General features: G+C 48.4%; 2 protein-coding genes across 4 annotated transcripts; one reads left to right on the top strand and one right to left on the bottom strand.

Annotated features, from left to right (window-relative positions):
• Positions 1-109,268: 109,268 nt before the first annotated feature.
• On the bottom strand, positions 109,269-794,618 carry cobl (cordon-bleu WH2 repeat protein). 2 transcript variants are annotated; one of them, XM_072508841.1, is made up of 14 exons: positions 794,445-794,618; positions 794,106-794,236; positions 561,334-561,528; positions 472,448-472,658; positions 466,687-466,915; positions 432,201-432,295; positions 343,370-343,558; positions 311,641-311,749; positions 229,372-229,729; positions 225,596-225,684; positions 219,884-221,886; positions 219,646-219,765; positions 147,915-148,133; positions 109,269-115,787 (listed from the first exon to the last, which is right to left on the bottom strand). In XM_072508841.1, the coding sequence occupies exons 2-14, from the start codon at positions 794,147-794,149 to the stop codon at positions 115,728-115,730; spliced, it is 3,921 nt and encodes a 1,306-aa protein (XP_072364942.1). In that variant the 5' UTR covers positions 794,150-794,236; positions 794,445-794,618; the 3' UTR covers positions 109,269-115,727. The 2 variants fall into 2 exon arrangements, with proteins under 2 accessions (XP_072364942.1, XP_072364943.1); XM_072508842.1 differs by having other exon boundaries at positions 561,334-561,525.
• A 35,304-nt stretch (positions 794,619-829,922) lies between these two features.
• hus1 (HUS1 checkpoint clamp component) lies at positions 829,923-888,657 on the top strand. Of its 2 annotated transcripts, XM_072508839.1 has the most exons (8): positions 829,923-830,021; positions 831,685-831,812; positions 849,157-849,333; positions 854,570-854,677; positions 863,297-863,371; positions 877,821-877,920; positions 879,256-879,387; positions 887,939-888,657. In XM_072508839.1, the coding sequence occupies exons 1-8, from the start codon at positions 829,970-829,972 to the stop codon at positions 888,019-888,021; spliced, it is 855 nt and encodes a 284-aa protein (XP_072364940.1). In that variant the 5' UTR covers positions 829,923-829,969; the 3' UTR covers positions 888,022-888,657. The 2 variants fall into 2 exon arrangements, with proteins under 2 accessions (XP_072364940.1, XP_072364941.1); XM_072508840.1 differs by lacking the exon at positions 879,256-879,387.
• The last annotated feature ends 6,495 nt before the right edge of the window (positions 888,658-895,152 follow it).

The following is an 895,152-nucleotide window of genomic DNA, read 5'->3' as shown; positions in this document are numbered from 1 at the left end:
GCCTGGTATGGAGGGCATTAGCTATGAGCAGAGGTTGAGTAAACTTGGTTTGTTCTCACTGGAACGAAGGAGGTTGAGGGGCGACCTGATAGAGGTCTACAAAATTATGAGGGGCATAGACAGAGTGGATGGTCAGAGACTTTTTCCCAGGGTAGAGGGGTCAATTACTAAGGGGGAATAGGTTTAAGGTGCGAGGGGCAAGGTTTAGAGGAGATGTACGAGGTAAGCCTTTTTCACAGAGGGTAGTGGGTGCTTGGAACTCGCTGCCGGAGGAGGTGGTGGAAGCAGGGACGACAGTGATGTTTTCGGGGCATCTTGACAAATACAGGAATATGATGGGAATAGAGGGATACGCACCCCGGAAGTGTAGAAGATTTTAGTTTAGACGGGCAGCATGGTTGGCGCAAGCTTGGAGGGCCGAAGGGTCTGTTCTTGTGCTGTACTTTTCTTTATTCTTTGTTCTTTGTGGTCCCAGAACAGACCCCTGAGGGACACCACTAGTGACCGGCTGCCATTCTGAAAAAGACCCCTTTATCCCCACTCTCTGCCTTCTGCCAGTCAGCCAATCCTCTATCCATGCCATGATCTTACCCATAGCTCCATGGGCTCTTAACTTATTTAACAGTCTCCTATGCGGCACCTTGTCAAAGGCCTTCTGGAAATCAAAATAAATCACGTCCACTGGTTCTCCTTTGTCTAACTTCCTTGTTATCTCCTCAAAGAACTCGAACAGATTTGTCAAACATGACCACCTTTGACAAAGCCGTGCTGACTCAGTCCTATTTTACCATGCACTTCCAAGTACTTCGCGATCTCATCTTTAATAACAGACTCTAAAATCTTACCAATGACCACAATCCGGCTAATTGGCATATATTTTCCCGTCTTCTGCCTCCCTCCCTTCTTAAACAGCGGTGTTACATTCTCCACCCTCCAGTCCTCTGGGACTCTTCCTGCCTCCAGTGATTCCTGAAAGATCACCACCAATGCCCCCACAATTTCTTCTGCTGTCTCTTTTAGGACCCTGGGGTGTAGTCCATCTGGTCCAGGTGACATATCCACCTACAGGCCTTTTAGTTTCCCCAAAACCTTCTCCTTAGTGATGGCTACTGCCCTTCCGCCGATTCTCCTGGAGCTCTGGCATCCCACTGGTGTCTTCCACCGTGAAGACTGATGCAAAGTAACTATTCAGTTCGTCTGCCATTTCTTTGTTTCCTATTATTACTTCTCCAGCCACTTTTTTCAATGGTCCAATGTCTATTTTTGCCTCTCTCTTACCTTTTATATATTGAAAGAAACTCTTCCTATCTTCCTATCTTCTTTTATATTACTAGCTAACTTGCGCTCATATTTCATCTTCCTTATTGCTTTTTTAGTTGTCCTCTGCTCTCTTTTAAATGATTCCCAATCCTCTGGTTTCCCACTAATCCTTGCCACTTTGTTTGCTTTTTCTTTTGCTTTTATGCTGTCCTTGACTTCCCTCGTCAACCATGGATGCCTTGTCCTGCCCTAAGCATGTTTCATCCTCTTTGGGATGAATTTTCTCTGTGCCTCCCGAATAACCCTCAAAAACTCCTGCCATTGCTGTTCCATTGTCTTCCCTGCTAGTCTCATTTTCCAATCAACTCTGGCCAGCTCCTCCCTCATGTCTTTGTAATTACCCTTATTTAATTGTAATACCGTTACATCTGACTCCAGCTTCTCCCTCTCAAACTGCAGGGTAAATTCTATCATGTTGTGGTCACTGCTCCCTCAGGGTTCCTTCACCTGAAGATCCCTTATCAAGTCTGCCTCATTACACATTACCAAATCCGGAATTGCCTGTTCGCTAGTGGGCTCTACCACAAGCTGCTGTGCCGGATCAGCTGTGTGGTGCACACCAGAGAGTGTCCCTGGACCTCTTCACTAAAGTGCACAACCGAGGTGAGAGTCTTCGGGATAGAATCATAGAATTTACAGCCCTCTTCCTGTGCTGGGCTACAGGGCCATTCTCCTCTCCTCCACTGCAACCAGGAGGGTCTCCAGCTTGGCGCCTGTGAACCTTGGGGCTGCTCTCCTAGCTGCGTCTTGTTGGCTGGGATGGTGTGTGTGGGGAGTGAAGTGTGTATATTTGGCTGCAGTTTGTCAGTCTCCTGACTGTCAATCGCTAAACCAGCGAATCCGGCACCATTTCTCATTAGAATCCATTGCGTTCCCCAAACACCTGATAGAAACAGATTTTCTGGTTAGCTATAGAAAAGATAGATAAAAGGTTCAATGAAGAAATCCTGGTTGGAAAAATCTTTAAAATCCTTAAGCGTAATTAACTAAATCAATATATTAACCATGGGAGTGAGGGAAAGCTGACTAGCTGTGAACTGATCAGATAAGACACTCCATTCTCACGTTTTGCAAGTTGCTTGAAACAGCGAGACAATTCAAGGCCAGTGAAATGAGACTCACATGCCTTCCCAGGCCCGGACAAGATCCGTTTCCATGGTAAGTCAGTCAGGGTCATAATGACTTTTCGAAAACTGTGTTAATCTAATTAATGTTAGAGGCATAATTGGCAAGCCAGGTTATGGAAAAATCCAAAATCGCACAAAGACTTTTATATCTTAAATTGACAGACAAACAGTTTAGTCGAATTGAGTGAATTATAAATTAGTTAAAGCCAATCACAGCTGTAAAGAGGGCAAAACTTTAAAGATAATAATCTCTTTAAAAGATCGGGATGAGAAAACACCCTTTTTCTATTCCGGAATCAATCTATCACTTTCTGAAATCTATGTTCTGCTAAATCGCCATTTTTCTTTTGTTTAAATCAATCAGTCATGTAATAGTGTGTATTATGATTTGAAGAATTACCGAGTTGTATTTTAGAACTCAACCATGTATTTGCTAAAGACAACTGATCTGACTAGCTTGTTGCTGGGCTAGTTAGAACTTCCTAAATTTTGTATTGAAAAATTGACTTTATCTGTAGACACTAAAGCTGATGAATAAAGTTTCAAATAACTTTACCAAGAAGCACAGTCTGGAGTCTCTGTTATTTGGGAAATAAGAAGAGATAACGCATATCCTTGGTTCCGAATAGACACAGAGATCCATCAACACCACTGGTTGGGCTGAATGATCTTCTTTATGTCATATACCCTCTGCAAGGGAAATCTCACATCTTTACCTGGTCTGCAGGGGCAGACAAATTTGCATGTGCCAAAAGTTGAAGAAAGCTTGGCAGGTCAGATTCTCTCATTTAAGCTTGATTAGCTGATTATATATTTTTTCTGGATTTCATGTCTAAATTGTGTAGCAGATATCAAAGGAATGGTGTACTGGTAATGTTAGCGGACCAATAATCCACAGGCTCAGGATAATGCTCTGGGAACATGCATTCAAATCTCAGCACTGTGGCTGATAGAATTTAAAATATTCAATTAATTATAAAGTTTGCAATTACAAGCTAGTTTGAGTAATAGTAAAACCATTGGATTCCTGGGCAGCACGGTAGCAGAGTGGTTAGCACTATGGCTTCATAGCACCAGGGTCCCAGTTTCGATTCCCGGCTTGGGTCACTGTCTGCGTGGAGTCTGCACGTTCTCCCCGTGTCTGCGTGGGTTTCCTCCGGGTGCTCCCGTTTTCTCCCACAAGTCCCGAAAGACGTGCTATTAGGTAATTTGGACATTCTGAATTCTCCCTCTGTGTACCCGAGCAGGTGCCGGAAAGTGGCGAACAGGGGCCTTTCAGAGTAACTTCATTGCAGTGTTAATGAAAGCCATTAAATATAAAAATTATTATTATCTTGTAAAAACCCATTTGGTTCACTCATGTCATTTAGGGGAAGGAAATCTTCCAGAATTATGAGGTCTGCTCCAGGCCCTCAGCAATGTGATTACTCCTTAATTACCCTATAGAATACTCTCACAAACCATGTATCAACCTTCCACACGAAACAATAATAAAACTGGCTAGACCACCCAGTATCAATCAAAGCGCTGGATACAGTCAACTCTGCAAAATCCTCCTTTCAGACATTTGGGACTTGTCTGAAGTTGTCCCACAGACTAGTCAAGCAATGGCCGGACACAGTCATAATCACAGAAGCATACTTTTCAGCAAATATCCTAAATATCTCAATCACCAGGGCAGCATGGTGGCGCAGTGGTAGCACTGCAGTCTCATGGCGCCAAAGTCCCAGGTTCGATCCCGGCTCTGGGTCACTGTCCGTGTGGAGTTTGCACATTCTCCCCGTGTTTGCATGGGTTTCACCCCCACAATCCAAAGATGTGCAAGGTAGGTGGATTGAACATGCTAAATTGCCCCTTAATTGGAAAAAATGAATTGGGCACTCGAAATTAAAAAAATATATATATATCAATCACCATTCCTGGTTATGTTTTCTTCCACCAGCAGGACATGGTAAGTGCAGGGTGACTCCCTGTCCCTCTACCTGTCCCTCCTCCTGGCACCTTGGCACTGTCACGCTGGCACTGCCAAGGTGCTTGGATGGCACTGCCAAGCCAGCAGGAGCACTGCCTGGGTGCCAATGCAAAAGTACCCAGGTGCCTCGGTGGTACTGCAAAGGGTTGGGGGTGAGGCAGGCCATGCCCATGAAATGATCGTGGCGGGGGCATGGTTTGAAGGGTGGGGGGATGCAGGGTAGGTAGGTAGGGATCTCTGGGAGGTTGGAGGGGGGTGATGGCTGCAGGTCCTAGAAGGGAGAGGGTGCTGTAAGGTGGCTTGGGGGGGGGGGGGGCTGAAGAGGTGGGCCCCATAGCAGGGTGTCTTCACTTGGGGGGTTGTCGAGTAGTGTCCATGTGTGTGGGAGGTGACATTGCCCATGGTGGGTGGTGTGGGGACCCACATGCTCACTTAGAGATCGGGGCACCCTTTCAAAATGGCTGCCTGATCTCTGAGTTCAGCTCCCCAGTGCTAAAACAAAATTCTAGATGTGAGCTAAACTGGTGAGAAACTCCCCATGGCCTAAAAAAATGACTGTGTTGGGAACTCGCCGGCAGAGCCAGCAGGAAACTCCCTGAAAAACCCGCCACAAATTAACTGAGAAATTTTGGGGGAGAATCGCGCTCTCTGTCCTTGATCCCCCGGGACATCCTCTTCTCCAGTGTTCTCTGATGTTCTTCTTCATCAATACTACCTCCTTTCCTTCCTTTCTTAGCTTTCCAGCAGCCAACATGAAGGGAAATCCTGAAGTCTTATATTGGCAGAAACATCGTAAAAGGGTAGTAAAAGGAGGAGTCTGGCTGTTTAGGGACTAAAAAGGGCATTTACACATGGAAGCAGGGGGCATGACTGTGGTATTAAAATTGATGAAGGAGGAAGTGTTGAATGAACTGTCAGTAAGTTGACAAGCCACCAGGACCAGATGAGATGCATCCAAGGATATTGAAGGAAGCGAGGATGGATATTTGGGGGGCGCTGGGCATATTCTTCCAGTCTTTAGACTCAGGAGAGGTGCCAGACGACTGGAGAATTGCAAATATTACACCCTTGTTCAAAAAAGGTTGTAATGATAGTGCCAGCAATTACAGATCAGTCAGTTTAACGTCAGTGGTGGGCAAGCTTCCAGAAACAATTATTCAGGGTAGAATTAGTAGTCACATAGAAAAATGTGTGTTGATTAATGTTATATTTCTTCGTTGCTGCAAAGAAAAAAGTTATGGAGGCGCACCCACACTCTGGATTCTTGTAAAACACGATGAGAGGTATGTCAAGGATGGTGCACAATACAATCTGCCCAATGCCTGCACAAACACTCTGCTAAAGTCACTACACATCACATAATGCTAGATTTAGATTTATTGTCACGTGAATTGAGGTACAGTGAAAAGTATTGTTCGACATACAGTTCAGGCAGGTTGTTCCATACATGAAAAACACATGAACAACACACACTAAAACCAACAGGAATTCATTCTCTGATACATAACACCCCTCTCCCTTTTCTTCAGTAGTGTAGCAATAACAGTTAACATTTATCCCACAGATCCATTCCGCAGTATTTCTGTACATAATGAGACTTCCAGTGGCAGCAATGGAGTGAGCGATCGCTTATTTGATAGCTCCCGCTCGTGGTGGACCTTTCAGACCTTTTTCCCCAACTTATGGGGGATTGGATTGGCAAAATAGGAGATTTAGGAAATAGGTGATGTCGAGGGGAAGAATTCCCCACCAGTGTATGGATTCGTGGACCAGAAGTGGTCTGAAAAGGAGAGATCGTTGGTCAAAGAAGGGAGTGGAGTCTGCAGCACAGAAATATAGCGGAGGCTCAAGGACTGGGATTGCCGGCCCAGTGGTCAATGGAGCAGCTGATGAACTTCCTCCAGGAGAGCTTTGTTAAGCAAAGACAAGAGTACCTGGACCCGATTAAGATGGGAATTGACCGGGTGGAGCAAAGATTGGAAGCCCAGAGCCAGGCGATCCAGAAGGTGGAAGAGGCGGTGGCTGAGCACGAGGACCAGCTAACCGCGATGGTGGCGGAGATGGAGCTGATGAAGGATCATTAGAAAAGGCTGCAAGAGAAAGTGGAGGATCTGGAGAACAGGTCACGGAGGCAGAACCTGAGGATCTTTGGCCTCCTGAAGGGCAGCGAGGGATCGGACGCAGGGGCATATGTGGCGAATATGTTCGAGAAGCTGGATTGGATTGGATTTGTTTATTGTCACATGCACCAAGGTACAGTAAAAAGTATTTTTCTGCGAGCAGCTCAACAGATCATTAAATACATGAAAAGAAAGGAAATAAATTAAAATACATAATAGGGTAACACAGGATACACAATGTAACTAGATTACACTGGCATCGGGTGAAGCATACAGGGGTGTAGTGTTAATGAGGTCAGTCCAAGGGTCGTTTAGGAGTCGTAACAGTGGGGTAGAAGCTGTTTTTGAGTCTGTTCGTGCGTGTTCTGAGACTTATCTCCTGCCCGATGGGAGAAGTTGGAAGAGTGAGTAGGTCAGGTGGGAGGGGTCTTTGATTAAGCTGCCCGCTTTCCCCAGGCAGCGGGAGGTGTAGATGGAGTCAATGGATGGGAGGCAGGTTCGTGTGATGGACAGGGCTGTATTCACGACTCTCTGAAGTTTCTTGGGGTCTTGGGCCGAGCAGTTGCCATACCAGGCTGTGATGCAGCCTGATAGGATGCTTTCTATGGTGCATCTGTAAAAGTTGGTGAGAGTTAATGTGGAGATGCCGAATTTCCTTAGTTTCCTGAGGAAGTATAGGCGCTGTTGTGCTTTCTTGGTGGTAGCGTCGACGTGGGTGGACCAGGACAGATTTTTGGAGATGTGCACCCCTAGGAATTTGAAACCGCTAACCATCTCCACCTGGGCCCCATTGATGCTGACAGGGGTGTGTACAGTATTTTGCTTTCTGAAGTCAATGACCAGCTCTTTAGTTTTGCTGGCATTGAGGGAGAGATTGTTGTCGCTGCACCACTCCACTAGATTCTCAATCTCCCTCCTGTATTCTGACTTGTCGTTATTTTAGATCTGGCCCACTATGGCCGTATTGTCAGCAAACTTGTAGACGGCGTTGGAACCAAATTTTGCCACGCAGTCGTGTGTGTACAGGGAGTATAGTAGATGGCTAAGTACGCAGCCTTGCAGGGCCCCGGTATTGAGTACTATTGTGGAAGAGGTGTTGTTTATTCTTACTGATTGTGGTCTGTGGGTTAGAAAGTCGAGGATCCAGTTGCAGAGTGAGGAGCCAAGTCCTAGGTTTTGGAGCTTTGATATGAGCTTGGCTGGGATTATGGTGTTGAAGGCAGAGCTGTAGTCAATAAATAGGAGTCTGATGTAAGAGTCCTTCTTGTCGAGATGCTCTAGGGATGAGTGTAGGGCCAGGAAGATGGCGTCTGCTATGGACCGGTTGCGGCGGTATGCTAATTACAGTGGATCAAAGTGTTCTGGGAGTATGGAAGCGATGCACTTCATGACCAACCTCTCGAAGCACTTCATTACAACTGAAGTCAGGGCTACTAGACAGTAGTCATTGAGGCACGTTGTAGCCATCTGAGATGGCCACTTCCAGAATACAAAATGGACATTTGCAAGATTGCAGGGAAAAATGGACAATGTTAAGAAAGCAAGCAGGCACAGAGCCTGGCTGCATATTGGAGCCGCAGCTCCCAGACAAGACTGAAACTGTAGGCCCATTAGCATATGGATGGCCCATCTCCGGGAACAAAGGAAGATACTTAAGGAACCGATCTGGCCCCAGACCTTGTGGCGCCAGTTCCCCAAACCGAAAGCAGAAAACAAAGCAGGCCAACGGCCACCTAGGACACACCCAGCCATCAGGGCACCCACCCCTTTATTGGTCAAGATCAATACGAGTGATCAAGATACTGCCCAATTAATTGGGGCCAAGTTCAAGGCCTGCCCAAAAGCACGCGAAGCCCCTTCAGGTATAAGAAGAAGGCCCCAAGAGAGAATCGCTCTCTTGGACTCGGCTCTCACAGCGGAGAGACACGTCCAGCAGCTGCACCAGAAGCAAGTAAGTCCAAGGTCAGCGCTCGCTACCAGACGGACGACCTTAGCTGTTTCCCCTTCATCCCTTCGACCCCAGCAGCCTCAGAACCGAACAACGGCCATTGTTCCTCTGACTGAGTGGGCGCCCGAAGCTAAGTATAGGCTTTAGCAGTAGTGATAGTTTAGTCTATAGTATTTCGTGCATGAGTAGATATTACTGTGTGTGTAAATAAATAGTATTGACTTTGAACTAACTAACTGGTGCACCGACTCTTTGATCAGTATTCGCATTTGAACCTTGTGGCGGTATCGAAAGATACCTGGCGGCTCCAAAGAAAACATAATTAGGATTAAGGAAGATGACCATATTGACCGCCATATTCAGAGCCAACCAAAGAGAGCAACATTTACTGGCGATCTCTGATGGGACGCGACCTAGAAGTGGCCTAGTCATTCAGAGAGAACCCGAATTGGAATTGGAATCCAATTGGAAACAGAAAAAGCACAAGTGTAAGAACGATACTGAACAAACCTCCAAGGTTCGGAAGTGTGTTAATGCATGCGTACTAACAGGGATATAAGGTAAACCTGAGAGATTTTGTTGCGTAAAACTGTCAGGAGTTTTGTAGGCCGGAAATTAGCATAAGCCGTACCCGTGTTTACATCACCACTTTATCACCCCCTGTGCCAAATTCAGTAGAGAACCCAGAGATAGAAAAAATGGCAATGAAACGCCTTATAAACCTCCAGGAATTCGAGGCCGCAGCGACCAGTAGAGTAGGACAGTGTCCTGTATGGGAAGAAGAGATCAGAAAGTATCTCAAAGGGAAAGGATGGCCCCTTTGGAGTGAATTCTGTGTCAATGATGAAACAGGTCCCGGAAGTATAGGGTATACTTGGTGGGAGAACCTGACAGAGATCCATAAGAAGAGCTTAGGGAAAGCTCGCAAGCCAATGGCAATCGTGTCCTGCTTGGCACAATTGCGAGACACAGAGGAGGTCGTTAGGACGCTCCGTAGAGAGATTAAGGAGAGAGACATGAATAGTGAAGGAGATGTGAGCAAATTTGAGAAGGAGAACAGGGAATTGAGAGAGCAGTTAGCGGCGAGGGACAAGGAGGTGGCTGATGCCAAGCTGGCACACCAGTCTTGTCTTGCCCATTTGAGTAGTTTTCAGACCCAATATGATAAGGCCTACCAAGACACGCAACGCGCGGTCTTGGTAAGACAGGAAACAGAACAACAAGTTGAGCAGTTACAGAAACAGTGCAGCAATTTAAAAGCAGCCGTATGAGCACTCCACACTTCCACGACGGAACAAAGGCAGAGCTCGGTAGACCACGCAAAGTGCCGGAAGCAAATTGCAGAATTGCAATCTCTGCTTTCCGTTCAGAATGGATTTCAGAGAACGTTTGGACCCCAGTTAGACCAGGAAAACAGCCCCGATTGGCAGGAGTTAAATGAGACTGCCCACAGATATGTACATGGAACATGTACACAGGAAAATCCCCAGAAACAAAAAGCACCCTAGCCCCCGACTGAACAGGCAGAACACACCCCTATGAACCCTGTAACCACACAGCGCAGGGCCACAACAGAAGGAGACCCAGATTTCCTGTACATGACCCCATTAACCGTAACCCAATTACGGGACGCGTGTGATAAAATTACAATGTTCCTACCCACATCGGACCCCCACCATTACTTTGCAAGACTAAAACAGCAGGCGACCATGTGAGCAAGTGAAGCTCACAGTTTTAAGACTCGACCCTTCAGTCGTGGCAGCCCTTCCCGACCCACAGAATGTAGGAGGAGGTACACTCCAAGAAATGCACACAGCAATCCTAGATGCAATCGGCTATAACAAAGGAGACCCCGTAGAAGGCCTAAACAAATGTAGGCAGAAAAAGACAGAGCACCCCACAGCATTTGCTGGATGCTTGTGGATTCATTTCACAGCAGTATTTGGAGAGTTAGCCCGCGCCCATTTGTCCCCAGATAATATGGCCAAATGGACTCGCATCCTAGTTTCTCATGCGACAGAGGCAGCACAGAGAGCTTGCGCAAATTACGACCCCTCAGACGAGGCCTACAACGAGAAATGGATTTTGAAGAGATTGTCCCGCACTTAGGAACAGTCCATCCAAGGCAAAACTGCATTTGTTAAAACCGAGGAAGAAAGACAGACATGCATCCAGTTAGGACGCACCAGAACCCCGCACGGGTAAATGAGGGCAGGAACAGCCCACAGCAACCCAAATCCCAGGAGTGTTACAATTGTGGACAATTAGGACACTACGCACGAGAGTGCAATGCGCCCCAGAAGCAGCAGAGAGACCAACAGACAGGCACCCTAAATAAGAATAGGGCAAAGCCAATCCACAGCGTTAGCACCCGTTATGAGAAAGCAGATATGAACGGCACCGACTGACGGTGTTCGGGCTCCCCAACTTGGGTCTGCGACACCTTTTGGGACAAGTCCGGTAGACCGGTAGTGGCAGACACAGTCCGGGGACACCCCGTAGAATTCCTTTGGGACACGGGAGGGTCCCGCACCACGCTCAATTCCTCCACGATGTTTCAGCGAGACACTTGGCCCACCACCGACACCATTACACTCAGCAGTTTTACAGGTCATTTACAGCAGGGACACATCACAGCCGCTGTAGCAATCGAGATAGGAAACATTAAAACAAAACACCCCGTAGTTCTGGTCGATCTACCCCAGACAGCCAAACACATCTTAGGAATTGACTTCATGAGCTCTCACAATCTCTCATTTGATCCGGTAAATAAATGTGTATGGAGAATGGCAAAGGCAGCACAAGCCCCCGCCAAGCTCACAGTTGGAGACTATGAAACAGAATTAGCGCAGTAGGAGACTTCTGGTTCGACCCCGAGCCATGAGTCAGAATAAAGAAGTTAGGGAAGTCCTGCAGCAACGCAAAGCAGCATTTGAATAGCATTAGCACGACTGTGGCAAGATCGCTGGCTTAGTGCATATTACAGGTCCTGACCCCAGACCCCAAAAGCAGTACGGTTTTCCCCAAGAAGCAGAGGGAGAAATCTCAAAGGTAATACAGAATCTGCTTGATCAAGGCGTACTCCGATCAGTAGCCTCCACAAATAACCCACCAATTTGGCCCGTCAGGAAACCCGATGGATCATGGCGACTGACCATTGATTACCGGGAACTGAACAAAGTAACCCCAGTAGCAGCCCCCATCGTAGCCACGAGTCCCGAGACCATACTCAAACAGGGACTACAGTCAAAATAAATTTCGGTTTTGGACATTAGCAACGGCTTTTGGTCCATTCCATTGGATAAAGCGTGCCAATATAAATTCGCATTCACATTCCAGGTACAACAATATATGTGGACATGCCTTCCACAAGGCTTCCACAACTCTCCCTCCATTTTCCACCGACTGCTGGCAAATGGATTAGCAAAATGTTCCCGACCCGATTGTCTGGTCCAATATGTAGATGATCTGCTACTACAGACAGACACAAAGGGAGAGCACAGTTAGCTTCTCGCCGAACATTTAGGATTCCTACAACAGATTGGATGTAAAGTGAACCCCAAGAAGGCCCAGATTTTGCAGGAAAAAGTGATTTACTTGTGTACAGTAATCACGCATGGTAAACGCGAGATTGAGCAAAAGAGAATTGACTCGATCGTCAAATTGCCCTTTCCCCATAACGTAACAGCCCTCCGGTCATTTCTAGGACTGGTTGGTTACTGACGAAACCACATTGACGGTTTTGCAACAAAAGCAGCGCCCCTATCCGAACATCTCAAGAAACAAGCACCTTGGGAATGGCTTCCACAGCACACGGATGCCGTGGATGCATTAAAAAGAGCCCTCAGCACAGCCCCCACGTTACAGGTCCCAGATCCACTTTCCCCGTACGCAATTGAAGTTGCAAACACTGACCGACCTCTTTCGGCCGTGCTCCTCCAAGAACGCCATGACCGATTAGGCCCCGTGGCATACGCCTCACGCGTGTTAGATCCTGTCGAACAAGGTTTTTCTGCCTGCGAAAGGCACCTGCTCACAGTTTTATGGGCAGTACTTCGCCTACATTACAAGACTCAACCCCATCACCATTCTCACTGAACACACCCCAACACAGCTACTACTAGATAGTCGACTTGAGGATGGCACAGTCAGCCAAATCCGCGCAGCCCGTTGGACCCTTCTTTTACAGGGACGGGACATCACAGTCAAAAGAACTAAGACCCACACTTTCCTAGCTGATAACTTACAATATTCAGGTACCCACATGAGTGTGAGATCATTACCACAAATCATAATACAGGACCCTTTATACCAAAGTCAGCTCCCAGGAAAGCAGATACTACACCCCAGAAACCCCAGCCCACAGACACGTGCGCACCCCTTAGAATCTATGTGGATGGCTCCTCCACAGTTTTAAATGGGAAAAGAATTACCGGTTGCGGTATTTATGTAGAGGTCGAGCAGGGACGCGCCCTAGAAGAGATTTTGTTGAAATTGCCAGGACACTTAGGCTCGCAGGCAGCAGAACTGGCAGCCATAGCGTACATTGTAGATCACCTCGACTCGTTTTCAACCCCAGCTGACATATATTTGAACAGTTTATATGTCTGCAACAGTTTAACCTAATTCCTACCCTTGTGGGAAACTAGAGGATTCGTTTCCACAGACAGAAAGCCCCTACCCTCAGCCCCATTACTCTGGCATCTCCTAGAGACAGCTAAAGATAAGAAATACGGCATTATTTAAGTTCGCAGTCATCATCGTTCTTCCCCCCCTGGTAACGTTAAAGCAGACGCCCTAGCGAAGGCAGGTTCCAGACTTGGTCACTTTTGTAACCTCCCCGAAAGCGCCCCAGTACACGCGGTTCAGGTCTCACCGACCAAGATTTAAGATTTGGCAAAGGCTCAAAAGGAAGATGAGCAGCTCAGGGAAGTTTTAAAAGGCAACTTCCCAGCCCCTTATGATAAGTTTAAAAACGCGATAACCACACATGATGGTGTGAATTTAAAAGACGGCATTTATGTAGTCCCCAGCCAGGACAGGAACCAAATTATTTGTCAGTTCCATGACAATCATGGACACCAGGGCATTGAATCCACCCTAGCCCACCTCAGACCTCTCTGCTGGTGGCCTGATTTAAAAGCCAATGTTACTCATTACATTGAGAATTGCTTAATCTGTGCCCAGAACAATCCGGACAGATATGCAAGAAAAGCCCAGCTAAGTCACACCCGCCCTGTTAATGGCCCCTGGACGAATTTGCAAATAGATTATATAGGACCCCTACCCCCCTGCAGAAATGGTTTTAAGCATGTCTTGGTGGTCATCGACACCTTCACAAAATGGGTGGAAGTTTTTCCATCCAAAACAAACATGGCCAAAACGACAGCTAAAATCCTAACACAGCACATCTTTACAAGATGGGGCCTCCCACGCAGTATGAAGTCCGATCAAGGCTCCCATTTTACAGGACGAGTGATGAAAAACGTCCTCACAATTTTTGGAATAAAGCAAAAATTTCATATAGCATACCACCCCCAACCAAGTGGCATTGTAGAGTGGATGAACAGAATTCTAAAAGCCACCCTCAGGAAAATGGTGCAACAACACAATAGCACCTGGGACTCAGTTCTCCCCTTTGCACTGATGTTCATAAGAAACACGGTATCCACGTCCACAGGATACACCCAATACACCCTCATGACCGGACGCCCCATGAAAGGGACAGAATATTTATTAGGACTGGATTTGGCCAGCCCCATAGTCACCGCCCTCACGCATGAAAAAGCAGTACAGCAGATTATTGATAATGTAAAGGCAGCCCAGCTCGCAGCAGCTGTTAGACTTGGGACACGGAAGAAGCAAAGCAAGGCTTGCTTTGATAAAACGGTACACGCCACTGAGTGTGCAGTAGGGCATTACGTGATGCTATCCCTATACAACCCCAGTTCATTCCTTTCCCCAAAATTTTCCGGACCATACTCAATCGCTGACAAAGTCAGTCCCTCTGTATACAAGATCACATATCCCAATGGCAAGTCTGCATGGTTTCACATAAACCAGCTTAAGGCTTATGGCTCACAGAACAACCATGCACACTACATCTCGCTTGCAGCAGCAGATGAGCACGCCCCACCCACGAATGACGTATTCCTACCCTCCCCCAACCCGTCCAGCCTGTCCTCAGACACGACTTCGACTCCACCCCCAGAGGCACAACTCCGCCTCTCCCTTCCTTCAACTAGCAGCGACAGCGATAGTGATAGCGACAGCCCCAGCACACCACGCTACGATTACATCCCTGCACCAGGCCCCACTCCCAGCGATTCCGAACATGATTCCAGCGACCCCTTCGAGATAACATACATTAAAGCCCCTGACCCAGACCCACCGCCCGACAATTATGGATTAAAACCTTGCAGCTCCAACCTCGGCACAAGATTCTGGCACCGAGACAATTCGCTCAGGCTCATCCAGAATGATGAGATGGCCCCCAATTCGCCCACGCAGCTTTAGCAAACCTACTCCAGTCAAGAGTATGGCAGCCGGGAGAAGATGATGACATAGAGTCTGACTCCCACCAAACGAATCCCTTTGAGACCCTGTTCGCTACTGGGCAATGAGGTGTCCAGAAGATGGTAAAAAAAAAGGAACCGATGGAGAGTTACGGTGTCCTTTCTGATGGAACCTGCACCATTTTTGTAATGAATGTTTGTTCGTTATTGTGAACGTTAAATGTGCCCCATGCTACCACTCTTTTAACGCCCACTGGCAGTTAATGGAACAAGTTTGTTGACAGACAACCGTTCAGAGGAACTAGTTTGTTGGCAGACAACCAATCATATTTTTTAAAAATATATTTTTATTCAAATTTTTACATATTTTCAATGTCGATTTCCCTTACAGAAAAAAGAAAAATAAAGAACACATAAATAAACATCTTACAACTACATCACAAATTCCCCCAATATACAAACCCCCCATTAAGCAATAATAAACACAGTAGAAAACACAAAGTACACCCCTCCCCCCCTCCCCCCCGCCCTCCCCCCCAGGTTGCTGCTGCTGCTGACCACCTCCTAACGCTCCGCTAGAAAGTCTAGGAATGGTTGCCACCGCCTGAAGAACCCCTGCACAGACCCTCTCAAGGCAAATTTTACCCTCTCCAATTTAATGAATGCTGCCATGTCGCTGATCCAGGCTTCCACGCTTGGGGGCCTCGCATCCTTCCACTGTAGCAGAATCCTCCGCCGGGCTACCAGGGACGCAAAGGCCAGAATACCGGCCTCTTTCGCCTCCTGCACTCCTGGCTCGTCCGATACCCCAAATAGTGCTAACCCCCAGCTCGGCTTAACCCAGGTGTTCACTACCTGAGACACCGTCCTCGCAACGCCCCTCCAGAAGCCACCCAGCGCCAGGCACGCCCAGAACATGTGGGCGGGACTTTCTGGGCTCCCCAAGCACCTCACACACCTGTCTTCCACCCCAAAGAACCTGCTCAGCCTTGCCCCTGTCATATGCGCTCTGTGAAGAACCTTAAATGATATCAGGCTAAGCCTGGCGCAAGAGGAGGAAGAATTAACCCTACCCAGGGCATCCGCCCACACACCCTCGTCTATCTCCTCCCCAAGCTCCTCCTCCCATTTACCCTTTAGCTCCTCCACCGAGCTCTCCTCCTCCTGCATCTCCTGGTAGATCGCCGAGAACCTGCCTTCTCCAACCCATAACCCCGAGAGCACCCTATCCCGGATCCTACATGCTGGAAGCAGCAGGAACTCCCTCACCTGCCGTCTTACAAATGCCCTTGTTTTGTTGGGTGCTCTGGATCCGTGGAACATATACAGGCCACCAACACTTAAAATAGTACAACACTATTTTATAAAGTTAGAAACTGTTGAACAGACTTTCACTGTGGGTTAACACGATGTTAGATTAAACTAAAGACCTATGCCTGTCCTAACCAGCCTATGCACTCAGCACATGGTGAAGATCTGTGCTGTAAGCTGTAAGCTCTGTACTTCTGAGAAGCTGCATCCCGAATGAGCAGGAACTCTGATGCCCCCTGTCTTTATAGTGAGTGTGCTCTAACTGGTGATTGGCTGCGGTGTTGTGTGTGTTGATTGGTCTTGCTGTGTGTCCATCAGTGTGTGTGTCTGCACCATGATATACTGGTGTATAATATGACATCCCCCCTGTTATAAAAAAATGTCTGTGTGTGGCAATAAATAATGCGTGGTGAGAATGTTCCTAACTACGTGTGGGGTGCGAAGCCATATTTACAGGACGATGTACATGAGAACTGATCTATTTACATGGGAAGGTGCCTGGTGCAGAGAAGCAGTATGCAACAAGAGTAACGAGATCAACACTGTATACAAACCAGGGAAACGATCAAACAAAGAAATGAAACAATTCAGAGAGTCCATTAATTCGAAAAGTTCATAAATTTAGTCTCTGAGGTGGGCGCCGAATTCTGGTTGACCACCTCAAGGGTGGGTCGAGAGCCGCCGTTTCAGAAGCGGGCTGGACTGCGTCAAAGTCAGGGGGATGCAGAGTGACAGGGAGCTCTGCATAGTCCGTGGCAGGGTCAGCAGGAGGGCAAGGCGACACTGGAGGATCACATGGCGAGCGTGGAACGAGACGAAGGGCGTGTCGATTGCGACGCAGAATAGAGCCATCCGGTAGATGAACCAGGAACGAGCGGGGGGCTACCTACCGAAGGACAACAGCGGTTGCAGAGCAGCCACCATCCGGAAGGTGGACGCGGACGTTGTCCTCTGGAGCCAGAGCAGGGAGATCAGCTGCACGGGAGTCATGAGCCGCCTTGTGCTGTGCACGAGACAGCTGCATCCGGCGAAGGACCGGAACGTGGTCGAGGTCTGGGACATGGATGGATGGCACCGTCGTCCTCAGGGTGCGACCCATGAGTAACTAGGTTGGCGACAGGCCAGTGGACAGTGGGGCGGAGCGATAGGCCAGCAAGGCAAGGTAGAAATCGGACCCAGCATCGGCAGCCTTGCAGAGGAGCCGTTTGACGATATGTACTCCCTTCTCTGCTTTGCCGTTGGATTGGGGGTACAGGGGACTGGACGTCAGATGGGCAAAATTGTACTGCCTGGCAAAGTCGGACCATTCTTGGTTGGTAAAGCAGGGGCCATCGTCCGACATAACAGTGAGCGGGATGCCGTCTCGAGCAAAGGTTTCTTTACATGCACGAATGACTGCAGACGAGGTGAGGTCGTGCAACCGTATCACCTCCGGGTAATTCGAAAAGTAGTCCACGATCAGGACATAGTCTCTACCCAACGCGTGTAACAGGTAAATGCCCACCTTTGTCCATGGTGACATGACCAACTCATGGGGCTGCAGGGTCTCACGTGGTTGGGCCGGCTGGAAGCGCTGACAAGTGGGGCAGTTGAGCACTGTGTTGGCTATGTCCTCATTAATGCCGGGCCAGTACACTGCCTCTCGGGCCCGTCGGCGGCACTTTTCCAGGCCAAGGTGGCCCTAGTGTAGTTGTTCCAGGACAAGCTGGCGCATGCTATGCTGGATGACAATGTCGTCCAGTTTTAGAAGAACCTCGTCTACTACCGCCAGATCATCTCTGACATTATAGAATTGAGGGCATTGGACCTCGAGCCACCCGTCCGTTAGGTGGCGCATGACACGTGTAGCAAGGGGCCAGCCGCCGTCTCGCGGCAAATTTGGACGAGGCGTTCATCCGAGGCAGGTAGATAGGAGGCCGCGAATGCCACATGGGCGTCAACCTGGCAGACAAATCCCGCTGGGTCACATGGCGTGTTGACTGCCCTGGAAAGAGCATCAGCAATGATGAAGTCTTTACCTGGGGTGTATACCAGCTGGAAGTCGTATTGCCGGAGCTTGAGAAGAATACGCTGGGGTTTTTCTGTATTATATTGACCAGAGGGCGATGGTCGGTCTCGACGGTGAATTGAGGAAGTCCGTAGACATAATCGTGAAACTTAACCACACCGGGCAGAAGACCCAGGCACTCCTCTTCTATCTGTGCGTAGCGCTGCTCCGTGGGGGTCATCGCACGTGACACATGTGCAACGGGGGCCCATGATGAGGCCTCATCATGTTGAAGGAGCACTGCCCCAATGCCGGATTGACTGGCATTGGTCGAAATTTTGGTCTCCTTTGCTAGATCAAAGAAAGCTAAGCCTGGGGCTGTGGTCAGTTTCGTCTTGAGTTCTCTCCATTCGCGCTCGTGGGCAGGGAGCCATTGGAAGTCTGTCATCTTACTGACCAGGTTCCTGAGAGTCGTGATATGAGAGGTGAGGTTAGGGATAAATTTCCCAAAAGATTGACCATGCCCAGAAATCGGAGGACCACCTTCTTGTCCTCTGGTGTTTTCATAGCTGTGATGGCAGCTACCTTGTCCGCATCCCGCTGCACACCCAATTGGGAGATGTGGTCCCCGTGGAACTTGAGTTCTGTCTGACCAAAAGAGCATTTGGCCCTGTTGAGGCGGAGGCCATGCTCATGTATACGTCTGAATACTCGTTGGAGGCGACTAACATGCTCCTGCGGGGTGGTGGACCAAATGATTATGTCATCGACATAGACGCGAACACCTTCAATACCTTTCTTCATTTGTTCCATAATCCTATGGAATACTTCTGATGCAGAGATGATCCCAAACGGCATCCTGTTGTAACAATATCTTCCAAAGGGGGTGTTGAACGTGCAGAGTTTCCTGCTGGATTTATCGAGCTGGATTTGCCAGAATCCTTTTGAGGCGTCGAGTTTGGTAAAGAGCTTGGCGCGAGCCATCTCACATGTGAGCTCTTCGCGTTTGGGAATTGGATAGTGCTCTCTCATGATATTGCGATTTAGATCCTTGGGATCAATGCAAATTCTCAATTTGCCGGAAGGCTTTTTAACACATACCATGGAACTGACCCAGTCGGTCGGTTCCCGTGACTTTGGAAATCACTCCTTGGTGCTGGAGGTCCTGCAGCTGCTGCTTGAGGCGGTCCTTAAGGGGTGCTGGGAGCCTGCGAGGTGCGTGCACCACAGGCGTGGCATTCGGTTTTAATAAAATCTTGTAGGTGTACGGGAGCGTGCCCATGCCCTCGAAGACGTCGTGGTACTGGTTGATAATGGCGTCGAGCTGCACCCTGAAGTCGGTGTCCTGAAAGGCAGATGCGTCAGCAGGAGAGAGAGTGTGAACTCTCTGAACTAGGTTCAACAGCTTGCATGCCTGCACGCCAAGCAGGGAGGCTTTCAAGGAGCCCACGATTTCAAAGGATGGCTTTGCGTGACCTGTGCGTCACTTCAAGTTGGCATGAACCGCTGGCAGCAATGGCATTGCCATTATAATCTAATAGCTGGCAGGCTGATGGGAGGATGGCTGGTTTGACACTTGGAGGTCAGACCGTGCAATGAGATTGGCGGAGGCACCAGTGTCCAGGCGGAATCGTATTTGGGACCGGTTGAAGGTAAGGGTGGCACACCACTCATCATCTGGATCAATGCTGTATACCAATAGAGGCTGGATTCTTTGCTTCGGTGACACCCTGTTTTTTGTAACAATACCGACTCGAAAAGGCACCTTCGGGTCCTGGGTGTCAATATCGGGTCGCAGGTCCGAATCGGACTCGGTGACCGTGGAATGAATAGCCCGGACATTCCTGCGAGGCTGGCTGGAGCGATATGAGTTGGCAGGCTGAGCTGATCTGCATAAAGTAGCAAAGTGGCCAAGTTTGCTGCATCTCAGGCATCGTCGGGATTTGGCAGGGCACTGCCACTTTAAGTGGGTGGAGCCACAGTTGCCGCACGTTGTAGCGTCAGTACGCTCGCTGCGCCACCGCGCATGCGCGGTGCGGTCATACATGGTGCGCGCCTGCGCAGTACGTTCGTCGACGTCCCCTTGTTCGGTGCGCACAAGCGCGGGAGTCCGCGAAAAGCGCGCGAAATGGCTGCCCTCATCCAGACTGAGGCCCTGGTGTTGCTCGATTGCTTGGACCAGTTCTGCCTCGTGGAGACCTTGCCGCGCCGTCTCTGCTGCTTGGATGTGGGAATACTGACTAATGGCGTGTTCGTGTAGCACGCAGGTCTCGATGGCAATCGCTAGGGTGAGCTGCTTTACCTTGAGGAGCTGCTGGCAGAGGGGGTCCGACTGAACACCGAAAACGATCTGGTCGCGTATCATTGAGTCGGAGGTGGGCCCGTATTTGCAGGACTGCGCAAGGATGCGGAGGTGGGTGAGAAAGGACTGGAAAGGTTCATCCTTACCTTGTAAACGCTGTTGGAATACATAGCGCTCGAAACTTTCATTTACCTTGATGTCGCAGTGACTGTCAAACTTGAGGAGGACCGTCTTGAATTTTGATTTATCTTCACCATCAGCAAAGGTGAGAGAATTGAAAATGTGGATGGCATGTTCCCCGGCCGTGGATAGGAAGAGAGCGATCTTCCTAGTGTCTGATGCTGCCTCCCGGTCTGTGGCTCCAAGGTAGAGCTGGAAGCGTTGTTTGAATATCTTCCAGTTGGCCCCTAGGTCTAAGAAGTTCGAACATCCCTCAACTCCTGGTATCATGTTGTGTTGGGTGCTCTGGATCCGTGGAACACATACAGGCCACCATCACTTAAAATAGTACAACACTATTTTATTAAGTTAGAAACTGTTGAACATACTTTCACTGTGGGTTAACACGATGTTAGATTAAACTAAAGACCTATGCCTGTCCTAACCAGTCTATGCACTCAGCACATGGTGACGATCTATGTTGTAAGCTGTAAGCTCTGTCCTTCTGAGAAGCTGCATCCCGAATGAGCGGGAATTCTGATGCCCTCTGTCTATATAGTGAATGTGCTCTAACTGGTGATTGGCTGCGGTGTTATGTGTGTTGATTGGTCTTGCTGTGTGTCCATCAGTGTGTGTGTCTGCACCATGATATACTGGTGTATATTATGACAGCCCTTACCTGCATGTACCTGAAGGCATTTCTGGGGGGAAGCCTGAATTTTTCCTCCAGCGACCCAAGGCTCGCAAACGTCCCAGCTAAAAACAGGTCCCCCATCCTTCTAATTCCTGCCCTGTGCCAGCTCAGGAACCCTCCATCCATTCTCCCCGGGACGAACCGATGGTTCTCTCAGATCGGGGACCAAACCAAAGCCTCTACCTCACCCCTGTGGCGTCTCCACTGCCCCCAAATTTTCAAAGTCGCCGCCACCACCGGACTCGTGGTGTACCGAGTCAACGAGAGCGGCAGCGGTGCTGTCACCAGCGCTCCCAGACTCGTGTCCACACAGGACGCCATCTCCAGGCTCTTCCGCGCCGCCCCCTCCCCCTCCATTACCCACTTGCGTAGCATCGCCACATTGGCAACCCAGTAATACCCACACAGATTAGGTAACGCTAACCCTCCTCTGTTCCTACTCCGCTCCAGAAATACCCTTCTCACCCTCGGGGTCTTTTTCGCCCACACGAATCCCATGATGCTCCTGCTGACCCACTTAAATAAGGCCTTCGGGATCAGGATGAGGAGGCACTGGATTACAAAAAGGAACCTCGGGAGCACCGTCATTTTCACCGATTGCACCCTACCCGCCAGGGAGAGTGGCAGCATAGCCCACCTTTTAAACTCCTCCTCCATCTGCTCCACCTGTCGCGTCAAGTTGAGCTTGAGTAGGGTCCCCTAGCTCCTGGCCACCTGCATCCCAAGGTACCGAAAACTCCTTTCCGCCCTCTTCAATGGAAGCTCGTCTATCGCCCTTCCCTGGTACCCTGGGTGTACCACGAAGAGCTCACTCTTCCCCACCTCCATGCGACAAACCTCCATGCGTCCACTCCTCCCATCTGGTCCATAAACCCCCTCAGCACCTTGGCCGCCGCCGGCCTTTTACCCGTCCTGGACCTGGAGCGGTCCAACGCTGGATCCAGTACCGTGTTGAAGTTCCCCCTCATTATCAATCTCTCTGCCTCCAGTTCCGGAATCTGGCCCAACATGCGCCGCATAAATCCGGCATCGTCCCAATTCAGGGCATATACATTCACTCATACCACCCGCACCCCCTGCAGCTTACCACTCACCATCACATACCTAACACGTCTACCACGATGTTCAGCGCCTCAAACGACACCCGCTTCCCCACCAAAATTGCCACCCCTCGATTCTTTACGCCCAGCCCTGAGTGGAAAACCTGCCCTACCCATCCCTTTCTCAGCCTAACCTGATCTGCCACCCTCAAATGCGTCTCCTGGAGCATAACTATATCTGCTTTCAGTCCCTTCAGGTGTGCGAACACGCAGGCCCTCTTGACCGGCCCGTTTACACCTCTCACATTCCAAGTCATCAGCCGGATAAGGGGGCTTCCCGCCCCCCCACCCCTCCTGCCGATTAGCCATCCCCTTTTCTCGGCCAGCCACGTGCCCGCGCCTCCCGCACTCTCCAATCCCCCCAGCGGCAGAGCCCTGCCCCGACTCTCTCTCCGAGCTCCAGCTCCCCTTTGGCCAATGCAGCAGCAACCCAGTTCCAACCCCCCCCCCCCCCCCAAGCTAGGTCCCCCCGAGTTGCGTTGCTCCCCCCAGAGCACTCCCGTAAGTCAGCTGACTCCTGCTGAACCCGGCCACTCCCGCCACTCCATCGACCCCCCAGTGTGGTAGTCACCCCCCCTCCTCCTGTCTATCAGCGGGCACTCCTCTCCAACACCCCCCGGCCCCACCCCCTTCCTTCCCGAGAGCGGGAAAAAGCCCGCGCTTTCCATCAAACTGGCCCCGCCCTCTCTGGCGCAGCTCCCCTTTGCGGCCTAATCCCAGCTCCCCACCTCGGGCCTCCCATCTCCCCTCCCCCCCCAACGAGGCCCCGTCTTTCCAACCACCGACGCCCACACTCTCACAAGACCCCCACTTCGAACCATTTCACCCTACCATCATGTTCTACAGTTGGATATTAGCGGGATCCCTCCAGTTGCGCGCGAGCGCTACCCCCCTGAACCCTACCACGCAGGCTGTGAATGTTTCCCACCCCTGCCATACACTAAACCCCGAGATAGTTATCAGTACACGGACATGGGTGACCGGTTCACCACCTGGTATTCCCTATCCTACGTTGTAGAATCACTGTTAGTACTTGCGATACTCTGCAGTGTCGTTCAGACTCTAAGTCTGAGGAAATGGCGGAGGAAAGCCTCCCGAACTCGCACACCGATATACACCCTCAGATCCCCTATTTTCGGACTTCAACAAACCCCCCAACCCCTTTAAGTGAATTAACGGGCATCTGTTTTTCTGTGTGTGTTTTGTTCATTCCAATAAAAAGAAATGTAAAACTCCGTGCTTGACTGCCAAGCCAGAGAGACCCATGTTGCTGCTATTTGTACAGTTTAAAATGTGGTAAATTCTTTTGATTGTTTGAGTAAGGATAGTTTAGTTAAGGATAGTGAGAGGTTCCAGTTTTTTTATTTTGTAATGCATGCCTGAATGTCATAGCGCCCCGTAGAATTTTATAATGATGCATGTACATAAATAATTTAGGTAAAAGTTGCAATTCATAGGACAGAGCAGTGTAGAGCCTATGAAGTGCTTACAGGTGCCCAACTTGGGAGGAGAACGAAGACGACGCGGTTATTTGATCCTTCACGCTTCGCATTGAGGATCACAAGGAGGGAGTGTAGCCATCTGGGCTGGCCACTTCCAGAAAACAAAATGGACATTTGCAAAGATTGCAGGGGAAAATGGACAATGTTAAGAAAGCAAGCTGGCACAGAGCCTGTCTGCATATTGGAGCCGCAGCTCCCAGACAAGACTGAAACTGTAGGCCCATTAGCATATGGAAGGCCCATCTCCGGGAACAAAGGAAGATACTTAAGTAACCGATCTGGCCCCAGACCTCGCGGCGCCAGTTCCCCAAGCCGAAGGCAGAAAACAAAGTAGGCCAACGGCCACCTAGGACATTCCCAGCCATCAGGGCACCCACCCCTTTATTGGTCAAGATCAATACGAGTGATCAAGATACAGTCCAATTAATTGGGACCAAGTTTAAGGCACGCCCAAAAGTGCGGGAACCCCCTTCAGGTATAAGAGGACGACCCCAAGAGAGAATCGCTCTTTTGGACTCGGCTCTCACAGCAGAGAGACCCGTCCACCAGCTGCACCAGAAGCAAGTAAGTCCAAGGTCAATGCTCGCTACCAGACGGACGACCTTAGCTATTTCCCCTTCACCACTTCGACCCCAGCAGCCTCAGAACCGAACAACGGCCATTGTTCCTCTGACTGCGTGGGCGCCCAAAGCTAAGTATAGGCCGTAAAACACAATTCTTTCACCTGGAACGACAGCACGATGCCTGGACTTCGACCAGTAGCTGAAAGTAACCTCCGCAGAACCCTGCAACAATCAGTTAGCAACGCCCAAAGAAATGATTTGGTCCTTGAAGGCTGCAACTCAGACGTTGATTTCTTTTTTGAACATCGTGAGCACAATGACAGCTCCGACACAGAAAGTGATGATATGGTCCTTGAAGACTATGACTCAGACGATGCTTTCATCATTGGACGTGGCGACCTCAGTACCAAATCCGAACCGCAACGAGATGTGTTGTACAGTGAAGAATCCGACACAGACATGGACGAGTTCTTCGGATTTGAGGATCCTCAGCCCAGCAGAGATGCCATCCTAACCCAGAAGTGCAGGATTCTGCTGCGGCTTGACGCCAAGAGACAGAGAACGGTACAAGCCCACAGAGAGTGGCCTGACGCCAAGAGACAGAGAGAAGTACAAGCCCACAGAGAGCAGCCTGACGCCAAGAGACAGAGAGAGGTCCAAACCACACAGAGATTGGTCCACGCACCATGACGAGTCCCCGATTCCACACAGTGGGTGGTCCACGCACCACGAAGAGTCCCCGACTCCACACAGAGAGTGGTCCACGCACCTCGAAGAGTCCCCGACTCCGCACAGAAAGCGATGACAGACTCCACAGCGAGACCACTGCACGTCTCCACACAGAGAACACAACAAGACTCCACAGCGAGACCAATGCACGATTCCACACAGGGAACGATGCCAGACTCCACAGAGAGCGCGGTACAAGCCTCCACAGCGAACCCGTTGACAGACTCCACGATGGAAGCAACGCAAGACTCCAGAGTGCAGTCCTTTCATGAACAAGACCATGAAGGTCTAGCAACCTTATCTGAGCAACCAGCAGCAGATGATGCAAGTCTGCCACACTCAAGTGCACAGCAAGACGACTATCACAGTCTGCCACGCTCACGTGAACAACAAAAAGACCATGACAGTCTACCCAAATTATTTGAGCCACCAGAAGAAGACTCTGACAGTCTACCCAGCTCATCTAACCGACAAGAAGACACTGAAGGTCTACCCACTGTATGTGCGACAAGTGACAAAGGCTTCACAATTCCCATACAAGGTGTGCGACATCTCAGCGAGACTGACAGGCCTCAGCTATGTACAGAGGCACTCGACGATCAAAGTGAGGTTACTAGTGACACCACGTTAATTCAACCCTCATCCACTTGAGCCTCTCCACAAGAAAATGCATTCCTGAACGTTTTGACTCCGGACGGGGAGCATCAAGACACCTCAGATGATTCAAGTGACACCTCAGATCATTCAAGTGAACCTGAAATGACTCCGGACGGGGAGTGTCAAGAAACTAAAGGCGATTCAAGTGTACCAGAAAGGGCTCCAGAGAGGGAGCATCGACAAGCCAAAGATCATTCAAGTGAACCGGACATGACTCCAGACGGGGAGCGCCGAGGAATCAGAGACGGCATGCTCAATGAAACAGCAGATGCCACAAAGGACACTGACACAAGTAACTTTGTGAAGGACTCGAATTCTCCACTCGGTGTGGTCATTGAGCGCAACAAACACACCAACAAAACCTACAAAATCAATAACAAAGGCAACAACAAGAAGCGTACCAAAGGCACCAACGTCAACAACAAACACGACAAAAACAACAACACTGGAACAATGACTGGTACGACATGGTACAACTCTGCGACTGCAGGACAATGTAACAGCTCTTAACACTGACAAGTTTACAGACATACCATGGCATGACAGCAAATCTCACCGATTCAAGTTTGCTACACTGCAAACAAGCAGACCAGCTTTCAAGGCAGATGACATACTGCATCAATATCGCACTCACAAGAAACAGTCCAGGTCGGACGACACAGTTTACATACTACATCGCTATCACAAGCATCAAAAAAAAAGAGTCCAAATCAGACAACGAATTGATTTAACCATTTTTGCACACCTCCTGATGACTTCTTGGTTCCTTAAGCACAGGGACACTGACGGCATTCACAAGGAAATGACAACATCAACATCGACACTTCAATAACAAAACAAGAAAGTCACTCGACCATATAAATACATGAACTTTGGACTCAAACATATTATTTGGTATTGTATAATCATCACTGTCATCATGATTTGTACATGTCATCACTTATCTACCTATTTTGTTCAATTTTCTTTAATACTGTACAGAAAATATGCAACACGAAAAAGGGGGGATGTAGTGATATGCATCACTGTAAATACACAAGGGGTTAATGTAAATATACTAAGACTAAGTGAACATTAGAGGGAGCACCTGAGACATCATGACATGCAGACATACAGCTAATGAACACATATAATAGGACACGTCCAATGGGCAGTCAAGACACCCAGAGGTGACATGACCACAAGGGGGCAACCCATATAAAAGGACAGGGCACACATGCTCTTTCTCTTTTCCACAGGTGACACTCAGAGAGACAGGGGCAGATCGGAAGCATCACACCCACCGCATGGCTTAGAGCAGACTGGCTAGTTAGATTGAGTTACTAGAGCAAGATTAGCAGGAGAGTCGAACTCAAGTAGGCGAATTGTTAACTGTTCAATAAATGTGTTAAACCTATCTCCAAGTCTGAACCTTCCTTTGTCAGAGCATACATCAAGGAAGCAGCTTATACTACATGAAGAAGCATAACACAACAGTGGGTCTGGGTGTATTCAGGGCTGCTGGGGCACTCGACAGCGGATCGTTGGTTTCCTGCTCGAACCGAGCATAGAATGCATTGAGTTCTTCAGGGAGGAGTGCGCTGCTGCTGGAGATACTGCTCGGCTTTGCTTTGTAGCCCGTTATGTTGTTTAGGCCATGCCACAACCGCCGACAGTCTGTAACGCTAGTCTGTGACTCTAGCTTGGTCTGATATTCTCTCGTTGTATCTTGGATGGCTTTGCGGAGGTCATACTGCTGGGGGAAGGTGTGTTTACTCAGCCCTTGGGGGTGGACAGGGCTCACAGAGCGCTTATGAGGAAGCCACGGATGAATGAGCCGCCGAGGGGGGTTGTGGTATGAATGCACCGGTTCCTGGACAAGGAACAGATCTTGAGGTGGGCCAGGCAGACGAGGAGCTGCAAATGGGAAGATAACGAGCTGCGCATTTACCAGGACATGGTTGCGGAACTGGCCAAAAGAAGGGTGAGCTTCAATACAGTTCATCATGCTGTATACAGCTCATTTGTGGGTCATTTACGAGGGCCAAGAACTCTATTTCGGCTCGCCGGATGAGGCGATGAACTTTGTTAAGGACAGGGGACTGGCAGGTGATGGAGAGCGAGTAATTCTGTGCCTATGCTGCTAAATTTCTTTTCTCTTTGGGTTTTGTGTGTATTGTTTTTGTACCAATGTTTGGGCCGTTGCTCAATTTTTTAAGCGGGTGAACTTTGTTTTTAATGGGGGATGGTGAGCGGAATTTTCTTCGTTTTGTTTGTTGAGGATTGTTATGTTTTGCATATGTATCATTGAACGGTGGGGAGGGAGATTAGTGGAGGGTAAGATGCTTCGTGCCATGTGTTGGGGCTACCAGGCTAGTTGGGTGGGCTAGCTCACGGAAGCACAGTGGGGGGCGAGCAGGTGATAAGTTTGTTGTGGGGGGTTGGGATTGCTGATTTTGTTAATGAGGGGAGGGGAAGGGAGGGGAATTGTTCTGCTGACGGGAGGGACTGGCGCTTGGAGACAAATTGGAAGTCGATGAGGGTTGTCGCCCGAGGGCGGGCCTGAGGAAGCACGGGACGCGGACTGGAGGCTGGCCTAAGAAGGGCGATGGGGTTGATCGACGGTGGGGGGAGGGGGAGGCCAATCTGGCTGATCACAAGGAACGTGAGGGCTGAATGGGCCGGTCAAGTGGGCTTGCGTGTTCGCGCATTGGAAGAGTTTGAAGGCGGACGTGGCAATGCTACAGGAGACACACCTGAGGGTAGTGGATCAGACTAGGCTGAGGAAGGGGTGGGTCGGGCAGGTATTTCATTCGGGGCTAGACTCTAAAACTAGGGGGGGGTTGCGATCTTGATAGGTAGTATAGTGGCGGACCTGGCGGGGGGGGGGGGTAGGTATGTTATTGTGAGTGGGAAGCTGGAGGGGATGCCAGTGGTATTATTGAATATTTATGCACCAAACTGGGATGACGCTGAATTTATGAGGCAGGTGTTAGGGAAAATCCCAGACCTGGATTCGCATAAGCTGATCATGAGGGGTGGACTTTAATACGGTCATTGATCCGAGGTTGGATCGGTCGAGTCCAACAACAGGGAGGGTGCCAGCCGCGGCAAAGGAACTAAAAGCGTTTATGGAGCAGATGGGAGGGGTAGATCCGTGGACATTCGGACTGCCAAGAGCGAAGGAGTTTTCTTTTTTCTCCCATGTTCACAAAGTGTACTCCCGGATTGATTTTTTCATTTTGAACAGGGCTTTGGGGGTGGTGGATATTCAGCGATTGTTGGGTTGGACCATGCCCCGCACTGGGTGGATTTATGGGTGAACAAGGAGGGGAGTCAGCGCCCGCAATGGTGATTGGATGTAGGACTGTAGCGGATGAGGAAGTCTGCAGGCGGGTGAGGGAGGCGATCCAGAATTATTTGGAGTTAGATGAACTATTTGGAGATAGATGGGGAGGTTTTGGCAGCAACGGTGTGGGAGGCGCTGAAGGCGATGGTTAAGAGGGATCTGATTTCATTACGGGCTCATAGGGAGAAGGTGGAGTGGGCAGAGATGGATCGGCTGGTTAGGGAGATACTCCAGGTGGACAGAAGGTACTCCGAAGCCCCGGAGGCGGGGCTGTTAAAGGAGCGGCAGAAGCTGCAGATGGAGTTTGGTCTGATATCTACAGGGAAGGCGGAAGGGCAATTGAGGAAGGCAAGAGGGGCGATATATGAGTATGGTGAGAAGGTCAGTAGGATGCTAGCACACCAGCTCAGGAAAAAGGAGGCTGCCAGGGAGATAGGAAGAGTGAAGGACAGAGGGGGAACACGGTTTTGGACCCAGCGGGGTGTTCAAAGAGTTTTTTAGTCTGCTGTATGAGTTGGAGCCCTCAGCTGGGGTGGAGGGGATGAGGCAGTTTTTGAAGGGTTTGGAGTTTCTGAAGGTGGTGGAAGGGTTGGGGGTTAGGTTGGGAGCCCCGATCGGGATTGTAGAAGTAGTAGAGGGATTGGAGGCCATGCAATCAGGTAAGGCCCCGGGACCAGTCGGCTAACCAGTGGAATTTTACAAGAAGTCTTCTGGGATGCTGGGCCCGCTACTGGTGAGAGCATTTAATCAGGCAAGGGAGCGGGATGTTCTTCCCCCAACAATGTCACAGGCCTCGATTTCATTGATCCTGAAGCGGGAGAAGGACCCAGAACAACGCAGGTCAGATAGACCTATCTCCCGACTAAATGTAGACGCCAAATTGCTGGCCAAAATTCTGGCCTCGAGGATAGAGGACTGTGTTCCGGGGGTGATAGGGGACGACCAGACGGGGTTTGTCAAAGGCAGGCAGTTAACGGCCTACGTTAGAAGGCTCTTGAATATAATCATGATGCCCTCCAAGGGGAGGGAGGTGGAGGTAGTGGTCGCTATGGACGCGGAGAAGGTCTTTGACCGGGTGGAGTGGAATTATCTGTGGGAGGTCCTGGGATGATTTGGGTTTCGGCAGGGCTTTGCTGACTGGGTTCGGTTGCTGTACCAGGCACCGGTGGCGAGTGTGCGGATGAGCCGGGTGAACTTGCAGTACTTTAGACAGCACCAGGGGACAAGGCAGGGATGCCCCCTATCCCCACTGTTGTTTGCCTTGGCCATAGAGCCATTGGCGATGGCACTAAGAGCGACAAAGGACTGGAAGGGGCTAGTCTGCCGGTGGGGGTGGGGACGACGATATAGGGTCTCGTTATATGCAGACGATCTACCCCTGTAAATTTCTGACCCGTTAGGGGGGATGGGGTAGATTACATGGATCTTACGGTAATTTGGACTGTTCTTGGGGTACAAATTGAACATGGGTAAGAGCGAGGTTTTTGCAATCCAGGCGAGGGGGCAGACGAGGAGACTAGGGGAGTTGCCGTTTAAAGTGGTGGGAGGGAGTTTTCGTTACTTGGGTATTCAGGCCCGGTTAGTTGAGCAAATGAAGGAGGACTTTCGGAGGTGGGACATGCTCCTGTTGTCACTGGCGGGGAAGGTACAGAGCGTAAAGATGACGCTTCTCTGGAGATTTTTGTTTGTTTTCCAGTGCATTCCTATTTTTATACGAAAGGCCTTTTTTAAGCGGGTGAATGCGGTGATCTCTGGGTTTGTGTGGACGGGTAAAACCCGTGAGTAAGGAAAGTGCTGCTGAGAGCGGGGCTGAGTGGGGCGAGGATTGGCACTGCCGAGCTTTAGGAACTATTACCGGGCGGCAAATATAGCTGTGATCAGGAAGTGGGTAGTGGGGGAGGGGTCAGTGTGGGAGCGGGTAGAGGCGACCTCATGTAAGGGCACAAGTTTGAGGGCATTGGTAACGGCTCCTCTGCCGTTCTTGCCGGTCCGATACACCACAAGCCCGGTGGTGGTGGCGGCCCTGAGAGTTTGGGGACAGTGGCGGAAGCACATGGGAGGGGAGGGAGCGTCGGTGTGGGTTCAATTTGTGGTAATCACCGGTTTGTCCCGGGGAGGTTGGATGGGGGGTTTCAGAAGTGGCACAGAGCAGGGATTTAGAGGCCGGGGGATCTATTTATTGATGTGAGCTTTCCCTGTTTGGAGGATCTGGAAGAGGAGTTTGAATTGTCGGGAGGGAATGGGTTTCGTTATCTGCCGGTGATGGATTTTGTGCGAAGGCAGGTTTTGACCTTTCCACTTCTACCACCGCAGGGGTTACAGGACAGTGTAGTTTCTAGAACAGGAGTGGGGGAGGGGAAGCTATCGGAAATCTATATAGAACTTATGGAGTGGGAGGAAACCCAGTTAGGTGAGATAAAGCGTAAATGGGAAGATGAGTTGGGAAAGGAGTTAGAGGTGGGTCTGTGAGAGGATGCTCTGAGCAGAGTCAACACATCCTCATCATGTGCCAGGCTCAGCCTGATAAATCTAAGGTGGTTCACCGGGCACACATGACGGTGGCCCAGATGAGCAGGGTTTTTGGGGTGGAGGACAGGTGTGTGCGGTGTGCAGGAGGACCCGCAAATCATGTCCACATGTTTTGGGCATGTCCGAAGCTTAGGGGATTCTGGCAGAGATTTGCGGGTGTCATATCCACGGTGCTAAAAATGAGGGTGGCACCGAGTCCAGAGGTGGCGATTTTTGGAGTGTCAGAAGACCTGGGAATCCAGGGGGCGAGAGAGGCTGACGCTTTGGCCTTTGTTTCCTTGGTAGCCCAGAGACGGATCTTATTAGCGTGGAGAGACACGGAGCCCCTGAAATTGAGGGTATGGGTTAGCGACATGGCTGGGTTTCTCAGGCATGAGAAAATTAAGTTCGCCCTGAGAGGATCAGTGTGAGGGTTCGTTCGAAGGTGGCAGCCGTTTATCGACTTCTTCGGGGAAAACAAAACTGTTTGCAGATTCAATAAGGGGAGGGGAAGGTTAGGGATTAAGGGGGGCAGGGGGAGTTAGGTTGGTTTAGTTTAGCTTAGGCTGGAACAGTGAAAAGAGATGGAGGGGGGTGTTTCACACTGAATTATGTTTATGTTTGTATTTGTATCTTGTTGTTAGAAAACCATAAATGCCTTAATAAAGTGTTTGTTTAAAAAAAAAATTCTGTACATAATAATAATCTTTATTATTGTCACAAGTAGGCTTACATTAACACTGCAATGAAGTCACTGTGAAAAGCCCCATATATACAATTAAATAAGATAATCTCTGTGGTGGACATTTATTCCTTTTTAGTAGAAATCAGTGTTCTTGAACTTGGTACATGAGACCTCGGAAGAGTTCTCATCCGGATCTGTTGATGGTACCTCTTGAGTAGTTGCTTCAGTATCCGTCACTGTAGGTATTGAAAAGTCCTCAGAAAAATAATCTGAACTCATCACTGTTTCTGGTCCCCGTTCCAAAGTATAGCGCTCCAGAATTTCCAAGTTTAGAATATCTTGACAGCTTTTGGCGAACTCACTTGATGAAGTAACTAACTTATCAGTATGACATTGCTAAACTCTCGTCATCTGTCTGTATGGTGTATGATACTGGACCTGCCTTTGCTAGGATCGTATGAGGTACCCATTTCTCGATGGTGGTGTAGCTCATAGCTAACACTCTCTCTCCCTAGTTGAATACTCGGATTTTCGAGTTTTGCTCCCTTCTAGTAATTTGTGCTTGTTGTTGTTTGATAATCTTTGAAGTATCATATGGAGTGAACAAATCAAACTGTGTTCGTAGTTTTCTCTTGAACAACATCATTGCCAGTGAACGTTGTGTCGCATATACAATATTCCGGTAAGACATTAGAATATTGTTTATTCATTTTGCCAATGTCCCCTGCTCCTTCAATGCTCTTATAGAATTCTTTAATAATTGCACAAAATGTTAAACCACTCCATTCATTGCTGGATGATATAGAATGGGCTTGATATGGTGTATACCGTTCCCTTTCAAGTAGTCCTCACACTCCTTCAAAATAAACTGAGTACCATTATCACTGACAATCTGCTCCAGTGTTCCAAAGTTTGCAAATATTTTGTCTACTTACTCAATGGTCTATTCAGTCATCATTGACTTCATTATCCTGACCTCTGGCCATTTTGAGTGTGCGCCTACAATCACTGAAAACATGTGACCCTCCAATGGACCAGCATAATCGATGTGTATTCTCTGCCATGTCTGTCTGCCATTCCCAAGGATGCAATGGTTGTAATGGTGGAGTGTTCCTTACTTTTGCGCAGGATTGACATTGTCCTAGGTTCTCTTCCATTTTAGCATCTAATCCGGCCATCAAAAATAACTGTGTGCCTATTCCTTCATCCTCACTACACCAGGATGTCCTCATGCAGTTGATCAAGGACTTGACTACGTAAGCAGGGAGGAATAATCACACAAATTCCCTGCAGTAGAACTCCATTCTGTACTGTCAACACAAGTCTTCAGGTGATCTAAGGCTTGATGTCTGGACATTTCATATAAATGTCTGGCAGCATTCCTTTTTGGACCAAGTCCATCACCTTCCCCATCACTGGGTCAGTCCTTATATATCTTTGAATTTGAGCTGAAGTTGAAGGTACATTATCCATGAGTGAGAAGTACAAAATATTGACAAAATGTTCTTCCGGGTCATGCTTGACTTGTAATGACGATCGTGCCAAAGCATCAGCATTGACATGCTACTCTGACTTGCAACATTGGATATCATATGTGTGTGCTGACAATATCAATGACCACCTTTGCAATCTACTTGCTGCCAAAAAAGGTATACCTTTATGGGGCTCAAAGATTGTAGTCAAGGGTCAATGACCTGTCAAAGGAGTAAAATGACACCCATAAAGATAATGGTGGTACCCTCTTGCACCAAAAATGATGCTCAAAGCTTCTTTTTCTAGTTGAGCGTAATTCATTTCTTCGCTAGCTAGAAAGAGTGCATGAAGCAAATGCCATCGGAAGTTCCTCTCCTGAAGGAATGTGCAAGACTACAGCATCAACCCCATTGGGTGAAGCATCACAAGGAAGTTGTAACTTCATCTTGGGATTATAATGAACCAACAGCTCTGACTTCAGTAAAGCTTCTTTCACTTCATTGTTTGCATTTTCACATTCATCTGACCAGTACCATGCCTGTTTGACACAGCAACGTATCTGTAAAGACTTCAATCGTGTTGCTAAATTTGGCACATAATAATTGATCAATCCTAAAAATTACCTTAATTGTGTCACATTTTGATGACACAGTGCTTCTAAGATTGCTGACATCTTCTTCAACTCCTTGTGCAAGCCATCTTTGTCAATGATATGACAAAGGAAATTTATGGATGACTTGAAAAAGTCACACTTTTCCTTTTTAGCTCTTAGGTTGTGGCTCTGTAAATACTTCAGGGTAACTTCCAAATTCTCTAATTGTTCCTTTTCACTCGAACCGGTGATGTGTATGTCATCTAAATAGCATTGCACTCCAACCCACTTAGAATTTGATCCATGAATCTTTTTTAAAAAAAATGTTGATTCAAATTTTCCAACAAAAGTTTTAACAAACCCCCCCTCCAATAACAAAAAGAAATAAATACAAACACAACAGTCAAAAATTATACAAAACATTTACATTAGGTTTCCCCATATACAGTAACCCCCCCAGCTACCCGTAGGGAAGCTCCCCCCACCCACCCGAATTCCCCCCCGAAAGAGACCACCCCCTCCCCCCACCCTTGGGTTGCTGCTGCTGCTGACCTCCTCCTAATGCTCCGCGAGATAGTCTAGGAACATTTGCCACCGCCTGAAGAACCCCTGCACAGACCCTCGTAAGGCAAACTTTATCCTCTCCAGCTTAATGAACCCTGCCATGTCATTTATCCAGGCTTCCACGCTGGGGGGCTTCGCGTCCTTCCATAATAGCAAGATCCTCCGCGACCAGGGGCGCAAAGGCCAGGATACCGGCCTCTTTCGCCTCCTGCACTCCCGGCTCGTCCGTTACCCCAAATAGTGCCGACCCCCAACTCGGCTTGACCTGGACTTTCACCACCTTGTACATAGTCCTCAGAAACTCCTCCAAAACCCATCCAGTGCCGGGCACGACCAGAACATGTGGACGTGTATCGCCGGGCTTCCCGAGCACCTCCCACATCTATCCTCCACCCCAAAGAACCTACCCAACCTCGCCCCTGTCATATGCGCTCTGTGAATAACCTTGAATTGTATTAGGCTGAGCCTGGCGCAAGAGGAGGAAGAATTAACCCTACTCAGGGCATCAGCCCACAGACCCTCATCTATCTCCTCCCCAAGCTCCTCCTCCCACTTGCCCTTTAACTCCTCTACCGAGGCCTCCTCCTCTTCTTTCAGCTCCTGGTAGATCGCCGAAACCCTGCCTTCTCCAACCCATACACCCGAAATCACCCTGTCCTGAGTCCCCTGTGCCGGGAGCAGTGGGAATTCCCTCACCTGCTGCCTCACAAACGCCCTCACTTGCATATACCTGAAAGCATTTCCTGGGGGTAACCCAAATTTCTCCTCCAGCGCCCCTAGGCTCGCAAACGCCCCATCTATAAACAGGTCCCCCATTCTTCGAATCCCTGCCCGATGCCAGCTCCAAAATCCCCCATCCATCCGTCCCGGGACGAACAGATGGTTCTCCCAAATCGGGGACCAAACCGAGGCTCCCACCTCGCCCCTGTGCCGCCTCCACTGCCCCCAGATCTTCAACATCGCCGCCACCACCGGACTCGTGGTGTACCTTGTCGGCGAGAGCGGCAGCGATGCTGTCGCCAGCACCCTCAGGCTCGTGCCCACACAGGACGCCATCTCCAACCTCTTCTACGCTGCCCCCTCTCCCTCCATCACACACTTACGGATCATCGCCACATTGGCAGCCCAATAATAGTCGCACAAATTCGGCAGAGCCAGCCCTCCCGTCCCTACTACGTTCCAGAAACACCCTCTTTACCCTCAGGGTCTTATTTGCCCACACGAAACCCATGATACTCCTACCTACCCATTTGAAAAAGGCCTTGGGAATCACAATGGGAAGGCACTGGAACACAAAGAGAAACCTCGGGAAGACCATCATTTTAACCGACTGCACCCTGCCCGCTAGCGAGAGTGGCAGCACATCCCATCTTTTGAAATCCTCCTCCATCTGCTCCACCAACCGCGTCAAATTGAGTTTGTGCAGGGCCTCCCAACTCCCAGCCACCTGGATCCCTAAGTACCGAAAGCTACTTTCCGCCCTCTTCAACAGCAGGTCAACAGCAAGTCCCCAAACTCCCTTAGGATCCGCATGACCTCCGCCATCCCCTCCACTGGATCTGCCACATACAGCAAGAGGTCGTCTGCATACAGAGACACCCGATGTTCCTCTCCCCCTCGGACCAGTCCCCTCCATTTCCTGGACTCCCTTAGTGCCATGGCCAGAGGCTCAATTGCCAATGCAAACAGCATTGGGGCAGCACGGTAGCCTTGTGGATAGCACAATTGCTTCACAGCTCCAGGGTCCCAGGTTCGATTCCAGCTTGGGTCACTGTCTGTGCGGAGTCTGCACATCCTCCCCGTGTGTGCGTGGGTTTCCTCCGGGTGCTCCGGTTTCCTCCCACAGTCCAAAGATGTGCTGGTTAGGTGGATTGGCCATGATAAATTGCCCTTAGTGTCCAAAATTGCCCTTAGTGTTGGGTGGGGTTACTGGGTTATGGGGATAGGGTGGCGGTGTTGACCTTGGGTAGGGTGCTCTTTCCAAGAGCCGGTGCAGACTCGATGGGCCGAATGGCCTCCTTCTGCACTGTAAATTCTATGATAATCTATGATATCTATCCCCTTTCCCTGGTCCCCTGGATGCACCACAAAGAGCTCACTTTTCCCTACATTGAGCTTATACCTCGAGAAGTCCCCAAACTCCCTTAGGATCCGCATGACCTCCGCCATCCCCTCCACTGGATCTGCCACATACAGCAACAGGTCGTCTGCATACAGAGACACCCGATGTTCCTCTCCCCCTCGGACCAGTCCCCTCCATTTCCTGGACTCCCTTAGTGCCATGGCCAGAGGCTCAATTGCCAATGCAAACAGCAAGGGGGACAGGGGGCACCACTGCCTCGTCCCTCGGTACAGCCGAAAATACTCTGACCTCCGCCGATTCGTAGCCACACTCGCCACCGGGGCTCTATATAGCAATCTGACCCAGCTGATGAACCCCTCCCCGAACCCAAACCTCCGCAGCACTTCCCAAAGATACACCCTCTCCACCCGGTCGAAGGCCTTCTCCGCATCCATAGCTGCCACTATCTCCGCTTCGCCCTCCTCCGATGGCATCATAATCACATTCAGGAGCCTCCGCACATTAGTGTTTAGCTGCCTGCCCTTTACAAATCCCGTCTGGTCCTCATGAATCACCCCCGGGACACAGTCCTCAATTCTTGTAGCCAGCACTTTTGCCAGCAACTTAGCATCCACATTGAGGAGCGAGATCGGTCTATGCGACCCACACTGCAGTGGGTCCTTGTCCCGCTTCAGGGTCAGAGAGATCAGCGCCGTGGACATTGTCGGGGGCAAGGTCCCCCCCCTCCCTTGCCTTATTGAAAGTTCCCACTAGCAACGGGCCTAGCAGGTCCACGTATTTCCTGTAAAACTCGAGCGGGAACCCATCTGGCCCCGGGGCCTTCCCCGCCTGCATGCTCGCCAATCCTTTAATCAGCTCCTCCAGCCCAATTGGCGCCCCTAAACCAGCCACCTCCTGCTCCTCCACCCTCGGGAACCTCAGCTGATCCAAAAATCGTCGCATCCCCCCTTCCCCCGCTGGGGGCTCAGATCTGTACAGATCCCCATAGAAGTCCCTAAATACCTCATTTATTCTCACCGCACTCCGCACTCCGCACCGTATTCCCCCTGCTATCCTTAACTCCACCAATCTCCCTCGCTGCCTCCCTCTTACGAAGCTGGTGTGCCAGCATCCGACTCGCTTTCTCCCCATACTCATACGTCGCCCCCTGTGCTTTCCTCCACTGTGCCTCTGCTTTCCCTGTGGTCAACAGGTCGAACTCCGTCTGGAGGTTCCGCCACTCCCTGAGTAGTCCCTCCTCGGGGGCCTCTGCATATCTCCTGTCCACCCTTAAGATCTCCCCCACCAACCTCTCCCTCTCCCTGCCCTCTCTCTTCACCCTGTGGGCCCTGATGGAGATTAACTCTCCCCTGATCACCGCCTTCAGCGCCTCCCAGACTACCCCCACCTGCACTTCCCCATTGTCATTGGCCTCCAAATATCTTTCAATGCACCCCTGCACCTGCCCGCACACCTCATCCGCCAATAATCCCACATCTAAACGCCACAGCGGGCGCTGGTCCCTCTCCTCTCCTAACTCCAGCTCCACCCAGTGCGGGGCGTGGTCTGAGATGGCTATGGCCGAATACTCTGTTCCCTCCACTTTCGGGATTAGCGCCCTACTCAAAATAAAAAAATCTATCCGGGAGTATTCTCTATGGACGTGGGAAAAGAATGAAAATTCCCTGGCCTGGGGCCTGACAAACCTCCATGGATCCACTCCCCCCATCTGGTCCATAAACCCCCAAAGCACCTTGGCTGCAGCCGGCCTCTTACCCATCCTGGACCTAGAGAGATCCAGTGCTGGGTCCAGCACCATGTTGAAATCCCCCCCCATTATCAAGCTTCCTTACTCCAGGTCCGGAATCCGACCCAGCATGCATTTCATAAATCTGGCATCATCCCAGTTTGGGGCATATACGTTTACCAGTACCACCCGCACCCCCTGCAACCTACCGCTCACCATCACATATCGACCTCCATTATCCACTACAATATTCATTGCCTCAAATGACACCCGCTTCCCCACCAGTATTGCAACCCCTCTGTTCTTTGCATCCAGCCCTGAATGGAATACCTTTCCTACCCATCCCTTTCTCAGCCTAACCTGATGTGCCACCTTCAAATGTGTCTCCTGGAGCATAACCACGTCTGCCTTCAGTCCCTTTAAGTGCGCGAACACCCGGGCCCTCTTGACCGGCCCGTTCAGGCCCCTCACATTCCAAGTTATCAGCCGGATTGGGGGGCTGCTCACGCCCCCCCCCCCCCCCCCCCCCCCCCCCAGACTAGCCATCTCCTTTTCTAGGCCAGCCACGTGCCCACGCCTCCCGCACCCTCCAGTCCACCAGACGGCGGACCCCCGCCCCGACCACCTCTCCTACTTCCAGCTCCCCTTTGACCAATGCAACAGCAACCCTATACCCACCCTCTCCCCCCACTAGATCCACATCTAGCCCTTTTGCTCCCCCCATAACACTCGCGTAAGTCAGCTGACTCCTGCTGACCCGGGCCTCTCCTGCCATTCCATCGACCCCCTCCAGTGTGAGAATCCCCCCTCCCCCTCCCTGGCAGTCAGTGTGCGCTCCTCTCCAGCACCGCCCATCCCCCTCCGGCCCCCACCCCCGTCCTTCCCTAGCGCGGGAAAAAGCCCGCGCTTTCCTGAACCGGCCCCGCCCCCTCTGGCGCAGCTCCTTTTTCACTCCCCCTCTTCCTTCGTGGGGGTCTGCCCCTCCAACACCGACGCCCACACTCTCCCACAGTCTCCCTTCACCCATCCCCATCCAGCACCCAAACCAGAGGAACATTCCCTTAACGTAATAAACACCATATACACAGTAAACATCCCTCCACAACTAACCCTCAATTTGAGTACAACTTTTCAGTCCGTATAAAGCTCCATGCCTCATCAGGCGTTTCGAAATAGTGGTGCCGATCCTGGAACGTGACCCACAATCGCGCTGGCTGCAGCATACCGAACTTCACCCCCTTTCGATGGAGCACCGCCTTAGCCCGATTTAAACCAGTTCTCTTCTTAGCCGCCTCTGCACTCCAGTCCTGGTAGATTCGGATCTCCGTGTTCTCCCACCTGCTGCTCCGCTCTTTCTTGGCCCATCTCAGGACACACTCTCTGTCCATAAAGCGGTGAAACCTCACCACTACAGCCCTTGGTGGCTCGTTGGCCTTGGGTCTCCTTGCTAGGACCCGGTGAGCCCCATCTAGCTCCAGAGGCCTCGGGAAGGCTCCCGCGCCCATCAGCGAATTGAGCATCATGCTCACATATGCCCCAGCATCGGGCCCCTCCACTCCTTCGGGGACACCCAGAATCTGAAGATTCTTCCTCCTCGACCAATTCTCCAGGTCCTCAAATCTTTCCGCCCACCTCTTGTGCAGCGCCTCGTGCGCCTTCACTGCCAGGCCCAAGATCTCGTCCTCATTCTCTGAGGCTTTTTGCCGCACCTCCCGGATCGCCGTCCCTTGGGCCTTCTGGGTCTCCACTAGCTTCTCAATCACCGCCTTCATTGGCGCCAGCATTTCGGTTTTCAGCTCCTCAAAGCAGCGTTTAAGAAACTCCTGCTGCTCCTGCGACCACTGCGCCCATGCTGCTTGGTCTCCACCCTCCGCCATCTTGCTTTTTCTCCCTCTCACTTTTCGCTGCTCCAAGATCACTTTTTTCACCGCTCAACTCCTGGTCCAATCCATATAATGTCGGGGGGACCTTGCTGTCACCTTCCCACACTGGAAGCCGTCGAACAATTGCCGTTGGAGCCCCTCTAAAGAGCCCAAAAGTCCGTTCCCGGCGGGAGCTGCCGAACATGCGACCTACCTAGGCATAGCCGCAACCGGAATCCTGATCCACGAATCTTTGAAAAAGAGCAGGCACAGATGTCATTGCAAAAGGAAGTCTTCCGGAACAAAACAGAACTTTGTGCATCACAATTGTGAATAGTGGTTGTGATTTGGCAGCCATATTCATCTGCAGATATGCCTGTGTTAGATCAATTTTCCTGAATTTCTGCCCAGCAGAAAGTCTAGCAAACAAGTCTTCAATCAGCCTCAGTGGATAATGATCTGTGCAAAATACTGGGTTAGTCGTAGTTTTAAAGCCGCCACAAATTCTCACTGAGCCATCCGGTTTTAATACAAGAACCAATGGTGTTGCCCAATCACTTGTAGGTTCATTGACTCCTGTTCGTACTAATCTTTCTAGTTCTTCTTCAACTTTAGGCCTGCTGGCATACAGGATAGCTTTGCAGCATTTGGGTGTGCTCTTTGGCTTGATTTTTAGGTGTCCCTCAACTCCAGTCATGGAGCCCAGCGAATCTTTGAACACCTTCTCGTACTTCCTCAGAAGTTGCTACAAGTTGCTCTATGAATTCACTAATTGATTGACCTTTTCCCAGTTAAGCTTAATCTTAGCCAACCATGCTCTGCCAAATAGAGCAGGAATGTTTCCATGGACAATGAAAAGAGACAACTACACCGTCTGTCCATTTGCTTCTGCTTTTACTATATTGCATCCTTTTCATCGCTGGTACGACTTATTTGGTCTCCATCCTTAGGATCACATTTGATGGCTTAAAAGCAAAAATGCTTCAACTTTTGATAATAAATTGTCTCAGGTATTAAAGATACTCCTGTACCCATATCCACTTGCACTTTAATTTCATGGCCTTCGAGTTTTGGTAACTCCCCAAAACATTGTAAATTGCCCTGCATTGACAAGACACCTAGCTTAACTCTTGCAGTAGTTCGGTTAAAACCATACAATTCCCACAGTACAGAAGGAGGTCATTCAGCCCATCAAGTCTGCGCTGACCCTCTAAAAGAGCACCTAGGCCCTCCCCGCCCTATCCCCGTAACCCCACCTAACCTGCATATCCCTGGACACAGAGGGGCAATTTAGCATGGCCAATCCACCTAACCTGCACATCTTTGGACTGTGGGAGGAAACCGGAGAACCCGGAGGAAACCCACGCAAACATGGGGACAACGTGCAAACTCCACACAGTCACTCAATGTCAGAATTGAACCCGGGTCCCTGGTACTGTGAGGCAGCAGTGCTAACCGCTATACCACCATGTGGGAATAGTTAGCACTGCTGCCTCACAGTGCTCGGGGCCCGGGTTCAATTCTGACCGTGGGTTACTGTCTGTGTGGAATTTGTACATTCTTCCTGTATCTGCATGGTTTCTTCTGGGTGCTCTGGTTTCCTCCCACAATCCAAAGATATGCAGGTTAGGTGGACTGGCCATGCCAAATGCGGGGGGGAGGGGGAGAGAGAGAGGACTATGCCTGCGAGCAGTGCTCTATTGGTGCAGAGGTGATGGGCTGAATGGCTTCCATATGCAGTAGGGGTTCTATGAAAGTCTCACAGTCTTCATCAAATGCATCCATGGTGCCCATTTTTCCTGCCATTTTCAGATCCTGGTTTGTAGGGTCCAAACAACTCCCTTCTGATTTTTATGGAAAATCTGGCACAGATGATCCCCTTTATTACAAGCAACTAGAGCTTTCCCCCCCATTTTGCCTGACTATAGTTCGACTTTTCCCTCGAGTAGTGACCTGTGCAGAAATCTCCGTTCCCCACAGCCTGTTTAACTTTGCCACAAGCGCAGCCCCTGCAGCCCTGACCCCACTCACTTCAATGAAAGCAGGGTTCTCCCTGACTGTCAAGTCTTCTTATTCACAGTTGCAATCAAATTTTTTTAAAACCTTCAGAGTCGGCGGCAGTTCTTCACCTGATGTTTGTGTGAGTGCGAGTCCAGTCTCAACAATCTTCTGTTGCTCCTGATGCCGTGTTTAGTTGACAAATGTCTCTTTTTAGTGAATTTCCCTGCCTCAATCCTCATCGCCAATTTTCTCTTCTGTTATATTTCTTTGTTGCCGCAAAGAGAAAAGATATGGAGGTGCTCGCACTCGGGATTCTTGTGAACCACGATGAAAGGTTTATTAAAAGGTGTTGCCCATACAATCAGTGATGGTGATCTGCCCAAAGCCTGCGCAAACACTCTGCTGATGTCACTACATATCACGTGATGCTAAACCAGAGGGAATTTATTCGATACGTAACAATTACAAAGAACCTGCATGAACTTCTAAAGGGATAATTGTGTTTAGCTCACTTGCTGGAGGTTTTTTAAGAGGAAACACAGAGCTAACAAGGCTAAAACTGTTGATGTGTTGTTCATGGACTTTCAAAAGGCATTCAATACTATGCCTCACAACAGACTTGTGAGAAAGGTTACAGCTCATGGGATAAGAGGGACAGTAGCAAAGTGGATACAAAAATGGCTGAATAAGAAAATACAGAAAGTAATAATCAATGGATATTTTTTGGCCTGGAGGAAGGTTTGTAAGTGGTGTTCCCCAGGCGTTAGTATTGGAACCCTTGCTTTTCCTGATATATATTAATGATCTAGATCTTGGTGCTCAGGGGCAAATTTCAAATTTTGCGGATGATACAAAACTGGGAAGTATTGTAAACTGTGAGGAGGACCACGTAGACCTTCACGTAGACAAGTTGGGGAGTGGGCCAATAGGTGGTAGATGAGGTTCAATGCAGAAAGGTGTGAGGTGATGCATTTTGGTAGGAAGAACATGGAGAGACAATATAAAATAAGGGGCAAAATTATTATTTTTTAAATGCTTTTTATTGCAGTTTTTCATTTTATGCACTGCACAATAAAGAAAGGTATGTGGATCAGGTACAGTTTACAAAATCTCAACAATGTAATTGGCTCCACATATCCCCACCTCCTTAGCCACCCGCCTTTTTGTTATTTTAAGATATTTTATTGGAATACATATTTACAAAACGTTATTGTCATCTATTTACATATGTACAACTCTTCCCCCTTTCCCCTCTTTCCTTCTGCCCCTCAGTCGATTGTCCCACCTCCTTCCTTTTGGGTCTTGTTCTTTGTGGCCTTGGTTCCCTGTTGTCTACCCTGGCCGTTTCTAACTCCCCACCCCCCCCCCCCCACTCCTCTCCCCTGCCCCCCCCCCCCCCCCCCCCACCTGTTCCATAGTGTCTTGTTGGCTCCTCTGTGTGCTTCCCCCTCCCCTATTAGTTGTTAGCTTCAAACAGGTCCTGGAACAAGTTGGTGAATGGCCTCCACGTTTTGTAGAAGCCCTCCTCTGACCCTTGTATGGGGAATTTGATTTTCTCCAGGTGCAGAAATTCTGACAGGTCTGCTAGCCAGTCTGCAACTTTGGGTGGTGCTGCATATCTCCAGCCAAGCAGGATTCTCCGGTGTTTAGGGAAGCAAAGGTAAGAGCGTCAGCCCGCTTCCCCATAAGTAGTTCTGGCTGGTATGATACCCTGAAGACTTCCACTTCCGGGCTTGGCTCCACCCTCATCCCCACAACCTTGAACAATACTTCAAAGAAGGCTGCCCAGAACCCAACAAGTCTGGGACATGCCCAGAACATGTGGGTGTGGTTAGCTGGGTCTACCTGGCACTGTTCACATTTATCCTCCACCTCCAGGAAGAACCTGCTCATTCAGGTTCTTGTTAATTGAGCTCTGTGCACGACTTTCATTTGCATTAGGCTCAGCCTTGCGCATGTGGACATGGAGTTGGCCCTCTTCAGTGTTTTGCTCCAGAGTCCCCACCCTATTTCTATCCCTGGTGCTTCCTCCCACTTCCCCTGTGTTTTATCTAGTGGGGAGCTTGCACTTTTTAATAGTCATGCATACGGGCCCCCATAGTTATCCTCTCCCAGGTTGTCCGCATCTAGTAGTTCCTCTAACATTGTGTGTCTCGGGGTCGGTGGGTATAATGTTGTTTCCTTGCGGAGGAAGTTCTTTACCTTTTGGTGTCACCGTTGGATCCCGTTGGGTAGTTGTAGTTTTTCTGTCAGTTCCTCGAAGGCCACTCGCCTGTCCTCTGTTTAGAAGTCCCTAAAGTTAGCGTCCCCCCAGTCCTGTCTCCACCTTCTAAAGGTGCCGTCTAGCATGGGTGATGCGAACCTGTGGTTTCCGCCGCTGGGAGCCTAAGTGGACATTTTGGTTAAGTCAAAGTGCTCTCACGTGATTCCAGGTTCGGAGTGTGGCTACCACCACTGGGCTTGTTGAGTTCTTGGCTGGCGGAGATGGGAGTGCCGCATGGTGAGGGCTCGGACGGTCGTCCCTGCACAGGAGCTCTGCTCTATCTTTACCCATTCCATGGGTCATGAGGGTGGCACAGTAGCACAGTGGTTAGCACTGTTGCTTCACAGCTCCCAAGGTCCCAGGTTCCATTCCCGGCTTGGGTCACTGTTGGTGCACAGTCTGCATGTTCTCCCCGTGTCTGCATGGGTTTCCTCCGGATCCTCAGGTTTCCTCCCACAGTCCATAGATGCGCAGGTTAGGTGGATTGGCCATGCTAAATTGCCCTCAGTGACTAAAAAAAGGATAGGTGGGGTTACTGGGTTATGGGGATAGGTTGGGGATGTGGGCTTAGGTGGAGTCCAAGGGCCGGTGCAAACTCGATGAGCCTAATGGCCTCCTTCTGCACTCTAAATTCTATTATCTGGTCATGGGTTCTCTCAACCATTCAAATTTGATTTGACTTGTTTGAATGGTAGTCCTGCCAGCTGTGCCCCTCCCCTTTCAGGTTTACAGGGAAGACTTTACTCTTGCTCAGGTTGAGCTTGTAGCCCGAAAAGGCTCCAAACTCTTTCAGGAGCTTCATGATCCCTTCCATGCTGCTTTGCACGTGCGAGATGTAGGGGAGCAGGTTATCGCATAGAGTGAGACTCTGTGCTCTCTGTGTCCTCTTCATTTTCCCTTCCAACTTCTAACCATTCTGAGGGTGATCGCCAACGGCTCGATTGCCAGGGCAAATAGAACTATAGAATCATAGAATTCCTACAGTGCAGATGGAAGCCATTCGGCCCACCGAGTCTGCACCGGCCGCTGGAAAGAGCACCCTTCTTAAGCCCATGCCTCCAGCCTATCCCAGTAACCCAACCTAACCTTTTGGCACTAAGGGGCAATTTTACATTGGCGAATCCACCTAACCTGCACAGCTTTGGACTGTGGGAGGAAACCGGAGCACCCGGAGGAAACCCACGCAGGCACGGCGAGAACGTAGAAACTCCACACAGTCACCCGAGGCCGGAATTGAACCCGGGTCCTTGGAGCTATGAGGCAGCAGTGCTAACGACCATGCCACCGCTCCGCCCTAAACTGTTCACTCATAGAATCCCTACAGTGCAGAAGGTGGCTATTCAGCCCATCGAGTTTGCACCCCAAATCTCCGTTAAGTGCACCTAGCCTGCACATCTCTGGACAGTAAGGTACAACTTAGCATGGCCAATCCACCTATCTAACAGTTCACAGGAAGAAAGCCTTCATCTACTGATGGATCTCTGTGTCTATTCAGAATCCTGGATATAGAACATACAGTGCAGAAGGAGGCCATTCGGCCCATCGAGTCTGCACTGACCCACTTAAGCCCTCACTTCCACCCTATCCCTGTAACCCAATAACCCCTCCTAACCTTTTTGGTCACTAAGGGCAATTTATCATGGCCAATCCACCTAACCTGCACGTCTTTGGACTGTGGGAGGAAACTGGAGCACCCGGAGGAAACCCACGCAGACATGGGGAGAATGTGCAGGCTCTGCACAGACAGTGAACCAGCGGGGAATCGAACTTGGGACTCTTGCGCTGTGAAGCCACAGTGCTATCCACTTGTGCTACCGTGCTGCCCGGTATGCAAAGGGATATGCGCTATCCCTTCTAGTTCCCAAATAACAGAGATTCCAGGTTGTGCTTTTTGGCAAAGTTTCATTGAACTTTATTGTCAGCTTTAGTATCTACTGGTAACTTTTGGTTACAATACAAACTAAGGCCAGATTGATTGTCTTTAGCGAATACAGTGCTTGAGTTTAAAATACAATTACCAATCTTGATTATTTCTTCAAATCATAATACACAGTACAAAATTACTGATTGATTTAATCAAAAGAAAAATGGCAATTTAGCAGAAGCAAGCGAAGAAAATAGGTTTCAGAAATAGATTGGTTGATTCCGGAATGGATTTTTCCATCTCGACAATTGATTTTAAAGGAGATCATTATCTTAAAGTTTGGCCTTCTTTACAGCTGTGATTGGCTTTAACTAATTTAGAATTGTCTCAATTCAGCCAAATTGTCTGTCTGTCAATTTTGAGAGAGACATGTATTTAAATAAGTCGGTGTGAATTTCTCACCACCTTCAGGGCATTATGACCTTAGACTGTTTATTACTATGGAAACAGAACTGTCCAGGCTTGGGAAAGTAACTGCATACAATGGAGTCTTTGGGGCCAGTTGACGTCACTGGCCTTGGATTCTCTAGCTGTTTGCAAATGTTAAAGTTTTGTTTTAATGAAAGAAAACTAAAGTGTATGATCTGGATTAACCCTTAATGTGTCTCCAGCTATAGTTACAATGAATGAGTTCTCATTTAAACCTCTTATATCTGTCTAGAATAGTCAATTTCTATCATCTACCCTACCATTTGTTGACATGCTTATGAGCCCTAACTTTTGCATATAAAAATCTGTGCAAGTTAGTATCCAAACAAATCCTACAGTGCAGAAGGTGGCCATTCAGCCCTTCGATTCTGCACCAACCCTCTAAAAGAGCATCCGACCTAGGCCCACTCCCCCTGCTAGATCTCAGCTGGAGTATTGTTTACAGTTCTGTACACCACACCGTAGGAAGGATGTGAACGCATTGGAGAGACAGAAGAAGAGGTTTACAAAATTTCAGTTATAAGGAAAGATTGGACAGCTTTCCTGGGAATGTTTTCCTTAGAGCGAAGAAGGCTAAGAGAAGATTTGATGGAGATGTTTAAAATCATGAGAGGGTTGAACAGATTAGATTGGAAGAAAATGTTCCTGCTCGTAAAAGAATCAAGAATGGGGGGGGGCACAGATTTAATGTCATTTGCAAAAGAAGCAAATGTAATGCGTAAAAAAACATTTTCGCACAACTGTTTCATGTCTGGAATTGCACTGCCTGGAGGTGTGGTGGAGGCAGGTTCAATCGAGGCATTCAAGAGGGCATTAGATGATTATTTTAATAGAAAGATCGTGCAGGGGGACAGGGAAAGTCATAATACTCATTTGGAGAACTGGTGCCGATACAATAGGCTAATCGATCTCTTTCTGCACCATAACAATTCTGTGATTCTGTGAACACCTTGTATCCAGGAATATTTAATAACTAGTCCTGCCCTTTTTTGATCTAGGACTCTGTTATCGCTACAGCATCAAGCAGAATTTTCCACAAGAATAGTTAGTTTCCTGCCGCAGGAAATTAATTTGGAATTTTGTTCTCCTGACTTTTATGGTGAGTTGGGTTTCCGACTGATACATCTTGGGAACTACAATTACATCCTTTTGAATCTCATGAATTCTCATAAAAAAGGCGACTTGTCGGGGCAGCACGGTAGCATGGTGGTTAGCGCAATTGCTTCACAGCTCCAGGGTCCCAGGTTCGATTCCCCGCTGGGTCACTGTCTGTACGTTCTCCCCGTGTTTGCGTGAATTTCCACCGGGTGCTCCGGTTTCCTCCCACAGTCCAAAGATGTGCAGGTTAGGTGGATTGGCCACGCTAAATTGCCCTTAGTGTCCAAAATTGCCCTTAGTGTTGGGTGGGGTTACTGGGTTACGGGGATAGGGTGGAGGTGTGGACTTGGGTCGGGTGCTCTTTCCAAGAGCCGGTGCAGACTCGATGGGCCGAATGGCCTCCTTCTGCGCTGTAAATTCTATGTTCTATGTTAAAAAAATCACCTTTTTGCTCTAAATTTAAATGCCCCACCAGCAGATAATTAGAATGGTCTGTTTCATGACCATATATACAAATGGTGAGCAATTGGTAAATTCCACTTCACTAGCGACGCTGAGGTACAGTGACACTCCTTGCGCCTACATTGCATAGCGTTCCTGCGAGACCTTTATGTTTTCATGAAGCTGCGCCAAGGCTTCTACGTGAGATACCAGCGAGACAGGTGGAGGCAGATGCATGACTGGGTGGAAGTAAATGCAGCAATGGAGGCAAGTGTGGGAGGAAGGTAGAGACATGACTCGGGGAGGGATGAGTGGAGCAAGGAAAGACTGGAACACAGATGCATGTTTCGGGAGGGGGGTGTTGCTCTTATTAGCCTTAGTTTTATTAGCTCTGATTATGTCACCTTTGCTCACGAGTCGCCAGGCATCTTTCTGATACCGCCACATGGTTCAAGCTCGAGTTATGATTACTAAGACAGCACACCGCTTAGTAAGATTGAAATCAATGGTCATTTATTATGTACAGCAATAAATACTTACACAATAATCCTACTATCTAATCACTACCTACCACTACTGGCCAATACTTAACTTTTGGGGATGGCCCACCAGGTCAGGGAAACGAATAGCTTATCGAATTGGGTCTGGCCTGCGGTATTCAAAAGGCTGATACGGGTCGATGGCTAGGAGTCTCTATCGGGTAGCGATCGCTGGAGTCAAACTTACAGTTTCTGGTCGATGTTCTTGCGAAGGTTGCGAGCAGGAGAAGAAGGGAGAGAGAGATCGATCTGAACTTGGCCCCTCAATTTATAGGGCCCAGGGGCTTCCCGCCTCTCGGGGCGGCCCTTGACCCTGAGTCCCAAGTGATTGGACTTGTTCCCAATCACTAGGTTCGATATGCTCCAATAATGGGGCGATTCCTCGATCGGGGGCTGGCCGTTCACCTGTCTTTGTTTCGGCCACTGCAGGCGCCGAGAGGTCTGGCCCGGCATTCAATTGCTAATATGTTGCAATTGTTCCAGGGGATAGCCGATTAAACTGCAGATGTCTGTGTTGATGTGCTGCTAATGGTCGCAGGTATCGATCTGGGCCGACCTCCCCAGAGCCGAATACGCTATTCTGTCTGCAGTTGTCCGTTTGTGTCCTGTTGGCTGCTTTTCCCATCAGCCTTTTCGGTTAGCCATTTTATATTGGGTTTTGGCCAAATAAATCGGGAATCAGCCATTTTAGGTGGCTACAGGGGGTAGGAGCATGGAGTGTGTCGTCAAAAGCCCAGAGGATAGTAGCTGCATCAGTAAACGTGAACTGAACTCTGATTCTGGTTTAAGGCCAATTACTGATGAAAGCAGCTGATTTTTAAAAATGTAACTACATATTCATATCCACTGCAGTCCATTTTTCAGGTACTGTAAGGTACATTCTCTCCATCACTCAATAAGGCCAGCCAAATTGTCAACACAATTCCATACACAGGGCCTACCATAAACTGCATGTAGATATGTCCTTTGAGTTATGAGTAGAGCAAGAATATTGTGCAAAACTAGCTTCCTTTAGCTCGGAGAGCCAAATTTAAATTTTTGTAGTACCAGGTGATGTTCCTTAAATTTTTTCAAGATGACGTTAAGTGAATGCATCCTGGATATACTGGGCGGGATTCTCCATTTGCTGACCCAAAATCGCGAAACTCGATTGGGCGGAGAATAGGTTCCAACGGCAAATTCGTGGTGGGCCGATTTGGCGCCAAATCACGATTCTCTATCATCTCGACAGTGGCGTCAATGCGTACCAGAATGTCAACACTTAGTCTCAGAAAAGGAGAATCCCTCCGACAATGTATTACATTTCCCTTACATCATACCACCAGTTCACCCAAAATTGAGTAGATCCCAAAGTTTCACCAGTATAACTATTATGTTTGTTTGAATGGTCTGAATATCACAACTTGCTAGTTCTTGACATCAATTCCCACCCACTGATAAGCAAATGTGCTTGATCACAGTATATGTTCACAGTCTTCTACATTTATGTAACTTGCACAAGGGTTGTGTAAGTTAAAGCTCATTGTGGAAGGTCAGTCAGTTGGAAATTTGTTTGATTGGACTTGGTTTGAGTCAACCAACCACAGATTTGGGCTTCCAATCCAGTGACCTCTAATCACTGAACATTTTAATGCACCACGCTGACCAGACCATTTTTATCATGAACTTCACACTGAATGACCTTGCCAGAATGTTAACTATCTTTAATGGTATTCCTCTTTTGAACTTCATGTAAAAAGGTGAATGTTTTGTTCACATTTTTCATTCTTTGATTTACTGAATGTTTGAAACTTAATTTGAAAACACCCACTCATGATGATGGACATGTACCTGTAAAATCATGAGATTTGAACTTTCCATTCATGTTTTAGAAAAGCTAATTGACCATTCGGGCGGGATTCTCCGACCCCACCCGCCGGGTCGGAGAATCGCCGGGGGCTGGCGTGAATCCCGCCCCCGCCGGTTGCCGAATTCTCCGGCACCGGATATTCGGCGGGGGCGGGAATCGCGCCGCGCCGGTTGGCAGGCCCCCCCCCCGGCGATTCTCCGGCCCGGATGGGCTGAGGTCCTGCTGCTGGAATGCCTGTCCCGCCGGCATGGATTAAATCACCTCTCTTACCGGCGGGACAAGGCGGCGCGGGCGGGCTCCGGGGTCCTGAGGGGGGTGCCCCCACAGTGGCCAGGCCCGCGATCGGGGCCCACCGATCCGCGGGCGGGCCTGTGCCGTGGGGGCACTCTTTTCCTTCCGCCTTCGCCACGGTCTCCACCATGGCGGAGGCAGAAGAGACCCCCTCCACTGCGCACGCGCGGGGATGCCGTGAGCGGCCGCTGACGCTCCCGCGCATGCGCCGCCCGTCAAAGTCATTTCCGCGCAAGCTGGCGGGGTACTAAAGGCCTTTCCCGCCAGCTGGCGGGGCGGAAATCAGTCCGGCGCGGGCCTAGCCCCTCAAGGTTAGGGCTCGGCCGCTCAAGATGCGGAGGATTCCGCACCTTTGGGGCGGCGCGATGCTGGACTGATTCACGCCGTTTTTGGCGCCGGTCGGCGGACATCGCGCCGGTTGCGGAGAATTCCGCCCATGAGGTTAAAAATGTTCAGTGTACAACAACAGGCTGTTTAATCTTGTTAAAATTTTCAGGGTGAAAGGGAATAGAGTTGGAATATTTAAAATCATAAAATCAAAGATTTTGCTCCATCATCTCACACATGGCCAAGTGTGATTTGCCATTGATTGTGCACCAAAGGTGTAAAGCTGTGCTTCAGATTGGTGGGTATTTTTTCTTTGCAATATATATACTGATTTTACTGCTGAAATACTGATTTTTGGCATCTGGAATACTGATTTCTGTTGGAAAAGGTTGGCAGCTCTGGCCTGTTGTTATCCAGTACTATTTACTGCATATTTCATGATAGTTCTTGGTATAAATAAATAGTAATTGTTGTTCAATTTACAAAACTGGTGACTGTAATTATTGGGAAGCCAAGGGTCAAAGACTTTGGGGATTTTTATGACAATTATTGGTTAATTCACTTGTGTTGTGACTCGGATGAATGGGACTGGAACTGAACTTGCCCAGGGTGATGTAACAGAAGTGGCCCGGACCACATTGGTTAGCACTGCTGCCTCACAGCACCAGTGACCTGGGTTTGATTCCGGCCTTGGTTCACTATTTGTGTGGAGTTTGTACTTTCTCCCGTGTCTGTGGGTTTCCGCCGGATCCGCTCAATTCTCCTCACAGTCTAAAGATGTGCTGGTTATGTGAATTGGCCATGCTAAATTGCTCCCTAGAGTCCAGGGATGTGCAGGCTAGGTTACGGGGATTGGCCGGAGGGAGTGGACATGGGTCGACTGCTCTTTTGAAGGGTCAGTGCAGACTCGCTGGGATGAATGGCTTCCTTCTACACTGTAGGAATTCTAGGATTCCATGATAAATTGTAGCACCACGATTTTGACCGCGACTCCAATTATGGGCCAATTGAAAGGGAGTACACTGGTAATTTACAGATCAAGTCCTTCGATCATAACTCAGCTAAGATCTGTTAAGATGTGCCTAATGGAAATTGAAGCTGTTTTGGCATGTCAACACATGGAGCACATTCATCAAAAATCCATTAAAGCTTGGGTAAACATTTCATACTCTTCACAGTCTGCTTCACAGTGACCCCGAGCCGCTTCATACTCCTCCCAGTCTGCAACACAGTGATCCCGACCCTGGTTCACACTCCTCCCATTTTGCTTCACAAGTTTCCGATTTGTTTCATGCTCCTTCCATTCTGCTTCACAGTGATCCTGGTCTGCTTCATTCTTCTCCCATTCTGATTCATAGTGATCCTGACCTGTCTATTACTCCTCACATTCTGCTTCACAGTGATCCCGATCTCAATCATACTCCTCACATTCTGCTTCACAGTGATCCCGATCTCTATCATACTCCTCACGGTCTGCTTCACAATGATCCTGATCTGCTTCAAACACTTTCCAGTCTGCTTCTCAGTGATCTTGACCTGCTCCATAGTCCTCCAGTCTGCTTCACAGTGATCCCGATCTGTTTCACGCTCCTCACATTCTGCTTCACAGTGATCCTGATCTGTTTCATAATCCTCCCAGTCTGATTCACAGTGATCCTGATCTGCTTCACAATCCTCCAGGTCTGCTCATAGTGATCCGGATGTGCTTCATAGTCCTCCAGGTCTGCTTCACATTGATCCCGATCTGCTTCATACTCCTCCTGATCTGCTTCATACTGCTCCCGATCTGCTTCATATTCTCCCGATCTGCTTCACAATCCCATTCTGCTTCATACTCCTCAGGGTCGGCTTCAAGAGATCCCGATCTGCTTCATACTCCTCCCAGTCTGTTACACAGCTTTAATCACATGGTTCACACTCCTCCCAATAAGCTTCACAGACATCCTGATCTGCTTCATACTGCTCCCAGTCTGCCTCACAGTGATTCTGATCTGCTTCATACTCATCCCAGTCTGCTTCACAGAATCCTGTACTGCTTCATACTCCTCCCAGCCTGCTACACAGTGATCCTGACGTGCTTCATTCTCCTCCCATTCTGCTTCAGAGTGCTCCAGGTCTGCTCATACTTGTCCCGGTCTGTTTCGCACGATCCCGATCTGCTTTATACTACTCACAGTCTGCTTCAAAAGATCCCGATCTGCTTCAAACTCCTCCCAGTCTGCTGCACAGCTTTATGACCTGTTTCACAATCCTCCCGGTATGCTTCATAGTCATCCTGATATGCTTCATACTCCTCCAGTCTGCCTCACAGTGATCCTGATCTGCTTCATACTCTTCCCAGTCTGTTTCACAGGATCTGGATCTGCTTCATACACCTCCCAGTCTGTAACACAGTGATCCTGACCCTGGTTCACACTCCTCCCATTGTGCTTCGCAGTCATCCCGATCTGCTTCATACTCCTCCCGGCTTGCTTCACAGGATTCCAATCTGTTTCATGCTCCTTCCATTCTGCTTCACAGTGAAACTGATCTGCTTCATTCTCCTCCCATTCTGATTCACAGTGAAACTGGTCTGCTTCATTCTCCGCCCATTCTGATTCATAGTGATCCTGACCTGTCTATTACTCCTCACATTCTGCTTCACAGTGATCCCGATCTCAATCATACTCCTCACGGTCTGCTTCACAGTGATCACGATCTCTATCATACTCCTCACGGTCTGCTTCACAGTGATCCTGATCTGCTTCAAACACTTTCCAGTCTGCTTCTCAGTGATCTTGACCTGCTCCATAGTCCTCCAGTCTGCTTCACAGTGATCCCAATCTGTTTCACGCTCCTCACATTCTGCTTCACAGTGATCCTGATCTGTTTCATAATCCTCCCAGTCTGATTCACAGTGATCCTGATCTGCTTCACAATCCCCAGGTCTGCTCACAGTGATCCGGATGTGCTTCATGGTCCTCCAGGTCTGCTTCACATTGATCCCGATCTGCTTCATACTCCTCCTGATCTGCTTCATACTGCTCCCGATCTGCTTCATATTCTCCCGATCTGCTTCACAATCCCATTCTGCTTCATACTCCTCAGGGTCGGCTTCAAGAGATCCCGATCTGCTTCATACTCCTCCCAGTCTGTTACACAGCTTTGTCATGTGGTTCACACTCCTCTCAGTAAGCTTCACAGACATCCTGATCTGCTTCATACTGCTCCCAGTCTGGCTCCGAGTGATTCTGATCTGCTTCATACTCATCCCAGTCTGCTTCACAGAATCCTGTACTGCTTCATACTCCTCCCAGCCTGCTACACAGTGATCCTGACGTGCTTCATCTCCTCCCATTCTGCTTCAGAGTGCTCCAGGTCTGCTCATACTTGTCCCAGTCTGTTTCACACGATCCCGATCTGCTTTATGCTACTCACAGTCTGCTTCAAAAGATCCCGATCTGCTTCATACTCCTCCCAGTCTGCTGCACAGCGTTATGACCTGTTTCACAATCCTCCCGGTATGCTTCATAGTTAGCCTGATATGCTTAATACTCCTCCAGTCTGCCTCACAGTGATCCTGATCTACTGCATACTCCTCCCAGTCTGTATTACAGGATCCTGATCTGCTTCATACACCTCCCAGCCTGATAATCAGTGATCCTGATGTGCTTCATTCTCCTCCCAATCTGCTTCAGAGCGATCCAGATCTGCTGCACATTCCTCCCGGTTTGCTTCAAAGTGATCCTGACCTGCTTCCCATGCCTTCAATTCTGCTTCACAGTTATCCCGATCTTCTGCACATTCCTCCCGGTCTGCTTCACAGTGATCCCAAACTGCTTCATACTGCTCCCGGTCTGCTTCACAGTGATCCCAATCTGCTTCATACTCCTTCTGGTCTGCTTCACAATGATCCTGATCTGCTTCATACTCCTCCCAGTCTGCTTCACAGTGATCCCATCCCTGTTTCATACTCAACCCATTCTGCTTCACAGTGATCCAGATCTGCTTCAATCTCTACCCAGTCTATTTCAACATGATCCGGACTTGCTTCATGCTTCTCCCAATCAGTTTCACAGTGATCCTGATGTGCTCCATAGTCCTCTGGTCTCTTTCAAAGTGAAACTGATCTACTGACATTCCCCCTTGTCTGCTTTCCAGTGAACCCTATCTGCTCTATAATCCTCCTGGTCTCTTTCACAGGGAACCTGACCTACTGCACAATCCTTCCCATCTGCTTCACAGTGATCCCGATCTGCTTCATTCTCCAACTGGTCAGCTTCACACTGATCCTGATCTGCTTCATGCTCCTCCCGGTCTCTTCACAGTGATCCTAATCTGTTTCATTCTCCTTCCGGTCTCTTCACAGTGATTCTGATTTTCTTCATACTCCTCCCAGTCTGTTCACAGTGATCCTAATCTGCCTCATACTCCTCCCAGTCTCTGTACAGTGATTTTGATCTTCTTTATACTCCCCCCGGGACTCTTCACAATGATCGTGCTTCATTCTACTCCCATTCAGCTTCACAGTGATCCTGATCTGCTTCATACTCCTCCCAGTCTGCTTCACAATGATGCCGAACTGCTCCATCCTCCTCCCGGTCTGCTTTGTTGTAATCCTGATATACTTCATACCCCTCTAGGTCTGCTTCACAGTGATCCTGATCTGCTTCAGACTCCAACCAGTCTGCTTCACAATGATCCCGAACTGCTTCACACTCAAAGAAAAGAGAACAATACAGCACAGATCAAGCCCTTCGGCCCTTCAAACCTGTACCGGTCATCATACCAACGTTTGCCAAAACCCTCAGCACGTCCTTGTGCCGTATCCCTCTAAGCCCATCCTATCCATGTGTTTGTCAAGATGTATACTCCTCCCAGTCAGCTTCACAGTGTTTGACACCCCTCTCATTCTGCTTCAGTAATCCTGATCTGTTTCATAATCTTGCCAGTCTGCTTCACAGTGATCCCCATCTGCTTCACACTCCTCCTGGTCTGTATCCCAGTGAACCTGACCTGCTATAAATTTTTCCTGGTCTGCTGCACAATGATCCTGAACAGCTGCCTAGTGATACCAACCTGCCGTCTGGTCTGATTCACACTGATCCTGATATGTTTCTTAATGATCCTGACCTGCTTCACTGTTTGCTTCATGATCATACTGACCTGCTGGACAGTGCTCTGTACTCTGAACCAGCCACAACTCCAAGCTGTTCCAGGACATCTACAATACTGGCACCTACATACAGTATGGAAAATTGCCCAATATTTTTTAGTTTTAAAAATAAATTTAGAGTACCCAATAATTTTTTTCCAATTAAGGGCCAATTTAACTTGGCCAATCCAACTGCCCTGCAAATCTTTGGATTATGGGGGCGAAACCCTTGCAAACTCCACACAGACAGTGACCCAGAGCTGGGATCGAACCTGGGACCTCGGCGCTGTGAGGCAGCAGTGCTAATCAGTGCGCCACCGTGCTGCCCTAAAATTGCCCAGGTATGTCCTGTTCACAAAAAGCAGGACAAATCCAATCTGGCCAATCAACACCCATCAGTCTACTCTCGATCGTCAGCAAAGCGAGAGATGGTACCGTTAACAGTGGTGTCTGTAATGATATGTAGATAGACAAGTTAATGAAGGGTTAATTATTACATCTCAGTGTAAATCAAGCACTAGAGGGCGCCACCACTTCTCTGTATTTAATTCAGACCCTGAGGGAATTCTGGGTATAGTGTAAGGAGTAGCATTGGAGAAAGCATGGTGACAGCATTAGGAGATTAGATTAGACAGAGTTAGCACGAGGTTAGATCATAGTGTAGTTAGTGACTATCTAGTTTATTGAGTACTGCTAGACAGATTCAATATTACTTATTAACTGTAGCTCAGTAGAGTGTGCGAACTTCATTTACTTAATAGTTTTAATAGTAAATCCGCTTTGTTTCATTAATTGGATTGGTGAATTCTTTGTCAACACAACGGACCATTCTGGATATAAAGACAAAGATCACAACATATTACCACGTATGGTAATATAAGTGTCAAGTGGAATCTACATAACAATAATCTGCACATCAATCCTCCGTTTGGGTTCTGCCAGGATCACTTAGTTCCTGATCTCATTATGTAGCCTTGGTGCAAACATGGCAAAAGAGATAATTTGAGCAGTGGAAGTAAGAGTGACTGCCTTTGACAGCAAGGCAGCATTTGAATGAGGCATCAAGGAATCTGAACAAAATTGAAATGAGTGGGAATCGGGGGGAAACCCTCCATTCGGTGAAGTCATACCCAGCACAAAAGTTGTGATTATGGGGGGGTCCATCATAGTTCCAGGATATCGTTAGCTGACACACCTCAAGGTAGTCCAATGATCTTGAGGTGCTCCATCAAATACCTTTCTCCAACATAAGGTTTGAAGTCGGGATGGTTGTTGATGATTGTACAATATTCAGCACCATTCACGACTCCTATAGTATATATTAAAGATAGATAGTTTTTTGAAGAATAAAGGGATTAAGGGTTATGGTGTTCGGGCCGGAAAGTGGAGCTGAGTCCACAAAAGATCAGCCATGATCTCATTGAATGGTGGAGCAGGCTCGAAGGGCCAGATGGCCTACTCCTGCTCCTAGTTCTTATGTTCTTATGTACATATATATTTTCATATACAGAAATACCTGGGCAACATTCAGGCTTGCGCTGATAAGTGGCAATTGCCATTCATGCCACACAGGTGGCAGGCAATGACCATGTCAACAAGAGAGAATCTAACCATTTCATCTTGACATGAAATGGCGTTACCATCATTGAATCCCCCACCATCAACAACCTGGCATTATCATTGACCAGAAACTTCACTGGACCAGCGATACAAATACTTTGCTACAAGAGCAGGTTAAGACTGGGACTTATATAATGAGTAGCTCACTGCCTGATTACAAAACCTGTCCAAGGCATAAGGCTCTGTATGATGGAATCCTCTCCACTTGCCTGGATATGTATGTGCCAACAACATCAAGAAGCTTGACGCCATCCAGGACAAAGTAGCTATTCACTCCTTCAACAACTAGCACACAATGGCAGTAGTGTGTACCCTCTACAAGATGCAGTAGAGCAACTCACCAAGCTTCCTTTGACAGAAACCCATGGCCCCTACTACCTAGGAAGGACAATGTCAGCAGATGCAGAAGAACACCACCACATCTAAGCCATACACTATCCTGACTGAAACTATATTGCCATTGCTTCATTGTCACTCGGTGAGAAACCTAGAATTCCCTTTCAAACAGCACATTGGGTGTATCTACACCACATGGACTGCAGAAGTTCAAGAAGGCAACTCACCACCACCTTTTCTTTTTTTTTACAAAATATTTTATTGATGCATTTGTAATTTTCACAGTTTAACACATTAACATTTCTTAAACAACCGCGCAGGCCGACATACGCAAAACACCTAAAAGGACAAAAAACAGAAAACAGCGTCCCCTAATACCCCTGTCCTATTCCCTAATTACCCGTATACTAAGTTCCCTGTCCTTATCTAACATTGCCATGCCTCATGTTTTCCTCCCCTCCCCCTTCTCTCCTCCCCCCCCTTACTGCTGACATTCAATGCCCTTGAAGAAATCGATGAACGATTGCAGCTCCGGGCGAACCCCTGAGTTGATCCTCTCCAGGCGAACTTGATTTTTTCAGACTGTGAATCCCTGCCATATCGCTGACCCACACTCCTTTTTTTAATAAATTTTTAAAATTGCGTTTATGAACATAGTATATTTACAGTTATGTACACAGATTAAAATATACATAACAAAGAACAAAGAAATGTACAGCACAGGAACAGGCCCTTCGGCCCTCCAAGCCCGTGCCGACCATGGTGCCCGACTAAACTACAATCTTCTACACTTCCTGGGACCGTATCCCTCTATTCCCATCCTATTCATGTATTTGTCAAGATGCCCCTTAAATGTCACTATCGTCCCTGCTTCCACCACCTCCTCCGGTAGCGAGTTCCAGGCACACACTACCCTCTGCGTAAAAAACTTGCCTCGTACATCTACTCTAAACCTTGCCCCTCTCACCTTAAACCTATGCCCCCTAGTAATTGACCCCTCTACCCTGGAGAAAAGCCTCTGACTATCCACTCTATCTATGCCCCTCATAGTTTTGTATACCTCTATCAGGTCTCCCCTCAACCTCCTTCGTTCCAGTGAGAACAAACCGAGTTTATTCTTTTTTTTAAATTAAATATTTTATTGAAAATTTTTGGTCAACCAACACAGTACATTGTGCATCCTTTACACAATATTATAACAACACAAATAACAATGACCTATTTTATAAACAAAAAATGAATAAATAATAAATAACAAAAATGAAAACTAGCCCTAATTGGCAACTGCCTTGTCACGAGTAACACTCTCCAAAAATATAATTTAACAGTCCAATATATAATTATCTGTAGCAACGACCTATACATACTATACAGTATATATTAACAACCTTGAGAGTCCTTCTGGTTCCTCCTCCCCCCCCTCCCCCCCCCCCCCCCGATCCTGGGCTGCTGCTGCTGCCTTCTTTTTCCCATTCCGTCTATCTTTCTGCGAGGTATTCGACGAACGGTTGCCACCGCCTGGTGAACCCTTGAGCCGACTCCCTTAAGACGAACTTAATCCGCTCTAGCTTTATAAACCCCGCCATGTCATTTATCCAGGTCTCCACCCCCGGGGGCTTGGCTTCTTTCCACATTAACAATATCCTGCGCCGGGGTACTAGGGACGCAAAGGCCAAAACATCGGCCTCTCTCGCCTCCTGCACTCCCGGCTCTTGTGCAACCCCAAATATAGCCAACCCCCAGCTTGGTTCGACCCGGACCCCCACTACTTTTGAAAGCACCTTTGTCACCCCCATCCAAAACCCCTGTAGTGCCGGGCATGACCAAAACATATGGGTATGATTTGCTGGGCTTCTCGAGCACCTCGCACACCTATCCTCCACCCCAAAAAATTTACTGAGCCGTGCTCCACTCATATGCGCCCTGTGTAATACCTTAAACTGAATCAGGCTTAGCCTGGCACACGAGGACGACGAGTTTACCCTGCTTAGGGCATCTGCCCACAGCCCCTCCTCGATCTCCTCCCCCAGCTCTTCTTCCCATTTCCCTTTTAGTTCATCTACCATAGTCTCCCCTTCGTCCCTCATTTCCCTATATATATCTGACACCTTACCATCCCCCACCCATGTCTTTGAGATCACTCTGTCCTGCACCTCTTGTGTCGGGAGCTGCGGGAATTCCCTCACCTGTTGCCTCGCAAAAGCCCTCAGTTGCATATACCTGAATGCATTCCCTTGGGGCAACCCATATTTCTCGGTCAGCGCTCCCAGACTCGCGAACTTGCCATCCACAAACAGATCTTTCAGTTGCGTTATTCCTGCTCTTTGCCACATTCCATATCCCCCATCCATTCCCCCCGGGGCAAACCTATGATTGTTTCTTATCGGGGACCCCCCCAAGGCTCCAGTCTTTCCCCTATGCCGTCTCCACTGTCCCCAAATCTTCAGTGTAGCCACCACCACCGGGCTTGTGGTGTAGTTCCTCGGTGAGAACGGCAATGGGGCTGTCACCATAGCCTGTAGGCTAGTCCCCCTACAGGACGCCCTCTCTAATCTCTTCCACGCCGCTCCCTCCTCCTCTCCCATCCACTTACTCACCATTGAAATATTAGCGGCCCAATAATACTCACTTAGGCTCGGTAGTGCCAGCCCCCCCCTATCCCTGCTACGCTGTAAGAATCCCTTCCTCACTCTCGGGGTCTTCCCGGCCCACACAAAACCCATGATGCTCTTTTCAATCCTTTTAAAAAAAGCCTTCGTGATCACCACCTGGAGGCACTGAAACACAAAGAGGAATCTCGGGAGGACCACCATCTTAACCGCCTGCACCCTCCCTGCCAGTGACAGGGATACCATATCCCATCTCTTGAAATCCTCCTCCATCTGTTCCACCAACCGGGTTAAATTTAACCGATGCAATGTGCCCCAATTCTTAGCTATCTGGATCCCCAGGTAACGGAAGTCCCTTGTTACCTTCCTCAACGGTAGGTCCTCTATTTCTCTGCTCTGCTCCCCTGGATGCACCACAAACAACTCACTTTTCCCCATGTTCAAGTTATACCCTGAAAAATCCCCAAACTCCCCAAGTATCCGCATTATTTCTGGCATCCCCTCCGCCGGGTCCGCCACGTATAGTAGCAAATCGTCCGCATACAAAGATACCTGGTGTTCTTCTCCTCCCCTAAGTACTCCCCTCCACTTCTTGGAACCCCTCAACGCTATCGCCAGGGGCTCAATCACCAGTGCAAACAATAATGGGGACAGAGGGCATCCCTGCCTTGTCCCTCTATGGAGCCGAAAATATGCAGATCCCCGTCCATTCGTGACCACGCTCGCCACTGGGGCCCTATACAACAGCTGCACCCATCTAACATACCCCTCTCCAAAACCAAATCTCCTCACCACCTCCCACAAATAATCCCACTCCACTCTATCAAATGCTTTCTCGGCATCCATCGCCACTACTATCTCCGTTTCTCCCTCTGGTGGGGCCATTATCATTACCCCTAACAACCTCCGTATATTCGTGTTCAGCTGTCTCCCCTTCACAAACCCAGTTTGGTCCTCGTGGACCACCCCCGGGACACATTCCTCTATTCTCATTGCCATTACCTTGGCCAGGACCTTGGCATCTCCATTTAGGAGGGAAATAGGTCTATAGGACCCGCATTGTAGCGGGTCCTTTTCCTTCTTTAAGAGAAGCGATATCGTTGCTTCAGACATAGTCGGGGGCAGTTGTCCCCTTTCCTTTGCCTCATTAAAGGTCCTCGTCAGTACCGGGGCGAGCAAGTCCACATATTTTCTATAGAATTCGACTTGGAATACATCCGGTCCCGGGGCCTTTCCCGCCTGCATGCTCCTAATTCCTTTCACCACTTCTTCTACCTCGATCTGTGCTCCCAGTCCCACCCTTTCCTGCTCTTCCACCTTGGGAAATTCCAGCCGATCCAAGAAGCCCATCATTCTCTCCCTCCCATCCGGGGGTTGAGCTTCATATAATTTTTTATAAAATGTCTTGAACACTCCATTCACTCTCTCCGCTCCCCGCTCCATCTCTCCTTCCTCATCCCTCACTCCCCCTATTTCCCTCGCTGCTCCCCTTTTCCTCAATTGGTGTGCCAGCAACCTGCTCGCCTTCTCCCCATATTCGTACTGTACACCCTGTGCCTTCCTCCATTGTGCCTCTGCAGTGCCTGTAGTCAGCAAGTCAAATTCTACATGTAGCCTTTGCCTTTCCCTGTACAGTCCCTCCTCCGGTGCTTCCGCATATTGTCTGTCCACCCTCAAAAGTTCTTGCAGCAACCGCTCCCGTTCCTTACTCTCTTGCTTCCCTTTATGTGCCCTTATTGATATCAGCTCCCCTCTAACCACCGCCTTCAACGCCTCCCAGACCACTCCCACCTGGACCTCCCCATTATCATTGAGTTCCAAGTACTTTTCAATGCACCCCCTCACCCTTAGACACACCCCCTCATCTGCCATTAGTCCCATGTCCATTCTCCAGGGTGGGCGCCCTCCTGTTTCCTCCCCTATCTCCAAGTCCACCCAGTGTGGAGTGTGATCCGAAATGGCTATAGCCGTATACTCCGTTCCCCTCACCTTCGGGATCAATGCCCTACCCAGCACAAAAAATTCGCGAGTAGACTTTATGGACATAGGAGAAAAACGAGAACTCCTTACTCCTAGGTCTGCTAAATCTCCACGGGTCTACACCTCCCATCTGCTCCATAAAATCTTTAAGTACCTTGGCTGCTGCCGGCCTCCTTCCAGTCCTGGACTTCGACCTATCCAGCCCTGGTTCCAACACCGTATTAAAATCTCCCCCCATTATCAGCTTTCCCATCTCTAGGTCCGGAATGCGTCCTAGCATCCGCCTCATAAAATTGGCATCATCCCAGTTCGGGGCATATACGTTTACCAAAACCACCGTCTCCCCCTGTAGTTTGCCACTCACCATCACGTATCTGCCCCCGTTATCCGCCACTATAGTCTTTGCCTCGAACATTACCCGCTTCCCCACTAATATAGCCACCCCCCTGTTTTTTGCATCTAGCCCCGAATGGAACACCTGCCCCACCCATCCTTTGCGTAGCCTAACCTGGTATATCAGTTTCAGGTGCGTTTCCTGTAACATAACCACATCTGCCTTAAGTTTCTTAAGGTGTGCGAGTACCCGTGCCCTCTTTATCCGCCCGTTCAGCCCTCTCACGTTCCACGTGATCAGCCGAGTTGGGGGGCTTCCTACCCCCCCCCCCTTGTCGATTAGCCATCACCTTTTTCCAGCTCCTCACCCGGTTCCCACGCAGCTGTATCTCCCCCAGGCGGTGCCCCTTCGCCCATCCTCTCCCATACCATCTCCCCCCTCTCCCCAGCAGCAGCAACCCAGTAATTCCCCCCTCCCACCGCCCCCCCCCCCGCTAGATCCCCCGCTAGCGTAATTACTCCCCCCATGTTGCTCCCAGAAGTCAGCAAACTCTGGCTGACCTCGGCTTCCCCCGTGACCTCGGCTCGCACCGTGTGACGCCCCCTCCTTCCTGCTTCTCTATTCCCGCCATGATTATCATAGCGCGGGAACCAAGCCCGCGCTTCTCCCTTGGCCCCGCCCCCAATGGCCAACGCCCCATCTCCTCCACCTCCCCTCCTCCCCCCATCACCACCTGTGGGAGAGAGAAAAGTTACCACATCGCAGGATTCGTACATAAAACCCCTCTTTGCCCCCCACATTCGCCCCACCACTTTGTTCGAACGTTCTTTTTAATAACCCGCTCATTCCAGTTTTTCTTCCACAATAAAATTCCACGCTTCATCCGCCGTCTCAAAGTAGTGGTGCCTCCCTCGATATGTGACCCACAGTCTTGCCGGTTGCAGCATTCCAAATTTTATCTTCTTTTTATGAAGCACCGCCTTGGCCCGATTAAAGCTCGCCCTCCTTCTCGCCACCTCCGCACTCCAGTCTTGATAAACGCGGATCACCGCGTTCTCCCATTTACTGCTCCGAGTTTTCTTCGCCCATCTCAGGACCATTTCTCTATCCTTAAAACGGAGGAATCTCACCACTATGGCTCTGGGAATTTCTCCTGCTCTCAGTCCTCGCGCCATCACTCGGTATCCTCCCTCCACCTCCAACGGACCCGCCGGGGCCTCCGCTCCCATTAACGAGTGCAGCATCGTGCTCACATATGCCCCGACGTCCGCTCCCTCCACACCTTCAGGAAGACCAAGAATCCTCAGGTTGTTCCTCCTTGCGTTGTTTTCCAGTGTCTCCAACCTTTCCACACATCGTTTCTGATGTGCCTCCTGCGTCTCCGTCTTCACCACCAGGCCCTGTATGTCGTCCTCATTCTCGGCTGCCTTTGCCTTCACGACCCGAAGCTCCCGCTCCTGGGTCTTTTGTTCCTCCTTTAGCCCTTCGATCGCCTGTAGTATCGGGGCCAACAGCTCTTTCTTCATTTCCTTTTTGATCTCTTCCACACAGCATTTCAAGAACTCTTGTTGTTCAGGGCCCCATGTTAAACTGCCACCTTCCGACGCCATCTTGGTTTTTGCTTGCCTTCCTTGCCGCTGTTCTAAAGGATCCACTGCAATCTGGCCACTTTCTCCTCCTTTTTCCATCCGTATCCAGGGGGGATTCCCTTCTGGTTTACCGCACAGTGTTTTTAGCCGTCAAAATTGCCGTTGGGGCTCCTATCAAGAGCCCAAAAGTCCGTTTCACAGGGAGCTGCCGAAACGTGCGACTCAGCTGGTCATCGCCGCACCCGGAAGTCCCCAAACCCAGTTTATTCAACCGCTCCTCATAGCTAATGCCCTCCATACCAGGCAACATTCTGGTAAATCTCTTCTGCACCCTCTCTAAAGCCTCCACATCCTTCTGGTAGTGTGGCGACCAGAATTGAACACTATACTCCAAGTGTGGCCTAACTAAGGTTCGATACAGCTGCAACATGACTTGCCAATTCTTATACTCAATGCCCCGGCCAATGAAGGCAAGCATGCCGTATGCCTTCTTGACTACCTTCTCCACCTGTGTTGCCCTTTTCAATGACCTGTGGACCTGTACTCCTAGATCTCTTTGACTTTCAATACTCTTGAGGGTTCTACCATTCACTGTATATTCCCTACCTGCATTAGACCTTCCAAAATGCATTACCTCACATTTGTCCGGATTAAACTCCATCTGCCATCTCTCCGCCCAAGTCTCCAAACAATCTAAATCCTGCTGTATCCTCCGACAGTCCTCATCGCTATCCGCAATTCCACCAACCTTTGTGTCGTCTGCAAACTTACTAATCAGACCAGTTACATTTTCCTCCAAATAATTTATATATACTACAAAGAGCAAAGGTCCCAGCACTGATCCCTGTGGAACACCATTGGTCACAGCCCTCCAATTAGAAAAGCATCCTTCCATTGCTACTCTCTGCCTTCTATGGCCTAGCCAGTTCTGTATCTACCTTGCCAGCTCACCCCTGATCCCGTGTGACTTCACCTTTTGTACTAGTCTACCATGAGGGACCTTGTCAAAGGCCTTACTGAAGTCCATATAGACAACATCCACTGCCCTACCTGCATCAATCATCTTAGTGACCTCCTCGAAAAACTCTATCAAGTTAGTGAGACACGACCTCCCCTTCACAAAACCGTGCTGCCTCTCACTAATACGTCCATTTGCTTCCAAATGGGAGTAGATCCTGTCTCGAAGAATTCTCTCCAGTAATTTGCCTACCACTGAAGTAAGGCTCACCGGCCTGTAGTTCCCTGGATTATCCTTGCTACCCTTCTTAAACAGAGGAACAACATTGGCTATTCTCCAGTCCTCCGGGACATCCCCTGAAGACAGTGAGGATCCAAAGATTTCTGTCAAGGCCTCAGCAATTTCCTCTCCAGCCTCCTTCAGTATTCTGGGGTAGATCCCATCAGGCCCTGGGGACTTATCTACCTTAATATTTTTTAAGACACCCAACACCTCGTCTTTTTGGATCTCAATGTGACCCAGGCTATCTACACACCCTTCTCCAGACTCAACATCTACCAATTTCTTCTCTTTGGTGAATACTGATGCAAAGTATTCATTTAGTACCTCGCCCATTTCCTCTGGCTCCACACATAGATTCCCTTGCCTGTCCTTCAGTGGGCCAACCCTTTCCCTGGCTACCCTCTTGCTTTTTATGTACGTGTAAAAAGCCTTGGGATTTTCCTTAACCCTATTTGCCAATTACTTTTCGTGACCCCTTCTAGCCCTCCTGACTCCTTGCTTAAGTTCCTTCCTACTTTCCTTATATTCCACGCAGGCTTCGTCTGTTCCCAGCCTTTTAGCCCTGACAAATGCCTCCTTTTTCTTTTTGACGAGGCCTTCAATATCTCTCATCATCCAAGGTTCCCGAAAATTGCCGTATTTATCCTTCTTCCTCACAGGAACATGCCGGTCCTGAATTCCTTTCAACTGCCACTTGAAAGCCTCCCACATGTCAGATGTTGATTTGCCCTCAAACATCCGCCCCCTATCTATGTTCTTCAGTTCCCGCCTAATATTGTTATAATTAGCCTTCCCCCAATTTAGCACATTCATCCTAGGACCACTCTTATCCTTGTCCACCAGTACTTTAAAACTTACTGAATTGTGGTCACTGTTACCGAAATGCTCCCCTACTGAAACATCTACCACCTGGCCGGGCTCATTCCCCAATACCAGGTCCAGTACCGCCCCTTCCCTAGTTGGACTGTCTACATATTGTTTTAAGAAGCCCTCCTGGATGCTCCTTACAAACTCCGCCCTGTCTAAGCCCCTGGCACTAAGTGAGTCCCAGTCAATATTGGGGAAGTTGTTTTTACTCTTTTCCAAAACCTGTCTACCTATCTGCTCCTCTATCTCCCGCTGGCTGTTGGGAGGCCTGTAGTAAACCCCCAACATTGTGACTGCACCCTTCTTATTCCTGATCTCTACCCATCTAGCCTCACTGCCTTCTGAGGTGTCCTCCCGCAGTACAGCTGTGATATTCTCCCGAACCAGTAGCGCAACTCCGCTTCTCCTTTTACATCCCCCTCTATTCCGCCTGAAACATCTAAATCCTGGAACGTTTAGCTGCCAATCCTGCCCTTCCCTCAACCAGGTCTCTGTAATGGCAACAACATCATAGTTCCAAGTACTAATCCAAGCTCTAAGTTCATCTGCCTTACCCGTAATACTTCTTGCATTAAAACATATGCACTTCAGGCCACCAGACCCGCTGTGTTCAGCAACTTCTCCCTGTCTGCTCTGCCTCATAGCCACACTGTCCCTATTCCCTAGTTCTCCCTCAATGCTCTCACCTTCTGACCTATTGCTCCCGTGCCCACCCCCCTGCCATACTAGTTTAAACCCTCCCGTGTGACACTGGCAAACCTCGCGGCCAGGATATATATGCCTCTCCGGTTTAGATTCAACCCGTCCTTATACAGGTCACACCTGCCCCAGAAGAGCTCCCAGTGGTCCAGATAATGGAAACCCTCCCTCCTACACCAGCTGTTTAGCCACGTGTTTAGCTGCTCTATCTTCCTATTTCTAGCCTCACTGGCACGTGGCACAGGGAGTAATCCTGAGATTACAACCCTCGAGGTCCTGTCTTTTAACTTTCTGCCTAGCTCCCTGAACTCCTGCTGCAGGACCTCATGCCCCTTCCTGCCTATGTCGTTAGTACCAATATGTACAACGACCTCTGCCTGTTTGCCCTCCCCCTTCAGGATACCCTCTACCCGTTCGGAGACATCCTGGACCCTGGCACCAGGGAGGCAACATACCATCCTGGAGTCTCTTTCATGTCCACAGAAGCGCCTATCTGTGCCCCTGACTATAGAGTTCCCTATTACTATTACTCTTCTGCGCTTTGACCCTCCCTTCTGAACATCAGAGCCAGCCGTGGTGCCACTGCTCTGGCTGCTGCTGTTTTCCCCTGATAGGCTATCCCCCCCCGACAGTATCCAAAGGGGTATATCTGTTCTTGACAAATATATGAATAGGATGGGAATAGAAGGATACGGACCCAGGAAGTGTAGAAGATTGTACTTTAGTCGGGCAGTATGGTCGGCGCGGGCTTGGAGGGCCGAAGGGCCTGTTCCTGTGCTGTACATTTCTTTTGAGGGGGACAACCACAGGGGATTCCTGCACTGACTGCCTGCCCTTTCTGGTGGTCACCCATTTCTCTGCCTGCACCTTGGGTGTGACCACATTTACATAACTGCGATCTATGACGCTTTCCGCCACCTGCATGCTCCTAAGTGCATCCAATTGCTGCTCCAACCGAACCATGCGGTCTGTGAGGAGCTCCAGTTGGGTGCACTTTCTGCAGATGAAGCCATCCGGGACGCTGGAAGCCTCCTGGACCTGCCACATCTCACAGTCAGAGCACTGCACCCCTCTAACTGACATTGCGTCAATTGATTAAAATTAAAATTAAAATTTTTTATTTTTTTATTTAAAAAAAAATATTTTTTTTAAATTTCAAAGTTACTGTTAACTATCTGTTTCCTAGCACTAGATTTCTAATAGAAATGCGAAAGCTAAATATAGTACTCTCCGATCTCTGGCTTAGATATCCCTCTAAATTATAATTAAGTAATTATGTTTAATTAGTTGCCAATGCTTAATTTTTTAATTTAGTGTAGAATCCCAACCAGCCACTCAGGCCACAGCTTTTCTGTGATGTCACTTCAGTTTCCCCTCGACACACACACAATTTGAAAAAGGTACAAAAGTAAAAATGAGAAAAAAATCACTTACTTACCTTCTTAGTGTTAATAATAAAATATGGTACTTACCTCACACCAATGGGTTTTATTATTAGGTTAGAGGAGGAGGGCGGGTGGGAGACACTACACGTGTAGTGTCTCGGGTTTCCTCTCCACCAGAATTTATTGGTGAGGGTCTTCCCAGAAATCCGCGGGTTGAACTTCCTGTTCCCGCCTTAAATACTAAAATTTAAAAAAACAGAAAAGAGGGACCGAAAACGGGGCCAGGTAAGTGTTTTTAAAGGAGAGACTTACCTCCCAGCAATCGCTTCCGCACTGCACCCGCAGAAATGGACTAACCAGCTCTTCTCCCACTGAAATCGACTGGCCTGCCCCTGCAAAGACAAGTGTTTTTAAAGGAGAGACTTACCTCCCAGCAATCACTTCCGCACTGCTCCCGCTGAAATTGACTAACCAGCTCTTCTCCCGCTGAAATCGACTGGCCTGCCCCTGCAAAGACAAGTGTTTTTAAAGGAGAGACTTACCTCCCAGCAATCACTTCCGTACTGCTCCCGCTGAAATTGACTAACCAGCTCTTCTCCCGCTGAAATCGACTGGCCTGCCCCTGCAAAGACAAGTGTTTTTAAAGGAGAGACTTACCTCCCAGCAATCACTTCCGCACTGCCCCCGCTGAAATTGACTAACCAGCTCTTCTTCCGCTAAAATCGACTGGCCTGCCCCTGCAAAGACAAGTGTTTTTAAAGGAGAGACTTACCTCCCAGCAATCACTTCCGTACTGCTCCCGCTGAAATTGACTAACCAGCTCTTCTCCCGCTGAAATCGACTGGCCTGCCCCTGCAAAGACAAGTGTTTTTAAAGGAGAGACTTACCTCCCAGCAATCACTTCCGCACTGCCCCCGCTGAAATTGACTAACCAGCTCTTCTCCCGCTAAAATCGACTGGCCTGCCCCTGCAAAGACAAGTGTTTTTAAAGGAGAGACTTACCTCCCAGCAATCACTTCCGCACTGCTCCTGCTGAAATTGACTAACCAGCTCTTCTCCCGCTGAAATCGACTGGCCTGCCCCTGCAAAGACAAGTGTTTTTAAAGGAGAGACTTACCTCCCAGCAATCACTTCCGCACTGCTCCCTCTGAAATTGACTAACCAGCTCTTCTCCCGCTGAAATCGACTGGCCTGCCCCTGCAAAGAGAAGTGTTTTTAAAGGAGAGACTTACCTCCCAGCAATCACTTCCGCACTGCCCCCGCTGAAATTGACTAACCAGCTCTTCTCCCGCTAAAATCGACTGGCCTGCCCCTGCAAAGACAAGTGTTTTTAAAGGAGAGACTTACCTCCCAGCAATCACTTCCGCACTGCTCCTGCTGAAATTGACTAACCAGCTCTTCTCCCGCTGAAATCGACTGGCCTGCCCCTGCAAAGACAAGTGTTTTTAAAGGAGAGACTTACCTCCCAGCAATCACTTCCGCACTGCTCCCGCTGAAATTGACTAACCAGCTCTTCTCCCGCTGAAATCGACTGGCCTGCCCCTGCAAAGACAAGTGTTTTTAAAGGAGTGATTTACCTCCCAGCAATCACTTCCGCACTGCTCCCGCTGAAATTGACTAACCAGCTCTTCTCCCGCTGAAATCGACTGGCCTGCCCCTGCAAAGACAAGTGTTTTTAAAGGAGCGACTTACCTCCCAGCAATCACTTCCGCACTGCCCCCGCTGAAATTGACTAACCAGCTCTTCTCCCGCTGAAATCGACTGGCCTGCCCCTGCAAAGACAAGTGTTTTTAAAGGAGAGACTTACCTCCCAGCAATCACTTCCGCACTGCCCCCGCTGAAATGGACTAACCAGCTCTTCTCCCACTGAAATCGACTGGCCTGCCCCTGCAAAGACAAGTGTTTTTAAAGGAGAGACTTACCTCCCAGCAATCACTTCCGCACTGCTCCCGCTGAAATTGACTAACCAGCTCTTCTCCCGCTGAAATCGACTGGCCTGCCCCTGCAAAGACAAGTGTTTTTAAAGGAGAGACTTACCTCCCAGCAATCACTTCCGCACTGCTCCTGCTGAAATTGACTAACCAGCTCTTCTCCCGCTGAAATCGACTGGCCTGCCCCTGCAAAGACAAGTGTTTTTAAAGGAGAGGCTTACCTCCCAGCAATCACTTCCGCACTGCCCCCGCTGAAATTGACTAACCAGCTCTTCTCCCGCTGAAATCGACTGGCCTGCCCCTGCAAAGACAAGTGTTTTTAAAGGAGAGACTTACCTCCCAGCATCACTTCCGCACTGCTCCCGCTGAAATTGACTAACCAGCTCTTCGCCCGCTGAAATCGACTGGCCTGCCCCTGCAAAGACAAGTGTTTTTAAAGGAGAGACTTACCTCCCAGCAATCACTTCCGCACTGCTCCCGCTGAAATTGACTAACCAGCTCTTCTCCCGCTGAAATTGACTGGCCTGCCCCCTGCAAAGACAAATGTTTTTAAAGGAGAGACTTACCTCCCAGCAATCACTTCCGCACTGCTCCCGCTGAAATTGACTAACCAGCTCTTCTCCCGCTGAAATCGACTGGCCTGCCCCTGCAAAGACAAGTGTTTTTAAAGGAGAGACTTACCTCCCAGCAATCACTTCCGCACTGCCCCCGCTGAAATTGACTAACCAGCTCTTCTCCCGCTAAAATCGACTATATATATATATAGAGAAGAGAAAAAAAACTGGGAGGATATTATGCACTGGCTCAACAATGGCAACTCTGTACAGTTAGCAATATTATGTTTAACAAATAAGTAGGCACCTGTTTGTGGGGGGAGGAAACTGGGGAGGTACATGTACATTTGGGTGCCGGAGAAACAATTACAGTAGTTATGTCCAATACAGAGAAGGCAATACAAGAATGGATCTGGTGTTGATGTTGTTACTTGCTTCTCCCGGACAGTTTTCGCTGCTGTTGTCGTTGCCCGTTCACCTCCTGCTTTGGCCGTTCGTCCCGTCTTTCGCCAGTATTTTCCTTGCTCTATTACTGCATTTGCCGAGTTTGTTGTCGTTTCCCATGTTCCCCTGCCAGCTATCATTCCCTTGCCTCCCACCCCTCTCTGGTTCCCCTTGATTGTTCCCTGTCTCCTCCCACTTCCCTCTTCCCCCCCTCCCCCCTTCTGCCCCCCTTCCCCTGTCCCCCCTTCCCTTCTCCTGTGGTTCGTCTTTCTTTTCTCTTAGGTTTAGCTGTCCCCCCCCCACCCCCCTCCACCCCCCCCGCCCTCCCCCGGGTCTATCCCTCCCTCTCACGCCTTGGCTACTTTCCCTTGATTCTTGGCTACTTGGCTATTCTTCTGCTTGTTCGTTGGCCACAAAAATGTCCCGGAACAATTGGGTGAATGGCTCCCACATTCTGTGAAAGCCGTCGTCCGACCCTCAGTTGCGAATTCGCTTTTCTCCATTTGGAGAGATTCCGAGAGGTCGGACAGCCAGTCTGCAGCTTTGGTGGTGCTGCTGACCGGCAGCTGAACAGGATTCTACGGGGGGCGATCAGGGAGGCAAAGGCAAGGGCATCCGCCCTCCTCCCCAGGAATAGATCTGGCTGGCCTGATACCCCGAAGACCGCCACTTTCGGGCATGGCTCCACCCTCATCCCCACCACTTTGGACATTGCCTCAAAGAAGGCTGTCCAGTACCCAGCACATCTGGGGCGTGGTTGGCTGGGCCTCCTTGGCACCATTCACATCTATCCTCCACCTCCGGGAAGAACCTACTCATTCGGGTTCTTGTTAAGTGGGCTCTATGTACCACTTTTAGTTGCGTCAGGTTGAGCCTTGCGCACGTGGAGGTGGAGTTGACCCTATGCAGTGCTTTGCTCCAGAGTCCCCACCCTATTTCAATCCCCAGGTCTTCCTCCCATTTCTTTCTTGTTGCGTCCAGTACGTTGTCGGCCCTTTCTACCAGTTGGTCATACATGTCGCTACAGTTCCTTTTATCTAGGATGTTTGCGTCCAGTAATTCTTCCAATTATGTCAGTCGGGACGGTTGTGGGTACGTCCTTGTCTCCTTTCGTAGGATGTTCTTGAGTTGTAGGTACCTTAGCTTGTTCCCCCTGACTAGCTGGAATTTCTCCGTCAGTTCGTCCAGTGTTGCGATCCTGCCGTCCGTATATAGGTCCCTAACTGTCAGTGGCCCTCCGTCCTGTCCCCACTTTTTAAAGCTGGCGTCAGTCAGTGCTGGTGTGAACCCATGGTTGTTGCAGATGGGAGCTTTGTCCGACATTTTGGTCAGGCCAAATTGCTGCCGTAGTTGGTTCCAGGACTGGAGGGTGGCTATCACCACCGGGCTGCTGGAGTGTTTTTTGGGTGGGGATGGGAGTGCTGCCCTAGCGAGGGCCTGGAGGGAGGTCCCCATGCAGGAGGCCTCTTCCGCGCGCACCCACTCGGCTGCTGGCTCCTTGATCCATCCCCTTATTCGCTCGGCTGTCGCTGCCCAGTGGGAGAATTATGGGTTTGGGAGGGCTAGCCCCCCCCTGGATTTTGTTTTTTGCAGGACCTTCTTTGTGTCCTAGCATTCTTCCCCCCCGCCCCCCATACGAATGCCATGATTAGTTTGTCTAGTGCTTTGGAAAAGTCCTTGGGGATGTAGATCGGGATAGATCGAAGTAGGAAGATGTACCTGGGCATACATTCATTTTGATCGTCAGAACTCTCCCAGCGAGGGAGAGTGGGAGTGTGTTCCATTTTTGCGGGTGCTTTTTTACTTCCTCTGTCAAACTGGTGAGGTTCCATTTGTGGATCCATTTCCAGTCATGGGCTATTTGGATCCCCAGATAGCGGAATTTGTGTTGGGCTTGTTTAAACGGTAGGCCCATTAGTGCTGCCCCTCCTCTTGGGTGTACCGGGAAGATCTCGCTTTTGCTCATGTTGGATTTGTAGCCCAAGAAGGCGCCAAACTCTTTCAGGAGCGCAATGATTCCGTCCATGCTGCTTTGTGGGTCCGAAATGTAGAGGAGCAGATCATCTGCATATAGTGAGACGCTGTGCTCTCTGCCGCCCCTTCGGATCCCCCTCCAGCTTTTTGCTGCTCTGAGAGCAATTGCTAATGGCTCGATCGCTAGGGCGAACAGCAGCGAGGCAGTGGGCATCTTTGTCTGGTGCCCCTGTGCAGCTGGAAGTATCGGGAGTTGGTGTTGTTTGTCCATACGCTTGCCTTGGGAACGTTGTACAGGAGCTTTACCCAGGAGGTGAACCCTGTTCCAAGCCCGAACGGCTCCAGTTCCACTATGAGGTACTTCCATTCGACCCTGTCGAAGGCCTTTTCTGCGTCCAGGGAGACGATCACCTCATGTATTCTCTCCCCGGATGGGGTCATTATCACGCCTGATGTTCGAGGTTAGCTGTCTACCTTTGACAAAACCCATCTGATCCTCTGTGACCATCTCTGGTACGCAGTCTTCTAGCCTTTTGGCTAGGATTTTGGCCAGTATTTTGACATCTGCATTTAGCAGTGAGATGGGTCTGTATGACCCACATTCTGTTGGGTCTTTATCTTTCTTAGGTATCAGCGAGATTGAGGCGTGTGCTAGCGTGGGTGGCAGTGTGCCCCTAGCCAGCGAGTCTGTGAACATCTCCCGCAGGTGCGGGGCCAGTGCTGTCGCAAATCTTTTGTAGATGTCCGCCGGGAACCCGTCTGGTCCCGGCGCCTTCCCCGCCTGCATGGAGCTAATGCTGTCCATGATCTCTCCCAGTGCTAGGCCCCGTTTTCTGCCCTCCCCCACGTCTGGTATGTCCAGTCCATCAAGGAACCGGACTCCCCTGTGGGGGCTCTAAGGTGTACAGCCCTTGGTAGAAGGTCTTGAAGGTTTTGTTGATCTTTTCTGGTTCTGTTTCTAATGTGTCTCTGGTATCGCTGATTTGTGCAATTTCTCTGGTGGCTGTCTGCTTTCTCAGCTGGTATCAAAAGGCGGCTGGCTTTGTCTCCGTGTTCATATAGGGTCCCCTGTGCCTGGCGGAGTTGGTGCACTCCTCTCCTGGTGGAGGGCAAATCGAACTTCCTTTGTAGCTCTTTCCTCTCCGCCAGGAGCTCTACGGTCGGGGCCTCGGAGTATTTACAGTCTACCTCCAGTATGGAGTCGACCAGCTGCTGCCTAGCCGCCCTTTCCTCCCTATCTCTTTGCGCATTTAAAGCAATAATTTCCCTTCTTACTACGGCCTTTAGCGCTTCCCAGAACGTGGAGGGTAAGACCTCCCCTTTTGGTTGTTCTCCAACCTTTTGGTTGGCCTGCGATATCTTTTCGTTGAAGGCCTTGTCAGCTAGTAGGGCAGTGTCCAACCTCCATGTGGGACGTTGGGCCCTGTCCATCACCAGCCTCACGTCCATGTAATGTGGATATCACAATTGCAGAGTATTCCGTTTTGTCTATCCCCGGAAGCACCGTTTCCCACCACAAAGAAGTCAATTCTGGTGTATATGTTGTGTGCTGGGGAGAAGAAGGAGAACTCCTTCTCCCCTGGGTGGGTGAACCTCTAAGGGTCCACCGCTCCCATCTGTTCCATAAAGCGACCGAGTTCCTTTGCCATGTTTGAGGTTTATTCGGGTGGCCAAGACCTTTGCCAGCAATTTAGCATATACATTCAAAAGGGAAATTGGCCTGTACGATCCACAACTCTCCGGGTCCTCGTCTCGCTTCAGGATGAGAGAGATTGATGCCTGTGATAGCGTTGGGGGAAGCACTACCAGCTCCTTGGACTTGTTAAAAGCCTTGACCAGAAGCGGCCCCAGTAGCCTGGAAAACATTTTATAAAATTCCACTGGGAATCCATCAGGTCCCGGGGCCTTACCCGATTGCATCGCCCCCAATCCGTCGATCACCTCCCCGAGCCCAATTGGGCCCCCAGGACTTCCACCAGCTCCTCATCTACCTTCGGGAACTCTAGCCTCTCCAGGAATTGATTCATATCCTCCTCCCTGACGGGGGTTCCGACTCATATTGTCGACTATAGAATTCAGGGAACACGTTGTTAACCGCCCCCGGGTCCATCACTACCTTCCCCCTCATATCCTTCATTTTCCCTATTTCGCTCCCTGCCTCCTGCTTCCTCAGCTCATGTGCCAGCATCCTGCTAGCTTTCCCCATATTCATATATTGCCCCTTTTACCCTCCTCAGCTGTCCCTCCGCCTTACCTGTTGACAGGAGCCCAAGTTCCTTTTGGAGTCTCTGACGTTCCTTCAGGAGCTCCTCATTCAGAGACTCTGCATATCTCCTGTCCACCTGTAAGATTTCTCCTACCAACCTGTCCAGCTCCGCCCATTCAGTCTTCTCCCTATGACCCCGAATCGAAATACATTCCCCTCGAATAACCGGCTTCAATGCCTCCCACACCACCCCAGCCGCGGTCTCTCCCGTGTAGTTGTTCTTTATATACCCTTGAATGGCCTCGCTCACAGATCTCGTCGTCAGCTAACAGCCCTGCATCTAATCTCCACTACGGGCGCTGGGACTTTCCCGTGCTTACCCATATGTCTATCCAATGTGGTGCGTGGTCTGACACCACAATTGCTGAGTACTCAGTGTCCCCCACCCCCGCTAACAGTGTTTTATCCAGTACAAAGAAATATATCCTGGAGTATGCCTTGTAGAATGAATATTCCTTGCTCCTTGGCCTCTTGAATTTCCACGGATCAACCCCTCCCATGCGCCCCACGAACCCCCGCAGTTCCTTCGCCATTGCTGATACTTTCCCTGATCAAGAACTCGACCGGCCCATTCTCGGATCTAGGACCGTGTTGAAGTCTCCCCCATAACCAACCGGTGCAAGTCAAGGTGCGGGATCTTTCCTAACACCTTCCTGAAAAATGCGACATCATCCCAGTTTGGGGCATATATATTTACCAACACCACTGCCATTCCCTCCAGTTTCCCGCTAACCATAATAAATCTGCCTCCCGGGTGGGCCTCTATCTTTCCTACCTCAAATGCCACCTTTTTGTTGATCAGGATGGTCACCCTGCTTGTTTTAAAGTCCAGTCCCGAATGGAATACCTGTCCGACCCATCCCTTCTTCAGTCTAACTTGGTCTCCCAGCCTCAAGTGTGTCTCCTGTAACATGGCCACATCCACTTTTAGCTGTCTCAAGTGTTCGAACACACACGGGCCCTTTTGACCGGCCCATTCAGTCCACGAACATTCCAGGTAATCAGTCTGGTCGGGTGGGGCTCTTGCCCCCCCCTCCCCTGTCGATCAGCCTTCACCTTTCCTAGGCCTGCCCTTAGCCCATGTCCCGCACCTCCTCTGGCCCACCCCTCGGCAGACACCGCCATCTGGTCGCCATCTCCAACCTCCTAAAAGTCCCCAAGTCTTCAGCAGCCCCCTCCCACCCCCCCTCCCCACCCACACCCCTCCACCCTCCCTCCCTGTTCAGTCTCTCTTCAGCTCTCCCCCCACTTTGCTCCCGTGAACCAGTTCTCCCAGCTAGCCTAGCAGCTCCCGCCGCTGGCGCCTAGCATCCTGCCACCTGCTGGATCCTCTCCCCACCACTCTTAACTCTTAAGCTCTCAAAACAATAGCAACAAACACAGAAAGCAAACAAACGATCCCCCAAGGTCTGGGCGCAGAGGCCCACCCCTCCTCCCTTTACATCTTATCAGTCCCATCACCTTCAAACAGAGCCGAAAACAATAGAAGAAAAATCAAACAGGATAAGAAAAAATTTATGCATGCAAAAACTCAAAACATCTTTTCTTTTTTCTTTCCCCCCTAGAACATCGCAACTTAAAAACTTTTTTTACTGTACCTCGGTACATACAGCAATGGAGCAAAACCAAACCAATCCTAGAGATCCTTCTTTTCCCGATCACCGTAACTTAAGTTACAGTGAAAGGCCGAGATTTTAAAAATATACAGCAACACAAAACTTTTAACTCAACCCACTACCGTCTAGATTTTTAAAAGTCATTATGCCTCTACCAGATTATTGTCCTTCATGAAGACCACCACTTCTTCCGGCGAGCCAAAATATAGTTCCCGGTTCTCGTAGGTCACCCAAAGACGGGCCGGGTAGAGCATTCCAAATTTTATTCCCTTCGCATACAGGGCCACCTTAACCTTATTAAAACTCGCCCTCCTCTTTGCGAGTTCTGCTCCCAAGTCTTGATACACCCAGATCTCTGCCTCTTCCCACATGAACCGTTTTGTCTGCCTGACCTACTTCATAATGCGTTCCTTGTCCAGGAACCGATGCAGCCTCACCACCATCACCCTCGGGGGCTCACACCCCTGGAGCACCCTGTGCTCCCGGTCCACCTCTAACTGCCTGTCGAATGCATCTTCCCCAAGCATCTTCCCCACATACGTACCGGCATCCGATCCCTCCTTACTCTCTGGCAGACCGACGATCCGGATATTCTGCCTGTGAGAACGATTCTCCAGGTCCTCCACCTTCTCCAACAGCCATTTCTGCCGATCCTCTAAGATATTAATTTCCATTGCCATCGCAGTGGGCTGCTCCTCTTGTTCCGCCGCCAGCTCCTGCAACTTTTAGATCGCATGTCCCTAGGTCGTTACTTTCTCCTCCACCCGGTCGACCACCTTCTTAATCGATGCCACCGCCCGGATCAGGTCCTCCGCACACTCCTTACAATGCCGGGCGAACTTTCATCCAAGTATTTAACCCACTGATCCATCGTCCATTGAGCTGCCGTGGTCGAACTTTGCTTCTCTGCCATTGCATCCACCAAATTCTGAACTTAACTTCCAGCCAAATTTTGATTTCTTCTTTTACTATTGTTTCTTGGGCGCAGCTCCATAAACTAGGAGTCTCCTTCTTCTCCTCTCGCTTTTATCCACTTATGTTGATAAATTCCCAGCTTAAAAGGCATTAAAAAACCACTAAGAGCGGGAGCTGCTGAATGTGCGACCGTTCACTCCATGGTCGCCACCGGAAGACCATCCTTTTCTCGGGTGATTGAGGATGGGCAACAGATGAAAATGAACACATCCCATAGAAGAATAAAAGAAACAATGAGCACTTGCATGATGTGATCTCAAGTTGACTGTTTAAAGGGCCTAATACAACAATGTAATTTGGAGGCTCTAGGAGGTCATAGAGTCGTAGAGAGCTACTGCACTGAAAAGGCTCTTCAGCCCATCGCGCTGCGCTGGTCAAAAACAACCACCTAACTATTCTAATCCCATTTTCCAGCACTTGGCCCAGAGCTTGTATGCCTTGACATTGGAAGCATACATCTAAATACTTTAAAAATATATATATATTTCTATTCGGGTATTTGCAAGTTTTTATAATAATAATAACAGCGACATAAACATGGTACAATACACATTTCCACCCCATCACAATGATCACACACCCCAACCATAAAACAACAGTCCCCTGCCTCACTTTAGAATTCTGCTTCTGCTGACATTTTAATTTTCCCCGAGAAAGTCGACGAACGGCTGCCACCTCCGGGTGAACCCAACCATTGACCCTCTTAAGGCGAACTTTATTTTCTCGAGACTGAGAAACCCAGCCATGTCACTAACCCAGGTCTCTACACTCGGGGGCTTCAAGTCCCTCCACATTAATAAGATCCGTCTCCGGGCTACCAGGGAGGCAAAGGCCAAGGCGTCGGCCTCTTTCACCCCCTAAACTCAGGCTCTTCCGACACTCCAAAGATCGCTACCTCCGGACTCGGCGCCACCCGTGTTTTGAGTACCGTGGACATTGCTTTAGCAATACCCTGCCAAAACCCTCTCAGCTTCGGGCATGCCCAAAGCACGTGGACATGACTTGCTGGGCTTCCCGCGCACCTCGTACACCTTCCTCTACCCCAACAAATGTTCTCATCCGAGCCACCGTCATGTGTGCCCGGTGGACTACCTTGAATTGTATTAGGCTAAACCTGGCTCATGATGAAGATGTATTAACCCTGCTTAGAGCATCTGCCCACAGACCTGCCTTTATCGCTCCTCCTACCTCGTCTTCCCACTTGCCCTTCAGCTCCTCCACCGGAGTTTCTTCCACATCCAGGAATTCCTGGTAAATATCTGCGGCGGGATTCTCCGACCCCTGTCGGGTCGGAGAATCGCCGGGGGGCGTCATGAATCCCGCCCCCGCCGGCTGCCGAATTCTCTGGCACCAGAGATTCGACGGGGGTGGGAATCGCGCCGCGTCGATCGGCAGGCCCCTCCCGGCGATTCTCCGGCCTGCGATGGGCCGAAGTCCCGCTGCTGTAATGCCGGTCCCGCCGGCGTGAATTAAACCACCTCCCTTACTGGCGGGACCAGGCAGCGCAAAAGGCTCCGGGGTCCTGGGGGGGGCGCGGGGCGATCTGGCCCCGAGGTGTGCCCCCACGGTGGCCTGTCCCGTGATCGGGGCCCACCGATCTGCGGGCGGGCCTGTGCCGTGGGGGCATTCTTTCCCCTCCGCATCTGCCATGTAGGTCTCCGCGATGGCCGATGCGGAGGTGACTCCCCCTGCGCATGCCAGCAGGCGGGATGGCAACCCTTCCGGCGTGGGCTTAGCCCCTAAAGGTGAGGGCTTGGCCCCTAAAGGTGTGGAGAAATCCGCACCTTTGGGGTGGCCCGAGTGGTTCACGCCGCTCCATCCCGCCGGGACCCCCCGTCCCGCCAGGTAGGGGAGAGTCCTGTCCCTGATACCTTCCCCTCTCTCACCCAGGTACTGGAGACTACTCTGTCCTGTATCCCCTGTGGTGGCAGCAGCGGGAAGGCCAGAATCTGCCTTCTCAAGAAGTCTCACACCTGCAGATTCCTAAACCCATTCCCTGCTGGCAATTCAAATATATCCTCCAAGGCTTTCAAGTTGAGGAAGCTCCCATCTATAAATAGATCCCGCATCCTCCTAATTCCTGCCCTTTGCCATCTCCGGAACCCACCATTCAGCCTACCCGGTACAAACCAATGATTATTATAAATCGGGGTCCAAACCGATGCTCCCTCCACTCTCTTATATCTCCTCCACTGCCACCAGATTCTCAGAGCCGCCACCACCACCGGACTTGTGGAGTATCGGGCCGGCGAGAACGGAAGAGGTGCTGATATCAGTGCTCCCAAACTTGTGTCTTTACATGACGCCACCTCCATCCGCTGCCACACCGACCCCTCCCCCACTACCCACTTCCTAATCATGGCTATATTAGCTGCCCAGTGGTAATTGCAAAAGTTTGACAGCGTCAACCCACCCTCCCCCGACTGTGCTCCAACAGCACATTCTTCATTCGCGGGGTTTTACCCGCCCACACAAAGCCCGCAATAACCTTATTCACCCGCTTGAAAAAGGCCCTCGGGATGAAGAGGCACTGAAAGACAAACAGAAATCTGGGGAGGACTGTCATTTTCACGGTCTGTACCCTCCCCGCAGTGATAGCGGGAACATGTCCCATCTCTTAAAGTCCTCTTTCAGTTGTTCTACGAGCCGGGATAGGTTTCACTTGTGTAGTGCCTCACAGTCCCGGGTCACCTGGATTCCCAGATACCAAAAGCTCCTCTCACCATTCTAAATGGCAGCTCTCCCAGTCTATTCTCCTGCCCTCTTGCCTGGATCGCGAACATCTTGCTTTTCCCCGTATTCAATTTATACCCCCAAAAATTACCAAATTCCCCAAGACTCCGCATAACCTCCCCCATCCCCTCCAACGGGCTGAAATATACAAGAGCAGGTCACCTGCGTAAAGCAAGACTCGGTGCTCCCCCACCCCATCCCCCGAACCAGCCCTTTCCAGTTCCTAGAGGGTATTAACGTCATGGCCAATGGCTCTATGGCCAGAGCAAACAGTAACGGGGAGAGGGGGCACCCTTGCCTCGTCCCTCAGTGTAGTTTCAAATGCCCCAACCTCAGCCGGTTCGTACGCACACTCGCTACTGGTGCCTGATAGAGCAACTGCACCCAGTCAATGAAGCCCTCACCAAACCCAAACCTTCCCAGCGCCTCCCACAGGTAATCCCACTGCACCCGATCAAAAGCCTTCTCTGCATCCATCACGACCACCACCTCCAAAACCCCTCCTTCTGAGGGCATCATAATAACATTTAAAAGCATTCGAACATTGGCCTTGAGTTGCCTGCCCTTTACAAATCGTGTCTGGTCTTCTCTTACCGGGACACAATCCTCTAACCTCGTGGCCAGTATCTTAGCCAGCAGTTTGGCGTCCACATTCAGTAGAGAAATTGGCCTGTATGACCCGCATTTCTCCGGATCCTCCTCCCGTTTCAGGATCAATGAAAGCGAGGCCTGCAACATTGTTGGAGGGAGGACTCCCTTCGCTCTTGCTTCATTAAATGTCCTCACCAGCAGTGGGCTCAATATCTCTGAAAACTTCTTAAAGAATTCCACCGGGTAGGCATCCGGCCCCAGGGCCTTGCCCGACTGCATGCCCTCCAGCCCGTCAATTATTTCTTCAATTTCAATTGGGGCTCCCAGCCCTTCCACCAGATCCTCATCCACCCTCGGATATCATAACTGACCCAAAACCTGCCTCACCCCCTCCACCCCCGCCGGGTGTTCCGGCTCATATAATTTGCTGTAAAAGTCCTTAAACACCTCATTCACCCACTCTGAATCCAGGAACGTATTCCCACCTCTACTCTTTACTCTTCCTATCTCCCTAGCCACCTCTCTTTTTCTGAGCTGGCACGGTAACATTCTGCTTGCCTTTTCCCCATACTCATAAATCGCCCCCCTTGCCTTCCTCAGCTAACCCACCGCTTTCCCTGTGATCAACAGCCCAAACTCCGCCTGTAACCTCCGCCATTCCCTCAGTAGCCCCGCGTCCGGGGCCTCCGAGTATCTCCTGTCCACCTGGAGTATCTCCTCAACTAACGTATCCCTCTCAGCCCGTTCCGCCTTTTCTCTGTGGGCCCGTATTGAGATTAATTCCCCTCTAACCACTGCCTCCAAAGCTTCCCAAACCATTGCTGCAGAGACCTCCCCCATATCATTTGTTTCCAGGTAGTTTTGGATGGACCTGTTCACCCGCCCACAGATCACTTTGTCTGCTAACAACCCCACATCCAGTCTCCACAGCGGGCATTGTCCTCTCTCCAAACTAACCCGTAGATCCACCCAATGTGGGGCATGATCCGACACTGCGATTGCTGAGTACTCAGTATCCACCACCCCCGTATTACAGCTCTGCTCAGAACAAAAAAGTTGATGCGAGCGTATACCTTGTGGACATGGGAGAAAAAATAAAACTCTTTTGCCCTTGGCCGTGCAAACCTCAATGTTTCTACTCCCCCCATCTGTTCCATAAACCCCTTCAATTCCTTTGCCGCGGCTGGCATCCTCCCTGTCCTGGATTTTAACGGTCCAATTCCGGATCAATGACTGTATTAAAATCTCCCCCATGATCAAGTTATGTGACTCTAAGTTTGGGATCTTACCTAACGCCCGCCTCATAAATTCCACATCGTCCCAATTCGGAGCACATACGTTCACGAGTACCACCCGCACCCCCTCCAGCTTCCCACTCACCATTATGTACCTACCCTCCATGTCTGGCACGATTCTTCCTGCCTCGAATGCCACTTGTTTATTGATCAAGATCGCTACCCCCCTGGTCTTTGAGTCCAGCCCTGAGTGGAATACTTGGCCAACCCACCCCTTTCTCCACCTAGTCTGCTCTATAGCCTTTAGGTGTGTCTCTTGTAAGATTGCGACGTCTGCCTTCAGCAAACACGCGAGCCCTCTTGACTGGCCCATTCAACCCTCTTAACGTTCGATGTAATCAGCCTGGTCGGGCGCCACCGCGCCCCCCCCCCCCCCCCCCCCCCCCGTCGACTAGCCAGCACCCTTTTTAGACCAGCCTTCAGTTCGCTCCCCCCTCCCCCCCCAAGCCCCCCCTCGGGCATTCGCCGTCCCCGACCTCCCATTTGTCCCTTAGTAACAGTTCTTCCCCTGTCAGTAAAGCAGCTAACACCCCCCTCCCCTGCTCCCTCCCTCCCTGGTAACAACATTAGAAACCCAACCCCCCATCTCAAGCTCCAGCTTAACACCTGCTCGCCTCCCACTGTGTTTCCGTGAGTCAGCTGACTAAGCTGACTTGGTAGCTCCCACCCATGGTACCAAACAGTCTGTTTCCCCATTGTTCTCTCCCCTCTCCCCCCACTTGGACAAACATATTCAAAGCATCACATTCCCCAGAAAACAAACATCAGAAAAAAGTGAAAAAACAGCCACAGAAGAATCAACCACAGAACACCCCCCGCCCCCCTCCAACCAGCTCCCAGTAAGACAAAGTTAACTTTAGCCATCGAAACAGCCCCTTATTGCACATAACACTACTTATTCAAACCAGCACAGAAGTGATTGTCAACAAATCGCCACTACAATACTCTCCAAGGATTCAGTGTCTTTAGTTCCCCTCCAGTCTTTTTTCCTTGATGAAGGTCCATACATTGTCTGGTGTTTCGAAGTATAAATCCCGTTCCTCATATGTGACCCACAGATGGGCTGGGTACAACATCCCGAACTTCACCCCCTTCTTAAAGAGGGCCGTTTTTGCCCGATTAAACCCGGCTTGCCTCTTGGCCAAATCCGCGCCCAGGTCTTGATAAATGCGCAGCTCATAATTCTCCCACTAGCTGCTCTGTTCTTTCTTGGCCCACCGCAGAACGTGTTCCTTGTCCAGGAATCGGTGTAAAAGTACCACCATTGCCCTCGGCGGCTCGTTCGCTCAGGGCTTCTTCGCGAGGGCTCTGTGACTCCTCACATGCTCCTCAAACTCACTTTAATTTCAGGAGTGTGGTAGTCACTGTTGTATATATCACATACGAGATGTAATACGGTAAGGCTCCTGTACTACAGGTAAGGGGGTAGATCCCTGCCTGCTGGCTCCGCCCAGTAGGCGGAGTATAAATGTGTGTGCTCATCGAGCTGCAGCCATTTTGGCAGCAGCTGCAGGAGGCTTCAAATCTCTGCTTAATAAAGCCTTGATTACACTCTACCTGGCTGGCAGGAGATTCACTCTCCTCACTGACCAACGGTCAGTTGCCTTCATGTTCAATAACACACAGCGGGGAAAGATCAAAAGTGATAAAATCTTGAGGTGGAGGATCGAGCTCTCCTACGAGATTTTGTATCGCCCCGGTAAGCTCAACGAGCCCCCCGATGCCCTATCCTGAGGTACATGTGCCAGCGCACAAGTGGACCGACTTCGGACCCTACACTACGCTCTCTGTCACCCAGGGGTCACCCGGTTCCTTCACTTCATAAAGGCCCGCAATCTGCCCTACTCCATTGCGGAGGTCAGGGCTATCACCAGAGACTGCCAGGTCTGCGTGGAGTGCAAACCGCACTTCTATCGGCCAGACTGCGCGCATCTAGCGAAGGCCTCCCGCCCCTTTGAACGCCTCAGCGTGGATTTCAAAGGGCCCCTCCCCTCCACCGACCGAAACACATACTTCCTGAACATGGTCGACGAATACTCCAGATTCCCCTTCGCCGTCCCATGCCCCGATTTGACATCTGCCACCGTCATCAAAACATTCAACACCATCTTCGCCCTGTTTGGTTTCCCCGCCTACATCCACAGCAACCGGGGATCCTCCTTTATGAGTGATGAGCTGCGTCAGTACCTGCTCAGCAAGGGCATTGCCTTGAGCAGAACGACCAGCTACAACCCCCGGGGAAACGGGCAGGTGGAGCAGAAGAATGGGACGGTCTGGAAGGCCGTCCACTGGCCCTACGGTCCAAAAATCTCCCGGCCTCCTGCTGGCAGGAGGTCCTCCCCGACGCCCTTCACTCCATCCGATCGCTACTTTGCACGGCAACCCCATGAACGTCTCCTTGCCTTCCCTAGGAAGTCCACCTCCGGGGTTTCGCTCCCAACGTGGCTGGCAGCTCCAGGACCCGTTCTCCTCTGCAAGCACGTGCGGCTCCACAAGGCGGACCCGTTGGTCGAGAGGGTACAGCTACTCTATGCAAACCCGCAGTAACCCGACGGCCGCCAAGACACAGTCTCCCTCAGGGACCTGGCACCAGCTGGGTGTGTCCCCCCTCTACCCTGGCGCCACCCTTCCTCCCCCCAGCGCACCTCACCAGAGCCCCCGCTCCAGGACAATCGGTCCTCCTGTTGGTCCCACCCGGGGATGAAGATGAGGTCTACACGCTCGCGGAGTCACTGGCGACCGAGCCGACACCTGTATCGCCACCGGCGCTCACAACGGAGGATCAAGACACCCGATCGACTGAATTTGTGAACTTTCCCCAAAATGTTAACCTTAAAATGCATGTAAATGGTTTTCCACCACGCCCGCTGGACTCCTTTTTAACAGGGGGTGAATGAGGTAAATCACCACTGTTGTATATATCACATACGAGATGTAATACTGTAAGGCTCCTGTACTACAGGTACGGGGGTAGATCCCTGCCTGCTGGCTCCGCCCATTAGGCGGAGTATAAATGTGTGTGCTCACATTTCGGCAGCAGCTGCAGGAGGCTACATATCTCTGCTTAATAAAGCCTCGATTACACTCTACTCTCGTCTCGTCGTAATTGATAGTGCATCAAGAAGTACTCATCCTTCACTTGCTGTGCACTTCTTCACCTCCATCACTGTCACTCTATCTATCTACCCCTACCATTCACCCCAGTACTAATGTAAAGTGGGGCATCTGTCTAATATTCACGGGTGAGTTATGGTCACTTGTTCACCAGATGAACTGCATCCATCTGGTGAATAAGTGACCTTACCTCACTCACTCGTTGTAACAGGCATGCTAACATATCGAGGCCATTATCATCCAAAACCAACTCCACTGGGCCTCCCATATGCTTAGGGTGTCAGAGTCCCAACTGCCAAATCAAATCTTCTTCAACCAGCTCAAGGAAGGATCCTGAACAAGAGGAGGATGAAGGAAGCTCTTAAATACACCTTGAAGGCTTAGCTCAAGAAATGGAACATAGACGTCAATGCCTGGGAGATCCATGCTCGGAAAAGACCTACTTGGAGGAACCTCCTGATTGAAGGGACACAACTTTGAGAACACCTGACAGCAAAAGGAGGACTGGAAAAGGAGTCTGAGAAAGGAATACCCGTGACCTAGAGTCGAAGGACCGATTCCACCTATTGGAAACTCCTGCCAAGTGAGTGACTGAATATGTGGCCCGAGGTTCGGGCTCATCAGCCGTGCCAGGGTCCACAGAACCCATGACCAGTAACACTGAGTATCTTAGGTGGACAATCATTCTCATTAGCGAGCGATCGTCAAAGAGTACATACAATCCAAACACATTATATCGATTATAGTTCCTTTAATGGAATACTTTCTTTCACTTTCTGTGACCCCAAATTCACATTATACAGTAAAGCACCTTGTTAATGGAATTAACAGCCTCATGACAAACCAAAGATTTAAAAAAGTGCCAACTGGCCCCTGGTCACCCTGACACTGCCAGCGTGGCAGTGCCACTGAGGCACCCTGGCAGTGCTAGGGTGGCACAGCCAGGGTGCTCAGGTGGTGCTGCCAGGGTATCAGGCTGGAAGCACCAAGGTGCCTGGGTGCCAGAGGGAGAGCCAGTGTGCCACCCTGCACTGTCCCCGACCATCTGGGAATCTCCAATGGCCTGGGAGACCCCCCCTACCAACCCCCCATCCCCCAGGTGCCATTACGACTGGTCTATGTTTGTGTGGACTAATACTAAACGGAGCGCTGGCGAGGTCTCCCAAAAGCAGCCTTCGAGTCCCAGGGGCGGGTGAACTTGGCCGGCGTATTTAAATGAGCTTTATTATGAGCTCATTTAAATATGCTGATTGTGACCATGCCCAGAGAGGGCGAGATCCAGATCGCTGCATCTCACGAGATTCCGTTGAATCTCGCGAGATTCATCGGCCTTGTCCCAACACCAAGTCGGGCGCAACGAGGCCGCTGAATTGCGCCCTATATAGTTGGACTATGTTTCAAACATTAGGGAGAGATTGAATGGTTCTTGTTGGCTAGAAAGCATTTAAAATAGTCACTACATGTGATGAAAAAAAGGCGAATAAGAAATCAAAGATTCATATTTTTGTTCTTGGGGAGAAAGTACTGGTATTGTTAGCAATAGTAGGTGAACCATTAAAAGCAAGATTTAGTGGCCCGTAGCAAATTGAAAGGAAATTGAGAATTATTTGACAAAAAACGCCAGGTAGAAGGAAAGCTCAGAGTGTCTCATGTTACTATGCTTGAAAGATATTTTGATAGAGAATAAAGAAGGAGGAGGTGTTCGTCATTGTAACTCAGGGAGAAGAGATAAATCCAGGTGATTCCAAATTTGATGTTCTTCAAATTAAATTGGATAATGAGGAAGCATTAAGAAATTGGGATATATAATTGAGTTACCTTCTGGAAAAAAAATCAAAATGACCTGACAGAGTTATTACAGTCACATAAAATAAATTGGGAAAGTAATTATGCATAATCTAGATGTAGGAAATGCTATTCCCATTAAACAACAATCATACAGGCTGAATCCACTAAAGTTAGCACAGGTACAAAAGGAGATTGACAGCATGCTCAATGTAAAAGCTGTTAGCGAATGTTGAGTGCTTCTCCCATGATAGGGACCACCGCATAAACGGCATGTTCGATTGCCCCGCTGGTTGCGACCCGTACTTTAAGCTCTTCTCTTGTGTGATTTTAAAAAACAACATTTTATTGGAGACATTTTCAAATATGTACATAACAAAGAAGAAAAGCAAAAAACAACCACGGCAACAGCAAATAGCCAAAACACTCCTGTGTGATGTTAAAGGTATTTTAATACTGTGTTAGTGATAAAGTTTGCATTAATATACCATATCCCCATTTTGCATGAAATCACTCCTGGAGCGAGGTATCCTTTCCTCACAGTCTTACAAAATTAAAATAAAATATCGGGGTTCCTGTCCAGTATCCTAGCAACTGTTGGGGTCTGAACGATGTGCAGGTTAGGTGGATTGGCCATGCTAAATTGGCCGTGCTGTTCCCGCTGCGGTCCCTATCATGGGAGAAGCACTCAACAGACGCTACCGACTTTTACACTGAGCATGCTGTCAATCTCCTTTTGTACATGTGCTAACTTTAGTGTCCAAAAGGTTTGGTGGGTTGACTGGGTTTCCAGGACAGGGTGGAGGCATGGGCTTAAGTAGGGTGCTCTTTCCAAGGGTTGGTGCAGGCTCGATGGGCTAAGTGGCCTCCTTCAGCATTGTAAATTCTATGATTCTACAATAGCGTGAATCCCGGCTGAAAGGGCTGGAGCATCACGGGCGGCTGGGTCTGGCTTCCAGCCCATTAATTGGACGTAATAGGTGCAAAGCATCGATTTGCATATTTCCGCCACCTGTCGTCACTGGCAGCAGACCAGAGCATAGAACGGGGTGCAAATCCCGTTTTTCGGCCAACGCTCCATTCTCTGCTGGATCCGGAAACTGACTACTGGCAGTGGGCAATGGAGAATCCATCCCATAATCTTTCATGGGCCTTGGGCTGCCTGGTATTTACATGGAAACTTTTTGTTAAAGGTTTTTGTAATTCTAGATGACAACATATCCAGATTCTCCCCACCACTGATGCCCATACGCCAGAAAACATGAAGACCCAGGTCACCCTCTTAACTAGAACTGGGCCAACTCCATCTCCGCTTGCGCAAGGCTCGCCTCAAAAGCCTCATGCATCTGTTTGTGGTGTACAGAGCACACCTAACCAGAACCTGAATGAGCAGGTTCTTCTCGGGGGTGGAGGGCAAGTGTGAACTGTGCCAAGGAGGCCTGGCCAACCACAACCACATGTTCTGGGCATGCCCAGGTACTGGACGGCCTTCTTTGAAGCAATGTCCGAGTTTGTGGAGACAAGCCCGAAAGTGGCGTCTTCGAGGTGTCAGACCAGCCAGAACTATTTATGGAGAGGGGTGTTGATGCCCTTGTCTTTGCCTCCCTAATCGCCTGCCAAAGAATCCTGCTCAGCTGGCGATCAGAAGTACCACCCAAAGCTGCAGACTGGTTGTCCGACCTATCGGAATTCCTCCACCTGGAGAAAATCAAATTCATCCGAGGTCAGAAGAGAGCTTCCACAAGGTATGGGAGCCACTCGCCAACTTGTTTGTAGACCTGTTTGGAGCCAACCGACAATAGAGCAAAGGGAGGGGAGGAGGGGCAACATAGGGGCCACTAAGGCACCAAAGAATAGGAAGAGGGAGGAAAGGAGGAAGGGAGGGGGGTAGGGAGAGTGAGGGGGGGAGGGAACAGCCAGAATAGACAACGGGGGTCCAAAAAAAAGCCAGAAAAACAGGGTCCTAAACAGGGGAGGGGGAGGGCAGGTCTACCCCAAAGTGTGTGAGGGGGGAGGGACTATTTGTATGTAAATACATGATTATCTCTTTCTGTAAACTTTGTAAAAACTGCAAAATTTCAATAAAAATATTTTTTGAAAACTGTAGAACTGGACCAGAAGACCACCTCAATCACAAGAGTCTCTTGCTACACAGCAGTTATCCATCTTGCATAGTCCCATACGAATAGAGAAGAAGCATTTAATTACATTGAACATATCAAGTCACACACTCTCAAGGGGAAGCACAGCGGTAAAAACGGGTATTATACTGATAATAATTAAGGGACTAAAATTTACTTGCACAGAAGCTGTGCCGTGTTGGGAGATATATTGCTCTTGCTATAGCGTTCAGTAATGTGCAATCAATAATATGGCCCATAACTTGCTGATTCCCCAGCGTCGAATTTGGGGGTCCCCCAATGATGCGCTGGGGAATCCTTCCAGGAAGTTCTGAGAAGTGGTTTATCCAATTCTTGTCCAGAAATGCTAACTTCCCCTGGACAATTGCGTTGGGCTGGGAACCATCTGGCAGAAGTGAGTTAATTTGCTAACTTCAGATGGTTCTGCCAGTTTTATCCTGAATGTTACTCTGAGTTACAGGAAAAAAATCACTTCTAACTCCAGAGTATTTATATAAAAAACCCAGATCCAGCCTGGTATGGGACACCCTCCCATACACATGATCCCCCAAGGGATCCGCCACCCCACCACTGACCCCCTCCTGGATGCCACCCCCTGAACCGATCCGGTCTGACCTCCCTTCCTGGGTTCAATCCCCCTCCGGGTGTGACCTAATCTGGCACCCCAACTCCTGGACTGACACCCTCTTCTGGCCTGACCACACCTCCTGACTGCCCCCCTCCTCCCTCCTTGATTAAACCCCCTGCTTGGACTGAACCCCCCTCTAGTCTGACCCCCTGTGCCTCTCCATCTGATCCAACTCAACCTCCTCGGCGCCCCCTTCTCCCCCAAACCCCTCATCTCTCTCTCTGGTCAGACCCAACGACCCTCTCTCTCTCTGGGTCCAAACCAACCCCAGCCCCCACTCTCTCCTGTCTGACATCTCACCATCTCCTCATCCCCCAGTCCATCCCTACAGTAGGCCCCAGCATGTCTGAACCACTTACCTTTTAATTCTCTATTTAAACACCTCCTTTACGGCAGTTGATGCCGCTAAAACAAGGCATTGCTGACCTTTCTGCACCCCAGCTTCGCTGCTCCTGTCTCACCTGGCGTGAGTGAGGAAAGTTGGGCGAGATGGGCTTTGGATCCCTGCGAACAAAGTCCATCAACAGGGCAATCTGCCGGAGATTGCCACGATGAGGAAATTACGGGCCCTAGTATCGGTATGTTTGCCGTTTTTGCAGGAGGTGAAGGAGTTTTGTTGAGGCTGTAATGAAAATGTAAGGGTGAACTGTCCATGCATTGGATATGTTGGTTGATTATATTAAGGTTACCTCAAAGAGTGATTTGAAAACAGTCCAGTACTGTGGTGGTCACCCTGCGGACTGGGGGCCACATTTGGCCTATCTGTTATAAGTGCGGCCTATGAGACATATGGGGCGGGATTCTGCAACCCCCTGCCGGGTTGGAGAATCGCCGGTGGGCAGCGTGAATCCCGCCCCCGCCGGCTGCCGTATTTTCCGGCGGCGGAGATTTGGCGGGGGGCGGGAATCGCGCCGCGCCGATCGGCGGCCGCTGGCAGCGGCCCCCCCCAGCGATTCTCCGGCCCACAATGGGCCGAGTGGCCGCCCGTCTTTTGCCGGTTCCGCGGGCGTAAATTAGAGTAGGTCCTTACTGGGGGCGCGGGCGGCCTCCGGGGTCCTCGGGGGGGATCTGGCCCCGGGAGATGCCCCCACAGTGGCCTGGCCCACGATCGGGGCACACTGATCCGCGGGCGGGCCTGCGCCGTGGGTCACTCTATTCCTCTGCGATGGCCGATGCGGAGATGAACCCCCCCTGCGCATACGCTGGGATGACGCCAGCACACGCTGGCGGTCCCGCACATGCGCCAACTCGCGCCATCCGGCGGAGGCCCTTCGGCGCCGGTTGGCGTGGCGCCAAGCCCCTTCCCCGCTGGCCGGCGTGGCGCAAACCACTCCGGCGCCGGCCTAGCCCCTGAAGGTGAGGAGGATTCCGCACCTTTGGGGCGGCCCGATGCCGGAGTGGTTCACGCCACTCCTTCCCGCCGGAGTTGCCCGTCCCGCCGATTCCCGCAGAATCCCGCCCATTGTTTGTCATTGTCCAGACGCAGGATTGCCACATTCCGCTGGTTTCCATCCACATAACATTTTTCCTATTAGTATGACTTAAGTGACATGCACATAAAGCAAGGGCAAATTAAATGAGATGCATGCTGATTGAACACAACACTGACTATGAGAGCTGTGCACTCCCTCTGCATTCAAAGTGTAAATATTTATTTTGCTTTTACCATTTGAAGTTGATGATGGTTCTATTAATATATAAATGATTGAGCATTTTCTATAACTTACTATGAAAAACTCGGCATGTATTATATATATTTAATCTTATTCATGGGTCATGGTTAGTGAACAAGCCTGATTTCAGTCTTGCGGCCCACTGAGATGAAGACAGGCCACTCATGCGGCCCACTCACTAGTTGAGGTTGCCCATCATTGGTCTAGCAGTTGACAAAGGTTATTCAGCAACTGCATATTCATCTTCCACAAAGTCTACATTGTCTTCTTCATGAAGGCATTATTGATGCATCTATAATGTAGAAAGTAATGCTGTTAGGGAACACTGCATAATGAAACTTGGCATTGCAACCTCTGCTTTAATGGATGTATTGCATACTTGTTAAGAATTCTGGATAGTAGTTGGGCTCAGCAATTGTACAAGCTGTCCTAGAGATGTCAGGGTAACATTTTTATTTCTGGATCAAAGGTGATATGGAGATTTGATTTAACATAAAGGCATTGTGACTGTTTGCCATGAAGACATTCATCTGCATGATCCTGAACAGGTGCTCAAATCTTACAACTTATTACACAATTGTGTGGCAGGACACGTTAGACCAGGCATTGTCATAGATTACATAGTATTAACAGTGCAGAAGGAGGCCATTCGGCCCACCGAGTCTGCACCGGCTCTTGGAAAGAGCACCCTACCCAAGTCCACACCTCCACCCTATCCCCATAACCCAGTAGCCCCACCCAGAACTAAGGGCAATTTTGGACACTAAGGGCAATTTAGCTTGGCCAATCCACCTAACCTGCACATCTTTGGACTGTGGGAGGAAACCGGAGCACCCAGAGGAAACCCACGCAGACACGGGGAGAACGTGCAGACTCCTCACAGACAGTGACCCAGCGGGGAATCGAACCTGGGACCCTGGAGCTGTGAAGCAATTGTGCTAACCATCATGCTACCGTGCAGCCCACTAACTCGGGGGCGCGTCCCGTGGGTGTCGGGAGGGTCGCTGAGCCATCCATCACGGCGCTCCCGATCCCACAAATCTGCGCGCAACAGCCGGCTGCTAATAACGCCAGCTGCAAGCGGCCCTCAAACTGGCAGCGAACATGTTAAAAAAATGCGGGCGCACTGCACGTGCGTGCCAGATCATTGGCGCGTATGCGCAAAACTATGCGCATGCGCGCCGATGATCGGGCATGCATGCGCAGTGCGGCTGTTTTTAAAAAAAACGGTTGCAGCTTTTTGTTTTACAAGTTCGGGGGGGGGGGTTATTCATTTAATTTTTTTTTCATTTATTTTATTCATGTTATTTTTATTTTTTTTACAAGGTCGGGGGGGTTTTATTTGATAAAATTTTACAGGAAAAAATTGCAGAGCTTTGGACAGATGAAGACTCCATAGTTTCCAACACCGGAAGGCTTCACCTTCATCCAACAGGCTCCATTGGAGGAGCGTGTACGAGGGCCAAAGGGACCCAAAACCATTTCCTCCATTTTTGTCAGCAGCAACCAAGGTAAGAGAAAATGGTGGGTCGCGCAGGTCGGCCGGCGTGGGTCGCGAAGGTTGGCCAGGTTGGGTCCCAAAGATTGGCCGTTTGGTAAAAATGGGTCCCCGGAAAAAAAGTTTGAAGAACACTGTGTTAGACAAGCATTTGTGATTGCAATTGATGGTTCTCTGGGTTGAGAAATCTTGCAGTTTGAAAAATAAATGATAGTTCTCTCTGATGTATGTTCCCATGAGGAAAGTGAAAGCAAACAATGCATCAGCTAAATCCTTGATTCAGTTGTGAAATGCATTGGTTGATTCGCCTTGTCACACCTTCTGTGCTGTAGTTTTTCAGATAGATTTGAGTTTTAAATAAATTCCTCAGCTAAGTATGACTTTACTTAGATGTGCAGTTGGAAGGATTATAGCCCTTATTTGTGGCCGATGTGTTGCATCCCTCCACTCTTTAATTTAAATAATTAAAAAAGAATTCCTATAAAGAATTGTCCCAATTAACGGGCAGCGACAAAAATAAATGGTACAAACTGATTTTCAAAAACCCTTTTCAGCTCCGAACCAACAAAAGACCCCAAAATTCTAAGACTATTCAGAAGTATTTGGGAAATTGTTGCGTGGGGTTCCCAGGGGTCTAGAAGCCCAGCAGTGTTGGGGAAGTGAGAGCTGCTGGATCCCCAGGTATGTCTTTTACAGCAATCCTTGTACACTAGGATTGACAGGTATGCTGCCCTAACCTCTCAAGGAAGCCTTTGGTTTCTCCTCGGTCACAGTCTCTATTCCCCTTTGCTGACCATTCCCCCCCAAAACCGGCAACTTCCTCTTCTCTTTTTAAAAATAAATTTAGGGTACCCAATTCTTTTTCTCCAATTAAGGGACAATTTAGCATGGCCAAACCACCTACCCTGCACACCTTTGGGGTTGTGGGGGTGAGACCCACACAGACACAGGGAGGATGTGCAAACTCCACATGGACAGTGATTGGCGCCGGGATCGAACCTGGGCCCTCGGACCCGTGAAACACCAGTGCTAACCACTGCACCACCGGGCCACCCCACTTCCCTGTCCTGTTGGGTGCTCTGATGCACAAATGATCCAACACGGCTGTAGATGGTACAACTCAGTTTTATTGTCTAAACAACTGTAACATTTAACTACTGGCTTGGGTACGTGTTTCACCAGCTAACCTGTGGACCCAGCCCTATCACTATCTTAGTGAGACACTCAGCACATGGTCTATGTCTGAGTGGCGCGCTGTGAGCTCTGTCCTCTGAGCTATCTCCTGGTAGAATGAACGGGAACTGTGGTGTTCCCTGTTTTATAGTGCGTGTGCTCTCACTGGTGATTGGCTGCGATGTTATGTGTGTGCTGGTTGGTCCAACTGCCTGTCCATCAATGTGTGTGTGATTGCACCATGATATGCTGATGTGGATATCATGACATTTCCGCTTTTCACAAGGATATGTGCCTACATGCTAATAAATAGAAGTGTGTACTGCGTGCATCTGAGTATGTGTGTGCAATATTTACAACATGTACATGAGGCTAAACTATATACAGAGGAAGGTGTCAGGTGCAACAGAACAACGACGTTGTACCAATAACAGAACAAATGCAATCAGCAAACGACGAGAGAAAACTTCTGGAACAATGAACGACAGGAAAAGAAACTTGTTAACAGTACTGTAAAACAATTCAGTGAGTCCAATGTGCTAACAGGCACATAAGTCAAGTCTCTCAGGTGGGTGACGAATTCGGGTTGACCGCCTGAAGGGTGGGTCAGGATCCACCGGCTGAGGAATGGGCCTGGCCACAGGCGATAGAGGAAGAGGCAGAGTGTCAGGAAGCTCAACAAAGTCGACATCAGGGACAACAGGAGGGTGTGGCACCGGTGCACGATCTCGAAGCGAGCGCGGAACCAGACGAAGGGCCCGCCGATTACGGCGGTGAATGGAGCCATCAGGCATACGAACCAGGAATGAGCGGGGAGCCACGTGGCGGAGAACCTCGGCGGTTGCCGACCAGCCACCCTCCGGTAGGTGTATGCAGACGTTGTCTCCAGGCGCCAGGGCAGGAAGATCAGACGCCCAAGCGTCATGTGCCACCTTCTGCTGAGCACGCTGTTGTTGCATCCTTCACAATACTGGAGCATGCTCGAGCTCAGGAACATGAATGGCCGGCACAGTGGTCCTGAGGGTGCGACCCATCAACAGCTGGGCTGGCGAGAGGCCCGTGGACAGTGGGGCCGAGCAATTGGCCAGCAGGGCTAAACAGAAGTCAGATCCGGCATTAGCAGCCTTGCAGAGGAGCCGCTTCACAATGTGGACGCCCTTTTCCGCCTTGCCATTCGATTGAGGATGCAAGGGACTGGACGCCACGTGTGTGAAGTTGTATGAAGTGGCAAAGGTAACCATTCTTGACTCGCAAAGCAAGGCCCGTTGTCAGACATGACGGTGAGCGGAATTTCATGGCGAGCAAAGGTTTCTTTGCATGCCCAGATGACAGCTGATGACGTTGTGTCGTGCAGGCGTTTGACCTCCGGATAACTTGAAAAGTAGTCAATCAGAATAATGTAGTCCCTGCCGAGCGCATGAAAGAGGTCCACGCCCACCTTCGACCAGGGGGACGTGACCAACTCATGGGGCTGAAGGGTCTCAGGGGGTTGCGCCGGCTGAAACCTCTGGCAGTTGGGGCAGTTGAGCACCATGTTGGCGGTGTCGTCGCTGATGCCCGGCCAGAACACAGCCTCTCGGGCCCTCCGCCTGCACTTTTCAACTCCGAGATGGCCTTCTTGCAGTTGTTCGAGGACAAGCCGGTGCATGCTGTGTGGGGTCACGATCTGGTCCAACTTCAAGAGGACACCATCAATGACGGCCAAGACGTCCCGGACATTGTAAAATTGTGGGCACTGCCCCTTGAGCCACCCTTCCGTCATGTGGCGCATCACACGTTGTAGAAGGGGGTCAGCCGCAGTCTCACGACGAATGTGGGCCAGACGTACATCAGTGGCTGGCAGACTGGCCAATGTGAAGGCTACTTGTGCGTCGACCTGACAAATGAACCCCTCCGAGTCGGGCGGTGTGTTGACCATCCTGGACAGAGCATCTGCGATGAGCAGATCCTTCCCCGGGGTGTAGACAAGTTGGAAGTCGTACCTCCGGAGCTTGAGCAGAATGCGATGGAGGCGAGGGGTCACGTCGTTGAGGTTCTTCTGAATGATGCCGACCAGCGGGCGATGGTCGGTCTCTACAGTAAACTGCGGAAGACCAGATACATAGTCGTGAAACTTGTCGATGCCAGTCAACAGGCTGAGTCACTCCTTCTCAATCTGCACATAACGCTGTTCTGTGGGGGTCATGGCCCGCGACGCGTAGGCGACCGGAGCCCATGATGCAGTGTCGTCCCGTTGCAGGAGTACCGCCCCAATGCCAGACTGGCTGGCATCAGTTGAGATTTTTGTTTCCCGTGTGGTATCGAAAAACGCCAGTACCGGGGCGGTGGTGAGCTTGACCTTGAGCTCCTCCCATTCACTCTGGTGTGCAGGCAGCCACTGGAACTCCATTGTCTTTTTGACCAGGTGGCAAAGAGCAGTCGTGTGCGAAGCAAGGTTAGGAATGAACTTTCCCAGGAAGTTGACCATCCCGAGAAAGCGCAGCACTGCCTTCTTGTCTGATGGCTGCTGCATGGCTGCGATGGCTGCCACTTTGTCGGCATCCGGCCGCACACCCGACCGGGAGATGTGGTCCCCCCAAAACTTTAGCTCAGTCTGGCCAAAAGAGCACTTGGCTCGGTTAAGGCGCAGGCCCTGATCCCGTATCCGTGCAAAGACACGCTAGAGACGACTGATGTGCTCCTGTGGTGTGGTGGACCAGATGATAACGTCGTTGACGTAGACGCGTACCCCTTCGATGCCCTCCATCATCTGTTCCATGATGCGATAGAACACTTCGGAGGCCGGAATGGTGCCGAATGGCATCCTATTGTAGCAGTATCTGCCAAATGGAGTGTTGAAAGTGCACAGCTTCCTGCTGGACTGATCCAATCGAATCTGCCAAAAGCCCTTTGAGGCATCAAGCTTGGTGAATATTTTTGCAGGAGCCATTTCGCTCATGATTTCTTCTTGTTTGGGTAGGGGGTAGTGTTCCCTCATAATGTTGTGATTCAAATCTTTTGGGTCGAGACAGATCCGGAGCTCGCCGGAGGGCTTCTTGACGAACACCATGGAGCTGACCCATGGCGTTGGCTCCGTGACCTGGGAAAGCACTCCTTGGTCCTGCAGGTCCTGCAGCTGCTGCTTGAGGCGGTCCTTGAGTGGTGCTGGGACCCTACGGGGTGCGTGAATGACCGGGTTGGCGTCCGGTTTGAGCCGTATTTTGTATGTGTAGGGCAGTGTGTCCATGCCCTCAAAAACCTCCTGGTTGTGCGCGAGTGAGTGGAGCTGCGCCCTAAAGTCTGCATCTGGGAAATCGGACGTGCCTTCTGGTGACAGAGTGTGTACCCGCTGAATGAGGTGGAGGATCTTGCATGCCTGTGCGCCTAGCAGAGAGTCCTTCGAGGATCCTACGATTTCAAATGATAATGTGGCTTTCTGTGAGTTGTGTGTAACTTCGAGCTGGCAGGACCTGTGGCCGGGATGACGTTTCCATTGTAGTCAACCAGCTGACAGTGGGATGGCAGAATCGGTGGTTTAACCTTCAAGGTCTGGAAGGCTGACCATGCGAGGAGATTGGCGGAGGCACCAGTGTCCAGGCGAAATGTGATTTGGGATCAGTTGACCGTTAGGGTGGCACACCACTCATCGCCCGGATCAATGCTGTGCACTGGCAGCGGCTGGTGGTTCCGACTTGGGGACATCTGGTTCTTGTGGATTACCGCAACGCGGAAGGGCTCCCTGTCTTCGGTATCGCTGGTCTGCATACTATCTGGATATGACTCAGTATAGGGGGGCTGAATCACCCGCACGTCCCTGCGAGGCTGGCAGAATTGTTGGGAGTTGGTAGGTTGAGCTGCTCGACAGCAGGCAGCATAGTGGCCCATCCTGCCACAGCGGAGGCATTGTCGCGCTTTGGCCGGACATTGCCGCTTTAAGTGGGCGGAGCCACAGTTTCCGCACGTCGTGACGTCATGGCGTTCATTGCGCCACCACGCATGCGCGGTGCGGTCCTGCGTAGAGCGCGCATGCGCATCACGTCCCTTTGCATCAACGTCCCCTCTTTTGGCGTGTACAAGCGCGGGAGGCCTTGGAAAGCGTGCGAAATGGCCGCCCTCGTCCGGGCCGCGGGCCGGGAGGAACTCGATCGACTGGACCCTTTCCGCCTCGTAGGACCCGAGCCGTGACGTCTCGGCCGCCTGGATTTTGGAGTACCGGCTGGTCGCGTTCTCATGGAGGACGCAGGTCTCGATGGCAGTCGCTAGGGTGAGGCGCATTATTTTAAGGAGCTGCTGGCGTAGGGTGTCCGAGATGACCCCAAAAACTATCTGATCCCGTATCATGGAGTCGGAGGTGGCCTCATAGCCGCAGGACTGCGCGAGGATACGGAGGTGTGTCAAGTAAGATTGGATAGGCTCATCCTTACCCTGCAGGCGCTGCTGGAATAGGTACCTCTCGAAGCTCTCATTGACTTCCACGCTGAAGTGTTCCTCGAACTTCAGAAGCACCATCTTATATTTTGTTTTGTCCTCGCCTTCCGCGAATGCCAGGGAGTTATAGATGTGGATGGCGTGTTGCCCCGCCATGGAGAGGAGGACGATCTTCCTGGTGTCCGATGCATTCTTCCTGTCTGTGGCTTCCAGGAAGAGCTGGAAGCGCTGTTTAAACAGCTTCCAGTTTACGCCGAGATCACCAGCGATTCGGAGCGGCTGCGGCGGGCTGATGTTTTCCATGGAGCAGGATGGCGGATTTCTGAAAGGGTTCAGGTAGGTCTCACAGTCGCTGGTTAGCGGACACTACTGGTATGTCGTGTTGGGTGCTCTGATGCACAAATGATTCAACACGGCTGTAGATGGTACAACTCAGTTTTATTGTCTAAACAACTGTAACATTTAACTACTGGCTTGGGAACGTGCTTCACCAGCTAACCTGTGGACCCAGCCCTATCACTATTTTAATGAGGCACTCAGCACATGGTGTATGTCTGAGTGGCGCGCTGTGAGCTCTGTGCTCTGAGCTATCTCCTGGTAGAATGAGCGGGTACTGTGGTGTTCCCTGTATTACAGTGCATGTGCTCTCACTGGTGATTGGCTGCGATGTTATGTGTGTGCTGGTTGGTCCAACTGCCTGTCCATCAGTGTGTGTGTGATTGCACCATGATATGCTGATGTGGATATCATGACATTCCCCTTCTCACGTTGACCTTTCTGCCTCCCCTCCTTCAAGCTACAATCACAAATTCTCCATGCCACAGTAGTGGCTGACCTTCCCCCTATGTTCCCAACCCTGAAAGCCAACTTTGCCCGTCTGAATTTCAAGGGACTATCTCCAAGGGTTTTCGCTGCAGTCTCCTGCTGATGGTGTTTCATCCCAGTCACCGACCAGACTGTCAAATTGACTGGCTCTCGCACGGTAAATAGAAGACAAAAGATAACGAGAAGTAAAAATGGAAAATGCTGGAAATATTCTGCATGGCAGGCAGAAAGGGAAAGTGTTAATGTTTTAGACTGATGCCTTTCCTTCAGAACCCTGATGAATATCTGATGAAACATCATTTGATGTATCTGAACTGTTCAATCTTTCATCCTGGGAAGATACTTTAGCTTTCAAATGCTGACAAAATAGAGGTTGTACATACCCGTGCTGACAGTGTGGGGGCTGGCTGCCTCAACTCGTATGGCCATTAAATAAATTTGCATAGTGATCTTCATGCCTACTAATTGGCCAAATCAAATATTTAGTCCTATATCTTTAATCATCTGTGGAGTGAAGGCTTTGGACACCCTCCCTTTGCTCCGTCGTGGAATTATGCCTGCTTTGTATCTGAATCATCTCTTTAAAGGCCTCCCAATGTTCAATTAATGTTTTGCCTATCGATTTTCGGTTCCAGTACACCTGGGCCAGATCCTTTTTCAATTCCCATTATTAAGTATTTTTATGCTTAATTCTACTTTGTCCCTTTCCACAACTATTCCAAACCTAATGATTTTATAATCACTATTCTCCAAATGCTCTTGCCCTGAAAGATAATCCTTATTTTTATGTGCTTCCTAACTACAGCTGTTTTTTCAAACTTACATACAAACAAGAAGGCGTAGGCCATTTGATAATATCATGGCACATCTGATTGTGGGCTCTATTTTCCTGTCTGTCCACTACCCCTGTTGACTCCCTTGTCAGTCAAGAATCTGTCTAACTAACCCTTAAAAAGATTCAATGTCCCTGCCTCCACTGTTCTCTGGGGAAGATAATTCCACAGACTAACAACTCTCTGAGAGAAAGTAAATACCCTAATGTCCATCTTAAACAGGAGACCTCTTATTTTTGATTCTTTGCTCCCCTAGTTCTCGTCTCTCCCACAACGGCTTTTGCTAAAAATATAAACATAAAGCATGAACTTAAAATGAGGTATGCTGACCTTGGTTTAGAACATAGAACATTACAGCGCAGTACAGGCCCTTCAGCCCTCGATGTTGCGCCGACCTGTGAAACCACTCTAAAGCCCATCTACACTATTCCCTTATCATCCATATGTCTATCCAATGACCATTTGAATGCCCTTAGTGTTGGCCAGTCCACTACTGTTGCAGGCAGGACATTCCACGCCCTTACTACTCTCTGAGTAAAGAACCTACCTCTGACATCTGTCTTATATCAATCTCCCCTCAATTTAAAGCTATGTCCCCTCGTGCTAGACATCACCATCCGAGGAAAAAGGCTCTCACTACCCACCCTAACCAATCCTCTGATCATCTTGTATGCCTCAATTAAGTCACCTCTTAACCTTCTTTCTTCTCTAACGAAAACAGCCTCAAGTCCCTCAGCCTTTCCTCATAAGATCTTCCCTCCATACCAGGCAACATTCTGGTAAACCTCCTCTGCACCCTTTCCAATGCTTCCACATCCTTCCTATAATGCGGCGACCAGAATTGCACACAATACTCCAAATGCGACCGCACCAGAGTTTTGTACAGCTGCAACATGACCTCATGGCTCCGAAACTCAATCCCTCTACCAATAAAAGCTAACACACCGTACGCCTTCTTAACAACGCTCTCAACCTGGTAGCAACTTTCAGGGATCGATGTACATGGACACCGAGATCTCTCTGCTCATCCACACGGCCAAGAATCTTACCATGAGCCCAGTACTCTGTCTTCGTTATTCCTTCCAAAATGAATCACCTCACACTTTTCTGCATTAAGCTCCATTTGCCACCTCTCAGCCCAGCGCTGCAGCTTATCTATGTCCCTCTGTAACTTGTAACATCCTTCCGCACTGTCCACAACTCCACCGACTTTAGTGTCATCTGCAAATTTACTCACCCATCCTTCTACGCCCTCCTCCAGGTCATTTATAAAAATAACAAACAGCAGTGGCCCCAAAACAGATCCTTGTGGTACATCACTAGTAACTGGACTCCAGTCTGAACATTTCCCATCAACCACCACTCTTTGTCTTCTTCCAGCTAGCCAATTTCTGATCCAAACTGCTAAATCACCCTGAATCCCATGCCTCCGTATTTTCTGCAGAAGCCTACCCTGGGGAACCTTATCAAACGCTTTACTGAAATCCATATACACCACATCAACTGCTTTACCCTCATCCACCTATTTGGTCACCTTCTCAAAGAACTCAATAAGGTTTGTGAGGCACGACCTACCCTTCACAAAACCGTGTTGACTATCTCTAATCAAATTATTCCTTTCCAGATGATTATACATCCTATCTCTTATAAACCTTTCCAAGATTTTGCCCACAACAGAAGTAAGGCTCACTGGTCTATAGTTACCGGGGTTATCTCTACTCCCCTTCTTGAACAAGGGGACAACATTTGCTATCCTCCAGTCTTCTGGCACTATTCCTGTAGACAACGATGACTTAAAGGTCAAAGCCAAAGGCTCAGCAATCTCCTCCCTAGCTTCCCAGAGATTCCTCGGATAAATCCCTTCCGGCCCAGGGGGGCTTATCTATTTTCACACTTTCCAGAATTGCTAACAACTCCTCCTTATGAACCTCAAGCCCTTCTAGTCTAGTAGCCTGAATCTCAGTATTCTCCTCGACAACACTATCTTTTTCCTGTGTGAATACTGACGAAAAATATTCATTTAGCACCTCTCGTATCTCCTCGGACTCCAAGCACAACTTCCCACTACTGTCCTTGACTGGCCCTACTCTTACCCTAGTCATTCGTTTATTCCTGACATATCTATAGAAAGCTTTAGGGTTATCCCTGATCCTACCTGCCAAAGACTTCTCATGTCCCCTCCTGGTTCTTCTCAGCTCTCTCTTTAGGTCCTTCCTAACTAACTTGTAACTCTTGAGCGCCCTAACTGAACCTTCATGTCTCATCTTTACATTAGCCTCCTTCTTCCTCTTGACAAGTGTTTCGACTGCTTTAGTAAACTACGGTTCCCTTGCTCGACCACTTCCTCCCTGCCTGACAGGTACATACTTATCAAGGACACGCAGTAGCTGTTCCTTGAACAAGCTCCACATTTCCATTGTGCCCATCCCCTGCAGTTTTCCTCTCCATCCGATGCATCCTAAGTCTTGCCTCATCGCATCATAATTGCCTTTCCCCCAGTTGTAACTCTTGCCCTGCCTATCCCTTTCCATCACTAAAGTAAACGTAATCGAATTGTGGTCACAATCACCAAAGTGCTCACCTACCTCCAAATCTAACACCTGTCCTGGTTCATTACCAGTACCAAATCCAATATGACATCGCCCCTCGTTGGCCTATCTACATACTGTGTCAGGAAACCCTCCTGCACACATTGGACAAAAACGGACCCATCTAAAGTAAAGTACTCAAACTATCGCGTTTCCAGTCAATATTTGGGAAGTTAAAGTCCCCCATAACAACTACCCTGTTGCTTTCGCTCCTATCCAGAATCCTCTTTGCAATCCTTTCCTCTACATCTCTGGAACTTTTCGGAGGCCTATAGAAAACCCCTAACCGGTTGACCTCTCCTTTCCTGTTTCTAACCTCAGCCCATACTACCTCAGTAGACGAGTCCTCATCAAACGTTCTTTCTGCCACTGTAATACTGCCCTTGACTAACAATGCCACCCCTCCCCCTCTTTTACCACCTTCCCTGAGCTTACTGAAATATCGAAACCCCGGCACCTGCAACAACCATTCCTGTCCCTGCTCTATCCATGTCTCCGAAATGGTCACAACATCGAAGTCCCAGGTACCAACCCATGCCGCAAGTTCACCCACCTTATTCCGGATGCTCCTGGCATTGAAGAAGACACACTTTAAACCACCTTCCTGCCTGCCGGTACACTCCTGCAACTTTGAAACTTTACTCCTGACCTCCCTACTCTCAACCTCCTGTATACTGGAGCTACAATTCAGGTTCCCAAGCCCCTGCTGAACTAGTTTAAAACCTACCAAAGAGCATTAGCATATTTCCCCCCCCCCCAGGATATTGGTACCCCTCTGGTCCAGGTGTAGACCATCCTGTTTGTAGAGGTCCCACCGACCCCAGAATGAGCCCCAATTATCCAGAAATCTGAAACCCTCCCCCCTGCACCATCCCTGTAGCCATGTGTCCAACTCCTCTCTCTCCCTATTCCTCGTCTCGCTATCATGTGGCATGGGTAACAACCCAGAGATAATAACTCTGTTTGTTCTAGATCCACCCTAGCTCCCTGAATTCCTGCCTTACATCGCTATCCCTTTTCCTACCAATGTCATTGGTACCTATGTGGACCACGACTTGGGGCTGCTCCCCCTCCCCCTTAAGGATCCCGAAAACACGATCCGAGACATCGCGGACCCTGGCACCTGGGAGGCAACACACCAACCGCGAGTCTATCTCGTTCCCACAGAATCTTGGGGTCTATGTTCATACATCTTTGAAAGTTGCCACTCAAGTGGATAGAGCTGTGAAGAAGGCCTATGGTGTGCTAGCGTTCATTAACAGAGGGATTGAATTTAAGAGCCGTGAGGTGATGATGCAGCTGTACAAAACTTTGGTAAGGCCACATTTGGAGTACTATGTACAGTTCTGGTCGCCTCATTTTAGGAAGGATGTGGAAGCTTTGGAAAAGGTGCAAAGAAGATTTACCAGGATGTTGCCTGGAATGGAGAGTAGGTCTTACGAGGAAAGGTTGAGGATGCTAGGCCTTTTCTCATTAGAACGGAGAAGGATGAGGGGCGACCTGATAGAGGTTTATAAGATGATCAGGGGAATAGATAGAGTAGACAGTCAGAGACTTTTTCCCCGGGTGGAACAAACCATTACAAGGGGACATAAATTTTAAGGTGAATGTCGGAAGATATAGGGGGGATGTCAGAGGTAGGTTCTTTGCCCAGAGAGTAGTGGGGGCATGGAATGCACTGCCTGTGGAAGTAGTTGAGTCGGAAACATTAGGGACCTTCAAGCAGCTATTGGATAGGTACATGGATTACGGTAGAATGATATAGTGTAGATTTATTTGTTCTTAAGGGCAGCACGGTAGCATTGTGGATAGCACAATTGCTTCACAGCTCCAGGGTCCCAGGTTCGATTCCGGTTTGGGTCACTGTCTGTGCAGAGTCTGCACATCCTCCCCGTGTGTGTGTGGGTTTCCTCCGGGTGCTCTGGTTTCCTCCCACAGTCCAAAGATGTGCAGGTTAGGTGGATTGGCCATGCTAAATTGCCCTTAGTGTCCAAAATTGCCCTTCGTGTTGGGTGGTGTTACTGGGTTATGGGGATGGGGTGGAGGTGTTGACCTTGGGTAAGGTGCTCTTTCCAAGAGCCGGTGCAGACTCGATGGGCCGAATGGCCTCCTTCTGCACTGTAAATCCTATGATAATCTATGATAATGATCATGCACTCTGGCACCTGGGAGGCAACACACCAACCGTGAATCTCTCTCGTTCCCACAGTATCTCCTATCTATCCCCCTAACTATGGAGTCTCCAATGCCTAATGCTCTACTCCTCTCTCCCCTTCCCTTCTGAGCAACAGGGACAGACTCTGTGCCAGAGACCTGTACCCCATGGCTTACCCCTGGTAAGTCCCCCCTCCCAACAGTATCCAAAGCGGTATACTTGTTACTAAGTAGAACGACCACAAGGGATCCCTGTACTGACTGCTTCCTCCCAGCCCCTCTCACCGTCACCCATCTATCTTTATTCTTTGGAGTAAATACATCCCTGAAGCTTCTATCTATGACCACCTCTGCCTCCCGAATGATCCGAAGTTCATCCAGCTCCAGCTCCAGTTCCCTAATGCGGTTTCTGAGGAGCTGGAGATGGGTGCACTTCCCACAGATGAAATCAGCAGGGACACTGACGGCGTCTCTCACCTCAAACATTCTGCAGGAGGAACATTGCACTACCTTCCCTACCATCCCCTCTAGATAAAAAAAGAAAAAGAAAGAGCTTACCTGTTATTCACTCCCCTTCTCAGCAAGCACTCACTCAGCAACCTCTGAGCCCTGCACGATAACACCCGAGGGAAAATAAAAGAAAAACTACTTACCAGTCACCAGCCAATCCCTTACCTACAGGCTGTGATGTCACGGTTCAACTTCTTTCTACTTCTACCTGCCCTCGAGTCTTCCTCTTGATCTTTACAGTGGTTGTTTTTTTTTTGGTTAGAGGAGGGGGTAGGGAGGGAAACACTGAAGAAGTGTTTTGGGTTTAAGTGTCACTTGACAACAGCTCCTCCACAAACCACCTTCAAGTTAGGGTGAGCACAACGGCCGTATGCAAATTTCCCCTGCAATAGCCAATCAACAGCTCTGCACTACTGCCCTCTCCTGGATGCTTGTCTTCACTTGAACAGCTAGGGTCTCTTGCTCAGGTACACCTTCAAGTTCGGGTGGGCACAATGGACGTATGCAAATGTCCCCCGCAACAGCCAATCAGCATCTCCGCTCTACTAATGGTTTGGCTCTACAATATCACTATACCAGTCTCAAATATTACGCAAGTCAAACGGGCGTGTAAATTGGAAGCCTGCTCATCATTTTTATATCGCCAATTAACAAGCTGGTGACAGTTAAATCACATTTGTATGGAATTTTTCATTGCCTGCTGGATTTTTCAAGTGTCCGATCTGGAAAGATTTGCGAGTGCTTTACGCAAGGTATAAAGACGCATCAGAAGGATGGAAGAGAAGCTTGCATATGAGACTATGATTGCGTGTAGCAGCAGATAATGTTGGTGAAAGTGGCAGTGTATGTATGACCTTTAAGTTAATTATTTGATTTTCAGTAAAATTAAGATGGAATCTGAGTGCAGGGGCCCTTTAAATTTGTAACCTTGACTGACTTCCTGTTCGCGGCATTGCCCTATTGCTGCATGACAACCCAGCCTAGACTCCCGACACACAGCACCACTTTACACGTCTAATTGGCTGTCCAATGCATGCTTTGGCAATCTGAGATGGCGGGGACAGGAGTGAGCGGGACACTCACTTTCCAGTCCACCTCCTTCACTCTGCCGAAGAATGTAAAATCCAGCCCGACGTCACAGACACTTTCTAGCTGCAATTGTTATTGGGCACGTTTGTTTGATTATCTGAGGACAAGAGAATGGAGTAAATAATATTCAATCATCAGTGAACTGACCCACGTTTGACCTTATAATGGAGAGATTATTATTGATGTAGCAGTTGCAAGATATTTGTGCCGAGGATGCTGTCCTGAGGAACTCCTGCAACAATGTTCTGGGGTTCAGATGATTCATCTCCAACACCACATCCCAAGAATGAGTAAAAAATACATGTATGACTTGATGTGGCAGGTTTGAGAGATTGTTTAGCTCTGTGTGCACGATGCTGTTTTCAATGTTTCGAATGTAGATCTTGTACTAGATTGGCATCTCATTTTCAGGTATGCTTGGTGCTGCTACCACATGCTCTTCCACTTTCTTCATTGGACCAGATTTGGCCACCTGGCTGGAGAAGTTGGAGATATGTTTGACCATATGGTCACAGATTATGGTGGCATACAATTCTGCTGGTGCTAATTGCTCATATATCTGAAGGATGAACATTTTTCAGCTGCTAGATCTATTTTTATTCTATCTCACTTGGCACGGCGGTACTGCGGTTCAGCCACACAACACAATGGAGGGTGTCATAAGTGGTAAATTAGAGTTAATTACTAACTTTTTGCTTTGTGCGCCAGTTTAATTTAAAAATGTCAATAGGTTAATCGTGCAATAAGAATATACAATAAAAACAAATATAAGTAAATGGACATGTTATTAATCATATCAATTTTTAACCATGGCACAAGTTGCATTTGGTAATACTTGTAAGAACATCGGATAGAATCAGTTACATCATTTTCTCTTCAGAAACCGTTGAATCATATCAAGTGTTTCTCGAGTTACCAGCAAGCAATCATATATACTATATATAGAAAAATAGCTCCATTAATGCAAATTTATAAGTCATATTTTGATTTTCATTTTGTCAAAGGAATAAAAAATCAGTTATTCTAGATAATTACAAAGTTAGATCATAAAATATATATATAAATTAAAAAATGTATCTTATAGCTTACATTAGAATACTGGCAAATCAAATACTTTGAATTAAATGCCAAATATAATTCAGTTCAATGGCAAGACTGCAATTGCAGGGATGAAAAAAAACAGCTTTCGGCACAGTTAGCACAAATCCACGTCCAGACGTACTGTTCAATAATATTCTGTGGGCTCACATTTGAGATTGCTTTAATTGTTGAAATGTTATTGCAAAACATTCACTGTGCATGAATTAAGAGATCTTGTTGCTTACAAGCGCTACTCAACAGGGATGTATAATGCATTGCAAAGGTCAATTAAATGCTTAGTTTTAATGAGTTCTACTTAAAATATATCTGCATTTGCACAATAAAACAGGACATTATGCAGAGGCACTTCTGTGGACGTGAAAGAGACTCCAGGATGGTATGTTGCCTTCCTGGTGCCAGGGTCCAGGATGTCTCTGAATGGGCAGGGGCATTCTGAAGGGGGAGGGTGAGCAGCCAGAGGTCATGATATATATTGGTATTAATGGCATAGGCAGAAGAGTGACGAGGTCCTGCAGCAGGAGTTCAGGGAGTTAAGAAGAAATTTAAAAAACTGGATCTCTCGGATTGTAATCTCAGGATTACTCCCTGTGCCACTTGCCAGTGAAGCTAGAAATAGGAAGATAGTTCAACTAAACACGTAGCCAAACAGCTGGTGTAGGAGGGGGAATTTCAGATATCTGGACCATTGTAATCTCTTCCGCGGCAGGTGGCACCTGTACAAGAAAGACGGATTGCATCTAAACTGGAGGGGCATAAATTCCTGGCTGCGAGGTTTGCTAGTGTCACATGTGAGGGTTTAAACTAGCGTGGCAGTGAGGTGGGAACCGGTGAAATAGGTCATAAGTGAAAAAACTGAGGGGGAACTAGAGAATAGTTCCAGTAAGACTCAGAGGAAGAGAAGACAGGGAGATGTTGCTGAACACAGCGGGGCTGTGGCCTGAATGCATTTGTTTCAATGCGAGAAGTAAAACAGGTAAGGCAGATGAACTTAAGGTTTGGATTAGTACTTTGAACTATGACATTGTTGCCATTAGAGAGACTTGGTTGAGGGAAAGACAGGATTAGCAGCTAAATGTTCCAGGATTTAGATGTTTTAGCCAGCATAGAGGGATGTAAAAGGGGTGGAGGATGTTGCACTACTGGTTAAGGAGAATATCACAGCTGTACTGCGGAAGGACACCTCAGAGGGCTCATACAGCGAGGCAATATGAGTGAAGCTCAGGAATAAGATGGGGGCAGTAACAATGTTGGGGGTTTATTATAGGCCTCCCAACAGTCAGTGGGTGATAGAGGAGCAGATATGCAGGCAGATTTTGGCAAGGTGTAAAAGCAACAGCGTCGTTGTGGTGGGTGATTTCAACTTCCCCTATATTGACTGGGACTCACTCAGTGCTTGGATGGGGAAGAGTTTGTAAGGAGCATCCAGGAAGGCTTCTTGAAACAATGTGTCGATCGTCAAACTAGGGAAGGGGCTGTACTGGACCCGGTATTGGGGAATGAGCCTGGCCGGGTGATCGAGGTTTCAGTCAGGGAACAGTAACCATAATTCAGAAGTTTTGCGGGGCTGTTGGATAAAGATAGGAGCAGTCCTCGGGTGAGGTTCTAAAATGTGGGAAAGCTCAATTTAACAATATTAGGCAGGAACTGAAGAATGTAGATTGGGAGCGGATGTTTGAGGGTAAATCAACATCTGGCATGTGAGAGACTTTCAAATGTTGGTTTATAGAAATTCAGGACCAGCATGTCCCTGTGAGGAAGAAGGATAAGTACTGCAAGTTTCAGGAACCTTGGATAACGAGAGATATTGTGAGCCTGGTCCAAAAGAAAGAGGAAGCATTTGAATGGGCTAGAAGGCTTGGAACTGACAAAGCCCGTGAGGAATATAAGGAAAGTAGGAAGGGACCTAAGCAAGGACTCAGGAGGGCTAAAAGGGGTCATGAGAAGTCATTGGCAAACAGGATTAAGGAAAATACCAAGGAATCTTGTATACGTTTATAAAGTGCAAAAGGGTAGTCAGGGAAAGGATTGACCCACTCAAGGACAGGGGAGGGAATCTATGCGTGGAGCCACAGGAAATGGGCGAGCTACTAAATGAGTACTTTGCATCAGTATTCACCAAAGAGAAGGACTTGGTGGATGATGAGTCGAGGGAAAAGTGTGCAGAAAGTCTGGGACACATGGGTGGGGCGGTAGCACAGTAGTTAGCACAGTTGCTTCACAGCCCCAGGGTCCCAGGTTTGATTCCTGGCTTGGGTCACTGTCTGTGTGGAGTCTGCATGTTCTCCCCGTGTCTGTGTGGGTTTTCTCCGGTTGCAGCGGTTTCCTCCCACAGTCCAAAGATGTGGTTAGGTGGATTGGTCATGCTAAATTGCCCTTAGTGTCCGAAAAGGTTAGTTGGGGTTTCTGGGTTACGGGGATAGGGTCGAGGTGTGGGCCTGGGTAGGGTGCTCTTTCCAAGGGCCGGTGCAGATTCGATGGGCTGAATGCCCTCCTTCTGCGCTCTAAACTCTAATAATACGCCTTGAAAAACATTAAGGTAGATAGAATCTACCAGATGGAATCTACCCCAAAATACTGAGGGAGGCAAGGGAGGAAGTTGCTGGGGCCTTGTCAGAAATCTTTGTTTCCTCACTGGCTACGGGTGAGGTCCCAGAGGAATGGAGATTACCCAATGTTGTTCCTTTGTATAAGAAGGATAGCAAGGATAATCCAGGAAATTACAGGCTGGTGAGCCTTACGTCAATGGTAGGGAAATTATTTGAGAGGATTCTTCGAGACACGGTTTGCTCTCATTTGGAAGCAAGTTCTCCCCGTGGGTGAACTCCCCGTATTAGTGAAAGGCAGCACGGTTTTGTGAAGGGGTGATTGTACCTCACTAACGTTTGATTGGGTTTTTCGAGGAAGTGATGAAGATGATTGATAAAGGTAGGCAGTGGGACTTCCGTTGACGGCGGGCGGGAGGCAGCCGCATGTTGGAGGGCTCCTGCTCGGGAATAGAATTTTCGGGGTTTTAATGCCCAGTCCCAGGGGCAATGAATGCTGAAAGAGTTGTCGGAAGACACAGTGAGGAGAAATGTCCAATTTTTCGAAAAAAATGGTGTGAAAAGGGGGCTAATGAAAGTCTGCCAGTGAGTGGAAAAGTCGTCGCGGGAACTGTAAGGAAAGTGGAGACTGGGGCGCTGGGGGAGGCTGCATTGCTCACAGAAGAAGGAATGACCAAGGTGATGGGCATGGAACCTGAAAAACAGTTCACAAAGCACATGGAAGCGATAAAGAAGGAGATGGGGGCGGTATTGAAAGTGCTGGTGGAGGAGGTGATTGCCCCGGTGAGGGCGGCGGTATTGAGTGAAGCGGTGGAGGTGAGGGAGCAGGGTGAGACACTGAAAGAAGTGGAAGAGGCACTATCGCAACACAGTGATCAACTCACCTCGATGGCGAAGGAGCTGTGGAGGGTGATAGAGACCAACAAGGGTCTGGGAGCCAAAATGGACGACCTGGAAAACAGATCCAGGTGGCAGATTCTGAGGATCGTGGGTCTGCCCGAAGGGGTGGAAGGCCCGAGGCCGACAGAGTATTTTGCCACAATGTTGGCGGAGCTATTGGGGGAGGGGGACGATCCCTCTCGATACGAACTGGATCGGACACATAGGTCGTGGAGGCCTATACCAAAGGCGAGTGAGCCACCAAGAGTAGTGACTGTTTGTTTCCGTAGGTACATCATGAAGGAGAAGGTCCTGTGTTGAGCAAAGCAGAAGCGGGTGGTGCATTGGGCTGGAGCTGGTATGCGCAAATACCAGGACTTTATGGTGGAGTTGGCGAGGAGGCGGGCGGCCTTCGGCTGGGTAAAGAAGGCACTGTACAAAAGCAATGTGCAGTGCAGCATAGTGTACCCAGCTAAGTTGAGGGTGACCTACAAATCCAAAGACTTTTATTTTGGGACGGCGGAAGCAGCGGAGGTGTTTGCGAAGGTAGAAGGACTGTGGCAGAATTGAGAAATGGGACTGAGAGTTGGTCTTGTACTGGTGTAGCCTCATGTAACTTTATTTTTTCACTGCGTGTTGGTGTATGTACTAAATGAGTCGACGCTGTATATTTGGACAAGATAAGAGTTGGAACTTTCATTTGCAATGATGGTTCTTTGGGGCTTGGGTGTGTACGATGGGGTTGTGTGTTAAAGAGGATTTCTTTGTTTTCCTGGGACCGGGCAGGGGGAGGAAGGAGACCCGGGCAGGGGCCTGCACACTGGCTGGTTTAAGCCGGCCAGTGAACGAGAGTGAGGTGGGGGGAGGGGCTGTAGCCATCGGAGCCTGGTAGAACAGGTTTCGATGAGTCTAGCTGGGGTGAAAAGTTGGGGGAAGGAACTGATGCTGGGGGGAGGAGTTTACAAGAGGAAGTGGAGGAATCTGTGTGTGTGTGTGGGGGGGGGGGTGGTCTACAATTCATGTGTGTCATTCACAGTACACTTTCGGTGATTGGATGGCTTTGAATATAAGTTGATGGTGACCACGGGCGATTCCTGATTCCTTTTTCTTTTTTTTCTTGGGAGGTTTCTTTTTATTTGATGCCTATATTGTCATGCAGGCCGTTGTTTGGGGGTTGCTGGGAGGATGGGATTGTAGTTGTTAATAAGGGGGTTGAAACTGTATTCGTTACCATTTACTGTTTGTTGGTGGGGGTGTAAATTTTGAAGAAAATGTGAAAAAGGAGAATAAAAATATTTTAAAAAAAGATAAAGGTAGGCAGTGGATGTTGTCTACATGGACTTCAGTAAGACCTTTGACAAGGTCCCGCATGGCAGACTGGTACAGAAGGTGAGGTCACATGAGATCAGAGGTAAGCAGGCAAGATGAATAGAGAACTGGCTCGATCACAGAAAGCAAAGGGTTGCAGTGGAAGGGTGCTTTTCTGAATGGAGGGCTGTGACTAATGGTGTTCCACAGAGATTAGTGCTGGGGCCTTTGCTCTTTATAATATAGAAAATGATTTGGAGGAAAATGTAACTGGTCTGATTAGTAGGTTTACGGATGACACATAGGTTGGTGGAATTGTAGATAGAGATGAGGACTGTCAGAGGATGCAGCAGGATATAGATCGGTTGGAGGCTTGGGCAGATGGAATTTAATCCGGACAAATGTGAGGTAATGCATTTTGGAAGGTCTAATACAGGAGGGAATATACAGTAAATGGCAGAACCCTCAAGACTATTGACAGGCAGAAGGATCTGGGTGCACAGATCCACAGGTCACTGAAAGTGGCAACACAGGTGGAGAAGGTAGTCAAGAAGGCATATGGCATGCTTGCCTTCATTGACCGGGGCATTGAGTTTACAAATTGGCAAGTCATGCTGCAGCTGTATAGAACTTTGGTTAGGCCACACTTGGAATATAGTGTTCAATTCTGGTCACGGCACTACCAGAAGGATCTGCAGGCTTTGGAGAGGGTACAGAAGATGTTGCCTGGTATGGAGGGCATTAGCTATGTGCAGAGGTTGGATAAACTCAGTTTGTTCTCACTGGAATGACGGAGGTCAGGGGCAACCAGATAGAAATCTGCAAAATTATGAGGGGCATGGACAGAGTGGATAGTCAGAAGCCTTTTCCCAGGGTAGAAGAGTCAATTACTAGGGGACATAGTTTTAAGGTGCGAGTGGCAAAGTTTAGAGGAGATGTGCAAGGGAAGGTTTTTACACAGAGGGTCTTGGGTGCCTGAAATTTGCTGCCGGAGGAGGTGGTGGAAGCAGGTACGATAGTGACGATTAAGGGGCATCTTGACAAATACATGAATAGGTTGGGAATAGAGGGATATGGAACCCAGAAGTGTTGAAGGTTTTAGGTTAGATGGGCAGCTTGGTCTGGAGGGTCAAAGGTCCTGTTCCTGTGCTTTAATTTTCTTTGTTCTTTATAACTGTCATATATAGCTGTATAATAAAATTATTTTCTTCATTTCTTCTGCACCGTCTTAGAATAAATGTTCTGAATGAAAATTTAAGACCGTTGTGCAAATATTTCCAAAGTTGCTCATGGAGAAATATATGGGTTCGAACAGCTTTATTTTTGAACACAACTTGTTCTTCCATTGATTTGCATTGTATTTCTGGCAACATTGACCTAAAATAAAAATACAGTAACAACACAATAATTTTGTATTTATGTGCAACAGGAGTACTCACAAAAATAACATTTTCATTTATACAGTGCTTTTCAAGTAAATTAATGCTTCACAATTAGATCTAAGCCTTTAGCCCGACGGAAAATGGATGTGGAGCAAGGAAGTGAGATCAAGGGAAGTGATAAACACATTGGCTAAAAAGAGAGCCTTCTTGGGAAGGTTTGAGAAGGTGTTGAGCCTGTTCAGAACATTAGGACAGAGAGCTTTGCGCAAAAGCAATAGGAGAGGCCATAGCCTGAGTGAGACACAGTCAGAGTGAGCTTGAAACTCGAGAATTTGAAACAGAGTGGGAATTGAATTGGTAAGTCTTTCCCTCTTTCCTTTTTTAGAAGTTTAATAATCCAGTTAAAGGGTTTATAAGGAGCTGCCCCACCCAGATAACTGAGTGGAAGTTATCTGTCGATCACTTGAAGCCTGATTAGGAGTCAAGAGGTGTTGACTACATACTTTTCCAGTTTAACTGGTTTGAGTAATCTCAATTCTATTTCAGAAAGGTGCTTCAAAGCGCACTCACTTTGTACACTAGCAGTGGCAGAGACTACATCCGAAGTGAGACACAGCCTAGTGAATTTGAAATTTGGGAATTTTATCTCCAGCTACAGCTCGTGGAAGCCCGGGTTTCGGAGCTGGAGCGGTGGCTGGGGATACTGTGAAGTATTTGTGAGGTGGATAGTGTCGTGGATAGCACGTCTAGAGAGGTGGTCACACTGCAGGTTCATATGCCACAGGCAGGAAGGAAATAGGTGACCAGCAGGCAGAGCAAGAGAGCGAGGCAGGCAGTGCAGGAATCTCCTTTAGATATTTCCCTGCAAAACAGATATACTGTTTTGGATACTGTTGAGGGGAATGACCTCTCAGGAGAAAGCAGCAGCCAAATTTATTGTGTCATGGTTGCTGCAGAGGGTAGGAGTAAAAAGTGTGGGAATGCAATAGTTATAAGGGATTCCATTGTAAGGGGAATAGACAGATGTTTCTGTGGCTGCAATCAAGGCTCCAAGATGGTATGGTTCCTCCCTGGTGCTAAGATCAAGTATGTCTCGGAGCAGTATATTCTGAAGGATATTCTGGAGGGGGAGGGTAAATAGCCAGTAGTCGTGGTACACATTGGTACAAATAAGATAGATTTAAAAAAGGGACGAGGTCCTTTAAGCAGAATACAGGGTGATAGGAAGAAAGTTGAGAAGTCGGACCTCAAAGATAGTGATCTCAGGATTACTACAGTGCCATGTGCTAGTCAAAGTAGAATTATCAGGATAGATTAGATGAATACATTGCTGAAGGGATGGTGTGAGGGGGAGGATTTCAAATTCCTGGGGCACTGGGATCGGTTCTGGCGGAGGTAGAACCAGTACATACTAAATGGGTTACACCTGGGAAGGACTGGGACTGATGTCCAAGAGGGAATATTTGCTAGAATGGCTGGGGAGGGTTTAAACTAAAAGGAAGGAGGATGGGAGCCTATGCAAGGAGTTGAGGAGGAGGAAACAAAGACAAAAATAAAAGACAGAAAAGGGAATAAGGGGCAGCACGGTGGCACAGCGGTTAGCACTACTGCCTACAGCGCTGAGGACCCGGGTTTGGTCCCGCCCCCGGGTCACTGTCTGCATGGAGTTTGCACATTCTCCGCGTGTTTGCGTTGGTTTCGCACCCCACAACCCAAAGATGTGCAGGTTAGGTGAATTGGCCACGTTAAATTGCCGCTTAAATGGAAAAAAAAAATTGGGTACTCTAAATTTATATTAAAAAAAGAAAAGTGACAAGCAGAGAAAACAGGAGCTAAATTCAAACAGGGCCGCAATGAAAAATATTGGGAGCGGACCAAGTAATGTTAAAAAGACAAGCTGAAAGGTTTTCTGCCTTAAAGTGCGGAGCATTCGCAAGGAAATGGATGAATTAATTGTGCAAATAGATGTAAAGGGGTATGATATCATCGGGATTATGGAAACATGGCGGCAGGGTGACCAGGGATGGGATTTGAACGTCCAGGGGTATTCAGTATTTAGGAAGGACAGACAAAAACGAAAAGGCAGTAGAGTTGCAGTGCCGGTTTAGGTTGAAATTAACCCAATAGTAGGGAAGGATATTAGCTCCGACAATGTGGAATCTGTATGGGTAGAAACACCAAGGACAGGAAATGTTAGTGGTGGTTATATATAGACCCTCAAACTGTAGTATTGATATTGGGAATGGCATTAAACAGGAAGTTAGAAACACATGCGATAAAGAAACATCTGTAATTATGGTATATCTGCATGTAGATTGGGCAAATCAAATTAATCACAATACCATAAAAGAATTCCTGGAATTCATACACGATGGATTTTTGGACCAATATGTTGAGGAACCAACTAAGAACAGGCATTGAGACTGGGTACTGTGTAACGATGGCAGAATCATTGACAATCTAGTTTTGCGAGACCCCCCCAAGAAAGCACAACAGCACCTATACTTCCTCAGGAAACTAAGGAAATTCGGCATGTCCACATTAACCCTTATCAACTTTTACAGATGCACCATAGAAAGCATCCTATCGGGCTGCATCACAGCCTGGTATGGCAACTGCTCGGCCCAGGAGCGCAAGAAACTTCAGAGAGTCGTGAACACCGCCCAGTCCATCACACGAACCTGCCTCCCATCCATTGACTCCATCTACACCTCCCGCTGCCTGGGGAAAGCGGGCAGCATAATCAAAGATCCCTCCCACCCGGCTTACTCACTCTTCCAACTTCTTCCATCGGGCAGGAGATACAGAAGTCTGAGAACACGCACGAATAGACTCAAAAACAGCTTCTTCCCCACTGTCACCAGACTCCTCAATGACCCTCTTATGGACTGACCTCATTAACACTACACCCTGTATGCTTCATCCGATGCCAGTGCTTATGCAGTTACATTGTATATGTTGTGTTGCCCTATTATGTATTTTCTTTTCTTCCCTTTTCTTCCCATGTATTTAATGATCTGTTGAGCTGCTCGCAGAAAAATACTTTTCACTGTATCTCGGTACACGTGACAATAAACAAATCCAATCCAATCCCTTGGGGATGAGCAACCATAATTTGGTAGAATTTGTCAGCATGCTAGAGAGTGAAGTAGTTGATTCTGAGACTAGGGATCTGAATCTTAATAAAGAAAATTACAATGATATGAGGCGTTTGTTGGCTATGATCGATTGGGAAACATCAACGTATGACTGTGGGTAGACTATGGCAAACATACAAAGAGTACATGGGAGAATTGCAACAACTGTTTATTCCTGTCTGGCACAAAAGTAAACCAGCAAAGGTGGCCAATCCATGGCTTACAAGGGAAATTAGAAATAGTATTCGATCCAAGGAAGAAGCATACAAATTGGCCACAAAAAACAAGAGATCTGAGGATTGGGAACAGTTTAGAATTCAGCAAATGACCAAAGGATTGATTAAGAAGGGGAAAATAGAGTATGAGATTAAGCTAGCAGGGAGCATAAAAAATGATTGTAAAAGTTTCTATAGGTATGTGAAGATAAAAAGATTGGTGAAGGCAAATGTAGGTCCGTTACAGTCACAAACAGGGGAAATTATAATGGGGACAAAGAAATGGCTGAGTAATTAAATACATACTTTGGTTCTGTCTTCACAAATGAGGAGATAAGTAAGATACTAGAAATGTTGGGGAATGCAGGGTTTAGTGAGGGAGGAACTGAAAGAAATCAATATTAGTAGAGAAATGGAGTTAGAGAAATTGATGGGATTGCAGGCTGATAAATCCTCAGGGTTGGATGATCTACATCCCAGAGTACTTAAGGAAGCTCTAGAAATAGTGGATGCAATGGTGCTCATCTTCCAGCATTCCAAAGACTCTGGAACAGTTCTTACACATTGGAGGATAGCTAATGTAACTCCACTATTTAAAAAGGGAGGTAGAGAGAAAACAGGGAATTATTGACCAGGAAGCCTGACATCGGTAGTGGAGAAAATTCTTGAATCCATTATCAAAAACTTTAAGCAGAGCCCTTAGAAAACAGTGGCAGGAGCAGGCAGAGTCAGCATGGATTTATGAAGGGGAAATCATGTTTGACTAATCAACTGGAATTCTTCAAGAATGTAATTAGTAGAGTTGATGAGGGGGAGCCAGTGGATGTGGTTTATCTGGACTTTCAGAAGACTTTTGCCAAAGTCCTGCTTAAGAGATTACTAAGTAAAATTAAAGCGCATGGGGTTAAGGGTAGTCTATTGTGATGGATAGAAAACTGGTTGGCAGACAGAAAACCAAGAGTAGGAATGAACGGATCTTCTTCAAATAGGCAAGAAGTGACTAATGTGGTACCACAGGTATCGGTGCTAGGACCCAGCTATTCACAATATATATTCATGATTTAGATGAGGGAAACAAATGTAATGTCTCCAAATTTGCAGATGATCAAAGCTGGGTAGGAGGGTGAACTGTGAGGGGGTGCAGCAATCCTTCAGTGTGATTTGGACAAGTTGAGTGAATGGGCAAATGAATGGCAGATGCAGTATAATTTGGATAAATGCAACAATGGGAAGACAGACTATTATCTGAATGGCCAGAAATTAAGAGAGGGGAACGTGTAGCAAGACCTTGGTGTCCTCGTACACCAGTCACTAATGGTAAGCATGCAGGTACAGCAGGCAACAAAGAAGGCAATGGTGTGCTGTTCTTCACTGTGGGAGGATTCGAGAACAGGAACAGGGTTTGTCTTGCTTCAATTATACTGGCAATTGATGAAGCCACACATGGAATATTTTGTGCAGTTTTGGTCTCCTAATGCGAGGAAGGATGTTCTTTCTCCAGAGGGACTGCAACAAAGGTTGACCAGGCTGGTTCCTGGGATGCCGGGACTGATGTATGAGGAAAGATCAAGTCAGTGAGGATTGTATTTGCTGGAGTGCAGAAGAATGAGGGGGGTCTTATAGAAACCTATAAAATTTTAACAGGACTGGACAGGGTAGATGCAAGAAGGACGTTCCCGATGGTGGTGGTGTCCAGAAGCAGAGGTCACAGTCTGACGATAGGGGGACCATTCAGGACAGAAGTGAGAAGAAATTTCTTCACCAGAGAGTGGTGAATCTGTGGAATTTGTTTCCAGGGGAAGTCGTTGAGGTCAAATCATTGTATGTTTTCAAGAAGCAGTTAGATATAGCACTTGGGGCAAAGGGGATCAAAGAATATGGAGGGAAGACAGGATTAGTCTATTGAGTTGGATGATCAGCGATTTTCATAATGAATGGCAGATACAGGCGCAAAGTGCCAAATGGCCTCCTCCTGCTCCTATTTTCTATGAAGCATCTGAAGACTTGACCGCTTCACCACAAATGTTTGGGCAAAGGGAGAGAGGGTGAGGGCCGGAGGATCTTTTGGGGGGTCATTATTACTTTTGATTTATTTAAGCACAATGCCAGGGCACAGAGGCAGGGTTTGCACCTAACCCACCACCACACCCAGCAGCCTGTGCTTTTGTTCTGGGATTGCCTGCTCAACCCTTATTTCAACCCACCCATCCCCAACTGAAAATCTGACTTGCGGACAGATATTTTTAAAGGTTGCAGTCGGCTAGCTGGGAGACCTCTCAACCTTGCCAACCTGTGCCAAAGAGATGTCCACTCCTCTACTGGACTCTGAAATTCACTTGCAGCGGATTTTCCAGCAAGGCGTCTGCTAATTCTTGCTGAAATTCTTCTCTCTTTTGCCACTTCTTGAAGAGTTGTACATTTATTCATTGATGTGCTTGAGTTTGTGCTTTATTTTATTTTTGAATGAAATGGAACACTTATAATGACCAAGAGCACACTCAGTTCTAAAACTGGCAATTTGTATATATCTGGAGATCTGGGCATCATTTACATCCCATCAGACAATAATGAGGTCGAGTTGATGCCAATGGGTGGATTGGGGATGTTGCAATGTCACTTTCCACCTGTTTTTCATTGGAAACAGTATGTTTGTAATGACTAAGTTGTGTTGCTGCAGAACTCTAGGCACTGCCCATTTGAAGTAGTGGCTCCAATACCATAGCGCCCAAATACAGATGGCTATGAATCGAAGTATTTTCGACGGCGTGCACTGAAGTCTCCTGGTGCATTTGTTAACAATTCGATATATTCATCATAGAATCTCTCCCTTTTCTCTAATTCATAGGACATCATTGGAATAAAAGCACTGTTGAAGGTATCAATCTTTGATGGATTTATTGGGATGCTTACAAATATGAGTCTTTGAGTGACATTTGGGTTCATCAATAGTCTTAACCAATTTGTTTCTGATGGTGAAACCTAGTCCATGTTCAGGAACTTATCCCATCAGGCTTCCCAGACCAGTAAAACTGATGTGGAGATGCCGGCATTGGACTGGGGTGGGCACAGTAAGAAGTTTTACAACACTAGGTTAAAGTCCAACAGGTTTGGTTAGAATCAGTAGCTTTCGGAGTGCAGCTCCTTCATCAAGTAAGTAAAATGTTACCAGTTCAGAAAAATACTTTTCACTTTACGTCGGTACACGTGACAATAAACAAATCCAATCCAATCCAATCCAATCCTACAATATTGATGTTCATATGGACAGTTCATGGTTGATATTGGCTGTCTTTCTGGTGAAATTTCGATTTTTTTTACATTTAGATTTATTGTCACGAGTACCGAGGTAGAGTAAAAAGCATTGCTCTGCGTGCAGTCCAGGCAGATCGCTCCGCACATGAAAAATGTCGAACATACGATAGATATTCGATGTAAATAAATAGACATCGGGTGAAGCGTACGGAATGTAGTGCTACAACTGTAGAGAAGATGCGTAGAGATCAGTTCAGTCTGTAAGAGGGCCATTCAAGAGTCTGGTAACAGCAGGGAAGTAGCTGTTTTTGAATTTGTTGGTGCGTGTTCTCAGACTTTTGTATCTCCTGCCTGATGGAAGAGGTTGGAAGAGAGAATTGCCCAGTGTAGACAGAGTCTATGGACTGGAGGCGGATTCGAGTGAGGGAGTGGGTGGTGTTCACAACTCTTTGTAGGTTCTTACAGTCTTGGGCCGAGCAGTTGCCATACCGGCTGTGATGCAGCCAGATAGGATGCTTTCCAAGCTGCATCTATAAAGCATCTCGAGTATTTTCCATAAGGTTTGGGCACAGCCACATGCAAAGTAATACCTTTTTGTAAGGAGTTTGTAGCCTGGCCACTTCCAGCCTTAAAATGGAGAACCGCAAAGACCGAAGGGAAATTCAGCCAACACAGGCAAAGACTAGCAAGTACAGAAATCATGTGTATTGAAACCTGTAAAAAACCAGACAGCACTGAAACCAGCAGCCATCTGCACAGTAATGAGCAATTCCAAGGCACAATTGCAACACTCAAAGTGAATAAAGCCAAGCCAGACTCCTCGGCGCCAGCAGGAGCCAAGACAAAGGAAGGCCAACGGACCTTTAGGGACCGCCCAGCGATCAGGGAACAACTCCAGTATTGGAGAAATCGCTCCAAATGATCGGAACGCAGTCCAATCATTTGGAACCAGGTACGGGGTCCGCCCCGAAGGCGGGAAGCCCCTGGGGACTATAAAGTAGAGCCCCCAAGTTCAAATCGTCCTTCTTTGGCAGGGTCACTCAGCAACTCAGCAACCGTGAGAGTGACCTGTCTAAGCTGCCGCATCAACCAGGTAAGTCTCCAGTCAACGCTCGCTACGAGATAGGCGCTCCTAGCTACAAGTCCATACCAGCTTTTGAAACCTGCAGACTCAGGACATGAACGAAAGGCCATTTGTTCCCCTGACCTGGTGGGCCAATTCCGAAGCTAAGTATAGGCCTTTTAGTGATAGAAATAGTCTAGCAAGTAGAGTTATATGCATAAGTAGTGACTTACTGTATATAATAAATGTGTTTTGATTTGAACCTTACTAATTGGTGTGTTGAGTTATTGATCAGTACTTGAACTTGAACCTCGTGGCGGTATCATAAAGATACCTGGCGACTCTAGAGCAAAGGTTAAACAAACAGAGCAAATTACGAATTAAGAGCCAACCAAAAGTTAGCAACATATTACTGGCAACATCCTGACGGGACCCGATCTAGAAGTGGCTTAACCACTCCGGGAGAACCCAAAGTTTGAATTAGAAGTCCAATTCTGAATAGAAAAAAACACAAGTGTTCAAGCAGTTCTGATCAATCCTCATAATTCGGAAGTGTGTTAATGCATGCGTAACTAACAGGGCTATAAGGTAATACTGATAGATTTTTGTTGCGAAAAAACTGTCAGGAGTTTGTATTCGGGAAAATAGCGAAAGCCGTACCCGTAATTACAGCACCGCCTTACTACCCCACGTTCCAAATTTTAAGAGAGTATTTAGAGAAGAAAGATGGCAATGTAGGCAATGCAATGCCTCATGAGCCCTGAAGAATTTGTGGTCGCAGCGACCAGCAGCAGAGAAGGACAGTGTCCCGTTTGGGAAGAGGAAATCAGGAAGTACCTCAAAGGGAAAGGATGGCCCCTTTGGAGTGAATTCTGTGACAATGAGGAAACAGGACCCGGGAGTATAGGACATACTTGGTGGGAGAACCTGTCAGAGATTCATAAGAAAAGCTTGGGAAAAGCTCGCAAGCCGATGGCAATCGTGTCCTGTCTGGCACAATTGCGAGGCACAGAGGAGGTCGTTCGGACGCTCCGTAAAGAGACAGAAGGAATACACCGAATGAGCAAGGTCAATGTTAGCGAGGTTGAGAAAGAGAACATAGAGTTGAGAAGGAAGTTGGCAGCAAAGGACGGAGAGGTGGATGATGCCAAGTGGGCACACCAACCAGTCTTGTCTGGCGCACCTAAGCAGCTTCCAGACACAGTACGAAAAGGCCTATCAGGACACGCAACGTGCAGTCCGGGTAAGAGAGGAAACAGAGAAACAGGTAGAGGCATTGTAAAGACAGTGTAGTGACCTGAAAGCAGCATTACGAGCACTCCATGCTACCACCACGGAGCAGAGACAAAGCTCATTAGATCACGCAAAGTGCCGGAAGCAGATTGCAGAACTGCAGTCTTTGCTTTCAGTTCAGAATGGATTCCAGAGCACCTTTGGATCCCAGTTAGATACAGAAGATGGCCCGGATTGGGAAGAATTAAATGAGACCGCGCATAGATATGTTCAGGGAACATGTGCGCAAGAAAAGCCCCAGAAGAGAAAAGCGCCCCAACCCCCCATAGGGCAGATAGTTCAGGCACCAATGAATCCAGTAGCCACCCACTGCACAATCACATCGGAAGGAGACACGGAATTCCTGTACACGACCCCCTTAACCGTGACCCAATTACAGGACGCGTGCGAGAAAATCACACCGTTCCGCCCCACCTCAGACCCCCACCACTTCTTTGCTAGAGTAAAGCAGCAGGCGACCATGTACGGCCTGGATGAGCGTGAGCACGTGAAGCTCACAGTTTTGAGTTTAGACCCTTCGGTCGTAGCAGCCCTTCCCGACCTACAGAATGTAGGAGGAGGCACCCTTGCAGAAATGCACGCAGCGATCCTAGATGCGATCGGCTACAACAGAGGTGACCCCGTAGAAGGCCTGAATAAATGCAGGCAGAAAAAGACAGAACACCCCACAGCGTTTGCTGGACGCCTGTGGATTAATTTCACAGCAGTTTTCGGTAATTTAGAAAGTGCCCATTTGTCCCAAGACGGTATGGCCAAATGGACCCGCACCCTTATCTCCCATGCCACAGAGGCAGGACAAAAAGCCTGTACGAATTATGACCCCTCAAGGAAGCCCACAATGAGAAATGGGTTTTAAAAAGATTGTCCCGCGCCTGGGAGCAGTCTGTACAAAACAAACCCGCAGTTAGGAAACCCAAGGAACAGCAGGCAGAAGCAGACATCCAAGCGGTGAAAACGCACCAGAACCCCGCATGTGTGAACAAAGGCAGGAACAGCCCCCCACAAAAGTCTCAGGAGTGTTACAACTGTGGACAGTTAGGACACTTTGCACGAGAATGCAATGCCCCATGAAAGCCACAGAGAGCCCAGCAGGCAGGCACTCTGAATAAGAACAGGACAGAGCCCATACATAGTGTAAGCACCCGTTCAGACCAGACGGACCTGAACGGAATGGACTGGCGGTGTTCGGGCTCCCCCAGTTGGGTCTGCGACACCCTTTGGGATAGGTCCGGCCGACCAGTAGTTGCAGCAAAGATACAGGGACAGCCCATCGAATTTCTCTGGGACACAGGAGGGTCCCGCACCACAATCAATTCCTCCACCATATTCCAGAAAGACACGTGGCCCACTACAGCCACCATCACCCTCAGCGGCTTCACAGGCCACTCACAGCAGGGACACATCACAGCCCCTGTACCCATTCAGATTGGCAATACAACGACAAAGCACCCCATAGTTTTAGTCGATCTACCCCACACAGCAGAACACATTTTGGGCATTGATTTTATGAATTCCCACAACCTGTCCTTTGATCCGGTAAACCAATGTGTTTGGAGAATGGCAAAATCCGCAAGAGCCCCCGCAACGCTCACAATAGGTGAATACGCAAACAAGATTAGCGCAGTCGGCGAATTTTGGTTTGACCCGACCACAATTAGCACAGACAAGCAGGTTAGGGCAGTTCTGCAGAAGCACAGGACAGCATTCTCGAACCACAAACACGACTGTGGCCAGATGACTGGTTCCGTTCAAATCACAGGACCTGACCCTACACCCCAAAAGCAATATTGATTTCCCCAAGAGGCAGAGGGAGAAATCGCAAAAGTGATCGACAGCTTATTAGAGCAGGGTGTACTCAGATCAGTAGCCTCCACTAATAATGCCCCGATTTGGCCAGTGAGAAAGCCCGATGGATAATGGTGACTGACCATCGATTACCAGGAACTCAACAAAGTCACCCCCGCAGCAGCTCCCACGATAGCCACAAGTCCCGAGACCATGCTCAAACAGGGACTCAACTCACGATATTTTACGGTTTTGGACGTCAGTAATGGATTCTGGTCCATTTCATTGGCAAAAGCGTGCCAATACAAATTTGCCTTCACTTTTAAAAATCAGCAGTACACGTGGACATGCCTTCCACAAGGATTCCAGAACTCCCCCTCCATTTTCCACCGCCAGCTGGCAAATGGATTATCAAAATGTTCTCGCCCCGAATGTCTGGTCCAGTATGTGGATGACCTATTACTGCAGACAGACACCAAGGCAGAGCACATCGAGCTTCTGTCCGAACTCCTGGAACTCCTACAACAGATTGGTTGTAAAGTAAACCCCAAAAAGGCCCAGATTTTGGAAAACAAGGTAGTATATTTGGGTACAATTATCACGCATGGTAAATGCGAGATCGAGCACAAAAGAATTGACTTGATTGCCAAATTGCCCCTTCCCCAGAATGTTTCAGCCCTCCGGTCGTTTTTAGGACTGGTTGGCTACTGCCGAAACCACATTGACGGTTTCGCCAGCAAGGCAGCACCCCTCTCGGAACTCCGAAAGAAAGGAGCCCTTTGGGAATGGCTTCCGCAGCATACGGATGCTGTGGATGCTTTGAAAAGAGCCCTCATTGCAGCCCCCGCACTACAGGTTCCAGACCCGCTTTCCCCCTATGCTATAGAGATAGCCAGCACCGACTGCACCCTTTCGGCCGTGCTCCTCCAGGAACGGCATGAACAGTTAAGACCAGTGGCTTATGCCTCCAGACTTTTAGATCCTGTGGAGCAGGGATTTTTGGCCTGTGAAAGGCACCTGCTCGCAGTTTTCTGGGCAGTTCAGTATTTTTCCTCCATAACCAGACTAAACCCCATCACAATCCTCACAGAACACCCCCCCACCCAACTTTTACTGGACGGACGAGGTAAGGACGGTACAGTCAGCCAAATTAGAGCAGCCAGATGGACCCTTCTTTTGCAGGGACGGGTCATCACTGTTAAAAGGACCAAGACCCACACTTTCTTAGCCGATAACCTTCAGTACCCAGGCACCCGCCACGACTGTGAAATCATCTCACCGCACCACAACACAGGCCCCTTTATCGCAAAAACACCTCCCCGAAAGATAGGTAGTTCACCCCAGAGCCCCCAGCACAGACACGTGCGCATCTTTAAAGATATATGTGGATGGTTCTTCCACAGTATTAGAAGGGCAACGCATTACAGGTTGCAGCATATATGTCGAGGACGCGCAGGGACGCGCCCTAGAAGAAATCTCACTAAAACTACCAGGACACTTAGGCGCGCAGGCGGCAGAACTAGCAGCCGTGGCATACATTGTGGATCACCCAGATTCTTTCCCCAGCCCAGCAGACATATACTCGGACAGCCTATATGTCTGCAACAGCCTTACGGAATTCCTCCCGCTGTGGAAAGCAAGAGGATTTCTTTCCGCAGACGGAAAACCCCTCCCTTCTGCCCCATTGCTCCACCACATTTTAGAGAAAGCAAAGGACAGGACATTCGGAATTGTTAAAGTTCGCAGTCACCACCGTTCCTCCCGCCCTGGAAATGTAAAAGCCGATGCATTGGCACTGGGGCTGTTTAGCACAGGGCTAAATCGCTGGCTTTGAAAGCAGACCAAGGCAAGCCAGCAGCACGGTTCAATTCCCGTACCAGCCTCCCCGAACAGGCGCCGGAATGTGGCGACTAGGGGCTTTTCACAGTAACTTTATTTGAAGCCTACTTGTGACAATAAGCAATTTTCATTTCATTCATTTCATTCATTCAAAAGCAGGTTCCAGGCATGGATATTTTTGGACACTCCCCGAAAGCGCACCAGTGAATGCAGTTCAGGTCTCGCAGACTAAGATCGAGGATTTAGTGCAGGCCCAGAAGCAGGATAGCAATCTCAGGGAGATTTTGAAAGGAAAATTTCCAGCACCCTATGATAGATTTAAAAATACACTGACCACACATGACGGTGTGGTGTTAAAAGACACACTTTATGTGGTTCCTGACCAGGACAGGAATCAGCTTATTTGTTTATTCCATGACAGTCATGGACATAAGGGAATTGATCCCACCACAGTCCACCTCAGGCAGCTCTGCTGGTGGCCAAGTTTAAAAGAAGATGTAACGCACTACGTTGAGAATTGCCTTATCTGTGCCCAAAACAATCCAGACAGATACGCAAAGAAGGCTCAGCTTAGTCACACCCGCCCCGTTAACGGCCCCTGGACTAACCTCCAGATCGATTTTATAGGACCATTGCCCCCTTGCAGGAATGGTTACAAGTACGTATTAGTCGTCATAGACACTTTTACGAAATGGGTTGAGGCATTCCCATCCAGAACTAACATGGCAAAGACCACCACAAAGATCTTAACCCACCACATCTTTACGAGATGGGGACACCCCTGCAGCATTGAATCCGACCAAGGTTCCCATTTTACGGGACGTATCATGAAGACCGTCCTCACGATATTTGGCATTACCCAAAAATTCCACATCGCATACCACCCCCAGTCAAGTGGTATTGTGGAGCTCATAAATCGGACCCTAAAATCAACCCTCAGAAAAATGTCCGACAAAACAACACCACTTGGGATTCAGTCCTCCCATTTGCACTGATGTTATTGAGAAATACTATTTCAACATCCACAGGTTACACCCCACACACTCTCATGACCGGACACCCCATGAAAGGCACAGAATTTTTATTAGAATTGGATTTGACCAGCCCCGAAGTGACGGCCCTCACACACGAGAATGCAGTCAAACAGTTAGTGGAGAATGTGAAAACGTCTCAGCTAGCAGCCGCAGTAAGATTAGGCACAAGAAAGAAACAGAGCAAGGCCTGTTTCGACAAGACAGTGCATGCGACTGAGTTTGAGGTAGGACAGCAGGTCATGCTCTCCATCTATAACCCCAACACATTCCTGTCACCGAAGTATTTGGGTCCATACTCCATTACAGACAAAGTAAGCCCCTCAGTGTATAAAATTAAGTACCCCAACGGAAAGACTGCGTGGTTCCATATTAACCAGCTTAAGGCATATGGCCCACAGTCCAACCACACACACCACGTCATGCTCGACGCAGCAGACCACGCCCCGCCCACAGCCAACGTATCCCTACCCTCCCCCAACACGCCCACCACATGCACGGACTCTCTCGACTTCACCCTGACCTCTAGACTTCGCCCCGGAACGCCCACAGACAGCAGCAGCAGCGACAGCGACTGTGACTGAGACAATAGCCACAGCACGCCTCCCTACTATCCCCAGGCAACAGGACCCACACCCAGCGAATCTGACCACGATTAGAGTGATCCCTTCGTCATCACATTCCTCAACAAACCCCACCAAAGACCACTGCCCTACGATGACGATTCCGTCCCCACAGAACTAGACACCACCTTTTGGCACCACGATAATTCATTCAGGCTCGTCCGGAACAACGAGATGGACCCCAAATCGCACCATGCAGCCCTATCAGCCCTTATACATTCGAGAGTATGGCATCCGGGAGAAGACGATGACTTTGAGTCTGACTCCCAAAGCAAGAACCCCTTTGCGACCCTGTTCGCAACTGATAACTGAGGTGTCCAGATGATGTTTTAAAAAGGAACTGCTTGGGAGAAACGGTGTCCTTTCTGATGGAACCTGCAGCATGTTTAATGTTGTTTGTTTGTGTTATTGTTAAATGTTGTTTGTGCATTCGAAAGTTCCACGGCCACACGCCATATTTGTCGGCCGAAACCTGTGAAAACTTGCCAGCACGCTTATCGGCAGAAACCGCTGAGAGCTTGCCAGCCCCCATTCATAACTGTTCTTCTGGTTCGAAGGTGGAACCAATACGGCAACCCCCCACGATGACTACATTTTTTGCCCGTTCTTGCCGGTTGCTCAGGCAGTGGAAAAATGGCATTGGTGTCCGCCCTGCCTGAGGACCCCCCCTCTGGTCAACTACGCTCGGGTAGAGCACACACGGCATCGGTCACTGTCCTACCCGGGGATTCCATCCAAATTTTACCCGTCGCGGCCCATACCCACCTCATTTCGGCACTCTTGGTTCAAAAAGTTTTGTTTTGTTTTCCGGCAACCCTTAGGTTGCCATCCCTATGCTATTTACATCCTCAAACATTTGGATGGTAAATCGCACAGCCTGCGAGATGGCTCGCACTGTTTCAGTATTTGTTAAGTGTGTCTTTTCGGACTATTCGGTTTAAAAAATAAAAATAAAAATGAGGGAGTCACACATGGTGACAAATTGGCACTAAAGAACAGACATACTAACGCATGAGATATTAACCAAGATAGTAACAGACACTATGCTTGATCCATAGAACCCCAGAAGCTCCAGGAAAAGAGCCGAAACGGAAAGGAAGAGAAAGAAGAACAATGAGGACATCCTCCGTGTTGATCACCACCATTATGATGTGTATTCGGTTGCGCGCGAATGCGAACCCCGACCCCAAACCCCCCGGCCGTTAATGATTCACTTCCCCATAGCACCCACAGCCCAGTAACAGGCAACTCCACACCATCATGGTGTGATAAGCTCATAACATGGTGCTCCCTTTCCTACGTAGTCGAATCCCTATTAGTGTTGGTGATACTCTGCAGCATTGTGCAGACTATCCGCATGAGGAAATGGCGAAGGAGAGCCTACCGCGCTCGCACCCCGGCATACAGGATAAGATCCCCTATGTTCGGTTTTCACCAGGCCCCCGAAACCCTTGATCGACAATAAAGACCATTTGTGTTGCACCTTTTGTAAATAAAGAAATGGAAATATTGTACACCCAGGAGCTTGACTGCCAAGCCAGGAAAAATGTAATTGATGCTCTTATTTTGTATTGTTTAGGAAGTTAATATGACTGAATATTTAGTGAGTGTAGTTTATTGAGGACATTTAGAGGTACCATTTAAAAAAATTTTGTAATGCATGTTCCTGTTTTGACATAGCGCCACTCAGAATGTCAGTTAAAAATTTTCATTGCATAGTTATGGGTGGTGTAAAGGCCACGGAAGAATGCTCGCCGGGTCAGGGAATGAAGACAACGCAGTTATGTGATCCTTCACGCTTTGCATTAGGGATCACAAGGAGGGAGTGTAGTCACCTGGGTTGGCCACTTCCCGACTTAAAATGGAGAACCGCAAAGACCAAAGGGAAATTCAGCCAACACAGGCAAAGACTAGCAAGTACAGAAATCATGTGTATTGAAACCTGTAAAAAAACCAGACAGCACTGAAACCATCTGCATAGCAATGAGCAATTCCAAGGCACAATTGCAACACTCAAGGTGAATAAAGCCAAGCCAGACTCCTCGGCGCCAGCAGGAGCCAAGATAAAGGAAGGCCAACGGACATTTAGGGACCGCCCAGCGATCAGGGAACAACTCCAGTATTGGAGAAATCGATCCAAATGATCGGAAAGCAGTCCAATCATTTGGAACCAGGTACGGGGTCCGCCTCGAAGGGCAGGAAGCCCCGGGGGACTATAAAGTAGAGCCCCCAAGTTCAAATCGCCCTTCTTTGGCAGGGTCACTCAGCAACTTGAATCAACCCGTGAGAGTGACCTGTCTAACCTGCCGCATCAACCAAGTAAGTCTCCAGTCAACGCTCGCTACGAGATAGGCGCACCTAGCTACAAGTCCATACCAGCTTTTGAATCCTGCAGACTCAGGACCTGAACGAAAGGCCATTTGTTCCTCTGGCCTGGTGGGTCAATTCCGAAGCTAAGTATAGGCCTTTTAGTGATAGAAATAATCTAGCAAGTAGAGTTATATGCATAAGTAGTGACTTACTGTATATAATAAATGTGTTTTGATTTGAATCTTACTAATTGGTGTGTTGAGTTATTGATCAGTACTTGAACTTGAACCTCGTGGCGGTATCATAAAGATACCTGGCGACTCTAGAGCAAAGGTTAAACAAACAGAGCAAATTACGAATTAAGAGCCAACCAAAAGTTAGCAACAAGTTTCTTCGGGATGGGGGAGCTGATCCAATTCTTTTATAGCCCTCCTTTATCGTGCTGTTCCTGTCGGGGAGTAAGCAGGTCAAATTGAAATAGAGCTGCTCAGCCAGCCAGAGCAACTGCACAGTCACTTCTTCTACTTGCGAACGGCCATCGCACATTGCCCACCTGAGATAACATGACTGCCTTAGTCAGTTCACAAATGATCTGATTTCTTTAAAAATCAGACAGATGAAGCTGGCAAGAGGTTTGCCTGCTTAGATGAGATAAGAGCAGCAATGAACCAAACTGCCCCCTCTTGTCTAATGCGCCTTGTACAGTGGCAAAGATTGGTCAAGATGACTGATTTCACCAGTTGCATCATGATGAGGATGATATGTGCTGTGCCATAGGTCATGAGGTTCCATATCGTAAAAATAGTGATAACGATGCTGGGTGTTTCCTCCTTGTGTTGCCTGTTAAGAGGTTGTGGCTGCAAGAGCCTGTCCAAGATAATTTCGACAGCACATGGGACTCAGAAACCAGGCACTGTACGAGGAGCCAGGTACTCCCTCAATAAACACGCACCTCAACATTAAAACTCCTCAATAGAACCTCACTTCAAAATTAATCTCCCTCCCATTCCACCACAGCACTAAGCTAAATTATCTGCATTCAAAAACTCTTTGAAGTGTAATCATTTTCCCCAGCCCCCTCTCCTGACTCTTAGGCCTTCACCCTGAGCCTTTGACAAAGCTTTGACAAAGAATCATCCAGATTCAAAACGTTAGCTCACTCTCTGTCACACCTACTGAGATTGTCCAGCATTTTCTGTTTTTATTTCAGATTTCAGCATCCGCAGTAATTTGCTTTTATCATAGTATAATTGGAAATAGTCAACATGATTTTACTGAAGGTAAATTCTGTTTGACTGATTTGTTGCAGCTTTGTGAGGATTTAACTGGGAGGGTATATCAAGGAGAACCAGTGGATGTAGTAAACCTGGATTTCTAAAAGGTATTCGATGAGGAACTGCATAAAAGGTTAATAGATAAGGTCAGGCTCACAGAGTTGGGGGAATGTATTAGCATGGATAGAGGATTTGTTATCGGACAGAAAGCAAAGGGTCAGCATAAATGGTTTTTTTTCAAGTTGACAATGTGTTGGGCTGCAAGGATCAAGGTTTAGGCCTCATTTACAATCTTTATTAATGACTTGGATGACAAAACAGTGAGTAATATATCTAGGTTTGCTGATGATCTGGTAAGTGGAAAGATAGGGAGGTCACAGAGAGGCTGCAAAAATATATAGGCGGTTAGGGGAGTGGGCAACAAGCTGGCAGATGGAGTATAATATGGGGAAGTGAAATGAAATGAAATGATAATGAAAAGTTATTCATTTTGATTGGAAGAATAAAAAATGGAACACTTTTCAAAACGTGAGAAACTTGTAAGTATTGATGTTCAAAGAGATCAGGGTATGCATGTGCAAAAACGCAACAGATTAACGTGCAGGCACAGCAAAGCAATTAGGAAGGCAAATAGCAGTACACCAAAGGTTCACTAGATTGGTACTTGAGATGAGGGGGTTGTCCTCTGATAAGAGGCTGAGTAAATTGGGGTTATTTTCTCTGGAGTTTAGAAGAATCAGAGATGACCTCATTGAAACCTACAAAATGCTGAAGGGATTTGAAAGGGTGGACACATAGCGATTGTTTCCATTGGTCAGGAATCTAAAACACAGGAGAACAGTCTCAGGATAAAAAGCTGGGGCGGGATTCTCCCCTACCTGGCGGGGCGGGGGGTTCTGGCGTAATGGAGTGGCGGGAACCACTCCGGTGTCGGGCCGCCCCAGTCTCTGCACCTTTCGGGGCCAAGCCCTCACCTTGAGGCGCTAGGCCCGCGCCGGAGTGGTTTGCGCTCCACCTGCTGGCGGGAAAAGCCTTTGGCGCCACACCAGCTGGGGCCGAAAGGTCTTCACCGGGCGATGCGGGTCGGCGCATGCACGGGAGTGTCAGCGGCTGCTGACGTCATCCCCACGCATGCGCAGGGGAGGGGGTCTCTTCCCCTTCTGCCATAGTGAAGACCATGGCGAAGGCGAAAGAAACAGAGTGCCCCCACGGCACAGGCCCGCCTGCCGATCGGTGGGCCCCGATCGCGGGCCAGGCCACCGTGGGGGTCACCCCCAGGACCTCGGAGCCTGCCCGTGCCGCCTTGTCCCGCCGTTCAAAAGGTGGTTTAATCCACGCTGGCGGGACAGGCATTCCAGCAGCGGGACTTCCGCCCATCATAGGCCGGAGAATCGGCGGGGGTGGGCCTGCCGACTGGCGCGGTGCGATTCCCGCCCCCGCCGACCGGCGCGGCGCGATTCCCGCCCACGCCGAATCTCTGGTGGCGGAGACTTCGGGACATGGCGGGGGCGGGATTCACGCCAGCCCCCGGCGATTCTCCGACCCGTCAGGGGGTCGGAGCATCCCGCTGCTGATCCTTTAAGACTGAGATGAGGACAGATTTCTTCAGTCAAAGGTTTGGAAGTCTTTGCAATTCTCTACCCTGGAGGGTTGTCTATACTCCATTGTTGAATATATCTAAGACTGCGATAGACAGATTTTTGCTCTCTCAGGGTACCAAGGTATATGGGGAACGGGCAGGGAAGTGGAGATGAAACCCAAGGTCAACTGTGCTCATACTGAATGGCAGAGGAGGGTCGATAATAATAATATTCTTTATTGTCACAAGTAGGCTTATATTAACACTGCAATGAAGTTACTGTGAAAAGCCCCTAGTCGCCACACTCCAGCATCTGTTCGGGTACACAGCGGGAGAATTCAGAATGTCCAAATTACCTAATAGCATATCTTTCGGGACTTGTGGGAGGAAACCGGAGCACCCGGCGGAAACCCACGCAGACATGGGGAGAATGTGCAGACTACGCACAGACAGTGACCCAAGCTGGGAATCGAACCTGCGACCCTGGCGCTATGGGTCACTATGCTACAGTGCTGCCTCGCGATAGGCCATGTGGTCTACCCCTGCTCCCATTTCTTATATTTTTATGTTCAAATTCCCCCATAGCATTATATATTTAATGTAACATTTATATTTCTGCAGTCCACAAGTGTCTCCTCGAGTCAGTCTGTGATTCCCTCTGACTCGCTGCCACTCTCCCCCCCTTCACTTTGCCTAGACCTCTCATAATTTTGTACACCTAAATTACATCTCCCCGTTACTTGCTCTGTTCCAAAGAAAGAAACCACAGCCTATCCAAAAGAAAAATACTGCCGATGCTGTAAATCAGGGAGTAAAACAGAAAAGGTAGCATCTGTGGAGAGGGAAGCAGAGTTAGGGGCCAGGGATTCTCTGACCCCGCGGCGGTTCAGAGAATCCCCGGGGGGGACGCGAGAATCGGGCTCCGATGCCGGCTTCCTCATTCTCCGGTGCTGATTGTTGGGTGCCTGCGGGATTCCCGCCGCGCCGGTCGGGAGCCGTTGACAGCGCCCCCCCCCGGCGATTCTCCGGGCCCCGATGGGCCGAGTGGCCGACAAGTTTGGCCCAGTCCCACCGGCGTGGATTATTCACCTCACACACGCGGGACCTGGAAGGTAAGTGTGGAGGGGCCACCCTGGAGGAGCAGGGGGATCCAACCGGGGAGGGGTGACCCAACGGTGGCCTGGCCCACGATCGGCCCTACCGATCGGCGGGCGGGCTGGTTCCATGGGGGCCTATTTTACTCTGCGCCGGGCCCCTGTAGGGTTATGCCCAGGGGCCGGTACAGAGAAGGGAACCCCCGCGCATGTGCAGAAATACACCGGCTGTAGTGGGCATGCGGGGAATTACGCCGGTCGTTCCGTGCATGCGCGAACTCGCGCCGGCCGTTCCGCGCCGGCTGGAGCTGCGGGGACCACTTCCGTGCCAACCTAGCCCCCTAGGAAGGGGAGAACTCCTCACGTTTGGGGACCATTGACGCTGGAGTGGTTGGCGCCGCTTTTCACTCTGGCGTGGGGACATAGCCCCATTATTTAAGAATCTTGCCCAATGTTTCAGGTCAATTACCCTTCATCAGAACTAGGAAAAGTTTGAAATGTAATAGATTTTAAGCAGGTGAAATGGAGAGAGTGGGAAAAGAGAAGGCCACTGGTATGGTGGGAAACAGGAAAGATTAAATGACAGAAGATTTGGTTGTACATGGCCAAAGGGAGTGGTAAGGAAATGAAAGCAAGCATACAACCAGAGGAGGTGTGAATAGCAGAATGATGAACAGTTGCCACCTGAAAGCAAAAAGAGAGAAAAGTGAGTAAGGCCAAACCACTCAAAGGCAAGGAAACAAAATGGGGGGAGAGAGAGATTTCAGCCTGAAATTGTTGAACTCAATGTTGAGTTTGGAAAGTTGTAAAAAAATGGTTTCTCTTCCCACCGAAATTTGTGACTCTTCTGTTGCCCCTGTCACTTCAGTACTTTGCAAATCCCTGGCCTGAACTGTTTACCTCTTCACCATCCAAAAAAGGACATAAGAAACAGGAGCAGGAGTAGACTATTTGGCTCCTTGATCCTGCTTTGCTATTCAATAAGCTCATGGCTGGTATGATTTGGCTTTAATACCACTTTCCAGCCTGTTCCCATAACTCTTGACCCTCTTGCAGATCAAAAATCTGTCGAACTCAGCCTTGAAGATATTCAATGACAGCCTCCACTGCTCCCAGGGGTCGAGAATTCCAAAGATTAACGAACCCCGTGAGAAGAACTTCCTCCTCACCTCTGTCTTTATTGGGAAAACCCTTATTTTGAAACTTTGTGCCCTAATTCTAGGTTTCTTCACATGGGGAAATCATCTTCTCAGCATTCAGCCTGCCAAACCGCCTCAGAATCATTTATGTTTCAATAAGAACACCTCTCATTCTTCTAGACTCTAGTGAGCAGAGGCCCAACCTGTTCATCTTTTTCTTGGAAGACAGGGAAGGTTGTGGCTTCGTGGTATTGTCACTGAACGAGTAATCCGGAGACCCAGGGTAATGTTCTGGGGACTGGATTCAACTCCCGCCATGGCAGGTGGTGAAATGTGAATTCAATAAAAATCATGAATCGGTTGTCACAATAACCCATCTGGTTCACTAATGTCTCTTTAGGGAAGGAAATCTGCCATCCTTACCTGGTCCTCCACATCCACAGCAATGTGGTTAACTCTTGAATACACTCATTCAAGGATAATTAAGAATAGGGCAATGACTTCTGGCCCAGCTAGTGATGCCCACATCCCATAAACAAAGGAAAAAAACAACCTTCATCCCATGAATCAATTTCATACGTTTTCTCAGAACTGCTCCCACTAGACATATAGCTCTCCTTAAAAAGGACTCTTTAGGGCTCTTTAAATAAATGCCCTGTACAATTGTAGCAAGACTTCCCAATTTTATCCTCCATCCCCTTTGCAGTAAAGATTCACATTCCATTTGCCTTCCTAATTACTTGCTGTAACTGCAAGCCTTTTGTGATACAAGGACATCCAGATCCCCCTGAACTGTAACATTCTGCAATATCTCTCCATTTAAATAAAGTTCTGTTTTTCTATTCTTCCAACAGTTTTCCTCATTATACTGCTAAATCTAGTGGTCGACGAAGCAGCTGGTGAAGTTTTTTGAAGATTGCTTTGCCAATCTTAAGAAGGACCCGCTGGACCCGATCAAGGCTTCGATTGATCAGGTGGTGCAGAATCAATAAACCCACGGACGTGCGATCGAGGAGGTGGAGAAAAAGGTGTGTGAGCATGAGGAATACCTAACCGTGCTGGAGACCAAGATGGAGATGATGAATGACCGCCAGAAAAGAATGTAGGAGAAGCTGGAGGACCTGGAGAACAGGTTCAGGACGCAGAACCTGAGAATCGTCGGCCTCCCTGAAGGCAGTGAGGGATCGGATGCGAGGGCCTATGTGACGAACATGCTGGAGAAGTTGATGGGGGCTGAGGCGTTCCCTCGGCCCCTGGAATTGGGTAGAGCGCACAGAGCCCTCGGGAAGAAGCACCGAGCGAACGGGCCGGCGAGGGCGATGGTGGTACGTTTGCACCGATTCCGGGTCAAGGAACACGTTCTGCGGTGGGCCAAGAAAGAACGGAGCAGCAGGTGGGAGAATTGTGAGCTGCGCATTTATCAAGACCTGGGCGCGGATTTGGCCAGGTAGCGAGCTGGGTTTAATCGGGTAAAAGGCAGCCTTCTTTAAGATGGGGGTGAAGTTCGGGATGTTGTACCCAGCCCGTCTTTGGGTCACATATGAGGACTGGGATTTTTGCTTCGAAGCACCAGGCGATGTATTGACTTTCATTAAGGAAAAAAGACTGGATGTGAACTAAAGACACTGAATCCTTGGAGAGTATTGTAGTGGCGATTTGTTGACAATCACTTCTGTGCTGGTTTGAATAAGTAGTGTTATGTGCAATAAGGGGCTGTTTCGATGACTAAAGTTAACTTTGTCTTACAGGGAGATGGTTGGAGGGGGGTGGTTTCTGTGGTTGTTTTTTCTGATGTAATTGTTTTCTAGGTGCACAGGTCCACAGGTAACTGAAAGGGGCAACACAGGTGGAGAAGGTAGTAAAGAAGACATACGGCATGCTTGCCTTTATTGGCCGGGGCATTGAGTATAAAAATTGGCAAGTCATGTTGCAGCTGTATAGAACCTTAGTTAGGCCATACTTGGAGTATAGTGTTCAAGTCTGGTCGCCACACTACCAGAAGGATGTGGAGGCTTTATTGAGGGTGCAGAAGAGATTTACCAGGATGTTGCCTGGTATGGAGGGCATTAACTATGAGGAGCGGTTGAATAAACTCGGTTTGTTCTCACTGGAACGACAGAGGTTGAGGGGCGACCTGATAGAGGTCTACAAAATTATGTGGGGCATAGACAGAGTGGATAGTCAGAGGCTTTTTCCCAGGGTAGAGGGGTCAATTACTAGGGGGCATAGATTTAAGGTGCGAGGGGTAAGGTTTAGAGGAGATGTACGAGGCAGGTTTTTTTACACAGAGGGTAGTGGGTGCCTGGAACTCGCTGCCGGAGGAGGTGATGGAAGCAGGGACGATAATGACATTTAAGGGGCATCTTGACAAATGCATGAATATGATGGGAATAGAGGGATACGGACCCAGGAAGTGTAGAAGATTTTAGTTTAGACGGGCAGCATGGTCGGCACAGGCTTGGAGGGCCGAAGGGCCTGTTCCTGTGCTGTACTTTTTTTTGTTTGTTCTTTGTTCCACTGTTTTTTCTAATGTTTGTTTACTGGGGAATGTGATGCTTTGAATATGTTTGTCCAAGTGGGAGGAGAAGGGAGAGAACAATGGGGAGACAAACTGTTTGGTGACATGGGTGGGAGCAATCAAGTCAGCTTGGTCAGCTGACTCACAGATGCACAGTTGGGGGGGTGGGGGGGCGAGCAGGTGTTAAGCTGGAGCTTGATATGGGGGGTTGGGTTTCTGGTGCTGTTACCGGGGGTGGGGGGGGAGCTGCTTTGCTGACAGGGCAGGAACTGTTACTAGGGAACAAATGGGAGGTCGGGGACGGCGAATGCCCGAGAGGGGGCTCAAGGAAGCCAGAGGCACGAGCTGGAGACTGGCCTAAAAAGGGTGATGGCTAGTCGGCAGGGTGGAGGGGGGTGGGGTGGGGCGGGTGGGGAGAGCCCCCCAACCAGGCTGATTACATGGAACGTAGATTCTTGTATATTTCAGACCCGTTGGAGGGGATGGGGGAAGTTATGCGGATCCTCGAGGAATTTGGTAATTTTTCGGGGTATAAATTGAACATGGGGAAAAGCTAGATGTTCGCGATCCAGGCAAGAGGGCAGGAGAAGAGACTGGGAGAGCTGCCGTTTAGAATGATAGGAAGGAGCTTTCGATATCTGGGAATCCAGGTGGCCCGGTTGTCTTTCAGTGCCTCCCCATCTTCACCCCGAGGGCCTTTTTCAAGCGGGTGAATAAGGTTATTTTGGGCTTTGTGTGGGCGGGTAAAACCCCGCCAGTGAAGAAAGTGTTGCTGGAGCGTAGTCGGGGGGGGGGGGGGGGGGGGGGGGGTTGGTGCTGCCGAACATTTGCAATTACCACTGGGCGGCTAATATAACCATGATTAGGAAGTGGGTAGTGGGGAAGGGGCCGGTGTGGGATCGGATGGAGGCGGCGTCATGTAAAGACACAAGTTTGGGAGCACTGATATCGGCACGTCTTCCGTAGGCTGGATGGTGGAGTTCCGGAGATGGCAAAGGGCAGGAATAAGGAGGATGGGGGAACGATTTCTAGATGGGAGCTTCCCCAGCTTGAAAGCCTTGGAGGATAAATTTGAATTATCTATAGACGTTGAAAGATGCCCTCATACGAATGGGATATGGCACTCGACTCATCGATCGACAGTTCCAACGCGCCACAGCGAAAAACCGGACCGACCTCCTCAGAAGACAAACATGGGACACAACCGACAGAATACCCTTCGTCGTCCAGTACTTCCCCGGAGCGGAGAAACTACGTCATCTTCTTCACAGCCTTCAACACGTCATTGATGACGATGAACATCTTGCCAAGGTCATCCCCACACCCCCACTACTTGCCTTCAAACAACCGTGCAACCTCAAATGAACCATTGTTTGCAGCAAACTACCCAGTCTTCAGAACAGTGACCACGGCACCACACAACCCTGTCATGGCAATCTCTGCAAGACGTGCCAGATCATCGACATGGATACCACTATTACACGTGAGAACACCACCCACCAGGTACGCGGTACATACTCGTGCGACTCGGCCAACGTTGTCTACCTCATACGCTGCAGGAAAGGATGTCCCAAAGCGTGGTACGTTGGCGAGACCATGCAGACGCTGCGACAACGAATGAACGGACATCGCGCAACAATCACCAGGCAGGAATGTTCCCTTCCAGTCGGGGAACACTTCAGCAGTCAAGGGTATTCAGCCTCTGATCTCCGGGTAAGCGTTCTCCAAGGCGGCCTTCAGGACCCGCAACAACGCAGAATCACCGAGCAGAAACTTACAGCCAAGTTCCGCACACATGAGTGCGGCCTCAACCGGGACCTGGGATTCATGTCACATTACATTCATCCCCCACCATCTGGCCTGCGAAATCCTACCAACTGTCCTGGCTTGACACAATTCACACCTCTTTAACCTGGGGTTACCCCATCTCTGGATCTGTAAAGATTTAATCACCTGCTAATGCTCGCATTCCTAGCATTGTTTGGCATCTTTGAATTTGTCTATATATGTGTTTCTGGAACAGACCTCTTCATTCACCTGATGAAGGAGCTGCGCTCCGAAAGCTAGTGACATCGAAACAAACCTGTTGGACTTTAACCTGGTGTTGTAAGACTTCATACTGTGCTCACCCCAGTCCAACGCCGGCATCTCCACATCATGGCTTACAGAATATAGCTGCCCTGTGGACCAACTGGACCTCCGCCCTCCAACTCTGCTCCCAGTCAGCTGCACTCTCTGTAAACTTCTGGCTCCCTTCTCGCTCTTTGCGGAAATGTAGGAAACAAAATGAAAGGAGCACCTTACTCCCTCCTCACCTAAATCCCTCAGTCACCAAGCTCTCACTATAGCACTCAAATGCACCAAATTGAGCACTCAGCGCAAACAAAGTTCATATGATTTGGTCCTATCCAAAGCAAGAGGATTACTGTAAGGAGTTTTTTAGGGTAATTTCTAAAGTGGTGCACGTGAAACTGGACCCAGGCCCCCGGGAGGCCATATTCAGGGTGTCGGACCATCCAGGGTTGGAAATGGGTGCGGAGGCCTTCACCTCGTTGATCGCCCGAAGGCGGATCCTGATAGGTTGGAGAGCAACCTCTCCACCCTGTGCCCTGGCGTGGCGGGGGGACCTGCTGCAATTCTTGACTCTTGAGAAGGTTAAGTTTGAACTGAGGGGAAGGATGGAGGGGTTCTACAATTCATGGGCATTATTCGTTATGCACTTTCAAGAACTGGATAACATCGAACATTAGTTGGGGTGGGTGGGTGGGAGGGTTGGGGGCTGTGTGTGTTAATGGTGACTATGGGTGATCCCTAATTCCTTTTTGTCATTGTTTGTGTGAACATGCGGACGAATGTTTGGGGTTTGGTGGGAGGATGGGTTTGTTGTTATTGATATGGGGATTGACATATTTGTTACTGATTATTGTTGGTGGGTGTAAATTTGGGAGAAAATAAAAATAGTTAAAAATAAAACTCTGTTTCTCTCTCCATAAATGCTTCTAGGCCGCTTGAGTTTTTCACATTTTCTGTTTTTATTCATTAAATACCCAGGCCTAATATCTAGGTCAGTGAGTGCGGCTCCCCACAAAACAAGATCCGGTTGAAAAGTATCCCCTGAATGGCATAATAACTATGTGAATTTGCTAAAAGACATTTTGGAAAAACACAGTTTTGTTGATACCAAAAGCTCAAGGTTAGACTGGAGTCATATGTCCCAATTCATATTGATAAATTAGTTAATAACCAGCTTCCAGGTGAGAAGGACCCAGCTGTGTAAGCAATCCCCTATCAAACAAGTGATTCTTGGATACACCAATTGGAATTGTTGGTGAGAATCTTTGGAGCAGTCTTTCTGTACTTTTAGTCTGAACTAAATATGAGACAAAATTAAGGAAACAACTTTTCACATTTCTGGGGCAGATCAGTCTCCTGGCAGGACCTTGCAATAGGAAATTACGGCAGAATTTAAGCAGTGTTACCCACTGGTCTTGGAGCCTTCTGTCAGAAGGACTCCAAGCCCAAAAATCAAACAAGTTTAAAAATAATTACAACCTACTTTCACCCCATTTTCAATTTGTGGCTTGGCCCCTTCAGGTCACACAGCATCCTGACTTGGAACTATATCGCCATTCCTTCACTGACGCTGGGTCAAAGTTCTGGCAATCCCTCCCTAACATCACTCTCAGTGCACCTACACCACATGGACTGCAGCAGTTCAAATAGGCAGTTCACCACCACTTTCTCAATGGCAATTAGGGATCGGCAATAAATGCTGGCCTTTTGTCAGTGGAAGGCCTGAGTGAAAGCACCTCAAAATCAACAGTATGTGGTGCCCATACATCTGGATTTAAGGTCAAAAAGTTTGGAGTGTCTCCTGTCTCATTTAGTTTTGTCATGCAACTCATAGTAGCAAGTGCCACGGTAGCCTTCTCTTGAACAGAAGGTCAGAAGTGGGGATGTTTGCTGATGGTTGCACAACATTCAGCACCATTGGCAACTCCTCTGATACTGAAGCAGTCCATATCCATATGCAGTAAAACTGGGACAAAATTCAGGCTAGGGCTGATAAGTGACAGCAACATTCATGCCACACAAGTGCTGGGCAAAGCCCATCAAAAGAGAATCTAACCTTCTCCCCACAACATTTAATGGCATCACATCTCCAATCATTATCATCCTGGCATTACCAATGCACAGAAACATAACTGAATCAGTCATTTAACTACTGTGGTGACAAGAGCAAGTCAGAGGTTTGGTAGTCTATGGAAATTAACTCATCTCTTGACTCCCCAAAGCCTGCCCACCATCTATAAAGCACAGGTCAGGAGTGTGACGGAATACCTTCTACTTTCCTATATGAGGAAATATTCAAGATGCTCAACACCATCCAAGAACAAAGCAGCCCACTTGATTGGCCTCAGGATCAGGGTGGCCTGGCTCTGACCACCATTACCGCAGTCTGTCTTTTAATCATCTATTACCTTAAAAGTTTACTCCCTTCACCAATGGAGGACAGTGGGAGAAGAACGTACCATTTACAAGACGCACTGCAGCAACTTGCCAAGGTTCCTTCAACGACACCATTTAAACCTATGACTTTTACCACCTGGAAAAACAAGGTCAGCAGATGCATGGGAACACCACCAACTGCCGGTTTCCTTCCAGGTCACACAGCATCCTGACTTGGAACTATATTGCCATTCCTTCACTGACGCTGAGTCAAAGTTCTGGCAATCCCTCCCTAACATTACTCTCAGAGCATCTACACCACATGAACTGCAGCAGTTCAAGTAGGCAGTTCACCACCACTTTCTCAAGGGCAATTAGGGATCGGCAATAAATGCTGGCCTTGGCAGTATCACTCACAACCCAATAATGGGAAAAGCAAGCATTCGTGTCACAGGCAACTAGCTTGTTTCTTAATTATGATTCAGTCACAATAACTGCCCAGTTTGCAGTTTTCATTGCAGAGGTTAATATATGCAAAAAGTAACAGTGATGAGGGAGAAGATCAGTTGAGGATTCTTATTATCAGGGGACAAGGAACATGGGGCCGGCAGGAGTTGGTGCATGCGCAGGAGCACCAGCGTGTTCCCAGTGGGTTTCTTCTTGGCCGGCGCGGAGGGAAAGAGTGCCCCCACGGCACAAACCCCCCCCCCCACAGATCGGTGATCCCCCTCGGGGGCTCGGCAGGCTGCCCGCAGAGCCCCCAACTGGTGTGGCGCGATTCCTGCCCACGCCAAAAATCCGGCGCCGGAGAATTTGGCAGCCGACGTCGGAGCGGGATTCACGCCCCCACCCCCCCAGCCGATTCTCCGGCCCGGCAGAGGGTCGGAGAATCCCGCCCATGGTGTATGAAGTGGGATAGGGAGTGTTATTCTGTCTAAAATGGTATCCCATATTAGGTCCTGTCCAGTATCCGGCAAATTGTTTTGCAGGGCAGCCTCCTGTGCTTTTAGGTCCTTCTCAAGGTTGCTGTTAAAGTAGGTCCTCCAAATGAATGTATTTTTATAGTGATGTACAACATGCATCAAATAGCTTTGTCTTGGATATTTTGACTGATTGGTGCTTGAGCATGCCCATGTTGTATCTAAGCACCAGAAGTACTGGGCAAAATTCTCCATCTTGCGACGCCGCAAACTGCAATCAGGTGGAGAATCGAGCATCCCACCTAAATTGAGGTCCATGCTTGGCACCGATTTGGACACCCTACTCCAGTCCCTCGCTGGTGGCGAGAATGAACTTTGCACCCCACGCCAGCATGCAAAACCGGCATTTACATGCATGTAAATGTGATTAGCGGGTTGGACACAGTGTGCTCCACCCTTCCGCAATGCTCCTCTCAGGTGGAAGTCTCGCGGGGCGTGAATTACAACAAGTATTTACAAACGTGGACTGACGGGGGAGCGAGAAGCCAGACAAATATTGAAAAACGGTTGAAAACTGTCAGGATTGCTGGGCGTTGGCTGCCCATGCCAGGGACAGTAGCAGGTAGTGACTTGGTGCCAAGTCCGTGGATTTGGGGTGTCCGCCTCAGGATCAGGGTGGCCTGGCTCTGACCACCATTACCGCAGTCTGTCTTTTAAATGTGCCCTTTGGTACTCTTTACAGGCTCCTGATTGCTCACACTGCTGAGTGCTGCCTCTGTGCTTTGAATCCTCAGAAGGCCTCTGATCATCTGGGAGTCCACCGACGCCGTCCCACTGGACACTTTCATACCCCAGTTGTATTAAGGGCCAAGCTCAATCAGGAGCCAACCAGTGTTGGAAATCTCAGAAGCACTGCCCCATTAAAGAGGAAGCAGGAGATCAGCACAGCTCACCCAAACCAGAGGACACCTGCACCACAACCGACGGAACACTCCATGCTTCTCGGCCCCTTTCACCAGCTTTCTCCTCCTAGTGAGACTCCCAGGCAGTGTTCAGGAGGGCAGGCTTGATTCTGCAGCCCACGCTGGGGGAGAGGGTGTCTATTCGCTCCTCACTGGCATGGAGCTGTGGGTCCAGCTCGGATTCCCGACCTCAGGTGGGCAAGTTTTCTCTGAGTCACCTTTGTGGCTGCAGCGAGTATGTGGTAAGTAGAGCGCTTAAAAACAGCTCCAGCTGCCATGCTCTTTGGTGCTAACTCCAGTTCCAGCATTTATAACGGGAATTACTCGGAATGCGTACCAGCAGAGTGCTGGTCTATTAGCATGTCCTGAATTGCTCCAGAAATAGCACCCCCAATGGGAATGCGAACTGCACACAATTCAGTCCCAGCGTCGAACGGAGAATTTTGCCCATTGTTTCACAACATGAATTACAGTTTTATGATGCCCCTGCCTTTGTGTGCACAGATGCTAAAGAAAAATAAGAAAATAGATGATTGGGTATTTTGGTCGTGCAGGGATCGGTCCTCTCCTATTTGAAACCAAGAGTGATGAATGGAAGATAGGTTTAAAACCAAGAAATTAGAAGTGTTTTCTCAAAATTTTGTTTGTGACCTGCATGATGTGGTATAAATAGTTTTGCACAAGTTACACACTAATTAAGTGGAAGCCCTAATGGTTCATAAAAGCGCACACCTTTTCAATTACGGAATGTACTTTGGAAAATCCTACTCTGCAGCTGAACCTGATCAATTAAGTATGGTGCTGCTCCTGAAGGTCCAGGGATGGCAGGGATGAGTTGGGGGAACTGGATGCAATTGTATGCACTTCATTACAAGGCATATGTTATCTATTTTATGCAAGAAGGTAATGCTGACATATAGATGTTATTTATCTCAGAGATTATCTTCCTACCCCTGGCCATGGTCCTGTCAGCCCACCCATCCCTCTCCCCAACTCCAGAAAAAGCAAGCTGACCTGTTACAATTATGTACCGAGTGAATCCAAGGAGCTTGCCTGGCTTGGTGGGATATCCACATGCTCTTGTGGATTCCTGCAATCACTTAGCAAACAAGTAGCTATTACGATATCAAGTTTCTTTTCAGGCTCAGGAAAGGGAACACACAGTTCAGAGTAACTACCCTGGTTCTACATCCCATGGCTGTGCTTTATATTGTATAGAGTAGATCTGAGGCTGTTTCATCCCCTATTTTCCTGGGGGCTTTGACCAAACTTAGGCTTGACATACATAGAATTTTGGCACTAAGTTTCTTTTGAAGTTTCTCAATTTCCCCTCATTCATTTTGCCTTGCATGTAGATCATATGATGTCCAGGAGTTGGGAGTAACCTGCTCCGTGACCTGCAGCAATGCTCGTCTGAAATTGGCTATTGGGAAATGGATGAAAGGAAAGTGGGGCATTCTGATATTGGTTAACATTCCCCAACTATTCACCCTTCTCTGTGGGGACCAGCTAACCATCAGGCAGGTAACCATTATCGCATGAAAACTTAATTGAGGGGAGAAAAAGAAGAGTGAAATAATTATGAACATGTATTCTAATATATAAAAAACAAAATGTGTAATTGTTAAAGAAATCTTACCTTTCTTAGGCTTGATGCACCGGTGCCAGACTGAATGGCTTCCAATAATGCAGATCGAGCCTCTTCTAAATTTGCAACAGGTTTGGTAGTAAACTTCTCAGTTTTTGGAAAATCTGGAGGAGCAGGAGGAAGAACACTGGAAGATGCTGTAGCTGGTTGTCTAGTTTGACAGAATTCTCTTGTAACATCATGTTGTTCTTTCGATATTGTGGAAGTTGTCTGTAAAAATAGTTAATAGTTCTTTTTACCAAAATTATGCAGCAACTCGCTTGATAATTATTAATGAAAAAAAAAGTTGCAGTGATCGGAACGTAGTCCAATCACTTGGAACCAGATACGGAGTCTGCTCCGAATGGCGCGAAGCCCCTGGGGACTATAGAGTCCCCAAGTTCAATTCGCTCTTCTTGGCAGGGTCACTCAGCAACGCGAACCAACCCTTGACAGTGAACTGCCTAGCTGCTGCATCAACCAAGTGAGTCTCCAGTCAACGCACGCTACGAGACAGGCGCTCCTAGCTACCAGTCTAAACCAGCTTTGAATCCTACAGACTCGGAACCTGAACGAAAGGCCATTTGTTCCCCTGACCTGGTGGGCCAGTTCCAAGCTAAGTATAGGCTTATAGTGTTCGAGATAGTCTAGCAAGTAGAGTTTTCTGCATGAGTAGTTATTGACTGTGTATAATAAATGTGCATTAATTTGAATCTTACTAATTGGTGTATTGAGTTATTGATCAGCACTTCAACTTGAACCTTGTGGTGGTATCATAAAGATACCTGGCGACTCTGGAGCAAAGGTTATTGAAACAGAGCAAATTAAGTAAAGACACAACGGGCAAAGAATTAAGAGCCAACCAAAGTCAGCAACAACCCCCAATGAACCCTCCAAATAGGGAGACCCCCATAGGGACCCCCTAATTAAAGGAATCCCTCACATAGGCCCCCGAAATATGGAGATACCCACAGAGACCTCCTAAATAGGAAGATGCCCACACAGGGACCCCCAAACTAAAGGGACCCCCAAAATCAAAGAGAATTGAGTGCATTCCACATTGTAGTGATTTTGAAGTGCTGAGCTGGAAATTGACGGCTCTTAACTCTCTTTGATGTGGTTGATGTTTGTAAACATTGTAGTTACAGCACTTAAAGTGAAGAAGATGAATGAAGCAAGGCTAACAGCTGTTTTGTGGAAGCTGGCAATCACAGCCCACTACCAGAAATTAATGAATGGGTTGCTGCTAAAGGATCGGAACGGTTTAAACACAGGTCACAGCTCTTCTCTTTCCAGGAATGGTCACATGGTGCTTCCAGGTCAGTGTTACAACCGTATTATTTTTTAACTGCCCCTTTCTGGACTGCACTCCAGCTTCCAGACAGAGGTCTCTTTTCTAGGGGGGGGGGTCCCTTTAGTTAGGGGTCCCTGTGGAGGTGCCTTTAGTTAGGGTGTTCCTGGTGTTGTCTCCCATTTTAGGGGGTCTCGTTGGGGGGGGGGGGGGGGGTTGGCCCTCGGGTGGGCTTTGGAGGCAACCCCCTTAAGGAGTTACCCCCTTGGCCCACCGTGAGGTCCACCACATCTGGTTCACACTTTGGTGGTAACTGTCGTATTCTCGGCCCAGAGAATCGCGAGGGCCTGGAGATTCTGGTGCTGGACCCACTAAGTGGATGCAACTTGGTCATTTGGACCCATTTGCATCTGTTAGCATTCCCCTGCTGGCGCACAGGAGAGAACCTCGATCCCGCAGGGGGCCAGAGAATAGTGGTCAGCTCGGTGCCCAGCGCGAACTTCGATTTCGGCTGGACACCTAATTCTCCGACCGATCGCAATCCGCATTGTTGGCATCACAGGGGAGGGAGCATCCAGCCCACCAACATGAAACGAATGGTGTATATTTTTAACTTTATGGTGTGTAATAATTTATATTTAAAATACAATATAATCTTACTGAAGGTCTCTGCTTCAAAAAAATTATAGATCTGCTCAGTACATCACAAAATTTAAAATCCTGCATTGGCCACAATTTGCTTGTCCAACGTCTTTCAGAGGCTGGTCTAACTGATATACTCATAGTCCTCTAGAATGTGGCACAGTACCACATAGATTCTAGGAACCACGACAGGTCATTGAGTGTACACCTGCAATTAGCTTATGTACCAAATTGAAAATGTGTCTGTTTCAAGTTTGGTTACTCCATGGGCATCTGAATATCTTGCATTTAGGAATGTGGTTGTACTGTCCGAGATCTAATTACGCCAGTGCAATCACATGGGTTTAACACCAGGATCTCCCATGATCTGAGCCGGACAATGTGTCTTTTATCTGTGTCCATGAGCCCTTCTCCTAACCTTTTCAAGGTGGCCTAAACCACTTGGGTGAGAAAAGGTTAGAAACAAATTATGAAGCTGCTTTATTTCGTACAGAAAATGGGTATGTAGAACACTTAAAGCAAATTCTACTTCCTTACCTCAAACGTAATTCACGCCTCAAACTGTGGGAGGAAATTAACTTCAGCTTCACTCTTTTTGTGACGTGATTTTAACCGCAAGAGGTGACCATTTGTATTTTAACATCCAGTTCTAGGCCAAGATCTGTGTATCATAGTCTTTGCTTAGAATCTGACCGCCCCTCAAACATGGGTTTCTGTTGCCGTTAATTTTGAGAGTTCTTGGGCTCTGCAGCCCTGCCACATCCAGTTGTAAATGTTGGTGGGAAATCAACCACCAACAAGAGGACGAAGCTCCAAATAACATCCCCATTCTCAATAGTGGCAGAACCAAGCATGTGAATGAAAAAGACAAGACTCCAGTATTTGCATCATCAGCCAGAAATGCCAAATTAATGATCTACCCCAGGCAAACCCACAGGCCCACATAATCATAGATACGGGTCTTCATACAGTTCAATTCACCCACATGGTATCAAGAAATGGCTGAAGGCATTGGACACAGTAAATGGTACTACTCCTGATAACATCTCAGCGATAGTACATAAGACTTTCCCAACAGGAAAGATAAATCAACCGTGGCTAACAAAATAAGTTAAAAATTGCGTTAAGATCAAAACATTGTGGGCAGCACGGTAGCATAGTGGTTAGCACTATGACTTCACAGTGCCAGGGTCTCAGGTTCGATTCCCGGCTTGGGTCACTGTCTGTGTGGAGTCTCCACGTTCTCTCCGTGTCTGCATGGGTTTCCTCCCATTGTGTACCCGAACAGGTGCTGGAATGTGGCGACCAGGGGATTTTCACAGTAACTTCATTGCAGTGTTAATGTATGCCTACTTGTGACAATAAAGATTATTAAGAATATTAGGAAAGTGGCTTATAAGGTTGCCAAAAAGTGGTAAGCCTAAGGATTGGGAGCAACTTAGAATCCAGCAAACGAGGACCAAGAAATTGATAAATAAAGCAAAAAGAGAATATGAATGCAAGCTAGCAAGAACCATAAAGGCGGACTCCAAAAGCTTATTTACATATGTGAAAAGTTGCGGGGAAAAGATGGCGTAGTGATATTGGCAGGAGACTAGTAATCCAGAGACCCAGCGTAATCCTCTGGGTACATGAGTTAAAATTTTACCACCAAAGCAGGTGTTAAAAGTTACATTTCTGGAATTTAATAAAATCTAGATTTCAATAAAAATCTGTCATTAAAACTCATCTGGTTACGAATAGAAATGGCCTACATGCAGTTGACTCTCTAAATGGCCGAGCAAGTCACTCAGTTCAAGGGCAATAAATGCTGACGCAATCATTCATCCCATGAACGAAGAAAAGAAAAAGATTAGCAAAGATAAATGTGGGTCCATTACAGGTGGAGGCAGGAGAATTCATAATGAATAATAATAATAATCGCTTATTGTCACAAGTAGGCTTCAATGAAGTTACTGTGAAAAGCCCCGAGTCGCCACATTCCTGCGCCTGTTCAGAGAGGCCGGTACAGGAATTGAACCCGTGCTGCTGGCCTTGTTCTGCATTACAAGCCAGCTGCTGAGCCCACTGTGCTAAACCAGCTCCTATAGAGAAATGGAGGAGGAACTGATTACTTTGTGTCTGACTTCATAGAATTGTTAAAGTGCAGAAAGAGGCCACTTGGCCCAGCATGTCTGTACCTGCCCTTGGAATGAGGAATCACCCAGTAATATTCCCCATTCTCCCAATAACTTGACACATTCTTCCTTTTCAGATAACAGTCAAATTCCCTTTTGAATGCTTCAACTGAATTTACTTCCATCACACTCTTAGGCAGAGCATTCCAAACCCTAACCACTCACTGTGTAAAAATATTTTTCTTAGATCATTTTGGCTTCTTTTATCAATTACTTTCTATATGTACCTTCTTGTTCTCGATGTTTTCACAAATGGGACCAGTTTCTCCCTTTCTACTCTGTCTAGATCCCTCATAGTCTCACAGCGCCCGGGAGCAGGGTTCAATTCCAGCCTTGGGTGACTCCATGGACTTTGCTCGTTTTCCCCATGTCTGCGTGGGTTTCCTCCGAGTGCTCTGGTTTCCTCCCACAGTCCAAAGATGTGCAGATTAGGTGGGGTTATGGGGATTGAGAGGGGCTGTGGGCCTAGGTAGGGTGTTCTTTCAGAGAGTCAGTGTAGACTCAATGGGCCAAATGGCCTCCTTCTGCACTGTCGGGATTCTATAATTTTGGGTACCTCTGTCAAATCTCCAGTCTCGAAGGCAAACAGTCCTAGCTTCCACAATTTATCTTCCACAATTTATCTTCATAACTGAAGTTACTCACCCCTGGAACCATTCTCATGAACCTATTCCGCATATTCTCTAATGCCTTCACATCTTTCCTAAAGTGCGGTGCACACAACTGGATGCAATACTCCAGCTCAGGCCAAACTAGTGACTTATACAAATTCAACATAACCATCTTGCTCTTGTACCCTAACTTTGTACATCACGGAGGAAGATATAGAAAATCTCTCAGAATATTAGGAAACCAAGGGACTTATTAAAATGAGGAACTGAAAGAAATTAGTATTTATAAAGAGGTAGAGCTCAAAAAAAAAATTGGATTGAAGGTTGATCAATCCCCTGGAGATGAGCGACATCCCAGAGGTAGCAATGGATATAGTGAATGTATTGGTTGCTATTTATGAAAATTCTATATATTCTCGAAAGGTTCCTGAAAACTGGCAAGTAGCAAATGTAACCACACTACTTAAGACGGTAAGGAAGAAGATAACAGACAACCATAGCCCTTTTTTGTTTGATGCCAGTTAGGCAAATTGTTAGAATCTTTTATAATATATGTGACAACTGAACAGTTCGAAAATAATGATAGGATTGGCTGGAGTCAACGTGGATTTATGAGTCGGAAATCCAGTTGACAAAACTGTTCTGTGAAGATGTTACCTGTAGCATACAGTAGAACCAATGTATGGTCTATTTAATTTTTCAGAACATTTTTGAGAAGGTACCACACAAGAGATTAGTAAATAAAATTTGAGCACATCGATCAAGTAATGAAAGGATCATCAACACTGCTATTAAGTGGCACTTGCTTAGCAATAATCTGCTCACTGAGTCTCTGTTTAGCTTCCACCAGGGTAACTCAGCTCCAGACCTCATTACAGCCTTGCTTCAAACATGGACAAAAGAACATTTTTGTGGTGCAGTGGTTAGCACTGCTGCCTTATGGCTCCGAGGACCCAGGTTCGAACCCGGCCCCGGGTCATTGTCCGTGTGGAGTTTGTCCGTGTGGAGTTTGCACATTCTCCCAGTGTCTGCGTGGGTCTCGCCCCCACAACCCAAAAATGTGCAGGGTAGGTGGATTGGCCACGCTAAATTGCCTTTTAATTTGAAGAAATCAGGAGAGCTTAACTCCAGAGGTGCGGGGAGAGTGACTGCCTTTGATATCAGGGCCGCATTTGACTGAGTATAGCATCAAGGAGCCCGAACAAAACTGAAGTCAATGGGAATTAGGAAGAAAGCTCTGCACTGGCGAGAGTCATCCCTCGCACAAAGGAAGATTACTGTGTTTGTTGGAGGCCAGTCATCTCAATTGCAGCACGGTAGCATTGTGGATAGCACAATTGCTTCACAGCTCCAGGGTCCCAGGTTCGATTCCGGCTTGGGTCACTGACTGTGCGGAGTTTGCACATCCTCCCTGTGTGTGCGTGGGTTTCTTCCGGGTGCTCCGGTTTCCTCCCACAGTCCAAAGATGTGCAGGTTAGGTGGATTGGCCATGTTAAATTGCCCTTCGTGTCCAAAATTGCCCTTAATGCCGGGTGGGGTTACTGGGTTATGGGGATAGGGTGGCGGTGTTGACCTTGGGTAGGGTGCTCTTCTCCAAGAGCCGGTGCAGACTCGATGGGCCGAATGGCCTCCTTCTGCACTGTAAATTCTATGAAATTCCATGAACTCCAGGAAATCATTGCTGGAATTCCTCAGGGGAGCTTCCACTGCCCAACCATCTTCATCAATGACCTCTCTTTCATCATAAGGTCAGAAGTGGGGATATTCGCTGATGAATAGACAATGTTTCAGTACCATTTGCTATTCCTCAAATACTAAAGCAGTTCATATCAAAATGCAGCAGGCCCTGAACAATATCCAGGCTTGGGCTGACAAGTGACAGATAACATTCGTGCCACACAAGTGCCAGGCAATGCTTGTCATGATATGCAGACACACACATAATGATATACAGACAAGCAGCTAATGGACACAGAGAGCAGGACATGACCAATAAGCAGGCAGGACACTCAGGGGTGGGAACTGACTATAAAAGACACGAGGCACTCACACTCCACCTCTTTCCATTGATAAACATCTGGAGAGTCAGTCAAGGGTGTTGTTACAATCTCCACCCCCTGGTTCAGTCAGACAGAGTAACCACACTTAAGTTAGCAGAGAGTCGAACGCACAGAGAGCTGTGCTAACTGTGCCATTAGTTCAATAAACCTGATTGAACTAACTTCAAGGTCTGGCGTATCTTTTTGATCTATGCTGCATCCAGTTGCAGCCAGTGTTATACCAGTGTACCTAACACGACATGATACCAGGAGACTACTAATTTAGTAGCTGCAACATGATACCAGGCGATGGCCAGCAACTGTATCCCAGCACCATAGAGAAAATTCAGGCTCCTCACTAGCTCAGGACCTCCGGCAAACTCAGTGCCAACTGGCGGACATTCAAGCAAAAGTTTCTGTTGTACATCGCAGCCTCAGACCGCGAGGGTGCGTCTGATGCAAGAAAGATCGCGCTTCTCCTCTCAACAGCGGGTGATCAAGCCATCAAACTCTTCAACTCGTTTAACTTCACCAAAGGCCAGGACAAGACAAGGTTTCAGACCATCCTGGACTAGTTCGATAGTCACTGTGAAGTGGACACCAATGAAATCTTTGAGCGCTCCATATTCAAACAACGTTTTCAAGGTAAAGATGAATCTTTCAGTGCCTTCTTAACCAACTTCCGCCTGCTAGCGCTGTCCTGCAACTTTGGTGATATTGCTGACTCTATGATCAGAGACCAAATCGGGTTTGGAGTGCACTCTGATCCTCTGAGAGCGTAACTCTTAAAAATCAAGCATATGACCCTGCCAGTCGCGATTGAAACATGTACAGTGCATGAGCACGCAAAAAATCGGTATGCCCAGTACAAATCGGCTGAAAATGAGAAACTTGCCTCCCACGAGGCAGAGAGTGTGCAAGCCATCTCCTGGATGCAGCGCCTCAGCATTGAAGACAGCGGCCATTTCATGCGCTTTTCCCGGGGCCCCATGCATGCGCGATGCGAACGGGATAACGAAGTGGCCGACACCCATACTGCGTAGGTACAGATGGCTGTCGACCGCACTGCGCATGTGCGACGACGTACACCGCGTCACGACGCCGACGTCATGACGTGCCCGAACTGTGGCAACGCCCACTTAAAGGGACACGCGATGTTTAAACTGCGGGAAGCTTGGACACTGTGCAGCCTTGTGCTGGTCTGCACCACCAGTCAGAGGCCAGCGCTCCCAATTCCGACGACGGCACGTCCAGAATATGAAATTAAATGAAATGAAAATCGCTTATTGTCACAAGTAGGCTTCAAATGAAGTTACTGTGAAAAGCCCGTAGTCGCCACGTTCCGGCTGTTCGGGGAGGCTGTTACGGGAATCGAACCATGCTGCTGGCCTGCCTTGGTCTGCTTTCAAAGCCAGCGATTTAGCCCTGTGCTAAACAGCCCCTGTGCAACGACGATTACAGGATTCTGAATCTGGCAGTACAATGGATCCAGAGGACGAGTGCCTGGAGTCCGACTACCGAGTGAACATCATTACCACCCGTGAACATGCCACACCTAATCTCGCATTCAGTCCATCCTCGCTGTGGATTCGGAGGACGAATGGCGTGCGGTGATGCAGGTCAACCGCTGCTCCATCCAGTTCAAGCTGGACATAGGTGCCTCTGCCAACCTCCTCTCACAGGCAGACTTCAAACGCATCAAGAAGCCCCCCAAGGCCCTTCCAGCAGCCTGCCGGCTCCTGGACTATAATGGTAATGCCATCACAGCACTGGGGTCCTGACATCTACTCGTCTCCAACCAGTGTACCCATGCACGGCTAAGGTTTGAAATTGTCAAGCTGGACAGGACATCCCTACTGGGCGCGTATGCCTGCAATAAGCTAAACCTGGTGCAGCGTGTTTATTCAATGACATCCACCAACGTGGATCTTCAAGCTGGCATTGACGCCATCCTCGCTCAGTATCCAGATGTGGTTGATGGGATGGGCACTTTCCCATATCGGTACAAGATCCTACTGCGACCTGATGCCAAGCCAGTGGTCCAAGCACCACGCCGGCTCCCGGCTCTGCTGAAGGAGCGCCTGAAGGAACAGCTCAAGGAGCTCCAGCAGCAGGGGATCATTTCCAGGGTAACCAAACCGACTGACTGGGTCAGCTCGATGGTGATGGTTAAAAAACCCTCTGGAGACCTGCGCAGCTGCATTGATCCCAAGGATCTCAACCCGAAGCAGGAGGAACTCACCAATGAGATGGCACATGCACGGTTTTTCACGAAGTTCGATGCGTCACATGGATTCTGGCAAATCCAGCTGGATGAGTCCAGCAGAAGGCTCTGCACCTTCAACACACCGTTTGGCTGGTACTGCTATAACCGTATGCCGTTCGGCATCGTCTCGGCATCGGAGTTATTTAACCGCATCATGGAGCAGATGATGGAGGGCATCGAAGGGGTTCGTGTATATGTGGACTACGTCATCATATGGTCCATGACCCCTGAGGAGCATGTTTCCCGTCTCCAGCAGGTATTCCGCCGTGTCCACGCCAATGGCCTGAAGCTGAAAAGGGCCAAATGTTGCTTTGGCATGTCGACATTCAAGTTCCTAGGAGACCAGATCTCTCAGCAGGGCGTGTGCCCCGACACAGACAAAGTCAAGGCCATCACAGCCATGAAGGGCCTGGAAGACAAGAAGGCGGTATTGCGCTTCATGGGCAAGGTCAATTTTCTGGGCAAGTTCATCCCAAACATGGCTTCACACACCACGGCCCTACGAAACCTCGTGAAGAAGTCCACTGCCTTCGAGTGAAGGCGGCACATCAGGCAGAGTGGTTGGAGCTGAAAGCCAAGCTCACCACTGCACCCGTCTTGGCATTTTTCGACCCAGACAGGGAAACGAAAATCTCGACAGATGCGAGCTAGGATGGCATCAGTGCGGTCCTGCTGCAATGCGATGACACTTCATCCTGGGCACCGGCTGCCTACGCATCAAGGGCAATGACGCCCACCGAATAAAGGTATGCACAAATCGAGACGGAATGCCTGTGCCTTCTCACTGGTATTCTCAAGTTTCACGACTATGTCTACGGCCTGCCGACATTCACAGTCGAGACGGATCACAGGCCCCTGGTCCACATTATCCACAAGGATCTTAATGACATGACGCCTCGGTTGCAGCGCATCCTCCTCAAACTCAGAAGGTACGACTTTGACTTAGTATACACGCCTGGTAAGGAACTCATCATTGCCGATACACTGACCCGCTCCATCACCGTGCCTAGTGAACCACTGAGCGGCATCCGGCAAATTGAGTCACAGGTTGAGTCACAGGTGCAGCTGTGTGCTAGCTCCCTCACGGCATCTGATGAGAAGGTGATTCGTATCCGTGAGGAGGCAGCCAAAGACCCGCGCTTGCAGCATGTTATGCAACACCTAGCCAATGGCTGGCAAAAAGGGCAGTGCATTCAATTTTTCAATGTAAAGGACGACCTGACGTTGATTGATGGTCTCCTCCTCAAACTGGACCAGATTGTAATTGTACACAGTCTCCAGAGCTTGGTGCTCCGTCAAATCCATGAGGACCACCTGGGTGTGGAAAAGTGCAGACGCAGAGCCAGGCAGGCTGTCTACTGGCCCGGGATCAGCCAGGACATCACGAACGTGGTCCTTAACTGTGCGACCTGTCAACGCTTCCAGCCAGCGCAGAGTAAGGAGACACTTCAGCAGCATGAAATCGAAACCTCTCCGTGGTCCAAGGTTGGCATCGACCTCTTTCATGCAAATGGTCATGATTACATGTTAATCATTGATTACTTTTCCAATTACCCTGAAGTCGTCAAGCTCTCAGACCTCACATCTCGAACCGTCATCAAGGCCTTTAAGGAGATGTTCTCCAGGCATGGTATCCCACTCACTGTCGTAAGTGACAATGGCCAGTGCTTCAGCAGCCATGAATGGTCTCTGTTTGCCCAGTCATATCACTTCCAGCTCACACTATCTGCAGTCAAACGGGAAAGGGGTGCACATAGTGAAGCAGCTCATCTGCAAGGCCGCAAAATCTGCGTCTGACATTCACCTTACGCTGCTTGCATACAGGGCGACCCCACTGTCCACTGACATGTCTCCGGCTCAACTCCTGATGAACGACACTTCCAGCCATACACTTGCCAACCTGGATCACCTCCCGGTGCTGCAGAAGGTGCAGCAACTCCGAGACCGGCAAAAACAGGGCTATGATGCTCATGCCACTGATTTGCCCGTGTTATCCCCGTCAGACACTGTTCGGGTCAAGATCCCTGATGGAGCCTGGTCAGCTCCAGCTGTCGCTGTTCGACAGGCTGCCCCCCCGCTCGTATGTTTTGCGTCTGGCTGATGGTTCTGTTGTGCGACGAAACAGATGGGCACTGCACAAAGTTGCCTGGCCGCTACCACATTTTTCTCCGTTTCCTTCTGTTGCTTTGCCACCTCCTGATACCTTGACTCACGAGACCACCAGTCAGGCTTCAATCCCGCCCATCAATGTGCTGTTGTCCCCACCACTACCACTCCGGCGGTCGACCAGGATCAGACACAAGCCACAGAGACTGGACTTATGAACATTTGTTCTGTTTGCTATGTTCTGTGTTCTCGCATTAGACAGCTGTTTTCACATGTACATATGTTCACATCCACTGCATGTATATATGTTAATATTGGGCTATTCTATGTATGACATCCAAACATAAAAAAAAGGGGAGATGTCATGATATGCAGCCACACACATAATGATATACAGACAAGCAGCTAATGGACACAGAGAACAGGACATGACCAATAAGCAGGCAGGACACTCCGGGATGGGATCTGACTATAAAAGACACAAGGCACTCATACTCCGCCTCTTTCCACTGATGAACATCGAGAGAGTCAGTCAAGGGTGTTGTTACAATCTCACACCTCCACCACATGGCTAAGAGCTAGTCTGGTTCAGTCAGACAGAGTAACCAGACTTAAGTTAACAGAGTCGAACTCACGGAGAACTGTGCTGACTGTGCCATTAGTTCAATAAACCTGGTTGAATTAACTTCAAGGTCTGGAGTATCTTTTTGATCTATGCTGCATCCAGTTGCAGCCAGTGTTATACCAGTGTACCGAACACGACAATACCCATCTCCAACAAAAGATAATCTAACCATTACCCCATGAAATTCAATGGCATCACCATTGCTGAATCCACCATTATCAACATCCTGGGGTTACCATTGACCAGAAATTTAACAGGATTAGCCATATAAATACTGTGGCTGTAAGGGCAGGTCAGAGGCAAGAAAACCTGCGATGAGTAACTCACCGCCTGATTCCCAAAAGCCAGTCCAGCACCTACAACGCACAAGGAATGTGATGGAATACTCTCCCCTTGCCTGGATGAGTGGAGCTCCAAAAACATTCAATAAGTTTGACACCATTGAGCACAAAGCTGCCTGCTTGATTGCCACCCCTTCTGCAAACATTCATTCCTTCCACCATTGACGCACAATAGCAGCAGTGTGTACCATCTATAAGATGCACTGGAAGAACACACCATGGCTCCTTTGACAGAACCTGCTAAATCTATAACTGCTACCATCAGGAAGGACAAGGGCAGCAGACACATGGGAACACTGCCACCTGGAAGTTCTCCTCCAAGCCAATGACCATCTTGACTTGGGATATGTATCACCATTCCTTCACTGTCGCTGGGTTAAAATCCTGGAACTCCCTCCCAAATAGCACTGTGGATGCATCTACATCACATGGACTGCAGAGGTTCAAGAAGGTAGCTCACAACCACCTTTTCAAGGGCAATTATGGATGGGCAATGAATGTGGGTATAGCCAGCAAAGCCCATATCCCATGAATGAATGATAAAAATAATAAATAGTGAATGAGTGTAAAGTTATACACTTTGTTAGAAAAAAACAGAAAAGCAGAGTATTTCCTAAATGGTGAGAGGTTGAGAAGTGCTGATGTCCAAAGGGATCCAGGTGTCCTTGCTCACGAGTCACTAAAAGTTAGCATATAGGTGCATCAAATAACAAAGGTATGTTGGTCTTCATCACAAGTAGATTTGAGTACAGGAATAATGATGTCTTGCTGCAATTGTATAGAGCCTTGGTGTGACCTCACCTGGAGTACTGTACACAGTTTTGGTTTCCTTATCTAAGGAAGGATATGTTTCCTAAAGAGGGAGTGCAACGTGGTGCACCAGGCTAATCCCTGGGATGGTTGGATTGTTTTATGAGGAAGCTGTGTCTGTATACTCAAGTGTTTTGAAGAATGATAGATGATCTCATTGAAACTTACAAAATTCTTACAGGAAAAGGATGAGTATGACAGATGGGAAGTGTTAAGAAATTGGGAAGTGCAGATGTGCAAAGGGACCTGGGAAATCACTGAAAGCTGACATGCAGGTGCAAGCAATTGGGAAGATGAATGGTATGTTAGTCTTTATCACAAGAGGATTTCAGTGAAGTAGTCGTGAAGTCTTGTTCAATTATATAGGAACTTGGATAGACAGTGCCTGGAGTACAGTGTGTAATTTTGGTCGCCTTAACTTAGGGAGGATATTACTGCCATAGAGGGAGTGCAACAAAGGTTCACCAGATTTGTTCTCAGGATGACGAGATTGTCCTACAAAGAGGGATTGGTCAACCAGGCCTGTATACTCTAGAATCTCAAAGAATGACAGATGATCTAATTGAAACCGACAAAATACATAAGGGACAGACAGGGTAGAGTCAAGGAAGATGTTTCCCCTGGTTGGGGAGTCTAGAGCCAGGAACACAATTTCCAAATAAGGGGGAATTCATTTAGGACTGAGATTAGGATAATTATTTCTACTATGTGTTGGACTACCAATTACGACGAGACGAGAGTAGAGAGTAATCGAGGCTTTATTCAGCAGAGATGTGTGGCCTCCTGCAGCTGCTACCAGAATGGGAGCAGCTCGGTGTGCACACACATTTATACTCCGCCTACTGGGCGGAGCCAGCAGGCAGGGATCTACCCCCGTACCTGTAGTACAGGAGCCTTACCGTATTACCTCTAATAACAACTATTATACAATCAGTGGTGACTACCACATTCACCCCTGTTAAAAAGGAGTCGGGGGTGGTGGAAATTTTTAAAAAGTTTACGGTCTGGTGAAAATTTACAAATTCAGCCGGTCGGGTGCCTTTATCCTCCACTGTGAGCGCCTCGGTCCCGGTGGTGATGCAGGTGCCAATTTGGTCGCCTGTGACTCCGGGAGCGTGTTGTCCTCATCTTTATTCCCGGGTGGAACCAGTGGGAAGATGGATCGTCCTGGGGCGGGGGCTGTAGTGAGGTGCGCTGGGGGAGGGTGAGTGGCGCCGGGGCAATCGGAGGGGGGGGGGGGCGGTTGGGTGGTGATAGGCCATGGGTGGGGATCCAGCTGGTGCCAGGTCCCTGAGGGAGACTGTGTCATGGCGGCCGTCGGGTACGCCACGTAGGCGTACTGCGGGTTCGCATGAAGTAGATGTACCCTTTCGACCAACGGGTCCACCTTGTGGATCCACATGTGTTTGCAGAGGAGAATGGGTCCTGGAGCTGCCAGCCACGTTGGGAGCGAAACCCTGGAAGTGGATGTCCAAGGGAAGGCAAGGAGACGTTCATGGGGGGTTCATTAGTTGCCGTGCAGGGCAGTGATCGGATGGAGTGGAGCGCGTCGGGGAGGACCTCCTGCCAGCGGGAGGTTTTTAGACCACAGGGCCAGCAGGACGGCCTTCCAGACCGTCCTATTCTCCCTCTCCACCTGTCCGTTTCCCCGGGGGTTGTAGCTGGTCGGCCAGCTCGAGGCAATGCCTTTGCCGAGCAGGAACTGACGCAGCTCATCACTCATAAAGGAGGATCCCCGGTCGCTGTGGACGTAAGCGGGGAAACCAAACAGGGCGAAAAAGCTGTTGAGTGCTTTAATGACCGTGGCAGATGTCATATCGGGGCATGGGATGGCGAAGGGGAATCGGGAGTATTCATCAACCACGTTCAGGAAGTACGTGTTTCGGTCGGTGGAGGGGAGGGGCCCTTTGAAGTCCATGCTAAGGCGTTCAAAGGGGCGGGAGGTCTTCGCCAGATGCGCTCGGTCTGGCCGGTAGAAGTGCGGTTTGCACTCCGCGCAGACCTGGCAGTCTCTGGTGACAGCCCTGACCTCCGCAGTGGAGTAGGGCAGGTTGCGGGCCTTTATGAAGTGAAAGAACCGGGTGACCCCTGGGTGACAGAGGCCATCGTGTAGGGCCTGGAGTCGGTCCACTTATGCGCTGGTACATGTACCTCGGGATAGGGCATCGGGGGGCTCGTTGAGCTTCCCGGGGCGATACAAAATCTCGTAATTGTAGGTGGAGAGCTCGATCCTCCACCTTACGTTTTTATCATTTTTGATCTTGCCCCGCTGTGCATTATTAAACATGAAGGCAACCGACCTTTGGTCAGTGAGGAGAGTGAATCTCCTGCCGGCCAGGTAATGCCTCCAATGCCGCACAGCTTCCACGAAGGTTTGGGTCTCCTTTTTGACAGAGGAGTGCCGAAGTTTGGAGGCATGGAAGGTGCGGGAAAAGAATGCTACGGGTTTGCCTGCCTGGTTGAGGGTGGCAGCCAGAGCGACGTCCGATGCATCGCTCTCGACCTGAAAGGGGAGGGTCTCGTCGTCTGCGTGCATCGTGGCCTTGACGATGTCAGTCTTGATGCGGTTAAAGGCCTGGCGGGCCTCAACCGTCAGGGGAAAAACTGTGGAGTGGATGAGTGGGCGGGCCTTGTCCGCATAGTTAGGGACCCATTGGGCATAATAGGAGAAAACCCCCAGGCATCTTTTCAGGGCCTCGGGGCAGTGGGGAAGCGGGAGTTCCGTGAGGAGGCGCATGCGGTCGGGCCGGGCCCTCGAACTCCATTTTCCACAACATGGTCAAGGATGGCTAAGCGGTTGGTGTGGAACATGCACTTCTCCTTGTTGTACGTGAGGTTAAGGAATTTAGCGGTGTGGAGAAATTTGAAGAGGTTAGCGTCGTGGTCCTGCTGGTCATGGCCGCAGATGGTGATGTTATCTAGGTATGGGAAGGTGGCCCGCAGTCCGTACCAGTCAACCATTCGGTCCATCTCACGTTGGAAGACCGACACCCCGTTAGTGACGCCGAAAGGAACCCTAAGGAAGTGGTAAAGGCGGCCATCTGCTTCGAACGCAGTGAATTGGCGGTCCGCCTTGCGGATGGGGAGCTGGTGGTCGGCAGATTTCAGGTCCACTGTGGAGAAGACCTGGTACTGTGCAATCTGATTGACCATGTCAGATATGCGTGGGAGGGGATACGCGTTGAGCTGCGTGTACCGATTGATGGTCTGACTGTTGTCAATGACCATCCTGTGTTTCTCCCCAGTCTTTACAACTACCATTTGGGCTCTCCAGGGGCTGTTGCAGGCCACAATGATGCCTTCCCGCAGTAGCCGCTGGACCTCCGACCTGATGAAGGTCCTGTCCTGGGCACTGTACCGTCTGCTCCTGGTGGCAATGGGTTTGCAATCCGGGGTGAGGTTTGCAAACAGGGTAGGTGGGTCGACCTTAAGGGTCATGAGGCCGCATACGGTGAGGAGTGGTAGGGGTCCGCCGAATTTTAGAGTTAGACTTTGGAGGTCGCACTGGAAGTCCAGGCCGAGTAACAGGGCCGCGCAAAGGTTGGGGAGGACGTAGAGCCGGAAGTTGCTGAACTCTACGCCCTGGACGGTGGGGGTGGCGATGCAGTACCCCCAGATTTCCACGGAATGGGATCCAGAGGCCAGGGAGATTCTCTGGGTAACGGGGTGTACCGCGAGGGAGCAGTGCCTTACCGTAGCGGGGTGGATGAAGCCTTCTGTGCTCCCGGAGTCAAGAAGGCAAAATGTCTTGTGGCCATTGACTTTCACCGTCGTCGTCGCGGTTGCGAGGTTGTGCGGCCGCGACTGATCGAGCGTGATGGAGGCAAGCTGTGGCTGGTGTTGGTGGGCCCCGGGCTGGTCGGCAGCGGTGGTGGGCGATGAACGGCCAGATGAAGTGCCCGATGAGCAGGGGTCTTGAGGCACCGTCCAAAATGGCGCCACCCACGGGGCGTACATGGCGGGCGGCATTAAAGATGGCGGCGCCCACGGGCTGCACGTGAGGGGTGCAGGAACACTGAGCCTAGATACAGCAGCAAGCGGGCCTGGCACACAGCAGCGAAATGTCCCTTCTTCCCGCAGGTCTTGCAGATTGCACACCGCGCCGGGCAGCGCTGCCGGGAGTGCTATGCTTACCCGCAGAAATAGCATTTGGGCCACCCGGGGTTGGCTGGCTGCCGCGCGGCGCAGGCTTGGAGTTGGCTGGGGGCGGTCGCTGGTGGGGCCCATGATGTCCATGAGGGTGCCATGCGGTCGGGGGCGTACGACTGTACGTTATGGGAGACTACCGTTAGCGAGTTTGCGAGTTGCCTGGTCGCCGCGAGGTCGAGCATACCCCCTTCTAATAGGCGCTGGCGGATGTACGTCGACCCCATGCCCGTAACAAAGTGTCCCTGATTAAGAGTTCTGTATGTTCAGCGGCCGAAACTGCCTGGCAATTGCAGTTCCTCACCAGGATGTGCAGGGCACGCCAGAAATCGTCTAATGACTCACCGGGGAGTTGCTGCCTCGTGGTCAGGAGGTGCCTGGCGTAGAGTTTGTTGATCGGCCGGATATAGTGTCCTTTCAGAAGCTCCATAGCTTCAGGGTAAGTGGGCGCATCCCGGATAAGGGGAAAAATCTCGGAGCTCACCCGTGAGTACAGGATCTGGAGCTTCTGTACGTCCAAAGGTTGTTCAGTCGCTGATCCGAGGTAGGTTTCGAAGCAAGCTAGTCAGTGGTCGAAGGCCGACGTGGCGTTGGCTGCTTGCGGGTGCAGCTGTAGGCGATCTGGCTTGATGCGTAGTTCCATCGCTGTAATATCTCTACTTAATAAATGGATGCACTATCAATTACGACGAGACGAGAGTAGAGAGTAATCGAGGCTTTAGCAGAGATGTGTGGCCTCCTGCAGCTGCTACCAGAATGGGAGCAGCTCGGTGTGCACACACATTTACACTCCGCCTACTGGGCGGAGCCAGCAGGCAGGGATCTGTAGTACCTGTAGTACAGGAGCCTTACTATATTACCTCTAATAACAACTATTATACAATCAGTGGTGACTACCACACTATGTATCTTTGGAATTCTCTACCCCAGAGGGCAGTGGAAGATCAGTCATTGAGTATGTTTAAAGCAGACATCAACAGCTTTCAAATTACCAATGACGTAAAGGGATATGGGGATAGTGTGAGGAAAAGGCTTTGACGTGGATGGTCAGCCATGATCGTATTGGATGACAGAGCACATTCAATGGGATGAATGGCCTACTCCTATGTTCATATGTCAGTTTTATAATACAAGTGAAAAACCAGACTGAATATAGAAATTTCAGAGGGAAAATAAAAAATAAATAAGTGCAGCAAAGAGAGGATAAGCAGAGGTAGGCAGTATAAAAGTAAATTCAAAGGTCTACTATGGGCATATGAATAGTAAATAGAAGTAATAGGATAATTGGGGCTGAATAAGGACCAAGATGTCCTTAGAGGGCATTGAGGGCAAAGGGAATGGTTGAGATACAAAATTACTACTTTGCCTCTGACTTTACCAAGGAAGCAGGCTCTCTCCAAGTTACAGTGAAAGGGAAAGTAATTGAGACACAGGACAGGCAAAAAGTTAATAACAGGATATATTACTGTTGTGTCAGGGACCTGTGTTCAATTCCTGGCTTGGGTCACTATCTGTGCGGAATCTGCAAGTTCTTCCTGTTTCTGCGTGGGTTTCCTCCGGGTGCTCCAGTTTCCTCCCACAAGTCCCGAAAGGCGTGCTGTTAGGTGAATTGGACATTCTGAATTCTCCCTCAGTGTACCCAAACAGGCGGCAGAGTGTGGCGACTAGGGGAATTTCACAGTAACTTCATTGCAGTGTTAATGTAAGCCTACTTGTTTAATGTGGAGGGATGCGAAGCCCCCGAAATTAGAGACCTGAGTTAGTGACATGGCTGGGTTTCTCAGTCTCAAGAAAATAAAGTTTGCCCTAAGAGGGTCAAATGTTAGGGTTCGTCCGGAGGTGGCAGCCTTTCGTCGACTTTCTCGGAGAAAATTAAAATGTCAGCAGAGGCAGAAATCTAGACGGGGCCGGGGAGGGGGGCTGTTAGGCTAGTGTTTCATTGTTGGGGGTGTGAAGAACGTGATAGGGATGGAAATGTTTTATGTACCATGTTTATATTGCTGTTATCATTATTATAAAAACTACAAATACCTTAAGAAAATGTTTTTTAAAAAAATGTAAGCCTACCTGTGACACTAATAAAGATTATATTGGAAAGTCTAGCTGTAGTTAAAAATTCATGTCACCAGGACCAGAACACATGCATCCAAGGATACTGAGGGAAGTAAGTGTAAAAATTGTGGAGATAATGGCTATAATCTTCCAATCCTCCAGAGATCGAGGCAGTGTGAGAGGACTGGGGTGCAAATGTTCTCTTTCTTATTCTGCATGCAACTTCCTCAGTTGTCCAAAGATTGCTAATCACGGCTCTCCACACAACTCTCGCAGTCTTTTTCAATTGAGTAGTCTACGCCTCATGGCCTGTCTTTGATGTCATATATCCACTTTCTGCTCTGTTTGATGACACACTTTTCTCTTTAACATGAATTTAGATGGTGTTGATGTACTTATTATCAATTAGTCACCTGTCTAAACAATGACAGGTTTCTTTTGGCTATGTTTTTTAACAAGCAAATGTTAAGCTCTTATACAAAAAAGGGTGGAAGGATAAGACCAGCAATTACACACCTCCCAGTATAATCTCAGTGGTTAAACAGAAGTTAAAACGACTGAGCTGTTGTAGGTGGGTTTCTTGTGGTGGCTCGAATATGAGGGAACAAATGACTGTTGCAGGAAGAAAGCACCAAGACTGCTGCCAGGAGAGCAGCCATTCTGTGACATGATGCTCTGTGCATGACCACACGCCAACGATATATTAAAATTCTGAGTGGACTTGTAGATGCCGTGGGGATATTTTCTCTCATGAAGAAATTTAGAATTAGGGAGCACAGTTTCAAAATAAGGGAACTTTCATTTAAAAAGTAAATGAGGAAAATTTTGTTGGAGTGTCATTAGTGTTTGGATATTATGAATGATCAGGAAACACAACATGTTTCTCCCTTTATTCAACTTTGCTAATGGACAATCTTTTGTTGTGTACATATTTGCTTATTTCTTGTTCCAAGTGAATTTATTTCTCATTAAAACATATCCCCTATTCCTTACTTCATCTGCTTAACTGATCCAGATAACTTTTAATGCTGTTTATTTCTTTAAAACCTGTTGTTTAACCACATCAATTTCAAAAACGAGCAATTTAAAAATGCAACTATTTTCTGCCCAGTGATTTATAAATAAATGAGAAGAGACTCAGAAGAAAACCTTGTGGAACTTCACTTATCATTACCTGCAGACTGAATTCTTTTTTTACATTTATCATCCTTGCAGTTCCTATCGCCCAAATCATTTTTCAAACCAACTGACTAATTTTATATCAATTTCACAAGCCATAATCTTAAAACAAATTCTCATGCGTGTAACATTATCATATGCTGATTCTGAAAACCAAAGTAATTTATGCAGCGAATAACTCTCATCCAAACTGTTTTATCACCTCTCATAAGAATTTGTGCAGATTATTGAAGCAAGTCAGATTGGCAAAGTGGTTGCTAAAGCAGGGGGATCAGCCTGCACCCTCATTGGCTGAAGGCCAGCAGCATCTGTTTTCTCTTGGTTGGCTCATTGAAACAATGGGCGCAATCTAGCCGAATGGGAACAGAATCCCGTAACAAGCACGTTTAGCCAGCTGTTTCCCGGTGCTCGCATCGCCAAGAAACACCACGCTATCTATCGGGACTCTGATTCTATTTGGGGCCTCAGTGGGAAAAGCCCCTATTAGGCCACACTTAGTCCCATTTCCTGCACTGAGAACATCCGCTTATGGAATTCCTCAGTGCAGGAGGAGATCAGGACGTCATTTTTAAATGGTGTCCCAATCTCTCAACCCCCTGAACCCCCTCCCCAATTAAAGCCCCAACTCACCTATAAGGGGGTCCTCAGGCCCCTCCCGCACCCGCTGCATGTGCACAGGGCACCCCCTGGCCCGATTCTTGTGGGAAATTGCCAGCTTGGCACCATGGCATTGTCAGCCTTGCAGTGCCCCTGCAGCTGGCACTGCCAACTGGGCATGCTGGGTATCTGGAGCCCGTGGTGGGGGGGTGGGGGGGGGGGGGCGGTGCGGGGGGAGAGTTCAGAGATCGGGGCGCCAGTTAAAAATGATATCCCGATTTCTTCCTGCACTGGCAAGCTGCGCTCAGAAGTGCAGGAAATGGGACTAAGTTCGGCCTCAGCGGGGCATTTCTCCCTGACGCCTAGAAATGGAGCAAAGTTCCGTTTAATAGCAGGGTTGTTCTCAGCGCTACCAGCGCCGGGAAACACCCGGCTAAACGCACCCAGCAAGGGACTCTCTTTCATTTCCGTTAAATTTCGCCCGTATATTGGTGTGCTCCCGAACATGGCCTGAACAATATATCCTGAACTCACGTGTCAACTGTGTGCAATTTCTGCATGGGAAAGTGTGCACCATTTTACCATGGCCTAATCCTGTTTCTCCCTTGTTCTCAAGTTGGGTTTATAGAGGAATTAGATTGTTTAGAGCCAGTTATACTGCTGTTTTACTGTCCCCCTCTATATTCTTGTATGCTGAACTTTGTCATTCTTGTTATTTTGTTGCGCTGTTTGTTGAAATGTAAAACATTAATAAACATTCGTTTAAAAAAACATTAAATGCATGAGGTAGGTGCAGTAGGTGGAATTTGCAAAGAAATGAAGAAATTGCATCTTTGAAAAATTGAAAATCAAAGTTGTAATGTTATGGGCCAGGGTTTAGAGAACCCCAAAGTGTATCATGGAGTTCACCTGACCCACAACTTTTACTAGATTGTGGTATGGGGAGCACACGGCCCACTCTACAGGTGTGGTACAGCAGAAATGCAACGGTACGTTTTAAAGCAAAACAATGTTTACTCTAGCAACTCAATTTCACCTTTTTAAAACAGACAGTGAACATCTTAGCAACCATTAATTCAAATACAACCCCCAAAGAATACAACACTAAGTAATCCTTTTAAAAAATAAATTTAGAGTACCCAATTCATTTTTTACAATTAAGGGGCAATTTAGCGTGTTCAATCCACCTAGCTTGCACATCTTTGGGTTGTGGGGGTGAAACCCATGCAAACATGGGTAGAATGTGCAAACTCCACATGGACAGTGACCCAAGCTGGAATTGGCTATTTCTTTCTTGAATACATTCCACTGTTCTGTCACAGATTTAATAAGTGTCCCCTCCCAGCCCTCTGACAAATCATATCTGATCTTATTAAAATTGGCCTTCCCCAGTTTAGAGCTTTAATCTCGAGGCCCATCGTTCTTTTTCATAACCTTGAACAGAATGGAGTTATGATCACTGTCTGCAAAATGTTCCCCCACTGATACTTCAACCACTTGCCCAGTTTCGTTACTGAAAATTATGTCCAGGACCGAGCCCCCTCTCTTGTAGGTCCTTCTACGTCTTGGCTTAAAAAGTTCCTTTGGATGCATTTTAAGAATTCCACTCCGTATAAAGCATCCGTATCGAACCTGGGACCTCGGCGCCGTGAGGCTGCAGGGCTAACCCACTGAGCCACCGTGCTGCCCAAACACTAAGTAATCCTTTAAGCTTTCCTTTTAACATCCAAACGACTTAAAAACAAATCCTTTATCAGAAGCACATCAGGTTAAAGTCACTACTGAAAACATTTATAATTCTGAATTCACCAAATGGTCTGGCTTCAGCTCCAACACTGAAAACGAAACTAAAACACACCCTGCAGCCTGCTCAAAAACGAAAGTAAAAAGCTGACAGACAGCCCAGCTCCGCCCAAACTCTGATATAACTGATAATACCCATATCTTAAAGGTAAATTTCTTAAACACCCATTTCTTAAATGTACTCTCACATGACACTTCCCCCTGAAGAAAAAATAAATAAACCATCAACTTCAAGATGGTTTCATTTTTCGCCTTATCACTATCTTTTAAGAAATGCACACAAAGGAGCTGCGACAGAGGAGGTGGGGTTGGGCAGGTGGAAAACACGGGCTTTTTCCCGCTCTGAAGGCTGGAAGGAGCAGGGCCGGGGCGGGGAAGCGCGGTTTTTTTCCCCGTGCTTGGGATGGAAGGGGGAGGCGGAGAGCCTGCTGGTGCGTAATGGAGGGGGAGGGGAAGTCCCACAATGGGAGGAGTCGAAGGAGTGGCGGGAGCGGCCGGGGTCAGCAGGAGTCAGCTGACTTGCAGAAGTGCAATGGGGGGAGCAATGCAGCTAGGAGGGGTCCTAGCTGAGGGGGGGGGGGGGGGGAAACCGGGTTGCTGCTGGTATGGTCAAGGGGGAGCTGGAGCGAGTAGAGGGGGTTGGGACGGGGGTCTGCCGCCGTGGGGAACGGGCCGGGTGTGGGGCGCGTGCTGGCCGAGGAGGGGTTATGGCTAGTCGCCTGATCCGGCTGATAACCTGGAACATAAGGGGACTGAACGGGCCGGTTAAGCGGGCCCGGGTGTTCGCGCACCTGAAGGGGCTGAAGGCGGATGTGTTCATGCTCCAGGAGACACACCTGAAGGTGGCAGACCAGGTAAGATTGAGGAAGGGGTGGGTAGGTCAGGTGTTTCATTCGGGGCTGGATGCCAAAAATCGGGGAGGTGGCGATCTTGGTGGGAAAGAGGGTGTCATTCGAGGCGTCGAGCATTGTGACAGACAATGGCGGCAGGTACATAATGGTAAGTGGTAAGCTGCAAGGGGAGAGGGTGGTGTTGGTCAACGTGTACGCCCCAAATTGGGGCGATGCGGGTTTTATGCGGCGCATGTTGGATCGGATCCCGGACTTGGAAGTGGGGGGCCTGATAATGACTTTAACACGGTGTTGGATCCGGCATTGGATTGCTCCAGGTCCAGGACGGGTAGGAGGCCGGCGGCGGCTAAAGTGCTGAGTGGGTTTATGGACCAGATGGGAGGGGTGGACCCTTGGAGATTAGCAAGGCCGGGGGCGAGGGAATTTTCAGTCTTCTCGCACGTTCATAAGGCCTATACCCGGATCGACTTTTTTGTCATGAGCAGGGCGCTGATTGCGAGAGTAGAGGATACCAAGTACTCTGCGATAGTCATTTCGGATCACGGCCCGCATTGGGTAGACCTAGAGCTGGTGGAGGAGAGGGACCAGCGCCCGTTGTGGCGCTTGGAGGTGGAGCTGTTGGCGGATGAGGAGGTGAGTGAGCGGGTCCGAGGAAGCATAGAGAGATACCTGGAGGCCAACTATAACGGGGAGGTCCGAGGGGGGATGGTCAGGGAGGCGCTGAAGGCGGTGGTTAGGGGAGAGCTGATCTCCATTAGGGCCCACAAGGAGAGGCGAGAGCAGAGGGAGAGGGAGAGGCTGGTGGGGGAGATGGTGAGGGTAGACAGGAGGTACGCGGAGGTGCTGGAGGAGGGATTGTTGAGGGAGAGGCGTAGCTTCCAGGTCGGATTCGACCTGTTGACCACCAGGAAGGCAGAGGCGCAGTGGAGGAAGGCCCAGGGGGCGGTCTACGAGTATGGGGCAAAGGCAAGCCGGATGCTGGCGCATCAGCTTCAAAAGCGGGATGCAGCTAGGGAGATCGGGGGAGTTAAGGATAAGGGAGGAAGTGTGGTGCAGAGTGGGGTTGGTATCAATGGGGACTTCAGGGACTTTTATGAGGAACTGTATCGGTCCAAGCACCCATTGGAGGAGGGAGGGGTGGGCCGCTTTCTGGACCAACTGAGATTCCCGGAGGTGGAGGAGGGACTGGTGGGGGATTAGGGGCCCTGATTGGGCTGGAGGAGCTGGCCAAAGGGAAAGGGAGCATGCAGGCGGGGAAGGCACCCGGGGCGGACGGTTTCCCGGTCCAAATTTCCCAAAAATATGTGGACCTGTTGGGCCCATTGCTGGTTAGGACCTTCAATGAGGCAAGGGAGGGGGGGGGGCTTTGCCCCCGACGATGTCCCGGGCACTGATCTCCTTGATCCTGAAGCGGGACAAGGATCCCCTGCAGTGTGGGTCTTACAAGCTGGTTTCGTTGTTAAATGTAGATGCCAAGGTGCTGGCGAAGGTCTTAGCCATGAGAATTGAGGATTGAGTGCCGCAGGTTATCCACGAAGACCAGACGGGGTTCGTGAAGGGGAGGCAGTTGAACGCAAATGTGCGGAGGTTCCTGAACGTTATTATGATGCCGGCGAGGGGGAGGCGGAGATAGTGCCGGCGAGGGGGAGGCGGAGATAGTGGTGGCGATGGACGCTGAGAAAGGGGTAGAGTGGGGGTACTTGTGGGAGGTGCTGAAGAGGTTCGGGTTTGGAGAGGGGTTTGTTAGATGGGTTAGGCTGTTGTATGAGGTCCCGATCGCGAGTGTGGCCACGAACAAGAGGAGGTCTGAGTACTTTCGGTTGCACCGAGGGACGAGGCAGGGGTGTCTCCTGTCCCCCCTGCTCCTCGCACTGGCGATTGAACCCCTGGCTATGGCACTGAGGGAGTCGAGGAACTGGAGGGGGCTGGTGCGGGGTGGGGAGGAGCATAGGGTGCCGCTCTATGCGGACGACTTGCTGCTATATGTGGCGGACCCGGTGGGGGGAATGCCGGAGGTAATGAGGATCCTCAGGGAGCTCGGGGATTTCTCAGGGTACAAGCTCAACATGGGGAAGAGCGAGTTGTTCGTGGTTCACCCAGGGGTCCAGGAGAGGGGAATTAGCAAGCTCCCACTAAAAAGGGCGGAGAGGAGCTTCAGGTATTTGGGGGTCCATGTGGCCAGGAGCTGGGGGGCCCTGCATAGACTTAATTTCACGAGGCTGGTGGAGCAAATGGAGGAGGAGTTTAAGAGATGGGACGTGTTGCCACTGTCCCTGGTGGGTAGGGTGCAGTCAGTCAAGATGATGGTGCTCCCAAGGTTTCTGTTCCTCTTCCAGTGCCTCCCCATTCTTATCCCGAAGTGGGTCAACAGGAGCATAACTCCTGTTTGCACTGAGTGCTGAATTTGGTGCTTTTTGAGTGCGATAGTGAGAGTTTGGTGACCGAGGGAGTATAAGGCTTCATTTTTATCTAAAGTTTAGTCTTTCTTTTATTTAGTTAATTAACTTAAAAGTTGCTGTTTGGTTTAGAAGAAGGTGAATTTTCAATCAGCTTTAAACAGGCTTCTACTTCTAGGCACTTGCAGCTGGAGCTTGTTAATTAGTTAATTGGATTAGGCCAGTTTTTCAGAGGCTAGATTCACAGTATAAAAGTGATCCCCTACAGTGCAGACTTTGTTTGCACTGAGTGCTGAATTTGGTGCTTTTTGAGTGCGATAGTGAGAGTTTGGTGATCGAGGGAGTGCTGAATTTGGTGCTTTTTGAGTGCGATAGTGAGAGTTTGGTGACCGAGGGAGTGCTGAATTTGGTGCTTTTTGAGTGCGATAGTGAGAGTTTGGTGACCGAGGGAGTGCTGAATTTGGTGCTTTTTGAGTGCGATAGTGAGAGTTTGGTGACCGAGGGAGTTAGGTGAGGAGGGAGTAAGGTGCTCCTTTCATTTTGTTTCCGACATTTCCGCAAAGAGTGCGAAGAGAGCCAGGAGTTTACAGAGAGTGCAGCTGACTGGGAGCAGAGTCGGAGGGCGGAGATCTAGTTAGTCCACACAGCAGCTATATTCTTTAAGGTAAGAGGGGATGGAGGCTAGGCCAGTTACATGCTCCTCCTGTAGGATGTGGGTGGTGAGGGATACCACCGGTGTCCCCACTGACTATACCTGCGGGAAGTGCACCCAACTTCAGCTCCTCAAAGACCGTGTTAGGGAACTGGAGCTGAAGCTGGATGAACTTCGGATCATCCGGGAGGCAGAGGGGGTGATTGAGAAGAGTTACAGGGAGGTAACCACACCCAAGGTACAGGACAAGAATAGATGGGTTACAGTCAGGGGGAAAAAAACAAGCAGGCAGACAGTGCAGGGATCCCTCGTGGCCGTTCCCCTTCAAAACAAGTATACCGTTTTGGATGCTGTTGGGGGGGATGACCTACCGGGGGAAGGCCCTAGCGGTCAGGTCTCTGGCACGGAGTCTGGCTCTGGGGCTCAGAAGGGAAGGGGGGAGAATAGAAAAGCAATAGTTGTAGGAGATTCAATGGTTAGGGGAATAGATAGGAGATTCTGTGGTCGCGAGCGAGACTCCCGGAAGGTATGTTGCCTCCCGGGTGCCAGGGCCAGGGATGTCTCGGATCGTGTCTTCAGGATCCTTAAGGGGGAGGGTGAGCAGCCAGAAGTCGTGGTGCACATTGGTACCAACGACATAGGTAGGAAAAGGGGTGTGGAGGTAATAAACAAGTTTAGGGAGTTAGGCTGGAAGTTGAAAGCCAGGACAGACAGAGTTGTCATCTCTGGTTTGTTGCCGGTGCCACGTGATAGCGAGGCTAGGAATAGGGAGCGAGTGCAGTTGAACACGTGGCTGCAGGAATGGAGTAGGAGGGAGGGCTTCAGGTATTTGGATAATTGGAGCGCATTCTGGGGAAGGTGGGACCTGTACAAGCAGGACGGGTTGCATCTGAACCAGAGGGGCACCAATATCCTGGGAGGGAGGTTTGCTAGTACTCTTCGGGAGGGTTTAAACTAATTTGGCAGGGGAATGGGAACCGGGTTTGTAGTCCAGCAACTAAGGTAGCCGATATTCAGGATGCCAAAGCATGTAATGAGGCAGAGGGGAAGGGAACACTGACAAAGGAGAGTATTTGCAGGCACGGAGATGGGTTGAAGTGTGTATACTTCAACGCAAGAAGCATCAGGAATAAGGTGGGTGAACTTAAGGCATGGATCGGTACTTGGGACTACGATGTGGTGGCCATCACGGAAACTTGGATAGAAGAGGGGCAGAAATGGTTGTTGGAGGTCCCTGGTTATAGATGTTTCAATAAGATTAGGGAGGGTGGTAAAAGAGGTGGGGGGGGGTGGCATTATTAATTAGAGATAGTATAACAGCTGCAGAAAGGCAGTTCGAGGAGTATCACCCTATTGAGGTAGTATGGGTTGAAGTCAGAAATAGGAAAGGATCAGTCACCTTGTTAGGAGTTTTCTATAGGCCCCCCAATAGTAACAGAGATGTGGAGAAACAGATTGGGAAACAGATTTTGGAAAGGTGCAGAAGTCATAGGGTAGTAGTCATGGGCGACTTTAACTTCCCAAATATTGAGTGGAAACTCTTTAGATCAAATAGTTTGGATGGGGTGGTGTTTGTGCAGTGTGTCCAGGAAGCTTTTCTAACACAGTATGTAGATTGTCCGACCAGAGAAGGGGCAATATTGGATTTAGTACTGGGTAATGAACCAGGGCAAGTGATAGATTTGTTAGTGGGGGAGCATTTTGGAGATAGTGACCACAATTCTGTGACTTTCACTTTAGTAATGGAGAGGGATAGGTACGTGCAACAGGGCAAGGTTTACAATTGGGGGAAGGGTAAATACGATGTTGTCAGACAAGAATTGAAGTGCATAAGTTGGGAACATAGGCTGGCAGGGAAGGACACAAGTGAAATGTGGAACTTGTTCAAGGAACAGGTGCTACGTGTCCTTGATATGTATGTCCCTGTCAGGCAGGGAAGAGATGGTCGAGTGAGGGAACCATGGTTGACAAGAGAGGTTGAATGTCTTGTTAAGAGGAAAAAGGTGACTTATGTAAGGCTGAGGAAACAAGGTTCAGACAGGGCATTGGAGGGATACAAGATAGCCAGGAGGGAACTGAAGAAAGGGATTAGGAGAGCTAAGAGAGGGCATGAACAATCTTTGGCGGGTAGGATCAAGGAAAACCCCAAGGCCTTTTACACATATGTGAGAAATATGAGAATGACTAGAGCGAGGGTAGGTCCGATCAAGGACAGTAGCGGGAGATTGTGTATTGAGTCTGAAGAGATAGGAGAGGTCTTGAATGAGTATTTTTCTTCTGTATTTACAAATGAGAGGGGCGATATTGTTGGAGAGGACAGTGTGAAACAGATTGGTAAGCTCGAGGAAATACTTGTCAGGAAGGAAGATGTGTTGGGCATTTTGAAAAACTTGAGGATAGACAAGTGCCCCGGGCCTGACGGGATATATCCAATGATTCTATGGGAAGCAAGAGATGAAATTGCAGAGCCGTTGGCAATGATCTTTTCGTCCTCACTGTCAACAGGGGTGGTACCAGGGGATTGGAGAGTGGCGAATGTCGTGCCCCTGTTCAAAAAAGGAACTAGGGATAACCCTGGGAATTACAGGCCAGTTAGTCTTACTTCGGTGGTAGGCAAAGTAATGGAAAGGGTACTGAAGGATAGGATTTCTGAGCATCTGGAAAGACACTGCTTGATTAGGGATAGTCAGCACGGATTTGTGAGGGGTAGGTCTTGCCTTACAAATCTTATTGAATTCTTTGAGGAGGTGACCAAGCATGTGGATGAAGGTAAAGCAGTGGATGTAGTGTACATGGATTTTAGTAAGGCATTTGATAAAGTTCCCCATGGTAGGCTTATGCAGAAAGTAAGGAGGCATGGGATAGTGGGAAATTTGGCCAGTTGGATAACGAACTGGCTAACCGATAGAAGTCAGAGTGGTGGTGGATGGCAAATATTCAGCCTGGATCCCAGTTACCAGTGGCGTACCGCAGGGATCAGTTCTGGGTCCTCTGCTGTTTGTGATTTTCATTAATGACTTGGATGAGGGAGTTGAAGGGTGGGTCAGTAAATTTGCAGACGATACGAAGATTGGTGGAGTTGTGGATAGTAAGGAGGGCTGTTGTCGGCTGCAAAGAGACATAGATAGGATGCAGAGCTGGGCTGAGAAGTGGCAGATGGAGTTTAACCCTGAAAAGTGTGAGGTTGTCCATTTTGGAAGGACAAATATGAATGCGGAATATAGGGTTAACGGTAGAGTTCTTGGCAATGTGGAGGAGCAGAGAGATCTTGGGGTCTATGTTCATACATCTTTGAAAGTTGCCACTCAAGTGGATAGAGCTGTGAAGAACGCCTATGGTGTGCTCGCGTTCATTAACAGAGGGATTGAATTTAAGAGCCGTGAGGTGATGATGCAGCTGTACAAAACTTTGGTAAGGCCACATTTGGAGTACGGTGTACAGTTCTGGTCGCCTCATTTTAGGAAGGATGTGGAAGCTCTGGAAAAGGTGCAAAGAAGATTTACCAGGATGTTGCCTGGAATGGAGAGTAGGTCTTACGAGGAAAGGTTGAGGGTGCTAGGCCTTTTCTCATTAGAGCGGAGAAGGATGAGGGGCGACTTGATAGAGGTTTATAAGATGATCAGGGGAATAGATAGAGTAGACAGTCAGAGACTTTTTCCCCGGGTGGAACACACCATTACAAGGGGACATAAATTTAAGGTGAAAGGTGGAAGATATAGGAGGGATATCAGAGGTAGGTTCTTTACCCAGAGAGTAGTGGGGGCATGGAATGCACTGCCTGTGGAAGTAGTTGAGTCGGAAACATTAGGGACCTTCAAGCAGCTATTGGATAGGTACATGGATGACGGTAAAATGATATAGTGTAGATTTATTTGTTCTTAAGGGCAGCACGGTAGCATTGTGGATAGCGCAATTGCTTCACAGCTCCATGGTCCCAGGTTCGATTCCGGCTTGGGTCATTGTCTGTGCGGAGTCTGCACGTCCTCCCCGTGTCTGCGTGGGTTTCCTCCGGGTGCTCCGGTTTCCTCCCACAGTCCAAAGACGTGCAGGTTAGGTGGATTGGCCTTGATAAATTGACCTTAGTGTCCAAAATTGTCCTTAGTGTTGGGTGGAGGTGTTGAGTTTGGGTGTGGTGCTCTTTCCAAGAGCCGGTGCAGACTCAAAGGGCCGAATGGCCTCCTTCTGCACTGTAAATTCAATGATAATCTATGATTAATCTAGGACAAAGGTTCGGCACAACATCGTGGGCCGAAGGGCCTGTTCTGTGCTGTATTTTCTATGTTCTATAACGGTGTTTGTGTGGGCGCGAGGGTCTCCGAGGGTGAGAAGGGTGTTCCTGGAGCAGGGTAGGGATGGGGGGGTGCTGGCGCTGCCCAACCTCTGTGGGTACTACTGTGCCGCCAATGCGGCGATGGTGCGCAAGTGGGTGATGGAGGGGGAGGGGGCGGCATGGAAGAGGCTGGAGGCGGCGCCTTGTGAGGGTTTGAGTCTGGAGGAGCTGGCAACGGCGCCTCTGCCGCTCCCTCCAATGAGGTATACCATGAGCCCGGTGGTGGCGGCTACCCTCAAAATTTGGGGGCAATGGAGGCAGTACCGGGGGGAAGTGGGGGCCTCGGTGTGGACCCCGATACGGGGGAACTACCGGTTTGTCCCAGGGAGAATAGATGGAGGGATTTCGGGGTGGCACAGGGCAGGGATAAGAAGGTTGGGGGACCTGTTTGTGGATGGGAAGTTCGTGAGCCTGGGTGAGCTGGAGGAGAAGTATGGGCTGCTGCCGCCACACACGGTACAGGACAGGGTGCTCTCGGGGGTGTGGGTTGGAGAGGGGAAGATCTAGGCAACATACCGGTGATGCAGGAGGAGGAGGAGGCCTCGGTGGAGGAGCTGAAAGGGGACGTGGGCAAATGCTCTAGGGAGGGTGAACTCTTCCTCTTTGTGCGCGAGGCTCAGCCACATACAGTTTAAGGTGCTGCACAGGGCACAAATGACCGGGACAAGGATGAGCCGTTTTTTTGGCAGTGAGGACAGGTGTGTTATGTGCTCAGGGGGCCCAGCAAACCACACCCATATGTTCTGGGCATGCCCAGCGCTGGAGGAATTTTGGAAGGGCGTAGCGAAGATGGTGTCGAGGGTGATGGGATCCAGGGTCAAACTGGGCTGGGGTCTCGCAATGTTTGGGGTTGCAGAGGAGCTGGGAGTGCAGGAGGCGAAAGAGGCCGGTATTTTGGCCGTTGCGTCCCTGGTAGCCTGGTGAAGGATTCTTCTTCAGTGGAAGGATGCGAGGCCCCCAAGCGTGGAATCCTGGATCAACGATATGGCGGGGTTTATTAAATTGGAGAGGGTGAAATCTGCCTTAAGGGGATCAGTGCAAGGGTTTTTCAGGTGGTGGCAACCGTTCTTAGACTTCCTGGCAGAACGGTAGACAATGATCCTTCTCGATTGACAGTCTCTTTGAACAAGAAGGTCCTTGCACGAATCATCCCTTGCTCTACGCCTCGGCATTTCTCTTTAAAGTCAGATACTTTAGTTCAATCGGATCACAGAGTCACTTGCAATTCTCCAACACATGAGCATTGGGTATCACAGCTTTCAGGCAGTCAAATGCCTGTTGAAAGTCCGCTGTCCATTGATATTTTTGACGTTTCTTCAGCAAGTCCATCAGTGGAGCAACCACGCTACAAAAATTGTTCACAAATGTTCGATCAAATCCACTCATGCCAAGAAATCGCATTATGTCCCTTTGTGTTGAGGGTATCGAAAACTCTTCAAGGAAAGTGACTTGGGCTTTTCCAAATTCACTTTTGGCTAGGTTTATCACCAAACCCGTGTCCTGACGTCGATCGAATAACTCCATCAGATGTTTCAAATGTTCTGTCCATGTCTGGCTGAAAATTACCAGATCGTCGATGTATACCGCACAATTAGGTAATCCTGAAACAACTTTGTTAGTTAACCGTTGAAATGTGGCTGGTGCGTTTTTCATGCCAATTGGCATAACTTTGAATTGGTATATACCATCTGGAGTCATGAAAGCTGAAATCTCCTTCGCCCTTCCAGTCTGGAAATACATCCAGTTTGGAAATAAAAACTGATTGTCCCACTTTCTCAATGCAATCCTCCAAACGTGGGATAGGTTAAGAGTCCGTTCTTATAACTGCATTAATGTTTCTATAGTCCACACACAACCGTTGGGTACCGTCTGGTTTAGGTACCATCACTATGGGTGAGCTCCATTGGCTGCAACCCACTTCAATTATGCCATTTTTAAGCATACTCTCAATCTCTTTGTTAACCTGTGCCAATTTTAAAGGGTTAAGTCTGTATGGATGTTGTTTGATTGGAACAGCATTTCCCACATGTATAGCCATTGTAGTAGTTCCCAATTTATTGCCACAAATATGCCCATGTGATATCAATAACTCTTTCAGGTCAGTCCGTTTTTCCTCTGGAAGGTAACTCAACAATTTATCCCAATTCTTTGTTAATAAACAATTTTATTGAGGTATTTTTGGCCTATAAAACAGCAACATTATACCGTAGTGTACAAAAAGCAAATATGGCATAATGCAAGCATCGGTTCCCCTCTCGCAAAAATCTGCCTAAGCAACCCCCTATTCTATGCTACCCTAAACCCCCGTCCCCCTCCTCCTCTGCTGACGATAAATTCTCCGCGAAGAAGTCAACAAATGGCTGCCACCTCTGGGCGAACCCTGACAGCGTTCCACTCAAGGCGAACTTAATTTTCTCCAGCCCGAGAAATCTCGCCATGTCCGAAAGCCATACTTCAGACTTCGGGGGCTTTGAGTCCCTCAATGCCAACAGTATTCGTCGCCGGGCTACCAGGGAAGCAAAGGGCAAGATGTCGGCTTCTTTCTCCTCCTAGACTCCCGGGTCCTCCGAAACCCCAAACATTGCCACCTCAGGACTCATTGCCACCCTTGTTTTCAATACCTGGGACATGACGTCCGCGAATCCCTGCCAGTACCACCTTAGTTTAGGACACGCCCAGAACATGTGTACATGGTTTGCTGGTCCTCCAGCACATCTAGCACATTTGTCCTGCAGTCCAAAGAATTTGCTCATCCGGGCCAGCGTCATGTGGGCCTGATGTACGACCTTGAACTGGATCAGACTGAGCCTGGTGCATGTTGCGGTCGTGTTTACTCTACTCAAAGCGTCTGCCCATATGCTGTCCTCTATCGCTCCCCCAAGCTCCTCCTCCCACTTAAGCTTCAGTTCTTCGGTCTGTGCCTCCTCTGCTCCCATTAATTATTTATAAATGTCGGAGACTCTTCCGGGTGCGGCGATGACCAGCTGAGTCGCACGTTTCGGCAGCTCCCTGTGAAACGGACTTTTGGGCTCTTGATAGGAGCCCCAACGGCAATTTTGACAGCTAAAAACACTGTGCGGTAAACCAGAAGGGAATCCCCCCTGGATACGGATGGAAAAAGGAGGAGAGAGTGGCCAGATTGCAGTGGATCCTTTAGAACAGCGGCAAGGAAGGCAAGCAAAAACCAAGATGGCGTCGGAAGGTGGCAGTTTAACATGGGGCCCTGAACAACAAGAGTTCTTGAAATGCTGTGTGGAAGAGATCAAAAAGGAAATGAAGAAAGAGCTGTTGGCCCCGATACTACAGGCGATCGAAGGGCTAAAGGAGGAACAAAAGACCCAGGAGCGGGAGCTTCGGGTCGTGAAGGCAAAGGCAGCCGAGAATGAGGACGATATACAGGGCTTGGTGGTGAAGACGGAGACGCAGGAGGCACATCAGAAACGATGTGTGGAAAGGTTGGAGGCACTGGAAAACAACGCAAGGAGGAACAACCTGAGGATTCTTGGTCTTCCTGAAGGTGTGGAGGGAGCGGACGTCGGGGCATATGTGAGCACGATGCTGCACTCGTTAATGGGAGCGGAGGCCCCGGCGGGTCCGTTGGAGGTGGAGGGAGCATACCGAGTGATGGCGCGAGGACCGAGAGCAGGAGAAATTCCCAGAGCCATAGTGGTGAGATTCCTCCGTTTTAAGGATAGAGAAATGGTCCTTAGATGGGCGAAGAAAACTCGGAGCAGTAAATGGGAGAACGCGGTGATCCGCGTTTATCAAGACTGGAGTGCGGAGGTGGCGAGAAGGAGGGCGAGCTTTAATCGGGCCAAGGCGGTGCTTCATAAAAAGAAGATAAAATTTGGAATGCTGCAACCGGCAAGACTGTGGGTCACATATCGGGGGAGGCACCACTACTTTGAGACGGCGGATGAAGCGTGGACTTTTATTGTGGAAGAAAAACTGGAATGAGCGGGTTATTAAAAAGAACGTTCGAACAAAGTGGTGGGGCGAATGTGGGGGGCAAAGAGGGGTTTTATGTACTAATCCTGCGATGTGGTAACTTTTCTCTCTCCCACAGGTGGTGATGGGGGGAGGAGGGGAGGTGGAGGAGATGGGGCGTTGGCCATTGGGGGCGGGGCCAAGGGAGAAGCGCGGGCTTGGTTCCCGCGCTATGATAATCATGGCGGGAATAGAGAAGCAGGAAGGAGGGGGCGTCGCACGGTGCGAGCCGAGGTCACGGGGGGAAGCCGAGGTCAGCCAGAGTTTGCTGACATCTGGGAGCAACATGGGGGGAGTAATTACGCTAGCGGGGGATCTAGCGGGGGGGGTGGGAGGGGGGAATTACTGGGTTGCTGCTGCTGGGGAGAGGGGGGAGCTGGTATGGGAGAGGATGGGCGGGGGGGCACCGCCTTGGGGAGATACAGCTGCGTGGGAACCGGGTGAGGAGCTGGAAAAAGGGGATGGCTAATTGACAAGGGGGGGGGTAGGAAGCCCCCCAACTCGGCTGATCACGTGGAACGTGAGAGGGCTGAACGGGCCGATAAAGAGGGCATGGGTACTCGCACACCTTAAGAAACTTAAGGCAGATGTGGTTATGTTACAGGAAACGCACCTGAAACTGATAGACCAGGTTAGGCTACGCAAAGGATGGGTGGGGCAGGTGTTCCACTCGGGGCTAGATGCGAAAAACAGGGGGGTGGCTATATTAGTGGGGAAGCGGGTAATGTTCGAGGCAAAGACTATAGTGGCGGATAACGGGGGCAGATACGTGATGGTGAGTGGCAAACTACAGGGGGAGACGGTGGTTTTGGTAAACGTATATGCCCCGAACTGGGATGATGCCAATTTTATGAGGCGGATGCTAGGACGCATTCCGGACCTAGAGATGGGAAAGCTGATAATGGGGGGAGATTTTAATACGGTGTTGGAACCAGGGCTGGATGGGTCGAAGTCCAGGACTGGAAGGAGGCCGGCAGCAGCCAAGGTACTTAAAGATTTTATGGAGCAGATGGGAGGTGTAGACCCGTGGAGATTTAGCAGACCTAGGAGTAAGGAGTTCTCGTTTTTCTCCTATGTCCATAAAGTCTACTCGCGAATAGACTTTTTTGTGCTGGGTAGGGCATTGATCCCGAAGGTGAGGGGAACGGAGTATACAGCTATAGCCATTTCGGATCACGCTCCACACTGGGTGGACTTGGAGATAGGGGAGGAAACAGGAGGGCGCCCACCCTGGAGAATGGACATGGGACTAATGGCAGATGAGGGGGTGTGTCTAAGGGTGAGGGGGTGCATTGAAAAGTACTTGGAACTCAATGATAATGGGGAGGTCCAGGTGGGAGTGGTCTGGGAGGCGTTGAAGGCGGTGGTTAGAGGGGAGCTGATATCAATAAGGGCACATAAAGGGAAGCAGGAGAGTAAGGAACGGGAGCGGTTGCTGCAAGAACTTTTGAGGGTGGACAGACAATATGCGGAAGCACCGGAGGAGGGACTATACAGGGAAAGGCAAAGGCTACATGTAGAATTTGACTTGCTGACTACAGGCACTGCAGAGGCACAATGGAGGAAGGCACAGGGTGTACAGTACGAATATGGGGAGAAGGCGAGCAGGTTGCTGGCACACCAATTGAGGAAAAGGGGAGCGAGGGAAATAGGGGGAGTAAGGGATGAGGAAGGAGAGATGGAGCGGGGAGCGGAGAGAGTGAATGGAGTGTTCATGACATTTTATAAAAAATTATATGAAGCTCAACCCCCGGATGGGAGGGAGAGAATGATGGGCTTCTTGGATCGGCTGGAATTTCCCAAGGTGGAAGAGCAGGAAAGGGTGGGACTGGGAGCACAGATCGAGGTAGAAGAAGTGGTGAAAGGAATTAGGGGCATGCAGGCGGGAAAGGCCCCGGGACCGGATGGATTCCCAGTCGAATTCTATAGAAAATATGTGGACTTGCTCGCCCCGGTACTGACGAGGACCTTTAATGAGGCAAAGGAAAGGGGACAACTGCCCCCGACTATGTCTGAAGCAACGATATCGCTTCTCTTAAAGAAGGAAAAGGACCCACTACAATGCGGGTCCTATAGACCTATTTCCCTCCTAAATGTAGATGCCAAGGTCCTGGCCAAGGTAATGGCAATGAGAATAGAGGAATGTGTCCCGGGGGTGGTCCACGAGGACCAAACTGGGTTTGTGAAGGGGAGACAGCTGAACACGAATATACGGAGGTTGTTAGGGGTAATGATGATGGCCCCACCAGAGGGAGAAACGGAGATAGTAGTGGCGATGGATGCCGAGAAAGCATTTGATAGAGTGGAGTGGGATTATTTGTGGGAGGTGTTGAGGAGATTTGGTTTTGGAGAGGGGTATGTTAGATGGGTGCAGCTGTTGTATAGGGCCCCAGTGGCGAGCGTGGTCACGAATGGACGGGGATCTGCATATTTTCGGCTCCATAGAGGGACAAGGCAGGGATGCCCTCTGTCCCCATTATTGTTTGCACTGGCGATTGAGCCCCAGGCGATAGCGTTGAGGGGTTCCAAGAAGTGGAGGGGAGTACTTAGGGGAGGAGAAGAGCACCGGGTATCTTTGTATGCGGACGATTTGCTACTATACGTGGCGGACCCGGCAGAGGGGATGCCAGAAATAATGCGGATACTTGGGGAGTTTGGGGATTTTTCAGGGTATAAATTGAACATGGGGAAAAGTGAGTTGTTTGTGGTGCATCCAGGGGAGCAGAGTAGAGAAATAGAGGACCTACCGTTGAGGAAGGTAACAAGGGACTTTCGTTACCTGGGGATCCAGATAGCTAAGAATTGGGGCACATTGCATAGGTTAAATTTAACGCGGTTGGTGGAACAGATGGAGGAGGATTTCAAGAGATGGGATATGGTATCCCTGTCAATGGCAGGGAGGGTGCAGGCGGTTAAGATGGTGGTCCTCCCGAGATTCGTCTTTGTGTTTCAGTGCCTCCCGGTGGTGATCACGAAAGCTTTTTTTAAAAGGATTGAAAAGAGCATCATGGGTTTTGTGTGGGCCGGGAAGACCCCGAGAGTGAGGAAGGGATTCTTACAGCGTAGCAGGGATAGGGGGGGGCTGGCACTACCGAGCCTAAGTGAGTATTATTGGGCCGCTAATATTTCAATGGTGAGTAAGTGGATGGGAGAGGAGGAGGGAGCGGCGTGGAAGAGATTAGAGAGGGCGTCCTGTAGGGGGACTAGCCTACAGGCTATGGTGACAGCCCCATTGCCGTTCTCACCGAGGAACTACACCACAAGCCCGGTGGTGGTGGCTACACTGAAGATTTGGGGACAGTGGAGACGGCATAGGGGAAAGACTGGAGCCTTGGGGGGGTCCCCGATAAGAAACAACCATAGGTTTGCCCCGGGGGGAATGGATGGGGGATATGGAATGTGGCAAAGAGCAGGAATAACGCAACTGAAAGATCTGTTTGTGGATGGGAAGTTCGCGAGTCTGGGTGCGCTGACCGAGAAATATGGGTTGCCCCAAGGGAATGCATTCAGGTATATGCAACTGAGGGCTTTTGCGAGGCAACAGGTGAGGGAATTCCCGCAGCTCCCGACACAAGAGGTGCAGGACAGAGTCATCTCAAAGACATGGGTGGGGGATGGTAAGGTGTCAGATATATATAGGGAAATGAGGGACGAAGGGGAGACTATGGTAGATGAACTAAAAGGGAAATGGGAAGAAGAGCTGGGGGAGGAGATCGAGGAGGGGCTGTGGGCAGATGCCCTAAGCAGGGTAAACTCGTCGTCCTCGTGTGCCAGGCTAAGCCTGATTCAGTTTAAGGTATTACACAGGGCACATATGACTGGAGCACGGCTCAGTAAATTTTTTGGGGTGGAGGATAGGTGTGCGAGGTGCTCGAGAAGCCCAGCGAATCATACCCATATGTTTTGGTCATGCCCGGCACAACAGAGGTTTTGGATGGGGGTGACAAAGGTGCTTTCAAAAGTAGTAGGAGTCCGGGTCGAACCAAGCTGGGGGTTGGCTATATTTGGGGTTGCACAAGAGCCGGGAGTGCAGGAGGCGAGAGAGGCCGATGTTTTGGCCTTTGCGTCCCTAGTAGCCCGGCGCAGGATATTGCTAATGTGGAAAGAAGCCAAGCCCCCGGGGGTGGAGACCTGGATAAATGACATGGCGGGGTTTATAAAGCTAGAGCGGATTAAGTTCGTCCTAAGGGGGTCGGCTCAAGGGTTCACCAGGCGGTGGCAACCGTTCGTCGAATACCTCGCAGAAAGATAGACGGAATGGGAAAAAGAAGGCAGCAGCAGCAGCCCAGGATCGGGGAGGGGTGGGGGGGGAGGAGGAACCAGAAGGACTCTCAGGGTTGTTAATATATACTGTATAGTATGTATAGGTCGTTGCTACAGATAATTATATATTGGACTGTTAAATTATATTTTTGGAGAGTGTTACTTGTGACAAGGCAGTTGCCAATTAGGGCTAGTTTTCTTTTTTGTTATTTATTATTTATTCATTTTTTGTTTATAAAATAGGTCATTGTTATTTGTGTTGTTATAATATTGTGTAAAGGATGCACAATGTACTGTGTTGGTTGACCAAAAATTTTCAATAAAATATTTAATAATAAAAAAAAATGTCGGAGACTCTCCCCTCTCCCACCTCTCCTCTGGAAACTTCCCTGTCCTGGATCCCCCTTGGTGGGAGGCGTGGGAAGGATGGTACCAATTCGCGTCCGAAATCCCGCACCTGCAAGTACCTGAAATCATTCCCTCTCGCCAGCGCGAACTTCTCCTTCAGCACCCTCATGCTCGGGAAGCTCCCTTCCAGGAACAGATCGCCCATCCTCGCAATCCCCGACCTCCACCATAATTGGAACCCAACGTCCATATTCCACGGGGCAAATCGGTGGTTCCGCAGATTGGGGACCAAACCGATGCTCTCACTTCCCCTATGTGCCTCCTCCACTGGCCCCAGATCCTTCGAGCCGCCACCACTATAGGGCTGGTGGAGTATCGTGCCGGTGGGAGCGGCAGAGGCGCTGTAACCAAGGCTGTCAAACTTGTGCCCCTGCACGAAGCAGTCTACGTCCGCTCCCAAACCGACCCCGTACCCACCACCCATTTCCTTACCATGTCTATGTTAGCTGCCCAGTAGTAGTTGCTAAAGTTCAGCAATGCAAGCCCCCCATCCCCTCGGTTACTCTCGAGCTTCGCCTTCCTCACCCGTGGGGACTTTCCCGCTCAAATAAATCCCAGAATAATTTTATCGAGCCTCTTAAAGAAGATGGGGAGACACTGAAATATGAACAAGAATCTCAGAAGAATCGACATCTTCACCAGCTGCACTCTCCCCACCAATGACAGCGGGAGCGCATACTATCTCCGGAACTCGTCCCTCACTTGCTCCACCAACCGGGACAAGTTTAGCTTATGCAACTTACCCCAGGCTCGCGCTACTTGTATCCCTAAATATCTGAAGCTTTCCCCTACCAGCCTGAACGGCAGCCCCCTCAACCTACTCTCCTGACCTCTCGCCTGCACTACCCACATCTCACTCTTTGCCATGTTCAATTTATATCCTGAGAACCGACCAAATTCCCTCAGGAATTTCCATGATTCCGTCCATCCCCGTCATTGGGTCTGACACGTATAACAGCAGGGCATCCACATATAACAATACTTTATCATAGATTATCATAGAATTTACAGTGCAGAAGGAGGCCACACGGCCCATCGAGTCTGCACCGGCTCTTGGAAAGAGCACCCTACCCAAGGTCAACACCTCCACCCTATCCCCACAACCCAGCAACCCCACCCAACACTAAGGGCAATTTTGGACACTAAGGGCAATTTACCACGGCCAATCCACCTAACCTGCACATCTTTGGACTGTGGGAGGAAACCGGAGCACCCGGAGGAAACCCACGCACACACGGGGAGGATGTGCAGACTCCGCACAGACAGTGACCCAGCGGGGAATCAAACCTGGGACCCTGGAGCTGTGAAGCAATTGTGCTATCCACAATGCTACCGTGCTGCCCCTGGCATTTTCCACTGGCTTATCCACCACAGTAGGCATCACTCCCAACTGCGATCCAGCAATATCATTACCCAAGATAAACTGTATTCCTGGACAAGATAGTTTCTCTATTACTTTACTACTGTAGAACATAACAGCGCAGTACAGGGCCTTCGGCCCTCGATGTTGCGCCGACCTGTGAAACTACTCAAAAGCCGATCTACACTATTCCCTTATCGTCCATATGTCTATCCAATGACCATTTGAATGCCCTTAGTATTGGCGAGTCCACTACTGTTGCAGGCAGGGAATTCCACGCCCTGACTACACTCTGAGTAAAGAACCTACCTCTGCCATCTGTCTTATATCTATCTCCCCTCAATTTAAAGCTATGTCCCCTCGTGCTAGACATCACCATCTGAGGAAAAAGGCTCTCACTGTCCACCCTATCCAATCTTCTGATCATCTTGTATGCCTCAATTAAGTCACCTCTTAACCTTCTTTTCTCGAACGAAAACAGCCTCAAGTCCCTCAGCCTTTCCTCATAAGATCTTCCCTCCATACCAGGCAACATTCTGGTAAATCTCCTCTGCACCCTTTCCAATGCTTCAACATCCTTCCTATAATGCGGCGACCAGAATTGCACGCAATACTCCAAATGCGGCCGCACCAGAGTTTTGTACAGCTGCAACATGACCTCATGGCTCCGAAACTCAATCCCTCTACCAATAAAAGCTAACACACCGTACGCCTTCTTAACAACCCTCTCAACCTGGGTGGCAACTTTCAGGGATCTATGTACATGGACACCGAGATCTCTCTGCTCATCCACACTGCCAAGAATCTTACCATTAGCCCAGTACTCTGTCTTCCTGTTATTCCTTCCAAAATGAATCACCTCACACTTTTCTGCATTAAACTCCATTTGCCACCTCTCAGCCCAGCGCTTCATCTTATCTATGTCCCTCTGTAACCTTTTTAAAAATATAATTTTTATTAAAGGTTTTCATAGAATATCAATAACAAAATGAGAAAGAAAAAAGAACCCAACAGGGTTAAGTACAAAACACAATCTAAAAAAGCAACCCCCCAAACCCCTCCCCACTTGTACATAAATAATAAATTAACATTAACACCCCGATTTAACACAACAGGTGTATACACCCCCTCAGTCCTTCCAGTGTAAACAACAAAAACAGAAATAAAGTAACCCCCCCCCCCGCGAGCTGCTGCTGCCCATTGACTAATGTCTATCGTTCTGCCAGAAAGTTTAAGAACGGTTGCCACCGCCTAAAGAACCCTTGTACCGACCCTCTCAAGGCGAATTTCACCCTCTCCAATTGAATGAACCCTGCCATATCGCTGATCCAGGATTCCATGCTTGGGGGCCTCGTATCTTTCCACTGAAGGAGAATCCTTCGCCGGCCTACCAGGGACGCAAAGGCCAGAATTCCGGCCTCTTTCACCTCCTGCACTCCCGGCTCCTCTGCCACCCCAAATATTGCGAGCCCCCAGCCCGATCTGACCCTGGAGCCAACCACCCTCGATACCGTCCTCGCTACGCCCTTCCAAAATTCCTCCAGCGCTGGGCATGCCCAGAACATATGGGTGTGATTTGCTGGGCTCCCTGAGCACCTAACACACCTGTCCTCACCCCAAAGAACCGGCTCATCCTTGTCCCGGTCATGTGTGCCCTGTGCAGCACCTTAAATTGTATGAGGCTGAGCCTCGCGCACAAAGAGGAAGAATTCATCCTCCCTAGGGCATCTGCCCACGTCCCCTCTTCCATCTCCTCTCCCAACTCTTCCTCCCACTTACCTTTCAACTCCACCACCGAGGCCTCCTCCTCCTCCTGCATCACCTGATAAGTTTCCGAGATCTTCCCCACTCCCACCCACCCCCCCGAGAGCACCCTGTCCTGTACTGTGTGTGGCAGTAGCCGCGGGAATTCCACCACCTGCCGTCTGGCAAAAACCCTTACCTGTAAGTAGCTGATGGTGTTCCCGGGGGAAGCTCGTACTTCTCCCCCAGCTCAGCCAAGCTCGCGAACTTCCCGTCCACAAACAGGTCCCCCAACTTTCGTATCACTGCCCTGTACCACCCCGAAAACCCTCCACCTGTTCTTCCTGGGGCGAACCGGTGGTTCCCCCGTAATGGGGTCCACACCGAGGCCCCAACTTCCCCCCTGTGCCACCTCCACTGCCCCCAAATTTTGAGGGCCGCCACCACCACCGGGCTCGTGGTATACCTCCTTGGAGGGAGTGGCAGCGGCGCCGTTGCCAGCGCCCCCAGACTCGTATCCACACAAGACGCCGTCTCCAGCCTGTTCCATGCAGCCCCTTCCCCCTCCATCACCCACTTGCGCACCATCGTCGCATTGGCGGCCCAGTAGTACCCACAGAGGTTGGGCAGCGCCAGCCCCCCCTATCTCTTCTCCGCTCCAGGAACACCCTTCTCACCCTCAGAGTCCCTCGCGCCCACACAAACCCCATTATACACCAGTTAACCCGCCTGAAAAAAGCCTTCGGGATAAACACGGGGAGGCACTGGAACAGGAACAAAAACCTTGGGGGCACCGTCATTTTGATTGATTGCACCCTACCCGCCAAGGACAGCAGCAACGTGTCCCACCTCTTGAACTCCTCCTCCATTTACTCCACCAGCGTTGTAAAGTTAAACCTATGCAGGGCCCCCCAGCTCCTGGCCACCTGGACCCCCAAATATCTGAAGCTCCTCTCCGCCCTTTTTAGTGGGAGCTCGCCAATCCCCCTCTCCTGGTCCCCTAGCTGAACTACGAACAGCTCACTCTTCCCCATATTGAGCTTGTACCCCGAAAAGTCCCCGAATTCCCTAAGGATCCTCATTACCTCTGGCATTCCTCCCACCGGGTCCGCCACATACAGCAGCAGGTCGTCCGCATAAAGCGACACCCTATGTTCCTCCCCACCCCATACCAACCCCCTCCAGTTCCTCGACTCTCTCAGTGCCATAGCCAGGGGTTCAATCGCCAGTGCGAAGAGCAGGGGGGACAGGGGACACCCCTGTCTCGTTCCTCGGTGCAACCGAAAGTACTCGGACCTCCTCCTATTTGTGGCCACACTCGCCATCAGGACCTCATACAACAGCCTAACCCACCTGACAAACTATCCCCAAACACGAACCTCTTCAGCACCTCCCACAGGTACCCCCACTCTACCCTATCGAAGGCTTTCTCAGCGTCCATCGCCACCACTATCTCCGCCTCCCCCTCCCTCGCCGGCATCATGATAACGTTCAAAAGCCTCCGCACATTCGCGTTCAACTGTCTCCCCTTCACAAACCCCGCCTGGTCTTCATGGATGATCTGCGGCACACAATCCTCAATCCTCGTGGCTAAGACCTTCGCCAGCACCTTGGCATCTACATTTAGCAAGGAAATCGGTCTGCAAGACCCACATTGCAGGGGATCCTTGTCCCGCTTCAAGATCAAGGAGATCAGTGCCCGGGACATCGTCGGGGGTAAAGCCCCCCCCCCCCCCCCCACTCCCTTGCCTCATTAAAGGTCCTAACTAACAGCGGGCCCAACAGGTCCATATATTTTTTGTAGAATTCGACCGGGAAACCGTCCGGCCCCCGTGCCTTCCCCGCCTGCATGCTTCCTATCCCTTTGATCAGCTCCTCCAGCCCAATCGGGGCCCCCAGTCCCGCCACCAGTCCCTCTTCCGCCTTTGGAAACCTCAATTGGTCCAGGAAACGGCCCATCCCTCCCTCCTCCCGTGGGGGCTCAGATCGGTACAATTCCTCGTAGAAGTCCCTGAAGACCCCATTGATGCCAACCCCACTCCGCACCACGCTCCCTCCCCTGTCCTTAACTCCCCCGATCTCCGTGGCTGCGTCCCGCTTCTGAAGCTGATGCGCCAGCATCCGGCTTGCCTTTGCCCCATACTCACAGACCGCCCCCTGGGCCTTCCTCCACTGCACCTCCGCCTTCCTGGTGGTCACCAGGTCGAAGTCGGCCTGGAGGCTGTACCTCTTCCTCAACAATCCTTCCTCAGGCTCTTCCGCATACCTCTTGTCTACCCTCACTATCTCCCCCACCAGCCTCTCCCTCTCCCCCCCGCTCCCTCCGCTCCTTGTGGGCCCTAATGGAGATCAGCTCTCCCCTCACCACCGCCTTCAGTGCCTCCCATACCATCCCCACTTGGACATCCCCGTTGTCATTGGTCTCCAAGTACCTCTCTATACTTCCTCGGACCCGCTCGCTCACCTCCTCGTCCGCCAACAGCCCCACCTCCAAGCGCCACAGCGGGTGCTGGTCCCTCTCCTCCCCCATCTCCAAGTCCACCCAATGCGGGGCGTGGTCCGAAATGGCTATTGCCGAAAACTCGGTATCCGCTACTCCCGCTATCAGCACCCTACTCAAAATGAAAAAGTCGATTCGAGAATAAGCCTTATGGACATGTGAGAAGAATGAAAATTCCCTAGCCCCCAGCCTTGCAAATCTCCAAGGGTCCACGCCTCCCATTTGGTCCATAAATCCCCTCAACACTCTAGCCGCCGCCGGCTTCCTACCCGTCCTAGACCTGGAGCGATCCAGTGCCGGATCCAACACCGTGTTAAAGTCTCCCCCCATTATCAGGCCCCCCTCTTCCAAGTCTGGGATCCGACCCAACATACGCCGCATAAAACCCGCATTGTCCCAGTTCGGAGCATACACATTGACCAGTACCACCCTCTCTCCCTGCAACATACCACTTACCATTATGTACCTACCGCCATTATCTGCCACAATGCTCGACGCCTCGAATGACACCTTCTTTCCCACCAAGATCGCCACCTCTCGATTTTTAGCATCTAGCCCCGAGTGAAACACCTGACCTACCCACCCTTTCCTCAGTCTTACCTGGTCTGCCACCTTCAGGTGTGTCTCCTGGAGCATAACCACATCCGCCTTGAGCCCCTTCAGGTGCGCGAACACGTGGGCCCGCTTAACCGGCCCATTCAGTCCCCTTACATTCCAGGTTATCAGCCGGATTGAGGGGCTACCCGCCCCCCTCCCCCGCCGACTAGCCATGACCCCTTCTCGGCCAGCCATGTGCCCGCACCCCACAACCGGCCCGTTCCCCACAGCGGCATACCCCGGTCTTGACCCCCCCCCCCCACTCGCTCCAGCTCCTCTTTGACCTTAGCAGCAGCCACTCGATATTCCCCACCCCCCCCCTCCCCCGGCTAGGACCCATCCTAGCTGGTTTACTCCCCCCATTGCACTTCCGCAAGCCAGCTGACTCCTGCTGACCCCGGCCACTCCCGCCTCCCCTTCGACTCCTCCCATTGTGTGGCCCCCCCCCCCCCCCCGCCTCCCTCCGTTCTAAGCGTGGTAAACAATCCTCGCTTCCCCGCCCCGGCCCTCCCCAGTCTTTGGCGCGGGAAAAAAGCCCGCGCTCTCCACCTACCAGGCCCCGCCACCAACCAAAACAGTGCCCAACCCGCCCCATCCACCCTCCCCAACCCGAAAGAGAAAAACACAGAGAAAAAGAAACCCAAAACAGTACAAAGCCCCCCCCGCTGCCCCGAACCAAAAATAGGCATAACATATCCACCGCAGTCCCCAATCGCCCACCCCGACCCTCAGTTTGTGTCCAGCTTCTCGGCCTGAACAAAGGCCCACGCCTCCTCCGGAGACTCAAAATAATGGTGCCGGTCCTTGTAGGTAACCCACAGTCGCGCCGGCTGCAACATGCCAAACTTCACCCCCTTCCTGTGCAGCACCGCCTTCGCTCCATTGTACCCGGCCCTCCTCTTCGCCACCTCCGCACTTCAGTCCTGATATATCCGAACCTCCGCGTTCTCCCACCTGCTGCTCCTCTCCTTCTTGGCCCACCTGAGCACAAACTCTCGATCGACGAACCGATGGAACCGCAGCAGCACCGCCCGCGGAGGCTCGTTAGCCTTGGGCCTCCTCGCCAACACTCTATGGGCCCCTTCCAGCTCCAGCGGCCCCTGGAAGGACCCCGCTCCCATCAGCGAGTTCAACATGGTGACCACATAGGCCCCCACGTCCGGCCTCTCCAGCCCCACCGGGAGGCCCAGAATCCACAGATTGTTCCGCCTCGACCGATTCCCCATCTCCTCGAACCGCTCCTGCCATTTCTTGTGGAGCGCCTCGTGCACCTCCACCTTTACCGCCAGGCCTAAGATCCCGTCCTCGTTGTCAGAGATCTTTTGTCGAGCCTCTCGGATTGCCATCCACTGGGCCGTCTGTGTCCCCTCTGTACATCAGTAACATCATTCCGCACTGTCCACAACTCCACCGACTTTAGTGTCATCCGCAAATTTACTCACCCATCCTTCTACGCCATCCTCCAGGTCATTTATAAAAATGACAAACAGCAGTGGCCCCAAAACAGATCCTTGTGGTACACCACTAGTAACTGGACTCCAGTCTGAACATTTACCATCAACCACCACCCTTTGTCTTCTTCCAGCTGGATAATTTCTGATCCAAACTGCTAAATCACCCTGAATCCCATGCCTCCGTATTTTCTGCAGTAGCCTACCGTGGGGAACCTTATCAAGCGCTTTACTGAAATCCATATACACCACATCAACTACTTTACCCTCATCCACCTGTTTGGTCTCCTTCTCAAAGAACTCAATAAGGTTTGGGAGGCACGACCTACCCTTCACAAAACCGTGTTGACTATCTCTAATCTAATTATTTCTTTCCAGATGATTATACATCCTATCTCTTATAAACCTTTCCAAGATTTTGCCCACAACAGAAGTAAGGCTTACTGGTCTATAGTTACCGGGGTTGTCTCTACTCCCCTTCTTGAACAAGGGGACAACATTTGCTATCCTCCAGTCTTCTGGCACTATTCCTGTAGACAAAGATGACTTAAAGATCAAAGCCAAAGGCTCAGCAAGCTCCTCCCTAGCTTCCCAGAGAGTCCTAGGATAAATCCCATCCGGCCCAGGGGACTTATTTATTTTCAGACTTTCCAGAATTGCTAACACCTCCTCCTTATGAACCTCAAGCCCTTCTAGTCTAGTAGCCTGAATCTCAGTATTCTCCTCGACAACATTGTCTTTTTCCTGTGTGAATACTGACGAAAAATATTCATTTAGCACCTCTCCTATCTCCTCGGACTCCACGCACAACATCCCACTACTGTCCTTGACTGGCCCTACTCTTACCCTAGTCATTTGTTTATTCCTGACATATCTATAGAAAGCTTTAGGGTTATCCTTGATCGTACCTGCCAAAGACTTCTCATGTCCCCTCCTGGCTCTTCTTAGCTCTCTCTTTAGGTCCTTCCGAGCTAACTTGTAACTCTCGAGCGCCCGAACTGAACCTTCATGTCTCATCTTTACATAAGGCTCCTTCTTCCTCTTGACAAGTGTTTCGACTGCTTTAGTAAACCACGGTTCCCTTGCTCGACCACTTACTCCCTGCCTGACAGGTACATACTTATCAAGGACACGCAGTAGCTGTTCCTTGAACAAGTTCCACATTTCCATTGTGCCCATCCCCTGCAGTTTTCCTCTCCATCCGATGCATCCTAAGTCTTGCCTCATCGCATCATAATTGCCTTTCCCCCAGTTGTAACTCTTGCCCTGCGGTATATACCTATCCCTTTCCATCACTAAAGTAAACTTAATCGAATTGTGGTCACTATCACCAAAGTGCTCACCTACCTCCTAATCTAACACCTGTCCTGGTTCATTACCCAGTACCAAATCCAATATGGCCTTGTCTCTCATTGGCCTATCTACATACTGTGTCAGGAAACCCTCCTGCACACATTGGACAAAAACAGACCCATCTGAAGTACTCAAACTATAGCGTTTCCACTCAATATTTGGAAAGTTAAAGTCTCCCATAACAACTACCCTGTTGCTTTCTCTCCTATCCAGAATCATCTTTGCAATCCTTTCCTCTACATCTCTGGAACTTTTCGGAGGCCTATCGAAAACCCCTAACAGGGTGACCTCCTCTCCTTTCCTGTTTCTAACCTCAGCCCATACTACCTTAGTAGACGAGTCCTCATCAAACGTCCTTTCTGCCACCGTAATACTGTCCTTGACTAACAATGGCACCCCTCCCCCTCTTTTACCACCTTCCCTGAGCTTACTGAAATATCTAAACCCCGGCACCTGCAATAACCATTCCTGTCCCTGCTCTATCCATGTCTCCGAAATGGCCACAACATCGAAGTCCCAGGTACCAACCCATGCCGCAAGTTCACCCACCTTATTCCGGATGCTCTTGGCATTGAAGAAGACACACTTTAAACCACATTCCTGCCTGCCGGTACACTCCTGCAACTTTGAAACCTTACTAATGACCTCACTATTCTCAACCTCCTGTATACTGGAGCTACAATTCAGGTTCCCAAGCCCCTGCTGAACTAGTTTAAACCCTTCCGAAGAGCATTCGCAAATTTCCCCCCAGGGTATTGGTTCCCTTCTGGTCCAGGTGTAGACCATCCTGTTTGTAGAGGTCCCCCCGACCCCAGAATGAGCCCCAATTATCCAGAAATCTGAAACCCCCCCTCCTGCACCATCCCTGTAACCACGTGTTCAACTCCTCTCTCTCCCTATTCCTCGTCTCGCTATCGCATGGCACGGGTAACAATCCAGAGATAATAACTCTGTTTGTCCTAGATCTAAGTTTCCACCCTAGCTCCCTGAATTCCTGCCTTACGTCCCTATCCCTTTTCTTACCTATGTCGTTGGTACCTTTGTGGACCATGACTTGGGGCTGCTCCCCCTCCCCCTTAAGGATCCCGAAAACACGATCCGAGACATCACGCACCCTGGCACTTGGGAGGCAACACACCAACCGCGAGTCCATCTCGTTCCCATAGAATCTTGGGGTCTATGTTCATACATCTTTGAAAGTTGCCACTCAAGTGGATAGAGCTGTGAAGAAGGCCTATGGTGTGCTAGCGTTCATTAACAGAGGGATTGAATTTAAGAGCCGTGATGATGCAGCTGTACAAAACTTTGGTGAGGGCACATTTGGTGTACTGTGTACAGTTCTGGTTGCCTCATTTTAGGAAGGATGTGGAAGCTTTGGAAAAAGTGCAAAGGAGATTTACCAGGATGTTGCCTGGAATGGAGAGTAGGTCTTACGAGGAAAGGTTGAGGGTGCTAGGCCTTTTCTCGTTAGAACGGAGAAGGATGAGGGGCGGCTTGATAGAGGTTTATAAGATGATCAGGGGGAATAGATAGAGTAGACAGTCAGAGACTTTTTCCCTGGGTGGAACAAACCATTACAAGGGGACATAAATTTTAAGGTGAATGTTGGAAGATATAGGGGGGATGTCAGAGGTAGGTTCTTTACCCAGGGAGTAGTGGGGGCATGGAATGCACTGCCTGTGGAAGTAGTTGAGTCGGAAACATTAGGGACCTTCAAGCAGCTATTGGATAGGTACATGGATTACGGTAGAATGATAAAGTGTAGATTAATTTGTTCTTAAGGGCAGCACGGTAGCATTGTGGATAGCACAATTGCTTCACAGCTCCAGGGTCCCAGGTTCGATTCCGGCTTGGGTCACTGTCTGTGCGGAGTCTGCACATCCTCCCCGTGTGTGTGTGGGTTTCCTCCGGGTGCTCCGGTTTCCTCCCACAGTCCAAAGATGTGCAGGTTAGGTGGATTGGCCATGCTAAATTGCCCTTAGTGTCCAAAATTGCCCTTAGTGTTGGGTGGTGTTACTGGGTTTTGGGGATGGGGTGGAGGTGTTGACCTTGGGTAAGGTGCTCTTTCCAAGAGCCGGTGCAGACTCGATGGGCCGAATGGCCTTCTTCTGCACTGTAAATTCTATGATAATCTATGATAATGATCACGCACCCTGGCACCTGGGAGGCAACACACCAACCGTGAATCTCTCTCGTTCCCACAGAATCTCCTATCTATCCCCCGAACTATGGAGTCTCCAATGACTAATGCTCTACTCCTCTCCCTCCTTCCCTTCTGAGCAACAGGGACAGACTCTGTGCCAGAGACCTGTACCCCATGGCTTCCCCCCCCCCCCCGTCACCCATCGATCTTTATTCTTCGGAGTAACTACATCCCTGAAGCTTCTATCTATGACCACCTCTGCCTCCCGAATGATCCGAAGTTCATCCTGCTCCAGCTCCAGTTCCCTAACGCGGTTTCTGTGGAGCTGGAGATGGGTGCACTTCCCACAGATGAAATCAGCAGGGGCACTGACGGCGTCCCTCACCTCAAACATTCTGCAGGAGGAACATTGCACTACCTTCCCTGCCACCCCCTCTAGATAAAAAAAGAAAAAGAAAGAAAGAGCTTACCTGTTATTAACTCCCCTTCTCAGCAAGCACTCACTCAGCAACCTCTGCGCCCCGCACAATAACACGTGAGGGAAAAGAAAAGAAAAACTACTTACCAGTCACCAGCCAGTCCCTTACCTGCAGGCTGTGATGTCACAGTTCAACTTCTTTCGACTTTTACCTGCCCTCTTCTACCTAAACCACTTCGCCACTCTTCACTGGACTTTCCAATCTAACCTTATATAATGGAACACTACTCCTCTCACCCTGAATTCCACATATTACCACCTTTTCTGGCAAGATTCTTCCCAAACTACATAACTTCTCATCTCGTACCATTAAAGATTGACTAGCTCCCATATCTCTTGGAATTGTGACATCTTTACCTGCTCCTGATACACATGAGTAAACTTTTCTCACACAAGTAAATTCTTTAAAGAGATTGGCACCTTCTTATCAATCACCTCTTGATCAAGCTGTACAATCTTTTGCACCTCCTTCGCTTCACTTGGGCTTTCCTTTACCACTTTAACAAACCCCACTGTCTTATCCTATTTTACCACATCAGCCTTCCCAGTGCTTTTCTTCAACCACCAACACTGTGACTTTACATGGCCTAGTATATTACAGTGAAAACATTTGAAACTTTTCATTTCTTTTCCACCCTCCTGGATTTCTTTTTTAATCTGAGGTACACTCTCCTTATTATCTGCCATCAGATCACCTTTACCTTTACCACTTCAATATTTCTCATGTCCCCAGTTTCTATCCCACACAGGCTGAAACTGATGTCGGAAACCAAGCTTTGATTTATGAACTAATTCATAATCATCTGCCATTTCTGCGGCTAATCTCACAGTTTTAACCCTCTGCTCTTCCACATGAGTTCTCACTACATCAGGAATTGAATTTTTAAACTCCTCCAAAAGCATCTGAGAGCTTCATATGTTTTGTCTATTTTCAAAGCCCTTATCCACCTATCAAAATTACTCTGTTTGACCCTTTCAAACTGCATGTATGTTTGACCAAATTTTTTCCTTAAATTTCTAAACCTTCAGGCTGTAGACTTCAGGCACTAGTTCATATGTACCTGAGATGGATTTTCACCTCCTCATACCTCAGATACCTCCTCCGGTAGTGATGCAAACACTTCACTAGCCCTGCCTACCAACTTTGTTTGAATCAGTAATACCCACATGTCCTGTGGCCATTTCATTTGTTTAGCCACCTTCTCAAATGAAATGAAAAAAGCTTCCACCTCCTTCCCGTCATACCTTGGCAATGCTTGGACATATTTAAATATATCCGCACCAAGCCTTCGACTTTGACCTTCTTTTTCACCATCCTCATCACTATCATCCACGTTTCCCTTTACGTCTGCCAATTTTAACTGACTGTCATGTTTCATGGCCATTTTTCTTCTTGAAGAAGTTCACACTCTCTCGCTTTATCTTTGTCCCTGATCTGTCTCTCCCTTTCTCTTTCTTTTTGTTCTGCTCGGGCTATTCTTTCTTTTCTCCTTTCTTCTCTCTCCTTTTGTTTTTCCTACCTCTCTCTTTCTTTTTCCTCTCTATCTCTTTCTCATTCTTTTTCCGCTCTCTCTCTTTCGTATTCAAGCTGCTTAAATTGTTTTTCATGTTCCATTTGTTTAATTTGCAACTGAATTTTTGCCATTTCCAATGAGTCAAACTGTATCTCAGGCAACCTTAAATGCTTAACCACCACCATAATTACCTCATTTTTTCGCATTTTGTCAGGTAATGTTAACTGCAATGTTTTTGCCAAATCTAAAAGTCTGCTTTTAGTCTCTGTCCATAAGGTACTGCGTGTGGCCCTCTCCATCCCCCAAAACCTTTGAGCCTCTGAAAGAGCCATTGTCCACAACACACTCCCCACTTAAACTGGAATACCACACCTGAAAAGCAACCACAATATGCTCACCCCTCACTGTTTTTAAGTTCACTAAGCCAATCCAATAGATAGACTTTTATCCCCCTTGAGCCCCCAATTTGTTATGGGCCAGGATTTAGAGAACCCCAAAGTGTATCATGGAGTTCACCTGACCCACAACTTTTAATAGATTGTGATATGGGGAGCACACGGCCCACTCTACAGGTGTTGTACAGCAGAAATGGAAAAGTATTTTTTAAAGCAAAACAATGTTTACTCTAGGAACTCAAGTTAACCTTTCTAAAACATACAGTGAACATCTTAGCAACCATTAATTCAAATACAACCCCCAAAGAATACAACACTAAGTAATCCTTTAAACTTTCCTTTTAACATTAATACAATTTAAAAACAAAACCTTTATCAGAAGCACATCAGGTTAAAGACACTACTGAAAACATGTATAATTCTGAATTAACCAAATGATCAAGAGATAGTCTTCTGATGGCAGAGAGAACAGAAGTACACCTGCTTGGTCTGGTTTCAGCTCCAACACTCCAACACTGAAAGCAAAACTAAAACACACCCTGCAGCCTGCTCAAAAACGATAGTAAAAAGCTGACAGACAGCCCAGCTCCACCCACTCTCTGACATCACTGATAATACCCATTTCTTAAAGGTACATTTCTTAAACACCCATTTCTTAAAGGTACTCTGACATGACAGTGATTTAATATTTAAGGATATTGAAAGGTACAAATGTGCAATAGTATAGTGTGCATTTTACTACATTAGCAATCCATAGGCCTGGACTAAAATTCTGGAGAATGCAAATTCAAATCCCACTACGGTAGCAAGAGAATTTGAATCCAATTCAAAATACCTGGTTTAGCACAGGGCTAAATCGCTGGCTTTGAAAGCAGACCAAGGCCAGCAGCAGGTTCAATTCCTGTACCAGCCTCCCCGAACAGGCGTCGGAATGTGGCAACTAGGGGCTTTTCACAGTAACTTCATTTGAAGCCTACTTGTGACAATAAGCGATTTGCATTCATTTTTCATTTTCAAATACCTGCATCAGTAATAGCGGCCACGTAATTGTTGGAAAATCCCACCAGTTCACCAGTGTCCTTTAGTGACAGAATGCTGCCGTCCCTATGCCAGTGTTACTCTTGTCCAACAACATGTTGACATCTCACTGTTATGAAAGCAACAATGAATCTTAAGTGGTTAGGAAATCCCATGGAGCTCACAGACCTCTAGGCCCAAATTCCTGATACGTGCGCCGAGTTGGAGAGAGAAACGTTTATAAAATGTGCCGTTGATAGTTAAAAAAATTCCTGATTTAACATTTTCCATTGCACCAGTACAAGCTTGGATTTAGCAATCTAACTTGGTCTGAACTTTTGTAATTACAACTGCCCTCGATGCACGTGATGTTATAAACGTCTCCATTAATACATGCACATATGAACAGTCATGACATTTAAGTTAATCATTTAATCCCTTCCTGCTTGGGCAATGCTTTCGCTAATGTCTTTTTAGCACTTACTTATCTGACTATCTTGCTGATTTGAGATTTTATATCTCTTCCCTTTAATAAGTTCGATTCAATGTGATATCCTACTCTATGGGATATGCTTCAGTGGCAAATTGAGCAAAATAAGATAACTTTCTGGATGTAACAGCATTCGTATTTTTGCAATGACTTGCCACTTGCAAGGTCAGACATAGTAATATTCACTTTTGAAGACCTGATATACTCAGTTGAAGACTAATAGCTTAACTATATTATCAGATGACATAATACTTATATTTTAACATTTATATTCTGGTTTGTAAATGTCCCCACTAAAAAGTGGAAGACTTCATATTTTAATAAGTTTATTTCGCAGTTGCTGATTCTACTATTTGCACATCTGTTGCTGTTCCCTGTCATTACCCTGTCACATTTGATCAAAGTTTTGGCAGTGATCTGCTCAGAAACATGATCTGCATTTCTTCAGAGCACAAGATTCTTTCGATCCCTTCCAGTATGGAAGGAAGAGGATGTGTTTCGAAAGCAGGTTCTTTTCTGGGCTGATCATATTTCAGGTTCCACAAATGATACGTTAATATCTTTAAATCTCACATTAATATCTCTCTGCCAAATACCTTTGCTTTACTCTTAGGGTGAGCACAGTAAGAAGTCTTACAACACCAGGTTTCGATGTCACTAGCTTTCGGAGCGCTGCTCCTCAATAGCTCTGCATTCACCTGAGGAAGGAGCAGCGCTCCGAAAGCGAGTGACATCGAAACAAACCTGTTGGACTTTAACCTGGTGTTGTAAGACTTCTTACTGTGCTCACCCCAGGTCAACGCCGGCATCTCCACATCATTACTCTTAGGGTGGCAGACGGTTAATAAAATACCTGAAGCTCCAGGGCAGGATTCTCAAACCACCCGCCGGGTCGGAGAATCCCCGGAGCGGCGCGCGAATCGCGCCACGCCACTCCGACGCCGGGACGCGATTCTCCGCAGAGCGGAGAATTGGCGCCATGGGCACGGCGTGGTCAGCGCGGTGCCGATCGGGGGCCGCTCTACGCGGCCACCCTGCTCGATTCTCCGGTCCGGGTGTGTGGGCCAAGCGGCAGTAGCAAAAAACCCGAGTCCCGCCAGCGAGGTTCTAACATGCTCTGAGCCGGCATGTGGGTTCCGGGGGCAGCCTGTGGGGGGGGAGGGGGGTGTCTGACCCGGGGGGTGGGTCTCCGTTTTGGCCTGGCCCGCGATCGGGGCCCACGGATCCGCGGGCCGGACTCTCGGGCTGGGGGCCTCCTTTCTTCCGCGCCGGCCCCTGTAGCCCTACGCCATTTGGCGCCGAGACCGGCGCGGAGAAGAAAGCCACTGCGCATGAGCGGACCCCATGGCGCCCAGTTGACGCCGAGATCAGCAGCTGGAGGGACGTGGGCCGCTCCAGCGCTGTGCTGGCCCCCTGTGGGCTGGAGAATCGGGCGCCGGAAGGCCTGTTGACGCCGGAGTGAAACAGTCCCGTTTTTACCCCGGCGTCAACAGTTAGCCGCGTGATGGGAGAATCCCGGTTCAGATTGGTGAAGGTATTTTCTCCACAATTTTCATCAGATATTTTTCTCCATTTTAGATACTGCTAATGAAGCACTGTTTTTTGTGATTGACTATTTGAAAATACAATCCATTTAGCAAATGTCCTTATTCCACTTAACTCCCAATAGCGCTGCTAAAACAGGTATAACCTATCTGCCATCTGCACAGTCAACAATGAAGCACTGGAGATCATCATACAGAGAAGATGTTGCGTGACCTGAGCAAAGAATGAACTTGCCCTAATATGCACGGGTTCTTCTAATACAACTTAAGAAGCAGTCTTTAATTTTTAGTTTAATGTATCATCTGAAAGAAGACAAAAATACAGTGCTCCCTCAAGCACTGTCAACACAGTTTATATACTCAAGTGCCACATACAGCATTCAAGTGCTTGAGGCTATATCTACAAATTGAAGCCAAAGACAAATACGAAATGCAGATGTGTTTTTTTAAAAAACAAGGGCAGTGGTAAATATGTCGAATAGATTACTGGTATTGGTGGTGGCACAGGAAACCTCAAGAGGCTTGAAGTAGGAGGCAGAGAGATTCTTGTCAGCAAGTGGAGGTTTGGCGCTATTAGAAATTCACCAAGGGAATACTGTGGCTGGTGGGCTTGAAGGACCAAAGGGTTCTATTTTTGTCTGAAACCACTGCCAAAGAAAAAAATGAACCACCTCCTGCCACCCCAGTCTCCTGGAGGAAATATTGTGGTTGATGGTGTTAAATGGTTTGAGGGCAGAAGGGTTGTTCCAGTGCTTTTGATGACCTGCCAATGTATGCAATTTTCACTTGCCTGAATTCAGGCAGAGGGCAACTGCCCACCCAAAGAGGTTTACTGTTCTCTTCAGCCCACACAACTCTACGTCTCATCCCCAAATTAAAATGTCATTAAATAAAATCTACATTTCCTATTTTGTTTTGGCTTTCATTTCTAAATATAGCCTCAAGTACTTACATTTCTGGAGTGGCCTGTGAACCCAGGACCTTCTTATTTAAAACTGCACATCTGCACAAGGGAAAGCAGGCCAGAGCCTTTCTTTCCTGTAGCACAGTGTTGGTAGCAAGAGAAAGATTAGATCACTAAGTTAGGAGTACTTATTCAAGAAGTTAAAATAAATAAGTGTTGACAGCAATAGGACACCTTACTCAGAAATGGCTTGTTTAGCTCTATTGGGAGCAGATAGACGTCAGAGATGGATCCAGTGGCGTTGAATACAGATTAGGAAGACGCTAGTTGACTTGGAGTAAGCTCTAGAAGAGGTAAGTTCGGTTTCCCTGATACACAGTGGTTGATTAAGTGGCTCAACTCAGCATTAATATTGGTCCATTACTCTGTACACGGTAACTTAGTACTATACAATCTGTTCATCAACATAACTGATTGCTGTTCCAGGTAGTCTGATAATGTATTGACAGTGCGATTGGCCAGCAAACAACGAAAAAGCAAAAGAAAGACCTGCATTTACATATTGGGGGGGGGGGGGGGGCGGGGGGGGGGGGGAGGAGGAGGAGGAGGAGGAATGGCGGGGGGGGGTATTTTTAGCTCGCATTCGGCGTCAGAGAGAAAGACAACATGGGTGGAAAATCAGGAAAGAAATGGGAAACGTGATTCTCTCTGGAGAGATTGTGTTTCCTGATTGTCTCTGCCCTTCACCGGCGATGTCATGAGGTTCACACACACACAAAGGGCAAGAACCTCATAGAACATAGAACATAGAAAATACAGCACAGAACAGGCTCTTCGGCCCACGATGTTGTGCCGAACCTTTGTCCTCATTTTAATACATTTGATTATTTTAATATTATTAGCTTATCCCCCCCCCGCCGTACCCCATGATTCCACCTCATTGAATATTAAAACCGTTCCAACTTAATGGCATGTCGGCGAGGTTTACAACCGTTTAAAAAAAATGAGATTCAGTCGAGGGGATTCCTCATGGGGCGCAAAGGTAAGCAGAGCCCCTGGGGGAAGAGGGACATGCCAGGGCATTGCCCCCTGCCACAGATTGGCAGTGCAAGGTGACACAGAGGCGGGATCTTGTGGGGAGTCCCATCCAGGGTGGTGGCAAAGGTGATTTCCAGTTGTGTGTGGTGATGGGTGGGAGAGAGTGGGCAGTGAAGGGGGAGCTTCCAGCACGGGGAGAACAGATATTTGGGCGGGGGAAGAGGCCACGGTAACTCCACGGTGGTGAAGAGTGAGGGCTAGTTCCACTTCAGTCCTGAACGGGGGTGCCTTTGAAAGGTGTCACCCTGATCTCTGTGAAGCTGGCTCTTTCAGGCCCGGCCCCACCAGAGTGATGGCATATACCCCGCTCACTCAATTTGTTTCTTTAAAGAGGCTTACTACCTGGAGAGAAAACTGGTCTATGCAGCTGGGGAGCCTATCTGCATAGCTGTGAATCATTTGTGCTGAACCATCAAAAAGCATGAATAAAAATTTACACTGTGCGGTATTGTTGAAAAAGCAAAGGTACACTGGGACCCTGGTTTGATTCCCGGCTTGGGTCACTGTCTGTCTGGAGTCTGCGTGTTCTCCACAAGTCTGTTCCACAAGTGGGTTTCCTCCGGGTGCTCTGGTTTCCTCCCATTAGTCCCAAAAGACATGATTGTCAGGTGAACTGGACATTCTGAATTCTCCCTCCGTGTACCCGAACAGGTGACAAAGTGTGATGACTAAGAGATTGTGGTGACTAAGAGATTTTCGCAGAAATTTCACTGCAGTGTTAATATAATCCTACTTGTGAGACAAATAAAGATTATTAGTATAACTGCATGCTTACTTTACATCAGCATACTGCAGCATTGGATAATACAAGTAATCTACCCCAAGCAATAAGATGGTAGAAATCTTAAAGTGACTTGACACAAGAAGTCTTTAAGTCAAGCAAGATGCATATTTATATAGCATTAGCCAAAACAGATGGGTATCTGTAATTAACAAAACCTCAAGACTACAGGGGCGATGTAGCGGCAGAAACCCATCAGAATGAGAACGAGGTGCAGCAGGTATATGATGCGAGAGGCCTCTTTTAGGATTCCCAAGGGTCATTACGTCCCACGAGACCTAACGAGATCTCGCGAGACGTCTCGATCTCCGTCCAGCCCACAATGGGCGGGATCCAGACTTGCAGGGTTAAAGTGAACTTAACTGCTCATTTAATTATGCCAGATCTAACCAGACACCGGGATCTATCGACCTCACTGAAGAAACTCCAGCCGGGCGCCGTTTAGCATTGATCTCCATAAACGGGGACCGGGGGAACGGCAAAAGGCAATCAGAGGCCCCCGGGTGGTTGACCTCCGGGCAGGATGGCACCCTTGCACTGCTGATGCCACCCCAGGCACACTGGCAGTGCATGTGGGCATCCTAGCAGTGCCACCCAGGCACCAGGCTGTCACTGCCAGGTTGTCCAGGTGGCACTACCAGCCTGGCAGAGCCAGGTGCCCAGGTGACATTTTGTCAGTGCTGGGGATCGGGCCCGGCGTGCCCTGTCCGTATGAGGTGGGGTGCGGGGAGGCTCGAGGGCCGCCCCTACAGACGAGTTGTGGGAGGAGGGGTTGGTGAATTGGCCACGCTAAAATTGTCCCTTAATTGGAAAAAAAATAATTGGGCACTTCAAACTTATTTTAAAAAACGATGTGAGAGTAATGAATGTTAATTTTGATATTTCAATGTGATTTGGACAAGTTGAGTGAGTGGGCAAATGCTTGGCAGATGCAGTATAATCTGGATAAATGTGAGGTTATCCACGTTGGGAGCAAAAACAGCAAAACAGATTATTGTCTGAATGGCTATAGATTGGGACACGGGAATTTTCAACAAGAACTGGGTGTCCTTGTACACCAGTCGTTGGTAGCATACAGGCGCAGCAGGCAGTGAAGAAGACAAATGGGATGTTGGCCTTCATTGCGAGAGGATTGGAGTACAGGAGCAGAGATGTCTTGCTGCAGTTGTACAGCGCCATGGCGAGACCACAGCTGGAATATTGTGTGCAGTTTTGGCCTCCTTACCTGAGGAAGGATAAGGATGTTCTTGCTATGAAGAGAGTGCATCACAAAGGTTTATGAGGCTTATTCCATGGATGGCGTGACTGATGTATGAGGAGAGATTGAGTCAGTTACGATTATATTCACATGAGTTCAGAAGAATGAAGGGGGACCTCATAAAAACCTATAAAATTCCATCAGCACTAGACAGGGTAGATGCAGGAAAGATGTTCCCGATGGCGGAAGACTCCAGAACGAGGGAGTCGCAGTCTTAGGATACGGGGTAAACCATTTACGACTGAGATGAGGAGTAATTTAATGAGGAGTAAATAAGTTCTGAAAGATGTGCTGTTAGGTGAATTGGACATTCTAAATAATAATAATCTTTATTAAGTCACAAGTAGGCTTACATTAAGACTGCAATGAAGTTACTGTGAAAATCCCTGAGCGACACGGTAGCACAGTAGGGGCGGCATGGTAGCACCGTGATTAGCATTGTTGCTTCACAGAACCATGGTCCTAGGTTCGATTCCTGGCTTGGGTCACTGTCTGTGCAGAGTCTGCACGTTGTCCCCGTGTCTGTGTGGGTTTCAGGTGAATTGAATTCTGAATTCTCCCTCAGGCGCCGGAGTGTGCCGACTACGGCATTTTCACAGTAGCTTCCTTGCAGTGTTAATGTAAGCCTACTTGTGACAATAATAAAGATTATTATTATACTATTGTTCTTTATCAATCATTTGGTCAAAAATGGTTTCTGATAACAGAACTTCAGCCTCCCTATCTTTATTCCTTGATTTCCCCATCTCCTGTCTCAACCTGCGGCTTTGTGATCTTGTCACCACATCATTTTGAAACACCCCAGGATATTCTTCTTGCAACACCTCAGTTGTTTGACTTTATATTGGCTTTTCAACCACAGTAGACATCACACCCACCTGGGATCCAGCAATATCATTACCCAGGATAAATTGTACCCCTCAAAAAGGAAATTTTTCTATTACTCCTACCACCACGTTCCCACTTCTCACCGGATTCTCCAACCTTACCTTACATAATGGAATACTACTCACTTCACCAGTAATTCCACATATTAAAAGCAAACTACTGCGGATGCTGGAATCTGAAACCTAAGAGAAAATGCTGGAAAATCTCAGCAGATCTGGCAGGTCTGCTACTCAAAAATCAAGGGTGCCTACCGTTCCATCCCCCGACCGCACTTTGGGAAATCAGACCACAAGACGGTGCTCCTTCTCCCGGCACACAAGCAGAAACTCAAGCGGGAGAATCCAGCTAAGAAGGTTGTGCAGTGCTGGTCTGAGGAGACAGAAGAGCTCTTACGTGACTGCTTAGAGACAGTGGACTGGTCCATATTTAAGAACTCAGCGACCAACTTAAATGAGTATGCCACCACCGTCACAGACTTCATCAGCAAACGTGTGGACGACTGCGTGCCAAAGAAAGCAGTACGTGCGTTCCCCAACCGGAAACCATGGCTCAATCGCGAGATTGACTCCCGACTGAAGGACAGATCTGAGGCGTCCAAGGCAGACGACCCTGACCTATACAAGAAATCCATCTACGACCTCCGCAAAGCCATCCGGAATGCCAAGAGAGAATATCAAACCAAGCTAGAGTCACAGACAGACTCTTGGCGGTTGTGGCAAGGACTAAACAACATAACAGGCTGCTAAGCGAAGCCGAACAGTATCTCTGGCAGCAGCGCACCCTTCCCCGATTAATTCAATGCATTCTATGCTCGGTTCGAGCAGGTAACCAACAATCCGCTGGCGAGTGCCCCAGCAGCCCATAATTCACCCAAACCCACCATCACAGCTTCCAAAGTCAGATTGGCCTTCCTGAAAGTGAACCCTCGGAAGGCGACGGGCCCAGACGGGATCCCTGGTCGTGCACTCAGAGCCTGCGCGGACCAGCTGGCAGAGGTATTCACGGGCATCTTTAACCTGTCCCTACTCCACTCTGAGGTCCCCACCTGCTTCAAGAAGACCACCATCATACCAGTGCCAAAGAAGAACCAGGCAACGTGCCTCAATGACTACCGACCAGTGGCCCTGACTTCAGTCGTAATGAAGTGCTTCGAGAGGTTGATCATGAAGCATATCACCTCCATACACCCAGAACGCCTTGATCCACTGCAATTCGCATACCGCTGCAACCGGTCCACATCAGACACCATTTCCCTGGCGCTACACTCATCCCCAGAGCATCTCGTAGGAGGTGACTCCTACATTAGACTCCTATTTATTGACTACAGCTCCGCCTTCAACACCATAATCCCAGCCAAGCTCATATCAAAGCTCCAAAACCTAGGACTTGGCTCCCCACTCTGCAACTGGATCCTCGATTTTCTGACCAACAGACCACAATCAGTAAGAATGAACAACAACACCTCCTCCACAATAGTCCTAAACACTGGCGCCCTGCAAGGCTGCGTACTTAGCCCCTACTCTACTCCCTGTACATACACGACTGCGTGGCAAAACTTGGTTCCAACTCCATCTACAAGTTTGCTGACGATACGACCATAGTGGGCCGGATCTCGAATAACGATGAGTCCGAATACAGGAGGGAGATAGAGAACCTAGTGGAGTGGTGTAGCGACAACAATCTCTCCCTCAATGCCAGCAAAACTAAAGAGCTGGTAATTGACTTCAGGAAGCAAAGTACTGTACACACCCCTGTCAGCATCAACGGGGCCGAGGTGGAGATGGTTAGCAGTTTCAAATTCCTAGGGGTGCACATCTCCAAAATTCTGTCCTGGTCCACCCATGTCGACGCTACCACCAAGAAAGCACAACAGCGCCTATACTTCCTCAGGAAACTAAGGAAATTCGGCATGTCCACATTGACTCTTACCAACTTTTACAGATGCACCATAGAAAGCATCCTATCAGGCTGCATCACAGCCTGGTATGGAAACTGCTCGGCCCAGGACCGCAAGAAACTTCAGAGAGTTGTGAACACCGCCCAGTCCATCACACGAACCTGCCTCCCATCCATTGACTCCATCTACACCTCCTGCTGCCTGGGGAAAGCGGGCAGTATAATCAAAGATCCCTCCCACCTGGCTTACTCACTCTTCCAACTTCTTCCATCGGGCAGGAGATACAGAAGTGTGAGAACACGCACGAACAGACTCAAAAACAGCTTCTTCCCCACTGTCACCAGACTCCTAAATGACCCTCTTATGGACAGACTTCATTAACACTACACCCTGTATGCTTCATCTGATGCCAGTGCTTATGTAGTTACATTGAAAATGTTGTGTTGCCCTATTATGTATTTTCTTTTATTCCCTTTACTTCTCATGTACTTAATGATCTGTTGAGCTGCTCGCAGAAAAATACTTTTCACTGTACCTCGGTACACGTGACAATAAACAAATCCAATCCAATCCAATTATCTGAAGGGACAGAAAAGAGCTAACGTTTCGAGTCTAGATGACCTTTTGGCAAAGAACTTTAACAAAGAACTTGAACAAAGGGTCATCTAGACTCAAAATTCCACATATTACCACTTTTTCTAGAAATACTCATTCTGGACGGCAAAACTCTTTATTTCTCACCAAAAAAGATTGACTTGCTCCTGATACCGGTAAAATCTTAGCCTCCTTGTCTACTCCACCTTGTACATATGAGTAAACCGTGCCCTCACAAATACAATGTTTAAAAAGATCTGACACCTTCCTGTCAACCAACCGCTGAGCCGGCTGTACACTCGGTTGCACCTCTTCAGCTGCAACCATGTTTTTTCCCCGAATTTAATAAACCCCATTGGCTTATCCTGTTTCAAAGAGTACTTCCCAGTACTTTTTTTCAGACACCAACACAGTGACACTGTCATCTCATTTCCACTCTCATATGTCTCCTTTTTAACCTGAGGCATAATCTCTTTAATATCTCCACCTAGACCTCCTTTGTCTTGAACACCAGAAGATTTCCCATTTCCCCCATCCTTCACAGATTGAAATTGGTGTTGAAACACAAACCTTGATTTATGAACTAATTCAAAACCATCTGCCATTTCCCCTGGCTATCTAGCAGCTTTAAGCCGTTGCTCTTCTACATGAGTTCTAATTACTGCAGGACGTGAACCTTTAATTTCCTCCAAAATAACCATTTCTCTAAGAGCTTCATACGTTAGGTCTATTTTTAATGCTCTCATCCACCTATCAAAATTACTTTGATTCTATCAAATTCTATATAGGCCTGACCTGCTTCTTTCCTTAGATTTCTAAACTTCTCTCTGTAGACTTCTGGCACAAGTTCATATGCACTTAAATGGCCTTTCTCACCTCATCTTAATCCCGAGATGCCTTCTTAGATAATGATTCAAACACTCTAGTAGCTCTACCTAGTAACCTTATTTGAACCAACCATTCACACGTGGGGCGCGATTCTCCACTCCCGCGCCGGTTGGGAGAATCGCCTGGGTCACCAAATTTTCCCGCGACGCCGGTCCGACGCCCTCCCGCGATTCTCCCAAGCGGCGAGAACGGCCCCGTCGAGTTCCGCGCGGCGCAGGCCGGAGAATCGCCCGAGACACCCAAAATGCCGATTCTCCGGCACCCCTGCTATTCTCAGGCCCGGATGAGCCGAGCGGCGGGTTCCCCCCCCGGCGCCGTCCACACCTGGTCGCTGCTGGCGGGAACAGCGCGGGAACGCTGGGGGGCGGCCTGTGGGGAGGGGGGGGGATCCTGCACCGGGGGGGGGGGGGGGGCTGAAATGGGGTGTGGCCCACGATCGGTGCCCACCGATCGTCGGGCCATCTTCTCTGAAGGAGGACCTCCTTTCTTCCAAAGCCCCGCAAGATCTGTCTGACATCTTCTTGCGGGGCGGACTCAGAGAGGATGGCAACCACGCATGTGTGGGTTGGCGCCGGCCAACCCGCGCATGCGCGGGTCACGTGACGCCAGTTATGTGGCGCCGGCCGCCTCATATATGCGGCGCCACCTTTACGCGGCGCCAAGGCCTGGCGCACATAAATGACGCGGCGCCGCTCCTAGCCCATTATCGGGCCCTGAATTGTTTGGGATAGGGGCCGTTTCGCGCCCTCGTGAACCTCGACGGCGCGAACACTCTGCCTCCATTTCGGAAAATCCCGCCCATGGTTTTTGGCCACTTCAATTGTTTAGCTACTTTCTCAAATGAGAATAAAAAAAGTTTCTAGATTTTTCTAGTCAAACCTTGGCAGTAATTGAATATATTTAAACATATTCCCACTATGCTTTTGACTAAGAGGGCTACATCTCCCTCTAGACTTTCTTCAACTTCTACCTGTAACTCTAACCTTTTAAGTTGATGTTCCCTCTTGTAGCCAGTTAAAATGGCTTACTCCCAATTTAGAATGGGTAACTCCCGATTTAAAATGGCGAACGGCAATGGCTGATGGGAAAGTCAGCCAACAGGACACAAATGAGCAGCTGTCGGTTGAGTGTGTATTTACCTCTGGAAAGGCCAGACAAGATCGATACCAGCAACCATCAGAATAACAAAACACCAGCCATCTACATATTAATGAGCAATCCCTGGGAACAATGAGTAACATTTAGACACATAAAGCCAAACTAGACTCTTTGGCGCCAGCAGAAGCCTACACAATGGGAGGTGAACGACCACCTCAGGACAGCCCATCGATCAGGGAACCGCTCCAGCATTGGGGAAAATCGAACCCAGGTACAGGGTCCGCCCCGAAAGGTGGGAAACCCCTGGGGACTATAAGAATCAAGCCCAAGTTCAAATCGCCTCTCTGCTTCTCTTCTTGACCGGGTCACTCAGCAATGCGAACCAACCCTTGACAGTGACCGGTCCAGCCACCGCTGATATCCAGTAAGGCTTACTTCAACGCTCGCTACGAGATAGGCGCTCCTAGCTACCAATCTGTACCAACTTCGAATCCCGCAGGCTCAGAACCCGAACAAAAGGCCATTTGTTTCCCTGACAAGGTGGGCCAGTTCCAAGTTAAGTATTGGCCTGTTAGTCGTAGAAGTAGCTTAGACGTAGAATTTATACATGAGTAGTGATTACTGTGTATAATAAATGTGCTTTGATTTAAATCTTACTCAGCGATGTATTGGATTATTGATCATTACTCGGACTTGAACCACGTGGCGGTATCATAAGGATACCTGGCGACTCAAGAGCAAAGGTGATAAAACAGAGCAATTAAACTGAGGCAACATTATTTGGCGACATCCTGACGGGACCCGATCTAGAAGTGGAAAACCACTCCGGGAGAACCCAGCATTTGAATTAGAGATCCAATTGGAAACAGAAAACCACAAGTGTTCAAGCAGTTCTGATCAATAGTCATAATTCGGAAGTGTGTGTCTGCATGCGTAACTAACAGGGCTATAAGGTAAAACTGATAGATGTTTATTGCTTCAAAATTGTCGGAAGTTTGTATATCGGAAAGTAGCGAAAGCCGGACCCGTATTTACAGCACTGCCTTAGCTCCCCTGTTCCAAATTTAAAAGAAGCATTTGGATAGGAAAGATGGCAATGCAGCGCCTAATGAACGCCGAGGAATTTGCGGTCACAGCGACCAGCAGCAGTAGAGTGGGACAATGTCCCATTTGGGAGGAAGAGATCAGGAAATATCTCAAAGGGAAAGGATGGCCCCTTTGGAATGATTTCTGTGATAATGAGGAATCAGGTCCCGGGAGTATAGGACATACTTGGTGGGAGAACCTGAGAGAGATCCACAAAAAGAGCTTGGGAAAAGCTCGCAAGCCGATGGCAATTGTGTCCTGCTTGGCACAATTGCGAGGCACAGAGGAGGTCGTTAAGACGCTCCGGAAAGAAGTAGAAGGCATACATCGAATGAGTAAGGTCGATGTACGCGAGGTAGAAAAGGAGAATTTAGACTTGAGAAGGAAATTAGCAGCAAAAGATGGAGAGGTGGATGACGCCAAAAGGGCTCACCAGTCTTGTCTGGCGCACTTAAGCAGCTTCCAGTCTCAATACGAAATGGCCTATCAGGACACGCAACGTGCAGTCCTGGTACGAGAAGAAACGGAAAAACAGGTAGAGGCATTACAACAACAGTGTAGTGATCTCAAGGCAGCGTTAAGAGCACTCCATGCTGCCACCACGAGAACAAAGACAAAGCACATTAGACCATGCAAAGTGCCGGAAGCAGATTGCAGAGCTGCAATCACTGCTTTCTGTTCAAAAAGTTTTTCAGGAAACCTTTGGAGAAAGATTAGATCAGGAAGACGGCCCTGATTGGGAAGAGTTGAATGAAACAGCGCAGAGATATGTTCAGGGAACATGTACGCAGGGAAAGCCACAAAAGAAAAAGCGCCCCAACCCCCCACACAGCAGATAGTTCAAGCTCTAATGAACCCAGTAACCACCCACCGCACAGCCACATCGGACGATGCGGAATTTTTATATTCCACCCCCTTAACAGTGACCCAATTACGGGACGCGTGCGATAAAATCACACCATTCCTCCCCAACTGAGACCCCACCATTTCTTTGCCACAGTAAAACATCAGGCGACCATTTACAGCCTGGATGAGAGAGAGCAGGTAAAGCTCACAGTTTTAAGTTTAGATCCGTCAGTAGCAGCAGCCCTTCCCGACCCACAGAACGTAGGAGGAGGCACCCTTGCAGAAATGCATACCGCGATCCTGGATGCGATTGGGTATAACCGGAGTGACCCCGTAGATGGCCTCAACAAATGTAGGCAAAAGAAATCCGAGCACCCCACAGCGTTTGCTGGACCCTGTGGATTCACTTTGCAGCAGTCTTTGGAGGCTTAGACCGTGCCCATTTGTCCCCAGACAACATGGCCAAATGGACCCGCACCCTTATCTCCCATGCCACAGAAACAGGACAGAAAGCCTGCCCGAGTTATGATCCCTCAGAGGAGGCCCATAACGAGAAGTGGGTAGTGAAAAGATTGTCCCGCGCTTGGGAGCAACCTGTTCAAAGTAAACCTTCAGTTAAGAATACTGAGGAAAAGCAGGCCGGCGCAGATATACAGGCAGTAAAAACACACCACAACCCCGCATGGGTGAATGACGGAAAGAACAGCCCCCCACCCAAGTCACAGGAGTGTTACAACTGTGGACAGTTAGGACACTTTGCAAGAGAGTGCAATGTCCCTAAAAAGCCACAGTGAGCCCAGCAGACGGGCACTCTGATTAAGAAAAAGACAGAGCCCATTCATAGCGTTAGCGCCCGTTCAGATCAGACGGACTTGACCGGAACGGACTGACGGTGTACAGGCTCCCCCAGTTGGGTCTGCGACACCCTTTGGGATAGGTCCGGACGACCGGTAGTGGCAGCAAAAATTCGGGGACAGCCCATCAAATTTCTCTGGGACACAGGAGGGTCCCGCACCACCATAAATTCCTCCACCCTGTTTCAAAAAGACACGTGGCCCACTACAGCCACTATCACCCTCAGCGGCTTTACAGGCCACTCACAGCAGGGACACATCACAGCCCCTGTACCCATTCAAATCGGTAACATCACCACCAAGCACCCCGTAGTTTTAGTTGACATGCCCCACACAGCAGAACACATTCTGGGAATCTCTCTCCTGATCCTTTTCCTCCCTTGCTAACCTTTCTATTTCCACTTCAAGCTTCCTAATTTCAGCTGCCTTTTGAGAAGTTCTATCTTTTTCTCTTTCCTCTGCCATTGCTGCTTTCTCCTTTTCATCTCTCTCCTTGTCTTTTTCTTTTGCCTTTAATTACAATTCAAGCTGTCTCAATTCTTTATAATGTTGCAAACTCCACACAGAAAGTCACTGCCTTCTATGTGTGATGTTAAACTAAGGCCCCGTCGACTCTCTCAGGTGAAAGCAAAATAACTTGTGATATTATTCAAAGAGGAGACGGGGACCCCTGCGATTCTGGTATAATTCATTCCATCCAGTATTTACTCCCTTATACCAGCACATATTTATATTCATAATCCCACTTCATAAAGATTATAAGCACACAGAGTTCTCAATCAACTGTGACCTGACAGACATCAGGCTAATATTTATCCTTCAACCAACATCATTGGTCATTATGTAATTTCCGTTTATAAGTCCTTGCTGTGTGAAATTCAGCAGCCAGATTACCGACAATACCTCAGTGACTACATTTCCGTCTCATGGTTGTGAAAGATGTTATATAATTCTTTCCTTCTAAAATCCAATTCCCACATTTGAACTGCAGATTTGCTAAACTGAACTCAACAGAGGTAGAAACAAATAATGTTCAAAAATATCCTTTTTAGGCTTTTTTAATATCATTTGCAATATTTTACAGCAAGCATTTGACAAAACATTCTAAAATATTGCTTTCTTTGACTAAGTTTTACAGTATTGGAATTTCCCTTGACAAGTTCTGTGCACAATTGCATTTATGATCTTTTCTCCCATAAATAAAACCAGTAACTCCCTCTATATTTGATCCACTGGACATGAAAATGTGTAAAAAAGTGGATAACCTCATTTAATAAGTACTGGATGGAATGAATTATACTGAATGGGTGATTATTAATTTAACTTTGTAAAAAATAGTTAAATCATCAATGGACAGATAAGACTATATTTAATTTCACCTGGGTTCAGAGGTCTGCCAATGCTAGAAATAGGCTGCAAGGGAAAATGGTAGTGGGCGAGGTATAGGCTAGCATAAGTTGGCACAGTGGCTATGAAGGGCCATGGGATGGGTGGAGGGGTATAAATTGGCATGAAAGGTATGAGGGACCAATGGGGGGTGGGGCAGATTTGCATTGGGAGTGTGTGACTGTGGTGAGGGGTTAAAGGCTGGAGGGCTGTCATTTGTTTAATTCATTTTTCCCCCATCTTAACAATCACTGGAATGCCAAGGCTGGCCTATCGCCCAGCCTGTCCGGGCAGCCTCCAAACTCTTTCTGGGTCATCCACTACAATGCCCATTTTCACCATCCCCCAGCAAATAAGACCATCCGGGCACATTTTCCCAGGTTTTGCGGAACCACGAATTGTACCAACTCTGCTCTCCTGACCTAGGAGCAAACATGCAGGCCAAAAATAACAGCCACCACTGTCATCATTCCCACCCACCCCCCACCATTCCGCCCTCAGCATGGTTAAAGAGGGGGTGTGGGGGTTTAGATTTTAGAAATTGGATCCCAACCAGCTGTCAACATCTGTTGGGGGACCAGCTCTCAAGATGCAGGTCAATAATTTAAATATGCTTCTGAAGAGGAATTCCTCAAAAGTACCACAATTTCAAATTTAAGTGCCATTGACCAGGTTTCCCCAGCTTCTGGAAGCCTGACATCTGGAAAGAGGCAAGAATAGCTGTGTCTAAGTGCCTTTCCATCACTGCTTGTGGGCTGAGAAGGAGTGCTTACCCACTGGCCCACCAAGCTAACTTCTTTCCTTCCCCACAATTCAGAGCCCCTATGATCAGCCAATGAGCCCCTCCAATTTCCTTCACCCCAATACAAGATCTCCCCCCTACCCCATCAGCTTTTTGATCTTCCCCAAATCTCTCCCCACCCTCGTCTCCAATCCCTGGCTACGGCCTGGCTTTGCAGACTTTATCTCTTAATCTGGCTGGTTCCAGCTGGGAATCAGATTTTTATACATAAGGTATTGCATAATCTTTGGGTTATCCACATTTCTGGGTTTCCAGCCAGCAATCAGGTCACACATTTCAGATTGAAGACCGCTATCGGAAAAGGAAGATGTTCGAGGTGAACAGATTTTAAGCCAGTGAAAATGAGGGCAAGGAAAGAACCAAAGAAAAATGTTTATGACTGGATGGAGTGCAGGGATAATTAAATGATAAGAGGAATGACAATGCAAAGCAAAAAGAGGTGAGAATAGGAAATGCAAAGAAACAAAAGATGGCAGAACTAACACTCATTCAATGCTGATGTAAACCTGATTCACAAAACTGGATTTCATATAGTAATTCTGACAAGGAAAAATTCCACCCGGCCAACAGCATGAGGAACAGCAGTGAGTCAAGTGCACATACGCAACTGTTTGCCGCCAATAATTAGTTATTTGGTTCATGCAAGGAAGAATGTAAAGATAACTTTCCTTTAATCAAGTGGTTTGGGGTGGAAGAAGTAACTGGATCTAATATTTAAAATTTCTTTCTTGATGGAAAGAGCATTACTTCCACTTGGCAAGGAAATGCAAAAGGCTATGTAAAAAAGCTCTCTGTCATCCAACTCAAATGGTTGGGTTAGGGCTTTGACTTAAGTATCACCCATCTGCACTAGATACGCATTTTATTTTAATATTCTCCAGACTTTTGGTTAACATAGATCACACACATTTAGCTTCAAAACAGGACAGTTGTATTAGAAAAAACTTTAAATTCGATACTGAAGACTGGGGTCATTTTTACAGAATGTAATAAAAAGGACCAAATACCTGGATCTCCAGCATTCATTTCTTAACTACTGGAATGACAAGAGTTTTATTGATATTGAACAATTTTACAGGAAAATGCTATATTTTGCAACATTTTCAACTGGAAGGAAATCATGCCTGCAAAATGGCAGCAGTGATATATTGACGATTCTTCTCTGAATCTATAAGAACAAATATACATCATTGACACGGTTCCTACCTTTTTCAGCTTTGAAATTCCACTGTGTGCTCTAATTGATGCCAAGAGTGCAGAATGTTCATTTTCTGTTGCAGTGAATGAAGTTTTTTTCAGGTTATCATTTGCCACTGTATCAGAAATCTGGCAAAAATACAGCACAGAAACAGTACATTCATCAGAGGCGACATATTGCAGTAGCTGGATTTATCATGAAAAACATCTTTGTATCAGACCTATACAACCAAATGGAAATTTATACCTTTTTAAGCCTTTCTTTATTCTGCCCTGATTGGATAGCTTCCATTAGAGAACTGTGCAAACACTCATCTTTCTGTATTGGCTTCTGAATGATGGGCTTGAATTTTTTGATCGGCCCAAACATGTTGGTACTTGGTTTGACATTGAAGCAATTTGTGTGAAAGGAAGGTGAAGGTTCTAACTGTCTTGCAAATGCTGTTTCAGTATCTGAAGAGACTGTAGCAGACGTTGTTGGCAAATTTGAGGCAGGCAAATTATGTGAGACACAGTCACTCTGTTCCACAGTAACAGCATGATTTTGAACAGAAATTGAAAATGAAGTTAAAGAAGGAGTGGATGTAAAGGTCTTCAATGTCTTAATTGATTGAGCACTTGACGCACTGGAATTCACATCTTTCACAAAAGGTGAAGACAATGTACTTCGTGGAATCTGGCTATTCGAGGTACGACATTGCTTGTTAGGGGAAAGTTGTGATTGGGAAGTAATCTTGTTATAGGAGCTTGTTTGATTTGACACTTCTTTAATTAACCAATTCTGATTTGGAACAGGTTTAGCTGCTTCATGTTCAATCACTTTTCCAACACTTTTTGTGCTGCAGTTGGAGGGAGGTGTAAACCCTGCATTCAGTTGGCTTCCTATGCGATTTTTTTGTGCGGGCTTAAGAGAAGACTTCACTTCAGCAGATCTGAATTTATGTTTATCTGCAAACTTACTCATAAATCCAGTGTTACTCTGAGCATTAGATTCATTCCCAGCTCCAGTTTTTATTGACTGTATGCCCGTGTAACGGCAAATTGCTAAGGCAACATATTGGCTTGATGTTCTTCTGCAGGGTTTGATAAAATTACTCTCTGCTTTGGGATCGGTATTTTCTGGTATGCTTGCAAATTTTACATTCAGTGGCATAACTGATGCAAATGGCTTCTCTTCAGTGGATTGTGAGCTGGTTTTAAGTGACTTATTACTTATAGCTGTAGTCTCTGCAATAACTGCTTCACATTTGGGGGATATATTGGTCATCACCTTTGCTGGCTCTTGCAGCTGTAATCTACCAGCCGAACAACCAATTGTATTTATTGCCATATTTGTAGTTGAGTTGGCACACTGCAGATTATTCTTATCCATATTTTTCACATTCCAGAATGCCTTTGCTTTTCCTAAAAGTGATTCTTTGTCACTGGCTGTGCTGTTTACTGAAGTCTCTTTGTTTTTCCTTTCACCGATCTGTGTGTGTATTAAATTGCCCAGGTCATCAATCTTGATAGCGCCGGTTGTTAATGACAATCCTTCTCTTCCCTTTGGCTTTACAACTGGTTTTGGTGGAACAACTGTGAATGTTCTCATGCCTACTTTTGGAAGATATTCATTGGTAATTTTACTGTCAGTGTTCAGCCACCTGCCTGATGAATGTTTGTGCTTTGGAGTACAGTTTGCTGTTGAACAATTCTCAGCTTGTGTCACATGTTCTGCTTGAACGTTCTTAACTATTTCCACACTGTGTCCAGCTTCCAGTGTTATTGGGTCAACCTCCTCAGGTTCAATGTTGTGCACTTCCTTCCTACCATTCCCTTTAACCTGCATATCATACTTCAGTTCAATTGCAGGCAAAATCATTTCAAATTTGTTCTCTCCTGACTTTATCTCCTCTTGAACATTACTAATCTCTCCTTGTAAACCTTCTATTGATTTTTTAATGTCTGTACAGCTGACAATACTTGCAGGATAGACTGTGTCAAAAGCAACATCAGATGGTGACTGCTCATTAATACTGGTTACGAAAGTTCTAGTCATTGTTTTGGAGTTTGTTTGCCAACTCCTATCAGTATCATGAACTTCTTTTGCTGCTGTCGGCTTGGGTACTTTTTCCAGTAATATGTTCTCTTCAACTTCCTCATGGCAAGTCGATGATACTTCATCAATGATTGTCACTGGAACAGCTTCCTGTTCATCAATGGTTCTGTCAGACATTGTGGAACATTTTTTGAAGTCCAATTCTTGCCCAGCTGCCAAAAAAATAACCAAAAACTGCTTATACGTTTTAGAGAAGTTCCTAGTTACAAACAGCAAAGTACAAACAAAAGGTTAAAAAGGTTGCTTAAGATCAGCCCTGACCCTCCCCAATTTCAGGATAATATATTATGGTGCATTCTCATCATGCAAGTTGTTTCAAAACTCTTATTTATAAAATGCTTCAAAAATGCTGATATTTTATTGAGAGAGATGATTTGGTATAAATCCAGGTATTCCAGGGTATTATACTCATGGGAGAGCATTTAGATTTAGGTAAGAAATGCTCTAAAATTCATACTCAACTTGTGGCTTGCCTTTGTCAGAGCCTTTGGGCGTGACTCTCCACTCCCACGCCGGTTGGGAGAATCGCCTGGGCCGCCAAAATTTCCGGGAACGCCGGTCCAACACCCTCCCGCGATTCTCCCAAGCGGCGGGAACGGCCCGGTCGAGTTTCGTGGGCCGTAGGCCGGAGAATCGCCGGAGACACCCAAAATGGCGATTCTCCGGCACCCCCGCTATTCTGAGGCCCAGATGGGCCGAGCGGCCAGGCCAAAACGGCGGGTTCCTCCCGGCGCCGTTGGGGGCGTCATTCTCTGACCCCCTGCGGTATTGGAGAATAGCCGTGAATCCCGCCCCCGCCGAAGTCTCCGGTACCGGAGATTGGGCGGGGGCGGGAATCGGGCCGCGCCGGTTGGCGGGACCCCCCGCTCAATTCTCCGGCCTGGATGGGCCGAAGTCCCACCCAGAAATTGCCTGTCCCGCCGGCGTAAATCAAAGCTGGTATTTACCGGCGGGACCAGGCGGCGTGGGCGGGCTCCGGGGTCCTGGGGTGGCGCGGGACGATCTGACCCCAGGGGTGCCCCCACGGTGGCCTGGCCCGCGATCGGGGCCCACCGATCCGTGGGCCGGCCTGTGCCGTGGGGGCACTCTTTCCCTTCCGCCTCCGCCACGGCCTCCACCATGGCGGAGGCGGAAGAGACTCTCCCCACTGCGCATGCGCGGGAAACTGTCGGCGGCCGCTGACGCTCCCGCGCATGCGCCGCATTTCCGCGCCAGCTGGTGGGGCACCAAATGCCATTTCCGCCAGCTGGCGGGGCAACAAACGCCATTTCCGCCAGCTGGCGGGGCGGAAATCCCTCCGGCGCCGGCCTAGCCCCTCAATGTTGGGGCTCGGCCCCCAAAGATGCGGAGCATTCCGCACCTTTGGGCCGGCGCGATGCCCGTCTGATTGGCGCCGTTTTTGGCGCCAGTCGGCGGACATCGCGCCGTTGGGGGAGAATTTCGCCCCTGGTCGCTGCAGTCGTGGGCGGTGCGTGAACGTTGGGGGGCGGCCTGTGGGGAGGCGAGGGGGGATCCCGCATGCGCGGGAAACTGTCGGCGGCCGCTGACGCTCCCGCGCATGCGCCGCATTTCCGCGCCAGCTGGTGGGGCACCAAATGCCATTTCCGCCAGCTGGCGGGGCAACAAACGCCATTTCCGCCAGCTGGCGGGGCGGAAATCCCTCCGGCGCCGGCCTAGCCCCTCAATGTTGGGGCTCGGCCCCCAAAGATGCGGAGCATTCCGCACCTTTGGGCCGGCGCGATGCCCGTCTGATTGGCGCCGTTTTTGGCGCCAGTCGGCGGACATCGCGCCGTTGGGGGAGAATTTCACCCCTGGTCGCTGCAGTCGTGGGCGGTGCGTGAACGTTGGGGGGCGGCCTGTGGGGGGGCGAGGGGGGATCCTGCACCGGGCTTCACCTGGAATGTGGGGTGGCCCGCGATCGGTGCCCACCGATCGTCGGGCCGCCCTCTCTGAAGGAGGACCTCCTTCCTTCCGCGGCCCCGCAAGATCCGTCCCCCCATCTTCTTGCGGGGCCGCAAATTCTTGCGGATTTAGAGAGGACGACAACCACGCATGCGCGGATGACTCCCGTTATGCGGCGCCGGCCGCATCATCTAAGCGGCGCCGCTTTTACGCGGGCGACAAGGCCTGGCGCGTGTAGATGACGCTGCCCCGATCCTGGCCCATTGTCAGGGCCTGAATCGGTCGGGACCGGGGCCGTTCCGCACCGTCGTGAACCTCGACGGCGTTCACGATGGCGCAGCCACTTCGGCGTGGGAGTGGAGAATCTCACCCTTTATATTTTTCAGCAAAATGTAAAATCTAATTACAAAAGTGAAACCAAACCTGCATTTATCAAAAGGCAGAATACTGCGGAGGACAGAAATCTAAAGTGCAAACAAAACATCCTCAAAAAACTCAACAGATCAGGCAGCAGCTGTGCATAGTGAAACAGAGGGTGCGATTTACCAGTCATGACGCGCCCGATTGGTGACGAGGTTGTTGAATCTCCGAGAGGCCTCTTGCGAGGTCACGCGAGATTCAACCGAACCTCGCGAGACGTGATCTGGATCTCACCCTCACTGGGAGAAATCAAGATATATAGAAATAAATGAGCCATTAAGCTCATTTAAATGTGTGTACGCTATATTCTTCCGGGGCCCAGGAACTAATGGCCTCCCCAGTTAGGCTTGGACTAGGTGCCATTTAGTACTGGTCCACACAAACATGGACCAGGCCTAACAGCACTGGGGAATTCCCCAGGCCACTGGCGACCCCCGGGTGGTCAGACATAGGGCAGTGTGGCATCCTGACGCTCCCTCTGGTACCCAGGGACTGCCACCCTGGGGGGTCGGGAACAGTTTGGTTCGGGTTATACTTGCATGGTAGGAGTGGTGGGCTGGATCATGATTACGCTTGCATGGAGAGAGGTGTTCAGTTTGGGAGCATTCGGGGGGGGGGGGGGGGGGGTCCAAGGCTGGGGAATGGGTGGTCGGATTGGGGGATGTCAGGGCTGGTCAGATAAGGGGAGGTTGGATGGTGGGGAGAGGGAGGGAGGAGAGGGGGGTTCCTGTTCAGATGTGAGGGTTCCACTGAGGTATTTACAATAGTTACCCAGAATTTAGAAGAGGTTTCAATTCTTCTAACTTATCCTGAATAACGACTGGTTCAACCTTGTTGGACCAAACTTCAAACCTTGAAGTTTGCAATTTGAATCTAATTATCCGATGGTTCTCAGTGCACTGAAATTGTCCAGAGGAAGTTTGCACTTTGCAATTGATGGGCCCTCCCTTAACCTGTGAAGTTCCAAGTGGAATTCTCCAGCGCATCTTTGGGGTATGCACCCAATTTGATGCTGGGGTGCTCGGAAGTACGGCCCAATATTTCATCTGATGAAAGGTCATTGATCTCACTGTTTCTCATTCTACAGATGCAACCTGACCTGTTCAGCATTTCCATTATTTTCTGTTTTTATTTCAAGCATACCTACCCCCAACCCAGGCAAGGGTCATTGCCTCACATTGCTGTGCTTCTCCCACTTCCTTCATCACTGACATCATCTGTGTCACTACATCAGTGCATTGGAAACAAACTCAAGGGATGTTCCAGTGAGTTAGAATGCTGATACTATGTTCCACACTGTTGCTGCGATCAAAATAGAACCTCTGATCTTGACGATGCAAATAAATAAAAACTACAAAGTGGCTGCATGTACTCTACATCATCAATTGTGTGATGTAACGCACTAATACAACTATATCATACAAAATATGAGTACATGTATTTTCAATACATATTGCAACAGATAGGAATACTTGTAGAAAAATAAACTCTTACTTGTCATTATTTCATGTATAAGCCCAGCAAAGCTCAAATTCTTACCTGCCAGTTCTGTATCTAACTCTGCCAAGGTTAGATGTATCTGGGCTTCACTGGAGAGCTCACCTTCCCTCTTCCAGTTAGATCCAGTGCTTGTGCCAGTTTCAAATGGAAGTTACACAGGTAAGGATTGGAAACACAAATGCAACTTCTTTAAGTATACAATTGCTTCAGCAGAATAACAAAAGAATGTTTTGCTTTCAGACAACAGCTGTTCTTTCTTCTGCCATTCACACATCCTCTTGTTATATCTTTTGCCTCTTTACTTGTCTCATTACAATTCCTTTTGACCTTGAATCCATCAACCCTTTAGACATTTTTAATCTAATTTTCCACCCAATTGCAGATGTTCACTTTTGTTCTTTTTCCTGTCTCTTCCCCTCCACCCACTTTCACTTTGTTTCATGCCTTTAACTTTTCAAAATTCTAATGAAAGGTATTAAACCTGAAACATTAACTCTCTTTTGTTTCTCCATGGACGCTGCATCACCTGCTGAGTACTTCCATGGTTTTATTTAAGAAATAGTGTGTATTCAAATACAGTGTTCTAATTCAAATCGATGAAAATCTTTGTTATGCGCATGGTTTTGTCTTGCCCAGTTCTTTCATTGCTCTCAGTTATCAAAGTCTGATTGTGGAACTGTTATGCCTGAAATAATGACGTATAACTTCCTCAGAGGGCCAATTGTCGGCGGATTATCATTCCGGAGTGACTTGCCCTTGCTTGGAGTGCAAAGCCCATCTTTCCTAACCTTCCACCCTCAGGCCGGGTGAGACAGGGGCAGGAAGCACCCCCCCGACTACATTGGGTAGAGTAAATGAAGGGAGATGCCCTCAGAATTGGACTGAGAGAAGATTCATGGGGTAGAGTCCAAATGGGTGGGACCTGGGGCAATGTCGGAACAGGGGGAGATCTAGGGCAGGAAGCAGAGTCAGAAGGCGGGTGGGCATAATTGCAACAGGGGAAGATGTCGGAGTCATCCCGGGAGGGAGGGTGCATGCACGGTGTCAGGTCTGAGCACGGTTGTTGGTTTGGGAGCGGGGTGGTATGTTCCGTGCAGGGCTCGGTCTGGGTGCTTAACATAGTTAGTGCTTTTTTTTCCTTCTAACTCTTTCAGATTAGTGGTTTTTTTCCTTTTAACTCTTTCAGATTAACTATCGGGCTAAAACTGGCTGAACTATCTGAAGTTAGCGATTGAAATCACACATCAGACGGTTCCCAGTCCAGTGCAACTGTTAGTTCTTCTGCGAAATTGCCAGGTGACTCCTTACGTGGGAACTGCTTAGATGGATCCTGCAGCACATCTTGGGTACCCCACAAATCTGATGCTGGGGAACCAGGAAGGTATGGGCCAATATCTTATAAACAACATGAACCAACGCTGTATATATAATCTGTACATTTTATGCATGATGTCTACCTGCTGTATACTGAATACTCAGATAGTCACTCTCGCAATGGTGTCTTTTTATATGGATATATAGTTTATAAAAATAATGAAGTATGTGCATAAAAATTAAAATATTTTAAATAGTAAGAGTGACATAATTAATTAACACAAAATTTCAGAGATTTTTATTTGTGGTAATATCTACTACTAAATTGCCCCTCATGCTTTAAGTGAACACCTGTTTTAGAGTTGCAACACTGGCAGCATAGTGATTATTTATTGTTCCAATCGTGCCAGGCACAAAGTTGTCTCCAAACAAAACATTTTTCAAAATGTTGGATTTGCATACATTCTTTATGTAAGACACTGATTGCAATTTGTAAATCATTAATACATATTTCAAATAATTGAGGTCCTTCACTGACATGGGGCGAGATTCTCCGACCCCCCGCCGGGTCGGAGAATCGCCGGGGGCTGGCGTGAATTCCGCCCCCGCCGGTCGCCGAATTCTCCGGCACCGGATATTCGGCGGGGGCGGGAATCGCGCCGCGCCAGTTGGCGGGCCCCCCCCCCCCCCCCCCCCCGCGATTCTCCAGCCCGAATGGGCCGAAGTCCCGCCGCTAAAATGCCTGTCCCGCCGGCGTAGATTAAACCACCTACCTTACCGGCAGGACAAGGCGGCGCGGGCGGGCTCCTGGGGGGGGCGTGGGGCGATCTGGCCCCGGGGGGTTCCCCCACGGTGGCCTGGCCCGCGATCGGGGCCCACCGATCCGCGGGCGGGCCTGTGCCGTGGGGGCACTCTTTCCCTTCCGCCTCCGCCACGGTCTCCACCATGGCGGAGGCAGAAGAGACTCCCTCCAATGCGCATGCGCGGGAATGCCGTCAGCGGCCGCTAACGCTCCCACGCATGCGCCGCCCGGAGATGTCATTTTCGCGCCAGCTGGCGGTGCACCAAAGGCCTTTTCCGCCAGCTGGCGGGGCGGAAATTCGTCCGGCGCCGACCTAGCCCCGCAAGGTTAGGGCTCAGCCCCTAAAGATGCGGAGCATTCCGCACCTTTGGGGAGGCGCGATGCCCGACTGATTTGCGCCGTTTTAGGCGCCAGTCGGCGGACATCGCACCGTTTCCGGAGAATTTTGCCCATGATCTGTGTCAAAAATATAAGTGCAAGTTTATGATGATGAATGAATTAAATACGGAAACATATTTTCTAGGATTTCTTAGTTTCCAGACATTTAAAAAAGCTTGCATAATCCAACACCTTCTGTGATTACCAGATGTCCCAAAGCACTCTACAGTACTTTTGAAGTGTTGTCGCTGTGGTAGGAAATACGGCAGCCAAATTGCACACAGCAAGTTCCCATAACAGCACACAGTTTGCACACAGCAAGTTCCCAGTAAGGGCCAGATTATCTGCTTTTACGATGTTTAATGAAGGTGAAGTATTGGCCAGGATATCAAGGTAACTCTCCGCTCTTCAAAACAGTGTGTAGGATCTTTTACATCCACCTGAGAGAGCCAGTCTTAATATATCTTAATAACAGCACCTCCAAGAGTGCAGTACTTCACTGGAGTGTCAGCATTGATTTTTGTGGTCAAGTCCAGGAATGAATCTTGCACCTACAACCTTGTGACTCAAAAATGAGAGTGCTATTAACCGAGCCACAATACACACTGTAGCTAGATAGATTTCAGGAGATGCATTTATTTTTAAATAAAAGGAAAGGCTGTATGATTTGAGTGAGGTGGATTTATTGTCACAAAATAATTTTTAAAAAGCCAAATTCTGAATTTTTAGTTCGTAATTAGTTAGAATTTGCTGCGATATTTTTGATATGGTGGATTAGTGTTTCAAAATTGGGACGGTTGCATTTGTTTTGAAAAGCTCCCTTATCTTCCACAGACAGACATGAAGGTTGCTCGCCAACAAAAATATGAAAATGTTGTTGGAAGTTGGTGCTTTTAACTATCATACATCCAAAATATAGATACATTACATCTGACTATTCAAGTGCTGTACAAATGGTTCCCTTGTTACTCAACAGTTGCTTAAAATGCTGCATGATATCAATATTATACTAATGATAGGTGTAATAAAATACAATTGGTGAAATATTTGTGATCCTGCGAATAGCACTACTGAGAGCTTAACTGAAGGTCACAAAGAAACCCAATTAATACGTAATTTTACTGTTTAGAATACATGTGTGAAAAGTAGGCGGCACCTTTCTTCTTAGCTGGTCGTCTTCTGCTAAGTCTAGACTTAATGGAATACTGAGCATAGTTATTAGGAAAAATTGTTATTTTAGCTCTGTAGGGTGAATTTAGGGTAACTTATTTTAGGTTACAATGTGTATAAAAGGTGTAGACATTGGCATTAAAGTTCATACCTGTTTATGTAGTTCCCAGAAGAATTTGATTCCTCTTCAGAAGACTGATCACTACTCCATGCTGATTCTTCGGTGCCACTTACCTTACATGAGGTATGTGGGATCTCTTTAGTAGCAGTTTTGTTTCTCAAATTGAGGCAGCCAGTGAGGGAGACTGTGGAGTATCCATCAGATTGGGAATTTACAGTCTCAGAGTCATCAGCATTCAACAGTTCATCCTCTGCTATTGGAAGGTATTCTGAGAAACTTCGGTGAAAGCTGTCACGACTTTTTACTGATGCAGTCTCTTCCCTATTTCCAGGATCTATTTCCATTATATCATCACCAACTCCACGACCTTCTTCTGATCCCAGCCCCGCTGAGAAAGAATCCAGGCAGAAGATAAAAAACAGATGTAATGCAATTTAAAATACTTAAGTTAGAAAGCGCATTGAATGACAATATTTACTCATCACCTGTTTAACTATTGAACTTAAACTTTGGGCTGGATTGTTCCACCCTGTCTGCCCCAAGAATGCCACAGGCGAGATGTGGACAATGGAGAAGTCCAATGACTTCGGGCGGGATTCTCCGGTCGATGGGCGGACGGAGAATCCCCTCCTTTGTAAGTACATGTGGAAAACTCATTCTACACAATTCTGTTTTACTGACTACACAATTAGAGCATTTTCCTAATAAATTACTGATCTTTAGGCATTAAGGAAATTATTTCGAGAACATGTTATTAAATTTACTGTATTTTGAAATATAGCCAAGATAAATGTGAAAATTCAAGTATTTTATATATACGTAGGAAGATAAAAATCTTAAAAGCTATTCAGCTTTGGCAGCAGTTTTCTCCTTTGAAGGACAGAAAATATTTTTCAAATTAAACCTTTGGAATCGGTAACCAACATTTGAAGGGATACAATGAGCAAAATAATTCATCGCATTTTCTGAAGTGCAGAAAGTTGGTCGGTATTGCCAGAAGGCATTTTTAAGCTTAAAAAATTAGTGATGTGAGCTAATTTACTAAAATAACTAACACTGTGTCCCTCCATTATGAACGCATGTTTTGGTACAACTTGTTTTTATTGATTAACAACAATTATCAAAGTAACTACACATCAAATGCTAACAATCTTGAACTGGACAACAGGCTGTGATTACAAAAGAGAATCGAGTCATTAAAATTGATTAAAACCTTGTGTAGAAAGTGGGGGAACAAGAATGAATGATACTTGTACAAACAGTTTAATATGAAATTAGTTTGCTTTTTTGGTTTGTGTCCTGTATGCTGTAAGAATTCACTTACATACATTCATCAACAAAGTGCAGCTGCCAACTCAACGAAGCAGACCAATAAAGTGAATACCATAAGACATAGGAGCGGAATTAGGCCACTCAGCCGAGTCTGTTCCGCCATTCAATCATGGTTGGTATTTTTCTCATCCTCATTCTCCTGCCTTCTCCCCATAACCCTAATCCCCATATTAATCAAGAACCCATCTGTCTCTGTCTTAAAGACACTCAGAGATTTGGCCTCCACAACCTTCTGTGGCAAAGAGTTCCACAGATTCACCACCCTCTGGCTGAAGAAATTCCTCCTCATCTCTGTTTTAAAGGATCGTCCCTTTTGTCTGAGATTGTGTCCTCTGCCTCTAGTTTTTCCGACAAATGGAAACATCCTCTCCACGTCCACTCTATCCTGGCCTCTTGGTATTGTATAAGTTTCAATAAGATCCCCCCCTCATCCTTCTAAACACCAAAGAGTACAGACCGGAGTCCTCAACTGTTCCTCATACGACAAGCTCTTCATTCCAGGGATCATTTTTGTTAACCTCCTCTGGACCCTTTCCAAGGCCAGTACATCCTTCTTTAGATATGGGGCCCAAAATGCCCACAATACTCCAAATGGGGTCTGACCAGAGCGGTGTTACATTAGCCACTTTCCAGTCCTCTGGGATCCTTCCTGCCTCCAGTACTCGGTTCTGACTATTTCTGGAAACACCAACTTCCCCACTACAAAGAAGTCGATGTGGGTGTGGACCTTGTGCACTGGTGAGAAGAACGAGAATTCCTTCTCACCTGGGTGCATGAACCTCCATGGGTCCACTGCCCCATCTGCTCCATAAACGTTCCCAGTTCTCTAGCCAAGCATGCCGTTTCCCCAGTTCTGGGGTTTGACCTGTGCGTCAGGGGGTTCTGTCCTATGATATCATTAATTAATTCTGTCTTATTACACATAGCCTAAAATAGCCTGTATTATTCTAAGACATTGTCCTCAGGCAACCTTTGTCAATTTGATTAGTTCAATCACTGTGAGGTATATAAATCCATACGATAACCCCAGTACCTTTCTTACAACTTATTGATTGTGCTTTTCCCTACAGTGTAGCTGCAGTTACGGTGCTTATAAACCACTTCTACTAGTGATTTCTTTACCTTGCTATTTCTCATATCCACTTAAATTGATCTACATCTTGATCTTCCAAGATATAATTTCTCACTACTGTACTGATCTCATTCTTTATAAGCAGAGCCATCTCACTTCCTTTTCCTTTCTTCCTATCCTTTAGGAATTTCTTGGTCACCTTGCAACCACGGTCTAAGTAAAGGCTGTCACATTATATTCTTTTTTTTATTTATGCCATTAATTCATCCTTTTGTGCTTTCAGATAAAAAGTCCTCAATTCTTTCTGTGTAACCCTTCTCTAATCCAATTTGTGCCTGCACTTTTATGTTTGTATGCTTTGTCCTTTCCTGTTCCACTTTGGTTATTATTACCCTTTTCGCTACCTTGGGCAATTGCCCTGTCCCTTCTAAATTTCCCCACAACTGAATTCCCCTGCTGTCTCATTATTTAGTTTAACGCCATCTGTAAGGGCCTAGTGATTCAATTTTCCAGAGCACTGGTCTCAGTGTGGTTCAAATGAACCTCATTCCATTGTTATTCAACTAGCATTAGAGAGGGTCCATACCATGTTGACAAGCCACGAGCAAAACTCTGGTGGGCATGCTGGCTGCTTTGTAGGAGACTGGGGAGTTCCTCCTCCTCGCCTCTATGGGAGGATACCCTTCAAACTGATTTTCCTGCCACACACTGCAGACCCCCTCCTCCCACACTTCTCAGAGCCAGCCTGATTGGTCCCAGCAATCCTGTCCCACTGGTTCCAGGGCTCCAATGATGATCCACCTCTTAGAGTCTACTGCAGTACTTACAGTGGCCACCACTTTCGGTGCTACCATGACTGGAGGACTATTGGGCTCTGATTGGCTGGTAGCTTTGCAGGGAGGAAATTCCCCCTATATGCCCCAGGAACCCTAACGGCAGCCAACAGACTTCCTGAATGGGATTAAATCCCAGCAGACATTCTGGAAATGGCTGTAGTGAGGTTGCCAATGGCCCATTCACCGATCAATGAATTCCGCTTGAAGTAAGCATTTGCAGTGCTTTTACATGTTACTTGTTAAAATGTATATCATTATGAAACTGGTGCAGCTTTAAAATGCTGACTTACAGATCAACATAGAGAAATGGAGTTTCAGACTATCAGAATGGATGGTGAAACTAGAAATTGGTAAGCTACATTTAAACTAGTATGGCAGGGGGGTGGGTACCGGAGCAATAGGTCAGAAGGTGAAAAAATTGAGGGAGAACTAGGGAATAGGGCTAGTATGGCTCTGAGGAAGAGCAGACAGGGAGATGTTGCTAAAAACAGCGGGACTGGTGGCCTGAAGTACATATGTTTTAATGCAAGAAGTATAACAGGTAAAGCAGATGAACTTAGAGCTTGGATTAGTGCTTGGAACTATGATGTTGTTGCCATTACAGAGACCTGGTTGAGGGAAGGACAGGATTAGCAGCTAAACATTCCAGGATGTAGATGTTTCAGGTGGGATAGAGGGGGATGTAAAAGGGGTGGAGGTGTTGCGCTACTAGTTAGGGAGAATATCACATCTGTACTGCGGGAGGACACCTCAGAGGGCAGCGAGGCTATATGGGTAGAGATCAGGAATAAGAAGGGTGATGTCACAATGTTGGGGGTTTACTACAGGCCTCCCAACAGCCAGCGGGAGATAGAGGAGCAGATAGGTAGACAGATTTTGGAAAGGAGTAAAAGCAACAGGGTTGTTGTGATGGGCGACTTCAACTTTCCCAATATTGACTGGGACTCACTTAGTGCTAAGGGCTTCGACAGGGCAGAGTTTGTAAGGAGCATCCAGGAGGGCTTCTTAAAACAATATGTAGATAGTTAAACTAGTGAAGGGGCTGTACTGGACCTGGTATTGGGGAATGAGCCCGACCAGGTGATAGAAGTTTCAGTAGGGGAGCATTTCGGGAACAGTGATCACAATTCAGTAATGCTATGGGCCAGGGTTTAGAGAACCCCAAAGTATATCATGGAGTTCACCAGACCCACAACTTTTAATAGATTGTGGTATGGGGAGCACACGGCCCACTCTACAGGTGTGGTACAGCAGAAATGGAAAAGTATTTTCTAAAACAAAACAATGTTTATTCTATGAACTCAAGTTAACCTTTTGAAACAAACAGTGAATATCTTAGCAACCATTAATTCAAAGATAACCCCCAAAGAATACAACACTAAGTAATCTTTTAAGCTGTCCTTTTAACATCCAAAAGACTTAACAACCTTTAAACAGAAGCACATCAGGGTTTCCATTCAATACTGAAAACATTTACATTTCTGAATTCACCAAATGATCAAGAGATAGTCCTTCATGGCAGAGAGATCAACAGTACAGCTGCTTTGGCTGACTTCAGCTGCAACACACTGAAAAACGAAACCAAAAAGTCAGAGATATACCCAAGCTTTTCTCAAAGTGAAACTAAAAAGCAGAGCTCAGCTCAACTCACACTCTGACATCACTGCAGTAACATGAGCAGCTCACAATTTCTTAAAGCAACATTCTCATGACAGGAAGTTTTAAAGTGCTGGTGGACAAGGATAAGAGTGGTCCTAGGGTGAATGTGCTAAATTGGGGGAAGGCTAATTATAACAATATTAGGCGGGAATTGAAGAACCTAGATTGGGGCGGATGTTTGAGGGTAAATCAACATATGACATGTGGGAGGCTTTCAAATGTCAGTTGAAAGGAATTCAGGACAGGCATGTTCCTATGAGGACGAAGGATAAAGGCTTGGATAACGAGATATATTATAGGCCTCGTCAAAAAGACAAAGGAGGCATTTGTCAGGGCTAGAAGGCTGGGAACAGACAAAGTCTGTGTGGAATATAAGGAAAGTAGGAAGGAACTTAAGCAAGGAGTCAGGAGGGCTAGAAGGGGTCACGAAAAGTAATTGGCAAATAGGGTTAAGGAAAATCCCAAGGCTTTTTACACGTACATAAAAAGGCAAGACGGTAGCCAGGGAAAGGTTTGGCCCACTGAAGGACAGGGGAGGGAATCTATGTGTGGAGCCAGAGGAAATGGGCGAGGTACTAAATGAATACTGTGCATCAGTATTCACCAATGAGAAGGAATTGGTGGATGTTGAGTCTGGAGAAGGGTGTGTAGATAGCCTGGGTCAGATTGAGATCCCAAAAGACGAGGTGTTGGACGTCTTGAAAAATATTACGGTTGATAAGTCCCCAGGGCCTGATGGGATCTACCCCAGAATACTCAAGTACTGAAGGAGGCAAGAGAGGAAATTGCTGAGGCCTTGACAGAAATCTTTAGATCCTCACTGTCTTCAGGTGATTATCATAGATTATCATAGAATTTACAGTGCAGAAGGAGGCCACCCAGCCCATCGAGTCTGCACCGGCTCTTGGAAAGAGCACCCTACCCAAGGTCAACACCTCCACTCTATCCCCACAACCCAGCAACCCCACCCAACACGAAGGTCAATTTTGGACACTAAGGGCAATTTATCATGGCCAATCCACCTAACCTGCACATCTTTGGACTGTGGGAGGAAACCGGAGCACCCGGAGGAAACCCACGCACACACGGGGAGGACGTGCAGACTCCACACAGACAGTGACCCAAGCCGGAATCGAACCTGGGACCCTGGAACTGTGAAGCAATTGTGCTATCCACAATACTACCGTGCTGCCCCGTGATGTCCTGGAGGACTGGAGAATAGCCAACGTTGTTCCTTTGTTTAAGAAGGGTAGCAAGGATAATCCAGGGAACTACAGGCCGGTGAGCCGTACGTCAGTAGTGGGGAAATTACTGGAGAGAATTCTTCGAGACAGGTTCTACTCCCATTTTTGACATATATCACAGTGGGCATCTTTTTTTTTATTCTCCTCCATTTTCACATTTTCTCCCACATTTACATCCATCAACAATAAACAATAATCAGCAAGATATGTCAGTCCCCATAATAACAACAACGATCCCATCTACCCACTAACCACCAAACCTCAACCCGCATGTTTACATAAACAAATGACAAAAAAAATCAGGGATTACCCGTAGTCACCCTTAATCTTACACAGCTCCCACCCCCCCACCCCAGACCTCCAGCTCCTCCCGTCCACTGCCTCTTGCAAAACTCCTCCCCCTACCCTCGGTTCCTTCCCCCCCAACTTTCCACCCCGGCTAGACCACTCGGACCCTGTTCTGCCAGGCTCCGATGGCCGCAGCCCCTCCCCCCACCTCACTCCCGTTCACTGGCCCGCACCGGCCAGCGTGGAGGCCCCTGCCCGGGTCCCTTTCCCACTTGCCCGGCCCCAGGAAAGCCCAAAGATCCCCTTTTAGCACACAAACTCCGCCTATCCACCTACACCCCAACAAACTCTCATTTCGAGTGAAAGTCCCGTCCCTTCCCTCGTCCAAATATATACCACATTGGCTCCTTTAGTCTCTACACCCGCGCGCAGTGATACAAAAAAGAAGAAAATACAGTCATGAGGTTACATCGGCACATGGCCATTCCTCAGTTTGTCAGTTCTGCCACAGTCCTTCTGCTTTCGCATACTCCTCCGCTGCTTCCGCCGTTCCAAAATAAAAGTCCCTGAGCTTGTAAGTCACCCTCAGCTTCGCTGGATATACAATGCTGCACCGCACCTTGCTAATGTACAGTGCCCTCTTCACCCGGTTGAAGGCAGCCCGCCTCCTTGCCAGCTCCACCGTAAAGTCCTGGTATACACGTATACCAGCTCCAGCCCACTGCACCACCCGCTTCTGCTTGGCCCAGCTCAGGACCTTCTCCTTCACCATGTACTTACGGAAGCACAGAGTCACTGCCCTTGGCGGCTCACTCGCCTTTGGTACAGGCCTCCACGACCAATGAGCCCAATCCAGTTCATATCGGGAGGGGTCCTCCCCCTCCCCCAGTAGCTTTGCTAGCATCGCGGCAAAATACTCAGTCGGCTTCGGTCCTTCAACTCCTTCGGGCAGCCCCACAATCCTCAAATTCTATCGCCTGGATCGGTTTTCCAGGTCTTCCATTTTTCCTTGCAGATTCTTGTTCGTGTCCATCACCTTCCGCATCTCTTTCCCCATCGAGGTAAGTTGATCACCGTGCTTCATTACCGTCTCCTCCACTTCCTTCAGCGCCTCCCCTTGCTCTCGCATCTCCGCCACTGCGCTCGCCACCTCCGTCCTCACCGGGGAAACCGCCTCCTCCACCAGCACACTCAAAGCCTCCCTCATCTCCTTCCTCACCGTCTCCATGCATTTCGCAATCTGCGCCAACTGCTTTTCAAATTCCGCAGCCATCATCTTGGTTATTTCTTCAGCCGTAAGCAGTGCGGCCTTCCCTGGTGCTCGAGCGTCCATTTTTTTTCGGCCGTTTTTCTGCTCACCCTCAACATTTTTCTTTGTTCTTTTTTTCCTCCTGTATCTTCTCAGTGCCTCCTCCGTGCCTTCTCCCTTCTTCTGCCGCCTCCGTGGACCCTGGGACCGGGCTTAAAGCCCTGAAATTGCCGTTCCCGAGCGGGGGCTCTCCATTGTGCGGCCGCCTCCCGCCCGCCGTCACCGGAAGTCCACAGTGGGCATCTTGACAAATACACGAATAGGTTGGGAAAGAGGGATACGGACCCCGGAAGTGTGGAAGATTTTAGTTTAGACGGGCAACAAAGTCGGCGCAGGCTTGGAGGGCTGAAGGGCCTGTTCATGTGCTGTACTTTTCTTTGTTCTTTGTTCTTGTTCTTTGTACATTAAAAATGTCTGCAAGTGCAACTTTCTCTGTCCAAACACTTCAAATGTCTATGATTTAATATTTCATAGGTTATAAAAAGTTTTTTTCTGAGATAATATTTATTTACACATATTTGGCAAATTAATTTACTTGTAATTTTATGACTTGTTAGCTACATGTGAAATCTGCTCTGCATACATTAATTGTGTGGAGTTGGCCTCTGTGAGGAGAAGACTTATAAAATCTTCAGTTCAGGACACAATGGAACACATTTTTAATTTATGTACCAAGGATTCACACATGCTGCCGAAACAGACGCGATGACCTTAAATGGATACAGGTAACAATATAAGTTAAATAACTGGCAAGCAATGAAAACTAGTGGGGTCAATATGGGAACTTCCAAGGCACAACAGAAATATTCACGCATTAAGGGAAAACAAGATAGGCTCACAATAGCAAATCTATCGCAGAAGACTTGAGCCTAAAGCAAAAAGCTCCTGAGATGAAAGATGACAAATTTGTCAATTGGCTGAGTATTCAGGGCAGCACGGTAGCATTGTGGATAGCACAATTGCTTCACAGCTCCAGGGTCCCAGGTTCGATACCAGCTTGGGTCACTGTCTGTGCGGAGTCTGCACATCCTCCTCGTGTGTGCGTGGGTTTCCTCCGGGTGCTCCGGTTTCCTCCCACAGTCCAAAGATGTGCAGGTTAGGTGGATTGGCCATGATAAATTGCCCTTAGTGTCCCAAAATTGCCCTTAGTGTTGGGTGGGGTTAGTGGGTTATGGGGATAGGGTGGAGGTGTTGACCTTGGGTACGGTGCTCTTTCCAAGAGCCGGTGCAGACTCGATGGGCCGAATGGCCTCCTTCTGCACTGTAAATTCTATGATGATAATTTGTAAAGTTAATTGATTTTTTAATGGCAACAGTTGCAGTATGTTAGAAGTGAAGGGAGAATACCCGATAGATTAACACTGGTATCCCTCTTGTTTGTAAGGTTTAATGAATGATTCAATTATCTGGCATTCGAGAGGGAATTCAAGTGTGTAGGCAGCACACTTGCACAGTCTATGATTTCAAGATGAGGTCCTGAATTGTCATTCGCCACTATAAACCCTGGATTTAAAAAAATACCCCTAAACTATTGTCTTAAATGAAAACTAAGCAGAATTCCAAATTTTGCAGATGAAATTGAGTTGTGTATTCAGTCCTGGAGACTGACGGGGATCAACAGGCCTGTTGAAGCATGGAACCTATAGAGGGATTCAACTGAAAAGGAAGAAGATGGCCTTTTCATAAAACCTGCATTTAAAAAAAATCTTCAATTAAACTGTTACCAATAAAAGAGTTCACTATGAGAGGAATTTGTCATGGTTTTCACGATCTGTGTCTGAATGAGAGACAGAGCAAAAGACAGTGGGATACATGCTTAATGATAATTTGGAACAAACAAGTCAACACTCATGCACATTAATTAATCACTAAAAATACTTTCAGTATGAAAATGCAATGTTCCTGTGAAAAACACAGTAAGTACAGAATGCTTGCCAGCAAATTTCAAGTTTTTCAACAGAATAAGGAGTATGGTAAATCACTCCTGTAATCCTGATAATTACTTGAATGTAACGGAGGCAGTGGTAATTGTACAGATGTTCAAAAGATATATTATAACACTGAATTCAAAGTTATCTAATCTCATTGCAAAGCATTTCATCATTCTCAAAACAGTAGCAAATGCAAATCCGGGCAATTAGTTTTAAATGAGAAGTTGAAGCGACAGAAAATAATGTCTTCCAGATAACTTTTCTTTCCCAAAATCCACTTTCAAAAAAATAAAGTCTTACATGAGCATCTTTTGAGTTAAAAATGAGATCCGTATGCTGTGTGAACATTATTCTAAATTAAAATTTTTTAACTACCCAATTATTTTTTTCCAATCAAGGGGCAATTTAGCGTGACCAATTCACCTACCATGCACATGTTTTAGGTTGTGGGGGTGAGACCCACGCCGACATGGGGAGAATGTGCAAACTCCACATGGACAGTGACCCAAGGCCAGGATTGAACCCGGATATTCAGCGGCGTGAGGCAACAGAGCTAACCACTGCGCTACCCTGCCGTTTGACTGCGTAAGCATTACGTTTCTTCGCGCTGTTTTTCCTCAATTTCCATGGATTAAAGTTAATAAAAATAGCAGAACAAAACCATGATTGATCTGAAAACATACCAGCTTATTCAAGATGATTTTGGGAAGCATATTTATTCCAAATAGACCTAACATTAAGTAACAAACTCGGACTAATTCAGCAATCCTGAAATTATAACCAGGATTACTCGGCTCTCATGATCTCCATTGCTCCCAAGCAACTTGAAAGGTTAGTTGATTTACCAGATTCATCAATTGACTGTCAATTTTCCTACTGTACAATGAGTCATAGAGTCTACAGCTCAGGAAAGGCCCTTCGGCCCATCGTGTCTGCACTGGTCAAAAACAATCACCAAACTATTCTCAGCCCATTTTCCAGCACATGTCCCATAGCCTTGTATGCCTTGGCATCACAAGTGCACATCTAAATATTCCTAAATGTTATGAGGGTCTCTGCCTCCTCCACCCTTTCAGACAATGAGTTCCATACTCCATCACCTTCTGGGTGAAAAACGTTTTCCTCACATCCCCTCTGAACCTCCCGCCGCTTACCTTAAATCTATGCCCCCCTGGTCATTGGTCCCTCCACCAAGGGGGAAAGCTTAATCCTGTCTACTCTATCTATGCCCCTCAGAATTTTGTACATAATGTCCCCCCCACTTCCCCAGCCTCCTCTCCTCCAAGGAAAACAACCCCAGACTATCCAACCTCTCTTCAAAACTAAAACGTTTCAGTCCAAGCAACATCCTGGTAAATCTCCTCTATATCCTTCCCGTGCTACCACATCCCTCCTATAATGTGGATTCCAGAACTGCACACAATACTTCAGCTGTGGCCTAACCAATGTTTTATACACCTCCAGCCTTACCTCCCTGCTCTTAAACTCTATGCCTCTGCTAATAAACGGAAGTATATCATATACCTTCTTTACCACTGTATCCATGTGCCCTGCTAACTTAAGGGACCGGTGTACATGTACAACAAGGTCCCTCTGATCCTCTGTGCTTTTCAAGGCCCTGTCGTTCATCAAGTATTCCCTTACCTTGTTTGCCCTGCCTAAGTGCATCACCTCACATTTATCCGGATTGAATTCCATTTGCCACGGAGCAGCCCATTTGAACAGCCCTTCTATATCCTTCTGTAATCTGAAGCTTTCCTCCTCACTTTTTAACACTCCACCAATTTTCGTATAATTCGCGAACATAACGATCAACACTCCTACATTCAAGTCTAAATAATTTATATAAACCACAAATAGCGTGGGCCCCAACACTGAACCCTGCAGGACCCCACTGGTCAGAGGCTTCCAGTCAGAAAAATACCCCTCGACCATCATCCTTTGCTTCCTGCCACTCAGCCAATTCTGGATCCAATTTGCCAAATTTCCTTGGATGCCATGGGCTCTTACCTTCGCCATCACTCTTCCATATGAGACCTTATCAAAAGCCTTGCTGAAGTCCAAGTAGACTACATCAAGTACATTGCCCTCACATACACACCTGGTCACCTCTTTGAAAATTAATTCAAGTTGGTAGAACATAACAAAACCAATGACTGTTCTTGTTTAATCGCTACCTCTCCAAATGCAGATTAATTTTGTTCTCTCAGAACTGCTTCCAATAGTTTCCCCACCACTGAGGTTAGATTGATTGGCCTGTAGTTTCCTGGTGCATCCCTTCCTCCCTTGTTGAATAAAGGTACCACATTGGCTATCCTCCAGTCCTCAAGCACCTCTCCTATGGCTAGAGAGGAACTGAAAATTATTGCCAGCGCCACTGCTTTTTGCTCCCTTGCTTCACTCAACAGCCTGGGATACATTTCATCTGACCCTGGAGATTTATTTACTTTTAAGCCTGCCAGACCACTCAGAAACTCCTCTTTGTCTATGTTAATTTCTTTAATTTTATCACTGTCCCCTTCTTTGATTTCGTGATCCACATCGTCCCTCTCACTCATGAACACTGACACAAAGAATTCAGTTAGAACCCTACCCATGTTCTCCGGCTCCACAGACAAATTACCACTGTGGGCCTTAACTCTTTCCCTAGTTATTCTTTTACCCTTAATGTACTTTGAAAACAACTTAAGATTTTCCTTTATTTTACCTGCCAGCCTCCTTTCATGTCTCCTTCTTGCTCTCCTAATTTCCTTTTTAAGTTCCCTCTTACACATTCTATATTCCTCCGGGGCTTCTGCTGTTTTGAGTCCTCGGTATCTCTTTCTCCAATGTTATATATTCCTTGATATCCAGGGTTCACTGGATTTGTTGGTCCCACCTATTTTCTTTATTGGAACATATTGGCCGTGTACTATTTTCCTTACCGAATAATCCCAGTCCACTCTGGCAACTCATATCTGATCTTGGGCTAGATTCTCTGGTTGCCAGTCGCGTGTTTCTCTTAGGCACGCTGTTTGCTACTCCTGCTGCTTGTCAATGGGATTTCCCATTGAAGCCATCCCATGACACCGTGAAACCCGTGGATGGGGGTGCACTGATGGCCAGACCAGAGAATCCCAACGGCTGGAAAATTCCAGCCAATATTTCACCTTAATGCCTGTTTTTCTGCTTTTCCATCCCTTGCTCTTCCACCACTGCCTGGCCGCATTTCAGTTTTACGGTACCTGAAAGGATTAGGTGCCGTCTCCAACCAGAATGCTAGCTGGTCACAAATTGGACCTCTCCATTTGGTCGCACAGACATTCAAAAGTGGTTTCAGTACTGGCTGAACGCAGTAATCACGCAAATCAACATACAGTACAGAGTTGGAATGCTTCTTTAACAGGTAAGGGCTAATCACTGTTTGTGATCCTGCACTTGTTTTCAGGACCTATGATATTTTGCCCCTTTAAGTTTAAGTATCTGGCCATGCTGCTAGAGGATCTTCCTTACAATCGACCTGCATGGATTAAATATGGATTGTAGAACTGTCTAGAGGGTCAGAATGAGATGTTGCTATGCTGCACAACCGATGAACTCTTACATTATGGAAGCTGTTTTTTCAGAGAGACCCATCAATGCGCAAAAACACTGAGAAATAGGATTTTAAATATAGACGGAGGCCATTTAGTCAATTGTGCCATTTCTGGTTCTTTGCTCGAGTAATTGAAAACTAAACGCAATGGATTGAGATGTACCCATTGTCCTGTATCTTTCTTTTAAACATTTATCCAATTTTCCAGAAAGCCAGAATAGTCTCTGCCTCTGCCCTAGCAAACCATACCATGTTTTAACAACCCGCTGTATAAAGAAATTCTCCTTGCTTTTCTCTTTTCATGACAACTTGAACAAAGTTAATGACCCCTTCCTAACTACAGTAAAGGGTTTTGGTATTCATTCTATTAAACCATTACATATTTGAAGAACTTTGATTAAATTTCACCTCGGTCTTCTCTGCTCCAATGAAAATAACCTCAAGTCTCTCTTAAATATAGTTTCTTGTCTCTGTTATCATCTTGGTGAATTCATGCTGGGTGCTCTTCTCACTTTAATGCTCATTCCATGATGGAGTGGCCAAAATTGCACACATTACTCTAAATGTCCAAAATCAATGTTTTGCATAAACTCACATACTCTGCGCCCCTATTTATAACCCTTAAAATGTTGTTGGTTTTCTTACAACTTCATCGACTGTATCATGAAAGAATTGTGGGATGGATACTCCACTGTCAGGATTCTCTGTTGTGCCGGCAGCCCGGGGAATCTAGACGGCGTGGGGCTGCCCACAATGGGTAACCCCATTGGCTGGCTGGCGAGACGGAGAATCCTGCCCTGTGTATTTGAATCAGCAGGTGTCTCTGTTCATCTGCATCCTTCAGTCTTTCCTTTAAGTATACATTCCCATTCCTTGTTTTCCTGCCAAAATGTATTACCTCACACTGACCCATAATAGATTTCTTTGCCACTTCTGTTGACCTCTCTATGTCTCCCTTGAGCTTTTTATAAACCTCCTTGATAGTTGAGCCCTACTTTTGCATTGGCAACAACATTTGAGATTATGCTCCCTTAATTGTCTCTTTTTTGGGGACCAAAAGTGGGTTCAATGCAAACTCACAGGGTACACCACCTCCAACCCTTTGTGAACTCAATTACCTTGCATCTTATTTCCATCTGTCAACCAATTTCTGCTAAATTTCTTGTAACATATGCTTAGAATTTTCTAACACTTTTTTTGTGAGCCACATTATCAACACCTTCTAAAAAATTGTATCTGTTACATCTACTTTTTTTCTTATTTATTGAATCAGTCACTCTTTTTAAAAAAATCTGCTAAATTTTCCAAATACTACTTGATTCTAAAGCCATGTTAGTTGTTCCTGTATTTTTAAGTGCTCAATTTTATCGCATATTATGTGCTGTATGGGATTGTCCTTAACTGACACTTATATAGAGTTACCCAGCTTATATTTCTACTCTTTTTTGAACAAAGTTGTAATTTTCCAGTTAGTTGCACAATACAACTTGATTGAAAAATTGTAGTCATAATCTCCTCTTCTCTGCTTTCTTTCAAAAACCTAAGGTACATGCCAACATGATCTGGCGACTTATCCACCCAGAGTTTGACTTTTTTAAAGCAACTTCCTTTCTAAAATTGTTTTTAACAACTGTTTTACATCCTAATTTCTACAATCATTTAATATTTCTGTCATTCCTTTTTTCTCTACAATTGGATTCCCTCCGGAATTCCTCATTGGGTCAACCATCTACTTTAATTGCTATATCCTTACAAAAGCCAGAATCAAACATTGTGCATAAATACTGCTGCAACATCTGTGTGACAATGTGAGAAGAACTGGTAAACCTGCAGGCCATTATGGAGCCTGTGACAACACCATCAACAGGGGAGCCCTTAAGAATATATGTCGAGTTAATGGACGGTATTTTCCTGAAGAATCCCGCTGGCATGAATGGCCGGGAAATAGGTATCTTTTTTCGAAGAATACTTCAACTGTGATCACAGAATCCCTACAGTGCAGAAGGAAGCCATTTTGCCCATTGCATCTGCCCTCTGAAAGAGCACCCCACCCAGGCCCACTCTCCCGTTACCCTACCTAACCTTTTGGACACTAAGGGACAATTTAGAATATCCAACCTCATCTAACCTGCACAACTTTGGACTGTGGGAGGAAACCGGAGCACCTGGAGGAAACCCACACAGAGACTGTGAGAAAGTGCAAACTCCACACAGTCAGCCATCTGAGGTTGGAATTGAACCTGGGTCCCTGACGTTGTGAGGCTGCAGTGCTAATCACTGTGTCACCGTGCTGCCCCTTTGAGACCTGGAACTTGGTTTTAAGTAGACTGTCAATTTTGGCTTTGAAATGTTGGGAAATCAATTCAAATAAACCTTGACAGTGGGTTTCACATTCCTAACTAGTGGTCAAGACATGGGTGAAACAGCTATATCTTAGTCATACCATATGCACTTAACTAGCTGCTCAGATGAGTGAAGAAGGGAGAGATGGCAGGCAAGATTGACCAGCCAATAGACAGAAGTACTTGAAGTAGTTTTAGACCCAGCTCATGACCGGGCGCTACAAGTGTCAAAAGAACACCACTCCTTCACTCTACTGCCAAGTACTCCCCCCTCCCCCCCACCCCACACCTCCAGACCACCACCACCACAAATAAACAGTGGATGTGGTATCCAATTTACACCTCTGTTGACCTAACACTCAGACGTGTTACGTAGTTTACGTCACACATTATCACCATAGGCAAGCATGCTTGGAGCAGAAGTAAGGCAGTCTTGCACGTATATTGCACTTTCAAGACTCCAGGACATCGCAAAATGCTTCACAGCCAATGAAGCACTTTGAAGTGTAGTCACTGTTGTAATGTAGGAAACATGGCAGCAAATCTGCATGCAGCAAACCCCCATAAATAGTAATATGGCAATGATCAGTTTTCTGCTTTTTACTGATACCAGTTGAGAAGTAAACTGGTTGCCTCTTCTTTAGAAGACAATTTATTTTCAGAAAGGCACATTAAGTAGAATGTGGTGCGCCGATACGTTTGCTGTACATGACAATTAAGGCATCGTTGGTTGAACAGAACATGTTGCTAATGAGATCAATATACAATGCTGATGATCCTAGCATTGCTCATACATAGATATATTTGGAATGGTGCTGTTACACAATGCCAGAAGCACCAATTCTCCCAGGCTCTATATCAGCTCACTTAATTCTTCTTCATTCTTTTCCTCTATCCCTGGCACTGTATCCGATTGGTGGAAAGTCTTATATCCGCCAAAAAACTCACAGGCACAGTGGAAATCCTGGTCAAAATCTCTGAAGATCTAAATGTCTGTCAATTTGAGGCATTTACATTTTCAAACAGCTATGTGAGAATGTTTTCTTCAAAACAAATAAATGAATGAATGAGGGACAGTTTACTACACAGAACTACCTATATTAATATTGACCATTTTTCCATTCCGCTGACCACCAATTGCCCCATAATTGCTTCAGTCCAAAAGCGAATTGCAACTTCAAATTTAATACCTTGAACAGCCACGGCATTGTTCCACGGCAACGAGGCAGTGATGGAATGGTAATGTCACCGGACTAGAAACCTAGAAAGATTCTCCATGGACATGCGTTCTGTAATACTCGCAGGAGTCCCGAGAAGGCTTCAACTCAAAGATTTATTATTCAGTTAAAGAAATGTAAGCACGCATTTCTTTGCAGTACATCCAGTGGGCAGTACATCCAGTCCCAGCTAGGACCTTTCGAAGATGCCGGTTCCAATCCGGGTCGGCTTTTATCTGCCCGATTCAACGAGCCCTGCTGTTAGGCCTCTGCCCATCAGCGGTGGAGCTCCTATTCTATGAGCTCCACAGGGGGGTCAATCGGGTCATCCCCTGGGTCTCGTGGGGATTATTACATTACAGCTGGTAGAATTTAAATTAATTTTCAAAAATCTGGAATTGAAAACTAATCTCAGTAACTGTGACCATTACTGGTCACAATCATCAATCGTCATAAAAGGCAATCTGGTTCACTAATGTCCTTTCGGGAAGGGAATCTGCCATCCTTCCATGGCCTGTATGAGTCCAGACACAGGGCAATGTGGTGGACCCTTAACTCCATTCTAAAATAGAACTTCACTCTAAAATGGTTGTCCAACTCGTCCAAAGACGGAAAAATCCCTCATTAAGTTGGAGGGAGATGGACTGCTTTACAACCTTTGTAACAAAGACCATAAGACATAGGAGCGGAAGTAAGGCCATTCGGCCCATCGAGTCCACTCCACCATTCAATCATGGCTGATTTCAACACCATTTACTCTCTCTCCATAGCCCTTAATTCCTCGAGAAATCAAGAATTTATCAACTTCTGTCTTAAAGACACTCAACGTCCCGGCCTCCACTGCCCTCTGTGGCAATGAATTCCACAGACCCACCACTCTCTGGCTGAAGAAATTTCTCCTCATCTCTGTTCTAAAGTGACTCCCTTTTATTCTAAGGCTGTGCCCCCGGGTCCTAGTCTCCCCTGCTTATGGAAACAACTTCCCTACATCCACCCTATCTAAGCCATTCATTATCTTGTAAGTTTCTATGAGATCTCCCCTCAACCTCCTAAACTCCAATGAATATAATCCCAGGATCCTCAGACGTTCATTGTATTTTAGGCCTACCATTCCTGGGATCATCCGTGTGAATCTCTGCTGGACCCGCTCCAGTGCCAGTATGTCCTTCCTGAGGTGTGGGGCCCAAAATTGCTCACAGTATTCTAAATGGGGCCTAACTAATGCTTTATAAAGCTTCAGAAGTACACCCCTGCTTTTATATTCCAAGCCTCTTGAGATAAATGACAACATTGCATTTGCTTTCTTAATTACGGACTCAACCTGCAAGTTTACCTTTCGAAAATCCTGGACTAGGACTCCCAAGTCCCTTTGCACTTCAGCATTATGAATTTTGTCACCGTTTAGAAAATAGTCCACGCCTCTATTCTTTTTTCCAGAGTGCAAGACCTCGCACTTGCCCACGTTGAATTTCATCAGCCATTTCTTGGGCCACTCTCCTAAACTGTCTAAATCTTTCTGCAGCCTCCCCACCTCCTCAATACTACCTGCCCCTCCACCTAGCTTTGTATCATCGGCAAACTTAGCCAGAATGCCCCCAGTCCCGTCATCTAGATCGTTAATATATAAAGAGAACAGCTGTGGCCCCAACACTGAACCCTGCGGGACACCACTCGTCATCGGTTGCCATTCCGAAAAAGAACCTTTTATCCCAACTCTCTGCCTTCAGCCTGACAGCCAATCGTCAATCCATGTTAGTACCTTGCCTCGAATACCATGGGCCCTTATTTTACTCAGCAGTCTCCCGTGAGGCACCTTATCAAAGGCCTTTTGGAAGTCAAGATAGATAACATCCATTGGCTCTCCTTGGTCTAACCTATTTGTTATCTCTTCAAAGAACTGAATATGTGAGGCAATCAGCTTATTTACAACAGCAAGGTTAGACTGGCTCTCCACTATTGGTCACTGTGGAATCTTTCATAATTAATTTTCTATATTGTGAGTGGAAGCACACTGTGAAAATCTTAAATGGGATGGAAAAAAGGGTCTCTGATATTCCCCAAATGAGTTTTGAGAGTCTTCCAAACTTGGACAATATCACAGGAAAATACATTATGTAAATATATTTGAAATGCAGGTGGAATATTTGTTTGACACTTAAGTATTTTTGGTTTATGGGCGGTATGGTGGCGCAGTGGTTAGCACTGTTGCCTCATGGCGCTGGGGACCCGGGTTCGATTCCGGTCCCAGGTCACTGTCCGTGTGGAGTTACACATTCTCCACGTGTTTGCTGGCGTCTCACCCCCACAACCCAAAAAGATGTGCAGAGTAGGTGAATTGGCCATGCAAAATTGCCCCTTAATTGGGAAAAAAAGAATTGGATACTCTAAATTTTGCAAAAAAGAAGTATTTTTGTTTTATGAAGCTGGAACTTTCGCTGGGATTTTCTGACATTGTCCCTCAATGCTCCTATCATTCACTTTCCCGGCTTGTTAAGTTTCTTTGTTTTTTCATTTAGTTCTCAACCATTCCTCATTCCTCTCTGCTCTTTGAAATTTTTTCCAATTTATTCCTCATTAAACTGACTACTGGCAATGCAGAATGTCACTTTCCTTACTTTATAATTGCAATGTCTCTCATCTGTTCTGACCTTGTATAACATTTAAAGAGAAATTCCAAAACCCAGTCATTTACTGAATTAGGCCACAAGATTTCATGGTTTAAAACAGTGCATCCCAGGTTTCCCACTGGAACATCATTTTAAGGTTTGAAAATTGCTGTGAGCCCAGAGTGCAGGGAGGGCTAGAGTTGTTGTGGGCGGCGGCAGGGGGGGGGGGGGGGGGGGGGGGGGGGCGGGGGGGGGCAGGGAGAGAGGGTGGTCACTGGCTTTTTTGGGGACAGGACTTGGGCCTCAAAGATTGGTCAGTTAGGTATTACACACTGTTTAAAAAAAACACAAGGACCTAAAGTGGTCTCACAGATTTCAATCCTTGTTTGCGACCTAACGGTTGGGAAGACCTGCTTTATAACAAACAAATGTTACAATACACTATTCAAGTAAAGTCAACACTGCCTTAGGTAATTACTTATACTTCACTGCAAAAAGTCCACTAAAACAATGATTTAAACTAAAACTCTCAACTGAACCCCTCTTTGTCACTATGACTTCTCCCACAAAGTCTTCAACTACTTATCAAGTTCTTGAAGACTATCCACTTTCTTGGGACTAACTCCAAACTTTTCCAGAGCTTTAAAGTCTGGGACTTTTAAGCTCAAACCAGATCTTCACTGTAGTGATTCCTGCGCAGTGGCTTTAACAGAAAATGGGTAAAAACCCTGATTTCTAATGGCTCTATTCTTCTGGTCCTTAATGGCTCCATAGCTCCTGGCAAATTATTTTACTCTGCCTTCTGAACTCACAGCTTACATGGATCAACTTGGATGCTTTCAGTTCCAACCTGAAAGACCTTCTGGCCAAAATCCCAGACAACTTTGCATGATTTCAATCAAGGGGAATCACTCATCTCTATGGTAACAGTGGTTAGCTGAGACGTCCAATCAATATTTGAATTGATTAACTTTTAGCTTCAAAACCAAACTTTTTGATTCCGGGTCACGGATGATTAATTTAAATCTCTAATGCATTAATGATCCTCTCCCTAAACTTTTTGATTCCCAAGAAGCTCCCTTGTTTACAAAGGTGCTTTTAGTTTATTTGATTTGAGACAGCTTAGCTAAATTAAACACCATGTGAAGACATTTGTAGATTTCTCAGACAGAACTTTCTGCTTTCACTGGTGGGGAGCTTGGAGATGAGAAGGTCTAGCAATTAGGCAGGATGGTGGCACAGCTGGAATCCTGCCATCTCCCTGGTACCATCAGGACAAAGCTCTGGGTGGGAAGGCCTATGATCAACCTTCCTGCCTCACTGCCTATTGAGGTCCTTAAATGGTAAATTAATGACCTGGTTTACAGGGTGGGTAACAAGTGAACAGTGCCTTACTGTGTCGGGGTGAACAAAGCGGCGGCGGCACTCGATGCCTGATTGAGGAATCAGAAGAGGGGGTTACTAATTCTCTGTATTTAAGACAGACCCTCATGGAATTCTGGGAGAAGCGTGAAGAGAAGCTGAGGAGAAGCATGGTGAGAAGCACAAGGAGACGCTGAGAACAGATTGAATGTTAATTAGAGATAGATAGCTCAAGGTCAAACCATCGTGTAGTTAGTGACTCGATAGAATATTGAATACTGTAATACAGATTCAATATCATTTATTATTATCTATAGCTCAGTAGAGTGTTCAAACTTAATTTAATAAGTAATGTAATAATAAATTAGTTGTGTTTCAATCTTTTGATTGGTATATTCTTTGTCAACACTACATTGGGTTATTCTGGAAGAAAAAACAAAGAATACAACATATTACCAGTCATGGTAATATAACACTCCCTGTACCACTCTCCCCCGATCCTCATCCCATGTACCCCGCCCCTCCCACCTTACATATCTGTGGTCTAGGTATGAGACTGTGGTACCTGTACTTCCTACATCAGCCTTGGCGTTCTTAGTGGCACACCCAAGCACAAGAACTGCTGGCCTCCGCCCCAAGGATCTTGATTCCAGGGGAAGGCCTGCAGCTAGCTTTGTCACTGCCTGGTTGGCATGTGGTTCCACCGACCTTCCCGAAAAGAGACAGTGCGCGTTTCTCATCAGCTCTCCCTGATGCCTCATCAAGATTCCACCTCTCATCTCTACCAAGAAACTCAGAAAAATTAACCCATTATTTCATGTTTTCACACTTCTACTTCTGATCTCTTTACGAAACATGGAGTATCCCATGGACTAATTACCTTTGGGGTGTCATCTTACATTTAACACTTCTATTTCTTCACCTAAAAATTCTATCTTTGAAGTACATGAATTATGGAATGATATATTCACAACACATCCTTTAAGCCTGAGTCCACTTTCGCCTCTTGTTTGCAACCAACTGAATGAAAACTCATAGAAAAATTATTTAAATGAGGAGGACAGACCAAAAAGCTAGATAGGATGTAGTACATATATCCAGATAAACGTATCAATGATGCGAATGTGAGAAGCAGGAAGAGAGAGAAAAACCTGAGGAACAATAAAAGCTTCAAGAAGCAACTAATAAGATAGAAAATTGAAATAAAAGCATTGAGAGTGTAAAAACTGAAATCTTACAAACTGAAATTGAAAAATGGCTCAATGTTTCAGCTTAATGAACAAAAGCAAAGAAATAACACTTTCAATTAAACATCCTAAAATGAGTCTGAAATCAAAACTATTGATTAACAAAATCAATATTCGAGAGAGAAAATAAGTGTTTCAGGAAGAAGGCCTGTGTATACATAGATGTACAACCATTTGAAGCTGGAACCTCAGTGGGTATAGACAGAGTGGATAGTCAGAGGCTTCTTCCCAGGGTAGAGGGGTCAATTACTAAGGGACATAAATTTAAGGTGCGAGGGGCAAGGTTTAGAGGAGATGTACAAGGTAAGTGTTTTTACACAGATGGTAGTGGGTGCCTGGAACTCGCTGCCAGAAGAGGTGGTGGAAGCATGGACAATAGTGACGTTTAAGGGGCATCTTGACAAATACATGAATAGGATGGGAATAGAGGGATACAGAACCCGGAAGTGTAGATGATTTTAGTTTAGATGGGCAGCATGGTCGGCGCAGGTTGGAGAGCCGAAGGGCCTGTTCCTGTGCTGTATTTTTCTTTGTTTTTTGTTCTGTATTTATGATGCTCATGCAGTAATTGACTACTTATAAATGACGTGGAGTGAAATACACTACTTTGAAACACCAAACATATAAGCCAGTCTCAAAGTTTGATCCTTGAGTCCTTCAATGTTTGATCAGAAGAACAGTGATTTAAACTTTAAACTTTAAATTTATCATAGTAATTTAAACTAACTGAGTTAATTATTCCTTGGTTTTGCACATTTGATTTTTATGGTTGATGTAATTGGTAAAGAATTTAACTGGAAAGTTACATCTATTCATAGAACAAAGATGCTGGTTAAGTTAAGGAAATATTCCATTGCAATGGTGCAAATAAAGTATAAATTTACAGTGCAATCAAGTAATTTGAAATTGGGAGAAAGAGCACTAATAAAAATTAGATGTAAGAATAGATTATTTAGTTCCTATCGAACAGCTTATGAAAACCAATGAAAATTTCCAAATGGTGACATTTATTTAAATCCTCTACTCGGGCAGGGTAACATTTGATCCTGAAAGCGCCTTACAATACCTAATATTTTTGACAAACTGGCTTTGCTAAAGCAGACGCAATGACAGAAAATTTGGATGTTCAGTGCCCATTTTTGGAGCACTCTGAGCGACTTTAGAGGTTCAAAGTGATGTCGACAGTGCACATATACACATTTCTGGAGTTGGGCTGGATACGATAGCAAGTGCACAGTGAGAGCAAATTGGAAATATGCAGAGGAGGCAGCCCTGCCACTTTGGAACTCAGCACTCCAGCTAAAACTCTCTTAGAATCAAGTATGGCTCAACACACATTCAGCAGTAGGAAGGAACGCACACAAGTACTATTTAATGGGATCATTGACTACAATCACGTTAGTAGATTTATGTCTGCAGGCTGTTCCTCTGATTATTCAGGTATCACATGCTTTCTACAACTCATTAAAGTTGCTAAAATCTATGGGAAGTGATGGCATATGTACCAAAGGACTTGGTACTGACATCAAGGCTTCTTCATAAATCAGTTCCTTTCTGGCATAGGTGCAATAGCAGACATTCTCCTTTAAATACAGCACGGCACGGAGAATCAGCAAAGGCCACACAAAGCAAGACAAGCTGCGAGAAGTATCCGAAAGAGGGGGAAGCTGGGCGCTCTACAGAGGGTCATATCTGCCGAGCGTGTTCAAAGGTCAATTTACCAGCATGAATCTCAGTGAGGAACTATGGGAAGCATTTTAACTGTCAGGGAGGGAGAGTGGTAGTACCAGGTATTGCGGTACCTAAGAGGCTGATGACCATTGGTTAAACAAAGGAGTTTACCATTGGCTGTTGTTACTTCGCTCCGCCTGTCAACGGTGCCGTCCCAGCAGCCTTCACTTTCTGTACCGAAGCTGCTGGGGAACAAGTTTTAGTCGAGTAAAGCCTTAAGTTATGAAATCACTTTGTCTTGAGTGTAATTGATCGCGCATCAATTTAATCTACTAGACTTAAGCTGGAAGGATGGATCTCCGAATCAAACCGGTGTGCCTTCAACTCAGCCTCCATGCTGAGAACTCGGCTGCAATATTTAAACACTGGCTGGCGTGCTTTAAGGGCTACCTCAAGACGGCCGGAGGCACTCCCTCAGAAGGACAGAAAATGCACCTCTTGCGTTCAAGGGTCAGCCCTGGGGTCTACCCCCTTATCGAGGTGGCGGAGGACTATGATGCTGCGATCAAACTGCTAAAAGGACATTATATCCGCCCTGTAAATCAGGTCTACGCATGTCACCTGCTTGCAACTAGACGGCAAAGCCCCGGGGAATCGTTGGAAGATTTCTACCGGGCGCTACTGGTGCTGGGCCGAAACTGTGGCTGCCCGCAAGTTTCGGGGAGCGAGCACACGGAACTTTTAATCAGGGATGCCTTCGTAGCAGGTATGAGCTCCTCAGATATCCGCCGAAGACTCCTAGAAAAGGGCACCCTGGGACTTAGAGAGGCACGGGCCCTGACAGCGTCCATGGACGTTGCCTCCAAAAACGCGCAGTCCTATGCGCCCGACCGCGCGGCGGCACCCTGGGCTGCGTAGCACCCCGCAGCGGCAGCCCCACAGACCTTCCCCTGACCCCGCAGGCCTGCGCTACGAGACGGCCGGCTAACGCCGCCGTGCCCCGCTGTTTCTTCTGCGGGCAGGCGAATCATCCCCGCCCGCGCTGCCCGGCCCGCACCGCCGCCTGCAAAAGGTGCGACAAGAAGGGCCACCTTGTGGGGGTCTGCCAGGCCCGTGCCGTGGCCGCGGTCTCCAGCGACTCCGGACCACCGCGGCAACCCCCCCTTCAGGCCCCGCCCGGCCAGCGCTCACCGCCACCCCCCTATCCCTGGGCCACGTGCGACCCACGGGCATGGCCATCTTGCCCCTCGGACACCACGCTGGACGGGTGGGCGCCGCCATTTTGTCCATCCCCGCTGCCATCTTGTTCATCCCCGGACACCATGTGCGACCCATGGGTGACGCCATCTTGGATGGGGCCCCAGGCCCCCAGCACGACCGACTACACGCTGCCCGATCAGAACTCGCAACTGCTTCATCTGGCCTCGGTGACACTGGACCAAAGTCGACCCCGGACATTCGCAACAGCTACAACGACGGTCTTCATCAACGGCCACGAGACATCTTGCCTGATTGACTCTGGGAGCACGGAAAGCTTTGTTCACCCCGACACAGTAAGGCACTGTTCACTTGTTACCCACCCTGTAAACCAAAGGATCTCCCTGGCCTTCGGGTGGAGATAAAGGGGTTCTGCCTAGCGAACCTCATTGTCCAAGGCAGGAAATTCGACAATTTCCGCATGTATGTCCTGCCGCACCTCTGCGCGGCTACCCTCCTGGGGCTGGACTTCCAATGCAATTTGCAAAGCCTGACCTTTAAATTCGGCGGCCCTATACCTCCCCTTACTGTCTGCGGCCTCGCGACCCTTAAGGTCGACCCGCCTTCACTGTTTGCGAACCTCACCCCGGATTGCAAACCCGTCGCCACCAGGAGCAGGCGGTACAGTGCCCAGGACTGGACCTTCATCAGGTCCGAGGTCCAAAGGCTGCTGAGGGAAGGGGTCATCGAAGCGAGCAACAGTCCCTCAAGTAGTGGTGGTAAAGACCGGGGAGAAACATAGGATGGTCATTGACTACAGCCAGACCATCAACAGGTTTACGCAGCTGGATGCATACCCTCTCCTCCGTATAGCCGACCTGGTAAACAGGATCGCACAACACAAGGTCTTCTCCACGGTGGATCTCAAGTCCGCCTACCACTAGCTACCCCTCCGTAATAGTGACCGCAGGTACACTGCCTTCAAAGCAGATGGGCGGCTCTATCAATTTTTAAGAGTTCCCTTTGATGTCACTAATGGGGTCTCGGTTTTCCAGCAAGAGATGGACCGAATGGTTGACCGGTACAGCTTATGCGCAACGTTCCCGTATCTGGATAACGTCACCATCTGTGGCCAGGACCAGCAGGACCACGACACCAACCTCCGCAAATTTCTCCAGACCGCGAAAATCCTTAACCTGATATACAATAAGGATAAATGCGTGTTTAGCACCGACCGTCTAGCCATTCTAGGCTACATAGTGCGAAATGGAGTTATAGGCCCCGACCCTGAGCGCATGCGCCCCCTTATGGAGTTCCCCCTCCCTCACTGCCCCAAGGTCCTGAAGCGCTGCCTCGGGTTTTTCAGCTATTACGCACAGTGGGTCCCCAACTACGCAGACAAAGCGAAGCCCGACCCCTAATCCAGTCCACAACCTTCTCCCTGTCGACGGAGGCCCGCCAGGCCTTCAGCCGCATCAAAGCAGGCATTGCAAAGGCCACGATGCGCACCATCGATGAGTCCCTTCCCTTCCAGGTCGAGAGTGATGCGTCCGACGTAGTTCTGTCGGCCACCCTCAACCAAGCGGGCAGGCCCGTGGCTTTCTTCTCCCGTACCCTCCATGCTTCCAAAATTATCCATTACTTGGTCGAAAAAGAGGCACAAGCCATAGGAGAAGCTGTGACACATTGGAGGCATAACCTGGCCGGCAGGAGATTCACTCTCCTCACGGACCAACGGTCGGTTGCCTTCATGTTCGATAATGCACAGCGGGGCAAGATTAAAAACGACAAGGTCTTGCGGTGGAGGATAGAACTCTCCACCTTCAACTACGAGATCTTGTACTGTCCGGGGAAGCTAAACGAGCCTCCTGATGCCCTGTCCCGCGGCACTTGTGCAACTGCACAAGTGGACCGCCTCCGAGCCCTCCACGGGGACCTCTGCCTCCCGGGGGTCACTCGTTTCTTCCACTTCATCCAGACCCGCAACCTGCCCTATTCCATCAAGGAGGTCAGGACAGTCACCAGGGACTGCCAAATCTGCGCGGAGTGTAAACCGCACTTCTACCGGCCAGAGAGGGCGCACCTGATAAAGGCGTCCCATCCCTTTGAACGCCTCAGCATGGATTTCAAAGGCCCCCTCCCCTCCACCGACCGCAACACGTATTTCCTGAACGTGATTGACGAGTACTCCCGGTTCCCATTCGCCATCCCCTGCCCAGACATGACCATAACCACCGTCATCAAGGCCCTCCAGGGTATCTTTACACTGTTCGGTTTCCCCGCGTACATACACAGTGATAGGGGGTCCTCCTTTATGAGCAACAAACTGCGTCAATTCCTGCTCAGCAAGGGCATCGCCTCGAGCAGGACGACCAGTTACAACCCCCGGGGAAACGGACAGGTGGAGAGGGAGAACGGAACGGTCTGGAAGACTGTCCTACTGGCCCGACGATCCAGGAATCTCCCAGTCTCCCGCTGGCAAGAAGTCCTCCTGATGGCCCTCCACGCCATCCGGTCGCTGCTCTGTACAACTCCCAATCAGACACCTTATGAACGTCTCCTTGTTTTCCCCAGGAAGTCCTCCTCTGGGACCTCGCTCCTAACCTGGCGAGCGACACCCAGACCCATCCTGCTTCGGAAGCACGTGCGGGCGCACAAGTCGGACCCGTTAGTCGAGAGGGTCCATCTGCCGCACGCTAACCCCCAGTACGCCTACGTGGCATTCCCTGACGGCCGGCAAGATACAGTCTCCCTTCGGGACCTGGCGCCCGCCTGACCCCCCCCCCCCCCCCCCCCGAACCATTACCTCCCCCCCCCCCCCCCCCCCCAACAGCACCTCACTGGAGGGTCAGTACTCCCGCCGCTCCTGCCTAGGCCCGCCCACCGACCGACGCCCCCTACAGGCCCCCCCCCCGCGTCAACCGTTTGCCCCAACAGCGCCGCCTAGGGATGACGAAGCTGCCAGTGAGACTGAAACCACGCTCCTGGAGTCGCAACCACCGAGACCCCCACCGAAGCCCAGACGCTCCAGAAGGACAACCAGGCCACCCGATCGACTGATTGCTTCACTGTGACTTTAACTGTGAATGAACACTTTGTGAATATCCTCGACAGCATGGTACCTCCATACCTGATCATACCATGTTAAAGGCGACTGTTACCACTGGCCACCCCCCCCCCCCGCTGGACTCTTTTTAACAGGGGGTGTTAGTACCAGGTATTGCGGTACCTAAGAGGCTGATGGCCACTGGTTAAACCCAGGAGTTTCCCATTGGCTGTTGTTATGTAGCTCCGCCTGTCAGAAACAGTGCCGTCCCAGCAGCCTTCACTTTCTGTACCGAAGCTACTGGGGAACAGTTCTAGTCGATTAAAGCCTTCAGTTATGAAATCACTTCGTCTTGAGTGTAATTGATCGCGCATCAGGGAGGTGGTGGTGGGGTGCATGTTGTGCGTGTGTGTGTATGTTGTGGAACTCAGTTAATTAATAAAAATATTTAAATTCCCAATTAACTCAGGGTTTAACCCTCAATTTAACAGCCAGTGTGCCAAGGGCCACCCCGGTTGGAGAAAATCCAGGAGTGTTTCTGTAAGTGAAACTGACAGCCTTTAAAGAGCGAAACAGAATAGCTGTAACCCTGCTTTGGTTTGTGGCTGGTGCTCACAGAACTTCTTCTCGGAGTATCCTTTCACTGTTTCACAGGTGATTTCTAATGTTGTGGAAGCCAGTTCAATGGGCTTGGATTGATTCACCATGTGAGTACTGTTGACATGGCCAGAATCCCATTTGCGCTCGGGAGGGTGGTGGTGAGCTGCCTTCTTAAAGTGCACTTAAACTGCATTTCCCAGATGTCAGCTTTCATGAAGAATAAGAGGAGCAGCAATGCCAGCAGCAGGAGTTAACCTCTCCTCACTCACACGTTGCACCATTTGGCAGAGGGGCTGGACACAGAGGTCCAAGTCAGAGGGGGTGAGACTTGCAACATCGAGTAAGCAGAGGGTCAGCTCTCTTGGCAGAAGGAAGAACGCGGCAGGACAATACAAAGTAAAGGATACATTTGAAAGCTAATGCAGGGTTTGAGGGACCTGGGTTTATATGTGCATAAATCATTGAATGAGACAGGGCAGGTTGTGAGCATGGTTAGCGAAGTGTATGGGATTCTGGGCTTTACCAATAGAGGCAGAAAATACAAGAGTAAGGAAGTATTTAGAAGTTGGGACTATTCTTAATGGAGAAGCGAAGATTGAGAGGAGATTTGATAGAGGTATTCAAAATGATGAGGGGTCTGAGCAGAAACTGTGGAGAAACTGGTCCCACTGATAGACTGTAGCGAGAACCAGAGGGCACAAGTAATTGACAAACGAAGCAATGTCAACATCAGGAATAACATTTTCATACAGCAACTCGTTACAATCTGAAATGCTGAGTGTAGTAGAGGCAGGTCAAATTGAAATTTTCAAAAGGGAACTGGATCATTATCCAAAAGAAAAATATGCAGGGTTGTAAACACTTTATGATTTTATGTTACTGCTCAGTTCAGGCATTCACGCAGGTTATTGCTGATATGTATAACCTGCTGGACTGAGGCCTGCCTCCCAGTGCACCAAATGGGCCATTTGTAAACATCTTGAAGTTGCTCACTACTTCGTTTTGTTCAAATTGATACACATTAATTTGATGATGTGAATTTAAAAATTCTTTGAATCATATTAAAAATATTCAGTCTCATAAATATGAAAATAATACAAATCAAATTATTGATAGCCAAGCTGGGATGCACATTAAATAATTCAACACCACACACAAAATTATCTTGTACAGAATACTTGCAGGAAAATACAAAGCTAATCCAAGAGTCCACCATTTAACTGCAACGCAAACTTTAAGCTACATAATGAGTCAAATTGCCTGTCATTCCCTAAATGCCAAATTTCTGGCCTTGTTTCCTGAGATGTACATTGAAATCTAAAAATATACCTACAGCTAAATGCAAACAGTAATCAAATCAAAGTGGCCGAGATTCTCCGTTTGGAAGACAATGGGCGGGATTTACTGTCGGGCGACGTCAAAATCGCGAAACGCGACTGGGCGGCGAATAGTCTCCGACGTCAAAATCGCGGTAGACGCCGGTTTGATGCCAAATCGAGATGCTACAGCACCCCGAAAATGGGTCGCTCGCCGCGCAGCGTTTAAGTACCATTGGCATATGATTAGTGGGCCTGACCCACTATTCTCTGGGGCCTCCAAGATTCACTGCCGCCAATGGGCCGAGTTCCCAACAGCGCGGTTCACTTGTGGTCTCAGAAGTCGGGATCAGAACATGGCGGCTGCGGACTGTGTCCAGCACCGCCACAGTCGGCTGGGAGCAATGCCCTCTGTTCGCCCGATGGAGGAGAATTGGGGCTGATTTGCGCTCCTGCAAGCAATTCAGTATCCCTCACCATGCAAATTTATGCATGACGAGGAATGCAAGAGATTCCCAAGGGAATTTTGCTATCGGGACGCCATTTTGAGAGGGAGTGCCTGATAGCAAAGTCCTGCAGCTGGCCACCCCTTCACCGCTCCCCCCCCCCCCCCCCCCCCGGCATTGCAAAACAGCTCCCCACCCCTGGATTTTCTGTCCTCCTCCTGTCCCCTTGTACGGGTGACCTTTTTCATGGATGAGTAACTCTAAGTGCTGTAAGCACCATATTTACAAACATCACCCATATCAAAGGGAGTTAAGTACATTCCAATCATGGCCCTTCACGCTTGAGTGATTTTGAAGTGCTGAGCTGGAAATTAACTCTCTTTGATATTTGTAAACATTGAGGTTACAGCACTTTGAGTTTAAGGAAGATGAAGGAAACAAGGCTGACACCTGTGTTTGTGGAAGCTATCAATCACAACCCACTACAGAAATGAATGCTTGGTGTTTAAACCTCTCAGCTAAAGGATCTGAGAGATTTAGCACAGATCACAGCTGTTCTCTTTCCAGGAATGGACACTTGGTGCTTCCAGGTGAGTGATACAACTGTACTTTCTTTCACTATGAGGGTCTCCCTTTTTAGAAGGTTTCTGTAGGGGATTCATTTAGTTAGGGGGTCTCTTTGGGGGGCCTTTATTTAGGGATTGCCTGTGGGGGGGTTCCCTTAGTTAGTTGGTCCCAGTGGGAAGGTTCCCCTATTTAGGAAGTGTCTGGGGGTGGGGGTGTGTGCATGGTTAGGCGGTCCCTGTGGGGGTTCTTTTAGCTAGGTGAGGTCTCTGGGGATCTCCCTATTTAAGGGGTCTCTGTGAGGGATTCCTTTAATTAGAGGGTCTCTGTGGGGAGTCTCTCTATTTAGCGGGTCTCTGGGTGGTACAGTGGGAGGGGGTCTGATAGGGGAGGGATGGATGGGTCGTGCACCCTGGGGTGGGAGGATGACCCTCAGGTGGACTTGGGGGGAACTCCACAAGGACCATCACGTCAGGCCGGGAGGACCGGAGAATCACGGAGGCCCAGAGAATCTGGTGCCGGGTCCAATGACCCATTTGCATCCATTAGTATCCTCTCGCTGGTGCGAACCCCAATCCCACCACCAGTGGGGGGCTGGAGCACAGAGGTCAGTTCAGTGCCTGATGCGAACCTCGATTTCGGCCAGACGCCCGATTCTCCTCCCGATCGCAATCCCCATTGCGGTGCAGAGAATCAAGCCCACGATGTCATAATCAAAAAGGAAACAGTGATTCCGTGGTCAATATCAGCCAATATAGATGCCCTTCTGAAAACTATCAATTCGTGCACTAAATGGAAAGCGCCTTCTTTAAAACAATGTTTCATTAACTTGTAAAGAACACTAAAAATATTTAACTGCTCAGCTAATTTCTTTATAAAAAGGGAGCCAACAAATTATCTTTCAAACTTAACACTTCTTGTCAGTTAAGGTTTTTGCTTCATGGCCACTGGTCACTTCATTTTATCTGATCCATTACTTGCATGTCATTTTATTTCAGGTCTGTTCTATCGGTATTTAAAAAAATATTGGGTGGGAATCTTCGAACGTCCGTGACGAAATCGCGCTCGGCCCAGGGGCGGAGAATGGGTGTCAAACCCGAGATTGGGTCCGACGCTGCTCGCCGCCAATCGGTCACACGCAGTCGATGCGGCGCCGGTGGTGCGGCGCCAGTCGGGGGCTATTGAAAGAGGACCCTGCAGCGATTCTCCAAGTGCAGCTGGCCGAGTTCCCGCCGGCGTGGTTCTCTCATGGCTCCACCTGGCGGGCACTCGGCGTGGTGGCTAAAAACTCAGTCCGTGGCCGCCCTGATGAGGGGCGGTGGGCCTCAAGGATGGCCAGGCTATCGATCGGGGACCACCGATCCGCGGGTGTACGCGATCTTGGGGGGGCTTATCTTCTTGGTGCCGGTCCGCGATGTGGGACGGCCGACTCAGGCCGCCGCCGTACGCATGCGCGGAACCCCCGATCGGAAGTGCAGGGCCCCGTATCGGCAGCCAGAGCTGCGAGGAGCACTCCGGGGCCCTGCTAGCCTCCTGCAAATCGGAGAATCACCCTGGACTTCCTCCAGGTAAGTCCAGAGTGATTCGTGCGCGTTTTTTCGCGGGAGTGGGGGACATAGCCTCATTATTGGAGAATCTTGCCCATTATCTTCAAAACTCTTGCATCCAAGTTTAATTTGACCAGTTAATTACTCGGTTATATGCTGATTCGATGAAAACGAGTTAGTGCTATTAGTTAGACGTGATGCACGCAGGGGGAATAACTTTTTAGGATGGATATGTTTTCCGAATGTGCAGATTATAGCTTCATGGGTTTACAGCCATCGATATTAAATATCATGCCTTGTGTTCCAAGATAGCAGGAAATTCAAAGTATGTCAATCCAATGGCAAACTTATTCCTTCTACTTACACTGTCATTACAATAGTTGTGCAGACACAAAAAATAATTTTCCATATCCAAAACCTTTGCAGAATGTAAAACTGAACATTCAATTCAAACCTTTTCCCCTTTCCCAAACCAAAGCTCTGACTTTGGTTTGTTCCAAAATCTGAATGATTATTAGCAGTTACCCAGGCCCATTAGCTATGAATTAGTTTCAACTTTACAGATAGTCAAACGTAGAAAGAGCAGCTTGAGGCATGGAGACTGTCTCAGTTAATAGCTCGAGCATCTCTAGCAATGTCACCGCAATGAGCACTCTTTCAATGTGGTGATATATTCACATAGCAAACTAATGGACTGGAAGGAAAAGAATAACTAATACAAAAATTTAACGTGTACAACCACATGAAACTTTTCATGAAGCATCCAAAATTAAACTCAACTCTGCCTCGATGTTCTGCATCTAAATTACTTGCAACATAATTATTGTGATATCAAAATTATAAGCACGAAATGCTAAAGAAGACAGATCAATCATGGCAATTAAACACAAAAGAAAATGCTAAGTACAGTACTGCATAATTTCAGGCGTAAATGTTACAAATTTGAACTCCTGGTGCACAGCTTTGGTTGCTCAGAGAGTATTGAGAACTTGGGCATGACATAAGTTAATCCTCAGGACTTTTCAGCCATGAGTAAATGGGAAAGACTGCACAGCCTGCTGAGTTCTCGCTCAAATTCCACATTTGCACTTCCAGCAGGTTAAGCTCTAAGCCAGGAATGTGAATTTGTAAGATTTACCCCATGTTTAATGAACTGGCCATTTAAAGTATATAGAACACAAGATATTATGGGAGAAAACAAGATATACCAATGTACAAAATTAGAGGTGTTCAACCTTCAGCACTAAGACATGCATGTGTCCCTCGAGTGCTGACAATATAACCCTTGTTGTCAGGCAATTTTGATTGTTTTTGTGCTTACATATCCTAAATTTACATTGTCCTGTTTGAATTTCTGAAGTCTTAAAATTTGAAAAGGACAGTTTTACCACCAATTCCTCATTGGTGGACAAATCCTGAATCAAATGTCATGATTCTTAAGCATTAATTAAATGATATACTAAATGGACGTTTTTATTTTATTTGTGGCTCCCAATGTAACATAGTAAGTGCCTATGCAGCCTACAAGGCAGAAGTTTGGACACCCCAGTGTTAAACCATTTTAACGCAGGAAACTTTCACTGAACAGGGCGTAAATAACATTCTTTGTAAGAGATCACAATTAAATAATCTGAAGGCAAGCAATCAGCCCAAGGTCTTTGTGAAACAAGGTCCATCAAGAGGAAAGTAGGATTAAAGTTCAGATGGTGACAGGAAAGGTCACTGTTGGAGAAGTTCAGAGGTAGAAGTAAAAAAGGTTGTCAGAGGCGATTGACCCGCATAGAGACAGGTGCACAACAGGTGACTGGAAAAGAATCAGAGGACAGTAAAAGTAAGTTAAAACAAACATTTACAAGTACATGAAAACATAAATCTCATGATTGACAGAAACTGTACATAAATATAATTTGTTTATGCATTTTTTCAATTAATATCATAAGAAATGCCAGTTGCTTGAAATAAAATGATGTGAAATAAAATGGAATTGCTGATATCCTAAAATCCATCTTGGAAAACAAACTCAAGTCAAATTAACCCAAAACAGAACCCTCATTTTCTAAAATTTACTTCTGTCCTATATGGTCCAGCTTTTTCAGAATCTAAACCTTTTTGTACTTTCCCACAATGTCAATGTGGGGCAGCACGGTAGCATTGTGGACAGCACAATTGCTTCACAGCTCCAGGGTCGCAGGTTTGATTCCAGCTTGGGTCACTGTCTGTGCGGAGTCTGCACATCCTCCCCGTGTGTGCGTGGGTTTCCTCCGGGTGTTCCGGTTTCCTCCCACAGTCTAAAGATGTGCTGGTTAGGTGGATTGGCCGTGATAAATTGCCCTTAGTGTCCAAAATTGCCCTTAGTGTTGGGTGGGGTTACTGGGTTATGGGGACAGGGTGGAGGTGTTGACCTTGGGTGGGGTGCTCTTTCCAAGAGCTGGTGCAGACTCGATGGGCCGAATGGCCTCCTTCTGCACTGTAAATTCTATGAAATGTCTGACAGCCCGAAAGCAAAGGCAAGAGTGGACAAACTTTATGGCTGCCACCAAACTGAGTTTCGGAAATTTCTTATTGTCCCTTTCGCTCAAACCAATGGCATTGCTTACCAGTAATATGCTTTTCCAGGAATGGAACATATCTGAGCAACAGGGTTAGGAAGGAGAAGAGGGACACTTAAGAAAAAATCCTTATGCACAAGCATGGACAAAATTAACATTTATTTTCACTGAAGAAGCATGACATGAGTAAGAACAACTAAAACATTTCTGGTCTGAACAGGGAGCATAAAAGAAAGTTAGAAGAATTCAGGCAAGTTAGCATGTTTCCCACTGCTGCTGTTTACCTTTCGTAGGGGGACTCAAGATGAAGAAATGAACAGAGCATAAATTCCAAATGTACAGAGCTGATTTGAAATCAGCATTGTAGCTGTGAATTAGACCAGGGAGCAGAAAGTAAGAAATAATTACAAATCATAGAACCTGAATTCTAACCAGTTAAAAGTGATGGTCAAGGAAAAGAGGATGACTCTGAGTGGAATTTAATGCACCTCCAGCAGCCGATTTGGAGGCAGTGTGGGGGGGGAGGCATTTAGGCAAAAGGAAGGGTGCAGGGTGGACACCTTGCCATCTTCCAGCCTTTACTCAATTAATTCCAGGGCAGGAAGTCTTGTGGATGGCTTTCCCTCTTGGATGCTAATAAAGGACCTTGAGTGGGGAGTCGCTACATAGGAAGCCCGTAAAAGCAAACCAGACAGCATGTTTCCTGGGGAAGAGGTACGTTGCTCAAAGGCATTCAGTTCCTGATCAAGGGACCCAGCATCAGGAAGGAGGTGAACCTGTCATTTGCCATCCCCTACCGTTTGCCATCCCATGCCGTTTCTTCCTACCCTCGACCCCATCCCTAGTTAATGGCTCCCTGTCCACTCTCACCTGTGGCCTGGGTCCCTCGGCAATCCTGGGGCTCTGATGGGTGCATTACAAGCATATTTGGACGTGAATTGTTTTAGTATCTGTAGCAATGTGAATTCAGGTGCGAATCGGGATTCACATCACGATATCTCGCGAGATCGCATCAGTTCTCACAAGGCATGGTGAGCTGGGTTGATCCCAGAAGAGGCTCTCCAGTATCTACCGGCCGCCTTGCCTTTCGGGCGCAATGCAGTTGGGCGATCTCACCCAAGGTTGTGATTTTACTGCTGCTAATGGCCCACAGCGCCTCATGGATGTCCAGTTTTGAGTTGCTACATCTGTTCAAAATCTATCTTTTTTAGCACGGTGATAGTGTCACACAAAACGATGGAAGTTATCCTCAATGTGAAGGTGGGATTTCATTTCCACAAGGACTGTGTGGTGGTCACTCCTATCAATACTTTCATGGACAGATGCATCTGCGACAGGCAGATTGATGAGGATGAGTATTGTTTTTCCCTCTTATTAGTTCCCTCACCACCTGTCGCATACGCAGTGTAGCAACTATGCCCTTTAGGACCCAGCCACCTCAGTCTGTGGTGGTTCTACTGAGCCACTCTTGGTGATATTGAAGTCCTCCACGCAGAGTACTCTTTGTACCCTTGCCACCCTCAGTGCTTCCTCCCAATGTTGTTGAACATGAAAGAGGTGTTGAACAAGTCAGCTTAGGGGAGACATGGTAATCAGCATGAGGTTTCCTTGCCCATGTTTGACCTGAAGCCATGAGACTTCATGGGGTCCGGAGTCGATGTTGAGGACTCCCATGGCAACTCCTTCCTGATTGTATAACACTGGGCTGCCACCGACAGCTGGATCTGTCTGCCTGTGGGACAGTGCATAATCAGGGATGGTCATGGTCGTGTCTGGGATATTATCTGTATGATTCGGTGGATCTGACTATGTCAAGCTGTTGCTTGTCTGGTCTGTGAGGCAGCTCTCTCAATTTTGGCACAAGCTGCCTGATGTTAGTAGGAGGACTCTGCAGGGTTGAGTTTGCCATTTCAAATGCCTTAGTTGATGCTAGGTGGTTCATCTGGTTTCATTCCTTATTGACTCTTGAGCGGTTTAATACAACTGAGGGACTTGATGGGCCATTTCGGAGGGCAGTTAGAGTCAACCACATTGCTGTGTGTTCTGGAAACACATGTCGGCCAGACCAGGGAGGATGGCTCATTTCCAGAAAATCAGATGGGATTTTACAACAATTGACAATGGATTCAGGATAAGTAGACTTTTAGTTCCAGATTTTGTGAAGTCAATTCAACCATCTGACATGGTGGGATATAAACCTGCGTCTCCAAAGGATTACTCTGGGTCAATGGATTACTAGTCCAGTGATAATCATCAGCCCCCTCCCCCCCTCCGTACACAATCCTTTTTTTTTTAACAGCATAATAATAATAATAATAATAATCGCTTATTGTCACAAGTAGGCTTCAATGAAGTTACTGTGACAAGCCCCTAGTCGCCACATTCCAGCACCTGTTCGGGGAGGCTGGTACAGGAATTGAACCCGCGCTGCTGGCCTTGTCCTGCATTACAAGCCAGCTGTTTTGCCCACTGTGCTAAACTGGCCCCTACTTGAGTTTTAAGCAACATTTGTTGCTATTTGTGAAAAGAGCAAACAGACACGGTCAATTCTCAAACAATAGATTTGTCTAGTTAATTGGTCAATCTTATGAACCCATCCTTTCAGCAATTGAATCTTTTAAAAATATAGGACATGTTGACAAATTGAATGTAAAACTGTTTTGATACAGAATATTTATCTAGCATGTGCATAAATAATTGCCGTGAATTAACCTGTACGCTATAATTTGTATTACGATAATAAACATAACCTTAACCAATGTATTGCACATCACTGCCTAATGTTTTTGGAAGTGCAATTCTCAGCACAATCAGGGTTGTTTAGCAAGTGTTGTCCAATGGTGGAACCACATCTGATGTTGGATGGGCGGGATTTCCTGACCGTTCCAGCCGGTGGGATTGACTGCTCCCGCCAAAGGTGAGCTCCCGCCACAGGTTCCTGACCGTTCCAGCCGGTGGAATCGTCTGGTCCTGCCAACGATGAGCTCCCGCCACAGGTTCCCCGGTGGGAAGGGATACGAACAACGGGGAACTCTGTTGACAGTGGCTGGACCAGAAGATCACACTGTCGACCAATGGCAGAGCAGGGATGGAAAATCCCACCCCATGTTTTGAGATTTGCAAGCACGGGCTGGGTACAGACCTCTCCCACAACTTCTGCTGCCATATTACCAGTCATCCTGACTCTTTAGTCAATTTCAATTAGCTGGAATTCAGCCCAATCTTTCATTAATCTGGGTATTTTCACTGGCAGTTTGTGCTTTTGAAATCTGTTTGCAGAGAGTTTGTAAAGAAACAACCGCAGCAATTTTTCTTGTGCAGTTAAAATGTTGGGATGTAGCAAATTTCTGCAATAATTGTTGCAGAACCACAAAATATTTTGACAATGAGGGCAACCATATTTGTTGTTCAAAATGGTTGAGACTTTGAATGAAAGAGAACTGTCATGCAATATCCTTGAATTATTAGCTAGTGCATGACGTTTTGCAGACTAAATTGGATAGCTGTGAAAATTGGGCACAGGGACTGAAGTGTGCAATTACTCCATGCATGTTCAAAGTGATGCCGGCATCATGTAAACTTTCTGCAGCTGTTAATTATAATGATTGTGTTTTTCAAGCCAGCACTTAACATGCAGTATGGTGAAAGCCTGCATGTCTCAGCATGGGGCTCAAGTTTGTGCAAGGCTAACACCACCGAAAGCTAACCTGCACTATTTAAAGCCAAACTGCACCTCTTCCTGGTGAAACACATTCTGACTGAAGCAGAGAGTAGATTTGTTAGAAAAGTGGAAGACCAGAAAGAAGCTACAAAAATGGTGTAACAGCCGTAGAACGGTTCCTGGAAGCCACAATGGGGCTTTGATGCAGGAGGATAGCAGGTCAGGAGAGGTCTTCTTCCTTCAGAGGGCCATGAGACATGAACTCCGAAGGCATTGGGAGTCGGTAACCATCATGGGCAATGCCAGCAATCTGGCCCTGAGGATCAAGACACAATACTGACAATGACAAAGGTACATCCATTCCAGTCCGCCTCACTAATGTTTGGGGACTTGTGCCAAAATTTGGAAAGCTATCTCACAGACTAGTCAAGTACCTGCCTGATATAGATACCCCCATCAATGTCCCAGATTCAGCCAACCAATCCACAGTGCGCCCTCCCCCACCAGCAGGATAGACCGACTAAAGATGGTGGCAATGGTTTCAGTGGACATTCCAAAGCCGTTTACTGCCAATGGAGTACTTTTGAGTGTACTCACTGTTGCAGTGTAGGAAAGGCAGCAGCCAAGTTGTCCACACTAAGCGCCCACAAACAGAAATGTGATGATTACAGAATCACAGATTTTACAGTGCAGAAGGAGGCCCATCGAGTCTGCACCGACCCACTGAAAGAGCACCCAATTTAGCATGGTCAATCCACCTAACCTGCGCATCTTTGGACTGTGGGAGGAAACCGGAGCACCCAGAGGAAACCCATGTAGACACGAGGAGGAAGTGCAAACTCCAGTCACCCAAGGCCATAATTGCACCCATCCCTGGAGTTGTGAGGCAGCAGTGCTAACCCCTCTGCCACCATGCTGCTCAAATACGATAATCTGTTTTTGTCATGTCGATTGAGGGATAAATATTGGCCAGGATGGGCATCAGGGTAACTCCCGTGCTCTTTGTGGAAATATTGCCACGACTTCTTTTAGATCCACCTGAAGAGGCAGATAGTACTTCAGTTTAACATCTCATGCAAAAGACAGGATCATCTTCTCTTGGTACTGCACTAGAGCGGCTTTAATATTGGTGCTCAAGCCCTGCATTGGGGCTTGAATCCAGAAGCTTATGGGTGCGATTTAATGGAAAGGTTTCTAAGTGTGGTAGCGAGTGGGAATTGGAACGGGCTTCCCGACGCTCGACCCAGCGAGGTCGTCACCAGTATCAAATGTTACTCGGTCCACTTAACTAGGCGCCATTGATGGGACCCGCCAGCAGATTCGCCAAGACTGCGCCCACCATCTTCCACCAACAAGGGGTAGCAGCACTTCAACCAATCCCGCAGACCAACCTCCACACAGCTCGCAGCCATGCCGATAAGGAGACCAGCCCACGATTTGGGAATGTCGATCTCTACATGGTCGAGTCCAGACTGGATGCCCCGTTCCATGACAGGCTGGGAGGGTCATTGACAGAGCAGCCAGTGTCACCTGGGAGGATGTGGAAGTGGCTGTCAGCTCGTGAAGCGTCACTAGGCGGACCGGCACCCAGTGTCGTAAGAGGATCAATTACCTCCATCGGGTTGCAAGGGTGGGTTGGCACCGGCATCCTGGCACCGGCCCTGTCCGCCACTCCTGCCCCACTATGAGCATATGCTAGCAGTAGAGCGTGCCAAATTAGGAAAATTAGTGAGAATGGGAATTCCTGTTAAGTGTTGGTGAGTATTTCTCAAACTGAAATTTAGTTTAATGTTTGAATTCCAATTAGAATTCAAAAACTGTGTAAGCAGCTGCAAGCTAATTTACAGAAACTAACTCAGTGGTAGTTAAATGTCAATTTGCTGGAAGTGATTGCCTGAATAAATTATTTATTACTGTGCACAGGAATGTGAATGTCCTATTGTAACTTGGGTGTAGCTCAAAAGAGCATATAAACAGTATGAGCTGACGCACAAAAGTGTCATAAAAGTAGTGCACCATAACTAGAGGGCAAAAGATGAGAATTTGGTGAGATTAAGTGGAAGGATGTGCTGCTGACGAATGTGATATAAAATAGTTACTTTAGAGATATTAGTTACTGTAATGTAGAGATAGGCCAGTCTCATTCTGGTGAGTTCACAGACAAAGGATTTCAGGCCGCATGGCAAAGCAAGGAGGAGGTGTGTCCACCAAAGGAGGAGAAAAGGATGCTGGGTAATAGGGGCCAGAGGAAGGGATTGGAAGTGAACCAATCAGAATGTCTGACCAGGTCAGGAGGGATATAGGATGACCTATGGGAATCGTGTATGTGAAACTTGATACCATTTGAATTGATTTGCAGAGATCCCTTTGTCTCTTTGTTCATTCGCTTTCCGGGGTGTAGGAGACTGGATGTGTCTTATGCCTCTGAGATGAATCAGGCTTGCAAGCCAAATAAAATAACTAATGCTGTACCTGCAAATCCATCTCGACTTTTATTGAGGCCAGACTGACGGGTAAAGAAATTTGGGATTTACCATTTGGTGCCGAAAACCCGGGATTTCTCAAGACGGTTCTGACCAACTGCGAAATCAGAATTAGACTGATTATGAACAGGAGGATGGGGAAAAAGGGCCCACAATTTACAGCTGGAAAATGACTGCGCATTGATTTTTCCCCTCTTCTTATCGTCTGATTAGTCTGGTCACTCGCGGTTGGTACGGAAAGATTGTCTCGACGAAATCAAAGGTCAGTCTGGGGATTAGCAAATTAAACTGATGGGATATCATAATTGATAGTTCAGTTTTGGGTTAATTGTGTTGTGGACGACTGATGTGACTTCAGCAGATGAGGGTTCAGTTAAATAAGTATTTTTAAATCTGAAGATTGTTCAACTCCATGTGTGAGTTCTGATTCGGCTTGGGTTAGGTTATGGGTTGATGTGACATCTAAAACAGATGGTTCAACTCCATGTGTGAGTTCTGATTCGGCTTGGGTTAGGTTATGGGTTGATGTGACATCTAAAACAGATGGTTCAACTCCATGTGTGAGAGTTTTAAAACTATAGTTGATTAAGCTAAAATTGTACCCTTGGACTGTGGTGGCGAAGGGCGCAGTTCTGAGGACTAGTTGAGATTGTGGGGAATTGCTTGGATAAATTTCAAGACAAAAACATCCATACAGCTGGATGCTGCATATTGGTTGAAGTCTCTCAAAGGGTTAACAGCAGCAGCCAAAGTTAAAGACGACAGACAGTGCTTCTCACTCAGGCCTTGAGATAACAGCAGCAGCCTGTAGTGTAATTGGATACCTTTCCTTTGAGTCAGTGAACTCCAGCAAAGTTACGTTTTGAATTAATTAAAGGAAACCAGTGGGTTTCTCCACCTCTTTGATAAAAGTTATTATTTTCGAAAGCAATTGATTGAAATTGCCAGAATCTTAAGTTTTACTTACTTGAAATAATGTTTATCTCATTTTATTTGTGAATTAATAGAAACTTAAAGAAGATCACTGACACCATTTTAAAAAGTGTAAATCTGGAGATGATAGTTGATTTTGCTCCGGTATACATCACCTCCCTCATTGATAGCAGCCAACATTTTTGAGAATGTAAGAAAAACTTGTTAAAAGAAAAATTGTTAAGATAAAGAATTAATTAAGTTGTAAATGTTATACAAGTTTGTGTTAAGCAAATCGTAAATTTAGTTCTGAGTTGAGATCAGAGCTAAGCTTGCAAGTTGCAGTAATTCAATTTGAATTTTCAAACATTTTTAAGTTTTAAAAGAACACTGTTAGAACCTTTTCAATCGTTTTGCCAAGGAAAAAAAAAATGCCATTGGTTATAAATAAGCAAATAAAAATATATATATATAAAAAAAAAGAGCCAAAGTATGAAAGCTAAAGAATTAATTGGATTATGGAGACAATATTGTCAAGAGGAAAGAGATAAGATCATGTTATCAAGTTGGCAGGACAATGCCCTTAAAATGGGAATTCCAATTAGTGAACAGGGTAAAAAAAAAAATTACAGGTCTTGAAAAAGGAATGTGCATTCAAAAAAAAAAACGCGCACGTAGAGACAGGAAAGGCTTGGGTCAAACAAAAGATGGGCTACGTAGTTCAATGGCTGGCCTTGAATTGACAGAAAATGATTAATTCGATAATTTAAAAATGTCAGTAAAAGTTCCGACTGCACCTGTAGCATTGTCTGCACTAATTCCAGAACCACCAGAGTATAATAATTTATATCCAGTCACTGCTCCCCAGATTCCAATCATGCCAGTAACTCCAGCCCTTTTGGTCGATAGTGTGGGTCCCGATTTACCATCGTCACGATCAGTAGAGAAAGAGGAGCTCTGTTCCGCAAGCCCAGTTAGCTCTAGGGCCAGATCTCGGACAGCGAGAGAAGGGCTTGATCCTAACCAGAAACAATTACGCATACCACCAAAATCCCTCCAGACCAAGGGGAAACCGCAAAGTTCGAGAACAAAGGGAGCTGCAACAGATGATCTTGAAGAGAAAGAACTCCCTCTAGTGACAGGGAGGGACGTCGAAGTCTTGGAAGAACCAGAGGAAATAGCTAGAGTGCCCCCTGGTGAGACTCGGAGACAGTTGCCGATTAGGAAGATACCAATCACCTGAATTATGCTAGCCACGCCGCACTTCAGCAAGCCCATGCGTTAGACGACGATAGACGGACACAGATCCTGAATGCGTTGAATAGCACATTTCAAAAGCCCATAAATATTTCTGCTATCTTAGACCTAAAACCTAAGAAGATTGAAGAGCCAGAGGAATTTCTGGAACGTTTTAATGAAATCTACCGTGGGCAGTCAGGCGACTTGCCATATCAAAATGGTCAGAATTCCCCTCAATATTGTGCTATGTTAATGCATTGCCTACCACCTTCTGTGGCTACTGCTGTGAAATGAAATAACATGAATTGGGCAGAGAACGACCCTTCATAGATGGCAAGGGCAGTCAGATTTTATTGGAAGGAGGGTGTAGGCCAGGAAGGAGGCTCAGTTACAAAGGTTAAGACTGAGTATGTAATGAAAAAAGATGATCTGCGACCCCAACAAGCGGCAGAAATGGTAGTTTACCAGCAGGAGCCCCAATATTGTGACTTTGGGTGGGTGGATCAGCGAGGGGGAGGATATCAAACCCACCCAAAGGGACCCTCAGCTCCTTTTTATGGCCCACCGTATGCATCAACAGCTTTACAACCGCCGCCCCCTCTGAGGGGCCATTGGTCTACTGGGAGACGAGGACGGGGCAGATATAGAGGGAGCAATGCATGTTTTAATTGCGGCCGTGCAGATCACTGGCAACAGGAATGCCCCTTTAAAAGACAGGCAGCAGAAGGAGATTATCCGACCCAAAGGAGGGGGTACCCACCAAGGGGAGGACAGACGAGATACACTGACTTCTCCCAGGCAAACCCTTTCCCAACACAGGATTGACTAGCTAATTTATTCATAAGGACTCTCCAATCGGACAGGGAACCTATTATCTCTCTGCAGATAGGAGATTAACATCACTCATTTGTAATCGACACTGGAGCAGCCATGTCTTCTGTGCAATCAGAACTTCGACTACCATTATCCGACCACATGCAGCAATTGTCGGGGTTCCAAGGACAGGTGTGTGAGTATCCTATTTCTGAACCTGTGACAGTCACTTACGAGAATAAGTCTGCAGATCATCAGTTTGTAGTGACTACTGGATTGGACTGTAATTTGTTGGCCCGAGATTTACTGTGTATCTTCCAGCTACAGCTAGAGTACGGACACAAAGGGGTAACGGTCCAACCATGGAGGATGAGACAACAGTGCTATATTTCTATCACCCCCAGTGGTGGACGTTAGACATTGAACATTCACTGCATCACGTTACCCTGGCCTATGACAGAACCGGACAAAACAGGGAGTTGGAGGACAAATACCGGCCATTAATTGGGACCGAATGGCCAGTCAAAGTTACAGCCACAGTCACGGGAAAAGAAGGTACAGCCGATTTTGTTACAATACCACCACATTTATGGCCACAGTCAGCTTCGGTAAGCCCTCATATTACACGTCAGGTCCACGACCAGTACCATGCCAGGGATTTGGGGCCTAGGGTAAGGAGGGCAGTGGATCATTCAGATCCAACAGAGTACGCACTTCAAGTCACGCCAGACGACACTGCCATAAAATATTTTGAGGTCCCTGAAACGATTAACACTCGACTGCAGCCCCGTCTATTGACAAATTAATCCGAGAGCTGTTGCAACAGGGTATTTTGGTCCCTTGCCAATCAGAATGTAACACCCCCATACTTGCTGTGCCTAAACCAGCCAAGCCAGACCAGTACTGATTAGTACAGGATTTACGTTCAATCAATGCCATCGCATAGCTGTTATATGCTCTCACTCTCCAACAGGATATTATGGTGTATAGCTTCCACTCGGTCATCGCACTACTGAGGCAACTGCAGACTCAGCATCTTACCGCAGCTCGTCAGAATAGGTATGAGATATACCTTTTGAACAATCCACGTCTGACATTTAAACAATGTACCACTATCAATCCAGCCTGTTTTCTTAGTGGTCCCCGTGTCCATGAAGACGCACCTGGCCACGACTGTTTAGCCTTGATTCAGGAAACTACCACAATAAGGGACGATTTGAGTGATATTTCGTCAGAACAACCTGACATGATTATGTGTGGTCAAATATCCCACCGGGGTTTAGTTAATGACTTACTGCAGGCCCTTCTTATGCCCACGCAGATTTCCATTATTAAATGCGCTGCCCACACAAATGGTAAGACCCTAGTCGACGTTGGTAATGAACAAGCAGATTGTGCAGCGCGGACAGCCGCGCAAATTCAGCAAGTGATGGTGCCTAAAATGTTAAGTCAGACTAAACGATCTACTATAAATATGTCTGCTTCTGACAAGTCAATGCCAACCATCCAAGACGTCATAAGGTTACAGGAGGACGCTCCTGAGAGTGATAAACAAATGTGGAAACGGTTAGGTTGTACATATGATTCTGTTTCCTCTTTATGGACCACGCCAGCACATCAGACTTGTATGTCTGATGTACTGGCTTTATGGGTCATCGAATGTGTCCACTTTGCAACTCATTGTGGGGCTCGGGGGACTAGTGATTTGTTGCTGGACACTTGGTGGCACCCTAAAATGCAGGGGTTGGCCCAGAGTATCAGTAATCGGTGTTTGATTTGTCAGCATTATAACACCGGAAAAGGTATCCCTTGTGGGATGGGGCAAACCCCGTTGCCCAGTGGTCCCTTTGAGATGCTACAAATGGATTACATTGAGTTGGAAAGGTGTCAATGTTATAAATATGTTTTGGTCATTGTGGATGGGTTCAGCAGATGGGTTGAGGCGTATCCGACTACCGATAATAAAGCTGCTACTCTGGTTAAAGTTCTGATGCGGGAAATCATTCCCCGGTACGGTATACCAGCTCAGTTGAGTTCTGATAACGGGCCTCATTTTCTTGGACAGATTAACCTGCCTCCCTTCCCCAGTGCTATTTTACAGGTGTGGAGCATGATGGGGTGGCTACGCACCGTCTGTGTGATATTCGGCCTCACCTCGCTTGGAGTGTTATTGGCGACGGACATGGAAAAGGGAAATATTATCTACATTTGTAACCCCAACCAAGCTACAAGGACATTTCAGTATGCAAAGGTGATGTTCTTCGCTGCCCCCATATACGAGGACATGGTATCGACTCATGGAAGATCGTCAAAGTTAAGGAGAATGCAGGACTAATGAAGCAATTGCACCGGTCCCGGCGATGGGAAGGGAACATTATATGGACATTGCCTTGTTTTTGGAATCCATGTAAATTTGATTTTGGATGTGTTAAGATTGGTGCAATAAAGGTAACATCAGGCCGTCAGGAGAACGTAGGAAGAGGCTGTGAGAGAGAGAGAGGGACTAGAGAGAGGACGGGGCGTGTGAGAAGGGAAGTACAGCTAGAACGTAGGTTACCGGGAGATACACATAATTTAGTTAGAGGCCAAACTGAGGAAAGCCTGGGTAGTATGAATCTCTTCTACCAGATTTACCACCGCTTGTATGGCCACGGACGGGTTGTCTGCTACCCGAACCCCGCAGCGGCGTCTAGGTTATTTTCTGTTTCACCGCTTTGGGGCACTCCCCAAACGGTGGTTCATTGTCAGCGTTCCGAGCCACCGCCCGAGCAAGTCACTCTTCCTTACGATCCGGGTTCAGCACCACCGGCTATTTGCCTTCCCCTTCCTCGGGATAATTCCCATTCACAGTATGATAGGCTGCAACGGTGGAGGGCATATATACCTAGCCACTTCAATCTCAATAGGGATTCCCGGTCGTACGAGAATTGTTTCAGCAGTGAAGGATACGGCTGTTTGCTGGTAGAGGTGGAAACGAATATAACATGTCTGTTCCCCACCTGTACGGACAGGAGGTGCCATATCACCCAGGCGTCTGGCCAATGCGTTTGTTACAACACCACTTGCGTTCCATTGAACGCCGGCCTCCAGCTCCTTTGTGGCTGGGCGAATGTCTCTCATATCACTGTTGGGACTAGGGCTTTCCGCATTGCTAGGTGGCCCGAATGGGCGTTTCGAAGCTAGATAAACTGGGGTACTGGGGGGGGGTTCCTTGGCTGTCAGCAATAGGAATTATTTTATTTGTGGCCTTACCATCTTGGGAAATGAAACCTTGGGAGCCCTCGGGGCAATAACCCAGGAATTGTCTCAGCTACGGTTGTTTGCAACGCAGGACCGGTATGCTCTTGACTATCTTCTGGCCCGTGAGGGTGGGGTATGCGCCATAGTACAGGGCAAGTGTATCATGGGAGTTCAGGACTTGACCGCTAACATCACTAAATTTATGGATCACATACGGGATCACCTGGACGGAATGCAGGATCCTGGCGCTTGGGGTAACTGGGGATTTGGAGGTTGGAAGGACTGGTTGATAAATATGGCCATGTATTTAGTGGTGGCTATCGGCTGCATCCTTGTGGGCCTAGCCATCCTTAAATGTGTGATGGGTAGAATGCGGGGTGCACTGGAACAGATCACTGCCCTTAAAATCTTAGCTGACAAAATCCATGAGGGTGCAGCAGATGAAGGGGGGGGCTACGCCAGGAATTGGAAATGCAGCGACGGATCTTTTTAGATGAGGGACCGTAGCTATGGATTGGATAGTTCGGTTATCATGGAATGATAATAGGAGGGAATGACGAATGTGATATAAAATAGTTACTTTAGAGATATTAGTTACTGTAATGTAGAGATAGGCCAGTCTCATTCTGGTGAGTTCACAGACAAAGGATTTCAGACCGCATGGCAAAGCAAAGGAAGAGGTGTATCCACCAAAGGAGGAGAAAAGGATGCTGGGTAATAGGGGCCAGAGGAAGGGATTGGAAGTGAGCCAATCAGAATGTCTGACCAGGTCAGGAGGAATATAGGATGACCTATGGGAATCGTGTATGTGAAACTTGATACCATTTGAATTGATTTGCAGAGATCATAAGACCATAAGACCATAAGACATAGGAGCGGAAGTAAGGCCATTCGGCCCATCGAGTCCACTCCGCCGTTCAATCATGGCTGATTTCAACTCCATTTACCCGCTCTCTCTCCATAGCCCTTAATTCCTCGAGAAATCAAGAATTTATCAACTTCTGTCTTAAAGACACTCAACGTCCCGGCCTCCACTGCCCTCTGTGGCAATGAATTCCACAGACCCACCACTATCTGGCTGAAGAAATTTCTCACTCATCTCTGTTCTAAAGTGACTCCCTTTTATTCTAAGGCTGTGCCCCCGGGTCCTAGTCTCCCCTGCTAATGGAAACAACTTCCCTACATCCACCCTATCTAAGCCATTCATTATCTTGTAAGTTTCTATTAGATCTCCCCTCAACCTCCTAAACTCCAATGAATATAATCCCAGGATCCTCAGACGTTCATCGTGTGTTAGGCCTACCATTCCTGGGATCATCCGTATGAATCTCCACTGGACCCGCTCCAGTGCCAGTATGTCCTTCCTGAGGTGTGGGGCCCAAAATTGCTCACAGTATTCTAAATGGAGCCTAACTAATGCTTTATAAAGCTTCAGAAGTACATCCCTGCTTTTATATTCCAAGCCTCTTGAGATGAATGACAACATTGCATTTGCTTTCTTAATTACAGACTCAACCTGCAAGTTTACCTTTAGAGAATCCTGGACTAGGACTCCCAAGTCCCTTTGCACTTCAGCATTATGAATTTTGTCACCGTTTAGAAAATAGTCCATGCCTCTATTCTTTTTTCCAAAGTGCAAGACCTCGCACTTGCCCACGTTGAATTTCATCAGCTATTTCTTGGACCACTCTCCTAAACTGTCTAAATCTTTCTGCAGCCTCCCCACCTCCTCCATACTACCTGCCCCTCCACCTATCTTTGTATCATCGGCAAACCTAGCCAGAATGCCCCCAGTCCCGTCATCTAGATCGTTAATATATAAAGAGAACAGCTGTGGCCCCAACACTGAACCCTGCGGGACACCACTCGTCACCGGTTGCCATTCCGAAAAAGAACCTTTAATCCCAACTCTCTGCCTTCTGCCTGACAGCCAATCGTCAATCCATGTTAGTACCTTGCCTCGAATACCATGGGCCCTTATTTTACACAGCAGTCTCCCGTGAGGCACCTTATCAAAGGCCTTTTGGAAGTCAAGATAGATAACATCCATTGGCTCTCCTTGGTCTAACCTATTTGTTATCTCTTCAAAGAACTCTAACAGGTTTGTCAGGCACGACCTCCCCTTACTAAATCCATGCTGACTTGTCCTAATCTGACCCTGCACTTCCAAGAATTTAGAAATCTCATCCTTAACAATGGATTCTAGAATCTTGCCAACAACCGAGGTTAGGCTAATTGGACTATAATTTTCCATCTTTTTCCTTGTTCCCTTCTTGAACAGGGGGGTTACAACAGCGATTTTCCAATCCTCTGGGACTTTCCCGGACTCCAGTGACTTTTGAAAGATCATAACTAACGCCTCCACTATTTCTTCAGCTATCTCCTTTAGAACTCTAGGACTCTAGGATGTAGTCCATCTGGGCCCGGAGATTTATCTATTTTTAGACCTCTTAGTTTCTCTAGCACTTTCTCCTTTGTGATGGCTACCATAGTCAACTCTGCCCCCTGACTCTCCGGAATTGGTGGGATATTACTCATGTCTTCTACTGTGAAGACTGACGCAAAGTACTTATTTAGTTCCTCAGCTATTTCCTTGTCTCCCATCACAAAATTACCAGCGTCATTTTGGAGCGGCCCAATGTCAACTTTTGCCTCCCGTTTGTTTTTAATGTATTTAAAGAAACTTTTACTATCATTCCTAATGTTACTGGCTAGCCTACCTTCATATTTGATCCTCTCTTTCCTTATCTCTTTGTTATCCTCTGTTTGTTTTTGTAGCCTTCCCAATCTTCTGACTTCCCACTACTCTTTGCCACATTATAGGCTTTCTCTTTTGCTTTGATGCATTCCCTAACTTCCTTTGTCAGCCATGGCTGTCTAATCCCCCCTCTGATAACCTTTCTTTTCTTTGGGATGAACCTCTGCACTGTGTCCTCAATTACTCCCAGAAACTCCTGCCATTGCTGTTCTACTGTCTTTCCCACTAGGCTCTGCTCCCAGTCGATTTTCGTCAGTTCCTCCCTCATGCCCCTGTAGTTACCTTTATTTAACTGTAACACCTTTACATCTGATTCTACCTTCTTTCTTTCAAATTGGAGATTGAATTCTACCATATTATGCTCACTGCCTCCTAAGTGCTCCCTTACTTTAAGATATTTAATCAAGTCTGGCTCATTACATAACACTAAGTCCAGAATGGCCTGTTCCCTCGTGGGCTCCATCACAAGCTGTTCCAAAAAGCCCTCCTGTAAACATTCAATGAATTCCCTTTCCTTGGGTCCACTGGCAGCATTATTTACCCAGTCCACCTGCATATTGAAGTCCCCCATGATCACTGTGACCTTGCCTTTCTGACATGCACTTTCTATTTCGTGGTGCATTTTGTGCCCCCGGTCCTGACCACTGTTAGGAGGCCTGTACATAACTCCCATTATGGTTTTTTTGCCTTTGTGGTTCCTCAACTCTACCCACACAGACTCCACATCATCTGACCCTATGTCATTTAGTGCTATTGATTTAATTTCATTCCTAATTAACAAGGCAACCCCGCCCCCTCTGCCCACCTCCCTGTCTTTTCGATAGGTTGTGAATCCCTGGATGTTTAAATGCCAGTCCTGAACCCCCTGCAACCATATCTCTGTGATGCCTACCACATCATACCTGCCAGTCACAATCTGGGCCACAAGCTCATCTACCTTGTTCCGTACACTGCGCGCATTTAAATATAGCACCTTTAATTCTCTATTGACCGTCCCTTTTTGTTTTCTTAGTGTGGTGGACCTTGGTTTACTGAGCCTTTCCATACACTGTGTCATATTTTGTGGGATGGGGACTATCGTAACCTCTCCTGAGTTTTGTCTTTTCGTGCTTTTTTGTATTCCTAAGCAGCTACGCTTCCCACTGATTACTTCACCTCTTGGTTCCCTGACTTTCCCTTCCCCCCCAATCTTTAGTTTAAAGTCCTATCGACCACTCTATGCCCAGCTCGGTTCAGGTGGAGACCATCCCAACGGTATAGGTCCCCCCTGTCCCAAAACTGATGCCAGTGTCCCATGAAAAGGAACCCCTCTTTCCCACACCACTCTTTCAGCCACGTGTTAACTTCCCTTATTCTTGCCTCCCTATGCCAATTTGCACGTGGCTCGGGCAGTAATCCGGAGATTATGACCCTTGAGGACCTGTTTTTTTAATTTGAATCCTAGCTCTTTATAATCTCTAAACAGGTCCTCTTTCCTAGACTTGCCTATGTTGTTGGTACCGACATGGACCACAACAACTGGATCCTCCCCCTCCCTCTCCAGTATCCTTTCAAGCCGGTCAGAGATGTCCCGCACCCTAGCACCGGGCAGGCAACATACCATGCGGGACTCTTTATCCTGCTCACAAAGGATACTACCTATCCCCCTGATAATAGAACCCCTACAACTACAACTTGCCTATTTACTCCCTCCCCTTGAATGGCCTGCTGAACCATGGTGCCTTGGTCAGCTGACTCATCCTTCCTGCAGCCCTGTTCGCCATCCACACAGGGAGCAAGTGCCTCATACCTGTTGGACAGAGTCAAGGCTGAGGCTCCTGAGTTCCTGACTGCTGGTTCCCTTTACCTGCCTGACTTGCAGTCACACCCTGCTGTCCCTGGCCACTAGCAGGATTTAAGATCCCTTTGTTCATTCGCTTTCCGGGGTGTAGGAGACTGGATGTGTCTTATGCCTCTGAGATGAATCAGGCTTGCAAGCCAAATAAAATAACTAATGCTGTACCTGCAAATCCATCTCGACTTTTATTGAGGCCAGACTGACGGGTAAAGAAATTTGGGATTTACCACTGCATTTTGCCTGCAATATCTACCATGGTTCATGAAAGCTTGAGAAAAGAAGTATTTACAAAGATACAAACATAGAAATAGGAACAGGAGTCAGCCATTTGACTCCTTGAACTTGATCCGCCATTTGATAAGATCATGGCTAATCTGAACGTGGCATCAATTTCACTTTGTTTCGTCCTCATAATCCCTAATTTAGCATTGGAAAATACTGAACGAGTCGACCTCCACTGCACTCTGGGGAAGATAATTCCACAGACTGAGAGAAAATTGTTTCAATTTCTCCATTTTAAATGGGAGATCCCTTCGGCAGGCTGGATTCTCCATTTCTGAGGCTAGGTGCTGACGCCAACAGAGAATCCGTGGACTTCGGTAACAGAAAGATCGTCGCCACACCTGCACCAATTCTGCTAATATTAATGGGCTAGCACTGGCGCCACATGGAACACAATCAGGTCCTCGAATGCCAAGTGATGCCGATACACACCGGCGCCTCTTTTGCACCTCCTCCTCCTCAGCCTGCTGGGCAGACGGCTCTCCAACCTGGGCGGCTGCCACCTGCCCCTCTGGGGCACGCTTCGCTGCTGCAGCTCCTACCTCCTCTTCGAGCAGCTCCCGCTCATGCGGCCACAGGGCACCTCGCAGAGCTGCGGCGAGCAGCATGGCGGCCACCACAGCTGGTGGAACTCCAAAATCCATTGTCTGCAGGGGGTGAAAGGGTGTTAGCGTGGTGTGCACATCCGTGCTCAACCAGGTTCAACGGGCTACCCGGTGGCCCCGGTTGGCACTGCGGGCTCCACCCCTGCACCTCCCTCCGCCCCCACCTCCCCCCCGCAATCCTGTTATGGGCCAGGGTTTAGAGAACCCCAAAGTGTATCATGGAGTTCATCTGACCCACAACTTTTAATAAATTGTGGTACGGGGCGCACACAGCCCACTCTACAGGTGTGGGACAGCAGAAATGGAAAAGTATGTTTTAAAGCAAAACAATGTTTATTCTATGAACTCAAGTTAACCTTTTTAAAACATACAGTGAACATCTTAGCAACCATTAATTCAAATAAAACTCCCAAAGAATACAACACTAAATAATCCTTTAAGCTTTCCTTTTAACATCCATAAGACTTAAAACACCTTTTACCAGAAGCACATCAGGTTAAAGTCACTACTGTTAAATCACCAGGATCGATTTACAGTCTTTCGATTATAGAGAGAGATTCATACACCTTCTGGCTGTGACTGCAGCTATCCAGCTCTGAAAACGAAACTAAAACACACCCTGCAGCAAACAGCCTAAAATGAAAGTAAAAAGCTGACAGATAGCCCAGCTCCACCCACTCTCTGACATCACTGCAGTAATAAACACCCATTTCTTAAAGGTACTCTCACTACAGATACTTATATACACACCCATTAATAAACACCAATTTCTTAAATGTACTCTCCCATGCCACCTCCCCTCAAGAAAAATAAACCCCATCAACTTCAAGATGGTTTCATTTTTCACCTTTTCACTATCCTTTAAGAAATGCACACAGTAAATATACTTTTTCGTTTCAATATACAACACACACAAACAAATATAATAATATAGTCCACTTTTTTTTTGTTTTTCTTCCTCCAACTGAAATCCATCTCGATTGACAGTCTCTTTGAACAAGAAGGTCTCTGCACGATCCGTCCATTTCTCTACACCTCGGCATTTCTCTTTAAAGTCATATACTTTTGTTCAATCTCATCACAGAGTCCCTTGTAATTCTCCAACACATGAGCATTGGTTATCACAGCTTTCAGGCCGTCAAATGCCTGTTAAAACTCCGCTGTCCACTGGAATTTGTTACGCTTCTTGAGCAAGTCCGTCAGTGGAGCAACCACGCAACAAGAATTTTTCATCTATGTTCGAACAAATCCACTCATGCCAAGAAATCGCATTATTCCCCTTTGTCTTGAGGGTATCGGAAACTCCTCAATAACTGGTGGTTTCATATCCCGTGTGACCATTCGACCCTGTCCGATTGTATGGCCAAGGAAAGTGATTTGGGCTTTTCCAAATTCACTTTTGGCTAGGTTTATCACCAAACAAACCCGCCTCCTGATGTCGATCAAATAACTCCATCAGATGTTTTCAATGTTCTTTCCATGTCTGGCTGAAAATTACCAGATCGTCGATGTATACGGCACAATTGGGGAATCCTGAAACAACTTTGTTTGTTAACTGTTGAAATGTGGCTGGGGCGTTTTTCATGCCAAATGGCATAACTTTGAATTGGTATATACCATCTGGAGTCACAAAAGCTGAACTCTCCTTTGCCCTTTCGGATAAAGGTACCTACCAGTAACCTTTAAGTAAATCCGGTTTGGAAATAAAAGCTGATTGTCCCACTTTCTCAATGCAATCCTCCAAACGTGGGATAGGATAAGAGTCCGTTCTTGTAACTGCATTAACCTTTCTATAGTCCACACACAACCATTGGGTGCCGTCTGGTTTACGTACCATCACTATGGGTGAGCTCCATTGGCTGCAACCCATTTCAATTATGCCATTTTAAAGCATACTCTCAATCTCTTTGTTAACCTGTGCCAATTTTAAACGGTTAAGTCTCTATGGATGTTGTTTGATTGGAACAGCATTTCCCACATCTACATCATGTATAGCCATTTTAGTACTTCCCAATGTATCTCTACAAACTTGCCCACATGATATCAATAACTCTTTCACGTCAGACCGTTTTTCCTCTGGAAAGTAACTCAACAATTTATCCCAATTTTTAAGAACATCCTCGTTTTCCAATTTAATTTGAAGTATGTCAAATTCACAGTCATCTGGATTTGATTGGTCACTTTGAGTTAGAATCATTAAAACCTCCTCCTTTTGCTCTCCTACCCTTTCAAAGTACCTTTTCAGCATATTCACATGACACACTCGGTGAGTCTTCCTCGTATCTGGTGTTTTTACCACATAATTCACCTCACTTAATTTCCTTTAAATCTGATAAGGTCCACAAAATCTTGCTTTTAAAGGCTCACCTACCACTGGTAACACACTAAAACTTTATCTCCACTGGCAAAACTACGGACATTGGATTTCGTGTCCGCTACCCGTTTCATCACATTTTGTGCAACTTTTAAATGTTGTCTCGCCAATTCACCTGCTCTATTTAATCGTTCCCTAAAATTTGACACGTAATCCAATAATGTAATTTCCTATTTCTCACTCACCAATTTTTCCTTAATCAATTTAAGTGGTCCTCTTACCTCATGACCAAAAATTAGTTCAAAAGGATCAAATTTGGTTGACACATGAGGTGCATCCCTAACTGCAAACAGTACGAATGAAATTCCTTTATCCCAATCCTCTGGATAATCTTGACAATAAGCTCTCAACATTTTCTTTAATGTCTGATGCCACCTTTCTAACGCTCCCTGCGATTCTGGATGGTACGCAGTTGATTTAAATTGTTATATTCCGAAGCTATCCATAACTTCTCTTAATAACCTCTACTTAAAATTTGATCCTTGATCCAATTGTATTTCTGTGGGTAGTCCATATCTAGTAAAGAATTTAAGTAACTCCTCCACAATCTTTTTAGCTGTAATATTACGTACTGGAATGGCCTCTGGAAACCTAGTAGACACATCCATTATAGTCAAAAGATATTGATTCCCACTTTTCGTTTTCGGAAGCGGTCCTACGTAATCAATTAGGACCCTTGTAAAAGGTTCCTCAAATGCTGGAATGGGTATTCAGGGCACTGGTTTTATCACTGCTTGAGGTTTCCCTATCATTTGACATGTGTGACATGATTGACAAAATTGAACTACATCTTTATGTAGTCCAGGCCAATAAAGATTTTTTTGGACTTTAGCTTGAGTTTTCCTTATTCCCAAATGACCTCCCACTGGTACCTCATGTGCAACTCGCAACACCTCCTTTCTATACCCTCCCAGCAATACTACTTGATGGACTTCTGCCCACTTTTCATCCGCCTGCATATGTAAAGGTCTCCATTTTCTCATCAAGGTATTACTTTTACCGTAATAACACTCTCGTATACACTCAGATTCCTTTCGTGTACGTTTTCTGATGCATCCGTTTTATTTCTACATCTTTTTGTTGTAACTCTGCCAATTTTCCTGAACTAAAAATATCCGCCTCATCCTCCACCTGTTCTTATTCTTTTTCAACCATCTGATCAAAAATCGTTTGTGATAATTGCACTTCAACTTCATCTTCACTCTTTGATTTCTCCTCTTGTCTTGACCTGTGACTTAGCAACCTTACAGTGAAACCATTTGAAACTTTTCATTTTTTTTCACCCTTCTGGATTTTATTTTTAGTCTGAGGTATACTCTCCTTATTATCTCCCATCAGATCACATTTACCTTCACCACTTGAGTATTTCTCATGTCCCCAGTTTCTATCCCTCACAGGTTGAAACTGAAGTCGGAAACCAAGCTTTGATTTATCAACTAATTCATAATCATCTGCCATTTCTGCTGCTTACCTCGCAGTTTTAACCCTTTGTTCTTCCACATGAATTCTGACTACATCAGGAATTGAATTTTTAAACTCCTCCAAAAGCACAATTTCTCTGAGAGCTTCATACGTTTGGACTATTTTCAAAGCCCTTATCCAACTATCAAAATTACTGTGTGAGCCTTTCAAACTCCATGTATGTTTGACCAAATACTTTCCTTAAAATTCTAAACCTTTGTCTGCAACTTCAGGCACTAGTTCATATGCACCTAAGATGGATTTTTTCACCTCCTCATACGTCTCAGATACCTCCTCCGGTAGTGATGCAAACACTTCACTAGCCCTACCTATCAGCTTTGTTTGAATCAGTAATACCCACATGTCCTGTGGCCATTTCATTTGTTAGCCACATTCTCAAATGAAATGAAAAAGGCTTCCACCTCCTTCTCGTCAAACCTTGGCAATGCTTGGACATATTTAAATAGATTCCCACCAAGCCTACGACTTGGACGCTCTTTCTCACTATCCTCATCATTATCAACCAACTGTACATTTCCCTTTACGTCTGCCAATTTTAACTGACTGTCATGGTTCATGGCCATTTTCTGAAGTTCAAACTCTCTCTCTTTATCTTTTCCCCTGATCTGTATCTCCCTTTCTCTTTCTTTTTGTTCTGCTAGGGCTATTCTTTCTGTTTTTCTTTCTTCCCTCTCTCTCTCTTTCTCTTTCTTTTTCCTCTCTCTCTTTCGTATTCAAGCTGCTTTAATGCTTTCTCGTGTTCCATTTGTTTGATTTGTAACTGAATTTTTGCCATTTCCAATGAGCCATACTGTATCTCAGTTTGCACCATGTCGCAGAGAAGGTGCGCGCGATTCAACAGGCCCCCGCCCCGACTGACACTTCGCATCTTCGTTCTTTTCTCGGCCTCGTAAACTATTACGGGAAGTTCCTCCCCAATCTGGCAACTACGCTGGCCCCGTTGCATCTTCTGCTAAAGAAAAATCACACCTGGGTTTGGGGTCAGCCGCAAGAAACCGCTTTCCGGCGGATAAAACAACAATTGTCGTTGTCTGGGTTACTAACCCACTATGATCCTGGAAAGCCTTTGCTCGTCACATGTGATGCATCCCCGTATGCTATTGGGGCCGTCCTGTCCCACAAGGTGGAGAACGGGGCCGAGCGGCCGATAGCTTTCGCCTCCCGCACATTGACTGCAGCGGAAAAAAGGTACGTGCAGATCGAGAAGGAGGGCCTGGCAGTGGTCTTTGCAGTGAAACTTTTCCACCAGTACGTGTATGGCCGCCACTTCACATCGTGACTGATCATAAGCCTCTGCTGGGACTTTTCAGAGAGGATAAGCCAATACCGCCCATTGCTTCCGCACGGATCCAGCGCTGGGCTTTGTTGCTCGCTGCATATGAGTATTCTCTGGAGCACAAACCAGGAACGCAGATAGCGAATGCCGACGCACTGAGCCGATTGCCTTTATCGACCGGCCCCATGTCGACCCCCAAGACTGGTGAGGTGGTTGCAACCCTAAATTTTATGGACACCTTGCCTGTCACGGCATCACAGATCCGTGAGTGGACCCAGACGGAGCCAGTCCTGTCAAAGGTTTGACACATAGTCCTGTATGGTGGGCAGCATAGACAGCTCCCAGGCGAGTTGTGGGCATTTTCCTCCAAGCTGTCAGAATTCAGCATGGAAGACGGCATCCTCTTGTGGGGGACGCGTGTGATTGTCCAGGAAAAAGGCCAGGAGCTGATACTAAGAGACTTGCACAATGGGCATCCAGGTGTGACCAAAATGAAAATGTTGGCCCGTAGATATGTTTGTTGGCCAGGCCTCGACGCCGACATTGATAAGGTGGCCCCAAACTGCTCCATTTGTCAGGAGCATCAGAAGCTTCCGGCGGCCGCGCCCCTACATCACTGGGAATAGCCAGGGCGGCCTTGGGCGCGCTTGCATGCGGATTTCGCCGGCCCTTTTCAAGGATCCATCTTCCTTTTATTAATCGATGCCCAGTCTAAATGGCTCGAGGTGCATAAGATGCTGGGCACAATGTCCTGCGCAACAATTGAGAAGATGCGTTTATCTTTTAGTATACATGGCCTCACCGAGGTGCTGGTCACGGATAACGGCAGTCCATTCACCAGTGAGGAGTTTGCGAGGTTCATGAAGATGAACGCATACGCCATATCCGCACTGCCCCTCACCACCCGGCTTCAAATGGGTTGGCGGAGCGCGCAGTGCAGACATTCAAACGAGGCCTAAAGAAGCAGTCTTCCGGGTCAATGGACACGAGACTGGCTCGCTTTTTGTTTTCGTATAGGACCACCCCCCATGCGGTGACTGGGGTAGCTCCCGCAGAACTCCTAATGGGCCGGAGACTTCGCACCTGCCTTAGTATGGTTTTCCCGGACATTGGCGCAAAAGTACGCCGCACACAAGAACGGCAGAGACATGGTTTTTCTCGGTATCAGCTGATTCGGTAGTTTGTGCCCGGTGACCCAGTGTTCATTCGGAATTTTGCTGGTGGTGCCCAGTGAGTCCCTGGCGTAATCTTTAACCAAACGGGCCCTATATCTTACCAGGATCATAGTGGGTTAGTAACCCAGACAACGACAATTGTTGCTTTACCCACCGGAAAGCGGTTACTTGCGGCTGACCCCAAACCCAGGTGTGATTTTTCTTTAGCAGAAGATGCAACGGGGCTAGCGTAGTTGCCAGATTGGGGAGGAACTTCCCGTAATAGTTTACGAGGCCGAGAAAAGAACGAAGATGCGAAGTGTCCGTCGGGGCGGGGGCCTGTTGAATCGCGCGCACCTTCTCTACGACGGGGTGCAAAACTTCACGGTCCACCCGATAACCCAGGTAGACTACTTCCTTCGCCTGGAAGACGCACTTTGTGCGACGTAAAGGGACTCCAGCCTCCGAAAAGCGTCTAAGGACAACCTCCAGATTTTCCAAATGTTCCTGCTCCGACGTCCCTGTGATCAAAACGTCATCTATGTAGACAGCGACACGCGGTAAACCTCTCAAAATGCCTTCCATAACGCGTTGAAAAATAGCGCAGGCAGAGGATACTCCAAAGGGCAACCATGTATATTCATACAGGCCCCGGTGTGTATTAATCGTTACATATGGTCGGGAGGCAGGGTCCAGCTCCAACTGTAGGTAGGCGTGACTCATATCTAATTTTGTGAACGAGAGTCCACCTGCAGGCTTTGCGTAGAGATCCTCTTCCGAGGCATTGGATATCGGTCGAGTCGGGAAGCCGGATTCACTGTAAGTTTATAGTCGCCACACAAGCGAACTGTGGCATCTGGCTTCATTACAGGTACAATTGGTGCTGCCCAGTCAGCGAAACGGACGGGCCTGATAATACCCAAAATTTCCAAACGAGTGAGCTCCCCTTCTACCTTCTCGAGTAAGGCGTAAGGCACCGGGCGCGCCCGTAAATAGCGCGGCGTGGCTCCTGGTTCGACTTGGATACGGGCTACAGCCCCTTTTATTTTCCCCATACCGGGCTGGAATTCATCTGGGTATCGTCCTAGCACCTCAGTCAACCCTCCAGAAACTGTTTGGAGGAGGTGCTGCCACTGAAAGCGAAAATGGCGCAACCAGTTCCGATCCAACAGGCTGGGCCCATGGCCACGCACCACGATAAGTGGGAAACGCCCCTCCTGACGTCCATAAACAACAGGGGTCATCGTAGTTCCTGCAATGTCCAACGGTTCCCCCGTGTAGGTGGCCAATCTGGCCTGTGTGTTGGTTAATGTAAGGATCTGTATACCCTGCTTGATGCGGTCGAATGTCGTCTGGGCGATCACGGAGACCGCTGCGCCAGTGTCCAACTCCATCTCAAGCGGGTGACCATTGACCCGTACTGTCACCTTAATGGGGGCCACACGGGGAGCTGCCACACAATGCGCTGCAGGCAGTCGTCCTCCGTCTCCACGTCCTCAGGAGTAGTCGCCGCAGGTTCATCCACATGGAAGGTACGGCCCCTGGGCTGGTCCCAGTTTCGGTCGGAACGATGGCGCCTCTGGTGCCCCCAGGACCGGCGTCCGCGACGAGGTCGGCGCCTACAAGTCTGACATGGACATGGCTCCTCATCCATTGGTTCTGGAGAAGGCTCCTTTCGGGGAGGAATGTCCGACGCCACTGGCGTCGATCCGGACGTCGTCTCGCCTAAGGTACTGCAGGAGTGCGGGGGAACGTTTTCGGACGGAAGGGGTTGCGCCCCAAGGCATGCACTTCCATTCCCTGTATCTCCTGCACTCCTCGTTCTGCGCTCTCTCAGGACAATACTATTTGAATGGCCTGTTGAAAAGTCAATGTTGGCTCAGCTAACAACTTTCTCTGGGTGGCCGCATTGTTAATACCGCAAACCAAACGGTCGCGAAACATTTCTGACAAGGTCTCACCATAGTCATAGTACTCCGCAATCCTGCGTAACCTGGATAGAAAGTCGGCAAGGGATTCTCCAGGGGTCCTCTCAGCGGTATTAAACCGGTACCGTTGCACTATCGTGGACGGGGTTGGGTTAAAATGTTGCCCCATTAAATTCACAAGTGCATCAAACGTTTTGGTGTCCGGCGCAGCTGGGTACGTCAGGCTCCTAATCACCCCAAACGTATGCGGTCGCAGGCGGTGGGCAATATGACCACCTGGCGCTTGTTTTCGGTGATATTGTTTGCCCAGAAATAGTAACGCATCCGTTGTGCATACTGGTTCCAGCTTTCCAGCGCAGCATCAAAAACATCCAAACATCCGTACAGAGGCATGGTGCAATTGAAAACAACTTCCAACCTGTATCCAACAAAAATCCAGGGAGGTGGCTTCAGCAGTGTAGACAGCTATTCACTTTAACCCTCGTCGCCGGTTTTGTGAGGGCCACGAAGAATCCAGCACGAGTTTCAAGGATACAAAGAAATAACATTTATTTACAATAACATATATATATACAGCAGCAACCTCAGTTGCTGCTTACTTCTTCCTGCTGGTTCCAAACTGCCCAACTTTATTTATACAGGGAATCTGCTAATCACTTCTCCGCCCACCCTCATTGGGGAAGCTCATACTCCCACAGGATTGTGGGATTGTCATTAGTCCCCAGTCAATGGTAAGCAGGCAGGTTGTAACACAACTAATTAAACTAAAATACATTTAAATGAGTTTCGCGCCCTTCTCATGCAAGATTTTGCACCCATGTCGCCGTTTGCGCTCACAACTGAAATGGGTACAAAATCGACCGCAGGCGCTGCCCACTGTAAACTGAGCAAATCCATTAAAAGGTAAAATGTTTAAATATAGTTGAATGTTATGCAGAACCAGTTTATGGGCCCAAGGGGCAAGGGCTCAATTTGTGAAAAAACGAAGCCACGGACAAATAAAAAGACATAAATCTAAAAGAAAAAGCATTCAAAAATGTGAAAAAGAGCACAACTCATGGGAACAGGAAAGATACAAAGATGAGCAAAGGATAACCAAATATGAAATGAAATGAAAATGAAATGAAAATCGCTTATTGTCACGATGAATGAAGTTCAAATGAAGTTACTGTGAAAAGCCCCTAGTCGCCACATTCCGGCGCCTGTTCGGGGAGGCTGGTACGGGAATTGAACCGTGCTGCTGGCCTGCCTTGGTCTGCTTTACAGGCCAGCGATTTAACCCAGTGTGCTAAACCAGCCCCTATATATAATATATAATAAATATATAATATATATGATAAATATATAATAAACGGTTCAAAAAGGGAGAATGAAAACAAAACTGCAAGGAATACAAAATCAGCACAAACAAATAGGATGATCTGGGGCAACCTAGACCCACTGCAAACAGATAAGGGTGATATTGTCCATGAAAATAAGGAAAGGGCAGACAATTGAATAATTATGTTGCGTCAGTGACGAATGTGATATAAAATAGTTACTTTAGAGATATTAGTTACTGTAATGTAGAGATAGGCCAGTCTCATTCTGGTGAGTTCACAGACAAAGGATTTCAGGCCGCATGGCAAAGCAAGGAGGAGGTGTGTCCACCAAAGGAGGAGAAAAGGATGCTGGGTAATAGGGGCCAGAGAAAGGGATTGGAAGTGAGCCAATCAGAATGTCTGACTAGGTCAGGAGGGGTATAGGATGACCTATGGGAATCGTGTATGTGAAACTTGATACCATTTGAATTGATTTGCAGAGATCCCTTTGTCTCTTTGTTCATTCGCTTTCTGGGGTGTAGGAGACTGGATGTGTCTTATGCCTCTGAGATGAATCAGGCTTGCAAGCCAAATAAAATAACTAATGCTGTACCTGCAAATCCATCTCGACTTTTATTGAGGCCAGACTGACGGGTAAAGAAATTTGGGATTTGTCATTTGGTGCCGAAAACCCGGGATTTCTCAAGACGGTTCTGACCAACAGCGAAATCAGAATTAGACTGATTATGAACAGGAGGATGGGGAAAAAGGGCCCACAATGTACAGCTGGAAAATGACCGTGCATTGATTTTTCCCCTCTTCTTATCGTCTGATTAATCTGGTCACTCGTGGTTGGTACGGAAAGAGCGTCTCGACGAAATCAAAGGTCAGTCTGGGGATTAGCAAATTAAACTGATGGGCTATCATAATTGATAGTTCAGTTTTGGGTTAATTGTGTTGTTGACGACTGATGTGATTTCAGCAGATGAGGGGTCTGTTAAATAAGTGTTTTTAAATCCGAAGATGGTTCAACTCCATGTGTAAGTTCTGATTCGGCTTGGGTTAGGTTATGGGTTGATGGGACATCTAAAATTGAAGATGGTTCAACTCCATGTGTGAGTTCTGATTCGGCTTGGGTTAGGTTATGGGTTGATGGGACATCTAAAATTGAAGATGGTTCAACTCCATGTGTGAGTGTTTTAAATCTATAGTTGATTAAGCTAAAATTGTACCCTTGGACTGTGGTGGCGAAGAGCGCAGTTCTGAGGACAAGTTGAGATTGTGGGGAATGCTGCATATTGGTTGAAGCAGAAGTCTCTCAAAGGGTTAACAGCAGCTGCCAAAGTTAAAGACGACAGACAGTGCTTCTCACTCAGGCCTTGAAATAACAGCAGCAGCCTGTAGTGTAATCGGATACCTTTCCTTTGAGTCAGTGAACTCCAGCAAAGTTACGTTTTGAATTAATTAAAGGAAACCAGTGGGTTTCTCCACCTCTTTGATAAAAGTTATTATTTTCGAAAGCAATTTATTGAAATTGCCAGAATCTTAAGTTTTACTTACTTGAAATAATGTTTATCTCATTTTATTTGTGAATTAATAGAAACTTAAAGAAGATCACTGACACCATTTTAAAAAGTGTAAATCTGGAGATGATAGTTGACTTTGCTCCGGTATACATCACCTCCCTCATTGATAGCAGCCAACATTTTGAGAATGTAAGAAAAACTTGTTAAAAGAAAAATTGTTAAGATAAAGAATTAATTAAGTTGTAAATGTTATACAAGTTTGTGTTAAGCAAATCGTAAATTTAGTTCTGAGTTGAGATCAGAGCTAAGCTTGCAAGTTGCAGTAATTCAATTTGAATTTTCAAACATTTTTAAGTTTTAAAAGAACACTGTTTGAACCTTTTCAATCGTTTTGCCAAGAAAAATAAACGCGCAAGTAGAGACAGGAAAGGCTCGGGTCAAACAAAAGATGAGCTACGTAGTTCAATGGCTGGCCTTGAATTGACAGAAAATGATTAATTCAATAATTTAAAAATGTCAGTAAAGGTTTTGACTGCACCTGTAGCATTGTCTGCACTAATTCCAGAACCATCAGAGTATAATAATTCATATCCAGTCACTGCTCCCCAGATTCTAATCATGCCAGTAACTCCAGCCCTTTTGGATGATAGTGTGGGTCCCGATTTACCATCTTCACGATCAGTAGAGAAAGAGGAGCTCTGTTCCGCAAGCCCAGTTAGCTCTAGGACCAGATCTCGGACAGCGAGAGAAGGGCTTGATCCTAACCAGAAACAATTAAGCATACCACCAAAATCCCTCCAGACCAAGGGGAAACCGCAAAGTTCGAGAACAAAGGGAGCTGCAACAGATGATTTTGAAGAGAAAGAACTCCCTCTAGTGACAGGGAGGGACGTCGAAGTCTTGGAAGAACCAGAGGAAATAGCTAGAGTGCCCCCTGGTGAGACTCAGAGACAGTTGCCGATTAGGAAGATACCAATCACCTGAATTATGCTAGTCACGCCGCACTTCAGCAAGCCCATGCGTTAGACGACGATAGACGGACACAGATCCTGAATGCGTTGAATAGCACATTTCAAAAGCCCATAAATATTTCTGCTACCTTAGACCTAAAACCTAAGAAGACTGAAGAGCCAGAGGAATTTCTGGAGCGTTTTAATGAAATCTACCGTGGGCAGTCAGGCGACTTGCCATATCAAATTGGTCAGAATTCCCCTCAATATTGTGCTATGTTAATGCATTGCCTACCACCTTCTGTGGCTACTGCTGTGAAATGTAATAACATGAATTGGGCAGAGAACGACCCTTCGTAGATGGCAAGGGCAGTCAGATTTTATTGGAAGGAGGGTGTAGGCCAGGAAGGAGGCTCAGTTACAAAGGTTAAGACGGAGTATGTAATGAAAAAGGATGATCTGCGACCCCAACAAGCGGCAGGAATGGTAGTTTACCAGAAGGACTCCCAATATTGTGACTTTGGGTGGGTGGATCAGCGAAGGGGAGGACAGACGAGATACACTGACTTCTCCCAGGCAAACCCTTTCCCAACACAGGATTGACTAGCTAATTTAGTCATAAGGACTCTCCAATCGGACAGGGAACCTATTATCTCTCTGCAGATAGGAGATTAACATCACTCATTTGTAATCGACACTGGAGCAGCCATGTCTTCTGTGCAATCAGAACTTCGACTACCATTATCCGACCACATGCAGCAATTGTCGGGGTTCCAAGGACAGGTGTGTGAGTATCCTATTTCTGAACCTGTGACAGTCACTTACGAGAATAAGTCTGCAGATCATCAGTTTGTAGTGACTACTGGATTGGACTGTAATTTGTTGGCCCGAGATTTACTGTGTATCTTCCAGCTACAGCTAGAGTACGGACACAAAGGGGTAACGGTCCAATCATGGAGGATGAGACAACAGTGCTATATTTCTATCACCCCCAGTGGTGGACGTTAGACATTGAACATTCACTGCATCACGTTACCCTGGCCTATGACAGAACCGGACAAAACAGGGAGTTGGAGGACAAATACCGGCCATTAATTGGGACCGAATGGCCAGTCAAAGTTACAGCCACAGTCACGGGAAAAGAAGGTACAGCCGATTTTGATACAATACCACCACATTTATGGCCACAGTCAGCTTCGGTAAGCCCTCATATTAAACGTCAGGTCCACGACCAGTACCATGCCAGGGATTTGGGGCCTAGGGTAAGGAGGGCAGTGGATCATTCAGATCCAACAGAGTACGCACTTCAAGTCACGCCAGACGACACTGCCATAAAATATTTTGAGGTCCCTGAAACGATTAACACTCGACTGCAGCCCCGTCTATTGACAAATTAATCCGAGAGCTGTTGCAACAGGGTATTTTGGTCCCTTGCCAATCAGAATGTAACACCCCCATACTTGCTGTGCCTAAACCAGCCAAGCCAGACCAGTACTGATTAGTACAGGATTTACGTTCAATCAATGCCATCGCATAGCCGTTATATGCTCTCACTCTCCAACAGGATATTATGGTGTATAGCTTCCACTCGGTCATCGCACTACTGAGGCAACTGCAGACTCAGCATCTTACCGCAGCTCGTCAGAATAGGTATGAGATATACCTTTTGAACAATCCACGTCTGACATTTAAACACTGTACCACTATCAATCCAGCCTGTTTTCTTAGTGGTCCCCCTGTCCATGAAGACGCACCTGGCCACGACTGTTTAGCCTTGATTCAGGAAACTACCACAATAAGGGACGATTTGAGTGATATTTCGTCAGAACAACCTGACATGATTATGTGTGGTCAAATATCCCACCGGGGTTTAGTTAATGACATACTGCAGGCCCTTCTTATGCCCACGCAGATTTCCATTATTAAATGCGCTGCCCACACAAATGGTAAGACCCTAGTCGACGTTGGTAATGAACAAGCAGATTGTGCAGCGCGGACAGCCGCTCAAATTCAGCAAGTGATGGTGCCTAAAATGTTAAGTCAGACTAAACGATCTACTATAAATATGTCTGCTTCTGACAAGTCAATGCCAACCATCCAAGACGTCATAAGGTTACAGGAGGACGCTCCTGAGAGTGATAAACAAATGTGGAAACGGTTAGGTTGTACATATGATTCTGTTTCCTCTTTATGGACCACGCCAGCACACCAGACTTGTATGTCTGATGTACTGGCTTTATGGGTCATCGAATGTGTACACTGTGCAACTCATTGTGGGGCTCGGGGGACTAGTGATTTGTTGCTGGACACTTGGTGGCACCCTAAAATGCAGGGGTTGGCCCAGAGTATCAGTAATCGGTGTTTGATTTGTCAGCATTATAACACCGGAAAAGGTATCCCTTGTGGGATGGGGCAAACCCCGTTGCCCAGTGGTCCCTTTGAGACGCTCCAAATGGATTACATTGAGTTGGAAAGGTGTCAATGTTATAAATATGTTTTGGTCATTGTGGATGGGTTCAGCAGATGGGTTGAGGCGTATCCGACTACCGATAATAAAGCTGCTACTGTGGTTAAAGTTCTGATGCGGGAAATCATTCCCCGGTACAGTAGACCAGCTCAGTTGAGTTCTGATAACGGGCCTCATTTTCTTGGACAGATTAACCTACCTCCCTTCTCCAGTGCTATTTTACAGGTGTGGAGCATGATGGGGTGGCTACGCACCGTCTGTGTGATATTTGGCCTCACCTCGCTTGGAGTGTTATTGGCGACGGACATGGAAAAGGGGAATATTATCTATATTTGTAACCCCAACCAATCTACAAGGATACATCACCTATGCAAAGGTGATGTTCTTCGCTGCTTCCATATACGAAGACATGGTATCGACTCATGGAAGGTCATCAAAGTTAAGGAGAATGCAGGAGTCATGAAGCAATTGCACCGGTCCCGGCGATGGGAAGGGAACATTATATGGACATTGCCTTGTTTTTGGAGTACATGTAAATTTGATTTTGGATGTGTTAAAATTGGTGCGATAAAGGTAACATCAGGCCGTCAGGAGAGCGTAGGAAGAGGTTGTGAGAGAGAGAGGGGGACTAGAGAGAGGACGGGGCGTGTGAGAAGGGAAGTACAGCTAGAACGTAGGTTATCGGGAGATACACTTAATTTAGTTAAAGGCCAAACTGAGGAAAACCTGGGTAGTATGAATCACTTCTACCAGATTTACCACCGCTTGTATGGCCAGGGACGGGTTGTCTGCTACCCGAACCCCGCAGCGGTGTCTAGGTTATTTTCTGTTTCACCGCTTTGGGGCACTCCCCAAACGGTGGTTCATTGTCAGCGTTCCGAGCCACCGCCCGAGCAAGTCACTCTTCCTTACGATCCGGGTTCAGCACCACCGGCTATATCCCTTCCTCGGGATAATTCCCATTCACAGTATGATAGGCTGCAACGGTGGAGGGCATATATACCTAGCCACTTCACTCCCAATAGGGATTCCCAGTCGTACGAGAATTGTTTCAGCAGTGAAGGATACGGCTGTTTGCTGGTAGAGGTGGAAATGAATATAACATGTCTGTTCCCCACCTGTACGGACAGGAGGTGCCATATCACCCAGGCGTCTGGCCAATGCGTTTGTTACAACACCACTTGCGATCCATTGAACGCCGGCCTCTAGCTCCTTTGTGGCTGGGCGAATGTCTCTCATATCACTGTTGGGACGAGGGCTTTCCGCATTGCTAGGCGGCCCGAATGGGCGTTTCGAAGCTAGATAAACTGGGCTACTGGGGGGGTTCCTTGGCTGTCAGCAATAGGAATTATTTTATTTGTGGCCTTACCATCTTGGGAAATGAAACCTTGGGAGCCCTCGGGGCAATAACCAAGGAATTGTCTCAGCTACGGTTGTTTGCAATGCAGAACCGGTATGCTCATGACTATCTTCTGGCCCGTGAGGGTGGGGTATGCGCCATAGTGCAGGGCAAGTGTATCATGGGAGTTCAGGACTTGACCGCTAACATCACTAAATTTATGGATCACATGTGGGATCACCTGGACGGAATGCAGGATCCTGGCGCTTGGGGTAACTGGGGATTTGGAGGTTGGAAGGACTGGTTGATAAATATGGTGGTGGCTATCGGCTGCATCTTTGTGGGCCATGCCATCCTTAAATGTGTGATGGGTAGAATGCGGGGTGCACTGGAACAGATCAACGCCCCTAAATTCTTAGCTGTCAAAATCCATGAGGGTGCAGCAGATGAAGGGGGGCTACGCCAGGAATTGGAAATTCAGTGACAGATCTTTTTAGATGAGGGACCGTAGCTATGGATTGGATAGTTCGGTTATCATGGAATGATAAAAGGAGGGAATGACGAATGTGATATAAAATAGTTACTTTAGAGATATTAGTTACTGTAATGTAGAGATAGGCCAGTCTCATTCTGGTGAGTTCACAGACAAAGGATTTCAGACCGCATGGCAAAGCAAGGAGGAGGTGTATCCACCAAAGGAAGTGAAAAGGATGCTGGGTAATAGGGGCCAGAGGAAGGGATTGGAAGTGAGCCAATCAGAATGTCTGACTAGGTCAGGAGGGGTATAGGATGACCTATGGGAATCGTGTATGTGAAACTTGATATCATTTGAATTGATTTGCAGAGATCCCTTTGTCTCTTTGTTCATTCGCTTTCCGGGGTGTAGGAGACTGGATGTGTCTTATGCCTCTGAGATGAATCAGGCTTGCAAGCCAAATAAAATAACTAATGCTGTACCTGCAAACCCATCTCGACTTTTATTGAGGCCAGACTGACGGGTAAAGAAATTTGGGATTTGGCATCAGCATTTACGGTTGAGGAAAAGATAAGCATGCCAGACATTCCAAGGAAACTAATATTGAGCCAAAGACTGGAACTCACTAAAATTAACATCATCAAAACAACAGTAATAAAGAAAATAATGACCCTAAAGAGTGACAAATAATAATCTTCATGAGTGTCATAAGTAGGCTCACATGAACACTGCAACGAAGTTACTGGGAAAAGCTCTTAGTAGTCACACTCCGGAACAGGGAATCGGTGGCCGTTTTGTGCCAGTTTTCCTGGTGTAAAACGCCACCGTTTTCACGCCGGTGTGGGGACTTAGGCTTCAGACATGGCCGCTGCTGCACGTAGTCCCGTTTCCTACACTAATGATCTCCGCTCACCAGTGCACGAGGAAATCGGGGTGTCATTTTTAAATGGAGGCAGGATCTCCAGCACCGCGGGTCTCCAAACCCCCCAATATCCCAACTCACCAATAAGGGGGTCATCGAGCACCCCACACCTCATCTCAAAAGTGCAGGGTACCCCTGAGCCTGATCCATGGCACTGGTTTGATGACACCTGGGCACCTTGTCATTGCCAGCCTTGCACCCTGACAGTGCCACTTGGGTACTGCCAGAGTGCCAATGCAACGGTGCCCGGGTGGCATCCTGCCCAGAGCCTTACTACCCAGGAGTTCGCCTGGGAGAACCCCCCCCCACAAAGTGCCGATACGCCTGGTCCACTTTGTGGATCCAGCGCTAAATGGCACCCACACAGGGTCTCCAAGGCAAGGCTGTTCGGTCCCGGGTGCTGGGTAGATACGGCACAGACATATTCAAGTGAGACTAACTGTTCACTTGATTATGCAGATCCGGGTTCTGCCCTCCCTGGGTGGGATCCAGATCATGATGCCTCACTAGATCCTGTTGGATCTTCCAAGGCGTGATAAGGTCGGTAAATCCCCCAAGAGGCCTCTCACAAGGTTTACTGGCCTCATCATGTCCCGAGTCGAGAGTGGCGAGACTGATAGATGGTGCCCAGAGAGTAGGGATAAAGGGCAGGTACTATAATTTGTAGGATGTGACTATTGGGCAAAATATTAAACTCTCCCCGTGGTGAATTTGGAGGCGGGGCCATTTAATCAGGTGGGAAGTTGCCGGGTGGGGGCCATCCACCCATTTAAGGGCCTCACTCCTTCACTGCTGGCATTCACCCGGCGGCAGGAAGGGGTCTCGCCATGTGCGGAGCCCGAAAACATGCATGCTTCTGGAAAGGGTCACTCGTTGTCAAGCACTCAGTGCCAAATCAAGGGACCCGGCAGCAGGAACAGGGGAGATATTGTGTCCTTGCTTCTGACACCCCTCCCCTCCCCTTTCTGCCATCATTCACTCACCTATGTCTGGGCGCATGACTATCCTGGTCCTCAAGTGGGTATAGTACTGGCAGAAGCCAGTGCCTTTCCCCGATGGTGCTGCTGAGCAATGAAGAGTTGCCGGCCTCTCATTGGCTGGTAGCTCTTGATGGGTAGGATTTCTGCCCATGGGATCCTGACCCCAGGGAAGATGCACTGCTGTTGACTGGCACTTAATGTGGTGGGCCTTCCCAAAAACAAGTTTTCATCCACCCCATCTGAGTTGGCCTCCAGCTCAGGCTTTAGAGAGGAAAGCACAAGGATTGAATTGACAGCATGATCAATACAAATTCCGACTCGCATCTTTAATCCTTTGAAAATATATTCATATTTCTGGTGCATGACTCATTATCTTCGCAAGTTGAAATGTTTTTGCAAGCAGAGTTAACAAAAAACCTACCACAACATTTTGTTGATAATATTTCATTGTGACGATAAAACTAGGTTATTTGGGTAAAGCAAGTTCCTAAGTTTGAAATGTGTAGAAGAAAGTTTGGAAACGGTTTATGTATACTAGAGAAATACTCAATCTTAACATATGATCGATGTGTTAAGATATAGAAGATAGAATGTACTTCTTAGAGGACCTACATTCAGGCATCGATTCACCATGTTCATTAACATCAGGCACCCTGTTAGTGAAATCATACTCTGGTGACATTCCTGGCTGGTTGGTAGCCTCACTGTCTGGAAAAGGTGGGTATGGTGGGGGAGCAGGAATCATTAATTGGGGTAGACTATGTGGTTTGCATGACACTGGTGATACACCTCTTGGAGGCTTAAGTGGCACCTGACGTCAAGCAATACCTAGATAAGGAATTAAGTAGGGTAATAAGTATGTCTGGGGAAGATAATTGAAAGCCTCTAATAATTTGATACAGCATTTTAACACATACCAATAAAATGAAAGAAAAATAATATTCAGTAACTGTAATATAATCAAAACTCTCAGCAATATTATCAGTTCATGAGTAATTGTATAGGATTGGTACAGTTTGATAACAATCATTCAATTGCAGATATTTCCAAACCAGACATTTAATGACTTGCATCTACATATTGATTGGAGGCAGAGTGAAATGTCAGCAACAGGCATGTCAGCAGTCCCTCATCTCAGTATATTTTATAGATGAGCTGCACAATGTATCCCTCTCTGACCTCACTGCCGGTACCTATTCTGTTCCAGTGAACCTGAGGGTGAACTAGAAGAGCAGCACTGCAGCTTTTGATTAAACCCTCTACAACCTTCTGGCCTCAATATAAACACAACAATTTCAGATCATGGGCTGGATTCGCTGATAATGGGGCTAAGTGCTGACGCCGTCGTAAAGACCGTAGAGTTTTACGATGGCGTCAACGGGCCCCCAGGCCCACCGATTCAACAGCCCGCAAGGGGCCAACATGGGCGCCGGGGGAAGCGCCTGAGGGAGCGGCCGACGCGATGCTGCGGCGCCTTAAAGCCACATCCGCCGCAAACACCTCCGTCACATGGAGGATGGTTGCCCGCCGTGCAGTGCCGAGATTTTGTGAGGGAGAGCTGGACACCCTCCTGGACGCCGTGGAGCAGAGGAGGGGTGTCCGGTACCCCGCACGCGGTAACAGGATAGCAACTGCCACCATCCGGCGTTCGTGGGTGGAGGTGGGCGATGCTGTCGGGACGGTTGTCAGGAAGGGCGAGCAGTGCCGCAAGAAGATGCATGACCTACTCAGGACAGCCAGGGTGAGTGCCCATCACTGTGCCAGTGGCACCAACCCCACTCCCCAACACATGTGAGCCGGCACCCCTCTCCAGTGGGACAGTCCCACCCCTGCCCTGACCCACATGGCTGCACCCACCCATGGCAGCCGCAGCGGCCTTGTGCCCTGTGCACCAATGCCATCACGGACCCAACCGCTGGGCAGCATGCGTCGGACCGTCTAACACTGTTGATGTTTGTGTGCCCTCCCCCAGGAGAAGAGCGCCCATAACTGCAGGGAGTGGGAGAAGACTGGGGGGGAGCACGTGAACTGCGACCCTTAACGTGGCCGAGCAGAGGGCACTTGACCTTGCTGGCGGAATCGAGGATCAGGAAGTTGCCGATGCCAAGGTCGAAGGTTTGCCACCAAGTGAGACGCGTCACTGCCTGGCCTTGGCCCCTCACAACACATTTGTGCCAAACCCCACCCCCCCCCTCACCACAACCCCCCTCACACCACAACCTCCCTCACCCCAAACCCCCCTCACCACAACCCCCCTCACACCACAACCTCCCCCAGCACAAACCCCCTCACACCACAACCCCCTCACACCACAACCTCCCCCACCACAACCCCCCTCACCACAACCCCCCTCACACCACAACCTCCCCCACCCCAACACCCCCTCACCACAACCCCCCTCACACCACAACCCCCCTCACACCACAACCTCCCCCACCACAACCCCCCTCACCACAACCCCCTCACACCACAACCTCCCCCACCACAACCCCCCTCACCACAACCCCCCCTCACACCACAACCTCCCTCACCCCAACCCCCCCTCATCACAACCCCCTCACACCACAACCCCCTCACACCACAACCTCCCCCACCACAACCCCCCTCACACCACAACCTCCCCCACCACAAACCCCCTCACCACAACCCCCCTCACACCACAACCTCCTCACCCCCCCTCACCACAACCCCCTCACATCACAACCCCCCTCATACCACAACCCCCTCACACCACAACCCCCTCACATCACAAACCCCCTCACACCACAACCTCCCCCACCACAAACCCCCTCACCACAACCCCCTTCACACCGCACCCCACCCACACCACAATCCCTCTCACCCCAACCCCCCTCACCACAACGCCCCTCACACCAACCCCCCTTCCCACAACCCCCTCACCACAACCCCCCTCTCACTCCAACCCCCCTCACCACACCCCCTCTCAACACAAGCCCCTCCCCACAACCCCCCTCACCCCAATCCCTCTCACCCCAACCCCCCTCCCCAGAACCCCCCTCACCCCACCCCCCTCACCCCAACCCCTCTCACCCCAACCCATCTCACGCCAACCCCCCTCACCATAACCCCCCTCACCACAACCCCCTCACCCCAACCCCTCTCACCCCAACCCCCCTCCCCACAAACCCCCTCACCCCAACCCCCCTCGCACCACAACCCCCCTCACACCACAATCCCTCTCACCACAAACCCCCTCACACCACAACCCCCTCACATCACAACCCCCCTCACACCACAACCTCCCCCACCACAAACCCCCTCACCACAACCCCCCTCACACCACAACCCCCCTCACACCAGAATCCCTCTCACCCCAACCCCCCTCATCACAACGCCCCTCACACCAACCCCCCTCCCCACAACCCCCTCACCACAACCCCCCTCTCACTCCAACCCCCCTCACCACAACCCCGCTCAACACAAGCCCCTCCCCACAACCCCCCTCACCACAACCCCCCTCACCCCAATCCCTCCCACCCCAACCCCCCTCCCCACAACCCTCCTCACCCCAACCCCTCTCACCCCAACCCATCTCACCCCAACCCCCCTCACCACAACCCCTCTCAACCCAACCCCCCCTCCCCACATCCCCCCTCACCACAACCCCCTCACCCCAACCCCCCTCCCCACAAACCCCCTCACCCCAACCCCCCTCGCACCACAACCCCCCTCACACCACAATCCCTCTCACCACAACCCCCCTCACACCAACCCCCCCATCCACAACCCCCTCACCACAACCCCCCTCACCATAACCCCCCTCACCACAACCCCCCTCACACCACAACCCCCCTCACACCACAACCCGCCTCACACCACAACCCACCTCACCACAACCCCCCTCACCCCACCCCACTCACACCACAATCCCTCTCACCCCAGCCCCTCACCCCAACCCCGCTCCCCACAACCCCCCTCACCACAACCCCCCTCACACCACAACCCCCCTCACACCACAACCCCCCTCACACCACAACCCCCCTCACACCACAACCCCCCTCACACCACAACCCCCCTCACACCACAATCCCTCTCACCCCAACGCCCCTCACACCACAACCCCCCTCACACCACAACCCCCTCACACCACAACCCCCTCACACCACAACCCCCCTCACCACAACCCCCCTCATACCACAATCCCTCTTACCCCAACCCCCCTCACCACAACCACCTTCACACCACAACCTCCCTCACACCACAACCCCCCTATCCCACCCCCCCTCACCACAACTCCCCTACCACAACAACCACCCTTACCCCCGCCCGTCGGTCTAACCATACATGCTGTCTTGTGTCTTGCAGGACCAGCTGCCGATGTTCTGGGCCATCTGGCGCCCCCAGCCGGCGATGTTTTGGGCCCATCCGGTGCCCCCCCCACCACCCCCCCCCCCACCCCCCCTCCAGCCAGGGCCTGCATGTCCCGCCTCTCCCCCTCCTCGTCTGGACAGGCGTGCCCCTCCTCCTAATCTGCTACCTCCCCCTCCTCTACCTTCAGCATATCGCTCCTCTACTGGACTATATTGTGGAGGACGCAGTAGATCACAATGATGCGGCTGGCCTTCCTTGAGTCGTACCGGAGCCCCTCCAGAAAGACCCAGGCACCTGAAACGCATTTTCAGTACCCCAAAGCACCTCTCTATCGCACCCCTGATTGCACATTGGACCTCATTGTAGCGGGTTTCCGCATTGATCTGTGGCCTCCGTGTAGGCGTCATCAGCCAACACCGCAATGGGTAACCCCTGTCACCCAGCAACCAGCCCTGCAGCTGGGTGGGGTGTCCCTCGAACATGTCGGGGATCACAGATTGTGCCATCACGAATGAGTCATGCACACTGCCCGGATACCGGGCGCAGACGTGCAATATCTTCATCTGGTGGTCACAGACCACCTGCACATTCATGGAGTGGTACCCCTTCCTGTTCATGAACACCGGCCTGTTATCCGCGGGTGGCCGCAGGGCAACATGCACCTCATCGATGACCCCCTGGACCATGGGTATCCTGGCAACGGCAGCGAATTCCGCTGCTCGGGCATCCTGGTGGACCAGTCCACGGGGAACTGGATGTACCGGTGTGCAATGGCACACAGGGCATCAGTCACTACACGGATGCACCTGTGCACCGACATTTGTGAGATGCCGGACAGGTCCCCACTCGGCGACTGGAATGGCCCCGTCGCGTAGAAGTTTAGGGCGCCCGTAACCTTGAAGACCATCGGGATGGTGTGCCCTCCTCCAGTCCCACGTGGTGCCAGGTGTTCCATCATGTGGCATATGTGGGCCATGGTTTCCCGGCTCATCCTCAGTCTCCTCCTGCATGCACTGTCCGGGAGGTCCTGGAATGACATGTGGCGCTGGTACACATGGGGTCTCATCAGGCGCCTCTGTGGCACCACCTCCTACTCTGTCTCCCCATCCTCCTCCTCCTCCTCCTCATCGTCATCCTGCAGCTTTCACTCATCTGGTTCCTCCTCCTCCTCCTCGGCCTGTCGGGCAGGAGGACCTGCAGCCTGCGCGGCTGGCACATGCCCCTCTGTGGCCCGCTCCTCTGCTGCGGCCTCCTCTCTGAGCCGCCCACGCTCACGCTCCCACAAGGCGACATGCAGGACAGGGGCCCCCGCCACGGTGGCCAACATCGCTGGGTGGTGTCCAAACATTATGATCTGCAGGGGGTGAGGGGAAGCGGAATGTTATCATGGCGCATAGACCCGTGCACAACCAGGTGCCATGGACTACATGGTCGCCCTGGTTGGCAGCATGTACCCCAGCCACGCATGCCCCCCACCGTCCCCCCCCGTCGGTGCCTCCGCACCTGTCATCCGAACCTCTCACCAGGGCCAACATTCCATGGCACGGCCCTCACCGGGGCTGCCGTGGGTGTGGCCCTGCATCTGCATCCCAGGGTGGGGTGGCTGGCGAGGGGCCCGGCAAACACCCAAACGGCCGTGACGCCTGCGATGGGCCAGCGCTCGGTGTGGCTGGCCATCGGCATGGCCGTCGTAACGGTGGCCGTCGCGAGGGCATCGCCCTGTCATGGCGGGTGGTTCCTGGCCACTTATCCTATCTCCCCCACCTTACCTGACACTCCCCCGACCCTGGTAGGCTTCACACCCCACCCAGCAGCCACGGCCAGGTGTGGGTGCCCATTGACACGGCCGCGCAATGGCGGCCGTCGCAAGGGCATCGCCCTGTCATGGCGGGTGGTTCCCGGCCGCGCAGCCTGTTCCCCCCCCCCCCCCCGACCCTGGTAGGCTTCCTCCCGCCCCGCGTCAGCCATGGCCGTCTCCGTTTTGGCAGCCCCAGGTCCCCTCACACCGACCCTTACCTCCTCTGGACGCCTCATTAGTCAGCAAGACTGGTTGACGATTTTTTAATAGGTGGTTAGAACCACGGCATCGTGACTTCGGAACACACCGTCAGGACTTCGGCCCATCCGTGGCGCAGCATCATTGTGGGCCCGGAGAATCAGTTGTCGGGCAAACTTCAGCGATTCTCCGGACCGTGTGGCATACGCCACAATCCCGCGATTTCTTTGGGTGCGGAGAATTGGGAAACGGTGTCGGAGCGGCATCTCGTGCCGTTTCGGCGTAAACGCCTATCCTCCGGCCGAGCACGGGCTCGGAGAATCCAGCTCCATATTCTTCATCTTCATTTTTGTCAGTCATAGAATTTACAGTGCAGAAGGAAGCCATTCGGCCCATCGAGTCTGCACCGGCTCTTGGAAAGAGCACCCCACCCAAGGTCAACACCTCCACCCTATCCCCATAACCCAGTAACCCCACCCAACACCAAGGGCAATTTTGGACACTAAGGGCAATTTATCACGGCCAATCCACCTAACCTGCACATCTTTGGACTGTGGGAGGAAACCGGAGCACCCGGAGGAAACCCACGCACACACGGGGAGGATGTGCAGACTCCACACAGACAGTGACCCAAGCCGGAATCGAACCTGGGACCCTGGAGCTGTGAAGCAATTGTGCTATCCACAATGCTACCGTGCTACCGTGCCGATTCTGGTTTTGCCATGACAGCTCTTCTAGACCCACTTTTTGTTTCTTTGCTTATTCCATTAGTGTCCAGTTTTGCACCCTTATGTCATCTAATCTCTCCTGCCTTGCTACCACAGAGCTTGTCCTTTCCTCCTCTCCCCTCTTTTTCTGCCTTCCTACGAACTTAAAACCTGCCATATCTCTTAGGGTTTTCCAGCTCTGATAAAAGATCACAGACCCGAAATATTAACACTATTCCTGTCCTCACAGATGCTGCCGGACTGATGATTTCCCGCATTTTCTTTTTATCATGTATATTACAGTCACAAATCAGCAGTAATACATCTGACTTTACCATAATAGTGTCTTTACATGCTTAAACTTTTGTATTGCTTGAGTTAACATGTAGTGTTAGTTCAATCTTTGCAACACATCATAAACAAACAATTGCATCTTTATGCTAACGGCACTACTTTGAGACTGACACTTTGGGTGGGATTCTCTGTTTTGGAAACTAAGGGTTGACGCCGGGACTGCATCGGTGAATTTCTACCACAACTAATTGGCTCCAGTGCCGGGGCAATTCAGGATCCGTTAATATGTTAGCACCGGCGCCAAATGGAACATGGTCAACTCCAGTGAAAAACGGTGTCCGATTCGCCGGGGTCAGGATTGCTACTTGAGAGTCTGACAAGCTGCAACCGCATATTAACACCACACTCGCCACACACACCATCCCAGCCAACAAAATGTCTGCACAGAGAGCGGCACCCCGGTTTGCAGACGCCGAGCTAGAGACCCGACTGATCGCTGTGGAGGAGAGGCGGGCCACCCTGTTCCCCAGGGTGAGAAGGAGGCTGCCACCCACCACCGTACACCAAGCCTGGGCGCAGATGGCAGAGGCCAGGAGCGCCATGGGCCCCATCCCAAGTACTGGACAGCAGTGCCAGAAAAAGCTGCACGACCTCTTCACAGCGGCCAGAGAGAATAGGCCAGCACTGTACCCCAGGCACCAATCCCCATCCCAAACAAACTTAACCCTACCCCCCCACCACCCAGAGGGCAACTGAACCTCACCCATCGATAGTGTGCTCTCTCCCCACACTGCACAACATGCCAGCACCCAAACCGGCCTTCATGGCCAGGTGCCCTGGCCATGACGGCCATCAGTTTCCCACCCCGTGCTGCCCGTGCCTGAGTATCTCACACTGTGCATTGTCTGTCCCCCCCCCCCCCCCCCCGCAGAAGGCAGCCCACAACCGCCGTGAGAGAGAGAAGACCGGAGGAGGGCCACCGGACCTGGGCCCCTCATTGCCGCGGAGTGATGGGCACCGGACCTGGTCGGCAGGCCCGGAGACAGGGCAGTCACCGAGGCATCGGATGAAGAAGTGAGACATAGCTGCATTGCGGTTTTCCATGGCATGCGTGGCATGACCCACCCACAGCCCCCTAACACCACGCGCTTACACACCCCTCACCGCCCCCACACCACCCCCTCACCACTACCCACCACCCCATCCCAGGATCCAATCATGTGTCATGTCTTGTGTCTTACAGGATGAACTGTCAACGAGGCGGGCACTCGCCCTCGAGCCCAACCCCAAGCAGATTCCAGTCACGAGGAGGTGACGGATAGCGAGGAGACCCCCCCAAAAGCCAGCCCTAGATACCCCGGAGCTCCAATCCGGGGACGACACTGACTTCCCGTCACAGCTGTCTCCAACACCCTCCACCATCCCAGAGCACTCACCTCCGATGGGAATGTTAGTGAAGAGGCTCCTGGGGCACTATCTAGTGCACACCACACACGTGCTGCGGTACATCAGGTGGTGATAGGAACCTCCGAGGGGGCGGATGGTCGGAAGGTTGGCCGACCCCAGGGACTAGCTGCTGTCCGATCGATAAGGGAGATGCAGACACAGAGCCAGTGCCACTAGGAGATTGTAGTGGCGCTCCAGAGCTTGGCCAGTCACAATGGATTTTCGCTGAGGACGTCCTTGAGTTAGTCCCAGAGGGAGGTGGCACAGTTACTGTGCTCCATGGCCGCGAGCATCGAGACCCATGTCAAGACAAGAGCGGGTCTCCAGGGCTGGTGGCATGAAGTTGCACCGGAGCCTCAGGAGTTTGCTCCAGTTGCACCCACATAACGCGGGGTAGCCCGGGGGTCATAGGGCAACCCGAGGGAGGAGGGGGTGATGGAGCCTGTGACTGCTGCAGAGGAGGTGCTGGAACACCGCAGCTTCATGGAGTGTGCCAGGATGAAGGTGCCGTGCACAATGCCGGATATTAGGCACAGATGTGCATGATGTGCATCTCATGGTCACACACCAGCTACACGTTCATCGAGTGGAATCCCTTACGGTTTGTGAAGTAAGGTCTGTCTTGGGTCAGACCTCAGAGGGTGACATGTGTCCGGTCGGTCACTCCCTGTATACCTGGGGCATCCCGGGAATGACGGCAAACCCTGTGCCTGGGCATCGTAGTGGGCTCGGCGGTCCACGTGGAATTTGATATATTGTGCCAAGGGGCAATTGGAGCTCCATTACGGCGTGGATACACTTGTGCACTGTGGTCTGTGAGATCCCAGACAGGTCCCCAATCGGCACCTGGAAGGACACCGTGGATTACATTTTCAGGGCGACTGTCACCTTGATGGCCACCGGGAGCAGGTGTCCTCCCCCAAACCCTGGTGTTCCAAGTGTGCCATAATCCGGCAGATATGTTGCACTGTCGACCTGGTCAGCCGGTGTGTTCGATGGCATGCCCACTCCGGCAGGTCCTCGAATGATAGGCACTGATGGCACACACGAGGCCTCATGCGGCACTTCCTTCCCACCTCCTCCTTGCCCTGTTGCATGGCCGGCTCTCCATCCTCACTGGCTAACTGCTGCTCCTTTGGGGCAGGGCACACTGCTGTAGGATCTTCCTCGAGCAGCTCCTGCTTGTGCAGCCACAGGGCATCCCTAGGGCTGAGGCGGCCAGGATGAAGGCCACCATTCTTGGTTGAATTGAAGGGGCTGGTTTAGCACAGGGATAAATAGCTGGCTTTTAAAGCAGACCCAGGCAGGCCAGCAGCGCGGGTTCAATTCACGTACCAGCCTCCCCGAACAGGCGCTGGAATGTGGCGACTAGGGGCTTTTCACAGTCACTTCATTTGAAGCCTACTTGTGACAATAAGCGATTTTCATTTCATTTCATTTTCATTTCAATTCCAAAGTCTATTGTGTGCATGGGGTGAAAGACAGACACGTTAGCATGGTGCGCACCCTCGTGCCAACCAGGTCCATCGGGTTACATGGTGGCCCCGGTCTGCACTGCAGCTCCTGCCGCCATATGTCCCCTTATATGCCTCCCTCTCCCCCATCCCCACACCCACCCCGGCCGTTCCCCTGGCACTCTGCCCTCCGCACCGCACCCGTGGCCTCATCGGTGCCCGGCACTGCAGGTCCCCTGGCCTCAGCACCCATCCCTGCCGGCAGCGTTCCCAGTGGTTGGCGCTACCCATGCCAGCGGTCCCTGTCTGACGCCCTCCTTTAGGGGTCACCATGGGAGTTGCCCTTGTGTGGCAGTGAGATGCCCTGCCGGCGGGTGGTGTCGGTTTTTGGGGAGGGGTGGGATTGGTGGGGTGGAGAGAGGGTGTGGGGGCACCCATACAGCCAGTGCCATTCTGTTGGGCACCCGCGCCAACCACAATTTTAGACTCACACGCGATTCTCCACCCAATCGCGTTTCCCGATTCCGGCTTCGCTGGATGGAGAATCCCTCCCCTTATCTTGTGTCAGCAGAACAAAATTAATGCAGTCTGCTCTGTACTTGTGGACTTACGGGCACTTGTAGAGCACAACTTATCGATAATGAATGTCAGCAAAAGCCAATTATAAAAACTTGCATGTTGCAGTTATAATGAAACCATTGTAAAGACTCACTGATGCTAATGCTACATTCTGAAGCTTGCCAAATTTCAAAGTACCCACAGGCCAGTGACTTGAATCCACAATTATGTAGCTTTTCCAAACTACATTCAAAAAACTGCAATATAACTGGTTCATTATACATGTTAATGGTTAATGTATTAGCTAAAAGTAGAGATATGCAGAGCTGAGTCATTAAGATTTAACTTTATTACCTGATTTTAAATGGCGACGTTTCTTTCAGAAATTTAAACACACTCACCAATTTAATTTTTAGATTTTACTCACTCGCCAGAAACGCTTGATTATCAAGGTATTATTTTTCATTTTATGTCCCAACAATTAGATCAGACCCATGTCCCTCAAAAAAGTGCTAAAAATCTAAACTAAACAAAAGGTATCACTGCCACTTACCAAAGGTATTCCTCTCAAAATCTGTCCCATTGAATGTATTTGGCGTACGAGGTGGTGGGGGTGGAGCATGTCGTTTTTTCTGCGTAAGATTTACGGATTCAGCACCAATCTACAAATAAAATAGAAAATATGGCATTAAATATTCTTACATTGTGTATGATCCAGTTTGAAATTTGCACATGCAATTTTACTCCTGTTCTCAACTTTGTAAATAATGTCAATTATTTTTATTTGTTCAAGGGATGTGGGGATCGCTACCTTGACCTTCATTTATTGCCCATCCCTATTTGCCCTTGAACTGAGTGGTTTGCTAAGGGTCAACTACATCGCTGTGGGTCTGGGGTCACATGTAGGTCAGACCCGGTAAGGATGGCAAATTTCTTTCCCTCAAGGACATTAGGGAATCAGATGAATTTGTACAACATTAAAAAAAATTAATTTAGCGTACCCAATTTATTTTTTCTAATTAAGGGGCAATTTAGCATGGCCAATCCACCTAACCTGCACATCTTTGGGTTGTGGGGGTGAAACCCACGCAAACACAGGGAGAATGTGCAAACTCCACACGAACAGTGGCCCAGAGCCGGGATCGAATCTGGGACCTCGGCGTCGTGAGGCAGCAGCGCTAACCACTGCGCCACCATGTTGTAGTTTGGACAACTTTTAATTCTAAATTTTTGTTTAATTCAAATTTCACCATGTGTCCTGGTGGGATTTGAACTCAGGCCCCCAGAGCATTGGCCTCTGGATTACTACTCTAGTGACAATACCACTATGCCACCGCCTTCCTAAATTGTTCATCAAAATAGATCAGATTAGATATTTATCATCAAGTAATGTATTCTATCCAGCAGCATGGTAGCACAGTGGTTAGCACAGCTGCTCCAGGGTCCCAGGTTCGATTCCCAGCTTGTGTCGCTGTCTGTGTGGAGTCTGTACGTTCTCCCTGTATCTGCGTGGGTTTCCTCTGGGTGCTCCAGTTTTTTCCCACAGTCCAAAGATGTGCAGATTTGGTGGATTGGCCATGCTAAATTGCCCTTAGTGTCCAGAAAAAAAGTAATGTATTCTGTCCAGTATGGGCGGCTTGGTAGCACAGTGCTTGTTAGGTGAATTGGACATTCTGAATTCTCCCTCTGTGTACCCCAACAGGCGCCGTAGTGTGGCGACTTGGGGATTTTAACAGTAATGTCATTGCAGTGTTAATGTAAACCTACTTGTGACACTAATGAAGATTATCATTATTTACAAGTTATTTTAGTGATCCTAAACTCCCTTACATTTTCAATGTAAGGTAGTGGGAACAGTTAATATATTGTGGTAATCCAATGTCTCAGGCTATTGGTTTACATCCCACCATGGTAGCTGGTAAATTTAAATTCAATTGATTAATAGATCTGGAACTAAAAAGTTAGTCTCAGCAATGATGACCTTGGAACTACCAGATTGTCACAAAAAACATCTCGAAATCTGCCCATCCTGATTCGGCCTGGCCTGCATTTGAATCCAAACCTATAACAATGTGGTTTCCCCTTAACTGGCTTCTGAAATGACCTAGCAAGTCGCTCAGTTGGATCAAACTGCCACAGAAAGTCAAAGAAGAATAAAACAGGATGGACCAACCCAGCTTGACATAAGTACCATAACCAACATAACCATAACCTGCCCAGTCAACCAGCCAACATCTGGAGACTTGTACCAAAATTAGGAAAGCTGTCCCATTAATCAAGCAACAGCTGAAACAGTCGTACTTACCAAATCATATCTTACAGCCAATGTCCAAGCTCCACATCACTTTCCTTGTATATTTCCACCTGAGAGTGGCACAGTGGTAGGCAGTTTGGAGGAAGTGGCCCTAGAAATGGCTCAGTAGCAATGTACTCACCAAGCTATTTGAGTCCATGTTCTATATTCTATGTTCTATTTCCCCTAGGCCTGCAGCAGATAGTGACAGAACAAAAAGCCTTGGTCCAAATATAAACAAAAGAGGTGATGTGAGATGACAACTCTTGATATCAAGGCAGCTCTTGATTGGATATGCCATCAAGGAGCCCTCGCAAAATTGAAGTCAATGGGAATCTGGAAAACTCTCCACTGATTGATCACTGCAGGAACCCATCAAGGTTGCACCCTCAGTCTAATCACCTTGAACTGTTTCCTCAAAGACTTGACCTTCGTCATAAGACCAGAAATGGAAATGTTGGCTGATGATTCCACAATGTTCAATACCATTTGTTACTCTTCAGATACTGAAGCAGTCCCGTGCCCACATGCAGCAAGACCTGGAGAACATTGGGGCTTGGGTTGATGAGTTTCAACATTTGTGCCACACAAGTGCCAGGAAATGGCCATCTTCAACAAGAGTGAATCAAACCATCTCCTCTTGACATTCAACAGCATTACCATTACAGAATCTCCCACAATCACATTGCTGGGAATCTCCATTGACCAGAAACTTAACTGGACCAGCCATATAAATACTGTGGCTACAAGAGCAGGACAGAGCTGAGAATTCAGTGGCAAGTAACTTACCCTTTGACTCCCCAAAGCTTCTTCATCATTCACATGGCACAAGTCATGATGGAATACTCTTCACTTACCTGGATGACAGCAAATCCAATGACACTTGAGAACCTTGCAGAACAAAGCAGATCGCTTGATTGGCAGCCATCCACCCCCTGATACATCTCCATCCATCACTTCCTTCACTGTTGGTGCACAGTTGCAACAGTGTGTATGGTCTTGTGTATGATCTACAAGATATATTGCAGCAACTTGCCAAACCTCCATTAACAGCACCTTACAAACCCCCAATCTCTACCACCTATAAAGTTTCCCTTCAAACCACAACTATTCTGACTGAGAACTATGTTGCCATTTCTTCACTGTCACTCAATCAAAATTCTGAAATTCCTTCCTGACCAGCATTGAATACCTACACAAGATGGACCGCAGTGATTCAAGAAGGCAGGTGACCGGCACCTTCTCAAGAGCAATTAGGGGTGGGCAACAAATACTGACTGGGCTTATGAGCAACATAGATGCCATTTTTAAAATGCTCTTCTGATAAAAAAATGTTTTTAACAAGCAGGGCAGTGCAACATCAAACTTCTGACTGAGAATATTTCTCTTATGTTTGCAATGCACACAACTTAATAAAGCTTGGCAAATCAAACCAAGATTGGCACAGCACCACATCACACAATGAGCAGTCTGTGCCAAAAGAAGAAAGTTAATCAGTTGTTCAATTAAAAACAAACCAGACCACCCATAAGGGGGTTACACTACATGGTACTGAACACCCTGAGAACTTGGACAGCCTCTCATAAAAAAAATCATTAAGAAACTCAACCATGATTCATTATCAAAGTGAAAGGGAATGATGTCATGCACAACAAATTTAACAATGTTGAAACTTGTTTTCATCAGGGTGCCCTGTAACAGCAGATGGTAGGGTGCCTACTTCCCAACAAGATGACTAAAGGTCTGAGTCTCTGGGCTGCAAGACCCTGCTGACATTGCATTCCATCAGTTCTTAACCAGAGCACGAGAAGGAACATCTCAATACGAAGAGACCCTCTCTCTCCCTTAATAAAGGGAAAAACAGTCACATTTGGTTTGCCTCAATGCATCCCAATCCAATCATTGTTTGAACTGCATTTACAGCAGTGTCGATGCTCTTTCCCCTTGGATAAAATGGACCAAAAACATTGCAGATGCGATTTCTTCAGCTGTAAGAGAACTCTGAATTTCAGTTATGTTGAACAGAGTTCAATGGATTTGTTCAGAAGTCTGTTAGATCAATTAGGGTGGCACCCTTTGTAAGTTCGAACAAGATTAGAAAACATAGATCTTGGTCTAGATTCTAAAAAAAACAAGTGATTTTTGTTTTGCGAACCAACTATCTGTTTGCCAAAAAGTAGGAAGCCAAAATCCAACAAAATAATACATCTTTCATTGCACTCTTGTGTATCAAAACAATAGTCGTGGAAGTCATTTGTTATGGCTTACTGCTTCCTTTATGGGAAATTCAGTTCTTAACAATCTTATCTGAAGTAATTCCCTGACAAACCTTTAAAGCCACAACTTCTATTTAACAAATCGGCTGGAATGTCGCAATTACTAATGTTCCTGTTTTCAAGCACTTCTCACAAAATTAATCCTTGTATTTTCAGCACTTTTGGTCAATTAAATTTAGTCCTGAAACTGGAAAAATGTCATCCCCAAATGAATTTTTACAAAGCATAAGTCAATTACGTTCTTCATAACATTACCGCATGACCTATTTCTGACAGTTCAGGATTAATAACTGCAGACTAAAAAGAAATTCTTGATTGATTCTGTAAACAAAAAATGTCCCACTTTCCTGCCTTTGAAAAGGAACTTCAACAGAAATTTGAATTTTGAGTGCAGATGTATTTAATGTGGCAGACTACAGAATACCTCAGCGCCTTATTGTAGCAGGAATGGGTAATGAAATAGACCCCAACTGGGAACAAATTTCGGAATTTCCAAGCTGAACTGATGCCTTTTTTTGCAAAACATCCAATAGCCACAGCTTTTAAGAACTGACAGGGTGGAGCGATTAAGAATGAAGTCAAATTACATCAGTGGCAAGACTGGTTATGACCAAAAAATCAGAGCGGTCTTTTTTTTCTTCACACACATAGAAGAGATGCAATGATTGAACTATGAGCCTCAAAGGTCCATGGAGCTTCTCTCAATCTCCCATCTAGTTTCAGCAGGAAATCAGTGGACCCAAGGAAATAGCTCATTAGATATTTACTCCTCTTCTTTTGGACTTTTACCAGTCTTCCATCAAAGAGTTAGAACATGTATGGAACGATTTGCCTGGACTGTGCGCAGAACAATAATTTTCACTGTACCTCGTGACAATAAATCTAAATCAAATCAAATCAACAGGTGATCAGGAGAAACACTGCAGAATTCTAAGGCATCAAACCTCAGGGCTATTAATTAAGAGGTGCCTTCAAGCTAGAAAAGGCAAATACAAATGTAACAAAAAGATGAGTATCCAATAAACTGCGAGAAATTAATAAAGGAATACAGTAAGAGGTGCAAAAATGGAATATTAAAAAAACTTTAAGCTAATAGCAAAAAATGTATTAAATATACTAAGAGAGTGGTAAAGTGGGAAAAGGAGCAATGAAAGACAGATGAAGGCAAGATTATAAAAGACAGTAAGGCAATTGCAGACTTGTTAAATACGTGGTTTGAATCAATGTTCTTAGTGGAGGAAAAGGACAAAATACCAGCAGTACAAGTGAACTCAAAAATAAACTAACTGAAGGACCCTATTGGATTCAAAACCAGTAAAAAGAAGCCATGATGTGGAGATGCCGGAGTTGGACTGGGGTAAGCACAGTAAGAAGTCTTACAACACCAGGTTAAAGTCCAACAGGTTTGTTTCAAACACTAGCTTTCAGAGCACTGCTCCTTCCTCAGGTGAAATGAGGAAGGAGCAGTGCTCCGAAAGCTAGTGTTTGAAACAAACCTGTTGGACTTTAAACTGGTATTGTCAGACTTCTTACAGTAAAAAGGTAATGGGGAAAATGTGACAGGATAAATTAATCTCAAGACTTTCACCCAGAAAAATGAGAGGAAGGTACGGATGCATTGGTCATAACTTTCTCAAGCTCTCTAAATTCTGGAATTGTGGGCGGAATCTTACCAAAAAATGATAGTGTCAGTTCCAGTGAGAAAAATGGCATGATTCCTGCCAAACAAAGTGTGACCCTGGCTATCTTTATAGCTGGAAACAGGCTCAAAACAGAACAGGATGCCATCTTTGAAGGACACCTTCTTTGAAGGGCGCCCGACCAGCGCAGCAGTCTAACAGCCCCCAGCCATATCTCAGAGACTCTCACCACCCCTGACATTTATCGCTGGCATCTCCCTGCCCCCCATATACATCACCACTACCACCCCCCTGCAATGTCCGTTCGGTGCTGTACTCCATCCACCACACACATACGCGCACCCCCCTCCTCTCCATGTGTCTCCATGTGCTTCCCGCTAGGGGACAGCCCTGGCACTGACCCGGCACAGGTTGGCACTGCCAGGTTGGCAATGTCCCTCTATAATAGCTGTAATTACACCTGCACCCCCGGAGGGAATCCCTTGACTGCCTCATGCCTGACCAAAACGGTGGTAAATGCCACACCGGTGTCTAGTGGACACTGTGAGGGGGAAAGGTTGGAGAGAGTGCTCACTATTGATACGGTAATGTATTAAAAGGAGGTTTGTGGGCACTATTCTACAGTAGAAAGGGGGGTAAAAATCCCAAAACCAAATCACGCTGGCTAGAATTATGTTTTTCGATTTTCTCTGGATTTTGAGCTCGCGCCGAGTTTCTCATGGACGGAGATTGCTGGCTCAAAATCGTCCCCATTGTTTTTGCATTGGGAAATTGCAAACGCTTCTCATACTTAAGCAAGGATGGAGCAAGAAACCAGATGACCACAGGCCCATTAGTTGTGGGAAATGACTGAAATCAATCATCAGAGGTCGAGTGACTGAAAGCTTGGACATGCATGAGTCTTTGTCAGCCATGACCCAGTTTCTCCAACCACAATGACCTGTCTTCAAAGGTTCCCTGTCATTGAAGCATCATAGTAACTGAAAAAAATTCAGCTCTCATTCTCCTCCCATGATAGATAACTCTTCCTAATTGTAATCATCATTTAAAGCTCAAGGTCTGATGCTACCCCAGTTATACAAAGAAACTGAGAGTTGGAAACTCTCCACTCACCCTCAAAACACTCCTATTCCATCCTTGGGCCCCTCACCTCCACCTATGCGTACCTCTTGCTCTTTAAAGGCATAGCTTTTTCTTTAAGCTTACTTAGTAATAGACAACTTTTCTCTTCTCTACTACATTGATCCCTCTTTTTGAACATCCCACAGCAAACACATTTTCTGGTCTCCATCTCAGTTATACATCTCTCAGCTGTTTTCCTTTTTCGTTATATTTCTCCCATTGTCCCTTTAATTTTCTTTTAATCTGGGGTGCCCTGTTTGCATTTAGTTTTTATAAAGTGCCCCCTTTAAATTTTTACTTCCCTGGGACATTTTAACTCAGGTTAGCTCATGTTGCCTACTCTCTCTCATTTAGGACCACAGATGTTTCTTTCACTGCAGTTCCTCTTCAGGTTACTCCTCTAACTTCTGATGTTCTCTTTTTAAATTGACTTCTGCCAACGTTGCTCTTTAATAAAATGCATAGGCTGTTTGATCTGTTGATTGTGAAGGCTTCGGAAGATCAAGTTCTCTCAGTGATGAAGCACTACCACATCACAGTTTACTTCAGTTTTTGATTTAGGTCATGATGTAGTATATGATTCAATACGCCTTTTAATATTCATCAGCCCTCACCACTGTTCACTTCAGTGTTGACATATTGTTATGAAACTAGCTTTTCTCCCTATTCTCCTTGGACCCTGATTTATCCACACAATTGCTTTTGCCTGCCTTATACATTATAAGCTTTTGGGATAGCAATAACTTTCGACTTTAAACTTAGCTGGTCATACTATAACTGTATTTTCCTGGGTTGGAGCTGTCTTCCTTTTTTTATTTATATAAATATTTTCAACTTTCATGGCATCTGAGATCCTTTAAGGCACATCTGCCAATATTTTAAGTTATTTAAACAGAGAGTGCTGGAAAAGCTCAACAGGCCTGGCAGCATCTGTGAAGAAAACAGAGTTAATGTTTCGAGTCCAAAATGACTTCTTCGGGAGAGTCAAATTGGACTCGAAATGTTAACTTAGCTTACAACTTCTGTCAAACCTACTGAGCTTTTCCAGGACTTTGTATTTTTAGTCCAGGGGCTGGATTCTCTGCCGGTGGGATGCTCTGTTTTGCCGGCAGCCAGGGGGGGGGGGTTCCCGACGGCATGGGACTGTCCCACAATGGGAAACCTCATTAACCAGCTGGCGTAACTAAGGCTTCAGTTATAGTCTCATTTATAAACCTATCTTGATTTCATACCTGAGCAGGGATTCTCCGTTGCGAGTCCGCCCTGCTAGTAGCAAAGACAGAGAGAATTTGGCGCTCAGCTAAATCTCCCATTCACTGCAGCGGAACTGGAGAATCCTGCTGCCGTGAATGGATGGAGAATCCCACCCCGACCGTTCTAGGTTTTCTTGCATTTTCCTCAGACTTCATGGGCTCTCCACCCTGCTACCCATTTTCGGGTGTGGTGCTCCCCCTGCCGGCAGCGGGATCCTCCATCCCGGCAGCCGGCCATGGGGTTTCCTATAGTGGGCACCCCCACACCGGGAAATCTGCAGGCGTGAGTGCGCTGCCGGCGAAATGGAGGATCCCGCCAACGGAGAATTCAGCCCAATATATTTAACTATACAGGCTTTATTTCAATGTTTCTCATTTATTACTTTGGTGAATAATGTATTCTCTATCATCTAATTCTATGTATTCTTCCTCTCTTATAATATTTACTGACAGATAGAGAAAGACGTTCTGTTCAATCTGTTCTTTGTTGATTATCCTGCTGTTGCCAGCCTTTTCTAATTTTGTTTCAGATTTCGACCAACTGCAGGGCTTTGATTTATGCCTACATAACTGCCCTGCTTGTTAAAAGAACTGTGTTTTTATTGTTCTGAAAAATTATTGGCAATGCAAGCTAAGTTCATTGCTTCAACCTTGGTTAAACATTGATTATTCTACCACCTTCCAGCATAAGGACAGAATGGGTCATTGTATTCTTTACTGAGCATGAAGGAACAGAGCAATTGCTCTTGAATATAGACACGTTTTGATAAGACAGGATTTCTGTACTAGTGTTAATGATGGTAATATATGAGTGATCGACACATCCTATTAATCGCAGATTTCTCAATCATCTGGTTAGTCCTCTACCTGGTAAAGGTAATGGTCAGTGTTGTGTTTTGAATATGTATTTTCCTATTGGTTTTGACTGTTTTACAAGCCTGTATGGCTCACAAATTCAGAGGTCATGGACTGCAAAAGCAAAGTAACCTGAGATTGGATTATAGCCCACAATTTATTTCAACACACTTGTTATTTAGATCACTTCTAAAGGATTTGCAACTTGTTCATTTTTAAGGGTTATTAAAGATGTGCAGTTAATTCTTGTCCAGCGGAAGGAGGCATAAGGAAAAATGGCACAGTGGTATTGTCACGGGACTGGTAATCTAGATACCCAGGGTAATGCTCTGGGAACCTGGGTTTGAACCCCACCACAGCAGATGGTGAAATGTGAATTTAATATAAAGTCTGCAATTAAAATGATGGCCAAGAAACCATTGTTGATAGTTGTAAAAACCTATCTGGTTCACTAATGTTACTTTCGGGAAGGAAATCTGCCGTCCTTACCTGGTCTGGCCCACATGTGAGCCCAGATCCACATAAATGTGGTTAACTTTCAAATGCCCTCTGGAATGGCCTGGCAAGTCACTTGGCTCAAGGGCAATTAGGGATGGGTAACAAATGCTAACCTTGCCAGCGAAGCTCACATTCCTCGAACAAATAGAAAAAACAGAAAGAAAACCTTCATAACAGTCTTTTGTAGATGACTAGTTTTTTACATTACAGAACAAGGAAGGCTTAAAAAGATTAGAGTAGTATCCCATGCCTAACTGTAGCAACGGAACAACTATTGATAAACTCTTAATTTTCTAATGTGAACATAAATAAAAATGTTACTTATTCAAACAGATGAATAAAGTTCATATATTAATTTTATATATCAAGAATAAATAAAAAGCAAATGCCACACAGGTTAAAAAGTAAGTGATACCAAAAGCCGAACAAAACAACACCAGCACAAGTCAAAAACATATTTTTATATGTTTCTTGTGCCACATCCATCATACAAGTATTCGTTAATGAAAAGGATTCAAATCATCTTCAGATATTTCAACATTGTTATGGTTCAGAATAAGGCAGGAAACTCCCCATAAACATCCCCAAGTCATTTATATGTTGAAAATAGCTGAGATTTCCTCTCTAGACTGGATTCCATTATTACTTCACATTTCCACTGAGGAAACTGCGCTGTAACACAAAGTATTTTCACATGAGTTGCAGATTTGGGGGCATAATGGCTCAAGGATGTTTGTTTGGTGGGGGAATATACTTCCTCTGTTCTGCAAAACACAATGTAATCATCTCTGCTGCCCACATTAAAATTAAAACTGGAATGAAATGTCACTGTATATACTAAAAAGTGTCTCAGATAGAAATTGCATTTATAATACGTAAGCAATATTTAATAATTTTATCATTATTATCTGAAGAAAACTTCTACGTTGACATGTGACATGTTTCTCATAGCACAATGGATTAAGACAAACAAAGATAACATCGTCACAGTTTATTGAAAATCCAAACCCCCGCCCCCACCCCTTCCATTCTCGCAACTTGTTGGAGGCATTGACCTACTTATTGGGATATGGTATATTCTTTCACAGTATTGATCGCCATTGGCAGGAGAAGGAGGGCAGGCACTTTAGCCTTCACCTGACATTCACACATGTGCACCTCCAACACAGATCACAGCATGGTGAACAGAAGTGAGCAGACCAGTCAATTTTCTAATCTATAACTCGGGGGTACTGAACCATTCCAGTTTACTCAACACACATCCGGAATCAAAACTAAGGCATTTGTGCTCTGTGTGGATCAGCTGCTTTCTGGGTAAATTTGCTTAGCCATTAGACCTTTTGGAACCTTTTGCCACATCCTGAATCTTTTATCTTTGCTGTTCTAAAAGCTCATTTGGAACCGTTACCAACATACTCGTAGATTTCATAGAATTTACAGTGCAGGAGGAGGCCATTCGGCCCATCGAGTCTGCACCGTCTACCAAAAGAATGGCAGGTTTGTGTAACATTCTCCGCACACAAAGAAACAGGAAAACATTTCATGAAGATTAAGGAAAATAAGAGTAAATTTTAATAATCAAAAGCTGTCAGTTCAGAACGTCGCGGTTTAAACCAGCTTTGCAATAAGTATAGTAGGCAGAATTTATAAAGCGCATTTAAGATGTGTCACTATTGACTGGAAAAATATATCATTAAGACATTTACAATAACATTCCAGACAAGGCAATAACAAGACTTCACCAAGGAACACTGGGCTGGGTTTTACAAGCAGACATATTCCCCGTCCCAATGAAAAAGTTGGTCCTGAGCAGGTCAACTCAGAAGCCAGCTGCCCCACAGGGATAATATGTTGGGAACAGCATTAATTGATTCAGAATAGGATTTCCACCCACATGGATGTTGTGGTATTATTATAACTGTAAGAACTGCAAGGGTTAATGAAGTGTTGAGAGGAGCCACTAATGGGAGCTACAGTTACAACTATATAAGGCAGTGATGCTCAGCCTTGTGAGAGAGTGTGCGCAGGAGTTAGCGAGAGAGAATCGGAAGTATAGATAGTGTATGCGAGTGCAGATCATAGTTTATATCAGAGATTAGTTGTAGATGGGTGTAGTTTAAATGTTATTAATCAACTGTGTATTCTTTAGGAGTACGTGTCGAATCCAAGTTAGTAGCATTAATAAATTTATAGCTTTGTTTAAGTTCAAGCTATTTTGTGATCTTTATGAACATACGCCAACCATCCTGAAATAAGCAACACAAAGAACACCACAGATGGCAGCTCCATAGTCCCAGTAGCAACAGAATCGAATGGTGGCCACTGCAGGGCCAACAGCCAGTGCCCGAAGAGGAAGGGTAGTGGAGACTAAACTGAGGTAAGTCCAGTATATTGGAGGTGTCTGGCAGGGAGACCACAGCAAGGGAAGTGAAGGGAGTTGGGGGGGGAGGGGCAAGTTAGGATGTTTGGGGGTTAATGGCAGAGGGTTTTGATCTTGGTGGGGTGGGGGTGCTTCCAATAGGCACAGAGGAATTTCAGAAGGAGAAATTCCTTCTTGCCTGGCAGTAGCCCGCACAATGAATGCTGTTGGGCAAACAGGACATAAAATAGTGGTGGAGGCAGAATGAGGCATTTAAGTAGACATTGATTGGCCAGGTAAGAGCCTCAATAGGCATAACAGACAGTGATCTAAGCCGGGAATTGAACCTGCGACCCTGGCTGTGAAGCAACTGTGCTAACCACTGTGCTACCGTGCTGCCCATTAGTTATGGGGTCTCTATGGGGCGTCCCTATTTCAGGGGTCCCCCTATTCAGGGGGTCTCAGAGGGGTGCCCACTTATTCGGGAGTCTCTGTGGGGGTCACCGTATTCGGGCCTCGTTATCAGGTCACCTGCTCAAAATGGTGGCCAATGGCAGGATTTGCGATGGAATCCCTTGCGATCACCACCACGCGTAAATTTGCTTAGCTGGGGAGAGTGAATCGCTTGTGGGTGCCACTCCTAGCACCAGCACGAACCACAAGTGATTCAGTTCTGGCGGGAGAGCACAGTCTCCCAAATGGAGAATCCAGCCCTCAGAGCTTGTGGGACTGAGCTGCAGAATGATAATAACATTCTTGGTGAAGCAGAGGCAACAATCCTGAATGTCAAAAATGTTACTTTCTTGGCTGAAGCTCGCTTTCAGTCCTTGGAAAGCCAGCCACGTGGTATGTCAGAAATTCTGGAAGGTTTGGAAAACCGAGACCAGAGGAAGAATGTCCACGTCATCGGTCTGTCAGGAAAGCGGAGGGTAAGATTCCTGTGAGGTTTTTTGAGAGCTGGCCCATAATCGTTCACTTTCATGACTTCAAAGATCGCCAGAAGATTCTGGAAGCAGTGAGACGTGGCGGGACCTGGATCCATGAGGGGGGTGAAGATATTCTTTATCCGGGACTTCTCAGCAGCGACGCAGTGGAAGCGTAGAGGCTTTGACTAAATTAGAAACCAGCTCAAGGCAGCTGGAGTGAATTATGCCCTGTTTTATTCAGCAACTCTGCGAAGTCTTTTGATAACCCAACCAGATGGCGAGAATTTGAACTGACAATCTGCAACTTGTTGAAATTTGGACTTTCTCCCTGTTATATTGCTTTTTGTCTGATTTTATGCTATCATATATCCTGTTTATTGGGAGGCGTTAACATTTGAGCACTATACGAAATGTCTTATCCTAAGGACCTAAGGATCACAGGAACGTTTATTTGTGGTAGCTCTACCGCATGCTAATTATCTGTCATTTTCTCTTCTTATCCGTATCTTTATGATGGTAATACTGGTTGTTTGGTATCCTCTCTTTAATGATGACTGAGTGACACCATTGCCGGGAGGTGGGTGGAAGTTTAGATTTTCATGGGTGGGTCAAAATGCGAGAGGGACATTCCCATGTTGGATTTTTTCTTCTCTCTGTCGAGGAGTTTGGCTCCTCATAGTAATGGTAGTATGGATGTAGGGCTTGCCTTATAGGTCCTCACTTGTGTTGAGGAATGTCTCTTTAGAACTAATGTGGTTGTGATGTTTTTGTATTTTAGTTGGGTTGGGTTATAAGATGCTGACTGAATCCTGCAATGGTACAGACAGGTCTCTCATCCTAGAAAATAACGTTATCAGAACATTTTGGTGCCTCTGGTGTAACTTGAGATGGGAGAGGTGTGTTTTGGTGTACGCCCGAATGTGGCACGTAATCATATCCTATTTTTCTTCTGGTGGTCTGGGCACAATTTAACAGCCTCCTTGTACCCAACCTGGAGTCACGACTAAGCCGTTGAATCTTGCAAGAGATGAGATCAGCATATTTAAATGAGCCATTAGGCTCAGGAACAGGTATAGCGGCACCCAGGGGTTTCCCAGGTCATTGGAGACTCCTGAGTGGTCAGGGACAGGGCAGGGTGGCACCCTTACTTTCCCGCTGGCACCCAGGCACTGCCAGCGTGCCTGTGACAGTGTACTCAGGTGCCAGGGTGGCACTGCCAAAGAATGAGGCCTGAGGGAGCATGCCCATCAAAGGGGATGGGGGGTATGATGGATAGGGTGTTGAAGGTGGGTATGAAAGGGCCTCATAAATGTTGGGAGGTGAAAGGGGGGGGTGCCCAAAAGGGGAGTTGGAGAAGCCTGAAAAGGAGGGCCCTCAGCAAACCAGGCTATGCTTACTTTGAAGGTGGGGTAAGGTAAACGCCCATGTGTGCAGGAGGTGTCATTGCCCGTGGGTGGAGAGGACTTCAAGATCGGGGCATCTTTTCAAAATGGCCGGTCTCTGAGGAGCCGGTCTGGCCAGCGAGTTCACTTCACCAGTGATGAAAAAGTTTCCAGATGTTGGCTAGACCGGGGATAAACTCCCAAGGCCCAAATAAATGACTAAGAGCACGATGGAACCAAAAAAATAACAGAGTCGATTCTGAGCGGGATTAGCAGGTTGTTCCCGGCGCTTGTAGTGCTGGGAACGACCTGCTATCTTATGGTACCCTGTTGTGTTTTCAGGCCCCGTTGGGGAACGCCCCTGAGGCCATCGTTACATCATTTCCTGCACTGAGGAGCTCCGGCGATCACTCGAGCCTCCAACGGAACACTGGTGCCGGTAAATCGGGTATTATCTGTGGGTGAATATTGGTGTGGATCTCACCCAAAACGCCGGCGCGAAACACCCCGCCAAACTGGCCCAAAAGGAGCAAACGAAGTTAAAGCTGGAATGGGTGGGTCAGGTCTTCTTTGTGTTGTTTTTTACCAGCAGCAGAAGTTGCAATTTTGGTCAACAAAAATGTTCCCTTCAAGGTGAAGAATTGTGTGAAGGATGAGAGGGCGTAGATATGGATCCCATGGATACCTTATTATTAAGGGGCTTGTATATGATGAATCTGTCTCAAAAATGAATGTGTATCGCTCTCCAAATCACTCCCCGGACTTTGTCACAAAAGTATTCATGGACTTCACAGAACTGGCTTTGACCAATTCTTTTGTGGACAGGGAGTTTAATTGTCATTTATTTGTCATTTGGATCCCTTGATAGATAAGCTCTCAGCAACTGAAATCTCCCCCAGCTGACAGGCAAGGACATTAGAGTCAGTATGTGAGGTGGGATACCTGGATGTGTGGAGGACTTTACATCCCAGAGATAAAGAATTTATATTTTTCTCAGCTTCTCATCAGTAACATACTAGAATTGACTATTTCTTTATGATTACATTTGGTGACCTCCTGTTCAAAAGGTAGCATCGTGATCTCTGACCATGCTCCTGTCTTCCTGGAGTTTTTACTCAAGGGCTTGCCCCCCCCCCCGACCCCCCCCTCCCACGGGCTCGGCTATCCCCTCTGTACACGCCCCCCTCTTCCTTCCCCGGCAATGCGATCCCCTCTATGCATGATTCTAGAGGTATTAGATTAATTAAAACTGAAGACATTAAGAGGGCATTTAAGGATTTCTATGCTGAAGTGTATAAGTCGTGCCAGTCTGGAGATGTATTGACATGTATTGAATGCCTTTTCTCTTCCCTCGCGCTTCCTACGGCTTTGTAGGATCAATGATTGCTCCTTAATGCTCCTATCTCTAAAAGAAACGTGGGTATGGTCATTAGGGAGCAACAACCGGCAAGGCTCCTGGGCTGGACAGAATCATGGGACTAGTTTCTCCGGTCGCCGACGCAAAAATCGCGTTCGGCGATCAATCCCTGTTTGCGTCGAAATCGGGGGCGGCGCTTCTTTTGTCGTGCTCTGTCCACTCGAAAACACACGTCGCCGGGATGGCCTCAGGACATCACTGAGGCCCTCACCTGATGCTCCGCTCCCGATGGGCCGAGTTCCCAATGGCGCGGAGCACTTGTCCTTTTTATTTTGTGAACCTGGTATGGCGGCTGCGGGCTGAGTCCAGCGCTGCCACAGTCGGGTGGAGCTGTTCCGCGGGCAGGGGGTGCTTTGAGGGGGCTGGGGGCACTGGTGGGGGGTATTCCGGGGGTGGTGAGGTTAATTATAGGGGGCAGTTTTTGACAGGCTGGAGCCATGTTGCACAGCGCAGCCGCTGTAGGCCACCACCATGCACATGCGCGGCCACGAACCTGGCAATTCTCCTGCCGGGGGCTTTACGCTGGGGCCTGCTAGCCCCCAACCTGACGGAGGATCGGTGCAGCTTTTGCGACATTTCTCCAGGCATAAAACCCCACTGTTCCCACGCCGGCATCAGCACATAGTCTTCCAATCAGAGAATCCAGCCCATAGAGTCCAAGAGGTTTTCAGCATGGACACAGGCCCTTCAGCCCAACATGTCCATGCCGCCCAGTTATTAACCACTAAGCTAGTCCCAATTGCCCGCATTTGGCCCATATCCTTCTATACACATCTTTCACATATAACTGTCTAAATGCTTTTTAAAAAACAAAATTGTACCCGCCACTAGTACTGCCTCTTTTATAGGGAATTTAAGGACTAATCTGTTAATTAATATGTACTGTCATTCATTTGAGGCAGGTCTCTTACCACCAAAGCTCCCGGAAGTGAATATTTCACTGATTTTGAAGGCATGCAAGACCCCAGAGGAGTGTGCCTCCTATAGGCGAATCTCACTTCTGAATGTTGATTTGAAATTGCTGTCGAAATTGTTGACACAACATTTCATAGAATTTACAGTGCAGAAGGAGGCCATTTGGCCCATCGAGTCTGCACCGGCTCTTGGAAAGAGCACCCTACCCAAGGTCAACATCTTCACCCTTTCCCCATAACCCAGTAACCCCACCCAACACTAAGGGCAATTTTTGGCACTAAGGGCAATTTATCATGGCCAATCCACCTAACCTGCACATCTTTGGACTGTGGGAGGAAACCGGAGTACCCGGAGGAAACCCACGCACAAACGGGGAGGATGTGCAGACTCCGCACAGACAGTGACCCAGCGGGGAATCGAACCTGGGACCCTGGAGCTGTGAAGCAATTGTGCTACCCACAATGCTACCGTGCTGCCCGTTGATCATTTGGGGATCAGACTGGGTTCTTGAAAACTCTGTTTTCTAGCAATAATATCAGAATCCAAGTTTTCCAAAAGAGGGCATTGTATGGCGTGGTTTCCCTGGACGTAGAGAAAGCTTTTGATAGGGTGGAATGGAATGGAATTACTTAGTTTATACATTGCAGAGATATGGGCTGGGTGAGGAATGTGTTAAGTGGATTCAGGTACGATATCATAGGCCAATTGCAGAGGTGCTCACGAATAGTCATATATCTGAGAATTTGGGTCTTCCGAGAGGGACCAGACAGGGACTTATCCCCTTGCTGTTTGGATTTGCTATACAGCCCCTGGCCGAGGCTATTAAGCAAGATCTTTTGATATTTGGGCTGCACTGTGGGGGGAACAGCAGAAGATCGCACTTTATGTTGATGATGTGCTGCTATTTATATCGAAGCCGGACATTTCGGTTCCTGCTATTATCGACGTGGTAGATTTAGTACCTCCGCCGGTTATAAGATTAACTTTAGAAAGTTTGATACTGTGACAGTGGGAGGGTTGAGAGGTAGACCACCTTCCCTTGCTATTTTCCCTTTTAGGTGGTCCCCATTGGGATTTACTTTCTGGGGTGTTGTAAACACCCACTTTTTCAAACAACTATATTGGGCGAATTTCCTTCAGTTGATTTTGCCTATAGATGGGAACTGACTCATTGGTTATCCCTGTCGGTATCTTGGCAGGGTAAGATTGCGTTGATAAGATGAATGTTTTGCCTAGGATGGTGTATTCCTTGCAGATATTACCAACCTTACTGTCTGCTAGAGTCTTAAAGGAGATTAATGGAATGATCAGTTTGATTATAGGGAATAAAAAGAAGCCTTGTTTGAAGTTCATCAATTTGCAGCTGCCAGCTTCTAAGGGGGGACTGAGAGTCCCGAATATTAGACTGTGCCAATTAGCCTCTCATCTTAGGTTGATAAGAGACTGGCTTAGAAAGACCCTACCACCATTTGGCTCTTTATTGAAGCAGATCAGTTGGATTTATCCTTTACAGGTTTTGTTATTTTATTGGGACTTTAGTTCGGGTTCAGCAAGGTGCAAAAATCCTATAATTATTAATACTTTCAGACCGTGGAGAATGGTCATAAATTAGAAGGGAGCTCTTAGCTGACTTCTACCCTCTCTCCCATTCAGGGCAGCCCAGACTTCCTACTAGGTCTTATGGACCATGGACATTTTGAGGGTGGCCAAGCAAAGGATAAAACAATAAAGGACAGTGGGGGGAATGCGTTGAGCCAGAGGAAATGGGCGAAGTGCTAAATGAGTAGGCAGTACGGTAGCACAAGTGGATAGCACTGTGGCTTCACAGCGCCAGGGACCCAGGTTCGATTCCCCGCTGGGTCACTGTCTGTGCAGAGTCTGCACGTTCTCCCCGTGTCTGCGTGGGTTTCCTCCAGGTGCTCCGGTTTCCTCCCACAGTCCAAAGATGTGCAGGTTAGGTGGATTGGCCATGCTAAATTGCCCTTAGTGTTCAAAAAGATTAGAAGGGGTTATTGGGTTACGGGGATAGGTGGAAGAGGGGGCTTAAGTGGGTCGGTGCAGACTCGATGGGCCGAATGGCCTCCTTCTGCACTGTATGTTCTATGTTCTATGTAGTACTTTGCATCAGTGTTCACCAAAGAAAGGGACTTTGTGGAAGATGATTCTTGGGTAGGGTGTGTGGACAGTCTGGGTCATGTTGACATTGAAAAAGAGGAGGTATTGGTAGATAGGTCTCCTGGACCGTATGGGATTTGCCCCAGAATTCTGAGGGAAGGAAGGACTTTGCTGGGGCCTTAACTGACATCTTTCTAGCCTCAGTGGCTACAGGTGAGATCCCAGAGGCTGGGAGATATATTCCATGGTGTCTCCTTGTCATCTTTGAGCAGCTATGCTGACAATTTGACATTCTGAGACATTCCTTTTTAAAGTATCTGCAACTTAGAGACTTGACACTTGGCGTCTTGACACTCCTATTCCTCCAGTGGAAGAAATCCTGATTGCTGCAGAGCTTAAACAGTTATTTCGTAGGTTTATAATACTTTGTGTTCTAGATCCTGTGTTAGTACATTGGGTACCTTGTAGTCTTGGGAATGAGACTTGGCAACAAATCTTGATGAGGAGACATGGGGTAGTATTTCGGATTATGCCAATAAATCTTTCTATGCAACAGAACAAAGTAGACTCAGTTCAAGATATTGCACCACTAGTATATCACGCTGAGTTTGAGACACAGGTTTGATCCTGCTATATGCCCAATGATGCCTACAGTGCCTGGTAGACAAGGGTGATTATATACACTGCGTATGGACTGGTGTCAAGATTCCATCCTATTGGTCTGATGTGGTTAAGGAGCTTGAAAGGATATTTTCAGGGCTTCAGAATTTGATCCTTTGTTCCTTAATTCTGGGTTTTCCAGATAGGGGAATTATTGCATGAATGAACAATGGCTGTATAATATCCTAACTTCTGCTCAGAAAAATATCCTCTGCTCCTGGATCAGTGACAAGTATCCTTCAATTCAAAACTGGCATAAAATGGTCATGGAATATATTCCTGTGGAATTCCTGATGTCTATGCTCCGTTCTAAATCAGATACTTTCCATAAGGTGTGGGGTCCCAATATCAGACTTTTAGGCTCCGCTTTCTCTAACCTGCTTCCATGAGCCATAATGCAAGTCGTGAGCTCGATATACATAAAGGTGCGCATCTTGATATGTTATCCGATCATGTTTAGATATCCTTATCCTCTTTCTCCCCCCTATTTCCTAATTGATCCGGCCTATAAATGGGGCACTAGTTCTTAAGAACTGTTATTCTGAATTTATCCTATCTTACTCTGTTCTTACGTACGGAGAAATATTTGTTTTGTACTGTACCAGTTGTGTTTTGAAAATTTGTTATCCGTAAAACGTTAAAACTCTAATGAAAATATAAATTTAAAGAATTTGGGACATGGTTTGCGCTGTCAGTCTGGTGGGATGGGGCCTGATAGAACCAGCAGAGTCAGCTCCAGAGATCAGAGAGCCATATTTTCTTTTCAGATATTTTATTCCAAACATACCCAACATCAACGCAATACACAGTCCATCAAAGAATAATCAAAAGATTTTTTCCCTTTACCCCCTCCCCCACGATGAATAATTCCTCAAATACAGACATGAACATCCTCCACCACACCTCAAAACCCCCCTCTGACCCCCTCAACTCGAACTTAATCTTCTCCAGCTGGAGAAAGTTGTACAAGTCCCCAGCCAGGCCGCCACCCACGGTGATGTATCTGACCTCCAATTCAACAGGATTACTCGACGGACAAGCAAAAAGTGAAGGCCACAACATTGGCTCCCTTCCTCTCCAGCAGATCAGGGTGCCATCATGAAAGGGTTCCGCGATCCGAACTGATCCGAAACTCCCCCAAACACCCAGCACAAAGGTATCGGGGGCTATCCCCACCATGGCACAATTATCGGGGCTTCCCCCCAACAGCACAATTATTGGGGACGTTCCCGTATCACGGTACAATTATGAGGGGCTTTCTCTGTCCGCTACACAATTATTGGAGGGTCTCCCCCCTACCCCCATGCAATATCGCCGGTGCTCCTCCCTTACTACCAGGTCCCTCGCTTGAATGCCAGGTCCCCCCCCCCCCCTCAGTGCGATGTCCCCCATTCACTGTCCACTCCCCCATCAGTGACCAGGTCATTCGTTCAAAGGCCTCAGCGATCCCCCCCACCACTACACATAACGGAACCCCTCCCAATTGGGCTCCCCAGAGGACGGACCCCGCACTACCCACTGGCACAGGTTGGCAGATTGTCACTGCCAAGTTGGACCAGGTTGGCACTGCGGGGTTGGAACATCACTGGCGAGGGGCAGGGAGTCTCATCTTCACATTGAGGATACTCTCCATCGTGTTGTGTGGCACTACCACCATGCTAAATGGGATAGACTTTGAACACATCTAGCAACTCAAGACTGGGCACCCATAAGGCGCTGTGGGCCATCAGCAGCAGCAAAATTGTACTCAACCACAACTTGCAACCTCATGGCCTGTAACATACCCCACTCTACCATTACCACCAAGCCAGGGGATCAACTGGCTCAATGAAGAGGGCAGGAGAGCATGCCAGGAACAACACCAGGCATACCTAAATATGAGGTGCCAACCTGGTGAAGCTACAACACAGGACGACTTGTGTGCCAAACAGCATAAGCAGCAAGTAATAGACAGAGCTAAGTTATTCCACTATGAATGCATCAGATCTAAGCTCTGCAGTCCTGTCACATCTAGTCGTGAATGGTGGTGGACATTAAACACTCATTGGAGGAGAAGGTTCCACAAATATCCCCATCCTAAATGATGGAGAAGCTCAGCATATCTTTGCAAAAGACAAGGTTAAAGCATTAGCAACAATCTACAGCCAGAAGTGATGAGTGAATGATCCATCTCAGTCTCCTCCGGAGGTCACCAGCATTACAGATGCCTCTTCAGACAATGTGATTCACTCCATGTGATATCAGGAAACGGCAGAAGGCACTGGATACTGCAAAGGCTATGAGCCCTGAATATTTCGGCAACAGTACTGAAGACTTGTCCTCCAGGACTTGCCGCACACCTAGCCTCGCTGTTCCAGTACAGCTACAACACTGGCATCGACCCAACAATGTTGAAAATTGCCCAGATTGTACAGAAAAATTGTACAGAAGAAACAGGACAAATCCAACCCAGCCAATTACCGCTTATCAGTCTACTGTCCATCATCAGAAAAGTGATAGAAGTCATCAACACTGTGTAATGAAATACTCTTCACTTGCCTGGATGAGTGCAGCTCCAACAACACTCAAGAAGCTTGACACCATCCAGGACAAAGCAGCCCACTTGATTACTCCCCCTTCCACAATCATTCAAACCCTCCATCACCGACAAACAGTGGCAGCCGTGTGTACCATCTACAAGATGGACTGCAGCAACTCACCAAGGCCTCTTAGGCAGCACCTTCCAAACCCACAACCACTACCATCTAGAAGGGCAAGAGCAACAGATACCTGGGAACCCCACCACCTGGAGGTTCCCCTGCAAGCCACTCATCACCCCGACTTGGAAACATATCGCCGTTCCTTCACTGTCATTGGGTCAAAATCCTGGAACTCCCTCCCTAACTGGGCTGTGCGTGTACCTGCACCTCAGGGACTGCGACGGTTCAAGAAGGCAACTCACCACCACCTTCTGAAGAGCAACTAGGGATGGGGAATAAATGTTGGCCTAACCAACGACGCCCCACATCCCGTGAATTTTATTTGAGCTTTGACAAAGAGTCATCCAGACTCGAAAGATTAGCTCCCTTTTGTCTCCACAGATCCTGTCCGACCTGCTGAGATTGTCCAGTATTTTCTGTTTTTGTTTCAGATTACAATTCCGCAATAATTTGGTTTTATCTTTGTGAATTTTATTTGATTTGGGTAACCTGCCTGCACTGGTCCAGTTCTCTTGCCAGGTGGAACTTGCATTCAATGGCAGTTGGCTGCTGATTCAAATCCCGAGCTCTTAAAACATTATTTCAAAATTAAGTGCATTTCTATTGATTATTTTGAGAAAATAACAGATGTACTTTTATCCATTATTTGCCACCACCCATTTGTTACTAGTACACGGCAATATCTTACAGAAGAGCATTTACAGGGGATCATGTGAAATGATTTGCTAATTCAGTTTCAGATGCAGCTCTCATACTGATCTTTACAAAGTATGTTTATAAATTTTATCAGCAAAGCCTCATGTTAGGAAATTAACAAAAATATCAATCCTTTCGTGTCAATATTCAATAGGCCAATCTTATCATGAAATAAACAATGAGCACCATGTTTCAATGGAAAGAAAGGCCTGAGCACAGAAGCTTAATTTGCGAACAATATTTAGCATCATGAAGTAAACAAGTTTCAGATTTTCACCTTAAATATCACTTGGCCTTTAAATTCCACACAGTTGGTTCACCCACTCTTTGCACACAGATTCCAATGGCAATTTTTCATGGCGTTTTACACAGGAAATACTCCTTGGAATTGCAGGCCTACCTACTTAAAGCTTGTTGGTTAAGCTGTGGAAAGTATTTTTTAAATTCTTTCAAGGGGAGACTTCCAGTGGTGTCATGTGAGAGCACGTCACATGAAAGATGGCTCCCGCCAAGGTCTTTGTTTTTTATCCCTTTTGCACGTTTAATCGTTGTTTTTGTGCCAAACCCAGTTGGCTGAGATAGGGAATTTATTTCATGGAATTTTTTTTACAGCGCAGAAGGAGGCCATTCAGCCCATCGAGTCTGCACCGGCTCTTGGAAAGAGCACCCTACCCAAGGTCAACACCTCCACCCTATCCCCGTAACCCAGTAACCCCACCCAACACTAAGGGCAATTTTGGACACTAAGGGCAATTTATCATGGCCAATCCACCTAACCTGCACATCTTTGGACTGTGGGAGGAAACCGGAGCACCCAGAGGAAACCCACACAGACACAGGGAGAACGTGCAAACTCCACACACAGTGTGGAGTCGAACCAGGGACCCTGGAGCTGTGAAGCAATTGTGCTATCCACAATGCTACCGTGCTGCTCTAATGGAGATTTAAGCACCTAATTTGATGGAGATATGTTGAAAGTTTTGAAGAAAAAGCCCACTGGGAAAAAAGCTCAGGCTGATAGCTCGGCAAGAGAGCCTGAAGGAGGATTGATGGCGGAGGTCAGCCATGCCCATTACAGTAGACATGTTAGCTGTGGTGATGGTGCAGGAAAAGCTTGGGAAGCAGATGGACTTTGAGCAGCAAGGTAAAGAGATGAAGGAATACTTTACACCTACTTTTGAGGAGGCATGGGCTTAATCCGTGGGCAGTTCACTAAGACCCTGAAGGCTGGGAAAGAGCAAGGCGAGATGTTGAAGGGCGTGGAGGAGGCCTTGTCTCAGCATGAGGGGCGGTTTGCCTCGATGGAAGCTGCTCATGTTACTGCTCATGGTGGGGAGTAACAAGGGCCTGAGGACGAACGTGGAAGATCTGGAGAACAGGTCGCGACAGCTGAACCTCAGGATGGTGTGGCTGCTTAAGGGAGTGGAGAGCTCGAGGCCAACCAAGTACTTCTCATAGTTATTCGCTCCACTGGTGAGGGAGGGTGTGGGCAGGAGGAGGTTGGACAGAGCCCATCGGGCACTTTGGCAGACGCCACGGTTGAATGACCACCGCAGACAGTGATTATCTGCTTTCATAGTTTCCAGACGAAGGATCAGGTCCTGGAGTGGACAAAGAAGAACCACAACATTACCTGGGATGGGCACACAGTGCGGATCTACCTGGACATTGGGACCGAGCTGGCAAAGAGGAGTGCGGCCTTCAATAGGTGTTCTACAGCAAGGGAGTGCAATTCGGGGGGGTGTACCCGGTGCAACTGAGGGTCACGATGGACTCCAAAATTAATCCCATTGATACATCGGAGAAGACAGAGGCCTTCGTTAGACAGAACTGCGACCGTTCTGATGGGGACTTTGCATATGAGACAGGTCAGGTGGGGGGGTGGTGTTGATGATATTTTATTACAATGTTTTTGTGTTTCTTCCTTTTATTTTTTTTGGGTGTCAGGATTATAAAACAGGTGTTTGATAGGGTACCGGTAGGAAAAGAGGAGTATCGTAAGGATGACAGGGTTTGGGCATTTGGATGGAGAGGGCTAGGAGGGAATAGGTTGGCTTTTCGGATAGGGGACCCTGGGTGGGGGCTACCTCACTCACAAGCAGGGAGTAGCTAGTGAGCGCAAGTGGAGGGGAGGGAGGGGCTGTGACTCACTAGACCAGTTTTGGTGAGGCACAATGGGTCTAGTTGTTTGTTTGGTGGGGGTAGTGGTTAACCAAGGCGGCACGTAGTCTGCAAGCCTGGGTGGGAGGGAGGGGGGCAGGTACCAGGTGGTTGGCATTCGAAAGCTAACAGTGACCAGAGGATTTTCTTTGACTCATCCTTGGGATGGGGCTGGTGGCCATCTTAGGTGGGGCCTGAGACCCAGGAATTTGTAGGGTTGGATGATTTATCACAGTGGTAATGGCTGACTCGAGGGGGGGGGGTTAGAGAGGCCCCCCGACAAGGTTGGTCAAAAGGAATATGCAGGGCCGAGGGGTGGGGGTTAAAAGGGCAAGAGTTTTCTCCCGTTGAAAAAGAGTTTGGGGCCGGTGTGGTGTTCTTACAGGAGACTCACTTGCGGGTGCAGGACCAGATCAGGCTGAGGAAGGCCTGGGTGAGCCAAGTTTTTCATTCAGCTTTGATACAGGCAGCATGGTAGCCCAAGTGGCTATCACTGTGGCTTCACAGCACCAGGGTCCCAGCTTCGATTCCCCGCTAGGTCACTATCTGTGAGGAGTTTGCACGTTCTCCCCGTGTCTGCGTGGGTTTGCTCCAGGTGCTCCGGTTTCCTCCCACAGTCCAAAGATGTGCAGGTTAGCTGGATTGGCCATGCTAAATTGCCCTTAGTGTCCAAAAAGGTTAGGAGGGGTTATCGGGTTACAGGGATAGGGTGGAAGTGAGGGCTTAAGTGGGTCGATGCAGACGCGATGGCTGAATAACCTCCTTCTGCACTGTATGTTCTATGTTCTATGATACCAGGGCACAGGGGTGGCAATTCTAATCAACAAAAGGTTCAGTTTCCAAGCAGGGAAAGTCTTGGCTGATCGGGGGGTTTGCACATGATGGTTGCAGCCACATTGGAGGGGATGGCGGTGGTGTTAGTGAATGTATTCCCCCAAATTAGGATGATGTAAAGTTTGTGAGGCGATTGTTGGCCGCAGTACTGGATTTAGATACGCACTAATTGATTCGGGGGTGGGGGGGATTTCAACTGTGTGATGGACCCGAAGCTGGATTGCTCCAGGACAAAGTCGCTGGGCCCTTCAGGTGTTAGCTGCATTCATGGAAGAGACAGGAGGTGCAGACCTGTGGCAGTTTATGCACCCTGGGGTAAGGAGATCTCAATTTTACCCAAGGTGCACATGGTGTACTTGAGGATAGATGTCTTCGTCATGGGTAGGACTCTTCTCCCCTGGGTACAAAAGTCGGAATACTCAGCGGTGCTTATTTCTTCGCCCCAGACAAAGTGAATGGGGCTTTTTGAGACTTTTATGAGAGGCTTTATAGATCAGAGCCACCAGAGGATGAGCGTGGAATGGCAGAGTTTTTAAGAGGGTCTGGAATTTCCTGAGATGGGGGAGGAATTGTGGAAGGAGCTGGAGGGGCTTCTGGGACCGGAGGAGGTTCGAACAGCAGTAGGAAAAATGCAGACAGGGAAGTCACAGGGGCTGGATGGATTCCCAATAGAATTTTATCAGGCGTTTGTGGATTGGCTGGTTACATTATTGATGTTTTTTTTAAATGATTTACTGGAGCGGGGTTCTCTCCCTGAGATTTTGGGCAGGCATCCATCTCCCTTCTCTTGAAAAAGGATAAGAATCCAACGGATTCCCGTATTGCCCGATTTCACTGCTCAATTTAGACGCAAAGCTTTTGGCCAAGTTCCTGGCGCTGAGGTTGGAGCCCTGTCTCCTAGGAAGTAATTGGGGAGAACCAGACGGGATCTGTGAAGGGACGAAAGCAGTCATCCAACATGAGGTGACTGCTCAATGTGGTCGTCACCACAGCGGCTGGGCTAGAACCGGAGATAGTCATGTCGCTGGTCACAGAAAAAGTGTTCGACAGGGTTTCGTGGAGGTTCCTCTTCCCAGTCTTGGAGATGTTTGGGCTGGACCCTGGGTTTGTGTCATGGGTGTGGTTGTTGTACGAGGCTCCTTCTGGCAGCGTGCGAATGAAAACCATGCGTTTGGTGTCGTTTCGGCTGCACAATCGGATTAGGCAGTGATTTCCTATGTCTCCCCTCTTGTTCACACTGGCATTGACGATTGCCCTGAGGGCCTCAAATAAATGGAAAAGAATTGTTAGATGTGGGGTGGAGCACAGGGTGCCCTTGTATTTAGATGACCTTCTGCTATACGTGACAGACCCCCGGCCAGCTGTAGGGGACACAATGGGTATACTGAAGAGTTTTGGCTCCTTCTTGGGACACAAGTTAAATTTAGGGAAGAGTGAGTACTTTGTGGTCAACACTTCTGGGAGGGAAGCCAGTTTGGGCTGTCAGGCTGGGACTAGCTTTTGGTATTTGGGGGTCTAGGCAGCTTGAGATTGGACACGGCTCCGTAAATTAAATTTCACCAACCTAGTCGGTAGGGTGAAGACGACCCTGTAAAGGTGGGGCAGCCGTCCAATGTCCTTGGCGGGCCAGGTTCAATTTGTCAAGGTGAACATCTTTCTGAGATTCTTGCTTTTATTTCAGTGTCTTCCTGTATAACTACCCAAATTCTTTTTCCAGGGGATTGAGCGGCTTGTATCGGGTTTCATATGGGTGTGGAAAACCCCGAGGACTTGGAGGGGTGGTCCTACAGAGGGACAGAGAGTGGGGGGGGGGGGGGCTGCGCTGCCAAATTTGATGTTTTATTACTGGGCTGCAAATGGAGAGAAGGTGTTGGGGTGGTATGGAGACCTGGGATTTACCTGGATACAATGGAGCCCACAGGGTGCTGGTGATGGCATCTTTGCCATTTGCTCCAGCAAAGTACTCTTCAAACTCAGTGGTTGTCTCCACTTTGAAAATATGGAGGCAACTCTGTCAGCTGGGATCAGTGTCAAGGTTGGTCCCTACTTGTATGAACCACTTGTTGAAAACGGCAAAGTCGGATGCCACGTTTGGGGGAGGAAGCAGAAGGGGTTGGAGAGAGAGAGTGATTGATTTCTGGAGGGACGGTTTGCCAGCATGGAGGAGCTGAAAGAGAAAGTTGGGTTCTTGAGCTCGGACACATTTAGGTACCTCCAGAATCAAAATTTTGTTCGACAGACATTCCCGACATTTTTGGTTTCGCTGCCTTCAACCTGAAATATGATTCTTTCCTGCTTGGGGTTGGAAGAGACTAGTACGTTCGGCATATATGGGCAGATTTTGGGGGAAGAGTTCGTCTTGGTGGAGGGGGTGAAGGCCAAATGGGAGGAGGAGCTGGGACCCATACTGGAGGAAGAGATGTGGAGTGAGTTTCTCTGCAGGGTGAACACATGATCTTGTGCGAGGCTGAATCTGATCCAGGTAGTGTTTAGGGTGCACCTCACCAAGGCCAGAATGAGTTGTTTCTTTGAGGAGTTGAGGATAGTTGAGAACGCTGTTCGGGAGGGCCTGAGAACCAACCACGCATTTTCTGGTCTTGTCCCAAGCTTTCTGGGTCTCTTTTTCCAGCATCACATCGGCAATCCTGAATATTAAGCTGGAGCCCTGTCCTTTAGTGGTTATATTCGGGGCATCGGACCTGCCAGTTCTGTGGATAGGTACGAGGCAGATGCCCTGACATTCACCTTGCTGGTTGCTCGGAGGCGAAACCTCCTGAGTTGGAGACTGGTGACGCCATCCAGTGTCTCAGTGTGGCTAGGTGACTTAATGTGGTTTTTGCACCCCGAGATGGTCAAATATACCATGAAGGGACAATTGAAAGGTTCTACCATAGATGGCAACAGTTCATATTGTACTTTAAGGAATTGGTCACAATTAGCTGTTATTGGGGAGGAGGTGTAGAGGAAGGAGGGAGTAAGGAGGGGGGGGGGTGTACGAGGTACTTGTTCTTATTATTTGGTTTACTGTTGTTGTTTGTAATTTTTGGACTCTTGTAGTAATTCAAGAGATTTGGGCCAACATTTAGTGCTTATCCCAAATTGCCATGTAGAAGGTGGTGGCAAACTGCCTACTTAAACTGCAGTAGTCCATGAGGTGTAGGTACACCCACAATGCTGTTATGGAGGGTGTTCCAGGATTTGATCCAGCAATGGTGAAGGAAAGGTAATATATTTCCAAGTCAGGTTGGTGAGGGACTTGGACGGGAACTTCCAGGTGGTGGTGTTCCCAAGTGTCTTCTGCCCTTGTACTTCCACATAATGATCATTTGACTAAACAATATTATGCCCACTGTTCTTCTTCTTCTGTTAAAATGCACTACCAATATGATTCTCTTGTGACTTAAAGAAAAAGTGTCATCACAGGAAAACCAGCAGAGTCAAGGAGCTAAAAGAGCGTAAGAAAGAGCAAGACTGAGAGCAGAGCCGGGAGATAAAAGAGCGTGATAAAGAATGAGACTGAGAGTGGAATGCTAGTTTGGAGCGCCAGAGGTGTCATCAGGATTCAAAGTGAGACAGGGCAAGTGGAAGCAGCTGATCAGATGAGTACGGTCGCGTAGTATGTGAGGTCTATATTTTATGGTTTATAGTTTGTACGAGCTACATTCTGTAGTAAGGAGGACCAGGGAAGAAGGGCCCTAGAGTAATTGATATTGTTTGATTTTAAGTATCATCCAAGAGGTGTGATTTAAAGGGGAAAGTCAAAGAAGGAGAGTTCAAAGCCATGGTGTGCTCCTCCTGCTTTATGTGGGAAGCCGAAAACATTTCCAGTGCATGGGGCCAGTAGGTTATCAGGAAGTGTCCCCAGCTGCAGCTCCTGGTAGCCTGAGTTTCGGAGCTGGAGCGGCAGCTGGGGACACCGTGGAGCAGCCGTGACATGGGGAGCATTGTGGATAGCATGTATGGAGAGATGGTCACACTGCAGGCTAAGACTTCTGAAGCAGGAAGGGAATGGGTGACCACCAGGCAGAGCAAGAGGACTAGGCCGGCAATGCAGGAATCTGCTGTGGTCATTCCCCTGTAAAAAAGATGTACCGCTTGGATACAGTTGGGGGGTATAGCCTCTCAAGGGAAAGCAGCAACAGCCAAATTTGTTGCACCACGATTCGCCCTGCTGCACATGGGAAGTGCAATAAGTGTGGGAATACAATAGTTAAAGGTGATTCAGTTGTAAGGGGAAGTGGTAGGTGTTTCTGTGATCGCAAATGAGAATCCAGGGAAATCTTACCATTCTAAAAAGCCTGTCTTCTGTTTTCTGTCACTCAGCCAACTTTGTATCCATGTTTCCACTGCCTATATTACTCTACGGCTTAAACTGCTGACAAGCCTGTTTTGTGGCCTTTTATCAAACATCATTTGCAAGTCTGTGTACACTACATCAAATGCATGATGTTTCATCAACCCTCTGTTACCTTTTCAAATATCTCAATCAATTAGTGAAACACAATTTTCCCCAAACAAATCCATGCCAACTTTCCTAAATTAATCCACATTTGTCCAAGTGACTGTTAATTTTGTCCCAGATTGTCTTTTCTAAAAGCTTTCCTTCCACTGAGGTTAAACGGACTGGCCTGTTGATGCTGGGCTTATCTTAAGAGCCATTTTGAACAAGGGTGTAACTTTTGCATTTCTCTCATCTTCTGGAACCAGTCTTGTATTTCACTGCAGGTTTTATTTTACAGTTGTCACCCATGCCAGTAGTGCAACTATAAATAGAGTTACTATGAAAAATCATGGACCGGGGAAGGAAGTGCGTTTCTATTGACGTTCTTCCTTAAAAATACTTAATATTTCCCATAAATATTATGGCTTAAACAATGGCTTGACATTTTATTACTGACCTCAACATTTCCAGTTATCATATGCCAAATATTAGAAACTACTCCATATAATTATCAGTCAGGCTGGTTGCATATTACAAAGTCCTGCATTTTTCATAAACTAGGCCTTCATGGATCTAAACATATATCTCTCCCAATTTTTCTACTTTCTCTCCTCTCTTTCCCTGACAGCAATGACATGTTCCTGGGAAACGGTTCCATGGTTACTAGTCACCTGCTCGTACCTTGCACAATTGCCCATTATTCATGTGTGAACTTTGACAGTGAACAACAGCAGCCTATTCAACCTGTAGAAGGGATCATGTTCCCACCAATATTTACCGGCATTACAAGCAAATGTCACAAGTTGGTGATCAGCAATGAGCATCATTGTCAATATTACTTTCACTATCCCAGGGTCACTGAGACTAATGCACCACCTCTATGTTGCCCTGAATTAATTCAGTTAACTCATTAAAGACTGGTCATTCTCAGATGGGATCTTTCTCATATACTGGGTAAAACCTGCTTGAAGCAGCTTGGAACTCATGTTAATTCTATCTAAATTAACACTGTGATGTTCACTGCACATAAATATGCATTAATGATTTATTTAAAAAGACAGGTGTTTTCCTCCTTGGTATCATTTATGTGATTTATTGATTTTTCAATAGATCTCTTATTTTTCTTAACTGTCCATTTGAGTCGGCAGCACGGTGGCGCAGTGGTTAGCACTTCTGTCTCACGGCGCCGAGGTCCCAGGTTCGATCCCGGCTCTGGGTCACAGTCCGTGTGGAGTTTGCACATTCTTCCCATGTTTGCGAGGGTTTTGCCCTCACAACCCAAAGATGTGCAGGGTAGGTGGATTGGCCTTGCTAAATTGCCCCTTAATTGGAAAAAAATAATTGGGCACTCTAAATTCATAACATTTTTAAAATAAAAAGATTTAAAAAGAAACTGTCCATTTGAGTTTATCCAATTTTGGCTCCGGTTTCTGGCCCAGATTCACACATATATCACTCATTCTCTCTTGCCTCAATTTATTTTTAGAATTTCTCACTTTCCTTCCTTTCAGATTTTTTTCCACTTGTCTGAAACATACACTGGAAAAGCACAGAGTAAGAGAATAAAAAGTATAATTCCAGGATTTCCAGCAGCTCATAATTAGAAGAGAACTGATTCTAAGCAAACTTGTCATTTCTCATTTCAATATAATTTGTTTGGCATGAATGGGAAAAAAACCATAAAATTACTTGATCAACGGCAAGAAGTATCTTATTCCATGCAGTCAGAATTTATTATTACCTCTTGCACACTCTGATCCACAATCTTTATGCTGCTGTGTTCTGGCGGAACTGATGGTGGAGGTGGTGCTCGGCGTTTCTTTATATCTGTCATTTGAGATATTTTCAGTATGTTGTTCGCAGAAAGTGATGGATTCAAATTGGTTGATCGTGTGGTAACAGTTGGTGTGGATGGAGCTGTTGAATAGCCCTGCAGTTAGCAGGGAAAGATTTGATTAACCAGTGCCAAATATTCTGCATATACTCGTTTGGTTAACCCCAACTAAATTAAACAAACTGAGGGACAAATTAAAAGAGACCCCCAAAACAATGCATGTACAACCACATATGTTTTTTAAAATTACATAGCTATTAAAAGGTTGCATCAATATCTATGGTATTGGATGATCATTTTGGGTTAAAAAAGGTTTCAACTCAACAAATAACCAAAAATTACATTATCTTTATTTTAAAACAAATAAGCTCTTAAATGAAACTTCAGGTAACGGTACTTGTGATATCATCCCATGATTGAGTTGCAATATTTGTCCAAATCAAAGCAGTGAGATTCTTGAAGCAGTTCATGGAGGTGGTAGTGTTCCCATAAAATTACTGCTCATCCTTCTTGTAGATATAGCAGGGGAGAGGACAATACTGCCAAATGACCTTGCAGGGCATTCGGCAGATTATTCTCACTGCAGTTATGCAATGGTGACAGAGCCTGGTGACAGAGCGTCCAATCAAGCAATGTTTACTTTCTTGACACGGCTGCATCCATCCAGGCAAGTGGTGAGAATTCAATCACACTCTTGACTTGAGTCTTGTAGATGGTGAAAAGCCACTTGTCACAGGGTATGTAGCTTCTACCTGCTCTTGTAGCCACATTATTGGTTTGGTGCATTTGTTCAGTTTTGGATTAACAGTAACCTTCAATAATTGCTCCATGAAGAAGCACCTAATTTCCAACAAAGGAAGATTGCACTGATCCTGTCAACCTCTAGTAGCCTAATTTCTAAAAGAATATTAGGAATGAATCAATTCACATCTGGGGCGAAATTCTCCGTATTGGCGCGATGTCCGCCGACCGGCGCCAAAAACGGCGCAAATCAGTTGGGCATCGCGCCGCCCCAAAGATGCGGAATCCTCCACATCTTGGGGGGCTGAGCCCCAACCTTGAGGGGCTAGGCTCGTGCCGGACTGATTTCCCCCCGCCAGCTGGCAGAAGTGCCCCGCCAGTTGGCGGAAGTGCCCCGCCAGCTGGCGCGGAAATTACATTGCCGGGTGGCGCATGCGCGGGAGCGTTAGCGGCCGCTCACGGCATCGCCGCGCATGCGCTGTGGAGGGAGTCTCTTCCGCCTCCGCCATGGTGGAGACCGTGGCGAAGGCAGAAGGAAAAGAGTGCCCCCACGGCACAGGCCCGCCCGCGGATCGGTGAGCCCTGATCGTGGGCCAGGCCACCGTGGGGGCACCCCCCCGGGCCAGATCGCCCCGCGCCCCCCCCAGGACCCTGGAGCCCGCCCGCGCCGCCTTGTCCCGCCGGTAAGAGAGGTGGTTTAATCCACGCCGGCGCGACAGGCATCCTAGCAGCGGGACTTCGGCCCATACGGGCCGGAGAATTGAGGGGGGGGGGGGCCACCAACCGGCGCGGCGCGATTCCCGCCCCCGCCGAATCTCCGGTGCCGGAGAATTCGGCAACCGGCGGGGGCGGGATTCACGCCAGCCCCTGGCGATTTTCCGACCCAGCGGGCGGTCGGAGAATCTCGCCCATGATTAGCGACTTACTCAAATGTGGACTACAGATAACCAAATGTAGAAGGTATTGTATGACAATATCTGTGAATTGTAGCATGGCATATTGGGATTTTTGAACTTTTCTCTATAGAAATCATTTTGACGAGTTACATTTAATTTTTGTTTGCACAAAGTGTATAAACACATTTCTTTAATGCACTGAACAAAAGGTGGCTGAAGTGCTAAGCCATTGGGCACCAAAGAAACAGGAGTGGAGCATTTCACCTCCTCAAGCTTGATCCACCAGTTAGGTCTGAGCTACTCTGCACATCAGCTCCATTTAACTACATTTTCTCCATATCTGTTGATATCTTTATCTGACAAAAAACTGCGTTTGTGACTACCCTCTGTATGAAAAAGTGTTTTCAGATATTACTCCTGAATCACCTTACTGTAATTTTACCATTATGCCTCCTTATTCATTCCTCCACCAGAGTAAATGTTTTCTCGCTATCTACCAAGCTTAGAATTAGCAACTGATAAGCTGATTTAACCCTTTAAGTCTGAGTATTATTCTGGTGAAGATATGCTGCAGTCCACCAAGCGATGTCACCTCTAATTTTTCTTTTGTTGTGCATGGTCTCTTCATTTACATGTGTGGTAGCTTTAATCTTTTTTCTGTGGCTACGTACATGTATTATCTTACAGGGGATAATTGTAAATGTCTTGTGCTATGCTTTGCTGGTTGCTGTGCGACCACAGCTTAAAAGGAGCATTGTCTCCAAGGTCAAAATATCCTTCCTGAGGTGTGGATTGCCCGTACTCATGAAACAATCTGAAAAACAATTTATACGATTGAAGCATAACTTCCTCTCCATTGTATTCCAGTTCCCTTCAACTAAAGGTCAACATTCCAATTGCTTTGTTAATTGATTGTTGTACCTGTCCGTTACATCCCAAATCTCTTTGTTCCTCTAACATTCTGAATTTTTTTGAGTTTTGAAAATTCTCCAATTTATCTCTCTGGGTGCTGCCCATGTTGAATTCTATTCACCACAGTTCGGTCCACTCACCAATTCTCTTCTCTACATTATCAGTGATCTCCTCTAAAAATTTACTAGGTTGGTCAGGCATGACTTAGCCTTAATAAGGCCATGCTGCCCCTCTATGGTCAGTTCCTGCTGGTTGAAGTTCTCACCGTATCCCGAGTAACAAATTCTAGTAGCTTCCGCACAACTGTCAGCATATCTGTGGTTACCATGGGATGAAATTTACACTGCTGGGAGATGTGGGAGACCAACACGGAAATGCACTGTCCGCCAACCCCTTTCCCCACATGCCAAATAAAGCACGTTGCGAACATTTGCCGGCCGTCAAGCTTAGGAAGCCAGCGAACTGGGTGAGGGAAGGGTGGCAGTGTGCCCAATTGGGTCTCGAGGATCGAAGGATGGATGTTCGTCACGAGAGTGGTCAGACTGTGAACCATAATTCTACCACAGCCACCCATTTAAAGGCCTATGGTTCACTAATAACTCCCGCATTCCAGCTGATGGGAAGAGGAGATCTCCACGCCAGGTCAAAGCAGCCTAAATGGAACTTCAATGGAGATCAGCGATAGCATGATGGCACAGTGGTTAGCACTGCTGCCTCACAGTGCCAGGGGTCCAGGTTCATTTCCGCCCTTGGATGACTGTCTGTGTGGAGGGGACCTAGCTGATGAGCCCAGGCTGATGATGAGCTTCTGAAATCATCCATCAGGTGACAGAAATTGGACATAAAGGGCGAGGTAAGTGCAAATATGGCAGAGCTTCTCAAGGGCTGCACGTACTGGTACAGATAGTGGAGGAGTTTATCCAGACCGTGAGTGCTGTGATTCCTCTCTTCAGAATACATGGCTTACTCCACTGAGAGACTGGTAACTGTCATGAAGAGCTAACCCCGGAAGCGCAATGATGGGATACTGGGGATAAGTTGTGACCGGCACTCCATCACCTTGCATATGAACTCTGGTACCTAAAGCCAAACCGAGAAAGGGACTAGGAGCCTGAAGTTGTTTCCCAGTCCTGGTGCCTCACAGTAAAGAGGGAGGGACCTCATGGTGCCAGATGAATAGTTGCTGTCCCCACATGGGGGCATCACAAAGAGGGTTTCTGCTGGGGACAGCCTCTCCTCCACTCCTGTCTTTAACAAACATTCCTGTGTTAACCTGACAGGGCCTAGTTTTGAGCCCAATTAAATTGGATATTTTAAATTAAAGTATTGGGCAATTTAAATTAAACTGCAGTCAAACCTCAGGCAGGCTGTTGGGAATTCAGAGTTGACCAAAGTCAAATACACGACCCACAAACAACTGCCAGAAACAAGTCTGGAACACATCTGTCAATCACCCATCAATAGATCATCGCACCCTACTGACTTGCACCGGTCTATTGTCAGTAGCCCAGATCGAGCCAGACTCTCGACCACCCAGAGTTTCTGCCGTTACCTTACATGGGAACAGGTTTATGTGCAGACCAGAACACCGGAGAGGGACACCTGGGGTGGGCTCAGCTGTCCTATCAAAAGGTCATCAACCAGACCATTGGGTGCTGAGACCTCTTCCCAAGGCCTCATTGGTAGAAAGCCAGATGAAATGGCAAGAGGGTGCAAAGGGAGGGGGGATAAAAACAGGCACTAAGGCACATAAACAGCGAAGACTCCATGCAGAGGCATCTGACCAGAGGCGGAAGGAAGGAGCGTATGAGACCCATTTTCGCAATGACTGACCTGAGAGACTCAGAGAATCAGATCTACATCTCGACCAAAGTCATCTTTACGGGTAGTATAACGAACCTTGGGAATCTTTAGTAAATGTTATTGGGTTAATTTAAGGTTAAGTATTGTTGTTAAATAAAGTTGGTTTGGTTTTATACTTGTGCTGTCCTTTGTTCTCCTCGCTATTAGATACATCTGGGTAAAACCTTGATTAAAATACTGGTTGACGTATCTGAGATTTTACAGATACAACATTCCTCAGAGTGCTGCAGCAATACTGTGCAGGAGTCCTTGACTAGGCCGGGGGCTTCATGGTGTCAGAGGACACCGGTTAAAGCCAACCCAGGAAAAGAGGCATAAGAGGCAGCAGCGTATCTCCAGCACAGCTATCTGCGAAGGGAGAGCACCAGGCCACAGCACTCGGAAAAGATTAAAGAAAACACTGCATTAGTCACACATGGGATCACATGGATGGTTGTGTCATTATGAAATGTGTGGTTTTAATTTTGCACTAAATTACTGTTCTTTGCATTTGCTGCTCTGGCTTCATTAGTGTTTCATGTGTGTAATGTAGATCTGAATTTGTGTTGACTAAATGCTCTCAATAGAGTTGGTGTTCATGTGGGTCCCTCTGATTCTTGGACCGATTCTGCTACTGTCAAGGGGCTAGTACCAGCGCACATGGAACACAATCGATTTGAATGAGAAATGGTGCGGGATTTGCCAGTTTCGCGATTGACACTCAGGAGGCTGAGAAGCTACAGCCTCATTTACATGCTTCATTCCCCACACACACCATCCCAGCCAACAAGATGGCAGTAAGGTGCATAGGTCCACGTTTCGCAGACGCAGAGCTGGAGACCCTCCTGGTTGCTATGGAGGAGAAGAGGATTACCATGTACCTTGGCCCGTGAAGGAAGCTGCCAGCCGCCACCATCTGTCGTTCCTGGGCATAGGCGGCAGAGGTGATCAGCGCCATGGGCAACATCGTCCGGACCAGCCAGCAGTGCTGAAAAAAACTGCACAACCTCCTCAGAGCAGCCAGGGTGAGTAGCAGCACTGTGCCCCTGGCACTAACCCCCGTCCCACACACCTGTACCAGTCAGGGAACACTTCAGCAGTCAAGGGCACTCATCCTCTGATCTTCGGTTAAGTGCTCTCCAAGGCGGCCTTCAGGACGCGCGACAACGCAGAATTTCCAAGCAGAAACTGATAGCCACGTTCAATACGCATGAGTACGGCCTCAACTGTGACATTTTGTTTCATGTCTCACTAACTCCGCCGCCCCCCCACCCCCCCCCCCCGCCCCCATCTGGCCTGGGCTTGCAAAATCCTACCAACTTTCCTGGCTTGAGGCAATTCACACCTCTTTAACCTGTGATTATCCCTCTGTCCAGTCGCAACATCTGGACTTGTAAAGACTCAATTACCTGCAAAGATTCGCATTCAAAGTATCATCTTGCATCATTGGCTTTGTCTATAAATGTGTTTGTGTAACCCACCTCTTCACTCACCTGATGAAGGAGTTATGCTCCGAAAGCTAGTGATTTCAAACAAACCTGTTGGACTTTCCCCTGGTGTTGTAAGACTTCTCACTGTGTCCACCCCAATCCAACGCCGGCATCTTCATTATAAAGTATGTAATGGCAGAGCATTTAGAAATGCATAACATAAGCAAGCAGAGTCACCTTGGCTTCATGAAGGGGAAATTATGCCTGACAAATTTATGAGCATTCTTAAAGGTGGCAACGATCAGGATAGATAAAGGGGAACCAGTAGATGTAATAGACTTAGATTTCCAAAAAGCATTTGATAAGTTACCACAAAAAAGGCTACTTAATAATCTAAGAGCCCAGGGTGGTATATTAGCATAGATAAAGAATTGACTAACTAATAGAAGACAGAAAGAAGGTTATTTTCAGGATGGCAACCTGCAACTAAGGGAGTGCCACAGGGATCAGTGCTGGGCCACAATTATTTACTATCTATGTAGTAATGACTTGGATGAGGAGAATTTGCAGATGACACAAAAATAGGTGGGAAGGCTAGTTGTGAGGATGACACAAAGAGTCTATGGAGGGATATAGACAGGTTACGTGAGTGGGCAAAAACATGGCAGATAGAACATAATGTTGGAAAATGGGACGTTAGGACTTCGGTGAGAAGGATAAAGGAGCTGAATACTAGTTAAATGGAGAAAGACTGCAGAAAACTGCAGACCAGAGATATTTGGGGGTACTCATGTATAAATCACAAATGACTAACATGCACGTTCAGCAAGTAATTAGGAAGGCTGGTGGAATTATTTCAATGGGAATGCAGTAGAAAAGCAGAGAAGTCCTGCTAAAAGTATACAAGGCACTGGCAAGACCACATCTGGAATACCGTGAACAGTTTTGGTCCCCTTATCTAAGGAAATATATACTGGCATTAGAGACAGTCCAAAGCTAGGTTGATCCCAAGTGTGCCGCACCAGGTGTGATCCTGGTGCGGCACGCTGTCAGGATTCTCCGTTTCGCTGGCTGGTCAATGGGGTCTCCCTTTGCCCTCGGGAAACCCCCGGGCTGTCCACAAAACAGAGAATCCCGACGGCGGAGAATTCAGCCATGGATTCTCATGATAGGGTAGATACTGAGAGGTTGTTTCCCCTTGAGGGAGAGTCTAGGATTAGAGGGGATTATCTCAGAGGTTGGGGAAAGGGGTTGCCTTAACTACCCTCGCAGAGGGTAGTTAATCTGTGCAATTCTTTACCGCAGAAGACTGTCGAGGCTGGGTTGGTCAAGGCTGAGATATATATATTAGTAAGGGAATCAAGGATTTTGCAGATAAGAAGGGAAAGTGGAGTTGAAGATTATCACATCAGGTCATTCATGATCTCAATCAATGACGGAGCAGACCCGATTGGCCAAATGGCCTACTTCTCCTCCTGTGCCATATGGTTTGATGGCCTTTTCGGTTTACAGAGGTCCTGGGCTATCCTAATGGTGCTTTGGTTGCCACATGGATGCAGTCTAAGACGTCTTGTACTTTTGAGTCCAGGAATAGTAGCAAAGCTACCAAATAAAAAGTTATAATGCAAGCAAAATAGTGCAGACTGGAAATCTGAAATAAAAACAGAGAATGCTGGAACAACGAAGCAGGTCTGGCAACATCTGTGGGAAGAGAAACAGAAGTGATGCTTTGAGTTTCATATGACTCTTCATCAGAACTCAGAAGCCTTTGGTTGCAAGGTCTTTGGCTCTGTCACTTGATATGTGATGTTTGCGCTGAATGATATGAATTCATGGATGCGTTGAAATTTGCATTTGCATTTGTGACAATCTTGATACAATGATCATTTGCTGAATCCAAAATCCTACAAAGATCTCCAGCTGATGCCTGGGAGGATCCGTGAGAAAATTCAAGACCTCTATAACTTTCAACGTCATAGGTGTTGGCTGGCCACCAACGCAATTTGAGGCAATCTCTGCAGACAAGATATCACACACACAGTGATGTAACCAGTCCTCCAAGGCATTGACACTCTGACATTTGGAGGTCGGTCATCCTTACCCTGTAGACTGTTAACAGGGTAGTGTCTTTGTCTACCTCTGCCTGCTTGCTGATGGTGTCTCTCTTCTGCAGGCCATTAGCAGATTCCTCACCTTGCTGGACTACAGGGCTCACCTGTTCCTGGTCAGCTGGCGTCCTCCTTCTCCCTCTCCTTTGTTCCTCCTCACTGGCGGAATCTCATCCAGAATGGAGCAATTTCACGTGGGTCAGTGATCTCTCGGTCGAATATCAGAGTCTATAAGCTTCAGTTTAGCCCTGTTTGTAGGCCCCTCCCCTGCCTCCTATTGGAGGCTGAAAAAGATGAATTAATGCACTTAAAGAATTGGGAAACTGCCTCATATTCATCAACAGGTTCTATTGCCTTGTAGACTTGTAGTTAACATTGACCTTTGATTCACTTTCTAAACATGGTGGGCAGGCTTCCGATTTCAGTGCCGACCCAACTTCTGTATTATCGGAGACTAGCATTATGTTCTCAGGTTGGTGGCCCGCGACATCACGCCAGATTTTACATAAACGCAACGGTGTTGCGTGCCCCATCCCAAATTTAAAATTCACTCCCATGTTTATCTTTTTCACCCTCCTTAAATAACAGAATGATGTGGAGATGCCGGCGCTGGACTGGGGTGGACACAGTATGAAGTCTCACAACACCAGGTTAAAGTCAAACAGGTTTATTTGAAATCACAAGCTTTCGGAGCGCTGCTGATTCATCAGGTGAAGTGGAGGCAGGTTCCCAAACACATATATAACAGATGTCATAAGAGAATGACATTGGCAAATTTCCAATTTAACGGTACAATTCCCAAATCCAAAGAGTTTTGAAATGTATGATCAATGCGTCCACAAATCCTATTCCTACTTCTTTAAAACATTAATTTGAGTTAACTAAGGAGGTTCAGGGTGCATTTGTAAAACACAGCAGATTTGATGAACCTAATTGATTGTTTTTGATAAAGTAACAGATAAGGTTGAAGAAGACAATGGATGTTGTCAATATTGATTTTAAGGAAACATTTGACATAGTAATACACAATACAAAATTGAGGCAGGGCCGAGCGGTTTATCTGAACAACTTGTAACAACGTGTTAATCACGGGAACGTCTGAATAGGACCACCTGGGTAACCTAGATGAGGTGCTCCATTGCTTTCGGGAGTCTGATGTTAACCTTCATAGCTAGAAATACATTTTTCAAGCCCGCGAGGTGACTTATCTGGGCTACCACGTGGAGTGGGAGGGCCTCCAACGGGTTGAGGCCAAACTGTGGTCATCCGGAGACCCTCGTGCAAGGAGGAGCGATGGAATTTCATTCATTCCTGTGGCTCATCAATAACAACGGGAAATTCATCCCGGACCTTGCGAATTTGTTGCCCGTGGTCCAGTCTCCTCAAAAAGAACCAAGTATGGGCACAGGGAAAACCAGAGAGGCGGCGTTTGCTCCTGCTGCTGTCTCACTTTGACCCTGTAAAGCCATTTTTGGTCACCTACGTCTACGGGCGCCGGTCCACAGTATTGACCGATCATTGGCCGACTCAGACTGATCCCCTGTTATCAAAGGTTTGTCATATCGGCTTGAATAGGGCCCAGCATCGCACCCTCCCCAGTGAGCTGAAGACTTTTACCAGAAACATGCTGGGGAGGGCGCAATGCTGGGCCCCATACAATGTTAGACGTTTTAGTTGCTGTGATATAAAGAGTCTGAAGTTCTGTTCCTTTATCACAAACACACATTTATTTCCTTCCAACAGCCGTTGCACAAATCTCTCACTATACATCACCTGACAGAGTCCACCTGAAGCCCCTTTACATATCAGTGTCAATTAATGGATACTGATCATAAATGAAACAACTAATTGCAATGTCTCTTAACCCATTACTTAACAGTCTTCACTTCCTTGGAGAAAAAAAAAATTAGGTGAAAACAAAATTTCAAGAAACTCAAAAACACACACATGATTTCCCCCCCCCCTTTTGTTTTGGGACGAGAAAAAAAAAAGTCACAGAAACAAGCGCCCTTCATTAACAATATCCAAAAGTTTCTGTGAACCCGCCCCTCTTTTCGTAAAACAGTCTGACAGTTGATAGCTCCTGTCGACCCATTTAATTTTTGTTATTTCCCCTCTGTCCAACAACTGCTTCAAACTTGCGATGTCTATCCGTAACCTCTTTTCATTGACACTTTTTGTAGAGTGCACATTTTCCCACAGGAATTTATTGTCAATGTGACAGTCAATAGGTATATTACCCAAATCCCCTAATCCCAAAATTTCTGTCAATATCATACTTATATAAAAGGCCATATCCACCGCCTCTACAAGGCTTAATGTCTCAGCAGCCAAAGTGTTTTTTTACCACTCTCCTTATTTTCTTTGTTTCACACACAAGCGGGCAACATTTACCGTTGTTCCCCAAAAGGAAAATTATAAAACCTCCTGCGCTTGAAACTCCATCACATAAATTTGTGTAGGGCGCATCACTATAAACTGTGAGTTTCAAGTGCCTAAGGTCACCTAAAACACACTCTTGCATTTTTAGCTTGGCCAATGCTTTATTTGCTCTTATATCTTCCACTTTGGGATCATTCATTTTTGTACTCAACTCTAAAACATCAAAACTCACGTCCGGTCTAGTCTGTCTACCTAGCCAGTTCAGTTGCCCAATTAAACTTCGCAGTTCCTCTTTTTCTATCTTTGAAACCATTGCATCTTTTTGTGACACTCGGCCACGACTAATTGCTATTGGGCTGATGCTTTCCAAGTAAGATTGCTGACGTAAGGTTGCCCCTAACTTAGTCTGTCCAATTTCCAGTCCAATATATTTAAATGCACCGAAAGCCTGACTTCCAACCCTGGATTCTTTCCTCAAACCAGAGATTACAATAGCTTCAAAATCACTTGTCCTACCCCACAAAAAATCATCGACGTGCATCATAAAAATGCCAGAAAGATTTCCCTTATAGTGCCAGTAAAACATTGCAGGATCTGCTTTCACCTGGCAACAGCCTAACTTTAACAAAACTGACCTTACCGAAAAATACTAGACTCTAGATGCATCATTTAATCCATATACACATTTGTTCGACTTCCAGAGTACCCCTTCTGTGTTAGCTGCTTCTTTAGGAGGGCGGAGAAAAATGTCTCTCTGGAGCTGATGCCCCTGCAAAAAGGCAGCTTTCATATCTATAGATTTGCATTCCCATGCCTTTGTGGCTAATAGAGCCAAGAAGATCTTTAAAATAACCTTTCCTGCTGTAGGTGAATCTACCCTTAAATCCTGATCTTCTAAGCTTTCTTCAAATCCCCTTGCCACAAGCCTGGCCTTTGCCTTATAAGTTGCATCCGGAAGAACCTTTTCCGTGCAAATCCATCTGTGGGATCGAGCTCTTTGTCCCCTATCCGGTACTTCCGTGAAAACCCCAAATTCACTCCAACTATGCAATTCTTGCTGTTTAGCTTCTTTGATAACTTTTTCATCTAATTTATTTGAAGCCACCAAAATCTCACGTGCATGTGGGTTTCTACTCCTATTAGTATTCGTAGTCTTACTCATGTTCCGAGATCTTGATAAACTTGATAACGCCCCCTCTCCCGCCTGGTATCTCGTTCTGTACTGCTACTGCTTGATCTTTCCCTTCTGCTGTGGGATGTCCTTTCAATAGTTCTCGACATTTTCCTGCGGACCTGTTCACTATCCAATGTACTATCTGAACAGGCACTGCGTTTCTGTGCCCTCCATTTTTGAACTTTGTTTTCCCAATCCATTGTCTAGACTCCTTCCCCTGCATGCTGTACATTCAACCAATGTTTTTATTTTCCAGTGGCCTTCCCTGTTCTACTAGTAACAGTTGCATCCTTCCATTGACTAGACCCTTCAGGCAAGTATGTCACTTTTGTACCAACTTTTGGCAGTTGCTCTTTCGGAAAAATGGCCTTTTCTAATTCATCAGAAGTGTTGTGTTCCTCCACAGAAACCCTGTCTATATCAGTGAATTGGTCCTCATAGTTCTGTAACACATGCGTACCAGATGACTCTGGTTCCTCGTCATGTCTGTCTGCTCTGCCTAAATTTGAAAATTTGTAATCTGTACCCATTATCCTTGATGAATGTACCCTAACAGTTTGATTACCATGTTGCAAAATAATTGTTTTTCCATCTATGCCTATGATCTTCCCTGGGCCTTTCCATTCATTAGAATTGCCTCTCTTATAGTATACCGTGCCTCCTTGCTGAAAAACGGAATCTGATGGCCGTACGTTATGTCTTAAAGCTCTGCGAATTCTTTCAGAGACTTCTGCTTCCAAAAAAGCTTTTCCACTCCTATGTAATGCATTTAAATGTTCAGCAAAACCAGAGCTAATTGTAGTCCCCTCCCAAGCTGGAGGCTGGTCATCCAAAATGGACGGAATTTTAGGATTTCTACCAAACACTAATTGATAAGGACTATAGCCCCCAACCATCTGCAATGAATTCTTTGCATGTACTGCCCATGCTAAAGCTGAATTTAGCCTGCAATTTGGTCGATCTGCCAAAATTTTCCGAAGCATGTCATCGATGACAGCATGATTTCTTTCACAGACACCAGTACTAAATGGGCTTTCTGCAGCCGTATTCATTACTCTGATATTCATGTTTTTACACATATCCCTAAACTCATCATTAGCAAATTCTCCCCCATTGTCCGTATGTGGACCCATTCCTGTCCCTATCCATTTTTCCACGATTTGATCCAGAATTACTCTCTTTTCTTTACTTCGTACAATCGTTGATTGATTAAATCTGGTTGCTAAATCTACAAAATGCTCAACAAATATATTATTTGCTCTATCCCAGATCTTAAGGTCCATGGCCACAATGTTGTTAAAATCCCTGGCCAAAGGTAGGGTTACTATCGGTCGTGCTAGTGTCCTTCTGTACTTCCTACAAACTTCACAGCGGTCACTAACCTGTTCTATCAGTTTAGTATAGTCGTCATCCCTTACCCCTGTATCCTTTAATACATCTTTCAGCCTCCGAGGAGACGGATGTGCAAATTGCCTATGCAGTTTTAATACTACAAGCTTTTTTATCAGCTAAAGTCCCATTTTCAACTGCCATTAACACATCCTTCACGACTCTACTTGAAATATTATTTGTCAGTAATGGAATACAATAGCATCCCAACTGTGTAAATTGTAAGTGCACTGACTTTCCAAAAACTGTTGCCTTATCCTGTTCCATATCCAGTTTCATGTGTGCTTTCTTCATCGACGGTCTGCTCAGAAGCAAAGGTATCTCACTTGATACAACATCCGTGCTAATGAAATGATTCACTCCGGCAATATTGCAAGGGATCACCACTCTTTTCAGCGACTTCAGAGTATTATCATCCCCAAACCTGAAACTTGTGGAACTTGCAAATTCCTTAACCTGGTTACGATTTTCAGCATTCAAAGAGTCCAGGTAACATTTTAATCTGTCAATTCCACACACAGTAGATGTGCAGCCACTGTCCAATACAGCACAGTTGAAGGATTCTGCAACCAACACCCTCATTACCGGCGTAAAATTGCTTGTCAATAGGACAATGCCTACTTTCTGGTCACTATCGTTTTCCTCTTCGGACTCTTCTGTGTCATGTGTTGCTTCAAACACTCTATCATAACGAGTTGGACAGTTGAAAGTAATAATGGTATTGAGAGTCACGTGCGTTACGGGCATAGGGTCTGACTACATCCGCCAGCGTCTCTTAGAAGGGGCTACGCTTGACCTCGCGGCGACCAGGAAACTAGCGCTCTCGCTCATGGTTGCCTCACACAACATACAGGATTATGCCCCTGACCGCACGGCCCACCCCCTCTGTGCATCGTGGACCCCGCCAGCAGCCAGCCCATCGTGGACCCCATCAGCGACCGCCCTCAGCCAACCCCACGCCTGCGCCGCGCGGCAGCCAAACAAACCTGGGGGACTCAAATGCTACTTCTGCGGACAGACAAAACACCTCCGGCAGCGCTGCCTGGCGCGGAGCGGGCTCTGCAAGGCCTGTGGGAAGAAGGCACATTTCGCTGCAGTGTGCCAGGCCCGCTCAATCGCCGCTATTGACACGGCACACCCCACATGTGGCGAGTGGGCGCCACCATCTGCCTCTCCTCAGACCACGTGAGGCCCGTGGGCACCGCAATCTTGCTCCACTCACAACATGTGCGGCCTGTGGGTGCCGCCATTTTGCTTGCCTCAGAACCAACGGGCACCGCCATCTTGCCTGTCCCAGGACACGTGCGGCCCGTGGGCGCCACGACATTACCCGCCTCAGGACTCCTGCTTGTCGGGCACCTCATCGGGCCGCTCATCGCCCGCAACCGCCGCCGACCAGCCGCATCTCGCCTCGGTCACAATCGACCAGTCTCGACCGTACAACCTTGCGACCTCTTCGACAAAGGTGAAGGTCGACGGGCACGAGATATCCTGCCTTCTGGACTCCGGGAGCACTGAGAGCTTCATCCACCCCGATTCGGAAGTCCACCTCTGGGGTTTCGCTCCCAACGTGGCTGACAGCTCCAGGACCCATTCTGCTCTGCAAGCACGTGCGGCTCCACAAGGCAGACCTGTTGGTCGAGTACAGCTACTCCATGCGACCCTGCAGTACGCCTACATAGCGTACCCCGATGGCTGCCAAGACAGTCTCCCTCAGGGATCTGGCACCAGCTGGGTCCCCGCACACAGCCACCCCCCTGCCCCGGCGTCACCCTCCCCTCCCCCGGCGCACCCCACCGCAGCCCCCGCTCCAGGACAATCCGTCCTCCCCTTGCTCCCACCCGGGGATGAGGAGGATTTTGACATGCTCCCGGAGTCACTGAAGACCAAGCCGATGCCTGAGTCGCCACCAGCACTGCGACGCTCTAAACGACAGATCAAGGCGCCCAAACGTCTAAATTTGTAACCTTCTCTGTAATTTTAAAACCAATCTGTATGTATATAGTTTTCCACCGCCCCCGCTCGACTCATTTTAACAGGGGGTGAATGTGATAGTCACCATTGTTGTATTATATTGTATATATGGGTATTACGGTAAGGCCCCTGTACTACAGGTACGGGGGTAGAACCCTGCCTGTTGGCTCCGCCCAGTAGGCGGAGTATAAATGTGTGTGCTCTCCGAACAGCAGCCATTTCGTAAGCTGCTGTAGGAGGCCACACATCTCTGTGTAATAAAACCTCGATTACATTCTACTCTCGTCTCGTCGTAATTGATAGTGCATCACAGTGTACATAGAGTCTGTTCTTCTGTCATTAAATATTTCAATCCTTACGCTTCCTGTGTGGCTGCTCCTGTGAACTCAACAATGGTCAATGATTGCTTCTCAGACTGGAGGACGCTTGACAGTGGTGTTCCCCAAGGTTCAGTACTAAGACCACTGCTTTCTTTTGATATACATAAATGACCTGGATATTTACAGAGTAAAATTCGAGGGCAATGAAGATGATGTCAACTGATTAAAACAGGACACAGATAGGTTAAAAGAATCGGCAGACAAGTGGCAGGTGGAATTTAATGAAGATATGAGTGTGGCAATGCATTTTGGCAGGCGGGATAGGGAGTGGCCATATAGACTAAAAGGCACAGTTCTGAATCGTCTGCATGGACAGAGGGTTCATGTACATATATCTAGATTATTTCTACCCTTGGTATTTTTATTATCTGTGTTTGTCTCCAATGGGCAGACACTTCCTTTCAGCACCTCCTTTAAAATATTTTTAAAGACTTTCATTATTCTTTAGAATTACTTGCAAGTTATTTCAACTTTTATTTGACTTTTAATATTTTCCTGGTGTCCATTTGTTGCCTTCTGTCTTTCTCCTGGTTCGCTGGAAAACCACTCTTTCCAGTATTGCTGTGGGTTGCTTCCCTCAGCTTTATATTGTGTTTGTTCTACCTCATATGGTTGTTTGACAGTGGAGGCCGAATTGTTTTTCTCGCCAAGGGTAAATATTAGCCTAGCAATTGTACTGCAGACTTCATTAAATGCCTCCCACTAATATTCTGTCAGTTTAACTATTAACAGTTTAGTCCAAGGAAATAAAAGCAAAATACTGCAGATGCTGGAGATCTGGGGCGGGATTCTCCAAGCCTCCGCTCCGAAATCGTGCCCAGCGCGGGGGCGGGAATGGGGCGTCTGACCCGAGATCGGAGAATCGTCGCCAATCGCGCGTGCGCGGTCGATGGGACGCCGGTTGGGGGCCATTTAAAGAGGCTCCCACGGTGATTCTCAGCTGGCCGAGTACTGCCGGCGTGGTTCCCTCATGGATCCACCCGGCGGGCACTCGGTGTGGCGGCTGCAGACATAGTCTGCGGCCACCCTGGTGGGGGCTGGGGATCTGTCACCACGGGGGGCCTCAAGGACGGCCAGGGTTCCGATCGGGGACCACCGATCGGCGGGTGCGCGCGATCTGGGGGGGGGGGTCCATATTGTTGGGGCCAGCTTGCTGTGTGGGTCCGGCATGTTGCGTGGGACCGCTGCCGCAGGCAGCTGCCGCGCACATGCGCAGACACTCGGCCGCAAGTGCAGGGCCCCGTAACGTCAACCGGAGCTGCGTGGAGTGCTCCGGGGCCCTGCAAGCCCCCTTCAAAATGGAGAATCACTCTGAACTTTCTCCAGGAAAGTCCAGAGTGACTCTCACCCGGTTTCTTTTTTTTCTTTAAATATTCCACACACCCCCCCCCCCCCCCCCCCCGCCCTGGAATACTCTATCTGCTGACATTTTAATTTTCCCCGAGAAAGTCGACGAATGGCTGCTGCTACCTCCGGGTGAACCCGACCATTGACCTGCTTAAGGCAAACTTTGTCTTCTCGAGACTGAGAAACCCAGCCATGTCACTAACCCAGGTCTCTACACTCGGGGGCTTCGAGACCCTCCATATTAACAAGATCTGTCACCGGGCTACCAGGGAGGCAAAGGCTAAGACATCAGCCTCTTTCGCCCCCTGAACTCCCGGCTCTTCTGACACTCCAAGGATCGCTACCTCCGGACTCGGCACCACCCGTGTTTTTAGCACCATGGGCATTGCCTTAGCAATACCCTGCCAAAACCCTCTGAGCTTCGGACATGCCCAAAACGTGTGGACATGATTTGCTGGGCTTCTCGCGCACCTCGCACACCTATCCTCTACCCCGAAAAACCTGCTCATCTTAGCCGCTGTCATGTGTGCCCAGTGGACTATCTTAAATTGTATCAGGCTAAGCCTGGCACATGATGAGGAGGTATTAACCCTGCTTAGGGCATCTGTCCATAGACCCGCCTCTATCTCTCCTCCCAGCTCGTCCTCCCACTTGCCCTTAAGCTCCTCCACCGGAGTTTCCTCCACCTCCGAAAGCTCCTGGTAAATATCTGAAATCTCCCCTCTCCCACCCAGATACTGGAGACCTCTCTGTCCTGTATCCCCCATGGCGGCAGCAGCGGAAAGGCCTGAACCTGCTTTCTCAGGAAGTCTCGCACCTGCAAATACCTAAACCTGTTCCCTGCTGGCAATTCAAATTTATCCTCCAAGGCTTTCAAGCTGGGAAAGCTCCCATCTATAAATAGATCCTCCATCCTCCTAATTCCTGCCCTTTGCCATCTCCGGAACCTACCATCCAGCCTACCTGGTGCAAATCGATGATTATAATAAATTGGGGTCCAAACCGATGCTCCCGCCACTCTCTTATATCTCCTCCATTGCCCCCAGATTCTCAGAGCCGCCATCACCACTGGACTTGTGGAGTATCGGGCCGACGAAAACGGAAGAGGTGCCATTATCAGTGCTCCCAAACTTTGCATGATGCCGCCTCCATCCGCTTGCATGCCTCCCCCTCCCCCACTACACACTTCCCAATCATGGCTATATTAGCCGCCCAATAGTAATTGCAGAAGTTCGGCTGTGCCAACCCACCCTCCCCCCGATGCGCTCCAGCATCATTTTTTTCACTCGCGGGGTTTTACCCGCCCACACAATCCCGAAATAACCTTATCACCCGCTTGAAAAAGGCCTTTGGGATGAAGATGGGGAGCCACTGAAAGACAAACAAAAATCTGGGAGGGCCGTCATTTTCACGGTCTGTACCCTCCTCGCCATCTCCTAAAGTCCCTTTCCATTTGTTCTACGAGCCGGGATAGGTTTAACTTGTGCAGTGCCTCCCATTCGCGGGCCATCTGAATTCCCAGATACCGATAGTTCTTCCCCACCATTCTCAGCGGCAGCTCTCCCAGTCTCTTCTCCTGTTCTCTTGCCTGGATCGCGAACATCTCGCTTTTCCCCATGTTCAATTTATACTGCGAAAAACTGCCAAATTCCCCCAGGATTCGCATTACTTCCCCCATCCCCTCCAACGGGTCTGAAATATATAAGAGCAGGTCATCTGCGTAAAGCGAGACCTGGTGCTCCACCGCCCCCCCCTCCCCCCCCCCCCCCCAAACCAGCCCTTTCCAGTTCCTAGAGTCTCTTAACGTCATGGCCAGTGGCTCTATGGCCAGAGCAAATAGTAGCGGGCAGAGGGGGCACCCTTGCCTCGTCCCTCGGTGTAGTTTAAAGTACCCCGACCTCAACCGGTTCATACGCACACTCGCTACAGGTGCCTGATAGAGCAACCGCACCCAGTCAATAAAGCCCTCACCAAACCCAAACCTTCCCAGCGCCTCCCACAGGTAATCCCACTGCACCCGATCAAAAGCCTTCTCCGCATCCATCGCTACCACCACCTCCACTCCTTCTGAGGGCACCATAATAACATTCAAAAGCCTTCGAACATTGGCCTGGAGTTCCTGCCCTTTACAAATCCCGTTTGGTCTTCACCTATCACCCCGGGAGACAGTCCTCTATCCTCGTGGCCAGTATCTTAGCCAGCAGTTTGGCGTCCACATTCAGTAGAGAAATTGGCCTGTATGACCCGCATTGCTCCAGATCCTTCTCCCGTTTCAGGATCAATTAAATCGAGGCCTGCGACATTGTTGGGGGGAGGACTCCCTTCTCTCTTGCTTCATTAAGTGTTCTCACCAGCAGTGGGCTCAATATCTCTGAAAACGTCTTGTAGAATTCCACCGGGTAGCCGTCAGGCCCCGGGGCCTTGCCCGACTGCATGCCCTCCAGCCCCTTAATTATTTCCTTAATCTCAATTGGGGCTCCCAGCCCTTCCACCAGACCCTCATCTACCCTCAGAAACCTCAACTGATCCAAAAACTGCCTCATCCCCTCCACCCCAGTCGGGGTTCCGACTCATAAGTTACTATAGAAGTCCTTAAACACCTCGTTCACCCACTCTGGGTCCAGGACAGTATTCCCGCCTCTACTCTTTACTTTACCTATCTCCCTGGCTGCCTCCCTTTTCCTGAGCTGGTGCGCTATCATTCTGCTTGCCTTTTCCCCTAAATCGACCCCCTTGCCTTCCTCAACTGTTCCACCACTTTCCCTGTGATCAACAGCCCAAACTCCGCCTGTAACCTCCGCCGCTCCCTCAGTGGCCCCGCATCCGGGGCCTCCGAGGATCTCCTGTTCACCTGGAGTATCTCCTCCACTAACCTATTCCTCTCAGCCCGTTCTGCCTTTTCTCCGTGGGCCCGTATCAAGATTAATTCCCCTCTGACCACTGCCTTCAGAGCTTCCCAAACCTTCACTGCGGAGACATCCCCCGTATCATTTGTTTCCAGGTAGTTCTGGATGGATTTGTTAACCCGCCCACGGATCACTTTGCCACTGGCAACCCCACATTGAGTCTCCACAGCGGGCGTTGCCCTCTCTCCACACTAACCCGTAGATCCACCCAATGTGGGGCATGATCCGACGCTGCGATTGCTGAGTACTCAGTATCCACCACTTCTAGTATTGGCGCCCTGCTCAGAACAAAAAAGTCGATGCGAGAGTATACCTTGTGGACATGTGAGAAAAAGGAAAACTCCTTTGCCCTTGGCCGTGCAAACCTCCATGGGTCTACTCCCCCCATCTGTTCCATAAGCCCCTTCAATTCCTGTGCCGCAGCCGGCCTCCTCCTTGTCCTGGAATTTGACCGGTCCAATTCCGGATCAATGACTGTGTTAAAGTCTCCTCCCATGATCAGGTTATGTGACTCTAAGTTTGGGATCTTACCTAAAACTCGCCTCATAAATTCCACATTGTCCCAATTCGGAGCATAGATGTTCAGGAGTACCACCCGCACCCCCTCCAGCTTCCCACTCACCATTATGTACCTACCCCCCTTGTCTGACACGATTCTTCCTGCCTCGAATGCCACTCGTTTGTTGATCAAGATCGCTACTCCCCTCGTCTTTGAGTCCAGCCCTGCATGGAATACCCACCCCTTTCTCATTCTCGTCTGGTCTGTAAGCTTTGGGTGTGTCTCTTGTAGCATTGACACATCCGCCTTCAGCCCCCTCAATGCGCAAACACGCGAGCCCTCTTGACCGGCCCATTCAGCCCTCTGACGTTCCATGTAATCAGCCTGGTCGGGGGGCTTCCAGCAGCCCCCCCTCAACCCTCCCCTGTCGACTAGCCATCACCCTTTTTAGGCCAGCCTCTACCTCGTGCTCTCCGCCTCCTCGAGCCCCCCCTCGGGCATTCGCCATTCCCGACCTCCCATTTGTCCCCTAGTAACAGTTCCTCCCCTGTCAGCAAAGCAGCTCCCCCTCGCCCTCCCCCCCTAGCAACAACACTAGAAACCCAACCCCCCATCTCAAGCTCCAGCTTAACACCTGCTCACCCCCCACTACGCTTCCGAGTGTCAGCTGACCCATGCTGACTTGATAGCCCCTGCCCCTGGCACCAAGCAGTCTGTCTCCCCATTGTTTTCTCACCTCTCCCCCCACTTAGACAAACATATTAAAAGCATCACATTCCCCAGTAAACTAACATCAGAAAAAAAAGTGAAGAAACAGCCACTTGAGAAAAAAAAACACCCAAAAACAGAACCAACCCCAAAGGCCACCCCCCCCCTCTAACCAGCTCCCTGCAAGACAAAGTTACCTTTAGCCATCCAAACAGCCCCTTATTCCACATAGCACTACTTATACTTATACAACCCAGCACAACAAATCGGCGCCACAGTACTTCTCCAAGGCTTCAGTGTCTTTTAATTCGCCTCCAGCCTCTTTTCTTTAATAAAAGTCCATACTTCGTCTGGTGTTTCAAAGTAGAAGTCCCGTTCCTCATGTGTGACCCACAGACGGGCTGGGTACAGCATCCCGAACTTCACCCCTTCTGAAAGAGGGCCGTTTTTGCCCGATTAAACCCAGCTCGCCTCTTGGCCAGATCCGCGCCCAGGTCTTGATAAATGCGCAGCTCACAATTCTCCCACTTGCTGTTCCGTTCCTTCTTGGCCCACCGCAGAACGTGTTCCTTGTCCAGGAATCGGTGCAAACGTATCACCATCGTGCTCGGCGGCTCGTTCGCTCGGGGCCTCTTCGCAAGGGCTCTGTGCGCTCTATCCACTTCCAGGGGCCGAGGGAACGCCTCAGCCCCCATCAACTTCTCCAACATGTCCGTCACATAAGTCCTCGCATCTGATCCCTCCCTGCCTTCAGGGAGGACGACAATTCTAAGATTCTGCCTCCTGGACCTGTTTTCCAGGTCCTCCAGCTTCTCCTGCATTGTTTTCTGGTGGTCGTTCATCATCTTCATCTTGGTCTCCAGCACGGTTAGGTATTCCTCGTGCTCACACACCTTTTTCTCCACCTTCTGGTTCACTCTCTCATGGGTCTCTTGATTCTGCACATCTTGATCAATCGAAGCCTTAATCGGGTCCAGCGTGTCCTTCTTCAGCTTGGCGAAGCAATCTTCAAAAAACTCCACCAGCTGCTCCGTTGACCACTGTGCCGTCTCCCTGCGGCCCTTGCTCTCCGCCATGCTTTCCCGCATTGACGGCTCTGCTCGTGCCTTCTTTATAGGACTTTGTCTTCTCACACGGCCACTTCTGGTCCAATTCTCCATACACTGGAGGGGGATTTCTCCTCACTGTCTCACTCTTCACCGATTTATCCCATAAAATCCGGGAAAAAACGTCCAAAAGTCCGTCACAGGCGGGAGCTATCAAATGTGCGACCTACTCCTCCATGGCTGTCACCGGAAGTCCCTCGCCAGTTTTCTCACGGGCGTGGGGACATAGACCCATTTTCAGGGAATTTCGCCCCTGAAGTAAAAACGTAAGGAACTGGAAAAACTCAGCAGGTCTGGCAGCATCTGTGGAGACAGCAACAGAGTTAATGGCCAGAATCTTCCTATTTTGAGACTTAATGCAATGGCAAGGGTGGGAATGTTTCCCATTGCAGAAACGGGTGGGAAAGCGAGGTGAATCTTCCAGCTCTGACCCAATTAATTATGCATCCAGATGCTTTATGCCGTATTCAGTGGTGGGCAGGCCTGGATGGTGTGTAGTCAGTCGTCATGTCCGGGTGCGAAATTGAAAAGGGCATCCAATCATCATTAAACCACTACTGAAGAAAGAAGAACCTACTGAAAAGAAAAGAAAGGTGGGTCTCCGGGAGCATTCCAAGACCGGAAAATGAGCCTCTTGATAATGAAAATGGATCTCCCCGAACATTTTGAGGCTGAAAGATGGACTCCCTCCAGGATATCGAGTCCCATATATGCACCCCCCGACCCAGTGCTCCAGGGTCCAGGGCAGTTTTGATGTGAAAATCAGTGCATATCCCACTGGCCCAGGCAGCGTGATCCAGATCGCAACCTTAGAATATTCTAATTTACTGCTAGTGAAAATGATCCCCCCCCCCCCCTCCCGCCACCCTCCCTCCCCTCCTCTAAAGCGGGCTTAGAACTTATTCAGTTCATTGGGGAGGAATGAGGAATGCACCAGCCCCAGATATTCCGCCTGGCCTTGCTTTGTAGCCTGTGATCTCGTGTAAGCCCTGCCATAGTCGTCGTGGGTTTGTGTCGCTGGCCTCGGACTCTAGTTTTATGCGGTATTGTCTTTTGGCGTCCCTGAAAGCTTTCCGTACTTCGTACCTGGATTTCTTATAAAGGTCAGGGTTGTCAGACATGAACACGTCCTTCCAGTACTTCAGCAGGGTGTGAACCCTTTGGTTGAGCCAGGGTTACCGATTGGGTAACATCCGTATTGTATTCTTTGGTACACAGTCCTCGACACACTTACTGATGAAGTCTGTGATGGTGGTTTGCGTACTTGTCCTGGTTAGCTGCCGCGGCCTTGAATATGGACCAGTCCACAGACTCCAAGCAGTTGTGGAGGATGTCCTCCGATGCCTCGGACCAGCACTGCACTGTTTTCTTGACTGGCTCAGCATGCGCTGTTTGTCAGCTGGAAGGAGGAGTATCGACTTGTGGTCGGATTTGCCAAAGTGAGGTCAGGGAATGGAATGGTAGGCACCTTTGATGCTCGTGTAGCAGTGGTCCAGGGTGTTTACACCTCTGGTGGGGCAGGAGATATGTTGATGGAATTTGGGTAGAACCTTCCTGTGGTTGGCCTGATTGAAGTCTCCAGCCACGATTGTCAGGGCTTCAGGGTGATTTGTTTCTTGGTTGTTGATGTGGAGTGTAGTTCGTCAAGTGCTGGCTTCACTTCCGCCTGGGGTGGGATGTAGACTGCTGTGATGAGTACAGAGGTGAATTCACGTGGGAGGTTGAAAGGGCGACATTTAACAGTCAGGTATTCTAGGTCTGGGAGCAATGGCACGCTAGGAACACCACATCCGAGCATCAGGAAGTGATGATGAGGATGGCAATACCCACCCTTTGATCCTTGATACATGAGTTTTCACCCCTCTCCTTGAATTTTAAAATGTGGGCAGCTGACATTATTAAGGCTTAACTGATGATGGCCAATTAGTTTGACAAGCATGGCTCTCTGAAATGTTAGAGGGCACAATTACTCTGTAGCTGTTAGGTAGTACTAATTGGCACCGTTCATAATCAGGCTGAGTCATCCCGAGATCTCATTGTTGTCATGTCTTTGCACTTAAGACTCCTGGGCAGCCACTGCATTACCTGTAAACTAAGTGCTCATTTTCACTTCCCTAACCACACAGGCAGGATTCTTATTCAGCGCTGTGTATAATTAATAAAACAGACAGGCTCCAGAATCATTCAGGGCTGTGAACACTTTCTAAAAGAGACAAGTTGAAAGCTTCAGGACAGGACAGAGCGGCCGCAACCCCCATCCTGGAGGACCCCGAACATCCCCCTCTCACTCCAAAGCCCCCCACAAATACCCTTGAACCAGCCCCCGTCTACAGCAGCCTGACGGTACACCCTGGATCAAGGTGGAGAGGGGTTCTCACCTCCTTCCTCCCTCCCGGAGGTCATGGCGCCTGCTTTCCATTTTTAAAAAGCAGTAGTGAATCACGCCTGCTTGACATCACGCTGCTGGGCAGGAAGACTCAATGAGGTCTGAAGATTCGACTATCAGCTCACCAATCATATTGAAATGGATTCAAATTCATTCAAATCAGGTTCTCGCACTTCCTGGGCACGAATCAGATCATGTCAGGGCCTGGGAACACCGCGTTCCAAAGTCTCGCCACGCAAATCCTGATTTTGGCCTGTTGGAAAAATTTGCGGCCAGTACAAGATTTGCGGCCGTGGCTAACTGATCCATAGAATCGCGCCCGTTAACGATGTTTCTTTCTCAGGTTTAGTCCAATTCAACATGTTTAACTTGTATTCATTTCTTCAAAATGTGCCTTACTGAAGCATAAAACCTTGGTTTGTCTGTCATCCTCCTGTTTCTCAAAGTTAATGTTAAATTCTATCATGTTATGGTCAGTTTGCTAAATGCTCTTACAGTCGGGTTATTAATTCATTGTAGCTGTTATTCATTACTAACAATAGTATGGCCTAATCCTGTGCCAGTTCTAAAACATATTTACTGGAATTTTATGCCCCTGCCCATTCGCCTCAGGAATGAGCTTGCAGGCAGACGGGAGGGGATGTAATATTAGGTGGGATGGCAGGTGATGCCGTGTTAGTCGCTATCTGTTCTGGTGTTTCACCAGTGGCATGGAAGGTGGTGGATGGTCTATGCACCATTTGGCCAGGGGTGTGATGGAATACTCTCCACTTGCCTGAATGAGTGCAGCTCTAACAACACTCAAGAAGCTCGACACCATCCAGGACAGAGCAGCCCACTTGACTGGTACCTCATCCACAAACATTCACTCCTTGCGCCACTGACACACAGCAGCGGCAGTGTTTTCCATCTACAAAATGCACTGCAGGAACTCACCAAGGTTGACCTTGCAAACAGAACTTACATCCCAGAACCAAATTTAAAAAACAAATGTTTCACACTCCTCCTCCTTAATTACAATGTCAACATTATTCCCCCACTTTGTGAAGACACTCATTAAGAATTATGGGCGGGAATCACCGGGCCACCGGGATTCTCAGTCCGACCAGCCGGCCAATGGGGTTTCCCAGTGTGGGTAGCCCCATGCTGCCAGAAATCCCCAAGCTGCTGGAGAAATGGAGAATCCCAACAGCGGAGAATCCAGCCGCATTTCATGTCTTCCACTTGCACAGACAAGTAATCTGTTCCATCTTGAATCAACCCGATATTTCCATAGTTAGCCTCTGACTCCTTATGTATTTATTAAACATCTTTGGAATTTCCTTGACTTTACTTACCTATATTTTTTCATGCCCTATCATTGATTCCTTAAATTCCCTTTTAATTTCACCACTGCTATTTTTATACTCCTCTCGACTTTCAGCAGTTAAGCTTTTAGCACCTGATATAAGCTTCCTTTTCTTGCCTTGTCCTGTTCTGTGTGTTATTTGACATCTGATCAGTATGGGGTGGAGGTAAGTGTTAAGATTTTGGGTGTCACATCTTTTTCTTTGTGGTAACATATTCGTCCAGAACCTTTTCCACCTCCTCCGTGAATACCTCCTAATCCACTGATACTGATTTATCATCAAGTAACTGTTTCCAGTCCACTTGTGCCAGATTATATCACAGCTTCATGGATTTGACCTTTCCCCAACTTAATAAAAAACTACCTTTGGCCCTTTCCATAACTACACTAAATCTAACTGAATTAGGATTGCTGCCACCAAAGTGCCTTCCTACTGATACCCGTTCCACCTGCCCAATTTCATTCCCTAGAACAGGACTGGGAGAGTCAAGTAATAGTAAGTTAGTAATAGGGAATGCAAAAAGGTGAATGCAATATGTTTATCGTTCATGTGTTTGAACACCCAGAGAATAGCAAATAAAGTTGGTATACTGCAGGCACGGACAGACATCTAAGAATATGAGGTTGTGGCAATAGTGGAGAACAGACTCAGGAAGGGTAGGGCTGGGATCTAAATATTCCTAAATACAGTGTGTTCAAGAAAGGTAGCGAAGGAAAGCGAGGAGGCAGTATTTATGAAGAAAAATATTACAATGCCAGAGAGCGGGGAAGTCCTAGTGAAGTCAAAGATTGAACCTGTTTGGTTACAGCTGAGAAAGAACAGAAGTAACAAACTACAGGTCGCGTATCCTTCATCCATAAATCCGAAAAATGAACACATTCAAAATCTGTATTTTTCTTTTTAACCTCATCGACCTTTAGCGTGGAAAGCCCAGTTGTTTGTCTACACTATTTACCTTGCAATTTTTGAACATGTCAAAAAGAAACTTTTTTAGGTCCCTTTTGTGAATTATTCAGCAGTACATCTTACATTTCTAGCCATTTTATTTACTTTAGATTACAACTAGTCTAGGTTTAGGGTATTGTCCTGTAAGTTTATAGGCGGTAAACCAAAATGATCTGAAATGCAATTGTCCCTGAGGATTTTGGATAAAGGATACTCAACGTCTACTATTTAGATTCTGTAGGCCATCAACTGGTGGAAAAGATATAAAGGAACAAATTTACAAGGAAATGACAGATATCATAGAATTATAGAATCCCTACAGTGCAGAAGGAGGCCCATCAAGTCTGCACCGACCCTTCGAATGAGCATTCTAATCATGTCCACTCCCATGTCCACCCTACCCTATTCCGGTAACCTAATTTACACATCCCTGGATACTAAGGGGCAATTTAGCATGGCCAATCTACCTAACCTACACATCTTTGGACTGTGGGAGGAAACTGGAGCAAACAGAGGAAACCCCTGCTGACAGGGGGAGAAAGTGCAAACACCACACAGACAGTCACCCAAGGCAGGAATTGAATCCGGATCCCCGGAGCAGTGAGGCAGCAGTGTGCCACTGATGTTCAAACATTATAGAGGAGTTGTATTGGGGACTTCGATCCTTCTAGCATATCATCACTTTTCACAGCTGTGACTGTTTCTTCATCCAATACTGTGATTTTCTCCTTTTATCTCCCCTTCTCTATCCCCTCGGAAATTCCTGTAACCTGCAATGATAAGCTGCCATTCTTATCCTTCTTTCATCCATGTTTCAGTAAAAGCTATGCTATCATAATTCCAAGTGCCCTATTTGTGCCCTCACCTCACTTGCCTCTTTGCACTGAAGTATATACCATTAATTGCTCAACAATTCTCTTTTTGTGTCTATTATCTAGCTTTTTACCGTCTCCTACACTTGCTTACTCATTTTTCTCCTCCATTTCCAGCTTCTCTTCCTGTACCTGAATCTCTCTACATGTTGCAACCGTGTTCTGTATTAAACCATCCAGGTATTCCTACCACTTCCTTACACATCACAGTGTCTCCAACTTACATTCCAGCTCAATGGTTATGAGCTGGGCGACTCAAGGCAAAGATATTTCCTTTGGGTATGGTCGTCGAGCACAGTGTCACAGTCCACAAATTCACACATTGTGCAATCCCAACAGCTTGCATGTGCTCTCATTTTCTATTCTTATATTGATCTATTATTTAATTGCAATATAGCAGTTATTTATTTATCTATAGTGCCTAGTGAGCTGAAGGCACTGCACCAATGGTGCAGCAATTAATGGATGGAATTCATAGAATCATAGAAGTTTACAGCATGGAAACAGGCCCTTCAGCCCAACCAGTCCATGCCGCCCAGTTTTTACCATTAAGCTAGTCCCAGTTGCCCGCACTTGGCCCATAACCCTCTATACCCATCTTACCCATGTAACTATCTAAATGCTTTTTAAAAGACACAATTGTACCCGCCTCTACTACTACCTCTGGCAGCCCATTCCAGACACTCACTACCCTCTGAGTGAAGAAATTGCCCCTCTGGGCCCTTCTGAATCTCTCCCCTCTCACCTTAAACCTATGCCCTCTAGTTTTAGACTCCCCTACCTTTGGGAAAAGATGTTGACTATCTACCTTATCTATGCCCCTCATTATTTTATAGACCTCTATAAGATCACCCCTAAGCCTCCTACGCTCCAGGGAAAAATGTCCCAGTCTATCCAGCCTCTCCTTATAACTCAAACCATCAAGTCCCGGCAACATCCTAGTAAATCTTTTCTGCACTCTTTCCAGTTTAATAATATCCTTTCTATAATAGGGTGACCAGAACTGCACACAGTATTCCAAGTGTGGCCGTACCAATGTCTTGTACAACTTCAACAAGACGTCCCAACTCCTGTATTCAATTCTCCCATGACAAACCAGCGGGTTCAATGGCATGGGAGTGGAGTGTGGGGGTGGGTGGAATTCAGCAGGAGCCACAAAATTCAATATTATAGTGGCATCTTCCACTGGTGCCCGCCATGGGTGGATTGGGAAACCCACTGGAGGGTGGCGTGAAACAGATTTGCATCTCGCTAATGGAATGCAGATGAAGGCCACTCACATCCGATTCTCTGCGACTCCAGAGAGAAAACACACCGGTGCAAAACACATATGGAATAACTTGGCATACAGATGTCAAGATTCACCTCAACAATGCCTGGGGCTGCCTCCATAGTTTGGGATGGAGGCTGTTGGGAACCCTGGAACATGACGGGGGGGTCATCTACAGGTGGTTCTTCCAGATTCGGTGTCCTGGAAAAATAGAAAATCGGTGCAGGAGTAGGCCATTCGGCCCTTCGAGCCTGCGCCACCATTCAATATGATCATGACTGATCATGCAAATTCAGTATCCCGGTCCGGCTTTATCTTCATGCCCCTTGATCCCTTTAGCCGTAAGGGTCACGTCCAGCTCCCTCTTGAATACATCCAACAAGCTGGCCCCAACAGCTGTCTGTGGTAGAGAGTTCCACAAGGTCACAACTCTCTGAGAGAAGAAGTTCTTCCTCATCTCAGTCCTGAATGGTTTGCCCTTATTCTTAGGCTGTGACCCTTAGTTCTGGACGTCCCCAATATTGGGAACATTCTTCCCGTATCTAGCCTGTCCAGTCCCATCAGGATTTTATATGTTTCTATAAGATCCTCTCTAATTCTTCTAAACTCCAGTGAGTACAAGCCCAGTCGATCCAATCTTTCTTCATATGTCAGTCCTGCCATCCCGGTAATTCGTCTGGTGAACTTGCACTGGACACACTTAATAGCAAGAATGTTCTTCCTCAAATTAGGGGATCAAAACTGCACACGGTACTCAAGGTGTGGCCTCACCAAGGTCCTGTATAACTGCAGCAAGAAATCCCTACTCCTATACGCATATCCTCTCGCTATGAACGCCAGCATGCCATTAGCTTTCCTCACCACCTCCTGTACTTGCATGCCAACTTTCAGCGACTGTTCCACCATGACACCCAGATCTCGTTGCACGTCCCCTTTTCCTAAACTGCCACCATTCAGATAATAATCTGCCTTCCTGTTTTTGCCACCAAGTGGATAACCTCATATTTACCCACATTATATTGCATTTGCCAAGTATTTGCCCACTCGGCCTTCCTGTACAAGTCACCCTGCAGCCTCTTTGCATCTTCCTCACAGCACACACTGCCACCAACTTAGTGTCATCTGCACATTTGGAGATATTGCATGCAATTCCTTCATCCAAATTATTAATGCATATTGTGAACAGCTGGGGTCCCAGCGGTACCCCACTAGTCACTGCCTGCCACTTTGAAGGGACCTGGTTATTCCCACTCTCTGCTTCCTGTCTGCCAACCAGTTCTCTATCCACGCCAATACATTACCCCCAAAACCATGAGCTTTAATTTTGCTCACTAATCTCTTGTGTGGGACCTTGTCAAAAGCCTTTTGAAAGTCCAGATACCCAACATCCACTTGTTCACCCTTGTCCACTCCACTGGTCACATCCTCAAAGAATTCCAAGAGATTTGTCAAGCATGATTTCCCTTTAGTGAATCCATGCTGACTTGGACCGATCCTGTCCCCACTTTCCAAATGCTCAGTTATTTCATCCTTAATAATTGACTCCAGCATTTTCCAATTTCTCTCCCTCCTTCTTTAAAACGTGGGGTAACATTAGCTACCTTCTAATCCATTGGAATTCTACCAGAGTCTATCGAATGCTGGAAAATGATCACTAACGTGTCCACTATTTCTAGGGCCATTTCCTTAAGTACTCTGGGATGCAGAGCATCAGGCCTTGGGGACTTATCGGGTCTTAATCCCATCTATTTCCTCAATACAATTTCCTGACGAATAAGGATTTCCTTCAGTTTCTCCTTCATGTCCACTAGTATTTCCGCAAGGTTATTCGTGTCCTCCTTAGTGAAGACAGTCCAAAGTAATTGTTCAACTGGTCTGCCATCTCTTTGTTGCCCATTATGAATTCACCTGATTCTAACTGTAAGGGACCTACATTTGTCTTCACTAGTCTTTTTCTCTTCACATATCTATCGAAGCTTTTGCAGTCAGTTTTTATGTTTTCTGCAAGCTTGCTCTCGTATTCTATTTTCCGCTTTCAAACTAAACCCTTTGTTTTCCTCTGCTGAATTTTAAATTTCTCCCAGTCCTCAGGCTTGCTGCTTTTTCTGGCCTATTTATTTGCCTCCTCTTTGGCTTTAACACTATCCCTGATGTTCCTTATTAGTCATGGTTGAGCCACCTGCCCCGTCTTAGTCTTGCACCAGAGAGGGATGTACAATTGTTGAAGTTCATCCATGTGTTCTTTAAATGTCTTCCATTGCCTATCCACCGTCAATCCTTAAGTATCCTTTGCCAGCTTATCCTAGCCAATGCAAGTCTCATACCATCAAAGTTAGCTTTCCTTAAGTTCAGGATCCTAGTGTCAGACTCAACTGTGTCACTCTCCATCTTAATGAAAGAATTCTACCATATGGTCTCTCTTCCCTAAAGGATCTCGCACCACAACGTTGCTAATTAATCCTCTCTCATTGCACAATACCCAGTCTAGGATGGCCTGCTCTCTAGTTGGTTCATTGACATATTGGTCGAGAAAATTAATCCCTATACATTCCAGGAAATTCTCCTCCATCGCATTGCTACCAGTTAGATTAGCCCAATCAACATACACATTGAAGTCACCCATAATAACTGCTGTACCCTTACAGCACACATCTCTCATGACCGGTTTGATGTCATCCCCAACTATCCCCAACATCACAAATACTGTTTGGTGGTCAATACACAACTCCCACACATTATTATAAATGCTCCTCGCATTGAGACACAGAGCCTTCAGGCTTTTTTCTTTTGCATTTATTGCCCTTTTAGAATTATGATATAATGTGGCCCTTTTTGATTTTTGTCTTTGGTTTCTCAGCCTTCCACTTTTCCCTTTACTGCATTTTGTTCCTGTCCCCAACTTACTTCCCTCCGACTTCCTGCATCGTTTCCCATCCCCCCAGTCAAATTAGTTTAAACTCTCCCCAACAGCACTTGCAAACACTCCCCCTGGCAAAACTGCTAGGAATATAGAAAGTCAGAGAGATCTGGGCGTGCATGTCCACAGATCTTTGAAGGTGATGTCATGTGAGAGGACATTGAAGAAATGGGTGTTTATAAATGGGTGTGTATATACGTATCTGTAGTGAGAATACCTTTAAGAAATGGGTGTTTATTACTGCAGTGATGTCAGAGAGTGGGTGGAGCTGGGCTGTCTGACAGCTTTTTACTTTCGTTTTAGGCTGTTTGCTGCAGGGTGTGTTTTAGTTTCGTTTTCAGAGGCTCAGAAGTTTTTAGGGGTGGAGACGGTCACACGCAGTACCTTACCGTCAGAGACTAAAAGCAGACTGTTAGATTTGGCAAAAACATTGCAGTTAACATTACCTGACAAAATGCGAAAACAAGAGGTCATTATGGCGGTGGTTAAGCATTTAAAGTTGCCTAAGATACAGTTTGACTCATTGGAAATAGCAAAAATTCAGTTGTAAATTAAACAAATGAAACATGGGAAATAATTAAAGCAGCTTGAATACGAAAGAGAGAGCGAGGAAAAAGAAAGAGAAAGAGAGAGAGAGGAAAAAGAAAGAGGAGAAAGAGAGAGGTAAAAGAGAGGGAAGAAAGGAAAACAGAAAGAATAGCCCTAGCAGAACAAAAAGAAAGAGAAAGGGAGATACAGATCAGGGAAAAAGATAAAGAGAGAGAGTTTGAACTTCAGAAAATGGCCATGAAACATGACAGTCAGTTAAAATTGGCAGACGTAAAGGGAAACGTGCAGTTGGTGGATCGTGATGAGGATAGTGAAAAAGAGTGTCAAAGTCGAAGGCTTGGTGGGGAACTATTTAAATATCTCCAAGCATTGCCGAGGTTTGATGAGAAGGAGGTAGAAGCCTTTTTCATTTCATTTGAGAAGATAGCTAAACAAATGAAATGGCACAGGACATGTGGGTATTACTGATTCAAACAAAGCTGGCCGGTAGGGCTCATGAAGTGTTTGCATCACTACCGGAGGAAGTATCTGGGTCGTATGAGGAGGTGAAAAAATCCTTCTTAGGTGCATATGAACTCGTGCCTGAAGCCAACAGACAAAGGTTTAGAAATTTAAGGAAAGAACCTGGTCAAACATACATGGAGTTTGAAAGGAGCAGAGTAATTTTGATAAGTGGATAAGGGCTTTGAAAGTAGACCAAACGTATGAAGCTCTCAGAGAAATTATACTTTTGGAGAAGTTTAAAAATTCAATTCCTGATGTAGTGAGAACTCATGTGGAAGAGCAGAGGGTTAAAACTGCGAGATTAGCAGAAGAAATGGCAGATGATTATGAATTAGTTCATAAATCAAAGCTTGGCTTCCGACATCAGTTTCAGCCTGTGAGGGATAGAAACTGGGGACATGAGAAATACTCACGTGGAAAAGGTAAAGGTGATCTGATGGGAGATAATAAGGAGAGTGTACCTCAGATTAAAAAAGAAATCCAGGAGGGTGAAAAAACATGAAAAGTTTCAAATGTTTTCATTGTAATAAACTAGGCCATGTAAAGTCACAGTGTTGGTAGTTGAAGAAAAGCACTGGGAAGGCTGATGTGGCAAAACAGGATAAGTGGGGTTTGTTAAAGTGGTAAAGGAAAGCCCAAGTGAAGCAAAGGAGGTGCAAAAGATTGTACAGCCTGATCAAGAGGTGATTGATAAGAAGGTGCCAGGTCTCTTTAAAGAATTTACTTGTGTGGGTAAAGTTTAATCATGTGTATCAGGAGGAGTAGGTAAAGAAGTCACAATTTTAAGAGGTACGGGAGCAAGTCAATCTTTAATGGTAAGAGATGAGGATTATGTAGTTTGGAAAGAATGTTGCCAGAAAAGTGGTAATATGTGGAATTCAGGGTGAGAGGAGTAGTGTTCCATTATATAAGGTATGGTTGGAAAGTCCAGTGAAGAGTGGTGAAGTGGTAGCAGGTGTAATAGAGAAACTATCTTGTCCAGGAATACAGTTTATCTTGGGTAATGATATAGCTGGATCGCAGGTGGGAGTGATGCCTACCGTGGTTGATAAGCCAGTGGAAAATCAGACAACTGAAGTGTTGAAGGACGAATATCCTGGGATTATTCCGGATTGTGTAGTAACAAGGTCGCAAAGTCACAGGTTAAGACAAGAGGAGAAATCAAAGAGTGAAGATGAAGTTGAAGTGCAATTATCAGAAACAATTTTTGATCAGATGGTTGAAAAAGAACAAGAACCAAGAACAGGTGGAGGATGAGGCGGATATTTTTAGTTCTGGAAAATTGGCGGAGTTACAACAAAAAGATATGAATATAAAACGGATGTATCAGAAAGCATACACGGAAGAGTGTATACCAGTGTGTTATTACCGTAAAAGTAATGTCTTGATGAGAAAATGGAGACTTTTACATATGCAGGCGGATGAAAAGTGGGCAGGAGTTCATCAAGTAGTATTGCCGGTAGGGTATAGAAAGGAGGTGTTGCAAGTTGCACATGAGGTACCAGTGGGAGGTCATTTGGGAATAAGGAAAACTCAAGCTAAAATACAAAAACATTTTTATTGGCCTGGACTACATAAAGATGTAGTTCAATTTTGTCAATCATGTCATACATGTCAAGTGACAGGGAAACCTCAAGCAGTGATAAGACCAGCGCCCTTACTACCCATTCCAGCATCTGAGTAAACTTTTACAAGGGCCCTAATTGATTGCGTAGGACCGCTTCCAAAAACGAAAAGTGGGAATCAATATCTTTTGACGATAATGGATGTGTCTACTAGGTTTCCAGAGGCCATCCCAGTATGTAATATTACAGCTAAAAAGATTGTGGAGGAGTTACTTAAATTCTTTACTGGATATGGACTACCCACAGAAATACAATCGGATCAAGGATCAAATTCTACCTCAAGGTTATTCAAAGAAGTTATGGATAGCTTTGGAATAAAACATTTTAAATCAACTGCGTACCATCCAGAATCGCAGGGAGCGTTAGAAAGGTGGCATCAGACATTAAAGACAATGTTGAGGGCTTATTGTCAAGATTATCCAGAGGATTGGGATAAAGGAATTCCATTCGTACTGTTTGCAATTGGGGATGCACCGAATGAGTCAACCAAATTTAGTCCTTTTGAACTAATTTTTGGTCATGAGGTAAGAGGACCACTTAAGTTGATTAAGGAAAAATTGGTGAGTGAGAAAATGGAAATTACATTATTGGATTACGTGTCAAATTTTAGGGAACGATTACATAGAGCAGGTGAATTGGCTCGACAACATTTAAAAGTTGCACAAAATGTGATGAAACAGGTAGCGGACAAGAAATCCAAAGTTCGTAGTTTTGCCAGTGGAGATGAAGTTTTAATGTTGTTACCAGTGGTAAGTGAACCTTTAAAAGCAAGCTTTGTGGACCTTATCAGATTGAAAGGAAATTAAGTGAGGTGAATTATGTGGTAAAACACCAGATAGAAGGAAAACTCATTGAGTGTGTCATGTGAAGATGTCTAAAAGGTACTTTGAAAGGGAAGGAGAGAAAAAGGAGGAGGTTTTAAAGATTCTAACTCAAAGTGACGAACCACATCCAGATAACTGTGAATTTGACATACTTCAAATTTAATTGGAAAATGAGGATGTTCTTAAAAACTGGGATAAATTGTTGAGTTACCTTCCAGAGGAAAAACGCACTGACCTGAAAGAGTTATTGATATCACGTCGGCAAGTCTGCAGAGATAAATTGGGAAGTACTAAAATGGCTATACATGATGCAGATGTGGGAAATGCTGTTCCATTCAAACAACATCCATGTAGACTTAACCCTTTAAAATTGGCACTGGTTAACAAAGAGATTGAGAGTATGCTTAAAAATGGCATAATTGAAGTGGGTTGCAGCCAATGGAGCTCACCCATAGTGATGGTGCCTAAACCAGACGGTACCCAACGGTTGTGTGTGGACTAAATAATGGTTAATGCAGTTACAAGAACGGACTCTTATCCTATCCCACGTTTGGAGGATTGCATTGAGAAAATGGGACAAGCAGCTTTAATTTCCAAACTGGATTTACTTAAAGGTTACTGGCAGGTACCTTTATCCGAATGGGTGAAGGAGATTTCAGCTTTTGTGACTCCAGATGGTATATACCAATTCAAAGTTATGCCATTTGGCATGAAAAACGCCCCAGCCACATTTCAACGGTTAACTAACAAATTTGTTCCAGGCTTATCCAATTGTGTGGCATGCATCGACGATCTGGTAATTTTCAGCCAGACATGGACAGAACATTTAAAACATCAGATGGAGTTATTCGATCGACTTCAGGAGGCGGGTTTGGTGATAAACCTAGCCAAAAGTGAATTTGGAAAAGCCCAAGTCACTTTCCTTGGCCATACAATCGGACAGGGTCGAATGGTCACACGGGATGTGAAGACAACAGCTATTGAGGAGTTTCTGATCTCCTCAAGACAAAGGTAAATAATGCAATTTCTTGGCATGAGTGGATTTGATCGAAAATTTGTGCAAACGTTTTGTAGCGTGGGTGCTCCACTGATGGACTTGCTGAAGAAACGTCGAAAATTTCAATGGACAGCAGAGTTTCAACAGGCATTTGACTGCCTGAAAGCTGTGATAACCAATGCTCATGTGTTGGAGAATTACAAGGGACTCTGTGATCAGATTGAACTAAAGTATCTGACTTTAAAGAGAAATGCCAAGGCGTAGAGAAATGGACAGATCATGCAGAGACCTTCTTGCTCAAAGAGACTGTCAATCGAGAAGGATTTCAGTTGGAGGAAGAAAAACAAAAAAAATGGACTATATTATTATACCAGTTTGTGTGTGTGTTGTTTTTTGAAACAAAAAAGTATATTTACTGTGTGCATTTCTTAAAGGATAGTGAATAGGTGAAAAATGAAACCATCTTGAAGTTGATGGTTTATTTATTTTTCTTGGGGGGAGGTGTCATGTGAGAGTACCTTTAAGAAATGGGTGTTTATAAATGGGTGTGTATATAAGTATCTGTAGTGAGAGTACCTTTAAGAAATGGGTGTTTATTACTGCAGTGATGTCAGAGAGTGGGTAGAGCTGGGCTGTCTGTCAGCTTTTTACTTTCGTTTTAGGCTGTTTGCTTCAGGGTGTGTTTTAGTTTCGTTTTCAGAGCTGGATAGCTGCAGTCACAGCCAGAAGGTGTATGAATCTCTCTCTCTCTAATCTAAAGACTGTAAATCGATCCTGGTGATTTAAAACTAATAGCTATAGTGACTTCTGGTAAAAGGTGTTTTCAGTCTTATGGATGTTAAAAGGAAAGCTTAAAGGATTACTTAGTGTTGTATTCTTTGGGGGTTGTATTTGAATTAATGGTTGCTAAGATGTTCACTGTATGTTTTTAAAAAGTTAACTTGAGTTCACAGAATAAGCACTGTTTTGCTTTTACAAAATACTTTTACATTTCTGCTCTGTCACACCTGTCGAGTGGGCCGTGTGCTTCCCTTACCACAATCTATTAAAAGTTGTGGGTCAGGTGAACTCCATGATACACTTTGGAATTCTCTAAACCCTGGCCCATAACAGTGGCAATACAAGTAGTCAAGAAAGCATACGGAATGCTTGCCTACATTGGACGGGGCATCGAGTATAAAAACTGGCAAGTCATGCTACAGTTGTATAGAACCTTGGTGTGGAACTGATAGCAGTCCTGAGATTACTACCTTTGAGGTAACTGCTCCTTGACACCTGTTCTTCAGCTACCCATAGTACAGTCAATTTAACTGAGTTGACTTCTCCCGGTACGACATCAGACTATGCTCCATTAGGCCTCACCACCCCCCCCCCCCAATGGAATGCACCGCAAAACACCTGGTTGCATAATTCATGAATTCATAAAGATGTTGCGTGCTTTTCTGCCGGCCTACACACCGACACAGTGGGAAACACGCCACATTCCTGCCCCCGCCATGGGACGCAGACGTAGTCTCAGATAGATTCATAGAGGACTACAGCATGGAATAGGCCCTTCGGCCCATTGCGTCAGCACTGGTCAAAAACAACCACCTAACTATTCTAATTCCATCTCCCAGCACTACGCCCAGAGCCTCGTATGCCTTGGGATCGCAAGTGCACATCTAAATACTTCTTAAATGTTACGAGGGTTTCTACCTCCACCACCCTTTCAGGCAGCGAGTTCCAAACTCCCGTCACCCTCTGGGTGAAAAGGTATTTCCTCACATCTCCTCTAAATCTCCTGCCCCTTACCTTAAGTCTACGCAACCTGCTCATTGATCCCTCCGCCAAGGGGAAACATTTTTTCCTGTCTATCTATGTCCCTCATAATTTTGTACATCTCAATTATCTCCCCCCTCAGTCTCCTCTGCTCCAAGGAAAACAATCCAAGTCTATCCAATCCCTCTTCATAGCTAAATCTCTCCCGCCCAGGCAACATCGTGTTAAATCTCCTCTGCACCCTGCCAGATGGGAGAACTCTGTCCAATCATAAATGACTTAATTATTTGTCAAATACTTTGAAGTTCCACCATGCAACAACATACAAAAATAATTTTAACTGAGTTAGCTTTGTACGCTAAACAAAGCAGATTACTTCTAAGGAAATTGAAATATGTTAAATGAGTCCAGATCAACTGGGAAATGGAATTTCTGCGAACATTTTTTGATTCTGAGTAAATATTGGCATATGCAAAATATACAAATGTTTTGAACTGCCAGAACTTTTAAGTATTTGAACTCAACTCCCACATTTAGTTTGTTATATTAATAGATATTAAAATTGACATTTTTATTACGGTAGGCAAATCCAGTTAGATTTGTTGACTACTCCTCAAAGTCATAGAACCATAAGTAATGCCATCTTTGTTAGCATTACTCGGATTTAGATGGCGCCATTCTCTTCCTCTACTGTTAACTTATATTTAATTTTGAATCTCATATCATTACTAGTAAATTACAATGAAAAATAAACATAAAGGGCGGGATTCTCTGAAATCGTGGCAAAGTGTTGACGGCGGCATAACCACCGGAGTAGTTGACACCGGCGTCAAAGGGCCCGAAATTGCAGCGATTCTGTACACGACAAGGGGCCAGCCCGGGTGCGAAAGGAAGCGTGGGGGCATGGCTGCAGACCGGCGTCAGAGACGAGGCAGCGCATAATCGACGCGGCGCTGCGGCGCACAAAAAGGACGCGACCCCCACACACAAGCATCCGATCCAAAGATGTCCGGCCGCTGACCATCGCCCCGTTTCAAGGACCACAACATCAAGACACTCCTGGATGCCATCAAGGAGCGGAGGGCGGCCATGTACCCCGAACCCTGCCGCAGGGTCTCAGCCAACGTCTCCCGGAATATGTGGAGGGAGATGGGCGAGACCGTCAGCGCTGTGGCGGTAACGCCAAGGACAGGCAAGCAGTGCCGGAAGAAGCTCAACGGCCTACTCAGGGCAGCCAGGGTGAGCACCCAGCACTGTGCCCATGGTACCAACCCCCCTACCCTCACGCATGCGACACCCCTCCCCCCCCCCAGGAGGACGGAACAACCCCAGCTGTAACCTATATGGCTGCACCCACCCATGCCATCGGCTGGATGCCCTGTGCACCTATGCCAACATAGGTGAGAGATGGAGAAAACTGGAGGGGGTTCCCGTGAATTGCACTCCATCACCGTGCACGAACAGAGGGAATTAGACGCAGCTGGGGGACCCGGGGACCGGGAGGTTGCCCATGCCGAGATCAGGGGCGCGCCACGAAGTGAGACCCCCATGCCTGACCCCACCCCTGAGCCCTCAACCCACCCCTCACCGCGCCCCTCACCCCACCCCCCTCCGCCTGTGTAACCATGCATGGTGTATTGTGTCTTGCAGGACAAGCCGGCGATAGACCTGGCCCACCAGGTGGGCCCCGCCCCCAGCTAGCACCAGGGCAGCCACCCCCCGGGGATCGACCCGGACTATCATGCGTAGCCCGCCCCCAGCAAGTACCAGGGTGGCAGCAAACCCCTAGGGACTTGAGTAGCGACGGGGAGGGCATCCGCAACAACCGCCCTCCAGCCCAGCCCAGCCACAACACAACGACACAAGAAACCAGGACGGAGGACACAGACACACAGAACACCATGACCCAGGACACCAGCACACAGAGGACGGACTGACACGACTCCACGACACAGGAAACCAGGACGGAGGACACAGACATACAGAACACCACGACCCAGGAAACCAGCACACAGAGGACGGACTGACACGACTCCACGACACAGGAAACCAGGACGGAGGACACAGACATACAGAACACCACGACCCAGGACACCAGCATACAGGGAACGGACGGACACTTCCCCACGACACAGGAAACCAGTGTGGAGGACACAGGCATACAGAACACCACGACCCAGGACACCAGCACATAGGGGACGGACAGACACGACCCCACGACACAGGAAACCAGCACGGAGGACACAGACATATATAACACACCAACACATGGGACGGACAGACATGTAAGCAGAACACAGGGGACTCCTGACTTCGGGTCCAACGACGATGATTACTTTCCGTTACAGCTATCTCCTACAAGCTCCACCATCGCAGCGACTCTCACCTCGGTTGGGCTCTTTAGCAATGAGGCTCCTTGGTCACTAACTGGTGAGCACCACACAGCCGCTCCGGTACAGCAATGGAGGTAGGAGCAGCCGAGGGACTGAACAGTCAGAAGGAAGACCGGGCCCAGCAACCAGCTGTCACCCAGACGGGTCTCAGGTTCCTAGAATGTCCACACCCACCCAGTGACCCGATGCAGTACGAAACCCAGGGACCAGAGGAGGGGATCACAGCCGGTTTCCAGCAGCTGCAGACGCAGATGGAGGAGTGCATCCGCGTGCAGGAGCAGGGATTGTTGCCGGTCATGACTGACACCCAGGCCGAAACTACACGGGTGGCGTCCGTGGTGGAGGCGATGGGTGCGATGGTGTCGGACATGGGTCAGAGTATGCAAGGCCTGGGGCTTTCTGTGCACACGGCTTCTGTGACCCAGGACAGAGATGCCCTCTCACAGGCAGCCATGAGTTAGAACCTAGAACCAGCTGCACATCACAGAGGCGCTCAACAACGTGGCCCAGTCGCAGCAGGCCATGGCCTAGTCTCAGCAGGCCATCGCTGAGAGCATCAGTGCCATTGCACAGTCGCTGGCTGTCGTCACACAGACCCAGACAGGGTTGGCCAACTCCCTGAGCTCCATGGCTGCAAACTTGGTCGACACCAGAGCAGGCCTCCAGGACTGTCAGGGCCAGGTGGCAGGGGTGCCTGGGTGTTGGATCCGCACGCACCACCGTCCCATGGAGAAGCCCGGGGGCCATCGGGCACCCAAAGGGAGGAGGATGTGATCTGGCCCGTCCCAGGTCCCCCTGCAGGGGAGATCCTGGAACACCGCGGCACCTCAGACTCCTCCCTCTACCCTCCCTGGTGCAGCCTGAGCATTGCCACCTGCCCCTGTGCGGCATGCTCCTCTGCTGCAGCCTGTGCCGCCTCCCTGGCACGCCGCTGCTGCAGCTCCCACAGGGCTCTGTGCAGTGCAGCGGTCCCCAACAACGCTGGAAGATGCCCAAACATAACGATCTGCAGGGGGTGGAGGTAGACAACATTTCATCGTAGCGCATACCCCCCTCCACAACTAGGTTCCATGGGCACCATAGTTGCACCGGTTGGCATCTCATGCCCCAGCCACGCATGCACCACCCCCCTGCCCGCACCCTCGGTGCCCCGACCCCTAGCGCCCGTCCCTCCTGCCTGCGACACTGTCTGATGGCACTGCCCTCAGCGGCCGCCACCGTGGGTGCTCCGGCCCTGTGGGGGCTCCGGCACCCATCCGAATGGCAGGGAGGCCTGCACTGCGCTAGCGCCCGGGTGGGTGACCACCTGCGTGGCCGCCGCAGCTGTCAGCCCCACCCGCTCTCCGACCCTGGGGGCCTCACCCTTCCACCCCACGCAGCCCCGGCCTTGCCGAATCGCCGTCCTGGGGTCCCACCACGACGAGCCCAACCTGCTCTGGACGACGCATCAGCCAGCACGACTGGTTGGCGCTTTTTTCTAGCAGGTTGAAACAACGCCGGCGGGACTTCGCCCCATCCGGGCCGCAGTATGCTTGGGAGCCCGGAGAAACGCATGGCGGGGCACCCCTGGCGATTCTCCGGCCTGCGCGGCTCTAGCCACGTTCACGCGATTTCGGACGCTTGGGAAAATCATATCCCGGCGTCGGACCGGCGTCACGGGCCGTCTCGGCGTAAACTCCGATTCTCCGAGCCGGCGCGGGCTCGGAGAATCCCGGCCAAAATGTCCAACTATCTTGATAATTAGAATTGGTTGCAATCTGTATGAATTTGCCTCTTTGCAAGCTTAACTATTTTGCAATGCAATAAAAGCAAAATACTGCAGATGCTGCAAATTTTAAATGAAAACAATTTCTATAAACATCCAGAACCACATCCTTGTATTCTGTTGATCTGTAACTTATTTTGCCATAGAGTCATAGATGTTTACAGCGTGGAAACAGCCCTTCAGCCCAGCTTGTCCATGCTGCCCAGATTCTATCACTAAGCTAGTTTCATTTGCCTGCATTTAGCTTATATCCCTCGATACCTACCTTGCCCATGTAACTGTCTAACTGTATTTTAAAGGAAAAAATTGTACCTGCCTCTACCACTGCCTCTCACCACCCTGTGTGAAAGAAATTCCCCTTTCATCTCTTTTGTATCTCTCCCCTCTCACCTTAAAACCTATGCCCTCTGGTTCTAGACTCCTCTACCTTTGGGAAAATATGTTGACTATCTACCATATCTATGCTCCTCATTATTTTATACACTCTATAAGGTCACCCATAAGCCTCCTACGCTCCAGGGAAAAAGTCCCAGCCTCTCCTTATAACTCAGACCATCAAGTCCTGGTAGCATCCTCGTAAATCTCTTCTGCACTCTTTCTAGTTTAATAATATACTTCCTATAACAGGGTGGCCAGAACTGAACACAGTATTCCACGTGTGGTCTTACCAATGTCTTGTACAACTTCAACAAGATGTTCCAACTCCTATATTCAATATTTTGAGCAATAAAACCTAGCATGCTGAATGCCTTCTTCACCACCCTGTCCACCTGCGACTCCACCTTCAAGGAGCTAAGAACCTGTACTCCTAGATCTCTTTGTTCTGGAACTCTCCCCAACTCCCTACCATTAACTGAGTAGGTCCTCACTTCTGGTGGTGGCTATGAGGGAGTAGGTCGCACATTTGGTGGCTCCCATTTCGGTCGGACTTTTGGACCTTTTCCAAGGCAATAGTACTCAGGCACAGGACCCATACAGAATTGTATGGATCTAAGAAGCCGGAGGGACCATAAACAGCTGAAGAAGTGGTTGAGTAAGGGCACAATGGAGGCTCTGAGAGAGACCAGCACGGCTGGTGTTCAGAGCAAGGCGTCGACAGCCCAGCCCACAATGGAGCAGCTGCTGCAGACTATGCAGGAGGGCTTTTTTGCTCTGAAGCGTGACAACTTGGAGCCGCTACAGAAGTCGATTGACCGGATGGGAAAAAGGCTGGATGATCAGGCTGAGAAGCTCCAGCAGTTGAAGAAGTCAGTGGAGGAGCAGGCTGACTTTCAAACGGTGGCGGATGTGGAGATTCGGAGGCTGAGGGACCAGCAAAAAATGCTTCTGGAAAGGCTGGAGGACCTGGACAACAGATCTCGCCGGCAGAACGTGAGAATCGTGGGCCTCCCGGAGGGGGCAGAGTGGCTAGATGCTGCCGCATATGTGGAGGGTCTGTTTCAGAATTGCTGGGAAATTAGGTGTTCCCGCCCCGCCGGTTGGTGGATAGGGCACACAGAGTGCAGGTGAGGCTGTCGCGACAAGGGGTCCCCCACGAGCGATGGTGGTTCGCTTTCACAGGTACCTGGACAAGGAACGGGTGCTGCAATGGGCAAAGAGCACACACAGCTGTACTTGGGACAATACCACCCTGCGTGTTTACCAAGATTTGAGTGCTGAGGTGGCCAGGATGAGGGGAGGCGACAGGCAGGTGAAGGAGATACTGTATAAAAACAAGGTGAAATTCGGGCTGCTTTTTCTGGGCGACTGTGGGTTACGTATGAGGGTCAGCACCACTATTTCGAGGAACCCGAAGAGGCGATGGACTTCGTCAAGAAACAAGGGCTGGCCCTGAGCTGAGGACGTTTGGACTCATGTTCGAACGTTTAAGTATATGCGGTGTCTCTCCCGTTTGGAAAATTACCTGCATGTTTGGGTCCATTTCTGTCGTTTCTTTTTTCGACCTTTTTAGGGGGTTGGAAGGTGGTAGGGATGTGGTTTTTCTTTGCGTGGTTTACCTGAATGTTTCCTGTTTGGGATCTTTGATTAGTTGGGAGTTTGGCTGGGGGGGAAAATAAAGAAAACAGTTAAAAGGGTTGAGTTAAAATAGATGCTTCAGGGGAACTTTGTGCAATCTTTTACTGTGTCTGTATGGGAAGGACTGAGAGTGCCTGTTATTTCTTATCTCGTTTTTCCTTGGTTAACTTGAATTGTGCTATTGTGGGGGTTGTTTATGACTTGTATAGAGTGTTTGCTTAAGTAGGGCTGATCTGGGGAAGTGGTATGGATGGGTCGGGGAGGGGTGACTGGGAACAATGGGTGGGAGCCCCAGGCTAGCTGAGTGGGGCTAGTCAACAGTAGCCGAGGTGGGGTGTGTGCATATAGTTAGATTAGAGCAGGGGTTAGGTGATAGGATGGTGTCGCTAGGGGGGAGAGGGGGGGGTGGGGGGGGGGGGGGGGGGAGTTGTTCTGCTGACGGGGATGGAAACTGGGCATGGCAATAGCGAGGAGGTCATGGGTGGAGCCAGTCAGGAGGCGGGCCAGATGAAGCGCGACACATGGTTGGGGGGCTGGCCAAGGAAAGGGGATGGCTGAACGGCAAAGTGGGGGAGCGAAGTGCCCCCCAACCAGGTTGATCACCTGGAATGTTAGAGAGTTAAATGGGCCAGTGAAGAGGGCGCATGTGTTTGTGCATCTGCGGGTTCTGAAGGCGGACATAGTCTTGTTGCAGGAGACGCACCTGAAAGTGGCACACCAGTTTAGGTTAAGGAAGGGTTGGGTCAGTCAGGTCTTTCATTCGGGGCTTGATTCAAAGATGAGGGGGGTTGCGATCCTGATTAATAAAAGGGTACAATTTGAGGCGGAGGGCACAGTCGTGGATGGGGGTGGCAGGTTTGTTATGGTGAGGGGTAAGCTCGAGGGGGTTAGAGTTGTCCTGGTCAGTGCGTATGCCCCTAATTGGTACGATGTGGATTTTATTAGGAGGATGCTAGGGAAGATCCCCGACTTGGACTCGCGTAAGCTGATCATGGGCAGTGATTTAATCCAGTCCTGGACCCGAGCCTGGACCAGTCATGTTCAAGAACGGGCAGGTTGCCAGCGATGGCAAAGGAACTGAGAGGGGACATGGAGCAAACAGGGGGAGCAGATCCGTGGAGATTTAGCCGGCCGACGGCGAGGGAGTTCTCGTACTACTCCCACGTCCACAAGGTGTATTTCTGAATTGACTACTTTGTTGTGAGTAGGGACCTGCTGGCCGGAATGGTGGGGGCAGAATATTTGGCAATTGCCATATTGGACCATGCTCCGCACTGGGTAGACCAGCAGTGTTGTAAGGACAGCTTCACCGCCCACCATGGAGGCTAGAAGTTGGACTACTCGCGGACGAGGCTGTGTGTGAAAGGCTGAGGAAGTGCATGCAGAATTACCTGCAGGTGAATGATACTGGAGAAGTCTCGGCAGCGGTGCTCTGGGAGGCGCTGAAGGCAGTGGTGAGAGGGGAGCTGATTTCAATCCGAGCGTACAGGGACAGGACAGATAGGGCGGAGACGGACCGACTGATTAAGGAAATTCTACGGACGGACAGGAGTTACGCGGAATCCCCAAGGCCTGAGTTACTCAGGATACGACAGAGGCTGCAGGCCGAATTTGGGGTGCTGACTACAGCAAGGCTGTAGAGCAGCTTAGCAAGGTAAAAGGCGCGATTTATGAGCATGGGGAGAAGGCCAGTAGAATGCTTGCGCAACAACTAAGGAAGAGGGAAGCGGCTAGGGAAATAGGAGGGTAGTGGATGGGAAAGGTAATCTAGTGGGTGACCCGGCAGGGCTGAACAAGGTCTTTAGGGACTTTTATAGGAAGCTGTACACTTCGGAGCCACCCGGGGGACCGGGGGGGATGAGGCGATTCCTGGACGGACAGACCTTCCCAAGAGTGGGGAGGGGGTTGGTGGACGGACTGGGGTCCCTTGTCAGGATCAAAGAGGTATTGGGGGGCCTGTAGGTCATGCAGTCGGGTAAAGCCCCAGGCCGGACGGGTATTTGCTGGAGTTTTACAAAACATTTACCGGGATAGTGGGGCCGGTGCTGGTCAGGGTCTATAACGAGGCAAGAGACAGAGAGAGTTTACCCCCGACGATGTCGCAGGCCACCATCTCGCTCATTCTGAAACGGGATAAGGACCTGGAGGCTTGTGGGTCATACAGGCCGATCTCTTTGATCAACGTAGACGCCAAGTTACTGGCCAAGATTTTGGAGACCAGAATTGAGGACTGTGTACCGGATGTAATTTTGGAGGACCTAACCGGGTTTGGAAAGGGGAGGCAGCTGTTGGCAGCTGTTGGCCTAACCTAAGGAGGCTGCTCAACGTGATTATGATGCCCCCGGAGAGTAGGGAGGTAGAGATAGTGGTAGCCATGGATGCTGAAAAGGCTGTTGACCGGGTCGAGTGGGATTATCTGTGGGAGGTACTAGGACGGTTCGGGTTCGGGGCGGGGTTCATCGACTGGGTTAGGCTATTGTATCAGGCCCCGGAGGCGAGTGTAAGGACGAACAGGACGACATCGGACTACTATAGACTGCACCGTGGGTCAAGACAGGGCTGCCCTCTCTCCCCACTGCTGTTTGTGCTGCCCATAGAGCCGCTGCCAATTGCACTGAGAGCTTCTAGGGGCTGGAAAGGGGTGGTCCGGGTGGGAGTGGAACATAGAGTCTCGTTATACGCGGATGATCTGCTGTGATATGTATCGGACCCAATGGTGGGGATGGGACGGTATTATGGCAACCCTGAGGGAATTTGCCGGTTCTCCCGATACAAACTGAACATGGCTGAGAGCGAGTTGATTGTAATTCAGGCGAGGGGGCAGGGGAGTAGGCTGAAGGGGTTGCCGTTCAGGCTAGTGGGGGAGAGTTTCCGATATTTGGGGATTCAGGGGGCACAGGACTGGGGCAAGTTGCATAAGCTCAACCTGTCCCGACTGGTGGAACGAGGGAGGGAGGAGGTCCAGAGGTGGGATGCACTCCCGCTGTCATTGGCGGGGAGGGTGCAGACTGTTAAGATGACGATTCCGGTTTGTTTTTCAGTGTCTCCCCATCTTTATCCCGCGGCCCTTCTTTAAGAGGCTGAATAAAATTATTCTGGGATTTGTATGGGCAGGGAAGTCCCCGTGGGTGAAGAGGGTGATGCTTGAAGGGAACAGAGGAGAAGGGGGGCTGGCGTTGCCGAACTTCAGCAACTATTACTGGGCGGCCAACATAGCGATGATAAGGAAATGGATGGTGGGTGCGGGGTTGGTTTGGGAGCGGATGGAGGCTGCTTCGTGCAGGGGCACTAGCTTAGCAGCCCTGGTCACGGCGCCTCTGCCGCTTACGCCGGCACGGTACTCCACCAGCTCGATAGTGCTGGCGGCTCTTCGGATCTGGGGCTGGTGGAGGAGGCATGTAGGGGAGGTAAGAGCATCGGTGTGGACTCCAATCTGCGGCAACCACCGATTTGCCCCGGGGAACATGGACGGGGGGTATCGACTGTGGAGGAGGGCGGGGATTGGGAGGATGGGGGATCTGTTCCAGGAAGGGAGCTTTCCGACCATGAGGGCGCTGGAGGAGAAGTTTGGGCTGGCGAAAGGGAACGACTTTAGATACTTGCAGGTGCGGGATTTTGTACACAGACTGGTGCTGTCCTTCCCAAGTCTCCCGCCGAAGGGGAGGCAGGGCAGGGTAGTTTCGAGGGGAGATGTGGAAGAGGATAGAGTCTCAGACGTCTACAAGGAGCTAATGGGAGCGGTGGATAAGCAGATCGAGGACCTGAAGCTTAAGTGGGAAGGGGAGCTCGGGGGCGGGGGCGGGGGAGGACGGTGTCTGGGCAGAAGCCCTGAGCAGAGTGAACACGACCGTAATATGCGCCAGGCTCAGCCTGATCCAGTTTAAGGTCGTGCACCGGGCCCACAAGACGGTGGCCCGGATGAGCAAATTTCTCAGGCTGGAGGACGAGGGTGCTACATGCGCCGGAGGGCCGGCTAACCATGTGATGCACGATCAATGACCACTAAAGCAAGGTTGTAGTCCAACTGAAGGCTTTAATAAGCTCAATGTTTCCCCCAGCAGCTCAGGTATAGAATAAAGGCTGCTGGGGCGGCACTGGTTCTTATTCACCGCCTTGCAGTGCGGAGCTACCATACAGCTTGACCAATAGGAAACATACAATAGCTACCAATGGTGTTCCAGCATTACCAGGTACCGTAATACCTCTACACAGACTACCACATTCACCCCTGTTAAAAAAGAGTCCGGCGGGGGTGGTGGTCTGATATTACAACATGGTAACGTGGTAGAAATGCTCGTTATGGAGGTACCGTAATACCTCCATACAGCGTTTTGTAACTATTTACAATTCTATTTACTATTTACAATTTATGATTCATAATTAACTATACACTTTAAAATGAAGCAATCAGTCGATCGGGGGCTCTGGTTGTCCTCTGTGATCGACAAAGCTTCGGTGGTGACTTCAGTGGAGGCTCGGGCGTCTGTGACTCCGGGAGCGTTGCCTCGATCTCTGTGGCAGCTTCGACACCCGTAGACGCCGCTGGTGGGGAAAACGGTTGACCTGGGAAGGGAGCGCCTGCGGGGTGCGTCGGTGGGTGAGGGGGACTAGACGGTGCCGGCGGAAGGACCGATCCTCCTGTAAGGTGCACTGATGGGAGGGAGGGTGGGACTGGTGGCTGGGGTGTGCGTGGGGCTCCGGCGGGCGCCAGGTCTCGTAGGGAGACCGTATCTTGTCGGCCGTCGGGGTACGCCACGGCGTACTGGGGGTTAGTGTGGAGAAGATGGACCCTCTCGACTAACGGGTCCGACTTGTGCGCCCGCATGTGTTTTCGGAGCAGGATGAGTCCGGGAGCTGCCAGCCAGGTCGGGAGCAAGGTCCCAGAAGAGGACTTCCTGGGGAAGACAAGGAGGCGTCCGTAAGGTGTTTGGTTGGTTGTGGTACAAAGCATGACCGGATGGAGTGGAGGGCATCCGGGATGACCTCCTGCCTGCGGGAGACTGGGAGATTCCTGGACCGTAGGACGGTCTTCCAGACCGTTCCGTTCTCCCTCTCTACCTGTCCGTTACCCCGGGGGTTGTAACTGGTCATCCTGCTCGAGGCGATGCCCTTGCTGTGCAGGAATTGACGCAGTTCGTCGCTCATAAAGGAGGACCCCCCCTATCACTATGTATGTAAGTGGGGAACCCGAACAGTGCAAAGATGCTATGATGCTTGATGACGGTGGTTGCGGTCATGTTGGGGCAGGGGATTGCGAATGGGAACCGGAAGTACACGTCAATCACGTTCAGGAAGTACGTGTTGCGGTCGGTGGAGGGGAGGGGGGCCTTTGAAGTCCATGCTGAGGCGTTCAAAGGGACGGGAAGCCTTTATATGGTACGCTTTCTCTGGCCGGTAGAAGTGCGGTTTGCACTCCGTGCAGATTTGGCAGTCCCTGGTGGCTGTCCTGACCTCCTCGATGGAATAGGGCAGGTTGCGGGTCTTGATGAAGTGGAAAAAGCGAATGACCCCCGGGTGGCAGAGGTCCTCGTGGAGGGCTCGGAGGCGGTCCACTTGTGCGTTGGCACATGTGCTGCGGGACAGGGCATCAGGAGGCTCATTTAGCTTCCTGGGACGATACAAGATCTCATAGTTGTAGGTGGAGAGTTCGATCCTCCACCACAAGATCTTATCGCTTTTTATCTTGCCCCGCTGTGCATTATCGAACATGAAAGCAACCGACCATTGGTCAGTGAGGAGAGTGAATCTCCTGCCGGCCAGGTAATGCCTCCAATGTCGCACAGCTTCTACTATGGCCTGGGCCTCCTTTTCGACTGAGGAGTGGTGGATTTCGGAAGCATGGAGGGTACGTGAGAAGAAGGCCACGGGTCTGCCCGCTTGGTTGTGGGTGGCCGCCAGAGCTACGTCAGACGCGCCGCTCTCGACCTGGAAGGGGAGGGACTCGTCGATGGCGTACATCGTGGCCTTTGCAATGTCTGCTTTGATGCAGCTGAAGGCCTGGCGGACCTCTATCGACAGGGGAAAAGCTGTGGATTGGATCAGGGGATGGGCCTTGTCCACATAGTTGGGGACCCACTGGGCATAAAAAGAGAAAAACCCGAGGCAGCGCTTCAGGGCCTTGGAGCAGTGAGGGAGGGGGAACTCCATAAGGGGGCGCATGCGTTCAGGGTCGGGGCCTATAACTCCATTTCGCATTACGTAGCCGAGGATGGCTAGGCGGTCAGTGCTAAACACGCATTTATCCTTGTTGTATGTAAGGTTAAGGATCTTTGCGGTCTGGAGGAATTTTCGGAGGTTGGTGTCGTGGTCCTGCTGGTCGTGGTCGCAGATGGTGGCATTATCGAGATACGAGAATGTTGCCCATAAACCGTACTAGTCAACCATTCAGTCCATCTCGCGCTGTAAGACCGAGACCCTGTTGGTGACACTGAAGGGAACCCTTAAGAAATGATAGAGCCGCCCATCTGCCTCGAAGGCATTCTATATGCGGTCACTCGTGCGGATGAGGAGCTGGTGGTAGGGGGACTTAAGATCCACCGTGGAGAAGACCTTGTAATGCGCGATCCTGTTCACCAGGTCGGATATGCGGTGGAGGGGGCATGCGTCCAGCTGCGTAAACCTGTTGATGGTCTGACTGTAGTCGATAACCATCCTGTGCTTCTCCCCGGTCTTTACCACCACTACTTGAGCTCTCCAGGGACTGTTGCTAGCTTCAATGACTCCTTCCCTCAGTAGCCTTTGGACCTCTGACCTAATAAAGATCCGGTCCTGGGCACTGTACCGTCTGCTCCTGGTGGCGACGGGTTTGCAATCAGGGAAGGCGGGTTGACCTTGAGCTTTAGCTATGAGGAGCGGTTGAATAAACTTGGTTTGTTCTCACTGGAACGACGGAGGTTGAGGGGTGATAGAGGTCTACAAAATTATGAGGGGCATAGACAGAGTGGATAGTCAGAGGCTTTTGCCCAGGGTAGAGGGGTCAATTACTACAGGGCATAGGTTTAAGGTGCGAGGGGCAAGGTTTAGAATAGATGTACGAGGCAAGTTTTTTTACACAAAGGGTAGTGGGTGCCTGGAACTCGCTGCCGGAGGAGGTGGAAGCAGGGACGATAGTGAGATTTATGGGCATCTTGACAAATACATGAATAGGATGGGAATAGAGGGATACGGACCCAGGAAGTGAAGAAGATTGTAGTTTAGTCGGGCAGCATGGTCGTCACGGGCTTGGAGGGCCGAAGGGCCTGTTCCTGTGCTGTACTTTTCTTTGTTCTTTGTTATTTGTCGCGAGGCCGCAGACAGTGAGGGGGGTATAGGGCCGCCGAATTTGAAAGTTAGACTTTGGCTCTTCCCTGGACTGTGAGGTTTGCTACACAAAACCCCTTTATCTCTACTGAGTGGGGACAGGAGGTCAGGGAGATTTTTTGATTAACGGGGTGGAAGAGGAGTGAACAGCGCCTTACCGTGTCGGGGTGTATGAAGCTCTCCGTGCTCCCAGAGTCGATTAAGCAGGACGTCTTGTGCCCGTTGATTAGTACTGTTGTAGCAGTTGAGAGTGTTCGAGGCCGAGGCTAATCTCAGCAGTTGAGTGTTCTCTTCGGGCGGTGTGCGGTCAGCCAAGCTGGGATCCTGGGAGTCCATCCAAGATGGCGGCTCCCATTGGTCGCACATGGCTGAGGGTGCACAGAATGGCGGCGCCCATCCATCGAATGTGGCGTCCGTGGGACAAGATGGCGGCGCTCGGGGGCCGCACGTGGCCCTGGAGTAGGAAGATGGCGGCGACCGTGGACCGTGGAGAGGTTTGTGGTGGCAGTCCGCATTCGCCGCCGGAGACCGCGGCGACCTTGCAGGTGGATGGGCAGCACTCCCGTGGGTGCTTGGTCTGCCCGTAAAAGTAGCAGCGGGGCCCCCCGGGGTTACCAGGCCGCCTTGCAGCACAAGCTTGTGAGGTGATGGGGGATGTCTCGGGGTCGGCTGCTGAGTGGTTCCACTCTGCCCACGGGGGCAGCCGCGCGGTCGGAAACGTAAGCGTGGGTGTTTCTGGAGGCCACATCCAGGGACCCTGCAAGGGCCCTTGCCTCCTTGAGGCCTAGGGTGTCTTTTTCCAGCAATCGCTGGCGGATTTGGGAGGACAGCATACCTGCCACGAAAGCATCCCGGATCAAGAGTTCTGTGTGGTCGCTTGCCGAAACTTGCGGGCAGCTGCATTCTCTCCCCAACACCAGGAGCGCACGGTAGAATTCTTCCAGCGATTCCCCAGGGATTTGTCGCCTCGTTGCTAGCAGATGTCAGGCGTAGACCTGGTTTACCGGGCAAATATAATGACCTTTTTGCAGCTCTATTGCTGCATCGAAGTCTTCCGCGGTCCTCGATGAGGGTGTAAATTTCCGGGCTCACCCTCGAGTGCAGGACTGGCATTTTCTGTTCTCGCGTTGTTGTGTTTTCGGCCGCTGAGTTCGCCGTGTGGGGGCTGAGTTGCAGACACTCCGGCTTGATTCGGAGCTCCACCCTTTTAAATCTAGCTTATTAAATTGATGCACGATCAATGACCACTAAAGCGAGGTTGTAGTCCAACTGATCGCTTTAATAAGCTAGATGTATCCCCCAGAAGCTCAGGTACAGAATGAAGGCTGCTGGGGTGGCACGGGCTCTTATACCCCGCCTTGCAGGGCAGAGCTACCATACAGCTTGACCAATAGGAAACATACAATATCTACCAATGGTGTTCCAGCTTTACCAGGTACCGTAATATCTCTACACAGACCATCACACCATGTACACATGTTCTGGTCGTGCCCTAAACTCAGGGGGTATTGGTAGAGTAGAGTAGGGGGATATTGAGGCAGGTCCGTGCGTGAACAGAGCCATGGTTTGCACTATGTTTAATTTGTGTCTTGACTTCTTTTTTTTTGTACTGTACAATGTCACTTTTTCCTCTGTGCCTAAAATACCTCAATAAAATTGTTTGTTAAATATAAACAAAAAGAAAACTGAGTAGGTCCTGCCCTGATCTGAGCTACCAAAATGCATCACCTCACATTTATCCAAATTAAACTTCCTCTGCCATTCATCGGCCCACTGGCCCAATTGGTCATGATCCTGTTGCAATGTTTTATAACCTTCTTCAATATCTACTATGCCACCAATCTTGGGTGTCATCAGCAAACTTACTAACCATGCCTCCTACATTCTCATCCAAATCATTTATATGTAACAAATAACAGTGGACCCAGCACCGATCTCGGAGGCACACCCTGGATTCCATGAGATTTAATATTTTGCAACAACCTGCCATGCGGTAGCTTGTCAAAGGCCTTGCTAAAGTCCATGTAGATGACGTTGACTGCACTGCCCTCATCTATCTTCTTGGTTACCCCTTCAAAAAACTCATCAACATATTTACTGATGCAAAAGCAGTTTATTTTTGCCATAGCATGACAATGAGGTTTTCCTCTGAAGAAAGAAGAGACAGATTGAAACTATAGATGACATGTTTGGGCACCGCAGAAAGCAAGGTGGAGAAAACACCAAAAACAAATAAGAAATGTTGGTAGAAAATGCTGTTTTAAAAACAATGGATGAATACATGCCAGATTGTAAAAAGGATAGCAAGAGATGGTGAATGAAATAGTCTGTGGAAAAGCAAGCGATAGCACGTGATGGTGAGAAATAGCATGCGAGTGAGAGAGTGAGCAGGCACGAGGGATAGGACAAATTAGCAAGAAAGTGCGAGTTAGCAAGTGAGCAGCATAGTGGGAAATTGGCACACGAGAGAGATCCTGAGTGACACAAGAGGTAAGACGAGATACCACTAAATAGTAAGAGTCTGAGGAAGAGCCCAATTGTGACAGAAAGGAAGAAGGGAGGGAGAAATTTGATAAAAAGAGAGGGAATAAGAAAAAATGAAATGAGTAGAAGCACAGTGGGAGCTAAATTGGAGAGCTCCCTAATTCAGACATCAGGATCATGATGTGTGATTACGCCACACCTGATTGGAGTGATGCAAGCAGTGTGCAAACTTTATGCAGCCTGTTCCTTTTCCTTATTATGATGTGAATCCCAGTGCTGAACACAGCTGCTTCAATGACTGCATTCCTCAGCAGCAGGACCAAGTTCATGTGAGATTAGCACCAATTAAAGCTCACCTTCACGACTTAAACCAGACGGCACCTCTTAAAGCCAAAGTGCATTTTGGCAGCAGCAGAGGCTGCAACAAGAATCCAGAAGATCCTCTAGGCAACTGCTCAGACGGCAATGGGAGTAGGCGACCTGGTGTTTCAATGCTAACAGTTTGGCACTGAGGCCATGAATGCAATACCACAAGCACTTTAATGGCCTCATTTAAGGCATCAAGGTCAATGAATGCATCCTTACATACCAAGTCCTACTAACTATATCAATATCCTCTCTAATCACCACACCCTTTGACTACCAGCAATCTACACCAATCACAATCCAAACCTCACATTCATATGCATCACCTCACCCTTACATAGCTCCTCACCCTTACATAACTGAGCACTGATGAAAGCTGGATGCTAACATTTAATAGCTTCCACATACTGTTTAGTTATTCAATAATGGCAGACACATCAACTAAACACAAAATAACTCAGTGACACTCTTCCCCCTCTCAAGGGTAAGGTGGTGCAGAATAGACAGAAGCTGCAGGAACCAAGTGGGGAATCAGCATGGCTTGCAATAATCAGAGTGGCTGTAACTGAGGGAAAGGCCAGCTGCATAACATATTCCGACACTATGCACCTTGTCAACTCCCACTTCGCTTCATCCCAAAATGATGTACAAGCTGCAATGGTGTAACTGCAACTATGCACCTCTGGTTTTTCAATAAACATGACCCTGCTGCCTGTCCCTCAATGTTCCCTTATCTGAACTCTCCCCTAATGCATTTATGATTTCAGATACCCGGGATCTGTCACCTGGCCAGCCAGTGATTCCTGAGACTAAAGACCGAGAGGAAGAGCAGACCTCTGGGAATGAAGCACCAACATTTGATTTAGCACCCAGAGCCACCAGCTCAGATATTGGCATTAGGCATATTTTAAAGGGTATTATAGGTCTGGATATGCCCATGGTGAGTTATTAGGCATGAATGGTTGCAGTCAGAACAGGGAGTAAGGATAGCATATGTGTCAACTCACCTGAAGGTGAGACTGGTACATAATGGGCCTTCAAAGTCCAAAGCTGCTCAAGGTTGTCCGAGACCATTAGAAATAGAAACAGGAATAGGCCATTTGGCCCCTCTAGCCTCATCTTCTATTCAATGTGATTATGGCTGATCTAGCAGTAGCCTTCATTCCATTTCCTTGTCTGTTCCTCAGCTGGACTCCTCTACAGTTCAATAATCTGTCTATCTCAGGATTGAATACATTCAGCGAGTGTAGAGAATTCCAAACACTGGCGACCTGCTGAGATAAAATGTTCTTCCTCATCTCTGTCTGTTCCTTAATCTGAAACTATGCCACCTAGTTCTCGGTTTCCTATGGGGGGAAACATTCTCTCAGCATCTATGCCCCCTCAGAATTATATGCTTCAATAAGATGACCTCTCATTCTTCTTCTTAAGGGGAGGTCATGCTTCACCAACTTGATCGAGTTTTTTGAGGAGGCGACAAAGATGATTGATGAGGGGAGGGTGGTGGATGTTGTTTCCATGGACTTCAACAAACCTTTTGACAAGGTGCCTCATGGCAGATTGATACAAAAGGTGAAGTCACACGGTGTCAGAGGTGAGGTGGTAAGATGGACACAGAACTGGTTCGGTCACAGAAGGCAAAGGGTAGCAGTAGAAGGGTGCTTTTCTGAATGGAAGGTTGTGACTAGTGTTGTTCCACAGGGATCTGTGCTGGGGCCTCTGTTGTTTGGAGTATATATAAACGATTTGGAGGAAAATGTAGCTGGTCTGATCAGTAAGTTCGCGGATGACACCAAGGTTGGTGGAGTGGCAGATAGTGTTGAAGACTGTCAGAAGATACGGCAGGACATAGATAGGTTGGAAACTTCGGCAGAGAAATGGCAAATGGAGTTTAATCCCAACAAATGTGAGGGAATGCATTTTGGTAGGTCTAACATGGAGGGGAAATATACCGTAAATGGCAAAACTCTTAGGAATATAGAAAGTCTGGGAGAGATCTCGGCGTCCATGTCCACAGATCTTTGAAGGTGGCAACACAAGTGGACAAGGTAGTCAAGAAAGCATACGGAATGCTTGCCTTCATTGGATGGGGCATCGAGTATAAAAACTGGCAAGACATTCTACAGTTGTATAGAACCTTGGTACGGCCACACTTTGAATGTTGCGCACAATTCTGGTCGCCACACTACCAGAAGGATGTGGAGGCTTTGGAGCGGGTGTAGCCGAGGTTTACTAGGATGTTGCCTGGTCTGGAGGGTGTTACCAAGCGGAGAGGCTGAATACTCGGACTGTTTTCATTAGAAAGACGGAGGTTGAGAGGTGACCTGATAGAGGTCTGCAAGATTATGAAGGGCATGGAGAGAGCAGGCACTCTTTCCCAAGGTGGAGGGGTCAGTCACCAGGGGGCATAGGTTTGAGGTCCGAGGGGCAAAGTTGAGAGGAGATGTGTGAGGCAAGTTTTTTTACACAGAATGTGGTGAGTGCTTGAAATGTGATGCCAGGAGAGGTTGTGGAAGCAGATACAACAGCAGCATTCAAAAGGCATCTTGACAAACACATGGATAGTATGGGTAAAGAGGGACATGGCACAAGGAAGTTATGAGGGTTTTGGCAAAGGTTGGTATCATGACCGGTGCAGGTTTGGAACAAGCCTGTTCTTGTGCTGTATTGTTCTTTGTTCTAAGCTCCAATGAGTGTTGGTCTAAACTGCTCAACATTTCCTGATAAGACAGCCCCTTAATTCCCGGGACCAAAGTAGTGAATCTTCTCTGAACTGTCTCCAATGCAAGTATACCCCTTCTTAAATAAGAAGACAAACACTGTATACAGTACTCTAGGACTTGAGATATGGTCTCACCAATGCCCTACAAATTGTAATGAGATTTCCCCTACTTTTGCTCCACCACCAACCACCCCCTCCCCTAATCCACCCCCACAAATACAATAAAGACCACCAATTTGTTTGCCTTCCTAATTACTCACTATACATGCAAGCTAATTTTTTGTGTTTCATGTATGGAGGGCATCCAGATCCCTCCGTACCACAGAACTCTTGTGTCCGTCTCCATTTAAATAACATTATGCTTTTCTATTTTGCCTGCTAATGTGGATATCCCACATTATCACCACATTCTCAAGTGCAATTATGGATTGGCAAGAAGTACTGGTCTAGCCAGCATTGCACCTATCCTGTGAAAGACAAAAAGTACTCAGTTCAACCAGTTCAATTTTTAGATCACTCACTTAACCTAGCTACATCCATCTACAGATTCTTTGTGTCCTCCTTCCAACTTACTTTTCCACCTATCTTCTCATTGGCAACAAATTTGACTGCAATACCAGCTGTTCCTTCATCAAAGTCATTAATATAGACTGTAAATAGTTGAGACCTCAGCAGTGATAACTACAGAACCCCATGAGTTACAGTTCGTCAACACAAAAATGATACATCTATCTTCATTCTGTTTTCTGCAAGGTCATCTGCAGATTCCCCCATTCAACGTCAGCTCCCTTCCATGAGAGATGCTGAAGCCACAGGGTTAGAATTGCATAGGAGCATTCGGAGAGGCAAAGCAACCCACAAGGGAAATGCAGGAATGATTGCTTGAGTAATCAATGGGCAGCAGGGTGGCACAGTGGTTAGCACTGCTGCCTCACAGCACCAAGGACCCAGGTTTGATTCTGGCTTTGCGTGACTATCTGTGTGGAGTTTGTACATTCTCCTCGTGTCTATGCGGGTTTCCTCCAAATGCTTGTTTCCTCCCACAGTCCAATGATGTGCAGGTTAGGTAGATTGGCCATGCTAAATTGCCCCTTAGTGTCCAAAAGCCATAGGTAGGGTTACAGAGATAGGGTGGGGCCGTGGTCCTCGGTAGGGTGCTCTTTCAGAAGGTTGGTGCAGACCCAAAGGGCCGAATGGCCTCCTGCTGCATTGTAGGGATTCTATTCTATTGGCTGTGTTATTGGATAAGGATGGTATGGAATGAATATTTTGTGGTGTATGTTCGGATGTGTAGATTTAAGCATTAATAGGAGCAGCAAGGTCTAAAATGGCAGATTGGGCATCAAATCAGTAATAGGTTCTGATTGATGTAATGATCTGCCCACTCTGCATACTTATAGAGCATGCACGGAATGCCCTCTTATCATCCTCCCATGATTGAAGAGGGCTGTGCCAGAAGTGGTCGGGATCCGTCTGCCAACACTTTTTTTTACCTGAACTAGCTCCAGCAGCAGCAAAGTCACATGCACTAGGGAGCCAAACTTTGAAGTCAGAAACTTTCCAATGTTAGTTAACAATAATACTGATCCAGCCGAATAGGCAAGCATGCGATGGGAACAGATTAAAATCTCATGGTTTAAATGAACTGGTTTTCAGCTCTATTTGATTAGTTAAAATGTAATCTGGTTAAAATGTCATAGTACCTTTTAAATGTAGCATCTTCCTTCACAAAATTTGTTTGTTTTTACACAGTAAGCAGAAGAGTAATAGCAACATCATGATTTATATCTACACTCCAATGTGGTGTTTTGTCAAAGTGACCTCTGAGAAACTCGCAAATTCCAGCATAGATCATTGCTATTTACATGGTAATGTTGCTTAGAAGGCACTGTATTTCATTTATTTAAAATATTTCCATCTATTTGAACCATATTATCACCAATCACTTCAATGTGAGCTACAGGATACATTTAACTGGTCCACAATTGTTGCCATGAAAAACTATTCCAATAAATCTTTATAATAGAAATATGGAATATTCTCAAATCATAAACAGGTAGAAGTGTCTTTTCATGTTAATAATACATTTTCAAGTTCAGCTTGTCTGATTTACAAAAAGAAAGGATGTCCCGAGGTGTGGTACATTGGTGAGACCATGCAGACGCTGCGACAACGGATGAACGGACATCGCGCGACAATCACCAGGCAGGAATGTTCCCTTCCAATCGGGGAACACTTCAGCAGTCAAGGGCATTCAGCCCCTGATTTTGGGGTAAGCGTTCTCCAAGTAGGCCTTCAGGACGCGCAACAACGCTGAATCGCTGAGCAGAAACTTATAGCCAAGTTCCGCACACATGAGTATGGCCTCAACCAGGACCTTGGATTCATGTCTCATTACATTCACCCCCCACCATCTGGTCTGGGCTCGTGAAATCCTACCAACTGTCCTGGCTTGAGACAATTCACACCTCTTAATCCTTCTCTCCAGTCGCTCCGTCTGGACCTATAAAGACTTAATTACCTGCAAAGACTCGCATTCAAAGTATCATCTTGCATCATTGACTTTGTCTATATATGTGGTTATGGAACCCACCTGTTCATTCACCTGATGAAGGAGCTGTGCTCCGAAAGCTAGTGATTCGAAACAAATCTGTTGGACTTTAACCTGGCGTTGTAAGACTTCTTACTGTGCCCACCCCAGTCTGACGCTGCCATCTCCACATCATTACAAAAAGAAGAAACTCTTGGTCCATCGGTCTCCTAACAAACTCAGAGATATTGGCCTGAAGTTGCTTATGGTGTTCAGGACCCCAAAGCGGGGCAAAAAGTGGGTCCCGAGCCCAGCAGCAGGATTGGTTCAGTAACTTTATCACAGGTGGTCTCCTAATTGGAGGGGGCTGGCAAAATTCTGCTCATTATTCTCGTGTTCTATATGACAAAAGATATTCAAGAAATGGTACTGGCCATTTATTCTTTTGGTAAAATAAAATCTCTCAGGCTTTACCTTTCAGTGAACTGTATTAACATTTAGTTTTAATTTAAAATATCCTACAGTTCAAACATAGATGGAAGCATATTCTCTTGAGTGTTTCAAAATTAGGGCAAATTTTATTTTTGGCAGATTAACATGCCCTACTCAGCGACAAAATGAAAAGTCTGCTCTGGGAAAAGAAGGCAGCTTTTCAATGTAAAGTGCGTCCTTCAGCTTTTTGAATTCTTTTTGCAAATGTTTGCACTTAAAACAAGTCTTCCAATTACACAAAAGCTATGTAGAATATAAAACATAAGAAATAACAGCAGGTGTAGACCAAACAACACCTCGAACCTGCTCTGCCATTCAATAAAAATCATGACTGAACTTCATCTATTTAATACGATCATGGCTAATTCTCAAATTATCTCCACTTGCTTGCTGAATCCCATATCCCTTAGAGTCCAAAATCTATTGACCTTAGCCTTCCTCAGCAGCACTCTGCAGAAGGCAAACTGGCGTCATCAGCCAGGTCTACTAGATGTATCCAAGATAAAAGCAAATTACTGCGGTTGCTGGAATCTGAAACAACTAATCTGAAAGTACCAGATGTATTGCTTGTCCACAAGGAACCAGCCCTGAAGTCTTCAAGATCCTTCAAAAACCTATGGCACCTGGGTGTGGGTCAGAACGTAGGTGTTGTTAGAGCTCCCTGGGAATGAAGCACAAACATGCAGGATTTGCCCTCTGAAGTGACACATCAGTTAAAAGAGTGGAAATCTTTCTTATTGATAAATGTGACTGGCTGTTGCCAGGAAACTTTCACGGTCAGATGTGCGCAGTGAACCTGAGATTGCTGTAAAACCCAATGTTTTTGCAGCCTAGCTTTCGGATCTAGGCAGATTAGGACAAATTGTTGCGCTCTCCTGCAGGGCCTCTGTCACCTCCTGAATGCAATTTTGTGTCCTTTCTGGGAGTCACCATACAGGTCCCTAGTGGAGCCCTAGAAGGAGCCACTGGCAAAGAAGTTGAAGGCAGTGGTGTTCTTTAGGCCAGCTGGTGGGGGGTGAATGGAATGCTACATGAATCCAAGGTGCCGGTTGAGGCCATACTCATGTGTGCGGAACTTGGCTATGAGTTTCTGCTCGCCGATTCTGCATTGTCGCGCATCCTGAAGAGCAGTCAAGGGTATTCAGCCTCTGATCTTCGGGTAAGCGTTCTCCAAGGCAGCCTTCAGGACGCGCGACAACGCAGAATCGCCGAGCAGAAACTTATAGCCAAGTTCCACACACATGAGTGCGGCCTCAACCGGGACCTTGGAGTCATGTTGCATTACATTCACCCCCACCATCTGGCCTAGGCTTGCGAAATCCTACCAACTGTACTGGCCTGAGGCAATTCACACCTCTTTAACATATGATTACCCCTCTCTCTGGACCTGTAAAGGCTTAATTACCTGCAACGGCTCGCATTCAAAGTATCATCTTGCACCTTTGACTTTGTCTATATATATGTTTCTGGAACCTCCCTCTTCATTCACCTGAGGAAGGAGCTGCGTTCCTTCCCCGGGCAGCCCTCTCCCTGCCCCAGACAGTCTGTCTTCCTTCCCCCAGACAGCCCCCTCCCCTCCCTGCCCCAGACAGTCTGTCTTCCTTCCCTGGACAGTCCCCTTCCCTCCCTGCCCCAGACAGTCTGTCTTCCTTCCTTGGACAGCCCCCTCCACTCCCTGCCCCAAAGAGTCTGTCTTCCTTCCCCGGACAGCCCCCTCCCCTCCCTGCCCCAAAGAGTCTGTCGTTCTTCCCTGGACAGCCCCCTCCCTGCTCCAGACAGTCTGTCTTCCTTCCCCCGGACTGCCCCCTCCCTGCCCCAGACAGTCTGTCTTCCTTTCTTGGACATCCCTCTCCCCTCCCTGCCCCTGATAAGTCTGTCTTCCTTCTTTGGACAGCCTCCTTTCCTTTCACCCTTAGCCTGCCTCCCATGGCCAGCCTTCACATAGCCTGGCCTACCAGCACTCAATCTGAGTCAAGGGGCTGTAATTTGTCCCCCTAGGAGGTCTACTGCAGGGTCTACTAACTTCAAAGTCTAGGAAGAAGTCAAGCTTGCCAGGTGCATGCCACTTATATGCAGTCATAAATGTGATTGTTCTAATTTCTCGCTGACAGAGTACTTAATTTGGAGGGGGAATTAATTTCTCGCACAGTAGACTTTTGATGGGCATGTGTAACATGCTAATGCATGCAAACGGACTTCCCGACATTGTTCGTCGGGACGTTTGACCTGCCTTTAAAGTCCTGAGAACTAAATTCCAAAATTTACTCCGCCATTGCGAAACAGATTTTTGGCCTCCCGCCAAATTAAGCTCCGCTGTCTGCGAAGCTTCCTACTGTTCGCTTCGAGAATTTTAAAGATTCACATACTTCTGAATGAAGGAGTTTCAATTCATTTCAGTCCCAAATTGCAGTACCCTTAGCCTAAGACTGTGCCCCTTAATTCTATACTCCCCAGCCAGGGAAATAGCCTCTCAGCATCTATCAAAATCCTATCTATTTCAATGAGATCATTTCTCATTTTCTAACCTCTGTCAACATAGGCTCTTCCTGCTCAATTTCCCTCATAGGGTAACCCTTTCATGTCAGAAATCAATTTCATGTCCCCACTCCAAGGCAAGCATATCCATCCTTGGGTACGAAAACTTTATTCTCTCTCCTTCCTTTCAGTTCACTGGGACCACTCCAGAATCTAGTGAACTACAGAAGACCACAATCGATGCACGCATTATCTCCGCAGTCACCTCTTTTAGAACCTTAGGGTGTAGACCAACTGGTTCAGGAACTTTGCCAGCTTTTGGTCCCATTAATTTCTCCGATACTTTCTCATCAAACTTTGTGTTGTCAACAAACTTGGATGCATTACACTTGGTGCTCTCACCATTGATGAAACAGCTGAAGTGTAAGCGGTGATTCCTGTGACACTCCCTTTGTTACACTTTGCCATCCAGAAAATGGCCTGTTTATTCCTAGTCTCTATTTTCTTTGTAGTAGCCAATCCTTAATCCATGCTAATATATTATCCCCAATTCCATAAACCCCAATTATGTAATAATCTTGTGTAGCACTTCAGCGAATGGCTTCTGAAAATCCAAACATACATGCACTGGTTCCCCTCCATCTCGGGTGCTCCATTCCCCGACCACACATTGGCAAATCCGACCACAAGTCGGTTCTCCTATTGCCGGCTGACAAACAGCAACTCAAGCATGCTAAGCTAGCCAAGAAAACCGTGCAGTGCTGGTCAGAGGCATCAGAGGACGTCCTCCGTGATTGCTTGGAATCTGTGGACTGGTCCATATTCAAGGCCACGGCAGCGAACCTGGATGAGTATGCAACCACAGTCACAGACTTCATCAGTAAGTGTGTCTAGGACTGTGTATCAAAGAAGACAATACGGGTGTTCCCCTATCGTAAACCCTGGCTTAACCAAAGGGTTCACTCCCTGATGAAATCCCGGATGGAGGCATTCAAATCTGACGACCTTGACCTATATACGAAATCCAGGGACAGCGTACGTAAATCCATCAGGGATGCCAAAAGACAATACCGAACCAAACTAGAATCCCAGGCCAACGACACAAACCCACAACGTCTATGGAAGGGCTTACACAAGATTACGGGTTACAAAGCAAGGCCAGGCAGAATCTCTGGTGCTGGAGCATCCCTCCCCGAAGAACTGAACAAGTTCTATGCCCGCTTTGAACAGTCAGCCAATACATCAGTGCCACCCGCCCCAACAGTTCTGGACACACCCATACCCACTATTACAGTCTCGGAGGTAAGAGCTGCCTTCTTGAAAGAGAACCCGCGGAAAGCGACGGGCCCTGATAGAGTCCCTGCGTGTACACTCAGATCCTGCGCATACCAGCTGGCGAGAGTATTCGCAGACATCTTCAACACCTCATTTCTCCGCCCCGAGGTTCCCACCTCCTTCAAGAAGACCACCATAATACCAGTACCAAAGAAGAACAAGATAGCGTGCCTCAAAGACCACCGACTGGTGGCCCTGACATCTGTTATCATGGAACGCTTCAAGCGGCTAGTCATGGGACGGATCAACGCCAACCTCCCAGACGGTCTCGATCCATTGCAGTTCGGTTGTCCCGGCAACCGGTCCACAGCAGATGCAATCTCTCTGGCCCTATAATCAACAGTCGAACACCTTGACAACTAGGACACCTACGTCAGACTGCTGTACATAGACGACAGCTCCGCCTTCAACAGCATTATCCCGACAAACTAATAACCAAACTCTGCATTCTTGGACTTCACCCCTCCCTGTGCAGCTGGATCCTTGACTTCCTCACCAACAGACCACAATCTGTCAGGATAGGCAACAGAACCTCCTCCAGAATAGTCCTCAACACAGGGGCCCCGCAAGGATGTGTGCTCAGTACTCTACTGTATTCGCTGTACACAGACGACTGTGTGGCAAGATTTAACTCCAATTCGATCTATAAATTTGCGGATAATATGACTGTGGTGGGTCATATCTCAAACAATGACGAGTCAGACTACAGAAGGGAGATAAATCACTTGGTTGCATGGTGTACTAAAAACAACCTCTCTCTAAACGTCGGAAAGACCAAGGAACTGATCATTGAGTTCAGGAAGCGTAGTATGACACACGCGGCAATCTACATCAATGGTTCCGAAGTAGAGATGGTCGATAGCTTTAAGTTCCTGGGGGTCACCATCACAAACAGCCTGTCCTGGTCCACTCACGTTGATGCAACAGTCAAGAAAGCCCAACAGCATCTCTACTTTCTACGGAAGCTAAAGAAATTTGGCATATCTGCATCGACTCTCACAAACTTCTACAGATGTGCAATAGAGAGCATCCTATCTGGCTGCATCACAGCTTGATATGGCAACTGCTCGGCCCAAGATCGCAAGAAACTGCAGAGTGTGGTGAACTCAGCCCAACACATTACACAAGCTTTCCACCCTCCCATTGTTTCTGTCTACACATCTCGCTGCCTCAGGAAGGCAGACAAGCATTGTCAGACCCACCCAGACTGTGCTCTCTTCCAGACCCTTTCAGGGAGAAAATACAGAAGTCTAAAGACCCGCAAATCCTGACATAGGAACAGCTTCATCCCCACAACTACTAGACTCCTCAATAACTCTCTCTCGGACTGATCTGTTCCCTGTAACTATTCACGATGACCTGTATTGCTCTTGCTCATGTCGTATTTGCTTTGTTTGGCCCTTGTTCCACACTATAACCAATTATTTATTTATCAATGTACTTTGCCAATTATTCTTTTTGTCTACTGTGTACGTTCCCTTGGGCGCAGAAAAATATTTTTCAATGTACTTTGGTACATGTGACAATAAATCAATCAATCAATCTACCCTAATTATATTCTTAAAACCTCCAAGAGATTTGTCAAATGCAATTTCCTTTTCATAAAACCATGTCAATTCGACCAAATAATACAATGATTTTTCAAGATTTATTTCCATCCAATTAATTAGTGTTGGTTCCCCAAATGCACAGCAAGTCTTAACAGTGTCATAAGTCTGACTCATAACATCTCCCTGTGACATACACCATTTCTCAAATGCTAAAACGGAGAGACAATTTCCTCCCAAAGCTCAGCAACTCAGGTTTGGAAGCAATAACAAATTTCCCCTGAGGGGATTAGCTGACTAATTTATTCTCTCTCTTTTTAGAGAGCAACAATCTAAAACTGCTCAATGTCTTTCTTTGACAGCATGGCAAAGATCTCACACTCACCATGTTCATATTCACATGGGACCTGGTGGCAAACATTATTTTCATACTAACTCCTAGATCAGGTATGGTGCAGTTAAATAAAAAGCAAATCTCCCATATGAGTCTCAGGCCTGGTGTCTTCTACATCCGTGACAAATTTCCATAACAATAATTGCACAACCTCTCAACACAGATTGGCAATTTGGTTCCTATTAACCTTTTCGTAAACCATCAAAAACTCAACAGCTGTTTGTCCACATTCACCAGAAATTGAATAAAGATCCCCCAAAATGTCTGTGTAGTGTTATGGGCCAGGGTTTAGAGAACCCCAAAGTGTATCATGGAGTTCACCTGACCCACAACTTTTACTAAATTGTGGTATGGGGAGCACACGGCCCAGTCTACAGGTGTGGTACAGCAGAAATAGAAAAGTATTTTTTAAAGCAAAACAATGTTTATTCTATGAACTCAAGTTAACCTTTTTAAAACATACAGTGAACATCTTAGCGACCATTAATTCAAATACAACCCCCAAAGTAAACCATTAAGCTTTCCTTTTTAACATCCATATGACTTAAAAACAAAATCTTTATCAGAAGCACATCAGGTTAAAGTCACTACTGAGAACATTTATAATTCTGAATTCACCAAATGATCAAGAGATAGTCTTTTGATATCAGAGAGAACATCAGTACACCTGCTTGGTCTGGCTTCAGCTCCAACACTGAAAACAAAACTAAAACACACCCTGCAACCGGCTCAAAAACGAAAGGAAAAAGCTGAAAGCCCAGCTCCACCCACTCTCTGACATCACTGCAGTAGTAAACACCCATTTCTTAAAGGTACTCTCACTACAGATATTTATATACACATCCATTTATAAACACCCATTTCTTAAAGGAACTCTCACATGACAGTAGGACATTCGGGTCTAACACTTTTCTCCCAGTAGACTGAAAGACATTGAATGCAGGGCTACAGATCTTTAGACATCTATCCCAATTCACCAGCTGCTATTTGTTTACAAAGGAACACAGACCCCAAACAATTGCAGCATTAAAAATGTAATGAATTCCAATTTTCACCATACATTGTGAATCCGCTTTTAATTTCAGATTTTTATCAGTATTTTAAGAACGTACATTATAATTATATTCTCTTGTAAATGTCCTTCCTGTTTATATCCTTTGTTTCCATTTATTTTATTTCGGCCTGGATTGGTTTGTTCTTTTTGTTTTGGGGATGTAAATGTTGTATGAATATGGTTGTGAAGTGGTATACGGAAAAGTTCCCCCCCTTCCCTATTAATCAACAAGCTATCTATCTTCCTTGAAAACATTCAAAGACTTCGCTTCTACTGTGTTTTGAGGAAGGGAGTTCCAAAGGCTCATTACCCTCCGATAGAAAAAAATTCTTCTAATCTCTGACAACGTTGACAACAGTGGGACTGGCAGGCCGCTTCCGCCGTCGAAAAACACGCGGCGGGCTGGTGGGAAAATCCCGCCCCATGTGTATGTGACCAATGTGATCGAGCTTGGCTGTGATGCTCCATGCAGTCAACTAGCCAATATGTAACCACAGGTTTGCCCTTAGAAAGATATTTCAGCAAAAGTCAACAGTTTCATGATAAATAGAGATGGTTAAAAAATGGAAAAAATGAATTAGATATTGTGATAGAGTAAATAAAATTACAAACCAAGTGTCTTGCAAACTGAATTGAATTAAGAACTAGTGCTTTGCCTCAGGGATCCATATTTCAATCCAGCCCAACTGCATGCCATGAAACCCACCTGGCTGCTGGTTGTAGTGTCCATGAGTGTTCACACATCCTTAATACTCACATTATGGGGTAAATTTTAGCCATTCAGCGAAAGTGCAAAGGTGGAGGTGTTAAAAATAAAACTCTTTTTTAAAATTTAGAGTATCCAATTTTTTTTTCTCATTAAGGGGCAATTTTAGTGTGGCCAATCCACTTACCTGCACAACTTTTTGAGTTGTTGGGGTGAAACTCACGCAGACACGGGGAGAATGTGCAAACTCCACATGGACAGTGACCCAGGGTCGGGATCAAACCCCGGTCCTCGGTGCCATGAGGCAGCAGTGCTCACCACTGCACCACCCTTTAAAACAAAAAACAAATAAACTGACCCCAGCAATTTCCTTACAGTTTAACCAAGATAGGCGAGTAGATCTTGTGGTGCAGTGGAAAGCATCCCTGCCTCTGAGACAGAAGTTCTGGGTTTAAGTCCCACCCTAAGACTTGATGACCAAGGAAGGTACATTTACAATGCAGCCAAACAGATTGAGTATCAACCTGTACATCCTTGTAACACACCAATAGCTGGTAGCAAGAGCGGGAGAGACTCCTAGTCAGCCATGCTTCATGTGGAGTGGCGCTCCGTCAAGCTATAAGCCTCTGGTAACAGACTAGCAACCTGTTCCAGGGATTACTAGCTTTGGAAACAGACAAAAGTCTGCCTTAGTGCACCACTAGGTGTGGGAAGAGGATAGTGGATCAGTGAACAACTACCTCTCAGTCACTAAAATGTATGACAAAGACTGCGTATTTCCAATGTAATTTAACTTTAAGTTTTAATGACTGCAGGCTGCAGGAAACCTGGCAAGTGAAGGGCCATTGTAGCACTGCTGGTTAGCTAGATGGAGTAGAAGTGCTTCCCCCAACCCACTATAAGGCAAGGACTTAAGAACAACAATTATTTAAATTTTATTTCTGTACTCAAGATTTGTATGAATTAAATGTTAATACAGAAAAAATATAGGAACTAGAAGAAACTTACTTGTGTGTACACCAACAATCCTACTTATGCATAAAAAAAGTCCTGCGTGAAAATGTAAAATCACCATAGTCCCAGATGACCGTAGGCTGCTCTCCCCTTTGAGGGGGGTACCTAACTGGTGGCGATTTAACCTGAGGATCATCACACCCCAGGCGAGGAGCAAGGTTGAGAAGGCGGGTTTCTTGAATAAACTCAGCCGGTATGAGGCTTGAACCTGCGCTGCGGAGTTTGCTCTGCATCACAAACCATCTGTCTAGCCAACTGAGCAAAACCAGCCCCCTTGCTGCCACCCCGCCCCCCACCCCCACAAGCATGATAACACTCCCTAGAAAACTGTAATTTCTGGTCCTTCAACAATGTTTTCTCTATGATAAATAGTTTAGGAAGAAATTGTAACTGGTCGTTCTGATTGATAAGAAAGCATGAAAGACTTGACATTTACAGAGAACCGTTCATGACCACTCAACATCCCAAAGAGTTTTATGCTCAATGAAGTACTTTTGAAGTCAAGTCACTATTGTAATGCAGGAAATGTGGCAGTTAATTTTCACATAGCAAAATCCCACAGTCAGTAATGTTATAATAACCAGATAGTGTTAGGAACTTTTAAGTTTAATTTATACATTGTACTTGTGTGTTCAGAAAGGTGAAACCTAGGTCTAGTTGCACTTAGGATTTGTTTGCGAGTTGGGTGCCGGCAAGTCTGGGCCCTGTTTTTATACATCTTAATGAGCTTTTACAACTCTTGAAGTGAAGAGATGCATTACCAAAGGGTTAGTGGTTTAGTGAAGTTAAAAAAAGCACAAATTAGAAAAGAAACTGCGCTATTGCCAAGCAACAGGGGTCCAGGCACACACACAGACAAGAAAAGACAGAAAAGCAGGCAGTCAGTAATATAATAGTAATCTTTATCATTGTCACAAGTAGGCTTACATTAATACTGCAATGAAGTTACTGTGAAAATTCCCTAGTCGCCACACTGGCAGAATTCAGAATGTCCAAATTACGTAACTGCACGTCTTTCGGGACTTGTGGGAGGAAACAGGAGCACCCGGAGGAAACCCACGTAGACACAGGGAGCACATACAGACTCTGCTCAGACAGTGACCCAAGCCAGGAATCGAACCTGGGATCCTAGCGCTGTGAAGCAAAGGTGCTAACCACTGTGTTACTGTGCTGCCGTACCGTACAGTTAGTGTGTGGATGCCAGAGAGTGCAGGCAGAAACTCTAAAACCTTCCAGGAAAAAATCCAGAAGAATGCTGGCGAACTGAGTTCCGGGAACTCGTGCTTGCTTTGAAGTTAAAGTAATAGTGAGTCTAGATTGCGGCTTTTTGATGTCTTGGGGAGAGATTCCAATTGAGAAAGGGCACCTGGTGAATGTTTAGAAGTTCAGTGGAGGAGAACTGTTTGAAAGTGAGCCAGCCCAAGTGTTGAGATAGTGGTAAATCTTCACCGAGGTTTTTGTGTGGGTAAAGTTGTCGCTTGAATAAAGGAACGGTGTGAGGTTGAATCATTTTCTGGTATTTGTGTTGAAATCTTTCCAACCTTTTGCCAAGTGTAATATAAGTTCTTGTTTAACAAACATTTTATTCTTTGTGTTTCAAGAATACTGGCAGATTTCTTGTGAATGTATTCAGTGACTGACCTCCAGTTTTCTGAAAAGAAAGTTTGGATCTTACAAGCCAGACCTAACTTGTCCAGTATTAACATCAGCTGGGGTCGTAGCAATAGTCTGCTTCTTGAAATTAGCTGAGGGATAAACATTGGTTAGGACACCAGAGGCGAAATTCTCCGGTATCGGCGCGATGTCCGCCGACCGGCGCCAAAAACAGCGCAAATCAGTCAGGCATCGGCCGCCCCAAAGGTGCGCAATTCTCCGCATCTTGGGGGGCTGAGCCCTAACCTTGAGGGGCTGGGCCGGCGCCGGACTGATTTCCACCCCGCCAGCTGGCGCGGAAATGGCATTGCCGGGCGGCGCATGCGCGGGAGCGTTAGCGGCCGCTCATGGCATCCCCGCGCATGCGCTGTGGAGGGAGTCTCTTCCGCCTCCGCCATGGTGGAGACCGTGGCGAAGGCGGAAGGAAAAGAGTGCCCCCATGGCACAGGCCCGCCCGCGGATCGGTGGGCCCTGATCGCGGACCAGGCCACCGTGGGGGCACCCCCCGGGGCCAGATCGCCCCACGCCCGCCCCCCCCCCCAGGACCCCGGAGCCCGCCCGCGCCGCCTTGTCCCGCCGGTAAGAGAGGTGGTTTATTCCACGCCGGCGGGTCAGGCATTCTAGCAGCGGGACTTCGGCCCATTCGGGCCGGAGAATCCCGGGGGGGGGCCCGCCAACCAGCGCGGCGCGATTCCCGCCCCCGCCGAATCTCCGGTGCCGGAGAATTCGGCAACCGGCGGGGGCGGGATTCACGCCAGCCCCCGGCGATTCTCCGGCACGGCGGGGGGGTCGGAGAATCTCGCCCCAGGACACCTCCCCTGCTCTTCTTCAAAATAGTACCCTCGGTAGGCCTCGGTTTAATGTCTCACCCAAAGGACAGCACCTTTGATGGTGCAGCACTCCTTCAATACTGTACTGGAGTATCAGCCGAGATTTTTGCGCTCAAGTTTCTGGAATGGGACTTTTACTGTACATTAGGTCAGTTTAAAACCTGAGAGGGTACACTGTCTCCAGTCGCATTCTTTTTTTGGAAAAGAAGCAGCTATAGCTGTAAAGGAGCATTGGAAAGTTTGAATGTAAACCACGGGAAATAAACGTAAACAAACAGAAACTTCTGGGATTTTCTCTTGCAGCAAAGAAATCAGGATGTAAGAGCTCCAGGTCTCATGGATTTGCTTCTATGTTCTTAGTATCCTTCATCACATTTGTATATATTGCAAAACAGTATTCTGGATGTACGCAATGCAAATACATATATAGTTTCCATCTCATCATTTAAGTACCTCTGTAATGCAGGACTGAAATGTTTCTTTTTCTATTCAGAATATAGCCACAAATTAATAATTTAAGTGAATTGAAGAAAATTATTTTGCCCACCATGAAATTATTTATCTTATCTGTGCATTGGATATGGATTGTGCAGCAGCACGGTAGCACAAGTGGATAGCACTGTGGCTTCATAGCGCCAGGTCCCAGGTTCGGTTCCCTGTTGGGTAACTGTCTGTGCGGAGTCTGCACGTTCTCCCCGTGCCTGCGTGGATTTCCTCCGGATGCTCCGGTTTTCTCCCACAGTCCAAAGAGGTGTAGGTTAGGTGGATTGGCCATGCTAAATTGCCCTACGTCTCCAAAAAGGTTAGGAGGGTTTATTGGGTTATGGGGATAGGGTGGAAGGGAGGGCTTAAGTGGGTCGGTGCAGACTCGATGGGCCAAATGGCCTCCTTCTGCACTGTATGTTCTATGTTATAGCTATGATGCCATATCATAACACAATGTCCAAATTAATGAGACAATATTAATGCTTTTATCAGCACGAGGGTCAGAATGTTGAAGAATGTGATCGGGGCAGGGAATTAGCCTCTGAATGAGCAAACCTGGAGGATCCAATATGGAGAAGAACACAGATGAAAATTAAGAATAAAAAACGAGGTTAAGAAAGCATGAAATGAAAAAAGAATATTTCAACCCTCAAGCTCACCCAAGGGCCATACGCCATCCACATACACGGGCATTCTATCTAATCTATTTAATCTTTAGAGAAGGGTCTGTATATTTTCTACTTTCCTCCAACAAAGGCATGTCAAGCAGCTAGTTAACATTGCACTCAACATTAAAGTCATTCTTAACCAAATTCCTTGGCCCCATTAGCAAGGCGGCGGGATTCTCCGAGCCGCCGCCCTGGAATCACGGAGATTGGGCCTTCGCGCGGCCTACGAATCACGGGGCCATTGACAGAGCCCCCCCCCCACCCCACCCCGTGATTCTCCGAGTGAAGCTGGCCGAGTTCCCGACGCCGTGGTTCTCATTGGCCATTGACTCAGTCCACGGCCGCCCTGGTGGGGGAGGGGGATCCTTCACCAGGGGGGGCCTCACAAACAATCGGGCAGACAAGCGATCGGGCAGCGCATGCGAGGATTCCCGACCGGAAGTGCAGGGCCCTGTATCCGCAGCCAGAGCTGCGAGATTCACTCCGGGGCCCTGCTAGCCCTCTGCAGGTGGGATAATCACTCTGGACTTTCTTAAGGAAAGTGCAGAGTGAAACGCCAGCGTTTGACGATGGCGTGGGGACATAGCCCCATTCTTGGAGAATCCAGCCCCCATGATCTTTCAAATCTAACATGTTGTCTGTATATGTTCCTATGCCGCCGTTGCTGAATGCCTTCATAATCTTAAGGATCAAATTCTCCAATGATCTTCGCACCAACGTTCTAACGCCGATCCTTAAAAGTTAAACTGATTCAGAACTCGACAGCTTGAATACTCTCCTTTGTAACGTCTTGGATCACACCCACCCTTGCACGGCTACTCTGACCAACCCCTGTAGAGGTGATGTCTTCCAATGAGCAGAGATGCATTCCTCTTCTTCAAGTGTAATTCCAGCTACAGAAGATTTCCTTTGTCACCCATTGACTTTAGTTTGGTTCGGCTCTTTGGTGCTACATTTAATCAAATGCTGCTTTGACATTGAAAAAGTTGCCCTTCGCTCAAAACCCCTGCATCAATGCCAAGATTAAGGTTGTGATGTCTTCCATTGCCAATCATCTCCTTAAACCTATCTCCTACTAATCCATTCACTCTCACTTCCAACAAATACAAGAAGCTCATGGATGTGCTCAGCAAACTTGAGACCGGTTTCTGTTGATGCCTCCGTGCTCGCCAAGCCAACCCTCACACCTGGGGCGAAATTCTCCCGAAACGGCGCGATGTCCGCCGACTGGCACCCAAAACGGCGCCAATCAGACGGGCATCACGCCGCCCCAAAGGTGTGGAATGCTCGGCATCTTTGGGGGCCTAGCCCCAACATTGAGGGGCTAGGCCAGCGCCGGAGGAATTTCCGCCCCGCCAGCTGGCGGAAACGGCCTTTGTTGCCCCGCCAGCTGGCGCGGAAATGACATCCCCTGGCGGCACATGCGCGGCCGCTGACAGTTTCCCGCGCATGCGCAGTGGAGGGAGTCTCATCCGCCTCCGCCATGGTGGAGACCGTGGCGGAGGCGGAAGGGAAAGAGTGCCCCCCACGGCACAGGCCCGCCCGCGGATCGGTGGGCCCCGATCGCGGGCCAGGCCACCGTGGGGGCACCCCCCGGGGCCAGATCGCCCCACGCCCCCCCCGCCAGGACCCTGGAGCCCGCCCACGCCGCCTTGCCCCGCCGTTCAAAAGGTGGTTTAATCCACGCCGGCGGGACAGGCAATTTATCGGCGGGACTTCGGCCCATCCGGGCCGGAGAATCGAGCGGGGGAGCCCGCCAGCCGGCGTGGCGCGATTCCCGCCCCGCCGAATCTCCGGTGCCGGAGACTTCAGCAACCGACAGAGGCGGGATTCACGGCAGCCCCCGGCGATTCTCCGACCTGGCGGGGGGTCGGAGAATGACGCCCCAGGTGTCCATCTGCCCTAGCCCTTTTCCCGCACCTAACTACTTAATTTCCCTTCTTTCTTCATCCTTTCTTCAAGCTCATCTTTTCCAATGATACCGACTACTTGTTCCGCTGATCCTTTCTCATTCAGCTGCTAATCCCCCAAGTTCTTATTCTGACTTCAGTACTCCTGATATTGTACATGGTTACTTCTGCTCAGATAATTTGTCCCTCCTTTTCAAAACCACCAGCATTAATCCCTCCTCAAGGAACACAACCTGAAATCAAAAGAGTGCTAATCAAACTCACAAATGACATATTTTGTAACGTTGACCAAGGTCTCCTCAATCTTTCTACAACATCTATCAGAGCATCCTCCTGCAACACCTCTCCTTCATTAGAAAGAAAACCCTGTTGTCCATCGGAGTGTGGCTACCGTCACTTGGTCACTATAACCCATTCAATCTCTAACCCATCCAATCACACTCAGACCATCTCCAACCATAGGACGGGATTTTCTGCGCAACTCGCCACATGTTTTATGGTGGCGGGCGTGGCCTGTCATTGGCCAAAAGCGGGATCTCTGGTCCCACCATTATCAAAAGGGTTTCCTGTTGAATGCATCCCTTGCCGCTGGGAAACCCAAAGCGGGGGTGCGTGAATGGCCGGAAAGTTACGGTCAGAGTTTCTCATTCTACCCCATACCATTATCTCTGAAATCCATTTACACGGATCTGTTCTTGCTGACATCATCTGAAGATATGGGGCGCGATTCTGCCGTAATCGGCGGGGCGGGCAACTCCGGCGGGAAGACGTGGCGTGAACCATTCCGGCGTCGGGCCGCCCCAAAGGTGCGGAATCCTCCGCACCTTCAGGGGCTAGGCTGGCCCCGGAGTGGTTTGCGCCGCACAGGCCGGCGGGGAAGGGGCTTGGCGCCATGCCAACCGGCGCCGAAGGGCCTCCGCCGGCCGGCGCGAGTTGGTGTATGCGCGGGAGCGCCAGCGTGTGCTGGCGTCATCCCAGCGCATGCACAGAGGGCTTTGTCTCCGCAACAGCCATGGCAGGCCGCTACAGCTGCCGGTGTGGAAGAATAGAGTGCCCCCACGGCACAGGCCCGCCCGCGGATTGGTGGGCCCCGATCGTGGGCCAGGCCACTGTGGGGGCAACCCCCGGGGCCAGATCCCCACACGCCCCCCCCCCCCCCCCCCGAGAACCCCGGAGGCCGCCCGCGCTGCCAGGTCCTGCCGGTAAGGACCAACTCTAATTTACACCTGCGGGACTGGCAAAAAACGGGCGGCCACTTGGTCCATCGCGGGCCAGAGAATCGCCGGGGGGGGCCGCTGATAGCGGCCGCCGACCGGCACGGCGCGATTCGTGCCCCCGCCAAATCTCCAGCACCAGAGAATTCGGCAGCCGGCGGGGTCGGGATTCACGCCGCCCCTCGGCGATTCTCCCCCGGCGGGGGTTCGGAGAATCCTGCCCATTGAGTCAACTTTAATATGTATGCTGACAAGATGCTGGTCAATCTCTCCACCGGTTCTCCTAACTCCTCCACGAGCTCTGTCCTGTGACAGCTTGTCCAACTTTCACTCATGCTAAGTCAATTGTTATACTTCTGTGAACCAAAGTTATTCAGAGACGTGGAGCAGAGGTGGGTACATGGAGTTATGCCACAGATCAACCGTGGCAAAACTGAATGACAGAATCAGCTATTGAATGGCAGAACAAGCTGGAGGGAATAAATGCTCTTTCTGGTTTCCTCCATTATAATTAGCCTCTACAGCCAACTCAATACACTGTCAAGAATTCCATTCACGGACTTCCGGTGATCGGGATGTGCTGAGCGGACACATGAAAGGTGGCTCTCCTCTTTAGAACCCAAAATTAGGCTCTTTTACTCAAAATAGCCCACTAAAACAGGGAAAAAAGTATCCCCTCGCCCTACCTAACAGCACAAGGGGCAATGCCGAGCAACAGTAGCTCCAGAGTCCACAAAGAAACAAAAAGCAGCAGAAACTAGAAGAAATAAGGGGTCAAGACGATGGTTGCACGAGGCGCCAAAGTGCCAGCCACACCAGAACGAAAGGGACCGGCAAACCGCACGTGGGGCTCCCCCTCACCAGAGCGTGAATGGAGGAGGTTCGTCACTAGAGAACTAAAGGAATTCAAAGAAGAAATCAAGACCGACATTAAAACGGCAGTCAGGTGGACGTTACGGAGGCCCTGGTCCCCATGCAGGTGGCACTGGACAAGGCAGAGGGCTGACTGGAGGCCCAGAGGAACACCATCAAAGAATTGGAAAAACCTCATGACACAGAGTGACCTGACCGCCACCCTAGAGATGGAGATGGTGAGGTTGGTGGCGGCGCAGGAATGCCTAAAGTGGAAAATAGGGGATCACGAAAACAGGTCACAGCGCCAGAACTTAAGGACAGTGGCCCTGTCGGAGGGAACCAAAGGCAGGGACCCTACGGTCCATGTGGCCCATGGGGCGGCACGGTAGCACAGTTATTAGCACTGCTGCATCACAACGCCAAGGTCCCAGGTTTGATTCTGACATTTTGAATTCTCCCTCTGTGTACCGGAACAAGCGCCGGAATGTGGCGACGAGGGGCTTTCCAGTAACTTCACTGCAGTGTTAATGTAAGCCTGTGACAATAAAGATTATTATTATATGATTATATGTTGGGAAACCTGGTGGGAAGGGATATTTTCCCAAACCTCCAGAAATAGACAGTCCATCAGTCGCTCCGGCCGAAACCCAAGGCCGGAGAGCAGCCAAGGGCGATAATCACCAAAATGCATGGGTACCTGGACCAGGAAGGAATCCTGCGATGGGCCAGGCAAACAAAGTCCTGCAACTGGGAAGACACCCGAATATATCACGGCATTGCAGCAGACCTGGCCATGTGCCATGCGGAATTCAACAAATCAGAGGCGGCTCTGTACAAGAGCAAAGTGAAGTTTGGGATGTTGTAACCAGCCAAACTTTGAGTCACATTCCAGGACAAGGAGCATCTTTTCACGATCCAGGAGAACGGGCTGGAAAAACAGAAGCAACGATAGCGGTGAAAAGCTCACCCAAAGGGACTGAAATGATCTATGAGACACTTTGCGCAGGACTGTACCGCCTCGCTCTGAATCTGGGAGCCAAAACATATGAAGGAAGGGGCGAGGGCAGCAGAGTGAGGAAGATGAAAAGGGGGGAAACCATATAGTGGGCGAAGTTTAGGCTCATAACTGAACGCGGGGGAGGGCACCACACTAGCGGGAAAGCTAGCGCCAGGAAGTACGAGTGAAGGGTGGGCCACGCCACATCTCCCGCAGGGGAGGGAGCACCTGGCGACGGGGAAGGTACACATAACCAGCCGGGGGATAGCGAGGGGGGTAAACGGGAGAGGGGGAGAACACTAATAGGAAGGGGGAGAAGCCAAGAGGGGAAGAGAATCATAGGTGAAACATATGGACAACGGGGGTGGGGGGGGCTTTAGGCTGGCTACAACAGGCCACATGTGGCAACATGGAACAAAACGGCATCATAAGCAGCCACTTTGGATGTACCCAAACAAAGGGGAACCCCTGAACGCAGGAGATCACCCACATGGCGTACACACAGTTGCCGGCCATGTTGAGTGGACCCTGGACAAAGGGAAACCCTGGAGTGCAGGGGCCTGGCCTTATGGTGAGTATGGTGACTGCGGCCAGCTTGGATGGCCCCCAACAAAGGAGGTTCACACCCAGGGGAGAAGGAGTCTTCCTATTTCTCCCAAGTACATCAGAAATACTCACGCATCGACTTATTTGTACTGAGGAAATCGGTGCTTCCAGCGATAGTAAGAAAGGAATACTCTGCGATCGTAATCTCCGTCCACGCTCCACACTACATGGATGTGAGGTTAGAGATAGGCCGTGCCCAATGTCCCCCTTGGAGGTTGGACACAGCTCTCCTTGCCAATAAGGGGGAGGTCTCACCTGCCACATTCTGGAGGCAATGAAGGCCACGATTAAGGGTGAGATAATTGCTTATTAAGCACACACAGACAGGCAGCAGAGGGCGGCTACGCAACTGGTCGACTCCATACTGGAGGTAAACCGGCGAGACTCTGTAGAGCATCTGGTGGAGAGGAAAAAGCTACAAATGGATCTTGACCTGCTCTCCATTAGGACACCAACTGACACGGGGGACCTTCTACGAACACAGAGATAAAGCCAGCCGTTTGCTGGCTTACCAGTTGAGAAAGCAGGCAGCCACGAGGGAAATAGCTTAGATCAGGGACAACAATGGCAGACTGCTATCCAAATGTAAAAAGGTCAACAAGGCATTTGAGCCTTCTACCGGGGACTATACACACCCCTGCCCCACGACAGGGACTTGAGGATGAGGCAGTTTCTCGATGGAGTGGATATGCCAGTCGTGGGGAGGATAGAAAGCGGGGGCTAGAAGCACCACTAGAACTGGGGAAGTCATGGAGAGCATCAACTCCATGCAGGCGGGAAAGGCTCCGGGACTAGATAGATTCCCGGCGGACACCTATAAAAACATTGCACTAGCAGTGACCCCACACCTGCGGGAGATGTTCACAGACTTGCTAGCAAGGGGCACTTTGCCATCTACGCTAGCACAAGTCTAAATCTCCCTGATACCCAAGAAAAACAAAGACCCGATTGAATGAGGGTCCTGCAGACCCATTTCACTGCTCAATGTAGACGTGAAAATACTGGCCAAGATCTTAGCCAAGTGATTGAAAAACTGCCTGCCGGAGGTGGTCACAGAGGACGAGACAGACTTTGTTAAGAGTCGACAGCTATGTGTTGAATATCAGGCGCATGCTGAGCGTGACAATTACATCACCCAGCGAGACCAGAGGTGATCATCTCCCTGGATGCAGCAAAGACCTTCGACAGAGTCGAATGGAAGTACCTCGTGGAGGTACTGGAGCGGTTCAGGATTGGAACAGGGTTCACTGCCTGGGTGAAACTCCTGTGCAGCGCTCCCACAGCGAGAGTGCGGACTAACACCACCATACTTCCATATACTTCCAGCTGGACAGGGGCATTAGGCAGGGATGACCATTGTCCCAGCTCCTATTTGCCCTAGAAGCCAAGAATCCCCAAAACGTTTTCCTGAGAAAGAGAAGCATGGGAGGCCTGGCCCACCCAAACCTGCAATACTACCACTAGGCAGCTATTACGGCAAGAGTGAGGAAATGGGTCAGGGAGCCAGAGTCAGAATGGCTAAGGATGGAGGAGAGTTCCTTCAGAGGAGTGCCCCTCTGGGTTCTTGCCACAGCAACACCCCCATCTCCCCAGCCAAGCACTCTACAAGCCCAGTGGTGATAGCCACACTCCGGTCATGGAACCAGCTAAGGCAGCACTTCGGCCTGACCAAAACATTCAACATGGCTTCCATCTGCAACAGCCACAGGTTTACGCCAGCCACAATGGACGCCACCTTTAAGAGGTGGAGACAGGATGCGGGGACACTGACAACTGGGGACTTTTACACAGAAAACAGGTTAGCGACATTAGAGAACTGAAGGAAATTTTACATCTGTCCAATGGGAACAAACTACAACAATTAAAAATCCAAAACTTTCTCTGCAAGGAGACAACATCATACCCACAGATGACGAGAAACTCAATGATAGAGGAAGTGTTGGCCGCGGGAGACTTAGGTGGGGGAAACTGCGAGAACCTGGATGGACGACTGTTCAAGGAGGCATGTTCCCCGCTGGAGGAAGAACTAGGGACAGAAAGAGGGTGGGACTCTGGAGCGAAGCACTGAACAGGGCAAACTCCACCTCTACATGCGCAAAGCTAAGCCAATGCAGCTGAAAGTGATGCACAGAGCACACCTAACTAGAACCAGAATGAGCAGGTTTTTCTTGGAGGTGAAAAAAATGTGAACGGTGCCAGGGAGGCCCGACCAACACACCCAGATGTTCTGGGTTCTGAACAGCCTTCTTTAAGGCAATGTCCAAGGTTATGGGGGTGAGGGTGGAACCAAGTCCGAAAGTGGCAGTCATTGCGGTATCAGACCAGCCAGAACTATTCATGGGGAGGGGGGACGAGGCCCTTACCTTTGCCTCCTAATCACCTGCTGAAAAATCCTGCTCAGCTGGCGATCAGCAGCACCACCCAAGGCTGCAGACTGGCTGTCTGAATTGTCGGAATTTCACCACCTGGAGAAAATCAAATTCGCTATCCATGGGTCAGAAGGGGGCTTCCATAAGACGTGGAAGCCATTCACCAATTTGTTCCAGGACCTGTTTGTAGCCAAGAGCCTCATGGTTAGCAAAAGGAAGAGAAGGGTGTGTGGGGTGCAGAGGGGGATAAAAACCCACAAGAAGACCACAGGACACAGGGGGCACAGAAGAAAGGGAATAAACCCAAAGGCAAAAGGAGGGCTAGAGAGCATAGGAACAAACAATCAAGCACATGCCAGAGCCAACAGCAGACAATGCAGCAGACGCTGGCTGGCCAAAGAAAATACGCAGCCACCAAAGAGAGACGAAGCAGGCAACTGTAAATCTGTACAGCGGATCTAGTCTGTTCTCACACGGACAAACTGATTTAACTTTCTTCTTCTTTTTCAGTAACGCTATTGTTAAATTTCCTTGTTGTCCTGTAACATGTATCTCTTTTGGTTCTTTTTCTGTATAAATTGGATTGCTTTCTGTAAAATACAATACCCGTAACTTAACGTTCAAGCTAGAAATATGTCAACAGTAAACAAATTGTCCAATGTCAAAATCCAAGAAATTTTTTTTAAAAAAAAGGATTCTATTCCCCTGTTCATGATCTAGGACTACTCCAGGCCAAACATCTGACTCCATTTCCACTCTACCACAAAAACTGCCTCTTATCCTGCTCTCTGCCCCTTCTTCTGCTAGTCTCGGTTGAAATGTCATCCCTGCCTGATGCACCATCAATTACGACGAGACGAGAGTAGAGAGTAATCGAGGCTTTATTACACAGAGATGTGTGGCCTCCTACAGCTGCTGCCGAAATGGCTGCAGTTCAGAGAGCACACATATTTATACTCCGCCTACTAGGCGGAGCCAGCAGGCAGGGATCTACGGGGGCCTTACCATAATAACCTCGTATGCAGTGCAGTATACACAATATAATGAAATTAAATGAAATGAAAATCGCTTATTGTCACAAGTAGGCTTCAAATGAAGTAACTGTGAAAAGCCCCTAGTCGCCACATTCTGGTGCCTATTCGGGGAGGCTGTTACGGGAATCAAACCGTGCTGCTGGCCTGCCTTGGTCTGCTTTAAAAGCCAGCAATTTAGCCCAGTGTGCTAAACCAGCCCCTGTTGAGCAGGTACTGGCGCAGCTCATCGCTCATAATACAACAGTGGTGACTACCACATTCACCCCCTGTTAAAAATAAGTCCAGCGGGGGTGGTGGAAAACTATTTACATACAGTTTGTCATTACAATTTCAGGGAAGGTTACAAATTTAGACTTTCGGGCGCCTTGATGCGTCGTTGAGAGCGCCGCAGTGCTGGTGGCGAGTCAGCTCGGTCGTCGGCGACTCCGGGAGCGTGTCGATATCCTCTTCATCTCCGGGTGGGACCAAGGGGAGGACGGATTGACCTGGAGCGGGGGCTGTGGTGGGGTGCGCTGGGGGAAGGGAGGGTAGCGCCGGGGCAGAGGGGGTGTGTGTGGGGACCCAGCTGGTGCCAGGTCCCTGAGGGAGACTGTGTCTTGGCAGGCATAAGGGTACGCTACGTAGGCGTACTGTGGGTTTGTGTGGAGTAGCTGTACCCTCTCAACCAACGGGTCCGCATTGTGGAGCCGCGACATGCTTGCGGAGGAGAACGGGTCCTGGCGCTGCCAGCCACGTTGGGAGCGAGACCCCGGAGGTGGACTTCCTGGGGAAGGCCAAGAGACGTTCATGGGGGGTTTCATTAGTCGCCTTGCACAGGAGCGCTCGAATGGAGTGAAGTACGTCGGGGAGGACCTCCTGCCAGCGGGAGGCCTGGAGATTTCTGGACCGTAGGGCCAGCTGGACGGCCTTCCAGACCGTCCCATTCTCCCGCTCCACCTGCCCGTTTCCCCGGGGGTTGTAGCTGGTCGTCCTGCTCGAGGCAATGCTGCTGTTGAGCAGGTACTGGCGCAGCTCATCGCTCATAAATGAGGATCCCCGGTCACTGTGGGCGTAGGCGGGGAAACTGAACAGAGCAAAGATGGTGTTGAGGGCTTTGATGACAGTGGGAGACGTCATATCGGGGCATGGGATGGCGAAGGGGAATCTGGAATATTCGTCGACCACATTGAGAAAATACATGTTGTGGTCGGTGGACGGGAGGGGCCCTTTGAAGTCCGCGCTGAGGCATTCAAAGGGGCGGGAGGCCTTCACCAGGCATGCACGGTTCTGGCCGGTAGAAGTGCGGTTTACACTCCGCGCAGACCTGGCAGTCTCTGGTGACAGCCCTGACTTCCTCGATGGGGTAGGGCAGATTGCGGGCCTTAATGAAGTGATAAAAGCGGGTGACCCCTGTGTGACAGAGATCGTCGTGCAGGGTCCGGAGTCGGTCCACTTGTGCGTTGGCACATGTACCTCAGGACAGGGCATCGGGGGGCTCGTTGAGCTTACCGGGGTGATACAAAATCTCGTAATTAAAGGTGGAGAGCTCGATCCTCCACCGCAAGATCTTATCATATTTGATCTTACCCCGCTGTGTGTTGTTAAACATGAAGGCAACCGACCGTTGGTCTGTGAGGAGAGTGAATCTCCTGCCGACCAGGTAATGCCTCCCGTGCCGCACAGCTTCACCGATAGTTTGGGCCTCCTTTTCGACAGAGGAGTACCGAATTTTGGAGGCATGGAGGGTGCGGGAAAAGAATGCCATGGGCCTGCCTGCCTGGTTGAGGATGGCGGCCAGAGCGACGTCTGATGCATCGCTCTCGACTTGGAAGGGGAGCGTCTCGTCGACCGCATGCATTGCGGCCTTGGCGGTGTCGGCCTTGATATGGTTGAAGGCCGGGTGAGCCTCGCCCGTCAGTGGGAAACCGGTGGAGTGGATGAGTGGGCAGGCTTGTCCGCATAGTTAGGGACCCACGGGGCATAGTACGAAAAGAACCCCAGGCATCGTTTGTGGGCCTTGGGGCAGTGGGGAAGGGGGAGATCCATGAGGGGGCGCATGCGATCAGGGTCGGGCCCTAGAACTCCATTCTGAACCACATAGCCGAGGATGGCTAATCGGTTCATGCTGAACACGCACTTCTCTTTGTTGTAAGTTAGGTTGAGGAGTTTGGCGGTGTGGAGAAATTTGGAAAGGTTAGCATCGTGGTCCTGCTGGTCGTGGCCGCAGATGGTGACGTTATCCAGGTACGGGAAAGTGGCCCGCAGTCTGTACCGGTCAACTATTCGGTCCATCTCCATTGGAAGACCTTGACTCCGTGAGTGCCGCCGAAGGGAACCCTAAGGAAATGATAAAGGCGGCCGCCCGCTACAAACGCGGTGTACGGGCGGTCCGCCTTGCGAATGGGGAGCTGGTGGTAGGCAGATTTCAGGTCCACTGTCGAGAAGACCCGGTACTGTGTAATCTGATTGACCATATCAGATATGCGTGGGAGGGGGTACGTGTCGAGCTGCGTGTACCGATTGATGGTCTGACTGTAGTCAACGACCATCCTGTTTTCTCCCCCGTTTTCACCACTACCACTTGGGCTCTCCAGGGGCTGTTGCTGGCCTCGATGATACCTTCCCGCAGCAGCTGCTGGACCTCAGACCTGATGAAGGTCCTGTCCTGGGCGCTGTATCGTCTGCTCCTGGTGGCGACGGGTTTGCAATCCGGGGTGAGGTTTGCAAACAGAGAAGGCGGGTCGACCTTAAGGGTTGTGAGGCCACATACAGTAAGGGGCGGTAGGGGCCCGCCAAATTTCAGAGTTAGGCTCTGGAGATTGCACTGGAAGTCCAGGCTGAGTAGCAAGGCAGCGCAGAGGTTGGGGAGGATGTAGAGCCGGAAGCCGCTGAACTCTACGCCCTGGATTGCAAGGGTGGCGATGCAGTACCCCCGGATTGTCAGGGAGATTCTTTGGTTAATGGGGTGTACCGCGAGGGAGCAGCACCTTACCATATCGGGGTGGATGAAGTTCTCAGTGCTCCCGGAGTCCAGGAGGGAGGATATCTCATGCCCGTTGACCTTCACCTTTGTCGACGTGGTCGCGAGGTTGTGCGGTCGGGACTGGTCGATCGTGATGGAGGCAAGACGCAGCTGGTTGTAGGCGGTTGCAGGCGATGAGCGGCCCGATGAGGTGCCTAATGGGCAGGGGTCATGAGGCAGGGAAGATGGCGGCGCCAGTGGGCCGCACGTGTCCTGAGGCAGGCAAGATGGCGGCGCCCTCGGGCCACACCTGTCCTGGGGCAGGCAAGATGGCTCCGCCCATTGGTTGTGAGACAAGCAAGATGACAGCGCCCACGGGCCGCACGTGGTCGGAGGTGAGGAAGATGGCGGCACCCACTGGCCACACGCGGGGGGTGCAGGGACAATAGCGGCGATTGAGCGGGCTTGGCACACTGCAGCCGCAGGCCTTGCAGAGGGTGTTCCGCGCCGGGCAGCGCTGCCGGGCGTGTTTTGTCTGTCCGCAGAAGTAGCACTTGGGTCCCCCGGGGTTGGTTGCCTGCCGCGCGGCGCAGGCGTGACGTTGGCTGGGGGCGGTCGCTGATGGGGTCCACGATGGGGTGGCCGCTGGCAGGGCCACGATGCCCAGGAGGGGTGAGCCGTGGAGTCGGGGGCATACGTCTGTAGGTTGCGTGAGGCGACTGTGAGAGAGAGCGCTAGTTTCTTGGTCGCCACGAGGTCAAGCGTAGCCCCTTCTAAGAGGCGCTGGCGATGTAGGCCGACCCTATGCCCGTAACGAACGCGTCTCTCATTAGCAAGTTAGAATGTTCAGCGGTCGAAACGGCCTGGCAATCACAGTCTCTCACCAGGGCGAGCAGGGCACGCCAGAAATCTTCCACAGACTCACCGGGAAGTTGGTGCCGTGTGGACAGGAGGTGCCTGGCGTAGGTCTTGTTGGTCTGCTGAGCATAGTTCTCCTTCAGTAGCGCCATTGCCTCTGCATAGGTAGACGGGTCCTGGATGAGGGGAAAGACATCGGAGCTCTGCCGCGTGTACAGAATCTGGAGCTTCTGTGCTTCTGGGATTGGGTCTGTCGCAGATCCGATGTATGCTTCAAAGCAAGCTAGCCAATGTGCAAAGTCCTTTTTGGCGTTGTCTGCTTGAGGATGCAGCTGCAGGCGATCCGGCTTGATGCGGAGATCCATCTTTGTAAAATCTGTGTAATAAATTGATGCACTATCAATTACGACGAGACGAGAGTAGAGCGTAATCGAGGCTTTATTACACAGAGATGTGTGGCCTCCTACAGCTGCTGCTGAAATGGCTGCAGTTCGGAGAGCACACATATTTATACTCGGCCTACTGCGTGGAGCCAGCAGGCAGGGATCTACCCTCGTACCTGTAGTACAGGGGCCTTACCGTAATACCCTCGTATGCAGTGCAGTATATACAATATAATACAACAGTGGTGACTACCACACTGCCTTTGTGATCTTCAGACTCCACTACTTCAATGTTCCACTGCCAGGTTCCCATTTTCATCATTTGTAAACTTCGGGTGGGTAAAAGCCTCTTCTAACCCTACTCTGCCCTACTCATCCACCACTCCTGTCCTTGCTGACATTGATAAGGGCATACGAAGAACACGAGCAGACCATAAGGCCCCTGGAGCTTGCTCCAGCATTCAATACAATCACGGCTGATCTTCTGCCTCAACTCCACATTTCTGCCCTCAATTTCAAGATCAAAAATCTATCAATCCCAGCCTTGACACATTCAATGATGGAACCATCTACAATTCTCTGGCATGGGGAGTTCCAGAGATTCACAACCCTCTCTGTCGAGATTTCTTCCCACCTCAGTTTCAAATGATTGATCCCTTATCCTGAGGATATGCCCAGTGTCCTCGATTCCCCAGCCAGAGGAAATAATATCTCAGTGTCTACCCTGCCAACCCTTTTGGGATGTTTCAGTGAGAGCACCTCTCAATTTCCCATGCTCCAGAGAGCAAAGGCCTAATTTTCTCAGTAAATAACTTCAGGTCCCCCCCCAAAAAAAAACAAATTGACCTTGACCAAGCTTTTATTGATCTTGGTCTTATTAAGTGCTTTGAGATGTTATGTTAAAGTTGCTGTATAATTGCAAATTGTTGTTAATCATGGTACCAAAGTTTTTAGTTGGAGTGAAACCGGATAATTTCACTCTCGAACAGAAGAAAAGTCCAACTTCTCCATACGGAGCTGAACAGTCAAGTGTTGTGGGGAGGAGATAACACATATACAGATGTACACACAGATGTTGAGATGATTTCCCCAAAGACAAACAAATAGATAAGCAACAGGAGAGGGATGAGGTTAGAGCCTACATGCCAGGTGACCATTCAAGCATGGGAGGGAAGTCACTGAAATAGGGATACTTCTACAAAATTGTTCAAAAGCTGTGTGCATCGCTGGCAAGGCTGGGACTTATCGTCCAAATCTATCTGTTTTTGAGAAGGTGGTGGTGAGCCACCTCCTTGAACTGCTGGAATTGAACAGATTACATTTTCTTGGAAGGAATTAAGTCTTGATTATATGATGCCATGGAGAGGAATACAAGACAGAATAAATCAAACATATCAGAAGCTGTGGGGAAACTGGAAAGAATAATGAAGGAGAGCATGCCACAGGCAGATAACACTGATTTCTCTAATGACCAAAGCAGTCTTGATGTAGGATGGAAACCAGACTGATGGAACGTAAACAGACTGTGGAAGACAGGGGGCGTCATTCTCCGACCCCCCAGCGGGTTGGAGAATGGCCGTTGGCCGCCGTGAATCCCGCCCCTGCCGGTTGCCGAAGTCTCCGGTACCGGATATTCGCCGGGGGCGGGAATCGGGCCGCGCCGGTTGGCGGGCCTCCCCGCTCGAGTCTCCGGCCCGGATGGGCCGAAGTCCCGCCGAGAAATTGCCTGTCCTGCCGGCGTAAATTAGAGTACCTATTTACCGGCGGGACAAGGCGGCGTGGGCGGGCTCCGGGGTCCTCGGGGGGGCGCGGGGCGATCTGACCCCGGGGGGTGCCCCCACGGTGGCCTGGCCCGCGATCGGGGCCCACCGATCCGCGGGCGGGCCTGTGCCGTGGGGGCACTCTTTCCCTTCCGCCTCCGCCACGGTCTCCACCATGGCGGAGGCGGAAGAGACTCTCCCCACTGCGCATGCGCGGGAAACTGTCAGCGGCCGCTGACGATCCCGCGCATGCGCCACCCCGACATGTCATTTCCGCGCCAGCTGGCGGGGCAACAAACGCCGTTTCCGCCAGCTGGGGGGGCGGAAATCCCTCCGGCACCGGCCTAGCCCCACAATGTTGGAGCATTGGCGGAGCATTCCGCACCTTTGGGGCGGCGCGATGCCCGTCTGATTGGCGCCGTTTTGGGCGCCAGTCGGCGGACATCGCGCCGTTTGGGGAGAATTTCGCCCAGGGAATCAGACAATAATGGTGCATTCAAAAACCTTAGAGAGGAAGGGGAGAATAAGGATGAAGCGGTATTTTAACAGAAGGAAGGGTTGAGGGTCATATTTTAATGGAGAGTGAAGGGCAGCACGGTGGCGCAGTGGGTAGGACAGCAGCCTCACGACGCCGAGGTCCCAGGTTCGATGCCGGCTCTGGGTCATTGTCCATGTGGAGTTTGCACATTCTCCCTGTGTTTGCGTGGGTTTCGCCCCACAACCCAAAGATGTGTGGGCTAGGTGGACTGGCCACTCTAAATTGCCCCTTAATTGGAAAAAATGAATTGGGTACGCTGAATTTCAAAAAAATATTTTAATGGAGTGTGTGATCACAGCAGTTTTAAAGAGAGAAAGAACACCTGAAGAAGTGAATGGTTAACAAGAGTTACCCTAAGGAGAAGCAACTCAGTAGTTAGAAAGTGTTGCAGGCAGGGGCGACATGATGGCACAGTGGTTAGCACTGCTGCCTCACAGCACCAGGGACCCGGGTTCAATTCCGGCCTTTGATGACTGTGTGGAGTTTGCACGTTCCTCCCTTGTCCATGTGGGTTTCCTCCGGGTGTTCTGATTTCCTCCCACAGTCCATAGATGTGCAGGTTAGATAGACTGGCCATGCTAAATTGCCCCTTCGTGTCCAAAGAGTAGGAGGGTTTACAGGGCAAGGATGCGGACAGGAGCCTGGGTGGGGTACTCCTTCGGCGGGTCGGTACAGACTTGATAGGCTGAAGAGGCTCCTTCTGCACTGTAGGGATTCTATTCTATGCTGCCAGGGTTCAATAATCGGAAGTTCCTGAGGGCTAGAAATGTAACTGTTGTGGGGCGATGAGAGAGGGAATGGCTTTACAGAAGAAGTCCATAAGCTGCTCAGACCTGCTATCACACATGTGGTTAGTTGCACAAGGGAGGAAAGATAAAGGATGCAGTTTGTGAAGAAAATAAATTTGAGATTACTCCTGCTGCCCGGTCGTATTCTGATTATGCCACAGAAAGAGATAATATTGCCTTTGGAGCTCCCTTCAAATGATTAAAATGATCATCAAATTACAGTAGCAATTATTGTGACTTTATTGACAGATGGTCACCTTGAATAATTCTCAATATGAACTATCGTCATTGTGTTACGGTTACTTCATACTTACCAGCATAATATTATCTGACGAGGATGAAAGCACAACAGCGGGCACTCAAACAAAATCAACTGTACAATAAATATATTCAAGGAAGGACAAAAGCCCAATAACATTTTTCTGACACAAGGAGTGGTAGACTTGAAAAACTTCACACTTACTTTTGTTTTCTTTTTGCCAAGTTTGAAGAAGCCCAACAGCCCTTTTTCCTCCTTATCATTCATACCAGTGATACTTAAAGTACTTTGACTCAACTCTGTAAGAACAAATGTCAATTAAATGTTGACTTAATCAATTCATTATTTACTTCAGTTAAAAGGTCTGTAAACAAAGAAAGGTTTCCAAATGTCCAGTAATGTATTGGAACAATTTTTATACATACAGATGTTCGTAATATTTTGCATTCAACAGTCAGACAATGCACACAAGTGTTTGAATCCGCACAAAGAGCCTTCGATAATTTGAAGTGACATTTTACGTAAATTGTGCAATCGTCTTAAGTATAAGCTTTGTCCTTTTTTAAGCATTATATTTACTCCCTTCATAATGACTGAAAGGGGACAGAATAGCCATAAGACCATAAGACATAGCAGCAGAATTAAGCCATTCTGCCCATCGGGTCTGCTCCACCATTCAATCATGGCCGATATATTTCGCACTCCCATTCTCCTGCCTTCTCCCCATAACCCCTGATCCCTTTATTAATCAATACACTCTGTGACTTGGCCTCCACAGTCTTCTGCAGCAATGAGTTCCACAGATTCATGACCCTCAGGCTGAAGAAATTCCTCCTCATCTCTGTTTTAAAGGATCATCCCTTCAGTCTGATGCTGTGCCCTCAGATTCTAGTTTCCCCTACTAGTGGATACATCCTCTCCACCTTCACTCTGTCTAGTCCTCTCTGTATTCGGCAAGTCTCCAAGTGTATGTCAGACTAATAAACTACCAATGTTAATTATCTTGATCCCGACTTCCGGTGATGGGGATGCGCTGAGAAGTCGCACATCAGGTGGCTCTCTTCCCACAAACCTGAAAAATAAGCACTTTTTGCTCGAAAAATGCCTGCAAACGATACAAATTACCCCCACACCACGAACAAAACGAAGAAACAAGGAAAGATGCCGAACAACAGCCAGTCCAGACGATGAGTGGAGACCAGGAGTGGGAAGAGCCTGGACAAACAGCAATTGGCTGAGCCGACCAGTGCACGAGGCGACGACACTCGGACTTCACCAGAGCAAGAGGAACCGACCCGCCGCACGAGAAGACCCCCACACCAGGGGATGGATGGAGGATGGTCCTTTCAAGAGAGTTGAAGCAACACTGGGAAGAACCAATGTCGGACCTATAAGCTGCAGTGAAGGGTGTGGTGACCGAACCTCTGGCAACCATGCAGGTGGATCTGGACAAAGCCGAAAAGCGACTGGAAGCCCAGGAGAAAACAATTAAATATCTGGAGAGGGCTGCCACGGACCAGAGCGACCGGATCGTCACCCTGGAAAAGGAGATGGCAAGGCTGGTCGCGACACAAGGCAGCCTGAGAGGACAGGCTGAGGATCACGAGAACCGGTCGAAGCAGCAGAACCTACGAATCATGGGCCTGTCGGAGGGGATCAAAGGTAAGAACTTCCCAAACTATGTGGGCTGAATGTTGGGTAACCTGGTGGGAAGGGAAAGCTTCCCCAACCCACCAAAAATAAACAGAGCCCACCGGTCGCTCCGACCAAAGCCCCAAACCGGGGAACAGCCGAGGGTGATAATTATAAAGATGCACCGGTACACGGACCGGGAAGAATCCTGTGCTGGACCAGGCAGTCCAAAAACTGCAGCTGGGAAGGTCACAAGATACGGATCTACCAGGATATTGGGGCCAAGCACAGGGCCGAATTTAACAAAGTGAAGGCCGCGCTGTACAGAAACGGCATTAGATTCGGAATACTGTACCCAGCCAAGCTCTGGGTCACATATCAAGGCATGGAGCACTTTTTCACGGTCCCTGCGACGCTGACACAGTCGTCAAGAGAACGGCCTGTTGAAATGTTAGGGGCAGTGATGAAGAGCCCGCAGAATGAGTCTTATAACAAAATGTTTTAATAAAAATAGCTCTCTCCCTTTTACAGTCTGTGCAGCTAACAGTAGATGATCGTCACAGCGACCGCTTTATGCGGGAGAACACTGCCTCGTTTTGGAGACGAGAGGGTTAAAAGAGGGAAGGATGATTGTGGTAGTAGAGGTATTACGGTACCTGGTAATGCTGGAACACCATTGGTAAAAATTGTATGCTCCCTATTGGTCAAGCTGTATGGTAGCTCGGCCCTGCTAGGCGGGGTATAAGAGCCCGTGCCGCCCCAGCAGCCTTCATTCTGTACCTGAGCTGCAGGGGGAAACATCTAGCTTATTAAAGCCTTCAGTTGGACTACAACCTCGCTTAATGGTCATTGATCATGCATCAATTTAATAAGCTAGATTTAAAAGGATGGAGCTCCGAATCAAGCCAGAGTGTCTGCAACTCAGCCCGCATGCGGCGAACTCAGCAGCAATCTTCAAGCACGGGCTGGCGTGTTTTAAAGGATATCGCGGGACGGCCGAAAACACACCCACGGGAGAACAGAAAATGCAAGTCCTGCACTCGTGGGTGAGCCCGGAGATTTACACCCTCATCGAGGAAGCGGAAGACTTCGATGCAGCAATAGAGCTGCTAAAAGGACATTATGTTCGCCCGGTAAACCAGGTCTATGCCCGACATCTGCTAGCAACGAGGAGACAAATCCCTGGGGAATCGCTGGAAGAATTCTACCGTGCACTCCTGGTGTTGGGGAGAAACTGCAGCTGCCTGCAAGTTTCGGCGAGCGAACACACTGAACCCTTGGTCCAGGACGCTTTCGTGGCAGGTATGCCGTCCTCCCAAATCCGCCAGCGATTGCTGGAAAAAGACACTCTAGGTCTCAAGGAGGCACGGGCCCTTGCAGGCTCCCTAGATATGGCCTCCAGAAACGCCCGCGCTTACGTTCCCGACCGCGCGGCAGCCCCCTGGGCAGCGTGGAACCCCTCCGCAGCCGACCCCGAGACATCCCCCCTCCCCCCACAAGCTTGTGCTGCAAGGCAGCCTGGCAACCACAGGGGGGCCCCGCTGCTACTTTTGCGGGCAGGCCAAGCAACCCCGCCAGCGCTGCCCGGCCCGCGCATCCACCTGCAAGGGATGCGGTAAAAAGGGCCATTTCATGGTGGTATGCCAGGCCCGTGCGGTTGCCGCGGTCTACGGCGGCGAAAGCGGACCGCCACCACAAACCTCTCCACGGTCCCCATGCAGCCAGCAGTCGCCGCCATCTTCCTACTCCAGGGCCACGTGCGGCCCCCGGGCGCCGCCATCTTGTCCCGTGGACGCCACATTAGATGGATGAGCGCCGCCATTTTGTGCACCCCCAACCATGTGCGACCAATGGGAGCCGCCACCTTGGATGGACCCCCAGGACCCTAGCTCGGCTGACCACACACTGCCCGAAGAGAACACTCAACTGCTGCGATTAGCCTCGGTGACTCTGGATCAGTCCCGGCCTCGAACACTCTCAACTGCTCCAACGACTGTATTTATCAACGGGCACGAAACGTCCTGCCTAATCGACTCTCGGAGCACGGAGAGCTTCATACGCCCCAACACGGTAAGGCGCTATTCTCTCCTCGTCCACCCCATTAATCAAAAAATCTCCCTGCCTCTGGTTCCCACTCAGTAGAGATAAAGGGGTTTTGTGTAGCAAACCTCACAGTCCAGGGAAGGGAGTTTAAAAATTACCGGCTCTACGACCTTCCCCACCTCTGCGTGGCCACACTCCTAGGTTTAGACTTCCAGTGTAATCTCCAAAGTCTAACTTTCAAATTCGGCGGCCCTATACCATCCCTCACTGTCTGCGGCCTCGCGACCCTTAAGGTCGACCCGCCTTCCCTGATTGCAAACCCGTCGCCACCAGGAGCAGACGGTACAGTGCCCAGGACCGGATCTTTATTAGGTCAGGGGTCCAAAGGCCACTGAGGGAAGGAGTCATTGAAGCCAGCAACAGTCCCTGGAGAGCTCAAGTAGTGGTGGTAAAGACCGGAGAGAAACATAGGATGGTCATCGACTACAGTCAGACCATCAACAGGTTTACGAAGCTGGACGCGTACCATCTCCCCCGCATTTCCGACCTGGTAAACAGGATCGCGCATTACAAGGTCTTCTCCACGGTGGATCTTAGGTCCGCCTACCACCAGCTCCCCATCCGCACTAGTGACCGCAAATACACTGCCTTCGAGGCAGATGGGTGGCTCTATCACTTCTTGAGGGTTCCCTTCGGTGTCACCAACGGGGTCTCGGTCTTCCAGCGCGAGATGGAACGAATGGTTGACCGGTACGGTTTACGGGCAACATTCCCCTATCGCGATAATATCACCATCTGCGGCCACGACCAGCAGGACCACGACACCAGCCTCCGAAAATTCCTCCAGACCGCAAAGATCCTTAACCTTACATATAACAAGGATAAATGCGTGTTTAGCACCGACCGCCTAGCCGTCCTCGGCTACGTAATGCGAAATGGAGTTATAGGCCCCGACCCTGAGCGCATGCGCCTCCTTATGGAGTTCCCCCTCCCTCACTGCTCCAAGGCCCTGAAGGCGCTGCCTAGGATTTTTTAGCTACTACGCCCAGTGGGTCCCCAACTACGCGGACAAGGCCCGTCCCCTGATCCAATCCACAGCTTTTCCCCTGTCGATAGAGGCCCGACAGGCCTTCAGCCGCATCAAAGCAGACATTGCAAAGGCCACGATGCACGCCATCGACGAGTCCTTCCCCTTCCAGGTTGAGAGCGACGCGTCTGACGTAGATCTGGCGGCCACCCACAACCAAGTGGGCAGACCCGTGGCCTTCTTCTCACGTACCCTCCATGCTTCCGAAATCCGCCACTCCTCAGTCGGAAAGGAGGCCCATGCCATAGTAGAAGCTGTGCGACATTGGAGGCATTACCTGGCCGGCAGGAGATTCACTTTCCTCACTAACCAACGGTCGCTTGATTTCATGTTTGATAATGCACAGCAGGGCAAGATAAAAAAACAACAAGATCTAGCGATGGAGGATCGAACTCTCCACCTACAACTACGAGATCTTGTATCGTCCCGGGAAGCTAAACGAGCCTCCTGGCGCCCTGTCCCGCGGCACATGTGCCACCGCACAAGTGGACCACCTCCGAGCCCTCCACGAGGACATCTGCCACCTGGGGGTCACTCGCGTTTTTCACTTTATCAAGACCCGCAACCTGCCCTACTCCATCGAGGAGGTCAGGACAGCCACCAGGGACTGCCAAATCTGCGCTGAGTGCAAACCGCACTTCTACCGGCCAGAGAAAGCGCACCTGATAAAGGTTTCCCGTCCCTTTGAACGCCTCGGCATGGACTTCAAAGTCCCCCTCCCCTCCACCGACCGCAACACGTACTTCCTGAACGTGATTGACGAGTACTCCCGGTTCCCATTCGCCATCCCCTGCCCCGACATGACCGCAACCATCGTCATCAAGGCCCTCCATAGCATCTTTGCACTGTTCGGGTTCCCCGCCTACATACATAGTGATAGGGGATCCTCCTTTATGAGCGACGAACTGCGTTAATTCCTGCTCAGCAAGGGCATCGCCTCGAGCAGGACGACCAGTTACAACCCCCGGGGTAACGGACAGGTAGAGAGGGAGAACGGAACGGTCTGGAAGACCGTCCTACTGGCCCTACGGTCCAGGAATCTCCCAGTCTCCCGCTAGCAGGAGGTCCTCCCGGATGCCCTCCACTCCATCCGGTCACTGCTTTGTACCACAACCAACCAGACACCACACGAACGTCTCCTTGTCTTCCCCAGGAAGTCCTCCTCTGGGACCTCGCTCCAGACCTGGCTGGCAGCTCCCGGACCCATCCTGCTCCGAAAACACGTGCGGGCGCAGAAGTTGGACCCGTTCGTTGAGAGGGCCCATCTTCTCCACGCTAACCCCAGTACACTTACGTGGAGTACCCCGACGGCTGACAAGATACGGTCTCCCTACGAGACCTGGCGCCCGCCGGAGCCCCACGCACACCCCAGCCACCAGTCCCACCCTCCCCTCCACCAGGGCACCTTACAGGAGGATCGGTCCTTCCACCGGCGCCGTCTAGGCCCCCCACCCACCGATGCACCCCGCAGGCACTCCCTTCCCAGGTTAACCGTTTTCCCCACCAGCATCGTCTAGTGGTGTCGAAGCTGCCACAGAGATCGAGGCCACGCTCCCCGAGTCACAGATACCCGAGCCTCCACTGGAGTCACCACCAAAGCTCCGACGATCACAGAGGACGACCAGGGCCCCCGATCGACTGATTGCTTCATTTTAAATTGTAAATTTAAATCATAAATTGTAAATAGTTACTAGAATTGTAAAGAGTTACAAAACGCTGTACGGAGGTATTACGGTACCTCCATAACTAATTCTACCACGTTGCCATGTTTGTAGGAACAGGCCACCACCCCCACCAGTCTCTTTTCTAACAGGGGGTGAATGTGGTAGTAGAGGTATTACGGTACCTGGTAATGCTGGAACACCATTGGTAGAAATTGTATGCTTCCAATTGTTAAGCTGTATGGTAGCTCCGCCTACTAGGCAGGGTATTAGAGCCCGTGCTGCCCCAGCAGCCTTCATTCTGCACCTGAGCTGCTAGGGGAAACATCTCGCTTATTAAAGCCTTCAGTTGGAGTACAACCTCGCTTTAGTGGTCAATGATCGTGCATCAATGATCTAAGTAGATCTAAGCATAGGGGAAGGTGAGGGAAATGGCGGACAGGGAGCCCAGAGATCATGCAATGAGAGGAAGTGCAACATCCCCCGAGAGGGGGCCACCACACTAGCAAGGTAACTAGCACTGGGATTCATGAAGAAGAGGCCGCAGCGCGTTTCCTGCAAGGGGGAAGGCACCTGGCGGGGGGGGGGGGGTTTAGCTCCGGGATGGGGTGTAAAGAGGACAGGAGGGTGGGGAGACAAGACACCTGAAGGAAGAAATAGGTGAAGAAAGATGGAGGGCATTAGACTGGCTACAACAAGCCACACGTGGTGACTTGGAACAAAATGGCGCTGCAAGCTATCACTTAGGAAGATCCCTGGACAAAGAGAAACCCCAGAGTGCAGGGACCCGACCGCATGGGGAGAGCATTAACAGTGGCCGTCTTGGACGCTCCCCTAACAAAGGGAAACCCCGGAGTGCAGGGGTGCATCCACCAGGTAAGCATGGTTAATCCCACAGGAGCGGGGGGACAAAACCCCCCATCAGAATAGCCATCTGGAACGTCAGGGGACTTAACAGCCCAGTGAAAAGATCCAGAGTTTTCGCCCACCTGAAAAACATGAAAGCCAACATAGTCTTCCTCCAAGAGATGCACCTGAGGGAGAAGGGACGACTGTGGGTAAGGAAGGGCTGGGTGAGACAGACCTACCATCCCTGCTACAGGACGAGGGCCAGGGGGTGGCCATTTTGCTAAACAAGAGGACGCTGTTCACAGTGACAAAGACGTTTACGGACCCAGGGGGACGGTATGTCATGGTCAGTGGTATCGAGACGGGGCACTGATAGTCCTCGTTAACATGCACGCTCCCAACTGAGACGACACGGAGTTTACAAAGAAGACAAAATCGGAAATCCCCAATATATACGCACCAACTGCTCATGGCGGGGGGACTTTGACTGTGTACAGGACCCACGGACAGACAGGTTGAACCCCAAAATGGGAAAGACCTTCAATATGGCGAAAGAACTCAGCCTATTCATGGAGCAGATTGGGTCGGTGGACCCATGGCGATTCACCAACCCAGGGGAGAAGGAGTTCACGATCGACTTCTTTGTAGTCGGGAAATCAGTGCTTCCAGGGCTGGTAAGGGTGGAATACTCCCCAATCGTAATCTCCGACCACGCTCCACGGATGTGAGGTTGGAGACGGGCCGTGCCCAGAGATTGGACACGGCCCTCCTGGCTGACAAGGATTTTTGCGAGAAAATATCACAGGCCAGAGACGAGTGTATAACTAATAACCAGAACGAGGAGGTCCCACCCTCCACCTTCTGGGAGGCGCTGAAGGCTGTGATCAGGGGTGAAATTGTAGCTTATAAAGCACGGAGAGATAGGGAAGAGAGGGTGGCTAGGTAACCACTAGTCAACTCAATACTGGAAGTAGAGCTGTGATACTCCAACGCCGCGACCGTAGAGCTCCGATCGGAGAGGAAAATGCTACAGATGGACTTTGACCTGCTCTCCATGAGGAAAGCTGAGCACCAGTTCCACCAGGCACAGGGGACCCGGTACGAACAAGGAGACAAAGCCAGCAGCCTTCTGGCTCACCTGCGGAGAAAGCAGGCAGCCACGAGAGAAATAACACAGATCAGGAAAGCAGAGGCAAATTAGTAGCGGAACCGGACAAGGTCAAAAAGAGTTTGAGACCTTCCACCTGTACACCTGGAAGCCCCCAGCAGGGTACTCGGGGATGAAGCAGTTCCTTAATGGACCAGACATGCCAGCCGTGGGGGTGGACAGGAAACGTGGCATGGAAGCACAGTTAGAACTGGGGGAGGTCATGGAAAGTATTAGATCCATGCAGACCAGAAGGCGCCGGGACCAGAGTGTATCCCATGCTCTTCTACAAAAGATTTGCGACAGCACTGGCCCGGCACCTGCGGTAGTTGTTCACAGACTCGCTGCCGAGGGGCACCCTGCCGCCTACGCTAGCACAAGCCTCAATCTCACTGATACCTAAAAAAGACAAAGATCCAACGGAATGTGGTTCCTACAGACCTATCTTGCTGCTAAACGAAGACTCAAATATACTGGCCAAGATCCTAGTCAAAAGGCTGGAGGACTGTGTGCCAGAGGTGGTTGAAGAAGACCAGGCGGGCTTTGTCAAGGGTAGACAGCTAAGATCGAACATCAGGTGCTTGCTGAATGTGATCATGACCCCATCCGGGGAGAGAACACCTGAGGTGATCGCTTCCCTGGACGCTGAAAAGGCCTGCGACAGAGTTGAACGGAAGTACCTCATAGAGGTTCTGGAGCGGTTCGGGCTCGGAACAGGGTTCACCGCCTCGGTGAAACTCCTGCGCAACGCTCCCGCGGAGAGCGTACGGACAAATACCACCAGCTGTCAGTACTTCCAGCTGCATGCAGGCACAAGGCAGGGATGCCCGTTATCCCTGCTGCTGTTCACCCTGGCGATCGAACCATTAGCGACCGTGCTTAGGGCGGCAAAGAATTGAAAAAGGATATGGAGAGGAGGCAGAGCACAGAGTCTCGCTCCATGCAGATGACCTGCTCCTCAACATCTTTGACCCGCGAAACAGCATGGAAGGAATCATATCACTCTTGAAAGTGTTTAGAACGTTCCCGGGCTACAAACTTAACTTGAACAAAAGCAAGATCTTCCCGTGAACCCGTAAGGGGAGGGGCAGAGCTGGAGGGGCTGCCGTTTAAACAGGCCCAGCACAAATTCCGCTACCTGGGGATCCAAATCGGTCACAACTGGACAGGGATCCACAAGTGGAACCTGATGGAGGAAGTTAAAAAGGACCTGCAGAAATGGAACACATTCCCACTCTCCCTGGCAAGGAGGGTGCGAACCAGCCACCCGAACAGGCGCCGGAATGTGGCGACTAGGGGCTTTTCACAGTAACTTCATTTGAAGTCTACTTGTGACAATAAGCGATTTTCATTTTCAAAAAGAACTGCCCAGGCTCTTCTTCCTCTTTAGGTCCATCCCGATCTGCATCCCCAAGATCTTTTTCAACTCACTGGACAAACTGAGTATGGCGTTTGTATGCGGGGGCCATCTTCAAAAGGTGGAGACAGGACGGGGGAGGGATGCTGACGGTTAGGGACTTTTACACCAACAACAGGTTAACAATGCTTGACGAGCTGACAGAAAGATTCCAGCTGACGGGGGGAAACAAACTCACGTATTTACAAATCAAAAATTTCCAACGAATGGAAACAAGGATGTACGCGCGAACACCATGACAATCACTGCAAGATGACCTACTGGACACGGACATCTTAGGGAAAGGGAAGTGGAGGGACATCTACTGGCGTCTGCTAAGGCAACACCCCACTGGACCAGACAAGGGAGAAGTGGGAGGAGGACTTGGGGTTTGAAATAGGGTGGGGACTCTGGAGCGAAGCACTGCACAGGGTCAACTCCACCCCCACATGCGCAAGGCAGCTTAAAAGGTACACAGAGCCCACTTAATCCGAACCAGATTGAACAGGTTCTTCCCAGAGGTGGAGGACAAATGTAAACGGTGCCAAGGCAGCCAGGCCAACCACGCCCACATGTTCTAGTCTTGTCCCAGACTCGTTGGGTTCTGGGCAGCTTCTTTGAGGCAATATCCAAGATGGTCGGGATGAGTGTGGTGCCATGCCCGAGAGTGGCAGTCTTCGGGGTATCAGAACAGCCAGATCTCTTCATGGAGAGGAGGGCCAATGCCCTTGCTTTTGCCTTCTTAATCGCCCACTGGAGAATTCTGCTCCGCTGGCGATCAGCAGCACCACCCAAAGCTGCAGACTGGCCGTCCAACCTATTGGAATTTCTCCGAATGGAGAAATTTGGAGAAAATTAAATTTGTCATCCGAGTGTCGAAAGCAGGCTTCCACAAAACGTGGAAACCATTCACTCGGTTGTTCCAAAACCTGTTTGTAGCCAACAACTAGGAAGCCAAAGATCAAGAGAGGGTAGCCATGACACAGTAAGTAGGTGGGGGTGGGGTGCTCAGGGACACATGGAACTCAACCAAGTCCAACAAGAGAAGCAGGAGGCACAAAGGGGGCGGGTGCAGGTGCAACAACAACCTGAACCAAAGGGAACAAAAGCAAAGGGAAAACTGGTGGGAAGATAAACACATGGGACCACAATTGCCACTGCAAACACTGTAAGAAAGGAATTATAAAAAGGGGAAACTGAATGTATCAATGTAAATAGTCGAAGCCGATCTATGTGTAAATAGTTTTAGTTTTACTTCTTATATTCTCTTGTTTAACTCCCACTGTTTGTTCATATTTATATTTGTTTTGTAAACCAAAAACTCAATAAAATCATTCAACAAAAATCTTCATTCCCTTCATGGGAACAAAATACATTGCCTTGTATGTAACACAGGCACTCACAACCCAGCCAAGAGTTTAAAGATGGGAAGATCTAGGCCCAGATTTTTGCAGGGTCTGAACGACTCCGGCCCCTTTAAAATGGTGGGCAGGTTCCGATTATGGGATTTTTTTCCTCCATTCCCAGCACTCCCACTTTTTGTTGGCACAGGAGAGAATGAGGGTAGCCTGCCCCCCAACCTGGTTGACTCCATTGCTGGGTAGACAACCCCTTCTCCCGTTCCACAGCTATTTTCTGTCCACTTCTCCATGACTCATGGCTCATTGATCTGAGGAGTTCGGAAATCTCAGTTCAAAAATTCTAACCCAAGCTCCCCACAAGACAACTTATGTCCTACAGCCCTTTATAACATCATGACAACTTTATGCCAACTCATGCTCCCCACCCAGCCCCCCTACATGCCCTCCATGCCAACTCATGGCCCTTCCATGCCCATTCATCTACTATACACCACGCTCATCAGCAATCCCTACTGTAACAATGGCATGCATGAAACTGCTGAGAAAAAGATCATCCACTCATGATTCTTTGAAAAATGTGCAGCAGAATTGTCCGTTTTGAGACTAAGTGCTGACACTGGGAATTGATTCACCGTCTTCCACAACAGCAAAACTGGTGCCGCAACTGGACTGATTCAGTGACCGTTGAGGGGCTAGCACCGGCGCCATGTGTAACACAATTGATTCCAATGAGAAACGGTGCGGTATTCACCGGGTCCGTGATTGGGACTCAAGAGGCTAATAAGCTGCAGCCGCATATGCACACTTCACTCCACACACACACACTCATTCCAGCCAACAAGATGGTACTGGTTGCGCTGGAGTGCATCCATCCTGCTGATGTGTCGGCTGGGGCCAGAGGACACCTGGGGAGTGGGCTGAGGAGACACCTATACAACCTGTGGCCCTACGTTCACAGTGGGCTGTTAGCGGTGTACGCAGCTTCATGACAGCCTGCATCAATGGTGCTCCGTCCATCCACCCCGACCCCACTGCCCACCCCCTGGCCGCCCCCCGCTAGGCCCTGGCTGCAGCCTCCCATCCAACGGCACGACTGTCAGCAAACTATGGCGATGTTGGACACTTTCCATACCCCCTCTCTCTCTCCCTCAGCAGCCATGGTGTCTGTTTCATCATTTTTAAAAGCACAAGTGAACCTCGCCGCAGGGGATTTGTCATGGTGGAGGCGGAGAATTGGGGATACCCCGGGGAATACCGGGTGAGGCCCGACAATGTTATGCCAAAGGTGTTTACTGTATGTACGAAGTGGAACACATTGATGCCACTGTCGAGGCACCGGAGAATCGCGATTTGGCGAGAAATCGGCGCCCACCGCAATTTTGGTATCAAAACTGATTCTCCGCCCAATCACGATTCCCGATTCCGGCGCCAGCCGATGGGGAATCCCGCCCACGATGTTCCTACAACCGGATAAAAATGTAATTCAAACAGACCATTTAAGTATCAATAACAGAAGCTTTAAATACTTCACAGTCCTTCGTCTTGTGAAAATAAACATGCGATATTGAGAAAATAATATTTTTGAGGCTTGATTTTATTTATTTTTATTCATAAAAGTTCAGAGCATTGAAGTAAATTTTCAGAACGTGAAACAAAAATTTATTACAACCACATAAAGATGTCAATCAAGCAAAATTATCAATTCTCTCCAACTGTGTGAACAACCCACTCACATAATACTTTATGGGTCTGGGCTCTCAGGCAAGCCTAGTTGAGTTGGCATCGGGATATGGAGGTGGTATGGGAAGTAAGTGTGGGGATGATGGGCTGTGAGTAGCTCGGGGCTAGAAGGCATAAAATGTAACCAAACAACTGGGACAAAGTCCCAGAGAACCAAAGTGGATCAACCCACCTCGACACATGGATGTTCCTGTAGCTGCCACAGCTCTGTTTCCAGGGGCAGTGGGCCCAACTCAATGATGCAATCCGCTCCTTGGAGCGAAGATCCCATCATTCAGGAACCTTTCTACTGAGATTGCCTTGGATGCGAAAATCCAGGACCCACTGCGGGATTCTCCTTCGGCGGGATCCTCTGCCTCGCCAGCAGCGCACCCACACCCGGGCGTTTCCGAACGGTGTGGAATGGCCCACAATAGGAAATCCCATTGGCCGGCTGTGGAAACGGAGAATCTTGCTGCCGACGGGATGCGCTGCGCTGAAAAACGGGACTGGCAGGGTGGAGAATCCCACCCCCAGTGTCTGCCGATCCTGAGAGACAGGAAAGCATCACACGACTTGCACATTATTCTTTATTCTTTCCTGGGATGTGGGCGTCGCAGTCGCAGGCAAGGCCAGCATTTGTTGCCCATCCCTAATTGCCCTCAAACGGCATTTTTTAAAGAATCAACCACATTGTTTTTTTAACCAAAACCTATCGAATCTTGTGGCTTTATTCACTTGGTAAGTAAATTGAATCTCAAACTTTGTCGACCTTAAACAAAATGTTTGGTGTGATTTAACGGAAGGTTTTCGAGCAGCAGAATTTTCCGATGACGGAATCCTCCGGTCCACCGGCAGCCCATCCACGCCCGAGGGTTTCCCCATAGCATGAGCTGGCCACAATGGGAAACCCTATTGGCCAGCTGTGGGAACAGAGAATTTTGATGCCGACGGGGGCGTGCCAAGCAGAAAAATACAGCTGGCGGACCGGAGAATCCAGCTAAAAGTTTAATTTCTTGCCGGTCTGGCGGGGTGTTTCCAGCCTACATTTTCAGTGAGATCCACACTGGTATTTACCACACTTAGTCAATTGGGGAGTTTCTCCCGAGTCTAGCTCATGCCAAGCACCCCGCCTGGCATGATTCCCTGCATGGGCTGGTGGCAGATGGGTGGAATGCCTCCTTTGCAGACTTTAGACCCACAAAGGGCCCCTCCAAAGTGTTATTTCCCTCTTCCCTCCACTCCCACTAGGTTCCTTCTCCCCATGGCCTTTCAAATACCCTCACCAGGGCCTGCTAGCCCGGCAGGCAGCAACACCCCCCCAAACATTCACAAAGTTATCATCCAGCACAGCTCACCTTCTCGAACACAGAGTGCAGTACCAGCAGTGATCACCACGCTCATGACGCTGCCAGTATTTAGATAGGTGCTGGTCTCTGACTGGTCCATAGCTCTATGAGGCAGGGCTTCCTGTCCCTGAGAGAAGACCCTCCTCCAGGTCTTATATTAATAGTCAAATGGCCTTTAAACGCATTTTGTTCTTTGCTTGGGCAGACTCGCCAGAGTGTTCATGTCCCCCACCACCGACATTTCAGACGGGGCTGTTGGGAGCATGGTTCCGCATAAAATCCAGACTAATGTTTCCGTTAATGGTGCACAACTGCAAGCTGCAGTTTCCATCACCTTGGTTTCCCATTAGCAAACTCTCATTCTCCATATAAAAATTCAAAGTGTTTGACTTCTACCATGCTGTTGGCTAGCCTATTTTACATGTTGAACATCTTTTCCTGAATGACCCCCTGCCATCATTCTAAATTTGCCTTTTTGTCTGTTTTAAAACACACCTCTTGGGCCTTACTATTACAGGTTGCCTGAAGGTAACAGGGCTGATTTTGTCAAGAGGTCCCACTAGCGAGACCGAAAGCAGGACCCAACTACACAATGGGCCCCAATTTGAGGGCCAATAGTTTTGTAGCCTTGGCAACAATACCTACTAAGTTGGCCACTGCTGCAGCAACAGGAAGACAAGCATGCTTTGATGCTTAGGGCCCTCAACGACAAGGACAATTTTTACAGATGTACCATAGAAAGCATCCTATTTGGCTGCGTCACAGCATGGTATGGTAACTGCTCGGCCCAAGACCGTAAGAAACTACAGGGAGTAGTGAACACAGCCCAGTCCATCGCGCAAACCCACCTCCCATCCATTGACTCTGTCTGCACCTCCCGCTGCCTTGGGAAAGCGGGCAGCATAATCAAAGACCTCTCCTACCCGGGTTATTCGCTCTTCCAACCCCTTCCATCAAGCAGAAGATACAAAAGTCTGAGAACGCGCACTAATAGATACAAAAACAGCTTCTTCCCCGTTGTTACCAGACTCCTAAATAACATTCTTATGGACTGAACTGATCTCTCTACGCATCTTCTCTTCTGTTGTTAACACTGCACTCCGTATGCTTCACCCGATGTCTATATCTGTGTATTTACATTGTGTATTTATCGTATGTCCTATGTTTTTCATGTATGGAACGATCTGCCTGGACTGTTTGCAGAACAATACTTTAATAGTTTTACACATGGCATTAAATCTAAATCTAAAATCTAAAGTTTGTTTATGTATGGTATTGGATTGGAACAAGCAGACCCCGGTGATTTTAGGGGAGGGAGGGGGAAATGAGGGGGAGAGGGATCAACCACAGGGCCAGCTATTGCTTCTGGGGTGCCTTCCTGTAAGCCATTGAACGGTCATAAAGGCTCCCCAACTCCAATAATCCAAGTGGAGGTTTCCCAACGCCAGTAAAATGTTGGCTGGAGTGGGAAGTAGCCCTTAATCAGGCCCTTAATTTGCATAACTGTCCCGTAGATGAGGTTTGCACCACTGAAAATGTGGTGTGGCGGTAGGAAGGAATCGGGATCCCCTCCTGACTCCGTCCTCTGGCATTTTACAAGACCTTCGCCTTCCAGCCTACTTCCAGGTGGCTGGGAAACTCAACAATTTTACGAATACTCTTTACTATTATGTACACTATTAGAAGGTCCTTTTACATTTTCTTTCAAGGCTAATAATCACAAGCTTCTCCAGTCTACCCGTATAATTCACTTTGCAGATACTAGTGATTAACTTCTTGGCTCACCGTCACTTCCAAGCTCCGAAGATCTCTCTTGTGCCTCAGTGAATGTAAATGGAAGCAGTACTGAAGCTGCAATCTGACAAGTGCACTGTTCAATTTCAACAGAATATCATATTACATGTACAAACTGTTCTTGCTGTACAGTTCAGCATTCTGTTTGTTTAGTTTGTCGTTGCTGCACAGTGAACTGTTACCATTCCGAGCTTTCCTCAACTTCACCCTGGTAATATTAACACTATTCATATAGAGTACGCATTGTTGACAATTTCTTTTGTCGTCGATGCAGAATTATTTATACCTGTACAAACAAAATTTTATCTCCCACAGATTTTCCTACTTGTACATTTTGTAGGTGCTTGGTTGTCTCAGAAGATTTTGTGATTTTAACCAGATTGCACCAAGCTTCTGAATCCATTTCATAAATTCGAAACAGTAGGAGTTTTGACACTGATCCCAGGGTCATATTATTCAGTCATTGAACCAACATGATGTTCCTTCCCAAGGCATTGCTGACTGCTTCCGACCCTTCAGCCTTTTTTTAATCCATTCCAAGTTTTTCCATGAATTCCTATCACTTCATGTAAAGTAGCAAAATTTGTTTTGGAAATCTGGTTAACATCATGTTATAAGGCTTTTGGCTGTTTAAAAGTTGTATTTTTATCAGGCAGGATGAACCCCTGCACAAGAATTTGACTACTGTCGGCTGTTTCAAGATGACCCCATAGCAGTTATTTTCCCAGAGAGCTCCGACCTTTGCACTTCTATCCTGCTTTCTGGATATTATGAGTGCAAAATATATTTACCTCAATATCCGGGCACACTGAAATAAATAAACAGCAAATACAACCACAACCAAGATCAAAACGATATCCAACAGATAACAGGAGATCACATCGTAACTCAATGGGTAACCAACAACCACAGCCACCCCCCCCCCCCCCCCCCCCCCCGACCTAACTGTCCTGGAAAAAAAAATCAATGAACGGTTTCCATTACGGGCAAACCCCTCCATCGACCGCCTTAAGGCGAATTCAATTTTCTCCAACCTGAGGAAGTCCACGTGGTCGCTCACCCGTACTGCTGGTTTTGGAGGCTCCGGGTCCCTCCACCCCAACAGGCTCCGGGTACCAGAGAGGCAAAGGCCGGAACATTGGTCTCTCTTGACCACTGGATTCCCGAGTCTTCCGACACTCCAAACCCTCAATTCTGGACTCGCCTTATAAACTCCACATCGTCCCAATGTGGGGCATAAACATTAACTAGGACCACTGGCATCCCCTCCAATTTCTCACATGCCATCACAAACCAACCCTCCCCTGAATCCGCGACAATATTCCCCACCTCAAATGCCACCTGCTCATTAACCAGCACCGCCACCCCACGCATCTTCATATCCAACCCCGAATGGAAAACTTGTACTACCCATCTTTTCCTTAGTAATGTCTGGTCAGAGGGCAGCCCGCCCCCCCGATCAACCATACCCCTTCTTCGGCCAGCCCCCCGCCTGTGCCACGCGGCCCTCTAGGCCCACCCCCATACGTCCACCATCACCACTCCCTCACATATAACGCTCCGGTTAACCATCCCACCCAGCTAGCCTGGCAGGCCTGCCCAAGGCGCTACAGCCTCCTACCCCGCACTAATTCCTCTCACCCCCCCTGCTCGCTCACCACACAACAGGGCAACAAAAAAAAAACAGAAGTAAAACAAAAAACCCCAATAGTCTAAAAGGTGCACTCACCCCCTCATCACCTCGAAACATCTCGGAGGAGAAGAGTTCCCCAACCACCAACCAAACAAAAAATACAAGAATTACCAAAGAACCAGAAACAAAAGGAAAACCACATTATTCTCCACACCCCTCTTCAACAGTTCAATGTCCTCCTTCACCTGCCAGTCCATTGTCCCTCAAAAATGCCGTCGCCTCCTCTAGTGTTCCAAAATAATGCTCTTTATTATTAAAGGTCACCCAGAGGCGAGCCGGGTACAGCATCCCGATTTGCACCCCTTTTTCCAGGCACTCAGTGATTTGGCCTCCACAGCCTTCTGCGGCAAAGGGTTCCACAGATTCACCACCATCTGGCTGAAGAAGTTCTCCTCGTCTCAGTTTTAAACGATTGTCCTTTCAGTCTAAAGATGTGCCCTCTGATTCTAGTTTTTGCTACTGGTGGAAACATCCTCTCCACGTCTACTCGCTCCAGACCTTGCAGCATCCTGCAAGTTTCAATAAGATCCCCCCCTCATTCTTCTAAACTCAAATGTGTATTACGACATTAATGGTACAATGTAATGCAAGTCGTTGTTGCTGTTAACTAGGATATAATGCAGAGGGGGTTAGGGGTGGAGCAGTAGTCTGTAAGAACAGATGGATGCAAGGGTTTGTTTTTTTGAGGAGAGAGGTAATGACAGCAGAGTTGAAGGCAATAGGGGCAGTATCCAAGGACAGCGAGCCATAGGGAAAGATGCAAATTAGGGGTTAGAGGGGTATCTTAAATGAAGTTTGGGCCATGTGCCAGAAGAGGGAAGCAGCAGAGGCAGGAGAACATTCTTGCCGATAAAGATCCCCATGAGCTCCCTTTTCAAGGTGAGGGTGGAAGAGGCAGGGATGAGAAGTTTAAGCTGTTTTGCAGTATAAAAAAGAATCCAGCACTGAGCGGAATTTTCCCAATAAGTGTTGGATCAGGCGAGAAAAGTGGTGTAAAAATCGTTGATTTCTCTGTTGCCTTTTCTAGCCAGATCAAATAATTTCAAAGTACTGACAAGGATTACACAGTCGGTTGGACATTGGGATCTAAACTCGCAGCAAATCTGGGATTCAGACCTTGGGGCAGCCGAGTTAAAGGCCCTTTCCCACCCATGGACATTGGGACCTCCCACAAACATTTATTTGGACCCCGGGTGGACATGAGGACCTTCCCCAACCCTCGCCTGCAGAGGGAATCTCTCCCCCAACCTAACCACCACTGGAAGATCGGGGCTTCCCCCCCTCCACATCAGGCAAGCATCAGGGTTACCTGACTGTGCCTCCCCAACTCACCTGGAATTGGGGCACGTCCCACACATTCTTCACCCCCAATGCACGCACAAACCCTGCCCCATCATCCAACAAGTCCCCCCCCCCTCCCACATATAAATGAAAGCCCCCCAATGGGACTACGCAGAGGCCCTGCCCCGGCAGTGCCAGGTTGTCACTGCAAGAGAGCAATGCCGAGCCATGTTCCTCAGCACCCAGGGACTATACTCACCTCCAGGCCAATTTCAAAACCAGTAATGATTCCTGCCAGTGCGACGTCATGCCACTGGCGGGAGGAACATCGGAACATTGGAAGGAATGGCATTAAGCTGTATCATGATATTAAAATACATCTGAATTAGTGGCAATCAGGGTTCATGCCCTTTCTGGACATGAGCCTGATTACGCTGCCAGAAGGGGGCGGGGGGGGGGGATCCCAAACTGACATCTCGCGGCCGCAAATCCCGTTATGGCCCTTTCGTGACAGTTAGTGGCCATAACGGGATTTGTGCACGTGTCGAATGGGCCCAAACAATGGCACCCACTGGGCGGAATTCTCCATTTCTGCGGCTAAGTGCCAGCGCCAATGGAGAATCATAACAGGGTGGTTCACAACAGGGACATTTTTGTGAACCCCTCATCGATTCCGGTACCGGTGAGGGACTAGCACCGGCGCCATGTGAATCACCCACGGATTGCGTGGAAAACGGCTGGAGAATCGCCGTGTCCCGTGCCGCGCATGTGCAGGGCTGACGGCCTGCACCGGTCGAACCGTAAAACAGCCGGCTGTGCTGGAACCCTAACCCACCCACCTCGACCCTATAGCCCACCCTCTGGTCACCACCTCCCCCCCCACCCCATCTTGCAGACGCCCCCAGGCCAGTGGCATGGATCCTAGAAGAGTGTAGCGGCCCTGGACACAATCCGCAGCCGGCCCGCCATGCTCCCAACCGTTGGGACCACACGTGGCCGCGCCGTCGGGAACTTGGAGAATCGCAGGTTGGCCGGCCGATGACGCGCCAACGGCCTTGCGACTGCGCGCGCCGCGAGTTCCGATGACACCGGTTTGGAGGGGGCAGAGCATTGCAGACCTGTGTCAAACTGCCCCGATTCTGGCGTCGGAGTGCATTCTCCACCCCATCGCTGATCCCGATTTCACCGTTGGGCTACAGAGAATCCAGCCCATTATCTTTGGATTCCAGGATGATTCTGTTGCGAGCCGTTTTGGCAGAGTGTCATGGACTCTAAAAAAACAGTAATTTGCAATGCCTTGTCGCTCAAGGCTGCCAAAATCACAAGCCAATTTTATAAGAACAGGGTATTAATACTCTGGTGTTAATATAAAGCAGCAATAATACAAAGGTATGATCATTTGTTACACCACACCCAGTGAAAATCCAAAATGTGAGATTTAGACTTGCTGCATCATAGCAGTAAACAGAAAAGCAACACATCAAGCACATTGTACGTCATGATCTAAGCTGAAGCAGCAGAATATGTTTGAGACTGGAGGACGAGAAAAAGAGCACAGTATTGACAAAAAAAAAATCATAAATTGTAACTTAAGAGACATCAATCGTCATCTTAAATGGGCTTTGAAATGGGTGACTAGCATTGACATATATGGCAACAAAAAATTCATCTTGCTAAAATAGGATGTCTTTTTTTTCAATCTGAGAGACAGGATATAAAATGGAAATGTTCTGGATTATAGAAATACAAGCTCTTTCTTCAGGTGCTTACTTCAAGTCATAGTACAGTTTAGCTATCCACAAATATGAGCCAGAACTAAGGCAATAGGAATGATCTGCAGCCTTTCAGTAAATAGACATCCTTGACATAAGACTGGGAACCTGTTTATATCAATGCATGGTATCTTTAAAGCTCAATCTTTTTTCCCCAATCATGTGCGTACAGTATCTTAATGGGGACACACTTGAGAGTGGACTGCGTAATACCTTAACGATTGGTCCACAGTCACGCAAGTGCGCAGCTTAAGCCTTAAAAGGAACATTACTGCAAAGTGTATTTCATCAAAGCAACAGTTCACTGGGATTTAAGCTGCAAATAAGCGTTTGGTGTTTTTGGCAAAACAATCCAGGAGCTTTGTGAAGGGCTATAGGACTGAACATTCATCTTGGCAAGTGCTCAAATTTCAACACTTTGGACATGTAGTTCTGGCATCAGTTTTGTTTTCTCCTTAAACTAAATGTGAAGACAAACAAGTAAATTTAAAAAAACAGAATTGCAGAACTCTGACGCACAGAGTACCTTTGACCCCTTGATCATTTAGGCAAATAACAGTGTGTCCTAATCCTTACTTGTAACAATGCATCCTCTAGCAGAATGGTAATGGAATGGATCTTACACATTAATTATTTTAAATGTCGTCACCAATGTCTCAAGTGGAACAATTCCGATGGTTTAGTACATGTCCTGCCTTCCCAGAGAAACCCGTTTCTAATGCTCTACTGATGAGAAAATGTTAACATAATACATTATAAAATAAAAATTCAGCAACATAATCTCTACCATGTTGCCTCAGAAGGCTTATTTGCAAACAAGACTCCTCACCTCGGGTGATGTCGGAAAGGTAACCCTAAAATCCAGGCTTTGGGACTCCATTTGAATTAATGATGGGTGCAATTCAGCGGACAAAGTTGAAATCCCGTTTTGGGTGCGTTTGGCGGGAGTTCCGCATCAGCCATGTTGGCGAGACCGCAGCCCGTATTCAACGATCCTTTGTGCCAAAAATGAGTCCCCACAACAATCGCGACATTACTCGTTCCCGCTGTGGTAATCACCACTGTTGTACATATTAGAAGATGTATGGCAAGACCCTGTACTACAGGTACGGGGGGTAGTCCTTGCCTGCTGGCTCCACCCAGTAGGCGGAGTATAAATATGTGTGCTCCCTGTACAGCAGCCATTTTGCCAGCTACTGCAGGAGACCACACATCTTAGAGTAATAAAGCCTCAGTGGTATTCAACTCTCGTCTCTGTGCAATTGATCGTGCATAAATTTATTACTCTAAGATTTTCAGAAGATGGACCTCCGCATCAAGCCGGATCGCCTGCAGCTGGATGCGCAATCAAGCGACGCCAAAAAGGACTTTCAACACTGACTAGCTTGTTTCGAAGCTTACATCAGGTCTGCACCAGACTCAATCCCGGAAGCTCAGAAGATCCAGATACTCTACTCGCGGCTGAGCTCCAACGTCTTTCCTCTTATCCAGGACGCGCCAATCTACGACGAAGCCATGGCGCTACTGAAAGGAACTATGCCCAGCAGACGAACACGCTCTTCGCCAGACACGTACTCTCTACTCGCAGTCAATTCCCTTGTGAGTCCGAAGAAGATTTCTGGCGTGTTTTAATTCCTCTGGTCAGAGACTGTGACTGTCAGGCTGTCACGGCCACTGAACATTCGAACCTCCTCGTGCCTTCGTTACGGGGATAGGGTCAGACCTCATACACCAGCGACTTTTAGAGGGGGCCACGCTCGACCTCACAGCAACAAAAAAACTGGCACTATCGATGACAGTCGCCTCGCGCAATATTCAGGCCTACACTCTTAGCCACGTGGCCCACCCCTCTTACACATCGTGGACTCCGCAGACGGCCGCCCTCAACCAGCCAATACGACTGTGCCACGCACCAGCCAGCCAACCCTGGGGGCCCCCGATGTTACTTCTGCAGGCAACAGAAACACCCTCGCCAACGCTGCCCGGCCTGCACCGCCCTTTGCAAGTCCTGCGGCAAGAAGGGGCACTTCGCTGCGGTGTGCCAGGCCCGCTCAGTCGCCGCTATTGTCCCGACCCCCCTCGCGTACGGACAATGGGCGGCGCCATCTACACCTCCCCGGACCACGCACAGCCAGTGAGCGCCGCCATCTTCTCCACCTCAAACCACGCGCGGCCAGTGGGCGCCGCCATCTTCCCCGTCTCGGACCACGTGCGGCCCATGGGCGCCACCAGCTTTTTCAACCCCCGCCACCTGCGGGCCGTGGGCGCCGCCATCTTGTCCACCCCAAGAACACCAGGCACCGCCATCTTGTCTTCCCCACGGCACATGGGCCCCACCATTGTTCCAGCACCCATGCCCCCCGGGCACCCCATCGTTCGACACCAGCGACGACCAGCCACGACTCGCCTCGGTCACGATCGGCCAGTCTCACCCGCACAATCTAGCCACCGCCTCGACAAGCGTGAAGATCGATGGGCACAAGACCTCTTGCCTGCTGGACTCCCGGAGCACTGAAAGCTTCATCCATCCAGATACGTAAGGCACTGCTCCCTTGCAGTACACCCCGCCAATCAAAGAATCTCCCTGGCCTCCGGATCCCACTCCGTGGCGATCCAGGGGCACTGTATAGTCACACTCACGGTCCAGGGTGTAGAATTCAGCGGCTTCCGCCTCTACGTCTTCCCCAACCTTTGCGCTGCCCTGCTACTCGGCCTGGACTTCCAGTGTAACCTCCAGAGCCTAACCTTGAAATTCGGCGGGCCCCTACCACCCCATACTGTGTGCGGCCTCGCGATCATAAATGTCGACCCACCTTCCCTATTCGCAAACCTAACCCCGGATTGCAAACCCGTCGCCACCAGGAGCAGACGGTACAGCACCCAGGACTGGACCTTCATCAGGCCCGAGGTCCAGCGCCTGCTTCGGGAAGGCATCATCCAGGCCAGCAACAGCCCCTGGAGAGCCCAAGTGGTAGTGGTGAAAACTGGGGAGAAACACAGAACGGTCGTGGACGACTACCAGACCATCAATAGGTACACGCAGCTCGACGCGTACCCCCTCCCACGCATATCTCATATGGTCAATCAGATTGCACAGTACTGGGTCTTCTCAACTGCAGACCTCAAATCCACCTACCACCAGCTCCTCATCCGTAAGGCGGACCGCTCATACACTGCCTTCGAGGCAGATGGCCGTCTCTACCATTTTCTCAGGGTTCCCTTCGGCTTCCAAAGGGTCTCAGTCTTCCAAAGGGAGATGGACCGAATGGTCGACCGGTACGGGTTGTGGGCCACTTTCCCATACCTAGACAATGTCACCATCTGCGGCCACGATCAGCAGGACCACGATGCCAACCTTGCCAAATTTCTCCAGACCTCCACTCTCCTAAACCTCACCTATAAAAAGGAGAAGTGCGTATTCAGCACGAACTGCTTAGCCATCCTCGGCTATGTGGTCCAGTGTTCTGGGGCACAGTCCCGACCGCATGCGCCCCCTCATGGTGCTCCCCCTCCCCCACTGCCCCAAGGCCCTCAAACGCTGCCTGGGGTTCTTTTCATAATACGCCCAGTGGGTCCCAAACTACGTGGACAAGGCCCGCCCACTCATCCAGTGCACCCTTTTCCCCCTGACGGCCGAGGCTCAACATGCCTTCAACCGTATTAGAGCCGATATTGCCAAGGCCACGATGCACGCAGTAGACGTGACGCTGCCCTTTCAAGTGGAGAGCGACGCATCAGAGGTCGCCCTTGCCGCCACGCTCAATCAGGCAGGCCCGTGGCATTCTTTTCCCCCACCCTTCATGCCTCTGGAATTCGGCACTCCTTCGTCGAAAAAGAGGCCCAAGCCATCGTTGAAGCTGTGCGGCATTGGAGGCATTACCTGGCCGGCAGGAGATTCACTCTCCTCACTGACCAACGGTCGGTAGCCTTCATGTTCAATAACACACAGCGGGGAAAGATCAAAAATGATAAGATCTTGAGGTGGAGGATCGAGCTCTCCACCTACAACTACGAGATTTTGTATCGCCCCGGCAAGCTCAACGAGCCCCCAGGTGACCTATCCCGAGGTACATGTGCGAGCGCACAGGTGGACCAACTCCGGACCCTGCAGGACTACCTTTGTCACCCGGGAGTCACACGGTTGTACCATTTCATAAAGGCCTGCAATCTTCCCCACTCCGTCGAGGAAGTCAGGGCAATCATCAGGGACTGCCAGGTCTGTGCGGAGATCAAACCGCACTTCTACCAGCCGGACCGCGCGCACCTGGTGAAGGTCTCGCTCCCCTTTGAACGCCTCAGCATGGATTTCAAAGGGCCACTCCCCTCCACCGACCGTAACACGTATTTCCTCAGTGTGGTCGATGAATACTCCAGATTCCCCTTCGCCATCCCATGCCCCGATATGACGTCTGCCACCGTCATCAAAGCCCTTGATGCACGATCAATGGCCACAAAAGCGAGGTTGTAGTCCAACTGAAGGCTTTATTAAGCTAGATGTTTCCCCCAGCAGTTCAGGTACAGAATGAAGGCTGCTGGGGCAGCACTGGTTCTTATACCCCGCCTAGCAGGGCGGAGCTATCATACATTCTAACCAATAGAAAGCATATCAGGTACCGTTAATACCTATAATACCACATTCACCCCCTGTTAAAAAAGAGTCCGGCGGGGGTGGTGGCCTGAAACTACAAAACATGGCAACGTGGTATAATTAGTTATGGAGGTAATGCAATACCTCCGTACAGTGTTTAGTAACTATTTACAATTCTGACAGCTATGTTCATTTGATGGTTTATATTTACAGTTTACAATTAAAATGAAACAATCAGTCGATCGGGGGCCCTCGTCGTCCTCGGTGATCGTCGGAGCTTCGGTGGTGACTCCGGTGGAGGCTCGGGCGTCTGTGACTCCGGGAGCATGGCTTCGATCTTCATGGCAACTTCGGCACCCCTAGGCGGCGCTGGTGGGGAAAACGGTTGACCTGCGGGGGGCGTCAGTGGGTGGGGGGGGGGCCTAGACGGGGCCGGCGGAAGGACCGATCCACCTGTAAGGTGCTGCGGTGGAGGGGAGGGTGGGACTGGTGGCTGGGATGTGCGTGGGGTTCCAGCGGGCGTCAGGTCCCGTAGGGAGACCATATCTTCTCGGCCATCGGGGTACAGCACGTAGGCGTACTGGGGGATGGCATGGAGCAGATGGACCCTCTCGACTAACGGGTTCGACTTGTGCGCCGCACGTGTTTTCGGAGCCGGATGGGTCGGGTGCTGCCCGCCAGGTCGGGAGCGAGATCCCAGAGGAGAACTTCCTTGGGAAGACAAGGAGGCGTTCGTGAGGTGTCTGATTGGTGGTCGTACAAAGCAGTGGCCGGATGGAGTGGAGGGCATCCGGGAAGACTTCTTGCCAGCGGGAGACTGGGAGGTTCCTGGACCGTAGGGCCAGTAGGACGGTTTTCCAGACAGTTTCGTTCTCCCTCTCTACCAGTCCGTTACTCCGGGGGTTGTAACTGGTCGTCCTGCTCGAGGTGATGCCCTTGCTGAGCAGGAATTGACGCAGTTCGTCGCTCATAAAGGAGGACCCCCTATCACTATGTATGTAAGCGGGGAACCCGAACAGTGCAAAGATGCTATGGAGGGCCTTGATGACGGTGGTTGCGGTCATGTCAGGGCAGGGGATGGCGAATGGGAACCGGGAGTACTCGTCAATCACATTCAGGAAGTACGTGTTGCATTCGGTGGAGGGGAGGGGGCCTTTGAAATCCATGCTGAGGCGTTCAAAGGGACGGGAAGCCTTTATCAGGTGTGCTTTCTCTGGTTGGTAGAAGTGCGGTTTGCACTCCAAGCAGGTTTGGCAGTCTCTGGTGGCAGTCCTGACCTCCTCGATGGAGTAGGGCAGGTTGCGGGTCTTGACAAAGTGGAAAAAGCGAGTGACCCCCCGGGTGGCAGAGGTCCTCGTGGAGGGCTTGGAGGCGGTCCACTTGTGCGGTGGAACATGTGCCGCAGGACAGGGCGTCAGGAGGCTCATTTAGCTTCCCGGGACGATACAAGATCTCGTAGTTATAGGTGGAGAGGTCGATCCTCCACCGCATGATCTTGTCGTTTTTTATCTTGCCCCGCTGTGCATTATCAAACATGAAAGCAACCGACCGTTGGTCCGTGAGGAGAGTGAATCTCCTGCCGGCCAGGTAATGCCTCCAATGTCGCACAGCTTCTACTATGGCTTGGGCCTCTTTTTCGACTGAGGAGTGGCGGATTTCCGAAGCATGGAGGGTACGTGAGAAGAAGGCCACGGGTCTGCCCGCTTGGTTGAGGGAGGCCGCCAGAGCTACTTTGGGCGCATCGCTCTCGACCTGGAAGGGGAGGGACTCGTCGATGGCGTGCATCATGGCCTTTGCAATGTCTGCTTTGATGCGGCTGAAGGCCTGTCGGGCCTCTATCGACAGGGGAAAAGCTGTGGATTGGATCAGGGGACGGGCCTTGTCCGCGTCGTTGGGGACCCACTGGGCGTAGTAGCTAAAAAACCCTAGGCAACGTTTCAGAGCCTTGGGGCAGTGAGGGAGGGGGAACTGCATAAGGGGGCGCATGCGTTCAGGGTCGGGGCCTATAACTCCATTTCGCACTACGTAGCCGAGGATGGCTAGGCGGTCGGTGCTAAACACGCATTTATCCTTGTTGTATGTAAGGTTCAGGATTTTAGAGGTCTGGAGAAATTTCCGGGGGTTGGTGTCGTGGTCCTGCTGGTCGTGGCCGCAGATGGTGACATTATTGAGATACAGGAATGTTGCCAGTAAACCGTACCGGTCAACCATTTGGTCCATCCCGCGCTGGAAGTTCGAGACCCCGTTGGTGACACCGAAGGGAACCCTTAAGAAGTGATAGAGCCACCCATCTGCCTCGAAGGCAGTGTATTTGCGGGCACTAGTACGGATGGGGAGCTGGTTGTAGGCGGACTTGAGATCCACCGTGGAGAAGTCCTTCTAATGCACGATCCTGTTTTCCAGTTCGGATATGCAGGGGAGAGGGTACGTGTCCAGCTGCGTAAACCTGTTGATGGTCTGACTGTAGTCGATGACCATCCTATGCTTCTCCCCGGTCTTTACCATCACTACTTGAGCTCTCCAGGGGCTGTTACTGGCTTCAATGACCCCTTCCCTCAGTAGCCTTTGGACCTCTGACCTAATAAAGATCCGGTCCTGGGCATTGTAGCGTCTGCTCCTGGTGGCAACGGGTTTGCAATCCGGGGTGAGGTTCGCAAACAGGAAGGCGGGTCGACCTTAAGGGTCGCGAGGCCGCAGACAGTAAGGGGGGTATAGGGCCGCCGAATTTGAAGGTCAGACTTTGAAGGTCACACTGGAAGTCTAAACCCAGGAGTGTAGCCGCGCAGAGGTGGGGAAGGACGTAGAGACGGACATTTTTTAACTCCCTTCCCTGGACTGTGAGGTTTGCTACACAAAACTTCTTTATCTCCACTGAGTGTGAACCGGAAGCCAGGGAAATTTTTTGATTAATGAGGTGGATGAGGAGAGAACAGCGCCTTACCGTGTCAGGGTGTATGAAGCTCTCCATGCTCCCAGAGTCGATTAGGCAGGACGTCTCATGCCCGTTGATTAATACGGTCGTCGTAGCGGGTGAGAGTGTTCCGGGCTGAGACTGATCCAGAGTCACCGAGGCTAATCGCAGCAGTTGAGAGTTCTCTTCGGGCAGTGCGTGGTCAGCCAAGCTGGGGTCCTGGGGGTTCATCCAAGATAGCAGCTCCCATTGGTCGCACATGGCTGTGGGTGCACAAAATGGCGGCGCTAACCCCTCCAACGTGGCATCCGCGGAACAAGATGGCGGCGCCCGGGGTCCGCATGTGGCCCTGGAATATGAAGATGGCGGCGACCGCTGGCCGCATGGGGCCTGTGGAGAAATTTGTGGTTGCGGTCCGCATTCGCCGCTGGAGAACGGGGCAACTGCATGGGCCTGGCATACCCCCATGAAATTGCCCTTTTTGCCGCATCCCTTGCAGATGGATGCACGGGCCGGGCAGCGCTGGCTTGGCCTGCCCGCAAAAGTAGCAGCGGGGCCCCTCGGGGTTGCCAGGCCAACTTGCAGCGCAGGCCTGTGGGGGCATGGGGGAAGTCTTGGGGTCGACCGCGGAGGGGTTCCACGCTGCCCAGGGGGCTGCCGTGCGGTTGGGAACGTAAGCGCGGGCGTTCCTGGAGGCCACATCCAGGGAGCCTGCAAGGGCCGTGCCTCCGAGACCCAGGGTGTCCTTTTCTAACAGACGTTGGCGGATTTGTGAAGATAGCATACCTGCCACAAAAGCGTCCCGGACAAAGAGTTCCGTGTGTTCGCTCGTCGAAACGTGCGGGCAGCTGCAGCTTCTTCCCAACACCAGGAGTGCACGGTAGAATTCCTCCAGTGATTCCCCAGGGGTTTGTCGCCTTGTTGCAAGCAGGTGCCGGGCGTAGGCCTGGTTTACCGGGCGAATATAGTGTCCTTTCCGCAGCTCTATTGCTGCATCGAAGTCTTCCGCTTCCTCGATGAGGGGTAAATCTCCGGGCTCACCCTTGAGTGCAGGACGTGCAGTTTCTGCTCTCCCGTGGGTGCGTTTTCGGCCGTCCCGAGATACCGTTTAAATCACGCCAGCCAGTGCTTAAAGATTGCCGCTGAGTTCGCCGCGTGGGGGCTAATTTGCAGACACTCCGGCTTGATTCGGAGCTCCATCCTTTCTTCTTAAAAAAACTAGCTTATTAAATTGATGCACGATCAACCTAAAGTGAGGTTGTAGTCCAACTGAAGGCTTTAATAAGCTAGATGTTTCCCCCAGCAGCTCAGGCACAGAATGACGGCTGCTGGGGCGGCACTGGTTCTCATACCCGCCTAGCAGGGCGGAGCTATCGTACATTCTAACCAATAGAAAGCATACAGTTTCCACCAATGGTGCTTTAGCCTATCAGGTACCATAATACCTATAATACCACAGCCCTCAACACCATCTTCGTTCTGTTCGGCTTCCCCGCCTACATCCACAGTGACGGGATCCTCATTCATGCGTGATGAGCTGCGTCAGTTCCTGCTCAGCAGGGGTATTGCCTCCAGCAGGACGACCAGCTATAACCCCCGAGGAAACGGGCAGGTGGCGAAGGAGAACAGGACGGTCTGGAGGGCGGTCCAACTGGCCCTACGGTCCAGAAATTTCCCTGCCTCCCGCTGGCAGGAGGTTCTCCCCGACGCACTGCACTCCATTCGGTCGCAACTATGCACCGCCACTAACGACACACCCCGTGAACATCTCTTTGCCTTCCCCAGGAAGTCCACATCCGGGGTGTCGCAGCTCCAGGACCCATACTCCTCTGTAGGCACGTCCGACTCTACCAGGCGGACCCATTGGTTGAAAGGGTGCAGTTACTCCACGCTAACCCCCAGTATGCCTATGTAGAGTACCCCGATGGCCACCAGGATACTGTCTCCCTCAGGGACCTGGCACCAGCAGGTTCCACACACACACGGCCCGGCTCAAACCTCCCTTGCCCGGCGCACCCAGCAGCAACCCCCCCCAGGACCATCCGTCCTCCCCATGCCCACGCCCGAGGATGAAGAGGATTTCGGCACGCTCCCAGAGTCACCGAGGACCAGACCAACACCGGAATCGCCACCACCACTGCGTCGTTCCCAATGCCACATCAAGGCCCCAGACCGGCTAAATCTAGAATTGGTTCAGGACTATCAAACCTCCTTGTACTGGTCTTCAGATTTAAATTTGTTATTTCGCTTCTGTATATTAAACTTGCTCTGTATATAGTTCTCCACCACCCCTGCTGGACTCAATTTTAACAGGGGGTGAATGTGGTAATCACCACTGTTGTACATATTAGAAGATGTGTGGTAAGACCCTGTACTACAGATATGTGGGTAGTCCCTGCCTGCTGGCTCCGCCCAGTAGGTGGAGTATAAATATGTGTGCTACGTATACAGCAGCCATTTCGCCAGCTGCTGTAGGAGGCCACACATCTTAGAGTAATAAAGCCTCAGTTGTATTCAACTCTCGTCTCTGTGCAATTGATCGAGCATCACCCACTTGGTCTGATTCGCCCAAAATCACGCCTCATCTGCTTGCCACTAACAAGTGGGAGCTGTTTTTAAACGCTCCCTCACCACACACTCACAGTCAACACACAAGGATGGGAGTGTACAGACATCTTAGAATCTGAAATGGACAGACTTTTGTTTAGCAACGATATCAAGGGATATGGGCCAACAACAGGTATATGGAGTTAGGCCGCAGATCAGACGTGATCTCATTAAATGGCGGGACAGACTCAGGGGGCTGAATGGCCTATTCCTGTTCCTATGTACCTGCTCCTCTCTTTGGGGATGTCGACCTCACAAGGCTTCTCAACGTTGTGAATGAGAGGCAGGGAACCCGGTTCCCATGAGGGAGTCGGAGGGACAGCAGCAGAGTAGTAATGTTGCCTGGGAGGCAGTGGCAGCAGCTGTCACTGTAGGCAGCATGACAAGGAGGACCACAATCCACTGTAGGAAGAAGACAAACAACCACCAACGAGCTCCAAGGGTAGGTTACCACCTCTCTGGCATCAGTTTCATAGAATTATCGTAGAATTTACAGTGCAGAAGGAGGCCATTCGGCCCATCGAGTCTGCACCGGCTCTTGGAAAGAGAACCCTACCCAAGGTCAACACCTCCACCCTATCCCCATAACCCAGTAACCCCTCACAATACTAAGGGCAATTTTGGACACTAAGGGCAATTTATCATGGCCAATCCACCTAACCTGCACATCTTTGGACTGTGGGAGGAAACCGGAGCACCCGGAGGAATCCCACGAGCACACAGGGAGGATGTGCAGACTCCGCACAGACAGTGACCCAAGCCGGAATCGAACCTGGGACCCTGGAGCTGTGAAGCTATTGTGCTATCCACAATGCTACCGTGCTGCCATCCCTAAAATTCCCAAACGCCCCCTCCTCCCCAACAATCCACTGGTTGACAAGGCGCACGCTCCCTACAGCCGATCCCCAAGCTTGTTCCTCAGAAGCCCCCGGCACCCACCAGCACAACCCCTTCATGTCTAGATGCGGTGCTCCCACATGCCACCTGCTATAGAACCCCCCCCCCCCCCCCCCCCCCCAAGGGCAAGGGCACTCTGAAAGCCTCCCTAAATAAATGTAACATTCCTAACGACCCGTGGGAATGGATTCCATTAGAACGCGCAAACTGAATAAAAAACATCCGCGAACGCACCAATCACCTCAAGCACCTTGGGCTGGAGCACACGGAGGCCAAGCGTAATCAGCAGCAGAGCGCAGAATCCAGACCGTCCCACCCACCCACCTCATCAAACACCACCTGCCAAACCTGTGGCAGCCTGCGGATCCAGGATCAGACTTTTCAGCCATCACAGAACCCACCTTCCCAGAATGGGAGCAAATCATCCTCGACCCTGAGGGACTGCCCAAGAGAGGATCCCAAGGCAGAGCTGAGTCCCAGCCAGATGCCGAGCCTCTGGACAAGGTTCTCCCTGAGTTGATGCAGAAGATAGGACACAGCCATGAGATTCAGGAGGGGGTGTCAGCAACATTCCAGTGACTGTAAAGCTGATTGGAGGAGCCCCAAAGGATTCAGGTGCAGCAGATGGTGGCGACAATGCTTAGCACCGGGGCCAATACTGCTAGTGTGGCAACTGCAGTGGAAAACCTGGAACACTATGTCCGCGCCTTGAGTGATGATATCCGAGGCAAGGCTCAGCCTGTGATGACCATGGGTGAGGGCCTCAAAATCATGTCCCAGTTGCTGAGGGACATGGCCGAGACAGAGATAGACATTGCCAAGGCCTCCAGAGTGTTGCCCAGTCACTGAGGAGAGATTGGTGAGGGCGTCAACACGATGGTGCAGACAACAGGGGGCTTCCAGGTCTAACAGAGCCAGATGACTCAGAGGTTGTTGGAACTCACTCCCGCTGCCCTTCCGTCCCATGGAGTCACTGAGGGCCCTTTGAACCCCTCAGGGCAGAGAAAGTGCTGGAGGTCAATCCGGGGCCTGCCACCAAGATGGCTAAGGCGGTCTCCAGTTCTTCTGGTCCCCCACCTCCTGACACTGGCACATATCAAAGGCAGCAGGTACAACAGGGTGGCACGGTGACACCGGTAAGTCTGCCAGGGCCTTCCGGCTCCAGACCCTCTAGAGGACATCCACCAAGGGTATCAAAGGCCACAGGGTGCAGAAAGCAGCAGGCTGCCCCCACCTCTGATGTGTATCCTGGGGACGCGCCTAGACGTAGCAGTAGACCAGGGAAGATGAAGAAGAGTGAGGAGGACTAAGTGGATACTGGTCAGGTCACTATCTGTCGTTAGAGGGAATGGAAATCTGTCACAGTAAAATGTTCACCATTAGAGCATTTCACACCTAATACATGTGAAGCCTCATTCACGTTAATCTTCACAGTGGGCCTGCCCGCACCCCACAACCTCTGCCAACCCCCCACCCGGGCGCAGAGGTCCAAGATCAAAAGCCCCCGATGCCAACCCAAAGGATGTGTGTTTGTGCACTGTCAGCAAGACGAAAGGAGCCAGACTTTATGAGATCCTGAGGACCAACAGAGCTTTCGTCACAGCAAGTTATCATCTCTCTCCTGCCTTGTATTGACCCTCTGACCATGTTACTCATTTTATTAGGTCTCCGCCTCGGCCTCAGGCCTCTTCACTAGTGCCATCAGCCATGTCCTTACTGGGTATCCCTTGCTCCCCACAAGCCAACCTGCCATCCTTTTGTGGCCCTCGTAGACACTAGGGATCTCCGGATCCCCCAGGATGTAGCTGTCATGCACATTCCCAGTGTAGCGGGCTCACACGAGCATGATTCTGAGACGGTGGTCGCACATAATTTAAACATTCAGGGAGTGGAACCTCTTCCCGTTAATGTAGGGCACTTCCTGATGCTCTGGAGCTCACAGAGCGACATTCAGGCCATCCATCGTCCCCTGGATCTGGGGCATCCCGGCGATGGCAGCAAATGCTGCACCTCAGGCATCTTGATGGTCTAGGTCTAGGCCGAAGGTGATATAGTCTGTGAGGGCCACCAAAGGATGGCAGGTTGGCTTGATGGGTCAGAGGGCATGTGTGGGCATCGCACCTAGAAATGAAGGGGTTGTGCTGGTTGGTGCCAGGGGGTTCTGAGAAACAAGCTTGGAGATCGGAGGGTTCCCCTCCCCTCATTCACAGCGTCGAGAAGTCTGGCCAGGTCAACATCCCCAAAGCAAGGAGCAAGTCTGCGTGCTGCCATGAATTGGTCAAAATAAGGGGAAGTAGATTTAGGACTGAGTTTAAGAGGAACTTCTTCACCCAAAGGGTTGTGAATCTATGAAATTCCTTGCCCAGTGAAGCAGTAGAGGGTCCTTCATTAAATGTTTTTATGATAAAGATAGATAGTTTTTTGAAGAATAAAGGGATTAAGGGTTATGGTGTTCGGGCCGGAAAGTGGAGCTGAGTCCACAAAAGATCAGTCATGATCTCATTGAATGGTGGAGCAGGCTCGAGGGGCCAGATGGCCTACTCCTGCTCCTAGTTCTTATGCTTGTATGTTGACTGGGAGTGAGTGGTGAGGGAGCGCTCAAAAGCAGCTCCCCCTTGTTAGCAACGAGTAGATGAGGCGCAAGCCAGGTAAATAAGACGGTGAAGGAGGCAGGCATGGCGAGATTCACGTGGGGGCTCATTTCTGGAACTAAGTGTGGGTGAATACAGGACGCAATATTGGTATTGCTGCCAATGCGAAAGACCCCGTCAAACCCAGTCAAAATGACACTTGGAAATATTTTGGTTGAATCGCGCCCTTAGCCAAACAGCTTTAAAGTAAAAGTATTTGGGTAAAACTATGTCATGTTCTCCTATGGCTGGTGTGTTTCTGGACAAACTCACCTCTGCTGGTATCCAGAGCATATAATTCCCGGGTTTCCAAATCACTCAACGATTTTGAAAGATCCACCTTTTCCCTTTTGATGTTGTCTTTCAGGAGCACAAGATGATCTGAATTGAAGTCACACTTTTCACATATAACTGGCAGCAGATCACGCAAAGGCACAAGAGGATTGACTCGCACCACAGTTTTTTGTGTCCTGAGGAAATTCACCACCAACCTCACAGTTTTCTGTAATAGTCAAAGGGTTCACATTAAGAATCAAGTCAAATGATAACCATATGTCCACCAGAATGGATAAATTCTTCATTTATTCATTTTACAAACCATTTTATTGGCATAAAGCACTCAAACATGAATGAGTGTTTGGCACGTAGAATACAGTAAAATTACACAAGTTTAAGTCGGGACAAGAGGCAGAAATCATAGATCAATATATTTTATCCATCAATTTGATGAATAAAGGAGCATCTACCGGTCTCCCCAGGGAGACCCCGGCTAGGCACCAATTAGTACTGGTCCAAGCAAACTGGACCAAGAGGAACGACACCCGAGGGATCACCCAGGCCATTGGATGCCCCTGGGTGGGAAGGGACAGGGTAGATGATATCCTGGCTCTTGCCCTGGCACTGAGCATCTTGGCACTGTGGGGCTGGCACCTTAGTGTTGCCACCCGGGCACTGACAAGGTACCCAATGGTACTGCCAGGCTGGCAGGAGAATGCCAGAGTGTCTGGGAGGCACTGCCAAGGGTCAGAGCCTGAGGGAGGCCATGTCCATGGAAGGAGGGATGAGGGGGGTGTATGAAGGGGGAGGGGGTGACGGCGAGTGTGAGGAGGCCTCCAGAAGGATGGCGGTCCTGAAAGGCAGGGGGGGGGGGGGGGGTGCGAAAAGGGGTGTGGGAAAGCCTGAAAAGGGGGGAGACCCTCAGTGTGGTATCCTCACTTGGGGAAGTGTGAGGTAGTGCCCATGTGTATGGGGGGTGACATTACCCACGGATGAGGGGTGTGGGGCACTCTCAAGCTCATTAGAGATAGGGTCACCCTTTCAAAATGGTGGCCTGATCTCTGAGGAGTCGGTCGGACCAGCAGGGTTCAGCACCCTAGTGATGGAAAAAAATCCTAACGCTGCAATCTAATGGAAATGATTTTGGGCGGGATTCACCATTCTCCGATGTCGATTTTATAATTGGCAATCGCGCGGAGAATCCCTTTTTAACGCTGAAATCGGGGGCGACGCCTGTTTTACATAGGTTTTGTATGCTCTACCCCCTCTGAAATGGCATCATCGCATCACACGGCGTTGGAATGTGTAGCCACGTAAAATGGCTGTGTCCCGATTAATCTGGCCAAAACCCAGTTTGAAATGGCTAACCAGAAAGGCTGTTGGGAAAAGCAGCTAACAAGACACAAACGGACAGCCACAGACAGTATTGCATATTCGGCTCTGGGGAAGTTGGCCCAGATCTATACTCAGGGCCATCAACGGCCCATCAACCCAGACATTTGCAGTTACATTCAGGACTTTTAGCAGCCCATCTATCCAGACATCTGCAGTTAAATCGGCTATCCCCGGGAACAATTGCAATATATTAGCAATTGAATACCGGGCCAGACCTGTCGGCGCCTGCAGTGGCCGAAACAAAGGCAGGTGAACGACCACCCCCCGATCGAGGAATCGCCTCGCAATTGGACACATCGACCCCAGGGATTGGGGACAAATCCAATCACTTGGGACTCAGGGTCAAGGGCCGCCCCAGGAGGCGGGAAGCCCCGGGGCCCTATAAAAGTGAGGGGCCAAGTTCAGATCGCTCTCTCTCTCTCCTCTTCGCCTGCTCGAGACCTTCGCAAGAACAGCAACCGGCAACTGTAAGTTTGAATCCAGCGATCGCTATCCGATAGAGAGACCTAGCCATCGACCTGTAGCAGCCTTTTGAATCCCGCGGGCCAGATCCGATTGGACAAGTCATTCGTTTCCCTGACCTGGTGGGCTCTTCCTAAGTTAAGTATTGGCCAGGAGTGATAGGTTTATTATATAGATAGTAGTATTAGTGTATGAACATTGCTTGTTGTATATAATAAATGACCGTTGTTTTAATCCTTACTAAGCGGTGTGCTGACTTATTAATCATAACTTGAACTTGAACCACGTGGCGGTATCAAAAAGATACCTGGCGACTCGTGAGCAAAGGTGACGTAATCAGAGCCAATAAACTAAGGCTAAAAAGAGCAACAAATGGCATTAGCGCGTCACCTGAAGGCCCTCCCCCGATGTTCCGCCACCGATGTCCACCGAGATGCTTGATGCTCCGCCACCGAGTTCCCAACCACGCGGGGGACTTGTGGTTTCAGCGGTCGGGAACCCGGCGTGGCAGCTGCGGACTGTGTCCAGCGGCGTAACAGTTGGGCGGGAGCCGTGCTGCTGGTGGGGGGCTCCATGAGGGCTCGTAGGGACTAATGGGTGTGGTCAGATATTGGCCAGGGGAGGCACTATCATGCAGGTCGGGTCCGTGCACGGCCGGTGCCATGTTTTACTGCGCGACCACTTCAGGTCGTCACAGTGTGCATGCACTGCCATGGAGCCGGCCATTCTCCAGGCAGTTTTATTGTGGGAGCTGGGAGTTTTATGCGGCGCCAATTCTTTTGACGTAAAACACCACAGATCATCCACACATAGGCTCAAAAACGGTGAATGCAGCACTTTAAGTGCCATTTGTGGCAAGTTTTGCTGGGAGTTTCCTGCCATCTCTGCCAGCGAGTTCCCCAACCCTATTCGATGACACTTAAGGCGGGACACTCTGGCCTCATCTGCCCAGCGACCAGAGAATCCCGCCCGAGATCAATGGAGTTCTCCATTCTACGCAGCTCGCCCATGGCGTTCTTGCAGCGGGCGGGGCGAGAGAATCCAGCCATTAGTCACTTTTTTGGACCCTGGGCAGTTTCTCACCGGTTTAGCTCACACTTCAAATTTTTTTTAGCACTGGGGAGCTGAACCCAAAGATCAGGCCGAGTGAGCTTGGGGTTCCCCCACCCCCCCGGGGTTCCCCCACCCCCCCACCCATGGGTGACAGTGCCAAGGTGCCAGCTGGGCAGTGCCAAGGTGCCCGCATTCCACGGGGGAGGGCCAGGGAGCCACCGTGCACTTACACTGACCACCCAGGCGTCTCCGATGGTCCGGGATACCCCCGGGTGCCTTCCCACCTGGTCCACGTTGGTGTGGAACAGCACTGATCGGTACCTGGCTGGGGAGGCCGGTGAATCAAAGGAGGCTGCTGAATCCCGCGCAAGTAGGTCGTAAGTAGGTTTACGACCTACTTCTGCGAGCATCATTCGGTCACGCCCATTTGGGGCGGAGTCTCCGGAGAACCCCGGGAGGCACGGAGTCTGTCGGGAGGCTAGCGGTCGGCCTCTCAGAGCACTTTCCGGCCGCGATACGCTCAAGCAAGAGCCCAACGCGGCTGGAGATTCACACTCGAAGAAACCTTTCCGTTAAATCCACGTGTAGTAGCAAGCGGTGAACTGCTGCGAGCTTCCCAAAGCTCAGCCTGGCAAGACCATCACTGTGATGAAATGTTAATTGGTCCACTTAACGGGGCCCCCCGGGCTTATCGCCGCAAATCATGGCCCTACCAGCTGATTCCCAGGGCCACTCTCTCCAATCCCCCACTAATAAGGGAGAGCAGCGTTTAAATCGATCCGGCACAGTCAACCCCACTCAGGTCGCAGCCATGCCCCATCCGCAAGGCAGCCAGTACCAACTGTGAGGTAATGGCAGCGGCAGTCAGCTTGGAGAGTGTGACCAGGAGGACCTGTACCCAGTACCCCACAAGGGTCAATGACATCCATCGGGCTGCTCAGGTGAGTTAGCACTGGTCCCCCTCCCCGCCCCCCTATACTCCCCATTCTTGGAAAGAGCACCCGACTTAAGCCCAAGCCTCCACCCTATCCCCATAACCCCACCTAACCTTTTTTGGACACTAAGGGCAATTTATCATGTCCAATCCACCTAACCGGCACATCTTTGGACTGTGGGAGGAAACGGGGAGAACGTGCAGACTCTGCACAGACAGTGACCCAAGCCGTGAATCGAACCTGGGACCCTGGAGCTGTGAAGCAACTGCGCGAACCACTGTGGGATGGTGGAGGGTGTTTGAGACAGCTGTGACGGGGAATCAGTGTCATCCCCGGACTCGAACTCCGGGGTGTCCGTGCTACTGTCACCGCTGATCGGCCCACGGGGGGGAACTCAGGCTGTAGCAGCAGCCGGGGGCGGGGGACACCAGAAGGATCCGCCTCATCACCAGCAGATCCTTCAAGACGCAAGACAAGACGCATGATTAGACCATGGCTGGGGGGCAGTGGGGGTCAGGATGTTGTGAGGGTGAGGGTGGTGTGGGGGTGTGGTGGTATGTATTAGGGGTCATGTGGGACTGTGAAGCCGAGATGCTATTGGCTGACAGATACCGGGTCCTGGTTGGCTGCCGACTCCTGGCTCCGCCCTGAAGGCGGAGTACAAGAACCCGAGCTTCTCCCCGCAGCTTCATTCTGTTGCTGAGTTGCTGGGGACAAGCATCGCTTAATAAAGCCTGGATCGACTTCATCACTTCTCGTCTCTCGTAAGTCATTGTGCGCTACAATTTATTAAGCGAGCTTAAAAGGCTACGGAGCTCCAGATCGCCCCGGAATGCCTGCGGATCAGCCCCCACGCAGTGAACTCGAGGTCTCACTTCCTTGCCCATGGCCGATCTCCACCACAGTGACTTCCTTTTCTTCTGGCTGGCCGACCACGTCCAGGGCCCTCTGCTCAGCCACGGCGAGGGGTCACAGTTCTGGCAGTAAACCTCCAATTTTCTCCTGCTCCCGGTGGTTATGGGTGGCCTTCTCCTGGGGAGAGGGACGGAAAACGACAGTGTTAGACAGTCCAACGTATGCAGCCCAGGTGTTGGGAGCTGGTGGCCTCAGTGGCCAGTGCACCCGCCCATGGTGGATGGTATGGGTGCCGGCATATGGTGCAGGGTGGAAGTTCGGCCACTCATGTTGGGGGGGTGGGGGGGTTGGTGCCAGGGGCACAGTGCTATCTACTCACTCTGGCCGCCCTGAGGAGGCCATGCAGATTTTTACGGCACTACAGGTTGGTCCGGACGGTGGTGCTCGTGGCGCTGACCGCCTCTCCCACCTGCGCCCAGGCACAGCGAACTGCAGCGGCTGGCAGTCTTCTTCCCGGGCCGGGACACTGGATGTCATGCCTCTCCTCCACCGCGCGGGTCCAGGAGGGTATCGAGCTTGGCGTCGGTGAGCCATGTGCATGTGGGGAATGAAGTGTGTATATGCGGCTGCAGCCTGTCAGCCTCCCGAGTGTTAATCGCGAACCCGGCACCATCTCTCATTGGAATCGACTGTGCACCACGTGGAGCTGGTGCTTGCCTCTTAACAGTCGCTGAATCGGTCCAGGTGCGGTGCCAGTTTTACTGTTGTGGAAGTTTACCAATCCTGCCCCGGCTTCAACACTTAGTCTCAGAAACGAAGAATCCAGCAGATTGTTTGCTAACTTTTCATACCTTCTTCACCACAATGCTGTGCATTATTGTGAAAATGTTGATAAATAGGGATAAACATTTAAATAAGAATTACATACAGTTAGCACAGTAAATTCAATGAGCATCGCATTTTGGGTGCATAGAATCATGCTGCTAATGACAAGCCACAATTAACATTAAATGCTTTTTTAAAATTAAGTACAACAATGCTTATGATTTGTTACCTACTTCAGGCACTACAGGTGGGGGTCTTCTTGGCTTCTCCTCAATAACTTTCTGCTTTATGAACACTTTGTCTATCTCCAAAACTCCAACTGCGGTGTTTGGCTTGAAGCCTAATGGTTTGTGTGTCTCTTTGGATTGCAGTTCAAGAGTATGATGAGTTGGATTTAAATGATATTGGCTGCACAAATCAATCAGTAGATCCATCACTGCTTTACTGTAATGGAAAATAAAATCCCATTAAAATTAAATATTACATATGTGTCACTTCAAACATGCATGTCTCCAGAGCAAAGCCAAGATTGTTAAAGGAAAACTAAATGGTTACAGGAACATTTCATTAATAAATTCACCCTCCTGGGTGAGTTTGTTACTGGTCATTAAAAGTTTAATTTTTAATTGAGTAACATTTCTAACTTAGTTTCCATAGATTGCTTCTCCCATTTAGTAGTATCAGTCACCCCTGTAAGCATTTTGCCCATATTACTTTTAAGAGAACTGACTCATCTTGCTCTATGTTTACTTGCAGGATGAAAACATCTGGGAGGGGGAGGGTGGGACAATAATACCATCTTGCGACCAGAAATGGATAATTGGACCTTCAATGTGTTCTTGTTAATCTCTTCAAATGTGGGTTGGAGCTTAAGTTTCAATTGTACACGGTCTTATTCCACAGTGAAATGAAACATGCAAAAGAGCATGTATGATCAGAGTTGTTCAGCTCAATTGGTTCAATTTGTTTCATGCAACAACATTAAAGTAGTGAATCAAAACAATGCTCCTGAATTCTGTTTTATAGTGCCTCTTCTTTCTATGGTTTCCTGTCTGTTGTAAGTTTTTGCTGTCTGACTGCCTTTGCAGACTCATTTATTTCCAAAAGCAAGGCCTTGTCTCTTAATCCTCACTGCAGATTCAGCTTTAAGTCAAACCTGACAATCCATAACCTCTGCCCAGCATGCACTTCAGCAACCAACCTTGGCAATGACCCCTTTGGAGTTCAGATGAATAAGGTTGTCACAGCATCGCGTGTGAGCAGTTGCTGAAATGTCAAATCATATTTCATTGTTGGTAGTCTGCCAGTTTCGACATCCTAACCAGGAGGGGGGGGGGGGAATAGTATATACACCTCAGAACACTTTTTCTCTGAGTTTAACCCCTTTATAACAAACTTTAACATAAAAGCACTTTTTAAGATGAGGCTCAATTTGATCCTTTCCATGAAAAAGTCACAAAATTTAGAAACGTATTTCAAGTGCTCATTCATTGTGAAATTATATTAATTTAGCACATATGAAGCATAGAACAACAAATTAAGAAAATATAATTAAACAAGCACACACAAATATTTAGCGAACCTTGATAAGCCAATTAACATTGTAAAACTTTCAATTTTTGTTGTAGATGGAGGCAAAAACTCTACGAGAGGCCAGGCTGACAGGGTACAACCCACTTTATTCCAAACTAGTCATAATAATCACTTCTCTCCACTCCCCGCAGGGTCTGCTTCCCCGAACTGCTTCCAGGTCGGGGTATATATCTGTGGGTAGCTCTGCCAATCAGCAGGAATCATACTTTGTGCTACAGGAGGGGAATCTTTCTCTGCGCTCCTGCTGCTTCTGGCTGTAACCCTGCTTTCAGACCTGGTGTATTATACAGTATGCTGGCTGCCTTTTTCAGACTTTGAAACCTGGACTACAGCAAGAGAGAACAGTGACACGACCTGTTGGATGGAGGGCAAGGGAAACCTGTTGCTACTGCCAGTTGCTTGCAAGGGAGAGGGTGAGGAGAGCTTGCAATTGCCATGTCTGGGACTCATACTTGTTACTGGCTGCCTTCGTGCTGATCGGTTGAGAGTAGAGCACTGGTCGGGTTTTGGTTGGCCCGCTGCCAGGCTGAAAGTGGAGGAAAACTGATTCACTTTACAGATGGTGTCCGAAGACCAGATGCCGGAACTGTGAGAGCAGCAGGACAGTGGCCCAATTGACTATATGTACTGCTTGTACTGATGATGATTTTGTTTTATTGTTGGGAAATTGTATGGTAATTATTGTATTTTTGTTGTGTGTTTCATTTGTGCCGAGCGGTTTGGTGCTCGCCAATTGCGGCCCTCCTGCTTCTGTGCATTGGAGGTTGAGGGGTCCCTCCTGGTGCTAGTGAGGGGGAGGGGTGTTTTCTATCTCTCTATCACTCCTCAATCGTGCGCTGCCTGGCCTTTCCTGGTGGGGCTGCTGCTGGAGCCGGGAAGGGTGGGGGCATATGGTGGACTGAGTGCTGGCGGCTTTGTCTTATACTCGGTTGTTTGTTGGGTTTCTTGTGGTTGCTCTGTATTTTGTCTTTTGTTTTGAAAAGGGAGTTCACTCTCTCTTCCGCCATGCCCTGTATCAGTGTGTCCTTTTCTAGTGGTCTGTGCTGCTCATTTGGATGCCTTTCCAACGATTTGAGGCTGCTGTCACGGCACGGTATCGGTGTGTCCTTTTACGGTGGTCTGTGCTGCTTTTTTGGGCACCTATCCACCGATGGGGCAGGGGGATGTGGGTGTGGGCTGGTGGGTGTGTGCTGGCTTGGAAGCTGGTGGTCTGGGGTTTTCTTGATGTCTTGTAAATGCTTTTAGTATATCAGTGATTTCCATGACTTTTTAGCATATTGCTGATTCTTTTGCATTCTTGAGTTGTCAATAAACTTAAAATATTTGTGGGAGGGGAAGCGGATGCTGTACAAGCTATGTCTCTGTAAGGGGTCGGAATGATTTTCTTCTATTTTAATACCACAATGAAATCTGATTCAAATAATCATCGTTCAAATTTCACAACATAATCCTACAAAAAAACTGGACAGAACGCAGTGAAACTTTAAGCAAATAACATAATATCCATTAAATGTCTTTGGCCGCTCTTATCCTTGGATAATATCCATCCACAATACAGTTCCAGTTTCCAACTTGGAGCGTATTTTTTATTAGAAGCCTCACTACGGTTTTCTTGTCCTCGAGTTGGATCAAGGTTGTTAAGAGAGTTGGAGTTGCATCATTTACCTCAATGATGTATTGACAACTGCGTCACTGTGAATAATGTTTCCGTAAAAAACATTTTTTTTTAAAATGACCTGTCATCTTGGAATTTTTCATCCATAAATAAAATTAAGAACCATGAATGAGAAATTCTGATTACTGGCACTTTTTGTTGGGCACCAGGAGTGACAGAGTGCTCTAAATGATGTGCCCGTACACTCGTGGGCCAAATCATGCCAGGCACCTTTTTGGTGATTTTGTTCGTCTGTGCGGTGCTGATTTGACACCAGCACTGTCATTTTGGAGTTCAATGCTCCAGCTAACGCTCTCACTTAAACTCGCACAGCTGAACAGTGATGCAGCAGTAGGAAGGCCCCTCCACCAGTTCTATTTAAAGGATCATCAATTACTTGCAGATTAGTTACTGGTTGATCTTTTCTAGCTTTTAGAACAATTCTACAAATGTTTGGTGCTTGATATAGTTGTTTCAAGTTGCATAAGTCTACAGCAGCTAATGTGGCAGCTGCTGAGGATCTTTTTCCTGACTTCAAGCAACTGCACAAACCAGTTGCACCCATGGGTACGTGAGGAGGAAGGCAGAGCTGCTGGAATAGTGGGGAGGAGGATGGAACAGAGGTCTCTCAACAGGAGGCCATGTCCAGTTGGAGCATTCAGAGAGCAATTTCCAGGGTAAGAGTGGCCAAAGATAAAAAGGTCTGAAAATTAGTAGCCAAAGCCAAGAATGTCTGAAATTGTTTTGTGATAAGGTAATATTCAATTCAAGTATGTTTATGATTTGCAGTGAAATGCAAATGGTTCCAGGCCACTTCAAATGTGTGGAATTATTAAACTTTAAGTGGGTAGCAATATTAGTTTTCCCTTTGTTTATCTTCTATCACTATCAAGTCTGTGGGCCAATGCATTTACATCAAATCTGCAAAGTGACCTCAGCATTTCATCATTTAAAGCAGTTAGTGCACATGATGCAGGCTGAAGTCCACACCAACAACAAATCATGGCCTTGCTAGATTATGCACATGGGAAACAACGCAAGGCAGTGCTTGGCAAGATATTTTTCAGTGTGATCCCATTTTAACTCATCATCACCTTCTCAAGGACAATTAGGGATGGACAACAAAGTCTGGCCTTGCCAATGACACTCATGTCATAATATACACACAGGTATATGATGGTGCACAGACAGGCAGTGATTGACATTGACCAGTGAACACACAGAACACAGCAGCCAATCACCAGACAGGACACGACCACTATAAAGCCAGAGGACACAGTTTTCCCGTTCTCTTGGGATCCAGCCTCTGAGACAGTCAGAGCCCGTGAGCAGCAACTAAAACATACACCATGTGGCAGTCAGATAGTCTGGTCAGGTTAGCCTCAGGTCTCCAGTCAAGTCAGCATAGTGTCAACCCACAGTTAAAGTATGTATGATAGTTTAAGAGTTCATTAAAATCGAGTTGCATTTCTTCAAGTGTTGAAAGCCTGTCTCTCTTATTGCTGCAGCAAACGCAGTCCTCGCACATCCGGCATACCCTACACATCATTGTACCAGTGAGTTATCCTCGAGTTTGACGGACCTACCTTGAGATAGTCTGCCATTGACCAGCGATCAGCCATCCGGTAACATGGACAGCGTCCGCACTCCCCCGCAGCTCCGCATCGCCGGCAACCTCGGTGCTAACTGGAAGTTCCAGCTGTATCTTGACGCCACCGACCTCGAAACCGCATCGGATGCCAGGAAGATCGCTCTCTTCCTCTCTACAGCCGGGGACCACGCTATCCACATCTTCAACTCCCTCACCTTTGCTGAAGGCGAGGACAAGACAAAGTTTAAAACAGTCCTGCTGAAGTTCGACAGCCACTGTGACATCGAAGTCCACAAGAGCTTTGAATGCTATGTGTTCCAGCAGAGGCTTCAGGGTAAGGATGAACCTTTTCAGTCCTTCTTAACCCATCTCCGTATCCTCGTGCAGTCCTGCAACTACGGCTCCACTTCCGACTCCATGATCCGCGACCAGATCGTTTTTGGGGTCCACGCCGATCCCCTTCGCCAGCAGCTCCTTAAAGTTTAAGCAGCTCACCCTTAATATCACCATCGAAACCTGCATCCTCCCAGTGATGAGCATTGATCCGGACGATGAGTGGTGTGCCACCCTCACGGTCAACAAGGCTCGCATACGCTTCAGGCTGGACACCGGCGCTTCAGCGAACCTCATTTCAAAGTCTGACCTTGACACCATCCGCGTCAAGCCAAGCATTCTTCCACCGGCTTGCCACTCCTTGACTACAATGGCAATGCCATTGCTGCCAGTGGCTCATGCCGGCCTGCGGTATCCCATTGTTCTTCAGAAGCAACCCTGCGTTTTGAAATTGTAGGAACCAATAGAGCTTCTCTGCTCGGTCCTGAATCTTGTGCAGCGGGTTCACACCATGTCGTCCGCAGAGGCAACGGCCTCGCCAGATGTCAACTGCCAAGCACAATTAGATGACATCATAGCACAATACCACAGCGTCTTCGAAGGTATGGGTACACTACCTTACCGATACAAGATACTGTTGAAGCCGAATGCCACACCTGTGGTTCATGCACCGTGACGGGTGCCGTCACCCCTCAAGGACCGCCTCAAGCAGCAGCTGCAAGACCTCCAGGACCAGGGTGTCATTTCTAAGGTCACTGAACCCACGGACTGGGTTAGTTCCATGGTCTGTGTCAAAAAACCGTCAGGGGAACTTCGCATTTGCATCGACCCAAAAGATTTGAACGGTAACATCAGGAGGGAACACTACCCTATACCTAAACGAGAAGAGCCCACCAGCGAAATGGCTCACGCCAAGCTTTTCACAAAGCTGAATGCCCCCAAGGGGTTTTGGCAAATACAGCTGGATGTGTCCAGTCGAAAGTTGTGTACATTTAACACCCCGTTCGGTCGCTACTGTTACAACCGGATGCCCTTTGGCATCATCTCCGCCTCGGAGGTGTTCCACCGCATAATGGAGCAAATGTTGGAGGGCATCGAGGGGGTGCGAGTATACGTCGATGATATTATTATCTGGTCCACAACTCCTCAAGCGAGTGGTCGACAGGATCCACGAGCATGGCCTCCGACTCAATAGAGCCAAATGCTTGTTCGGTCAAGCAGAAATAAAGTTCCTTGGCGACCATATTTCGCAGTTCGGTGTGCGGCCAGATGCAGACAAGGTGGCGGCGATCAACGCCATGAAGACCCTGGAGGACAAGAAGGCGGTGCTCCGCTTCCTAGGGATGGTCAATTTCCTTGGGAAGTTTATCCCCAACCTTGTATCACACACCACAGCTCTCTGCAATCTTGTCAAAAAAACTACGGACTTCCAGTGGCTCCCCGCTCATGAGCAAGAGTGGCGTGAGCTCAGAGCGAAACTCACCAAGGCCCCGGTACTGGCATTTTTCAACTCTGCCAAGGAGACGAAGATCTCCACCGACGCGAGCCAGGCTGGCATTGGGGCAGTATTCCTCCAGCGGGACGAATCCTCCTCCTGGGCCCCAGTCACATATGCCTCTAGAGCCATGACACCTACTGAGCAACAATACGCTCAGATTGAAAAAGAATGCCTCGGCCTCCTCACAGGGATTGACAAATTACATGATTAAGTGTATGGTCTCCCCAAAATCACGTCGAGACAGACCACAGGCCACTGGTTCACATCATCCAAAAAGACCTCAATGATATGACACCATGGCTACAACGTATCCTCCTCAAACTCCGCCGCTACGATTTCGACCTGGTCTACACCCCGGGCAAAGAGCTCATTGTGGCCGACGCACTCTCTAGATCCATCACCACGCCGTGTGAGCAGTCGAACTTCGTCTGTCAGATAGACGCTCAGGTGAGGTTTTGTGCATCGAACATTCCGGCCACTGATGAAAGGGTCGTGCAAATTCGTCAGGATACGGCCAGGGATCCTTTACTCCAGCGGGTGATGCAACATCTCACGGATGGTTGGCAAAAGGGGCAGTGCCCCCAGTTTTATAATATAAAGGACGATCTAGCGGTGGTGGACGGCATATTAATGAAGCTGGACAGGATAGTAATCCCACAGAGCATGCGAGAGCTGGTCCTCGGCCAAATCCACGAGGGTCACCTGGGGGTCAAAAAGTGTCGCCGTTGAGCCCGAGAGGCAGTATATTGGCCAGGCATCAGTCAGGATATCGCCAACATGGTCCTCAATTGCCCAACATGTCAAACTTTCCAGCCGGCTCAGCCCATAGAGACTCTACAGCCGCATGAACTGGTGTCCTCACCATGGTCCAAAGTTGGTATTGACCTCTTTCATGCAAAGGGCCGAGACTATGTCTTCCTCGTGGACTACTTTTCCAACTACCCCGAGGTGGTAAAACTGACTGACCTCACATCAGCAATGGTCGTCAAGTCATGCAAAGAGACTTTTGCCCGTCATGGCATTCCACTTACAGTTATGACTGATAATGGCCCCTGTTTCTTCAGCCAGGAGTGGACGGATTTTGCCCGGCGGTACAATTTTACACACGTCACTTCAAGCACCCACTACCCCCAGTCGAATGGGAAGGCTGAAAAGGTGTTCAATATTGTTAAAAGACTGTTGTGCAAAGCTGCTGACTCGGGTTCGGATTTTAACCTGGCGCTGTTAGCCTACCGGGCGACTCCTCTGTCCGCTGGCCTGTCCCCAGCACAGCTGCTAATGAACCGCACACTACGGACGACGGTGCCGGCTATCCACCTCCCGGACCTTGACAATCTTCCGGTCCTGCAGAGGATGCAACAGTCTTGGGATCAATGCAAGTCGGCGTACGATGCCCATGCCACAGATCTCGCTGCTCTGGCTCCTGCTGACCGAGTTTGTGTTCAGCTACCTGACGGTGGCCGGTCTGCCACGGCTGTGCTGGTTAAGCAAGTGGCCCCGAGATCGTTCCTCGTTCGCATGCATGATGGCTCCTTTCTTCGGTGTAATAGGCGGGCACTGCGGCTACTTCCACGTCCGCCACCTGAACGTGATGTCCCGCCTCGCATGCTGGTTGCTCAGGACGCGCCCTTCCACGAGGCCACCGATCTGCCACTTCTTTTACCGACCTCTACATTGGAGGCAGTTCCGCCCGTTCAAGTGCAGGCGGCCCCTGACCCACCCTTGAGGTGGTCAACCAGAACTCGTTGCCCGCCACAGAGACTGAATTTATAGACTGAATGTTGTATTACCTTGTGATCCGTTTACACATCTGTACATATTGTACCTTACTAATTTGTTATCTGCCCTCTATCTGCACTAGACACCTTCCCATGTGAATACATTAACATACTTTGTATATAGTCAGGCTCCAGTACACACACACTCACTATTTATTGACCTACACACATTTTTTAATAAGTAAAAAGAAAAAGAGGGGAGATGTCATAATATACACACAGGTATATGATGGTGCACAGACAGGCAGTGATTGACACACAGGATGACCAGTGAACACACAGAACACAGCAGCCAATCACCAGACAGGACACGACCACTATAAAGCCAGAGGGCACTAGTTTTCCTGCTCGCTTGGGATCTAGCCTCTGAGACAGTCAGAGCCCGTGAACAACAACTACGCCATGTGGTAGTAAGATAGTCTGGTCAGGTGAGCCTCAGGTCTCCAGTCAAGTCAGCATAGTGTCAACCCACAGTTAAAGTATGTATGATAGTAAATAGTTCAATAAAATTGAGTTGCATTTCTTCAAGTGTTGGAAGCCTGTCTCTCTCACTGCTGCAGTAAACGCAGTCCCCGCAGACCCGGCATACCCAACACATCAACCCACATCCCCTGAACGAATATGTACTTTACTCTTTTTTTTTAAAGAATATTTGATTGAAAATTTTTGGTCAACCATCACAGTACATTGTGTATCCTTTACACAATAATATAACAGTATAAATAACAATGACCTGTTTTATAAACAAAGAAGAAATAATATATAACAAAAACGAAAACTAAAACTAAATGGCAACTGCCTTGTCTCAGATAAACACTCTCCAAAAATATGGTTTAACAATCCAACATACAATTATTTATAGCAACGACCTATACATATTATACATATATATTAATAACCCTGAGACTCCTTCTGGTTCCTCCCCCCCCCCCCCCCTCCCTCCCCCCTGGGCTGCTGCTGCTGCCTTCTTCTTTTCCATTCCCTCTATCTTTCTGTGAGGTATTCGACGAACGGTTGCCACCGCCTGGTGAACCCTTGAGCCGATCCCCTTAGGACGAACTTAATCCGTTCCAGCTTTATAAACCCTGCCATGTCATTTATCCAGGTCTCCACCCCCGGGGGCTTGGCTTCCTTCCACATCAACAGTATCCTGCGCCGGGCTACTAGGGACGCAAAGGCCAAAACATCGGCCTCTCTCGCCTCCTGCACTCCCGGCTCTTGGGCAACCCCAAATATAGCCAACCCCCAGCTTGGTTCGACCTGGACCCCCACTACTTTCGAAAGCACCTTTGTCACCCCCACCCAGAACCCCTGTAGTGCCGGACATGACCAGAACATGTGGGTGTGATTCGCTGGGCTTCTCGAGCATCTCGCACACCTATCCTCTACCCCAAAAAATTTACTGAGCCGTGCTCCAGTCATATGCGCCCTGTGTAACACCTTAAATTGAATCAGGCTTAGCCTGGCACACGAGGACGATGAGTTTACCCTACTTAGGGCATTCGCCCACAGCCCCTCCTCAATCTCCTCCCCCAGCTCCTCTTCCCATTTCCCTTTCAGCTCATCTACCATAATCTCCCCCTCGTCCCTCATTTCCCGATATATATCTGACATCTTACCGTCGCCCACCCATGTCTTTGAGATTACTCTGTCCTGCACCACATGCGTCGGGAGCTGCGGGAATTCCCTCACCTGCTGCCTCGCAAAAGCCCTCGGTTGCATATACCGGAATGCATTCCCTTGGGGCAACCCATATTTCTCGGTCAGCGCTCCCAGACTTGCGAACTTCCCATCCACAAACAGATCTTTCAGTTGCGTTACTCCTGCTCTTTGCCATATTCCAAATCCCCCATCCATTCTCCCCGGGGCAAACCTATGGTTGTTTCTTATCGGGGACCCCACCAAGGCTCCCGTCTTTCCCCTATGCCGTCTCCACTGTCCCCAAATTTTCAAAGTCGCCACCACCACCCGGCTTGTGGTGTATTTCTTCAGTGAGAACGGCAATGGGGCCGTCACCATAGCTTGTAGGCTAGTCCCCCTACAGGACGCCCTCTCCAATCTCTTCCATGCCGCTCCCTCCTCTTCCCCCATCCACTTACTCACCATTGAGATATTGGCGGCCCAGTAGTACTCACTTAGGCTCGGTAGTGCCAGCCCCCCCCTATCCCTACTACGCTGTAAGAATCCCTTCCTCACTCTCGGGGTCTTCCCGGCCCACACAAAACTCATGATACTCTTTTCGATCCTTTTGAAAAAAGCCTTCGTGATCACCACCGGGAGGCACTGAAACACAAAGAGGAATCTCGGGAGGACTACCATTTTAACTGCCTGCACCCTCCCTGCCAGTGACAGGGATACCATGTCCCATCTCTTGAAGTCCTCCTCCATTTGTTCCACCAATCGCATTAAATTTAACCTATGCAACGTACCCCAATTCTTGGCTATCTGGATCCCCAAGTAACGAAAGTCCCTCGTTACCTTCCTCAGCGGAAAGTCCTCTATTTCTCTGCTCTGCTCCCCTGGATGCACCACAAACAACTCACTTTTCCCCATGTTCAGTTTATATCCTGAGAATTCTCCAAACTCCCGAAGTGTCCGCATTATCTCTGGCATCCCCTCTGCCGGGTCCGCTACATATAACAACAAGTCATCCGCATACAGAGATACCCGGTGTTCTTCTCCTCCTCTAAGTACTCCCCTCCACTTCTTGGCACCCCTCAATGCTATTGCCAGGGGCTCAATCGCCAGTGCAAACAGTAATGGGGACAGAGGGCATCCCTGCCTTGTCCCTCTATGGAGCCGAAAGTATGCAGATCCCCGTCCATTCGTGACCACACTCGCCACTGGGGCCCTATACAACAGCTGCACCCATCCAACATACTCATTGTCATGATATTCAAACACACACATCATGATGGACACACTAACAGGCAAATCAGAGTACACAACACCACAACCAATCACAGACAAGAACACCAACCACATAAAAAGCACGAGCACGACACCTGGTGGTCAGTAGGTCTGGGGAGAAGGGAACAAGAAAGAGCTGTTAAAACATCACAAGCAGGGAACCCCCCACGTGCAGAGTGCAAAGACCAAACTGTAAATAGTAAGTTTAAATAAAGTAGCGTTGTACCATATGCAACCGTGTTGGCTCATCTGTGTGTCAGAACACCCAACACCACATGGTACAGGAGTGGATCGATACCTGCCTACCAACCTGCCATTCTGGACATGGACCACACCGGCAAACCGCAGCCGATGCAAGTCGCGGGGAACCTAGGTACCAACTGGAAGCTCTACAGGCAGCGATTTGACCTGTACATCCGTGCCACCGAAAAACAGAATGTCTCGGATGACACGAAGATTGCAATGCTCCTCTTCTACGCAGGTCCGCACGCCACCGACGTCTTCAACTCACTGGTGTTCGAAGAAGGCGAAAACCAAGCCAAATATGACACGGTCATCCTCAAACTGGACCAGCACTTTCAAGTTGAAATAAATGAAAGTTTTGAAAGATACCTCTTTCAGCAACGCCTGCAAGGTAAGGAGTAGCTTTTTCAACCCTTTTTGACGCACCTCCGGATTCTAGCGCAGTCCTGCGGTTACGGCACCACCACAGAGTCCATGATCAGGGACCAGATTGTTTTTGGCGTTGCCTCTAGTGGCCTACGCCAGCAGCTTCTTAAAATGAAAAGCCTCACCTTAGCGTCTGCTGTGGAAGCCTGTGTCCTCCACGAAAATGCTACCTGCCGTTTTGCCCGATTTCAGGCGTCCGAGTTGGCACGGAGGGGGTCCCCAGCCGTCGAATCGGCAAGCCAGGCCGCCCACGACGTCGAACGCATCCAGGCCGTCGATTACTTCCCGACCCACGGCCCGGACGACAGCGGCCGCTTCCCGCGCTTTTCGCGGTCTCCCGCGCAGGTGCGCGCCAAAAATAACGGCCACAACGAGGGACGCACTGCGCAGACGCGCCCACCGCAAGATCGCACTGCGCATGCGCAGTGGCGCAACGAACGCCGTGACGTCATGACGTGCGGCAATTGTGGAGCTCTACATTTAAAAGGGCAATGTCCTGCAAAAAACCGACAGTGCCACAGATGTGGCACGATGGGCCACTACGCAGCCCACTGTCGTTCGGCTCAACCCATGGATCCGGCGCATCCTCGACAACCTCGCAGACGAGTCAGGACCGTCCAGCCCACGCATCAAGACTTCCAGTTAAGTGATGCAGATGACCAGGATGCCTTCCGAGTTTCCGTCATTGATGTCAACAAGGTCAATGCCATCAATCCAGCCGATGAGTGGTGTGCCACCCTGACGGTCAACCGATCGCGCGTCGCCTTCCGTCTGGACACCGGCGCATCCGCCAACCTGATTGCTTACTCTGCAGTCCAGGCCATGAAGGTCAAACCACCCATCACGCCATCCCGGCTCAAGATGGTTGACTATAACGGGAACGTCATCCCGTCCATAGGATCTTGCCAGCTACAGGTGACTCACAAGAGGTACACGGCCACACTCCCCTTCGAAGTTGTCGGCTCATCAAAGGACTCGTTACTGGGCGCACAGGCGTGTAAGGTCCTTCACCTGGTACAGCGCATTATGTCTCTCTCTCCAGATGAGATATCCGACTTCCCGGATGCTGAGTTCCACGCAAGTCTCCATTCCCTCCTTGCTCACAACCAGGAGGTTTTTGAAGGCATGGGGACATTGCCATACACGTACAAGATTCGACTCAGACCGGACGCCATCCCTGTCGTTCACGCACCTCGCAGGGTTCCTGCGCCACTCAAAGACCGCCTCAAGGCACAACTGCAGATTCTTCAGGACCAAGGGGTCCTATCCAGGGTCACGGAGCCCACGCCATGGGTCAGCTCCATGGTCTGTGTAAAGAAGCCCTCTGGCGAGCTCCGTATATGTATAGATCCAAAAGATCTGAATAACAACATCATGCGGGAACACTATCCCATCCCGAAACGAGAAGACCTCACCAGCGAGATGGCGCGAGCCAAAATATTCACTAAATTGGATGCGTCCAAAGGATTCTGGCAGATCCAACTGGACCCGGCCAGCCGAAGACTATGCACATTCAACACCCCTTTTGGCAGATTCTGCTACAACCGGATGCCATTCGGCATCATTTCGGCATCTGAAGTTTTCCACCGCATTATGGAGCAGATGATGGAAGGCATCGAAGGGGTACGTGTATATGTGGACGATATCATCATTTGGTCCACCACTCCGCAGGAACACATGCATCGTCTACGACGTGTCTTTACCCGCATACGACAAAATGGCCTGCGTCTCAACCGTGCGAAGTGTGCCTTCGGCCAGACGGAGCTGAAATTCCTCGGGGACCACATCTCAAGGTCAGGGGTCCGTCCCGATGCAGACAAGGTTAGCGCCATCACAGCCATGCCACGACCGGCTGACAAGAAGGCTGTCTTAAGATTCCTGGGCATGGTCAACTTCCTTGGGAAGTTCATTCCCAACCTGGCTTCTCATACAACAAATATGCGCCATCTCGTAAAAAAATCGACAGAATTCAACTGGCACCAATCGCATCAGCGGGAATGGGAGGAGCTCAAGCACAAACTAGTCACGGCACCAGTGCTGGCCTTCTTTGACACGACTCGCCCTACAAAGATCTCAACAGACGCCAGCCAATCTGGTATTGGAGCGGTACTCCTGCAAAAAGACAGCACGTCGTCATGGGCCCCGGTTGCATATGCCTCACGAGCCATGACCCCTACCGAACAGCGCTACGCGCAAATCGAAAAAGAATGCCTGGGCTTGTTAACTGGACTGGACAAGTTCCATGACTATGTGTATGGCCTGCCACGATTTACGGTCGAAACTGACCACCGCCCCCTGGTCAACATCATTAACAAAGATCTGAACGACATGACTCCTCGCCTCCAGCGCATCTTACTCAAACTCAGGAGGTACGATTTTGAACTGATCTACACTCCGGGGAAGGAACTCATCGTGGCGGACACTCTTTCCCGAGCAGTGAGCACACCACCAGATGCGGAGGGGTTCGTGCGTCAAATTGAGGCACACGTAACTCTGACAGCAGCAAATCTGCCAGCTGATGATCCTAGTCTGGCCCACATACGCGCAGAGACGGCGACTGACCCCCTTCTGCAGCGAGTGATGCGCCACATGACGGAAGGGTGGCTAAAAGGGCAGTGCCCCCAGTTTTATAATGTGCGAGATGATCTCACCAACATAGACGGGGTCCTTATGAAATCACACAGGATCGTTATTCCGCACAGCGTGCGCCAGATGATTCTTCATCAACTACACGAAGGCCACTTGGGCGTCGAAAAATGCAGACGAAGGGCCCGGGAGGCGGTATATTGGCCGGGTATTAATGAAGACATAGCCAACATGGTGCTCAACTGCACAACCTGTCAGAGGTTTCAGCCGGCGCAACCTCCGGAAACACTTCTACCACACGAGATGGTGACGTCCCCCTGGGCGAAGGTGGGTGTTGACCTATTTCACGCGCTCGGCAGAGATTACATTGTTATTATAGACTACTTCTCAAACTACCCGGAAGTCATGCCTCTCCATGATCTGACGTCGTCCGCAGTCATTGGGGCCTGCAAGGAAACATTTGCTCGCTATGGCATTCCAAGGACTGTCATGTCAGACAATGGACCTTGTTTTGCCAGCCGTGAATGGTCGTCCTTTGCCGCAGCATATGGTTTCACTCATGTGACATCCAGCCCTCTGCATCCACAATCGAACGGGAAGGCTGAAAAGGGTGTCCACATCGCCAAGCGGCTCCTGTGCAAGGCGGCTGCTGCCGGATCGGACTTTAACCTTGCCTTGCTGGCCTATCGATCGGCCCCGCTATCCACGGGTCTCTCGCCAGCGCAGCTACTAATGGGTCGCTCCCTCAGGACGACGGTACCTTCCATCCTGGCACCAACAACAGACCATGAGGCGGTTCTTCGGAACATGCAACTGCAGCGTCATCGCCAGAAAAGTCGGTACGACACACGAGCGACGGACCTGCCCCCCCTGTCCTCCGGAGACAAAGTACGCGTCCATCAACCGTATGGTGGCTGGTCAGCACCGGCCGAAGTCCTCCGACAAGTGGCTCCCCGCTCGTTCCTGGTTCGCATGCCGGATGGTTCCGTGCGTCGCCGCAATCGGCGCGCCCTTCGCCGACTTCCACGCTCACAGCCACACAGTACGCACACGCCAGATCCTCAACAGGCTTCCGAGGATGACTTTGTGGAGCTGCCGCACATCACGCCCTTTCCATCGCCACCCATGGCCATGCCTGCACAGCAGCCGGTGGTTCTTGATCCACCCTTGAGGCGGTCAACCCGAACTCGTCGCAAGCCCATTAGACTGGACTTATAATACCGTTCATATGTTTAACAAGTTGCACAATTTTACATGATAACCTGTTGTTGTTTATCGTTCCAGATGTCGTCTGACTGGACAACTGTTCAAGTTTTTTTTTCTTCTTCTCTCGTTCGCATTTATGTTATGTTATGGTACAACTTGGTTCATGTGACGCACCCGACATCGCCCCATGTACATAGTTCCGTCATATGCACATGCTGCACACGACACACACACACTCTTAGATGCACTCACGACACGATCATATTTATTACCACGTAGGCACATATCTTTGTAAAAAGGGGGGATGTCATGATATTCAAACACACACATCATGATGGACACACTAACAGGCAAATCAGAGTACACAACACCACAACCAATCACAGACAAGAACACCAACCACATAAAAAGCACGAGCACGACACCTGGTGGTCAGTAGGTCTGGGGAGAAGGGAACAAGAAAGAGCTGTTCAAACATCACAAGCAGGGAACCCCCCACGTGCAGAGTGCAAAGACCAAACTGTAAATAGTAAGTTTAAATAAAGTAGCGTTGTACCATATGCAACCGTGTTGGCTCATCTGTGTGTCAGAACACCCAACACCACACTCATCTCCAAAACCAAATCTCCTCAGCACCTCCCACAAATAATCCCACTCCACTCTATCAAATGCTTTCTCGGCATCCATCGCCACCACTATCTCCGCTTCCCCCTCTGGTGGGGGCATCATCATTACCCCTAGCAGCCTCCGTATATTCGTATTCAGCTGTCTCCCCTTCACAAACCCAGTTTGGTCCTCATGGACCACCCTCGGGACACAATCCTCTATCCTCATTGCCATTACCTTGGCCAGAATCTTAGCGTCTACATTTAGGAGGGAAATAGGTCTATAGGACCCGCATTGCAGCGGGTCCTTTTCCTTCTTTAGGAGAAGCGATATCGTTGCCTCAGACATAGTCGGGGGCAGCTGTCCCCTTTCCTTTGCCTCATTAAAGGTCCTCATCAGTAGCGGGGCGAGCAAGTCCACATATTTCCTGTAAAATTCAACTGGGAATCCATCCGGTTCCGGAGCCTTCCCCGCCTGCATGCTCCGAATTCCTTTCACTACTTCCTCTATTTCAATCTGTGCTCCCAGTCCCACCCTTTCCTGCTCCTCCACCTTAGGAAATTCCAGCCGGTCCAGAAAGCCCATCATTCTCTCCCTCCCATCCGGGGGTTGAGCTTCGTATAATTTTTTATAAAATGCCTTGAACACTCCATTCACTCTCTCCGCTCCCCGCTCCATCTCTCCTTCCTCATCCCTCACTCCCCCTATTTCCCTCGCTGCTCCCCTTTTCCTCAATTGGTGGGCCAGCAACCTGCTCGCCTTCTCCCCATATTCGTACTGTACACCCTGTGCCTTCCTCCACTGTGCCTCTGCAGTACCCGTTGTCAGCAAGTCAAATTCTACGTGTAGCCTTTGCCTTTCCCTGTACAGTCCCTCCTCCACTGCCTCCGCATATTGCCTGTCCACCCTCAGAAGTTCTTGCAGCAACCGCTCCCGTTCCCTACTCTCCTGCTTTCCTTTATGTGCCCTTATTGATATCAGCTCCCCTCTAACCACTGCCTTCAGCGCCTCCCAGACCACTCCCACCTGGATCTCCCCATTGTCATTGAGTTCCAAGTACTTTTCAATGCACCCTCTCACCCTTAGACACACACCCTCATCTGCCATTAGTCCCATGTCCATTCTCCAGGGTGGGCGCCCTTGTGTTTCCTCCCCTATCTCTAAGTCCACCCAATGTGGAGCGTGATCCGAAATGGCTATAGCCGTATACTCCATTCCCCTCACCTTCGTGATCAACGCCCTTCCCAAAACAAAAAAGTCTGTTCGCGAATAGACTTTGTGGACATAGGAGAAAAACGAAAACTCCTTACTCCTAGGTCTGCTAAATCTCCACGGGTCTACTCCTCCCATCTGCTCCATAAAATCTTTAAGCACCTTGGCTGCTGCCGGCCTCCTTCCAGTCCTGGACCTCGACCTGTCCAGCCCTGGTTCCAACATCGTATTGAAATCTCCCCCCATTACCAACTTTCCCACCTCTAGGTCCGGGATGTGTCCTAGCATACGCCTCATAAAATTGGCATCATCCCAGTTCGGGGCATATACGTTTACCAAAACCACCATCTCCCCCTGTAGTTTGCCACTCACCATCACGTATCTGCCCCCGCTATCCGCCACTATAGTCTTTGCCTCAAACATTACCCGCTTCCCCACTAATATAGCCACCCCCCTGTTTTTCGCATCTATCCCCGAATGGAACACCTGCCCCACCCAACATATGCGTCGTCTCACCTGGTCTATCAGTTTCAAATGCGTTTCCTGTAACATAACCACGTCTGCCTTAAGTTTCTTAAGGTGTGCGAGTACCCGTGCCCTCTTTATCGGCCCGTTCAGCCCTCTCACGTTCCACGTGATCAGCCGGGTTGTGGGGCTTTTAACCCCCCCCCTTGTCGATTAGCCATCCCCTTTTTCCAGCTCCTCACCCGGTTCCTACGCAGCTGTGTCCCCCCCAGGCGGTGCCCCCCCGCCCATCCCACCCCATACCAGCTCCCCCTTCTCCCCAGCAGCAGCAGCCCAATAATTCCCCCCTCCCACCCCCCCCGCTAGATCCCCCACTAGCGTAGTTACACCCCCCATGTTGCTCCCAGAAGTCAGCAAACTCTGGCCGACCTTGGCTTCCCCCCGTGACCTCGGCTCGCACCGTGCGATGCCCCCTCCTTCCTGCTTCCCTATTCCCGCCATGATTATCATAGCGCGGGAACCGAGCCCGCGCTTCCCCCTTGGCCCCGCCCCCAATGGCCAACGCCCCATCTCTTCCACCTCCTTTCCTCCCCCCACCACCTCCTGTGGAAGAGAGAAAAGTTACCACATCGCAGGATTAATAACATAAAACTCCTCTTTCCCCCCTTCTTCGCCCCCCATACTCGCCCCACCACTTTGTTTCAAACGTTCTTTTTTTAATAACCCGCTCATTCCAATTTTTCTTCCACGATAAAAGTCCACGCCTCATCCGCCGTCTCAAAGTAGTGGTGCCTCCCTTGATATGTGACCCACAGTCTTGCCGGTTGCAGCATTCCGAATTTTATCTTCTTTTTGTGAAGCACCGCTTTGGCCCGATTAAAGCTCGCCCTCCTTCTCGCCACCTCCGCACTCCAGTCTTGGTATACGCGGATCACCGCGTTCTCCCACTTACTGCTCCGAGTTTTCTTTGCCCATCTAAGGACCATCTCTCTGTCCTTAAAACGGAGGAATCTCACCACTATGGCTCTAGGAATTTCTCCTGCTCTCGGTCCTCGCGCCATCACTCGGTATGCTCCCTCCACCTCCAGCGGACCCGCCGGGGCCTCCGCTCCCATTAACGAGTGCAGCATCGTGCTCACATATGCCCCGACGTCCGCTCCCTCCGCACCTTCAGGAAGGCCAGGAATCCTTAGGTTGTTCCTCCTCGCGTTGTTCTCCAGCGCCTCCAGCCTTTCCACACATCGTTTATGGTGTGCCTCGTGCATCTCCGTCTTCACCACCAGGCCCTGTATGTCGTCCTCATTCTCGGCAGCCTTTGCCTTCACGACCCGAAGCTCCCGCTCCTGGGTCTTTTGCTCCTCCTTTAGCCCTTCGATCGCCTGTAATATCGGGGCCAACAGCTCCTTCTTCATTTCCTTTTTGAGTTCTTCCACGCAGCGTTTCAAAAACTCGTGTTGTTCAGGGCCCCATATTAAACTGCCACCTTCCGACGCCATCTTGGTTTTTGCTTGCCTTCCTTGCCGCTGCTCTAAAGGATCCACCGCAATCCGGCCACCTTCCTCTCCTTTTTCCATCCGTATCCAGGGGGGATTCCCTTCTGGTTCACCGCACAGTACTTTTAGCCGTTAAAATTGCCGTTGGGGCTCTTATTAAGAGCCCAAAAGTCCGTTACACCGGGAGCTGCCGAAACGTGCGACTCAGCTGGTCATCGCCGCACCCGGAAGTCCTGTACTTTACTCTTGAAACTCAACATTACCCCAGAAGCCAGCAAAAACAAAACAGCAATACAGCAGTACAGTGACATTTGGTTTGTTATGATTAAAGTTTGCAAATTTTATAGTACATCATGTAAATATGCAAATCTGATCAAAAAACATTCTTATTATATGTAGTCGTTGAAGTTTCAGCCAAACTCTCCATATTCAATGAAGACAGAACAGTCAGTGAAGCCCCACTCCCCCTTACATACACATTGTAATCAGATTCTCGCCCACCACCACAAACACGCTCTTTCCACCCCACCTCATTCACTCATAGCTCCCTCGCCATAGACCCCCACTCAGTCACTAATGTCCTCCGTTCCCCACTCAGCCCCACTCACACATTCATGAACTCCTTCCCCACTCAGCCTCCCCATCATGTCCTCCCTCCCCATAGAATCCCACTATAATCTCTGCTTCGTTCTTCACCATCCCCATACCTGGATTTTGTAGTGTAAAGGATTAATAGAAAATATGCTGATAGCTAGAGTGCATCATCAGTGATGTCAGATGAAATGTGATTGACTCTGAAACTGCCCTCTGAAATGGTCTCTCGAGACATTCAGTTCAGGGGCAATTAGGGATGGGCAACAAATGCTGGCCGAGCCAGCTATGCCCACATCCCATGAAATAATTTTTTAAAATGTCAGATCAGATGCAGTTGGAACCTGAGGGAAGTTGGTTCTAATGGAGTGTTGTTAAAGTCTGCTTCTGTGAATAGTGTCAAAGAGTCAATAAATGTTCAGGAGTTTCCAACAGCATGGTTTGCAATAGCTCGGATGTGGCGACCCTGATGACCTACTGCTCCCCGGACCTGGAATACCTGACCGTGAAGTGCCGCCCGTACTACCTTCCATGTGAGTTCACTTCAGCCATTATCACAGCGGTCTACATCCCACCCCAGGCAGAAGTGAAGGCGGCGCAGGACGAACTGTACAGTCATAAACAACAATGAAAGAGAACACCCGGAGGCCTTGTTCATTATGGCAGGGGACTTCAACAAGGCCGACCTCAAGAGTGGACTGCTAAACTTCCACCAACACATCTCCTGTCCCACGAGGGACGCCAATACTCTCGACCACTGCTACACAAAAATCAAGGGCGCCTACTGATCCATCCTCTGACCACACTTCGTAAAATCAGACCATAAGACGGTGCTCCTTCTCCCGGCATACAAGCAGAAACTTGAGCAGGAGAATCCGGCTAAGAAGGTCGTGAATGTGTTGGTCCGAAGCAACAGTGCCTGCTTGGAATCAGTGGACTGTTCCACATTTAAGAATTCAGCGACCAACCTAAACGAGTAGGACACCACCGTCACAGACTTTATCAGCAAATGTGCAATGACTGCATGCTGAAGAAAGTAGTATGTACCTTCCCCAACCGAAAACCGTGCTTATTGATTCCCTACTGAAGGCCAGGTCTGAGGCATTCAAGTCAGGCAACCCTGACCTAGACAAGAAATCCCGGTATGAACTCTGCAAAGGTATCAGGGATGCCAAGAGACAATATCAGGCCAAGCTGGAGTCCAGACTAGCGTTACAGACTCTCGGCAGTTGTGGAAAGGCTTAAACAACATAACGGGCTACAAAGCAAAGCCAAGCAGAATTTTCGGCAGCAGCACATCCCTCCCTTATGAACTCAAAGCATCAAACTACTGTTGACTGCCCCAGCAGCCCTGGACACATTCACACCCACCGTCACAGCTTCCGAAGTCAGATTGGCCTTCTAGAAAGGGGCTGTTTAGCACAGGGCTAAATCGCTGGCTTTGAAAGCAGACCAAGGCAGGCCAGCAGCACGGTTCAATTCCCGTAACAGCCTCCCCGAACAGGCGCCGGAATGTGGCGACTAGGGGCTTTTCACAGTAACTTCATTTGAAGCCTACTTGTGACAATAAGCGATTTTCATTTCATTTTCATAGAAAGTGAACCCTCGGAAGGTGACCAGCCCGGTTGGGGTCCCTGGTCATGTACTCAGATCCTGCGCGGACCAGCTGGCAGATGTGTTCACGGACATCTTCAACCTTTCCGTACTCCATTCCGAGGTCCCCACCTGTTTCAAGAAGATGACCATCATACCGGTGCCAAAGAAGAACCAGGCAACGTGCCTCAAAGACTATCATCCAGTGGCCTTGACATTGATCAGAATGAAGTGCTTCGAGAGGGTTGGTCATGAAGCACATCAATTCCTTTTTCCCAGAATGCCTAGATTCACTGAAATTCGCAGACCACCACAACCGGTCCACAGCTGACGCCATCCCCTGGCCCTGCACTCATCCCCAGAGCATCTCAACAACAAGAACTCCTACATCAGAAAACTATTCGTTGACTACAGCTCCGCCTTCAGCACCATAATCCCAGCCAAGCTCATATCAAAGCTCCAAAACCTCAGACTTGGATCTTCATCTGCAACTAGATCCTCAAATTTCTGACCCACAGACCAAAATAATAAGGCGAATAAACAACACCTCGTTCACGATAGTCCGCAATACCAAGGCCCCGCAAGGCTGCGTGGCAAAATTTGGCTCCAACTCCATCTACAAGTTTGCTGACAACACAACCGTAGTAGGTCGGATCTCGAACAACGATGAGTCAGAATATAGGAGGGATATGGAGAACGTAGTGGAGTAGTGTAATGACAACAATCTCTCCCTCAATGTCAGCAATACTAAAGAGTTGGTCATTGACTTCAGGATGCAAAATACTGTATATACCCCTGTCTGCATCAACGGGCCCGAGGTGAAGATGGTTGACAGCTTCAAATTCCTGAGGGTGCACATCACCAAAAATCTGTCCTGGTCCACCCATGTCGATGCTACGACTAAGAAAGCACAACAGCGCCTATACTTCCTCAGGAAACTATGGAAATTTGGCATGTCCACACTGACCCTTACCAGCTTTTACTGGTGCACCATAGAATGCATCCTATATGGCTGCGTCACAGCCTGGTATGGCAATTGCTCGGCCCAAGACTGCAAGAAATTACATGGAGGTGTGAACACCACCAGTCCATCACATGAACCCGCCACACATCCATTGACTCTGTCTACACCTCCCGCTGCCTTGGGAAAGCAGGCAGTATAATAAAGACCCCCCCCACCCCACCCCGCCCGGCTTACTCCTCTTCCAACTTCTTCCTCGGGCAGGAGATATAAAAGTCTAAGAACAGGCACTAAGCGATTGAAAAACAGCTTCTTCCCGCTGTTACCAGACTCCTAAATGACCGTCTTATGGACTGATGGACTGATCTGATCTCTTCACACATCTTCTCAACTGAGCAGTACTACCCTCCTGTATGCTTCACCCAATGCCTGTGTCTATGTATTTCCATTGTGTATTTTATGTTTGTGCTATTATGTATTTTTCTTTTCATGTATGGAATGATCTGTCTGAGCTGCACGCAGAACAATACTTTTCACTGTATCTTGGTACACGTGATAATAAACCAATCCAATCCAATCCAGCTCTCTTCAATTAAAGGCACACTGAGATTAATCATGATCTATTCTATGATTGATATCCTGACTTAAAAATCAATGATTTACGCAAAGAGTAGTGAGGCCGTGGAATGCCCTACCTGCTACAGTAGTGAACTCGCCAACATTGAGGGCATTTAAAAGTTTATTGGATAAACATATGGATGATAATGGTATAGTGTAGGTTAGATGGCTTTTGTTTCGGTGCAACATCATGGGCCGAAGGGCCTGTACTGCGCTGTATTGTTCTATGTTCTATGTTCTATAATACATGGTGGCAGCGGTCTGCGAAATATTTATTGAGGGCTCCAGTCAATGCTGATGAAGGCAGGAAAAATTAAGGCTCTCTTCCGAACAGATCAGACGAGAGAAACGCTCGCAGCAGCAATCAGGGCAACTGGAGTTCCACAACAGCTAACGGGAAGTGCACAGACTATGGAGAAAGTCTTACCTCTGCCAAAGCTCCTGCACATCGTGGAGGGCCTCAACCCCACATAGCTACAGTAATCTATGTATACACTTAATGAATTCTTCCTTGACTGTTCCAATTCAAAAACAAAATCCAATAAACAACAAAACCCCTTTTCAAGGTGTGGCCCAGCACTCTGCAATCTCACTTGAATAAGACTGGCTTTCCCTGAGATTCTGACCCCGTCTCACCAGCAGGTTTAAACCCATTCGGAAAGGAAAACTATGTCTTTTAAGTTACCAATATAGGTCGCTATAATCAATGGGTTTTTACTGGAACAGTTTTTAAAAATGAAAATTGGATTGGATTGGATTGGATTTGTTTATTGTCATGTGTACCGAGGTACAGTGAAAAGTATTTTTCTGCGAACAGCTCAACAGATCATTAAGTACAGGAGAAGAAAAGGGAATAAAAGAAAATACATAATAGGGCAACACAACATATACAATGTAACTACATAAGCACTGGCATCGGATGAAGCATACAGGGTGTAGTGTTAATGAAGTCAATCCGTAAGGTATCTGCCAGTAACCTTTTGTAAATCCAGTTTGGAAATAAAAGCTGATTGTCCCACTTTCTCAATGCAATACACCAAACGTAGGATGGGATAAGAGTCTGTTCTTGTAACTGCATTAACCTTTCTATAGTCCACACATAACCTTTGGGTACCGTCCGGTTTTGGTACCATCACTATGGGTGAGCTCCATTGGCTGCAACCCATTTCAATTATGCCATTTTTAAGCATACTTTCAATCTCTTTGTTAACCTGTGCCAATTTTAAAGGGTTAGGTCTATATGGTTGTTGTTTGATTGGAACAGCATTTCCCACATCTTCATCATGGATGGCTATTTTAGTACTTCGCAATTTATCTCCACAAACTTGCACATGTGATATCAATAACGCTTTCAGGTCAGCCCGTTTTTCCTCCGGAAGGTAACTCAACAATTTATCCCAATTTTTAAGAACATCCTCGTTTTCCAATCTACTTTGGGGTATGTCAAGGAAAATTAGGAGAAAGGTTAAGAGGAAATATAACTTAGGAGAGGTTACTGAGCGAGGTGTTAAGATTCAGAACAGAGGTAAAAAAGCCAACATAAGTGTACTTTACCTGAATGCTCGTAGTATTCGGAATAAGGTAAATGAGTTGATGGCGCAAATCATCGTGAATGACTATGATTTAGTGGCCATTACTGAAACATGGTTAAAGGATGGTCACGACTGGGAGTTAAATATCCAAGGGTATCAAACTTTTCGGAAGGACAGAGTGGATGGTAAGGGAGGTGGTGTAGCTCTGTTATTTCAGGATGACATCCGGGCAACAGTAAGGGATGACATCGGTGCTATGGAGGATAAGGTTGAATCCATTTGGGTGGAAATCAGGAATAGTAAGGCGAAAAAGTCACTGATAGGAGTAATCTATAGGCCACCAAATAATAACATTATGGTGGGGCAGGCAATAAACAAAGAAATAACAGATGCATGTAGAAATGGTACAGCAGTTATCATGGGGGATTTTAATCTACATGTTGATTGGTTTAACCAGGTCGGTCAAGGCAGCCTTGAGGAGGAGTTTATAGAATGTATCCGTGATAGTTTCCTAGAACAGTATGTAATGGAACCTACGAGGGAACAAGCGGTCCTACATCTGGTCCTGTGTAATGAGACAGGATTGATTCAGGATCTCATAGTTAGGGATCCTCTCGGAAGGAGCAATCACAATATGGTGGAATGTAAAATACAGATGGAGGGTGAGAAGGTAAAATCAAGCACGAGTGTTTTGTGCTTAAACAAAGGAGATTACAATGGGATGAGAGAAGAACTAGCTAAGGTAGACTGGGAGCAAAGACTTTATAGTGAAACAGTTGAGGAACAGTGGAGAACCTTCCAAGTGATTTTTCACAGTGCTCAGCAAAGGTTTATACCAACAAAAAGGAAGGACGGTAAAAAGAGGGAAAATTGACCGTGGATATCTAAGGAAATAAGGGAGAGTATCAAATTGAAGGAAAAAACATACAAAGTAGCAAAAATCAGTGGGAGACTAGAGGACTGGGACATCTATAGGGGGCAACAGAAAGCTACTAAAAAAGCTATAAAGAAGAGTACGATAGATTATGAGAGTAAACTTGCTCAGAATATAAAAACAGATAGTAAAAGTTTCTACAAATACATAAAACAAAAAAGAGTGGCTAAGGTAAATATTGGTCCTTTAGAGGATGAGAAGGGAGATTTAATAATGGGAGATGAGGAAATGGCTGAGGAACTGAACAGGTTTTTTGGGTCAGTCTTGTGGAAGACACAAATAACATGCCAGTGACTGATGGAAATGAGGCTCCGACAGGTGAGGACATTGAGAGGATTGTTATCACCAAGGAGGTAGTGATGGGCAAGCTAATGGGGCTAAAGGTAGACAAGTCTCCTGGACCTGATGGAATGCATCCCAGAGTGCTAAAAGAGATGGCTAGGGAAATTGCAAATGCACTAGTGATAATTTACCAAAATTCACTAGACTCTGGGGTGGTCCTGGCGGATTGGGAATTAGCAAACGTGACAACAGTGTTTAAAAAAGGAGGTAGGCAGAAAGTGGGTAATTATAGGCCAGTGAGCTTAACTTCGGTAGTAGGGAAGATGCTGGAATCTATCATCAAGGAAGAAATAGCGAGGCATCTGGATGGAAATTGTCCCATTGGACAGACGCAGCATGGGTTCATAAAGGGCACCCATTTATTGGTGCTCTCCTTCCCTTTCAAAGTACCTTTTAAGCATATTCACATGACACACTCGGTAAGTTTTCCTTCTATCCGGCGTTCGTACTACATAATTCACCTCACTTAATTTCCTTTCAATCTGATAAGGTCCACAAAATCTTGCTTTTAAAGGTTCACCGACCATTGGTAATAATACTAAAATGTTATATCCACTGGCAAAACTACGAACTTTGGATAACTTGTCCGCGACCCGTTTCATCACATTTTGTGCACCTTTTAAATGCTGTCTAGCCAATTCACCTGCTCTATTTAATCATTCCCTAAAATTTGACACGCAATCCAACAATGTAAGTTCCAACTTCTCACTCACCAATTTTTCCTGAATCAATGACCAAAAATTAGTTCAAAAGGACTAAATTTTGTTGACTCATTCAGTGCATCCCTAATTGCAAACAGTACGAATGGATTTCCTTTATCCCAATCCTCTGGATAATCGTGACAATAAGCCCTCAACATTGTCTTTAATGTCTGATGCCACCTTCCTAATGCTCCCTGCGATTCTGTATGGTATGCAGTTGATTTAAATTGCTTTATTCCTAAGCTACCCATGGGTGGGTTGAAGTGTGTCTACTTCAATGCAAGGAGCATCCGGAATAAAGTAGGTGAACTTGGAGCGTGGATTGGTACTTGGGATTACGATGTTGTGGCCATTACGGAGACATGGTTAGAACAGGGACAGGAATGGTTGTTGGAGGTTCCAGGGTATAGATGTTTCAGTAAGAGTAGGGAAGGTGGTAAAAGAGGTGGAGGAGTTGCATTGTTAATCAAGGATAGTTTAACAGCTGCAGAAAGGCAGTTCGAAGGGGATCTGCCCACTGAGGTAATATGGGCTGAAGTTAGAAATAGGAAAGGAGCGGTCACATTGTTAGGAGTTTTCTATAGACCCCCAAATAGTAATAGAGGTATGGAGGAAGAAATTGCAAAACAGATTATGGATAGGTGTGGAGCTCTCAGGATAGTTGTCATGGGTGACGTTAACTTTCTAAATATTGATTGGAACCTCTATAGGTCGAACAGTTCGGATGGGGCAGTTTTTGTACAGTGTGTGCAGGAGGGTTTCCTGACAGAATATATGGATAGGCCGACAAGAGGTGGTGCCAGATTGGATTTGGTACTGGGTAATGAACCGGGCCAAGTGTTAGATTTGTTTGTGGGAGAGCACCTTGGAGATAGTGACCACAATTCGGTGTCTTTCACTATTGCAATGGAGAGGGATAGGGCCATACGGCAGGGCAAGGTTTATAATTGGGTGAGGGGGAATTTTGATGCGATTAGGCAAGAATTAGGGAGCATAAGATGGGAACAGAAACTGTCAGGGAAAGGCACAAATGAAAAGCGGAGCTTGTTCAAGGGACAAATACTGCTTGTCCTTGATAGGTATGTCCCTGTCAGGCAGGGAAGAAATGGCCGTGTGAGGGAACCATGGTTCACAAAAGAGGTTGAATGTCTTGTCAAGAGGAAAAAGGAAGCTTATGTAAGGATGGGAAAACAAGGTTCAGTTGGGTCGCTTGAGGGTTACAAGGTAGCAAGGAATGAGCTAAAAAAAGGGCTTAGGAGAGCTAAGAGGGGCATGAGAAGTTCTTGGCGGGTCGGATCAAGGAAAACCCCAATGCTTTTTACTCTTATGTGAGAAATAAAAGAATGACCAGGGTGAGGTTAGGGCCGATCAAGGACAGTAGTGGAGCTTGTGCATGGAGTCAGAAGAGATAGGAGAGGCGTTGAATTAATACTTTTCTTCAGAGTTCACCAAGGAGAGGGGCCATGTTTTTGAGGATGAGAGTGTGATACAGGCGGGTAGGCTGGGGGAGGTAGATGTTCTGAGGGAGGATGTATTAGCAATTTTGAAAAACCTTAGGGTCGACAAGTCCCCTGGGCCAGGTGGGTTATATCCTAGGATTCTTTGGGAGGCAAGGGATGAGATTGCAGAGCCTTTGGCTTTGATCTTTGGGTCCTCACTGACCACGGGGATGGTGCCAGAGGACTGGAGAGTGGTGAATGTTGTTCCTCTGTTCAAGAAAGGGAATAGGAATGACCCTGGTAATTATAGGCCAGTTAGTCTTACTTTGGTGGTCGGTAAGTTAATGGAAAAGGTCCTGAAGAATAGGATTTATGACCATTTGGAAAGATGCAGCTTAATCCGGTATAGTCAACACGGATTCATGAAGGGTAAGTCTTGCCTCACAAATTTGATTGAATTCTTTGAGGAGGTAATTAAGTGTGCAGATGAAGGTAGAGCAGTTGATGTCGTATACATGGATTTTAGTAAGGCGGTTGATAAGGTACCCCATGGTCGGCTCATGAAGAAAGTAAGGAGGTGTGGGATAGAGGGAAATTTGGCCAATTGGATCAGTACCTGGCTATCACATAGAAGACAGACGGTGGTGGTGGATGGAAAATTTTCAGACTGGAGACCAGTTACCAGAGATGTACCACAGGGATCAGTGCTGGGTCCTCTGCTATTTTTGATTTTTATCAATGACTTGGAGGAGGGGGCTGAAAGGTGGGTCAGTAAATTTGACACCAAGATTGATGGAGTAGTGGGTGAGGTGGAGGGCTGCTGTAGGCTGCAAAGAGACATTGATAGGATGTAGAGCTGGGCCGAAAAATGGCAGATGGAGTTTAACCCTGATAAGTGCGAGGTGATTCATTTTGGTAGGAAAAATTTGAATGCGGATTACAGGGTCAACTGCAGGGTTCTGAGGAATGTGGAGGAACAGAGAGATCTTGGGGTTCATGTCCACAGATCTCTGAAGGTTGCCACTCAAGTGGATAGAGCCGTGAAGAAGGCCTATAGTGTTTTAGCGTTTATTAACAGGGGGCTTGAGTTTAAGAGCCGTGGGGTAATGCTGCAACTGTACATGACCATGGTAAGACCACACATCGAATATTGTGTGCCGTTCTGGTCACCTCATTATAGGAAGGATGTGGAAGCATTGGAAAGGGTGCAAAGGAGATTTACCAGGATGCTGCCTGGTTTGGAGGGTAGGTCTTATGAGGAAAGGTTGAGGGAGCTAGGGCTTTTCTCTTTGGAACGGAGGAGGATGAGAGGCGAGACTTCCGGTTGCGGCTATGCCTAGGTAGGTCGCACATTCGGCAGCTCCCGGCGGGAACGGACTTTTGGGCTCTTCAGAGGGGCCCCAACGGCAATTGTTCGACGGCTCCCAGTGTGGGAAGGTGACAGCAAAGTTCCCCCGACATTATATGGATTGGACCAGGAGTGGAGCGGTCAAAAAAGTGATCCTGGTGCAGCGGAAAGTGCGAGGGAGGAAAAGCAAGATGGCGGCGGGTGGAGACAAAGCAGCATGGGCGCAGTGGTCGCAGGAGCAGCAGGTATTCCTTAAACGCTGCTTTGCGGAGCTGAAGACAGAAATGCTGGCGCCAATGAAGGCGGCGATTGAGAAGCTTGTGGAGACCCAGAAGGCCCAAGGGGCGGCGATCCAGGAGGTGCGGCAAAAAGCCTCGGAGAACGAGGACGAGATCTTGGGCCTGGCGGTGAAGGTGGAGACGCACGAGGTGCTGCAGAAGAGGTGGCAGGAAACATTTGAGGACCTGGAGAATAGGTTGAAGAGAAAGAATCTTCGGATTCTGGGTCTCCCTGAAGGAGTGGAGGGGGCCGATGCCGGGGCATATATGAGCACGATGCTCAATTTTTCCCATGCGAGGGAAGGATGGGGGCGCGGCCGGGGGGGCGGGGGGGGGGGGGGAGGGCAGTGCTGGAGAGGAGCGCACACTGACTGCCAAGTGGTGGGGGGGATTCTCACACTGGGGGTCGATGAAATGGCGGGAGAGGCGGGGGTCAGCAGGAGTCAGCTGGCTTACAGGGTGTTATGGGGGGAGCAAATTGGCTAGATGAGGATCTAGCGGGGCGGGGGGGGGGAACTGGGTTGCTGCTGCATTGGCGAAAGGGGAGCTGGAAGTAGGAGAGGTGGTCGGGGCGGGGGTCCGCCGCCTGGGGGCCTGGAGAGTGCGGGAGGCGCGGGCACGTGGCTGGCCTAGAAAAGGAGATGGCTAGTTGGCAGGGGGTGGGGCGAGTAGCCCTTGATCCGTCTGATAACTTGGAATGTGAGGGGCTTGGACGGGCCGGTCAAGAGGGCCCGGGTGTTCGCGCACTTAAAGGGACTGAAGGCAGATGTGGTTATGCTCCAGGAGACACATCTGAAGGTGGCAGATCAGGTTAGGCTGAGAAAGGAATGGGTAGGGCAGGTCTTTCATTCAGGGCTGGATGCGAAGAACAGAGGGGTTGCAATACTGGTGGGGAAGCGGGTGTCGTTCGAGGCACTGAATATTGTAGTGGATAATGGAGGTCGATATGTGATGGTGAGTGGTAGATTGCAGGGGGTGCGGGTGGGACTGGTGAACGTACATGCCCCGAATTGGAATGACGCCGGATTTATGAAACGCATGCTGGGTCGGATTCCGGATCTGGAGGCAGGAAGCTTGATAATGGGGGACGACTTTAACATTGTGCTGGACCCAGCACTGGACCATTCTAGGTCCAGGACGGGTAAGAGGCCGGCTGCGGCCAGGGTGCTCAGGGGGTTTATGGACCAGGTGGGAGGAGTGGATCCATGGAGGTTTGCCAGGCCGCAGGCCAGGGAATTTTCCTTCTTTTCCCACGTCCATAGAGCCTACTCCCGGATAGATTTTTTCATTTTGAGTAGGGCGCTAATCCCGAAATTGGGGGGAACGGAATATTCGGCCATAGCCATCTCGGACCACGCCCCGCATTGGGTGGAGCTGGAGTTGGGGGAGGAGAGGGATCAGCGCCCGCTGTGGCGCCTTGATGCGGGACTGTTGGCAGATGAGGGGGTGTGCGGGACGGTGCGGGGGTGTATTGAAAGATACTTGGAGGCCAACGACAACGGGGAGGTGCAGGTGGGGGTAGTCTGGGAGGCATTGAAGGCGGTGGTCAGGGGAGAGCTAATCTCCATTAGGGCCCACAGGGAGAAGAGAGAGAGGAGGGAGAGGGAGAGGTTGGTGGGGGAGATTTTAAGGGTGGACAGGAGTTATGCAGAGGCCCCCGAGGAGGGGCTACTTAGGGAGCGACGGAACCTCCAGACGGAATTCGACCTGATGACCACGGGGAAAACAAAGGCACAGTGGAGGAAAGCGCAAGGGGCGGTCGATGAGTATGGGGAGAAGGCGAGTCGGATGCTTGTACATCAGCTTCCAAAGAGGGAGGCAGCGAGGGAGATTGGTGGAGTTAGGGATAGAGGGGGGAATACGGTGTGGAGTGCGGTGAGAATAAACAAGGTATTTAGGGACTTCTATGGGGATCTGTACAGATCTGAGCCCCCAGCGGGGAAGGAGGGGATGCGATGATTCCTAGATCAGCTGAGGTTCCCGAGGGTGGAGGAGGAGCAGGTGGCTGGTTTGGGGGTGCCGATTGGGCTGGAGGAGCTGGTTAAAGGATTGGGGAACATGCAGGCGGGGAAGGCCCCGGGGCCAGATGGGTTCCCGGTTGAATTTTATAGGAAATACGTGTACCTGCTGGGCCCGTTGCTAGTGAGGACTTTTAATAAGGCGGGGGGGGGGGGGGGGGGGGGGGGGAGACCTTGCCCCCGACAATGTCCAGGGCGCTGATTTATTTGATCTTGAAGCTGTCAAGGATCCATTGCAATGTGGGTCGTATAGACCGATCTCGCTCCTCAATGTTGACGCTAAGTTGCTGGCGAAGGTGCTGACTACGAGAATTGAGGATTGTGTCCCGGGAATGATTCATGAGGACCAGACGGGATTTGTGTCGGGTAGGCAGCTAAATACAAATGTGCGGAGGCTCCTCAATGTGATTATGATGCCCTCGGTGGAGGGGGAAGCGGAGGTAGTAGCAGCTATGGACGTGGAGGGGGCCTTTGATCGGGTGGAGTGGAAGTATCTTTGGGAAGTGTTGCGAAGGTTTGGGTTCGGGGAGGGGTTCATCAGTTGGGTCAGGCTGCTATATAGAGCCCTGGTGGCGAGTGTGGCTACGAACCGGCGGAGGTCGGAGTACTTTCGGCTGTACCGGGGGACGAGACAGGGGTGCCCCTTATCCCCCTTGCTGTTTGCACTGGCAATTGAGCCGCTGGTGTTGTACGTTTTAGTTACTGTTGTATGAAGAGTCAATAGTCCTGTTTCTTTTCACCATACACCATTTATTTCACTTCCACAGCCTCTGCACAAAACTCTAAACACACCACCTGACACAAGGGCCACCTGAAGCCCCAGTGTCAATCATTGGATACTTAAACTAAATGAGACAACAAATTGCAATGTCTCTTAATGCATTATTTAACTCTTAACCCATTACTTAACAGTCTCCCCTTCCTTGGAGAAAAAAATAATTTGGTGAAAACAAAATTTAAAGAAACTCAAAAACACATACAATTTTCCACCCTTCTTTTTTTTTCAAGTTTTTTTTGGAAAAAAAATCACAGAAACAGGCCACCTTCATTAACAATATCCAAAAGTTAAATTTCTGACAATATCTGAGATATATAAAAGGCCATATCCACCGCCTCCACAAAGCTTAACATCTCAGGAGTCAAAGTGCTTTCGACCACTTTCCTTATTTTCTTTGTTTCCCACACAAGAGGACAACATTTACCATTGTTCCCCAAGAGGAAAATTATAAAACCTCCTGTGCTTGATTTGAACAGGACGCATCACTATAAACTATGAATTTCAAGTGCCTACGGTCACCTAAAACCGGGAACCTCAAAACACACTCCTGCATTTTTAGTTTGGCCAAACGCTTTATTTGCTCTTATTATGTCTTCCACTTTGGGACCATTCATTTTTGTACTCAACTCTAAGACATCAAAACTCTTGTCCGGTCTAGTCTGTCTACCTAACCAATTCAGTTGCCCAATTAAACTTTGCAGTTGCTCTTTTTCCCTCTTTGGAGCCTTGCATCTTTTTGTGAAAACCCGGCCACGACTAATTGCTATTGGGCTGATGCTTTCCAAATAAAGTTGCCCCTAACTTAGTCTGTCCGATTTCCAGTCCAATATATTTAAATGCGCCGGAAGCCTGACTTCTGACCCTGAATTCTTTCCTCAAACCAGAGATTACAAAAGCTTCAAAATCACCAGTCCCACCCCACAAAAATTATTTGACATGCATCATAAAGATGCCAGTTCCCTTCATAGTGCCAGTAAAACATTACCGGATCTACTTTCAACTGGTAACAGCCTAACTTTAACAAAACTGACCTTATCAAAAACTACCAGACTCTAGATGCAACATTTAAACCACTTTTACATTTGTTCAACTTCCAGAATACCCCTTCTGTGTTAGCTGCTTCTTTAGGACGGAGAAAAATGTCTCTCTGGAGCTGATGCCCCTGCAAGAAGGCAGCTTTCATATCTATAGATTTGCATTCCCATGCCTTTGTGGCTAAAAGAAGATCTTTAAAATAACCTTTCCTGCTGTGGGTGAATCTACCCTTAAATCTTGATCTTCTAAGCTTTCTTCAAATCCCCTTGCCACGAGCCTGGCCTTTGCCTTATAAGTTCCATCCGGTAGAACCTTTTCCGTGCAACTCCATCTGTGGGACAGAGCTCTTTGTCCCCTATCCGGTACTTCCGTGTATACCCCAAATTCACTCCAACTATGCAGTTCTTGCTGTTTAGCATCTTTGATAACGTTTCATATAATTTATTGGAAGCCACCAAAATCTCACGTGCATGTGGGCTTCTACTCCCATTAGTATTCGTAGTCTTATTCATGTTCCGACACCTTGATGAACTACGTCTCCTCTCCCGCCTGGTAACTTGTTCTATACTGCTACTGCTTGATCTTTCTGATCTGCTGTGGGATGTCCTTTCAAAATTCTCGACCTTTTCCTGCGGACCTGTTCACTAACCGATGTACTATCTGAACTGGCACTGCGTTCCTGTGACCTCCATTTTTGAACTTCGTGTTCCCAATCCATTGTCTTAACTCCCTCCCCTGAATGCTGTACATTCAACCAATGTTTATACTTTCCAGTGGCCTTCCCTGCTCCAATAACAATTGCATCCTTCCATTGACTAGACCCTTCAGGCAAGTATGTCACCTTTGTACCAACTTTTGGTAGTTGTTCTTTCGGAAAAATGGCCTTATCCCAGATCTTAAGGTCCACAACCACAATATTGTTAAAACCCCTCGCCAAAGGTAGGGTTACTATCGGTCGTGCTGGTGTCCTTCTGCACTTCCTACAAACTTCACAGCAATCACTAACCTGTTCTATCAGTTTAGTATAGTCTTCATCCCTTACCCCTGCATCCTTTAATACATTTTGCAGCTTCCGAGGAGACGGATGTGCAAATTGCCTATGCAGTTTTAATACAACAAGCTTTTTATCAGCGAAAGTCCCATTTTCAACTGCCATTAACACATCCTTAACCACTATACTCGAAATATTATTTGTCAGTAATGGAATACAATAGTGTCCCGACTGTGTAAATTGTAAGTCCGCCGTCTTTCCAAAAACTGTTGCCTTATCCTGTTCCATATCCAGTTTCATGTGTGCTTTCTTCATCAACGTTCTGCTCAGAAGCAAAGGTATCTCACTTGATACGACATCCGTGCTAATGAAATGATTCACTCCGGCAATATTGCAGGGGATCACCACACTTTTCAGCGACTTAACCTTGTTACAACTTTCAGCATTCAAGGAATCCAGGTAACATTTTAACCAGTCAATTCCACACACAGTAGATGTGCAGCCACTGTCCAATACAGCACAATTGAAGGATTCTGCAACCAACACCCTCATTACTGGCGTAAAACTGCTTGTTAATAGGACAATGTCTTCTCTCTGAACACTATCTTTTTCCTGTTCTGACTCTTCCGTGTCATGTGTTGCTTCAAACACTCTATCATAATGTTTTGGACAGTTAAAGACATAATGGTATTGAGAGTCACATCGAAAACATTGATTTATCATGCCCCATGCATTTCTGGGGTTCATCTTCCTACTGTAAGTTCTAACTGGGTTTCTGTCTTCATAATTTCCTTGTCTCCATCTCCTTCTATAGTCTTGCGCCCTGTTCGTAGCCATACAATTTCGCCATCCTGTTAGTAGTGTATCTTCCATATTCTGCTTTATAGCAGACTGACCTATTTGAGTCATCAGAGCCATCGGAATCGAATGTTTCCCCAGAAACTTCTTTAAAGCTTTTGTCATCTGATCGAATAAGGTATCCTCATCCGTGAACTGAACTCCTGTCAAAACCAGGAGCCTATCCATGTTGCTCACTCTGGCACAGTCAAGTAAGTTAAAGGCCAACACAGACTGTGGAAATTCCAGGTTGTGTTTCTGCAGCCTTTTATATAGTCTGCCAAATTCCATTATATAGTCTTCCATGGAAAATTCCTCTATTTTCCGGAACTTATCAAATTCCAACCATGCTTCATACGCACTTGATAAGTCATCTTTCTTGTAAATCTTATCCATATATTGTAATAGAGTCTCCAGACCTTCTTCTGAGTCTAACTCTTCCAATTCCAGCTCAGAAAGCACTTTGTTTCGGATTGTACTGCCATAAGGTAGAGAAAGAGCCAATGCCATACCTTGTTTTCTCTTTCCCAAGGCAGTTACCTTAGTCCACATAACTACTGCGCTTCTCCATTGGTCATACAAATTCCCTTTCAGAAAATAAGGGAGGATAGTCTTATCCAGCCATCTTTATCCTGGGTTCAGCCATGTATCTTTTTTTTTTCTTTCTCACTCACTCCTTGGTTTGATCAGGAAAAGTTGTATCTTTCAAACCTTCACATTTGCACAGCAACCATTCTCTGCTACCATTGTTATACATTTTAGTTACCATTGTATGAAGAGTCAATAGTCCTGTTCCTTTTCACCGTACACCATTTACACCGGGTGTCGTTGTATGCCGAATACCTGTTGTTGTATCATGCGGATCCAGTGGAGGGGATTGCGGAGGTAATGCGGATCCTTTGGGAGTTTGGGGACTTTTCGGGGTATAAACCCAACGTAGGGAAGAGTGAGCTCTTTGTGGTGCACTCAGGGGACCAGGGAAGGGGGATAGACGAGTTACCACTGAACCCGGTACCTGGGGATCCAAGTAGCTAGTAGTTGGGGGGCCCTGCACAAGCTTAATTTGACGCGGTTGGTGGAGCAGATGGAGGAGGATTTTAAAAGGTGGGATATGCTGCCACTCTCACTGGCGGGTAGGGTGCAGTTGGTAAAAATGACGGTCCTTCCGAGGTTTCTCTTTGTGTTCCAGTGCCTTCCCATTTTGATCCCCAAGGCCTTTTTCAAACGGGTAAGCAGGAGCATCATGGGATTTGTGTGGGCGAATAAGACCCCGAGGGTGAAGAGGGTGTTTCTGGAGCGTAGCAGGGACAGGGGGGTTGGCGCTTCTGAATTTGTGTGGCTATTATTGGGCAGCCAATGTGGCGATGATCCGTAGGTGGGTAATGGAGGGAGAGGGGGCGGCATGGAGGAGGTTAGAGATGGCGTCCTGTGTGGGCACGAGCCTGAGGGTGCTGGTGACGGCACCGCTGCCGCTCTCGCCGACAAGGTACACCACGAGTCCGGTGGTGGCGGCGACGCTGAACATCTGGGGGCAGTGGAGGCGACACAGGGGCGAGGTGGGGGCCTCGGTTTGGTCCCCGATTCGGGAGAACCATCGGTTCAGCCCAGGAAGGAAGGATGGGGGGTTTCGGAACTGGCATCGGGCAAGGATTAGAAGAATTGGGGACCTGTTCATTGATGGGACATTTGCGAGCCTAGGGGCGCTGGAGGAGAAGTTTGGGCTACCCCCGGGAAACGCTTTCAGGTACATGCAAGTGAGGGCGTTTGTGAGGCGGCAGGTCAGGGTATTCCCGCTGCTTCCAGCACTTGGGATTCAGGACAGGGTGATTTCGGGTGTGTGGGTTGGAGAAGGCAAGGGTTCAGCGATTTATCAGGAGCTGCAGGAAGAGGAGGAGGCCTCGGTGGAGGAGTTAAAGGGCAAGTGGGAGGAGGAGCTTGGGGAGGAGATAGATGAGAGTCTGTGGGCTGATGCCCTGAGTAGGGTTAATTCTTCCTCCTCTTGCGCCAGGCTCAGCCTAATACAGTTCAAGGTTGCTCACAGAGCGCGTATGACAGGGGCGAGGTTGAGTAGGTTCTTTGGAGTGGAGGACAGATGTGGGAGGTGCTCGGGGTGCCCGGCAAATCACGTCCATATGTTCTGGTCATGCCCGGCACTGGATGGGTTTTGGAGGGGTTTAGCGAGGACTATGTCCAAGGTGGTGAATGCCCGGGTCAAGCCGAGCATTATTTGGGGTATCGGACGGGTCGGGAGTGCAGGAGGCGAAAGAGGCCGGTATTCTGGCCTTTGCGTCCCTGGTAGCCCAGCGGAGGATTTTGCGACTATGGAAGGATGCAAAGCCCCCTACTGTTGAAGCTTGGATCAATGACATGGCAGGGTTCATTAAGCTGAAGAGGATAAAGTTTGCCTTGCGAGGGTCTGTGCAAGGGTTCCTCAGGCGGTGGCAACCGTTCCTAGACTATCTCACGGAGCGTTAGGAGGAGGTCAGCAGCAGCCCAGGGGTGGGGGGGGTGTGGGGGGGGGGGGGGGGTTCTCTTGCGGTGGCGTTTGGGTTAAGGTGGGTTTTTTTCCCCGATTTGTGCTTTTTACTGTAATATGGGGGGTTACTGTATATGGAAGAAATCCAATGTATAATTTCTACTTGTGTTCTTGTTGCTTTCTTTTTGTTGGGGGGGGTGGTTTGTTGAAAATTTGTTGAAAAACGTGAATAAATATATTTTTTTTAAAAAGAGGATGAGAGGCGACTTAATCGAGGTTTATGAGATGATGAGGGGGATAGATAGAGTGGACGTTAAGAGACTATTTCCTCGGGTGGATGTAGCTGTTACAAGGGGGCATAGCTATAAGGTTCAGGGTGGGAGATATAGGAGGGATGTACGAGGTAGGTTCTTTACTCAGAGAGTGGTTAGGGTGTGGAATGGACTGCCTGCTGTGATAGTGGAGTCGGACACTTTAGGAATTTTCAAGCGGTTATTGGATAGGCACATGGAGCACACCACAATGACAGGGAGTGGGATAGCTTGATCTTAGTTTCGGACAAAGCTCGGCACAATATTAAGGGCCGAAGGGCCTGTTCTGTGCTGTACTGTTCTATGTTCTGGGTCCTCTGCTGTTTGTGATTTTCATTAATGACTTGGATGAGGGAGTTGAAGGGTGGGTCAGTAAATTTGCAGATGATACGAAGATTGGTGGAGTTGTGGATAGTGAGGAGGGCTGTTGTCGGCTGCAAAGAGACATAGATAGGATGCAGAGCTGGGCTGAGAAGTGGCAGATGGAGTTTGACCCTGAAAAGTGTGAGGATGTCCATTTTGGAAGGACAAATATGAATGCGGAATACAGGGTTAACGGTAGAGTTCTTGGCAATGTGGAGGAGCAGAGAGATCTTGGGGTCTATGTTCATACATCTTTGAAAGTTGCCACTCAAGTGGATAGAGCTGTGAAGAAGGCATATGGTGTGCTAGCGTTCATTAAGAGGGATTGAATTTAAGAGCCGTGAGGTGGTGATGCAGCTGTACAAAACTTTGGTAAGGCCACATTTGGAGTACTGTGTACAGTTCGGGTCGCCTCATTTTAGGAAGGATGTGGAAGCTTTGGAAAAGGTGCAAAGGAGATTTACCAGGATGTTGCCTGGAATGGAGAGTAGGTCTTACGAGGAAAGGTTGAGGGTGCGAGGCCTTTTCTCATTAGAACAGAGAAGGATGAGGGGCGACTTGATAGAGGTTTATGAGATGATCAGGGGAATAGATAAGAGTAGACAGTCAGAGACTTTTTCCCCAGGTGGAACAAACCATTACAAGGGGGCATAAATTTAAGGTGAATGGTGGAAGATATAGGGGGGATGTCAGAGATAGTTTCTTTACCCAGAAAGTAGTGGGGGCATGGAATGCACTGCCTGTGGAAGTAGTTGAGTCGGCTTTTTCCTTCGCCATTATGTTGTCCTTGACATCCCTCGTCAGCCATGGATGCCTTGTCCTCCCCTTAGCATGTTTCCTCCTCCTTGGGATGGATTTCTGTTGTGCCTCCCTAATAACCCCCCAAAACTCCTGCCATTGCTGTTCCACTGTCTTCCATGCTAGGCTCCTTCTCCAATCAATTCTGGCCAGCTCCTCCCTTGTTTCCTTCAACATGAGTTCTCACTACATCAGAATTTGAATTTTTAAACTCCTCCAAAAGTATAATTTCTCTGAGAGCTTCATACGTTTGGTCTATTTTCAAAGCCCTTATCCACCTATCAAAATTACTCTGTTTGATCCTTTCAAACTCCATGTATGTTTGACCACATTTTTTCCTTAAATTTCGAAATCTTTGTCTGTAGGCCTCAGGCACTAGTTCATATGCACCTAAGATGGATTTTTTTCACCTCCTCGTACGACTCAGATACCTCCTCTGATAGTGATGCAAACACTTCACTAGCCCTACCTACCAACTTTGTTTGAATCACTAATACCCACATGTCCTGTGGCCATTCCATTTATTTAGCCACCTTCTCAAATGAAATGAAAAAGGCTTCTACCTCCTTCTCGTCAAGCCTTGGCAATGCTTGGACATATTTAAATGTATCCTCACCAAGCCTTCGACTTTGACGCTCTTTCTCTTTATCCTCATCACTATCCTCAAACTGTGCATTTCCCTTTAAATCCACCAATCTTAACTGACTGTCATGTTTCATGGCCATTTTACGAAGTTCAAACTCTCTCTCTCTTTCTTTTTCCTCTCTTTCTCTTTCATATTCAAACTGCTTTAATCCTTTTTCATATTCAAGTTGCATGATCTGAAACTGAACTTTTACGATTTCCAATGAGTCAGGCTGTATCTCAGGCAATTTTAAATGCTTAGCCACCACCATAATTACCTCATCTTTTCTAATTTTGTCAGGTAATGTTAACTGCAATGTTTTTTAGTTTATGTCCGTAAGGTACTGCTTGTGACCATCTCCACTCCCAAAAGCTTCAGAGCCTCTGAAAGAGCCATTGTCCACAACACACTCACCCCTTACACTGAAATACCACACCTGAAAAGCAACCACGATATGCTCATCCCTCACTGTCTTTAAGTTCACTAAGCCAATCCAATAGATAAGACTTTTACCCCCTCAAGCCCCCAATTTGTTATGGGCCAGGGTTTAGAGAACCCCAAAGTATATCATGGAGTTCACCTGACACACGACTTTTACTAGATTGTGGTATGGGGAACACACAGCCCACTCTACAGGTGTGGTACAGCAGAGGTCGAAAAGTATTTTTTAAAGCAAAACAATGTTTGTTCTATGAACTCAAGTTCACATTTTGAAAACATACGGTGAACGTCTGAGCAACCATCAATTCAAATACAACCCCCAAAGAATACAACACAAAGTAATCCATAAACTTTCCTTTTAACATCCATAAAGCATTTTTAAAAAACTTTTAACAGGAGCACATCAGGTTTAAATTCACTACTGAGAACAGTTATCACTCTGAATTCACCAAATGATCAAGAGATAGTCTTTACATGGCAGAGAGAACAGCATTACACCTTCTTTGGCTGGCTGCAGCTCCAACACTCCAAACCGAAACCAAAAAACACAGACACACCCAAGCTTTTCTCAAAGTGAAACTAAAAGCTGACAGACAGACCAGCTCCACCCCCATTCTGACACCACTGCAGTAACTTGAGCAGACAAACATTTCTTAAAGTGACATTCTCATGACAAGGGACACTCCCATGACAGTAGTCTTTAGCAGGTAAACTTATTTTCAAAGATACAGTAAATGGTACAAGCTAGGAGATGACTGTGTACCATTCTGTCTGAATACTGCTCTGTCCAACAATAAACTAACCCTGGGTGTGGGTTACGAGCTCTTTTACATCACTGTGTCGGCAGTACTGTACTCAGTCTCACGTTAACCCTATATGTGCCAGATCCTTAGACTACACCTCAACACGGCCTTTTCCAATCTATTTTAAAATGATTGTAGTTGACCTATTATCTTAAATTATGATCATACATTTACATTGTCATTACTACATCATCTCCCTCCTTCAAGTCCTTGAATTCAAAGGTTCAGGCAACCTGGAGGCCTTGTAACCTGTCCATATTTCATTTGCACTGCTGTCAGAGGTGTGTTGGGCTCTATTGCTGATGGTTCTCTCTGTAGATTTGGAGGTTGTTTGGGCATTTGTACATGTTCCTTGATATCACACCGCTGAATAATGGGGACAGGCAGTTCAGGGATGGAATGGAGACTCCTCCTGTTCCTCTTGACTGTGCCCTCTGCAGTGCCAACCAGTTCTGAACAAGGTCGGTCCTTGACCTTTCTAATGGCGGTACCTTCTCTCTTTCTCACTCATTCAAGATCATTAATCCAGATTTTGTCAGGTTTCTGCAGGTAGATTCCTCATTTGTTTCTAGTGAATCTGTTGGAGATTACTTATGGTCACTGGCAGGTGTCTCCTTCTCAGTTTTTTGGGAGTACACTTCCAGTTGTTTAATGAGATTGACAGCTTTTTGTCATGGTGCCCACTGTAGCCCCAGAAAGTGTGTCAGTTGCTGTCTGTTTTTTTACCCTGGGCGTATACCTTCTCATAGGTGAACCACATGACGCACAGATTCTGCTTCAACTGTCTTCCATTTGGAATCACGTTGGTGCCAGAAATATTTCAACGTATAGAATATCTACAGTTGTACAACAGTTGAAACCTCTAGATTCTGGGAGGCAACTTTGCTAGCTCCTTCTCAACCAATAAGGAGACTAGTGGCCTGTGGTCCATTTCAATTGTAACCATGAGGCTGATAACATAATCTGAAAATTTGCCGCATGCTCACGTGACTGCAAGGGTTTCCTTTTCTTTGACGGTGTACCTCATCGTCAGTAGCCCTCTGGATGCAGAGTACACAATTAAACAATGTCCATCCAGTTGTTCTTGGAACTAGACCACTCCCAGGCCTGTGGATGAAGCATCCACTGCTATGGTGATGGGCAGGGTTGGGATGGGCCAGAATAGCAGTGAAGAGCAGCATCACCTTGATGCAAATGAAAGCTTGCTCTTGATGTGAGTCCATGCACCATGCTTGGTGTTTCTTAAGTAGATGTCTCATGGGTTCTGTGATCTGTGCCAAATTTGGTAAACATTTTTCCAGCTGGTTCACCATCCCCAAGAATCAATGGAGATTTTGAATTGAGGATGAAGTTCAGAACGCACTGACAGCCTTGGTTTTTTTCTGGGTCTGCCGTGATATCTTTATTGCTGACAATGTGGCCCAGGAAGCAAATAGATGTTTCGGAAAATTCGGAATTGTCATTCAGCATCAGCTCTGCTTCCTGCCGGCACTCTAAGACTGCTATGAGTTTTATATCATTTTTCCCAGACAGATCATGTCACAGAATTTACAGTGCTGAAGGAGGCCATCCAGCCCATCGAGTCTGCACCGGCCCTTAGAAAGAGCACCCTACCCAAGCCCACACTCCCTCCCTCCCCGCAACCCAGTAACCCCACCCAACCTTTTTGAACACTAAGGGCAATTTAGCATGGGCAATCCACCTAACCTGTACATCTTTGGACTGTGGGAGGAAACCGCAGCACCCGGAGGAAACCCAAGCAGACGCGGGGAGAACGTGCAGACTGCACAGTGACCCAAGCCGGGTATCGAACCTGGGACCCTGGAGCTGTGAAGCAACTGTGCTAACCACTATGCTACCGTGCTGCCCCACCATTGATGTTCACCCACCATTGCTCCGTGAACCAATACATCATCCATGTGTGCAAAATGGCCATAATCATGCAAAGAACAAAGAACAATACAGCACAGGAACAGGCCCTTCAGCCCTCCAAGCCTGTACTGGTCATGATACCAACCTTTGCCAAAACCCTCAGCACTTCCTTGTGCCATATTTCTCTGTACCCATTCTATCCATATGTTTGTCAAGATGCCTTTTGAACACCGATAATGTATCTGCTTCCACAACCTCCCCTGGCAACGGGTTCCAGGGACTCACCACCATCTGCGTAAAAAACCTGCCTCGCATATCTCCTCTAAACTTTGCCCCCACCGACCTTAAGCCTATGCACCCTGGTGATTGACCACTCCATCCTGGGAAAGAGTGCCTGCCCATCCACTCTATCCATGCCGCTCAGAATCTTGTAGACCTCTATCAGTTCACCCCTCAACCTCTGTCTTTCTAATGAAAACAGTCTGAGTCCATTCAGCCTCTCCACAAAGCTAACACCCTCCAGACCAGGCAACATCCTGGTAAACCTCCTCTGCTTCCTCTCCAAAGCCTCCACATCCTTCTGGTAGTGTGGCGGCAAGAATTGGGCGCAATATTCCAAGTGTGGCCTTACCAAGGTTCTGTACAACTGTAGATATTCCATACATTGGAATATTTCTGGCACCAACGTGATTCCAAATGGAGGACAGTTGAATCAGAACCTGCCGAACAGGGTAATAAATGTTATCAGCCTCGACTCTTCATCAAGGGGACTGTGCGAAAAGCTACCGTTTGCGTCCAGTTTTGACAGTACAGGTACAGGTGCACCCTTTCGGTTTTGGGATTACGACCATCCCAGAACACCATGGAGTTGGTTGTGTGACGGGGAGATGATTCCCACATTTGTCATCTTGTCCAGCTGCTGCTGCACCTACTTCACAAGCAGGTGGAGGAACATAGGTGGTTTGAATAGGCAGGCAGATTTAGTATACTTGCTTAGTGTGATCCTGTGTGTGTTTTTCAGTCACACCACTCCTGTAAAAAGTTCTGGGAGCTTACATTTGTACTTGGAGCTAGGCCCTTGCTGGCTGGTCCTCGTCAATCTTCAGGAACAGGTTAAATTCACCACAGGCTTTGCAGCTTTGGAATGATCAGTACTGGTTGTGGATCAGAAAGAAGGTCTCACCGTTTATTTTATTCTTGTACCTCAGTGTCGCCTGCAAGCTGCCTTCACCAGGATCTTTGAGCAACCTGTCCCATAAAGAGATGTCATGGGCAACATCAGCCCCGAGGGGCTCGATCGTCCCAAAAGGGAACAATGTCCCCAGAGAGTGCATTTAGCCACGTGTTTTCCGGAACTTGCAGTGTCGAGAAACACAACTATTCAACACGACTCTCTTTAAATAAGGGGCATGAACTGGAACGCGCGGCCGAGGCCGCACATTGCCCCGTTTCTTTACAATGCGGAGCTCTGCTCGCCAGAACTTTGCATTGTAGCGAGAATGTCCCGATCTCCGAGGCCCTCCAAATAATCCCCATCCCATTCTATCTCTGACAGAGTCCAATTTTATTTTATTTTTAAAAAAATATTTTTATTCGAGGCATTTTCAGTTTTATGCAGAAAACAAAAAGAGGCATAACTCAGAAATCAACCTTCACAAATCATCCTCCAAAACCCGAACCCCTCCGTCCCACCACCTGCCGCGTTTTCCACCTTTAATATTAAAGGAACCCCCCTCCAGAGAACCCCCCCCTCCTACATCCCCCACCCTCGTTGACGTTTCACCACTCATTAAAGAAGTTGATGAACAACCTACATCTCAAGTAGAAGCCCTCATCTGCGCCTCTAATCGCAAACCATATCTTTTCCAGGTGCAGAAACTCTACCAAGTTAGGCAGCTCCAAGTCCCACTGCCCTAACAATATCAGCCTCTAGGCTATCAGGGAGGCAAAGGGCAACATGCTGACCTCTTTACCCTCCTACACTCCCGGTTCTCCAAATATTGTCACTCATGGGCTTGGAGCCACATTCACCCACAGCACTTTCGACATTGTTCCCTCAAGGGCCTCCCAAACTCCTCCAATTTCAGGCATGCCCAAAACATGTGGACATGATTCACTGGTCCCCTTGCGCAATGGCCGCATCTATCTTCTACTTCTGAAAAGAACCGACTCATCCTTGGCACCGTCATGCTGCGCACAACCTTAAATTAGAAGAGGCTCAGTCTTGCACATGTGGAAGACTCGTTTCCCCTCCAGAGAGCCTCACTACATAGCCCTGCCTCTACCACCTCCACCCCCCCCCCCCCGCCCCCCCAGCCCCTCTTCCCATTTTCATTTTATTTACTCCACCGAAGACTGCCCTCTCTCCATCAACTCCCCATATGGATCCGAGATTCTTCTCTCCCGAATCTCGTCCTCCAACATAATTTTATCCTGCAGCGTCGGAGGTGGTAACTTTGTAAATGTAACCAACTCCTTCCTAACGAAGTGCCCAACCTGCAGATAACTTCTGTTAAGAGGAAATATAACTTAGGAGAGGTTACTCGAGGGGCCAGATGGCCTACTCCTGCTCCTAGTTCTTATGTTCTTATAACCAAACCCATCCTCCCTCGGTAACTGGAACTTTGCCTCTCGCTCTCCCAGCTCTGCAAACACCCCCGCCGCACACACAAACAAGCCCGTAAAGCACTCTATCCCACCCTCTGCCACACCCTCAACATGGAATCTAGGCCTGCCTCAAATCAGTGCCCATAGTGACATTCTCTCCATCTTAAAATGTTGCCGGCATTGATTTCCTACCCTTAGCGCTGATACCACCACCGGGCTCGTGCAGTACCTGACCGGTAGAACGGAAAAGGTGCCAATGACAGCGCCCTTAACCCTTTTCCTCTACACGAGGCTTCTTCCATCTGTTCCCACAACGACCTCTTCCCCATCGCCACTTCTCAACTTTGCCACCAGTAATAATTCAGCAGATTCGCCAATGTCAACCCACCATTCTATCTAGTCCCTCTTCAAGAACGCCCTCCTGATTCGACTCCACGCATCCCATTACTTCCCCCAGCCTGATCGGGGCACCCAACCCTTGCACCTTCCCTTCCTCGACCAACAGAAATTCCAGTCCATCCAGAAATCACCTCATGTCCTCATCCCCCACCGGAGGCTCCGAACTATACAGCCTATGGTAAAAGACCTCAAACACCCCATTTACCCCCACCGACTCCGTGACCACCTTACTCCCTAAATCCATCAGCTGACCAATCTCCCTCATCGCGACCTGTCACCTCAACTGATGCACGAACATTCTGCTGGCCTTTTCCCCATATTCATACATCGCCCCCTTGACCCGGTGCAACTGCCCCAGCGCCTTCCCCATAGACATGAGCTCAAACTCCAAATGGAGCTTCTCCTCTCTTGTAACATCACCTCCTCGAATACCTCCGATCCACTTCCAGGATGGCCTCCACTAGACTTTGCCTTTCTAGCCGCTCCCCCTTCCCTTTATGTGTCCGGATCAAAATAAACTCCCTCCGATCACCACCTTCAATGCTTCCCACACTATGGAGGCAGAGACCTCATCCGTCTTATTTAGCTCCACATAATTCTGTATAGCCACCCCCCATCCATTCTCAGACCACCTTATCAGCCAGCCCCACATCCAACCTCCATTGCGGCTGCCGCTGAGGACCCACTCTTTCCACTCGCAAGTCCACCATGGCTCAGTTGAGATGGAAACCAAACAAGAAGAAAGGAAAATTCCACCTCTATTTTCTGTCCTTTCATTGTCATCTCCACCTTCATGGAAGTGTAACTTTCAACTCAAGATCAGGAAAAGAATGTGTGCCAAAAAAACAATAACTGTGCACAATGTTTAAAAGATACATAAGACCATACAAATTCGGAGCAGGCATAAGCCTGATGCAGCAATTCCTCAGTTAGGTTTGTGCTATGGTTTGTGGGCTTGAAAAATACTCTTTAAAAGTGACAATAAAAAAGACTTACTGTCATCTTGCTCCAAATGCACAAAATGCCTTCCTTATTTGTAACCAGATACAATAAGGACTCAGCTGGCACTCCCGCTCCATCCAGATGGAATCAAGGTGACCTTTAGTCCCAAAATGGGGCTCCTTTAAACTGTACAATATCAAAAGGTAGCTGCACCAGCCAAATATTCCACTGTAAACTATGCACTTACTCCTTTGTTTTCACATAGAATCAGAGAATCCCTACATTGCGGAAGGAGGCCATTCGGCCCATCACATCTGCTCCGACCCTCTGAAAGTGCACTCCACCCAAGCCTGCTCCCCTGGCCTATCCCAATAACCTCTTAACCTAACCTACACATCTTTTGAACACTAAGGGGCAACTTAGCATGGCCAATCCATCTAACCTGCACATCTTTGGACTGTGGAGAGCACCCGGAGGAAACCCACGCAGACACGAGGAGAATGTGAACACAGATAGTCACCTGAGGCCAGAGTTGAACATGGGTCCGTGGCACTGTGAGGCAGCAATGCTAACCAATGTGCCACCGTGCCGCCCATGATAGCTGCACTGTTGAGTTAGAAAATACAGCTTCTGGATTCTAAGAAACAAGGGATGCTTACAAGAATCCCTATTTGTTCTGGGAAAACATGTTGTGAGGCTCAATAAATCTTCCTGCCGCTTAATGGATCAGTTCACCTGTCACCAATATTCTCCCTCCTCTGGCCTCTTAATCTCCTTGAATCTTTTCAGTGGTTTTTCTGTTCCTCTCAGTCACTCTCATCTGTCTCCCGAATCATCAAACCTGCTGACAAAGATGGCGCCGTTGTTGTCCAACATACTGATCTTTATCTAGCAGAGGCTGAACTCCAATTCTCTGACACTTTCTCCTTCCTCTCACTGGACCATGACCCCATTACCAAATATCAAGCCATTGCGTCCAGGACTGTAACTGACATAATGTTGTCCGGAGATCTTTCCTCCACAGCCTCCAACTCACAGTCACCGAACCCCGAACAACCCACATCAACCTCCTTCCCAACTTTCATACACAAGACTGCCCTGGTCAACTCATTGTTTCAGCCTGCTCCTGCCACACTAATATTATTTCTTCCTATTCCGACTCATTTTCTCTCCCCTTGTACACTCTCTTCCAATCTACATCTGTGACTCATCCGATGCTCTATATTCACTTCAACTTTTTTCAGTTTCCTGTCTTTCCTGGACAGCACGGTAGCACAGTGGTTAGCACTATTGCTTCACAGCGCCAGGGTTCCAGGTTTGATTCCCGGCTTGGGACCCTGCACGTTCTCCTTGTATCCGGATTCCTCCCACAAGTTCCGAAAGACGTGCTTTAGGTGAATTAGACATACTAAATTCTCCCTCTGTGTACCCGAACAGGCGGCAAAATGTGGCGACTAGGGGATTTTCACAGTAACTTCATTGCAGTGTTAATGTAAGACTATTTGTGACAATAAAGATTATTATTATAACAGTTTCCTCTTTGTTATGGAAATCCAACCATTTAGAAGGAATTAGATCTGCACTTTCAATGCTATAACTTAAAAGGTTATGGACCAAGTTGGAAAATGGGATTAGAATAGATAGGTACTTTATGGCTGGTGCAGACATCATGGGCCGAAGGGCCTCTTTCTGTGCTGTAAAACTCTATGACTCTAATCCCTCTGCACCTCCATCTCCCAACAGGACGGTCTCAGAGCTCTTCACTTCTTCCTTGGACAGAATCCCAACCAGTCCCCATCCATTATCATCCCTCCTCTGCTTGGCTGAGCTTGTTGTTATCTTTCTGAATGGCCATAAATTAGGAGAGGGGCGTGTGCAACAAGACCTGGGAATCCTCGTACACTAGTCACTGAAGGTAAGCTTGCAGGTACTGCAAGCGGTAAAGAAGGCAGAGGGGGCTGGATTCTCCAATTTTGAGACTATGTCCGGAGCATGTGTCTAGTCTTACGACCAAAAAGTCGGTGCCGCCCCCGCACCGATGCTCCGCCCAGTTGGGGAGAAGGGGGGGGCTAACAGCCGCGCCACGTAAAGCCCCTGGCTATACCTGCAGATACGGATGGAGAATTGTCGGGTCCGTGGTCGTGCATGGCGGCAGTCGCGCCATACAACATGGCACCTGCCAGATAGTGCCCCCTCCCCCCCCCCCCCGGTCAGTGGAACCACCCCGCGGAGGCGCTGGACTCAGTCCGCAGCCATCACGCGAGGTCGCCAAAAACTGTGAGGACACGCGACCGACGCCGTCGGAGACTCGACCTATCGGGGGCGGAGCATCGGGGAAGGCCCGCAGGTGACGTCCTGAGGCCGTCCTAACGGCGTGCGACGTACTCAGCGATTACGCCGTTTTTAAGGGGCGGAGCATCCGAAAAACCGCACCGCCCCGATTTCGGCATAAAAACAGATTCTCCGGCCATTCGCCAAACGCGATTTTGCCATCAGCAATTGGGGAATCCAGCCCATGGTATCCTGGTCTTCACTGCGAGAGAACTTGAGTACAGGAGCAGAGGTATGTTGCTGCAATATACAGGGCCTTGGTGAGGTCACACCTGGAATACTGTGTGCAGTTTTGATCTCCTTATCTGAGGAAGAATGTTCTTGCTCTAGAGGGAGTGCAGCAAAGGTTTGCCAGACGATTTCTGAGATGGCGGGACTGACGTATGAGAAAAGATTGAGTAGGTTAGGGATGTATTCGCTGGAATTCAGAAGAATGAGAGGGGATTTCATATAAACCTATCAAATTCTAACAGAACTAGACAGGGTAGATGCAAGAAGGATGTTCCCAATTGTGGGTGTGTCCATATTTTTGCTCCAGAACGCACTGCACCCCAAGCCAAGTACATATACAACACTGGCATTTACCCGGCAATAAGGAAATCTGCCCAGGTATGTCCTCTATACAAAAAGTGGATCAAATCCAATCCAGCCAATACTGCCCCATTAATCTACTTTGAATCATCACAAAGTGATGGAAGAGTCATCGTCAGTGCTATCAAGCAGTATTTGCCCAGCAACAACCGGCTCACAAACATTCAGTTTGCGTTCTGTAAGGTCAGTTCCTGACCTCATTTTGGCCTGAACTCAAGGGGTGAAGTGAAAGTACTGCCCTTGACATCAAGGCACGTTTAACCGAGTTGGCATCAACGAGCCCCAGCAAAACTGGAGTCATGGCCGGTTTCATTTTCAGCCTTTGGGCCTCTGTAGCACTAGCACAACAGAGCCTAATTTTTCAGCCACAAGCTTACAACAACTTACAAAAAATTAGGGAGAGTTCACGACTGCAGATTAAAGTACAGGCTTTGCTGTTGTGTATTTTCTCTTGATTTTTAAGTGCATATTCATTTTCTGCCCACTGTGCAAATCATGGGTTTCTGAAATATGACAACAGGATATCAACAATGACTTGCATGTCTTTATCAGGCCTAACTGTCACCTGTTAAATTGAAATTTTCCCAAATCAACAGGAAGTATATTCATTGTGCTCTTTTAACACTGCTCAATAAAGTATTTCTACTTTAAACTTTGAGGACAACAGTAGTCAATAAACTGTGGAATGTAATGTTTAATATTGTTGAATAAAATAGCTCCTTTAGGTACCTTTTTGTTCATCCTGTTCATGGCTCCATTGCAGCTTCCCAAAATAACATATTTTGAAACTATCAAAGAACATATATTGCAAGAGGCATGCTGCAGAAATGGTTTTCACCAGCTTCTCATTTACTGAGTGAGGTTGAAATCATGATTGCTATTATCACAGAGTGTTCCAAGGAGGGTCCTATTGTGCTTGGGAAAAGTACTAATGGCTGGGTCATCCAAGTAATTATTTACAATACAGACGGAATTCAACCAGGAAATCAGCCAGGTGAAATAAAGACCATCATGCTGTTGCTTGTCAGTTTGAGGGAAAAATGGCATTTGAATGGTGTGTTAAACTGTCCAACGCTAGCAAGAATGAAAGCCAACATGATGCATACATTCATCCTCTGTAGCATTCTCTATAGAGTTGGATTCAAAGAAATGCTCGCATTTTATAAGAAACATAGAAAATAGGTGGAAGAGTAGGCCATTCAGCCCTTCGAGCTTGCACCACCATTCAATATGATCATGGTTGATCATGCAAATTCAGTATCCCACTCCCGCTTTTTCTCCGTACCCCTTGATCCCTTTAGCTGCAAGGGCCACGTCCAGCTCCCTCTTGAATATATCCACCGAACTGGCCCCAGCAGCTGTCTGTGGAAGAGTGAGGGTACATCTGGTAGCACAGCGGTCGGAGCTTCGGTCCGGGTTGGGGCAGGGGGACTAGGCAGTGCCGGGGGTAGCGGTGCCGGCGGGGTGTGTAAGGGGGGGGGGGGGGGGGGCGCGGGAAGGGGCGTCCGTAGTGGGGGATCCAGCGGGTGCCAGATCCCGGAGGGAAACCGTATCTTGCCTGCCGTCGGGGTACTCAATGTAGCCGTAACTGGGGTTGGCGTGGAGCAGTCGGACCTTTTCAACCAAGGGGTCCGCTTTATGGCTCCTCGTGTGCCTCCGGAGAAGAACAGGACCCGGAGCCATCAGCCAAGGTGGAAGCGAGACCCCGGAGGTAGACTCCCTGGGGAAGACAAACAATCGGTTGTGAGGGGTCTCATTCGTGGCCGTGCAGAAGAGTGACCTAATGGAGTGTAGGGCATCGGGTAGGACCTCCTGCCAGCGGGTGGTTGGGAGATTTCTCGACCGCAGGGCCAGAAGGACAGCCTTCCACACTGTCGCGTTCTCCCTCTCCACTTGCCCGTTTGCCCGCGGGTTATAACTCGTTCTGCTCGAGGCGATGCCTTTGCTGAGCAGAAACTGACGCAGTTCATCGCTCATGAACGATGTACCCCGGTCGCTGTGGATATAAGCGGGGAAACCGAACAGAGTGAAGATGCTGTGCAGTGCCTTAATCACGGCGACTGAGGTCATGTCGGGGCAGGGAATGGCGAATGGGAAATGGGAGAACTCATCGATAACGGTGAGGAAATAGGCATAACGATTGGTGGACGGGAGGGGCCCCTTGAGGTCCACGCTCAGTCGCTCAAAGGGACCCGAGGCCTTCACGAGCCAAACCTTGTCTGGCCGGTAGAAGTGCGGTTTGCACTCCGCACAGATCTGGCAGGCCCTGACCATGGCCTTAACCTCCTTGGTTGAGTAAGGTAGGTTGCGGGACTTGATAAAATGGACGAGCCGGGTAACCTCCGGGTGGCAGAGGTCATTATGGATGGCTTGCAGGCGGTCGTCCTGCGCGTTGGCGCATGTGCCGCGGGACAGGGCATCTGGGGGCTCGTTGAGCTCCCCTCGACGATACTTGATATCGTACGTGTTTTGCCCCGTTGCGTGTTATCGAACATATAGGCGACTGACCATTGATATGTGCAGAGGGTAAACCTCCTACCGGCGAGGTAGTGCCTCCAGCGCCGCACAGCCTCCTTGTGCCTCCTTTTCGACTGCAGAGTGTCGAACCTCGGAGGCGGTGAGGGTTCGGGAGAAGAACGCTACTGGTCTGCCTGCCTGATTGAGGGTAGCAGCCAGGGTGATGTCTGATGCATCGGTCTCTACCTGGAAAGGGATGGTTTCGTCCGCCGCGTGCATAGCGGCCTTGATGATGTCGGCCTTGATGCGGTTGAAGGCCAATTGAGCCTCAGCCGAGAGGGGAAAAATGGTGGTCTTTATGAGTGGGCGGGCTTTGTCCGCATACTTGGGGACCCACTGGGCGTAATAAGAGAAAAGCCCCAAGCACCGTTTGAGGGCCTTGAGCAGCCTCAAGGGGGCGCATGCGGTCGGGGTCGGGACCTAGGACCCCGTCTTCCACGACATAGCAGAGGCTGGCTAGCCGGGTGGTGTGGAAAACGCATTTTTCCTCATTATAGGTCAGGTTAAGGGCTTTGCAGGAACTTTGAGGTTAGCGTCATGGTCCTGCTGGTCATGGCCGCAGATGGTGACATTGTCCAAGTACGGGTATGTAGCCCGCAAACCGTACTGGTCCACTATTTGGTCCATCGCCCTTTGAAAGACGGAGACCCCGAAGGGGACCCTGAGGAAGTGGAAGAGCCGGCCGGCTGCTTCGATGGCAGTATAGCGGCAGTGTTTTGGTCAGATGGGGAGCTGGCGGTAGGCGGATTTGAGGTCGACCGTGGAAAAGACTCGGTATTGGGCGATCCGATTTACTATTTCCGCGATGCGAGGAAGTGGGTACGCATCAAGCTGCGTGAATCGGTTTATGGTCTGGCTATAATCCACGACCATCCGTTTCTTCTCCCCGGACCGGACTACCACCACTTGCGCTCTCCAAGGGCTGTTGCTAGCCTCGATGACCCCTTCTCCCAGTAAACGCTGGATCTCTGGCTTGATAAAAGTCATATCTTGGGCACTCTAGCACCTGCTCCTGGTGGTGACTGGCTTACAGTCGGGAGTGAGGTTCGCGAATAGCGAGGGGGGTGCGACTTTCAGTGTCGCAAGGCAGTATATCGTGAGGGGGGGGCAAGGGTCCGCCGAACTTCCGTGTCTGGCTTCGGTGGCTGCACTGGAAATCCAGTCCGAGCAGCAGGGGGGCACAGAGGTGAGGGAGGATATAAAATTTGAAACGGGTGTATTTGGCGCCCTGGATCGAGAGATCCGCAATACAGTACCCCTTGATTTGTACCGAGTGGGACCCAGAGGCGAGGGCTATGGTTTGGGATGCGGGATGGGTGCGTAGGGTGCAGCGCCTTACCATTTCAGGATGGATAAAGCTCTCCGTGCTCCCGGAGTCGAAGAGGCATGCAGTGTTGCGCCCGTTGACCTGGACCTGCATCATAGAGTTCTGCAGGTGTTTTGGCCGAGTTTGGTCGAGGGTGATCGCACCCACTCGCGGGTAGTCTGAGTCCTCAGCCGAGTCGGACTCGTAAAATGGCCGCCGCCGTCGGTTGCACGTGTCGGGTCGAGAAGATGGCCGCCGACAAGATGGCCGCTCCCATGATTCGCACGAGGCTGATGACGCGTCAGAAAGGGGCGTGTCGGGTCGGTGCACAGCCGCATTGCGAGGCCTGCGGGCCTGAGAGCCTGATTTCCGGGCCGGCTGTTCTTTGTTCTTCTGGCCCTGGCCAGGCAGACCCTCGCAAAAAATGCCCCTTCGTCCCGCAGTCGCTGCAGATCGCGGAGCGGGCTGGGCAGCGTGGGCGTGGATGCTGGCCCTGTCCGCAGAAGTAACACGGTGTGCCCCCATGGTGAGCGGGTTGCCCTGTGGCGCAGGCCTGTAATACGGCTGAGTCTGAGGAAGTCCGGGGGGGGGGGGCTCGCAGAGTCCGCGGGGTACGCACCCAAGTTATGTCGGGCCACCTCCAGCGAGGGGGCGAACGTTAGTATGTCCTGGAGGTCTTTTGCCCCGTTTTCGAGCAGCCGCTGCAGGATGTAGATCGAGCGGAGCAGATGCCGGACACGAAAGCGTCTCTGATGTGCAGGTTCATATGGACCTGCCGGCAGGTAGAGAGCAGATGCCTGGTGTGTACCTCGTTGATGGGTTTGACAAACCGCTTGCGGAGTAACTTGACCGCCTCTTCATAAGTCATCGTCGCCTTTTCGAGCGTGGCGGAGATTCTGTGACTCACCTGGGCGTGGAGTAGGCTCAGCTTGCGTGGCCCCAGGATGGGAATCTCTGCAGAGTCCAGGTAGGCCTCGAAGCACCGCAGCCAGTACTTAAAAATGTCCTTTGCCTCCGGTGTCCGTGCTTCCAGATTGAGTTTCTCTGGTTTTAGGCCTGCGTCCATCCTGATCTAGTTTAGTCTATTAAATTGAGGTACTCTCAATAATGACGCTTTGAGTGTAAATGGTAAAGAAGGCTTTAATAGACTAAGAACTATGCTAGAGCTGAGACATGTGCTAACTGCTGCACAGCCCACAAGGCAGCCCCTTTTGTCTGGCTCACAGATGGGCGGAGCCAGAGGCGGAGTCCCCAGGGCTCCAAGCCCGGTCTTAAAGGGGACATCACCGTACATGATGACAAGGCAGTAACCGTTCATCAAAGTTTTCGAGTCCGTTATTGAAGATGAGATCGAGGAGTACTTGGACGTGCATGAGAAAATAGGACTGAGTCAGCACGATTTTATCAAAGGGAGGGCATGTCTGACAAATCTGTTAGAGTTTTTTGAGGAGGTAACAAGGAAGTTAGACAAAGGAGAACCAGTGGACAAGATTTATTTAGATTTCCAGAAAGCCTTTTTCAAGGTGCCGCATAGGAGATTGTTAAATAAGTTAAGAGCCCTTGGTGTTAAGGATAAGATCCTGGCATGGATAGAGGATTGGCCGACTGGCAGAAAGTGGGGGTGAAGGGGTCTTTTTCAGGATGGCAGCTGGTGACTAATGGTGTGCCTCAGGGGTCTGTACTGAGGCCACAACTTTACACAATATACATTAATGATCTGGAAGAAGGAACTGAAGGCACTGTTGCTAAGTTTGCAGATGATACAAAGATCTGTAGAGGGACAGGTAGTATTGAGGAAGCAAGGGGGTTGCAGAAGGATTTGGATAGGCTAGCAGAGGGGGCAATAAAATAGCAGATGAAATACAATGTGGAAAAGTGTGAGGTTATGCACTTTAGAAGGAGGAATTTAGTCATAGACTATTTTCTAAATGGGGAAATGCTTCGGAAATCACAAGCACAAAGGGACTTGGGAGTCCTTGTTCATGATTCTCAAAAGGTCAAAAGTCGACATGTTCGCATTCATGTCGAGAGGGCTAGAATACAAGGGCAGGGATGTACTTCTGAGGCTGTATAAGGCTCTGGTCAGACCCCATTTGGAGTATTGTGGGCAGTTCTGGGCCCCATATCTAAAGAAGGATGTGCTGGCCTTGGAAAAGGTCGAGAGGAGGTTCACAAAAATGGTCCCTGGAATGCAAAGCTTTTCGTATGAGGAACGGTTGAGGTCTCTGGGTCTGTACTCGTTGGAGTTTAGAAGGATGAGGGGGGATCTTATTGAAACTTACAGGATACTGCGAGGCCTTGATAGAGTGCACTTGGAGAGGATGTTTCCACTTGTAGGAAAAACTAGAACCAGAGGACACAATCTCAGACTGAAGGGACTATCCTTTAAAACAGCGATGAGGAGGAATTTCTTCAGCGAGAGGGCGGTGAATCTGTGGAACTCTTTGCTTCAGAAGGCTGTGGAGGCCAAATCACTGAGTGTCTTTAAGACAGAGATAGATAGGTTCTTGATTACTAAGGTGTTTCAGGGGTTATGGTGAGAAGGCAGGAGAATGGGGTTGAAAAAAATATCAGCCATGACTGAATGGCGGAGCAGACTTGATGGGTTGAGTGGCCTAATTCTGCTCCTATGTCTTCTGGTCTTATGGGCCGACAAATTGAATGGTCTCACTCAATCTTGCCACATGGTCTCTCCCTCCCCCTGAACAAATGCCTGATTCTGTTTCTTGACTTCCGTTTGCCTTACAAACTGCACTGCTTTTACGAGAGTTAAACCCTCTCCTGTCTGTACGAGATCTGATAATGCTTCATCGCGAACCCCAACTGTGTTCATCGTTTAAGGTTCTGTAATAGTAGTTCCTTTTAAGGTCTGCGGGGTCTTTTACTCGCTGCCACCATGCTTTGTTATGTAGCCAGAATCTAGAATGTGGTTTTTGGGATTGTCCATTTTCTCAAAGTATGTTAGTTGACTCTGTAGATTCTCAAAACTATTTCTCTTTACTGACAGCAATTATTTTCTCATTTATACCTCAACATGAGATTGGAGCTTCTCCTCCTTTGAGATATCTCTTACTTCTCAGTCATGTGATCTGATGTAATTATTACATCAGCATCATGTTTGCCTCGGATGTTAACCCTTTCCACTAAACACAAGGCCTCCTGCAGAATGCCTCTCCCTCGACTCATTCTCTCTCTCTGAAAAATTGTCCTTTACTACGCTGCCTCTGCTTAGACCCTTTCTTACTGCAGGGAAAGGGGGTGACACCTACAAACTCACAGAGCTAGTATAGAAATTAATCAGCAATTAACCCGAATTTAGTTGACGATACCTTCAAATAATACTGGTTAGGGGTTCTTCCAGAGGCTGAATGCATGTTCGGCTCGGAATATTTAAGAGAGACTGTTAGCTGGAGCAACAAAGTTGAAAATGGCACTATTAATGTCAGTCAGGGCTACATGCTGTCTGATGTCACGATTGCCTACCCTGCAAAGTCCAGGCGCACACTTAATGCCTATGGTAACACCTTACCAAAATGGCACCCAAGGTGCCTAAACAACGGGCACTATGGAGTCATATTTTACAGCCAGACCAATGTAAATAAGGCTGATGTGGTTGGCCAAACTCTTTCTTTCTATATTTCTTGGCCACCCTCCTGTTGCTATTAGACAACAGCAACTAGATGGCTTCAAGGTCTGAAGATCAGCAAGGAAAGCCATTTCCACATCTACCATTTGGATGTTGTGACCATAGCAGATGTTAATTGATGAAGTGAGTTTGAGAGCTTGCGTGGTTTACTTTATCAAAACAACAGCAGCTTTTTCTTGGGTAATATTACTGGCTTTTTGTAGTTAAACATCTATAAGGGAGTGTTGTATGGAAGGCGTTTTCCTGTGGATCTGACCAAGTAGGGAGTCTTTGGGGGAAATTCTCTGCAAAATTAATTTTAGCTGTGTTACTGTATCTTGTGTATAAATTTGTCAACAAACCTTTTATTTTATTTTTTTAAATCCCAAACATGTTCCTGGTTGAGCAAACCAGCGGGAAACTTGTTTTACAGGCCATGTCTTTTTTTTGTATTCTGAAAATGAGAAGAAAAGTACTGATCCCAGTAGCAAGAAAACCAGGAACATGTTTGGGATTTTAAAAATTTAAATAAAAGGTTTATTGACGGTCCACAAAGCTGCCACTGTTCGTCAGTGGTGGTGGGGTTGAATGTTTGTGGAATAAGGAGCAATCAAGCGGGCTGTTTTGTCCTGGATGGTGTTGAGCTTCTTGAGTGTTGTTGGAGCTGCACTCATCCAGGCAATTGGAGAGAATTCCATTTCATTCTTTCTGCAGTCCTTCTGCTTTGACTGGATGGCTGATTCAAACTTCACTTTCTCCCATCCTAGTGCTGTTTTGAGTAGATCTTTCTCACAAACCAACCCCTAAGCTCTCCACTGTATCTCTAAAATATCTTTCCCTCCTTCCATCCCCGATTCCATTGTTCTCACATCTCTTTGGAACTCAAATCCTTCCAAATAAAATTTCATGCTTCTATTTAGACTCTGCTTTTGGGTCAATAAAATGTAACATACCTTCTTCTGTTTACACATGGAACTCCTGTAAGATGCAAAATGTTTCTGCTCACCTCTGACTTCCCTTTGATTTTCAAATAAACTCTCAACTTATCTGAAAACACACATGTTAGATGTACTGCACGACCTAATGGAAAGGTTTTGAAGTGTCATTTGTGGACGATTTTGCTGGGAGTTTCTCCCCTGTTCTATTAGCAAGTTCCCCACCATTGTCTAACTACACTTAGTCACTTGTGCACATTCTCACCAGGCTAGCTCACATTTAATATTATTTTCATCACTGGGGGGCTGAACCCACTGGCAGACCGGCTCCTCAGAGATCGGCCAACCATTTTGAAAGGGTGCCCTGATCTCGAAGTGGGCTTGAGGATCCCCAACCACCCTCACCCACACGCAATGTCACCCCTCACACACACAGGCACTACCCCACACCCTCCCACATGATAACAACCCGTTGTGGGTCACTGAGAACTCCCCCTTCTCAGACTTTCCCGCCCCACTTTCGGGACCCATGCTTACAGGACCCTCACCCTTAACCCCCATCCCAACTTTCCAGATCCCCCTTCATACCCGTCCTGCACCCTCCCACCCTTCACACCTCAACCTCACCCTCCTTTCATGGGCATGGCCCCCTCAGGTCCTGACCCTTGGCCGTGCCACCCTGGCACACGGTCAACCTGGCAGTACTCTTGCCAGCTTTGCAGTGCCAGGATGGCAGTGCCAAGGTGCCTGCATTCAAGGGGGTGGGCCAGGGGGCTAGCCTGCCCTGTCCCTCACCACCCAGGGGCCTCCAATGGCCCGGTAGATTCCCCGGGTGCCGTTGGTATGGACCAGTACTGAACGACACCTGGCTGGGGTCTCCCTGGGAGGCTGATAGATGCTGGGAGCCCGCTAGAACCCGGGTTTTAAACCTACTTAGGCATGTACGGCTTGGTCTCGCCCACAATGGACAGAGTTCTGATTGCGACGCCTCGTGAGGGCTGGGTAGATCTCGTAAGGCATACTGTACTCTTGCGGCATCTACCGGCCATGTTGAGCTCCCGTTTGGGCGCAACATGCCCGGTAGATCAGTCCCGCAACCTATTTATTTGCACCTCAAACCCACCATAATGTCTTGTAACAAATGCACAAACTTAGCACCTTTATCATTCCAGATATTAAAGCTCACAAACCTTTCTTCAGCCTAACTGAATCATTTACACACAGACATGCAGTCTTCTTTGCAGAATAACACAATATTACCCCCAAACATATTTTTAAAATCTATTCACACACCTTTTCGTGGTTCCATAAGACTTATCGAAATGAAGGCGATTTCCCAACTCAAGGGTGATTGTTATGCGGAGAGGGTGTCCCATTCATTATGGCATTTCCACATGGGGAACATTCACTCCAGCTTCTTTTACATGAGTATTCTGAGTCTGCACCTGTATTAGGTATGGTCCCTGTTCCTGCATCAAAGGCAGCCGCAGCACTCCTGGGCTAACATAAGCCAAGTCTGGGCCTTGACGTAAAGGGTATCTACAAATGTTTCCTGTTCTTTGCCTGGTAAAATGTCTTTGTTGATTCAAAACTCAAAACAATTGTCCCCTAAATGCATAAGCACATGTATTTTTCCTTTCAATTAAAGTAAAGATGATATTCAAAAGGTATATTTATTTGTTATGAAAACAAAGGTAATTTAAAAGGATTTAAATTTAATTGGTAAACAGTAGAAATAAGGTATAGTTTTAAGTGGGTTTAATTTAACGTTTCTGTCCTGACAGCTCGATTCATGCTGGACAAAGGTGTTTGTGTGCGCAGGGATTGGTTTCAATTCCAACTAGGATTCTATTCCGCTAAGAGAGGGCTACGGTGTGAAGAATAAATAGAAGAAAGGTGTTGCTGAGCAATAGGAGGCCAGATTCCAGAGCATTTTGTTAACCGAAAGCCACAGCACTTGCAGCAGATCACTGAGAAGTGAACAACTCTAAACTCCACCAGGATAAGCTGAACAGGACAAGGGGAATTGAAACGATGCAAGTTTCCTAATGAACAAGTTACAGTCCAGATAACCAGGGAATTGGGAGTGAAAGAGCGTTTTATGAAGTCTGGAGTTAAAAGAACAGGGGAAACTGGGAGCAAGACAGATTACTGTTCAGTAAAGTCAAGGAGAGTTGAAAAGGCATGAAAGTCCAGAAAGATATCTGCAGTGGTGTTAAGTTTGTGAGACATTGCTGCAGTTTGTGAGACATTACTTGAAATAATCGAGTAAATCAGTGGCTAGATCTCAGAGTTTGATTCGAAGCCTTTAAGACCAAGAAATCCTGAAAAATGTTGGTATAAAATGCTGGTATGATTCAATGGTAAAAGTAAAGCGGAAGCACTTTTCACAAAAATCTTTTGGAAAATGTGGACGGGATTTCAGAATACAAACTGCTAATGGATAGCATGACAATGAAAGAAGATTTTAAAGCGTGTTTTGAGCATTACAGTTTTGAAACTCTTGCATGACAATCATCTGGGGGATTCTAAAGGAGGCATCCACAGATATTCACTTGGGGTTTCAGAAAGTGTATTTGACCACTGTCATGTTGTGTGCACCAAAGGGCACTTGTGTGTCAATGAGACAATTGCAGCTAAAGGGATACTTTGTAATTCACATTAATCCTAAAATCTGTTTGGAAATGTTAAGCTAAGGGGGGAAATAAAGGAGTATTGTAGTATAATCCATTTTTTTCCATGGCTAATACATATCTTTTTCTTGTTGTTAAAACTAATTAGCGGTCCTGTGACTGCCACAACAAAACCAAGTAAGCATCAATGTTGGGACTTCAAAATGCACAGCAGCCCTGTTCATCTGCATAGAATGACAGAATTTTCTCATCTTTTCTTCCAAATATCCAACAAATATGTAATAAATGTGATGAAAAATTATGCACTGAGAAATTCAAACGAATTAACAAAATGTAACTGTTGCTTCCCTGTTATCAACATTCCTAGCTGGGGAAGGCAGTATCACTGCGCAAAAATTATATTACTGTATTTTGATCTTGAAATATTTGATTACTTTAGCTGTAATCTACTCATTTAACAGCTTGTAAAAATATTTGCATCCAAAACGGTGCCAGATTGATATATGCGAAAAAGAAATTCAATAGCATTGCACGGGAACGGATTGTCAGGTTGTGGGTTTCTTACACAATGGGCTTAATTATTGCTTTGTTTCCATCCCATACAAAAATGCTGAATAACAGTGCAATTAGTAAGAATAACGGCAATGGTGTAGAGGCTTGTCTAGTGATTAATGGTTGCATGCCACGTTGTTTTTCTGCATGAGTGATGTGCATCAGATTGAGTGCTTCCTATTGAGCAGATGCGTAAAATACTTCAATGCCAGACTTCGTTGCTCGAACACTTAATGGATTATTACATAGCTTTTTTCTTATAACGCAGTGATGTGGTCAATGTTCAACATATGCATCACTTAGCAGTTGATAAGCAGCTCTCCATTCATAGTATAGATGCAGCACACAAAAACCTGCTTAGCAGTTATTTTTTTGTTTTGTTACAGGAAATAATATCAAAACTGACCGTGTAAGCACATTTGGGGTGGGAGATTGTTCAAGAAAATAGTGTTTATACGGATGCTGTTTCAAAAGTTAATTCAAGAGAGAGTGCAATGAATAATGGTGAACTCAAAATTTTCCCAACGGGTCTACTACTCTAATGGACAAGAAGAATAAATCATTGATAAATAGATTGGTAGGTAAATTTAATATTGCAGGTTATGAGGCAATGATGTCATGGTAACTACTGATTTATGGGCCACTATGCCATTTGCAGATATCAGAAAGACCTGGGCACAGCTGTTCATGCACTGAGATACTTAGATATAGTCTTGCTGGAAACAAAATAGCTAAATTAAAGACGTGTTTTAATTTGGAAGTTTGTGCAAATTATGTGGTGCTGAACAGAAATTTGGCTTCAAAAAGGCAAGTAATTATTCTCTCAATTTGGATGCAGTGCATTAAATAAATTTGCAAAAGTCTGCTCACTGAAATAAAGCACTTGCAACAACTGCTGTTGAATAAGAATGCAACGATTTCAGAATTCAACCGTTGACAAAGAATGTTTTAACTTCTGTGTATCTGTTTCCACAAAGCACTCATCTCAAAACAGTAGTTACCTTTGAAAACACCCATGCGGGAGTTGCATATGAAATGAGGCCGTGGATGCTCCAGGCATTTATTTTGAATATATATAGATGTAGAAGTAAAGAAGGGTAAATAATGAAATAAATAATAAGTTCTTTTGGCTCTGACACATGTTTCAAGGAAAATACATTGGCTTGAATTTTAAGGTGAGCGCCTGGGTCTGTCATCCAGAGAGTTGGTGGGAATGTGATCCTCACCATCTCCAACAGGTCCGCTGCCATTTCACACTCAAATGAGCACTGACTGGCAGTCCATCCGCACTTGGACAGAAACACCTCATCGGAGAGCAATCGGTCAATCAGATTAGCTGACAGCTATCCAGCCCATCCAGGTGTAGGGCTGCAGTGGCCAGACAAGGTACTGCAGCACCGTGCCCAAGTCCCATGACCACAGTTGTGGAAAGTACTAGGAGTCCCTGGGGAGAGTCGCGAAGGGAGCGATCTCGCTGTCAGGGTGGCAGGACTGGGAGAGGGCGAAGAGCTCTGGCCCCTGAAGGGAAACCAAAAAGAAAATGCTGGAAAATCTCAGCAGGTCTGGCAGCATCTGTCGGGAGAGAAAAGAGCTAACGTTTCAAATCCAGATGACCCTTTGTCAAAGCTATAAGACAGAGAAAGTGGGAAATATTTATACTGTGGAGTGAGAATGAAAGATGAGTCAAGAGCCACAGAAACCCAGGGAAAAGGGGTGCTAATAACCACAGAAACCACCGGGGAAAGAGTGCTAATGGCAGTCCCCAGAGAACAAAAGGTGTGAAAGGCTAAACAGCAGAGAAACTAACATTCCCTGAAGGGAGGTTGCCTCGGATATGTTCAGGCCTTCTGATTGAGGTGCACCCCACCCCCCACACCCCTGCTTCAGATCGAAGGTGAGTACTTTTCCTATTTCACACCCTCAGTCATTGGGTGTCTGCCAGCCTAACAATTGATGCTGGACAGGAATAGGCCCTTATGTGGCCGTTACATGGCCACTTAAGGGACTTAATAAGGCAATGGGTAGGCTTCCTGCCCTAGGCCCTGTCTGCCCCACCGGAAAATTATGTTTGGGACAGGGTGGACAGATGGAATCCCGTCCATGCCCACAGGGAGAGGGCGGACGCAAAATTCTGGCTGTTACCTTTCTTCCACGAAAACTTGCAATGAAAGTTTTAGGACGGCAACAATCTCCAATGGAAAGTCAATATTTATTCGTACTCAAGCTATAAAGTTGTAAATGTGCCAAAAATGTAGTTTCCCCTATAGCTTTGTATCATGGTATACTACTTTGAGCTACACTTAGTCTATTAGGTCGTGCAAAAGGCTGCTCTTCAATGTGGAACATATAAGGAATGATAGAAATGGCATTTGCCACTACTTGCAAAATATTATTGCCATATTTTACTTCCCTTGCATTTAGTGTTGAAATACTGCCTGCATGCCCCCCAGAGCCCCCCCCCCCCCCCCCCCCCCCGCCACCCCATTCCCTCCCCCACCACTTTCATAAAAGCCCTTGGGATGCTGGGCAGGCAGACTAGGAAATCTGTAGGAGATAGAGGAGCAGGAAGCGACATGGCAGCTGCAGTTCGGTCAGCAACCATTTTTCTTCTCATATGTCATCCGTTCCTGCCATTCAATTGCAATCTCTTGACATAATTCATTGTATGGATTAAACCAAAATAGTTGGAATGTGCTTTTGGAATTTTTTTCGACCTACATCAGCATTCCAGCCTCTCGTATTATTTTTTTCCAGAACCATTGCATCATTAGGAGGGGCAGATATCACAAGAACCACAACCCTCAATTTCTCTTTTCCCCTCCACCAGACCACTGCACAGCTCACCCACTGTGCCATTGCTTTCCTCTATACCAGATATCAATTCAATATTAAATAGTAGTGGGCACAACCACAAGTGGTGAGGAGGATAGTGGGGTAACCATTAATGAATCATTGGGTAAATTAATAAAGAGGCTACTTTGATATTCAGGAGTGGTATGTATGAGCTTGCAGAAGATGATTATGATAGCTTTAAGAATAAGCAGATTACTGACCATAAGCAACAAGCTTTGCTTGCAATACTCATGAGCACAATGTCAAACATTAGATGTCATTTTGCAATTGGCCGAAAGAGTTAAAAACAAATTCTGCTCTAGCCAAGCTGAGCAGTGAGAACTGTAGATACAAAATTCCATAGGTTAAGAAGGTTAGAACCATAAGAGTTCTCACCCAAGGTGGCTAAATTCCAGAGACCAAAAATGCCAATGTTGAACAGGGGGTTTGTAACCTTAGGACGGTTGGTGGAAATTTGAAGGGACAACCTTTCTAGAAGTAAATGGAAGGCCAAGAAATGTCAGCCCATAAACGGATCATTGACATAGTATACAGATCATGCAGTTTCTGTAAGTATCTGACTTGAGGGTTTTGGGGTGTAAGTCTAATGGCATCTGTCATATGTCCTCTTTTTCTGCTTCCTCTTACTCTTTTTTTCTTCATCCAGGGAGCTCTGGCTTTAATTGCCCTCGCCATCTCCCTCACAGGAAAGTACCTTCACTGAACCAACTCCTCCTAAAAGGTGGCCCATCGTTCCATTTCTAACCTTCCTGCCAATCTTTGATTCCAATTTGCTCAGGACAGACCTGTTCTCACCCCACTGATTTTGGAATATACTGCCCAAGTGCGACACGCGTTGGGAACTGCGGCATGTGCAGGACATAGGGAACTGCGCATGTGCGAAATGTTAGGTACTGCGCATGTGCGAAACGTGGGAACTGTGCATGTACGACGCACTCAAGAAAATGTGCAGATTTCGGAATTTTGGATACGGCATGCTCAACTTGTACAGCACGTGGGGCGAAGGGTATCAAAGGGTATGGGGGAAGGTGGATTAGGCTATTGAGTTGGATGATCAGCCATAATCAGAATAAATGATGGAGAGAGCTCGAAGGTCCGAATGGCTTCCTCCTGCTCCTATTTTCTACGTACTGCTGGCATATCCAGTGAAGCCCACATCCTGTAAAATTAATTTTAAAAATCTGTGATTTCCTTGTAAATTTCCTTCTGTATATCTTTCCCACGAGTTAGTGTCTGAAAGGAATGACCGAGTGGTGTAATGGTACCTCTATTATTTCTTAACTCTAACCAGATTGGGGAAGATTGTAACAACTTTAATCAAAGTAAAAGTAATACATAGTGAAACAAATATTGATCCTCAATGCTGCTGGGCTGAAAGCGAGCCAGTAATATCTTATCATGCAACTGTGATAATGGAGTGAAATCTTTGCATAAGTCTTTGGACACAATCAACCGGCCTCGTCCCACCAGATCAGGGGTGCAACAAACCTGGTAGATGCCGGGAGAATCCTCCCCCGGGGCTTCCCGACGGACGGTACGCCATATCGCGAGACATCGAGATCAGAATGCTGCCCACAATGGGCGGGACCCAGTCTTGCCCACTTAAGTGGGTTCTAAACCCACTTAAGCGTGCTGGTGCCGGATCTAACCGGCTCCTGCCATTTACTGGGCTCCCCAGGGAAACCCCAGCCGGGTGCCATTCAGTACTGGACCAGCCTTGTAAACCCCTACCACCATGCGAACCACCACCCCGCCGGGTTCTTTTTTAACAAGGGGTGAATGTGGTGGTATATATTAGGGGTAGTACGGTACCTGTGAAGCCGAGAGGCTATTGGCTGACAGGTCCCGGGTCCTGGTTGGATCTGCCGCCTGCTGGCTCCGCCCAGAAGGCAGAGTATAAGAGCTCGGGTTCTCCCAGCAGCCGCATTCTGTAACTGAGCTGCTGGGGAACAAGTCTTGCTTAATAAAGCCTCGATTGACTTAATCTCTTCTCGACTTCAGTGAGTAATTGTTGCGCTACAGACGGCTAACTGGGGAAGAAGAACAAGGGAGAAACGCGTACCAAGATAGAGGACCTGGCAAGGGCAGGCAGCTAATAGGCAAAGTTGAAACTAGGTTAGTTTCAGTTGGAACTGAGGACCTCAAAAAGAGCGAGGAGCAGATTAATGACTCTGGACTGCAGTCAAATTTACACAAATGGCTTTTACAATAAGTTTTCAAACTGGTTTGTAGCTTTTAAACGGGTGTGTGTGGGTCTAAAAAATTAATTTGGAGCTTAAACTAGCAGATTACAGAATTGTAAAATTCTCAATTCTTTGCAGATTTTCAGGTTGCAACAGTACCATCGGGTGGTCAGAGGAATGTAACTACAGCATGACAAGACCAGAAGAAAAAAAGTAAAATGAGGAAATAAGAATACTGTTCCAAATTCTTTTTTCGTTCTGACATAAAAAGGGTAGAGAGTGAGAACAAAATATAAGGAGGTGGATAGGAATTGTATGTAGCAAGCAATACCTTTTATATATTATCGGATGCCCACAATTTAAACGCAAAATTTCTCTCACGACATATTGTGAAAATATAAAATGTTCAGAAATGCAATTATCTTGGAATGATACAGAGCACAAGGAGGCCATTTGTTCAATCATGTCTGCATGGCCCTCTGGTAGACAACTTGTCTCACTTGTCTGCTCTTTCCCCATTACCCTGTAATTTTTTTCTTCAATTATTATCCAATTCCCTTTTGAAAATCATAATTGAATCTGTTTTCATCAGCATTTCGGCAGGGCATTCAAAATCTTAATAGAATTGAAAAGTAGCTAAAACTGAATCGAGCTTAGCTTAGACCACACTTAAGACATTGTATGCAGTTCTGGTTGCGATGTTATGAAAATGATTTGGAGCAACTAGAGGGGGTGCAGAGAAAATGTTACAAAGGCACCAGAAATTCATGGATTTTCTGATCAGTAAAGGATTGACAGGCTGGGTCTCACCTCCCTTGAAAAATCCAGACTGAGAGAATATTTCCTCTTGTGGGGAAGGGCATAACTAGATACCATCAAATTAAGACAGTCACAAAGAAATAAAGAGTGAGTCCCTGGACAACAGGGAGAGATTGAAACAAACAGTAGAGGATTTCCAGCGGCCGCCATGGAGTGAGTGGTTGCACATTTGGCAGCTCCCACTCGAGGTGGATCTTTCGGTCCTTTTCCCCGGTTGCCGGGAGGATGTTTTGAAGGAAAAAGGTGCGGGTGGAGATTTTACTGCACCAGTGAATGGATTTGTGGACCAGAGGTGGGTTTAGAAGAAAGGAGTTGCAAGAGCAAAGAACTCTTCATGCGACACAGGGAAAAATGGCGGAGAGCAAGGGGTCGGCCCTACTAGCCCAATGGTCAACAGGGCAGCTAACTGACATCCTGAAGGAAAAGTTCAGTCAGCAGAGGAGGGAGGCTCTGGAGGACCTGACAAAGGTGGTAGACTCACTGAGAGAGGGGATCAACCATGTGGAACTCAGGGTGGAAACCCAGAGCCAGGCGATCCAGAAGGTGGAGGAGGCCATGGGGGAGCACGAGGGGCAGCTTACCCCCTTGGTGGCTGAGATCGGGATGATGCGAGAGATTCAGATGCGGCTTAAGGAGAAGGTGGAGGATTTGAATAATCGCTCCCTAAGGCAAAATTTAAGAATTGTGGGGATGCCAGAGGGCATTGAGGGAGCAGATGCAGGCTCTTATGTAGCCAAAATGCTGGAGAGGTTAATGTGGGAGGAGGCCTTCGACTGGCCCCTGAAGGTTGATCCGGCGCACAGGACGCTGATGAGGAAGCTATAGGCAATCGAGCCGCCAAGGGCGATGGTGGTGAGGTTACATAGATTCCTGGATAAGGAGAAGATTTTGAGGTGGGCCAGGCAGATGAGGAGTTGTACCTGGGAGGGTAATGAGCTCTAGGTATACCAGAATCTGGGTGCAGAACTGGCCAAGAGAAGAGCAGGATTCAATCGAGTAAAGGCTGCCCTCTATAAGAAGGGGGTGAAGTTTGGGATGCTGTACGTGCCCGCCTCTGGGTGACCCACAATTGTCATGAGTATTATTTTGGAGCACTGTGGATGAGGCGATGGAGTTTGTGAGAGACAATGGACTGGCAGGTAAAGGAGGACATTGAACTTTGGAGGAGGTGTTAGGAGATGCTGGTTCTTTCTGTCCCGTTTTGGTTGCTTGTGTTTTTTATTGTATTGTTTCGTTTGGGGTGACGGTCAGGGAAGAACCTCATTTCACTCGGGGATCATTTTTCTTTCTTGCGGGGCTCTTTGGTGGGAGGCTGGGGGATCGTGTTGGGTGAGTGCAGCTTTTTCTTTCTTATTGTTATTGTTGTTTGTGCAGGCTGCGGGGAGAGGGGAATGAGTGGGGGGTAGGATGTTTCGTGGGGGATGCCAGGCTTTCACTCAGGGTTAGGAATGAAGATGCGTGGGGTTGCAGTGGTGATAAATAAGCAGGTAGCGTTTGAGGTGGGCAATATAGTGGCAGATTCGGGAGGAAGGTTTGTGATGGTGAGTAGGAAATTGGAGGGTAGTCTTGGTGAACGTCTATGCCCCAAATTGGGATGATGTTGAATTTATGAGGTGGATGCTGGGGATGATTCCGGACCTAGACTTGCACCCGTTGACTATGGGGGTGGATTTTAATGTTTATCAAGCCGAGATTGGACCCATTGAGTCCATGGTCAGGGAGGGTGTCGGCGGTGGCAAAAGAGGTTAAGGAGTTCGTGGAGCGCATGGGGTGGGGGGGCTGGACCCATGGAGGTTTGGGAGGCCGAGGGCGAAGGAATATTCGACGTTTGTGGTTTCTGATACGCGCCGCACTGGGTGGACTTGCAAGTGAACCCCGGGGGGGGGGGGAAGGAGGGATATGAATGAATGAGCTGCTGACAGGCAACATCAGTGCTTGCTATTATCATGCCTGAATGAATTTTATGGCCACGATTCACTGAAATGGATGGGGAGAGTAACTTCAAGTGACCTCAAACATAACGGGGACACCAATCAACAGGGGTCCCGATTGGAAGATCAGTGAGTGAGGGAGAGAAGTCATGTTGCAAGCACAGGGTTGGGCTGAGACCACGAAGGAGCCCCTAGGTATAAAGGTACGGAACTCCTCAATGACATGGTGCTTCTGTAATCTGGAGAGGAATAGACGGAGTGTCCTTTTGGTAATTAACGGCAACTTGCATCTAACACTTTTTATGCAGATTTCTACCTCCAGCAGCAAGCCTTCTTACTCTGTTGCAAACAAAAAACAAGGAGGTAAGATACATGCTTGGACATATAATGAGGCTTTCCATCAGTATGGGTACAGTATGGGCCTCTTGAATATATTCAAGTGCTTTTTCCAGATCTTAAAAAATTGTTATTTGTCCCCAAGTGCCATCTAGCCAAAGCATGGAGCCGAATAAGCTTAAGTGATCCAGAGACCCAGAGTCATGCTCTGGGAACCCAGGTTCGAAACCCGCCATGGCATAAAGTAAAATTTATATAAGAATATAAGAGCTAGGAGCAGGTATAGGCCATCTGTCCGCTCGAGCCTGCTCCTCCATTCAATAAGATCATGGCTGATCTTTTTGTGGACTCTGGTCCACTTACCTGCCTGCTCACCATAACCCTTAATTCCTTTACTGTTCAAAACTCTACCTATCTTTGCCTTAAAAACATTCAAGAGGTAGCCTCACTAGGCAGGGAATTCCACAGATTCACAACCCTTTCGATGAAGAAGGTCCTCCTCAACTCAGTCCTAAATCTGCTCCCCCTTATTTTGAGGCTATGCTCCCGAGCACTAGGTTCACCCGCCAGTGGAAACAACCTCCCTGTGCCTATCTTATTTATTCCCTTCACAGTTTTCTATATTTCTGTAAGATCCCTCTCATTCTTCTAAATTCCAAATTTGAATTCAATAAAACAAAATCTGAAATTAAAAGTCTAAAGATGACCATGAAACTATTGTCGATTGACCTAAAAACCCATCTGGTTCGTCAATGCCCTTTAGGGAAGGAAATCTGTTGGCCTTACCTGTTCTGGCATACATGTGACTCCATCCCACAGAATGTGGTTGACTCTTAAATATCCTCAGGGATGGACAATATATGCTGGCCCAGCCAGAGGCACCAACATCCCATGAATGAATAAAAACAAACTTGGAGGCCATTCATAAAGGATACTTCAGGAAACCACTATCATTTTTCCAATGTCGATAAGAGCAGCATTTGGAGCAACAAGTTCAGTTTCAGATGACTATAACCAACTCCAAAGAAGGTCAACGGGCAACCTTTGAGCTGAACTATCAGATTGCTTCACACTATTTCAAAATTTTGGTTTTACCTGCTGCAATCAAGATGGTTAAAATAATGTTTGAGGAGGCAGAGGCAAGTAGACTTGCAGCTGTGCCTCTCTCAAACAATATCACAAAGTGAAGAATTGAGGAAAATGCAGCTATCAGGAAACCATGTTGCTGGAGCACCTGAAATCCATGTGCTTTTGCTTTTCAAATTTAAGTGAGCACCGATTGAAACCGTCCGGTCCTCACACTCCACCTTCGTACCTCGGTTCTGAAGACTATTACCACAGCCTCTACAATTTCCACACTTTCTTCCCTCAGGAACCTAGGATGTATCCCATCCAGATCAGATGATTTTTCTGCTTTGAAAACTACCAACCTTTAAATAACTCCTGTGGATTTTTATGCTATTCAGTATTAAAAACTTTACTGCTGCGTTGTCTTCATTAGAGAGGAATATGCTGCCAATCGCCTACTTGCCTCAGCCATGCCTTTTACCTTCACAAGAATATCTCTTTTTGTTATCTAATCAGCTCCATCATTCTTTTGTTCATAAAAACCTTTTGGTTTCCTTTTTATATTAACCTATACATCTAACTTCATGCTCTCTTTCTGCATCTCATTCCTTTTTTATATTTCCTCTATACGGTTTATATTCAGCTTTGTTCTCTTCTATATTTTGAATTTTTTATTTGTCATAAACCTCCTTTTTCTGTCTTGCTTTAATCTCTACATCTTTTGTCATCCAAGTGGCTCTCCAGCTTTGGGTGCAATTTGTTTCCCACAAGTAGGAATGCGACTACTCTGATCCGAACTATTTTCTCTTTGAAGATTTCCCAATTCTCAGACACCATTTTGCCTAAAACCTTTCGATTCCATCCATCTGGGCCAAATAATTTTTTAACTCATTGGATTAGATTGGATTTGTTTATCGTCACATGTATCGAGGTACAGTGAAAAGTATTTTTCTGCAAGCAGCTCAAACAGATCATTCAGTACATGAAAAGAAAAGAAAATACATAATAGGGCAACACAAGGTACACAATGTAAATATCTAGACACCGGCATCGGTTGGAGCATACAGCAGTGTAGTACTAATCAGGTCAGTCCATAAGACAGTCATTTAGGAGTCTGGTAACTGCGGGGAAGAAGCTGTTTTTGAATCTGTTCATGCGTGTTCTCAGACTTTTGTATCTCCTGCTCAATGGAAGAAGTTGGAAGAGTGAGTAAGCCGGGTGGGAGGGGTCTTTGATTATGCTGCCCAGTTTCCCAAGGCAGCGGGAGGTGTAGATAGAGTCAATGGATGGCAGGCAGATTCGTGTGATGGACTGGACTGTGTTCACGACTCTCTGACGTTCCTTTTTTTTTTAAATTGAGAGTACCCAATTCCTTTTTTCCAATTAAGGGGCAATTTAACGTGGTCAATCTACCTAGCCTGCACATCTTTGGGTTGTGGGAGCGAAACCCACACAGACATGGGAAGAATGTGCAAACTTCACATGGACAGTGACCCAGAGCCAGGATCGAACCTGGGACCTCGGCACCGTGAGGCAGCAGGGCTAACCCACTGCATCACGGTGCTGCCCCTCTCTGACGTTTCTTGCGGTCTTGGGCCGAGCATTTGCCATACCAGGCTGTGATGCAGCCAGAAAGGATGCGTTCTATGATGCACCTTTAAAAGTTGGTAAGAGTAAGTGTGGACATTTTTCCTTAGCTTCCTGAGGAAGTATAGGCACTGTTGTCCTTTCTTGGTGGTAGCTTCAACCTGGGTGGACTGGGAGGTGAGTAGTGTATTTAAAAAGCCTTGCCTGGTCCCGTGTCTGTTCTTCTTTTCTGTTTTATTTGTTTTTATATAAGGCGGGAACCGGAAGTTCGACCCGCGGACCTCTGGCAAGTCCCCCCCCCCCCCCCCCAACCAATAAATTCTGGTGGAGAGGAAACCCGAGACACTACACGTGTAGTGTCTCCCACCCGCCCTCCTCCTCTAACCTAATAATAAGACCCATTGGTGTAAGGTAAGTGCCATATTATATTATTATTATATTATTAGCATTGTGCAGGTCAAGGTTCGGAGGTGGAGGAGCAGTCTCTGTCAGCGAGAGAACCTGAGAACATCTAAGACACTCAGAAGGTAAGAAGGTAAGTAAGTGATTTTTACTTATTTTTACTTTTATACCTTTTTTCAAATTGTGTGTGTCGGGGGGAAACTGAAGTGACATCACAGAAAAGCTGTGGCCAGAGTGGCTGGTTGGGATTCTAACCTAAATTTTTTAAAAAATTGAGTATTTGGGAACTAATTAAACATAATAACTTAATTATAATTTAGAGGTTATCTAAGCCAGAGATCGGAGAGTATTATAGTTAGCTATCACATTTCTATTAGAAATCTAGTGCTAGGAAACAGATGGTTGACAGTAACTTTGAAATTTTAAAAAAAGTATTTAAAAAAAAAAAGACTAATTTTAATTTTAATTAATTGACGCAATGTCAGTTAGAGGGGTGCTGTGCTCTGACTGTGAGATGTGGCAGGTCCAGGAGGCTTCCAGCATCCCGGATGGCTTCATCTGCAGAAAGTGCACCCAACTGGAGCTCCTCACAGACCGCATGGTTCGGTTGGAGCAGCAATTGGATGCACTTAGGAGCATGCAGGTGGCGGAAAGCGTCATAGATCGCAGTTATGTAAATGTGGTCACACCCAAGGTGCAGGCAGAGAAATGGGTGATCACCAGAAAGGGCAGGCAGTCAGTGCAGGAATCCCCTGTGGTTGTCCCCCTCTCGAACAGATATACCCCTTTGCATACTGTCGGGGGGGATAGCCTATCAGGGGAAAACAGCAGCAGCCAGAGCAGTGGCACCACGGCTGGCTCTGATGTTCAGAAGGGAGGGTCAAAGCGCAGAAGAGTAATAGTAATAGGAGACTCTATAGTCAGGGGCACAGATAGGCGCTTCTGTGGACGTGAAAGAGACTCCAGGATGGTATGTTGCCTCCCTGGTGCCAGGGTCCAGGATGTCTCCGAACGGGTAGAGGGAATCCTGAAGGGGGAGGGCAAACAGGCAGAGGTCGTTGTACATATTGGTACTAACGACATAGGCAGGAAGGGGCATGAGGTCCTGCAGCAGGAGTTCAGGGAGCTAGGCAGAAAGTTAAAAGACAGGACCTCGAGGGTTGTAATCTCGGGATTACTCCCTGTGCCACGTGCCAGTGAGGCTAGAAATAGGAAGATAGAGCAGATAAACACGTGGCTAAACAGCTGGTGTAGGAGGGAGGGTTTCCGTTATCTGGACCACTGGGAGCTCTTCCGGGGCAGGTGTGACCTGTATAAGATGGACGGGTTGCATCTAAACCGGAGAGGCATAAATATCCTGGCCGCGAGGTTTGCTAGTGTCACACGGGAGGGTTTAAACTAGGATGGCAGGGTGGTGGGCACGGGAGCAATAGGTCAGAAGGTGAGAGCATTGAGGGAGAACTAGGGAATAGGGACAGTGTGGCTCTGAGGCAGAGCAGACGGGGAGAAGTTGCTGAACACAGCGGGTCTGGTGGCCTGAAGTGCATATGTTTTAATGCAAGGAGCATTATGGGTAAGGCAGATGAACTTAGAGCTTGGATTACTACTTGGAACTATGATGTTGTTGCCATTACAGAGACCTGGTTGAGGGAAGGGCAGGATTGGCAGCTAAACGTTCCAGGATTTAGATGTTTCAGGCGGGATAGAGGGGGATGTAAAAGGGGAGGCGGAGTTGCGCTACTTGTTCGGGAGAATATCACAGCTGTACTGCGAGAGGACACCTCAGAGGGCAGTGAGGCTATATGGGTAGAGATCAGGAATAAGAAGGGTGCAGTCACAATGTTGGGGGTATACTACAGGCCTCCCAACAGCCAGCGGGAGATAGAGGAGCAGATAGGTAGACAGATTTTGGAAAAGAGTAAAAACAACAGGGTTGTGGTGATGGGAGACTTCAACTTCCCCAATATTGACTGGGACTCACTTAGTGCCAGGGGCTTAGACGGGGCGGAGTTTGTAAGGAGCATCCAGGAGGGCTTCTTAAAACAATATGTAAACAGTCCAACTAGGGAAGGGGCGGTACTGGACCTGGTATTGGGGAATGAGCCCGGCCAGGTGGTAGATGTTTCAGTAGGGGAGCATTTCGGTAACAGTGACCACAATTCAGTAAGTTTTAAAGTACTGGTGGACAAGGATAAGAGTGGTCCTAGGATGAATGTGCTAAATTGGGGGAAGGCTAATTATAACAATATTAGGCGGGAACTGAAGAACATAGATTGGGGGCGGATGTTTGAGGGCAAATCAACATCTGACATGTGGGAGGCTTTCAAGTGTCAGTTGAAAGGAATACAGGACCGGCATGTTCCTGTGAGGAAGAAAGATAAATACGGCAATTTTCGGGAACCTTGGATGACGAGTGCTATTGTAGGCCTCGTCAAAAAGAAAAAGGAGGCATTTGTCAGGGCAAAAAGTCTGGGAACAGACGAAGCCTGTGTGGCATATAAGGAAAGTAGGAAGGAACTTAAGCAAGGAGTCAGGAGGGCTAGAAGGGGTCACGAAAAGTCATTGGCAAATAGGGTTAAGGAAAATCCCAAGGCTTTTTACACGTACATAAAAAGCAAGAGGGGAGCCAGGGAAAGGGTTGGCCCACTGAAGGATAGGCAAGGGAATCTATGTGTGGAGCCAGAGGAAATGGGTGAGGTACTAAATGAATACTTTGCATCAGTATTCACCAAAGAGAAGGAATTGGTAGATGTTGAGTCTGGAGAAGGGGGTGTAGATAGCCTGGGTCACATTGTGATCCAAAAAGATGAGGTGTTGGGTGTCTTAAAAAATATTAAGGTAGATAAGTCCCCAGGGCCTGATGGGATCTACCCCAGAATACTGAAGGAGGCTGGAGAGGAAATTGCTGAGGCCTTGACAGAAATCTTTGGATCCTCGCTGTCTTCAGGGGATGTCCCGGAGGACTGGCGAATAGCCAATGTTGTTCCTCTGTTTAAGAAGGGTAGCAAGGATAATCCCGGGAACTACAGGCCGGTGAGCCTTACTTCAGTGGTAGGGAAATTACTGGAGAGAATTCTTAGAGACAGGATCTACTCCCATTTGGAAGCAAATGGACGTATTAGTGAGAGGCAGCACGGTTTTGTGAAGGGGAGGTCGTGTCTCACTAACTTGATAGAGTTTTTCGAGGAGGTCACTAAGATGATTGATGCAGGTAGGGCAGTAGATGTTGTCTATATGGACTTCAGTAAGGCCTTTGACAAGGTCCCTCATGGTAGACTAATACAAAAGGTGAAGTCACACGGGATCAGGGGTGAACTGGCAAGGTGGATACAGAACTGGCTAGGCCATAGAAGGCAGAGGGTAGCAATGGAGGGATGCTTTTCTAATTGGAGGGCTGTGACCAGTGGTGTTCCACAGGGATCAGTGCTGGGACCTTTGCTCTTTGTAGTATATATAAATGATTTGGAGGAAAATGTAACTGGTCTGATCAGTAAGTTTGCAGACGACACAAAGGTTGGTGGAATTGCGGATAGCGATGAGGACTGTCTGAGGATACAGAAGGATTTAGATTGTCTGGAGACTTGGGCGGAGAGATGGCAGATGGAGTTTAATCCGGACAAATGTGAGGTAATGCATTTTGGAAGGTCTAATGCAGGTAGGGAATATACAGTGAATGGTAGAACCCTCAAGAGTATTGAAAGTCAAAGAGATCTAGGAGTACAGGTCCACAGGTCATTGAAAGGGGCAACACAGGTGGAGAAGGTAGTCAAGAAGGCATACGGCATGCTTGCCTTCATTGGCCGGGGCATTGAGTATAAGAATTGGCAAGTCATGTTGCAGCTGTATAGAACCTTAGTTAGGCCACACTTGGAGTATAGTGTTCAATTCTGGTCGCCACACTACCAGAAGGATGTGGAGGCTTTAGAGAGGGTGCAGAAGAGATTTACCAGAATGTTGCCTGGTATGGAGGGCATAAGCTATGAGGAGCGATTGAATAAACTCGGTTTGTTCTCACTGGAACGAAGGAGGTTGAGGGGAGACCTGATAGAGGTCTACAAAATTATGAGGGGCATAGACAGAGTGGATAGTCAGAGGCTTTTCCCCAGGGTAGAGGGGTCAATTACTAGGGGGCATAGGTTTAAGGTGAGAGGGGCAAGGTTTAGAGTAGATGTACGAGGCAAGTTTTTTACGCAGAGGGTTGTGGGTACCTGGAACTCGCTACCGGAGGAGGTAGTGGAAGCAGGGATGATAGGGACATTTAAGGGGCATCTTGACAAATATATGAATAGGATGGGAATAGAAGGATACGGACCCAGGAAGTGTAGAAGATTGTCGTTTAGTCAGGCAGTATGGTCGGCGCGGGCTTGGAGGGCCGAAGGGCCTGTTCCTGTGCTGTACATTTCTTTGTTCTTTGTTTTGTAGGACAGATTTCTGGTGATGTGCACACCTAGGAATTTGAAGCTGCTAACCATCTCCACCTCGGCGCCGTTGATGCAGACTGGGGTGTGTGCAATACTTTGCTTCCTGAAGTCAATGACCAGCTCTTTAGTTTGGTAACTCTCCTCCAGTTAAGCAGTTTTACAGTTAACTGTCTTATGTAGTTTTCCATAGCTATTCTTCAAACCTCGTGATATTGTGATCACTGTTCCCCCAATATTCTCTCAGTGAAACATGTTCCACTTGCCCCATTTCATTCCCCAGAACTAGACCCAGCACTGCGCCTTTCCTCAATGGGCTGGAAACACACTGAAGAGAGTTAGTTCTCTTGTACACAGTTCAAAAATACCATCTCCTCTTTGCATTACACTGTTACTAGCCAAGTCTATTTTAGGTTAAAGGAAGTCCCCCATATTCAGTACTCCGCAGTTCTTGCAGCTTTCTGTAACTTGCCTGACAATTTACTCCTCTATCTCCTCCATAATATTTGGTGACCTTTAGTCTCCATTCAGTACACAGTAGTTTCTCTCTTGTTCTTATAGATGCTAATAGATAAGTAGATTCGAATTCTTATTGTAATATGTAGAATGATATCACTAGAAGGGAAATGAGTCATGTGATCCAGTCTCAGTTTCACTTTGGCCTGTGAACAGAATACAGCGCACACAACTCTTCTGCTTTCCATCCATGTATTCTGCTTTAGTTTAAATAAATAAACCCGCAATGTGTTTATACAATTTCTTATGAATGCTTGGGGCCTTTATCTTATAAAGGTCCATTAATTTTGAACCCTAAACTCAATTATTCCTTTTAATTTCTACAATAGTTTCTTTGACCAACACTGCCACCTCCTTTTTTTTCCTTTCCTTACCTTTCTTGAATATCTTGTAACTAGGAATACTAAGTTCCCAAGCCTACCCTTCTTTAAATCAGGTCTGTTATTCCCACAATCTCACAGTCCCATGAGGCAACTTCTGTCTACAGTTCAGCAATGTTGGCCTGAATTTTTACTCAGGCATAAAGGTTCTCCATCTGCACAAGATGCCAGCAGAGGCTTGAATTCAGAAGTCCTGCCTCCAAGACTTGGGAAACCTTTGAGGGAGGTAAGCTACACCTTGAGAGAGGTAAGGAACCCTTGGGGAGAGGTAAGGCACTCTTTGGGATAGGTCAGCAACCATTTGGGATTGTTAAAAGTAGACAAGAGTGTCTGTAAAAAGTACATACATTCATTGGAAATTTCAAAACTGTCAAAGAACAGTCAAAACTGTCAAATCTGCCAAGGAATTTAACACTGCTCAGTTTTAAATATAAACATGGAGTGTAAAAATAATTGCTTGACATTTCATTTGGTCGACATAAGCCTGGGATTTGTGCTGCACAACTGGTTTTACAACCTAACATTATCACAGTACCTGTTAAGTGAGCAGTTTGCTTTACAGTTCCAAGTAGTTACTGAATATAAATATCTGTTTTGTAAGAGATTAATTGAGGAATTTCAAAGTATTGATTGTTTTATCAATGTGTGTTATTTTTAATAGTCAGATCATCAATGGACACATAACTTGATGTTATGTCAGAATGGCTACTCAGGGCTGCCCATGGTGGATACGAGGATGAGGGGAGATGGCCAAACTGTAGTGGGTTGGGCATGGGTTGGCACTAAGTTAGCATAGGGGCTATAAAGGGCCATGGGTATCAGTTGGGGACATGGACTGGCATTGGGGATATTAGGGGTCATATGGGGTGGGTATGAGGGGCCATATAAATGAGTAGAGGGGCAGAGGCTGACATTGGGAATATGAGGGGCCATAGGTATGTGGGCATAAGGTGTCATTAGTTGGCCTGGATGGGACATGGAGAGTATGTGGGAGGATGGTGAGAAATGGAGGGCTGTTTTTTGTTTACTCGTTTTCTCATTTTTTTCAATAACTTCACCAAAGAGCCGGTGCACAGAGGTAGGTCTTCTCTCACCACCCCTCTGGAGCCGGCAGCTGCAGCACTCTTCTAATTCAGCCAACCGACCCGCCGACTGGCTCAAAAAACCCAAACTCCAAACCCCAAAAACCCATAGCCCCAGCTACACATTGAACAGTTTCATCCTTTTCTTCCTATACTCACTAGTACATGGCATTGAAAGTAATCCAGAGATGAAATAGGAATCAGACATATAAGAACAGCTAAACGTTTAAGAAAAATGATGGCAGACTTCCATCTTTGACTTCTGTGCTTTAGGCCGGAATTCTCCGACTGTTTGCTACCGGCGGAATTCTCTGGTCCTGCCAGCAATGCCGTCCGCAGGTTTCCTGGTGGCATGCGGTGGCTACAATGGCAAATCCCATTGACAGCGGCGGGAGCAGAAAATCCCGTCTTGCCTCCTGCCAAGAAACACACAACTGAGAGACCAGAGCATCCCGCTCCATGGTCTAAGTTTTGATTAAATTAAAAGTTCAAGCCCGGCTGCACCATGAGGCTCTCCCAGTGGAATCACAAGGATTTTGAAACAATAATCCCTGAATATTCGGGCCCCTTTGTCAGAAAATGGGACCAACATTTATCATACTTTCATGACATTGAATGTGGTGGAGTATTTCTGCAGGGTCTGGTTTGGTACTTGTGGAATGTTCATAAACACTTTAGCATTGAAGTGGGCAGGAAGAGACGGAGATCTACAGTCAAAAGATGAGAACAACTACATTATGTCAGCAGTGAACTAAACCTTGACTTTGCACATGCAGGCAGCAGTCAGACTTTGTTGTGTGTCTTGCCTTCTATTTAATGGTGAGTTAGCAACTTAAGATCTGGGAAACAGATGCTAAAATTTAATTTTCTGAGAATATAGACATTAAATTGCCACATACAACTTCTGTAACAAAACAAATGGGGGATGATTTATTTGGAAGGACATCAGAGTAAAGAGCACTACAGAAAAATAAACTGCTTGCAAAAGAAAAACTGTCACAGACTAATACATGATATTTTAGCAGTTTCATGTGGTTACTTTGAACACTTCAGTTGCATTTTCCTCTGTATTCTTCATTCCTTTGCTGTGATGTTTTACTACTTTATGTAATTTGTTTATATTGCAAATTTTAAAAGTCACAAAAGAGGCAGGGGCACATATGGAACACTGAAATAAGAAGTTGATATTAAAACGTAGAAATCCATGAAGTGAGCTCAAGGTATAACAGAATGATTTAAATATTAAAGGTTCAGAGAAAAAGAAACTGGAAGATCATGAGAAGGGAGATTGAAACATCCGACTGTCTTTGCATGTCAGAAGAAGACTGCACACATGGTTCAATTCTTTTGCTGATAAAAAAATGTTCCCAAAATGGAATGTTTACAATGGACAAGAGGAGAGCACTGGGTGAAAACATGCATCTGCTTTCGTAGGAAGAGCAAATTCACAGCGCAGAAGGTCGTCACTCAACCAATTGTGCCTATTCCATTCAAAAATGAGCAGTCTCACCTTATCCAACCTTCCGGCTCTAACCTGTAACCTTGTCAGTTGCAGCATATCAAATGTATTTCAGAATTGTTGTCCTTAATCCCTCAAAAGGAGGACAATGTCTGCCAAGCTTCATGATATGAGTGTCCGCAGCACGGTGGCACATGATCAGTTATGATACTGGAGGAATTGGCTTTGTCGAGTGTGCTGGTTCGCCTGTATTCCCATTTGACTTTCTGTATCGTGCAGAGACACAGGTGGCGGAAATCAGAAGTAACCACAGGGGAGGCCGAAAGCTGAGGTGGGCTGGTTATAAGGCCTTTCTTAGTTCCAGGTATTAGCCCTTACCCTCACACCCCATCAGCTCCCACCCACTTCCCAAGTCATCTTCATGCTTCCATGCCTAACCCATGCACACCCCCCCCCCCCACCCGCAAGCCCATGGCCTTTTATAGTCCCGAAGTCTGGCTGAGAGCCCAGACTGCCATAAAAGGAATATGTGAGTGAGTTTGTTTACACAGGTGCAAAGAACTTGATTGACATTGATAAATGGTTATAATAAGTTATTTATCTGTGATCGTATTTGTTGATGTCTCAAAGTTTATTTGTGTAAAATTAAAGGGTGTCAAGCGCTTCTGTTATTGACGATGTTAAGGATATCTCATTTGGGCAGCAGAGGAACTTGGAGTGGGAGGGGAAAGATCCATGTAGGTACCAACAATATAGGTAGAATGAGGAAAGAGGTTCTGAAAACGGAATACGAATAGCTCAGTGATAAATTTAAAAAACAGAATCACAAAGGGAAAAATGTGAGGATTGCCTCCTGAGCCATAAGCTAATTGGCATAGGGTCAAAAAGATTAAAAAGATAAAAGAATGGCTCAAAGATTAGTCTTGGAGAAATGGGTTCACATTCATGGTACATTGGCAGCAGTGCAGCAGTGCTGGAGAAAGAGAGAGCTGTTCCGTTGCGACGGGTCCACGTGCATCATACTGGGACCAGCGTCCTGATAAATCGAATAACTAGGGCTGTAGATAAGGCTTTAAACAAAATAGTGGGGTGGGTGTGGATGGAATTACAGAGCGTGTGAATGTCATATTACACCAAGGGATCGTACAAGATAAGGAAAATTAATAATAAGATAAACCTAATGGCTTTGTATCTGAATGTGCAAGGTGGAATAAAATTAATGAGTAAACAGTGTAAACAAAGACACATGGTGATTACTGAGACATGGTTACAAGGAGACCAGGTCTGGCAGTTGGATATCCAATGGCAGTCAGTGTTTTGAAAGGATCGACAGAAAGGAAAAGGAGGTAGTGTAGGTATGTTGGTACAGGAAGGGATTTTTTTTTTTTTTTTTTCCCAATTAAGGGGCAATTTAGCGTGGCCAATCCACCTAACCTGCACATCTCTTTGGGGTTGTGGGGGAGAAACCCACGCAAACATGGGGAGAATGTGCAAACTCCACAGGGACAGTGATCCAGAGCGCGGACCTCGGTGCCGTGAGGCCGCAGTGCTAACCCACTGCGCCACTGTGCTGCCCTGTAACCAGAACTTATACTGACACTGGAGAACAATACGTAGAATCAGTAGAAATAATAAATAGCAAGGAAAAGAAGTCCCTGGAGGGAGTGATCTATAAGTTCCCTAATAGTAGTTCTGCAGTCGGACTCAGGATAAACCAGGAAATACTGGGGGCTTGTAAGAAAGGTGTGACAATAAACATGTGTGATTTTAATACGCATATCAACTGGAGCAATCAAATTGGCATTGTTTGCCTCGAGGGAGAGTTCATAGAGTGCATTAAAGATTGTTTCTTGAAACAATACGTTGTCAAACTAACCAGGGAGAAGGCTGTTGTAATGTGTAATGAGATGGACTAATTAATGATCTTGTCTAAAGGATCCTCTGGGAAGGATCCGCTGGGAAATCATTATGTGCTTGAATTTCAAATTCAGTTTGAGGGCACTGATCTTGAATCCCACACGAGTGTCCTGTTAAGAACATAAGAACTAGGAGCAGGAGTAGGCCATCTGGCCCTTCGGGCCTGCTCCGCCATTCAATGAGATCATGGCTGATCTTTTGTGGACTCAGCTCCACTTTCCCGCCCGAACACCATAACCCTTAATCCCTTTATTCTTCAAAAAACTATCTATCTTTATCTTGAAAACATTTAATGAAGGAGCCTCCACTGCTTCACTGGGCAGGGAATTCCATAGATTCACAACCCTTTGGGTGAAGAAGTTCCCCCTAAACTCAGTCCTAAATCTACTTCCCCTTATTTTGAGGCTATGCCCCCTAGTTCTGCTTTCACCCACCAGTGGAAACAACCTGCCCGCATCTATCCTATCTATTCCCTTCATAATTGTATATGTTTCTATAAGATTCCCCCCCCCCATCCTTCTAAATTCCAACGAGTACAGTCCCAGTCTACTCAACCTTTCCTCGTAATCCAATCCCCTCAACTCTGGGATTAACCTAGTGAATCTCCTCTGCACACCCTCCAGCGCCAGTACGATCTTTCTCAGGTAAGGAGACCAAAACTGAACACAATACTCCAGGTGTGGCCTCACTAACACCGTATACAGTTGCAGCATAACCTGCCTAGTCTTAAACTCCATCCCTCTAGCAATGAAGGACAAAACTCCATTTGCCTTCATAATCACCTGTTGTACCTGTAAACCAACTATTGTAAAACAAATGTAATTATATCGGCATGTGGATAGATTTGGCCCGGATGGACTGGGCAGAGAGACAAAAAGGTAGGACGGTTGATGAGCAGTGGCAGTTGTTTAAGGAGATATTCATTTCCTCCCAACTAAAATAGATTCCAGAGAGGAAGAACAAGTGTAAGAAAGGAAAAATGCATGCGTGGCTAACCAAGGAGGTTAAAAAAAACATAAAGGCAAAAACTAAGGCATACGATATTGCAAAGGTAAGTGGCAGGCTGGAGAATTTGGAAACTTTTAAAGATCAACAAAGGGTTACTAAAAAAAGTAATAAAAGGAGCACACCAAATTCCGAAATGAATCTACCACAAAATATAAAAACGGATAGCAAAAGATTCTATAGGTATATACAAAGGAAGAGAGTAGCTAAAGTCAATGTTGGTCCCTTACAGGGCAAGACTGGGGAGTTAATATTAGAGGCACTAAATTAATATTTTACCTCAGTTTTCACAGTGGAGGACACTAGAGCCACCCCAATAGTAACAGGCAATGCAGAGGTTGTTGAAAAGGAGGAACTTAGAGAAAAAGTACTGAGAAAACTGTTGAGATTAAAGGCAGACAATTCTCCAGGGCCTGATTGTCTACATCCTGGGCTCTTAAAGGAAGTGGATGCAGAGATTGTGGAGGCATTGGTTATAATGTTCCAAAATTCCCTAGATTCTGAAAAGGTTCTAGTGGATTGGAAAAAGATTAATGCAACGCTCCTGTTCAAAAAAGGAAAAGGCAGAATGGAGGAAACTATAGACCAGTTATAGTCTCTCATTGGGGAATTATTGGAATCCGTTATTAAGGAAGGAGTAACGGGACATTTGGAAAGTCAAAACTCAATCCATTAAGGTCAGCATGGTTTTTGAAGGATAAATCATGACGACTAATTTTCTACAGTCTTTCAAAGATTTAACAAGCAAAATGGATAATAGGGGTCCTGTAGATGTCGTGGCATTTGATAAGGCGCCTCACAAAAGGCTAATACACAAGGTAAGATCCCATGGGAGAGGGGTAATATATATTACCTTGGATAGAGGATTGGCTAACCAACAGAAAGCAGAGAATGGGAATAAATGTGCCTATGTCTGGTTGGCAGGCAGTAACTAATGGTGTGCCACAGGATTCAGTCTTCGGGTCCCAACTATTTATAGGGTGGGAGTCATTGGCTATCAGCAGGATTTCTGCTACTGCCATTGTCAACAGGGTTTCCTGTTGAAAGCACCCCATCGGCGCCAAGAAACCCGTCGGCAGGACCGAAAGATCCTGCTGGCGTGAACGGCCGGAAAAGTCCGGCCACAATTTATTTTAAAGACCTGGATGCAGGGATAGAATGTACTAAAGCCAAATTTGCAGATGACATTAAAATAGATGGGAAAGCAAGTTGCAGGGAGGAAATAAGAAATTTACAAATGGGTATGGATAGGTTAGGTGAGTGGGCCATAACTTGGCAGATTTAACATGGATAAGTGTGAGGAAAACTGTTTTGGTCGGAGGAATAAAAAGGCAACTTATTACCTAAATGGAGAGAAATTTCAAAATGATTTTGGTGCAGAGGGATCTGGGTGTCCTTATGCATGAATCACAGAAAGTTAGTATGCAGGTGCGGCAGGTAATAAAGAAGGCAAATGGAATTTTAGCATCTGTTGCGAATGGAATAGAGTATAAAAGTGGGGAAAAGCTGTTGCAACTGAATAGAGCATTGGTGAGACCACATCTGGGGTACTGCTCACAGTTTTGGTCCCCTTACTTGAGTGGTGTAGTGGTATTGTCACTGGACTAGTAAACTAGAGACGCAGAGTAATGCTCTGGGGACCCAGGTTCGAATTCCGCCACTGCAGATGGTGTAATTTGAATTCAATAATAATCTGGAATTAAAAGTTGAATTATCAATTGTTGTAAAACCCCATCTGGTTCACTGATGTCCTTTCGGGAAGGAAATCTGCCATCCTTATCTGGTCTGGCCGACATGTGACTCCAGAGCCACAGCAATGTGGTTGAATCTTAACTGCCTCCTCAAGGGCAATTAGGGGTAGGCAACAAATGCTGGCACAGCCTTTGACACCCATGTCCCATGAATGAATTTTAAAAAGGAAGGATATAAATGCATTAGAGAAGGTTCAGTAGATTGATTCCAAGGATTTGTTTTATGAAGAGAGATTGAGCAGCTTAGGCCGATACTCGCTGGAGTTTAGAAGAATGGGAGATTTAATTGAGGTATATAAGATGCTGAAAAGACATTGACAGGGTAGACATAGAGCGGATGTCCCGTTGTTGGACAGTCTAGAACCCGAGGCCATAGTTTCAGGCTAAGGGCTGACAGATTTGAAACAGAAACGAGGAGTAATTACTTCACTCAACGGTCGTGAATCTGTAAAATTCTCTATCCCACAGTGCAATAAGCGCCAGAACCATAAACAAACTTAAGGAGGCGATAAATGGGCAGCCCGGTGGCGCAGTGGGTTAGCCCTGCTGCCTCACGGCGCCGAGGTCCCAGGTCCGACCCCGGCTCTGGGTCACTATCCACGTGGAGTTTGCACATTTTCCCCATGTTTGCGTGGGTTTCGCCCCAAAAGATGTGTAGGGTAGGTGGATTGGCCACGCTAAAATGCCCCTTAATTGGAAACAATGAATTGGGTACTCTAAATTTTTTTTTAAAAGGAGGATAGGTTTCTAATTAGTAGTGGGATGAAGAGTTCTGGAGAGCAGGCAGGAAAGTAGAGATGAGGCCATGACGAAATCAGCTATGATCATATTGAATGGCAGAGCAGGTTTGAGGAGCTGAATTGCTTACTCCTGCTCCTAATTCTTATGTTCTTAATAATCTGTTTCATTGAGACTTTAGAGAGTTGTAGGACTACCAGTTTTTTCTTTTCAAAACCTAATTTAAAGTAGTTTTATACATGTCATTGTTGTGTGGTTCTATACGGTTCATTAATCCGTTGCATAGTGTAACAGGATGAATAGGCATGGAAGGACCATGAGTTCGCATAGAGGTTATGCGGAGCCATTAGAGGTTGGTGAAGGCATGAGTTGGCCCGAGGAGCCTTTTGGATTTCCTTTCAAAAGGTTTCCAAATTCGCACAATGGTTCACAATTCCTCTGAGGTCCGTGAGCAATGTGTCATGGAGAAGCTGAACTGATGCCATGAAAATTATGGGAGGGGTTAAAAAACGGTGGAGCCAGCCAGGTCGGAAGTGCAGAGTGCAGGTTCTATACCCACATGTCTACCCTGTACCAGCAAAACCTGGGAAGCACAGGTAAAGAAGGTAGGAATCCTGGAATTGGCTCCCACTCACTATTGTTAAATGGCCTGAGAGCCCTTCATTTTTCTCCGCAGAAACCTGGGCCTCTGTCTTTGGAGTGGGATTTGGACCCACAAACTTCAGACTCATCAACAATTGACAAGACAAATTTATACACTTTTAAAAAGTGTATAAATAATACAATTCCCTACTGTACTTTATCAACATTTCTTACACAAGTCAATAAGAGAGAGAGGAGAGAGAGGGGCTGAAAAACTTTGCACCGGGCCAATCACGAATCATGTGACTCACTACACTGGCTAAAATCTGGATCACGCCCTTGCTCAGTGTGGTTCAGATAATGATATTTAAATGAGCCATTAGACTCGTTTAAATATGCTACTGCCGCATTCACCCGGCGCCTGGGAGTCACCAGCCGCACTGGTGAAGCCACAACCGAGTGCCAATCAGTACTGGCCTTCACAAGCGAAGACCAGTTGTAATGGCCACTCGAGATCTCGGAGGGCATTGGAGCCCCCTAGGTGGTCGGGTACAGGTCAAGGCAGTACCCTGGCACTCCCCCTGGCACCCAGGCACCCTGACAGTGCCAATCACTGCCAGGGTGCCTGAGACACTGCCTGGGTGCCAGGCTGTCATTGTCAGTGTACCCAACTGGCAGGTTAGTAATGGCAAATGTCGGGGCCTTTAGAGGGCCATGCTCATGAAAAGGGGGGTGGGGGAGGGAATGAAGGGGCCTCATTAAGGTTGGTGGGTGAAAAAGGGGCTGGGAGTGGGGGGGAGCAGGTAATGTCCATTTTGCGGGGGGCGGCATTGCCCATGGGCTGGGTACGTGAGGGACCCTCAAGCTCACTTTCATGACCACCCAATCTCTGAGGGGCCGGTCTCGTCACCGAGTTACGCTCCCCACTGCTGAAAAAACATCTACATGTGGGATGCACTGGGGAGAAACTTCTCAAGGTCGCAAAAAATGACTAAGTATGGGTGAATAACAGTTTGGATCTCACCCAAAAAGCCGAAGGGAAACACCCTGCCAAACCTGCCCAATATTGGCTGCACGGTAGCATTGTGGATAGCATAATTGTTTCACAGCTCCAGGGTCCCAGGTTCGATTCCGGCTTGGGTCACTGTCGGTGCGGAGTCTGCACATCCTCCCTGTGTGTACGTGGTTTTCCTCCGGGTGCTCCGGTTCCCTCCCACAGTCCAAAGATGTGCAGGTTAGGTGGGTTGGCCATGGTAAATTGCCCTTCGTGTCCAAAATTGCCTTTAGTGTTGGGTGGGGTTGCTGGGTTATGGGGATAGGGTGGAGGTGTTGACCTTGGGTGGGTGCTCTTTCCAAGAGCCGGTGCAGACTCGTTGGGATGAATGGTCTCCTTCTGCACTGTAAATTCTATGATGTCACTTGTAGTTTCAAAACCCTCACTAACACCCATCCTATTGCCTCTGGCTGCAAAAGTAAAAGTTAGAATTCAGCTCATCTGAAGGCCTGGCCTGAATCACCCAAGGGTTAGGTAGTAAATTAAATGTCACAAATGCGCTTGTTGGCAATTTAACAGCTCTGAATGCATGACTGAATGTGGTGCAGCTTTTGGTACAAGCACATAGTGAGACGGCATTTGATTTGGGTCACCATGACCCAAACTGAACACAGAGATTTGCTGTTTAGATGAAGCTTTCAAGTCTCCCTTACTTTTTCCTTCAGGTGAAGGCCAATTGCAGCAGTAGCAACCAGATTACAATTCGTGTTTAATACCATTTGGTCATATCAGAATAAATTGTTTCAAATGCCAACTAACAAGGTTTGATTTCTTGGAATGTTGACTCTGAAGCAAGAGTCTAACATCACTTACCTTTATCTTTCAGATGCAGATTAATCTGCTGCATATTTCGATCATCTGTTTTTGTTTTGTTATTTAATTACTATAAATACAAACTAGTTTAGCAAAGTAAATGGCAGATGTTGGATGTACATCTCTTAACAAATGGAAACTCACTTGACAGAATTTCATTCTGTTGCAGCGCAAGTCTTGCTGTACAAGGAAGAATTCACTACCCCCTCTAATTTGCCTATTAGTTCAAAAATTTAAAGTAGGTTATACACGACTATAACCAATTTCTAATGTGTCTTTACCAATAATCCATGTTGAGCGACCTTAAAGAAACACAACACCAATGCTGTTTGGGAAATTAAAGTTCAAATGATGTGATAACCTACATTTACCCATCAGCTATCCAAATGCAAAGCTCAATTTAACTAAGATATTTTTCCACGTGAATGCCATATTACTAGTGTTGTGGATCATTTAATTTACACAATTTTCAGCCAAATGACTGAAGTAATTCCCATTCATTGCTTACCTTTCATTCACTTTAACTGTTATTTCAGCACCATTTGGTAAGAAAACCAGTAAGTCCATTGTTCCAGGCAATACATTTTCTTTCACATCCCCAGGATTTTGATCATTGTGTTTAACTTTACAATTTTGGGTAGCAGTGAGGATCCTACGTGTAGCTGGCTGAGGTGGTGGAAGTGGAGCCCGACCCTTCATTCTGCTGAAAAAACAAATATATTTCTAATTCCAAAGAATAATACATAAATTAAATTCCAAAAGAGTAATACTGTGTGTACTTTCATATTACAAGCAATGAACCAGAATCATACACAACAAACAGTTTCCCAACCACCTGATTACGAGCTGCAGTCTATGGCAGCTTGCCAATCATACCAGCCAGTGACAGCTAGGCTGCGTTTTGCCCATTTTCAGTCACTGTAGAAGTAGAAACATGTGTTGCAAAATTTCTTTCTGGTCAATTATGTGTATACACATTATGGAGAAATATACAATTATGACCAACCAATCCTTACCTAGCCAATGTTGACCAGGACTGAGGTTTACATAAATGTGGCTGACGGGTGAAGCAAGAAGCATAACGAATTACAATTCAAATTTAATCATTAAGAAAATCCATCTTTATCGATTCAAATATACGGATGCTGGAGAAGGAAAATAATTATATTTGTCGCAACCTCCTCCGCGCAAGCCACATGCCATCCTGAGTCGGAACTATAACACCGCCCTTCATTGTCACTGAGTCAAAATTCTGGAACTCCCTCACTAACAGCACTGTGAGTGCACCTACACCGCATGGACTGCAGCTCACCACCACCTTCTTAAGGGAAAGAATGGATGGGCAATAAATGCTGGCCTGGCCAAAACTGTCCACATCGTTCTTGGTAATGAAGTTCACCAAAACTGAATATAGCATTGGTTTTAAATAAATAACTTGCAATCTAACATAATCATAGCTATATGTATATTTAATACATGCATATAAAACTAAATTAGTTGTGTTCAAATTTAAATTTTATTGGTATTAGTGACCGCTGGACAGTCCTTGTGGAGACAAAGTACTGTCTTCATACAAATATACTGTCCATCTGATTTAGAGATGTGGATCAGGAATTGGCTAGCTGAAAGAAGACAGAGGGTGGTGGTTGATGGGAAATGTTCAGAATGGAGTTCAGTTACAAGTGGCGTACCACAAGGATCTGTTCTGGGGCCGTTGCTGTTTGTCATTTTTATCAATGACCTAGAGGAAGGCGCAGAAGGGTGGGTGAGTAAATTTGCAGACGACACTAAAGTCGGTGGTGTTGTCGACAGTGTGGAAGGATGTAGCAGGTTACAGAGGGATATAGATAAGCTGCAGAGCTGGGCTGAGAGGTGGCAAATGGAGTTTAATGTAGAGAAGTGTGAGGTGATTCACTTTGGAAGGAATAACAGGAATGCGGAATATTTGGCTAATGGTAAAGTTCTTGGAAGTGTGGATGAGCAGAGGGATCTAGGTGTCCATGTACATAGATCCCTGAAAGTTGCCACCCAGGTTGATAGGGTTGTGAAGAAGGCCTATGGAGTGTTGGCCTTTATTGGTAGAGGGATTGAGTTCCGGAGTCAGGAGGTCATGTTGCAGCTGTACAAAACTCTGGTACGGCCGCATTTGGAGTATTGCGTACAGTTCTGGTCACCGCATTATAGGAAGGACGTGGAGGCTTTGGAGCGGGTGCAGAGGAGATTTACCAGGATGTTGCCTGGTATGGAGGGAAAATCTTATGAGGAAAGGCTGATGAACTTGAGGTTGTTTTCATTGGAGAGAAGAAGATTAAGAGGAGACTTAATAGAGGCATACAAAATGATCAGGGGGTTAGATAGGGTGGACAGTGAGAGCCTTCTCCCGCAGATGGAAATGGCTGACACGAGGGGACATAGCTTTAAACTGAGGGGTAATAGATATAGGACAGAGGTCAGAGGTAGGTTCTTTACGCAAAGAGTAGTGAGGCCGTGGAATGCCCTACCTGCAACAGTAGTGAACTCGCCAACATTGAGGGCATTTAAAAGTTTATTGGATAAACATATGCATGATAATGGCATAGTGTAGGTTAGATGGCTTTTGTTTCGGTGCAACATCGTGGGCCGAAGGGCCTGTACTGCGCTGTATCGTTCTATGTTCTATCACATTGTAATAATAATAATAATAATAATAATAATAATAATACTCGCTTATTGTCACAAGTAGGCTTCAATGAAGTTACTGTGAAAAGCCCCTAGTCGCCACATTCCGGCACCTGTTCGGGGAAGCTAGTACGGGAATTGAACCCGGGCTGCTGGTCTTGTTCTGCATTACAAGCCAGCTATTTAGCCCACTGTGCTAAACCAGCCCTTAGTGTGTGGCACTACTACCGTGCTAAATGGAATTTTTAAAATTCACTTATGGGATATGGCCGTCGCTGATTAGGCCAGCATTTATTGCTCATCCCTATTTGCCCTTCAAGGTGGTGATGAGATGCCTCCTTGAACCGCTGCAGTCCTTGAGGTGTAGGCACACCCACTGTGCTGTTAGGGAGGGACTTCCAGGATGTTGCCCCAGCGACAGTGAAGAAGCGATGATATATTTCCAAGTCAGGATGCTGAGTGACTTGGAGGGGGACCTCTAGGTGGTAGGTTCCCCAGGTATCTGTTGCTCTTGTCCTTCTAGATGGTAATGGTCATGGGTTTGGAAGGTGTTGTCTAAGAAACCTTGGCAAGTTACTGCAGTGCATCTTGTAGATGGCGCACACGGCTGCCACTGTTCGTTGGTGGTGGAAGGTTTGAATGTTTGTGGAAGGAGGAGCAATTAAGCGGACTAATAACCTCATAACCTGGCATATCTCTCACCCTCTAATTACCATCAACCAAGGGGATCCACCCTGGCTCAGTGAAGAGTGCAAGAGGATATGTCACGAGGAGAACCAGGCATACTTAAAAATGGGGTGCCAACCTGGCAAAAATAAAACTCGGGACGACTTGCATGCCAAGTAGCTTAACCAGCATGCAACAGGCAGAGCTAAGCAATTCCACAACTAACAGATCGGATCAAAGCTCTACCGTCCAGCCACAGCAAGTTGTGAATGGTGGTGAGCAATTCAACAAAAAATGTGAGGAGGAAGCTCCATAAATATCCCCACCCTCAATGATGAAGCCCTGCAATTCAGTGCAAGAGAAAAGGCTGTAGCATTTCCAACCACCATAATTAGCCAGAAGTGCTGAGTCGATTATCCATCTCAACCTTCTCCTGAGGCCCCTGGCATCACTGATCACAACTCTCATTGATAAAAACTTATTCATCATATTTTATCAATTATGCCAATGCAAATAAGAATGCAAAGCCCATGTGTGTTATGTGCAGGGAAGTACTGGAAGATGAGAGGAGAAGTTTCAGATATTGAAAGAGAAGTGGTGGGTGAAAAATTCCTTTTGAAATTGAGACCCAGGGTCTGTTATTAAGGTCAGCTCACGTGGGTCGCAAAGTTCCACCGCTGTGGGTCACAACGGTCAGCCGGCGTGGGTGCTGAAGGCCGGCTGGTAGGCAAAAGTGGGTCCCAGGAAAAAAGTTTGAAGAACACGGACCTAGGACAAGGACGCATGGGAACAGCTTCACCTGCAAGTTCCCCTTCAAGCCACACACCAGTTTGACACTATACTGTTATGCCTTCACTGTCACTGAGTCAAAATCCTGGAATTTCCATCCTAATAGCACTTGTGTATTTTGACCAATTGGTCAAGGAGGTGGCTCACCACCACTGTCTCAAGGGTAATTAAGGATGAGCAACAAATGCTAGCCTTGCCAGAGATGCCCCATCCTAGGAAAGAACAAAAAAATAAATGAAAACAGAACTATAAAGTCATCATTCTTCCAGTTATGAACACAAAATAGGCCGACAGTTTAAAAGAGCACATGCCAAGTCACTGAAATAGAGTTTCCTTTCAGACGAGTATGCTACACAAAGCACTATTAAGATTTGGAGGAAGAGACTTCCGGGTGCGGCGATGACCAGCTGAGTCGCACGTTTCGGCAGCTCCCGGTGAAAGGGACTTTTGGGCTCTTGATAGGAGCCCCAACGGCAATTTTGAAGGCTAAAAACACTGTGCGGTAAACCAGAAGGGAATCCCCCCTGGATACGGATGGAAAAAGGAGGAGAAAGTGGCCGGATTGCAGTGGATCCTTTAGAACAGCGGCAAGGAAGGCAAGCAAAATCCAAGATGGCGTCGGAAGGTGGCAGTTTAACATGGGGCCCTGAACAACAAGAGTTCTTGAAATGCTGTGTGGAAGAGATCAAAAAGGAAATGAAGAAAGAGCTGTTGGCCCCGATACTACAGGCGATCGAAGGGCTAAAGGAGGAACAAAAGACCCAGGAGCGGGAGCTTCGGGTCGTGAAGGCAAAGGCAGCCGAGAATGAGGACGACATACAGGGCCTGGTGGTGAAGACGGAGACGCAGGAGGCACATCAGAAACGATGTGTGGAAAGGTTGGAGGCACTGGAAAACAACGCAAGGAGGAACAACCTGAGGATTCTTGGTCTTCCTGAAGGTGTGGAGGGAGCGGACGTCGGGGCATATGTGAGCACGATGCTGCACTCGTTAATGGGAGCGGAGGCCCCGGCGGGTCCGTTGGAGGTGGAGGGAGCATACCGAGTGATGGCGCGAGGACCGAGAGCAGGAGAAATTCCCAGAGCCATAGTGGTGAGATTCCTCCGTTTTAAGGATAGAGAAATGGTCCTTAGATGGGCGAAGAAAACTCGGAGCAGTAAATGGGAGAACGCGGTGATCCGCGTTTATCAAGACTGGAGTGCGGAGGTGGCGAGAAGGAGGGCGAGCTTTAATCGGGCCAAGGCGGTGCTTCATAAAAAGAAGATAAAATTTGGAATGCTGCAACCGGCAAGACTGTGGGTCACATATCGAGGGAGGCACCACTACTTTGAGACGGCGGATGAAGCGTGGACTTTTATTGTGGAAGAAAAACTGGAATGAGCGGGTTATTAAAAAGAACGTTTGAACAAAGTGGTGGGGCGAATGTGGGGGGCAAAGAGGGGGAAAAGAGGAGTTTTATGTACTAATCCTGCGATGTGGTAACTTTTCTCTCTCCCACAGGTGGTGATGGGGGGAGGAGGGGAGGTGGAGGAGATGGGGCGTTGGCCATTGGGGGCGGGGCCAAGGGAGAAGCGCGGGCTTGGTTCCCGCGCTATGATAATCATGGCGGGAATAGAGAAGCAGGAAGGAGGGGGCGTCGCACGGTGCGAGCCGAGGTCACGGGGGGGAAGCCGAGGTCGGCCAGAGTTTGCTGACTTCTGGGAGCAACATGGGGGGAGTAATTACGCTAGCGGGGGATCTAGCGGGGGGGGGGTGGGAGGGGGGAATTACTGGGTTGCTGCTGCTGGGGAGAGGGGGGAGTTGGTATGGGAGAGGATGGGCGGGGGGGCACCGCCTGGGGGAGATACAGCTGCGTGGGAACCGGGTGAGGAGCTGGAAAAAGGGGATGGCTAATCGACAAGGGGGGGGGGGGGTAGGAAGCCCCCCAACCCGGCTGATCACGTGGAACGTGAGAGGGCTGAACGGGCCGATAAAGAGGGCACGGGTACTCGCACACCTTAAGAAACTTAAGGCAGATGTGGTTATGTTACAGGAAACGCACCTGAAACTGATAGACCAGGTTAGGCTACGCAAAGGATGGGTGGGGCAGGTGTTCCATTCGGGGCTAGATGCGAAAAACAGGGGGGTGGCTATATTAGTGGGGAAGCGGGTAATGTTCGAGGCAAAGACTATAGTGGCGGATAACGGGGGCAGATACGTGATGGTGAGTGGCAAACTACAGGGGGAGACGGTGGTTTTGGTAAACGTATATGCCCCGAACTGGGATGATGCCAATTTTATGAGGCGGATGCTAGGACGCATTCCGGACCTAGAGATGGGAAAGCTGATAATGGGGGGAGATTTTAATACGGTGTTGGAACCAGGGCTGGATAGGTCGAAGTCCAGGACTGGAAGGAGGCCGGCAGCAGCCAAGGTACTTAAAGATTTTATGGAGCAGATGGGAGGAGTAGACCCGTGGAGATTTAGCAGACCTAGGAGTAAGGCGTTCTCGTTTTTCTCCTATGTCCATACTATGTCCATACTCGCGAATAGACTTTTTTGTGCTGGGTAGGGCATTGATCCCGAAGGTGAGGGGAACGGAGTATACGGCTATAGCCATTTCGGATCACGCTCCACACTGGGTGGACTTGGAGATAGGGGAGGAAACAGGAGGGCGCCCACCCTGGAGAATGGACATGGGACTAATGGCAGATGAGGGGGTGTGTCTAAGGGTGAGGGGGTGCATTGAAAAGTACTTGGAACTCAATGATAATGGGGAGGTCCAGGTGGGAGTGGTCTGGGAGGCGTTGAAGGCGGTGGTTAGAGGGGAGCTGATATCAATAAGGGCACATAAAGGGAAGCAGGAGAGTAAGGAACGGGAGCGGTTGCTGCAAGAACTTTTGAGGGTGGACAGACAATATGCGGAAGCACCGGAGGAGGGACTGTACAGGGAAAGGCAAAGGCTACATGTAGAATTTGACTTGCTGACTACGGGCACTGCAGAGGCACAATGGAGGAAGGCACAGGGTGTACAGTACGAATATGGGGAAAAGGCGAGCAGGTTGCTGGCACACCAATTGAGGAAAAGGGGAGCAGCGAGGGAAATAGGGGGAGTGAGGCATGAGGAAGGAGAGATGGAGCGGGGAGCAGAGAGAGTGAATGGAGTGTTCAAGACATTTTATAAAAAAATTATATGAAGCTCAACCCCCGGATGGGAGGGAGAGAATGATGGGCTTCTTGGATCGGCTGGAATTTCCCAAGGTGGAAGAGCAGGAAAGGGTGGGACTGGGAGCACAGATCAAGGTAGAAGAAGTGGTGAAAGGAATTTGGAGCATGCAGGCGGGAAAGGCCCCGGGACCGGATGGATTCCCAGTCGAATTCTATAGAAAATATGTGGACTTGCTCGCCCCGGTACTGATGAGGACCTTTAATGAGGCAAAGGAAAGGGGACAACTGCCCCCGACTATGTCTGAAGCAACGATATCGCTTCTCTTAAAGAAGGAAAAGGACCCGCTACAATGCGGGTCCTATAGACCTATTTCCCTCCTAAATGTAGATGCCAAGATCCTGGCCAAGGTAATGGCAATGAGAATAGAGGAATGTGTCCCGGGGGTGGTCCACGAGGACCAAACTGGGTTTGTGAAGGGGAGACAGCTGAACACGAATATACGGAGGTTGTTAGGGGTAATGATGATGGCCCCACCAGAGGGAGAAACAGAGATAGTAGTGGCGATGGATGCCGAGAAAGCATTTGATAGAGTGGAGTGGGATTATTTGTGGGAGGTGTTGAGGAGATTTGGTTTTGGAGAGGGGTATGTTAGATGGGTGCAGCTGTTGTATAGGGCCCCAATGGCGAGCGTGGTCACGAATGGACGGGGATCTGCATATTTTCGGCTCCATAGAGGGACAAGGCAGGGATGCCCTCTGTCCCCATTATTGTTTGCACTGGCGATTGAGCCCCTGGCGATAGCGTTGAGGGGTTCCAAGAAGTGGAGGGGAGTACTTAGGGGAGGAGAAGAACACCGGGTATCTTTGTATGCGGACAATTTGCTACTATACGTGGCGGACCCGGCGGAGGGGATGCCAGAAATAATGCGGATACTTGGGGAGTTTGGGGATTTTTCAGGGTATAAATTGAACATGGGGAAAAGTGAGTTGTTTGTGGTGCATCCAGGGGAGCAGAGTAGAGAAATAGAGGACCTACCGTTGAGGAAGGTAACAAGGGACTTTCGTTACCTGGGGATCCAGATAGCTAAGAATTGGGGCACATTGCATAGGTTAAATTTAACGCGATTGGTGGAACAGATGGAGGAGGATTTCAAGAGATGGGATATGGTATCCCTGTCACTGGCAGGGAGGGTGCAGGCGGTTAAGATGGTGGTCCTCCCGAGATTCCTCTTTGTGTTTCAGTGCCTCCCGGTGGTGATCAAGAAGGCTTTTTTTAAAAGGATTGAAAAGAGCATCATGGGTTTTGTGTGGGCCGGGAAGACCCCGAGAGTGAGGAAGGGATTCTTACAGCGTAGCAGGGATAGGGGGGGGGCTGGCACTACCGAGCCTAAGTGAGTATTATTGGGCCGCTAATATTTCAATGGTGAGTAAGTGGATGGGAGAGGAGGAGGGAGCGGCGTGGAAGAGATTAGAGAGGGCGTCCTGTAGGGGGACTAGCCTACAGGCTATGGTGACAGCCCCATTGCCGTTCTCACCGAGGAACTACACCACAAGCCCGGTGGTGGTGGCTACGCTGAAGATTTGGGGACAGTGGAGACGGCATAGGGGAAAGACTGGAGCCTTGGGGGGGCCCCGATAAGAAACAATCATAGGTTTTCCCCGGGGGGAATGGATGGGGGATATGGAATGTGGCAAAGAGCAGGAATAACGCAACTGAAAGATCTGTTTGTGGATGGGAAGTTCGCGAGTCTGGGAGCGCTGACCGAGAAATATGGGTTGCCCCAAGGGAATGCATTCAGGTATATGCAACTGAGGGCTTTTGCGAGGCAACAGGTGAGGGAATTCCCGCAGCTCCCGACACAAGAGGTGCAGGACAGAGTCATCTCAAAGACATGGGTGGGGGATGGTAAGGTGTCAGATATATATAGGGAAATGAGGGACGAAGGGGAGACTATGGTAGATGAACTAAAAGGGAAATGGGAAGAAGAGCTGGGGGAGGAGATCGAGGAGGGGCTGTGGGCAGATGCCCTAAGCAGGGTAAACTCGTCGTCCTCGTGTGCCAGGCTAAGCCTGATTCAGTTTAAGGTATTACACAGGGCGCATATGACTGGAGCACGGCTCAGTAAATTTTTTGGGGTGGAGGATAGGTGTGCGAGGTGCTCGAGAAGCCCAGCGAATCATACCCATATGTTTTGGTCATGCCCGGCACTACAGGGGTTTTGGATGGGGGTGACAAAGGTGCTTTCAAAAGTAGTAGGAGTCCGGGTCGAACCAAGCTGGGGGTTGGCTAAATTTGGGGTTGCACAAGAGCCGGGAGTGCAGGAGGCGAGAGAGGCCGATGTTTTGGCCTTTGCGTCCCTCGTAGCCCGGCGCAGGATACTGTTAATGTGGAAGGAAGCCAAGCCCCCGGGGGTGGAGACCTGGATAAATGACATGGCAGGGTTTATAAAGCTGGAGCGGATTAAGTTCGTCCTAAGGGGGTCGGCTCAAGGGTTCACCAGGCGGTGGCAACCGTTCGTCGAATACCTCGCAGAAAGATAGACGGAATGGAAAAAAGAAGGCAGCAGCAGCAGCCCAGGATTCGGGGGGGGGGGGGGGGGGAGGAACCAGAAGGACTCTCAGGGTTAATATATACTGTATAATATGTATAGGTCGTTGCTACAGATAATTATATATTGGACTGTTAAATTATATTTTTGGAGAGTGTTACTTGTGACAAGGCAGTTGCCAATTAGGGCTAGTTTTCATTTTTGTTATTTATTATTTATTCATTTTTTGTTTATAAAATAGGTCATTGTTATTTGTGTTGTTATAATATTGTGTAAAGGATGCACAATGTACTGTGTTGGTTGACCAAAAATTTTCAATAAAATATTTATTAAAAAAAAAGATTGAGGAAGAGGGGGACAGGGCTCCCTCGCCGTTAACAGTGAGCATTGTTAGCCTCACCATTATTCCAAATCTGACTTTTTATAGTAAAGCATCATAATTTTAAAAACTCCAATTTTCTCCAATTGTCACTCATCCATCATTTCCCCAAATATTTAATTGTTTTTTGGGACTACCGGCGGCGACCATGGTGTGAGTGGTCGCACATTTGGCAGATCCTGCTCGAGATATTTTTTTCAGTCCTTTTCCCCGGTTGCCGGGTGGATGTTTTGGAGAACAAATGTGCAGAGGTGTTGGAGGAAAGCTGTACCCCACTGGTGAGGTTGTTGGATTGATCCGCAGACCAGAAGTGAGTTTAGAAGAAGGAGCTGCAAGAACATCAAACTCTTCGTGCACCACAGGGGAAGATGGCGGAGGGTAAAGGGTCGGATCTACCAGCCCACTGGTCGACGGAGTCGTTGGTGGTATTCCTGAATGAAACATTCAGCCAGAGGAGAGAGACCCAGGAGGACATGGAGAAGGTGGTGGTCCTGCTGAAAGCGGGGATCGACCATGTGGATCTGAGGCTGGAGACCCAGAGCCAGGCGATCCAGAAGGTGGAGGAGACGGTGGGGGAGCACGAGGAGCAGTTTACCTTGTTGGTGGCTGAAATTGGGATATTGAGGGTGACCCAGAAGTGGCTCAAGGAGAAAGTTGAAGATTATATATATATCCATATATAAATGCATTAATAGAAAACTTTTATAAATTATTTTATTATTTTTTACTAAATGTACATATTTCATGCACTATAATTTGCAAAATCTAACTGCTGCCTTAACACATGCTAAATGGAATTAAGTACTCCTCTGTGCTGTTTTGGCTTCACAAAACATTAATATTTGATGAAGAGTATAAATATTTAATTTTACTATGTTTTCAATAGAACTGTGTTGCAAAGATCATTACATAGATTCCTGCATTATCTTTGTCGTTCAAAACAAAGTTCAAATTGAAAGAAAGAAAGAAAATTGCTTGTCACAAGTAGGCTTCAAATGAAGTTACTGTGAAAAGTCCCTAGCCGCCACATTCCGGCACCTGTTCGGGGAGGCTGGTACGGGAATTGAACCCGCGCTGCTGGCCTGCTTTGGTCTGCTTTAAAAGCCAGCTATTTAGCCCTGTGCTAAACCAGCCCCTAATCATCTCTCTCGAACAATGGCAGCATGGTCATGATTCAATCAGAGGAATAGAATTTTCCTTATATTGAAGTATATCAATGTCTGGGGCACTTTGGATATTTCATTTGTATAGATATTTGTTTGAACAGGCCACTTTGTTTTCTCCACATCATATTTTACTAACGTTACTCCAACAAAAAAATGGCATTCTTAACATCAGCTGACTTGGCCATATTTAAAAACTCCCGAATAATTTAAACTAAAGATATTCTGCTCCCACAAATTAAGTTTCATGACACATGGCTTAACACTGGGCTAAATCGCTGGCTTTGAAAGCAGACCAAGGCAGGCCAGCAGCATGGTTCAATTCCCACACCAGCCTCCCCGAACAGGCGCCGGAATGTGGCGACTAGGGGCTTTTCACAGTAACTTCATTTGAAGCCTACTTGTGACAATGAGCAAATTTCATTTCATGATCAACTTGAATTATAATTTCTTCTGTCTGTCACTAGGTGGTGTGCAAGAGTAGCTATGAATTTCGATTTTCCATACCCATTCCTGAGACATAAGTTCTAATAAGACATTAATGGATAGTTTCATTTGATTACAAAATTATACAACGATGCTAGAGGAGTGGGCAGCATGGTAGCACAGTTGCTTCACAGCTCCAGGGTCCCAGGTTCGATTCCCGCTTGGGTCACTGTCTGTGCGGAGTCTGCATGTTCTCCCCGTGTCTGCGTGGGTTTCCTCCCACAGTCCTCAGATATGCAGGTTAGGTGGATTGGCTATGTTAAATTGCCCTTCGTGTCCAAAAAAAGGTTAGGTGGGTTAACGGGGATAGGGTGGAGGTGTGGGGATATGGTGGAGGTGTGGGCTTAGGTAGGGTGCTCTTTCCAAAGTCCGGTGCAGACTCAATGGGCCGAATGGCCTCCTTCTGCACTGAAATTCTATGATTCTATGAGTGCTGATTAGTTTATCTGAACAAATGTACCGCAGGATTAGGATTCGGCCATGGCTTGTTGCGAGTGCAAACATGCAATTAACGTGCGGGAGAATCCTTAATTTCAAGAATTAGAAAACAAAACCATCAACAAAACCTGTACTAAATGAAACACATAGGGCACAATCCAATGGCCAGGCTTCGCCGGAAAAGCAGCTCGCCGCAGAGCAGCGTGGGCGTTGAAAGCCGGGAGACCCCGGGATCTTTCCAGTTCAGAAAGCCTCGCGCGATTCAACACACAATCTTGCGATCGCTGCGATGTGAATCCTGTCCACAATGGGCAAGATCACTTTCTAACAAATCTGCGTATTAGAGCGAAGCAGTAAGCCTCACTCTTATGTGAAGATTGCCGAGGTACCTGAGGCTTTGGGATTCAACCACTTTGCCTCAGAAACTTCAGGAGAGCGCCGTTCAGCACAGGCCCCCAAAAACGGGGCCAGAAGAAACGGCACACGTGGGGGTCTCCCAGGGGGTTGGAGAGGCCCAGCTGCATGTCCTTTGGGCAGGGGGGTGCCCTGGAAATGCTGGTGCCACCTGGGTACCTGGCAATGCCAGCCTAACACCCTGGCAATGACATCTGGGTACCATCCTAGCACTGCCATGGTGCCTGGGTGGCACTACCAGCTGACATGGGTACTGTCAGGGTGCCAGTTGGCACTGCCTATGTGCCAAGCTGGCATTTTCTGCACGAGCACGATCGGTCCGAGATTGCCCAGCGTGGGTGTTGGCGGGGGAGTGCGCAGGGGCATGGACACTCCCATATTGCGTTCAGGCTGGGAGGGGGGTTGTGGATTAAAAATGGCATCTCGATCTCTCGCTACATTGGTGAACTGCGATGAGTGGAGCTCCCCACTGTTATGTGCAGCTTAGGCCGCGCGTTCCCCATTCAGGCCACTTATTCAATGCGAGAAGTGTTGAACAGCCATGTGTTTGTTTGCACTGCGAGTGCAGGAACACGCGGTGTAACGCACTCGCTCGGAGACTTTGTTATTTTGTGGGAGAATTGCACCCATAGGTTGGAATTCTCCGACTGGGAGACAATGCTCTCCAGGTGGAGCTGAATTGCACCTGATTTGCGCTCATGCTAGGAATGCAGATCCAGAAGCGAGTCACAATCCTTAATGAGTCCAAAGTTTTGCATGGTGGGGATTCTAAGTGATTCCTTAGAAAATCTCGCTAATGGGCCGCCCATTAATAATGGCTTTGAAGTACCCAACTGTGAAACTAACCAGTTAAGTGCTTTAAGTGCTCTCGCTTCCTCTTTTTCTCTGCAGAAAGCACTTAACTGTCTTTGATGCAGTCCAGAAGCTGTCAATCGTAGCTAGATGTTTATAAACATTAGAGTTAGTTTCACATCTGTGTACTTCAAAGCAACTCAAGCATAAAGGGAGGCAAACTAAACAATGCAGATAACTGTGTGTGTGTGGAAGCTGTCAATCACAACCTAGTAAAAACAATTTCACAGAGAAATGAATGAGTGAATGGCTTATCAAAGATCTGAGGGGGTTTAAACCCAGCTGACTGGTTTTCTCTTCCCAGGAATTGACAAGTGCTGCTTCCTCCACCTGAGCCAGTAGGTGTATTGCACAAGTGAGTTTTAAAGCAGTGATTTGTTTTCACTGCCCTTGTCCAGATTCCTCTCTCACTTCTCGGCTGAGGTCATTCTTCTGAAGAGCTTCCAGGCAGGAATCGCTCTTACGTGGGGTCTCTGGTGGGGGTCTATCTAATTTGGGGGGTCTCTGGGGGTGGAGAGGGCAGGGTTTGGATTGTGTGGGTAACGGTGGCCCTCCAATGAACTTTTGGGACAACTGCCTTAAAGAGTTATCACCTTGGACCACCATGATGTCCACTGCATCAGGACCACGTTTGTAAATACCTGCACCAATTCTCGCCCACATGATTCTCAGCCCAGAGCACCGGAGAATCGCTCGGGCTTGGAGACTATCGGCCGTGATTCTCCATTGCCTGACGCCGATATCGTAATCGGCAATCAAATGGAGAATAGACTCCGGTGCCCCAATCGGGGCCGGCGCCGATTTCTTTCATCGTTAACCTCCTGCGAATTCTCCGTTCCAGCCGGCACTTAGCCGCTGAAACAGAGCATCCAGCCCATGGTGTTCGGCCTATTAATAGGATACAAATGGGTCTCAATTATCTATTTACATCTTCGCGCTGGCTTGGCGCGCAAACCTCGATCCCGCTGCCAGCAGGGAACCGGAGCGTCGGGACGATATTGGCACCAGGCGCCAATCCTGGTTTTTGCAAATCGGAGAATCTAGCCCCTAATACATTCAAAATACCTCAACATTATAGGAATAGGATTGGAGAAACCAATGACATTGTGTTCCATCAACTGCACATTACCTTACAAGTAAACATAAGTGCCCTTTCCAACGCAAAGCTAAATTTCTATTTAAGCTAGGAAACTTGGTAGTAATATTTAACATTTAATTTTAAAGCTTGTCAAATTTGGTCTTATCCACATTCTACTATCCCTATCTTAGAATACCGACAGTGCAGAAGGAGGCCATTCAGTCCACTGATAAAATGAACCAAATGAACCAAAACAAATGAACAATCTGGTTGATTCATTTGTGCCAATCATAAAAAAAAAATGTGGAGATAAATAAAACAGAGTAGCACAGTGTAATGTGAAATTCCAGGAAGGATGTTTTGCAGAAAAAGCGAGGGGGAAAAAACTGATTAGGCCTGATATTTCCTGCATTGACGGGACCCGGACTTATTGAGGCAAGTGACACAGTGGTTCGCACTGCTGCCTCTCGGTGCTGAGGACCTGGGGTCGATCTCGGCTGCGGGTCACTGTCTGTGTGGAGTTTGCATATTCTCCCCTTGTCTGCGTGGGTTTCACTCCCACAGCCCAAAGATCTGCAGGTTAGATGGATTGGCCACGCAAAATTGCTCCTTAATTGGAAAAAATAATTGGGCACCCTAAATTTATTTCAAAAAAAGGATGGAACGGTGGGGCGGTGATGTGGGGATGAGATTTCAGGGGAACTGGAATCTTGAAGGGTAGTCCACCTGAAATGAAGGGGTCCCAGATAGCTCCTCCTTTCCTCCTCCAAAGGTGTTGAACCTTGACGAATTCCTTTTGGAATACACCACATCGAATCGGCTCCCCATTGTCCACCCACTCGTAATGTCCTCAAAGAATTCCAGTAAATTAGGTAAACATGACCTGCCTTTCAAGAACCCATGCTGCGTTTGCCCAATGGGACAACTTATATCCAGATGTCTCGCTATTTCTTTGATGATAGAGTCAAGCATTTTTCCCCACTACAGAAGTTAAGCTAACCAGCCTATAGTTACCCACCTTTTGTCGACCTCCTTTTTTCAACAGTGGCATCACATTTGCTGTTTTCCAATCTGCCGGAACTGCCCCATAGTCCAGCAAATTTTGGTAAATTACCTTGAGTGCATTTGTTATTTCTCTCACCATCTCCTTTAGTACCCTGGAATGCATTCCATCAGGACCAAGAGACGTGTCTACTTGTAGCCCCATTAGCTTGCCCAACACTATACCCTTAGTGATAATGATAGTTTCTAGGTCCTCACCTACCATAGCCTCCTTGCCATCAATTAATGACATGTTATGGTATCTTCCACTTTGAAGACCGACACAAAATATTGGTTCAATGCCTCGGCCATTTCCTCGTTTCCCATTATTAAATCCCCCTTCTCGTCCTTTAAAGGACCAATGTTGATCTTAGCCACTCTTTTTCAGTTTATATATTTGTCAAAATCTTTCCTTTCATGGTTTTATATTCTGAACTAGTTTAGTCTCAGAATCTATCTTACTTTTCTTTACAAATATTTTTGAGCTTTCTGTTCACTTTTAATGATTTCCCAACTCTCTATTTTCTCACTAATCTTTGTCACTCTGTGTACATTTTCTTTCAATCTGATACCCTCCTTTATTTCCTTAGATATCCATGGCTGATTGTGCCTTTTCACTGGCATATACCTTTGCTGAGCACTGTGAAAACAGCGCTTTGAAAGTCCTCCACTGTTCCTCAATTGTCCCACCATAAATTGTCCCAGTCTACCTTAGCCAATTCCTCCCTCATCCCATTGTAGTCTCCTTTGTTTAAGCACAAGACACTGGTATTGAATTTTACCTTCGCACCCTCCATCTGTAGTTTTAATTCAACCATGTGATCGCTCCTTCCAAAAGAATCCCTCACTATGAGTTCATTAATTATTCCTCCCTCATTACACAGGACCAGATCTAGGATAGCTTGCTCCCTCATTTGAGGAAATATCGCGGATACATTCTCTGAACTCCTCCTCAACACTGCCTTGACCGACCTGGTTTGACCAATCGACATGTAGATTAAAATCCCCCATGGCAATTGCCGTACCATTTTTACATGCATCAGTTATTTCTTTGTTTAATGGCCGCCCCACAATGATGTAATTATTTGGTGGTCTATAGACTACGCCTATCAGTGATGTTTTCTCCTTACTATTTCGAATTTACATCCAAAATCAACCTTTTTCTCCATAAAACCTATCCCATATCTCACTACTGCCCTGATCTCATCCTGTCTGTCCTTCCGAATAGTCTGATATCCCTCGATATTTAACTCCCAGTCATGACCACCCTGCAACCATGTCTCAGTAATGGCCACTAAATCATACTCATTCGCAATGAGTTGTGCCGTCAACTCATTTACCTTGTTTCGAATGTGATGAGTATTCAGGTAAAGTACTATTATGCTAGTTTTGATACCTTCTTTTTGAATCCCAACACCTCCATTAATAACATCTCCTGAGATCTTCTTCCCTTTAACTTTTTTCATTATTTTCCATGTAGTTGAACACACCTCCCCACGTGCTAACCTGCTGCTTTGCTTCCCATTAACCACTATACTTCCCGAAGGTTTACCCTTCCTGCTGCTTTGCTTCCCATTAACCATTATACTTCCCTGACTTCTCCCCATAACCCCCGATCCCCTTATTAATCAATTTCTACCTCTGTCTCAAAGACACTCAGTGAATTGGCCTCCACAGCTTTCTGCGGCAAAGAGTTCCACAGATTCGCCACCCTCTGGCTGAAGAAATTCCTCTTCACCTCAGTTTTAAAGAATCGTCCCTTCAGTCTGAGGCTTTGACCTCACTTCTGGTTCTTCTATGAGTGGAAACATTCCCTCCACATTTACTTTATCTAGGCCTCTCAATATCTTGTAAGCTTTAATAAGATGCCCCCCATCATTCTTCTAAACTCCCAACAAGTATAGACGCACAGTCCTCAACCGCTCCTCATATGGCAAGCTTCATTCTCGGGATCATTCTTGTGAACCTCCTCTGGACCCTTTCCAAGGCCAGTACATCCTTCCTTAGATACGGGGCCCAAAACTGTTCACAATACTCCAAATGGGGTCTCATCAGAGCCTTATACAGTATCAGAAGTACATCCCTGCTCTTGTATTCTAGCCCTCTCGACATGAATGCGAACATTGCATTTGCCTTCCTAACTGCCGACTGAACCTGCACGTTAACCTTAAGAGAATCATGAACAAGGACTCCGAAGTCCCTGTGTGCTTCTGATTTCCTAAGCCTTTTCCCATGTAAAAAATAGTCTCTGCCTCCATTCTTCCTGCCGAAGTACATAACCTCACAAGTTTCCACATTATATTCCTTCTGCCACCTCTTTGCCCACTCTCATCACCTGTCCAGGTCCTTCTGCAGCCCACCTGCTTCCTCCATACTACCTGTCCTTCTGCATATCTTTATATCATCTGCAACCTTAGCAACGATGCCCTCAGTTCCTTCTTCCAGATTGTTAATGATTATTGTGAAAAGTTGTGGTCCCAACACTGACCCCGGCGGTACACCACTAGTCACCGGCTGCCATCCTGAAAAAGATACCTTCATCCCCACTCTCTATCTTCTGCCATTCAGCCAATCCTCTAGCTATGCCGTATCTTACCCTTAACTCCATGGGCTCTTAACTTCTTTAACAGCCTCCTATACGACACCTTGTCAAAGGCCTTCTTGAAATCTAAATAGATCACGTCCGCTAATTCTCCTTTGTCTAACTGCTTTGTTACCTCCTCAAAGAATTCTAACAGATTTCTCAGACATGACCTCCGCTTGACAAAGCCGTGCTGACTCAGTCCTATTTTATCATGCACTTCCAAGTACTCCGCGATCTCATCTTTAATAATGGACTCTAAAATCTTACCAATGACCGAAGTCAGGCTAACTGGCCTATAATTTTCTGTCTTCTGCCTCCCTCCCTTCTTAAACAGTGGTGTTACATTAGCCACTTTCCAGTCCTCTGGGACCCTTCCTGCCTTCAGAGATTCCTGAAAGATCATCATCAATGTCTCCACAATCTCCTGAGCTATTTCTTTTAGAACTCTGGGGTGTAGTCCATCCGGTCCAGGTGATTTATCCACCTTCAAACCTTTCAGTTTTCCCAGAGTCTTCTCCTTAGTGATGGCCACTGCACTCACCTCTGCTTCCTGGTTCGCCTGGAGCTCTGGCATCCCACTGATGTCTTCCACCGTGAAGACTGATGCAAAGTAACTGTTCAGTTCGTCTGCCATTTCTTTGTTTCCTATTATTACTTCTCCAGCCACATTTTCCAGTGGTCCAATGTCTATTTTTGCCTCTCTCTTACCTTTTAGAAATTGAAAAAAACTTTTCCTATCATCCTTTACATTACTAGCTAGCTTGCACTCATACTTCAGCTTCTCCCCCCTTATTGCATTTTTAATTGTCCTCTGCTCGCTTTTAAAGGCTTCCCAATTCTTGACTTCCCTCGTCAGAAATAGATCCTTGTCCTCCCTTTAGTATGTTTCCTCCTCCTTGGGATGAATTTCTGTTGTGCCTCCCGAATAAGCCCCAAAAACTCCTGCCACTGCTCTTCCACTGTCTTCCCTGCTAGGCTCCTTTTCCAATCAACTCTGGCCAGCTCCTCCCTCCTGTCTTTGTAGTTACCCTTATTTAATTGTAATACCGTTACATCTGATTGCAGCTTCTCACTCTGAAACTGCAGGGTAAAGTCTTTCATATTGTGGTCACTGCGCCCTAAGGGTTCCTTCACCTTAAGTTCCCGAATCAAGTCTGCCTCATTACACATCACTAAATCCAGAATTGCCTGTTCCCTAGCAGGCTCTGTCACAAGCTGCTCCAAAAAAAACATCTCTTAGACATTCCACAAATTCCTTTTTTTGGGATCCATACCAACCTGATTTTCCCAGTCCACCTCCATATTGAAGTCCCCCATGATTATTGTAATCATGGAGCTGGTATTGCACTGTGGGCTAAACAGCTGGGGCGAAATTCTCCGGTATCGGCGCGATGTCCGCCGACCGGCGCAAATCAGTCGGGCATCGCGCCGCCCCAAAGGTGCGGAATCCTGCACATCTTGGGGGGCCGAGCCCTAACCTTGAGGGGCTAGGCCCGCGACGGACTGATTTCCACCCCGCCAGCTGGCGGAAGTGCCCCACCAGCTGGCGCGGAAATGACATTGCTGGGCGGCGCATGCGCGGGAGCATTAGCGGCCGCTCACGGCATCCCCGCGCATGCGCTGTGGAGGGAGTCTCTTCCGCCACCGCCATGGTGGAGACCGTGGCGAAGGCGGAAGGAAAAGAGTGCCCCCACGGCACAGGCCTGCCCGCGGATTGGTGGGCCACGACCGTGGGCCAGGCCACCGTGGGGGCACCCCCCGGGGCCAGATCGCCCCGCGCACCCCCCCCCCCCCCAGGACCCCGGAGCCCGCCCGCGCCACCTTGTCCCGCCGGTAAGGTAGGTGGTTTAATCCACGCCAGCGGGACAGGCATTCTAGCAGCGGGACTTCGGCCCATCAGGGCCGGAGAATCGCGGGGGGGGGGGGGGGGGGGGGGGGGCCCGCCAACCGGCGCGGCGCGATTCCCAACCCCGCCGAATATCCGGTGCCGGAGAATTCGGCAACCAGCAGGGGCGGGATTCACGCCGGCCCCCAGCGATTCTCCGACCCGGCGGTGGGGGTCGGAGAATCTTGCCCCTGGTTTGTAATGTAGAACAATGCCAGCAGCGCGGGTTCAATTCCCGTACCGGCCTCCCCGAACAGGTGCCGGAATGTGGCGACTAGGGGCTTTTCACAGTAACTTCATTGAAGCCTACTTGTGGAAATAAGCGATTATTTATTATTATTATTATTATTAATATTGCCTTTTTTACATGCTTTTTCTATCTCCTGATTTATTTTCTGCCCCACCTCCTGACTATTGCTAGGGGGCCTGTACATAACTCCCATCAGGGTCTTTTTACCTTTGTGATTCCTCAACTCTACCCACAGAGATTCTATATTTAGATGCCAGCCCTGATCCCCTTGCAGCCACGTCTCTGTGATGCCCACAACATCGTACCGGCCAATTTCAATGTGCGCAACAAGCTCATTTACCTTTTTCTGTATACTGCGCATATTTAGGTACAACATCCTCAATCCTGCATTGACCACCTCCGGTTTTGACACTTGTCACCTGTCTTGCTCTGCCTGAGGGTGATGTTGTTCTTTTATTTTGATTCTCTATTTTCCCTGCAGTTATTACACCGTCTAAGCTCACATTTTGGTTCCCACCCCCCTGCCATACTAGTTTAAGTGAATTTAGCAATCCTCCCCTCTCCCCTTCAACCTATGCCCTCTAGTTCTAGACTCCTCTACCTTTGGGAAAAGCTGTTGACTATCTACCTTATCTATGCTCCTCTATAAAATCACTCCCAAGCCTTCTATGCTCCAGGGAAAACAGTCCCAGCCTATCCAGCCTCTCTTTATAACTCAGACCATCAAGTCCTGATAGCATCCTCGTAAATCTCTTCTGCACTCTTTCTAGCTTAATAATATCCTTTCGATAATAGGGTGACCAGAACTAAACACAGTATTCCATGTGTGGTCTTACCAATGCCTTGTACAACTTCAACAAGACGTTCCAACTCCTGTGTTCAATATTCTGACCAATAAAACCGAGCATGCTAAATGCTTTCTTCACCACCCTGTCCACCCGCGTCTCCACCTTCAAGGAGCTATGAACCTGTACTCCTAGATCTCTTTGTTCTGTAACTCTCCCCAACTCCCTACCATTAACTGAGTAGATCCTGTCCTGATTTTATCTACCAAAATGTATCATCTCACAATTATCCAAATTAAACTCCATCTGCCATTCATCGGCCCACTGGCCCAATTGGTCAAGATCCTGTTGCAATCTTATATAACCTTCTTCACTATCCACTATGCCACCAATCTTGATGTCATCTGCAAACTTATTAACCATTCCTCCTACATTCTCATCCAAATCATTAATATATATAACAAATAACAGTGGACCCAGTACCGATCCCTGAGGCATACCACTGGTCACAGGCCTCCAGTTTGAAAAACAACCCTCCAAAACCACCCTTTGGCTTCGGTCGCCGAGCCAACTTTGCATCCAATTTCATAGAATTTACAGTGCAGAAGGAGGCCATCGAGTCTGCACCGGCTCTTGGAAAGAGCACCCTACCCAAGGTCCACACCTCCACCCTATCCCCATAACCCAATAACCCCACCCAAAACTAAGGGCAATTTTGGACACTAAGGGCAATTTATCATGGCCAATCTACCTAACCTGCACATCTTTGGACTGTGGGAGGAAACCGGAGCACCCGGAGGAAACCCACGCACACACGGGGAGGATGTGCAGACTCCGCACAGACAGTGACCCAAGCCAAAATCAAACCTGGGACCCTGGAGCTGTGAAGCAATTGTGCTATCCACAAAGCTACCGTGCCACCTCAACCTGGATTCTGTGAGATTTAACCTTTTGCAACAGCCTACCATGCGGTACCTTGTCAAAGGTCTTGCTAAAGTCCATGCAGACAACATCGACTGCACTACCCTCATCTACCTTCTTAGTTACCCCTTCAAAAAACTCAATCAAATTTGTGAGACATGACTTTCCCCTTACAAAGCCATGCTGACTTTCCCTAATTAGCCCTTGCCTGTCTAAATGCTTGCAGATCCTGTCCCTCAGAAAACCTAACAATTTACCCACTACAGAACTAAGACTAACTGGTCTGTAGTTCCCAGGCTTATCCCTACAACCCTTCTTAAACAAGTGCACAACATTTGCTACCCTCCAATCTTTAGGCACCTCTTCTGTGGCTGTCAATGATTTAATTATCTCAGCTGGGGGGCTTGCAATTTTCTCCCTAACCTCCCACAACGTCCTGGGATACATTTTATCAGGTCCCGGGGGTTTATCGATCTCCTCTCCCAACTCCTCCTCCCACTTACCTTTCACCTCCATCACCGAGGCCTGTCCTCCTCCTGCATCACCTGGTAGGTTTCCGAGATCTTCCCCACTCCCACCCACCCCCCCGAGAGCACCCTGTCCTGTACTGTGTGTGGCAGCAGCCGCGGGAATTCCACCACCTGCCGCCTGGCAAACACCCTTACCTGTAAATACCTGAAGGTGATCCCCGGGGGGGGGGGCCCATACTTCGCCTCCAGCTCACCCAGGCTCGCAAACTTCCCGTCCACAAACAGGTCCCCCAACCTTCGTATCCCTGCCCCGTGCCACCCCAAAAACCCGCCATCTGTTCTCCCTGGGAAGGAAGGTAGTTCCCCCGTATTGGGGTCCACACCGAGGCCCCAACATCCCCCCGTGTGCCGCCTCCACTGCCCCCAGACTTTGAGGGCAGCCGCCACCTCCGGGCTCGTGGTATACCTCCTTGGAGGGAACGGCAGCTGCGCCGTTGCCAGCACCCCCAGACTCGTACCCACACAAGACGCCGTCTCCAGCCTCTTCCATGCAGCCCCCTCCCCCTCCATCACCCACTTGCGCACCATCGTCGCATTGGCAGCCCAGTAGTACCCACAGATATTGGGCAGCGCATCCCCCCCCCTATCTCTACTCCGCTCCAGGAACACCCTTCTCACCCTCGGAGTCCCTCGCGCCCACACAAACCCCATTATACTCCTGTTAACCCGCCTAAAAAAGGACTTCGGGATAAACACGGGGAGGCACTGGAACAGGAACAAAAACCTTGGGAGCGCTGTCATCTTGACTGACTGCACCCTACCCACCAAGGACAGCAGCAACGCGTCCCACCTCTTGAACCCCTCCTCCATTTGCTCCACCAGCCTTGTGAAATTAAGCCTATACAGGGCCCCCCAGCTCCTGGCCACCTGGACCACCAAATACCTGAAGCTCCTCTCCACCCTTTTTAGTGGGAGCTCGCCAATCCCCCTCTCTTGGTCCCCTGGGTGAACCACGAACAGCTCGATCTTCCCCATGTTGAGCTTGTACCCCGAGAAATCCCCGAATTCCCTGAGGCTCCTCATTACCTCCGGTATTCCCCCCACCGGATCCGCCACATATAGCAGCAAGTCGTCCGCATAGAGCGACACCCTATGCTCCTCCCCACCCCGCACCAACCCCCTCCAGTTCCTCGACTCCCTCAGTGCCATAGCCAGGGGTTCAATCGCCAGTGCGAGGAGCAGGGGGGACAGGGGGGACCCTTGCCTCGTCCCTCGGTGCAACCGAAAGTACTCGGACCACCTCCTGTTCGTGGCCACACTTGCCATCGGGACCTCATACAACAGCCTGACAAACCCCTCCCCAAACCCGCACCTCTTCAACACCTCCCACAGGTACCCCCACTCTACCCTATCGAAGGCTTTCTCAGCGTCCATCGCCACCACTGTCTCCGCCTCCCCCTCCGTCGTCGGCATCATGATAACGTTCAGAAGCCTCTGCACATTCGCGTTCAACTGCCTCCCTTTCACGAACCCCGTCTGGTCTTCATGGATGACCTGCGGCACACAATCCTCAATTCTCGTGGCTAAGACCTTCGCCAGCACCTTGGCATCCACGTTTAGCAACAAAATCGGCCTGTAAGACCCACACTGCAGGGGATCCTTGTCCCGCTTCAGTATCAAGGTGATCAGTGCCTGAGACATCGTCGGGTGCAAAGCCCCCCCTTCCCTTGCCTCATTGAAGGTCCTAACTAGCAGCGGGCCCAACAGGTCTATATATTTTTTATAGAATTCGACCAGGAAACCGTCCGGCCCCGGTGCCTTCCCCGCCTGCATGATCCCTATCCCTTTGGTCAGCTCCTCCAGCCCAATCGGCGCCCCCAATCCCGCTACCAGTCCCTCCTCCACCTTCGGAAACCTCAATTGGTCCAGAAAGCGGCCCATCCCTCCCTCTTCCAGTGGGGGCTCGGACCGATACAATTCTGTTATAACCTGCCTACTTACCATTGGCTGGGGACTAATGACTATCCCACAATCCTGTGGGAGTATGAGCTTCCCCAATGAGGGGGGCGGAGAAACCACTAGTAAACTCCTAGTATAAATAAGCTGGCCAGTTCAGGAACCAGAAGGAAGGAGTATGTAGCAAGGGATGTTACTGCTACTGTTATGTATAAATGTTATTGTAAATAAATGTTATTACTTTGTATCCTTAAAACTCGTGCTGGATTCTTCGTGGCCCTTACAAAACTGGCGACGAAGGTAAAAGTGAATAGCTCTCTACACTGCTGAAGCCACCTCCCTGGATTTTTGTTGGATACAGGTTGGAAGTTGTTTTCTATTATACCATGCCTCTGTACGGATGTTTGGATGTTTTTGATGCTGCGCTGGAAAGCTGGAACCAGTATACACAACGGATGCGTTACTATTTCCGGGCAAACAATATCTCCGAAAACGAGCGCCAGGTGGTCATATTGCTCAGCGCCTGCGGCCCGCATACGTTTGGGGTGATGAGGAGCCTTACGTACCCAGCTGCGCCGGACACCAAAACGTTTGATGAACTTGTGAATATAGTGGGGCAACACTTTAACCCAATCCCATCCACGATAGTCCAGCGTTACCGGTTTAATACCGCTAAGAGGACCCCAGGAGAATCCCTTGCCGACTTTCTATCCAGGCTACGCAGGATTGCGGAGTACTGTGACTGTGGTGAGACCTTGTCAGAAATGTTACGCAACCGTTTGGTTTGTGGTATTAACAATGCAGCCACCCAGAGAAAGTTGTTAGCGGAGCCAACGTTGACTTTTCAACAGGCCATTCAAATAGTCTTGTCCCGAGAGAGCGCAGAGCGAGGAGTACAGGAGCTACAGGGAATGGAAGTGCATGCCTTGGGGCGCAACCCATTCCGTCCGAAAACGTCCCCCCGCACTCCTGCGGTACCTTGGGCGAGGCAACGTCCGGACCGACGCCAGTGGCCATCGGACATTCCTCCCTGAAGGGAGCCTTCTCCAGAGCCAATGGATGAGGAGCCATGTCCGTGTCAGATTTGTAGGCGCCGACCCCGTCGCGGACGGCAGTCTTGGGGACGCCAGAGGCGCCGTCGTTCCGACCGAAACTGGGACCAGCCCATGGGCCGTAACTGGGACCAGCCCAGAGGCCGTACCTTCCATGTGGATGAACCTGCGGCGACTACTCCTGAGGACGTGGAGACGGAGGACGACTGCCTGCAGCTACATTGTGTGGCAGCTCCCCGTGTGGCCCCCATTAAGGTGACAGTACGGGTCAATGGCCACCCGCTTGAGATGGAGTTGGATACTGGCGCAGCGTTCTCCATGATCGCCCAGAGGACATTCGACCGCATCAAGCAGGGTATACAGACCCTTACATTAACCGACTCACAAGCCAGGTTGGCCACCTACACGGGGGAACCACTGGACATTGCAGGAACTACAATGACCCCTGTTGTCTATGGACGCCAGGAGGGGCGTTTCCCACTTATCGTGGTGCGCGGCCATGGGCCCAGCCTGTTGGGTCGGGACTGGTTGAGCCATTTGCAGTTGCAATGGCAGCACATCCTCCAAACAGTTTCTGAAGGGTTGACTGAGGTGCTAGGACGATACCCAGATGTATTCCAGCCTGGTTTGGGGAAAATAAAAGGAGCCGTAGCCCGTATCCAAGTTGAACCAGGAGCCACGCCGCGCTATTTCCAGGCGCGCCCAGTGCCTTACGCCTTGATCGAGAAGGTAGAAGGGGAGCTCACTCGTTTGGAGAGTTTGGGTATTATCAGGCCCGTCCGTTTTGCTGACTGGGCAGCACCAATTGTACCTGTAATGAAGCCGGAGGCCACAGTTCGCTTGTGTGGCGACTATAAACTTACAGTGAATACAGTTTCCCGACTCGACCGATATCCAATGCCTCGCATAGAGGATCTCTACGCGAAACCTGCAGGTGGACTCTCGTTCACAAAATTAGATATGAGTCACGCCTACCTGCAGTTGGAGCTGGACCCTGCCTCCCGACCATATGTAACGATTAATACACACCGGGGCCTGTATGAATATACATGGTTGCCCTTTGGAGTATCCTCTGCCTGCGCAATTTTTCAACGTGTTATGGAGGGCATTTTGAGAGGTTTACCACGTGTGGCTGTCGACCTAGATGACGTTTTGATTACAGGGACGTCGGCGCAAGAACATTTGGAAAATCTAAGGCTGTCCTTAGACGCCTTTCGGAGGCTGGAGTCCGTTTACGTCGCACAAAGTGCGTATTTCAGGCAAAGGAAGTAGTCTACCTAGGTTATCGGGTGGACGGCGAAGGTCTGCACCCCGTCGCAGAGAAGGTGCGTGCAATTCAACATGCCCCCGCCCCGACTGACACTTCACATCTTCGTTCTTTTCTCGGTCTCGTAAACTATTACGGAAAGTTCCTCCCCAATCTGGCAACTACGCTGGCCCCTTTGCACCTACTGCTAAAGAAAAATCACACCTGGGTTTGGGGTCAGCTGCAAGAAACCGCTTTCCGGCGGGTAAAGCAACAATTGTCGTCGTCAGGGTTACTAACCCACTATGATCCTGGAAAGCCTTTGCTCGTCACATGTGATGCATCCCCATATGGTATTGGGGCCGTCCTGTCCCACAAGATGGAGAACGGGGCCGAGCAACCGATAGCTTTTGCCTCCCGCACATTGACTGCAGCGGAGAAAAAGTATGCGCAGATCGAGAAGGAGGGCCTGGAAGTGGTGAAACGCTTCCACCAGTACGTGTACGGCCACCATTTCACTATCGTGACTGATCATAAGCCCCTGCTGGGACTTTTCAGAGAGGATAAGCCAATACCGCCCATTGTTTCTGCACGGATCCAGCGCTGGGCTTTGTTGCTTGCTGCATACGAGTATTCTCTTTTTTAAAAAAATATATTTTATTCAAGTTTTTTGGCCAAACATAACAATACGTAGTGTTTCTTTTACACAACAATAAAGCAATATAAATAACCGTGGCCAGTTTTAAACAAATAAATAAATAATATATACATAAAGAAAAACAAAACTAAATGGCAACTGCCTTGTCCAAAATAAATACTCTCCAAAATAACAGTCCAACAGTCCAATATACAATTACATATACCAAATACCTATACATGTACAATAACATCCCTGAGAGTCCGTCCGATTCCTCCCCCCACCCCCCCCCCCATCCCTCCTGGGTTGCTGCTGTTATCTACTTCTTTTCCATTCCCTCTATCTTTCTGTGAGGTAGTCGACGAACGGTTGCCACCGCCTGGTGAACCCCTGAGCCGAACCCCTTAACACGAACTTAATCCGTTCTAACTTTATGAACCCTGCCATATCGTTTATCCAGGTCTCCACCCCCGGGGGCTTAGCTTCCTTCACATTAACAATATCCTGCGCCGGGCTACAAGGGACGCAAAGGCCAACACGTCAGCCTCTCTCGCCTCCTGCACTCCCGGCTCTTCTGCAACCCCAAATATAGCCAACCCCCAGCTTGGTTCGACCCGGACCACCACCACCTTCGAAAGTACCTTTGCCACCCCCACCCAGAACCCCTGTAGTACCGGGCATGACCAGAACATGTGGGTGTGATTCGCTGGGCCTCTCGAGCATCTTGCACACCTATCCTCTACCCCCAAAAATTTACTAAGCCGTGCTCCAGTCATATGCGCCCTGTGTAGCACCTTAAATTGTATCAGGCTTAGCCTGGCACACGAGGACGATGAGTTTACCCTACGTAGGGCATCCGCCCACAGCCCCTCCTCAATCTCCTCCCCCAGTTCTTCTTCCCATTTCCCTTTCAGCTCATCTACCATGATCTCCCCCTTGCCCCTCATCTCCCTGTATATGTCCGCTACCTTACCGTCCCCACCCATGTCTCTGAGATCACTCTATCCTGCACTTCCTGCGTCGGGAGCTGCGGGAATTCCCTCACCTGTTGCCTCACAAAAGCCCTCAATTGCATATACCGAAATGCATTCCCTTGGGGCAACCCATATTTCTCCGTCAGCGCTCCCAAACTCGCAAACGTCCCATCTACAAATAGATCTCTTAATTGTACTACCCCAGCTCTTTGCCATGCTCCAAATCCCCCATCCATTCTCCCCGGAACGAACCTATGATTGTTTCTTATCGGGGACCGCACCGAAGCTCCCGTCCCTCCCCTATGCCGTCTCCACTGCCCCCAAATTCTCAATGTAGTCACCACCACCGGGCTTGTGGTGTATTTCTTTGGTGAGAACGGCAATGGGGCCGTCACCATTGCTTGCAGGCTAGTCCCCTTGCAGGACTCCCTCTCCATTCTCTTCCACGCCGCTCCCTCCCCTTCTCCCATCCACTTACACACCATTGAAACATTGGCGGCCCAGTAGTACTCACTTAGGCTCGGGAGTGCCAGCCCCCCCCCTGTCCCTACTACGCTGCAAGAATCCCCGCCTCACTCTCGGGGTCTTCCCAGCCCACACAAAACTCATAATGCTCTTCTCAATTCTTTTGAAAAAAGCCTTCGTGATCACCACCGGGAGGCACTGGAACACAAAAAGGAATCTCGGGAGGACCACCATTTTAACCGCCTGCACCCTACCTGCCAATGACAAGGACACCATGTCCCATCTCTTGAAATCCTCCTCCATCTGTTCCACCAACCGTGTTAAATTAAGCCTATGTAATGTACCCCAATTCTTGGCTATCTGGATCCCCAGGTACCGGAAGTCCCTTGTTACCTTCCTCAATGGTAAATCTTCTATCTCTCTGCTCTGCTCCCCCGGGGGCACCACAAATAACTCACTTTTCCCCATGTTCAGTTTATACCCTGAAAACTCCCCAAACTCCCCAAGTATCCGCATTATCTCTGGCATCCCCTCCGCCGGGTCCGCCACATATAGCAACAAATCGTCCGCATATAGAGATATCCGGTGTTCTTCTCCCCCCCTAAGTACTCCCCTCCACTTCCTGGAACCCCTCAGTGCCATGGCCAGGGGTTCAATCGCCAGTGCAAACAATAACGGGGACAGAGGACATCCCTGCCTCGTCCCTCTATGGAGCCGAAAATAGTCAGCCCCCCGTCCATTCGTGACCACGCTCGCCATCGGGGCCCTATACAGCAACTGTACCCACCTGATATACCCGTCCCCAAAGCCAAATCTCCTCAACACCTCCCACAAATAATCCCACTCCACTCTATCAAATGCTTTCTCGGCATCCATCGCCACCACTATCTCCGCTTCCCCCTCTGGTGGGGGCATCATCATTACCCCTAGCAGCCTCCGTATATTTGTATTTAGCTGTCTCCCCTTCACAAACCCAGTTTGGTCCTCATGGACCACCCCCGGGACACAATCCTCTATCCTCATTGCCATTACCGTGGCCAGGATCTTAGCATCCACATTCAGGAGGGAAATGGGCCTGTATGACCCGCATTGCAGCGGGTCTTTTTCCTTCTTTAGGAGGAGCGATATCGTTGCCTCTGACATAGTCGGGGGCAGCTGCCCCCTTTCCCTCGCCTCATTAAAGGTTCTCATCAGTAGCGGGGCCAGCAAGTCCAAATATTTCTTATAGAATTCAACTGGGAATCCGTCTGGTCCCGGGGCCTTCCCCGCCTGCATGCTTCCAATCCCTTTCACTACTTCCTCCATCTCAATCTGTGCTCCCAGCCCCACTCTCTCCTGTTCCTCCACCTTAGGAAATTCCAGCCGATCCAGAAAGCACATCATTCTCTCCTTCCCGTCCGGGGGCTGCGCTTCATATAATCTTTTATAAAATGCCTTGAACACTCCATTCACTCTCTCCGCTCCCTGCTCCATCTCCCCCTCTTCATCTCTCACCCCCCCTATCTCCCTCGCTGCTCCCCTTTTCCTCAGTTGGTGGGCCAACAACCTACTCGCCTTCTCCTCATATTCGTACTGTACACCCTGTGCCTTCCTCCATTGTGCCTCTGCCTTACCCGTAGTCAACAAGTCAAACTCTATATGTAGCCTTTTCCTTTCCCTGTATAGTCCCTCCTCCGGTGCCTCCGCGTATTGTCTGTCCACCCTCAGCAGTTCTTTCAACAACCGCTCCCTTTCCCTACCCTCCTGCTTTCCTTTATGTGCCCTAATAGATATCAGCTCCCCTCTAACCACTGCCTTCAGTGCCTCCCAGACCACTCCCACCTGTACCTCCCCATTATCATTAATTTCCAAGTACCTTTCAATACACCCCCTCACCCTTAAACACACCCCCTCATCTGCCAATAATCCCATGTCCATTCTCCAGGGTGGAAGCTGTTGTTTTTCTTCCCCTATCTCCAGGTCCACCCAGTGTGGAGCATGATCCGAGATGGCTATAGCCGTGTACTCCGTCCCCGTCACCTTTGGGATCAGTGCCCTTCCCAAAACAAAAAAATCTATTCGTGAAAATACTTTATGTACATAGGAGAAAAACGAAAACTCCTTACTCCTAGGTCTACTAAATCTCCAGGGATGTACTCCTCCCATCTGCACCATAAAATCCTTAAGCACCCTAGCTGCAGCCGGCCTCCTTCTGGTCCTGGACCTCGATCTGTCCAGCCCTGGGTCCAGCACCGTATTAAAGTCTCCACCCATTACCAACTTTCCCGCCTCTAGGTCCGGGATGCGTCCTAACATACGCCTCATAAAATTGGCATCATCCCAGTTCGGGGCATACACGTTCACCAATACCACCGCCTCCCCTTGCAGTTTGCCACTCACCATCACGTATCTGCCCTCACTATCTGCCACTATAGTCTTTGCCTCAAACATTACCCGCTTCCCCACTAGTATGGCCACCCCTTTGTTTTTTGCATCCAGCCCCGAATGAAACACCTGCCCCACCCATCCTTTGCGAAGTCTAACCTGGTCTGTCAGCTTCAGATGCGTCTCCTGAAGCATAACCACATCTGCCTTCAGTTTCTTTAGGTGTGCGAGTAGCCGTGCCCTCTTTATCGGTCCGTTCAGCCCTCTCACGTTCCACGTGATCAGCCGGGTTGGGGGGCTCTTTACCCCCCCCCCCCTTGACGACTAGCCATTTCCTTTTTCAATCCAGCTCCTCACCCGGTTCCCACGTAGCTGTATCCCCCCCAGGCGCCGCCCCCCCCCGTCCCGACCCCCTCCTCCCATACCAGCTCCCCCTTCTCCCCAGCAGCAGCAACCCAGTTAACCCCCCCCCCCTAGATCCCAAGCTAGCGTAATTACACCCCCCCATGTTGCTCCCAGAAGTCAGCAAACTCTGACCGACCTCGGCTTCCCCCATGACCTCGGCTCACACTGTGCGAGGCCCCCTCCTTCCTGCTTCCCTGTTCCCGCCATGATTACCATAGCGCGGGAACAAAGCCCGCGCTTCCCCTTTTGGCCCCGCCCCCAATGGCCGGCGCCCACAGCTCCTCATCCTCCCTCACCCCCTCCCCCACGACATGGGGAAGGGAGAGAAGTTACAGGGTCGCAGGTTTAACAATCTGGGAAGTCTTCTCGTCCCCCTTTTCCCCCCTTCATCCCACAAACTCACCCCTCCCTTTTGTCCCAAACGTTCTTTTTCTTCTGGACCGCTCACTCAAGCTTCTCCTCGACAATAAATGTCCACGCTTCGTCTGCCGTTTCGAAATAGTGGTGTTTCCCTAGATGTGTGACCCACAGTCTCGCCGGCTGCAACTTTACTCATGCATCTCACATGGAATTGCTCAAGGGATCAAGGCTTCAGTTGAAGTAAATCTGCACGTATTGGGAGGACTTTGATTGGAGAACAAAGGTGAGCCAGTGAAGGACATCAAGGGATGAACCCAGTGAATTTGAAAAGGAGCAGCAGCGAGAGAGAATCGCTAGTCAGAATTCTGATACAGCGATGGCATCATTGGGATATGAGCAAGTACGTAAGAGGATCTCAGAGGGTAACTAAATTGTATAAGAAAACAGCAAGTAAGTTTTTTCCGTAACTAAAGCATTCTACAATCAGAAATCCCTGAAGGGAGTATGGTGTGATCGATGCATGTCAGGTGAGTTTTTTTTATTGAGAAGAGCAGTAGTTTACTGCCAAAGCAGAGATTTGAAAAGAACAGTTTTTTATCTCGAAGATGGGGAATTATAAATTACTATTTCCTTACTTTATCAAATTATTGACATAAATGAATAAGTTAATCATACTAATATCATTGAGTAAATTTAAAAATTAATTTATTCGTAATTAAATAGAGTTAAATAGACATACCAGGAGAAGTGGTGCACCGACTTGAAACCAAGGTAGGTTTAAGTGATCTGTATTTGTGTTGTGAAATATCAGAAATGAGGTATAGATTTAAGGTAGTTTAATTTAGTGTTTTGTGTCAGAAAGGTGCATTGTCTATGATTTTTTTTGTTTCAGTCCAAACTGTTGTGTTTCTATTATGTTGAGAGTTTACAATGTGTAAAGTAAACAAACTTGGGGAAAGAATGAGATGTTGCTCAGCAATCAAGGACCACTTTTAGGGAAAAGAGCTTTTTGAGTTTAGCTTTAGCTGGAAGCCAGAGGAGAAGGAGCTTAGCAGCTGGAGAGGAAACATCTCTCTAAGCTCTGCTAGCAGAAAAGCCATACAACACAGTAAGGAGCAAGGAATCAAATGCCAAAAATCTAAGGAACAGCTAGTTAAGGAAACTAGAGGAATGAAATTTCCAGCAAGTCTGAAGTTAAAGGAACAGGGAAAACTGGAAATAGAACAGGGCTGAGAAGGAGTTGATAGTTAGAAGCCCAGGAAGAAAGCTGAAGTGGTTCCAATGTACGTGATAGCCTACCACAGACTATGAACCGATAGGTGAAATAATTATGGAGCAGTCGATAGATGGATTTCAGGGTCTGTGTAAAAGCACACAAGACAAAAGAATTCTGAAAGTGGAGTTGCAAAATCTGGAGGTAGATCCTTGATTAAAACAGCTGAGGGAAGGCTTTGGGTGAAAGATTTTAAAGCGTGTCTTTTTGACAGTGGAGTTTGGAAGCACTCATGTGACAATCATCTGGCGGAGCAGGGGGGGGGGGGGAGTTTGAGGAGGAATTCATGGAAGATCAATTGAGTGGCATCTGCCACTTGGTTTTCGAATGGGGTGTTGTATGACCACACTCAGCCCATTGGGTTACAGGTCTCCACAAATGAAGACCAGATGGAACGGCACTCGTGTGGTCTCCCGGGGATCGGGGCCCAGATGTTTGCCCTCTGGGCAGGGAGGTACCCTGGCACTGCTGGTGCCAGCCGAGCACCCTGACACTGACAGCCTGGCATCCTGACAGTGCAAAGGTGATCAGGTGGCACTGCCAGCTGGCAAGGGCACTGCCAGGGTACAGGTTGGCACTTCCAAGCTGGCATTTTTTGCGTGCCTGCGATTGGGCTAGAGGTGCCCTGAGCGGGTGTTGGGGAGGGTGCGAGGGGGGGTTTGGGACTGCCTCACAGTGAGTTGGGGCCTGGGAACGGTCTGGGTTGCATCGGGGGCTCCATTAAAAAATGGCATCCCGGTCACTCGCTACACCAAGGAGTTCTGATGAGTTCCTCAGTGCAGAAAACAAGGCTATGTGCGGCCTCGGCCACGCGTTTCCCGCTGAGGCCCCCTATCTAACAGGGCAAGCGTCAAATAGCGAGGTGTTTATCGATGCAGTGAGTGCCGGGAAACTCGCAGCTGAACACACCTCACTATGGGACTTTGTTCCCATTTAGTTAAATTGCGCTCCTGGTCTTTTGAGCCAATGTTTCATTCTGGGACCTTCCCATCCAGTAGTAACACCAACTGGGATCACATCAGCTGTAACTGCAGCATGTGGGAAATTGTGGAAAGCATCACATTCCTAAATAACTATACCTGTAGCAAATGACGGTTATTCAAGATAATCCAGCTCACAATTTGCTTAGCTGGAGTCCAAGCTGCATATATTGCAGGGTATCACTGAGGAAGTGAGATACCTAGACATGTTTCTCCTGGAGGCAGTTACACCCCTTAAGGTAGGTAGGGCTTTGGGACTGTCAGTCAAGCAGATCCAGGGTGTACAAAGAACAAAGAAAGGTACAGCACAGGAACAGGCCCTTCGGCCCTCCAAGCCTGCGCCGACCATGCTGCCTATCTAAATTAAAATCTTCTACACTTCCTGGGTCCGTATCCCTCTATTCCCATCCTATTCATGTATTTGACAAGATGCCCCTTAAACTATCGTCCCTGCTTCGGCAGTGAGTTCCAGGCACCCACTACCCTCTGTGTAAAAAACTTGCCTCGTACATCTCCTCTAAACCTTGCCCCTCGCACCTTAAACCTATGCCCCCTAGTAATTGACCCCTCCACCCTGGGAAAAAGTCTCTAGACTATCCACTCTGTCTATGCCCCTCATGATTTTGCAGACCTCTATCAGGTCGCCCCTCAACCTCCTTTGTTCCAGTGAGAACAAACTGAGTTTATTCAACCACTCCTCATCGCCAATGCCCTCCATACCCGGCAACATCCTGGTAAATCTCTTCTGCACCCTCTCTAAAGCCTCCACATTCATCTGGTAGTTTGGCGACCAGAATTGAACACTATACTCCAAGTGTGGCCGAACTAAGGTTCTATACAGCTGCAACATGACTTGCCAATTTTTAGACTCAATGCCCCGGCCAATGAAGGCAAGCATGCCTTATGCCTTCTTGACTACCTTCTCCATCTGTGTTGCCTCTTTCAGTGACCTGTGGACCTGTACACCTAGATCTCTCTCACTGATAATACTCTTGAGGGTTCTACCATTCACTGTATATTCCCTATCTGTATTAGACCTTCCAAAATGCATTACCTCACATTTGTCCGGATTAAACTCCATTTGTCATCTCTATGCCCAAGTCTCCAAACGATCTAACTACTGCTGTATCCTCTGACAGTACTAATCGCTATCCGCAATTCCACCTAACTTTGTGTCGCCCGCAAACTTACTAATCAGACCAGTTACATTTTCCTCCAAATCATTTATATATACTACGAAAGCAAAGGTCCCAGCAGTGATCCCTGCGGAACACCACTGGTCACAGCCCTCCAATTAGAAAAGCACCCTTCCATTGCTACTCTCTGCCTTCTATAACCTAGCCAGTTCTGTACCCATCTTGCCAGCTCACCTCTGATCCCGTGTGACTTCATCTTTTGTAGCAGTCTGCCATGAGGGACCTTGTCAAAGGCCTTACTGAAGTTCATATAGACGACATCCACTGCCCTACCTGCATCAATCATCTTTGTGACCTCCTAGATAAACTCTATCAAGGTAGTGAGACACAACCTCCCCTTCACAAAACCGCGCTGCCTCTCGCTAATACGTCCACTTGCTTCCAAATGGGAGTAGATCCTGTCTCGAAGAATTCTCTCCAGTAATTTCCCTACCACTGACGTAAGGTTCACCGGCCTGTAGTTCCCTGGATTATCCTTGCTACCCTTCTTAAACAAAGGAACAACATTGGCTATTCTCCAGTCCTCTGGGACATCACCCGAAGACAGTGAGAATTCAAAGATTTCTGTCAAGGCCTCAGCAATTTCCTCTCTTGCCTCCTTCAGTATTCTGGGGTAGATCCCATTAGGCCCTGGGGTCTTATCCACCTTAATATTTTTCATGACGCCCAACACCTCATCTTTTTGCATTTCAATGTGACCCAGGCTATCTACACACCCTTCTCCAGACTCATCATCCACCAATTCCTTCTCTTTGGTGAATACTGATGCAAAGTATTCATTCAGTACCTCGCCTATTTCCTCTGGCTCCACACATAGATTCCCTCCCCTGTCTTTCAGTGGGCCAACCTGTTCCCTGGCTACCCTCGTGCTTTTTATGTACGTGTAAAAAGCCTTGGGATTTTCCTTAACCCTGTTTGCCAATGGCTTTCCGTGACCCTTTTTAGCCCTCCTGACTCCTTGCTTAAGTTCCTTCCGAATTTCCTTATATTTCATACAGGCTTTGTCTGTTCCCAGCCTTCTAGCCCTGACAAATGCCTCCTTTTCCTTTTTGACGAGACCTACAATATCTCTCGTTATCCAAGGATCACAAAATTTGCCATATTTATCCTTCTTCCTCACAGGAACATGCAGGTCATGAATTCCTTTCAACTGACATTTGAAAGCCTCCCACATGTGAGATGGTGATTTACCCTCAAACATCCGCCCCCAATCTAGGTTCTTCAGTTCCCACCTAATATTGTTATAATTAGCCTTCCCCCAATTTAGCACATTCACTCTTGGTCCACTGTTATCCTTGTCCAACAGCATTTTAAAACTTACTGAATTGTGGTCACTGTTCCAGAAATGCTCCCCTACTGACCCTTCTACCACCTGGCCGGTCTCATTCCCCAATACCAGGTCCAGTATAGCCCCTTCCCTAGTTGGACTATCTACATATTGTTTTAAGAAGCCCTCCTGGATGCTCCTTACTAACTCTGCCCCGTCTAAGCCCCTAGCATTAAGTGAGTCCCAGTCAATATTGGGGAAGTTAAAGTCTCCCATCACAACAACCCTGTTGATATTACTCCTTTCCAAAATCTGCCTCCTATCTGCTCCTCTATCTCCTGCTGGCTGTTGGGAGGCCTGTAGTAAACCCCCAGCATTGTGACTGCACCCTTCTTATTTCTGATCTCTACCCATATAGCCTCGCTGCCCTCTGAGGTGTCCTCCCGCAGTACAGCTGTGATGCTCTCCCTAACCAGTAGCACAACTCCTCCATCCCTTTTACCTCCCACTCTACCCCGTCTGAAACATCTAAATCCTGGAACGTTTAGCTGCCAATCCTGTCCTTCCCTCAACCAGGTCTCTGTAATGGCAACAACATCATAGTTCCATGTACTAATCCAAGCTCTCAGTTCACCTGCCTTACCTGTTATACTTCTTGCATTAAAACATATGCACTTCAGGCCACCAGTCCCGCTGTTTTCAAGCAACATCCCCCTTTCTGCTCTTCCTCAGAGCCATACTGGCTCTATTCCCTCGTTCACCCTCAATCTTTTCATCTTCTGACCTATTGCTCCGGTACCCCCCTGCCATACTAGTGTAATGGTGGGAGTGATGAAGTCAGGGCCAGAGTTAAGACATCACCTCACAGTTGGAAAAGCACCGAAGAGTGAGAGGAGAAAGATCCTGTTGGTCTGGTCCGCCGAGGAACCAATGACATAGATAAAACTAGGAATGAAATTCCGATGAGTTGGAAGATTAGGATCCAAATTAAAAGGCAGAACATCAAAGGTAATCATTTCTGGATTGTTATCGGTGCTATACGCCAAGAAGTTTAAATGTGTGGCTGAAACAGCAGTGTGGGAAGCAGGGATTTCGCTTCCAAGACTGAAGAAATGAGTAAATGTTCCATTCAGGCGAGCTCCATTTAAATTGGGCAAATTGAATAACTAGGGTAGTAGACAGGGGCTTAAACCATTAAAGTGGGGACAGGAGGATTTAGGAATGAGAAAATTCAAAACCAAAGGGAATTCTCAAGGCTCAAGACCAGACCATCACCTTGGGTAACAAAGGTCAGAAGTGGGGATGTTCGCTGATGACTGCAAAATGCTTAGCACCATTCGCGACTCAGTTACTGAAGCAGCCCATGTCCAAATGCAGCAAGGTCTGGATAATATCCAGGCTTGGACTGTCAAATGGTGAGTAACATTCACTTCACCAGTGCCAGGCAATGACCACATCCAACAAGAGTGAATTTAACCAGCGCCCCTTGAATTCAATGGCATCATCATCGCTGAATCACCCCCACAGCCTGCATGGGGTTACAATTGACCAGAAAATGAACTGAGCTAGCCATTTAAATACTGTGGTTACAAGAGCAGGTCAGAGGGCAGGAATCCTGCAGTGAGTAACTCACCTCCTGACTCCCAAATGCCTGTCCACCATCCACAAGGTGTGTGAGGAATACTGTCCACTTGCCTGGATGAGTGCAGCTCCAATAACACTCAAGAAGTTTGACACCATCGAAGACAAAGCAGATTGAAACACGGACAAACGAGCTGAACACCAGAGGTCAGTTAAGAGTGACTGCCTTTGACATCAAGGCAGCATTTGTCCCTGTATGGCATCAAGGAGCCCGAGCTAAACTGGAGTCACTGGGAATCAGTGGGAAAACTCTCCCCTGGTTGGAGTCATACCTAACACATGGGAAGATGGTTGTGGTGGTTAGAGGTCAAGTATCTCAACTCCGCTCCAGGGCATCACTGCAGGAGATCTTCAGGTAGTGTCCTCAGCTCAACTATCTTTAATTGCTTCCTTCCATCAGAAGGTCAGAGGCTGATGACTGCACAATGCTCAGTACCATTTGTGACTTCTCAGATACTCAAGCAGTCATGTCAAAATGCAGCAAGACCTGGACAATAACCAGGCGTGGGCTAACAAGTGGCAATTAACATTTGTGCCATACAAGAGCCAGGCAATGACCACCTCCTACAAGAGAGTATCTAACCATCGCAATGATATCTAATGGCATTACCATCACTGAATCCCCCATTACCAACATCCTGGGGGAGTGGCCATTGACTAGAAACTGAACTGGGCTCTTTGTTTAAATACTGTGGCTACAAGATCAGATCAAAGGCTAGGAATTCTGAAATAGAAACTCACTTCCTTAAACCCTAGAGCCTGCCACAGAACATAGAACATTACAACGCAGTACAGGCCCTTCGGCCCTCGATGTTGCGCCGACCTGTGAAACCATATCTCTTTTCATAATGCTGGAGGGAAGAAAATCATCACATCAAAGTAGGTTTTAACAGTTCATTTAGCATTATATTGCACTACTGGTTATTCTGAAAAGGCAAATTCTTAGACTTAAAACTACTTTGCAAACATTACACAAACAATTCTTTTTTTTTAAATTTAGAGTACCCAATTAATTTTTTCCAATTAAGCGGCAATTTAGCACGACCAATCCACCTACCCTGCACATCTTTGGGTTGTGGGGGCAAAACCCACGCAAACACGGGGAGAATGTGCAAACTCCACATGGACAGTGACCCGGGGTCGGGATCGAACCCGTTTCTTGGCGCCGTGAGGCAATAGAGCTAACCACTATGCCACCATGCTGCCATATTACACAAACAATTCTAACAAATATTTTGACAAGGCACATTTTCCTAATACAAGATTTGTTTGCAAATAGAAGAGAACCAAAACTATATTGCTTGAAAGCATTTCTAATTCTCACCATCCAATGTCCACCATCCAATAATAATACAATGCACAAGCCAGGAGTGTGTTCTCTTGCCTGGATGAGTGCACCTCCAACAACACTCAAGAGACTTGACACCATCCAGGACAAAGTCAACATGATTGTTAATTCTTCACAAACATTCAATCCTTTCACCACTGAACAGTGGCAGCAATGTGTGCCATCTACAAGGCAGCACCTTCCCAAACCCCACAACCACTATCATCTAAAAGGACAGGGGCAACAGATAACTGGGAACATCACCACCTGGATGTTCCCCTCAAGATCACTCACCATCTTGACCTGGAAATATATTGCCGTCGTTCCTTCATAGTTGCTGGGTCAAAACCCTGGAATTCCCTCTCTAACACCACTGCGGGTATACCTACACCTCAGAGACTGCAGCGGTTCAAGAAAGCAGCTCACCACCATCTTTGAAGGGCAATTAGAATGGCAATAAATGCTGGTCTCCCCATATCAGCGTGGGCTTCCTGCAGATGCCCCGGTTTCCTCTCACAGTCCAAAGATGTGCAGATTAGGCGAATTGGCCATCCTAACAATTGCCCCTTAGTGTCCAAAGATGTGCAGGTTAGCTGGAGTTTCGGGGATAGGGTGGGGGAGTGGGCCGAGGTAGGGTGCTCTTTCAGAGGGTCAGTGCAGACATGATGGGCCAAATGGCCTCCTTCTGCACTGTAGGGATTCTATGGTCTATCCAGCGGTGCCCAATTCCCATTTAAAAACATTTTTTAAACTGAGCTGCCTGTATCCCATCTGGTCTGAGTCAGAAGGTCGGGTAAGACAAGCACAGAAGAAATTTGGCGTAGCTAAGTGGCCATGCAGAGGTAGTCCAATGCGGATTGCCACGTCACTGTATGTTGTAAATACCAATGGATGTAATGTCAGCCTGTCAAATCTTTCCCATTAGATAAACCCCCATCCTAGGTACCAATTAAGTGAGCATTCCCTGAACTGCTTCTGAAGCATTTATATCCTTTCTTATATCAGGAATCCAGGACATACCCAGTACACCAGATATGGTCTCACCAACACCTTATACAACTGTAACAAAACATCCCAATTCCAATCTTTATTGCAATAAATTACAACATCGCACTTAGGTCTTTGTAATCACTTGCTGTATCTGCACACCTACTTTTCCTATTTAATGTACCAGGGCAGCAAGATCCCTCAGAACTTCAGATTTCTGTAATCTCTCTACTTAAATAACACACTGCTTTTCTATTCTTCCTGCCAAAATGGACAAGTTCACAGTTGCCCACATTCTGCTCCATCTGCTGAATTTTTGCTCACTCACTTAACCTATCTATGTCCCTTTGCAGATTTCTGTCTTCTTCACAACTTACTTTCAAACCTATCTTTCCATCATCATCAAATTGTGCAACCACACATCAACCCTTTCATCCATTGATTTCAACTGTAATTAGCTGAGGCTCCAGCACTGATCCCTGTGGAACTGCACTCGCCACATCCCGAAAATGACCCGTTTATGACTACTTGGCACTGTCAGGGTACCCGGTTGGCAGATTGCCTACGCAGGGAGTCGGGCCCGGGGATGCCCTGTCAATATGTGGGTGGGGTGCGGGTGGCTCGAGGACACCCCAACAGTGAATTGGGGGGGTCTGGGGATTGCATCGGGGGGGGCGGGCAAGAGTTAGGGGCGCCATTTAAAAATAGCACCCTAATCTCTTTCTGCACTGATAAACTCCCTTCGGTTCCCATCCAGAACGGACTCTGTTTTTTTTTAGTTAAAGCACCCTAAGTGTGGGATCTCACCATAAAAGCCAGCATGATCTCCCCGTCAAATTCACCCAGAATTACATTTCGGGTGTGATCGAAGGCCTCCACCCACCCGACTAGGTGAGACGACGATTTGCGACACTCATTGCACTGTATCTCACAAGATCTCGCAACCTGGATCTCGCCCTCGCTGAGCAAGATCCATATTAACATATTTAAGTGAGCCATTAGGCTCATTTAAATATGTTGCAGCCCAAATCCCCTGAGGCCTGAGAACAAACGGCCATGCCTGGGAGACTTCGCCATGGCGCCGTTTCGCAATGGTCCACTCAAACATGTACCAGGTGTAACAACACCTGGATGGTCTTCCCATGTACCCAAGTGGTCGGGCACTGGGCAGGATGGTAATCTGGAAGTCCTGGGTGCCCAGTTGGCTAGGCTAGCAGGAGAACTGCCAGAGTGCCAGGCTAGTGCCAAGGTGCCCAGATGCCAGGTTGCCCATACCAGGGATCGGCCCCGGGGGTGATTTGTCCTCAAGAAGTCGGATGGGGGGGGGGGGGCACTGAGGACCCCATAAGAAGTAAGTTGGGGGACTGGAGGCCACAGTGGGGAATCCAAAGGGAGATGAGAGGTCGGGGCAGCATTTAAAGTGAGGTAGGCGTGGACTTGGCAGAACGTTCCTGACTGAGGCCCAAAAAAAGTCATTATGGTCACGGGATGGTTCTCGGCGCTTACAAACATCCTGCTCTACCTGCCCAAAATGGGGCTCTGTGTTATGGGCGTTATATCGCACACTTAGTCCTTTTTGGGTTGACTTGCATCCCAGAAAGCAGATTATTTGAATGGCTATAAATTTAGAGAGGGGAATGCGCAACAAGATCTGGGTGTCCTTGTACACCAGTCGCTGAAAGTAATCCGTGCAGATGCAGGAGGCGGTAAAAAAGGCAAATGGTATGTTGGCCTACATAGCGGGTTTATTTCAGTACAGGAGCAGGGATTTCTGGCTGCAATTATACAGGGCCTTGGAGAGACCACACCTCGAATAGCATGTGCAGTTTTGGTCTCCTAATCTGAGGAAGCATGTTCTTGCTCTAGAGGGAGTGCAGTTTACCAGAATAGTTGCTGGGATGTTGGAACAGACTTATTAGGAGAGAATCCGTTGGTTAAGATATAATTTGCTGGAATTTAGAAGAATGAGGGGAGGATCTCATTAGCAGGGGCTGGTTTAGCACAGGGCTAAATCGCTGGCTTTGAAAGCAGACCAAGGCAGGCCAGCAGCATGGTTCAATTCCTGTACCAGCCTCCCTGAACAGGCGCCGGAATGTGGCGACTAGGGGATTTTCACAGTAACTTCATTTGAAGCCTACTTTTGACAAGAAGCGATTTTCATTTCATTTAATCTCATAGAAACCGATAAGGACTACACAGGGTAGATGCAGGAAGGGTTATCCCGATGGTGGGGTAATCCAGAGCTAGGGCTCACATGGGTAGAACATTTAGGACTGAGATGAGGAGAACTTTCTTCATCCAGAGAGTGGTGAGTCTGTGGAATTCGATACCACAGAAAGCTGTTGAGACCAAAACATGTATGTTTTCAAGAAGGAGTTAGATATAGCTCTTGGGGCTAAAGGGACCAAAGGATATTGGGGGGAAAGCGGGAAAGTTAACTGCGTTGGATAATCAGCAGTGGTCATAATGAATGGAAAAGCAGGCTTGGAGGGGTGAATGGCTGAATATTTCAATGCTTTTTTTTTTTAATTTAGAGTACGCAATTCTTTTTTTCCCAATTAAGGGGCAATTGAGTGTGGCCAATTCATCCAGCTCACTTTTTTGGGGTTGTGGGGGTGAGACCCACGCAGAAATGGGGAGAATGTGCAAACTCTATACGGACAGTGATCCGGGGTCTGGATCAAGCCTGGGTCCTCGGCACCACAAGGCAGCAGTGCTAACCACAGCGCCTCCATGTTGCTCTCTGAATATTTCTATGTTTATCTGATTCTCTATCTCTAGCCAGCTTTCTCTCACAGATAGAAAGATGCAATTACCTTTAAACTCACCGTTATTTTGACAGTAAATTATGGCCGAATGTCAATAATCGTGATGACTACAGGCACTCAGTTGCTCACCGTATGAAATTCATAACTCTCATCTCAACCTAGCCCCTATCTTCTCCACCTTCCTTTGACTGCAGTGGCTCAAGAAGACAGCACACCACCACCTTCCAAAGAGCAATTAGGGATGGGCAATAAAGGCTAGCCTTGCCAGCAACATCCACATCCCATAAACAGACATTATTTAAAAAGTTGACTATGTACAATGTCACTGATAATTCATCACTACATTAAGAAGCAAAATAAGGACTCCATGAGCCGGGTTTCCACACACCCCCACAGCATGTTTCAAGTTGGCAGAGGCAGCCTGTCTTTGACCATTGGCAGTGTCTTCTGATCCCACTGTTGTCAATGGGGATTCCCGTTCTGTGGACTCTCCATCACCAGGAAACCGGAAGATCCCGCCAACAGGAACAGCTGGAAAGCTCCGGCACTTAGGTTTGCAGAGACCAGGGTAAAAACACTTGGTCTGCACAAAGTTCATTAGTTTTAGCCAGAGCAAATATAGGAGTTCTACAATTAGAAAGTCAGGCAAGATCTCTCTATCCTTATCGCTATCCGGTTACCGGATCAGCATCATTTGTGAATTCTCACGTAGCCAAATAAAATACCAATATTCACATATGAAAAATGATCACAGAGGCAAACTATTAAAGACCCTAGGCCTTGCCAACCTAGAATAAGCTATCGCTCAACAAAGATTAAAAATGTAGGAAAAGGTTAAAAACTAATGTATTAAATTGCACAATTTTGTTTATATAATTCTTCAGATATGGGCATCCCTGACAGGCCATATTTAGTGTTTATTCCCAGTTTCCCAGCGGACCTTCAGTGTCAAACATGCGTTGCGTCAATGACTCAAAAACTGAAACCTCAACTGCAGTGCAAACAGCAGTTTAACTCAATATACAAGTTGAACCAAGAAAATGTAAAGGAACTGCCAATAAGTAAATATAATAGCATGGAATATAATTCCAGGAATCATACGTTGAGAAATTGTAATCCAGATCTTCTCTGCATATTGGAGATATATTTTGTCACCTCTCAAGATTAATAACACATTTATATACAACTCTGAAAATGTTAGTCCCTGAAAGTAATGCAAACTGTCCAAGTAGGGAAGGGATCAGGCTTCACTGTGAGGAAAGCAACATTGAAAAACATTCTGGTTGAACTGGCTCATCTTTCAGCGGCATTGACCTTTCTGACAGGCTGTCGCAGCAGGTGCCCTGAAGCCCTACCACTACTGTTGCCATTGGAAACTGGACTTGAGAAAACAGATCAATTTGGCATCATAAAGCTTTCAACGTTAAGACACAAGGGGCTGAGTTTTCATTCTGAAGCGCAGCTGGGTTTGGAGGCAGGAATGCTGGTAAACGCACTGGGAAGGATTCTCTGTCCTGCCAGACCTGTTTTCCCCCATTGGCAGCGGGATCTTCCGGCCGGCGCATGGGGGGCGGGATTCTCCGAAATGGAGGCAGAGTGTTCGCGCCGTCGTGAACGCCGTCGTGATTCAGGGCCCGATAATGGGCTAGAAGCGGCGCCGCGTCATTTACGCGCACCAGGCCTTGGCGCCGCGTAAAGGCGGCGCCACATACATGACACGGCCGGCGCCGCATAACTGGCATCACCCGCGCATGCGTGGTTGCCGTCCTCTTCGAGTCCGCCCTGCAAGAAGATGTCAGACAGATCTTGCGGGGCTGCGGAAGAAAGGAGGTCCTCCTTCAGAGAGGACGGCCCGACGATCGGTGGGCACCGATCGCGGGCCAGACCCCATTTGAGGCCCCCCCCCCCCCCCAGTGCAGGATCCCCCCCCTCCGCAGGCCGCCCCCCCCCCCAGCATTCCCGCGCTGTTCCCGCCGGCAGCGACCAGGTGTGGACGGCGCCGGGAGGAACCCGCCGTTTTGGGCTGTCCGCTCGGCCCATCTGGGCCTGAGAATAGCAGGGGTGCCGGAGAATCGCCATTTTGGGTGTCTCGGGCGACTCTCCAGCCTGCGCCGCGCGGAACTCGACGGGGCCGTTCTCGCCGCTTGGGAGACGCGGGAGGGCATCGGACCGGCGTCGCGGGACAATTTGGCGACCCAGGCGATTCTCCCAACCGGCGCGGGAGCGGAGAATCGCGCCCGGGGTTTCCCGTTGTGGCCACCGCCACGCCGTCGGGAAATCCGCAGGCATGAGTGCACTGCCGGCGAAGTGGAGGATCCTGCCGACGGAGAATCCCACCCATGGGATTTCACCTTGACATCTGCCAGTGATAACACTTGACACATTCTCACTTCCCAATGATTTTGGTGGAGGTGTCTACTCGGGGGTCCGACACCCCATCCAAAAGTGGTGGGTAATCAAGGCCACTTGCTTGGATTTGCCAAAAGAAATGAATCACAAAACTGTTCAAGCTTCTCAGCAGTTAATATCTTAAAACTGTGGGAGGAAATCTCAGCAACATTGTAGGAGTCTATTCTAATCCAACAATATCACCAGAGATAAAATTTCAGTCAGAATCCAGCAAACTGCAGGTCGATTCTTTTGTTTTTCATTCTCAGGAAAGCAAACATAGGAACACAAATAATAAAACAAAATTTGTATGAGGACAGGGACAAAAGGCAATGCTCACAAATGGAACAGAAACAACCCTCAAAACTGAACCAAAATATTGACAGCAGGAAGTGAGAAGTCGGTAATGCAGAGTAAAGGGGATTGAGGAGTTAGTGTCAGAACATAGAACAGTTGGCTAATATGGGAGCTCAGAAATATGTGCTAGCCAAGAGAAATGAGGTTTCGATTGCCCAAAATGCCAAAGTTAGGAAGGAAGGTAATGAAGGATCAACACAAACCTGAAAGATGGGCAGCTAACTTCAGTTGAAGGGAGGCACCCATTGTTGCTGATCCTAAGCTCGCCTTGAGAATGTGGTGGGGGACTTCCGGGTGCGGCGATGACCAGCTAAGTCGCACGTTTTGGCAGCTCCCGGTGGAACGGACTTTTGGGCTCTTAATAAGAGCCCCAACGGCAATTTTAACGGCTAGAAGCACTGTGCTGTAAACCAGAAGGGAATCCCCCCTGGAAACGGATGGAAAAAGGAGAGGGAAGTGGCCAGATTGCAGTGGATCCTTTGGAGCAGCGGCAAGGAAGGCAAGCAATAACCAAGATGGCGACGGAAGGTGGCAATTTAACATGTGGCCCTGAACAACAAGAGTTTTTGAAATGTTGCGTGGAAGAACTTAAAAAGGAAATGAAGAAGGAGCTGTTGGCCCCGATATTACAGGTGATCGAAGGGCTAAAGGATGAGCAAAAGACCCAGGAGCAGGAGCTTCGGGTCGTGAAGGCAAAGGCTGCCGAGAACGAGGACGATATACAGGGCCTGGTGGTGAAGACGGAGATGCACGAGGCACACCATAAACGATGTGTGGAAAGACTGGAGGTGCTGGAGAAAAACGCGAGGAGGAATAATTTAAGGATTCTTGGTCTTCCTGAAGGTGCAGAAGGAGCAGACGTCGGGGCATATGTGAGCACGATGCTGCACTCGTTAATGGGAGCGGAGGCCCCGGCGGGTCCGCTGGAGGTGGAGGGAGCATACCGAGTGAAGGCGCGAGGACCGAGAGCAGGAGAAACTCCGAGAGCCATAGTGGTGAGATTCCTCCGTTTTAAGGACAAAGAGATGGTCCTTAGATGGGCAAAGAAAACTCGGAGCAGTAGGTGGGAGAACGCGGTGATCCGCGTATATCAAGACTGGAGTGCGGAGGTGGCGAGAAGGAGGGCGAGCTTTAATCGGGCCAAGGCGGTGCTTCACAAAAAGATGAAATTTGGAATGCTGCAACCGGCAAGACTGTGGGTCACATATCAAGGGAGGCACCACTACTTTGAGACGGCGGATGAGGCGTGGACTTTTATTGTGGAAGAAAAACTGGAATAAGCGGGTTATTAAAAAAGAACGTTTGAAACTAAGTGGTGAGGCGAGTATGGGGGGCGAAGAGGGGGGAAAAAGGGGGGGAAAGATGAGTTTTATGTTATTAATCCTGCGATGCGGTAACTTTTCTCTCTTCCACAGGTGGTGGTGGAGGGAGGAAGGGAGGTGGAGGAGATGGGGAGTTGGCCATGGGGGGCGGGGCCAAAAGGGAAGCGCGGGCTTTGTTCCCGCGCTATGATAATCATGGCGGGAATAGGGAAGCAGGAAGGAGGGGGCGTCACATGGTGCGAGCCGAGGTCACGGGGGGAAGCCGAGGTCGGCCAGAGTTTGCTGACTTCTGGGAGCAACATGGGAGGTGTAACTACGCTAGTGGGGGATCTAGCGGGGGGGTGGGAGGGGGGAGTTACTGGGTTGCTGCTGCTGGGGAGAGGGGGGAGCCGGAATGGGGTGGGGTGGGCGGGGGGGGCACCGCCTGGGGGTGACACAGCTGCGTGGGAACCAGGTGAGGAGCTGGGAAAAAGGGGATGGCTAATCGACAAGGGGGGGGTAAAAAGCCCCCCAACCCGGTTGATCACGTGGAATGTGAGAGGGCTGAACGGGCCGATAAAGAGGGCACGAGTACCCGCACACCTTAAGAAACTTAAGGCAGACGTGGTTATGTGACAAGAGATGCACTTGAAACTTATAGACCAGGTTAGACTACGCAAAGGATGGGTGGGGCAGGTGTTTCATTCGGGGCTAGATGCGAAAAACAGGGGGGTGGCTATACTAGTGGGGAAGCGGGTTATGTTTGAGGCAAAGACCATAGTGGCGGATAGCGGGGGCTGATACGTGATGGTGAGTGGCAAATTACAGGGGGAGGCGGTGGTCTTGGTAAACGTATATGCCCCGAACTGGGATGATGCCAATTTTATGAGGCGCATGCTAGGACGCATCCCGGACCTAGAGGTGGGAAAGTTGGTAATGGGGGGAGATTTTAATACGGTGCTGGAGCCAGGGCTGGACAGGTCGAGATCCAGGACTGGAAGGAGGCCGGCTGCAGCCAAGGTGCTTAAAGATTTCATGGAGCAGATGGGAGGAGTAGACCCGTGGAGATTTAGCAGACCTAGGAGTAAGGAGTTTTCGTTTTTCTCCTATGTCCACAAAGTTTATTCGCGAATAGACTTTTTTGTTTTGGGAAGGGCGTTGATCCCGAAGGTGAGGGGAACGGAGTATACGGCTATAGCCATTTCGGATCACGCTCCACATTGGGTAGACTTGGAGATAGGGGAGGAAACAGAAGGGCGTCCACCCTGGAGAATGGACATGGGACTAATGGCAGATGAAGGGGTGTGTCTAAGGGTGAGGGGGTGCATTGAAAAATACTTGGAACTCAATGATAACGGGGAGGTCCAAGTGGGAGTGGTCTGGGAGGCGCTGAAGGCAGTGGTTAGAGGGGAGCTGATATCAATAAGGGCACATAAAGGAAAGCAGGAGAGTAGGGAACGGGAGCGGTTGCTGCAAGAACTTCTGAGGGTGGGCAGGCAATATGCGGAGGCACCGGAGGAGGGACTGTACAGGGAAAGGCAAAGGTTACACGTAGAATTTGACTTGCTGACAACGGGTACTGCAGAAGCACAGTGGAGGAAGGCACAGGGTGTACAGTATGAGTATGGGGAGAAGGCGAGCAGGTTGCTGGCCCATCAATTGAAGAAAAGGGGAGCAGCGAGGGAAATAGGGGGAGTGAGGGATGAGGAAGGAGAGATAGAGCGGGGAGAGGAGAGAGTGAATGGAGTGTTCAAGGCATTCTACAAAAGATTATACGAAGCTCGGCCCCCCGGATGGGAAGGAGAGAATGATGTGCTTCCTGGACCGGCTGGAATTTCCTAAGGTGGAGGAGCAGGAGAGGGTGGGACTGGGAGCACAGATCGAGATAGAGGAAGTAGTGAAAGGAATTAGGAGTATGCAGGCGGGGAAGGCTCCGGGACCGGATGGATTTCCAGTCGAATTTTATAGGAAATATGTGGACTTGCTCGCCCCGCTACTGATGAGAACCTTTAATGAGGCAAAGGAAAGGGGACAGCTGCCCCCGACTATGTCGGAGGCAACGATATCGCTTCTCCTAAAGAAGGAAAAAGACCCGCTGCAATGCGGGTCCTATAGACCTATTTCCCTCCTAAATGTAGACGCTAAGATTCTGGCCAAGGTAATGGCAATGAGGATAGAGGATTGTGTCCCGGGGGTAGTCCATGAGGACCAAACTGGGTTTGTGAAGGTGAGACAGCTGAATACGAATATACGGAGGCTGCTAGGGGTAATGATGATGCCCCCACCAGAGGGGGAAGCGGAGATAGTGGTGGCGATGGATGCCGAGAAAGCATTTGATAGAGTGGAGTGGGATTATTTGTGGGAGGTGTTGAGCAGATTTGGCTTTGGAGATGAGTATATTAGATGGGTACAGCTGCTGTAGAGGGCCCCGATGGCGAGCGTGGTCACGAATGGACGGGGGTCGGCGTATTTTCGGCTCCATAGAGGGACGAGGCAGGGATGTCCTCTGTCCCCATTATTGTTTGCACTGGCGATTGAGCCCCTGGCAATAGCATTGAGGGGTTCCAGGAAGTGGAGGGGAGTACTCAGGGGAGGAGAGGAACACTGGGTATCTCTTTACGCGGACGATTTATTGGTGTATGTGGCGGACCCGGCGGAGGGGATGCCAGAGATAATGCGGATACTTGGGGAGTTTGGAGAATTTTCAGGATATAAGCTGAACATGGGGAAAAGTGAGCTGTTTGTGGTGCATCCAGGGGAGCAGAGCAGAGAAATAGACGACTTACCGCTGAGGAAGGTAACAAGGGACTTTCGCTACTTGGGGATCCAGATAGCCAAGAATTGGGGTACATTGCATAGGTTAAACTTAACGCGGCTGGTGGAACAGATGGAGGAGGACTTCAAGAGATGGGACATGGTATCCCTGTCACTGGCAGGGAGGGTACAAGCGATTAAAATGGTGGTCCTCCCGAGATTCCTCTTTGTGTTTCAGTGACTCCCGGTGGTGATCACGAAGGCTTTTTTCAAAAGGATTGAGAAGAGTATCATGAGTTTTGTGTCGGCCGGGAAGACCCCGAGAGTGAGGAAGGGATATTTGCAGCGTAGTAGGGATAGGGGGGGGCTGGCGCTACCGAGCCTGAGTGAGTACTACTTGGCCGCCAACATCTCAATGGTATGTAAGTGGATGGGAGAAGAGGAGGGAGCGGCGTGGAAGAGATTGGAGAAGGCGTCCTGTAGGGGGACTTGCCTACAAGCCATGGTGACGGCGCCGTTGCCGTTCTCACCGAAGAAATACACCACACGCCCGGTGGTGGTGGCTACTCTGAAAATTTGGCGGCAATGGAGACGGCATAGGGGAAAGACGGGAGCCTCGGTGGGGTCCCCGATAAGAAATAATCATAGGTTTGCTCCGGGGAGAATGGATGGGGGATTTGGAACATGGCAAAGAGCAGGAGTAACACAATTGAGAGATCTGTTTGTAGATGGGACGTTTGCAAGTCTGGGAGCGCTGACCGAAAAATATGGGTTGCCCCAAGGGAATGCATTCCGGTATATGCAACTGAGGGCTTTTACGAGGCAACAGGTGAGGGAATTCCCGCAGCTCCCGACGCAGGAGGTGCAGGACAGAGTGATCTCAGAGACATGGGTGGGGGACGGTAAGGTGTCAGACATATATAGGGAGATGAGAGACGAAGGGGAGATTATGGTAGACGAGCTGAAAGGGAAATGGGAAGAAGAGCTGGGGGAGGAGATTGAGGAGGGGCTGTGGGCTGATGCCCTAAGTAGGGTAAACTCATCGTCCTCGTGTGCCAGGCTAAGCCTGATACAATTTAAGGTGTTACACAGGGCGCATATGACTGGAACACGGCTTAGCAAATTTTTTGGAGGAGAGGATAGGTGTGCGAGATGCTCGAAAAGCCCAGCGAATCACACCCACATGTTCTGGTCAAGTCCGGCACTACAGGGGTTTTGGGTGGGGGTGACAAAGGTGCTTTCGAAGGTAGTGGGGGTCCAGGTCGAACCAAGCTGGGGGTTGGCTATATTTGGGGTTGCAGAAGAGCCGGGAGTGCAGGAGGCGAGAGAAGCTGATGTTTTGGCCTTTGCGTCCCTAGTAGCCCGGCGCAGGATACTGTTGATGTGGAAGGAAGCCAAGCCCACGGGTGTGGAGACCTGGATAAATGACATGGCAGGGTTTATAAAGCTGGAACGGATTAAGTTCGTCCTAAGGGGATCGGCTCAAGGGTTCACCAGGCTGTGGCAACCGTTTGTCGAATACCTCACAGAAAGATAGAGGGAATGGAAAAGAAGAAGACAGTAGCAGCAGCCCAGGGCGGGGGGGGGGGGGGGGGGGGGGGGGGGAGGAACCAGAGGGATTCTCAGGGATGTTAACATATCAGTATAATATGTATAGGTTGTTGCTATAGATAATTGTATATTGGACTGTTAAAACATATTTTTGGAGAATATTTATCTGGGACAAGGCAGTTGCCATTTAGTTTTGTTTTTGTTTATATATTATTTATTTCTTGTTTATAAAACTGGCCATTGTTATTTATATTGTTATATTACTGTGTAAAGGATACACAATGTACTGTGATGGTTGGCCAAAAATTTTCAATAAAATATTTTTTTTTAAAAAGAGAATGTGGTGGGAGAGACAGCCCCCTGAACTGCTGCAGTGCACATGCTGGGTAGAAATTTCCCATATTTGTTTCAGTTTCAGGCTCTGACTCAAACCCGGTGAGTAGCTCTTCAGTGGCACAGACAAATTGCTGGTTCAGGTTTTGAGCGACTCTGAAATAAAATTCTGGGGGCGTAGTCGATGCCATCAATTTGGCAGGGTGGAAGCCCAGTACAGAAAATAAACCATCTGGAATCCCCCCCGAAGAAGCATCGGGTGCTCCCAACCACAAGCATCAGCGTTGGGGGCTCTCACTCCTCCCCCCATCACTACACCATTAGCATCACCCCCATCCCCCACCACTAGTATCAGTATTGGAAGCTCCTCACCTCCAACAAACAACACAAACCCCACACTCAATGGGCTCCCCAGAAGATATTCCCCTACCAACCTGTGCCAGGGGGCAGTGCCAGGGACAGTGCTGGGCATGTCCCTCTCCCCTGCTCTCGTGTCCTATTTTTTTCTGCAGAAAACACTTAACTGCCTTCGATGCCAAGAGCTGTCAATCATAGCTAAATATTTAGATTCAAGGAATTCATTTCACAGCTGGCTACTTGAAATTTACTCAAGCGTGAAGGGAAATTAGAGCAAACAATCCAGACAACTGGCTGTATGTAAGCTGTCAATGAGAGACTAGTAAAATCAATTTCACATTGATATGAATGAAAGCCTTGCAGATCAAAGGTCTGAGGGAGTTTAAACCCAACTGATGTGGTTTTCCCTTTCTAGGAATTTACAGATGCTACTTTGTCGGTCTGAGCCAGCAGGTGTATTGTACAGGTGAGTTTTAAGGCAGTGATTTTTTTTTTTTTTACCATCTCTGTCTGGACTAGTCTCCAGCTTCCAAAAGGGGTGTCTGTAATGGGAGGCTTCCAGAGAGGGTCTTTCTTATGGAGGGGTCTTCCAGGCAAAGGTCTCTCTTATTGGGGGGAGGGGGGGCTTCCAATCAGGGGTGTCTGGTGGGGGTATCACTTATGGGGGATCTCTGGCCGGGGTCTCTCTTGATCAGGGGTTTCTGGTGGGAGTCTTTGTAATGGGGGATTTCTGGTGGGGGACTCCCTTACGAGGGGTCTCTGTTATGAGGGGGCTCTGGTGGAGGTCTCTCTTTTGGGGTGGTCGGTTCACCTCGTACGGTGGGGGGGCTAACCCAGAAAATACCGTGGTGAGGGGTGGGTGGAATTGCTATGCTGAGGGTGGAGGCCCAGCCGGCGGATCTCGCTATCAGGCCACCCACTCAAAATAGCGGGATTCGCAATGGAATCCCTTACAATCTCCGCCATGTATAAATTTGCATGGCAAGGAAACCAGCGCGAGTGCAAATCAGAGGCGATTAGTCTCTGGCGGGGGAAAATAGTCTCCCAAACGGAGAATTCCAGCACAGGGCATGACAGTCATCAGGCTGCCTCCACCTGAGCTGCATATGTCAGGGCTGCACGAGACAGAACAGTTGGGTAATAAAAATGAAGAAGCTTTGAATGCACAATGCTGTTCCCTCATTGTTTTGACTTTTCACCTCTGTAAGTAGATATCGTATTAATCCTTCTGCACAACTCAGGGATTCAATCGATATTCAATGTGATTTAATGTCCTGCTTTTCTTTATTCTCTTGCTCTTTATATATTTAAAATCTGCTACCTTAAACATTAGTTTCCCGCACCACCAATGCACAGTGGTAGCCACGTGTACCGTATAAAGATGCACTGCAAGAACCCGCATAGACTCCTTGTATAGCACCTTCCAAACCCATGATCTTTACCATCTAGAAGGGCAAGGGCAACAGATAAGGGCAAGCCCCCTCCAAGCCACTCACCACCATGACTTGCAATTATACAGCAGTCCTTCAGTTTGACTGGAATCCCTGAACTCCCTACCTAACAGCACTGTGGGCATACCGATACCACATGAGCTGCAGCATGTGAGGTTTAGAGTTTTGACTTTGTTAGGTCCAAATTTCTATTTTCAAATAGTAGGGTTCTCAGTTGCACCTGACCCACAAAGTATGAATAACTGGTAGTTACGAATAAAGTATAATTTATTAAGCAATATTTTAAATATACTTAACAAGAAGCAATGAAAACAACACAGATGTTTCTCACCTCTCAAGATCCCAAGAACTCTAGGGGCGTGATTCAGCAGACTCAAGGTAAAGTCCGCTCAACGGCACATTTAGCAGGGCTTTTCTCGGCGGCTATAGCGCCAAGGGACACCTAGCTATGCAACGACATTTTGCCGTTTCTTTTGGCCTCGGGGAGTTTCTCCCCTCTAAGATCGCACTTAAAGGGATTTCCCTGCTGGTGACTGCACTCGCAGATCGGGGTGCCAATTTGTCTGGCTGCCCCGATGTTTGCCCCTACTTTCAGGCCACCCCCCTCACTCCCAACTTAGGGGAGCGCCCAGGAACTCCCTCCCCTCACCCTCCCTCTACCTGGAAAGGCTACAACCCCTGGCAGGGCAAACCTGGCACTGATGCACCATGGCACTGTTAGCCAGGCACCATGGCAGTGCTTCTGGCACCCTGGTAGTGTTAACAGGGCACTCTAGCAGTGCCAGGGTGGCACTGTCAGGATGCATGGGTGGCAGTTCCAGGGTGCCACATTGCCCTGTCCCCGACGTTTGTAGGAATCAGTACTGAACGGCGTCCCATCGAGGTCTCCCAGGCACGGCCAGTGAGTCCTGTGTGCTGGGTGAAACCGGCGTCTGGGTATTTAAATGAGCCACCAGGCTTATTTAAATATTCAGATCTGAATCTCGCGCAGCAAGGGAGAGATCAACATCACACCGGGTGGAGCGCGTCGATGACTCTTGTAAGGTTTTGTGCCCGGCGCAGGGCCCGATTTGGGGTTCACGTGTGATCACCCGTTGCGCCCAGATCTGCACATGCTGCAACGGGGTCACTGAGTTTAGTGAGGGCCACGAAGAATCCAGCACGAGTTTGTAGAACTGAAAGAAAACTTTATTTACAATAACATATATATATACACACAACAGCAGCAGTAACTCCCTTGCTGCTCACTCCTGTCTAGCTGGTCCCATATTGGCCAGCTTTATTTATGTAAGGTCCTGATAATGATATCTCCACCCCCCTCATTCGGAAAGCTTATACTCCCTAAGGATTGTGGGATTGCCATTAGTCCCCAACCAGTGGTAAGCAGGCAGGTTATAACATCCCTCCCCGCCAAAGTCCAAGTAATCCACCGAAGACCCTGGCGAAGGAGGGTGTCGGACTCGTTTTGTCGCAGGCCGGACACCATTTGCACGAGGCGCAGGATCGGACGGCGTGAAACGAGACGGAGAACGGCGCTCCAGTGATGAACGGCGTAACGGTTGTACATCCACGGCCCGTGGGACCGAGGACTCCCCTTCTGAGGCATCCTATGTCTCCATCTCGGAGTCGGAGTCCAAAGCCGCTGTCATCTCGGTGTCCCTATCTCCACATGGTTCTGAAACGACCTGCGCCAGCTTTGAGTGCGGCACCAGAGGAAGATCGTGAGGAACCCCCTCCACTGTGTCTGGTCTCTGCGGCTGTAGAAGTGAGCTCCGGGGGCAGGGAATCTTTGGAAGAGGCGGCCTTCTGGACCGAACGTGGTCTACATGCTTGTGCTGGAGACGATCCTGGGCTTGCACCTGGTAAGAGAGCGGGCTCATTCATCGAAAGATAACGCCAGGGACCCACTGGACGCCACCAGCAAAATTCCAAATGAACACCGGGTCACCAGGTGCAAACTTCCGAATCGGCCAGTGCCGAGAAAAGCCATGTCCCTGCCGTTCTTGAGTGCGGTGTACATTTGCGCCAATATCCGGGAAAACTATGCTAAGGCGAGTGCGAAGTCTCCGGCCCATTACGAGTTCCGCGGGAGCTACCCCAATCACCGCATGTGGAGTGGTCCTATATGAAAACAAAACACGAGCCAGCCTCGTGTCCATAGACCCGGAAGACTGCTTCATAGAATCATAGAATTTACAGTGCAGAAGGAGGCCATTCGGCCATCGAGCCCCGTTTGAATGTCTGCACTGCGCGCTCCGCCAACCCATTGGAAGCCGGGTGGTATGGAGTGGTGCGGATATTGCGTATGCCGTTTATCTTCATGAACCTTGCAAGTTCCTCACTTGTGAAAGGAGTGCCGTTATCCGTGACTAGTACCTCGGGGAGGCCATGCGTACTGAAAGACAAAGGCGTCTTCTCGATCGTTGCACAGGACTTTGTGCCTACCATCTTACGCACCTCTAGCCATTTAGACTGGGCACCGATTAATAGAAGGAACATGGATCCTTGAAAAGGGCTGGTGAAATCCACATGCAATCATGTCCAAGGCCACTCTGGCCATTCCCAGTGATGTAGCGGCGCGGCCGGCGGAAGCTTCTGATGCTCCTGGCAAATGGAGCAGTTTTGGGCCACCTTCTCAATGGCGGTGTCGAGGCCTGGCCACCAGACATAACTCCGGGCCAACATTTTCATTTTGGTCACACCCGGATACCCATTGTGCAAGTCCTGTAGTATCAGGTCCGGTCCTTTTCCGGGACAACCACACGCGTCCCCCACAAGAGGATACCGTCTTCCACGTTAAATTCTGACAGCTTGGAGGAAAATGCCCGCAACTCACCTGGGAGCTGTCTATGTTGCCCACCATACAGGACTATGTGCCGAACCTTTGACAGGACTGGCTCCGTCTGGGTCCACTCACGGATCTGTGATGCAGTGACAGGCTAGGAGTCCATAAAATTTAGGGTTGCAACCACGTCACCTGTCGTGGGGGTCGACATGAGGCCAGTCGACAAAGGCAATCGGCTCAGTGCATTAGCATTCACTATCTGGGTCCCTGGTTTGTGCTCCAGAGAATACTCGTGGACAGCGAGCAACAAAGCCCAGCGCTGGATCCGTGCGGAAGCAATGGGCGGTATTGGCTTATCCTCTCGGAAAAGTCCCAGTAGAGGCTTATGATCAGTCACAATAGTGAAATGGCGGCCATACACATACTGGTGGAAACGTTTCACCGCAAAAATAACTGCCAGGCCCTCCTTCTCGATATGCACGTACTTCTTTTCCGCTGCAGTCAATGTGCGGGAGGCGAAAGCTATCGGCCGCTCGGCCCCGTTCTCCATCTTGTGGGACAGGACGGCCTCAATATCATATGGGGATGCATCACACGTGGTGAGCAAAGGTTTTCCAGGATCGTAGTGGGTTAGTAACCCAGACGACGCCAGTAGCTTTTTACCCGCCGGAAAGCGGTTTCTTGCGGCTGAATCACCCAGGTGTGATTCTTCTTTAGCAGAAGGTGCAACAGGGCCAGCGTAGTTGTCAGATTGGGGAGGAACTTCCCATAATAATTTATGAGGCCGAGAAAAGAACGAAGATGCGAAGTGTCAGTCGGGGCGGGGGCCTGTTGAATTGCGCGCACCTTCTCTGCGACGGGGTGCAAACCTTCGCGGTCCACCCGATAACCCAGGTAGACCACTTCCTTCGCCTGAAAGAAGCACTTTGTACGACGTAAACGGACTCCAGCCTCTGAGAAGCGTCTAAGGACAGCCTCCAAATTTTCCAAATGTTTCTGCTCCGACGTCCCTGCAATCAAAACGTCGTCTAAGTAGACAGCGACACGCGGTAAACCTCTCAAGATGCCCTCCATGACGCATAGAAAGATAGCGCAGGCAGAGGATATCCCAAAGGGCAACCGTGTAGATTCATACAGCCCCGTGTGTATTAATAGTTACATATGGCCGGGAGGCAAGGTCCAGCCCCAACTGTAGGTAGGCGTGATTCATATCTAATTTCGTAAATGAGAGTCCGCCTGCAAGCTTCGCATAGAGATCTTCTATGTGAGGCATTGGATATCGGTCGAGCCGGGAAGCCGTATTCACGAAGTTTATAGTCGGCGCACAAGCGAACTGCGGCATCTGGCTTCATTACAGGTACAATTGGCGCTGCCCAGTCAGCGAAACGGATGGGCCTGATAATACCCAAAGTTTCCAAACGAGTGGGCTCCCCTTCTACCTTCTCGAGCAAGGTACGGCATAGCTCCTGGTTCGACCTGGATACGGGCTATGGCCCCTTGTATTTTCCCCAAACCGGGCTGGAATACATCTGGGTACCGAGCTAGTACCTCCGTCAACCCTCCAGAACCTGTTTGAAGGATGTGCTGCCACTGCAGCCACAAATAGCGCAACCAGTCCCGACCCATATGGCTGGGCCCGTGGCCGCGCACCACGATAAGTGGGAAACGCCCCTCCTGGCGTCCATAAACAACAGGAGTCATTGTAGTTCCAGCGATATACAATGGTTCCCCCGTGTATGTGGCCAACCTAGCCTGTGCATTGGTTAATGTAAAGGTCTGTATACCCTGCTTGATGTGGTCAAATGTCTTCTGGGCGATCAGGGAGACCGCTGCGCCAGTGTCCAACTCCATCTCAAGCGGGTGACCATTGACCCGTACTGTCACCTTAATGAGGGCCACACGGGGAGCTGCCACACAATGCAGCTGCAGGCAATCGTTCTCCGTCTCCACGTCCTCGGGAGTAGTCCCCGCAGGTTCATCCAATGGAAGATACGGCCCCTGGGCTGGCCCCAGTTTCTGTCGGAACGACGGCGCCTCTGGCGCCCCCAGGACTGGCGTCTGCACCGGGGTCGGCGTCCATAAGTCTGACATTGACATGGCTCCTTATCTACCGGTTCTGGAGAAGGCTCCCTTCGGAGAGGAACGTCCAGCGGCCACTGGCGTCGATCCGGACACCGCCCCGCCCAAGGTACCGCAGGGGTGCGGGGAGGCGCCTTTGGACGGAAGGGGTTGCGCCCCAAGGCATGCACCTCCATTCCCTGTAGCTCCTGTAGTTCTGAGCTCTCTCAGGACAATACTATCTGAATGGCCTGTTGAAAAGTCAATGTTGGCTCAGCTAACAACTTTTTCTGGATGGCCGCATTGTTAATACCGCAAACCAAACGGTCGTGTAACATTTCTGACAATGTCTCACCATAGTCACAGTACTCCACAATCCTACATAGCCTGGATAGAAACTCTGCAAGGGATTCTCCTGGGGTCCTCTCAGCGGTATTAAATCGGTAACCCTGGACTATCATGGATGGGGTTGGGTTAAAATGTTGCCCCACGAAGGCCACAAGTTCATCAAACGTCTTGGTGTCCGGCGCAGCTGGGTACGTAAGGCCCCTTATCACTCCAAACGTATGCGGGCCACAGGCGGTGAGCAAAATGACCGCCTGGCGCTCATTTTCGGTGATGTTGTTTGTCCAGAAATAGTAACGCATCCATTGTGCGTACTGGTTCCAACTTTCTAGCGCAGCATCAAAGACATCCAAAATGTCCATAACAGGTGCAACAGAAAAAAAACATCCAACCTGTATCCAACAAAAATCCAGGGAGGTGGTTTCAGCAGCGTAGACAGTTATCCACTTTAACCCTCATCGCCAGTTTTGTGAGGGCCACGAAGAATCTAACACGAGTTTGTAGAACTGAAAGAAACCTTTATTTACAATAACATATATATATATAAACAGCAGCAGTAATTCCCTTGCTGCTCACTCCTCTCTAGCTGGTTGCATACTGGCCAGCTTTATTTATGCGGGGACCTGCTAATGATTTCTCTGCCCCCCCCCCCCCCCTCATTGGGGAAGCTCATACTCCCTTAGGATTGTGGGATTGCCATTAGTCCCCAGCCAGTGGTAAACAGGCAGGTTATAACACTGAGCCACACCCTTGGTGTTGTCAGTACAAAGATTGTCCTTCATCATTGTCTTTGAAGTGATTTTGAATTGTGTCCAGGAGAGTCATATCCTAGAAGCCATGTTATGACTGTGTCACCAAGGATTACGATTTCTCAACTTTTCTCCCCCAGTCTCTCATTCCTCCTCTTTTTGGAGATAATCTGAATTCAGTCCTCTTATTGGCTATAGCACACAAGCCATCTTGTTTCACTCCACCTTTACAACAACCCCTGCTTTATGGGTCATAGACTCCAGAACTTTGGATTTCAAAACAAACAGATACACAAAATCCATAAATGAAGTAATATTCTCTTGTCAAGATATCTTAACCCAAGCCTGAAACTAAAGCTATTAAAATCAACAATTATGTCCACTTCCTATTATAATATTAGAGAATAAAAAGGTGTCCTCTCTGGTAAAGATCAATTAAAGAAATGAATGGTTTGTTTAAACAAAGTGTCATCTTAAGTTCACAATGTTTTTAACTATTCCTTCAAACTAATTTTAAAATGTACATCTAATTGTGTTGTGGCCATTAAGACAGCTTCAGATCAAGACTCAAAGTGTCATAAAACAATATTGTTTCAAATTAACAACTACTTTCCACTTCCTCAACTACTTTGACTGTTAATTGTCCCAATAGAAATTCCATCTGAGGCGATTTTCGAAGTGTCGGAATATCCGGGAATCCAGGAGGAGAAAGAGGCAGACATTCTGGCCTTTGCCTCCCTGGTAGCCCGGAGACGGATACTATTAGCTTGGAGGGACTCAAAGCCCCCGAAGTCAGAGACCTGGCTCACTGACATGGCTAGCTTTCTCTGTCTGGAGAAAATCAAGTTCGCCCTGAGAGGGTCAATGTCAGGGTTCGACCAGAGGTGGCAGCCCTTCGTCGACTTCTTTAGAGAAAATTAACTGTCCGCAGAGAAGGGGGGGGGGGGTTAGCTTAGATTAGTGTGTAAGAAAGGTGGGATCTGTGAGGGAGGAAGACGGCCTTTGCACTATGTTTATATTTGTACACTGTTTCTTATTATTGTTGTAAAATCACACATAACTCAATAAAATGTTTTATATAAAAAAAAGAAATTCCATCTGACCATTTTCAAAATGGTTAAGTTAAAAAGTTCATAAACATTAGTCCACCCTATTCAAAACCCCGAGAAATACTTTACTAATCTCAAAAATCTTATAAGCGGTTCAAGGCAACAGCTCAACACCACTTTCTTGAGGGAAATTAGGGATGAACAACAAATGTCCACCTTATCAGTGCTGCACATAACCCATGCAACCATTTTTTTTCAAAGTCTTCTCAAGAGTAAAGGTCACATTGCATCAGAAGGATTCGTATTATGGCTCACTGAACAGTGTTTACATTATATAACATTTGCAGCGTATACATAGATAAAATAAATGCCACTAAGAATAATGTATGTAAATCATGAGCTACTTGTCTTGCAGAAATTATTTCATTCACCAGGACAGTCACAAAAATACATTTTTAAAAATATTTTGTATCCAATTTATGAAATCATTCGGAAAAGTCTTGCATCATTTAGGCTGCGCCCATTGGAGAAACAGAAGATTAATATCCAGAAGGCGGCTGGGGGCTGATAGGTAAAAACAGTGCACAAATATTCAAACTGTGACTGATTCTCACTTAGTACAAAATGAAGATCCTCGTCTAAATGTCTTACGAACACGGGCATCGCTGGCAAAGATGGCAACTATTGTTACAAATAAATCAGAAAATGTAGTTCTGTAGAACGGTCATATGGACTCAAAAGGTTAACTGCATTTCTCTCTCCACAGATCTGTCGGACCTGCTGAGTTTATCGAGCATTTGTTTTTATTTCGTTCTTTTTAAGCTTATTTTTCCAACTGTATCATATATCACAGCAGCCACTTAAATTGGCCAACTCCCGATTTAAAATGGCGAATGGCAAAGGCTGATGGGAAAGTCAACCAACAAGACAAAAACCAGCAGCTGCAGGTTGGCTGTGTATTTACCTCTGCAAAAAACAGACAACATCGATACCAGCGACCATCAGCATAACAAAGTGAACAGCCATCTGCATACTGATGAGCAATCCCCGGGAACAATAAGTAACATTTTGACACACAAAGCAAAGCCAGACTCCTCGGCGCCAGCAGGAGCCTACACAAAACGAGGTGAACGAGCACCTCAAGACCGCCCATCGATCAGGGAACCGCTCCATCATTGGAGAAAATCGAACTAAGCGATTGGGACAAAGTCCAATCACTTGGGACCAGGTACAGGGTCCGCCCCGAAAGGCGGGAAGCCCCTGGGGACGATAGGAATTGAGCCCCAAGTTCAAATCGCTCTCTTCTTCTCCACCTCTTCTTCACCTCTTCGCTCTCTTCACACTCTTCTTCCTGCCTGGGTCACCCAGCAACAACGAACCAACATTGACCGTGACCGGTGCAGTGACTCCAGTGATCATCGAACTCGTAAGTCTTAATTCAACGCTCGCTACGAGATAGGCGCTCCTGTCTACCAATCCGTACCAACTTTGAATCCCGCAGACTCCGAACCCGAACAAAAGGCCATTTGTTCCTTAGACGTAGCTTAGACGTAGAATTTGTGCATGAGTAGCGATTTCTGTGTAAAATAAATGTGCTTTGATTTAAATCTTACTAATCGGTGTATTGGATTATTGATCATTACTCGGACTTGAACCTCGTGGCGGTATCATAAAGATACCTGGCGACTCGAGAGCAAAGGTAATAAAACAGAGCAATTGAACTAAGGCAAAGTTAGCAACATTATTTGGCGACATCTGGGCAGTGACGGGATCCGATCTAGAAGTGGAAAACCACTCCGGGAGAACCCAGGATTTGAATTAGAGATCCAATTGGAAATAGAAAACCACAAGTGTTCAAGCAGTTCTGATCAATACTCATAAATTCGGAGGTGTGTGTATGCATGCGTAACTAACAGGGCGATAACGTAAAACTGATAGATTTTTTGTTGCAACAAAACTGTCGGAAGTTTGTATATCAGAAAGTAGCGAAAGCCGTACCCATATTTACAGCACCGCCTTACTACCCCTGTCCCAAATTTGAAGAGCAGCATTCGGATTAATACCCCTGTCCCAAATTTGAAGAGCAGCATTCAGATTAATACCCCTGTCCCAAATTTTAGGAGCAGCATTCGGATAGGAAAGATGGCAATGCAGGCAATGCGGCGCCTAATGAACCCAGAGGAATTTGCGGTCGCAGCGACCAGCAGCAGTAGAGTGGGACAATGTCCCATTCGGGAGGAAGAGATCAGGAAACATCTCAAAGAGAAAGGATGGCCCCTTTGGAATGAATTCTGTGACAACGAGGAATCAGGCCCCGGGAGTATAGGACATACTTGGTGGGAGAACCTGAGCGAGATCCACAAAAAGAGCTTAGGGAAAGCTCGCAAGCCGATGGCAATCGTGTCCTGCTTGGCACAATTGCAAGGCGCAGAGGAGGTCGTTAGGATGCTCCGGAACGAAGTTGAGGGCATACATCGAATGAGTAAGGTCGATGTAAGCGAGGTAGAAAAGGAGAATTTGGAATTGAGAAGGAAGTTGGCAGCAAAAGATGGAGAGCTGAAGCATGCCAAAAGGGCACACCAGTCTTCTCTGGCACACTTAAGCAGCTTCCAGTCTCAATATGAAAAGGCCTATCAGGACACGCAACGTGCAGTCCTGGTACGTGAAGAAACAGAAAAGCAGGTAGAAGCGTTACAGAGACAGTGTAGCGATCTAAAGGCAGCATTAAGAGCACTCCATGCTGCCACCACAGAACAAAGACAAAGCACGTTAGATCACGCAAAGTGCCGGAAGCAGATTGCAGAGCTGCAATTGCTGCTTTCAGTTCAGAAATGTTTCCAGGAAACCTTTGGAGAAAAATTAGATCAGGAAGACGGCCCTGATTGGGAAGAATTGAACGAAACAGCGCAGAGATATGTTCAGGGAACATGTGCACAGGGAAATCCACAAAAAAGGAAAGCGCCCCAACCCCCCACACAGCAGATAGTTCAAGCTCCAATGAACCCAGTAACCACCCACCACACAGCCACATCGGACGATGCGGAATTTCTATACTCCACCCCCTTAACAGTGACCCAATTACGGGACGCGTGCGATAAGATCCCACCGTTCCTCCCCACCTCAGACCCCCACCATTTCTTTGCCACAGTTAAGCATCAGGTGACCATGTACGGCCTGGATGAGCAAAAGCATGTAAAGCTCACTGTTTTAAGTTTCGACCCTTCAGTAGCAGCAACCCTTCCCAACCCACAGAATGTAGGAGGACGCACCCTTGCAGAAATGCATACCACGATCCTGGATGCGATCGGGTATAACCGGGGTGACCCCGTAGATGGCCTCAACAAATGTAGGCAAAAGAAATCCGAGCACCCACAGCGTTTGCTGGACGCCTGTGGATTCACTTTGCAGCAGTCTTTGGAGACTTAGACCGTGCCCATTTGTCCCCAGACAACATGGCCAAATGGACCCGCACCCTTATCTCCCATGCCACAGAAACAGGACAAACAGCTTGTGCGAATTATGACCCCTCAGAGGAAGCCCACAGTGAGAAATGGGTTTTAAAAAGATTGTCCTGCACCTGGAAACAGTCTGTACAAAACAAACCCGCAGTTAGGAAACCCGAGGAACAGCAGGAAGAGCAGGCAGATATGCATCCAGTTCAAATGCACCAGAACCCCGCATGGGTAAACGAAGAAAGGAACAGCCCCCCACAGAAACAATTGCGGACAATTAGGACATTACGCACAAGAATGTCAAGCCCCCCTGAAACAGCAACGTAATCAGCCCACAAATGCTCCCCGAACCAGCAAAGACACCAACAGCCCCGACCCCCCACCCAGGGAACCATACCCAAGGGCACAATGCACCAGAGAGCCTGCTCCACCATATGTGTCCCAGGGGTCATGTTACAACTGTGGGCAGTCAGGACACTTCGCCCGAGATTGCAGGAGACCCCCACCAGCTAGACTAGCCCCCAGATATGAAAGAGACCACCACCCACAGCAGCTACAAGGTCCCAGCTGCCCCATGCAAACTGTGAGCGCTTACCCACCACTTCTCATGGCAGCGTTACCTCAGCAAGGCCACTTCATTTTTGTTTCGCTTCTCCTTCCTCTCTTCTTCGGTTACGCTGCACTCCCTCCACATGCTAGTTACACCCCATCCCAAATGTGATTTACGATGTCCCGTATTCTGATGCAACCTGCCGCATGTTTTACGTTGTTTGTAGTGTTTTGTTAAATGTTGTATGTCAGACAGCAAAAAAAAAAATTTCACGGCCCCACACCTTTTCGGCCGAAACCTCTGAGGACTTGCCCACAGAGACTCACTATTGCCAGACGCTAGTTCAGCGGAACTAGCTTGTCTGCAGACACTTGTTAAGGTCCCTCCACACGCCCGTTCGTAACTGCCATTCTGGTTCGAAGGAAAGAACCACGACGGCAGCCCCACCACGATGACTACATTTCTTGCCCGTTCTTGTCGGTTGCTCAGGCAGTGGAGAAACGGCTTGGGACCCGCCCTGCCTGGGAACCCCCCTTTGGTCTACTACGCTCGGGTAGGAGAGACACGGCATTGGTAGCCGTCCTACCCGGGGACTCCATCCAACTCTTACCCGTCGCGGCCCATACGCATCTCATTTTGGAAATTTTAGTTCAAAAAGTTTTGTTTTCATTCAGGTAACCCTTAGGTTGCCAACCACATGCTATTTACATCCTGAAACATTTGGCTGGTAAATTGCACAGTCTGCGCGACGGCTCGCACTGGTTCATTATTGGGAAGTGTGTCTTGTCCTAAAATTCGGTTTTTGAAAAAAAAAATGAGGGAGTCACACATAGTGACCAATTATAAAGGGAGTAATTGGCACTGAAGGACAGACAGACTATCGTACGAGATAGTAAACAAAGATAGTTACAGACACTATGCTTGCTTCCACAGAACTCCAGAAGCTCCAGGACCGGAGAAAAGAAAAGAAAAGAGAAGAGCCATGAGGACTTCCTCCACATGGATCAGCATCATACTAATGGACATTTGGTTGCGAGTGAACGCGAACCCCATGACTTCAAGCCCCCCCCCAGCCATTAATGTTTCACTTCCCCATAGTATCCAGAGCCCAGTCACCAGCGACACCACATCATCTTGGGGCTGGTTTAGCACAGGGCCAAAGAGCTGGCTTTGAAAGCAGACCAAGGCAGGCCAGCAGCACGGTTCAATTCCCATACCAGCCTCCCCGAACAGGCGCCGGAATGTGGCGACTAGGGGCTTTTCACAGTAACTTCATTTGAAGCCTACTTGTGACAATAAGCGATTTTCATTCATTTCATTTCATTCATTTGTCATTTCATTTCTTGGTGTGCCAGATTTATAACCTGGTACTCTCTGTCATATGTAATAGAAACCTTACTAGTATTGGCGATACTCTGCTGCATCGTGCAGACAATGCGTCTAAGGAAATGGAGAAGGAGAGCCTGCCGCGCTCGAATCCCGGGATATAGGATCAGATACCCTATTTTCGGATACGACCAGACCCCCGACCCCCGCGATCTATAATAAAGAGCATTCATTTGCGGTTTTATTGTAAATAAAGAAATGTAAAGAACTGTTCATGAGCAAATTGTACGATCCTGAGCTTGACTGCCAAGCCAGGAAAACTGCGTATAAACTGCTATGATTTTGTTGTATGGTTGAGGAAGTTAGGATAATGAAATGTGTAAGTGAGTGTAGTGTATAAGGAATAGTTAGAGGTGACTTCCGGGTGCGGCGATGACCAGCTAAGTCGCACGTTTCGGCACCTCCCGTTTTAACGGACTTTTGGGCTCTTATCGGGAGCCCCAACGGCAATTTTCGAAGGCTAAACCCACTGTGAGGCGACATAGAAGGGAGCCCCCCCGGATGTGAATGGATAGAAGAGATAACAGTGGCCAGATTGCGGAGGATCCTCTGGAGCAGCGGCAAAGAAGGGAAGTAAGAAGCAAGATGGCGGCGGAGGGAGGCCAGTTGGTATGGGGCCTGGAACAGCAGGAGTTCCTCCGGCGATGTGTGGAGGAGCTCAAGAAGGCGGTGCTGGCGCGATGATGCAGGGGATTGAGGGGTTAAAGGAGGCGCAGAAGACCCAAGAGATGGAGCTCCGTGGAGTGAAGGCAAAAGCTGCCGAAAATGAGGACGAGATACAGGGCTTGGTGGTGAAGACGGAGACGCACGAGGCACTGCATAAGAGGTGTATGGAGAGACTGGAAGCCCTGGAAAATAGCTCGAGGAGGAAGAACTTAAGAATCTTGGGTCTTCCCGAAGGGGCAGAGGGAGCGGACGTTGGGGTGTATGTGAGCACGATGCTCCATACCTTAATGGGAGCTGAGGCCCCGACGGGCCCCCTGGAAGTGGAGGGAGCGTACCGAGTCCTTGTGAGAAGACCAAAGGCAGGAGAAATACCTCGAGCAACAGTGGTGAGGTTCCACCGCTACAAGGACAGGGAGATGATCCTGAGATGGGCGAAAAAGACACGGAGCAGCAGGTGGGAGAACGCTGTGATCCGCGTGTACCAGGATTGGAGTGCGGAGGTGGCGAGAAGGAGGGCGAGTTTCAATCGGGCCAAGGCGGTGCTCCACAAGAGGAAAGTGAAATTCGGAATGTTGCAGCCGGCAAGACTGTGGGTTACACACCAGGGTAAACACCACTACTTCGAGACGGCAGAGGAGGCGTGGACATTTATTGAAGAGGAAAAGTTGGACTAGATTTGAGAAAGAGTGTTTGAAATGAAGTAGCGAGGTGGTGGCAAGGGACTGTGAATCAGATGGGGGAAAATTTTCTTTTCCCTCGAAGGGGGGGGACACGAAGAAATGTGGGCGCCGGTGGAGAAGGGGAGGGGGAAGGAGAGAGGGAGCTGCGCCATCAGGGGCGGGGCCAAGAGGGAAGCGCGGGCTTTGTTCCCGCGCTATGGAAATTGTGGCGGGAAAAGGGGGCGCAGGAAGGAGGGGGCCTCACACAATGGGAGGCTAAGGATAAACGGGGGAAGCCGAGGTCAGCCAGAGTTTGCTGACTTCCGGAAGCAATATGGGGGGAGCAACTAAGCTGGAGAGGGATCTAGCGGCGGTGGGGGGGGGGGGGGGGGGGTAACTGGGTTGCTGCTAAGGGGAAGGGGGAGCTGTTATGGGATGGTCGGGACGGGAGGGCACCGTCCGTGGGATAAGCGGGTGCGTGGGAACCGGGTGAGGAGCTGGTCTAAAAAAGGGGATGGCTAGTCGACGAGGGGGGGGGGGTAAAGAGCCCCCCAACCCGGTTGATCACGTGGAACGTGAGAGGGTTGAATGGGCTGATTAAGAGGGCAAGGGTATTTGCGCCCCTAAAGAAGCTAAAGGCAGACGTGGTCATGCTTCAGGAGACGCACCTGAAACTGGCGGATCAGGTCAGATTAAGAAAAGGATGGGTGGGACAGGTATTCCACTCGGGCTTGGATGCGAAAAATAGAGGGGTGGCAATACTGGTGGGGAAACGGGTATTGTTTGAGGCGAAGACCACAGTGACGGACAGTGGGGGTAGATACATGACGGTGAGTGGCAGATTGCAAGGTGAGGCGGTGGTGCTGGTGAACGTATATGCCCCGAACTGGGATGATGCGAACTTTATGAAGCTTATGTTGGGGCGCATACCGGACCTAGAGATGGGAAAGTTGGTAGTGGGGGGGGGGGGGGGGGGGGGGACGGGACTTCAACACGGTGCTGGACCCAGGGCTGGACCGGTCCAGATCTAGGACCGTGAGGAGGCCGGCAGCAGCCAAGGTGCTTAAGGGCTTTATGGAGCAGATGGGAGGAGTGGATCCCTGGAGATTTACTAGACCAAGGAGTAAAGAGTTTTCCTTCTTCTCCCATGTCCACAAAGTGTACTCCCTGATAGACTTCTTTGTCCTGGGAAGGGCGCTGATCCCGAAGGTGGTAGGAACGGAGTATTCGGCTATAGCCATTTCAGATCATGCCCCACATTGGGTAGATCTGGAAGTGGGAGAGGAAAAGGAGCAGCGCCCACTCTGGAGATTAGGTATGGGACTGTTGGAGGACGAGGGGGTATGTGTAAGGGTGAGGGGATGTATTGAAAGGTACCTAGAAATCAATGATGACGGAGAGGTCCAGGTGGGAGTGGTCTGGGAGACGCTGAAGGCGGTGGTTAGAGGGGAGCTGATCTCCATAAGGGCCCATAAGGGGAAACAAGAGGGTAAAGAAAGGGAGAGATTGTTGGGGGAGATTTTGAGGGTGGATAGGCAATATGCGGAGGCTCCAGATGAAGGGCTATACAGGGAAAGACGGAGATTGCACACGGACTTTGACTTGTTGACCACGGGTAAGGCGGAGGCACAATGCACAATGGAGGAAGGCACAGGGAGTGCAGTATGAATATGGAGAGAAGGCGAGCTGGTTGCTGGCCCAACAACTTAGGAAGAGGGGGGCGGCGAGAGAGATCGGAGGGGTTAGAGACGAGGAGGGAAAGATGGAACGGGGAGCGGAGAGGGTGAACGGGGTGTTTAAGGTATTTTACGAGAGGCTATATAAGGCTCAATCCCCGGAAGGGAAAGAGGGAATGATGCGTTTCCTAGACCAGCTGGAGTTCCCGAAGGTTGAGGAACAGGAGATGACAGGACTGGGAGCGCAGATTGAGGTGGAGGAGGTGGTAAAAGGAATTGGGAACATGCAGGCAGGGAAGGCCCCGGGACCGGATGGGTTCCCGGTGGAGTTCTATAGGAAATACGTGGACCTGCTGGCCCCACTTCTGACGAGAACCTTTAATGAGGCTAGGGAAAGGGGGACACTAACCCCGACGATGTCGGAGGCGACGATATCGCTGATCCTGAAAAGAGACAAAGACCCGCTGCAGTGCGGGTCATACAGGCCTATTTCCCTCTTGAACGTAGATGCCAAGCTTTTGGCCAAGGTGATGGCGACGAGGATAGAGGACTGTGTCCCTGGGGTGGTGCATGATGATCAAACAGGGTTTGTTAAAGGGAGGCAATTGAATGCTAATATACGGAGGCTGTTGGGGGTGATGATGATGCCCCCAGCGGAGGGGGAGGCGGAGATAGTGGTGGCGATGGATGCAGAGAAAGCATTTGATAGAGTGGAGTGGGACTACGTGTGGGAAGTACTGAGGAGATTTGGATTTGGAGAGGGGTTCATTAGATGGGTTCAGCTCCTGTACAGGGCCCCGGTGGCAAGTGTGATTACAAATAGGCAACGATCTGACCACTTCCCGACTATATAGGGGTACAAGACAGGGATGTCTCCTGTCCCCATTACTGTTTGCGTTGGCAATTGAGCCATTGGCCATAGCGCTGAGGGGCTCTAGGAAGTGGAGGGGGGTACTTAGAGGAGGAGAAGAGCATCGGGTGTCATTATACGCGGATGATTTGTTGTTGTATGTCGCGGACCCAGTGGAGGGGATGCCTGAGATAATGCAGACACTCAGGGAGTTTGAGAATTTTCAGGATATAAATTGAATATGAGGAAGAGTGAACTATTTGTGATGCACCCCGGGGTACAGGGCAGGGGAATAGACGATTTACCATTGAGGAGGGTAAGAAGAGATTTCCGGTATTTAGGGATCCAGGTGGCCAGGAACTGGGGAACCTTGCATAAGCTTAACTTGGCACGACTGGTAGAGCAGATGGAAGAGGACTTTAGGAGATGGGACATGGCGCCCCTGTCATTGGCGGGCAGGGTGCAGGCGGTTAAAATGATGGTCCTTCCGAGGTTTCTTTTTGTGTTCCAGTGCCTCCCTGTACTGATTACAAAGGCCTTTTTTAAGAAGTTGGACAAGAGTATTATGAGCTTTGTGTGGGCTGGAAAGACCCCAAGAGTAAAGAGGGGGTTCCTGCAGCGCAGAAGGGACAGAGGGGGACTGGCACTGCCGAGTCTAAGTGATTATTATTGGGCCGCCAACGTGTCAATGATATGTAAGTGGATGAGGGAAGGGGAAGGAGCGGCGTGGAAAAGACTGGAGATGGCGTCCTGTAGGGGAACTAGCTTAAAAGCACTGGCGATGGCGCCGTTACCGTTCTCCCCGAAAAAATACACCACAAACCCAGTGGTGGTGGCAACTCTGAAAATGTGGAGGCAGTGGAGACGACATAAGGGAGTGACGGGTGCCTCAGTGTGGTCCCCGATAAGGAACAACCATAGGTTCGTCCCGGGAAGGATAGATGGGGGATTTAAATCTTGGCAGCGAGCAGGAATTGCGAAATTGCAGGACTTGTTCTTAGACGGGACGTTCGCGAGTCTGGGAGCACTGACAGAAAAATATGGGTTGCCATCTGGGAATGCATTTCGCTATATGCAAGTGAGGGCATTTGTGAGGCAACAGGTGAGGGAATTTCCGCAGCTCCCAGCGCAAGAGATCCAGGACAGAGTGATTTTGGGGGCATGGGTGGGTGATGGTAGGGCGTCAGATATATATAGGGAAATGAGAGACGAGGGGGAGACGATGGTAGAGGAGCTGAAGGGAAAATGGGAGGAGGAGCTGGGGGAAGAGATTAAGGAGGGGCTGTGGGCAGATGCCCTAAGTAGATACCCGTCCTCGTTCTCGTGTGCCAGGCTCAGCCTGATACAATTCAAGGTTCTACACAGGGTGCATTTGACGGGAGCAAGGCTGAGTCGATTTTTTGGAGTGGAAGATAGGTGCGGGAGATGCGTGGGAAGCTCGGCGAACCACACCCACATGTTTTGGTCATGTCCGGTATTGCATGGGTTCTGGGTGGGTGTGGCAAAAGTGATCTCGAAGGTGGTGGGGGTCCGGGTCAAACCAAGATGGGGGTTGGCTATATTTGGGGTTGCAGATGAGCCGGGAGTGCAGGAGGCGAGAGAGGCCGACGTGTTGGCCTTTGCGTCCCTCGTAGCCCGGCGAAGGATTCTACTTATGTGGAAAGAAGCTAAGCACCCGGGTGTGGAGGCCTGGATCAACGACATGGCAGGGTTTATAAAACTGGAGCGGATAAAATATGCATTAAGAGTTTCGGCTCAGGGGTTCACCGGGCGGTGGCAACCGTTCCTCGACTATCTCGCAGAGCGATAAGGGAAAATAGGAAAGACAGCAGCAGCAACCCGGGGCGGGGGGGGGGGGGCTCATTTGGGTCCTCAGGGGTTTTATGTGTGTGTTTATATATTAGTTATTTATATTAGATGTTACGAAGTTACTATTTTAGTTACTATTTCTGTTGTTTCTTATTTTGTTGTTGGCAGTTGCCGTTAGTCAGCATATTATTTATTTAAAAAACGATCAATGTATATATTATTACAAAGTTGTAAAATGGGAAATTTTTGTTTGATCGAAAAACTTTAATAAAATTTTTTTTTTTTTGAAAAGAATAGTTAGAGGTTCCCAGTTTATTGTTTTGTAATGCATGTCCCTGTTTGACATAGCACCCTTAGAATTGTCAGTTAAAAACTTTTGCATAGTTATGGTCAGTGTAGAGGCCATGAAGGAAGTGCCCCCCCCAGGTCAGGGAATGGAAAGCAACATAGTTATGTGATCCGTCACGCTTCGCGTCAGGATCACAAGGAGGGAATGTAGCCACTTAAAATGGCCAACTCCCGATTCAAAATGGCGAACGGCATAGGCCGATGGGACAGTCAGCCAACAAGACAAAAACCAGCAGCTGCAGGTTTGCTGTGTATTTACCTCTGCAAAAACCAGACAGCATCGATACCAGCAACCATCAGCAGAACAAAGTGAACAGCCATCTGCATACTGATGAGCAATCCCCGTGAACAATAAGTAACATTTTGACACAGAAAGCAAAGCCAGACTCCTCGGTGCCAGCAGGAGCCTACACAAAACGAGGTGAACGAGCACCTCAAGACCGACCTTCAATCAGGAAACCGCTCCAGCATTGGAGAAAATTGAACCAAGCGATTGGGACAAAGTCCAATCACTTGGGACCAGGTACAGGGTCCGCCCCGAAAGGCGGGAAGCCCCTGGGGACTATAAGAATTGAGCCCCAAGTTCAAATCGCTCTCTTCTTCTCCACCTCTTCTTCACCTCTTCGCTCACTTCACGCTCTTCTTCCTGCCCGGCTCACCCAGCAACAACGAACCAACATTGACCGTGACCGGTCAGTGACTCCAGTGATCATCGAACTCGTAAGTCTTAATTCAACGCTCGCTACGAGATAGGCGCTCCTAGCTACCAATCCGTACCAACTTCGAATCCCGCAGACTCAGAACCCGAACGAAAGGCCATTTGTTCCCCTGACCTGGTGGGCCAGTTCAAAGTTAAGTATAGGCCTGTTAGTTGTAAAAGTAGCTTAGACGTAGAATTTGTGCATGAGTAGCGATTACTGTGTATAATAAATGTGCTTTGATTTAAATCTTACGAATCGGTGTATTGGATTATTGATCATTACTCGGACTTGAACCTCGTGGCGGTATCATAAAGATACCTGGCGACTCGAGAGTAAAGGTAATAAAACAGAGCAATTGAACTAAGGCAAAGTTAGCAACATCACAAAAGGCAAACATGGTGCTCATTAGATTTGTGAGTACCACCAGCTTCCAACCTCCCGCTTACCAAGTTCCTGCCCTCCTCCATAGTCGCCACCATCTAATTCCTATAACAATCCAGCCTCGCCCCATTACCCTTGCTCCCATCATTTCCCTCTTGAGACTGCATGCACTCTTACCTTCGAGATTCCACCCCCCATGAGACAATCCAATATCCCCCCCCTCACCTTTCAGCTACCGACAAACAGAATAGAGATGCCTCTCTTGAATGTGACTGCCTCGAACCCCCAGGATCAAATGCCTTAGGTGACTCACCATACCCTACACACGATTCTGTGCAAGACCGTCACTGCCCAGAGTGGCTTTATCCTATTGAAGACGGGGACCACAATGGCCCATACAGCCCAGCACGTCCTCTTAAAAATGCTCCTCAACAATTGTTTCATTCACAGCAAATTAAGCTACAATTCCCCTGCTGGCGAAAGCGAAAAATTTCACGCTTCAGTTATTAAAGTCAACAACAAAGAACAAAGAACAAAGAAATGTACAGCACAGGAACAGGCCCTTCGGCCCTCCAAGCCCGTGCCGACCATACTGCCCGACTAAACTACAATCTTCTACACTTCCTGGGTCCGTATCCTTCTATTCCCATCCTATTCATATATTTGTCAAGATGCCCCTTAAATGTCCCTATCGTCCCTGCTTCCACTACCTCCTCCGGTAGCGAGTTCCAGGCACCCACTACCCTCTGCGTAAAAAACTTGCCTCGTACATCTACTCTAAACTTTGCCCCTCTCACCTTAAACCTATGCCCCCTAGTAATTGACCCCTCTACCCTGGGGAAAAGCCTCTGACTATCCACTCTGTCTATGCCCCTCATAATTTTGTATACCTCTATCAGGTCGCCCCTCAACCTCCTTCGTTCCAGTGAGAACAAACCGAGTTTATTCAATCGCTCCTCATAGCTTATGCCCTCCATACCAGGCAACATTCTGGTAAATCTCTTCTGCACCCTCTCTAAAGCCTCCACATCCTTCTGGTCGTGTGGCGACCAGAATTGAACACTATACTCCAAGTGTGGCCTAACTAAGGTTCTATACAGCTGCAACATGACTTGCCAATTCTTATACTCAATGCCCCAGCCAATGAAGGCAAGCATGCCGTATGCCTTCTTGACTACCTTCTCCACCTGTGTAGCCCCTTTCAGTGATCTGTGGACCTGTACTCCTAGATCTCTTTGACTTTCAATACTCTTGAGGGTTCTACCATTCACTGTATATTCCCTACCTGCATTAGCCCTTCCAAAATGCATTACCTCACATTTGTCCAGGTTAAACTCCATCTGCCATCTCTCCGCCCAAGTCTCCAGACAATCTAAATCCTGCTGTATCCTCAAACAGTCCTCATCGCTATCCGCAATTCCACCAACCTTTGTGTCGTCTGCAAACTTACTAATCAGGCCAGTTACATTTTCCTCCAAATCATTTATATATACTACAAAGAGCAAAGGTCCCAGCACTGATCCCTGTGGAACACCACTGGTCACAGCCCTCCAATTAGAAAAGCATCCCTCCATTGCTACCCTCTGCCTTCTATGGCCTAGCCAGTTCTGTATCCACCTTGCCAGTTCACCCCTGATCCCGTGTGACTTCACCTTTTGTACTAGTCTACCATGAGGGACCTTGTCCTTTCAAAATAGTGAGAAAATTTTTAAAAGCACTGCCTGTGTAAATATCTTCAATCCAGGTCCCACCAGCAGCCACTGTTGCATTTTCTATGTCGGGAATGTAGGTCAGGTTACTGCTGGGGACTAGTAATGCCAGCCCATGAGGTAGTACTGGGAAGGGCAAATGGCACTGACAGGAGGTTTCAAGTTTAGTATCATCAAGGAAGGTTGCACTCTGAACTTTGTCATTCAGAAGATGGATAGCCTCACAAATGTCAAATTTCATGGAGATAAATGCTCAGAGATTAACCACTTCCTTACCTTGCAGGTCAGCTGTTTGGGAGAGAGAGGGAGCCGGGACCTTGGAAACAGCGCGGGAGTTTGAAAAAGCGCGGGAGCTGCGAGGCAGAGGGGACAGAATAAAAGGTCGCTGCCTGGGTGAGGTAAGTACTGATTAACCACTTCCTTACCTTGCAGGTCAGCTGTTCGGGAGAGAGAGGGAGCCGGGACCTTGGAAACAGCGCGGGAGTTTGAAAAAGCGCGGGAGCTGCGAGGCAGAGGGGACAGAATAAAAGGTCGCTGCCTGGGTGAGGTAAGTACTGATTAACCACTTCCTTACCTTGCAGGTCAGCTGTTAGTTTCGGGAGATCAGTTTTGGGAGCAGGCCTATTGGCTGACTGTAAATCAGGAAGGATACAAAAGGTGTGGCTGAAGTGCCAATAGAAACGAAGTGCTGGAGGCAAACAGAGTGTATCTAAGTTTGGGTAAGGCTGAGTTCGGGTAAGAGGTGAGTGAGGGCTGTGTTTGTTTTTTGGTGTTTGGTGTTGAGTTTCCCCCCCCCCCCCCCCAAAAAAAAGAAAAAAAATCCAATTAATTAAGTAAATGAATTAACTAGTTAAGGGAATTTGGTGCTCATCTTTTTTTTTAAATAATATTTTATTGAAAATTTTTGGTCAACCAACACAGTACATTGTGCATCCTTTACACAACATTGTAACAATACAGATAATAATGACCTTTTTAAATTTAAACAAAAACAACAACAAATAAATAAATATTAAATAACAAAAAAAAAAAACTAGCCCTAATTGGCAACTGCCTTGTCTCAGGCCACACCCCCCCCCATCCCCCCCCCATCCCTCCCCCCCCAAGTCCTGGGCCGCTGCTGCTGCCTTCTTTTTGCTCCCCTATCTTTCCGCAAGATATTCGACGAACGGTTGCCACCGCCTAGTAAACCCTTGAGCCGACCCCCTTAGGACGAACTTAATCCGCTCTAACTTTATGAACCCCGCCATATCATTTATCCAGGTCTCCACCCACGGGGGCTTGGCTTCTTTCCACATTAGCAATATTCTGCGCCGGGCTACTAGGGACGCAAAGGCCAAAACATCGGCCTCTTTCGCCTCCTGCACTCCCGGCTCTTGTGCAACCCCAAATATAGTCAACCCCCAGCTTGGTTCGACCCGGTCTCCTACTACTTTCGAAAGCACCTTTGTCACCCCCATCCAAAACCCCTGTAGTGCCGGGCATGACCAAAACATATGGGTATGATTCGCTGGGCTTCTCGAGCTCCTCGCACACCTATCCTCCACCCCAAAAAATTTACTGAGCCGTGTTCCAGTCATATGTGCCCTGTGTAATACCTTAAACTGAATCAGGCTTAGCCTGGCGCACGAGGACGACGAGTTTACCCTGTTTAGGGCATCTGCCCACATCCCCTCCTCAATCTCCTCCCCTAGCTCTTCTTCCCATTTCCCTTTTAGTTCGACCATCATAGTCTCCCCTTCGTCTCTCATTTCCCTATATATATCCGACACCTTACCGTCCCCCACCCATTTCTTTGAGATGACTCTGTCCTGCACCTCTTGTGTCGGGAGCTGCGGGAATTCCCTCACCTGTTGCCTCGCAAAAGCCCTCAATTGCATGTACCTGAATGCATTCCCTTGGGGCAACCCATATTTCTCGGTCAGCGCTCCCAGACTCGCAAACTTCCCATCCACAAATACATCTTTCAATTGCGTTATACCTGCTCTTTGCCACATTCCATATCCCCCATCCATTCCCCCCGGGGCAAACCTATGGTTGTTTCTTATCGGGGACCCCCCCAGTGCTCCGGTCTTTCCCCTATGTCGTCTCCACTGTCCCCAAATCTTCAGTGTAGCTACCACCACCGGACTCGTGGTATAGTTCCTTGGTGAGAACGGCAATGGGGCTGTCACCATAGCCTGCAGGCTGGTCCCCCTACAGGACGCCCTCTCTCATCTCTTCCACGCCGCTCCTTCCTCCTCTCCCATCCACTTACTCACCATTGAAATATTAGCGGCCCAATAATACTCACTTAGGCTCGGTAGTGCCAGCCCCCCCCCTATCCCTACTACGCTGTAAGAATCCCTTCCTCACTCTCGGAGTCTTCCCGGCCCAAACAAAACCCATGATACTCTTTTCTATCCTTTTGAAAAAAGCCTTCGTGATCATCACCGGGAGACACTGAAACACAAAGAGGAATCTCGGGAGGACCACCATCTTAACCGCCTGCACCCTCCCTACCATTGACAATGCTACCATATCCCATCTCTTGAAATCTTCCTCCATCTGTTCCACCAACCGCGTCAAATTTAGCCTGTGCAATGTGCCCCAATTCTTAGCTATCTGGATCCCCAGGTAACGAAAGTCTCTTGTTACCTTCCTCAACGGTAGGTCTTCTATTTCTCTACTCTGCTCCCCTGGATGCACCACAAACAGCTCACTCTTCCCCATGTTCAATTTATACCCTGAAAAATCCCCAAACTCCCCAAGTATCCGCATTATTTCTGGCATCCCCTCCGCTGGATCCGCCACATATAGTAGCAGATCATCCGCATATAAAGATACCCGGTGTTCTTCTCCTCCCCTAAGTATTCCCCTCCATCCCTTGGAACCTCTCAGCGCTATCGTCAGGGGCTCAATCGCCAGTGCAAACAGTAATGGGGACAGAGGACATCCCTGCCTTGTCCCTCTATGGAGCCGAAAATATGCCGATCCCCGTCCATTCGTGACCACACTCGCCACTGGGGCCCTATACAACAGCTGCACCCATCTAACATACCCCTCTCCAAAACCAAATCTCCTCAACACCTCCCACAGATAATCCCATTCCACTCTATCAAATGCTTTCTCGGCATCCATCGCCACTACTATCTCCGTTTCACCCTCTGGTGGGGCCATCATCATTACCCCTAACAACCTCCGTCTGTTCGTGTTCAACTGTCTCCCCTTCACAAACCCAGTTTGGTCCTCATGAACCACCCCAGGGACACATTCCTCTATTCTCATTGCCATTACCTTGGCCAAGACCTTGGCATCTACATTGAGGAGGGAGATTGGTCTGTAGGACCCGCATTGTAGCGGATCCTTTTCCTTCTTTGAAAGAAGCGATATCGTTGCTTCTGACATAGTCGGGGGCAGTTGTCCCCTTTCCTTTGCCTCGTTAAAGGTCCTCGTCAGTAGCGGGGCGAGCAAGTCCAAATATTTTCTGTAAAATTCAACTGGGAATCCATCCGGTCCCGGGGCCTTTCCCGTCTGCATGTTCCTAATTCCTTTCACCACTTCTTCTACCGTGATCTGTGCTCCCAATCCCATCCTTTCCTGCTCTTCCACCTTGGGAATTTCCAGCCGATCCAAAAACTCCATTATTCTCTCCCTCCCATCCGGGGGTTGAGCTTCATACAATTTTTTATAAAATGTCTTAAACACTTCATTCACTCTCTCCGCTCCCCGCTCCGTCTCTCCATCTTCGTCTCTCACCCCCCCTATTTCCCTCGCTGCTCCCCTTTTCCTCAATTGGTGTGCCAGCAATCTGCTCGCCTTCTCTCCATATTCATACTGTACACCCTGCGCCTTCCTCCATTGTGCCTCTGCAGTGCCTGTGGTCAGCAAGTCAAATTCCACATGCAGCCTTTGCCTTTCCCTATACAGTCCCTCCTCCGGTGCTTCCGCATACTGTCTGTCCACCCTCAAAAGTTCTTGCAACAACCGCTCCCGTTCCTTATTCTCCTGCTTCCCTTTATGTGTCCTTATTGATATCAGCTCCCCCCTAACCACCGCCTTCAACGCCTCCCAGACCACTCCCACCTGAACCTCCCCATTGTCATTGAGTTCCAAGTACTTTTCAATGCATCCCCTCACCCTTAAGCACACCCCCTCATCCGCCATTAGTCCCATGTCCATTCTCCAGGGTGGGCGCCCTCTTGTTTCCTCCCCTATCTCCAAGTCTACCCAGTGTGGGGCATGATCCGAAATGGCTATAGCCGTATATTCCATTCCCCTCACCCTCGGGATCAATGCCCTACCCAACACAAAAAAGTCTATGCGTGAATAGACTTTATGGACATAGGAGAAAAACGAGAACTCCTTACTCCTAGGTCTACTGAATCTCCACGGGTCCACCCCTCCCATCTGCTCCATAAAATCCTTAAGCACCTTGGCTGCTGCCGGCCTCCTACCAGTCCTGGACTTCGATCTATCCAGCCTTGGTTCCAACACCGTGTTAAAGTCTCCCCCCATTATCAGCTTTCCGGTCTCTAGGTCTGGGATGCGTCCTAGCATTCGCCTCATAAAATTGGCATCGTCCCAATTCGGGGCATACACGTTTACCAACACCACCATCTCTCCCTGTAATTTGCCACTCACCATCACGTATCTGCCCCCGTTATCCGCCACTATAGTCTTTGCCTCGAACATTACCCGCTTCCCCACTAATATAGCCACCCCCCTGTTTTTCGCATCCAGCCCCGAATGGAACACCTGCCCTACCCATCCTTTGCGCAACCTAACCTGATCTATCAGTTTCAGGTGCGTTTCCTGTAACATGACCACATCTGCTTTAAGTTTCTTAAGGTGTGCGAGTACTCGTGCCCTCTTTATCGGCCGGTTAAGCCCCCTCACGTTCCACGTGATCAGCCGAGTTGGGGGGCTTCCCACCCCCCCCCCCCCTTGCCGGTTAGCCATCATCTTTTTCCAGCTTCTCGCCCAGTTCCCACGCAGCTGTATTTCTCCCAGACGGTGCCCCCCCGCCCATCCTTTCCCGTACCCACTCCCCCCTTTCCCCAGCAGCAGCAACCCAGTAATTCCCGCCTCCCCCCCCCCCCCGCTAGACCCCCCGCTAGCGTAATTACTCCCCCCATGTTGCTCCCAGAAGTCAGCAAACTCTGGCTGACCTCGGCTTCCCCCCGTGATCACGGCTCGCCCCGTGCGGCGCCCCCTCCTTCCTGCTTCTCTATTCCCGCCATAATTATCATAGCGCGGGAACCAAGCCCGCGCCTCTCCCTCGGCCCCGCCTCCCATGGCCAACGCCCCATCTCCTCTCCCTCCCCACTTCCCCCCATCACCACCTGTGGGAGAAAGAAAAGTTACCATACCGCAGGATTAATCATACAATCCCTCTTCGCCCCCCCCCCCCCCCCACTCGTCCCACCACTTTGTCCAAAGGTTCATTTTCGTAGTCCAATCATTCCAATTTTTCTTCTACAATAAAAGTCCACGCTTCGTCCGCCGTCTCAAAGTAGTGGTGCCTCCCTTGATATGTGACCCACAGTCTTGCCGGTTGCAGCATTCCAAACTTTATCTTTTTTTTGTGAAGTACCGCTTTGGCCCGATTAAAGCTCGCCCTCCTTCTCGCCACCTCCGCACTCCAATCTTGATAAACGCGGATCACCGCGTTCTCCCATTTACTACACCGAGTTTTCTTCGCCCATCTAAGGACCATTTCTCTATCCTTAAAACGGAGAAATCTCACCACTATGGCTCTGGGAGCTTCTCCTGCTCTCGATCCTCGCACCATAACTCGGTATGCTCCCTCCACCTCCAACGGACCCGTCGGGGCCTCCACTCCCATTAACGAGTGCAGCATCGTGCTCACATATGCCCCGACGTCCGCCCCCTCCACACCTTCAGGAAGGCCAAGAATCCTCAAGTTGTTCCTCCTTGCGTTATTTTCCAGTGCCTCCAACCTCTCCACAGATCGTTTCTGGTGTGTCTCCTGTATCTCCGACTTCACCACCAGACCCTGTATATCGTTTTCATTCTCTGCTGCTTTCGCCTTCACGACCCGAAGCTCCTGCTCCTGGGTCTTTTGTTCCTCTTTCAGCCCTTCAATCGCCTGTAATATCGGGGCCAACAACTCTTTCTTCATTTCCTTTTTTATCTCCTCCACGCAGCGTTTCAAAAACTCTTGTTGTTCAGGGCCCCATATGAAACTGCCACCTTCCGACGCCATCTTGGTTTCTGCTTGCCTTCCTTGCCGTTGTTCCAAAGGATCCGCTGCAATCCGGCCACTTTCCTCTCCTTTTTCCATCCGTGTCCAGGGGGAACACCCTTCTGGTTTACCGCACGGTGTTTTCAGCCGTTAAAATTGCCGTTGGGGCTCCTATCAAGAGCCCAAAAGTCCGTTTCACAGGGAGCTGCCGAAACGTGCGACTCAGCTGGTCATCGCCGCACCCGGAAGTCTCATTTGGTGCTCATCTTAAGGAGGTGCAGAGAAGCAGACCTGTGAGGGAGCCTCGGGAGCAATTACATCACAGCCAGCAGGTGAGTGATTGGCTTGTAACTGGTAAGTGATTTCTCTCTCTTTGACTTTCTCTTAGCTGTGTAGTGTAGTTCAAATTTAACTTCAGGTTTAAGTCATGGCAGGAGAGCTCAGACCCGTGTCATGCTCCTCTTGTGAGATGTGGCAAGTCAGGGACCCTTCTGGTGTCCCTGACTCCTTCATCTGCAAGAAGTGTGTCCAACTGCAGCTCCTGTTAGACCGCTTGACGGCTCTGGAGCTGCGGATGGACTCACTTTGGAGCATCCGCGATGCTGAGGAAGTTGTGGATAGCACATTCAGTGAGTTGGTCACACCGCAGATTAAAATTACTGAGGCAGATAGGGAATGGGTGACCAACAGACAGAGGAAGAGTAGGAAGGCAGTGCAGGGATCCCCTGCGGTCATCTCCCTCCAAAACAGATTAACCGTTTTGGAAACTGTTGGGGGAGATGGCTCACCAGGGGAAGGTGGCAGCAGCCAGGTTCATGGCACCGTGGCTGGCTCTGCTGCACAGAAGGGCGGGAAAAAGAGTGACAGAGCTATAGTGATAGGGGATTCAATTGTAAGGGGAATAGACAGGCGTTTCTGTGGACGCAAACGAGATTCCAGGTTGGTATGTTGCCTCCCTGGTGCAAGGGTCAAGGATGTCTCGGAGCGGCTGCAGGGCATTCTGGAGGGGGAGGGTGAACAGCCAGCTGTCGTGGTGCATATAGGCACCAACGATATAGGTAAAAAACGGGATGAGGTCCTACAAGCTGAATTTAGGGAGTTAGGAGTTAAACTAAAAAGTAGGACCTCAAAGGTAGTAATCTCAGGATTGCTACCAGTGCCACGTGATAGTCAGAGTAGGGATGACAGGATAGCTAGGATGAATACGTGGCTTGAGAGATGGTGCAAGAGGGAGGGTTTCAAATTCCTGGGACATTGGGACCGGTTCTGGGGGAGGTGGGACCTGTACAAATCAGACGGTCTGCATCTGGGTGCGACCGGAACCAATGTTCTCGGGGGTGTGTTTGCTAGTGCAGTTGGGGAGGGTTTAAACTAATGTGGCAGGGGGATGGGAATCGATGTAGGACGTCAGTGGGGACAGAAACAAAAGGCAGGAAGGGAGAGTGTGTAAAGCATGACCTGAGAAAGCAGGGCAGAGAGCAAGGAAGGTCTACATTAAACTGCATTTATTTCAATGCAAGGGGCCTGACGGGCAAAGCGGATGAACTCAGGGCATGGACGGGCACATGGGACTGGGATATTATAGCTATGACTGAAACATGGCTAAGGGAGGGGCAGGACTGGCAGCTCAATGTTCCGGGGTACAGATGCTATAGAAAGGATAGAACAGGAGGTAAGAGAGGAGGGGGAGTGGCGTTTTTGATTAGGGAGAACATCACGGCAGTACTTAGAGGGGATATATCCGAGGGTTCGCCCACTGAGTCTATATGGGTGGAACTGAAAAATAAGAAGGGAGAGATCAGCTTGGTAGGACTGTACTACAGGCCCCCAAATAGTCAGCGGGAAATTGAGGAGCAAATATGTAAGGAGATTACAGATAGCTGCAAGAATAATAGGGTGGTAGTAGTAGGGTACTTGAACTTTCCCAACATTGACTGGGACAGCCAGAGCATTAGGGGCTTGGATGGAGGGAAATTTGTTGAGTGTATTCAGGAGGAATTTCTCATTCAGTATGTGGATGGACCGACTAGAGAGGGGGCAAAACTTGACCTCGTCTTGGGAAATAAGGAAGGGCAAGTGACAGAAGTGCTAGTGAGAGATCACTTTGGGACAAGTGACCATAAGTCCATTAGTTTTAAGATAGCTATGGAGAATGATAGGTCTGGCCCAAGAGTTAAAATTCTTAATTGGGGCAAGGCCAATTTTGATGGTATCAGACAGGAACTTGCAGAGGTAGATTGGGGGAGACTGTTGGCAGGCAAAGGGACGGCTGGTAAATGGGAGGCTTTTAAAAATGTGTTAACCAGGGTGCAGGGTAAGCACATTCCCTTTAGAGTGAAGGGTAAGGCTGGTAGAAGTAGGGAACCCTGGATGACTCGAGATATTGAGACTCTGGTCAAAAAGAAGAAGGAGGCATATGACGTACATAAGCAACTGGGATCAAGTGGATCCCTTGAAGAGTATAGAGATTGTCGAAATAGAGTTAAGAGGGAAATCAGGAGGGCAAAAAGGGGACATGAAATTGCTTTGGCAAATAATGCAAGGGAGAATCCAAAGAGATTCTACAAATACATAAAGGGGAAAAGAGTAACTCGGGACAGAGTAGGGCCTCTTAAGGATCAACAAGGGCATCTATGTGCAGAGCCACAAGAGTTGGGTGAGATCCTGAATGAATATTTCTCATCGGTATTCACGGTGGAGAAAGGCATGGATGTTAGGAAACTAAGGGAAATAAATAGTGATGTCTTGAGAAGTGTGCATATTACAGAGGAGGAGGTGCTGGAAGGTAGCGCATCAAGGTAGATAAATCCCCGGGACCTGATGAAATGTATCCCAGGATGTTGTGGGAGGCTAGGGAGGAAATTGCGGGTCCCCTAACAGAGATATTTGAATCATCGGCAGCCACAGGTGAGGTGCCTGAAGATTGGAGAGTGGCGAATGTTGTGCCCTTGTTTAAGAAGGGCAGCAGGGAAAAGCCTGGGAACTACAGACCGGTGAGCCTAACGTCTGTAGTAGGTAAGTTGCTAGAAGGTATTCTGAGAGACAGGATCTACAAGCATTTAGAGAGGCAAGGACTGATTCGGGGCAGTCAGCATAGCTTTGTGCGTAGAAAATCATGTCTCACAAATTTGATTGAGTTTTTTGAGAAGGTGACCAAGAAGGTAGATGAGGGTAGTGCAGTAGACGTTGTCCACATGGACTTTAGCAAAACCTTTGACAAGGTACCGCATGGTAGGCTGTTGCAGAAGGTTAAAGCTCACGGGATCCAGGGTGAGGTTGCCAATTGGATTCAAAATTGGCTGGACGACAGGAGGCAGAGGGTGGTTGTAGAGGGTTGTTTTTCAAACTGGAGGCCTGTGACCAGTGGTGTGCCTCAGGGATCGGTGCTGGGTCCACTGTTATTTGTGATTTATATTAATGATTTGGATGAGAATTTAGGAGGCATGGTTAGTAAGTTTGCAGATGACACCAAGATTGGTGGCACAGTGGATAGTGAAGAAGGTTATCTAGGATTGCAACGGGATCTTGATCAATTAGGCCAGTGGGCCGACGAATGGCAGATGGAGTTTAATTTAGATAAATGTGAGGTGATGCATTTTGGCAGATCGAATCAGGCCAGGACCTACTCAGTTAATGGTATGGCGTTGGGGAGAGTTATAGAACAAAGAGATCTAAGAGTACAGGTTCATAGCTCCTTGAAGGTGGAGTCGCAGGTGGACAGGGTGGTGAAGAAGGCATTCGGCATGCTTGGTTTCATTGGTCAGAACATTGAATACAGGAGTTGGGACGTCTTGTTGAAGTTGTACAAGACATTGGTACGGCCACACTTGGAATACTGTGTGCAGTTCTGGTCACCCTATTATAGGAAGGATATTATTAAACTGGAAAGAGTGCAGAAAAGATTTACTAGGATGTTGCCGGGACTTGATGGTTTGAGTTATAAGGAGAGGCTGGATAGACTGGGACTTTTTTCCTTGGAGCGTAGGAGGCTTAGGGGTGATCTTATAGAGGTCTATAAAATAATGAGGGGCATAGATAAGGTAGATAGTCAACATCTTTTCCCAAAGGTAGGGGAGTCTAAAACTAGAGGGCATAGGTTTAAGGTGAGAGGGGAGAGATTCAGAAGGGCCCAGAGAGGCAATTTCTTCACTCAGAGGGTAGTGAGTGTCTGGAATGGGCTGCCAGAGGTAGTTGTAGAGGCGGGTACAATTGTGTCTTTTAAAAAACATTTAGATAGTTACATGGTTAAGATGGGTATAGAGGGTTATGGGCCAAGTGCGGGCAACTGGGACTAGCTTAATGGTAAAAACTGGGCGGCATGGACTGGTTGGGCCGAAGGGCCTGTTTCCATGCTCTAAAACTTCTATGATTCTTCTATGACTTCTTTCACAGAAATATTCAGGAGCAGCATCTATCTTTGAAGCAAACATGGGAGTGTCCATGAAATAAATAGGCAGGTTTTGATGGAAAAGGAGTTGCCAAAATATGTTCACACTTACACTTAAATACAAGATCACTGGAATGGATGGATACATAGAGAGATGAGAAATAGCTCCAACACAGGTCACAGCAGACCAGTCAAGAGTAGCTGCTTCTTTCTTAAAATGTTAATTCATTTGGTAGAAACGTAGAAAATAGGAGCAGGAGGGCTGCATTTGGCCCTTCGAGCCTGTTCCACCATTCATTATCATCATGGCTGAACATCCAACTCAGTAACGTGTTCTCGCTTTCCCGCCATTTCCTTGGATCCCTTTAGCCCCAAGAGCTATATCTAACTGCTTCTTGAGAAGATATAGGGGAAGATTCTCCGTTTGGGAGACTATGGGCGTGACTCTCCAATTGTCGACGCCGAAATCGCATTTGGCGATTGGGCAGCGAATCCCGTTGACGCCGGAATCGGGGGCAGTGCCTATTTTCGGATGCTCTGCCTCTCCAAAATGCGTCATCAGTGAGTACTCCGCACACCATTGGGACAGCCTCAGAACGTCATCTGAAGGCCCTTCCCCCGATGCTCTGCCTCCGATGGGCCGACTTGTGGTCTGAGATTTCGCCAGCCTTGCGTGGTGACTACGGACTGTGTCCAGCCCCGCCACTCTTGGGGGGGAGGGGGAGCTGTTCCACTGGCCGAGGGGGGGGGGGGGACTGGTGGAGGGTGGTCCGGGGTTTACAGGGCGAGGCACTATCTGGCAGGCCAGGTCAGCGCCCGGCCAGCGTCATGTTGTACGGTGCGACCACTGCAGGTCGCCACCGTGCGCATGCGCGGATATGGACCAGGTAATTCTCCAGCCGTTTCTGTCAGGAATGCCGGGGATTTCATGTGGCACGGCTAGTAGCCCCCCACTGGGCGTTGCATCGATGTGGGGCAGCGACGACTTTTTCATCATAAGACTAGACACATATGTTGTATTCTCTATTCTGCTTTACCTGGATGGCTCAGATGTGTCGTGTTGAATAAAGAACACAAGCTTTGTAAACAAACAAAACTATAAATTTATTACATTACTAACTAAGATTTGTTCACATTCCTAAAGTAGAAGGTTATTGTATAAAACTATGCTATCTCTAACTGCAGAGCTCTCAAATATACAACTGCTCTCTGTGCCTGGCAGTCTTCCAGCTCTCTCCTAACTCTTTAATTTCTCATCGTATAATCATCTTCTAATCCCAGAATCCCCGAAGTCACATGATGTATATGACTGTTCAGTGGTTTCCTACAGTGGTAAGGAGCATTATCATTAACTTGTTAATTATTTACTTCCCAGTCAACATACATATCATTACAACATGCTCCGGACATAGGCTGGATTCTCCGATTTTGAGGCTATGTTCTCCAACCGGAGCTGAATTGCACCAGCACCAGTATTACGATCCCCTTGCGGTCGTAAAGCAGGACACAATTCAGTGACCCTCGCCATGCAAATTTATGCACGGCATGGAATGAGAGGGATTCTTGGGTAGCTGGCAGAACCGCCCCCCCTCCCCCCCCCCCCACCACCAGGTCCTGGGTTACCTGGGTGGGTGCCTCCCCCCCTCCCTAAAGTTACCTGATCCGCTATCCCCAACCCCTAGAACCCGTGCAATAGGCAGACCCCCACAGGGATCCCCAGTAATTGGGGGAACCCCCCCAAGAGGGACACCTGCTGAAAGGGACCCCCTCCACAGACCCCACCTCCCCCAGAGACCCCTCTCTCCAAGCTACAGAGGTGTCCAGACAGGGGCTGTGGGAAGCATTATCACTGTAATACTTACCTTCTCTCCATGTCTCCATTCCTCCAAGGTGAGCTGCTGTGCCTACCTGATGCCCACAGATTCACTTTCTATAATCCAGTCACAGCTTTCGAGTAGTGTTTTATGATTGACAGCTCGTAAAAACTGTAATGTTCTTATTGGATGGCCTGATTTATATTACAAGAACACTTGTAGCTAAAGCTATAAATGATATATTAACATTAACTGTGGGTCAAATATATACAAAACAACAGATGAATAATAGTATGAAGATGCACAAGCAACCTCTCTCCCAGCTCCCTCGTCAGTCTGAGGTCACTTGACTCTAACATTCACTTATATACTAATGAGACTCCTAGTGGTCAGTCAGTGAATTACAACACAACCATGATATCACTACAAAAACCATCTGCTGCTTTGATCCATTCATCTCCCTTCATGCATCAGTGCCAAAGTGGTGAAACCCCAATGTTTGTAAACATTGCCTTCATCAAAGGAGGTAAGTGCAGTAAAATCACACGTTTGAGTGATTGGAATACACTTAGTGCACTTTCACCTCTTTGATATGGGGGGTCCCCCTATTACACGGTTCCCTCTGGGCGGGTCGGGTCATTCCCATACTTCACCAGAAGGCACCCAACAAGGTGCTGCACAAAAGGCTGCTGCATAAGATAAAGATGCAGGGCGATACAGGTAATATATTAGCATGGTTAGAGGATCGGTTAAATAACAAAAAGCAAAGAGTGGGGATTATTGGGTATTTTTTTGGTTGGCAATCAGTGGTTAGTGGTGTGCCTCAGGGATCAGTTTTGGGACTGCAATTGTTTACAATTTACATAGATAATTTGGAACTGGGGACCAAGTGTAAAGTTCGCAGATGATACTGAGATGAGTGGCAAATTAAAGTGTGCAGAGGACACTGAAGGTCTGCAGAGGGATATAGATAGTTACGTGAGTGGGCAAGGGCCTGGCAGATGGAGTACAATGCTGGTAAATGTGAGTTCATCCATTTTGGTAGAATTAACAGCAAAATGGACTACTATTTAAATGGTAAAAAATTGCAGCATGCTGCTGTGCAGAATCATGGAAGGGCGGAGCACAGGGCGCCGGGCCCACTAACTAGATGCAAATAGGTCCTTAAGATCCATTTGCATTTACTTTTTTTTTGTTTTTTTAAATAAATTTAAGGGTACCCAATTCTTTTTTTTCCCAATTAAGGGACAATTTAGCGTGGCCAATCCACCTACCCTACACATCTTTGGGTTGCGGGGGTGAGACCATTACAGACATGGGAAGAATGTGCAAACTCCACACGGACACCGGGGCTGGATCAAACCTAGGTCATCGGCGCCATGAGGCAGCAGTGCTAACCACTGCGCCGCCGTGCCACCCCCCATTTGCATTTACTTCCATGCTCCTGCTGGGATACGGTGGTACTTGTTCACGTCAGCAGCGAGGGGTCGGAACATGACGCTTTGGTCGGCACCCGACGCCGATCTCTATTTTGTCCTAATGCCTGATTCTCCATCCCATCGAGGAACGCATTCTGGGTGTCCCAAGGACGGAGAAGCCTGCCCACACTGTTTTGGCCTCAACTGCTTTCTGTGGTGCAAATTCCACCGGCTCACCACTCTCTGGGTGAAGAGATTTCTCCTCACCTCAGTCCGAAGTGTTTTACCCCGCATCATTAGACTGTGACGCTTGGTTCTAGACCCCCCCCCCCATCCCATTCCCGCCACTACCAGCAGCTATTGGCAACATCCTTCCTGCATTTATCCAGTCTAGTTCTGTTCAAAGTTTAGTGTTTTTTAATGAGATTTCCCCCCCCCCTCATTCTTCGAGAGTGAGATTTTCCTCCTGCATTGCGTCCAGCACCAATCCACGCACGCCGGGAGCATCGCGGGAAAGTCCCAAATCGGGCTTTGCACAAAACCTCACGTGACCCGGTGCAATCTGGATCATGCTCCCACTGGGATGATCCAGATGATTATGTTTAAATAAGCCATTAGGCTCATTTAAAATTTAAATATGCGTGGCCTACTTCAGGCCACATTCTCCCGGCACCTGGGGAGTCACCGGCTGTACCAGCGAGGCCAAACCCGGGCGCTGATTAGTACTGGTCTCCAGAAGTGGAGATCAGGTGTGATGACCACTCTGGCAGTCAGGGACAGGGCAGGAAAGTACCCTGGTTCCCCTCTGGGTATCATGGCTGGCACTGCCAGGGTTCCAGGGTTATTGACCAGTTTCCAGGCTGGCACTGCCAAGGGTCGGGGCCTAAGGGGAGGGGGGTCCATGCCCTTGAAAGGGGGGGTATGAAGAGTGGGGAGGTGAACGGGGGGAGGGGTATGAAGGGGCTTCACAAAGTTTGTAAGAGCGATGAGGGACCCTGAAAAGAAGAGTGGGGGAGCCCAAAAGGGTGTGAGGGCCCTTAGTGACCCCATAGAAAGGTGTCCTCACTTGGGAGGGTGGGTAATGCCCATGTCTGCGGGGGATGACATTGCTCGTGGCTGGAGGTTGTGCGGGACCCTCAGGTTCACTGAGTGATCGGGGCACCATTTCAAAATGGCACCCTGATCTCTGAGGAGCTGGTCTTGCCGGCGAGTTCAGTTCCCCACTGATGAAAACGTTTCTAAGCGTGGATTCGATTGGAGAGAAACTCCCCAAGACCCAAACAAATGACGAGAAGTGTGGGTGAATCCAGGTCTGGATCTCACCCAAAAGGCTGGCAGGAAACACCCTGCCTTCTCACCCAAAATGACACTAGAAGGGAGCAATTCAGCCACCATGTTGCTCCTGGCACAGATCCGGACGCGATGGGTGAATCCCGGGAGAGGATTCACAATTAGGCTCATTAAATATCCCAACCCTGCATTTACCCAGTGCCCGGGAGTCAACTGCTGCGCATGCGAGGCCTCAACCAGGCGCCGATTAGTACTGGTTTCCACAAGCGAGGACCAGGCATGATGGCAACTTGATGGGTCTCGGAGACCATGAGAGCTCCGAGTGGTCGGATAGGGAAGGGTTGGCACTGCCAACGGGGCACCCTAGAAGTGGCAACTTGGTACACTAGCAGTGCTACCAGGCACTCTCCCGGTGCCAACTGGGCACCCTGGCACTGCCAGGATTCCAGGGGCATTGCCCAAGTGCCCAGCTGGCAGTGCCAAGGAGACGAGGTGGCACTGCCAGGGGTCAGGGCCTGAGGGGGGGGCCATGCACATGAAAGGAGAGGGGGGTTGAGGGGGAGTATGTAAGGGCCGCAGAAAGGTTGCAGGTGATGGGAGTTGGGTCCTGAAAGGGAGAGCCTGAAAATGGTGTGTGGGGGGCCCTCAATCTCACATAGAGATCGGGGGCAGCATTTCAAACTGACACCTCAATCTCTAAGTAGCCCGCCTTGCTGGCGAGTTCAGCTCCCATTGCCAGAAAAATTTCAAAATGTGGCCTCGACTGGCGTGAAGCTCCCCAAGGCCCCAAAAAACGGTTATGTGCCGTTGAATAGCGGTCTCCATCTCGACATTGTAGTCGTCGCAAAACACCCTGCCAAACACGCTCAAAATCGCACTTTGAAATGTTTCTGTTAATCACGCATGTATGTCACTGGGAAATAGCACAGCTCTCTATTTCTAAGTGCATTTGAAATCTAGGTCACAGTGCCGCTAACTGCCTAAACATTGGCAGCTGTGCTGTACAAATTGTTTCTATTGTTCAAAGTGGTTCGAATTGCAATATTAGGCAACTGCCAAGAAAGCCTTCTTCAAATATTTCTAAAAAGCCCTCTATGTAGTAATCCAATAATTGCCCTGAGCAAAGCATTAGATGAAAAATAAATGAAACTATTTATCTGCTAGTCAGCTGAATCTTCTGCCACTAAGGCAAGGCAAGGTTTTAAAAAGTAAACTGAGTAACAAAAATATATTTCATATTTCCAAACAGCTGTTTCAAAGATTTTGCCAACATATTTGTATATTTAAAAATATACATTAGCAGTTCAACAAATTCTGTATTTAAATACCTGTATTTGAACTCAATCACATTTGACGGTGAGAATATTTGTGTTTACGTTTGTGCCAGTCACATTTTCTCCCCTTCACCATTCATTCAGGGTTATGGGTCTGAGCTGGTTGTTCATTGCACCCCACAGAAAGGTCCATCCTTCATGCAGGAGCTTGGGCAGTGAATGTTGGCAGGCAATTTGACAATGGGACTGACATGCTCAATCCTGTGCTCACCTAATAAACTTGCCAACCTGATCACTACATAAAAGTACATGAATCCTGGCTGACTTCCTTTCCTTCCCGAACCAAAGAGCACCATGCCCGATTTTATTGTCCTTGTTGTCAACTCAGGTGAGGTAATTGGGGAGGTGGTGGCGTAGTGGTATTGTCACTGGACTGGTAAACCAGAAACCCAGAGTAATGCTTTGGGGACCCAGGTTCAAATCCCGCCACTGTAGATGGTGAAATTTGAATTCAATAAAAATCTGTAAATAAAAGTCTGATGATGACTATGAATCGATTGTCGTAAAAAAACATATAGTTCACTGATGTCCTATAGGGAAGGAAATCTGTCACCCTTACCTGTTTGGCCTACATGTGACAGTGGTTCTTAACTGCTCCCTCAAGGGCAATTAGGGATGGCCAATAAATGCTGGCACAGCCTGCAACGCCCACGTCCCATGAACGAATAAAAAAAAACTCAGCAGTCACTGGCCTGAACTTGAAACCTTCATGTTCAAAGTTCAGAACAGAATCAAAATCTTGCACAACAATACAATCTATCAGGAGACTATTTTAAATTACATTTCAGCAGTTTGGCTTGTTAATCGGAAAATTCTAACCAAGATCATGGGCGAAATTCTCCGTAATCGGCGCGATGTCCGCCGACCGGCGCCAAAAACGGCGCAAATCAGTCCGGCATCGCGCCGCCCCAAAGGTGCGGAATCCTCCACATCTTGAGCGGCCGAGCCCTAACCTTGAGGGGCTAGGCCCACGCCGGACTGATTTCTGCCCCGCCAGCTGGCGGGAAAGGCCTTTCGTGCCCCGTCAGCTGGCGCGGAAATGACATTGCCGGGCGGCGCATGCGCGGGAGCGTCAGCGGCCGCTCACGGCATCCCCACGCATGCGCAGTGGACGGAGTCTCTTCCGCCTCCACCACGGTGGAGACCGTGGCGAAGGCGGAAGGAAAAGAGTGCCCCCATGGCACAGGCCCGCCCACGGATCGGTGGGCCCCGATCGTGGGCCAGGCCACCATGGGGGCCCCCCCACCCGGGTCCAGATCGCCCCGAGCCCCCCCCAGGACCCCGGAGCCCGCCCGCGCCGCCTTGTCCCACCGGTAAGAGAGGTGGTTTAATCCACGCTGGCGGGACAGGCATTCAAGCAGCGGGACTTCGGCCCATCCGGGCCGGAGAATTGCCGGCACCCCCTGGGGTCAGATCGCCCCAGGACCCCGGAGCCCGCCTACGCCGCCTTGTCCCGCCGTTCAAAAGGTGGTTTAATCCACGCCGGCGGGACAGGCAATTTATTGGCGGGACTTCGGCCCATCCGGGCCAGAGAATCCAGCGGGGGGGCCCGCCAACCGGCGCGGCCCGATTCCCGCCCCCGCAGAATCTCCGGTGCTGGAGAATTCGGCAACCGGCAGGGGCGGGATTCACGCCAGTCCCCGGCGATTCTCCGACCCGGCGGGGGGGGTCGGAGAATCTCGCCCCATGTTCTTTTTTACTGATTTTAGTTTGAGTACTGATTTTAGCATTTACAGTCAAAAGATAGTCTGGAATTTACAAGAAATAATTTAATAAAAGAAACATAATGGGAGGGATTCTCTCAGCCCAGGCCGGGCTGGAGAATCGGCGGGACAAGTGCAAATCGCGCGACGTTGCCCCGACGCCAGTCCGCCGATTCTTCGGAGAGCTGAGAATCAGTGCCATTGGCGCTAGCGTGGTCAGCGGTCGCTCTACCCGGTTCCCCCCCCCCCCCCCTCCCGGCGATTCTCGGCCCACAATGGGCCGAGCGGCCGTACAAAATAACCCGAGCCGGCCCCGTTCCAACCTGGTCTTACCTGGCGGGACCTCGGCGTGAATGGATCCAGGGGCGGCCTGGTGGTGGGGGGGGGGGGGGACGGGATCCGATTCCGGGGGGGCCTCCGCTGTGGCCTGGCCCGCGATGGGGGCCTACCGATCGGCAGGCCGGTCTCTCGGGCTGGGGCCTCTTCTGTTCCGCGCCAGCCCCTTTAACCCTACGCCATGTTGCGCCGGGGTTAGCGCGGAGAAGGGAGCCACCGCGCATGTGCGGCAATCACACCGGTCCCACTGCGCATGCGCGCCTTGGCGCCGGTCCCACTGCACATGTGCAGACCCGCGGCGCCCATCTGACGCCGGGATCGGCAGCTGGAGCGGCTTGGGACGCTCCGGTGCAGTGCTGGCCCCTGCAGAGGTCAGAATCGCTGCTCCTTAGGCCATGTTAACGCCTTCGAGGAACGTGACGGCATTTACGACGGCGTCAACACTTAGCCACAGGATCAGAGAATCCCACCCAATGTGCTTTTAGAAAAGATACCATGAGGCTGTTCCGGGTGCGGCGATGACCAGCTGAGTCGCACGTTTCGGCAGCTCCCGGTAGAACGGACTTTTGGGCTCTTAATAAGAGCCCCAACGGCAATTTTAACGGCAAAAAGTACTGTGCGGTGAACCAGAAGGGAATCCCCCCTGGATACGGATGAAAAAGGAGGAAGGTGGCCGGATTGCGGTGGATCCTTTAGAGCAGCGGCAAGGAAGGCAAGCAAAAACCAAGATGGCGTCGGAAGGTGGCAGTTTAATATGGGGCCCTGAACAACACGAGTTTTTGAAACGCTGCGTGGAAGAACTCAAAAAGGAAATGAAGAAGGAGCTGTTGGCCCCGATATTACAGGCGATCGAAGGGCTAAAGGAGGAGCAAAAGACCCAGGAGCGGGAGCTTCGGGTCGTGAAGGCAAAGGCTGCCGAGAATGAGGACGACATACAGGGCCTGGTGGTGAAGACGGAGATGCACGAGGCACACCATAAACGATGTGTGGAAAGGCTGGAGGCGCTGGAGAACAACGCGAGGAGAAACAACCTAAGGATTCTTGGCCTTCCTGAAGGTGCGGAGGGAGCGGACGTCGGGGCATATGTGAGCACGATGCTGCACTCGTTAATGGGAGCGGAGGCCCCGGCGGGTCCGCTGGAGGTGGAGGGAGCATACCGAGTGAAGGCGCGAGGACCGAGAGCAGGAGAAATTCCGAGAGCCATAGTGGTGAGATTCCTCCGTTTTAAGGACAGAGAGATGGTCCTTAGATGGGCAAAGAAAACTCGGAGCAGTAAGTGGGAGAACGCGGTGATCCGCGTATACCAAGACTGGAGTGCGGAGGTGGCGAGAATGAGGGCGAGCTTTAATCGGGCCAAGGCGGTGCTTCACAAAAAGAAGATAAAATTCGGAATGCTGCAACCGGCAAGACTGTGGGTCACATATCAAGGGAGGCACCACTACTTTGAGACGGCGGATGAGGCGTGGACTTTTATCGTGGAAGAAAAATTGGAATGAGCGGGTTATTAAAAAAAGAACGTTTGAAACAAAGTGGTGGGGCGAGTATGGGGGGCGAAGAAGGGGGGAAAGAGGAGTTTTATGTTATTAATCCTGCGATGTGGTAACTTTTCTCACTTCCACAAGAGGTGGTGGGGGGAGGAAAGGAGGTGGAAGAGATGGGGCGTTGGCCATTGGGGGCGGGGCCAAGGGGGAAGCGCGGGCTCGGTTCCCGCGCTATGATAATCAAGGCGGGAATAGGGAAGCAGGAAGGAGGGGGCGTCGCACGGTGCGAGCCGAGGTCACGGGGGTAAGCCGAGGTCGGCCAGAGTTTGCTGACTTCTGGGAGCAACATGGGGGGTGTAACTACGCTAGTGGGGGATCTAGCGGGGGGTGTGGGAGGGGGGAATTATTGGGCTGCTGCTGCTGGGGAGAGGGGGGAGCTGGTATGGGGTGGGATGGGCGGGGGGCACCGCCTGGGGGGGGACACAGCTGCGTGGGAACCGGGTGAGGAGCTGGAAAAAGGGGATGGCTAATCGACAAGGGGGGGGGTAAAAAGCCCCCCAACCCGGATGATCACGTGGAACGTGAGAGGGCTGAACGGGCCGATAAAGAGGGCACGGGTACTCGCAGAGTACTTAAGGCAGACGTGGTTATGTTACAGGAAACGCACTTGAAACTGATAGACCAGGTGAGACTACGCAAAGGTTGGGTGGGGCAGGTGTTCCATTCGGGGCTAGATGCGAAAAAAAGGGGGGTGGCTATATTAGTGGGGAAGCGGGTAATGTTTGAGGCAAAGACTATAGTGGCGGATAGCGGGGGCAGATACGTGATGGTGAGTGGCAAACTACAGGGGGAGACGGTGGTTTTGGTAAACGTATATGCCCCGAACTGGGATGATGCCAATATGAGGCGTATGCTAGGACGCATCCCGGACCTAGAGGTGGGAAAGTTGGTAATGGGGGGAGATTTCAATACGGTGTTGGAACCAGGGCTGGACAGGTCGAGGTCCAGGACTGGAAGGAGGCCGGCAGCAGCCAAAGTGCTTAAAGATTTTATGGAGCAGATGGGAGGAGTAGACCCGTGGAGATTTACCAAACCTAGGAGTAAGGAGTTTTCGTTTTTCTCCTATGTCCACAAAGTCTATTCGCGAATAGACTTTTTTGTGCTGGGAAGGGCGTTGATCCCGAAGGTGAGGGGAACGGAGTATACGGCTATAGCCATTTCGGATCACGCTCCACATTGGGTGGACTTAGAGATAGGGGAGGAAACAGAAGGGCGCCCACCCTGGAGAATGGACATGGGACTAATGGCAGATGAGCGGGTGTGTCTAAGGGTGAGGGGGTGCATTGAAAAGTACTTGGAACTCAATGACAATGGGGAGGTCCAGGTGGGAGTGGTCTGGGAGGCGCTGAAGGCAGTGGTTAGAGGGGAGCTGATATCAATAAGGGCACATAAAGGAAAGCAGGAGAGTAGGGAACGGGAGCGGTTGCTGCAAGAGCTTCTGAGGGTGGACAGGCAATATGCGGAGGCACCGGAGGAGGGACTGTACAGGGAAAGGCAAAGGCTACACGTAGAATTTGACTTGCTGACAACGGGTACTGCAGAGGCACAGTGGAGGAAGGCACAGGGTGTACAGTACGAATATGGGGAGAAGGCGAGCAGGTTGCTGGCCCACCAATTGAGGAAAAGGGGAGCAGCGAGGGAAATAGGGGGAGTGAGGGATGAGGAAGGAGAGATGGAGCGGGGAGCGGAGAGAGTGAATGGAGTGTTCAAGGCATTTTATAAAAAATTATACGAAGCTCAACCCCCGGATGGGAGGGAGAGAATGATGGGCTTTCTGGACCGGCTGGAATTTCCCAAGGTGGAGGAGCAGGAAAGGGTGGGACTGGGAGCAAAGATTGAAATAGAGGAAGTAGTGAAAGGAATTAGGAGCATGCAGGCGGGGAAGGCTCCGGGACCGGATGGATTCCCAGTTGAATTTTACAGGAAATATGTGGACTTGCTCGCCCCGCTACTGATGAGGACCTTTAATGAGGCAAAGGAAAGGGGACAGCTGCCCCCGACTATGTCTGAGGCAACAATATCGCTTCTCCTAAAGAAGGAAAAGGACCCGCTGCACTGCGGGTCCTATAGACCTATTTCCCTCCTAAATGTAGACGCTAAGATTCTGGCCAAGGTAATGGCAATGAGGATAGAGGATTGTGTCCCGAGGGTGGTCCATGAGGACCAAACTGGGTTTGTGAAGGGGAGACAGCTGAATACGAATATACGGAGGCTGCTAGGGGTAATGATGATGCCCCCACCAGAGGGGGAAGCGGAGATAGTGGTGGCGATGGATGCCGAGAAAGCATTTGATAGAGTGGGGTGGGATTATTTGTGGGAGGTGCTGAGGAGATTTGGTTTTGGAGATGAGTATGTTGGATGGGTGCAGCTGTTGTATAGGGCCCCAGTGGCGAGTGTGGTCACGAATGGACGGGGATCTGCATACTTTCGGCTCCATAGAGGGACAAGGCAGGGATGCCCTCTGTCCCCATTACTGTTTGCACTGGCGATTGAGCCCCTGGCAATAGCATTGAGGGGTTCCAAGAAGTGGAGGGGAGTACTTAGAGGAGGAGAAGAACACCGGGTATCTCTGTATGCGGATGATTTGTTGTTATATGTAGCGGACCCGGCGGAGGGGATGCCAGAGATAATGCGGACACTTCGGGAGTTTGGAGAATTCTCAGGATATAAACTGAACATGGTTTAAAAGTGAGTTGTTTGTGGTGCATCCAGGGGAGCAGAGCAGAGAAATAGAGGACTTTCCGCTGAGGAAGGTAACAAGGGACTTTCGTTACTTGGGGATCCAGATAGCCAAGAATTGGGGTACATTGCATAGGTTCAATTTAACGCGATTGGTGGAACAAATGGAGGAGGACTTCAAGAGATGGGACATGGTATCCCTGTCACTGGCAGGGAGGGTGCAGGCAGTTAAAATGGTAGTCCTCCCGAGATTCCTCTTTGTGTTTCAGTGCCTCCCGGTGGTGATCACGAAGGCTTTTTTCAAAAGGATCGAAAAGAGTATCATGAGTTTTGTGTGGGCCGGGAAGACCCTGAGAGTGAGGAAGGGATTCTTACAGCGTAGTAGGGATAGGGGGGGGCTGGCACTACCGAGCCTAAGTGAGTACTACTGGGCCGCCAATATCTCAATGGTGAGTAAGTGGATGGGGGAAGAGGAGGGAGCGGCGTGGAAGAGATTGGAGAGGGCGTCCTGTAGGGGGACTAGCCTACAAGCTATGATGACGGCCCCATTGCCGTTCTCACCGAAGAAATACACCACAAGCCCGGTGGTGGTGGCGACTTTGAAAATTTGGGGACAGTGGAGACGGCATAGGGGAAAGACGGGAGCCTCGGTGGGGTCCCCGATAAGAAACAATCATAGGTTCGTTCCGGGGAGAATGGATGGGGGATTTGGAATATGGCAAAGAGCAGGAGTAACGCAACTGAAAGATCTGTTTGTGGATGGGAAGTTCGCAAGTCTGGGAGCGCTGACCGAGAAATATGGGTTGCCCCAAGGGAATGCATTCCGGTATATGCAACTGAGGGCTTTTGCGAGGCAGCAGGTGAGGGAATTCCCGCAGCTCCCGACGCATGAGGTGCAGGACAGAGTAATCTCAAAGACATGGGTGGGGGACGGTAAGGTCAGATATATATCGGGAAATGAGGGACGAGGGGGAGATTATGGTAGATGAGCTGAAAGGGAAATGGGAAGAAGAGCTGGGGGAGGAGATTGAGGAGGGGCTGTGGGCGGATGCCCTAAGTAGGGTAAACTCATCGTCCTCGTGTGCCAGGCTAAGCCTGATTCAATTTAAGGTGTTACACAGGGCGCATATGACTGGAGCACGGCTCAGTAAATTTTTTGGGTAGAGGATAGGTGTGCGAGATGCTCGAGAAGCCCAGCGAATCACACCCACATGTTCTGGTCATGTCCGGCACTACAGGGGTTCTGGGTGGGGGTGACAAAGGTGCTTTCGAAGGTAGTGGGGGTCCAGGTCGAACCAAGCTGGGGGTTGGCTATATTTGGGGTTGCACAAGAGCCGGGAGTGCAGGAGGCGAGAGAGGCCGATGTTTTGGCCTTTGCGTCCCTAGTAGCCCGGCGCAGGATACTGTTGATGTGGAAGGAAGCCAAACCCCCGGGGGTGGAGACCTGGATAAATGACATGGCAGGGTTTATAAAGCTGGAACGGATTAAGTTCGTCCTAAGGGGATCGGCTCAAGGGTTCACCAGGCGGTGGCAACCGTTCGTCGAATACCTCACAGAAAGATAGAGGGAATGGAAAAGAAGAAGGCAGCAGCAGCAGCCCGGGGGGGGGGGGGGGGGGGGAGGGGGGGGGGGGGGGGGAGGAACCAGAAGGAGTCTCAGGGTTATTAATATATATGTATAATATGTATAGGTCGTTGCTATAAATAATTGTATATTGGATTGTTAAACCATATTTTTGGAGAGTGTTTATCTGAGACAAGGCAGTTGCCATTTAGTTTTAGTTTTCGTTTTTGTTATATATTATTTATTTTTTGTTTATAAAACAGGTCATTGTTATTTATACTGTTATATTATTGTGTAAAGGATACACAATGTACTGTGATGGTTGACCAAAAATTTTCAATAAAATATTCTTAAAAAAAAAGAAAAGATACCATGAGAAAAAAAAGTTGGAGACTAAAGAAAATATGGAATCTAACATTTTTGTGAGCATGATCCAACCATGATTTTTCAACAGTGTTTTCACCCTTTTGCAAATAAATCTGAAAAAGCAGTATGGTGGAACTTGAAGAGTCGTTTCCATTTAAAGAACTCAATAATGGTCCTGAGTAATTTCAGAACTTGTACCTGTACTAAAGACCATGCAATGCTGCAAATCTGATAGAGCCTTGTAATTTCTGCTAGAGCCTTATAAAGATGGGAAAAAAGGCTGCAATTGCCATGCGACAAGAAATAAAAACAGAAAAAAATCTATTTCCAGAAAAACTGATGATGTGCATAAGGTGTTAGTTATATCAGATGTTCAGCAGGAACATTTTGAATTAATAGTGTAAAAATGGAAGTATAAATAGCTTGTTCACCATAGAACACATTTAACTTCATATTCGTTTTTATGAGAATCTGATAGAAATAGTATGAGCACACCGAAGCTTAGCCAACAATAAGAATGCAAATATCCAGCTTGGATTACAAAGAAACAAGGGAGATATTTAAAATCAAGGGTCACAAGAAAGGCTGGAGTCTACTTTAGACGACTGAACTATGGAGAGAGAATGGGACAGTTGGTTAAATATTAGCTTTTAATCTCTGGGAGCCAGGTTCAAATTCAATAAACAATAGCTGTATGAAAGTTTCCTCTTGACTGGTTCCTCAAGAAAATGTATATCAGCGCTTTTATAATTATATTAGGCTTGAAATGGGTAAATTCAGTCACTGTGAAAATTTCACAAGCCACTCCCCACGAGCCATGTTAATGCTCCAGTTTGCCAGATCCTCTGATAACTGAATGCAAATTGATGCATCCTGGAACAGTAGGTACCAAGTACTTGCCACAACTGTACAATCTGCATTCAGATAGTAGAATCATAATTCTGGACAAAAGTAGTGCTGGGAGATGTTGATGTCGTCAGTAAACTTTAATGAAGGCGTTGAAAGACAAACACAAAATGACAGTGGATAAATTAAACTGGATTATTGAAATAAGTGTTTTTTCCAGTTGAGGAAAATTCGCAAACAGAATTTTTTTCGGAAAACATTGAGTGATTTGTGACAAAACAATACATGGTCAATAGGGAGGCACGTAATTAACAATGTCGCATTACAGGGCACTAATAATAATAATAATCTTTATTTGTGTCACAAGTAGGCACACAATAACACTGCAATGAAGTTACTGTGAAAATCCTCTTGTCGCCAGAGAATTCAGAATATCCAATTCACCTAACAAACTTGTCTTTCAGGACTTGTGGGAGGAAACCGGAGCACACAGAGGAAACTCGCGGAGACAGGGGGAGGATGTGCAGACTCCGCACAGACAGTGACCCAAGCCGTGAGTCAAACCAGTCTCACCATGCTGAAGAGCCCAAGTAACTCTAGGCTCTGGGGCCTCTCTGGCACTAGATTGGCAAGCCCAAGCAAGAAGGAAGGGGGATGAGGGAAATGGGTAGCCAAGGTTAAGAGGCCAAGGGGAAGGTTAAATTGAGACAGTGTCACCTTGGGGGAGAGGGAGCACACCCTTGACTGACATCAGTGCCTGCAGCTAATGCTGCCGCACTTTCTTAATGGGTAAAATGCCTGCTGCGGTTGGATGATGCACAGGGACTCCTCTGTAGTGGGGCAGAGGTGAGCAGGACACCCACTGGATCTTACATGTTCCTCCCAGCCTTTAAAATCACCGGCAGGGAAGTGTATAATCCAGTCTAATATCTTTATCAAGTGCTGACACCATATACTGCTCTATATATGAGCACATTAAAACCAAAACTGGAGGACCTTTGCCCAAATATCACCTTATATTCTTTCTGTATCCTGACCAAATTAATCAAAATATACGGCGGGATTCTCCCTTCTGGGGACTAAGTCCCCATGCCCGTCGGAAAACAGGCGGGAATCACTCCGGACATTTTCCTAGAAAGTCCGGGGTGATTCTCCGTCTTCAAGGGGGCTAGCAGGGCCCTGGCGTGTGTCCCGCAGCTCCGGCTGCCGGCGGGGCCCTGCAGTTAAGGCCACGCATGCACACGGCGGCCGGCCGCGGGTCCGTGCATGTGCGCGGCAGCCGTCTATGCGCCAGCCCCCACGCAACATGGCGTAGCCCTAAAGGGGCCGGCTTGGAGGAAAATAGCGCCCCCCCCGCCCCCCCAGGAATGAGCACGCATGCCGATCAGTAGCCACGGATCGTGGGCCACCGTGAATGCCCCCCCATGGAGCGGATCCCCCGCCCCCCCCCACCAGGACGGCCCCTGCAGCCAGAACGCCGAGGTCCCACCGGGTGGAACCCCATGTGAACCACGCCGGCGGGACATGGCCCGTCGAGCGCAGAGAATCGCCACGGGGGGCGCTTTCAACGGCCCCCGACCGGCGCCGCATCGATAGCGCGTACGTGACTGGTGCCGATTCTCCGGTCGTGGGAGACTATTTTGGATAATTCTCCATCCCTGCATCGAGTGCGATTTCAGCACGGAGGATCAGAGAATCCCGCCCATAGATTTTGGTTTTATCATACATCGAAATAGTACTACTTTTAACAAAAATAAAAATATACTCAGTGTTTAATAAGGACACTCCACACCGAATAAAAATAAGAACAAAGTTTAATTTACAAATGATATATATACTTTTCCGGGTAGACCCTTACTGGGTTCCTTCCTGGTGGATGCCTTATATACACTGGGAAACTGAAATACCCCAGCCCTAGTGGGAGAGCTCATACTCCGCAAGTTTCACGGGGAACTCAAGCATTCCCACCCTGTAGACCCCATGCGGGATATTGCAAAGTGGGCGCGATTCTTCGGCCTCATTGCACTTTCGCGCGAGCGAAACAAGGCCAGTGAATAGCGGCGATGACAAAATTGAGAACCTCGCCAGGCGCCAAACAGTTTGCGATGCAACAGGTCTGCTCCCGTAGATAAAATCGGGATCCCGCCATAGCGTGGCGAGAACCAATTATCACCACTTAAGCCCTATATCCATACAATTAACAGGAGCCACCCCACATCCTTTTTTTAATGTGTTGTATTACAAACATGTATCAAAGCAGGTTAGAGCAAATAAATACCCCGGGAAACATATTTCCCAACAATCAACTATGCAGTATAGATTTTTACCCTCCCCCTTCCCCTCCCCCCACTGCCCACCCACCTGCGACAAACAGTTCCTCAAACACGGTCACAAACATCCCCCACCTTTTTTCAACCCCCCCCCCCTGCTGAGCCCCTTAACTCATACTTTATCTTCTCCAACCGTAGGAAGTCGTACAGGTCGCCCAACCATGCCACTAGCCCCGGTGGTAATGCCGCCGCCACTCCAGCAAAATTCGCTGCCATGCAATCAGAGAGGCGAAGGCCACGACATCGTCCTTCCTCCTCTCCATGAGCTCCGGCTTCTCTGAAACCCCAAATATCGCCACCAAAGGGTCCAGGTTCTCCCTCCTCCACTACCCTGGCGAAGTCTGCGAAAACTCCCGTCCAGAATCTTTCCAATTTTTCGCAACTCCAAAACATGTGCGAGTGATTCGCTGGCCCCCACCCACACTTCTCACACTCATCTGCTACTCCCTGAAAGAATCCACTCATTCTCGCCCAAGTCATATGCACCCTGTGCATCACCTTAAACTGTATCAGGCTCATCCTTGCACAAGAGGAGGTCCCGTTTACCCTTCGCAATGCCTCACTCCATACTACCCAATTGATCTCCCCTCCCAACTCCGCTTCTCATTACTCCTTGATCCTCACCACTCGTTCAGCTCTCTGCTCCCCCAGCCACTTATATATATCCCGCCCCTTCCACATCCGGAAGCAGCAGTCGCTCCAGCATGGTGTGTCCCGGCAACCTAAGGAACCCCCTCCTTCGCGCAAAGTCCCTAACCTGCAGATACCTGAACTCACTCCCCATTGGCAGCTCTACCCTCTCACTTAGCTCCTGCAGACTGGTGAACCCTTCCTCCAAATACAAATTCCTCACCTTGCCCAGCTCCACTTCCCTCCACCTCCTGTATACATTATTCATCCCAACCCCCCCACCCCCGCCTCAAACTCATGATTCTCGCACAACGGCGTTAGCACCGACATCCCTTCCATCCTAAAATGCCTCCTCAGCTGATTCCATATTTTCACCGTGGAGTGCACCACTGGGCTCCCTGAATACCTACTCGGAGCCATTGGCAACGCTGCTGTCACCATAGCTCCCAAACTAGACCCCTTACAAGATTCCTCCTCCACCCTAACCCCCTTCTCCTTCCCACCACTGTCGCACCTTGTCCACATTCGCCGCCCAATAATAATGAAGCAAGTTCGGCAACGCCAAACCCCCCCCCACTGCTGCCTCTGCCCCTGGAGCAGGGTCCTCCCCACCCTCGGCACCTTCCCCACCCATACAAAGTCCGAAATAATCGTGTCCACTTTCTGAAAAAAAGGCCGTTGGTATAAAGATCGGGAAGCGCCTGAAAGATAAACAAGAACCTCGGCAGAATATTCATTTTCACCACTTGGACACTCCCCACCAGCGTGCAGTGTACCCCACCTCCTAAGATCCTCCCTGGCCTCCTCCACCAGTTTCATTATGTTCCACTCATGGAGCCCCGTCCATTTCCTCGCTACCTGAATCCCCAAATACCTAAACTTATCCCTCGCTGAGCAACCCCGTATCCAACAGCCTCCCATGATTCAGCGGCCTCCCCAGCAAGTGGTCACGCTTGCACTGATTAATACTCCTTTTTAAAAACGTGAACCTGCCTGGAGGCTTCTGCGGGAAGCCGAGGCTTGCCACTCCAGTGCTTGGCGAGGGTTGTTTTTTTTTCCATTCGTTCTTTGGGATGTGGTCGTTGCTGTCTGGGCCATTTCAGTGGGGGGGTATTTAAGAGTGAACCATATCACTGTATGGGCTGGAGTCACATGTAGGCCAGACGGGGTAAGGATGTCAGATTTAATTCCCTGAAGGATATTAGTGAACCAGATGAGTTTTTACAACAATCGGCAATGATTTCATGGTTATCATTCGGTTTTTAATTCCAAATTTTTATTGAATTCAAATTTCACCATCTGCCATGGTGGGATTCGAACCTGGAACCCCAGAGCATGACACTGGAGTCTCGGGATTACTAGTCCAGTGACAACACCACAATGCCAGTCCCCCCCCCCCCTCCCCGGCTGGGGGAGCAGCACTCTCCGCAGGGGTGGGCTGCCTTGGTGGGGGGCTGGGGGCAACCACGCTCTGCTTCCACCACACAACCCCGAGATAATGTGTACCCTAGCCCATGCCTGTCTTCCCCACTGTCTACCCATAATCCCCACCCAGTGCCGAGGCCCGTGCGGCTGAAGGCTTTTGCTAATCAGGAATTGGCAATCGTGGTTAAGTGGTTCACACAACCCAAGAAGGTTCTCGTGGGTGGCAGGCCATGTAGCATGTGGGAGTCATTGCCTAAAATCCCAATCAGACCATGATGCCTGAACACAGCGGGAGGCAACACCACATTCGCAGCAGTCAACATCTGAACACCCTGGGGATGGGACACAATTCCGGGGACATGTCCACGGCCGGAGGGTGGGTGATTGCAACGGGGAGGGGACCAGCGCCTGGTCCAGGTGAAGTTATATGCTGGTGTCTGTGGGTACAGGCTCTGGATTCCATTAAGGGGGGCCGCTGCTGCCGGGAGCAGGTGGGCTGGGCGTCCTGGGTGTGGGGGAGGGAAGGAAAGGGGGGAAATCAATGGAGGGACCCAAGGTGTTTGTCAGTCTAAGACCCTATCCCAATTCCTTATAGATATTGAATGCTACGGACAGTATTTTGGACCGCACAGAACAGACCCCGATGATGCTGCTAAAGGCAGACGCCAGAGACGGCAGCAGCAGAGTCTTCAGAGGCTTGAGGCGGCGGCCTATGTGCAGGGATCTGCCCCACACACTGAGGACCCGGCCGTCCTCACGTGGGGGCAGAAAGGTCTCAGGAGGGGTGGGGTTGGTGTCAACTCAGCCGTGTTGCCTGGTGCGTTGACGTTGAGGCATTGAAGGACAGTCCTCCTGGTCAGGCTTTCCAAGCTGCGGCCGCGGCCACTTCGTTCCAGGTGGCACTGGCTATTGGCTGCACTGTGGCTCACCCTCTACGAGCCTCCCCAGGTCCACGTCTCCAAATCTTGGAGCCGGCCTTCTCGGCGCCATTGTTGCGAGCAGCTGGTGTTGGCTGAGCAAGTGCTGTTTATGTGCTGCTCAACCTCATTAGGGGGTGGCTGGCAAGCAAGGTCCCAGCGAATCAGCTGGCGTGCTTTCATTTGCGGCGCGAAGCCCGTGAGGCCTCGTTAAGTGGACCAATTAACATTGAATAGCCGGGCCGTGTGCTGGGAAGCTCGCGGCAGTTCCTGCTCGGTACCACATTTAGAAATCTTTCTGGAGAATTGCCCCCAGGGGGCGATTCTCCACAATGGAGACTATGTGTTCGCGCCGTCGTGAACGCCGTCACGTTTCACGACGGCGTGAAACGGGCACGGGGATGACCGATTCTGTCCCCCACAGGGGGCCAGCACGGTGCTGGAGCGGTTCACGCCGCTCCAGCCTCCCTTCCCGGCACCAAATGGGCGCCGTGCCAACCCGCACATGTGCAGTTGGGCCGTGCCAACCTGTGAATGCGCGGGGGACTTCTTCAGCACGCCGACACCTAATCACGGCGTAGGGGTTCAGGGGCCGGCCGCGCAACAAAGTAGGCCCGGTGGGGAGAGGCCGGCCTGCCGATCGGTGGGCCCCGATCACGGGCCAGACCCCATCGGAGCCCCCCCCCCCCGCAGTGAAGGAGCGGTTTTCCCCGCCCCACTTTCCGCCCCCTGACCCCTCGCGCAGAGTTCCTGCCGGCAGCGACCAGCGATTGGGTGTGGCCAATTCACCTACCTTGCACGTGTTTTTGGGTTGGGGGGTGAGACCCACGCGGACACGGGGAGAATGTGCAAACTCCACATGGACAGTAGCCCGGGGCTGGGATCGAACCCGGGTCCTCGGCGCCATGAGGCAGCAGTACTAACCACTCCTGCCACCATATTGCCCCTAGGTATGGTTACTGTTTTAATCTAAATCGATTTCGCTCCCATAGAACCTGCTGACTGAAAGATAGAGCCTGATTTCACTCTGCGAAGTGAATGGGCTTTACCCCTGCTTGGGTTGTGTGATACTGCTAAAACCACATGCAGTAATTTTACCATCATTCAGTAACCAAAGAAGCAAAGGATTTAATGATCAAAAACAGATTCTGATTTTTCCAAGAAACACACAAAAAGGATGAATTATATATGTTTACACAACGAAAAGTACTGAGATCACTTGGCCAATATTGTCTGTTAAACATTTATTAAGCGGAAATGCAATTACTCACATCTGCATTCCAATTACCAGCATGTGGCTTGTAGATAATGGGGTGAATTCTCCGTCCCGGGATGGCCAAAGCGTGTTTTACGGTGGGACGGAGAAACGGGCATCTGTCAGAATCGGGGTCCACGCCCATTTCCGATGTTTGGACCTCCCCCCACGGCTGGTAACGGGGTCGGAGTTCACGCCCGCGCGCCAGCAGGAGGATGTAAGTGATTGCAAATATGTCTCCCCTGGGCTGGAATCACGTGGGTGGAAATCACAACAGGTCACACAAACATGAGCCTGACATGGTGGACCTCGCAGTGGGCCTTAAGGGAGTTGTTCCCAAAGTCTATCCGAGGGCCAACTTACCCCTGACAATGCACAACCTGCCCACCCCTCCTCTACCAGATCCCCCCCCACAGACGCCCCAGAGATCGTCTAAAATAGGAGAGCCCCCCACAAGAGACCAACTAAATAGGGGACTCCCCAAGACACCTCCTAGCTAGAGGGACCCCCACAAGGACCTCCTACAAGGACGACCCCCCCACCCCCTGGAGAAAACAGACCCCTGCTGGAAGCTAGAGAGCAGTCCAGACTGGGGCAGTGACAGAGATTACAGTTGTATCTCTTACCTGGAAGCACCATGTGTCTATTCCTGGAAAGGAACAGCTGTGACCGGTGTTTAAACCCCTCACATCCTGTAGCTGCAACCCATTCATTCATTTCTTGTAATGGGCTATAATTGACAGCTTCAATTATAAGGCAGTGCAATGTTCCTCCTGCAGAATGTTTGAGGTGAGGGACGCTGTCAGTGTCCCTGCTGATTTCACCTGTGGGAAGTGTACCAATCTCCAGCTCCTCAGAAACCGTGTCAGGGAACTGGAGCTGGAGCTGGATGAACTTTGGATCATTCGGGAGGCAGAGGTGGTCACAGATAGTAGCTTCAGGGATGTAGTTACTCCGAAGAATCAAGATAGATGGGTGATGGTGAGAGGGGCTGGGAGGAAGCAGTCAGTGAAGGGATCCTCTGTGGTCGTTCCCCTCAGTAACAAGTATACCGCTTTGGATACTGTTGAGGGGGACGACCTATCAGGGGTAAGCCACGGTGAACGGATCTCCAGCACTGAGTCTGTCCCTGTGGCTCAGAAGGGAGGGAGGGAGAGCAGGAGAGCAATACTTATTGGGGACTCGATAGTTAGAGGGACAGATAGACGGTTCTGTGGCAACGAAAGAGACTCACGGATGGTATGTTGCCTCCCGGGTGCCAGGGTCCGTGACGTCTTAGACCGTGTTTTCAGAATCCTTAAGGGGGAGGGGGAACAGTCACAAGTCGTGGTACACATCGGTACCAACGACATAGGTAAGAGAAGGGACGGGGATTTAAAACAGGAATTTAGGGAACTCGGGTGGAAGCTGAGAGCCAGGACAAACCATGTTCTCATCTCTGGTTTGTTGCCGGTGCCACGTGCTAGCGAGATGAGGAACAGGGAGAGAGTGCAGATAAACACGTGGCTGCAGGGATGGTGTAGGAGGGAGAGTTTCAGTTCCGTGGATAATTGGAGCACATTCTGGGGCAGGTGGGACCTGTACAGCCAGGATGGTTTGCACCTGAACCAGGGAGGCACCAATATCCTGGGAGGGAAATTTGCTACGGCTCTTCGGGGGGGTTTAAACTAATTTGTCAGGGGGATGGGAAAACGAGCTGTAGTCCAGAAGCCAGTGTTGAGAGTAGTGAGGTACTGAGGAGGGTATCAAGGTCGTAGGAGTGTACCGGCAGACAGAAAGGTGGGTTGAAGCGTGTCTACTTCAATGCAAGGAGCATCCGGAATAAGGTAAGTGAACTTCGAGCGTGGATTGGTACTTGGGACTACAATGTTGTGGCCATTACGGAGACATGGTTTGAACAGGGACAGGAATGGTTGTTGGAAGTTCCGGGGTATAGATGTTTCAGTAAGAGTAGGGAAGGTGGTAAAAGAGGTGGAGGAGTTGCATTGTTAATCAAGGATAGTTTAACGGCTGCAGAAAGGCAGTTCAAAGGGGATCTGCCTACTGAGGTAATATGGGCCGAAGTTAGAAATAGGAAAGGAGCGGTCACGTTGTTAGAGGTTTTCTATAGGCCCCCAAAAAGTAATAGAGATATGGAGGAAGAAATTGCTAAACAGATTATGGATAGGTGTGGAGCTCTCAGGGTAGTTGTCATGGATGACTTTAACTTTCCAAATATTGATTGGAACCTCTATAGGTCGAACAGTTCGGATGGGGCAGTTTTTGTACAGTGTGTGCATGAGGATTTCCTGACACAATATGTGGATAGGCCGACAAGAGGGGGGGCCACATTGGATTTGGTACTGGGTAATGAACCGGGCCAAGTGTTAGATTTGTTTGTGGGAGAGCACCTTGAAGATAAGATTAGGGTTGTGAAGCAGGCCTATGGAGTGTTGGCCTTTATTGGTAGAGGGATTGAGTTCCGGAGTCATGAGGTCATGTTGCAGCTGTACAGAACTCTGGTATGGCCGCATTTGGAGTATTGCGTACAGTTCTGGTCACCGCATTATAGGAAGGACGTGGAGGCTTTGGAGTGGGTGCAGAGGAGATTTACCAGGATTTTGCCTGGTATGGAGGGAAAATCCTATGAGGAAAGGCTGATGGACTTCTTGTTGTTTTCGTTGGAGAGAAGAAGGTTAAGAGGAGACTTAATAGAGGCATACAAAATGATCAGGGGGTTAGATAGGGTGGACAGTGAGAGCCTTCTCCCGCGGATGGAAATGGCTGGCATGAGGGGACATAGCTTTAAACTGAGGGGTAATAGATATAGGACAGAGGTCAGAGGTAGGTTCTTTACGCAAAGAGTGGTGAGGCCGTGGAATGCCCTACCTGCAACAGTAGTGAACTCGCCAACATTGAGGGCATTTAAAAGTTTATTGGATAAGCATATGGATGATAATGGCATAGTGTAGGTTAGATGGCTTTTGTTTTGGTGCAACATCGTGGGCCGAAGGGCCTGTACTGCGCTGTATCATTCTATGTTCTATGTTCTATAGTGACCACAATTCAGTGTCTTTCACTATTGCAATGGAAAGGGATAGGGCCATACAGCAGAGCAAGGTATATCATTGGGGGAGGGGTAATTATGATGCGATTAGGCAAGAATTAGGGAGCATAACATGGGAACAGAAACTGTCAGGGAAAGGCACAAATGAAAAGTGGAGCTTGTTCAAGGAACAAATACTGCGTGTCCTTGATAGGTATGCCCCTGTCAGGCAGGGAGGAAATGGCCGTGTGAAGGAACCATGGTTCACAAAAGAGGTTGAATGTCTTGACAAGAGGAAAAAGGAAGCGTATGTAAGGATGAGAAAACAAGGTTCAGTTGGGTCGCTTGAGGGTTACAAGGTAGCAAGGATTGAGCTAAAAAAAAAAGGGCTTAGGAGAGCTAGGAGGGGACATGAGAAGTCCTTGGCGGGTCGGATCAAGGAAAACCCCAAGGCATTTGACTCTTTTGTGAGAAATAAAAGAATGACCAGAGTGAGGTAAGGGCCAGTCAAGGACAGTAGTGGGAACTTGTGTATGGAGTCCGAAGAAATAGGAGAGACATTGAATGAATACTTTTCTTCAGTGTTCACCAAGGAGAGGGGCCATGTTTTTGAGGATGAGAGTGTGATACAGGCGGGTAGGCTGGAGGAGGTAGATGTTCTGAGGAAGGATGTATTAGCAATTTTGAAAAACCTTAGGTTTGACAAGTCCCCTGGGCCAGGTGAGATATATCCAAGGATTCTTTGGGAGACAAGGGATGAGATTGCAGAGCCTTTGGCTTTGATCTTTGGGTCCTCACGTGTCCACGGGGATAGTGCCAGAGGACTGGAGAGTGGCGAATGCTGTTCCTCTGTTCAAGAAAGGGAATAGGAATGACCCTGGTAATTATAGGCCGGTTAGTCTTACTTCGGTGGTCGGTAAGTTAATGGAAAAGGTTCTGAAGGATAGGATTTATGACCATTTGGAAAGATGCAGCTTAATCCGGGATAGTCAACACGGATTCGTAAAGGGTAAGTCTTGCCTCACAAATTTGATTGAATTCTTTGAGAAGGTAACTAAGTGTGTAGATGAAGGTAGAGCAGTTGATGTCGTATACATGGATTTTAGTAAGGCGTTTGATAAGGTTCCCCATGGTCGGCTTACGAAGAAAGTAAGGAGGTGTGGGATAGAGGGAAACTTGGCCAATTGGATAAGTAACTGGCTATCACATAGAAGACAGAGGATGGTGGTGGATGGAAAATTTTCAGACTGGAGACCAGTTACCAGCGGTGTACCACAGGGATCAGTGCGGGGTCTTCTGCTTTTTGTGATTTCTATCAATGACTTTGAGGAGGGGGCTGAAGGGTGGGTCAGTATATTTGCTGATGACACCAGGATTGGTGGAGTAGTGGATGAGGTGGAGGGCTGTTGTAGGCTGCAAAGAGACATTGATAGGATGCAGAGCTGGGCCGAAAAATGGCAGATGGAGTTCAACCCTGATAAGTGCGAGGTGATTCATTTTGATAGAAAAAATTTGAATGCGGATTACAGGGTCAACGGCAGGGTTCTGAGGAATGTGGAGGAACAGAGATCTTGGGGTTCATGTCTACAGATGTCTGAAGGTTGCCACTCAAGTGGATAGAGCAGTGAAGAAGGCTGTAGTGTGTTAGCGTTTATGAACAGGGGGCTTGCGTTTAAGAGCCGCGGTGTTATGCTGCAACTGTACATGACTTTGGTGAGACCACATTTGGAGTATTGTGTGCAGTTCTGGTCACCTCACTATAGGAAGGATGTGGAAGCATTGGAAAGGATGCAAAGGAGATTTACCACGATACTGCCTGGTTTGCAGGATAAGTCTTATGAGGAAAGGTTGAGGGAGCTCGGGCTTTTCTCTTTGGAGCGGAGGAGGATGAGAGGTGACTTAATAGAGGTTAATAGCATTGTGGATAGCACAATTACTTCACAGCTCCAGGGTCCCAGGTTCGATTCCGGCTTGGGTCACTGTCTGTGCGGAGTCTGCACATCCTCCCCGTGTCTGCGTGGGTTTCCTCCGGGTGCTCCGGTTTTCTCCCACAGTCTAAAGATGTGCAGGTTAGGTGGATTGGCCATGATAAATCGGGGCCCACCGATCCGCGGGCGGGCCTGTGCTGTGGGGGCACTCTTTCCCTTCCGCCTCCGCCACGGTCTCCACCATGGCGGAGGCGGAAGAGACTCCCTCCACTGCGCATGCCGCTGACGCTCCCGCGCATGCGCCGCCCCGAGATGTCATTTCCGCGCCAGCATGCGGGGCAACAAAGGCCGTTTCCGTCAGCTGGCGGGGCAGAAATTCCTCCGGCATCGGCCTAGCCCCTCAATGTTGGGGCTCGGCCCCCAAAGATGCAGAGCATTCCGCACCTTTGGGGCGGCGCGATGCCCGTCTGATTGGCGCCGTTTTGGGCGCCAGTCGGCGGACATCGCACCGTTTCAGGAGAACTTCGCCCATGGAGCACACCAGAATGACAGGGAGTGGGATAGCTTGATCTTGGTTTCGGACAATGCTCGGCACAACATCGAGGTCTGAAGGGCCTGTTCTATGCTGTACTATTCTATGTTCTATGTTCCACATAAACAGCTGCAGCCTTGATTCATTAATCTCCCTTCATGGGTGAGTGACTCTGAGTGATGAAACCCCAATGTTTACAAACATCAATCACATCGATGAGAGGCAAGTGCATTCTAATCACTCAGTGCATTCCAATCATTGAAGCGTGTCACTGCCCCTGCCTGGACTGCTCTCTAGCATCTAGACAGGGGTCTTTTTTCTGGGGGGGGGGGGGGGTCTGTGCACAGGTGGGGTGGGGTCCCTCTATTTTGGGGGTCCATGTGGGGGTCTGTCAAGTTGGATGGGGGGGGGTTCTTTAATAAGAATATGGGGAGTCCACACCCAGTAAAAATAAGAGGTGGGATTCTCCCCTACCCGAGAGGGGGGGTTCCGGCGTAATGGAGTGGCGGGAACCACTCCGGCGTCGGGCCGCACCTTTAGGGGCCAAGCCCTCACCTTGAGGGGCTAGGCCCACGCCGGAGTGGTTTCCACTCCGCCGGCTGGCGGGAAAGGCTTTTGGCGCCACGCCAGCCGGCGCCGAAAGGTCTTCGCCGGGCGACGCATGCGCGGGAGCGGCATGCGCAGGGGAGGGGGTCTCTTCCGCCTCCGCCATAGTGAAGACCATGGCGAAGGCGGAACAAAAAGAGTGCCATCATGGCACAGGCCCACCCGCGGATCGGTGGGCCCCGATCGCCGGCCAGGGCACCATGGGGACACCCCTCGGGGCCAGATCGCACCCCAACCCCCCCAGGAGCCCGTCCGCGCCGCCTTGTCCCGCCGTTCAAAAGGTGGTTTAATCCACGCCGGCGGGAGGTTGACAGCGGCGGGACTTCGGCCCATCGCGACTGGCGCGGCGCGATTCCCACCCCCACCGAATCTCTGGTGGCGGAGAATTCGGGACACGGCGGCGGGATTCATATACACACTTCCCGATTGGTGCCTTACTGGACAAACTTATATACACTGCGTAATTGACATACCCCACTGTTAGCGGGGGTGCTCGTACACTGAAATGGAGCACTGGGAAGATGAGCACTCCTACCCTGTAGATCCCGTGTGGGATATTACAGGTCCCTCTAGTTAGGGGGTCTCTATGCAGGATTCCTCTAGTTAGGGGGTCCCTGAGGAGGGGTGGGGTCGCCCTAATTTGGCATTCACCGGAGGGGCGTTGAGGGGCACCCAGAAATTCCGGTAAAATGGGGTTGCTTTGGGGTTTGAAAGCTGGGGGGGGGGGGGGGGGGTTGGCCGGCCACGGGACGTCGCCATTGGGCTGCCTGCTCATCATGGCAGCCCGATAGCGGGATTCCCTGGAGAATCTCTGGAGAATCCCTGGTATTCCTTACCACGCATAAATTTGCATGCCTAGGAATACTGAATTGCTCGGTGATTTGCATTCCTCACATGCAATGTGAGAACATAAGCTCCAAAATGGAGAATTTTCCCCAATATATTGGTCAATACTGCCTTAAAATACAGTAATCAATTTATCAAAAACAAAACAGCTAATGCTGGAAATCGAAGTACAAGGATACCTTCCTGTTTTCTTAAACTCCTCCTTCCTAACTCACCCCGAGAGAGATTTTCAACAGTTCTACTTTTAAAATTGCTGCTACTTCAATTGTTTTCAGTTCTGCGGATGAATCTACCCGGAAGCACTGGCTTAGATTTTTAAAACACCAGGTTAAAGTCCAACAGGTTTGTTTCAAATCACTAGCTTTCGGAGCGCAGCTCCTTCCTCAGGTGAAGGGAGGAGCAGCCTTTCACCTGAGGAAGGAGAGGAGCTGCGCTCCGAAAGCTAGTGATTCAAAACAAACCTGTTGGACTTTAACCTGGTGTTGTAAGACTTCTTACTGTGCTCACCCCAGTCTAACGCCGACATCTCCACATCATAGAACATAGAACATAGAACAATACAGCGCAGTACAGGCCCTTCGGCCCACGATGTTGCACCGAAACAAAAGCCATCTAACCTACACTATACCATTATCATCCATATGTTTATCCAATAAACTTTTAAATGCCCTCAATGTTGGCGAGTTCACTACTGTAGCAGGTAGGGCATTCCACGGCCTCACTACTCTTTGCGTAAATCATTGATTTTTAAGTCAGGATATCAATCATAGAATAGAAAGTAGAAGCAGGAGAAGGCTATTCGGCCCATCGAGCCTGCTCCGCCATTCATTATGGTCTTGGCTGATCATCAAGTTCAATACCCTGATCCCACCTTCCCCCAAATCCATTTAGCCCCAAGAGCTATATCCAATTTCTTCTTGAAATCACACAATGTTTTGGCCTCAACTACTTTCTGTGGTAGTGAATTCCACAGATTCACTACTCTCTGGGTGAAGCAATTGCTCCTCACCTCAATCCTAAAAGGTTTGCCCCTTATCCTCAAACTATAACCCCTAGTTCTGGATTCCCCCACCATTGAGAACATTCTTTCTAAATCTACCCTGTCTAATCCTGTTAGAATTTTATAAATTTCTATAAGACCTCCTCTCACTCTTCCAAACTCCAATGAATATAATCCTAACCGACTTATTCTCTCCTCATGTGCCAGCCCCGCCATCCCAGGAATCAGCCTGGTAAACCTTTGCTGCACTCTCTCCATAGCAAGAACATCCTTCCTCAGGTAAGGACACCAAAACTACACAAAATACTCCAGGTGTGACCTCACCAATGCCCTATATAATTGCAGTAAAACATCCTTATTCCTGTACTCAACTGTCTCACTATGAAGGCCAACATTTGCCTTCTTTACTGCCTGCTGCTTACCACCCCCCCCCCCCCGTCCCCCCGTCCCCCCCGTCCACCACCACCACCACCCCACAAACACAAACACAGCTTGTGTAATGTGTTACAGATCAGTTAGGGAACTTTTACTGAAAGCAGCAAGACCAGGTAGGTCTGCACCAGAGTGGGAGAGTTGCTGATCTTGGTGGTGTTAAGCCTCAAGGTGGGGTCGAGGGGGAGTATATTGAGAGGAAACGGGGACTTGACTGTGAGCACAATCCCAGGGTAGGTTGCCAGTGCCAGCCTCCTGGCGTCAGTGCAAATGTAGGTGTATGTGAAGAGAATCAGGGGCCTGGGGCAAGAGGTCAATGAGGGCTGGAAAGGGTAGAAGAGGCCAGGGGTGATGGAGATAGTCCGGTAGGGATGGAGGAAGGAAGGTCAAGAGTAAGAAGCCGAGACCACAATGGGGCAGGTCAGCTGTTGGGGGGGCTGGAGAGGATGCCCAAACTAAAGCTCCTCAGGCAGGCACGCTGATCTAGGTATAAAGGCACACCAACTGAATTCACCAAATCTTCACCTCAGAGAAGCCGAATGTTTCCTGGGGCTTGAGAAACCCTGCTTATAATAGTTAAGTTCAAAATGTTCCGTGACAACAAGGCTCACAGCTTTGTTATGGAATTTAACTTACCTTCTTGGAGTAGGTTGGTCACCAATATATCCACCTTAATGCCTCAGTTAAAGCCGGAATTGGGCAATTTGGGGTCAGAAATCTGATTGAGCCTTTAAAGCCCCCACATTAAATAAATCTGCCCATTTTTCTCATTTCCCCATTGACGTGCATGTTCTCCCCACCAATGTGGTCTGATCTGCTCAGAGCTTTGAGCAATTTGAATTTTACGTAAATATGACAGATATATTATGAAGCGCAATTCTGACATCTACTGGAAAATTTAAAATTCTCAATTGTCTATGCCCAATAGCTCCCCCTTCCCTTCAGAGAGCCCTCCTCAACTGCCCGTTCCCAATCACTTCCACTCCATCCTGATTTCTCCCCTCCTTATGATTGCCTCCACTCATCCAATCGCTTCCACACACACCCTCACCTCTCCCGATCACAACCACCCGCCTTGGATGTACCTGAAGGCCGATGCCACTGATGGTAATGCAATGGTTCGAAATCTAATGGCAATTCACAGGCAACTGTACAGTGGCTCAGTGGTTAGCACTGCTGCCTCACAACGCCAAGGATCCCAGCGCCCAGTCACTGTCCATGTGGAACTTATACATTCTCCCCGTGTCTGCATGGGTCTCACGCCACAACCCAAAGAGGTGCAGGGTAGGTGGATTGACCATGCTAAATTGCCCCTTAATTGAAAATTTAAAAAAAATTAACCTCTGCTTGAGGTAACTTAAATCAGGCAGTATAGGACATTAAAAAAAGATAAATGTATATTATATCTGATATTATGCAGAAGAGAATTGAGGCTGCGAGAAGACCCAAACTTATTGTATAGTTTTTCCTGGTTATATCCTGCAGTAAAAATAACAGAGGAAGTCTCCCAAGAAGCAAAGGAACAGCTGCAGCCTCTAACTGGTTATTTACTCCATTGAGGATTTAGCCGGCTCCTCTGTCATAATTTTCTTTTTTTTAATAAATATTTTTATTGAGGATTTTTCATAATATACAGAACAATGTATTTTTTATAAATTTAGAGTACTCAATTTTTTTTTTTTCCAATTAAGGGGCAATTTAATGTGGCCAATCCACCTAACCTGCCCATATTTGGGTTGTGGGGGGTGAAACCCCCGCAGACACGGGGAGAATGTGCAAACTTCACACGGACAGTGACCCAGGGCCGGGATTCGAACCCGGGTCCTCAGCGCCATAGGCTGCAGTGCTAACCACGTGCTGCCCATACAGAACAAAGGTAAGCATGGACATACATTGAATACAAAGAAAAAAAAGAAATATTATACATTGGTTGTCTTCTGTTATTTACATCTTTCGTTATTCACAATGGTTACAGCTTCTTGGTTTTCGTTTTCCAGTCAGCATTTAGTTTTGGTAGGGTCCACTTCTCCCCTCTTCCCCCTTACTCTCTGACCCCCCTCCCCTTCTGGCCGTCTGCCGTGCCTTCTTCCCTCGACAGCTCTTATATCCTGCTCCTGTTGGATTGGCGTGATGCTGTGTATTTTGTTATTTGCTGGGCATGGTTGGGCTCCATGCCTCTTTATTCCACCCCCCCCCCCCTCTCATTGTTATACCGTGGTTACCCTCTCCCTTCCTTTGGCTTATTGGCTGTTGGCTACAAACAGGTCCTGGAACAAGTGGGTGAATGGCTCCCATGTATTGTGGAAGCCCTCTTCTGACCCCCTCATGGCGAATTTAATTTTCTCCATTTGGAGAAATTCCAATAGGTCGGACAACCAGTCTGCAGCTTTGGGTGATGCAGCTGATCGCCAGCCGAACAGGATTCACCAGCGGTCAATTTGGAGGCAAAGGCAAGGGCGTCAGTCCTCCTCCCTATGAATAGATCTGGCTGTTCTGATATCTCGAAGACTGCCACTCTTGGAAAAGGCTACACCCTCATGCCAACCACTGTGGACATTACCTCAAAGAAGGCTATCCAAAACCCAACAGATCTTGGGCAAGACCAGAACATGTGGGCGTGGTTGGCCGAGCCTCCTTGACACCGTTCTCATTTGTCCTCTGGGAAGAACCTGTTCATTTGGGCTCTAGTTAAGTGGGCTCTGTCCAACACTTTCAGCTGCATTTGACTTAACCTTACGCTTGTGGAGGTGGAGTTGACCCTCTGCAGTGCTTCACTCCAGAGTCCCCACCCTAATTCAAGCCCAAAGTCCTCCTCCTACTTATCACTTGTCTCGTCCAGTTGTGTGTTAGCCCTCCCAGTAGTTGCCCATACACGTCGCCGCAATTCCCCTTCCCTAGGATGTCCATGTCCAGTAGGTCCTCCAACAACAATAGTTGCGATGCTCGTGCATATGTCCTCGTTTCCCTACGTCAGAAGTTTTTGACCTGCATATATATATATCATAGTTCGTTCCCCCCTGTCAGCTGGAACTTCTCTGTTAGTTCCTTGAGTGTTGTCAGTCGGTTGTCTGTGTAGAAGACCCTAACTGTCAGCGTCCCCCCATCCTGTTTCCACCTTTTGAAGGTGGTGTCCATTGTCGCGGGCGTGAACTGTGGTTGTTGCAGATGGGGGGCCTTATCGGACATTTTGGTTAGCCCGAAGTGCTGTAGCAGCTGGTTCCATGACCGGAGTGTTGCTGTCACCACTGGGCCCATTGAACATTTATTCGATGGGGATGGAAGTGCCGCCATGGCCAGGGCCTGGAGAGAGGTCCCTCTGCAGGAACCCTCTTCCAGAAGAACCCACTCGGCTTCTGGCGCTTTTATCCACCTTTACCCTCTCCGCAGTTGCCACCCAGTGGTAATATTGCAGGTTTGGGAGGGCTAGGCCCCCCCATGGCATTTGCTCTCTGCAGTACTCTTATTGGAGATCCTAATCGCCATGATCAGTTTTTCCAATGAGTTGAAGAAGGCCTTGGGGATGTAGATTGGCTGGAGCTGAACAGGAAGAGGAACCTGGGCAGTACGTTCACCTCGTTCGTCTGCTCTCTCCCCAACAGGGAGAGTGGGAGTGTGTTCCATCTCTGCGGGTCCTTTTTTACTTCCTCCAACAAGCTGGTCAGGTTCCATTTGTGGATTCCTGTCCAGTCATTTATTTTAAAAATTACTTACCAGAGTTACAAAGCCAGAGCTCAGAGTGTGGACAGGGGCAAACCCCTAATCCAGCTCCTTGCCTGCTCCAAAAACCAATTCAAATTGAATCCAATTCATGATCCCCACAAGAGAGACATACCAGATCCCAGGCATTACACCTGATCCCACGCTCATCTTAGCCAAAAGGCGGAGAAGCGATTCCCTGTCCAATCATGAGTGATTTGGATCCCCAGATGGCGGAATTTGTGCCGGGACTATTTAAATGGCATTCCTTCCATCACTGACCCTTCCCCTCGCGGGTTCATAGGGAAGACCTCACTTTTGCCCAATTTACCAGGTGGAAGAGGATGATTTGGAGGGGTATGGTGATTGGAAGGCATTTGAGCTGATCAATGAGTGAGGTTATTGGGAAGGAATAAATGATCACGAGGCATTGAGGGTGAGGCAATTATGAAAGGGTGAAACAATTGGGAGGAGGGAGGTGATTAGTAGAGCATTAGGTGATCAGGATGAGGGAAGCAATCGGGAGAGATTGAGGCAATTGGGAACAGTTGAGGAAATTGTGGGGAGAAGGCGGAAAATATATATAGAAGGTGATGAGGTGGTTTGGAAGTGCTAAAGCGGTTGGGAGGGGATGAATTTGCAGGAAGCGATTGTGAGTGGACATAGGCAGAGATAACAATGCTTCTCGGTGCTACGGTGGAACCAGGATAATCATTTCTGTGAGGTAAGTTTTTTCAACAAACTTAGGGTGAAATTCTCTGCCTCGCGTTTCTGCAAACGCGAACCATGATCGGACAAAGTCGAGATCAGGATCCAGAGTTGATTCGGGCGCCATACTCTGGTCCCTTCCTGGTGGTGATAACCGTGTTTGTGCCCTGTGCCGGTGGGCATGCAAAACAGGCATTTGCATGCATTTAAATGTATTTGGCGCATTTGACACACTATGCTCCGGGTAGCATCTCTGTCCCGCTCAACGGAAGTCGCATGTCCACAATTTACTATAGGTATTTACAAATGGGGACTGGAGGCCATGGCCGCTGAGGGGGGAGAGAAGGGAAGCAAAGTTTTAAAAAATGTTAATAATTGTTGCGTTTGCTTGGCGGTGGCTGCCAGGCTGGGGGTAGTAGCGGGGAGTGACTTGCTAACAGCTCCGTGGATTCAGGGTGTCCCCTCAGGATCGGGGTGACCTGGCTCAGACTGCCATTGCTGCAGTATTTGTTTCAAACACACCCATTTGGTACAAGTTACAGGCCCCTGGCTGCTCACTCTGCTGTCTGCTCACGGTGTCCTGTAAATGTTCACAGAACCTCTGGTTATTTGGGAGACCCCAGCCCACCCCTCTGGAAATGCTCAGACCCCAGCTGACCCATCACCGAGATGGGTGTGGCCAAGCTCAATCAGTGGCACACCAGGTGCTGACCCTCGTCAGTTCACTCATCAATAGTGCTGCTCCACTACAGGGAAAGCAGGGGAAAGGAGAGCTTGAACCAAACAAAGGACACATGCACCATGGCCTTTAGCACCCTCCCTGACACATTGTCCCTCTCAGGGAAGAGACCTCAACAGTTACACTCTCAGCTTGCCCATTCCTCAGGACCACCAATTGTCTCCAAGCTCTCCCTGCCCACTATGCCCCTGCTCCCATCCATCCTGACTCAGGACAGGTTGTTGCAACTTACCGTAGTCATAGTCATAGAGGTTTACAGCATGGAAACAAGCCCTTCAGCCCAACTTGTCATGCCACCCAGTTTTTACCATTAAGCTAGTCCCAATTGCCCACATTTGGCCCATACCCCTCTATATCCATCTTACCATTATAACTACTTAAATTCTTTTTAAAGGGCAAAATTGTACCCACCTCTACTACTGCCTCTGGCAGCTTGTTCCAGACACTCACCACCCTTTGCGTGAAACAATTGCCCCTCTGGACACTTTTGGATCTCTCCCCTCTCCTTTCTAGTTTTAGATTCCCCTACCTTTTGGAAAAGATGTTGACGATCTACCTTATATATGTCTCTCATTATTTTATAGGCCTCTATAAGATCACTCCTAAGCCTCCTCTGCTCCAGGGAAAAAAGTCCCCAGTCTATCCAGCCTCTCCTTATAACTCAAACCATCAAGTCCCGGTAGCATCTTAGTAAATCTTTTCTGCACTCTTTCTAGTTTAATAATATCCTTTCTAGAATAGGGTGACCAGAACTACACAGTATTCCAAGTGTGGCCTTACTAATGTCTTGTACAACTTCAACAAGATGTCCCAACTCCTGTATTCAATGTTCTGACCAATGGAACCAAGCATGCCAAATGCCTTCTGAGTGTCTTTAAAACAGAGGTAGATAGGCTTCTGATCAATAAGGGGATCAGGGGTTATGGCGAGAAGGCAGGAGAATGAGGATGAGAAAAGTCTCAGCCATGATTGAATGGCGGAGCAGACTTGATGGGCCGAGTGGCCTAATTCTGCTCCTATGTCTTCTGCTCTTCACCATCCTGACCAACTGTGACTCCACTTTCAAGGAGCTACGAACCTGTTTCCTTGGATCTCTTTGTTCTATAACTCTACCCAACATCCTACCATTAACTGAGTAGGTCCCGCCCTGATTCGATCAACCAAAATGCATCACCTTACATTTATCTCCATCAATTAAACTCCATCTGCCATTCATCAACCCGCGGACCCAATTGATCAAGAGCCGTTGCAATCCTAGATAACCTTCTTCACTGTCCACTATGCCACCAATCTTGGTGTCATCTTCAAACTTACTAACCATGCCTCCTAAATTCTCATCCAGATCATTAATAGAAATAACAAATAACAGTGGACCCAGCACCAATCCCTGAGGCACACCACTGGTCACAGGCCTCCAGTTTGAAAAACAACCCTCTACAACCACACTTTGTCTTCTGTCATCAAGCCAATTTTGTATCCAATTGGCTACCTTACCCTGGATTCCATGAGATTTAATTTGATGCAACATCCTACCAGGTGGTACCTTGTCAAAGGCCTTGCTAAAGTCCACGTAGACAACGTCGACTGCACTGCCTACGTCTACCCTCTTGGTTACCCCTTCAAAAAACTCAATCAAATTCGTGAGACATGATTTTCCACTCACAAAGCCATGCTGACTGTCCGTAATCAGTCCTTTCCTTTCTCTGTAGATCCTGTCTCTCAGAATACCTTCTAACAACTTACCCACCACAGACATTAGGCTCACCGGTCTGTAGTTCCCAGACTTTTCCCTGCGGTCCTTCTGAAACAAAGACACAGCATTTGCTACCCTTCAATCTTCAGGCACTTCACCTGTGGCTGTTAACGATTCAAATATCTCTGCTAGGGGACCCACAATTCCCTCCCTAGCCTCCCACAACTGGGATACATTTCATCAGGTCCCGGGGATTTAACTACCTTGCTACGCTTTAAGACTTCCAGCTCCTCCTTCTCTGTAATATGTACACTCCTCAGTCATCACTATTTATTTCCCTAAGTTCCCTAACATCCATGCCTTTCTCAACAGTAAATACCAATGAGAAATATTCATTGAGGATGTCACCCATCTCTTGTGGATCCGCACACAGATGACGTTGTGGATCCGCACACAGATGACGTTGTAGATCCTTAAGTGGCCCCACTCTCTCCCTAGTTACTCTTTTGCCCTTTATGTATTTATAGAAGCTCTTTCGATTCTCCTTTGCATTATCTGCCAAAGCAATCTCATGTTCCTTTTTGTCCTCCTGATTTCTATCTTAACTCTACTCCGACAACCTCTACACTCTTCAAGGGATCCACTGGATCCCAGCTGCTTATGCATGTCATATGCCTCCTTCTTCTTTTTGACCAGGGCCTTAATATCCCGAGTCATCCAGGGTTCCCTACTTCTACCAGCCTTGCCCTTCACTCTAAAGGGAATGTGCTTACCCTGAACCCTGGTCAACACACTTTTGAAAGCCTCCCACTTACCAGCCGTCCGTTTGCCTGCCAACAAACTCCCCCAAACAACTTTTGAAAGTTCCTGTCTAATACCATCAAAATTGGCCTTCCCCCAAAATTTTAACTTTTGGGCCAGACCTATCATTCTCCATAGCTATCTTAAAACAAATGAAATTATGGTCACTGGTCCCAAAGTAATCCCTCACTATCACTTCTGTCACCTGCCCTTCCTTATTTCCCAAGAGGAGGTCAAGGTTTGCCCCCTCTCGAGTCGGGCCATCCACATATTGAATGAGAAATTCCTCCTGAATACACTCAACAAATTTCTCTCCATCCAAGCCCCTAATGCTATGGCTGTCCCAGTCAATGTTAGGAAAGTTAAAGTCTCCAACTATTACGACTCTATTTTTCTTGCAGCTATCTGTAATCCCCTGACATATTTGCTCCTCAATTTCCCACTGACTATTTGGGGCCTGTAGTACAATCCTATCAAAGTGATCCCTCCCTTCTTATTTTTCAGTTCTACCCATATAGACTCAGTGGGCGAACCCTCGGATATATGCCTCTCAGTACTGCCAGGACATTCTCCCTAATCATAAACGCAACTCCCAAGGTAGCACAGTGGTTAGCACGGTTGCTTCACAGCCTCAGGGTCCCAGGCTTGATTCCCGGCTTCGCTCACTGTCTGTGCAGAGTCTACACATTCTCCCTGTGTCTGTGTGGGTTTCCTCCGGGTGCTCCGGTTTTCTCCCACATTCCAAAGATGTGCAAGTTAGGTGGATTGGCCATGCTAAATTGTCATTAGGTTAGGTGAGGTTGCTGGGTTAGGGGATAGGTTGGAGGTGTGAGCTTAGGTGAGGTGCTCTTTCCAGGAGCTGGTGCAGACGCGATGGGCCTCCTTCTGCATTGTAAATTCTGTGATTCCTCTCTTACCTCTTGTTCTATATTTCCTATAGCATCTGTACCCTGGAATATTAAGTTGCCAGTCCTGCCCCTCCTTTAGCCATGTTTCAGTAATAGCTATAATATCCCAGTCCCATGTACCCATCTATGCCCTGAGTTCATCTACCTTGCCCGTCATGCCTCTTGTATTGAAATAAATGCAATTTAATCTAGACTTCTCATGCTCTCTGCCCTGCTTTCTCAGGCCATCTGTCCGGTCATGTTTTGTACACTCTCCCTTTGTTTTATTCCTCTTAGCCTTACTGGACCCATTCACTGAGTTCTCCACAGTCTCTATTTGGGGTCCTTGTGCATAAATCACAAAAAGCTAACATGCAAGTTCAGCAGGTAATTGGGAAGGCAAATTAAATGTTGGTCTTCATTTCAAAGGGAATGGAGTATAAAAATATGGAAGTCTTGCTAAATCTATATAAGGCACTATTCTGGGTATGGAGGGATTTTCTTACAGGAAAGATTAAGTAGGTTGGGCCTGCTTGAGAGGAAACCTTATTGAGACAATTTCAGGGGGCTTGACAGTGTAAATGTTGAGAGGATGTTTCCTCTTGTGGGAGAATCAAGGACATGGGGACATAATCTCAGAATAAGGAGTCACTCATTTAGGACAGAGATGAGGAGGAATTTCTTCTCTCAAAGGGTGGTGAATCTGTGAAATTATTTACCGCAGAGAGCTTTAGAGGCTGGGTTGTTACGTATGTTCAATGCTGAGACAGACAGATTTCTAATCAGTAAGGAAATCAAGGGTTATGGGGATAAGACAGGAAAGGAGAGTTGAAGATTATATATCAGCCATGATCTCATTGAATGGCGGAGAAGGCCTGATGGGCTGCATCGCCTACTTCTGCCTCCATGTCTTATGGTCTTATGATCAACATTCCACGGGTTACCATTGACCAGAAACTGAACTTGACCAGCGATATAAACACGATGGTTAAAAGAGCAGTAACTCACCTCCTGACTATTCAAATCCTGGTACACAGCAGGTGTGATGGAATAATCTCCATTTGCCTGGATGATCAATAATCTAGAAGATCGACACTATCCAGAACAATCATTGCATCAAAACAAAAGAATAGGGGAAAAAAGCCATAGATATCAATGCGAAACAGGTACAGCACTTAACAGACGTTGTTGCAAATATAGGAACAAATAAGACCAGATGAGTTGGGGGACAATATCCCCAACATGTTCCCTCCACAGTTACAACATCCGTTTGCACCAAAGCAGGATACGGTCAACATCATATCCAGAAATTCAAAGAAAAATAACAGACTCCTCAAATCCTGGTACACATCAGGGGTGAGAAGGAATATGAACATAGAACATACAGTGAAGAAGGAGGCCATTCGTTCCATCGAGTCTGCACCGACCCACTTAAGCCCTCACTTCCACCCTATCCCCGTAACCCAAATAACCCCTCCTAACCTACTTGGGCACTAAGGGCAATTTAGCACGGCCAATCCACCTAACCTGCACGTCTTTGGACTGTGGGAGGAAACCGGAGCAACCTGAGGAAACCCACGCAGACACGGGGAGAACGTGCAGACTCTGCACAGACAGTGACCCAGCGGGGAATCGAACCTGGGACCCTGGCGCTGTGAAGCCACAGTGCTATCCACTTGTGCTACCGTGCTGCTCTCCACTTCCTGGATGATCAATTTTCTCCACTTCCTGGATGATCAATTCTGTAGAAGATCGATACTATCCAGAACAAAGCAGCCTGCTTCATCGGCACCCCATCCACCAGCTCCAACATCCGCTTCCTCCATCACCGATCCACAGTAAGAGCAGTATTTAAAAAAACAAGAACTCCAGAGCTAAGGAGCAGCACACCGATACCTACAACGCAATCAAACGCCCTCCCAGGCATAGGACAGAGCATAAACCATCATACACTTACAAGATTATAAGGAGAACACCGGGTGCCACAAGTCCAAGGGAATCTGAGACCTCAGGCCTCAAACCCAGGGTGCCCCACAGAAAATAAAGAAAGGACAAAGAGTAAGGAGCAATGAACCAAGCTACCAAACACTGTCTACCGCATCCTACGTCCAAAGGAGGAACAGGCCCCCGGACCACCAAGCAACGACACATCCGCTAGGGCGACACAAGGATAGCCATGAAACCCGAGTTTAACAAAGGTATCATCAGATCCCAGCTGGAAAGAGGGAATCCCGTCCCAGAGAAGAGGGGACCATCGGGGCACTTCCCAAAGTGGGGATGTCCTGGGAAGGAGGGCCAGCCCACCACCCCAGCACCACGGAACCCACCCTGACAACTAGGACCGCCCAGAAAAAGGTGCAGGTTTAACATAAGACAACTTATCAAATAGGCCCACCCATGTAACCACAGCACCGAGATCTGCCATCTTAGCATCACCACAAGTAGCTCAGGAGAAAACCAAGAACAGGGACACAACATAAACTACACCTCTGGCGTCTCTCAGAAGGAAGAAAAGGACAAAGAGTAAGAACAAGAATTATCAGAATGAATTGCTCGCACAACAGGGCTACCAGAGCTACTGCCCGAGACATTCCCAAATGGACCAGACCGTGCCAACAAAACCACAGGGGGCCCTCACTCCTATCCTGGGGATCTGCCTGGTCTGTTCCAAAACCATTGTCCACCGCGGTCCCGACCGAGCCACTCCAGGCTGCCCTATGGGTGCCCTGAGAGTGTACCACTATTTCTTGGGAACAACAGAATACCAACCACGGCGCCGGGCCTAGCCCAGCCCAGCACGTTCACAAAAGGAAACTCAGAAGAACCTAATCCCAGGAACTTCCTGGCAGTTCAAACACTTACACCCCACCGAGGTTGCACCAGTCCAGTCCAAATCAGGCAGGGCACTCCAGCCCTCCTCCCCGCCCAACAAGGAAGGACATACAAATTGGTTGTAGCCAATGGGAGTCCAAGCACTGAGGAAGAAGAACCATCAAGGCAGCCACATAACAGGCATTCAGGGTGGGAATGCCGGTCCTTCCCGCACTGACACCCCGGGATCCCCAACCACCCCATCCAGCCAAACTAGTACCAGAACCAACACCACATCCACTGAGATGGGAGAAGGGAAGAGAAGACAACCCCTCGGGGAGGAGACATCCAGCTGGATCACAGGAACTACTATCATATGAAAAATACTGAAAGCCATCCTCAATGAAGCTACAACAGTATCGAAAACCACCAAAGATGACGATCCATATCAGGAGAAAAGACTGATTCAACCCAAAGGAAGAGTCAAACAAACCCAGTCCTCGTCAAGATAACATGCAGTCTGTCTGGGCGAAACATAAAATAGCACAGATCCTCTGAATCTGAATTAAAAGAAAAAGTGAGAGAAAACAACCCCAAAACTGGTTAGTTCTAACGAGGGGGACCTTCCTTGATCACAGTGAGGACAAACTAACCCTACCAACTCCAACTCTCCACCCCTCATCTAGCTCCGTTCATCTTCCATCGAAACGAGACGATGGGGGCGGGGCCGGGGACACAACAAAAAGCACCCCCCCCTCCATCCGCCAACAGGTTTGTCAGACAATCTACGGCTCAAATACATTTAGGATATAGACTGCACAAATCCCACATTCAACCCAACATGATCATAGATCATAGAATTTACAATGCAAAAGGAGGCCATTCGGCCCACTCTGCACCAGCCTTTGGAAAGAGCACCCTACTTAAGCCCACATCTCCACCCTATCACCGTAACCCCACACTAAGGGCAATTTAGCATAGCCAATCCACCTAACCTGCACATCCTCGGGCTGTGGGAGGAAACCGGAGCATCCGAAGGAAACCCACGCAGACACGGGGAGAACGTGCAGACGTGCATGATATGAACATGTGAAATCAGGATACTCAACGGTACAGACCATTACACCCATATTATTCACTTCCCTGTGAACTGAAAAACTTGACAATATCAGACAGACAATAACATGATCAAAAGGGAGCAAAGTCCAGGATAATAACTGAGATCAAGGCAGTCCTCAGAGGACTTCCGGGTGCGGCGATGACCAGCTGAGTCGCACGTTTCAGCAGCTCCCGGTGAAACGGACTTTTGGCCTCTTGATAGGAGCCCCCAACGGCAATTTTGACGGCTAAAAACACTGTGCGGTAAACCAGAAGGGAATCCCCCCTGGATACGGATGAAAAAAGGAGGGGAAAGTGGCCGGATTGCAGTGGATCCGTTAGAACAGCGGCAAGGAAGGCAAGCAAAAACCAAGATGGCGTCGGAAGGTGGCAGTTTAACATGGGGCCCTGAACAACAAGAGTTCTTGAAATGCTGTGTGGAAGAGCTCAAAAAGGAAATGAAGAAAGAGCTGTTGGCCCCGATACTACAGGCGATCGAAGGGCTAAAGGAGGAACAAAAGACCCAGGAGCGGGAGCTTCGGGTCGTGAAGGCAAAGACAGCCGAGAATGAGGACGACATACAGGGCCTGGCGGTGAAGACGGAGACGCATGAGGCACACCATAAACGATGTGTGGAAAGGTTGGAGACACTGGAGAACAACGCAAGGAGGAACAACCTGAGGATTCTTGGTCTTCCTGAAGGTGTGGAGGGAGCGGACGTCGGGGCATATGTGAGCACGATGCTGCACTCGTTAATGGGAGCGGAGGCCCCGGCGGGTCCGTTGGAGGTGGAGGGAGCATACCGAGTGATGGCGCGAGGGCAGAGAGCAGGAGAAATTCCCAGAGCCATAGTGGTGTGATTACTCCGTTTTAAGGATAGAGAAATGGTCCTTAGATGGGCGAAGAAAACTCGGAGCAGTAAATGGGAGAACGCGGTGATCCGCGTTTATCAAGACTGGAGTGCGGAGGTGGCGAGAAGGAGGGCGAGCTTTAATCGGGCCAAGGCGGTACTTCATAAAAAGAAGATAAAATTTGGAATGCTGCAACCGGCAAGACTGTGGGTCACATATCGAGGGAGGCACCACTACTTTGAGACGGCGGATGAAGCGTGGACTTTTATTGTGGATGAAAAACTGGAATGAGCGGGTTATTAAAAAGAACGTTTGAACAAAGTGGTGGGGCGAATGTGGGGGGCAAAGAGGGGGGTTAAAAAGGGGGGAAAGAGGAGTTTTATGTACTAATCCTGCGATGTGGTAACTTTTCTCTCTTCCACAGGTGGTGATGGGGGGAGGAGGGGAGGTGGAGGAGATGGGGCGTTGGCCATTGGGGGCGGGGCCAAGGGAGAAACGCGGGCTTGGTTCCCGCGCTATGATAATCATGGCGGGAATAGAGAAGCAGGAAGGAGGGGGCGTTGCACGGTGCGAGCCAAGGTCACGGGGGGAAGCCGAGGTCGGCCAGAGTTTGCTGACTTCTGGGAGCAACATGGGGGGAGTAATTACGCTAGCGGGGGATCTAGCGGGGGGGGGGGGGGTGGGAGGGGGGAATTACTGGGTTGCTGCTGCTGGGGAGAGGGGGAGCTGGTATGGGAGGGGATGGGCGGGAGGGCACCGCCTGGGGGAGATACAGCTGCGTGGGAACCGGGTGAGGAGCTGGAAAAAGGTGATGGCTAATCGACAAGGGGGGGGGGGTGGGGGGGGGGGGGGGGTAGGAAGCCCCCCAACCCGGCTGATCACGTGGAACGTGAGAGGGCTGAACGGGCCGATAAAGAGGGCACGGGTACTCGCACACCTTCAGAAACTTAAGGCAGATGTGGTTATGTTACAGGAAACGCACCTGAAACTGATAGACCAGGTTAGGCTACGCAAAGGATGGGTGGGGCAGGTGTTCCATTCGGGGCTAGATGCGAAAAACAGGGGGGTGGTTATATTAGTGGGGAAGCGGGTAATGTTTGAGGCAAAGACTATAGTGGCGGATAACGGGGGCAGATACGTGATGGTGAGTGGCAAACTACAGGGGGAGACGGTGGTTTTGGTAAACGTATATGCCCCGAACTGGGATGATGCCAATTTTATGAGGCGGATGCTAGGGCGCATTCCAGACCTAGAGATGGGAAAGCTGATAATGGGGGGAGATTTTAATACGGTGTTGGAACCAGGGCTGGATAGGTCGAAGTCCAGGACTGGAAGGAGGCCGGCAGCAGCCAAGGTACTTAAAGATTTTATGGAGCAGATGGGAGGTGTAGACCCGTGGAGATTTAGCAGACCTAGGAGTAAGGAGTTCTCGTTTTTCTCCTATGTCCATAAAGTCTACTCGCGAATAGACTTTTTTGTGCTGGGAAGGGCGTTGATCCCGAAGGTGAGGGGAACGGAGTATACGGCTATAGCCATTTCGGATCACGCTCCACACTGGGTGGACTTGGAGATAGGGGAGGAAACAGGAGGGCGCCCACCCTGGAGAATGGACATGGGACTAATGGCAGATGAGGGTGTGTGTCTAAGGGTGAGGGGGTGCATTGAAAAGTACTTGGAACTCAATGATAATGGGGAGGTCCAGGTGGGAGTGGTCTGGGAGGCATTGAAGGCGGTGGTTAGAGGGGAGCTGATATCAATAAGGGCACATAAAGGGAAGCAGGAGAGTAAGGAACGGGAGCGGTTGCTGCAAGAACTTTTGAGGGTGGACAGACAATATGCGGAAGCACCGGAGGAGGGACTGTACAGGGAAAAGCAAAGGCTACATGTAGAATTTGACTTGCTGACTACGGGCACTGCAGAGGCACAATGGAGGAAGGCACAGGGTGTACAGTACGAATATGGGGAGAAGGCGAGCAGGTTGCTGGCACACCAATTGAGGAAAAGGGGAGCAGCGAGGGAAATAGGGGGAGTGAGGGATGAGGAAGGAGAGATGGAGCGGGGAGCGGAGAGAGTGAATGGAGTGTTCAAGACATTTTATAAAAAATTATATGAAGCTCAACCCCCGGATGGGAGGGAGAGAATGATGGGCTTCTTGGATCGGCTGGAATTTCCCAAGGTGGAAGAGCAGGAAAGGGTGGGACTGGGAGCACAGATCGAGGTAGAAGAAGTGGTGAAAGGAATTAGGAGCATGCAGGCGGGAAAGGCCCCGGGACCGGATGGATTCCCAGTCGAATTCTATAGAAAATATGTGGACTTGCTCGCCCCGGTATTGACGAGGACATTTAATGAGGCAAAGGAAAGGGGACAACTGCCCCCGACTATGTCTGAAGCAACGATATCGCTTCTCTTAAAGAAGGAAAAGGACCCGCTACAATGCGGGTCCTATAGACCTATTTCCCTCCTAAATGTAGATGCCAAGATCCTGGCCAAGGTAATGGCAATGAGATTAGAGGAATGTGTCCCGGGGGTGGTCCACGAGGACCAAACTGGGTTTGTGAAGGGGAGACAGCTGAACACGAATATACGGAGGCTGTTAGGGGTAATGATGATGGCCCCACCAGAGGGGGAAACGGAGATAGTAGTGGCGATGGATGCCGAGAAAGCATTTGATAGAGTGGAGTGGGATTATTTGTGGGAGGTGTTGAGGAGATTTGGTTTTGGAGAGGGGTATGTTAGATGGGTGCAGCTGTTGTATAGGGCCCCGATGGCGAGCGTGGTCACGAATGGACGGGGATCTGCATATTTTCGGCTCCATAGAGGGACAAGGCAGGGATGCCCTCTGTCCCCATTATTGTTTGCACTGGCGATTGAGCCCCTGGCGATAGCGTTGAGGGGTTCCAAGAGGTGGAGGGGAGTACTTAGAGGAGGAGAAGAACACCGGGTATCTTTGTATGCGGACGATTTGCTACTATACGTGGCAGACCCAGCGGAGGGGATGCCAGAGATAATGCGGATACTTGGGGAGTTTGGGGATTTTTCAGGGTATAAATTGAACATGGGGAAAAGTGAGTTGTTTGTGGTGCATCCAGGGGAGCAGAGTAGAGAAATAGAGGACCTACCGTTGAGGAAGGTAACAGGGGACTTTCGTTACCTGGGGATCCAGATAGCCAAGAATTGGGGCACATTGCATAGGTTAAATTTAACGCGGTTGGTGGAACAAATGGAGGAGGATTTTAAGAGATGGGATATGGTATCCCTGTCACTGGCAGGGGGGCTGCAGGCGGTTAAGATGGTGGTCCTCCCGAGATTCCTCTTTGTGTTTCAGTGCCTCCCGGTGGTGGTCACGAAGGCTTTTTTTAAAAGGATTGAAAAGAGCATCATGGGTTTTGTGTGGGCCGGGAAGACCCCGAGAGTGAGGAAGGGATTCTTACAGCGTAGCAGGGATAGGGGGGGGCTGGCACTACCGAGCCTAAGTGAGTATTATTGGGCCGCTAATATTTCAATGGTGAGTAAGTGGGTGGGAGAGGAGGAGGGAGCGGCGTGGAAGAGATTAGAGAGGGCGTCCTGTAGGGGGACTAGCCTACAGGCTATGGTGACAGCCCCATTGCCGTTCTCACCGAGGAACTACACCACAAGCCCGGTGGTGGTGGCGACACTGAAGATTTGGGGACAGTGGAGACGGCATAGGGGAAAGACTGGAGCCTTGGGGGGGTCCCCGATAAGAAACAACCATAGGTTTGCCCCGGGGGGAATGGATGGGGGATATGGAATGTGGCAAAGAGCAGGAATAACGCAACTGAAAGATCTGTTTGTGGATGGGAAGTTCGTGAGTCTGGGAGCGCTGACCGAGAAATATGGATTGCCCCAAGGGAATGCATTCAGGTATATGCAACTGAGGGCTTTTGCGAGGCAACAGGTGAGGGAATTCCCGCAGCTCCCGACACAAGAGGTGCAGGACAGAGTGATCTCAAAGACATGGGTGGGGGATGGTAAGGTGTCAGATATATATAGGGAAATGAGGGACGAAGGGGAGACTATGGTAGATGAACTAAAAGGGAAATGGGAAGAAGAGCTGGGGGAGGAGATCGAGGAGGGGCTGTGGGCAGATGCCCTAAGCAGGGTAAACCCGTCGTCCTCGTGTGCCAGGCTAAGCCTGATTCAGTTTAAGGTATTACACAGGGCGCATATGACTGGAGCACGGCTCAGTAAATTTTTTGGGGTGGAGGATAGGTGTGCGAGGTGCTCGAGAAGCCCAGCGAATCATACCCATATGTTTTGGTCATGCCCGGCACTACAGGGGTTTTGGATGGGGGTGACAAAGGTGCTTTCAAAAGTAGTGGGGGTCCGGGTCGAACCAAGCTGGGGGTTGGCTATATTTGGGGTTGCACAAGAGCCGGGAGTGCAGAAGGTGAGAGAGGCCGATGTTTTGGCCTTTGCGTCCCTAGTAGCCCGGCGCAGGATATTGTTAATGTGGAAAGAAGCCAAGCCCCCGGGGGTGGAGACCTGGATAAATGACATGGCGGGGTTTATAAAGCTAGAGCGGATTAAGTTCGTTCTAAGGGGGTCGGCTCAAGGGTTAACCAGGCGGTGGCAACCGTTCGTCGAATACCTCGCAGAAAGATAGAGGGAATGGAAAAAAGAAGGCAGCAGCAGCAGCCCAGGATCGGGGGGGGGGGGGGGGAACCAGAAGGACTCTCAGGGTTGTTCATACATACTGTATAATATGTATAGGTCGTTGCGACAGATAATTATATATTGGACTGTTAAATTATATTTTTGGAGAGTGTTACTTGTGATAAGGCAGTTGCCAATTAGGGTTAGTTTTCATTTTTGTTATTTATTATTTATTCATTTTTTGTTTATAAAATAGGTCATTGTTATTTGTGTTGTTATAATATTGTGTAAAGGATGCACAATGTACTGTGTTGGTTGACCAAAAATTTTCAATAAAATATTTATTAAAAAAAAGGCAGTCCTCAGAATAAAGATTTTTTCATTGGCGCACGAAGAAAGCGTAAAACAAGGATGAGGCAAGATCAGGATCAATGAGCACTCTTCAGGATCACTCAAGGATTCCAGCAATCGAAGAACAAGACACCATGAGCTGGGTTCTCCATTTGGGAGGCTAAGTCCCCACGCCGGCATGAAAATGGTGGTGTTTTACGCCAGGATAACTGGCGCAAAACAGACACCGATTCGCCGTTTTGCTGGGAGCTAGCAGGGAGGCAGTGTAGAGCACCCAGCTCTAGATGCCGATACGGCCCTGAGCCCGCGTATCAACCCTCCCCCGACTGTGGCGGTGCCGGACTGAGTCCGCAGCCGCCACGCCATGTTCACAACAGGTGAGACCATGAGACAATGGGACTCGGCCGGTCGGGGATGGAGCATCACGGGCCGGGCCTAGAGTACGCCGCTTATAAGGGGGCGGTGCATCGCGAAAATGTCGGCGTCCCCAATATTGGCGTCATCGGGAATTCTCTGCCCCCTTGCCGAACGCGATTTCAGTGTCGGTGAGCAGAGAATCCAGCCCCATTACTTCCACCATGCGCTCTCACCAGAGCCCAAGCAGTCAACATCCTAGCCGCTAGCTGGGGCGGGGGAGGATCTGCTCGTCCAGTTCGGCCAGCCCTAACTCATCACGACTGACATCCGGAATAGGGCAGCACAGGACCAGCGGTCAGAAAGTCAAGCCAACCACGGGCCTCGAAGACAGGATTAGATGTGCTCCATCGAGTTTAATTTTTTAAAATATAATCTTTACTGTCACAAGTAGGTTTACATTAACACTTCAATGAAGTTACTGGGTAAACCCCCTAGTCATCACATTCCGGTGCCTGTTTGGGTACACAGAGGGAGAATTCAGAATGTCCAAGTCACCTAACAGCACACCTTTCGGGACTTGGGAGGAAACCAGAGCACCCGGAGAAACCCACGCAGACGCAGGGAGAACGTGCAGACTTTGCACAGACAGTGACCCAAGCTGGGAATCGAACCTGGGACCGTGGCGCTGTGAAGCAACAGTGCTACCCACTGTGCTACCATGCTGCCCTAGATCGAGATTTCTGAAACCCAGCACAGCCTCCAGATCGAGATTTCTGAAACATGACACCCAATTCTCAAACTCAGCTGGGAACTTCTCCACCACCTCATCTCAGGGACCAGACTCAGCAGCACTCCTCTCCTGTATCCCCTCTTTCTCTCCAAACTCCTTCAGGATGGGCGACAGGCCATGCAGCAGGAACCCGATAGATTCCCACCAGGGACAGTGCTGTCTCTGTTGCAAGAACCTCTCCTTGTGCACCTCCATTGCCTCCATAAAAACACCCCACAACTCTTGGAATTGACTACCTGTGACCCAGAGTTGAGATTTGCAGCCAAAACAGCATGTTTGTTGGCAACCATCATCTGTCGATGCACACCCCACCATCAGGGCAGGAGCCCACTCAAAAGCAACTGCACCACTAAATACAGGGCCCCACCCCAACTCCTACCAGCCGCCATGAACCAGCGACGATTTAACCATTCTAACTCGGCTCCATCATGCAGAAACACCAATCAACAATTCTCGGGACATAGTGTAAACCATGTAAACAAATTAAAGATAAAAAAGAAATGTGCACCAGTATGAAAAGACAGACTGCTCCCACATTCACATCATTAGCTCCTCAAAACTCTTTTGAACACCTCTGTCAAATCTTCCCTGATGACTCAATAATACAATATGGTGCAAAAATGTTTTTGCGAAATGAAACAGAGCTAAAAGAAGGCTAGGTTGCAAAGAGCTGCCCAGAAAGAATGCTAAGGCAAAATAGATGGTTAGTGAGAGCTTGAAATTTATCATTATTGTGAACCCAAATCTAAAGCCACCAACAGTTGTTGCTGTATAATTCACACATACATTGCAACTTGATTTTATGCATTTTATCTTTCTGACTTCAGATATATCAACATCCAACTTAAATTGATTTCAGTTTAGCTGTCGTTGTAACAGATCCTCTCCTCAAATTAAAACAAATTGGCTCTGAAATTCTACATGTGGTGTTGGGTGCTCTGGTGCACAGATGAGCCAACACAGTTGTATGTGGTACAACTCTATTTTATTATAACTCTTATAATACAGTTCGTTCTGGATACTCTGCACGTGCTGTCTCCCTGAGTGTGTTTGGCAATAGATGTGTCCTGGTTCTCCTCTGCAGCTAATACTGACCACCGGGGGTCGTGTCTGTGCTTTTATATCTTTCTGTCATTGGTTGTGGTGTTGTGTGTTCTGATTTGTCTGTTGGTGTGTCTATCATGATGTGTGTGTTTGAATATCATGACACTACAGATTGCAATGCCCCCAGCAGGATTATGCTCAGTCCTCCAACATGGAGCTCAGCAATGAGATTGTGGGCATCACTGTTACGACACCTCAGTTGGATGGAGCAATGGGGACCCAGCACCTTTTGAAGGATATATTCTTGAGCTTTCCTATTCCTGATGAGGGATGTGGGGAGGCGGAGGGGGTTAGGGTTGGGGAGCATGGGAGTGGGAAAACATAGTTTACCCAGGACTCCCTTACAGCATCATTAGATTTCATTATTTTTTCTGACTGTCTCGATTTATTACAAATTATTTCATTTGCTGGAACATATCTTCTTTGAAAGTAGAATGGATATTTCAGAAGATAGAAGAGCAAATCACTGGGAGCATCATTGGACGGAATACTCCATCCCGCCACACCCGTTTTCTGGTGCAGCGTCCCGTCCCGTCCCCCGGCAGTGGGATCTTACGTCCCGGCAGCCAGCCAATGGGGTCTCCCATTCTGGGAACCCCCACACCGTCGGGAAATCCGCGGGAGTGAGTGCACTGCCGGCGAAACGGAGGATCCAGCCCATTGTCTTCCACACAACCTGGACTTTTAAGAACATATTTGCACCATATCTGGCATGCAAATATTTTATAATCGCTGCTGTGCAATGACTGAAATACAGTTCAAGAAAATTTACTTTTAAATTTGGTTTCTTTCGTAGCAATATAATAAAAAATTTACAGATGAGAGAGGGAGAAAATCAACCCCATTTTTGTACTTTGCCTGCGTAATAGATCATAAATAAGATTCCTTCTGTTTAAAACTTCTGAAGTTGCCAAAAGGAAACACAGATTTATGGCTTTTGAATTTTATAAATATAAATCTGATTGGAAAGAAAAGGGACAATTTGCAGACGAGTAACCAAGCTTCTGAAATGTCACTATAAACATTTATTAAAATCCCCAATCGCATCAAAACTCATAGGGAATGGATTCATCCCATAATATACTTTATAACTTTATTTTTAAAATAACATTTTTACCCAACTTTTCAAAGTGGATTTTTACAAATCTTTCACAGAGGTGGAAAAGAGAGGGAAACATTGAGTTTCTTGCCAGACATGTCAATGTTTCCAAAGCAGAATCCTGATATCCATGCTGAACCAGCCAAAACTGCGACTTTGGGCTGTTTTTGATTTAAAGTTAGCGAAATAAATTGCCATCAATGTTGCTGAAAGAAAATTATGTGGACTTAATCCCTCCAGCACAAAGAATATTTACAAAAGCCTTTAGTCAGTCCTGATCACTATCATTTTCACTGAACCACTCCCTCTCTCAGCGACGTTGCATTTTATAAGTTGTAATAAATGCCACTTTGTGAAACTACACAGTATTCCTTCCTGCAACAGGCCATTGAATCACTTCATCTTCACATTGCCCTACAACCAGCCTGAATAAAAACTGATTGTTGTGGCTGTTGCACTATTGGCAGTTCTACCAGTCAGTGACTGTGCAGAGTTCAGTACAGTAGTTACTAAGCACACTTGTAACTGTTGGTTTATTGTGTTTGGCGCATGGTCTTGTATTTAAATGAATCCAAACTTGGGTCAGAGCCACATACTTGGCCTCACATAGTTTCCTTCAGTTCATCCAGCTTTATAAAGAGACGAGTGATGGTGTGTTTAAATTTAGCAGTTATATGGGTGGACACTGCTGGTCCGTTGCCTGGCAGCCTGAATAAAAGACCACAACTTTTTAATGAGTGGAAGGCAGAATTTTCCTCTCCTTCATAAACACATGGAAGAAAAATGACATTAAAGGGGTCTACTTTAAAGAGATCAGTAGAAATATCTGAAAACTATCTTTTAATTAATTTTTAAATCAGAAAACTACACAGTTGCACATATTGTTCAACACAGAGAAAAATATTAATTTAATCCAGCTGGACTGGAGATGCCATGGACGAAGGTTACCGCTTTGAACACAACTTGCAAAACCGGATGGCACAAATTGGGTTGTTTTAGAAAGTGTGCTTTTTTTGCTTAAGTTTTGACTGAAACTCGCTGCAAATCCCACCATGGAATCTTCCATCAACCAGAGTAATCACACAGCAGTTTAGAATGCCCAATGTTTTTCAACAAAATTACTACATTAAAAAATATTCTTTGATATATTTAAGAGTGGTAATCTGCTGCAGTTTCAATAAAACAGCTAAAAATAGGATCATCATGAAATAGGCATTTTTAATCAGTGTCTAGTCCATGAGCTGTGAACAAATCAAATTTAAATACCTGGAATTTACTGTCGCTACAGAACAATTTACTTGCAACACTGGTGTTCAGTAGTCAGCTTTCATAAACTAACATAAAAAGCTTTTAAAGCATTCCTATCAGCTTCCTCGAGCCAAAAAATCAGCTTAATTTTAACAGCTTCCTTGAACGCCTGCAAACCTTTCATCACACTTACACAGATAACTTTGGCAATGTTTCTGCCCAGTTTTGAACCAGGGACCTTTTGCGTGCAAAGCATACGTCATAACCGGTGCAGGCCTGCAAACTTGCATAATTGGCAGAAAGTCACCATGGTGGTTAATTTAATCTGGAGTCTAGTCAGTTTTGTGGGCAGGGCCAGCTTTTAGCACAATGGTTATTTAAACAAGCAGAGATGATTGCAGAAACTTGATTTGCATTTGTAATTTCTCCATCATCTTTTCTTTCTTCATAGATGTGGGCATCATTTGCTGCACCAGCATTTATTGCCCATCCATAATTGACTTTAGGAAAATGATGATGAGCCATCTTCTTGGACTGTTGCAGTCCACGTTGTGTAGATACACCCACAGTGCTATTTGAAAGAGTGTTCCAGGATTTTGACCCAGCAAAAGTGAAGGATAAGCGATATTTTTCAAAGTCAGAATGGTATGTGGCTTGGAGGTGAACTTGCAGGTGGTGGTGTTCCCAACTATTTGCTTTCCTTGTCCTTCTAGGTGGTAGAGCTCATGGGTTTGGAAGGTCTTGTTCTTCCTGGAAGGAACCTTGCTGTGTTGCATTTTGTAGATAACACACACTGTCGTCACTGTGCATCTGTGATGGAGGGAGTGAATGTTCAAGTCTTGAATGGGTGGCAATCAAACCAGGTGTTTTGTCTTGGATGGTGTTGGAATTATTGATTCCTTTTGGAGCAACACTCATCCAGCTAAGTGGAGAGTATTCCATTACACCATGACCTCCTCTGACAGATTTAGGTTATTCCAGACCTGATAATACTTTAATAACCTATGCTCTAGGTTAACCCACCAAAAGAGGGAAACCTGTTTTCCTGCCAAGACTCAGAATAGATCTCACGAAAGGAGAATGCTTTTCCGAGTCTCAGATAGTTAAACAGGATTTCAGTTACTTTTTACGGGGAAAGTTCAGATGCGTCACTCATAACTAAATCTTTACCTCTATCGCCGTGGGTCCTAGCCATTTAAGGCTTCCTAAATGAGTGTCTAGGAGTTTAGACTTTGAAAGTACTTCTTACACAGTATAATTTTAATCAAAGTATTTTTATTGTAAAAATACTCCCAATAGATACATACAGAATTGCAGAGTTAAAAAATATAAATTTATTAAGTCTTTAGTTATCTATTAATAATATAAAATCGTTAACAATCCTATGTTATCTGCTAACACACTAACTTCTCTCAATAGAATGAGATATCTGAAACATGGAAAATCCTAAAGTATCTCCTGTCAATTTCTTAATACATTTCTAAGAAGTTAAACAAAAACATACTTACAAAACCTGAGGTTTTGTCTGACGAGGCAAGCTTGAAGAACAGAGCTTTGACCCACACTCCTGCAGGGGAGTGAGAAGGGGAAACTCTCTGCTACAATTCTTCTCTTTTCGGTCAAGGACGGCATCTGTTATCTTGTCACTTATTGTTGGTTAATTACCGATAGCCAAATGGCTAATTGGATGTATTATCATTAATGCATCTTTTAATGATCAAAGTGTCTGTGTGAATGTCAGGTATCTTAAGATATATTGGCAAAGGGGACTCGTATAGAGGCCTGTCTTTTTTCAGTGTTGTCATGTTCTTTAGATACCAAAACAGACACTTTTTGTGAGGGTATTATTGTAAGTGTTAAGACCTATTTATCTGGAGAATTCCCTGTCTTTATGTTTTGAATACTTATAGGTGCAGGGAGTGGTCCATAAAGAATTTATGGTCTGTCAAAGAAAAGCCTTTATTATCTTGTATTTGTTTGTATTAATGAGCCTTTGAAACCAGCTTTGAGTTTCTCCCATCAGGTGGTAACCTCTACCTGACCTTTAGCTGAAGTGGTTTTATTCCACATTGAATTAAAATGCTGTTGGTATTAATGCCTTATTTTAAACCAAATTCTGCGGCGAACATGATATTCATCACACTCCCTTGTAGACAGGTTTTGGGGAGTCAGGAGGTGAGTTACACTCTGTAGATTTCCCAGCCTCTGACCTGTTCCTGCAACCACAGTATTTAAATGGTTGGTCCGGTTCAGTTTCTGGTCAAAGATAATTCCCAGGGTATTGACAGTGGGGGATTCAGTAATGGTAATATCATTGAAAAGATGGTCATAAATCAGGAAATCAGAGATGCATGTAATGTGGGTAATACAGTAAGAATGGACAATTTCAATTTACATAGATTGGGTTAAATAATCAGCACTAATATTTTAAAGGAAAAATTCCTTTAGTATGTACATCATTTGGTCCACCAGCATTTATTGCCCATTTATGAATTCCTTTAGCGTGTACAAGAGCATCTGGAGCATGATGTTGATGAACCAACTGGGGCTCAGGCTATTTATGGTTTAATGTTGTGTCATGAGAAAGGACTAATTAATAACTTTGCTGTAAATGAGCCTTTGGGAAGTAGTGATCATAATATGATAGAATTTCATATAAAGTTTGAATGCAATATAGCTCATTCTGAAACTGGGATCTTAAATTTGAAGAAAGGAAATTATCAAGATATGAGGAGCAATTTGACTATTGTGCATTGGGAATATAGTCCAAAAGATTTGATGGTAGACAGGAAATGGCTAGTATGTAAATAAATATTATTCTATCTGCAACAGATATACAATACTCTAACATACTAACACCCAAAAGATAAGGCACATCAACCATGGTTAACAAAATAAGTTAAAGATTGCATTAGATCTAAGGAAGTGGCTTACAAGGATGCCAGAAAAAGTGGTGAACTTGAGGATTGGAATCAATTTAGAAGCCAACAAAGGAGGATCAAGAATCTGATTAAGAAATAGAAAAGGGCAGCACGGTGGTGCAGCGGGTTAGCACTGCGGCCTCACGGCGCCGAGGTCCCAGATTCGATCCCGGCTCTGGGTCACTGTCCGTGTGGAGGTTGCACATTCTCCCCGTGTTTGCGTGGGTTTCGCCCCCAAGACCCAAAAATATGTGCTGGGTAGGTGGATTGGCCACGCTAAATTGCCCCTTAATTGGAAAAAAAATGAATTGGGTATTCCAGATTTATAAGATATAGGAGCGGAAGTAAGGCCATTCGGCCCATCGAGTCCACTCCACCATTCAATCATGGCTGATTTCAACTCCATATAAGACCATAAGATATAGGAGCGGAAGTAAGGCCATTCGGCCTTATAAAATAAAAGAATGAGAAAAGAGAATACAAATGCAACCAGCGAAGAACATAAAGGTGGACTGCAAAAGCTTCTTTAGGTGCATGGAAAGAAAGAGATTAGCTCAGAAAAATTAGAGCCCATTACAGGTGGCGACAGCGGAATTTATAATGGAAAAGGGAAATGGCAGAGAAGTTACTTTGCACCTGTCTATATGGAGGAAAATATGGAAAATCTCCCAGAAATGCTAGGCAAAAAGGGACTTGTGAAACTGAGAAAATAAAAGAAATTAGTATTGGTAAGGAGGTAGTACTTGAAATGTTAATTGGGCTGATTGAAAGTTTTTTCTTAGAAAATATTTTATTGAGGCATTTGTAATTTTCACAGTTTAACATATTAACATCTCTTAAACACCCGCGCTGGCCGACACATGCAAAGAAAGGATAAAAACAACCTACAGAACAACGCCCCTACTCCCCCCCGTTCTATTCCCTAGCTACCTGTAAACTACATTCTCTGTCCCGTTGTAACATTGCCATGCCTCCTGTTTTCTTCCACCCCCCCCCTTTTTCCCTCCCCCCCCCCCCCCCCTTACTGCTGATGTTCAGTTCTCCTTGAAGTAGTCTATGAACGGCTGCCATCTCAGGGCGAACCCTTAAATTGATCCTCTCAAAACGAATGTAATTTTCTCCAGACTGAGAAACCCTGCCATATCGCTGATCCACACTCCTGACTTCGGGAGCTCCGAGTCCCTCCATCCCAGCAAAATCCATCTCCGGGCCACCAGGGAGGAGAAAGCAAGAACATCGGCCTCCCTCCCCCCACTGCCCCCCCCCTCCCCACTCCCCCCCACTACCCCCCCCCCCCCCCAACCAGCCCCCAGGTCCTCCGATACCCCAAATATTGCCAATTCTGGACTCGGAGTTACCCTTCCTCCAGGACCTCTGACATAACGTCCGCAAATCCCTGCCAGAATCCCCTCAATTTTGGACAAGCCCAAAACATATGCACATGGTTTGCCTTGCTACCCCCATACCGCCCACATCTGTCCTCCACCTCCTCAAAGAACCTGTTCATCCGGGCTGCTGTCATGTGAGCCCTGTGGACCACCTTGAACTGGATCAAGGTAAGTCTGGCACATGACGAGGATGAATTGACTCTCTTCGGAGCTTTTTCCCACAGCTCGAATTCTATCTCCCCACCCAGCTCCTCTTCCCACTTCCTCTTTACCACCCTGATAGGGGCTCCTTCCCACTCCATCAGCTCCTTGTATATCTCCGAGACCTTCCCCTCTCCAACCTCTGTTTTTGACATCATGTTATCTTGTAACTGCCTCAGGGGGAGGCGAGGGAAGTCAGGAACCTGCCTCTGGATAAAATCCCGTACCTGTAGGTACCGGGAACCCGTTCCCGCCCGGCAACTCAAATCACTCCTCTAATGCGTCCAAGCTAGGAAAACCCTCCTGAATGAATCGGTCCCCAAAGGTCCCCCGGGGCAAACCGGTGATTGTTACAAATCGGTGACCACACTGACACCAATCTCATGTGCTGCCTCCATTGCCCCCACACTCTAAGGGCTGCCACCACTACAGAGCTGGTAGAGTACCGAGCCGGCGAAAACGGCAGGGGCGCCATCAGTAAGGCCTCCAAACTCGTCCACTTACAGGATGCCGCTTCTACTCGCTCCCACACCAACCCAGCCACCACTACCCACCTCTTGACCATCGATATGTTGACAGCCCAGTAATAGTTAATAAAGCTCGGGAAGGCAAAGCCCCCCCTCCCCTCCGCGACCCTGTTCCAGGAGTGCCTTCTTTACTCTCGGAGTATTACCCACCCACACAAACCCCAATATCGCCGCATTCATTTTCCTGAAAAAAGCCTTTGGGATAAAAATCGGAAGACATTGAAAAAAGAGCAGTCTCGGAAGGACCGTCATCTTTACCGTCTGGACCCTCCCCGCCAGCGTTAGCGGGAGCATGTCCCATCTGCGAAAATCCTTTTTCATTTGATCCACCCTTTGCCCAGATTTAACTTATGAAGCTGCCCCCAATGCTTAGCCACTTGAATCCACAGATATCTAAAACTCCTCTCAACCACTCTGAACGGCAACTCCCCCGGTCTCTTTTCCTGCCCCCGTGCCTGGATCCCGAACATCTGGCTCTTTCCCATATTTAACTTGTAACCTGAAAACCGCCCAAATTCTCCTAGAATCTCCATGATTTCGGTCATTCCCCCCCCCCCCCCAAAACAGGGTCTGTGACATGGAGCAGCAAATCGTCCGCATATAGAGATTCTGTGCTCCACACCCCCTCCCCCTCACTATCCCCGGCCAGGCATTTGATGATCTAAGGGCTCTATGGCCAGGGCAAACAGTAATGGGAAGAGCGGGAATCCCTGCCTTGTCCCCCTACAGAGACTAAAATACTCTGACCGGACTCAGTTGGTTCTTACATTTGCCACCGGAGCATCATATAACAGCCGGACCCAATCCGCAAATCCCTGTCCGAACCCAAACCGACCCAAAACGTCTCATAGATACTTCCACTCCACCCGGTCGAAAGCCTTCTCCGCGACCATGGCTACTGCCATCTCAATATCGCGCCCCTCCACTGGCATCATTGTAACATTAAGAAGCCGTCAAATACTGGACATCAGGTGCCTGCCCTTCACAAATCCCGTCTGATCTTCCCCGATTACCTCCAGGATGCAATCCTCTATTCGAGTGGTCAAGATCTTTGTCAGCAATTTAGCATCAACGTTCAGTAGGGAAATTGGCCTGTTCGATCCACAGTTCTCCGGGACCTTATCTTGCTTCAGGATGAGAGAAATTGATGCCTGTGATAGCGTTGGGGGAAGTACTCCCAGCTCCAGAGACTCATTAAAAGCCTTAACCAGGAGCGGCCCCAGTATCCCAGAGAACGTTTCATAGAATTCCACTGGGAATCTATCAGGTCCCGGGGCCTTACCCGATTGCATCGCCCCCAACACATCTATCACCTCCCCGAGCCAGGTCTTCCACCAGCTCCTCATCTACCGTCGGGAACTCTAGTCTCTCTAGGAATTGATTCATACCCTCCTCCCCGGCTGGGGGTTCCGACTCATATAACCGACTATAAAATTCACGAATCATGTCATTAACCGCCCCCGGGTCTATCACTACCTTCCCTCTTATATCCTTTATTTTCCCTATTTCTCTCGCCACCTCCTGCTTCCTCAGCTGATGTGCCATCATCCTGCTAGCTTTCTCCCCATATTCATATATTGCCCTCCTCAGCTATCCCTCTAGCTTACCTGTGGAAAGGAGCCCAAATTCCATTTGGTGGCTTACCTGTGGAAAGGAGCCCAAATTCCATTTGGAGTCTCTGACGCTCCCTCAGGACCTCCTCATTCGGAGACTCCGCATACCTCCTGTCCACCTGTAAGGTTTCTCCTACCAACCTGTCCAGCTCCCCCCGCTCAGTTTTATCCCTGTGGGCTCGAATCAAAATAAGTTCCCCTCTGATAACTGCCTTCAATGCCTCCAAACCACTCCTGCCGCAGTCTCTCCCGAATCATTGTTTTTTATGTAACCCGGATGACCTCCCTCACTCGCTCACAGATCTTATCGTCCACTAGCAGCCCGGCATCTGATCTCCACTGGGACTTTCCCGTGCTTGCCCGTAGGTCTACCCAATGTGGCGCATGGTCTGACACCACAATTGCTGAGTACTCCGTGTCCTCCACCCCCACTAACAGTATTTTATCCAGTACAAAGAAATCTATCCTCAAGTATACCTTGTGCACATAGGAGTAAAATGAATATCCTTGCTCCTTGGTCTCCCAAACCTCCACGGATCCACCCCTCCCATGAGCTCCATGAACCCCCGGAATTCCATCGCCATTGCTGATGCTTTCCCTGACCTAGAACTCGACAGCATTCTACCATTTGCCAGATCTCCTCCCCCCACTTAACATAAGTTATCAACACAATGACATCAAACACAGAAAGCAAACAAACAATCCCCCCAGGCGCAGAGGACCACCCCTATCCCTTAACATAATCTTATCTATCCCATCACCTTCAAACAGAACCAAAACAATAGAAGAGGCATCAAACTGGGTCGGGGGGGGGGGGAATTATGCATGCAGAATCTCAACCAACATTTTTCCAACAGAAGAGAAAAAAAACATCGCAACTCAAAGCCCTTTTCACTGCAATTCGGCACATACAACAACGAATCAAAATCAAATCAAACAGAAAAAGCCCTTCTCCTCCCAACTGTCGCAACTTAAATTACGGAATTGAAAGGTTGAGATTTTTCCGGAGAAAGAACTTCTTTCCCCCCTCGCCCCCCCCCTTTCTTATAAAAAACTCAGTCCACCACAGTTTAGGTTTTAAAGTCCTTCACCACGTATTCACATAAATATATTCACCAAGTTATTGTCCTTCATAAAGACCTCCCACCTCTTCCGGCGAGCCAATGTTTAGGTCTCGGTTCTCGGAGGTCACCCAGAGACGGGTCAGGTAGAGCAGTCCGAATTTTATGTCTTTCGCATACAGGGCCGCCTTGACTTTATTAAAACTCGTCCTCCTCTTTGCAAGCTCTGCTCCTCAATCCTGATACACCCGGATCTCTGACTCTTCCAGGATACAGCGTCTTGTCTGTCTAGTCCACTTCATAATATGTTCCTTATCCAGGAACCAAAGCAGCCGTACCACAATTGCCCTGGGGGTTCACAACCCTGGGGCTTACGCAAAAGAGCCCTATGGGCCCGGTCCACCTCCAACGGCTTGGGAAACGAACCTTCCCCCATCAGCTTGTCTAGCGTCTTCCCCACATACGCACTAACATCTGATCCCTCCTTTCCCTCTGGCAGACCGACGATCTGGATGTTCTGCCTGCGAGAACGATTCTCCAGGTCTTCCACCTTCTCCAACCACCGCTTCTGCCACTGCTGTAGAATGCCAATTTCCATTGCCATCACTGTGGATTTCTCCTCTTGTTCCTTCGCCTGCTCCTGCAGCTTTTAGATCTCCTGTCCCTGAGTCTTCATTTCCCCCTCCACCTGGTCGACCACCCCCTTAATCGAGGCCACTGCCTGGATCAGGTCCTCAGCACACTCCTTGCGATGCTGGGCAAACTTCCCATCCAAGTATTCGACCAACTGGTCCATCGTACATTGGGTAGACGTGGCCAAACTTTGCCTCGTTGTCACTGAACCCGCTGTTTTCTGAGTTTTGTTTCCATCCATCTTTTGATTTCTTCTTTTTTGACTATTTTTGGGGCGCGGTTCCATAAATTGGGGGTCGCCTCCTTCTCCTCTCACTTTTATCAACTTATGTTGAGAAATTCCCGCGAAAATACAGCTTAAAAGCCGTTAAAAGACTACTAGAGGCGAGAGTTGCTAAATGTGCGACCGTTCACTCCATGGTCCCCAAAAGTTAATAAATCTCTCGGATCAGGTGAGCCAAACTGTTGAAGGAGGTAGCTCGAGAGATAGTGGGTGCATTGATGGTTATCTTTCAAAATTCCATGGATTCTGGAAAAGTTCTTGTGGACTGGAAAGTAGCAAATGTAACCCCACTATTGAAGAAGCGAGGAAGAGGGAGAATGGAGAACAATAAACCTGCTAATTTGATGTCAATAATCGGGAAATGTATTCCAATTTTATACCAAATATAATAGTAGAGGGCAATGTCTGGGGCAGCACCAGGGTGCCAGAGATAATGCCAGGGCACAGTGCCAGCATGCCACGCGCATTGCCGTAAAATGTCAAGGTACTGCCTGAGCATGTCCCTCCCCCTCAAGGGCTGTGCGCCCCTGGCGGGTTCCCTCTGCCTGGTTCCCATTTTTAAAAACCTGTTGTAGATCCCAATGTAGGAGAGACTTGGGGCGCGATTATCCGCTCCCGCGGCGGTTGGGAGAATCGCCTGGGTCGCCACATTTTACCGCGACGCCGGTCCGACGCCCTCCCGCGATTCTCCCAAGCGGCGAGAACAGCCCCGTCGAATTCCGCGCGGCGCAGGCCGTAGAATTGCCCGAGACACCCAAAATGGCAATTCTCCGGCACCCCTGCTATTCTCAGGCCCGGATGGGCCGAGCGGCCAGCCCAAAACGGCGGGTTGCCCCCGGCACCGTCCACACCTGGTCGCTGCTGGCGGGAACAGCGCGGGAACGCTGGGGGGGAGGGGAGATGCGGCGGAGGGGGGATCCTGCACCGGGGGGGCCTCAAATGGGGTGTTGCCCGCGATCGGTGCCCACCGATCGTCGGGCCGTCCTCTCTGAAGGAGGACCTCCTTTCTTCCGCAACCCTGCAAGATCTGTCTGACATCTTCTTGCGGGGCGGACCCGGAGAGGACGGCAACCACGCATGCGCGGGTGACGCCAGTTATGCGGTGCCGGCCGCGTCATGTATGCGTGTAATCGGTCGGGATAGGGGCCATTTCGCGCCGTCGTGAAACTCAACGGCGTTCACGACGGCGCGAACACTCTGCCTCCATCTCAGAGAATCCCGCCCCCCAAGTGGGGAATCCCTTCAATAAGATGATGAGGTTTCCAACCTTTCTGAACAGGAACATCGTTATGTCGCCAGCGGGGGGCAGGGAAAATCTGAAAATTATATCTTGCCGACTAGATTCTCGTTTTCTGACCCTCGTGGGATTTTGCACCCACGTTGCCCTTTGAGCCCACGGAAAATGCGGAGCAAAGTCCCCGCCCATTTTTTCTTTCTTTTGATAGTCGTTCTGAAATAATGCAAAACTGAATGAATCTAAAATTTGGCATATCCTACATGCAATTCCCCAAACATATTAAGACCATAAAAATAGAAAGGGTCCAAAAATGAACTCAGGGACACAATACATGATTAGACCATGCCAACATGAGGGCAGCACGGTAGTATTGTGGATAGCACAATTGCTTCACAGCTCCAGGGTCCCAGGTTCCGGCTTGGGTCACTGTCTGTGCGGAGTCTGCACATCCTCCCCGTATGTGAGTGGGTTTCCTCCGGGTGCTCCGGTTTCCTCCCACAGTCCAAAGATGTGCAGGTTAGGTGGATTGGCTATGATAAATTGCCTTTAGTGTCCAAAATTGCCCTTAGTGTTGGGTGGGGTTACTGGGTTATGGGGATAGGGTGGAGGTGTTGACCTTGGGTAGGGTGCTCTTTCCAAGAGCCGGGGCAGACTCGATGGGCTGAATGGCCTCCTTCTGCACTGTAAATTCTATGAAACTCCAACCAATTACCTGCTTAATTTCAATTATTGTCAGGCACTTCCTCTGCTATGTGTACTGATCAGTGGTTGCCCATCTGATCAGAGTAAACCCAATTAGGAGACGCAAAGCTAGCCTGCACTCTTTTTTTTTAAAATATAAATTTAGAGTACCCAATTCTTTTTTTTTTTAAGGAGCAATTCAGCGTGGCCAATTCACCTACCCTGCACATCTTTTTGGGTTGTGGGGGTGAGACCTACACAGACATGGGGAGAATGTGCAAACTCCACACGGACAGTGACCCGGGGCCGGGATCGAACCCGGGTCCTCGACACCATGAAGCAGCAACGCTAACCACAGCACTACCTATTGCCCCTAGCCTGCACTCGTAAAGGAGAGGGGTATTATGGCTGAAACAAGTGCTCAAAGTCATTGTAAAAATTATTTTGACCTGGGTGAATGCTTAATAATGGCACAGCATGAAAGAAAGCAGGCTCCAAGATTTTCTGATGCTATCCAGATCAACATTACAACCGCTGTAGGATTAGATAATCCTGGAAGCAGTGCCTTAAGTTCAATGTCCTCACACAATTGGTGAAGGTCAGTGAATGTACCTTCAAAAGCTAAATCCACTAGCCACATTTGCTGCTCAGCTCATCCTAGCCCCAGCACTCAACTGCCAACAACTCTATCAACCACGACTCACACTTAGCATTCATACGCTTCGTCTCCACTCACACATTAAGAACCACCACCCATCACAAGTCTCACAACGGGCTGAATTTTACAGGGGGGTGGGGTGGGGTTAGGAGCCATAACATGCTCCGGGCAGGCTAAACAAGGGCTGAGTGCAATTCCCCCCCTCATTGAGGAGGACGTCCTGCTAACGGGAGCTGAAAGCCATGGTAGTAGGCACCGCTGAGAACACCTGAAGAAAAAGAACGCCCGTGGTTCCTGGTAGCAGGTAGGTTCAGTGCCCTGTGCAGGGAGGGTTTGGGCAGATCAGGGAGGGGGTGGAAGATGGGTTGAAGGCTGCTGGTTGGTAGGAAGAAAGTTAAGTTTCTATCTTGGCCCCCACCCCACTCCCGACACCTCCCTAATTGGCAAATGGCAACCACTGAAGACACAATCCTCCTTCCTTCCCACCCTTTGCAGTAAACCCATCTTTGGCCAACGTTGATATGATAAGGGAACATTGAACCAGAACTGCGCTGTGAAATGGGCATTTTAACTAAAATACGGACAATTTAAAAATTCAATGTTTAAAAAAATCCACATGGGCTCAAAATGGCTGCAGACAGACAGAGAAATACACAGCCTCATCAAACCCATCTGGAAGATGACAAAGGGACTATGGGTCATGGGCAAAACTATCCTGTTATGCAAAAATGGGCCGGTTAGCTCTGGCTTGAAACTGGAAGAAAATGGCAGGGGGGGGGGGGGGGGGGCACATTGGTGGCTCCAGGAAGTCCACAAGATTCCAACAGGTTTGAGCCCTAATCTTTGTCATGCATGCCATCCTGATGGGAAAACGGTTAACACCTCATGAAGGCAGAGGTAATCTCATTAAATTCAACTGACAGGTGGGAGGGGCCAGCCAAAATTGTAAAGGTCGCTGCCTTTAAAATATTGTACTCAGAGCAGAAGCACAGAGCAGTGAGAAGAGAGAGAAGTCACTTAGTTGGTGGGCAAGCAAGAAGTTAAGACGATCCGGGGACCGACAGAAGACACCAGCAATCAACTAACTTCGACTGCTCCAAACAACTGAAAATACTTTAAAATTAACTCCACCCCAGGATTGTTGAGTATGTCCTTTCGATCCCCAGAAATCGCCAATTAGCTCAGTGTTGAGAAAGGGTGGTTGGGAATTGTGTAAATTTAAAAATATTTGTTGTGCCACTATAGTGCTTTTTTTTCCATATTGTAGTAGCTGTTTGTGTATGTGTGTATTGGTTTGGTCTGGTTGACTTCTTCCATTCCTGAATAAAATTAATAAAATTTGGCCTTTTGTGTCACCCACTCGTCTCTCTTTTCGCTCTGGTAAATCACAGAGTCAGAACGTAATTCTAAAGTCTAGAACAATAAGGTTCCGGGCGCCTCGAAAACACTCACCCAAGTGAGTTCATTGGTCAGGCAGAAGCAGTGACCCACTCTCCTATGAAGTCATCCCAGTGACACTTCCACAGTTTACCACCACCTGCAGGAGGGAGACACACACGTCCAAGAATGGTAGCCAAGACCACCGTGTGTGGAGGAAACAAACCCTTACAGCTCTGGTGGCAGTGGCATTGATTGAGGGAGAAATATTAGCAATGACACAGGATGAAATTAATTCCCTGTTCCTAGGGCAGCATGGTGGCGCAGTAGTTAGCACTGCTGCCTCACGATGCCGAGGTCCCAGGTTCGATCCTGGCCCTGGGTCATTGTTTGTGTGGACATTGTCCCCATGTTTGCATGGGTTTCACCCCCACAACCCAAAGATGTGCAGGGTAGGTGGATTGGCCACACCAAATAGCCCTTTAATTGGAAAAACTGAATTGGGTACTCAAATTAATTTATTTTTTTAAATTCCCTGTTCCTTTTTATTAGCATTGAAGGGACTTTAACATCTACCAGTACAGGCAGACAGCATTTTGGTTTTTGAAGGATTATTTGTAAGCTACGATGATTACTACGGTATTCCCCTGGACTTCAGGGTTCATGTCATTTACACGGTTGGTTTGATATTCTGGAATCTAGTTCAGTAGCTTGTTTGGGACTAGGATGACATTTAAAAAGCTATTTCTTTGAGAAATTTTAGATGAGAGATTGGTGTTCCTTTGCGAGTGGTTCAACTGCTGTGTCCAATATCTCCAGCATGTATAAGGCGTAAGTCAGGAATGGAACAAAATACTCGACCTTTGACTGGATGGGTGCAGCTGCAACAACAATCAACAAATTTGTTAAAGGAATTCTTTGCATCAGCACTTCGACTAATCTAAATATTCACTCTCTCCACTATCAACATGCCATGCCGAGAGAGTGTACTATTTAGTGAATGCAGTGCAGTGTCTCCCAACCTACAAATTCTACTATTAAGAAGGCCAAGAACAGCAGGTGCATGGGAACACAATCACTCCCAAGATATCCTCCAAATCATACGACACAATGCCTGAACATGTTGTTGAGTCAAAGTTCTGGAATTCTCTATCTTTATTTTAATGTATTTTATTACAAACATGTATAAAAAAAATAGTAACATACAGAACACACTCAGTAACGTAGTTTGTATAATTTTCCCCATTTTACACCCTATCCTCCACAACGAACAATTCCTCAAACATTGTCATGAACAATCCCCACCGTGCCTCAAATCCCTCCTCCCACCCCCTCAACACAAATTTGATCATTGTGAACCATAGAAAGTCATATAGGACACCAGCCAGGCCACCACCCCATGGTGGCGTATTTAACATGCTCCAATTTAACAAAGTCCTCCGCTGGGCAATTAGAGAGGCGAAGGCCACAGCATCAGCACACAGCCCCCCCATCTGCTCCGGCATTTCCGAACCCCCAAAGATCGCCACCATTGGCCTTCATCCCCATAATTTTGGACAACGTCCCAAACACCGCTTCCCAGTACCTCTCTAACTTCTCACAGCCCCAGAACATGTGCCCCCGCGCGCACCTCTCGGACTCATCAGTCACCCAATGAAAGAATACACTCATCCTAGCCCGAATTATATGTACCCTATACACAACCTTGAACTGAATCAAGCTCATTCGCATACAGGAGAAGGTAGCATTCACCCTATGCATAGCCTCACACCACAGGCTCCAATCTATTTCCCCCCCCCCCCCAAGCTCCTCCACCCATTTGCACTCGATCCTTGTCCTCCCCTACCCTCCCACTCCCCAGACCACGCATATATATCCCCAATCCTACCCTCTCACGACTCATCCAGGGGCAGCAATTGCTCCAGGTACACCAAGGGAACCTGGGAAATGTCCTCCACCCCTTTCTTACAAAGTCCCGCACCTGCATATACCCAAATTCACTCCCCTTCAGCAACTCAGATCTCTCCCACAGCTCTTCCAATTCTGCAAACGGCCCTTCCAGATACAAGCCCCTCACCCTCTCCAGACCCACCTCCTGTACATCCAATCCACCTCCCCCGGCTTAAACCTATGGTTCCCGCACAGTAGCGTCAACACCGACAATCCCTCATATTTAAAGTGCCTCCTCAACTGATTCCACACCTTGGCCAACGACAGTACCACCGGGCTCCCCGTATACTTCCCCGGAGCTAACAGCAGTGGAGCCGTCACAATGGCTCTCAAGCTGGATCCTCAACACAACTCCTCCTCTATCCTAACCCACTCTGCCCCTCCCCCTCCCCTATCCCCCACAGCTTCTCACATGGCTTAGATAGGGTGGATGTAGGGAAGTTGTTTCCATTAGCAGGGGAGACTAGGACCCGGGGGCACAGCCTTAGAATAAAAGGGAGTCACTTTAGAACAGAGATGAGGAGAAATTTCTTCAGCCAGAGAGTGGTGGGTCTGTGGAATTCATTGCCACAGAGGGCGGTGGAGGCCAGGACGTTGAGTGTCTTTAAGACAGAAGTTGATAAATTCTTGATTTCTCAAGGAATTAAGGGCTACGGAGAGAGAGCGGGTAAATGGAGTTGAAATCAGCCATGATTGAATGGTGGAGTGGACTCGATGGGCCGAATGGCCTTACTTCCGCTCCTATGTCTTATGGTCTCCACCTCCCGTACCTTCACCTCTTGTGCGCCGTGGTACTTTTCCACTCGATCCATCGAAACTCGCAGGGACGCTACTGCTCCCTCAATAGCCTTTGGCCAGTCCCCATGCATCTCCTTCTTCTGCTGTCAAAATTCATCTCTGATGAAGGCCATCAACTGCTGCATCTGGGCCTTTTCCACTGGTGTCTACCCTTTCACCTCCACCATTTTCTCAATTGTTGCTATGCCACGAGTTTTGATCATTTTCTGTCGGGTCCGGTAGCTCGCAGACATTCCAATCTTGGGGAGAACCTTACCCTCTCCACCTTCTGCACCACTTTCCTGCCGGATCTACCCCACTAACGGGTATCAAGTGCCCAAACCAACACCTTCGAGCCAGAGTTGCCCTGTGTGCGACCATTCACTCCATGGCCGCCACCGGAAGTCTCTGGAATTCTTTATGGGTGGTACCTTCACCACACAGACTGCAGTGGCTCAATGGGCAATCCACCACCATTTCCTCAAGGACAAGGAGGAATATATTTTTTTTAAATCATAAAATTAGTTCATGACAGAGCACATTTGCAAACTTTGTCTTGCAGGCCTCAAGGGACTCCATGGCAACCATCTGTTGTGAAAACATAAAACCTGGGATCCCATGCAGGGAGAATAAAGGTATGTTTGATTCACTGAAATACTGATGTAAAATAATAGTGATTTATGGTCCCTAACCTAGTAAGCTACTTAAAATGGTTGGTTTAAGTTGCATCATGCTACAGTATATCATAGTGCATGAGAAATATAGTATGGCTCTTTGGGACTTGGATTATGCAGTTGCTACACCCATACAGGTCATTAAGAACCTCCTTTCTGGCAGATTCTATTTTAGCTTAGAGTTGGAATTACACTTACTGATGGGACTGTCATCTTTATCAGTTAATTGCCTTCCTTCACTGATATAAAACTGTAAACCAGCACAAAGTAGAATATTCCACAACTTAATTATAACCAGTTGCTTGGCAGTACAGAACTTGAGTATTGCTGAAAATTCAGACATATTGCCAAATCTTTTTGTCTTTAGGACATTAGGACAAATGCAAGAATTCCAAATTTGAAGCTATTGCAACAACTTATCCCACAGGAGAAAAGGGTGCTGATTGGTTGGCAAGTCGACCCTGGTTGACCGAGGCGCTGCCATGAAAACGTCAACAGGGGAATTACCGACGGCCCAAGCTCCTAATATTGTCAAAAGTCGGTTTACATTAACACTACAATGAAGTTGCTGTGATAATCCCCTCATCGCCACATTCCGACGCCTGTTCGGGTGCACAGAGGGAGAACTCAGAATGTCCAAATTAACTAACAGCACGGGCGAAATTCTCCCCCAACGGCGCGATGTCCGCCGACTGGCGCCAAAAACGGCGCCAATCAGACGGGCATCGCGCCGGCCCAAAGGTGCGGAATGCACTCCGCATCTTTGAGGGCCGAGCCCCAACATTGAGGGGCTAGGCCGGCGCCGGAGGGATTTCCGCCCCGCCAGCTGGTGGAAATGGCGTTTGTTGCCCCGCCAGCTGGCGGAAATGGCGTTTGTTGCCCCGCCAGCTGGCGCGGAAATGCGGCGCATGCGCGGGAGCGTCAGCGGCCGCCGACAGTTTCCCGCGCATGCGCAGTGGGGAGAGTCTCTTCCGCCTCCGCCATGGTGGAGGCCGTGGCGGAAGGGAAAGAGTGCCCCCACGGCACAGGCTCGCCCGCGGATCGGTGGGCCCCGATCGCGGGCCAGGCCACCGTGGGGGCACCCCCCCGGGGTCAGATCGCCCCGCGCCCCCCCCAGGACCCCGGAGCCCACCCACGCCGCCTGGTCCCGCCGGTAAATACCAGCTTTGATTTACGCCGGCGGGACAGGCAATTTCTGGGCGGGGCTTCGGCCCATTCGGGCCGGAGAATTGAGTGGGGGGTCCCGCCAACCGGCGCGGTCCGATTCCCGCCCCCGCCCAATCTCCGGTACCGGAGACTTCAGCGGGGGCGGGGGCGGGATTCACGGCGGCCAACGGCCATTCTCCGACCCGGCGGGGGGGTCGGAGAATGACGCCCCACGTCTTTCGGGGCTTGTGGGAGGAAACTGGAGCACCCGGAGGAAACCCACACAGACACTGGGAGAACATGCAGGGACCCAAGCCGGAAATTGAACCTGGGACCCTGCCACTGTGAAACAACAGTGCTAACCACTGTGCTACCGTGCCAGGTGCAAGGCTTCAAAATATTCCTTTTGTTTGCAGAATTGTCGCTGCTTATGTCACTTCTCGCCATCTTAAATGAGCCTTGTTACAAGCTTGACTGATTATCTTAAATCAGTTGATAGCATTGCTTTTAGCGCATTCAGGGTTGTTCAGCAAGTGTCAGCAGAGTTTTTTGTTTAGGTCATGCAAGCAGGTACTGATGCACAATCAATACTCTTGAGACCACGAGGAGTCATATCGATTCAGCTTTAATCAGATAAAACTGTACCCAGCAGCGATGTTACAGAAGTGGAGGCTGCTGGGACGGCATTGGTTCTTATAGGGGCGGGGCTATATACATTACCCAATGGTAGACCCCGCGGTCTAGCCAATGGTCATTCCTCTCTCAGGTACTGCAATACCTGGTATTACCACGTACTGGTTGAGTATGATCTGTACTGAGACTTCCGGGTGCGGCGATGCGGAGCTAAGCCGCACGAGTCGGCAGCTCCCGCTACCACGGACTTTCGGGCTCGCTAGAGGAGCCCCAACGGGACTTCCGGTTGCGGCGATGACCAGCTAAGCCGCACGTTTCGGCACCTCCCGTTTCAACGGACTTTTGGGCTCTTATCGGGAGCCCCACAGGAAATGTTTTACGGCCAAACCCAGTGTGAGGTGACAAAGGAAGAAGTCCCCCCGGGCGTAGATGGAAAGGAGCGACAGCAGTGTCCAGATTTCGGAGGATCCTCTGGAGCAGCGGCAGGGAAGAGAAGGGAGAAGCAAGATGGCGGCCGAGGGAGCCCAGATGGTATGGGGCCCGGAACAGCAGGAGATCCTCCGACGATGTGTGGAGGAGCTCAAGAAAGAGGTGCTGGCGCCGATGTTACTGGCAATCGAGGGATTGAAGGAAACACAAAAGGTCCAGGCGATGGAACTCCGTGGAGTGAAGGCAAAGGCAGCCGAGAACGAAGACGAGATACAGGGCCTGGTGGTAAAAACGGAGACGCACGAGGCACTACATAAGAGGTGCATAGAAAGGCTGGAAGCCCTGGAGTACAGCTCGAGGAGGAAGAATCTAAGGATTTTAGGTCTCCCTGAAGGAACAGCGGGAGCTGATGCTGGGGTGTATGTGAGTACGATGCTCCATACTCTAATGGGAGCTGAGGCCCCAACGGGCCCCCTGGAAGTGGAGGGAGCGTACCGGGTCCTCGTGAGAAGACCAAAGGCAGGGGAAACACCACGAGCAATAGTGGTGAGGTTCCACTGCTACAGGGACAGGGAGATGGACCTGAGTTGGGCTAAGAGGACACGGAGCAGCAAGTGGGAGAACGCGGTGATACGCATATATCAAGATTGGAGTACGGAGGTGGCGAGAAGGAGGGAGAGCTTCAATCGGGCCAAGGCGGTGCTCCATAGGAAGAAAGTCAAATTTGGGATGCTGCAGCCGGCAAGATTGTGGGTCACACACCAGGGCAAACACCACTACTTCGAGACGGCGGAGGAGGCATGGACATTCATTCAGGAAGAGAAATTGGACGAGACTTGAGAAATTGATGTCTGGAGAGAGGTAGCGAGGTGGTGGCACAGAAATGTAAAGTGGGGAGAGGGGAGGGCTAATATGTAAGAACGTTGGACGGGGAATTTTTTCTCCCCCCCCCCTTCCAGGGGGGGGACACGAAGAAATGTGGGCGCCGGTGGAAAAGGGGACAGGGAAGGGGAATGAGGGAACTGCGCCATTAGGGGCGGGGCCGAGAGGGGAGCGCGGGTTTTTTCCCGCGCTATGGAAATTGAGGCGGGAAAAAGGGCGCAGGAAGGAAGGGGGCCTCACACGCAGGGAGGTCAAAGGACAAACGGGGGAAGCCGAGGTCAGCCAGAGTTAGCTGACTCCCAGAAGCAATATGGGGGAGCAATCAAGCTAGAGGGGAATCTAGCGGGGGGGGGGGGGGGGGGGGGGGGGGGGGGATTAACTGGGTTGCTGCTGCTGAGAGTAAGGGGGAGCTGATACGAGACGAGGTGGTCGGGACGGGAGGGCGCCGTCTGGGGGACAGACGGGTGCGTGGGACCTGGGTGAGGAGCTGGCTTAAAAAAGGGGATGGCTAGTCGACGAGGGGGGGGGGGGTAATTGGCCCCCCAACCCGACTGATCACGTGGAATGTGAGAGGTTTAAATGGGCCGATTAAGAGGGCAAGGGTGTTTGCGCACTTAAAGAGACTGAAGGCGGACGTGGTTATGCTCCAGGAGACGCACCTGAAATTGGCGGATCAGGTTAGACTGAGGAAAGGATGGGTGGGACAGGTATTCCACTCAGGGTAAGATGCGAAAAACAGATGGGTGGCAATACTGGTGGGGAAACGGGTATCGTTCGAGGCTAAGACCATGCTGGTGGATAGTGGGGGCAGGTACGTGATGGTGAGTGGCAGATTGCAAGGGGAGGCGGTGGTGCTGGTGAACGTATACGCCCCGAACTGGGATGACGCGGGATTCATGAAGCGAATGCTGGGACGTATCCCGGACCTGGAGGCGGGAAGCTTGGTAATAGGGGGGGATTTTAACACAGTGCTGGTCCGGTCCAGATCCAGGACCGGGAGAAGGCTGGCAGCGGCCAAGGTGCTTAAGGGGTTTATGGAGCAGATGGGAGGGGTAGATCCGTGGAGATTTGCTAGTCCGATGGGGAATGAGTTTTCCTTCTTCTCCCACGTCCATAAAGTATACTCCCGGATAGACTTTTTTGTCTTGGGAAGGGCGCTGATCCCGAAAGTGGCAGGAACGGAGTACTCGGCTATTGCCGTTTCAGATCACGCCCGACATTGGGTGGATCTGGAACTGGGAGAGGAAAGGGAGCAGCGCCCACTTTGGAGATTAGACATGGGACTACTGGCGGACGAGGGGGTATGCGGAAGGGTGAGGGGATGCATCGAAAGATACCTGGAGGTTAATGATGATGGGGAGGTCCAGGTGGGGGTAGTATGGGAAGCGCTGAAGGCGGTGGTTAGAGGAGAGCTGATTTCCATTAGAGCCCACAAGGGGAAACAAGAGGGTAAAGAAAGAGAGTGATTGGTTGGGGAAATTCTGAGGGTGGATAGGCAGTATGCGGAGGCCCCGGATGAAGGGCTATACAAGGAAAGACGAAGACTACAGACTGAGTTTGACCTGCTGATCACGGGAAAGGCAGAGACACAGTGGAGGAAGGCACAGGGGATACAATATGAATATGGGGAAAAGGCGAGTCGGCTGCTGGCCCAACAACTTTGAAAGAGGGGGGGCGGCGAGAGAGATCGGAGGAGTTAGGGACGAAACGGGAAAGATGGAGCAGAGAGCAGGGAAAGTGAACGAGGTGTTCAAGACGTTTTATGAGAGGTTGTATAAGTCCCAACCCCCGGACGGGAAAGAGGGAATGATACACTTCCTGGACCTTCCTGGACCAGCTGGAGTTCCCGAGGGTGGAGGAGCAGGAGGTGGCAGGTCTTGGGGCGCAGATTGAGGTGGAGGAGGTGATCAAAGGAATTGGGAATATGCAAGCAGGGAAGGCCCCGGGACCAGATGGGTTCCCGGTGGAATTTTACAGGAAGTATATGGACCTGCTGGCCCCGCTTCTGGCGAGAACCTTCAATGAGGCTAAGGAAGGGGACATTACCCCCGACAATGTCGGAGGCGACGATATTGTTAATTCTGAAACGAGACAAAGACCCGCTGCAGTGCGGGTCATGCAGGCCCATCTCCCTCCTAAACGTGAATGCCAAGCTGCTGGCCAAAGTGATGGCGACAAGGATAGAGGAGTGCGTCCCAGGGGTGGTACATGATGACCAGACAGGGTTTGTTAAAGGGAGACAATTGAATGCCAATATACGAAGGTTGCTGGGGGTGATGATGATGCCCCCACCGGAGGGGGAGGCAGAGATAGTGGTGGCGATGGATGCAGAGAAGGCATTCGATAGAGTGGAGTGGGACTATTTGTGGGAGGTGCTGAAGAGATTTGGGTTCGGGGAGGGGTTCATTAGATGGGTTAGACTCCTCTACGGGGCCCCGGTGGCAAGCATTGTTACAAAAGGCAAAGATCGGGTTACTTCCGATTACAAAGGGTTACAAGACAGGGGTGCCCCCTGTCCCCGTTACTGTTCGCATTGGCAATTGAGCCATTGGCCATAGCGCTGAGGGACTCTAAGAAGTGGAGGGGGGTGCTTAGAGGGGGAGAGGAACATCGAGTGTCACTGTATGCAGACGATTGACTGCTATATGTGGCGGACCCAGTAGAGGGGATGCCAGAGGTAATGCAGATACTCAGGGAGTTTGGAGAGTTCTCGGGATATAAATTAAATATGGGAAAGAGCGAACATTTTGTGATGCACCCAGAGGAACAGGGCAGGGGGATAGATGCTCTGCCGCTGAGGAGAGTGACAGGAAATTTTTGATACCTGTGGATTCAGGTGGCCAGGAACTGGGGAACCCTACACAAACTTAACCTGACGCGACTGGTAGAGCAGATGGAGGAGGACTTTAGGAGGTGGGATATGGTGCCCCTGTCATTGGCGGGCAGAGTACAGGCGGTCAAGATGGTGGTCCTCCCGAGGTTTCTTTTCGTGTTTCAGTGCCTCCCCATCCTGATTACCAAGGCCCTTTTTTTAAAAACAGATAAGAGCATTACGAGCTTTGTATGGGCGGGGAAGACCCCGAGGGTAAAGGGGGGATTCCTGCAGCGCAGTAGGGACAGAGGGGGATTGGCACTGCCGAGTCTGAGTGACTACTATTGGGCCGCTAATGTGTCGATGGTTTGTAAGTGGATGAGGGAAGAGGGAGGGGCGGCGTGGAAAAGGCTGGAGATGGCGTCCTGTAAGGGAACAAGCCTGAAAGCACTGGCGACGGTGCCGCTACCGTTCTCCCCGAAAAGGTACACCACAAACCCAGTGGTGGTGGCGACCTTGAAGATCTGGGGGCAGTGGAGACGACACAGGGGAGTGACGGGTGCCTCGGTGTGGTCCCCGATAAGGAATAACCATAGGTTTGTCCCGGGGAGGATAGATGGGGGATTTCAATGTTGGCAGCGAGCAGGAATTAGGAAGCTGAAGGACCTGTTTGTGGACGGGACGTTTGCGAGTTTGGGAGCATTGGAAGAAAAATATAAGTTGCCACCAGGGAACGCTTTCCGATACATGCAAGTGAGGGCATTTACGAGGCAACAGGAGAGGGAATTTCCGCAGCTCCCGACGCAAGGGATCCAGGATAGAGTGATTTTGGGGGCATGGGTTGGAGAAGGTAAAGTGTCGGAAATATACAGGGAGATGAGAGACGAGGGGGAGACGATGGTAGAGGAGCTGAAGGGAAAATGGGAAGAGGAGCTGGGGGAAGAGATCGAGGAGGGGCTGTGGGCAGATGCCCTAAGCAGGATAAATTCCTCGTCCTCATGTGCCAGGCTTAGACTGATTCAATTTAAGGTTCTACACAGGGCGCATATGACGGGAGCAAGACTGAGCAGGTTTTTTGGGGTGGAGGATAGGTGTGGGAGGTGCTCGGGAAGCTCGGCGAACCACACCCACATGTTCTGGTCGTGTCCGGCACTGCATGAGTTCTGGGAGGGTGTGGCAAGAGTGGTCTCAAAGGTGGTGGGGGTCCGGGTCAAACCAAGCTGGGGGTTAGCTATATTTGGGGTTGCAGAAGAACCGGGAGTGCAGGAGACGAAAGAGGCCGATGTTCAGGCCTTTGAATCCCTAGTAGCCCGGCGAAGGATTCTACTCATGTGGAAAGAAGCGAAGCCCCCGGGCTTGGAGGCCTGGATAAACGACATGGCAGGGTTCATAAGACTGGAGCGAATAAAATATGCGTTAAGAGGATCGGCTCAGGGGTTCACCAGGCGGTGGCAACCGTTCCTTGACTATCTCGCGGAACGATAATGGAAAAACAGAAAAGGCAGCAGCAGCAACCCAGGGGGGAGGGAGGGGGGGTATTATCCCGTGTTTTTGTTTTTTGCCAGTTGTTGATATTTGCTTTTTGTTTATCTCTTTTTTTTTCATTTGTTGTTAGTTTAATATATTATTTAAATAACGTTTAATGCATATTCCTTTATTAAGTTGTAAAAACGGAAAATCTCTGTTTGAAAAATGTCAATAAAATATATTTTTTTAAAAAAGAGGAGCCCCAACGGAACTTTTTTCGACAAAAGCCCGTGGGGAAGGGAAGAGAAGGTCCCCCTCCAACGCCTATGAAACAGACCCGAAGTGCAACGGCCAGAAAAGTGGCACTGGAGCAACGGGAGAAGCAGGGTAAAAAAAACAAAATGGCGGCGGCCAGGGTCAAAGGGGAGCTGCAGGAGTTCATCAAGCGCTGCTTCGAAGAGCAGCGCGAGGAGATGCGCAAGGAGATGCTGGCGCCTATGCTTTCGGCAATTGAAGGACTCGGGATCACCCAGAAGGCCCACGAGGTTAAGATCCAGCAGGTAGAGAAAAGAGTCAGCCAGAACGAGGACGAGCTCTTGGGCCTGGCGGTGAGAGTGGAGCAGCACGAGGCGCTACACTAGAGGTGGGCGGGAAGACTCGAAGACCTGGAGAACAGGTCGAGGAGAAAGAATCTGCGGATCCTGGGTCTCCCTGAAGGAGTGGAGGGGGCTGATGCCGGGGCATACGCGAGCACGATGCTTGGGGCGATGATGGGCGCGGAGGCCCCTTCGAGGTCGCTGGAGTTGGACGGGGCTCACCGGGTGCTGGCGAGGAAGCCCCAGGCAAATGAGCCGCCAAGGGCGATGGTGGTGAGGTTTCACCGGTTTACGGACAGAGAGTTTGTCCTGAAATGGGCCAAGAAGGAGTGGAGCAGTAAGTGGGACAATGCAGCGATCCGAATATACCCGGACTGGAGCACGGAGGTTGCAAAGCGGAGAGCGGGTTTCAACTGGGCCAAAGCGGTGTTGCACCGGAAAGGAGTGAATTCGGAATGCTGCAGCCAGCGCGACTGTCGGTCACATTCAAGGGCCAACACTATTACTTCGAAACGCCTGAAGAGGCGTGGACCTTTATACAAACCGAAAAGTTGGACTCTAACTGAGGGTTTGTGAGGGTGGGGGGGGGGGGGGGGGGGGGGGGGGGATGTTTGAGGTTTGATGTGTGATGGTTGTTGTATATAGGGGGTCAATCACGTGCAGGAAATGTTATATGGGCTGGGGGAGAGAGACAAGGCCGCGACAGGAGCTGCGCCAGAGGGGGCGGAGTGGGCTGTGGAAAGCGCGGGGTTTCTCCCGCGCGCGGGAGGAAAGGCGGGAAGGGGAACGAAGGAACGCATATGGATTGGGAGACTCCCACACGGGGAGGTCAATGGGGCGGGGGAAGCCGGGGTCAGCAGGTGTCAGCTGACTTACGGGAGTGACATGGGGTGAGCAAAAAAGCTAGACAGGGGTCTAGCGCGGGGCGAGGGGAGTGGGGGGGGGGGGGGGGGGAAGGGTTGCTGCTGCACTGGCCGAAAAGGAATGGGACACAGGAGGTGGTCGAGACGGGGGCCCCCCGTCTGGGGGACTGGAGGGTGAGAGAGGCGTGGACACGGGACTGGCCCAGAAAAAGAGATGGCGGGGGGGGTGAGAGCCCCTCCAATCCGGCTGATAACATGGAACGTGAGAGGGCTGAATGGGCCGGTGAAGAGGGCTCGAGTGTTCGCGCACTTAAAGGGACTGAAGGCGGACGTGGTCATGCTCCAAGAGGTGGCGGACCAGGTCAGGTTAAGAAAGGGATGGGTAGGACAGGTATTCCACTTGGGACTGGACGTGAAGAATAGAGGGGTGGCAATATTAGTGGGAAAGCGGGTGTCATTTGAGGCCAAGACTATTGAGGTGGACAATGGAGGGCGATATGTAATGGTGAGCGGTAGGCTGCAAGGGACGTGTGTGGTGTTGATAAACGTATACGCCCCGAACTGGGATGATGCAGGATTCATGAAGCGCATGTTGGGGTGCATTCCGGACCTGGAGAAAGGAGGCCTGATAATGGGAGGGGACTTCAATACAGTGTTGGATCCAGCACTGGACCGCTCCAAATCAAGGACTGGAAAGAGGCCGGCGGCGGCCAAGGTACTTAGGGGGTTTATGGATCAGATGGGGGGAGTGGACCCATGGCGGTTTGCAAGGCCGCAGGCCAGGGAATTTTCTTTCTTTTCCCATGTACACAAAGCCTACTCCCGGATAGATTTTTTTGTTCTGGGCAGGGCGCTCATCCCGAGGGTGGAGGGGACGGAGTATTCGGCCATAGCCGTTTCGGACCATGCCCCGCACTGGGTGGAACTGGAGCTGGGAGAGGAGAGGGACCAATGCCCGCTGTGGCGGCTGGATGTGGGACTGCTGGCGGACGAGGTGGTGTGTGGGAAGGTGAGGGGGTGTATCGAAAGGTACTTGGAGGCCAACGACAACGGGGAGGTGCGTGTAGGGGTGGTCTGGGAGGCGTTGAAGGCGGTGGTCAGGGGAGAGCTAATCTCCATTAGGGCTCATAGGGAGAAGACAGAGGGCATGGAAAGGGAGAGGTTAGTGGGGGAGATTTTGAGAGTGGACAGGAGATACGCAGAGGCCCCGGAGGAAAGATTACTTGGGGAAAGACGACGGCTCCAGACGGAATTTGACCTGTTGACCACAGGGAAGGCGGAGACACAGTGGAGGAAAGCGCAGGGGGCGATCTACGAGTATGGGGAAAAGGCTAGTCGGATGCTGGCACACCAGCTCCGTAAAAGGATGGCAGCGAGGGAAATAGGGGGAGTCAAAGATGGAAGGGGAGCCACGGTTCGGAGTGCGACGAAATTAAACGAGGTATTTAAGGCCTTCTATGAAGAGCTGTACAGATCCCAGCCCCCAGCGGGGGAAAGAGGGTATGAGACGATTCCTAGACCAACTGAGATTCCCGAGGGTGGAGGAGCAAGAGGTGGCTGGTTTGGGGGCACCAATTGGGTTGGAGGAGCTGAGCAAGGGTTTGGGGAAGGCCCCGGGACCGGACGGGTTCACGGTGGAGTTCTACAGGAAGTACGTAGACCTGTTGGCCCCGCTACTAGTGAGGACCTTTAATGAGGCAAGAGAGGAGGGGACCCTACCTCCGACAATGTCGGAAGCGACAATTTCTTTGATCCTAAAGCGGGACAAGGACCCACTGCAATGTGGATCGTACAGGCTGATCTCGCTCCTTAATGTGGATGCAAAGTTGCTGGCAAAAGTGCTGGCCATGAGGATCCCAGGGGTGATTCACGAGGACCAGACAGGATTTGTAAAGGGTAGGCAGCTAAACACCAATGTGCGGCGGCTCTTAAACGTGATAATGATGCCATCGGTGGAGGGAGAGGCGGAGATAGTGGCAGCTATGGACGCGGAGAAGGCCTTTGACTGAGTAGAGTGGGAGTGCCTCTGGGAGATGCTGCATAGCTTTGGGTTCGGGGAAGGGTTTATCAGTTGGGTTAAGCTCCTTTACAGAGCCCCGGTGGCGAGTGTAGTGACGAACCGGCGGAGGTCGGAGTACTTTCGACTGTACCGAGGGACGAGGCAGGGGTGCCCCCTGTCCCCCCTGTTGTTCGCATTGTCGATCGAGCCATTGGCCATGTCATTGAGGGAGTCTAATAAATGAAGGGGGGTGGTCCAAGGGGGAGAAGAGCACGGGTGACGCTATATGCGGATGACCTGTTGCTGTACGTGGCGGATCAAATGGAGGGGATGGTGGAGGTCATGCAAACTCTGAGGGAGTTTGGGGAGTTTTCGGGCTATAAGCTCAATGTAGGGAAGAGTGAGCTCTTTGTATTACAGGCGGGGGACCAAGAAAGAGAGATAGGGGACCTACCGCTGAGGAGGGCGGAGGGGAGCTTTCGGTATCTGGGGATCCAGATAGCCAGGAGTTGGGGGGCCCTACATAAACTGAATTTGACGAGGTCGGTGGAGCAAATGGAGGAGGATTTTAAAAGATGGGACATGTTACTGCTCTCGCTGGCGGGTAGAGTGCAGTCGGTCAAAATGGTGATCCTTCCAAGATTTCTGTTTGTGTTTCAGTGCCTTCCCATCGTGATCACCAAGGCCTTTTTTAAGAGAGTAGGTAGGAGTATTATGGGGTTTGTGTGGGCGAATAAGACCCCAAGGGTAAGGGGAGGGTTCCTGGAACGCAGTAGGAACCGAGGAGGGTTGGCGCTGCCAAACCTGGGGAGCTACTACTGGGCAGCAAATGTGTCGATGATCCGCAAGTGGGTTATGGAAGGAGAGGGGACGACATGGAAGAGGATGGAGATGGCGTCCTGTAAAGGAACGAGCCTGGGGGCGTTGGTGACAGCACCGCTGCCGCTCTCGCCGACAAAGTATACCACAAACCCGGTGGTGGCGACAACGCTAAGGATCTGGGGCCAGTGGAGACGGCACAGGGGTGCAATGGGAGCATCGGTGTGGTCCCCGATCAGGGGTAACCATCGGTTTGTCCCGGGGAAGATGGACGGGGGGTTCCAGAGCTGGCAGCGGGCGGGGATCAGAAGAATGGGGGACCTGTTCATTGACGGAACGTTTGCGAGCCTAGGGGCACAGGAGGAGAAGTTTGAGTTACCCCCAGGAAATGCCTTTAGATATATGCAGGTGAGGGCTTTTGTGAGGTGACAGGTGAGGGAATTCCCGTTGCTCCCGGCACAAGAAATTCAAAGTGATCTCGGGTGTATGGGTCGGGGAGGGCAAGGTGTCGGAAATACACCAGGAGATGAAAGAAGGGGAAGCACTGGTAGAAGAGTTGAAGGGTAAATGGGAGGAGGAGCTGGGGGAGGAGAGCGAGGAAAGTCTGTGGGCGGATGCCCTAGGTAGGGTTAATTCCTCCTCCTCGTGTGCCAGGCTCAGCCTGATACAATTTAAGGTGGTTCACAGAGCTCACCTGACGGGGGCGAGGTTGAGCAGGTTCTTTGGGGTAGAGGACAGATGTGGAAGGTGCTCAGGGAGCCCGGCGAACCATGTCCATATGTTTTCGTCATGCCCGGCACTGGAGGGGTTCTGGAGAGGAGTGGCGGGAGCAATATCTCAGGTGGTGAAAGTCCGAGTCAAGCCAAGCTGGGGGCTAGCAATATTTGGAGCAGAAGACGAGCCGGGAGTGCAGGAGGCGAAAGAGGCCGGCATTCTGGCCTTTGCATCCCTAGTAGCCCGGCGAAGGATCTTGCTAATGTGGAAGGAGGCAAAGCCCCCCAGCGTGGAGGCCTGGATAAACGATATGGCTGGGTTTATAAAGTTGGAGAGGATTAAGTTCGCCTTGAGAGGGTCTGCGCAGGGGTTCTACAGGCGGTGGCAACCATTCCTAGACTATCTCGCGGAGCGTTAGAGGAAGATCGGTCAGCAGCAGCAGCAACCTGGGGTGGGGGGGTGGGGGGGGGGGGGGGGAAGAGACGTCCTGGGAGGGGGGCGGGGGAACTGCCTGGGAGGGTGGATGAGCAAGTGATAACATGAAGGGTTGGGGAAACTGGCACGTACGGGTGAGGGCCAGTGTACAAAGACATGTAAATATATAATTTTACCATGTATATATCTTGCTCTGCGCGATTTCTCGTTATTTTGTTACGGGGGGGGGGGGGGGGGGGTGTTATTGTTTGTAAGGGAGACAAATTGTGTTAAAAAACTTTAATAAATATATATTTTTTTTAAAAGAGTATGATCGGTACTCTGCCTATTATGAATGACTGATTCAATCAGCCAATATGGCAATTGCATCAACACTGAAATTCATGCATAACATTGCTCTATTGTGTGATTGACAAAATATCTGTTTGGACTGACAGGAGCATCCCATTAGTAGAAAATGTCACTTGTGTAGCCACTGCTTCGGGCAGCTTAAAACTGTTCAAATTTTTGAGAACTTTGTCTTTCCATGGTACTTTGATGTAAGCCGGACATCTTTCAGGTCCAAAAGTGCCAACCTTTGGCATATTAGCAAGTTTGCATGATACACAGCGATCAATAATCCACAGAGATCAATGATCAGGATTGTCATTATCCTGCAGGTTAGCTTTGATGCGCTCTATGTCTGCATCAAGCCTGTAAGGTGAAAAAATGGATAGGGCCATATTTACGAGATTTCTAATCAGCCCAATGTTATAGAATGGAGCTATCTGAATCCCAACATGTATATTGACCAGTCAAGGTCAGCTTGTGTTAGACAGTAGTGGAGGACCCATTAGCAAGTTTCTCACCTAGCACATCGAGATAATCAGTTGAGCTCATAAAGTGACTCTTGAACACTTGCTCGAAGCAACATACATTCACACACATGGACCCATTTTCTGAAAACGAATGTGATATGTTCAAGCCTTGCAGTTCTTTTGAATTACCCAGGAGCTTGGGAAGTCTATGTTATCCATTGCTTTCTCCTCAGCCAAACTGCTCTTTCAGCGGCCCCTGACCGGCACCGTGGTGACCGCACGGGCGCGATTCTCCGGTCACCGGAGAATCATGTCCCGGCATCGGAGCTGCATGGCAGGAATTTCCCGCGTCCCTGCCGATTCTCTGACCCGGCGCCGGCTCGGAGAATCCCGCCCCTGTTGTCAGAAAATCTTTAGAGCCTACAATTAAGGAGAGGGTGACTGAATACCTTGAACATTTTCAGCTGATCAGAGAGAACCCGTACGAATTTGTAATGGTTGGTAATGCCTCAATAATCTCATGCAAGTTTTTGAAGGAATGACCAAAGTAAGAGACAGGGAAGTATGTAAGAATGTTATTTATAAGGATTCCAAAAGACATTTCATAAAATCCCTTGTAAGAGACTAGCAGCCAGAGTTGAAGTTCATGGAATTGAAAATAAACAATTGACTGGTTAGAAAATTAGCTGAGTTGACTTCCGGTGGCGGCAATGAAGGAGTTAGTCGCACATTTGGTGACTCCCGCTCTGGTCGGACTTTTGGACCTTTCCCCCGTTTTTCTACCGGACTTGAATTGTAAAACGGGTGTTAGTCGCAATTGTGTACTGAATTCCCACTTTGCTGCATGGACAGAAGGGCTAGAAGTGCTCGTGAGGGCAGAAACAAAAAGATAGAGAAGGCTTGGGCTGTAGCTGCAACAGGAGACAGCATGGCGGAGGTTCGGACTTCCGGCTTGTCGGCCCAGCAGTCTATGGAGCAGCTGATGCAAGTCATTCAGGAAGGCTTTGCTGCGCAGAAACGGGATTGCTTGGACCCGATAAAAGAGTCGATTGAGCGGTTGGAGCATAGATTGGACGCCCAGGATCGAGCAATCCAAAAGGTGGAGATGGCGTTGGCTGAGCATGAGGAACATCAGACTGCAGTGGAGCTGGAGGTGGGGATGCTGAGGGATCAGCAGAAGAAGCTCCTGCAGAAGGTGGAGGACCTAGAAAATAGGTCCCGCCGGCAGAACCTAAGAATCGTCGGGCTACCGGAGGGATCCGAAGGAACGGATGCTGGGGTATACATCGCAGACATGTTTGTGAAGCAGCTGGGGGATGGGCATTCTCCCGGCCCTTGGAGGTGGATAGGGCTCACAGAGCACTCGCGAGGAAGCCATGAATGGGAGACCCCGAGGGCAATGGTGGTGAGATTCGACAGGTCCTCGGATTAGGAGGGCATTCTACAGTGGGCCAAGTAGGCACGGAGCTGTAAATGGGACAATAGCATCCTGCGGGTTTACCAGGACCTGAGTGTAGAGGTGGCCAGGAGGAGAGCAGGCTTTAATCAGATCAGGTCGATTCTTTTTTAGAAAAAGGTGAAGTTTGGACTGTTATACCCAGCCCGTCTCTGGATCACGCATGAGGATCAGCACTTCTACTCCGAGTCACCTGAGGATGTGCTGGACTTTGCGAAAAAGAAAGGGCTGGTGATGGATTGAGAACTTTTGAACTTGGCTGCAACGTTCATGTTTTTGTTTTTTCTTTCTCTGTTTTTGTAAAAAGTTTCTCATTTTGCGTTTCATGGAAGATATTTGTGATGCCATTTGCATTGATTTGGAACCAGCGGTAGAGCTGAGTGAGTTCAGGTTTTCATTTGCACTGTTGGGAGATGGAGGTGTGCTTGTTTTGATCTTGGTGTTTTTCTGTTGGGCAATTGTGTGGGGATTGTTTGATGTTGGAGTTTGTTTGTATGAGCAGGGGGGGAAGTTGGGGAGGGAACAATAGGTGGGAGACTATCTGGTACCGGGGATGGGAGCCACCAAGCTAGCAGGGTGAGCTAGCTCTCGGAAGCGAAGTGGGGGGTGTGCATATGTTTGGTTTAGTAAAGGGATTGGGTTACAGGGTGTTGTTACTAGGGGGGGAGGGGGTGTCAATGTTCTGCTGACGAGGGAGGGACTTGGGCTGAGGGACAGAGAGGAGGTTGGGGGCGGAGGCTGCCTGGGGATGGACCGGTGGAGGCGCGGAGCACTGGCTGGAGGCGGGCCTAAAAAAGGGGATGACTGATCGGCAGAGGGTGCGGGCAATGAGCCCCCCAACTAGGCTGATCACCTGGAATGTTCAAGGGTTAAATTGGCCGGTCAAAAGGGCACGTGTGTTCACGCATCTTAGGGGACTGAAGGCGGACATGGTAATGTTGCAGGAGACGCACCTTAGAGTTGGTCATGGGAGGGGACTTGAGCACAGTTATGGACCCTGGCTTGGACCGGTCAAGCTCTAAAATGGGCAGGGTGCCAGCAATGGCAAAGGAACTCAGAGGGTTCATGGAGCTGGTGGGGGGGGGGGGGGGGGGGGGAGGATCCATGGAGATTTGGGCAGCCGAGGGTGAAGGAGTTGTCCTTCTACTCACACGTGCATAAAGTGTATTCCCTGAATGATTTCTTCATTTTGAGAAGGGTCTTGCTGGCTGGGGTGGTGGACATGGGGTACTCGGCAATTACAATCTCAGACCATGCTCCACACTGGGTTGACCGGCAGGTTAGTAAAAACAGTAACCAGCGCCAGCACTGGAGGTTGGATGTGGGACTTGGATGAAAGGGTGTGCGAGCGGCTGAGGAAATGTATTCAGAGCTACCTGGAGGTCAATGACACGGGTTGAAATTTCAGCAGCGGTGGTGGGTATGGGAAGCACTGAAGGCGGTGGTCAGGGGGGAGCTGATCTCGATCAGGGCCCATAGGGAGAAGGTGGACAGGGCAGAGACTGACCGACTGGTAAAGGAGTTACTACAGATTGATAAGAGGTATGCGGAGACCCCAGAGGCAGGGCCTTTAAGGGAACGGTGGAGGTTACAGGCGGAGTTTAGCTTGCTGACCACGGAGGGCGGTGGAGCAGCTGAGAAAGGCGAGGGGGGCGATCTAAGAACATGGAGAGAAGGCCAGCAGAATGCTTGCACAGCAGCTTAAGAAGAGGGAGGCAGCTAGGGAGATTGGGAAAGTAAAGAACGGAGATGGGAACCTGGTTGGTAATTCAGTAGGGGTGAATAAGGCGTTTAGGGATTTCTACAGCAGGCTGTACAGGTTGGAACCCCCTACGGGGCGGGAGGGGATGAGGCACTTCTTGGAGGGGCTGAATTTCCCAAAGGTGGACAGGGAACGGGTAGAAGGGCTGGGGCCCCAATCGGGTTGGAGGAGATAGTGGAGGGCTTGAAGGTCATGCAGGCGGGTAAGGCCCCGGGTCTGGACGGGTACCCAATGGAGTTTTATAAAGCATTCTCGGGGATATTGGGGCCGGTGTTGTTGAGGATGTTCAATGAGGCAAGGGAAAGAGGCATGTTGCCCTCGACGATGTCACAGGCAACGATTTTGCTGATTCTTAAGCGGGACAAGAACCTGGGACTGTGTGGGTCCTACAGGTCGATCATCTGTGGGAGATACTGGGACGGTTCGGATTCGGGCAGGGCTTTATTGACTGGGTCAGGTTACTGTATCAGGCTCCTCTGGCAAGTGTACGGATGAATAGGACAACATCGGACTATTTTAGACTGCACCGGGGGACGAGACAGGGATGCCCCCTCTCCCCACTGTTGTTTGCGCTGGCTATAGAGCCGGTGGCAATTGCTCAGAGTCTCGAGGGGCTAGAGAGGTTTGGTCCAGTACCTAGGCATCCAAGTGGCGCAGGAATCGGACCGGCTGCATAAATTGAATCTGGCCCGGCTGGTGGACCAAACGAAGGACGATTTTCGGAGATGGGACGTGCTTCCGTTGTCTCTGGCTGGGAGGGTGCAAACGGTGAAGATGACGGTCCTCCCGAGATTCCTATTTCTATTTCAGTGTCTCCCCATCTTTATTCCGTGGTCCTTTTTTAAGCAGGTCAACAGAGTGATCATGGGCTTCGTCTGGGCGGGCAAGACCCCGTGAGTAAGGAAGGTAATGCTTGAGCGGAGTCGGGGAGAGGGCGGGGTGGCGCTGCCAGATTTCTGCAACTATTACTGGCTTGCTAATATAGCCATGATCAGGAAGTGATGGTAGGGGAGGGCTCGGCATGAGTGTGTATGGAGGCGGCTTCATGTAAGGGCACCAGTTTGGGAGCGTTGGTAACTGCGCCTCTACTGTTCCCGCTGGCACGGTACTCCACCAGTCCGGTGGTGGTGGCGGCCATGAGAATTTGGGGCCAGTGGAGGCGGCATGTGGGAGCATCAGTCTGGGCCCCAATCTATGATAATCACCGGTTTGCCCTGGGAAGTGTGGATGGGGGGTTCCGGATATGGCGGAAAGCAGGGATTGAGAGGATGGGGGATATGTTTATAGAGGGGAGCTTTCCGAGTGTGAGGGCGTTGAAGGAAAAGTTTGGGTTGGCGAGGGGAAACTAATTTGGGTATCTGCAGGTGCGGGACTTCCTTCGTAAACAGGTGTCAACCTTCCCGCTCCTACCGCTGAGGGGGATTCAGGACAGGGTAGTTTTCAGAGGGTGGGTAGGAAAAGGGAGCGTCTCAGACATTTATAAGGAGCTTATGGGGTCGGAGGAGACTCAGACCAAGGAGCTGAAGTGCAAGTGGGAGGAGGAGCTGGGAGGTGAGATAGAGGATGGTCTATGGGCATACACGTTGAGTAGAGTCAACACGTCTGCAACATGCGCCAGGATCAGCCTGATACAATTTAAGGTTGTTCACCGGGCTCACATGACAGTGGCCCGGATGAGCAGATTCTTTGGGGTGAAGGACAGGTGCGCAAAATGTGCGGGAGGACCGACGAACCATGTCCACATGTTTTGGACATGTCCAAAGCTGAGGGGATTTTTGGCAGGGGTTTGCAGACGTCATGCCCATGGTGTTAAAGACAAGGGTGGTGCTGAGTCCAGAGGTGGTGATTTACGGGGTGGCAGAAGACCCAGGAATCCAGGAGGAGAAAGAGGCAGACATTCTGGCCTTTGCTTCCCTGGTAGCCCGGAGACGGATACTATTCGTATGGAGGGACTCAAAGCCCCAAAAGTCGGAGACCCGGGTATCGGACATGGCTAGCTTTCTCTGTTTGGAGAAAATCAAGTTCGCCTTGAGAGGGTCACTGTTAGGGTTCACCCGGAGGTGGCAACCGTTCGCCGACTTCTTGGCGGGAAATTAATCGTCAGCAGGCGGGGGGGGGGGGGGGGGGGGGGGGGGGGAGGAGGAGGAGAGAGGAGGAGGAGAGTAGTTTAGGGGGTCAGTAAGGGTGGGACCTGTACACGAGGTAAATGGCTTTTGCACTATGTTTATGGTTTCATGTATATTGTTTATTTTGTTGTTGTCACGAGACCAAAAATACCTCAATAAAATGTTTATTTAAAAAAAAAAATTAGCTGAGTTAAGAGGAACAGAAAGTAGGGATACTGGGCTCCAACTCTGGAATCCAGGTGTTTATGCAGTTATTTGATCAAAGTGTTATGATTTCCGTAGAAACCAATAATGTTTAATTGAAAGGAATCCCCACTATGCCAATTGAAAGAAGCCAATGGACAATATTACACTTTTGAAAACCTTTATAATAACAAATCAGCTAATATCAACATAATACAAACATTAATTAACAGGTGACAGCTATTTTTAATAAAAAGGTAAATCTCACTTTAAACAATCAATATAAACACGCATAATTACAAGTACTCATCTTACTTCCGATAAAAATGTGGGACACTTGCAATCTCACCATCTTCCAATTCAGCCTTTATTCTATAGGATTTCTCACTGTCTATCCAATCTTTGCAACCCTCGAGATGCATTCACTAGCAGCTAACATTCTCGGGCAGTCAACAGCGGCAAGTTACACATCTATGAACTCTCTCTCACTTGGGTCATGACAGTCCTGAGGGCAAGGAATCTTCATTTACTCCTTTTTCCAATCCCTTTAAATGGACTGATGGGCTCTGGCAACACTGACACAGCAGCAATGGCCTTCTCCAATCCACAAACTCTTTCCCTTCTTAACTTCAGCTCTCTGCTCTTTCCAACTGGATACAGCTGCAGTATCATAGTCTCTGCTCTAGTCTCCGAGACCTGCTTAAACACCAAGGATCTGTTCAAAGTTGCCAGACAGAAAACGGTTCCATTTGGAAAGAACCCTGCTTGTTTCCTCTTTGCACAAATTTTTAGTGCATTATGAACTGCCGAACAGGAAACATGAGCTGATCCAATGCCACTGCAATTAGCTTTCTATTTACCCATTGTTTCTTAACTGTTTATCCTCATGGCTATTCCAGGTCACTTGGGTATTTCTTAAACTGAATGATGTCTGTAATGACTTAGGCCAGGCTTTTGAGATTGGCTAATGATGCGACCATCAATTCACACGAAACAAGGAGAAGTAGTCTGTGGCTTTAATCGACTAGAACAGTGCCTGCCTGCGACTGCTCTGCTACTGGGAGCCACCTACAGGGCTTCTGCTCTTGGAGGGGAGGAGCCAGGGCGGAGCCCACAAAGGCACCAACATGATTCATCACAGGTAATACCTTACATTGGTCCATAGGTGGAGCCCTCATGGGCAACATGGTGAATGGTTAATGCAATACATTGGTCCATAGGTGGAGCCCTCATGGGCAACATGGTGAATGGTTAATGCAATACATTATATACATGGTGAATGGTTAATGCAATACATTCACTACATTCTCCCCCTGTTAAAAAATGAAGTCCGGCGGGGGTGAACAGTTCCCAAGTGCAGCCTGTCCAGCGCCCGGATCGTGCGCTGTGATCGCCGGAGCTCTGGTATCGCAGCTGGCCCGGGTGTCGAACTAATTCGTGCAGGCGTGGGTGATGACGTTGCCGGTGCGGGTACAGACGTGGACTCCGGGAGTGTGTCTTCCGGAGCTTCGTTCCTATGGGCCGGTGAAGAGGGAATGGGGGGCGGGAGGGGGTGCGGATGCCATGTAGGGGCGGGGGCGCTGGTCAGCGTAGGTTGGGTGGGGTAAATTGGGGTGGCGGTGGTAGTGGAGCTTGCGGGCGCTAGGTCCCGGAGGGAAACCGTATCCTGTCGGCCGTCGGGGTGTTCTATGTATGCGTACTGGGGGTTGGTGTGTAGGAGCTGGACCCTCTCAACCAGGGGGTCGGACTTATGGCTCCTGACGTGTTTGTGGAGTAGGACGGGCCCCTGTGTCTTCAGCCAGGATGGAAGCGAGTCTACGGAGGTGAATTTCCTGGGGAAAAAAAACAGGCGGTCATGAGGGGTCTCGTTTATGGCCGTGCAAAGGAGGGTCCTAATGGAGTGGAGCGCATCGGGGAGGACCTCCTGTCCGTAGGGCCAGGAGGACGGTCTTCCAGACAGTCACGTTCTCCTTCTCCACCTGCCCGTTTCCCCGGGGGTTATAACTGATAGTCCTGCTCGAAGCGATGCCTTACTGAGCAGGTACTGACGCAGTTCGTCGCTCATGAACGACGAGCCCCGGTCACTGTGAACATACGTGGGGAAACCAAACAGGGTGAACAGGGCTTTAATGACGGTGGCGGCGGTCATGCCGGGGCAGGGGATTGCAAAGGGGAAGCGGGAGAATTTGTCAATGACGTTGAGGAAATATGTGTTGCGGCTGGCAGAGGGGAGGGGCCCTTTGAAATTGATACTGAGGCGCTCAAAGGGCCGGGATGCCTTTACCAGGTGGGCCTTATCCGAACGATAGAAGTGCAGCTTGCACTCGCGCAGATTGGGCAGTCCCTGGTCATGGCTCTGACCTCCTCAGTGGAGTAGGGCAGGTTGCGGGCCTTGATGTAGTGGATAAGGCGGGTGACCCCCAGGTGGCAGAGGTCAGCATGGATAGCCCGGAGTCTGTCCTCTTGCGCGCTGGCGCATGTGTCGCGGGACAGGGCATCTGGGGGCTTGTTGAGCTTCCCAGGGCGATATACTATATCGTAATTATAGGTGGCGAGTTCGATCCTCTACCTCAAGATCTTATCGTTCTTGATTTTGCCCCGCTGCGTATTATCGAACATGAAGGCTACCGGTGGTCGGTGACGAGGGTAAACCTCCTACCAGCGAGGTAGTGCCTCCAGTGCCGCACGGCTTCCATGATGGCTTGGGCTTCTTTTTCGACTGAGGAGTGTCGAATTTCAGAGGCGGTGAGGGTGCGTGAAAAAAATGCTACTGGCCTGCCTGCCTGAGGGTAGCGGCGAGGGCGATCTCTGATGCATCGCTCTCCACCTGGGACGGACTCGTCCACCACGCGCATTGCAGCTTTGGCGATGTCCGCTTGATGCAGCTGAAGGCCTGGCGAGCAGTGGGAAGGTGGTGGCCTTGATTAGTGGGCGGGCTTTGTCCGCAGAGTTGGGGACCCACTGGGCGTAATAGGAAAAGAACCCGAGGCACCTTTTCAGGGCCTTGGGGCAGTGGGGAAGGGGGAGTTGCAGGACGGGGCGCATACGGTCAGGGTCAGGTCCTCGAACCCCGTTTTCCACGAAGTATCCGAGTTAGCCTGGTTGTGCGGAAAACGCATTACTCCTTGTTATAAGTGAGGTTAAGGATTTGGACGTTCTGGAGAAATCTCTGGAGATTGGCATAGTGGTCCTGCTGATCATGGCCGCAGATGGTGACGTTGTCCAAGTACGGAAACGTGGCCCGCAGCCCGTACTAGTCCACCATTTGGTCCATGGTTCTTTAAAAGACTGAGACCCCGTTTGTGATGCCGAAGGGGACCTGGAGGAAGTGGAAGAGGCGGCCGTCTGCCTCAAAGGCCGTGTAGTGGTGGTCTTCCGGGCGGATTGGGAGCTGGTGGTACGCAGACTTCAGATCCACCGTGGAGAACACCCGGTAGTGCGTGATCTGGTTAACCATATCTGCGATCCGGGGAAGGGGGTGTCATGTGAGAGCGCCTTTAAGAATTGGATGTTTAAGAAATGTACCTTTTAAGAAATGAAGCTGATCATATTACTGAAGTGATGTCACGGGGGGGAGCTGAGCTCACTTCTGCTTTCTGGGTTTTAGTTTCAGTTTGAGAGAGCAGCTGGGAGTGGTTGTGTGTTTTGCTGAGAGCTGCAGGAAGAAAAGCAAGGTGCTGGAGCTGAAGTCAACCAAGCTGCTATATCTCTGCCATCCGACAGAAAATATTAGCTGTGACCTGGTGTGTTACTGTTTTTGTGAAGATGAAGTCTTTTGGATGTGTAAAGGAACAGTTTGCAGGATTGGGTAGTGTTGTATTATTTTCGGGGTTATCTTTGAAGTAAGAGGTGTTAAGAGCTACAATGTTTATTTAAAAGGTTAATTTGAGTTCATGGAATAAACATCGTTTTGTTTTAAAACCACGTGTCCATAATTGTAATACTACACCTGGGGAACAAGCCGTGTGCTTTAAAAGCAACAATCCATTAAAGGTGGGGGTTGGTTGAATTCCATGATACATTTTGGATTTCAGAAAACACCTCTCCCATAACAGGGGTACGCATCAAGGTGCGGTTTATGGTTTGGCTGTAATCTACAACCATCCGGTTCTTTTCCCCGATCCTGATGAGCACCACCTGAGCTCTCCAGGGACTATTGCTGGCCTCAATGAGCTCCTCCCGCAAGAGTCTTTGGACCTCGGACATGATAAAAGTCCTGTCCTGAATGCTATACCACCTGCGTCTGGTGGCGACTGGCTTACAGTCGGCGGTGAGGTTTGCGAAGAGCGGGGGAGGGTCGACTTTTAGTGTCGCAAGGCTACATACAGTGAGTGGGGGTAGGGGCCCGCTGAATTTCAGGGTCAGGCTCTTGAGATAACACTGGAAATCCAGTCCCAACAGGAGAGGAGCGCAGAGGTCAGGGAGTACATATAGCTTAAAATCGGCGTACTCGGCGCCCTGTATTGCTCGGGTTGTGGTAGTGCACCCCCAGGTCTGCACCGAGTGCGACGCAGAAGCGAGGGAGATGGTTCGGTGTGCCGGGAAGATTGGGAGCGAGCAGCATCTTGCCATGTCTGGGTGAATAAAGCTCTCCATGCTCCCGAAGTCGAACAGGCAAGGTGTTTCGTGTCCATTTACCCGGACGGTCATCATGGAGCTCCGGCGGTGTTTGGGTCCAGGGTGACCGCGCTGAGTTGCAGGTAGCCGGTGTGGTCGGAGGTGCTGGGGTGGTCCCAAAATGGCTGCCCCCGTCGGTCGCACGTGTCGGGCGGCGTTGCAGATAGCGGACAAAATGGTGGCCCCCACGAGTCGCATGTAGCGGGCCACGTGGGCGAGGATGGCCAAGCTGGCGGCCACCGTGAGTCGCACACGTTGTGCGGGATTGAAGATGGCTTCCCCCATGGACAGCACGAGGCCGATGACGCGTCCAGGGGCGGAGCCGGCAGGCAAGCTGCTACACTGCGGGATCTGCGGGCCTGTGAGCCTGAGGGTTTGGACCTGGCCAGGCAAACCTTAGCAAAATGTCTTTTTCCACAGTCGCTGCAATTCGCGTTCCGGGCCGGGCAGTGCTGCCTGGGGTGCTGATGCTGGCCGCAGAAATAACCGGGTAGCCCCCCTGTGTTGGGCGGGCAACCGCACGGCACAGGCCTGGGGTACTCTTTGGTCGGGGGTCCACGAGGGGGGTCGCGTGATCAGACGGGAACGCGTTGAAGCTTTGGAACGCTACTTCTAGGGAGGAGGCTAGCTTTACCGTCTCTTCCAGGTCTAGGGCACCCTTCTTGAGTAGGCGCTCTCACGTAGTTGGACTGGACTCCAGCCACGTGGGCGTCCCGGACTCCAGCCACGTGGGCGTCCCGGACTGCAAGGTCCATATGTTGAGTGGTCGTAACGGCCTGGTAGTTGCAACTTCGCGCAAGGATTTTGAGGTTGCGTAGGTACTCCTCCAGTGATTTCCCCGGGGCGTTGGCTGCACGTAGTGAGGAGATGCCGCGCTTACATCTCGTTCACTGGCCTTACATATAGGCGCTTCAACATCACGAGCGCGTCTGCGTAGGTGGAAGCTTCCTCGAGTTGAACAGAGATTCGATGGCTCACCCGGGCGTGGAGGGGGTTCAGCTTCTGATCGTCGGAGACGTAAGGCGAGGAGGAGGCTGCGAGGTAGGCCTCGAAACAGCGGAGCCAGTGCGAAAAAAATCCCTTCTGCCTCCGCGGCTTGCATGTCGAGTTCCAGTCGGTCAGGTTTGAGGGCCAATTCCATTGTGGTGTTGTAGTCAATTAAATTGATGTGACCATCAATTCAGGTGAAACAAGGAGTAGAAGTAAACTGTGGCTTTAATCGACTAGAACAGTGCCTGCCTGCGACTGTTCTACTACTGGGAGCCGCCTACAGGGCTACTGCTATTTATACCTCCCCTCGAGGGGAGGAGCCAGGGGTGGAGCCCACAAAGGCACCAACATGATACATCACAGGTAATACCTTACAATAGTCCATAGGTGGAGCCCTCATGGGCAACAGCGTGATACAGTTACATACATGGTGAATGGTTAATGCAATACATTCACCACAGCTAATTAGAATAAGAGTTCCCTGATTAGTGGCCCAATCAGGGAACCCCTTTCTGAGTATATAACAAGGAGTGTCAGATCCTCTGCACTCCCGGTGTAGACAGCAGACTGAATGGTCATGGTTATTCAGCTGTTGGATTTGTAAATAAAAGGAATTCTGGTGACGGGACTTCTGCCTCTATGGACTTATTACAATGTCATAAACAGGAAGCTAATTCATTCTCTTTCACAATACTCCCCAGCCCACATCGAACTTAAAGGGAAATTCACAAAAAGTAAATATTTGCTTCCCAAAACACGTGGCTCATCATAAAAGTTTTCAAAGTGATAACGGGAATGAATAGGGTTAATTTGGATAAACTATGTCCATTAGATGTGGGCTAGAGGACATAGTGTGAAAAAAGTCTTTCAGAAATTAAATTCACAAACACTTATCCATGCAAAAGCTAATAGAAGTTTGGAACTCCCATTCACAAACAATAAGTGTGTGGGTATATGTTTTTGTCACAGATAAGCCATGATTTGACTGACCGATGAAACAGGTTTGAAGAGCTAAATAGCCTACTCCTGTCCTTATGTTTTTCAATGATGCCAGCAGAAAATGCTTTGCCCCACGGAATAAGTACATTCTGAAACAAGGACTGTAGTGATCTCTGTATGTAGTAATACATGATCAAGTAATGTTAAGCAAGTACAGGCAAATGAACACCAGATGGCCACACTATCAAGACATATAAAAAGGTTTTCCCGCTCTTTCCTCAAGGAGTGTGTGTTAGGAGTGTGGCGAATACAGAAGGAAACAGCTAGAGAGAAGAAGTTATAGATTTTAGTATGTAGCATAAGCTTATTTAATAGTTTAATCTATAGTTATTTGTTTGTTTACTAGTTTAGTATTGAAGTAAAAATAACTCACCAGTTTATTTAATATTACTCATTAAATTATTTTGTCATCACTGGAAGTCTACGCTTCAACAACTCGGCTAGACAAAAAGAGTAATATATACATTACAAAATAGTAATATAACGAGGACAAGGGAGTACAGATTAAAGTTCATAAAAGTTAAATAGAGGACTGACAGGGGAAATTATTTCTCATTCAGTTTTCAACGTATGTTTTGCGCACCACAATGAGTTCGAATCTAGTTAGCAGAAGAGTTGTGGGCTGAAAAAAAACAGAATCTGTTAGAAAGAATTGGATGAAATTTGACATGCAAGGCGTCTATAAGTATGGTTGAACTAAGAAGTTCTCGGAACAGTTCACACCTTTGTTAGTAGATATGTTTAATGACTCCCTAACCCACAGTTCATTGCCCCCGACCCTTATGCAAGCCTCTATTTCTTTGTGCCTTGAGAGGGGCAAGGACCCGGCCGAGAATAATTCATATTGACCCATCTCGCTGTTAAATATGGATATTAAGTTGCTCGTTAAGGTTCTGGAGCTCCAATTGGAGGCTTGTCTTCCAAGTATTATTTCGGAGGATCAAACAGGTTTTGTAAAGGGCTGTCAATTATCACCCAAGAGATGTCACATTTTAAATGTTATTCTTTCTCCCTCCCCTATACCCGAGCCAGAAGTGATAGTGTCTCTCGACGCAAGAAAAAGCATTTGATAGGGTGGAGTGGGAATATTTGTTTGAGATTCTTGGGAGATTTGGATTCGGCCATAAATTTGCCTCTTGGATTTGCCTGGTGTGCAATCCCTCTACAGCCAGTATTCACAGGAACACTTTATACTCAGTATTAATCGGAATGGGGTGGAACATCGGGTATCTCTTTATGAAGATGACCTACTTTTATATATTAAAGATCCAACTCACTCCATCGATGGAATAATGAAAACAATTAATAACTTTAGCTCCTTCTCTGGCTACAAATTAAATCCTGGTATAAGTTTTCCTGTCAACCTCCCTGGAAGGCGAGCCTATTTAGGCACTTTACCCTTCCGCCCCTCTAGTTCAAGTTTTTGTTACTGGCGGTCAGGGTGCCTTACAAATTGAATTATTCTCTATCTCTGAGGCAGGATTCAATCAATAAAAATGAACATACTACCTAGGTTTTTATTTCTCTTTCAGTGCTCTCCATTTTCCTGTCTAAATCTTTTTTTATCTGCTTATATTTGAGCGGGCAAGAAATGCAGAATCTGCAGTGTTCCGCTCCAGAGGGGTAGACAGACAGAGGGTTTAGCCTTACCAAACTTCTTGTTTTATTGTTGAGCCACTAATATCCAAAAGGTCTTATCGTGGATCAGTGATTCCGATTTAATCTGGGGCCAAATGGAGACTTGCTCTTGCACTACAGCCACTCTCCTAGCTATAGTCACTGCACCTTCGCCCTTTTCTCCCGTGAGATTCTGCTCAAACCCAGTCGTAGTCTCCTCTCTTAGAATCTGGAAACAGTTTCAACAAGATTTTTAATTCCTTTCTCTGCCTTCACTGCCCCCTATCTGCCACCTTTTCTTACCTTCTTGGTTGGACTCAACATTTAATTGATGGAAACTAAAGGGACTTGTGCACATTGCTGATCTATTCTTGGAGGGAAGGTTCGCCAGTTTTAGCGAATGAGTGAGCAAATTTCAGCTGCCCAATTGTAGTTTTTTTGCTACTTTTAAGTTCGCGATTTCTTCCCTACGGCTTTCCCTCCCTTTCCACTGGTTCCAATTTCCGCCTTGTTGGAGAGAATTCTATCCTCGGCTCAACCTGGCAGGGATCTATTTCAGAATGGCCATATTCTCTCGTCTGATCCCTCCCTACTTAATGGGGTGAGGGCAAAATGGGAGACTGAACTGGGCCCTATACTCACAAGCAAGGTTTAGAGAGAGGCCCTAGACAGGCTGAACTCCAGGTCTTTATGTGCCCAGCTGAGCCAAATTCCGTTTAAGGTACTACATAGGATACACCTGACCGAGGCAAGGATGAGTGAGTTTTTTGCAAATATTGAGAACAGATATGATCGCTGATTGCTTGCCCCCATTGATCACATAATATGTTTTGGTCCTGCCCCAAACTCTATAGTTTCTGTGCTTCCTTTTGTCGCACCATGTCAGAGATACTGCAGTTGGATTTATTCCCATGCCCGTTACTAGCCATATTTGGAGTTTCTGATTCATCGGCTATTCGCTCTGGGGTAGAGGCGGATGTTGTCGCTTTTGCTACACTGATAGCCCGGAGGCGGACACTTCTTGGTTTGCGGTCTCCCATTCTGCCCAGTCCCTCTGGCTGGCTAGGGATTTAATGTTCTTCTTGTACTTGGAGAAAATACAATTCACCATCAGAGGCTCAGTGGAGAGGTTCTACCTGAGATGGCAACCATTTATCTCCTTTTTCAAAGATCTAGACACCGTCAACTGTTCTGAGTTTTAGGTATAGTGTTTAATATTAGTTACATTTTCTGTTTCTAATATTTGCATTCTTGTGTTTCTGATGTTTGTTTGTTCATATGAAAAACTTGAACATACTTTAAAAAAAAGAGTTAGGCTGGTAGGGCGACACAATAGCACAGTGGTTAGCATTGTTGCTTCACAGCGCCAAGGACCCAGGTTCTATTCCCGCTTGGGTCACTGTGCGGAGTCTGCACGTTCTTTCCGTGTCTGCGTAGGTTTCCTCCGGGTGCTCCGGTTTCCTCAACACAAGTCCCAAAAGATGTGCTTGTTAGGCGAATTGGGCATTTAGAATTCTCCCTCTGTGTACCCGAACAGGTGACGGAGTGTGGCAACTCGGGGATTTTCACAGTAACTTCATTGCAGTGTTAATGTAAGCCTACTTGTGACAATAATAAAGATTACTATTATATTATTCAATTTCTGTTGCACTACAGCTATCGTGTATGCAGACCTGACTCAGAGTTTCAAATTTTGAGTCTGCCTTGTATTGTTCAAGGTTCAGAGCCACTAGATAATCTCATAGGTGGCTCCTTTATCATACACCTATCAATATTTAACAATTATGATCTGCATTGCATCCAAAGGTCTTGATTGCGAGTGAGAAAAACACTGATGCTATCAAAGTTCACCGTCATTGAGTAAATCTGACAGCAAATTTCCAGAATCAGAAAATGTGCAGTTAAATGCTGAAATTGAGTTGTCCTGCAACTCCAGACACTTTATCTGAAAAGTATCTCACCAGGAGATTCCGACATCAAATGCATGAAGTTGGGATATACCTACTAAGCCATTAAAAGTTAGAGCATGTCCATTCAAATGTAAGTGAATTTTAAATGATAAAGTAAGTCTTAGTTTCAAGCAAACACCCTCTTTATCATAGAAAAGTTACTTTTACAAGTGTGCAGTCTCACTCCTTAAGGTTTTAATTGTTGTTGGAGACTTAACAGTAATATTTAGTTTTCCTTCTGTCTTTGATCTGTTTTAATCCCTTCTTTCTTTTCCTCTACTTTATTTCATTTAAATAGTTTGGTATTGAATGAATACTCTAATTTAACACTGTGTACGTAAATAGGTTTTGGGTGAGTTAATATCTCGCCCTGCATGTCTCCGTAATATATCAGTCTGACTGGTTGAGAAAGCACACCATTGCTTGTTCTGTTCACACAGATTTCAGGTCCCTTGTTTTGGCTTTCTAATTACAATACAGTGAATGGCCGGTGTATTCATTCAATGCTGACTACAAATTCTAGGCACATGGAAGAATTTTACGGGTCACCAGCGATAGGTCTGCAGGCAGGGAGGCCAGTAAAATGACCTTCCCATTGGCCATTCCTAACCTGTCAGATATTTCACCGGGGTCAGGCAAGGCCTACAACCTGTTGCTTGCGCCAACTTGAGGCCCAATTGGCCATTAAATGACTGCTTTCCACCCGCTTACAATTCTGAGGCTTGAGGGACGAGGTAAGGGACTGTGCAGACGCTTGGAAGATTAACCGGCTGGGGCCTTGAGCAGGAAGGGTGGGAGTTGGTATCTCCACCACTACTCCACCTTTCAGATTAGGATCCCTGCAACATCTACCACAACCACCTACCCTCCACCAGTGGAGAGGGTGTAGTTTGGCACCTCTGTCACTGGTCCTCCTTCCCATTCAGGACCCCCACAAGGATGTCCGCACCACCCATCTCAGGTTCCCCTTCCCACTATCACCCTGGCGTTTCCAACAAAACACCCACCAAGCCTTCCCTACTGTCCCCGCTGAAGAATCCCTCGACTTGCTTTTGTACTGAGCTGTCGGCACTAAGAATGTGGGGGCTTCCTGTAGTCCCAGCAGTGGCCACTGCTCCTGGTGGCACTACTTGGAGCACAGAGCTGCCAAACAATCAGATTGTCTGGTAGCTCTCTGAAGCAGGACTTCCTCCCTAGTGAAGAGCGCAAGTCCCGGTTCTCAATGTCAGCAGGTCTGCCAACATCAAATGGGGTGCATTTTCCACCAACTTTTTCTGGAAAACCCCATATCTTAAAAATCCTGCCCTATACCTTAAGCACATGCCCTTCTCCTGTTTTCCATCATACAAATAGATAATACATTTATGACATGATGCCAGGCCCAAATTGATATTTCTAAAAATATTTATTTATGCTCTCTATATTGGAGGAGGACAGGCAGGTGATATCTTAGAACGGCTGAGTGAGGAGTGCATTATGCCCTATGATGTTTCACGTTGTTTGAATATCTTGATGATCATTGTCCAGTTTGCAAGAATAATTATCAGAGCTCCATGTATGTGGAACTATACCTCAATATGAAACACTCCTTCAGGATATGAGAAGGGAAAAACATTGGAAATAAAAGTTCACCACAGCTGTGCAGCATGCCAAATCCAATACCATACTTGTCATTTATAACGGTTAACATTAATTCTTTGCAGTCCTTTCAGAGACCTTTAGGCATAGTTCCAAGCACCACAAACAAGGCTTACATTGTGCCTACATAAAAATGAGCAACTCGGAATAAATGATAAGTTTCTCCTCACCAAAAAACTGCATAAACCTGAAAATTGATCTTGAACACTGGGGAGCCTCTTCACATCCTTTCTGGTCACAGCACAAAACTGCCTTTGACTTTGGCATCGGCTACAGATCTTATTCAAATGGAGACAGGAATGGTGCAGTCGTGAGTGCTTTTAGTGGAGCTTGAATGTTGTAGACTGTCTTCTACTCTGCCTGGACACTTGGTAATTGTCCTAAATCTAACGAGGAGTACTAGAAGAAAGCACTAACTTTATGCCCCTAACAGGAAACGTTCCAAATCTCCAACACCAGTGTACCCCATTATTGATATTACAAAGCAAAAAGTATCCCGGGAACAATGAATGCACAAAGTACTCAAAAGAAATGTCTTTGCATTTCAGCCTCAGATTGCCAGCTCTCATAATTTAAATACCTGCTGCTTCCAGCACTTTTTCTGAGATTGAGATGGTTGTGCAAATATTCAACATGCCTCTTTCCAGAGGGAAGTTCAACAGGGTTTGCTTTCTTTTTAAAGACTCCTAAGATGTTAATTGGCACGTGTTCATTATTAAAAGCAAGCACTTGGGCATTGAGCAAGAACTACTTCAGAGAAAATGCCTCCAACGGAATGGAAGGCAACAATAATGAAAGCATTTCTTGACGCAAATTATTGAATGGAAGACCATGCCATTTTAAAAAAAACTAGATGCTGGAATTTGTCGACATTTCTGTAAACACTGGTTACTGAAAAGATCAAAAATACATTCCTCCACAACAATACATCAATTCAAAAATTGACATCGTCCAAGAATATCATGCGGTCAATTTGTGACACTAAGTACCCTGGCAAACTTGCAATAAGTAAATACATCTTCTACCTTCAAATCTGTCCATATTGATTATCTTTTATTCAACTCAGGTTTTCTTAAAATGCCCACAAATCATTCAGCTTTGAATGACTCTTGGTTTGAACAACCAACCATGGCTTACCCCTGCGTTGACATTCTTCCACCTATGTGAGATGATAGACACACAGCAAATAATCCATTTAGATGGCATATATTCATTTGCTAATGGCTGTGAAGGCCAATTCTTGAGAAGCAGGTTCTGGAACAAGTGCTGCACATGAGGCTGCCAAGCGATGTTGCAGGTTGTTTTTGGCATTGGTGCCTGTTGTCGTAGTGTGCATGCCAGCCCACAGGAGGTATCGCTATTTCTCTACTTTGCAAGCTTGTGACTCCCAGATGCGATAGTCAATGTTTAGGTCCTTCATGTCACGCTTGTAAGCTGCCTTGAAGCAGAGCCTTAGACAAACAACCTACTGGTCGTCCGGTTCCAGTTACTTCACAGGAGGTCCTTGGTTTGAGGCCATCTTCCATGCTGCAGACATGCCTGAGCCAACAAAGCTGCCTCTGTTTGGCAAGTGCCAACACACATGGGAGCTCTGCCTTTGAGAGGGTTGCCACACTTGTGATTTTTTTCCTTACAGGATTTACCAATAATATACTGCAGACAACAAAGATGAAAATTATTGAGCTTCTTTTCTTGGCAGCTGGAAGTTGCCCATGTTTTTTTTTCATTTACAGATGTGGGGGTCACTGGCTGGGCCAGCGTTTATCGCCTATCCCTAACTTACCTCCATTTCAGGGGGCATTTAAGAGTCAGCCACATTGCTGTGTCACATGTAGGCCAGCCGACAGATTTCCTTTTCCTTAAAGGATATTAGTGAACCAGATAGTTTTTATGACAATTGATCCCAGTCAGTTAACCATTCTTCTATCCATGCCGATATGTTACCCATTCCACCATGAGCTCTTATTGTGTAATAACATTTGATGTGGCGCTTTGTCAAATGTTTTCTGGAAATCTCAGTACAGCATATCTACTGGTTCTCCTTCATCCACATTGGTTGTTACTTCCTCAAAGAACTCTAAAAACAATTAGCCAAACATGATTTCCCTTTCACAAAATCATGTCGACTCTGCCTGATTGCATTGAGAATTTTTAAGTGCCCTTCTATAACATCCTTAGTAATAGATTCCAGCAGCCTTTCTACGACAGATGTGTAGCTAACTGGCCTGCAGTTTTCTGCTTTCTGTCTCCCTCCTTTGTTGACTGGGGAGTCACATTCGCTATTTTCCAATCTGATGGGACCTTTTCAGAATTTAGGTAGTTTTGAAAAATAAAACCAACGCATCTATCACCTCAACAGCCACTTCTTCTGCAACCCTAGGAAGAAGTCCATCAGGATCTGGGGGCTTGTCAGATTTTAGTTCTAATAATTTTCTCAGTACCCTTTCCTGGGGAATGGAAATCTTTTAAGTTCCTTCCTCCTTTTCACCTGGTTCACAATACATCAGTTACAATCTTCAGCTTTGAACTAGGTCATGCTTATGTTCAGCATCACCAGTCAATCCTGTAGTTAGGTTACATGGGGCGAAATTCTCCGGAAACGGCGCGATGTCCACCGACTGGCGCCCAAAACGGCACAAATCAGACGGGCATCGCACCGCCCCAAAGGTGCGGAATGCTCTGCATCTTTGGGGTCCGAGCCCCAACCTTGAGGGGCTAGGTCGGCGCCGGATGAATTTCCGCCCCGCCAGCTGGTGGAAAAGGCCTTTGGTGCCCCGCCAGCTGGCGCGGAAATGACATCTCTGGGCGGCGCATGCGCGGGAGCGTCAGTGGCCGCTGACGGCATTCCCGCGACTGCGCAGTGGAGGGAGTCTCGTCCGCCTCCGCCATGGTGGAGACTGTGGCGGAGGCGGAAGGGAAAGAGTGCCCCCACGGCACAGGCCCGCCCGCGGATCGGTGGGCTCCGATCGCGGGCCAGGCCACCGTGGGGGGCACCCCCCGGGGCCAGATCGGCCCGCGCCCCCCCCCCCCCCCAAGGACCCCGGAGCCCGTCCGCGCCGCCTTGTCCCACCGGTAAGGTAGGTGGTTTAATTTACGCCGGCGGGACAGGCATTTTAGCGGCGGGAATTCGGCCCATCCGGGCCGGAGAATCAAGCGGGGGGGCCCGTCAACCGGCGCGGCGCGATTCCCGCCCCCGCCGAATATCCGGTGCCGGAGACTTCGGCAACCAGTGGGGGCGGGATTCACGCCAGCCCCCGGCGATTCTCCGACCCGGCGGGGGGTCGGAGAATCTTGCCCATGTTTCCTACAATCTGGAGTGCATCATTTTCTGTCCAATCTTTAATGATAACATGAACCACTGAGTGTAACAGAACCCCATTTCATGCACTTGTTACGAGAATAATTGGAGTCATCACTGAATTCTCATTTTACAGATAATGGACTGATTAAATGGTGAGAAAAAAAAAAGGTTTGAAACCAGTGGCTTATATACACAGGATACATAAACACTGCACACTTTTCAGTGAAAATATGCATTTCATTGTGCCCCTCAATAAATTAAGGTAAAGCTTGCTTTCCTTGTGAACATCAGCGCTGAATGACTCACCAACTTAACCCTTGCATGGCAGGGGAGTGGGAACCAGAGTGTTAGCTTAGACGGTGTAATAACTGAAGGAGAAATAGACAACAAAAATAAGAGAACAACAACATCACCCCGTCTGCTCAAACGCAGTGGTCTGAAGTGTATTTGTTTCATTGCCAGAAGTATAGCAGGTAAGGCAGAGGAACTTAGTTCCAAGTACTAATAAGTGCTCTATGATGTTGTGGCTATCACAGAAACGTGGTTAAAGGAAGGGCATCTGAACGTTGGAGGGTATAGATGCTTCAAGAGTGATAGAGGGGGATGTAAAAGGGGTGGGGGAGTAGCATTACTGGTTAAGGAGAATATTATAGCCATACTGCGGGAGGGCATCTCAGAGGGCTCATACAATGAGGCAATCTGGGTAGAGCTCAGGAACAGGAAGGGGGCAATCCCAATGCTGGGGGTTTATTACAGGCCCCCCCAACTACCAGTGAGAGACAGGAGAGCAGATAGGTCGAGAGATTTTGGATAGGTGCAAAAGTAACAGGGTTAGTGTAATAATAATAATTATGATAATAATTTGGATCGGGTGCGGCTGTTGGAGGGTAAATCAACATCGGACATGTGGCAGTCTTTCAAGCGACAGTTGATTAGGATTTTGGAAAGTCTCGTTCATGAGAAAACAGGAAGTTTAGGGAGCCTTGGATAACGAGGGATATTGTGAACCTCATCAAAAAGAAAAATGAGGCTTTGTACGTTCACAAGTCTGTTGTGCAGCACTTTATTGAATGCTTTTTGGAAGTCCATGTACACCACATCAACAGGATTACCCTCATCAACATTCCCTGTTATTTCTTCAAAAACCTCCAACAAGTTAGTTAAACATGATTTGCCCTTAACAAATCCATGTTGGCTTTCCTGAATTAATCATTTGGATCCATTTCCCCATTTGTCCCAATTTATTGTAGCTAGAGGCATCAAAATTAAACTGACTTGACCTGTATTTGTTGGGATTATCTTTACACCTATTTTCTGATAAAGACATATGCAAAGTAATCATTAGCGTTTTGGTTCCTAATTGGCCCCACTCCTCCTTTTACCACCTTTCACTTCATTTTTGCCTTCAGAAGACTTTGGCCTTGCTTTATATGTTAGTTGCCAGTCTCTTTTTATACTTACTTAGCTTCTCTTATTGGCTTCTTCACTTCCCCTCTGAACCTTCCATATTCAGTTCTTTGTTGTACTATTTACCTTACATCTATCATAAGGACACTTTTTCTTCTTCATCGTAATCTCTATCTCTTTTGTCAACCAGGAGTTTTGGATTTGTTTGCCCTACCTTTCCCTCTTGTGGGAATGTACCTTGACTGTTCCCGAACTATCTCTTCTTTAAAAGGAGCCCATTGTTCAGTTACCAGTTTTCCTACCATCCTTTGATTCCAGTTTTTCTGGCCAGATCCATTCTTATCCCATTGAAGTTGGTTATCCCCAGCTAGTTATTCTTACTCTGGATTGTACCTTGTTTTCTTCCATAGTCAACCTAAATCTTATGCTACAATAATCACTGTCCCCTCAATGTTCTCCTATTGATACTTGATCCACTTGTCAGTTAATTCCCAAGAACCAGGGGCTGGATTCTCCACACCCTGACACCGAAATCCCGTTTGTCGACGGGGTGGAGAATCTGTTTCCCGCACAAATTCGGGACCGGCGCCGGTTCCGGTATTCTCCGCCCCCGAAAAGTAGCGCACTCAGGGAGTACACCGCACCGAGTATCTAACGCCCAAGGCCATTGCCTGAGGCCCGCCCCACTATTCTCCGTCCCGAACTGGCCTAATTCCCGACGGCGTGGTTCTAATCTGGTCCTGCTGTTCTGGAAACTCGCGAGGCGGCTGCAGATTCAGTCCGCGGCCGACACAGTTGGGGAGGGCTGATCGGAGGGCGGAGGGGGGGGGGGGGCCTCAATCCGGGCTGTGGCTATGTGGGCAGGTGGTCCGGGTTGGGCGAGCGGCCGATGCGGGGCATTATTTTGGCGGTCCAGGCCCGCAGGCTGAATCCACCATGGAGCATGGTGCAGTCGCTGTAGGCCACTGCCGTGCGCATGCGCGGCCTCTGACCCGGAAGTGCGGGGATCGTATCGGCAGCTGGAGCTGCAAACTCCACGACAGCTGCTGCTAGCCCCCAGCAAAACTGTGAATCTGTGGCCTCTTGACGTCAGTTTTCCTGGCGTAAAAGATCACAGTTTTCACGACGGTGTGGGGACATAGTCCCCAAAACGGAGAATCCAGCCCCAGGTCTAGCAGTGCTTACTTTCTTGTTGCACTGTTGCAGAAAATTTTCCTGAACACATTCTAGGAATTTTTACCCCTCTCTGCCCTTTACTACCATCCCATTTATATTCTTTTTTTAAAATATTTTTATTGACAATTTTCATTATTAACAATCATTACATTAACATCAAACGCCCAGAAAATGAAAAATAATAATCTTTATTGTCACAAGTAGGCTTACATTAACATTGCAATCAAGTTACTGTGAAAATATAGTACAATATTGAACAGGGGAGAAAAACACACAACCGAACATATAATAACCCACCCAAAGAAAGACAAAAACCTTGCCCACAATAATAATAACTTCCCCCCACGCCCCCCCCCCCCTCTATTAACAGCTGATTGTGATTAAATTAGAAAATGAATGGCTGCCACCTCAGGAAGAAGCCATCCACCGACCCCCTAATGGTGTACTTGACCTTTTCCAGATGTAGAAATTCCATGAGGTCACCCAATCAGGCCGAGGCACTGGGCGGAGCAGAAGATCTCCATCCCAGTAGAACTGCCTGCAAGCCATTAACGAGGTAAAGGCAAGAACATCCACCTTCAGCCCGGTCTGTAGCCCTGGTAGGTCCGACAACCTGAAAATGGTCACCATCAGACAAGGCTCGAGATCAATGTTAAGAATCGCTGACATGGTGCTCTAGAAGGAGGCCCAAAAGCTTACCATCCTTGGACAGCACCAGAACATGTGGTTAATGGGCCCATGAGTGCACCTGTCCTCCACTTCCGTGAAGAACCCACTCATCCTAGCCTTAGTTAGATGAGCCCTATGTACCAACTCAAGCTGAATCAGACAGAGCCGTGTGCAGGAGGAAGTGGAGTTTACTCTACAAAAGGCCTCACATCACACATCCTCATCCAAAATAGGTCCCAGCTCCTCCTCTCACTTCACCCTCACCTGGTCCAGCAAGGCACCTTCCATTGACATAACCTGCCCATAAATATTTGATATGCTTCTTCCAACCAAGACCCCGCCAGCAATAGGATTCTCCCCAGCAGGGAGTGTTGCGGCGCTAACGGAAATATAGGACAGGCCTTCCGGACAAAATCGCACAACTGGAAGAAGCGAAACAAGTGTGTCCTGACAACTGAAATGTCACCGAAAGCTCCTCCAAATTAGCAAACCAGCCCTCCATGAACAGATCCCCAAAGCCCTTTTCTTTCCATGATTTAAACGTTACATCCAGACCCAACGGCACAAACAAAAGGTTGCCCCCGATAGGGGCCAGGCTCAGCTTGAAATGCTGCCTAAACTGCTTCCACATCCTCATCGTAGATATCACCACCAGGTTTGAGGAATACCTCGCTGGAGGGAACAGGAGAAAGCCGTTACCAAAGTTCGTAAACCCGACCCCTACATGAACTTGCCTACATCTGCCCCCATATAGAATCTGACTCCCTCAACCACCCACCCCAGCACCTTTCAATATTGGCCACCGAGTAATAAGCAAGCAAATTGGATGACGCTAGGCCCCCTGACATCTGGTCCCTCTGAAGGAACAGCCGACAGATTTTCGGGAACTTACCTGCCCAAATAAAAGGTGATTAACTTGTCAACCTTGGCAAAGAAAGACATAGCAAGGAAAACACAAAGACATTGAAACAGATATAAAAACCTTGGGAGAATATTCATCTTGACAGTCTGAACTCTGCCCGCCAAGGAGCAGCGGAAGGTTATCCCACTTCTGTAAGTCAGACATCACTCCACTCACCAGACTTGTATTGTTTAGCCAACCTATGCTCCCTCCCCCCTGCGACCTTATCTCCCTCCATTCACCCGAAGATCTCAGTACTATGACCAACAGGAACAGCGACAATGGGCACCCCTGCCTCATACCCCTACTCAATAGAAAATACCCCAAACTCGTTCCGTTAGTGCGTATGCTGGCCAAAGGGGCTCTATCGTCACCTTTAACAACTTTGATACACCCTTAATTTCAGTTCAGTAAGAAGTCAGTTGACAGTGCTCCCGAAATGATGTACCAAATCCCCATCCAGAAAAGAGTCGCAAGATTTTCTCCAAATGTATTCCTTGTGGCAAATAAGAAGGGAACACCAAAAGTCACCTGGATTATTCCCAGCATTATCTACACGATTCCTAAGGAACGCAGTTCTCTACATAGCCTTTTGATGATATGGTAGGTTCTCTCGGTATTGAACTTTACATGGATCGCAGCCCTCTCTGATCTCTCTCTCTGTTCAGATGGGAGTCAGGGAAAGGGAGACTGTACGCAGCTCGGGTGAGGGGGTTGGTGGGCGGAGTTAGGGTTGGTGGGCGGAGGGTCAGAGCCGACGCTGTTGCAGTTTGAAAAACACACGCGACTCGATGCCTCCTCAACCGCCACTCGCTCTTGCACGTCCTCCCACAGCATGGAGGGAAAAACCGAATTGTTCCTGCTAAACCTAATATATTCCTCGATGGTCCCAGACATGCTCTCTCAAAACCCCTTCTTTACTAATAATGCCATAACTAACCTCCACGACGAGAGCTGAACCTCCCAATCTGTTCTACAAAGGTCAGAAGAGCCTTCTCCACTCCTGATAAATCCATTGATATAAGCCTAGACCAGTCCACTTTAGGATCCAGTACACAATTAAAATCCCCTTCCAGAACCAACTGGTGTGCACATCTAGATCAGGAATGGAAGCCAACAGATTCTTAATAAAAGCCAAATTGTCCCAATTGGGGGCGTAGACATTTACCAGTACCACCAATGTACCTGACAGAGACCCACTGACCACCACGTAACTACCATTAGGATCCGTCACTATCGCGGTGCCTGATAAGGGGACCTGCTTATTAACCAAAGCCCGAGTGAAATAGATGTCCAACCAACTCCCTCCGCAGCCTGGTCTGATCTCTTACCCGCAAGTAAGTCTCCTGCAAAAACAGCATTTAGATTATTTTAGGCGAGCAAAAACTCTCAACCTCTTCGCTGGGCCACGCAATCCCCTTATGTTCCAGGTGACCAAGCAAAGTGAGGGTCTCCCAGCCCACCCCATTCCGAAATCACCCATTTCCACCGGCAGGGGCTACTATGTAAATATGCAAAAAGTATAGGCCAGAGGCCCTCCCAAGATGGGCAGCAAATCCACCCCTGGAGTAAAACAAAGAAAGTCCTACTATCACCATGACCAAACAAACACTCCTCCCCCCACCCCCCCCCCCCCCCAACTCCTCCCATTCCCTCCTAACATACCATCCAAATACATAAACTGAAATCAAACCCAAGAGCCAAACCCCCTCCCCCAAGCCCCAACCCAGAGGCTAAGCCCGCCAAACCTAACCAAACCAGTTCAACAGCTGCAGCCCTTCCCCCATCTCACTCCCATTCGCTAGCCTTGTTCATTGCAAGTGGGGCAGCTACCCCCCCCTCCCCGGATGAAGAAAAAGACAACAACGTTGACCATCACGGGGATAAAACAATCCTCAAAGCACAGTCCGCATCATAAAAATCCCCCATTAACAGAAAAACAAATTTTATCAATAAATATCAACAACTGTATACAGGATATCCCAACACCGTTCCCAATTCACATCCATCAAATATCTGAACAACACATTCAACTAGACCCAAGACCATGCTTTCTAATGAAGGTGTCCACTTCCTCCAGTTCCTCAAAGTAGTCATCCTCAGACTGATATGTGACCCGCACCCCGAACCGAACTCCTTTCTTATAAAACATGGTTTTAACCTTACTAAAGCCGCCCGCTTCCTCGCCAGCTCAGCCCCCACATCCTGGTAAATCCTCACAAGACTTCCTTCCAACTTCGAGTCACAACGTTCTTTGTCCCATTTCAGGACCTTCTCCTTCTTCCTAAAGCTGTGGAATTGAATAATGGTCGCTCGAGGTGACTTGTTCGGCCGAGGCTTCTGCCAAAGTGCCCAATGGTGCTGTCAGCATCCGGTTGATGGCTGCCATTGCGAATGAGGTTGTGGATGATGATCTCGGCTCCATGTTGCAGGTTTTGGTGCTCAATTTGATGAACTGTGAAATATCTTTGAGAAAATAGCAGAATCACAGAAGAGAATCTTGGTGTTTGAGAGAGCAATTTCCCTGGTGGGGCTCGACTTTGGTCCTTGGAAATCCTGATGCACAGTGTGGTCTCCATATCCTTGAATGTGATGGTGTTTCAAGTGCTCATCTAAGTGCTTTTTAAAGGTTGTGAGTTTTCCAGCCTCCACTACCTTCCCAATACTATCTGCCACTGCTCTGCCCAACCCATCTAGATCTTCCTGTAACCTACGATCCTCTTCTTCACTGTTAACCACCCTACCAATCTTGGTGTCGTCTGCAACCTTACTTATCATTCCCCTCACGTTCCTGTCGATATCATTTATATACATAAGACACATTAAGAGACCCAGCGCTGATCACTGTTATACATTGCTGGACTCCGGCCTCCAGTTACTCAAACAACCTTCAACTACCATGCTTTGTGTCCTATTACTAAGCTAGTTTTGGATCTATCTCGCCAGATTATCTTGAATTCCATGTGTTTCAGCATTCTCAATCAGTCTCCCATGTGGGACTTTGTCAAAAGCTTTATCAAAAAATTCTATCAAATTTGTTAGCCATGACTGTCCTCTGACAAAGCCATGTTGACTCTTCCGAATCAACCCATGCCTTTCCAAGTGGAAATTAATTCTCTCCTTTAGTGATATATGGTTTGTGTTTCGTCTTGCTCCTTTTATTTTGTGCTGTAATCCTTGCATTTATGAGGAGGGAGTGCATTTTAGACACTCCTTCCCTCGTTTATAGAGAAGATGAGTAGAGCCATAATAGAGCGATGGTACGTGGTTGGTGTGGTGGTGGGTGGTTGGGTTAGATAAGTCCTCAATTGAATTGGGGAAAACCACCAGTTAGAGCTAATCTTTTTGGGGTTTTATTTTGTTTTTTGTTACTTTGAATTTTGAGAATCCGTGCTTATCTCCAATGAAGGCCCGGAGAGATCATGTATCCTGAAGCGGACACGGTTCCTTTTAATTCCCCCTCTGGCTAGTGTATTTGGAGCTATTGGAGTAGGGGAAAATGAATGGTTGGTTAATCCTTGCTTCATTTGTTGAAGTGAGAGTCTATGCTATGCCACTGCATTATTGGAGACATTCTTCAGTTTGGGGGTAGGTTGAAGGGAGAGTTAGGCGCACTCCGACAAGTGGCCTTTTATAGTGGTTTCCTAAATGTCCTCCTCATTGTAGTTGGGTCTTCCATGGGGAGGCAAAGTTTTGTCTCTATTGGTGCAGTGCTGTTCTGTCCCCAAGCATCCTTCTTGGAATGGCACACAGTGCTGGTCTGGGTTAATTCAGCTGTTCCTCCCATAGGCCGTTTCATTTCTTTATCGAGGTGAGAAGCATGCAGGTCCTGTTTCGGTTTGTTATGTTACGGGGGCCTTCCACCCCCTCCCAAGATGCTCAATCAATTGGTGTCTATACAATTCTTCTTCTCTTTGGTCGTGGGGTGTGGGGCTGGCACGCTGCCCTGTGTGTAGTTAGTGATGACTTTGTTTTTAAATCCATGGGCAGAATCTTACAACTCCTCACCAACAGGTTTGCAGGAGAGGTCAGGGGTAAGACTATAAGACCATAAGACATAGGAGCAGAACTAGGCCACTCGGCCCATCGAGTCTGCTCTGCCATTCAATCATGGCTGATATTTTCTCATCCCCATTCTCCTGCCTTCTCCCCATAACCCCTGATCCCCTTATTGATCAAAAAGCTTTCTATCTCTGTTTTAAAGACACTCAGTGATTTGGCCTCCACAGCCTTCTGCGGCAAACAGTTCTATAGATTCACCACCCTCTGGCTGAAGAAATTCCTCTCATCTCTGTTTTAAAGAATCGTCCCTTTAGTCTGAGATTGCGCCCTCTGCTTCCTGTTTTTCCTACAAGTGGAAACATTGTCTCCAGGTCCACTCTATCGAGGACGTGCAGTATCCTGTAAGTTTCAATAAGATCCCCCCTCATCCTTTTAAATTCCAAGAGTCCTCAACCGTTCCTCACACGGCAAGCTCTTCATTCCAGGGATCATTCTTGTGAACCTCCTCTGGACCCTTTCCAAGGCCAGCGCATCCTTCCTTAAATCTGGGGCCCAAAACTGCTCATAATACCCCAAATGGGGTCTGACCAGAGCCCTATACAGCTTCAGAGTTTGGTTTTGTATTCTAGCCCTCTCGACATGAATGCTAACATTGCATTTGCCTTCCTAACTGCCGACTGAACCTGCATGTTAACCTGAAGAGAATCGTGAACAAGGACTCCCAAGTCCATATGTGCTTCTGATTTCCTAAGCATCTTCCCATTTAGAAAATAGTCTATGCCTCCATTTCTTCTTCCAAAGGTAATAACCTCTCATGTTTCCACATTGTATTCCATCTGCCACTTCTTTGCCAACTCTCGTAGCCTGTCCAAGTCCTTCTGAAGCCTGCCTGCTTCCTCAATGACCTCCCTTTGACGAAGCCATGCTGACTCAGTCCTATTTTACCATGTACTTCCAAGTACTCCGCAATCTCATCTTTAATAATGGACTCGAAAATCTTACCAATGACCGAAGTCAGCCGAACCGGACTATAATTTCCCGTCTTCTGCCTCCCTCCCTTCTTAAACAGTGGTGTTACATTAGCCATTTTCCAGTCCTCAGGGACCTTTCCTGCCTCCAGTGATTCCTGAAAGATCATCACCAATGCCTCCACAGTCTCTAAAACTATCTCTTTTAGAACCCTGGGGTGTAGTTCATCTGGTTCATCTCTGGCCCCTGGCTCTCCTGGAGCTCTGGCATCCCACCGGTGTCTTCCACCGTGAAGACTGATGCAAAGTAACTATTCAGTTCGTCTGCCATTTCTTTGTTTCTTATTATTACTTCTCCAGAAGGGCAGCGCGGTGGCGCAGTGGGTTAGCCCTGCTGCCTCACGGCGCCGAGGTCCCAGGTTCGATCCCAGCTCTGGGTCACTGTCCGTGTGGAGTTTGTACATTCTCTTCGTGTTTGCGTGGGTTACACCCCACAACCCAAAAGATGTGCAGGCTAGGTGGATTGGCCACGCTAAATTACCCCTTAATTGGAAAAAGTTAATTGGGTACTCTAAAAAAAAATTTTTTTTTAAATTTTTTACAATTTAAATTATTAATTCTCCAGCCACATTCTCCAGTGGTCCAATGTCTATTTTTGCCTCTCTCTTACCTTTTATAGAGTGAAAAAAACTCTTTCTATCTTCCTTTATATTACTAGCTAGCTTGCACTCATACTTCACCTTCTCCCCCCCCCTTATTGCTTTTTTAGTTGTCCTCTGCTAGCTTTTAAAGGCTTCCCAATCCTCTGGCTTCCCATTAATACTCGCCACTTTGTATGCTTTTTCTTTAGCTTTTATGCTGTCCTTGACTTCCGCCATCAGCCATGGATGCCTTTGTCCTCCCCTTAGCATGTTTCTTCCTCCTTGGGATGAATTTCTGTTGTGCCTCTCGAATAGCTCCAAAAACTCCTGCTATTGAAATGAAATGAAAATCGCTATTGTCACAAGCAGGCTTCAAATGAAGTTACTGTGAAAAGCCCCTAGTCGCCACATTCTGGCGCCTGTTCGGGGAGGTTGGTACGGGAATTGAACAGTGCTGCTGGGGTGCCTTGGTCTGCTTTCAAAACCAGCGATTTAGCCCTGTGCTAAACCAGCCCCTGCTATTGCTGTTCCACTGTCTTCCCTGCTAGGCTCTTTTTCAAATCAAGTCTGGCCAGCTCCTCCCTCATGTCTTTGTGGTTACCCTTATTTAATTGTAATACCGTTATATCTGATTGCAACTTCTCCCTCTCAAACTGCAGCGTAAATTCTATCATATTGTGGTCACTGCTTCCCTTAGGATTCCTTCACCTTAAGTTTCATAATTAAGTCTACCTCAGTACACATCACTAAATCCCAAATTGCCTGTTCCCTGGTTGGCTCTGTCACAAGCTGCTCCAAAAATCTATCTCTTAGACATTCCACAAATTCCTTTTCTTGGGATCCACGACCAACCTGATTTTCCCATTCCACCTGAATACTGAAGTCCCCCATAATTATTGTAATATTGCCTTTTTTACATGCCTTTTCTATCTCCTGATTTATTTTCTGCCCCACCTCCTGACTACTGCTAGGGGGCCTGCACATAAGCTCCCATCAGGGCCCTGTCCAAGGTCTTACCCATTCAGGTGCTCCCTTCTTCCCCGGCCTCTTCATCAAGAACAAGAACAAAGAACAAAGAAAAGTACAGCACAGGAACAGGCCCTTCAACCCTCGTCGACCATGCTGCCCGACTAAACTACAATCTTCTACACTTCCTGGGTCCGTATCCCTCTATTCCCATCCTATTCATGTATTTGTCAAGATTCCTCTGAAATGTCACTATCGTCCCTGCTTCCACCACCTCCTCCGGTAGCGAGTTCCAGGCACCCACTACCCTCTGTGTAAAAAACTTGCCTCGTACATCTACTCTAAACCTTGCCCCTCGCATCTTAAACCTATGCCCCCTAGTAATTGACCCCTCTACCCTGGGGAAAAGCCTCTGACTATCCACTCTGTCTATGCCCCTCATAATTTTGTAGACCTCTATCAGGTCGCCCCTCAACCTCCGTCGTTCCAGTGAGAACAAATCGAGTTTATTCAACCGCTCCTCATAGCTAATGCCCTCCATACCAGGCAACATTCTGGTAAATCTCTTCTGCACCCTCTCTAAAGTCTCCACATCCTTCTGGTAGTGTGGCGACCAGAATTGAACACTATACTCCAAGTGTGGCCTAACTAAGGTTCTGTATAGCTGCAACATGACTTGCCAATTCTTATACTCAATGCCCCGGCCAATGAAGGCAAGCATGCTGTATGCCTTCTTGACTACTTTCTCCACCTGTGTTGCCCCTTTCAGTGACCTGTGGACCTGTACACCTAGATCTCTCTGACTTTCAATACTCTTGAGGGTTCTACCATTCACTGTATATTCCCTACCTGCATTAGACCTTCCAAAATGCATTACCTCACATTTGTCCGGATTAAACTCCATCTGCCATCTCTCCGCCCAAGTCTCCAAACAATCTAAATCCTGCTGTATCCTCTGACAGTCTTCAGCGCTATCTGCAATTCCACCAACCTTTGTGTTGTCTGCAAACTTACTAATCAGACCAGTTACATTTTCCTCCAAATCATTTATATATACTACAAACAGCAAAGGTCTCAGCACTGATCCCTGCGGAACACCACTAGTCACAGCCCTCCATCGCTACTCTCTGCCTTCTATGACCTAGCCAGTTCTGTATCCACCTTGCCAGCTCACCCCTGATCTCGTGTGACTTCACCTTTTGTACCACTCTACCATGAGGGACCTTGTCAAAGGCCTTACTGAAGTCCATATAGACGACATCGACTGCCCTACCTGCATCAATCATCTTTGTGACCTCTTCGAAAAACTCTATCAAGTTAGTGAGACACGACCTTCCCTTCACAAAATCCATGCTGCCTCTCACTAATACGTCCATTTGCTTCCAAATGGGAGTAGATCCTGTCTCGAAGAATTCTCTCCAGTAATTTCCCTACCACTGAAGTAAGGCTCAACGGCCTGTAGTTCCCTGGATTATCCTTGCTACCCTTCTTAAACAGAGGAACAACATTGACTATTCTCCATTCCTCCGGGACATCACCTGAAGACAGTGAGGATCCAAAGATTTCTGTCAAGGCCTCAGCAAATTCCTTTCTAGCCTCCTTCAGTATTCTGGGGTAGATCCCATCAGGCCCTGGGGACTTATCTACCTTAATATTTTGCAGGACACCCAACACCGCATCTTTTTGGATCTCAATGTGACCCAGGCTATCTACACACCCTTCTCCAGACTCAACATCTACCAATTTCTTCTCTTTGGTGAATACTGATGAAAAGTATTCATTTAGTACCTCGCCCATTTCCTCTGGCTCCACACATAGATTCCCTTGCCTATCCTTCAGTGGGCCAACCCTTTCCCTGGCTACCCTCTTGCTTTTTATGTACGTGTAAAAAGCCTTGAGATTTTCCTTAACCCTATTTGCCAATGACTTTTCGTGACCTCTTCTGGCCTTCCTGACTCCTTGCTTAAGTTCCTTCCTACATTCCTTATATTCCAAGACGCCGCCACCCCCATCTCACCCCCACCCTGGAATCCCCCCACCCCCTTCCATTTTTAGTGCGACATACTTTGTACTTAATTCAATCCTGACTCCGGCACTTACAATATTGGGACTGCCTCTCGTCTCAGCGGTGGTCACCACTCCCAGAGTAACTCTACCCACAGAGATTCTATGCCTTGTGATCCTATATCGCTCTTTGCTATAGATTGAATTTCATTCCTTACTAACAATGCAACCCTGCCCCTTTGCCCATCTGCCTGTCCTTTAGATAGAACACATATCTATGTATATTTAGATCCCAGCCCTGATCCCCTTGCAGCCACATCTCTGTGATGCCCACAACATCGTACCGGCCAATTTCAATGTACACAAGAAGCTCATTTACCTTGTTCCATATACTGAGCGCATTTAGGTAGAACACCCCCAGTCCTCCATTGACCACTTGTCACCTTTTTTGCTCTGCCCGAGGGTGATGTTGTTCTTTTATTTTGGTTCTCTATTTCCCCTTCAGTTATTACACCTTCTAAGCTCACATTCTGGTTCCCACCCCCCTGCCATACTAGTTTAAATCCTCCCGAATGAATTTAGCACTCCTTCCAGCCAGGATATCAGTTCCCCTCCAGTTTAGATGTAACTTGTCCTTCTTGTACAGGTCCAACCTGCCCCGGAAGAGATCCCAATGGTCCAAAAATCTGAAACTCTCCCTCCTGCACCACCAGTTTAGCCACGTGTTTAGCTGCACTATCCTCCTATTTCTAGCCTCACTGGAACGTGGCACAAGGGGTAATCCTGAGATTACAACCCTAGAGATCCTGCTTTTTAGTTTACTGCCTAACTCCCTGAACTCCTTCTGCAGGACCTCATCACTCTTCCTGCCTTTGTTGTTAGTACCTATGTGTACTACGACCTCAAGCTGTTCACCCTCCCCCTTCAGGATGTAGGGGTGGTGGGGGCCAGATGGAAGCTTGGCATGTTAGTCTGCTCAACCATCAGGTGAGAAAGATGGGGGCAGCGGCCTTCCATCACTGGCTCCGATCAGGGCCCTGTCCAAGGTCTTACCCTTTCAGGTACTCCCTTCTTCCCCGACCTCTTCATCAAGACGCCACCACCCCCATCTCCCTTCAATTTTTGGTGCGACATACTTTGCACTTAATTCAATCCTGGCTCCGACACTTACAATCATGGGACTGCCTCTCGTCTCAGCAGTGGTCACCACTCCCAGTCAGATTGGCTAGTAGCTGAGGGGCCAAAGTCCAGACTCCAGACAATGAACACTCCTCAGAGCATGAAATGGCGGCAAGGCAGCCAATGTCGATGAAGGTGTGTTCCCTATTATCTCTTCCAATGGCAGGAAGCCCCACTATGCATCAAAGTCTGCCCCAAGTTCTCAAATCCTGTCTTATCCTACTCTCCCCTTCTCTATTTTTGTGCAACATTATATATCTCACTGCACGTTTAGGTCTTCTGACTGGTCCCACTTCCTCTGCTCACAAATCAGGGCCTTCTCGCTTTTCAAACTCTCCCCTTAACCCTCTCCACCTCTCCTTTCCCTACCTTTGAGTCTTCCAAATTTCTAGTCATCCTTCCTAATTCTTACTCCATGATACATCACCTGTTCCACTAGCTAGTCCACTGAATGCCACACCATAATCCAGTGGATTAAACTGTGAAAAGTGAAGGAGAAGGGGAAGGCGCAGAGGTCGCACAGGAATATCAAGACAGTCTGCGGCCCACAAATTGAATCCAAAGTAACAGTGAATCTATGCCACCCACCATTATTTACATACAATTGGGAGGGCAGCTTCAGGTGAAATAACATGTATGTTTAGATGTGGAACATTCACCCGAGGGAGGAGCTGTGTTCTGAAAGCTAGGGAATCAAAGCAAACCTGCTTGACTTTAACCTGGTGTTGTAAGACTTCTTACTGTGCTCACCCCAGTCCAACGCCAGCATCCCCACATCATGGAAATTGAAAGTCAGAGATGTGTCACTCCCCCATGTGCTTCACAAGAAAGGCGTCTCACTGTCTGGCTCCACTTCAAATGCATTGAGTGGCATTAAGTTCCTGTTCTTTCATAGTAAGATACAAAGTAAACTCAGCACAGGAAGTTAAGTTATTTCAAGTCCAAATGCTTATTTAACATGTGATCATTGTTAATTACTAGAAATCAGATACTCAGGCATTGAACATGTGGAGTCCCATTCCTTCAGATTTTAATTTTGGAAACTTTGAATAGTTTTAAATGATCTTTTTCCCCAAGTTTGTTCTGTCTCTTTTTTCTCTCTATTTCTTTCTTGATATCTTTCCTCTCTTTGTTTCTCTTTCTATACCTGACTGGATACGGAATTCCCTGTACTAAATTATGCTTCCCTTTGACAGTCATCCATTCTCTCGCCACAGATGCTGTCAATCTGCTGAGATTGTCCAGCATTTTCTCTGTTTGCTTCAGATTCCACAGTAATTTGCTTTTATGCTTCCCTTTTGCTCTTTATACTGTCAATTACACAGTTTTTCAATCCAATTGGTTAAGCAGATACACAGTTGATTGCCCTGTCCATTCAAGCGGCGGGATTCTCCGTTTCTGAGACTGAGTGTTGACGCCAATGCAGAATTTGTGGATTTTCATGACAGCAAAACTGGCGCCACACCTGCACCGCCGATTCTGCTGCTGTTGAGGGGCTAGCACTGGCCCCACATAGAACACAATCGATTCCAATGGAAAACGGTGCGGGATTCGCCGGGTCTGTGATCGACACTTGGGAGGCTGACAAGCTGCAGCCGCATATACACATTACAACCCCCACACACACTCATCCCAGCTAAGACGTGGCACTGGTTGTGCTGGAGCACGCCCATACAGCTGATGATTCAGCTTAGACCAGAGGGCACACATGGGGTAGCCTGGGGGGGGACCTAGTACGACCCGTGGCACTAAATTTACAGTGGGGAGTCAGTAGCGTGAGCAGCTGCATGGCTGCCCTGCCGGCTGAGTCAATGGTGTTTCGTACACGTCCACCCTGACCCCACAGCCCACCTCTTGGCCACCCCCAGCTACAACCCCCAGCCCCGGCAGACGATCCCTGGCCAGCGACACAACTGTCAGCAAACTATGACTATGTTGGACACTTTCCGTCCCCCTCTCTCTCCCTCAGCAGCCACCACGCGGTTTCATGATTTTTAAAAGCACAAGTGAACCACACCGTTGGGAACTCGACCCATTGGAGGCGGAGCATCGCGGAGGGCCCGGAGAATACCGAGTCAGGCCCACTAATGATATGTAAATGGTATCCACTGTACGTGCGTTCCGGTATGCATTGATGCCACTGTCGAGGTGATGCAGAATCGCGATTTGGCATCAAATCGGCGCCCACTGCGATTTTGGCGTCAGGCCCTATTCTCCACCCAATTGCATTTCCCGATTTCGGCATCGGCAAACGGAGAATCCTGCCCAGGATCTCAGATGCCCAATGGAGAGCACCATGCTGTTTCCATCTCTCATTTCCAGCAACCTGCAGGACAAAATGTCATTGACATTAAACGAGCAAAGGAAAGTTTAACTAACAGTGGGTGCGGTTTGTTGGTTTGCAATATATAGGCCTGCGTAAAGATTGTCCCTGGAATTATGATGCTGCTTGTGAACACATAATAATTTTTGTTCAACAGGAAAATGGCACCAACCAGATAACATATGAGCAACAGGTAATTTTCATTTGAGGAAACAAAAGGAAATCTTACCATCATTCCTTTTAGAACTTGATTTCACAACTGCTGTTTGTTGTTACCAGGTATGCAACTGCTTAATATGGTGTCAGTTTACCTGCTCCTGTTACCTGGCATTGTATTGCAACTTTGCATCACAAAATAAATTGAAGACATGCAGCAGTGTCAATAACTTACCCGTGTCACATACTGGGAAAAGTTCTTTTTTCTGCACTGAAAACTGTAATAGTTTGGGAAACAGACTTTAAAGTTCGCATTTCTACCACAAAAATCATTGAAAACCTGTGTCAATGTGCACTTGCACTTGTAAAAATAATTTGGAAGCTGCACAACATGTACGTAAAACTGTTGGTGAAATTGCTACACCATTGAAATTTGCCAGTACATCACCCTTGATCAGAGAAAAACAAACCCTCATGTCATGGTTCCTTTGTTTTTCAGCAGTGATGAAATGGGGCAGCAGGAAGAATAATGGCATACTTAATCTTTTCTATCTGATTTTTACAAGATTCCATGGACGCAATTTAATGGAAAAATTTCTAAGGGCAGGATTACTGGCTGTTCACACTGATGGGAAAGTCCGGTCCGGTCCCAAGCCGGTGGTCCCACGCCGGTGCACAGGTTTCCCGGCGATGAGGCGTGCTGCCTCAGGGCAATCCCATTGACAACGACGGGATCCCACTGGCGGGCCATCTCTGTCACCAAAAAAGAAGCGGTGGAGTTGTTGGTAAATCCCGCCCCAAGTGTCATTAGTGGCAGGTTATGAGGGGAGATTCCTGCTGGCTCGGCCAGCGGGTTCCCCACCGCTGTCTAATGATGCTTAGGGCGCGATTCTCAAGCCTTATTGCACTCTCGCTCAAGCGAAACAAAGCCGGTGAAAGCGGAAGAGTCAGAAAACGAGAACCGCGCCAGGCACCAGTTTGCGATGCAATCAGCACAATCCCGTAGGCGAAATCGGGATCTCGCCATAGCGTGGCAAGAAACCAACCATCATCACTTAAACCCCATTTCCATACAATTACGGGAGCAACCCCATATCCAACGGCCTCACGTGACTCATTGGCCTCCCCAGCAAGTGGTGACACTGGCGCCGATTGCTAAACCTGGCGGGAGGGCCTTCATTGGGGAGCCGAGGTGAGTTGCCACTCTCCCCACCACTCCCTCACCCCCCCTACCCTCTACCACCGCCCCCCCCACCACAACCCCTTCCACTTCAATAGTTTCTTACAAAATAGCAGGATTATAGAGCAGCTCCAAGAAAGTGACACCTTCACAAGTTCAGTAACATTTTCAGCCACCAGAAAAAAAGCTTGAGCATTTAGTAATTATCGAATGAGATTATTATTGAGAAACATTTCTGCTCATATTTGCTACATCCAGAAAAAGGAGTTTGGAAAATAATTGATAATATTGATACAAATGAATCGCCTATGAATATGGTTCCACAACCTGTGCAGCTTTGACTGATGCCCATCGCTGAGCCCAAATCCTAGAATTTGCTATATCTCAGCATCGCGGGAGCACTGTCACCACAAGGACTGCAGCAACTCAAGAAAGAAACTTGCAAACATCTGTTCAAAGAAACTCAGTTAAGGATTAAATACAGCCATATTGCAAGAATTTGTTTTTAAGCACGGTGCAATACAGCATATTACAATATTTATGCAAAGGAGAGTCCAGTGAACTTTCAAACTGGTTGAGTCTGACAGTCATTACTGGGGATCAAATAACCCACTTCACAGAATGCTCAGCACACTAATAAAAAGTTGATCCTATTAATAGACCTTGAAGCCCTACTATGGTCTGAGGTTATCAATAAATGACTGTTTTAATACAGCAGTGTGTCCAACACTAGCTTTCACAGATCAAAAACTGGGAATTTAGAAGGCATTTCATACAATACATACAATTATGTCAACATTCAGACCCAAGCCACAAATTTTCTTCATCATTGAATTATTTCCTTCCTTGATCACTGCTTATTGGTAATCTATTAAATGGTGGATTAATGCAGAACAAAACAGTAAAACTTCACCACTATTGAAACACCAGTAAAATTAGTGAATGTGGCCAAACAAGTGTTGCCATAGCCACACCGTGGCTATTGAGCCATTTTTACTGGGCAACACTGTTATGAACAATATTTAGAGGGAGTATTGCTGCATAAATCTAATACATATCTTGCATTCCTTGACAGGACCCAAGAAATAGCTCACCATCTAAGTACCAGTCCATAAGACCATAAGACCATAAGACATAGGAGCGGAAGTAAGGCCATTCGGCCCATCGAGTCCACTCCGCCATTCAATCATGGCTGATTTCAACTCCATTTACCCGCTCTCTCTCCATAGCCCTTAATTCCTCGAGAAATCAAGAATTTATCAACTTCTGTCTTAAAGACACTCAACGTCCCGGCCTCCACCGCCCTCTGTGGCAATGAATTCCACAGACCCACCACTCTCTGGCTGAAGAAATTTCTCCTCATCTCTGTTCTAAAGTGACTCCCTTTTATTCTAAGGCTGTGCCCCCGGGTCCTAGTCTCCCCTGCTAATGGAAACAACTTCCCTACATCCACCCTATCTAAGCCATTCATTATCTTGTAAGTTTCTATTAGATCTCACCTCAACCTCCTAAACTCCAATGAATATAATCCCAGGATCCTCAGACGTTCATCGTATGTTAGGCCTACCATTCTTGGGATCATCCGTGTGAATCTCCGCTGGACCCGCTCCAGTGCCAGTATGTCCTTCCTGAGGTGTGGGGCCCAAAATTGCTCAAAGTACTCTAAATGGGGCCGAACTAATGCTTTATAAAGCTTCAGAAGTACATCTCTGCTTTTATATTCCAAGCCTCTTGAGATAAATGACAACATTGCATTTGCTTTCTTAATTACGGACTCAACCTGCAAGTTTACCATTAGAGAATCCTGGACTAGGACTCCCAAGTCCCTTTGCACTTCAGCATTATGAATTTTGTCACCGTTTAGAAAATAGTCCACGCCTCTATTCTTTTTTCCCAAAGTGCAAGACCTCGCACTTGCCCACGTTGAATTTCATCAGCCATTTCTTGGACCACTCTCCTAAACTGTCTAAATCTGTCCAACCTCTCATTGCTCATCACAAGCTTCTGAACAGCTTAGCTGATGATTCAGTTCCACTGTTGTAACCAAGAACCTGAATCAAGAATATCCAATTTCTTGTGCTGCTGCTCTCAGCTGTTCATTCCCCTCAGATGTGGTGAGTTCCCCCTTGCTGCCTTCACATTTGCGAAATCTTTAACTTCTTTTATCGCTCAGATCTCATGACCCAAAATGTTTCTGGTTCCTCCCACCAAACTCCACAAGTCTCAATTATCTCTGTGGCACACTCGTACATTCTACCACCTATTAGTTTTCACTTGATATTTTGCCCTACCAGCACACAAGGTACATGCTCATTCACTTTCTCCCACATGACCAACCAAAGCCCCAAACATACCCGTCTTGGATTTGTGTCTCTTTGGTCCCTGTTTGTATCTTTTCTTCACAGCTCATTGGGTAGTCACCTCCACAGTGAACATGAGAAACAGATTAGGTAATGCACTTGGTCAAAGATTTTGATCTGTCTGCAATTACAATCCCTGTGCTTCCAGTCACTTGCCTCATCTATTTCCCATCACATACAATCCTCAGTTTTGGCTTTAGCAAAGTTCTAGAGGAACTCTACTTATAGAACTCAGCTTGTATAACCGCCTCAACTATTAATTTGGCACTTTGTAGCTCTCTGGTCTCAGTAGTGTATCCAGACTCCTTGATGCACACAAAGTTTGAAATGAATAACTGCAGTTTGTCTAACTACTGCCATTGTTCTGATAAACATTCTGCTCTCTCTAGAGTGCAATTTAAAAAAGGGAATAAATAGAATGAGATTACTTAAGAGAACTTAGCACCAGGAGACTATAAAAAATAATTGATGCAATTTCCAGTGTGGCGGCATGGAGCAGCCAGACGCACTTTAGGTGGCTCACTGCGCAGGTCCCGTGCCAAGGGCTTTTCTGCCTTTCCCGTGAGGAATTTCCGGGTTCTGACCCGACGGCCTGGCAGAGCAAAAGACAGTGAATCGGGTTATGTTGAGGTTGTCATCGAAGAGAGGTGGTGGAGGGAAATTACAAGTGCCGAGCCCAAGCAAGGAGTCAACAACGATGCCGGGGGAAGCGGCCATGCCCATCACCCTCGAGATGATGGCGGGAATGATGGGAAAAGAGCTGGAGAGATTTGGTGGGGTGATGGACGAGCGATTCCTGAGGCATGGCCAGGAGATGAGGGCATCATTTAAAGTTATGGTAGGGGAGGCTGTGGGCCCGGTCAAGGAGCAGCTGGGCAAGACAGCTAAAACTGTAGGCGAGCAGGCTGAGAAGTTGAAGGAGGCGTTGGCTCAGCACGAGGACTGACTTACATCATTAGAAGATGAAATGGCGATTGTCAGCGACAGCAATAAGGGCCTCAAGGCGAAACGTGATGACATGGAAAAGAGGTCCAGGCGCATGAACCTGAAGCTGATGGGAGTTGAGGGCTCAAGGTCAACCAAATACTTTCTGAGAAACTCTCTCAGCTGATAAGCGGGGAGGAGGTGTTTGCTGCACCAGAGCTGAACATGGCACACTGGACCTTAAGGAAGAAGCCGTGACCAAATGAGCTACTGCGTACATGATCACTCGGTTCCACAGTTTCCAGAGGAAGGAGCAGATCCCAGAATGGGCCAAAAAATGCCGGAGCATTGAGTGGGATGGTAATATGGTGAGAATTGTCACCATTAATTGGGCAGTCCAATTTGGGGTGATGTACACTGCAAAGCTGAGAGTCACGTTTGACTCAGAAGGACTTTTATTTCGAAACTCCAGAGCAGATTGATAACTTCATCAGAGACCATGAACTGGGCGTGGTTTGAGAGATGGGGGGGGTTGGGGTTTTGCTGTTCAGGTTCAAGTTGATACAGGTTGGGTTGGGGTTATGATGGAGATGGTTGGGGGGGGGGGGGGTGTTTCCTCTGCTCTGTTTTCATGTTTATTCTTCTATACGGGTTTAGTAGTGATGAGGACTTTGGGGTGATGGGGTGTTTCTTCCCTGAGTTTAGGACTTGGTTTAATATGGGTGGGGATGAGAACCAGGGGGGGGGAGGGACAAACTTGGGGGTGGTGCTCAGGAAATAGGTGGAGCTGGGATGGGAGGGGTACCTTGCTAGCACTGGGAAGTAGGCTAGCGAACTAAAGTCAAGTGGGGCATGGGGCTGCGACTTGTTGAGCCACTTAGGTGTTGTGTTATGCTGCTTCGGATAACACAGGCTGATGCAGTCTTAACTAAAGGATGCTCCAGACTCCGAAATGAGTTCAACTTGTTTATTGAACTATTAACACAGTTCTAAAATGAGTTCGACTCTCTGCTAATCTAACTGTAGTAACTCAGTCTAACTGTACCAGCTTGCTCTAAGCCACGTGCTGGGGTGTGATGCTGCTGATCAACCCTGTCTGACTCTCTAGATATCAGTCTGTGGAAAGAGGCCGGGTGTGAGTGCCTCATCCCTTTTATAGTGTTTATGTCATGCCCCCTTGTGGTGATGCCTCCTCTTGAGTGTCCTGACTGCCTATTGGTTGTGTCCTATTATGAGTGTTCATTGGCTGCATGTTTGCATATCATGACATCTCCCCTTTTTAAAAAAGTTTTTTTTAGATGTATATACATGTGAACGTGTCTGTTGAATGTGACTGACTGAGGAATACAGAACAGAACAAACAAAACAAATGCTCATAAGTCCAGTCTCTGTGGCTTGCATCTGGTCCTTGTCAACCGCCGGAGTGGTGGTGGAGGGGATGACGGTGTCTTGACAGGCGAGTGGGAGGCACGACTGGTGGCCTCGTGGTTCGAGGTGTCTGGAGGTGGCAATTCAACATGTGGAAATGGAGGGGAAAGTGGTTGTGGGCAAGCAACTTCGCAGTGCCCTTCGATTCCTTCGCACAATGGAGCCATCAGCCATACTTATGACATAGGATCTGGCGAACAACGACAGCTGGAGCAGACCACCCACCATCCGGATTCTTGATCCTGACAGTGTCTGCCGGGGATAGCACATCCAGATCGGTGGCATGTGCGTCATAGCCCTGCTTCTGGCTGTCGCGAAGCTGCTACATCTTCTGCAGCACCGGCAGGTGTATGACTTGAAGCATCGTCCGCAGGTCCCTGTTCATCAGCAGTTGAGCTGGCAACATGCCAGTGGACAAGGGAGTCGCCCGGTATGCAAGTAGTGCAAGGTGTATGTCGTCTTGCGGATGAGCTGCTTAAGGATGTGCACCCCATTTTTGACAGTGCCATTGGACTGCGGATAGTGCGGACTGGAGGTGGCATGCCTGAAGTTGTAGCTCTTGGCAAACGTGGACCATTCTCGACTGTGGAAGCACGGGCCATTGTCGCTCATGACGGTGTTCGGGATGCCATGCCGTGAGAATGTCTCTTTACACGCTTTGATGACGGTCCGTGAGGTGAGGTCTGGCAGCTTCAGCACCTCAGGATAGTTCAAAAAGTAATCGATGATCAAGATATAGTTGCGACCATTCACGTGGAATAGGTCAATGCCAACCTTGGACCATGGAGAGGTCTCTAGATCATGTGGTTGGAGCGTCTCCTTGCTCTGCACTGGTTGGAATCTCTGACAGGTTTCGCAGTTCAGGACCATGTCCGTGATGTCCTGGTTGATGCCGGGCCAGTAGACAGCTTGCCAGGCCCTGCGTCTGCACTTTTCTATGCCCAGGTGTCCCTCATGAATCTGCCGCAGCGGACTTCCGGTTGCGGCGATGCGGAGCTAAGCCGCGCGTTTCGGCAGCTCCCGCGAAAACGGACTTTCGGGCTCTCCAGAGGAGCCCCAACGGAGCTTTTTTTAGATTAATCCCGTGTGGGAAGGAGCAGTGAGGTCCCCCCTACAATATTTGGCAGGGAGCAGCGGTGGAGCAACGAGGAAAGAGGCTATGGAGCAGAGATCAAAACGAGGAGAAGAAGGCAAGATGGCGGAGGGCGGAGAGCGAGCAGCGTGGGGGCCAGACCAGCTGGAGTTCCTCATGAGATGTGTGGAGGTGCTGAAAAAGGAGGTGCTGGCGCCGATGCTGTTGCCGATCGAGGGGCTGAAGGAGACCCAGAAGACCCAGGCGGTGGAGCTTCGTGAGGTGAACGATAAAGTGAACACCAACAAGGACGATATCCAGGGCCTGGCGGTAAAAATGGAGGCGCACGAGGCGGTGCACAGGAGGTGGGCCGAGAGAATTGAGGTCCTTGAGAACAGGTCGAGGAGGAAAAACCTCCGGATTCTGGGTCTTCCTGAAGGAGTGGAGGGAGCTGATGCCGGGGCGTACGTGAGTACGATGCTCCATTCGCTGATGGGTGCGGAGGCCTCTCTGACCCCCCTGGAGCTGGAAGGGGCTCACCGGGTCCTGGCGAGGAGACCCAAGGCAGATGAGCCGCCAAGGGCGATAGTGGCAAGGTTCCATCGCTTCGTGGACAAAGAAAGTGTGCTGAGATGGGTCAAGAAAGTGCGGAGCAGTAGATGGTAGAACGCGGTGATCCGAGTATACCAGGATTGGAGCGCGGAGGTGGCAAAGAGGAGAGCTGGCTACAACCGGGCCAAGGCGGTGCTGCATAGAAAAAGAGTCAGGTTCGGCATGCTGCAGCCTGCGCGACTGTGGGTCACTTATCAGGACAGACACCATTATTTTGAAACGCCAGAAGAGGCTTGGACCTTTATACAGATGGAAAAACTGGACTCGAACTGAGGGGATGTGGTTGTATATGGGGGTGTAAATATGGGTAAAGAATATTTTGTGGATGGGATGATGGATGGGGATGTGGGTAGAGTTCTGGTTAAAATTCCTAAAATTTCCTTTTTTCTTTTCTGTAGACAAGATGATGATGATGGGGAATGTGGGCGTCGGTCCTGGAGGGAGGTGAGACTCGGGGATGAGGGAACTGAGATGATGGCCGCAACAGGAGCTGCGCCACAGGGGGCGGGGCTGGTTCAGGAAAGCACGGGCTTTTTTCCCGCGCCAAAAGTGGGGGGGGAGATGGAGGAAGGTAAGGAAGAGGAGAGACTCCCACACGGGGAGATCAACGGGAAGGCAGGGGAAGCCGGGGTCAGCAGAGGTCAGCTGACTCACGGAAGTAATAATATGGGGGAGCAAAAGTGCTAGATGTGGATCTAGCTGGGGGGGGGGGGGGGGGGGGAAGAGATTCTAGGGTTGCTGCTGCACTGTCCGAGGGGGAACTGAAAATGGAAAAGGTGGTCGGGGCGGGGATTCCCCGCCGGGGGGGCTGGAGGTGCGAGCACGGGACTGGCCTAAGATAGGAGATGGCTAGTCGGCATGGGGGAGGTGGGTGGATTTTAAGACGGTGCTGGATGCGTGTCGTCTGGAGCTTCATCGCGGTGGGCCGGCGATCGGTGGAGTGTAGGCCGTGTAGGGGCGGGGGCGGTGTGGAGGGGGGGGGGGGGGGGTCGTAGGTGATGGTCACTGGGGAACCAACGGGTGCCAGATCCCGGAGGGAGACTGTACCTGTCGGCCGCCGCGGTGCGCCACGTAGGCATATTGAGGGTTGGCATGTAGGAGCTGGATCCTCTCGACCAGGGGGTCGGACTTATGGCTCCCCACGTGCGTCCGGAGGAGGAGAGGCCCCGGTGTTGTCAGCCAGGACGGAAGCAAGACCCCGGAGGTGGATTTCCTGGGGAAGACGAATAGATGGTCGTGAGGGGTCTCGTTCGTGGCTGTGCAAAGGAGCGACCGAATGGAGTGGAGCGAGTCGGGGAGGAACTCCTGCCAGTGGTAAACCGGGAGACTTCTAGACCATAGGGCCAGAAGGACGGCCTTCCATACTGTCGCGTTCTCCCTCTCCACTTGTCCATTTCCCCAGGGATTGTAGCTGGTAGTCCTGCTCGAGGCAATGCCCTTACCGAGCAGGTACTGACACAGCTCATCGCTCATAAACGAGGAGCCCCGGTCACTGTGGACGTAAGTGGGGAAACCAAACAGGGTGAAGATGCTGTGCAGGGCCTTAATGACAGTGACCGCGGTCATGTCGGGGCATGGGACGGCAAAGGGGAAACGGGAGTACTCGTCAACGGCGTTGAGAAAATATACGTTGCGGTCAGTGGAGGGGAGGGGCCCTTTGAAATCGACGCTGAGGCACTCAAAGGGGCGGGATGCCTTCACCAGGTGGGCCTTATCTGGCCAATAGAAGTGTGGCTTGCACTCCGCGCAGACTTGGCAATCCCTGGTCATGGCCCTGACCTCCTCGGTGGAGTAGGGCAGGTTGTGGGCCTTGATGAAGTGGAGAAGCCGGGTGACCCCCGGGTGACAGAGGTCATTGTGGATAGCCCGAAGTCGGTCATCTTGCGCGTTGGCGCATGTGCCATGGGACAGGGCATCTGGGGCTCATTGAGCTTCCCAGGACGATATGCGATATCGTAATTATAGGTGGAGAGTTCGATCCTCCACCTCAAGATTTTGTCATTCTTGACCTTGCCCCGCTGTGTTGTTGTTGAACATAAAGGCTATCGACCGTTGGTCGGTGACGAGGGTGAACCTCCTTCCGGCCAGGTAGTGCCACCAATGCCGCCTAGCTTCCACAATGGCTTGAGCTTCCTTTTCGACAGAGGAGTGTTGAATATCGGAGGCGTTGAGGGTACGGGAAAAGAAGGCCATGGGTCTGCCTGCCTGGTTAAGGGTAGCGGCCAGGGCGACATATGATGCGTCGCTCTCCACCTGGAAGGGGATGGACTCATCCACCGCGTGCATCGCGGCCTTGGTAATGTCTGCCTTGATGCGGCTGAAGGGCAGGCGGGCCTCAGTCGTCAGGGGAAAAATGGTGGCTTTGGTAAGTGGGCGGGCTTTGTCCATATAGTTGGGGACCCACTGGGCATGATATGAAAAGAACCCCAGGCATCTTTTCAGGGCCTTGGGGCAGTGGGGAAGAGGGAGCTGCAGGAGGGAGTTGCAGGAGGGGGCGCATGCGTTCGGGGTGATTGAGAGGTTTGGAGGAACTTCTGAAGGTTAGCGTCGTGGTCCTGCTGATCATGGCCGCAGATGGTGACGTTATCCAAGTACGGGAACGTGGCCCACAGCCCGTACTGGTCAACCATTCGGTCTATCGTTCTTTGGAAGACCGAGACCCTGTTGGTGACGCTGAAGGAGACCCTGAGGAAGTGGAAGAGGCGGCCGTCTGCCTCAAAGGCAGTGTAGTGGCGGTCTTCCGGGCGGATCGGAAGCTGGTGGTATGCGGACTTCAGATCCAACGTGGAGAAAACCCGGTAGTGTGCAATCTGATTAACCATGTCCGCTATGCGGGGAAGGGGGTACGCATCGAGTTGCGTGTACCGTATTATGGTCTGGCTGTAGTTTACAACCATCCGGTTCTTTCCCCCGGTCCTGACGACCACCACTTGGGCTCTCAAGGGTCTTTTACTGGCCTCGATGATCCCCTCCCTCAAGAGCCGCTGGACGTCCGACTTGATAAAAGTCCTGTCCTGGGCACTTTACCGCCTGCTCCTGGTGGCGACGGGTTTACAGTTGGAGGTGAGATTCGCGAAGAGCGAAGGAGCGGCGGCCTTAAGGGTCGCGAGGCTACATACAGTGAGAGGGGGTAGGAGTCCGCCAAACTTCAGGGTCAGGCTTGAGGTTGCACTGGAAATCCAGTCTTAACAAGAGAGGAGCGCAGAGATGGGGGAGGACATAGAGTTTAAAATTGGCGTACTCGGCGCCCTGTATCGCGAGGTTCACGACACAGTACCCCCTGATCTGCACTGAATGTGATCCGGAAGCAAGGGAGATTGTTTGGGATGCGGGGGAAATCTAGAGGGAACAGCGCCTTACCGAGTCCAGATGGATGAAGCTCTCCGTGCTCCCAGAGTCAAATAGACAGGGCGTGTTGTGCCCATTGATCCGGACGGTCATCATGGAGTTCTTGAGGTGCTTGGGCCGTGACTGGTCGAGAGTGACAGCGCCAAGCTGCGGGTAGGCGACGTGGTCAGTGGTAGCGGGGTGGTCCCAAGATGGCGGCCCCTGTCGGTCGCATGTGTCAGGCGGCATTGAAGATGGCGGCCTAGATGGCGGCCCCCCATGAGTCGCACGTGTCGGGTAGAGTTAAAGATGGCGGCCCCCATGGATAGCACAAGACGAATGACACGCCAGAAGGGGGCGGTACCAGCAGGCACGCAGCCACGCTGCGGGGTCTGCGGGCCTGCGATTTTGGAACTTTTGGTTGGGCCATGCAAACTTTGGCAAAATGTCCTTTCTTGCCGCAGCCGCTGCAGGTCGCGGTCCGAGCTGAACAACGCTGCCTGGGATGCTGGTTCTGACCGCAGAAATAGCAAGGCGGCCCCTCGGGTTGGGCGGGCAGCCGCGCGGCACAGGCCTGGGACGCCCGCGGGTCGGGTGATGGTCGCGCCTCCGACGCCCACGAGGAAATCGCATGGTCGGAGGGGAAGGCTACCTCTAATGAGGTGGATAGTTTTACTGTCTCTTCTAAGTCGAGGGCGCCCTTTCGAGCAGGCACTGTCTGACATAGTTGGACGGGACTCCAGCCACTGTGTCCCGGATGGCGAGTTCCATGTGCTGCGAGGCCGTGACGCCCTTGTAGTTACAGTTTCGAGCGAGTACCCTCAGGTCGCGTAGATATTCCTCCAGCGATTCCCCGGGGCGTGAACGACGTGTGGTGAGGAGATGCCGCGCGAACACTTTGTTCACCGGCCTCATGTAATGTCTTTTCAGGATCGCGACCGTGTCTGCGTACAGAGATTCTGTGGCTCACCTGGGCGTGGAGGAGACTCAGCTTCTGTGCCTCGGTGACGGCGGGCGAGGAAGAGGCGGCGAGGTAGGCCTCAAAGCAGCGGAGCCAGTGTGAAAAGGTTCCTTTGGCTTCAGCTGCCTGTGGGTCGAGTTCCAGTCGATCAGGTTTGAGGGCGGCTTCCATTGCGATATCTTAGCTTATTAAATTGATGCGACAATCTATTCACACGAGACGATTAGTAGAAGTGAACAGTGGTTTTAATAAGCTAGATCTGTGCCTGCCTGCGACTGCTCTGCACTGAGTGCCGCCTACAGGCTGCATGTTTATATACCACCCCCGAGGGACTTGGGTGTCCTTGTTCAAGATTCTCTTCCGGTTAACGTGCAGATTCAGTCAGCAGTTAGGAAGCCAAATGCAATGTTAGTATTCATGTCGAGAAAGCTAGAGTACAAGATCAGGGATGTACTTCTAAGGCTGTATAAGGCTCTAGTCAGACCCCATTTGGAGTATTGTGAGCAGTTTTAGGCCCCATATTTAAAGAAGGCTGTGCTGGCCTTGGAAAGGGTCCAGAGGTTCACAGGAATGATCCCTGGAATGAAGAGCTTGTCGTATATGGAACGGTTGAGGACTCTGGGTCTGTACTCGTTGGAATTTAGAAGGATGAGGGGGAGCTTATTGAAACTTACCAGAATACTGCGAGGCCTGGATAGAGTGGGCGTGGAGAGGATGTTTCCACTAGTATGAAAAACTGGAACCAGAGGGCACAGTCTCAGATTAAAGGGACGATCCTTTAAAACACGGATGAGGAGGAATTTCTTCAGCCAGAGGGTGATGAATCTGTGGAACTCTTTGCCGCAGAAGGCTGTGGAGGCCAAATCACTGAGTGTCATTAAGACAGAGATAGATAGCGATCTTTGGAGTGTCGGAAGAACCGGGAGTTCAGGGGGCGAAAGAGGCCAATGTCTTGGCCTTTGCCACCCTGGTAGCCCAGAGACGATCTTATTAATGTGGAGGGACTCGAAGCCCTCGAGACCTGGTTAGTGACATGGCTGGGTTTCTCAGTCTCGAGAAAATAAAGCTCGCCTTAAGAGGGTCAATGTTAGGGTTCACCCGGAGGTGGCAGCCGTTCGTCGACTTTCTCAGTGAAAATTAAAATGTCAGCAGATGCAGTATTCCAGTATTGTTGTTGCATGGTTGAGGTGCGTGAAGATTGGGATTGGGGGGGGAAATGTTTATTTTACCAAGTTGATGTCATTGTTTATGTTACTGTTATAAAAATTTTCAAATACCTCAATAAAATATTTTTAAAAATAAAAGACAGAGATAGGTTCTTGATTAATAAAGGGATATGGGGTTATGGGAAATGGCGATGAGAAAAATATCAGCCATGATTGAATAGCGGTGCAGACTCGATGGACCAAGTGTCCTAATTCTGCTCCTCTGTCTTATGGTCTTAAATACCAAGAACACTCAGGAAACATTCATAAGCCAATCTTTGTTTTCATTGTTTGGAATTGCTCAGAGTGCATTCTGAAGAATATCATTACATGCCACACCTTCCCGGTTCTAAAATTTTTGAGATTGCCTTCTGATATTGAATATAATTCTACCCTTACATCAGGCGAAAGCTGCAACAAAGGAAGCCTTCAAATCAATTGTGATTGTGTCAGTTCTTTGGTAGAGCAAATCAAAGCAATCTGATCCGTCCATCTTAGACTTTTCCCTTCCCAATTTCTTCCCTATCCCAAGTTTTGGTGACAGGCAATCAACAAATCTTGATATTGATCCGCATAAGCACTTATGGCATCATTAGTCAGATGCATAGGCTTTAGGCCCAGACTTGTATTTAAGCCTGTGATGGTGCACAGCATAAAATAATAAAAACCTACCTGTTGCACTGCAGCAATCCACAAGTTGTATATTCTTTGGTTCCGACTGCAGCCTCGTCAATGGCCCAGTACGGCCCAGAACACTTTCCATGCAAGCACAGGAGGTTGAATTCCTGCACTTTTACCTCCTCTCTCTTACCATTCAAGGTCCAAAACACAAATTCAGGTGAAAGTGCGATTTACATGTACTTATTTCAATGAAATATATCATATTCCCTGCTCATAATGCAGTCTGTGGGAGGCTAAATGATGATAGGGAGACTGCTTTGTGAAACACCTCCATTCAGTGCGAAAGCATTGCCCTGAGTTTCCAGTCGCCTGTCAATTCTTCACCTTGCTGTCCCACTGACTTCTCTGTTCTTGGCCTCTTGTAGTGTTCCGCTGGAAATCAACTTCAATTCAAAAACACCTTATTCTTTCAATTAGGTACTTTACAGCCTTCCATGCTCAACATTGAGTTCGGCAATTTCAGACCATAATATCCACCCTCAATGTGTCTCCTTTCTTTTTGCAGGTTTTGGTTTCAGTCTAGTTTTTTCTGCTTTGCTTTCAGAGAACAATTAGTCAAATGCAATTTTAGGAAGTTTTTGACCGTGATTAGTCAATTAAAGCAGAATCCATCTCATTCACCAACTGAGCTCTTCTTTTTCTGGAAAGCATTTTCAAATGTAGTATTTGCAAAGAGCTCTGACCTGTTAAATATGAAACAAGTTGATTTAAAAACCAACTGTCAATCTGTCATGGTCCATATTTGAAAATAAAAAATCTCTCAATTATTATACCAATCTCTTAACTTTCTCCTGATTTATGAGGTGACTGGGTTTACATTACTGGATTAAGAATCTGCCCTTAAGAATTTATGCAGTGGCAAAAATGCAGCCTCACCCAAGTACAAAGATCTAGACTGTTTCATCCAAAAGTCTCACAAATTATTTTTGATCGTTGGTGCATAATATTTTTTGAAGATTTTTTAAAAAGTATATTAATATTTTACATTTTAACAAACAGCGCAACAAAACCACAAGAATGATACAGCGCACAAGCAAACAAAGGCTCAGCATACATGAATACAGAGAGGGACAGGAGAACAGCAGTATAACAAGCTTAATAAAATCATGAGACAGAACTTGATGCCTCTATAAGCCCAACTAGAGAACAAGGGAGAAACAGGATAAGGCCATGAAAACATGGTAAAATGGTGGACACCTTCCCATGCAGCGATTGCTCGCAATTGATGTGAGAGGTCAGGATAAGATTTCCATGCCATGTTCGGATGCACGCCAATATATTATCTCCCTCAAATCCAGCAGCGCCAGAGGCACCAATGACACATCACAATCTACTCTCCTCCAATACCAGACCCATCTACACCCATGCAGGAACCAATCACGGATTCTTTAGATCCACTCTTAAAAACAAAAGAAAACAGACAATGTAAATATGAGAGAACCCCAGTCCTAAAAAGGTGTTACATATAAATCACACAATGCAACATAACTCCACCTCAGGCCAAGCACAGAACCAACATCATTCCATACATTCATACAGAGAGGACCAGCAAAAACATGTTCAGATTATGATCAGTGCCAATACCTTCCAAGAAAATCAAAAAGGAAGGAGAATTAGAGCTATCAGGAATGGATTTCAGGGTAATAAATGATCAGGGCCCTACCATGGGTCAGTATTCCCCTGGCGCACACCCATCACCCATTAATGGAGAAGTGAACAAGCTACTCATTCAAACAGGAAAGCGTCCCAACCATTAAGCGGGCAACAGGATATCAACCAAAGTACAGGACTGGACTCAACCCCAGGCCCCATGCACCGAAGAAGCAAAACCTTTCCACGCAGGATGCCCCTAATAAATGCCTTCATAAAGGGATACCCCAAGCTCCAGGGGCAACAGGATGCCGACCACAGCACCAGACCTGGCCCAGCACATTCTGACACACAGGAATCAATACCCCCAGGACCTCCAGCACCCCAAATGCTATACCTCAGCCAATCCTGCACCTCACCAACCACACCCAGTGCAATGCACCACTCCCATTTACACTAAAAAAAAAGATTATGCCAATCCCAGCCAGGGAGGCCCCATCACCGAAGAGAAGAAAAATCATCAAGACACTCAGTAATTGAGTGCTGAACCCCCCCCCCCCCCCCAGTACAATAAGGGGAACTTCCCATAGACCCCAGCAAGCAGGACCATGATTTAAAAAAGCACACTGCCCAGGCAGATGAAGTGAAAAAGAAAAAAACCCTGAAGGGAAGAACGCTCGAGCCGAGCAAGGAATACTAGCCACTGCCCCACCACAAGGATATTAAGGGAAATGACAGCGCTGCCTCAGCAGAGACACAAACTGTTTCCACATGGAATACCCAACCACAACGAGGAGGACACTCAGGAAACAACCATATACGACCACTTGGAGAAGAGCACCTAACTCCCCCTCCCATAAAACCTATGCTACACGAGGGAAGGGCTCCAACAATGTACAGGCATAGCAAACAGTCTCTCTTTTCAACAAATCAGTCAAGGGTTGACCAAACCCACCTCAGCGTGCGCCATCAATCAATTCCTCCCATTCTAATAGCTATAAAGAAAAAAGATCCAAAAAATATTCCAACCTGAAGGAAAAGTCAGAAGGAACTCAGTCCTCCCCAGAAAACATCCCCAGACCTTCGCAGGAGATAAACACGGATTCTTAAATTAAAAGTAACAACAAACAAAAGTAAAGACCCGATATGATTAGTTCTAACGGGGGAGAGGGAGGGGCACTATCCTCAACGTGTGAGGACTTAACTCCACACCAACCAACCATGACCCTGCCATGGCTCCACTCATCTTCATTTTAAACGAGATAAGGGACGTCCAAAAAGCACTCCTTTCCCATAACCACAAGGATTACAGCACATAATAAAAGAAAATAATAAAACTGCAAAAGCCACGTTCACATAACTCAATATGGCAATTGCTAGAACAGGATAACAGGCGAATCTCGCCCTCACAGCTCGCACACCCTTTCAGGAGAAAAGGCAAAAACAAATCATCAACAACATAATCACAAAGGAGTAACATCCAGGATTATTGATGAATTGGAGGATAATACACCATCTATGTCGCCTGAAAAGGCCAAAGATGTGAAAGGACCATCACTCTTCAGAATCTTTTGAGGGTACCAACATCAAAGCACCTTCACTTCAACAATGCCGTCACCCCACCGCCCAAGCGATCCACAGCCTAGGACCCGGCCGTGGGGGATGATTCAACATGATCGGCTGTTTCCAACACCTCACAATGAGCATCGAGAGCAAGATAATGTAGGGCCAGTGGTCGGGGACTAACCAATCCCAGGGCTCGAAGACTTGATACACTGTGCTCACTCGAACCCGATCTGCCAATCTCCAGATCGAGATCACTAAAACATGGCAGGAAATTTTCAAACTCCAACCAGGAACTCACCTCCCACTTCTCACCAGGGACTGGGCCCAAGGGAATTTTTTGTCCAGCCCCTGCCTCCTGAACCTGTCAGGATAAACAGCACGCCATGCAGCAGGATCTTAACGTCTCAAAGGTGGGCCCTTATCAGGGAAAGTGCTCTATCAAATACAAGGATTCACTCCTATGCCTCCACCAGTCTCTGAAGGAAACCTCATAATGAGTTCCAAAGACCTTCACCATGGAGCCAAGATCCTCATCTAGAACAGCAATCTCAATGACAAGCCATCATCCCGATGCACACAGCACCGCCGGGACGAAGGCCCACTCGCCAGCAACAACATCACTGCAAGTTGAGTCCCACACCAGCCCACACTGACTGTCAGAGTCAAATGAGGATTTGTCTCTTCATCACAAAACTCCAATCAGGATCAACCAGGGACATACATCCACATCACGTTCATGACCCTCCCTTTTTGTGCTCTTTTATTGACGCTTTGAATCTTTGAATGGGATAGTTTGCCAAGGAAATGTTCGCTGTCTTTTACAATAGATGAGTGTGTGATCATTTTACATCAATAGCTGCAATTGTATTTCAGTTACACAGACATGTGGGTGGCACAGTTGTTTCACAGCTCCAGGGACCTGGGTTCGATTCCCAGCTTAGGCCACTCTGTGTGAAGTCTGCAGTTCTCCCCATGTCTGCGTGGGTTTCCTCCGGGCGCTCCGGTTTCCTCCCACAAGACGTGCTTGTTAGGTGAATTGGACATTCTGAATTCTCCCTCAGTGAACCCGAACAGGCGCCGGAGTGTGGCAGCTAGGGGATTTTTACAGTAACTTCAGTGCAGTATTAATGTAAGCCTACTTGTGACAATCATAAAGATTATTATTATAATTAAAAATTACAAGGGAAAATATTGACAAAGAAATGACACAACAGGAAACATTATTTTGTAAACATGAACGGTCCTGTCTTGGATTTTGAGTTAGTGATACAAAGGCATCACGTATCGAAAGACAAAGGCCCAGGGAGCGCAAGAAATTGGTGCTTGGCATGATCTGTATGTTTGATAAAGCCAGTGGTCTCTGTTACCACCCATCCCTGCCATCCTCATCCCTGTCCAAAATAGATTGTCCTGCGAAGAGCAGAGCAGAAAAGAGCAGTTACATTAATTAAAATTTAACTAATACCTTGTTGAATAATTAATTTCTTGCCATTAATATGACAATCACGTGTCACAGTATACAGCTGGCATGGAGACTGGAATTTGTCTCGGTAACCAATGCTCAAGATTGCCTTTCAGATAGCTAGCTGTATATTCCATCTAGGTCTCAGCAAAAATCTTGCTGCTGCAGAGATCTCTGGTCTACAAAGTATTTCTCCCTGCACCACACTTCGTGTCAACATTTTCCCATTAGAAGTTCATATACATGTCATCCAATTAATGTTATTACATTTTTAACTAGTCTTTTTCTCAGTTACTAACATGTCCAAGTAAAAGGGTTCAAACAAAATGAAAACAAAAATGACCTATTTCACAAGAATTGGTCACATGTATCCAATAAGTTACATTTTATATCTCTCAGTATTTTCATTGACGTTTTCATCAAAAGCCTCAGTGAATTTTGAAATCCTGAGCGTCAGGAGTCAAAGTGTTAACCTTTGCAATGCAATGAGCCTTTTTGGTTACAGAAGTTTAATTTTTAAAGCAAACTATTTGTATTCTCATAAGCGGCTGCACATGCATTGTACATGGTCATTAAATCATGCAGGTCTCTTTATCTAGAACTCCACCGAACTCCTACAGTGTAGAAGAACGCCATTTGGCCCATCGAGTCTGTACCGACCCTCTGATAGAGCACCCTAGCTAGGCCCCATAACCTCACCTAATCTGCACATCTTTGGACTGTGGGAGGAAACTGGAGTAGCCAGAGGGAACCCACGCAGACATTCTCCCACTGGAAGAATGCGCAAACTCCGCACAGTCGCCCTAGGCCGGAATTGAACCCTCGTCCCTGGTGCTGTGAGGCAGAAGTGCTAACCACTGTGCCACCATGTCGCCCCTTGCGTGTGCATTGCCTTTGGCTGTTCATCTGGGTGATATTCTTCTCAGGGGAGTGTCAGCCCCATGGCACTTGCTGCTGCCATGGTAATTATTGTTGTTCCATTTCCTTTGTTGAGAACAAATGGGAGTAATGGTCGTTTTGTACTTTGTACAGCTGGTGAGATCGCATCTCCCTGACCAGCCACCTGCAGTGAGGGCTAGCATCTCTAGTTGTTCGTATGTGCCTTGATTGCATCTGTGTATTTGGTTGATCACACACGGTGAACTTGATCAAGGTGCAACAGGTTTGTTTTGAATCACTAGCTTTCGGAGCACAGCTCCTTCTTCAGATGAGTTCCTCCCACATTCACCTGAGGAAGGAGCAGTGCTCAGACAGCGAATAATTCGAAACAAACCTGTTGGACTTTAACCTGGTGTTGCAAGACTTCGTACTGTGCCCATCCCAGTCCAACACTGGCATCTCCACATCTTGATCAAGGTGACAACTGTTCTACATGTGTCCCAAATTGCCATGTGAGCTGACTCCTCTGGGAGAACATTGAAGGTTTCGATTCATATGGGCTCTCTAATGCTCTATTCTAACAATGGTTTGGAAATTTGACTTTCTGCCATTACACCTTGATTTTTGTTCACTGACGCTTGTTACTACTTCTGGCTTCTGTAGCTTTTTTGCTATTTTAAGAGTAGTTTGGGTGTAACGTGACAATAGCCTTCAGACTGAATTACTTCCATGCTTTCGGTTAGTGTGCTTCTCTGCTTGAGGATTGCCTTGTACACATATCTGTGCTCGATTTGTTGATGATTCCTTTGCCGATTTTCACTGCCGCCTCAGCCTTTACGATCGATTGGAGATAGTACAACGATTATGTGTAGCACTGCATTTCCCAATCCTTTGTGAAATGGCTGAATTCTTCACTCATGAACTGAGGGACATTGTCACTCATCCCAATGTCTGGCGTAAAGATTGAAGTGTGCTTTCAGACATCCTATTATTTCTCCTGTTGTCATTGAAGTAAGCTGGCCTACCTCCCAGTGGTCAGAATTGTAGCCCACAGTGACAAGCTAATCAGTACCTGCTGTAGTGAAGAGGTCGACTCTCAGCTTCACCCCTGGTCTGTCATGCTTCATCAACAGTTCTCTAGCTTGTTTAGCATGGTACTCATTGAAAGCACCTCACTGGCCAATGTGGTCCTCAATTACATTGCTCATGTTTGGCCAATAAATACTCTTGCCTTCCTCAAACTCGATTCAGTTCCTTTGTGACTTGCATGGATGCACTTCAGCATCTCTCCTCTCCTTGGGGATATTGGCTCTACTTTTTTGTACAAGCCACCTTGGCTGTTAATTCATCTTGGTATGCCCAAAGTGTTCTTATGTCCACAAATGTGCCCTTGATGGTCTCAGAGCAGCATGGTGGGACAGTGGTTAGCACTGCTGCCTCACAGCTCCAGGGACCCGGGTCCTTTCTGTGTGGAGTTTGTACTTTTTCCCTGTGTCTGCGTGGGTTTCCTCCGGGTGCTCCGGTTTCCTCACACAGTCCAAAGATGTGCAGGTTAGGTGGATTGGCCATGCTAAATTGGCCCTAGGTGTCCAAATGATTAGGTGGGATTACTGGGATACAGGGACAGGATGGTGGTGTGGGCTTAAGTTGGGTGCTCTTTCTAAGGATCGCTGTAGACTCGATGAGCCGCATGGCCTCCTTCTGTACTGTAGGGATTCTATGAGGTCATCCTTTCATCACTATTCCGTTCAGCACTTGGTGATTGCAATACTTGATTTGAGAAAGGTGCTTGTCTGTCAGATTCAATGGGCGAGATTCTCCGACCCCCCTCCTGGTGGGAGAATCACCGGGGGTCGGCGTGAATCCCGCCGTCCTCCCAATTGTCCCGCCCCCCAAAAACCGGCACAGCGTGAGTTGCGCCGCCCGCCTCGGCGAATGCCGGGGTCCGGTGCGACTCAATGGGCGCCGGTGGCGCCCGAATTCTCCGGCCCACGATGGGCCGAAGTCCCGCCCGTCTGTAGCCGGTCCCGCCGGCGTAAATCAGAATAGGTCTCTTACCGGCGGGACCTGGCGGCGCGGGCGGGCTCCAGGGTTCCTGGGGGGTCACGGGGGGATCTCGCCCCGGGAGGTGCCCCACGGTGGCCTGGCCCGTTCTGCTTTACATTGAATCCAGAAGATTTCACGTTCTGTTGTAGCATACTTAACGTTCTTCATGGGGACTACTACTCTCAACAACATGTCAATGAGGCACATCTGTTTCATAAGACCATAAGACATAGGAGCAGAATGAGGCCACTCGGCCCATCGCGTCTGCTCCGCCATTCAATCATGGCTGATATTTTCTCATCTCCATTCTCCTGCCTTCTCCGCATAACCCCTGATCCCCATATTAATCAAAAACCTATTGATCTCTGTCTTAAAGACACTCAGTGATTTGGCCTCTACAGCCTTCTGCGACAAAGAGTTCCACAGATTCACCACCGTCTGGCTGAAGAAATTCCTCCTCATCTGTTTTAAAGGATCGTCCCTTTAGTCTGAGATGGTGTCCTCTAGTTCTAGCTTTTCCGACAAGTGGAAACATCCTCTCCACGTCGACTCTATCCAGGCCTCGCAATATCCTGTAAGTTTCAATAAGATCCCCCTCATCTTTCTAAACTCCGAGTACAGACCCAGAGTCCTCAACCGTTCCTCCTATGACAAGTTCTTCATTCCAGGGATCATTCTTGTGAACCTCCTCTGCACCCTTTCCAAGACCAGCACATCCTTCCTTAGATACGGGGCCCAAAACTGCTCACAATACTCCAAATGGGGTCTGACTAGAGCCTTATGCAGCCTCAGAAGTACCTCCCTGGTCTTGTATTTTAGCCTCCTTGACATGAATGCTAACATTGCATTTGCCTTCTTAACTGCTGACTGAACCTGCACGTTAACCTTAAGAGAATCGTGAACAAGGTTACTCCCAAGTCCCGTTGTGCTTTTAATTTCCGAAGCATTTCCCCATTTAGAAAATAGTCTATGCCTAAATTCCTCCTTCCAAAGTGCATAACCTCACACTTTTCCACATTGTATTTCATTTGCCACTTCATTGCCCATTCTCCTAGCTTGTCCAAATCCTTTTGCAGCCCCCTTTCTTCCTCAATACAACCTTTCCCTCTACCGATCTTTGTATCATCGGCAAACTTAGCAATAGTTCCTTCTTCCAGATCATTAATGTACATCGTGAAAAGTTGTGGTCCCAGCACAGACGCCTGAGGCACACCACTAGTCACCAGCTGCCATCCTGAAAAAGACCCCTTTATCCCCTCTCTGCCTTCATCCAATCCTCTATCCATGCAAGAATCTTACCCTTAACACCATGGGCTTTTAACTTATTTAACAGTCTCCTATCCGGCACCTTGTCAAAGGCTTTCTGGAAATCTAAATAAATCACGTCCACTGGTTCTCCTTTGTCTAACCTCCTTGTTACCTCCTCAAAGAACTCTTAACAGATTTGTCAGACATGCCCTCCCTTTGACAAGCAAGTTTCCCTTTCTTGTATGTCATGTCCAGATAATGGGGGGGATTCTCCGCCATCCACTGCTGGTAGCAAAGTTCCTGATGCACAGAGAATCCGGTATCGGGGGAAAAACTGGATTGGCGACTTTGCGATGCTCCAGTCCCCGCAGGCGGTGGCATCAAGGTTCGCACCTTACTCTCGTGGGAGGATGCAATATTGAATATCTGACCAGGAATCTCTCATGGTCTTACCACCTGCCATTGGCACATGTTGAAAGCATTAACAAGTTGATCCTCTATCAGTTTGGCCGTGATATGAATGCACCTTCCTTGGCCATCAAATCTGAGTGTGAAACTTGAACCCAGAGCTTCTGGCTCAGAGGCACAGACACTATCCGATGTGCCACAACACCTTCTTATCCACTAATACGGCAAACAGACAAGAGGAAGTTACAAGAGATGGGAACTACCCACAAACCAATATTTGCTCCTCAGCTCAATTTTTAGCTCCTCGTGGTCAGAGATGTATATTTCTATTAGTATTCAGTAAACGAGCCATGGCCAATTTGCCATGCATGTCATTAACTTTCCATTGTGGAGGTTTGAAACATGGGTTCTCGTAAGTTTAAAATAGCACACAATTTCAAAAAGGCTCAATTTACTGTAGTTAAAAAAAGACGAAGCAGGAGAAGACTAATGCAATTTTCAAAATCGAGCACTTTTAAAAAAGAAAAGCTGAAAGGAAAAATTACCCTTACATCAATGAAAATATAGAAGAGGAAATCTCAACAGGTAAGTGAAAGCTTCAGAAAGGGAAGCTACTTTGGCAAATGACACTCAGAACAACATGCTTTAGGACTTATAAACAGTAATGGTGAAGGGAAAGAAAGAAAAGTCAAAATTAAGACCAGCATATGGTTTAAAAATGTATCAAAGGAGGATCAGAATCGTAGAGCACTGAGGAGACCATTTGGACAATCGAGCCTGCTCTTTGAAAGAATTTCCCATTTGTTGGATTACAAATAACATTGAACATAGAACATAACAGCGCAGTACAGGCCCTTCGGCCCTCGATGTTACGCCGACATGTGAAACCACTCTAAAGCCCATCTACACTATTCCCTTATTGTCCACATGTCTATCCAATGACCATTTGAATGTCCTTGGTGTTGGCGAGTCCACTACTGTTGCAGGCAGGGCATTCCACGCCCTTACTACTCTCCGAGTAAAGAACCTATCTCTGACATCTTTCTTATATCTATCTCCCCTCAATTTAAAGGTATATCCCCTTGTGCTAGACATCACCATCCGAGGAAAAAGGCTCCCACTGTCCATCCTATCCAATCCTCTGATCATCTTGTGTGCCTCAATTAAGTCACCTCTTAACCTTCTTCTCTCTAACGAAAACAGCCTCAAGTCCCTCAGCCTTTCCTCATAAGATCTTCCCTCCATACCAGGCAACATTCTGGTAAATCTCCTCTGCAGCCTTTCCAATGCTTCCACGTCCTTCCTATAATGCGGCGACCAGAATTGCACGCAATACCCCAAATGCGGCCGCACCAGAGTGTTGTATAGCTGCAACATGACCTCATGGCTCCTAAACTCAATCCCTCTATCAATAAAAGCTAACACACCATACGCCTTCTTAACAACCCTCTCAGCCTGGGTGGCAACTTTCAGGGATCTATGCACATGGACTCCGAGATCTGTCTGCTCATCCACACTGCCAAGAATCTTACCATTAGCCCAGTACTCTGTCTTCCTGTTATTCCTTCCAAAATGAATCACCTCACACTTTTCTGCATTAAACTCCATTTGCCACCTCTTAGTCCAGTGCTGCAGCTTATCTATATCCCTCTGTAACTTGTAACATCCTTCCGCAATGTCCACAACTCCACCGACATTAGTGTTATCTGCAAATTTACTCACCCATCCTTCTAAGCCCTCCTCCAGGTCATTTATAAAAATGCCAAACAGCAGTGGCCCCAAAACAGATCCTTGTGGTACACCACTAGTAACTGGACTCCAGTCTGAACATTTCCCATCAACCACCACCCTTTGTCTTCTTTAAATCTTAAAGTAACTGCAAAGGTACAGAAGGATTTTATAGAACTGCCCTTTGCCAAGCAAACTGATCCCAGATTAGTGGTGTGCAGATCACATCAAAGGATTTGTTTATGTAAAATTAAAAAAGAAAAGTAACAAGATCACACATAATTTATTCAACACAATTCAAAGAAATTATCCAGGTCTGGTATAATGTCCTGGTAGTTACATTGAGTAGATCTCTAAAAGCTGTAAGAATATTTCCCTCCCAAGGTCTGGCACATATTTCTCCCTTATTCAAAAACATGGGAACCACAAACCAGTGAGTCTAACATCTGTGTTGGAGAAATAAGTAAACATCACAAGATGCTATAAAAGATGCTACAAACAAGCATTTGGGATGAGTAGGAATTAAACGGGTTATTTAAAACTATTTCAAAATGCACAAGTCACACTTGATGAATCTGATCCAGGTTTTCTTTTAAAGAAAACAACAACAGTACATTGAGATAGCCTGGTAAACAGCAATTACTTAAATTTTGAAAAGTTTTCTTTTTGCTGAACTGCTTCATACCAGGTTGTATGGGTACATGAGATTGTGTATGTGCAGCAAAATAGATTTAAAATTTGTTTACAGAGCCATAACAGAAAGTGGGTTTTGAGTGGATTCAATCACTGGATGTTCAGCATTTGGTACTCGGCCATCCCGTGGTTGTACAAGGATGCACTGTAAATAAATTTACAGATGACACCAAATGGTATGGCATAAGTGGGAAAGAATCATAAATGAATTAAATCGGATCAGAGTAGTGGGCCCAAAACCACCCAATGTAGCAAGTGGACAATAAAGTTATATTGCTAATTACACAAATATAAATTGTAATAACGAGTGGATTTAATTTAAAGATTAGAGAGAGGAAGGAGAATTTGGGGATGATTACTGTTCTTTCATGCTCAAGTTCAGGTCAGGGGACCAAGGCCAAAACAAATAAAAGAACATAAAAATAGGAGTATAGAATCAGAAAAGTGGAGCAGGAGTAGACGATTCAGCCCTTCCCACCTGCTCTGCCAAGGTAATTTAGCATGTCCAATCCATCTACCCTGCACATCTTTTGGGTTGTGGGGGTGAGACCCACGCAGAAAAGGGGAGAATGTGCAAACTCCAAACGGACAGTGACCCGGGGCCGGTATCAAACCCGGATCTGCGATGCCATAAGGCAGCAGTGCTAACCACTGCACCACCATGCCACCCTTCTATTTCCTTCTTAAGTATATTCAGTGACTCAGCCTCCACAGACTTCTGTGGTAGGGAATTCCATAGGTTCACCACCTTCTGAATGATGACATTTCTCATCTCAATTATGAATGGCCTACCCACGATCCTGAGACAGTGAGCATGAATAGACCCCAAATCTCCTTGTGCATACTCTGCCATTCAATATAATCAAAGCCGATCATCTACCTCAACTTCACTTTCCCACCTCCTCCTCTTATCCCCGATTCTCTTAAAGATTAAAAGGTGTGGGCTTATTGCAGGTATTTACAGTGTTTAAGGTGATGGGGTCAGGGAGAACCCATGGGAAGTCACAGGAAGCAGGGGTGAGATTGGATGTCTGCAAGTTTTACTTTCTATAAAAATTAACTGACATGTGGAACAGGATATCAGAAGTGGTAAAGAACATAATTTCCTTGCAATCGGTTCGAAATTCAGATATCTTCTTTAGTTGAGTGACATCGAGCTCACTGTCCGAGTACCTTACTTTGATGGGAGTTGTCAAAAAGATGAATGTTTAAAGATTTTAAGCAACAACCACATGTCCAGCATTCAATGTTCTGGTCACAATTGTGTACTTGTATGAAAATTTACCCCTGCCCCACAAGACATGAAAAGCAGAAAGGTTTACAAGCGAAAAATGGTGATGATCTATACATTACTGAAATGCCAATGCTTCAAATTGTCCTGACAATCTAGTGACTAAGTGTAACACTGAACCAAACACAGCCCAGGTATCTCAAGATATATTTCAACTTAATCAGTACCTAGTTAGCTGATCTCAACTGGGGCTAAAGTTGGAAACGACAAGTGCCTTCAGCTACTCATGATTATTGAGAGGGCAAACCAGTCAGGGCTGTTACTCTGGACTGCCAGCAAATAATTCCTACTGAAATGTATTTGTTTATTAACACAGGAATGTTGGCAGCCAATTTACTAGACTGCAGTCCAACAGGTTTCTGGCGTGCTTCTGTGAAAGAGAAAATTATAGAAAAGAGGCAATAAAGTGAACAGCAGCTGTTTTAAACAGTACAGTTTCTGGTAGGTCACTGCATGGTAAAATGATACCAATTGTGCTGGAATACAGAAATTCCCTGAAACTACTGTAATACAAGGGTTAAAACCCTCTGACACTTGTTTTAAACGTCTGCTCTATTCGAAAGGCACAGCTAAAAGAAAACAAATCTTCGAAGATGGATGTGTACAAATTGTACAATTGCCTCATTGTTTAAGTTTGCTTTTGCTCTCGAAAATAAACAGTTTAAATAACGGATATAAATGGCTTCCTTTTTGGGCAAAACTTAGAACATAAACACACTAATGCTGTCCATCATTCAAAAATAACTACATTTCCCAAAACAAAAAGGAAACGAAATAATAAATTGTTTGAGTCTTGGTATTAAGGGGCAAGTTCAAACCAGGCGAATTTCCCGAAGAACGGCTGGGAATGTTGAAATACAGCATTGCTTCAAAAGCCCAGAACGAAGCGAACCTCAATGTGGAAAGAGCTTGGTCAAGGTTCGGTTGAATCGGATCAACAAATGAAGTATCTCCCTGCACACCAGTGCTTCCGTTAGCACGTGACAGGACATAGAGGAAATTCACGACCCTATCAGCACGATCGTGGATCAATAAAGTACGGAAAGTGAACTTTTAAGTGTTTTCCTTGCAGAAAGCAGCGACTCCCATTAGTTTCGGTGTTTTACTAGGTCACAGGTCATCGAAGTCCATTTTAGATTTTTAAACCCCACATATTTTAAGTCTACTGAGATTTACACAGTGTTGTGTCAGTAAAAGGTCACACTTGATTCAGTAAATGGGCTCGTATTTAATGTGCTTTAAGGCCATTGAGCGGTTCAGAGACACCCTCCTTCTCCCTACACAACAGCCTCCTGTCTTGTGTGGCAGACCCGAGCGGCTGACAGGTGTCAGGACCGCAGCAGTTCCAGGGACAGCGTTCCACCGCCGGCGCTCCCGGGACAGCGTTCCACCGCCGCTCGGGCGGGCGCGGGGGGCTGCTGCGTTTCCAGGGAAACAGGCAAAGCGCAGCACACTGGGCGAGAACCAAGAACACTCCGGTAACCTTGACACAGGTTAACCAACCATTCACTGGGCTATTAATTGTTCACAAGATTTATTCCACCCCTTCCCCCTCGTCCTCATTCTGAGTGCGCAGTTGCATTATTTATTTAGCCGACCACAAATATTTCGCAGCGAAGCCCAGGTATTGCACAATGAAGTTTTAGAAAGGTCATCATACCCTGCAGGTGGTCTAGCAGCTGTCGCGGTCCTCGTCGTCTCCATGGTTCCAATCTCCTTTTACTGTACTCTTTTTCTTTTTGTTTCGTCCAGATCCAACATCGATCTCAGTCACAGTCAAATGGGTTTTTACTAAAAAGGCAATTAGAACCAAACGATGAGATTTACAAAAAAATACTTTTTCAACTTTATTGAAATATTTCTGAACTAAATGCGCGTGGTCGGATAGCCACAACTAACAGTTAGAGAAGTTGACAGGTTCTTCTCTCTCTCTCTTACAAATACGCGCAACTGTCTGCAAAATTAGCCAGTGAATAAGCAGTAAACTATGCGCACTCACCGCACATCAGTCACTGCCCAAACCCGACTCCCAAGTACAGACACTCACACTGGCAACAGTTTCACACAGCCAGTTCTTGTCACTCTCTTTCCTTTGATCCGCTCTCTCAAGGTCGTTCTTGTTTAATGAATGAAAATAACGCGTTTTATTTTTGAATGCGCGCTTCTCTCTTTGCCATCGTCTCCGAGCCCTTGTATAAAATTAACCGCCTTCTTCAGGGCTCTCCTGTCAATCACCGCTTTATCCGCCCCAGGCTGCTGTCGGGTTGAAGTTGTGTTCCACTCGTGCAGTTAGCACTCATAGTCAAGTTACTTTCCTTTTATTATAGTTTTATCGGAATACATTGATTGCACAGTATGGGATGCAGAAAGACAAGTTTTTATTTTTTTTAAATAATTTATCCGATGTTAAGCAAAGTGCCTCGCTGATCAGTGTTCGTGTTTATTTATGATGTGGAGATGCCGGCGTTGGACTGGGATGAGCACAGTAAGAAGTCTTACAACACCAGTCCAACAGGTTTGTTTTGATGTCACTAGCTTTCGGAGCGCTGCTCCTTCCTCAGGTGAAGGAGGAGCACCTGAGGAAGGAGCAGCGCTCCAAAAGCTAGTGACATCAAAACAAGCCTGTTGGACTTTCACCTGGTGTTGTAAGACTTCTTACTGTGTTTATTTATGACAGAAGGGTAATATATTGATAATTTTTTAAAAAAGAATCTCTCCCAAGATTGCCTGCATCCATATGTGGATATTCTCTTTCAGAGAAGTAGTCAAGACGTTGCGTTAAGTATCAAATATTTTATTCACAAACTAGAACATACACAAAACAAAAGTTAAGAGTAACTGCAGCTGAGATGTCTACCAAACCTAGACTACAGAGAGCCACATGTGAGATATGTAATATCCTCCAGCCCCACAACCCTAGGTATCTGCACTCCTCTAATACTGAACTCTTTTTTAATATATTTTATTAAAGTTTTCAAACACAATTTTTCCCCCTTACAAATCAACAAAAACGGTGACATGATAACTGATAGATAACATGGTTTAAATAAAATAGTGAACTAACAACATAACACAAAATAGTGCTCCCCCCCCACCGTCCCTTCACCCCCTCTAGAACAAAAACAATTTACCTCCCTCCCCCTCCCCCCCCCCTTCTGGGCTGCTGCTGGCTATCTATTTTCCCCCTAACGTTCTGCTAGATAGTCGAGGAACGGTTGCCACCGCCTGGAGAACCCCTGAGCCGATCCTCTCAGCGCAAACTTCATCCGCTCCAGTTTTATGAACCCTGCCATGTCATTTATCCAGGCCTCCACGCCGGGGGGTTTCGCTTCCTTCCACATGAGTAAAATCCTTCGCCGGGCTACTAGGGACACAAAGGCCACAATATCGGCCTCTTTCGCCTCCTGCACTCCCGGCTCATCCGCTACCCCAAGCTTGGCTTGACCCAGACCTTCACCACCTTCGAGATCACTCCCGCCACTCCCCTCCAATACCCCTCCAGTGCCGGACACGACCAAAACATATGTGTGTGGTCCGCCGGGCTTCCCCCGCACCTCCCGCACTGGTCCTCCACTCCGAAGAACCTGCTCAACCTCGCTCCCGTTATGTGTGCTCTATGTAGCACCTTAAATTGGACCAGGCTAAGCCTGGCACACGAGGAAGAGGAATTTACCCTACTTAGGGCATCAGCCCACAAACCCTCCTCAATCTCCTCCCCGAGCTCTTCTCCCCATTTTCCTTTCAGTTCTTCTACCAGCTCCTCACCCTCTTCTCTCATCTCCCGGTATATTTCGGACACTTTGCCCTCCCCGACCCACACCCCCGAAAGCACTCTATCCTGGATCCCCTGTGTCGGGAGCAACGGAAATTCCCTCACCTGTTGTCTCGTGAACGCCCTCACCTGCATATACCTAAAGATATTCCCCGGAGGCAGCTCATACTTTTCCTCTAGCGCTCCCAAGCTCACAAACGTCCCATCTATAAATAAGTCTCCCACGCACCTAATTCCTGCCCGGTGCCAGCTCTGGAACCCTCCGTCCAACCTCGCTGGGGCAAACCTATGGTTGTTCCTGATCGGGTACCACACCAAGGCTCCCAGCACACCCCTCTGTCGCCTCCATTGCCCCCAAATACTAAATGTTCGTGGTAAACCTTTTCGGGGAGAGCGGTAGTGGCGCCGTCACCAGCGCTTTTAAGCTCGTTCTTTTACAGGACGCCATCTCCAGCCTTTTCCACGCCGCCCCCTCTCCCTCTATCATGCACTTACGGATCATCGCCACATTGGCAACCCAGTAATAGTCGCCCAAATTCGGCAACGCCAGTCCCCCTCTGCCCCTGCTACGTTGCAGGAACCCGCTCCTTACCCTCGGGGCCTTCCCTGCCCACACGAAGCTCATGATGCTCCTATCTATTTTCTTGAAAAAGGCCTTAGTGATCAATATAGGGAGACATTGAAACACAAATAGGAACCTCGGGAGGACCATCATCTTAATCACCTGCACTCTGCCCGCCAGTGACAGCGGCTGCATATCCCACCTTTTGAAATCCTCTTCCATTTGCTCCACCAGCCGAGTCAGATTGAGTCTGTGTAAGGTTCCCCAGCTCCTGGCTATCTGAATCCCCAGGTATCGGAAGTTTCTTTCCACTCTCCTTAGCGGCAGATCATCTATCCCTCTACTCTGGTCCCCAGGGTGTATCACGAAAAGCTCACTCTTTCCCATGTTAAGCCAATGTCCCGAGAAATCTCCAAACTCCCTTAATATCTGCATAACCTCTGTCATCCCCCCCACTGGATCCGCCACACACAGCTGTAGGTCATCTGCATAGAGTGACACTCGGTGTTCCTCTCCCCCTCTAACCACCCCTCTCCATTTCCTGGAGTCTCTTAGCGCTATGGCCAGTGGTTCAATTGCCAACGCGAACAGTAATGGGGACAGCGGGCATCCCTGTCTTGTTCCCCTATGTAAAATACTCCGATCTTTGCCGATTTGTGACTACACTTGCCATTGGGGCCCCATATAGGAGTTTAACCCAGCTGACAAACCCCTCCCCGAACCCGAACCTCCTCAGCACCTCCTAAAGATACTCCCACTCTACCCTATCAAATGCCTTCTCTGCATCCATCGCCGCCACTATCTCTGCCTCCCCCTCTGATGGGGGCATCATTATCACCCCCAATAGCCGTCGCACGTTGACATTCAATTGTCTCCCCTTTAGGAACCCTGTCTGATCTTCGTGCACCACCCCGGGACACAATCCTCTATCCTCGTTGCCAGCACTTTTGCCAACAACTTGGCGTCCACATTCAGAAGCGAGATAGGCCTAGAAGACCCGCAATGCAGCGGGTCTTTATCTCGCTTCAGGATTAGTGATATCGTCGCCTCCGACATTGTCGGGGGCAGAGTCCCCCCTTCTCTGGCCTCGTTAAAGGTTCTTACCAGCAGCGGGGCCAACAAGTCCACGTATTTCCTGTAAAATTCCACCAGGAACCCGTCAGGGTCCGGGGCCTTCCCTGCCTGCATGTTCCCCAGCCCTTTGGTCACCTTGTCCACCCCAATTGGCGCCCCCAGGCCTGCCACCTTCTGCTCCTCCACCCTCGGGAACCTTAGTTGGTCCAGAAACTGCTGCATCCCCTCTTTTCCCTCCGGGGGTTGGGACCTCTCATAAAAGGTCTTAAACACCTCATTCACCTTCCCTGCTCTCCGCACCGTAGTTCCCGTTTCATCTCCCCCTATTTCCCGCGCCGCTGTCCTCTTACGAAGCTGGTGGGCCAACAGGCGTCTCGCCTTTTCCCCATATTCATATCTCATCCCCTGTGCCTTCCTCCACTGTGCCTCTGCCTTCCCTGTAGTCAGCAGGTCAAACTCCGTCTGGAGTCTTCGCCTCTCCCTATATAGTCCTTCGTCCGGGGCCTCCGCATATCTCTTATCCACACTCAAGATCTCCCCCAGTAATCTTTCCCTCTCTTTGGTCTCTGTTTTCCCCTTGTGAGCCCTGATGGAGATCAACTCTCCCCTGACCACCGCCTTCAGTGCTTCCCATACTACCCCCACTCCGACCTCCCCATCATCATTGGCCTCCAGGTACCTTTCGATACATCCCCGCACCCTTCCGCAGACTACCTCATCCGCCAGTAATCCCACATCCAGTCGCCAGAGTGGGCGCTGTTCCCTCTCCTAGTTCCAGATCCACCCAATGTGGGGCATGGTCTGAAACAGCTATGGCCGAGTACTCCGTTCCTTCCACCCTCGAAATCAGTGACCTTCCCAGAACGAAGAAATCTATTCGGGAGTATACCTTGTGGACATGGGAGAAAAAGGAGAACTCTTTGGCCGGCGGCCTGGCAAATCTCCACGGATCCACTCCCCCCATTTGGTCCATAAACCCCCTAAGCACCTTGGCCGCTGCCGGCCTTCTTCCGGTCCTGGATCTAGATCTATCTAACCCTGGGTCTAGCACGGTGTTGAAGTTCCCCCCCCTCCATTACCAGGTTTTCTACCTCCAGGTCCGGGATACGTCCCAGCATCCGCTTCATAAATCCCGCATCATCCCAGTTCGGGGCATATACGTTGACCAGCACGACCTCCATTCCCTGCAGTCTGCCACTCACCATCACATACCTGTCCCCGCTGTCTGCTACAATGTTCCTAGCCTCGAACGACACCCGTTTCCCCACCAATATGGCCACCCCTCTATTCTTTGCGTCCAGCTCTGAGTGGAACACCTGTCCCACCCATCCTTTCCTTAACCTAACCTGGTCCGCCACCGTCAGATGCGTCTCTTGAAGCATGGCCACGTCTTCCTTCAGTCCTTTTAAGTGCGCGAACACTCGGGCCCTCTTAATCGGCCCATTTAGGCCTCTCACGTTCCACGTGATCAGCCGGACTGGGGGGCTGCCCGCCCCCCTCCCCTGTCGACTAGCCATCACCCTCTCTGGGCCAGTCCCACGTCCCGGTCCCGCGCACCCACCCGTCCCCCAGGCGGCGCATTCCCGCCTCGACCACCTTTTCTCTTACCAGCTCCCTTGTAATCTCAGCAGCAGCAACCCAGTTGTCGTCTCCCATGATGCGTGACCCATAATCGCGCCGGCTGCAACATCCCGAACTTTACTTTCTTCTTATGCAGCATCTCCTTGGCTCGATTGAAACTCGCCCTCCTTCTCGCCACCTCCGCACTCCAGTCCTAATACACTCGTATCACCGCATTCTCCCATCTGCTACTTTGTACCTTCTTGGCCCATCTCAAAACAACCTCTCTGCCATTGAAGCGGTGAAATCGCACGACCATTGCCCGAGGTGGTTCTCCAGCCTTTGGTCTCCTCGCAGGGACCCGGTGGGCCCCTTCCACTTCCAAGGGGCCCGAGGGGGCCTCAGCTCCCATTAGCGAGCGTAGCATCGTGCTCGCATAAGCCCCGCCGTCAGCTCCTTCCACTCCCTCGGGGAGACCCAGGAGCCGGAGGTTCTTTCTCCTTGATCTATTTTTCAGGACTTCAATTCTTTCGATGCACTTCTTATGAAGCGCCTCGTGCGTCTGCATTTTGACCGCTAGGCCCAGGATCTCATCCTCGTTGTCAGTTACCTTCTGCTCCACCACACGGAGCTCTATCTCCTGGGCCTTTTGTGTCTCTTTAAGCCCCTCGATTGCTTGTAGCATCGGGGCCAGCACCTCCTTTTTTAGCAGCTCCACACACCGCCTTAAAAATTCATCCTGGTCCAGTCCCCATGTCGCCTGGGCTCCCTCCGACGCCATCTTGGTCCTTTCTTTCCTCTGCCGCTGCCCTCGAGGATCCTCCGTGATCTGGCCGCCGCCGCCGATCTTTTTCTTCACACTGTTGCTTCACCCCACACCGAGTTTCGTCGCAAAAAATTTCCCGTTGGGGCTCTTAAAAGAGCCCGAAGGTCCGTCAAAGCTGGAGCCACCGAAACGTGCGGCTTAGCTGGTCATCGCCGCAACCGGAAGTCTAATACTGAACTCTTGGGCATCACAGATTTTGATTGCTCCACCACTGGTACCCATATACCTTCAATTCGCTTGGTCTTAAGCTCGAGACCTCTGTACACTTTGTGGCATCCTCAAAGAACTAATACATTTGCAAAACATAACTTGCCTTTCACAAAACCATGTAGACCCTGCCTGACTGTTATAATTTCCAAAATGTACGATGGATTTCAGGGGGACTTCTAGTGATGGAATGTGAGGGGAGATTGCTCACTAAGTAGCTCCGACCATGCTCTACGTTTTTAAGGTCTTTTTGCCTGTTTTTTCAGGACATTTTTGCGGGAAAGCATTCTGGTTCGATAATAGTGTTCCTGCATCGAACACATGCCAAAAAGAAAGGGAAATAAAAATCCTACAGAGGTAATTCTTCGGTGGACTTGGAGGTTTTTGTGCAGTTCGCCAGCAAAGAAAATGGCAGTGACAGCTTTGTCGATGATGGTCACCCTGATAACAACGGACATGTTGTCAGGTGTGCTCGCAAAGAAGCTTGACAAACACTTTGACAAGCAATGGAAGTTGGTGTTGGAGATTTACCAAAATCGATTGCAGAAGCACTGAGCCCTGTCCGGGTGAAACTTGATAAGACCGCTGAGGCAGTAAAGAAGCATGGCGAGGTGCAAGAGGATGTGGAGAATGCATTGACGAGACGCAGTGAGCAGCTTACATCATTGGAAGTCGAGATGGCGGTGGTGGCTGATGAGAATAAGAGATTAAAGGCTAAGGTCAATGATCTTGAAAATCAGTTAAGGAGGCAGAACCTCAGAGTCGTGGGGTTGCCGGAGGGGTTGGAGGGCCTGAATCCCATGGAATATCTATCACGGATGTTTGGGAAGATGATGGACGAGGATGGTCTCATGTGCCCTCCGGAGCTGGACAGGGCCCATCGGACACTTCGGCAGAAGCCTGAATATAGTTTTTAATATCTGTTGATAAACTTGTTTTTCTGTTTATGTGGCTGATGGGGGATTTTTGTGATGGGGATTGTCCTATGGGGATTGTTTTATTCCCGAGGCGGGCAAGGTTGTTGTCTTTTTCTTTGTCCAGGGAGGGGGGGTGGCGGCTGCCCCACTAGCAATAAACAAGGCTAGCGAATGGGGGTGAGATGGGGGAGGAGCTGCAGCCTTTGAACCGGTTTAGACAGGTTTGGCAGGCTTAGTGCCTAGCTTGGTGGTTTGGATCCAGTTTATGTAATTGGGTGGGGTGTTAAGTGGGAGTGGGGGTAGGGGTTAGTTTGGTGGTGGTAGTAGGACTTGTTTTATTCTGGGGTAGTTTGGTGGCCTCTGGCCTGTACTTTTGAATATTTACCTTGTAATCCCTGACAGTGGAAATGGCTGATTCCGGGATGAGGGGACGGTGGGAGACACTCAATTAGGTTTTTCATCTGGAACGTAAGGGGACTGGGTGGCCCAGTGAGGAAGTCAAGAGTTTTTGCTCACCTAAGGAATCTAAATGCTGATGTGGTGTTTTTGCAGGAGACTCATTTGTGGGTAAGAGGTCAGGTCAGGTTGCGGAGGGGGTGGGTTGGACGTATGTTTCACTCGGGCTTTGATGGAAAGGTCCGAGGTGCTGCAATTCTGGTTAATAAGCGAATCCCATTATCAGTCACCAGGATCTCAGCAGATCCTAATGGCACGTATGTGGTGGTCACTGGGTCTCTGGTGGGTACAGTGGTGGTACTGGTAAATGTCTGGCCCCCAACTGGGATGATTTGGCTTTTATTAAGGATTTGTTGGCTTCCATTCTCGATCTAGATAGACACCAGCTGGTTCTGGGAGGGGGACTTTAATTGTGTACTGGATCCTAAAATGGACCGGCCAAGGCCTAATTCGTTGGCTCTATCAGGAGTGGCGAAGACACTTCTGGACTTTACACAACAGATTGGGGGGGCGGGGGGGGGGGGGGGGGGGGGGGCAGAGGGCAGACCCGTGGAGATTTCTGCACCCAAGCAATAAGCAGTTTTTGTTCTTTTCCCATGTGCATTAGGTCTATTCCAGGATTGCCTTCTTTCTACTGGGTAGGCCCCTGTTCCCATGGGTTAATTGGGCGGAATATTCGGCAATAGTAATCTTTGGCCATTCTCCACACTTTGTGGACCTGTTGATGGAGATGGATCCCATTCAGCGCTCGCCATGGAGATTAGAAGTGTGATTATTAATGGAGAGGGGGTTTTGTGAGCACGTGTCTGCAACCATCGAGGAATATATTGGGTTTAACAGGAACTTTTTGGCCTCTCCCTTTACAATGTGGGAGGTCCTTAAGCCGGTTGTAAGAGGAGGGGTAATCTCCTATAAGGTGCAATTAAATAAGATCGCAAGGATGGAATGGCAGCAGCTGGTGGATATGATTTTGGAGACGGATCACCACTATTCGGAAGATCCTACTCCAGATTTGCTGCAACTAGGAAGCAGCAGCAAATGCAGTTTGATCTTGTGTCCACAGGGAAGGAGCTGCTTGTTTGAGGGGGTTGGATATGAGTACGGGGAGAAGGCAAGCTGCCTTTTGGCTCACCAGCTCAGGCAGCACATGGCTTCCTGGGAAATCATACAGATTGGGACTCAGGCAACAGCCCGAAATGAAATGAAATGAAAATCGCTTATTGTCACAAGTAGGCTTCAAATGAAGTTACTGTGAAAAGCCCCTAGTCGCCACATTCCGACGCCTGTTCGGGGAGGCTGTTACGGGAATCGAACCGTGCTGCTGGCCTGCCTCGATCTGCTTTCAAAGCCAGCGATTTAGCCCTGTGCTAAACAGCCCCAGTAATTCAATGCCGAGGGAGGTCAATGCAGTGTTTTATATTTTTACAGGGATCTCTACAGGTCAGATCCCCTGGGGAGTGGGACAGACATCTCAGAGTTCCAAATAGGTTGTCCTTGCCGGTGGTGGAGAGAAAGGAGGCGCTGGTAGTTCAGTTAAGCCCAGAGGATGTACTGAAGGGCATTGGACTGATGTAAACAGTTAAGGCCCCTGGTCCGGATGGGTTTCCCGTCAGAATTTGTAAGAAGTTTGCGGACCAATTGGTGCCACTGATAGCAGATATGTTCAGTGATTCTTTGGCTCAGGGTTCATTGACGGACACTCTTTTGCAGGCCTCTATCTCCCTCATCTTGTAAAAGGATAAGGACCCCAAGGAATGTGGATCATATAGGCCTATCTCTCTTTTCAACATGGACGCCAAACTACGTGCCAATGTGTTGGCGTTGCGATCAGAGGCTTGTCTCCCAAAAGTAATTGCAGAAGACCAGACAGACTTTGTTAAATGGCGGCAGTTATTGGCTAATAAACGGTGTGTGCTGAATGTTGTCCACTCCCCTTCTCCAGCCCTCAAGCCAGAGGTTATTATATCTATGGATGCTGAGAAAGTATTCGACAGGGTGGAGTGGGAGTACCTTTTTGAGGTGCTTGGGTGATTTGGATTTGGGCACAGGTTCATTTCATGGGTTTGGCTATTGTATAGAGCCCCTGTGGCCAGTGTACACACTAATGCAACGAGTTTGGGGTATTTTCTATTGATTAGGGGTGCTCACTGTCACTGCTCCTGTTCACGCTAGAAATAGAGGGCTGGATTTTTCAGCTGCTGCTGCCACAAGATCGCCATGGATGGGGACCATGTAAAGGTCATTTGACCTTGGGCAGGAATTTTCAGTCATCGGATGGGCACGGCCAAAGAATCCTACCCAGAATCTTTGGCCATAACGCTGAGGTCATCGGGCGTATCGAGGAGGATAAGGTGGGGGTGTGGGGGGGCTAGCATAGGGTGTCTATATGCTGATGATTTACTCTTGTATGTTACGGATCCAGTCTCCTCTATGGACGATATAATGAAGCCACTTAAGAGCTTTGGCTCCTTTTTGGGGTATAAATTGAACCTGGAGAAGAGGGAATATGTTCTGGTTGATCCCTGGGATGGGGACCCAATCTGGAGGCATTGCCTTTTCGTCTTGCTGGAGGTAGCTTCCATTATCTGGGTGTCCGCGTGGCCCATGATTGGCCTTTAATAAGGCCACGGGGAGTCCACATCGAGTAAGAATAAAGAACTTTGGTTTATTTATAATTACGTTATGTACAACTCCCAGTAGATCTCTACCAGGTCCCTCCACAGTCGGTGCCTTACTGGCTGACCTTTTATATATTGCTAAATGGAGTTCCCCTGCCCTTCAGCGGGGATCTCGTACTCCGTGAGAACCACAGGGAAGATAATCATTCCCACCCTGTAATCCCGTGCAGGATATGACTTGGCCCATGCTTCATAGGTTAGAATATACAAGTTTGCTGAGTAGGGTGAGGTCCGACTTTCAGAAGTGGATAACCCTCCGCTGACCTTGGCGGGCTGAGTCCAGACTGTTAAGATGAACATTCTCCCAAGGTTTTAATATCTGTTTCAATGTCTTCCTGTTTTCCTTGCCAAAGTCTTTCATTGCCAAAGTTATTTTTAATAAATATTTTTATTAAAGTTTTCATTTTATCAAACACAAAAGAAACAATTCCATACAAATGAAATACCATTTACGAATCTCAACCCTTGAAAGAGGGTAATACAGCTCCATTCACAGCTCCAAGGTCCCAGGTTCGATTCCCGCTTGGGCCACTGTCTGCACTTTTTCCCCGTGTCTGCGAGGGTTTCCTCCGGGTGCTAAGTTGCTAAATTGCCCTTTAGTTTCCAAAAGGTAGGTGGGGTTATTGGGATAGGTGGAGGCGGAGGGTGCTCTTTCCAAGGGCCAGTGTAGAACCGATGGGCCGAATGGCCTCCTTCTGCACTGTAAATTCTATGGTTCTAAGTATTTTTATTCCACAAATTTTCAACCGGTTTACAGTTCACGACAATCACACAAATCCCCCCAATCCACCAAAAAACCCCAATCCCCCCACCAACAGTCAATGGTAACCAATTCCCAAAAGTGCATGCTAAACAAACCCCACCAATTGTTGAACCCATCACCTGCCCCACTTAGAGCAAATTTCATCTTTTCCAGGGTCAGAAACTCCAGAAGGTCACTCTGCCACGTCGAGACACAGGGTGGAGAAACTGACCTCCACCCCAGCAGAACCCACCGAAGAGCAATCAGCGAGGCGAATGCTAAAACGTCTGCCCCCTGCACCCCCCTGCAGCTCTGGACGGTCCAACACCCCAAACATGGCTTCGAAGGGATCGGGCTCCACGTCCATATGTAAGACCCCTGAGATGGTGCTGAACACCGTCCTCCAAAACATTTCCAGCTTCGAGCAAGACTTTGGTTCGCAGGGTCCCTCCCACATCGCTCACAGACATCCTCCACCTTTCAAACAGACGGCTCATCCTAGCCTTTGTGAGGTGTGCCCCTGTGCACTACCTTCAGCTGTGTCAGCACAAAGTCGAGGCATTTACCCTCTGCAGCACCTTGCACCACAGACCCTCCTCGAACACCACCCCCAACTCTTCATCCCACTTCACCTTAACCCCCTCCATGGACCCCCCATCCTCTTCCAAAATGCTCCTGTAAATCGCCGAGACGACCCCCCTCTCCAACTCCCCCACTGTCAGCGTCGCCTAAAGCAATGAGGCAGGCTTTATCTGCAAGGTCGGGAAGACCTTCCTCGCAAAGTTCCGCACCTGCATATACCTGAAACTTTCGCCCCGCACCATCCCAAACCTCTCGCCCAACTCCTACAAACTCACAAATCGCCTCCCAGAAACAAATCCTTCATTTCCTTAAACCCCCTCTCTTCCCATCCCCAGAAACCTGTGACCATCCTCCCCGGCTCAAACCCGTGTTTCCCCCTAATCTGCACCACCCCCCCGACCCTGTTCCCAACCTAAAATGCTGCCTAAAGTGGCAACACCACCGGACTCACCGAATACTTCCCTGAGGCTATTGGGAACCGCGCCGTTGCCAGCGCCCGCAACCCCGAATCCCTGCAAGAGCCCGCCTCCATCCTCACCTACAAAGCCTCCATCCCCTCCCTGCTCCACCCCTAAATCTTCTCTGCATTTGCCACACAATAATAATGCATCAAATCCAGGCCTAAACCCCCCTCCCCCCGGCCCGGCCGCCAGCCGTCTCTCAATACAGTATCACCTTCCTAATCCTAGCCACCTTCTCCGCCCACACAAATTAGGACATCAGCCTGTCCGCCCCCCTAAAAAACACCGTGGGCAAAAAAACCGTCAGGCATTGAAATAAGAACAAGACTTGCGGCAACACGTTCACCATCACTGCCTGTACCCGGCCCGTCAATGACAGAGGGAGATTATCCCACCTCGGCACATCAGCCTTCATCCTCCCATCAAACTAGTGAAATTAAACTTCCGAAGTCCTATCTAATCCCAGGCCACCTGTGTCATGATATTCAAGTGAACATCACAGCACATAAACACATACATAATGATAGACAGAGCAACGGACCAATTAGCACACATAACACGACAGCCAATCACAGCCAAGAGCATACACAGTACAAAACAAGAAACACGACACATTGGCCGCCCAATAATAGCTGCAGAAGTTCGGCAGAGCCAATCCCGCCCCCCCCCCCCCCCCCCCCCCCGCCCCCCCCCGGCTACGCTCCAAGAATGCCCTTTTAACTCACGGGGTTTTATTCGCCCTAACAAACCCCGTAACAATCCTATTCACCCGCTTAAAAAAGGACTTGGGGATGAAAATGGGGAGGCACTGAAAGACGAAGAGGAACCTGGGGCAAACTGTCATCTTCACAGTCTACACCCGCCCCGCCAGGGAAAGCAGGAGCATATCCCACTTTTTAAACTCTCCCTCCATCTGCTCCACGAGCCAGGTTAAGTTGAGCCTGTGCAGGGCATCCCAGTTCTTTGCCACTTGTATCCCCAAGTACCGAAAGCTCCTCTCCACTATCTTGAGCGGGAGCTCCCTCAGTCTCTTCACCTGGCCCCTAGCGTGGACCACGAACAGCTCACTCTTCCCCACGTTCAATTTATACCCCGAGAAGCTCCCAAAGTCCCTCAGGATCCGCATGACCTTCCCCATCCCCTCTAGCGGGTCCGAAATGTACAACAGGTCATCCGCGTAGAGGGAGACCCGGTGTTTATCCCCCCCGCGCACCATCCCCCTCCAATCCCTTGAAGTCCTGAGCGCAATGGCCAACAGCTCAATTGCCAGGGCAAACAGCAACGGGACACCCCTGCCTCGTCCCCCGGTGCAGCCTTTAATACTCCGACCTTAGCCGGCTCGTGGACACACTCGCTACAGGGGCCTGATACAGCAGCTTGACCCACCCTATGAATCCCTCCCTGAATCCAAACCTGCCTTACGCCTCCCACAAATACTCCCACTCCACCCTGTCAAAGGCCTTCTCCGCATCCATTGCAGCCACCACTTCCGCATCCCCCCCTCTCCAAGGGCATCATGATAATATTCAGGAGCCTCCTCACATCCGTGTTCAGCTGCCTGCCCTTAACGAAACCCGTCTGGTCCTCCCCAATCACTCCCGGGACACAGTCCTCTATTCTGGTGGCCAGAATTTCTGCCAACAGTTTGGCGTCTACATTCAGGAGCGATATCAGCCTATGGGACCCACACTGAAGCGGGTCCTTCTCCTTCTTCAAGATAAGCGAAATCTATGCCTGCGACATCATCGGGGGGAGGGCCCTCTCTCCTTTGCCTCATTGGAGGTTCTTAGCAGGAGCGGGCTCAGTAGCTCCGAGAACTTCTTATAAAATTCTACAGGGAAGCCGTCCGGACCCGGGGCCTTGCTCGTCTGCATACTTGCCAGCCCCCTGACTACCTCCTCCAACTCAATTGGGGCCCTCAATCTCTCCCCCCGCTCCACTTCCACTCTCGGGAACCTCCACCGGTCCATAACTGCCTCATCCCGTCCCCCTCCCCAGGGGGTTCCGACTCGTATAACTTCCCGTAGAACTCCCTGAAGACTTCATTGACCCTCTCTGGGCTCAGCACCATGTTGCCCTCCTTATCCCGCACTCCCCCAATCTCTCTAGCCGCCTCCCTCTTGCGCAGTTGACGTGCCAGCATCCTACTCGCCTTCTCCCCATACTCGTAGACTGCCCCTTTCGCTTTCCTTAACTGCGCCTCCGCCTTCCCCGTGGTCAGCAAATCGAACTCCGCCTGAAGTTTCCGGTGTTCGTTCAGCAGCCCCCCCTCTGGAGCCTCCGCGTATCTCCTGTCTACCCGGAGTATCTCTCCCACCAGCCTCTCCCTCTACGCCCTCTCCCTCTTCTCTCTGTGGGACCTGATGGAGATTAAGTCTCCCCTAACGACTGCCTTCAAAGCCTCCCACACCACTGCCACCGGTACCTCCCCTGTGTCATTCGCTACCACATAGTTCTCAATGCTCCTCCCTATCCGCCCACACACCTCTTCATCCGCCAGCAGCCCCACATCCAGTCTCCAGAGAGGGCGCTGACCCCGCTCCGCCCCCAGCCGCAGGTCCACCCAGTGCGGGGCATGGTCCGAGACCGCAATGGCCGAGTATTCAGCCCCCTCCACCCTCGGGATCAGCGTCCTACTCAACACAAAGAAGTCTATCCGTGAATAGACTTTATGGACGTGGGAGAAAAAGGAGAACTCCTTCGCCATTGGTCGCGCAAACCTCCACAGGTCCACACACCCCATCTGGCCCATGAACTCCCACAGGGCCCTAGCCACCGCCGGCCTCTTTCCCGACCTGGACTTGGAACGGTTCAAAATCGGGTCCAAGACCGTATTAAAGTCCCCTCCCATAATCAGGTTACTTGACTCCAAGTCCGGGATCCTACCCAACACCCGCCTCATGAAGTCCGCATCGTTCCAGTTTGGGGCATACGCATTCATTAGCACCACCCGGGCCCTCTGCAGCTTGCCATTCACCATTATGTACCTGCCCCCCCTTGTCCGCCACGATACTCTCCACCTCAAATGCCACTCGTTTACTAACCAAAATTGCCACCCCTCTGGTCTTTTAGTCTAACCCTGAGTGAAACACCTGTCCCACCCATCTTTTCCTTAGCCTCGTCTGGTCCGCGAGCTTTAAGTGCGTCTCTTGCAACATGGCCACGTCCGCCTTCAACCTCTTTAAACGCGAGAACACGCGGGACCTCTTGACTGGCCCATTCAGGCCCCTCACGTTCCACGTGATCAGCCTAGTTGGGGGGTTGGCCACCCCCCCATCCTGCCGACTAACCATCTCCCTTTTTCGGCCAGCCACGTGCCCCCGCCTCCCGATTCCAGCCCTCCCCTCGGCGGCCCCCCAGCCCGACTCTCCATCCATTCCCCTCATCTAGCTCCCCTTCACTCAGCACAGCAGCACCCCTTCCCCTCACCCCCCACCCCCCACCACCCCCTCTGCCAAGCATCCACTTAGCTCTGATTTCCCCCCCCACTATACTTCCGTGAGTCAGCTCCCCAATGCTGACGCCGGCCGCTCCCGCTCCTATATGCCGACCCGAAACATGTTACCTCCTTCGGGCCACCCAACCCCCCCCCCCCCTCCCCCACAGGGTAAAGGGGCAAGTGCCAACTGGGACCTTCCCGTGCGCCGGACAACCGGTCCGGGCATTTCCCGCCCCTTAAAACCAAACCCCTGAAAAACAAAACAACCAACAAAGCCACGGACCAAACTGGAGCAGACAAGCAAATAATCTTATGCTTTACCCGCCATCTTACCCCGGGTCCATCCCCACCCGCACATTTCACCCCCATACAACTGTCCCTTTGTTCAGGTCCAGCTTCTCGTGCCTGATGAACGACCACGCCTCATCCGGCGTATCAAAGTAATGGTGCCTGTCCTGGTATGTTACCCAGAGCTGCGCCGGATGAAGGAGCCCAAACCTCACCCCTTTGCTGTGGAGGACCGCCTTAGCTCGGTTGAACGCCGCACGCGTCCTCGCCAACTCAGCTCCCAAGTCCTGGTAGATGCGGATCTCGCCGTTCTCCCACTTACTGCTCCGCTCTTTCTTCGCCCACCGCAGGACTCGCTCCCAGTCTGTCAAACGATGAAACCGTATTACCATCGCCCTCTGTGGCTCGTTCACCCTTGGCTTTCTGGCGAGGACCCTGTGCGCCCCATCCAGCTCAAAGGGTCACGGGAAGGCACCCGTGCCCATCAGCGTCCCCAACATCGTGGTCACGTACGTGTTCGCGTCAGCCCCCTCCGCTCCTTCGGGAAGGCCCAGATTCCGCAGATTATGGCTCCAAGGTCATCTAGCCTCTCTTGCCATCTCTTATGTAGCGTCTCGTGCGCCTCCACCTTCACCGCCAGGCCCAGGATCTCGTCCTCATTCTCCTCACCTCCTTGATCTCCTTCTCCTGTGCCTTCTTGGCCACCACAGTCTTCTCCATGGAGGCCAACATCTCCGTTTTAAGCTCCACAAAGCAACTTTTTAAGAATTCTTGTTGTTCTTTGGCCCACTAGGCCCACACCTCCCGGTCTTCTGCGGCCGCCATTTTGTTTTCTTGGACCTTCTCTACCTTCTTCCCCACGGTTCCACATCTGCCGGTCTCACTCCTCATTCTCTCCATGCAGCCCCTGGGGGAACCTCTCCCCCGAATCGTTCCCACACCGGTCTCAGCCTCCAAATGCCGCCGCCGTCCCATTCAGCGGCCCGAAATACCAACCTCGGCGGGAGCTGCCGTGAACACGTGACCTAGCAGGTCATGGCCGCCGCCAGAAGTGCTGGACACTTTTTAACAGGGGGTGAATGTGGTAGTCACCACTGATTGTATAATAGTTGTTATTAGAGGTAATACGGTAAGGCTCCTGTACTACAGATACGGGGGTTGATCCCTGCCTACTGGCTCCGCCCAGTAGGTGGAGTATAAATGTGTGTGCACACCGAGCTGCTCCCATTCTGGTAGCAGCTGCAGGAGGCCACACATCTCTGCTTAATAAAGCCTCGATTACTCTCTACTCTCATCTCGTCATAATTGATAGTACATCAGGGTGGTTCTGGTTCGGGCAGGAGTTTGTGAACTGGGTCCGGCTGCTGTACAAGGTGCCGGTTGCAAGTGTGCGGACAAACCAAGTGAGTTTGGAGTATTTTGGGCTGCAACGGGGGTGCCCGCTCTCCCCGTTGCTTTTCTTCTTGGCAATAGAGCTGCTGGCAATGACGCTTAGGGCATCGAGGGACTGGGGAGGGATTGAGCAGAGGGCCCCAAGCACACGGTCCCATTGTATGCGGGTGAATTGTTGTTATATATTGCAGACCCGTTGGGCAGCATCGGGGACATCATGGAGTTTGGCCGGTTCTCTGGGTGCAAGTTGAATATGGGAAAGAGCGAGATGTTCCCGATTGAGATGAGAGGGCAGGAAGAGAGGTTAGGGGAGCTGCCGTTCAGGGTGAGCTTTAGATACCTGAGCATCCAGGTGACCCGTGGTTGGGCGCAGCTGCACAAGTTGAACCTGGCTCGACGGGTGGAGCAGATGAAGGTGATCTTGAGGAGGTGGGATGTGCTGCTGCTGTTGCTGGTGAGGCGGGTGCAGACAGTAAAGTGACGGTGCTGCCAAGGTTTCTGTTCATGTTCCAGACCCTCCCATTTTTCGGCCCAAAATCATTTTTAAAGAAGGTTGATGCGCTGATCTCAGGGTTTGTGTGGGAGGCAAAGACCCGACGGCTTTGGAGGGTTTATCTGAAGTGGGGGTGGGGTCGGCTGGCGCTGCCGAACATGATGAACTACTACTGGGCGGCGAATATCGCTGTGGTTAGGAAATGATTCGTGGGGGAGGGGTCGGTGTAGGGGCGGATGGAGGCGTCATCATGTCGGGGAACGGGTTTGAGGGCTTTGTTATCAGCGCCTCTGCCGTTCTCGCCAGCCAGGTACTCCGTGAGCCCAGTGGTGGTGTCGACTCTAAGGGTGTGGGGACAGTGGAGGCAGCATTTGTGGATGGAGGGTGCCTCAGTGTGGGCACCGATCTGCGATAACCATAGGTTTGCACCGGGGGGTTGGATGCGAGATTTCGGGAGTGGCGGCAAGCAGGGATTGATCGATTTGGTGACCTCTTCATAAGGGGCAAATTTGTGAAGTCGAAGGTCCTAGATGTGGAGATGCCGGCGTTGGACTGGGGTGAGCACAGTACGAAGTCTTACAACACCAGGTTAAAGTCCAACAGGTTTGTTTCGATGTCACTAGCTTTCGGAGCGCTGCTCCTTCCTCAGGTGAATGAAGAGGTATGTACCTCTTCATTCACCTGAGGAAGGAGCAGCGCTCCGAAAGCTAGTGACATCGAAACAAACCTGTTGGACTTTAACCTGGTGTTGTAAGACTTCGTATGAAGGTCCTAGAGGAAGAGTACGAGCTGCCTAGAGGGAACAATTGTGGGTACCTGCGCATCAGGGATTTTGTGAGGAGAGAAATGCTGTCCTTCCCTGGGCTGCCACCCCTGCGGTTGTAAGACAATGTGCTGAGGAGGTACGAGATAGGGGAGGGGAAGGTATCCGAGATCTACAAGATGTTGATGGATTGGGAGAGGGCCCTGGTGGGGGATATAAAATGCAAGTGAAAGGAGGAGCTGGGAGGAGAGATGGGGGCTGAGAGGTGGGCGGAGACTCTGCAGAAGGTGAATGCATCCTCGTCATCTGTGAGGGTAAACCTCATTCAGTTTAACGTAATACATAGGGCACGTATGACGGCCGCAAGTATGAGTAGGTTCTTTACGGAGGTGGAAGATAGATGTGGGCAGTGTTCAGCGGGGTTTGTGAATCACGCGCACATTATTCTGGGCATGTTCAGGGTTGAAGGAGTTCTGGCAGGGGTTCGTGGACATAATGTCCGAGGTGCTGGGGGTGGAGGTGGCCCCAAGTCCAGTGGTGGCGATATTTGGGGTGTCAAAGACCCAGGTGTTAAGGGGCTGAGAGAGGCCGATGTTTTGGCCTTTGCCTCCCTGATAGCCCAGATACGGATTTTGCTCGGGTCGCATGACTCGGAGCCCCCTAAAGCGGCATGGTGGCACAGTGGTTAGCAATGCCGCCTCACAGCGCCAAAGACCCCGGTTCAATTCCGGCCGCGGGAAACTCTGTGTGGAGTTTGCACTTTCTCCCCGTGTCTGCGTGGGTTTCCTCTGGGTGCTCCGCTTTCCTCCCACAGTCCAAAGATGTGCAGGTTAGGTGGATTGGCCATGCTTGATTGCCCTTAGTGTCCAAAAAAGGTTAGGTGGCATTACTGGGTTACGGGGATGGAGTGGAGGTGTGGGTTTAAGTAGGGTGCTCTTTCCAAGGGCTGGTGTAGACTCGATGGGCCAAATGGCCTCCTTTTGCACTGTAAATTCTATGATTCTAACGCGGAGGTGTGGGTGAGTGACCTGGCGGAATTCCTGAGGCTGGAGAAGGTTAAGTTCGCCTTGAGGGGGTTGGCAGATGGGTTCACCCGGAAGTGGAAGCCGTTTATTGATTTCTTTATGGAGGTTTGACAGGTCGCCGGGGGGGGGGGGCGGGGGGGGCGTTAAATGGGAAAGGTAGAATGTGAGGGTTGGCGTCAGGGGAGCAGGGGGCAGTGGACGTTGGTTGTTATTAAATTGTTCGGTTGTTCTTCTGATTCTGTTTATATATATGAAAATGAATGAGTAAAAATATATTATTTTAAAGTTAGAGGGTTTGGAAAACCACAGCACAAAGAGAATATCCCCGAGAAGCAAAGAGTGAGGTGACAGCAGTCGGACTGATGACCAAATCCTGTGCTCTTTTTAGGAAGTCTTTAATGTGGAGGGTATGAAAATGCTGGGCCAGTGTATTTTTGACAACTTGGCCTAAGCTGTTGCACACAAGCTCAATGGCCCATCAGTTCTGCATTATTGGTCCGTGGCCAGTGTTTGCATCGACTTACAAAATGTTTCAGGGCACTGAAATAGGAAGGCAGAAGTTGCCTGGTGACGTTGAGGCAGAGGTTATGGCCTCGGAATGAATGAGTACTTTGCATCCTTCTTCCCCAAGGCAGAAGATTGTGCCAAATACAAAGTGAAAGAGCAAGTAGTTGAGATGCCCATTGTGGTAAAAGAAAATGATAAGGATGAGCTATTTGAACATCTTGCTCTATTTTAAAGTTCATACGTCTTCAGAACCAGATGGAAGGTATCTGTGGTTGCTGAAAATGTGAGGATACTTATCATAACCTTCCAATCCATCTGAGCTGCAAGAATGATGCTGGAGGACTTCATTTGCTTTGTTAGTCTCCAGGAGCTGCCTGGATTTGACATCTGCCTTGGCATTGCTGTTGCAGTCATGGTTGTGCGCATCCCCACTGTTTGTCCCCTCTGGTTCCCTATTTGCCCTGTGTTTGGTTCAATATCCTCCCCCTACATCAACCTCCCTCCTTTCCTCCCCTTCGTCTCCCCTCCCCTCCTGCACCCCCCCCCCCCCCCCCGCCTATCCCTTCCCCCCTCCTTTCCTCTCTCACTTTTTTTGCCTGTCCTGTTTCTTCCCCTCGCTCCTCTCTTTACTTATTGGCTGCTGAGCACGAACAGGTCTTGGAACAGGCTGGTGAATAGCCTCCATGCATTGTGGAAGCCTTCGTCTGAACCTCAGATGACGTACTTTATCTTTTCTAGTTTTAGAAATTCTGCTAGAGCCTTGGGTGACGCTGCAGATCGACAGCCAAGCAGGAATCCTTGGCGGGTGATAGGGGAGGCAAAGTCTAGGGTGTCTGCTCCTCTCCCCATAAAGAGCTCTGGCTGTTGCGATAACCCAAAGACCACCACTAGTGGGCACGGCTCCACCCTCACCCCCACAACCTTGGACATGGCCTGAAAGAAGGTCGTCCAGTACCCGACAAGCCTGGGGCAAGACCACAACATGTGGGTGTGGTTGGCCGGGTCTCCCTGGCACTGTTCACATATGTCCACCACTTCCGGGAAGAACCCGCTCATTCTTTTTCTGGTTACGTGTGCCCTGTGCACTACCTTTAGCTGCATTAGCCTTGCGCATGAAGAGATAGAGTTTGCACTGTGCAGTGCTTCAATCCAGAGTCCTCCCCCTATCTCCATGCCCTGCTCCTCCTCTCATTTCTCCCATGTCTCGTCCAGGGATGTACATCCCTTTTCTAGTATCTATCCGCAGTTACCGTCCATTTGCTCGCTCGCAGTCAGGAGTCTGCAAAGTAATGAGTGTCCTGGTTTCTGGGGGAACGTCGTCGTCTCTGTTCGAAGGACGTTTCTGATTTGTCTGTTTCTTAGCTCATTCCCATTCGGGAGTTGGAGCTTTTCCGTGAGTGTCCCCAGGGCCGCTACTCTGCCGCCCACGTATAAGTCTGTCAGTGCCTCCACCTTTTGAAGGAGACATCCATTGTCGCAGGGACGAATTTGTGATTTTTGCAGATGGGTGCCATGTTGGACATTGCGGTCAGCCCAAGGTGTTATCGTAGTTGGTTCCACGTGCTCAGTATGGCCACTACTACTGAGCTTTTTCAGTATCTGGCTGGGGGGGAATGGAAGTGAGGCCATGGCCTGCACAATATCCCCATGCAAGAACTTTCTGCCTTCTTGGCCCATTCCATCTCCGGGTCCTTGACCCATCCGGTCCCCTTTCTGCAGTGGCAGCCCAGTGGTAGAACTGGAGGTTTGGGAGGTCCAGGCCTCCCATGCTTCTCCTTCTTTGTAGGACCTTTTTCCTGATCCTCGGCTCCCCTATCCCCCCGCCACAAATCCGTCATGACTAATTTATTAATTCTCGTGAAGAAGGCCTGGGGATGAAGATCGGTGGGATCTGAACAGGAAGAGGAACCTGGGCAGCACGTTCATCTTAATCATCTTCACTCTCCCTGCCAGGGACACCAGGAGTGATCCCACCTATGTCGGTCCAACTTTACCTCCTCCGCCACTCGACAGCTTCCAACTATGGATCCGTGTCCAGTTGTGGGCTATTTGGATCCCTAGGTATTTGAATTTGGTCTGGGCCAGTTAGAATGGCAAATTCCCTGGTTCTGGTAGCCCCCCCCCCCTACCTCATGCCTCTGTACAGCCGGTAGTATCCAGAGCTGGTGGTGTTTGTCCATGTGCTCGCTGTGGGAGCGCTGTACAGTAGTTTCACCCACGAGGTGAACCCTGGCCCGAAACCAAACCGTTCCAGTATCTCTGAGAAGTACCTCCACTTTACCTGTCAAAGGCTTTCTCTGCATTTAGGGAGATGATCACCTCTGGTGCCTCTCCTTTGGGTGGGGGCATGATCACATTCAGCAGGGGCCTGATGTTCACTATTAACCGTATGCCCTTGCAAAAGCCAGTCTAGTCCTCTGCGACTACCTCTGGCACGCAACTGTCTAGTCCCCTTGCCAGGGCCTTTGCCAGTACTTTGGCATCCATGTTTAGGAGTGAGATGGATCCATATGACCCGCACTCCATTGCATCTTTGTCCTTTTTGGGGATCAGAGATATCGAGGCTTGTGCCAGTGTGGGCATCAGGGTTCCTCTCGTTAGCGAGTCATTGATCATTTCCAGCATGTATGGGGCCAGTGCTACTGCACATTTTTGTAGAGGTCCACCGAGAATCCGGCCAGACCCGGTGCCTTCTCCACCTGCATGGAGTTGATACTCTCCATGACTTCTCCCAGCTCTACAGGTGCTTCCAGCCCCTGCCTTTTTTCCTCCTCCACAGCTGGTATGTCCAGCCCATTGAGGAACTGGTACATATTCGAGTCTCCCTCCGGGGGCTCGGAGGTGTAGAGCTCCTGGTAGAAATTCATGAAAACCTAATTTTTCATATCTGATGCTGTGACTAATTTGCCATTCATGTCTTTCAGCTGTGCTATTTCTTCGTGGCTGCCTGCTTTCTCAGCTGGTGAGCCAGCAGGAGGCTGGCCTTGTCACCATATTCAGTCCATGTTCATAAAAGGTTCCCCATGTCTGGCGGAGTTGGTTGACTGCTTTCCCGGTGGAGAGCAGGTTAAATTCCATTTGTAATTTTTTCCTCTCTGCCAGTAGTTCCACACTCGGGGTCTCCAGTACAGAGTCAAGCAGCTGCTGCCTATCCACCCTCTCTTTGTTGTCCCTGAGTGCCCGATATGGAATTATTTCCCCCCTTATCACCGCCTTCAGTGCCTCCCAGAATGGGGAAGGTGAGACCTCGCCATTCTGGTTGCAGGTTACGGATCTATCGATGGCTTGTGACATTCTCTCACAGAAAACCTTGTCGGCGAGAAGGGCTGTGTCCAGCCTCCATAGGAGGGGTTGGAAGTATTGTGGAGCATTCCACCCCTACACCGATTTCCCCACTACAAAGAAGTTGATTCTGGTGTAGACTCTGTGGACTTGGGAGAAAGATGACTCCTCTTCCCTTGGGTCTGTGAACCTCCATGGGTCCATTGCCCCCATCTGCACCATAAAGGTGTTCAGTTCTCTCGCCATTGCTGATTGTTTCCCTGATCTGGGTTTGAATCTGTCCTTCTGTGGGTCCTGTACACAGTTGAAGTCTCTCCCCACCCCCCCCCCCCCCCCCCCCCACCTCCCATGATGAGTCGGTGGGAGTCTATGTTGGGGATTTCTGCCATGGTCTTTTTTTATGAAGCCTGCGTCATCCCAGGGGCATGTACATCTACAAGCACCACTAGTGCCCATTCTAGGGCACTGCTTACCATGATATACCATCCCTCTGGGTCCGTCACCGTCTTTGCCGCTATGAATGTCGTTCTCCTATTAAATAGTATGGCCACCCCCCTAGACCTCGTCCCGTAGCACGCTTGGCATGTCTGTCCAGAATGTTGCTCAAGGCACCTTGGTGACTTGCTGCAGTACAACTTGTAGATTGAACATGTCAATTCTGCTGTGCGTTAGTAGTGGAGGAAGTGAATGTTGAAGGTGGTGCATGGGTGTTAATCAAGTGGGCTGCTTTGCCCTGGACTGGGTGGTGAGCTTCTTGAGTGTTGTTAGAACTACATTCATCCAGGTGAGTGGAGAGTATTCCATCACATTCCTCCCTTGTGCCTTGCAGAGGGTGAACAGGATTTGGAGAGTCAGGAGGTGAGTTACTCACTGCAGAATTCCCAACCTCTGACCTGTTATTGCAGCGACAACATTTATATGACTAGTCCAGTTCAGTTAATGGTTAATGGTAACCCCTAAGTATATTGATAGTGGGATATTCAGCAATGGTAATGACATTGAATGTGAAGAGGAGATGATTGGATTCTCTCGTTGTGAAGATGGTCATTGCTTGGCACTTGTGTGGGGCAAATATAACTTGCCAGTTCTCAGCCTAAGTTTGAATGTTGCCCAGTTCTTCCTGCAGGGCCTTGCAGGTGTTGCTTCAGTGTTGGAGTAGTCATGAATGGAGCTGAACATTGTACAATCAAAAGCAAACATCCCACTTATGACCTTAGGACAGAGCAATGGTCATTGTTGAAGCAGCTGAAGATGGTTGGGCCTAGTCTGTGGCACTTAAAGAATGCCTTTGGCGATGTTCAAGGATTGAGATAATTAATTTCCAATAACCACAACCTTTGTGCTAGGTACACCTCCAACCAGTGGAGAATCTTTTCTGATTCACATTGCTCCTTTAGGCTGCACTCAGTCAAATACTGCCTTGATGTCAAGGTAAGTCATTTTCACTTCACCTCTTGAGTTCAACGCTTTAGTCAATGTTTGAATGAAGACGGGAAAGTGGAGCTGAGGATTATATCAGATCAGTCATGAACTCATTGAATGGCAGTGCTGACTAGATGGGCCGAACAGCCCACTTCTGCTCCTACATCTTTTAGTCTTATGGTTTAAGGCTATAATGAGGTCAGAAGCTGAGTAACTCTGGTAGAATCCAAACTGAGAGTAAGTAAGTAGGTAATTTCTTTTTTAAAAAAATATATTTTATTAAAGTTTTTCGATCAAAAAGAATTTTCCATTTTTACAACTTTGGAACAAAATGTACATTGACCGTTATTTAAACAATATATTAAACTAACAACAAGTGCAGAAAAAGAACAAGAAAAGAGAAATAATAATACTGAAAAAATAAATATAAACAACTAGGATGAAAAGAAAAAAAAAAAGCATCGAATACACCCTCCCCCCCCCCCCCCCCCCCGCCCCTCCCCCCTGGGTTGCTGCTGCTGTCTTTCCTGTTTTCCCTTATCGCTCTGCGAGATAGTCGAGGAACGGTTGCCACCGCCTGGTGAACTCTTGAGCCGAACCTCTTAGTGCGTATTTTATTCGCTCCAATTTTATAAACCCTGCCATGTTGTTCATCCAGGCCTCCACGCCCGGGGGTTTGGCTTCTTTCCACATAAGTAGAATCCTTCGCCGGGCTACTAGGGACGCAAAGGCCAAAACATCGGCCTCTCTCGCCTCCTGCACTCCCGGCTCTTCTGCAACCCCAAATATAGCTAACCCCCAGCTCGGTTCGACCCGGACCCCCACCACCTTTGAGATCACTCTTGCCACACCCACCCAGAACCCATGCAGTACCGGGCATGACCAAAACATGTGAGTGTGGTTCGCCGGGCTTCCCGCGCACCTCCCGCACCTATCCTCCACTCCAAAAAATCTACTCAGCCTTGCTCCCGTCATATGTGCCCTGTGTAGAACCTTGAATTGGATCAGGCTAAGCCTGGTACACGAGGACGAGGAATTTACCCTACTTAGGGCATCTGCCCACAGCCCCTCCTCAATCTCTTCCCCCAGCTCCTCCTCCCATTTACCCTTCAGCTCCTCTACCATCGTCTCCCCCTCGTCTCTCATTTCCCCATATATATCGGACACTTTACCTTCACCGACCCATGCCCCCGAGATCACTCTGTCCTGGATCCCTTGCGCCGGGAGCTGCGGAAATTCCCTCACCTGTTGCCTCGCAAATGCCCTCACTTGCATATATCGGAAGGCATTCCCAGGTGGCAACCCGTATTTTTCTACCAATGCTCCCAAACTCGCGAACGTCCCGTCCAAGAACAAGTCCTTCAACTTCCCAATTCCTGCTTGCTGCCAAGATTGGAATCCCCATCTATCCTCCCCGGGACGAACCTGTGATTGTTCCTTATCGGGGACCACACCGAGGCACCCGTCACTCCCCTATGTCGTCTCCGCTGCCCCCAAATCTTCAAAGTCGCCCCCACTACTGGGTTTGTGGTGTATTTGTTTGGGGGGAATGGTAACGGCGCCGTCGCCAGTGATTTTAAACTTGTTCCCTTACAGGACGCCATCTCCAGCCTTTTCCACGCCACCCCTTCTTCTTCCCTCATCCACTTACATATCATGGACACGTTGGCGGCCCAATAATAGTCACTCAGACTCGGCAGTGCCAGTCCCCCTCTGTCCCTACTGCGCTGCAGGAACCCCCTCTTTACCCTCGGGGTCTTTCCAGCCCACACAAAGCTCATAATACTCCTGTCCACTTTCTTGAAAAAGGCCTTTGTATTCAGTATGGGGAGGCACTGAAACACGAAAAGAAACCTCGGGAGGACCACTATTTTAACCACCTGTACTCTGCCCGCCAATGACAGGGGCACCATGTCCCACCTCTTAAAGTCCTCCTCCATCTGCTCTACCAGTCGCGTCAAGTTAAATTTATGCAAGGTTCCCCAGTTCCTGGCCACCTGGATCCCTAGACATCGAAAATCCCTTGCTACTCTCCTCAGCGGCAGATCGTCTATCCCCCTGCCCTGTTCCCCGGGGTGCATCACAAAAAGTTCACTCTTTCCCATATTCAATTTATATCCCGAGAACTCTCCAAACTCCCTGAGTGTCTGCATTATCTCTGGCATCCCCTCCACTGGGTCCGCCACATATAGCAGCAAATCATCCGCATATAATGACACCCGATGTTCCTCTCCACCTCTGAGCACCCCCCTCCACTTCTTAGAGCCCCTCAGCGCTATAGCCAATGGCTCGATTGCCAACGCGAACAGTAACAGGGACAGGGGGCACCCCTGTCTTGTGCCCCTATGTAATCGGAAATAGTCGGATCGTTGCCTGTTTGTAACCACGCTTGCCACCGGGGCCCTGTACATGAGCCGAACCCATCTGATGAACCCCTCTCCAAATCCAAATCTCTTCAGTACCTCCCACAAGTAGTCCCACTCCACTCTATCAAATGCCTTCTCTGCATCCATCGCCACCACTATCTCCGCCTCCCCCTCCGGTGGGGGCATCATCATCACCCCCAGCAACCTTCGTATATTGGCATTCAATTGCCTCCCTTTAACAAACCCTGTCTGGTCGTCATGTACCACCCCTGGGACACAGTCCTCTATCCTTGTCGCCATCACTTTGGCTGGTAACTTGGCATCTACATTTAGGAGGGAGATGGGCCTGTATGACCCGCACTGCAGCAGGTCTTTGTCTCGTTTCAGGATCAACAATATCGTCGCCTCCGACATTGTCGGGGGTAGCGTCCCCCTTTCCTTAGCCTCGTTGAAGGTTCTCGTCAGGAGTGGGGCCAGTAGATCCACATATTTCCTGTAAAATTCCACCGGGAACCCATCTGGTCCCGGGGCCTTTCCTGCCTGCATGTTCCCAATTCCTTTAATCACCTCCTCCACCTTAATCTGCGCTCCCAAACCTGCCACCTCCTGCTCCTCAACCCTCGGGAACTCCAGCTGGTCCAGGAAGTGTATCATTCCCTCTTTCCCCTCTGGGGGTTGGGACTTATACAGCCTCTCATAAAATGACTTAAACACCCCGTTTACCCTCCCCGCTCTCTGCGCCATCCTTCCCTCCCCGTCCCTAACTCCTCCGATCTCTCTCGCCGCCCCACTCTTCCTAAGTTGTTGGGCCAGCAATCGGCTCGCCTTTTCCCCATATTCGTATTGTATTCCCTCTGCCTTCCTCCACTGCGTCTCCGCCTTACCCGTGGTCAGCAGGTCAAACTCCGTCTGCAGTCTCCGTCTTTCCCTGTATAGCCCTTCATCCGGGGCCTCCGCATATTGCCTATCCACCCTCAGAATCTCCTCAATCAGTCTCTCCCTTTCTTTACCCTCGTTTCCCCCTGTGGGCTCTTATGGAAATCAGCTCCCCCCTAACCACCACCTTCAGCGCCTCCCATACTACTCCCACCTGGACCGCTCCATCATCATTGACCTCTAGGTATCTTTCAATACATCCCCTCACCCTTCCACATACCCCCTCGTCCGCCAACAGTCCCATGTCTAATCTCCAAAGTGGGCGCTGCTCCTTCTCCTCTCCTAGATCCAGATCCACCCAATGTGGGGCGTGATCTGAAACGGCTATAGCCGAATATTCCGTTCCTATCACTTTCGGGATCAGCACCCTTCCTAGGACAAAAAAGTCTATCCGGGAGTATACTTTATGGACGTGGGAGAAGAAGGAAAACTCTACTCCTCGGTCCAGCAAATCTCCAGGGATCTACTCCTCCCATCTGCTCCATAAACCCCTTAAGCACCTTGGCCGCTGCCGGCCTCCTCCTGGTCCTAGATCTGGACCGGTCCAGCCCTGGGTCCAGCACCGTGTTGAAGTCCCCCCCCATTACCAAATTTCCCATCTCTAGGTCCGGGATGTGCCCCAACATACGCTTCATAAAACCCACGTCATCCCAGTTCGGGGCATATACGTTCACCAGCACCACCGCCTCACCTTGCAATCTGCCACTCACCATCACGTAGCTGCCCCCACTGTCCACCATTATGGTCTTAGCCTCAAACGATACCCGTTTCCCCACCTGTATTGCCACCCCTCTATTTTTCATATCTAAGCCTGAGTGGAATACCTGTCCCACCCATCCTTTCCTTAATCTGGCCTGATCCGCCAATTTCAGGTGCGTCTCCTGAAGCATAACCACATCCGCCTTCAGTCTCTTTAGGTGCGCAAATACCCTTGCCCTCTTAATCGGCCCATTCAGCCCTCTCACGTTCCACGTGATCAACCGGGTTGGGGGGGCCTTTACCCCCCCCCCCCCATCGTCGACTAGCCATCCCCTTTTTTAAACCAGCTCCTCACCCGGGTCCCATGCACCCGTTTGTCCCCCAGACGGCGCCCTCCCGTCCCGACCATCCCATCCCGTATCAGCTCCCCCTTACCCTCAGCAGCAGCAACCCAGTTAGTCCCCCCCCCCCGCTAGATTCCCTTCTAGCTTGATTGCTCCCCCCATATTGCTTCCGGGAGTCAGCAAACTCTGGCTGACCTCGGCTTCCCCCGTTTACCCTTGGCCTCCCTGCGTGTGAGGCCCCCTTCCTTCCTGCGGCCACTTTCCCCGCCGCAATTTCCATAGCGCGGGAAAAAACCCCGTGCTTCCCTCTCGGCCCCGTCCTTAGTGGGGGGGGGGGGGGGGGAGAAAAAAAATAAAATCCTCCCGTCTAACATTTTTACAGATAAACCCTCCCCCTCTCCCCCCTTTGCATTTCTTTGCCACCACCTCGCTACTTCTTTCCAAACATCAATTCCTCAAATCTAGTCCAACTTCTCTTCTTGAATAAATGCCCATGCCTCCTCTGCCATCTCAAAGTAGTGGTGTTTGCCCTGGTGTGTAACCCACAGTCTTGCCGGCTGCAGCATTCCAAATTTTACTTTCGTCCTGTGGAGCACCGCCTTGGCCCGATTAAAACTCGCCCTCCTTCTCGCTACCTCCGCACTCCAATCTTGATACATGCGGATCACCGCGTTCTCCCACCTGACCATCTCCCTGTCCTTGTAGCGGTGGAACCTCACCACTATTGCTCGCGGTATTTCCCCTGCCTTTGGTCTTCTCACGAGGACCCGGTACGCTCCCTCCACTTCCAGGGGGCCCGTCGGGGCCTCAGCTCCCATTAACGTATGGAGCATCGTACTCACATACGCCCCAACATCAGCTCCCTCTGTCCCTTCGGGAAGACCCAAAATCCTTAGATTCTTTCTCCTCAAGCTATTTTCCAGGGCTTCCAGCCTTTCTATGCACCTCTTATGTAGTGCCTCGTGCGTCTCCGTCTTCACCACCAAGCCCTGTATCTCGGCTTCATTCTCGGCTGCCTTTGCCTTCACTCCACGGAGCTACATCGCCTGGGTCTTTTGCGTCTCCTTCAATCCCTCAATCGCCAACAACATCGGCGCCAGCACCTCCTTCTTGAGCTCCTCCACACATCGTCGGAGGAACTCCTGCTGTTCCGGCCCCATACCATCTGGGCTCCCTCAGCCGCCATCTTGCTTCTCCCTTCTCTTCTCTGCCGTTGCTCCAGAGGATCCTCCGCAATCTGGCCACTACTATCGCTTCTTTCCATCCACACCCGGGGGGACTCCTTCCTTTGTCGCCTCACACTGGGTTTGGCCGAAAAAATTTCCGTTGGGGCTCCCGATAAGAGCCCAAAGGTCCGTTGAAACGGGAGGTGCCGAAACGTGCAGCTTAGCTGGTCATCGCCGCAACCGGAAGTTAAGTAGGTAATTTCTGAGGAAGTGCACTTGATAGCACTGTCAATGACACCTTTCATCACTTTGCTGATGTTTGAACATGGGGTAGTAGTTGGCTGGTTTGGATTTGTCCTGCATTTCGTATACAAGTCATACCTGGGCAATTTTCCACATTGTCAGGTGGATGCCACTGTTGTACTGGACTGGCTGGCTCGGGGCACTGTTAGTTGAGGAGCACATGTCTTCAGTCCTATTGCCAGAATGTTGACTGCACCCTTGACCTTTGCAGTACCCTGTACCTTCAGCCATATCCTAATTGCACGTGGATTGAATCGAATTGGCTGAAGACCGGCATCTGTGATGTTGGGAACTTCAGCACGAGGCCGAGATGGATTACCCACTCGGCATTTCTGGCTAAATGGTTGCAAATGCTTCAGCCTTGTCTTTTGCACTGTTGTGCTGGGCTCTCTTTGTGGATGCTTCCATCTGTGGGGGTGACTGGAATTAGAAGACACAGTTTATGAATGAGAGGTCTTCTTTTTAATACAAGGATGACATTTTTTTTCTCTCAGATGGACAGCGCGAGGGACCCGGGTTCGATTCCTGGCTTGGGTCACTGTCTGTGCGGAGTCTGCGTTCTCTGTGTCTGTGTGGGTTTCCTCCGGGGTGCTCCGGTTTCCTCCAGATCCTGAAAGACGTGCTTGTTCGGAAAATTGGACATTCTGAATTCTCCCTCAGTGTACCCGAACTGCGGCAGAATGTGGTGACTAGGGGGTTTCCACAGTAACTTCATTGCAGTGTTAATGTAAGCCTACTTGTGACACTAATAAAAATTATTATTAGTATTAGAATGTGGAATTCTCTTCCCCTGAGAGCAGTAGAGACTGCGTCATTGAATTTATTCAAGTAGAGTTTGAAAGATTTTTGAGAGACAAGGGATTCAATAGGATAAAGGAACTGAGACCACAACCAGGTCAGCCATGATCTTACTGAATCAGGCCCAAAGAGCCAAATGGCCGACTCCTGCTCCTAAGTCCTTTGTTCCTACGAGAATGGTGTCAGGGATGAAGGACTTTTTTTTCGGTAGATTGAACAAGTTGAGACTGTTCTCCTTGGGGAAGGGAAAATTGAAAGATTTGACATAGGTATTCAAATTCATGGGAGGTAGAGAGAAACTGTTCTGATCGATGAAGGATTGGGGACAAGAGGGCACAGAAGGTTAACAGCAAAAGAAGCAATGGCAAAATTAGGAGAAACATTTTTACCCAGCAAAGGTTAGGATCTGGAATGCAATTGAAACATTCAACAGGAAATTGGATTATCTGAAGACAAAGACTGTGCAGAGCAATGGGGTAGAAATAAGAGGATTAGCACATGGTGAATTGCTTCTACAGAGCGCCAGCAGTCTCATTGGGCAAGACGGGTTTCCTCTGTGTATAGCCATTCTGATTCCTCAACATATTTTCTGACCTCAGCCAAATTTTCAAATTTCACCCAAACCTCACAATGCCCTGTAAAGCAAACACATTTGCAATTCATGGAATCGTAGAATCACGACAGCTATATTCTAATTTCTCCTTCTTTATTAACTTTTAGTCATCCCTTGTGGGACACCAAAGGCCTTTTCCGCCAGCTGGCGGGGCGGAAATTCATCCGGCGCCGGCCTAGCCCCTTAAGGTTGGGGCTCGGCCCCCAAAGATGCGGACCATTCCGCACCTTTGGGGCGGCACGATGCCCGACTGATTTGCGCCGATTTGGGCGCCAGTCAGCGGTCATCGCGCCGATACCGGAGAATTCCGCCCCATATTTGGCTTTAGGTCAGTCAAGGATGCTTCATTCTTCTCGTAGATTCTTTCTTTTTGAATGGAATGTATCTTCTCTGAGAGTTAGGAAATATCTCCTGAAATGTCTATCAGTACTCATCTACCATCTTAACTTTTCACCTATTTTTCCCAGTCCACTTGAATCAACTTTGTCCTCTTACCTTTGTAATCATCTTAATTTAGACACTAGTCACAGACCCAAGCCATCAATTCACCTATCTTGTTACAAATGTTGTATGCATTCAGATGAACAACCTTTAATTGTGCCTTTTTTCCATTTTTGTCTACTCTGACTCTATTTGCTAGTGCATTCTAATGTCTGTATGCTGCGTCTCTCCCTGTCATATCCATATCACTGTGCTGTACAGTTACCATGTTCTTTCTCTTTAATGTTCTAATTTCCGCTCACCTGAACCCTCTCCCCATGATTAGTTTAAAGCCTGCTCTACATCCCTAGTTATTCAATTTGTCAGGTCACTGGTCCCAGCATGGTTCAAGTGAAACGCGTCCCAATGGTACAGTTCCCTCTTTCACCAGTTCTGGTGCTAGTGCCCCAGGCATTGAAAATCATTTCCTCCAGACCAATCTTTGAGCACATCTGATATTATTTACCTTCTGTCAATTTGCTCATGGCTGAGGTTGTAATCCAGTGATTAACTTTATGGTTCTGCTTTTTGATGTAGCCCCAAGGTGCTCATACTTCCTTCACATGAATATTCCATATGTGATAATAATATTTTATTGTCACAAGTAGGCTTACACTAACATTACAATGAAGTTACTGTAAAAAGCCCCCTCATCGCCACATTTCGGCGCCTGTTCGGGTACACAGAGGGAGAATTCAGAATTCTCATCTGGTACGGGAATTGAACCCGCGCTGCTGGCCTTGTTTTGCATTACAAACCTAGCCAACTTTCTCTTTCACTGAACATCACCTTTTCATCCCAGATTGACTGCACAAATTCAAATGCAACTCTGACCTCTTGTGCATTGCCCTTCTACTCACCATTGGCAGTCATTTATTTGGCTGTCAATTGTTCATGTCTGAAATTCCCTCTTTCAACCCCTTTACCTTTCTTTCCTGTCCTCCTTTAAGACAGCTCTTAAAACATCTCTCTTCGCCCAAGCTTTTAGTCATCCATCCTAACCCACCTTGCTTAATTTGGTTTTAATTTTTATCTTATTATGCGGCTGCAACAAACCTTTGAGTTTTTTGCAACATTAAAGAACAATATCAATGCAAGCTGATGTTGATCAAAGTTCCAATGGCCGCTCTGTTACCAGGTCAAGTCCTCATTAATTTTGCTCTAGCATTCAACAGTGCCTTTCTCCCCTCTGCTCCAGACCCCCAAACTGCATTGACTGGTTTTAATCCTGCTTGTCAAAACATCCTTTACAAAAAATATTTTCTTTTCCTTCTGCTGCTATATTTTCATCTTGTATATTCCCCAGAAATTCAGCCTGGCGTCACTCCTCTTCCACATGTAACCGTATGCAATCATCTAAATGCACAGCACCAGCTTCAATATATATTGTTTCTCTCTGGCAACATTACTACATGGTGAACAGCCATCTAAATTTTAACTACTGGTGCTCCACTGTCTTTACTATTGGTCTGATATGGACAGCCTGCTATGGTCCTGAGGCTGTTAACTCCATCCTTATCATGATGATACTAAGTTTGCAGGAATTGCGGGTAATGATGAAGATTGTCAGAGAATACAACAGGATATAGATAGGCTGAAAAATTGGGCAGAGAAATGGCAGATGGAATTTAACCCGGACAAATGCGAGCTGATGGATTTTGGTAAATCCAATTCAGGTGGGAGCTGTAAAATAAATGGCAGAACCATCAGGAGCATAGAGACACAAAGAGATCTGGGTGTGCAGATCCACAGATCCTTAAAAGTGGCAGCACAGGTGAAAATGGTGGTAAAGAAAGTGTGGCATGCTTGCCTTCATAGGGTGGGGTATTGAGTATAAAAGCTCTATAATTATGTTAGTTACATAGAACGTTGGTTAGGCCACATTTGGAATAATGTGTCCAATTCTGGCCACCGCACTACCAGAAGGACGTGGAGGCTTTGGAGTACAGAAAAGGTTTACCAGGATGTCACCTGATATGGAGGGTATGAGCTATGAGGAGAGATTGAATAAACTGGGATTGTTATCCCTAGAGAGACAGAGGCTGAGGGGCGACCTGATAGAAGTTTATAAAATTATTAGGGGTATAGATAGGGTGAACAGTTGGAGGCTTTTTCCCAGGGCGGAAATGACAATTACAAGGGAACACAAGTTCAAGGTGAGGGGGGAAAGGTTCAGTGGAGATGTGCTGGCACGTTTTTTACACAGAGGGTGGTGGTTGCCTGGAATGCACTGCCAAGTGAGGTGGTTGAGGCAGATACGTTAGCGACCTTTAAGACTTATCTGGATAGGCACATGAACAGACGGGGTACAGAAGGATACAGGTGGTTGGTCTCGATAGGACACGTGATCGGCGCAGACATGGAGGGTCGAAGGGCCTACTCCTGTGCTGTATTTTTCTTTGTTCTTTGAATGGAACATTCAACTGTACTGTAATTCAAGAAGATCATGGTTGCTTGGTTCCTGAATTCAATTTACCAGCTTTTGCTCCTTATTCCTTAATTTCTCCGCAAACTATTTTTGATCCATGTTCTATTTCAAGTCGATGTTTCTATTCTTGTCCTGTTGACTCCATCCTTCTCACTTGTGTAATATTTACCCTTCCTATTTCTTGTGTCTTATGATTTGGGGTATGGCAGCAGGTGGGAATATGGAGTTGAAACATTGCAGGGCTAATTCGCTGGCTTTGAAAGCAGACCAAAGCAGGCCAGCAGCACGGTTCAATTCCCGTACCAGCCTCCCCGAACAGGTGCCGGAATGTGGCGACTAGGGGCTTTTCACAGTAACTTCATTTGAAACCTACCTGTGACAATAAGCGATTTTCATTTAATTTAATTTCATTCATGATTGCATTGAATGGCGGAGCAGGCTAGAAGGGCTACATGGTCCACTGCTGATCCTATTTCTTGTGTTCCTGGTGCCCAGGTGACCATCCCCTCTACACCTCCTTGTGCCCATGTCACGATTCTCTCTGCTTACGGTGCCCAGGTGATCATTGCAACCATCCCCGTTGTCCAGCTCACCACTTCCTAACCCCTCTCCCCAGTGCTAAGGTGACCATCACCGCCCGCCCACCACCCCTAGACTGCTGCCAAAGTGACCTTGTCTCCACCTTTGCCCTGTGGTGTCCATTCTCCCACCGTCTGTCCTGATAGTCAGTTCACTATGCCCCCACCCCTGATGGTTAGATGCCCATCGCCACCCACCCGCTGGTTCCCAGGTGACCACAGCCCTGACTCTCTGGTGCCCGGACGACCACCTCAGGCGTTGTTGCAGATATTGCCGTGGTAACCAAAGGCGGTCAGACAGCGCGGAAGTGACGCGACCAACGTTGCCGGAAGTTTGTCGCTGTGGGGATCCTCTATTTCCGGTCATGAAGTTCCGCGGGAAGATTGTGGATGTCGGATGTTTAAATAATTTCACCCGTAAGTTAGCCCGAGGAGGCCTGCAGAGTGAGGCGGGACGCTAGTCCATTGCTTATTCCCCCTTCAGGATCCTGTTTTCTGAGCTGCAGTTACCTTTAGCCCAATATTAACTAAACTCCTGTTACGTTTTCGGCCTCTTGACCATTAGCTCTTTGACTCAATCACTTTGCACCCAATCCATCTTCAGCTTCACCAATTGCAGTTTCACGCCTTGTTCACTATCTGGATAATTTCCACCTCCATTCTTTTCCTCTACTTTTAGTGTCACTGCTGAAATTCTCATTCATACTTTTTCATGTCTGCACGATTTTCCCAACTCATCCTTAAGGTCTTCACGACCTCTCAATCACCCTAAATCCATCCCCTGCACTTTCCCTTCGCTAAGCCCTCATCACCCATAACTTTTCAACAGCTCTGGCTTCCCATTCACTGGTTTAAAAACTTTTGTTCAGGCTTTAATTCCTCCCATATGGTTTCTCCAACATTTCAAACTTTTCCATCTTGTATTTCCTGCCTTGTTGTATACCCCATCCCTCTCGCCTTTATTGGTGCCTTTCAAGCATCTCGATGCATCTCTGAATCCCCTCCTGCTGGAATGTCACTGTGCTGCCCTAAACTGAATACAGAACAGGCTGAATGACCTGCTATTTTGACATGTTCTAATGCAATAATATTAATGGCAACACAAACAATGATTTTTTTGCACTGAACAATCTGCCCCTTCAGGGGGTGTAATAGATGCTATGATATTTGGAATAAGAACAGCCCCATTACTCAGCTCAGTATTTTTCCATTCACTAATATCATAAAAAATGGCAGATTATATATTACATTGTTGATCATAGGACTTCGGCATGTGGATATTGGCTGCCACTTTCCTATGTTAGAACGGTGACAAAAGTGCTCACTGGCTTTCAAATGCTGAGGACATGTAAGGTGCTTTTTAAACGCTAATCTGTATTCTCTTACGTTGCAAATTTCCCAAAGGTGTGGAATTACGAAAGAATGTCTTTGCACTCGAGATTCGCCAAGATGTTACCTGGGCTAGAGTGCTTTAGCTATGAAGAGAGGCTAGTTAGGTGGGGTTATTTTCCTTAGAGCAGTGACGGTATTGGGGGGAGGGGCTCGATTAAGTGGACAAAATTATGAGGGACATTGATGGAACAGATAGGAAGAAACCTCTCCCTTTTGGAGAGGGATCTATAAACAGCAACAGAAATTAAGGTGAGGAGCAGGAGATTTAGCAAGGATTTGAGAAAACCCTTTTTCACCCAGAACATGGTAGGAATCTGGAACTCTGCCTGTAAAGGTGGTGGAGGCGACAACCCTCACAACATTTGAGAAGCATTTAGATGAGCACTCAAAACGCCATAGTATACAAAGCTATGGACCAAGTGCTGGAATGTAATGGAAGTGCTGGACCAGTTAGCTGTTGTGAAAAGTGCACATATTGACATCAGATGATGACAGAATCAAGCTGAGCTATGTAATCTACTTCAATTTTTTCAAAATTGAAGAATTGAAGTGATCTGATTCAGATTTTTGGAGTAACAAATTGCTATTTTCTTGGGGAAATTCACATGTTCCAAGGTGAAAATTAGTTTGAGTTATCATGAGTAGACAGTAGAACCTTTTTTTGAATCATTTGATTTTACATTTTCAGGTGTTGTGAACACTATCTCTAAACTCACAAAGTCATGTATTCTAAGGCTTACCAACGACAGACTGTACTTTATCCTTTCCGACAAAGTGGCCAGTGGAGGTGTTGCAATGTGGTGTCAGATATTTCAGGTAAATACCATTTAATAAACACAATTTTGCCTTATGTTTAAGTGTATGGTCCCTTCTTTGTGTCGTGTGAGATTATAATTTATTAATTTAGATTAATTTTGGGTGGGAGGTTCAGGAGCTGCCTGTCTTGGGGCCATGAATTTCTCAATGTGTCTTTACATAATTGAAGAGGATAATTCTTGACCTGCAGATCTTTGGGCGCATGAGATAGGAGAAAAAGCTAGCTTGCAAGTTCAGCAGGAATAGAGAAGGCAATGGAATGTTGATCTTTATTTTAGAGGGAATGGAGTATTAAAAAAAGGGAAGTTTTGCTAAAACTATACATGCACTAGTTATACCACACCTGGAATACTGTGAATAGTTTTGGTTCCCTTTTTTCAGGAAAGATATACTATCATTGGAGGCAGTCCAGAGAAGGTTTACTAGGTTGATCCTGTGTATGGAAGGATTTTCTTATGAGAAGAGGATGAGTTGGTTGGGTACGTACTCATGGGAGTTTAGAAGAATGAGAGATGACCTTATTTAGACATTTAGGATTCTCAGGGGCTTAATAAGTTAGATGCTGGGATGTAGTTTCCCCTTATGTGAGAGTCTAGGACCAGAGGGCATAATCTCAGAATAAGGGGTTGCCCATTTAAGACAGAAATGAGGAGGAATTTCTTCTCTGAGGGTCATGAATCTGTGGAATCCTTCACCACAGAGGGCAGTAGAGGCTGTATCGTGAAGTATGTTCAAGGCTGAAATGCAGGTTTTTAATCAGTAAGAGAATCAATGTTATGGGGATGAGGCGGAAAGTGGAATTGAGAATTATCATCAGACAAGTCATGTTATCATTGAATGGTAGAGCAGACTTGATGGCTGAAGAGTTTATTTCTGCTCCTACATCTTATGGTCTTATAGTGCCATCTGAAATGCAGGATTTGCTTCTTTCTCTTTCCTTCTCTGCCATTGTGCTGTCTCAAGTGATCACAATTTTAAACTATTGGTAGCAAGCCCCTTCTGGTCATCAATGTCAATGCTGCTGTGCTTCAAGGAGAGTTTTGTAATATCTTTGTAGCATTTTCCTTGTCCTTGCTTTGAAAACTGGCCCTTTTGAGAGTTAAGAAACCAGGATCTAGCAAGAGAGAGATGCTTTTCAGTCACTTGGACACCATGTCCTGTACATCAAAGTTGATTTTCCAGGAGTTTTGCCTCAATGTTTGTGGACTTGATTTCAGGAAGGACACAAACACTTGTTCTGTGGTCCTACCATTGAATCTGGAGGGTATGTTGGAGGCATTGCTGGTGGAATTTCTTTAGTGATCGTATGTCACTGATATGCAAGCCAGGTGTCAGTGCTGTACAGAAGTGTGATGTTGACAGTTGCTCAGAACACAAGGACTCCTGATGACTTGTGAAGGGGTTTGTTGTTAAATACGTGTTGCCGTAGTTTGTCGAAGGCCGAGCTGGTGCTGCTGATCTGGTTTTGGACTCCTCATCAATGGTGGCCTTTTGGGAGAGTTGTAGGAGCGGTTTCAAGACCTGTGTATTGAGTCTGCTTCCACATGGGGTCCTTCCCCGTGGCTCTACTCAGTACAGAGAGCAACAGACACATTAACAATCTGGATAAGACGGTTTTATTTTCTCAAGCTTGAGTTTGTGTACACGGAGGTGAGATCTGGATGTTTGCCAAGATCTATCTACTAAACACTGATAAAAACGCATCAATTATACAATTTCCAAAAATCAATAGCCTACCCCAGTTGGACTCGATCCAATCCCTGAAGCTGTCATGTTTAAACTTTATCCAATAAAATTGCAATCAATCCATAATGTGAGTCCCATCCTGTTAGCTGTTTTACAAAAGGCTTGGCGTCAATTTTAGCATCCTGCTAAAATTGTGAGGGACAGGATGGCAGAACTGGCATCCTCTTTACTCCATGGATTGTTTCAGAAGGACAGGATATCAAAAGTGGCTTCCTTTTCGCTTCATGGATTGTTCCTAGAGGATTTCGGAGGCCACTGATGATAACGTGTTTACTAGTAATTTGCTGATATCACATCTCCTGTGTCTCAAAAACATAGGCAAGTCAGCTAGCCCAAATCCCATCATACATTGTGGCCAGTGCTATGTCATAAAATACAGGTTTAATGGTTAATAATGCTTACCCAGTACATTTTCTGTAATTAATCTCAATCCTTTTGTTAAAAAATAACTTTTATTAAAGGTTTTCATAAAATATCAAGAACAAAATGAGAAAGAAAAAAGAACCCAACAGGGTTAAGTACAAAACACAATCTAAAAAAGCAACCCCCCAAACCCCCCCCCCCGTACCTGAATAATAAATTAACATTAACACCCCGACTTAAGACAACAGGTGTATACACCCCCTCAGACCCTTCCAGTGTAAATAACATAAACAAAAATTAAGTAAACCCCCCCCCCCCCCCCCCGAGCTGCTGCTGCCATTGACCAATGTCTAGCGTTCTGCCAGAAAGTCTAAGAACGGTTGCCACCGCCTAAAGAACCCTTGTACCGACCCTCTCAAGGCGAATTTCACCCTCTCCAATTTGATGAACCCTGCCATATCGCTGATCCAGGATTCCACGCTTGGGGGCCTCGTATCTTTCCACTGAAGGAGAATCCTTCGCCGGGCTACCAGGGACGCAAAGGCCAGAATTCCGGCCTCTTTCGCCTCCTGCACTCCCGGCTCCTCTGCCACCCCAAATATTGCGAGCCCCCAGCCCGGTTTGACCCTGGATCCTACCACCCTCGACACCGTCCTCGCTACGCCCTTCCAAGATTCCTCCAGCGCTGGGCATGCCAAGAACATATGGGTGTGATTTGCTGGGCTCCCTGAGCACCTAACACACCTGTCCTCACCCCCAAAGAACCTGCTCATCCTTGTCCCGGTCATGTGTGCCCTGTGCAGCACCTTAAACTGTATGAGGCTGAGCCTCGCGCATGAAGAGGAAGAGTTCACCCTCCCTAGGGCATCTGCCCACGTCCCCTCTTCGATCTCCTCTCCCAACTCCTCCTCCCACTTACCTTTCAACTCCACCACCGAGGCCTCCTTCTCCTCCTGCATCACCTGGTAAGTTTCCGAGATCTTCCCCACTCCCACCCACCCCCCCGAGAGCACCCTGTCCTGTACTGTGTGTGGCAGTAGCCGTGGGAATTCCACCACCTGCCGTCTGGCAAACGCCCTTACCTGTAAGTACCTGAAGGTGTTCCCCGGGGGGAGCCCGTACTTCTCCTCCAGCTCACCCAAGCTCGCGAACTTCCCGTCCACAAACAGGTCCCCCAACTTACGTATGCCTGCCCTGTGCCACCCCAAAAGCCCTCCACCTGTTCTTCCTGGGGCGAACCGGTGGTTCCCCCGTAATGGGGTCCACGCCGAGGCCCTAACTTCCCCCCTATGCAGCCTCCACCGCCCCCAAATTTTGAGGGCCGCCACCACCACCGGGCTCGTGGTATACCTCCTTGGAGGGAGTGGCAGCGGTGCCGTTGCCAGCGCCCCCAGACCCGTACCCACACAGGACGCCGTCTCCAGCCTCTTCCATGCAGCCCCCACCCCCTCCATCACCCACTTGCGCACCATTGTCACATTGGCGGCCCAGTAGTACCCACAGAGGCTGGGCAGCGCCAGCCCCCCCCTATCTCTACTCCGCTCCAGGAACACCCTTCTCACCCTCGGAGTCCCTTGCGCCCATACAAACCCCATTATACTCCTGTTAACCCGCCTGAAAAAAGCCTTCGGGATAAACACGGGGAGGCACTGGAACAGGAACAAAAACCTTGGGAGCACCGTCATTTTGATTGACTGCACCCTACCCGCCAGGGACAGCGGCAACGCGTCCCACCTCTTGAACTCATCCTCCATTTGCTCCACCAGCCTTGTAAAGTTAAGCCGATGCAGGGCCCCCCAGCTCCTGGCCACCTGGACCCCCAAATATCTGAAACTGCTCTCCGCCCTTTTTAGTGGGAGCTCGCCAATCCCCCTCTCCTGGTCCCCTAGCTGAACTACGAACAGCTCGCTCTTCCCCCATATTGAGCTTGTACCCGGAAAAGTCCCCGAATTCCCTAAGCATCCTCATTACCTCTGGCATTCCTCCCACCGGGTCCGCCACATACAGCAGCAGGTCGTCCGCATAAAACGACACCCTGTGCTCCTCCCCACCCCGCACCAACCCCCTCCAGTTCCTCGACTATCTCAGTGCCATAGCCAGGGGTTCAATCGCCAGTGCGAAGAGCAGGGGGGACAGGGGACACCCCTGCCTCGTCCCTCGATGCAACCGAAAGTACTCGGACCTCCTCCTATTTGTGGCCACACTCGCCATCGGGACCTCGTACAACAGCCTAACCCACCTGACAAACCCCTCCCCAAACCCGAACCTCTTCAGCACCTCCCACAGGTACCCCCACTCTACCCTATCGAAGGCTTTCTCAGTGTCCATCGCCACCACTATCTCCGCCTCCCCCTCCCTCGCCGGCATCATGATAACGTTCAAAAGCCTCCGCACATTCGCGTTCAACTGTCTCCGCTTCACAAACCCCGTCTGGTCTTCATGGATGATCTGCGGCACACAATCCTCAATCCTCGTGGCTAAGACCTTTGCCAGCACCTTGGCATCTACATTTAGCAAGGAAATCGGTCTGTAAGACCCACATTGCAAGGGATCCTTGTCCCGCTTCAGGATCAAGGAGATCAGTGCCCGGGACTTAATCTCAATCCTTAATAAACTAACTTATGTAAAACTATTCTAGTGGCATCCTAGCTATTCAGTTTTAAGAGGTTTCACCGCTGGACCTGCCTTTCAAGAGGTGGCTGCCAAGGTATGGGAAGTGTTCAACATATTCTAGAGTGTCCCCTTTAACATATTTATGAGGCAAAATATTTGACTGACCAAGTCTGGGTTGGTATATGCGTTTTGTTTTGCCAACATTTAAGGATTGGCCAAGTCTCGTGTGCAAAATTAAAGAGATCAAGAGTGGTTTGCAAATCTGCGGCAGAGTGTGCAACGACACTGCAGTCTTCAACAAACTGTAGTTCATGTCTGCTTAGGGTGGTCAGTTAGGAGACAACTAAGAGAGCAGAGTTTTTCAACGAGGTGGGATTTAACATTCACATCAGAGGATAGTTGAACTTTGAGGTAAATAGCCATAGTCATTAGATTTGTAATAGTCTGGGGCTATCACACAGCCTTACTTAGCACCGGTCTGGATTTCGAACAGCAGTTTCAGATCTCACACAGGACAGTTGCAAGTCAACATTGTAAATATCCATAGAATCCTTGCAGTGCAGAAGGAGGCTATTCGGGCCCATCGAGTCTTCACCTACCCTTTGAAAGATCACCTTATCTAGGCCTGTCCCTGTTGCGTTGATATGCCTGTAAGCAGTATTATAGATGGCTGATGGTGTGACCTCCAGCCAGCAGGTGGTGGTACAGACCCACCATTCAGTCTCGAGACGGTCATGTGACAAGGCACTCAGATATATGTGGGGGCAGATCTGGTGATCAGGGGATAGTTATAAGATGTACAAGAGGACGGTCGTGCCTCGGGGTAGTTCAGGGGAGTACAAAGAAACTCCATGATAGCTTGCTCTGTAACAGATCGTTATCTTACCACGTGTGATTTAATAAGGATCCTGGTTTGGACAAGTCACAAGTCGTTTCGTAGATTCCTTGCTAGACATCGAACACCAAACACAACATGGCACCAGAGTGCTGAAGATTTGAAGATAAAGGCGGCAGTGACAAAGTTAAAATTCGGAAGAAGGACCGACCTGGTGAACTGTGACCATTGGCGACTCGGCACAACAGAAGGATGGAGCTAGAGCTGGACGGGCTAAAGAGACCCCACCAGCTGCAGTTCATGGGGAACGTAGAAAAAGAATTGGTGTGCTTTTAAGCAGCAATTCCGATTCCACCTTTTAGCCCTAGGACTGCAGGTACAGTCTGAGGACAGGCTTCTTGTGTCGCTGCTTGCAGCAGCAGGTCCTCAAGCAGCAGAACTATATAATACCTTCGCCTGTGGCAGTGAAGAGCAGAACAAGAGCTACGATGAAGCGGCAAAGACTTTGATCGGTATTGCTCTATGAAAAACAACGAAGCAGGTGAACGTGTCATAGATTGTACGCGTGCCCAGAACAAAGGTCTTCAATCAAAAAGCCATATTCAGATGTGTCTTGTGAATGAGGTGACTGCACAGCAAAACAGTGCACTCAGCTTGAAACATTTTGTCAGCAACACAGGATGGTGTCAGTGCCATTAGTGCAGTGACGCACGGAATGAAGAAGCGTGGTCTCAGTGCGGGCTGCCATTTTAAATGGCCGACAGGAGCCCCCATCTTGTGCCTGAAATGTGGCTGTCATCATGGCCCACGGAATGTCTGGCCTTTGAAAGAGTTTATTTCAAGTGCGGCCGTGCTGGTCATTTTGTGAAAGTGGTCGGTGCGTCCTACAGGGGACCAAAGTAGATCACTCAACCAGACGGGGTCGAGAAAAGCAGTTAAGGAGATGACTCTTGATGAATTATTTTTCGTGGATTCAATCTCAACCAAATACACGGTGAGTCCAACAATGCACGAGACAGACGTTCTGATGACCAATTGGAACGGCATTAACGGCCCTGCTGATACCAGTGAAAGCAGATGTACCATTGCAGCGATGTTAAATGATACAATGGTAAAGTGCAAACTTGGCATGGGAGTGAAAGCAAATCTCCTCAGTTTGTGTGATCTGCAAGGTTTGTGGGTGACGCGAAATGCGTATACCAGCCAAGAATGCTGGCCGACTACAGTGGAAATGAGTTTGAGACTGTGGGGGAATATGTTCGAGAAGCTTGGGTGCACAATACAAGGCATATCGTACCGTTCTCCATTGTGAACATGAAACGTGAGTCCATTCTAGGAGGAGATGCGTCTGAGGCCCTGAACTTAGTTGAGCGACTGTGTGTCCCAGAAGACAGCTGGCCAGCTGAATACTATAGATCCCTACAAGATATCAGAGTGCAATGATTTGATGAGAATTCAGAAGAAATCCAGGCAGAGGACGACAAAGAGACGAAAGAGCCGAAGAGCATTCCGCAATTCTGGTTAACAGTCTTCAAGAACGTGCATCTGCTCAGTGGCATGATGCAGGAGCATGACGAGCCCGTATTAAAGCATCTGCAAGATGTGAATGTTAAATCGAAGAGCATGGGAAGCCGTGGAGCTTCACTGAGGAGTTTAAGTTCAAGCCCAATGAGTATTTCACAAACCAGGTGGTCAGGAAAGTATATCAGATGAATTCGCGGCCGCTTGAATCATTCTTCGATGAACCAGAAATCATGGGGTGCTGGATCGACTAGAGGGAAGGCAAAAATGTAACGTTGAAAACAATTAAAACCAAATTGAAGCACAAGGTTCGAAGCACTGGCAGAACAGTTACGAAAACAGTACCAAATGAATCATTCTTAAATTTTTTCAGTCCCCGAGGTTCCACAGCGTGGAAAGTTAAGCAAAAGTTCGGCAGCCAAGCTCAAGGCTGACTTTGAACTTGCCAGCCTTCTTCGTGAACATATAATTCCCTGTGCAATGTTGTACTTTACAGGAGAAATCATTGCGGACAATGCTGAATCCGATGATGATTACTACGGATATATGTTTGAAGAAGATGATGCTGAGATGGCGTGAACGGTGAGACGGATGAAGACTAGTATGAACTGCTTGTAGGTCTTTTCCGCAGGAGCAAGGACGGGCTCAATGAATAGGCTCAAGAAGCACTACTCCAGTGGTTTGGAAGGAATGACGAGGTGGTCACGGTGGACGTCCTGACCGCACTGGACATTGAGAAGGGAGGGAGCTCTGAGATAGCGCACTCCAAACTAAAAACTAGCATTGAAGTTGCTGACACCATGGAGGAGAGCCGCTGGACAAGTTGGAAGCAGACAGCATTGTGCCAATCCTAGAGAAGATTGCTCCAGAGGTACTTGGTGAATCATTTCAGGCCTCTGAATAGATTCCTGTGGTCGACTCCCTGATCCGTGAGGACGCTGAGGATGAGTGAGAAGAAATTGATGATGCATACGATGATAGCAATTCTGATGTTGAACAGATTGACAACTCCGAGAGTGAAGCAGTGGAGATCCTCGAGCACACTGAGGATGAATGGGAAGACATTGATGATGACTATGATGATAGCAACTCTGATATTGAAGAGATTGACAACTCGTAGAGTGAAACAGCGGAGGAGCTGATGACAATCTCGCTATGCAGCTCAATGGATCATTCATACATTCTCGAACTAGACTGTGATGACCCAACGCCAGAGAGTATCTCTCGAGCAGAGGAACCATTGAGTGACGCTCCTGCAGGCCAAGAAGGGGTGGCACCTATTGCTGTCGATCTAACCTCCACCCAGGCACCAGAAAATGCTCCAACATCCTGTTGAGGCCGCAGAAGTGGGCGTAGTCACACAACCCTGTGATGACACGTCGGCGCCTCAGGATCCACCTAAGATTCCGCTGACCTCCGGGCACAGGGTGCAGACTAGTACCACACCAGTGGCTGTCAAGCCTCAACACAAAAGAATTCATAAACCCATCGTCAAAACAAGAAGAAGAAAGAGGAAAGACTGGGAGAGCTGGCTCACCCCACCGACAAATACAAAAAATGAAAATAAGATCATGACTGACAATCCAGGGACAAAAGAAACAGCAAACACATGGAGAAGCAGCAAACAGTGTGTTGGCAAGAAGTGAAAATGAAAGAAGCTGGTGATGCATGCGTGGCAATCACGGATGCAGGCTTTCCAAAGACACAGAGTAAAGAGGAAACAAAGTTAAGAGGCCAGCACGTAAACCAATCTTTGAAAAGGCTGGCAAAAACCCAAATGATCACAGGAATGATTCCGTGGGGGAGGCACTGACCAGGCATATCATGTTTATGGACACGCTAGTTAAACTTGTTTACTTTATTAAACATATCACAAATGTATAAAGTTAAAATAGTAATAGTAGTTTTAAATAAATAATGTTTTCTGATGAAGGGGGATGTGATATGCCTATAAGCAATATTATAGATAGCTGGTGGTGCGACCTCCAACCAGCAGGTGGTGGTACAGACCCGACATGTGGTCTTGAGACAGCAGTGGTAATGTGACAAGGCACTCAGATATAGGTGGGGGCAGATCCGGTGATCAGGGGATGGTTATAAGGTGTACAAGAGGACAGTCGTGCCTAAGGGTAGTTCCAGGGAATACAAAGAAATTCCATGAAAACTCTGCAACAGATCGTTATCTTGCCACGTGTGATGTAATAGAGATCCTGGTTTGGACAAGTCACAAGTCGTTTGGTACATGCCTTGCTCGACCAAACGCAACACCTGTAACCCCACCTAACCGACACATCTTTGGATGCTAAGGGGCAATTTAGCGTGGCCGATCTACCTAACCTGTACATCTTTGTACTGTGGAAAGAAACCCGAGCACCAGTGGGAAACACACGCAGACATGGGGAGAACGTGCAAATTCCGCACAGACAGTCACCTAGGGCTAGAATTGAACCCGGGTCCCTGGCGCTGTTAGGCAGCAGTGCTAATCACTGTGCCACCATGATCATGAAGCAGTTGAAGGATTGCCATGCAGTTACTTGGACATTCAAATCTCTGCAGTCCAGTTCACAAAGCCTTGCGATTTACAAATGCCGGGTCTGGCCTGTGCAGCTCCTTATAATAATCCATAAGCTCCTCATTTATCTTTCCTGGCTCCGACAACACAACCCCTGTCCCGGTCAATATCTTCAATATTTCCCTGGTCGCGGCCTACGTCTGCAGCTGATGCGCTAACGTTCGACTCGCCTTATTCCCGTATTCCTGCTGCACCCTGTGGTGTTGGGTGCTCTGGTGCACAGATGAGCCAACACAGTTGTATGTGGTACAACTCTATTTTATTATAACTCTTATAATACAGTTCGTTCTGGATACTCTGCACGTGCTGTCTCCCTGAGTGTGTTTGGCAATAGATGTGTCCTGGTTCTCCTCTGCAGCTAATACTGACCACCGGGGGTCGTGTCTGTGCTTTTATATCTTTCTGTCATTGGTTGTGGTGTTGTGTGTTCTGATTTGTCTGTTGGTGTGTCTATCATGATGTGTGTGTTTGAATATCATGACATCCCCCCTTTTTACAAAGATGAGTGCCTACGTGGTTATAAATATAATTGTGTCGTGAGTGCATCTAAGAGTGTGTGTGTGTGTTGTGTACAGCGTGTGTTTATGACGTAACTATTTACATGGGGCGATGTCGGGTGCGTCACACTAACAAGGTTGTACCATAACAAAACTTGGATGCGAGAGAAAAAAAAAAACTTGAACATTGGTCCGGTCAGACGATATCTGGAACAATAAACAACAACAGGTTATAATACAGAAGTGTTTGACTTTTTGAACGTATGAACAGCGTTATAAGTCCAGTCTAATGGGTGACCGCCTCAAGAATGGGCTGGTCCTCAAGCCGGTTCAGCTGTGGAGATTTGGGGTCACACTGGTTCACCTTGGACTGTTGGAGGTGATGCTGTTGCCGAAGTCTCTACTTTACCATTTGTTGTACTTCGTGCAGTGCTTGGTTTTTTCATTCGTGCAAATATAACATTCAACATCTTTGTTAGTGGTGCTCTGGCTGTGGTTTGGTTCTGGTGGCGATGGAAGGGGCATGATCCGTGGCATCTCCACGAAGTCATCCTTGGGAACCAGTGGAGGATCCGGCGTGTGCGTACGGTGCAGTTGCGAGCGTGGAAGGCGGCACAAAGCCCGCTGATTGCGCCTACGCACCAATCCATCCGCCCTGCATGCCAGGAACAAGGTGGAGTCTGTTTTCTTTTTATGTTTGTGGTGGACGGCATCTTGTAGCCGATGGGTCGTTGCCATCGAAGTAGCACCATCACTAATATCATGCAAGGCGATGACTGTGCCAGATGTGGAAGTTGGCCGAGACCGTGTACGCTGGTTCCGGCCACCTGCTGTGCCGGAAGGGCGACTCCGCAGAGAAACGTCGAAGCATGTCGCCTTGGAGAGAGAATTGTTGCTCGCATCAACGTCTGGCGATGGCGCGAATTGGTGTGTCCAACTTGGACCGCCGGTGCTGGTTGCCACTGCCGACCCAGTGGGACTGCCACGCGATCCATTCCCTGTCGCCGTGGCATCTGCCGTCACCCTGAGCGTGCCATCACCGAGGCCGCGACACCGCCCGTCCGGAGCAAGGTCTGGCGTGCGCAAATCAGAGTCGGCGCTTGGCTGCTCCCCATCTGGAGTCCGGTCTGCCTTCCGTCGATGCCCCCCGTCCGGAGTCCCAACAGGTTCACTGGAGGCAGCCGAGATTCCCTGAAGCTGCACTTCTGGATTCGGAACATGCAGGAATGCACCAACCAGTGGAGAGGCTCGAGCCATCGAGGGTGGAAGCGGTGCGCCGCCACCGCAGTCGTCAGTGGTCCCACCGTGATCGTCGAGTGCCTCGGTACGCACTAGGCGAGGTCTGTCACCTTGCACCTTTTGCATGGGAAGTGGGATGCTGTCGTCACTCGTCTCACATCCCGTGGATAGATCGTCATTAGCAGCTTGCTGTTCACTAGGGTTGGGTAAATTGTCAGAGTTTTCATCTGGTGGTGCACACCATGTCGGTGGACTGTCATTGTCTTGCCATTGTCCTTCATTTGGGCGTTTCTTCTTTGGAACTTTAAATCTTCCCCCAGACATTGCAGAACCTTGTTTATTACCCCCAAATTCTCCCATATGTATGGTCTCGAATATCGGATCCACTGTTTCTATCGACATTGTACCATTTTCCAAAGAACATTCCGTTTCACTTTTCTTCTCAGGTACCTCATATGTAACTTTGTTTAATGTACATGCCTTCATGGTCTCTGGGTCTGATTTTGCTGGGACTGGCATGGTCACAGTCTCTCTTTTACTGTTCTCAATTGCCCACATTATACTCCCCATACATAACTGCTTAATCACTGGGGTTAGTGTGGTACAATGGATAATCGGGTCGACCTTATCTGCATCTTCACCATTAGTGGAAAGCACACTTGGTTCACTTGACACTGCTGTGGGTTTTAAATTCGTTATCTGGCTACTCGATGTCGGTGTCCTCAGGATTCTTGCTCCAATGTTCTGCTCAATAATCAGTGGAGTGTGTATAGGTTCAATGCAATTAATGTTCCCCTCAAGGTTTGAAGAGTCATTACTGACTAACTGCTGGTCTCCGAAGTTGGGATTTTGCGGCATTGTGTTGAAGGGAGACATTTGTCCCTGCTGTAGATATGATTCAGGTTGTGTTATTTCCATTACCTGAGGATCAATGTCTTGTCCATTTTTTCGATCCGTACTAAAACACTGGCAATTCTCAGTCTGCTCCTTGCAAGTTAAACATTCAATTAATTTCGTTAGCAAATCCTCAGCATCCTTCTGTGGCCGTGCAGCATTATTAATCTCTGTTCGGCTACAATGATCCTGAAGGTCAGCGCATAAACCTTTTTTCTTCGGGCTTGGACGAGGCGATTCCTTTGGCTTGTCTTCAGTTGGGCTTGAACAGTCTTCAGCGCTGTGCCCTTCATTGTAGCATGAGAGACCGTCATGGTCATGCTGCTGTGTAGTGGAGCATGGTAGGCTGTTATAGCCTTCTTGCTGTTCACGTGAGCATGGCAGACTTGCATCGTCTGCCGCTGGTTGGTCAGGAGAGGTTGCTAGACCCTCATGGTCTTGTTCCTGCAAGGACTGCGCTCTGGAGTCTTGCGTTCCTTCCATCGTGGAGTCCGTCCACGAGCTCTCTGTGGAGGCTTGTGACACTGGAGTCACTTCTTGTTCGTGCAAGGACTGCGCTCTGGAGTCTTGCGTTGCTTCTATCGTGGAGGCTGTCCACGAGCTCTCTGTGGAGGCTTGTGACACTGGAGTCACTTCTTGTCCGTGCAAGGACTGCGCTCTGGAGTCTTGCATTTCTGCAATTGTGGAGTCTGTCCACGAGCTTGCTGTGGAAGCTTGTGACACTGGAGTCACTTCTGGTTCATGCGAGGACTGCACTCTGGAGTCTTGCATGTCTTCTTTCATAGAGTCGGGAACGTTGAGCGGGACGTGGACCACGCTCTGTGTGGCAGCAGGGCACTCTCCGTGTGCTTGCACCGCTCCCTGTCTGTTAATGTCAGGCTGCAGCATCATCCGGTACTGATAAGTTGGAACGTCATATCTGCTGGATTGAAGATCCTCAAATCCGAAAAATGAATCCGCATCTGCGTCGGATTCAATGTGGGGGCCGCCAATGTGCAACACGAAAGGTTCGTCCGAGTCATAGTCATATAGGACCACGGAGCTATCATTGGGCTCGCGAGGTCCGGAAACACTGTAAAAATCGTCATCGAAGTATTCAAGGTCGGAATCATCGGCTTGTGCGTAGGTAACTGCTTGTCGGAGGGTTCTTCGGAGGTCAAATTCATCTCCTGGGTCAATTTGCGGCACTGTGCTGTCATTCCAGGTGAGGGAAGGTTGTTTTACAGCTTTAACAGATTTTTGTTTTTTTGATTTGGGACATTTCCCTTTTAAATTGGATTTGGGACATTTCCCTTTTAAATTGGTGCAGTCTGGGGCCTCTGACATCCTGACGCTCGGTATGTAGCACGTAGGAAGCGACTGCGCATGCTCAGATCGCTGTTCCTTTACCGATGGCCGTTTTCTTGACTGCGCATGCGCAGCATCTCGCGCATGCGCAAACGAAACTTCCGGTTCTGCGCACTTCTCGCGCAACTGTGCTAGCGTTATACCTTTAGCAAGATGGCCGCCGACCTCGACCCAGCCTTCTCTCAGGCCCGGGATTTCGGCCTCTGGGAATTCGGGCTCCGGGATCCCAGCCACGAGGTGAGTACTGCAGCTTTTCTTACCTTTATGTGCCCATTGGATTGCGTATTCTTCACAGTACTTGGAGAATTTGCCCAGGACTGCCTGGTAATCGTACCTTTGCTGCCTCCTGAAGAACCTGAACCTTCTGAATATTTCTCTTGCCCTTGCACCGGCGACGGTGAGGAGAAATTCAATTTTTTCCCTATCATCCAGGTCTTTGAGTTCAGCTGCCACCAGGAACAATTTGAAATTTTGCCGGAATCGCCGCCAGTTTTCGCGGAGGTCGCCGTGGCACTGGAGCGCCTGCGGAACCGGGAGCTCGTACATCATGCCTGGGCACTGCTGGTTGTCTGTGTACACTGAGGTATGCCGGCAGGTATCGATCCACTCCTGTACCATGTGGTGTTGGGTGCTCTGGTGCACAGATGAGCCAACACAGTTGTATGTGGTACAACTCTATTTTATTATAACTCTTATAATACAGTTCGTTCTGGATACTCTGCACGTGCTGTCTCCCTGAGTGTGTTTGGCAATAGATGTGTCCTGGTTCTCCTCTGCAGCTAATACTGACCACCGGGGGTCGTGTCTGTGCTTTTATATCTTTCTGTCATTGGTTGTGGTGTTGTGTGTTCTGATTTGTCTGTTGGTGTGTCTATCATGATGTGTGTGTTTGAATATCATGACACACCCCTCTTGCCCTACGCAGCTGTCCGACCCCCCCCCCCCGTTTTCAGCCTATCAAATTGCCCCTATAATTTTTTCCTCCTCGTCAATCCCTCTGTGGTGGGCACCCTCAAGTACTCCCTATCTACCTCCACTATCTTGTTCATTAGCCGTTCAGATTCCTCCTTTTCCTATCCGCATGAGCTTTGAATGAGATAATCATCCTTCAGACCACCGCTTTTCGCGCTTCTCAAAAAGTGGCCACCGCCGCCTCCAATGGGAGGTAGGATTTAAAGGTTTCCCAGCAAATTTCAGACAAAGATTTTTCCGTCATTCGGCAGGCGAACACCTATACGGTTGTTTGTGTCAGAGTAGCTTTATCTAGGATCAGTTTCAAAGCTCATTTCTAAATGCTTTCAAACTTGTTTGCATACTCTTTGGTAAGTCCAGCATTTCAAACCAGTGTTACACATTCAACAGTGGGCCTTGCATAACTATTAACCATGGTGAATAGATCAATTTGAGATTAGTTGTTTAGATTTATTGTCACATGTACCCGGGGTAGTGAAAAATATTGTTCTGAGTACAGTCCAGGCAGATCGTTCCATGAATGAAAAACATAGGACATATGATAAATACACAATGTAAATACACAAACATAGACATTGGGTGAAGCATATGGAGTATAGTGCTAACAACATTATAGAAGTTGCATAGAGGGATCAGTTCAATCCAGAAGAGGGTCATTCAGGAGTCTGCTAACAGCAGGGAGGAAGCTGATTTTGAATCTCTTAAGTGCATATTCTCAGACTTTTGTATTTTCTGCCCATTGGAAGAGAGAATAACCCGGGTGAAGGGGGTCAATGCATGGGAGTCCGATGTAAGAGTCCTTGTTGTCGAGATGCTCCAGGGATTAGTGTACGGCCAGGGCGATGGTGTCTGCTGTGGATCAGTTGTGGCGGTTTGCAAATTGCTGTGATCAAGGCATTCTGGAACGATGGAGTTGATCTGTCTCATGACCAACCTCTCGAAACACTTCATAATGATAGATGTCAAGGCCATCAGATGGTAGTCGTTGAGGCACGTTGCCTGGCTCTTCTTTGGCACCGGTATGGTGGTGGTTGTGATGCTTGAGAAGATGTAGCATGGGAAGTCTTCCTTTTGCTCTTTTAATCAATTCTCTTATCCCTCCAGTTTCTGTGTGAGTTCACAAACAATGGCCTGTTGCTAACATGGCTTTGAGACAGCTTGTAGTTATCAATTGTTACTGCATTTTGTCTTATCTCAAAAACTTATGGTCTGCTAAGTGGGACCTTATTCCCAAAGGGATACTATTTTTTCACTTCTTCCACTAGCAATGTGGGGATCAGGGCAGGATCGGGGAGAAGGCAGGAGAATGGGGATGAGAAAATATCAGCCATGATTGAATGGTGGAGCAGACTTGATGGGCCAAATTCTGCTCCTATGTCTTATGGTCTTATGCAACACTTCTCTAAAGTTTTCAAAATCTCTTTCAACGTCCATTGACTTCTTTAACCTTTGGGTTAAGGCCCAAACAAACAAGTCCTGTCTCTCCAGAAATGCCTAAGTTCAACAGCCTCTGTATTCATATCTGGCAATTTTTGAATCCCGTAGAGACCGATTATACTTAAAAAGAGATGTGAGTTTCCCAGCAACCAATTAAAAGAATTACACAACAAGAATTCACATTTTAAACTTTACTGTAACAAACTAAAATCACGTTCAACTAAACATTACTTAATAGGCAACTCATACATCAAACTGTGGAAAAGGCACTTCCCCATTAACTAATTGATACAACTGAAAATGCTTTGCCACATGTTTATACATTATGACCCTTATAGATGAAGTCCCAAACTCCTCCTGGCTTTTTCAACAGGATCCCTACTCCCTGCCAAGACAAGGTCTATCTTCCAGTATCCATTTGAAAATCCCTTCAGTCATTCTCATGAGTATCATTGAACTGACTTCCAGCAGCAATGCGCCTTCTGGAGACTCCTTGATCTTTTAATCTCTTCAAGTCCCATCTCTTCAAACAGAGTCTCTCTCTCTAATGTTCTGTGTCCAGAAGGACCTCGTGTGTCAAGATGTGAAAACTAGCACTTGAATTTCAATGGGTTTCGGCCTGGGTTTCTTTTCCCATGATAACCAAATCACATGGGCTTGTCTCCATTCTGAGTTCATTACACTTTCACGACCCCCCATTCCAGGACATTTTGCTTTACCTTAAATTAAAGAAGACTATTTAAAACATATAACGTCGCACATTCATAACAAAGTCTATTGGTGAATCTGTAACCATCACACATATCAAGTTTTCAAACCTTTCCCTCAAGTTGCCAGTGGTTCTTTTCCCAATCATCTTTAAGCTATGTCCTCTGGTTATCAATCCTTCAGGCACTGCAAATAGTTGAAGTATAGTTCTCTTGTACTGTCTCAAAAGTATTCACAAAATGTGCCCAGAATTGGACACACTAATCCAACTGGGGCCAAACTAGTTATATCGCAAATGCTTTACTCACGGCTTTGTTAACACCTCCTGTCATCTTCATACACCACCAATCTTTTCCTTTCTGGTGCAACTTTGTAGATTTGGCAGACACTCCACCTGCAACATCTAAATTCAACTGTGAGTCACAGCTCAGGAAGATGTGACTCAGGTCAGACTTTAGAAAACTATAGCTGTAGGGTTTTCACCTGTTGGAAGTGAGCCTTTCCAAATTCGCCCTGCAAACCATAATTGTCTATTAGATGTTGTAATTAATTATGTGTATATATAAGGTGGTTTAATATGTGATCTGTTCACTCCCACAGGGTAATTTTTTTGATGAGTTTCAGATTGAAGGAGTATCAGAAGAGCATAATGAAATTTACCTGGAATTAATGCCTGAAAATCTCTCAAGGTCCTTGAAAACAGCTCAAAATGCTAAAACTGTGAAAATTAAGCTGACGATGAAGCATTGTCCATGTATCACCATTGCTGTAGAACTGGTAAGAGCATCAATGTTTTGTTTGTGCTGGCAGTTCTCATCAGGTGACAGTGTTGTCATTCATTGATTACATGTTGTCTGTTTTATGGTGAAAACATTTCATTCTGCATTCCTGAGGGATTACCAAAATGAATCCTCTTCCTCTGAATCTGATTTTCTTACTCTTGTTAATGCCTTTTCTCAAGTTTCTAACTTGGATTAGTGTGTCCAATTTTTCTCAATTATAAATATAGGGTTGGATGGAGAGCTTCTCAACTACAGCTTTAGATGATATTAGTGATGGGAAGGTACAAAAGTGGGTAAGTGGGTACACTGCAGCTCCTACTTCCAAACAGCCTGCGAGTGGGTGCTGAACTTATAGTGTTAGTAAGTTCAAGTTTTGTACAGATTTAATAATTTTGTTGGGGGTTGTGGTGCAGGCAGAGAGGAGAAGGTGAGGGAGGGAGTTAAAATTAGTTGTTTGACATTGTTCATATTTTTCTGATCTTTGGGTCAGGCCAGGCCGCTGTCCTGGTGCGATCTCCTCACCTTGAGGCTGTTTTTGTTAGAGAGAAGAAGGTTAAGAGGTGACTTAATTGAGGCAGATGAATAGAGGATTGGATAGGGTGGACAGTGAGAGCCTTTTTCCTCGGATGGTGATGTCTAGCACGAGGGGACATAGCTTTAAATTGAGGGAGATAGATATAAGACAGATGTCAGAGGTAGGTTCTTTACTCGGAGAGGAGTAAGGGCGTGGAATGCCCTGCCTGCAACAGTAGTGGACTCGCCAACACTAAGGGCATCCAAATGGTCATTGGATAGACATATGGACGATAAGGGAATAGTGTAGATGGGCTTTAGAGTGGTTTCACAGGTCGGCGCAACATCGAGGGCCGAAGGGCCTGTACTGCGCTGGTATGTTCTATGACTTACCAGGATTCCTTGCATGTTAATCTACAGATGTAATGGCTGACCCGGTGGGAGAGGCGGTGCAGATTCTCCTTTCCGCCTTATAACCTGGAATGTCGGGCGGGGGGGGGTTGAATGGACCAGTAAAACGGGCAAGGGTCTTTGCACATTTGAGGGGCCTATATCCGGGTGATGTGTTCCTCCAGGAGACCCATCTATGGATAAAGGACCAGATAAGGCTTGATGGATCTGTACTTTGTTAATATATTTATGTGTCGCCGCACTATATATTAATTGATCAGAACTTGAGACTGAGCTTCCTGGGTGAAGTAAAGTGTCGCTTTATTTGTGTCAGTTTTTAAAGTCTACTGATCAAGTCAATTAAATGTGAGTATAGAATTTAGAAAGTTTGTTTGTCCAACGCAAATACAGAAGGTTGAGTTGTATTCAAAATACAATTCAGTTTGTGGTAATTTCTTCAGATCAAAATTCACAATACAAAAATGAAACAAAACAAAATGGCAGTTTGGAAAGCTAAAGCAAAAATAATAGATTTCAAAGGTTAGGTTAAAGATGATTACAGAGAGAGAGAGAAGGTTCTCTCCCTGTCTCTCAAGGAAATCATAATCTTTAAGGTTCTGTCACCTTTCTGACTGTGATTGGGTTAAAATAATTATAATTCATCTAATTCGACCAAAATGTCTGTCTATCAAGTTTTAAGAGATAATATAACATGAGAAAATTTCTATATGCTTCCATAATATGGTGTGATCAAAACACCTGATTCCCATCATGTTTTCTAGAACTGGGATTTTTGCCAGGAATGATAACAATGAGTCTATTCTGCAATGTGAATAGTCAGTTTTCAAACTGACTTCCTTATCTGATCTTTTCCCATGCTCTCAGCCTTTTCTGCTGTCATGGCTAATACATGACTTTTAATAGTATAATGTCACTAAATCATTTCTTCCTTTGAACTTTTCTTACCGATAAGAAAAGTAGATTTCTATCGAGTCTTCGCAAAAATTGTGCAGGATAAGTCTTTCACTCGGGCTTTAATGCTAGAGGCAGGGCAATCCATTAAAAAATACAATTTACTCTCTCACGGATTATGGATGACCCCAATGGCCGTTATATTATTGCCTGTGGTTCACTGGAAAACACTCCGGTTATTTTAGTGAATATTTATGCTCCCAATTGGAACGATCGGAGCTTCATAAACCCCCTGGTGAATCTCCTCCCCAACTTAGACTCACATCGGATACTCCTAGGGGGCGACTCAAACTGTGTCTTGAACCTGAAGTTGGACCGCTCCATCCCAAAATCCCTGACCTAGTCTAGGATGTCCAGGGAATTGACTTCTTTGTAGGGATTGTAGGGATCGTTTTCTGCATCCAAGCAGCGAAATATTTTCCTTTTTTCCCGCATGTTCACCTCGCCTACTCCTGAATTAATTTTGTTTTTGACAAATCCCTCCTCCCTCAGTGAGAACAGCCGAGAACTCGACAATTGTCATCTCTGATCCTGCCTCTCATTTTGTGGATTTTTGTCACTATTTTGGCCCTGGAGACTGGACTAGTGTTTATCAAGCTCGACAAAACAGAGTCAGTTTCTCCTTCAGCACTCTAACAAATCCTAAATGCCGTCGTAAGGGGGAAGATTGTCTCATAAAGTTCACATCGTGAAAAAGGAGAGAGAAGAACAATAAAGGCTAGTGGACTCCATCTTGGAGGTTGACCGCCAATATTCATTTAATATTAAAGAGGGGAAGGATCCAGTAGAGTGTGAGTCGTACTGACCCATTTCACTCCTTAACACAGAGTTAAACTACTGGCTAAAGTTCTGGCATCCCAAATTGAGGCCTGTCTTCCAACTATAATATCAGAAGATCAGAGAGGCCTTATTAGAGGTAGACAGTTAGAATAATAATAATTGCACATTGTCACAAGTAGGCTTCAAATGAAGTTACTGTGAAAAGCCCCTAGTCGCCACATTCCAGCGCCTGTTCAGGAGGCTGGTACGGGAATTGAACCCGCGCTGCTGGCATTGTTTTGCATTACAAGCCAGCTGTTTAGCCCACGGTGCTAAACCAGTCCCTTTGGATTTGGCCCCAAATTCTCCTCTGATGTACAGTGCCCTGAAAGGCAACAGCCGCACAAATATGATCTCCTCAGAATATTTTTTGCTGGGCACTAGACAGGGCTACCCCCTTTCTCCATTGCTCTTTGCTCTGGCCATTGAAGTCTGGTGATAGCGCTGAGGTCATTGGATGGATGGAGGGGAATATACTGGGAAGGAGAGGAGCACCGGGTCTCACTCTACACCGATGATCTACTCCGATGATATATTACGGTTCTGGCCTCAATGGAAATCATCATGAGGGTACTCACATAATTTGGCGCATTCTCAGGTTATAAATTAAATGTGGGTAAAAGAGTGTGTTTTCCAGTGAACTCATCAGCCAGAGGGGCTCAGCTTGGTTTGCTGTCGTTTCGTGTGTCGCCTCTAATTTCCGATATCTGGGAATTCACGTAGCCCATAACTGGGCCGTACTGCACAGACTGAACTTTTCAAGCCTCATCGGTAAGATTAAATTGAGCCAACAGAGGTGGAATAGTCTCCCTCTGACTCTTGCGGGCAAGATCCAAACTCTGGGTGAATGTGCTCCCACGGTTCCTATTCTAATTTCAATTTATCCCCATTTTTCTTGCCAAAAGCATTTTTTATTACAGTTAACAAATTAATATCAACTTTTATCTGGGCAGGCAAGAATGAAAAATTAAAATTAAAATCACTTATTGTCACAAGTAGGCTTCAAATGAAGTTACTGTGAAAAGCCCCTAGTCGCCACATTCCTGTTCGGGGAGGCTGGTACGGGAATTGAACCGTGCTGCTGGCCAGCCGTGGTCTGCTTTAAAAGCCAGCTATTTAGCTGAGTGTGTTAAAACAGCCCCTTGTTGAGTTCAGCACTCTGCTTCAGAGAGACAGATGATCGGGAGGCTTAGCCCTCCAGAATCTTCTGTTTTATTACTGAGCTGCCAACATACAGAAAATCCTACAATGGCTCAGGGTTGAACTAGAGTAGGATGGAGTCACAGCCTTGTGGCGCAGCCTCCTCTTACACGCCATAATTGCTGCACCGCTGCCCTTCTCCCCTGTAGGTCCTTCCTCGAGCCCTGTGGTGATCTTCTCCCTCAGGATTTGTAATAGTTCCGGCCGCACTTCAATCTCCTCTCACTGACCTCATTTGCCCGGATATGTGATAACTATCTCTTTGTGCCTTCGAACTTGTACCCATCGTTCAGGTCCTGGAGAACAGGAGGTCTGCTGCACTTTGGAGATTTATTTCTAGGTGGAGGCTTTGCCAGCCTTGAAAACTTCACGGACAGAGACAATCTGACTGACTCCAACCTTTTTCCTTTCCTTCAAATTTGGGATTTCTCACTTAAGTTATTTTCGTCCTTCCCACTGATCCTTCCTTCCTTCCCTGCTGGAAAAGGAATTGGCCGTGACACAGCGGGAGAGAGGGTCAATTTCAAGTCTGTACAATCTCATTATATCTTCAGATCCTGCGCCTTTGGATAGAGCATACGAGAAATGGGTGGGGGAGCTAGCCAAGGTGCTGACTGAGGAAGTTTGGAGGGAAGAAGGGTGAATTCCACTTTATCTTGCGCTACACTGAGATTGCTTAAGTTCAAAATACTACACGGAATACATTGGACAAAAGCAAGGATGAGTGCATTCTTTTGAGACGTGGAGAACAAGTGTGACCGCTGTTCACTTACGTCGGCTAACCAGATGCAAGCATTTTGGTCTTCTCCTAAACTTGCTGTATATTGGCATGGTATCCCAAGATTTTGCAGATAACCCAAGAAACTTGCCCTCTGGTTGCAATAGTTGGAGTTTAGACTCCCCGTCATTCTACTCAGGAGTATGGGAAGATGTTCTTGCCTTTGCCTCCTTGATAGCCAAGAGGTGAATGTTACTGAACTGGAGATCTCTCACACCACCCAAAGCATCTGAATGGGAGGAAGGTATGACATGGGTCTTGCATCTGGAAAAGATCATGTATACTGCAAGAGGCTCGGTGGGAACGTTCTATCAGAAGTGGTGGCCATTCATTACTTTCTTTAAAAACCTGGCCATGTTCGAGAGTTGGGGGGTTAAGTTAGTGGGGTTAGCATAGGGGTTTCTTGTTCCATTGTATTTGTTAATGAATTTCTTACTCTTGATTTTTTTAATGTAATATATATTATGTGTATATCTTTGTCAATATGTATATCACTGTTTATATTTGATAATTTAATAAAATGTTTATTAAAAAAATACTTTACTTCCTGCTCTTACAGCCATCGCTCTCTAGTCACAGTCGCATTGTTACACATGACATTCCTGTCAGCATCATCCCCAGAAAGCTTTGGAATGATTTTGAAGAACCCAGTGTTCCAGATTTTGATGTAAGTGATTAGGTTCATAGCTGACAGTGATGGGGAGATGGTGGCATAGTGATATTGTCACTGGACTAGTAATCCAGAGACCCAGGGTAATGCTCTGGGAACCCGGTTCAAATCCCATCATGGCAAATATAAATATAAATCCAATAAAATCTGGTGACCAATAAACCAATTGTCGATTGTAGTAAAAATCCATCTGGTTCAATCTTTAGGGAAGGAAATCTGCTGTCTTTACCTGGTCTGGCCTACATGTGACTCCAGACCCATAGCAATGTGGTTGACTCTTAAATGCCTTCTGACAGGGCAATTAGGGATGGGCAATAAATGCTGGCCCAGCCAGCGACACCCACATCCCAGGAATGATTTTTTTAAAAAGTGGGTTTCTTTTTATTCACATTATGGAAATTAACTGAGACCACACCTTAATTTATTTCACTTAGATAATAAATTATGCTTTTTCTAGTGCTTGAAAGGACTTTAGCACGGCTGCTAGAATTTTATTTTAGTCTAAAGTTCCTCAGGACACGGGAACAGGAGGGGAATGTTTGTCTTGTGATACAGTATGCAAGGCAATGCAAGGAAAGACATGTGCTTTTAAGAAGCTGCGTAGTGACATCGCTGTGTGTAAGGCTGGAGGATAAAAGGAACAGCCTCCATGTTCGATGTTCACTATCGTCTGTGTCTAAAGAAGAATATGGAGGCTCAGAGTAGGTTTCGGCAAATAACTAAAAATGATGATCAAAAACTGGTAGATGTATTTAATAATTACTTCACTTCACAAAAGAAAAGGCTATCACAGTGGATATCAGTGTTTGAAATTGTTGAAGATGTGGTAAGTAATATTTTGCTGAATTTGAGTTACGGTAGTACAGCTAAAGGAAGATGAGCTATCAGGGACCGTTGGGATGTATCTTCAGATCCTGAGGAACAAAATTACACTGACTCCATAAATTATTTTCCATGGTGCTCTTCAGTGTAGTTGTGCTGGAAGACTGGAAACTGGCCAGCATAATACCTATTTTTAAAAGGTGAGAGTGTTCATCTGAGTTTAAGACCTGTGGTTGGAAAATTTAAGTATTTCTACTTAAGGATTATATTACTAGATAATAGGAAAATAGAGTGAGGGAAAAGACGTGGATTTCAAAAAGGGCGAGTGACAAAGTTCCAAACAGGAGATTCGCCAGACAGGGTAAAGAGGTATGATCTTAGGGAGTGGGTAGCCATTTTTCATAATGTATACAACAACTTGTATTTATATAGCACCATGAATGTAATAAAATGTCCAGAAACGTTTCACAGGAACATTATAAATAAGATATGACACCGAGCCACGGGAGATATATGGGCAGCTGATTAAAAGTTTGGCTAAAAAGATGGGTTTTGAGGAGCACATCAAAGGGCGATTGAAAGGCAGAGAGATTTAGGGAAGACATTTAGAATATAAGGCCAGGGAACTTTAGGCATGGCCAACAATGGTGGAGTATTTAAAAAAGGGGATGCTCACTTTTGCTTGTGACCATGGAGTGATTGGTCACATAAAGGGCTGTTCCTGTTCAAAGTCACAGAACAGGGCCCTTTTTACCCAGATCCGGGTGGAATTTTGATGAAAAGGCGTAGGTGAAGGTTAGAGGAATAGTTTACCCCCCCTGGAATGGTATGTCTTCTGATCACCGGACCCGGCAGAAAACAGTGAGAGATTTGGCTGGAAAGTTGAAACAGTCTTGTGTTTCACAGACAGTCTCTTCCAGCATGCAGGCGGGGGAGGGCAAGCTGTAAGGCTCCAGATACAGGAACTGATGACTTTTATCAAGGAGGAATTCCATAAGCAGAGGAAAGAAATGCATGAGGAACATGCAAAGGCCATTGCAGAAGCTGTGGCACCCCTGAAGAGTATTTGGAGCAGATGGAGAGGTGTTTGGAGGTGCAGGGGTCACAGATTCGGGAGATTGAAGGAGTGATCTCAGACCACAGCGATCGTGTGGTTGCTCTGGAGGCGGAGGTGGGGCTCCTAGGAGACCTTTGTAAAACGCTGCGGGCAAAGGTTGAGGAGCAGGACAATACCTCGAGAAGACAGAACCTGCGAATAGTGGGCCTACTTGTAGGAGTGGAAGGTGTGAGTGCCACGAGGTACGTCTCGAGGATGCTGGCTGGACTGGTGGCAGAAGGGGTGCTAGATAAGGCACCTGAAGTGGACCGAGCGCATAGGTCTGTGAGGCAAAAGCCTAGAGCTGGGGAGCCGCCGCGGGCGGTGATTGTGGGACTCCATAAATTTGTGGAGAAAGAGAAAATTCTACGGTGGGCCAGGGAGAAGCGTAGCTGCGACTGGGAGGGAAATAACATCCGGATTTATCAGGAGCCGAGTTGGCAAAACGGCGGACAGGTTTCAACAAGGCCAAGGCGGTGCTGTACCGGCGGCAGATCTGGTTTGGGGTGCTCTACCCGGCGAAATTATGGGTGACGTTCGGAGGCCGGGAGTATTATTTCGAGACCCCAGAAGCGGCCGAAGACTTCATTAAGGAGCATAAACTGGGGGAGAACTGAGTGGACAATGCTTGGGAACCGGGGTGCTGGCACTATGTAATGATTGGGAGCATGTTTGAAGCGGGTGTAGGGATTGGGGGATTTTCGCCTTTTTTTGTGGAGGGTGGGTTTTCTGTTCAATATTGAGATTGTAAGGAGTTGTAGGGGTGAAAAGTTTATGTGGGGATGGATGTTCCTATCCCCCCTCCTGTTTTATCGGACTGTTTGAGTTTAACATGTTTGTTTGCTTTTGGAGAAGGCTACCTGGAGTTAAGGAGAAGTCCTTGTTTGGGTGGGGGAGGGTAAGACCAGCAGGAGGCCTTCTTCTTTTAGCTGAGGAGTGAGGGGGGGAGAGGGATGGGGAGGTCATTAGGATGTGCCTTTGGGCAGGGGCAGCCGCGCTAGCAGGTTATGCTGGTGAACGGATGTGAGGTGGTGGGGGAGAAGGCCAAGAGGGGTGGCCGGGGGTGGGGGGGGGGGAAACGGGAAGTGGGGGGGGGGTGGAAGAAGGGGAAGGGAAAAAGCAGGGGGGGGTGGTTTCTGCGACGCGGCAGGGGGTGAGAGATGACATGGTCAAGGGCGAAGAAAGGGGCCATCTGGGATGGGCTAGGTACAGAGTGGAATTAAAGGGGCAGGAGTTAAGTGGGGAAGATGACAGACTGTAGAGGGGATTGGAGGCGCAAGCCTTCGGTAAGGTTGGTAATGCGGAACGTACGGGGAATGAATGGGCCGGTTAAAAGGTTGCGGGTGTCCGCGCACCTCAGGAGCTTAAAAACAGGGGTTGTCTTTTTGCAGGAGATACACCTCCGTTTGAAGGACCAGGTTAGGTTAAGAAAGGGGTGGGTCGGGCAGGTTTTTCACTCTGGGTTTGATTTGAAATCGAGGGGTGTGGCGATTTTAATGAGCAAAAAAATGGGATTCGTGAGTAGGAAGGAGGTGAGGGATCCAGGTGGGAGATATGTGATTGTGAGTGGGGTATTGGAAGGGGCCCCGGTAATGTTGGTAAATGTGTATGCCCCAAATTGGGATGATGTGGGTTTTATGAGGGGGTTGCTGGCAGCAATCCCGGATTTGGCCACGTGCCAGTTGATCATGGGAGGAGATTTAACTGTGTCCTGGAGCCGAGGGTGGATAGAACGAACCCCAGGTCAATGGGTAGGGTACGAATGGCAAGAGAGCTGGGGGGTTATCGAGACGATGGGTATGGTGGATCCATGGCACTTTCAGAACCCGGGGGAAGGGAGTATTCCTTCTTTTCACACGTCTATAAGGTGTATTCGAGGATTGATTACTTTGTAGTGAATCGGGAGATTTTGGTTGGGATGGAGGGGGCAGAGTATGCGGGGATAGTTATATCGGACCATGCACCCCACTGGCTGGATATTCGGTTCAGTACGGGACGAGAGCAGAGGCCGGGGTGGAAGGCGGATGGAGGTTTTTGTGATAAGGTGCGGTTGGCGATTAGGGATTATGTGGAGTTCAATCAGAATGGGGAGGTGTCGGCGGGCATTTTTTGGGAAGCACTGAAGGCAGTGGTCCGGGGAGCAATTATCTCATTTACGGTTCGTGCGAATAAGGAAAGGAGGGCGGAACATGACCGTCTAGTGAGCGGGATAGTGGAGGTGGACAGGGAATATTCGAGGGTGCCCACCGTGGAGGGATTGGCGAGGAGGAAAATGTTGCAGGGGCAATTTGACAGGCTGTCAACGGGGAGGGCGGTAGGGCAACTGCGTAGGGCAAGAGGGGTGCAATATGCGTATGGGGAGAAGGCGAGCCGCATGCTGGCGCACCAGCTGCGGAGGCAGGCTGCGTCCAGGGAAATATTGAAGATCCGGACTGGGGCTGGAGATGTCGTGTGAGAGCCAGGGAAGATAAATGAGGCATTTAGAGAGTATTACCAGGGACTTTATGAGGCAGATCCAGGAGGAGAGGAGGGGGACATGGGGTGGTTTCTGGACGAGCTAGAATTTCCCCAGGTGGAGGAAGCAAAGAGGCAGGCGTTGGAGGAACTCTGGGGCTGAGGGAGGTGCTGGATATTATCAGGGGTATGAAGTCGGGGAAGGCCCCTGGGCCGGATGGGTACCCGGTAGAATTTTATAAGGAATGTGCGGCGGACCTGGCACCACATCTGTTGGGGGCGTTTAATGAAGCACTGGAGAAGGGGGAGTTGCCGGAGACGACGAAGCAGGCAGTAATCACACTAATCCCAAAAAAGGAACGATCTGGTGGAATGTGGGTCAAAAAGACCCATATCACTATTGATCACGGATGTGAAAATATTAGCTAAGTTGTTGGCGTGGAGGATGGAGGATTGTGTCCCGGGGTGGTAGCAGAAGATCAAACAGGCTTCGTGAAGGGCAGGCAGCTCGTGTGTAATATAAGACGGCTGTTGAATGTGGTGATGAATCCATCGAGAGCTCTGGTACCGGAGGTGGTGGTGTCCATGGACGCAGAGAAAGCATTTCATCGGGTGAAGTGGCGGTACTTTGAAGTTTTGGGAACGTTTGGGTTTGGGCCAAGATTTGTGGCATGGGTGCGGTTGCTGTATGTGGCGCCAAGAGCGAGGGTGAAGACGAATGATATGAGCTCACAAAGCTTTGACTTACACAGCGGTATGAGGCCGGGGTGCCCGCTGTCGCCGCTGCTGTTTGCGCTGGCCATAGAGCCATTGGCGATGGCTCTCAGGGGGTCGGCAGAGTGGCAGGGGATAATGAGGGGACAGAGGGAGCATCAGGTGTCGCTCTATGCCGATGACCTCTTGCTGTATGTTTCAGATCCGTTGGAGAGTATGGGAAGGATTATGGGCCTGTTGGCAGGTTTGGAGAGTTCTCGGGATACAAGCTGAATGTAGGGAAAAGCGAGGTATTCCCGGTGAATGAGCTGGCACAGTGGGCTAATTTAGGGGGGGATGCCATTTACAGTAGCGAGGGATAGGTTTAGGTACTTGGGGATTCAGGTAGCGAGGGAATGGACGGGGCTCCAAAAGTGGAACTTAACAAAGCTGGTGGAGGAGGCCAGGGAGGATCTTAAGAGGTGGGATACACTGAACTTAACATTGGCGGGGAGTGTCCAAGTGGTGAAAATTAATATTCTGCCGAGGTTCTTGTTTATCTTCTAGGCTCTCCCTATCTTTATACCAAAGGCCTTTTTTCGGAAAGTGGACACAATTATCTCTGACTTTGTATGGGCGGGGAAGGTGCCGAAGGTGGGGTGGACCCTGCTACAGAGGCAGAGGCAGCAGAGGGGATCGCCAAACTTGCTTCATTATTATTGGGTGGCGAGTGTGGACAAGGTGCGGTGGTGGTGGGAAGGAGAAGGGGTAGAGTGGGTTAGGATGGAGGAGGAATCTTGTAAGGGGTCTAGTTTGAGGGCTATGGTGACGGCAGCATTGCCAATGGCTCCGAGTAGGTATTCAGGGAGCCCAGTGGTGCAGTCCACGGTAAAGATATGGAATCAGCTGAGGAGGCATTTTAGGGTGGAAGGGATGTCGGTGCTAACGCCGCTGTGCGAGAATCATGGGTTTGAGCCGGGGGTTGGATAGTGTATACAGGAGGCGGAGGGAAGTTGGGTTCGTCAAGGTGAGGGATTTGTATTTGGAGGAAGGGTTTGCCAGTCTGGAGGAGCTAAGGGAGAGGGTAGAGCTGCCAAGGAGTAGTGAGTAGGGAGTAGTAATCTACAGGTTAGGGACTTTGCACAAAAGGTCTGGAAGGGATGTATCCCTAGATTGCCGGGATACACCCTGCTGCTTCTGGATGTTGTAAGATGCTGGGGATGTTCTGGGTGTTGTAAGACTTCGTACTGTGCTCACCCCAGTCCAACGCCGGCATCTCCACATCATGGCTTCTGGATGTGGAAGGGGAGGGAAGAATTGGGGATATATATAGGTGGCTGGGGGATCAGGGAGGCGAGCTGGTGCTGAAGATCAACGAGAAATGGGAAGCGGAGTTAGATTGGAGATCAATTGGGGAGTATGGAGTGAGGCACTGCGAAGGGTAAACGGGACCTCCTCTTGTGCAAGGATGAGCCTGATACAGTTTAAGGTGGTTCACGGTGCATATGACTCTGGTGAGAATGATTGGGTTCTTTCAGGGGGTAACAGATGAGTGTGAGAGGTGTGGGCGGGGGCCAGCGAATCATGCGCACATGTTTTGGGGTTGTGAAAAATTGTGAAGATTCTGGGCGGGAGTGTTCGCGGTCTTAGCCAGGATAGTGGAGGAGGAGGTGGGCCCGGACCCTTTGGTGGCGATATTTGGGGTTTCAGAGAAGCCGGAGCTCATGGAGAGGAGGAAGGCCGATGTCATAATCTTTGCCTCTCTGATTGCACGGTGACGGATTTTGCTGGAGTGGCGGTCGGCTTCGCCACCGGGGGTAGCAGCATGGGTGGGTGACCTGTATGACTTCCTGCGGTTGGGGAAGATAAAGTATGAGTTAAGGGGCTCAGCAGGGGAGTTTGAGAAAAGGTGGGGGATGTTTGAAATGAAATGAAATGAAAATCGCTTATTGTCACAAGTAGGCTTCAAATGAAGTTACTGTGAAAAGCCCCTAGTCGCCACATTCCAGCGCCTGTTCGGGGAGGCTGGTACGGGAATTGAACCGTGCTGCTGGCCTGCCTTGGTCTGCTTTAAAAGCCAGCGAATTAGCCAAGTGTGCTAAACCAGCCCCTAGCGTGTTTGAGGAGCTGTTCGTCGCAGGGGGGTGGGTGATGGGGAGGGAGGCGTGGGGGGTGAAAAAGGAGAAAAATCTGTAGAAACTATAGTTGATTGTTGGGAAGAATGTTTCCCAGGGTTTTTATTTGCTGTAACCTACTTTGATACAAGTTTGAATGAAATGCGTTTTTTTAAAAAAAGGGGATGCTCATAAGTTAAGAATTAGGGAAGGGCAGATATCTCAGACGCTGTGGGGGTGGAGGAGGTTACAGAGATAAAGATAAGTGAAGCCATGGAGGGATTTGAAAACAAGGATGAGTATTTTAAAATTGAGTACCAGAGAGAGAGAAACATTTTAATTATATAACTTCACATGGGAGCCAGGAACGGAAAGTGTGTGGTCAATAATTTAGTGGAAATAGGATCAAGAGAGCAGAAGAGATCTCATGGAAGAAAATGAGCTCAGTGAGGGCATGAGAGGAGAGAGGAGAGAAACTGGAGAAAGGTATAAATTCACGGTACAAACTGGGTGAACAATAGAGGCAATTCAGCCTGCTGTTGCAGTGTTGAAATTTCTCACTGTTTATTAATATGGTGGTCAGCAAGAGAATGTTTGCAGTGACCTTTCTGAAAGTGCATGTTGACCCTCTCTGCCCTTAGCATGTGCCATCAGATCCATACCCTTACCCCCGATGCTGACAACCACCACAAATCCATTTGTGATCCGTGCAAACCGGTTTCTCAGTTCTGTTAAATATCAAGTTTTCCATCATCCTGTCTGATCAGAATGTCCTGATAATAGAAAACCCATCCTGTCCTGCAGAGTACTCCATAGCACCGGCTGTGCAAAAAACCAGGGTTCCGGCCCTGCCACACAGCTGCATCTGTCTCTGTTCATTCGTCTTGCACATTATTTTAGAGTTCAATCACCTTTAAAATTGGTGAGGGAGTGGAAATTAAATATGCATAAGATATCTCAGTTATGGGTTTAACAGAGTAAGTACATGACACAATTTAAATTGTGCATTTGAATTCCTGCACATCCCAACATACAATTTCATGAACTGGAATTTGCCTTATTCAGTATCTGTAATCATTGACTCTACTGTTATTCTTGCCAGCATATACACCACTAAAACAGCAGCTCCTCTGGCTCACACTGCGATCTGTTATTTTTCCACAAGTATTTTGAACTAATGGCTCTTAATGTTGCTTTCAGAGTATAAAACCTACTGGAAACCAAGTTTATTTTTGCAACTTTTTTTTTACAGCATCAGCACAGTGCAGCATATTGACTGGTCACAGAAGCTCAGTTGTTTCCAAAAAGTGTATTATATACTTCATAGTTTTCAACTTTTTAGTACTTAGTGGATATGAATGGAAACATTTTCGAAATTAATTCAGCTACTGTTTGAATTTTCTACATTTGTAAACATACTTGTCATTAATTTTTAAGGTCAGCATTTATTTACCAGTATTGAAGATCATGAAGAGTGTTGTGGAAAGAATGAAGAATCTTGCTAACCATGTGGTAAGTTTGTATCTTAAATGCTGCATTGATTAAGTTTTTATTATGTTTGTTTTTGTTTCCATTTGTTGAACCCATTGCCAACTTAATTGCTGAAGGCAGCATAAGTAACATTGTTGAAGTATTTCATTTTCTTGTAAATAAACACAATGAATAAGGGGTATGGAGCAGGCCATTTAGGACAGAGATGAGGCAAAATGTCTTCACTGGGGATTGAAAATCTTTGGAATTCTCAAACCCAGAGGGCTGTGGCTAGCCAGTCATTGAGCTTATTAACACTGAGATTGATAGATTTTGCACACTAAGAGATCAAGAGATGTATGAATACGGTGGAAAAGGGTAATGATGTCTTATTCTTAGGCAATCACCCGCTAATGAGTACGATTGTCCACCTAAGAAACGTCGTTACTGGTCATGGGTTCTGTAATTCATATATCTGATTATATTGTGCAACTTTAGTGCCTGTTCAATCTGTTAGCGCGAATCATGAACAGTTTTACATCAGCATGCTGCACTCTTGAGTTGCCTGTACTGCCATTCTCTGCAGAAGGATGATGGTTACAGGTGCACTTGTCATTTGCAGAACTGACTTCACTGAATGGGCGGCACGGTAGTGTTGCTCTTATTAGCCTTAGTTTTATTCGCTCTAATTCTGTCACCTTTGCTCACGAGTCGCCAGGTATCTTTCTGATACCGCCACGCGGTTCAAGCTCAAGTAATGATTAATAATGCAGCACACCGCTTAGTAAAAGTTAAATCAACGATCATTTATTATATACAGCAATAAATACTTGTACAATAATCCTACTTCTAGACTACTACCTACCACTAAAGGCCAATACTTAACTTTGGTGATGGCCCACCAGGTCAGGGAAACGAATGGTCTATTGAATTGGGACTGGCCTGCGGGATTCAAAAAGGCTGGTACGAGTCGATAGTCTGGAGCACCTATCTGGTAGCGATCGCTGGAGTAAGACTTACTTGTTTTCCTTGTCGAAGGGTCTCGAAGGTTGCGAGCAGGAGAAGAAGGGTCGATCTGAACTTGGCCCCTATTTTTATAGTCCCCAGGGGCTTCCCGCCTCTCGGGGCGGACCTTGACCCTGGTTCCAAGTGATTGGACTTGGTCCCAATCACTTGGTTCGATATGCTCCAATAATGGGGCGATTCCTTGATCGGGGGCTGGTCGTCCACCTTTCTTTGTCTCAGCCCCTGCTGGCGCCAAAAAGTCTGGATCGGCTTTATGTTGCTAATGTGTAGCAATTGTTCCCGGGGATGGCTGCTTACTATGCAGATGGCTGGGTTGTTGTGATGTTAATGGCTGTAGGTATCGGTCTGGGCCGACTTCCCCAGAGCCGAATACACTGTTTTGCCTGCAGCTGTCCATTTGAGTCCTGTTGGCTGATTTTCCCATCAGCCGCTTCCGTTCGCCATTTTAAATCGGGGTTTGACCATTCTAATCGGGAATCAGCCATTTTAGGTGGCTACAGTAGCACAGTGGTTAGCATTCTTTCTTCACAGCGCCAAGGACCTGGGTTTGATTCCCGGCATGGGTCACTATTTGTGCGGAGTTTGCATGTTCCCCCGTGACTGTGGCTTTCCTTCGGCTGCTCCAGTTTCCTCCCACAAGTCCTGAAAGGGACTTAAGTGAATTGGACATTCTGAATTCTCCCTCTGTGTACCCGAACAAGCGCTGAAGTGTGGCGACTAGGAGATTTTTGCAGTAACTTCATTGCAGTGTTAATGTCAGCCTACTTGTGACACTAATAAAGATTATTATTATGGAATGTGCTGCTGATCAGCTCTTTGGCATTCCTTTGTGGATTGGCCTTCTGAAGCAGTGTTGTGCTTAGGTATTTTTTGTTCAGAATCTGCATTTTTTTCAACATAACAGGTCTGCTGTGGAATTTCAAATGGTGAGACTGAGGACATAATTGTTTCAGGATAGGGATGTATGTTCTCTGCAATGGCACATAGTAAATAGAACATAGAACATTACAGCACAGTACAGGCCCTCAAATGAGACATTCATTTTTTATTAAATGTCATTGAGAAATTTTTGCTGGTGCTTTGGAGATTAAATTCCACAACTGTACACTAAATGAGGGGATGGAATTTATTTGATTTTCTGATTAAGTATTTATTTAATCTATTGTTTGATTATGAATTTATCTAATGATCATTCTTTATTTGTTTATTTTTACTTATCAATAATAAGTGGGCATTTGATTAGCTGCTCCGTGCCTTAGGTTATTTTTCCATGTTACTGAAGCCCATAACTATTCCCTAACATTGGGTGTTTGGCAATGCTGCATTAAAGCTGTTAAGGTGTAAGAGTATGGGGGTATCTTTTGATCAAAAAGCAATGTTGAGCAGGACCCTGACATTTTTGCTGAACTAACACGGTGGAACAGTGATTGGAACTACTGCCTCAGCCCCAGAGATCCGGATTCAATTGCGTCCTTGGGAGACTCTGTTCTCCCTGTGTTCCTTGGGAGACTCTGTTCTCCCTGTGTCTGTGTGGGTTTCATCCAGATTCTCCGGTTTCCTCTCTCAGTCTAAAGATGTGGATAGGTGGATTGGCCATTTCAAATTGCCCCTTAGTGTCTAAAGGTTAGGTGGGGTTACAGGGATAAGGCAGGGAAGTGGGCCTGAGTGGGTGCTCTTTCGGAGAGTTGGTGCAGACTCGATGGGCCGAATGGCTTCCTTCTGCACTGTAGGTATTCTAACTGGACAAGAATGTGTGTTTTGGCTCACTGATTTTTGGTATCTGTTAGCGAGGGTGTTAGGTAGTTCTTGGAAGTGTATCACTTCCAAAGCCTCAAATTTGTTTTTTCAACTAAATGCGAATTAGTATCAGGAAGACAGTGTCTCAACTTAAAATGCAATCTGACATTTATGCGGTATCTCTCATTATCTTTTAATTGCAACTTCATTGTTCCAAACAATACGTCATGTGTTCTTGCACACACACATACACTTGCTCTCTCATCCTCTTGGTCTTGAGTAACACCTGAATAGCGCATTTGAAATTTGTCCTCCAGCTTTAATTAATTTTGAAAAATAACCAGATTTGTAGAGCCTGAGAGAAATATTTAATACTTTGTCTTGCTTCTTTGTTCGTGTGCGTGGAAAATTGTGCACATGACACGTGCTCAAATATCTTTCGGTGATGGTCAAAATCTCAAGTCGAAACATTGGCTTTTTGGAGAGGTTGAACCTTTCAAGGATTAAATGATAGTATGGAAAGACATAGTAGACATTTAAGTGGATACACTTTGCTACATATTGTCAAATATGTATTTTTTTAATGTTTTAATTTATTCAGTTCCTTATTACAAGCATTAGACAATCTTAATTACTAAAGGAGAAAATGGTGTGCAAATAATTTTTGAAGTGTTTATAATTCAGTTGATTAATTAAACTAACAATGGGTTGACGTATCTTTTTCCCATTACAAAGAACAAAGAAAAGTACAGCACGGGAACAGGCCCGGCCCTCCAAGCCTGTGCCGACCATGCTGCCCATCTAAACTAAAATCTTCTACACTTCCTGGGTCCGTATCCCTCTATTCCCATCCTATTCATGTATTTGTCAAGATGCCCCTTAAATGTCACTATCGTCCCTGCTTCCACCACCTCTGGCAGCAAGTTCCAGGCACCCACTACCTTCTGTGTAAAAAAACTTGTCTCGTACATCTCCTCTATACCTCACACCTTAAACCTATGTCCCCTAGTAATTGACCCCTCTACCCTGGGATAAAGCCTCTGACTATCCACTCTGTCTATGTCCCTCATAATTTTGTAGACCTCTATCAGGTCACCCCTCATCCTCCATCGTTCCAGTGAGAACGGGTTTATTCTACCGCTCCTCATAGCTAATGCCCTCCATACCAGGCAACATCCTTGTAAATCTCTTCTGCACCCTCTCTAAAGCCTCCACATCCTTCTGGTAGTGTGGCGACCAGAATTGAACACTATACTCCAAGTGTGGCCTAACTAAGGTTCTGTGCAGCTGCAACATGACTTGCCAATTCTTATACTCAATGCCCCGGCCAATGATGGCAAGCATGCCGTATGCATTCCTGACTACCTTCTCCACCTGTGTTGCCCCTTTCACTGACCTGTGGACCTGTATACCTAGATCTCTGACTGTCAATACTCTTGAGGATTCTACCATTCACTGTATATTCCCCACCTGCATTAGACCTTCCAAAATGCATTACCTCACATTTGTCCGGATTAAACTCCATCTGCCATCTCTCTGCCCAAGTCTCCAAACGATCTAAATTCTGTTGTATCCTCTGACAGTCCTCATCGCTATCCGCAATTCCACCAACCTTTGTGTCGTTTGCAAACTTACTAATCAGACCAGTTACATTTTCCTCCAAATCATTTATATATACTACGAACAGCAAAGGTCTCAGCACTGATCCCTGCGGGACACCACTCGTCACAGCCCTCCAATCAGAAAAGCACCCTTCCATTGCTACTCTCTGCCTTCTATGACCTAGCCAGTTCTGTATACATCTTGCCAGCTCACCCCTGATCCCGTGTGACTTCACCTTTTGTACCAGTCTGCCATGAGGAACCTTGTCAAAGGCCTTACTGAAGTCCATATAGACAACATCGACTGCCCTACCTGCATCAATCATCTTTGTGACCTCTTCGAAAAATATCAAGTTAGTGAGTCACGACCTCCCCTTTATAAAACCATGCTGCCTCTCGCTAATACGTCCATTTGCTTACAAATGGAAGTAGATCCTGTCTCGAAGAATTTTCTCCAGTAATTTCCCTACCACTGACGTAAGGCTCACCGGCCTGTAGTTCCCTGGATTATCCTTGCTACCCTTCTTAAACAAAGGAACAACATTGGCTATTATTGGTTGAATAAACTCTGTTTGTTCTCACTGGAACATCGGAGGTTGAGGGGCGACTTGATAGAGGTTTACAAAATTATGAGGGGCATAGACAGAGTGGATAGTCAGAGGCTTTTCCCCAGGGTAGAGGGGTCAATTACTAGGGGGCATAGGTTTAAGGTGTGAGTGGCAAGGTTTAGAGTAGATGTACGAGGCAAGCTTTTTACACAGAGGGTAGTGGGTGCCTGGAACTCGCTACCGGAGGAGGTGGTGGAAGCAGGGACGATAGTGACATTTAAGGGGCATCTTGACAAATACATGAATAGGATGGGAATAGAGGGATACGGACCCAGGAAGTGTGGAAGATTGTAGTTTAGTCGGGCAGTATGGTCGGCACGGGCTTGGAGGGCCGAAGGGCCTGTTCCTGTGCTGTACTTTTCTTTGTTCTTTGTTTCTTTGTTCTCCAGTCCTCCGGGACATCACCTGAAGACAGTGAGAATCCAAAGATTTCTGATAAGGGCTCAGCAATTTCCTCTCTGGCCACCTTCAGTATTCTGGGGTAGATCCCATCAGGCTTGGGGACTTATCTACCTTAATATTTTTCAAGACGCCCAACACCTCGTCTTTTTGGATCTCAATGTGGCCCAGGCTATCTACACACCCTTCTTCAGACTCAACATCCACAATTCCTTCTCTTTGGTGAATACTGATACAAAGTATTCATTTAGTACCTCGTCCATTTCCTTTGGCTCCACACATAGATTCCCTTGCCTGTCCTTCAGTGGTCCAACCCTTTCCCTGGCTACCCTCTCGCTTTTTATGTATGTGTAAAAAGCCTTGGGATTTTCCTTAACTCTATTTGCCAATGACTTTTCGTGACCCCTTTAACCCCTCCTGACTCCTTGCTTAAGTTCCTTCCTATTTTCCTTATATTCCACACAGGCTTTGTCTGTTCCCAGCCTTCTAGCCCTGACAAATGCCTACTTTTTCTATTTGACGAGGCCAACAATATCTCTTGTTATCCAAGGTTCCCAAAATTTGCCGTATTTATCCTTCTTCCGCACAGGAACATGCCGGTACTGAATTCCTTTCAACTTACATTTGAAAGCCTCCCACATGTCAGATGTTGATTTACCCGCAAACATCTGCCCCCAATCTAGGTTCTTCAGTTCCCGCCTAATATTGTTAGATTTAGCCTTCCCCCAATTCAGCACATTCACCCCAGGACCACTCTTATCCTTGTCCACCAGCACTTTAAAACTTACTGAATTGTGGTCACTGTTCCCAAAATGCTCCCCTACTGAAACTTCTACCACCTGGCCGGGCTCATTCCCCAATACCAGGTCCAGTACAGCCCCGTCCAAGCCCCTAGCATTAAGTGAGTCCCAGTCAATATTGGGAAAGTTGAAGTCTCCCATCACAACAACCCTGTTGCTTTTACTCCTTTCCACAATCTGTCTACCTATCTGCTCCTCTATCTCCCGCTGGCTGTTGGGAGGCCTGTAGTAAACCCCCAGCATTGTGACTGCACACTTCTTATTCCTGATCTCTACCCATATCGCCTCGCTGCCCTCTGAGGTGTCCTCCTGTAGTACAGTTGTGATATTCTTCCCTAACCAGTAGCGCAACTCTGCCACCCCTTTTACATCCCCCTCTATCATGCTTGAAACATCTAAATCACGGAGCGTTTAGCTGCCAATCCTGTCCTTCCCTCAACCAGGTCTCTGTAGAGGACTACCGGTGACGGCAGGCGGGAGGCAGCCGCACATTGGAGGGCTCCCGTTCGGGAACAGCATTTTCAGTGTCTAACGCCCGGTCCCAGAGGTAACAGAGGCGGCAAAAGCAGGGAGAAGGCACAGTGAAGCGAGATGTCGAAAACAAGTACAAAAACTGCTGTGAAAAAAGCAGCTGAAAGTCCGTCGGGGAGTGGAAAGGTCACTGCGGGGACGGCAAGAAAAATGGAGGCTGGGGCACCAGGGGAGGCCGCATTGCCCAGGGCTGAAGAAATGACTAAGGCAATGGCCGCGGAACTCGAAAGGCAGTTCACAAAACACATGGAGTCGATGTGGAAGGTGAGGGCGGCGGTATTGAGCGCAGTGGCGGAGGTGCGGGAGCAAGGCGAGGCGCTGAAGGAAGTGGAAGAGACATTATTGCAGCACCGTGATCAAATTAGCTCGATGGGGAAGGAGATGCGGAAAGTGATAAAGATCAACAAGGGGTTGCGAGCCAAAATGGACGACTTGGAAAATAGATCCAGGCGACAGAATCTGAGGATTGTGGGTCTTCCCGAAGGAGTGGAAGGCCCGAGGACGACTGAGTATTTTGTGCCACGATGTTGGCGAAGCTATTGGGGGAGGATGATGATCCCTCCCGATATGAACTGGATCGGGCTCATCGGTCATGGAGGCCTGTACCAAAGGAGAGTAAGCCGCCAAGAGTAGTGACTCTGTGTTTTCGTAGGTACAGTGTGACGGAGAAGGTCCTGTGCTGGGCAAAGAAGAAGTGGGTGGTGCAGTGGGCTGGAGCTGGTATACGCATATATCAGGACTTTACGGTGGAGCTGGTGAGGAGGCGGGCTGCCTTCAGCCGGGTGAAGAAGGCACTACATCATTAAGGTGTAGTGCGGCATCGTATACCCAGCTAAGTGTGACCTACAAATCCAAGGACTTGTATTTCGGGATGGCGGGAGCAGCGGAGGAGTTTGTGAAGGCAGAAGGACTGTGGCTGAATTGAGAAGTGGGCATGTACCGATGTAGCCTCGTGTAGCTGTATTTTTTTCACTGTGGCGGGTGTATGTGCTAAATGAGCCAACGTTGTATGTACTTGGAGAAGAGGGGATTTTCCTTGCAATGATGGTTCTTTGGAGCTTGGGTGTGTATGTGGGGTTTGTGTGCTAAAGGCGATTTCTTGGTTTTCCTGGGGCCGGGCAAGGGGAAAAGAGACCCGGGCAGGGGGCCTCCACGCTGGCCAGTTTAAGCTGGCCAGTGAATGGGAGTGAGGTGGGGGAAGGGGCTACAGCCATCGGAGCCTGGCAGAATAGGTCCCGATGAGTCTAGCTGGGGTGGAAAGATGGGGGGAAGGAACAGAGATTGGGGAGGAGTTTGGTAAGAGGAAGTGGAGGGGAGGAGTTGGGGAAGGGTGGGGGGATTGGATGGCATTGAATGTTAGGGGGGGGAGGGACTCTATAGGTTAATGGTTAATGGTGACCATAGGCGATTCCTAAATCCTTTTTCTTTAATTTCTCCTTTGTTTGTCCCACCGTGGGAGGGTTTGTTTTATTTGATGCTTATATTGTTAGGTGGGTCGTTGCTTGGGGTGGTGGGAGGATGGGATCGTTATTGTTGATAAGGAAATTGACGTTGTATTTGTTACCATTTACTGCTTGTGGGTGGGGTGTAAATTCTGAAGAAAATGTGAAAATGGAGAATAAAAATATTTTGCAAAAAAACAGGTCTCTGTAATGGAAACAACATCATAGTTCCAAGTACTAATCCAAGCTCTTAAGTTTATCTGCCTTACCCGTTATACTTGCATTAAAACATATGCACTTCAGGCCACCAGTCCCGCTGTTTTCAGCAACATCTCCCTGTCTGCTCTTCCTCAGAGCCATACTATTCCCTAGTTCTCCCTCAATGTTTTCACCTTCTGACCTATTGCTCCGGTACCCACCCCTTGCCATACTCCCTTCCGTGTGACACTAGCAAACCTCGCCGACAGGATATTTATGCCTCTCCGGTTTAGATGCAACCCGTTCTTCTTATACAGGTCCACCTGCCCCGGAAGAGCTCCCAGGGAAATCCTCCCTCCGACACCAGCTGTTTAGCCACGTGTTTAGCTGCTCTATCTTCCTATTTCTAGTCTCACTGGCACGTGGCACAGGGAGTAATCCCGAGATTACAACCCTAGAGGCCCTGTCTTTTAACTTTCTGCCTAGCTCCCTGAACTCCTACTGCAGGACCTCATGCCCCTTCTTGCCTATGTCATTAGTACCAATATGTACAACGACCTCTGCCTGTTTGGCCTACCCCTTCAGGATGCCCGCTACCCGTACTGAGACATCCTGGACCCTGGCACCAGGGAGGCAACATGGCATCCTGGAGTCTCTTTCACGTTCACAGCAGCGCCTATCTGTGCCCCTGACTATAGAGTCCCCTATGACTATTGCTCTTCTGTGCTTTGACCCTCCCTGCTGAACATCAGAGCCAGCCGTGGTGCCGCTGCTGCTGGTTTCCCCTGATAGGCTATTCCCCCCAACAGTATCCAAAGTGGTATACCTGTTCGAGAGAGGGACAACCACAGGGGTTTTCCTGCACTGACTGTCTGCCCCTTCTGGTGGTCACCCATCTCTCTGCCTGCACCTTGGGTGTGACCACATCTCTATAACTCCTATCTATGGTGCTTTCCGCCACCCGCATGCTCCTAAGTGCATCTAATTGCTGCTCCAACCAAACCACACGGTCTGTGAGGAGCTGCCATTGGTTACACTTGCTGCAGATGTAGTCGACCGGAACGCTGGAAGCGTCACAGATCTGCCACATCTCACAGTTGGAGCACTGCACCCTGCTGAGTGACATTTGAGTACTAATTAATTAATTTAAAGTAAACACTTGAATTATTGTTCGATTGAGTTACAATTAACTATATGTCCTGACACTAGATGATTTTTACTGTAAAATTAAATGCTAAATACCATTCACTGCCCTCGGGTTTAGTTACTCCACTATCTAGTTAATCAATTAGATTTTTTTGTAATATTATTATTTTTTCAAATTCAACAGATTCCCAACCAGCCAATCAGGTCACAGCTTTACTGTGATGTCACTTACAGTTTTTCCCCCACACACAATTTGAACAGGAAATAAGAATCACTTACCTTCCCAGGATGCTCTCTGGTTCTCTCCCTGCAGATTAACAGTTACAAGCCAGGAGAAAGGAAACAAAATGGGAGGGAAAATGTTTACATACAGAATCCATTCTAAATGGCTGCATGGCATGTTTCTATTATCAATATTTTACAATGAAATTGAAGTCCCAGAGGACCAGAGCCTACTCTTCCCCTTTTTGAGAGAGAGCTGACTGGTGGTGATTTAATCTGTTAGTCACTACTCCTCATGCGGGGGACAAAATTGAGAAGGCGGGGCCTCAGCAAGTACGGCAATTTAGCCCGTGTTGTTGCGTGGCTCCGCATCAGAAACCAGTCGTCCAGCCAACTCAGCTAACCAATCCCCAATATTTTACATTACAGAAAGCATTAAAAGGACAAAACTAAAGGCTCTGTATCTGAATGCGCATAGCATTTATAACAAAACATATGAACTGAGAGCGCAGATAGAAATAAGTATGATGCTATGGCTGCGGGATGATATAGATTGGGAACTAAATATTGAAGGATGCATGACATTTGGGTAGGAAAGGAAGATAGAAAAAGGTGGTGGGATGCCTCTGTTGATTAATGATGGTATTACACAACGGAGAGGGTGACGTACGTTCAAGAAACCAGATGTGGAGACAATTTTGGGAGAGATGAGAAATGACAATGATGAGGTCACTTGTGAGAGTGCTGTACAGGTCTTTGGTCGGACTGAGTATAAAGAACAAAGAAAAGTACAGCGCAGGAACAGGCCCTTGGGCCCTCCAAGCCTGTGCCAATCATGATGCCCTAACTATTTCCTCCCTATTCATGTACCCATCCAGATGCCTCTTAAATGTTGCTAATGTGCCTGCTTCCACCATATCCTCTGGCAGCACGTTCTAGGCACACACCACGCTCTGTGTGAAAAATTACCCTGCCCATCTCCCTTTAACTTTCCCCCTCTCACCTTGAACCTGTGCCCCCTTGTAATTGACACTTCCACCCTTGGGAAAAGCCTCTGACTATCCACCCTGTCTATGCCTGTCATAATTTTGTAGACCTCACTCAGGTCTCCTCTCAGCCTTCGTCTTTCCAGTGATAACAATCCTAGTTTATTCAACCTCTCCTCATAGCTAACACCTTCAAGACCAGGAAATATCCTGATGAACTTTCTTTGCACTCTCTCCAAAGCTTCCATGTCCTTCTGATAATGTGGTGACCCGAACTGCACATAATACTCCAAATGCGGCCTAACCAAGGTTTTATATAGCTGCAACATGATTTTCCAACTCCTGTGCACAATACCTTGGCTTATGAAGGCAAGCATGCATATGCCTTCTTAATCACCTTGGCCACCTGTGTTGCCATTTTTAGGGGACTGTGGACCTGCATGCCCAGATCCCGCTGTATGTTAATGTTCCATGGGTTCTGCCATATACAATATAATTCACACCGAGATTTGATCCTCCAAAATGCATCACCTCGCATTTGTCCAGATTAAACTCCATCTGCCATTTCTGTGCCCAAGTCTCCAATCTAAGTATATCCTGTTGTATCCTCCGACAATCCTTGGCACTATCAGCAACTCCGCCAATCTTCGTGTCATCTGCAAACTTACTAATCAGACAACCCACATTTTCCTCCAGATCATTTATATATACTACAAACAACAGGGGTCCCATCACTGATCCCTGCAGAACACCACTAGGTACAGATCTCCATTCTGAAAAACATCCTTCCACCGCTACTCTCTGTAATAATAATAATAATCTTTATTATTGTCATAAGTAGGCTTACATTAACACTGCAATGATGTTTCTGTGAAAATCCCGTAGTCGCCACACTCTGTTCAGGTACACTGAGGGAGAATTTGGAATTCCCAATTCACCCAACAAGCACGTCTTTCGGGACTTGTGGGAGGAAACCGGAGCACTCGGAAAGTACGTGCAGACTCCGCACAGACAGTGACCCAATCCAGGAACGAACCTGGGACCCTGGCGCTGTGAAGCAACAATGTTAACCACTGTGCTACCATGCTGCTGTCTTCTGTAACCAAACCAGTTCTGTATCCATCTAGCCAGCCCACCACAAATCCGATGTGATTTTAGTTTTTGCACTAGTCTGCCATGTGAAACCTTGTCAAATGCCTTACTAAAGTCCAGGTAAACTACATCAGCATCCCTTCTCTCATCAATTTTCTTAGTCACCTCTTCAAAAACTTCAATCAAGTTGATGAGACATCACCTTCCCCGAGCAAAAACTTGCTGCCTGTCACTAACTAGTCCAATTTCCTCCAAATGTGTATATATCCTGTCCCTCAGTATCTTTTCCAAAAGCTTCCCCACCACTGATGTCAGGCTCAACGGCCTATAATTTGTTGGATTATCCCTGCTTCCTTTCTTAAACAAAGGATTAAATAATGGGAGCTTGTCAGAAAGGTATGGGATTATCATGCAGGATTTTAATCTGCGTAGTGTTTTAAGGACAGTCTCTTCGAACAGCACATTCTGGAGCCAACCGGAGAGCAGGCTATATGCTATTATTTAATCTCTTGTTGTGAAACGAGACAGGATTAATTGATGATCTCATAATGAAGGCATTCACAATATGATGGAATTTTACATTCACTTTGAGGGGAAGGGGAATAGGTCCAAGACTAGTATTTTAAACTTAAATAAGGGCTATTATGAGAGCATGAAAGCAGAACCAGCTAAAGTGAACAGGCAAATGAGGTTAAAAGATATGTCAATAGAGATGCAGTGGCAGACATTTAAAGGGATATTTCTGAATACTCCGATACATGCCAACAAGAAAGAAAAATTTGAAAGGGTGGGCCCATCATGTTCATGAAAAAAGGTAGAGATAGTATCAAACAAGAAAAACATAATTGCACAAGGTTGGGCATCGAATTTATAGTACAGAAGGAGGCAATTCAGCCCATCGAGTCCACACCGGCCCTTGGAAAGAGACTAGACAAATATCAAGAAAGAAAAGTGGTGCAGCGGAAGCATACTGGGCCCATAGCCCAAACGCCAATGAATCAAAGCCATTCTCTATTATTGTTCTGTTAAGAGGGTTTGGAAAACCACAGCACAAAGAGAATATCTGCTCGAAGCAAAGAGGTAATAGCAACGGGAATGATGACCAATTGTTGTGCTCCATTTAGGACGGCACGGTGGCACAGGGTTAGCACTGCTGCTTCACAGCACCAGAGACCCGGGTTTGATTCTCACCTCAAGTGATTGTGTGGAGTTTGTACATTCTCCCCATATCTGCATGGGTTTCTTTTGGGTTCTCCAGTTTCCTCCCACAGTCCAAAGAAGTGCAGGTTAGGTGAATTGGCCATGCTAGATTGCCCCTTAGAGTGCGATTGCAAGAATCGGGCGGGGATTGGGCGTAGGTGGGGTGGTCTTTTGAAGGGTCGGTGCAGACTTGATGTACCGAGTGGCCTCCTGCACCGTGGCTATTCTGCGAATGGGTGGGTTGTCTTCTGAGGAAATATTGGACAGGCTAGGCTAGGCTAGGCAGTTCAAAAGTGTAAGAGGTGACTTGATTGAAACCTTCAAGATCCTGAAGGGGCTTGACAGGGTGGATGTAGAGAAGATATTTCCTCTCATGGAAGAAACTCGAACTCGGGGGTCGCCATTTTAAAAATAAGAAAATAGTCCATTTTAGACATGAAATGAGGAGAAAGTTTTTCTCTGAGAGAAGTGAGTCTTTGGAATTCCGTTCCTCAAAAGGCAGTGGAAGCAGGGCCTTTGAACATTTTTAAGGCAGAAGTAGATAGGTTCTTGAAAAGAAAGGTTATCTGGGTAAACAGGATTTTACAGTTAGATTAGATATGATATTGTTGAGTGGCAGAGCGGGCTCGAGGGGCCAAGTGGCCTATTCCTCCTAATTTGCATGTCTGTAATTTTTTTACATAGGTGTATACCATATCCAAGATTTGTACCAGTTTGTTTTTATATTTTTAAAGTTAATTGCTATGAAATCTTGGAGTTAGCATGTCGCTGTGTTGGCCAGGTCCACCTCACCATTTAATGTCTACTTGTGCTGCTGCCATTTGGCCAGTATTGGTATATTGATTTTATGTAACTCACTCATGGCACAGTTGTCTAAAATAACATCAAAGCAGGCTGTGCCAAATGTTGGTAATGACATAAATACACTTGGCAAAGTTGGAGATCATTTTCAAATTTCCATTCCAGGTGTTTACTGTAAGTATAATTTTAGTTCACTTATCTTAATTCATAGAGGGGAATGAAAACTTTTCATCTTGTTTGAAAATCCCACTTATCGAGGGTGTTGTCATTGTTTTGGCTGGAATTCTGTCTATACACCATTTTGAGGCAAACAGTAAAGTAGAAGTATTAAAAATTACAGATTATTGGCCCACCAAGTTCAAGTGACTCATTTTATATTTGTACATGTAGATCTTGTGACTCGATTTGGCATGCTCTCCTTCGGTGGCTGATTAAATGTTGAATGCCTTGTGGTTTTCAAGGATTATTCTTTCATTGGTGGATTTGGATCCATGAAAGGGAAGGGCAATGATCCAGCAGTGGGGCAGAATGTTGCTCCTGCGAGGTGGAAAATCTTGCAACTCCAAGTGGAACACCTCTTCTAATTATTGCCTGCATAAATTCAACCTTCAGCTCTCAAAACTGTCACAATAAATTGGAGAGTTTTCAGTATTAGCGCTAATGATAAATTTAAGTGAAAGACTTGATAATTTTGCCTTCCAGGTTATTGAAGCCAATCAGAATGGAGAAATGAATTTGAAAATTGATACTGATTTAGTGTCAGTGACGACACATTTTAAAGATCTTGGGAATCCCCCTTGGGGTAAGTGTGTAAAAATATTTGTGCAAATTTGGGGGGGGAAATCTGGGAAAGCTTAAAGTTTGTCAAATTCCCAGTAAAGTTTAGAAGGTTTGCAGAACTGAGGTAACTCCCACTTAACATCTATTTTGATGTTCTAAATTGGGAAATAAACTTGCAGTTCAGTGGAATGAGTATCCAGTGTAGTCAGTGTACTATTGGAAGACTGTTATCTCTAATTCCTCGTTTGTTTCAGCCCCATCTTATTTGGAACCTGCATTTTTTTTCTGCCCACTAAATTCTATTTCCTCTATACTGTTTTATGTATATAGATCTATAGATATATGTGTGCACATATAAATGTACTTCACATCTGACGGGGAGTTCCCTCCAAGTGTGAGCCATGGTAGAGAAACACGCGTTTGATTATTTATTAGTTATTCTCAAATTTTGATGTTCTCTATTTTGATGCATCTTGTCATACTCTTATTTTCTATTGTTGACTCACTTTTGTCGCTTGTAAATCACCACTGAATGCTAAAATATGGAACAAGCAATGGGTAAAACATAAGCATCGTAAACATAATAAATATTAACACGGAATCATGAATTTATTTTACCACGCTAAATTATCTAAACTGATGTCTTGCAATTTGGAGCTTATGCAAAATATATGATGTCTCTTGTCTTTTACTGGGAACTGCAAAAAGTATGAGGACTGGTTGTTTCCAACAGTAACTCCGTGTCACTGAATGTGTTACTTGGAAAGTCCCAAGCTGTGTCTGCCCAACCTGGGTAACATGTAGCCAAAAGAAAGCCCTTGATACCAAGGAAAATGTGTCTGGGTCATATTGATGATGGCAAATGAGGATGGATTTCACTGGAGATAATTGGTGCTAGATGTCCTGGCTTTGATTCTGTCATGCGGCTACTGCCATCCAAAAGTGCTTTTAACCAGACCAGGCCATTAGACATATTATGAAAATCTGACCATGAATCAGTTCCTTGAAGGGTTCAGAGGGGCAATTCTTTTCACACAGAGGGTGGTGAGTGTTTGGAACGAGCTGCAAGAGGCAGTAGTAGAGGCGGATACAGTTTTGTCTTTTAAAAAGCAGTTAGATGGGTAAGATGGGTAGAGGGATGTGGCCCAAATGCAGGCAATTGAGACTAGCTTAGTGGTAAAAACTGGGTGGCATGGACAAGTTGGGCCGAAGGGCCTGTTTCATTGCTGTAAACCTCTATGACTCTGAGTTCATTTTTCTATTGCACCTATAACATTTTCAAGTTCAGTTTTAGCATCAAACTTATAATCAAACTGATGTATAATCCAGCTGATGTGTTAAATATTATTCCAAACAGTTGAAGAGGGTACGCAACCTGATTCCTTCCAAATAAGAGATCCAGCGATCATGGCTGAAGCAAGGATAGACATAAAGAGACTTCTTCAATTTCTTGCTGGACAGCAGGTCAATCCAAGCAAAGCCATATGTAGTGAGTTGAGATTTTTTTTCTCCAACTGTTAACAATTTTAAAAATATATATTTTTATTCTCCTTTTTCAAATTTTCCCCTATATTTACACCCACCAACAATAAGCAATAACGAATATAATGTCAATCCCCATATCAACAACAACAATCCCATCCTCCCACCAATCCCCAAACAACTGCCCCCATGTTAACATAAATAAATAAGAAAAAGGAATCAGGAATCCGCAATAGTCACCATTAACTCATACAGTCCCCCTCCCCCCCCCCCTTAATATTTGATGTTACCCAATTCTTGAAAGTGCATAATGAATAACGCCCATGAATTGTAGAACCTCTCCATCCTTTCCCTCAGTTCAAACTTAACCTTCTCAAGAGTCAAGAATTCCAACCGGTTGGGCCAGGGCACAGGTTGGAGAGGCTGCTCTCCATCCCAACAGGATCTGCCTTCGGGCGATCAACGAGGCGAAGGCTCCAACATCTGTCTCCGCACCCATTATCAATTCCGGCTGGTCCGACACCCGGAATATGGCCTCCCAAGGGCCTGGGTCCTGTTTCACGTGCACCACTTTAGAGATTATCCGAAAACCTCCTTCCAGTAATCCTCCAGCTTTGGACAGGACCAAAACATATCAATGTGATTCGCGAGCCCCCGCCCGCAACGTTCACATACATCTTCTATCCCCTCAAAGAGCCGACTCATCCTCGCCCTTGTGAGGTGTGCTCTATATACCACCTTTAGCTGTATCAGCCCCAACCTCACTCACGAGGTGGAGGCGTTCACTCTCTAGAGCACCTCACACCAGAACCCGTCCTCCATACCCTCTCCCTACTCTTCCTCCCACTTTGCTTTGATCCCTTCCATTGGTGCATTGTCCTCTTCCAAAATAGCCATGTAAACCGCCGACACTACCCCCTTCGTCAGTCCCCCTGTCGTCAGCACCTCCTCCAGCAATGTGGAGGCCGGCTCCACCGGGAAGCTCTGTATCTCCTTCCTGGCAAAATCTTGAACTTGCATGTATTTAAACATTTCCCCCTGCTCCAGCCCATATTTTGCTCCCAGCTCCTTCAATCCTGCAAACCAACCCCCAAGAAACAAATCTTTTAGTGTCTTAATCCCCTTCTCTTCCCATTTCCGAAAATGTGCGTCCTACTCCCCTGGCTCAAATCTGTAGTTTCCCCCGAATCGGCATTTCCCTTGACCCTGCCCCCAACCCGAAATGTTGACAAAACTGCCTCCAAATTCTCAATGAAGCTATTATTACCAGACTCCCGGAGTATTTCTTTGGAGCCATCGGGAGCAGCACTGTTGCTAGTGCCTTCAAATCGACCCCCTACACAAACTCTCCTCCGTTCTGACCCACTGGAAATCAACCCTTCTGACCCAGCTCCGTACCTTCTCCACATTCGCCACCCAGTAATAATACATCAGGTTCGGAAGACCCAAACCCCCTGCCTGCCTTCCCCTCAGTCGCAGCAACTTTCTAACTCTGGCGAACTTCCCTCCCCATATGAACGAGGTAATCATTCCTTCAATCTCTTTAAAAATGCCTTTGGTAGGAAAATCGGCAGGCATTGGAAAATAAACAAACATCGCGGCAACATGTTCATTTTAACCGCCTGTACCCGCCCCGCTAGTGACAGAGGGACGGGGACCATCCCACCTTGCCAGATCAGCTTTCACCCTCCCCACCAAACTAGAAATGTTGTACTTACGGAGCCCCCACCCCGGCCAAGACACCACAAAATACTCACTCTTTAGGTTTAATTTGTACCCCGAGAAAGACCCAAACACCCGACGCAGGTCCAAAAGTCCTCCTATTGACACACTCGGTTCCGACACGTATAACAACAAGTCATCGGCATATAAGGACACCCTATGCTATATTGCCCCCCCCTCAACCCCCGCACTATCCCTTTCCGTACCCCCAAACTTCTTAACGCGATGACCAACGGCTCAATCGTGAGTGGGGGGGGGGGGGGCATAGGACATCCCTGCCTCGTCCCACGGTGAAGAGAAAAGTATCCCGAGCTGATGCTATTTGTGCGCACACTGGCCCTCGGCTCATTATACAGTAGCTTTACCCAGTCCACAAATCGTGGACCAATCCCAAACCGCTCCAGAACTGCCATCAAGTACCCCCATTCTACCCAGTCAAACGCTTTCTCGGCATCCAATGCCACAACCACCTCTGTTTCCTTCCCCTCCGCCGATGCCATAACCACGTTCAATACCCTCCTAATGTTCAAAAAGAGCTGCCTCCCTCTCACAAACCCTGTCTGATCTTCACCTAAAACTTTCGGGAGGCACGCCTCCAGCCTACCTGCCAGTACCTTCGCTAATACCTTTGCGTCCATGTTTAAAAGTGATATGGGCCTGTACGACCCACACTCCGTCAGATCCTTATCTTTTTTTAAAATTTAGAGTACCAAATTAATTTTTTCCAATTAAGGGGCAATTTAGTGTGGCCAATCCACCTACCCTGCCCATCTTTGGGCTGTGGGGGCGAAACCCACGCAAACACGGGGAGAATGTGCAAACTCCACACGGACAGTGACCCAGAGCCGGGATCGAACCTGGGCCCTCAGGGCCGAGAGGCAGCAGTGCTATCCACTGCGCCACCGTGCTGTCCCTCCTTGTCTTTTTTAAGTAGCAGGGAAATTGATGCCTGCCCCAAAGTTTGTGGTAACACCCTCTTCCCTATCAACTCCTCAAGCATCCCCACCATCAGGGGTGCCAGCTTAAAATGTTCATAATTTTGACTAACTATTAGATTTTGGATAGAATTTACAGCACCAAGCTATTCATTCTACATTTCTTCTTGTCCTCCTGCTCCTTATGAGTCTCCCGACACTATCGGAATTTCATTTCCCTCAATCAACAGATTATCTTTTATTCCCTTTCAATAAAATTGAAATTGGCTGCTAGCTGTAATTTATATTGTAGGATCAGTTCTCAGATCAGGATCATTCTTCATCATCTGCACTATAAGGGATTGTATCCTTGTTTGGTCCACGGGTCCACTGAGCATGTTCATAAAATTGTAATGATATTGCATCTAGGCAGTGTTGTAACAATATTGCATTCGGATGGCACTATGGCCTCCTACGTCATAGCATATCAAACCTCAGCACTATTGTACCAGTTAAATTTTCTTTAGTTACTACGTGCAATCCAAAGTAGCAAATGACAAACAGTCGACCCTGACCTAATGCTGCACCATAATGATAGGTTCACACAAACCAGGAATATGAATTTTCAGCAAAGAGGAAAGAATAGGGTATTAAAATTTCATGCTCTCGTGTGTGTCTACCTGTGTAAGTGTGTGCAGTTACTATGTCCCAGTGTATGTGAATATAATGGCCCAAATCGTCCAATCAGCATCGGAAGAGCTGCGTCAGACGCTGATTGAACAGAAAAATACCCACTTACCTGGATCCCTTTAAAAAGGCCAGACTTCCGATCACGATGCATAAGAACTCATTCGGCACAGGGATCCACACAAAGAGCTTTCAAGGGCGCAATGTAGACATACTGACAAATCTAGAGATCCCTGGTTATCCAGCAAAAAGCGTAATACTGTAGAAAGCCTAGGGGAGTATAGAAAGTACAGAGCATTAAGTAAAAAATTAATTAGGAAAATGAAGAGTGGTTATGAAAAAATATCAGCAGGTAAAATCAAAGCCCAACGGTATTTTACCAGTACTTGAAGAGGAAGAGAACTCAGGAAAGGATAGGATCTATCATAGATGTACATGGTAACTTTTGTGTTGATACTGAAAAGGTGGGCATGGTTCTCAATGAGTACTTTGTCTCTGTCTTCACCAAGGAGAGAGATGATGCACACATTCCAGTTAATGAGGAGTGTAACATATTAGATACAATAAACATTATGAGAGAGGAAGTACTGGAGAGATTGACGTCCTTGAAGGTGGATTACTCACCAGGACGACGCAGATTGTATACCAGGATGTTCAAGGATGCCAGGGAGGAAATAGTGGTTGCCCGAGGATCATTTTCCAATCCTTACTAGATACAGACGAGGTGCCAGAGATTTGGAGATCTGTGAACATTGTACCAATATTTTAAAATGGTGAGAAGAATAAGTCAGATAATTATAGGCTGGTTAATCTGACTTCAGTGTTGGGTAAATTATTGGAATCAATTCTGAGACACAGGATAAATTGTCACTTGGAAAGGCACACATTGATCAGGGACAGTCAGCATGGTTTTGCCAGAGGAAGATCGGGTCTTATTAGATCAAATTTCTTGAGGTAACCAGGAGGATTGTTAAGGGTAGTGTAGTCGGTGTTGTCTACATGGATTTTAGTAGTACTTTTGACAATGTCACATACCACACTGGTCAGAAAAGTGAAAACCCACGGAATGCAGAGGAAAGTGCGAGTTGGATCCAAATTGGCTCAGTGACAGGAAATAAAGGGTAATATTTGATGGATGTTTTCTGCAAATTAAAAACTGCTTCTAGTCGTGTTCTGCAGTAGTACGTGTTGGGGCCGTTGCTGTTTGTTGTATGTATAAATAATTTGGACTTAAATGTGGGAAGCATGATAGCGAAATTTGTATATAGTGCAAAAAACGGCCGTGTCGTTGATAGGGAAAAGGAAAGCTATGGCCTCTTGAATGAAAATGATTTGGTTGACTGGATGAATAAATGGCAAATGGAATTCAATCCAGAGCAGTGCGAGATAATACATTTGCAAAGGGCAAATAAAGCAAGGGAGTACACAGTAAACGGGGGACATTGAGAGCGTTAGAGGAAATGAGAGACTTTCGAGTGCATATCCACAGGTCCCTGAAAGTGGCAGAACAGGTGGATGAGGTGTAAAAGAAAGCGTATGGAATGCTTTCATTTATTGGATGAGATATTTTATAAAAAAGCAGGTAATGGGAAACAGATGGGAAACTTGAAGCAACAGCCCTTATTTGTGTTGAGATGTTTTGAAATCTAGAAATGATGTCCCCGGCCGCTTATGATGATTTTATAGTGAAGTAAATGTTTATTAAGAAATGGGAAAACACAATAAAATAGAAATACACTTGAAAAAGACAATGGCTTCACACAGTATCACTACTTTAAACAGTGTCCAACAATCTTAATTTAGCCACCTTCAGAGCTTGGCATCCTCTACTGTTCAGCAACACTATATATTTTAAGGTCTATAAAGATCGAATACCTTTGACCACACAGTGCCTTTAATTCTCTCTTGGGATGCCCTCGTGAAATTAACCAGATTTTGCTCAGTTCACACTTTCTGGGAGTTTGACCAGTGAGTCTTGTTGTCTGCTGGGATGTGAAACAGCTTTCCTTCATAGGTTTCAGTGTCCCCTTTAATGCGTTCTTTCCATTTTGATCTCTCCCATTTTCTTTGGAACTGCTCTCCCAGAATTAATTAACTTAATCTCTTTACTTTAGCTTTTAGAATTTAAAAGAAAAGTAAACTCATTTTATCCGTACTTTACCTGTGACACCTTTCCATTACACTTTGCATATCTTATCCTTTGAATCAAAGCAACCCATTTAAATCTAATCATGTTCTATAACCATTCTTACTATGTTACATTGGATAAACATCTGTTTGAAATCCTGCTCGGCGCATTAACATATGAAACTCCGTTTACATTCACAAAGTCACACTGACCCTTTCTTTAATTACCACTCACGTAGCCCCAACAGTTAAAAAATATGACAAAAATACTACCAACAGAAAAATATTACAATTTCTTGGGTTTTCTGGATAGGTTTTCGTGATATGGGTTTGAAAACTGCGGCTATGAGGAAAGATCGGATAGGGTACAATTGTTTTCCTAAGAAATGAGGAGGCTGAGGGGTGACTTACTTGAGGTGTACCAAATTGACCTAGATAGGGTAGACAAGTGTGAGATTGGATGTACATTTTTTATTTTTTATTTGGGGGGGGCGGGGGGGGGGGGGTGGATTGTATTCTGTAAATAAAGCTGTGTGCCTATGTGCCTATGTGTAAATGATTTAATTAAGCTGGGAAAAAATTATTGGAGCCCTTTTGTCCAAAAGAGTTGAGGGAAAAGGACTAAAGGTGCTATATGCCTGCATTTGTGCGGAGACTTTCCTGGTCAAATATCTTTCTCGTAAATAGGCTAGGTTTAAAATGTGCATGAGGTGATATCTAGGGATTTCTTGTTTTCAGCTGGTAAATTTCAAAGGGAAGTATAAAATAAGCTTTTAAAGCTTCCAACGGTTTTATATGTAAACAATGAGACGGATTCTCCGCATCAGCTGGGGGAACAGACGTATTGGCATCAGTGTCCTTGAAGGAGCCAAAAGCACCAACACCGAAGCCATGGTCATTAGAAACCAACTCCACTAGACTGACCATATGCTCAGGATGAGAGGGTCCCAGCGACCAAAGCAAATCTTTGCCCAGCTCAGGGAATGCTCCCAAAAGCTGCCTCATCCAATCAATAGCAGTTTTGCCTTGGGGGTAATATAACTGTATTTTTATAGTTACACATCTAGAAATATTTTAATTTTAAAATCTCCAATTAATGGGACCAAATGGTTGCAAATCCCTTGAACCTGATGACCTGCTTCCTAGAGTTTTAAAAGGGATAGCTGCAGAAATATGAATTCATTGGTTTTAATCCAATTCAGAATTCCTTGCATTGTAGGATGGTTCCCGAGGATTAGAAGGTAGAAAATATAGTCCGATATATTTTAGAAACCTGTAAGTGAGAAATTATCGGCCAGTTAGCCTTATGTCAGGAGTTGGCAAAATGTCTATTATTAAGGATTTGGTAACAAGACATTCAGAAAATCATATGATTAAGTAGAGTCAATGCAGATTTAGGGAAGTCATGTTTGACAAATTTGTTGGGAGTTTTTTGAGGATGTAAATTAGCAGGATAGATGGGAGGGAATCAGTGGATGTAGTGTATTTGGATTTTCAAAAAGCATTCGATAAGCTGCCATATAAGAGGTTGGTACACAAATTGGGACCCATGAGATTCGGGGTGGGGGGGGGGGGGGTGATGATGTATAAGAATGGACTGACCATTGGATAATGGTCAGAAAACAGTAATCCCTACAGTGCAGAAGGGAGCCATTCTGCCCATTGAGATCACACCGACTCCTGGAAAGAGCACCCTACCTAGGCCCATGCCCCCACCCTATCCCCGTAACACAATAACCCCATTTAACCTATTGGACAATGCGGGGCAATTTAGCATGGCCAATCCACCGAGCCTGCACACCTTTGGACTGTGGGAGGATACCGGAGCACCGGACAAAACCCACGCAGACACGGAGAGAAAATGCAAACTCCACACAGTCACCCAAGGCTGGAATTGAACCCGGGCCCCTGGCGCTGTGAGGCAGCAGTGCTAACCACTGCGCCACCGTGCTGCCCATTTAGGAATAAATTGGACATTTTCAGATTGACAGGCTGCAAGTAGCAAGGATTTAAAAAAAGATGTTTGAAATACTGAAGAGAGAAACAGAGTTAACAATTCAAGTTGAGGACCTTTCTCTGAAACATTAACTCTCTTCTCTCGTCTCATGCTGGCAGACCAGCAGAATATTTCCAGCATTTTCTGTTTTTAATTTCATATTTCCAGCATCCGCAGTATTTCACTTTTGTCTTAAGTAGCTACCTCACTGCTTGCTTGTAAGAATCGGTGCTTGGGTCTCCTTTGTTCTTCTGTAGTGATGTGCCTCAAAGACTTCCAACCAGTTTAGCAAAGGTTATCATGCTCTTTCTGTGAGAGCTGTAATGATCTATCACAAGTCCCAAAGCAAATTATTTACTTGTCTCACGTTTGCAAAAACATAGTGTGGGATTCTCCGTAGCCCGACGCCGAAATTGGTGGATAATAAATTTTCACGCTGAATTCGGGGCCGGCGCCGGTTTGACGCCGGTCTGCCATGCTCCGGTCCCTCCAACCTGCTGTGTCATAGTGGCACGCGCCATTTCAATGGTGTTGCCGCGCCTTTAGCCAGTCCACTCACGATGCCCCACCCCCGATGGGCCGAGTTCCTGACAGCGCAGGACATGTGTATGGTCCCAGCGGTCGGGAACTCGGCGTGCCAACTGCGGACTGTGTCCAGCACCGCCACACTTGGCTGGGATCCATGCTGCTGGCCGGGGAGGTATCTGCTAGGGCTGGGGGGACTGTTGGGGGGTGGCCTGGAGGTCGTTGTGGGATTGCAGGTTAGCTTACGCGCATGGCCGGCGCAATGTACAGCGCAACCGGTGCATTCTCTGGCCGTTTTCTGTGCGCTGCAAGGGCGTTTCACACGCTGCCGTTTCTAGCCCCTCAGCGTTACTGGAATCGGTGAGGGGTTCGTGCTGATTTGCCAGTCGTAAAACACATGGACCCCACGCCGGCATCGGCACTTAGCCGCAGAAATGGAGAATCCAGCCCATAGTTGTGTATAATTACCTAGATTTTAATTGTCATTTTGATCACTGATTTAAAATGAATGCTTGCATGTGTTTAATAAAACTTGTTCAATTTGAGTGTTAGTTGCTCTTTAATAAAATTATGCATTTTCTTTGCAGATATAGTGAGTAAAAAAGTTATTCATTTTGTTTTGCTACATGAGGATGTGTCTCTTCAGTACTTTATACCAGCTCTTGCTTGAGAAACCTCAAAAGAACATTTAGCAACATCATAGACACATGCAGAAGTATCATCCTTGCTTGAAATGAATGGGCATCCATCCTGCAACAAGACATTTAGAAACTGTGTCAACGTTTGAACTTGCCATTGCAATAAACTTTTAAATTTCAGATCTTTGAAAAATTGTTGCTCGATAATGATGTCTAATTTCAGAGTCAATGCAGATGGACTGTTTTAATATTTATTCCACTTTGCCTGAGAGATTTGTCTGATTTGCTGCAGCTTTCAACAGCTACTGAAGATCTAACTCACTTTTTCAAGCATTCTCTTTAATGTATTGTTATATCTGATTTCAAAGTGTAAAATTGTATCTTTTTTAAAAAACTGCGAAGGCACTGTAGAGTTATTGCTTTGCTGTATATTCTTTATCTTTCACATCTAAGGAACACTTGGGTTCTTGCAGGTTCCAAACAAAATGTCAGCAATTTATGCATATTTTCTTTGGAATCTTCTTGCCCAGTTATGTCTGGTTTTTTTTTCCTTGCATTATGTTGCTGACAATTGGTTTATTTATGCGGTTACCGGTTCAAAAATGTTGAGTCAGAATTATTTTTACCCTTGGCTGTTTCTACATTTTCAATAAAAACTTGAAAAGGAACATGATGAGTTCAGTTACAGAATGACTGTAGCACAAAAGACCATTTGGCCCATCATGACCATTCCAACTCGCTGCAAAAACAACTCCACTAGTCCCACAACCTTTCCTCATAACTCTGCAACTTCTTTCTCTTCAGATAATTATCCAGTGCCCTTTTGAAATCCATAATTGAAACTGACTCCAGTACACTGAGCCAATGCATTTTGGATCCTAACCACTGCCTGCGTGTGTTCATTTTTCCTCAAGTTGCCCGGGGTTCCTTTGTTAATCACCTTGAATCAATGTCCTCTGGTGCTTGATATTTGTACTAATTGGAACAGTTTCTCTCTCTGTCTGATCCCCTCATTATTTTGAACGCTTCAATAAAATCTGCTTTCAACATTTGATTCTCTAAAAGGAAAACATTGCAATAGCAGAGTCTGGTTTCAATCCATTAGAGGGGGGTTGCTGGGTTACGGGGATAGGGTGGAAGTGAGGGCTTAAGTGGGTCGGTGCAGACTTGATGGGCCGAATGGCCTCCTTCTGCGATCTATGTTCATTGACTTTGGGCTATGGGCTCAGCATTCTTTTTCTGCACACCTCTTCTCGTATGGTTTGAACGACTACCAGTTGTCGTCATGTTATTGTGCCACAAGTCAACTTCTGCTGACCTCTCATAGTAATTTTGTCAGCCAACTGCAGATACACTGACAAATCTGTTCAAAAAAGTGTTACAGAACAAGTAAGCAATTGAAATTGTGGCAACAGTGCCCCCAACTTGTGAAAAACCCACTTGCCCAGAATTTTCTTCTGAGTTTTTCAAAACTTTACAAGTGCAGAATTGTCCATCCTCCCTGTGCCATCACTTCACTTGTTGCAAATGTATCTCACCTTTGCTGAGAATTGTGGAGAGCAGGCAAGAACTTCAATCCAATAAATACAAATTTAAAAATAAATAATTGTAATGTTACTCGATCCTTCAGTTAATCACAACAAAAACAATATGATTCCTAAAATTGTAAGATTTAATTTTTGTAAAATTAGTAAATTTATTGAGGAAAGTTTTTACCCAAGTAGATTGAATGAGTAAATCATTTTTAGATCTACATTTATTTTTGTTCTTAGTTCTCCAAAATACTCCAAAGCATGTTTTTTTAAAATGATAAGACGGCATTTAGGCAAAAATCTAATTTAAGTTTACAATAGTAATGTACTATTTCAAACATTCCTGTGAATGTCATCACCATTCTCAATCTTTTGATTTGCATTTGTTCATCCACTTTTGCATGTTGTCAGCGATTGCTCTGAAGACGCATCATGTTAAAATATATAAATTCAACATCAGAACCAAGTGGAAGAAACTTAATGTCAATGTGGTTTTTTTTGACAGTACATTGATTGTTTCTCTTTCAATAAGAACATTTTTTTAAAAAGGAACAAGAGTAACCAGGCCCTTCGAGTCTGCTTTGCCATTCAGTATGATCATAGCATCACAATTGTAACAGCACAAAAAGAGACCGTGGGACTCGTCATAGAACATAGAACAATACAGCGCAGTACAGGCCCTTCGGCCCACGATGTTGCACCGAAACAAAAGCCATCTAACCTACACTATACCATTATCATCCATATGTTTATCCAATAAACTTTTAAATGCCCTCAATGTTGGCGAGTTCACTACTGTAGCAGGTAGGGCATTCCACGGCCTCACTACTCTTTGCGTAAAGAACCTACCCCTGACCTCTGTCCTATATCTATTACCCTTCAGTTTAAGGCTATGTCCCCTCGTGCTAGCCATTTCCATCCGCGGGAGAAGGCTCTCACTGTCCACCCTATCTAACCCACTGATCATTTTGTATGCCTCTATTAAGTCTCCTCTTAACCTTCTTCTCTCTAACGAAAACAACCTCAAGTCCATCAGCCTTTCCTCATAAGATTTTCCCTCCATACCAGGCAACATCCTGGTAAATCTCCTCTGCACCCGTTCCAAAGCCTCCACGTCCTTCCTAAAATGCAGTGACCAGAACTGTACGCAATACTCCAAATGCGGCCGTACCAGAGTTCTGTACAGCTGCAACATGACCTCCTGACTCCGGAACTCAATCCCTCTACCAATAAAGGCCAACACTCCATAGGCCTTCTTCACCACCCTATCAACCTGGGTGGCAACTTTCAGGGATCTATGTACATGGACACCTAGATCCCTCTGCTCATCCACACTTTCAAGAACTTTTCCATTAGCCAAATATTCCACATTCCTGTTTTTCCTTCCAAAGTGAATCACCTCACACTTCTCTACATTAAACTCCATTTGCCACCTCTCAGCCCAGCACTGCAGCTTATCTATATCCCTCTGTAACCTGCTGCTTCCTTCCACACTATCGCCAACACCACCGACTTTAGTATCGTCTGCAAATTTACTCACCCACCCTTCTGCGCCTTCCTCTAGGTCATTGATAAAAATGACAAACAGCAAAGGCCCCAGAACAGATCCTTGTGGTACTCCCCTTGTGACAGAACTCCATTCTGAACATTTCCCATCAACCACCACCCTCTGTCTTCTTTCAGCTAGCCAATTTCTGATCCACATCTCTAAATCACCCTCAATCCCCAGCCTCCGTATTTTCTGCAATAGCCTACCGTGGGGAACCTTATCAAACGCTTTGCTGAAATCCATATACACCACATCAACTGCTCTACCCTCGTCTACCTGTTCAGTCACCTTCTCAAAGAACTCGATAAGGTTTGTGAGGCATGACCTACCCTTCACAAAGCCATGCTGACTATCCCTGATCATATTATTCCTATCTAGATGATTATAAATCTTGTCTCTTATAATCCCCTCCAAGACTTTACCCACTACAGACGTGAGGCTCACCGGTCTATAGTTGCCGGGGTTGTCTCTGCTCCGACTTTTTTGAACAAAGGGACCACATTTGCTATCCTCCAGTCCTCTGGCACGATTCCTGTATCCAATGATGACATAAAAATCAAAGCCAATGGTCCAGCAATCTCTTCCCTGGCCTCCCAGAGAATCCTAGGATAAATCCCATCAGGTCCCGGGGACTTATCTATTTTCAGCCTGTCCAGAATTGCCAACACCTCTTCCCTGCGTACCTCAATGCCATCTAATCTATTTACCTGGAGCTCAGCATTCTCCTCCACAACATTATCTTTTTCCTGAGTGAATACTGACGAAAAATATTCATTTAGTATCTCGCCTATCTCTTCAGACTCTACACACAACTTCCCATCCCTGTCCTTGACTGGTCCTACTCTTTCCCTAGTCATTCGCTTATTCCTGACATACCTATAGAAAGCTTTTGGGTTTTCCTTGATCCTTCCTGCCAAATACTTCTCATGTCCCCTCCTTGCTCGTCTTAGCTCTCTCTTTAGATCCTTCCTCGCTACCTTGTAACTATCCATCGCCCCAACTGAAACTTCACACCTCATCTTCACATAGGCCTCCTTCTTCCTCTTAACAAGAGATTCCACTTCTTTGGTAAACCACGGTTCCCTCGCTCGACACCTTCCTCCTGTCATATCTGCACGAGCTCTCTGGGAGCAATTTACCTTTTGCTCCACCCCTTCTTCCTGCATATTCTTCCCTTTCTGACAATCCAATGCTCTCTTGTATACCTCCATTGAACCTGCCTCCACTACACTTCCATGCAGTGCATTCCAGATATTCATCGTTGCTTGAAAAGGAGTTTCCTTAAGTGTAGACCAGTCGACTATGCTTCTAGGTCACTACCAGAAACAGAACAATGATTTGCCACAATAGAAAAAAGCATTGGCAGCAATATGGGTGTGCAAAACCCAAAAATGGGTGTTTTCAGGCTATGTTATGAATTGCATTTCAAAATGAAAACACCATAAGCTGCTAGTCATCCTTGCGAAGTTGCCACCAAGAATGCAGCAGTTCAGGTTAAGATTGATGAGCTTTGACTCCATCACATTATGTGCAATGGAAGTATAAAACAGGACTATACAGCCACGAATAGCATCTGAAGGAAGCAAAGAAGAAGATTTACATGCCATCAAGGAGATTGAAGCATTTGGATCCTTAATCACTCAGTATTTATCAGCTACTGCAAAAAGGTCGCAGGAAATATAACAAACCAGCAATGAGATTAAGTCTCCAAATCTGAGAATATCGTCTGGAAGGATGGCCAGACTTTATCCCCACTAATCTGATATCATGGATTATCACGGAAGAACGGATAGTTAATCAGGCTTGGAACTTTAATCACAGCATAGAGCATGCGCTGAAGCCCAGCAAGAGAGGGTGGGTCCAAAACTAACAAGGGTGGCATAATAATTGAAAAATCTCCGCAAGTACGATCAACTTTGAACAGCAAAGCACCTCACAGACATTGATTACTTATTTGTCTTTAACGAGAGAATAGTCATACCAAGTGCACTTCAGCTAGATATTCTTCAAAGACTTCACCAAAGTCATTTAGGAATAGTAGGCGAGAGTATAGCAATCAGCCAGATATTAATCAACGGAAAAAATTATTTCTAACTGTCTTACTTGTGCAGTAAACAACCAAGAACAAAATAATCACTTTTACTTTTCCATCAAGGCCATGGAAGTGCCTGGGTATAATCATAATTGAACATAGGAAGAAAATCTTCCTTATTGTCATTGATTAGCACAACTAATGGATTGAAATAAACAGATTGCATAGTATCACAGCAGAAGCTGTCATCAAATCCTTCAAGAGAATTTGTGAGACACATTGCATCCCACACATCAAAGGTCCGATAATGGGTGACAATTTGCTAATGGGCTATTCCATAATTCCACAAACAAATATGGCTTTCATCATGTAACCAGTTCACCTAGCTATCCTCATGTAAATGGAAAAGCTAAGAAAGGGGTATGAACCATCAACGATTTATTGAAGAAAAGCAAGGACCTTTAGCTCTCCTGAGGTATTAAACCTCACTACCACAACATGGTCTTTTACCCTCAGAGTTACTAATAAGTTAGAGATTGAGAAAACAGTTTCCATCTGATGATACGACTGGTGGGTTGTGTCTCAAGCAATGACAAATCAGACTACAGAAGGGAGATAGATCACTTGGTTGCATGGTGTACCGAAAACAACCCCTCTAAATGCTGGAAAGACCAAGGAACTAATCATCGACTTTGGGAAGCGTAGCACAACCGCCCCCCCCCCCCCCCCCCCCCCAATCTACATCAATGGCTCCGAAGTAGAGATGGTTGATAGCTTTAAGTTCCTGGGGGTCACCATCACCAACTGGTCCACTCATGTTGATGCAACAGTCAAGAAAGCCCAACAACGTCTCTACTTCCTACGGAAGCTAAAGAAATTTGGCATGTCTGCATCAACTCTCACAAAGTTTTACAGATGTGCTATCGAGAGCATCCTATCCGGCTGCATTACAGCTTGGTATGGCACCTGCTCGGCCCAAGATTGTAAGCAGCTGCAGAGTGTGGTGAACTCAGCCCAATGCATCACACAAGCTTGCCATCCTCCCATTGATTCTGTATTCACCTCCCGCTGCCTCAGAAAGGCAGACAGCATTGTCAGAGACACCTCACACCCAGGCTTTGACCTCTTCCAGACCCTTCCATCAGGCAGAAGATACAGAAGCCTGAAGACCCGCACGTCCAGACATGGGAACAGCTTCTTCCACACAGTTACTAGACTCCTCAACGACTCTCCCTTGGACTGATCTGTTCCCTGTAAGAACACTATTCACGACGCCCTATGCTGCTCTTGTTTGGCCCTTGTTCCGCACTGTAACCAATCACTATTTGTTGATGCACCACTGTCAATGTGCTCTGTCGATTATTCTTTTGTCTACTATGTTCCTACTATGTACGTTCCCTTGGCCGCAGAAAAATACTTTTCGCTGTACTTCGGTACATGTGACAATAAATATCAATCAATCATTTCTGACACAAAAACTCAAACCCAATATCACCATAAATAATATGAGGGGGTAACAACATGAGGATGAACAAAGAAACAGTCAGGCTTTGAGCTTAAATCACAGGCATAGAGCACATGCGTTACCAGTGCTGAAGCCTGGCGAGAGAGTCTGGATCTGACACCAACAAAGGGAGGGTACAATCATTGAAAAAACTCCACATTCCAACATCATAGGGGACGGAGACAAATCAAGGCACCATAAGGAGAAACAGAGTGCCTTAATATCCTTGGATATTAAGGCAATAGAAACTTGGGTTTACTGCTCAGATCGTTGTGGAGAAGAAAAAGTCTTAGAATAAGCCCTACATGAGAAGACCACTCACTGACAAAAAGGAGATCAGAATTAGATCAAAGAGATTGTTCAAGGCACCTCAGAGACTAGCCCTGGGAAGTCTGAGAGTTGGGTGAAAATATAAGAGGATGGAAATATGATAGGGATAAAGACTTGGGGGGTAGATGTAGAATAAGCACATGATGCTGATGTAATAATTATATCAGACCTCATAACTGAGAAATAAGAGAGATCTGAAAGGAGGAGAAGCTCCAA

Source organism: Scyliorhinus torazame, chromosome 6 (genome assembly GCF_047496885.1).
Source record: "Scyliorhinus torazame isolate Kashiwa2021f chromosome 6, sScyTor2.1, whole genome shotgun sequence".
NCBI classification, from domain to species: domain Eukaryota; kingdom Metazoa; phylum Chordata; class Chondrichthyes; order Carcharhiniformes; family Scyliorhinidae; genus Scyliorhinus; species Scyliorhinus torazame.
The sequence above is the reverse complement of the archived record's forward strand: the minus strand, read 5'-3'. Positions and strand labels throughout refer to the sequence as shown.

What these genes read in the sequence shown, in the direction of transcription:
- cobl (XM_072508841.1), bottom strand. Translation starts at nt 794,149, where the DNA reads ATGGAGACGACGAGGACCGCGACAGCTGCTAGACCACCTGCAGG. An exon ending in ACAGTTAAAGTGAATGAAAG is followed by an intron (nt 472,659 to 561,333) that starts GTAAGCAATGAA and finishes TTTCCATTACAG; the next exon opens with TAAAGCAGTGATGGATCTAC. An exon ending in GTTAGATACAGAACTGGCAG is followed by an intron (nt 221,887 to 225,595) that starts GTAAGAATTTGA and finishes TTTTTTTGGCAG; the next exon opens with CTGGGCAAGAATTGGACTTC.
- hus1 (XM_072508839.1), top strand. Translation starts at nt 829,970, where the DNA reads ATGAAGTTCCGCGGGAAGATTGTGGATGTCGGATGTTTAAATAATTTC. An exon ending in TCACCATTGCTGTAGAACTG is followed by an intron (nt 849,334 to 854,569) that starts GTAAGAGCATCA and finishes CTGCTCTTACAG; the next exon opens with CCATCGCTCTCTAGTCACAG. An exon ending in TCCAAGCAAAGCCATATGTA is followed by an intron (nt 879,388 to 887,938) that starts GTGAGTTGAGAT and finishes TTTTCTTTGCAG; the next exon opens with ATATAGTGAGTAAAAAAGTT.